This window comes from Pectinophora gossypiella, chromosome 13, assembly GCF_024362695.1.
Source record: "Pectinophora gossypiella chromosome 13, ilPecGoss1.1, whole genome shotgun sequence".
Classification (NCBI taxonomy): domain Eukaryota; kingdom Metazoa; phylum Arthropoda; class Insecta; order Lepidoptera; family Gelechiidae; genus Pectinophora; species Pectinophora gossypiella.
In genome coordinates this window covers 13,385,688-14,259,626 of record NC_065416.1, presented here as the reverse complement: position 1 = coordinate 14,259,626, position 873,939 = coordinate 13,385,688, and the positions used below count along the sequence as shown (strand labels likewise).

Below are 873,939 nucleotides of genomic sequence, written 5' to 3'. Positions count from 1 at the left end.
TATTAGTAAATCGACATTGTTTAGATTTATTATAAATGTTTCTCGACACAATAGACTACACACACACACACACACACGCACGCAGGCACGTACGCACGCACGCACGCACGCAGGCACGCACGCAGGCGCGCACGCACTTCAAGGGATGATTCAGATCATGATTCTGTGTTGATTGATATCAAGTGGAATTTTCCGTAGCAAAAGTATGAAACTGAAAATAATTACACAAACACTAAAATTTTCATGAATTATCCGACAAAAAGTTTTAGCTGATATCAACTCAGATTCATGGTCTTCCCCCTCAAACTTTTCGTTACGGTGTCACTAACACCCATACGTACTTGTACGCGTTATAAGTGACAAGGTAACGAATACCGAAGGGGATGATTCTTCTCATATTCTGAGTAATTCTATCAAGTGGGATTTCCCATCGAAAAAGTATAGAATTACAGGCGCGAAGCTATGTTACGTTCACATTGAAAAGAATAATTAATTCTTTCAGACAAGTCCCGATATAAGCAGCTAAATGCATTCTGAGTTTTGTCTACCTAATAATCCCAGTTAATTCACTAATCGTGTAAAGCCACAGACTAGGCTAGTACAGTATAAAAATACGAGTAAACCGGTCTACCTCGGTGGCGATTATATCATAAATTAATTAGCTTTGGTATTTATACATTTACAACCGATACTTATCGATATAAGTAATTTGTACGATAAGCGGATAGATATACCTAAAGGTTGCATTTTACGAATAGAAATGTAACCTTTACTGCATAATAACAAGTTTAGTAGTCTTTGTTTTTTTTTATTTATCAAAAATACTTACAATTAGCATTACCAAACGATCCTTACACGATAGCTCACCCCGGACACTTCATACAAAACACCTTGTTTTATACGGAAACTCCACATTGACGTTATCGTACACGCGCTTCTGTGTGTGTGACATCTGACGTCCATTCGATTGAAGACTAATGTAAAATGGGGAGGGGAGGGGGGTCTTTGAGGTTACAGTGACTGTGTTAAGTACTTTACTGTAGTAGCATCATAACGTTTAATATTTAATTACTATACATCAATGGGGAAAAATGTTAAAACGGGCATCGTAGATTGACGCTAGTTTCATATTCAGTGTGGCTAGTGACATCGCTCAACCCGATAGAAATTAAAAGCGTGAAGATTATAAAAAAGGTTATTAAAAGGTTAATGATTATTTAGAAGATACGGGCGTCCAAATTACAAAATTGTATAAAATACTTTGTTTTTTAAGAACGTCTAGGGCCCTGTGCCGAGGTTTTTCTTGCAGCTTCTTTTCCCCGCCTATACAGGTTGTGAGAAGCTGCAGTAGGTAGTTTTATAAAAATGACGATTCAAAGTGTAACTAAATGAAGATATTTTTGAATTAAGAACATTTGTTTTTTTTTTCAAACTAAGTAGATGTTCTGTCAGTAAATGCCTACTTTTATCGTTCTATAATATGAAATGAACAACAGATACGGTAGAAAATCTGTTTACGGTGCATTGCGTCATGGTAATTAATCTAGCAGGGTTGCCGTACTATAGGCCGCATTGATTCTCCATTAAGGACTGTTCAAACAACAGCGGTGTGCTTTACAAAGCACATTGTTTATTTTAGGTAATTAGCTAGATTATGCCCCTCCCTGTAAGTAGTTAAGTTAATTTTATAAGTATGTGGTAGGTACACGGGCTCGCTTCTCAATCCGGGAGCGCCAGTTCGAAACCCGGTACTAAATCGTTTCATGCGGAATGCCACGGAAGATCCGTGCTTCATTCGCAATGAAAATCTGCACATTGACCTAGGTCTGCCAACCATTGCCCAATGGCCCAAATTATCAAAACGTTTTTTTCGACTGCACCACTCAAATCCCCTGGTAATTGCGGCTTCCGATTATCTACATCCCGCTCAGGGACGGTACTGAAAAGAAATATACGATCCCGACGACCCAATTACTCTAGCCATAGAGGCGGCTAATCAACTCGCGACACCTAACACTTCAAAACCCGGTACCGACGATTTCCCTCATTCAGCGCTTCTCGCTATTTACCCATTAGGGTCGATCAATTCTTTCAAATATTCTTCCTCTCAGACGACGCCCTGAGCCGAGGTTCGCGCCCAACTGGGCACCCTCAGGCCGGTTGTTTTAAATTTTGTACCGGGCGAGAGACCTCAGCGCTCCCCATTTGTCCGGCCAAGTAGTTAATGCCATCTGCGGCAAATCCACAATAAGTCACGTCAAAAAACAAAAATCTCCAGTACCGGACTTGCACCAATGTGTAATGGGTAATTTATCTTAAGTGCAGTTTTCACTTGTCACGTTCTTATCACGCGAATCAAATAGGTTGTACTTACTAGGGTAAATAAAACGGTATATAGAAATAAAACCAAGTTTATTGACATTAAATCCCTAGCAAGTACATAGATCGGATCTCTGGGTCGCAGGTAATTTGATACTGGCTGAGCACCCTTGGTGCAGTAGGAAAACTACCACTTCCCTGTAACTCTTCCCACGACGACACGGGGTACACCGGCGCGCGCAGCAGGGCAGCAGAAACGGTGGGGTAAGTACAGGACCGAAAGTGGATCCAGCGGGTTGTAGAACCCGAAAGGTGAAGCGGTAGAGGTAAGTACAGGACCGGTAGTGGGTCCTGCGGTTGTAGAACTCGAAGGGTGAAACGGTGCAGGTAAGTACAGGACCGGTAGTGGGTCCAGCGGTTGCTGAACTCGAAGGGTGAAACGGTGCAGGTAAGTACAGGACCGGTAGTGGGTCCTGCGGTTGCTGAACTCGAAGGGTGAACCCTGGAACCCGGAATTAGTCATTTCAAGAATTGTCCGAATTCCCCGTCTGACTGCCACATGCCGATTCCTTAGCTTGATTGAAGATGGGAAGTGGATAGCAAGCAAGCTTAGCAATCTAAGATGTGGCTGTCAGCAAACTACACACAATAAAAGTGAATTTAGCAAAATAAATTCAGAAAAAGAACAAAGAACAAGATAAATTTATGGTAGGTAGTTGTTTTAAAAAACTATCTAACAAAATAGTAAAATTGAATATTTTAAGCTGAATAATTTTAATAGCAACGATATTAAACGTATTTTGTACATTATTATTGTTCCATATAAGAATTATTTAAACAAGGAAAGTACTTAGGTACAAAGATAACTTTAAGTTGGTTAAGTAGAATTAATTTAGAAAAATTGACAATTTAAATGTTGTTTTGAACATAAAAGATTGCTAATTATGATATAAAATAAGCACTAAAGCGTGAAAATACATTTACACGATGATTATGAAAAATGACAGTCATGCAATGAACAAAGAAAGCATGTACTAGTCTACGTTAATATTTAAACTAATAAAAATAGTAATTGCTACACTTACCCAATTAATGGGGATAACACAACACTATAAATTATTATATCGTAGACAAAATTAGTAAAAAAACGTATTTAAAAAATATACGAGTAATCGAGGTGTTCTCGCTACAAAGGCAGAAGGATTGTGTCGAACATCCGACCGGAAGAGTAACGGCTCGGCTGTGGAATGTAGGTACGGCTACCTACGCAATGTGATAATTATTAAAGTCGTACAATATTAACGGAATTATTTTGTAAATAGATATGTTTTGTTAAATTAATTAGTATATGTTTATTTATGTAATAATATTTTAGTTTTAAGCAGTAGTTTTTAAGTGTTTTCAATGATAACTTTTTGATAGTTCCTAACAGAAAAACAAGAGCAATTACACTCAGTAGTAAAACGCGGCAGGCGTTACACACTAACACAGTTGGCTCGGCCATTATAGACGGCGAAACGGCTCGTGTTAGTCTACTTGGTGTGGATACTTAGTTCATATTGCGGTGGATGTATCTCTGACTACCCCAATTGGGATATATAGTCGTAGGCCCATGTTATAAGTAAGTGATGTAGCATCTAACGTTTTCCTGCGTGAGAGCGGCCCCCATCTGTCTGGCCTGGGTTTGAAGAAAGAAAGATAGATAATTCGTAGCCGACGTGACGAACTGACGTATCTGAAATTTTTGGCAAATGTGACTTGCACCTTTGGCATTGTCAATAAGACACAAATTATTTTAGCAGAAAATTTGAGTTACGTCAGTTCGCAAAGTCAGCCACGAATTTATGTCATACTTATTTATTTTATTTTTATTTATTTATTTATTTACACAGACCAAAATACTACTTATTATTACGTTTCTCTTGATTAAAATTCATAAGTAAGGTAAATAGAAAAAAGAAAATGTTTTTCCTTACTTTTAGAACTGTCCTTATATTTTAGTAATACACTTAGTACACGACTCAATTGTCCAGCCAAGTAGAGCACGCTGTCGCAGGCAAATAACAAGCGTCAAAATCAATAACTAGGGTATAATGTGATCCAGTTATTTAGTAATTATGTTAACTAACCCGCATATAGATAAAAGGCTAGGCGAAATTTTGTACCGCTAAACCTAGATACAGTTAATTTGAATATCATAAGGGGCCGTCCATTAATCATGTGTTTTTTTTTTTTTTCATTTTTACCCCCCCTTCCACTTGGTGATACATGGTGAGGTTCAAGACTAACCCCCTATCCTATATCATGTGTATTTTTTAGTACCTACCAAAATAATTGCACGAAGCGCCGCTTTTCGGTTCAGTATCGCGCGTTTGCCGAAAAAATAAATACTCGTGATATATTACTACACCCCCCTCCCCCTTATGATATTTCGTGATTTTTTCATTGACCCCTCCCACCCCCCTCTCGAGCGTCGCATGATTAATGGACGGCCCCTAATATAAGCCCACAACTCTATCTCAATGGGGGACTCTACCGGCTAAGCACCCCAAAAAAAAGATAGCGCCGTTCAGATTTAACAAATACAAATTTATTTATTCGTAAAAACACAGGGTGATGTTACAATTCAATATACAGGTGTTACCACTAAAAATTAGGAGCCACTGCGATAACCGTCAGGCATACGAATTTAAGCACAAAATCAAAACAAATGAATTAAAATGAGAGAGATTATAAAACAAAAGTCAACTATTTAAATTATAAAATGTCAAATGTTAGAAAGTTATATGTCAATAGGTAGCATTAAAGTAAAAAAAATATAATACTAGTAACTAAAGAAACTTGATAATAGGGTAGTTTTTAATTTAACGTGATGACTGCGACGGAAAATTCCACTTGATATCAACTCAGAATGGTCTGATTCATCCCTCAAAGTTTTCGTTACGATGTCACTAACACCCTGTATAAATAAAATAAAAAGTCTAGTGGTTAGAGCGTTAGGCTCTCGATCTGGAGGTCCGGGTTCAAAGAAATCACTTTGTGAGACTGTCCTTTGTTGGGTAAGGAGTTTTCAGGCTTGAATCACCTGATTGTCCGAAAAAGTAAGATCATTCCGTGCTTCGGAGGGCACATTAAGCCGTTGGTCCCGGCTATTAGCCGTAAAAAAACACCTCCACCAACCTGCATTGGAGCAGCGTGGTGGAGTATGCTCCACACCTCCTCCGGTTGATTGAGGGGAGGCCTATGCCCAGCAGTGGGACGTATATAGGCTGTTTATATATGTTATGTATATTTTTGACGATAACCACAGTAAGCTTAGGCGTCTAACGAGTCATTCACGCATTGCATGTGTTAAATAAATGTGTATACAGACCTTCGCTCTACGGCTGGGGTATACAATTGTACTACTTTAGGCTAGCATAGGCTACATAAGCCATCTTCGGGCGCATCAGCGTCGTGCCGACTAGGAGTCGAAGGTCGGAGTACATCATCATCATCATCATCATTAATAGTACTTACAGAAAATCACTTCAATCTTAATATCTCAATAAATATTGATAATTTTTGAGTCATCATCTTCCCCCTAGCACTATCCCGTTTTTCACAGGGTCCTGTTTAACCTGAAGATTTGACAGTTCCGGTTTTTTACAGAAGCGACTCCCTGTCTGACCTTCCGACCCGCGAAGGAAAACCCAGCCCAATACAGGTTAGGTCACATACCTCCGAAAATTGCATTTCTCGGGAATGTGAGTCTCCTCACGATGTTTTCCTTCGTCGCTGAGCACGTAATTTAGGCCTGTGCTGGATTCGAACCTGCGACCTCAAAGTGAGAGGCAAGCGTTCTACTAACTGGGCTACCACGGCTCTAATTATTTGAGTATAAAAGTTTAATCACTACATAGTATAAAACAAAGTCGCTTTTTCTGTCCCTATAACCCTATGTACGCTTAAATCTTTAAAACTACGCAACGGATTTTGTTGCTTATTTTTTTAATAGATAGAGGGATTCAAGAGGAAGGTTTATATGTATAATAACATCCATTAAATAGTAGAGAAATACTGTTATTTATGAGGTTTTTAATGTGATGTCGTAAATAATTTCATTTTTTCCTCAGCATTGCACCCGAGCGAAGCCGGGGCGGGTCGCTAGTAAATATATAAAGTAACTAACACATAGACACATAGAAATTCACTAATTTGCAGTTTCCACTAACACAGTTGGTGACCATTATACAGAGTGTTAGTGATATAGTAACGAATACTAAGGGAGATGATTCAGACTATGACTCTGAGTAAATATCGAGAGGAATTTTCCTTCGCAAAATTAATGATTATTTTGTTTTTTTTTTTAATTATTTTAAATTCTCTACTTCTGCGATGGAAAATTCCACTTAATATTAACTCAGAATAATGAGCTGAATGATCCCTCTCAGCATTCGTTACGATGTCACTAACACTCTGTATAATGGTCGCCAACTGTGTTAGTGAAAACTGCAAATTAGTGAATTTCTATGTTTTCTGTGTTAGTGAATTTATATATTTATTAAACTTTTATACTCAAATAATTAGAGCCGTGGTAGCCGAGTTGGTAGAACGCTTGCCTCTCACTTTGAGGTCGCAGGTTCGAGTAAATACAGGTAGCCGTATAAGTACGTATGGGTGTTATAGTGACACCGTAACGTATACTGAGGAGTGTGATTCAGACTATGATTCTGAGTTGATATGAAGTGGAATTTCCGTTCGGAAAATTCATGAACATTTAAGTGTTTTCGTTAATTTCAGTTCCATACTTTTGCGACGGAAAATTCCACTTGATATCAACTCAGAATTATGGTCTGAATCATCCCTCAAAGTTTTCGTTACGATGTCACTAACACTCTATACTATAATGGTCACCAACTGTGTAAGTGGAAACTGCAGTGTGTGTATAGCTTGTGACCAGTGTCGTACCGTTCTCGGGAATGTCTCCGTTGTAAAAACTCTTTAATAGTAAATACGATGTAATGACAGAAGAGTATAAAAACAATTGTTACTTGATATTTGGATCATATTATTTATTGAATTGCGTTGTTACCCATATTGCTTCTCTTTATTTTAAGATGTAATTGTTTATACCCAAAAACAAAGATAAAAGACGCATATGTCTGTTATCCATGAAATTAGAAAGTGTATATGTACAGCGCCATTTATATTTTTTTGGGCAACGTAGTCTAGAAAGTCCCTTTTATTTCGATCATACGTTGATATAATTGATTATAGAAATTCATTGAGGTTATATAATCGACAACACTAATAATGCTATTCAGGTCAATGCGGAGACGCTAACCTTACAAAAATAGCATTTAATACCGCACTGCCGTGTCACGCACAAGTCTGCTATCTTAAAATAGTCGAGTTACGAATAACCAGTGCAAAAGGGGTTTATATCCTATGCTCTACATAGTTCAGTAAAAACATTTTAAAATTTATTGATACTTTTTGAGAAACAGAGGTTGACAAAGTCTGCTAACTTGATTTTTTTGCATGTGGGTCACGCCTAACTCATCTAACTAAAAGTTACAATAGATAGGCGTGACTACGACGAAGGCAATCCTAGCGATTCGCGACATTCTTTGTACTTCCAAACCCGGCGCCCAGGGAGGAAACATTTCCTGAATCTGAGAGAGAAGTCGAGGACCCAAAATACTTTGAACCAGGCATAAAGGGGAAATATTTTTTGGTTTGAATAAGAATGGGAAACTTCTTTAGAACAGTGATACCTGGAACCGTTGGTCAAAGGATCGAGTTTTGCAAGAACCATCAATGGGAGGATACAATACTAGGCTGGAAAACTGTTTGTTGTGAGAAAGCATACTCAAATGTGATGAGGATGATAAGGTCTTGTGACTTTTCTTGTTGAATAAAGAATTGCAATAGATGTAACCCTGGGCTTTCATAACTGAGCAAACGATAACATCATCGCTATTAATATTATTTTTAGTTTTGATCATCAGTTGCAGCATCAAAATCGTAAATAGTTCATGAGCACAGGGTTATTTTGTTTATTGCTTTTGTTCCTAGATGATTCTCGTTCGCCGAATGCGATTTTTTGTAAAACATTTGTTGAATCTTTGCTGGGTTCGGCTTCTTCAAGGGTTTTATGTATATTATACCCCCTTGGAAGCGGTTTTTGTGGTTTGTCGCGAAACGGATTCAGGTTTTGTGGACTGATGGTCTGTGTTGTCGATTTTTGTGATAATCTGTCAGATCGTCAATCTCTTTTACTCTCGAGAATTCAAGAGTTCGCTGTGCAACCGGGAACTGTATCAGTTGCTATGAGGGTGTACCCTGGTTCCAGAGCTTTGTGTATTCTGCAGTCACAAGTGAGGACGAGTTGATTGATCTCATCATAGCCAAGAAGAGAATTATATTTTTCTTTTGTGAGGTATAATTGTCACAATTCAAAGCCAAGTTCTTGTGGTTGCAAGGGTTGTTCAATACAGAGACAGAATGCTGATGCTGTATTATGGACTTTTCAGCCTGCAGTGGAACTGCCTTTCTCGAAAAATAATCCTTTACGGTTGGTTTCCACATCCATAGTATGTAAATATGATCCTAAGCTAAAAGCTTTTTGGCAGTACTTTCAATTTTAACACCATCTTCTGAATATCTACGGGTTTTATATGTGGAATAATTCTATAGGCCTATAGACTTATTCCACATATGAAACCCGTAGATATGTTTATAGGGCGATCTAAATAATGAAGGTACCTACTGTTGACGAGATTTTTGCTGTGGATGTGCAGGAGGCTATTTGCATGCCCAGGCTAGCTGTGGGGATTGCTGTTTTCAAGAACGTTGGTTCTGTTCATTGAGACGTTTGTCTCAAGGGTGAAATATGATACTGAGGCGAAGCAGGCGGAGGAGGCCAGTTTTTATAGTTTTATTTTCTACTTTCTTCGAGGGTTGTCCCTCGCAATAGAAAACCAAATTCCTACTCTGAAGTACAAACTTCACAGGATCATACATTCTTGTTGAGAGTGGAGATCCATTTTCAGCAATGATCTTCTTGATTGACTCTTCTACGCTTGTGGCTGCAAAAAGCGTAGGGAGTATGTTTCGAGCCGGTGCAAACTTCCATCGTGTCTGGTACAGTTCGTGCTTGCATAGCAGACAAGTTTTCGGGAGAGGGGAGTTATGCAGTCTAGCAGATTGTGTGGAGAAAGAGTAAATAAGTCGTCGGAAGGAACGACAATACAGACTCTTGGCCACGAAAACATTATTTTATTTTGCGACGAACTACTGGAAGGTGTTTCCAAGGGGGTGTGGTGTGCTGGCCTTGAGGATGGTTGAATTTAGTAAGGGTTCAACAGATGTTTTTAGTAAGGGGTGGTGCATGTGTGCCGATGATTTTGGAGTGATGAAAATTGTGAGGAGGAATTAATTGATTCCTGAAGGTTATGCCTAAAACATTTTTAGCTATGGCATTGTGATTGATGATTGCAAACATGCTGTTGGAATCCCATTTTTTTTATTGTATTGAGAAGAAGTTTGAACATAATTATATATTTCACAAATATTTTTTTCTAAACGTTCATTATATTTTAGATTATTTTATTTAAAATTATAAAATTACATAATTCTGAGCTCCTGATTGCTGATTGATGAATGTGTACGAAGCAAAAAAAGTATGTCAGGGTAGAAAAAAAGGAATTCCCAACTTGTACATTAATATTTCCAATTTTGTAGATATCAAAATTAAACTAAGTACTTAATATAAATATTTTCCTTGTATCCATTTCACTTAGTCTACTCAACCCGGGCTACCCCAAAAAGCAGTCTTTATAGAAAGCTTGTAATGATCATCTCTTACAACTAATAATTAGCATAGATAGATTAACGTTATAATAACAAACCGGCTGCATGTGCCAAACTCTGCTAACTTAATATAGCACAGACCGCGTGACCACATTTCTATGGAAGAGTGGTCATGCACAACTCTTAAACTCGATTTAAATAAAAACTATTATAATAAAGAAAAAAATCAAAAGTGCCTGTTATTCAGAGTACATTTTAGAATATTTTCTGATATTTTGATGACAGATATTTCACTTAATACGAACTATACAGACGATTAACTGAAAAAAACTTTAAAGGCGATTTACTCAAAACAGCATTTTTTGAGATAGCAGAGATTCGTATGACACGGCAGCGCAATTAGTATGGAACCCTTGATGAGCGAGATCCATCTAATCCGTCCGTCTGTCACTTTTATATTTAAAAGGGGAGGGAATAAATAACTTCCGATGAATACCGCGACACCGCGTTCTAAAAGACTATTAGCGACATCTAGCATTAACTAATGTAACCTTATGAGGCCCGTTTTCCGATTTACCGAAGTAAAACTATTTCGAAAGAGGTCAAACATTGGATGGGTGACCGTTTAGAATGTTTCATTACGGGCATGCTGATCGGTAGTCACAAACGAAGGACGTAATACGATCCCGACGACCCGATTACTCTAGCCATAGAGGCGGCCAATCAGCTCGCGACACCACCTGAGTCCTGATGGGTCGGTATCGATACCGACCCCGCCGGCGTGGTTGACGTTTTACCTCTCAATCAGCGCTTATCACTATCGACCCACTAGGGTCGATTAATTCTTTCAAATATTTTTTTCCTCTCAGACGATGCCCTGAGCCGAGGTTCGCGCCCAACTGGTCATCCTCAGGCCTGTTGTCTTAAACGTTGTACCGGGTGAGAGCCTTCAGCGCTCCCCATTTGTTTGTCCGGCCAAGTAGGTAATGCCATCTGCGGCAAATCTACAATAAGTCACGTCAAAAAAAAGAAAAAAAAGGTAATCGCGTAATTAATCGTCGATCCTGGCTATTGACAAAAATGTTAAGAGATCTCTTTCAGCCAACTCGCCTGGTGTAGATGGTAACATAATGACTTGTAGAAGTAAGTTTTTATAATACCTACCTATTATTTTATTACTGCTTAATAGGCGTTTATATATTTTCAGCCTAGTTGACGAAGTACAATGTCGTTAAAGCGTACAATAAAATTACTGTAATAGCTAAATTAACGATGTCGTAATCGTAAATATAAAATGCCCTTTTTGTTTATGAAATTATAACGCCATATTATTTTTTATTAACGCTATCTAGTGAAAGGTAGATTAACTATAACAAACATAAGTGTGCGTTATCTATACTTTTTATGATGTATTATTTAATGCCGCCATCTATCGAGTATGAATAGAAAACCATCTCGACCATAGACACTGAGGTCAAACTTTTTAATTTTACTTGCCTAAATTGGGATGAAAAAAGTGATTATGAAAATTTATTTCAAAATATTCTTGAAATCTACGAGCATAATATATGTAACTTTATTTTGCGTCTTTCATTTTTATTTATTTTAACTTGGAAGTTTTGATGAAAATGGTGCATAAAAAACTGCCTTGAAGTTTTGTCTATGAATTACTCTATTATTTTGCGCCTGCGCACTTGATGGTCTACGCGATGTCCTAAAATCATTTTGTGGAAAATTTGAAGTTTGTTGTTATTAGTGACAACCTATTCATAATTAATTTATGAAAGCTTCGCGATAATTACTATTCCAGGCGCTAGGCAAGATTATTTGGCCGTGGTCAGCCTGGAAGCGTTCGGTCGCTATTATACAGTTCGAGCGGTGTACGGTAGCCATCTTGGAATCGAACAAAGCTTCAGATGTGTAGTTTGTCTGTTTATCAATAATTTTTGTGCATTTTATTGTAAATAGTTTGTATGTTTAGGATATGTACGGAACGTTCGTCCACATGTGTAAATAGCTATGGCTGCGACAAGAAAATTACAAGGTAATTTGTCATGTTATCAGGTTAGAGATTGACCCCAACCGATGTAGTACGTGTTCTAGAGCATTATTGTCAGATTGGCGAGTTCTAAGCCATTGCGTGCTGTAGTTAAACAGATGGTTGGGTGTATTTTGTGAGAGGACACGTACTTGTCAGATATAGTGTACAGTGCCTTGAAGGGGTCGTCGTCAGGTCTCTCCTGACAGTTGGAGCGGCGGCTACGTGCTTCTCACGTACTATTTCTCTCATGAATATGCCGCAATCACCACAGTGATCGGAGAGGCTGGTGTCGCGGTTACGGCACGTAAATGTTCCATGTTCCATACATGTTGATAAAACATTGTGTTATTATTACGAAAACTTGTTTTACAAAACTGGTTCTGCTAAGTTAGGTTGACTGTACACCAGTTCGATGGCACATGTTTCAAGAAAGGCAGGTGTGTGGTGAAAACAAATAACTAGTGATCATCATCAATTCACTTAGTAATGCAAGTTTGATTCAGATATGAACAGTTCAGTGCAAAAAATCTCACAATTCCCTACCCTGTGCTTAGTTTAATTTTATGAATCTCATTTGGAAATGTAATTAAAATTTTAATGTCACTATTTTTATGATTAGTCGAAACACTGCATTCACAAATGCCTTTGTTTACATTGTTTATTTTTAAACTATAAGTTTCTTGTTCTACCCTTTCCAAACTTATGAATGGAATTATGTGTAAAACATCATCTTAAGTGTGCCCATGCATGTTTTGTGCAAGAAAAGTGAAAATCAAATGAAATTTTTAGTGCAAAACAAACCCTGTTTGTATTTTTTTTTTAAGATCTTTCAAAGACATATGGCAAATTTTATATTTGTACTCAATTCTGTGCTTATATAAGTTGCTTGTTGTTCTTCTTGTGGTTTAACATGTGGATTACATTTGCAGGTGAAATAGACAGGTGTTTAAAAAAGGTAACGGAAGGCGTGGAGACGTTTGAGGACATTTGGCAGAAGGTGCACAATGCGACCAACAGCAACCAGAAGGAGAAGTATGAGGCGGACCTTAAGAAGGAGATCAAGAAGCTCCAGAGGCTACGGGACCAGATCAAGTCCTGGATCGCCTCCGGGGAGATTAAGGATAAGAGTACACTTTTAGAATATAGGAAACTAATAGAAACGGTGAGTAATAGCATAGAATAGACTAGTTTCCAATTAGTCGAATCAGTTACTTTTTACTAAACACCAAAACACAACATTACTATGGAATTTGTATGAAAAAGCACCCTGTGACATCATAGAACTATGTGACAAAATGTTGCACTTATTACTACATTTTTCTTTGTTAAAATTCGTAAATAAGTTAAATAGAAAAATGATTTTGTCACCTTAGATCTGTCTTTATTTCATAATCAGAATTTTGTAATTTATCGTTGACCTAGGAAACTACCCAATTATGATATTTAAAAGTATAAAAGTCCTTCCATAGACCAACACAAACATTTTAATAGGAACATACTTTCATGCAAGACAGACAATCCTGGATTCTGATGTCTCATGGCTTTATCTAAGCATTTTAGTCATGACTAGAAAAAGTGGCGCCAAATTGTTTTCTAAAGATTTGTTATTATACCCACTATTTACAAATCATTAGTATGAATATTAGTGGAATCCTATTGGATTATTCTGCAAGGCACTCATACTTTTATCACAAGGTGAATACCTACCTCAACATAGTTTCCTTTGGTTTAACTCTCTAATAAAATTTCTTATTAAAATCTTTCTGAATCTAGTGAAATTATTATTGATAATAATATCTTTTATTTCAGGCATCAAAAGCCCATAACAATTATTAATTGTTAAAAATAATGTCAAATTAATTTTAGTACAACCTGCAAGAGATGGCAAAAAGATTTGTACGGTTGTGCAAACTGTCGTTCCATTTACAAATAAATAGTTCCACAAATAAAACCTGTCGAAGCGTAGGGCCAGGGAACCAATTACAGGTTATCATGTTGACCGGTGATTACGTTAGTCTAACAGAAACTCAGGTGGAGCTTTGACACTCAGTTCATCTTGCAATTAATGTACGTGTGACAAGCCCAATTAGGAATGCAGTTGTGAGCTTATGTTATGTGAGATTGCTTACCATGTTGATGAGGGAATAATCCCATAATTTATTTATTTATCCACACTTCAGAACCATCTTTACAGGACAGATATCAACACAACAGTTCACTAGAAATATACATAATATACAAATTCCAAAGTAAGGGTGGTTATCTCAGCTGAGACTGCCCTCAAGATCATGCTCAAGTCTCTGTTTTTATATGAGAACTGACACATTGACATGATCTTGAGGGCAGTCTTGAAGCTGAGATTAGTTTATTAATACCACCCTTAGAACAGTTAATTCTATATTACATAGCATGTAACATACAAGGCAACCCATTGGAACTCGGGCAGGCCACAAACAAATATACCTGTCCTTTCTGCGATCCCATTAAGCGTGTGGAGTTCTTTTATATGCCCAAGGCGATAAGCAGTGGAGTATATTCTATTTTATGCTATTTCTTTAGACACATGAGAAGAGAAGCATAATTTATGTAATAATAATGTAACTTGCTTAATGACCCCTCAGACCTAGCAGTAAGGTCAAGTATTTATATTGGCTGTTAATTTATTTGTTTACAATCTATATTTGTAGGTATTGTGTACATATGTCTTTAAGAGTGAAAATGGTATCAACAGCAAACCCATTTAGATTTTTTTTTAAAAGGTAGAAAATCATTGTCTAAAGCCTCTTTTCCACTCCAAATCATCATCAAAGTAACCAAAACAATATAAACAGAAACAAAACTGCCAAATTGGAAGGAAAAAATACAATAAAATGCCTGTAAAGGTGTAGAAAACAATGGCTATGAAGCTGTTACTTTGTACACAAATGTTGCTCGAACTGTTAGTTGTTCTTTGATGCTTTATAGTGCTTCTTTTGATTGAACTTTCATTCATTTCTCAATAGCAAAAAATGTTTGAAACAAGCCATGACTTACAAGGGAACTTTATTACATAGAACTTACAATAAAAGTAACTCAATTTTGTACATACACTTATTATTTATTTTTTCAAAACGAAATATATAAAAGATACAAAATATAATATAAAAATTCGATGCTTAAGAATAGTCAGGAGTAGATTAGCCTAGTAAAATACTAGGGTTCTAAATGTGATAAATATATTGCAGTTCTGATACATGTTGTAACTCTACCCACCTCCATAGGGATTCAAGGCGTGAATTGTGCCTTTCTATGCGTATAATTTGGAAGTTATAAAGGATTTATGAAAAACACAAATGGAAATAATATATCTCTTGTTTTCAGCATAAGGTTGACACAAAAAGCTTAAAATTTAAATTCAATAACAACATTGGCTTTGCTATCTTTTGCAATACTGCGAGGATAAAATTATCATAAATGTGAACAAGAAAAACATACATTTATTGTTTTTAAACAAAAATAGTACCTAGCAGTTCAGATGTTTACTTAGATTATTTTATAACTTAAAATATAAATGTTTACTGCGACCACCTGTTGCATTGTTCATTTATTTTTGATGGACTACAACTGTAACTAATCACATCACCACCTGATTGTCCGAAAAACTAAGTTGATCCCGTGCTTCGGAAAGCATGTTAAGCTGTTAGTCCCGGGCTACTATCAGAAACACTTCCATCGACCCACACTGGACCAGCATGGTGCGCTATGCTCCATATACCCTCCAGTTAATTGAGAGGAGGCCTGTGCCCAGCAGTGGGACATAGACAGACTATGACCGGGCATGTCTTAAAAGTACTCCAGTCCGAAGTGTCTGTTATTGACATAGACCGCGCTTAGAAATCCATATCAAAAGTTTACGTGAGGTTCTGCCCACCGTGAGTTTAGTATCTATGTATGTACCTGCGCCGAAGCTATACAGGTTGTGAGAATTTGCAGTAGTTCTAGGCGGATGACGCGTTCGTTATGTAAAAATAAACGACTCAAGTGTAACTGTTACTGAATACCTTTTGTGGTCCAGTGGTTGAACGTTGGGCTCACGATCCGGAGGTCCCGGGGTCGAATCCCGGTGGGGACATATCAGAAAAATCACTTTGTGATCCCTAGTTTGGTTAGGACATTACAGACTGATCACCTGATTGTCCGAAAGTAAGACGATCTGTGCTTCGGATGTAAGTACGTAGTCGTTACATGAGTCTTGTCAGGGGCCCTTGGCGGCTCAATAGTAACCCTGACACCAGGTTTGATGAGGTTGGTACTCCACCTCATAACCCACACGACAGAAGAAGGCTCTAAAGATATTTTCGGATTTGAATTTGTTAATATAAAACTGTTCTTTATTTTCAGCAAATGGAAAGGTTCAAAGTGGTAGAACGAGAGACGAAGACGAAGGCGTACTCCAAAGAAGGACTAGGGGCGGCACAGAAGTTGGACCCCGCGCAAAAGGAGCGAGAAGAGATGTCTTCGTGGCTTGTATCTTCCATTGACGCGCTTAATTTACAGGTAACATACTAATACACATTTCTTTTTCTTAGATACATTAATTATTGAAACTTTCTGAAGTCTACTTCTCGTGTGGACAAAGTAAATGACAGATGTCGACAACCCTAGCCTCAGAGTTACGAGTGTTGTTTCTTACGTACTTAAGTTTAAGTTTCGAACAATCAGGTGATCCAAACTGCAAAGTCCAACCCAAATTAAGGACAGCTGTAACGATAATGACGTAATAGCGATACGGGTCGGGTTTGGGGTCCAGTGGTTGAGCGTTGGACTCACGATCCGGAGGACCCGGGGTCGAATCTCTAGTTTGGTTAGGACATTACAGGCTGATCACCTGATTGTCCGAAAGTAAGACGATCCGTACTTCGTACGTTAAGCCGTTGGTCCCAGTTACAAGTTTACTACTTACTTATGTAAGTGAGTAATCGTTACATGAGCCATGTCAGGAGCCTTTGGCGGCTCAATAATAACCCTGAGACCAGGTTTGCCTAGGTTGGTAATCCACTTCAAATTTCCAACTTTATATATAATATTATAATTATAATTTAGAATTAGATCCGCCCCGCAGTACTCTGTCTGACGCGAGTGGGATGGCGCCCATAGAAGTCTATTTCAAAGCCGTACTAGGACTCCTGTCCTCCGCCTTTAAATCCTACTGACAGTTACTGCTGCCCTCTGTCAGGTACCAGGTTACAGTCCATGTGACTTGCCCCTTCTGTCCTGCAATGCCGTACCGATGGCTCCCATCTCCGCCTCTGGAATCGTTGAGGTCTTCACCCGTATCTCTGGGCAAGGGTTCTACGTTATACCCCGTAGGTCTGAGAACCCACTGCCCTATTTTCCCCTAAAAAGTAGCATGGAGAATGCTACCCCGACAAGAGCGTGGCTCTTAAATTAGTGATGAGTATTAGTTAGGGTATGGGACTTTCTAAAAATACTTGCGATTTGATCAGAATATATTTTAAAACATTTTCTAACTACTATCTTGGTTTATTTCAATGCTTCTTGTGCTGTTTGCTTCTATGCTGTTCTGGGAGCAAATAAAAAAAACATAGAACACGTTCAGCTGCTTGTCTTTCCGGGCATGTCGTAAAAACCGACAGAGGGATTGTGTCCTCTAACATGATGGACTAATATTATGGGCGATAGGTTGATCCTTATCACTATAAGGTTTAATCATATCCAGCTTATGACATCGTATCAACAGTGGCTGCAAGTTGTCTTTGATTACTTGTGGCTCTGCCCACCCCATTAGGGATTACGGGCGTTAGTTTATGTATGTATGTCTTGTGCTGTTACAATGTCCGAGAATTATTCTATCTTCTCTATAAATTTTTATAGTTGTTATATTCTAATGAGACAAGCATATCATGCAGTTTGCAATTTACATAACCATTTTGTGTTTTTTGTCTACTTTCGTAATTACAATTCATGACCACATTCTTGTTTCGAGCTACTTGACGATTATGAATGCAGGAGTGTTGTAATTTTTGTTCATAAGGTTGTTTCATTTCTTCATCATCATCTACTTTTACTATTGTAGTCTAAAATAAGATAAAAAACTCGTTCAACAAGCGATCAGGCCCATAAGAAATCGTCCATTATGTTAGAAAGGACACAAATCCCTACAGCCAAACGTGTCATATATCATAAGCTCACGACTATATCCCAATTGGGGTAGTCAGGTGATCGACTCTTGTTGTGTGGACTGTAGTTGTAATAGTTGGTGAGAGGTCGGTTCTACTGAATAGTATCGGCGTCCGAAGGTCGTAATATACGATCCCGACGACCCGATTACTCTAGCCATAGAGGCAGTCAATCAGCTCGCGACACCAAACACTTCAGGACCCCGATGCCGACCCCGCCGGCGTGGTCGACGATTTCCCTCGCGCTTATCGCTATCGACCCACTAGGGTCGATTAATTCATTCAAATATTTTTCCTCTCAGACGACGCCCTGAGCCGAGGTTCGAGCACAACTGGGCACCCTCAGGCCTATTGTCTTAAACGTTGTACCGGGTGAGAGCCTTCAGCGCTCCCCATTTGTCCGGCCAAGTAGTTAATGACACCTGCGGCAAATCTACAATAAGTCACGTCAAAAAAAAGTCGGCTCTACTTCCAAGTGCAAACACCAGTTTGTTCCTGGTCACTATTTATTTATACTTTTATAATTGTTAAATACACTTCCGCGGGAGGCGTCGGCCATTCAATCCGGTACAATATTACCATGTAAAAAAATATTATTAATTATAAATGTTTATACTTGTGTTGCCAGCAAGTGAGGTACATCCATCGTAAGATGAACTAAGTACCTACACTTCACTGAGCTTTCTGTTAGACCAATGTGATAGCTGTTGCGCCGTATCGTCGTCTATAATGGTCGAGCCATTTGTATTAGTGAAAACTGCACTGAAGATAACTTATTGGTGCAAATCCGGTACAGGGTTCGACCGGCGCTCCCCGTTTGAGAAGCAAGCCAGTGTACGATCACTAATATCTATACACTTTGAAGCCATGTCACATTAACTTTTTTTGCCAAATGTGATAATACTATTTCTCTCAGGTAGAGAGGTGCTCGTCGTAATCAAACAATTCAGCAATTCTCTTGAATAATGTTATATTTTCATAAACAATGTTAACTCTCCAACTCTTCATAACAGATTACCGCAACCGAACAAAGTTCCCGTTCGAAAAAGAAGAAATCAAAACAAAACAAATGAAATAATATGCCAGTTCCAAATTAAAAATAATAAAGTCGTGACACAGATTCACGACTTTATTCCGTCTGTTATTAAGTTATACAATCTAATAATAATTAAATAATAAAATAAACATTACGAACCCTAACACAAATTAACCAATAAGTCTCACTAAATGTCAAATATGATAGTGCGACAGGATTCTTAAGTTGGTACATGATATTGCTCATGACTACAAGACCTCAGAGTATCCAGTCCACTATAGAAGCTATGTAGTCGTGTAGTTCTACTCTCCTAATGAATACGTTCTCTATTGCAGGTTGATCAATTTGAGTCTGAAGTAGAGTCACTGTTAGTTGGTAAGAAGAAACGGCTCGACAAAGAGAAGCAGGATCGCATGGAGGAACTTAAACTTAAGTTGGAGAAGCACAGGTTCCACATAAAGAAGCTCGAAACACTATTGCGCATGCTCGACAACATGTCCGTTGAGGTCGAACAGGTCAGTACTGACACATTTTTTTTTTATACATAACATAATAAATACCCAAGAAAGTGTGAATGGATTGTGTGAAGGATATGAGTGTGGAAGAAATCAGAAATCAGAATCATTTATTCAATGTAATTAGCATGGATAAACTTGTTGAAGGTCAATGTAACATTTTTGAATTTACGTCATTTCGCAAGGTGTTATGACTGAGTAGAAGAAATGATAAGAAACTGCAACAGCAACACATCTTTCAAATCATTACATTACAAGTTATTTAATAACTGGAGGAACACATTTAATACCAGAATTTTTTATCATTGAAGTAATCATTAAGATTCACATGAGACTTTATTTTCTGAAAAAATCAAAGTTTTATCTGGTATTTTATTGTAAAAACGTATACATAAGTTCTGAGTACTGAGTACGACTGACAGAGAGGAATGGAAGAATAATTCAGTACCGACCCCATATAGAGTGGGATAAGGGTCGAGGATAATGATACATAACATAAATAGCCTATATACGTCCCAACCCTGGCTTGTCTATTGCAAGGTCTTGTTAACAAAAAAATAAATCTAAATATATAAAAGGAGAAACTGCCTGACTGACATATCAACGCACAGCCTAAACGGCTAAACGTAGGCACTTGAAATTTGGAAGGGACGTAGCTTAGGTACCGTAGAGGTGCACTAAGAAAGGAATTTCCGAAATTCCCACGGGAACGGGAGTTAGCGGGAAAATCCTTTTGTATGAAATATCTAAACCGCTTAAGTTAGACGCTTGAAATTTGGCATGCAGGTACCTTAGCAAACTTAAAGCTTAGTTGCAACAGGATATTTCAAAATTTCCACGGGAACGGGAGTTAGCGGGAAAAATATTTGTATGAAAAAATCTAAACCGCGTAATATAGATACACGCCACGCGGACGAAGTCGCGGGCAAAAGCTAGTATATGTATATAAAAAAAAATTCATTTAAATTTAGAACATTAACATTAAGATTTGATAAGCTCATATTACTCACTATTAAACGACATTTAACATTTATTCCTAAATGTACACATTTTTCTGATAATCCTGACAAAACGTAAACTTGCAAGGTGTTTCGATTTTTTTGATGAGAAGTGTATATATATATACCCCCTCCGGTTGATTGAGGGGAGGCCTGTGCCCAGCAGTGGGACGTATATAGGCAGTTTATGATATGATGATATGAACACAGTTACACTTTGTTGGGATGTATCCCAACAGGGGATAAAAGTATTAGAAGAAGAAGAAATATTAACTCATGTATTATTCACACGTAGTTTTTATCCAAATCGATGTCTTTCAAGAAATGCTCTTGAAAACAGGAATACTTTTCTCACTATTCCATTTCTCTCAAGGAAAATAAATTTGCAATTAATATTCCTAACTTACTTGACCTTACAATAGTTACTGCAGTCGACAGAAACGTTTTTATGGTCGATAAATTATAGTCTGGACTGTTTTCCTTAACCTTTCATGCCACGCTAGTAATAGACTTACGACACTATTACTTACATCATTTCTTAGTATAACGTAACACAGCTTCACGCCCGTATCACAGAAGGGGTAGGCAGAAGTCTAAAGTATACACCGACTCCTCGCTAGCTATGTTTGAGTCCCATGTAATATGTAATATCCCATTAACCAGGGGCCTGTTTAATAAAACTTACAATTGTAAATTACAATGACAATTTGATGTACATTGCGGAGTGTGTGATCACGAATATTTTGCAGTTTCATATTAGCTACGCAATGAACATCAAATTGTCGTTGTAATTTACAATTGTAAGTTTTATTAAACAGGCCCCAGGCCGTAATCCTGGAAACCATGTCTCCCTTCTTATCATTTTATCCCCTTTTTGGGATGTAGGGCTCAAATAACAGACTTCCACTCCTCGCGATCCTTTGCAGCAACCCCATGCCTGCCTAAACTCTAAACCCAATCCCCAACCCTGAAACCAAACCCAAACCTGCAACCGTTATCAATCTTGTTCAAAACAATTATTTTGTACATATTTTTAGTGTTGTAATCTCAACCTGTTTTGTGAGCCAAATAAATAAAATAAATTACCAACCCCCTCCCCCTTTTCGGCGGATAAGAAAACGACAGGTATAACTTAAAATAAAATTAGACGGTTTATACAGGAATCGGGGCCAGTGACGCTACGATGTAAATTACTAGTTGTCTTATTTTTTGTACCTTAGAATCATTTAGTGTGACGGCTTTTTCATGTAATAAATGCACACGTTTTTCTCTAGCCAAAGTCCGTTCGTTCACATGAGATATAAACAAGACGTTAAATTGACTGCAATCTCCATTTTTTACTCAAATTCAAAAATATCTTTCCAGTAGGTAACATAGTTAAGACTCTAAATCGACAATTTTTTACATAACGAACGCCTCATCCGCCTAAAACTACTGCAGCTTCTCACAACCTGTATAGCCGGGGAAAAGAAGCTGCAAGAAAAACCTCGGCACAGGGCCCTAGACGTTCTTTAAAAAAAAACATAAAGTATTAATATTGGTTCCCAGATATTTAGTCCCATGCATTCATACCTTCTTTATTACGACGAAGCACGTCCTTGTTTCGGAGAGCACATAATATTCATAATATTTTTTGGCTATTCTTCACACTCTTGTGTTGCTATTCTTCACCAACGCGCATTGGGGCAGTGTGAAGGAGTATGCTCTATACCCCATCTGGTTAATTTAGGGGAGGCTTGTTCCCAGTAGGGGTACGTATATAGGCTGTTTATGTATGATGTATGTTGGCTATTGACACGTAAAAACTCACTAAGTTGGAGGCCTTTAGACTACTTAAAAACCAAAGCAAAGCAGTGGAAAACTCCTCGGTTTAATTACATTGCTTTTACCTAAGAGTGAGACAAAAATACCGCAATATAAATCCAAAACATATACGGTCACGAGTACTAATATGTATACACTTTGAAACCACGTCACATTAACTTTTTTGACAAATGAACCAATAAGTCTCACTAAATGTCAAATGCGATAGTGCGACAGGGTTCTAAAGTTGGTACATGATATTGCTCGTGACTGTACCGTCTTTTACAATGAAAAATAAACAAGATGTGAATATGTTTAAGTGTAGTTGAATTCTATATTATTTAGCTGTCAAATACTTAAACATATGCAGCCTTATTACAAAACGAAGGCTAAAGATAATACCAGGTTTAAAATATAGTCCGGTCCAAAGAAGTCCCTAGGTACTATCGTAGATTCTGTTAGTACTGGGTAGTTTCCTAGGTCAAAGATAAATTATGAAATTCTGATTACTAAATAAAGACAGATCTAAAGGTGACAAAAACGTTTTCTTTTTTTATATTTAACTTACTTATGAATTTTAATAAAGAAAAATGTAATAATAAGTGCGACATTTTGTTACGTTTTTCTGACGTCACGGGTTACTTTTTTATACAAATTGAATAGTAATTTCGTGTTTTGACGTTTAGTAATAAGTAACTGATTTGACTAGTTAGAAACTAGCCTATTCCTGTTCGGCACGTCCTTGTCGCAGGGCGCGTCTTACTTCAGTAGGTGGGAGTGAGATGGTGGCAGAGTTCGGATAGGGACCCAGACCTACAGGGTATAATGTAGAACCCTTATTATTATAATGACTTTTTAATTAGTTTCATTAGGACTTCTTTCGTGGCGCGGTCTGTATTTTAAACCTATTTCTTGTCATAAATTCACCACTTGTTTATTTTTTATTGGTAAGGCGGGTAATGTATGTTAACCACCTAATATTTCATTGTGGGATAAATAAAATTAGTAAAATTACTCACTTACTAACACACAAATCGGAAAAAGTTCTACAATTCTAAAGCTTTATTCAGTGCGAATGTACTTGGCAGATAAAGAGAATAAAAGAGGACGTGGAGTACTACATAGACTCGTCACTAGAGCCTGGGTTCGAGGAGAATGATTACATCTACGACGACATAAGCGGGCTGGCGGAGATTGAGCTGAGCGGCGTCGGGCTGCCCTCCTCGGCGACCACGGACAGTAACAACAGCAACGACTCTGCTGGATCACCCACAAGCATACTCTCAGGTACACACAATTATTATTTTCATTTTATTTATTTTATTAAAAAGGTACACAGACAGATTGTAAACAATACACATATGACATAACCCGAAACAGGTTTAGAACTAGTCTACAATCCAAAAAAATAGTGTACACAGCATGACAAAGTAGTAGAAAGGACAGAAACTAAGGATAAACAATACGTATTTAATACTTATTAATACACTAAGTAAGATAGCTAAAGAAGCAATTAAAAAGAAATGTCTTTCCTACATGGCTCAATTGGGTAGTGTCCTAAGTCAAAAATAAATTCTAAATAAAGACAGATCTAAAGGTGAAAAACGTTTATTATTTTCTAAAATTAAATACTGTCCTGTGACATCATCAGTTTAGTATCGATCGCCATCGACTCGCAAAGAAGAAGAATCAATAAAAGCTGTCAAACGTCGTACTCATTGTTACTTAATTCATAAATAAAATTCGAAAATAAGGGAGATTGATTTTTGATCCTCTTAGACTGGCTTCTATTACTAGATTAGCATTTTATAATTTATCTTTGACCCAATCAAGTATCCTATTAATAATGTAATTTTGTTTACAATTTCTAGGTACAAGTCCCATAACGTCGCCAGGCCTAGAGATCCAGAACCACTCCACAGACTCCATAGACGTCGAGAAGAAGAAGAAAGAAGAAGTCATAGCGAAAGTGAGTACCTAACCTGATCTTGTTTTATTTAATCATTATGAACCGTCACCCACAGGAGCAGCGTGATGGAGTATGCTCCATATCTCCTCCGGTTGATTGACGGAAGGTCTGTGTCCAGCAGTGAGACATGTACAGGGTGGCCCAAAGGTCGTGAAAATTTCAAGATGAATAAACCGTAAATAATCGCTTGACATACATGGGGGTGTTTCTAGTAGTCTATAAGCCCCTTTATCTAATTGTGTAGTTTCTTAGGTCAAAGATTAATTATGAAATCCTGATATCCACATAAAGGCAGACCTAAAGGTGACAAAAAAACGTTTTCTTTTTTCTATTTAACTTATTTATCTAAATATATAAAAGGAGAAACTGACTGACTGACATATCAACGCACAGCCTAAACGGCTAAACGTAGGCACTTGAAATTTGGTAGGGACGTAGCTTAGGTACCGTAGAGGTGCACTAAGAAAGGAATTCCCCAAATTCCCACGGGAACGGGAATTAGTTAGAAAATCCTTCCACGCGGACGAAGTCGCGGGCAAAAGCTAGTGAGTTTTAATAAAGAAAATGTAATAATAAGTGCCACATTTTGTAACATTTTTCTATGGCGTCACAGGTTGCTTTTTCCTGGCATAGTAATTTAGTGTTTTAACGTTTAGTAAAAAGTAACTTGATTTGATTAATTGGAAACTACTCTATTTTTCATAATTATAATTTCATAATTATAATTAGACTACCCAATTAGGCTTACACTAGCCTAAAAGAATATTAAAACTAAAAAAAATATAGTTGGTCCTGGCAGGCTTGTCATACATTCAAATTACTTATGTTACAAAAACAAAAACATTAAGTCAAATCGATTAAAATAACTTACAAGCATCTTTTTACGACTTTTCTCTATCCACCCCATTACGGATTACAGTTATGAATTTATATATATATACCTACGTTAACTGTTAATGTTTTGTTTACACTTCTTTTATAAGTGCGTCAAATATTTTTTCCGGCTACCCACATTTTTTTACTTTTGAACCAACTCACTTTTATCGTTGATTTCTTTACGTGTAGACGTTTTAAGTTATAGAATGGTAATGTTTTTGAGTTCGTTACTTGCTAAATAACCAGTTTTGCATTAGTTTGTGTAGGAAGTTATCTTATACGTGTTTATGTGGAAAATGTTTGTTGTTTTGTTTGCGTGCAGTGGTTATGGGAGCGAGATTTCTGTAATATTCCAGTTTGTATTCATCCATCATCATTAAGAGTGACGCTTTTGTCGGTATAGCATTCTCCATTCTTGTCTATCAAAGGCAATCCTTGACTTCTTTATAAGACACGACGTTAGCCTTCTCTTTAACTTGTTCCATGTAACCAGTTCTTGATCTTTCCCTTCCTATCTTCCTATAATGTTTTTAATTAATTCGTCGTGTCTTATATAATGGGTAGTTTCCTAGGTGATTGCTAAATAAAGACAGATCTAAAGGTGACAAAAAATCTTTTCTTTTTTTCTATTTAACTTATTTATGAATTTTCATAAAGAGAAATGTAATAAATAATATGTGCGACATTTTGTCACGTTTTGCTATGACGTCACAGTGTGCTTTTTCATACAAATTCCACAGTAATTTCGCGTTTTGACGTTTAGTAAGAAGTAACTGATTTGACTAGTTGGTAACTACCCTATTGTCTCCTTTCCCTTGAACTAACTGAATTCCCACAAAACATGTGCGAAATCTCGAGGACATTGACCGCGGGTCATTGACCTCTGTAATATAACTTGCAATTGATAATCACTTTGCGCGTTACATTGAAAGTGTTAATACCCTATTGATACATTCATTTTTAACACGTTTGAGAAGTGTATGTTAGATGTTCTAATTCCAAGTGGCATACTATTTTTTTTTTAAATATTTTTATTGTTTATGGTCTGTAAACTAGTGTTGCTATGGAATGGATGAAAGGTCAATGACGCGTGATCAAAAACGCTTGTCTTGTTGAGTGATAAAAGTCTGAATACATACTAACAAACTCACGCTCGTAGTCCAATGGGGGTAGGCAGTCACAAGTACTGTGTTAATGTGTGTTATTTTCTTCTTTTTACAACAACAACAAAAGCTCTTTATTGCACTTAAATCATATTAAAATACATTAAGTATTATAAATAGATTAGTAGTACAACAGGCGGCCTTATTGCTAAGGTAGCAATCTATTTACGTTTCTGTTATGTAGTTTTGTGTGAGTTAAATTATTTTCTTGATGTTTTTTGTATTTTTGCTATTGCGTTCTCTAATAATAAATAGTTTTTTTTTCTTTATTGTTTTTTTTATATTAAGATAATAGCAAGACTCAAATAATAGTTCTTCAAGCTTGAAGCTTGCAAGAAAAATATCGGCTCAGGGCCCTAGATTTAAAAAATAAACTTGTTGAACATATTATAACGTGCAATAGTGTGTGTTTGACCCCCAGCCCGTGAAGCCGCTGCCCGTGCGCGCAGTGAATGCGGGCGCGGTCAGTAACAGCGCGCCCAACGTCAGTTCCTTGCTCAACAACTCACAACCTTCTACCAATAGGTGAGTCGTGTTTCACATACATATACAGGGTGTTAGTGACATCGTAACGAAAACTTTGAGGCATGATTCAGGCCATGATTCCGAGTTGATACCATACATTTGCGACGGAAAATTCCAATTGATTTTAACTCAGAATCATGGCCTAAATCATCCCCCTTAGTGTTCGTTACGATGTGACTAACACCCTGTATAACAACATGCCTATTTCCTACCTATCGTTTAACGTTGTCATACACGCGCATCTGGGGTCTGTTTAATAAAACTTACAATTGTAAATTACAATGACAATTTGATGTACACTGCGGAGTGTGTGATCACAAATATTTTGCGTTTCAAATTAGCTACGTAATGAACACCAAATTGTCGTTGTAATTTACAATTGTAAGTTTTATTAAACAGGCCCCTGTATGTGTGTGGCATCTCTGTGTGTGTGTGTGACGCCTGACGCCCATACGATAAAAGACCGAAGTAAGACCGGGGGGGGGGAGATAAACTTAACCCGAGTCATATTAATTCATAATAATTAATAATCATTTATTCGCAGTAAAAAATATACACTATTAACACATAGACACACACACTACCACTACTACTATACTACTACTATAACATAAACTGCCTATATACGTCCCACTGCTTTCGACAGTGTCCCCATCGGGAATCGAACCCGGACCTCCAGATCGTGAGCCTAACGCTCTAACCACTAGACCACGGAGGCTGTTAAAGTAAAGAACATCCTAAAATAGTCTAAATAATAAAAATTGTGTAATATAGTAGTAGTCACAGCACATATAGTAACAGCCTCCGTGGTCTAGTGGTTAGAGCGTTAGGCTCACGATCTGGAGGTCCGGGTTCGATTCCCGATGGGGACACTGTCGAAATCACTTTGTGAGACTGTCCTTTGTTTGGTAAGGACTTTTCAGGCTTGAATCACCTGATTGTCCAAAAAAGTAAGATGATTCCGTGCTTCGGAGGGCACGTTAAGCCGTTGGTCCCGGCTATTAGCCGTAAAAACACCTCCACCAACCCGCAGTGGAGCAGCGTGGTGGAGTATGCTCCGTACCCCCTCTGGTTGATTGAGGGGAGGCCTGTGTCCAGCAGTGGGACGTATATCTCAGTTTATGTATGTATATAAGATGTTCTTTTACCTACTTATTGTGCCAACCACAGTTAACCACACACCTAACTCTTATCCCGTTGTGTTCCAGTATAAACAACTCCGTGGTGTCGGGCGCGTCGACGCCCAGCAAGCCGGGCGCCGCGTCGCCGCCCCACGTGCCCCACGTGACCCACACGCCCCATGCGACGCATGCGCCGCATGTGACGCACGTGACGCACACGCCGCACGCGCATCTCCCGCCGCACAACGCGCACAAGCCCAACGCGACGGGTGAGAACAATTTTATTTATTACTAGCGACCTGAGGAAAAACCGAAATTATTTACGACATCACATTAAACACCTCAAAAATAACAGTATTTCTCAATTATTTAATGGATGTGGTTATACATATAAACCTTCTTCTTGAATCACTGTATGTATTAAAAGAAACCGTATCAAAATCCGTGGTGTGCGTTACCCCAACAAGAAAGTATCTCCTAGAGTTATATGAGTAGAACGTATAGTTGGTGCCTTATCTGCTGTAAATGTGCCCCCACATAAAAAATGTGTGCCCCCTGTCGTTTCGAAAAAAAATCGAAAAAACGATTCTTGCTGGGGTAACGTTTTTCTAGCAGGAAAATTCTAAACGAATGATCGGAGAGAGAAAAACTGTGCATGGCCAGATAGCTTATATGTGTGCCAAAATGTGCCCCCAAAAATAAAATCTGTGCCCCTTCAGATTTTCGAGATATTGCATTTCCTGCTGGAGTAACGTTTTGATGAATAGTATATCTCTAAAACCATTGCATGTGCCCCTGTAGAATAAACATACGCGAGTAGCTCTTAATGTGTGCCCCTTTGTGCCCCAATTAGATTTTAGAAAATATTTATAGTTTTCAAGTTATCGCGGTTTTGTGAAAACCCGAAAAAACATCGCAGCGCCTAAATGAGACAAGGCATAACTTCGCTGAAAACTGTATTCGGTCTTTCTTGACGCTAATAATAACCATACAAAGTTTCAAAAATGTTCATGCATGCGTTTTTGAATAATCTTGCTAAAAGTAAAAACGATGGTGTCATAACTTTGACGGCAAAATACAAGGAACTGGCACAATCCCAGATGTGTAGGTGTAAACCAAAATCTTGTGCCTTTAGTCAAAAATATATGGTGAAAATATTGAGCTTCAAATGTTACGCATTAAGTAAATATAAACAAAAAACCAAAATATGTAAATAACGGCTGGTTATCCGACCAAATCTGAATGACTACTAAAAAGCGACGGATTCATACTTAACGAGGACCTTCTTTATTGGACGTATTATACCTAAGCTGTTGTCCTTACAGTCGCGTTCAAAAGTTTTGAGGGCTAATTAAAAAATATATTAAATGCACCTTGTGACTATATAAATGAAACATAGTTTTAACTCTGCTTTACAATAAATGTGACTTACATTAGTATAAAAATACAGGTATGTCACAAAACAGTTTGGTCACGATTTTGAGCATGTTAGTCACATGTACATTTTATTTGAAAATGGCTCTTATAAATGTACTTAATCATGTGTAAGGTCATAGAAACAGCTATTAAAATATAATCCAATAACAACTTTATTTTATTAGTTATTACTTTTCTACTTCAGTGTACTCAGGCACAACACGTGTCAACCGGTTAGTGAGTAAAGTAAAGAAGGTCATCGATATGTATGAATCCGTCGCTTTTTAGTAGTCATTCAGATTTGGTCGGATAACCAGCCGTTGTTTACATATTTTGGTTTTTTGTTTATATTTACTTAATGCGTAACATTTGAAGCTCAATATTTTCACCATATATTTTTGACTAAAGGCACAAGATTTTGGTTTACACCTACACATCTGGGATTGTGCCAGTTCCTTGTATTTTGCCGTCAAAGTTATGACACCATCGTTTTTACTTTTAGCAAGATTATTCAAAAACGCATGCATGAACATTTTTGAAACTTTGTATGGTTATTATTAGCGTCAAGAAAGACCGAATACAGTTTTCAGCGAAGTTATGCCTTGTCTCATTTAGGCGCTGCGATGTTTTTTCGGGTTTTCATAAAACCGCGATAACTTGAAAACTATAAATATTTTCTAAAATCTAATTGGGGCACAAAGGGGCACACATTAAGAGCTACTCGCGTATGTTTATTCTACAGGGGCACATGCAATGGTTTTAGAGATATACTATTCATCAAAACGTTACTCCAGCAGGAAATGCAATATCTCGAAAATCTGAAGGGGCACAGATTTTATTTTTGGGGGCACATTTTGGCACACATATAAGCTATCTGGCCATGCACAGTTTTTCTCTCTCCGATCATTCGTTTAGAATTTTCCTGCTAGAAAAACGTTACCCCAGCAAGAATCGTTTTTTCGATTTTTTTTCGAAACGACAGGGGGCACACATTTTTTATGTGGGGGCACATTTACAGCAGATAAGGCACCAACTATACGTTCTACTCATATAACTCTAGGAGATACTTTCTTGTTGGGGTAACGCACACAAATCCGTGGCGTAGTTTTAAAGATTTAAGCGTACATAGGGATATAGGGACAGAAAAAGCGACTTTGTTTTATACTATGTAGTGATTAAAAAATTCAAACCGAACCCTTCTCTCCTCCTGGACCGGCTTCTGGCCCTGTGAACCGGCGTGCGTGTATGAAGCGATTGATGAATGTGGAGGAAGCAAGAGATGTGTGTCAGGATCGAAGCAAATGGTGGGAAATAGGCGTGAGTCATCATCATCAATTTAAGAGCCACGTTCTTGTCGGTGCAGCATTTTACATGCTACTTTTTTAGGGAAAAATAGGGCAGTGGTTTCCCTCTTGCCTTCCGCCCCGCACTACTCTGTCTGACGCAAGTGGGATGGCGCCCAGAGTAGTCTATTACAAAGCCATACTAGAACTCCTGTCCTCCGCCTCTGAATAGTACTGACTGAGTTTATGTATGTGTAATGTAGACGACAGGTCGACATGGCAATTCTCTAGTGACGTGACGTTTTCAATATCGATATATTTTTATTATGTATGTAACAAAATGTGAATAAAATAATACCACGTTTTCATTTAAGTTAATATTTATTCATCTGAATCATCTAACGTATCGCTACAAAAACTTAAAGAATCTTCGTCACTGGTATCTCCGACTTTTATAATAAAATCTTCCATTTAATTTTCCATTCCCATGTCTTTTTCCCAATATTCATTTTCAAGGTTCTGGACATGTTTTTCGTAATTGCTCCAGTTTTCTGCCGTGACTGACAAAATTGCATAATACGTAGTAATAAATTACGTGAGCGAGATTATAATCGATAAACGCGGTCGATACGGACTCGTGCGATACTAAGACTAAGACGCCGCGGGGACTGTGCGGGTGTGCGGGGCGACCCCGCCTCCGCGGCTCACCTCATGCCCCGATTGCCATGTCGACCTGTCGTCAACAGTATGTATGATTAAAAAATCCTTCACGCATCGTCTCCCGCTTGGGTTGTGAGATCAATGACTGATATGAGCGAGATACCTTATTCGTCTTGGCTATCCATTCATATTAAAATTAACAGTTGTCAATCATCCGTCCCTTTCCTTTTCGGTGGATAAGAAAATGACAGCTATAACTTAAAAATAAAATTAGGAGGTGTCTGCAGAAATCGGAGCCGGTATTTGATTTAAAATGCTATGAATATAATGTAAACAACCACAATTTTACAAGATTATATAATGTTATTCGTCTATTTGTTTTAAATATAGCCACGATAAGATAATCTCAACACATTATCTTGCATAGGTTAGGTTAGCATTCACGTGCTACTTTCAGCGTAGAATTACGCACTTTATATTCTAGGTGTTTTTAACCGACTTGATAAAAGAAGGAGGCTATAAATGGAATTATTTTTGAAAAAAAAAAATCAATAAATCCGTTGAATTTAGTTTCAAATATGCACATTATTTAATAGTTAAGCAAAAACATTATAATAAAAAAAATCTCTTATCAGTGTCACTTTCCGACAATGATAACTGTATAGAAAAACCTCAATGCAGAGTGTTAGTTATATCGTAACGAATACTGAGGGGGATAATTCAGACCATGATTCAAAAAAAGAGAATCAAGATCAAGTGGAATTTCTGTTGCAAAATTCATGTGTTTGTTATTTTTGTGTTTTTTTTTTAAATATATTGTCAGTACTATAATTTTGCGATGCAATATTTCATTTGATACTCAGAATAATGAGCTGAATCTCCCGCTCAGTATTCGTTACGATGTCACTTACACTCCGTACAAGTACGTACAGGTAGCCATACAATTGCGTATGGGTGTTAGTGACATCGTAACGTATACTGAGGGGTGATTCAGACTATGATTCTGAGTTGATGTCAAGTCGAATTTCCTGTCGGAAAATTTATAAAATTTTTTAAATTATTTTAGTTCCATACTTTTGCGACGGAAAATTCCACTTGATAACTACTCAGAATCACGGTCTGAATCATCCTTCAAAGTTTTCGTTGCGATGTAACTAAAACCGTGCATAATAGGAAAACATGACAACAATATTAGTAAAACGATAAGCGATATGTTAATCCTCGGCAATTGTTATCTCTGCTACACTATCGTACGGCGTTGTTTACAAAATAAAGGAGCTTATCAGGTGAATGGCGCGCGGCTGGCGGCTGGCCGCGCGCCAAGCGGCCGCGGTTGGCCGCCCGCCAGCATGACTACACTAGTTTGCCAGTCGCTCCTCGGCCTCCCCTCATAACCGACATCCGTAAAACCTAAAACAACCATGTATCACCAAAACACCGGATAACAATGGACTATGGTAACCGCAACCATGTGTGCATGCGTGTGATTTGAACTTGAACTATCTTCCGTCTCCGTCGGTCGGTACGTTACGTTATTGCGTTGTTTTTTCCATAGTTTCCTGAAGTTCAATGTTAGTTATATAATTGTATTTGTTTGGTAGTCTTCGACAGCTAAACAGTTGAGGTTCAGTCGACAACAAACGGTTCTGTAGCGTGTTCTCATTGTTAAAGTGTCACGTGATGTCTGTCAATGTGTAGGTAAATAGTAAAGGGAAACTGGATCGGTTCAGCCTATTGTTTCCAACTAATTACTCAAATAGCTGGTTGCTTACAATAACATAAACGTGTCTTCTAGTATTATTATTTTCATTAAAGTATTACGAGGTCAGTCAGTCGTAAAAAAATACATAAAATTCCCCTGGATGCTTGTGAATTTTGTTTGTGAAATAAGTCTTTTGTTTTTGTTTTGTTTGTTTCTGTTTCATATTTGCGATTGTAACATTATTTTTATATAACATATTGGCATATAACGTTTGCTTACAGTTTGTTTACGAGCTTGTTTTCAAACTAAAGTGTGTATTTTATACTAATATATTTATAACCATGTTTCAAGCGCGGAGAATAATTTAGTGTCATTCATATTTAGTCAACCTCTAAAGATAAACAAAATTAATTCACAATAACACACACCCCCCGTAACAGAATAGCATAGCGTCCCAATATACAACAGTTATTATTGTTAATATAGCATAGCATCCGAACAACAATACAATAGTTATTTACCTCTTACATAAACTACATACATAAACTCACGCCCGTAATCCCTAATGGGGTGGGCAGAGCCACAAGTAATCATAGACTGTGACGTCACAGAAAAACGTGACAAAATGTCACACGTATTATTTCATTTTTCTTTATTAAAATTTATAAATAAGTTAAAAAGAAGACTTTTTTGTCACTTTTAGATCTGTCTTTATTTAGTAATCAGAATTTCATAATTTCTTTGACCTAGGAAACTACCCAATAGTACGTTGTCATACACGTGAGCTATGTTGACCGTTACAGTCGAGGCTGCATTTCAGCCTGAGCCGAAAGCGATGGCCTAACGAAGCCGACAGTGTAATGACGATAGCTCACGCGTTTCATACAAAGTTTTTTATGAGGAAAAATAAATGAAATTTTCAAAACACAACTGTAAATATTTATAAACGTACCTAGTACTATTTTAATTTTCTTAAATGAGAAGGCAATGGATGTCAGCCCTTCAGCCTGATCTATTCCGTATTTATCAAAACTTACAAGTCTACAAGTTCACAAGCTAAAAGTTACTCACAAGTACGTTTCAATTACGTTTTTTTTTTAAAAAAGAAGAGGAATCGTAAACTATACTTGTGAAATAAATACTGACACTTGTAAGTATTGTAACAAGTAATTTACACGTGTAGTTTTGACAAACGCATTCTTGTAATAATGAAATGTTTTTACAAGAACATTTCTTGTAGTACATACCTGACGCCAACAAACAGGAAAAATAATTAGGAAAACGATGATTGTTTTACAAAGATACTTTTTAATGAAATTGACGTTTGGTCGCTACAGCATTGATTCTGTTTCTTCGATAATATACTATGTCTCGAACATTAATTTCCTCCCCAATACTGACGTGTCAATGTGGTGTTCCAGAAGCAGTGGAGAATGGCCCGGCGTGCGGCGCGGCGCACCCCGCGCACCCCGCACACCCCGCGCCGCACGCGCCGCCCACGCAGCCGCCGCCGGTACGTGCTAGGCGCTGCTTGCACTACAAATATACTTCCATCACTCATTTAAGAGCCACGCTCCTGTCGGTGTAGCATCCATGCTACTTTTTAGGGGAAAATAGGGCAGTAGTTTCCCTCTTACCTTCCGCCCTGCAGTACTCTGTCTGACGCGAGTGGGATGGCGCCCAGAGTTGTCTATTTCAAAGCCGTACTAGGACTGTCGTTTGCCTCTGAATAGTACTGACAAGTACTGCTGCCCTCTGCCAGGTTCCAGGTTACAGTCCCATCGACTTGCCCCTTCCGTCCTGCATTGCCGTACCGATGCTCCCATCTCCGCCTCTGCAACCGTTGAGGTCTTCACCCGTATCCCTGGGCAAGGGTTCTACGTTATACCCCGACAGGGTCCCTATCCGAACTCGGCCACCATCTCACTCCCACCTACTGAAGTAAGAGGCGCCCACCCCCGCGACAAGGACGTGCCGACCAGGAATAAGCTAGTTTCCAACTAGTCAGGAGCTTTTGGCGGCTCAATTGTAACCCTAACACCAGGGTTGATGGGGTTGGTAATCCACCTCACAACCCACACGATAGAAGAAGAAGACGTGATAAGAATTTATGATCCAAACATCGAAAAACGTTTAGGTTCATGCTGGATTCGAACCAGCGACCCTACAGTGAGAATCAAGCGTACTTCCAACTAGGCTACCACGGCTCCACGGCTGTTATGTATGGTAGATAGATAGATAGATATAGCCTTTATTATGAACTAATTGTAACAGGCTTATACTTAATATTTAAAAAAAATGTGTTTAATTATGTTCTTCGTCCATTTGTCTTTTGACAAAGCCTCCTCCAGCTCTGTCCACTTATCCCTGTCTCTCGCCAGCCTTCTCCACATATTTCCTGCTGTATTTTTTATTTCTTCTTCCCATCTCTTAATTGGTCTTCCTCTCTTTCTTGTTCCATATCTGGGGTACCACTCGGTTACGTCTCTTGTCCATTTCTCAATTTTTTCTCGCAATGTTATGTATGGTAATGTATGTAAATGTTTGCGGTTCCAGACGTCGAAGAGTTCGTCGGTGGGCGGCGGGCCGGCCGCAGCCAGCGAGGCCGCGTCCCCGCTCACCGTCAACGGGCCCTCGCAGCCCGCGCCGCACCACACGCCCGTACATACCGTCAACAAGTTAGTACACACGTTGGTGACACCCTAACCAACACTGAGGGGGATGATTCAGACCATGATTCTGAATTAATATCAAGTGGAATTTCAAATCAAATCAAATATGCTTTATTGCACAGAACCAAAATTTCAACAATCAGACATAACACATGAATACAGTACAATTTGGGCGGCCTTATTGCTCTAGAGCAATTTCTTCCAGGCAACCAACAAAAGGAGACAAACATTTACAACTTGGATGCGGGATGGTGCAACAAAAAATAAATAAATAAATACCTAAAAGTAAAACTAAAGTTAATATAATAAATATTCTATACTATACGTACATGGGTCGTTCTTCTTTTTTATCGACAATAAAAAGACATTTTCTCGATTTATCGGATTTAACATCTTTAAAATTATAACGGCAATAATTATTTTAAAACATCATATAAATATGTGTCTGTAGAGGACTATTTCGTGGTTCTCTTTATCTTGGTAACATACTTTTCTTTGCAGGCGCATTCCAAAAAATATTGTGACAGAGTGGCCCTTTTCATCGGAGACAGCATTTCAATTTACCACTCTGTCACAGAATTTTGTGAAAAACGATCAAGCTACGTTAATAACTAATTGAGGAACAGATTAGTATTTTGCTTGTATTTTGAGTATAATAAGATAACTATATTTTCGGACAATCAAAACATGAAATAAAATTCTAAAACATAACTTATCAGAAGCAGAACGAAGGACAGATCATTGTCGATAAAAAAGAAGAACGACCCACATATATTAATAAATACTCAATTTCCTGTCAGAAAATTCATAAAAAAAGAGTGTAATTATTACACTAACATTAGTTTGTAATCTTGCAATTTTACTAACAAATATATATAGTCCTCCTTGTCGTATCCGACAACGGCGACCTCAGTCTCTTCTCTCGTGCGCTCGAATGTGACTGGCAAAGCCAAACTTTGTTCTGAAAACTCGGTCACATTGGAGGCAGAATAGCTGTCCATCTGTCCATCCATGGATGTAATCAATGTGGATGAGTCCGAAATAAATGATTATTATTATTAGTTCAATATTTTTGTGACTGAAAGTGCCACTTGATATCAACTCATCTTTCAAAGTTTTCGTTACGACGTCACTGACACCCTGTATACATAAACTCGCTCAAGTAATCCCCAATGGGATAGACAGAGCTATAAGTACTCAAATTTGTATACGCGGTTACGTTTGATACAAAGTAAAAGTCTTATATGAGTAGGTTTCAATTAAACTTTAAGTCTTGCATGTCTCATAATGTCCTTGTTAGAAAGAAAGAAAGAAAGAAAGTTTTTATTATTCAGAGGACGCCACAGTAACAAAGCAAAGCCTGTTAGCAAAGAGGAACATTCGCAAAAAGTTCCTTTTATATCATGTCTCTTTCGTAGAATGTAAAATTTTCAAGCGTTGTCACTGTACGGTTACGAGTACTAATATGTATACACTTTGAAACCATGTCACATTAACTTTCTGGACAAATTAAACCGTAAGTCTCATTGAATGTCAAATATGATAGTGCGACAGGGTTCTAAAGTGGGTACATGATATTGCTCCGACGTACCATTGCGATATAAGTGTATAAGTAACGCCGTGTGTGCCGCAGCGGGCGCGCCAGCGACGCCAGCAGCGCCGCGTGCGGGTCTCCGCCCGCCGCCGCGCCCGCCACCGCCTCGCTCAAGAGCATGGCGCAGGAGGCCGTGCAGCGGGCCGGCCTCGACCAGCACCACGGACAGGTAACACGCCCTGCACTTACTCACCTTTACACCTTCTCCTAAGGGACGATTCAGACCATGGTTCTGAGTTGACATCGACTGCAATTTCTTATCGAAAAATTCATGACTTTTTTTCAGTCCCATGTTGTACACATACCACATAGAACCCAAATTTTAAATAAAAAAAATATTAAAAGAAAAACATCATAGTAAATCGAACAACGCGAACCACTACGTATAACGTAAGTTTAGCGAATGCTCGCGTTGTTCGATTTACATCACGACGCAGCAAAAACACTAAATCTTTGTTAAATATTTTCGACAATGGTGCTAATTCCTGTAAATACCATCTAATTTTATTTTAAGTTATATCTGTCATTTTCTTATCCGCCGAAAAGGAAAGGGACGGGTAATCGACAAGCATAAAATTTATGGAACACACGTCAATTTTAAGCACAAATCTAAACCAACCGTCTAAAAATTTTACGTCAGTCAATAACCCGACACATTAATTTACTCATTCTTCCTAAAATTAAGAGCTGTGAATCATCCGTCCCTTTCCTTTTCGACGGATATGAAAATGACGGATATAACTTAAAATAAAATTAGGCGGTGTCTGCAGGAATCGGGGCCAGTATAACACCTTTTTTCGTATGGTGTCACTAACGTCCTATATACACTAACACCCGCACCGAATCGTGGATAAATATTTAATATGTTAACTATAACTGTGGTAAAGCAACCTGCAAAATATAAACAGTACCAACTGCCACACACCAACCAATTCCATTTAAAAAGTAAAATAATCGGCATTATATTAATTACCTACAGGGTATATAAGGACATCGTACTGAATACTAAGGGTGATGATTCAGACCATGATTCTGAGTTAATACAAGTGAAATTTTCCGTCGCAAAATCCAAGTTTTTCTTGTTTTTTTTTTAATTATTTCCAATAATAACTTTTGCGATGAAAAAATCCAGTTGATATAAAATCAGAGTCATGGTCTGAATCACCATCAACGTTTTCGTTATACTAACACCCTGTATGTATCCGTTTCTGATATTTGGGGAAAAATATATATGAAAAAAATATTTTCTAAACTTATACGATTAGAAATCTGAAATGGAAACCTTGGTCTGTGGAGAGTTGTCAACAAAATAAAAAGTGTTTTTATAAACATGTGGATATTGTGATTCCAGAACGCACGACGAGGGGTAGCGACGGCGCAGGCGCACATTCCTCCGTTACTCGGCGTCGCGCCGCTCGGACCCTTACCGTTAAGTTCAGTAAGTATCAATAAAGTGTGTCGAACACATGGCCACTGCCCTATATTATCATAAATTGGATCGTGTACCAGGTTCAAGATAAATTATGGAATTCTGATTACTAAATAAAGACAGATCTAAAACTAACGAAAAACATTTTCTTTTTTCTATTTAACTTATTTATGAATTTTAATCGAGAAAAACGTAATAATAAGTCCGACATTTTTTCACGTTTTTCTATGACGTCACAGTGTGCTTTTTCATACAACTTCCATAGTAATTTCGTGTTTTGACATTTAGTAAAAAGTAACTGATTTGAGTAGTTAGAAACTAGCCTATTCTTTTCCTATTCTTAGCCTATTTTTTGTCGCATTACATCCGCAACCTTGATAAGAGTAGCATCTACATTGATTAACTGTGGCCCGTGTCCATTGCATCTTATTTTCTTTATATTCATCATCATTATCAGCCGTACGACGCCACTGCTGGGCATAGGCCTCCCCAAGGATCTCCACGACAATCAGTCCTGCGCTGCCCGCATCCAGCGGCTTCCTCTTTTATATATTTTTTTCTTTATATTGTATTCTATATATTATATATATAGGGGCCTGGTATTCTGAAAGACAGGGTATCCTAGTTCAGACACCAGTTCTCTACATTCAATTATTTTGTATTTACCATCTACATTGTAACTAGACCATGATTCTGAGTAGGGATGTTAGATAACTCCGTAACTGTAACTATAAATATATTATTGTTCAACTACATACACATACATACATAAACTCACGCCCGTAATCCCAACTGGGGTGGGCAGAGCCACAAGTAATCAAAGACAACTTGCAGCCACTGTTGATACGAAGTCCTAAGATGGATATGATGAACCTTATGGTGATAAGGGATACAACTACAACTATTATTGTTCAACTTTGTGTACTATACGACCCAATTTAAATGTTTGGCCCAGTCATTTTACCGTATTCTCTCCCATATGGGGCGCCTTAACCTGCACGCCTACTCTAGTACTAATAGTGCGTCTGCGCTCTGTGGCAGGAGCACCAGCTGCAGTTCCAGATGATGGAGGCGTCGTTCTACCACATGCCGCACCCCTCCGACTCGGAGCGCACGCGCGTCTACCTCCCACGGAACATCTGCCAGACGCCGCTATACTACAACCAGGTAAACACCCACAATATGTTTAATTCTAAAAATTTAAAATTAGAACCGAATGTAGAGTGCATTTTTTGTTTAAAATTAGAACTATTCATTTTGTAATGTTTATTTTTACATACATACATACACTCACGCGTATTTCCCACCGGGGTAAGCAGAAACTATGGAATTCCATTTGCTTCGTTCCTGACACACTTCTCTTGCTTACTCCATATTCATCAATCATTTCATACGCGCACGCCAGTTCAGAGTAGATCTTACTGAACCCTTTCTAAGGGGATCTCCAATTTGGTCAATGTACGTCCTTCTAGGTCTTTCTCTGCCAGCCCTACCACCAACCTTCGCTTGAGGAGGGATGTTAGAGAGCTCCGTAACCGTAACCGTACTATCGGATATCCCATATAAAAAATCATCCGTAACCGAATCCGAAATAAAAGTTTCGGATAATATCAGACAAGTTGTTTTGATCGGCTGACCGCTGCCAGCGCCTACAGTCTACACACAAGCCGCCCGCATTGTTTGTTTTTTCTTCTTTTGTCGTCATAACATTATACAATAATAATAATAACCTATATCCCCATTTAAACGCGGTAAGAAGCCGTTATTATGTGCTTTAATTATGATAATAACCGCGTAAACTTAAAACTAATTGGGTAAGATGTAAAACTTACAAACGTTAAGACCAAATCCCCTCGTTCGTAGAACCAACCTCCATGAATAAAAATGTAAAACTTGTCGTAATAACTTTTGTCTAAATAAAACCATTTTATTACCTATTTGTATTATACTTTTGAAAATCGTTAAAAAAATTAATATCCGTAACCGTATCCGGTATAATAATCATTCTTAAATTTTATATCCATAACATCACTGGCGTGTTATGTTATGTGTTATATCACAACATCCCGTGTTTATCCCCACAATGTAACATTGCAGGTGCTGCTTCCGCACTCGGACTCGGTGGAATTCTTCCAGCGGTTGTCTACGGAGACGCTGTTCTTCGTCTTCTACTACATGGAGGGGACGAAGGCGCAGTACCTCGCCGCCAAGGCGCTCAAGAAGCAGAGCTGGCGGTTCCACACCAAGTACATGATGTGGTTCCAGCGACACGAGGAGCCAAAGGTCATCAACGAGGAGTATGAACAGGTAACTGAATCTAGTTCTTCATCATCACCAGCCCATTAACGTCCCCACTACTGGGGCACGGGCCTTCCCTATGGATAGATGTGTAGGGAGATCGGGCCTTAAACCACCACGCGGGCCCAGTGCGGATTGGTGGTTATTCCCTGGTAGGTCCCTGACATGACTCATGTAACGACTATTTACTTACATCAGTAAGTAGTAACCGGGACCAACGGCTTAACGTGCCTTCTGAAGCACGGACCATCTTACTTTTTCATAAAACCGTAGCTTACACTGTAACCTGATTTTATATGAAATGAGTGATTCTAATGTTATGTTTCCTGCAGGGCACATACATCTACTTCGACTACGAGAAGTGGGGCCAGCGGAAAAAGGAGGGCTTCACCTTCGAGTATAAGTACTTAGAAGACCGGGACTTGAACTGAGCGGATAGTGTAGTGACGCGCCGCGCGCCGCGGCCGGACTGTGTCAGTGACTCGTGCAATGGTTTTGGACTCAGTGATCAGTGCTTTACACAGTGCAGTGTATGAAGGAATTGTGCAGTACATAGCGCCGGCCCGGCCGCCGTGCGCCGCGGTCTGCTGTGTGGAACGCCCGCGCCCGCCTCGCCGCCGCCGCCGCCCTCCGACACTGTGATTGTGTTACTTCGCATCAATTCCACTTGACAGTATTTTAAATGAACAATCGGTTCAGTCTTCTGTGATGTGAATAAAAGTTTTAAATCAGACGACTCATCAAGCATCATTTATACTTTGTGTACCGCAGCTGGCAGTAGTATTATTGTTGAGAATCGAATGTTTATCGAACGGCATGGAAACGAAACGCGAATATGTCATGTGATGCATTACTAATATATTTTGGTTGACAAGTTAACATTGGGCCATGAATAAATCAATAGTTGTTTGTTAAAGTTTAAACGCCATGAGACACCCGTCGTTGGTGGTGTCTGTAGCACACTATGTAATGTACTTAGCGCCTCTTATGATAACTTGTCAACCATGTTCAACCGCGAGCCGGTTGATATAAAAAGCCAATGTGATATTGATATAAGACGTGTGGGCTGTCTTCGGATATGCGATGTGTTCACACCTGCCACTGAGAATTTATTCCTTTCCTGATTCTATTGAATGGAAAGTGGTTGATCTGAAGTCATCGCAAGTGACCCGTACAACACACAGTGCCCGTATGCAGGATTGCTATGAAGGAGTGGTCTATTTCTCATTTATTTTGTATCCTAACTAAGCAGCAATAAGTAGATTTGTAACGCTAGAAAGCATTATTTTGGAGGAGGTGTAAATAAAGTTCAATTTAGAACATACCCTTGCTGTGTGTTGTGAGGGTCACTCCCTCTAAACATCTTCCTGTTTGAACACTGCACTGTCTTAAAAATCATACAATTAAATATGTAGATCTCCGGTATATTAAGTGTCTTGCTCATGGACATCACTAGATAAACATCACAGTTTATTTTTAGGTCTAGATTGAAAAGTTTGACACTAGTTTTGATTTTATCGCCAAAATTGTGTTCAAAATATCACGGCTCCTTCCAGTGTAGTGTTTAAACGTTAAATTTTATACTAGTCTTAGTATCTCAGCCTACTAACGTAAGTGCAAGTCACAATCTATTGAACCCATCTGAAGGCAACCCGGACATTTGTTTTAAACTTTTGTATAGTGAGCATCGACATAGGAGTTATTTTAAGCTAGCTCTCATGTACTACAGTTCAGTGCGAACCATATTCAATCGTATCTAATAATTTTGCTTATTCCAAACTGCAGTTTGATATGGAAACATGTTCTGTGCACATGTTTCTATAAAAAACTTTGTTTTCATAACGCAAGATTGGAGTTCGATTAAATGTGGTTCGTTCTTCAGTTCGACTGCAAAGTACAACCTATCTCTAAGAACAGTTGGTCTCAGCTAGGTTAAGTAAGCCTCGAGTGTTGGCCTAGCAGTGTGGACGAGCCAATATTCCTAAGAGAACACGGTTATAGGTGGCCAGACGCGGGCCCTCCCGGGAGCGAAGGGACTATATGAGGGTGTAGGTGACCCCTACCTCCAATGTAGCCCTTTCACTCTATTGTTGTGTTAATTGTTGCAGAGCTCGCGTTTGGTCACCCATAATAGTTTGTGGTAGAGCAAATGTGTGGTATGTGTAAGCTAACAGCAGCCACAACGAGGATCTCCAGTGTCGGAATTTCGTTAGCTTAGTAAAAATAATACGCTCTTTCACCTCAGTTATGTTAATTTGTACCAATCACTACATAATTGTGCATTTAATTCGAACAACCTATAAATTATGAGCATGCATGCAACACTGCCAAAAGTCGATTTGATTACACAAATACTAATTGTACTTACTATATAAAATTTATGTCGCAATCCAAAATGGGAAATATAACGTGACGAATCAGGTATTGCTATTTAGACTGCCAATTAATATAATTCAATTGAAATAATCAAGGAGCCAGAGAAGGGGAAAAGGTATCATGACCAGACAATATGTACCATTTTGGACGGCGACCCCGCATAGGAAACAATGTGTGAAGGTGAAAGAGTATATTATTGGTTGGAGTTTGATTTGTACGCAATAGACTGCCAGCCAGCCTTTGAAGACAGCACGAGCGGGGCGGGCGGGGCGGGTGGGGCCGCGGGGCGGGGCGGGGCGCCGGCGCCGGCGCTGGCGCGCGCGATCTCGATTATTCCGTGCGTGATGTTGATAGTTTTCACTTTTGTAAAAAGTCTATCGTGAGAACAGATGAAATGTGGTAAATAATAATTTAAAAAATTATCTGTACAGTTCTATTTGTATAGAAATAAATAACAATTAAAAAATTTAAAACATGTTGTGATTTCTTCTTACGCTTAGCTGTAAGTGCGACGTTTAGACTGTGCCGGAGCTGCGTAGGGCGCGGCGCGTTTACGCATTTCCTTTTTTCTTATTTATTTTTTTTATTGAAAGAAATGACTGTTTTATTGTAGAATAAACTGTAAGAAGCATTTAAACATTTTGTTTATTTGGTGAATTGCTGATTCCCGATTATTTTGGATATATTTTCTGCCTTTTTCGATAATAATACAACTACCGGCTATATTTATAATTTATAAACCTATTTATGATTTTTTATAATTACAAGATTTATAAATGCGACGGAAGTCTCGTAGTAAACGCTAGAATGCCAGATATGTTTTCAAGAGACATCAACTAGTTTATAGAAGAAATATGCCAGTTTCCTGATTTGAGTTTCAGTGTCAGAAAAAAAAGGAAACTCGGTTCAAAAGAGAATTACCTAATAGGAACTTACCTTACTATATACCTACCAAGAAGCAAGCAAAATGTCCCGGGTTCGATGCCCGTGTAAACTCAGACAATCGTGTGTAAAAATAAAAGAAGTGAGGCAGCTTTCTCAACGTTTTACACAATTTCAGTGGCCAACATCACGGCGGGATGTGTCGTCCCAAATGAAGCTCATCTTTAAGCGTAAGTATGATTATATTAAGGGTGTTGGCTTCCTCGCTCAGTAACGGTGGCATAAGTGTAGCGGTGATCGAAATTATTATTTTTGCCATACATAATAAATTAATAAACTAAATGAGCTCTACACATTTTTGCCACTACTTGAAGCTCTCGAGAACCTACAAACAATAAAAAAATATTATAAATCCTTCCTATTTTCTTCAGATTTACTCTGGGTCTGAAGTTACGTTCTTTTTTGTTACAAATAAACCTTTATATGTAGTATATATAATAAACTTTTTATATTTAGTTTCCAATAATATGTAATAAAAATGTTAGGAGCCTTTGGCGGCTCAATGGTAACCCTGACACCAGGGTTGATGAGGTTGGTACTCCAACTCACAACGCACACGATAGAAGCAATAAAAATAACATTAAAAGTAGGAAGTTGACAATAACTTCAGACCCAGAGTAAACCTGAAGAAAATAGGAAGGATTTGTAATATTTTTTATTGTTTGTAGGTTCTCTAGACCTTCAAGTAGTGGCTAAAAGGTGTAGAGCTCATTTGGCTTAGTTTATCTATGACAAAAATAATATTTTCGATCACCGAATGGCATGGCTACATACGCCATCTATTGTCGCCGAGCTGGGATCCCAACACCCTTAATTCAGTAGATTCCTGAATCGGCACCATTTGTACTGATGCCAGCAGTGGGATCCTGCAGGTAAGATACCTGTCAGTTTCTTATCCGTCGAAAAGAAAAGAGACGGATGGTTGACAGCTGTTAATTTAAAAATGAATGAGTGAATGAACGAATAGCCCGGGCGAATAAAATGTGTTTCGCTGATATGCGATCCCTCGGTCGTGTGTGCTGTCAACTTAATGAGAAACTTTCCAGGCTACGTTCCTTAAAAACGTTATAGATGGCGCTTGTAAACTACCTTAAGAACACAGTTGGCTCGACCATTATAGATGATGACACGTTGGTCTAAAAAAGCTCGGTGAGGTGTGAGTACTTAGTTCTTTTTGGAATGGATGGACCATTGACAATTGGGATACCTATAGTCAAACAAATAAACAGCCTATAAGCCTGGGAGGTTTTTTAAATTTCTGCATAAAAGTTACGTGTGTTCCATAAATCTTCTGCCGTTTATGCCTGTCGACTACCTTTCCTTTTCGGCGGATAAGAAAATGACAGATACAAAACAGAAACTTAGATGGTCAGTACTGGAATTAGCACCAATTTGTAATTAAGTGAATCGATTAAAAAAAAGAAAACAAATATTTAAAACTTAAAAATCTATTTAATGGTAAAGGCTCAGCGTTTTTTCCTCTTGTTGTTGTTTTTGTTGTTGTTCTTGCCCTTGATGCGCCGGCGCACGCCCGCCGCCTCCTCCGTGTCGTCGTCCGAGTCCGCGCCGCGCTTCTTGCCCTTAGTAGTTTTCTTGTCTTCCAGTTCTTTCATTTCCTGTGATTGCATTATAATAAGGATAAGAATATAGTACATACGATATAACATAGACAGCCTATTAGGTCAAAGATAAGTTATGAAAGTCTTGTGGGATAGGGCATGATGGAAACGATTATTCTTTCTTCATCATCATCAGCCTATTAACGTCCCCACTGCTGGGGCACGGGCCTTCCCTATGGATGGATAGGGAGATCGGGCCTTAAACCACCACGCGGGCCCAGTGCGGATTGATGGTTATTAACGACTGCTAATGCAGCCGGGACCAACGGCTTAGCGTGCCTTCCGAAGCACGGAGGAGCTCGAGATGAAAACTTTTTTTTTGTGGTCACCCATCCTATGATAGGCCTTTGCGAAAGTTGCTTAACTTCAACAATCGCAGACCGAGCGCGTTTACCGCTGCGCCACCGAGCTCCTCATCCTTTCTTCACCTTCGTTTATTTTTAACCTTTTATAGTCTTGTACGTTTTCCTTTTTAAAAACAACTGTCCGCCATTTCCCTGTCATTCGCAATTCCCTCCTCTCTCTCGCTCACTCGTCGCTCTCTGTTTCACACAACCTTGCGTTACGTTTCATTCAGCCTACCATTCCTACTAAATAAAGACAGATCTAAAACTAATGAAAAACGGCTTTTTCTATTTATTTATTAATTTTAATGTCACGTTTTCCTTCAAGTTGCTTTTTCATACAAATTCCATAGTTAGTGTTTCGACGTTTAGTAAAAGTAACTGATATGACGTTAGTACTGTTTTACTTAGTTTAATTATGTCTTAACTAAATGTTATAATGTGCATAGCTGTAACTGCTTAAGTGATCCGTTAAATAAACAAAAGTTAAAGTGGTTGAGAGTTAGGCTCACGATCTGGAGGTCCCGGGTTCGAATATAACAGAAACACTTTATGCACCCTAGTGTGGTTAGGGCATTGCAGGCTGATCACCCGTTTGTCCGAAAGTAAGATGATCCGTGCTTCGGAATGCACGTTAAGCCATTGCTCCCGGTTACTACTCTCTGACGAAGTACGTAGTCGCTACATGAGCCACGTCAGGGGCCTTTGGCGGCTCAATTATAAACCGGACACCAGCGTTGATGAGGTTCATAATCCGCCGCATAACCCACACGATAGAAGAACAAAAAAAGCTGGACTGAAATGGTGTCAAATGAAAAAGTGCTGGAAAGAGTTGAAGAAAATAGAACCATATCGAAGACTATAGAGAACCGGAGAGGAAATATGATTGGCCACCTGATACGACACGATTCATTTATAACAAACATTATAGAAGGAAAAATTGAAGGGAAGAGAGGAAGGGGTAGACCTAGGCTAACATTTATGAAACAAATAAAAGAGAAGGTGCAGGTCGTGTCGTATCGGGAGGTGAAGGTTTTGGCGGGAAGAAGAGAGGAATGGCGATTACTCCACCGACAAAAGCGCAGTTCTTAAATAGAGAGAGAGAGAAGAACAAAAACTATAAAGTAACTCACGATCTTGGTAAGCCGCTGCGCCTCCGCGACCCGCTCCTGCAGCACCATCACCTCGCTCTCCTCCGTCTTGTACAATGGCAGCTGCTTGCCGATCAGCTGTTCAATGCGCTGGTACAGCTCCACGTCGTACTGGAATTATGTTAGGACACGAGTAGAGTACTCTAATCCAGTAACAGGGACCTTTGTGGAGGACACACAGATTACTTCTATTGAATGTTCTCTGTGCGGAGTTTGTGGCACCTTTACCTTTTAAGACTGCATTATTGAATGTGGCGCCATCTGTTGCATGTGGGCGGAACTAGCTGGCCAACTAGGGTCCGCCACAAATGCATAGAAAACTAAAAGTACCTGTGAGACAAAGGTGATAGCCTTCCCGGAGCGGCCTGCGCGCGCCGTGCGGCCCACGCGGTGGATGTAGTCCTTGCTGTGCAGCGGGATGTCCAGGTTGACCACCACGTCCACGTGGGGGATGTCCAGACCTCTGCACGGGAAGTACACAATTTACTGTTACATTCACAACACACAACAATCATTCTCTTCATTCCTTTTTTTTCGCTAGGTGGCGCTTTACTGCCAAACACTTCTTTTTTAACCACAAAAGTTTAATTTAAACAATAATTACATTTAGTGTTTATCATCAAAGTTAAATATCATAATTACTTACTAAGTAAAGTGACGCGTCGGCACAAGTGTTATCTCAGTGTTAACATCACGCATTCTAATAAAATTCAAACATTTATTCTTCCGACAGAAAGTGTACTTTTAGTTGACTTTTCCTATGCTTGGGTACGGTGCTTCGCTAACTTTTGTCTGTGCATGATCTATAAGTATCTGCATCTTGAACTGTGTGCCTAACTTATTCAGTGTGTGTGATTAATTGGTCGAAATAACCTCAAAAATTCTAAAAAAGATACACTACTATCTTTGCTTACATCGATTTTTCAAACGTGCAGCGACATCTGTTACCTCATATTTTGAACTTCTAACTAAAAGTCCTGTTCCTTATAAAAGCTTCCTTAAGCGTTTCCCAAGTCTCTCGCTAGAGGGATCCACTGTTAATTTCAACATCAATTTTATGAAAACTTGTCAACATGTTGTGCGGCTCTTGCAAAAACATAATTAAAAATGAAGATAAAACTACTATTGTTTGCTGCACCTGCCCCCAAGTATTTCATCAAAGCTGCTTAACTTTATCAAGAGAGGATAGCAGGCTCGCTCGCGGGAATGCTTATCGCTGCCCTTCATGTAAATTAAAGAAAAAACAATTAGCCTCGGACACGACCTCTAAGAGTAGCTCCTCTCAGAAACCAGGAAGGTTTGAGCAGGCAGAGGGAGAAGACTCCGTCCCCGACTTTGTGGACCCGCACTCTAACTCCCCTCCGCCTGCAGACATGCTAACTTTTCTTCGCAATTCATTCTCTCTGCTAGAAGATGCTTTCCACAAGATGAGAACTGAAATGGGAGAATTTACAATGTCTCTCTCCTCTACCTCCGAAGACATAGAGCAATTTCGAAAGGAAATTACAGATATCAAGGTTGAACTCCGAGAACTCAAAAAGTACAAGGAAGAAGTCTCCTCTCTCCGTGCTGAAGTTTCCGAACTGCGACAAGAAATTTCCTATCAACAGCAGCGTCAATTTCTGAAAGACGTAGAGATCACGGGTGTTCCGGAGCAGAGTGGAGAAAACCTAGAACATATTGTTTCGATAATGACAACCAAACTTGGTGTAGAGTTGGACCCACGCGATATCGACGACGTGAGGCGTGTAGGCGTTCGAGGTGGCGGCGCGGGCGACGTGGGCGGCTCGGAGCGGCCGCGTCCGGTTATCGTGACGCTGACCAGGCGGGCGCCGCGCGACCGTTTGCTGCGGGCTGCGCGTGTGCGCCGCGGCCTCACTTCTGACATGCTCGAGGTACCGGGAACTCCACGAAAAGTCTTCGTCAACGAACACTTAACTAAAGCAAACCGAATCCTATTTAGCAAGGCACGTTCGGTGGGTAACGAACTGAAGTTCAAATTTGTTTGGACGTCGAACGGCAACATTTTCATGAGAAGATCTGAAACAAGCTCCGTCTTGAGAGTAACCTCAGAAACGTCTCTAACCAAGCTGCAAAAAGAGCCACCTAATAACAAACTTTCCGGCTTCCCGGACAGGTCTGCCTCAGAGCACTGTTTTTAATATTTGTATTATTTTAAAATTCTTAATTGTGTTCTTTTTATTTTCTCTTACATTGATGCAGATTAACTGTAATTGCCTGATTATATTTTCTTCCCAAAACAATCCGATCTTAAATGTGTGTTTGTCAATATTCACTCTCGACAAGGTTGCACGTTTTTGCCTTTACTTGTATTTAAATCTAAATTATTCCTTATTACATACGCGAGCTTTTAAAAACAGTAGTCTATGGCGTAAAATCGTTTGTCATATCCATATTCTTAACTATCGGCGACCATTCTCTAAGTGTATTTTCTTACGCAAAAATGTTTTCGTCTTCCACACATTACTTTTAATTCTAGTACATTATTATGAGTCTAATTACCCAATATATGATATAATGTTTCTGCTGGTTCCTTTTGTATGCTACATTTTATACAATAATAATGTAAATATGCCATACTTACCAACACTAACACATTCACTGCCCTCACTTACTCGACATAAACACCATATATACTGTTTCAGTGACATAGCTAAATTCTTAATACATTATTTCTCAAAGATAAACGCTACCCATTTATGGATAACGTAGACATATCAGAAGAAATTGATAATACCTCAGATATTAAATGTGAGACCATCAAACCAGAAAATTGTTATACCTTTTTTGGACAAAACAACAACTTTAAATTACTCACTTTCAACATTAGAAGTATCAACAAAAACTTTGATACTTTCCTGGTGCTTCTGTATCGTCTTAAGACTGAGTTTGATATAATTGTTTTGACTGAATGTAGATTGGAACCTACCAGCATCGTAGGTCAAATACCCGGCTACTGCTGTTTCTCGACTCTTAACAACATTAACCAGAATGGAGGTGTGGTCATATATGTTAAAGATAGCTATAATCCATCTGTAACGGAACCATCATTTCCCGAAGCATGCTGTCTTTCTGTAGAAATTCCTGATGTTGGTACGGTTTTAGGCATTTATCGATCTCCCTCCTTCAATTATACTAACAGCTTCATTTATTCACTAGACGATTTCCTTACTTTGCATAAAAAATCGCCTTGTGTGATATTAGCCGGCGATATTAATATAGACCTATTATCAACAGACAAGCAGAAACATGATCCATCAAAGTACCTCTCTTTAACGGCACAGCACGGTCTTTTGCCGGCCATTTGAAAACCCACTAGAAAGGACGCTTGCTTAGATCATATCTTCATTTCTTGCAATGCTCAAGCTCTAGGCGCAGTCTGTACTACGGATGTGACCGATCACAGCTTGGTAATGCTAGAGTTAGAGTCACAAAAAAAGAAACGAGACAAAAATCGAATGAGAACAATAACTGATTTTGAAGAAGTAGCAAATGAACTTAAAACTACAAACTGGAGTACCGTTTTTGAAAAACTGGACGTTGACGAAGCTGTCGGAGCTTTCTTACGTATCCTAAACGACAGTGTTAGCAAGCACACTAAGCTTAAACGCGTAAGTCGCTCAAAATTTAATTTGGCTCCGTGGGTTACTCCCGGTCTACTTCGTTGTATCCGCCACAGAGACCATCTTAGCTCATTAGCGAAGCAACACCCTAATGATTCTATTCTAAAACTATCATTCAAGCGTTACAGAAACTTTTGTAACAACCTTCTACGCAGAATCAAGTCTCAACACGATACTTGCGAAATAGAAACCAACAAAAGGGATCCAAAAAATCTATGGCGTTCGATTAAAACCATCTGCCATATTCCACCCAAACGTGCTTCACAAGCTCACGATCTTCTTAAGGTAGATAGTAGTCCTTTGGCGTCTTTAAATATTTGTAATACATTTTTCGCGACAGTTGGACAAAATCTAGCTCAAAATATAATGAACCAAACGGGTGAAACTGAAGAAACTCTCGCTGCCAATCTGTCTTATGAAGGTCCTGCTCATTCATTCTTCCTGTCTCCTACTGACGAGCAAGAAGTTTCTAATATTATTTTCAGTCTAAAAAATAACTGTGCCCCTGGTCTTGATAGTTTCACCAACACGCTTCTTAAATCTACTGCACACGTTATTATTGAGCCCCTCACTTATATATTTAACACTAGTCTTTCAACAGGTAAGTTCCCGAAGGCTTGGAAAGTAGCGGTAGTGTCTCCAATACATAAGGACGGTGCAAGTGACGTTCCTAGTAATTACCGCCCAATTTCACTTCTCAGCGTACTGTCTAAGCTTTTAGAAAAGATCGTCAACAAACGCCTTGTGGACTTCTTGGAAAAGAATCACCTCCTTTCAACAAGACAGTTTGGTTTTAGACGTGGCAAATCCACAGAAGACGCCGTCCGGCTACTCACAGACCTCATCTCCTCTTATTTAGACATCAATAAGAAATGTGTTGGAGTATTTTTAGACTTGGCTAAGGCTTTTGACACTGTCTCAGTGCCTATTTTATTAGCGAAATTAGAAGGACTTGGGATCAGAGGAATTCCACTGAAATGGTTTCAAAGTTATCTCTCGGATAGGAAGCAAATGGTCAAAATTGACGCCAATACTAGTGATTCCTTACCAACTGCTTTCGGGGTTCCACAAGGCAGCATTTTAGGGCCAACCCTCTTCTTGACGTACATTAATGATATACATAGTTTAAACTTAACCTCTGCAGAGATCATTTGTTACGCGGATGATACGGTGGTCCTTTTTAATGGCAAAAATTGGGCAAATGTATTTGAGTCTGCCGAAGTGGGCATGGCTACAATGTCGAAATGGCTGCAGCATAATCTCCTAACCCTTAATACTAAAAAAACTAAATACCTATGCTTCCATAAAACAGCAGCCTCAGCTCCAAGACTAGCTAACGATATAAAAGTCCATTCCTGTAATTTCTCAATCTCTAACCAGTTTCCGTGTAATTGTGATAAGATGGAAAGAATAAACGAAATAAAATATCTAGGTATAATTATTGATGAACGCTTAACTTTCGAAAATCATATACTAAACTTATGCAAAAGAGTTCGTAAACTAATAGGAATAATGATAAAGCTTAGAAGTGCGGCAAGTTTAAATATCCAAAAACTAGTTTATTTTGCTGTCTGTCAATCCATCATCACTTACTGTATTAGTATCTGGGGGGGAGCGGCCAAATCGATTTTGATCGATTTGGAGCGTGCTCAACGTGGTTTGCTGAAAGTTATGCTTAAGAAGCCTTACAGATACTCTACTTGTGATCTGTATAAAGAGGCAGACGTCTTAAGCGTGCGTCAATTATATATCCTAAACACCAGTCTTATCACACATAAATCTACACTGAGCTCAACAGATTATCCCTCTCTCATTGCTAAACGGGTTTACAATATAAAAGTCCCTCTGGTAAATACAAGTTTTGCCCAACGTCTGGGACACTATGCTCGGGCTAAAATCTATAACACAGTTGCTAACCACTGTGACATCAAATCCAGCACTGTTAGGGCTGCAAAACTCTCAATTGTAACATGGTTAAAGTCCCTTGACTATGATACTACGGAATCACTTTTACATCCTTGCATCTAATATCTTCTACCCTCTTTTAAAAATACTTGCGTAACATACTCGTTCATAACATACCTTCATACAAACTCACCCTTACACCCACACATACTTATATTCACATACATAAATTGGAAAAACGTACACCCTCACACACATAAAATTATCCTAACTCTGACCCCCACACATACACTCTCACATACATAAATACATATGCACTTATTTTGATACTGACTTATTATTGTTATGATTACTTCTACTATTACACTGGCATACACTAAACTCGTATACTCACACATTCATATTGCTACTTAACACACACCCTTCGCTCTAATACTTAGATGTAAGTTTAATTTTAAGTTTCCTTTGGCAAACTATGCGCCAATATCACATGTACCCATTTTTTTACGGTTTCCCAAGATACAGGCTCCGCCTAGTTTGGGAACCTCTGTTCATTTGGATATATTTTTAATATAAGTACTCATCCTATTTTATGTGCCAATTTGTATTGTTTTCTGGTAATAAAAACATTTTTCATTTTCATTTTTTTCATTTTCATTTTCATTCAATCAATCATTCGTCGTGTCATAAGACACGAAGACTAAAGGGAAAGACTAAGAAGAGCTTACATGGAACAGATTAAAGAGAAGACGAACGTCGTGTCTTATAAGGAAGTGAAGGTGTTGGCTTTTGATAGACAAGAATGGAGAATGCTACACCGACAAGAGTGTGGCTCTTAGATTAGTGATGACTGTTATATTCGACAAATTCTCTATCGGGAATCGAACCCGGACCTCCAGATCGTGAGCCCAACGCTCTAATCTCTAGACTATGGAGGCTGATGGTAAACTACCATATCCAACATATTTCATATTTTATTGTTACGACTGTAGCCAATTTGCATGTTTCTGTCCAAGAACACATACCTGGAGGCAACGTCAGTACAAATAAGTATACTGCGGCTCTTATTTTTGAATTTATTTAATGCAGCCAGGCGTTTGTTCTGTGACATCTGTCCGTGCAGCGGGACCGCCGCTAGCCCGAGGTTGCGCAGCAGCAGGGCGCAACGCAGTGCGTTTGCGCATGTCGCCACGAACACTATGAACGAGTTGCCGGCCATCTCGTTCAGGATGTGGACTAGGTATACATCCTGGAAGTAAAGAACATTTTATATTTTTACCGTTTTGTTTTTTATTTAATTGACAAGATAAATCAATACAATAAATATTGTAGTTACAAACATGTCGCGTGTGCATAAAAGGATGAAGTAGGATGTATAAAAGTGTAGGTAAAAGAGTAATCTTACTCTTTTAAGATGAACGAGTAAGAAAGAGACAGATACGTGAGACAGAGATGCAAGATACGTATGTGAAAGAGAAGAGATATAAGTGGAAGAGCGAGAGGTATGAGAAGGAAAGAGTCAGAAAAGGAGTGGAGGACGACGTGGTGCGCGTCGCTGAAGGGTTTTTTCATTTTCTCTAATTCGAATACTATACCCTAATTATATAGTGGGTTCTGAAGAAAGTTAATTGTTTATTGCTCCCTCCCACACATAGATACACACACACACACACACACACACATTTACATTACATTTATTTTATGCCAGATGCCCTGCTTGTAGCAATTTTTTTTATTAAATTTTTTATTATTTATTTTTTATTAGATTTTCCGTCATCTCATGGTTGTCTGGAAGAAATCGCTTTAAACGATAAGGCCGCCATTTGCCATGTACCTAGTTAAGAGTATTTTCGTAAATATTTCTTTTTATTTTGGTGCAATAATGTATATTTGTATTTTACCTTATATTTGACAGGGATGAAGACATAATACTGCTGCAGTTTGTCAACAGTCTGGTACTTGGTGGAGACTTCAACCTTCACGGGGTCTTGGAGCGACGCTCGCTGGAGCTTAGCCACTTTCTTAGTCATAGTGGCGGAGAAGAGGTACGTGCGGCGCTCGCGCGGGATGACACGCAGTATCTTGTCCACTTCTACTTCGAAGTCCATGTTTAGGATGCGGTCTGCTTCGTCCATCACCTGCAAGAAAGTTGTATTTAAAATTGAGTCGTGTACTAAGATCAAGCCAAATAAAGACAGATCTAATAGCAACAAGAAACATTTTCTTTTTTCTAGTATAACTTATTTATGAGTTTTAATAAAGAAAAACGTAATAATAAGTCGACATTTTATCGCGTTTTTCTATGACACAGAGTGCTTTTTCGTACAAATAATTTCATGTTTTGACATTTAGTAAAAAGTAACTGATTTGACTAGTTTGAAACTAGCCTATTTAAAAAGCCTCTAGAAAAAATAAATAAAGCATTTTTCTACCCATCGTAATTACACAGGCTAGTAACTGCTACAAATGGCTTCAACTTTTTGCTCGACTTGGCAGGGGCCATGCCGTGCCCCCAAGTTTCGATTGGTTTGGTTTAGATTTCTGTATATGATTTTAAGGCCTAAAGTGGTTTCAAAATCCATACTCTATTCTTTAACTATTGTAACTGGAAATCTGGGCGTAAGGAGGATATTAAAATAATATTGTTAATAGAATAATTTATGTAACTATCATAATAATGTAACTGCACCAACTTAGATAATCATGCATTATTAATATTATTGTTTTTTTTTATATTCTTTTATTACCACTCCCAACTAAGGAAAGAAACAAAAAGTAAATGGAAAGCTTTGTGAGATTTTTCTAGAAGACATGTTTTTTATGGTACATGACACTTCCACCAAACCACAGTATAACAGTGTCATGGGTGGATCCAGGGGGTCTGGGCGGGCATAGGCGGCCACTGCAATTTTATCTAATTCTCTATGGAAATAGGTGGTCTGCAACCTGGTCACCCCCCCTTGACATAAAAGCTGGATCCGCTCCTGAACAGTGTGGTGGAGTATGCTCCATACCTCTTCCGGTTAATGGGAGGCCTATGCTCAGCAGTGGCACATATATAGGCTATGTTGTATAAAAAACATCAGTCTTACCAAATATTTAAGAGCCTTTAGGTTGAACCCCTTGGTGTTCTCGAGGTGGTCGACTAATCTCCCCGGGGTAGCGATGATGATGTGGGGCTTCTTGGACAGCAGCAGAGCCTGCGCCACCATGTCCATACCACCCACTATCACTGCGCATTTCACACCTATACTTGCTCCTGGGAAACAAAATAAATAAATAAATATTGTGCAGCTCAATTTCAATAACTATATTTACTAAGAGATTACACATTAAACTTAAATAATAATATAAACTATTGAATAAAGGCCACTTTTAACTCTGGTGTAGGTCATTTAGTGAAACATGGACAATAATTTGGCATTTATACATAGAAATTTAAAAAAGGAATCTAAAAGTGACTTTAACAAACATCTATGAATTGTTCAAATTATTTTGGGATATTCTTCTTACCTAGTGCCTCAAACTGCTCTGAGATTTGAAATGCCAGCTCTCTGGTAGGTGTCAGTATAAGAGCGAAGTATCTCTGAGGGTTCTCGAGCAGTGCCTGCAGGATGGGCAGGGCGAAGGCTCCGGTTTTACCAGAACCCGTCTCAGCCAAACCAATGATGTCTTTCCCTTGAAGTGCTACTGGTATAGATTCTTTCTGTATCTTTGACGGATGTTTCCATTTTAACTCCGCACAAGCTTCGCATAGTACGTCTACTACACCCTGGAAATTCATAAAAAAATGCCATGTTTATGTGAAACATAACCTAAAAATAACAGTTATTTTTATAAATATCATGACAATTAATAATGTGATATTTAATTTGTCCTTTTTATTAATATTTGTTCGGATAGTTAAACGTTTACGTGATTATTTCAGTTTATAATTCAAGAAATAAGGACGAAAATAGATCACGAACCAAATCTTTAAATGTCACTGTTTCTTCTTCATCTTCTTGAACTTTAGACTCTTCCTGCTGCTCCTCCTCAGAACTATGACTTTCTTCATTGCTGCTGTGATTGTCCTCCGTCATTTTATGAATTATTTAATTCAATTACAGAAAACACGACACGCGAAACATGTGTACGATCGAGCTATCAACTTCAAACTGACAGCTGATTTCTCGTTCAGAAATTCAAATCGAGTTTAGAAAAAAATGCATTCAGGATAGGTAAACATATTTTTTTGTATAGTGAAAGATATAAAAAAATAAGTGAACACAAAGAACAAACTTTATTTTCGATAAAATGGTCAAGAAGTAAAGCTAAAATTAAGGCCCATGTGGTTTAATTTTGTTTTGAAAAATGGAAAAAATATTCACATGCCATACATTTTGTTTATTTTTATATTTTATCTTGAACGCATATAAACTAAACGTCAAAGAGCGTCGGTGCTTTTTGAGGTTATATTTGTTTGCTTGCAGATATTTTCTAGTAAAGCGTATGTTTGGTGATTATAATTATAAACGCTAACATTTAAAATGGCTAAGCATCATCCAGATTTAATTTTCTGCCGTAAACAGCCGGGTGTTGGTGAGTAAGGAAGTTTTGTTTGCTCTTAAAATCTTTTGTGGAAGTATCTATTTATTTTATGATAATTTTGTAATGTTTTTAGCTATCGGCCGTCTTTGTGAGAAATGTGATGGGAAGTGCGTGATCTGTGACTCGTATGTACGTCCGTGCACGTTGGTGCGAATCTGCGACGAATGCAACTATGGGTCCTACCAGGGCAGATGCGTTATTTGCGGCGGGCCCGGCGTCTCGGACGCTTATTATTGCAAAGAATGCACTATACAGGAGAAAGATGTAAGTATTGTACATGTTTAAAAGATTCACATAGCACATAATTACTTACCTTAAGTACTTACATTCTTCAACTGGTCTTTGTCATTATTTTTTTATTTTTTTTATTACATTATTAACTTAACATATTGTGTCAATGAATTTGGGGAATTCAAAACAAAGTTTTAGTGTTGGTTTCATTTTGATATCTTATAGCAAAATTAGGGTTATAGCTACCTATAACTTGTTCGGTTTTTTTTAACCATGTATAACTATTACTTACTATGAAATTAAATCCTCCAACCTCTTTGCCCCTCCTTCCCTTGAGGATACATGTGTGCTGCTAAGTTTTGTTTTAAATTAGTGATGAAAACAAAAAAATATTTTTTTTTTGCAGAGAGATGGATGTCCGAAGATTGTGAACTTAGGCAGTTCCAAGACAGATCTGTTCTATGAAAGGAAGAAATATGGATTCAGGAGACACTAGCAGCAATAAATTAGTACTTCATTACTGTGAATATGACCAGAGATACACATTCCTGCTTTTTTTTTATTTTTTTTTTTATTGGAGGGTTTTTTATATACAAACTAAATAAGTCACCCTCAAGTATTCACAACAAGTACAGCGGGCTTAGCACCATAAGCGCGTCCTCGCCTCGACATACGTCACCCGTCACTCTCTAATAATAATAATAACAAAGTTTATTGAGGTAAAATCTACGACACACATATACATTTACAACATTAAAATATACACACAGTACTGCACAGAAAGAGACAGATGATCTCTGTCGCGGCGAGAAAGAGTCTAGTGATAGAGTGCTAAGCCCACCGGTCGTTATATATTTTAAGGCTGTCTGCAATAGGGTAGTTTCCAACTAGTTAAATCAGTTACTTAAACATCAAAACTTGAAATTACTATGGAATTTGTATGAAAAAGCAACCTGTGACATCATAGAAATACGCGACAAATTGTCGCACTTTTCTACATTTTTCTTTATTGAAATTCATAAATAAGTTAAATATAAAAATGAAAACATTTTTTGTCACCTTTAGATCTATCTGTCTTTATTTAGTAATCAGAATTTCATAATTTATCTTTGACCTTGGAAACTACAAAACACTACTATTCTTACAAAAATTAATTAAACCTTTTTATGAGGGTCTGGACATGTTTGAGATGCATTGGAGAGAGATTGTTTAGGACAGGGAGAAGTGGAAGATCAGAGTGAAGGCCTTTGCCCAGCAATGGTACAATAAGGCTAGTAAAAAAAAAGTTTGCATGGCTAGTAGTAGCCAACAAGTGATTTTCAATGGACTCTGGACCTAGCAGGTTTATGTATATCTTTGAAGTCATAGCATTTAGAAGTACTGAAGTACTTATAACAATGGTGCTAATTCAAGTACTCACCGCCTAATTTTACTAGAAGTTATATCTGTCATTCTCTTATCCACCGAAAAGGAAAGGGACGGGGATTTGACGGGCATAAAACATATGGAACACTCGTCAATTTCAGGCAGAAATCTAAAACAGCCCTCTAAAAATTTATCATCGGCCAATAACCCGACAGAATTCAGTTGACAGTACATGTCAAGCAGGTTGCATACCAACGAGATAGGTATTTGATTCATCCTGGTTATTCATTCATTTTAAAATTAACAGCTGTCAATCATCCGTCCCTTTGCTTTTCGGCGGATAAGAAAATGACAGATGTAACTTTAAATATAATTAGGATGTGTCTGCAGGAATCGTGGCCATTATTAAGTTAATTTATAACATTAAGGCATTTGTAAAATTATAAATAGATATAACTGTCATTGTCAAGAAGATTCCTAGATGATGTAAAATACAATTCAAGACAGTTTCATGTAAGATGTGTTATTTTGAGGCAAATGTGTGTTAAAATATTGATTTTAGACTTAAATAATGCATTGAATTGCATAGAAAGTAAGATTTTTATCAATGTTTTGATATGTACATTCATTCAGTAAGTAATTATAGTGGAAAATATTAGATACTGGATGTAAATTGCCTGTCTATGTAGATAATACCACTTCTGTACTACTTGACTACTTGTGGCTCTGCCTACCCTGTTAGGTATTACGGGCGTCATGTGCCTATGTGTGTGTTAAGTAAACAGCATTTTTTTTAATAAACAAGTTTATTGCACTCCATTATTCTTTAATTGCGTCTATATCTATGGAATTTCGATAATACACCTATTTTATAACTACAATAAATAAACCACTACTAATTACAATAATTATTAATATTTACAAATATATTAAGCTTAATTAAAACTGCAAATAAACTCTACTTCATACAAGTGCAGCTAGTCAAACATTTGAATTATTGTCGAAAATTTAAACTAAGCACTAAAATTTAATATCTATAATAAATAGATAGAAGTTCTATCGTGTGGGTTGTGAGATGACTAACCCTATCAACCCTGGTCTCAGGGTTATTATTGAGCCGCCATAGGCCCCTGACGTGACTCATGTAACGACTACGTACTTACATCAGTAAGTAGTAACCGGGACCAACGGCTTAACGTGCCTTCCGAAGCACGGATCATCTTACTTTCGGACGATCAGGTGATCATCCTGTAATGTCCTAGCCAAACTAAAGAGCACAAAGAATATCAATATCTATAACAAACCTATTAAATTGCGATTCTTGAGTTCAATGCACATAGAGGCGGTACCGGGGGCGTAGATTACAGATTAATACTACGTATAGAACGGTACGGCGTGGTGGAGTATGCTCCATACCCCCTCCGGTTGATTGAGGGGAGGTCTGTGCCCAGCAGTGGGACGTATATAGGCAGTTTATGTTATGTTATAGAACGGTAACGGTAACAGCCTCCGTGGTCTAGTGGTTAGAGCGTTAGTCTCACGATCTGGAGGTCCGGGTTCGATTCCCGATGGGGACATTGTCGAAATCACTTTGTGAGACTGTCCTTTGTTTGGTAAGGACTTTTCAGGCTTGAATCACCTGATTGTCCGAAAAAGTAAGATGATTCCGTGCTTCGGAGGGCACGTTAAACCGTTGGTCCCGGCTATTAGCCGTAAAAACACCTCCACCAACCCGCAGTGGAGCAGCGTGGTGGAGTATGCTCCATACCCCCTCCGGTTGATTGAGGGGAGGCCTGTGCCCAGCTGTGGGACGTATATAGGCAGTTTATGTATGTATAGAACGGTAAGTCTCCCCCCCTCACCCCGCACCAATTCATATCGGGCGCCGACCTCACCCCCTCTGGGTTTACTCTAGAGCTTAAACAAATGAGACTGTTTCCAGCTGATGAGGCACATCATCATCAGCCGTACGACGCCCACTGCTGGCCTCCCCCAAGGATCTCCACGACGGTCGGTCCTGCGCTGCCCGCATCCAGCGGCTTCCCGCGACCTTCACCAGATCGTCGGTCCACCTTGTAGCGGGCCTACCCACTGAGCGTCGTCCGACACGTGGTCGCCATTCTAGAACCTTTCCGCCCCAGCGGCCATCGGTTCTCCTCGCTATGTGTCGTGCCCACTGCCACTTCAGCTTTGCAATTCTCCAAGCTGTGTAGGTGACTTTAGTTCTCCTGCGGATCTCCTCATTTCTGATTCGATCGAGCAGGGAAATACCGAGCATAGCTCTCTCCATTGCCCGCTGAGCGACACCGAGCCTCCTCACGAGACCCATAGTAAGCGGCCACGTCTCAGTGCCGTAGGTCATTACTGACAACACGCACTGGTCAAAGACTTTTGTCTTAAGACACTGAGGTATTTTGGACGAGAAGATATTCCGCAGCTTCCCGAACGCTGCCCATCCGAGTTGGATCCGACGACAGATCTCTTTTTCGAAGTTGGACTTACCTAACTGGATGATTTGTCCTAGGTAAATGTACTGGTCTACAACTTCGAGTGTAACGTTCCCAACCTGAACTGGAGTGGATGAGGCACAGTTGGTCCAAATATTTGCTAAAATTTGTCCAACTTTATTACAACTATAAGTCTCCACCAAATGACGCGAGTGTTGGTTCAAATGTTGGCTCAATTTTAACCAGCATAAACAAATGAGATGCCTAACTCCTACTGCTTCCAGCTGACGAGGCGGCAGGGTTCGTCCAAATGTTGGACTCGCTGGCCTGGTCGCTCGCTGCGTCGGAGTACGTCGGCCGTGCTGGGATGATGGGCGATCTCACACAAACCCTGGAACGTCAGGAAATTAATTAAGTATTCTTGAATCGGGAGACAATATTGGATATTGCACTTCTAGAAAAAAGAAAATTGTGTCTTAAGAGCCTAGAAGAAAGTGGAAAATCAAGGTACAGGAAAACAAGAACTACTATCCGAATGCTTTTGAAGTTTTGCTTCAAGAGGACTGATATCTTGACCGCGTCGTTGCTTACCATCAGGTTACATTACAATTATTATAATTATTTATATCACCAAATGGTGTGGCTACACTTATGCCATCTATTGTCGCGGAAAATGATATGGCGAGGGTCCCAACACCTTTAACCATCATCATGGACAAATGGGGAGCGCTGGGAGCCCTCACGGCACTCTGTTCCAAAACTATAAAATAATTATGTCACTAGAAGCCCTATCTCTATCAGCGGAGGCACACGTGGAAGTGTAGGTAGTTTTACAATTTTATTTTTTTAAATTGCATGCGAATTTCTGTTTTATTATACAAGTTTATAAGGTGTTTAAAACAGTGCACATGCAGCAGTAGGCTCTGCACGGTAATCGCGCCGCGCGCGACGCGAATTATATCGAGGCCTTTGACCAATAGCCGTTTGACGTCCATCTACGTAGATAGCATTTGTATCGTTTATTGGTCGAAGTGCTCAATATAATTCGCGCCGCGCGCGACGCGGTTGTCATGCAGACCCGGCAGGGGTCTTCACCGTCGCACTGACCTCGGCTTGGGCTTTTGGGCGGGCTTAGCCTGATGTCAGCTGAGTCCAAACACTTTCCTATGAACATCAACAGCATTAGTAACTTACGATCTCATTGCTGATGTTATGACGACATAAAAACTTCCTTCCACGCATTTTTTTTTTGCTTCCTTTGGATTCTGACTTATTTATTCTTCTATCGTGTGGGTTGTGAGGCGGATTACCCCAACCTTATCAACCCTGGTGTCAGGGTTATTACTGATCCGCCATAGGCCCCTGACATGACTCATGTAACGACTACTTAGGTACTTACATCAGTAAATAGTAACCGGGACCAACGGCTTAACGTGCCTTCCGAAGCACGGATCATCTTACTTTTGGACAATTAGGTGATCAGCCTGTAATGTGACAACCAAACTAAAGGTCACAAAGTGATTTTTGCGATTTGTCCCCACCGGGATTCGAACCCGGGACCTCCGGATCGTGGGCACAACGCTCAACCACTGGACCATGGAGGCCGTTATTTATTTATTTAGATAATGAAAAACATCACTCTCCTAAGTCGGTGGTGTTATCTTACTTAAGTAAGTACTTAATAATACAAACTTCAAAAACATCACAAACAACAAAAACCTACAATAATAATCTACAAAATAAATAACATTAACACCTTACTTACTTAAAAAAAATATGTAGCTGTTGTGACTTTAGTTTTGCAGAAGATTCAAATTCCATCATCATATCTCTGTTAATCCGCTAAGTAGTCCGCTAAATAGGGCCGCGTATTCAAATTTCAATTTCCAGTTCTAACTATATAATTCCAGGACCGTGCAATACAGGCTAGTGACATCGTAACGAATATCGAGAGGGATGATTCAGACCATGATTCTGAGCGGAAATTTCATGAAAATGTTAGTGTTTTTATAAATTATTTTCGTTTTTGATGATTTCTTTTTAGTTTGTTTGTTGTTTGTTTGTTTTTTATTATTTTCAATTCTATACATTTTCGATGGAAAATTCCACTTTGAACTGAATCATCCTCTCAGTAAGTATTATTCGTTATACTATGATGTCACTTACACCCCGTACAGTCATGCATGAGCAATATAATGTACTCACTTTAGGACTCTGTCGCACTAACATATTTGACATTTAGTGAGACTTACAGTTCAATTTGTCAAAAAAGTTAGTGTGACATGGTACCAAAGTGTATACGTACATATCAATGCTCGTGACCGTACGTATGGGTGTTAGTGATACCGTAACGTACTTATACTGAGGGGGATGATTCGGACCATGATTATGAGTTAATATCAAGTGGAATTGCCTATCGGAAATTTAATTAAAAATTTACTTTAATTATTTTCAGTTCCATACTTTTGCGACGGAAAATTCCACTTGATATCAACTCAAAATTATGTTACGAATCAGCCTTCAAAGTTTTCGTTACGATGTCACTAACACCTGTATGTCAGGGACCTATGACGGCTCAATAGCAACCCTGACTCCAATGCTAATGGAGTCGCTATGGAGTCGCTCATTGATGTCGCAACCCACACGAGAAAAGAAGAAAATTAGGGATGCCCTTTATTCAAAGACATGGAGCAATTGTTCATCCACTAGACCCAAAAGACTACAAGCAAAACACCAATCAGACTTAGACCAATCGACAATACTCACGAGTTAACATCCTCGAGTTTCTTCAGCAACCTCTCATTCTCCCTGCTAAGCAACTCCTGGTCTCTCAACAGCTGGTCCCTCACTCCAAACAGCTCGCTATTCTCTTGTCTTAGAGCTGAATTCTCTTCCATGTGAAGTTGTACCAACTCCACCAATTCTGACTGAGGCAGTTGCAGTAACTTGTTGGGCTCGATTTGTGTTGGGGTGTGCTTGCGTTGATCTGTCGAGGTAAGGGAAAAATGTAAGGAGATTAGTACCGGAAATGAGCGGCCCTAGTAAAATATTTAGGTGGAGCGAGACCTTAAAGTGGCCCCTAAAATAGAAAATTTTTCGATCAGTTTACAGCCACCGAAATTGCCCTATTTATTAAATCTTTTAAAAATGTTGTTTACGGCCGCCCTGTATGTGCAATTTAACCGATGACGTTAGGGCCTGTCCACATCACCACGGCACGACGTCGTCGCCGTGGAACGGTGCGGTGCCGTGGCGCGGCACGTTGCCGTAACGTGGGAATTTACGTTGCCGTACCGTAAAAATGTACCTCACGACACCGCAAAGTTACACGTTGCAGTGCCTTGTAAACTTTCGGTACATTCTTCACCAAATAAATAACAGTCTCGTTGTAGATATGGACCGCACAAAACGTATTCTGCTTCTGTTGTGTGTGTAACTTTGCGGTGTCGTGAGGTACATTTTTACGGTACGGCAACGTAAATTCCCACGTTACGGCAACGTGCCGCGCCACGGCACCGCACCGTTCCACGGCGACGACGTCGTGCCGTGGTGATGTGGACAGGCCCTTAGCTTGCGGCCAGGGTGAATCAGTCTTGGCTGATTTTGGCACTCTCCCTATTTCGCGCCAGGCGCGTTGGCACACCTCGCACCGACCTAGGGCCGCTACTGCCCATAATGCCCAAACAAGGAAAGAGAGGAAGGGAAAGACCATAGAGCTTATATGGAACAGATTAAAGAGAAGGCGAACGTCGTGTCTTATAAGGTGAAGAAATTGGTCTTTGATAGACAAGAATGGAGAATGCTACACCGACAACAGCGTGGCTCTTAAATTAGTGATGATGAAAGGCTGGTGCTTACAAGAGTCCATGTTGTAGTCCGTCTGCATGTGTAAAGCGGTCCGCAGATGCTGGTTCTCAGCCTGCAACGCTTCCACTTCTCTTTTCAAGCTCAGGATTAAGGCATCTCTTGCGTCCTGCAGGGAATATGGAATTAGAACTTGTCTAAGTACCTTTTTTTTAGAATTTCTAAGTTTTTTTTTGCAGCTTTTCCGCGGCTCTTTAAGTCGTTGGTCCCGGGCTACTAGCATAAACACCTCCACCAACCCACAGTGGAGCAGCGTGGTGGAGTATGCTCCATACCCCTTCCGGTTGATTGAGGGTAGGCCTTTGCCAAGCAGCGGGACGTGTATGGGCTGTTCATGTCTTTTTCCGCGGCTACACAGGTTGTAAGAAGCTGCAGTAGTTTTAAGCGGATGGGATGTTCAACAAAAATATACCTATTTATGTAAAAATTGACGATTCAAAGTGTAACTATGTTACCAATTGAGTTTGAATACCTATAACTTAAATATCACTTGTAGCTGCTTTTTTGACGTGACTTATTGTAGATTCGCCGCAAATGGCATTAACTACTTTGCCACACGAGAAAAGAGAGAAACATACCATTTTAACTATTGGTTTCGACTTGATCTTCTTTGCTCTGGCTGCGTACCGAAGGGTGTTTATCGTTTCGCTCATATTAGACCTCGTTGGAGCAATGCAGGCGATCTGAAGCAGAACGAACACATCATAATACGCTAGTTTCCAACTAGTCAACCAGACAATCAGGTGATCAGCCTATAATGTCCTAACCAAACTAGGGATGACAAATTGATTTTTGTCCCCACCGGGATTCGAACCTAGGACCTCCGGATCGCTCAACCACTGGACAACGGAGGCCGTTAGAAGATAAATGAAGTGTTTAAAGGTACTCACCATAAGAGTAACACCGTTGCCAGCAAGGCTGTCTGCTAACAGCTTCGTCAGCTTGCTGTCCCGGTATGGTATATGGCCTTTTTTTCTACCGTCACTTAGTTGAGCTATGCAGTAACCTGTGGGTTAAAGAGGGCTTCATCATCTCCTTATCATTATCCCGTTTTTCACAGGGTCCACTTACCTAACCTGAAGATTTGACAGGTCCGGTTTTGTACAGAAACGACTGCCTGTCTGACCTTCCAACCCGCGAAGGGAAAACCAGCCCAATACAGGTTAGGTCACATACCTCCGAAAGTGCATTTCTCGTGAATGTGGGTTCCCTCACCGCTGAGCACGTGATCATTTATTATGTTTTTTACTAGGTAAGTATTACGACAATTTACTAGTTATTACGAATATTACCTATTTAACAAAGAGATATAAGTTTACTTCACCCCCCTCGGTCTTACTTTAGTCTTCAATCGTATGGGCCTCAGGCACACAGATGCGCGTGTACGATAACGTCAATGTGTAGTGTCTGAGTAAAAGCAGGGCTTTTGTATGAAGTGTCTGAGGTGTGCCTAACCTGAAGATTTGTCAGTAAAATGTCTCACCTAAAACCATTAAACTCCTATTAATATTATTAGCTTCCTCTAGCGTCTTCCCGGTGCTGTTGGTGCGCTTTGTCATCTCGCTGCCGGCTAGATCGACGAAGTTGATCTTGCCGTGCGTGGAGCACGTGACGTCACCGGTGGTGCGCAGATCCCGGCGCACGCGCACGCAAAGTACTGTGTGCGAGCGAGACGAGTGCGCGTTCATCGCGTGCGCGCCCACCGCGCGATTACGCATGCCTGTGAAAAAATATGAACAGCTTTATACCTCCCACTGTTACCCCCTATCGACACTACGATGCTGGAGCATCGCTTAATTGCTTCAGGAGCTTCAGGTTAATTGACCATGAAACAACTGATTCAATTCAGAACTTCGTTTCCGAGAATCAAACCTGGCGAATGACGCAGAAATAAATAATGGTAAATTGAATGAAGTGTTGTTTACCTATTTTCTTTCGCACATAGGTACAGCATAATATATACTCATGTTGTCTTAAGAACTTTTTTTTTGACGTGACTTATTGTAGATTTGCCGCAGATGGCATTAACTACTTGACCGGAAAATGTCCGGAACGCAACGGACCTACATCAGCACAAACTTTAGGAGGAGACATGATTGAAATAGTTTGTAAAATATATTGAGGTTCATAAAGCGCCTTTGCCAAAAATAATGACTCCCCACCAGCTCGTAAAAGACCATTAGCGGTAAGCGCTGAAAGAGGGAAAAAGACGACCACACTGATGCGTGGAGGTTAGTACTTCGGCGGCGAGGGATGTGATCGGGGTACCGAACAGAGCACAAGTTGCTAGCCACAAGTTGGTAGTGTGACTAGGGATCGACGATCCACTTAACTCATGTTGGACGTTGTATGTATGCGTCTCGCTGTGTAAACTTCAATATCGCGTTTCAGGACTGCATTATTGAATGGTGGCGCCATCTGTTGCATGACGGTGGAACTAGCTGGCCAACTAGTTGGATTCGCCGCAGTACCAACATTGACCTTGCCGTACTGATGTTTATCAGTCTTATTTAGCATTTACCTTCCTCCAAGACAGCGAACAAGTCATCCAGCTCCTCACAATCCACAGTGAACAGGTTCTCCACATAGAACCCTCTGCTCTCCTTGGACCACCGCACCTGCAGTGGCTTGCGAGCGCTGCCCGGGTTCAGCAGATCTATCACCTGGAAACAATATTACCAGGACCTATTTAAAGCTTTTGAAATCATCTCAAAATTAGCTTCTGGGGGTCTCGAAAGGCTACATTGAAGCAATACATCTGAGAAAGCAATATTTCTATTGTGTAATTTGTCTTCTTCTTATCGTGTGGGTTGTGAGGTGGAATACCAGCCTCATCAACCCTGGTATCAGGGTTATGATTGAGCCGCCAAAGGCCTCTGACATTGCAATTTGTTAAAATTGAGCACTCACTTAAATATGCGCAAATGAATTACTATTGCAAATGAATTGCTACGAAGAACCGATCACATGTTGGCAGAATTAATAACAAAATAGAAGTGATTTCAAAAGTTTGAAATAGGAACTAATATTTTTTTTTCTATTATTTTTTATTTATTATAGGAACTATTGGAAACAAAAGAATAAAAGTAAAAAATAATGTGTTCTTAAGTGTGTTTTAAAATGGAAACACGGTGTTCCAAATTTAGATTTTGAAATTCAAATTGGTTATTACAAATTCGTTTTGGAAGACGTAGACGTTTTTGGTTTCGTGGAACGTGATATTATTCTTACCTTTTCATTGTAAATTTCTAAGAAAGACGCTTTCAGTATGAAGTGGCAGTCAGGTCGCTCGTTGATTAGCTGGAACAGGTACACAAACGAGCGTACCACCAGCCCGTGCTCCGGCGCATACGGACTCGTGCCGTTTTCCACCTGGAAGTGAGAATAATACAGAACTTTTTTACTCTATTTTTTTGCGTCTACAAACATTGTAGATTTCTTTTCTTATTTCTGACGTGTTAATGCAGATTATCCCGTTTTTCACATGGTTCGCTTATCTAACCTGAAGGGATACCTTACTTGGGGGATTAAAAAGGCCAAAGGCAATTCATCTAAGGGTAGTATTAATAAACTAATCTCAACTGAGACTGCCCTCAAGATGATGCTCAAGTCCTTGTTTTTATATAAGAACTGTCACATTGACATGATCTTGAGGGCAGTCTCGAAGCTGAGATTGGTTTATTAATACAACCCTAAAAAGCAATATCGCTATTTGATATTTGTTGATATGGCGCAGTTACTTTTACATGCGTAAATGAGAAATTGCATCATCATCCCCCTAGCATTATCCCGTTTTTCACAGGGTCCGCTTACCTAACCTGAAGATTTGGTACGTCCGGTTTTTTACAGAAGCGATTGCCTGTCTGACCTTCCAACCCGCGATGGGAAAACCAGCCCAAAACAGGTTAGGTCACATACCTCTGAATGTGGGTTACCTCGCGATGTTTTCCTTCACCGCTGAGCACGTGATAATCGTTTATAATCCAAACATGAATTCGAAAACAAATTCGACAATCATTGGTTTAGGCATATGCTGGATTCGAACCTGCGACCTCAAAGTGAGAGGCAAGCTCTACCAACTAACCCAAGAGGGTAAATGGGGTAGCAAAGTTTCTATGACTCTTTCATATTAGTTTTAAAGTAGAATTTCAAGCGAACGAAGTCGCGGGCAATAAGCTGGTAACAAATATTTTATTCTTTCTTTTTAAGATTTTCTTCTCGTCCTTGACCACATGGAACATTTATCTAGTCGACGTTGATGGTTTCAAAATATTTTCTATTAAATGTAGTCTGTTGATAAATGACAGGCTATCTTATGAAAAAATGCACAAATCGCGTGACATAAGGCGTTTCGTGGACATTTGTTGTTAGTCCGCCACCCTTACATTATATGCTGATAATTGTAATGTATTATAGTAATGGCTTCGATTTTTTTAAGTGCTTCTACACGTGGTAACAAACATTTACAATACAATACAATAAAGAAACGCTCTATACAGGGAGTTAGTGACATCGTAACGAAAGCTTTGAGGGATGATTCAGGCCATGATAATGAGTTGAAAACAAGAGCCGTAGCCCAATTATGGACTGTAATTTTTTTATGAATTTTCTGACTGAAAATTCCACTTCCAACTCAGAATCATGGTCTGCATCATTCCCTTAAGTTTTCGTTACGGTGTCACTAACACCCATACGTACTCGTATGGCTACCTGTATGTACTTGTACTGGGTGTTAGTGACATCGTAACGAATACTGAGGGGGATGATTCAGCTCATTATTCTGAGTTGATATCAAGAATTTTCATCACAAAAGTGTTTACACAAACGCAGTAACTGCTATCTACGTCTACGTACTACGTAATGTCAAAAGTGATAGATAGGTAGGGTGTTAGTGACACCGTAACGAATACTGAGGGGGATGAGTCACATCATGATTCTGAGTTAATAAGTATGTAGTGGAATTTTCCGTCGCAAATTCATGACTTTATTTGGTGTTTTTTGCGATGCAAAACACTAGATATTTATTCCAGAAATTAAAAAATCCTTTAACCTAATATTATTGATAGTTTCGAATCATTATATAGAATCCACTGTCAATCTGACCTTCCAATTCCAACCCTAAGGGAAAACCAACCCGATAACGAACGTAGTGTAGAAAGGCAAAGTATGTACGGTCACGAGCATTAATGTATATACACTTTGGTACCATGTCACATTAACTTTTTTGACAAATTACAGTTCAATTTGTCTCACTAAATGTCAAATATGTTAGTGCGACAGAGTCCTAAAGTGGGTACATTATATTGCTCATGACTGTACGTAAACTCGTGGTAATAATAAGAACCCACGTATATATTTTCTGTATACTGCATTGTATCGGGCGGCATCGATCGCTGACCAGCCGGTCGGAAGTAGGTATCTACTGCTGTCATTTGAGGTACAATTTGCTGCCGCGGAAAGAATAATTATACTATTTGTGCTCTAAATTTATCCAGTTTAAATACTTAGCTTGTGCATAATGAAATAGCGTATAGCGTATATTCAAGGCCAGAGTGAACAGGCACCTTCTGGGCGAGCTCGCTCCATCTTAGGCCTCGTCAATGCCTTCGGGCAAGTCTGGGGCCAAAAGCAAACCCACCTTTTTTTTTGACGTGACTTATTGTAGATTTGTCGCAGATGGCATTAACTACTTGGTCGGACAAATGGGGAGCGCTGAAGGCTCTCACCCGGACAACGTTTAAGACAACAGGCCTGAGAGTCCCCAGTTGGTCGCGAACCTCGGCTCAGGGCGTCGTCTGAGAGGAAAAATATTTGAAAGAATTAATCGACCCTAGTGGGTCGATAGCGGTAAGCGTCAGCGCTTGAGAGAAATCGTCGACCACGTCGGCGGGGTCGGTATCGGGGTCCTGAAGTGTTTGGTGTCGCGAGCTGATTGGCTGCCTCTATGGCTAGAGTAATCGGGTCGTCGGGATCTTATATTACGTCCTGCAAACCCATCAAAGGTAAAAAAAAGCTTGTAATGTTGATGTGCCTTTAAAGAAAATAGAAGTAATGGTTCTAATATCCGCTAATTCCATAGCCACGTAACTCGCTATTGTTATTATAGACATCACATCGCGCCTATGTTTGTTTAGCTTTGTCAAGCTAATTTCATGCGATGTGTGTAGATCGATATCAGAATTTTTCTATCAGTTTATTTTGTTTTATTTGATAAGGCCTCCGTGGACCAGTTGTTGAGCATTGCCCGGCTCACGATTCGGAGGTCCCGGGTTCGAATCCCGGTGGGGACATATCTCAAAAATCACTTTGTGATCCTTAGTTTGGTTAGAACATTACAGGCTGATCACCTGATTGTCCAAAAGTAAGATGAGCCGTGCTTCGGAGGGCACGTTAAGCCGTTGGCCCCGGTTACTACTTACTGATGTAAGTACGTAGTCGTTACATGAGTCATGTCAGGAGCCTATGGCGGCTCAGTAATAACCCTGGCACTAGGGTTGATGGGGTTGCTAATTCACCTTACAACCCACACGATAGAAGAAGAAGTTACGATAGTTCCATAAAGATATAGAATTGGAAATAACTTAAAAAAACACAAAAATTCATGAATTTTGCGATGTAAAATTCTACTTGATGATCTTGATATTAACTCGGAATCATGGTCTGAATCATCCCCCTCAGTATTCGTTACGATGTCACTAACACCCTGCATATTATTATAAATGACCAACCTACTAAGGGTTACTATTGAGTCGACAAAGGCCTAAAGGCAAAATTATATGTACTACTTGTAATGTACTATAAAGTAGCAGATGTCACACTGCGGGCGTTTGCCGTCTCGTCACGTGACGAGCGTGACGCCAGCAATGTGACGACTCTGGATGTAAGCAAATAGGTGGGAGTACTCACAAGTCCCGGAGGTCCGGTGAGCGTGTGTGTCTTCCCGCTGCCCGTTTGTCCGTAGCAGAAGGCTGTGCACGAGAATCCTTCCACTGCCATCTCCAAGAGACGCTTCACTCCCGAATACTCTAAGACGTCTTCCTGATGAGAAAATAACATAACATAAGCTCATAAGCTAATGAGGGATGAATGTACTTCTTCTTCTTCTTATCGTGTGGGTTGTGAGGTGAATTACCAACCTCATCAACCCTGGTGCCAGGGTTATTATTGAGCCGCCAAAGGCCCCTGACATGGCTCATGTAACGTACCTACATCAGTAAGTAGAACCGGGACCGATGGCTTAACGTGCCTTCCGAAGCACGGATCATCTTACTTTTGGACAATCAGGTGATCAACCTGTAATGTTCTAACCAAACTAGGGATCACAAAGTGATTTTTGTGATATGTCCCCACCGGGATTCGAACCCGGACCCAAACCCTATGTACCCCTGACTACCCCAATTGGGATATAGTTGTGAGCTTATCTAATTATGGTTCTATTCGTTGCAATTTCATAAAAATCATAAATTATTTATTTTCATAAAAACATGGTAACATAAGATCTTACAATCCTCCTTCCGATCTTCCTTCTATGTATTAACATACCTGCGTGGCTGCTGGTTCGAAGACGACATTATACGAGAAGACCTTGGGCTTCTGTCCCGGCGTAGAGCCGTGAACGACCACCTGTCCTTTGCCGGGGAACTCCAGCATTTCACGCTCGCCGGTCGAGCGCTCCTTGTCGTTTAGGGGTCGTACTCTGAAGGAAAATACAGTTTGAGTTTGCAACGGTGTCAACCGCAGAGTTCTTATTACAAATAAATACTGCTCGAGCATAGTCGGTGGGACTGAAATATGCACAAAACAGTTAACAAAACATAAAAAAGTTAGTTAAAGTTAACAGGCGGACTCGTTTAATTTAGGGCTAAGGGCATATCTCCCTAGTTTTTATGATCCGTGTTTTTTTTTATGAAAAAATATTTAACGACAGGTAGGTAGGTACATTTCTTTTGAATTTGAATAGAAGTACTGAGGTCATAGGCATATGGGGGGGGGAAGCCATGGTGGCGGGGGGGGGGGGGAAGCCATGGTGGCCACTGCAATTTAACGACTTAATTCTCTACGGAGATAGGTTGTCTGCGACCTGGTGACCTAAAATAAAAGCTAATCTCGAATCCGCTTCTTGACTTAGGTAACTATCAATTTAACCTCGTAAGCCCTGGGGTCCTCTGAGAAGGACCAAATAATTGTAGTCATAAAGGCCGAAGGTTTTGAAATAGTTTGTTCTAATAATCAACGAAGGTACTTTTAAAAGTACCAAAACTTTGCCTGTCAATTTAATTCAAACCTTTGCGCCGATTGAGAAAAAAAGTATTTTGTCTATGAACTAGTTCATTCAATTTCGTGAATAGGTGGCTTTAATAAAAAAGAAATATGTATCACTTGTCGTAATTTGTCATTTTATTGGTAAAGATGGCGCGCACACGGCGACGAGGCAAAAAAAAAATCAAGTTAATAATCGAATTTCGTAGTTTTTCATACACATTATTTTCAGAAATCGCAGGTAAGATAATAATCAACAACATGACATAGTTATTTTATCAATTTCGTATCGATATCGTTAGCAATATGAAAGCAAACTTTTTTAGTCCTTTGCAAGGGACTTTAGGTGCCATGTCCGGATATTTTTCAAAAAGTTTTTTAAATTGTTATATGTGATTAAATCATACCGATATAGACTGACTTGCTTACGTGATCTTATGATTAAAAAAACTACCGTCTTCATTTTATTTCCTTTTTCCTTCTAATGATGATCTAAACTGACACCATGAATTATTTTTTTTCCTAATAATATAAACCTAATGTACTTCCAGAGGGACTAATCACAAACTACATCATAAAAACTAAAACTCGTTACTTATTTTATATTTAAATATGTAAGTATATACACATATTTATGACGTACAAATAGGTATGTATGTTAATGAAAAAATACATAACCCTTTATAATAATAATATTTTTCAAATTTTACTAAAAGTAGTGACTTAAACCGGGAGTCCTTCTGGAAGAACTAAAAAAAAAACGTAATTTTTTCAAAAATGTCTTCTATTCATCCTTACATAGGTCTCCACTTAATTTGAACCCGATCGGATAACTCTAACACTTTAAAATTTGTACTTGAAGTGCTCGGCCTTTACGACTACAAAAATTTGGTCCTTTTCAAGGTACCACCGTCGTTTATTACTTCGAAATCGTAATTATGCTTCGGCGTTACGAGGATAATACGTATGGTCAAACTTCGTACCAACTTTCGTTATTAACACTTTCACTGTGTGTGACCCACATGTGAGACACATTTTCAATTATGAAGTTATAATTGATACGTGAGTGCACCACATGTGGGCCACATCCCCTTGTGAATTTATGGGCTTATCAAAGCTTGCACGTGTAGGTAAGTTTAAGTATTCGTTTTGAATTCGTAAATAAGTGAAAAAGAAATCGTTCAATAGGCATGGTATATGGTTTATTGATTTTAGGACAACTTCTACTTTCTAAATTTGAAATAATTATTCTACGAAAATAATGACAGTTGACGACAATTGATATGTCTATTATCATAACTAAACATTGGTGCTAATTCCTGTAAATACCATCTAATTTTATTTTAGGTTATATCTGTCATTTTCTTATCCGCCGAAAAGGAAAGGGACGGGTAATCGACAAGCATAAAATTTATGGAACACACGTCAATTTTAAACACAAATCTAAAACAACCGTCTAAAAATTCGCCCGGGTTATTCATTTATTTACTCATTCTTCCTAAAATTAAGAGCTGTCAATCATCCGTCCCTTTCCTTTTCGGCGGATAAGAAAATGACAGGTATAACTTAAAGTAAAATTAAGAGATGTCTGCAGGAATCGGGGCCATTATCTTTTATTTTAATAACTTGGAAACTCATTTTTCAACTTGTAAAAAAATCATCACCGCTCTAATGATAGGCACATCAATTTAATGACAAGCCGCCATTGCTAGCCCTTGATGACGTAAGTGTTACCATTAAATTGGTATCCCCAACATTCCAAGGACGTAAATTTTATTATTGAAAATTAATGAATTACTGACTAATTTATTTAATTCCTATTATTTGTCACATAGGTATAAAAAAATCATTAAAACTGTAAGTAAGTACGTAAATCTTTTACAAAATTTCCTTGCAGAGTAAGTTACGTAAGGGTATTTTACGTGGGGTGGGATGACGTCAGTTGGGCTAACATTGAAATGCTAGCTGTGAGTTTTGAGCATACCTGCCGGGTCAACCGCGCCGCGCGCGACGCGAATTACAGGTATTGAGCACTTCGACCAATAAACGATGCGAATGCTATCTACGTAGATGGACGTCAAACGGCTATTGGTTGAATGTCTCGATATGGTGCAAAGCCTACTTGGTTTTCGTATACCATCGCATGTATAGGCAATAGGCATACTTGCTTATCTATTATTTTTGACATGTGTTTCTTTTCCATTCGTTAATATGTGTATGTGCTATAAATAATTATAAACGTGTGTCCAAGGGGGTTGCGCGTGTAACGTGAGTGAAAGCTTTCAACTTAGCACAAAAATAGTAATATATTTTTGTTACTAATAATTTTCGTGACTTCCGACAGGAAATTTCACTTGATATCGACTCAGGATCATGATCTGAATCATACCCCTCAGTATTTATTATGGTGTCACTAACTCCCTATATGTACAGATGGCGTTGTACAGATAACATTACTTACCTTTTTTCTCATTGCTACTTACATAATTATTCAAAAAAAGGCATAAGCATATACAGGGTGTTAATGACGTCGTAACGAAAACTTTGTTTTTGAGTCGATATCAAGTGAAATTTTCCGTCGCAAAAGTATGAAACTGAAAATAATTAAAAAATACACTAAAATTTTTACGAATTTTCCGACAGGAAATTCCACTTGATATTAACACAGAATCATGGTCTGAATCATCCCCCTCAGTATTCGTTACGGTGTCACTAACACTCATACCATACAAATCGATTTCGACAAAATTGGTTGAATCGATCGATCTTCTTCTATCGTGTGGGTTGTGAGGTGGAGCACCAACCTCATCAACCCTGGTGTCAGGGTTACTATTGAGCCGCCAAAGGCCCCTGACATGACTCATATAACGACTACGTACTTACATCAGTAAGTAATAACCGGGACCAACGGCTTAACGTGCCTTCCGAAGCACGGATCTTTTTACTTTTTGGACAATCAGGTGATCAGCCTGTAATGTCCTAACCAAACTAGGGATCACAAAGTGATTTTTGTGATTTGTCCCCACCGGGATTCGAACCCGGGACCTCCGGATCGTGAGCCCAACGCTCAACCACTGGACCACGGAGACCGTTATTAATCGATCGATAATTTTATCACGTTGCGCACGTTAGTCCTGCTGGTGCATTCCAGAGAAATTTTTAACGTGACTTATTTTAGATTTGCCGCAAATGGCATTTAACTGCTTGGCCGGACAAATGGGACGCGCTGAGGGCCCTCACTCGGTACAAAATTTAAGAGAACAGAGAAGCCCAGGGCGTCGTCTGAGAGGGTAATATGCGAGAGAACTAATCAACCGATGGGCTGATAGCGGTAAGCGAAGAATGAGGGAAATCGTCGAGCACGCCGGCGGGGTCGGTATTGGGATCCTGAAGTGTAAGTGTTATGACAAAAAGTGAAGACACAGCTGAACGTGTTGTTTGTTTTTTTTTTAAGTACTTACAGCGTGACCAGTAGAAAAGTATCAAAATAAAAAAAAAATACTTGTTGCACACAGAGTAGGTTGAAACGCCCCCGCCCCCTTGCATCGCTTTTCTAGCTCTGTGTGTATCAAGCTTAATCGCTAACTTTTGTTCCGTAGAGACATTATTGACTTTTACTACGATACACGGTGTTCTATTTGAATGAAAATCGATTGAGCTATGTCCCGTTCCAAACTATTATGTCAACAACCTTACTACAGGCTTTTTCAACAATTACACAGTACCTACATACATTTTTCATAAAATGCTACAGATTAAAAAAGTGTATTCTAATTTTATAAAAACCGGCTGTAAAAAGCTTATACCATAAAAAGAATAAAATCATTTTTCTTTTCTAATTTAAGGCATTTAAAATATTTCGCTATTTTCTCTGACAAAAAGTGCCAGTTATCAACATACATACATGAAAAACGTTTTAAAATAAAATCTTTTTGATAAAAATCTTCTGAGAATAAGTACCCATCAATTAAAGAGAATGTAGTGTAACCCATTTTAATTTTACTCAGTTTGGACTTTCAAACTGACAGAAAATTACCACATATCTACACAAGATCACGGCTATTTCCTGTTGGTGTAAGGCAGACTGACCACGGAATTCCATCCACTACGAAAATATTCTTTCAAAAATTGGTAAGTCGATGTTATTTTCAGATTTTTTGTGAAAAATACTGACAAATCAAACGAAGAAGAAGAAAAGGAATGGTTTGGTTGGAAGAGGAAGACCTAGGCGTATTTACCGCGATCAGATCCAGAATGTATTAAAGAAAGGTCAATGGTACTCCGAAACGAGAGTGGTGTGCCAGGATCATAGTAAGTGGAATTCCATGGTCTCTGCCTGCCCCAACGGGCAATAGGCGTGATATTGGTGCCAATTCCAGCAGACACCATCTAATTTTATTTTAAGTTATACCTGTCATTTTCTTATCTGCTGAAAAAGAAAGGGACGGGTAATCGACAGGCATAAAATTTATAGAACACACAATAAATTCAATTCAATTTTAAGCAGAAACCCAAAACAACCGTCTAAAAAATTTACATCGGCCAATAACCCGACACAGTTAATTACTTAGTCAGCACGTCAAACGGATTGCATACCAGCGAGATGCCTATTTTATTCGCCCAGGCTATTGATTCGTTTTAAAATTAACTTGTTGACAATCATCCATCCCTTTCCTTTTCGGCGGATAAGAAAATGACGGGTATAACTTAAAATAAAATTAGGAGGTGTCTGAAGGAATCGGGGCCAATATTTATGTGGGATATAGAAATAAAACGGGATATATTTTAAATGTCTTTTCTCCTTGTATTTTGCAACAGCCTCCGTGGTCTAGTGGTTAGAGCATTAGGCTCACGATCTGGAGGTCCGGGTTCGATTCCCGATGGGGACATTGTCGAAATCACTTTGTGAGACTGTCCTTTGTTTGGTAAGGACTTTTCAGGCTTGAATCACCTGATTGTCCGAAAAAGTAAGATGATTCCGTGCTTCGGAGGGCACGTTAAGCCGTTGGTCCCGGCTATTAGCCGTAAAAACACCTCCACCAACCCGCAGTGGAGCAGCGTGGTGGAGTATGCTCCATACCCCCTCCGGTTGATTGAGGGGAGGCCTGTGCCCAGCAGTGGGACGTATATAGGCAGTTTATGTATGTATGTCTTTTCTCCTTGTATTTTACACACTCCTTATATTTTTAAACAAAATCCACCCGACCGACATCGCACCATCGACTCCCCTTTCTTACTTTTTAAAACTGCCTTACGTCCCATTCATTAACCATCCTCCTTTCATACCATAAACAATCAAATTCCCATTCATTATCCTTCCATAGCTTTCTCACTTTCCTACATGTATGTAAATCAAACTGCAAAAATGACAAATCAGAAAACGACATAACATTCATATAAACCTATCAAAACGCCGCTAATGGTTTTGTCGTTCGCTACCAAGGCCAGAGGCGCCTTGACAAATCAGTAAGGGTGTCCCGGAGGTCATAGGGCCGAGGAGTGGCCCTGCTATGGACAAGGACGAATTTTTACGGACCTACATTATGTACCTCTATGTCCGTAAAAATGTATCTCTCCTTCCCAGAAACTGTGAAAGACATACATACATTAAGATATATAAATTAACACAAAACGGTCTACATAAAACATAATTATACTATAAAAAAAGTAGTACTTACCGACTAAAATATACATACATAAACGATACAAGAGAGAGAGAGAGAGAGAGAGAGGGGAATAGATAAATCATACAATACATATACAATTATACATATAGTATCATAATTATACAGAGTGTTAGTGACATCGTAACGAATACTAAGGGGGATGAAAAATTGTAGTAACTAGTGTAAAAAATACTGAGCTCCGTGTGACGGACTTACCCCATTGACCAAAGTTTGCACAAGTCTGCTCATAATGACAATTTAGGTACCTTTCTGTCTGTATAACTTATCTAGGGTAACCTTTAAGTAGCTTAAGTTGGTTTGTTTTTTTTTTTTTTTTGACGTGACTTACTGTAGATTTGCCGCAGATGGCATTAACTACTTGGACGGACAAATGGGGAGCGCTGAAGGCTCTGACCCGGTACAACGTTTAAGACAACAGGCCTGAGAGTGCCTAGTTGGTCGCGAATCTCGGCTCAGGGCGTCGTCTGAGAGGAAAAATATTTGAAAGAATTAATCGACCCTAGTGGGTCAATGGCGATAAGCGCTGATTGAGGGAAATCGTCGACTACGCCGCCGGGGTCCTGAAGTGTTTGGTGTCGCGAGCTGCGCGATAGCGCACACATTTGATATGGGCCTTGAAAGTAAGACGTCTATCTAAGACTACACCGAGATATTTGACTTGCTCCTCCCAAGGGATCGGCTTGCCAAACATCTTGATGATTTTAAGTTGACGGCGTGACCGTGGCGTGTTATAATAACCCTTCTAATAATAGCCCTTGGTTTGTTAAATGTTCTGTTTTATAAGCTGTTGGTTATCTATAAAAAAAAATAAAACAAATATATGATTATAAGTACCTGACGACAACGTTGATGTTGTCTTCGTCGGAGTTGAGCGTGGTGCTGGAGCCCCGGGTGCTGCGGTCCAGGCTGGCAGCCCTGCTGCTGCCGCTGTAACAACATGGTACTGTTGATGATTTGTTTTTTTCGTAACGTTTACTGTTCTTTCACACCATGCGGCTGGAAGAGATCTCTTTTAGAGATAAGCCCACCTTTTTATATTGTTAATTTTGATAATCTTTGTACAATAAAGAGTGTGATTGTAGATTTGCCGCAAATGGGTTCATAGTTGATCCAGTAAAAAAAAAACTTTGTTATTTAAAAGTCAAAGATACATATTTATTGCCATAGGTAAAGCATTTTAAAATGAAATTTCTTTCAACGTACCCAATTGCGCGTGCAATAATTGATTAAGAATAAAATATTAATTCAGAAATACCTAATAAAAAAGTTAAAGTCAGTTAAATTATCTAAAATGTTACGGTCAATTATTACGTAGTTTGAAAGTTAAATATATATTATTTATTAACTTACTTGCTTCTTTATTACTTTTATTTATTTTTTATTACTGCAAAGCGGTAACTTAGCCACTCTTCTTCTACCGTGTGGGTTGTGGGGTGGATTACCAACCTCATCAACCCTGGTGTCAGGGTTACTATTGAGCCGTCAAAGGCCCCTGATGACTCATGTAACGATTATGTACTTACATCAGTAAGTAGTAACCGATACCAACGGCTAAACGTGCCTTTCGTAGCACAAATCGACTTTTGGACAATCAGGGGATCAGCTTGTAATGTCCTAACCAAACTAGGGATCGCAAAGTGACTTAGCCACTATTAGGTGGAGATTTGTAATTAGCCCTTAGTTTTATGTCTGCTTATTATTTTAAGAAACGTATATGGACATAATTCTTCTTCAAAACAAATATTAACACTCTGTGGACTTAAGTTGTCTAAAAATAAACAATTTTTATGTTTATTTTATTTTTATTTATTTATTTTAAATAAATAATTCAATTCAAATTAAAAATATCTTTTTTTAGTAGGTAACATAGTTACACTTTGAATCGTCAATTTTTACATAACGAACGGCTGATCACCTGATTGTCCGAAAGTAAGATGATCCGTGCTTTGGACGGCACGTTAAGCCGTTACTACTTACTGATGTAAGTATGTAGTCGTTACAGGAGCCATGTCAGTGTCAGAGCCATTGACACCAGGGTTGATGAGACTGGTATTCCCTCACAACCCAAACAATAAGAAGAAGACTCTCAACCGTTAAAAATGTAAGACAACAGGTTAGATAATGTTATTTACTGATGATGGGCACCAGGCCAAGGGTAGAACAATCGATGGGGCGCTGTAAAACGGTCAACTTATAAATAACTTAGGTATAACCATCATTTATTACCTATCATTGAACTGGAACAATTTCACATAGCACATTATATAAGCAGACTGCTACCTATGCAAACACATTATAACTAAAGTGGTGTTTATTATAAGTACAGCCTCTATGGTCTTGTAGTTAGAGCGTAAGGCTCACGATCTGGAGGTCCGGATTCTATTCCCGATGGGGACATTGTCGAAATCACTTTGTGATCCTTAGTTTGGTTAGAACATTACAGAATGATCACCTTATTGTCCAGCAGTAAGATGATCCATGTTTCGGCACGTTAAGCCGTTGGTCCCGGTTACTACTTACTTACTGATGTATGTGAGTAATCGTTACATGTGCCAAGTCAAGGGCCTTCGGTGACTTAATAATAACCCTGACACCAGGGTTGATGAGGTTGGTGTTCTTGAATTCACCTCACAACCCACATGATAGAAGGAGGCCTTTCTGTAACTAGTGGAAAAGTGGAAGGATAAGTGGAAAATAGCTCCACTAATTACGTTAAAGTAACTTGGTTAGATTTGGAAAAAAAGAACGAATAAGAATAAAAATTGTGGTGTTGTAAAAAGTCCTTTATGATATTTTTTCTTGGCATACCTAAGGATGCTTTTTTCATTTTTTTATAGACACCCTAATATGCTGTTGAGGGGAATTTAAATGCTAAACTCAATCCGAAAAGGTTTAAGCGAATATATTAGTGAAATTGAGGATGTTTATAAAAAGGCCCGGGGTATTAGCCAAATGGCAAACGATAATAAAAATGTATGGGTTTAACATGTCACCTTATGTCCGTCCCATTCTCATACATACAAACGATTATGACAATCCACGGTGACAGTGATAAAAATGTATGGGATTGACATAAAGTGACATGTCAAACTCATACATTTTTATCACTGTCACTGTCCTTTATCGTATGCTTTAATTCTTAAATTTGGAAAATAGACATGACCTTGTGTACGATATACCTAAAACATATTAAAACATGTAAGCTTATTACAAGCTAATTAAGAAATTACGGTGTAATAGCTGGCCTTCGTGGGAGGGAAAATTTATAATGTAAAAGTATAAGATTACTACTTATTAAATTGCATTAGGTATGAGGACAAACCTAGGTTTATCACATACTTACTAGCTGTTCATCTAAATAATCAATTGCGTTTTCTTTTTAATAATCCATCCATTTTTAACAACGCGATTCAATCAAATGTTTTACGCCAGCATTGAAAATTTGATAATTTCCATAAGTTTGAATAGCCATAACTGTTTCCAATTCAACATCTGATCACAATTAAAGCATTTAATTTTGAATATTCAAAATCTTCCTATTATAAGAACATCATAGAAGGGAAGATAGAAGGAAACACAGGAAGGGGAAGACCAAGAACATCTTATAATGGAACAAATTAAAGAGAACGCGACGGTCGTGTCTTATAAGGAAATCAAAAAATTGGCCTTTATATATAATAACATAATAATATAATAGACAAGAGTGGAGAATGATACAAAAGCGTGCCTCCTAAATGATGATGATGACTATTATAAAACTTTATAGACTAAAATAAAATTTAAAAGTAAAAAGTTTCCAATCACCGTCCTTTTGGAACGAGCTATTAGAATATTCAAACGGTTTCCCGCGCTTTCGACGGGCAACCGACATGTGTCCGTTCTCACAAGATGGCCGACAAAATGTCAAGGGCTGTGCCCTTATTGACCAGCATGGAATATTTTATATAGAGCTTTTGGTTCGTTAGTAGAATCTAATTGGTGTCTAAGGCGGGGTGGAATAAATTACCTATATAAAAGTTAAATAAGTAATCATTATTGAATGTTTGATTATATAGCTTCCATATACAGCTGACATACATCAATACTGATGACCGTGAATGACACTAATATCATAGTAAAGTTAATATTTTTCTTTATAAGCACAAACACGTGCCAACAAACTTGTAGGTCACCTGTTTGTCGAAGAAAATTCATATTAAGCTTTATGCTGAAAATAATAATGTTACATATAAAACAAAATAAAATAAAAAAAATATTTCTAATTCTGCTGGTTTGGGAGAAGTATTCTTCTGATTGTCTTGCTTCTAAACAAGTTCTCAAATTTTACCAAGACTTCGGTAAAACGAAGGGAAAGACCTAAGCTGAGGTGGTTGAGTGTCGTGGAAAAATACGGAATAGCTTCGAAGCCAATGTCCAGGATAGGGCAAAGTGGACGAAAGAACAGCAGGAAAGCGGACCCTGGCGGCGCAAGACACGAAAGAAAAAGGCCAAGATTTTGATATAAGCAGAGCTGGGTATGCGGGACACATCACATGAACATGTAGGCCAATTCGAAACGCTTTCCCAGCTCTACGTATTTCTACACAAAATATTAATAAGAAATCTGGATTAAAACAAAAAAAATAATAGTCTGCAGTGAGCGACCCTCAATAAGTAGCTTTCAGGTCTAGGTTATCCAAGGAATCCAGAATAAAAAAAACCAACTGTAAAATAGTAACGGAGATTAAAGGAACTGAGCTATACTATGAACTCAACAACTAAATTTAGATCAAGGCTTGGAGCATCAATAAGACCCATTAAAGGGCTGAATGAAACGAATTAGTGGTATCTACAGGCGGTTGACCTTTGCCTATATAATGATTTGTACTCGTAGTGATTATCATCATTTGAATCAGAAATAAAAATAAGTATTACAAAGAAGTTATTGTTGCTTGACAACTAGGTTTTAGCTTCTTCTATAGTGTGGGTTGTGAGGTGGATTACCAACCTCATCAACTCTGGTGTCAGGGTTACTATTGAGCCGCCAATGGCCTCTGACATGGCTAACATAACGACTACTCACTTAAGTACATCAGTAAGTAGTAACCTGGACCAACAGCTTAACGCACCTTCCGAAGCACGGATCATCTTACTTTCGGACAATCAGGTGATCAGCCTGTAATGTCCTAACCAAACTAGGGACCACAACACTTTAAAAAACACTATTTTTGTGATATTTCCCCACCGGGATTCGAACCCGTACTATACTAACTATATATGAAAAGGCAATAGACTAAAATTAAATTAGTCTTTTCTGTTCCTAACTAAAGCACTGAACAAAGATAAATTAAATCATTTACGTATCAACGCAATTCCATTTTCCTGAAACAATTTGCCGTAACAAACGTTTCCACCGTAACTACGGCTAGTTAATGTCGAATTACTACGTCATCTGAAAGTGGTTTGAAACCTGAAGTTTCTGTTCTAAGGATCGCTCACCACATCGCGTGATCCATTGCCGTGATTCACCACCTATTCAGATTAACGCGAACAAATTTGCGTAAAGTGGAATTTGGTTACTCATAATATTGCGTGGTAAGTTTTGAAGGTCTCTTTTTATGAGAATAAAAATTAACATAGAGAAAATTTTAATCGAAAAATTTCTGCCTCCGACGGGACTTATACCCGGAGTTCTTGTCAAGCCGGGCGTGTTAATCATTACACCACCGGGTTCTCCTCCTGTCCATGCGAAACTCTTTCGATCTGAGTATCGTCATTAAGCCGACGCCGACGCCATCTGCCTAGAATGTTGAGTACTAATATTTTAGATTAAAATTTTCTCTTTGTGAATTTCCCTAAGCACGGCTAAGGGCTATAAAAATCATTTAAAAGATAACATGATAAGAAAAAATTATTAAACATGTTTTGTTGGTGTTTTATGTGTAATAAAGAGTTCACTTTCTTACTATAAAGCATTAAACTGATAGCATTAGTCAGCTCCATCCTGGGCGCCAATATGGCGCCCAACTGGGGCACAATTTTGAATGAATTAAAACAATAAATCAAAAGGCTTTTGATAGCAATTTACAGTTGATTTTACTTGTCTAACGCTGTTTTTACTCGATTGACATTGAAATTCAGTGGCAAATACGTAAATATTGTGTAGTTAGTTTGATTTTTTGAGGAAAATAACAGAGATTTGAAATAGGAGATGCTTAAAAAAGAATCCTGAAAGTTGCAGATGTAGTAACTTAAAAGGATATTCTACGCGACTAGATAACAACTGAAATTAGAAGCTTTTCTCATCTTGTTAAAGGCAGGGCAGGGAACACAGCATCTAATAATTCATGTCTGACTTTGCAAAGCGACGTATCTGCAATTTTACGCTAAAATAATTTGTCTTATTGACAATAGCAAAAGGTACAAATCAGAGTTGCGTAAAATTTCAGATACGCCAGTAAGCGACGTTAGCGACGAATTGTATACGCTCAATTGATTTATCGAATTTATCGATATCCAATATTTAAGTTTTAGCTCAAGTCTAACAGTTCTAAGAAACGGTTGCGTGCTTCGGAAGTTCCAGGGGTCAAGTAGCTGTAAGTTAGCAACCCCAGTGTTGCCAGTGGATTGCCACATTTAATATTAATGAAACAATACCGGCTATCACGCCACATGGATTTAAAACCATTTGTTTTTATCACAAACTAGTTGATTCACATAGTCTCGCGTGGAATCACTTATGAAATTCATGTTTCATAACCGTCTATCACGGCCGTTAAATTGATTTATTATGTTTTGGTAGATGGAATTACTTTATGTTTGTGCTACGTCAAAATTGTTATAAAGCAAACAAGCTAATAGCATGATAATTACGCGTAGGTACCTTACCCACCTACGCGATACAATAAACTTTATTACAGTATTTACAGCTTCTAATCTAATCGAATACAAATGAATTCTAATTTCTATGTTCATCAATTATTACATTTATCGTGTGTCAGAATTTGAATTCAGAACGAAGTTCTTTATTGTTGTTTTTATTGCGTGAACAAGGAAGGATATTAAGAAAATAGAAGCACTGTGCACATGTCATAAATTAAGTTGCGCGGAATTACTTAATTGTATAAGAATATTTTATGGTCTTTTTTTAAAAAACTTCTAGGGTCTTGTGCCAACGTTTTTCTCGCAGCTTCTTTTCCCCGGCTATAGAGGTTGTGAGCTGTAGTAGTTTTAGGGGAGAAGACGTTCGTTAAGTAAAAAATAACGACACAAAGTATAACTGTGTTACTTACTGAATAAAGATGTTTTTGCATTTTTATTTGAAATATTTTTTATACGACCCCGAACCCCATTGTTGATACTAACATAGAATAAGTGATATTACTTACTAACAACTATGGAATTTATATTTTCTTAAATAAACTATTACAAGTCTCTGCCGCATCCGTCACACAATGCAGCCCGGCTATGCCACCTGGGAACCGGTGTAGAGGGCACTCGTTCACTATGTGAGATATGGTTTGATCCGGGTGACCACATTCACTATGTGGCGGCTCCTTTAAGACCCAGTTATGTAGGTGAAGGTTTGACTTTCCATGGTTGGTCCTACACCGGTTCAGTCGGGTCCAAATTTTTCGTTTGGAGTCAAAACCAATGTAATGTTTAGTGAACGTTGGGATACCAACCTGCCATTTCTAGACCTGCTCTTGACGCTGTCGTCATCCCTGCCCCAGCCCTTGCCAAGTGCTGGCAGCCCGATGGAGCTCGCCACCTTCACCATCCCGCTTGGTTGCTCTGTACTCCTCGCCTTACGAGTCAATGACTTGCCTGGAACAAAGGGCAAACGTGACTTATCAATAAGTACCTATAGAAATATTCTTCTTCTTGTATCGTGTGGGTTGTGAGGTGGATTACCAACCTCATCAACCCTGGTGTCAGAGTTACTATTGAGCCGCCAAAAACCCCTGGCATGGCTCATGTAACGACTAGTACTTACACCAGTAAGTAGTAATCGGGACCAACGGCTCAACTTGCCTTCCGAAGCACGGTTCACCTTACTTTCGGACAATCAGGTAATCAGCCAGTAATGCCCTAACCAAAGTACAGATTACAAAGTAATTTTTATGATATGTCTGTACTCAGTCTGACGCGCGTGGGATGGCGCACAGAGTAGTCTATTTCAAATCCGTACTAGGACTCTCTTGTCCTCCGACAGATGCCTACCTCATCATCATCAATATAAGAGCCACGCTCTTGTCGGTGTAGCATTTTCCATTCTAGTCTATCAAAGGCCAATTCCTTGACTTCCCTATAAGTCACGACGTTAACCTTTTCTTTAATCTGTTCCATGTAAAGCTCTTCTAGGCTTGGTCTTCCCCTTCCTCTCTTTCCACCTACCTGCCTACTAACCATAAATAAATATATAGATAGATTAATACCTACCTATAAACCTTACCTTTCATTTTAAATGTTAATGGTTTGATAAAAATACGCCTTAAACTTGTTAATTGACAATTCATAATGTATTTTTGATCTTAGTGGAATATTTTTATATAAAAATAACTTCACTATTGACAAAATTATTTTTGTGTGAAGTGGAATAAATTAGTTGCTAAAGTATCACAAAATGTCGTAGTCTTCTCTATGAAACGTGAGAAATTGAACACTGTATTATAACGTAAGTATAAGTAATGTTATTTATAGCCATTCAAATATTTACCAAAATGTCTATCTAGTTGCGTTTTCGTGACGCATTTGTTAGTGATTGACGGTTTTATAATAGGTCATATTATATTCATAACATATTAATTTCTATATTTTTGAGGTGTTGAGGTTAAAGCCTATAGCATAGAATAAGGAATAATACTACGTATAGAACGGCAACTCTCCGCTCCCCACCAGCGGCTGAGCTAGGTTTACCTCACCCCCTCGTCTTACTTTAGTTTTCAATTGTATGGGCGTTAGATGCCACACACACAGATGTGTACGATAACGTGAATATGTAGTGTCTGTGTAAAACGAGGTTTTTTTTGTATGAAGTGTCCGGAGTCTTCAATGTTATACCTGGTGAGAGCCCTCAACGCTCCCCATTTGTCCGGCCAAGTAGTGAATGCCATTTGCGGCAAATCTATACAATAAGTCACGTCAGACACACCGGATTCGGACGTCACACACACAGATGCGCGTGGACGATAACGTCAATGTGTAAAACAAGGTGTATCCGGGGTGTGCCTACAGTTTAACTCACCCCCCCCCCCCCCAGTTATAAAAAATCATAACGTTAATCTGGAACCATTCAAAAAAAGAACCTTTCAACATCCAAAATATGACAGTATAAATAAGAGTAGGGTAAAAATCACAAATAGCGACACAAGTTGCAGTGACACAGCGCCACGTGTGACAAAGAGGTATAATTACCCTGATTTTATCATAGACACATAATGTATTGGAACTGATGTCACGGTTGCATAATGCATGCATGTGGAAGGTCGATTTTGGAATCGCTACTTTTTCCATGAAAAATGTCGCTTTTTAACCTACAAAATGTGTCATCTTTTGACAACGTCGGGTTTGCTAGTAACAAACAGACAAGCCTATAGCCCAGGGCAGGCAAAAAAGTTATAAGTACTTACAAGACAAATAGGGTACCTACTTGACTGGGTCAAAGATAAATTATAAAATGCTAATCTAGGAATAGAAGACAGTTTAAGATGATCAAAATTCAATCTCATTTTACTTTTCGACTTATTTTCGAATTTTATTTATTAATTGCGTAACTATGAGTACGGCGTTTGACCACTTTCATTAATGACGTCACAGGACAGTATTTCCATACAAACTCCAAAGAAATCTTTCGTTTTGACGTTTCGAAAAAAGTGGAATTTTCCGTCGAAAAATTTAGGACTGAAAATAATTAAAAAAGAAATATGAATCGGAAAACGGAAAATTCCACTTGATATCAACTCGGAATCATAGTCTGAATCATCCCTCAAAGTTTTCGTTACGATGTCACTAATATCCTGTATTATGAACACCAAGTCATGCAGCCCTTGAGCAGTTGCAATGTCATTTGTTTGTTAAAATCCTTGACAGAGGGTTGCCCCGCGGTCCTTCGCTAGAAACCTTGATAGCCACATGTAGTCACCAAATGAAAGGCCAAAACATTATACATTATAGTGAAATCCACGAATTATAGCGTTGAAAGCGCTTCCCCGAATGGAACGGTCACCGGAACGGTACGATGGGTATTTATTCTTTATAGTGAGGGGCTTGACGTCGCGTTTCTCGTCCTGGGCACCCTCAGGACCAACTAGAACGGCAACTCTCCGCTCCCCACCACCGGCTGAGCTAGGTTTACCTCACCCCCTGACGCTAGTCTTACTTTAGTCTTCAATTGTATTTTTTTGGTTTTTTTCCAAGTAGTTAATGCCATTTGCGGCAAATCTATACAAGTCACGTCAGAAAAAGGAAGTCGCGTTTTTCTACGGTGCGCTCGCTTTGTTTTCCCTCTACGTCGAGAGAGTTTTGATGCATTGTATAAACATAGAATAAGGAAGAATATACGTATATAACGGCAACTCTCCGCTCCCCACCAGCGTTTGAGCTAGGTTTACCTCACCCTAAGACGCTTCAGATATGTCTGGAATCTGTTGGTTGAAAACAGGAGGGTTTATTTAAAAACCCGAATTGCGGCTAAACCCTGCGTATTTGGAGAAAGTCGCCATATAACTAAAATATCAACTCGCTAAGACGCTTCGAATGAGGTATGTCTGGAATCTGTTGGTGGAGACGACGTTTTGACTCATCATCCTTTACATCATTATGACATTTGTAATTTGTACGTGTAAGTAAGTATTATGTAAATATGGCTTGATGATGCAGATGCTCGATTTGTCATTATCAATGTCAATTGTCGTCGTAAAAAACAAACAAGCCTGTTATTAGGCCGTCAGACAGAAGACATTAACTAGATACCTACTTATTGTAAAAATATCTATAAATTGTCAAGGACAAAAAGACAAACTTACATAAAGCTTTTTTAACGTGACTAAAAATTAATATAAGCTCACGACTATATCCCAATTGGGGTAGTCAGAAGTACATTCATCGCAAGATGAACTAAGTGGGTACTTAGTTCAGGTCGGTGAGGAGTGGATACTCCTCACCGAGCTTGACGTCACTATTATTGTAGATTTGCCGCATATGGCATTCAGTACTTGGCCGGACAAATGGGAGGCGCTGAAGCCTCTCATCCGATATAACATTTAAGACCTGGGGGGTTAAAATGGCCACATCAACGCAATTTATCTAAGAAAGCAATATTGCTATTTGACGTTTCTTTCCATTGCGCACTTATTTATTTATGCGCAAATGTCAAATTGCAATATTGCTTTCTTAGATGAATTACTTCGATGTGGCCTTTTTAACCCCCCTGAGCACAACCCGGACATTTGATACAAAAAACCTCGGTTTACACAGACACTACCGCAATAGGCTAATTTCCAACTAGTCAAATCAGTTACTTTTTACTAAACGTCAAAACACGAAATTACTATTTTGTATGAAAAAGCACACTGTGACGTGATAGAAAAATGTGACAAAATGTCGGACTTAGTATTATGTTTTTCTTGATTAAAATTCAAAAAAAGTAAGTGAGTGAGTGTGTTTCGTTAGTTTTAGATGTGTATTTAAATAAAGACATCAAAAAACATTTTCTTTTTTCAATTTAATAAGCCCGACATTTTGTCACATTTTTCTATCACGTCACAGTGTGCTTTTCAATATAAATCTTATGAAATTCTTTAAATAAACTAAACTATTAATTCTTTAACTATTTAGAATCAGAATTTCATAATTTATCTTGAACCTAGTACATGACCCATTTGGAAAATGGACGTGAGCTTACATAATATTCTTGGCAGAATCTACGACACTAGCGCAGCAAAATGAAAGCACTCACCAGTCCGAGTAGTGGCCACCAGGGTCTCAGCAGAGCGTGAGATGCTCCTAGACAAGGCTGAAGGCGGGGCTCTCATCGGCGTGGCGGCCGCCCGGTGGTGGTACACCATGTCTGGGTTCAACGGCTGCAGCAACTGGAGGTTCTTCAACGCCATCACATAGCAAGGGCATTTTCGCTTTTAGCTTCGATTTTGGTCAAAATTTTCCCGCCAATCCACCAACTGTCATTTCTTTCCATTCAAAATGGAAGGTAATTTGTCGCTACAGATGTTTTTAGTTTGGTTCTTGCGTTAAAATCACATTTGATTAAACACACACAGTTAGTTCGACCTTTATAGACGATGATACGGTTAACCACCTATCACGTAGCTAACAGAAAGCTCGGTGAGGTGTGGGTACTTAGTTCATCTTGTGATGGATGTACTTTTGACTATTCCGATTGAAATATAGTCGTGAGCATATGTTATGTTTATTAAACGCTTTTGTCAAAGTTCTAGTACTGTTACAAACAAGTGTCTATTTTAGATAACGCATCCATTTTCCACATTTATTTTATTATGCGGGCAGAAAACAGCAACAGTCTCATAGAAAGTATCCGGAATTTCACAATACAGAAACAAATATACCTAAATTATTTCTATTGTCAAAATAAAGCTAATGGAATGAACAAAATCACGACAAACCATAAAAGACGAACAATCAATGGTGTAACAATAAATCGATTCAATTCATGTGTGAACCGGCACGTGACAAAATATTGTCACTAAAAGTCCATATACTTATTTACATTCAGATATTTTCACGACACTTTCATTAACAGTCCTTATTTTTTATATATTTAATAAAAACGTAATTATTTTTTTCAGTTATCGTTTGGCGCGCTTAAAAAGGCGGGAATTTCTATAAGATGGCGGGCGGCTGTCATAGGCGCGCGCGAGGCACAGACTGAAAGCTATTCAGCCGGGTTTGTTAAAGCAATTTGGTTTTCAAGTTTATTGTAACGTCACGTATGGGGTGGTAAACTATATTCGCTGAAATCGAGTGCGTCGTTCGATAGTATATTAACTATTAATTGCACTTTAGTTTTGTGCTAGTGAGAGGTAGAGTAATTGTTTGTTTATGTAATGTGTTTCTTTTGTGTTCATTAAAGACTTATTGTATTGTGTTTTTGAAGCAATAGATACTTTACTTTTTATTTTAGAAGAAATTGGATGCCCATCATCTTTAAAACCGTCACGAATTATTCGCAAGGAAGTCAACTCAATCAATCAATCAACTTAAATATTTAATTATGTTTTGAAATCTATCAGTAGTGCACTGGTTTAGCGTTGAGTTCACGGTCCGGAGGTCACGGATTCATATCCCGGTGGGAACACATCACAAAAATCACTTTTGAGCCCTGGTAGAGTATTTTTTCAATATTGTACAGAAACGGATCGTTTGCGATTGCGAACTAAGTTAACCGTTTGGGAAGTAAGTAGCGAGTCATTCCCAAAACAAGTCTCTTAGGACTACTTATTGAAAAAAAAAGAAAACAAAAATGGTTGGAAAACTATCTTTTTGTTTTGTTTAAATTAACTCACTACTAAGGCAAAGGTCTTTCTACATTCCAACCAAATTACTTTTTCAACTACTTGTCAAATATAATTTTCAGCCTACATCATTAGAAAATATACTTTGTTCGACAAAGTCCAAATAAATCCCGGTTGATTGGAGTAGGGTCATCAACCCTACATTAGACTACCCTTGTAAACAGGTTTCAACTCTGAATTATTAACAAGAAAAACAATAGCCATGACTGAGGGTTGCCACTAATTGAGGAATGCAAATCGGAGGGTCAAAATTGTAAGGCAACCCTACTTATAATACTTTATAAATGTGAAAGTAAGTTTGTCTCTATCTTTTACGCTTTTACGCTTTCACGCCAAAACTACTAAACCGATTTTGATGAAATTTGGTACAGATATTGATTAGACCTTTTATAAGTATCTGGGACCGACTGATTAACTCCTCTGAAGTACGGATCATGTTACTTTCGGGTGATCAACCTGCGATGTCCTAACCAAGCTAGGGTTCACAAAGTGGTGTTTGCGATCCCTAGCTTGGTTGGTGCACCCACCCCCATCGTACCGTGGGCTCAATGCTCAACCACAGCGTCATGGAGGCCGTCTAGTACCATCAATGTGAATGGGTAAGTGCTGGGCGGCTAAAAAGGCCACATTTAAGCAATTCATCTAAAATAGCAAAATTGCTATTTGACATGTGCATTGTGCACACAATAAGTGCGCAATGTGAACAAATCACACAACACAACAACATCAACACATAACAACACACAACAACAACATCAACACAACAACAACAAACAACAACAACACAACAACATCTTACACAACATCACATCAACACAACATCTTATGGACAATCTTAGTCTGAAATAAAATATTATTATTATTATTTTATTTAATTGTCAAATAGCAATATTGCTCTTTTAGGTAAATGAGGATAAAAACTATAAGCTCAAATATGGACAGTAGCACTGTTGAGCGTTCCTAAATTTTGACAGTTCGTGGCCTTTTTAACCCCCCTGACGGGAGAAATAAGTAGATTTTGTCATAATTGCTTCAATGTGGCCTTTTTAGACCCTCTGATATCAGAATCTACCGATCGCGCAGCCCTAGGCATAATGCGATACCACACGGTATTTTTCTACACATTTGAATATCTAGTACCCAACCATTGTATGTGGCAAATAATATTTTAAAAGGTACTTACTTATGTAGTAATAAAAATAGTCGTAAAAGTATAGATAAAACGTGTTTGAAAAATGATTTAGAGATTGGGAGTATGAATGAAAATACGGGAAGTTAGTTAATGTCATAAAGATTCATAGATAGATAACAATTAAAATAATTGCTATTAAATAAAAGTAAAACGGATATTTTTACAGAAATAACTCACTAATGTGGGCAAAGGCGGCCAGTTGCTAAAGGCGATGCTTCAAGCAACCATGATGTTGAAAAGAGGGTCTTCAATATTGGAATTTTTGTTCTTATAAACTTTCATGAACATCTTTCAATTTTAATGTTGGTAGACTTTGTTTAATGTGTTGTTCAAAATGAGAATATCAATTTTTATTACTGCGCAGCGAAAACTCAAAATATCAATTAAACATTTCAGACAAGAAAAACGCCAACCATCGTTTTAGTACTTACAAGCAAGTAGGTTCTAACTTTACGGTGTCACTAACACGCTGTATTCTACAGAATTGGTAAAAAAAATAAATACAAAAACCTGTATTTTCACTTGGCAACATTTACCGCGCGTTGCACAATATGTTGCCCAACTTGTTCAAAGTTACCGCGGAACTTTTGTTTAACAACGTTGTCTATCTACCTACGCATCTACTTACTACACGTCTGTCATCGACAACATGTCCCCAGGGGAACTAATGTTGTTGCGCGTTACATCTTCACTCGGCAGCAATTGATGCTCATCTCAAGCCGTGTTTCCACTTAGCAACATTTGCCGCGTGACATGTTGCCCAACTTGTTTAAAGTTACCGCGGAACTTTTATTCAACAACGTTGTCTGTCTTCGCATCTACTTACTACACGTCTGTCGTCGACAATATGTCGCCAGAGGCACTAATGTTGTTGCGCATTATGTCTTCACTCAGCAACAACTGATACTCAACTATAGAAGACCTCTAAACAAACAACAAGCTGCGCGACATCTTGCGCTTCACCTGGCAACGTCGCGCGCTGTCGTGCAACGTTGTTATACATGTTTAGCATTACGTGTTGTTAATTGTTGCCTAGCAGATACGAGGCTAAAATCTTACATTGTGCTCGTGTGTGCGAATACTACTGAACCTAGCCAAACAAAAAACGAACACTTTCAGGAGCCGGAATGAAAAATGGTTTCTTATTGTGATAACAAATTGACTTCAGCAAATAACATCGTTCCGTTCATCACTTTATTCCGCTGTTAATATGATGGAGTCCACAGTTCGATCACCCAGGGGGCCTTGACCTGGCTTCAGTGATGAGAGGTGGGTTTACTTTTGAAGGTATAGCAGACAATGTTGGTTGCTTTGTGAATTAAAATGGAAGGATTGTTTGCGTTGATTAAAAAAATATGTTAAAAGCATCAGATCACACACAGACAGATAGTTCTAACAGAAGTGTGGGTACTTAGTTCATCTGCGATGGGTGAACCTCTGACTGGGTAGTCAGAAATGGGTCATTGTGGGTCAGCCTAAGTGAACATAAATAACATTATTTATGTTGTTAAAAAGAAAGTCTTTATTTCCTGATCTTCCTAGCATTATTCCGTTTTTCACAGGGTTCGCTTACCTAACCTGTAGATTTGACAGGTCCGGCTTTTTACAGAAGCGACTGCCTGTCTGACCTTCCTACCCGCGAAGGGAAAACCAGCCCAACACAGGTTAGGTCACATACCTCCGAAAATGCGTTTCTCGGGAATGTGGGTTAACTCACAATGTTTTCTTTTACCGGTGAGCACGTGATAATCATTTATGATGCGAACATGAATTCGAAAACAAATTAGACAATTGGTTTGGGCCTGTGCTGGATTCCAACCTGCGACCTCAAAGTGAGAGGCAAGCGTCCCACCAACTGGGCTACGACGGCTCTACGGCAAATCTATGATAAGTAAAAAAAAAAAACTATCGACGACGACCCGGCCCAAATTGAACCCCTCCTTCTCTATCCTTTGTGATTGACAAGTAATCGATACCTTCAATTGGGTACTGACATCAATTTGACATTAGTTCCACTATTTCGACTGAGAAATAGTGCTTCATTAATATAATCGATTATCGATAAGAGTATTTTGTTATTATTAAAGTTTGTACAGAAAATATTTTGTAAGCTAACATTAAGCAGGTTGTTCTTTAGTTATTCAATAAAAAGTTTTGACTTTTGTTTTTTTTTCTACTTTTGTTTGACGTTTTGAGATTGTAAGACGATCATGGACACAATTTATCCAAAAATAGAGTAGATTCCTACTAGTCAAATCAGTTACTTTTTACTAAATGTAATAGTAAAAAGTAGTAAGTAAATGTAATAGTAAGTAGTTAATGTCATTTGTGGCAAATCTACATTAAGTCACATTAAAAAAACACGAAATTACTAATGATATTGGATGAAAAGCACCCCGATACCGAGCCCGCCGGCGTGGTCGACGATTTCCCTCAATCAGCGCTTATCGCTATCAACCCACTAGGGTCGAATAATTCTTTCAAATATTTTTCCTCTCAGACGACTCCCTGAGCCGAGGTTCGCGCCCAACTAGGCACCCTCAGGCCTGTCAGGTGAGAGCCATCAGCGCTCCCCATTTGTCCGTCCAAATAGTTAATGCCATCTGCGGCAAATCTACAATAAGTCACAAAAAAACTAAAATTATATTGAGTAAAACGGGCGAATAACTCGCTGCAATTTATCGATAATTCCAGAAGTTTATCGACTTACTGTCGATTTAACTCTATGTGAACTATTATTGCAAGCGTTTTTAACCATTCATCAATTTTAGGTTCGCGTTTTTGACGTAATAGTTACGAGTTTATGGCTATCAGGGATGAGTTATTGTTCATGTTCCTCATTGCTGAGAAGTTGCTTGCTGAAATGATTACTTACTTACTTCATTTTTTTTAAAGAACGTCCAGGCAAAAAAAGAACGAAGATTGAAGAAAATATCTAATGAATAACTAATATTAGACCTTGACGGTGAGCAGTATCGCCATATATAACGGTCGAGCCAACTGGATTAGTGAAAACTGCACTTATGATGAATTTATGATACATTGGTGTAAGTCCGGTACCGGGCCGGGGTTCGAGTCAGAGCTCCCAGTTTGTGATGCAAGCCTTTAGGACTCTGTCGCACTAACATATTTGACATTTAGTGAGACTTACAGTTTAATTTGTCAAAATAGTTAATGTGACATGGTACCAAAGTGTATACATATTAATGCTCGTGACCGTACCACAGGACCACTGTGACGTCCCCTACCACATTCATCGTCTCCCTAGCATTACCCAGTTTCTCACCGGCTCCGCTTACCTAACCTGAAGATTTGACAGGTCCGGTCTTTTACAGAAGCGACTGCCTGTCTGGCCTTCTAACTTTTTTTTTGACGTGACTTATTGTAGATTTGCCGCAGATGGCATTACCTGCTTGGACGGACAAGTGGGGAGCGATGAAGGCTTTCACCCGGTTACCTTCTAATCCGCGACAGAAAAACCAGCCCAATACAGGTTAAGTCACGTCCAATAAGCACATTACTAATGTCAGACCCCGGACACTTCATACAAACAACCTCGTTTTACACAGACGCTACACATTGACGTTATCGTACACGCGCATCGGTATTATGTAACGTCTGACGCCATTGATTCAAATCTAAACTATGTTCGAGGGGTGGGGTTGGTGGGGAGGTAAACCTAGCTCAGACGCTGGTGGGGAGCGGAAAGTTGCCGTTCTATTCGTAGTATTATACCTTATTTTATGCATATGTTTAAATTTTTTTTGAGGAGCTCGGTGGCGCAGCGGTTAACGCGCTCGGTCTGCGATTGTTGAAGTAAAGCAACTTTCGCAGAGGCCGGTCATAGGATGGGTGACCACAAAAAAAAAGTTTTCATCTCGAGCTCCTCCGTGCTTCGGAAGGCACGTTAAGCCGTTGGTCCCGGCTGCATTAGCAGTCGTTAATAACCATCAATCCGCACTGGGCCTGCGTGATGGTTTAAGGCCCGATCTCCCTATCCATCCATAGGGAAGGCCCGTGCCCCAGCGGTGGGGACGTTAATGGGCTGATGATGATGATGATGTTTAAAATACAACATAAGTACATACATACGTAACATGACTATGGAATTCCATTTGCTTCGATGCTGACACACTGCTCTTGCTTCCTTCCACATTTATCAGTCGTTTCATACAAGCACGCCCGTTCAGAGTAGATCGTACATAACATAATATAAACAGCCTACATACTTCCCACTGCTGGGCACAGGCCTCCCCTTAATCAACCGGAGGGGATATGGAGCATACTCCACCACGCTGCTCCACTGCGGGTTGGTGGAGGTGTTTTACGGCTAATAGCCGGGACCATCGGTTTAACGTGCCTTCCGAAGCACGGAGGAGCTCGAGATGACACGCACGCTTCGGAGGGCACGTTAAGCCGTTGGTCCCGGCTATTAGCCGTAAAAACACCTCCACTAACCTGCAGTGGAGCAGCGTGATGGAGTAGGGAGAGTGGGTACGGTTGAAACTAAGGACGGTTGAAACAACTCAAATATTTCGCAAACTATACGCCGCGGGGGGAAGAGTGCAAGGGGTGCAATAAGCGGCAACGTCGCACGAACCCGAATCACAGTGTTGCGCCGCATTCCGCGCACTGTGGTTGAGTGTAGGGCGTCGTATTGTTATTCGACTACTAAAAGTAAGTATTTTTGTTGCGATATTAACTTTATTACTTTAATTTATATTTAACTGAGAGTATTGAGTGTGTTATTATGTTTTAAAATAAAGCTTGTAGAATACAATACGGTAAACAGTTTTAATGTATAATAATTCTCACTATTCTTATAAACCGTTTTTTTCAAAATGGAGCGGTTGGGGACGGTTGACACATTCTTTATGGGTACGGTTGAAACAATATTTTTATTAAATTTTCTTGTTTTTTAGATGCCAAGAGTACGTGTGAGAAAAACTTCAAGAGGGCAGATCGACATATCGAGCTATGAAGACGCTTACAAGAGTGTAAAAGCTGGTCTCTCATTGCGAAAGGCGGCGGAAAGGTATGGAGTACATTATTGTAGCCTCCTTAGATACAAACGAAAGCGAGATGCATCTGGCGAGGGAGAAAATCCAGATATGGGATATAAAGCACATAACCGTGTTTTTACCAATGAGCAAGAGCAAGAGCTTTCAAAATACTTGATTCGATGTGCGGATATATATTTTGGCCTATCTAAAAAGGAGGTGAGAAAATTATCATATGAACTTACCGTTAAGTATAATTTATCACGACCACGTACTTGGGATGACAACGAAATGGCAGGGGAAGAATGGTTTCGGATGTTTATGTCAAGAAACCCTCAACTGTCTATTCGCGCAGCGCAAGCTACCAGCCTCTCAAGGGCCACCAGCTTCAATAAGAACAACGTAGATACCTTCTACGACAATTTAAGCAACGTCATGGATCGGTACAAGTTTGAGCCGCAAGATATTTATAATGCCGATGAGACAGGCATAACCACAGTACAAAAGCCTGACAGAGTGTTGGCTAGACGTGGTGCTCGTCAAGTGGGTTCTGTGACTTCGGCCGAAAGAGGTACTTTGGTATCAGTAGCCTTTGCGGCAAATGCAATCGGAAATGCACTTCCTCCATTTTTTGTCTTCCCGCGAGTGCGTTTTCAAGACTATTTCATAAGAGATGGGCCTATAAGCTCTGCTGGAACTGCTAACCCTTCTGGCTGGATGCAGGATCAATCATTTCTGTGCTTCTTGGAACATTTCAAAAAACATACAAATGCCGCTCCCTCACATAAAGTGTTGCTCGTGCTTGATAACCACGCGTCCCACGTTCATATTAACGCACTGGATTTCTGCAAGGATAATGGCATTGTATTATTATCTTTTCCTCCCCATTGCTCTCATAGACTCCAGCCGCTTGATCGATCTGTATTCGGCCCTTTCAAGAAAGCTATAAATTCGGCCAGCGATGCATGGATGCGAAGCCATCCAGCAAAGACAATGACAATTTATGATATTCCAGGGATTGTTGCGCTTGCTATGCCCCTTGCTTTTACTCCATCAAATATTCAAGCCGGCTTCCGCAAAACAGGAATCTCTCCATATAATCGGGATCTGTTTACAGAGCTCGACTTTGCTCCTGCATTTGTCACGGATAGGCCAAACCCCGAAAATACAGCTGAGGCTATTACGGATAGATCAAACCACGAAAAAATAACTGAGGATGTTACGGATAGACCAAATCTTGAAATATTAACAGAGGCAGAGGTTCATATGGAAAGACCGAGCCCTGACAACACACCTGACGCAGAGATTGTTACCTTGCCAAATATGCCACGAGGAGATGAAACGCCACCACTATCGCCTTCTATATTAATTGATGAACCGTCACTAGAGACTGTGGAACAGCAACAAGATATCAGCAATTCACAAATTCTGAGAACTGAAGGGCAACCGAATATTGAAGATCCTGAAACCTCGAATACACCACCCAGACACCCACATCAGACTTCTGCAAATCCCTCAACAAGTGCTCAGCCAGAAACATCTAGTGACCCTATTGTTTTTTCACCGGAAGCAATACGACCATTACCAAAAGGTCTCCCAAGGAAAGGGAATAGAGGAAAAAGAACCAGAAAGTCTACAATATATACTGATACACCAGAAAAAGAAGAGATAAGAAAAGAACATGAAGCAAGGCTAAAGAGAACCAAAGCTAAGCTAGTTAAGAAACGTTTGGATGGAGTAAAAATGAAAAGAAATACCACAAAAGGAAAGAAAAATACTACAAAAGGGAAAAGAAATAAGACACAGCAGGAATCATTATCATCTGAAGAGGAAGAGTGCTACTGTATCGTTTGTTTGTCACCGTATTCAGCGAGCAGATCTGGAGAAAAGTGGGTACAATGTACCACTTGTAAACTATGGGCTCACGAGGAGTGCACAGAAGGAGGTATTACCTATGTCTGCCATAATTGTGACTCCGATTAGAATGAGTAGGTGATAGTAGAAATTGTTTTTTTTTAATGTGTTTAGTTTTTAATAATGTCTTTAGTTTTTGTTTATTTGTTTTGTTAAATGACTCTGAGTCATCAAAGTTAAAGAAAAAAGTTTTAGTTGATTTTTGATGTTTTAATTTTGTTTTGTTTGTTTTCGTTAACATTATAAGTAAATAAAGAAGTACATAGTTTAGTTCATTAAATATTAATTACGTATTAAAGACTGATTAGGTTGTGAAACAGTGCTATAAAGCATATTAAAATATTATAATTTCTATTATTTGCATGTGTTTCATTTGACCCCACCCACTGTTTCAACCGCCACCGATATGGGGACGATTGAAACAAATTATCTTTTTTTTTAAATTGACTGTAAGTACTACTAAAAATATCACACCGGGTAATAAAATAGCACTGCCCATTTGTAGATCGAAAGACACTCTTTTATTTAAGCCAAATTCGTCATTGCTCGGCTTATAAATGGCAATACTACGGACGATATAAGCAAAATTGTTTCAACCGTACCCAGTCTCCCCTATGCCCCATACCCCCTCCGGTTGATTGAGGGGAGGCGTGTGCCCAGCAGTGGGACGTATATAGGCTGTTTATGTATATGATTATAATAATATTTGCCAAAAGCAATTTCTGGTTGAACGCTGTAATAAGGTTGCTGATTCATCCTGGGCATTGGCCGTCACGCATGCGTACCACGGATGGTAGGTACCATCCACCGTTATCACCATACCTACCACACTATGACCGATGACTACCATAGCTCATCCACATTCCGCTAGTTGGAACAAGCATGACTTCAGCGACTCTACTTTTTTCTTTTCATACATACATAAACTCACGCCCGTAATCCCTAATGGGGTGGGCAGAGTCACAAGTAATCAAAAACAACTTGCAGCCACTGTTGATACGAAGTCCAAAGATGGATATGATGAACCTTATGGTGATAAGGGATCAGCCTATCGCCCATAACATTAGTCCATCATGTTAGAGGACACAATCCCTCTGTCGGTTTTTACGACATGCCCGGGAAGGGAAGCAGCTGAACGTGTTCTATGGTTTTTATTTGCTCCCAAAACAGCATAGAAGATTTTTTTCTTTTCCTTATTCTTCTTCTATCGTGTGGGTTGAGAGGTGAATTATCAACTCTTCAACCCTGGTGTCAGGGTTACTATTGAGCCGTCAAAGGCCCCTTACATGACTCACATAACGACTACGTACTTACATCAGTAAGTAGTAACTGGGACCAACGGCTTAGCGTGCCTTCCGAAGCACGGATCGTTTCCTTATTAATATTGAGTTTTTTTGTTTATGTTTCATTTTTTCGGACATAAAAAATCAGTCGTGGCTGGTTTCGGAGAAAGCGTGACTTACATTGTCGTGTCACGGGTTTGAATCCCGGTTCGGGCACTAAACCACTGAATTCCATCCTTAGGTACTTTACTTTTTGGCTCGCCCCCTGTTACATGGGACTTAAACATAGCTGGCGACGAGTGGGTGTGTATATGAATGCTACTACTAGTTTTTTTCTGTTTTTCGAATTGACCAGACCGGGAATCGTACTCAAGATCACCCCGATACCGACCCCGCCGGCGTGGTCGACGATTTCCCTCATTCAGCGCTTATCGCTATCGACCCACTAGGGTCGATTAATTCTTTCAAATACTTTTCCTCTCAGACGACGCCCTGAGCCGAGGTTCGCGCCCAACTGGGCACCCTCAGGCCTGTTGTCTTAAACGTTGTACCGGGTGAGAGCCTTCAGCGCTCCCCATTTGTCCGGCCAAGTAGTTAATGCCATCTGCGGCAAATCTACAATAAGTCACGTCAAAAAAAAAAAAAAAAAAAAAAAAAAAAAAAAAAAAAAAAAAAAAAAAAAAAAAAAAAAAAAAAAAAGTACTCAAGATCTCATATTTAACAATTATGGTGTCTAATCTATTTTTTCTTCGGATGGCATTCACCGCTAGACCGGACAAATGGGAAGCGCATAGAGCTCTCACCTGGTAAATCTAGACATATTACATCACTTTTACTGTCATACAAAAGTCATCAACGCATTATTTTTTTCGCTGTTGCCGTGAGGTTTCGGTACTCTAGATACTTAGTTCATCTTGCAATGGATGTACCTCTGACTATCCCGATTGGGACATAGTCTTGAGCTAACATTGACCTTCAACAAGTTTATCCATGATAATTACGTTGAATATATTATTCTGGATTCTGATTTCTTATGTTATGTTTTTTCATCATCATCAATTTAAGAGCCACGCTCTTGTCGGTGCAGCATTTTCCATGCTACTTTTTTAGGGAAAAATAGGGCAAGAGGAAAACCCTCTTGCCTTCCGCCCCGTAGTATGTTTTTTATGTTAGATAAAATACCTACTTACTTAATTTATTAAACAAAACTAAAATGTATTCAGAAAATAAAATAAATAAGTAAGTGTAAAATTCATCACCTTTTAAATTCGAAACAAAAATTAATAATTTCCGTGTGGACCAGCTGAAGTTTTTCACGTTTCGCGAATTAGCGAAGAGGCGTGGTAATGGCGAAATAAATGATACTATATTGGCGGAAACTGTTTGTTATTTCACAACCCGCCGTAAATCATACTGTAATAAGATGTTTTGAACAACATACATTAAACTATAGCATATATTTGATAGATGACACATTTACGTACATATTTACAGAGAAAAAAAAACAATGTACTTATATGCTAACAGTGCCTCTATTTAATCTCCACCTTAATCTCCCTCGGCGATCATTGCATTTCGAAATACAATTTAAATGTTGTAGTTGCCTGGAAGAGATTGCTACTTAGCAATAAGGCCGCCTATGGTACTCATTCTGTTTCTCTTTTGTTTTGTATTTTTTTCCTGTCTGTGCAATAAAGTATTTGTTATGTTATGTTATATTCACCAGTGAATAGATTAGATTAGAAAAAATTCCACTTGTTATCAACTCAGAATCATGGTCTGAATCACTGAATCATCCCTCTAAGTTTTCGTTACGATGTCACTAACACCCTGTAAGTATATAAAAAAATAAAATAAAAAAAATAGAACAAAGCTTAAAGGGATAAGGCCGCCATTTGCCGTTTACTTAGTTAAGAGTCTTATTGTAATTATTTCTTTTTATTTTGATGCAATAAAGTGTATTTGTATTGTATTGTATTGTAACAAAAAGTCCCAAAAATGATTACCATCTGAATACACTAATACAATGATTTTTTTTAGTATTCACTTTAGGTTGGAAATGGGGCCACAAATTGACCATAGTGTCACGCAGGCACTACACCATGACCCCCTTGGATCCTGTCTGTCATGCACTCACGCGCACCAAGGACTGCACATCGTTAAACAATCGAGGACTGTATGGGGGACATGCAGTTGAATTTTCATAAAAATACATAAAATAACCAAATCAAATCAAATCGGAATCATTTATTCAACGTAATTATCATGTATAAACTTGTTGAAGGTCAATGTAACATTTTTGAATTTACGTCATTTCGCAAGGGGTTATGGCTGAGGAGAAGAAATGACAAGAAACTGCAACAGCAACACATCTTTTAAAAACCAATGAGGGTATACATTACAAGTTATTTAATAACTAGAGGAACACATTCAATACCAGACATTTTTATCATTTAGGTAGTCATTAATCTTGCAATAAGCTTTTTTACATAAAGTAAGCTTCACATGAGCTTTAAATTTATTTTCTGACAAATTTAAAATTATATCTAGTATTTTATTGTAAAAACGTGAAGCCGTAAACGTGTAACCTCACGACTGTATCCCTAACAGGGCGGGCAAAGCCTCGGGTAATTCTTAATCTGCTTGCATTTTTATCATAGTTAATATATGCTGTTCTTTTGTTCTATAAGAGCAAGAAATTATTGTACCAATTTCGCGAGCATTAAGTTTACATTTGCTTCTTTCTTTACCTTTTCTTTTTTATTTGACTTATTGTAGATTTGCCACTACTGAGAATTATTGAGGACAGAAGAGGCAAGATGATTGGACACCTAATAAGACACGACGAATTCATTAAAAACATCATAGAAGGAAAGCTAGAAGGAAAGAGAGGAAGGGGAAGACCAAGAAGAGCTTACATGGAACAGATTAAAGAAAAGGTTAACGTCGTGTCTTATAGGGAAGTCAAGGAATTGGCCTTTGATAGACTGGAATGGAAAATGCTACACCGACAAGAGCGTGGCTCTTAAATTGATGATGATGAGATTTGCCACAGATGGCATTAACAACTTGGCCGAACAAATGGGGCGCGCTGAAGGCTCCCGGTACAACATTAAGACAACAGGCCTGTGGGTGCCCGGTTGGGCGCGAACCTCGGCTCAGGGCGTCGTCTGAGGAATAATATTTGAAAGAATTGATCGACCCTAGTGGGTCGATAGCGATAAGCGCTGATTGAGAAAAATCGTCGACCACGACGGCAGGGTCGGTATCGGGGTCCTTCTTTCATTACCACATGTTTGGAGTAGTAAAGTAGAGCAACTTCAGGTATAGTGACGTCAGCGGGGGTGCTCCCCGAGAGAGGTGAAAATATTTAAATTCTCCCGTACGTCGTACACTAAAAAAAATAAAAAAATACACTAAAATAAAAAAATAAAATTGTTACTTTTTAAATTGCTTTTCGACCTTTGCTTCTTTTATTATTCAAATTATGACTCGTCACCAAAGACCGCATAGTTAAATTAGGTACCGGGTGATGAACGCGCGTCGCCTATGGTTCGTTGGTTATCAAAGCAAGCTGTGACGAGCTGGGTCGCGGTTCGATGCCCGCCGGTTTTTGACTGGTACCTGTGCGGTATGGGACATTTTGTTTGTTTCCATTACACACATAATTTGTACTCGATTTTTGTTTTTGAGAAAAGTTGTAGATTTTTTGTGATTCTTGGTTAGGTTGGATTACCTTGAGGTTGCGATGGATGGCGAATGGGCACCAATGTATTTTATTTTATTTCGTGTATTTAATTTCATTTTTATTAATAATATTAATTTTATTTGATTTTAAATGTAATTTAATTTTAATTTATCTAATCTAATCTGATGTACTTATAATTATGGATATTAATCTGAAATAAATAATTTGAATTGAATTGAATTGAATTTTAGAATGACAATAAGGGACTTTCCAGGCTAAGTTCTCCAAAAAAATATACATGGCGTTATGCAGTTTAAGTGTGATAATTACCTACTTTCTCATTACTCGGGTACTTACATAAATTATTCCAAAATACAATGTAATGGCAGAAGCATACAAAAATAATTGTTGCTTGATATTTGGATCATATTATGTACTTATAGAATTATGTTGTTACCTATATTGCTTCCCTTTATTTTGATCAGAATAATAATGGGTGGAATATGTAATTGTGAGTGAAAAAAGGGTCATCATTTGTATCCAAAAACAAGGATGAAAGATGCATAACGGCCGCCGTGATTCAGTGGTTGAGCGTTGGGCTCACAATCCGGAGGTCCTGGGTTCCACTCCCGGTGGGGACATAAAACAAAAATTACTTTGTAGTCCCTAGTTTGGTTAGGACATTACAGGCTGATCACCTTGATTGTCCGAAAGTAAGACGATCCGTGCTTCGGAAGGCACGATAAGCCGTTGGTCCCGGTTACTACTTACTGATGCAAGTACGTAGTCGTTACATGAGCCATGTCAGGGGCCTTTGGCGGCTCAATAGTAACCCTGACACCAGGGTTGATGAGGTTGGTAATCCACCTCACAACTCATACGAGAGAAGACGATTACACCCGGCAATCGCATTCAATGGTTGTAATTTAAAATTATGTTTTAGAAAAAGAAAGACAAATCTACAATACGTCACGTCAAAAAAAATGTTTGTGTGTGTTTAGCCCGTCAATATCCGTGCTACAAAGTAAACGTATCGCGGCCAGAAACAATGGCACTTCCTCTTCCTAGTGGCTCGACAAGCCGCCAGCCTCTTCCAAATTATGTTTTTTTTTGTTGAGAGCTTAATTAACGAGAACTTTGCAAGTTCAGGGAGCTATGGCGGAGATAATTTGGATATCAGCAGGTCTAGCACGCTATGTAAGCGATTTACTGATCCTAACCCTTTCACGAGCAGAGACCATGGGTCATTGATGGTTCATAACAGATAGTATGACACCTTGGAATCAGAACGTCATTAGACGTTCTGTCCTTGAAAGTGTTAATCAAATCAACTATACTTTATTGCACAGAACTAAATCTCAAAAAATACATAAATAAAATAATAAATAATAATATATATAATAATAATCTTAATCTGAAACAGGCCGCCATTCACAGAACAATCATACTCACAAGAGTTTTAGGCATAGTGTTCCCTTATTGTTGGTTTATAGAGAGGGACTCCGATCTACCTTTTCCCTAAGGGTCTCGGGGCGGGAGAAAGGAGAAAAACCCGACCCAGGTCGAGTAAAAAAATAAAATAATAATAATCTTACTTTACTTACTTACTTAGACTAGAACATTTGGTTTTATGAAAAGCAGCCCAATACAGGTGAGGTCACATACCTCCGAACCGCATTTATTGGTAGTGTGGGTTTCCTCACGATGTTTTTCGTTACCGCTGAGCACGCGATGCTTATTTATGATCCAAATATGGATAGTCTGGCGTCCAACTGCGACCATAAAAAAAATACAAAATAAAAAAATACTATTTTCTACGTGCGTAACTGCAAGCGCATTATCCATAAAATTAATTCCACAGTATCCTATCCATGAAACTTGATTAAACTAACAAAAAAACAGATTTCTTATTCAATTTGGCTGTGAAGAATCGAATGGTACGTTGAAGAAAAACATCCTGCCTACAAAGACGCCAGATCTACTCTTTTACGCGTTAATACCCATGAAATTATATGACAGTGTCTAGGCAACCTTCAAAATAACTCCTGTAGCCCGTCAGAGCTGACAGACGGACGGACAAACAAAAAAACCAACAATTGCTATAATTATTATAACGCAGGGCGCATGCGTCGGCCCGTCAGTCCACCATACGCGTTCGCGCTGAGCGCGTCGAAGGACCACTCCAAATTCAAAAATTTAAATCAGCCGTAACTAGTTCCAAACTTAAACAAACTTTTTTTAAAACAATGTACTTAATGCTCGGATACACGTTCTACATTTTTACTTTTTAATTTTAAAAGTAGCAAATAACTGGTTTTGCGTGCGGTCAGTGCCGTTAAAACTTTTATACAGACGATGAACTTTATAGGATAGCAGTTAAGTTAAAACTGTATCATGATGGAACGGCTAGTTATTTTGGTAAGTTGCTTGTTTTTTTTTATTTTAGTAGATTTTTGTAGTTATGAAAGAAAACATACTAGCGTGGATTTTGTTTTAAACTGTCATGAAAAGTATTCTTAGAGTATACAGTAGCTACCTTCTCTCATAACCACAAAGTTATTTTGCTCATGCCTGAATTAATTAACTCAATACGTTAAGCGAAATTATTATAAGTTTAGGTGCTTTTTGTAAATAAAAACAAATACTACTAAGTCAACCCAATGATGTATAATATAATATATTATGTTACTATGGCAACGCGTCAAACTAAATTGTTAACTGTGTAAGGAATTTCTCCCCTTCATAACTAAAACTACATCATCGTCTCCTCGCATTATCCCGGTTCTCACAGGGTCCACTTACCTAACCTGAAGATTTGACAGGTTCGGTTTTTCACAGAAGCGACTGCCTGTCTGACCTTTCAACCCGCGAAGGGAAAACCAGCCCAATACAGGTTAGGTCATACATCCGAAAATGCATTTCCTCACGATGTTTTCCTTCGCCGCTGAGCACGTGATAATCATTTATGATCCAAACATGAATTTGAAAACAAATTCGACAATCATTGGTTTAGGCCTGTGCTTGGACATAACTAAAACTACGTAAATAACGTAATTTCGTAGTAAATCTACAATAAATCACTTAAAAAAAAGACCATAAAACCAAGTATTATGTTGGAGTTACTTCAAATTAACTTCAAATTTTTATAAAGATTATTTAGAAGATATGAATGCATGGGATTAACTGTCTGAGAACTGATATTAGGCAGCTATATTACTCAATTGTATAAAAATATTTTATGTTTATTTTTTAAAGAACGTCTAGGGCCCTGTGCCGACGTTTCTCTTGCAGCTCCTTTTCCCCGGCTATACAGGTTGTGAGAAGCTGCAGTAGTTTTAGGCGGATGAGACGTTCGTTATATAAAAATTGACGATTCAAAGTGTAACTATGTTACCTACTGAATAAAGATATTTTTGTATTTGAATTTAGAAAGAAAGAAAGAAACGTTTATTATAAAGGGACACCACAGTAACAAATATAAAACAAATAACGTATTATATACAATCAAAACACATAATAAAAACTATGCGCCGGGTGAGGCGAGGGGGGGCCTGTTTGACTAAGCAGGGATCCCTGCTACAATGTTTAGTCAAAGGTAAGGTCAAGGAAAAAAAAACAGAAAATGTTTTTTTTTCTGTTTTTTTTTTATTTTTATTTTTCTTTGTATTTTCCATTTTTATGTTTTTTCATCGCCAAATTTGTTTATTGTTAATTATTTGATATTGTCATATATTTAAGGCTTTTTTAGTAAAAATAAATAATTCACTTACACGAGAAATTTAACCTACTTATTCCACAATAGTTGTATACAAACACCTTAAGAGCGACAAAGCACTATAATAATATGAAATCCCATAACCTTTCCATCACGGCCACAATTATATGGCGATTAGTCGGCGGATGCACGATGCGACTAAATAAAACAATAAGTAGTTACTTACATATCTACTCTATGGATCCGTGATAACTCTGTTCGGAAAACGTGTGATTTACAGCGTAGTGTCGCGGGTTCGAATCCCGGCTTTAGTTCTAAGCCACAGAATTCGATTTTAACAGTAGTATTTAATGTTTGGATCATCATTGATATCACGCGGTTTCCAGAATTTGTGCCCTATTACCTGCATAGGACTTAAACATAACTGGCGAGGAGTGGTTTAACTCTATCTACTCCTTCTGGGATACGAGCGTGAAGTTATTAAAAAAAAAAAATATTTCCGATATTTATCCATATTTTGTTAGTAACAGAATATAATATCTTAGTTAAATTTTTAATTTACATTTTACATCCAGTGAGTGAGGATGGGACTGTCCATCCTTTGTGATACCACCTTCAGGAGACTGTTGATTTGAAATGATTTTGTTGAATTGTTGTTGTTGAATAGAATTTAAAAGAGTTCCTTTTCCTAAACGGTTCCGACCAGGTATCAAGCCAGTAATGTAGACGACAGGTCGACATGGCAATTCTCTAGTGACGTGACGTTTTCAATATCGATACATTTTTATTATGTATGTAACAAAATGTGAATAAAATAATACCACGTTTTCATTTAAGTTAATATTTATTCATCTGAATCATCTAACGTATCGCTACAATAACTTAAAGAACTTCGTCACTGGTATCTCCGACTTTTATAATAAAATCTTCCATTTAATTTTCCATTCCCATGTCTTTTCCCCAATATTCATTTTCAAGGTTCTGGACATGTTTTTTCGAAATTGCTCCAGTGTTCTGCCGTGACTGACAAAATTGCATTCGTTGTTATCTCTTTAAGCTTTGTCAAACACAAATCGAAGTCAAACACGCGACGAAGATGCAACCGTAGCCAGTTTTAAAACACAATAGTAATAAATTATGTGAGCGAGATTATAATCGATAAACGCGGTCGATACGGACTCGTGCGACACTAAGACTAAGACGCCGCGGGGACTGTGCGGGTGTGCGGGGCGACCCCGCCTCCGCGGCTCACCTCATGCCCCGATTGCCATGTCGACCTGTCGTCAACGTATGGTATCTAGTAATAGAGTTGGCTCATTTTATGCGAGGACCATGCTACACAAGTGTAGGCACTTCTGGTTTAGTGATCAAGCAGTCGCAAATATCTTTAATAAATATCTAATTGGATAGACTAGAAAAACAAATTAATGAAATTAAATAAATATTGGTGCTGATTTCAGTACACACCACCTAATTTTATTTTAAGTAATACCTGTCATTTTCTTATCCGCCAAAAAGGAAATGGACGGTAATCGACAGGCATAAAATTTATGGAACACACGTCAATTAAAAAAGCCCTCCCAAAATTTTATTGGCCAATGACCCGAGAGATATAAGTTGACAGCATACGTCAAACGAGATGCCTATTTATTTAATTCGGGTTATTCATTCGTTCACTCGTTCTTTTTAAAATTAACAGTTGTCAATCATCCGTCTTTCTCATTTTCGGACAAGAAAATGACGGACTAATTTAAAATAAAATTAGATGTCTGTGGGAATCAGGGCAATGTCAATGTCAATTATATTTATATATATTTTTTTTAATTTTGAGCTGGTCTCAACCTGCGGTATATCATCCCCAATCATGAGATGAATATCAGGAATGACTGCTGGTTATCCCGTTGATGACTTGTGGCTCTGTCCAACCCGATAAGGAAACAAGCGTGACTATTAATGTATTGTAAAAGGTTCGTTATGCTAAAGTGAGTGAATGAATGAAATACGCTGTCTACTAAAGTGTGTACTACTAACGCCACAAATGTAGATGCACCGGAAAAAATATCGTGGGAAAACTATCGAGCATTGTAATGGTATATCGTAGTGTATACACCATTCTTTTTTAAATAACTTATTGTAGATTTTCCCCAAACGGCATTAACTACTTGTCTGGACAAACGGGGAGCGCTGAGGGCTCTCACCCGGTACAATTTAAGACAACTTTCCTAAGGGTGCTCAGTTGCGCGCGAACTTCGACTCAGGGCATTCTGAGATAATTAAATCAAAGAATGAATCGACCCTAGTGGGCCGATAGCCATTATATTATTTTGTTCGACTACATAATATGTAGTATATATATTATGTGCTGACTACGGTTTTTGACCGCATAGCATTTTTCGCTATCAGCTTTTTTTTTGACGTGACTTATTGTAGATTTGCCGCAGATGGTATTAACTACTTGGCCGGACAAATAGGGAGCGCTGAAGGCTCTCTCCCGGTACAAAGTTTAAGACAACAGGCCTGAGGGTGTCCAGTTGGGCGCGAACCTCGGCTCAGGGCGTCGTCTGAGAGGAAAAATATTTGAAAGAATTAATCGACCCTAGTGGGTCGATAGCGATAAGCGCTGAATGAGGGAAATCGTCGACCACGCCGGCGGGGTCGGTATCGGGGACCTGAAGTGTTTGGTGTCGCGAGCTGATTGGCTGCCTCTATGGCTAGAGTAATCGGGTCGTCGGGATCGTATATTACGTCCTTCGGACGCCGATATTTTTCAGTACCGTCCCTAAGCGGAATGTACTCGGAAGCCGCAACTACCAGGGGATTTGGGTGGTGCGGAGCAGAATCGAAAAAACGTTTGGAAGCTAATTTGAGCCATTGGGCAATGGTTGGCAGACCTAGGTCAATGTGCAGATTTTCATTGCGAAGGAACCACGGAGCTCCCGTGGCTTTCCGCATGAAACGATTTTGTATTTTCTGTAGACAGTGGATTTGAGAGGGACTCGCATGAGCGAAAACTACCCCTGCATAGGTCATGATCGGGTAGATTACAACATACAACATCTAAACACGCAAACCAAGGATATTCCGACTCTCATACATAACACATTCTACGCAACTTTATAACTTGATAACTGCAAATTATAACACATCTAGAAACAAACAATACAATACATATGTTCAAAAATCCAAGTTTTGTTACAATGACCTCCAAAAAACAATGGGTGTGATGTCACATATAAATCGTGAGATAGCTTACAAAAAGTAGAAGGTCGTAGTCTAATTACTATTGTGGTATTTAAGTGCTGCGTAGGGCAGGAAGGAAATCATTTTCGTACTAAGATTACCAGATAGAAGCGATGGGTTCGCATCACAGATCATCTATCGTGTGGGTTGTGAGGTGATTGCCAAGCTCGTCAACCCTGGTGTCAGGGTTATTATTGTGCCGTCAATGCTCACATGGCTCACGTAACGATTACTCACTTACATCAGTAAGTAAGTAGTATAGAACGGATCATCTTACTTTCGGACAATCATGTCATCAGCCTGTAATGTCCTAACCAAACTAGGGATCGCAAAATGATTTTTGTGATATGTCCTCACCGGGATTCGAACCCGGGACCTCCGGATCGTGAGCCCAATGCTCAACCACTGGACCACAGAGGCCACAGATCATAAAAATAAGGGAGATATACCCTCAACACTAAATCACACGAGTCTGCGCGGCCGCATAAAACATTTCTGGCTTGACCGCTATATCGATTTACTCGCGTTCATTGCGTAGTCACAGAAGTGCGTGTTGTAGCTGCCCGGTATCAAAGAAGTAATATGACGAGGAAAATTTTATATCACGATCGTTGCCTCATGTAATATGATCGTTTCGTGCATATATCTGTCTCACTGTGCTTTGCATGAAGGGCATTGAATCTGGCGAGTACTCAGTCACTTATAGTTTGACTAGCTTGCTCACGCGACTCTGGCGAATTATTATTTTCCATTTCGGCTTTTTATCCCATGCCAAATTTCACCAAAATCAGTACAGTGGTTTAAAATTACGCGTGAAAAAGTAACGGATATGGTCTAGTATGGATTATTTTGACAGCTCTACACCCCCTCCGGTTGATTGACGGGGACTCCTATGCCCAGCATTGGGATGTATAAAGATGTAATGTAACAGCAGTACAAAGAGATAATAGGCTAGTTTCCAACTAATCAAATCAGTTACTTTTTACTAAACGTCAAAACACGAAATAACTACGGAATTTGTACTTAAGTTTTTCTTGATTAAAATTCATAAATAAATTAAATAGAAAGAAAGAAAATGGTTTTCGTCAGTTTTAGATACTTATATCTTTATTTAGTAATCAGAATTTCATAATTTATCTTTGACCTAGGATTCAAATTTTCTTTTTTTTCGTCCCCCTAAGTATTCGTTACGATGTCACTAACTCCCTCTTTGTTATCTATTAAACATCACTCCATACCACAATGGCTCCTCTACATGTCCGTTATCGTGCGAACTTTTTTATATTTCCCCATTTTTTATCTGTTTTACTACTTTATTACTCAATTCCGGGTTTTTTGTTCTAAAATTATATCCTGAGTTCGTTTTTGTTGTGTAAATGATAGGCTATTAATAGTGATGTATGTATGGGCCTGTGCCCAGCAGTGGGACTTATACAGGCTGTTTATGCTATGTTATGTATGTATGGACGGGAGTCGGTTTTAGGCAGTCTTCTTCTTCTTATCGTATGGGTTGTGAGGTGGATTACCAACCCCATCAACCCTGGTGTCAGGGTTACTATTAACCCGCCAAAGGCCTAGTGACCGGGACCAACGGCTTAACGTGCTTTCCGATGCACGGAGAATGTTCCCTGAAGTATACGTAATTAGCACGTACCTACAGCCAAGATGTTATTTACATTTTGATCCCTTATCTGATATTACTTGAACCGAAGACAATGGTGCAATAAGAAACATTCAGAGGCAAGCATTCATTGATTAATAAGAAAAGATATCTTACCCGTAATGACTTTATAATGATCATAAACTTACGTTTTTTCTATTAGGTAAGGCGAACAATCTTAAAACGAAAATCTCACATTATTGTTCAGTTACTATGAAAACTATTAAAGCTCGTAGTAATACTGTGGTAGCCCAGTTGGCAGAACGCCCCTCAATTTGAGGTCGCAGGTTCGAATCCAGCACCGGCCTAAACCTATGATTGTCGAATTTGTTTTATAATTCATGTTTGGATAATAAATTATTATCACGAGCTCATTGCCGAGAAGTGCATTTTCGGAGGTATGTGACTTAGCCTGTATTGGGCTGGTTTACCTTTGCGGGTTGGAAGGTCAGACAGGCAGTCGCTTCTGTAAAACACCGGACCTGTCATATCTTCAGGTTAGGTAAGCGGACCCTGTGGAAAACGGGATAATGATAGGAAGATGATGAATTCAAATTCAAATTCAAAAATATCTTTATTCAGTAGGTAACATAGTTACACTTTGAATCGTCAATTTTACATAACGAACGTCTCATCCGCCTAAAACTACTGCAGCTTCTCACAACCTGTATAGCCGGGGAAAAGAAGCTGCAAGAAAAACCTCGGCACAGGGCCCTAGACGTTCTTTAAAAAAATAAACATAAAACATAAAATATTGGTATACAATTGAGTAATTTAGCTGCCTAATATCAGTTCTCAGACAGTTAATCCCATGCATTCATATCTTCTAAATAATCACTAACTTTATAATAACCTTTTTTGTAAAGTTTTTGTTTAACTACTGTCTTAAAACAGTTGAAAGGCAAATTCTGAATGTCAATGGGAATCTTATTGTAAAAACGTATACATTGCCCCTTAAAAGATTTAGTAATCTTATGTAATCGACTGACTTGTAAAGCAAGTTTATTTTTGTTCCTGGTATTAACAATGTGCCGATCGCTATTTTTTGCAAATAATCCTAAATTTTTTTTTACATATATTAAGTTTTCAAAGATATATTGTGATGCCAAAGTTAAAATATTAATTTCTTTAAATTTATTTCTAAGTGACATCTTGGGTCCCAATTTGTAAATCGCCCGAATGGCTCGCTTTTGCAGAACAAAAATGCTGTTCATATCTGCAGCATGACCCCACAGCAAGATGCCGTACGACATTAGACTGTGGAAGTAGGCAAAATAAACTAATCGCGCGGTTTCTACATCGGTTATTAAACGAATTTTTTTGACCGCGAATGCTGCTGAGCTGAGCCTTTTGGACAACTTATCAATATGAGGACTCCATTGCAACTTAGCGTCCAAAGTAATTCCCAAAAATACAGCAGTATCCGTGAGGTCCAATTCCTTATTTTTTACAATAATAGAATCGAGGGGCCTACTAACATTCGATAACGTAAAATAAACATATTTTGTTTTATTTTCATTAAGTAGCAGGTTGTTTACAGTAAACCAATCCACTACCTCTGAAATGGCGTTGTTTACATCGTCAAAGGAATCTTGTCGTCTCTTTACTTTAAAAAGTAAGGAGGTATCATCTGCAAACAGCACCACCTCATGTTTTACAAGACTAGGTAGGTCGTTTATGTAAACTAGGAATAGAAATGGACCTAGAATTGAGCCCTGCGGGACGCCTATAGTGACGTTAGATCCACACGATCTGGAGCCATGCACATCAACCCTCTGAACGCGGCCACTAAGGTATGACTCCAAAAGAGCGATGGCATTATCAGTTATTCCATAGTGACGAAGTTTCGCGATCAAGATATGATGATGATGAGTAAATAATGTCATTATGCAAGGGTAGATCGTACCCTCTTACCAAAAATAGCTAAGTAAGTAAATACTTATTTTATTTTCAACCAATGTCAATGTCCAAACTTGGAATTATATTACATACATACATAAACTCACGCCCGTAATCCCTAATGGGGTGGGCAGAGCCACAAGTAATCAAAGACAACTTGCAGCCACTGTGGAATTATATTATTACTTACTTATAATAAAATTGTTGAGACAACCTGACTGTTAAGGATGCTGATTTAAGTAAATAATTATTAATATAAAACTTTAGATAGCTAATGGCCCCGATTCCTGCAAACACCGCCTAATTTTATTTTAAGTTATATCCGTCATTTTCATATCCGTCGAAAAGGAAAGGGACGGATGATTCACAGCTCTTAATTTTAGGAAGAATGAGTAAATGAATGTGTCGGGTTATTGACTGATGTAAAATTTTTAGACGGTTGGTTTAGATTTGTGCTTAAAATTGACGTGTGTTCCATAAATTTTATGCTTGTCAATTACCCGTCCCTTTCCTTTTCGGCGGATAAGAAAATGACAGATATAACTTAAAATAAAATTAGATGGTATTTACAGGAATTAGCACCATTGTACTTACTAACAACTAAACGTAAGAAAGTCCAATACTAAACTACTTTGTAACTTTTGAAGTCAGTGAATAAAGGCTATTTTCATTTTCATATAAGTAATAAAATTAAAATATATGTCATGCCAAATCTCAGGCAATCCCTTGTTTAAAAAAAGCAATGAAAACTTTACAGGCTGCGAACCTTTGTAAGAACCGTACAATAACAATTAATGCATTATTATGCACATAATTTTTAAAATAATAGGCAATTAATTTCATTATCAAACACATTAAAATACTAAAATTATTTGTAATTATGCAACTATACAATTATTTAATTTATTTAATTATATCTTTAAGGTACTTACACTTACATAAGAAAATACAGGGATTAACTTGACAGGAATAGGGTAGTTTCCAACCAGTCAAATCAGTTACTTTTTACTAAACAGAAACATTCCACAAAAACACCACAGTAAATTTTTTTTTCTTTTTATTTTTTACGGTTCAGTTTTTTTTTCTTAATTACTATGTCATTTTATGAAGATCTTTACTGTAAGAGACTCGTTGTTAACTCTGTTGGTGACCTTTAATAAATAAATAAATAAATATCAACACACGAAATGACTATGTAATTTGTATAAAAAGCAACATGATGGACTAATGTTATGGGCGATAGGCTGATCCCTTATCACCATAAGGTTCATCATATCCATCTTTGGAATTCGTATCAACAGTGGCTGCAAGTTGTCTTTGATTACTTGTGGCTCTGCCCACCCCATTAGGGATTACGGGCGTGAGTTTATGTATGTATGTATGTATGTATAAAAAGCAACCTGGGACGTCATAGAAAAATATCACAAAATGTCGCACTTATTATTACTAACCAGTGATAATTCTTCTATTTCAGACACTATCCTCATTCATCCTGGCATGCCTAGCCGAAAACCAAATCAAAACTGGCGAAACAATATTATCAACAGTCCTAACACCTGACACTAAAGAAAAAACACTAAACAGACAAGGGCGAAGCTTTTACGACCCTCGTTATGGCCCCAGACCTATTTATGATAGACTAGAATACGCCCGACCTGATTATGATAGGCCCCAACGCTGTGGTCGATGTTATGACGACCGATATGATGACAGAGATGATAGAGATTATGATAGATCTAGCCGTGATAGGGACCGATATGATGATGACAGAAGAGTGAGCCACAGACCTACATACGGCAACAGATTCGATAAAAACAAAAACTATGATGATGATGATAGCAGCAGCAGTGACAGAAGATACAACACCGACCGTAACAGCAACAACAAAAATGGTACAGATGATGAGAATGATAGTGGTGATAAAAAACGGCCACATGACGACAAAGATGATAGAGACAGGCCTAGTGGTGGCAGACATAGAAACAGAAACAGATATGATGACAGAGACCGTTACAGGCCAGATTACTATGATAGATTCTTATCACGGGACCCTTACAGAGATAGACCTGCGTATGATAGACCGTACTATGACGATCCTTACAGGGAAAGACGACCTCTTTATGATAGGTACGATGATCCCTATCCCAGTTACGGTGGAAGACAGGATGGGTACGGATACCCAGGGTACCGAAGACCGGTGCATGATGACAGATATGACAGAGGATATGATGACGGTTATGGTGGTTATGGGCCTGGTGTTGGCAGAGGACCTCATGATAGGTAAGTGTATTAGAAAATAACTATTATTTTCAAAACAATCTAAACTTATAGGTAACTATAAGCTAATGATACCTATGACAGGAAATTATGCGTAAGTATCTACACAGTAATATCAATCAGTAACACCAATGATCTGCATCATCATCACTAATTTAAGAGTCACGCTCTTGTCGGTGTAGCATTCTCCATTCTTGTCTATCAAAGGCCAATTCTGTCACTTCCTTATAAGACACGATGCTTGCCTTCTCTTTAATCTGTTCCATGTAAGCTCTTCTTGGTCTTCATCTATTTCCTTGTAGCTTCCCTTCTATGATGTTTTTAATAAATTCGTCGTGTCTTATTAAGTGTTAAATCATCTTGCTTCTTCTCTCTCAAAATGATCTGCACGGTGCTTTTATTCTTTGATCCATGTCTATTCACTTGAGATAAAGGTCTTCTTTGACCTCTTCATTTGTCGGTCTTGAACTGATTGAGATTTCCTGCTGGACTGATAATTCTTTCAAATATAATACTCTCATTGGGTATATTAATTCTTTCAAACCAGGGCTTGAGGGTGCCCACTTGAGCGCGAACCTCGATTCGAGGCGACCTCTTAGGAGGATAATGTTTGAAAGAGTGAATAGACCATAGTGGGTTGATACCGATAAACGCTGAATGAGGGAAATCGTCGACTACGCCGCGAGGATCGGTATCGGGGTAAAAGTCTACAGTAAGTCACGTGAAAAAAGAAAATAAACACGGGATAGAAATTGAGGGCGTGAACTGACTCTACCATCATTGCACCATGATGACCAGGCGGCATACAAATCATGAAATTGTCAATACCGTTATAGGAGCCGTGTCAAACCATCAATTGATGCGCTTTCACTTAAAGCTAACATACATTATATATTATGTCCAACAGTCATTGGTCAATAGTACCATAGAATTGGTGTACTTACTAAAACGGTACCTGGCATTATAGTACCATTCCAACTATTGTTGTAACTGTGATAATATTTAGTACGTGACAAATGAAAATTGTTAATCACCCATCATTGAAAAAGCCATTGAAAGTTCGACTGTAATTTGAAAGTATCTGAAATCACTATTTTGTTATTCTACTGCAGATTTTTATAATAGTATTATGTAGTTGTAGTTTCAGCCTCCGTGGTCTAGTGGTTAGAGATTCAAGCTCACGATCTGGAGGTCCGGGATCGATTTTCGATGGGGACATTCGAAATCACTTTGGGAGACTATCTTTTGTTTGGGAAAGACTTTGCAGGCTTGAATCACCTGATTGTCCTGAAGTAAGATGATTATCATACTTCTTTGGACAATGATTCGGAGGACAAGTTAAGCCTTTGGTCTTGGTACCTACGGCATCCGTGGTTTGAGCGTGCGGCTCACTATCCGGAGGTCCCGGGTTCAAATCCCGATGGGGACATATCACGAAAGTCACTCTGTGATCCCTAGTTTGGTTAGGACATTAAGGCTGATCATCTGATTGTCCGAAAGTAAGATGATCCGTGCTTGAGGCAAATCGTCGACCACACCAGTGGAGTCGGTATCGGGGTAAGGTGTTAAGTTGAAGTATGTATGTAAGTATGTCATATTAACACATAAATCAATTAGTAGAGAAACAAACAATTTCCTTTTACAACCCATTGTATCCTCCGCTCGCGTATGTAATGTACAACCCTGACAACATAAACATCGCGTTTTATCTCTAATTCCCGCTATTATCCAATTTGTAAAGAAAATCTTGACACGTCGTATCGTTACTGGCCAGGGAAGCATTCAGTCGGATTAGGTGCCTCTTCTGTATACAGATTTAAATTATTACGTGACAAAAAGTAGATTAGATAAGCTGCAAAACTCCAATAAGTTTGTTGCAAAGTAATAAATTAACTGGTTGCACTTAAGACCTCCTGGTTACATGTCGTTTCTGTAATAGACGAAAAACACCTACAAAAACATAAATGTTATAATTATGACAACTAATGGTTCATAATTTCACCACTGTTTACAAATAATTCGCTGGGCTCAGTGACTGAACTTTTGCTTTTTGATTGTTCCCCAATGTTTGTTCTCCTGCTCAGTGATGTGCATGCCTGGGAATCTTCCCGTTGTAAAATTCCTTAATAGTAAGGAAAACGGCTACTTTTCTTTTTCAAATTGTCATGTCTTGTATCTCTTTTACACGACTTTTTTTACTGCCCTGCGTTCCCAAAGAGCCAGGAACGGCACATTACTGAACAGTTATGAAATAAGAATTCCCATTGACATTCAGAATTTGCCTTTCAACTGCTTTAAGACAGTAGTTAAACAAAAACTTTACAAAAAAGGTTATTATAAAGTTAGTGATTATTTAGAAGATATGAATGCATGGGATTAACTGTCTGAGAACTGATATTAGGCAGCTAAATTACTCAATTGTATACCAATATTTTATGTTTTATGTTTATTTTTTTAAAGAACGTCTAGGGTTTTTCTTTGTGTGTCGTGCCGAGTGCCGAGGTTTTTCTTGCAGCTTCTTTTCCCCGGCTATACAGGTTGTGAGAAGCTGCAGTAGTTGCAGTAGTTTTAGGCGGATGAGACGTTCGTTATGTAAAATTAACGATTCAAAGTGTAACTATGTTACCTACTGAATAAAGATATTTTTGAATTTGAATTTTAATTTGAATGCCCCGTTGGGCGCGAACGTCAGCTCGGGGCGTTATCGTCAGAGGGAATTATATTACCAAAGATTAATCAACTCTACTGGGTCAAATTATTGTACCAAGTGCAATAATTTGACCCAGTTAATGCCATCTAAGGCAAACTCCCAATAAGGCTTGCCAAAAAAAAACCTTTAACTAGCTCAATCAGAATGAGATTAAAAACTGCCTATTTCTCCCACTAGGAGTCGCCACTGTTGAGTGTTTTTAAATTTTGACAGTTTCCCATACTATTTGAGTACCGAAACAAGCATGGTTATATTTTTACACTATAACCTTTTGCGCAGCGTTTAACTGCAAAATCATAGTGTTATATTTATTCTCTAAAAGTCGGAAATAGAAAACTTAGAAAATCTTATTATCAATTAAAACTGCCTTTTTTCCAACTGGCTTCTCTTTTTCGTAACCATCCTTCAGACGGGATACACTCCACGTTGCACATTTACCTATAGCAATTTATCACGAATTTTAGCTAGACAGTTTGGAGAACTGTTAAAATTTACGAACACTCAACAGTGCTGCCACCTACATTTTAGCTTCTAGAAGCTTGTAAAAACTAGTTTTTATCCCCATTTCAGACGGTTAGGTAGGTACTTACTTACATTCCTTAAGTTGTATCATAGTAAAATGATGGGCGGAAATTTTTAGAAGTAATTTCAATCCAATTTGTTCCAAATAACACCTGATCCGTCCCTGTAATCAGCTATACGTAATGGCACGGCCAGCTAACATTGGTTTGTAGCAAATTAATTCGCAAACGGTATTTGTTTTTCGACCGCCATTTTGTTTTCCGTTGGCTGACCACAGTTGAGTACCCTCGGGGAACGACCGTTCGAAATTCAATTTGGAAAGGTCAAAGAACCCCATTTGGAATACCTACTTACTTATATGTTTTTTTTTTTACCTATTGTTATAAGTGCTGTTATTTCCCATTCAAATTTAATTACTTACATTACAAGTAGTTTCAGGTTTCATTATTAGCTCTAATAACCTATTTACATTATTTTTCTTTTAATTTGCGAATAGCGTTATACTGTTTAGGATTTGTAGTTCTGTAGGTACATATACATACATAAACTCACGCCTATTTCCCACCGGGGTAAGCAAAGACTGATCTTCCTGATGGCACGTAGGCATTTTAGGTGAAAATGATCCAGGGTTGGCTACATAAGCCACCTTCGGGCGCATCAGCTTCGTGCCGACTAGGAGTCGAAGTGGTCGCCATGACCGAAATCGATCGGAGATCATCATCATCATCAAGCAAAGACTATGGAATGCTATTTGCTTCATTCCACATTCATCAATCGTTTCATACACGCATGCCGGTTCAGAGTAGATCGTACTGAATCTTCGTATTTCTTCGTCGGCCATGATTGAGCTTCATGTGTCAAAATAAACAAAAACTATCTGTCAGGTTTCAAGTTATACTGCTTGACAGTTTCTTTGTTTATTGAAATGTGCCGTCACTGGGGAAAACGTCACGTGACCAGCGGTCTTCGCGCGAAATTTAAAATTAGTGAAGAAAAATATGTTTTTTTTTCTATTATTTATATAAAGAAAAGAGAAAAAGGAAGAAGGAGGACCAAGAAGAGCTTACATGGAACAGATTAAAGAAAAGGTTAACGTCGTGTTTTATAGGGAAGTCAAGGAATTAGCCTTTGATAGACTAGAATGGAAAATGCTACACCGACAAGAGCGTGGCTCTTAAATTGACGATGATGATATAATATAGCTTTTTTGAGATTTTTTTTAAGGGGGACAAAATAAATATTTGTTTTTTTTTTTAAATAGCCAAAATGTCAAGTAGCCAATTGTGAATCTGCTCTGTCAACCAGTTTCAGGCCGTGGGATGAGACATACCGCGGACAGGCGGGATGGGACGCCGGCGGCAGGGGCTACTACTTTGCTTCCGGGCGACCCGACGCCGCCCCCGCCGCCGCAGCCGCCTGGGGGCGCCCTGACTATAATAGGTACCTATCAGCTGTTCAATGGTATTACTTTTAATCACATATATACCCTTCCACACATACATATACATTACGATACTGTTAAATTCCCTAATTACACTTTTATATTCTCTTTTGTAGTTTAAATTTTATTTCTCTGCTCTTTATAATTGTAAGATTAATCTAAAGACTTCTAGATTTTAAGATACTTACATGTTTAATTCCTGATCTCTTTAACTTTAAAATTAGTATGAGGACTTCTAGATTTTGAGATACTGTTTATATGTTTTCCAAATATTTACCTATTATTAAACTACCTATTATTACTACGCTAGAAATAAATATAGAAGCACCAGCGTCCGCCCCGGAGCGATACGAGCTTGATTTATTTATTAATAAATTCCAGGCCAACAGAATCAGGGTGGCAGAGCGCAGGCGCGGGCGGCGCGTACGCAGGCGGGTACCGCGACTACAGAGACCCTTTAGAGTATCGGGGGTCTCTGAGCTACGGGCAGGACACTGGGGGCTACAGACAGGGCGTCGCCGCTGACTACGGGCTGGGCTACGCTACTGGACAACAGGTATATCTTTATAATTTTATTAATTATAATCTGATAAAGCAGACTGCAGACTGTGACAGCACTGATTCGTTCTGAACACGTTCTAATACGTCAAGTACCCTCCCCCTTATTGTCAGAGTTTCCTGTAGTTGAAGATATTTCCACATCCTTATGGAATGTGTCCGAAAGAAGCTTTGGTCGGCAGGTCTCTTTGGGCCGCCTCCTTTTGGGTTTTCTCCGCGCACACCAGGTCAGACTCGACGGGTGTAGGTCTATATAGGTCTTCTAAAGACAAGATCAATCTACCGCCACTTCCGTGTGCGGATGTTAGACGTAAATTCAAAAATGTTAAATTACGTTGAATAAATGATTCTGATTTCTGTTAATGACATCATACCAGGAATTTTAAATAATGGGCATGATTTTTTTTAATTAAATAATTAAATAAGTTATTGAAACATAGAGAGGACGATGAGTCTTTGGCGGCGAGGGTGTGCTCCCGCCAAAGGATGTTTTTGGGGTACCAAACTGAGCATAGTACCCCGCTAGCCACAAGTTGGTAGTGTGACTAGGGATCGACGATCCAACAGTGTTGTGTTGGAAGTTGTATATAAGTAATGCGTCTTGCTGTGTAAACTTCGATATCGCGTTTCACGATTGCTTGAAGACTGCATTATTGAATGTTGCGCCATCTGTTGCATTTGGGCGGAACTAGGTGGCCAACTAGTTGGGTCCGCCACAAGTCAAAACGGATGACAACTCCATCAACAGATCCCAGACACATCTCATTCGAAGCATCTTAGTGACTCGATGTTTTTGTTCTGTTGCGACTTTCTCGAAATACGCGGGGTTTAGCCGGAATTCGGGTTTGTAACTACGATTTTGGGTACCGCCTGGTACATCATTGTTTCAACCAGTTGCGATTTTCGACAAGCCTTTTTTGTAATACTCAACCCCATGGAATTTGAAGGTATTACTATAATTTGTAATCTTTTTAAAGATACCTACTAATGAAGTTATAAATTATCTATTGGAAGAGGGTGGGGCGTGTCTCATTCAGTCACAGTCTGTGGCGAGGTAGATCGTGGACCGGCGATTGGTTCGATGAAATAAAAATACAAATATGCTGATGAAGTTGACTTGCGTGTATTATTCGTTGAGGGCACTGGATATTACAACAATATTTAAACGATATATTTTGGTAAACAAAATTGGCGTAAGAGTCGACTAGTGAGTTCAGACATTGAGAAAAGAAGAAATGACAGACGTGGCCAATGACAATATGTCTACATAAAAACTATGTTACTAATCTATGATTTCTTTATGAATACTACAAATGTTTAATCGGCGAGGGTAGTCTATTCAATGCATGGTTTAACCGAATGACGAATAAGACCGAACTAAGATAATGCCGATATCAATTATTATTATTTTATCGATTTTATTCTATGACATTGTTTTTCTGTATTGTTTTGTAATGAATGACTTTTTGATTTGGAAATAATAATTGTTATATTCGTTAATTTATTTTAGTTTAATAATTTAATATCTTGTCATTATTATTTGCATGTTATAATTTTCATAACTAAAAATGTTGACCTAATGCTAAATGCTGACCATCTGCACACTGTACCTACCATTTTTAAGGCGAATAAATGAATTATGAATTATTATGGTCTTATAAGGGTGACGTGGAGGAGCTCGGTGGCGCAGCGGTTAACGCGCTCGATCTGCGATTGTTGAAGTTAAGCAACTTTCGCAAAGGCCGGTCATACGATAGGTGACCACAAAAAAAAAGTTTTCATCTCGAGCTCCTCCGTGCTTCGGAAGGCACGTTAAGCCGTTGGTCCCGGCTGCATAAGCAGTCGTTAATAACTACCAATCCGCACTGGGCCCGCGTGGTGGTTTAAGGCCCGATCTCCCTATCCATCCATAGGGAAGGCCCGTGCCCCAGCAGTGGGGACGTTAATGGGCTGGTGATGATGATGAAGGGTGATGCATACACGGTCAATTTCTAACACAGTCATGGTCCATTCATGTCAATTTATTAGTAATAATATGGTCCTGGCATTCTTATAGGGGTGCAACCACAGGATCCAAACGGAGGTGTTGGGCCGAGACCTGTATAAAGACATTGTGGTGTTTCTTTAGACAAATCACAATGAAATCTACAGTCCTGGTCCGTCTTGCAGATTGGATCTAAAACAAACACAGCACTATCAACCATCACTAAATATTAAAGAAAGAAAGAAACGTTTATTATACAGGCACACCACAGTCTTCTCCTTCTTCTTTGCGAGTCGATGGCGATCGAAACTAAATTTTTGCTGACCAATAATTGGCCACGCTTACGGCATTGTCAGTGGCTTCGTACAGGTCTTTAATAGTGCAGGTGTTAGGGCACACACACACACACAAATTTGTTACCACAGTAACAAATATAAAACAAATATACTATAATATAAAACACGGAGTAACACATAACTTACAAGCTAAACACATAATAAAAACAACTTACACAAGAAAAAGGCAGCCTTCGGCGCCAACGCAAGTATATTAACAAGATGCAATTAGTAGCAAGATGTCCATGCACTTAAAACGACCAGTCTTTGAGCAATGTGTTCTGCCAGCATTCGTATACGGAGCCGAGACCATGACCCTAACTGAGAAATCCGCAGAGAATCTCCGAGTTGCTCAGAGAGCAATGGAAAGAGCTATGCTCGGCATTTCCTTACGGGACCGGAAGAGAAATACTTAGGTTCGATGTAATACCAAGGTTAGGGATGTGGTAAAAGTAATTGCCGAACGCAAGTGGAGATGGGTGGGACACATTGCTCGAATGAGCAAAGAAAGACGGACCCGGAGATTGTCGATAGCCCAAGATCGTCGGAAGTGGAAAAACATTGGATAATGAATTTAGGCTGATATAGGTGACAGCCTCCGTGGTCTAGTGGTTAGAGCGTTAGGCTCACGATCTGGAGGTCCGGGTTCGATTCCCGATGGGGACATTGTCGAAATCACTTTGTGAGACTGTCCTTTGTTTGGTAAGGACTTTTCAGGCTTGAATCACCTGATTGTCCGAAAAAGTAAGATGATTCCGTGCTTCGGAGGGCACGTTAAGCCGTTGGTCCCGGCTATTAGCCGTAAAAACATCTCCACCAACCCGCAGTGGAGCAGCGTGGTGGAGTATGCTCCATACCCCCTCCGGTTGATTAAGGGGAGGCCTGTGCCCAGCAGTGGGACGTATATAGGCAGTTTATGTATGTTAGATAGATAGATAGACACGAGAAATACAAATAATTGAGTGTATGAACTGGTCAACGATGGGGGTCGTGTCCTTTATAAAAGGGCCTCACTCAGCATAAGCCGCGGCGCGAGCCACGACCCTGGTATTCTGTGGACCCTGCTAAGTGAGGCACGGAAGCCGTGTCTCCCACAAATACAAGTTCAATGAATACATAATAATATTTACTTAAACTATGAAAATAAAGTAGTTTACAAAAACATAGGCCCCGATTCCTGCAGACACCGCCTAATTTTATTTTAGGTTATATCCGTCATTTTCGTATCCGTCGAAAAGGAAAGGGCGGATGATTCACAGCTCTTAATTTTAGGAAGAATGAGTAAATTAATGTGTCGGGTTATTGACTGACGTAAAATTTTTAGACGGTTGGTTTAGATTTGTGCTTAAAATTGACGTGTGTTCCATAAATTTTATGCTTGTCGATTACCCGTCCCTTTCCTTTTCGGCGGATAAGAAAAGGACAGATATAACTTAAAATAAAATTAGATGGTATTTACAGGAATTAGCACCATATACTTATTAAAAACGTGTGTGTGTGTGCAGTATATCTACAAATACATGAAATAAATACAATAATACTTACAAAACAATGCATATAAAGCGATAAGATAAACAAATAAATAAAGTTAGATATAGTTATTACATTCCATGACAGCCTCCGTGGTCTAGTGGTTAGAGCGTTGGGCTCACGATCTGAAGGTTCAAGCTCGATTCCCGATGGGGACATAGTCAAAATCACTTTGTAACACTATCCTTTGTTTGGTAAGGCATTGCAAGTTTGAATCAAATAGGGGTTAAAAAGGCCACACCGAAGCAATTCGTCTAAAAAAGCAATATTGCGATTTGACATTTGCGCATACAAAAGTAAGTGCGCAATGCGAACAAATGTCAAATAGCAATTTTGCTTTCTTAGATGAATTGCTTCGATGTGCCTCTTGACTGTCGGAAAAAGTAAGATAGTTCCGTGCTTCGGAAGGCACGATAAACCGTTAGTCCTGGCTATTACCCGTAAAATCACCTACACCAACCTGCAGTAGAGCAACGTGGTGGAGTATGCTCCATACCCCCTCCGGTTGATTGAGGGGAGGCCTGTGCCCAGCAGCGGGACGTATATAGGCTGTTTATATGTATGTTACGAGTATGTAAGTAAGTCATCATCATATCCCTGGCATTATCCCGTTTCTCACAGGGTCCGCTTACCTAACCTGAAGATTTGACAGGTCCGGTTTTTTACAGAAGCGATTGCTAAAGGAAAACCAGCCCAATACAGGTTAGGTCACATACCTCCGAAAATGCATTTCTCGAGGATGTGGTTTCCTCACAATGTTTTCCTTCACCGCTGAGTATGTGATGATCATTTGATCCAAACATGAATTCGAAAACAAATTCGACAATCATTGGTTTAGGCCTGTGATCTCAAAGTGAGAGGCAAGCGACCAACTGGGTTACCACGTCTGTTGATTATGTAAATAATTTTATTAATTAAAATAATTTGGTATATATTATAATGTATATTTTGGAATTGAATTTGAATATATACACCATTAACATATGTTTATGAAATACGATGTCCGTGCGTCACCCAACAGGGTCCACATAATATCAGCGTCGTGGTTCATGCCGCGACTTGTGCTGAGTGAGGCCCTTTTATCTCAGGACGTCCACCACCACCTTATGGTCATTTCGACAAACATCCGTCTTGCTTTTTTGTAATTGTTTTAGTGGAAATTTGATATGATGTTGTTGTCTTTTTTTGTGTGTGGCGTCCTTTTATAATAAACTTTTCTATTCTATTCTATTCTATTCTAAATAAGTAATTAAAACAAATAGAAAATTCATGCCAATTTATTTCAAAAATAGTCATGTCATGTCTTTATTTCAATTTTAGACCATACACATTATAGAACTAATAAAGGTGAGCAACCACAGGTTCCGAACGAAGGGGTTACACCAAGACCTGTGTAGTGACAGTGGGGACTTTTCTGGGACAAATCACAATAAAGTTTACAGTCCTGGTCAGTCTTGCAGATTGGAGGAGGTAACGGATCTAAAAACAGAACAGGGGGGTTAAAAAGGCCACATCGAAGTAATTCACCTAAAAAAGCAATATTGCAATTTTATTTAATTTTTTATTTTATTTTATTTCTTTTTTTTATTTATTTATTTTTTCTTTTTTTTTTAACACGTTGACAGTCCCATACAAAATGATTTGACTAAGTCCCGCATATTACTTCACTACTTTGCTAAGTTACCCGGGATCCAAGTGGAGCACCGCCCTTGCGTACCTGGTCGTTTCTTTGTGACCCATGTATGGGTCACGGACGTATGGAGCTGGTCCTTCATGACCCGTATATGGGTCACGGGACTGTCAACGTGTTAATTTAAGTGATAATTATACCAAATATGTATATCAAATATTAGATGTTTATGAATTGTAATTCAAATATACACATGTTATTTGACAATTGCGCATATAAAAGTAAGTGCGCAATGCAAACAAATGTCAAATAGCATAATTCCTTTTTTAGATGAATTGCTTCGATGTGGCCTTTCTACACCTGAATCAACCAAAGGGGTATGGAACATACTCCACCAGGATGTACCTCTGACTACCCCATTGGGATACAGTCGTGAGCTTATGTTGTGTTTAAATTTTAATGATTTTTGACAGGTAATTCCACTTGCTATCAACTCAGAGTCATGATCTGAATCATCCCTTAAAGTTTTCGTTACGATGTAACTAACATCCTGTATATGTCGCAGGGATATGATAAAAACGGGGATTTGATCAATTCCCTAAGGGATTTGATCAAATCACGGAGGATGTTAAAATAACAATACGATTTTATCTTTTTCCTAAACAAATCTAGTGAATTGAACAAATCCCTAAATTGGTTCAGTGAAATGACAAAAATAATTTTGCTTTGGTATTTTAAAGGTTTATTTGGTTAGATATACCTACATAATTATGATAATCAGGTGTGTGTAATACAAGGAAATATTGATATAAAAAAATCACCATTACTTAGAACAATTTTTTTTTTTTGAAAGAACATTAATTTTTTTTGAAAAGAAGATTTGATCAAATCCCTTAGGGAATTGATCAAATCCCCGTTTTTATCATATCCCTGCGACATATACATTCCTCTAAACATAACATAAACAGCCTATACACGTCCCACTGCTGGGCACAGGCCTCCCCTCAATCAACCGGAGGGTGTATGGAGCATACTCCACCACGCTGCTCCACTGCGGGTTGGTGGAGGTGTTTGGGCTAGTAGCCCGGGACCAACGGCTTAACGTGCCTTTCGAAGCACAGAATCATCTTACTTTTCCGGACTATCAGGTGATTCAACCTGCAACGTCCTAGCCACACAACGGACAGTCTTACAAAGTGATTTCGACAATGTCCCCATCGAAAATCGAACCCGGACCTCCAAATCGTGAGCCCGACACTCTAACCAAACCATGGAAGCTGGTAAATAATAAAAAACTTACTTATATTGTGGGTCGATGCGCTGGTTAGTGCCATGAACATCATGGAAAAAATTAAAAAAACCAATGTGAACTTCATTTTTACGTCGTCAATTGCTCACTATCTACGCGTTACTCTTTATTTATATCAAACTGCTTATCTAAAATAATTTTAAACCGTGAATATTAAAATAAGTATTTCAGGTCACGCTAGTATAGGGTGCCATTATGCTTAACTAGCTTTTTCCCGCGGCTTCATTCGCATTTAATTCGGGGTAATACGGTTCTCTTTTCCTTCTTATTATTATGAAGGCATTAAATAACATTGGTATAAATGCAATGTCCTGCAAAATTGCATATGAATTTTGACTGCAGGATTAGTCTCACTAACATAGTTAAATTACAAAGACTAAAAAATAGGTACCTGCTAAATTAAATCTAATAAATCATCATTAATTTAAGAGCCACGCTATTGTCGGTCTCTTCTTCTTCTTCGTCGATCCCTCACAGCTGAGGATCGCGACCACAGGTTCTGGTTTTCCACTCGGTATGGCTGTATACTCCGTGGACCGCTCTCTGTATGCTGCCGCCCATCGTCTTCTTCACGATGTCAGACCACCTCGTAGGCGCCCTTCCTCGCGCACGTTTGCCATCCATTTGCCCAACGATGATCTGCTTATCCAGACTGTGCTTCGGAGACCGCATAATATGTCCGAAGAAGCTTAGGGCACGATTCCGGCATATTGAGGAGAGCCGCGTCGTGATCTTGAGCTCTTTTAATATGGACTCATTCGTACACATCGCAGTCCAAGGTTTGCGTAGCAATCTACGCCAACACCACATTTCGAATGCATCGATCTTACTGCAATCGCGGCTCTTCAAGCTCCAAGTTTCGGCATTGTCGGTGTAGCATGCTCCATTCTTGTCTATCAAAGGCCAATTCCTTCACTTTCTTATAAGACACGACACCTTCTCTTTAATCAGTTAAAAAATATTATATTAATGTTCCTCTCTGCCAATGTACCAATTTTTAGCGTCTTACCTTGAAAATTGCGAAAAGTCCCATATTCATTCATTTCACCCTCTCTTTGAAGGGGTTGCGGCAGATTTAAAAAAAAAATGATGCAGTATTTTTTATTAATCACAAATAGACCGCATACCAATTTCTAGATTTCTACCTTGAAAGTTGCGAAATGCTCCGTACAAACTTCAACCCCTCCATTTTAGGGAAGTGGGGGAGGGTTAGAAAGAGACAAAAAGTAGCCTACTTCACTCTCCATCCTTTCAAATATCTCCACATAAAAAATAATGTCAATTTTCCATCGTGCCAGACAGACAAACACACCCATACACTTTCCCATTCATAATATTACTATGGATAAGTTATAAAAATAATCCTACGTCATTCGGCAACATTCTCGAAAACCTCAGTCACGGATGATTGAGTTGATTGAGGCTTTGTTAAAATCTTCATGGAAATAAAATTATAATCATCCTACTAGCGAAATGCTTATTGAGTTTTCAAGATTGGTCGACGATTTCCCTCATTCGGCAGCCCCAGTATCCCGGTCCACTAACACCCTAGTGATGTGCCGGATCGTTAAAAATGTATATCCGCGGATACGGATCTGAATACGAATATTTAGTGTAAAGATCCGCGGATACGGATCTTTATTTTCTTAAAAAAAAAGATTAAAGTTATAGTTATTTCATTGTTATAACATCTATAAGATCTATCTAAATGTTTGCAATATAAAGGTGCCAAATATTTGATTTTAAGAAATAAAAACAATCTGAATGGAATTTTATAGCCTTTTTATTTAATAATTCTACTTAATCCCCTGAAAAAGATCCGTAAAAGATCCGCGTGAAAAGTAACAGACACGGATACGGATACGGATTTTTCTTTTATCTCGGATATCCGCGGATACGGATACGGATACGGATATTCGGAACATCACTACACCCCACCCAGCCCAGTTCTCTTTATTTCCATAATCTGCAATAGTCCTACAGATCGGCAATTGTCTTTGGGTGCACTCCTGTAGTGCATACAAGGATAATCGCCGATTGGTGTCACACCACATTTAGATTAAATTGTCATAAGGGGCCTCTACGTGTTAGCTTCGGCCCCACCCACGCCTTCCAAAACTCCGGGACTCCATATTCCCGTGATATGGAAACGACTTATAAATAATATTTATTTATTAAAGACAACACAGATCCTTAATTTCTTAGTACAATAAAATTCTCTTATGTTAGTACTTTATAACTAGAGAAAAGGTTGTGAGAAGCTGCAGTAGTTTTAGGCGCATGAAAGAAAGAAAGAAAGAAAGAAAGAAAGAAACGTTTATTATAAAGGGACACCACATGAGACGTTCGTTATGTAAAAATTGACGATTCAAAGTGTAACTATGTTACCTACTGAATAAAGATATTCTTGAATTTTGAAATAATGTATATGTATCTTTTATCTTGGCAGGGTTATGGACAACAAGGCTACGGACAGAGCTACGGTCAGAATTATGCCCAGGGTTATGGTGGACAAGGATATGGTGGACAAAGTGGGTGGCATAGCGTTGGGGAGAGGATCAGACCTTATAGGGACCAGAGGTGAGTGCTTTTTTGACGTGACTTTTTATTATGAGCGACTTCCTAACCTACGTTCCTAAAAAACAATATGGCGCTGTACAGATTTCCCTTCGTTTAACCTTCTAATTTCATGGATAACAGACATAATGCATCTTTTATCTTTGTTTTTAGATATAAATGATAGCTCTTTTTATTACACCCAGACACAATTACATCTTCCATCAATTATTATTCTGATCAAAATAAATTATTATGATCAAAGCAATATAGGTAGCAACATAATTCTACACATAAGTAATGTGATCTAAATATCAAGCAACAATTAATTTTATTCCCGCTTAGAGACAGTACTGAAAAGTATCGGCGCCCAAAGAACGTAATATACGATCCCGACGACCCGATTACTCTAGTCATAGAGGCAGCCAATCAGCTCGCGACACCAAACACTTCAGGACCCCGATACCGACCCTCAACGATTTCCCTCAATCAGCGCTTATCGCTATCGACTCACTAGGGTCGATTAATTCTTTCAAATATTTTTCCTCTCAGACGACGCCTTGAGCCGAGGTTCGCGCCCAACTGGACACCCTCAAGCCTGTTGTCTTAAACGTTGTACCGGGTGAGAGCCTTCAGTACTCCCCATTTGTTCGGCCAAGTAGTTAATGCCATCTTCGGCAAATTAAATATACAATAAGTCACGACCACGTCAAAAAAAAATATACATGCTTCTGCCATTATGGAATAATTATGTACCAGAGTAATGAGAAGGTATAATTATCACCTTAAAGCTGTACAACGCCATCTATATTGTTTTTGGTGAACGTACTTAGCCTGGAAAGTCCCTACTGATTTTCTGTGTGATATAAAGATTAATTGTATTGTATGTCATCATCAGCCCATTAACGTCCCCAATGCTGGGGCACGGGCCTTCCCTATGGATGGATAGGGAAATCGGGCCTTAAACCATCACGCGGGCCCAGTGCGGATTGATGGTTATTAACGACTGCTAATGCAGCCGGGACCAACGGCTTAACGTGCCATCCGAAGCACGGAGGAGCTCGAGATGAAAACTTTTTTTTTGTGGTCACCCATCCTATGACCGGCCTTTGCGAAAGTTGCTTAACTTCAACAATCGCAGACCGAGCGCGTTTACCGCTGCGCCACCGAGCTCCTCAATGTATTGTATGTATCAAGTGCAAAATAACATTATTCGATAAAGTACATATTTAATTTATATTTCCAGTGGCGTCAACCAGTTAGACAACCGGGATTCTAACCGTCAACCCTCCCGCGACCGGTACCCGCAAGCGGGCAACCGGCAACCAGCCTACGGACAAACCAACTACGGACAAGCCAGCACCTACGGACAAACCACTTATCAACCCACTGGCACATACTCCAGCAGTACTACTCCTCAAACCAGCTACTTATACCAACGGGAAGACGAGCAAGTGTCAACCAAAATTGAGGAAACGACTAAAGCTTCATAAGCTAATTTTGAGGTTAGGTTAGGTTAGAATTCTTGGGATATTTTGCGAAGCGAACGGTAAACGTCTTTCAAAGGTATTTCATCTTTTTAAAGGTATTTCAATGGTAAATGACACGTTCTTCCGAATACATCCCGCTCAGGGATGGTACTGAAAAGTATCGGCGTCCCAGGGACGTAATATACGATCCCGACGACCCGAATACTCTAGCCATAGAGGCGGCAAATGAGCCCGCGACAAAAAACACCAGAAACCCGATACCGACCCCGCCGCCGCGCCGGCGTAGTCGACGATTTCCCTCAGCTCCTATCACTATCGATCCACTTATCCTATCAGGCGACGCGATGACTTCGGCGCGTGCGACTCCTGCGGCGCGTCTGGGCGCGCGCACCTTTAGGGTAACTTTTAGTATTTGAATATAGGAATCGTGGATGGTTATTGATCCGCCTGATGGCAGCCTTATAAAGTCGTATGAAAAAACTGAAAGCAAATATTGGTCTCTGTTATCTATATTGTTATCTTAACATATAAGTTTCACTACTCCACCTTTTAAATATTAAGTAAAATATTATTCGAAAGGTGAAATGGGTGAAACTTACTTTATGGATAAGACCAATGTTTATTGTACCAATTTCTGATGAATAAATTATTTTGAAATATAATGGTTTATACTACGGTGAGCGCGCGCAATAATCCCATAAAGAGGTGCGATTTTTTTATATTTGTACCTTCTTAGTGCTTTGTAGATGTACAGTCGAGGCGAAATTAAAATTTTCATAAGTTAATTAGGTAGGCACTTACGTAAAAAGGAAGTGTGTAAGTACATAATATTTGTATTAAATTTTATTAGCAATAGTAAATAAAAAAATATTTTAATGTAAGTATATTTTCCTCGACTGTACGTTTGGAATAATTTTAAGATACCTACTCTGTGAGAATTTCTTTATAATAAAAGTAATAATACAAATTTCATGTAAATTATTTCTGAAACAACCGGGGTAAGTTCGTCTATCGTGTGGGTTGTAAGGTGAAGCAACCTCATCAACTCTGGTGCCAGGGTTATTATTGACCCGCCAAAGGCCACATGACTCATGTACCCACGACGTACTTACATCAGTAAGTAGTAACCGGCACCAACGGCTTGACGTGCCTTCCGAAGCACGTATCATCTTACTTTCGGACAATCGGGTGATCAGTCTGTAATGTCCTAACCAAACTAAAGATCTCTTAGAGATTTTTGTGACCCCACCGGGATTCGAACCCGGGATCTCGGATCGTGAGCCCCGCGCTAAACCACTGGGCCACGGTGGGACATAAATATTGCTATATGCGCAATGACAAATTGCGTTATTGCTTTTTAGAAGAATAGGGTATTTGACTGGATCAAAGATAAATTGTCAAATGCTAATCTAGAAATAGAAACCAGTCGAAGATAATCAAAAATCAATCTAATGTTACTTATCGACTAAGATACATAACATAAACAGCCTATATACGTCCCACTGCTGGGCACAGACCTCCCCACAATCAACAGGAGGGGGTATGGAGCATACTCCACCACGCTGCTCCAACTTACTTATCGACTTATTTTTGTATTTTATTTATGAATTAAGTAACAATCAATGAGTACGACGTTTGACCGCTTTCATTGATGACGTCACAGGACAGTATTTCCATACATACTGCGAGAAAACGTTACGACATCACATTAAAAACCTCAAAAATAAAAGTATTTCTCCACTATTTAATGCTTCCTCTTGAATCACTTTATCTAATAAAAAAACCGCATCAAAATCCGTTGCGTAGTTTTAAAGATTTAAGCGTACATAGGGATATAGGAACAGAAGAAGCGACTTTGTTTAATACTATGTAGTGATTCCCTCCCTACCTATGTTAGATCGGGATCCCGCGACTGCCCGCGAGATCGGGATCCCGAGACTGCCCGCGAGATCGGTTTCCCGAGACTGCCCGCGAGATCGGGATCCCGCGACTGCCCGTTAGATCGGGATCCCGCGACTGCCCACGAGATCGGGATCCGGTAACTGCCCGCGAGATCGAGATCCCGAGACTGCCCGCGAGATCGGGATCCTGGACTGCCCGTTAGATCAGAATCCCGCGACTGCCCGCGAGATCGGGATTGCATTCCCTAGTTCGGGCTGACCAACCTGTCCCACAAACCTTGCAGAAACTGAAAGCCTCCATCGAGAAGGAATTGGAGAACACGTGCTAGCGATCTTGATTAATGCCATGCCCAATCGCGTGATAACCGTTATAAACGTCCGTGGAAGCAATACAAGTAACTGAATAAATTATTATTTTTTAAATAAGTTATCATTTCTTCTAAAATCCAGAGTGAGTAGGAACTGTCCACTAGGAAAAAAACATATTTTTAATACACTGAAATCAAATTTAGAACAACAGAATTTTGAATATGACAGCTCCTAATCTGCATAAACACTTTTTGTTTAACCAAACAATATTTTTATAATCTAGCCGAAACCCAGCACAGGCAACCAATGATTTTCGAATTTGTTTTCGAATTCATGTTTGGATCATTAAATGATTATCACGTGCTCAACGGTGAAGGAAAATATCGTTAGGAAATCCACATTCCCGAAAAATCTTCCTCTCAGACGAACGCCCTGAGCCGAGGTTCGCTCGAGGTGTCTTAAATTTTGTACCGGGTGAGAGCCATCAGCGCTCCTCATCCGTCCGGCCAAGTAGTTAATACCATCTGCGGCAAATCTACTGAATTAATCTAGTCATGTCAAAAAAAGACTACATCTCAATTGGGGTAGTCAGGGGTACATCCGTCGCAAGATGAACTAAGTACCCACACCTCACCGAGCTTTCTGTTGGTCCAACGTGATAGGTGGTCGAGCCAACTGTGTTAATGGAATGAGTGGCAATAAAAAAATAAAACACTTCATCGTTTAATGTCTATTTAATTTCAAAATACCTTAATTAAGTATATGTATTACATTAAAAAATAAAACTAAAAATAAGAATTTATAAAAATAATATAACTTATTTACTAATTAATTTTTTTACACTTTCAACACGCAACCGCACACGGCAGGTGAATATTCACCGTAGCCGAAGTAGAAACATCTTGGAACTTGCACAGACAAATGACATTGTGACGCGCAATCCTCGTCGGTTTGACACAATTTATTAACTAAAAAAAACAGTACTATTAGTAACTTGTAAATTACTAACTTCTAGCCCAATTCCGACTATATCCGAATTGGTAGTCCGTCCGAATCCCGGTGGGGACATATCACAAAAATCACTTTGTGATCCCTAGTTTGGTTAGGACATTACAGGCTCATCACCTAATTGTCAGTAAGATGATCCGTGCTTCGGAAGGCACGTTAAGCCATTGGTCCCGGTTACTACTTACTGATGTAAGAAGTCGTTACATGAGCCATGTCAGGGGCCTTTGGCGGCTCAATAGTAACCCTGACACCAGGGTTGATGAGGTTGGTACTCCACCTCACAACCCACACGATAGAAGAAGGTAGTCCGCCATACATAATCGCAAGTTGAACTAAGTACCCACGCCTCACCGAGCTTTCCATTATACCAAAGTGATAGGTGGTGAGCCGTGTCGCCGTCTATAATGGTCGAACTAACCGTGTTAGTGAAAACTTAATAACTCATTAGTTCTTCTTCTTATCGTGTGGGTTGTGAGGTGGAATACCAGCCTCATCAACCCTGGTGTCAGGGTTTTTATTGGGCCGCCAAATACCCCTGACATGGCTCATGTAACGATTACTTACATCAGTAACTAGTAACCGGGACCAACGTCTTAACGTGCCTTCCGAAGCACGGATCATCTTACTTTCGGACAATCAGGTGATCAGCCTGTAATGTCCTAACCAAACTAGGGATCACAAAGTGATTTTTGTGATATGTCCCCACCGGGATTCGAACCCGGGGCCTCCGGATCGTGAGCCCAACGCTCAACCACTGGACCACGGAGGCCGTTATTAGTTCATTGGCTATGATGCATGGTGTATGAGCCGTGGTAGCCCAGTTGGATGAACGCTTGACTCTCATTATAAGGTCACATCACACGCATCAGTTTCATCATTCCGTTCCATTATCCCGTTTCTTACGAGGTCCACTAAAGAGATGGTGAAGAAAAAGTTTGAAATAGGTACTTAAACTTTTGTTAAAAATAATTCATCATTAATTTAAAAGCCACACTCTTGTCGGTGTAGCATTCTCCATGCTACTTTTATAAAGAAAAATTCCACCTCTAGGCGCCATCCCACTCGCGTCAGACAGAGTACTGCGGGGCGGAAGGCAAGAGGGAAACCACTGCCCTATTTTTCCCTAAAAAAATAAAAATATTAAAAAAAAACTTGCCATCGTAATATTCGTCAGATGCGTCCGTCATCGCCACGAGCACTATCACCAAAATGAGAAGAACGGAAGTGAATTTCATTTTTACAGCGTACTTAATAAATAAAATAATTATTGTACGCTCATACGAATCCTGTCAAATCTTCAGATAAAGTTAAGTTAGGTTAGCGAATGATTATAAATCAATCAAATCAAAATCAAATCAAAATTATTTATTCATCACACACAAGTAATAAGTTTACAAAAGTTTGGAATAGCTTTGTATGATTGCCTCGAGTGTGTGATCAATATCCTTTCTCTAGACGTCACCTATTTATACCAAATTTGGACATAATATTAATAGTAATAAGTGACTAACTAAGCTACCTAATTCATTATTGTTTGTGTCACGCTGATAAAATGATAATTTCCCATTTAATAACTAATGTTTACCAATCAAAATGTGCAAATTAATAATCAGTTTATGAAATTACTTTCATGTCACAGATTCTAGTGAATTCCGTAAGTGTAGTGTATTCGCCTCAATATATTATACAGGGTGTTAGTGACATCGTAACGAATACTAACGGGATTGATTCAGACCATGATCACTTCACTTCACTTTTTAAAGTTTATGGCTGCATCGTTTAGAAACGATGATTCTGCCAACGTCAAGGTACCGAAGAAAAAAAAACAGTAAAAAAAAACAATTAAAATTAAAAAAAAAGTCGGAAGGTAAATTTAAATTATATTGAAGACTGTTCGGTGGGAAGTCCAATGATGTAGTCCAGAAGTTCCCTAAAAATAAAGACAACACGATTGTTAATTAACTTCACACAGACCATGATTCTGAGTTGATATCAAGTGGAATTTTCTGTCAGATAATTTTTGTGTGTTTTTTTAATTATTTTCAGTTCCATACTTTTGCGACGGAAAATTCCACTTGATATCAACTCAGAATAATGGTATGAATCATCCGTCAAAGTTTTCGTTACGATGTCACTAACACCCTGTATGTAGACAGCCCATAATAATCAGTAAACTTAGTGTGTTGTCCGCTACGGTTGTCTGTCGTTTAGTAGCTTAGTAGTTTAGTAGCTACTTAGTTCGGAATTCAAATTCCGATACACGAGAGAATCTAAGAATAGGTTACTTGACAACCTAGTCAAATGAGGTACTTTTTACGAAACGTCAAAACGAAAGTTTTCTTTTGTGTTTGTATGGAAATACTGTCCTGTGACGTCATCAGTAAAACCGGTCAAGTTGGTAGCCCAGTTGGTAGAACGATTGCCTCTCACTTTGAGATCGCAGATTCCCATCCAGCACAGGCCTAAAAATGTATTTATTTATACACCTTTCATTTTCAGTTTCGTTTGGTCCTACTTATAAAATATTAGTTCAACTAAAAAGTTTTTATGCAGTTTCGTTTGGTCCTACCTATAAATTTATATTAGGTCAACTAAAAAGTTTTTATGCAGTTTTGAACCTGGCACATTCATAATTTCATTCAATAGTCTTTTTTTGAATTTCGACCACAGAATTTAAAGAAACAAAAGACGATTTGGAGCCCATTCATTGATATCAAACAATCGAATACTAAGAAAACTTGATTTTATTGGTTTACTTGGATTTAATTCTTGAAAGTGTGATTTTTCTCTTTGGTTTTGCAACAAACATTGCTTATTCTTAACATTAAGGTGAGGTTCTATCAATATCAATCTATGGATACTTCGCCTTAGGTCGCCGTCCAAGTTGTGGCACTTATCCAGGGGCATATTTCTTAATTATAACTACGTGTATTACAATAAGATCTGTTTATGTACATATGTAAACACTACAGTAAGCTATTACTGAGTTTGGTAAAAGAAACGTTGATTTCAAATTCGTGCGTATTGTATTTTCCCCCCTCCTCCGAATGATTGAGGGGAGGCCTGTGCCCAGCAGTGGGACATATACAGGGTGTTAGTGACATCGTAACGAATACTAAGGGGGATGATTCAGACCATGATTCTAAGTTAATATTAAGTGGAATTTTCCGTCGCAAAATTCACGGTTTTTTTTAGTTTTTTTAAATTATTTTCAATTTTATACTTTTGCGATGGGAAATTCCACTTGATATTGACTCAGAATAATCAGCTGAATCATCCCACTCAGTATTCGTTACGATGTCACTTACACCCCATACAAGTACATAATATATGGTAGCCATACAAGTAGGTATCGGTGTTAGTAACACCGTAACGAATACTGAAGGGGATGATTCAGACCATGATTCTGAGTTGATATCAAGTGGAATTTCCTGTCGGAAAATTCATGAAAATTTTAGTGTTCTTTTTAAATATTTTCCGTTCCATACTTTTTTGCGATCGAAAATTCCACTTGATATCAACTCTAAATCACGGCCTGAATCATCTCCCTCAGTATTCGTTACGATGTCACTAACACCCTGTATAGGCTATTTATGTTTTATGTTATGTGTATTTTTCTATGTAGCAGGTACCTAGTTTCACCGCATTGCTCTGGCTGAGGCATGTGAGGATGTATCCCTCCCAACTAACGCAAAAAGCCACGGAACAGAAGGAAAAGGGTGGGAAGGCCCAATGACCGCCAAACGCGCGCGCGCCATACAAGTATGAGCAAATAGTTCATACTTCAACTTTGCACTCCACATGTCCGCAAACTTTACGACGCACCATTGTGCATAACCTGCAGGGCAAAAAAACAAATGTAGACTATCACTCAAGGAGATCCTTCCTTATCACAGAAACACTAAAATCCTTAGTATGATCGGCCAAAAAAAAACTTTTGTTTGCAGTACCTTACGAAAAGTAATGATAAAACTGCAGCCTATCACATAAAACATACATTGCCGTTAAAGTAGCTATGGAATTTGAGAAGCAGTACAGTCATGAGCAATATAATGTACCCAATTTAGGACTCTGTCGCACTAACATATTTGACATTTAGTGAGACTTACAGTTCAATTTGTCAAAAAAGTTAATGTGACATGGTACCAAAGTGTATACATATTAATGCTCGTGACCGTACAGCTATCGTAGTTATCTGTTTGCAGGAGCAGTTGTTTTTTTATTTAAATAAAGCATTAGAATAAAATATATGCTTCATAATATTACAATCTAGCCTACAAGCTAATAAGCAATTTATCTTTAACCTAAACTACTATAAATGATCCGGCGGCAGTTCTGATACAAAATGCGCGTTAGGGCCTTTCCAACCTCTTTATTTATTTATTTGTATACAATAGAACACAGAAAGAAACACACAAAGAAATCAGACAGTACAGGTAAGCTTATCTCTAAAAAAGAGATCTCTTTCTTCTATTCAGTGGAAAAAGCGAATGCAAAAAGGCATATTCACAGACCATTGCTACTCATTGGAGCCACCCGGCACCCACTTCTTACCACCTTGCCTCGTGCGGTTAGTATTCTTTAATGGACTTGTGGGTAGGTATGCGTTCTCTACATCAACTCCGTAGCATCACAAGGGGGGCTAAAATGGCCACATCGAAGCAATTCACCTAAGTAAGCAATATTGCTATTTGACATTTGAATGCACTGCGCACTTACTTTTATTTATTCTATATACGCAAATGTCAAATTGCAATATTGCTTTTTTAGATGGATTGCTTCGATGTGGCCATTTTAACCCCCCAGGTCACCTCGGCAAAAAATATCTTTATTCAGTAGGTAACATAGTTACATTTTGAATCGTCATTTGATACATAACGAACGCCTCATCCGTCTAAAACTACTGCAGCTTCTCACAACCTGTACAGCCGGGGAAAAGAAGCTGCAAGAAAAACCTCGGCACAGGGCCCTAGATGTTATTTTTTTTTTTTAAAGAACATAAAAGACAAACTCGGTGGCAACTCGCTCCTCGCATGCTTGCCTTGTGTAGAGTCAGCGATCAGATCCTGAATGTAAAGAAAAGGCAGGTCAAAATAGTACTAAGTGGAATTCCATGGTATCTGCCTACCCCAACGGGAACGGGGGGTCATGCTGCAGATATGAACAGCATTTTTGTTCTGCAAAAGCGAGCCATTCGGGCGATTTACAAATTGGGACCCAAGATGTCACTTAGAAATAAATTTAAAGAAATTAATATTTTAACTTTGGCATCACAATATATCTTTGAAAACTTAATATACTGGGTGTTAGTGACATCGTAACGAATACTGAGGGGGTTGATTCAGACCATGATTCTGAGTTAAAATCAAGTGGAATTTTCCGTCGCAAAATTCATGTTTTTTTTTTAGTTTTTTTTTTAAATTTTCAATTCTATACTTTTGTGATGGAAAATTCCACTTGATATTAACTCAGAATAATCAGATGAATCATCCCTCTCAGTATTCATTACGATGACACTTATACCCCGTTTAAGTACATACGGTAGCCATATAAGTAGGTATGGGTGTTAGTGACACCGTGACGAATACTGAGGGGGATGGTTCAGACCATGATTCTGAGTTGATATCAAGTGGAATTTCGTGTCAAAATATTCATGAAAATTTTTCTTTTCTTTTTAATTATTTTCCAATCCATACTTTTGCGACGGAAATTTCTACTTGATATCAACTCAGAATCATGGCCTGAACCACCCCTCAAAGTTTTCGTTACGATGTCACTAACACCCTGTATGTAAAAAAACATATAGGATTATTTGCGAAAAATAGCGATCGACACATTGTTAATACTAGGAATAAAAATAAACTTGCTTTACAAGTCAGTCGATTACATAAGATTACTAAATCTTTTAAGGGGCAATGTATACGTTTTTACAATAAGATTCCCATTGACATTCAGAATTTGCCTTTCAACTGTTTTAAGACAGTAGTTAAACAAAAACTTTACAAAAAAGGTTATTATAAAGTTAGTGATTATTTAGAAGATATGAATGCATGGGATTGTCTGAGAACTGATATTAGGCAGCTAAATTACTCAATTGTATACCAATATTTTATGTTTTATGTTTATTTTTTTTTTTTGAAGAACGTCTAGGGCCCTGTGCCGAGGTTTTTCTTGCAGCTTCTTTTCCCCGGCTATACAGGTTGTGAGAAGCTGCAGTAGTTTTAGGCGGATGAGACGTTCGTTATGTAAAATTGACGATTCAAAGTGTAACTATGTTACCTACTGAATAAAGATATTTTTGAATTTGAATTTGAATTTGAATTTGGAAAAGGCGTGATCTTATCTATGTATGTTATATCACATAATATTTTTATTGCGTACAGTCATGAGCAATATCATGTACCCACTTTAGAACCCTGTCGCACTATCATATTTGACATTTCATGAAAGTTACGGTTTAATTTGTCAAAAAAGTTAATGTGACATGGTTTCAAAGTGTATCATATTAGTACTCGTGACCGTACATGTAGTAGGTACAACACAGTCCTCATACTGTTCATGCGATTAAATCGATCTGTATCGTCATTTCCATATCTCGGGCCTATGGAGGCCTGGACTTTTGGAAGGCGTGCGTGGGGCCGAAGCCAACACGTAGAGGCCCCTTAACACAATTTAATCTAAATATTATCCCTGTATGTACTATGGGAGTGCACCCAAAGACAATCCCCGGTTCGTGTAGGACTATTGCAGATTATGGAAATAAAGGGAACTGGGTTGGGGGTTAGTGGACCGGGATACTGTGGCTGCTGAATGAGAGAGGGAGATTATGGGAACAACATACATACATAAACTCACGCCTATTTCCCACCGGGGTAAGCAGAGACTATAGAATTCCATTTGCTTCGATCCTGTCACACAAACGTTAACATAAACAAACAACAAACATTATGGGAACAAAGGGAACTATTATTTATATTTTTACTAAAAATACATCTATATACGTCCCACTGCTGGGCACAGGCCTCCCCTCAATCAACCGGAGGGGGTAAAATACTATTTTTTAAAGTAAAAAAATAACGTCAAATTTTAAAACGGAAAAAATAAAAGGAATAAAAAAACTGCATCGCATTCATTTTCGTAATTCTCATTTAATTTATTTTCCAATAAACTCAACTTAGAATAACAGTGAGGAACTTTCCAATCGACTTCCCCAAACACACGATAGATAGCGTTGTTCACTTTTAACGTGATAATTACCCATTTTCTCATTGCTGGTGTACAGTCATGAGCAATATAATGTACTCACTTTAGGACTCTGTCGCACTAACATATTTGACATTTAATGAGACTTACAGTTCAATTTGTCAAAAAAGTTAATGTGACATGGTACCAAAGTGTATACGTATTAATGCTCGTGACCGTACTGTATAATTATTCAAAAATGTAATGTAAATGGCAAAAGCATATATACAAAACTAATTGTTGCTTGATATTTGGATCACATTATGTATAGAATTATGTTGCTACCTATATTGTTTCTCTTTATTTTCAAGAATGGTTGAAAGTTGTAATTGTACCTTGGTGTAATAAAAGGGTCATCATTGATACCCAAAAACAAAGATAAAAGATGCATTAAGTATGTCTATTATCCACTCCGGTCAAGTGGTTAATGCCATCTGCGGCAAATCTACAATAAGTTACGTTAAAAAAAAAAACAGAAAAAAAAATTGGAAGGAAGAAAAATCTTAACAACGCGATCTACCGTGTTTTTGGGGAACGCCGATTTTCCAATCGGTCCCTCACTTTTTGAGTTTTCTAGGCAAGCAACCACAGAACGTATTGTCAGTCCCTAAGCCTGTATGGAAACATTTTGGATCTTGCATGTCAAAATAACATAAAATCGCACAGTCGTTGTCGTATTTGCACTGGGATTTGAGATCTAAAAAAAACAGAATGAAATCAAATCAAATAGGTACTCTTAACAAGCAGACATAATACATATATATAATACATCAGGGTTGTAGCTGAAAATCAGCGATTTGCTCGAAAGGGCATTTTTTTTTTGACGTGACTTATTGTGGATTTGCCGCAGATGGCATTAACTACTTGGCCGGACAAATGGGGAGCGCTGAAGGCTCTCACCCGGTATAACGTTTAAGACAACAGGCCTGAGGGTGCCCAGTTGGGCGCGAACCTCGGCTCAGGGCGTCGTCTGAGAGGAAAAATATTTGAAAGAATTAATCAACCCTAGTGGGTCGATAGCGATAAGCGCTGAATGAGGGAAATCGTCGACCACGCCGGCGGGGTCGGTATCGGGGTCCTGAAGTGTTTGGTGTCGCGAGCTGATTGGTTGCTTCTATGGCTAGAGACATGAAAGGGCAAATACTTGCGCTGAGCTATGACCGTTTTGCGCTGCTGCAGGACACATAGGTATGTGGGTACATACCTGACCTGGCGTGTGTTAAACATTTTGTATGTGCTGTGTATTGTTGCTGATTTGTATTATATGCATGTGTGACTGTAGACCAAATAAATGATTTATCTATCTATCTATCTAATACAATTGGGCTGCCTTATTCTAGCCATAGAGGCGGCCAATCAGCTTGCGACACCAAACACTTCAGAACCCCGATATCGACTCCGCCGGCGTGGTCGACGATTTCCCTCATTCAGGGCTTATCGCTATCGACCCACTAGGGTCGATTAATTCTTTTAAATATTTTTCCTCAAGCGCTGACGTGGTCGACGATTTCCCTCAAGCGCTGACGCTTATCGCTATCGACCCACTAGGGTCGATTAATTCTTTCAAACATTTTTCCTCTCAGACGACGCCCTGAGCCGAGGTTCGCGCCCAACTGGGCACCCTCAGGCCTGTTGTCTTAAATTTGTACCGGGTGAGAGCCCTTAGCGCTTCCCATATGTCCGGCCAAGTAGTTAACGTCATCTGCGGTTAATCTACAATAAGTCACGTCAAAGAAAAGTCTGCCTTATTGCTCTAGAGCAATTTCTTCCAAGCAACCACTAGCAGGGAAAAGTCCTGTGGTTCACCGGCTTGCTTCTCAAACGGCGAACGCGGGATCGAAACCGGACTTGCACCAATGAGTTATTAGTTTATCTTAAGTGCAGTTTTCCTGACACAGTTGGCTCGACCATTATAGACAGTCTTACTTATCACGTTGGTCTAACAGAAAGCTCGGTGAGGCGTGGGTACTTAGTTTATTTATTTATTTATAGGAAAGCCAACAGCTACATCAAATAGTATAAACATAAATATAAATCACAAAAGAGCCAATTATACTCGCTCCTTGTTCGAGAGGTTTTTAACAGTGTAGTCTACGTCTTATGCTCCAGCATCGTCACAATTTTCAAAGCTCATATCCAAAGCTAAAAAAAAAGTTAGTTTCCCGCTTCCTGAACGCAGCTGTCAACTAATGTCATTACGGTTTTTGTGCACCGGCGCGTCACTTCGCCTCCGTAAATAAACTAATTGAAAACTAATATTTAATACAAAAACATGATTGATATAGTGCGAAAAATCTGTTACTTACATAATCAAGTGCTTTTTTCTCTAAAAAAGCTAGAAACAGTACCAAAGAAAAAATGTGGATGACGACGAGCGTAAGTTCTTTTTGATAAAACAAAATGTGGATTAAACTGGTAAGTCTTAACATTATCCATCTACTAAAACAAGAGAAGATATAATTATGATCAATTCAATTTAATCCTTTTATTGTCGAAAACAAATTACTTGTTTGAGGTTATAATTTTATAATCCTAACATTCGAAGAAGTAACTTAAGTTGGTACTTATTACTAATAAAAGTAACTAGTTTTATTAACAGAAATAATAATAATATTAAAATTGTATAATTTATTGTATAATTTTTGTAATTCGTGTTCTTGGCTTATGTTGCGGTTGATAACTTACTATCAGCGAATGAAATGAGCAGTTTTATTATAAAACAAAGAGAACCAGTGAAATATAACCGCAGAATGGCATAGAAAAGTAAATAATTAACTCGGAAATAATTTGACAAGTTCAGATAATTAGATGACAGAAGCACTTCATGTTTACCCTGTTCATCAAGAAGTACCTATGACACAGTAGTACTCGATATCACAGAGGTCATCTACACCATTGGTAGACAAGATACATAACTTATTCAAGATAACACTTAAAACATTTAGAGAATTATAATTGGTTTACTACAAGATAACCATACTTAAAAATGATATTATATATATTATAACAGTACATAATCCCTTCTCACAGTCTCTTTTAAGTGGTGTTAATAATGTTATCTTCTCCGAATGATACTTACAATATAAGATGATGATAATATACCCTAACAATAAAAACAGAAAGAGTGTTAAGAGAGTACAGGCAAAAGATAGCCTTATTATAGTAAGCAATTTCTTCCAAATTACTCTAATCTTATTATAATTCAAGCTTCCAACGTATGGGTGATGATTATTGGTACCAACCTAACCAACAAAAGAACACCACTTGGAGAGTCACCTAGTTAAGCACTAGTAGTGAACTGTCTGACTAGAGAATAGACAGACTATTTGTTTCCCTTTAGAGCTATCACAATAGAGGATAGACAATGGACTTGATGTATCAACCCTATTAACATAAAAATCAACCACTAAGACTGTTGCAAAGCGCAAATATACCTATGCCTTATTTTAATACCTAGAGCTATCATTTAGCGGATGGACAGTGGACTTGATGGTACCAACTTAATGTACATAAAAGCTATCACTAGGAAGTTTGCCATTGCTAAGCGCTAATATACCTATTTTATATTTCCATACCTAGAGCTATCACTTAGAGGATAGACAATGGACTTAAAGGCACAATGCACATAAGAGCTACCATTAGGAAGGTCGCCATTGATAAGCGATAATATAACTATTTGTCATTTCCATACCTAGAGCTATCACTTAGAGGATAGACAATAGACTTGAAGGTATCAATGCAATGAACATAAGAGCTACCACTAAGAAAGTCGCCATTGACAAGCGCTAACATACATATTTCTCATTTCCATACTTAGAGTTATCACTTAGAGGATAGACAATGGACTTGATGGTATGAACCATATTAACATAAGAGCTACCACGATTATGGTCGGCATTGGCAAGCGCTATATACCTATTTCTCATTTCCATACTTAGAGCTATCACTTAGAGGATAGACAATGGACTTTATGGTATGAACCCTATTAATATAAGAGCTACCACGATTATGGTCGGCATTGGCAAGCGCTATATACCTATTTCTCATTTCCATACCTAGAGCTATCACTTAGAGGATAGACAATGGACTTGACGGTATCAACTCAAATAACATAAAGCTACCACTACAAGTATCGCCTTTTGCTAAACGCTAGTAGATAGCTAGAACATAGACCAACTATTTTTTATACTTTTATTTCCATGTTTGGTTTGTCACTTGAGGAATCGAAGATAAACCATTGAATTGTCGGTGCTTACCTACCCATGTTGAAACTCAAGATTAGACTAATGCTGAGAAACAATAGACTATTATGTCAAATTGATTATTATAAAATAATGAGAGTACAAATTCTGAAGAAATAACCGACAATTCAAAACCTAAAAGCCTCTGTTCTATTAATTAACCTCAACTGTGCTAGAAATCAAAGTATTAATGGTATGTAATGTCAGAGATTACTTTCAAAAGAGATAACTGTACACAAGACATGGTTAGAGAATACTGCTATTAAATTCTTTCAACCAACATCATAAAATTCAAATAGCACATAAATAATAATTAATAACATTGCCCGAAGAGTGAGTAAACGAGATAGCAACAGGATCTGTGGAACAGAGACAACAGTATCAGCAGGCAGCCCCACAGCCAACAGCATGAACAGAAAGCCCACAAGGAACAGAATCAGCAGGCCGCCCCACAGCCAGCAATAAAAGCAGTGATGCAACCAGTCATGATCAGCAGTGCCATAACCAGCAGTACCAGCAGCCCTACAGCCAGCAGTAGTAGCAAAGCTACAACCAGATGTATTAGCAGTCTCACAGCCATTAGTATCAACAGTGGCCCAGGCAGCAAGGCCGTTTAAGAATAGTACCTCATGAGGAGGAAGAATTCCCTATAAAGTTATAATGGGAAAATTTGCACAAGCAAATATATTTTTCAAAATTCTGGTAAAATTAATTCCGAATGTCTATCACTAAAAATTTTAGCATTATCATTAAGACATGGGATTCAAATCCTGTCTTTGTTAATCAGGAATAACAATACTAATCTCAGTATAAATTGAGGTACCTACCTGATAATATTATAACTTCAATGAAAATTTCCTTCAAGTATTACATTCGAAATTGTAAAATATTGATACCTAGTTCGGTTAGATAGAATAGTTGCCCTTTTTCGGTTAGTGTTGTAACGTAAATCAGGCAGGTCCATTCACTAAATAACCTGACATATTAAATCTTCAGGATGGGTACGAGAAGTGAATCCCTGTGCAAACAACAGGATCATGTTAAGTTAGGTTAAAGGAAAGGATGATTTTTACGAACGATGATAATATACCTACACGACCGATAATTAATAAATTAATGTTATCCTTATATGTAACTGCATACCTAAGGGTAAAATATGTTTTATTCATTTATTTATTTTTTCCAGTAAATAATAGGACGTTACTATTACTGTCCTAAAAACAAATTCAATAATTATTACACTAAAGAGATAGCTGCGTAAACAATGTTACGTATGTTAATGTGTTGTGTGTACGTTGTTCTATCATCTGATTGGTGGGTGAAAGGTTGCATAGAGGAATAGGAAAAAATTCCACAACAAATTATATTTATTATTACCACATAAAAAATTATACTAAATATTATTACCAAGCCCATATGGTCGATATTAGGTAATACACAATAACTTGGGCTCAGGTAATCTATTTTAATAAAAACAAAATCTTAATTATTACGAAGTTAATTATCACACAAGTACATAATGTAAATGCACTTCCCCTCTTTATACTTTCAGCCTCATTTAACAATATCTTATAATAAAGAGGAAAGTTTAGTTCAGTGGTTCTGAATATTTTAATGAAAAAGGTCATTTGAATAAATGTATCGAAATTCTTACTTGCACTTATATTTGTATTTTCTCTAATCAATTTGACATGTTGTCTTAGGATTCATTTAACTACTCAATGTCGACAACAATTGCCAACTTAGCACAGGATGTTACAATCAATCTTGTGTCTGGGTGCCCTCGTCATTACCCGTTCTTCTTTATGTATTTCTTCTCCTTTTATGTATGTAAACAAATAATGTGTAACTTTGATAATTATTGTAGCCCTTGGTATGCCAATGAAAAATGAGTGTTATACTATATGATGAAGTCTCACAGTCCTTTCGACTATAACTATCGTTGTTGTTCAAGAGCTTCGGAAATGTGCTCTATGGTGAGATCCCTGTGAGGCTCTTATAGCCAAATCTTGATGTTGAGCTCATTCAGAAATTTGTTCTTGTGTAGTTCTTTTGTTGTGAAATTGATAGTAATGTGAAATAGGTATTTAATGTACTTGCTCAACTTCAACTTTATTATTTAGAACTATGTATCTATTCTAGTACAGTATAGTATAACCATATATAACATACATTATATCGATTCCATTCTTGAGAACTGGTGAAACTTGTTTAGCGAACAGTTATTATTCTTATTGTTTTTTACATGATAATATCAAAACGTTTGGTGGAACGCCGCGCTGAGTTTATCAGGCGACGGCTGTGCCTCTGACTGCCTTTATTGGGATTAAAGTCATGGGCAGCTTAATTAGCTTTCGTGATAACAATGTACTTTATTCATTAATGAATAATCATATTATTGGTACTCGTTTCAATTTAAATGTTTCATTCCCAACTAAACTTTGAACATCTACACTGTTAAAAACCTCTCGAACAAGGAGCGAGTATAATTATGAGATTAAACGAACTTACCTGTAAGTGAAGTTCTATCTCAATTATACGAAGCTCCTTGTTCGAGAGGACTCCCTCCCTTCAATTTTAATATCCCGCCCTAAAGCTTCCACAGGTGATGGAGTTGTCCATGAAACATGCTTTAAACATAATGACATTAGTTGACAGCTGCGTTCAGGAAGCGGGAAACTAACTTTTTTTTTAGCTTTGGATATGAGCTTTGAAAATTGTGACGATGCTGGAGCATAAGACGTAGACTACACTGTTAAAAACCTCTCGAACAAGGAGCTTCGTATAATTGAGATAGAACTTCACTTACAGGTAAGTTCGTTTAATCTCATAATTATAGGTTTCCACAGATAGACTTCGGTATATGTTGGTCATACAGCAAAAATAGATAGTAAAATAAACTAGGTGCCTATACAAACATAACAAACACATTTCACGAAAAAATCAACTAGTCGCCCACAATGCCCGGGATAGAAATCTGCAAGCAGAAAAATGCGATCACGTAATGACAACGCATGATACTCCTAACCAACTAATATCATTTTTGCCAATTTCCGCTTCACTGATGGTATACTACAGTTGAAGACATCAATATCAAGATCTTTTATTATGTTATTAAGGTTTCTGCCTGCTCGCCATAGAAAATTGTCCTGTCTATAGTTTTTAGATGCTAATTTTGCGATTGAATGTATCTTTATCAACCTCAATCGAGATATAGTCGTGAGCTAATGCAAGATGTATCAGCCAGAGCATCTTTGTGCTGAAAATTGGCACAAGGAATAATACTACGTATAGAACGGCAACTCTCCCACCAGCGTCTGAGCTAGGTTTACCTCACCCCTTCGAACATAGTTTAGACTTGAATCGTATGGTGTCAGACGTCACACACACAGATGCGCGTGTACGATAATGTCAATGTGTAGTGTCTGCGTAAAACGAGGTTGTTTGTATGAAGTGTCCGGGGCGTGCTAAAGTCAGGGGAAAGACAACTTACAAATTCGTGATGAGTTTGCTAGTGCTATGAAGGCTACCGCAAAAGTTAGAAAGATCAAAGTGAACTTCATCTTCACAACAAATTTTGTTAAAAGCCCTTAAGTAAATAAAAGACCAAAAAAAAAAATGAATGTACCTTCATTCATCAGGTACTTCCTATTTATATAAAATCGTTTATCTTAATCTTCGAACCGGGAAATAACGCTAATTTGATTTCACACTTCTAATTGCCAATTTAATACCCTTGTGTTTTTCAATCAAGTAAAAAAACTACTTACAATAAGCTTAACACGTTCACTGCGTAAGTGTGTATGAACCACTTATGAGTCAACAAAGAAACTCATACGTGCATGTCCCACATGTGGGGCACTAGGGAATATGGGAAAATAATAATATTGCGTCGCGTGCTCGAATAATAATATTGCACGTATGGTGTAGATATCTAATTTTCAGTCACACAATGAACGTGTTAACACCAGTGAGATGCTTAACGTGCCTTTCAAACCACGGATCATCCTACTTTCGGACAATCAGGTGCTCATCCTGTAAAGTCCTAACCAAACTAGGGACCACAAAGTGTTTTTTGTGATATATCCCACCGGGATTCAAACCCGGGACTTCCGGATCGTGAGCCCAACGCTCAACCACTGGACCACAGAAGCCATTAAAAACTAGACATCTACTTGTATGTACTTGTACTGGGTGTAAGTAACATCGTAGCAAATACTGAGGGGAATGATTCAACTCATTAAATGAGTTAATATCAAGTGGAATTTTCCATCGCAAAAGTAATAATAATAATAAAAAAAAAAACAAAAATTACATGAATTTTACGACGGAAAATTCTACTTGATATTAACTCAGAATCATGGTCTGAATCATCTCCCTCAGTATTCGGTACGATGTCACTAACACCCTGTATACTTATCACCCAGTCATTACTGTTAAATGTTTATGCGAATAAATCTATCTGTATCGACATTATTATTTTCTTTTTATTACACTAAGGGTTAAATTTAATGTCATTTCCTATTTTTTTATTTTTCATAATAACGGTAAAAAATGAAACAATTTAAAAAATCTGCATCGCATTTATTTTCGAAAGACTCATTTCTTTTACAATAAAGGATGCATTTCAAAATAACAAATTGTGAAAATGTTATTGTTTAATGGTGTTTGAGGTTTCTGGGCACACAACCACATAGAGGAGTGTCAGTCCCTAAGCCTGTATGGAAACACTTTGCAATTTGGGTTGTATAATCACAATGGAATAAACAATCTTCGTCGTATTCGCAATGGTAATCGGAATCTAAAAACAAAATAGAACTATTAAATACAAATAAGTACCACACGACACCGCGCGCTGATGCGGTTATAGGTGAAGTGGTTCTAAATGCCCCAATTGGCTGCTAGAAACTTTTCGGATAAGTATTATAAAAATTACAAACGCTTAGCTTTATACAGGGTGTTAGTGACATCGTAACGAAAACTTTGAGGGATGATTCAGGCCATTATTCTGAGTTGATATCAAGTGGAATTTTCCGTCGCCAAAGTATGGAACGGAAAATAATTAAAAAAAAAACACAAAAATAATCATAAATTTTCCGACAGGTAATTCCACTTCATATCAACTCAGAATCATGGTCTGAATCATCCCCTTCAGAATTCGTTATGGTGTCACTAACACCGCATACATACTTGTATGGCTACCGTATATACTTGTACGGAATGTAAGTAACATCGTAATGAATACTGAGGGGGATGATTCAGCTAATTATTCTGAGGAAATATCAAGTGGAATTTTCCATCGCAAAAGTATAGAATTGAAAATAATTTTAAAAAACTAAAAAATCATGAATTTTTCCGATGGAAATTTCCACTTGATGTTAACTCAGAATCATGGTCTGAATCATCCCCCTGCGTATTCGTTACGACGTCACTAACATACTGTAGGTATAGTAATAGAGAAAAACTATTTTTCTTCATTAATTAATCTCAAATTTTCGGCGAAGACATTTGGTCACGTGACGTTTTCCTCAGTAACGTCACATTTCAATAAACAAAGAAACTATCAAACATTACAATTTGAAACCTGACAGATAGTTTTTGTTTATTTTGTGATATGTGACGTCACACGAAGCTCAATCATGGCCGCCCGTGTCTTGCAATAAAGAGAGACAAAAATCGAAATCTTGTAAAAATATAATATTTAAAAGTTAGCCTCATAATAAAAACTATTTGATAATTATCGTTAAATGATAAACGACCATGTCCGACATATTTCATATTTAATTGTTACAACTGTCGATTGTAGACTTTGAAAATCTTCTACATCTATCCGTCTGTGGTGCTAGTTCCAGTAAATTCAAATTCAAAAATATCTTTTTTCAGTAGGTAACATAGTTACACTTTGAATCGTCAATTTTTCATAACGAACGTCTCATCCGCCTAAAACTACTGCAGTTTCTCACAACCTGTATAACCGGGGAAAAGAAGCTGCAAGACAAACCTCGGCAGAGGGCCCTAGACGTTCTTTAAAAAAATAAATAAACATAAAATATTGTTATACAATTGAGTAATTTAGCTGTCTAATATCAGTTCTCAGACAGTTAATCCCGTACTTACCCAGTACTTACACATTTAATTTTATTTTAAGTTATACCTGTCATTCTCTCATCCGCCGAAAAGGAAAGGGACGTGTAATCGACAGTAAACAATTTATGGAACACCAGTCAATTTTAGGCAGAAATTTAAAAACCCTTCCACAATTATATATTGACCCGACAGTATTAAGTTGACAGCACACGTCAAACGGGTTGCATGTCAGCGACATGCCTATTTAATTCGCCGGGGTTATTAATTCATTTTAAAATTAACAGTTGTCGATCTTCCGTCCCTTTCCTTTTTGGCGGATAAGAAAATGATGGGTGTAAAATTAGGTATGTACTGGAACCAACACCACCATTGATAGGTAGAAGATTTTCAAAGTGTACAATCGACAGTTGTAACAATAAAATATGAAATATTTCGGACATGGTAGTTTATCATTTAACGATAATTATCAAATAGTTTTTTTTTTATGAAGCTAGCTTTTAAATATGTTATTTTTACAAAATAAATTCATCAATGCAGGAATCAGGGCCAGTGTCTACTCATATACACTATTTTTATCAATACTATCGTTAATAGCAATGCAGCTGTTGCTTCTGATTATTGCAAGGATTATCGATAGAATTGTTGTGTATCGATGATATCGATGCTTCTTTTAAGCTATTAATAGTCAAATAGTTAGTCTAATAATCGATATGATTGTAGAAATTTCAATATCGATAGTATAAATAGGCATATCAATGTTATAAAATAATGGATAATTAATCGATATACAGTCGATTATCGGGCAACAGTAGTACCAAGATAGAAGAAAACACGGGAATGTGTCACAAGACAGCATTATTACAAATTTATAATTCGTGGGTGACTGTAAACTGGCGTATCTGCAATTTTAGCAAATAATTTGTGTATTATTGACATCAGCAAAGGTTGCAAATCAGATTCGCCAAAAAATTTAGATACGTGAGCCATGTCAGCGACTACATTTCCCGCCATTCTATGACAGGTGGCGTTGCTCGTAGTGCCGCTTCTCGCGGCTTGGTGGCGCCACATGCCACAGCAGAGAGAAATGTAGAAATTTACAGTGTTACTACAAAACACAAACTAAAAATAAACTAGGTTTGAAATAGTATATCGCGCCACGAAAGAAGTCGGCGGATTTTAATGAAAGTAACTTGACAAGTCATAATAATTGTATGCAGGATCTGCGACAGTTGCGCCGCGGCGTTCGGGACTTCTTTCGTATACGGATTATATTTTAAACATAGTTTATCTTTTAGTCTTGTTTTGTAGTAACACTGTTAATAATTATAAATCTATAATTGTGCTGTCTTGTGACAGAAAGAAGACTTACCGCGAATTCGTGATGCGTTGGTTAGTGCCATGAAGGCTACCGCAAAAGTTAGAAAGACCAGAGTGGACTTCATCTTCACAATGAATGTACAATCTTCATTCGTTCGGCACTTCCTATTTATATATTAAAATCGCTTATCTTAATCTTCAAACCAGGAACAAATGCTAATTCGATTTCACACTACAAATTGCAAATGTAATAGGTAATTTTATGTTTTCATAAAGTAAAAATTACAACAAATTAAGGAGTAAGTAATTCATATACTTCGTAAGTAAGTACTGTTGCTTATCGATCATGATCATCATCAGCCCATTAACGTCCCCACTGCTGGGGCACGGGCCTTCCCTATGGATGGATAGGGAGATCAGGCCTTAAACCACCACGCGGGCCCAGTGCGGATTGATGGTTATTAACGACTGCTAATGCAGCCGGGACCAACGGCTTAACGTGCCTTTTTTTTGTGGTCACCCATCCTATGACCGGCCTTTGCGAAAGTTGCTTAACTTCAACAATCCACCAAGCCACCGAGCTCCTCGCACTGTTGCTTATCGATAGGCCAATATTACGGAATAGAAGAAGGAGATTGGAAGGGCCAGGTGAGCAGGAAACGCGCGCCATACAAGTATGAGAAAATAGTTCATACTTCAACATTGCACTCCAGTCGTCCGCAAACTTTACGACGCACGGAGCTCCGCGAAAATATATCAAAAGGTCGTCTTGTGTATGCCCTGCAGGGCAAAAAAACAAATATCGACTCTCATACAATTAGATCCCTCCTTATCACAGGAAAGCTAAACAATAGAAATATAAATGTTTTATTGCGACCATGTGTTCGTATAAGTTGTGGTGTTATAAAAATACAGAAGTAAGTATTATAGTATCAACATGGACCCGGTAAGGGCACTGCAACTGGTAGAGAGGAAGAGGTCGAGAGGAAACACTATAGTTTGATCGGTTATTCATCAAAAAAATACTTAGAATGCAGTATCTTACGAAAAGTAATGATAAAATCGCAGCCGAAAAAACTTTTACGATCCAAATACGAATTTAAAAACAATTTCGAAAGTTATAGGCCTCTGTTGGATTGAAACAATTCGATCCCAATCTTCTATCGTGTCAGGTCAGTGAGGGGGTCAGGTGTCAAGGTTCCTATAGAGCCGCCAAAGGCCCTTGACATGGCTCATGTAACGACTACTTACTTACATCAGTAAGTGGTAACCGGGACCAACGGCTTAACGTGCCTTCCGAAACACGGATCATCTTACTTTCGGACAATCAGGTGATCATCCCGTAATGTCCTAACCAAACTAGGGACCTCAAAGTATTTTTTGTGATATATCCGCACCAGGAATCGACCCCGGGACCTTCGGATCGTAAGCCCAACGCTCAACCACTAGACCACGGAGGTCGTTATTCGATCCTAATAATGGGTACCTAGGTACCTATTCGTATAAAAAATAAAACAAGTGAGTACGTAATATTTGAAGGCCCCCTAAGGCCCCTAACGTAATTTATGGAGAAATTTTCTTTATGTCATACAATTTAGTGATTTTCATATATGTTTGGTATAATTTAATTTAAATTAAACGCCTAATAAAAATAATCGATTTAAAAAATAATCGAATGTACTTAACGATATTTTTACACATATTTATTTATGTATTAGTTTTCAACGTAATTTATTGCAGATTTGCCACAGACGGCATTTACTAATGAGGTACTTTCTAACTACATTCCGCAAAGAAAATATAGAGGGCCCTGAACAATGTTGCAGACATAATGCATCTCTTATTCTGGGAATAAATGATGACCCTTTTACACCCAGGCACAGTACATCTTCCAACCATTATTATTCTGATCAAAATAAAGAGAAGGAATATAGATAGGTAGCAACATAACTCTTTACATAAATTTCAAGCATCAATTACTTTTATATATTTTTTTTCAATTTACGCAGTTATTATCATAATTAAAACACATATGATAACAATAACGGGTTCTTACCCCGTTCAAATCAGGGATATGAGACTCCCGATATTATTATTATTATTTTTTTATGGCACTTGCAACAGTGTCGAAATATCGGGAGTCTCATATCCCTGATTTAAACGCGGTAACCCGTTATTATGTGTTTTAATTACTTTTATATACTTACTTACTTTTGAGGGAGTGGAATTCTTTGCCGTCTTCTGTATTTATTTATTTTTTTACTTATTGTAGGTTTGCCGCAGATGGCATTAACTACTTGGCCGGACAAATCGGGAGCGCTGAAGGCTCGCACCCGGTCGCAAAAAGTTATAAATGCTAATTGCATTTGTTTTTTCAATAAATAAATCATCATTTTACGTTACTATTGTAGGTAGATATAGGTATTGTATCATTTTGGTATCGAATCAAGTAGTTGCAAGCCCCTACAGTAACATAATAGCAAAGTTGCTGTTGAAAGTATTTTGAATAGGCATCCTCCGTGGTCTAGTGGTTAGAGCGTTAGTGTTTGGCTCACAATTTGGAGGTCTGGGTTCGATTCCCGATAGGGACATTGTCGCAGTCACTTTATGAGAATGTTCTTTGTGTGGTTAGGACACTGCACGCTTGAATCACCTCATTGTCCGAAAAAGTAAGATGATTCTTTGCTTTGGAGGACACACATATCAATTTTCAAGTACTTACAGTAAATAAAATATTATTACAATCAGAATTAACAATAAAAGCAGGTAAAAAAACTACCTATATCTAATCACCGAGACCGTGTAATCGCCTGAAAAGGCAGGAATGTGCTTTATTACTGTAAATCGAACAATTAAAGATTTGATAAGGAAATTACCTCAGTTGTAGCCATCTATCTGATAAGTAGTCCATCCGTCGGCCATTTGCTTCAAAGTCCCTAACAAAACCCACGTTAGTACATATTAAAAACAAAAATCGAAAAAACACTTTTACAAATTAGCTACGTGCCCTTTTCGAATTTCGATATTGAATTCTCGCGAGTGTTTTTTTAAGAAAAAATAATCTGTATTTCTTTTACCGCCGCGGATAATTTTATTATATAACCACGATATCAGTTACTTTCAATTTTTTATTATAAGTACTTAATAAATTATTTCATAAAATCCAACGGTAAATTAATTTCTAAAATAAAATAACTTATTCGTTCAAAATTAAATAATATTTAAAAATTTAACTTGAACGTAACACCAATTTATCGTTGTAATTGCCTTGAAATTAAATTACTTTGCCTAATCAGGTTATTTGTAATCCAAGCGTTTATCACATTTTATCGTCTACATTTTAATTCCTTTTCCCGTAATCTTTTTAAATTATTAATTTTAAGAAAAAAAACAGTTCGGTTTTTAAAAATTAAAAGAAATACAGATTTTTTTAAATTCGGTGTGTTTGGTGCCAGTTTTTGGACGTGTCATTGGATCTCGGACTGAAAGATGGCGGACCCAGTTGTTGTGGTAAATGGACCTTCCGACATAGGGATGGGTATGGTCATAGTCAATGGCCATTCTGAAGATGTAGGGACGGAAGTGAGAGTTGTTGACAACCCCCCAGAGGACACTGGCGTGAAGGTGGTCAACGGTGATGCATTGCAGCCCCCAGGCAAAGGGCCGGCCGCGTAAGTGTGCCTATTTTTTTTAAATCGTTCTTTATAAATCTTTTTAAGAATGTTCGTTTCAGCAAAATTATATACAGGGTGACATCGTAACGAATACTGAGGGGGATGATTCAGATCATGATTCTGAGTTAAAATCAAGTGGAATTTTCCGTCGCAAAAGTATGGAATGGAAAATAATTATAAAAAACACAAAAAAAATCATGAATTTTCCGACAGGAAATTCCACTTAATATCAACTCAGAATCATGGTCTGAATCGTCCCTGTATTTTCTTAATAGCTTGATCTATCTCACTGAAGTTTTATGGACAGAACATAAGAAGACATAGGTACAACGTAATTTTAACATTAATCAAAAAACACAGCATCACGCCTGTCTCCGCGAAGGAGTAGGCAGAGGTGGATGTGGGTGGATTTAGACAAGTTTTGTTAACTTTTAGATAAGTTATAAAATTAATTAGAACTTAAAATTACTATTGCTCCAAGTGATTTAATCGAGATATCGTAAAGTCCTCGATAGAGCTGGAAACTAATCGTAATTATCGATTGTTAATCGATTATCTTATTATTATATTATCAGCAAGCGGCAAAATTATCATTTACGCTAATACTTATCGTTTGAGAGTATTATTTATTTAGATATGTAATAATAATGCTTATCTTGTAAGGTGTATAAATTGTATCGATAAGTGGTACAGTTTTAATGAAGGCCTTTAATGTACCTTTTTAAATTTTATTGATTTATTAAACTATTTATTATGACTGTATGAGTGGTTAAAGTTTAACAATTACATCATCATCAATTTAAGAGTCACGCTCTTGCCGGTGCAGCATTTTCCAATCCAGTCTATCAAAGGCCAATTCCTTGACTTCCCTATAAGACACGACGTTAACCTTTTCTTTAATCTAACAACAACAACAATCATCAAACATCATCAACAATCATCTAACAATTACGTAATGGGTAATTTGTTTACCATCATAGACGAAGATATGGCTCACCACCTACTTATCACGATCTAACAGAAAGCTCAGTGAGGCCATGGTTTAAAAACACTAGGGGGTTTAAAATGGCCACATCGAACAATTCATCTAAGAAAGCTATTTGACATTTGTTTGCATTGCGCACTTACTTTTATATGCGCTAATGTCAAATTGCAATATTGCTTTCTTAGATGAATTGCTTCGATGTGGCCATTTTAACCCCCCAGGTATGCTCAATCCAATGCAAGCCGCCATTGCTAGCCCTTGATGACGTAAGTGTTACCATTCAATTGGTACCTATCTCCAACATTCCAAGGACGTCAATTTTATTATTGAAAATTAAGTGAATCACTGAATAATGTATTTAATTACTATTATTTGTCACATATACGAATATCATTAAAACTGTAAATCTTTTACAAAAAGTACAAAATTTCCTTGCAAATGCTTGTTTCCTTTTACAATCAAAGGAGGTTGAAACAAACATAACTTGAGTACTAAATACACTGAATTCCATTTAATTTCAAATCAATTGACCATCATCCTCAGAATTACGTTACATGCTCGTACATTCATATGAATACACTTTAGAACTATGTCAATTTATTTGTTATGTCAAATTGTACTGTAAGTGTTACTAAACGTCAAATATGTTAATGCGACAGGGTTCTATAGTGGGTACATGATATTGTTTGCTATGCACGGCTCAATAGTGCATTTGCCACGGTTCCTTAGCGAAATGTGTCGTGGTCCACTTTCTCAATTAATTTACGACCCAAAGGGTCACATATTTAGTCGTACTTTAAGTCTATTGCCCTAAGAGGAATGAGGACAGGGAGTCTAAAATTGAAGCAATTCATCTAAGAAAGCAATATTGCTATTTGACATTTGTTTGCATTGCGCACTTACTTTTATATTGCGCAAATCTCAAATTGCAATATTGCTTTTTTATATGAATTGTGGCCCTCTTAACAGTATTTAACGTCAGTACTTTCATAAGGGTACTTGGCTGTTTTTTTTTTTCATCAATCATCGCACGTTAACATGCTAAAGATTAATCTAAAATCTGTTTTCCAATATTCTCATATAACGCCGGAGACATTGATGGAGTTGTTTGGCATAGTAACCGAACCGGTACGTGCCGGTACCTTCCGTAGAACAGAATCATCTTACTTTTCCGGAAATAAAAAAAATATTTACCAAATAAAAGTAAAATTACACAGGTTAATAGCAGGCTATTATTACCTTAAAATATTATTACATTAATTATAAAAACTGTCATAGAGTAGGTATCTTAAAATTATCCCAAACGTACAGGAAAAACGAGGGTAATATACATTACAATAATCATTTTTTTTATTTTTTTTTATTACATACATACATAAACTCACGCCCGTAATCCCTAATGGGGTGGGCTTCTACGCTGTTCTGGGAGCAAATAAAAAACATAGAAACGTTCAGCTGCTTGTCTTCCCGGGCATGTCGTAAAAACCGACAAAGGGATTGTGTCCTTTAACATGATGGACTAATGTTATGGGCGATAGGCTGATCCCTTATCACCAAAAGGTTCATCATATCCAGCTTACGACATCGTATCAACAGTGGCTGCAAGTCGTCTTTATTTTTTATTATTATAAACAATTTTCATTATTTTGCTAATAAAAAGTAATAGAAAGATTACGTACTTATACACTTCATTTTTACGTAAGTATTAGGAGAAGAAGAAGAGGTTGGTAATCCACCTCATAACCCACATGATAGAAGAAGACAGTGTATATTGATAATTTATTGACAATTCTTCTCTCTTGTGTCTCCCTCTTTCGCCAAAATTCTAGACTAAAGAATTAAATTCATCTTTTTTGGGGTAAGTATACGTTTTTACAATAAAATACCAGATAATATTTTCTATTTGTCAGAATATAAATTTAAAGCTCATGTGAAGCTTACTTTATGTAAAAAAGCTTATTATAAGATTAATTATTACTTAAATGATAAAAGTGCCTGGTTGTAATGTATACCTACATTGATTGAAAGATGTATTGCTGTTGCAGTTTCTTGTCATTTCTTCTCCTCGGCCAAATGACGTAGATTCAAAAATATTAAATTAACCTTCAATAAGTTTATCCATGATTCCCGATGTTCCCGATGTCCCGGGTTCGATTCCCGATGGGGACATTGTCGAAATTACTTTGTGAGACTGTCCTTTGTTTGGTAAGGACTTTTCAGGCTTGAATCACCTGATTGTCCGAAAAAGTAAGATGATTCTGTGCTTCGGAGGGCACGTTGAGCCGTTGGTCCCGGTTATTAGCCGTAAAAACACCTCCACCAACCCGCAGTGGAGCAGCGTGGTGGAGTATGCTCCATACCCCCTCCGGTTGAGTGGGACGTATATAGGCTGTTTATGTTATGTTATGTAAGTTTATCCATGATAATTACGTTCAATAAATGATTCTGATTTCTGATTTCTCCTTGGCATTTATTGAAAATAAAAATGAAAATTGTTTATTAAAAACTAATTCCAATCAATGGCAAGATGTTTCTCCTCGTGATGTAACAAATAAGCAAAGCTCATGAAAGTAAATAAAGATTACCACCCATTATGTGAGAAGAGAGATGGCTAAAGAATAGATTAGGTCACACATTCATTATGTGAAGGTAATTTAAAATTTTCCAAGCGTATATTGAAATTACAGTACAGGGTTCCGTCAGGTAATATTTTTTAATATTGGACTTTTGCAGCTTCTCGTACAAGCTGCAAAAGTCCAATCAGTCTCTTGCAAAGTAATAAATTAACTGGCTACACTTAAGACCTTCTGGTTACATGTCGTTTCTGTAATACCACAAACACCTACAAAAACATAAATTTTATAATTGTGACAACTAATGGTTCATAATTTCACCACTGTTTACAAATAATTCGCTGAGCTCAGTGACTGAACTTTTGCTCTTTGATTGTACCTCTAATCCTTCGTTCTCATTATATTATATTCTCAAAATACTACATTTGCAAAACATTACATTCGCAAAATATTACCTGTACAATGAAACAGAAAATATGTAAAAAAATAATTATGTAATTTATTGAAATTAACGAAAAAAAGCAATAACTTTCTATAGCTCCGATAAATCTTGCAAGCAATCTCCAATCAAAACAGTTTAAACATTTTGAAATTATTTTATCAGCTTGATCCGATTTTTCAATATCTTGTTGCCGCCGTTTTTTTACCTAATTAGGAAGTCTTTAGCTTATGTTACGTGTGTTTTTTTTTTGTACAGGCATAGACAAACATAACTCACGCCCGTAATCTCTATCGGACAGGATAGGACTAAGTCACCAGAAAACAACTTGTAGAATAAGAGGTAAATCCATCGCAAGATGAACTAAATACCGACTGTTTAATTACTAATATAGTTTTTTTTAAGTTATTTGTTACAAATAATCTATGGATAATCAAATAATCTATAATCTAATCCTTGTTGTTCAAAATAAATGTTTTTGTAATGATGTCACTGAAAAGGCAAAATGCTATTGCCAGACTTTATACACGTGCAACCTGTGGAGCAATTTGACCAAAAAGACCTTCAGTGCTCTGCGCGTTCAGTACTGTTGTTGGGCCTGCCCTGGCGCTGCCTCGGGGATGTTAGCCTCTTGGAGCACTGATGGCTTCCAGGCTGTTCTACGCAAGCGTGTGGCTTCTCTGTGGGAGTGAGTGCGGGGCAGCAGCAACAGTCTCCTGAAGGTGGTCTCACAAAGGATGGACAGTCCCATCCTCACTCACTGGATGTACATGCATGTGACATCCAATGAAAATTATAAATTTTACTAACTTAGATATAATATCCTGTTACCTACAAAATATGGATAAATATCCGAAATAAAATATTTCATTTCATTTCAAAATTACGTAACCGCACAAAAGGACATTTCGAGAAAAAACAGTTTAGTGTTTTTGGTCGTGTAGACCTCACGAGGCTTTCTATTAGACTAACGTGACTAAACGTTAAAAAAAACTAAACTGCTTTTTCTCGAAATGTCCTTGTGGCGGTTACGTAATTTTGCCTTCCCAGTGACTACATTACAAAAACATTTATTTTGAACAACAAGGATTAGATTATAGATTATTTGATTATCCATAGATTATTTGTAACAAATATCTTAAAACTAAAAACTATATTAGTAATTAATCAGTTTAAAAATCATAAAGTCTTTAGTCCATAAAGATTGTTTATATCATGATAAAAAAGGATACAATCTCTCTCGGAAGGACAACAGTCCGACATAGCAACTAAATAAATATATATTTACAGCACCGTTTTAGTCATTTCAACCACGGTATACTAAAAATACCATTGTGCCAAAGGTAAAATTAATATTTTCGATTTGGCTTCAAAAAATGTGTTTCCATTTCGTTTCAGTCTTTGAACAAAAGATGATTTTTCATTATTTACTGTGACTTTTAATATTCTAAAATATTTCCAAGTGAATTTATGGGTCTCTGTTAAAGGCCTCTGGTTTAATTATTTTCTTCACGCTTTACCACTATCGGGATAAGGTAGGGACGGATACCATAGACACCTTAAGGAAGAAAGATGGCGTGTGTGGATTTTGATTATTCTTTATTATCTTTTTTTAACGTGACTTATTCCAGATTTGCCGCAGATGGCATTAACTACTTGGCCGGACTAAAGTTTATTATCTATCTTAATTAAAACTAAAAGAAAAAATCATCTCTCTAGCATTATCCCGTGTTTCACAGGGTCCGCTTACATAACCTGAAGATTTGACAGGTTCGGTTTTTTACAGAAGCGACTGCCTGTCTGACCCTTCCAACCCACGAAGGGAAAACCAGCTCAATACAGGTTAGGTCACATACCTCGGAAAATAAATAAAAACAAAATAAATAAATATATACGGTCTGTGGTCCAGTAGATGAGAGTTGGGCTCACGATCCGGAGGTCCTGGGTTCGATCCCCGGTGGGGACATATCACAAAAATTACTTTGTGGTCCCTAGTTTGGTTAAAACATTACAGTCTGATCACCTCATTGTCCGAAAGTAAGCCGATCCGTGCTTTGGAAGGCACGTTAAGCCGTTGGTCCCGGTTACTACTTACTGATGTAAGTACGTAGTCGTTACGTGACTCATGTCAGGGGCCTTTGGCGGCTCAATATTAACCCTGACACCAGGGTTGATGAGGTTGGTAATTCACCACACAACCCACACGATAGAAGAATAAATATATAGGTAAATGCATAGGCAATGAAATCTAAAAAATCTAATAGTAAGTACTTAAATAAAATAGAACAGAATGCGATGATTGCGGACGGAAATTAAGAAAATAGAAGCCTATATAATTAATTATAATTATTATTTTCTTTAATTATAATTATTATTATTTTGGTCGCGGGAAGCCGCTGGATGCGGGCAGCGCAGGACCGATCGTCGTGGAGATCCTTGGGGGAGGCCTATGCCCAGCAGTGGGCGTCATACGGCTGATGATGATGATGATGATGATTATTTTCTTTTATTTTAATTTCCGAATAAACAATCATCGAAGTACATAGGTATGTACCTTCGACGGAAACGAGAATACGCGTTGATGTCTTTTGTATGAGAGACAGAAAGTTCAATTTTGTTTTATGGTTGACCTCTGTGGCTAAAGGCCATAATGTTTAAAACACAGGTCCCAAGTTCAATAACGCCCGAGTCCTTTTCGGGGTGGGCAGAACCACAAGATAACCCTGCTTAAAAGCTTCTAAACCTGCTCCGCATCAGGGAGACACCCTATTTCCTGTCGTCACTTGTTATTCGAGATCCCATTCGAGATTGAAGGGATTGGGTGAATCTTCTTGAGTTATACTTTTTGTATTGATTATGCTGATTTCCAAAGAAAACTTAATTATTTAGTTAATATGTAATATTGAAGAAAAAAGGTTATTGTTTTTTTTTCCAAAAAATAATTTGTTTTAATTAACCTCACTATCACAAGCAGTTTTCATCGTTTTCAACCAACCTAACTTTATTTTTAGAAATAAATTTAAAGAAATTAATATTTTAACTTTGGCATCACAATATATCTTTGAAAACTTAATATATGTAAAAAAACATATAGGATTATTTGCGAAAAATAGCGATCGGCACATTGTTAATACCAGGAATAAAAATAAACTTGCTTTACAAGTCAGTCGATTACATAAGATTACTAAATCTTTTAAGGGGCAATGTATACGTTTTTACAATAAGATTCCCATTGACATTCAGAATTTGCCTTTCAACTGTTTTAAGACAGTAGTTAAACAAAAACGTTACAAAAAAGGTTATTATAAAGTTAGTGATTATTTAGAAGATATGAATGCATGGGATTAACTGTCTGAGAACCGATATTAGGCAGCTAAATTACTCAATTGTATACCAATATTTTGTTTTATGTTTATTTTTAGTTTTTTAAAGAACGTCTAGGGCCCTGTGCCGAGGTTTTTCTTGCAGCTTCTTTTCCCCGGCTATACAGGTTGTGAGAAGCTGCAGTAGTTTTAGGCGGATGAGACGTTCGTTATGTAAAATTGACGATTCAAAGTGTAACTATGTTACCTACTGAATAAAGATATTTTTGAATTTTTTTATGAACTAGACGAGATCCCGAAAATTTCCGGATCTCGCGGGATAGATGTTTCCAATCCCGCAGGATCTCCCCGTTACTTCTTAGCGACTTACGGATATTTAAGTTTAAATTAAAACACAGAGTGGGTGGGGTAAATCTAGCTACGGATTAGTGCGGGGCGGAGATTTGCCGCTCTATTCGTAGTATTATTTATTCTATGGCCAAACTAAATTAACTCAGTCACGTTAAAAATACACTTAAAATGAAATGAGAGATGTGTAAATATATTTAGGTGGTACTTACACGTATTACATGTACAATAAAAAGGTTAGCAAACCGTCCATTTACTTTCAACAAACACTTTAAAGTTGCACTACTCAAACCTTACTTAAATTGAGTAAAGAGTGACTTAAGTACCTGACGAGTTATAATATTAAAACTTAAATAAATTAAGAATTTTAAAAAGGGAATGTTAAGTTGGTTTGGCCACAGCGGATGAAGGATAATATGATTACGAAAGCAGTTTAGTAATAAATAGTCCGAAAATTCTTACAGACAGACCGACCTGCAACTTAACCCAATTAGGCCCGTGATTAAAGGCTTTAAAGAGCCGAGATGGAATCAATCCAGACATATAAATAATAATAATATTTATTTCAAATAGCCTAATACACAGGTAGCTAAAAAATAAATTTTACAATGTGTGACTGTTTCAATTTTACACGAGGCAATGACCTCTGAACTCCCAAATTAGAGTGAATCTGTATTATGGGAGTCAAGTATAAAGCGCTTGGTATCACGCCTGGGTCGCCGAAGAGGTAGGCAGGGATGTTATGTTTATATTATACTCCCACGCCTCGCTCAGCTTTGTTTAAGACTTTAAGTCCAGTCTAGGGGGCGAGCCCATTACCATTAACCAGGCACTAATCCTGTAAACCACGTGATATCAATTATCTATTGCGATAGAGTCAGAAACAGTGTGAAAAGGCGATATAGTGACTAAGATTGAGAAGGGAATGTTAAGTTGGTTTGGACACGTAGAGCGGATGAAGGATAATAGGATTACGAAAGCAGTAGATAAAGCGAAGGTTGGTGTTAGAGCTGGCAGAGGAAGACCTAGAAGGGAGTACATTGACCAAATTGGAAATGTCCTTAGAAAAGGTTCAGTACGATCTACTCTCTCTCTCGTGTATGAAACGATTGATGAATGTGGAGGAAAAAAGAGAAGTTGCTCAGGATCGAAGCAAATATAATTCCATAATGTCTGCTTACCCCGGTGGGAAATAGACGTGAGTTTATGTATTCAAATTCAATTCAAATTCAAAAATATCTTTATTCAGTAGGTAACATAGTTACACTTTGAATCGTCAATTTTTACATAACGAACGTCTCATCCGCCTAAAACTACTGCAGCTTCTCACAACCTGTATAGCCGGGGAAAAGAAGTTGCAAGAAAAACCTCGGCACAGTATGTATGTATGTTAAATAAGTTCTTCTTCTATCGTGTGGGTTGTGAGATTAATTACCAACCCCATCAACCCTGGTGTCAGGGTTATTATTGAGCCGCCATAGGCCGCTGACATGACTCATGTAACGACTACGTACTTACATCAGTAAGTAGTAATTGGGACCAACGGCTGAACGAGCCTTCCGAAGCACGGATCATCTTACTTTTTGGACAATCAGGTGATCAGCCTATAATGTCCTAACCAAACTAGGGATCACAAAGTGATTTTTCTGATACGTCCCCACCGGGATTCGAACCCGGGACCTCCGGATCGTGAGCCCAACGCTCAACCACTGGACCACGGAGGTCGTCGGTGGTTAAATAAGTTGAGAATGTAATTATTACTTTTTTATTCGTTAGGTATTACATTTCACAAATATATTACCTAACAGACACCTTCTACTTTTAGTTTGCATACGTCATACTAAATTTACACACACTGCTACTGGTTTCCTATATTGGGCAATGTACCCACGCAATGTTTCAATTATTATTTACAGGCAGACTTAAGTTTACGCGGTTATTATCATAATTAAAACACATAATAGCGGGTTCTTACCGCGTTTAAATGGGGATATGAGACTCCCACTTACTTACCGCGTTTAAATGGGGAGTCTCATATCCCCATTTAAACGCGGTAAGAACCCGTTATTATGTGTTTTAATTAGGCAGACTTAACTCTCGCTCGTAAGTTTTGAAACGATTTTCTTTTGATCACGTGGGTTGGGAGGTGAAATACCAACCTCATCAACCCTGGTGTCCCCTGACATGGCTCATATAACGATTATTCACTCACATCAGTAAATAGTAACCGGGACCAACGGCTTAACGTGCCTTCCGAAGCACGGATCATCATACTTTAGGCCAATCAGGTGATCAGCCTGTAATGTCCAAGTAGGGATCACAAAGTGATTTTTGTGATATGTCCCCACCGGGATTCGAACCCGGGTTCTCCGGATCGTGAGTCCAACACTCAACCTCTGGACCAAAGAGGCCGTTAAAACGATTTTGAAATGATTATGATGATTGATTTGATTATCACATTGCTCATCATTATCACCTTATACGTACTATCCATATCGTTATGTCATTTTTACGAAGTTCACTTACTTAACCTAAAAATTTAACAGGTCCGGTTTTTTACAGAAGCGATTCGACTGATCCGTAAAGGAAAAAAACAACCCAACATTGGTTAAGTCACATACCTTCGAAACACATTTTTCGGGATTGTAGGTTTCTTCACGATATTTTCCTTCAACGCTGAGCACGTGATAATAATTTATACAATACAATACAATACAAATACACTTTATTGCACCAAAATAAAAAGAAATAATTACAAAAAGTCTCTTAACTAAGTACATGGCAAATGGCGGCCTTATCGCTTAAAGCGATTTCTTCCAGACAACCATAAGGTGAGGAAAAAGGTAAAAAAAATTGAAAGATTGCGGGTACAAACTATGCATACAACTTAACAACAAATAAATTTATGATCCAAACAATGGGAAGTAATTTCGAAAATCATATAGCTCCGTGCTGTCGTGCTGGATTCGAATCTGCGACTTTACAGTGAGAGTCGAGCATTCTTCCAACTGGACTATCACTGCTTAATAACATCACTTATAATTATAGATGGTAATCATTTTAGAAAGAATCTAATCTACTTTTATAATATGTCGGATACAATAGCCGATAACATTAAAAATACTACTTAATAAGTTTAATTTAATGTTACCATGGAGACATTCATTGCTAAGAATAATGTTAATTAAACGTAACTTTCAATACACGCTATAAACACATTAGCTTTTTATGTTTAGTTTATACTCCCCTAACGACCCTAATAAGAATCCAATAAGAATATATGGCACAGTGGTACCGCGCTGCAAAAACTTGAACACGGTAACAATTGCCTCGACGTTAATAACAAAAAACTGTGTGAGTGTGAGAATGACGTATTGAATAGAATAGTATTGAAATAACACGGATAGCTTGCACAGTGTTCCAATCAGGAATACGCTAAGTTCAAAATACGATGACACAATGTGCAAACGGTTCGGATGTCAGTTTGCCGCCAACGGTCGAAACGGGTTCATGTCTCGCGCGGCCGTTGCCTCGCTTGCGAACGAAACTTTAAAACTAAATTACCGTTCCAATTTGAAAATTTAAAAACACAGTGAAAGTGTTCGTTTAAAAATAGGGCAGAGGAGATTGGGTGACAGTTCCTATTGTACCAAAGAGATTATAACTGATAAAGTGATAAGCAAAATCGATAGCACATGTTTTTTTGGTAATAAGTGTTGGTTTTTTTGTGAGCTAGTGATGCAACGGGAGGCAAGTCCCGAATGCCAGTGTAATCAAGTTTTGCCCTGAACGAGGTGAGTGTCGTTTTTTTCTGCAAATTCGCGAGTTTGCGGGTCGATGACTTTGAACTTACGTTCGATGGATTGCATTTCATTATGTAGGTGCTTTTTGTGATACATTCTCGAATACATTTATTTTGCTCGACTGTAATTTAAACTCGGAACGATGCATTTTTTTAATGTCTGGACTGTGTTTTAATTAGGACAGGAGCAAGAGCGAATTTTTACCACCTTACAAATAAAAAAAAATAAACCAAGCATGAACGTGGGTTTAAGTATATGACAGCCAAGCAAAATTGAATCCAATTATCATACAATTCGACTGAACTTTGCTTGGCTGTCAAATACTTAAACCCACGTTCATCCCTGGTTTATTTTTTTCATGATTATAAGTATCCAAAATTGTATTTAAAAAATAAATCTTAAAGACAAAAACTTACGTCTGTAAAACTTAACTGGGTAGGTAGAGTTACAAATTACAACTTTTTTTAATTAAGTATGTTGTTTTATGATAGGTAGTATTCTGCTTTCTGATTTAAATATGAAATTTACTATTTTTTTAATTATTTTTATCTTGTTTTATTTTATACTAACATTAGAAATAGGTAAGTCACTTACTAACACATATGAGTCAATGGTTACTTGAAATACAGAATTATTATTATTATTATGTTTGTCATTTCCATATTTCGGGACTATGGAGTCCCGGACTTTTGGAAGGCGTGCGTGGGGCCGAAGCCAAAACGTAAAGGCCCCTTATTATTATTATTATTATCTCTTTGGGGAAAGGCAAAGGCAAAGCCGTACAGCCATACTTTTCTAAATATATCTCCGAATGACAAAACTCTTGACATGACCCAGTAAATAAAAGACGTCATTCTAACAGTGACTCAGATCATTTCCATATTTACCTACATAATAGTTTCACGACGAGGACTGCTTAAGCCAAATACTCACAATCTAAGCATTTGCTTTTTTTCTTGCATACATACATAAACCCACGCCGGTAATCCCTAATTTGGTGGACAGAGCCACAAGTAATCAAGGACAACTTGCAGCCACTGTTGATACGATGTCGTAAGCTGGACATGATAAACCTTATGGTGATAAGGGACCAGCCTATCGCCCATAACGTTAGTCCATCATGTTAGAGGACACAATCCCTCTGTCGGTTTTTACGACCTGCCTGGGAAGACAAGCAGCTGAACGTTTCTATGTTTTTTATTTGCTCCCAGAACAGCGTAGAAGCATTTCTTTTTCTTGCCTAAGTTTGGCTTCTTATTCCTCTGAAGACACCCCCCCCCCCCTTCCACCCCTCAAACTCAAAACATAACTTAGCTCCTCCGATAAAGTAAATGCAGGAGTTTAAAACATTTTTTCTCTGAAGTATCTTCCTATATTTTATTTCTTGTAATTCATGAAAGTTAATCGACTCGATCTTTAAAAGTAAGGGAGAGAGTGGCATCAAAATTATACATATTTAAATGCCATAAAAGTCTAAACTGACATTGAAATAGAATGCTAAGAAATTCATGACATCACCATTTTTCTTATCAAAACAAAATGAATAAAAAAGAAATAATTAGTTATCATACGTGATGACCAATTGACTGCCATAGTCGATCGTTCACAATGATCAATGTCTTCGGTTTATAATGATAAATTGATGTTCAGGTCATTGGAAGTCATTGCACTTGGGAAGTTAGGCTTGTTCCATTAATACATACATACATAAACCCTATCGTATAAGTATTGGTGTGGAGAGAGCATACAGTCATGTGCAATATAATGTACCCACTTTAGGACTCTGTCGCACTAACATATTTAACATTTAGTGAGACTTACAGTTCAGTTTGTCAAAAAAGTTAATGTGACATGGTACCAAAGTGTATACAATTAATGCTCGTGACCGTACATCTACTCTTCTTCTTGTATCGTGTGGGTTGCGAGGTGGATAACCAACCTCATCAACCTTGGTGTCAGGGTTGCTAATGAGCCACCAAAGGCCGGCTCACTTACATAAGCAGAAACCCGGACCAACAGCTGAACCTTCCTTCCGACACAAAAAACAAATCAAATCAACAAAAGAAAAAAAAACAAAATACAAAAATCATCTTACTTTCGGACAATCAGATGATCAGCTTCTAATGTTCTAACCAAACTAGGGATCACAAAGTGTTTTTTTTTTTGTGATATGTCACAAACCTGAGACCGCGATTGGAAAGCCAGCGCTGCAGCACAGAGGTCGTTATACCTAGTAAGAAAGGGAAGAAATATTGCTCCGTTGCACTCATCATCAATTTAAGAGCCACGCTCTTGTCGGTGTAGCATTTCCGTTGCACTAGACATCCCTAAAATCTAAGAATGAGGTCAACCATCTGGTAACCAATATTAGGTACTTAGCTAAATTACTGTATTTTTTTATACAGGCCTAAACCAATGATTGTCGAATTTGTTTTCGAATTCATGGTTGGATCATAAATGATTATCACGTGCTCAGCGGTGAAGGAAAATATTGTGAGGAAACCCACATTCCCAAGAAATGCATTTTCAGAGGTATGTGACTTAACCTGTATTGGGCTGGTTTTCCCTTCGCGGGTTGGAAGGTCAGACAGGCAGTCGCTTCTGTAAAAAAAACCGGACCTGTCAAATCTTCAGGTTAGGTAAGCAGACCCAGTGAAAAAACAGGATAATGCTAGGGAGATGTGTGTTTGTGTACCGGGAGAGAGCCTTCAGCGCTCCCCATTTGTCCGGCCAAGTTGTTAATGCCATCTGCGGCAAATCTACAATAAGTCACGTCAAAAAAAATGTGTGTTGCTGCGCTGTTAACCAATGCTAAGTGTAGTTAGGTTAGTTCCAACGAAATCGGGAATCAAACGCGGGCCCTCTGTTTTCATAATCAACGAGCCGTTACCAACATTAGGAAAATAGAAAATGGAGTTTGTAAAGCCGGTCAGCGAAGAATAATGAAAGATAAACAGCACCGTCACCGGCGCGAGCGCAGACAATATGGATTCCTGGTGCGCGTGATATCACCAGTAATGTTTACATAGCCTGGCAAACACTAGTGTATTGTATTTAGCGGATAGAACTGTCTGTGGTACCAATACTGATGCGTTATTTGGTAATAATTAGGTACTTGGATTATACGCGTAAGTCACATCCATGAATCCATGTTTGGATCATAGATTATTGACGTCACGAAAGTTGATGGTAGGGCTGGCAGAGGAAGACCGAGAAGGACTTACATTGACCAAATTAGAGATGTCCTTAGAAAAGGTTTAATACCATCTACTCTGAACCGGCGTGCGTGTACGAAGCGATTGATGAATGTGGAGGAAGCAAGAGAAGTGTGTCAGGATCGAAGCAAATGGAATTCTATAGTCCCTGCTTACCCCGGTGGGAAATAGGCGTGAGTTTATGTATGTATGTATATATAATTGACGTCACGTGGTTTGGGTTGAGATTAAGCTACTCCTACAGTAAACAGGTAAGTAAAGTAAGTCATCAGCCCATTAACGTCCCCACTGCTGGGGCACGGGCCTTCCCTATGGATGGATAGGGAGATCGGGCCTTAAACCACCACGCGGGCCCAGTGCGGATTGATGGTTATTAACGCCTGCTAATGCAGCCGGGACCAACGGCTTAACGTGCCTTCCGAAGCACGGAGGAGCTCGAGATGAATATTTTTTTTTGTGGTCACCCCATTCTATGGCCGGCTTTTGCGAAAGTTGAGTAAAGTAAAGTAAGTAAAATATTAAACAAAGATAAAAGACGCATATGTCTGTTTGTCTGTGTAAACGAAGAAAAATATGTACAACGCCATCTTGTTTTTTTACCATGCACAGAATAAATTTCATTTCATTTCAACGTTCAAAAAAATTCAAGACCTCGAGTTGACATCAAGAGAATCAGTTATATAAAGGGTGTTGACCCCAAGATACGGTCAAATAAAGAAATCATTGTACCTACGTTTCTAGTATCGTCCAGAAAGAGGTTTGTATCATAATGAATGAGTCATATTACTAATATGAAGTCATACAAACATAACTGATCAGTCGTCTCAAGATCACACGCTCATACATAAATAGTCATTTTATTTATTATGAGGTTATTATTGAAAAGGTCAATGAGGCACTTTCCAGGCCATGTACCCTAATGAGAATATAGATACATACATACATAATACATACATAAATAAACTCACGCCTACTTCCCACCGGGGTAAGCAGAGACTATATAATTCCATTTGCTTCGATCCTGACACACTTCTTTTGTTTCCTCCACATTCATCAATCGCTTCATACACGCACGCCGGTTCAGAGTAGATCGTATTAAACCTTTTCTAAGGACATCTCCAATTTGATCATCGTAAGTCCTTCTCGGTCTTCCTCTGCCAGCCCTACCATCAACTTTCGCTTTATATACCGCTTTTGCAATTCTATTATCCTTCATCCGCTCTACGTGTCCAAACCAACCTAACATTCCCTTCTCAATCCTAGTCACTATATCGTCTTTTACACCACATCTCTGTCTTATCTGTTGTTGTTGATTACTTGTTGAGGGTTCCCAACAAGTAATCAACAACAACAGGAAATATTGCATATAACGGTATATTGAACTTTTTCTAGCTACCGCATGTGACGTCACCAATCAGCTGACCATTAGCCTCGTTCGATAAGGTACGGTGCGCTCGCCACTGTTTTACTTGATATTATGTTATGACTGGCAGCCGTATTCTGATATTAACTCGAATTTTCCTCGACTGGGTCCTCAGCTGAGCCGACCTTAACAAACTTTGTTAAAAGCCCCCAAAAAAAGACTTCTTATAATATTATAAACTAAAAATAAAAAACGTGCGGGCCATCGTATCTGAAGACTGTAGTGAGTGCAAGTCCCCCATAACGCAGCCGTTAGCGACTGGGGAAGCATAAGGCCCCTTCTATATAAAAAAAAAACATTGAACAAAACACTTACATAGATAATGTTCTCGCTGAACCGCTTCATCAGAGAAGACCTCGAAATCAGCACAAGATCGGTATTCTTTATTCCTCAACGTCATTTCGAGTTTACCCCAGCGAGCTTTACTGGAGCTTGACGTCATAATTTTCGTATTATTTTGTTGGTAGTATAATATGCTCGAGTCCAGTGACATAGAATAAGGAATAACACTACGTATAGAATGGCAACTCTTCGCTCCCCACCAGCGTCTGAGCTAGGTTTACCTCACCCCCCTCGAACATAGTTTAGACTTGAATCGTATGGCGTCACACACACACACACAGATGCGCGTGTACGATAATGTCAATGTGTAGTGTCTGTGTAAAACGAGGTTGTTTCTGGTTGTTTGTATGAAGTGTCCAGGATGTGACTGTCAGTAAAGTCCTCAAGTCGAGGACGTCAATGTGAAGTTAAAATACCTACCAAATTGCTCAGCAGAGGCCGAGTGGAGGAAGTTTCGTGTTCTTCTTCTTCTATCGTGTGGGTTGTGAAGTAGATTACCAACCCCATCAACCCTCAGGGTTATTATTGAGCCGCCATAGGCCCCTGACATAGCATGACGCATATAACGACTACGTACTTACATCAGTAAGTAGTAACCGGGACCAAAGGCTTAATGTGCCTTCCAAGGCACGGATCATCTTACTTTTGGACAATCAGGTGGTCAGCCTGCAATGTCCAAACCAAACTTCTTCTTCTTTACTTCTTTCTTTACTCAAAATACTCCCGGTTGATGCCAAAGCAGAATACCTAATAGTTTTGGAAAATTACTATGATGACTACTTCAGAAAAATTGTTTCAAATAAATATAATACCAGAAGAGTTAGACAAAGAACTTATATTTGTCCAAAAGTAAGAAACTATTATGGCCAACGTACCAACAAATACCTTTTGCCAAAGGTGTTTAACAGAAGATATTTCTTGAGAGAGGAGAATGAAATATGTAAAAGTACGTTAAAAAGAAAACTTAAAATATCATTATTTGAGAATTTATAACTACCTACTACACAAACATCACATGCTTCTGACAGTGCTTATTTCAATTTTTATATTGAGTGATAAATGTAAGTTGTGCTAATTCTGTTTTGCTAGCAAATCTTTTCTTTGAATATTACTCTTATTTAAAGGTAGGTATTATAATTAGACTAAGGTAACGAGTGCATGCTTGCCAACAAACTGCCTCTGCAGTTTGGCGAGACTATTGTTATGTAAATATTATAATACCACTTTGTGAATAAATAAATAAAATAAATAAACTAGGGATCACAAAGTGATTTGTCTCCACCGAGATTCGAACCCGGGACCTCCGGATCGTGAGCACAACGCTCAACCACTGGACCACGGAGGCCGTTAGTTTTGTTTTAACATCTTAGAATATGGGTGTTAGACTCTACGTATACAGGGTGTTAATGACATCGTAACGAATACTCAGGGGGATGATTCAGACCATGATTCTGAGTTAATATCAAGTGGAATTTTTCGTCGCAAAATTCATGACTTTTTTTAGTTTTTTTTTTAATTATTTTCAATTCTATACTTTTACGATGGAAAATTCCACTTGATATTAACTCAGAATAATCAGCTGAATCATCCCCCTCGGTATTCGTTGCGATGTCACTTACACCCCACACAAGTACATACGGTAGCCATACAAGTAGGTATGGGTGTTAGTGACACCGTAACGAATACTGAGGGGGATGGTTCAGACCATGATTCTGAGTTGATATCAAGTGGAATTTTCAGTCTGAATTTTCCTGAAATTTTTTGTGTTTATTTTAATTATTTTCAATTCCATACTTTTGCGACGGAAAATTCCACTTGATATCATCTCAGAATCATAGCCTCAATCACTTCTCACAGTTTTCGTTACGATGTCACTAACACCCTGTATAGGTACTAATGCAATATTGTGAATAACCCTGCCATAAACAGTGTTTGCTTATTTTGTATGTCACTACATAGTATACAACAAAGTCGCTTTTTCTGTCCCTATATCCCTATGTACGCTTAAATCTTTAAAACTACGCAACGGATTGTGATGCGGTTTTTTTAATAGATAGAGTGATTCAAGAGGAAGGTTTATATCAATCAATCAATCAATCAATCAATAATACTTTATTGCACAACGACATATACAAAGGACATAAACATACGAATAAAAACATAAGTACAATAGGCGGCCTTATTGCTAAATAGCAATTTCTGCCAGGCAACCTTAGGGTGAAAGAAGTTAATGCATTGGAGCACGGGCTGGTGCAATAAACATATAATGACACGAACAATAATAAAAAGAAAAATAAAATAAGAAAATAGTAATAATAAATAATATATATATAATAATATATATATATATATATATATATACATACATACATACACACATATACATACATATAAATAGCCTATACAATATAATAATACATATAAGGAGAATAAGAAAAAAACACTTCCAAGTTATGCCTGCAGGAAGAGCGCCTTCACTCTTGCCCTGAAAGAGTCCAGAGAAGGAGCCCTCCTGACAGTCTCAGGTAGAGAGTTCCACAACCGGACAGCCCGCAAAGTGAAAGAGCAAGAATAAAAGTCAGTGGAATGGACAGGGATATTAAGGGATAAGGTGTGGGACGATCGCAAAGTTCGATCAAGGACAGAGGATTTAAAAGAGAAACGATCTTTAAGGTAAGATGGAGTAGTAGGAAGATTAAGGATGGAGTACAGGAGACACAAGATGTGGAGATCCCTACGGCGACGGACAGGTAGCCACTTAAGCTTGACACGGTAATTGGAAATATGATCGTATTTGCGCAATCCAAAGTTAAATCTTATGGCGAGATTTTGCAGACGTTCGAGCTTATTCAGCAATTCAACTGAAACATCAGCATAACAAACGTCTGCATAATCCAGGATTGGCAGAAGTAGGGACTGAGCCAGAGAAACCTTGGTACTAATCGGTAGAAAATTACGGAGACGCCTGAGCGAACCGTAAGCGGCAAACATCCTCCTACTTACCTCGGCCACCTGAGGTTTCCAAGATAGACATCTGTCAAACAAAACACCAAGGTTCTTAACAGTTTCACTAAAAGGAACTCGGACACCATCAAACATTATCGGCGGCAGAGACTCACAGTCGACCCTCGAAATAAACCATGAACTACCAACAATAATGGCTTGAGTCTTCTTAGGGTTAACATTAAGGCCAAAAGACTGACTCCAGTCCAGAATCAGCCCAAGATCTTTATTGGTACGCTCAATGGCATTAGGAAGGTCAACCAGAGGGGCATGAGTATAAATCTGAAGGTCGTCTGCATACAGGTGATAAGAATTAGATAGTGGGAGGGCTATCGAATTAATGAAAATTGCAAAGAGAAGAGGAGACAAGACGCCACCCTGCGGTACGCCGGCCGAGACATCGCACCACGTAGAGAAGGAGTCTTCAATACGGATACGCTGCCGTCGACCCGACAAGTAACTGCGAAACCAATCAATTGCCGTTGGAGATACGTTAAGAGATCGTAGAACGCCCAGAATAATGTCAAAATCCACGGTGCTGAAAGCATTACTAAAATCTAGCAATGTCAACACCGTGAGCTGCTGGTTTTCCATCCCCAAGCGAATATCATCAGTTATATTGACAAGGGCAGTAGTCGTACTATGACCAGGACGGAAACCGGACTGATAGGGATTAAAAAGCTTGTTGCTATTAAGGAAAAAGGAAATTTGTCTGTGAACAAGCTTTTCAAGGACTTTGGAGAGGAAAGGAAGGATTGATATGGGACGATAATCAGAAAAGGAATCGGGATTGGATTTCTTTGGAAGCGGGATAATATGGGCATCTTTCCACTCGGTGGGAAAGACCCCAGTGCTCACAGAAGTGTTCAGGATTTTGGTAATAATTGGGGTAAGGATATCAATGAGAGGAATGACCATATTACGACTAATGCTGTCTTCACCGATGGCATTCGATGTGATGGAAAGAATCGCTCTCTTAACATCACAATCGGCAAATTGACATAGAAAGAAAGGAGAATAATTAGGGGCAGGTTTAGATAAAAGGTGATTAAGTGTACTAGTTTTAATACTATTGTCAAGAAAGGACGAAGAAGAGAAATGCCTGTTGAGTAGGTCGAGATCAATATTACTAGAAACTGTACCATTACGTTGTTTACCAACCCCTAAAGAGTTTAGAAATTTCCAAACTTTAGCGGGATCTCCATTCTCTACGGACTTATGGATATGGCGTCTTTGAGCGTCTCTTATCACCGTATTGCAGCGGTTCCTTGCCTGTGCGTATTTCTCGCGATTTAGGTTTGAATTGTCTGCTTTGTACCTAGCCTTAGCCCGATCCCTCTTAGCCATCTGCCCCCTCAGATCATCAGTCAGCCAAGGCGCAGGAAGATGCTTGACCCTAATAGGACGAATGGGAGCATGCACGTCATAAAGTTTAGTTATCATATTATTGAAAATTCTTACTTGCTCGTCGACATTGTCCTCCATTTCGATAACTGACCAATCCATCCTTTATATGTACAATAACATCCATAAAATAGTGGAGAAATACTGTTATTTTTGAGGTTTTTAATGTGATGTCGTAAACAATTTAATTTTTCCTCAGCATTGCACCGGAGCGAAGCCGGGGCGTGTCGCTAGTATAAAATAAACTATATTGTTACGTAGGTATATAGGTAGGTAGAACGAACATTCCCGAGCTTGGAGCGAGCTTGTTTACCCCCAAAATGGGGTTCACTTTAGTCTATTTAAAGGTGAACGCGCACTTAGACGCGACGCAGGAGCCGCACGCGCCGAAGTCACCGCATTTTGCGGTAAAATGTGGATCGGTGCGCGACGTTTCTAACGATTACATACAAAGATTTAAACAATACGATGTTTTAGCATTATCCCGGTTTTCAGAGTCCGCTTTCCGAACCTGAAGATTTGACAGGTCCGGTTTTTTACAGAAGCGACTGCTTGTCTGACCTTCCAACCTGCGAAGGGAAAACCAGCCGAATACAAGTTAGATCACATACCTCCGAAAATGCATTTCTCGGGTATGTGGGTTTCGTCATGTTTTCCTGCACCGCTGGGCACGTCATAATCATTTATGATTCAAACATGAATCTGAAAACAAAGACAATCATTGGTTTAGGCCTGTGCTGGATTCGAACTTGCGACCTCAAAGTGAGAGGCAAGCGTTCTATCCACTGGGCTATCACGGCTCATTTGTTCTTCACTATTAAACGCTACTTACCTACTTATTACGATTTTGCAAATAAACCTTGACGACCTGTCGACCAACTTGTTAAAGGAAAAATCCTTCCCATATCCTGTATTTAATTAAAATTAACCTTCAATCTACGTTAATAAGGAATCATTCTTATTTACTTATTTCATTTTCCCGCTAACCTACGAATGGGGAAGAATCCCTGAAAAATATATGCATGATAGTAAACTACGTATATATTGTTTACAGGATTTATTTTAATACAGCATCCGTGGACTAGTGGTTAGAGCGTTGGGCTCACTGGAGGTCCGGGTTCGATTCCCGATGGGGACATTGTCGATCACTTTGTGAGACTGTCCTTTGTTTGGTAAGGACATTGCAGGGTTGAATTACCTGATTGTCCGAAAAAGTAAGATGATTCCGTGCTTCGGAAGGCACACCGTTCGTTCCGGGCTACTACCCCAAACACCTTCACCAACTCGCAGTGGAACAGCATGGTGGAGTATGCTCCATACCTACCACCTCTGGTTGATTGAGAGGAGGCCTGTGCCCAGCAGTGGGACGTGTATGTATAGGCTGTTTATATTATGTTTAGAGGAATGTATACAGGATGTTAGTTACATCGTAAAGAAAACTTTGGGAGATGATTCAGACCATGCTTCTGAGTTGACATCAAGTGGAATTTCCTGTCGAAAAATTCATAAAAATTTAAACACAATATAAGCTCACGAGTATATCTCAAAAGAGTAGTCAGAGGTTCATCTATCGCAAGATGGAATAAGTAACCCACACCTCACCAACTTCAAAAAAATAAAATATGAAATTTTTTGTGATATAAACGCTGGCCCAGATAGGGCTCTTAGAGAGAAATTGCCCCCAAAACATTTGGACATACATATTTTATTTCCATGGAATTTCAGAATTTAGGACTTACATTGACCAAATTGGAGATATCCTTAGAAAAGGTTTAAGTAATGTGATCTACACTGATTTTTTTTTTTTGACGTGACTTATTGTAGATTTGCCGCAGATGGCATTAACTACTTGGCCGGACAAATGGGGAGCGCTGAAGGCTCTCACCCGGTACAACGTTTAAGACAACAGGCCTGAGGGTGCCCAGTTGGGCGCGAACCTCGGCTCAGGGCGTCGTCTGAGAGGAAAAATATTTGAGGGAAATCGTCGACCACGCCGGCGGGGTCGGTATCGGACCGGCGTGCGTGTATGAAGCGATTGATGAATGTGGAGGAAGCAAGACAAGTGTGTCAGGATCGAAGCAAATGGAATTCTATAGTCTATCTGGGATGTATTCCCCGGTGGAAAATAGGTAGAGTTTATATATGTATGTAATTTCAGTTAAGCTAACGCGTTTAAATTACACTAATTATGATTAAATTACTCATTGTGCTGTATGTATTAGATTAAACACATACAGAGGGGTAACTTGTTGATAAGTCACGCATAAGGAATTGACAATGGGTTAGGTGTTTGTTATAAGTACCTAACTATCTTTTATACTAAATTCAAGTCCTGATAAATATAACGGCCTTAGTGGTCCAGTGGTTAAGCTTTATGCTCACGATCCGGAGGACCCAGGTTCGAATACCGGTAGGGACATGTCACAAAAATCACTTTGTGATCCCTAGTTTGGTTAAGACATTACCGGCTGATCACCTGATTTCTGAAAGTAAGATCTGTGCTATGGAAGGCACGTTAAGTTGTTGGTTGGACGGACCTAAGGTTTTCTACTTATTCGCATTTTTATTACACCACATAACATGTACACCGCCTACATTAACGATTTGAGCCATGTCAGGGGCCTTTGGCGGCTCAATAGTAACCCTGACACCAGGGTTGATGAGGCTGGTACTCCACCTCACAACCCACACGATAGAAGAAGAAGATTAACGATTAGCCAAATGCTGATTGAAATATCATTAAACGTTGACGTTTCAAAGATATGGCCAAATTAAGTTGGCTATTTCATGAAATGATCGAACACATCATGAAATGATCAATTCTAAGATCTGGCCACGGCAGGAACATAGATAGTAAGCTTGTATGAGAAATGCTAGACCGTTATTCACAGTTCATGACATTTTAATTGACAGCTGGTTTTTCACACGTGGTAACAATAATGGGAAAATAACATAAACGGGAATTTTCACTTTCCCATAATAGCTAGTCGATGGGAAAAGTAGGATGCAGTGACAACATCAATGAGTTATACCAAGATTCAATCATAAATAAGAGAGTTATGAATCATTTGTTTTTTTTTTATTGAGCATTTATTTTTATTTTGTAAACAGCCTATTCACAATTTCACACGAAAACCTGTTTGTTCTCATCGCAATGTGAAATAACATTTTCTATAACGGCTTCCGTGGTCCAGTGTTTGAGCCTTGGGCTCACGATCCGCAGGTCCCAGGTTCGAATCCCGGTGGGTACATATCACGAAATTCACTTTATGATCCCTAGTTTGGTTAGGCTATTACAGGCTGATCATCTGAATGTCCAAAAAGTACCCACGTTAAACCGTTGGTCCCGGTTACTACTTACTGATGCAAGTTAGTAGTCGTTACATGACCCATGTCAGGGGCCTTTGGAGGCTCAATAATAACCCTGACACCAGGGTTGATGAGGTTGGTAATTCACCTCACAACCCACACGATAGTAAGGGTGGTATTAATAAACTAATCTCAGCTTCGAGACTGTCCTCAAGATCATGTCAATGTGACAGTTCTTATATAAAAACAGAGACTTGAGGGCAGTCTCAGCTGAGATTTGTTTATTCATACCACCCTAGTAGTCATATTTTGTAAACAGAGTCTATTCAGCTTAAATAACATGTATCGAAATATAGCTGCCAGGGGTGGACTAGTAAGGGGTGACGAACTTACGTGCTATGGACACGCCCTGGGTGTGGTCGACCTACATCCAGCTACCGAACTATGTCTATAACAGGGTGTGCTGGGATGATTGACGGGTTTTATAGGGTCTTCTATTGTGTGCAAAAAGGAATGTTTTAATTAAAGGAGATCATCGGATTTCGGCCCAGAAGTCAAAGTGCCGGCCAAAAAATATTTTTTCTATATTCCGTTAGATCTTATCACTACGGCACCAAAGCTGTAGGGTCAATATCTTCGGTTGTATTCGAATTACAAAAACTGTATTTTTCATACAATATTGTGAAAATATAAAGTGCCGGCCAAGTAACAATAATGGTATTATCCTTAGAACTTATCCGACTGAGCACTTATTACTGCGGCACCAAAGCTGTAGTAGGTCAAGATTAGATTCAGATGGGGTGAAGTAACGTACGAAAGAGGGACTTTAAAGGCGGGGCGATCAGAAAAAAATACAGATAGCGCGACTTTGACACCATGTCACATTAACTTTTTTGACAAATTAAACCGTAAGTCTCATTAAATGTCAAATATAATAGTGCGACAGGGTTCTAAAGCGGGTACATGATATTGCTCATGACTGTACAGGGGGGTTAAAAAGGCTGTGGCGAGGTAAATCGTGGACCGGCGATTGGTTCGATGAAATAAAAATACAAATATGCTGATGAAGTTGATTTGCGTGTACGTATTATTCGTTTAGGGCACTGGATATTACAACAATATTTGTACGATATTTAACGATACAATTTGAGAAACAAAATTGGCGTAAGAGTCGACTATAGTGAGTTCGAACATTGAGCAAAGAAGGAATGACAGTAGTGGGCAAAGACAATACGTTTACACAAAAAACCATGTTATTAATGTATGGTCGTATAAGGGTGATGCATACACGGTCTATTTCTAACATAGGCCACCTCAAAGTAATTCATCAAATGATTTATATCAAAAATGTTGGTGTGTACATCGGTACCGTCCGCCAAACAGCACAGCAGTTTGTTGGTAGATAGGGCACTCCTTTTTTGTTTTCCTTTCAACATTTTATATGGAAATAATGTTTATTAGTGTGGGTTGTGAAGTGTATTACCAACCTCATCAACCTTGCTATCAGGGTTGCTATTGATCCGCCAAAGGCCCCTGACAAGGCTCATGTAACGACTACATACTTACATCAGTAAGTAGTAACCGGGACCAATGCCTTAACGTGCCTTCCGAAGCACGGATCATGTATAAAATATTTCTTATTAGAACTACCTATTAGTACACCCACCTACTTACCTACCTATTAGTATTAGTATGAAAAAGTGCTGGAAAGAGTTGAAGAAAAGAGAACCATATTGAAGACTATAGAGAACCGGAGAGGAAATATGATTGGCCACCTGATACGACACGATTCATTTATAACAAACATTATAGAAGGAAAAATTGAAGGGAAGAGAGGAAGGGGTAGACCGAGGATAACATTTATGAAACAAATAAAAGAGAAGGTGCAGGTCGTGTCGTATCGGGAGGTGAAGGTTTTGGCGGGAAGAAGAGAGGAATGGCGGTTACTCCACCGACAAGAGCGCAGCTCTTAAATAGAGAGAGAGATTAGTACACCCCGGACACTTCATACAAACAACCTCGTTTTACACAGACACTACACATTGACGTTATCATACAACGTCTGACGCCATACGATTCAAGTCTAAATTATGAGGGGGGTGAGGTAAACCTAGCTCTAACGTTCTTTAAAAAAAATATATATTCGCGCGTGAGTTGAAGGCGAACGAATAAGGCGCCAGCTCTCCTTCCGCCAGATTTGGCACCCGGTCAATGTAGTCATATCACGATCGGCGCAGGATATGACCTCACTATGACTCACGGTCGCTACAGCTAACACTAACTCACTAATCGCTAGCCATCACGCCTGCATTGCCGAAGGGGTAGGCAGGGGTGTATTATGTTTATATACACCCACGCCTCGCTCAGCTTTGTTTAAGACGTTAAGTCCCTTCTAGGGGGCGAACCCATTGCCATTCATCATCATCAGCCCATTAACGTCCCCACTGCTGGGTCACGGGCCTTCCCTATGGATGGATATGGAGATCGGGCCTTAAACCATCACGCGGGCCCAGTGCGGATTGATGGTTATTAACGACTGCTAATGCAGCCGGGACCAACGGGTTAACGTGCCTTCCGAAGCACGGAGGAGCTCGAGGTGAAAACTTTTTTTTGTGGTCACCCATCCTATGACCAGCCTTTGCGAAAGTTGCTTAACTTCAACAATCACAGACCGAGCGCGTTTACCGCTGCGCCACCGAGCTCCTCAATTGCCATTAACCGGGCACTAATCCTGTAAAATGTGCTTAGACTTCGTGTCCATTTTTTGTTTAATGTGTTCCCTAGTTACCTTACCGGTTCCAACTGAAAATCAGCGTCATAGTCTAGGCTACGGCATTATGCTGAGGTGGAACCGTTTCGGCATACATTCATAATTGTATTATTTTGTCTCAATATGTGAAAACAATAAGTAATATGTCGAATAAATATTTTTTCTTTCTTTCTTTTTCTTAAACCACGTGATATCAATTATCTATGTGATAGAGTGAAAAATAATGTGTTAAAGACAGACGTGGTGTAAAAGACGATATAGTGACTAAGATTAAGAAAGGAATTTTAAGTTGATTTGGACACGTAGAGCGGATGAAGGATAATAGGATTACGAAAGCAGTATATAAAGCAAAAGTTGGTGGTAGGGCTGGCAGAGGAAGACCTAGAAGGACGTATATTGACCAAATTGGAAATGTCCTTAGAAGAGGTGTAGTACGATCTACTCTGACTCTGCGTGCGAGTATGAAACGATTGATGAATGTGGAGGAAGCAAGAGAAGTGTGTCAGAATCGAAGGAAATGGAATTCCATAGTCTCTGCTTACTCCGGTGGGAAATAGGCGTGAGTTTATGTATGTTTGTATGTATCTATATTCTCATTAGGGTACATGGCCAGGAAAGTGCCTCATTGACCTTTACAATAATATCCTCATAATAAATAAAATGGCTATTTATGTATGAGTGTGTGATCTTGAGACGTCTGATCAGTTATGTTTGTATGACTTCATATTAGTAATATGACTCATACATTATGATACAATCCTCTTTCTGGACGATACTAGACACGTAGGTACAATGATTTCTTTATTTGACCGTATCTTGGGGTCAACACCCTTTATATAACTGATTCTCTTGATGTCAACTCGAGGTTTCGATTTAATAGAAATCAGAAATCAGAATCATTTATTCAACGTAATTATCATGGATAAACTTGTTGAAGGTCAATGTAACATTTTTGAATTTACGTCATTTCGCAAGGTGTTATGGCTGAGGAGAAGAAATGACAAGAAACTGCAACAGCAACACATCTTTTAAAAAACCAATGAGGATATACATTACAAGTTATTTAATAACTAGAGGAACACATTCAATACCAGACATTTTTATCATTTAGGTAGTCATTAATCTTATAATAGGTAAGCTTTTTTACATAAAGTAAGCATCACATGAGCTTTAAATTTATTTTCTGACAAATTTAAAATATTATCTGGTATTTTATTGTAAAAACGTATACATAACCCCAAAAAAGATATTAATATTAATATATATTAATGCTTGACATATAATACAGCTTATGTATATATGTCAAGCATTAACGATTCCAAAGTCACTGCACGATCCATTCTGCAACAAACAGAGACGCATCATATTTCCTTACAAAGTAGGACAAACGCTAGATCATTTTAGACAAAAGAATATCTAGACATTCTAGACAATCACCCGTTAGACTGGTCCGACATACGGGACTGCCTAGATGACCTTAAGTTCGCTTTGTTAGTCTTGAATTCTCGTTTATCGTGAATTATGAACGAACTTTGAAAACCTACAGTGGTCATTTGATAATTTGAATAGAAGAAAGAGTACGGAAAGGCCCTAACGCGCATTTTGTATAAGAACCTCAGCCGTCTTGTGTATTTCCGAATGCATATAACCCGGCTGCTTTCAAGGCCAGACTGAACAAGCACCTTCTGAGCGAGCGAGCTCCTCATCATCATCATCAGCCCATTAACGTCCCCACTGCTGGGGCACGGGCCTTCCCTATGGATGGATAGGGAGATCGGGCCTTAAACCATCACGCGGGCCCAGTGCGGATTGATGGTTATTAACGACTGCTAATGCAGCCGGGACCAACGGCTTAACGTGCCTTCCGAAGCTCAACTCGAGATTAAAACTTTTTTTGTATTGACCCATCCTATGACCGGCCTTTGCGAAAGTTGCTTAACTTCAACAATCGCAGACCGAGCGCGTTTACCGCAGCCCCACCGAGCTCCAACTTAGGCCTCGAGCTTAGGCCTCATACCTTCGGGCAAGTCTGGGGCCAAGAGTAAATCCATCAAAGGTAAAAAAAATAAAGGAACCAATGTCGCCCGGTCTTTCTCTCTTTATTATACAAACAGATTATTAATATAGCTCTACTGCTTCTCAAATTCCATAACCACTTTACCGGCAATGTATAATTTATGTGATAGGCTGCAATTTTATCATTACTTTTCGTAAGATACTGCATACAAAAGTATTTTTTTAATAAATAGCCGATTATAATAAGATTTTTAGCTTTCCTGTGGTAAGGAGGGATCTCCTTGCATGATATTCAAGACAAGATGACGTGGAGTTCCGTGTGTCGTAAGGGTTGCGGACGTGTGGAGTTCAAAGTTGAAGTATGAACTATTAATTTTAAAATGAATGAATAACCCGGGCGAATGACATAGGCTTTTCGCTGATATGCAACCTGTTTAACGTGTACCGTCAACCCAATTCTATCGGGTTATTGACCAATGCGAAATTTTGAGAGGGTTGTTTATTTATGCCTATAATTGACGTGCTTCATAAAAATTCCAGATTCCAAAATTAGATGGTGAGTACTGAAATGAGCACCATTGTACGAGATAAGACAAAAAAACTGTCTAGCCGGTAAAGTCAAACAGTGTGAAGAAACGGAACGCCCTTGAGAGTTGATTCACCTTAAGACTCATTTACTAAGTTCGAAAAAAGTGTTACATCCTTAATTTGTGCATAAAATATATTATTTTATGTGTTATCAACACATAAAAAGTTTATATAACAATGTTCGACATAAAAGATTATCATTAGGTGATAAAAATTGATAATATTTTACGACTGCGCGTGAGATATGAAACGAATGTAAAATGTATTTCATGTTAGATAATTTGTATTCAAACTGTTGCTTTTGTCAACGTAAATATATTCAAACCAACACAAATATATACACGTAAACTCGCGCCCGTTATCCCTAATGGGGTTGGCAGATATAATAATAAAAAGGTTCTAGAATAGCGACCACGTGTCGGACGACGCTTAGTGGGTAGGCCCGCTACAAGGCGGACCGACGATCTGGTGAAGGTCGCGGGAAGCCGCTGGATGCGGGCAGCGCAGGACCGATCGTCGTGGAGATCCTTGGGGGAGGCCTATGCCCAGCAGTGGGCGTCGTACGGCTGATGGTGATGAATAAAATTTACGTCCTTGGAATGTTGGAAATACCAATTGAATGGTAACACATACGTCATCAATGGGCTGGCAATGGCCGCTTGTCGTAGGATTGAGCATACCTGGTCTTCTTATACAATGATAATATTAAAATAGAACATCTTTAAAATAGCATTTAAAAAGTTATGAAATGGCAACACTACTGCGAATCAGACTGCCAACCGTATTTCTCAATTAGGGTTTACTGGGCACCCTCAGGCCTGTTGTCTTGAACGTTGTAGCGGGTGAGAGCCTTCAGCGCTCCCCATTTGTCCGGCCAAGTAGTTAATGCCATCTGCGGCAAATCTACAATAAGTCACGTCAATAAATAAAAAAGAAATCAATTAGGGTTCCTTATTTAATTTGGGGAAACCGCTGTTTTCATTTTGACGCGACTTATTATTAAAATAGTGGTCAAATGCTTGCCTATCTTTTCTTATGAAAAGAAAATACATCAGTTTTTTTTATTACTAATTGTACGTAATAAAAGTATAATTAATATAAGCAATAAAAAAGCTTCCGTCCTCGATCGAATCAAATAATAAAATATGAGAATTAATATTCGTTATGTACCTTACGTAACGAGGATGTAATAAAAATAAACTGTAGGTAAAAATTTAATAAAAAATTATACTTATATCATGGAGAGTAAAAATTCAAACTCTTTGGTAATCAATTGCTATTAAATAGCAGTGTAATAATTTCAATAAACTTTGTAAGGAATTTGATCTTGACTTGTTTAACACCGGTTTTGCAGCGGCGAGGAGATTACTCAGTCAAAGGTTTTTTGATGCCTAATCTTCTTTTTATGTTCTTTCTTATTACTTTAATTTGCCTGTGCACAACTCTCTGATATCATATTAACTAGTTTAGGGTTTTCAGTGGAAACCTGTAATTAGTTTTCAACTGTTATATTTTTTGTCTACTTTCTGTTTTTTATAACGGTTGGTTTTCCTTAAATAAAATAAATAAATAAATAGGGTATTTGACTGGATGAAAGATAAATTATAAAATGCTAATCTAGAAATAGAAGCCATTCTAAGATGATCATAAATCAAATCAATGTTATTTCGACTTATTTTCGAATTTTATATTTTGAATTAAGTAAGTAACAATAAGTACGACGTGACGTTTGATCGCCATTATTGATGACGTCACATGACAGGACAGTGTTTCCTTCATACAAACTCCCAAGAAAACTTTCGTCATCAGCCTGTAATGTCCTAACCCAATTAGGGATCACAAAGTGATTTTCGTGATTTGTCCCCACCGGGATTCGAACCCGGAACCTCCGGATCGTGAGCACAACGCTCAACCACTGGACGACCGAGGCCGTTATGTATTATGTATAAAGTACTGGGTTTCACTCTCCGTTCCGCAGGCTTGCCCCAAATAACAAGCACCGTGCCTTCACTGATACATGAAGGACCCCGATACCGACCCCGCCGGCGTGGTCGACGATTTCCCTCATTCAGCGCTTATCGCTATCGACCCACTAGGGTCGATTAATTCTTTCAAATATTTTTCCTCTCAGACGACGCCCTGAGCCGAGGTTCGCGCCCAACTGGGCACCCTCAGGCCTGTTGTCTTAAATGTTGTACCGGGTGAGAGCCTTCAGCGCTCCCCATTTGTCCGGCCAAGTAGTTAATGCCATCTGCGGCAAATCTACAATAAGTCACGTCAAAAAAAAAAAAAAAAAAACTGATACATGATATCCCTTCTTGCGACATAAGGGTCAGGCTATGGTGTTGTAGCATGGAATTCGATCATTTTAACCTTGTACTTTTGTCTATACGATAACATAACTTAAGCTCACGACTATATCCCAATTGGGGTAGTCAGAGGTACATCCATCACCAGATGAACTTGTTGGCAGAGTAGATTGTCGATGTGCAGAGGAAGGGCGCAGTACTCAATAGGGTGATGACAATAAAACTCAGCGGAATCTCAAGCTCAGCATCGCCACTGTATTTTCATAAAATACACGATGAACATTCACAGCCTCCGTGGTCTAGTGGTTAGAGCGTTAGGCTCAAGATCTGGAGGTCCGGGTTCGATTCCCGATGGGGACATTGTCGAAATCACTTTGTGAGACTGTCCTTTGTTTGGTAAGGACTTTTCAGGCTTGAATCACCTGAATGTCCGAAAAAGTAAGATGATTCCGTGCTTCAGAAGGCACGTTAAGCCGTTCGCGTTGGTCCCGGCTATTAGCCGTAAAAACACCTCCACCAACCCGCAGTGGAGCAGCGTGGTGGAGTATGCTCCATACCCCCTCCGGTTGATTGATGGGAGGCCTGTGCCCAGCAGTGGGACGTATATAGGCAGTTTATATGTTATGTACACGATGAAGATGAAATGAAACATGTCACAAATTGTATCTTGAATAATATCTATAAAGGCCAATTGTCACACTTATAATGTCCACGAATTAAATTAATGCTTGATTATAATAATGTGTCCGGATTAAATTAAGAATATAATATTACATCGGTTACGTTGTGTCGATGTCAAAAGGGAACAAGAAGAGGCAAAAACAATACATAGAATCATATTTATTTATTTATTTATATAGACATTTGCAACATTACAGTATAAACCATTGCGTTACAAACAAGATTCTTATGGGCCTAAAACAAATTTACAATATTATAATGATAAATTGAACAACAATAAAGGTAGGATACCCAAAATAATAACAAAACAATTCAATTAATAATAATGAGGCAATACATAGCAATAAAATAAAAATTATTTAACTTATGCTACTGACAGGAATCATATGAATCATAGATGTTTTTTTTTGTTTTGGTTTTCCCCGAAGGGTAAGGCAAAGGGAACTATGCCCATACAGCCATGTCTTACGTATTTTTTTTCTTGATGATTAATGAAATGAAAACTAAGCCCCGACCCTCGGAGTAGACTCCTACTCCGAACCCCAAACGAATTAACTCAAAAGTCCGCATAAACTTTTGAGTTATGAAGCGGCTTCCCGGCACGAAGCGAAAATAGGCAGATACACTTTGTTCATTGAATACTCCAATATAATAACACTCGCGAATGTCTTCCGACTAACTTAATGCGATCATTAACCACAAAACACCACTTCGTATTAATTATTTAGATTATTCAATGAAGAAAGCAACTGTCCCGTTCCCGTTTCCCGCCAAAAAGCTCTGAATAATAGACGATGACTTTATGATAGATAAGAATGCATTCAATATAAGACGTATAGGTTGTGTTCAATTTTTAACAGAACTAAGTATCCACACCTCTCCGAGCTTTCTGTTAGACAACGTGATAGGTGGTGGCGTATCGCCGGTGGCGGTCGAGCCAACTGTGTTAGTGAAAACAGCAATTGAGATAAATTAATAACTTGGTGCAAGTTCGGTACCGGGGTTCGAATGGGCGCTATTTGTTTGAGAAGAAAGCAGGTGTAGGTACCACAGGACTACAATGAATATTTTACATAACAAAACATATTATATTATGTATTTGAATGAAGAGGAGCTCGGTGGCGCAGCGGTTAACGCGCTCGGTCTGCGATTGTTGAAGTTAAGCAACTTTCGCAAAGGCCGGTCATAGGATGGGTGACCACAAAAAAAAAAAGTTTTCATCTCGAACTCCTCCATGCTTCGGAAGGCACGTTAAGCCGTTGGTCCCGGCTGCATTAGCAGTCGTTAATAACCACCAATCCGCACTGGGCCCGCGTGGTGGTTTAAGGCCCGATCTCCCTATCCATCCATAGGGAAGGCCCGTGCCCCAGCAGTGGAGACGTTAATGGGCTGGTGATGATGATTTGAATGAATTAATCGACACTAGTGGGCCGACTGCGATAGGCAACATAACAATAAAAATAACCCAATCAACAGGACCTAATAATCATTAGGGACTTTTCACGCTACGTTCCCCAAAGAAAATTATAGATGGTGACTAAAAACATTTTTTTTTTTATTAAAAACAAATATCGTAATAACAATATTGTACATTTGCTTGCGTACTTCTATATGCGCAAATGTAAAATTGCAATATTGCTTTTCAGATGAATTGCTTCGATGTCCCCCAGATTTAACGTGTTAATTAATTACCTATTTTCTCATTGTTCGGGGTACTTACATAATTTTTCAAAAATATAATCTAATGCTACCTATATTATTTCTATATACAGGGTGTTAGTGACATCGTCACGAAAACTTTGAGGGGTGATTGAGGCCATGATTCTGAGATGATATCAAGTGGAATTTTCCGTCGCAAAAGGATGGAATTGAAAATAATTAAAAAAACACAAAAATATTCAGGAATATTCAGACTGAAAATTCCACTTGATATCAACTCAGAATCATGGTCTGAACCATCCCCCTCAGTATTCGTTACGGTGTCACTAACACCCATACCTTCTTGTATGGCTACCGTATGTACTTGTGTGGGGTGTAAGTGACATCGTAACTAATACTGAGGGGGATGATTCAGCTGATTATTCTGAGTTAATATCAAGTGGAATTTTTCATCGCAAAATTATAGAATTGAAAATAATTTAAAAAAGCCTAAAAAAAATCATGAATTTTGCGACGAAAAATTCGACCTGATATTAACTCAGAATCATGGTCTGAATCATCCCCCTGAGTATTCGTTACGATGTCACTAACACCCTGTATATTTTGGTCAGAGTAATGTGTGGAAGATATGTTATCCCTGGGTGTAACAAGGGTCATCATTTATGCTCAAAAACGAAGATAAAGATGCATATGTCTGTTATCCATGAAGTTAGAAGGTTAAACGTAGGCAAATATGTACAGCGCCATCTGTATTTTGTTGGGAACGTCGACTGGAAAGTCTCTTACTACTTATAACAATCATCATCAGCCCATTAACGTCCCCACTGCTGGGGCACGGGCCTTCCCTATGGATGGATAGGGAGATCGGGCCTTAAACCACCACGCGGGCCCAGTGCGGATTGGTGGTTATTAACGACTGCTAATGCAGCCGGGACCAACGGCTTAACATGCCTTCCGAAGCACGGAGGAGCTCGAGATGAAAACTTTTTTTGTGGTCACCCATCCTATGACCGGCCTCTGCGAAAGTAGCTTTACTTCAACAATCGCAGACCGAGCGCGTTTACCGCTGCGCCACCGAGCTCCTCCTTATAACAATAATAATATGCAAATGGTAAACAAACAGAATCGAAGAAAGTTCCAGTTAGGAAGGACCGTTATTGTGGCACGTGACTGAGGCACATGTTATTGAAAGAAAGAAAGAAAGAAACATTTATTACTTACCTTTATAACAAATGTAACAAAGATAATAATATTTACCCATTAAACATTTACCAATGTAAAAAATCAGTAGCTCTTTGGTTACAGAATTTTAATTATGACGAAACAGAGAATCTATTAAACATAATTAAATAGAAGTGAGACGCACACACGCACGCATACATGCACACACACACACACACACACACACACACACACGCACACACACACACACACACACACACACACACACACACACACACACACACACACACACACACACACACACACACACCACACGCACACACACACACATACACATACAAGCATTTATAGATTTGATATTTTCTTTTTAAGAAATATTTTATGATTTAGTCTAACAATTTCAAAAAAAAATCTTTATTTTTTATATTTTGTAATTTTTTCTTGACCATGACTTTTTGGGGGTGGAGGCCTGGAGTCCTAAAACACAGGGTATCCTAGTTTAGGCTCCAGCCTCTACAAATATTGTATTTTTGTATCCATGTGTTTTATAATTTGTAGAGGAAATAAAGATTTTACTTACTTACTTACTTACTCAAATTCAAAAATATCTTTATTCAGTAGGTAACATAGTTACACTTTGAATCGTCAATTTTACATAACGAACGTCTCATCCGCCTAAAACTACTGCAGCTTCTCACAACCTGTATAGCCCGGGAAAAGAAGCTGCAAGAAAAACCTCGGCACAGGGCCCTAGACGTTCTTTAAAAAAAATAAAATAAACATAAAACATAAAATATTGGTATACAATTGAGTAATTTAGCTGCCTAATATCAGTTCACAGACAGTTAATCCCATGCATTCATATCTTCTAAATAATCACTAACTTTATAATAACCTTTTTTGTAAAGTTTTTGTTTAACTACTGTCTTAAAACAGTTGAAAGGCAAATTAGAATGTCAATGGGAATCTTATTGTAAAAACGTATACATTGCCCCTTATAAGATTTAGTAATCTTATGTAATCGACTGACTTGTAAAGCAAGTTTATTTTTATTCCTGGTATTAACAACGTGCCGATCGCTATTTTTTGCAAATAATCCTATATGTTTTTTTACATATATTAAGTTTTCAAAGATATATTGTGATGCCAAAGTTAAAATATTAATTTCTTTAAATTTATTTCTAAGTGACATCTTGGGTCCCAATTTGTAAATCGCCCGAATGGCTCGCTTTTGCAGAACAAAAATGCTGTTCATATCTGCAGCATGACCCCACAGCAAGATGCCGTACGACATTAGACTGTGGAAGTAGGCAAAATACTTACTTACTTACTTACTTACTAGGACACCACAGACACGGATTACATAATGGCCCCCAATTCGTGCAGACTCCGGCTCCTAATTTTGTTTTAAGTTATACCCGTCATTTTCTTATCCCCTGAAAAGAAAAGGGACGGATGATTGTCAACAAGTTAATTTTAAAACGAATGAATATCCCGGGCAAATAAAATAGACATCTCGCTGGTATGCAGTCCGTTTGACGTGCTGTCAAATTAATTCTGTCGGATTATTGACCAAAAAAAAATTTGGAAGGGATTTTTAAATATTTGACTTAAATTTACGTGTGTCTCATAAATTTTACGCCTGTCGGATACCCGTCCCTTTCTTTTTCAGCGGATAAGAAAATGACAGGTAAGTATAAGTTAAAATAATATTAGATTTTTCGAAAAGGCGCTTACGTGCTTTTGACCATAAGGCGACAATAATTAAACACGAAACATTTACTAAAAATAGCTTAGCTCAATAAAGACTGAGTTGTGAGTCTATATCGCGTATAGGTAAAACATTCAGCTAAATTCGAAGTACTATACAGCAAGGTGGTTGACTTAAAAGGCTCATTTACATCGATCAAGTTACTTGCGCCAGTTCATTGACAAGTAACGGTAGAGCCACAAGTAGTAAAATGGATATGAGGAACAGAGGGACTAAAAACGCCTTTTTTTGACGTGACTTATTGTAGATTTGCCGCGGATGGCATTAACTACTTGGCCGGACAAATGGGGAGCGTTCCTCTCACCTTTAAAATGACATGTAATTTTATGTCAATCCCATACCTACATTTTTATCCCTGTCGCTGGGTTTTGTTAGAATCTTTCGTAAGCCTCCTGAACGCATTCTTTTTTTTGTGCCTAGTTCGGATTTGAAGCAAATTAACTTCCAATATCGTTCAAAATAAACATCCATCCACTACCTTTAGCAAGTAAGTGACGCGAGTTACTTGGCAGATGTAAACGCAGCATCACGTCGTGTACAGATTTGGTTACAACACTTTCTACGTACCGAGACGGTCCCTGCACTGTTTAGACGAGTTGTATTTTTAGTAGCACCACTATATCATTAAGTGAACCGCTTGTGTTCACTTTGTATATTATCCTCGATCTGAAGTGTGAAATTATAACCTGTTGTTTGTCCGAAAAACTTGGATGATAAGAAAGCAATATTTCAATTTGACATTTGCGCATATAAAAGTAAGTGCGCAATGTAAACAAATGTCAAATAGCAATATTGCTTTCTTAGAGGAATTGCATCGATGTGGCCATTTTAACCCCCCGTTTAATGTTAATTATTTAAGTACTTTAAGCTTTATGCGTAAGTAGTACGGTCACGAGCATTAATATGTATACACTTTGGTACCATGTCACATTAACTTTTTTGACAAATTGAACTGTAAGTCTCACTAAATCTCCAATATGTTAGTGCGACAGAGTCCTAAAGTGGGTACATTATATTGCTCATACTGTACATAGTTTGATTATGAAACTAATTACATCAACTTAATTAGAATAGGATTAATTTTGACACTGACCTGCAAATTAACTAAATGTACCAGTTAAGCTTGTTAGATAATTAGATTAAAAGTACATTTAGAACACGATGGCATTTTAAAATCCTTAAAAAACCTTAGTTATACAGGTGTTAGTGACACCGTAACGAATACTGAAGGGGATGATTCAGACCATGATTTTGAGTTGATATCAAGTGGAATTTTCCGACGCAAAAGTATGGAACAGAAAATATTAAAAAAAATGGAAAAAAATCATGAATTAAAAAAAACAGAATATTTTTATATAGATATCGTGGCCATATCATAGAATTGATCATTTCATGAAATGATCGACCATTTCATGAAATGGTCGTATTTCATGAAATAGAACAACATTCGTTGGCCACATCATGATGTGGTTTGGCCAGATCAATGAACACAAAACGTTTAACGATATGACCAACTAAATGCATGATTACTTCATGATATGGCCAAACGTTAGCGATCATATCGTAAAATAGTAACATTATCCACCGGTAGTGGCGCTGGTGTCGCTTTGTTTATGTTTTGCATAATGGCGGCGGACAATAATTATTCTTGTGTGAACGCGAATAATACGAATAATAATGAGCAAATACACGATAAAAGTGCATTGAAGCAATGTTTTGACACTAAGGTGAAAAGAAAAACTCGTATTAACAGTAGACAGCAACTTTATTTTTATTTTTAGGTTATATGGCAAATAATGAAGGTCGAGTGACCACGCTACGTAAATCAATGGACTATTATTGGATTTCAAAATATGATATAATTAAAACTGCGAATGAAGAGATATTAATTTTAAAAAAGAAAAATATAGACGATCCTACTGTCCGTAAAGTTTCTTTTTTTGACGTGACTTATTGTAGATAATGCCGCAGATGGCATTAACTACTTGAAACAGGATTCTATTAAAACGCATAAATGTTTTTGTCATAATTTAAATTATCATAATCCTTTTTTTATAATTTTTACAAGGCATAACAGTAGGTTAGGGTGCGGCGGGGGTGGCCCTTGGGCCACCCCTACGCCGCCAGTATGTTTATCTTACACACGAAAAGTATACTGAATGATGACCAATGGCATGAAATAGTGTCAAAAAATATGACGACGACTTCAAAGCGAGATGCAGTTACGGCGTATATGTCAACTACATCAACACTCCGTTAATCGAAAATGACTTTTTAATTTTTAATTGACTTTTAAACATTTTTGTACTTTGTACTAGAGTAATACATTATTTCCTACCTTATTTCGCGTTTTTATTACACCACTTATCATGGACACCCTACATTAATGATATGGCCAAACGTGGATGGAAATATCATTAAACGCTGACGTTTAAACGATATGGTCAGTTGAAGTTGGCCATTTCATGAAATACGACCATTTCATGAAATGGTCGATCATTTCATGAAATGGTCAATTCTATGATCTGGCCACGACATATATATATATAGTATTGAGGGGCTCGGTGGCGCAGCGGTAAACGCGCTCGGTCTGCGATTGTTGAAGTTAAGCAACTTTCGCAAAGGCCGGTCATAGGATGGGTGACCACAAAAAACAAAGAAAGTTTTCATCTCGAGCTCCTCCGTGCTTCGGAAGGCACGTTAAGCCGTTCGTCCTGGCTACATTAGCAGTCGTTAATAACCATCAATCCGCACTGGGCCCGCGTGATGGTTTAAGGCCTGATCTCCCTATCCATTCATAGGGAAGGCCCGTGCCCCAGCTGTGGGGACGTTAATGGGCTGATGATGATGATGATGATAATTATATTTTTATAAGAAAATTATTATTTATAAAATAATGATACTGGGAATCTTTACAGACTATTGTTATTGTTGTTATTATTACGTCTCTACCTACCCCATCAGGGATACAAGCGTGATATAAGTATGTAAATATAGTTAGTTAGGTAACAGCGGACCGTGATTCTTTGATATTTGTCTGCTGAATGTCAGCTGGTTGACATTCCCGCAAATATCAAGACGGTTTGGGCACAACCATTAGTATTCCACAGAGGACACATTGTAGGTATATGTACAGTCATGATCAATATCATATACCCACTTTAGAACCCTGTCGCACTATCATAATATTTGACATTTAATGAGACTTACCGTTTAATTTGTCAAAAAAGTTAATGTGACATGGTGTCAAAGTGTACCAAGTGTGTGTGTGTAATAAGAAAATAGGTAATTATTACGCTAAATCTCGACAGCACCGACCTCCATCCTCCAGTGGTTGAGCGTTAGACTCACGATCCGGAGGTGCCGGGTTCGAATCCCGGTGGGGACATACCACAAAAATTACATTGTGATCCCTAGTCCGAAAGTAAGGTGATCCGTGCTTCGGAAGGCACGTTAAGCCGTTGGTCCTGGTTACTACTCACTAATGTAAGTACGTAGTCGTCACATGAGCCATAGGGCCCTTTGGTGGCTCATAATAACACTGACACCAAGGTTGATGAGGTTGGTAATCCTCACAACCCACACGATAGAAGATCTGGACAGCGCCATCTATATTATTTTTGGAGAACGTAGCCTGGAAATTAAAACACATAATAACGGTTATTATCATAATTAAAACACATAATAACTGGTTCTTACCGCGTTTAAAATGGCGATATGAGACTCCCGATATTTCGACACTGTTGCAAGTGCCATGATCACTGGATGACTGATGAGATTGGAGTGGAGTAGGTAGATTAATCAATCCGCACTGGGCCCGCGTGATGGCTTAAGACCCGATCTCCCTATCCATCCATAGGGAAGGCCCGTGCCCCAGCAGTGGGGACGTTAATGGGCTGATGATGTGAGGTAGATCCATAATTTTCTACGGGCAGACATATCTGTCTACCCTCTTTCTTTGCCGCTTGTTTTTGTTTTAATGACATAATAACGGGTTCTTACCGCGTTTAAAATAGGGATATGAGACTCCCGATATTTCGACACTGTTGCCATGATCACGGGATGACTGATGGGATTAAACAAACACAAAAAACAATGTAGTCTGGAAAGTTCCTCATAGCGATCTTATGTTATGTTATGTCCTTCGGTTCGAGACCCTAATGCTCAACCACTGGACCACAGAAACCGTCAAATGTGTTGACAGAACCTATTCGTTTGTTAAGGATCTAGAAGATGTATCGCCGCGTCTCGTAGGTGGACGGAGCACTCGCCCTGTCACGGCAGATTCCGGTAAAGTGATTCCAGCACGCGATCCGGTATTGTTTACCGGTAAGAGACCGTTAGAAGCCCAAAAAGAAAAATAGAATGGTTTTTAAAAATACGGTTTTAATTAAATTGTCTGACCGATGCAGTTTTATCGTAAACACAACATAAGATCACGAGTATATCCCAAAACTATATACCGCAAGATGAACTAAGTATTTTTTTAACGTTACTTATTGTAGATTTGCCACAGATGGCATTAACTACTGGGCCGGACAAATGGGGACCGCTGAGGGCTCTCATCCGGTACAAAATTTAATACATCAGGCCTGAGGGTGCCCAGTTGGGCGCGAACCTCGGCTCAGAGCGTCGTCTGAGAGGAAGAATATTTGAAAGAATTAATCGACCCTAGCGGGTCGATAGCGATAAGCGCTGAATGAGGGAAAACGTCGACCACGCCGCGCGCCGGCGGGATCGGTATCGGGGTTCTGAAGTGTTTAGTGTCGCAAGCTGATCGGCCGCCTCTATGGGTCGTCGGGATCGTATATTACGCCCTTCGGACGCCGATAGTTTTCAGTACCGTCCCTGAGCGGGATGTTTTCGGAAACCGCAACTACTAGGGGAGAACTAAGTACCCACACCTCACCATAAATCTTTCAAAAAATATTTTTAAATTTAGCCTTATCATCATCTTCCTAGCATTATCCTGTTTTTCACAGGGTTTTTAGCAGAAGCGACTGCCTGTCTGATCTTCCAACCCGAAGGGAAAGCCAGCCCAATACAGGTTAGATCACATACCTCCGAAAAATGCATTTCTTAGGAATCTAGGTTTCCTCACGATGTTTTCCTTTACCGCTGAGCTTGTGATGATCATTTATGATCCAAACATGAATTCGAAAACAAATTCGACAATCATTGGTTTAGGCCTGTGCTGGATTCGAACCTGCGACCTCAAAGTGAGAGGCAAGCGTTCTACCAACTGAGCTACTACGGCTCGTCGGCTCGGATTTGTTTGAGTAAAACTTTTATATTCAAATTCAAGTCACACATACCTGTGAAAATATGGCCGTTACTCCTTCACTCGTATGAGTCACACGGAATTCCCAAAAAGATGACAAACCTTCTAAAGTTATGCATAATCAAATGAAATCAGTTTCTTGCAAAATAATAAATTAACTGGTTGCACTTAAGACCTCCTGGTTACATGTCGTTACTATCATCATCATCAGCCCATTAACGTCCCCACTGCTGGGGCACGGGCCTTCCCTATGGATGAATAGGGAGATCGGGCCTTAAACCATCACACGGGCCCAGTGCGGATTGATGGTTATTAACGACTGCTAATGCAGCCGGGACCAACGGCTTAACGTGCCTTCCGAAGCACGGAGGAGCTCGAGATGAAAACTTTTTTTTTATGGTCTCCCATCATATGACCGGCCTTTGCGAAAGTTGCTTTACTTCAACAATCGCAGACCGAGCGCGTTAACCGCTGCGCCACCGAGCTCCTCCTGTCGTTTCTGTGATAGACCAAAAACATCTACAAAAACATAAATTTTATAATTATGACAACTAATGGTTCATAATTTCACCGCCGCTTACAAATAATTCGCTGAGCTCAGTGACTGCACTTTTGCTCTTTAGTTGTAAGTAGGTATCTACAATTTTATGAGTACTTAACGGGAGTTAACATTTACAATTGTCGCTTTTACAACATTTTAGTTTTATGTTATATTCCTTTAAAAGCAGAGTGAAAGGTAGTAAAATGTAAGAGTTAATCATCGCTAACAAGTGAAAGGTCATAAAATGACATCACAATTTGACGAGGTATGTACTGAGAGAGGTGAGAGCTCTCAGCGCTCCTCATTTGTCCGGCCATATGTGGCAAATCTGAAATAAGTTACGTGAAAGATGTGGCTGAAAATCTCTCCTCTCTTCAAAATGATGTACCTACTTACTACCCATGCGATAAAGGTCTGCAATATTAATATATTATTATTTATTTATTTGAGGAAAGCTAACAGCACGGAATCTTAAATAAATACGTACAAACATAAGCTAGAATGAGGCCAATTATAAGCTTCCAATTTTAATTTTATTTTAAGTTATCCGGCGAAAAAGAAAGGAACGGATGATCGGTAGGCATAAAATTTATGGAACACGCGTCAATTTTAAGCAGAATATTTAAACAACTCTCTTAAAATTTTACATTAGCCAATAACCCGACAGAATTAAATTGACAGCGCACATCTAATGGGCTGCATATCAGCGAGATGCCTATTTTATTCGCCCGAATAATTCATTCGTTCACTCATTCATTCTAAAATTAACCTTTGTCAATCATCCATTCTTTTCCTTTTCAGCGGATAAGAAAATGACAGGTAGGTACTTTATAACTTAAAATAAAATTAAGAGTTGTCTACAGCAATCAGGGCCATTGTCAAGCTTAAATAAATACTCTGGTTTTCTGAGGTCTATATTTGTAGAAGTACCTAAATAAAATTATTATAGCTAATAATGAATGTAATACTAACAAAGTTTTTAACAGCCGTAAAACTAATTATTAAAAAAGGCTTAATGCTTGATTTCCCACAGGAGTTATAAAAAAATATAGTTTATCAAGTTCAAACTTATTTCATATTCATATTTCATAAATACAAAGTGAACGTTTTAACCCCCGACGCAAAGCTAGGAGGGGTGTTATAAGTTGTCTATCTGCGCCTTTGTAGCTGCAGATCTCCAGAAATCTGTCTGTATATCCTCATTCGAAGGTTGTCTGGAAGAGATCGCTTTTAGCGATAAGGCCGCCTTCTCCCACTTTTTTTATAAAATTGGAAAACAGTTCCGCCCACGACAGGAGCCTTAGCAGCCCAGTTGGAAGAACGACTTGACTCGCACTGTGAGTCGTAGGTTCCAATCAAGCACAGGCCGAAACCAACGATGGTCTAAATTGTGTTCGACTATAAAGTTTTAAATGAATATCACGTCCTTGCCGGTACCGGAAAACATCGTGAGGAAACGCACATACCCGATTAATGTGACCTAATCTGTATTTGGCTGGCTTTCCCTTCGCAGGTTGGAAAGTCAAACACGCAGTCGGTTCTTTAAAAAAACCGGACCTGTCAAATTTACAGGTTAAGTAAGCGGACCCTGTGAAAAACTATATAACGCTGGGAGATGGTGAATCAAATCAAATGTATACTTTAAATACACACAAAAACACACATTTACATATTTTTTTTTTAATGCCGCGCGCGAAATCCTCCGGCCAATTAGTTAATGCCATTAGCGGCAAATCTGCAATAAGTCACGTCAAAAATAATTAACGCGGGAAAACAGTAGCCCACCCGGACAAATTCGCGCCAGAAAAGCTACTTTTAAAGGTGTCGATACCTTAGCTTGGCGACAATAGATAAGAATAAGAATAAGAATAAAATAAAATAGATAGCGTAAGTATAGCCATGTCAACCTGTGATCGAAATTATTATATTTGTCATAGATGTACGGTCACGAGCATTAATATGTATACACTTTGGTACCATGTCTCATTAACTTTTTTGACAAATTGAACTGTAAGTCTCACTAAATATCAAATACGTTAGTGCGACAGAGTCCTAAAGTGGGTACATTATATTGCTCATGACTGTACTAAGCTAAAAGGTCTAGAGAACCTACAAACAATAAATAATATTATAAATCCTTCCTATTTTCTTCAGATTTACTCATTAACTTTGACAAAAATAATAAGTTCGATCACCGTTACACTTACGCCATCTATTGCTGCTGAGCCACAACCCAACACCCTTAAATACCTACCCTACCTTAGCAAGCTAACCGTGGGAAGGTTATTGTCATTTGAAATAAGTAAACAGAGACAGAAACATGTCAATGACAGTTATTAGTTTGTTTGTACATCATACAACATTAAAATTTATTGACCCTCGTTAGCTAATTTATTACTGAACATTCTTAACTTTCTTACGAAAGACAATCAGTATAGAATTTTCTATGTCAGAGCGCGTTCGAGTTTGCAGGAATAATTAATAAATAGAGTTCGTAAAAATAAAATGTGCATCAGTGATTGCAAAATTTTAGAGGCGTTACTTCATAGGATTGAATATTTAAGGTAAGAACGCTATAAATATTAGTTTTAGAATTCATGTTTGGATCTTAAATGTTTATCATGTGCTCAGCGGGAAAGGAAAACGTCCACATTCCCAAAAAATGCATTTTCAGAGGTATGTGACCTACTCGTAATCTGTTTTGGGCTGGTTTTCCCTTCGCGGTTTGCAAGGTCAGACAGGCAGTCGCTTCTGTAAAAAACCGGACCTGTCAAGTCTTCAGGTTAAAAACGGGATAACGACAAGGAGATGATGATTATTCTCGAATTTACATTGCAATTGCGTGGCAAGGGTTCGCCAATCGCCGGCCATGGATAATTTGATAACCTCACCCATTGATATATAATGATGCTAATTCCGAGGAGCTCGGTGGCGCAGCGGTTAACGCGCTCGGTCTGCGATTGTTGAAGTAAAGCAACTTTCGCAAAGGCCGGTCATTGGATGGGTGACCACAAAAAAAAAAGTTTTCATCTCGAGCTCCTCCGTGCTTCGGAAGGCACGTTAAGCCGTTGGTCCCGACTGCATTAGCAGTCGTTAATAACCATCAATCCGCACTGGGCCCGCGTGATGGTTTAAGGCCCGATCTCCCTATCCATCCATAGGGAAGGCCCATGCCCCAGCAGTGGGGACGTTAATGGGCTGGTGATGATGATGCTAATTCCAGTATACACCATCTAATTTTATTTTAAGTTATACATGTCGTTTTCTTATGCGCCGAAAAGGAAAGGGACGAGTAATCGACAGGCATACAATAGGCTAGTTTCCAGTCAGTCAAATCAGTTACTTTTTACTAAACGTCAAAACAAGAAATTACTATGGAATTTGTATGAAAACGCACACTGTGACGTCATAGACAAACGTGATAAAATGTGGGACTTATTATTACGTTTTTCTTGATTAAAAATCCTAAATAAGGTAAATAGAAAAAAGAAAATGTTTCTCGTTAGTTTTAGATCTGTCTTTATTTAGTAATCAGAATTTCATAATTTATCTTGAACCTAGTACACGACCCAATTTATGGAACACACTTCAATTTTTGGCAGAAATTTAAAAAACTCTTCCAAAATTTATTATTACTGCCTGCAATGACCTAGACAAACAAAAGTCCCACAAAGTGATTCCGAATCAAGAATCGAACCCGGAACTCCAGATCGCGAGGCCGTTAAAAACATTACGCCACTTTATTGGCAATGATGATTTATTATTATAACGACATTAAATTAAACCTGACGTCATTCTTTAATCGAGAATCGAGTATTTCACGGGTCAATGAAATCGACTGAATTATACGGTTTTATTTTACTTAAGTAAGTATAACGATAGTGAAATCTTTTATACAGGGTGTTAGGGACATCGTAACGAAAACTTTGAGGGATGATACAGGTCATAACTAAAATTTTCTATGGAATTTGTATGGAAATACTGGTCTGTAACGTCATGAGTAAAAGCAGTCAAAAGTCGTACTTATTGTTACTTAATTCAAAATTAAATTTAGAAAATAAGTCAAAAAGAAAAATGAGATTGATTTTTGATCATGTCAGACTGGATTTTAACATTTTGTGACTTATCTTTGACCCCGTAAAATACTCGTATAGGGTAGCTTCCAACTAGTCAAATTAGTTACTTTTTACAAAATGTCGCAGTAATTATTACATTTTTTTAAATTAAAACTCATAAATAAGTTGAATAGAAAAAATAAAACGTAATTCATCTTTCACCTAGGAAACTACCCAATTCAATTACATAACGCCTTCACCTTGTGTGTTTGTTACACCTTGAAAATAACATAATTATGTGTCTGGCTGTCAAAAAGTATCTTCTTTTATAGGATTACTTGATATTACATAGGTAGAAATCGATATTTCCAGAGTGAGAGCCCTCAGCGCCTCTCATTTGGCCGGCCAAGCAGTTAATGCCACTTGCGGCTACAACAAAAAAATAAAAAATCAAAAATGTTTATTCTTCAAAATGAACGTCAAAAATTAAATTACATATTATGTAATTAGCTTTTAAACTACTACCACATCGAAAGTTGTGTCGCTGAGGGAAAGACGTGGCTAGAAAACCTCCCAGCACAGAACCTTACTCCTACTGTTTCATGTTTTCCTTTCTTTTTTTAAATCTAGTTTGTATTAAATATAAACTTAAATACTTACAACAAATTTCAGTCACGTCAAAAAAAAATATTTCCAAAAATAACCGTTGACAACCTTTCGGTGCCTTAGTTAATGTGGTTCTTCACGCTAATTTAACTCAGGTTACCTTGCTTAGATCAGAGGGCAATTTGCATCCAAATAAAATTAATTTCACAGATTTAATGCAATTCTTGTGTATCGGTGTTTACTTGACAAACTTGAATTACTGCTGTAAGAGCGAGTGAGACACAGTCTGCGCGTTCTCCTTCTTCCTCCTTAGCGACTTACGCCCATTTAAGACTAAAATAAGCCCCAGAGGGGGTGAGGCGCGGCGCCAGATACGAATTGTTGCAGGACGGAGAGTTACCGTTCTATACCGTCTAAGTCCAACCATTGTAACATCATCATCAGCCGTACGACGCCCACTGCTGGGCATAAGCCGCCCCCAAGGATCTCCACGACGATCGGTCCCGCGCTGCCCGCATCCAACGGCTTCCCGCGACCTTCACCAGATCGTCGGTCCACCTTGTAGCGGGCCTACCCACTGAGCGTCGTCCGACACGTGGTCGCCATTCCAGAACCCTTCCGCCCCAGCGGCCATCGGTTCTCCTCGCTATGTGTCCTGCCCACTGCCACTTCAGCTTTGCAATTCTCCGAGCTATGTCGGTGACTTTAGTTCTCCTGCGGATCTCCTCATTGACCACTCAATGGACCATTGTAACAAGGGGCAAAATATTTGATCTCTTATGAATGAATGTTTATATACTTAAATACAGTACTTATTTCAATAAACATTGCCGAAATTTCATAAGTAAGTAGCCCTAATGAGAAGTAGCCCTAGTGAGAAGTAGCACTAGTGAGAAGTAGCCAAAATGAGAAGTTGCCATAATGAGAAGTAGTCAATTTGCGAGTCGGTTGCCATAATGAGAATTAGCCCTAATGCGCCTAAATCGCTCGCTCGATCGTGCAATGCTAAGGAAAAAATGAATTTATTTACGACATCATATTAAAAACCTCAAAAATAACAGTATTTTTCCACTACTTAATGGATGTTATTATACATATAAACCTTCCTCTTGAATCACTCTATCTATTAAAAAAAACGCATCATAATCCGTTGCGTCGTTTTAAGGATTTAAGCGTACATAGCGATATAGGGACAGAAAAAGCACCTTTATTTTATACTATGTAGTGATTAGTTACTAATTTATCTTAAGTACAGTTTTCACTAACATAGTTATAGATCGTGATCGTGATACGACTCAGCGTACAATCTTACAATAAGTCACGTCAAAAAAAAAAATACGACGATTTCCGTCAATCAGCGCTTATCGCTATCGACCCATTAGGGTCGATTAATTCTTTCAAATATTTTTCCTCTCAGACGACGCCCTGACTCAAGGTTCGCGCCCAACTGGGCACCCTCAGGCCTGTTGTCCTAAACTTTGTACCGGGTGAGAGCTTTCAGCGCTCCCCATTTGTCCGGCCAAATAGTTAATGCCATCTGCGGCAAATCTACAATAAGTCATATGTCAAAAAAAACAGATGTTGAAACCGTAGCCTGGAAAATTCCTTATTACTTATATATCCTTAATTAATGCTGGTGTCGTCTCCACAGGCTCCTCCGCGGCACGTCGGTGCAGGGTGCAATGGAGCATGCATTGCAGCACCGCGAGCGGGTGGGGGTGCAGGACTTCGTGCTGCTGGAGGACTACCGGTCAGAGGCCGCCTTCATAGACAACCTGAGGAAGCGGTTCAGCGAGAACATTATCTATGTAAGTGTTTCATTCATTTTTTTTTTATAGAAAGGGACTTTTTGAAGATTTGCCGCAGATAGCATTAACTACTTGGCCGGACAAATGGGGAGCGCTGAAGGCTCTCACCCGGTACAACGTTTAAGACAACAGGCCTGAGGGTGCCCAGTTGGGCGCGAACCTCGGCTCAGGGCGTCGTCTGAGAGGAAAAATATTTGAAAGAATTAATCGACCCTAGTGGGTCGATAGCGATAAGCGCTGAATGAGGGAAAACGTCGACCACGCCGGCGGGGTCGGTATCGGGGTCCTCTTATACTACTACTTGTTCTAGTGGTTAGAACATTGATCACGAAGGGACACTGTCGAAAATCACTTTGTTACACAGTCCTTTGGTCATTTGGTCGTCTAGAATATTGCAGAATCTCCTGGTTATCCAATAAAGAAATGATTCCGTGCTCCAGAAGACACGTTTAGCCATTGGTCCCGGGCTACTAGCCCAAAAACCTACCCGCAGTTTAGCAGCGTGGTGGAGTATGCTCCATACCCCCTCCTGTTGATTGAGCGGAGGCCTGTGCCCAGCAGTGGGTCGTTTATAGGCTGTTTATGTTATGTTATTACCACGGGATAGAAGAAAGAGTTTGGAAAGGCCCTAACGCGGTTTTGTATGAGAACCGCTATCACTTGTTCAACCCCTTGGCCCTTGCAACCTTTTTCTTCAATTCCGTGGTTATTATAGACTACCTATAGACACTTGATTGATTATTTATTCGATGTGCCCCACAGACGTACATCGGCAACGTGCTGATCTCGGTGAACCCTTACAAGAACCTGCCCATCTACACCGAGGAGAAGACCAAGCTGTATTACAAGAAGAACTTCTTCGAGGCGCCCCCACATGTGTGAGTACCAGCCATTTCCTTACGCGCTTACACGGGTACCAACCATAGACATGGTACCAACATTGCAACTAAAACTAATCGATATATAAAGAAAGAGGAGCTCGGTGGCGCAGCGGTAAACGCGCTCGGTCTGCGATTGTTGAAGTTACTCAACTTTCGCAAAGGCCGGTCATAGGATGGGTGACCACAAAAAAATAATAGTTCTCATCTCGAGCTCCTCCGTGCTTCGGAAGGCACGTTAAGCCGTCGGTCCCGGCTGCATTAGCAGTCGATAATAACCATTAATCCGCACTGGGCCCGCGTGATGGTTTAAGGCCCGATCTCCCTATCCATCCATAGGGAAGGCCCGTGCCCCAGCAGTGGGGACGTTAATGGGCTGATGATGATGATATAAAGAAAGAAAGAAACGTTTATTATATAATGCACTTCAATAATAAATATAAAACAAAACACGGAATAACACATAAGACATAACTTACAATCAAAATAAGCAAGAAAAACAACTTACACAAGAGAGTACAAATAAATAGACAGTAAACATTAAACGAATTGTAATAGAGTATATGGACTGGTCAACATCAACTGGTGGTGGTGTCCTTTATAAAAGGGCCTCACTCAGCATACGCACGAGCCACGACGCTGGTATTCTGTGGACCCTTCAAAAATATTTATTTTTCAAAATTCGCTTACAAACTTAGCGCTTTTTGAACGTCAAAAATTAAATTACATATTATGTAACTAGCTGTAAAACTACTACCACATCAGAATCTGTAACGCCGAGAGAAAGACGTGGCCAGAAAACCTCCCAGCACAGGGCCCTAGTCCTACTGTTTCATGTTTATCTTTCTTTTTTTTAAAATCCAGTTTGTATATTGTTTGTGTATATATGTGTCGTAGGTGTTACCTAAATAAACTTTTTTATTATTTTAAAAAGTTTTACAACGCGAATGGCACATGGCTACGCATATGCACATGCCATTTGGCATTAACTACTTGGCCGGAATTCCAGCACAGAGTAATCTACACTAAACACAGTAAATGGATCTTCCACAGGAAATGGAAACCCTAGTACAGGACCCGCTATTAACTTGTGTTAATTTTACTTTATTTGGTAAATAATTTTTTTTTTTTCTTTGTTACAGATTCGCAATCGCCGACAACGCTTACCGGTCACTGGTATATGAACACAGGGAACAATGTATTTTGATCTCAGGTAAATAATGGTGCAAATTCCAGTAGACAATAGCGCCGATTCATGCAGAATGAATGAATGAATGAAACATTTATTTCAAATATTTATCCATATTTTTTATGCAGAGACAACCTAATTTTATTTTAATATGTACCTGTCATTTTCTTATCTGATATGGAAGCGTACGGATGTTTGACGACTGTTAATTTTAAAATGGATAAATTCATTCACTCATTCAATAGTTGTCAAACATCTAATGATTCTGAGTTAATATTATCAAGTGCAATTGGCCCTGATTCCTGCACACATCCTAATTTTATTTTAAATTATACCGGTCATTTTCTCAAGCACCGAAAACGAAAAAACATTAAAATGAATGAAGTCATTCACTAAGAGACGGAATGAATAATTGAATGAATTAAGTTGAATTATTGAATGAATAAAGTGAATGAATTCTATCGTTTCTTTCGTTTTCGGTGAATGCGAAAATAACTGGGATAATATAAAATTAGGAAGTGTCTGCAGGAATCAGAGGCAATTCCACTTGAATCATCCCCCAAAGTTTTTGTTACGATGTCGCTATCACCCTGTATAACATCTATTTGTATAACACCAGCGCCACTGAACTACGCAGTACTCTTTAACGTCTTTAACGTATGTAATATTACTAAATTGTAAATTTCCAACCCCTCAGGCGAATCCGGCTCAGGAAAGACGGAGGCGTCGAAGAAGGTTCTAGAATACATCGCGGCGAGGACCAACCACCTCCGCAACGTGGAGACTGTCAAGGACAAACTCCTCCAGAGCAACCCCCTGCTCGAAGCCTTCGGCAACGCAAAGACCAACAAAAACGACAACTCCAGCCGATTTGGCAAATACATGGACATACAGTTCAATTATGAAGGAGCTCCGGAAGGCGGGCACATCTTAAACTACCTTCTAGAAAAGTCCAGAATAGTCAGCCAGATGTCCGGAGAGAGGAACTTCCATATCTTCTATCAGCTGCTGGCTGGCGGAGACCAGGAATTGATGAAGCTGCTGAAACTGCAGGCGAGGCCTGAGGCCTATAAATATACTACGGATTTGGTAAGCTTTTGTATCATTTCAGGACTTGTCTTACTGTCTTGAAGGCTTGTCTTAAATTTTGTACTTACTCGATGAGAGAGCACTCAGCGCTCCCCATTTGTCCGGCCAAGCAGTTGGGTGATGTCTTTGTCTGGATAGCAATATAAAGACTAAGTACGTATATCGCAAAACTCCCCGTCTCTTCTCCAATTTTAGCTGGACTATCTGTGAGCTGGACGTTATGAAGAACTGACAAAATTTAGGAAAACTCAACAGTGCTGCCTACATTTAAGCTTCTGGTTTTTTATCGTCATGACTTGTAAACGAGGGACTCTCCAATCGACTTCCCCAAACACACGATAGATGGCGTTGTTCACTTTTAACGTGATAATTACCTATTTTCTCATTGCTGGGGTTCATAATTATTCAAAAATGTTATAAAACTAATTGTTACTTGATATTTGGATCACATTACGTATAGAATGATGTCGCTACCTATATTGCTTCTCTTTATTTTGATCAGAATAATAACGGGTGGAGGTAATTTTACCTTGGTGTAATAAAAAGGGTAATCATTTATACTTACCCAAAAACAAAGATAAAAGATGCATATGTTTGTTATCCATGAAGTTAGAAGTTTAACGAAGAAAAAACTTAACAACGCCATCTATCGTGTTTTTGGGAAACGCCGATTGGAAAGTCCCTTATTAATTACATCAAAATGCGCGGAATTTGTTTCATGGCGCGTACTTTAGTATCGTATTGTGTGTTTGATGTCTTGTCACCATTAATTTATGTCCTACTATTAAGGTTAATGAAATGACTGGGTAATTACAATAAGTATCTGACCTAATTGTGTTTGACCTAGTATATTTAATTGTCTAATGGAAATGAGACACAACAATATATATTTTAAAATAAATTATATATAAAATGGTGCTAATTCCTGCAGACGCCATCTAATTTTATTTTAAGTTTTACCTGTCATTTTCTTATCCGTTGAAAAAGAAAGGGACGGGTAATCGACAGGCATAAAATTTATGGAATACACGTCAATTTTAAGCAGAAATCTAAAACAACCGCCTAAATATTTTACATCGGCTAACAACCCGACAAAGTAGACAGCACGTCAAACGGATTACATACCAGCGAGATACCTTTTTGATTCGCCCGGGTTATTCATTCATTTACTCATTCTTCCTAAATTTAAAAGCTGTCAATCATCCGTCCCTTTCCTTTTCGGCGGGTAAGAAAATGACAGGTATAACTTAAAGTAAAATTAGGAGGTGTCTGCAGGAATCGGGTCCATTATAGTTACAAATAGAAAAAAAGACTTAAACACCTACTTACATAATGATAGATCTTAAATACTGACGGTTTTAGAGCTTTATAAAGCTGCTGATCCACCAATCAATAACTACAGTATTATTGAAAACTGCACTGATAAATGACTATAACTGTCCTTTGTTGGGTAAGGACTCTTCAGACTTGAATCACCTGATTGTCCTAAAAAGTAAGATGATTCCGTGCTTCGGAGGGCACGTTAAGCCGTTGGTCCCGGCTATTAGCCGTAAAAACACCTCCACCAACCCGCGTTGGAGCAGCGTGGTGGAGTATGCTCCATACCCCCTCCTGTTGATTGAGGGGAGGCCTGTGCCCAGCAGTGGGACGTATATAGGCTGTTTATGTTATGTATGCTTATGTTAAGATAAATTAATAACTCATTGGTGCAAGTCCGGTACCGGGTTTCGAACCGGTGCTCCTCGTTTGAAAAGCAACCCAGTGTACCACAGGACCTTTCCGGTTTTAAAATAAACTGCCACAAATATATCTCTGTCTGAATATTCGTCAAAAATATAATACATTTTATAATATAACAAAGGCAATTCGACAACACCCACTCAAAACCATAAAGCGAACAGATATGGCCATATGAAACAGTTGAACGACCTACAAAGGTCAAGAGATATCATCTGATCTGATCTCAAGAGTTCCTTACTCTGAATGTATTTCTTTATCTGTGTTTTTATTTTATTTGTAGACTTACAGTTTCTATATCTTATTGGACAATAATGTTTTTTTAAAGAACATCTAAGGCCCTCTACCGAGGTTTTTCTTGCAGTGTCTTTTCCCCGGCTATACAGGTTAAGTTCAGGTTGTGAGTAGCTACAGTAGTATTAGGCGGTTGAGACGTTCGTTATATAAAAATGACGATTCAAAGTGTAACTATGTTACCTATAAAATAAAGATATTTTTTAATTTAGAGTCTTCTTTCATCAAATATCGATTATTAACTCTTTATTTAAATACAAAATATAATGTACCATGTCAAAATTAGAACTCGACCTTAACAGGTAGGTCTTACCAAAGAGACCGCTTCATATTCATTTATTGCAATAAAATAAAATAAAATAGCTGGTATAGAGGTGTAATAGAAAACAAACTTATTTTGTTGAATTATAAAATTTAAAAACGGACCTACTAAAATAATGACTTGTAAATTACGCGAATGGTTAAAAATTAATAGTTTTTATACTTAGTACTTATTAGTGAATTTTTGAACTTTTAGTATTTGCATGCTAATAATAATTAGCAGAATAGAGATTCTGTCACATTGATTTATATCATATTGTGACTCTTTACCTACCTATCCAAAGCGAATAAATGATTTCTGATTTCTGATGGACTCTTACTTAAGCTGAAAGCAGTTCAATTCTTCCGCACCGTACGCGCTGTCAGAATTTTCAGTTATTCGTCGCTGTATAGAGAAAACCAATTTCAATCCGGGAAAAATTGAGACCTCAATTAATTATTGACAAATATATTATAGAAACTATAGTAGATACTTACATATATATCATACTAATAGATGAACACGGCACATTAGAGCACATCACATAAGAAGAAGAAGTAAATAATAAAGAGGATAGACAAATAGAAACCCCACTTTCGAAAGTGTTGTATTCTAAATTGAAAATTAATTATAATTTTTTTAATTTTAGAATACACAAACTGGCCAGCGCACCAACGACGCAGATCAGTTCCGCGTGGTCCGGGAAGCGATGAAGGTCATCGAGATCAGCGCACCGGAACAGCAGGAGATCTTCGAGATCGTCGCCAGCATCCTCCACCTGGGCAACGTGAAGTTCGTGCAGAACGACAAGGGATCCGCTGAGATCCTGACCCATGATGCCAATAGTGAAAATGTTGCTGAGGTTAGTTTTGTTGGATTACCAACCTGATCAACCCTAATGTCACAGTTAATATTGAGCCGCCAAAGGCCCTTGCTCTCATGTAACGATTGCGTACTTACATAAGGAATAAATAACCGGGATCAGATTAACGTGCCTTCCGAAGCACAAATCATCTTACTTTCGGACAATCTGATGATTTTCCCGAATCGGACTAACCAAACCTGGGCGCACAAAGTGATTTTTGTGATACATCCCCACCAGGACCTTCAGATCGTGAGTCCAACGCTTAACCACTAGACCACGTTTTGTTATACACACCCTGCATAATAAATACAATAATATAATTTATTTCACTGCAAAAGATACAAAATACATAAAAAATTGCTGCTTAAGAGTAGTCTTTAATGCCTAGACTAGGTAAATACATTTTACCTGTATCTTATACATAAAAAACTACAACTGAGGCAATATACAATAAATAAAATAACTTAAGTATACATACTATATTATAACTGAAAATAACTATTACAAAACAATAAACCGCATCGTCACTTACCATCAGGTAAGATTGTGGTCAAGCGTGAGCCTATATTATTAAAAAAACCCACTGCCGGGCACAGAAATTTTGCAGATTAAAAAATACCCTGGTGTTTGAACAATATTAAGAATATTTTACATCTTTGTAAGTACCTTAGATCGCAACACGGGTAATTAGATCTTTAGGCCTCCAGTCAATCAACCTAATATGCGCTGGGGCAATATAAACAATACAAAATATAAACAATATATAATATAAGCAATATACTCCACTACGACCGTGACAGTCCTGGACTGGTTGGTAGAAAGACACCCACATTCCCGCTGGAATTAATTTAGAAAACAAACTTTTCTAAATTGACCTGAGCGGGAATCGAACGCGGGACCTCCGATTATGGTACTCTAGTCATTACGCCACAAAAATCGTGCGTTTAGATATTAATCTGCTTACAATCTATAGCCCCATTTCACAAACATAGCGGATAAAGGACAAACAATGAAGACCTTCGTTAGGTACTAAAATAATATAAATACCAAAATACTTTATTCATTCATTGTTCTTTAACTTTCAAAGAATTTCACCAAGGCATTCGATAACATAACAATATTACATCGGGTTATTATTAAAAGAGTTACTATTATTATTATAACCACAGAAAACTCTCCTAAACAGAATAGTTGTTTAAACCAACTCAAGGATTACAGTGCCGCATATTTGCATGTGTTTTGATACAATATCTATTGAGATGAATCGTTTGTTCAGACGGTGTACCGCAAGGCACTAACTGGGCTCATTGTTCTAAATTGTTTATGCAAATAACTCGGTATCTTTCGACTACTCTGCTATGGCAGTGGCAGCTTTTACGAAACGTATTGACGCAATTATAATTAATAATGTATTGTATTTTGCTTTTAATATTCGTAGGTCGTTGGGCAGGAGAGTGATTCAGAACTAAAAACAATGATGACTTAATTTTAATGTCATTGCGTCGCATATGGAAGTTTTTTTTTAGTTATAATAATAATAATAAATCTTTATTCCAAGTAACCATTGACTCATATGTGTTAGTAAATGACTTATTTCTAGTGTTAGTAAAGAATAAAAATAAACCACAATATAAAAAACTTATAATACACTTGGGCGCGTGCAGCCCACTGCAGCGACGCAAATAGGAGCTCTCATCCCCAATCTAACAAGGAGCAAGGTATGAAGTAAGAATAGAAAATTTAATAAAAAGGATTTGACGGTACTCGTATGAAGTGTAAATAATTATGACAAGAAAAACTTTATAAAATGTACAATACTTAGGTACTTATTTATCTGTTCGTGACTTTACGGCTTATCAACGCTGTTTGACAAAAATATGTTATATTTCATACCGAGCGAACATGAGCTAAAATCTATTCAATATTGTACGTTATATTAACAAAGTTGTTAAAACAGTCTTAAATAAACGGTGCCAAGAAAATGAGTCAAAATATATGTTAATAAAAAAAGCCTCGCTTATATAAAAAGGTCGTAATCAGTAAAACTTCGGTTCTCAGTCAACATTATACAGCAGGGGGCTTAAAAAGGCCTTTTTTTGACGTGATAATCGTACATTTGCCGCAGATGGCATTAACTACTTAGGTGGTCGGACTTAAAAAGGCCACTTACCTATGCAATTTATCTATAAAGCAAGATTACAATTTAATATTTGCGCATATATAAGTAAATGCGCAATGCACACAAATGTCAAAAAACAATATTGATTTTTTAGATGAATTGTTTCGATGTGGCCTTTTTAACCCCCCAGATCATATTTCTGTCGTTGTACAATAAACAACATAGGTTGTTGAACTATCGTCATGATTGTCATGAAGCTATAAAATAATTTCAAACATTTTAAGAAATTATTCTTACTAGCGTTACTGGTTGTACATTGCCAACGGTTTTATAATGTCATGTATTTAATGTATTCTCTTGTGTTAGCTTCGCTCTCGCTCGTTCGGTGTGGGTTATCACTAAGTTAGGATATGTTGCAATATTTCCTTCCTAAACTGAATGACTTCATGATCCTTGGAATTTAATGTGTGACTCTTTTATAATAATGATTCAGTGCAATGATATTCACATTTTACCTACTATTCGTATGTCAATATAATGTCTATCTATAGTATATTGTAGTACTGTTTTAAATATGATATTCTTAGGTACTTCCTCATTCAGTTTGTTATTACGTTGTTAGGGATATAAAAACAACAACCTAACTACTCAGGTTAAGCGGAAGAAGGATACATTGTATGTTTTTTTCATTTGTCACAGTTCAGTAGAGAAGTATTCAAATTATCAAAATCATTTGAGAGAATTATGCCCGAGTTTAAGGCCAGGCGCGCACTACGAGTTTTTCGCCGCGCGGCAGAAAAGAGCAGCGGCATAATGTCGCACTGTAATACTGCGCCGCTGCGGTGGCTCTGCCGTCCAGTGCGCGCAATACAATTTAAAACTGTTTGGTACAGTATTACTGTGGCGTCGCCTCCGAAGTCTGCACCTGAAACATAAAACTAAACATTAAACATAAAATTTAAACATAATTACACATTATATAAATATACATAAAAATACATAAATATATATTTCAACATAATATACTTACCCATAGTATTGTATACAATTCACACAATTATCAATTTATACTTTTTAACACATACTAAAATAGTAATTCACAAATTAGCATTTGCCTGAGTCTAACTGCAACATTGTTATTTGTACTTGAACCGTAACATATTGTAGGTATGTGTGGCGCGGAGCCGGCTAGCGAGTCGCCGCATCAGTCTTACGCCTACCGCCGCTCGCTAATAATTGCTAGTTATCGAATATTATTTACTTGTGCCAGTTGTTGTTCTTTGTACGATTAATTACAATAAACAGTTAAAAGTGAATAGTGTGTTGTGATTACTTCGCCTCAATACAGAACAAGTAAGCAACATCCTATAGTGGTGACCCCGAAAAGAATTTCGCAACCGTCAATCGAAGAACAATGGAGAGGACAAAGGATTTTACGATTTCGCAGGACTACCCTGGTACTTCGCAAGGCACTGCTGCACAACCTCAGCAGACAGTGCAGCAGGAAAACCCCAATGCAGGCATGGAATTATTTAAAGTAGGTGTGAAAGTACCTCCATTCTACCCGGATCGCCCAGCTATGTGGTTTTCTCAATTGGAAGGTCAATTTATATTGTCCGGAATAACCACGGATTCGACCAAGTTTTATATCGCTACAAGTCAACTAGAACACCAATATGCACTTGAAGTCGCAGACATAATAGAAAATCCGCCAATTCAAAATAAGTACCAAACATTGAAAACAGAATTAATTAAAAGAATTACGGCGCCGCGTGAAGAAAAGCTGAAGCAATTTCTTAATAACGAAGAAATGGGAAGTAGGAAGCCATCACAATTCTTGCGTCATCTCCAACATCTAGCTGGTCCACAAGTACCTGATGAATTTATTAGAACGATATGGTCAAATAGGCTACCTCAAAGCATTCAGCCAATCATTGCTTCGCATCCAGATATGTCGATAGAAAAACTAGCAGACCTAGCCGATAAAATAGTGGCTTTAGCTTCACCTTCACCTCAAGTCGCAGAAGTAGCACCTTCGACTTCTAATATTGCTATGCAACAATCGATGGCTATGGAAAGCATGGCGCGTCAGATCTTCGAGCTTACAAAGCAGGTGGCAGCACTTTCAGCTCATCAAAGCCGTAATTTCAACCGTGGTAGACATAACAGATATAATAATAGATCTCGTTCACGTTCAAAATCGCGTAGCGGTCAGGCAAATAACGATATATGTTACTATCACCGTAAGTTTGGCAATAACGCATGGAAATGCACAAGACCATGCCAGTTTAAGACGGAAAACTTCAACGGCAGCCAATAGTGGCGGGAAATGACTGCCTTGTATGTAACGGCCGCCTCTTCGTCACTGAACGGAAAACAAAAGTGGAATTCCTCATTGATACCGGCTCAGACTTATGCGTATTCCCAAAATCAGCGACAAGAGATCACCGGGCTAAGACAAAATATGAGCTTTTTGCGGCAAACGGTACAATTATACCTACATATGGTTTCATACAGTTACACCTAGACTTAGGATTGCGCCGAGATTTCAGTTGGAGATTTATTGTCGCTGATGTATCGAAACCCATAATCGGAGTGGACTTCTTAAGTCACTACAACCTTTTAGTGGACTGTCGTAGCCACCGTCTTATTGACAATATCACAAGCCTATCCATTTCCGCTCCGCATCGAAATGACATTAAGGATGAAGCAGTTGTCATTAAAGCAGTTAAGGGCGAAACTGCTTATCACTTACTACTTCGACAATATCCGGAGATTACAAGGCCTTCTGGGAAACCGACTCCACTGAAGCATAACACCAGACATCACATTCGGACGACTCCTGGCCAACCTGTCTCAGCACGACCACGACGTTTAGCCCCAGATCGTCTACAAATAGCGAAAAAAGAGTTCGAAGAAATGTTGGCGAGCGGTACAGCACGACGATCCGAGAGCCCATGGTCGTCACCCCTCCATTTAGCACGCAAAAAAGATGATGGATGGCGTCCATGCGGAGATTACCGCGCTTTGAATGCAAGGACAATACCAGATTGTTACCCTATTCGGCACATTAATGACTTTGCCTATCAACTAGCGGGATCAACAATCTTCAGTAAGGTCGACCTGGTAAAGGCATACAATCAAATACCGGTAGAGGAAAGCGACATACCAAAAACGGCAATAACGACACCTTTCGGACTATACGAGTTCCCATACATGACCTTCGGATTAAGGAACGCAGCACAGACATTCCAACGCTTCATCGACGAAGTTCTCCAAGGGTTAGATTTCACCTTTGGGTATTTAGATGACATCCTTGTATTTTCAAAGTCACAAGACGAACATCTGCTTCACCTACGGACTCTGTTCGACCGATTCAAGGAGTATGGTGTTCTCATCAACAACTCAAAATGTGTTTGGGGAGCAACAGAGATCACCTTCCTGGGCTACCATGTTTCAACCAAAGGTACCAGACCGCTGCCAGAAAAGGTTGAAGTCATAAAGAATTACACCCTACCTAAAACAGCAAAAGAGCTTAGACGATTCATGGGAATGCTGAACTATTACAGAAGGTTTATGCCACACGCAGCGAGTATTCAAGCTCCACTCAACGAAGCTTTAACTGGAAATGCCAAAGGTTCAACTCCTATATCATTCACTCCAGAGATGCTGGACGCGTTCGAAAAATGTAAAAATAATTTATCACAAGCTGCACTTCTCTGTCATCCAGATACACAAGCCGAATTAGCTTTATTCACTGACGCTTCAGATGAGGCCATAGGGGCCGTCCTTCAGCAGAGACGAACGACTTCTTGGGAGCCTCTAGGGTTTTTTTCACGGAAACTTTCTACTGCACAGAAAAAATACAGTCCTTATGATCGTGAACTCCTCGCCATATACGAAGGGATCAAGCATTTCAAATATATGCTTGAGGCACGAATTTTCGCTGTCTTCACAGACCATAAGCCAATTACCTTCGCCTTTACAACAAAAAGGGATAATGCATCACCAAGACAGTTTCGCTATCAAAATTACATATCGCAATTCACTACAGATATCAGACATATTGCCGGACAGAATAACGTGGTTGCTGATGCAATGTCGCGAATCAATGACATAACACAAGCCGTTGATTTTCGTGAGCTCGCAAGAGATCAGGCTCAAGATCCTGAACTGCGAAACTTACTGCAAAATGGAACGGCACTGAAATTGAGAAAAACTGCAGACAATCTGTTCTATGATTTTTCAACACAACAACCACGGCCTTACGTCACTCCAGGGTTTAGAAGGAGAATTTTCAACTGTCTTCACAATCTAAGCCACCCAGGACCAAAAGCCACTGTCAAATTGATAGCACAGCGATTTGTATGGCCAGGCTTAAGAAGAGATTGCCGAAACTGGGCTCGGGAATGCACAGATTGCCAGCGTGTGAAAATTTCACGCCACACTTTCAGTCCCTACCAACCCATTCCCGTTCCTTCCCAACGATTTACCCATGTCCATGTTGACATAATAGGCCCTTTGCCTTATTCATCTGGTTTCAGGTACTGCCTCACAGCTATCGACAGATTTACGCGATGGCCTGAGGTATACCCACTGGTGGATATAACAGCAGAAACATGTGCGTCTGCCTTCATGTCCGGGTGGGTGTCGCGCTTCGGTTGCCCACAGACCATAACCACCGACAGAGGACAACAGTTCCAGTCACATCTGTTTCAGAACATCATGAAACTTATGGGCTCCGAACACCATCCTACCACCTCGTACCACCCGCAGAGCAATGGAATGGTTGAAAGACTCCATCGACAACTCAAAGCTGCGATCATGGCCCAAAGCAACAGCCAATGGACAGAATCCCTTCCGCTCGTCCTTCTAGGAATGAGAGCCGCCTGGAAAGAAGACTTATCTGCATCGACCGCCGAGTTGGTTTACGGCGAACCTCTTAGACTTCCTTGTGAATTTTTCACACCAACGACGAATCCAGCTCCTGATCCGGTTGACTATGTCGCACGCCTAAGACAACATATTCTTGGCTTATCTCCAACTCCAGCTTCGAACCACAGTAAGAAGACTTTTTATATACCAAAAGGGTTATTTCAAGCAGAATACGTTTTTCTTCGCAGAGGTCCAGCAAAGCGAGCACTGGAATCACCTTATACCGGTCCATACAAGGTGCTGGAAAGAAACACAAAAATGTTTAAAGTAGAGGTTCAAGGTCAAGAGCACACAGTTACAATAGATAGATTGAAGCCGGCCTACCTTACCAATAATGACAGCAGCAGCAACACGTCACCGCCGCCACAACGACAAGACCCGACGACAATTGCAAACCCTGAGAGAAAAACAAGAAGTGGAAGGGTGGTAAGATTCCCAGACTACTATCGCCCGTGAAACGGTCTCGGCGGGGGAGTACTGTGGCGTCGCCTCCGAAGTCTGCACCTGAAACATAAAACTAAACATTAAACATAAAATTTAAACATAATTACACATTATATAAATATACATAAAAATACATAAATATATATTTCAACATAATATACTTACCCATAGTATTGTATACAATTCACACAATTATCAATTTATACTTTTTAACACATACTAAAATAGTAATTCACAAATTAGCATTTGCCTGAGTCTAACTGCAACATTGTTATTTGTACTTGAACCGTAACATATTGTAGGTATGTGTGGCGCGGAGCCGGCTAGCGAGTCGCCGCATCAGTCTTACGCCTACCGCCGCTCGCTAATAATTGCTAGTTATCGAATATTATTTACTTGTGCCAGTTGTTGTTCTTTGTACGATTAATTACAATAAACAGTTAAAAGTGAATAGTGTGTTGTGATTACTTCGCCTCAATACAGAACAAGTAAGCAACATCCTATATTACAGTGCGACATTATGCCGCTGCTTTTTTCTGCCGCGCGGCGAAAAACTCGTAGTGCGCGCCTGGCCTAAGGAGTGCCTAACGAGAAAATTATTTTCACCAACGTTTAAGTGTCACCTATGTTCTTAAGTGATAACTTAAAGTTACGATCCCGATTGTTCACCACCTAGCCAGCCCTTAAGCAAAGTAACAGGTCACTTACGTAAGAATATGTTAAGGGCCCGTTGGTGATTAGATAGATAGCGTGTGTCTAAATAAATGAGGTCACAAAACAATTGCTGACTAGAAATATATCTTTAAATAGAAAAGGATGACAATCAGCGTGGAACATTCTAAAAAACGATTTTCATCCTCACACATTTAAGAAAGTATATTCTTACCCTGTATCTGACATGCCTCTTCCAACAGCTCCTGAAAGTCAACCCAACGAAACTCCGCGAGGCGTTAACAAGTCGAACCATCGACGCTCGCGGCGACGTTGTCAACACACCCCTAGACCTGGAACAAGCCCAATACGCCCGGGACGCCCTGGCCAAGTCCATGTACGACAAGCACTTCAGCTGGCTGGTGAAGAGGCTCAACTCATCACTAGCACCAAAGGACAAGGATCCGAGAGCATCCGTCATTGGTATCCTGGATATCTACGGGTTCGAGATCTTCCCTAAGAATAGGTGAGTGTTCTGATCTTCCATGTCACTTACAAAGGTACATACAATATTACAGCCCCAATGCGTTGTATGACAAGAAAACAATATGAAATCTAATAATATTATACAATATACTAATATAAGTAGACAATAAACAATGAATTAAGAATAAAAAGAAAATTATTAATAAAAAACAAAACAGTAAGTAATTCATTATCTTCTTGCGTAATCTTCTTGCAAAAAGCCAAACACTCTCTTCATACACTCCACCATCTATCAGCGAACACATCACATTGTGTTGATTCCAACATCGCGGAGAAAAGACGCAAAGTACACAAGGAGATTTCGCGTGAGACACAGTGCTCGCACAGTGTGGTATATCTACCATAGATGTCACCATGGTAAAAAGATTCTCCAATCTGTGTCATGAACATGACATATGGCTTGATTACACGAGGCCTGTCATTTTCTGATCAAAAGAAACCACTATATCACGCATGTATTGTATATGTTTTTGTTTGGATCATAGATTAAGTATTGATATCACGTGTTTTCCAGGATCTGTGCGTGGTTAATGGCAATGGGCTAGCCCCTTATTATTACATGGAACTTAAACATAGCTGGTGAGGAGTGGATGGACTATATTACTCTGCCTACCGCGGATACATGCGTAATGCTGTATTATATTATAAATTTTAAGGGAACTGGGCGTCCACGACATAAACGGACAGACCGATAGGATTCTTTCAATGCCGTCTTCATATGCTATCTTCTATCTCTTCTCAAGCTGACTAAACTAATAAACTATCCCCTTCTTCATCAGTTTCGAGCAGTTCTGCATCAACTTCTGCAATGAGAAGCTGCAGCAGCTGTTCATCCAGCTGACGCTCAAGTCGGAGCAGGAGGAGTACCTGCGCGAGGGCATCGAGTGGGAGCCCGTCGAGTACTTCAACAACATCGTCATCTGCGACCTCATTGAGGCTAGGCATAAAGGTACTATCTTACCTGCATATATTTTTAAGGATTCCTTTTTTGTAGGGCCGTAGGTCATTAAGGTGGAAGGTAGCGCGTGAACCATCTGTCTCGAGGCTGCACATGGTAAGAACGAGAATCTTGTATGGAGTTCGAGTGTGGTTTTTTTCCGGCTTTCGGTTCAGCTACGCACCACCCGAATCTGCTGGTATTTGCGGCTTACAAATACATCCCGTTTAGGGACGGTACTGAAAAGTATCGGCATCCGAAGGACGTAATATACGATCCGACGATCCGATTACTCTAGCCATAGAGGCGGCCAATCAATTCGCGAGAACAAACCCCGAACCATTTCAGAACCCCGATACCGACCCCGCCGCCGGCGTGGCCAATGATTTCCCTCATTCAGCGCTTATCGCTATCGACTCATTAAGGTCGATTAATTCGTTCAAATATTTTCCTCTCAGACGACGCCCTGAGGCTGTGTTGTATAAATTTTGTACCGGATGAGAGCCCCCAGCGCTCTTCTTCTTTTTCTCCCTAGTGTCAGGTTCACTATAAAGCCGCTAAACCCTATATGCCAACTACAGGGACGTATATAGACTGTTCATATTATGATGGTGCATTACAGGTATAATCTCGATCTTGGACGACGAGTGTCTCCGCCCTGGTGACGCCAGCGACCTCAGCTTCCTGGAGAAGCTCAACCAGCACCTGGATGGCCACCCCCACTACAAGTCACATCGGAAGGTCGACTCCAGGACACAGAAGATCATGGGACGAGACGTAAGTCATTCGTACAGGTCCATTTTTCCATTGGACCCTTTGGACATTAAGGTTTTATCACTACAGGGATGTCTGACTTTCCAGGCTACGTTCCCCAAAAAAGCAGTAGATGGCGCTGTGCAGTTTTGTCTTCGTTTAAGCTTCTAATTTCATGGTTAACAGACATATGCATCTTATATCTTTGTTTTTAGATGTACATGACCCTTATTTATTTTTTTTTTCAAAAATTTAGTACACACAGTGATTATGCTAACTAGCATCGTTAAACCATGGTTTGTGTCGATGCTAGGTATCTACGATGTCCGTCTTACATTATACATAGATAAGTAGGTAACAAAAACTTGTGGGTAAGCAATAGGTAAACAAACATTTTATGCAGTTTGTGTCTCGGCTGCGTATCGCAGAGCGCAAGCAAGACCCAGGCACCATATATTCAACCCATTATTGTTCTGAACAAAATAAAGAGAAGCAATATAGGTAGCAACATAATTGTATACGTAATGTGATCCAAATATCAAGCAGCAATTATTTTTATACAGGGTGTTAGTAACATCGTAACGAAAACTTTGAGGGATGATTGAGACCATGATTCTAAGATGATATCAAGTGGAATTTTTCGTCGCAAAAGTATGGAACAGAAAATAATTTAAAAGAAAACAAAAATTTTCATGAATTTTCCGACTGAAAATTCCACTTGATATCAACTCAGAATCATGGTCTGAATCATCCCCCTCAGTATTCGTTACGATGTCACTAACACCCATACCTACTTGTATGGCTACAGTATGTACTTGTGCGGGGTGTAAGTGACATCGTAACGAATACTGAGGGCGATGATTCAGCTGATTATTCTGAGTTAATATCAAGTGGAATTTTTCATCGCAAAAGTATAGAATTGAAAATAATTTTAAAAAACTAAAAAAAAATCATGAATTTTGCGACGGAAAATTCCACTTGATATTAACTCAGAATCATGGTCTGAATCATCCCCCTCAGTATTCGTTACGATGTCACTAATGTGTATTTATATGCTTCTGCTATTAATTACATTGTATTTTGGAATAATTATGTACTCGAGTAATGAGAAAATAAGTAATTATCACGTTAAAGCGGTACAACGCCATCTGTATTGTCCCTCATTAAGATAAATTAAAAAAAAACTAATAAATTAAGTTCAGTGCACCCAAAGGAGGTATTGACAGCATTCCTTGCGTTGTACAGCTTGCGCTTAGTCATAGAATAAGAAATAATACTACGTATAGAACGGCAACTCTCCGCTCCCCACCAGCGGCTGAGCTAGGTTTACCTCACCCCCTCGAACATAGTTTAAACTTGAATCGTATGGTGTCATACGACACACATATGCGCGTGTACGATAACGTCAATGTGTAGTGTCTGTGTAAAACGAGGTTGTTTGTGTGAAGTGTCCGGGGTATGGCTGAGTTCAAAGTTTTGTTTCTAACGTTGTATTTAACAAACTGTTGTTTCTCATATCTATTTCGTATGTATCATAGTTTAAATGCTTTCCGCACGTAATGATTAAACAGGACGTAGATAAGTTCCAAAATACAGATAACATATAGATAACAACATTTATAATATGATACCCGGGAAGAGTCAGTTGATTAGGATTATAGTTTATCTCGCAAATGATGTTGTCAAACAATTTCAGGAGCATGAAACTTTCACGTGTATATCACGTGAGATATATAACCATCTTATGTGTTTGATACACATTCATGCAAAAAAAGAAAAAAGGTGGAAAGGAAGAATCCTAACCACTTGCGCTGTCTCCATACCCTGAAAATAGCCCAGCTCAAAGAATAAGGGAAACACTTACGTGATCAGCTTCTTCACTCTTTTAACCAGGCCTGGTTTTTGTTGACAGCACAAGCAATCACAGCAGTCTATTTATTATTATTCACAATGACGTTTTTGTTCTTCTTCTTGTTTTCTGCCTGCTTATATATAATACGTATTATAATATAAATCTACAAAAATATACTTTATTGCACACAACATACTAAACAAGTTTTACACACATGGATGAAAGATACAGTACACTCTGGCTCCCCACCAGAGTCTGAGCTAGGTTTACCTCACCCCCTCGAACATACTTTAGACTTGAATCGTATGGTGTCAAACGACACTCACACAGATGTGCGTGTACGATAACGTCAATGTGTGGTGTCTGTGTAAAACGAGGTTGGTTGTATGAAGTGTCCGGGGTATGGCTGAGTTTAAAGTTTTGTTTCTAACGTTGTATTTAGTCTGGGTTATGGGTAGGCATCAGCTTTGATGCCATAGTGATAAGATCTAACGGAATACAGCAAAATATTTTTTTGGCCGGCACTTTGACTTCTGGGCCGAAATCCGATTACCTCTGTAGCAGAGTACAAAATGCACATACTGGCCTTTCCTTCTTACCGTCAATCATTTTTATTTCGAAATTCTCATTCCATTCGGCAATTCCTTTCATTTTACGCTGTCTATAACTACATGTCTATTTTAGGCAGAAATTTAAATAACTCCCTCAAAACTTTAGATTCGCCAGTAACCCGACAGAATTAAGTTGACAGCCCACGTCAAACGTGTTGAATATCAGCGAGATACCTATTCGATTCGACCGGGTCATTCATTCATTCACTCATTCGTTTAAAATTAACAGTTGTCAATCATCCGTCTCTTTCCTTTTCGGCGGATAAGAAAATTACAGGTATAACTTGAAATAAGTGTCCGTAGTATATGACTTTATACACTTTGACACAACTGACCGATCCTTTGGGTTATGTTTTCAGGAGTTCTGCCTAGTCCACTACGCTGGGGATGTGACGTACAACGTGAACACCTTCCTGGAAAAGAACAACGACCTGCTGTTCAGAGACCTGCAGGGTCTCATGGCTGGCAGCGGCAACTCTATCGTCGCCCGATGCTTCAAGGTGGGTTCACAACAATACATAGGCCTCATTCATCTCTGACAGATGATTCATAGCGTCCAGCCGCTTTGGAGTGCCTGAGGGTGTTAGAGACACCTTAACTTGAGTCTGAGTTGACATCAAGTGGAATTGCCCGTCGCAATTTTTTTTATTAATGTTCCAACAGGAAATTACCCGTGATATTAGCTCAGAGTCATGAGTTGAGCCACTCAATATTCGGTACCGCGTCACTAACACCTAGTATAAGCCAATCCAAGAGCAGCATGGTCTACCACACGCTCTGCAGATGTAGTCAGTCTTTGGAGGTCCCGTCATCCCGTGCCACTTTCGTATCGTCTTGCGCTTTTGACAAGCATAGAACGGGAGTACGTCTTCATACGAGCACCTGCTTCAGAAGAACAATTACCTGCTGTTCAAAGAGCTGCAGACTCTTGGCTGGATGGTAGCGGCAACTCCATCGCCGCTAGATGCTTCCAGGTAGATTTACAAGAATAGTTCGGTAATACACGGTAAAAGTCATGCTGTTCTGCCCCCAGTGTGCCCAGGTGTTCAAAACAAAGTTTGGCTTTGCCAGTCACATTCGAAAGCACGAGAGGAGACTGAGGTCTCAAATCAAATCACACAACTATACGTGTGACTACTATATGTGTGATTTGATTTGAGCACTTGATCCTTGAAGAACAACCATCTGCTGTTCGAAAACCCGCAAAGCCACATAGCTGGGAGCTGAAATTCTGTCGCCGCTCCGTACTTCGAGCTTTGTAGACCAGAATAGTTCGCCAGTAGGTCTTCATTCCAGCGAGCGTGTCAAAGCGTGTTTAGGAGATCCTAAACACGCTGTAAATTCTTAAATTGTTTAGATAAACAAGATGGCCGTATATTTCTTATCAAACTTAGGTAATAAAAATGTAAAAAATACTTCTTTAATTCAATATTCAGGACATGGACCTTCTGAGCAAGAAACGCCCGGAGACAGCCATCACCCAGTTCAAGAACTCCCTGAACGAGCTCATCAAGATCCTCAGCTCCAAGGAACCCTCCTACATACGCTGCATCAAACCCAACGACTTCAAGATGCCCAGTAAGTGCTTTGTTGACGAGCTTTATTGTGGCTGGCTTTTGATTTAAACCGTGGCTATCACAATAAATGCACCAAGTTCATCCTTAGAAAGTAGCATCATGTTTGAAGAAATGATATACCTAGTTATAGAATAGGCTATTTTCGTCATTAGTCAAATCAGTTCATAATCATAATCATGTATTTGCTTAAAACATGGTATTTTAACATGGTAAAAAGTGTAAATAAGTACCATCATGTTTTGCTTATAAAAATAGGCATGCAATATTGGTAGTGCGACGGGTAATCTTAAACAGTTTTATCTCATAAATTCTTCAATTTTATAATAAGTTTTTTCATTGAGTTACTTTTTACTAAACGTTAAAACACGAAATTACTATGGAATTTGTATGAAAAAGCACACTGTGACGTCATAGAAAAACGTGAAAAAATGTCGGACTTATTATTTTTTCTTTATCTTCTCCTCTCGTGTGGGTTGTGATGTAGATTACCAACCTCATCAACCCACCAGGGTTACTATTGAGCCGCCAAAGGCCACCCCTGACATGATTTCTTTAATAAAATTCATAAATAAGTTAAATAGAGAAAAGAAACACCTCCACCAACCCGCAGTGGAGCAGCGTGGTGGAGTATGCTCCATACCCCCTCCGGTTGATTGAGGGGAAGCCTGTGCCCAGCAGTGGGACGTATATAGGCAGTTTATGTTATGTTTATGTAGAAAAAACAATACGTTTTTTGTTACCTTTAGATCGGTCTTTATTTAGTAATCAGAATTTCATAAATGTAACTGATTCGACTAGTTGGAAACTTGCCTATTGCCGCAAATGGCATTAACTACTTGGCCGGGGAATAACTTTCGCAATTCATGACATTTTGTATGGATTAAATTAGAATGTACTCTCTCTCTCTCTCTCTCTCTATCTCTCCCTCCCTCTCTCTCTATCTCTCCCTCCCTCTCTCTCTCTCTCTCCCTCTCTCTCTCTCTCTCCCTCTCTCCCTCTCTCCCTCTCTCCCTCTATCTCTCTCTCTCTCTCTTCCTCTCTCTCTCTCTCCTTGTCATTGTACTTACCTACAATATTTGTTTTTAGTGCAATTCGACGACAAGCTGGTGTCTCACCAGGTAAAATATCTCGGTTTGATGGAGAACCTGCGCGTGCGACGCGCCGGCTTCGCTTACAGGAGGACCTACGATGCCTTCCTTGACAGGTAAGAATTGATAGCTAATGTTATTTTCGAATACGGAATAGAAGAAAGAGGTTGGAAAGGGCGTTTTTTGACATTACTTATTTGGCGTTAACTACTTGGCCGGACAAATGGTCGCATAAGTCACATCAAAAAAGAAGTGAACTATTCTCAAGAACTCTATCTCGCGCAACATATTGTAATTGTTGTAAATGTTAATATGTCTGTATTTAAACACTTATACCTAATCGTTACTGTATCTTAACTGTGCTTTCCGACACAAAGCGCACGGCAGTATACCAGCCAAGTTCAAATACCTACTTATACTTATTGTTATCATAAGATTCATAAGTGCATGAATTCGAGTCAAATCAAATTTACTTTATTGCAGATGCATACATGAATCATTATAAAAACATATACAAGAAAGATAACAGTACAATTGGCGGCACTGTTCGATATTTAACGACATAGATTTATCAAATTTTTCATAATAATTATACTTAAATATACAGGGTATTAGTGCCATCGCAACGAAAACTTTGAGGGGTGATTCAAACCATGATTGTGAGTTGATATCAAGTGGATTTTGCGACAGAAAATTCCACTTGGTCTGAATCATGGTCTGAATCATCCCCTTCGGTATTCGTTACGGTGTCACTAACACCTGTATAACTAAGGTTTTTTAAGGATTTTAAAATGTCATCGTGTTCTAAATGTACTTTTAATCTAATTATCTAACAAGCTTAACTGGTACATTTAGTCAATTTGCAGGTCAGTGTCGAAATTAATCCGATTCTAATTAAGTTGATGTAATTAGGTTCATAATCAAACTATGTACAGTCATGAGCAATATAATGTACTCACTTTAGGACTCTGTCGCACTAATATATTTGACATTTAGTGAGACTTACAGTTCAATTTGTCAAAAAAGTTAGTGTGACATGGTATCATATTATTGCTCGTGACTGTACTACTTACGCATAAAGCTATAAGTAAATAAATTGGTGGCTCTATTCAAAGTCAATTAATGTGATTCCCAATAGATACAAGTGTTTGAGCTCGGAGACGTGGCCAAACTTCCGCGGGCCGGCGAGAGATGGCGTTCAGAAACTGGTGGAGACCATGCAGTATGAGAAGGAAGAATACAGGATGGGCAAGTGAGTATACTAGCAAAATTAGAAGTAAACCAAATAGTTTACGATACTAATTGCGTACGAACACACATCACATAAACAGCCTATATATATATATATTTGTTTTGTATTTGTTACTGTGGTGTCCCTTTATAATAAACGTTTCTTTCTTTCTTTCTATATACGTCCCACTGCTGGGCACAGGCCTCCCCTCAATCAACCGGAGGGTGTATGGAGCATACTCCACCACGCTGCTCCATTGCGGGTTGGTGGAGGTGTTTTTACGGCTAATAGCCGGGACCAACGGCTTAACGTGCCCTCCGAAGCACGGAATCATCTTACTTTTTCGGACAATCAGGTGATTCAATCCTGAAAAGTCCTTACCAAACAAAGGACAGTCTCACAAAGTGATTTCGACAATGTCCCCATCGGGAATCTAACCCGGACCTCCAGATCATGAGCCTAACGCTCTAACCACTAGACCACGGAGGCTTTACGTACGAACAATACTGTACAAATAAGTATTAAAGTCTAATTATAAGTTTTTTCTCATGTAAGTAAGTGACTGTTATGTCTTTTTTAAGAATACAGAATCTTTAAACCGTTTCACATGTGCAATTACCTTCACAGCACGAAGATCTTCATCCGCTTCCCGAAAACCCTGTTCGACACGGAAGACGCGTACCAGCTGAAGAAAAACGACATTGCGACCATCATACAGTCGCGCTGGCGCGGCTACTGGCAACGCAAGCAGTATCTACGCATGCGCGCCGCCGCCATCGTCATACAGAAGTGGGTGCGCCGGTTCCTTGCGCAGAAGCTTAGGGAAAGAAGGAAGAAGGCCGCTGACGTCATCCGGGCGTTTATAAAAGGTACTTTTTGTTTGTAGATTTTTTTTCTTTGAGTTATATCTAAAACCATATTCCATGCCAAACTGAAGTGGGACTGGGCCGGACACGTTTGTCGGATGCATCCGGAGCGGTGGGCACGAGTCGTTACTCACTGGATACCTCAGGGCGGGCTTAGAAGTCGAGGCAGACCGCGTAAAAGATGGTGTGACGACCTCAATGCTTATCGCAAGGATTGGCCGGAGATCGCGCAAAGTCGAGAGGAGTGGAAAAATCAAGGGGAGGCCTTTGCCCAGCAGTGGGATCGTATAGGCTAAATAAGATAAGATAAGAAGAGTTATATCTGCAATCAGTAAGCGTCCGTTCGTGTTACTATGAGCCGATGAGCTGAAGGGGAACTTGACTTTATGAGAGACATATCCACTGACATATCCTCAGCAATTAGCTGCTTCAATAATGAGGTGATTCAGAAACTTTAATCCATTTCCGTCTCCATGAATAGTTTAGTAGAAAAAAGTAGGTTTTTTTAGAATATAAAACTTTCTACATATCGTTGACGTTGAAGTTATTATTATTATAGATATCGTTGGCATTGACATAGAAAGTTGAAAGACAGACAGAACTTACGTAATCCTGAGATGGGCAGAGTTCCGAATACCACGAGTTACCAGAAGACCCCTTGCAGCCAGACTTGGTGGTGACGTTCTAAGATGGATATCCCATAGCTCATTTAGATAGTCCTTCAGGTTAGAGAGGACACAATCCTTGAGGTAGCTTACTTTTTCAGTACTATTGGTATGATTAACAGCAACAATTCCACCAGCGCAACTTTACAAGCCATCCGTAAAGACGTATAGAAAACACGCACAGTCTAACACACGGAAAATACATCCACGCGCGTTCATGCGGATGCATTTTCTGTGTGTTAGACTGTGCGTGTTTTCTATACGTCTTTACGGACGGAGATACTTACCTACAAGCAACGGAAGAACACGCATCCACGCGCTACGCTGCATCATGCGAGGCAGTGTGAGAATCGCCTAAAACTCATACTTACCTTATTTCCAGGCTTCATCACGCGTAACGGTCCGGAGACGCCAGAAAACAGGCGGTTCCTGGGCATAGCGAAGGTGCACTGGCTGAAGCGGTTGTCCACACAACTGCCCAAGAAGCTGCTCGACTTGTCCTGGCCGCCGTGTCCCGCCACTTGCCAGGTATGAATGGATCCAAATTCTTTCAATTATTCCACTTGTCGTACAGGTTACCCTCAGATAGCTTTTCATTTTATCGGCGACATAAAACTTAAGATAATGCTAAAAAAATCAAATCTACTTAAACAAGTATTTTTAGTCTTTAAAAGTCGTTTCAGGCCCGGTTTCACAAAAATTCAGACGCATCACTTTGCCGTTATCCATATTCATGAATGCATTATGTTTTAGATGAGGTTACATAAATCAGGGTGGCTAAAAAGGCCATTTCAGGAAATGATTTGGATTTAGATGAATTGCTAAAGTGGCCATTTTAGCCCCCCAGAACTTAATTTGCCTAAAACAATAACCTTTGCCTTAGTCAAGGATCAAATACAATCTGAGACAAGTCTTACTTGATTTCTTCTGTTTTCCACAGGAAGCGTCGAAGGAGCTGCACAGACTGCACCGCGCCCACCTCGCAAGGAAGTACCGCCTCGCGCTGTCTCCCGCAGACAAGAAACAGTTCGAGCTCAAAATACTGGCTGAGACGATGTTCAAGAGTAAGTTGCTTTAAGTTTCTGCAGGAATTTGCTCTGAAAATGAGAGCGAGTTAAATTTGCGTACCACTCGCTGACCAATACGGATTAGTTGTAGGAATTGATAGGCGATTGGCGGCGAGGGTGTGCTGCCGCCAAAGGATGTTTTCGGGGCACCGAACTGAGCATAGTACCCCGCTGCCCACAAGTTGGTAGTGTGACTAGGGATCGACAATCCAACGGTGTTGTGTTGGAAGTTGTATATATGCGTCTTGCTGTGTAAACTTCGATATCGCGTTTCACGACCGCTTGAAGACTGCATTATTGAATGTGGCGCCATCTGTTGCATGTGAGCGGAACTAGTTGGGTCCGCTACATCACTACCCCCTTCAGACCGGAGGAGTTGGGTCCGCTACAATACTTTAATTTTTAAGATAGGATAAGTACCTCTTACTAATTTTGTGGTAGTCAGAGGTACATCCATCGCAAGATGAACTAAGTACACACACCTCACCGAGCTTTCTTTTAGACCAACATGGTAGGTGGTAAGCCCATAAATAATCTATAATGGTCCAGCCAACTGTGTTAGTGAAAACTGCATTAAAGATAAATTAACAACTCACTAGTGTAAGTCCGCAATATAAATTTAGTAGATCTTAAGTAATGATGACGATTTTCCAGCCAAGAAGAACAGTTACCCGTCCAGCGTGGGCGACCGCTTCATGGAAGACAGGCTGACTGCCGAGCACCAGGTGCTGAGAAACACCTTCATGGCGTCGCCGGCTTGGCCTTCTGGCGAACAGCTTATTGTAAGTATAGCCTTAACCCATAGTTACATTCTACCAGGATGAGAGCCCTGAGTTACTGGAGCGATTGGTATATGGTCGTAAGGCCCAAAGTCCTTTTAAAATCCAAATCCCATTGTTTAACTATTGTGTCTGGAAATCCGGGCCTTACGAGGATATTAAGAACCGGTTGACAGCCGAGTATCAGATCATCATCATCATAAGCCCATTAACGTCCCTACTGCTGGGAGATCGGACCTTAAACCATCACGCGGGCCCAGTGCGGATTGATGGTTATTAACGACTGCTAATGCAGCCGGTACCAACGGCTTAACGTGCCTTCCGAAGCACGGAGGAGCTCGAGATGAAAACTTTTTTTTGTGGTCACCCATCCTATGACCGGCCTTTGCGAAAGTTCGCAGACCGAGCGCGTTTACCGCTGCGCCACCGAACTACTCCGAGTATCAGATACTGAGAAATATTTTCATGATGTAACACGCGTGGCCCTCCGGCGAACAGTTTATTGCATCTTCTCTTCTTCTACTATAGAAGAAGAATCAGGATTGTAATAGAAATTACAATGTGTTGTCCGAAAATAAATAAAGAAAAGAGAAGTAACCTTTTCCTAATTACCTTTACTAAACTCTGTATAATCATTATATAAGTCAGCCATCTACTATTGCACCTCTCAAAGCATCAAGAGTTTCTTTAAAACCAGTAGATAATAAATATCCATCGCTTTTGTATTTTATTTAGTCCTTTAATCATCTTCAAGTCAAAAACATATCTCCAAAATATGTTTAATAAAAAATCTATACGTACCCTCCCAGTATTCCTGCGAAGCAGTGAAGTACGACCGTCGCGGATACAAGCCACGCGCGCGCAGTTTGCTGGCCTCAGACAAGGCACTGTACGTCCTCGACGCTGCTGGACGCAAGACATACAAGCTGAAACATCGCCTGCCCTTCGACAAACTCAGGGTCGTCGTCACCAACGAGTCCGATAGCTTGATCCTCATCAAGATTCCACAGGAGCTGAAGAAGGATAAGGTGGGTTTTGGTTTGTCTGGTGAAAAGTCTGAATGCTACAATAGAAAGTAGTCAAAATGTATGCAATTACGTCAATGGATGGGGAACCGTTACAATGAAGAATTTGAGGAGCATTCAAATACAAAAATATCTTTATTCAGTAGGTAACATAGTTACGTATTAATTAAAACACATAATAACGGGTTCTTACCGCGTAAACTTAAAACAACATAGTTTACATTTTGAATGGTCATTTTTACACAAGGAACTCTCCGCCTAAAACTACTGCAGCTTCTCACAACCTGTATAGTCGGAGAAAAGACGCTGCAAGGAAAACCTCGGCACGGGGCCCTAGACATTCTTTAAAAAAAAACATGAAATATATTTTACTAAATTTGTACTTAGTTGTGTTGTCGATTAATTCTTTAATCTTACTTAATAGAAGTTTATACCAACAAGTCGATGACCGTCGTTCAAAGGCAGCTATACTATACTCATATCCAAACTTACTTGTTAAAATGTGGCCTATATTTTTCTAGTTTTAGCGAATTAAGTGTGATGAGTAAGTAATATTATAACTTTGAAAAATGCACACTTCGGAAGTTGTTGTTGGGTTTTAAAAAACTTAAAGGGAGGCATCGTAAACCTGTAAAATGTAGAACGATATGAAAGAAAATAAACAATTTTTATTTTTTTGTTTTAATTATGAGTAATAATTATGTGACTTCTTTTCAGGGTGATCTGATCATCTCGGTGTCACACCTGATCGAAGCGCTGTCTATCGTCACTGACTACACCAAGAAACCCGAAATCGTCGAAATTGTAGACACCAGGACGTGAGTACTCTATTTACATCTATACTAATTTGGCGGCGAGGAGGTGTTGCCGCCAAAGGATGTTTTTCGGGGTACCGAACAGAGCATAGTACCCCGCTAGTCACGAGTTATCAGTGTGATTAGGGATCGACAAGCCAACAATGTTGTGTTGGAAGTTGTATATATGCGTCTTACTGTGTAAACTTCGATATCGCGTTTCATGACTGCTTGAAGACTGCATTATTGAATGTGGCGCCATCTGTTGCATGTGAGCGGAACTAGGTGGCCAACTAGTTGGGTCCGTCCGCCACACTAATATTATAAATTGGAAAGTGTGTGTGTGTGTCTGTCTGTTTGTTTGTCCGTTTTTCACGGCAATACTGAGCTACGAATTGACGTGATTTTCTAAAAGGATGGAGAATGACATAGGCTATATTTTGTCTCTTTCTAACCCTCCACTTCCCTAAAATGGGGGGCGGAAGTCTATATGGAGTATTCCGCAATTTTCAAGGTAGAAAGCTAAAAGTTAGTATGCGAACTATTTGTGACTAACAAAAAAAATTAAATACATCATTTTTTGTGAAAATCTACCCCCAAACCCCTTCAAAGAGGGGGTGAAACTTTATATGGGACTTTTCAAAGTTTTCAAGGTAGGAAGCTAAATTTTGGTACATTAGGAAAGAGGAACTGTATTACTCCTAACTTAACGCGAGCGAAGCCGCCGGCAAAAGCTAGTTCTCTATAAAATGATATTTCCAAGTGGAACTTAGTTTTTTATATGACGTACTTTCCAGAACCCGCAGTTTCGTTTGTAGCACCACTTATTTTAACGAGGTTATTTACTTTTTTAGTCGGATAAAATAGTTTAGTACCAATCAAAAGATAAAACCACTGATATTAGCGAGGTTTTTGATTCTTTCTTAGTCGGCTAAAAAACCAATCAAAAGATAAAACAGTAATAACTAACACCAGGATGACATGGACTTACACAGTCATACTTACTAAGTGACGCTTCCCTAATATGATAAATAGTTAGCTATTTATTACCCTCACCAATACTTTAATAAAAACAATGTTAAATGTACGCAGGATCGCCCACAACCTGGTGAACGGCAAGCAGGGTGGCACCATCGAGGTAACCAACGGCCCACAGCCGACCATCCACCGTGCCAAGAGTGGCAACCTGCTTGTGGTAAGTTTGCTGACTTTTATGATGGCCTGGTATATTAAAAAAACAAAACGCGATCAGTTGCTTATCTTCTCGATAAAAATCGTCAGAGATATGCTTTTTAGCAGAATAAGCGATGGACTAATCAGATGTCACCATAAAATTAAGCTTTTTAAAAAAAATAACGCGCCAGCCAGTCTGGATGATATGCCTAGAAGAGGTCATATCATATCATCACAAAAAATAATTGTTAAAATACCGTCTTATTTTTTTAGCATTTAATCATAAATAGTTGATGAATATTTTTTTACACGTATTAAATTATGTATGTACAAGTGTAAGTAATGCAGAGTACCTAACCTACTATTTACGTATATGTAATACTAAACTTATTAATATATCCGTTTTTTTTACAGGTCGCAACACCATGAAAGAATTGATCAGTATTTTGAACAAAGTTAGGTATTTAAACGTAACAACGACTTTTATACTTCATCGAAGCTAGTTCAATATTTCCATTATATAATTTATTTGTTAATTTATAATTGTATTTAAAAAATATGTCGTTATATAAACTTCGTAAATGTACGATAGATTCTACCATATTTTTGTTAACTTTGCATTTTCCGGGAACTTGGAAATTCCACAGCCATACCCTTAAAAACAACAACAAAGATAAAGAATAGTGGCAAGATTTAAAAAAAATCGGGTTTTTTTTAAATTATATTATGATGTACTTTTCTATTCGAAATGTTGTTATTTATATGAATTTGTATGGATTAACCGTTTCTTTATATTCATCGAAGTAATTTAAGTGTGATAATGATACCTAATATAACTGTTACGTACAAAGTACTTATTATAGATTTTTGTATGCCATAAAATTGAAAGGTTTAAGTATTGAAATGTGTCAAGCATAACATAACACTGTGTAAACATTAATGTAATGTACTTAATGTAATATAATTAGGTACGTACCTAAATACAAAAAAAAGGTTATAACTTGTTGGTACTACTCTTCTATAACCAGACCACCGGACGCCAGGGTTGATGAGGTTGATCAGCGACCTAAAAAGCCAAAAGGAAATCTGAGTGTTTTAACACTAGAGCGGTTCCATATCGCCACAGATATTCAATCAATCAATTATTAAAATTTATTACACTACTCTATTATTTTTATTTTATTTTATTGATATTATTTTTCATATTCTTGACACATTTCACTCCATTCATGTAATTTGTAAGCTGAATCGAAGGTGCCTAATGAATGATAAGAAAAAAAACAGTTAGTTGTAGCTCGTGTAACTAAAAATGGATACGTCAAATACGATAATAAATAATTATTATTCGATATTTAGAGTACGCGCAACGAAACAAGTCCCGCGGATTTGAATGGAACTATTTGACAAGTCATACAAAGTAACCTAGATAAATTATGAAATTCTGTCTAAATAAAAACAGATCTAAAACTGACGAAAACATTTTCTTTTGTCTATTTTTAACTTGAATCAAGAAAAATGTAATAATAAGTTCGACATTTTATCATGTTTTTATCATGTGTTGTTTTTTTATACAAATTCCGTAGTAATTTCGTAATTTGACGTTTAGTAAAAAGTTACTGATTTGACTAGTCGGGAATTATGAAGATACTGCAACAACAGCGCCGCGGCCGAGGGACTTGTTTTGTGGCGCGAACTCTAGATTTGATTCGAACCGAGCGCAACGTAGAGTACTATTTTTGAATATTCTAATTATTATTAATATTATAATTATTTTTCTAAAGACCCGTTTTCCCGCCAAGTAGTAATATGTGTTATTTAACACATAAACAACCTATAAATTGCCAAAACCTAAGAAAAGAAACAGCCTTTAAATGTAGTCCTCCCGTTAATTCAATCAAACAGAATCCTTCTACATGGTGCAAGCACGGTGCAGCTTAAAATCAATGTAACTGTTGCCTCATGACAATTGCGAAAAAAAAAACATTATAGAATCCTAAATTCCGCACATTCTAAAATTAAAAATGTATTTTTTGCTTTTCCACACTAAATACGCAAATATTATCTACGCTTCGCTCGGTTTGAATATTAAAGGTTACAATCGAATGAAGTGGGTATATTTTCATACTAGTTCTTGGGAGATAGCAGTTACAAAATACCTTTAATAAAAATAGTACAGGCTTAAGTTAATATTTTTTTATTTAACTTCCTATTCCATCTTTACATACTTACATCACATTTTTGAATTGAGTTATGCCAATTCTAATGAAACGTGGATAAAATATCGATTTAATTTGACAGTTCGGAAAATAGCCCCGTCCTTCACTTATGATGAGTTGAAAACAGAGATAGAACGAGATTTAAAACTGTCAAACTGAATAGGTACCTTAGTTAAATTGAATTAAGTTTATATCTGCTTGAGGCACCTTACCTTAGTAGGTCTAATCCTTTTATATTCAATGTTTTCATAGGCTTATTTACGATTAAATTAAATGGTAGAGAATGCGCCACGAAAGAAATCCCGCTGATTTTAATGTAACTAATTGACATGCTATGAGTAGTTCTTCGAACTCCGGGCGGCAATATCATGACCATTTACGCAAAAAATATCCTAAAATCTTTGGTCTTTTTGCAAATATCCAGTTGGAACTTACATAAGATGGTGACATACAGAAGTTTTAACTGGATATTTGCAAAAAGACAAAAGATTTTTGGATATTTTTGCGTTAACGGTAATGATAGTGACTGCAGGTATTCGAAGAACTACGCAATAATTCTATGCACATAGTGCAACACTAGCGCCGCAGCCACGGGATTTTATTCGTGGCGCGGACTATGTTTCCTTTGTAATACAAACTGCTGTCTTCTTCGAATTTAAGATAGTTCGGCCATACTTTAGATACAGGCTTAACGTGCCTTACAATGTAAGCCAGTTCCTTTAAAAGTCATTTTATTAAATAAACTTATTTTGATATATTTTTTTGTTTTATTTCTATGTTACATTAGGTGAGGGTATTAGATATCTAAAATAGGTACTTCGTTACCCCGTTTTACAAGACTACTAGTGACATCTATTGTTGACGTTTAAAACTTATTATACACATTAATATTTCAGCAATCGCGTCTAAGGTCTCTTTGAATCTTTGGAAACCAATTTATTCAAAAGAAATAGCTTCGTTGTCCACTTAACCGAAGAATAAGGAATAATACCAATCAATTCATTACCGTGAACACAAAAATATCCTAGAATCTTTTGTGTTTTTGCGAATATCCAGTTAGAACTTAGTTCGCAACAAACATAAGTTCAAACTGGAGATATTTGCAAAAAGACAAAAGACCAAATTATGTTCGCATTCAAAGTAATGATTTTTACTTCCGGTGTTCGAAGAACTACTCGGGGATAGCTATATTGATGTTCGTCTTGAAACCAAAAGATCATTTTATGACAGCATAAGTCTTTAGCTACGCCGTCGACATGCAGTAGTCGCTGGAGTATAAGTCTAGAGGTATATGTCATGGTTATAATTCGACTACTGAAAGGCAATCATCGTGCCATTCATAATTGAATATGAAAGAAAACCTAAAATCGTTAATGTTTCGTCTATTTGACCAGACCACCTACATCAAACTTATTAACTAATAAAATGAAACAAAGAAATATAAATATTTAATTTTTTATTTCTCAAAACTTAATTACTGTGATCATTTGTTAGATTTAAATTAACTACCTACTTAGAACTTAAATTACATCAGTCTTTTTTTAACATTAAATAATTATAATTATTTAGTCACTAGCCAACATAATACTGATTTAACATTACCAAAATAAATACTTATATTTAGAACACTTCTTCAATAGTTGGGCCATCATTGTTTTGATGGTATCCAGGCATTCCTCCGGGCATTCCTCCAGGCATACCTGTTCGCATACCACCGGGCATACCGCCAAACATTCCGCCGGGCATTCCTCCAGGCATTCCACCTGGCATACTTCCGGGCATTCCTCCAGGCATACCGCCAAACATTCCTCCAGGCATTCCTCCCCGCATCCCACCGGGCGTTCTTCCAGGCATACCTCCGGGCATTCCTCCAGGCATACCTCCTGGCATTCCTCCAGACATACCATCAGGCATTCCTCCTTGCGCCCCACCGGGCATCCCCCCTTGGCCGCCGCCATGCATCTTGCTCATGATCGGCGAGCAGACTCGCTGCAGCTCCTTCAGCCTGTGCTCAAACTCCTCCTGTTCAGCGAGTGCGTTATTGTCCAGCCACTTGAGTGCGTCTTCACACTCGCGCCGCGCCGTGTCCTTGTCCTGCTCGCTCAGCTTGTCTCCCGCATCATCCAGCGCTTGTTTCACGCTGAACACATACGACTCGAGCTGGTTGCGAGCTGCGACGCGCTGTCTCTGCCTCTCATCTTCCTCCTTGTACTTGTCAGCTTCCGCCAACATCCTGTCGATCTCCGCTTGCGACAGACGTCCCCTGTCGTTCTTTATGACGATGTTCTTGCTCCTTCCAGTGCCGTTCTCCTTGGCGGATACGTTCAGAATACCGTTGGCGTCGATGTCGAAGGTGACGTCGATCTGCGGGACTCCTCGCGGCGCGGGTGGAATGCCGGTCAAGTCGAATCTGCCCAGCAGGTTGTTGTCCTTAGTCATCGCTCGCTCTCCCTCGTACACTTGGATGGTCACAGCCGGCTGGTTGTCCGAGTAGGTGGTGAACGTCTGAGACTGCTTGCAAGGAATCTTGCTGTTTCGCTCGATGATCTTCGTCATCACTCCTCCGGCGGTTTCGATGCCCAGAGACAGTGGCGCCACGTCCACTAGAAGTACGTCTTGAATCCTCGTGTCGTTCGATCCGGACAGGATCGCCGCCTGGACAGCCGCTCCGTAGGCCACCGCCTCGTCTGGGTTGATGGACAAGTTCAATTTCTTCCCACAGAAGAAGTTCTGCAGCAAGTTCTGGATCTTAGGGATCCGAGTGGAGCCCCCTACGAGGACAACGTCGTGGATTTGACTCTTGTCCATCTTCGCATCTCTCAACGCTTTCTCCACTGGCTCGAGCGTGCCTCGGAACAAGTCCGAGCATAGTTCTTCGAAGCGAGCGCGGGATACTCTCGTGAAGAAGTCGACGCCTTCGTACAGAGCGTCGATCTCGATGTTCGCTTCAGTGCTGGATGACAGTGTGCGTTTGGCGCGTTCAGCCGCTGTACGCAGCCGCCTCAACGCTCGAGAGTTCCCTCGCAAGTCCTTCTTGTACTTCCTCTTGAACTCCTCCGCTAGATGGTTCACCAGTCTGTTGTCGAAGTCTTCGCCTCCTAAGTGCGTGTCGCCCGCCGTCGCCTTCACTTCGAACAAGGAGCCCTCGTCGATAGTAAGGATGGACACGTCGAAGGTGCCGCCGCCCAGATCGAATATCAAAACGTTGCGTTCGCCTTTCAAGTTCTTATCGAGGCCGTACGCTAAGGCGGCGGCTGTGGGCTCGTTGATTATTCGTAGAACGTTCAAGCCGGCGATGGCTCCCGCGTCTTTGGTAGCTTGGCGTTGTGCGTCGTTGAAGTATGCAGGCACTGTGATCACCGCATCTCGCACTGTACTACCTAAATACGCCTCGGCGGTCTCCTTCATCTTCGTCAAAACCATGCTGCTGATTTCTTCCGGCGCGAACCTTTTCACTTCCCCTTTGAATTCCACTTGGATCTTCGGCTTACCGCAGTCACTGATCACTTTGAAAGGCCAATGTTTCATGTCCGCTTGGATCTTCGGGTCGTCGAATTTGCGTCCGATAAGCCGTTTCGCGTCGAACACTGTGTTGTTGGGGTTCAAAGCTACCTGGTTCTTGGCAGCATCGCCGATCAGTCGCTCCGTGTCTGTGAACGCGACGTACGATGGCGTCGTCCTGTTTCCCTGGTCGTTGGCGATGATCTCCACGTTCCCGTGCTGCCAAACACCGACGCACGAGTACGTCGTTCCAAGATCTATTCCTACAGCTGGCATTTTCACTTCACAATTCACTGTTTACACTCACACGTAGAATACAATAATATATCTCGTCGATAAAGTTTGCGTTCGAGTGGTTATTCACCGCTCAAGTTCACTTGTTCTCACTTTCGTGTTTCAAATAAGACTGAATTGCCGCGCGTTGCCCGGCCTTTATATACCCAACCAATCAGCGACTAGAACACTCCACAACATTCTAGAACGCCTATCGCGATTGGTCGAGAACAGTCGAGAAACATCGATTGAGGTCGCCCCGTGCTAGATAAGGACAGTGCTATACGTTAAAAAGAGAAACAAAATATATATTTCAGGCAAAACTGTTTTGAGCTGACAACACTGGTACTTGCTTCTCTGTCACTTTAAACAACCTCTCTTTCATATTTGCACGAAATTTATTTCACACCAACGTCTTTACACACTTTGCTCGGTCAATGATTCTGCCCACCAAAAATAGGTCAATGAGTAATTTAACATTTTCCAATCACTTGATATTATTATTACAGTCCTGTAATATATATGTTTTATTATTTTATTCAAATAATGACCACCAAATCAATAAAGCCGATTTTTCTAAGAATGATAACTACTTAAAATTATAGCGTATTATTACGCAAAATACTGGTACATTAGCTATTATAAACATGATTTAAAAGCGTTTAAAAAGGTTGATGTGAAATATTTTCGTGCAAATGTGAAAGATAAGTTATTCCACGAGAGAGAGAGAGAGAGAAACATGTTTGCGAGTTGTTGTTTTAAACTTGACATTGAAACGATGCGGCGTGGTGATAAATGATAATGAATAATAACACGCCAAGAGTAACCTGGGGAAAGGTAGAAAATTGTTCAGAGAGATTAAAGACGGAAGTTTCAAGCTCACGCGTTCCGCTCTGCGAAAGTATATGAAAGATCGGTTTGTTTTGTTTTTATTTAGTTTTTGTTTTGGCACGCATTCCGTATTCTATAGTTTTGGTATACCGTTCTGTGCGGCAGTGACTAGATGTGTGTTATACTTGTGTACTTCACCTTCCCAAAAAGTGGCAAAAAAATGTAGTTTAAAGTAAATGCCCAAAGGAAACTTCCGTCTACAATTTACCAGAGACATGCTGTCCATTAAAACTAACGGATCAGGGATCACAACTTCTTCTATCGTGTGGATTGAGGTGTGTTAGGTGGATTACCAACCCCATCAACCCTGGTGTCAGGGTTATGACTGAGCCGCCATAGGCCCCTGACATGACTCAGGGACCAACGTGCCTTCCGAAGCACGGATCACCTTACTTTTTGGACAATCAGATAATCAGCCTGTAATGTTCAGACCAAACTAGGGATCACAAAGTGATTTTTGTGATTTGTCCCCACCGGGATTCGAACCCGGGACCTCCGGATAGTGAGCACAACGCTCACCTTACCTATTAAAGACCTTTACGAAGCCACTGACAATGCCGTAAGCGTGGCCAATTATTGGTCAGCAAAAATTTTGTATCGATCGCCATCGACTCGCAAAGAAGAAGACCTGCCTAGGATAAAAAAAAAACGCAAAACTTTTATTCTTGATTTCGGTGAAAATCTAATTATATACCTACCTAGGCATAAACCAAAATAAAAATAACAAAGGAACAAATAACAATCAACACATTAATAAATTAAGACACTCTTTGGTATTTTTTGCGAAATAGTGGTGTTTTCATTTTTCATGTGTTAATATGAGGCCCATAAATTTTGCTCGACATATTAAAACCTGCCGTAGAAGAAAATAAAATTGACCTTAATGTTCCTTGCAGTAGGATCTACCTATAAATAAAAAAGTGTTAAAGATCTGGGTTCATTTTCATTTAATAGGTATAATATTTGCAAAAAGATCTTCATCCCCCTAGCATTATCTCGTTTTTCACAGGGTCCGCTTACTATCTAACCTGAGGATTTGACAGGTCCGGTTTTTTACAGAATCGACTGTCTGACCTTCTAACCCCCGAAGGGAAAACCAGCCCAATACAGGTTACAGGTTACATACCTCCGAAAACACGAAAAAGGTAGGTAAAATTGGGTTCATTTTGCAACACTCGATTGATCTGGAAACTAGAGATAAGTATACGCACTTAGGTATATTAGTTACTGATACAGATGATACTGATTTTTTACACCCAATTAAGAGTAAATTCTCATCGGAAGTTCGCATATACTTTCATTTTAATAGTCCGCGAGTGAACTTATAAAAGTCTACATGATAACCTAAGTAGTCAAATGACATTGGTCTTTGAATGAGATATTTTTTTTTACAAAACGTCAAAACATAATTTTCTGTAGAGTTTGTATGGAAATGTTGTCCTGTGACGTCATCAATAAAAGCGGTCAAACGTCGTACTCGTTATTAAAACACATAGTAACGGGTTCTTACCGCGTTTAAATGGAGATATGAGACTCCCGATATTTCGACCGACACTGTTGCAGACATATGTCTGTCTGCCCGTAGAAAATTATAGATTTACCTACTCCACTCCAATCTCATCAGTCATCCCGTGATCATGGCACTTGCAACAGTGTCGAAATATCGGGAGTCTCATATCTCCATTTAAACGCGGTAAGAACCCGTTACTATGTGTTTTAATTATGATAATAACCGACGTACTCGTTGTTACTTAATTCATAAATAAAATTCGAAAATAAGTCTTCTATTTCTAGATTGTGTCAAGTAGTTTCTATTTCTAGATTAGCGTTTTATATTTTATTTTTGACCCAGTCAATTAACGTATTTTGTAAAAAGTTTTAATACGTGCCTCTCTCACACACCTGACCTGTACTTATTAGCAAAAAATTATTATAGTATGAAACAGACGATGAACCTGGTTTTACAAACGAGTCGCTCAGAGACCTATGAAGCTACTATTTAGCCAGCAACATGTCAGAAAATGCGGTTTTTGTTTCGACAAAATGCCACTACGAAGGTTTGTCCAGTAAATGGCGATAATAAGATAGTTTCCAACAAGTTAAATCAAGTACTTTTTACTAAACGTCAAAACACGAAATTACTATGAAATTTGTATGAAGAAACACACTGTGACGTCATAGAAAAACTTGATTATTACATTTTTCTTTATTAAAAATCATAAATAAGTAAAATAGAAAAAATAAAACGTTTAGTCACCTTCAAATCTAACTTTATTAAGTAATTAGAATTTCATAATTTATCTTTGACCTGGGAAACTTGTCAACTACGGACACGATGTGGAAAATGATGTTTTACCTGTTGCAAAAGGAGCCCTAGGGGGAAAGGCCACATTGTTTATGCAATTCGTCTAATAAAGCAATATTCCTATTTGTCATCTAATGCACACTAACTTTTATAATGTGAAGATGCCAAATTGCAATATTGCTTTTTTAAAATTAATTGCTTCAATGTGGCCTGTTCAGATCCCTAGGTATTCATGGTCACATGTTTCAATGGAAGTTGGAAACTTCTGGTAGGTGAGTCTTTACCCCACTGCCAAGGAAGAGGGTAATGTTTTTCGAGTGTATACCTATTATGTATGTCTGTTTCTCTGTGGCTTTTGCTTTTGCTTTGTGGATTTTGATGTATGAGGTATCGTTAGATTAAAAGGCACCAGCCTTAACACTTTAGCTGCTAGACCCATGTGACAAAATATGAGCATTTGGAACCTCAAGGCGTACGCTACGCACACGCGTAGCTATCGCGAAAGCTGTACCAACGAATGTGCTACCAACACGCCAGCTGTGTCTCGCTGTCCACACGAATGTGCGCAGCCGCACCGGTAACGCGTAGTGCGTTCATACAATGCATCGACGGACCGGCCGACGCGCCACGCCGGTCCTTACAATCTCGATACAATATGTACTGCGCGGCCGTCTCGTTTACGGGGTGTTCACACTGCACTTACCTAACTCCGCTCCCTTTAATTAAAAGTGTGTAATTATTACATTTCTACATATTATCTACCTACCTTATAAATTACCTTGTATTTGTGCTTGTACGTGTCTTGTTCTGGTAATTGTATTAGTTGTGTACCTAATTTAACTTTTTTTATGGGAATTGTCTGAAATATTTTTTGTCCCTTAAAATTAAAAAAAAAAATAGTTTCAAAATTTACTTTTGAGTAATTAAAAAATAATTTGAAAGTGTAACGGTTTTTGTTAAATAGTTTAAAATAAAATATTTTAATTAAGTTCTTATAACATACTTTATTACAATACAATATACAACACAGGAGCACAAAAATAAGTCTCTTTTATCTTTATTTTTTGGTTTGCAATTATAATAGAAGTTAGTTTTTTTTAAGTTTAAGAAGAAAATGGTGCTAATTCCTGTAGGTACCATCTAATTTTATTTAAGTTATACCTCATTAGCTAATCCGCCGAAAAGAAAGGGACGCACACTGGAATTCACTGGATCGGATTTGAAAAAAGGAACTTATTTTTGTTTTTGTCAAAATGTCATTATTTTGTTATGCCAATCGATAGGAAAAATCGATACAATCAACATTTAATACTTGTGTTTTTCGGTATAAACACTACAAACAAAATAATGCCATTTTGACAAAAAAAAATCGTAAGTTCTTCAAATCTGATCCAGTGTGGCACGGGTAATCGACGGACATAAAATTTATGAAACATATAAATTTTAGGCAGAAATCTAAAACCCTCTAAAGTTTACATTTGCTAATAATCCGTCAGAATTACATCGACAGCACACGTCAAACGGGCTGCATACCATCGAGATACCTATTTTATTCGCCAGGGTTATTCATTCATATTAAAATTAATAGATAGTCTACAGGAATTTGCATCATTAGTGCGCTTAGCTAATTAAGGTTTTTTTTATTATAGTTTCCCTAGGAGTAAAATTCTATTATATTCTTATAAATATTACACGTCAACGAATATTTCCGTATTAGATATTCCGTAGTAGATACACATACTTTAGGTAGGTAGATACAGTAATGAGCAATATAATGTACCCACTTTAGGACTCTGTCGCACTAACATATTTGACATTTAGTGAGACTTACAGTTCAATTGGTCAAAAAAGTTAATGTGACATGGTATCAAAGTGTATATATATTAATGCTCGTGACCGTACTTATTTTCGTTGGTGGCGGTCAAGTCCCCGCCTGCGATACTTTCCGTCAACATTTATAAATTATTTTTTAGTTAGTGTTTACAATAACTTTTTATTTATTTAACTATAGATTACGAAGATTTCAGCATTTTATATTGTTTAAAACAATATTCTTGTGGGGCTTGTTTTCATATTTTTAGTGTGCAGTCGGAATTTTGTTTTTTTTTTTAGTTGCAAGAGTTACCGCAGTACAAAGCGTCTTTATGATCCCGGGATTCGTACATGAACATTTATCGATTGTGACACTTTTTTTATAGATAAACCGGTAATTAAGATGTAGATACCTAAATACCTAATACTTAAGAGTATAAAATGCTTCATGCTCTCGTAGACGATGAAAATACTGAAAACATATACCTACCTATTTACTACTAGTAATAAATTGCAAATAAAAATATAAACTAACCAAAATAAACACCACCAATTAAATAGCTATTAAGTATATTAATTGAATTAACTTAATTTGGTAGGTACACCAACCTCAGTATCTTCACCGTCTGTATCTCATTCATGTACCTATGTACTTATAAGTAAAAAGAAAGTGTATAAAATAAAACAAAGAAATAAAGTTATTCATATTTTTTTATTACTTCTATCCAACAAATGATCACAAGTTCTTTTGACTTAAAATAAAACTTAATTACATCAGTCTTTTAAAGCACAATTTACAAATCTAATAACTAGTTAATAAATCAGGTACTTAGTACACTTCTTCAATAGTTGGGCCGTCGTTGTTTTGATGGTATCCAGGCATTCCTCCGGGCATACCTCCAGGCATGCCCGCTCGCATTCCTCCTGGCATACCGCCAAACATTCCGCCGGGCATACCTCCAGGCATACCTCCTCGCATCCCACCGGGCATACTTCCGGGCATTCCTCCAGGCATACCGCCAAACATTCCTCCAGGCATTCCTCCGGGCATTCCTCCGGGCATTCCTCCGGGCATTCCTCCAGGCATACCTCCGGGCATTCCTCCAGGCATACCTCCTGGCATTCCTCCTGGCATTCCTCCAGACATACCATCAGGCATTCCTCCTTGTGCCCCACCGGGCATCCTCCCTTGGCCGCCGCCATGCATCTTGCTCATGATCGGCGAGCAGACTCGCTGCAGCTCCTTCAGCCTGTGCTCAAACTCCTCCTGTTCAGCGAGTGCGTTATTGTCCAGCCACTTGAGTGCATCTTCACACTCGCGCCGCGCCGTGTCCTTGTCCTGCTCGCTCAGCTTGTCTCCCGCATCATCCAGCGCTTGTTTCACGCTGAACACATACGACTCGAGCTGGTTGCGAGCTGCGACGCGCTGTCTCTGCCTCTCATCTTCCTCCTTGTACTTGTCAGCGTCCGCCAACATCCTGTCGATCTCCGCTTGCGACAGACGTCCCCTGTCGTTCTTTATGACGATGTTCTTGCTCCTTCCTGTGCCGTTCTCCTTGGCGGATACGTTCAGAATACCGTTGGCGTCGATGTCGAAGGTGACGTCGATCTGCGGGACTCCTCGCGGCGCGGGTGGAATGCCGGTCAAGTCGAATCTGCCCAGCAGGTTGTTGTCCTTAGTCATCGCTCGCTCTCCCTCGTACACTTGGATGGTCACAGCCGGCTGGTTGTCCGAGTAGGTGGTGAACGTCTGAGACTGCTTGCAAGGAATCTTGCTGTTTCGCTCGATGATCTTCGTCATCACTCCTCCGGCTGTTTCGATGCCCAGAGACAGTGGCGCCACGTCCACCAGAAGTACGTCTTGAATCCTCGTGTCGTTCGATCCGGACAGGATCGCCGCCTGGACAGCCGCTCCGTAGGCCACCGCCTCGTCTGGGTTGATGGACAAGTTCAATTTCTTCCCACAGAAGAAGTTCTGCAGCAAGTTCTGGATCTTAGGGATCCGAGTGGAGCCCCCTACGAGGACAACGTCGTGGATTTGACTCTTGTCCATCTTCGCGTCTCTCAACGCTTTCTCCACTGGCTCGAGCGTGCCTCGGAACAAGTCCGAGCATAGTTCTTCGAAGCGAGCGCGGGATACTCTCGTGAAGAAGTCGACGCCTTCGTACAGAGCGTCGATCTCGATGTTCGCTTCAGTGCTGGATGACAGTGTGCGTTTCGCGCGTTCAGCCGCTGTACGCAGCCGCCTCAACGCTCGAGAGTTCCCTCGCAAGTCCTTCTTGTACTTCCTCTTGAACTCCTCCGCTAGATGGTTCACCAGTCTGTTGTCGAAGTCTTCGCCTCCTAAGTGCGTGTCGCCCGCCGTCGCCTTCACTTCGAACAAGGAGCCCTCGTCGATAGTAAGGATGGACACGTCGAAGGTGCCGCCGCCCAGATCGAATATCAAAACGTTGCGTTCGCCTTTCAAGTTCTTATCGAGGCCGTACGCTAAGGCGGCGGCTGTGGGCTCGTTGATTATTCGTAGAACGTTCAAGCCGGCGATGGCTCCCGCGTCTTTGGTAGCTTGGCGTTGTGCGTCGTTGAAGTATGCAGGCACTGTGATCACCGCATCTCGCACTGTACTACCTAAATACGCCTCGGCGGTCTCCTTCATCTTCGTCAACACCATGCTGCTGATTTCTTCCGGCGCGAACCTTTTCACTTCCCCTTTGAATTCCACTTGAATCTTCGGCTTACCGCAGTCACTGATCACTTTGAAAGGCCAATGTTTCATGTCCGCTTGGATCTTCGGGTCGTCGAATTTGCGTCCGATAAGCCGTTTCGCGTCGAACACTGTGTTGTTGGGGTTCAAAGCTACCTGGTTCTTGGCAGCATCGCCGATCAGTCGCTCCGTGTCTGTGAACGCGACGTACGATGGCGTCGTCCTGTTTCCCTGGTCGTTGGCGATGATCTCCACGTTCCCGTGCTGCCAAACACCGACACACGAGTACGTCGTTCCAAGATCTATTCCTACAGCTGGCATTTTCACTTCACAATTCACTGTTTACACTCACACGTAGAATACAATAATATATCTCGTAGATAACGTTTGCGTTCGAGTGGTTATTCACCGCTCAAGTTCACTTGTTTTCACTTTCGTGTTTCAAATAAGACTGAATTGCCGCGCGTCGCCCGGCCTTTATATACCCAACCAATCAGCGACTAGAACACTCCACAACATTCTAGAACGCCTATCGCGATTGGTCGAGAACAGTTGGGAAACATCGATTGAGGTCGCCCCGTGCTAGATAAGGACAGTGATATACGTTAAAAAGAGAAACAAAATACATATTTCATGCAAAACTGTTTTGAACTGGCAACACTGGTATTTGCTTCTCTGTCACTTTGAACAACCTCTCTTTCATATTTGCACGAAATTTATTTCACACCAACGTCGTTATACGCTGGGTTAATAATATGGAATCGCGTTTTTGCGGTTTTTTTTACTTTGTTTTATGTTTTATTTTATTTTATTTATTTTACTTTGCTGTTATTCGCAATCAATACTGACCCGGAGTGTTAGCGGTAAAGTGATTAATTATTTAAGAATTTCATAAGTTTCAAACAAAATGTTTTGCATTTTTTTTTTTATATTACTTACGTTGGTGACGTTGGTGTACAATATTGAATATTTCTATAGAGAATGTTAGTTTTCTAAAGTACAGAAATAGTACTTAAAAAATATATATATTTAAAACTAATCTCTGATAATAATGATATTTTGAAGTCAACAGACGGCTATTTAATTCGGTGTGAAAGTTTTATAGTGTCGAGAATTTTCTGGGTGGTGCTTGTGACTCTTCTAGATTTCTCTATAACATACTAGATGGCGCTGTTGCGGAGTATAAATATGTGAGGAAAGCGCGGCAAATCATTCAGTTTGAAACAAGCGATCGAAGAGTAAGCGAGTTAGCGAATTCTCTGTTTCTTGACCTGACCGAAACACTTTTACCTCTCACGTCGACGGAACTAGTAACAGTTGTAGTGAAAAATGTCTCTTCTACCGTACATTTTTGATAACGAGTGGCCGTGGCCTCGACGCAACCGCGTTTTCAACCAGGACTTTGGCTTGGCCCTAACACCTGAAGACGTATTATCGCCTGTGGTACGTGGATCCGGCGACTTCTACAAACCGTTCAGACAACTGGCTCAAATGACTCAGGACTTGGGATCGAACATCAAGTCTGACAAGGATAAATTCCAAGTCAACGTGGATGTTCAACATTTTGCTCCGGAAGAAATTAGTGTGAAGACTGCGGATGGTCAGTTAATCATCGAAGGAAAGCACGAGGAGAAACAAGATGAACATGGTTATATTTCTCGACAGTTTGTGAGACGTTACGCTTTACCGGAGGGCTGTGTACCCGAGAATGTGCAGTCAAAGTTGTCTTCAGATGGGGTTCTAACCGTGGTGGCGCCGAAACAACATTTGGCGGTAAAGGGCGAGAGAGCTGTGCCCATACAACACACAGGCCCTGTGCGGAAACAAATCCAGGATACACCTAGCACTTCTGACGCCAAAAAGTGAATCAGTTTTAAGACATTTTATTTGAAACTGCTTATGACTGATTAATGTTGTTTAATTCCCATTCGGCGTAAGTTACTTAGTTTCTTGTAATTTCTTTTAAGTAAAAATAAAACAAAAGTAGATTTCATTTAGTTGTTTTTATTTATAGGTATTGCATTCCACTTTTCAGGCACTACAAATTAGGAACCCGTAACCTGGTATGTTTTATCAGTCTTGCTTATAACGAAGCTAGCTCATTGGGATGCAAATGTAAAAAAAAATACATTAACTTGGTCGATTCGATTACCATTTTGAAACTTCGATGTATCTTTAGTACCTATATCAAACAATCATCCATTCAATATTGTAAAAAAATCATCTCACTCGCCGACTTACGGGTTACTAATTTGTGGTAAGCATAACATATGGATTATGGACATTATAACCACAAACTACAAATTGAAAACACGGAAATCTAAAGCATATTTCAGGAAATCCAAAAAATATTCATACTCTGAAGATTTCAACATGTTTTCAAATGAGTGGATGATTACCAATTTAAAATAATTTATTCATTATTGGCAGCTGCAGGTTATCAGGTGTTTCTAACTTGACATCATGGAATTAAAACCAAAGACAGTTTTAAATAAACATATAACATTAAACACCTAATTCATGGAAGATTTTGGTAAAATCGAAATACACAAGACCAATTGATAGGGAAAATTAAAAAGAGTACCATTTATTATTAACAATTATTTACACAATCCTACTTTTCAATGTACAGACCAGGATCATACGTTATATACTCGCGAAACTGTCATATATTAGTTTAATTGTAGCTAATTAATACAAATATACATATCACTTATAAACTTATTGCTATATAAATGCCAACTAGTTTCTTGTGATAAAAAATTAACCTATTTGGCTATACACATAATTCCTTGATAGGACCTGGTGAGTTGACCATTCAAATACATAGTAAATGGCGGAATTTCCAGACTACCATTCCCCAAAAATAATGTGTGCGTCAAGCTAGCGGCCTCAAAAAAAAAATGGGCACGAAAAAATAATTTGACCATACCAAAAAATAGTACTCTTATTGAAAAAAATAGTACCTGTTGTAAAAAAATTAGTACCATCACGGTTCTGGATTTATAGCCATGTTTTATTGCACTTGCTAGCTTGACGGTGAGCGAAATTTGGCGAGAGTTAACGACAAGGTCTTTCGCTTTGATTTAAACGCCAAAAAATAGTACCGAAATAGTACTCACCCCCTGCAAAATACCGAAAGTAGTACTTCAACGGTTCCAAAGTTATAAAGGCAGTTCTTTGATCCCGCTAGCTTGACGTTTTGAAAATACCTATTATCTGGGGAACGCTTGCATACTTCAGTATGTAACTAATGTCAATAAACTCGTATGAAATAGTACTCCCTACCATCATAATTTTGATCCGATTCTCTTTGTAGAAATGTTAAAAAATCATCATAACCTATGCCATACATTTGTTGTTGATACAGTCACGTAGACAATTACATAACCTCACAATTTATTCGTAAGTATTGCCATTTTGGAGGTCTACCCTACCATTTCTTTGCACTTCAGTGCTGCTATTACAAAAAATTCCTATTGCATACACCCATATGCACTAATTTTAATAGAAAATGGCTGCATGGGTCTAGTTCTTATCGAAAACAATCTGTGATTTTAATACATCATAATACATTTTTAATCTGCTGTTTTATTTTATAATTTATACCTTCATGTTGAATTTGTTACGGATCGAAGTGTTTGTTAATAAACAATTTGCAGTATTTGTAGAATAACTCAAAGAGTTTCAACAATGATATTACTTTCATCTAACAACCCTGGCACTTCACCAATTTTTACCCAAAAATGGGGAAAAATACTGAAATCTGACAACATTCTTGACCATGTGTAATAATTTTGTTCGCGACTGTACTCGTCTTGATAAATGTATGACATAGGTTATAATGACTTTTTGACATATTTCTACAAAGAGAATCAGGTCCAAATTATGATGGTAGGGAGTACTATTTCATACGAGTTTATTGACATTAGTTACAAACTGAAGTATGCAAGCATTCCCCAGATAATAGGTATTTTCAAAACGTCAAGCTAGCGGGATCAAAGAACTACCTTTATAACTTTGGAACCGTTGAAGTACTACTTTCGGTATTTTGCAGGGGGTGAGTACTATTTCGATACTATTTTTTGGCGTTTAAATCAAAGCGAAAGACCTTGTCGTTAACTCTCGCCAAATTTCGCTCACCGTCAAGCTAGCAAGTGCAATAAAACATGGCTATAAATCCAGAACCGTGATGGTACTAATTTTTTTACAACAGGTACTATTTTTTTCAATAAGAGTACTATTTTTTGGTATGGTCAAATTATTTTTTCGTGCCCATTTTTTTTTGAGGCCGCTAGCTTGACGCACACAAAATAATATAGATGGCCCTGTTGAGATTTTACGAGATAATTGCCTATTTTCTCATTACTCGGGTACATAATTAGTCAAAAATAGAATGTAATGGCAGAAGTATATATGAAAATAATTATTGCTTATTTGGATCTTATTATGTATAGAATTATGTTGCTACCTATATTGCTTCTCTTAATTTTTATCAGAATAATAATGGGTGGAAGACATAATTGTGCCTGGGTGTAATACAAAGGGTCATCATTTACGCCCAAAAACAATGATAAAAGGATGCATGTTTGTTAACCATGAAATTAGAAAGTTAAATGAAAGAAAATTTTTTCAGCACCATCTATTATGTTTTTGAAGAACATAGCCTGGAAAGTCCTTCATTCCAAAATCATTCACAAAATGTTGAGCCCGATAACAAAAACAAGCATTGAACATCCTTCTTTAACAATACACACTTATGTCACCTCACATTTGAATCGGCAACAATTATTTTGTCCCAGTGTTTTAATACCACAATTCATTCATTACTTTTGCATTCCTATTACAAATACTTAACATAATAGTCTAAGGCCCTTAGAAATCTTTTCTCAGTCACACTACAGCACTTTTGAGACAATTATGGACAACTTAATTACACTATGTACATTATGAACAAGTCATTTACATTTTATGCTGCAATATCATTATATTGGCAGGTAACTAGCGCTATGCTCAATACTTTGGTTATTCTATTCAGTTAATTTTGGTACACACTAGAATTTTGAATGATCTAAAATATTATCATCATGAAATAGTGAGGGCTCAGTACTTTTAAGGCCATATTCAATACATTGCTAATCACGGCTTAGAAGAGTTGAGAGTAATGCCCGTTCCAATGTTTACACACGACAATGCTAAAACGGAATAAAACAAGGAATATGGTTATCATATCAATATATATTTTACAAATGCCCTCACATTCCCAGGATGTTCAGGAAGCCATTACATGGGTATCTGTGGCCCCGTTTGTCTTACATATAAAATCACAAGTCAAATTGGTCGAAGCACCGTTTTCACTAACTAAATAGCACTTGTCCTTCGAATGTTTATTGCCACTTATCATCACTATGTACTTGATACATCACCATGGGAACAACACTTGATAATCATTTTTCTTAGTGACGAGTTACCCAGGCACATATAGTATACAACAGTCTTAAACTGAATACTTTAATGCACTTCACTATTGCACTATAAGCATAAATGAATGCGAGTGGCTGTCAAGACTTCTCCTGAGTGGAGATCCTGATCCTGAGCCCACCCAGTCATTCCCCCGAGTTAGTTGTGTCGCGCGCACTTATAACGTCTGCACTTACGACACTTCCTATATCATCTGAGTTGTCGCCCTCAGCCACAATAGTAGTCCATATACTATTTCACTTGTCCGACGGCTTCCTGTGCCACAGGGCCATCTGTGGGTTTGAAGGTGTCGGATTTGAAGCTGGAGTCTGATTGGTTGGAGTCTTGCTTGAAGTTGGGATCGGGCTTGTCTTCCGACCCGAAGTACTGCTTCGGCTTGGACTGCTGGTCCTGTTCGCGCTGCTGCCGCCGCCGCTGTTTCGACCACAGCTCGTGGCAGTCCTGCCATGTTGGTAGCTCTGGAGCTGTCATCCTGGAAGCGAGATGGAATTTTACATACGTACATAAGATCACGCCTTTTTCCCGTTGGGGTGGGTAGAGACCACGGAATTCCCCTTATTACGATCATAACACACCACTTCACTTGGTATTTTAGATACAAATCTATACAGGATGTTAGTGACATCGTAACGAAAACTTTGAGAGATGATTCCAACTATGATTCTGAGTTGATAATAAGTGGAATTTTCCGTCGCAAAAGTATAGAAATGAAAATAATTTAAAAAAACTGAATTTTGCGACGGAAAATTCCACTTGACAATAACTCAGAATCATGGTCTGAATCATCTCCCACAGTATTCGTTACGATGTCACTAACACCCTGTATATAATAGTAATATGACATCTATCAGTGCCTGTATAACGCGGCAATGCCGCTAGCGCGATGGATTTGTTTGAACCTGGTCACATTCAGAGCTCTTCAGCTCCTAGGTTAAACGTGACGAATTTTTGCGACGCTTAGTTTTTAAATTGATCATTAATTGAAGAATAACTTATGTACCTGTAGTAAAACCTGATCATCCGATCAACAGGGTCCACATAATATCAGCGTCGTGGTTCACGCCGCGACTTGTGCTGAGTGAGGGCCTTTTATCTCAGGACGTCCACCACCACCTTATGATCATTTCGACAAACATCCGTCTTGCTTTTTTGTAATTGTTTTAGTGGTGATATGATGTTCTTGTCTTTTTTTTTTGTGTGGCGTCCTTTTATAATAACGTATTTCTATTCTATTATATTATATTATATTGTTGGCAACAACTAACAAATTATATTTTTTATGTAGGCACTTTGTTTTCTAACTTTTTCTATTTCTTCTTACGATCGACTGCAAGTAATATGCAATTCTTGTCTCTATTAAAAATATATTGTGGTCAACTGAATCGCCGTATTCTTTACCGTCTTCTGAGCACAACATCTGTGTGCGACAATGTAATTAAAACAAAAATGATTCCTTTTTAACGCCTGTAGGGGTAAGCAGAGGTGTACAGTCATGAACAATATCATGTACCCACTTTAGAATCCTGTCGCACTATCATATTTCACATTTAATGAGACTTACGGTTTAATTTGTAAAAAAAGTTAATGTGACATGGTTTCAAAATGTATACATATTAATACTCGTGACCGTACTGGCTACAATAACTTACTGATCAGGTACGACGTTCTTCAACCAGGGGCTCTTGAGCGCCTCCTCGGCAGTGATCCGCTTGTCCGGGTCCAGTTCCAGCATCCTATCCAGCAGGTTGAGCGCCGGCTGCGGCATGAACGCGAACTGTTCCCGGACACAGCGCTTGTGGAACCTGGAAACGTTGAGGAACATCGTTGATAAAAAAAGAATTACCTATAAACTGCCTATATACGTCCCACTGCTGGGCACAGGCCTCCCCTCAATCAACCGGAGGGGGTATGGAGCATACTCCACCACGCTGCTCCACTGCGGGTCGGTGGAGGTGTTTTTACGGCTAATAGCCGGGACCAACGGCTTAACGTGCCCTCCGAAGCACGGAATCATCTTACTTTTTCGGACAATCAGGTGATTCAAGTCTGAAAAGTCCTTACCAAACAAAGGACAGTCTCACAAAGTGATTTCGACAATGTCCCCATCGGGAATCGAACCCGGACCTCCAGATCGTGAGCCTAACGCTCTAACCACTAGACCACGGAGGCTGTTGCGCCCCATACACCTACAATAATATTGCACAATATATCTGCATGCACAATATTATTGAACGTTTAGGGATAGTATTGAAACATTGCACAATGATTGAACAAAAGATTGAGCGAGCTTAATTTTTATTGCGCAATATTTTTTTCTTGCACTGTGTAGGCTTAACATTGCGCAATATTTTTCATTTTTGAAACTTCGTCGTCAGACATGTTGCTCGCACGAAAATATTATTCAGACTGGTTTGTCAATTTTATTGAGAGAATTTATTGAACGTTTGGAATCAAAGGGGTTATTTTTTTAGGGAAAAATTGCCCTCTTGTCTTAAAAAAGCCCCTCCCTCTTTTCAACCCTTTTGCGGATAATTTCCGAGATAATATTATAAAAATGCAAAAAAGCCGACTGCACACTAAAAAGAGGAATACAAGCCCTAGAAGAATATTGTTTAAACAACATAAAATGCATTACGAAATGTGTTCCTAACCGATAGTTAAATAAAAAAATATATTTAAATACTAACTAAATAACAATTTATAAATCTTGACGGAAAGTATCACAGGCTAATAACATCGATTACAAAAAAAGTCACTGCAAATAAATAATAATAATAATAAAGGTTTATTTCTTTTAACCTGAAGATTTGACAGGTCTGGTTTTTTATAGACTGCCTGCCAACCAACCCGCGATAGGTAAACCAGCCCAATACAGGTTAAGTCACATACCTTCATACTTCTTTTACAGAAGTTTTTTAGTTTTTTTAGTTGGTGTTTTTTTTTAGTTTTTTTGTGTTTTTTTAATCTATATAATAATGGTTTTCCTTTTAGTAAAAAAATAAGCCTGTGTTAGGAGTCTCCACCCTTCCAAGTACATAAAAATATAATATCTCTCTCTCGTCACGTAGGTTAGCTGGAAGAAATCTCTTTGTTTAGAGAGCCTTTTTGCGTGTGTGCGCGGGTGTGTGTGTGTGCGTGGTGTAGAGTAATAAACACATTTATACATCATAAGTAGCGAACTATAACATTTTTTGCAAGCTTGAAGCGAGTTTTGCTGGCACGTTTTTCCGGCCAAGTAGTTAATGCCATCTGCGACAAATCTACAATAAGTCACGTCAAAAAAAAGCAGGCACGATTATGTTTAAGACTTTGTATCAAGATTAAGTTGTGTTCTGATTACTTGTGGGATTTATGCATGTTTGTATGAATAATGCGCTTACCTTTTCGGACGGAGTGTGTGCCATAGAGGCAGGTTGACGACGTTCGGCCAAACGCCCGGCACGGGGGTGCCGCATACCCTTGAGATCATCTCCAATTGCATCATTTCTACGTTAGCCTAGAAATGCAAAAATGATTCATTAAGAACATAATTTTATACATATCATTCTATGCGTGAAACATTAGTAACTTCGTGTGAGTGCATCATACATCTCTGCCTGCGTACAGTCCAAACAAAAATCTATCAGGGAATTTGACTGGGTCAAAGATAAATTATAAAATGCTAATCTAGAAATAAAAGCCAGTCTAAGACGATCTTCAAATCAAGCCACCGTGGACCTCCGTGGTCCAGTGATCGAGCGTTGGGCTCATGATCCGGAAGTCTCGGGTTCGATTCCCGGTGGGGACATATCACAAAAATTACTTTGCGGTCCCTAGTTTGGTTAGGGTTTTGGTTAGGGCATTACTGGCTGATCACCTGATTGGCCGAAAGTAAGATGGTCCGTGCTTCGGAAGGCACGTTAAGCTGTTGGTTGTAATTGGGATATAGTCGTGAGGTTATGCTATGAGATCTGACCTGGAAGAGCGGGTGCTTCAAGAACAGCTCGCCAAGGATACAACCCATGGACCAGACGTCGACGGCGGGGCCGTACCGCTCCTCCCCTAGTAGTAACTCCGGCGGCCGGTACCACAGCGTGATCACCTTGTTGGTGTAGGGCCGCTGCCTGTCTTCAGCTGACCACAGGCGGGCCAGACCGAAGTCCCCAAGTTTCACCTCGCCCCTGAAAATAATCAACGCTTGTATTAGTGTGGTTGTGTTATGACTAATCACTTTGTGAGACTGTCCTTTGTTTGGTAAGGACTTTTCAGGCTTGAATCACCTGATTGTCCGAAAAAGTAAGATGATTCCGTGCTTCGGAGGGCATGTTAAGCCGTTGGTCCTGGCTATTAGCCGTAAAAACACCTCCACCAACCGCATTGGAGCAGCGTGGTGGAGTATGCTCCATACCCCCTTCGGTTGATTGAAGGGAGGCGTGTGCCCAGCAGTGGGACGTATATAGGCTGTTTATGTATTATGACTAATAATATAATAAGTACACAGTACGGTCACGAGCATTAATATGTATACATTTTGGTACCATGTCACATTAACTTTTTTGACAAATTTAACTGTAAGTCTCACTAAATGTCAAATATGTTAGTGCGACACAGTCCTAAAGTGGGTACATTATATTGCTCGTGACTGTACAGAGAATCGAACGCTTGCCTCTCACTTTGAGGTCGCAGGTTCGAATCCAGCACAGGCCTAAACCAATGATTGTCGAATTTGTCTTCGAAATCATGTTTGGATCATAAATGATTATCACGTACTCAGCGGTGAAAGAAAACATCGTGAGGAAACCCACATTCCCGAGAAATGAATTTTCAGAGGTATGTGACTTATCCTGTATAGTTTGGAAGGTCAGACAGGCAGTCGATTCTGTTAAAAACCGGACCTGTCAAATCTTCAGGTTAGGTAAGCGGACTTTGTGAAAAACGGGATAATGCTAGGAAGATGAATTACAGTATTCTACAATTATTATTTCTGTGAGTCAACTGTGTTTAGTGAAAAGTGCACTTAAAATATAATAAACTCATTGGTGAAAGTCGGGTTCGAGGTTCGAACTGGCAAAAAAAAGATAATATTATAATACAAAGCTAAGACATACTCACTTATTATTCATCAATATATTACTGCACTTGATGTCTCTATGTAGAAAATTCTTCCTATGACAGTACGCTAGGCCGTCAAGCAGCTGTCGCATGATTGACGCGTTGTGGCACTCCGTGAAATCAACCATCTTCGACTCTAGGAGCCCCATGAGATCGTGGTCCATATACTCGAATACCAGATAGAATGAACCTTTGTCCTGCAAGTAGAAAGTTCTCGAATAAATACTAAGGAAAATAAAGTTTTTGGGGTTAAAAGGAACTCTTATAAGACATTTTTCCGCGTGGACATCGGTTATCGCGCGTTATATTCATCCCCTTTTCATCCTCTTAGGGGATGATTTCCGAGATAAAACTATCCTATGTTCTTATCTAGGTCTCATACTATCCCGTTACCAAATTTCATCTAAATAAATCTAGTGTTTTGAGCATGAAATAGTAACAAACAGGCAGACAGAGTTACTTGCGCATAGTGTGGATATTTCTTTCTGTCAACCAGTGGAATGCGCTCATTACCCTCTGGTCGTTATTTTATGCTGATTTTCTCTAATTTGTCCTTGATTGGATGATTTTCCAATTCATGTTTGGATCATAAATGATTGTAACGTGCTCAGCGGTGAAGGAAAATATCGTGAGGAAACCCACATTCCCGAGAGAGCGTTTCGGAGGCAGATGACCTAATTTGTATTGTGCTGGTTTACCCTTCGGCTTGGGTCAGACGGGCAGTCGCTTCTGTAAAAAACCGGACCTGTCAAATCTTCAGGTTAGGTAAGCGGACCCTGTGAAAACTGTGACCCTGAACCCTGTGATAACGCTATGGAAATGATGATGTTGTAACTGGTTCGGGTCTGACCAAAATCGCACCTGATATGTGTCTGGGGTCTAAAATGGAGCACGCTTCTAATTAATGATCACAATGGTTTTGACGTCCTGGAGGCACAAACTTAATTTTAATTTAGCTTGACAGTTTTAAAATTAGCGTTATCTCTGTCTTGCACTCTTTGTAAATGAAGGATAGCATTATTTTGTAGAGCCATCAAACTGCAATAAAATTAAGTATCATAAAGCTGTGCACGCCTACAAGGCAGAGCATGAGCATCGTAAGGAAAACTTTGAGGGATGATTCAGATCATGACTAAGTAGATATCAATTACAATTTTCCGTCGCAAAAGTATGGGACTGAAAATAATTAGAAAAACACTAAAATTTTTAAGAATTTTCTGACAGGAAATTCCACTTGATATCATCTCAGAATCATGGGTCTGAATCATCCCCCTCAGTATTCGTTACGATGTTACTAACACCCTGTATTTGTAAACATGGTTCAGACCATGTTTTAGCAAATTTACGTATTTGTAAGCCTGTATTCCCAAAGGGGTAGCTATTTACTCCCACTCATCGCCAGCTAGGTTTCTCTCTCTCTTTATTTAAGAGCTGCGCTCTTGTCGGTGTTGTAATCGCCAGTACTCCATAGATAGGGCGTGTAGAACGCCCAGCAGCAGCTAGGTTTAAATCCTATATAATAGGAGGCGACTCTGTTGCCATTAATCGGGCACAAATCCTCGAAATAAGTGAATATGCAGGGATTATAGTAATTATCCGGAGGACCTCTCAGAATGGCTTCTCCAGACCTCACACGCAACACAATTTGCGTTGCAGCCACTTTTGTAACTGGACAAAGTGCAATTTGTCTTTTGACAAACTGGTTGTCAAAGTCCGGTCTCCATGTTGTCGATTTTTTCCATTGAACGTTAATCAATAATTTATACTATACAGCATCACGCCTGTATCCTTAAAGGAGTAAGCATAGTATATTCACTGAATCTTCGCTATGTTTAAGTTCCATGTAACAGGGGTAACAATTTATTTGACAAAAATTACAAGTACACTAACTACTCAAAAGATTTTTTTTACAATTACATTTTATAATTCTACATCATTTCAAAAGGTGTTATGGCTGAAGAGAAGAAATGACAAGAAACTTTACAGCAACACAATATCTGTTATTTTTGAAGGAATTTCAAATAGCGCAAAATATTTCTCTTTTTAAAACCTAGTCTAGAACGTACCTTTCCGCCATATCCTTTCTGGTTCTGCAATCGCATGTGTGGTAAGATATTACATAATATTAGACAACAAATATGGTTTGTACATGTTTATAGGACGCAGCAAACAAAACGCCGATAACAATCGCACAACAGCGCAGACGGTATTTCACAATGTTTTATGTTTTTTAAGAACGTCTACGGCCCTGTGCCGAGGTTTTTCTTGCAGCTTCGTTTCCTCGGCTATTCAGGTTGTGAGAAGCTGCAGTAGTATTAGGCGGATGAGACGTTTGTTATGTAAAAATTCAAAGTGTAAGTAACTATGTTATAGGTTCCGGCAAACTTCTTGAGCATCGACCTTGACTGCGCACAACCGAATCAGAATCAGAATCATTTATTCAACGTAATTATCATGGATAAACTTGTTGAAGGTCAATGTAACATTTTGAATTTACGTCATTTCGCAAGGTGTTGAATTTTAGATCTCTTTGGTGGTGCGGTACGGGGCGCGGGGGCGGGTGAGTCCCGCATCGACCGGCTATTGGTAGATCAGTCGATGCTTCCCCCGCGCACTCTGTCTTCGTCCCTTTGACTCCCGAATACACTTGCGTGCAGTGAAACTGTCACGTTTTTGTTATTGCTCTTTTGTTCGTTTTTTTGTTATTATTCATTTGTTTAAGTTTAAGAATTAGTTACTAGCACGAGGTCTATGTCTACAGATCCAAAACCTAGCACTAGCTCTGGTATTGCTGGTTTCAACCTCATGGAAGGAATATCATACTTACCTGACGATTAGTTTTTTTATTAAATATAATAATATAATATAAGTTTTAATAAACTATAATAATATAAGTTTAGTTTTATTTACATTATTAAATAATATATAATAATTGTTTTTTTTTAATGAAGTTAAGAAAATAATCAAAACTTCATTTTTTTTGCACGGAAGTGTACGTGCGCGAACTTTCCCCCACTACGACACTCGATGCTCAAGAAGTTTGCCGGGAGTTACACCTATGTGTATCTTAGAATTTGACGCCTCGCGCGGCGCGAATGTTATCGAGAACCGTGGTGCTGATCGAACTGTCACGTTATTACCGTCTTTTCAAAGTTGAATTCAGGCAGGCCTGGAGATACCATTCTTGGAGAGGGGTCCCGGTAGTAAATTAGAATTATGAAATATGTCGCTCCCTGTATAGCGCAGACCAAAAGCATTGAGGACGCGATCAGTTCCTGATATCACATCATAATGTAACCCCTTCATCATCCACCTGGCACGTCGGTAGTGTTGCCGAATAATCGATTATTTATAGTATCGATTACATCGATATTTAGATTATTTAGGGGCATAGAAAGTCATCGATTATTAATCATACTGCCTGGCTGGAATCGCTCACCGGGCCTCCCTCAATAGGGACTCACCTGGGGTCTGTTTAATAAAACTTACAATTGTAAATTACAATGACAATTTGATGTATATTGCGGAGTTAGTGATCATAAATATTTTGCAGTGTCATATTAGCTACGTAATAAACACCAAATTGTCGTTGTAATTTACTATTGTAAGTTTTATGAAACAGGCCCCTGGTGGGCTGACTCGCCGGCGGCAACCTCAGATCCCACACGGGCCCACAAAGAGGCGAACTTCGCCCGCCGACGCCAACCCCAACGGTCTAACAGAAAGCTCGGTAAAGCGTGGGTACTCAGTTCATCTTGCGATGCATGTACTCACTATCCCAATTGGGAAAATACTCGTGAGCTTATAGCGTTATCCCGTTTTCACAGGGTCCGCTTACCTAACCTGAACAGCCTAACCTAACCTAATTTTTGACAGGTCCGGTTTTTAACAGAAGCTGCCTTCCAACCCGAAGGGAAATCCCAAAAATTAAACCCCTATTTGTGCCCCTGAAAGTGGCAATAGACTCGCCTCCTTTTACTTAGGACTTGAACAGCCTACCCTTCGGTATCCAGCCTGTATACCCTGTCTAGTACATAGCCTGCATAGATGTGCTATAACATAGTGTTACCTTTAAAAGCAACATTATGATGTTAACAAAGTTTAATTATTCAACGTTTTCACTTTTTCAGATCACATCGTGATATGACGCAACCGGGATTTGAACCCGGGACCTCCGGATCGTGAGCCCAACGCTCAATCCATTGGACCACGGAGGCCGTTACCGATTGATATCGATGCAGAGCTAGATTTTCCTTACCCCCCCGTTGGGTCTCACTTTAGTCTAAGCCGTATGCTAATAACCAGTACCAAGGGGATAAATTTTATAATATAAAGGAGAATGTTTACCTTCCTAAAGTCCATAGCGTCTTGCTTGTCAGTGACAATTTCCCTCAAATTGACTATGTTCTTATGGTTCAATTGCCGTAGAATCTTGATCTCCCTGACGGCTGTGATCGGGAAGCCTTCCTTCTCGTTCTCAAGACGGACCTTCTTCAGTGCGACTAGTTGTCCCGTATTCTTGTCTTTGGCTTTGTATACTTGGCCGTACGTGCCTTCACCTATTTGTGTTATGACCTGGAAATTAAAAATTGGTCACTGGGTCAAAGATGCTTGATAATGCTTGTGGTGGACCCAACTAGTTGGCCAGCTAGTTCCGCCCACATGCAACAGATGGCGCCACATTCAATAATGCAGTCTTCAAGCGGTCGTGAAACGCGATATCGAAGTTTACATAACAAGACGCATAATACAACTTCCAACATAACACCGTTGGATCGTCGATCCCTAGTCACACTATCAACTTGTGGCTAGCGGGGTGCTATGCTCAGTTCGGTACCCCGAAACCATCCATTGGCAGAAGAACATCCTCGCCGTCAAAATGTTTATATAGAAATAGAAGCCAGTCTAAAGTCTAACATGTTCAAAAATCAATCTCATTTTACTTTTCGACTTATTTTCGAATTTTATTTATGGATTAAGTAACAGTGAGTTCGACGTTTGACCGCTTTTATTGATGGACAGTATTTCCATACAAACTCCAAAGAAAACTTTAGTTTTGTCGTTTCGCAAAAAGCACTTCATTTGGGTAGATTGTCAATTAGCTTATTGTGAATAAATCTCGCGTAGATTCGAATCGCAGCACGGGCCTAAACCAATGATTTTCGAATTCATGTTTGAGTCATAAATACCACTTGGTCGGCGGTGACGGAAAACATACTGATAAAACTCACATTCCTGAAAACTATAGCGTGGGTGGACATCGGTTATCGCGCGTTATATCCATCCCCTTTTCATCCCCTTAGGGGATTATGTCCGGGATAAAAACTATCCTATGTTCTTGTCTAGCTCTCATACTATCCCGATACCAAATTTCATCTAAATCGGTTGAGCAGTTTGAGCGTGAAAAGGCAACAAACATACAGAGTTACTTTCGCATAATTTATTAGTGTGGATATTTCTTTATGTTAAACACAGCGAATGATTTTCAAATTCATTTTTGGATAATAAATTTATATCACTTGTTCAGCGGTGACGGAAAACATAGTGAGAAAACCCACATTCCTGAGAAATGCGTTTCGGTAGTATGTGACCTAACCTGTATTAGGCTGGTGCCTTCGCGGGCTAAGGTCAGACAGACAGTCTTCAGGATAGGTAAACAGACTATGTGAAAACGGGATAACGCTAGGGAGAAAAATAATAAGTTATTTACCTGGAAGCCATCGACACACTTCTCGCCCCAGTCCTTAGCGTGGTGCGTAGGAGTGGCCACGGGAACCACTTTCGAGCCTCGTCTCTTCAGGATGCGAGGCCTCTTCAGTTTTGGTCCCGTCTGAAAATATACATACATGAGACTTTTATGGATAAACAGGCTTCTTGATAAGTTTAAAATAAAGTGCTTATACTAAATAAATGAATTCCAGAGGATAAAGATTTAAACAAAAAAAACTAAAACCTATAAAAATGAGTTCAAGAAAAATACAACAATTCAATCAATCAATCAATCAATCAATAATACTTTATTGCACAACGACAAATAACAACAACAATTCCTGTCGGGCGCTGAGTTAGATTTGCCTCAACTTCTCTTGAGTCTTACTTGGCCGTTTTTCTTTACAGAGCAAAGCAGCGCACACGGAATATCAGTCCTGCTTGGACTAGATCTATTGTGGCTAAATCTATTTATTATTTTATTATTTAAGACTCCTCCTCTAGACCGATCCGTCCGATTAGATCGAGCGTCTTTTTGGCAGGAAGCTCCATGACTTCCTGGGGATCAATTATAATATCACCCTAACAAAGAAAGGAAGTGATTGTTTTAGGTTTACGCGGTTATTAACATAATTAAAACACATAATAACGGGTTCTTACCACGTTTTAATCAGGGATATGAGACTCCCGATATTTCGACACTGCAATATCGGGCTCATATCCCTGATTTAAACGCGTTAATTAAAGGAAGTGATTGTAAATCTGCTAATACGTACACTATCTCTTGCCCTCTTGGAGGTGAACATGTGCGAATACTGGTCCCGGCGCGACGCGGGCGGCGGCGTCGACCCGTCCAACTCGTCTCCGCTCAACTCTTCTGAGCCGGGTATCACTGGAACATTATACGAACGAATAAACACATACATTCTGGACACTTCTCTCTGTGGGGAATAAGATAGTAGATACTTAAGTAGGATATTTGGCTGAGTCAAGATAAATTATAAAATGCTAATCTACAAATAGAAGCCAGTCTACGACGATCAAAAATCAATCTCATTTTACCTTACTTATCTTACTTTCGGACAATCAGGTCTTCTTCTGCTATCGTGTGGGTTGTGAGGTGAATTACCAGTCTCATCAACTCTCGTGTCGGGGTTACTATTGAACCGCCATAGGCCCCTGACATGGCTCATGTAACGACTACTTATTTACATCAGTAAGTAGTAATCCAGACCAACGGCTTAACGTGCCTTCCGAAGCACGGATCATCTTACTTTTGGACAATCAGGTGATCAGTCTGTAACGTCCTAACCAAACATGGGATTACAAGATAATTAATTGTGGTATGTCTCCACCGGGATTCGAACCCGGGACGTCCGGATCGTGAGCCGAACGCTTAACCACTGGACCACGGAGGTCGTTAGGGATGTAACAGTAGGTTAGTTACCAGGAGGCATAGGCAGGTTCATGATGCCAGTCTTCTTGGGTTTGTCGGGCTTCTTGACGGGGCTCGGCGACGGCGTGCTCAGTGGACTCTCGTTCGCCAGGGACTTCAGATCATCAACCTGGAAGACAAGGTACTATAAGGTGCAAAATTCCAATCAGTTTCTTGCAAAGTAATAAATTATCTGGTTGCATTTAAGACCTCCTGGTTACATGTCGTTTCTGTAATAGACCAAAAACACCTACAAAAACATAAGGAGGAGCTCGGTGGCGCAGCGGTTAACGCGCTCGGTCTGCGATTGTTGAAGTTAAGCAACTTTCGCAAAGGCCGGTCATAGGATGGGTGACCACAAAAAAAAAAGTTTTCATCTCGAGCTCCTCCGTGCTTCGGAAGGCACGTTAAGCCGTTGGTCCCGGCTGCATTAGCAGTCGTTAATAACCATCAATCCGCACTGGGCCCGCGTGATGGTTTAAGGCCCGATCTCCCTATCCATCCATAGGGAAGGCCCGTGCCCCAGCAGTGGGGACGTTAATGGGCTGATGATGTTGAATGGTTCATAATTTCACCACTGTTTACAAAAATTAGCTGGGTTCAGTGACTGCACTTTTGCTCTTTGGTTGCACATAACTTAGGCGCCCTATACACCTACAATAATATTGCACAATACATCTGCACGCACAATATTATTGAACGTTTAGGGATAATATTGAAACATTGCACAATGATTGAAACAAAAGATTGAGCGAGCTTAATTTTTATTGGGCAATATTTTTTCCTTGCACTATGTAGGCTTAACATTGCGCAATATTTTTCATTTTAGGCTCCCCATACACCTACAATAATATTGTACAATCCTTTAATTGTGCAATAATATTGAATAACCCCTTTGATTCCAAACGTTCAATAAATTCTCTCAATAAAATTGACAAACCAGTCTGAACAATATTTTCGTGCGAGCAACATGTTTGACGACGAAATTTTGGCGGCAGCCGCGCTGGTAATTTTGTTGAATAGAAAAAAAACGTATATGGGTTAAAGAATGGTTGAAAAGAAGGCCAGTTAACACTCATGAAAGGCTTTTAAACGACTTAGCCTTAAACGAAGAAAACGATCGTTACACTATCAAGAACAAAAATGCGACAACCCTTAACAAGTAGAGATAACATACCTGTGTGTTAGGCGGCATGGGCAGTTTGGTCAGGCTCTTGGGTTTGGGTGGTGGCGGCTGGGTGTTCTGGTTGTAGACGCCCTCCACCACGCTGCCCGACACCTTCGGTAGCGGCGGCAGCGGTGCTGGCGTCACGGGACCAACCTTCGGGGAAGGTTACATTAGTTATTTGTTAACTGTGAACACTTCTTCTATTGTGGGTTGTGAGGTGGACTACCAACCCCATCAAACCTGGTGTCAGGGTTACTATTGAGCCGCCATAGGCCCCTGACATGACTCATGTAACGACTACGTACTTACATCAGTAAGTAGTAACCGGGACCAACGGCTTAACGTGCCTTCCGAAGCACGGATCATTCTACTTTCGGACAATCTAGTGATCGGCCTGTAATGTCCTAACCAAACTAGGGATCACAAAGTGATTTTTGTGATTTGTCCCCACCGGGATTCGAACCCGGGACCACAACGCTCAACCACTGGACCACGGAGGCCGTACTGTGAACACTTGTAGATTGAAAGTCAAATCAAATACACTTTAACTTGAACTTAAAATTCATATAAAGTTAAATAGAAAAAAGAAAACGTTTTTGTCTCCTTTAGATCTGTCTTTATTTAGTAGTCAGAATTTCATAATTTAGCTTTGACCTAGGAAACTAATATCAATATTGCTTTATAGATGAATTGCTTTGATGCGGTCTTTTTAGACGCCTGGAAATTAAAAGTAAATCAGTCATTTTCTCTCTCCTTCTGGTTCGATATATCTATTCATAATCCACCATTACCTCATTCAACCCACAATACTTAGGGGCCGTGATGTTTTTCTTCTCATTTTTATTTGGTCTACATTCAATCAAGACTATGTGATATATTACTACACCCTCCCCCCTTATGATATGTATTTCGTGATTTTTTAATGGACCCCTCCCCGCCTCTCGAGCCTCGCATGATTAATGGACGGCTCCTTACTATGCTAGCTAGTAAAAGAAAAGTCTTTAACACATCAGTAAGTACACCTCTACTCACCTCTTTGCGTCGTAAAATTAATTATTTTTTTTTAATTATTTTCAATTCTAATTCTAGACTTATGATCTGAATCATCCCTCAAAGTTTTCGTCACGATAACACCGTGTATGAGTCATAATATACAGAGTGTTAGTGACTGAGTTTATTTAGATATTTCAATTTACAAATTACCACATATTTTTATGTTTTAAATTGAATGACGTTTATATTCGTTACGCGCGTTCTTTAAATATGCAAAATTAAATGTATATTTTTTAATCTTTCTGAGAGATTTTCTTAATATTTTTTTCCGTAAGAACCTTGTACAGATTATTAGTAAACTACAAAAAAACAGCCAAATCGGTCAAGCCGTTTTTATGTTATGTCGTGACAACGGAAAACGGGTTTCATTTTTTTATATATATATATATATTATATTATATTTATAAATTTTTATAGATTGTGAAATGACAATGGGCACATTTGTATGAAACTTGGTCCAAGAACCTCCACTGATGAGACTTATATGTAATGAAAGCTTATACTTTCCCTATGATTCTGGCAAAGTTCTATCAGATTCTGTCCCAGGGATCTTTTTCTACAGCCATGTTTGTCCTGGCTAAAAATGTGATAAAATACAGTGGGGGACTAAAATCGACTCAAGATTTGTTGCTCAGTAACTAAATCTACATAGCCAGGACAAACACGGCCGTAGAAAAAGAATCCCGGGACAGAATCTGATAGAACTTTGCCAGAATCATAGGGAAAGTATAAGCTTTCATTACATATAAGTCTCATCAGTGGAGGTTCTTGGACCAGTTTCGCCCATTCTCCTTTGCCGCCCCCTAAAAAGAGCCGCCCGGGGCGGGCCGCCCCTACCTCCACTACGCTACGCCGCTGGGGCAGTCCAGCTGAGATTCGTTTATTAATACCCCCTTTAATATATGAGCAAAGTGCACTCACCATATCCCCGTCGGAGCCGTTGGCCTCCCCGTTGGCGGCGGGCGTGGGGGCGGGCGCGGGGCCGGGTACGGCGCCCGGCATGGGGATGTCCACGACGTCGCTCTGGCTCTCACGGGTGTTCTCGCCGTTTTCTTTTGATGGCTGAAAAGATGGGTTACGTCAGAAGGTTCAACTATACAGGTGTCAAAAAAAAAATTAAATAAAAAAAGATTTTTTTTTTAAATGTACTGATGAATACAGTGTTAAGTCTGATTGTTGAAATTTAGTTCTGTGCAATAAAGTATATTTGATTTGATTTGATGTTAGTGACATGGTAACGAAGACTGAGGGGGATGATTCAGAATCATTCTGAGTTAATATCAAGTGTAATTTTCCGTCGCAAAATTCACGATTATATATTTTTTTAATTATTTCCAATTCTATACTTTTGCGATGAAATTCCACTTGATCTTAACTCAGAATAATCAGCTGAATCACCTCTCTTAGTATTTGTCACGATGCCACTTATTTCACCTATGCTTTTATCCTTTTCTGTCACTCTTTACTAGAGCGAGATAGAGAGGGATTGCGATCGCCTCGTCGATTCTTCAATTTTGTACCACTACAAACATCCCAGTGCCGAGGTTTTTCTTCCAGCTACTTTCCTCGGCTAAACAGGATGAGAAGCTGCAGTAGTTCTGGGCGGACGTGACGGTCGACAAAAAAATATTTATACAAAAATTGACGAAACAAAGTGCAACTATGTTATCAACATAGTTCTGTTTAATTACCGTCTTAAAAGTACGTACTTGCGAGGCATTGTCGACAGTGGCGTTGGACAAGTCATCGTTGTCTTGCTTATCTGACGCGGTGGTGGAGACTGCGCCCTGAGACTCCTCCTCCTTCTGGTTCAGGATCTCTTGCAGCTTCTGAGGGGAAATAACATAAGCGATTAACGAATAACGTCACGTAACGTTAATTAACTTAAACGTTTCCGACAAATAAAACAGTTACCATCGTTTTTAGTACAATCAAGTAGACATTCTATTTTTTTTACGGGTGATAGTCTAATTACTAAACAAAGACAGATCTAAAGGTGACAAAAACGTTTTTTTTTACTTATGTATAATAAGTGCGACATTTTGTCACGTTTTCCTACGCCGTCACATGTTGCTTTTTCATACAAATTCCGTAGTATTTCCATTGACATCCAGGACCCCGATACCGACCCCGCCGGCGTGGTCGACGATTTCCCTCATTCAGCGCTTATCGCTATCGACCCACTAGGGTCGATTAATTCTTTCAAATATTTTTCCTCTCAGACGACGCCCTGAGCCGAGGTTCGCGCCCAACTGGGCACCCTCAGGACTGTTGTCTTAAACGTTGTACCGGTTGAGAGCCTTCAGCGCTCCCCATTTGTCCGGCCAAGTAGTTAATGCCATCTGCGGCAAATCTACAATAAGTCACGTCAAAAAAAAAACCATTGACATTTAGTAAAACTAACTGATTTGATTAGTTGGAAACTATCCTATTTCTATGTAGTGAAATGTATGAGCGAAGTCACACAAAGGGCGCTATAGTCCGGCAATCTCGTGCGCGACCCTCCTGCGGGGCGACAGACGGTGGCGGGGACGGGGTAGCGCGTCATCCTCTTGACATTCTAGAACACGGCTGCACACGTAGAGAAGTGTGCCAGGATAAATCTTGCAATAAGTTGTACTTGTAGGAGTGAATAAAAAGATAGAACTATTTTATTTTATTTTTATTATTATGCTTGAGGACCAATTATTAGGAAAAGTAAAATATTAATAGATTGTTTTATTATAAATCAATTTCCATATCGCTTTCATTTTCACTCTCCGTTTGATATTCTTCGTCACTTCTCTTTGATTTCTCCGTGTTTTGCTCATTAATTATTTATGTACAACCTCCTTAAGTTGTCTTGAGATCGCCTTACTCATCCTCAGATATTAATCTCGTGTGCGCAGATGCACGCGTTTCCCTTCCCCGCTACACCACCTGCTACCCACTGACATCTTAGCTACCCCGTCCCCGCCACCGTCTGTCGCCCCGCAGGAGGGTCGCGCACGAGATTGCCGGACTATAGCCGTCGCATGACGCCGACAGTGTGACATCTCTCGTACATTTAAGCATATTACAACTTCTAGATCCGCGCAGGCGTCACTAACCTTAGCCCTCTTATGCTTGTCCTTGACGAGTTCAGCAAACAGACTTGTGTCGCTGATCTTCTCCTTAAAGTCGATCTTCCTCTGCAGTACCGTGGATGGTGGACTCGGCGAGTGTTTACTTCTGAATAATTACAAGTTACAAGTTAATTACTACTCTAACGTTCGGATGTGGTTTCTTGCATAGGGAGATGAACTTGGGATATCGATCATTCCTTCAATTTAGGATCATAAAGACACCCAAAGACACAAAGGAAATTTAGTTACATACTTAATTGAAAGTTAAGATTCTATTTTCAACAAATGTAACATAGAACTCTAAAGTCAGAATCGTAGCAAGTGAAAATCCGTGTTCTCAGAGCCTCAGTAGCCAAGTTGCAAACGTTTCGATGTCGTTTAATTTGTTCGTATAATGCAAAAAAAAAGATTCCGACGAATTGAGAACCTACTCCTTTTTATGAAGTCTGTTAAAAGTTAACAACTTATACTTTCAGGGAACTACTTATTCCGTTTTCGCTTACGTTTTGACGTATCGTAAAATATATCTCATTTTTTTTCCTTGCGAAATAACGTTTGCAAATTAGATAGGACTCTGGAAAAACATATTAGCAAGATTCAGAAGAAATAAGACGTGTTAGATTATATGTGTTATGTGCAATACTGTCACGTCGTCTTAACATTATTAGTGGCAGTGATATTACCAGAAAAAAAGGAAAAAAAAAAACAAGAAAAAAGCATGTGCTCATAAGTCTGTTATGTACAAAACTCTCACCTCGCCTTAACAGTAGTAGCAGTAGTGACGCATGTAATCTGCATGAGTGCCGTCTTACACGGCTTCGCCACTTCCCTTTCCCTTAGTTAGCAGCGTAACAGTAACACACACATTAGCACATGCAAATGATCATGAATGAAGGTTTTAGTACAAGCCAGGTTAGTATGAAACAGTCGCAAGTCGGGATCGTTATGTTATTTTATAATTATTTCCACCAAGAGCCATGTCAGCCTTTGGCGGCTCAATAGTAACCCTGACACCAGGGTTGATGAAGTTGGTAATTCGCCTCACAACCCACACGATAGAAGAAGATAATTATTACCTACTTTTGAAATAATATCTGATGAGGGACTTTCCAAGCCGAGATTTAAGTTGATAATCACCTATTTTCCCATTACTCGGGTACACAATGATTCATAAATACAATGTAATGGCAGAAGCATAAATAAAAATAATTGTTACTTGATATTTGTATCCCATTATGTATTGAATTAATTTGCTTTAATTAATTTTGATCAGAATATAATAAGTAGATGTAATTGTGCTTGTGTGTAATAAAAGGGGTCATTATTTATATCTAAAAACAAAGATAAAAGATATGCATCTTCATGTCTGTTATCCATTAAATTAGAAGGTTAAACGAAGGAATATCTTTACAACGCCATCTATTTTATTTTTCAAAAACGTAGCCTGGAAAGTGCCTCATTTAACAAAGTATCTTTATTTCTTGTGAGTTTTCCGACATTCCACCAAAGCATACAAAGTACAAATATTAAATTACTGAAGCCCAATGAGTTGTAATAACACATACATTTACCGAAAAAAAAACAAAGATTGATGTATTACATAAATATAATATGGTGTAGATACACTGACAGATATTTTTATATTTAGTTTCCGTGTTAGACCATAAAAATGCACTATAATGTCAATGCAATGTTTTGCTTCCCAAACGTCAGTGAATGAATGAAGAATGTTTATGACTCATTCAGACATACATTTATATTATGTTATTCACAGAAATACTTTTATACAAAAAAGCATTTAGTAACTTTTACGACCAATTGGCCGTTATTGTTTCTTGAAATTTACATTTATCATGCCGTCAACAATAAATAACACTTAGAAATGTTGCCCCACAAAAACTAAAGGTCTGGCCACATTATTGCCTTGCTGGGGCGCTCGCTAGCGTGACAACTACCACACTGCGGGCGCTTGCCGTTGCGCCGAGGGTTATCTTACATTTCAGTACATAACCAAGCTGGCGTAGCGTTAGCGCCCCGTCACGCCAGTAATGTGACGAGTCACCACACGTTGACCACACCATAAGATAAAATATAGTACCTGTACTATCTATAACCGATTAACATTCAACAAGAAACTAGGCATCACGGCTACACATCGCCCATTCGATGTCTCGACACAGAGCCGGCGTGACGGGGCGCTAGCGTTACGCTAGGGATTGTAATTTTCGAGACGTCATACTGACGCCTTCACGCCCGCAGTGTGACGAGAGCTTGAGAGAACACAAAATGTGCTGTTAGTCACCTGTGTTTATCTCTGGATGCGTCCCTGTGTCGGGGCCGGTGTCGCGGCGGGGAGGACGTGGAGCCGCGCCGGCGGCCGCGCGACGACGAGCGGCGGCGCTTCAGCGAGCTGCGGCTATGAGACCTGCAAAAAATGTTAGTTATTACTAAATATTATAAAACAAAGGCGGTTCTTAGTGGCAGAAAATAATAGAAACAGGAAAATGCGTTGCGGTGCGGCCAGATGTAGTTCAACCCTAAACGTGCTCTGCCACTCTTGTCGTGTTAAGCCCGGTTTTAGAACACAATAAGATTCACATTCAGAATTTACCTTTGAACAGTTTTAATTAAACAGAAACTTTATAAAAAAGGTTATTCTAAGATTAGTGATTATCTAGAAGATATGCATGCATGGGATTCGCTGTCTGGGAACTGATATTAGGCAGCAGCTAAACTAAATTGTATAAAAAAAAGAACGTCTAGGGCCCTGTGCCAAGGAAGCTGCAGTTGTTTCAAGCGGACGAGACGATCGTTATGTAAAAAAATACGATTCAAAGTGCAACTATGTTACCTACTGAATAAATAATTTTTTGAATTTGAATTGAATCGTGTACTAGTTTCAAGATAAATTATGAAATTCTGATTACTAGTGTGCTTTTTAGTACAAATTCCATAGTAATTTCGTATTTTACGTTTAGTAAAAAGTAACTGATTTGACTAGTTGGAAACTAGCCTATTAGAGCTGGTGGTAGGCTTCGGCCGCGATTGGTTTCTTTCGACAAAGACAGATAACCAGTGTATTAACTTAAAACACATACAAAACCTGAAGGAGAAACTCTTAAATTAGTATTTATGGAGTTTCCTTGTACACTGACCTGTGCAAGGCTCTGGAGTCGCGATGTCGGTCACGATCTCGACTGCGGTGGCGGTCGCGGTCCCGACTACGGTGTCGCCGCCGCGGCCGCCTCGGACTGTAGTCGCGGCGGGTTGTCTCGTGTACTGGAGAATCTAGGGGAAAGTATATTTATTGACTATGTGTTCCTAACATAACACAAGCTCACGACAGCATACCAATGTGGCAACCCACCGCCTTCCCATGGTCCTACCAACCTTTAGGTCATACGGACCTAAGGACCGAATGACGGATGATGCGAGTGGTGCTTGCTCGGGGCTCTTTCCCACCCGCACTTCTTGACACCAAATTCTTATCCTGTCCCCTGGACTTCCCTTCCCTTCCAGAGGTACATCCATCGCAAGATGCAGTACCCACACCTCACGAGCTTTCTGTTAGACCAACGTGTGGTGACTGGTGAGCCGTATCGCTGTCTGTACTGGTGTTGTATACAATTATATTAGTGGTTTATGTACCGAGGTTCGAACCCGTTTGAGAAACAAGCCGGTGTAAGGTGGCTGGCTGGCAGCAGCTGGAGGAGAAAATTACGATGACCGAGCTCAGTCCAGCAGTGGACTAGCGTAGGCTACTGATGACGATGAATCATTATATCAATCCCTAACTGCCTCTATGGTCCAGTGGTTGAGGGTTATGCTCACGATCCGCAGGTCCGCAGATCCCTCATTTGGTTAGGACATTACTGATCACCTGATTGTTCGAAAGCAAAATGATCCGTGCTTCAGAAGGCACATGAAGCCGTTGGTCCCGGTTACTACTTACTGATGTAAGGAAGTAGTCGTTATATGAGCCATGGCGACCTTTGGCGGCTCAATAATAACCGTCACCAGGGTTGATGAGGTTGGTACTCCACCTCACAACCCAAACGATAGAATAAGAAGTATGAATAACAAACTCAATCCCGAAACTGTCGAAATGATAGTGATAGTGATACGCAATCCAAGTCGACATATATAGCCACTCTTCGTAAGATAGTGACAGATTACAAGCCCATCATGGCGGCCTTTGGCGGCTCAATAATAACCCTGTCACCAGGGTTGATGAGGTTGGTAATCCACCTCACAATCCACACCAAGACTTAAGTATCTCACCTGATATAATCATGATCGGCGACTGCGGGTGCGCGTCATAGTAGTCCCGCCTGCGATCGTACTCCGGCTCATTGTCGGAGTCTATCGTGACTGTGTCGTGGAGGTACGGCGGGGCGACGGGCGTGTGCGGCGTTGTAGACTTCTGTCGCCTTCTATGCGGAGAATCCAGTGTTATACAATTATATTAGTGGTTTATCTAAGGCACGGATACAAATATCGCTCTGCCGCTTCTTCTGCGCACTTTTTTTTGTCGTGACTTATTGTAGATTTGCCGCAAATGGGGAGCACTGAAGGCTCTCACTCACGTTTAAGACTACAGGCCTGAGGGTACCTAGTTGGGCGCGAACCTCGGCTCAGGGCGTCTGAGAAGAAAAATATTTGAAAGAATTAACCGACCCTAGTAGGTCGATAGCGATAAGCGCTGATTGAGCGAAATCGTCGACCACGCCGGCGGGGTCGGTATCGGGGTCCTACTTCTTCTGCGCAAACTGCGGCCCAAGTGTGTTAAATACGAAATCAGTATAACCTCAATAGTGTCTTATAAGAATAGTTGAAACTGTGACACTGTGATACCTACTTATTTGGTATTCTGCAGGCTCTGCACGGCAGCCGCGCCGAGCGCTACAAGAATTATATCGAGGGCTTCGACCAAAAGATGCGGCGATTGCTATCTACGTGGATAGACATCGTATGGTTATTGGTTAAAGCCCTCGATATAATTCGCACCGCGCGCGGTGCGGCTACCGTGGCGCTCGTGTAAAGAACGTGGTTCATATAAAAACGCCGATTGTACGTTTGAGTCGAGACAAATTTAATAGTCTTTAGTTAAGGGACAATACCAAATGTCAGAAATGCTGTAGACATAGAGACACTGAGACACTGGCGCCTCTAATAGCGAAAGAGCGTAATTTGTTCCGTGCTCTGTGGTCGTAGACGCCTACACTATACTGCTGCTAAAAGCAACGTAATGAAACTAAATAAACATGCATTGAAATTAGAGGAAGATAAATCATGATTTCGGTGGTGAGCGTTCCTTGGACATCCATTTGCTAAGAGAGGGCTTGTACGGTCACAAGTACTAATATGTATACACTTTGAAACCATGTCACATTAACTTTTTTGATAAATTAAACCGTAAGTCTCATTCAGTATCAAATAATATATGATAGTGGTTCTAAAGCGGGTCCATGATATTGCTCGTGACTGTACCCAATGGAAAGTCCAAGTAAGAAAAAGCGGAAATAGAAATAGACTCAAGACTACAAGACTTTACGCTACCAATGCATCGGCCCCGATACGTCGAGATCGGGCCTAGATCGTGCAGTGTAAGCCCATCGGTGGGCGTGACGATTTCGCATTACATTTTATACCTACACCCGATGTATCGGGCCCGGTGTATTGGGTGGTGTATTAAGCCCACGGAATAGAAGAATAAGGTTGGAAAAGCCCTAACGCGCATTTTGTATGAGAACCGCTGTCGCCGGTTCATCCCCGCTCTCTTTTACTACTACTCCTACAAACAGATAACTACGATAGCTCTACTGCTTCTCAAATTCCATAGCCCCTTTACCGGCAATGTATATTTTATGTGATAAGCTGCAATTTTATCATTACTTTTCGGAGATACTGCATACAAAAGTATTTTTTTATGAATAGCCGATCATTCTAAGCTTGCATGATAGTCGATAATTATTTTTTGCCGGTTATAATACGCAAGACGATCTTTTAAAATGCTATTACGGAGATCCGTGCGTCGTAAAGGTTGCGGACGAGTGGAGTGCAAAGTTGAAGTATGAACTATTTGCTCATACTTGTATGGCGCGCGTTTCTTGCTCACTTGGCCCTTCCAACCTGCTTCTTCTATTCCGTGAATAAGCCCTTACAGCTACGCACTATTTTAAGATACCGTACTTTAAAGGCGATGACGTCATATCGCCAAACATTTAAATCGATATTTTTTCGTTCATTCAAGCTCTAGTGCGGACGTAGACGGGCGTACGCTAAACTCGCGTGATTCCAGCGAGGTTCAGACCAACTTACGCTGGATAACTCCCGAAATGTCTTCATTGCCCAATGTAATTTGGTCTGACCCCAGGAGCGGATCCGGCTTTTATGTCAGAGAGGGGTTGGGGGGGGGGGTGTCACCAGGTCGCAGACAACCTATCTCCATAGAGAATTAGATAAAACTGCTGTAGCCACCTATGACCACCTGTCACCCAGCTCACGCTCTCTGGATCCGCCTATGTCTGAGCCGCGTGACCACGTGACTTGTAGCGTACGCCCTAAGAGTACGTTCAGATGACAAGCGCTCAACGCGCGTTTTGATAACGCGCGTTTACAACTACATACATTTTATTCAGGCTGTACACATGCTAACGCGCGTTTTAATACAGCGCACGTTGAACGCTGCGCTAGCGCTCGACTGTTGTCAACGCGCGTCAACGCGCGCCTTGAGATCAGTGTGCGTCAAGCTAGCGGCCTCAAAAAAAAAATGGGCACGAAAAAATAATTTGACCATACCAAAAAATAGTACTCTTATTGAAAAAAATAGTACCTGTTGTAAAAAAATTAGTACCATCACGGTTCTGGATTTATAGCCATGTTTTATTGCACTTGCTAGCTTGACGGTGAGCGAAATTTGGCGAGAGTTAACGACAAGGTCTTTCGCTTTGATTTAAACGCCAAAAAATAGTATCGAAATAGTACTCACCCCCTGCAAAATACCGAAAGTAGTACTTCAACGGTTCCAAAGTTAGAAAGGTAGTTCTTTGATCCCGCTAGCTTGACGTTTTGAAAATACCTATTATCTAGGGAACGCTTGCATACTTCAATATGTAACTAATTTCAATAAACTCGTATGAAATAGTACTTCCTACCATCATAATTTTGATCCGATTCTCTTTCTAGAAATATGTTAAAAAATCATCATAACCTATGCCATACATTTGTTGTTGATACAGTCACGTAGACAATTTACATAACCTCACAATTTATTCGTAAGTATTGCCATCGCCAGTATTGCCATTTTGGAGGTCTACCCTACCATTTCTTTGCACTTCAGAGTGTTGCTATTACAAAAAATTGCTATTGCATACACCCATATGCAATAATTTTAATAGAAAATGGCTGCATGTGTCTAGTTCTTATTGAAAACAATCTGTGATTTTAATACATCATAATACATTTTTAATCTGCTGTTTTATTTTATAATTTATACCTTCATGTTCAATTTGTTACGGATCGAAGTGTTTGTTAATAAACAATTTGCAGTATTTGTAGAATAACTCAAAGAGTTTCAACAATACTAAAATCTGACAACATTCTTCTTGAGCATGTGTAATAATTTTGTTCGCGACGGTACCTGTCTTGATAAATGTATGACATAGGTTATAATGACTTTTTGATATATTTCTACAAAGAGAATCAGGTCCAAATTATGATGGTAGGGAGTACTATTTCATACGAGTTTATTGACATTAGTTACAAACTGAAGTATGCAAGCGTTCCCTAGATATTAGGTATTTTCAAAACGTCAAGCCAGCGGGATCAAAGAACTGCCTTTATAACTTTGGAACCGTTGAAGTACTCATTTCGGTATTTTGCAGGGGGTAAGTACTATTTCGGTACTATTTTTTGGCGTTTAAATCAAAGCGAAAGACCTTGTCGTTAACTCTCGCCAAATTTCGCTCACCGTCAAGCTAGCAAGTGCAATAAAACATGGCTATAAATCCAGAACCGTGACGGTACTAATTTTTTTACAACAGGTACTATTTTTTTCAATAAGAGTACTATTTTTTGGTATGGTCAAATTATTTTTTCGTGCCCATTTTTTTTTTGAGGCCGCTAGCTTGACGCACACTGAGATCATTGGTTTTCTATATTTCCGTTCACTTGAGCGCGCGCTTTCGACGCGGATAGACGTATTTTAGGGTTCTTCAGTATCAGTCCGTCCAAAAATCGTCCGGAGGAATTATTTATAGATGAAATAGAGAAACGTCCTGCGATTTGGGACATGACAAAAAGAAGAAGACATGACATTCTGAAGAAGTTAAAAAATTTGGGTCCGAATTGCCTTAACTTAGGATACAAAATTATGTACTGGCTTTCAGTCAGCCTGTGTGACAAAATTGGGTGGACCCAATATCTGCGTCTTCTGTCGCGTCGTTTCACGTCCATCTTCAACAAATGTAAGAACTGTACTGAATACCATGACGGTCGCGGCAACGCGCGTTCGACGCCTGACAAGCGCGTGTCATGTAAACACTATACAAAAATTTTACGCGCGTTGATCGCGCGTTGAGCGCTTGTCATCTGAACGTAGCCTAACACCTGAGGTTAAACTACGAGGAAACTACTTTGGCAAAATTTAAAACATGCAAGAATAAAACAAGATTTGGAAAAGCTTTAGTGGGAAAAAATGATTATTGGCCCCGATTCCTTCAGACACCTGCTAATTTTAAGTTATACCTGTCATTTTTACCGACTTCAAAAAAGGAGGTTCTCAATTCGACCGTATATATTTTTTTTTATGTTTGTTCGGGCTTAACTTCGTCGTATATGAACCGATTTTGATAATTCTTTTTTTGTTCGAAAGGAGATATGCCCAAGGTGGTCCCATGTCAAGGAAGTCAGGGTCTGATGATGGCAGACCAGAGAAATCGAGGGGAATTTTCAAAAATCGTTGGGGCGACTAGTGCGTTTGTAAGGTCAAATTGATCGGATTATTTATTGCATAAACAAAAACCTTCTAGAAAAGGTATTAAAAAATATATAAATGCATGGGATTGGCTGACTGGGAACTGACAATGGCCCCAATTCGTGAAACGGGTTGCATAACAGCGAGATGCCTATATAAATCGCCTGGGTTATTCATTCATTTTAAAATTAACAGTTGTCAATCTCCCGTCCCTTTCCTTTTCGGCGCATAAGAAAATGACAGGTATAACTTAACACGTTGACAGTCCCGTGATCCATACGTCCGTAACCCGTAATGGATGATTTGTTTTTGTATAAATACAACATAAGTTTCATAGCACACAAAGTGTCATCTTTTGAACGTTCCACTCATGTGTAAACAGGGATGTTACGGAGCTTCGTATCCGAAACCGAAATTATCGGATATTCGAAATAAAAAAGTATCTGTAACTGATTCACCACAAGGTTCATCACATCCATCTTAGGACTTCGTATCAACAGTGGCTGCAAGTTGTCTTTAATTACTTGTGGCTTTACCCACCCCATTAGAGATTACGGGCGTGAGTTTATGTATGTACAGCACAGTTTCAGATAATTTGCATAACTGAAAAAATAAAAGTACCTACTCATGTGGTCCCGGGTTCGAATCCCGGTGGGGACATATCACAAAAAATCACTTTGTGACCCTTAATTTGATTAGAACCTTACTGGCTGATCACCTGATTATCCGTAAGTAAGTGCGTCTTCGGAAGGCACGTTAAGCCGTTGGTCCCGGTTACTACTTACTGATGTAAGTAAGTAGTCGTTACATGAGCCACGTCACCCTTTGGCGGCTCAATAATAACCCTGACAGCAGGGTACATGAGGTTGGTAATTCACCTCACAACCCAGACGATGGAAAGGGGGATTTGTTGACAGAGATTTGCGGAGGACCGTAACCGATATAAAAGATTCGGATAATTTCGGATATTGGCAAAGTCGTTACGTAACAGGTTTTTGTTTCTGCCCGCACGTTTCCGACACCGCATCCCATGCATTGTTTTGTCTATGGCTCATTAACTGGTCAGTCATTGAGAAATAACTTACAGTAAAATTTTACATTTATGACTCGTAAATAAAGTCAAATCATTTCCCTTTTGTATTGTATTTTTATGATTCTTTAAAAAACTCATATCCGTAACCGAAACCTTTCGAAACTAACGCATAATCCGATTTTAATAACCCGAATTTAATATCCGTAACCGAAACCTTACGAAATTAATTAATAATCTGAAATTATTTAATGTCTGTATCTGAAACCGAAACTTCATATCCATAACATCCCTAGGTAGGTGTTAACACATGTAAATGCAACATCTTTTATTATAGAAAATAGTAAAGAGCATATATTTTTTAAATAGGATCTGTACACGAAAATAATCATTCTTTCCCAAACATTTAAATATTTTACGTCTTTTTGTATTAAATAGATGCTGTCAAAAATTACCTTAGGTCAATAATGCTAGACATGAAATACAAACACACAATAATTAGTTTACATATATGGTTATATAATGAGGCAATCGTTTTGTGCAAAGCTCTCAACTGATTTTGATGTGGTTCTACTTGTAAATGGATGTAGGAATTATTTTTATGTTCTGAAGATTGCTCCATTTGAAATTATTGCAAATATAAAATGTAACCTATTTGCCACTGATAAAGTGATATGACACAAAGTATTTTATGTTGTATCTTTGTTGTAGTAATATATGACACAAACTCTACAGTAATTTCTGATGTTTCACAATATTTCAATTACTTAGTTAATTTGTGTTCAATGAGCTAATGTAAATCAAGGAGACATTAGATTCAAATTAATTAGCAAAGCTATTGCGTTCGAACAGTGCAATGAACATTTATAAAAAATATATACTTTCCCTTACCTGACTATTGTTGGAGAATCTCGACGTGGAGAGAAAGGTATCGGATGCAGCGAGGTTTCCCGATGTGGAACCGCGCGGTGCAGCGGAGACTGGTGTCTCTGCAGGGGCGGCGTGGTCGGCGACACCGGGGAACACGACCCGTTACGCAACGGCGACGATGGCTTCTCCCACTCACTCACAGGAACCTTGTCATATCTCTGGGGCGACACAGGGGGCCTCACAGGTGTCTCCACCGGCCCAATGTCATCAGGAGAGAGGCTCTCAAGACTAGCAGAGCGAGATGGGTGTCTAGACTTCTTCTTACGCTTCTTTTTGTCCTTCTTCCTCTTCTCTTTCTTCTTCTTGTAATGGTGATCATCGAATTCTACTTCTGGGTCGACATAATCAAGCCGGTTCCGCTTTCTAGCTGCTGAAGAAGAATCACGTGTAAGAGGATATTCTTCAATTGCCCGACGGGAAGTTGTAGTAGTTGTGACAGATATTGTCTTGTTATCGACAAAAGTCCGTATGGAGTGGGACTTTCTTGTTCTGTCAAGGTCGTCTGCAATATGCCGACTTATCGAGCTCGCCTCGCTCTCAATCTCTCCGGCCTCTGGACCCGTCAGGTCCTCTGAACTGACGTCAGAATACTCCACCAACGGTTTCATAGAATTGGAAGTGGCGTAAGATTGGTCATGAGTACCACTGCGGCTCCTGTGCTTTCTATGCTTCTTGTGCTTCTCCTTGTGGTGCTTGCTGTGACGCTTCTCGTAAACTCGATCCATGGTAGTCGGGGGCGGGGCTCCGCCCTTGAAGGCTTCACATTACACCAACTGAAATGTTATAACAAACGTATCGTGAGTTTGAAAAGTTCTAAAATTTATTGATTTGTAAAGACCTAAGTATGACACTAGTACTAAGTATTTATTAAGGATATAGTTTTTACCGCCTACAAGTCTATTTTACACAAATAGCAAGTTAAGACATATTGCCATAAAAACGTAAGGGGACAATTTATAATGACAAGTAAATATTAAAGATATTCCAAAAATAAACCAGTCATGCATCCATTTTCGCACTACTACTCGACAAAAAAATTAGAAAATAATAAAACAAACATAAATACTTTTACACAAATATAAACAAATAGTACTTACCTAGGTAATAAACGGACATATATCCAGTGCAGACACGAAAAGTCCTTTTTGCGAATTACTGAGTTGTGATAAATGGTCTGATTTTATTTGGTATTTCTTATCCTTTTCAAAAGCTTTCTTTAGCAAATATATAGTAATCTCAGTTCTTTATTGTTTTGGCAGTCTTATTTTGCTAGTCATAATCATAAAGAGTGCATAATTCATGGAATTAAATTGGATTCTATAGTCAGGGAATCTCTAGCGACGTATCGTCAGCCATTTGCTTTTTCATCATCCCTATGTTTAGTGCTGCCAAGTTGCTAATATTGTTTGTCGATGTCGATAACACCTCATCATGAGGAAATAGTGCATTAAAACCGCAATACTATAAATAAAAACCTCTTGTTATATAACTATCTTATAACCAATAAACAATACTAGTAAATATTGTTATATATTATGTATGAGGCTTTTCAGTAAATAAAGATATTATTTATCATCATCAGCCGTACGACGCCCACTGCTGGGCATAGGATGCGGTGTCGGAAACGTGCGGGCAGAAACAAAAACCTGTTATTAATTACTAACAATTTCTTTTCTATATATCACAAACAAAGAACCCTAAATTAAATAAAGTACCTGCAATCAAGCTCATATTTCCTCGATAAAACTTACCTAGAATTGATAATTATTATATCTTTTATACCTGAAAAGCCTCATACATAATATTATATAACGATATTTAGTAGTATTGTTGAAAAAATATTTTAATTGCATCTAAATAAATATTTTCATTTTTTTAAATCGTTTGAAAAGATATCGTTATTTTCTTAACTAATCTAAAACTTTTAATGAAGGTATGAGTATTTATTCGCATAAACAATTACAAGAATTGTGTTCTTTTATAGTTTTGATAAAATGGTTATCTACTTTATTTCGTTTGTAACCTACAGGTTTCCTTTAGGTACGTTACAACATAACAAACATATTTGCACCTAAATAAAAACAATAAACTATTCGTTAGAACTTAAGGCCATTAATTGTTCAAATACGAATTTACATGGTTATAATAATAAAATATCAAACTAAATATCGATATTGATTTCTTCCATCACTAGAAGGAATGTCCGAATAATACCGAAAAAGTTAGTTTTCATTGCTTATTTTATAGCGGGTAAATTTGAAATAAAGAAGTCAGCAAACTTGTTTTTAACTTATATAGCCCGTTATAAATAATTTTCCATAAATATAACAAACAATTTGAAAAGTAAATGTCAATATAGTTGCTAAATAATTGCAAACTCGTCTCATGTCTTTTAACTTTTAACACATATTATGGAAAAAGAAATGTAAATGAAAACAGAACATTTTAGCGAAAGCACTTCGGAAATAAAATCATATTTTTTTAATTTATGAAAAAAATTTCAACCCTGTTTGGTGTGAATTAGACAAAGATATAAATAAATTAAAATGATATCCTTTTATTTTTTAGTTTCTTACTAAGCATTACATGAAAATTTTGGACCAAATTTTGCGTGTAACGGATTTTTGAAACTATAATAGTTGCCATACGAGAATAATGATCCAACTATCGGGATTGGTCTTTGATTGGGATTCAGCATAATTCAAAAAATAATGCTTAGATTATTCGAAGTATTATATTTCGAGGGTTGAAAGGCAAATGGGTTTAAGCGACATTTTGGGCGAAATTGACTTATATATATATTTGGAATCAGCGATTTTTTCCGCGTCGACTGATCTTGGTTTCAGATCAATCGAAGCTACTTTTTGGCGCTTCAACCAATTAGCACTTTGGGTACATTTTTAAAAACTCTTGTTTTAACCGACAAAAAAATGCACAAAATTCTGGGCGGGTGGCATATCAGTCGTATTCCGGGATATGAGTCGGTCACATAAGCTGTTATGTCTTTTCATTTTCATGATTCGAAGTCTGTTAAAGCGTTTTCCCTGACAGTGTTTTGTTATAGATAAGTCGGTTAAATCATTTGTCCTTAGACGAAACGAAAATAGATTTGGCGCTTAAATCTTTTTGCTTTAATCCAGATTTTATAAATATTGTCGCTTCAACCGTTTTGCCTTCGACAGTTTAAAAGTAAAATTGGCACTTGAACTGTTTTGCCTTTACCGAAAATATTCATAGAATTTGACTTCAGCTATTTATGCTACATTTTTTTAATTTTTTTGTCGTATAAAACAACTATCATTTTCTTTTGAAAGGACTTAAAACGTTTTTCCAAAACAAAAAAGAAATAATGCTATTCTTTCAGTCATCGCAATTTTGTATGAAACCTTGTGCCCGCATCACTTCAACATATCAAAATAAGTATGGGCAGGTCCTGGTTGGGCGGTTCACACAGCTAAAAATTACGATTGGGAAGACCGGGAGTGTGCGTGTCATCATGTCACCCAAGCCGTATCCGTTGATGGTGACTTCTATTTGTGTCTATCCCAAGTCGTTGTTGTGGTAGACTTTGACGTGGCTAGCGGAATCGAACTTCGAATTGAAAATCTGGTCACATGGCATACAATCAAGCTGGCCAGCCGAGTTTACCGTGTAATTGTAGGAAGGTTTCCGTTGAGTTTTCCGTATTTGGCGTCTTTGACTAAGATTTTCGAGGACTATATCACGCGCTATTCCAGGTTCAGACACACTCATCCCAACTATCAGTTGGCATGTTGAAAGCCACATGGTTGCGCTTGAGTACGTCTTTGTACCGCAGGTATTGTCCACCTTGTTTACAGTTCCTTATAGACACCTCGAAATAGAAAACCTTTCTGTCATCCATTCGCATGACGTGACCGCACCATCGTAGGTGATGTTTTATGATGAGAGCTTCTATTCCGAATATGCCAGAACGACGTAATACTTCTGTTATTGGAAAACCATCTTGCCGCTTTATGCGAAGAATGGACCTTAGACATTTAAAGTGTTACGTATCAAGTACGCCGCTGAGACTTTGTACACTAATATTTTAAGTTTTCCAAAGGCTGCCACCGCACCTGTTATCCGGGCTGGCAACTCCGATGACTTTGGAGTCATTTCATATTTGAGAACCCAAATATTTTAATTTTGAAACTTCCTCCAGCTCAGCGCCCTTTAAAGCAACATTGGAAGAAGATACATCCCCGGAGCATCCTCTGGATGGTTATTTTAAAAGGGTTTTGCACAAAACTATAAATATTCTGGTGTGTGACTTAATTGAATCGGCCATTCCTCGGCAAGTTTGGTTAACTGACGCATAGATGTGAGACGTGAGAGATCAAAAATGATCTTATTCATTTTAGCCTTAATTTCAATTAAGCTATAAATAACAATTCCACAGAGTATCCCACTTATGCGTGATACAGAAGCGATATATAAAGAAAATATACTAGGAACCATGGCTCCATGTGTTATGACATAGCCTTGTTTCGCGCCGTAGGTAACGACGAATAGCTCTGAAAAGTTACTTCTAAATCAAACTGTCGTCATCATGTCGTCATGATATTGTCGTATCAGGATAAGTCATAACTTTTCAGGACAATCTGTTTTCTTTAGAGCAATCCACAAGCCGCGTGAAGCCTCACGCAGCACATAACAAAGGCCGATGTTGTTCAAGCCTTTTGGCCTGAATCTGTTTAATAACAAAACCGTACCCCCATATCTCTGTCCGGGCAAAATCATCATTGGGTTTCCGGAAGTACCTTTTCTGCATCACGGGATAGAATAACGTTAAGGCTAAAATTTAATATCGATCGCCATCGACTCGCAAAGAGGAAGAAGGCTAAAATCATTCCAGCAGCTGACTCCCATATCTTCAGGATGAGTTTGTATAACCAGTTATTAATGTGTAGGCATATTATACAGTTCAGATGGTATTTTTGATGTGTTGGTATTCGTCATCCTTCTTAGCGCGGTAAGAAGTTCTTCAAAGGTCGGGGGTGCCGCTAGATCTTAAGCGAAACCCCCGACCTTGTTGTAACAAACTCGACCGATATGTTGTAACAAACAAGTCACTGGTATTACTATTGGGATTTAAGACATCGTTAAAATGTGTCCAAAGCGCTGCTAATAAGTCTTTCTGATCAGTGAGGCGTTGGGTCTTTTCCTTGTTGTAGATTGAAACTCTCTTCAAAGTTTGTGGCCGAAAACAGTCTTGAAGCTGTCGAAAATCTACCGGAACTGGATTGATAGGAATCAGCATAGAGCTGAATTTCACAAGCTTATGCCACCTGGCATTTGTTTTTGAGACATATGGTGACAGAAAAGCCCGCCTGTAGTTCCCCACGAGCTGATTTTCACGTTAGAACCATCGCACCAATCTTAGTTTTGCGGTCTGGTTTACCAACCAATAACTTCGGTAGAGCAGAGCACAGCTATAAAAATGCTAGGCAAAGGAACACCGTCTATTTATTATTATTATTATCATCTATATTATCTCATCGACAGATGTGTCTGCTGCGATCTATCTACGTATCTCGGCTTTAAAAGCATGATCGAGTTCTGTTATTGTTTGTCAACTTCGACGGTATCTTATGGCCAGCTCGAAGTGGAGGTCTTAGGCGCAAATGTAACAGAAATTTTGATCAAACAAGTCGCTGATCTATCCACCCCTGGCCGCCTCTTAATATGAGAGCAATCAGTACTTCACTGCAGTCTGTCCTAGTACCGCGTACCATCTAGTAGGAGCCAGTGCTTGGAACTTGCATCCAGCCACGTGGTCTTAAATTTTTCAGTAAATCGGAAACAGGTTGTGATAGTGAGATTAAACTCAGCACAGAGTATAAGCATATTAAGACTTTTTCAAAGCTATTTGTTTCTTTTATTGCCCGCATTCAGTTGGTGACAGTCATCTGTCATCCGCCATCATACGCGGTTTACCATATACTTAAAAAGTCGAATTAAGCATGTGTAACAATATTTATGGTTATATTCTAGATCCTGTTTCTTAATGAAATCGATTTACTCATTATATCCGCCGTGATTTTTCCTAATATTGTAAGGTACAAATGCCTTGCCCGACTAAAATCTCTCCCAGGAAAAACGGCTTAAGGACCGACTTTATTTCCGATCTTACTAATATTTGGATTTCATACAATTGAAATTAGTAGCGGATGGTCACTTAAGATATTTTCCTTCCCTGTCATATAACCTTTTATGGAGGTTAAGCTGATTTGCCTCTAGTCTTCTTTTTTTAAGAAGTCGTTTAACTCATTTAGCTTTAGTCAAACTAATAAGTGAGAGGTCTCTTAAAGCATTTTGCTTTTAGCCAATATTTGGCTCTAGTGGATATCAACCGTTTTTCCTTCAACTGTAATTTAGTTCAATTGAGGCATTTTGTATTAAGCGACTTCTAAAATCTATAACTGATGTGTTTTTCGAACCAAATAAATACAGAATTGTGCAACGTTTAATTTAAAATAATTCTTAGCATTTTGAACACTTTTGATTCAGTAGTTTTTTTTATATGAATTTTTTTCGAAAAAATAAAACTTTAAATGGCTCTCCTGTAAAGTTCACAAAATGTCGCTTAAACCCATTTGCCTTTCAACCCTCGATTTAATTTTATAATTCAGGTGAAAAACAACTTGACGCGTAAAACCAGTCGTCATTATATTTAAAACGCTGAAGATAAAAAAATATATAAATATAAAAACTGCTTTGTTGAAAGTTGTGTTGTGCCTGGGTACAATAATAAAGGTCAAAAACAAAGATAAAAGATGCATAATATGTCTGTTATCCATGAAATTAGAAGATTAAATGAAGACAACTCTGTACAGCGCAATCTGTATATTATTTTGGGGAACACCGGGAACGTGGCCTGGAAAGCTTTTCATTTAATAATAGTATAAAAGCATTTAATAGTAGTATAAGCGCACCAACCAAGTAAAAAGAAAAGTAGAAAAGAAAATTCTAAAAACTTACAGACATACTAAAACCAAGCTCTACCTGTGCAAGTGATGGTACAATAGCGATTGGACTGATTTCGGTGCAGTGCGCCATCTACACGATCGAATTTGTCCGGTACCAAACTGAGTTTGATGCGCAAGGCGACCGCGCCGCCACTGAACCGAGTAATAATAATTTCGATTTAATTGTCATAAGAGGCCTCTACGTGTTGACTTCGGCCCCACGTACACCTTACAAAAGTCCGGGACTCCCTAGGCCCGAAATATGGAAACGATATAGGTACATAATAATGATAATGTGCAGCGCACAGCCCTCCACACGATCGAAATGGAGCGATGCCGATCTAGGTTTGCGGTGTGGTCCGCACCGATTCGATCGTTTGTTACCACTATAAGAATATCTGATAACAAAATGGGTAATTTAAAATTTAAACTGGCAACACCATAGTTTGCGTGCCGCCGTGCGAGATTGCGATTTGCGTCCTTTGATTGATACTGTTTTATTATTTTTCTTATTTAAATTATTTGTAATAATGTAAAAAGAAAATATTTTTACGTGCTTTTATACTTTCTCTAGTGTGGCCTACTATGTGTACCAGCTAGAACAATCGGTGTGCGGCATTTCTTACCAAATTAGTCAGTGACCTATAGGTTCACGGCTGCCCTAACTTACGCATTGCCTGAATTACCCAACTTGGGATAGAAATTGCGAGCATTTTAGGTATTCCTATTGTGTTATTCGTTTTTAAGTTATTACGTGGGTATATCGTCGTGTCAGTGCAACAAATTGTGGGGCGAGCGTTTCGTTATGGTTAGGATAGTCGTTTCCGAGTCATTGAACCTATCGGCGTGACACTCTGACTTTGTGAGTCGGAAATATGTAAACATGAACGATATAAGCGTGAAGATAGTGGAATCTCCGAAGGTGGTTGAAGTAGCGGAGTCTCCCGTGACGGAGCCTGGTGACAACGATGTGGACCCGCTGGCGATCGAAGACGACGCGGGCAAGGTGAAAGACTCGCTGTCGGTGGACGACCAGGCGACGAGCTGTGATGAAAATGCCAAAGAAGAGAGTCCGAGCGGGAGCCAGAATGACGATAGTGAAAATTTAGCATTGCAAACAGAAAAGGTCAAGGGTGAGTCTGATCTTTTTTTAAAGGCAAGGCTATGTAAGACACGACTTTTGGGTGATTCGCGCGTAATTTATTACCATTACTAATTCTATAAACTATAACTAGTCCAGTCAACAAAGTTCCAAAAAGGGGTCTTAAGAGTGGGAGAGGGGCCTTATTAATTCTCCAGAAATGTGTTTAGGGTGTTAACATAATTAAGTCCCCATGTCTAGGAGGTGAGGTGGAGAAAGATGTTTTATTTGGGTTTTTCGCGAATATCTCTAAAATGATGCATCATCGAGAAAAATGTTCTACTGCATAAATGCTCATAAAATTTTCTACAACTTCATGTGTTTATTTTTTATTTGTTTCGGACCATTACCCACATTATTTGCAATACTTCAACAGGCTTTAAAGTCAAATAATATTCCATTACACTGGGTGAACGAACATTACTTCTCTGATATAGCTATTCCACAATTGCCACAAAATAAAATGAACTTACTCATTTTTTATTAATTAATTATTATTATTAGTAAATGACCCATTTAATTCTAATTTATTTCTACTAAGCACTAGTACTATTAGGAACTATTTGGGTTTTTAGCAATAAATAAAAAAAAAAAAAAATTTATTTGCGCTATCCATTTTCTTTGATTTCTATCTCTTTAAAAAGTACCTATAGCAGTTTTGGAAACTGGGAAGGCCCTTATCTTTCTGGATGTCCACTACCACCTTATGACTATGACAAATATCTTTTTTGCTTTATTGTTGTTTTGTGAAAATTTTGAATGATGATAACATTGTCTAGTTCTTGTGTGTGGTATCCTTTTGTATTCAAAATTCAAAAATATTTATTTTTCAAAATTGGCTTACAAAGTTAGTGCTTTTTGAATGTCAAAAAATAAATTTCATATTATGTAACTAGCTGTAAAACTACTACCACATTGGAATCTGTAACACTGAGGGAAAGACATGGCCAGAAAACCTCCCAGCATGGTCCTAGTCCTACTGTTTTATGTTTTCACTAAAAAAAGGACATCTTATTTAATAACATGTCCTTTTTTTTGTTATATATATACACTTCTCATCAAAAAAATCGAAACACTTCCGTTTTCATTGTTTCTGTCCGAATTTAACACAAAAAAGAATTCATACGATGAAAAAAAATACATAAATGTATAGCTGGCAGTTTGGCCATTACAGTAATAAGCGAAAATTCTAAATTCAAAATTAGAATTTCATTTGTTTATCTTATAAACGAAATGAATCACTGTTTTGAGACAAATGTGTGTTTAGGGTTGGAGTACATTTAGCGTTTAAAAACTAAAAATTGGCGCCTATCCTTAAACTTTTTGTTTTTTATTTCAATACTGTGACTTTGGGACGTCTGAAAAAAGGTTTTTTTTCTAAAACGTATGGATACTTCGCCCACAGAAGCCGCCCAAGTTGTAGCATTGCTGGATTCTGGCCTTAGTCAGCGTGTTGTGGCTGCAAGACTGCATCTAAGCCTGTCATCTGTTCATAGAGTCTATAAACGTTATCGGGAGACTGGTTTGTTCACGCGCCGTTCAGGATCTGGCAGGAATCGGGTCACTTCTGAGCGAGATGATCGATTTATTGTAACAACTTCTTTAAGAAATCGACGCCTTAACGCTTTTCAACTGCAGCAGCGGCTTCGTGTTGTACGAAGGGTGGCTGTAAGTGACTCTACAATTAGAAGAAGGTTGAAGGATCGTGGACTGGTACCGCATAAGCCAGCAAATGGGCCGAAATTAACTGCAGACCATCGAAGAGCGCGCCTTAACTTTGCACGTGAGCACCTAAATTGGTCATACCTACAGAACCGCCACCATAGCTGACCTTTTCTTCAATGCAGCATTGTGCATAGCGTTCTCCGTCTCTTCTGTAGACCTTGTTCCTTCCGTCGTTACCAATTTTACACTCATCAGAAAAGAGAACTTTGCTCCACTGTAGGTATGACCAATTTAGGTGCTCACGTGCAAAGTTAAGGCGCGCTCTTCGATGGTCTGCAGTTAATTTCGGCCCATTTGCTGGCTTATGCGGTACCAGTCCACGATCCTTCAACCTTCTTCTAATTGTAGAGTCACTTACAGCCACCCTTCGTACAACACGAAGCCGCTGCTGCAGTTGAAAAGCGTTAAGGCGTCGATTTCTTAAAGAAGTTGTTACAATAAATCGATCATCTCGCTCAGAAGTGCCCGATTCCTGCCAGATCCTGAACGGCGCGTGAACAAACCAGTCTCCCGATAACGTTTATAGACTCTATGAACAGATGACAGGCTTAGATGCAGTCTTGCAGCCACAACACGCTGACTAAGGCTAGAATCCAGCAATGCCACAACTTGGGCGGCTTCTGTGGGCGAAGTATCCATACGTTTTAGAAAAAAAACCTTTTTTCAGACGTCCCAAAGTCACAGTATTGAAATAAAAAACAAAAAGTTTAAGGATAGGCGCCAATTTTTAGTTTTTAAACGCTAAATGTACTCCAACCCTAAACACACATTTGTCTCAAAACAGTGATTCATTTCGTTTATAAGATAAACAAATGAAATTCTAATTTTGAATTTAGAATTTTCGCTTATTACTGTAATGGCCAAACTGCCAGCTATACATTTATGTATTTTTTTTCATCGTATGAATTCTTTTTTGTGTTAAATTCGGACAGAAACAATGAAAACGGAAGTGTTTCGATTTTTTTGATGAGAAGTGTATAACAACAACACCTATTCTCCGTTGGGGTGGAGACCACGGAATTTCATGGTCATGATGCACCACTTTCACTTCTTCTGGTTTTTTATAGTAAAAAAATTTGATCTGTAAAATAAATAAATACTAAAAATAATTCTATTCTAACTCGAAATCCTACAACAATTCGAACACCCGTGATTCAATGAAAATAACACCTTCCCCCAATTACATTTTAAGATGAATTTAGTGTTGACTATGGACATTAACCTGGTCATTATATTTTCCACTAGCCATTAAGAGCTGGGGAATTTCTTATTAGATTTCATTAGTATAACTATAAAAGATTTCTTCTTATATGAACACTCAGGACACTCCAAAGAAAAGCGTCATTCCACCATGTGCTGCAAGTGAGATAGATAGTCCGTGCACGCTTTCCCTTACTCCTTAACTGCTTAAATAGACTAAAGAGTTACCATTCTATAAGCAGTTTCTCTTTAGTCTATGCTAAATGTCAAATAACACTATATTACACAAATGTCTTCTTATTCTATATGCTCAGTGCTGAGTACGGCATTTGTCTGGCTAAATAGTTAATGCCGTCTGCATCAAATCTACAATAAGTCAAGTCAAAAAAAGGAGGAGTCTCTGATCTAACAGACAATCACAGTGCTACTTGAAAAATTAGTCAAATGAGATGTTCTTTACAAGACATGTAAAAGAAAATTAGTAGTGGTCACCATGGCCAAAATCGGTCAGAGATCTCTCTGATCATCATCAAAAGAAAATTTTCTATGAAATTTGTCATCATTATAAGTGTCAAATGTCGTACCTACTCATTGTTAATTAATTCATATTTAAAATTCGAAAACAAGTAACAATCAAAAATTTGGTTGATGTTTGATGGTCTTAGACTAGATTTTATTTAGCATTATTTTATAATTTTATGAATAAACAATTTATTTTTTATTATTTATTTATAACTTGCCTTTCGCCCAGTCAAATATCCTATTATAATTATTTTCCTTATAAAAAGTATCATAAATTATTACATTAATAACAACTAGCCAAGTGCTAGTCGGAGTCGCGCACGAATGGTACCATTCCGAAATAGGCAAAAAATTGCATTTCTGTATGGCAGCCGCCCATTAGGAATAATAATTACAAATTACTATATTATAAATAGGAGTATAATTACAATGCCCTCTTTAATTTCCAGCGGAATTACTAAAAGAAGATTCTAGTTCCATCAATAGTGCTCTAGAAGAGTCTGTTGAAGCCAATCTCTCACCGAGTACAATCAACAATGTGGAGACCACTGTCCCTACTCCGGAGCCAGAACCTAGCACTGTGACTGAAGAACCAGAAGCCGAAGCCCCAGCGCTTCCTGACCCTGTAGTTGAAGAACCTGTTCTAGTGCAAGAACCCCCACCAGCCCCAGTGGAAGTCAAAGAGGTTCTTCCACAAAAAGAACCAAGTCCTGCCCCTGAGGTGCCTATGGAAGCGGAAGTACAGCCCGAGGAGAAACCGACTGAAGTAGAAATAAAAGAAGTTGCAAAACCGGTGGAAGAAAATACTCCGGTAGTGGAGAAAGAGGTTAAAGTAGAAAGAGAAGTTATTGAAGAAAAGGTTGTGAAAGAACAGAAGGAAACTAAGCCTAAAGTTCAACCTGTGAATGGTGATATCTCGAAGGTGTGTAAGGTAAGCTCACTGCAGTAGTATTAACTGTAAAGATAGTATATTATGTTGGGTAGGTTGATCACGCAGCCGCACGCACTGAAGTGATCGCATTTTATAAATCTTTATATGAAATCGTATTTAACGTCGCGCAGATCTCCGCACTGCCCGACCTGCATTTTGCTGTAAAATGTGATGACTTCGGCGCGTGTTGTCTAGGTGCGCGTCACCTTAATAATTCTTTGCTATGAAAAGGTAATATAAGACAACCAACTTTTTTTTTTTTTTTATTTATATGAAATTTTTTTTCAGCTTCCAATGCATAATGACTTAAATATTAAAAAATAATCTGAACATAAAATTCCCTGAACGCGTATTGACAATAACATAAATGCAGCACTTTCTAGCTATAGAAGTTAATGTAATATTTTTCCATATATAGATTTATTCATAAAAAAAGTGTCCAATATGACAATTCATGCGAAACTTACTTACTTTTTTATTAAATAAATAACGCATTCACTCATCCATTGTAGGAAGAGCAAGCAACAAAGAGACGCGCCTGTGACGAAGTAGACACAGAGTCCCCCCTCAAGAAACTCTGTCAGGAGGTCGAAAAGACCTTCCCCCAGCATGACATTATGATCAACGACTACATACAGAACGCAACCAAAAACAACGTTGACGAAATCCAAAGACACACCGAACAGCTCCTAGCAGAGATCCAGACTTTAAGAGAACTAGCCCAGAAGAAAGAACACGAATGGAACAATATTCTGCACCTAAAGAAAGTCAAGGAAGAAATTCTCTTACGACTTCTAAGACGCAAACAGGTTCTGTCGTTTGAAAAATCAGCTGAGATCAACGGCTCCGACCGGACGGATCCGTTCGACTACTTGAATCAAGCGAAGAACTTAGCGATAGACAAAAGCGATGAGATCTCTGGTCTGGCGATAAAGCAGCCCGGGTCTTCAGTCAATCCGATGATCCAGGCGCCAGTGATGCCCGTGTCGTCGCATTTCAACCCGTTATCTGGCCTTCCGCCTCCGTACGATAAAGCTGCCCATATGCAAATGCCAAAGCCAGTATTCCAACCCATGATGATGCCAGGCCCAATGCCAGGGTTCCCTAGAGACATGAATGGCCAGCTGCCGACGTCCTTCGGTATGCCAATGGGTCGGCAAGGCCCCACGAAGGATGTGAAGTCAATAATAGCGGATTACAGGCAGAGGAATCCTGAAGTGACTCCCAGAAGAGGCAGGCGGATGAAGTCGATCCTAAACCCTGGAATGATGAACGCACCAAGACCAATTGCGCCGAAAGTGGTGGATAGTTTAAACAATATGAATAATTTAAACAATTTGAATATGCTGTTCAACAATTTGGATATGGTAAGTTACACTTTTGTTGCTTAAAATTCGATAGTATTAAAACAATCCTGTTTCTGTTCAGATTGATGTGCAATTTTTCGCTACGTCACTTGTATTCGTCATTTGCCACACATGTGTCCTTTAAAGGTCAAACTAACTATAGAAAACTTTGGAAGGACATTGACGTTGGTACACAACACATTTTTCAAAGCGCACATCTGAAATTGACGTCAGAGAAATGCAGAAGTCCGCACAAAAGAAATAAAAAGCAATAGCGTTCGAACATTGTCTATTTACGACTTCAATAGTTCATTACCAGTAATTGGAATAGGTGCACCTACTGGGGCAATGACCTGAAAGGTTATGTTAATGTGGATATTCCATTGGGACTCCTTGTCCATAATATAACAATAATGTTACATACATACTTTTTTGTCATAATGGTGCTAATTCCTGTAAATAATTAATTAATTGTATAAGTTATGTACGCCGTAATTGTCATATATATTAGTCATAATACCGTAACCTTATATGTAAAATGTTTTAATATATGTGATGTGGTTGTACTTTATAAATAAATAAAATAAAATAAATACCATCTAATTTTATTTTAAGTTATATCTGTCATTTTCTTATCCGCCGAAAAGGAAAGGGACGGGTAATCGACAAGCATAAAATTTATGGAACACACGTCAATTTTAAGCACAAATCTAAAACAACCGTCTAAAAATTTTACATCAGTCAATAACCCGACACAGTTAGTAGACAGCATGTCAAACGGATTGAATACCAGTGACGTACCTTTTTGATTCGATCGGGTTATTCATTCATTTACTCATTCTTCCTAAAATTAAGAGCTGTGAATCATCCGTCCCTTTCCTTTTCGACGGATATGAAACTGACGGATATAACTTAAAATAAAATTAGGCGGTGTCTGCAGGAATCGGGGCCAATATGTTTCTTAGAACAGCGTGATTTATAATTTAAACCCATCTAAAAATTACACATGAAATATTCTGTCGGTTATATACAATGTACAGCACCATCTTTTTTTTTTGGGGAACGTAGCCTGGGAAGTCCTTCATGTCTATTACCAAAATATTTAAAATTATGACCAATATAATTGTAAAAGTAATAAAAAAAATAATAAAAATAATAATAAAAATAAAAGGCACATTGGCGCCGATTCCAGCAGACACCTTCTGATATTAAGTTATACCCGTCAATTTCTTACCCGCCGAATAAGAAAGGGACGGATGATTGAAAACTGTTAATTTTAAAATGAAAGAAACCTGTGCGAATAAAATAGGCATCTCGCCTATATGCAATCCGTTTGGCGTTTGCTTCTAACTTAATACTGTCGAGTTATTGGCCAATATTCAATTGTGGAGGGGTTTTTTAATTTCTGCCTGAATTTGACGTGTGTTCCATAAATTTTATCCCGACGACCCGATTACTTCCCGACGACCCGATTACTCTACCCATAGAGGCAGCCAATCAGCTCGCGACACCAAACACTTCAGGACCCCGATACCGACCCCGCCGGCGTGGTCGACGATTTCCCTCATTCAGCTCATATCGCTATCGACCCACTAGGGTTGATTAATTCTTTCAAATATTTTTCCTCTCAGACGACGCCCTGGGCCGAGGTTCGCGCCCAACTGGGCACCCTCAGGCCTGTTGTCTTAAACGTTGTACCGGGTGAGAGCCTTCAGCGCTCCCCATTTGTCCGGCCAAGTAGTTAATGCCATCTGCGGCAAATCTACAATAAGTCACGTCAAAAAAAAAAAAACATAAATTTTATGCCTGTCGGTTACTCGTCCGTTTCCTTTTCGGCGGATAAGAAAATGACAGGTTCAAATAAACTTAGGTGGTTTGTACTGCAATCAACACTATTATCTAAAAAGGACATCCAATGGCGAGAGATGAGCACATTGGACCTCAGTCGCGCGGTCCAATTTACGATTAAATCCTTGACCTCCTTACGTCGCGTCGTACTATGCGCCGCTCTCGTGTTTTCTATCATTAGAATTACTTCTATAAGTACTTACTGTAGTTATAAGCACTGAACAGTGGGTTGGCGTGTCTACATCGTAGGTAAAAGCTTAAAAGGCATGTAAACTAGTAAAAATGAATATTCTAGAAGGATTTCGTTTTACCTTTTGAGGTTCGGAGCTATAAAAATACCCTCGCTCATTGAAATCATACATACATAACATACATAAACAGCCTATATACGTTCCATTGCTGGGCACAGGCCTCCCCTCAATGAACCAGAGGGGGTATGGAGCATACTCCACCACGCTGCAAAAAAAAATTGAATCTTCATCTTCTTAAACTGGCTTCTATTTTTATTACATTAGAATTTATTTATGTACTGTAATAAAAAAAACGTAATAATAAGTGCGATATTTTGTCACATTGTTCTATGACGTCACAGGTTGCTTTTTTATACAAATGCCATAGTAATTTCGTGTTTTGACGTTTAGTAAAAGTAACTGATTTGACTAGTTGGAAACTACCCAATTCTATAGTCACTGCTTACCACAAAAGGAGAAAGCTTAATAGGCGTGAGTTTATGTATGTATGGATGTTAGTGCTACTTTTTAACATTGAGCTTAAATAAATAAAAGCCCTTTAAAACCACCACAAACCTCTTGATAATGTATCTCTTCAACTCATTCTTAATTCTGTTCCATGTAAACTCTTCTTGGTCTTCCCCTTCCTCTCTATCCTTGTAGCTTCCCTTCTATGACGTCTTTAATAACTTCGTGGTGTCTTCTGTCCTCAATAACTCTTAATATTTGCCTCTTCTAGATGTTTTAATAATAAATGCTTTCTTTTTTTCTTTCTTTCTTGCAGAACCAAAAAGCGATGTTAGAGCGACTCCAGCAGATCCAAGCTGGTGGTCTACCGAACAGCATATTCAAGGACGCGCTCGTCCAGTTCGCCAACATGCAGCAAGCGAACGCCGGCCTCATCCCACCCCGTCCTACCGAGACCATGACCAACAGACCAGAGCATCATGTGAAGGTGAGAGCCATACGCCTATTTTATGTACCTTGTGTTATATGTGCCCAATAATGATTATGGCCTTCGTGGTCACTGGAACGTCTTGGGATCGAATCCCGGCGAGGGCATATCACAAAAATCACTTTGTGATCCCTAGTTTGGTCTTCATCTATTTTGTGGGTTGTGGGTGTTACCAACCCCATCAACCCTGGTGTCAGGGTCACTATTGAGCCGCCAAAGGCCCCTGACATGGCTCATGTAACGACTACCAACTTACATCAGTGAGTAGTAACCGGGGCCAACGGCTTAACGTGCCTTCCGAAGCACGGATCATCTTTCTTTCGGACGGACGGATCAGGTGATCAGCCGGTAATGTCCTATAACCAGACTGGGGATCACAAAGTGATTTTAGTGATGTGTTCCCACAAAAAAAGTAAAAAAATATAACTTGTTGGATATTGCCAACAGTTAGGTAATAATGTTCTTTTTACATAAAAAAAATAAATAAAATAAAATCTTTAATGCCAGGAACAAAAAAAAGACGCTAAACTTATGTAAAAAGAGCATTATTTATTACCTAATTGTTGGCAATATCCAACAACAACTTTTTACTGCCGGGAACCTTTTTGTCCGGCCAAGTAGTTAATGCCATCTGCGGCAAATCTACAATAAGTCACGTAAAAAAAAAACTGCCAGGAATGTTCCCAAAGTGAGAACATTCCATGAACGGCACAACACTGAGTAGAACGTGACGTGGCTATTTATGTAATGAATTTGATTTGAAGGAACGAAGAAGACCTGAGAGGAATCATGAGGAGCATAAGCAGCCGGAACGAATGCCTTCCACCAGTCCAAGGTTACCACCGCCACCACCGTACCCTGAGATATCTCTTCTGCCAGTCACCACGAGTCAAGAGACGCAATCGTCACAGCAGAATTCTCTATTGCACGGTATCTTGACTAAGGTTAGTAAGATCTTGTACTGTGTAAAGTTGTCTATATTTTGGTTTAGCATATTCACTGCCAGGTCATAATTTTATTTTTAAAATAAACGAATCATTTGCAGGGTTTCCACAGCTTAAAAACACTTTGGCCATTTAAAAAAAAATAACGCTTTTCCCGCTTATTAATTAATTTGGTATAATAGGGTTGCCATAATCTTCTACAGGAAAAATACTATTTATTTTAAAGTGCAGTGAATATGTTATTTGTTTTTTATTCATTTTATTATTCACACAAAATTGAGGGGTCATTTAACTTCATTTTCAGATGCATCCGACTGCATTCCATTTTACATTATGTGCATTATAATTGGTCATAAATTAATTACATGATAGCTTATTAGTTAATATTAGGCTGTTGTCACGCGCATAAATGTAAAAGCTATTAAAATAAAAAAAATCTAATTCTTGAATTTCGTATTATTATTTGCTGAGCTTGCTACTTTATTTAAAACTATAGTCCTATTATAATAAGAATTAATAACAATTTAAATTATAAAAGACTTTATTATAAAAAACAACAGCCTGTATAAGCCCCACTGCTGCACTCAGATTTTCCCTCAATCAACTAGATGGGGTATGCAGAATAAGATAACAAAGCGTAAATAAAATCTACTAAAAACCGAATAAACTAAAAACAAGTTTTTTTTAATGACTAAATTATCAATAACATTTTCCCGCCGTGACAACAGCCTAGTGGGAGCAAGAACTTTGAATGAGCTTGAATGAGTGTTGCCACCCTTCCAGCCGGCGCCAAGTCAGAGTTTCTCGCCGACGTTGGCTAAACTGCTCACGTCCCCGGAGCGGAAACAGAGCGCCTCTGCGCCCCAGTTGCCATCTTTCGGTCAGGCCAAGGTACCACCACTCAATGTGTACAAAAAAAAACCTAATTGGTGTGCTAATTGGCCTCGATCATTCCAAATTCGAAATTTAGATTTTAAGAGCTTCGTTTTTTAAATTGTTGCAGCTTTATTTTTGGCCGGCGATGAAAATATTTTTATTTATAAATAGTAAGATTTTATTCTTAAAACAATTTTATGAACTAATACGATCATTTATTCATAAAACTTCTCTATAAACAATACTTTTCAATATTCTTTATCGTTGAATCACTTTATAAACAAAATATAAAAAACCTCATTGCCTCAACAATTTAAAAAGCATGACTATTTTTTACTTTTTTCTGATTGAAAATTTTATTTATAAGCAAACAGAATGGCAATACTCATTGGGAAATGCCACCTCATTTACATTTACGTATCATATTACATATTTTACAAACATATTAATCATTTATATATATGCGCTTCATAAACTTTCGCAATGAAAACAGCATTATTATGTTATTTAAAAAAAATACTATAATTATACAAAATTGTTTGCAAGTTAAAAAAAATGTTTTTGGGTGCTCTTTTGTTAAATGTACAATGTTTTTGCATTCTTTACCCTAAATTGAGGATTTAGTAAGAGAAATATTACGAAAATGTTATTATAAAACATAAGTTATTAATAAAACAATGATGAAATGTGGTTTCACACTGTCCGTGAAAGAATTTTAGAACATAATTTAAAAAAATACGAACCAGTTTTGCCTCATATCATTTACATCTACTATATCTAATAAAAGTAAAAAATATATTACAGGAGTTTCCCATATAAACACAACGTCTCTGTCTATATAAAATCAGACCAAAAATATTTAGAAAGGTAAAAAATAATTAAATCTGTGTAACGCGTGTAAAAACAAAAGAAATGATGGTGCTAATTCATGTACACACCATCTTATTTTATTTTGTTATACCTGTCATTTTCTTATCCGCTGAAAAATTGGAGATACCAATTAAATGGTAACACAGTGGTAACACTTACGTCATCAAACGTCTAGCAATGACAGCTTTTCTTAGGATTGAGCATACCTGGGGGGTTAAAATGGCCACATCAAAGCAATTCATCTAAGAAAGCAATATTGCTATTTGACGTTTGTTTGCATTGCTCACTTACTTATATATGCGCAAATGTCAAATTGCAATATTGCTTGCGTATGTGGCCATATGAACCCCCCTGGTTTTGTTATAGATAGATAGATAAAATACTTTATTGAGCACAATGGACACAAAATACAGAGATAAGGACAACATATACAGAAAAGTACAACAGGCGGCCTTGTTGCTCATGCAGCAATTTCTTCCAGGCAACCTTTGGGTACAGGAAAAGTTTGTACAAATATAATAATAGCGGGTTAGTGCATTCTAACAAAATAAATAATTAAAAAACTACCTACATAAAATAAGTACATTTAACTATTCATATGGAAACTAACTTGTTTATTGCGTTTTGTTAACAAGAATCACATCCGAAAATGACTGTTCAAAAGGCGCTGCATATCACTATAAGACAGCGATATTGTGTTCAGTACCAGTGAACTTTCCAGAGTGCAGTCAATATTGTTGATGGTGGTTTCAGAACTGCGGCGAGATCACCATCACGCCGGTCCAGCCTGCGCCGGCGCCGGAGCCCCAGCCGGAGAAGACTGAAGAGGTTGTGCAGCTGGTACGTATCTCTCGGTGAATAGAAATGAACATGGAAGCATTCTTGAGGCTCCAAAATGACGCAATGAAAATCGTACCGCGGGAGGCGGGGCTTCAAAATCATACCACCTGGGGCCTGTTTAATAAAACTTACAATTGTAAATTACAATGACAATTTGATTTACATTGCGGAGTGTGTGATCACGAATATTTTGCAGTTTCATATTAGCTACGTAATGAACATCAAATTGTCGTTGTAATTTACAATTGTAAGTTATATTAAACAGGCCCAGGCCTTTATTGCTGTGGTATAAAGGTATAAATCGGCGCGCGCCTTTTGTCACTTACCGATATGTCAACTTATTCAAATAGTAACTTTGATGCTTTATAAATATAATGTGACCAGTCCTATGATCTCTACTATTTTACTTTTGATACGAAGCGAGGTCCGTAAACGTATTTATAATTATAGCATTTAGAAAGATGTATATCTCCAAGTCGCGATGTAAATGAATACTTTTGACGCGGTGAACGGGAGTAAACATGGAAGCATTTTTGTCGTTCAAAAATGACGCAAGGAAAATCGTACCGCTGGGGGCGGGGTTTTAAAATCATACCTGGCCTTTATTGTTGTTGTATAAAGGCATAAATCGGCGCGCGCCATTTGTCACTTACTGGTATGTCAACTTATTTACGAAACAGCGTAAGTGGCTAAGCACACAAATAGCAACATGAATGAGAGACTTACCAGACTAAAAAAATGGCGATGTCGCTGTTCAGATAATTATTATACATAATTATTCAAAAATAAAATATTATGGCAGAGGCGTATATAAAAATAATTGTCACTTGATATTTGGATAACTATAGAATTTGGAGGAGCTCGGTGGCGCAGCGGTAAACGCGCTCGGTCTGCGATTGTTGAAGTTAAGAAACTTTCGCAAAGGCCGGTCATAGGATGGGTGACCACAAAAAAAAAATCATCTCGAACTCCTCCGTGCTTCGGAAGGCACGTTAAGCCGTTGGCTGAATTAGCAGTCGTTAATAATCATCAATCCGCACTGGGCCCGCGTGATGGTTGAAAACCCGATCTCCCTAGCCATCCATAGGGAAGGCCCGTGCCCCAGCAGTGGGGACGTTAATGGGCTGATGATGATGAACTATAGAATTATGTTGCTACACTATTTTGATCAGCGCTCGTCTTTGGCCTAACCCTGATTTCAAGCTTGCTATTGAGCCGCCAATGTCATTTTACTTGTTATTTTTCCTGGCAATTGTAACTAACTAATCTCCTTTATACATACATACATACATAAACTCACGCCCGCAATCCCAAATGGGGTGGGCAGAGCCACAAGCAATCAAAGACAACTTGCAGCCACTGTTGATACGAAGTCCTAAGATGGATATGATGAACCTTATGGTGATAAGGGATCAGCCTATCGCCCATAACATTAGTCCATCATGTTAGAGGACGCAATCCCTCTGTCGGTTTTTACGACATGCCCGGGAAGACAAGCAGCTGAACGTGTTCTATGTTTCCTAACGTGTTAACGTTGAACGTGTTATGTGTTGTAATCTCCTTTATATATGTTGTATATGATGTTGTGATCGTTCCAGGATGACGAGGAGAGCCCAGCGGCGTCGGAGGGGTCGGCGTCGGGCTCCCCCGGCGGGTCGACCGGCCGCCTGGTGATCGACGAGGGCGGCGCCGACGCGGGCGACGCGCCGCTGTGCCAGGGCTGCCGGCGCCGCGACGCGCAGTTCGTGTGCGCCGGCTGCGCCAACCAGTGGTACTGCAGCCGCGACTGCCAGGTACATACACACACATAACATTTACACTTAATAAATACATATGACACATACACATGACACAACACATGCACATAACTCATACACAACACTTACACACAACACATACTCATGACACACACATACACACGACACATACATATAATACATACACATAACACATACATATGACACACACGCACATAAAACATACACATAACACTTACACTTAATAAATACACATGACACATACATATGACACAACACATACACATAACTCATACACAACACTTACACACAACACATACATATGACACATAACACATACACATAAAAACACTACGTACAGGCACGGTGAAAAAATACATTACGTTATTTGTGAAATTTATGTGGCGCATGCGTACTAAAGTCACTGCCTTGTTAACCATATGTGCCCAAAAACGAGCAAGAATGATAATAAACTAGGAACCGTGCGAAGATACGTCTGTATGTAGTTGTACAAAGACCCTGCATATACTACGGCAGGGGTAGGATAAAAAAAAAACGCGACAGCTAATGTCTTAGCGAAGCTTCAGGATTATTCAGACCTTACTCAAATGGTTTGATCCTTTTTAGTCTTCTCATTATGTCCGCTGGTAGAGAGCGGAGAGTTGCCGTTCTATACATAGTATTCCTTATTCTTATGATAGATGTTGTTGTTATTAAAGTTTTTTTTTTCAGGTAGCAGCATGGGACGATCACTCGGAGATGTGTTCCGGGTAACGCCGTTAGAGTGAGTGCGACAACGCGCCTCGATAAACATAATCTAAGTGGTCTAAGGACGTCTGCTCGTCCTAGGACGGCCACGTTGTATCATTTGCCTTATAGTATATAACTTGTTGGTTCAAGGTGAATCTCTTTGTGAAGTTGTGGGTTACTGCTTGTTGCAGCTCTTTTAAGTTACATACATAAAATAATAAAATAAAATATTCTTTATTTCACAAATTTTTAGTTACATCGCGGCCGAGACCTCCCATTAAGTAATCCTAGGATACTTGTGGCGGGAATGTCTCGCAATGCCCAAGGGGTAGGTACAGTTTGTGAGTTAAGTAATAACAAATATGACTTCTATAAAGAAAACACATAATTAAGTAGGTGTAATCTAAAGATTTTCAGAGTAAAATAAAACTAAATATTATTTTTTTGCCCATAGCACTATGAGTGACATATATAGTCATACACATATATATACACATGCATACATACATACATACATGGTACAACAAAACAAGTTATACTCAATCCTATTTTCTTCGATCGTGTGGGTTGTGAGGTGAATTACCAACCTCATCAACCCTGGTGTCAGGGCTATTATTGAGCCGCCAAAGGCTTCTGACATGGCTCATGTAACGACTACTCACTTACATCAGTAAGTAGTAACCGGGACCAACGGGCTAACATTCCGAAGCATGGATCATTTTACAAAACTAGGAACACATAGTAATTTTTGTGATATGTCCCCACCGGGATTAAAACCCGGGACCTCCGGATCGTGAGCCCAATGCTCAACCACTGGATCACGGAGGCTCAATCATATGAAAAGCCGCCGTTGCTAGCCGTCTGATGACGTAAGTGTTGACATGAGTGTAACCATTAAATTGGTATCTCCAACATTCCAAGGACTTAAATTTTATTATTGAAAATTAAACGAATTACTGACTGGCGTACTTAATTACTAAGTAAATCTTTTACTGAAAGTTCAAAAGTGGCTTGCAAAGTAAATTAAAAACATTAGTCGTGGGTAATTTTTAAATAAAAATGGCAACTGAGGGTGAGATGACGTCCGCGGCTAACCTTGAAATGTTAGCTGTCACTTTTGAGCATACCTAGTTTTATTATACCATGCATACATACATAAGTTGACGACTATAGTCGTATGTAGTCAAAGGTACAGTCATGAGCAATATAATGTACCCGCTTTAGGACTCTGTCGCATTAACATATTTGACATTTTGTGAGACTTACAGTTCAATTTGTCAAAAAAGTTAATGTGACATGGTACCAAATTGTATACATATTAATGCTCGTGACCGTCCATCTATCGCAAGATGAACTAAGTACCACGCCCCAAGCATTCTGTTAGACCAACGTGATAGTGAACCGTATCGCCGAGTATAATGGTTGAGCCAACTGTGTTAGTGAAAACTGCACTTAAGATACATTAATAACTCATTGGCGCTCCCTGTTTGAGAAACAAGCCGGACCACAGAGGCAGTTTTAAGATATAAAAATGATGTTATAACTTCAGATGAGCTCGGTGGCGCAGCGGTAAACGCGCTCGGTCTGCGATTGTTGAAGTTAAGCAACTTTCGCAAAGGCCGTTCATAGGATGGGTGACCACAAAAAAGTTTTCATCTCGAGCTCCTCGGTGCGTCGGAAGGCACGTTAAGCCGTTGGTCTGTACGATAAGCTGAAAAAGTACAATCAGTTTCTTTCAAACTAATAAATTAACTGGTTGCACGACCTCCTGGTTACATGTCGTTTCTGTAATAGACCAAAAACACCTACAAAAACGTAACTATTATAATTATGACAACTAATGGTTCATAATTTCACCACTGTTTACAAATAATTCGCTGGGCTCAGTGACTGAACTTTTGTTCTTTGATTGTACATAGTCGATCGATTTCGATCTATCGTTAAAAAGTGACTGCATCAAGCAACCCACACTGTATAGTTCACCATTATAGCGTGCTGTGTCATACTGCCTTTCTCATTGGATTTGGTTAGGCTATTTCTATTCCTAGATTAGTATAGGCGTGGGCAAACTATACTAGAGGACTGTCGATCGCCATATTGCGGCGTGTAACTCGGAAAGAATAAAATAAATAAGGGGAAATCGATAAGGAGGGAGGGGTAAGGGAATTATTCATTTGAATAAATTATCTTGATTAACAATTGTATTAGAAGTCGATGTCGCTTTTCTTCCAGTGGGATATAAGTTGCATTCATTCAACCGCTAGGACCGCTAACGTCTACGGTAAAAGAAAATAACATTTTCTAAGTTCTTTTTTTACCTCTCCTCTGTGCTTCTGTGGTCCAGTGGTTAAGCATTGGGCTCCGGAAGTCCCGGGTTCGAGTCCCGGTGAGGACATATCACAAAAATCACCCTGTGATCCCTAGTTTGGTTAGGATATTACAGGCTGATCACCTGATTGTCCGAAAGTAAGATGATCCGTGCTTCGGAAGGCTTGTTAAGTCGTTGGTCCCGGTTACTACTTACTGATGTAAGTTAATAGGACCTCCGGATCGTGAGCCCAGCGCGTGTACCATGGACCACGGAGGCTATTAAAACAACTAAATAACGGTTTACGCCATCTATTGGCGATTGTCAGTCCTAGGTATAGTTCGTCTATGTATAAGTTATAATTGCAACTACTGCATTACATTGGCAACCGTTGAACCTATAAGTCTTGTATGTTACTGTAACTGGGATGATTTGATCTGATACTTTATTTGATCGTAATGAAGCTTAAACAATTTAAAGTATTATATGAGACTGCACAATATCGTCTTGTAGAGAAAACCGCGTAAGCGTCTTTATGAAAACATTGTGATGTGTTTTTTTTTTAAATAACCTCGATTAGAAAGAAAGAAACATTTATTATTTAGGACACCACAGACACAGATTACATATTTATACATTGTAATGACATCATATCAAAGGACAAATAACGCACACACGAAATATTTTATATATCATCATCATCAGCCCATTAACGTCCCCACTGCTGGGGCACGGGCCTTCCCTATGGATGGATAGGGAGATCGGGCCTTAAACCATCACGCGGGCCCAGTGCGGATTGATGGTTATTAACGACTGCTAATGCAGCCGGGACCAACGGCTTAACGTGCCTTCCGAAGCACGGAGGAGTTCGAGATGAAAACTTTTTTTTTGTGGTCACCCATCCTACGACCGCCCACTTCAACAATCGCAGACCGAGTGCGTTAACCGCTGCGCCACCGAGCTCCTCAATTGATTTTATATATAGAAACATGGAAAACGAACACAGAAACTTATACCTAAATTAAATGTGACGTCATGTCGGCTTACCCATGTGTAGGGGATGGTGTCCCGTATAAAAGGTCCTCACTCAGCTTATGCCGCGGCGTGAGTCGCGATTAACGATTACTTTCAATTATTTTATTGAAATTAATTTAATAAAAATTGAGCCCACAATTTTTGGAACTAGCTCGTCTATTCACATCCGAATGTGATTATTGAAAAAAGCGCTTACGTGGTTTTGCTATATGTACGATAATGTTTATAACCGTCAATGCGGCCTGGATAGTGCAAAAAATGATTTTCACGGATATTTTTTTCATTCTGATACTTCGATCCGTACCAAACAGCATCAGTAAAGACTGCTTAAGTTAATCTACGGGGTTCTATAGAGCGCTCAATCAAGCTAAAAGTAATGAATTTGCCATATAAAAAAACCGACTTCGAGAAAAGGTTATTTGATTTAATCGCTCAGAGGCACACAAAATCGCACGCACTTTACCCATTATTTGGTCAAAAGTGATGTTGTATACTTTTAATTTAATAATTATTTTAATTATTGTTCGAAAATATTGTCTGAAGAATTACAGTGATGCCACTTTATCACAAAATGATGACTGAAAGTATTTTCGCTTTATTTTAAGGTTTAAAATATAGTACCCGCCATGCTATAACAAAACCAGGTATGTTCAATCCTATGAAAAGCCGCCATTGCTAGCCGTTTGATGACGTAAGTGATACAATGAGTGTTACCATTAAATTGGTATGTCCAACATTCCAAGGACTTAAATTCTATTTTTGAAAATTAAGTGAATAACTGACTAATGTATTTAAATATTATTATTTGTCACATATACAAAAATCGTTAAAACTGTACATAAATCTTTTACTAAAAGTACAAAATTTCTTTGCAAAGTAATCTATTTATTACGAAATGGCAACACAGGATCGGATAACGTCAACTGGGCTGACCTTGAAATGCTAGCTGTCAGTTTTGAGCGTACCTGGTCTTTTTATGCCATGATTATATGTAGGATCTGCAAAACTAGCGCTGCTCTAGAGCTTCTCTTGTAGATTATATCTTAAACCTGGTATTTAAAAATGAAACTAAAAAAGTCTTTAATCGTTTTGTGATAAGGTGGTTAGTGTATGAAGTATGTAGGTATATTGTGTGTATGAGTCTTAGGATGCGTTCCTATGTTCCTAAATTTAAAAGTCAAATTGTGAAAAGTAAAGATTGGGAAAAGAAAAATAACATAATAATGATTGTTGGAACGCTTATTGGCAAGTTTAGCAAGTGCATTGATGCACATAGAGGCGGAGCGAGAAGTTATCACGTTTCATATAAATGTCTCATTCTTACCGTAAGTGCGAATGAGACAGACGGTCCGTGCTCTGTCCCCCTCACTCCTTAGCGGGTAACGGCCATTTAAGACTAAATTAAGACCCAGAGGGGGTGAGGTCGGCGCCTATACGAATTGGTGCGGGGCGGAGAATTATCAGGGGGGTTAAAAAGGCCACATCGAAGCAATTGGGTCGTGTACTAGGTTCAAGATAATTTATGAAAGTCTGATTACTAAATAAAGATAGCTCTCAAAGTAATGAAAAACGTTATAATAAGTCCGACATTTTATCACGTTTTTCTATGACGTCACAATGTGTTTTTCCATACAAATTCCATAGTAATTTCGTGTTTTGACGTTTACTAAAAAGTAACTGATTTGACTAGTTGGAAACTAGCCTATCTATCTAATAAAGCAATTATTGCTATTTGACATTTTGTTTGCATTGCGCACTTTTAATGTCAAATTGCAATATTGCTTTTGTAGATGAATTGATCCGATGTGGCCTTAATAACCCCCCTGGTTTTCTTCATAAGTATCATATATCCCAATCGATTTTTACCTTTCAAGGTCAAGGTTCACAAAAAGCAACACGGATCTAAACGAAACTCAATACTTTTATTAATAATGGTTGTGTCGTTTTCTTTATTCCGTATAGAGTGCGTTCGAAAACTGGATTATTAATGCTTATGATATGACTGAGCTGCAACGAAAGCAGTAAACCTGAAGATGCTGACCCCGCCGGCGTGGTCGACGGTTCTCATTCAACGCTTGTCGCTAACGGCCCGCTAGCGTGGATTAATTCGTACAAGTACATACAGTAGCCATACAAGTAGGTAGGTAGGTAGGTAGGACGAAAAATTCCACTTGATATTAACTCAGAATCATGGTCTGAATCATCCCTCTGAGTGTTTGTTACGATGTCACTAACACCATTTTCTACGAACTATATATTCATGAACACATTTCCAGTTTTCGAACAAACTCTTTTGTTTCTGTGAACCATCTACTAAAAATATTAGTTTCTATTTTTAACAAAAACCCCTTTACAAAAAGTGATTTTAAAACTGAATATTAGACTGATAACAATGATACTGAAAAATGTATAAAACATACGTTTTGTTTTTCTTTACAACGATTTATTTAATATAGTGACATTTTGAATATTAGGAAGGTTAAAGATCTCTATAGAAAGAAATTGAAGGAATAAAAACTGTATGGAAATTACAAAAAAAAAAAAAAAAAAATTGGACTGTACACTTGTTAGAAACAGTGACTCGTTTTGGATTCATTCAGGTGCATTAGACATACATATAGCTTTGTAATGAAGAACTTTCCAGGCTACGTTCCCCAAAATTAACACAGATGGCGCTGTCCAGATATAACGTGGTAATTACCTATTTTCTCATCACTCGGGTAAATAATTATTCAAAAATGCACAATGTAACGGCAGAAGCATATATATCCTTCAAACGGTTCAAACTTTGTAACGGGAGAGGGCGTGCGTAACCGAAAAGATGTTTGGGATGTATAAAGGAAATAAAGCACTAATTATTCAATAATTATTTATTTATTTATTTGTACTTACATATATTATCATTGTCCTTAAAGTATAATTTGTCAAAAAAAGTTATAAAAATTATGAAAAAAAAAAAAAACAATTAGTAAACTATTTAAAATTGGCGTGTGATGTCTTCAAGGATCCCGCTATGTATAATAATCCGAAAAGTGCTTGAAAAATGTAAATGTAATAGGTAATAATAATAATATGAACGAAAATGTACTAAGCGCGGTCGATTCGACTACGCGCGCCCGCTTGAAGGATATAAAAAAAAGGTGGAAGATGTATTTGTGCCTGGGTGTGACAAAAACGGTCATATCAAAGGTAAAAGATGCATATATCCGTTATCCATGAAATTAGAAGGAGAAATGAACAAAAAATATTACAGCGCCATCTCTATATTTTTTGGGGAACCCAGCCTGGAAATAACCTCATTAAAAAAGTATTTTAAAATTTCGAATTCCATTAAATTTCTTCAAAACACAATGCTAGTGCCCATTATAGATTCATTCCTACGTGTTTATATAACATTGTACTGTAAGTATGGTATAGTAGAAAGCAAATTGTTAGGTGTATCAATATTTATGAATGGCTGGATGACAGTTCTGAATTAAGCCTCGCGTCGAAACAAAAGTAATTGTTATGCGTTACGCAAATATTGAGACAAACTTGACATAATATACTAGATGATAACACTAAGATTTTATGGTGACTTTGACGTGATTTAAAAATTTGTATGTTCTCACTGTAAACGTTCCTTCGTTTTAGTTATTTAAATCTGGGGGGTTAAAATGGCCACATCGAAGCAATTCATCTAAGAAAGCAATATTGCTATTTGACATTTGTTTGCATTGCGCACTTACTTTTATATGCACAAATGTCAAATTGCAATATTGCTATCTTAGACGAATTGCTTCGATGTGGCTATTTTAACCTCTCAGTTGTCAAAACATAGCGACAATAGTGCCTAATACAATGCGATTTCATTCTTATTTTCGCAGCGTTATGTGCCTTTATAAATTGTAAGTTGATTCACCATACAAAGCATTGCGCCTGTATCCCCGAAGGGGTAGGCAGAGGTGGTATATACAGCCAGTTCTCGCCAGCTATTACGATCCAAACACACAATACCGCGGCCTAATTCAGAACAAAGTGTATAAAACGCATCTACGAAATAAGTTAGCGAATAAACACATAAATAATTATGTAATTACCTAAAGTATCTTCGACAGTGTGTAAATGAAGAAATATTGTATTATTATTGCAGTTAATCATATTGAAATCAAATTATTTTTCATAATAAGAATAATCAATTGTAAGTAGATATATTTTGACTGTGCTGAGTAATGGTGACTTGGGCAAGTCTTTGTGAAAGAATATAAATATGTCCCAGAATTTCTGACTATAAAAGCATATAGATCCTAGCGGGTGCAGACCAAGAGCTAAGCTAAGTTAGCTTGCATAGTTGTCTCAGTTACCCATAGTTTCTTGCGAACTGTAAACCATGCAAGCACTATGGGAAAATGGGTAGTTTCCTTGGTCAAAAATAAATTGTCGTTTCTGTAATAGACCAAAAACACCTACAAAAATATACATTTTATAATTATGACAACTAATGGTTATGAACCATTTGCTCTTTGACTATTTCATCACTGTTTACAAATAATTCGCTGAGCTCAGTGACTGAACTTTTGCTCTTTGACTGTACATAGTTAATACCATACGCGGCTAATCTACAATAAATCGCGTCAAAAAAAAACATAGAAATTCCTTAGTAATTTCTTGTGTCGACGTTCAGTAAGAAGTAACTGCTAAGTGGAAACTACCTAACTTAGCCTAAGTTTAGCTTAGCTGTTGGTCAGCAACTGGAATGAAGCTGGACGCCTTTTGTCGCGGGCGCACAATCTGTACACGTCGATACAAGGGTTAAAAAGGCCACATTGTTGCTATTAATTTAATAAAAAAGCACAAGCTCACGACTATATCCCAATTGGGGTAGTCAGAGATGAATTAAGTATCCTCACTACACCGAGCTTTTTGTTAGACCAACGTGGTAGTGAGCCGTATCGTCGTCGATAATGGTCGAACCAACTGTGTTAGTGAGAACTGCAGTTAAAATAAATTAATAACCGATTGGTGCAAGTCTGGTACCTGGCTTCGAACCGGCACTCGCTGATTGAGAAACGTGCCGGTATACCACAGTGACAATACAGTGTCTTCTCAACTATTGTACTACACTGTTTTGGGAATAAAGTAATTCTATTCTATTCTATTCAATATTACTATTTGACATTGCTCACTTGCTTTTATATGTGCTAATGTCAAATAGTTATATTGCTTTTTTAGATGAATTGCTTCAATTTGGCCTTTTTAAGCCCCCTAATCACGTCACTGACACGCCCGTTTCAAATTCCGTTTAATGTATTTTGTTAATGGTCAAGAGAAAATTCATTTATTTTTACATTCGTATTTGTAACTTCCGACGATCTTAGCTATAGCTGTATGGCTTTTTATTTCACCCCCGAAACAATGTATAACATAGATAAGTATATTAAATATTATAATATAGTTTTTGGGGTAAATATATACCTTTATATATACCTGTTTTATCTGAATATGTTTTCTATTCCCGATTGATTTTTAATGCGTATTATTTAAAACTTGTCCCACGGGCTATAGCTAGGTCGTCGTATCAAAACGCTGTTAAAATATAACTTTTGTCAAATAAATTATTTTATTTTAAACGAAATTGGTATAAGCATGCTAAATCGGACAACATTTCTTACAATTGGCCAATCACAATCACCGTTTATAACGAGTGTTGGCAATGTAATGATTTAAATTGACAGATGGTATATTTTAATGGCAATCACTATAGTAGTATTATATTTTTGATGTGTTTATTTTCCTACCCTCGCTACCGTGCCAAAACTGCAAAGTTTGTTCATAGTAAATCGTCTCACTTTTGTGATGGCAAGGGATCAAAATGTTAGCTTTTGGATATCTTGGGGTTTTTCATGGAAACAAAGAATATCCTGTGTTGACAGTAAAAAATAAAATTGCTTAAGTATACAACGCCTTCATATAATAATTAAAAATTTACCCACAAAAAAATTGTGCTCATAACCGTGAATAGGTGGATCTTCGAACAACGGATATCCTTACCGTAAAAATATCCTAGGATAAAATTGCAAATATCCAGTTACATAAGTCCTAAATGGATATTTGCAAAAAGATAAAGGATTTTAGAATATTTTTGCGTTTACGATAATGATGCTGACTTTCGGTGATAAAAACCATTACATTTGCTATTTTGCCAATATTGGCTGTAAATTGGCTTATAGGTACATATTATGTATGTACGAGTATATACGTATACAAGTGTCCCAAGATATCCGTGGGCCATCAGGCCACACCACAACTGCAGCTGAAGTGTCTGGAGCGCTAGTCACGAGTTTTGTTACCTATATACCTGTTTATGTATTTTTTAACTTATATGATGTTGTATAAGATTGTATTAAAGCAGTACTGTCTGAAACCGTATGACGACTTTTATTATTTACCCTTAAAATCCGTGATAGCCCTGTTCGGACGAGTGACTTACATTGTAGTATCCCTGGTTGGAATCCTGGCTCGTGCTTTATGTCTGCCACTGGATTCGACTGTAAGTATGAATTCATGTTTGGATAATAGATAATTGATATCACTTGTTTTCCAGGATTTATGCCCGGTTATTGACAATTTAGTCGCCCCATATTACATGGGATAACTGGCGAGAAATGGGTTTACTATACACCTCTGCCTATAACTTATTTAAGGCGTGAAACGCTTGTAGTTAAACCTAAGACACAACGAAGGCTATGACGTTAAAAAAAGAAAATAATGAAATGAGGGTAGTTACACGTTATAATAGTCATAAGTCATTGTCGATGTATCTACCCTCATGACGACTAAGTTAGACGAAGAAGAAGTGAGTTAGGCTTAGACGTCAAAAAAAATGTATTGATGGTAGTTATATCCGACATATGACATTTGACTAATGTTGTCGGTGTAACTACCCTCATTTAATTTTCTTTTTTTTGCGTTTTGTCCTACCTAACTCGTAGCAGGTAATATTTTGTGTTATGGCTGTATACTAGGGTGGAGCGAAAATATATGAAATTAAAAAAAAAAATTTTTCTTCAACGGCATAGCGAGGAAAAGTTGTCTTGTTATATACAAAACAAACATAGAAAATATCACACAATTATCTTAACGTTTTGAGGTGCCCCAGCAGGGATGAGAAACCAACGAAAAACATTTTTTTATGTTTTAATTATTTATTACAAAAAATATCCAGAAACATTAAAAATACAGTTTAAATATTAATTATAATAATAATAAAGGCGTAGCGATGTGACGACCCCATCGCCCCTGGTGAATTCATCAGCAAACCTGGTGAATTCAACAGTGCAGTCTGTCTCCGCAGGCCAGCTTGTGGCGGGTTGTTGGTGAGTGACGACACCGCGGAGCTGAGATCCCCCGAGAGTCGGTCAGGCCCTCCGTCTCCGGCTTGCTTTCACTGGCCGACCGGAGTGGACCCCAGCGGGGGCCGCAGGACTCTCACCTCTGACTTGCCTTCATTGGCCGGCCAAAGTAGGGCGTTAGAGCTATACGCTCGCAGGGTGGAAGTGAAAGATGCATAAGTCGCGAGTTGGTGAGGCGGTTAACCACCTCGCAGAAAACGGTGTACACCTCTCGACACCCTGAGCTGCTCACAACCATGTTGCTGCCTTGCCGTCCAGTCGCGTTGGCTAGATAGGTGGCCCATCCAGTAAGTGGCGAGTCACCGCCTGCTCATTTTAACCATGTTTACCAACATTGGTCGAGCAGGCGCCATAGCTCCAGTATCCCGGTCCACTAAACTCCAGCCCAATAGCCCAGTTGCCTTTGTTCCCATAATCTGCAATAGTCCTACACGAACCAGGGATTGTCTTTGGGTGCACTCCCATACTGTATACAGGGATAATCGCCGGTTGGCGTCACACCACATTTAGATTAAACTGTCTTGAGGGGCCTCTACGTGTTGGCTTCGGCCCCACACACGCCTTCCAAAAGTCCGGGACTCCATAGGCCCGAGATATGGAAACGACATACAAATAATAATAATAAAAACATTTTTTACAATTTCCTTCAAGGTTTCATCAGACAAATTTGAAATTAGTGGTGGCTCAGTTATGTCACAGTCACGCCACAAAATAATGTCAGTGTAGTCTTTTGCATCGGAATTGAACACCGGCACCTTCAATTTTCGAAGTCCTCGAGTATTCTGTGATCTTGCTTTTATAATTCTTCGATATGCCAGATCTCGGATAGCCTCTCTGTCATCGCCAAGCATGGCAATGAGGATATTTTTTTGGATGACCGAAATATCCATTTCGTTGGATTACTTTGTCAATAATAGCCTTCATATCGGAGTTCAAATAGCGACTAAGAGTTTGTCACAGGTGCTTAGCCCCGTCGATGCACGAGGAATTACATTTTATTGTAAACCACATCGGTCCATAAACTTTAATTTTGTACGTGGCTAATACCACCAATTTTTTTTCAGGGTCAGTTTTTGTGGCATACAACCTTTGAATTCGATTAGCTGTTGTTAGCCATCTAGAATGGTTAAGGAGTCCAGGTTCTATATTAGCTAAATCAGAAGTAAATATACCAGTACTGACAGCGGTCATAATATCGTATAGATACTTTTGGTCGGTACTCAGCTCTATCCTAGTAATTTCAGGTAATATTGTGGGTATAACGGAGAATGCTACTATCGGCATTGTTTGACAAATTTGTAATTAAAACCCAATGGTACCTGAAAAGCATTTCGGCCCTTTAGTTTTTCCATCTAATTGTAATAACAAATGTCGCAGTGGTAATTCATTAGAATGCAACTTAGGATGCAAATAAATGAATGCCAAACAAATGAATTGCTGTAAGCGCGCGAACTTACTAAATGTCACTAAATCGGTGTTTGGGTATGAAGGCGCGGACGAGGGGTATTTCGCTGAAATACCCCTTCCCCGCGTCCCGCTTCCTTAGAGGGTCAATACGCATGTTTCTACCGGTAATAACTGTCGCTCAGGTGTTTTATAAAATATTTGCGATGTTTTGAAAAATTTTGGCAAACTCATAATTTGCCTAAATTTTTCAAAACTTTATGACGATGGGGGCACCTCAAAACATAGTATAAGCCAACTGATTTTTTTTGTGCCTTATGTTGACCTGAAATAGCAACTTTATACAGGTATACCGAAGCGAAAAAAAACAAAAAATTAAATCGCTCCACCCTACTGTATACTCTTAAGACATTGCGAGACATGCCGAGTCCGAGAATGTAAATAGTAGATCGCGCCTAAATTCTCGCGGACAGGAATTGTATTGGTACAGAATAAAAACAAAAAACTATCCAAAATACTAAATTTAATGAGTCACTTTACATTTAACATAACATCAGTACACTTACACAAATATATTGCAACAATAACATGAATTTATATGTCAATAATAGCACAAATTATATCAATTTACAACAACGTATAACGAGAACATAATGGATAATCTCTTCATAAACTAAAACATAATTATTATAATGTGATTATATCCTAATTCAATAATAACTAACTACTGAATTAGGGTACTCAAGATTTATACATTTTGTCTTGACTAGGTAAAACACAAAAGCAAGTTTTGTATGTGCAAGTTACGTAAAGAATTTAAGTGAAGTCCAATTTATTGGTGTCTCATCTAGGGGGACTGAATTTAGTTTAGTTCCACATTTCTAAAACTAAAGTTAACCTATCTCTTCCATTACTTGAGGCAATGACGTACCGTTCCCGTTGTATAAACTCTTTAATAGCAAGGACAATGGCCCCTATTCCTGCAGACACCTCCTAATTTTACTTTAAGTTATACCTGTCATTTTCTCAGTGCCGTAACTAGGGCGGTGCCAGCGGTGCCCAGGCACAGGGCGCAGACCCTGGAGGGGCGCAGAAATGACCAGACCAGTATCTAGTTTTGTTTCATGCATGGTAGTTAGTAGGTACATTTTGTTTTATTGCGAATATGGTGTAGACGCGCCCTCTGTACTATTTATATCTATAGAAGTCGTACTATTGATTTATACCTTTTGTATCCTATCACCTAGATATGAATTTAACAAACTGAGAGCTCCATTATTTAATCCATAGTGCCTCTTTCAAATATTATCTGGTATTTTATTGTAAAAACGTATACATAACCCCAAAAAAGATGAATTTAATTTACTTAATCTAGAATTTTGAACAACAATTTTATTTTTATTCCTTGTATTGTAAGTATGCCTTTCACAGTTTCTCGGAAGGAGAGATACATGTTAACGCACATACATAATGTTTTCATAAATATATTGACTTGCGACCGTCAGTATATTTATTTCTTTAAACAGCTCCCTTAAAGAGTCCCGACAACGCAGATTATAAATAGCGCGAACTGCCCTTTTTTGAATAATGAAAATAGTTTCTACATCAGCGGCTCGACCCCACAATAAAATACCGTAAGACATTATGCTGTGGAAGTAGCTGAAGTAGACAAGTCTAGCAGTGGGTACATCTGTGAGTTGTCGGATTCTTCTGACGGCATATGCTGCTGAACTTAGCTTGCCCGCTAGTGATACAATATGTGGGCCCCATTGAAGTTTTGAATCTACAGTAATTCCTAAGAAAACGGTGTGTTCAACAAAATCTAGTTTCTCGTCGTTAATTTTAATGTTATTATTTACTTTCTTTATGTTTGGTAGAACAAATTTAATACACTTCGTTTTCTTAGCATTTAGAACTAGGTTATTTACTGTAAACCAGCTTAGAACCTGCGACACAGCGCTGTTTGCTTCGTCAAGTTCCTCTAACTTTCTATCGATTTTAAATATAAGAGAAGTGTCATCCGCGAACAGTACAATGTCAGCTTGGTTCTGTACTACATAAGGTAAATCATTTATGTACACTAAAAAAAGGAACGGCCCCAAAATGGATCCTTGAGGAACTCCCATTTGAACATGAGAGCCCGAAGAAGTCGTACTATTGATTTGTACCTTTTGTATCCTATCACCTAGATATGAATTTAACAAACTGAGAGCTCCATTATTTAATCCATAGTGCCTCAATTTCAAAAGCAAGGTCTCGTGATCCACGCAGTCGAATGCCTTAGACAAGTCACAGAATACTCCTACGGCATTCTGCGACTCCTCCCAAGCATCGAAAATGTGTCGAAAAAATGTGACACTCGCGTCTGTTGTAGACCGACCCTTAGTAAAACGAACGACCCTTAGTGATATTTTTAACGATGCCAGTGACTGTAGCTTCCTGCGAGCGATCATTCAGTAAGCTCAAATTAATAAAGACGTACCTGCGCTCGACGATGGGCCAAGAAAGATTGTCTGGCCTAGCGATTTTGTCGATTGAACGCGACATAACACGGCTCCTGTCGTATGACAATGTAATTAAGGACTTGAGAAAAGCGCGGAAAGTAAATCTTTGAGTAGGTAGCTGTCCTTTTTTTGTGATTACGGTTTACCTTAGCCTTGGGTCTTTACTATCGAGTACTTTGTGTCATTTCTGTATTTGAGCAAATATTTTTGAATAAACAATTTTTATCTTAAAGAAATCTACTAAGTACCTATACCTTCGTAAACAAAAAATAGATAGATTTATTTTTGTGCACATTTGTCCACTTTATTGTCAGAGCCTGGTTAGAGCATTTTTCAAGGGCGCAGTTTTGAAAGCTCGCACCGGGCGCATAAAAGGCTAGTTACGGCACTGCATTTTCTTGTCCGCCGAAAAGGAAAGGGACGGATGATTGACAGCTCTTAATTTTAGGAAGAATGAGTAAATGACTGAATAACCCGGGCGAATCAAAAAGCTAGCTCGCTGGTATGCAAACCGTGGGACGTGTACTGTCAACTTACTTCTGTCGGGTTATTACTAAATTTTATGCTTGCCGATTACCCGTCCCTTTCCTTTTCGGCGGATAAGAAAATGACAGATATAGCTTAAAATAAAATCAGATGGTGTCTACAGGAATTGGCACCATTGGCTGCTTTTCTTTTTCATATTGTTCTTTATTGTACTTTGGGGGTTAAATGGCCATATCAAAGCAATTCACCTAAAAAAAGCAATATTGCCATTTGACATATTTTTTTTGCATTGCGCACTTACTTTTATGTCAAATTGCAATATTGCTTTTTAGGTGAATTGCTTCGATATGGCCTTTTTAACCCCCCTCTTCCCTAGAAGATAGAACATCTTCGTAGAGGTTAGGTAATAAAGCACATTTTACATAAATTATAATACGCCTTCTTTTACACATCATCTGCTTGGGATTGAAAAAGGCTAGTAGAGTTCGCATTACGAAAGAAGTCCCGCGGCCACAGCGCTAGTGTCGCAGGCAGTATATTAAATTCTCAATTAGTTCCATAAAAAACCGCGAGACTTTCGTGGCGTATACTGTAGTTTTGGAACTGACAAACTAAAATTAAGATTTCACTTACCACCACCAGATTTGACACCAATGTAGAAATATAAGTGTGAATAAACAGAAAAATCTGATCCTGACTAATAGGTACAGGTGATTTCTCAGAATCATTTCAAAATTATTTCTTCTACATAAAGTTGTTGAGATGAGCAATATGGCTGCCCATTCGTATTGTTGATAAATGTTTGTATTTATTCTTTTGTTTGTGTGCAATAAAGTATATTTGATTTGATGTTTTTTTGTTCACTTTTAACTTTTTACTCTTTATGTAACTGACACATTTTACGTATAACACGACTAGATTCCACTAGAAGTGACATAAAAACACATTAAGACTAGCCGTAGACATATCAGAAAACAGTAACTTACGCATGGAAGGAATAGTATAAAATATCATATTACTATATATGACTATTCTAGCGGGGAGTGGGGGTTAGATTTAGTCGGTATAATTATTGAATTTAATGAACATCGACTGTCGATAGTCCCACTATTGTTAAATAGTCGCTTAGGACCTATTTATATCGATACTCTAAAACTATTATTAATCCGCGGCGTATAAATAAGTTGAACAAAAAAAAACCTTGAATGCACAGTAACTGACAAGACAAGTGATTATGGTATGAAGTGAGAATAGTGAGATGCGAGTGGCAGCGCGTAACCATGACAAATAGGTTTTTTTCGAAATTTAGACCCGGATTTTTTGCTCCGAACTTATATATTATTTCCTGTAAAACTAGTAGCCGCATCGATGTCGGAGTTTTGTTCTAATGTTTGTAATCATGAAAAAAAAAACAGATGACGCGCAGGAACGCGACCGGACGACCGCCATTTTGACCTCTAGTCTCAGTAGTACGGTTGTTTTACTGAGCCCTTTTTAGTCTCATTAGTACGGTTATGACATCAAACCGAACTGTTGAGCCTATAGCTGTAGTTCGGTTAGTGGTGGGCAAAACCTGGTGTGACCACGAGTCCGAAGGGCTTTAAATAACAGCCGGCATTCGGGTAAAGCTCACTCTGCAGTGAACGTTGGCATATCTATGTACATTGGTATACGAACTTGTTAAACCTAATCATCTAGTTAGCACATTTTAGCATAGAACAAATTAAAAAATTTGGAGTGAAGGTAATGTCGAAAAGGGCGAAAAAGGATATTGACCGGGAAAATTTTATCCAAAATTGTAAGTTGCATCTTGTAACAAACCAAATATCGACAGAAACTTATTTACATAAAATTACATCGTATATAGCATCTTAATATGAGTAGAAGAGATGAAATGAATGAAGAAGGGAAGTTAGGCAGAAGAACAGGTTCTAATTTTTTCACAAAGAAAATGATTTTGGTTCCGATTTTTACTATTAAATATGAGTACTGAAGTAGTACTGAGGTACTGAAGTTAAGTACAAGAAGTAAGTAAGTTATGTTATGTTTTTTTACAAAGAAAATTATTTTCGTTCAATATTATTTACTATTTAATAAAAAATATTTCGCTTTCTAATACTTTTTGTGATTTTTATATAACCTCCTTAACCGGACTACTGATACCAAAAAAGTCACATAAGTTCGGTTTGACGTCATAACCGTACTAATGAGACTTTTTTGGTATCAGTAGTTCGGGGCCGGACAAAACAACCGTACTACTGAGACTAGAGGCATTTTGATTCAACTTATACGCCGCGGATTATACAAAATACAAGTCATCAATAGTATTGAAAACAAGGTCAACTGTCTATCAATAGTGAAACAACAGTTCCGCACCGCTATGTTTTTATCAATCAAATGTCCAATGTAAAAAGTCTATACACAAAAGCAACACTGATATTATCTCCTTCTCGCTTCAACCGCGTTTTGCTCTTTACAATACAAATTACAGATACACATCTACAAAAAAAATAATTGTTCGTTACACAACTTTAACGGCATAGACAATTTGTTATTTTTTCCAAACCCAACGAAAAATAATGCTTCTGATCTTTTTATGATGGGTGAAAATGAAAATGTCAACGACAAGGAATTATGATTTACATTTTATCAAATCCAAGATAGGAAGGAAACAACCTGGCCATCCCTTGAGATTTGTTAGCATTTGCAATATAGTTTGCAAAAGTTCGTTTAAACCCCCACATAAATCTATGGTTCTATCCAAACTCGGTGGGAATATTCTAACCGAATTCTTCACTAATTATTTATAAAAACATTATAAAATATACAAAAAGTTGGTTTGAATAGTTTAGTAAGTTATAAAATATTGTTGTTTAGTTTTTATAGCCGTAAATAGCAATATGAATGGCAGTAGAAAAAAAAACACTTTTTGTTCACTATTCAAACCAAATTTTTGTTTAGCACCACCAAGATTTTATGTGATTTTATATATACAATCATATAACAGTATACACAAATATTATTTATATTTACATTTAGCTAAAAGTCTAAAACTAATTAAATATATTGAGCAGATTTTGAACTTCAGTAAAAGTATAAAAATTATTTAGTACAGCCATCTTCAATAAAAGTTTTTATACAATAAAATAGCAACATTAAAAAAGGTAAAAAATAAATGATTTAAAAAGAAATCGATGATTGAAGAGGACTATACGCCGTCAGTTATTTAAATAAGTTTCAAAATATGTACTTAAAAAGTGTACTTTTTTGATAGAAAAATATTTTTTATATAAAATCTAGCTTACTAATATATCATATACACTCATATTCACATAAAAATACATTTTGATTATAACTCCTCTGACACTCTATATTAACTTGTTACTTTTGGTACTTTATATAACTTTAGTAATGAGAATGACTAACAAATATAATATAAACTCGTTTTTAGTTACAGTTACATTAATAAACATTTACGTCAAAACGGAAATAAACTGGGAAGCAGCCGCTGTAGTCGACTATTGACGCTAAAAATCGCTCAAAATATAACACAATGTAAGTAGCAAAATAATATTCAAATAACACGTTATTGATTTTATGTCGCTATTTCGCTGTGCTTAGCCACTTATGCCGTTTCGTAAATAAGTTAACATACCGGTAAGTGACAAATGTCGTGCGCCTATTTAATACCTTTACACCACAGCAATAAAGGCCATCCGGGACTGCATGACAAGCGTGCCGCGTGCGGCGCAAATTATATTGAGCACCAACAAACGATACGAATACTATCTACGTAGACGGACGTCGAACGGCTATTGGTCGAAGGCTTCGATACAATTCGCGCCGCGCTCGGCGCGGTCGCCGTGCAGAGCCTACAGGTACGACGGTATGATTTTGAAGCCCCGCCCCCCGCGGTACGATTTTCGAATGACAATAAAAAAAAAATGTTTGAACGACAAAAATGCTTCCATGTTTATTCCCGTTCACCGCGTCAAAAGTATTTAATCACTTACATCGCGACTTGGAGATATACGTCTTTCTAAATGCTATATTATAAATACGTTTACGGACCTCGCTGCGTATCAAAAGTTGTTAAATAATATCGTAGAGATCATAGGACTGGTCACATTATATTTATAAGCATTAAAGTTACTATTTTAATGTACTTCTTTTGTGCGTATTGACGGCTATTGCAGCGGATTGCAACCTTCAGAGCGGGTATTCGGTTTTAAACTAGCGACACTCTATGTTGGCCTTTTGACGAATGTCCAGCTAATCAAATTTCGAATTCATTTTTAACTTTATTGACGGAGCAAATTGCTATACTTTATTTTCGCAAAACTTTTTTTTATGTACCTATGCATTAAGCAGAAATTTGCATAATGCAGTATATTGAGGCAGAGCGGTTTCTCTTATAATTTCACAACATATAGGTACCTATATAAGTATTTTAATTAATTGACCAGTAAATATATATCATATTAGTTAATACTACTAGTACTTTCCTTTACAGACCAGCTGATAATGAAACACTGATTGTCAATTTTAGCAAATTAAGGTAAACTAAGACTAAACCACAATGAAGACATTATAACATTTTATCACGAGTGCGAGAGAGAGGCTGGTAATTCTATCTCACTCACTCTCACGCGTAACTACAGTTATCTTAAGTTATAAGTCTTCAGGTATTAAGTTCATCACATAGTAGCAAATAGATAGTATAGATACCATAAAAATGATGTTTAAGTATAAGAGTGAGATAGAGCATCATTCTTTCCCCCTCACTCTTACCTGTTACCTATATGTGCGTGTTTATCTGTTATATTAAGATAAAATATTATCTTGACCATGGTATAAGAAAACCAGGTTATTCTCAAAACTGACATATATTGGTGGCTATTCGGGCGGACATAAACATAACCTAATTTTCGTTTGACAGCTCAACAACTAGTGATGTCCTTCACTTACAATAAAAGCAAGAAAGAGGTAGAGCTACTTTTGATCGTGTCAAATTAAGTTAAAATTTAGTGGTTGCCCGAATTAGCACCATTATCTTTCTGCCTTGCTGTTATAAAGCAACAAGCAAGCTATTTTTAATATTGGATGTGAGATGAGATCGACCACATCAACCTTGGTGTCAGGGTTGCCATGGTATAAGAAAACCAGGTATGCCCAAAGTGACAGCTAACATATCAAGGTTAGCCCAGCTGACGTCATCCAACCCTGCGTTGCCATTTATTAAAATAAATTGCCCACAACCCATGTTTTTATATTTAACCTTCAAAGCAATTTTGAACTTTTAGTAAAAGAGTTACTTACAGTTTTAATTATTTTTATATGCGTGACAAGTACTAGTAATTAAATACATTAGTCAGTAATTCAATTAAAATAATAACACCAGGGTTGATGAGGTCGATTATTAGTTTCACATCCAATATTAAAAATAGCTTGATTTAAACGACAGCAAGGCAGAACTACATTTTAACTTAATTTGACACAATTAATAGTAGCTCTATCTCTTTCTTGCTCTTAATGTAGGTGAAGGACACCACTAGTTGAAGACATGTCAAACTAAAATTAGGTTATGTTTGTGTCCTCCCGAATAGCCACCACTATATAGCCTAGTGCGAAAGGGACAACAGGAAAATATATTATTCCGACAGCATTCTGCCTAGACTTCCAGACGCAATAGTAAAACAATGGGCTATGGTTCTTCAAAGGACTTTGGGCCTTATGGACTGTGTTTTAAGGGTGTTTAGAAGTGATGAACTCATTTGACAATGAACACAACGTTACTGTCTCTCTCCAGCTGCTCCTCGAGTTGGCTGGCGGAGATTCCTCCCTGACAGCATAGCTCGTCGAGGCAGACCAGCCCGTTGTAAGTCCGGACAAGGCCTTGGCTGCTGTGCTCGCTACGGAGGGACACTGTATCTTCGTTGTTGAGCGTTATTGGGTACTGGGGACAGAAAAGATTTAAGTTAGCATTATAGGGATAATGACCTCGATTCCTGCAGATACCTCCTAATTTTATTTTAAGTTATACCCGTCATTTTCTTATCCGCTGAAAAGGAAAGAGACGGGTAATCGACAGACGTAAAATTTATGGGATATATGTCAATTTTAGGCAGAAGTTTAAAAATATTGGAATTCCATTTGCTTCGATCCTGACACACTTCTCTTGCTTCCTCCACACAATCGTTTCATAAACGCACGCCGGTTCAGGGTAGATCGTACTGAACCTTTTCTAAGGACATCTCCTATTTAGTCAATGTACGTCCTCATAGGTTTTCCTCTGACTTTGCTTTGTATACCGCTTTCGTAATCCTATCACCTATCCTTCAGTCGCTCTATGTGTCCAAACCAACTTAACATTCCCTTCTTAATCTAAAAAAAAAACAAATAATAATAATTGTCTACAGATGATGTTATTGAAATTCGTTCATCTACCCACCTTGTAGACCCTCCGGATGAGTCCCTCCAGCACCCCAAAGAGCACCAGCTTCCTCTCGTTGATGGCAAGCTCCTGCGGGCGCATGCGCCTGCACAGGTCGCGCACCGTGCTCCCGTACGTCATCCCCGCGTACATTCGGAACAGGTCGCTCACTTTTGGCAGTTGTCGAGCTGGAAATGACGAAATTCGCTTTTTTACACCCAAATTCTAAGATGTCAACTCTACTAATATATTAATTATACAGGTATACTTTAACAACGTTAGAAAGAAGCAGCTACATTGTATGAGAATGTCAAATTTTCCTTCAAATCTGTCTGTCTTGCAATATTTGAGGTCAAATTACTTTTTGCCCGTATTAAGGGTACTTTTTTTGGATGTTTCTAAAAGCCTATTAAATGGAGCAGTTTTCAGAAATAATTTCAGGGTCCATGACAATCTCATGTGTTTATTATTCTTCGGCGAAGTTTTAACAACTGTAACCATTTTGGTCGAATTCTCACTTTGACTTCCGATAACTTTTTTTATATACTTGATTTGACTTTGATTTATCTTTGATTGAGCGGTACACAGCCTTAGGCATAGTTGTGAAGTAAAATAAAATAATTATTAAGAAAGGGATAGCGACAAAATGATTATTTCTGAAGTAAGGTAGAAAATCTAGAAAAAGGTACAAAATGGGTCATATCTCCTAAACCGTAAATAATTGCTGAACATACATGGGGGTGTTTCTGGTAGCTAATGAGCCCCTCTATCTAATTTTTCATTTTGAACCTGAACTTCTGGGCCACCCTGTATATATATTGGCCTCGATTCCTGCAGACACCTCCTAATTTTATTTTAAGTTATACCCGTCATCTTCTTAACCGCCGAAAAGGAAAGGGACGGATGATTTACTTTTGTTCATTTATGTTATTTTAAATTAACATTTCTACTCTGGGCGCCATCCCACTCGCGTCAGACAGAGTAATGCGGGGCGGAAGGTAAGAGGGAAACCACTGCCATATTTTCCCTAAAAAAGTAGCACGGAGGATGCTACACCGACAAGAGCGTGGCTCTTAAATTAGTGATGATGAAATTGACATTTACATCCTCGACTTGAGGACTTTATTCACTGGAGTCGAGCATATCATACGGCCAAGATAGTAACTAAGGAGATCATCGGATTTCGGCCCAGAAGTCAAAGTGCCGGCCAAAAAATAATTTTGCTATATTCCGTTAGATCTTATCCGTCTGAGTATTTATTACTATGGCACCAAAGCTGTAGGGTCAATATCTTCGGTTTTATTCGAATTAAAAGAACTGTATTTTTCATACATTTTTGGTGAAAATGTAAAGTGCCGGCCAAGTAACAATAATGGTATATATCCTTAGAACTTATCCATCTGAGCATTTATTACTATGGCACCAAAGCCGTAGCGCCGATATTTCTGTTTTTATTCGAATTAAAAAATAAACTTGTATTTTTCATACATTTTGGTGAAAATGTGAAGTGCCGGCCAAGAAACAATATTGGTATATCCCGTTAAAACTTATCCCTTTGACCATTTATTATTATAGCACCAAACGTCTATGACCATTATTTTGGCTTTTATTGGACTTTACGTTTTAGTTTCTAAGTGAAAAGTGCCGGTCAGCAAAAACACATATCAAAACTATCGAGAAGATACCTGTAAACATTATTCACTATGACAATAAACGTGTATGACCATTAGTTTGGCTGTTGTTGGATTTTTAAAATCTCGATTCTTGATTTATTTTGTTATAAAATAAAATATGACAGGCGCGTTATTTAAAGGATCGTCAGAATGCTTATTACTATGACATTAAACGTCTATGACCGTTATTTTGAACTCAATTACATTTCTCAAAAATCTGAAGTTTTCATAGATACCTACACTTTGGCGAAAAAAGTTTTATCTGGCGATAATGCAGGTAAAGGCGTAATATCGTGGTCGTCTTTGGACACATTTTTATTAATCAAAAATAAGTTTTCGTTTGACCACTATCTCACCTGATGGTGATACACGCTTTAGAAGCTTATTTTTTTTTAAGAAAAGTGAGGTACGATGCTATGTCGGCCGAGTAGCACCAGGACATTGTGATCGGCATACATGCAAAGTACAACTGCCCGACTCCTGTCTTCCCTAACAGCTACTTTAGACGTCATGCCAAAATACGAGTTTCGTCACTAGATGGCAAGCTTATCTTTGGAGGGTGGTAACCATCTACGGTCAAGATGAATCAATACCATAATTCGACCTAAACTTAGGCCGTAACGTTGAGTCGAATGCAAAAACTACAGCCAACGTCATATCTAAAATCAGATAGTATTAATATAGAAGTTCACCTAATAACACACAAAACAAAAACACAAAGTATTTATCTGACTAATAACTAGTCATAGGGAAAGCTCTGCTTATTGTCATTGTTAAAATGTATATAAAAAAAGATTTTTTTAAAAAGTCTAATAAAAGCCAAAGTCGATATTTGGTAATATAGCAAAAAAATACGTTTCAAGTCGTTTACCAAAAGATTTGACTTATTTTGTTTCGCTGGCTGACATTTTCCCATTTGAACCAAAACGGAAAGAGAGACGAATAAAAGTCAAAATAATGGTCAAAAATGTTTTGCGCCAGATTATTAAATGTTGTAAAGGTCCTTTGTAATCCGCCGTACCGCAAGTTTTGCCTAAAGCACTTTATTTTTAAACAAAACAAAAAAGAAATCAAGATTTTTAAAATACAATAAAAGGCAAACTAATGGTCATACACGTTTGGCGCTATAGAAAAAAATGTTAACAGGCATCTACTCGATACTCTCAACATGGTATTTTTGGTGGTCGGCACTTTTCACATTTGAACTAAAACGTAAATTCCAATAAAAGCCAAAATAATGGTGATAGATATTTGGTGTCATATTAAAAATATTGAGAAGCAACTATTAGACAGATTTGACGTATTTAATTCGATGGCCGGCATTTTAACATATTAACCAAAACGGAAAGTCCAATAAACGTCAAAATAATGGTCATAGAAGTTTGGCGCCATACTAATAAATGTTCTAACGGTCCTTTGTAATACGACTGTATCCCTTTTATTCCCAACGGACATAATATTTTTTTTTACAAAATGTATGAAAAATCGAGATTTTTAAAATCCAATTAAAGCCAAACTAATGGTCATACACGTTTGGTGTCGTAGTAAAAAATGTTCACAGCAATGTACTCGAAAGGTTCGACACATTTTTTTTCTCTGGCCGGCACTTTCGAATTTGGGCCGGCGAAAGTATGGACAGCCGATGATCTCCTTTCTGTCTATATTATGTAAGTAGGTAAAGTTTACTTACATGATCTTGCGCAGAATTCCATACACTGTCTCTGCAATCCCACGCACCGCGTCAGTTGTCTTAACTTAGGAGTAGCACTGTATACCTGAAAACGTCAACTTATAGTCATACGTGTGTAGAATGCAGCGTGGTGGAGTATGCTCGTGGTGCTCCATATCTGGGATGTTATGGATATGAAATTTCGGATTCGATACGGATTTAAAAATAATTATTATATCGGAAACGGTTACGGATAATAAATTATTTCGTATTATCCGCTTCGGATAATTTCGGTTGCGGATATTATTTTATTAAGGAATTTCAATCCAAAAGGCCGATCAAAACTTGTCATAAGGTATCTCAATTAGGCTCTGCCCCTATCAGATGTTCTCCGAAACTTTTATTTCGCATTTGGTTACGGTTGATTTTTTATATCGGATATCCGATAGCTTCGGTTACGGTTGAGGAGCTGGATAATATCCCTGCTCCATACCCCCTCCGGTTGATCGAGGGGAAACCTACGCCCAACAGTGGGACGTGTAAATCGTCATCTAATAGAACCACGATAGAGCCTTTTTAAAAAATAACATTCAGATGTGATTCTCTTCAACGAAACCTCGCAATAGATAAATTAACGGCCTCCGTGGTCCAGTGGTTGATTGAGCGTTGTGCTCACGATCCGGAGGTCCCGGGTTCGAATCCCGGTGGGAACAAATCACAAAAATCACTTTGTGATCCCTAGGAGATTACAGGCTGATCACCCGACTGTCCAGAAGTAAGATGATCCGTGTTTCGGAAGGCACGTTAAGCCGATGGTCCCGGTTATTACTTACTGATGATGTAAGTACGTAGTCGTTACATGAATCATATCAGGGGCCAGTGGCTGCTCAATAATAACCCTGACACCAGGGTCGATGGGGTTGGTAATCTACCACACAACCCACACGATAGAAGAAGAGAAGTTAATTTCAATCTAGGCAAAAAATTGAGGTCTATTTTTTTAAAAGAAATCGAGGTTTTGTTGAATAAAATCATATCAGAATGTGATTTTTAAAAAATGCGCATAGTTACCTACTTGTTTTTCATTATAAGGCAGCATTTAAGTTTTATGTAAGTATCTAGAATACTTCCTTCTATGTCGGATTGGGAGCAGACTGTGGTCAAACACAAACTTATTTCTTTAAGAAAAGAAAAAATGTATACATAATACTAATCAATAGATAGAACACGGGGGTTAAAATGGCCACATCGAAGCAATTCATCTAAGAAAGCATCATTGCTATTTGACATTTGTTTGCATTGCGCACTTACTTAAACATGCGCAAATATCCAATTGCAATATTGCTTTCTTAGATGAATTGCTTCGATGTGGCCATTTTAACCCCCCTGGTTATTTTGGTTACTTTCTCAAATAGCACGAGACCAATTCGGCGCGTCTCTAATAATAACCAAGATCTCTGTCACTTATTTTTGTAAAAAACACCTCCACCAACCCGCAGTGGAGCAGCGTGGTGGAGTATGATCCCGGTTGAATGAGGGGAACTCTGTGTCCAGCAGTGGGGCAATTTTATTTTTATTTCTTAAGTTAGTATGCCGTTCACAGTATCTCGGAAGTAGAGATACCTTTTTACGTACATACATAATGTTTTCATAAATATATTGACTTGCGACCGTCAGTATATTTATTTCTTTCTATTCCTCTAGTTATTAAATAACTTGTAATGTATACCCTCATTGATTGAAAGATGTGTTGCTGTTGCAAATTCTTATCATTTCTTCTCCTCAGCCATAACACCTTGCGAACGTACGTAAATTCATAAATGTTACATTGACCTTCAACAAGTTTATCCATGATAATTACGTTGAATAAATGATTCTGATTTCTGAAAACATAATACCAGACATTTTTATCATTTAGGTAATCATTAATCTTATAATACGCTTTTTTTAAATAAAGTAAGCTTCAGATGTTTTCAGCAGTCTACTCACAGCGCAGTACTGGAAGATGGGTACGAGAGTGACGACCCCGTAGTAGACGAGGTTCTGCACGCATGCGCGGACGAGGCTGATCTCCACGTCCGTCAGCGCAGCGATCTTCGAAACGTGGTTGAACCCGTCGATGTACGGCAAGATCTGGAACCAACACACGTTCGACTGAGTTAATGTGGGTAGCATAAAAAAAACTATATTCCTTTTTGCTTTCTTTATCTCTTGAAGGCAAAGGCCGTGAAGCCATAAATCCATTGCACAAAAATAAACAGAAAAAATAATAATACAGGGTGTTAGTGACATCGTATCGAAGACTTTGAGGAATGATTCAGACCATGATTCTGAGTTGATATCAAGTGGAATTTTCCGTCGCAAAATTAATGTTTTTTTTTTATTATTTTCAATTCTCCACTTTTGCGATGAAAAATTCTACTTCTATTCGTTACGATTTCACTAACATTTTGTATACCTATACAAATTAAAACCCAACAACGGAAAAATCGCGTTCTAAAAAGTATGGAACAAGAAAATATTTCTTTGAAGTTGTGAGTTTAGGAGATAGCCGTGGTCCATGGAATAGAAGAATAAAGGTCTATTCCATGCTGTGGTCGAATGCCAAATAGTCCTAAGAGTTTACTTATCACGGCATACGACAATACGGTCTCCTAAAATATTTTCTTGTTTCATATTTTATGAATGCATGGGATTCACTTTATGAATGCACGGGATTAACTGTCTGAGAACTGATATTAGGCAGCTAAATTACTCAATTGTATAACAATATTTTATGTTTTTTTTAAAGAAAGTCTAGGCCCTGTGCCGAAGTTTTTCTTGCAGCTTCTTTTCCCCGGCTATACAGGTTGTGAGAAGCTGCAGTAGTTTTAAGCGGATGAGACGTTCGTTATATAAAAATTGACGATTCAAAGTGTAACTATGTTACCTACTGAATAAAGATATTTTTGAATTTGAATATATTTCAGAGCGCGATTTTTCCGTAGTTCTATTAATTCCTTAATTTAATATCCGTAACCGATACTGTTCGAAACTCGGTTTACGTTTCAGAGGTCCGTAACATCGCTGTGTAATATAGCCTCTCCTTTATTTAATTAAGCATTTTCTTTCTTTATTTAAATATTTTACAGACCGGAAATACTTTCTGGTCGGAGCCCTTTTAAAAGTAATTTTCTTTTAATGCTTTGATGTACAATTTTTACTTATCGTACACGTGAAGGTAGGATGAGCCATAATACCCCAGTTGCTAGAACGCTTGCCTCTCACTTTGAGGTCGCAGGTTCGAATCTAGCACAGGCCTAAACCAATGATTACGAATTTGTTTTTGAATTCATGTTTGAATCATAAATGATTATCACGTGCTCAGCGGTGAAGGAAAACATCGTGAGGAAACCCACATTCCCGAGGAATGCATTTTCGGAGGTATGTGACCTAACCTGAATTGGGCTAGTTTTCCCTTCGCGGGTTGGAAGGTCAGACAGGTAGTCGCTTCTATAAAAAACCGGACCTGTCAAATCTTCAGATTAGGTAAGCGGACCCTGTGAGAAGCGGAATAATGATACTCTCTGGCCGGATTACTTTTAACATTAATTTTCTTTTAATGCTTTGATGTACTATTTTTTCTTGGTGTACACATGAAGGTAGAGATTAGGTAGATTTTATTGATATAATTAGAAGTTGTGAAGCGAATAGTGTTCCAGCCAGAGACCATCACATTACCCAGCAGTGGATTTTACTTTATGTATAGAATGAACATCATTACAAATGTAAAAATAAACATCGTTAGCAATGGTATCAAGGGATGACAAGGCAATGCCGTCACAATACATTGTGCCCACAACATACATTGCAAATCCCTTGAGATAATATTCAACACAGTAGGTACTTTAATCATAAATTATGTTATGTTTACTTTATTCTACTCTTGCTTAGGAAAGATGACCGTTTGCTTAAGGGTGTTGGGACCCTAGCTCGACGACAATAGATGGCGTAAGTGTAACCATGCCAACCGGTGATCGAAATTATTATATTTGTCATAGATAAACTAAGCTAAATGAGCTCCCCTAATGAGCTGACCTTTTTGCCACAACTTGAAGGTCTAGAAAACCTACAAACAATAAAAAAAAATTAAAAATCCTTTCTAATTTTTAAAAGTAATTTTCTTCAGGTTTACTCTGGGTCTAAAGTTTTCTTTTTTTTCTATTTACTTAAATTATTTTAATAAAGAAAAATGTAATAATAAGTGCGTCATTTTATCACGTTTTTCTCAGGTTGCTTTTTCATATAAAATCCATAGTGATTTCGTGTTTTGACGTTTAAGTAAAAAGTAACTGATTTGACTAGTTTGAAACTACACCATTATCATAAAAATGCATTCTGTCAGCATGTTGGACTGAATGAACAATCTACGAAACAGAACGGGTCATTTGTTTTATGTTGTGTTTTATATTTTTACAGCGGCTTTTTTAATTAAACGTTACTTATCTTTCTATTTATCTTTCTTACATTGCTCTTCAAAGTCAACTTTCCTGCGCTTCTACTCATTATCTACCATCTAAACAATGTAATGCAGTTAGATAGAGTAGGTACAAGATTAGATATGATGAGATTGCGCGTGAGAGCGAGCTGAGACTGTCTGTTGCCAAGTGCAGTGTGAAGCAACCGTGGCCACAGCCCGGACAGTCCATACAAAAATCTCATACACAGACAAATACAACACAGCGGTATGTGCCGCCTTATCTGTGCGCATGCGTGCGGAATAAGACTTAAATAGACTAAAACTCACACCGGACATTCCATACAAAAATCTCATGCTTACGTTTGCCGCGTAAGTGCAGGTAAGATACAGTCTGCGCGCTCTCCCCTCACTCCTGAGCGCCTTACGGCTATTTAAGACTACAGTAAGACCCAGAGGGAATGACGTCGGCGCAATATACATACGATTTGGTGCGCGGGGGGGGGGGGGGGAAGGGTTACCGTTCTATACGTAATATTCTTTATTCTATGACTAAAGAGACTCGTAACGGGGGGTAAGTGAGGCAATCCAAGCTGTCGACACTAGGGAATGCAATCCCGACTCGAGATCTCTAATTCGAGATCCCGCGGGAAAGATCCCGAAACTTTCGGGATCTCGTCTAGTTCATAGAAAAGTGTTGAGTTAGGATGACTGAAAACGATGAAAACTGCTTGTTTGTGATGTGAGGTTAATTAAAACAATTTATTTTTTTGTTTTTTCTTTGGAAATCAGCATCATTAAAACAAAAAATTATCACTCAAGGAGATTCGCCCAAGAGATCTAGTCATATTATGTTTCGGGATTGATCCCGAAAAATTTGACGAGATCTCGCAAGATCCTTTAGTAATATTGTTTACTCTGTGACGCAGCTGCATTATACGTGCATTTCGGATGTTCGTACATAATGGATCTTCTATCGTGTGGGTTGTGAGGTGAATTACCAACCTCATCAACCCTGGTGTCAGGGTTACTACTGAGCCGCCAAAGGCCCCTGACATGGCTCATGTAACGACTACTTACTTACATCAGTATGTAGTAACTGGGACCAATGGCTTAACGTGCCTTACGAAGCACGGATCATATTACTTTTTGGACAATCAGGTGATCAGCTGTAATGTCCTAACCTAACTAGAGATCACAAAGTGATTTTTGTGATATGTCCCCACCGGGATTCGAACTCGGGGCCTCCGGAGCGTGAGCCCAACGCTCAACCACTGGACCACGGAGGCCGTTCACAACATACATAATGGATGAAAGTAGATTAACGAAACAGATTTATGAAGCGGATGTACGGTCACGAATACTAATATGTATACACTTTGCAACCATGTCACATTAACTTTTTTGACAATTTAAACCGTAAGTCTCATTAAATGTCAAGTATGATAGTGCGACAGGGTTCTAAAGTGGCTACATGATATTGCTCATGACTGTAAGTGATTGAGTCGGAAGAGGAAGGACTAGGCGAACATACCGCGATCAATTTGAGGGTATTTTCCACATTTTCGAGCGAGGATTAGATACCATATTACATGGGACTTAAAAGTAGCTGGCGGGAATGGGTTTACTTAACACCCCCGCCTACCCCTTTAGGGATACAGGCGTGATGCTATGATTCTACGCAACAACTTATTCGATTTGAATCATATCACTAACATTCATGATGGTACTTGGATAGTTTAGTGCTAAGCCGCGGGCACAGATAGTTCTATTAGATATATTTGCTTACCAGTTGAAGAAAATTAAAAATTTAAAAAACCCCCGACCAAAAAAGTACTCAATTATTATGAAAAAATGCTAAACCCTATAAAAAGCAAAAAATAACTTATCCCACATATGCTTGCAAGCAAACTGAGCGTGTAACATTCCTATCACACTTAACAAACGACCTGATGACCTTGAAGACCTGAACCAATTTCCACCAAACATAGCTAAGAACACTCTCAACTAATATGCCTTTCAAACACAAAAAAACCGCATTAAAATCGGATCATCGGTTTGGGAGCTACGATGCAGACAGACACACATTTACACACACACACAGACACGTCAAACTTATAACACCCCGTCGTTTTTGCGTCGGGGGTTAAAGAAAAAGACAAAGTTAATTGTATCAGTACCTTCAGCTAAAAATAGATAGTAATAAAAGTTGATAACTCGTGCCGAAGGGGACTATTATCATTTATTTATCATTGAAATATGCAATTTGATCCGACTGAGTGGAGGCCAAACAGCCAAAACGGATTGCTTCTGATTGATATTGTGTTGACACGATTTAGGTAAAGTGTTTGATATACACACACTAAAACATATATATATACATAACACACCATGGCAGCCTAAATAAAAGCTTGACTCACATAGTAAGGTCGCAGGTTCGATTCCACGGGCCTAAACCAATGATTCTCTAATTTGTTTTCGAATTCATGTTTGACTGCATTCACGTCATTTTATATGATTATCGAGGGCTCAAGGGTGAAGAAAAATCGTAAGGAAACCACATATACCCAAGAGGTATGTGACTTAACCTGTATTGGGCTGGTTTTCCCTTCGCAATTTTGAAGGTCAGACAAGCAGTTGCTTCTGTAAAAAAACTTGTAACCTGTAACCTTCAGACACACCTTGGAAACTTCTTACAAAAAAAATCGGTTTACACAGATTCTACACATTAACGCTATCGTACACGTGCATCTGTGTGTGTGTCGTCTAACGCCCAGACGGTTGAAGACTGAAGTAAAACCGACGGGGGTGAGGTAAACCTGGTTCTGCGGCTGGTGGAGAGCGGAGAGTTGCCGATCTATCATCATCATCAGCCGTACGACGCCCACTGCTAGGCATAGGCCTCCCCCAAGGATCTCCACGACGATCGGTCCCGCGCTACCCGCATCCAACGGCTTCCCGCGACCTTTACCAGATCGTCGGTCCACCTTGTAGCGGGCCTACCCACTGAGCGTCGTCCGACACGTGGTCGCCATTCCAGAACCCTTCCGCCCCAGCGGCCATCGGTTCTCCTCGCTATGTGTCCTGCCCACTGCCACTTCAGCTTTGCAATTCTCCGAGCTATGTCGGTGACTTTAGTTCTCCTGCGGATCTCCTCATTTCTGATTCGATCCAGCAGGGAAATACCGAGCATAGCTCTCTCCATTGCCCGCTGAGCGACACCGAGCCTCCTCACGAGACCCATAGTAAGCGGCCACGTCTCACTGCCGTAGGTCATCACTGGCAACACGCACTGGTCAAAGACTTTCGTCTTGAGTAGCGTTGAAAATTCCGAAAGAAACAAATTGTTTTTTTCGGTGAAAAAAACGTCAGTTCGTTTTTTACCGTTTTATTTGTTTGTTACATTGAAATATATCCGAAAAAAACCTTAGGAAAAAAACGGGTATTTAATGAATTTTCGCCGTTTAATTCGACAAATTAGAAAAAAACGATTGAAAAAAACAAGTTTTTATTACCAAATTTTTAAAACAATAATGCATTTTGTATTTCTATCTTGCTCACAAATCAGATACAAAGTCACTGTCGCTTTCTGAAGAATCAGTATTACAAGGCTCAAATTCAAAAGATTTAGATTGCATTAAATGTAAATTTGATCTAACGTATACTAGCACGTTGCTTATTATTAGGTATTTTGTGTGTACTATTTATTGTATATATGCTAGGTTATGTATATAGGTTAGGTATATATTATATTTGTAAGTATGTTATATATTTATTTGCATGTATTTGTTGTTAAGTTGTATGCATAGTTTGTACCCGCAATCTTTCAATTTTTTTTTTACCTTTTTCCTCACCTTATGGTTGTCTGGAAGAAATCGCTTTAAGCGATAAGGCCGCCATTTGCCATGTACTTAGTTAAGAGACTTTTTGTAATTATTTCTTTTTATTTTGGTGCAATAAAGTGTATTTGTATTGTATTGTATTGTATTGTGAATTGTTAAAATTATTCAATAAGACTGAAAAGTACCTAACTACTAAAATTAGGTACATGTAATGATTGTAGTAGTGCGTGCGTGACATGAACTAAGTATCTGTGGGTCGGAATGAGCGTATGACAACAAAACAAGAAAAAAAACATTCGACCCTCCAAAATATAATAAAAATATTCTTCTAAAAACATTAATACTTTTCCGTTTCTTTCATATTTTTCCGGTTTTTTTCGTTTTATTCATAAAAAACATGAAATATTTCATATTTATTTTTCTTGAAACTTTCGAATAAAACTTGTATAAAAACGAAAGAATTTGAAAAAAACGGGAAAAATTCCCGCTTTTTTCAATTCAACGCTAGTCTTGAGACACTGAGGTATTTTGCCGATCTATACGTAGTATTATTTTTATGCTTCAGGTTAGGTTAGCGAACTCAGTGAAAAAGGGATAGTGCTAGGAGGTGATGATGAGGAGGTGACGCAGTGGCGGCCGTAGGGCGGTGCGAGGTGTGCCACCGCACCGGGCGCCGAAATATGCGTCAAAATCAACCAAGACTGGTTCACCCTGGCCGCAATCTAACTTCATCGGGTTACATTGCTCATACCGGGTAGCCGTAAACAACATTTTTTATTTTAAGGGGCTGAGGGGTGCCACTTTAAGGTCTCGCACCACCTAAATATTTTGTTAGGGCCACCACTGATGATACGCACTTAATAATAAATGAATTACCAACCTCATCAACCCTGGTGTCAGAGTTACTACTAAGCCGCCAAAGGCCCCTGACATGGCTCATGTAACGACTACTACTTACATCAGTAAGTAACGTGCCTTTGAACGGCTTAACGTGCCTTTCGAAGCACGGACCATCTTACTTTTTGGACAATCAGGTGATCAGCCTGTAATGTCCTAACCAAACTAGATCACAAAGTAATTTTCGTGATATGTCCCCACCGGGTTTCGAACCCGGGACCTCCAGATTGTGAGCTCAACGCTCAACCACTGGACCACGGAGGACGTTAGCACTTGGTTGATAGCGGGTGACACGAGGGTATCCTCACTCGTTAGGTACTTGCTCTGTGATGTGCACCGTTGCGCTGATCGAAGTGGGTGCGCGGGACAATCGTGAGGACACGAGCGGAAATTACGAACATAAAAATATAAGTATAAAAACCAAAACCGGACTACGGAAAAATTATGAAAAATAAAATAAAAAGTATGAAACAAGAAAATGTTTCTCCGAAAATCATACCTACAAACAATTAGAAAATATACACGGTCAACTATACCTGATGGTAAACATAGAGAAGACTACTTACATCAGTAAGTAAAACTTTCGAAGCACGGATCATCTTACTTTCGGACAATCAGGTGATCAACCTGTAATCTCCTAACCCAACTAGATCACAAAGTGATTTTTGTGATTTGTTCCCACCGGGATTCGAACCCGGGACCTCCGGATCGTGAGCACAACGCTCAACCACTGGACCACGGAGGCCGTACGAATAGTAGTAGTGTCAATTGTCATCAATACAGTATTTTGTCTATCTATCTATCTATCTATAGTACGGTCACGAGCATTAATATGTGTACACTTTGGTACCATATCACATTAACTTATTTGACAAATTGAACTGTCATCATCATCATCATTACCAGCCCATTAACGTCCCCACTGCTGGGGCACGGGCCTTCCCTATGGATGGATAGGGAGATCGGGCCTTAAACCATCACGCGGGCCCAGTGCGGATTGATGATTATTAACGACTGCTAATGCAGCCGGGACCAACGGCTTAACGTGCCTTCTGAAACACGGAGGAGATCGAGATAAAAACTTTTTTTTTTGTGGTCGCCCGTCCTATGACCGGCCTTTGCGAAAGTTGCTTAACTTCAACAATCGCAGAGCGAGCGCGTTTACCGCTGCGCCACCGAGCTCCTCACTGAAATTGAACTGTAAATCTCTCTAAATGTCAAATAAGTATGTTAGTGCGACAGAGTCCTAAAGTGGGTACGTTATATTGCTCATGACTGTACATACACTAACAAGATCATAACAAAACCGCTATTGCCTTAGAGTTACACCAACCCCATACACGTGGAAGCAACAGTGTAGCAGCTTAACTAATTGTTCATACAATCATACACTACTTAGGTATATTTTATCTATATTTAGTACTTGAAGTAAACAAGATAGAACTCTTTCAGCTGTGTATATTCTTTTATTCCATTTGCACTTGTAACAATATTGTATGTATTATTATATTGCTTGTAACATAACATAATACATATACAAGTACATACATGGAGCTATACAAGTACATATGGGTGTTAGTGACACCGTAACAAATTCTGAGGGCAATGATTCAGACCATGATTCTGAGTTGATATCAAGCGGAATTTCCTGTCGGAAAATTCATGAAATTTTTTGTGTTTTTTTAATGAATTTCAGTTCAGATACTTTTGCGACGGAAAATACCACTTGATATCAACTCGGAATCATGTCACTAACACCCTGTATATACCAAAGGGGTAGTCAGAGGTTAGAACCAGGGTAGCCCAGTTAGTAGAACGCTTGCCTCTCACTTTTAGGTCGCAGGTTCGAATCTTGGATCATAAATGATTATCACGTGCTCAGCGGTGAAGGAAATCATCGTGAGAACCTGGGACTTCCGGATCATGAGCCTAACGCTCAACCACTGGACCATAGCGGCTGTTATGTCTTATGTGCAGTAAATAATATGTATTGTGTAAGTAGCATAAAAATATCTATTCGTCCCTTTCCCACCATGCATAAAATAAACAAGCCTCGCCACTTAACGGCATTGTTAATGGAATAATAGCTTTGGATAAAGTCATTAACAACTTAATGAGCGCGAAGTGTGGAATATAAATCCATTTTCTACACAGCGTTTCATTTAAATAACTATTCTTTCAACTATATTATTATTATTATTTGTCGTTTCCATATCTCGGGCCTATGGAGGCCCGGACATTTGGAAGCCGTGTGTGGAGCCGAAGCCAACACGTAGAGGCCCCTTAAGACAATTTAATCTAAATGTGGTGTGACACCAATCGGCGATTATCCCTCTATACACTATGGGAGTACACCCAAAGACAATCCCCGGTTCGTGTAGGACTATTGCAGATTATGGGAACAAAAGCATAACACCCTTATAATGTCGTCTTATAGTGGAAACCACGAAGGCGCCTTTTTTAAAAATCGAATGTGATTTCTGTCAACAAAACCTCAATTTCCAATCGAAGTTCACCAAACACACGATAGATGGCGTTGTTCACTTTTAACATGATAATTACCTATATTCTCATTGCTGGGGTACATAAGTATTCAAAAATCTAATTGCAGAAGCATATATATAACTAATTGTTGCTTGATATTTGGATCACATTATGCATAGAATGATGTTGCTACCTATACTTACTTCTCTTTATTTTGACCAGAATAATAACGGGTGGAAGTTGTATTTAAGTGTAATAAAAAGGGTCATAATTTATACCCAAAAACAAAGATAAAAGATGCATATGTGACTGCCTCCGTGGTCTAGTGGTTAGAGCGTTAGACTCACGATCTGGAGGTCCCGATGGGGACATTGTCGAAATCACTTTGTGAGACTGTCCTTTGTTTGGTAAGGACTTTTCAGGCTTGAATCACCTGATTGTCCGAAAACGTAAGATGATTCCGTGCTTCGGAGGGCACGTTAAGCCGTTGGTCCCGGCTATTAGCCGTAAAAAAACACCTCCACCAACCCGCATTGGAGCAGCGTGGAGGAGTATACTCTATACCCCCTCCGGTTGATTGAGGGGAGGCCTGTACCCAGCAGTGGGACGTATATAGGCTGTTTATGTTATGTTATGTAAGCATATGTCTGGTATCTATGAAATTAAAAAGTTAAACGAAGAAAAATATGTGCAGCGCCATCTATATTGTGTTTGAGGAACGAAGCCTGGACAGTCCATTATTGAATTTCAACAACTTCTAAAAGTTTAAACGAAGAAAGAACTTAACAACGCCATCTATCGTATTTTTGGGGAACGCCGATTGGAAAGTCCCGCATTAATTTTATTCCGTCAAAAAACTGAGACCGCAAATTTTTACTTGGATTGAAACCAGCTTGTCTATTTTTTATAACACTTCATAAATTACACATAGATTGTTTTACAAACATCGCTAAACCTAAACAGGTCTGTCTCGATGCCTTCTTCTTCGGCATACGCCACGCTTTCTCATTATTAATAGCCCTCAATGTCCCACTGCAGGGCAAAGGCCTCTCTTCCCTTCTTCCACTCCTCCCTGTCCCCAGCTTGTTCATTTTTACATTTAAAGTGTTGCTGGCAACACAAGTATAAAAATAATTAATATTTTTTGGTATGGCAGTGTTGTACGAATCGAATGGCCGACGCCTCCCGCGAAAGTGTTTAAGTGTATTTTATTATAGTATTTTATGCAACAGTTGTATAAGAAGGGTTAAAAAAATGCGAGTGGCGTGAGTTGCGATGTGAGCCTTGGCGAACATCGCAATAAGAGACGCCACGAGCATTTTTTGACCTAGTTATACAACGTTGCATACAATACTTTTTCTACGACGACGTAATTTTAAATGAAACAAAAATTATACAAAGAAAAATTTTATTTATAAAAATGAAGATGTAAATCTTGAGCTAACGTTGAAATTTCTTCTGGTGTAGAATTCAATAGTTCTTCATCCATTTTTCCTTTTTATTTTATACTTTTTAGTGTTTTGAAACGAAACACAAAAATTTTCCAATTTATTTTCCAACGCGCGGGAAAATGGCGGCAAATGTATACTTTTCTTTATAGTATATCTATGGCACCAAACAAAGTAAAGGTGCCAGTTTCCAGGTCAAAAAAAAAAAAAAACAACAACAATGCTTTTTTGGCGACATTATAGTACAGTTACACTTTGTAAACAATGCTTTTATAGGCCATAGAGCGTACACTTTTTCAAAGAGTTTAATTATGTATGTACTTATATTAGACTTTTTGGTTATTTAAATGCCAGATTAAAGTAGAGGAGTAGAAAATAGTATTTTATGCAACAGTTGTATAAGAAGGGTCAAAAAATGCGAGTGGCGTGAGTTGCGATGTGAGCCTTGGCGAACATCGCAATAAGAGACGCCACGAGCATTTTTTGACCTAGTTATACAACGTTGCATACAATACTTTTTCTACGACGACGTAATTTTAAACGAAACACAAAAATTTTCCAATTTATTTTCCAACGCGCGGGAAAATGGCGGCAAATGTATACTTTTTTTTATAGTATATCTATGGCACCAAACAAAGTAAAGGTGCCAGTTTCCAGGTCAAAAAAAAAAAAACAACAACAATGCTTTTTTGGCGACATTATAGTACAGTTACACTTTGTAAACAATGCTTTTATAGGCCATAGAGCGTACACTTTTTCAAAGAGTTTAATTATGTATGTACTTATATTAGACTTTTTGGTTATTTAAATGCCAGATTAAAGTAGAGGAGTAGAAAAACAATTTAATTAAATAGTGAAAAGTAACAATCTGGTGTTTTGCAGCAGTTGGAATTAGAACCCTCGACCTCTCAGCATCTACATAAAGAACTTACACAAAACAGATCTTTACCATTCACCTAGGTGGTTACTTAATTAATAGGTAGGTATCAAACAGAAATCACACATTGACCGTCAGTAGGCATTGGATTGCGAGGTTTTGTTAACAAAAATAACATACGAATATGATTTTTCAAAATGTCGCTTATGATCACTGTAAAACGACGATATGACGGCTGCAATTGCATAATCCATTCCGTATCTGTCTGCGTTGATTAATTTAGACGGGTGACGCACTCCCGCGCATGCCATGATAGGGTTACGCACACTCTTCGTGTAACATACATAAACTCCCGCCTATTTTCCCCCGGGGTAAACACGACAGGGGAGGGGGGGATCTTAGTGTAAAAAGTTCTTAATTTAAATTAAACTAACATTCGGAAGTTCACTCAATGAATCCCAACTCTATTAAAATGACAGTCACTCTGGCATTCGAGCGCCATATTATTTTTCATCTTACTATGGTACATCCACCGTACTCTCTGCCTACCCCATTGGGATATAGTCGTTAGGTTATGTTATGTTGTTGTTTTTAATAAGTTGGCGACACGTTATTTTATGTGTTTTGCCCTGAAAATGGAATCCTTGAAAAATCTGATGAGTAGGTTTGAGTATTTGAGTACCTACTTATACAAGATTGCAGTTAGTAATTTGATGAGTAATAAAATAGGTAAGCGATATCCATTCATAACAAGTAGGTGTCTCCTGTCCCGTGAGAGCAAACAAAAACAAATGCCCGGAATCGCAACTGAAATGCCATTCAGCGCACACGCAGCATTCGGTATCAAATTTCATTGTCCTTGGGCGCAAGCGCGCGAGCACGTGGAAAACAAGGCCAGGGTTCGCGAGGTTGGAGAAATACATACCTTCGAGGATCACTCGAAGAATTTTTACCAATTTCTAGTACTCCCTACTTCATAGGAATTCAAGGTACACCATAAGAAGAACCTCTAAGCTTCCTAGATTCAAGGGTTTAGGCTCGGTTTGATGAATCAGGAACTCAGGACTTTTCTGGTCATAGGTTTTACTGATGACTTAAAATCATCAATATTGGTAATATTGGTGATTTTAATTTTATTGGTAATATTAAAACGCGTTCGACTGCCTATCTTCCCTCTTACTAACAGACAGAGGGACTGTGCCCCTTCCAATATGATGGATAATACGATTTCATCGTACAAATACAAATATACTTTATTGCACCAAAATCATGAGTATAGCTATAATGTATGCGCATATAAAAGTAAGTGCGCAATGCAAACAAATGTCAAATAGCTTTCTTAGATGAACTGCTTCGATGTGGCCATTTTAACCCCCCAGTACATAAAAAGACTTCGTGTCAAAAGTGACTACAAGTTATCTTTTGATGAGCCTGCAACTTGTAGCTATATATTATATTCTACTATTATCCTAACCTACCCTATTTGGGATTACATGCGTGAGTTTATGTATATATGTATGTTTTAGTACCCCACCACAAACAATAATGCATCATAAATATGCATCTCATCATCATCATCATTACCAGCCGTACGACGCCCACTGCTGGGCATAGGCCTCCCCCGAGGATCTCCACGACGATCGATCCTGCGCTGCCCGCATCCAGCGGCTTCCCGCGACCTTCACCAGATCGTCGGTCCACCTTGTAGCGGGCCTACCCACTGAGCGTCGTCCGACACGTGGTCGCCATTCGGGAACCTTATTTTGAGGAGATCCGCAGGAGAACTAAAGTCACCGACATAGCTCGGAGAATTGCCAAGCTGAAGTGGCAGTGGTTGTAGTTGGATACAAAATGAACTTACAAAATTCGTCACTCTCCCGTAAGCATCTATGTAAATCGTAATCGTAAATTTCAATATGTTTTATTTCGGAAGTTCCATGGAATAGAAAGTAATTTAATTTGTGGTAGTAGTCCTTATCTGTAGCAATGTTTTAAAGGAAGTAGTAAATTTTAATTCTTCGTATTTAAGCCAGAAAAAAATACAAACAAAAGAGAAGGTGCAGGTCGTGTCGTATCAGGAGGTGAAGGTTTTGGCGCGAAGAAGAGAGGAATGGCGATTACCCAACCGACAAGAGTGCAGCTCTTAAATAGAGAGAGAGACGGGTTACTCATTACCGGTAAGAGTTAGCGCGGCTGGAATCGGGTCATAAAATAGTTGTTGGACACTGGTATTGTGTTATAATTCAAGAACTTTTTTTCTATAGCGGTTTGTGCAGGAGATTTTTTTTTGCCAATTCCGGACATGACACTTTGACAAAGGATTTATCAAAAACCATTTGAGTGAGGTTCCAGGGAGTTTCACTCTTGCATTCAGAATAAAAAGCTTAATCTAATTCATACATAAAAACGGGATTCATTCTTATTCCATTTTTAGGGTCGAAAAGATGGTTGGAAAGAGAAGGGAAGCCTTTGTCCAGCAGTGCGACATCAATTAGGGTACAAAAAATTATCGGTGTATAAGTATTTTTATATTTGTTGTTTGTGGAAGTGGCTTTTTGGCGGGAACGTGAACGACATGGATCTTCATTGAATAATTAAAATAATTAATACGAAGTGATGTTTTGTGGTTAATGATCGCATTAAGTTGGTCGGAAAACATTCGCGATAGTGTTATTATATCGGAATATTCAATAAACAAAGTGTACCTAGTTATGAAGCCGCTTCATAACTCGAAAGTTTATGCGGACTTTTGAGTTAATTTGTTTGGGGCTCGGAGTACGAGTCTGCTCCGAGGGTGGGAGCTTAGGTTTCATTATTCATCGTTATCACCTCCTATCATTTCATTAATCATCATCAAGAAAAAATATATGTGTTGGCTATATGGGCATGGTTCCCTTTGCCTTGCCCTTCGGGTAAAACAAAAAAGAAAATTTTGTGGAAGCTTTTATAATAAATGGGTAGAATAAAACGAAGAAAGTCAAACGTAATAATTGCATTGCAACTGCCAGCCCTGCTATATTAGAACACATGTTCCGACGTCAGTATATGGGTTTGTTTACTTGTTCGTTGACACGTTTCTGATAAACACATTCTTAATAATATGCAATTATACTTCTCAGCTGGCATATAATAAAGAACACTACGTATAGATGGGTAATTCTCCGCCCCGCGCCAATTCGTGTTGAATGCCGAATTCACCCCCTCTGGGTCTTACTTTAGTCACAGTATAAGGAATAATACTACGTATAGAACGGCAACTCTCCGCTCCCCACCAGCGTCTGACCTAGGTTTACCTCTTCCCCTTAGACATAGTTCCGACTTCTTTGAAATATTTTTCCTCTCAGACGACGCCCTGAGTCGAGGTTCGCGCCGAACTGGACACCCTCAGGCCTGTTGTCTTAAAGGTTGTACCGGGTGAGCCTTCAGCGTTCCCCATTTGTCCGGCCAAGTAGTTAATGCCATCTGCGGCAAATCTACAATAAGTCACGTCAAAAAAAGGCCTTTCCAACCTGTTTCTCCTATTCATTTTTTCCATACCTTGCCACTCTTTGAATAACTTATACTTTGTTGCTATCGTGGTAACACATAGCTACCTATTATATTATTTGTGTGTTCAGCTGGTTATGTATAATACCGGTCATAACGATATGATTTCTATGAAGAAGTCTGTTAAGTATAATGTGTATCACAGTTAGATAAATATCACGTGTTTTAGAGGATTCATGGGAATGGGACTTAGACATAGCTGGCGAGGTGTGGGCGTATTATACTGTACTACTCAGAAACATGTGTGATTATGTATTTATTTATTTAATAGTTTCTCCGTGCTTCGGAAGGCACGTTAAGCCGTTGGTCCCGGCTGCATTAGCAGTCGTTAATAACCATCAATCCGCACTGGGCCCGCGAGATGGTTTAAGGCCCGATCTCCCTATCCATCCATAGGGAAGACCCGTGCCCCAGCAGTGGGGTCGTTAATGAACTGATGATGATGATGCTCCATACCCCTTCCGGTTGATTGAGAGGAGGTCTGTGCCCAGCAGTCTATATAAGCTGTTTATTTATTTATTTATTTAGATAGGTATACCAACAGTACACATATTATAAAGTTATAAAATGCAAGTCTTAAATTAGCTGGCTGTTGGCTGTTTATAGATATAGTTCTGGGATAGGAAGGGCACATCGCTGGTTCACACCCAGTCAAGCGAGAAGTACACAAAAAGCTATCTTCAACAAGATTTATTCTTCGTTTGTCCTACTGAGTTTTGTCCCACATAAAAAATTCCTATGTCGTCCCGAACAATATTCTTCCTTCGTCCCAAAATATAATTTTAAATATTTTATTCCTACTTCGTCCCATTTTGTATTCCTTATACGGCCCATGTATTTTTTATATGCCAAACTTACTATATTGTACAATCAGCAAAAAAGGATTACCTATTATTTTAAATATTACTCGTATTATTTTATTATAATAAAACTTAATAAATCATTTTTTTTATATTTTTAATTGTAAATATTGCCTAATTATTGTTTCTCATAGATCTGACTGTTCTGTATTTATTTAAAATTATTATAACATAACATTTCTGTGATTTTGAATGTGATACTGAATAATAAAAGTGATTTATATTTTAATGATAAGACTTGTTTTATTTGTATTTAACTTTTAAAAAATAAGTAAGTAAGTATTATTTTTTGTTGACTATACCTTTAAAGTACCTACTTATAATTTGGGACGAAGCAAGACTTCGAAATTGATATGGGACGAACTAAGAATTTTTTGGAATGTGGGACAAAACTTCAGGACGAACGAGGAATAAACCTTCAACAATATCAGGTAATTCCAACAATACTTGAACAACATCCCAGAGCCCTTTCGTATCTAAATGACCGATCTCGCCCAAGGTCGAGCGTGATCACAGCGTATAGTGCGGAGTGACCTTGTGTAGGTTTGGACCTCGTTTAGACGACTTCCCGCTTAAATAGGTACTGGGCCTATAAATTAGGTACTATTTGTATCTAAACTACGCGCGTCAAAAACAGGACGGGACTTGTAGTAGCTTTATTGTTTTATACATATATAGGGTCCGTCCGTCTGTCTGCCAAGACCTTCTTCGCGGGAACGCGTGGAGGTATCAAGTCTTCTTCTTATCGTGTGGGTTGGGAATACCAACCTCATCAACCCTGGTGTCAGGGTTACTACTGAGCCGCCAAAGGCCCCTGACATGACTCATGTAACGACTACATACTTACATCAGTAAGTAGTATCCGAGACTAACGGCTCAACGTGCTTTCATCTTATATGGATCATCTTACTTTCGGACAATCAGGTGATCAGCCTGTAATGCCCTAACCAAACTAGGGATCACAAAGGGATTTTTGTGACGTGTCCCCACCGGGTTTCGATTCCGGAACCTCCGAATCGTGAGCCCAACGCTCAACCACTGGACCACGGTGGCCGGTATCAAGTTGAAATTAACATCTAATACTTATGCCTGCGGTCTCTAGGAGTTGTATAAAAATCAAGCTTCTAAATCAACGCAATCCAAAAATATAGCCATTTTTATTTGTCTCATTTTCATACATTTCGCCGTTGACCAAACCTATGGGGTACCTAGAATAATAAATTTTAGCAAAAAGGAAGGCCTTAAAGCAGACGTAAAGGATAAATTCCGACAATTCTAAATTTGTAATTGTAATATGTTTTTGTGATTACAAACGCAAACTTATTTGCAGTTGGTAAACTAATCATGACTGCAGCGAAGCAAAAACATGGGTTATGTGTTTGACAGCTGCGTATGTATGTACAGTCATGAGCAATATAATGTACCCACTTTAGGACTCTTGTCGCACTAACATAATATTTGATATTTAGTGACTTACAGTTCAATTTGTCAAGAAAGTTAATGTGACATGGTACCAAAGTGTATACATATTAATGCTCGTGACAGTACCTACGTCTGTTCCCTTAAAACTTCTTAAAATACTCTGTCCTAAGAGTTTTTTTACCAAAAAACATGCTCCCACGGCTATCTTCTAAACATCATTTTTTTTTGGAAGAATTTCAGAGAAATATTTTCTAGTTTCATACTTTTTTAAGCGTGATTTTCCGTAGTCGGGTTTTTTGTGGGTCTGTCTGCCCATCTCTTTAAGCATAAAAGGCGCAAGTTTGTGGTAAGCTAACATCTTTTTAAGATAAAGTGTTGCTACCGGCTTATCGCGTTAGCTAGCTACAAATTGCTTGGAAACAATCAAAAATAACTTTGCTGTGCATTTCCAATTTTATTATGTTATGTTCATAAGCGGAGCGAATTTAACGTACCTTCACCGATAGCTGCGAGATTTGAAATCACCTTAATTAAGCAGGTGACCTTGTGATAACAATATAAATAATCTTATGCCTCCCACTGTGGACACGCTTGCTTTGTCAAAGGAAGGTGAGGAGAGGACTGAAATCGGTAAAAAAACCCGTTTTATAATTATACCACACCCCGGACACTTCATACAAGTATAATAATTAAAGCCTTCCTGTTATAATACTTTTATTTTTGTCTCACAACTATTTTCAGAATTGTCTTTGCTCTCGTTTCTCTTCGCGTTCATTCACCGAAACCACCACGCACGCGCTGTCAAAAAAGTTGCCCGTCCAAAAACTGCAGGTGGCGCTGGGCACCTGCGTTCAGAAACCGAATGATTTTCTAATAGTGACTTATCAAAATTATATTATTAAATATTAATTATTTATAATTTCTAACACAAGACACCTCGTTTTACACAGACACTACACATTGACGTCACGCGCATCTGTGAGTATATTATGCGATTATAGACTAAAGTAAGACCGAGGGGGTTGAAAGAAGTCAGTGAATCTGTTCATCGACTGCTTGAGTTGGTTTCCCCCTTTTTATATTTGATATGTTGATGTGGTTTCTATTTTCCCCAGTGGAATGAGGTACGAGAAAAGTAATTTGTTTGTAAATATGTATTATTTGGGGCACAGCTGAAAATCAGCATGGTGGCACTCCCTCAATGTCGGAGTGTCACAACATATTGCTGAGCTGACGGCCCTTTTTAGAAATCATTTTTAATTATTATGTTCACTCCTACTGTGTACCAATACCTACTTATATCTAAAATAAATGATTTCTATTCTATTCTTTTATCGCTAAAAGAAAAAATATTCGTGTGTCACCTCCGTCACAAGTTGACAATCTACAAATACATAATTTGAAATTACGTCAAAACTATAGTGCCTCTACCAAGTAGGTTCTATCTACTGTAGTATATTCTGACAATAATAAGAATTTTACGAATAAACATCGAAGGAAATGGAATTCCATAGTCTCTGCTTACCCCGGTGGGAAATAGGCGTGAGTTTATGTATGTATGTATATATGTATGTTAAGAATAAACATGTTGAACACATCTCCCCTCGACTTTGTCTTAGTTCCTGTCGCCGTTTGTACTGCGGTAACTCTTGCAACAAAAAAAAAAAATATAAAAACCAAAAACTCGACTGCACACTAAAAATAGGAAAACAAGCCTCACAAGAATATTGTTTAAACAATATAAAATGCACTACGAAATGTATTCGTAATCTATAGTTAAATAAATAACAAGTTATTCTAAACACTAACAAAATAATAATTTATAAATGTTGACGGAAAGTATCGCAGGCGGGGACTTGACCGCCACCAACGAAAATAAGTACGGTCACGAGCATTAATATGTATACACTTTGATACCATGTCACATTAACTTTTTTGACAAATTGAACTGTAAGTTTCACTAAATGTCTAGTATGTTAGTGCGACAGAGTCCTAAAGTGGGTACATTATATTGCTCATGACTGTACCCTACCGGGATAACATTCCCGGCGTAGGAAGTTAGTTCGAGTTTGTTTGCACCAGGGGCCTGTTTAATAAAACTTACAATTGTAAATTACAGTGACAATTTTATGTACATTGTGGAGTGTGTGATCACGAATATTTTGCAGTTTCATATTAGCTCCGTAATGAACACTAATTTGTCGTTGTAATTTACAATTGTAAGTTTTATTTAACAGGCCCCTGACCACGGCGTTCATACGGAAATCGCCGCATTTCGCGCAAACTCTCACTTCCTCAAACGACCTCTTGTGTGTACCGAGCAGTGGGGGCCCTAGGCGATCGCACCGGGCGCCGCTTTAGGGGGGGCGCCAAAATCAGCCACGACGGGACCTCCCAGTCTTGGAGTTTGAATTGATTTTTGGTTAGGGCGCCAGCGACCTGGTTCCCTTTGTCCCTTATCTGCAAGGTCGTCGATGACCTAGTAACCCAAATATTTTAACTGCACTGTGGTATTCCGCAGAGTCTAATGGCACACGCCAGTGAAAGGTAATTTTTTTGACGTGACTTATTTGTAGGTTTGCCTCGGATGTTATATTCAATACTTGATCACTGCCACTTTCATACATACCTACGTAAGTAAGATCACGCCTATTTCCTTTTGGGGTAGGCCTCATACGCCAGTTCCAGACGATTCATGGCTATCATTGTCGCAGAGTCATGCACTTTTTGGGGTAGGCAGCTCCCACGGAATTCCACTTACGACGATCCTGTCGTGCGACTTTCGCTTCTTCAAGTATTTGTCGATTTGTCTTCCACTTTCATCAAAGACTTCAAGCATGCTCGCCGGTTTAGAGTACTTTTAGCCTGACCTTTCTGAATTTTTTTATCCGCCGAAAGGGAAAGGGTATCTATCTATTTTCTTGTTTGTGGCTGCATCGTTCAGAAACGATGATTCTGTCAACGTCAAGTTTCAAGAGAAAATACTTCAAAAATAAAATAATAAATATAATTTTGATCGGTTAAAAAAAGGGTAATCGACAGGCATAAAATTTACGGAACACACGTAAATTTTAAGCGGAAATTTAAATAAACCCTCCCAAAATTTTATATTGGCCAATAATTCGACAGAATTAAGTTGACATCACACGTCAAACGGGTTGCATATCAGCGAGATGCCTATTTAATACGTACGGGTTATTCATTCAATCACTCATTCATTTTAAAATTAAAAGTTGTCAATCATCCGTCTCTTTGCTTTCCGGCGAATAAGAAAATAACAGGTTAAACTGAAAATAAAATTAGGAGGTGTCTGCAGGAATCGGGGCCGGGAAGTGTGTGAAAATTCCACTTGATACTCAGAATCATGATCTGAATTCAGTATTCAGTATAAAATTAATAGGTATAAAAAATACAGACAAAAACAAACATAAAATAACCTAAAAAAAGTAAAACGCATAATAAAGAAAAACGAAGTCGACAGATTTAATTTAACGACAAACCCGTTTTAATATAACGACGCATATTTTCTTTATAGATATCTGAAAATATGCTTTTATCCTTCATAGATGTGTGTATATTGGCATCGAACGTTCACTTTTGAAATTAAAATAGCATAGAATTTATTACGTCTTTCAATCTTTTAACAGAATAGTATGAGATCTGTAAGTTAGGTATATTCAAATGGGTCATGATCGTTCCCGGGAATGTTACCAAAGTGGGAATATTCCCGTTGTAAAAAAGTCTTTAATACTAACTTACTGAGGAGCTCAGTGGCGCAGTGGTAAACGCGCTCGGTCTGCGATTGTTGAAGTTAAGCAACTTTCGCAAAGGCCGGTCATAGGATGGGTGACCACAAAAAAAAGTTTCCATCTCGAGCTCCTCCGTGCTTCGGAAAGCACGTTAAGCCGTTGAACCCGGCTGCATTAGCAGTCGTTAATAACCATCAATCCGCACTCGGCACGCGTGATGGGTTAAGGCCCGATCTCCCTATCCATCCATAGGGAAGGCCCGTGCCCCAGCAGTGGGGACGTTAATGGGCTGATGATGATGACTAATTTACTGGCTACTTTGTTTTGAAATTGTTGTTTCTTGTAGTCTGATCCTCTGCTTAAAGGCTAGATGATGAAGTTCTTTTTACATAACTTTTGCGCCTTTTTACTGCCGAGAACATTCACAAAGTGAGATTATTCCCAAAGTGGGAACGGCACATAACTGATCATGATTACAACACACGCTATTCGATGGTGCATCTATTTTTGTACTAAATATTGGATGTGACATATAACTGTTTGTAAAATGAGTACTGTGAAGGGGGCCACACGTTAGAAGCCAATTGTGAAGGGGGGTTTGTCCTAGCCGCGTAACACGGGAGTACAGAAAAGACTACGTCACTATAAAATACGTTTATTACGCAAACTTTTACATAGAAGCAAGGCACAATGATCACTAAGGCACAGTCCCTGTCGTGACGTCACACGTAGTGCAAGCGTCACAGTCGGAAGCAGTCACCTTGAGGTAGGCAAGCTATGCACGAGCATTAGTATCCTGAGTGTGTTAGCAGACCGGTGGGACTCCCCGCTGCTGAAGCGCTGGATGCAGCTGCACGCTACTGTGCCAAGGGTCGCACGTGTGTATTAGCTTAAGTTGTATAAGTTGTTACTAACATTAGAATATAAGTTGTTTGTTACTAACATATATGGATACAGTCCGAATTAAATAATTTGAATTTGATTTTGAATTAATAAGTATACACTTTGGTACCAACCATGTCACATTATTTTTTTTGATTTGTGTTGTTGTACAGTCATGAGCAATATAATGTACACACTTTAGGACTCAGTCGCACTAACATATTTGACATTTAGTGAGACTTACAGTTCAATTTGTCAAAAAAGTTAATGTGACATGGTACTAAAGTGTATACACATTAATGAACCCTAGCCTTTTTTGGTGAGCTGGGGCACCCATATTATGTTTTCCAACTAAATATTAATGTGTGTATATTTTAATGTTGTAAATGTATATGTGTGTCGTAGGTTTTACCTAAATAACCTTTTTTTTATTATTATATTGCCCCGGCAGACCCAGGGTACGTGCCTACCTGTCCACCACCGTCAGGTATATTGTTTTTTTTTTACCACAGGAATATTGTTAACGTTCCCTATTTGCCTAGCCAAGTAATGAACACCATCCCAGTGAAAAAACATAATCGGAATTGCGGAGTCATGATATCCATACACAGTAATTAGACAAAGGGGTTTGGATTTTAAAAGAAGATTCGGTCGTACGACTTAAACATATAACATAAACAGCCTATATACGTCCCACTGCTGGGCACAGGCCTCCCCTCAATCAACCGGAGGGGGTACGGAGCATACTCCACCACGCTGCTCCAATGCGGGTTGGTGGAGGTGTTTTTACGGCTAATAGCCGGGACCAACGGCTTAACGTGCCCTCCGAAGCACGGAATCATCTTAATAATAATGTCCCCAACGGGAATCGAACCCGGACCTCCAGATCGTGAGCCTAACGCTCTAACCACTAGACCACGGAGACTTTAAAGGTGATGAAAAATGTCAGGACTAGTGATGAAAGAAACTCGCGTCCTTTAGTCGTTTATAATACACCTATTTTTACACGACTTGGCTTTAAAATTAAGACTGTAGCTGTTAGTCTTAATATTACTCAGTCGGTTAACATATAAGATTTGCAGACTAAAAGACTTAAACCACTTCAGTCCTTTGCTAAAAAACTGGCGTTTAAGTAAAGCGTGACAATTGTAATTAAAAGCTCTTTAGGCTGAAATGAGATTACTTTTTAGGGTTTCGTACCTTAATGGAAAAAAAATCTTGAAACTACTGGACCGATTGAATTAAAATTTGATACACACATAATTATGTACAGTCACGAGCAATATAATGTACCCACTTAAGGACTCTGTCGCACTAACATATTTGACATTTAGTGAGTGAGACTTACAGTTCAATTTGTCAAAAAAGTTAATGTGAAATGGTACCAAAGTGTATATATAATGCTCGTGACCGTACATGTAAAACAATGCCTTATGAACAAATGTTATAATTTAAAGGAATATTTTGAACATAAAAATAATTAAATTTTGTATTTTTTAAATAATAAGTATAATTTTCAATAATTTTCTTTTCAATGTACCATTCCTTTATTATTATTATATTTTTTATGTATATTTGTACGCTAGCATGCGGGCCGAACACATCACAACATTGTTATTTGAATAATTTTACCATCTTTTTGTGTTTTATGTGTTCAAATTGATTTGATTTGATTTGTGGCCTAAGGACAGAAGTGTAACGTTATTTTTTTTTTTCATTATATGAAGTGAAACTGTGTATTGAATGAATGGATAATGAAATAAATAATTAACGTGAGGCTTATAAATAAAAATAAATGTCTATAATTTAAATCATTCTCTATTATAATCCTCATGATTAGAAACATTCATCCATGACGACAGACACATTGACGCTCTGATGCTTTTATCACTCTTAATTTACGTTTTTTTAAGATCAGGTTGATAGATTTAAAAAGGCTTATATTAATCAACGCCTAACGACTTTCGACTCGCCAGGCGATGAGTCGCCAATCTTTTAAGTCCTTTAAGCTGTTTAAGCTTAAAGACTGGCTACTAACTGCTCAGATTTTTACATTAAAAGACTTTGACTAAAAATACTGGTCTTATGACTAAATTTGGGGACTAAAAGGCTGAGGCAGTTGTGAGGCGTCAAAAATAAGGCGAGTCATTATTAAAAACCTTAAAAGACTGAGTCACTTTCGTCACTAGTCAGGACTCATTTAGCCTAGAGTAAACTTATTTTTTCTGGGTTTTGAAGTGAGCTACCTGAAAAATAATGACCTCCTCAAGAACCTAGAAGAGGAGTCCGTCGAAAAAATATCGCAAAGTACTTATACAGAAGCCTACAAACAGATACGAGACGATTCTATCAAAAGATATCGTTAAGCTTTTAATGAGGACTTAGAGAGGCAGCTTTGATCTCTAGTGACAAGAAGTAATACGTATACGTATACGTTTTCCATGTTTCTATATAGAAAATATTTCGTGTGTGCGTTGACTTCTGATGTGACGTCATTATAATGTATATACGAAGCCACTGACAATGCCGTAAGCGTGACCAATTATTGGTCAGCAAAAATTTAGTATCGATCGCCATCGACTCGCAAAGAAGAAGAATGTATATATATGTAATCGGTGTCTGTGGTGTTCTAAATAATAAATGTTTCTTTCTTTCTTCTTTCTAATATGCTAGGCGATTTGCACACTGCTGTGAGCAGGTGAAGGTTCTGTTCAAGGCTTAAAGCCAGTCGTTCTACACCAGTCAGTTGTGAAGTACCTGCACGAAGAGTGCATTCAACACCCTTCGTGTACAACTTAATAACCCATTTAGAATAAGTTAAGAATAATATTATGAAAGCAATATATAGCGAAAGTTGGTGGTAGGGCTGGCAGAGGAAGACCTAGAAGGACGTACATTGACCAAATTGGAGATGTCCTTAGAAAAGGTTCATTACGATCTACTCTGAACCGGCGCGCGATTGATGAACGTGGAGGAAGCAAGGGAAGCGTGTCAGGATCGAAGCAAATGGAATTCCATAGTGTCTGCTCACTCCGGTGGGAAATAGGCGTGAGTTTATGTATGTATGTACGTATTTAGAACAATGCTCGGCAGTCAAACCTTCAGACTGGCAAAGGACGCAAGGAATAACGCTAGAGATATTTTATTATGATGATGACACAAATGTTTGATTTAAAAACATTATATTTTTAACCCAACATTTTTTTTTGTTTTTTTTATTTTAGTTCTGTGCAATAAAATATATTTGATTTGATTAAATACTTATTTTTCTTAATTTGTGCCCATGTCATATATCCTATCGGGCTAATTCCCCATACTAACGTGTATTTGAGCTTAATGTTTATAAAGCTTATTTTTTAATAAATTAAGCAACCAACACGAGGTGTGTTGAAGTTTGTAAATTAGCTTTATTTACATAATCAAGCGGTATGCGTCCTATTGTTCGGCGCACGCCTTCCCTCAACCAACGGGAGGGAGTATGGAGCATACTCCCCCACTGCGGGTTGGTGGTTTGTCTATACATATACACTTCATAAGCTCAAAGAAATGAAATATAACAAGGTCGCAATACTGTCGCGACTGAGTAACCCTGACAATGAATCAAAACGGGACATGATGGTCACACACAGTGTATATAAACAGTGACTCAACTTAAGAATATCAACGCCAATATTTAGAACTAATTTAACCCGTTCGGTGCGTCGTCATCGTACCTAAAAAGTTGCAGAACAAATGTCAGCCTTTCAATACATTTGATAAACGTGTAAATTCATCCACATATAGCGCACATTTTTAGAAACATTCGAATCTACGACATTGAAATGGTTAATTCCGGCACTGTAGTTAACGCCGTCTGCGACAAATCACGTCAAAGAAAAACATATAAACAGCCTATACACGTCCCACTGCTGAGCACAGGCCTCCCCCCAATCAACCGGAGGGGGTATGGAGCATATTCTACCACGCTGCACCACTGCGGGTTGGGTTGAAAAAAAAATAAGCACTAAGATTTTTTAGTGATCATATTGATGGACAGTTCGAGTTCGCCTTGGAATGAAACAAAAATACGTATTAGTCATACAATCGCGTTCAGAATTGTACCTTGATGTTGTTTACATTTAGCTGTCACACTACACACAACTGTATATGTATTGTGTAATCGTTCACACACGTGCAAGCTGTCGTCAAGTGCTACGCTAGAAGCTATCCGGCCAAAGTAAATAGTCCTTTATTCTCAGCTGTTTATAGCAGTTGTATGCAAATTGATACGATAAACATTGGACATGGGTATAACTAAGCTGTCATCTTATTTGGCCGTGTTATTACTTGCATGGACTTGAATAACATAAGCATTAGGGAGTCATATATAAATTATATGTTTATTAGCTTAATATGTTAATTTGCAAAAAAGTACAACATAATAGTAGTAACACAATTGTTTGTTACATTATAGACGGCGATACGGCTCACCGCCTATCACGTGTGTAAGGCAGAAAATAAGGAATACTACTACATATAACAGCCTCCGTAGTCTACTGGTTAGAGCGTTAGGCTCACCATCTGGAGGCCCGGGTTCGATTCCCGATGAGGACATTGTCGAAATCACTTTGTGAGACTGTCCTTTCTTTGGTAAGGACTATTCAGGCTTCAATCACCTGATTGTCCGAAAAAGTAAGATGATTCCGTGCTTTGCAGGGCATGTTAAGCTGTTGGTCCCGGCTATTAGCTGTAAAAACACCTCCACCAACCCGCAGTGGAGCAGCGTAGTGGAGTAGGCTCCATACCCCCTCCGGTTGATTGAGGGGAGGCCTGTGCCCAGCAGTGGGACGTATATAGGCTGTTTATGTACTACATATAGAACGGCCACTCTACGCTCTCCATCAGCGTTTGAGCGAGGTTTACTTCACCCCAAGGATATAGTTTAGTCTTGAATCGTGAAGGACGCGCGCGGACCTTTGTTTTCTTTTATCAGTTTAATTTATGTTTTCGAATTTTGAAAGCAGACGCCGAAGTTCTTTCATGGTATTTATTCATCAAAACATGCTAATAATTTGCAATAACATCGAACTTTACTAAGTGCTTAATGTAAAAATAATGTGAATGCAATTAATTAGTTCAGTGATTTTTTAAATCAAGTGACTACTTGTTTACTATTTATAATGTGTGTACCTTTATTGCTAATTTTGTTTGTAAGTGATTTGTGTGGTAAATAGATAAATAAATATTAACTGATGATTATAAAAGCTTCTTTCGTAAGTACTACCTAACTAAGTAATGACGGTTAAATTAGGTATTGTAATTGGCAGCCCTCCGACGTCACACATACAGTTGCGCGTGTACGATAATGTCAATGTGTTGTGTCTGTGTAAATCAGGACCCCGATACCGACCCCGCCGGCGTGGTCGACGATTTCCCTCATTCAGCGCTTATCGCTATCGACCCACTAGGGTCGATTAATTCTTTCAAATATTTTTCCTCTCAGACGACGCCCTGAGCCGAGGTTCGCGCCCAACTGGGCACCCTCAGGCCTGTTGTCTTAAACGTTGTACCGGGTGAGAGCCTTCAGCGCTCCCCATTTGTCCGGCCAAGTAGTTAATGCCATCTGCGGCAAATCTACAATAAGTCACGTCAAAAAAAAAAAAATCTGTGTAAATCGAGATTTTATGTATGAAGTGTCCGGGTTGTCTATAGGGAAAAGCGAACTTTCATAATTTTGACACTACCGAATACAGCCTACGAAAATATTGATAATTAGCACATAAATACATGTCAGGGTTGGAAGGTAAGACAGGCAGTCGCTTCTGTAAAAAACCGGACCTGTCGAATCTACAGGTTAGGTAAGTGGACCCTGAGAAAAAAAAGGGATAATGCTATGGAGATGATGAGCACATAAAGACATGTACTTACATTGTCGCCTTACAGCGAACACCATTTAAGTGTTTTTTGACAATATCTCGCATCAGACAAGCTAGCTAGCTACAATCCAGGCAAAAAAGTGGTTTAGTTGATGAAAATCACATTCCGATGTGATTCTGATCGTCACCTAAATAGTGTCAGCGTCTTTTTGGAAAATCAATCAAAATGTGATTGTGATTCTGATTGATTTTCCAAAAAGACGCTTACACTATTAAGGCGACGACTTAAAGAGATAAAAATCCAGGGACGCACACAGGCTACTTTACAGAGATTCCAGGTAAAATCACGGATAGAATTCAATTTTTCCCCAATAATAAACAATTACATAAAATACTATGTGAATACAATACGGGCTGAGATAAGCCAAAACACATTCCGTTATCATTTACACTATTTACATTTAATTCCTGTCACAGTATATGTGTGACGGAATATTCTATCTGTTTGTTTATCATATAACCCACTTTACAAAAACAGGTTATATACCATTAACCCTGCCCCAGGCAAGACGGAGTCAACTTCTCTGCCCGCCACTGGGGCAATTCAATTGCAGCGGGGGTGGGTGCCTTTTACTTCAGTAAGCCGGATGAGATGACGGCTGAGTTCGGATAGGGACCCAAAGCTGCTGGGTATAACGTAGAACCCTTGCCCAGGGATACGGGTAAAGAACTCAACGGTTAAAGAGGCGGAGATGGGAGCCATCGGTACGGCAATGCAAGACGGAAGGGGTAAGTCACGGGAACTGTAACCTGGAACCTGACAGGGCAGCAGTGACTGTCAGTACTATTGAGAGGCGGAGGCCAGGAGTCCTGGTGCCGCTTTGGAATAGACTACTCTGGGCGCCATCCCACTCGCGTCACAGTACTGCGGGGCGGAAGGCAAGAGGGAAACCACTGCCCTCTTTTTCCCTACAAAAGTAGCATGGAGAATGCTACACCGACAAGAGCGTGACTCTTAAATTAGTAATAATTCAATAAAAGGTCGATAATATGTTTTCCAGTTTATTGTTTACTTACTTGTTAAGATCTCTTCCTGTCCTATGTGAAGGATTAATTAATTTGTGAAGGAATAAAAAATTAAAGGTACAAACTACAAATCAATGTTTGGACACAGCCTGGACACTCGATACAAAAATTTCGTTCTTACTATGTGCCGCCTCATTCCGTGTGTTAGAGCGAGACAGACAGTCCCCGCGTGCTCCCTTACTCTTTAACAACATACATAGATATTTTTTTTATAATATTCATTGGTCTATATAGTATAGCACTGGTTCAGTTAATATTTAGGTACAAATACGGGGTGAAAGTGAAATCGTAAAGACTAATGAGGGCGATGATTCAGCTCATTATTCTGAGTTAATATAAAATGAAATTTACTCACCAACTATCTATATAAAATTTTAGATTGAATACCGAAAGTTGTACCTGAAACAAGCAAAATAGGTATATAAGTTTATATACGTAACATTTTATTCGGTAATATTCAAGGTAAAGACAAACACAAAGAACAAAGAAAACAAAGGCAAATATAGTAATAGTCAAGATGTCTAGCCGACACGTTTCTACATCAAGTTTACACACATATCGTGGAACAGTCGTGGAACAGCCGTCCTCTTCCTTTTCGGCGGTTAAGAAAATGACAGGTATAACTTGAAATAAAATTAGGATGCGTCAGCAGGAATCGGGGCCAAGGACGTAGCAGGAACCCGTGAAACGTTTAAGTGTAAACAAATGGTCATTTCGCTAGTTATGAGTCAGACCTTATTATTAGTTGTTTACGGAACGCCACGTGTCGATTGTGCATATTAATGGCCGACACACTGTGTTATTTATAATTTACACGTTTGCACGTCTACAGTGAATGCTACTAGACGTTTGTACTACAGACATCGGCCTAGACTGGGCTCGGGTATTTGGGATAGTTTAACTGCCGATAGATATACTTTAGTCTTCTTCTGGGTCTGCATGACAACCGAGCGCTTGGACCAATAAACGATACGAATGCTATCTACGTAGATGGACGTCAAACAGCTATTGGTCGAAGCGCTCAATATTATTCGGCGCGGCGCGGTATTTCCTGTCGGAAAATTCATGAATATTGGTGGTATTTTTTTATTATTTTCCGTTCCATACTCGTGCGATGAAAAATTCCATTTGATATCGACTCAGAATCATGGTCTGAATCATCCCACTCAGTATTCGTTATGATGTCACTTACACGCTGTATACACCTTTGCATATCCCTTTCGGAGATACAGGCGTGATGCTTTATTAAGTTATGCAGGTTATCCCCAGATGTTGCTGTACTGATGACAAGGTGTTCTGTCAATATTGTTTTTGTGATAATCGATAAAAGAGATAGCCTGCTTCTTTTGCCCTAGATACCCTTTGTAATAAATTCTTCATGCCCTTTTTAAATCACCTTTCCTGCTCATCGCTCTGTTGGTTCTTAGTTTGGTTTTGAATACCAATGGATAAGACGCTTCACTGGTTTTCGTGCAGGCCTTGAGGCAGATACCCGACGGGAGTAGCTGGTAGCGACTGGTCTATCGAACAACTAGACTACTATGGGAAAAAATATCATCCCGTGACGGCTCACGGGATGATATTTTTTCCCGTGAAAGGAAACGCAGCCTTACGCGGCCGTAAGGCTGCGTTTCCTTTCACGCGGAGCTGCTCGGAGATGAGCGGAGATGTGCAGGAATCAACCAATCACCGTGAGGGAGAGAGTGACAGAGCGTCTTCGTTTTTCGCTCTCTCGAACGCTGTGATTGGTCAAATCCGCACATCTCCGCTCTTCTCCGCCCATCTCCGCGTCAGTGGAAACCCGCCCTAAGTGCGAGCGAGACAGACAGATGGCGCTCCGCCTTACGGCGATTTAAGACTAAAGAGTATGAGTATGAGTATTTATTCGCATAACAATTACAAGAATTGTGTTCGAAATACTGAAATAGAATGGTACAAAATAAGTTTAACAAGCAATCAAAAAAATAAAGGAACTTAACATAATAAAAATTTAAAAGAATATAAGATAAAAATGCCACAGAATAAGTAGTTATAAGTAATTTTACAATTTTAGGTCACAATATTACCATCAAACGTGAAAGGAAAACAAAAGTAAAATAAAAAAAAAATACCGTATAACATTGCAAGGGAGTCGTTAATCACGTTTTAGTCTACCACAATCTCTATCACCAATAAAATCATGAACTGAATAATAACATTTACTTAACAGGAAGGCTTTCAACCGTGACTTGAATATAGTGTTATTTGTTGTTGTGTATCTCTTTAAAACAAACAGGCAGTTTGTTGTATAGGTAAACTTGTTGGTAAGCAACACTATGTCTAACTACGTTTAGACGGGGTATGATTTCGTGCACCACATCCTTCCGACGGGTACTCAATCGCGACGATCGCGCTTCTACTGTTTCCTCGAGACATAAAATGTTTGTGAAAACTAGTCAAAATAACAAACATGTAAAGACACGGTGCAGTAAGTATACCTAAGTTCTGAAAGTGCTCTCTACAAGAATCTGTTTGCTTTATTCTCGTGATGTTCCGTATGGCTCTTTTCTGCAGAATAAACGCTCTTCTTATATAAGTAACCATTTCCCCAAAATTTGATGCTATATCTCAATTTAGATTCGATAAGGGCAAAGTATACACCCCTCAACTGATCAGTACTTAGTTCATCCCTAAGTTAAACCCAGAGGGGCTGAGGTAAGTCTAGCTACTAATTGGTGCGGGACGGAGAGATACCGCTCTATATGTAGTATTATTCTTTTTTCTTACAGGCAAATTCGTTTAATCTCGTGAATATATTAAGCAATAAAAATACAAAGCTCAGTGAACCGTGGGTACTTAGTACTTATTTCATCTTGCGATGGATGTGCAATCAATGAGCAAAAATTCAGTCACTGTGCCCAGCGAATTTATTTGTAAAGAGTGGTGAAATTATGAACCATTAGTTGTCATAATTATAAAATTTATGCTTTTGTAGGTGTTTTTGGTCTATTACAGAAACTATATGTAATATATATATATATTTAGTATATAAGATTGTGCATGTATATATAAAATACACTTCAGCTGTACAAATGTACCATATTCTTCGCCGAAGGTTGTCTGGAAGAGATCGCTCTTAGCGATAAGGCCGCCTTTGCCCACCTTAGAATAAGTTTATCCTGTAAATGTTTTGTGAATTGGTGTGCAATAAAGTGTTTTTATTATTATTATATTGAACCAATAGGTCTTAAGTGCAACCAGTTAATTTATTCCTTTGCAAAAAACTGATTGGACTTTTGCACCTTATCGTACGTTTGGCTACCCCATTTGGGATATAGTCGAGAGCGTGTGTAGGTATGTTATGTTATGTTAAAAAATACGAGTATATTTAATGACTTAAAAGTACAGTGCGCAGCAACTATGAACAAAGGTAATAAATCCTATGGTCCCTTTGCAGTGCCTTTTCTACCGCATCCAGTTTATGGCAAACATGTCCTTGACATGCTTTCCCTGGTAAATTACTCCTTTCTCGGCCCCCGGGGGAAAAGGACCCGGGGTCATAGCCTGCTTCAATTTGTTTAACAAAGGCTTTTCAAGCAAAAGCCCAATTCGCATTTGTTCGTGGGTTTTTTAACTCCACCCAGGTAGCACAAAATTGCTGCATAAGCGCTGAACAAGTGCTGGTTAAGAATATCAATGCTGTATGACGGTATTTAAATTGGCTGTATTAAAGCTGAAAAAGCGCTTTTTCAGCCAACAAGGGCCCCAAATTAACCAGCCTTTGGTATTATAATGGCTGAAAATAGGCTGTGGTTTACGTTAATAAAGGCTTAATTAAAGCTGCAATAAACACTTTCGAAACGTTTCATTCTGTTTAAGATTACCATATCCAGCGCTTGCGCAGCTTTTGACGTACCCGGTATCCAATTGAAACGTTTTTTCAGCTTTCCATATAAAAATATTTAATATTTTTAAATTTTTAACGACAGAAGAATAAGTTTCTATTCAACAGCGACAGGGCATCCATTTTTAATTAAAATATTACTGCTTCGAGTTACGGTAACTTGAACCAGTGATTATTATAATAAGTTCAGATTGCGAGTGCAACTTTATCGTGTAGTATATACTAATTTATGACTAATAATTGATGCGCCCTTAGAATTATTTAATTATATTGAAAGAAATGTGTAGATAAGTTTCGAGTGAAAAAGCTTTTGGTAAAATTTTACTTGTAATCATATAATACCCTTTTATGAACGTACTTTAAGTTGAAACATAGTTACTATGTGAAATAAATGTGTAGTTTTGAAGAATTTAGGATTTAAAATTTGATACAAACTGTACTTTTGAGGTTAGTTATGGCGTCCATAAGGTTTCAGCTTAAGTCGTTGAAAAAATATCTTGTGATTCTATTTGCTGAAAAGAATACCAATAATCAGCCACAGGCTGCTTATGTTCTGCATAAGATACTTTCAATTACACTTTTAGTTTTTACAAGGTTTTGGGGTACGCAGTTCTAATGACTAATGAGGTATATCGTATTTCAGCAACTACTTTATGCAGCATATTAGGGCTCCTTTGGCAAATAATAAAAACCGTTAAACCAGTATTATCTATCTATATATATATATATATATATATATATAGATAATACCTATATATATATATATATATATAATATATATATATATCTATATATATATATATATATATATAATCCTTTGTCCTTTGTAAAATTACACAAAACAGCTTTGCAATCCAAGCTGTTAAAATATACGACTCGATACACTTTTACAGCTTCAGGAGTAATTAAATTATACTTTAACGTATTTTAAGCAGCTGCAGGCTGTTTAAAGTATTTATTTTACAGCTTTAACCAGAACTCTGTTTATTGGTTTCAAAATAGACCACAAATAGTGTAAAAGCTTGATAAAAGATGCCTTCACCATATATATATATATATATATATATATATATATATATATATATATATATATATATATATATATAATCCTTTGTCCTGAATGGCGGATCACAGCCCAAACCTGAGTCATCAAGAACAACAAGTTCCATAAGGGTTTGCCGGAATGTGATAATCTTTATAAAAGTACGTATAAATGACACTACGTTTCTACAAGAATTATAAGCCACTTGTAAAATTACACAAAACAGCTTTGCAATCCAAGCTGTTAAAATATACGACTCGATACACTTTTACAGCTTCAGGAGTAATTAAATTATACTTTAACGTATTTTAAGCAGCTGCAGGCTGTTTAAAGTATTTATTTTACAGCTTTAACCAGAACTCTGTTTATTGGTTTCAAAATAGACCACAAATAGTGTAAAAGCTTGATAAAAGATGCCTTCACCAGCTTTAAGCGTTAGAACACCACTGGGCCGTACCATTAACCAGCTGCCGTTGTAAAAGAATATTTTTCAGCCATTCAACAGCAAAAAACGTTATAAAACACTAACTATGAACTCGTATGCAGTCCACAGCTTAATTACGTATTTTAGATGTACCTTTTACCAACCACTGATTAACTAACTTATTTCAAAGTTTCATAACAGCCTATGGAAGCTAAAAAAACCATTAAACATCTTATATAACACTTTTACACTTAAATAAGAGGCAGGTTCGACATTTAATCAGCCAGTGTGCTACCTGGGCATTTCACAGTTTAGAGGTCCATAATATATATAAAACAAGGTCGCTTTTTCTGTCCTTATATGCCGATGTATGCTTAAATCTTTAAAACTACGCAAAGGATTTTGATGCGTTTTTTAAATAGATAGAGTCATTCAAGAGGAATGAGAATCCTCTTGAATCACTCTATTTATTAAAAAAAAACAAAAATACTGTTATTTTTGAGATTTTTAAATCAGGGATATGATACTCCCGATGTTAGAGGGTAGACAGATATGTCTGCCCGTAGAAAATTATGGATAAACCTACTCCACTCCAATCTCATCAGTCATCCCATCATGGCACTTGCAGCAGTATCGAAATATCGGGAGTCTCATATCCCTACTTTAAACGCGGTAAGAACCCGTTATTATGTTTTGATTATCGAAATAATTCCTTCAAACAGTTCAATGACTCTTAAAAACATTTTTTTTGTAACATTTTATCAAATCAGCATAAGTGTAGGCTTATGATAGTAGATATCATATCATATCACATATTATCATCATACAGACAGATGGCAAGTTGCAGTTACTATGTGTTAAGCCTACCTAAATATAGAAGTGTTGTTGATAAGATAGACATAGGTATAGAAACGCAGACGGACTGTCTGTGCCAGATTAGATATACTTCCCGCAAAACAAAACCGAAGGCCAAATCTACTACATAATCATCATCAGCCCATTAACGTCCCCACTGCTGGGGCACGGGCCTTCCCTATGGATGGATAGGGAGATCGGGCCTTAAACCATCACGCGGGCCCAGTGCGGATTGATGGTCATTAACGACTGCTAATGCAGCCGGGACCAACGGCTTAACGTGCCTTTCGAAGCACGGAGGTGCTCGAGATGAAAACTTTTATTTTTGTGGTCACCCGGTATGACCGGCCTTGGCGAAAGTTGCTTAACTTCAACAATCGCAGACCGAGCACGTTAACAGCTACGCCACCGAGCTCCTCAATATAGCAATAAAGCATATCATATTGATTTTCATCATCATCATCATGTCGTCCAAACCGTATGCGGCGACGGCGACTCCTAAATATCTATCCCGGGTCGTTGTTGTGGTGGGGTCTGATGTGGCTGGCGAAACCGAACTTCGACTTGAAGGTGCGGTAGATTTTTGTATTTATATTGATTTTATAAATGGGTCAAAAGCCATTACTGGAATAAGTATTAGTGAAACTTTTTGAATTATAATTAAAAAATATGTTTATCTCTGAATCTGTTCACAAGTATAACCCGACCTTAAAACACGTTCCACATCTCCATCTGAGTGGGCAGACCGTATATTTAATCTTGCTTAGTCATATCAATTCAATCAATCACCACAAACCCCTACCCTCAATCAGTTCTAAGCATTTCATCAACCGTTGCATTAGCTGCGCACACGCAAAAACAGCGCTATTTATACCGCGGGACACGGAACAATGATCTCAATGCGCTCGGAAAACTTTCGCACAGACCATACAGTCACATAGACACCGCTTGCGCACCTCTAATAATCTACCATAGAGTAAGGAATAATACTACGTATAGAACGACAACTCTCCGCTCCCCACCAGGTTACCTCACCCCGCTTCGGACATAGTTTAGTCTTCAATCGTATGGTAATAGACGTCACACACACAGATGCGCGTGTACGATGACGTCAATGTGTGGTGTCTGTGTAAAACAGGATATTTGTATGAAGTGTCCGGGGTGCGTCTCTACTAAGCAAAGAGAAAAGTGGAAAGAATTTACAATGAGAGATTTTCTTCGAGCAAACTTATTTCATGTTTTTAATCAGAAGCCCGAATTAAGGCTTATCATTTCATATTTTAATTTTTTTATATATTAAGAATTTTAAAAAGTTTATTTATTATAAAATAAAATCGTTTAACACGCTATCAAACCAATGCCAAAAATAAGATAATCCGTGCTTCGGAAGGCAGGTTAAGCCGTTGGTCCCGGTTAGTACTTACTGATGTAAGTAAGTAGTCGTTACATCAGTCATGTCAGGGGCCTTTGGCGGCTTAATGATAACCCTGACACCAGGGTTGATGAGGTTGGTAATTCACCACCAATGCTATTCCACCGCACAAGTTTTTTTCCGCCGTGACTCATTTAAGATTTGCTTCGGACGGCGGTCTCAACTTCGCTTAACAAAGGGAGAGCTCTCACCCGGAAAATAAAAAACAACTTACTTGTTAACTGTTGTAATAATTAAGTACAAAACATTAAGTTTTAAATTATCTTTAGACCAACGGAGGAATGTGGCATTATCTACATATATACAGGGTGTTAGTGACTTCGTAACAAAAGCTTTGAAGGATGATTCAGACCATGATTCTAAGTTGATATCCACGTGATTTTTTTCGTATTTTGACAGAACGCCAAGACTTATTTGGGTTCACATATTAGCACCAATCGACAAAACGACATAATTATATCGTCAGAGTCGATAAAATAACCGTGACAGAATTTTATCAGGTTGCGCATATTAGCCCTACTGATTTTAATTTCCTCACAGTTTGACATAGAAGTATCACGTCTAGTGACTCCTATATCTGTGTCTAAGTATTAATAGGCGCGCACGCATATTTTCTCGATGCCAGCGGTTACATTTTAATAGAAAAAGCAGTTATCATCTCCTGTTAGTTTGTTTATAAAAAGTCGTTGTTAACGTGTTGTTGGCAACAACTTGTTACACGTTGAACGGGTGGATGATCAGAGCCCGTTAAAAATGATGTGTTGATACATTTTTTGCTACGTTATTTACTATGAAGTTTCGGTGTGTGTTACGGTGAAATCCCGAACTACGGTACGGTACGGAAGTACGGTTCGGCAATTATAAGATTTCCCGGTAAAACTTAACCCTAGCATAATCCCGTTTCTCACAGTGTCCGCTTACCTAACCTGAAGATTTCACAGGACCGGTTTTTTACCGCGAAGGGAAAACCAGCCCAATATAGGTTAGATCACATACCTCCGAAAAAACATTCCTCGGGAATGTGGGTTTCCTCACGATGTTTTTCTTCACCGCTGAACACGTGACAATCATTTATGATCCAAACATGAATTTGAAAAAAAATCGACATACATTGGTTTAGACCTGTGCTGGGATTCGAAACTGCGACCTCAAAGTGAGAGGCAACCGTTCTACCAACTGGGCTACCACGGCTCTTCTTAAGATTTACCAAGTACTAATAAAGTGATGAAAGTCCGAATTGTTTATCAATAATCGTTCATTTAGGACTTTACCGTCAGGCACCACGAGCACTTGCTAAAAAAAAGCAAAAAAAAATCTTACTAAAATCATATGATTTATCGGTAAAGCTTAAGATTGACCGTAACACATATACATAACATATCGTCGTTGCCAATTTAAAAGCTCTTATGTGTCGCCCTTACCAAATTTCTTTTTTGTCAGGATCGAATAGTATTTTGCTCCTAAAACATTCTACAAACTCTTATTTACGTAAATATCAATTATGTTTTAATATTTTTAACACACAATCATAATTAAAACACATAATAACGGGTTCTTACCGCGTTTAAATGGGGATATGAGACTCCCGATATTTCGACACTGTTGCAAGTGCCATGATACCAAAAAATTTCAGACGGAAGTTTTTTAATTTCTGTAAAATTGACCCGATTGCACATAATCAATTTTAAATTGGCAACGACGATATATACATTTACAATAACATATAGATTTTTATTTAAAAATCAGTCATCGTTAGATTATGTTGTTTATTATCAGTCATAATTAGGTATCCTTTCGAACCCTGTCTTCTTATGATTTTATAATAGCACGGAATTCATATAGTACTACCTAATAGTTATGGTTATGTAGGTTTATCCACCGGAATCGGCATAATTGCACCTACTTTATTTTGCATAGCAATACAAGAAATATCGCTTAAGCGTAAGTTATTAATAGGTGCATTTCGAATTGCCTTGACATCATTTGGTGGTGGCTAGCGACAAAATAGGATTATGTTACTTATCTGTAATTGCCACTAATGCTAATTTCGACCTTTGTAACTATGCCTTGTTGATATAATTGGTCGTAAACTATATTAAATGTCAAGACTATTGTAATATTATTAGCTTAATCTATATAAACAACCTATTCTTATTCATCTAGTGGTGCTGATTCTTGCTAATTTTATTTTAAGTTATACCTATCATTTTCCTATCCACTGAAAAGGAAAGGGACGGTAAACGACAGGCATAAAATTCGCTACTTGACAACCAAGTCAAATGAGATACGTTTTACGAAACGTCAAAACTTTTCTTTGGAGTTTGCATGGAAATACTGTCCTGTGACGTCATCAGTAAAAGCGGTCAAACGTCGTAGTTATTATTAATTAATTCATAAATAAATTTCGAAAATAAGTTGAAAAGTAAAATGAGACTGATTTTTTCTAGATTAGCATTTTATAATTTATTTTTGACCCAGTCAAATACCCTGTTTATGGAACACACGTCAATTAAACAAAAAATTAAAAAACCCTTCCAAAATGTTATATTGGTCAATATCTCGACAGCACACGTCAAAGGTTAAATATCAGCGGGATGCCTATTTTATTCGCCCGCGTTAGTCATTCATTCACTCATTCATTTTCAAATTAATAGTTGTCAATCATCCGTCCCTTTCCTTGTCGGCGGATAAGAAAATGACGGGTGTACTCGTAACTTAAAATAAAATTAGGGGGTGTCTGCAGGAATCGGGGCCATTGTCTCTATGCATATATTTAGTTACAATTAGGGAATGCAATCCCGACTCGAGATCGCAAATTCGAGATCCCGCGGAATTGGAAATATCAATCCCGCGAAATCCCGAAATTTTCGGGATCTCGTCTAGTTCATAAAAAATGTAAAGTTAGGATGGCTGAAAACGATGAAAACTGCTTGTTTGTGATAGTGAGATTAACTAAAACAAAATATTTCTTAAAAAAAAAACACTTTTATGCTTCAATATTACTAACTAAATAATTATTTTTCTTTGGAAATCAGCATAATCAAAACAAAAAGTATAAGTCGAGGAGATTCGGCAATCCCGTCTCGAATGAAATCTCGTCATATTGTGCTTCGGGATTGATCCCGGAAAATTAGACGGGATCTCGCGAGATCGGGTGTAACGGTTGGAACTATTGGAACCTTGAAGATACTAAAGGTAGAAGAAAACATAGAATACCCTAATAAGTAACCATGTTTGTCAAAGCGAAAATGGCAATGGTTTCAATAGAACAATAAATATGAATATTATCATAACATGTGTTGTTTGTTGGAGGGTACTCACACAGCAGCTGATTACACAAAGTAACAAACAAAATACAAAAAAAACATAACAAAAATAGAGAACAAAGACGAAGAAGAAGTGGGAGTATCTCTACACAGTGAATCTACATTCTCGAGTATTTAGCATACACAATACTCTAAGATTGCCAAATCGTGTCGAATTTTGGAGCATTAGTAACCTTAACACGTTTTAACTTCAATGTTAATTAGCACCAGCTAACCATAAGTTGAAAATTGTAAGAAGTGACATCATGCCTATTTCTACGGCCTCCGTGGTCCAGTGTTTGAGCGTTGTGCTCACGATCCAGAGGTCCCGGGTGCGAATCCCGGTAGGGACAAATCACAAAAACAAAAAAAAAACCTATTATTATTATTAAAATAAATATTATTAATTTATTATTAATTTTATTATTTTTATTTGCTTATTTTGTAAAATATTTGTGGTTGAATAAACTTCTTTTATTATTATTATTATTAAAAATCACTTTGTGATCCCTAGTTTCGCTAGGACATTACAGGCTGAATACCTGATTGTCCAAAAGTAAGATGATCCGTGCTTCGGAAGGCACCTTAAGCCGTTGGTCCCGGTTATTACTTACTGAGGTAAGTTTATAGTCGTTACATGAGTCATGTCAGGGGCCTATGGCGACTCAGTAATAACCTTGACAGGGTTGATGGGATTGGTAATCCACCTCACAACCTAGTGTTTAATCACTCTTGCCTTGAAAATCCCCAAATTTAGATTAAAGGGTGTTAGTGACATCGTAACGAAAACTTTAAGTGATGATTAAGACCATGATTCTGAGTTAATATCAAGTGGAATTTTCCGTCGCCAAAGTATGGAACTGAAAATAATTTAAAAAACACTAAAATTTTCATGAATTTTCCGATAGGTAATTCCACTTGATTTCAACTCGAAATCATGGCCTAAATCATCCCCGTCAGTATTTGTTACGATGTCACTAACATCCTGTATGTATCGAGGAAAAATTACGCGAAGAGAATTGATGTCCTAAATAATATTATGGACTCAATTTACGAATTCAACTTGAGTATAGCGCCACTTCATTATGTAGTCACAACAGGTTGTCACTATTAGCATAGAAATTATATATATAGTACTATAATAGAATTGCTGCTCAGGGGACACGTGGAGCTAAAGCACCTGTCAGCTCACGTTGCCCTGGTTCTTCTCAGGGGTAGCCTCTCTCTTCCAAAGCTCACCTACTTAATAAGAACCAGTCCTACTTGGTTATTTCCTCGAGAGGTTGCCGACATAGACGAAGTTCTCAGGTGCTCTCTGGAAGATATTATTAACATTAGCCTGGGGGAACGGGAGTGGAGGCAGGCTGGTCTTCCGGTTCGTCATGGAGGTTTAGGGGTGAGGCGAGTGCAGGATATCGGGGTGTCTGCTTTCTTGGCTTCGGCAAACGGCTCACTGGAACTTGTCACTAATATTATCTTTTTCGAGGGTGACAGTTTCAGGATCCCGTTTGCGGACGAAGCCCAATCAGCATGGAATGCGCTTTGCCCTAATACCACGTCCCCCGAAAAGCCTCAGTATCAGAGGAACTGGGACGACCTTTGGGCCAAATCAGCTGTTGCGGACCTTATGGAGTTGTCGTCAGGGGCGGACTTGGCCAGATTGCGTGCGGCCCTCTGTCCCGAGTCCGGAGCTTGGCTTCACGCCCTGCCTTCGCCGCACGTGGGCACGCTCTTGGACGATAACACCCTGAGGATAGGAGTTGCCCTTCGGCTGGGGTGTAGAATGTGTGAGCCACATACATGCCGCTGTGGTAAGCCGGTTGGCTCTGATGGGCGGCACGGCCTCGCTTGCCTAAAGTGCGCGGGAAGACACCCCCGGCATCATGCGCTGAATGATGTTATCCGCCGTGCACTGGCGTCGATCGACGTGCCGTGCAAGTTGGAACCGCCGGGTCTAAGCCGTACAGACGGTAAGAGGCCTGATGGGCTCACGCTCATACCCTGGGAGAGGGGGCGCGCTTTATTGTGGGACGCCACCTGTGCTTGCACGTTTGCAGCAACGCACCTGCCTCGTACTACTCGAACCGCAGGGGCAGCTGCCGAGTGGGCTGCTAGCCAAAAGCTGGCGAAATACGGGGACTTAACGCGGACCCACGATTTTGTCCCTTTTGCCGTCGAGACTTCGGGTGTGTGGTGCTCGGCGGCCAAGGATTTTATTCGTGTTTTGGGGAGGCGCTTGAGGGACCGCGGTAGTGACCCCCGCGCCAGCTCGTTCCTGGTTCAACAGGTTTCCTTGGCAATAGTGCGCGGTAACGCGGCCAGTATAATGGGCACCTTTGAACCGGGTACGAGAGGGGGCGGTATTTTAGACTGACTCACTAGTCATAGTTTGTGTTATAATTTCAAATGTTTTATAGTACTACTATTAGTAATATTTTGCTTAATGAGGACAGACTGCCCAATGTTGCCAAGTTTGTGGCTATAGAACATAGTTACCTACTTCTGATTATTTGAATTTGAGTTATTAAATGTTCCTTCGGTTACCATGGCAGCTAATAATGCTTTTGTAGTTTCGTTAGTGTTTACAACGCTAAAACTGTTTATATAAAAAATAAAAGTTAAAAGGCTAAACCACGCTCAAATCACGCTCTAAAAAGTATGAAACAAGAAAATAGGTATATTTCTCTTTTCTTTTATCGTGTGGGTTGTGAGATAGATTACCAACCTCATCAACCCTGGTGTTATTTTATTTTAAGTTATACCTGTCATTCTCTTATCCGCTGAAAAAGAAAGGGACGGGTAAACGACAGGCATAAAATGTATGGAACACACGACAATTTTAAGCAGAAATCGAAAACAACCGTCCAAAATTTTACATCGACCAATAACCCGACAGATTTAAGTAGACAGCACGTCAAACGGATTGCATACCAGCGAGATGCCTATTTTATTCGTCTGGGTTATTCATTCGTTTTAAAATTAACTTGTTGACAATCATCCGTCCCTTTCCTTTTCGGCGGATAAGAAAATGACGGGTATAACTTAAAATAAAATTAGGACGTGTTTGCAGGAATCGGGGCCATTATATTCCCTAACTAGTTCAGTTGTACAACATTAGCTCACGATTACATCCTAACGGGGTAGTCAGAGGTACATCCATCGCAAGATGAACTAAGTACCCACACCTCAAAGAGCTTTATGTTAGACCAACGTGATAGGTGGTGAGCCGTATCGCAATGGCTGTATACTTAACATCACTATTTAGAAGAATTTCAGAGAAATATAATGAGTCATGTCAGGGGCCTTTGACGGCTCAAGAGTAACCCCGACACCAGGGTTGATGGGGTTGGTAATCCACATCGCAAGCCACACGATAGAAGATTGTTTTTACACAATATCATATACAACTAGCGACCCGCCCCGTCATATTGGGCGTCAACTTACGTTATGTTATATAAACAGAAAAAGAAAACATATTATTGACTTTAGTATGATGACGAAATGTTTTGACAACAATTTAAAGCTGGCATTAAGGCGAAACGGTTGTAAATAGCGGCGCAATCGGCGCCTATTCAAGGCCGAACACGCTTTAAAACGAGTATGTTTACGGGTTTTGAGTGATCTCAACTTTACTAGCCCGGTTCAATGATGGTGTATTTTTTTTTACAAGCAGAACAGGTACTTGTACGTAATTATTATGATAATGATACTAACGGCCTCCGTGGTCCAGTGATTTGAGCGTTTGGCTTAAGATCCGGAGGTTTAAATCCCGGTGCCGTCTTGACGGGGACCTGTGGACGGTGGTCGAGGGACCGCCGTCCACAACATAGGTCCTGTGCTGTAGGGCTCCCCAAGCGTTCCGGGCAGCCCTCGGCGGAGGGGGAGGCGCTTGACGCGCTCCCATGGGCGCTGGGCCCCAAAGGGCATCCGCCGGCGGGGACGTGGTTGTGTGGAATTGCGTTCCCGTATCCCCGCCACACGGCGGCAAGGAGGAACAAGATGGGTTTTAGTGGGTATAACGGGTGGCGATACCCGGGGAGTTCCACATAACCACGTCGCCCTCCCGGGCGGCGAGGTATGCGTAACGCATTTCCCAACGTTAAAAAAAAAGAAAAGAAAAAAGGGTTTCAATACCTGTGGGGACATATCACTTTGTGATCCCTAGTTTGGTTGGACATTACAGGCCTCTGACTACGCCAATATACTCGTGTACTTAATTGGCTTATTTATCGATCTCTTTGAGGGCTTAAGAGCTTTTGAATATCTTACAAGTTGGTTCTTTTCCATTTGCAAACATCTTGAAAGAGGAATAACGATTTTCTTCCTTGTTGCCAATGTCAACAATATTATTATATTATGTTGTTTTGTTTATAAGGGAAGCAAGAAACGAGAACAAAAGTTAAGAACTATTTACGTAAAATTATCTCTTTTGATTTATAAAATAATGGGGCAATGGTAAAGACAACAGAGCACTTATATAGCCTAAAAATAGTGTTATAGAACCATCTGTAACAAAGCACGGCTAGGGGTTGCTACACATAATAACGGGTTCTTACTGCGTTTAAAGCAGGGATATGAGACTCCCGTTAAGTGTCATCCCGTGATCATGGCACTTGCAACAGTGTCGAAATATCGGGAGTCTCATATCCCTGCTTTAAAAGCGGTACGAACCCGTTATTATGTGTTTGAATTAAAAGGTGCAAAATTTGTCTGTTATCCATGAAATGAAAATAGAGGTTAAACGAAAAAACATCTGTACAGCGCCATCTGTATTTTAAGAAACGTAGCCTGGAAAATCCCTGATTAAAACGAGGCTATTTACACGTTTTAAAGTTCAAGGGAAAAATATTAGCTTCAAAGTCAAGATGAAGACAGTTGAATAAGTATTATAGCGCAACTTGTTGGTTGAGTTGTTTGGCATTTGACTCGATGGTGTAGAGTTCAAATTATTTTAACTAAATGAGTGCAATTATGTCCTTATGTTATTGGCTTACGTCTCTATTGTTGAATATCTGATTTCAATGTTTTGTTTGTGTTGTTTACTGATTGTGAATTTAATGTTCCTTTACTTATGGTCTGATATTTCGTTAGCTATCTGGAAATAATTAAAATTAAAAAAATGCTTTATTTCAGATTACAATGATCCACAAATAACATAATAAAACATTCAAATAAAAAAAATCATATCAAATAAAATCAAAATCATAATCAGTCATAAAATAATAGAAAACACTGATGAGATAATAATTATGTACCCTAATAATGAGAAAATAGGTAATTATCACGTTAAAAGTGAACAACGCCATTTATCGTGTGTTTGAAATGAAATGAAAATTCATTGTCATAAATGTGGTAAGTATATCGATGGAAGTAAAGCTTATAGCGCTCAGCACATTTAGTGATGTTGTGACATACAATAATAACTACTTACATAAAGTACTGGAAAATATTACAAAAACACTTAGAAACGTCGATGGGAAAATCCTTTATTGATGTAATTTCGGCTATAAATTGATACCATAAATGTTTACCTGGATTAGGCGATTCTCACACTGCCCCGCATGATGCTGCGTAGCGCGTGGATGCGTGTTCTTCCGTTGCTTGTAAGTATCTCCGTTTGTATAGAAAACACGCACGGTCTAACACACAGAAAATGCATCCACGCGCGTTGTGAGAATCGCCTTAAAACTAGCGTGTCTTTTGCGAGGTTTTGTTAAAAAAAAACACATCCGAATGGGATTTAAGGCGCTTACGAGGTTTTCAATTTTCACTAGAAGACCACGACATATAGTTTCTGATACTTGTCATCTACTCTATTGTAACAGACGCAGAACAAGGGCCCTATTCCGGGCAGAATATAAATAATATGGTATATGTTGATAAGATACGTATGTTGCTAACGAAAGTCCCTGCCTATCTTGCGCGGCAGGGGTATAACGGAAAAAAAAACCAGACGCAGAAGTCTTTCTTTTTTTCACGTTCAGATATTACACGAATTTCAAATTGTAAGCTCAAAATATGCGCATACGCACAGGCCTCCCGACAGACTTGCCAACCTCATTATATTCATAAGGAAGTCGTTTTATTTTTACTACAATGAATTTATTGGACTGGCACACTTGTTTGTTTGACTGAAAGTTTAATGGACACGCTGAACGAGTTATGTTTTTATTTTTTTGTGACACATAGCAATTTACATTAAGTATTCTTACAACGGCCTCTGTGGTCCAGTGGTTGAGCGTTGGGCTCACTCACGATCCGAAGGCCCCGGGTTCGAATCCCGGTGGGGAGATAACACAAAAATCACTTTTGTGATCCCTAGTTTGGTTAGGACATTACAGGCTGATCACCTGATTGTCCGAAAGTAAGATGATCCGTTGGTCCCGGTTACTATTTACTGATGTAAGTGAGTAATCGTTACTTAAGTCATGTCAGGGGCCTATGGCGGCTCAATCGTAACCCTGACACCACGGCTGATGAGGCTGGTATTCCACTTCACAACCCACTAGATAAAAAGAATTAAATATTATCGCGGACGGATTGTCTCGCACCCCGGACACTTCATACAAACAACCTCCTCTTACACAGACACTATACATTGACATTATCAACACGTACAACCGTGTGTGTGACGTCTGAGGGTTGCCAATTACAAATTTAGTTTTACGTCATTATTTACTTAGGTTGGTACTACTTACGACAGAAGTTTTTATAATCATCAGTTCATATTTATTTACCACACAAATCGCAAACAAAGAATTTAATACGAATAGGGTTTACACTTGCGTTAAAAATTCACTGTACTAATTAATTGCATTCACATTATTTATATATTAAGCGCTTAGCTTAGGGTAAATTTTATTGCAAATTATTAGCATGTTTTGATGAACAATCACCATGAAAAAAAAATATTTATAGGCGCCACGTAGACGCGCCGGCGTGGGCAATTACTATGAGATCAAATATTCGAATTAGGCGAAAGAATGTCATGACAGAATGACGAACATATAAACTAAACTGATAAAAAATAAAAACAACGATGCGCGCGCAGGCGTCACGATTCAAGTCTAAACTATATTCGAGAGGGGGTGGGTAAACCTAGCTCAGACACTGGTGGGGAACGGAAAGTTGCCGTTCTATACGTAGTATTATTACTTATTCTTTGATTGTCTGTAGTACACACTAAGGGTGGTATCAATAAACTAATCTCAGCTGAGACTGCGCTCAAGATCATGCTCAAGTCCCTGTTTTTGTATAAGAACTGTCACGTTGACATGGTCTTGAGAGCAATCTCAAAGCTGAGATTAGTTTATTAATACCACCCTAGAATTTATGTTTTTTTTTTGTTTTATGGCAACACCTTCTTCGTCTTCTACCCTATAACATCATGGCGACGGGTGATGTTTTTTCCCGGAATGCTCCGTGAAGAAGCTATAAAAAGACGTAAGTAGCCCGTAAGTTATAAAGAGACAAAAAGTACCCCATGTCACTTTCTATCCCTTCAACTATCTCCATTTCAAAAATAACGTCAATTCGTCGCTCCGTTTTGCTCTGAAAGACGGACAAACAAACACACTTACACACAGTATGGATTTGCAGTTGGTAAAACAATCAGGGCCTATTTCGATGTATAAAGATAACAGTTTTACAACGGCAAATACGCGAGATGGAACAGCACATGACCGGCTGTTTTTTTTTCAAATTAGCCCATAAATTGTACAGTTTGATGCGTCAGTGTGCCGAGCGAAGTTTGGCCCTGTTAACCTACCAATTTAGGAGGCCCTACCTAAACCGTGGAGGCCAATATGGTATGGTACATTTGACTTTAATTTATTACCCATTGTCTGGCTTACAGGAGATTAACTTTAATAACATTAACATAACATGAACAGCCTATATACGTCCCGTTGCTGGGCACAGGCCTCCCCTCAATCAACCGAAAGGGGTATGGAGGATACTCCACCTCGCTGCTCCACTGCGGGTTGGTGGAGGTGTTTTTACGGCTAATGTGGAATCCGAAGCTCGGAGTCATCTTATTTTTTCAGACAAGCAGATGATTTAAGCCTGCATTGTCCTTACCAAAGGGCAGTCTCACAAAGTGATTTCGATAATGTGCCCATCGGGAATCAAACCCACATCCATCCAAGACCTTGCGGCACGCTGAGAGGTGAGGATATGGTATCCCGACGTGCCGGCAGAGTAGGGGAATGATTGGTGATAAAGTAGAAGCAACAGCAAGCAGTAGTAGTATAGTTTATTAAAAACACTTCACAAACTTAGTAACATAGTCACAAAAATAATAGTTCACAATATACACATTTCACAAAAGGAGGGCACTGAGGAGGGTTTCAGAGGGCACGGCCCTAAACAGTATAATACACTTGTTGTTTATATGAAGGTCAGGGATGCAGTGAGTCAAAAGTGAGTAAAATGAAAGGAAATGCGAATGGAATGGAATGAGAATTCGTAATTTAAAATGATGATGGTCCGAACAAAAGGCCAGTATGTGCAGAGTTTGTACTCTGCTACAACCTCTACATCGTGAGCGTAGCGTTCTAATCACTAGACCACGGAGGCTGTTATTAGTGTTAGGTTGATTTGTTTAATATACTCGTAACGTACGGGTTGCTACTTCTGTTGCTGCCTGCTTGGCCGCGCTGAATCCCGGAGTTAATTATTATTATTATTAATAGCCCTCAATGTCCCACTGCAGGGCAAAGGCCACTCTTCCCTTCTTCCAGTCTTCCCTGTCCCCAGCTTGCTCGCGCCACCGTTTCGAGAAGCGGTCTAACTGGTCGCGTCGCGTAGTTAATTATTAATCATTATAATTAATTTTAATTTAGTTTGACATTTCTAAAACTAGCTCTGTCTCTGTCTTGCACTTAACGTTAGAGAAGGATAGCATTAAAAAAAATCAAAATTCAAAAATATTCATTTTTCATAATTGGCTTACATAGTCAGCGCTTTTTGAACGTCAAATATTATGTAACTAGCTGTAAAACTACTACCACGATTTGTGCCCGAATCAGCTCAATAACCTCCTTCATTTTTGAAGTCGGTTAAAAATATCTTTATTAATGAATGTGTCACAACCATTATCAATGGTCCCATCGCTCCACGTCTGCTTACTATGTGCCTTGAGGCAAAAGTTATCTGGTATTCGCGCCTACGCATGCCTCGAAAACCGATCCTATTATTAAAACCTGTCGGCTGGTTGCCATGACAACTATTCTAACTTATAAAATTATATTGACGTATTCCAATGAAGTTACAGGCGTCGTATAACTTAGAAGAAGTTATTACGAGTAACGCGTGCGTGATAATTATGTCTCGAAGACTCGTTAATATTTATTGTGAATAATAAATACAGTAGACCTGAAGATGCTCTGCATATTATAATCTGTTGAGTGCGTAATAAATAAAAAAATAAAAAAGAGTAGAGTAGAGCAGAGAAAAAAAAGATAAATTATAAAATGGTAACGTAGAAATAGTCTGGGCGCCATCCCACTTGCGTCAGACAGAGTATTGCGGGGCGGAAGGCAAGAAGGAAACCACTGCCCTATTTTTCCCTAAAAAGTAGCATGGAAAATGCTGCACCGACAAGAGCGTGGCTCTTAAATTGATGATGAACGTTTTCAATCTCATTTTACTATTCGAATTGTTTTCCAATTTTATTCATGAATTAAGTAACAATGAGTACGACGTGGACCGACGATCTGGTGAAGGTCGCGGGAAGCCGCTGGATGCGGGCAGCGCAGGACCGGTCGTCGTGGAGATCCTTGGGGGAGGCCTATGCCCAGCAGTGGGCGTCGTACGGCTGATGATGAGTACGACGTTGACCGCTTTTATTGATGACGTCACAGGAGAGTATTTCCATACACACTCCGAAGGAAACTTTCGTTTTGACGTTTTGTAAAAAGCATCTCATTTGACTAGGTTGTCAAGTAGCCTGTGGAATAGGATCGAACAAAATTATGAGGGACTTTCCAGACTACGTTCACCAAAACAATATAGATGATTATGTTTTCTCATTACTCGGGTACAGTCATGAGCAATATAATGTACCCACTTTAGGACTCTGTCGCACTAACATATTTGACATTTAGTGAGACTTACAGTTCAACTTGTCAAAAAAGTTAATGTGATATGGTACCAAAGTGTATACATATTAATGCTCGTGACCGTACATATAACAATTATAACATAATTATTCCAAAATACAATCTAATGGCAAAAGCATATATAAAAATCATTGTTGTTTGATATTTGGATCACATTATGTATAAAATTACGTTGCTACCTATATTGCTTCTCTTTATTTTGATGAGAATCATAACGGGTGGAAGATGCAATTGTGCCTGGGTGTAATGAAAAAGGTCATCATTTATACCGAAGTAGAAAGATAAAAGATGCATAATATATGACTGTTATCCATGAAACAAATCAAATACAAAGATAAAAGATGCATATGTCTGTTATCCATGAAATTGGAAGGTTAAATCGTAAGAGTGCGGGCCAGCTCCAATGTCATCCCGCAAATGATCGGCGATAGGCTGGACTGTCCTTATCTCCGGCATTGCTGCGACAGACATGTGCCTGTATCGATGCCGGTGAGAAGGTATTGTTAATATTCTGTGGTCATTGTTGTCTTATATTTTAATTGATTTTAATTGTTTTATTGGAGAATTGCAAAGCTGAAGTGGCAGTGGGCAGGACACATAGCGAGGAAAACCGATGGCCGATGGGGCGGAAAGGTTCTGGAATGGCGACCACGTGTCGGACGACGCTCAGTGGGTAGGCCCGCTACAAGGTGGACCGACGATCTGGTGAAGGTCGCGGGAAGCCGCTGGATGCGGGCAGCGCAGGACCGATCGTCGTGGAGATCCTTGGGGGAGGCCTATGCCCAGCAGTGGGCGTCGTACGGCTGATGATGATGATGATGAATTGTTTTATCTGATTCTATTTTATTTTATTTATTATTTTAAGTTATTTGAATGAATGTTTTATTATGTAAATTATGGATCATTGTTATCTGAAATAAAGAATTTTTTTTAAATCAAGGAAAATCTGTACAGCGCCATCCATATTGTTTTTGAGGAACGTAGACTCCCCCCTCATTCAAGATAATTTCAGTAGTTAATTTCATTTTATTCCTTTCTATTCTACTGTATTGTACGTACAAATCTAATAAACTGAGGTTGGGTGTGTGTTGGGTGAGTAAACTGGTAGGGTGGTTACTGGTTAGTTAGGTCGCCTATTGTACTTCTTTTGTCCCATTTGTGATTTGTTATTTTCCTTGTGTTTTTGTGAAATAAATAGTTATTGGCCCCGATTCCTGAAGACACCTCCTAATTTTATTTTAAGTTATACCTGTCATTTTCTTATTCGCCGAAAATTAAAGAGACGGATGATTGACAACTGTTAATTTTAAAATAAATGTATAAGATATTTTATTATATATAATATTATAATATTTTATTTTACATTTAAAATCAATGTACATTTCGGGCTTGAATTATCTGATTGTCTGAAAAAGTAAGATGGTTCGGAGGGCACATAAAGACGTTGGTCCCGGCTACTAGCCGTAAAAACACCTCCACCACCAACCCGCAGTGGAGCAGCGTGGTGGAATATACTCCATACCCCCTCTGGTTGATTGAGGGGAGGCCTGTGCCCAGCAGTGGGACGTATATAGGCTGTTTATGTTATGTATTTATAACCCGGGGAACCATAGTCTCGCTAGTATGCAACCCGTTTGACGTGTGTTGTCAACTTAATTTGGTCGAAGTATTCACCAAATGTAAAATTTAGAGAGGGATGTCTAAATTTCTGCATAAAATTAACGTGTGTTTTATACATTTTATGCCTGTCGATTACCCTTTTTGGCGGATAAGAAAATGACAGGTACTTATTCTTAAAATAAAATTAGATGGTGTTTACAATGCCCACTTCATTAAAACGGTATTATTTAATAAAACCAGGATTCAGCGTAATTCAAATTTAAAGGTAAGGTTCATGAATAATTTGTAGGTCAAACTAAGTTTATGACTATGCGATTGCCCACCGAAATCTTCCATTAATTCACTTTAACAATGGATAATAAATTTTATCGGACAACCACAAGTTACAAGTAGAGGTAACAATATAAAAGACAGACAGTGGAGTAAGTAAATACATATTATACACAGGTAAATTAATATATAACGGCCTCCGTGGTGTAGTGGTTAGAGCGTTAGGCTAACTAGAGGTCCGGGTTCGATTCCCGATGGGGACATTGTCGAAATCACATTGTGAGACTGTCCTTTGTTTGGTAAGGACTTTTCAGGCTTGAATCACCTGATTGTCCGAAAAACTAAGATGATTCCGTGCTTCGGAGGGCACGTAAAGACGTCGGTCCCGGCTACATTCATATTCATATATTTATTTGTATTTGTATTTATCATACATTGTCATTATTTATCTATCATACATTATTAACATTAAGTTTAGTTGAACATCATTATTTTATAAAAAACAATTTAAATTATATACTTAATTCAAGATATTTTGTGTAACAAAAAGTAGTTAATATTTAATATGAACTAGATCAGAACACTTCACTATTCATTCATCAATGAACTCCTTAACGCTACAGTAAGCTTTTTGTGTGAGTAGCACTTTTAATTTACCAATGAAACTCGCATCAGTAGGTACATCCTTCAGATCCTTCGGTAACTTATTGTAGATGCGCGGCCCCATAACACGCAATGAGTGAGCAGTGCGTTCCAGCCTATGTATTGGGGTTACAAGTTGACATCCTCTCCTGTCAGACTGCCGAGGCGCGACAATAAACTCCGACATATTTCGGCTGCGTTTATGTATGTATGTGTAAATGAATATAATAATAAGGCCAGAGGTAAATCTAGCTCGGCGCCTGATACGAATTTGCGCGGGGCGAAGATTTACCGTTCTATTTTATACTTATCCTTTATTGTATGACGTGAGGTCACTAAATTGACCAATAAAATAGTTATCGGTCCAAATCTCGTTTGGTCTTGCCAATTTATTAGGAAAGTTGTCTTTTAAATAGTGTTTTATAGGTCGAGTCGAGACCGGTTGAATCAGGTAAGTCGAATCACCATAAAATAAATTTTGGTTTTTAGATTTAAAAGAAATACCTACGCCTTTACTTCCTACAGAGGTGGGCGATGTTGTAAATTACTTTAAAAAATAAAACTTTGCAGATTTTTAGTGTATATTATTTATATTTAAGTAGGTGTGTTTGTGTACAGATAGACAGAGAGAGACTCGAGGCCTTTGAAATGTGGTGTTGGAGAAGGATGGAAAGAATAAGTTGGACTGAACGAGTTACTAATGAGGAAGTGCTAGTAAGAATAAGGGAAAAGAGGCAAATATGAGAGTTATTGAGGCAAGTTGATTGGACACTTAATAAGACACGACGAATTTATTAAAAACATCATAGAAGAGAAGCTACAAGGAAAGAGAGGAAGGGGAAGACCAAGAAGAGCTTACATGGAGATTAAAGAGAAGGCGAACGTCGTGTCTTATAAGGAAGTGAAGGAATTGGCTTTTGATAGACAACAATGGAAGAGCTCGGTGGCGCAGCGGTTAACGCGCTCGGTCTGCGATTGTTGAAGTTAAGCAACTTTCGCAAAGGCCGGTCATAGGATGGGTGACCACAAAAAAAAAGTTTTCAACTCGAGCTCCTCCGTGCTTCGGAAGGCACGTTAAGCCGTTGGTCCCGGCTGCATTAGCAGCTCAGTCGTTAATAACCATCAATCCGCACTGGGCCCGCGTGATGGTTTAAGGCCCGATCTCCCTATCCATCCATAAGGAAGGCCCGTGCCCCAGCAGTGGAGACGTTAATGGGCTGATGATGATGATGAGACAACAATGGAGAATTCTACACCGACAAGAGCGTGGCTCGTAGATTAGTGATGATGATGTTTGTCTACAAGTATTTATTTAACAGGTAATTGTACAAAGAACAGGCTTTGCCTTTGCTAATTTTAATATTGACATTTTGTTTTGTTTGACAAACTGTGGGCGGTCCCTAGGAGTACTTAGGCCCAATAAGATAGATACGAATAACAATTTGTTAATTATTTATTTCTTTAATTAAGTTTGTTTAGTTTATGCTTCTAATAAACATAATGAGGTATAGTGATCGATCATCATTATTATTGAAGTTATTTCATTACGCTTGTTAAGCGCGCATTCGTAGGACACCTTACCCTTTTTTTTTAATGTTTTGGCCTGGTTACATAGACCATTAGGCCACGTCTTCATTTTGGAGCTGGTTCCAGCAGACACATAGTGATGAGCACAGATTATATTAAATTTTATTTATTATAAACGGCTTTTGGCAACGACAATTTGGGCAAATAGACTACCTTTAGAGGTCTTATGAAGATCAAATAATTAGACGATTATTGGTAAAATAAACACCTGATTTGAGAGATAAAACTAGAGAAATAAAGCTATTTAAGACGAAAATTCGAAATGGTTTTGGAATTAGCGTAACTTTTTTTCCCCTTACATACCGAATTGCCATTAACCGAGCACGAATCCCGGAAACCGCATGATGTGATCCCTTTTTCACAAGGTCCGCTAATCTCACCTGACGATTTGACAGGTCCGGTTTTTACAGAGGCGACTGATATTAAAAATAAAGACTAGTCTTATTTTAAATTTTATTAGGCGGAACATGCGTCTATATAAAAATTGCCAATAATACGTATAACCACGATGTTTGTTCGTGCTCACTTTATATCGAGTTGGCTTGATCTCGAAATAAAACGAAAATAGGTATACTAACATAAATAATAATATGAGATATTTAGGATAGTTCCCGAACACGTGATTACGACAGAACACGCATTAGTTTCGTTGTGTTTTTTTTTTATTTTTTTTTTATCTGGGAATTCCAACAGTATATGAAGAATTAAAAAAATGTAAGCCGCTCCTACAAAAACAGAATAACAACCCATCAACTAATATTCTGGCCAGGCCGCTCATGGATGAGCACACACAACTAAGACTAAGAAGGAGGCTGCCGCAGGATCTAGCCAACTAAGGCCCAAAATAGGAAGCGACACTGGTCGCTTACCTAAAATGATACCAATACACCACAAGAAGTGCTTATTATCCAAGGGTGATAGATTGCGCGCAAAAGGGAACAAAAAAAAATCCCACCAGGGTAAGCAGAGACAATTGAATTCCATTTGCTACAATCCTGACTCACTTCTCTTGCTTTCTCCACATTCATCAACCGCTTCATACACGCACGCCGGTTCAGAGTATACCGTACTGAACCTTTTCTAAAGACATTTCCAATTTGGTCTACGTACTTCTAGGTTTTCCTCCGCCAACCCTACCACCAACCTTCGCTTTTTATACTGCTTTCGTAACTCTATTCTATCCTTCACCCGCTCTGCGTGTCCAAACCAACTTAACATTCCCTTCTCAATATTAGTCACTATATCATCTTTTACACCACATTTCTCTCTTATCACCCTGTTTCTCACTCTATCACTCAGACACATAGATATTCTATGTTAAAGACGAAATGTTTTATTTTATTACACAATGTTGAACATCTGTTTGAATGCATTAGCTTCTAAAAAACATTATATTTTGATTAGCAGCAAGAGTTGGCAAGAGACTATAAATACACTGGTTCAACGCACTATTTATCGTCCAAATTAACTTTCCACACTTATCGTAGGCATATTTGCTCTGTGAGTGATTTTTTTGTAATAATGTTTCGTTTTCGTTTTTTTTAGTAAGATGATTCCGTGCTTCGAAGGGCACGTTAAGCCGTTGGTCCCGGCTATTAGCCGTAAAAAAAAAACACCTCCACCAACCCGCAGTGAAGCAGCGTGGTGGAGTATGCTCCATACCCCCTCCGGTTCGTCCGGCCGCTTACAAGACATTGTCAAAATGAAGGAAAAAACAAATGGCAATGTTGCCACATTACAAAAATACTAAAGTTACCATTTTAAAACTAAAAAATAAAAAGTTGTTATACACTTTCAATATTTATGTTTATGTATTGAACAGTTGTCTTAAACGTTGTACCGGGTGAGAGCCTTCAGCGCTACCCATTTGTCCGGCCATGTAGTTAATGTAATCTGCGGCAAATCTACAATAAGTTACGTCAAAAAAAAAAAAAAAAAGTGTACCATAGGAGGTTGAGGAAGATTGAGGAAGGGGTAGACCTAGGATAACATTTATGAAATAAATAAAAGAGAAGGTGCAGGTCGTGTTGTATCGGGAGGTGAAGGTTTTGGCGGGAAGAAGAGAGGAATGGCGGTTACTCCACCGACAAGAGCGCAGCTCTTAAATAGAGAGATAGAGAATACCATAGGACCGCAGTGACATAGAATAAGGAATAATACTACGTATAGAACAGCGACTCTCCGCTCCCCACCAGCGGGCGAACCTAGCGGTTTAACTCAACACGAATCCTCGAACATAGTTTAGTCTTGAATACACAGATGCGCGTGTACGATAATGTCAATGTGTGGTGTCTGTGTAAAACGCGGTTGTTTGTATGAAGTGTCCGGGATATGTCAGCGTTCCCCGTTTGAGAAGACAGTCTACCACACGACCACAGCAACTCGGTTCAATGTAGATCCTACTAAACTTTTGAAATACACCAAAAAAAAACATACAGCATAAAATATCTTACAACTAAAATAAAAATTTGTACAAATAATAGAAAAAACAACACAATGAAAAGAACAATAAAAGAAAACACAACAATATACAATAAACTATTCAAATAATTCTCCTTTGAGTGACCCTTATACAAAAGCGTCTATTGTACCGACCCTCCATACCTACTAAATAGTCTGGATTTTCTGGAACTCATGTTATGTAATGAATGTGCCAGGAATAAGGTTAGGATTCGATTCCCGTGGGGTTGGAGTAAGTGGTATTTCTTTATCAAAGGCTTTAAAATGTTTATTTCCTTTAATTTAATAAAATGCCCTTAGAAAATTCATAGAACCTACGATCTGCTCTGAACCGGCGTGCGTGTACGAAACGATTGATGAATTTAGAGGATCGAAGCAAATGGAATTTCATAGACTCTACTCACCCTGGTGGACATAGGATGTTTATGTATGTACGGTTACGAGCATTAATATGTATACACTTTGGTACCATGTCACGTTAACTTTTTTGACAAATTGAACTGTAAGTCTCACTAAATGTCAAATATGTTAGTGCGACAGAGTCCTAAAGTGGATAAGTATATTATATTGCTCATGACTGTATGTACAATCTTCAGTGTTTACGCGTGGTCCCATTAAATGAGGATAAAAACTAGAAGCTCAAATGTAGGCGGCAGCACTGTTGAGTGTTCCATACTGTCCAGCTAAAATTCGAGATAAATTGCTTTTAAAATGTAGAGCCATGTCGAGTGTATCCCGTCTGAAGGATAAATTAGGAAAAAGAAAAGCCAGTTTTGATTAAAAATAAGCTTTTCTAAGTTGCCGTTTTTCCGATCTTTAGGGAATAAAATACTAAATATAGCACTATGATTTTGCAGTTAAATGCTGCGCAAAAGGTTACAGTGTAAAAATATGAACAAAACAATGTGTTTGTTTACTCAAATAGAATGGGGAACTGTCAAAATTCAATAACACCAAGAACACTCAACAGTTGCGACACCTGATGGGAGAAATATGCAGTTTTATTCTCATTGTCATGGATTACGAACTACATCATGGATTGAAATTGAAAACCATCAATCGAATTGAAACAATTCTTTGTTTACTAAAAAAAAATGAATAGAAACAGTGTATTATAAAAGGACGCCACGCACAAAAACAAGACAATAACATCATTACAAAAAAGGCAAAATGGAAGTTCGTCGTAATAATCATAGGGAGGTAGACGTTCTGAGATAAAAGAGCAGAAGCCTCACTCAGCACAAGTCGCGGCGTGAACCAATACGCTGGTATTATGTGGGTCAACTCATCGGGACCCCAGGTAGATAAGGATAATCTCCCGTGACTATTGATAAGGGATATAATGTAGATAATAGTGGACATATTGAATAATTTGGTCATTGTGGTCCTGTGGTTCACGGGCTTGCTTCTCAAACGGGGAGCACCGGTTCGAAACCCGGTACCGGACTTGCTCTAATGAGTTATTAATATACAGGGTGTTAGTGACATTGTCAGGAATACTGAGAGGGATAATTCAGACCATAATTCTGAGTTAATACCAAGTGGAATTTTCCGACGCAAAATTCATGTCTTTTTCGAATTTTTTAAAATGCTTTTACAATGGAAAATTTCACTTGATATTAACTCGGAATCACGGTCAGAATCATCCCCTTTAGTATCCGTTACACTGTCACTAAAACCCTGTATGTTATGTATATTTAACATATATTTTATGGTTCATCATAATATTCATCTTAGAACTTCGTATCAGTCGGGAGGTTGCCGTTTTGGGAAGTAGACGATTTGGGACAGAGATCCTTTTGGGAAATAGACCTTTTGGACCGAAAGGAGTAGCAGCAAGTAGTCTTATAGCTCTGTCCACCCCATTAGGAGTAACGGACGTGAGTTTATGTTTAAAAGCTGCGCTCTTGTCGGTGGAGGTTCTTTGCCCGTGGTCCTACTGCGTAGTCCTACTGCGTAGTCCTACTGCGTAGTCCTACTGCGTAGTCCTACTGCGTAGTCCTACTGCGTAGTCCTACTAGTAGTACCATGGGTATTTTTTTTTGCCCGTGGTTCTATCAGTAGCACTACGGACAAGTAATATTGCCCGCAGTTCTACTAGGAATAATAAGACCACCTTTTTCCTAGTTCAAATGTCGATTAAAAATGACGACTTCATAATGCAAGTTCAGATGGAGGTTATAAATTCAGAAATTTTAGTATTACATGCTCTAGACAAGCTGCGTTAATTGTACTTATTCCAATATTTTTTTTAACTATTCTGGTCAAAAATACCATTTTCAAACAAACACTGAATTTACTGTTTTTGAAACGGGCCCTGGGACCTCAGAACCAGTAACCACGGGCAAAGAATGCATTTCATAATATTGGTGACGATTAGTAGGACCATTGCCCATACAAAATAATAATATTTATATTACAGTCCTACTGATAGAACCACGGGCAAAAAAAATACCCATGGTACTACTAGTAGGACTACGCAGTAGGACTACGCAGTAGGACTACGCAGTAGGACCACGGGCAAAGAATGTCGGTGGAGTAATCGCCTTCAATACTCCATAGATAGGGCGTGTAGAACGGTGGTTGCCCCAATCGCCTTCCGTTCCGCAGTACACCGACCAATTTCTCAATCGGTGATGTTCTAGCTAGAGCCCTACCAGAATCCATTTCCTCGGCCTCCAACCAGTACTGATACCGCTGCTGCCCGGCATCAGGGGTGAGTTTATGTACGTATGTATATTTTAATATGTAAACAAATTTCTAATTGTAGCGGAAGAACGGTTAAATTGCGATGTTTAACGAGATGATTATGATTTGAATTGACTTGATTATCATAAGCTGTTCACGGTTGACCGCCTCATGTAGCACCATTGATTTAAATGGGCAATGTTTATTTATAACACTGGTAACTCGGTTGGCACCCCAGCTTTCAGGTATACATAATATAGCATCACGCCTGTATCGCCAAAGGGATGGGCAGAAGTATACAGGGTGTTAGTGACATCGTAACGAAAAAAAAAATGGAACGCCTATTTTATTGTTCTAAAAACGATGGTGGGTGTTTTTTTTTGTCGCAAATGTTTAATTAAGATTTTCAAGTTTTACTGTGCCGCAATGTAAGTCGAACAACGCGCCACACAGACGCTAAACTTACGCGCGGCTACGTTACGCGTGCGTGATACGATGTTGATATCTAGGTAGGAGTTTTCATTCTCTTGTATTTAGATGCTTAGTGGTTCAACGTTTAAAAATGTTGTTTATTGAAGTAGAACACTTACTGCCACGATTTTTCACACATGGTACCTACCTACCAGTTATTAAAATGTTCCTAACTTATTAACAATAAAAACCCTACTCTTACCTTACCTTAATTGTTATTCCTTCGGATGAAGTACCTAGGTAGGTACCTACCCTAGAACATATCACGTCACGTAGGTATGCAACATCGCGTTTCCTCCGCGGTAGGTAGGTATCACACGCACTCACAAACACAACACCTTGCTCTTTAATAAAACATCAACAATCTTCCATACTTTTGCGCAGTAAATGGTCTATGATCCATCATCATAGTCGACACTACTCATTTACAGAATAAAACAAACACAAAACACTCACAACCACGAAAAAAATATCCTCGAAAAACATCACACGATTCGGGTCAAGCTTAGTATTCGACTGAGCGGAAGCGCGCGGCGGCGCGCGGCGTTAGCGCAAAGCATCAAAGGCGCCGACGACGCGCCGGCCGCGGCCGAGTCGAGCCGACGACTAGAGAGAGAGAGAGAGAAGTATGTTTATGGTGCAAGTGACAGAGAAAGAAATAGTATCTGTTCGTAATGCCTACTTTATTGGCGCGCGTTGCCCTTGACCCGTGCGCCGGCTATTCACCTGTGCGGCTGTGCATAGCTGAAGTTGTAGGTACGTTATTATTAAATTTATTGATGACATTGATAAAATTTAATAATTAGTAATTTTTATTTGTTTATTTTAAATGTGCGTTCTATGCAGCTTATAACACAATATGGGACTGAAAAAAATCTAAAATTTAAAATCTAAAAAAATAAAAATCTAAATCTAAAAATCTAAAGGCCTATGTGGTCCAGTGGTTTAGCGATGGGTTCATGATGCGGAGGGTCCGGGTTCCTATTCCGGTGGGGACATATCACAAAAATCTGTTTATAAGGGCGTTGGTTAGGACGTTACAGGCTTATCACCTGATTGTCCGAAAGTAAAAAGATCCGTGCTTCGGAAGGCACGTTAAGCCGTTGCTCCCGTCTACTACTTATGTAAGTAGGTACGTAGCTGTTACATGAGTATTGTACACAGAACAGGATAGGTTTAATTAGTTCTTTACTGATGATTTAACGATGAGATTTAAAACCACGAATAACTTAGTACTTATTTACCTCGGTACCAACATGTAACAAGAAAAAATAAGGTCACTCCTCTCGGACAATTTTTTCTTTGAACATGCCGACATTGCCTACGCGGCGGAGTTGCCGAACTATCGATAGGTAGATTATCAATTGTTGAACTTGAAAATTGTCTAAACTATCGAAAGTAGTGATAGTACATTTAGATCGATACTAGCGATAGTCGATAGATAGTCTTGCTTTGTAACAATAATGGTAGGTATTGATCTAAAAGATCTATCCTAGGTACCCATCGATAGAATATCGATAGGCAACACTCTGGCGGAGTGTCCGCCCAATTCTAGACGCGATCTCGCTCGATTTTTGTGTAGCGAGGTTTTGCGTAGGTACTTTCATACCTACTAAGTTGGTGGATGGTTGACGTAGTAGGTAACTAATTACCTAATCTGTGGTGGTTGTGTTAGTTGGTTGTAAGTTATTCTAATGACAACAAAGAATACAATTATTTACTGTTTCAACTGTTTTAGGTAGATAATGGCCCCGATTCCTATGAGTAAATGAATGAATAACCCGACCGAATCAAAAAGGTATCTCGCTGGTATGCAAACCGTTTGACGTGTCCTGTCAACTTAATTCTGTCGGTTGTTTTAGATTTCTGCTTAAAATTGACGTGTATTCCATAAATTTTATGCCTGTCGATTATCCGTCCATTTAAGAATAAGAATAAAATAAATTTATAATTTACGATAGACAGAGAAAGAAATAGGATCGGTTCGTAGTGCCTACTTTGTAGGCCGCGCCGCCGCCGCCGCCGCGCTGCCGCCGGCGTGCGGAGCGGGGCGTGCGGAGTGGGTGGTACGGAGCGGGGCGCACGGCGCGCGGTGCGTGTGGCCGTTAACCCGTTCGAGCAGCTGACTATGGATACCGCAAAATTGTAGTCTCCATTACATTGAAGATTTTCGAAAATTTGTCATTATTGTTTTTTTTATTGAAATTTGGGTTCTATGCTGCTTAAAACATAATATGGAATTGAAAATAATTAAAAACAAAACTCAAAATTTCATGAATTTTGCGACGGAAAATTCCACGAGATATTAACTCAGAATCATGGTCTGAATCATCCCTCTCAGTATTCGTTACGATGTCACTAACACCCAGTATAAACAATAATACAAGGTGTGGCACCGTAACTAATGCTGAGGGGAAAGGTTCACGATTCCGAGTTAATATCAAGAGGACTTTTCCGCAAAATTCATGTTTTTTTTTTATTATTTTAACATAGTTACACTTTGAATCGACAATTTTTACATAAACGTCTCATACCCCGGAAAAGATCTAGTATAAATACATACTTGATAATGGCCCCGATTCCAGTAGACAGATCCTAATTTTATTTTAAGTTATACATGTCATATTCTTATCCGCCGAAAAGGAAAGGGACGGATGAATAACCCGGGCCAATAAAATAGACATCTCTCTCATATGCAACCCGTTTGACGTGTGCTGTCAAGTTAATTCTGTCGGGTTATTGGCCAATAAAATTTAGGGTTTTTTATTTCCTGTCTAAATTTGACGTGTTTTACATAAGCGAGGAGCTCGGTGGCGCAGCGGTAAACGCGCTCGGTCTGCGTTTTTGAAGTTAAGCAACTTTCGCAAAGGCCGATCATAGGATGGGTGACCACAAAAAAAAGTTTTCATCTCGAGTTCCTCCGTGCTTCGGAAGGCACGTTAAGCCGTTGGTCCCGGTCGCGTTAGCAGTCGTTAATAACCATCAATCCGCACTGGCCCGCGTGATGGTTTAAGGCCCGATCTCCCTATCCATCCATAGGGAAGGCCCGTGCCCCAGCAGTGGGGACGTTAATGGGCTGATGATGATGACCCGTCCCTGTCTTTTTCGGCGGATAAGAAAATGACAGGTATAACTTAAAATAAAATAAGATAGTGCGACTTGGAATCAACACCAAGGTTTAGTTTGTGTTTGTAGATAATGTTTGAAGAATGTGTTCTAGTAAGATAGTAAATGATGGATGGCTTTATTGTTCCGGTATTATTTGTTGTCTGGAATTGAGTAGTTTGCTATCAAAAATAAATTATATAATTCTGATTACTAAATAAAGACAGATCTAAAAGTAATGAAAACCGTTTCTTGTTTTCTATTTAGAAAAACGTAATAATAAGTGCGACATTTTGCCACGTTTTTCTATGACGTCACAGGTTGCTTTTTTATACAAATTCATAATTTCGTGTTTTGACGTTTAGTAAAAAGTAACTGATTTGACTAGTTGGAAACTACCCTATTGAAGTAATCAGAAATCAGAATCATTTATTCAACGTAATTATCATGGATAAACTTGTTGAAGGTCAATGTAACATTTTTGAATACAGGTACGTCATTTCACAAGGCGTTATGTCTGAAAAGAAGAATGACAAGAAACTGCAACAGCAACACATCTTTTAAGTCAATGAGGGTATACATTACAAGTTATTTAATAACTAGAGAAAGTCACCGTGGTCCTGTGTGTGAACGGCTTGCTTCTCAAAAGGTGAGCGCCGGTTCGATTCCCTGTCCTTCAAAAAGCTTATTTCGTGTGAGGACCCGACATTAGCCGCGGCACGAGAGACGGCCCTGGTATTCTGTAAACCCTGCTGAATGAGGCAAGAATACCGAAATATACCTACCCTACCTATTACCCGTGCAAATTATCTACACGCAAGGGGGTTGCATACTCTCCCTAACGTTATCCCTTTTTCACAGGGTCCGCTTACCTAACCTGAAGATCGATTGTCTGTCTGACATTCCAACCCGCGAAGGGAAACCAACCCAACACAGGTTAGGGCAAATACTTCGGAAACGAATTTCGCAGGAATGTGGGTTTCCTCGCGATGTTTTTCATTACAGTTGAGCGAGTGACCATCATTTATGTTTCCAAGATGAATTCGAAATTACATTCATTCATGCATAAAATCATACCTATTTCCCACCGGGGTAAGCATAGACTATGGAATTCCATTTGCTTCGATCCTGACATATTTATCTTGCTTCCTCCACATGCATCAATCGTTACATACACGCACGCCAATTCAGAGTAAAATTCGAAAACGAATTCGAAAATTATTGGTTTAGGCTCGTGCCTACGATCTCACAGTGAACACCAAGCGTTCTTCTGGGTTACCACGGCCCTCCAATGGGGTTATAAATTATAATGAAGGGAACAAACCTGGTTAGTCGTGAGGTCCCATTGGTCGGCGACGAAGGAGTTTCTGCTGTACAGGAATACAGGTACTTGGTGATCCTTGACGGGCGCCGGGTCGCTGTTGATGCGGACCACCGTCAGGTGGGTGGTGGTCGTGCCCACTGTTGGACAAGATAATTAAAAAATAAAGTTTATTTAGCCACTTTGTGAAAGTATCTTTGTCCAAGAGGACGACCATAAAGAAGATGGGCGGATGTGGTCAAACAGGACCTGTGATTGTTGTTGCCTGTGTAATGTCTTCGAGAACGACACGTCCCATAGAGCGATGTGGAAGAGAAATACGAAGACGGCGGACACCATCATCGGATGGGAATAATAAATGCCAAGGACAGAGAGGGAGAGAGAGAGACTTTGTGAGACTGTCTTTAGTTTGGCCTGGACTTTGCAGGAATCACGTGGTTATACATTGTTTTAAGTTTACGCGGTTATTATCATAATTAAAGCACATAATAACGGGTTCGAAATATGGGGAGTCTCATATCCCCATTTAAACGCGGTAAGAACCCGTTATTATGTGCTTTAATTAATCACGTGGTTGTCCAAAAAAGTAAGATGATCCCGTGCTTCAGAGGGCATGCTTCGCTTAAGCCGTTGTACCCGAGCTACTAGACCAAATGCCTCCATCAACACGCTGTGGAGCAACGTGGTGGAGTATGCTCCATACCTCCTCCGGTTAGTTGAGGGGTCTGTGCTCAGCAGTGGAACGTATGTATGAAGTAGGTATTGGCCTGGTCCCGATTTAGTTTTATTTTATTAACCTCCATTAAAAAAGCATTATCCCGTTTCTCACAGGGTCCGCTTACCTAACCTGAAGATTTGACAGACCCGGTTTTTACAGAAGCGACTGCCTGTCTGACCTTCCAACCCGCGAATGGAAAACCAGCCCAATACAAGTCACATACCTCAAATGTGGGTTTCCTCACGATGTTTTTCTTCACCGCTGAGCACATGATAATCATTTATGATCCAAACATGAATTCTTCCATCCAAACATGGATTCGAACCAGCGACCTCAAAGTGAGAGGCAAGCCACCAACTGGGCTACCACTAGGCTCACTTTTATTTTATTAACTTACAACAAAAAAGCACTATCTATAAAAGTGCCTAGTGATTAGATTACATCTAACCACACCATAATATTACCGTTATCACACAATCCGCCATGTTTGCAAATCTCATGTAATTGTAGGAGCAGACTCTTATCAAGTACAGCACTATCTACAGTGAAGTACCTACATTTTTATTACATCGAGCTACCACTATAATTAGAGACTTTAATTATTGTATCAGGGTCCCGGGTTCGAATCCCGGTGGGGACGAATCACAAAAATCACTTTGTAATCCCTAGTTTGGTTACGACATTACAGGTTGATCACCTGATTGTCTAAAAAGTAAAAAGATCCGTGCTTCGGAAGACACGTGAAGCCGTTGGTCCCGGTTAATACTGATGTAAGTAAAACATGTCAGGGGCCTATGGCGGCTCAGTAATAGCCCTGACACCAGGGTTGATGGGGTCGGTAATTCACCTCACAATCCACACGATAGAAGAAGATTATATCACAGTAGGTACATAATGAAAGTACTAAAAGGATTAGAACATAATGTGGGAATATTACTACGCTTACAGTAATGCGTACCACACCGTTGGCGGTACCGACGGCTCGCCTTCTGGCAAAAGACCCATTCGTTCGGACCTTTAGCACAGGGAATGAGATAGCCGAGAGGGTGGATTTGTTTTAAATTGAAAAAATACCTATATAGGGTGTTAGTCACATCGTTACGAATACTGAGAGGGATGATTCAGACCATGATTCTGAGTTAATATTAAGTGGAATTTTCCGTCGCAAAATTCATGATTTTTTTTTAGTCTTTTTAATTATTTTCAATTCTATACTTTTGCGATTGAAAATTCCACTTGCTATTAACTCAGTATAATGAGCTAAATCAGCCCCCTCAGTATTCGTTACGATGTCACTTACACGCCTTACCAGTACACACAGGTAGCCATACAAGTAGGTATGGGTGTTAGTGACACCGTAACGAATACTGATGGGGATGATTCAGACCATGATTCCGAGTTGATATTAAGTGGAATTTCCTGTCGGAAAATTTATTAGTTTTTTTTATGTTTCTTTAAATTATTTTCCATTTTGAAAATTTTTGAAAATTCCACTTGATATCAACTCAGAATCGTGGCCTGAATCATCCCTCAAAGTTTTCGTTACGATGTCACTAACACCCTGTATAATATGAAATCTGTTATACTTACTGGTAAATAACAATATTCGTTTTAAATATGTATCGTAGTTAGAAGTCAGAAGTACATCTATCGCGCATTGAACTAGTCACCTCACCGAGCTTTCTGATAGGTGGTGAGCCGTATCGCCGTCTATAATGGTCGAGCCAACTATGGACTTATTGTAGATTAAATAATTTCCCACTTTGTCGCATTAGAAACATGAAATTAACATTTTTTTTTGTAATACATTCACACAAACATTCAAACACACACAAACAGTATGTTCTGATTTTCCCTTACACAACAAACCCCAGCTAACTTCAGCCGATGTTTAAACTTAGTATTAAGTAAATGAATTCAACAAAGCTCTCCCTATCACGCCATCTTGGTTTTCCAAACTAATTAATAGCGCCTAATGTAAACATCCGGTTCTTTACAATGCTACGCTAAATGGATTTGTAAACGAAGACACTGCGAAGACATTGTTTCGACGAATACAGGTACTTGTTGCTCGTTTTTCACTAAAAAAAAAACACTATCTCATAGAAATGAGGTCTTTGCTTAGCATCTGCGGTGTTCAGTGATAGAGAGAAACAGTGTGATAAGAGAGAGATGCGGTGTAAAAGACGATATAGTGACTAAGATTGAGAAGGGAATGTTATGATTGCGGATTACGAAAGCGGTATGTAAAGCGAAGGTTGATGGTAAGGCTGGCAGAGGAAGCCTTAGAAGGACGTACATTGACCAAATTGGAGATGTCATTAGAAAAGGTTTAGTACGATCTACTCTGAACCGGCGTGCGTGTATAAAACGATTGATGAATATGGAAGAAGCGAGAGAAGTGTGTCAGGATCGAAGCAAATGTTCCATAGTCTCTACTTACCCCGGTGGGGAATAGGCGTGAGTTTACGTATGTATGTATGAGGTTTTACTTACAAATTGGTTGAGTTTTGAATAAGTAATATTTAAGTAGTATTTATATATGTCACAGTCGGATTGTATAATCCGCTGTATTACATTACGGCTAGCTGTTTTCAAAAACAATGCCGTTTTGTAATGCGGCGGTTCAACGATTAGCTGTATTGAATGCAGCTAAGTAAAAAACCGCCGAAACGTATTCGTCGCCATACGTCATTCAACACGGCTAGCCGTAATGTAATAAAGTGAGGGATTAGCCGCCTTTTTGACAGTTTTTAGTTCCGATTCTTAACACTCATGGCGCTGCCTGTCATGACAACAACAATGGCATTGGATGCAGAAAGTGTGTTATTAAATAGCGAAGTTACAAGTGAATTAAATAAAGGAAATGTGTTAAATATGTTGGTAAATTGTGAATTTAAGAACATTTTTCAGGTGCTATTAGACAACATATTTATGGTCACCCTACAATTTAAGTAGTAGTACAATGCGGCTAAACGTGGACCGCTTTATTGGAGAACGTATCGCAATGACAAAACGGCTAATCGTTGAACCGCCGCATTACAAAACTGCTCTGTTTTTGAAAACAGCTAGCCGTAATGTAATACAACGGATTATACAATCCGACTGCGACATATACATTATAAATCAATTACTTACAGTTAATAACAGTTATTCGTTGTATATCAAAGTCTAGTTAAGATAACAATTTGGAATGACTAAGTCATTGGCCCCGATTCCTGCAGACACCGCCTAATTTTATTTTAAGTTATATCCGTCATTTTCATATCCGTCGAAAAGGAAAGGGACGGATGATTCACAGCTCTTAATTTTAGGAAGAATGAGTAAATGAATGAATAACCCGGGCGAATCAAAAGGTACGTCGCTGGTATGCAATCCGTTTGACGTGCTGTCTACTTAACTGTGTCGGGTTATTGACGGATGTAAAATTTTTAGACGGTTGGTTTAGATTTGTGCTTAAAATTGACGTGTGTTCCATAAATTTTATGCTTGTCGATTACCCGTCCTTTTCCTTTTCGGCGGATAAGAAAATGACAGATATAACTTAAAATAAAATTAGATGGTATTTACAGGAATTAGCACCAGTATCTCATAGCTCATCACGTCGGGTAAATCTAGCTCAGCACGCGATACTGATGAGGGGCTTTCCAGGCAACGTACCTCAAAAATAATATAGATGGCGCTGTAAAGAGAAGAAGTCACCCCTTGAGGGGATGAAAAGGGGATGTACGAGTAAATCAACGTGTCTACACGGACCGCGATGGAGAACTAGTCAACTATAATAGGTACAATGTTCACCAAAAATGCGCGCAAATATGATAATCGGCCAAGTCCAAAGTCACAGTGGGCTATTAATATGTAAATTGATACAAGGCTGTCGAATCCGTCACTATGCGCACGGGCACGATAGTGTTACACTACAACATGTATTTTAGAACCCTGTCGCACTATCATATTTGACATTTAATGAGACTTACGGTTTAATTTGTCAAAAAAGTTAATGTGACATGGTTTCAAAGATACACGTACATATTAGTACTCGTGACCTGATTATGTGATTACACTAAAGAAAGTAGGATAATAAAGTTGCTTGGAAGAGATTGTTTTATGGCAATAAGGCCGCCTATTGTCTCTTTATTTCTCTTTTGTTTTTGTGTCTTTGTTTCCTGTGTACGCGTAAAGTACTTGTTTTGTTATGTTGAGGAACTCTACTAGATCTATGATAGCCACGTTCGGAGAATGCGTGAGTGAGGAGCTTACCAGGAGCTTACTACGTTCCCCAAAAAAAAGTAGATGGCGCTGTAAAAAAAATTCTTCGTTTAACCTTCTAATTTCATGGATAACAAACATCTTTATATTTGGGTATAAATGATTACCCTTTTTATTACACCAAGGTACAATTACAACTTCTATCCATTATTATTCTAATCAAAATAAAGAGAAGCAATATAGGTAGCACGTAATTCTTACTATACATCATAATCGGATCCAAATATCAAGCAGCAATTTTTTTTATATAATAACATGCTTTTGCCATTACATTATATGTTTGAATCTTATTTTATTAGCCATAAAGGAGAATGGGCGAATCTGGTCCAAGAACCTCCACTGATGAGACTTATATGTAATGAAAGCTTATGCTTTCTCTATGAATCTGGCAAAGTTCTATCAGATTCTGTCCCGGGGTTCTTTTTTTACGGCCATGTTTGTCCTGGCTAAAAATGTGATAAAATACAGCGGGAGCTAAAATCGACTCAAGATTTGTTGCTGGATAACTAAGTCTACATAAATAATTATGTATCATATTGTATATCATTTTAAAGAGGATCTTTTCCAGAATCCGAAACATAAAAAAAAAACAAAAAAAATCTTTTTGTAAGCGAATTATAGTCAATTTATATCTGCAGCGCCATTGTTTCTCGGTAGCTAAGTTCAAGTTTCATGCCTTTTACCCCTTCCAAAAGAATCTTACCGATTTTTTTTATATTGCTTCCGGAATTTGATCTGAGTGATAATAACAAGAAAAATAAATAGACACCTCTCCGATAGAGACCGCCTAAGCTATTGCCTATTGCAAGAAATCGTCATCATTAATTAGCAAGTCATTGCGGTATTGCATATAAGCTTATCAGCAACTTGGAACTTGGTCCAAGAACCTCCACTGGTGAGACTTGCATGTAATGATAGCTTATACTTGTCCTATGATTCTGGCAAAGTTCTATCAAACTCTGTCCTAGGGTTTTTTTACGGCCATGTTTGTCCTGAGTGTACAGTAGTGGACTGCAAAATCACCTCAGGATTTGTTGTTGAAAAACTGTTTAACTAAGTCTATATACATAATTATATATCATAATGTATATCAATTTTAAAGGGTAAGGTTATTAGAATCAGAAACACAAATAAAAAAAATGCATTAAGTATGTAAACGACTTTTAGCCAACTCACGTCCGTAGCACCATTTTTCTCAGCAGCTACGTACGAGTTTCGCGCCTTCCAACCTTTCCAAAGAAGCCCAATCATTTTTTCCTTCTTCTGATATTGCATTCTTAACCTGACAAGTGACAACAAAGAAAAAAAAATAAAAAAAATAAGAAGTAATAAAATAGATACCATTCCGATAGAGGCCGCGTAAGCTATGGACCTATTGCAAGATAACGTACTCAAAGGCTAGTCATTATAATCCAACAGACGTAACATGTTTAGAATGCGGGAGGACGCAAATGTAGTATGTTTTCTTTCACCACAATCTTGTTTTATTAATGCAGGCTTATATCTTGTATTATAAACAATGCCGAATGGTACAACAAACGTATCGTAAACGTAAGGTTGCCTGGTAGTAATTGCTACCTTGGCAATAAAGCCGCCTTTTGCACCAGTTATTGCCTGAACTTGTTTAATAAATGTGTTTCTTTTGTATACAATAGAGTCATTGTATTGAATCTTGATTAAAATGATTTATTTCTTGTTTCTCTCGTACTAAGCTGTATACTGTCAGTGTTAAAGAGACACATATTTCGTCTCTTTCGCATAAGGCGATGTACTACATTTCCGTCCCGCCGCATTCTAATCATGTTACGTCTGTTGGATTATAATGACTAGCCTTTGAGTACGTTATCTTGCAATAGGTCCATAGCTTACGCGGCCTCTATCGGAATGGTATCTATTTTATTACTTCTTATTTTTTTTATTTTTTTTTCTTTGTTGTCACTTGTCAGGTTAAGAATGCAATATCAGAAGAAGGAAAAAATGATTGGGCTTCTTTGGAAAGGTTGGAAGGCGCGAAACTCGTACGTAGCTGCTGAGAAAAATGGTGCTACGGACGTGAGTTGGCTAAAAGTCGTTTACATACTTAATGCATTTTTTTTATTTGTGTTTCTGATTCTAATAACCTTACCCTTTAAAATTGATATACATTATGATATATAATTATGTATATAGACTTAGTTAAATAGTTTTTCGACAACAAATCCTGAGGTGATTTTGCAGTCCACTACTGTACACTCAGGACAAACATGGCCGTAAAAAAACCCTAGGACAGACTTTGATAGAACTTTGCCAGAATCATAGGACAAGTATAAGCTATCATTACATGCAAGTCTCACCAGTGGAGGTTCTTGGACCAAGTTCCAAGTTGCTGATAAGCTTATATGCAATACCGTAATGACTTGCTAATGATGACGATTTCTTGCAATAGGCAATAGCTTAGGCGGTCTCTATCGGAGAGGTGTCTATTTATTTTTCTTGTTATTATCACTCAGATCAAATTCCGGAAGCAATATAAAAAAATCGGTAAGATACTTTTGGAAGGGGTAAAAGGCATAAAACTTGAACTTAGCTACCGAGAAACAATGGCGCTGCAGATATAAATTGACTATAATTCGCTTACAAAAAGATTTTTTTTTGTTTTTTTTTATGTTTCGGATTCTGGAAAAGATCCTCTTTAAAATGATATACAATATGATACATAATTATTTATGTAGACTTAGTTATCCAGCAACAAATCTTGAGTCGATTTTAGCTCCCGCTGTATTTTATCACATTTTTAGCCAGGACAAACATGGCCGTAAAAAAAGAACCCCGGGACAGAATCTGATAGAACTTTGCCAGAATCATAGGGAAAGCATAGGCTTTCATTACATATAAGTCTCATCAGTGGAGGTTCTTGGACCAAGTTTCATACAAAAGTGCCCATTGTCATTTAGATACAATATTTTTATTTTTATACAAATTCCATTATTCGGCGATAACGTTTAAGTATCTGTGTGCCCATTGGCAAGGCTTCCCCCAATCTATTCCACTCCTCTTTGCATTTAGCCGTTCTAGTCCAGGTTCTGCCGACCACTGACGATTTCGGCCTCCCATCGTCGGAATGGTCATCCTCGGTTTATTTTGCTTGAATCATCATCATCATCATCATCAGCCCATTAACGTCCCCACTGCTGGGGCACGGGCCTTCCCTATGGATGAAGATCGGGCCTTAAACCATCACGCGGGCCCAGTGCGGATTGATGGTTATTAACGACTGCTAATGCAGCCGGGACCAACGGCTTAACAAGCACGGAGGAGCTCGAGCTAAAAATTTTTTTTTTGTGGTCACCCATCCTATGACCGGCCTTTGCGAAAGTTGCTTAACTTCAACAATCGCAGACCGAGCGCGTTTACCGCTGCGCCACCGAGCTCCTCAATATACAATAATTACTCGGGTACATCACGTTAAATGTGGACAGCGCCATCTATGTTATTTTTGGAGAACGTAGCCTGGAAAGTCCCTCATTACGTCGTATTGTTGTCATGAGACTTATATTTTTTTTTATTTTTTTTATTTATTTATTCACAAAGTGGTATTATAATATTTACTTTATATGAGGAGCTCGATGGCGCAGCGGTAAACGCGCTCGGTCTGCGATTGTTGAAGTTAAGCAACTTTCGCAAAGGCCGGTCATAGGATGGGTGACCACAAAAAAAAAGTTTTCATTTCGCGCTCCTCCGTGCTTCGGAAGGCACGTTAAGTCGTTGGTCCCGGCTGCATTAGCAGTCGTTAATAACTATCAATCCGCACTGGGCACGCGTGATGGTTTAAGGCCCGATCTCCCTATCCATCCATAGGGAAGGCCCGTGCCCCAGCAGTGGGGACGATAATGGGCTGATGATGATGAGACTTATATACGTGGAAACCTGTTACTGGGTTAGTTAGTAAGTATGATTTCTTTTCTATAGTTTTTAGGAGCTCTTGGTCTACCAAATATTAAATAAATAAATAAATAAGACCACAGAATTCCAATTACTACGATCCTGACACAACCCTTTCGTTTCTTCCCCCTTCATTAAAATCTAACCAACCCAACCAAACCTAGTGACCTTTCTTCCTAAATACCCTACTAAATAATGCACTGAACGTATTGCGCCGTGACCTTAATTCGATCCTCTATCCTTGTCATTATCTTTATTATATTACGACTAAGGAAACGTAAGAAGTTCGGACCGTAATCGATACGACCCGCAAGCAGTTCGAACCGCAAGAAGTTCGTCCCGTAATCGGTTCGTCCCGCAAGCAGTTCGAACCGCAAGAAGTTCGGACCGTAATCGCTTCGTCCCGCAAGCAGTTCGAATCGCAAGAAGTTCGGACCGTAATCGCTTCGTCCCGCAAGCAGTTTGAACCGCAAGAAGAAAGGAGTTCGTACCCCGCTGCGAATCGACTAAGACCTCTTTTGTAATGGGACACCACCCACCATGGGTTGATTGGAACCGCAGTGGTTCGGATAGAGACTATAGTTATTATTACCTATTATTATATTATTATTTCTAGCGTACATCATACCACTGCAGGGCAACGACCTCTCTCCGTTCTCCCGCGCCCACCTGGCCTTGGCTTCCACCAACAAATGGGGCCAAAGGAGCTGGGTTTTCTTGGATTGGGCTTAGGTAAATACAGTATTAACTTAAATTATTTTTCCCTGTGGTCCGAATCGACACATCCCAAAAGATACTCTCTAACTATTTAAAAATATCCTTAGCAAGAATGAAAGATAATTATTTATTTCATAAAAGACACAAAATAATTAAGATCAGATAACAATACAAAAATACATTACATATTCATTAAGTGATTCGCACCGTGGTCCGAATCGCTTGCGGTACGAAACGATCGCCAGGGGTCGAAATGCCACTGATATGTGATCCCATGAGATTAACTATTACCTGATCCAATCAACTGCGGTTGTCCGTTAAATCTGATTTGACCTGATTGAACCTCGAATAATCTCGATGGAAACGCTCTACAATCGGATGCGTGGTCAAAGTAATCAAGCGGAAAATTATGTTTTACGTTTCTGTTGACTTTATACAGGGTGTTAGTGACATCGTAACGAATACTGAGGGGGATGATTCAGACCATGATTATGAGTTAATTAATATCAAGTGGAATTTTCCGTCGCAAAATTAATGTATTTTTTGCGTTTTTTTTTTAATTCTTTTCAACTCTATACTCTTGCGATGGAAAATACCTCTTGATATTTCAGAATAATGAGCTGAATCACCCCCCTCCGTACTCGTTACGATGTCATTTACACCCCATACAAGTACATACAGGTAGCCATAGTGCGAATGGGTGTTAGTGACACCGTAACAAATACTAACGGGGATGATTCAGATTTCAGACCATGATTCTGCGTTGATATCAGAATTTCCTGTCAGAAAATTCATGAAAACTTTAGTATTTCTTTTTTTATTATTTTCAGTTCCATACTTTTGCGACGGAAAATTCCGCTTGATATAAACTCAGAATCATGGTCTGAATCATTCCTCAAATTTTTGTTACGATGTCACTAACACCCTGTATACACCCACTTCGGGCCAGCTAAGTTTAAGTTCCATGTAATAGGGGTGAACCTCTTGCCATAAATCGCCTTGGCCGAGATAACATTTCATGTTATTTTTCGGATGCTAATGCCAAAATCTCGGAAAAAATCCAAGATCATGTTGCTTTGATAACAAATTGTTTCTCTGCCTATACCGATAGGCATTATGAGCGTGATTTTAGCTTCTGCCCCTGAGGGACCGATTCGCGATTTGGCGATTCATGCAAATCGATCGTCTGAACTGGGTGTAGGGGCGAAAGAATAATGGAACCATATAGTAACTGGTCCCGTCCGAAGTTTCCCTCAGGATAGCTGGTGTCAATAACATAACAAATACTTTATGGCACAAATAGAAAAAATACAAAACAAAAGAGACATAGAATGAGTACAATAGACGGCCTTATTGCTAAGTATCTCTTCCAGGCAACATTTAAGTATAGGCGATATTTAATATTATGTAATAGGTATAGCGGGATAGTGCAGCATGGGAATACTTGTACGTATAAAAAATAAATACAATGATAGATACACTTACGAGTGCATTGAGGAGCTCGGTGGCGCAGCGGTAAACGCGCTCGGTCTGCGATTGTTGAAGTTAAGCAACTTTCGCAAAGGTCGGTCATAGGATGGGTGACCACAAAAAAAAGTTTTCATCTCGAGCTCCTCCGTGCTTCGGAAGGCACGTTAAGCCGAAATAGAAGTAAGGAAATGCGCCTTGACTTGCCCTTTAAAGGACTCCAATGGCGAAGCTCTCCTAATGCTATAAGTTCACGCCCACAGACTCATTAAAAAGAACACAAATAACAATTATAAAAAGTTATTTACATATTTATTCACATTATAGCTTTACCAAACAACCATTATACCTTGAACCCTGCGTAACAAAAATCTATGACTTTTATACGTTAATTATCTCTATGTCGGGTGTCAAGCTAAGTTGGATAACTGGCCTAGCAACAATGTCATTATAAAACTCGAGTATACGGAGTAATTAAATTTATGCTGCGCTTGTTTCTGTATGTTCTGATTTGTAAATCTAAACTGCAGTTCTAATCTTCATATGTTACATTAGCATACGTTGATACGTTGATGCGTTGGTCTCACGAACCGGAGGCCCCGGTTTCGAATCTCGGAGGGGACATATCACAAAAATAACTTTGTGATCCGTAGTTTGGTTAGGACATTACTGGCTGATCACCTGATTGTCCGAAAGTAAGACGATCCGTGCTTCGGAAGGCACGTTAAGCCGTTGGCCCCGGTCACTACTTACTGATGTAAGTATGTAGTAGTTACATGAGCCAAGTCAGGGGCCTTTGACGGCCCAACAATAACCCTGACACCAGGGTTGATGAGGTTGGTAATCCACCTCATAACCCACACGATAAGAAGATACGTTAATGCCACAAACTTAACCTAATTTTACTCCTGTCCAGTTGGCCCACGATTCCACACAGCGACCATACATCTTCACAGGCATGTCGTAAAAACTGACGGATAAATCGTATCTACAGACGTGCCGATTAGTCGCAGACTACCTATCTACTCAGCCTGTGTCCACCCACTGCTGGGTCCGGCGTACCTGATAATGTCATCTGACCGGGCTGGTGATGTGCCTCGATATCGCATACCAAATGGTTTTAGAATCAGCATAACTTTTTTTTCCTTATATACTGAACTGCTTCACTATGACGGTTGTACAATAGTTCTACGATCACATTGGACCCATCATTTCACGAACTGGGATCAGATCAAATGTAGTGAAGACACTAATCCGTTTATCCTGTTTGTCTCCGAGAATTTTATTGTTTCAGTCAAAACAAAATTCTGAGCTAACAGCTATTTATGGAGAAATGTAGGCCGAATACCTACTTTTTGGTGTGCTTGTTTATTCAATGAGTCTGTGATACGTAATTTGATTTTAGGTCAAATCAAATCAAATCATTTATTTTGCAAAATAAACAGTTACAAACCATGCAAAAATAGTTTAAGTAGTACATAAGACTTCAAGTATCAATAAGCAATATAACAATAGTAACTACTTGATTTAATTAACAATACTATTGTTACACTTTTAGATTAACAAATATGAGATTAAAATTAACTACAAAATTAATAAGAAAATAAACAGTATAATAATAACATGTCCTAAACAACAGCAGTCCATATTGCTTGTATTATTTCATTAGTCATTACTTTACAATAAATAAACAATTAAAACAATACAAAACCAAACAACAAAGTATACATACGTAAAAACTATATAAGATCAGTTAATTCACAATAGATCAAGTCAATCAATCATATAGATTTCCAAAAAATTCATTCAATTTATAGAAAGGTCGTTGTAATAGGAACTTTCTTAGTTTAGTTTTAAAACATTTAATGTTATTTTGGTTTTTTATGTCTTTATTTAGGTGATTAAAAATTTTTAGCCCTATATACACGAAGCTTTTAGAATAATTAACATAATTTGATCTAGGAGCGATTAGTCGACAACTGTCTCTCAATCTACGGTGTTGTACTTCTCCTAATGTTCGGTATTGACTTTTATGTTTGTAAATATATACACTTATAAGATAGAAAAGGTCAAGGTTTAATATCACATTTGAAACACATACGAGTACGAGTAATAACGGGTTCTTACCGCGTTTAAAGCAGGGATATGAGACTCCCGATAAATAAACTGTTGCAAGCGCCATGACAACGGAATGACTGATGAAATTGGAATATAATTTGCTATGGGCAAACAGAATCTAATATCCCTGATTTTAACGCGGTAATAACCCGGTATTGGTGCTAATTCTTCCCTCATTCAGCGCTTATCGCTATCGACCCAATACGGTCGATTAATTCTTTCAAATATTTTTCCTCTCAGACGACGCCCTGAGCCGAGGTTCGCGCCCAACTGGGCACCCTCAGGCCTGTTGTCTTAAACGTTGTACCGGGTGAGAGCCTACAGCGCTCCCCATTTGTCCGGCCAAGTAGTTAATGCCAACTGCGGCAAATCTATAATAAGTCACGTCAAAAAAAAAAGGTGCTAATTCCTGTAAACACCATCTAATTTTAAGGGAAGGGTAATCGACAAGCATAAAATTTATGTAACACACGTCAATTTTAAGCAGAAATCTAAAACAACCGTCAAAATTTTTTGCATTGGCTAATAACCCGACAGAATAAGGTGACAGCACACGTCAAAAGGTTTGCATACCAGCGAGATACCTTTTTGGTTCGCTGGGGTTATTAATTAATTTACTCATTCTTCCTAAAATTAAGAGCTGTCAATCATCCGTCCCTTTCCTTTTCGGCGGATAAGAAAATGACGGGTATAACTTAAAATAAAATTAGGAAGTGTCTGCAGGAATCGGGGGAATGTGTTTTAATTAAAATGTATGAGATTGGGATAAGGGGATATGTCATGGTATTTTAGTGACTGTCACTGTCCTTTTTCGTAATCGTTTACAACTTGGCTAAGGCCCCAGTTTCAATAGTGAAATAAATGAATAATACCGTACCACCAAAGAAGTCCCGGTTACGATTCCCGATTAGAACAATGTTATATCTTCTTGGGTGCCACTACGCCCATATATATTTTTTAAATTAGGTTAGCATATACACTTCTCATCAAAAAAATCGAAACACTTCCGTTTTCATTGTTTCTGTCCGAATTTAACACAAAAAAGAATTCATACGATGAAAAAAAAATACATAAATGTATAGCTGGCAGTTTGGCCATTACAGTAATAAGCGAAAATTCTAAATTCAAAATTAGAATTTCATTTGTTTATCTTATAAACGAAATGAATCACTGTTTTGAGACAAATGTGTGTTTAGGGTTGGAGTACATTTAGCGTTTAAAAACTAAAAATTGGCGCCTATCCTTAAACTTTTTGTTTTTTATTTCAATACTGTGACTTTGGGACGTCTGAAAAAAGGTTTTTTTTCTAAAACGTATGGATACTTCGCCCACAGAAGCCGCCCAAGTTGTGGCATTGCTGGATTCTGGCCTTAGTCAGCGTGTTGTGGCTGCAAGACTGCATCTAAGCCTGTCATCTGTTCATAGAGTCTATAAACGTTATCGGGAGACTGGTTTGTTCACGCGCCGTTCAGGATCTGGCAGGAATCGGGTCACTTCTGAGCGAGATGATCGATTTATTGTAACAACTTCTTTAAGAAATCGACGCCTTAACGCTTTTCAACTGCAGCAGCGGCTTCGTGTTGTACGAAGGGTGGCTGTAAGTGACTCTACAATTAGAAGAAGGTTGAAGGATCGTGGACTGGTACCGCATAAGCCAGCAAATAGGCCGAAATTAACTGCAGACCATCGAAGAGCGCGCCTTAACTTTGCACGTGAGCACCTAAATTGGTCATACCTACAGTGGAGCAAAGTTCTCTTTTCTGATGAGTGTAAAATTATGCTGTATGGTAACGACGGAAGGAACAAGGTCTACAGAAGAGACGGAGAACGCTATGCACAATGCTGCATTGAAGAAAAGGTCAGCTATGGTGGCGGTTCGTGGACGGTTTGGGGAGGAATCAGCGCCGACGGTAAGACAGAGCTTGCTTTCGTGTCTGGGCCACGTCTGCCTGCACTAAACTGTCATCGGTACGTCGAAGAGTGTCTCGAGCCTCATGTGATGCCCTATGCACATTTTATTGGCAACGGCTTCATATTCATGCACGACAATGCTAGGGCTCACACCGCGGGCGTCGTACGAGATTATCTTAACGAAGTCGATATCTCTATTATGGAATGGCCAGCAAGAAGCCCGGACATGAATCCCATTGAACATCTGTGGGATGAATTAAAGAGACGAATTCGAGCAAGAGATCCTGCCCCAGAAACACTTAGCCAGCTGCAAGATGCAATCCAAGAGGAATGGGACAATATACCACAGCATGTGATCGTGACTCTCATCCGATCGATGAAGAACCGTATGGAAGCAGTAATTAGAGCTCGGGGAGGGAATACAAGTTATTAAATAAACGTTTTTTAGCTTTTTTTTTTCATTTACGTGTGTTGTTTTATCCATTTCCTTTATACTCCATACGGAATAAAAATGACTCATTTAACAAAATACGAAACCTATGAAAAATTCATTTAAATTTAGAACATTAACATTAAGATTTGATAAGCTCATATTACTCACTATTAAACGACATTTAACATTTATTCCTAAATGTACTCATTTTTCTGATAATCCTGACAAAACGTAAACTTGCAAGGTGTTTCGATTTTTTTGATGAGAAGTGTATTTTCGTGTACCTACTCGTACAGTCATGAGCAATATCATGTACCCACTTTAGAACTCTGTCGCACTATCATATTTGATATTTAATGAGACTACGGTTTAATTTGTCAAAAAAGTTAATGTGACATGGTTTCAAAGTGTAAGTATATTACTCGTACTCGTGACCGTACATATGTATGTAACAATAGCAAACCATACATATAAAAGCGTTTATTAAATTGTACCTTGTAATTCCAAGTATCAATATTTCTCGGAAAATCAAATAACAATACGTTATACGAGAATGTTATTCTTGTTATTGACAAAGACATCAAAGCTATTTGTTTTATTAGTCGAAGACTAACGAAGTCCTACTTTGTAAATCATTCAATATATTTTTAAAACGAGAATCAAAAATCGTAACAAACAAACAGACATAGGATACGTGTTGGTTGAATATGAATGATCGAATAAGAAATTATCGAATAAGGGAGTGTTGTGATGTGATGTGAGAGCAAAGTCATCAAAGGTAAAAAAAATATATAATGTAGTGACGAGAAAAGGCTAATTTCCAACTAGTCAAATCAGTTACTTTTTTTAATTTTACTAGGGATTTTTTTGAATAAAAGAGAAGGGTCGTGTCGTATCAGAAAATGGAGGTTTTGGCGGGAAGAAGAGAGGAATGGCGATTACTTCACCGACAAGAGCGCAGCTCTTAAATAAAGAGAGAGATGGAATTTGTAAGAAAAAAGCCATAATTTCTCTATGACGTCATAGAAAAACGTGATAAAACGTCGCACTTATTATTACGTTTTTAGTTAGTTAAACTAAATTAAATAGAAAAAAGAAAATGTTTTTCGTCAGATTTAGATGTTTCATTATTAAGTAATTAGAATTGCATAATTTATCTTGAACCTAGTACGGTCACGAGCATTAATATGTATACACTTTGGTACCATGTCACATTAACTTCTTTGACAAACTGAACTGTAAGTCTCACTCAATATCAAATATGTTAGTGCGACAGAGTCCTAAAGTGGGTACATTATATTGCTCATGGACTGTACACGACCCAATACGCTAGTTTCCAACTAGTCAACTCAGTTACTTTTTACTGAACGCCAAAACACGAAATTACTATGGAATTTGTATGAAAAAAGCACACTGCGGCGTCATGCGTAGATAGAGATCAGAATTTAATAATTTATCTTAAACCGAGTACACGACCCAATTGAGAAAGGGACACTCCGATGACTCGAACATGGAGAGAGAATTAATGAAAGTAGACTCACCAAAAAGATTTACGATACGGGTGTAAGATAGATACGGAATCAGATCCCGGATGTTTTAAAGAAAGGCCAGGGGCCTGTTTAATAAAACTTACAATTGTAAATTACAATGACAATTTGATGTACATTGCGGAGTGTGTGAATTTACAATTGTAAGTTTCATTAAAAAGGCCTCTGGCTAAGAGTAGGTACTCAAACCGGCGAGCTTTTTTTTTGACGTGACTTAATGTAGATTTGCCGCAGATGGCATTAACTACTTGCCCGGATAAATGGGAAGCGCTCAAGGCTCTCACCCGGTACAACGTTTAAGACAACAGGCCTGAGGGTGCCCAGTTGGGCGCGAACCTCGGCTCAGGGCGTCGTCAAACGTCAAATATTTGAAAGAATTAATCGACCCTAGTGGGTCGGTAACGATAAGCGCTGATTGAGGGAAATCGGCGGGGTCGGTATCGGGGTCCTGAAGTGTTGGGTGTTGCGAGCTGATTGGCGGCCTATGGCTAGAGTAATCGGGTCGTCAGGATCGTATATTACGTCCTTTGAAAACCGGCGAGCATGCATGAAGACCTTGATGTGATGATGATGGTGGAAGAAGCGAAAGTAGTGTGTTAGGATTGGAATCATCTGAAAACTATACATTGTTTTAACTTTTAATATCGGGAGTCTCATATCCCTGATTTAAATGCGGTAAGAACCCGTTGAGACGAGGAGCTCGGTGGCGCAGGAGGAGCTCGGTGGCTCAGCGGTTAACGCGCCTGGTCTGCGATTGTTGAAGTAAAGCAACTTTCGCAAAGGCCGGTCATAGGATGGGTGACCACAAAAAAAAAAGTTTTCATCTCGAGCTCCTCCGTGCTTCGGAAGGCACGTTAAGCCGTTGGTCCCGGCTGCATTAGCAGTCGTTAATAACCATCAATCCGCACTGGGCCCGTGTGATGGTATAAGGCCCGATCTCCCTATCCATCCATAGGGAAGGCCCGTGCCCCAGCAGTGGGGACGTTAATGGGCTGATGATGAAGAACCCGTTATTATGTGTTTTAATTATCTTAAAACTATGTCCGAAATAGGGTGAGGTAAACCTAGCTTAACCGCTGGTGGGGAGCGGAGAGTTGCCGTTCTATACGTATTCACCCCTCTTCCATTATCCCGTTTTTCACAGGGTCCGCTTACCTAACCTGAAGATTTGACAGGTCCGCTTCTGTTCCGGACAATCGTGCGAAAGATTTAAACAGGGAGAAAGAAATCTTGTAATAATCCCTCTTGAACTACGGGCTAGTACACTACGTTATCAACTAAGGAAAACATGTTACTGCGCAAGCTTATCAGAAAAGGTTATCAACGTTTGACAGTATACATAAATAGCTAATTAATTAGAACATGAATTACAACGCAACAAATGCACCCACTCCTTGCTGGCAAGTCACATATAATAGTGGGGGGACCAGCAATATGTCATCATATCCCAAGCGTTATCCCACGGGGTCTTCACGGGGTTCGCTTACCTAACCTGAAGATTTGACAGGTCCGGGTTTTTTACCGAAGCGACTGCCTGTCTGGCCTTCCAACCCGCGAAGGGAAAACTACCCCAATACAGGTTAGGTTAGGTCACATACCTCCGAAAGGTATTTCTAGGTAATGTGGTTTCCTCACGATCTCTCTTTCTTTTTTCCTTTACCGCTGAGCACATGATAATCATTTATGATCGAAACGTGAATTCGGCTATCATTAGTTTAAGCATGTGCTGGATTCGAACCTGCGACCTCAAAGTGAGAGGCAAGCGTTCTGCCAACTGGGCTACCACGGCTCACTTTTATTTTATTAACTTACAAAAAAAAGCAATCATTATCTATAAAAGTACCTAGTGATTAGATTACATCTAAATACTGTGTATTTAGTGGTGTGAATCTATCAATTCCTAATTAAATAATTAGAATCTTCAGTAAATGTTTTCCATTTATGAAGTCATAAAATATTCTATAGTTACACTTTGAATCGTCATTTTTTACATAACGAACGTCTGATCCGCCTAAAACTACTGCAGCTTCTCACAACCTGTATAGTCGGGAAAACAAGCTGCAAGAAAACCTCGGCACAGGGCCCAAGACATTCTTAAAAAAAATCAAACTAAAAATATTGTTATACAATTCAGTACGTTAGTCAGTTTTTACGACATGCCTGTGAAGATGTATGGTCGCTGTGTGGAATCGGGGGCCAACTGGACAGGAGTAAAATTAGGTTAAGTTTGTGGCATCAGCGTATCTTCTTATCGTGTGGGATATGAGGTGGATTACCAACCCCATCAACCCTGGTGTCAGGGTTACTATAGAGACGCCAAAGGCCCCTGACATGGCTCTTGTAACGACTACTTACTTACATCAGTAAGTAGTAATACACAACAGCTTAACGTGCCTTCCGAAGCACGGATCATCTTACTTTCGGACAATCAGGTGATCAGCGTGTAATGTCCTAACCTAACTAGGCGATTTTTGTGATACGTCCCAACCGGGACCTCCGGATCTTGAGCCCAACGCTCAAACCACTGGACCACGGAGGCCGTTAGTTGGCCGAACATTAAGCCATTGGACGTGGCACTTTTGACACCTTTGAAATGACTTTTTTAAAATGACTCTGACACGATTGGCGAGTCCGGTCATCGACTTCACAACGTGCGGGCACGTCCACACGTAAAAAGACCGTAAAGTGTGCAATCATTTTGAAACTATCTATCAGGCGATCTATTTCTAGTGAGCGCACTCTTTTACGATCTTATGCCACACATTAGGAAAAAAGGTGGACGTAAGCGGGTGTCATGGGCGTCATGACACGTTGGGTCACGAGTGGCCACTGTAATTTTATCTGATTCTCTACGGAAATAGGTTGTTTTGCGACCTGGGGCCTGTTTAATAAAACTTAAAATTGTAAATTACAATGACAATTTGATGTACATTGCGGAGTTTGTGATCACAAATATTTTGCAGTTTCATATTAGCTACGTAATGAACACCAAATTGACGTTGTAATTTACAATTGTAAGTTTTATTAAACAGGCCCCTGGTGATCCCCCTGACATAAAACATACATTGGCTATTTTAACATTGGTGACAGTTCGAGCAACCATTTAAAAAAAAATGTGTCAGCTAAATATTAAATAAATAAATCTGCACCTGAATGAAATTACCCGTCCCTTTCCTTTTCGGCGGATAAGAAAATGACAGATACAACTTAAAATAAAATAAGATGGTATTTACAGGAATTAGCACCACTGTTATGTTGATTTGGAAAATTATCAATTTTTACTTTTTTATTATTTATTTAGTGACTAACCATTTTATGTTAATTTATTTTATTTTTATTATATTTTATTTAATGTAATGTAATGCAATGTGTGGGCCTAGTTGCCTGAATAAAGAATTTGATTGATTGATTGAAAAGCAGCTAGGGCAAATGACACAGTTAATCTTGCGATGAACACCTCTTCTTAGCAGTAAATATAGCTCATGTTATGTTTGTACTGACCAGTCAAAGTGCACATCCGGCGATGGTTGATGTCCTGCATAACCTGCCGCATCAGCTGTCCGAGCTCCTTGGCGTCCCCCGACACTGACTGCTTCAGCAGCCACTCGGATTCTAGCTCCATCGATAGCTACCGGAGAAAATATATATTAATTATGCCCGAACAAACATTAAAAAAAGAAACGGTCGAATTGAGAACCTCCTCCTTTTTTGAAGTCGGTAAAAATGACTCTCCCTCTATTGGGACTCAAACTCAGCTGGCGAGGAGTGGTTGTACTGTACACCTCTGCGTACCCACTAGGGAATGCAATCCCGACTCGAGATCGCAAATTCGATATCCCGCGGGATTGGAAATATAACTCTCGCGAGATCCCGAATTTTTCGGGATCTCGACTAGTTTATAAAAAAATGTAAAGTTAGGGTGGCTGAAAACGATGAAAAGTGTTTGTGATAGTGAGATTAATTAAACCTGAGATTAAGTAAACCTGTTTTTAAGAAAAAAATTCAAGACCTTTTTGTTAAATAAACTGTAACCTCAAAATTTACCTTTTTATAAATATTAGAATAGACTAGATATAGAAGTATAGATAACCTGCTTAATTTGAATTGGGTGTTTAAGCTCGCCAACAAACTGTTTTGCAGTTTGGCGAAACATAATTTTTGTAAAAAAAAAATCAATTTATTTATCCTTCAATATCACTAACTACATAATTAAGTTTTCTTTGGAAATGAGCATAATCAAAACAAAAAGTAAATATAACTGAAGGAGATTCACGCAATGCCGTCAATCTCGAATGGGATCTCGGCATATTATGCTTCGGGATTGATCTCGAAAAATTAGACGAGATCTCGCGAGATCAGGATTGCATTCCCTAATACCCACATCATCATTATCAGCCGTACGATGCCCATTGCTGGGATCGGACCTGCGCTGCCCGCATCCAGCGGCTTCCCGCGACTTTCACATACCGCTGGCAAATTCCACCTCAACTATATGGCCAGTCCGACATTGGGAGATTAGATGGATCATCGAACACCGCGACATGTGGGAGGTTAAAAGGCCCCTAGCAACGGGATACGCTTATCACCACGTCCCTAGCAGCATTATCCCACGTTCGCTACCTAACATTAAGAATTGACAGAATGATTTTAAACTATCGAGTAATATCATCGATATTAACTCTCTACTAGTAGAGGGACCACAGGAAAATAAAGTATTAAATTGGCAAAGTTGACTAAGTTTTAACAATAGGCAGGTCATTGACCTTGCGGGGGTGCTTATCATATCGCCGCGTGTAACATGTTGTTTTTTATGTTATTAATTATGATGTTATTACAATTAATATACTATAATATTTTTCTTGTTTTACAACATACACCATCTATGATTTAATCAGATGGCTGGTTCCTTTGTTCTAAACTGTTAAAAATTGTACTGTAAAAAAAAAAACAAATAGTAGAGAGATTTTTCCATTAAGATAGAGATAGGTAGACACAATTGGGATAGTGAGAGTCCAAAGTTTTCAAAAGTTTTTTTTTAGAAGCTGTGGTAGCCCTGTTGGTAAAACACTTTCTTCTCACTTTAAGGTCGCAGGTTCGATTCCACCAATGATTATCGAATTTGTTTTCGAATTCATGTTTGGATCATAAATGATTATCACGTGCTCAGTGGTGAAGGAAAACATCGTGAGGAAACCCACATTCCCGAGAAATACATTTACGGAGGTATGTGACCTAACCTGGGCTGGTTTTCCCTTCACAGGTCGGAAGGTCAGACAGGCAGTCACTTCTGTAAAAAACCGGACCCGTCAAATCTTCAGGTTAGGTAAGCGGACCCTGTGAAAAACGGGATAATGCTAGGGGGATGATGATGAGAGTCAAAAGATTTCCAAAGACAACTTACAGTAACATGGTGCTGGCTGCCATTTTAATGTTTACGTATTGTTACATAGGGATGTTCATCAAAACATAAACACACGCCTATTTCCTACTGGAGTAAGCAGAGACTATTCCGTTTTCTTTCTATCAAGTTTCTTATTAATTAATAAGTATGTTGAAGGAGCGAATAGTTGTATGTACTTTACCGTGTAATTGTGGGCACTTACCAAATATTCGGTGAGCTTTTTAACTAAAGGTTCTAGATGCACCGTCCGTGCCCAGGCATCGCATACGAAGCACAGGTTGAAATAGTAGGCATTTCTTGCATACTTCTTGTTGTCTATTCTGACCGGGAAACCCAGAATTTTCAAACCCAGGATTGTTCTGTGGAAAGACGGTAAGTGAAACGTTGAAAAAGAATATTCAGGATCATCATAAATTATTTTAATATTGAAAACTATAATTTTCTATTTTGTTGAGTTATAGACAAAGCCATATACAACATAAAAAAAATACCTACACAGAAACAGACAAAGAATGTTTAAGTACCTAATTTATATAGAGTTTTTCCTACTTCCAACTTGATTTATTAAGTGTTATTGAAGTTTTAAAGTGCAATACCTATATTAATTAAATCTAAGTGTAGACCTATTTAAAGTAATCTATTAGGAACCTTTGTTTAACTTGCTTAGTTCCAATGTTTAATTATTATTTCTGACGCAAGAATGACTCAGAATATTAAAATAGACTTGTTTTGTTTATCATTGTTTTGCACACTCCAGACTAGTTAATTTATCAATATTGCCTAATACTGTGTGTTATTATATTATAAATAATTATAATACATTATGATAATGATAAGTAAATATTAAGAACATACCTACCTATCATATCATGTTAAAAGAAGATAAGTAGGTATCTTTTCACTGTTTTGACGAACTATTATTCAAAAAACTTTATAGCTCATTTCATCATCTTCATGAAACTTTGCAAAGTTTTCGTCGTGGGGGTAGTTCAATAGTAAACAGAGGAACTTACACTGTCAGTGTGCATCTCTGGAGTTGGACCTTTGGAATGATGTAGTGGCTCACAGTGTCAAAGATTTCCTTCGATATATAGTTCTCAGGCACTTGACAGGTGATCTTCGGCCCGGCCGTCGGATGAAACTCGCACAGAAATATGCATCGAATCGGCCCTTCCTGCCCACAACCTTCGTAATACTTTGAGTTTCCATCCATAGTAAAGAACTCAAAATTCTAAATTGATAACAAAACTTATCACTGAAACATACTGTTTTGGGCGCACTGCACTATAACACACATCACTATCGCGAATACACGAAATAAATTCGAAGTTTGACACACTGACACGAATTTTGAGTAACGTAAATAAAAGTATACGTTTCACACGAAATGCGTCAACCTCCCCCTACGAAAGCCAGAAATCAACTGATTTTTTTTACTTTTTTTACGGATATTTGACTGACAACCAAGACAGCGATTATCAAATGATCAAATTGACAGATATATTTTTTTTCTTGCAAAAGGCCTGTCTGGCGCCTGGCGTTAATTATTGGGGTTACAAGAATAAAAAATTAAAATCTACCAACAAATGTGTATGTGGATGTGGTGGTGTGCATGTCCGTGAAAATCTTTGATTAGAAAAACATAAAAAAAGTTTGTTGTTTGACAAATAAGCCAACAAGAGGTTTTAGTTTAGATGGCTTTTAGTTTATAAAGATGGAAAAAAGACCGTATAACTTGCTTATTGCTGCTACAGGAAGCGTAGCAGCGTTGAAGATACCAATTCTAGTGAAATCTCTATTAGAATTGAACAAAACCAACGAGAGATATTATTTTGAGGTTAGTCTGATAAGATTATAAACAATAACATTTTCTTAAAAAGCTGTGATAATAAAGCAAATTTAATGTTACAGGTACATCTTATTGTCACAGAACACGCGAAGCACTTCTTCGACTCGTCGGAGTTGCCGCCAAATGTGATTGTCTATGACGATAACATGGAATGGCAGGCTTGGAAGCAGCGGGGTGATCCGGTGGTGCACATAGAACTTGGGAAATGGGCTGACATGATGGTAATTGCACCGCTGGATGCGAACACGTTGGCTAAAATGGCACAGGTATATTTCCAGCTTATAGGTATACTGAATTAATTGTCCACTTACCTACATCTGAAGTTACATTTTAGCAAACGAAAAAAAATAAATTAGCATAACAACACAACATAGCACCACACCTGTATCCCAAAGGGGTAGGCAGAGGTGTATAGTGTATACACTCACTCCTCATCACCTACTATAAGTCCCACGTAATAGAGAAAGACATTATAAATATTCACATGATGTGCCTACTTTACAATTATCACTGTAATTACTTTCCAGGGTATATGTGATAATCTTCTGACCTGCACAACACGAGCGTGGGACATGAAGAAGCCATTGCTATTCTGTCCCGCAATGAACACTAGGATGTGGGAACACCCCGTTACGTCCACACATATTACATTGTTGAAAGAATGGGGCCATATTGACATACCTCCGATAAGCAAGAACTTGATCTGCGGAGACACTGGCATGGGCGCCATGGCTGAAGTTGAAACTATTGTGAAAAAAATTAAAAGTATTTTTGATGAAAGAGTCAGTTAGTTAATAGGTGTTTGGGAATAGATATTTTTGTAGATTTGAATTCCAAACTTTAAGTCCAATAATACCATTCAAGTCATATTACATACCGAACTCAATTTTCTAAAACTAGCTTTTAAACCCTTCTTTCTGGAGCTCAGTACTATTTTAGAGCTGACATAAGGAACTATATTTTATTGTGCTTCACATTAGTATGTTTAGTTATGTAATATTTCAGATCTTTAATGTGCATTTCTCATGGAGGAGTTAGAATAACTACCTTATTACAAAACAAAGAGTGATGATATCTCATTAATTAAAAAGCCACACATGTCAGTGTATCATTCTCCATGCTACTTTTACTCTGTCTGTCGCGAGTATGAAGGCGCAAAGAGTAGTCTATTTCAAAGCCGTACTAGGACTCCTGTCCTTCGCCTCTGAATAGTATGACAGTTACTGCTGCCCTCAGGTTCTAGGTTACAGTCTCTGTGACTTGCCCCTACTGCCGTACCTATGGCTCTTCTCTGTCTCTGCATCCGTTGAGCTGAAATATCAGGCTTAAAATATAGTCTACACCACAAAATAGATTTTAATCGAACGAATGGACAAGTCATAATATTAGTATGCAGAATTAGCGACACTAGCGCCGCCAAACACCGGGACTTCTATCGTCCCGCGTACTCGTATCTTTGGTCTTCGTTTTGTTTATAGTATGGCAGTAAATGGCCTCAATTCCTGCAGACACCTCCAAATTTTATTTTAAGTTATACCTGTCATTTTCTTATCCGCCGAAAAGAAAAAGGGACGGGTGACAGCTATTAATTTTAAAATTAATGAAAAGCCCGGACAAATAAAATAGGGATCTCGCTGATATGCAGCCCGTTTGACGTGTGCTGTCAACTTTATTCGGTCGGGTTATTGACCAATGTAACATTTTTAAATGGTTTTACATTGCTGCCTAAAATTGACGTGTGTTGCATAAATTTTATGCCTGTCGATTACTTTACTCTTTCTTTTTCGACAGATAAGAAAATGACAAGTATAACTTAAAATAAAATTAGATTGTGTCTGCAGGAATTAGCACCAATGTATGTAGACAGTCTTTATACTGATGTAAAGTAAAAAATCCAAATTGTATGTCTATGTTAGTAATTTTCTTAGTTTAAGACATTATTGGTTGTGCTATTAAGGTTCTAAGGTCAAAAGTACAATGTAAATATAAATTTATTGACAATTTTGTAATAAAACGAGTTAATGCAGTAAATGTATTGTTTATTGCATCTCTGAATACCGGATCTCTACGCTAGCGTACATGCGATACGAACGTAACTATTGTAAACCCAATAAAATTTCTAGTACACATCACATACAAATAACTATACAGAAAAACATTATTATAAACTTCTACTAAACTTAAATAAGGGTTTTCCTAATAATAGATGTGAAAGGCACCATTAGATAGATCACTTGGCTAATTAACACAGTACGCTTCTAAGTTACATTTTATATTTACCAGCAATCGAGGGGGTATCCTTCCCGGCGATGTGTGCCCAGTAGTGGGATTGGGAGGCCTGCCCTATAGTGGGATGTATGGTATGAGACTTACCATGATAGTCTTGTTCTTAAAAGAGGTTCTAGTTATGAATTGACTAACTAATTGGGTAGATTCCTAGGTCGAAGATAAATTATGAAATTCTGATTACTAAATAAAGAAAGATGTAAAGGTGACAAAAAAACTTTTTCTTTTTAACTTATTTGTGAATTTCAATAAAGAAAAATGTGATAATAAATGCGACATTTTGACACATTTTTCTATGACGACCCAGGTTGCTTTTTCATACAATTTCCATAGTAATTTCGTGTTTTGACGTTCAGTGAAAAGTAACTGATTTGACTAGTTGGATTTGAATAGTTAGCCTATTATGAAGCTTGGCTATTTGTGACTTTGCAATAAATGAATGAATATGAAGTGGATTTAACGGTTACGTATTATAAGAACATTCTGTGTTAACAAGGCAAGATCATATCCTGGATTTATGTATTTAAAAATTGCATATTTAAAAATATGTCAAAGTTTTACATAAACACTGAATATCATGTTACTGATAGAAGATATATAAAACGATTTCGATGCATCTATTATTAGAAAAAAAATACAATAATAATAATCAACTTTACAAAATCGTAATTTCCATAGTTTGTGCAATTTTCTGATAAAACAACCCTGTAGAATTTTATTAATTCTTAGATTACGCCTTCAATGGTTATATCAGTCGGCGAAGTAAAGCACACACATCCCGTTTTTCACGGGGTCCGCTTACGCTTACCTAACCTGAAGATTTGACAGGTCCGGTTTTTTACAGAATAGACTGCCTGTCTGACCTTCCAATCCGCGAAGGGAAAACCAGCCCAATGCAGGTCGGCGACGTAAAGCAAAATTACGTAAAATGTGCGCATTAGCACCTAGATTTACATAAGTAAAATCGAACCTGCAAATATTGTATAAGCAATAAAATGCATGCCAAACTATCTTGATGCTTTCTTCATAACGTTATATTTTCTTTTTATTTTTTTAATTAATAATTAAAAATAGCAAGTAACTAAATTAACGTTACGAGCAAGCATCGCCAACACATCCTTAAAAACAAACTTCAAACATTTTCAGCAAATATATTAAATTATTTACGAAATCTATATATTACCGAATTTAATCAAATAAACTTAAACAATCCCAGAACTCAATTTCTAGATAAAATATATAAATAATATAAAGCTATATCGCATGCTTTATCTACCTCAAGTATCTTGAGTAAGTGTATTATATAAAAAATACAATATTTACATTCCGTTCATAACCAGTACTTTGGAAATAATCGACAGAAATTATATTTACATACAAATCGAAAGAAAAACATTCGAGTTTTCAGATCAACTGAAATTCTACAATGGGCAAATTAAAAATCGTATCTTGTCGTGAGAACGCCATATTACATAACAACATACATAAACAGCCTATATATATATATATATATATGTCCCACTGCTGGGTATGGATGTATAAAGCGTACTCCACCACGCTGCTCCACTGCGGGTTGGCGGAAAAACTCATACAAAATTAACCTAAATGGAATCAACTTATGAAACAAAATAAACTTAAAGATGTCATGAAAAATCAGTACCGTTCGAAATTATTATATTTACATAAACTAAGCTGTAATTAATACAAATTTAATACAAGGGGGTCAAACAAGTTCATAATACAAGCAATACATAAAATGAAGCAATATTGCTATTTGACATTCCTTCACATTGCGCGCAACATACTTGTATAACATAAACTCACGAATAGTCGTGAGCTTATATGGTGGATGTACCTCTGACTATCCCAGTTGGGATATAGATCCCTTCATCCATCATTACTGTTGGAAACATTAAAATATTAATAGACAATACTATGTATAAGTAGTAACGTAAGTTTTTTTTGTATGGCAATACTGCCCTACCGGAGCGCCACAAGACACGCATATTTTTGTAACAAATATATAAAACCAAGAAAACCCCAATAAATAGTGAAATAAATCAAGGAGTTTAAGTTTCCACCACCGCCAGCACCACGCCACGACAGGAGACACCTCCACTTATAGTGCGGCATGGGCCGTACAATTGCATATATCGCAAGATGAACTAAGTATCCACACATCACACCACACCTTTTTTTTTTGACGTGACTTATTGTAGATTTGCCGCAGATGGCATTAACCACTTGGCCGGACAAATGGGGAGCGCTGAAGGCTCTCACCCGATACAACGTTTCACAGCACACCGAGCACATTGCGCTCTTATTTTTATATGAGCAAAAGTCAAATTGCAATATTGCTTCTTAGATGAATTGCTTTAATGTGGCCTTTTAGGGCCCACATATCAAAACGAAAATGCAAATTTAAATATAATCCAGCTCTTCTATTTGAACTATCACATTAGTAAAAATGTATAAATGCATATAATTTTATATACTAATTTCGTTTTCGTACGAATACAATTTGTTTATTGGTTCTTAATATAATATTAGCATGTATATATGTGCTATATATTTTAAGGGCACTGTTTAATTATTATAATTATTACTTATAGCGTAATAATAATAAATTTAAGTTAAAAATGAATTATTCGAAAAATTTGAATATATAAAACTGTGCGTGTATATTTTAAAGGCCATTTTTGTATCTAGCTGGACTAATATACCCATAGTTTAACATCAAACATCACTTATTATAATTACAATCGCTTCAAAAATGACACGGTAAGACAAATTATGTAGCTTCCTAGGTCAAAGATAAATTATGAAATTCTGATTACCAAATAAAGACAGATGTAAAGGTGACAAAAAACTTTTTTTTTAATGAATTTTAATAAAGAATAAGTGCGTCATTTTGTCACGTTTTCCTATGACGTCACAGGTTACTTTTTCATACAAATTCCATAGTAATTTCGTGCTTTGATGTTCAGTAAAAAGTAACTGACTTGACTAGTTGGAAACTACCCTATTCAAGTATATATTCACTTCACTTATTCTTAATGGCTGCACCGTTTATGGACGATGATTCTGACAATGTTAAAGTTCAGAATAAAAAACTTATAAACGTAAATAAAAGGTTTTACTTGGTGCCGATTGGAGCAATTAGAAACATAATTTTAACTTGATTTGACAAGATTAATTTGCGATAGCATTAGAGTGGATAATTAAGTAAAAATAGGTACCAGTCCTATGGGTCAGGATCCTTATCACAAACATACGAGAGGGGTAGTCAGGATCCTCATCACACACAGATCAAAGGTTAAAACTAGCTCTATCTCTTTCTTGCACTTAAGTAAGAGAAGGACGGCAATAGTTTAAAAGCTGTCAAAGAAAAAATAGGTTAAGTTTGTGTGCACGCACCACTGTAACTCGACCACGAAAAAAGTTCCTAATGGATCGTCTTTGACGAACAGTGGAACTCGTGCTGTCCTTCACTTCCAATACGCACAAGAAAGACATTTTCTTTTTCTCGTTTCATCTTTAAAGCGACGAATAGCTACATTTGATAATACTAATCGCTATGGGCATAAACGTTATACTACAAAAAGCTAAGCTTTGTATACAAATTAACATTACTTGTAAATAGTACGTAGCAAAATACTGCGGTTGTGTATTGGAATGGATTTAAAGGCTTGACGTGTTGTCCTTGTGTGCATATTCCACTTAAAGTTGAAAAACTACACTTAAATATATATTTTTTATTAAGATGGGTTTGCCCTTGACTTCGTTGTTCCACGAGGAGAAGAAGAGGTCGACGGTGGGACGAGCTTACCCAGAAAATGCCTATTCACCCGTGATTTAAAGGACCCCAGGTTATAAGATACAGGAAACAGCGACGCCGGCAGCCCATTCCATTCCTTGGCTGTTGGCTTGGCTGTTGTGTATTTGTTTAAAACTAGCTTCTTCACTGTAACTGTTTAAGTAAACGTTCAAATGCGGTTTCAATTTGCACCGTTAAAGTCGCACCTATGCAACGCGGATAACATTGTTTTTATTATGTTTTTTTTTTTTTATATTCAGATCATATATACCACATGACATAAACAGCCCATGGCTATGTGCGATTCACAAATTCAGCGCACCCTGTGGCAAAAATGTGTACTAAATTCGGACAGGCCTATTGTCAAAACTTTTGATATTTTATAAAAATTGTTAATTTAATAAATTGGAGTAAAATATCAATCACGCTTCTAGGTATTTTTACTAGTGATGTGCCGGATCGTTAAAAATGTATATCCGTGGATACGGATCTGAATACGGATATTTAGTGTAAAGATCCGCGGATACGGATACGGATCTTTATTTTCTTATTCGATATTATTCGATTGGTGTCGGCGCCAGCGACCTTGAAACGATAGTTGACGTCTTCACTCGCCGCAACGTCAGACAGGACACGTTTTAACTTGCATTGCGCGGGTAGTACTTTTGTTTTGGTTATGGTTTAGTCTGACACTGGAATTTTATAGTTTTTTATTTAATAATTCTACTTAATCACCTGAAAAAGATCCGTAAAAGATCCGCGTGAAAAGTAACGGACACGGATACGGATATTCGGAACATCACTAATTTTTACACTTAATAATATACAGGGTATTAGTGACATCGTAACGAAAACTTTGAGGGACTTCCGTCGGAAAACTTTGGTACTGAAAAAATAATAAAAAAAAACACTAAAATCTTTATGATTATTTTCTGCCAGGAAATTCCGCGTGATATCAACTCAGAATCATGATCTGATATATTCCCCTCAGTATTCGTTACGATGTCACTTACACCCTGTATTCGGTATGTTATGTTATTATTTAAAATGTCCGAAATAGTTGCGAACGCTTGGCAATACATCCCACTGCTGGGAACAAGTCCCCCCCCCACAATCGCTTAGGATTCAGTATAATACTCCACGACGTTGCTTCATTGAGGGTTGGTATAGAACTAGTTTCCTAATCCTAATTGATCAGGTTTCCTAAACTTGATCTGACCGAAAATCGAACCCAACATGCACAACGAGATAAAATTATCGAACGAGATAAAAGTTTGCTTTTTCCCTAACATGCGTGCCACGTCATTTTGTTCGTATTTTGACAGAACGACATGACTTATTCGGGTTCACACATTAGCACCAATCGACAAAACGACTTAATTTTATTGTCAGAATCGATAACGACCGTGATAAAAATTTATCCCGTTGCGCTTGTTAGCCCTAATGGTGTATAGCTTTTATACGAATAAATATCGTCCTACATAACATAATAAATACTTATAAGTATTATTACAAGTGCAGTATACACACAAACACACTATTTTAATAGGCACATCGTTCAAACGACGGTTTCGTTTTGCTTATCGAACATAGCTCGAGTGTACTTGGAGATGACGTCATAGGTGGACTTAATGAGTTCGCAGCGTTCCTCGACCTCGCAGTGAGATGGCGCCACTTTGTATGTGGACGGTTTCGGCCGCCGCGCGCACGCATCGATATTACATACCGATTGTTTTTTCACTTCTGAGTCTTTTCTCTTTTGTGTTGGTATCGCTGGGTCGCCGTCCAGTGCTTGACTGGAGTCGAGCTCGTATCATACGTCCAGTTCCTCGAGCCCCTTGGAGAGCCTATGGGAGTTGATGCGGCGACGGTGCGAGCGGCGCACCGCGTCGGCCCGGCGGTAGGGCTCGCTGCGCAGCCCGTGGAGGATGTCCTCCAAGGCACCATTGTACACCTCGTCTTGGTGAAGCAGTTTCTTTTCGCCGACGGCCTGAGACTTCGTTTTTAACTCGTTGATTACAGCATCCTGGAAATTTTATAAAATAACATGTTAAAATACATTTTTTTTTGGATTTTTGTAGACTAGAAAAATTAGGGAATAGGCACTATATCCTAAGAAGGTAGCTACATTCTACTTTTGGCCATCATTGACATACTAAGAGACATTCTAAAACGTACATGCTCTATAGTATATACTACACTTAATAAAAAATACAGAAAAGATAATTTTAACAAGTAAAATTATTAAATTAAATATTTAACTACCTTAATATAAGAAGGAGAATTTTCATTCAAATTCAAATATTAAAAGTAAAAAGAAAAGTTTGCGCCAATTTTTAAAATAAAAAATTCTAATTAAAACTGAAGTCTAATGCACATACAGGTGGTACCGGGAGCGTTTCGAGGAAGCGGGAATATATATAAAACTATAGAGGAACTAGCTAATACACTTACTAATATACTTCAAATAGAGGGTCCCCCTTACCACACCCTGGACACTCCATATAGAAATCTCATTCCGAAAACCCTTCCTTATTCAAATTCAAAATTCAAAAATATCTTTATTCAATAGGTTTATGCACTTTGATCGTCAATTTTTACATAACGAACGTCTCGTCCGTCTAAAACTACTGCAGCTTCTCACAACCTGTATAGCCGGGGAAAAGAAGCTGCAAGAAAAACTATTCTTTAGTGGCTTAAGGCCATTTAAGACTAAAGTAACACCTAGAGGGGTGAGGTCGGCGCTCGGTGATAAAACCAAGAAATATTTCATATAATTTTGTAGGTACAGTCATGAGCAATATAATGTACCCACTTTAGGACTCTGTCGAACTAACATATTTGACATTTAGTGAGACTTACAGTTCAATTTGTCAAAAAAGTTAATGTGACACGGTACCAAAGTGTATACATATTAAGACCGTACATTACAAATCATGTCGACCACGAAACGCTCAGATACTACCTCTACGTGCATTGAGCATTAGAAAACAAAATTTGATTACTCAATTAGTAAGAAAATCAGCCGATTAAGAAGCGTTATCTTCATGAAATACAAATATAAAGTAGACATTCCCTGTTAGGTTCCCATGCACATAAGCAGCGTAGGAAGAAAACATCATTCTGAATAAATATACATTGAAATATAATAATATACTGTATTATTATTAGTATAGAAAATAACAGAACAGTTACAAAGAGATATTACAGACAAATTATTAAGTACTTATTATATTTTAATAGGCGATTTAGTAAGTTTTATAAAAGGTAGGTATTTGGCAATTGTTGTTATAAAAGAGATATGTAAGAAAGTGTAGTGTAAGTATCCGCGGCGCGTAAGTTAGACAATGACCTTGAATGCGCACTGACAAATTATTGGGTCTCAATCCAAGTGCGGTATGAGGTGGGGCGCGAGGGGCAACGCGTAACCATGACAACGCATGGACGCTACCGATGCCGCCATTTTTGTTTAACTTATACGCCGTAGATTGTACCTAAAATAATAAGGATATAAATGAAACCTAGCTTTAACATCTGCCATAAATACTGAGGATTATATATATGATAAGGTCGGTCTCACTTTGGATGCGTTTTTGTACGAAATCGATTCGTGCCTACAATTTTATACGACGACCAACTCGCAATTAGGACGTCCACCACCACCATATGATCATTTCGACAAACATCCTGCTTTTTTGTAATTGTTTTAGTGGAAAGATATGATGATGTTGTCTTTTTTTTTGTGTGTGGCGTCCTTTTATAATAAGTAAAGTTTCCAATTGTGCAATCACTAGTGCTTGTTGTCGGATCAGGCAACTACAAAACTTAGGTATGCTATGTGAGTTTTAAACACTTTTAAGCTATTTTACTTTAAAAAATCTTGTACGGGGCTGTTTACCGTAGGACTCACGTTCCGTTTTTTTTTCCTTTGTACTTTGAAGGTTAGGACGTTCTTACTGGTACGCACGAGTCGCATTCGTACGAAACCTCATCCAAAGTTAGACCGGCCTAACATTATAAAAAGTTGTTGTAATTCTTAAATACGAGAATGTTTAACATTATAAATAAAAATATACATGAGTCGATAAAAATATTTAAAGTTTTAAAGGCCCGTGTGTTTTGGGATCTTGAAGCCGTGTAGGGGTCAAATACTTATAAATTTCGGGGCTCTGGTGGTACTAAATTTTTCATTTATTATGGGGCCTAAATTTCTAACCAGTCGAACACACCATGCTCTATCTCCCAGCTGTTTTTATGTAGAAATTTCGTCCAAATCCTGTGTGCCATGCGATGGAGGTGAATGTGGGTGGAGTCAGAATTTAGAAGCCAATTTGTGACCCCAACATGCTTTCCAAAAGCAGGTCCCGTGTCAATTAGTCACTCGACAACCCTCGATTTGGTTGTAAAGAGGTGAATATTACGCTCCATATCTTTTCTGAGTAAAATAAAAATTGGTAAATTGGTAACTCGTATTACATACATACATAAACTCACGCCTATTTCCCACCGGGGTAAGCAGAGACTATGGAATGCCATTTGTTTCGATCCTGACACACTTCTCTTGCTTCCTCCACATTCATCAATCGTTTCCTCCGTGACCTCCGTGGTCCAGTGGTTGAGCGTTGGGCTCACGATCCGGAGGTCCTAGGTGCGATTCCAGGACATATCACAAAAATTACTTTGTGGTCCCTAATTTGGTTACGACATTACAGGCTGATCACCTGATTGTCCGAAAGTAAGATGATCCGTGCTTCGGAAGGCACGTTGAGCCGTTGGTCCCGGTTACTATTTACTGATGTAAGTAAGTATTCGTTACATGAGCCATGTCAGGGGCCTTTGGCGGTTCAATAGTAACCCTGACACCAGGGTTGATGAGGTTGGTACTCCACCTCACAACCTACACGATAGAAGAAGATCAGTCGTTTCATACACGCACGCCGGTTCAGAGATAAAAGGAAAAACAAAAGCGGTTCAAAGGAAGAACAACTTTCCATTTTTAATCTTTCGTATAGAGCGTAACATTAACCCGGTTACTCCAAACCGTCTACAATACAGGTTAGTCCACACAGCTATCCCCTGAGACTTACACCATCAGCCTAGACTATAGCGGGTCTAGACTGTGCCGCAACTGAGACAAGTGTTGCTGCAGGAGGCCTGCACTCACGGCCGCGTAGTTAAACCTCTGTGGACGTCGGTCAGTGTTACCATCACCGCTACGATCCTTTGTACGGTAAATATGGCAACACTTTTGTGAACATGCTTAAAAGACTAGAAGCAGAGCCGTAAAATCATATACAATACATTTTGGCCAGTTAGTAGAGACTGTTTTCAGAAATGTTGTAAAAACATAATTGCGTAGTTTGCTAGGTCAAAGATAAATTATGAAATTCTTATTACGAAATTAACACAGATCTGAAGCTGACAAAAAACGTTTTCTTTTTTCTATTTAACTTATTTATGAATTTTAATAAAGAACGATGTAAGTACGTAGTAGTGATGTGCCGGATCGTTAAAAATGTATATCCGCGGATACGGATCTGAATACGGATATTTAGTGTAAAGATCCGCGGATACGGATACGGAACTTATTTTCTTAAAAAAAAAAGATTGAAGTTTTAGTTATTTCATTATTATAAGAGTGATATTTTATCTTGCTTTCATTATTATAGATCTATCTATCTAAATGTTAACAATATAAAGGTGCCAAATTTTTTTTTTAAGAAATAAAAACAATCTGAATGGAATTTTATAGTTTTTTATTTAATAATTCTACTTAATCACCTGAAAAAGATCCGTAAAAGATCCGCGTGAAAAGTAACGGACACGGATACGGATTTTTCTTTTATCTCGGATATCCACGGATACGGATATTCGGAACATCACTAGTACGTAGTCGTTACATGAGTCATGTCAGGGGCCTTTGGCGGCTCAATAGTGACCCTGACACCAGGGTTGTTGAGGTTGGTAATCCACCTCATAACCCACACGGTAGAAGAGAATAAAGAAATAAGTGCGACACTTTGTGGCGTTTTTATATAACGTCACAGGTTCCTTTGTCATACAAATTCCATAGTAATTTAGTGTTTTGACGTTTAGTAAAAAGTGACTAATTTGAATAGTTGGGAACTAGCCTATTAGGCTCACAACTATATCCGAATTGGGGCAGTCAGAGGTACATCCATCGCAAGATGAACTAACCCACACCTCACTGAGCATTCTGTTAGACCAGCGTGATACGCGGCTGTATCACCGTCTATAACCCAACTGTGTTAGTGAAAACTGCACTTAAGATAAATTAAAAAGTCATTGGTGCAAGTCCGTTGCTGGGGTTTGAACCGGCGCTCCCCGATTGAGAAGCAAGCCGGTGTACAGGACCACAATGACTATTATGTGTATACAAAAAAAACGTAAGCTATTTTGGCCAGTTAGTAGAGAGGGCTCTTTATCGTAAAATACAGTCTTAGCATGCAATTTTGCCATATTTATCGTCAAAGTATACCAGCACCATGTTATATCAATGTGTTCGGATGTTCTCTCCAAAATGATACTAACCGTTACCTCGAAATCAAAAACATGTTATATTCAATTAGGTATACATTGGCTCTGATTCCTGCAGACACCTCCAAGTTATACCTGTCATTCTCTTATCCGCCGAAAACAAAAGGGATGAAAATGGATGGTTGACAACTGGCGGTTAAAATGGCCACATCGAAGAAATTCATCTAAGAAAGCAATATTGCAATTTGACATTTGCGCATAGAAAAGTAAGTGCGCAAACAAATGTTAAATTGCAATATTGCTTTCTTACATTAATTGCTTCGATGTGGCAATTTTAACCTCCCTGTTAATTTTAAAATGAATAAACGAATGTATCCAACCCGTTTGCTGTCGAATTAATTCTATCGGGTTATTGGGTAATGTAAAATTTTAAGATTTCTGCCTAAAATTGACGTGAGTTCCATAAATTTCATGCCTGTCGTCATCCGTCCCTTTCCTTTTCGGCGGATAAGAAAGTAACAGGTATATCTTCAAATAAAATTACATGGTGTGTACTGGAATCAGCACCATTATGTGTATTCCATATTTAGTTTAATTATAATAAAAGTCCATACTCGTAATTTCTATTAGGGTGCACAGAACCACAAGTATACAACTATAAGTCGGATTAACTGTTTTAAATGTTTAACTGTAAGGTGATAAATTACCATAACTTATAATTATTAAAATAATTATATTCTTCATAAAATATTAAAATAATGGAATACACATTTTACTGATCTCCCCTCAAGTAAATTACCTTTAAATTATTTACACAATTACTTGAGAGCGATCCATCAACTCACAGTAAATAAAACACATCAATAAAAAAAATAAAAAACATTAGTAGAAAATGTTATAGTCAATATGAACGCTCCAGCCACTGGCTACAGATAATAAAATAAGTAATTATTAAAAAAAAATGCGGAAAATCTACGAATCGACTGCAAATCTGCAAGACTCCATTCACCGAAGCGTTATACATCGAGCCGGGCACACGACATATGCAAACAGCGAATATCTTTATACAGACATCAATCTAAAATATTCTATATGTATATGTACAGAAGTAAAATTGGGTAGTATCCTAGCTCAAAGATAAATTATGAAATTGTGATTACTAAATAAAGACAGATCTCAAACTGACGAAAATCCTTTTCTGTATAACTAATTTATGAATTATAATCTAGAAAAATAATAATAAGTGCGACATTTTGTCACGTTTTTCTATGACGTCACAGTGTGCTTTTTCATACAAATTCCATAGTAATTTCATGTTTTGAATAAAAAGTAACTGTGATGATGTGATGATACCTGTGATGTGAAAATGTCGCACTTATTATTACATTTTTCTGTATTAAAATTCATGATTAAGTTAAATAGAAAAAAGAAAACGTTTTTCGTCACGTTAGGTCTGTCTTTATTTAGTAATTGGAATTTCATCATTTATCTTTGACTTAGGAAACTATCCAATTGACGTGTGTTTCAATTTTATGCCTGTCCCTTTCCTTTTCTGCGGAGAAGAAAATGACAGGTATGACTTAAAATAAAAGTAAATGGTATGTATGGGAATTAGCACCATTACCTGTTGTTTTTTCTGCGCGATTTTGGCCTTATGAGGGTCGACAGTGTCGGCGTGTTGCGCGGCTTGCTCCAGTCGCCGCCGCTGCTCGTTTTCTGCGTCCGCTTGCTGTTCGAAATAACATTCCCATAAACTTACTAGTGATGTGCCGGATCGTTAAAAATGTATATCCGCGGATACGGATCTGAATACGGATATTTAGTGTAAAGATATACGGATGCGGATCTTTATTTTCTTTAAAAAAAAAGATTCAAGTTTTAGTTATTTAATTGTTATAAAAGTGATATTTTATCTTGCTTTCAATATAAAGATCTATCTATCTAAATGTTTGCAATATAAAGGTGCCAAATATTTGATTTTAAGAAATAAAAACAATCTAAATGGAATTTTATAGCTTTTTTATTTAATAATTCTACTTAATCACCTGAAAAAGATCCGTAAAAGATCTGCGTGAAAAGTAACAGACACGGATACGGATTTTTCTTTTATCTCGAATATCCGCGGATACGGATACGGATATTCGGAACATCACTAAAACTTACACTTCATACATAACATAAACTGCCTATATTCGTCCCACTGCTGGGCACAGGCCTCCCCTCGATCAACCGGAGGGGGTATCACTAAAACTTACACTTCATATCAAAGAAATCGAAACATTTTACATAAGGATCATCAGAAAAATATTATATCGTAGCATGCTTAGCCGTGTTAGCCGTGTCAGTTGGAAGAACGCTTGACTCTCAATGTGAGGTCGCAGGTTCGAATCCCAACATGGACCGAAACAATTCATGTCTTATTTTCTTTATTTAAACTACAATCGGTCTATAAGCAGTTTCATTGAGTGGATAAGTGACGTGTCAGGAGCTACAACCAGTGTCACAGCCTCCCACTTTATACAACATGGCTTCTCTTCAGTCGTTTCACCACATTTATGAGGTCTATAAGGTCTGATGCGAGGGGATTCGGATGATCGGCTAGTCGCTCTAGATTTTTCTTTCTCTCTCTCTCTCTATCTCTTCAGCGACGGTTGGAATGTTAAGGTATTCATGTATTTCTTCATTTTTGCTGAACTATGGTGCATTCGCAATTGAACGTAGGATGACGTTCTGCACTCGTTGCAAACAGAGTAAACAATTCATGTTTGGATCTTAAATGTCTATGTGTGTGTGTTCAGAGGTGAAGGAAAACATCGTGAGTGAGGACCCACATACCCGAAAAATGCTTTACAGAGGTATGTGATCTAATCTATAGTGGCTGGTTTATCCTTCGCGGGTTGGAAGGTCAGACAGGCAGTTGCTTCTGTCAAAACCGGACCTCTTAAATCAGGTTAGATAAGCGGGCCATGTGAAAACGGCACGGGACATGAACGCAGCATGATTCAAATTCAAATTCAAAAATATATTTATTCAGTAGGTAACATAGTTACACTTTGAATCGTCATTCTTTACATAACGAACGTCTCATCCGCCTAAAACTTCTGCAGCTTCTGACAACCTGTATAGCCGGGGAAAAGAAGCTGCAAGAAAAACCTACGCACAGGGCCCTAGACGTTTAAATGAAAGCAGGACAGAAATATAGTGCATCGCCTAGCGCAAAAGAGACGAAAGATATGGAATAGAGTACCCCTTCCGGTTGATTGAAGGGAGGCCTGTGCCCAACAGTGGGACGTATATAGGCAGTTTCTATACAGGGTGTTAGTGACGTCGTAACGAAAACTTTGAGGGATGATTGAGACCATGATTCTGAGATGATATGAAGTGGAATTTTCCGTCGCAAAAGTATGGAACAGAAAATAATAAAAAGAAAAACAAAAATTTTCATGAATTTTCCGACGGAAAATTCCACTTGATATCAACTCAGAATCATGGTCTGAATCATCCCCCTCAGTATTCGTTACGGTGTCACTAATATCCATACCTACTTGTATGGGTACAGTATGTACTTGTGCGGGGTGTAAGTGACATCGTAACGAATACTGAGGGGGATGAAACAGCTGATTATTCTGAGTTAATATCAAGTGGAATTTTTCATCGCAAAAGTATAGAATTAAAAATAATTTTAAAAAACTAAAAAAAAAAAAACATGAATTTCGCGACGGAAAATTCCACTTGATATCAACTCAGAATCATGGTCTGAATCATCTCCCTCAGTATTCGTTACGGTGTCACTAACATCCATACCTACTTGTATGGGTACAGTATGTACTTGTGCGGGGTGTAAGTGACATCGTAACGAATACTGAGGGGGATGAAACAGCTGATTATTCTGAGTTAATATCAAGTGGAATTTTTTATCGCAAAAGTATAGAATTAAAAATAATTTTAAAAAACTAAAAAAAAAACATGAATTTTGCGACGGAAAATTCCACTTGATATCAACTCAGAATCATGGTCTGAATCATCCCCCTGAGTATTCGTTACGGTGTCACTAACACCCTGTATATATATGCTCCATACTGACCTTAAACGCCCTCGTGAACCGGACGAGCAGCGAGAAGAAAGCGTTCGCGTCGCAGCCGCGCGGCGCCTCGCCGAAGTACTCCACGCACGCCGCAAACGAGTCCTGCAGAACAGACATTTAGGTTAGCGAACTGAAACCAGTGATGCAGTTGAATATATCGATTCTTCTTCTTCTTCTTATCGTGTGGATTGTGAGGTGGAATACCAACCTCATCAACCCTGGTGTCAGGGTAATTACTGAGCCGCCAAACGCCCCTGACATGGCTCATGTAAAGAGTACTTACATCAGTAAGTAGTAACCGGGACCAACGGCTTAATGTGCCTTCCGAAACACGGAATCATGTTATTTTTCGGACAATCAGGTGACCGGCCTATAATGTCCTAACCAAACTAGAGATCACAAAGTAAAAATAAAATGTCCTGCGTGGATCATATATCCAGCTTAAGCTCGCTAACCAAGTCTCTGCCGCATCCGTCACACAATGCAGCTCGGCTATGCCACCTGGGTGTAGAGGGCACTCGTTCACTATGTGAGATATGGTTTGATCCGGGTGACCACATTCACAGTATGGCGACTCTTAAGGAGATGATGATTCCTTATTGTATGTAGCGTGTACCTGCGCGTGCTTGGTCTCGTGCCTCAGGCGGCGCAGCTTGTCGCTGGCGTTGTTCATGAAGTCCCGCAGCACGTGCGCCTGCGCCGCTCGGTGTGTGTCCCGCGCCTCGCACTCGCGCCGCACCAGCTCCATGCCGCGCTCCAGCTCCGTCACGTCCGACACCACGTTCTCCAGCGATACTGTAATGGACAATGGCTGATTTACAAATAGCTGGTATGATGACTATGCAACATTAACTCACGAGTATATCAAACTATGTCAGAGGTACGATCATTGATTTACCACTGCCGTAGATACAGTGCTTGATACAAAAATGCGGCGAAAATTTGGCGTTTGTCTAGCTATACATTCGTACACAGCGGTATATACGTATACATTCAATAAAATCGTGTCAAATTAAAAAAGTACGCATCGTCTTGTTACGTATATTAGCGAGTGGTGCTTCGTAACGGGGTCGGGTTATATTGCGACTCGGATTTACCGGGAGTACTTGTTTTAGTGTATTTTAAACTGGTGAGTTTTACTGCGAAAATTAAAATGTTTATACTATGATAACATGCACAATGTCATTACTTATTAGAAATATGATGGAACCATCCTTCTTTTTTCGCTTTGAGTTTTTACCACGCACTTCCCCGTGTTGCCAGTTCGGCGCCTAATCGCGCACTGAGGCGTACTGTCAATGTCGCTATATTAACTCTGCGTGCCACTTTATGAGCGCTGTTGTTCAATCTACGATAGTAGTAACTCTATCGGTATAATTAGATCATGCCCGAAACAAACTCTTTATTTTATTTATTATTACATCGGTCGCAAGATGAACTAAGTACCCATACCTCAACAGAGCTGCCGTCCACATTTGAGCTTCTAGTTTTTACCCCATTATAACGTAATACTAGTAGATGGGCGTATATGAGGGTTGCAAGAGAGTGTAAGGTGTAAGTAAGGCTTACTAGTAATTAGAATGATAGATTTTTACTACAATTTCTTCCTCAAACAGAACTTTTTAATGATTATATCAAATGAAAACACTGGAATCTCTGGTATGTCAGGATCAAAGCCAATGGAATTCCATCGTCTCTGCTTACCATGGTGGGAAATAGGCGTGAGTTTATGTATGTGTGTGTGTTTGTGTGTGTGTGTGTGTGTGTGTACTGCAATCTCTTACCTTGAGCAGCTTTGTCGATGTACAGTAACTCCGTATCGAAATTCATCAGTTCTGGAAAGTTCTGTCGTATCGTCCCCACAATATAGTGCAGGAGGGATATCCTCTTATCCGTGGATTTAGTATCCATAAGCGTATCCAACGACTGCAGTTTGAATCCATACGCCGGCCCCCTTTTACTACTGTTTAGATAATTACCGAAAGCTAGAATAATCTCTAAGACATTTCTGAGTTTCTGCGACGATTTTACTGATGAAGACCCGGATATTATGGCGTGGATTTGCGGTGTTATCAAGTGAATGTTGTCGAAGAAGTTTCCCATGTAGCTCATGATGGAGAGTTTGGCGGAAATGCGTTCGACTTTAGCCAGTTGCATTAGGAATTTGTCTTCTTCTGTTAGCAGGTTGATTGGTTTCTTCTCTGCGACGTATTCTTTGTACGCTTTCTGTTCGGCTTCTGTCGGAACCATTCGCTGGAGGATCTCAACTGATTCTAAAGGCAGTTGTTTCAGGTCTAAGTTGTTGACCGCCGCCATTACTTTTTCGACTGGAGTGTCCAGCTTTCTTCTCGATATCGCTGTGGAGAAGAATCGTTATTAGTATGTAGTTTAGTCTACACTAACATTATGAAGATGTGTGGCGTCACCAGCTCTAAACCACAGAACTCGGCTTTATGAGTTCGAATTCTTGTTTGGACTATAGATAATTGATATAACGTGGTTTTCAGGATTTGTGCCCGGTTAATGACTATAGAGGCGGAGGACAGGAGTCCTAGTACGGCTTTGAAATAGACTACTCTGGGCATCATCCCACTCAGTTACATTAAGTATGTAGTCGTTACATGAGTCAGAGGCCTTTGGCGGCTCAAAAGCAACCCTGACACCAGGGTTGATGGGATCGTTGACCTTACAACCAATATTAGCTGAGGGACTACCGACCTATGTTCCGGAGGCGGGTGTGTTCCAACAGCGACACGGTGTCCGGCTTGCGGAACCGCTTGCTGGGGAAGGAGGCGAGCGAGTCCGCCTCGCACGAGTCCACGCTGCCGCCGCTGCTGACGCCGCCGATGCGGAACTTCTCCTCGAACTCTGTGAAGTTGATCCGCCGTCGCGGTCGCTCCTCGTCTAGCTCGTTGAATATCGTGCCTCGGACCTGAACATTTGATGTGACATTGGATTTTAAGCGCGTTCACTCGAGCGGAATGGAAGCGGATGGGTCAGAATTTCTTGCTTACGGACAATCTGATTTCGCTCAAGTGCAACTGGCAGCTTTAGGTATAGGCGTCGTTTTGCCTACTCAGAGTTTTGTCCCTGATATTTTATCAGAAGCATTCATGATTCATGATTTTCTGTAAGTTATTGTCATGATTCAGATAGCCGTGGTAGCCCACTTCAGTTCATCAGGTAAAGCGCAGATCCGAATTTGATTTTGTGGTCGCAGGTTCGAGTCCCTATTGAAGCTATATTGGGCTGGTTTTCCCTTGGCGGGTTGAAAGGTCAGACAGGCAGTCGCTTCTGTAAAAAACCGGACCTGTCAAATCTTCAGGTTAGATAAGCGGACCCTGTGAAAAACGGGATAATGCTAGGCGATTTTGCCAGTATTCAGATGAATGCAATTGTGTTTATTAACCTTCTTGAGATAGAGGTTTCTGCACAAGCACATCAAACACTCGTTTTTTACTCTTTATTTTTTGGTCAATTTGGTGTCTCATCTTACCTGGTTCGGCTTCAAAGCGATCCAATTCAACGTGGGCAGCTTATATTTCGTGTCAACCTTCCTCTTTATAGTCATGGCATCTGTGTGGTGTGGGGGCGCCATAAGACCAGGCGCGGGCGGCGCTGGGGGCGCGGGGGGCGCTGGGGGCGGCGCGGGCGCGGCCGGGGGCGGAGGCGGTGGTGGGGGGGCCGCCACTGGGGGTGCGGGCGGAGGTGGGGGCGCGGGGTTACTGTGTGCCGGGGGCGGCGAGTGGTGCCCGTTGCTCGGGCCGTTGGGCGTACCGTTCCCGTTGCATAGCGCATGAGAGGATATTGCACCCACTGCAATGTAAATAAGTTTTAGATTAAAATTCTAATTTCAAACTAAGAGAACTTATATAAGTAAAAATTTTAGTTCGATTCGCGTTAAGACATATGTTTTTATTCTTAGCTAAACGTCTACTGTTAACACGTCAATATTTTTGATATTCAGTCAAGTAAAAAAATATCTTGGAAACAGCTGGAATTCTTAATTCAAACTAACATCGCGAAATGTATTCCTCCCATAACGTAAGCTCACTATGCACTAGGGCTATGTTCCAATTGTAGAAGTCAATCGCAAAATTAAGTAACCGGGGTTTCTGTTAGACCAACGTGATAGGTTGTACGGTTGTGGTCGCCACAAGCGGTTGTGGTCTTCTTCTATCGTGTGGGTTGTGAGATGGAGTACCAAGCTCATCAACCCTAGTATCAGGGTTACTATTAAGCCGCCAAAGGCCCCTGACATGGCTCATGCAACTACTACTTACATCAGTAAGTAGTACCAACGGCTTAATGTGCCTTCCGAAGCACGGATCATCTTACTTTCGGATAATCAGGTGATCAGCCTGTAATGTCGTAACCAAACTAGGGATCACAAAGTATTTTTTGTGTATATGTCCCCTCCGGTCCCGGAACCCGGGACCTCCGAATCGTGAACCCAACGCGCAACCACTAGACCACGGAGGTCGTTAGCGGTTGTGGTTGCTAATACCGATGGTGGTAATCAATAATCGTTTCTAAGGCATTCCCACACTCACTGGAGGCTCCTCTGGGCAGTGACTTGGTGAGAGATTCCAGCTCCTGAACCTTGGACTCCAACATGGACTGGCGGTTGCGAGAGTCCTGCTGCGCTCGCCTCAACGTCGACACCTGTAAAATTTGATAAAAAAATATATTTTATTTCTATTGGCTTTCCGCCCGCGACTTTACGCGTATACTTCACGTTTTTTCCGTCCCATTTTCATCCCCTTAGGGGAAAAAAGGGGAGAAAATCTAGGATAACAACTGTCATGTTCTTTTTTAGGTGTCAAAAGTATGGAACTGAAAATAATTTGATAAAATAATCACTAAAATGGTCATGAATTTCCCGACAGGAAATATCACTAACACCCTGTATACATTGTTTTGTATACATTGTTATATGTACATTGTTTGTTTGAACCCGTTATTAGGTGTTTTAATTACCACCCTGTATGTTAGCGTTTTACTACAATCGCCAATAAAGGTAAAATTTAAATTTAAAATTCAAGTACACTCGCGCAATAAGGTTAAATAAGCTTAATATGAATGAATAAAGGAACAATGAGTGTTACCTCTTCGACGACCTGTCTCCTGGCCTCAGCGAGCTGGTCCCTCTCCTGCCGTACTTGCGCCAACTCCGCTTCAAGGGTGGCTAGTTTGGCGATGGCTTCCCGTTCTAAAGCAGCTAGGCGTTCGTGTGCCTACAAATTAAATAATATTTTAATTATCTTCAACAAAATTTCGATGCAGACATGCTACTTTCATTGCAGGCAACAATTTAGAGATTTTTATTTTTTATCTGTATTAAGATTTGTGTGTCTGTTTCGAGGTTTCGTCAACAAAACATTACATCAGAATGTGTTTTCATTCAAACCACGCTTACTAGGTTTTCACTATAGATATTTTTTTATACACATTTCGCTCTAAACTTATAGAAATAAAGAATAGATTACCACTCCTCATGATCCTATTATTAAAATTATTACATTTGTGGCTTTGACAGATACCCTATAAAACGCAGCATGGTTAGTGTCATATCACTCGTCTCATTCACACTAAGCGATATACTATATCTCTGTCTCGCTCGCGAGTGTGAGTTTATGTATCTGTCTATTATGCTTACGTGTCCAAGCTCGTCCTCCAGCTCGTTGACCTTCTCGAGGGCAGCCGTCTTGGTCTCACTGTCCTCCATCAGCGCTGCTACGTCGAACACGTTGTCCAGGTACGCTGAGATTTGCACCTGCAAACAGACAAACATAACATAGTCAGAGGTACATCCATTGCAAGATGAACTAAGAACCCACACCTCACCGAGCTTTCTGTTAGACGTGAACCAAACAGCAAACAGTCGTTGATAATGTTGATATCATAAAGGATTCCATTGTTTAAATTATTGTCTGGTCCCAAGATCGACATCATCGCAGAATGTTCATTCTTCAAAATATATCTTGGTCGCAAAATGTCCTTTGCGCAATATGCATGTAATATTCTGATATTATAGAAAGTTATGTATTCAAGTACTTTTCGGCTAGGTTACTGAGTTATGACAGTATCACAAGAAATAATGAATTAAATTTATATAAATATTAAACTTAAATATGATTTCGAAGAATTGCAAGAGACAAAACATTTGATTTGCCGCTGGGCCGTCCGGCTGTGACATATGCCTGGATAGAGAAATGTGGAAGAAGAGAAGGGAGACCTTTCAGCAGTGAGACACGATAAGCTAGAGAAAATCAAAACTTGTTCTAGGTACCAAATCCCAGGCAGATCACAACGGCCCACTGGGCTGGAACAGTTTGGGCCCCTGTAATAGTAATTATAATAGATTACTTTTTAAATAACTGCCAACTGACCTGCAGGTCCTCGCTCTCACAGAGCCGCAGCCGTTCCAGGTACTCGTCCAGCTTGAGCGCTGTGAACTCGTACTGCAGATGTACACGGAAGTTCATGTCTTCCACAGAGTGGACTATTATGTTCACGAACTGCATGCATGCCACCTGGAGAACAGTACACAGATTCATCAACATCTAGAAGTATTAACCTCAAAGTTATGGTTGATATTCGGGCGGACACAAACTTAACCTAATTTTAGTTTGGCTTTCGTAAATTGTTGCCGTCCTTCACTTACAATACGTGCAAGAAAGAGATGCAGCTAGTTTGAATCCTGTCAAATTAAGTTTGTGGTTGGCCAAATCGACACCATTGTCAAGCACCACATTTCAAGAAGCGACTGTCTTTTGTGATAAGGTAAAGATAGAAATTACAGATTGGCAAATCAAGAAACACGATGTAGAACAAAAGCCACTAACCTCGCGTAAAGAAAAACAAGAACGCTGCTATGCAACTGAAAAGGATGCCCCTAAAAGGAAGAATTTACTATGACATTCCAGAAGTCTCTGGTTGCTGAGTTTGTTTATACGATGTGACATTATCAATCCGCCACACAGGGACGCTGCACAGCAACCGCGCCGCGCACGGCGCGAATTATATCGAGACCTTCGACAAATAAACGCAGCGAATGCTATGCGGTTGTCGTGCCGAGAGCTGGTCATCAATGAGCTGCCAGAGGCCATTAGATTTCCAACTCACCATAAACTCGATATGGAAGCTGTCGTAGTTCATGAAGTACTCCATGAGTGTGTGGAACCGCCGCGGCTCCCCGACCACCTCCTTGAAGTTGTCGAAGGCTGACAGGATGATCTGGTGGCCACCCTTCACCAGGCAGATGGCTGCCAGTAGCTCCAGGACTAAAGCCTTGGTTCGTAGAGAGTGATGGACCAAAGATAAAGCGATGCTATTGATTGCTTCCCTGTGTTGAATCACCATGTTGAAGCCGTACTGTAAGTAGAAAGGTTTAGAGTTATTTTGGGAGTCAATGCCTGTAAGTAAGATAACAAATGGATAACTCGGTAAATTAACTTATGAAACAAAAATACTAACAATCGGAAGAAACGGCGAATGGTTTTAAATTAGCATGACTATTTCCTCACATCTTCCATGTATAATGTTTTTAACATTTGAGTCTACTAGACTACTTTCTGGGTGCATTTGAGCGGCATCGGAATTGCCACCAAAGAATTGACACGAACATTAATACTCTCATACGTTCCAATTTCACTCAAATTGACTTGTTAACCGGAATGAATGGTGCAAAATGGAGGAGGCCTATGATGATTATGTGATCAGCCGATTTCGGATAACGCGACTGCTTTCTTTTCATTTCAAGGCTTATACCCAACAGTGGGATGATGCGGGCTGATTGACGATTGTGATGAAATATATTTTCATTATTGGTAGATTCATTTGAATACACACCTTATTGTTCATAATAGCCCTCATGCACATGATGCAGACATGGATGTCGTCCGTGGAGGCGCCCATGTTGAGTCTGGCAGCATGTCTTGACCTCCGTTTGGCCACCCCGGGGCTGCCCGTGGTCTCTGACTCCGCGTCTTGGCTGCGAGCTCGTCGTCTCCAAGAAGCGTTGAGGGTGGAGTTGGCATCCGCTGGAGCGCTGCAGTCTGATGTTGTTGTGTTAGCACCTGAAATTGAAGATGACATGTCTTTCAGCAGATTTCAGGGAAAAGCGTGCAGTAAAGTGTGATTTAATATGACTCACGTAACCTCCATTATTTTATATACTTTCTGAACAGAAACTGTACAACTTTAAATGGTGCAAATTAAAAAAAAGACTAACTCTCTGCTCTCAAGGCTAAGAATTATCGCATCTTAGATCTCTTCCTTGTGTTGATATTGAATAAAAAAAGGAGAAGGTGTTCTGTCCGGAGAAGAAACTACACCATAACATCTCATTTAAGTTAAGTAAAATAAAATTCAAAATCAAGCAGAAGCAAGTCAAATTTTAAAGATATATGCCAATGATACGAAGTTGGAGGCACGAAGCACCAAGTTCATCTTGCCCTTGTTACTTGACTGACTCCTGGCGAGTTCTATCTGTGGCTACTGGCGAATCATACTCAGCCTAAAGCTCAGATAGCCGATCAGCACCTCCAGTCCTTAATTTCGATCGTTGAGGAATTCTCAGAAGAAGAAAGTTCATTTTACCCTGGTTGATCCCATCACTGGATTGGCTCCTGGCGAGTGCTATCCGCTGCTCATGCCGCATCATGCTCAGCCTGAAGCTCAGGTAGTCGATCAGCACGTCCAGCCCTTGATTTTGTTCGTTTAAGAATTCTCGTACCCATCTGGAATCAGAAGACAGTATGCTTGATATTTTTTGTTTAATTCAAGTGTGTGTTCTATAGGTTTGATTATGCTGTCAGAAGGGTAATTATGTAACCTTCTAGACAAATAAATCTGAAAGCTAGGCTTTTAGTAAGATATGGGGAATTTGCGAAATTATACCATAAATATTGGTGAGCAAAAATATAGCATCGATCGCCACCGACTCGCAAGGAAGAAGAAGGTGAATTTTTTAATCACGACAATACCCTGTACAATGCCAAAGCATATTACATTTCTTTCTTTATTTTACGAGACGTAATAAACATGTTATTGGTTGGCATCTCCTGTTTCTATATATCGCGCACGATAAACGATATATAGAAATAGATTTGAACATCGTTATCATCAAAAAATCTTCGGATTCCATACAAAACTTTAAAAATAGATAAAAAATATGATTGATTGCTTACTCTATGTGATTGGTTCGTAATGATATCTCCAAATCCCGGAGGACTTGGGTCGAAGTCGAGTCGCCCACCATTTTTCTTTTCTGGAATAAGAAACATTGAAATGATTGATTTAACAAAAAAAAAACAATAAAGAAACCCCTTGTTTAGTTAGGACTCGTGGTTTTGAAGGACACATTTAGTAGTCAAGTATAATAATAAGTATGTACTCGTTACATGAGCAGGGGCCTTTGGCGGTTCAATAGCAACCCTCACACCAGAGTTGATGAGGTTATTGGTTCTCAACTCATACGATAGAAGAACAATAAAAAAATACGGAATAGTTAACGACGAGTGTATTTGATTTGATTTAATCAGTCAGACCAAATCGCCAAGACTTTCTCGGCCACATTTATCTACATGGCCCACTAGAGGCTCTGCGGGGTAAGTCGAAGCCGATTCAGATTGGAGCAAATCGAACATCGATTTGATTCTGCCGTACCGCGTAAGCAGCCAATATGGCGATCCCCGATTCGTAACGTCACATGAAATTCGGCCACATCGCATCGTCTGCACGCCCACTCGCCTTTATGGTACAAGTTTGGAGAATTTACAGTGTTAGAATGTCTGTTGTTTTGGTTTGGAGATGTTTCCATTAAAACTTACGCTCGAAATCCCTCTTGAGGTAAGACTTACAAGTGGGTAAGAAACAATTTGCAGTCACTGTTACTAAGATGAAGATAAGGGTTTATGATAAAAGCGGCGCGGCCCAGCGACGCCATGGGACTTTCAAGTTTTCATAACTTTTACATTTTGAAAAGCTAACATGTCATCTCCCTAGCATCCGACTTACTTAAGACCGCTTACCTAACATGAAGATTTGACAGGTCCGGGTTTTTACAGAAGCAACTGCCTGTCTGACCTTCCAACTCGCGAAGGGAAAACCAGCCCAATACAGGTTAGGTCACATATTTCCGAAAATGTATTTCTCGGGAATATGGGTATTTATTCACTGCAGAGCACGTGATAATCATTTATGATCCAAACATGAATTCGAAAACAAATTCGACAATCAATGGTTTAGGACTGTGCTGGATTCGAACCTGCGACCTCAAAGTGAGAGGCAAGCGTTCTACTAACTAGGCTACCACGGCTTCGAAAAGCTAACATAGCAGCTGTGTAAGACCTGGAAAACAGCTGATATCAATTATTTAGGATCCAAACTCATAAAGTCGAATTCAGTGGTTTAGAGCTCGAGCCAGGATTGGAACCAAGGACACTAAAATGCAAGTCTCGAGGTCTCCGAACACGAGTATCCTGATTAAAATAAAGCCAGGACAGAAATAAACTAGAACACAGGGGTTAAAATGGCCACATCGAAGCGATTCATCTAATAAAGAAATATTGGAATTTGACATGTGCGCATATAGAAGTAAGAAGTGCGCAATGCAAAAAACTGTCACATAGCAATATTGCTTTCTTAGATGAATTGCTTCGATGTGGCCATTTTAACCCCCCAGTAAGCAATAAGGCAAGTCCACACAATCTCATTAATATCACAAGAGTAAACGACCTAGGATCATGTCTACATCGAGATCGTGACCCGACCCTGGTGACTACGAATAATTAGGTATATAGCCCATTGTATGAGTGATCGCGTTGTATAATGTGATACTATGATTATAGAGTTTAGTAGGTATAAATAATAATGTGCTCTATGCCGGGTGACATCAATGCAGTTATTTTTAACGCGACAATTATTAGGTAGGTATATCAACTAATCTGTTCTTTAATCTGTTCCAACAGAACATGTTCGTCGTGTCTTATAGGGAAGTCAAGGAATTGGCCTTTGATAGACTGGAATGGAAAATGCTGTACCGACAAGAGCGTGGCTCTTAAATTGATGATGATGGTGACCAATAATAATAACGTTGTGATGGATTTTTTGTATGGAAATATCATCCTTTTATGGCATACAAGAGAACACGATTTGCAATTTATATTATGAACAATGAATTCATATTGCTTCGTCAGCATCGTGACTATGCCAGTTATGACCGCAGAGGCCTATGACTATTGTCTACGCATCTAAAATGAGGGTTTCTCCCTGCAAATGCATGATGAATTGTGATGTGGTTAGTCGTCACTTGACTATTTGGTGCAACTGGTCAAGAAAACCAATCTTCAGTTTATATCCTGTTCCATACGTCATATCGAATTTTCCTCCAATCGAGTCATTATAGGATATATACAAGCCACGCCAGAAATTAATATTAGGATAGGTAGCTCACCAAACCGCAGTGAAAGAGCGTAGTGGAGTATACTCCATACCCTCTCCGGTTGATTGAGGGGAGGCCCGTGTCCAGCAGTGGAATTTATACGGGGTGTTAAACGGAAATTTTCATTTGATATTAACTCAGAATCATGAGCTGAATAATCCCTCAAAGTTTTCGTTACGATGTCAGTAACACCCTATGCCAGGGTAGGGCCACAGGTTACCAGAAGAAAACCTGGATTGATGGATCGTTAGATAGGTCATGATAATCTACCTGGCGTTATCCTGTTTTTACAGGGTCCGCTCACCTAACCTGAAGATTCGACAGGTCCGATTTCTTACAGAAGCAACTGTCTGACCTTCCAACCGGCGAAGGGAAGAACAGCCCAATACAGACACAATGAATTAGTTTTCCTGGCATAAACTTGCATAATCAATCCATCTCCATATTGAATCCTAAGCCTATACAAGGCATCTTTGTACCTTTGCTCAAGCCAGTACTAGTCGATTAGTAACAGTAAAACGAATCGTTACAATTGTCTGACGCAACACGAGCATCTTCAGACATATATAAGCCTCTAGTGGTGACTCACGCGAGATCGCTCAGATACCGTCTGTGTGGATTGCTAATGGTATTGAAGAGTTATAGCTAGTGTGAGTGGATGTGGAAAATCCGGAAATTATGGTGAAGGAAAAGCTTAGAAACGATTTTATAGTACATACTTACTTGTGCTCAGACAAATCTGACACACTAGAATGAAATTTGGACGGGAATCAAACTCGCAACCCTTGTCGAACCAGGAATGTTTCAATCTTTTCTCTTCGGAAACTCAGAAAGTTCTTGTTCCGAGCCTTTCATACAACTCGACTAAAGGGTTCATGTATTTTTTCGCGCTTCGCCATTTCGCGTTTGACCAAAATTTCGCATAATGGTAAGTGACGATGCTACCTAACATAGGACTTATAGCCTACATAAAACACTAACATAATCATGTTCATCAAAAAATGTTGTTGATTAAAAAAGTAATTGATATCACGTGATTTCCAGGACTGGTGCCGGTTAAGGGCAATAACATAAAAAGGCCACATCGAAGCAATTCATCTAAAACAGTAACCAGTAATATTGCTATTTGACATTTGTTTGCATTGCACACTTACTTTTAATACGCAACTGTCCAATTGCAATATTGCTTTTTTTGATGAATTGATTCGATGTGGCATTTTTAACAAGTTCCTGTTATGTACTAGATAATGAAAAAAGCAATGCAATCTTCTTTTTTGGATTTGTAGAAGCTTTAAATGTCTGGTAACTATATTAAATTGGCAACCATACATGACATAATCGGCAATAATTAAGTACCTTCCCCAGCTAGCGATAAAGTTCACTGTAATTAGCAAACAAACTTTGCTAAAACTTTGGTAATTTTGTTTCGACACATCCATAGTACGTATGCTGATGTTTAGTGGAGTTGTTTTTATGATTAATCTGTCCACATAATTCGAATCCTTTTTCATTCAAACTAGTCCAATGGATTAGGTCTGAAAAGGTGGCAGACAGACAGAGTTACTTTTATATTTATATTGACCCGATTCCTACAGACATCTCCTAATTTTATTATTAGTTATACCTGTCGTTTTCTTATCCGCCGAAAAGGAAAGGGACGGATGATTGACAACTGTTAATTTTAAAATGAATGAGTGAATGAATGAAAAGCCCGGGCGAATAAAATAGGCAACTCGCAACCCGTGGCTGATGTGCAACCCGTTTGACGCGTGCTGTCAACTTTATTCTTAAAACAAAATATCATAGATGTCCCACATTCTTTGACATGAAGCATCTAGTTCTCCAACCGACCTGTTCCCTCGCGTCACATTAATTCCGCCATCTCTACCCCGTAATGGCGTTACGGCCGATTGTCTTGCGCCGGCGCAACCTATACGCCCTGATGTATTGTGCATTGTCTCTGGTAACGGTATCAGTAAGGTTCTAGCTTGATGCGATCAGGTTACTAACCGATCGATAGTATACCAAACGTGGTTTGTATCTAAGGACGAATACTATGGCAAATTACTATGCAAATAACACTGTCCAAATTTACACATTTATCAGGTACTATAGTATTCTCTTATAGCGGAAGGTAACTAACTACCTACTGTACGTCTTTATTATGCGCACAGCTAAGGAATGGAATTCTCTGCCGTCTTCTGTATTTCCGAATGCATATAACCCGGGTGCTTTCAAGGCCAGAGTGAACAGGCACCTTCTGGGCGAGCTCGATCTTAGGCCTCGTCAATGCCTTCGGGAAAGTCTGGGGCCAACAGCAAACCCATCAAAGGTAAAAAAAAACTTGATGCAGTGGCGTATCGCATCATCGTCGTATGGAGACGGTATTATAGAATAAAGAATAACAATAGGTGTAGAACGGTAATTCTCCGCCCGCACCACTTCGTACCAGGCGCCGACTTCACCCCCTTTGGGCCTAACTTTAGTCTTAAATCGCTGTAAACCGCCGAGGAGTAAGCGAGAGAGTGCGCAGACTGTGTCCTGCTCGTACTTATGCGTATTCTTTTTCTATCGTGTGTGTTGTGAGGTGGAATACCCACCTCATCAACCCCGATGGCAGAGTTACTATTGAGCCGCCAAAGGCCCCTGACATAGCTCACGTAACGACTACTAACTTACATCAGTAAGTAGTAATCGGGACCAACGGCTTAACGTGCCTTCCGAAGTACGGATCATCTTACTTTTCTTTTTAAGTACTTCATTGTGTTTAAAAAGTTTCGTATTAATTTACGGGGCGGATTGCATTTCTTTATTATGTCAGAACGGCCATCATAGCGTGTTAGTTTAGATTGCAGTTAACAATGGTTCGTTCTTGAGTCAATTTGTACTTTGTCACGGAGTCACGGAACCAACCGAGGTTATTAAGATGTGACCAGATAATTGAGGTCACAGCTGACCTGACGCTAGGGTTAATCTGGTAGGTCAATGTAAAGTACCATGTGGTTGATCTGAAGAAATATAACATAACATGAATTGCCTATATACGTCCCGCTGCTGGGCACAGGCTACGAAATCACTAATAGATAGATAGATAAGATACTTTATTGAGCACAATGGACACAAAATACAGAGATAAGGACAACATAATACAGAAAAGCACATCAGGCGGTCTTATTGCTCATGCAGCAATTTCTTCCAGGCAACCTTTGGGTACAGGAAAAATTTGTACAAATATGTACAAAAATTTCTATTCTAACATAGTAGTGCATTCTAACATAATAAAAAATAAAAAAGAACTACCTATATAAATAACTACATTAAACTATTTATAATATATATAGCTTATATGCCGCACTATACCTCTAGAAGAAGAACAGATCCGAGACATTATGGGATTATAAAAAAAATAAATAATATGGTGTCTATGTGGTCTAGTGACACAGCCTCCGTGGTCTAGTGGTTGGAGCGTTGGGCTCACGATCTGGAGGTCCGGGTTCGATTCCCGATGGGACAAAGGACATTTGAGGACCCTGTGAAGGAGATGAAAATAATATGGGGTCTCACCCTATGGCTCCTGGATGCCTTGGGGTCGAGGTATGTCCGCAGCTTGTTGAGGTAGTGCGCCGGCGCGTCCTTGGCCTGCACCATGTCCTGGTCGCAGATGATCTCCCACTTCTTCTCCAGGTCGTAGTTGCGGAGAAGCTTCGCCTTATCCGGGGGCAGGTCCATTGAGGCCTGCAAGAGAAGATGGAGTTAGAAAGAGGAGAAATAGTGTAAACAGGATGGCTGAAAGTCGGGAGTAGGTGGACTTCATAAAAGTTCCTTTTTGGTTTTGTCCTGACTTAAAAAATCACTGAACTAATTAATTGCATTCACATTATTTTACATTAAGCACTTAGCCTAGGTTCAATTTTATTGAAAATTCGCCTTGAAAAATAAATATTTATAGGCGCCGCGCAGGCGTACCCAGCGCAGGCAATTACTGTGAGATTAAATATTCGAATCAAACGAAAGAACATCGGCGTCCAATTTCGAAAATATAACAAAATTCGAACATTATAAACTAAACTGAAAAAAAAAAAAAAAAAAACTACGGTCCGCGCGCAGCCCTCACGATTCAAGTCTAAACTGTGTTCGAGGGGGTCGAGGTAAACCTAGCTCAGACGCTGGTGGGGAGCGGAGAGTTGCCGTTCTATACGTAGTATTATTCCTTATTCTATGGTACAGTTTAAGCATCACCCAACTCTTACCTAGTGTATATGACATTCCTGTAGGGCAAGGCTGGTCGATTGTTCAGAAATTCCGGCGAACAATTGATGTGATTAGTCACTGCATATCCGATCAGCTTCCATTCAGTCAGCGACAGGATACACTGGTACTTACCAGCGAACCCGTTTGTATTAGGGTTCTACAACGAACTTATGGAAATATATTACCTTCCATCGTTACTGAGTGCGATACGGTTCACCACCTATCACGTTGGTCTATATATCAGTGGTTCGCGGACCCCTGGTGGTCCCAAAAACTTTCCAAAGTGTTCCGCGAAGTCATCACTGTTCATCAAGATGAAACAATGAGTACTGCAAGAATCGCAATAACTTTTAATATAATATCGTGTTTCACCCAACAGTATATCCCGTCCAAAACAGTACTTGTAAGTGTAAAAGGCAACCCTGCTCTGAACGGTCAGTACCGTTACTGCCTCACCAATAGAAGGAAACTAGTCCAATACCAGGCGGGCCCCGATATTCACAAATTGATCAGGTTATATATACTTCTAGATCTGCGTAGAGGCAAGTGCAAATCACTGCTTGATTTCATAATATGCTATGATTGATTAGCTCAGCTGATAGAGCAGATAAATACATACATCATTAGATGTTAGTGGTCATCATTAGACAATTAACGGCATTAAAAAATATCGGCCTCCGTGGTCCAGTGGTTGAGGGTTGGGCTACGATCAGGAAGTCCCATATCACTTTGTGATCCTTAGGACAGGTTAGGACATTACAGGCTGATCACCTGATTGTCCAAAAAGTAAGATGGTCCGTGCTTCGGAAAGCACGTTAAGCCACCCGGTTACTATTTACTGATGTAAATAGCCGTTACACGAGCCATGTCAGGGGCCTTTGGCGGTTCGATAACCCTGCCACCAGGGTTGATGAGGTTGGTAATTCACCTCACAACTCACGCGGTAGAAGAAGATGTAATCGGCTTCACAATGGGCTAAACAGATCAATGACATGGCAGTAACCAACAATGATGCAAATCAGCTGATCATACGTATTTATATGTCATTACAGATTAAACCTGCCCATTCCATTACTGTAACACTTCTTATCTCGACCAACGGGAATTATTTATACTATGACTCAGTAGCACAATTGACTATCTGCGGGAATTTCAACTTAATGCCAGTGGAGATAAGGATGGTGTGGGTGAAGAGTTGGTGTGATGAGAAGGCGGCATTAGCATAGATGGCGAGTCCAATTATGATGCTGAGGCGTGATCCCACGCGCTCAGCGGGAGGGTGTGGTCTATAGCAGAAGATGGAGCGATTATCTTAAACCGAAACCTCAAATACCATTCTAATCATTAAAAACGGCCTCCGTGGTCCAGTGGTTGAGCGTTGGGCTCACGATCCGGAGGTCCTGGGTTCGATTCCCGGTGGGGACAAATCACAGAAATCACTTTCTGATCCCTAGTTTGGTTAGAACATTACAGGCTGATCACCTGATTGTCCGAAAGTAAGACGATCCGTGCTTCGGAAGGCACGTTAAGCCGTTGGTCCCGGTTACTACTTACTGATGTAAGTACGTAGTCGTTATATGAGTCATGTCAGGGGCCTTTGGCAGCTCAATAGTAACCCTGACACCAGGGTTGATGAGGTTGGTACTCTTTTATATAAAAATTCTAACTGCGCGACGTTTTATATCTCTCTAATAACTCAAAAAATTAAAGAATTATACGTGTTTTTATATTAATATAACACCTTCTCTCCTATTAACAATATTTACATAACTTGTTAGATATGTTAGTTATGATATCATCTTGCTTCCGATGAAGTAACTCAACAATGAAATATGTTAAATAATAACCAAGAGAATATTCTTCCATGTGTTTTGTTCTTCTTCTATCGTGTAGATTGTGAGGCGGAGTACCAACCTAATCAACCCTGGTGTCAGGGTTACTATTGAGCCGCCAAAGGCCCCTGACATGGCTCACGTATCGACTATTTACTTCCAATACTTGTTTGTGTTTTACTAATGTAAAAAAAATGTATTATTTCAAAAGATTTATGTCTGTAACCTGTTGCGTGAGTTTATTAAATAAATAAATAATGTTTGGTAAACATAGAAAGAGCAAACCAGCGCAACGTGCACTAGACTATGATCGCTTACAATGAATTTGCGCACATAAATCTTCAATTCCCGTGGAACCGCGCAGAAATATTCAGTTTACAACATAATCAAAATCAAAAAATAAACCGAATTCGGGTTGAAATGCCGGCTCGAACCGTGTGAGTTTGAAATCATGTTTGGATCATAGATCATTGATTTTACGTAACCACGTCAAAACCTCCAGGATTTAGCCCGGTTATGGGCTCGTCCCCTAGTGCAAAATCCAATCAGTTTCTTGCAGAGTAACAAATTAACTGGTTGCACTTAAGACCTCCTGGTTACATGTCGTTTCTGTAATAGACCAAAAACACCTATAAAACATAAATTTCATAATTATGACAACCAATGGTTCATAATTTCACCACTGTTTATAAATAATTCGCTGGGCTCAGTGACTGAACATTTGCTCTTTGATTGTACGTCCTTCTATGATTCCGTCTTATCTAAATATAGGTATTAGAACAAGTTTAAACTACAGATTTAATCATCATCATCATCATCAGCCCATTAACGTCCCCACTGCTGGGGCACGGGCCTTCCCTATGGATGGACAGGGAGAACAAATTTAATATTAATAGCCAATACAACCATCGCATGCGTATTTAAAGTACCTACAGTCATGAGCAATATAATGTACCCACTTTAGGACTCTGTCGCACTATCGTATTTGACATTTAATGAGACTTACGGTTTAATTTGTCAAAAAAGTTAATGTGACATGGTACCGAAGTGTATACATATTAATGCTCGTGACCGTACATCAGTCTCCACCTTGGACCAAACACACATGCGTTTAGTAAAAACTGCTCATCATTAAGGTCGACGACCTGCAGCTAACTGCAAATATTGGGCTAGTCGATACAAACCGAATTTGAATGTTGGCACACTTGATTTACAAAATTATGCAGTTCAGGTGTACTGGTTTTAGGTACATAACATCAGCTTATGGGATATTAAGTACTGGGCGGTTAAAAAGCCCACATCGAAGCAATTCATCTGAAAAAAGCATATTGCTATTTGACATTTGTTTGCATTGCGCATTTACTTTTATATGCGCAAATGACAAATTGCAATATTGCTTTTTTAAATGAATTGCTTCGATGTGGCCATTTAAACCCCCTTGTTTGTACTCACGTAAACAAAGATGAATTTTACGTTTTAAATTAGGTATTTAAAAATGTGTTTATGAATGTTTGTATCAACATACTAAGTCCCATTGCTGGGCACATGCCTCCGTCAATCAAGTGTAGGGTTGGGGGTGGGGGGTGGGGGGGGGGGGGTCGACTTTATACGAATCGAAGATGAAAATAGATCTTACAACTAAGTATATTCCCAATTGGACTAGTCAGAGGAACATTGGAATATGAACTGAGTACCCTCAAGCAAATAAGCAATTCTATTACAAAACAGACTATCCTATATGCGTTCAGTTTTACCTTTTGAGGTTCGGAACCCTAAAAACAAGATTTCAAATTAAAATCAAATCAAATATACTTTCTTTTTTTTTCTTTCTTTTATCTTTGTTCTTCCTTTTTTAGATTTATTTTCTTTGTATTTTATTCTTTTTTAACACGGAATGTAATATAGGTACTATGGCAAAATCTATGGTAATCAAGTAATATCCTATAATTTTATTATTACACGAGTACTAAGCCCTTTATGATCAAATTAAGTTTAGGTAAGGTTTAATTAACATTCCACGCCAAATAAAATCTAACAATTGAAGTCGTGCTTTTCTGTTCATTAGCTTTCAAAACTCATAAATTGGATGTTTACCAAAGCGACGTAACTGTAAAATTATTCAAATAAGTATTTTTGAAGACGCAATAGATTGGTACAAGTTTTTCACTAAACAGGTTTACGTACGGTCGACCGCTGCGGTAATGAAAGGCAAAAGAAACGTGCTACTAAAGAGATTTTAAAAAGGCGTCTCTATACTTAAAAAATGTTTAGTACGATCTACTCTGAAGAAGCGTGTATGAAACGATTGATGAATGTGGAGGAAGCAAGAGAAGCGTGTCAGGATCGAAGCAAATAGAATTGCATAGTCTCTGGTTACCCCGGCGGGAAATAGGCGTGAGTTTGTATATGTATGTATGTTATGATTTGTGTGAATAACAGAAACCTACAATGTATCATCACTACCGTTAAGTCCGACGCAACCTCGGGGAGATTGCAAAAGTATCTCAAATGCGATTCCCTGAACCATAATCACTACGGAGTCTAGGAAAGGGAGAGGCCTTTGAACTGCAGAGGGATGGTTAATGCTTCTTCTTGTCTCGTGTGGGTTGAGAGATGGATTACCAACCTCATTAGCCCTGGTATCAGGGTCACTATTGAGCCGCCAAAGGCCCCTGACATGACCTATGTAACGACTACTTACTTAGATCGGTAAGTAGTACCCGGGACCAACGGGTTAACGTGCCTTCCGAAGCACGGATCATCTTACTTTCGGACAAGCCTGTAATGTGCTAACTATACTAGGAACCACGAAGTAATTTTTGTGATATCTCCCCACCGGGAATCTAACCCTATTGGAATCCCAATGAATCGATCGTGTGACTTACCAAATGTAACATGTGTTATCCGGTTAGCTATCTCAGTTCCGAGACGTATGGATTCATATTAAAAATACAAGCTTAGTTGCCAGGTGTATGTAAATCGATAGTGCGCAGGTAATACCGTGGGCTGACCATAGGCCGTGAATAATTACGTTTTCTACTTTCTAATTAGATATTTATCGACCGATGCCTGCACTTCCTCGCAATAACTACATCGCTAACGCTATGGCTAGCGCTGTACAGTAACTCTAAAGGGTGTTTCGAAACTATTTATCCTATAAAACTTACAATTGTACATATTTTTAAAGTATAGGTACGACTTTTTGATATACGTTTTTCCTGGATTCATTACGATACACCGATTTGATTAGGACGTACCCGATTACTCTAGCCATAGAGACAGGCAATCAGCTCGCGACACCAAACACTTCAGGCCCCCGATACCGATCCCGCCGGCGTGGTCGACGATTTCGCTCAATCAGCGCTTATTGCTATCGACCGTCTAGTGTCAATTATTTTTTACTCTCAGACGACGCCTTGAGCCGAGGTTCGCGCCCAACCGGGCACCCTCAGGCTTGTTGTCTTAAACGTTGTACCGGGTGAGAGCCTCCAGCGCTCCCCATTTGTACGGCCAAGTTGTTAATGGCATCTGCGGCAAATCTACAATGAGTCACGTCAAAAAAAAAAAATACCCGCCATTTTGACTCTCATTCAATTCATCTTGCGATATTCACCTATGAAGAGCCCAATAGACCATGTTGACGTCTGAGCGTTTCCCTTAATCTCTCTCTCTCTCTCCTTCTCACGCCATATACTTTTAAAACACCCCGTCTATAGTCTATGGTAGTGCATGCGTATAATTTCATTCAGGCCCTATGCTGCGCTGGTGTAAATGGCGTAATGCGGCTGTGGGTTTTGATAGATTGGGAAATGAGAGTGTCTGTGTGAATGAAGTTTCAACTCAACGTTGGGTGAGGATAATTAATGAAGGACACCACGGATGCATAAGAAAAAGATAGCTGTAGTAATAAAATGACCAGTTTATGCAGTGTTTGGCTTAGAAATATAATATTAAATTATATTATTAATTTATCTGGCAAATAGTAGGTGTACTCTGACTACCCCTTTCGGGATTTTTGTTTTTATATCACTCATCCGTGCTTAGGAAAACTCACAAAGAGAAAATGAAATCGAAAAAAATCTGACTCGGACGGGACTTAAACCCGCAGCTCTTGTCAAGCCGGGACGAGCGTGTTAACCATTACACCACCGGGTCCTCCTGTCCATGCGAAATTCTTCGATCTATGTATCGTCGTTAAGCTGACGCCGGCGCCGGCATCTAAAATATAGAATATTGAGCACTAATATTTCTTAGACCGATAAGTATACAATTACATGTAGATTTCAACTTATTATGTTTCCAAAATTTTCTATTTAGCTATTTACCATACATTATATAACACGTCAAATAATTAAATATATAACTTATACATTTTATTCAAGAGTTTTTGGACTTGAAATCTTAACATTGGCTTATTTATTCGTAGACCATTTAAAAGGTAAAAATGTGTAAAACTTTTTTCTATATAGATATAAGACCAATATGTACCACAATACATAACGTAAGCTCACTCATCGCAATTGGGGTAGTCAGATATAGTATCCATCGCAAGATGAACTAAGTACCCACGCCTCATCGAGTTTTCCGGTACGAGTAGACAAAAAATGTACCACATTTCTGACAAATGAATTATTATGAATTCTACTTTTGTCTAACAGACAAACCTCAAATATCTTCAAATAAAAGCAAAAGCGCCCTTTCTTCATATCCATAGGCAATATCTTCATATCATACACTCATGTCCTGTCTTCATCTCCTCACAGACGAGACAAATATGCCGTAAAGGTATTTTATCGACTTCAATCACATTCGGTATCCAGTTTACGATCTCAGAATCTATTAATCGGGACATTTCTACCAGCGCCGGATTTAGTATTCGATGCCCAACAAACGTAAACAAAATATTAAACAAAATATGCTGACGTATGAGGGAGTTCAAATGTATAATAACCTACCTTCGCACATTAAAAAATGTAATTTCTTTAACGCTTTAAAAAAAAAAATTAGCACGCCACATTTTGGAAAGGTAGTTTAAACCCGTTTAATGTTTAATTTAATAGTAAGAAAGTGACAGTGAGTGAAATGGCATTTATTTTTGGTCTACTACGATTTATGTGAACGATGAAATTAATGTTAGTTTTATCCAAATTTATCTTTTTTCTCATGTAAGTGACTTTGTATTGTCTTAAGGGAGAATAAATAATCTTTAAACCTAAATATTTTTTTGGTGTGGCCGTTCATATTTCTTGTCTTAGGTCCATATAGTCACTAGACAAGATGGTAGAACCCTAAATTAAATAAAAACTTTATGTAAACACCTCACCGAGCTATCTATCTCTAATTAATTTCAATTTTACCTGAAGAGATGCAAGGAAAGAAGGCATCTGAGCTGAAGACTTAGTACCCCCTGCAGTGCTAACATGAGCAACGCGATAAAATTATCGATCGATTCAATAAATTTTGTCGAAATCGACAAGTTTCCCTTTCCCTAACATGCGTGCGTGACACGTGATTTATTTGGGTTCACATATTAGCACCAATCGACAAAACGACATAATCATATCGTTAGAATCGATAAATTGACCGTGACAAAATTTTATCACATTGCGCATGATAGCCCTACAGGACGTCGTGCCCTAAGCAGCCGCATACATAAACAGCCTATATATGTCCCACTGCTGGGCACAGGCCTCCCCTCAATCAACCGGAGGGGGTATGGAGCATACTCCACCACGCTGCTCCACTGCGGGTTGGTGGAGGTGTTTTTACGGCTAATAGCCGGGACCAACGGCTTCACGTGCCCTCCGAAGCACGGAATCATCTTACTTTTTCGGACAATCAGGCGATTCAAGCCTGAAAAGTCCTTACCAAACAAAGGACAGTCTCACAAAGTGATTTCGACAATGTCCCCATCGGGAATCGAACCCGGACCTCCAGATCGTGAGCCTAACGCTCTAACCACTAGACCACGGAGGCTGTTGCAGCCGCATAATATAAATAAATCCGGCACTGATTCCGAACCCTTGATGAAACTGAGATTGAAGGCTTACAAGATAAATTGAGTCTAAGAAGGATTAATTTAAGTTTCGTTTTTGTAGCGACAGTATTCAATTTAAAGTTTATCGAGTGATCCGAGAGGAATTTGCATGGATACGACCTCCGATCAATCTTAAAATCTATTCCTTAAATAATAAATATATTGAACGTTAAAATGTTAAAAGCGTTTATGAAATACTCAATGTCGTCAGTAAAGTTTACATAAATATATTAATTTTGTTTTAAATTGTAGCAATTTACGCTTATAATTATCAAAAATCTTTTTGCGACCATGAACGGTTGCAACGTTAATTAATTTTATTAAAACCGAAATCGCGATTACTTCCGTGTTGTACTCCTTCAAATCCTTCAGACGTGTAATATACCTTTCGTAAAATGCAACCCATGAACAAAACGTACCATTCTCACAATGTACCTTTCTCTCTCTATGTATGTCTCAATGTAACTCTGTCTCTACCAACCCACGAAACGAAGTAAGATAACTTGAGTTTGCTTCACATTGACCACCATTGATTCGTAGTACTACCAGGGGCCTTAGCCATGTTGCAAATAATTATGACAGTCGACAGTGACAGAGATAAAAATGTATGGGATTGACATAAAGGTGACGTGTCGGTTATCATAATGGTTTGCGACTTGGCAAAGGTACTAGTTTGAAGTGGGTTTAGGTTCTTAAAGTTTAATAGTTAGTGTGAATGTGGAGGAAGCAAGGGAAGCGTGTCAGGATCGAAGCAAATGAAATTCCATAGTCTCTGCTTACCCCGGTGGGAAATAGGCGTGAGTTTATGTATGTATGTGTATGTAAGAGGTAGTGTCTAAACCATGTTTTTTGTATGTCCAATGTATGTCTTCCGTCTGTCTATCCGATATTTATATGAACTATTACACACACACACGTGTTCTTATTATGAATTAACTCACGACTTAAAACAAAAAAGAATCAGACATAAAAAATCTAAATGGATCCTTTCACAGCTGAGTCACGAAGTTATTTCGGTTATTTTCGTCCGAGTGTGAACGAATAGTTATTCAAACAAAAAACTATATTTAGTCGCTAAGGGCCAAGTTCGTTAGCATATCGATACCCGTATCGACGGCGATAAATTCAAATTAGCTGTGGTTATGTGTATGTATTGTGCTTATACCTGCAGCAAGGACATCAAATTTGTTTCTACATGTATACTTTGAACAAGGGAGGTAATGGTGTTAATTCCTGTTAACACCAACTAATTTTAAGTTATACCTGTCATTATCTTATTCGCCGAAAAGAGATGGATGATTGACAGCTGTTAATTTTAAAATGAAGATGCGAATGAATGTATAACCCAGGTGAATAAAATAGGCATTTCGCTCATATGCAATCCGTTTGACGTGTGCTGTCAACGTAATTCTGTCCGGTTATTAGCCAATATAAAATTATGAGAGTGATTTTTAAATTTCTGCCTAAAATTGACGTGTGTTCCATAAATGTTATATGCTTGTTGATTACCCGTACCTTTCCTTTTCAGAGGATAAGAAAATGACAGATATAACTTAAGGTATTATGTACTGGAATTTAATTAAATTAGAAGGCAGTACAAATGAAACGACACCTAGTTACTCCATGGCGAAATCGAGTAATAATGTACAAGAAAATAATATTTTATTAGCGTCCTATTTATTATTACAACACAAAATAATTTTTACGTAGTCCAATACAATACCTATCTATGCAAATGTGCAATCCTCCCACTCCTAATCACGGATCCTCCGTCACCACACCACATAGTTGCGCGCGCGCATGAATCACGTCAATGAGGAAACAACGGACATTAGAATAACAACGGCCACCGCGGACCGGTAACATTGAACTACTGCTACTTGTAACCTTTGATTATGTATAAGCGACGATGGCAGTTCAATTACAAACATACATACATAAACTCGCACTTTTTTACATGACTTATTGTATGTTTGCTCCAGACTCCATACAAAAATCTCATCGTGTACCGTTCCATCGTGTAACGGCTAAGTTACTTACTTAGTAACCCTGATTCCAGTACACTCCGAAGGCGTAATATACGATCCCGGCGACCCGATTACTCTAGTCGTAGAGGCGGCCAATCAGCTCGCGACACCGAACACTTCAGGACCCTTCAGGATCAGGATAAATATGCGTTAATGGTGTACATAAATGATAATGTAATACCAAATTACTTTAATAGAATTAGAGTGTACATAAACAATTAATATATTCATATTCTATGAAAATTAGTATTCTATAAATTGTCCAAGGTCTAAACAATGAGTAAGTATTCTATTTGTCTTGCCGATTGTACTTATATTGGTATTCCATCGGTGTCAAGGGCACGTGGAATGACCATTGAAGTGTAAGACCACAACAATCGACACAGAACGCCTTTCCTGTCGTTCTATCGCATTTACATTGTGCTCAAGGCCTTGTTTTAAAACATTTATTTTCTTATAAGGTAATAAAAAAGTTAATATCCATTTTTGGTTGTTTTTATATGAAGATTAGTCCAGATAATTGTGAATTTTAAAACAATTTCGGGGTTTATGGCAGCTATGTTGTTTTATTACTTATAGGCAAGGGATTGCGTCTAAACTTTTTCTAAACAAAAAGCTTAATAATAAAACATTTTACTTCATGTTGCAATGCAGGACGGAAGGGGCAAGTCACAGGGACTGTACCCTGGAACCTGACAGAGGGCAGCAGTAACTGTCAGTACTATGCAGAGGCGGAGGACAGGAGTCCCAGTATGGCTTTGTAATAGACTACTCTGGCCATCCCACTTGCGTCAGACAGAGTACTGCGGGGCGGAAGGTAAGAGGGAAACCACTGGCCTATTTTTCCCTAAAAAAGTAGCATGGAAAATGCTGCACCAACAAGAGTGTGGCTCTTAAATTGATGATGATGACTTTGTGTTGAAAGTTTTATGTCCTAGATAGGCTTATGCACACCCCGGGCACTACATACAATATTTCCAATTTTACTGTGTTAGTGTGAACAAGACGGACAATCCGCGCGCTCTCCCCCTTACACCTTAGCGGCTTACGGTCATTTAAAACTAAATCACACCCCGGAAAATTCATAGAAAACACCTTGTTTTACACAGACATTACAGGTGTTATAGTAGACGCGCATTATGTGTCTGTGTGTGTGTGACGTCAGACGCCATACGATTGAAGTAAGACAGATTGTAAGTAAGTAGTCGTTACATGAGCCATGTCAGTGGCCTTTGGCGGCTCAATAGTAACCCTGACACCAGGTTGGTTCCACCACACAACCCACACGATAGAAGAAGAAAATACGATTGAAGACTAAAGTAAGACCGAGGAGGGTGAAGTAAACCTAGCTCAGACGCTGTTGGGGAGCGGAGAGTTCCCGTTCTATACGTAGTATCATTCCTTATTTTGTCATTAAAGAAAGACCCAGAGGGGGTGAGGTAAGCGCCCGATACGAATTGGCGGGGCGGAGAGTTCCGTTCTATACGCGGCAATTATTATTTATTCTATGACAGCCAAAACCGATGGCATTTGCTAAATAAACAGTTATCAACTGTAATATGTTAGGAAGTACCAACATTGTAATGTGCTCGTGGAAGCTGTTTAGGTATTTGTTTTGGCATACAAGTAATATGACCTTCGTGGTCTATTATTAAACATATTTAGTTTAGCATTGCATGTAATGGAATGTAATCATAATGTTGTGTTGAAATGTTGTATTGCGTAATTATAATAATGTGATAAAGTGGATATCTATGTGAGATTGACTGAATTCGACTTTATGAGTTTGAATTCATGTTTGGATAATTGATATCACGTGGTTTACAGGATTTGAGTCCGCTTTCTGACGATAGGCTCGCCCCCTTATTATATGGTACTTAACACGTTCACATATGAGGCAATACATTTGGAACCATAACGTGCATGTCCCATATGTGGGGCACATCTTTCTGGACATCACTACATAGTATAAAACAAAGTAGCTTTTTCTGTCCCTATATCCCTATGTACGCTTAAATCTTTAAAACTACCTAACGGATTCTTATACGGTTTTTTTATAAATAGAGTGATTCAAGAGGAAGGTTTATAATAATATGCATAATAATATGCATAATAACATCCATTAAATAGTGGAGAAATACTGTTATTATTGAGGGTTTTAATGTGATGTCGTAAATAATTTCACTTTTTCCTCAGCATTGCACCCAAACGAAGCCGGGGCGGGTCGCTAGTAGTACATAAATTCCAATGTGTATATTGAAAAATAACATTGCAGATAAGGCGTTTCAGTTGCACAGTGAACGTGGTAAACATAGCTGGCGAGGAGTAGGTGTATATAAAGGGTGTTAGTGACACCGTAACGAAAACTTTGAGGGATGAGTCAGACCATGATTCTGAGTCGATATCAAGTGGATTTTTTCGTCGCAAAAATCATGTACTTTTTTTAGTTTTTTTTAAATTATTTTCAATTCTATACATTTGCGATGGAAAATTCCACTTGATATTAACTCAGAATAATCAGCTGAATCATCCCTCTCAGTATTCGTTACGATGTCACTTACACCCCGTACAAGTACATACGGTAGCCATACAAGTAGGTATGGGTGTTAGTGACACCGTAACGAATATTGAGGGGGATGATTCAGACCATGATTCTGAGTTGATATCAAGTGGAATTTCCTGTCAAAAAATTCATGTTTTTTTTTGTTTTTTTTTTAATTATTTTCCTATCCATACTTTTGCGACGGAAAATTCCACTTGATATCAACTCAGAATCATGGTTTGAATCATCGCTCAAAGTTTTCGTTACGATGTCTCTAACACCCTTTATATACACCTACTCCTCGCCAGCTATGTTTACCACGTTCACTGTGCAACTGAAACGCCTTATCTGCAATGTTATTTTTCAATATACACATTGGAATTTATGTACTACTAGCGACCCGCCCCGGCTTCGCTTGGGTGCAATGCTGAGGAAAAAGTGAAATTATTTACGACATCACATTAAAACCCTCAATAATAACAGTATTTCTCCACTATTTAATGGATGTTATTATGCATATTATTATGCATATTATTATAAACCTTCCTCTTGAATCACTCTATTTATAAAAAAACCGTATAAGAATCCGTTAGGTAGTTTTAAAGATTTAAGCGTACATAATCACTGCCTATCTCTTTGAGGATACAGGCTTAAGAGAATGAATCAGTCTTCTACAAAAAGAATGTAACCTGTGTGTCTTAATATAGATCGACCTTCAGTGAGTCAAGAGCCAAATATTAGAGGGAAACCACACTTAAATTTACAACCGTAAATATTACATTTACGACGTTGCAGGACATAAAATTATAATAAGATTGGGATATTAATTTCTAAACATAAAGATGAACAGAAAACTATATTAATTTAAACGATTCACTAGAAGGGACTGACATGTGAACTTGTAAAGGTTTTTCTTGCAGCTTCTTTTCCCCGGCGATACGGTTTGTGAGAAGCTGCAGTAGTTTTAAGCGGACGATCGTAATCGACAAATTGACGATTCAAAATGTAACTATGTTACCTATTGAAAGTTATTGTTGAATGTGAATTTGTGAGAGATTTTCGAAGGGGTACAGTAAAGAAAAAACTGGAAGGGACAAGCATAATATAGATTAAAAATCTTATAAACCACATCCCGAAATGACAATAATATTGAGTTAGACCTTGTATTTTTGATTTCAAGCGTTAAATTTATTTAATTGTTACGGTCACGTAACTTTAAACTTAAACGAATACAATGCGGTTTGAAAAGATAAAGTGTTATTTATTACAATACGCTTCATTTCTTTTATGCAAAGATAAAATATCATCATCCCAATTTTCACAGTGTCCGCTTACCTAAAATGGAGATTTGACAGGTCCGATTTTTTACAGAAGCGACTGCCTGTCTGATCTTCCAACTCGCGAAGGGAAAACCAGTCCAATACAGGTTTGGTCACATACCTCCGAAAATGCATTTCTCGGGAATATGGGTTTCCTCACGATGTTTCCTTCACCGCTGAGCACGTTATTATCATTTATGATCCAAAAATGAATTACACAATGAATGGTTTAGGCCTGTGCTGGATTCGAACCTACGACCTCAAAGTGAGAGGCAAGCGTTGTACCAACTGGGCTACCGCGGCTCCTTCTCGATATTTAAAGTTTTTTGTTTTTTTTTTATGCAAAGATATAATAATAAGCATTAAATATCGAAATTCATTGTGTATGCTTGAAAAAGTAGAATTTGGTGATACTATTTTTATGCACTGTAATCTGCAAAAATATTGATAATTCAGTGCAATGAAAGGGGTAAAATTTATCTCGTGCGTGAAGGAGGAACCACCGATTGAATCGTAGTACAAACGTAGTATAAATAACAAAGCATCGTAAATATAAAGCACTCTCACTTTATCACTGTAGCGTGTGCGCAGGAGTTACGTAATAGATCGCACTATAGATTGTGAAGATTATCTCTCTAGATTCTAGACTTAGGCAAAAAAGCTGCAGTCAGTGACTAATATTGTTGTGTTAGACGTGCACGTAAAGACTCCCGCCGTAATCCTTTAATGGGTGGGCAGAAAATTTGGAAAGCAATCGGTTGGCTATAATACCATGCCTGCTACGACACGCCCGGGGTGAAGGTATGGAAAAATGGAACAAAGCATACTACCGGAGCCGTATTTTTGAATCATTCGTTTTCGCTTCGCGTGCGAAAGTATATACACAGCAATTAGGTGTATTCCTAGGTTAAAGATAAATTATAAAATTCTGATTATAAATAAAGACAGATCTAAAAGTGTCAAAAAACTTTTTCTATTTAATTTATTTATTAATTTTATTAATTAAAAATGTAAATAAGTGCTACAATTTGTCACGTTTTTCTATGACGCCACAGTGTGCTTTTTAATACAAATCCCATAGTAATTTCGTGTTTTGACGTTTAGTAAAAACTAACTGATTTGACTAGTCGAAACTAGCCTATTCTACTAGTGGATTTCTTCGCTCGCTAATCGCTCCGTTGACTAACTCCTCGTGAATGGTCGGCCAGCCTTAGACCAGTCTCCAGCTTGAATCCTCGCTCGTGCCACTGAATTATGCGAATGTTATCTTGCTTTCGGACCGAGAATTTATGTCGTGAGGCATCTACTAAACGCTTGTAGGAATTCAAAGTCGTGCGATCTGCCATTTCGCTTGGTGGAATAACAAATATCGAATATGTTTGCATGCCATGGAAATACATAAATAGACAACTAGAAACCGTAAGCCCTCAACCTTAAACTTTTACTTTAGTCTTCAATCGTTTGCACGTCAGACGTCACACATACAGATGCGCGTGTACGATAACGTAATGTGTAGTGTCTGTGTAAACCCAAGTTTATTGTATGAAGTGACCAGGATTGCATTTGTCTATAAACGCGTGCGGATTGTCTGCCACAGTCGCAATTACGCGTTTGACATTATGTTGTAAATAATCCCTATCGACTTTTACCAAACTCTCGACATGATAAGCAGCTGAACATGTCTTGTTTCATTACTCCAAATTCCGCACAAATCCACTAACAATAATAGCACAATTGTCTTGGTCAAGTCGAGATTATATTCAGACAACTTCCTCGTTAGTAATCATTATTCAATGAACAAACTATGAATCATACTCGCGTTAATGTTTGTTTACGTTCAACACTTTATGGCCCATTTGGACGAGTGTGTTTGTAATTGTTTTATTATTTTAATTTTATGTATTATGTATGTGTAGGAACACTACGGTTTGCTACTTTAGTATCTTGAGCTATAATACCTCCTTACCTGCTCTTTAGGGTAAGACCACACCTCTGACATTCTATACAAAAATCTCATTCTAAATTGTGCGTTGCGTCATTAGCGGCTTACGGCCACTTGAGCATAGAATCACAGACGATTCTGATACTAACTCTAACTAACTCTCCGCTCCCCACCAGCGGCTGAGCGAGGTTTACCTCACCCCCCTCGGTCTTACTCTAGTCTTCAATCGTATTGGCGTCAGACGTCACACACACACACATCTGCGCGTGTACAGTGTACTATAACGTCAATGTGTAGTGAGGTGTTTTGTATGAAGTGGCCGGGGTGTGACTTAAAATTAAAGTAACATCCAGAGGGGGTGAAGTCGGCCCCCGATACGAATTGTTGCGGGGGGAGAGTTACCGTTCAATGCGTAGTATTATTTTTTATGTCGATATACTTTAGGAACTTTGTAGGCCAGCTTACAAAAGTTGTTTTATTTAATCTGTCGCTATTTTAGCACCCTCGACGTAAGTAATAAAAGAAAGAGACAAATACAAAGTATTTACAAAGTAGCAAGTAAACTAGCATCAGCTACAAGGCGACAATTAACCACGTCTCACAATATGCGCCCGCGCAGATGCGCAGTCACGCGAATTCTTGCAATAACTCCTGCGCAGCCACGCCACTTACTAGACGATAATTGCTTTTAGATCAATAATACGCTTGATTTAATGATAATTCTCACAATAAAGACATTAAATACAATAGTCTTTTGCATAATTCCAGGGTTTTAAAAAGTATTAGGTACTATGAAACTAGGTTTCGTCTGTAATTCTAGGAACAAGTCCAATTCGTTCTAAATCAATACATAATTAAGTACCTATATCAATACGTAGGTACCCAAAGTAATATCTTATTGATTCCGAAATACCTAACTAATCATCCAATATATTGTACCAAGCTCAATTCTCAATTATTTATTGCATTCCATGTAGTACGGTCACGAGCATTAATATGTATACACTTTGGTACCATGTCACATTAACTTTTTTGACAAATTGAACTGTAAGTCTCACTAAATGTCAAATATGTTAGTGCGACAGAGTCCTAAAGTGGGTACATTATATTGCTCATGACTGTATAATGGGGTGGGGGTGTAGCTGGATAACAGGCCCCCTTTTTAATCTAGGAATAAAACACTATCTAGATCCGTTTTCGAATCAAGACCCTTATTCAATGCATTTATCTCTAGATTCTCAAAAAGACAGATTAATACATAATTCTGTCTATACCTCATCAATATGTATTATGTATTAATCTGTTTTTTTGACAATTTGTCCTAATGAGAATAAATGATTCAATAATGTTTTAGTTATGAAATGAAAATAAAATTTGAAGGCAGAATAATTGGATAAAGATTCTATGTTAATAGACAGATATACGAAATTTCTAGCTTGCACCTCAAGTTATCAAAGTAACGGTATTCCCAAAGGTCACATCAAGGTGACTTGGGCCTAAGGCACTGCGTGCCATATCTTACGATCGAGAGCTTCCTCCGCCGATTCTAATCGATCTTCTGATAGATACACTCACTCTCACTTCCGCCATTCCGTGGTAATTATAACTGGAAATTATGAGAGAAAACCATTTCCTCTAGGCGTTTTGGATATTAGGAACGTGGTAAATAAAACCGGAATATCATATTAGTAGTTACTATTAAACAGAACGACCATTTCAGTAGAATTATTGATTATATTTCAATAAGATAACATTTTACAATCGTGTCAATGCGCGGTAAGAATTAGATCTGTCAAAGTACGTAAGCTAGCGTTGTAGCGGTCATTAACATAGTGATGTATCAGTCGAGACTAGGTCGAACACTACTTATAAGTGTGACAAAAATTCGTGTACTTTGACGCAAACACAGAGATCATGGAATACCCTGTATTTGTTACAATGCAAAATATATGTACATTTTCAGCAGAAACATCATATTCCCTTTGAAAGGCAAGAATACAAAATTCGCACCACAATATTATATTTATTTAAGAACACCATATACCGCCACGACCACAAAGCAAATTGCGCACAGAAAACCCACAATGCAGTAGCAGAGCTATAACAGTAAAACTACAAGTTTGCAAATATTCCTTTCATACACAAAGACATGTACCCCTGCCGTCAGAAACAAAAAAAAACTACAGGACGTCGTGTTTAACATAGAGCTGAATTGGTGACCAATCGCTATGTCCAAAATAAACTAGCGGCATGCTATGGTGACCGTTATAGTTACAAATTAATACGAAATTTCATTATTAAAATTAAATTTCCTTATCCCACTCTAGGGTCGGCTCAACATGTATCTTCCATTCATTTCTACTCACACCTTTCACACACATATCCTTTCTTGCACAATCCATCCACATCCACACTTTCTTCGGTCGTCCCCTACCCTATCCATCCATATGCATCGATAACTTTCCTCGTTAAATGCCTTTCATCCCTCCACATTACATGTCCATACCATGCCAACCTGTTGCTCCTCAATTTCTCACTAACCGGCGCTTCTTTCAGACTTCCTCATATATAATCTTATTCATTCTGGTCACACCATATCCATCTTAACATTCGCATTTCTGTCATATGTACTCTTTTTTGATCCGTCTCCTTTGTCGCCCAACACTCGGGACCATACAGCACGACAGGTCTTATGACCGTCTTATAAACCTCCCCTTTTAGCTTTAGGGGCATTCGCATTGTATATTACGAAACTTCATGAACACAATAATAAAGTTCAGCTTGTTGCTCATTTAACTTAGTTATTAATTAATACGAAACTTGTTAAGTGGGTGAAACATTTTTTTTATTGATGTGGATGTCAAACTAAAAACTTATTGCATTCGTGTGTTCCAAAACAAAAAATATTTTTACTCTTTTTTGTCGTTGCCGTGTTTGTATCAATCCTGTACCACCAAGTGTTTGCAGGTTTGTCTCATGAAACCTAACATCTCTGGTTACCGCAATAGGAAAACAGCGTTATGTATGTATGTAACCGCATACCAGGGTCGCATGACACCGCGGGTGGTGTCGTGAGCGGCCCATAAAGATCTCGTGACTTCGGATCAGAGGTGGCACTGTTTATCTAGCTGCTCAATCCCAACCTGGGGGTCTACAAGTTAAGCTTCTAAGACCAGTGTAATTATGATTGAGAATAATTTCGTCATAAAAATTGTGGTTGGTTTTGTTGAATATGGAGAGTTGTGAAATGAGTGCAAAGGCCTAGAATTTGGAGTAGAAACAATATGTGATAAAAATTGTTTAGACCACGATATTCAGCATCGAAACTGTCACGGTGAGCATCATCTAGCGCGCATTTTCGAACCTTCTCTTTATTTAGGACGTCACATGTATTGTCATGGTCAAAGACATTTAAAAATGTACCAATAAAAGAATACGAAGATGGAGTGAAACGACGAAACGGTGTATTATTTTTCCGCCCCGAATATTTTTTTTATAATCTATGAATATTCAACCTATTCACATCTATTTCTTCATATTTCTTGAGAAATTAATTTGCGATGTAGCTTAATTCACTTGTCTAAGAATTCAGTATAAATGTAATGTGACGATGATGACCTAAAGAAAACATAACCTAATCTTGCCTGCAAGAACCCACTGCTGGGCCATTTTTCGCGGTCCTGTGCGCACAGGCGGGTAAAGGCACGGTAGCCCTCGAAAGAGATGGTGTGACGACTTGGACGCTTGCCGGAAAGAAGACATCTATAAAATTGTCGTTAAACAACGTCTTTGATATAAAAAACGAACAAATAGAATTAATACTAAAACACGATCGTAGACATAACATTAAAGTATCCATTTTAATCAGCATAAAAAGAAAAAGAACGAAAGTACTCCTGTAATTTACAAAGTCCCTCATAAAGTTATTATCATATCGATCGATGATTACGTTAAGATTATATGAACAATTATTGTTCATTGCTTCAGACCACCACGAATAGCCATAAGTAATGGTGGGTGAAATAACCTCGACAATTTAACATAATTGTTCAGTATAATTATCATAATGACGTAATGGGGACATAGCCTTACTAAAAATGGACGAAACTATGGGAATTCCAATGAACAAAGGTGGAGTGCAGAAGAAAGTACACAATCTGATGAATTAAGCTCAACGATAATTGGAGAAAGCATTGTTTTCGGATATGATAATCATACAATCTTTTGAGAACATAAGTTGTAATAAAGTAGTTTTACATGTTTTGATAAATGAGATTATGAGACATACAATGAGAAATACAAAAAACATCATCTACTGAATTTTACGTTGTCAAATAAATTAATATGACAGTAAAAAATCAAATGTTGCAAATTGACGCTGATTAATTGAATAGAAGAGTGAATTTTCGTTGTTAACTTTTAAAATCCCGATAATAACAAAAAGAAAAGAATATTTTTGAATAAGTTCAGACTTGGCTTTTTTATGAGAATTGTATATCATTTTGATGGAGGTTGGAAGCAAATTGCAAGTTGCAACAGATACTGGTACCATGAAGGTTGGTAATGACAGAGCAGCAGACAACAATACGTATTTTGAAGGACGAGCGGCGTCACAATAAGGATTTTTTATTAATAATTGTATTCAGAACTGTATAACTGAGAGCTTTTTTAGTTATTATTTTTATTGGGATTCTGCAAAACAGTAAAAAGTCATTATAATACCGTACAATGAAGAATTGATGTTAATTTTATTCATGGTCTAACTAGAGTAATGGTTTTAGCATAGGGTTGCTTGCAAATGAGCCCGACTCACTTCGTATGTTATGTGGTATCTAATGATACATTTGATGAAAATAATACAAAACATTATTGCACCAAAACGAAACAATTACACCGAGGCTTAGGTACTTGAGATTCTAAATTTCTAATATCAAAATTAATAATGAAAAGCGAAGATATATAAAATAGTATTCATAGCAGTTAATGATGGTGATTCACCAGTCTTCACCAGTCACCAGTCTTAACCAGTGGTCTCCAGACCTTCGATATTTTATAAAACTGTTTCGGTGTGCAAAGTCTCCAACCCAGATAGCAACAACTAGCAACTATGATGTTTGGATCATCGTGGCTTTGCTTATATAGATAACAGATCTTAGAATATTAGTATTAGCTATCTTAACCAAATGAAGTAAGTACAAGTCATTAACATTCCCACGAGTTAAGAGCGATCGATCTATAATTTAGCTGCAGGCTATGAGCAAGACAAACCGGACGATGGCGCGCCCGCAGGAGGCGCGCGCGCAGTTGACTCACGCGATGTCAGACCTTCGGCCGAGGCCAGGAATACCGCTACAAGCGACAGAGTAGAAAAATACTAATTTATTGCTTCATTAAAATATATAAGAACCTAGTGTGAAGAGGATGATGTAATTTATTGAAACTAAGGAAGAATTAAAATTGTAGAATATCAGGTGCAACATTAGTTACAAAACCTTTCAATGTTTTTATTTTAGTTTCATTTGTCGACATACCCCGAAAGGTTATATCACTACATTTACTTTCATTTTTCTTTCACTTAATATCACTAGTTTGTCTTGAATTCTGTTAGAACAAATGCTTCGCTGACACCTCATCCTCATACAAACTCGCTGTTTTCCGGCCCATCATCATACATCGAGATTTACGGCTCCTACACACGTTGCATGTGGAATGAAAATTTGTTACATTCATGCACAAGGGTGTCATCATTTATTATGAAAACATCGCAAAGATTATGTATTGAATAATTGACAAGTGTTCTCTCTTTGTCTCCGCTTTATAATGTGTTATTCAACTTAAATATTTGCGAGAATTCATGTTGGAAGATGAAAGAATGAAATATTGAAATTGGAGTGGTGAAACGTTTTTGATTTGGCTTGAAATAATGCTTGGAGATCGACTTTATCACTATATCATCAGTAGACGCTGTCACAGCAACAATACATAAAATTATTGATCCACCTACTACACTTGTTTTAGCGTCTACAGAAACCGTCATATCGTTTAACCAATGTCTAACTCCAAGAATCGCGTTTATGATAAATCATAAACTATATCTATAAAAACTATATTTCTTTAGAAGAGAAACCCCACTGCGTCTTCGAATGTTGTTTTACGAGTATTATACTGAAATACGAATGTCTGTTCGACCTGTTTTCCATATATCTGATGTTTATCGCTTGCCATATATGATTTGACATCCGATGTCGTGATCATTGCGTGCTGGTGAATTTCCTTTTACAGTCCCATACAACTGTCAGACATTCTGTTTACCTCTCTCTTATGTCGTTTGCGAGAATGGATTGTGGTTTATGATAAACCATTTCAGTTGGAGGTGCGTTTGACATACGGCTCAGAGGTCGTGGGATCAATCGCCGTTAGCGGTGTCTTAGCTATTCGGACTATCCACCGAATAGTTTCTTCAAAATATTCTAAATCTATTTACGGACTACGTTTACTTACTCTATTCTTCAGAATCTTGACGTTAGCATACCGTTTCTAAACGATGCAGCCATGAACAATAAGACCCCGACTAAGGGCCCATGCTACGTCTTCTGTCCTACTTGTATACTGTTCTTTTCTTCTGTGATTGTGCAATAAAGAATTTTGTATTATTTAGAATTTTGCATTATAGTAAGAAGTGTAGTGAGTTCCGTTTAAACATTTTATAAAAATAATTCTTAGACAAAATGTCACGAGCAAAATTGTATGTGTGAAATTATTTAGCGAGTATTTCAAGTTTAGAACTACTTTCGCTGTACAATAATATCCTATCATAAGCAATATCGAGCAGGCACCTTTTGTTTGCATAATACGACTGTACTTTGATTTTCTTCACATTGATATTTTCCTTTCATTACATAATTCTATACTCTCTCGGTTGCGGTTATCATATTGCGGTTTCAGCAATATTTTCCTTGGGTTTTATCAGATCTGTTTGGTCGAGCGGTTCACCGGAATCATGCTTGCTTGCGCTTTTAGGTCTCTGTTAGATGTTGACATGTCAAATGACAATGTTGATGCAATCTGATGTTTTGTAGTTTCGACGGTGAAAGTTTAGTGCACTTTCATTTAATATTGTTTTTTCTTTTTAATTTCATATTGGCGAAGAGGAAGGGAGAGAAGTGTATAATGTATACACCTCTTCCCCTTTCCTTTCCGGGATATTGGCGTGATGCTGTTATGTTATTAAATTTTGTAACATAAAAACATTGTTAGTATGGCAGGTAGATACTATGTTACAAGCAAGCGCAAGTTTTTAGGGTGTTAAGTACATAATTAAGTGTGAAATTATTTGACTGTGTAACGTAGGATATTGTTATCTACAATTGTGGTTCGACGACATAGAGACTGTATATATTCAGTATTCTTCATTGGCATACCATGATTGTGTGCAAGTTAGTAAGTTATATAGGAGTTTCACATTACACACCCTTTCGGGCACGAAAAATAGAAATTCAAAAGAGAGAGAATGAAGATTTTAATTAAAATTGTAACATCAGTATCATTAAGATATTCACTAGCGCTGTATGACTGGTTATGTACGAGATTGGCATAGGACCATTCAGGATGCCGCGAAAAAGAGGCCTGTACCAAGCTGTTGGTAAAAAACGGGCTGATAATGATGATGATCGATGAGCATATGAGTTACATTCATATGCAGATAAATACTTTGACCGATTCATCAATAGGATTCTACTCAAGCCTTCTTATTATTTTCCATCCAACCTTCTTCAGAAACAGAGCGAGATTTAATTACAATCCCATACCCATCAAAGGAACCCCCAAGACGTTCCCATAGACAAACAATAATTAATGAATTAAGGGCAAGTCGGCCGTGACGCCGGAAATAAAGGAGACGGCCGGCACATATGCAGTTGCAGTTCGATGCCCCATTCTCAGTTCATACGATTGTCAACCAGGGCCGATTTATTTAGAATTGGGTTTTGGGACCATGATATTTTGTACGAACATAAATAACGTCATTAACCCCTGTTGGAGACAGTACAAAAGCATACTCGTAGAACGTACGTACATGTACAGAACGGTAACTCCCCGCCCCGCACCGATTCGCGTCACGCGTCGAGCTAGATTTACCTCACCCCCTCTGGGTCTTACTTTAGTCTTAAATGGCCGCTAACGAGTAAGAGGGAGCGCGCGGACTGTCTATCTCACATTTATGCGATTTAGAATCAGATTTTTGTATGGAGCGTCTGGGGTGAGATACCAGAATATATGGCGTACCATGCTCATTATGATGACAGACAGTTTACCAGCTCATCGCCCATAGCCGAATAGATATGGATGGCAATCTGCTATGAATTTCTTAGTCGACTTGTGGACCCGATTACTTGTAAATATCAACTGGAGATTGTACACTTTCTTTTTTGACGTGACGTATTGTAGATTTGCCGCAGATGGCATTAACTACTTGGCCGGACAAGGAGATTGTACACAGTTCCTAGTATTTTCAGGAAAGTGAGTCCATAAAACCACAATTAACCAACAAACAGGGCCCCCTAAATATGAGGCCCTGGGTTTAAAACATTACTGGGCCCAAATATGGAACCGTGAGGCACGTCATGACCGGAGTATCATTTGTCAAGATCACAGCGACGACAGTTTTTCGGTTGAGCGAACCTAAAGGTCTTTGCCTTTTGAGGTACTGTTTGTTTTGTTTATTTGAATGAAACATTCATAAACAAACTTATTTACTTAACATAAGCATAACAAGCTGACGACTGACCCAATTGCGGTACAGACAAACATAACATAGTCAGAGGTACATCCATCGCAAGATGAACTAAGTCACACCTCACCGAGCTTTCTGGTAGACAACGCGATTGGTGGAACCTGTAAAGATCACGCCTTTTTCCCATTGGGATAGGTAGAGACCACGGAATTTTACTTTACGATCCTGACACATGCATTTTTTTTACTCCCAGCCGAGTCAGAACAGTAAAGTGCAACAATTTTAATCTATATTTTGACACTACTCCTCTGCCTTACCTCTTCGGGGATTCAGACGTGACGCTACGTTAATTTGACAAACTCCAAAAACAAATCCCATTCATACTCGTATCTTTTGACGTGTTCCCCATTCAAATCTACCCTACTAAAACCAGTGATGGGAGTGAGCCAACCATGTGGGTGCGGGTTCGATGCCCGCGCCGTGTATGGCCGTAATCGGCGATTGTCGCCGTTACACACCCACAATCAACCTAGACAAACATTCGCTCACTACTAGTGCGATGTGGCTAGATTCCGTTGTTTTATGACTGTGTACAACAATATTTTGTGTTTTTTTATAAGGACGTCTAGGGCCCTCGAGGATTTTCTTGCAGCTTTTTTCCCTCGGCTATACAGGTTATGAAAAGCTGCAGTAGTACTACGGGGATGAGACGTTATTTAAAAATTGACGATTCAAAGTGATAATGGTGCTAATTCCTGTAAACACCTTCTAATTTTATTTTAAGTTATATCTGTAATTTTCTTATCCGTATAAAAGGAAAGGTACGGGTAATCAAGAAGCATAACATTTATGGAACACACGACAATTTTAAGCACAAATCTAGGACAACCGTCTAAAAATTTTGCATTGGGTAATAGCCTGACAGAATTATGTTGACAGCACACGTTAAACGATTTGCATACCAGCGAGATACCTTTTGATTCTCCCGGGTTATTCATTAATTTACTCATTCTTCCTAAAATTAAGAGCTGTCAATCATCCGTCCCTTTCCTTTTCGGCGGATAAGAAAATGACAGATATAACTTAAAGTAAAATTAGGAGGTGTCTGCAGGAATCGGGGCCAATAACTGTGTTACCTACTAAATAAAATTTGAATTTGTGCTAAAGGCCGGTTCACTATAGTTTTAATATTATTATTAGAATAGTTGGCGAGACGTGGGTGTCTATAATACACACCTTAATTAACCATACCTCTTCGGAGATACACCTGTGATATTGATAACCACAAGCTTCAAATATTTTAAACATCTCTTTTTAATGCGTTATTTAATTATAGTCCTTCGGTTCTCCACTAGTTTTATGATGAAAATACCTAAGATTCCCGACGGTTAATGGTCCTAGTCGTAGGGTCGGAATTCCAATGACACCTGCACAGTCATGGGTGAACGTGTGTCGTACTTTAGACAAACCACAAATATTTACGGGTTTAAATTTTAAACTAGACAGGAAACTCATCATATAAAAGAATTTAATATCGTGTGATCAAGCTCCAGTATGAATCCAGGGCGGTTAAAAAGTCAAAAGCAATTTACCTGAAAAAGCAATATTGCTATTGGACATTCGTTGACATTGCGAATTTTTATATATACAGAAATGTCAAATTGCAACCACTAGACCACGGAGGCTCTTAGGCTCATGATCTGGAAACCTCCAGGTTTCGATTCATTGACGAAATCACTTTGTAAGACTGTCCTTTGTTTGGTAAAAACTTTGCAGGCTTGAATCACCGGATTGTCTGAAAAAATAAGATGATTTCGTGCTTCGGAGGGCACGTTAAGCCGTTGGTCCCGGTTATTAGCCGTAAAAACATCTCCACCAACCCTCAGTGGAGCAGGGTTGAGTACCCTCCATACCCCCTCCGGTTGATTGAGGGGAGGCATGTGCCCAGCAGTGGGACGTATATAGGCTGTTTATGTTTTTTTATGTTATGTCAAATTGCTACTTTGACAAATACTTTTGGATGCCGGTTCGAACACTTGCACCAATGAGTTATTAATTTACCTTAAGTTCAACCGGCGTGCGTGTATGAAGCGATTGATGAGTGTGGAGAGGCAAAAGAAGTGTGTCAGGATCGAAGCAAATGGAATTCTATAGTCTCTGCTTACCCCGGTGGGAAATAGGCGTGAGTTTATGTATGTATGTTAAGTTCAACATTATAGACGGCGATACGGCTCACCACTTATCTATCACGTCTAACAGAAAGCTCGGTGAGTTGTGGGATGTACTTCTGACTACATATATTATAGTCGTGTAATTATGTTATATTATATCAGGTAAACACTACGTACTCAAATCCACGTCATTTTATTCTACGCATTTTCAGAATATTACACATACATGATAGACCATTATCACCGATTAGCTATTTCAGACGAGTGCCAAATACTTGTAAATAGATTTTCCTGGATATTATTTTCGTCCGGAAACCGATAAACACTATACATATAACATATACACGATACATAGTAACATAGTGACGAATATATTTGTAAGACATTCTTATGAGTTTTTTCACCCTATGTTTGTTTGGAATATTTGGAAAGAATAGGGAAATCTATAGAGTCGCCAATTTACTATAATAAAGTAATAACGCTTAAGTTGAACAATGTAAGTAGTACTTTTTTACAGTAGCGTAGGTACGTTAATGAACCCTTATTTTTTTTAATTCAGTTCAAATGTTGTTTTTAGGGTCACAAATGTTATACAACTATTATTTTACTTTCTTATCGTTGTATTTCTAAGACAGGCATACAGGCAGGCTTTTGTAAAAAAACCGGACCTGTCAAATCTTCAGGTTAGGTAAGCGGACCGTGTGAAAAACGGTATAATGCTAGGGGGATGATGATCCTTTTATTTCTTGTACCATTGATGGTAATGGTAATAGGTTCGCCCCATATATACACGAGCATACTTTGGTACCATGCCACATTAACTTTTTTGACGTTAGTGATTATTTAGAAGATATGAATGCATGGGATTAACTGTCTGAGAACTGATATTAAGCAGCTAACTTACTCAATTGTATACCAATATTTTATATTTATTTTTATTTTTTTAAAGAACGTCTAGGGCCCTGTGCCGAGGTTTTTCTTGCAGCTTCTTTTCCCCGGCTATCCAGGTTGTGAGAAGCTGCAGTAGTTTTAGGCGGATGAGACGTTCGTTATGTAAAAATTGACGATTCAAAGTGTAACTATGTTACCAACTGAATAAAGATATAATTGAATTTGAATTTGACAAATTGAATTATAAGTCTCACTAAATGGCAAATATGTTAGTGCGACAGAGTCCTAAAGTGGGTACATTATATTGCTCATGACTGTACATGGGACATAACAAGCGAGAAGTGGGTGTATATTTACTATACACTTCTGCCTATCCCTCCGAGGTTACTGACGTGTTGTTTCGTTGTGTTCTTTCGCCATTAATCTTACCCACTATACAGCAAGCATTACGCTATAGTCATGCCCTACTTCGATGTCTCCCGCTGCCCGACCCAATTGGAATCCTAAAGGCTACGATGGAAATATCAAGAAAGTCCATTTAAGGTGGCCGGCCTAAAAAAGGCACTAGCACAACCGAGAAAGGTTGAAAAATATCGATCGAGTGGAAACAGGTTACTCGGTTAATTCCTAATGAGGCGATGCGGACATCACTGGCCACTTCCCCCTATTAATTTTCCGTGTAAAACATATCAATAAAACTAAAGTGTCGTGTGCTTGAAAATTGAGGTTAGACGATTGCTTCGTTCTGTTTTACCTACAATTGTGATAGATTTCGAGTTTGCCTTTCAGCGGCTTTTACAACTTATTGAGATTTGGAATTCTCTTGCACATACAGACAGATAAAAAACCTACGAAATAATATTTTTTAAATTCTTTTCTCTTCTTTGTAGCTTAAGATTATATTATATTGAGACTACTAAATATTTCTGGACCAAGATTTTTGAGACCAAAGTCACTTTAAAACGAAATGCAGGGTTTCTGCAGGGTATCTACAAGTCAGCTCCTCAATTGGATTGAAGACGATCACTGCTGGCTTCTTGGCATACCTGAAACAAAACAAAACACTGTTAGTTTTTATCCTGTTAGACATAGATGACAGACAGACAGGGGGCACAGAGTTATTTTCTCTGCCCTCCACTGGGGCAATTTCTGTTCGGCGCGTCCTTGCCGCGGGGGTGGGCGCCTCTTACTTCAGTAGGCCGGAGTGAGACTGTCAGTACCATTCAGAGGCGGAGGACAGGAGTCCTAGCATGGCTTTGTAATAGACTACTCTGGGCGCCATCCCACTTGCGTGAGACAGAGTACTGTGGCGCAGAAGACAAGAGGGAAACCACTGCCCTATTTTTCCCTAAAAAATTAGCATGGAAAATGCTGCATCGACAAGAGCGTGGCTCTTAAATTGATGATGATGAGACATAGATGCGTATCCTTTAAACTCGATTTAGCAAGAGCCAGTTTCGTACCTACATTATTTTATCTATTCATTGGATGTTTAATATCATGCTATGAGTCACAAGTGGGTCATAAAATAATTGCCTCGTTGCCTGATCCCAGTGTCACGATGAAATTAATCCAATGTACGCCCCAGCCGTTATTAGTCGGTTTTTGTCCACTAGATATTATGTTCTGTGTTTTGTATGTGCTTGTTGACAGGATAAAATAGTCGACATTTATTATGGCGTTGAATTGTTTGTTATATCCTCGTAAGGCCGTGCGTGATGTCCAGACAGACACAATAATTAAACTATTGCCAGTTTGGGAACAAACTTGTTTGGGCTTATGACCCATCTAATACAAGTTTACAAATTTGGATCCTACCTCTAGGAAATTTAGTAATAATGTCACACTACATTTAGATTAAACTGTCTTAAGGGGCCTCTACGTGTTGGCTTCGGCCCCACGCACGCCTTCCAAAAGTCCGGGACTACATAGGCCCGAGATATGGAAATGACAAACATAATAATAATAAAACATTTTAATGCACACAAATTTACAAAATTATTACAAGATAAACTACAAAATGTTTTGACTTATAAAACTTAAATGCCAATTAACAAGCTACTACAAATGAAAAAACCCCTTATCAATATGAATTAAAGACTTTTTAAACAAAGTTTGTTATCGGCCGTTGGTATGTCGTCGTCGGACCCACCAGTGGGTCGCGACTCATAGTCTGGGAAACCTTGAACTATGGGGTTTGGATTTTAAAAGAACATTAGGCATTACGACTATATGACTATAAAATGTCTGCTTGTCCGTAAAATGCGACAGAGGGCTTATGTCCTTCCTAACATGATGGACAATTGTTATAGGCGACAGGCTGATCCCTTGTCACCATAAGGTTCATCACTTCTATCGTAGGGCTTTGTATCAACAGTGGCTGCAAGTTGTTTTTGAATACTTGTGGATCTGCCCGTGTATGTATGTAAAATGTTTATTTTATTTGATTATTTATTTATTATTTTTAAATGGTATATCCTCGTAACGCCGAGATTTCCAGACACAATAGTTAAACAATAGGGTTTGGATTTTAAAAGAACATTCGATCTTACGACTATAATGGGGATTGGAGTATACGGACGTGCGCCACTGTGCGACGAATAATTATGTTAAATACAATATATAAGCTTTTATCCATAAAATAAGCGCACGAAGTCACGACTATATCCCGATTGGGGTAGTCAGAGGTACCTACATCCATCGCAAGTTATTATTCGAATGCGGGAATTCACCCTCTTATTGTTACCTAATATTAAATTGTTGCATTTCAAGGTCTGGCTGAATTAGTCTTTGTCTAAGTCATCGTGTTACATTTTATACACAGTGATACTACTAATAAAATAAAAATATTACTATTTTAAAATAACAATAGGCCCAAAGTCAAAACAAACGTGATTAATCGTTTAGTTACAAGAAAACAATGAGTATACGGACTCATTATCACTAAGTTTAGATTATTGTGAATTCGTGACCAATCAATCACAAGACGGTAAATTATTAATGAAATATGGAATTCACTATCTAACATTCCTTTTAGAAAATAAAATGTTAGCGCCACCACACTACCGCAACGTAAATATTTTTTTCCCGAGTGATTAAATATCTAAATAATTATATTAAAAGCATGCAATAATTTAATTAAGCACGGGTTATTACTTAATTAAATTATTGCATTGCATAATTAAAAACAAAATTTTAACTTAAAATAGAAAATAAATAATGTAATAAATTATAAATAATATTTTTTATATTTTTTATTAATGATATAATAAATTTAAATTATTATTATTTATTTAAATTTAATTAAAGTTTGTTTTTTGTTGCAACCCGTGCTTACGGAAACTTACAAAGATAAAATTAAATCGAAAAAGTCTGCAGCCCGCAACTCTTACTGGTCCTTGCTCGACAAGATTGACATTGTCCAAAGAGATATTTAATCAAAAAGAGTAATTTAAATCATACAACAAACGGGATTTCTTGTCAAGCGGATTAGATATTTAATAACTTTGAAAAAGACATTTGCGTTCACGCTGGTATAGCAGATGTTGCAGTCTTCATCATCATCTCCGTAGCATTATCCCGTTTTTCACAGGATCCGCTTACTTAAAACTTGGTTGCTTTAGATGTTGCAGTCATATCATGTCCAAATCTCTTTGTGAATCTTATAACTTATTGGGTATTGGAGTGTTGAAAAGTTTCAAAAAGAAACTATTAAGTGCCTTTTTGACAAATCACATTCGGGTGTGATTTTCTTAAACATTTTTTTTTAATTTCGGGTAAAAAAATTAGACTAACTTTTTACCTACACTAAAAATAAATTATATATTGCAAGGTTTTGTCAAAAAAATGAGATCCGAATGTAATTTTGTATTTTCTTTTTTGGGAGTTTTTCCGTGTGGTTTCTGTCCTGTGTTGAATGTAATGTACGGTCACGAGCATTAATATGTATACACTTTGGTACCATGTCACATTAACTTTTTTGACAAATTGAACTGTAAGTCTCACTAAATGTCAAATATGTTAGTGCGACAGAGTCCTAAAGTGGGTACATTATATTGCTCATGACTGTACCTGTCTGTCTGTGTCTGTGGTGTCCGAAAGTAATAAATGTTTCTTTCTTTCTTTCTTTTTGATTTTTCATTCAAAAAGGAGCTTACGTGTTTTTCAGTATAACGCGACGATTTGTGAATTTGTAATAAATCCACAACAATAAATGTTAGCACACAAAATTCAACAGGATACAGAGGATGTTGATAAGCAATGTGATCGTAAAATTCGTTGCTCTTATCGGATTTTGAATAATAATACGGAGGTTTGGCAACGCCATTCTAGTAAGTAAGTAAAATGTTTATTTTTCATAAGAAATACAGAAAATATTGGTACAATAAAAACCCCACAAAACCAATTCCTCGGTTTGTCTGTGGGAGTGGAGTTCGCTTAATGATATTACTTATTACCATAAAGGTTTAATTTATATTTACTCCATTCTTGTCGACCTGAGACTACTTACCTAGCCAAACACCTCATGAAAATCCAATAAATGATTTTTGTTTTTATAGCACTTACCCGTGCCATAGAATAAGGAATAATACTACGTATAGAACGGCAACTCTCCGCTCCCCACCAGCGTCTGAGCTAGGTTTACCTCACCTCCTCGAACACAGTTTATACTTGAATCGTATGGTGTCAGACGTCACACACGCGCGTGTACTACAATGTCAACGTGTGGTGTCTGTGTAAAACGAGGTTGCTTGTATAAAAGAGAAAATTTAAATTGAAAAAATTCTGACTCGTTACGTCCCGTTGAACCCGTCAAGCCGGGGGAGTTTCAAGCCCAACGCTCAACCACTATACTTGTATTTAAAAACTCACAAATTACTTACTCATAAATTGACAAAGAAATCTAAATCACATCTGAAGCTCTCGGCGATTGCTCATTTATTTCCCGCGACTGAAGAAATTGTTAATGCTTAGCGTAACTTTTTTTTTGCATAACGTCGCCTTATAGAGAAATCCACTCTGATGTGATTTTCTTCAACAAAACCTGGATTTCTTTCAATTATGTAATGCACCTGGTATATTTAGGTTTTATGTATTTTGTAAAACTCGATGCCGCAACAAACATTCCGTACAAGCTTCGTAACATTTAACCACGCTGAGCACACATGTCTTGGGCTGGGATGTAGTTCAAAACAATTATTTTGTACCTATTTTTAGTGTTGTAATCCCAACCTGTTTTGTGAGCCAAATAAATAAAATAAAAAAATAAATTAATTTAATTAAACAAGGTTTTGTTAACAAAAAACACATTCCAATGTGATTTTTAAAAAGGCACTTACGAGCTTTTCGCTTTAAGGCGGATGGTTTTGGAAAGTAAATTCCCCTTTGTAGAAAGTAGGTATCAAATGTCCGTGGAGGCACATTACCGCCCACGCTAAACACTTTAATGGCGGACTGAAACAATTGACGCGCGAGGACAGCCCGCCAGTCTAATGAACGGTCTAAGTTTAGAGATATAGGCCTTTCTTCAGATACTCTCTCATGGAATAATTAAAAGTCAGACTGATATAATCTATGCTTGTAACCACTATTGGGGTGCAGAGAACTACGGCTTATAATCCCTTAATCCACTTTTATAACATGCTCGGGGTGACAGATGTATTGCTGTTGCAGTTTCTTGTCATTTCTTCTCCTCAGCCATGTAGCCACACAGAAATGTTACGTTATGGCTGAGGAGAAGAAATGACAAGAAACTGCAACAGCAACTCATTCAATACCAGACATTTTTATCATTTAGGTAATCATTAATCTTATAATAAGCTTTTTTACATAAAGTAAGCTTCTTTCTGACAAATTTAAAATATTATCTGGTATTTTATTGTAAAAACGTATACATAACCCCAAAAAAGATAAATTTAATTTACTTAATCTAGAATTTTGAACAACAATTTTATTTTTATTCCTTGTATTGTAAAAAACAATATTGCTATTTGACATTGCGGACTTTTTATAATAGCTAGTGGCATTACCGAATTGTACAGCCACTAGACTAGGTAGGACCCAGACCTAGGGTCACCCTATCTGACTTTAAGCCTCCGGCCGATCTCCCTAATCAGTTCCCTCGCTTCCTTATTCTTTAAATGTTTTTTTGTGTGTAGTAAATCCCTCCGCCCTCCTCTTTCACATAACTCGCCGAGGTCGTCGTCCAGTGGAGTGGGCGGCAAGACTGCGCCGTGATACCGTGATACGCCACTCGGCCGCCGCTTTCGTCTTCATTGTGAATGAGAGCTAGATAGAATTGTACTTAGGTAAGCTACATACACGAAGGAGCTCGGTGGCGCAGCGGTAAACGCGCTCGGTCTGTGATTGTTGAAGCAACTTTCGCAAAGGCCGGTCATACGATAGGTGACCAAAAAAAAAAAGTTTTCATCTCGAGCTCCTCCGTTGGTCCCGGCTGCATTAGCACTCGTTAATAACCATCAATCCGCACTGGGCCCGCATGATGGTTTAAGGCCCGATCTCCCTATCCATCCATTGAGAAGGCCCGTGCCCCAGCGGTGGGGACATTAATGGGCTGATGATGAAGCTACATACACACTTAAACTCACGCTTGTTTCCCACAGGAGTAAGCAGATACGATGGAATTCCATTTACTTCCATCCTGACACACTCTCTTGCTTCCTCCACATACAGAATTGTACTTAGGTAAGTTCCATATTATTATAATACATACATTATGTATGTAAACACACACTTGTTTCCCACCAGGGTAAGCAAACACTATGGAATTTCATTTCCTTTGATCCTGACACTTCTCTTGCTTCTTCCACATTCATCAATTCGTTTCATACACGCTCGCCGGTTTCTGCCCATATAGTGAAGATAGACCGTGCACATACATCATACGCTCACGACTACCCCAATTGGGGTAGTCAGAGGTATATTAATCGCAAGATGAACTAAGTATCCACACCTCCTATCTGTCTGTACTGTATAGACCATCCAGCTATATAATATTCTCTCTGATGTATCATGAAGCGTTTCAATAATAAAACGAGACAGTTTCCGGACTTGGCGCCCTAGCCGTTACCAAACGAACTTAGAACTCTGAGTCAGAAGGGGAGAGCCTAATATAGCTTTAATGAGTTCCTTTAATACCTAGGTAGTAGTCTCGTCTAGGTTTAGTCACAAGAAAGACGCAAACAACTTTGATATTCGCTATAACATCTGAAGAGCGTGTGGTAGACCTTGCCGTTCTCGCATTGGTTTCTAATTATGAAAAAAGTGCCTCTTACATACTGTATAAATTATCTGGAAAAGATGTATGAGGCATAGACGTATTGTCCCGGGTACCTATACCCACCTTACATAGTCGCCTTATAATGATAATCTTGTAAGAGCCTTTTTGAATAATGACATTCGGATGTGATTTTCATTCGGGCTTGTGGAGCAGCGTTATAATTTTTCCTATGGGTAGTTTTCTATGTCAATATAAATTATTAAATTCTGATTGTCACGTTTTTCTATGACGTTACACGTTGCTTTTGTCATACAAATTCCACAGTAATTTCATGTTTTGACGTTTAGTAAAAAGTGACTGATTTAACTAGTTGGAAACTAGCCTATTATAACACTCTTATCATATATATTTTTACGTTCTTCTTCATTTTCAATTTCGTCATTTATTTCGCGAAAAAGGAATACCTACGTACTGATTTAAGTCCCTTCAAAATATGTTAAATGAAATGAAATGAAAAATGGTTATTTCTCCACGGAAAACATCTCATCACTAATTTAAGATCCACGCTCTTGTCGTTTCATTCTCCATGCTACTTTTTAGGGAAAAATATGGCAGTGGTTTCCCTCTTACCTTTTGCCCCGTAGTACTCTGTCTGACGTGAATGCAAAACATCTATGAGAAATCAATCTTACAAGTTGCAGATTGTTAGCAGATTTTGTGAAGGGCTGATGCCTAAACTAAGTTAAAAACCTGTAATATAGGTCATTTGGGGGTTAGGCAAGTTACAAACGACTATGACAATCGACAGTTCTTCTTCTAGAAGAAGATCGACAGTGACAGTGATAAAAACGTATACCTAGACTTGACGTAAGGTGACATTTCAATCCCACATAAAGTTCACAACTTCGCCATGGTCCCAGGCCTTCCCGGAAATAATAACCTCACATGCTTTAGTTATATCATGCACGATACTACAAAATTTTCTAAAGTTATTCATTCTACTTTTACTAGACCTTCTCAAACAAGAATACACCTGTCCCTAGTTTGCAGGGTCGACTAAACAAAGGTCGTAATATGCTTCTTTAACACAACCCCATAGACACCTGACCCTAAAGCCTCAGTCATATTGGTGAGCGGCGGCGAAAACGCGTAAGATACAGCGAGCGGGTGCGGGAAAATCAAACTGTTCTAATTAGTATAGAAACGAACGAACACATTTATAGTAACCGCGCGGACGCGTCCTAGTGAGCGTTCGCGCGTATAATACCAACCGTTACAAAGGTCACAATGAAACAATTCACTTAAAAAGCAATATTGCAATTTGACATTTTCGCATATAAAAGTAAGTGCGCAATGTCAACAAAGCAATATTGCTTTCTTAGATGATTAGCTTCAATGTGGCCTTTACATCCCCCCAGAACAGACCGGAGTGTGCCCCGGTCAGTCCATACAAAATTCTCGTTAAGGAGTAAGGGAGCGCGCGCAGATTGTCTGTCTTACTCGCACTTATGCGATAGGTTCCACACGGTATGAATGAGATTTTTGTATGGAGTGTCTAGGCTGACAGAAAGCTCGGTGAGGTGTGGGTACTTAGCTCATCTTGCGATGGATGTACCTTTGCCTATCCTAATTGGGGATATTATGATGAGCTTATGTTAAAAATATGAAAAAGAAAGTAAGATTTTCTCATGTTCTCTACCAGTGTAAGTGGGTGTTAAGGTGATAAACATACACTAAAACCATATAGACAAGCTAGGGACAAACCCTTTGCGAGGAGTGCCGAAGGGCGGGACCCAAAAAATGCGCATAACGTTATCAAGTCAACGACAGGTGATTAAATTGTTGGACGAAAGGTAACGAGTTTTATGATTGATGGGGCAGTTTTGTTTTACTGTCCAAATTTGGTGTGGTTTTTTTACTGAAAATGAAGCGTTTTTTTTTGCAATTCGGTTTATTTTTCTTTAATTATTGCGATGTGCGATGGACTGGCCGCGCTCTCGTCAATTCAACTTAGCACTTATAAGCTCCAAAATACGACCGCAAGTTGACTTTTGATGACTCGGACTGATGACGGGTATTTATTTATTTTACAGAAGACATAAAAAATATCTCACTCATGGTAGCAAGCTATAGAGGCGGCAAAAGATCGCGAGGAGTGGAAATCTGTTATTCGAGCCCTACATACCAGCAGGTGATAATAGTATTAAATAAGAAGAGATGTATGACATAACCGGGTTCGATTCCCGATGGGGACATTGTCGAAATTACTTTGTGAGACTGTCCTTTGTTTGGTAAGGACTTTTCAGGCTTGAATCACCTGATTGTCCGAAAAAGTAAGATGATTCCGTGCTTCGGAGGGCATGTTAAGCCGTTTGTCCCGGCTATTAGCCGTAAAAACACCTCCACCAACCCGCATTGGAGCAGCGTGGTGGAGTATGCTCCATACCCCCTCCGGTTGATTGAGGGGAGGCCTGTGCCCAGCAGTGGGACGTATATAGGCTGTTTATGTATGTATGTATGACATAACATAAAGATAAATAGATTACACACAAGATAGACAAACAATTCAGCTTATTTCCAGTAAAAACATGATCCAGCATTCAGCAAAAGAAATAAAAAACTAGGACAGTATAAAATAAACTTAATATAAATAATTAATTTGAGTATAGTCAATTTTATTACTCGTAATATCGAGCCATAACCGTCGGGGGTCAATCGGCGCATTATGATAATATCTGGAGGAATTAAGTCATCGACATGGTAAACAAAGCAATAAACGTCGATAAAACGTTTTTTGCCGCTATCTGGGTCACCCCCTAAAGGGCATAGCGGGTTTATCGAGACGCCCTAATGTTCGTGAATAAGTTACAATGCTGGCTTGTTTAGTATTTCCTTTACTGCAGTGACTACGTGTAAGGGTGACAGGGACAGACAGTCCGCGCTCCCTCTTACTCATTCAAATTCAAATTCAAAAATATCTTTATTCAATAGGTAACATAGTTACACTTTGAATCGTCAATTTTTACATAACGAACGTCTCATCCGCCTAAAACTACTGCAGCTTCTCACAACCTGCATAGCCGGGGAAAAGTGTTTTGTTTTTAACCTCCTTGAAACAAGGATTCTGTATAACATTTTATAATGATCAATCTTTACATAAAAATCTTGATCGTTCATATATTTTCATAAATCATAAATGAATTATTTGCATAAAAACATACAATTATTTTTGAACCTCACATTCTGCCACAATTTGGCATGTAAAAATTTTCTGCAATAATATCCTTAATTAAAAAAGTTATTCAAAAACCACATCTAGGAATATTAATACAATTTAATTCAAATGTCAATTTTGTTATTATTTTTGCTGAATTGATGGTTAATTCTGTTTTGCTAGTGTATTGTATAGTATGCCTATTCTGATTGTTTCAATTTGGATAACGGGCATAAGTTTATGACATACTGAAGTAAAAGTTCATCCACTTCTAATCCAAAGCCCCATAATAAGTACGTAAATGTTGCTAAATTGCAAAACATAAAGAGTGGGTGTGTTTGAAATGATGAATTTACCTGTTATTCCCGCTAACCTTCGTCCAGTTGTTCGCCTTATTAAAATACATATAAAGGTCAATTGAGCTTAATAATTTATAAAAGTGATAATAACTGCTTATTAGTACACAAAAAGTTCGATTCCCGATGGGGACATTGTCGAAATCACTTTGCGAGATTTCCTCTGTTTGGTAAGGACTTTAGAGGTTTGTATCACCTGATTGTCTGAAAAAATAAGAGGATTCCGTGCTTCAGAGGGCACGCTCAGCCGTTGGTCCCGTCTATTAGCCTTTAAAACACCTCCACGAACCCGCAGTGGAGCATCGTGGTGAAGTACGCTCCACCCCCTCCAGTTGATTGAGGGGAGGCCTGTGCCCAGCAGTGGGACGTATATAGGCTGTTTATGTTATGTAGTACAAACAAATGTATACTTTTGAAGAGAAATAAAGATAATTTCTATTTTTAAAGTCCCGTAATAGGTTGATCGAGTGCGCTTGAGCGGATTAATCGATGATTTTACGTTCCATGGACAAAAAATCGGTTAACTGAAGAGTGAATGCCGTATAAGACAAATCGACAAAAATTATAAAAAACGAATGAATCACATCCGAGAGGTCAATTAGAGATCATGATCGCTATACAATACAACCATGAATACATGTTAAGTGATTTTTTAAAATTATTTTTTGTGTTAAGCGAACCCGAGGGTGCGAGTGTTGGTAATCTGTGATGATATGCGATCATTTTACGAAGTCATGTACAATTAAAAAATCTGCGTTTATCAGAAAACATAGGTACATTGAAAGTCAAGATTATAACGTTACTAAGTAGCTGTCCATCTGTCTAGACTGCGGTAATCAAATATAGAGTATATCACTCAGGAGTAATGTTTTTAAAATCGATTCCGTAGTTCCAGAAACTTCTTCCTATTAACAAACTTACAAAATTTATTTCTTTATTATGTAATAGAAATACAACGCACACACGCACGCACACACTCACACAATCTCTCTTGTCACATATTAGATTTTGTTTTCTCATCACATGGTTATTTATTTCCTACATCATATAACTTTTTATCCTACTGCTCCTCATATCCGACAGTGGCTGTGATTTAGGCTAATTTCAATAACATGCAGCTCTGGCCACCCCAGTAGTCACTACGGACATGACGTAAAAAGGCCTCAACTCAAAAGCCAAACTATTAAACTCCCATAACGACTCTTATTTGAAGTGCGCCCGAGCAATAATTGATGATTTTATTCTGCAAACGAATTGAGATGGATTTATGTCGTTCATGACTTAGTATTATGATGTGGGTTGTGGTTAGGACTTGCGTCATTTATTGTAATGATAAATTACTTGTGTCTTATCCAGGAATGTAATTTATTAAGGACTTTATTTAAATTATCAAGGATATCGTGTAAATTTTCGCAATGATTGCCCATTGTTAAAAATTCCTTGTTTACATATTCATCGAGCGATCGGTTGATAAGCCGTCAAACAGGGAGAGAATAAAGAATAATATTACGTATAGAACGGACACCCCCCGCCCGCGCCAATTCGTATAGGTGCCGAGCTAGATTTACCTCACCCCCTCTGGGTCGTACTTTAGTCTTAAAGGGGGAACGAGCGCGGACTGTCTGTCTCGCACTTACGCCATAGAATAAGGAATAACACTATATCTTACGCGTTAGACGGCACATTGAACACGTGATTTTTGTATGAAGTGTCCGGTGTGTGACTTCGGTATCAAGTTTAGTCTGTTTAAAGTAAGTCTTCTGGTATCTAGTAGCGTACTCCACTCAGATACGCGTTGCAGGGGAGAGTTTAGTTAAGTATGTCAAACCACCTTCGTGCCTTTTATACCAATAATTTAGGAATAGCTATATTTATTTATGGTGACAGGTAATCCATAACTTAAAAACTACTGCAGTGCGGAGATTCTATTGTTGAGTGTACCTACATAGATCTATAGAAACTATTACAACACGCCATACGGCCGTATTCAATAATCTATCTTTCCATGGTTTTATTTATTTATTTTTTATTATTTGGGACAACAACAGCATAATTACTTATAAATTACAGTCTCGAAATTATTATTTTTTTGCCAAAAGCGCTGTCTTTATTAAAAAATCATAACAAAATGAGAGCAGTAGCGTTACAATTACAACATTATTAGAGATTTATGCACAAGCTAGAAAAAGTTTATTCATTTTAAGAACACTTTTTGTACTGAATAAAATTTAGCTTGTAACGTAACTTTTGACACTTATTGTGACGTATTTTGTATAAAAATAATCAATTCAAATATACTCTATTACACAGAACTTAATAACTGATAAAAGTTACTTTAGTAAGCAAAAACCATGGGTAGATTTTGAAAACGACCGCAAGTAAGTCTGTTTCATTATCTACCAACTGCAAACCATACATTCCTACGTGCTCCGATCCTTCTTTTGCTTACTCCACATTCTTCTTATAGTGTGGGTTGTGAGGTGGAATACCAGCCTCATCAATCCTGGTGTCAGGGTTATGATTGAGCCGCTAAAGGCCCCTGACGTGGCCCACACACATTCATCAATCGAAGCAAAATATTTTATGGAATCTCTCTTTACACCGGTGGGATGTCGTAAAGGTAGAGGCGAAGGAATTCTGACACGATCTTGAACATCTCAACACGCGACTTTGGTGTCATTAATTTCTATTTACCAATTTATTTATTCGTACTGTTAGGAGCGGCTGGTATCAGTCTTTTTTAAAAAAACACTTTTTAATTAACTACGATAAAAACACTTTATTATAGAAAGTACAAAGAATTATATGAAGCAATTCTCTGATTTCTGACGACTCTATTCGCGCGCGGTTAAAGGCTGACTGACTATCGTATCGATGCAAAAGAGTTTTATTAAAATGAATTTGTTTACGTTGAAGTTCCTTGTGGAAATGAATATTGTCGATGTTGCAATTCTTTAGTATTAAATTAGGATATAACATCTCCCCCCTTAAAACTGAGCTTTATGGTAAAGAGATGAAGCGAAGTTAAGAAAAGGTACGACGTTATCAAAAAGGCAGAGATTTGCTTGTAACAATGTAACGTATAAGATTTAAGATTATAAAGTATAAGATTATAAGATTTAAGATAAACGTTATAAGAAAGATAGTCTTAAGTAAGAACATTTTAAACAAAAGAATTAAACAATTAAGGAATAGTATAAGCTAGGAACTAAAGTACATTATTATAAGAAGTAGAAATATTTTAAGATAAGATTAAACGTTTAAGAATTAGAATAAGCTAAGATAAGTAAGTTAAGTTCAATTATTATCAATATTCCTTTTATACGTGTTTGTTTTGTTTATTGTCCCATAAACGGGTTCAATTGAAGCTTCCGAAATTTCATTCAGTTCAATGGAATTCGTAACATTAGATCCAACCATCTTCTTGCGAGTGGTAGTACATTGATTAAAGATCTGTATACAACAGTGTGAATTATGATTTTTATAGTTTTTATAACAATAGTTATATAGTTTGTAACCGAAGTAAAGGAATATAAGACAAATACAAAAAATAGAAAATGAAGAATAATAATGTGCATATTTAGTAAAGTGCGATTCGTTTTTTATCCTGTGGATGTCACGTTCAAGATCGTCAAGTTGTTTGTATGAATGTTTTAAAGAATCTAAGTCAATATTACTAAGAGTTAAAGGGGATAAAAGAGGAATCGACTTGTTTACATTATCCTTTTTACAACAATCATCTTGAATGATGTCAAAATCAATATTAAAATAATTATTGATAGCTATGTTGGTTACAGTGGACGGTTCTAACCGTATAGTCTTAGAAAAACCAATACAATTTTCTTCTAGAGTTAAGATACCGGTTCCAGAAATAGAATAATCCTTCATTTCGTTATTACACTTCAAAGTTAATTTGCTAGTTTTAGATTGAACAAATATCCATCTATTATTTTTAAGTTTTTGCCATATATCAATAAGACCATATAACATTTTAGAATTACATTCATCAGGAAGAGATAAGGTTACTTCCGTTAATAGCTTAGTTTCACAACATGGATTTGTAACACTAGAGAATATGTTTTCTAATGGGCAAATAGAATATTCATTATTTAACACAGAGCATTGTTGCATGTTATCTAATAAAGAGTAATGTGATCTATCATCTGTTAACGCAATATAAGATTTAGTAGGGGTAATTAGAGCAAAAGTATTAGGATTTGTTTTTTCATGAGGAGTTGGCAATGGAATCGTTTTATAAACAACATACTTAATAGGAGATATAAGAGGAATTTGTATAATAAAAATTATTTTATTATTATAATAATAAGAAATTAGTTTAGATACATCCATAAGGGTATGTATATTATCTAAGTTTAAAGGAACTGGGAAGTCCAGTTTATTATCTACAGAACTGCTTCGTTTAGACAGTTCATTAAAAAGATTAGTAGGACTTAAAATAGAAGGGTGTAATACATTTACCTTCGCGAATAAAATTGCATTAATGATAGAGTCTAAGAAGTTAGAAATAGTCAATAAAGATCCTTCAATAATGTTTATAAAAATGTTAAGTCGTGAAATATAAATTAGATTATTATTACTTCTTACAGTGGAAGATAAGATTTCGTTTAGTTTGTCAATTTGCGAGTTTAATTTTAATTCGTTTTGATTCAATTTACTAATAGTTGAATTAAAAGAAGTTATTGATGATTTAACTACATGAATATTTTCTTTCATGAGATTAAAGATTTCATGTTCATTATTTTGAAACGAGTTAATGGCGGAATCGTATTTTCGCGCATCATCAGCGTCGAGGGTGCCAAAGAAAAATTTAAGTATTTCGCCTCCAAATTCGAGTGACCTTTTGAAGCGAGATGGAACATCTTGAGAGATAATATGAGACAGAGAATGACTTTTGACGTAGTTCGATTCTAATAAGACTTCTATAGGACTGAAGATATCCTTACAGTTTGAGTAATCTTCATGTTGGATTTTTGTACAGAGAAGAGAAGTTTGTACGATGAGTTTGTCTATATTGTTAAGATGAGGTTCTATCGAGTGAATATCGACATGAGTTACTACTTTCCAATAATCATTATAGAAATAAATATTCGTCGTAGGGTCAAAATAAAGACCAGGACTGTGTATAATTGGAGTGACTTGCGATTCGGCGAGTGCTCCATGACATAATAACCTGAAAGAATTTAAAGTTATGTTAAGAATGCGCTGGTTTTATGAGATTAGTATGATATTTGACATGTTTACGATTTATTTGAAGAGTCACATTATGTTTATTATGAACTTTTATTATTTTATAAGGGCCTTTCCAAATCGGGGAAAGTGCTTTTCGAAGTCGATGATGGTGTTTTAAATATACCATATCACCGGTTTTGTAAATTATGTTTCTCGTATTATTGTCATAATTTTGTTTTGACGTTTCCTTACTTTGTTGTATGAATTGTAAAGCTTTTTCTCTACTAACTTTCATTCTATAGAGAAGAGCACGTATATACTCATGATAAGTAGTGCTATTATTAGTTTCATAAAGAGAACTTGGTAATGTTGGTTTATGACCATAAAGAAGTTCGAATGGGGTGTACTGTGTAGTACTATGAGGGGTTGTGTTGTACGCTAACACTGCTGTGGCTAGGTAACAGTGCCAATCGTTTTGATTGTCATTTACGAAAGATTTTAAATATTCTTTAAGAGTAGCATGGCTTCGTTCAAGTGCGCCATTTGTTTGGGGATGATACGGGGTAGAAAATAAAGGTTTGATTTTGAAGATTTCAGTGACTTGTTTGAAAAGATCCGAAGTAAAACAAGTGCCAAGATCAGTTAGAATCATTTTAGGCGTTCCAAATAAGGACATAAAATGAACTAGATTTCGGGCTACTTCGTCACTTGTGGACGAGATCATAGGATAGACACAAGAGAATTTAGTGAGATCATCCTGAAGAGTTAAAATGAATTTAAATCTTTGGAAACCTGCTTCGGGTAAAGTACCAACAATATCTAATGCAAGACGTTCAAAGGGTTTGGTACTTGTGGATGTTATTTCCATTGGAGCTTTATTACAAGCACGTAAAGGTTTATTTACTTGACAGAGCTTACAGCTTTTGACGTATCGTTCAATATCTGCACGCATGCTCTTCCAGTAATAAGATTCTTTTATACGATTGTACATTCTTTTGATTCCGGGGTGTCCGGCTACAGGAGAATCGTGATTTTCCTTAAGAATTTTAGGAACTTCAGCTGGAGTAGGATAAATAATTTGGTTTTTGTAAATATGAATTTTTATATTAGTGTTATGAAAGATATGAGATATCATTAGGTAGATTTTTGTATACACGAGTTTAGAAAAGGGATCAGTAAAGTCTGATATAGCTAAGTCCGTCAAAGTTGGATTTTGGGTTAAGATTTCATCTCTAAGTTTCATTAGAAGATCATAGATAGATCTATAAGTCGTCTCATCGAAGTGATTGACTTTTGTGAATAAGAAGTATACAATTTTATTATTAATTGTGACTGATTGTACAGTACACGGTGATCGCTCAGCTGCGAGTAAGGTCGCGGTGTCATTTACCTGCGATAAGAATTCTTCACAATGTGGCATAGAATTATCAAAATCAAGAGATACTGGACAGGCGATTGAGTTGTATTTAGAAAGATGTAAGGGTTGTGAATGTTCTTCGATATGCGTATTTGGATCTGGTAAAGAATTAGTAAAACGCTTTTTAAAATAGACCTCAAAAGAAAGATTGTTGAGAGAGTCATTATTTATAGCAAGAATTGGGATTCGAGATAAGGCATCGGCGTTTGAGTTGAGTTTGCCTTGTTTGTATACAATTTCGTAATCGTATTCCTCTAGTTTGAGGCGCCAACGAATTAATCTGCTTCCGGGGTCCTTGACGTTGAAAAGCCAAACCAAGGGCCGGTGATCAGTTACGATTTTGAATTTGTTACCGTAGAGGTAAGGACGAAATGTTTTTACCGCAAAAAGAATAGCTAGTAGTTCTTTTTCGGTGGTAGAATAATTGCCTTCCTGTTTATTAAGAGTTCGAGAGGCATAGGCAATAGGTTTATCTTTGCCAATAGAACCTTGCGATAATACAGCACCGATTGCATAATTGCTTGCGTCAGTAGTGACGATAAAAGGTTGGGAAAAGTCGGGGTACTGTAATAGTGGAGCGGAAGTTAATTTATCTTTTAAGACATTGAAAGCTTGGTCTTGTTCTACGGACCAATGAAATGTGGTATCCTTTTTTAGTAAGGATGTAAGAGGTTTGGTAATTTTTGAAAAGTTTTCAATAAAGCGACGGTAATAACCGACTAGACCTAAGAAAGATTTAATGTCTTTAGGATTTTTAGGAATTGGAAATTCGCGGACAGCTTTGACTTTGTCCGGATTCGGAGATACACCTTTGTCAGTGATTATGTGTCCGAGATAAGTGACTTCACGTCGAAGAAATTCGCACTTATCGGGTTGAAGTTTGAGATTAAATTCTCGGAATCTATTAAATACCATTTTAAGTTTCTCGATGTGAGAAGAGAGATCGGAACTGTATATAATACAGTCATCGAGATAGACATAGCAATGTAGGCCTTGAAGACCTGAAAGGACAGTGTTCATGAGACGTTGAAAAGTACTAGGGGCATTTTTAAGACCAAAGGGCATCCTAGTAAATTCGTAGTGACCTGCAGAACCACTTGTGTTCACTACGGTGAAGCCTGTTTTTTGTGCGTCGTCAGGACTAAGACAGATCTGATGGAAACCTGATACTAAGTCAAGGGTGCTAAAATATTTGGAGTGTCCCAGTTGATCAAGGATATCAGTGATTAAAGGGATAGGGTACACTTCCGAAACAGTGACGTCATTAAGGCGTCTATAGTCAATCACTATACGCCATTTTTGTTTTCCTGACGCGTCCATTTTTTTAGGTACGACCCACACAGGGGCATTCCAAGGAGAAATAGAAGGTTTAATAATATTTTGATCAAGCATCTTTTTAATTTGAGTGTCCACTTCATTTTTGTGACACTCCGGGAAGCGATAGGGTTTCACATAGATAGGCGGATTATTCCCAGTACTAATGGAATGTTGTAGAGCATTAGTGTGACTCAGGGGGTCGCCTTCAAGATAAAAGATATCAGTGTATTGGGAACAACATTCGAAAAGAGACTTTTTCTCTTCTTCGTTTAGATGAGAATGTCTTATGAGATCAAGAACGCGATTTATGCGATTTGACGATGTTGAAGACATATTAAAGATATTTTGTTCGTCTTGAGATGAGTTTTTGTGGAATTCATCAAAGTCAATTTGAGTCAAGCGAACTTTAAAGTTTTTTACTTCGACAGGCGAATCTGTCGTATTAAGAACAGATACATTTACTCTGTTGTTGCGTTTTAAAGAGACAATACAATTGGCTAGAAATACACCTTCGGATATAGTGTGATCTAGTACTAGTGCTTCCTTGAGTTTATTCAACTCGGACTTGTCATTTGACACGATGCATTCGATTACAGTCTCGGAACGAGCTGGTATTATATATTTGGGAGCAGTATAATGAATTTGTATTTTATGCTCATTTAAGGACATTGATTTTGTGCTATAATCGATACTTGTTTTAAAGAAATGTAAGAAATCTGAACCGATTATACCATCAGTTGCAAGATTTATTGCGTCATTGATGACGTGGAATTTGTAAGATAAGATAGAGTCATATAGGTTAAATTCCATTTGGAAAGTACCAAGAGTTTCGCAATAAGAATCATTGTCGTTTATTCCTTTGAGTTTGATTATTTCATCAGAGAGTTCGGGCACTTTTGATAGGCTCGATTGTTTGATTATGCTGACACTTGCGCCAGTATCAATTAAGAGACACAATGGTTTTTTAGAATACCTTGTGTTTATAAAGGCATGTGGCAATGATATTTTTTTATTAAGGACATTTGTCTCATAGACAGGGACATCCTTGATATCCTTTTTAGACACACTAGGGTTCGTGTCTTGAAGGTTTGTTTCACAAGATGTAGTAAAAGATTTAGGATAAGAATTAGTATAAGATTTAGTATTATAAGATTTAGTATAAGAATTAGTATCGTAAGATTTAGTACAAGATTTAGTATCATAAGATTTAGTATTATAAGATTTAGGACAAGATTTAGCATTATAAGATTTAGGACAAGATTTAGCATTATAAGATTTAGGACAAGATTTAGTATTATAAGATTTAGGACAAGATTTAGCATTATAAGATTTAGGACAAGATTTAGTATTATAAGATTTAGTAGAAGATTTAGCATAAGAATTAGTATGTTTCGTCTCATGTGAGACGTTGATGACCTGTTTAGGCACATCACAAGATTTTGTATTTACCGTGTCGTTTTTGGGACTGGATTTCAGACGACACGCCACTGAAATCCTTTTTAGTTTTTTGATTCATCGTCCTCGGATTCATCGAAAATTTGTTCGTCACAATAGTTAATGGGTTTAGAATTTTGTGGAGGACGTGAATTTGTTTGCGCGTTATTATTATTGTTGCCTTTTGCACGAATTTGATTGTAGTAGTTACGTTTGCGGCATTCATTTATATGATGACCTATGTTTTTGCAATAGGCACAGATTTTTTGATTTGACGCGGAAGAATTTGAATTAGAGGTGGAAGGTTGGGGCACATGATAAGATTTTTGAAAATTATTCCGTTTTCGATTGTAGCAAACTGATGCTGAATGACCAGTTTTGTTACATATTGAGCAAGATTTTGAGATTTGGTTTGATGTTGTGGGTAACTTAAACAATTTTTCTTCGTCAATTGCATAAGTTACAGCCTCCTTTAGAGACTGAGGATCTCGACATCTTAAGATTGTGGCGAGATGAGGGTGAAGCCCGATACAGAAAGTGTTTAAGGCGAGCTTTTCCATTGCGGCAATCTCACCAGGGAGCAACGTATTGTCGGTACAAGAACAGTGGATATCCGCCTGTATACGTGTTAGGCACGTGTCAAGTCGGATAGAATATTGCGTGACAGTTTCGTTATGTCCCTGTCTGCAATTTTGTAGATCGTAAAGCAAATGGCTTGAATGTTTTTTCTCTCCAAATGTCGATTTAAGGAATCGTTTGAGTTCATTCCAATTTTCAAATTGTTTTAAGCTACAAACGATTTGTGCCTTGCCCTCAAGTTGTGATAAGATGTATTTGCAGATGATATACTGCTGATCGGGGGTAGCTAGAGATATTGCGCTGTCGCAATTTGTAAGGAAAGCAGGTAATGTGTCCCTGTTTCCGTTATAAGGTTTAATAAATTTTATTAGGACGTTGAGGTTGACTTTTTGAGTCTCAACCTCTGATTTAGTCGACATTATGTCGTTGTTTTGCAAGAAATTAGGTTAAAGTTTTAGGGTATAAGATTTGTAAATAAAATGTTTGTAAAGATTTTGTAAAGAAATAGTATAAAGATTATAAGATGTAAAGATGTAAAGAATTCGAATAAAGATAAGAATAAAGATATGTAAAGATGTAAAGAAAACAACTTACATTAAAATGATGCTAATACACATTATAAGAAATTGAGTCCTTAGCGTGGATTGTATTTCACCGGTGTGATGAAGGTAGCGGCGGCGTATGATCGGCGGAGACACAAAGCGGGAGCTTCGGTTTCGAATTTGACGCCTCGCTGTCCGTCACGATAAGGAGAATGCGTGTGTGGCGGAATACACGATCACGCCAAGTGTCCACTCAGGGTAGGTAGACTGTGTACAGCTTGATGATGACAATGGTGAGTGCAGCCAGAGTTGGTAAAAGATGATGGTGACCACGACGAATTAAATCTATGTGATACAGACTCACGTACAAAACGGAGATATACTGTTGACCACGTTGCAGATGATGTAGTGATGCGGGCTCACGCACAGAGCGGAGGCTGACCGTCGATCACGATGAATATTCTATAATGATGCGGGCTCACGCATAGAGCGGAGACTGACCGTCGATCACGATGCGTTTTTCGTAGGGTGCTGTGGTGCGGGCTCTCCTATGGGATGAGGCTTATCGTCGACCACGACTGATGGGGTGCCGTTCCTGGATTCTTTTAGATGCTGAGGGCTCTCTTGACTAGAATCTCCTCAAACATCCCACTTCTGACACCAATTTTGTTAGGAGCGGCTGGTATCAGTCTTTTTTAAAAAAACACTTTTTAATTAACTACGATAAAAACACTTTATTATAGAAAGTACAAAGAATTATATGAAGCAATTCTCTGATTTCTGACGACTCTATTCGCGCGCGGTTAAAGGCTGACTGACTATCGTATCGATGCAAAAGAGTTTTATTAAAATGAATTTGTTTACGTTGAAGTTCCTTGTGGAAATGAATATTGTCGATGTTGCAATTCTTTAGTATTAAATTAGGATATAACAGTACGCAATAGGACAGTCAAAAAGAAACTACAAATGGACATTCAATCTCGATTTGGTAGGAGAACAGCCATTGCTTCCAAATCAATCCGTCACTTCAGCGTCAAATATCTTACCTAAAAAAACAATTCTTGCATTCAACCCCTCTTTTTATCACCTACTCACATGTGTTTCTTTTTTTTTCCTATTGTATTTTCGCAAGACTAACCACCTCGTTAGGGTGATTGCAAAAACCACAGTCTCCTGGCATCTTGAGCACGTCGTGCCTCTCAAGGAGTGCCCCGGCACAGGTCTTGAGAAGCTAAGTGACCGCAAAGATTACCGCAGGTCCGCCTAGGTTATCTGCAATAACGACTATTAGTTTTTTATTTTATTTAGATACTTGTAAAAATCATTTATGTTTGGTATTCTATGTTTAAAATTTCCATGTGATGTTTTTTCTTTCAATGGCGTATCCTGCGTCACTACCATTATAGTAAAAGGATTCGCATTAATATGCGTGGGATATTTTCGTAGACTACTTTTAGTGTCACATTCCTTATGAGTTTCGCTAGTTTAAACAGACACTAAATCAAAATAAATAATGCAAACTTATATCAAACAGTTCGCGCATAATAAACATATAGGTACTTCTAAAAAAATAAGTAAACTATATATCCAAAACCACCCCGCGTGGTGGTTTAAGGCCCGATCTCCCTATCCATCCATAGGGAAGGCTCGTGCCCCAGCAGTGGGGACGTTAATGGGCTGATGATGACATATCCAAACACATCTTCTCATAAACCAAATGCCAAAACATATAAAGTTCATCACTAATTTAAGAGAAGTGATAACCGCAAAAAATATAGCCCACATTCTATTTATAGCCTGTAAACCACAGAAAAATCCTATACACACATACATACATAAACTCGTGCCTATTTTCCACCGGGGTAGCCAGAGACTATTTGAGAATTCCATTTGCTTCGATCTTGACACACTTCTCTTGCTTCTGTAGTAATAATGAAGCAGGCGGTCTGGGCTACTATTTACTTAAATAAGATGTAGTCGTTACTTGAGTTATGTCAGGAGCCTTTGGCGGCTCCATAGTAACATTAGTAACCCTGCCAGGGCTAGGATAAGATCAGTCATTGGTTTTACATTCCACATAAGAAAAAAGAAGAAAGCTTTGATATTTTTATATCAAGCCAAATAAAAACTGTTATAATTAGGGTTCCGACACAAATATAAGATTTTAGATTTGCCCAGCTTACAATAATGCTGGAAACGAATAAATACCTAAAACACATAACAACAGGTTCTTATCGCGTTTAAATCAGACTCCCGGGAGTCTCATATTTCCCTGATTTAAACGCGGTAAGAACCCGCTATTATGTGTATTAATTATGATAATAACCGCGTAAACTTAAAACAATGAATAAATACATACTTGCAAGAAACCGAAACGTAGGTTTAATATTACACCCACGTCTGAGAATTCCGATATCCTATTTACCTCGGGGGAATGGTGTCACTGGCTCAATGCCATCGGCCTTCGACTTATCACCCTTCACCCCACCACAGGACTGATAACCGCAAAAAATATAGCCCACATGCTATTTATAGCATTCTTCTTCTATCGTGTGGGTTGTGAGGTGGAGTACCAACCTCATCTAACTATTGAGCCGCCAAAGGCCCCTGACATGACAATGCAATGCAATAACTACTTACTTGCATCCGTAAGTAGTAACCGGGACCGACGGCTTAACGTGCCTTCCGAAGCACGGATCATCTTATTTTTATTTACAGCTTGTGAAACACCTATACATACATACTTTCACGCGTATTTTATATATAAGCAGAGACTATGGAATTCCATTTGCTTCGATCTTAACACACTTCTCTTGCTTCCTCCACATTCATCAATCGTGTCATACACGCACGCCAGTACAGAGTAGATCTTACTGAACCTTTAGAATGAGTGTTTTTTATAAATCAGCTGACCGCGATCAAAATGAATCATTTCTAAACATAACAGTCCCATTCGTCGCACAGATCTTCGGTAGGCCAGCTGTGGAGGATGCTCTATCACGTAGCTCCACTGCGGGTTAGCAATTTGAACCGAGAACATAGAACACATTTACGTTTTTTTTTTAAAGAACGTCTAGGGCCCTGTGCCGAGGTTTTACTTGCAGCTTTTTTCCCCGGCTATACAGGTTGTGAGAAGCCGCAGTAGTTTTAGGCGGATGAGACGTTCGTTATGTAAAAATTGACGATTCAAAGTGTAACTATGTTACCTACTGAATAAAGATATTTTTGAATTTGAATTTGAATAAAGAATAACACTACGTGTAGAACGGTAACACTCCGCCCCGCGCCAACTCGTATCGGGCACCGACCTCACTCCCTCTGGGTCTTACTTTAGTCCTTAGTAAGTCGGTAAGGAGTAAGGAGCGCGCGGACCTTAGATCTCGCTCGCACTTATGCGATTTTTATGGAGTATTCGAGTGTGACTAGATCTAAATGACTGCGGCTTATACTTTATAATTGAAATCAACACTCCCTACAATTATAATTACCTTGCAGTTTAATCAGAAAGATAATTTAATTAATAATAATAAACAGCGAATAACGTAACTTTCAAATAACATTGACGGCGCCTGCGCCGACGCATGCATAATTTAATTTTGATAAACGTAGCGTTTAGGGAGTGCAATGACCCTTGTCATTAATAATTGTACTTTGTGTTAACATTTATAAGTGTCTCTATGGATGGATTGAAGGCTAGAGTAAATAGGCATTTGCTAGGTAAGCGTCGTCCGTTCCTTAGGTACTATAGATATTTATATTTTTGTTATATAAAAGTATTTTGGCACCTGTTTATTACTTGGTGGGCCACATTGAGTTCTGTGCAATAAAGTGGTGGATTGAAAAAAAAAAGAAAAGAAGGAAAACATGAAACAGTAGGACTAGGGCCCTGCTTGGAAGTCTTCTGGCCACGTCTTTCCCTCAGCGTTACAGATTCCGATGTGGTAGTAGTTTTACAGCTTGTTACATAATATGTAATTGAATTTTTTTTGACGTTCAAAAAGCGCTAAATTTAAAGCCAATTTTGAAAAATAAATATTTTAGAAATTTTGAATTTTTGAAGTGTATTTAATTCGATTTGAGTAATATTAAAAGCATATTTAAAGCTCTCTTTCTCACGGACCTTTTGAGGTCTACTATGATCCAATAGCAAAACTCCTGCAATACCGACACCTAATAATATTTAAACGGACGCAAAAACTAATCCAGTTTTAATGGCATCCGCCAGTCGTATGCAGTTGTGCGCATGAGCATCACAAGTCAAAGCACGGAGCTATTTCCTCCGAGCCTTCGGGGAATGAAGCATGTTGGTCATATAGGAGAATTATTAGAAAACCGCTACCGTAGGTACCTCCAGGGAGGCTACCATGCTAATATTGCTCTTTGAAAGCTGAGGTTACTGTCCAGTACGACAAGTAATACGACGAAAAAATCACACCTATTTAAGAGCCACGCTCTTGTCGGTGTAGCATTCTCCATTCTTGTCGATCAAGTGTCATGATCACTCGTATATTGAAATAAGTGTAATTACCTGCAAGTAGATATCTCAATATTTAACGTGAATATTAACTAGATTAAAGTTAAAAGTTGCGGAACGATGGAGTTTATATGGACTATTAATTTACCTGCACTTCTATCGTCTAAGCAAATGGGCCTATAATTTGAAAGTATTTTTATGATTTAAAATGTTATTGAATAGAATTAGAGTAATTATATATTGAGAACAGAATGGGTAAGGTGATTGGACACTTAATAAGACACGACGAATTTATTAAAAACATCATATAAGGGAAGCTACAAGGAACGAGAGGAAGGGGAAGACCAAGAAGATCTTACATGGAACAGATTAAAGAGAAGGTGAATGTAGTGTTTTATAAGGAGTAAAAAACTACGCTACGGAAAAATCGCGTTGTAAAAAGTGTGAAACAAGAAAATGTTCGTATATTTCGATTAAAAACATAAGCGTTTTTTCCGTAGTCGGGTTTTTGTTTTGTATACTTATATTTTTATCATTGGTAAAGAAGTTAATGGTTACATTTTCACGATATTAGATAAGTTGAAGTGAATGCAACTAGTACAAATAATAAGGAAACGGATGCATGAGGCTCGTGGATTACAAATAAATTATTATTAATAATAATCACACCACCATCACCACCAGCCCATTAACGTCCCCACTGCTGGGGCACGGACCTTCCCTATGGATGGATAGGGAGATCGGGCCTTAAACCATCACGCGGACCCAGTGCGGATTGGTGGTTATTAACGACTGCTAATACAGCCGGGATCAACGGCTTAACGTGCCTTCCGAAGCACGGAGGAGCTCGAGATGAAAACTTTTTTTTTTTGTGGTCACCTATCCTATGACCGGCCTTTGCGAAAGTTGCTTAACTTCAACAATCGCAGACCGAGCGCGTTTACCGCTGCGCCACCGTGCTCCTCACGAGATTAATAATAATATAATAATTTATTGCACACACATTTACATACATACAAGACACCTTATAATAAAAATGCGGTGCAAACCTTCAGTAGAGGGTTATATTCATAAATAAATTTCAGAGTAACGTGCAAATAGGTATTGATATTAAATGTAATATAATAAATAACCTACAAGCAAGAACTGAATGTAAATGTTTGTTGACATTGTTAACATAGCCTTGATATCTAATCTTGATGATAATCAATAAAATTGTCAACAACAATTTACGACACCGTTGTGGATTGCAACAGTGTAAACAATGAGATAACATCAATACAGACAGGACAATAACAGAGCAGTTTCGCAACATGTGACTCATTGCTATCTTAAATAAACTCACTTTAACGGCCTCCGTGGTCCAGTGGTTTGAGCGTTAGGCTCACGATCCAGAGGTCGCGGGTTCTAATCTCGGTGGGGACATATCACAAAAATCACTTTGTGATCCCTAGTTTGGTTAGGACATTACAAGGCTAATAACCTAATTGTCCGAAAGTAAGATGATCCGTGCTTCGGAAGGCACGTTAAGCCGTCGGTCTCGGTTACTATTTACTAATGTAAGTGTGTAGTCGTTACATGAGCTATGTCAGGGGCCTATGGCGGCTCAATAATAACCATGGTTGATGAGGTTGGTAATCCACCTCACAACCCACAAGATAGAAGGGATAAGCAAAATAACATAGACTACAAACCAAGAGTGGACGCCAACCGCTCTTAGGTTCATAATGTTCATACATTCACACTCGTAATTCCCAATGGGGTGGGCCTCAAGTAATCAAAGACAGCAGATACTGTCGATGCGAAGTCTTAAGATGGATATGATGAACCCTACGCTGATAAGGGATCAGCCATAACAATTTTCCATCATTATACAAAGGACCAGCGGCCGACCAATCCAAAACCTATTTCATACACACACACACACATACACGCGCGCGCGCACTCGCACACACATACTACACACCTCTGCCTACCCCTTCGCGGATACATGCGTAATGCAATGTCTGATAATAACAGGTATATTCGTCAAATCGTTTGACGACCAAATGGCCCATCCGCAGACAAAGTCAAAAGTAACAAGTAACAACAGACTTCCAAGAAATTAAGTGCTATTTTAAATAAGCAGGTTTGACTGCTACCCCATTTATGTCTAGACGATATTGATTGAAAGGACATAGAATTTGACTGAGTAGGGATTTAATTCTAAACCCTATTTAGAAGGTACGTATATCTATTTTAGTGCTGTTTGGCCACGGAAAGAGCTCGTAAAGTTGTAGCTAGCTAGAGATAGTCGGTGGCACTCCCCTCTTAATGATTAGTTTTAAGCTCCTTTATACTATAGAAAGAACATAAAATTCTTAGGTGTCTGTTATTGCACTGTAGTAGAATTATAAAAGCTGATTTATGTTATACCTATTCACAAATAACTCGACGTCTAGGCATAGAATAAAGACTTTTAGAACGGCAACTCTTCGCCCCGCACCAATTCGTACCGGGCACCGACTTCACCCCCTCTGGGTGTTACTTTAGTCTTAAATGGTCGTAAGCCGCTAACGAGTAAGGGAGAGAGAGCGCGGACTGCGTCTCGCTCGCACGCTTTAGGCAGCACACGGAAATAATAAGATTTTTGTATGGAGTGTCTGAGGTATGATCTGTGTATGTTCAGTTCCACTTTTGCCTACTTTACTTACATCTATAACATAACTATATTCTTTGGAATTTATGGAGTTGTTTCCAGCGTAATGGAGGTATCCATAACCTAAGTATAATAGGCTGGTTTCCAACTAGTCAATCAGTTACTTTTTACTAAACGTCCAAACACGAAATTACTACGGAATTTGTAAGAAAAAGCACACTGTGACGCCATAGAAAACGTGATAAAATGTCGGACTTATTGTTACGTTTTTTTTTTAAAATTCATAAAAAAGTTAAATAAAGAAGGAAATGTTTTTCGTCAGTTTTAGATCTGTCTTTATTTAGCAAATTAGAATTTCATAATTTATTTTCAACCTAGTACACGACCCAATTATAGGACCTCAAGCGGAAGAAAGGATTCTTGCACCATTGATACAACCGATAACTTTTTTAACCGACTTAAAAAAAGGAATTTATTTATTTTTAGCATTGACAGTCGGGAAGACCTGTTTTTTACTCATCACTCAGCTCTAACGGTCCCTCCCACACGTATGTGAATAAATCGATGAATCGTTGTACTATAGTAAACACGTGATTTTTCCCGGAAACTTGGTCGAATGGGTTGTTGATTCAGACGTGGCTTACGTCACAATAGTTTGATGGTGTTCGATAATTAGTTTGGAACGTAATTTGAAAGGCTGATTACCTTTGATTTGATTCATAATGTTTAATGCGCCTAATATCGCTACCAAAGGTTTTGACAAAGGTGTACAAATTTAAAGGACAATTCTCATGATTCAAACACAATAAGAACCCGGGTTCTTACATAACATACATAAACAGCCTACATACGTCCCACTGCTGGGCACAGTAACATCATATCTCTAATAAGTAATGACATTGAACATGTTATCATAGTATAAACATTTTAATTTTCGCAATAAAACCCATCAAAATTATTATTTTAGTTTAAAATACACTAAAAACAAGTACTCCCGGTCAGTCCGAGTCGCAGTATAACCCGACCGCGTTACGAAACACCACGCACTAATGTACGTAATAAGACGATGCGTACTTTCTTAATTTGACACGATTTTATTGATAGAATGATTTTCGAATGTATAGCTAAACAAGCGCCAAGTTTTCGCTGCATTTTTGTATCAAGCGCCGTATCTACGGTAGTGGTAAATCAATGACCAATAGGCACTAAAATATTCCACAATACGTTGTTATGGTGTGTATTTGATCGGTATGATAAATTCGTAGTCTACATTTCAATGGTTAACGCGAACGGAATATGAAAACGGCTTTTAGAAACGGCGATATAATCTTTAATCCGAACACGCTAACAATAGTTGCTGTGTTTGTTTCACTGAGTGTGAATTATTATTTAGTGTTGATTTCTAAAAATCGATCGCGAGTAATACCAGTAATCCATAAATGTGGCTTTTCTATTCAAATTCAAAAAATATTCAGTAGGTAACATAGTTACACATCGAATCGACATTTTTACCTAACGAACGTCTTATTTGCCTAAATCTACTGCAGCTTTTCACAACATGTACCTATAGCCGGGGAAAAGAAGCTGCAAGAAACCTCGGCACATGGGCCTTAGAGTAATTTGGATGCCTAATATCAGTTCATAGACAGTTAATCCCATGCATTCAATATCTTCTAAATAACCACTCACCAAGAAGAAGATTGGCAGACAGGGGGGGGTTAAAAGAAGCAATATTGCAATTTGACATTTGCGCATATAAAAGTAAGTGCACAATGCAAACAAATCAAACAAAGTCAAATAGCAATATTGCTTTTTTAGATGAATTGCTTCGATGTGACCTTTTTAAACCCCATCCCCCCCCAGCACACCCCGGTCACTTCATACAAACAACCTCGTTTTACACAGACACCACACATTGACGTTACCGTACACGTGCATCTGTGTACGTATGTGACGTCTGACGCCATACGATTAAAGTCTAAACTATGTTCGAGGGGGAGTGAGGTAAACCTAGTTCAAACGCTGGTGGGGAGCGGAGTTACCGTTCTATACGCAGTATTATTCCCTACCCTATGACCCCAGTTCCCACTTTCTGCTGAATTAATTCTGACCTTAAATGGAACCCAGAACTACTCATGGCGCAGGCGCATTATGGCATAACATAAACTGCCTATATACGTCCCACTGCTGGGCACAGGCCTCCCCTCAATCAACCGGCATTATGGCCTATCAAACAGCAAATAGATTCAGATGACGCAATTCGATATTAATAGTCACTTTGATGAACCCTTCTGCGTAATGAGCTGGTCTTGCCTGACGTTTGTAGATAATGCACAATTCATTGTATGGTAATCAATTAGGCGATATGAGAATTTGGCGGCCATTCGTCTAAACTCTTACTAGTCGTAATACCGATTGTCCTTTTTGAATTCGAACCCCATTGTTGAACTATTTATTCATCATCTCCCTAGCATTATCCCGTTTTTCACAGGGTCCGCATACCTAACCTGAAGATTTGACAGTTACGGTTTTTTACAGAAGCGACTGTCTGTCTGACCTTCCAACCCGCGAAGGGAAAACCAGCACAATACATTTTTTTTTAACGTGACTTATTGTAGATTTGCCGCAGATGGCATTAACTACTTGGCCGTACAAATGGGGAGCGCTGAAGGCTCTCTCTCACCCGGTACAACGTTTAAGACAACAGGCCTGAGGGTGCCCAGTTGGGCGCGAACCTCGGCTCAGGGCGTCGTCTGAGAGGAAAAATATTTGAAAGAATTAATATAACGATAAGCGCTGATTGAGGGAAATCGCCGGCGGGGTCGGTTAAACGTCGTAATCATTGTTACTTAATTCATAAATAAAATTCGAAAATAAGTCGAAAAGTAAAATGTGATTTATTTTTGATCATGTTAGACTGGCCTCTATTTCTAGATTAGCATTTTATTACAGTCAAATACCCAATTCAACCCAACTGCGCACCTAATTTATGTCAATCAAAATGAAACGCAATACCAAGAAAACAGAAATCACTAGAGATACCGAGATATATGATATGTTGCGAATCTCAGTTGCGAGTGATTGGCTCTAAGCAGGATGTGGTTGAGTTAGGTTATTCATTGCTATAAGGTCCCTCGTATCTGGTATACCCTAGTTATTAGGTATACTATACTATATACTACTATAACTATACTGTAAATATGTATATCGTTAAGCCGTTGGTCCCGGTTACTACATACTGATGTAAGTTAGTAGTCGTTACATGAGCTATGTCAGCCTTTGGCGGCTCAATAGTAACCCTGACACCAGAGTTGATGAGGTTGGTGTTCCAACTCACAATCCACTTGATAAGAAGAAGTAAGGAGAATATGATAAACCAATCATACCATCTTGGACAACGGCATAAAATGTTCTTCACCCCGGATACACAGTGAGGTGAGCATAATGACTGCAATGGCGAAATGAAAGTACTCTAGCGCATGATATTCGTACTTACAAAGCACTTATATTGCGCATTGTCTTGCAAAATATATCTATTCACCGAATGTCATCATATGGTTCGTCACGCTGAACATCACATGTGACAATAACATTTTGTAATGGCGAATGTAACATCACGAAAATTGGAGCTGACGTAACAAGTAATTTAGGTTACGTTTTAAGTTTACTTTGAGAAAAGTTATGGTTGTTATTTGGTAACAATGGTGATTATTGACTTTTTGTTATTAGATTTTGAGCTGTATTTGAAACGTTGGAATTAAATTGAAATGGCCTAGGATAGAGATGAGTGTAGTAAAGAGAGAAAGGGTTTTGTAAGGCTGTCCATCGCCATTCAACGTGGCAACGCGGTGAGTGTCATGGGGACCTTTGCGCCGGGTGAGGCGAGGGAGGGGGGGCTGTTTGACTAAGCAGGGATCCCTGCTACAGCTACAATGTTAGAAGGTATTTTCTGTTTTTTAGTATTATTTGAGGAGCTCGGTGGCGCAGCGGTAAACGCGCTCGGTCTGCGATTGTTGAAGTTATGCAACTTTCGCAAAGGCCGGTCATAGGATGGGTGACCACAAAAAAAAAGTTTTCATCTCGAGCTCCTCCGTGCTTCGGAAGGCACGTTAAGCCGTCGGTCCCAGCTGCATTAGCAGTCGCAAATAACCACCAATCCGCACTGGGCCCGCGTGGTAGTTTAAGGCCCGATCTCCCTATCCATCCATCCATAGGAAAGGCCCGTGCCCCAGTAGTGGGGAGGTTAATGGGCTGGTGATGAGTATTATTTGATAGATTAAAATAGTGAAAAATGTTTATGGCAGTTAAAAATTACAGAATTGATATACATACAACATTGTAACACGCTTGTATCGCCGAAGACATATAGTATAGTATACATATCGTGGCCATATCATAGAATTGATCATTTCATGAAATGATCGACCATTTCATGAAATGGTCGTATTTCATGAAATAGAACAACATTCGTTGGCCACATCATGATGTGGTTTGGCCAGATCAATGAACACAAAACGTTTAACGATATGACCAACTAAATGCATGATTACTTCATGATATGGCCAAACGTTAGCGATCATATCGTAAAATAGTAACATTATCCACCGGTAGCGGCGCTGGTGTCGCTTTGTTTATGTTTTGCATAATGGCGGCGGACAATAATTATTCTTGTGTGAACGCGAATAATACGAATAATAATGAGCAAATACAAGATAAAAGTGCATTGAAGCAATGTTTTGACACTAAGCTGAAAAGAAAAACTCGTATTAACAGTAGACAGCAACTTTATTTTTATTTTTAGGTTATATGGCAAATAATGAAGGTCGAGTGACCACGCTACGTAAATCAATGGACTATTATTGGATTTCAAGATATGATATAATTAAAACTGCGAATGAAGAGATATTAATTTTAAAAAAGAAAAATATAGACGATCCTACTGTCCGTAAAGTTTCTTTTTTTGACGTGACTTATTGTAGATATGCCGCAGATGGCATTAACTACTTGAAACAGGATTCTATTAAAACGCATAAATGTTTTTGTCATAATTTAAATTATCATAATCCTTTTTTTTATAATTTTTACAAGGCATAACAGTAGGTATTAGGTAGGTAGGTGGTAGTAGGCATCGTATCAACAGTGGCTGCAAGTTGTCTTTGATTACTTGTGGCTCTGCCCACCCCATTAGGGATAACGGGCGTGAGTTTATGTATGTATGTATGTATAACAGTAGGTTAGGGTGCGGCGGGGGTGGCCCTTGGGCCACCCCTACGCCGCCAGTATGTTTATCTTACACACGAAAAGTATACTGAATGATGACCAATGGCATGAATTAGTGTCAAAAAATATGACGACGACTTCAAAGCGAGATGCAGTTACGGCGTATATGTCAACTACATCAACACTCCGTTAATCGAAAATGACTTTTTAATTTTTAATTTTCATTTTTGTACTTTGTACTAGAGTAATACATTATTTCCTACCTTATTTCGCGTTTTTATTACACCACTTATCATGGACACCCTACATTAATGATATGGCCAAACGTGGATGGAAATATCATTAAACGTTGACGTTTAAACGATATGGTCAGTTGAAGTTGGCCATTTCATGAAATACGACCATTTCATGAAATGGTCGATCATTTCATGAAATGGTCAATTCTATGATCTGGCCACGACATACATATAGATATGTGTATATACAACTAGCGACCCGCCCCGGCTTCGCTCGGGTGCAATGCTGAGGAAAACATGAAATTATTTACGACATCACATTAAAAACCTCAAAAATACATGATGCCTATTTTATTCGCCCGGGTTATACATTCGTTTTAAAATTAACTTGTTGACAATCATCCGTCCCTTTCCTTTTCGGCGGATAAGAATGTGACGGGTATAACTTCAAATAAAATTAGGAGGCGTCAGGAATCGGAACCATTAACAAGCTAGAACAATTTATTTTCTAAGTACATTCTAATTTAATGCGCAGTATGAATATAGTGCTGTCTAGAGCACTTATTGAAGATCAAGATGCAATTTTACGGTATTATACATAATCGATACCGAAACGGTTCCAGCTCAGTATAATGCTATAGTGTGTATGTGGGCTAACAATATTTTATGATAGTAACCCTATTGTCTTGAACACAGCTTTCCTTCGTTCATTAATGCAGGGACAGGCAAGGTTTCATGTCTGAGTATGCAATGTTTATCGTCACGTCTAGAACACGCCAATGGGTCTCTTGACTTGGTGAACCTTTTACAGCTCGTGACTTCCCATTTTTAACATAAAACATGAAGATGTCGAACCCCGGTAGCCGACTAGCACCAATATGTTCTTCTTTTCTTCTTATCGTGTCGGTTGTGAGGTGGAGTGCCAACCTCATCAACCCTAGTGTCAGGGTTATTACTGAGCAGCCAAAGGCCCCTGTCATGGCTAAACCCTGGTGTCAGGGTTATTATTGAGCCGCCGCAAGGCCCCTGACATGGCTCATGTAACGACTACATACTTACATCAGTAAGTAGTAACCGGGACCAACGGCTTAACATGCCTTCCGAAGCACGGATCATCTTACTCTCGGACAATCAGGTGATCAGCCGCAGCAAAGTGATTTTTGTGATATGTCCCCACAGATACACCAATATGACAAATATGTTATTAATTTATCTTAAGTGCAGTTTTGCGAACCTAGCCAAGCCCGCTTAAATGTTTGGCGGCAGAAGTGTTCTCTCACCCCTTTCATCGCCCCAGCGGAAAGCCTCCCGCCTGGAAGCAATCTAGCATGGAAGTCCTTAAACAGGCTCCGGACACAGGTTGGCCGCTGCAAGGATAATATCTGCAGGTGGGGATACCTGGTTGATGGTTGCAATGAGTGCGAGTGTGGAGTATCACCACAATCTATGGCTCACCTTTTGTGCTGTCCTAAATGCCCTAACACCTGCACTATTAAAGACCTTCACGAAGCTAATGACAATGACGTAAGCGTGGCCAATTACTGGTCAGCAAAAATTTAATATCGAACGCCATCGACTCGCAAAGACGAAGAAGTGCAGTTTTCACTAACACAGTAAGCTCGACCATTATAGACGGCGATACGGCTCACCACCGCTCGGAGATGTGTGGGTACTTAGTTCATCTTGCGAAGGATGTACCTCTGACTCCTTGTGAACTTATGGTTATGTAACATGAACAGCGGCAATGCGTCCTACTACTGGCCAGAGCAGAGACGAAAAGCGACCCGTCACACCAACGATAAAACAAACTGAATTTTCTGCATTGTAGACAGTCGAGTAATATCGGTACAAAACTTCTATCCAAGCGAAGGCCGCAAAATGACAAAAACCCCAGACTTTCGGCGTTTCGTTGAGTCATGTCGGGTGCAGATGTCATATGTCCAATTTGGACGAGTGTGCTCGAAGCGTAGCGAATCAAGGGGAATAATATATACGTAGAAAGCGTTGGCGAAATTTTTTCTCCAATACGATTGATAATAAGAACTGATCGAGAGTCACACGTTGGGGAGATATTGAAAAGGGGATATTTATTTTTGGAGATAAAGATGGCGGACAATGTTTTGGATAACTACGAAGATATTTACGGTATTTTTTAGTTATGTTGGTATCATTATATGTGTATTGCACCCTAAGGTTGCCTGGCAGAAATTGCTGTTTGTATTGTATTGTGCTTATTTTTTATTCGTATGTTTATGTCCTTTGTATATGTCGTTGTGCAACAAAGCATTATTGATTGATAAACTTACACTATTAGTTTAAACCTGGCTTTGTTTCAATAGATACATAACGAAAAGAGTTTAAAGAAACAGACAAGTGCATTTTAATCAGTGTTACAATCATACATACATAAACAGCCTATATACGTCCCACTGCTGGGCACAGGCCTCCCCTCAATCAACCGTAGGGGGTATGGAGCATACTCCACCACGCAGCTCCAATGCGGGTCGGTGGAGGTGTTTTTAACGGCTTAACGTGCCCTCCGAAGCACGGAATCATATAACTTTTTCGGAAAATCAGGTGAATGTTAAAATCATTTCGTGTATATTTATATTTGGATATATAATGAAAATTCTGTAAATATATACCATTTTTATTACGTGTTCTAGTTATCATAGTTATAACAGGTTTGCAGGTAATCCAACTGTTAGAATATTTGGGAAACTAACTAACTCATTCTCACCACTCGTCAACTGCAAAACACAAAATACTTTCCGAATAACTCATCCGCACCATTTCGAACGCGCTACAAAAAGTAAAATAAAAATATGTCCGAACAAAAGCAACATAACATAACCGTATGCAAGCGCATGTGCAGTCACAAAGGACGGGAAGCAAAACGATGAGCGGGCGCCACATGTGATGACGTCACAATCAGCTGGTGAAACCATGAATGCGAGAGGTCTGTATGGAAGCTTTGTTTCATGTCATTCTGGCTAGTTTAGAGCCAATACTGGGAGGTTAAAAAGGCCACATCAAAGCAATTCATCTAAAAAAGCAATATTGCTATTTGACATTTGTTTGCATTGCGCACTTACTTTTATATGCGCAAGTGTCAAATTGCAATATTGGCACAACGCGTTGTAATATAAATACATAATCGGCGGCACGAAGTATTCTAAAGTTTTTATCCCTAGCAAAAACACATGTACACACATAAATTAACGCCTGCAATCCCTAATGGGGTGGGCAGAGCCACAAGTAATCAAAGACAACTTGCAGTCATTGTTCATACGAAATCCTAAAATAAACCTTATGGTGACAAGGGGCCCATAACAATTGTCCATCATATTGGAATGGACTCAATCCCTTTGTCGTGTCCCGTGTCTGAGGAAGGTGGAGGGTTTTAACGCGTTATAACGGCACTAAATCAAGGAGCTCGGTTCTATTGATTGATAGCTACGCATGAAAGGCGCATACTTAAGTAGTTTCGAGAATTAGCTTTGAAGTTCCCATACTGCATGTTTATTCAACGTATTCTTCGTACCGCTAGGGCTGTAAAAACCAATGAACTTTTTTTCCTGACGCGCGTTCCTTGACATTATCGGTCGACACAGATGCGCGTTTACCCATAAAAGTTGGTATTTTTTCCATCATAACATGGTAACGGCGAACTATAGCTGTTACGGGTAGTTTGTTCCCGTGAAATGCGGGTGACTTGGCGATTTCCCTTTCGGAATCTTGTTATGAAAGTAGGTTATTGTGTAGCTAGACGAAAAGTTGGCGAGCTCAATATAAAAGTATGATTGATAGGATTTTCGTTGTTTTGGACACCTGTAGGATACGTAGGCGCATTTGTTTGGCCTTTAGCTTTATTTAGAGCAATTTGGTTGGAAATTCGAATGAGATTTCTTTGGGAAGTTCTAGACGAGAAAGACTGTCTTAAAAAAACTGGACTTAAATACAAGGGCATAAATGCCCTAAAGGACCTAAAGGTCCAGTCTTCAAAGACTTTTGAAGGCAAGTTGCAAGCAATTATGACAATCGATGATCGTAATGTTTGATTGACATAAGGTGACGTCAATCCTATATATTTTTAACACTGTCACTATCGATTGCAACTTGACTAAGGCTTCTTATCGACCAATGACGTAAACGTATTTGCATTTAAAATTTTACTGTTATTCGTTCTTGGAAAAGAGCAGAATCGTGATAGTAAATTGTCTTAGGGCGGCACGATTCCCGAGTAAACCAACGCTTCAGGGTTCGTGTAGCAATTACCTAGTCTACTTAAGCTCTCTGAAATTAGTATGTTTTACCCGAGCGTGAAAACTGATAAAACGAACAAAGTAAACAGTCAGTCGGCTTGTACTTGCTGATGAACCCTTCTGCGTAATGAGCTGATCTTGCCTGACGTTTGTAGATAATGCACAACTCATTGTATGGTAAGCAATTAGGCGATATGAGAATTTAGCGGCCATTCGTCTAAAATGTGCGAGCTCCACATAATCTTAGTCAGCTATACGGTAGAAGGGCTACTCGGTTTGTAAGTGGGTGGTGCACAGACCCTAAGTTTCACATTTTTACGTCCGTTTAGGACCGAAGTTCAAACACATTTACAATGCATCGCGACCACCCACAGCAGTGGTGTTACTCCACACCGACCTCACGGAACGGAAGCGATATGCCGCGGTCAGAGTAAACATGTCATACTAAGTCGGGTCGCCATACCTTTACTGAAAAGACAGCGGACTGTGGACATAGAATATATATATATATATATATATATATTGATTGTTGTAGTATTTTTATATAATATGTAAGTCTACTTAAATTTATTGTTTATATTTTTATTGTTATTATTATTATTATTTTGTCTTTATATTAGTAGGTATAATTGTTCTTGTAATTTCATAAGATTTGTACGCGTATGTAGGTATGTCTATCTGTAGTATTATACACTGCATGTGTCCTTATCGTAGTAGGTCTGCTGGAAGAAATCTCTTTTTTAGAGATAAGCTTACCTGTACTGTCTGATTTCTTTGTGTGTTTCTTTCTGTGTTCTATTGTGTACAAATAAATAAATAAATAGAATAATGAATCACTACGTATAGAGCGGCAACTCTCCGCTCCCCACCAGCTCACCTCCCTTCGGCCTTACTTTAGTTTTCAATCATATGGGCGTCAGACGTCACACACACAGATGCGCGTGTACCATAACGTCAATGTGTAGCGTCTGTGTAAAACCAGGTTTTTTGTATGAAGTTTCCGGGGTATGCCGCCTATACTACCTAAGTATAAACTTAAGAACCCTGTCGCATTAACATGTTTCATATCATCGGCTTGTTTCTCAAACGGAGAGCGCGGGTTGGAACCCCGGACTTGAACCAATGAGTTATTAATTTACCTGAAGTGCAATTTTGACTAACACAGTTGGCTCGACCATTATATACGGCTCACTAATTCACCATCTATCACGTTGGTCTAACAGAAAGCTCAGGTGAAACGTGGGTGCTCAGTTCATCTGGCGAATATAGTCGTGGGCTTATATATCAACATGGTTGTATAGTGGTTAGAGCGTTAGGCTCACGATCTGGAGGTCCGGGTTCGATTCCCGATGGGGACATTGTCGAAATCACTTTGTGAGACTGTCCTTTGTTTGGTAAGGACTTTTCAAGCTTGAATCACCTGATTGTCCGAAAAAGTAAGATGATTCCGTGCTTCGGAGGGCACGTTAAGCCGTTGGTCCCAGCTATTAGCCGTAAAAATACCTCCACCAACCCGCAGTGGAGCAGCGTGGTGGAGTATGCTCGATACCCCTTCCGGTTGATTGAGGGGAGGCCTGTGCCCAGCAGTGGGACGTATATAGGCAGTTTATGTATATGGTTGTATAGTAGGTAACATATTATAACACATATTTGTCTGTACTTCCAAATACGCTTTTCTAGAAGGAATAAAAATCTCGCAAACACAAATTAGAGCCATAAAATAAAGATGTCAAGAGAAAATAATAATATTTTATAGATTTTTAGTAGTATAGTTTTATAGCATGGCCTGCGTCTGTTTGAATCAGTCGATGTGAAAAACACGTCGAACTACACAATCGACAAGCGGCGCGCACGCATGACTCACCATGTTTTGGGTGTCGTCGACCGCATATCTTCTAGTTATCTGCGTTCAATGAAGAACATGACATAATCGACATGAATGTAATCTCAGCAACACTATTGACGTGTTCAAATAGGTTTTTGATTGCCGTTATTGTAGTGGCGTGAATTATTTGGGATTGTCGATAGTTGGATTTTCAATTGGTCCTTTTAAGTCAGTACACCTTTGACCACTTGGCTATAATGTTTTTTATTACACTACTGCAAAAAAACTAAAAAAAAGTTGGGTTATGTGTTTGACTGCTGTGTAATATATGTATAAGCTGCAAAAGTCCAATCAGTTTCTTGCAAAGTAATAAATTAACTGGTCGCACTTAAGATCTCCTGGTTACATGTCGTTTCTGTAAGAGACAAAAAAAAACATCTACAAAAATATAAATTTTATAATTATGACAAATGTCATAATTTCACCACTGTCTACAAATAATTCGCTGGGCTCAGTGACTAAACTTTTGCTCTTTGAATGTAAATACGTTTCTTCCCGCACAACTTCTAGAGTTCTCATCAAAATTAACAAATGAGGTGTCACTAGGAGTGTCGAATTTAACAAATGAGGTGTCAGGAGTGTTTTGATTGGCCGCGGGTTACCATATGTGACGTCACATTGAATTATTTCTAATAAACTATATATAATAGAGTAGATTTTATTCTTGTATAGCAAAAGCGATTTGTATTTACGTGTAAATACTTAAACAGGCATGATTGTCCGAAAGTAAGATGATCCGTGCTTCGGAAGCCGTTGGTCCCGGTTACTACTTACTGATGTAAGTAGTCGTTACATGAGTCATGTCAGGGGCCTTTAGCGGCTGAATAGTAACCCTGACACCAGGGTTGATGAGGTTGGTAATCCACCTCACAATCCACACTATAAGAAGAAGAACAGGCATTCGTTGTTAGTTCGGTCATGTTAATGTCTCTAGGCCCAGAAACCGCGGATTCTCAAAACACAGTACGGTACACTTGGTCCCGTGTAATTTATATGTATAAATTATAAACATGAAACCTATACACGTCCCACTGCTGGGCACAGGCCTCTCATTTATTTATTTATTAAGGTGTATCAACACATCACACAAAAAAAAAAAATTGGCTAATAACTCGACCGAATTAAGTTGACAGCACATGTCAAAGGGGATACAAACAGAGAGATGCCTATTTGATTCGCCCGGGTTATTCATTCACTCACTCATTCATTTTGAAATTAACAACTGTCAATCATCCGCCCCTTTCGTTTTCGGTGCATAAGAAAATGACACGTATAATTTAAAATCAAAATTAGGAAGTGTCTGCAGGAATCGGGACCATTATAATTTTAAAGACACGATAAGAATCTACGAATTGTAAAAATTACCGCATAAATTGCTTAGTTTAACAAAATATTCTTAGCAACCCGACCGTGACTTGTGTAGTATATTATTATCATAGACACTAAACACTTCTAATGTAGTTATTCAGTTCGTAATCGTGGTTTTTATTACAATGCCCGATGGTCAGTTTCACAATTTCACGCCCGTGCTCGCGATAAAAATAACACTCGTAAGAATAACTGTTATAGTGTTATTGCTTGACTTAATGATACAATTTCGATGTAAATAACATATTTCGATAAACATGTTAAGTGACATCGTAACGAAAATTTTGAGGGATGAGTTGATATCAAGTGGAACTTTCCGTCGCAAAAGTATGGAACTAAAAATAATAAAAAAAAAAACAAATATTTTTCATGAATTTTCCGACAGGACAATCCATTTGATAACAACTCAGAATCATTAGTCTTCATAAGTACATTGACTTTAGGTGGTTGTTGGGTAAAAAAAAGGTGGTTGTTGGGGGGTTGGTACTGAGGATAGGAACTCAACATTAAAATAATGCAGGCTCCCATGTTTGGGCTTGTTTAACTTGTCATGTTGAGCACTCTAGAATTAGGTCACTGGTTTGGTTGGTACATTGGTTTAATAAAAAAGTTATAAAAAAAACCCAACGTAAATAATAACAAAGATGGTGGATATAGCCATAATGTGTCACCGAAACCACGGCGCTTTGCTATGGGGTGAACAAACTGAAGATAAGTCAGAACATCAGGTGGGTCGAAATCCCAGCAGTAAGAGTGAGACGTATTATGGACTGCTTCTTAACCACTTCAGTGTCATAGAGGCAGCCAATCAGCTCGCGACACCAAACACTACAGGACCCCGATACCGACCCCGCCGGCGTGGTCGACGATTTCCCTCATTCAAGAGCTTATCGCTATCGACCCACTGGGGTCGATTAATTCTTTCAAATATTTTTCCTCTCAGACGATGCTCTGAGCCGAGGTTCGCGCCCAACTGGGCACTCTCAGGCCTGTTGTCTTAAACGTTGTACCGGGTGAGAGCCTTCAGCGCTCCCCATTTGTCCGGCCAAGTAGTTAGTGCCATCTGCGGCAAATCTACAATAAGTCACGTCAAAAAAAAAATAACCGCTTCAGCATCAAACTGACGAAATAAACTCTCAAAGATTGAGGTTGAAAGTGTTCGAACCCCGCAGTGTCATATGTGAACAAGTTATTTACTACATTTCTACATAAATAATGAGAATACACGTAACTAGTCAGACAGGTTCGAAGCAATTAAAAAAAAATGTGTACAGTACACCTGTAGTGGGTGACACCTGGTGTATGTAATGTCGGTGAGATTTACAAACATAAACCCACGACTTTATTCCCAGAGGTACATACAGTCACGAGCATTAATATGTATACACTTCGGTACCATGTCACATTAACTTTTTTGACAAATCTTACTTTTTCGGACAATCAGGTGATTCAAGCCTGAAAAGTCCTTACCAAACAAAGGACACGCAAAGTGATTTCGACAATGTCCCCATCGGGAATCGGACCCGGACCTGCAGATTGTGAGCCTAACTCTCTAACCACTAGACCACGGAGGCTGTTAGCTGTTAGTAAGCATTTATAAACAGTTATTTAATTTAATATTTTTGTAAATCTGACAGACGGGTTGTGTCACTAACATAATGGACAATTGTTATGGGCGATAGGTGGATCCCTTGACACCATAAGGTTCATCTTATCCACCTTAGGACTTCGTATCAATTAAAAATTATAAAATAGGGCCCAGGTAGGCTGTCACCATAAGATAGATAGGTAAAATACTTTATTGAGCACAATGGACACAAAATACGGACAATATACAGAAAAGCACAACAGGCGGCCTTATTGCTCATGCAGAAATTTCTCCCAGGCAACCTTTGGGTACAGGAAAATTTTGTACAAATATAATAAAATTCAACGTTATTTATCTTAGGATTTCAATACTGTTTGCGAGCTGTCGTTTGGTGGGTTGTGGCTCTGCGCAACCCAATAGGGAGTACCGGCATGAGTTGTGACTGTCAGTTATCTATTTAATAACAATAACGACCTTCGCGCATTCTATGCCGTCACGGAACAGCGCATACGCGACTGTAAAATGCAATGTTTGCAAGCACGTTGTTTTGTTTTGGTGACCGGCTATCAGTTGAGATTCATTTTCATATTAAGTATTACGAATAATTGCAATCATTGAAAATGTAAATTAAAAAAAAAATACATACACAAACAAACATAAACTCACGCCTATTTCCCACCGGGGTAAGCAGAGACTATAGAATTCCATTTGCTTCGATCCTGACACACTTCTCTTGCTTCCTCCACATTCATCAATCGCTTCATACACGCACGCCGGTTCGGAGTAGATCGAAAAAAAAATACCTTCAACAATTGAATACATCATAAGTACGTTGTATAAATAATTCTGCATCTGCAAGTAATAAATATACCTAATAAAAATACAGCATAATTTTGCAATAAGTAGGTAGTGCAATAGATACATACCTTGAAAAAATGAATGAGCAGTATTTTTCTTTAAAAAGGGAATCTCTATTCAAGATAGAGCCACGAAACGTCCGAATAGAATTTACAGGAAATCGTACTAAATACGATGGTCGACAAAAATAAATATTAAAAGTAATAGAACGTGATGTACTAAGCAATAAGCATTTTTAACAGCCTCCGTGGTCTAGTGGTTAAAGCATTTGGCTCACGATCTGGAGGTCCGGGTTCGATTCCCGATGAGGACATTGTCGAAATCACTTTGTGTGTCCTTTGTTTGGTAAGGACTTTTCAGGCTTGAATCACCTGATTGTCCGAAAAAGTAAGATGATTCCGTGCTTCGGAGAACACGTTAAGCCGTTGGTCCCGGCTATTTACCGTAAAAATGCCTCCACCAATGTACCATACCCCCTCCGGTTGATTGAGGGGAGGCCTGTGCCCAGCAGTAGGACGTATATAGGCTGTTTATGTTAATTAATAAGTTTATGTAAGCATTTGTAACCGACTTTAAAAAAGTAGGAGGTTCACTCAATATTTACGTCAAGTCAAACCAAACATTGTTATTCGCTGTCCTTGCTTTATTATGATGTGAATTTGATTCATATCAGGGGTCGAGTGACATGGTTACGAGGAAATTGCCATAATGGAGTGTGCTGAATCATGCTGGGACGGAATATGGACATGCCGAGTTTTCAGAAAGCTACTGTCATAATAATGCGTGGGTTTAAGCATGGTATGAGAAAACCAGGTATGCTCAAAAGTGACAGCTAACATTTTAAAGTTAGATCAGCTGCCGTCATTCTGACGTCATAATTAACGCCCGATTTGTTAACAAAAATCACATCCGAATATTATTTCTGAAAAGGCGCTTAGATGGTTTTCACTAAAGGCGATAGGCAAATGACTTAAGCCTGACATTATTGTAAAACAACGGTACCCTTTGGGACCCTAGTGCTTCACCCTAACTAGCAAAGCATCCACAAATTAGACACAGGTCATTAGTCGCACTAAATGGGTAAAGGTAATTCCTACCAGCCTAACCTACAAGCATTTAGAACGCTAGTTCGTCGTGTTGGAAGGGAAGACCATAAACTACTTCTAGAGAGAGAGAGAGTCAAAACATTTATCCCAAAAAGGCACAAAATATTTGGTCATTACATGTGATAAACTAAAAAAGCACTTTACATAGAGAAAAATGGAGTTAAATCCGTCATGCTCGATTGTGAAGTCCACTCGTGTCAAAAATATTACAAAAAATAACAACATAATCATCCCTTCTTTTCTTTTTACTGGTACTTAACGGTGGGTACTTTTTATGACATCGGAAAAAATCATAGGCAATAATTTATTACCATTTATTACCGTACACTACACTATACAACACACGCAATAAAAAATACTATAATAAAACATCAAAGACATTAAAATGATTTACTTTCGCATGTGAAGTTTACATTAATTTTACAAGTTTACAAAGCCAGCTAATTAAGTAAATTAGGCAAGCGTAAACGTTTAGATAGACAAAACGTTTTCGCAACATCCTTTGCAACTATTTACTTGCAATGTCGAATTCATTTGCATATTTCCTGCTAGTGATGCTTAGGTAAATAGGTTTATTTCGACTCAAACTAAATAATAGCCAATAGCGCTCTACATAAGAGTGAAAATTAATATAAAATAATGGGGGACTTTCCAGGCTACGTCCCTGAAAAACAATATAGATGGCGCTGTACAGATTTTTCTTCGTTTAACCTTCTAATTTCATGGATAACAGACATATTATGCATCTTTTATCTTTGTTCTTGGATATAAATAATGATCCTTTTTATTACACCCAGACACAATTACATCTTCCACCAATCAATCCACAAATCGATCAAAATAAAGGGAAGCAATATAAGTAGCAACATCGTTATATCTCTCTCTCTTTATTTAAGAGCTGCGCTCTTGTCGGTGGAGTAAGCGCCTCCATTTTCATTACTCCATAGATAGGGCGTGTAGAACGGTGGTTGCCCCAATCGCCTTCCGTTCCGCAGTACACCGACCAATTTCTCAATCGGTGATGTTCTAGCTAGAGCCCTACCAGAATCCCTTCCTCGGCCTCCAACCAGTACTGATACCGCTGCTGCCCGGCATCAGGGATCGTTATATAGAGGTACATAATGTGATCCAAATATCAAGCAACAATTATTTATATATATATTATGTTTCTGCCATTACATTGTATTTTGGAATAATTATGTATCCGAGTAATGAGAAGCAATTAATCGTTTAAGCTGTACAACGCCATCTATGTTGTTTATAGTGAACGTAGCCTGCAAAGTCACTCATTCATACATATTTATTGCATGCCACATTATGGAAACTAACGTATTCAAGCGTAAAAGATCATTTTCAGAATTTCTTTCAATATAATCATCAGAATTTGTGCTAAAATGACGGACACATGAGACCATGAATGGTGCTTTCATAAATACAATTTATAGTATGGTCATCTACCTAGATTTAACCTAATAAAACCTAAGTGGGACGAAGATATAACCCGAATGGACGAACACAAAAATGAGTGATTGAATGGTAACTTATAATGACTTATACGGTTTAAATACCAATTGTTCATGCTATTTGTACCGGGTGAGAGCCTTCAGCGCTCCCCATTTTACCGGCCAAGTAGTTAATGCCATCTGCGCCAAATCTACAATAAGCCACAACAAAAAAAGATGCTATTTGTCTTCTGACAACCTTTGGTTCTTCTCACGTCAGTTTAAAAGCAATAAAATATGACTTCCTAAAGTGTTTACATCAAACATAACTCTGTCTGTCAGTCTGTATTTCCGTGGCCTTTGCCCATCACTATGCTCCATGAGTCAGTGTCAATTAATTGTGACCTTCAAAATGAGTTTCTTCTTGTGTATGTAATTAATATTGTTCGCTTTTTGCCCGTTTGGAATGGGAGCGTGATGACGCAACTTCTTGTGAATTGTGTTTGAACTTGTGCGTATATGGTCTAGTTTTTGCCCATTGATTGCTTCGCTTCGTACGAGCGTTGCCAGACCACTTGTTCGATGGTAGAATGGATTAGTCGATAGTTTCTACCAGACCAATAAAAGTTACCAGTTCTATCGATCAACGTTGACAGATAGAATCGATCGATTGGTTAGTCGAATGTTGTCCTTCTATCAATTAAAGCTACTAGATTTCGATCCACGATTTATCGATTCCGCCGATCAACGATCGATCGAACGGTCTGGTAACACCCTTACTGTTGACGATATTGTACGGAAGTTGTGGTCGAGATATAATTTGCTATTCGTGTGTGTAATTTTCTATAAGCTGGAGTGACGTTTCATCTCGTGATTATGATCTCTTTGCGTTATAGAATACATAACATAAGTTCACGACTATATCCCAATAGGCTAGTTTCCAACTAGTCAAATCAGTTGCTTTTTTACTAAACGTCAAAACACGAAATTTGTATAAAAAGCATTGACTAGATAAAAAGCATTGTATAAGTAATAAAAAGCATTGAGATATAATTTCCCCGTGTTATGAAACGATCACCTGTTACCCTCAATCCATCACCACAGACTCTAAAGCCGGTAGTTTCGAGACAAGTAATTTGCCAGGCGGTTAGTGGATTAGTAGTTAATGCAGTGTCATTTTCTACCATTACTCGACTAAACGATTGGGGCGAATTGTGACTACCTAGGTACCTGTTGCTACCTAGTTAGTCAGCCGCCATTAGATCAATTATTTCCAAAGCTCATTGATTATTTAAGTGAGTTATTTAAGAATACTAAATGGTTAGAAATAGCGTGCGTAAAGTTTAACACTTCGATTTTTTGTCAATTGTTTGACATTGCGCACTTAGTTTTATATGCGCAAATGTCAAACTGCAATATTGTTTTTTAGATTAATTGCTTCGATGTGGCTTTTTAACCCCCCAGATTATCTATTCGATAGATATCCACTAAGTGCAGAGCACACTTATTATAAAAAAGTGATTAAAAATTAAAATTACATCCACTTCAAAATCTGTCCAATAAAGAAATAATTCTTACCATTTATCTTCATTAATCAAAAATAAGGATTAAAATGTTTTTCGTCAGGTCTCAAACTATCTCTATACCTCATCTAAATCGATTCAGTGGTTTAAGCGTCACAAAGTTATTTACTCGCATTTATATAAGTGTTGTGTTACTATTTTTTGTTGATGCCTCTAAAAACAGTGTCTGCATATTTGCATCCTGATTCTTGACAAATCGTGATATTGTCCGTCCCAAAAGGGATTTTGGGTGTGAGATTCTGTACAGTATCATTATAATTGTACACATTATAGACGACGATACGGCTCACCAGCAATCGAATTGGTCTAACAAAAAGATCGGTGTTTATGACCAAGCCAACCATAAATATTTTAGCTATAGCAATACTAGAATAGTTTTGATAGTCTATGGCTAGGTAGTTAAAACTCATTATAACAAAATGGTGTAATTTGTTGTGCCATAAAATAAATATCGTGATTCTATAAATCCGCCATTTTTCTATGTTGGCCTCATCGAGCTACTCAAAGGACTTAAAATTATATATGTAGGCTGCAATAGGTGAGGTGTGGGTACTTAGGTAGTTCTTCTTGCGACGGATGTGCCTCTCTACTCCATTATGATATAGTAGTGAACTTATGTTATGATTGTACCCGTTTACTAAGAAATCTTGACAAAAAACTGGTAAAAATGCGCCGTGTCATGACAGTTTCAATTTCCCCTTCAATCACCGTTGACTCTTTTATATCACCCAAGAGATCATAATCATAACATTTCGCCCTTGATTCTCGAATATTCTCGATATACTAACGCCATTGAAGTATCACTGACAAAATAAAAGCGTATCACGTGCATCGACATTGATCGTCTGTTATAAGGATCGGGTTACGGAATGCTAACGTTGGTATTGGTACCACACGTTTTGATGTTGTTGCTGTGATGCTCAGAAGTAGGGTTGCCATATCTAAAATTTGGAAAACAGGACAAGACGCGTGAAAACCCCGGATTTTAGAATGCGAAAGCCGGACATGTCCACAAGATCTTTTAAAAATATTCAATGTAATAAACAGTTGAAAATGTCATAAATAATCTTTTTTATTCATTCATTATTTTAACAAAACAGAATCATATTACAATTTCTTACAAATTGTTCATATAAATCAGCTTTTTTTAATTCTTGAAATAAGAAAACAAAACCTTATTGAAATATTAAACAAAAACATGTAAATATACTTGGTTGTGAATATACTTGGTTCGTCGGTTAATCGTGGTGTGCGTGTCTCGCGGGACAATTTTTTTTAAAAATCCGGTTTAGGTACAAATGAAACCTTCCCCGGACGCTCCCCGGATGCCCTCTAAACTAGGACAAATTCGGGGAAACCCGGACGGATGGCAACCCTACTCAGAAGGGATTTTGAACACAAGACAATGATAATTCGAAAACATTTGATTTTATTGCGTATCTTACACAAATGTTCGCACTCCGACCGTTGACCAAATTCGAATGACCGCCCAACTGACAGCTCCGGTTTTGACAAATCGAATTGACGATAGTTGTTTGACGTCTCAATTGAACATTGACGGGATTGTCAATGTATCATCATCATCATCACCAGCCCAATAACGTCCCCACTGCTGGGGCACGGGCCTTCCCTATGGATGGATAGGGAGATCGGGCCTTAAACCATCACGCGGGCCCAGTGCGGATTGGTGGTTATTAACGACTGCTAATGCAGCCGGGACCAACGGCTTAACGTGCCTTCCGAAGCACGGAGGAGCTCGAGATGAAAACTTTTTTTTTTGTGGTCACCCATCCTATGACCGGCCTTTGCGAAAATTGCTTAACTTCAACAATCGCAGGCCGAGCGCGTTTACCGCTGCGCCACCGAGCTCCTCAGTCAATGTATCGATTAAAATAAAATAAAGATTTATGTAACCACTGGGTTGAGTGCCCGTTACATTACATACATAGCATCACACCTGTATCCGCGAAGGGGTAAGCAGAGGTGTAAAGTATGATGATAAGCAAAATGCCCCCGACACTCCATACAAAAATCTTATTATTACCGTGTGCCGTCTAACGCGTAAGTGGGAGCGAGACAGAGTTTCGCGCGCTCTCCCTCATGCTCCTTAGCGGTTTACGGCCGAGACGAAAGTAAGACTTAGGGGTGAGGTCGGCGCCCAGTAGGTACGAATTGGTGCCGGGCGGGGAGTTACCGTTCTATAGTTATTCTTTATTCTATGACAACGTCACAACGTGTAACATTCGAAGAAGTTTATACGAAAAAGAACCTGTAAACTGCTATCCTAAGTTTATATTACATGTTTCACGTAATCTTAATTAGTATTTATCTTAAGCTTAAAAGGGCGTTGACTGCCAATTAAAAAGACATTCTTACGATAAGTGGAGTTAACGAATGATGCCTTAAAATAAAACAAATGTTAGTTAGGTGTGGTGCTATTTAAAAACTTTTAGCTTCTACAAATTACTCAAAAAAGATTGTAATTAAAATATACCGCTGGGTTTCTGGTGAGTGAGACTTAACATGACTCATTGATTGATCAACGCACAGCCGAAACCACTGGGCCTAGAAGCATTATATTTAGGACAAAGGTTCCTAAATATATGAGGAGTATGAAGAGATTTTTGGATATTCGTTCTTCAAAAGGTTAAACAAGGAGATAACAGTTTCATATCCAAACATGAATTAAAACTCTCAAAGTTGAAGTTAGTGATTATTTCGAAGATATGAATGCATGGGATTAACTGTCTGAGAACTGATATTAGGCAGCTAAATTACTCAATTGTATACCAATATTTTATGTTTATTTTTATTTTTTTAAAGAACGTTTAGGGCCCTGTGCTGAGATTTTTCTTGCAGCTTCTTTTCCCCGGCTATACAGGTTGTGAGAAGCTGCAGTAGTTTTAGGCGGATGAGACGTTCGTTATGTAAAAATTGACGATTCAAAGTGTAATTATGTTACCAACTGAATAAAGATATTTTTGAATTTGAGTGGTATCGTGACACGACGTATCACGGTTTTTTATGACACCTTACAACAAAAAAATAAGTCAATCAAACACCATTATTCCAATGGTAATACCCGGAAGATGACATAAAAGGCAGGAGTATATAACTACACATACATATAAGTACATAGAGGATCTGTCTACCATACATGCAACATTGATGGCGTGTAGCCAAGTGTGTCGCGAGATTGATTGGCGCAGGATCTACGCCGATGGCTGCCGTAATTGACAACGGTACCGGTTAGCATGCGTGAACGGCCGGGGATATATTGTCATAGGTGTAGGTACCTATAGGTGTTCATTGAAAAAACACTTGTCGTCTGTGTTGTGAGGTACTACCAACCTCACCAACCCTGGTGTCAGGGTTATTACTGAGCCGCCAAAGGCCTCTGACATGGCTCATGCAACGACCACATACTTACAGTAAGTAGTAACGGGAACCAACGGTTTAACGTGCCTTCCGAAGCACGGATCATCTTACTTTTCGGACAATCAGGTGATCAGCCTGTAACGACTTCATACTCCTCTATTCCCAGTAGTCTTACCAGTTGAACTACTGGGAATTTTCTTCCCAATAGACTTACTGGCAAGACCACTGGGAATGTTGTACCTATCTAGACTTACCAGTAAAACAAAATTCTCCATAGTCTTACTCGTATGTAGACCTAGGTATTTGATAGACAACTACTTACTTACATCAGTAAGCAGTAACCGGGAACCAACGGCTTAACGTACCTTCCGAAGCACGGACCGTCTTACTTTTTGGACAATCAGTTGTTCAGCCTGGAATGTCCTAACCAAACTAGAGATCACAAAGTGATTTTTGTGATATGTTCCTACCGGTATTCGAATCCGGGATCTCCGGATCGTGAGCCCAACGCTCAACCACTGGACCACGGCGGCCGTAACAATGTCAATAATCTCGAATGTCAGAGCTATCGCACCGAACCATGGCAAATTATGGTCATTTATGGGTTCTTATGGCGATATTGTCATTGCATCGGATTGCAAGTGGAACGTGACACAAACATGATGGCACGCGTTAGCAACTGTAACACGACTGGATACATCAATCGGGGCTTTTGTCTGTCGACGATGAGAAATAACGGCCAAATGGTCCAGTGGTTGAGCGTTGGACTCACGATCCGGAGGCCTCGGGTACGAATCCCGGTGGGAACATATCACAAAAATCACTTTATTAGCAGCAGCATCACTTTAGCCACAAAAGTCCGCGGATTTAAAATTTTCAATGGATTTATACTATCCATGCTACAACCATGCTATGTCCCAATATAGATGGCGTTTTACAGTTTTAATACGAAACTTACCTATTTTCTCAATGCTCGGGTACCTACATAATTATTCAAAAATGTCACAAAAAATACTTTGTGATCCCTAGTTTGGTTAGGACATTACAGGCTGACCACCAGATTGTCCGAAAGTAAGATGATCCGTGCTTCGGAAGGCACGTTACGCCATCGGTCCCTGCTTCACTGCGGGTTACAATTCCGGGATAAAAAATATCCTATGATCTTTTCTAGGTCTCTATCTCCATACAAAATTTCATCTAAATCATTTCAGTGCTTTAAGCGTGAAAACTTACAGACAGCCAGACAGACAGAGTTACTTTCGCATTTATAATACAATATAATAGTGTGGCAGCCTCCGTGGTCTAGTGGTTAGAGCGTTAGGCTCTCGATCTGGAGGTCCGGGTTCGATTCCCGATGGGGACATTGTCGAAATCACTTTGTGTGTCCTTTGTTTGGTAAGGACTTTTCAGGCTGGAATCACCTGATTGTCCGAAAAAGTAAGATGATTCCGTGCTTCGGAGGGTACGTTAAGCCGTTGGTCCCGGCTATTAGCCGTAAAAACACCTCCACCAACCCGCATTGGAGCAGCGTGGTGGATGCTCCATACCCCCTCCGGTTGATTGAGGGGAGGCCTGTGCCCAGCAGTGGGACGTATATAGGCAGTTTATGTTATGTTATGTTATAATAGTGTGGGTTGAACAACGAAATAAACGATTACAGAAGTAAAGATGCTAGCGGGAATTGAGTGAGTTGGGTGTGTAAAGTGAACGTCAGACATATTGCTTTAATTGGTGTAATAATTTTGCATTGAAAGCTCTAATATTAGCTATAACGCGGTAATTTTGTGTATTTTTCCTGTTTTGTCGTTAGTGAATCACACAACGGTATTTTAAAACTCTGCATTTAAAGCCCGTTGATATCACCTCATACAACTTAGGTAATTGGCAGGAAAATTGAATTATTTTCCCTAGTTTCAAATAGCAATTGGGTCGTGTACGGTCACGAGCATTAATATGTATACACTTTGGTACCATGTCACATTAACTTTTTTGACAATTTGAACTGTAAGTCTCACTAAATGTCAAATATGTTAGTGCGACAGAGTCCCCAAGTGGGTACATTATATTGCTCATGACTGTACTAGGTTCAAGATAAATTATTATGAAATTTTGATTACTAAATAAAGACAGATCTAAAACTATCGAAAAACATTTTCCTTTTTCTATTTATCTTATTTTATAATTTTAATCAAGAAAAGCGTAATAATAAGTCCGGCATTTTATCAGCTTTTTCTATGACGTCACAGTGTGCTTTTTCACGCAAATCCTCAGGCTCGAATCCCGGTGGGGACATATCACAAAAATCACTTTGTGATCCCTAGTTTGGTTAGGACATTACAGTCTGATCACCAGATTGTCCGAAAGTAAGATGATCCGTGATCGGAAGGCACGTTAAACCGTTGGTCCTGGTTACTATATACTGATGTAAGTAAGTAGTCGTTACATGAGCCATGTCAGGGGCCTTTGGTGGCTCAATAGTAACCCTGACACCAGGGTTGATGAGGTTGATACTCCACCTCACAACCCACATGATAGAAGAAGAATAAATAATTAGTGATTCCCTATTGTGTTTTGTTTTATGTGATATGTAGTTATTGTATTGTACTGCAAAAACAACCCATAACAGAATAATCTCCGGCCATATACTTATACTTTATACGAGCTAGACGCAACCAGCGAGCAGTTTGCGTAACCGCGGTTGGCTAGCTAGCTAGAGAAGCGCGCACGCGTGCGCCCGCGCCGGAATGCCGCCACGCCAGTCCTTACCACGTCCAATGATTAATGGAAACCTGTACCGTGGAAACCTTGGGGTTATAGAAAAACGATGGAAATTACAAGGTCTCGCGTCTAGAGTAGATTTGGATTGCTCTGTGGCTAATAGCTCAGTAATTATAAAATGTAGCAGTTATTTACAAGTTATAGACCTTACACTTTTTTTCATTATAGTGCAAGTCAACTTGTAAATTGCAATTTACAAGTTTTGAAATAGGAATTCTAAAGCTTATTATTTTTTAAAGTATCGTAATTATATTATATTACAATTAAAAAACATTTAATAAAAAATAATGTTAGTTTTCGTACATATGAAAAAATACAGATCATTTTTTGTTATTCGGGCCAATTGCTAAGTCTATAACTATGAACCATGAAATGTTTTGCCTCACAAAGCACTAACGAACAATTTTTATACTATAATAGTCCGTACCTGATTGCCGTAAGATCCAATACTTTACCAAACCAACGAAGGGCTCTTTCGTAATTTCGAGAGCCCTATCTTGTATCGGTGACAAGTTAATTGGTTGATAGCCGTCAAGGCCCTCTGCTGACCTGGATCTAAGAGCACAGGTCAAAAACAGCCGTGACTCACGCATGAGCAACGCCAATTTACTCGTTAAAACTTGACGCGGGACCTTCGTGAAATGACATCTTCCTCTGTGCTGATGGTGGCTATTTATACCCACTAAATCAAAGTTGACAGGTTTGTAATTCTTTTAACATGGTGTAATAACTATAAATAATTAAGAGATTAAACGAACTTAGCTGTAAGCATAGAATAAAGAATCTCCGCTCCCTACCAGCGTCTGAGCTAGGTTTACCTCACCCCCCTCGAACATAGTTTAGACTTGAATCGTATGGCGTCACACACATACATAGATGCGCGTGTACGATAATGTCAATATGTAGTGTCTGTGTAGGAGGAGGAGAGCGAGGTTGCTTGTATGAAGTGTCCGCGGTGTGCTGTAAGTGAAGTTCTATCTCAATGATACGAAACTCCTTGTTCGAGACGGGAATGCTGGAGCATAAGACGTAGACTACTCTGTTAACCGTCTCGAACAAGGAGCGAGTATAATGGTGCAATAATAATTCTTCTTCTTCTTCTTAACGGCCTCTCTGGTCTAATGGTTGAGCGTTGGACTCACGATCCGGAGGCCTCGGGTACGAATCGCGGTGGGGACATATCACAAAAATTACTTTGTGATCCCTAGTTTGGTTAGGACATTGTCGTCCCACTGCTGGGCACAAACCTCCCCACATTCATCTGTAAGAGGTATGGGTGGAGCATACTCCACAACCATCACGCAAATTAAGTGTACTTTACGAGTATTGTACACAAAAAAAACTACGCATAAAATAATTAGATTCTTTAGTATCGTCTTCGGTCAATGGTCTAACTCGAAATCGTACCAAAGTGCAGAAGAAGTAATCCTGTATTAGTTGAACAAATATTTTATGTGCCCAGTATAATACCTGCACGAAATTGTTCTATAATACATTGTATTTTAGTGTTAATATTTTAAACATTCTGTCACTTTCGCTGAAATGAAACGCTCTCCTAACTCCCTACCTCCTGGCATAACATTTTTTATGACATAAGACTTATAAATCTCTAGTTTAGAACCCATTACTTGTGAAATAGCTATAACTCTGCAATCAGCTATTTCTACTTTATAGTGTGACGTAAACTACTGCATAAGTGCAAAATTGCTGCCTCAGCTACTAGACAAATATAAAATGATCTTTCTGTTACAACGATCAAGATTTTAAAGTTCGCTTCAATTGCGGTCTAAAGAAAATAGCTAGCAGAAATCGAAATCCGAAACTTATCAGGGTTATACGCGATAAAAAAAAACACATTCGGTTGCTTGTCTTCTCGGCGGTGTAATATCTGACAAAGAGTGTGTCCTATGACCATTGGGTCGTGTACTAGTTCAAGATAAACTATGAAATTATGATTACTAAATAAAGACAGATCTAAAAGTAACGAAATACATTTTCTTTTAACTTTTTTATGAATTTTAATAAAAAAAAACGTAATAAGTACGACATTTTATCACGTTTTTCTATGAGGTCACAGTGTGCTTTTTCATGCAAATGCTATAGTAATTTCGTGTTTTGACGTTTAGTAAAAAGTAACTGATTTGACTAGTTTAGCCTATTATTATGGGAGACAGGCTGATACCTTGTCACTATAAGGTTCGCCAGATCGACCTTAGGACTTCGTATCAACGGTAGTTGATACTTGGCGTGCAAATATCATTATAAAAACACACACTTAAATAACAATTTAAAAAAAAATACATAAATTGTAAAATATGATTATATTGTGAACAAACGACAACAACAGACGAACGGACAAACGAAGCTATAAATGAAATAATAATACTGACTCAGAACTATAAGTTGGATATTAAAGGGTTGGTTGAGTCAAGGCTCAGTATATTCTGGGCAGTGCTACAGGCATCGAGTTGTTTGTTAAAAATAGCACATCAATGAGGGGCTCTGTGACGCGATAAGCGGCGCCTGCGCAGCCCCCGTCTTGCGCAGTTAGATAACTACTCAGCTGCTGTATTCATGCAATCTGACTATTGTCTAGTCAGATTTATTCATTGTAATTTTAAACCTTTTTTAATGTTTCATTTAACATCAGTGTTAAACACAAAATAAATACTCTCATTTTTTTTACATTTAGTAACCTGTCTTCGGGCGCAGTCGGGTAATAACACTAATATATGTTTGGGGTGGGCAGAGATAATATCTTTAGCAGATAACAATCTCATCCCCTATTATATGGGACTTTAAAATTGCTGGCGAGTAATATGATACACTTTGGTACCATGTCACATTAACTTTTTTGAAAAATTGAATTGTAAGTCTCACTAAATGTCAAATATGTTAGTGCGACAGAGTCCTAAAGTGTGACTGTATGTACCTCCCCTTTGGGGATACAGGCGTGATGTTATCTTACATGTTGTTAATTTACAGAGTCTGTATCCTAAGATAGTTTCAGATCAATCTACAAAGGGACTTTAGATTAATGCTAAATTTCATAATCCCTTTGTAAATTTATTTTGACGAAATTAAGTTGTTATTTCATCAACCATTTCCATTAAGTAACCAAAGCCACAGGATTGTGCTAATATATATTTTTTTTTAATTAATGATAATGACCACACATGCCATTCAATAATAAAAGCTATTGGTGATAGTGTTATCATTACAAATATTTATTATTAAATGCGGGTATTGATAAGCATATACCCACATGCTTTTTTTTTAACATTTAGTAGCATTAGAATAAGTTTTTTTTAAATTTTTCTTTAAATTTTGGTTCCTGATAGAGTTAGTTAGTGATGGTGTGGTTAGAGAAATATGTCAGGATCGATGCAAATGGAATTTCATAGTCTCTGCTTACCCCAGTGGGAAATAGGCGTTAGTTTAAGTAACATACAGTATATTCTTAGTGATAGGAGCCTGTCATTAATGACAGGACAAAAAACAGCTGTACATAACAGTTACCAACTTTGAGTTATACAAGATGATAAACAGCTGATGGCATTCTATGTTTTCACTCCTTTAATTAGCACAGAAGAGTAAATTCTAAAAGTGAAGAATTGTGGAGAAAATGGTTATAAAGTTAGAACCTTATGTTGCCTTTGTTCTTGTAGGACTAAGAAGCATTTTCTCCACAATTCTTCACTTTAAGAATTTACTCTTCTGTGCTAATTAAAGGAGTGAAAACATAGAATGCCATCAGCTGTTTATCATCTTGCATAACACAATGTTGGTAACTGTTATGTACAGCTGTTTTTTTGTTCATAATAAATGAAATACAAAAAAAAATAAGATATGTATCTACTCATACAACATGAACACGGTGCAACTTTACTTCTAATAATTTCTAGTTGACCTTTCCAATAGCAATCACATTTGTTTTCATAATTCTAAATAGCAATGACAACAAGTCACAAAAATCTCATTTATTTATCATGTAGTAGACATGACAGATAAAAACAGGAAATGAATGCTTAATTTCTTATCAACTGTCACAATTCGTAGAATATTGTATGGTCTACTAGATAATGTTACCGGAACATGATGAAAGAGGAAAAGGATATGCAGGGCACTGGACTATATTTTATCTGTAGTTTGATGATTGCAAAAGCGCTTATATATTTATACTGTATGGTTTTTATAATAAGCTTTAGTGATAGATAGTTTCTTTGTGGTGATCACATGGTAACTAATAGGAATTTTTTATAGTCGGATATAACTGATATGGTTTTTTGTATAGTACCTAGTACGCAAATGGATACCCGATCGAAATGTTAATTTAGCGAAGATAACCAACAGATATCGAGAACTAAGTTTTACAAGCTATGTTGATACTTTTTATATTGCTCGTGTCGAGCGCAAAATATGTGAATAATGTTTAACAAGGAGCGCCCGCATCGAAGTAACAAACTAACAACATACACGAGCTGTAAACAAAATTGTGTGCGTGTTTGTAAACAAAGACCGGTAAATTTCGGCGTCGATTTTAACCGAATTTGAGACAAGTACTCACCAGGACTTTGATGAAGCGGCCCTCCAGCTCGTCCCGATCCGGCATCGGAGGCTTCGTGCGGTTCCTAGTCGACGGTTGACGTACATGGTTGCTCTTGGCAGTCGCCACCGGTCCGTCCAACATCGTCTGCTCCCGAGAAGTTATCAAACCCATTTTACACAAAACACTTAACTTGTACCACAATGCACATATTCCAACAGCATCAGGTCATGTTTATCACAGATAACAGCACAAAACACCAATGATTTATCAATCAACAGGTCACATTACACTAAACTCGCGGCGAAGCGCTACATACGGGCTCGTCGGCAAGCGCAGCGAACAACACAAAGCACACGAATGAAGTTCGCTGCAGACGACGCTCAAGTGCGAGCGAAAACGTGAAGTTAGCGGCAAATTATTGATAAGCGCTTAACCAATCAGAAACCACAAGCGTTCGGAAACTTTTTATGCAATCAAAGTATGCAATGCTTTGTTTGAATGGAAATAAATATTAAAGAGCTTCTCAAAACATTTTTCTTAGGAAATAGCTCGTATATTATTCGAAAATAGGAACCTTTTAAGTTTCAGATTTCAGAATAGCTCGGGTTTATAGTCTATGCATCAGATCACTGGCAACAACGTAAAACAGCTATAGGCTTAAAAGACTACTAAGCCAGCCCCGTAAAAAAAGTGGAAATAGCCACAAAAGTCCCGCGGATTTCTTTTCAATGGCTTTTTACTATGAGGGTATCCATTCTACAACCATGCTATGTCCCAATATAGATGGCGTTGTACAGTTTTAATAGAAGCGTTTTACCTACCAATAAAACGCATATTAATTTACTTACCTTATTCGAAGCTTATGCTTAATTGAGATAGGCACTACGTTTCCCGTCTTAACCTTCTGTCTCTTTCTATCTTCCTATGCCTATTTTCTGTCTCTTTCTTACGTAGCATCACCAGGCAGTGGGGGCACTCAGTTGAGTAGAACCCCAACTTTATTTCTTCATTGAGTCGAAATTCACCAGGTAGAGATGAGTCATAAGCTTCGAATAAGGTAAGTAAATTAATATGCGTTTTATTGGTAGGTAAAACGCTTCTATTAATTTGACTTGACCGTTATTCGAAGCTTATGCTTAATTGAGACTTGTTTGTTATCGCCTGGTGATGTCAAAAAAAAACTGGATAAAGACGCCAATGTGATACTAGGATATTACAATAAATGAAACACTCTATATTTTACCTTAAGTATATATTTTTTATGCATCAATTTTATTATCTATTGTACAAAAACGACAGCGAGAAAAGAAATAAAAAGGCACATTCTTATTTGATTTTCACTTAATTAATATTTTTGTTCAGTTAATCGGTTCAAATAATGTGGTTACAGAGGCATGAGATGGACCTGGCATGACATGCCGTCTGTAAAATTTGCAAAAAGTATTTTGCGATCGCCAGTTACCCCTAGCTAGAATGTCCTCTAGCGGATAATTGTCTAGCCAGTTCCTTGATGCCACTGCAGACCGTATACTGCCTGGCGTGGCTGTAATGCCCGCCTCTTTTAATAATGATTTTATCCAACCAGCGATTAACGTTCTGGAGGCTGACTTTGCATTACCCCTTATATTAACAAATAAATTATTACACTTTGCAACCCGCCTACGCTCCTGGAGCAAGGAAATCGTTTGCTTGATCCAAAAAACGGGATCCAGATGTCCATTTTCCGAGTTGGCCAGCAGTTTCCAGCCTGACTGTCGGTAGTTCGAAGAATCAGTCTTGGACCCGAACACCGGCCAAAAAATAAACAAATTATCAGTTTGAGTACAATGATTAGAGTCGACACAAAGCAGTGTCAGATCGTGTATTCTTCTCCCAGAACATAAAAGTAGTAGTGCAGCTGTATGCCTTTGCACTTGAAAAATATTATTGCGATCAACCGTGTATTTTTCTAAATGTAAAGCCAAACAATCAATATCCCAAACTGGAGGTTTGTTTTGAACTATCTTTTGTAACGATATTGATTTTAATACCTGCTTGACCAACACGTGAGCACTTAACTGGCCAGATATGTCTGGATTACACAAAGTGGAAACAACGGACTTATGTACCAAAATGGAATTATATGATAATTTATAAATCAGATATAAATCCGACAAAAACCTCGCCAATTCACATCCTTTGGGGTTTTTAGGATCAATTTTATGTCGCTGAGACCAATCAAGCCATTTTTTCCACGCGACGTTATATGTCTTGCGTGTTGAGGGCCGCCAAGATTTCGAAAGAAGGTCCAACTGATTACTATTCCATCCTATTAATCTCTCCGACCACCCCCACATTTCCACACTTCCAGAGTCATTTCGCGTACATTCGGAGGTGGAAGGCCCGTCATGACATCGATCAAGACTTTGTCTAGCTGACGGATGGAAAATGGGGCTGTTAGTGCGCGAGCTTTGATATCCGCTCGCCAAAAAACTTTCTCCCAGCGTGGTGCTACCAGTAGGTATATCCCTCGTGCCTGATTGAGGTGGCTCAATACCCTGGGTATCAGATATGGCGGAGGGAACACCCATGCCAGGGGATAATCCCAACTCCGGGAGAATGCGTCGTAGAACAGCGCCTGGGGATCGCGTAGATCCAGTGAGACGTAATTCAGTACCACGTGTGCGCGACTGGACGCAAACAAATCCACTACTGGTATTCCCCATTTCGCGAATATCTTCTCCGTGCAACCCTGAAGAAGGTGCCATTCCGGAGTCAGACGAAGTCTCGACAGACGGTCGGCATGCCCGTTGTATATACCCGGAATGTGAAAAATCTTTATATGAATTTGATACTGGTCCAGGATTTGAAATAACTGAAGGGTCAAGTGCATTAAAGCAGACGATTTGGTGCCTCCTTGATGTCGAATATATGCGATTACAGTTTTGTTGTCGCACTGTATTAATAACGTTTTGCGACTCAGGAGCTGACAGTGATCTTGTAAAACTTTTAAAATTGCCAGCATCTCCTTTAGGTTGCAGTGTAGGTCTTTTTCGGAATTGGTCCAAAAACCCGTCAGTGACCAGTTGTCCAGTCGCGCTCCCCAAGCAATGTCGGAAGCGTCGGTGGTGAGGAAGTGCGATGGCGGTGGCAAGTGAATCGCCGTTGGACGCTTGTAATTCTGTATCCACCACTTTAGGTTCTCCATGGCCCGAAATGGTAGTGGTCGAACTTTTACCGCTTTCTGTTTGAGCATGGTGTTCAAGAGACTTAACAGGGCTCGGTAGTTTAGTCTGCCCATGGGTACAGTAAAACTGGCAAAGTTGAGAAGCCCTACGAGACTCTGAAGGTCTCTGAGCGTGGTACGTCCTTGACAAATCATTTGACCAAGTTTGGTTAAAAGGAGGGACAGTTTTTCTTTGGGCAGACGTTTCTGGTTCTCCCAAGGATTCCACTGGATTCCCAGGTACACCAACTCTTTGGTTGGGAGAAGAACAGATTTTTCTCGATTGATAAACCAGCCCAGCTCCTTCAGAAGCCTGATAACTACGCCGACATGATTTTGGAGTAACTCTTTGCTCTGGTCGGCCAAAAGAAAATCGTCTAAATATACCAGAACTCTTATCCCCATCCCTCTTATTACCTGAGCAACCCAATTGGTTAGAGTGGCGAATGTTTTGGGTGCTGTACTTAGGCCAAAAGGCAAACAAGTCATCTCGAGTAATTCTCCGTGATACAGGAGACGGAGGAACCTCCTGTGGCTGCGGGCTACAGGGAGATGAAAGTAGGCTTGAGAAAGGTCTATTTTGCATAGCCAATCTCTTGCCTGTAGAAAGTCCGGTACCCGAGCTGCATTTATAAGTTTGAATTTGTCTGTTATAACAAATTGATTGAGCCCTCTCAGGTTGAAGATAGGTCGAGCCGAGCCGTCTGCCTTGGGAACAAGAAACATGGAGGACAGGAAGCTTGAAGATAATTTGGCTTTTACGAGAACACCTTGGTTTTTCAGTTGCTCTATGACTAGCGTCATTTCGTCTGATACTGGCACCTTCAACTTGTCTTTGAACGCATCTGGATGAACCAATGGAGGCTTGCTGTGAAAGGGTATGCGATACCCCTCTATAATTTTTAATAAGTAATCCGGTGCCCCCATATGTTCCCATTTCATTCGAAAATTTGAGAGACGGCCTGCCCTGAATTGCTCCGAGTCAATTTCTACGTCGCTTGTTGTCGTTGTTATTACCTGATGGCGAGGATGTGCGTTTATACCCTTGGGATTTGGACTGACCCTGAGGTCTGGCATTGGTTCGGTATGAGCGCCCACGAAAGGAGCCTCGATTATTTGGTGCAGCCGACTGATAGCTTTGTCCTTGTGCATGATAATGAACATTATAATCACCCTGCGGGGGTGGATTTCCATTGAACGCTTTATTGTAAGCACTGTAATAACCCTGCGAGGGTTTGTTACGAGTCGCTGTCCCTTGCGAAGAGACTTGAGCTATCGTGTTCCCAGCCTGCGGGGCAGAGGTATTCCTAGACTTTTGTCGTTGCCAAAAACATTTCCGCACTCCACCAGCTTTCTCAATGGCAGCAGTAAACTTCTCAGCATGGAACAAGTTGGTGCAAGTAGGTGGTATCTTTCGCAAGGTGGCTTTCACGAGCGGGTCTTTTATTTGCTTAGTCACGCAATCTCTTCGCATCTGTATTATTTCGGCGCGATGGCCACAAACTAGCTGAAGTAAATCTGAAGAAGTTTTGTGAAATTCTCCTGTGGAAAAAATCTCATTAATCTTATCACTAAAGGCTGCGTAACTAAAGGAGTCAGACTCCCTAGCCCATAACAACAAGTCACGAAGAACACTTTGCAGTGCTTCTCTTTGTTTAAGAATGCACATAGTTAAAGCAGCATAGGCTTTGTCGGAATAAAGTAGATGTCGTTGAGAGTCATAACCTTTGACTTCTTCATTCATTTCAATATTAGTAAATCCTGGTGAAAGATTATAAGTCCTTTGAGTATCTGAGTATCTAATTTCGTTCCATTCCTTACTGTCCAAATGTTGTACATCGCATAACATTTTTAAATAGGATTCTGGAGTCTTGGGCACAGATGGTTCCTTTAATTTGGTTGCAATATTAAACGTAAAATCGTCATTATCACGAGTGTCGTTATTTACTTCACAATCATCCAAATTTTCGTAAAGATTGCCACTTACATCGGAACAAAGTGATAAGGAATCGTGATAGAAGTTCTGACTCACCCTAGGTTGATGATCCTTCGCAATTAATTGCTTTTGAAGAGCGCGAACTTGCTTTGAAAGCTTGTGTACTTTCTCTGAACTGCGCTTACGTCTCCCCCCCTTTTTCTTTTTACCCTTCTTATGGCTTCGCTTCCGCCTCGGGGTACTGGATTCAGAGGAAGATTTAGAAGAGCTGCTTTCACTGCTACTACTATTTGAGCTCGAACTTGTAGATGATAATCGTCGTAGAGGGGATCGGGAAGATCCCGGTAAAATTGTATCATCGGGTTTTTTATTACCTTCATCCATACTAAAATCAGAAAAAGATATTAAAATCGGCAAAAATAACTAAATAAGTAAACCGTAAATAACAGCAGACTCAAACGAAAGATCGTTTCAATAACGTTACAGTCGCCCGATCCAAAAAAAAAACCTGTTAGAATTATCAAAAAATCATATCAAAACTCGAACAATTTCATAATTATTAAAAACTTCGTTACAAATTGCTTAATCCAAAAGAAAAAACCATTAGAATTGATCAAACAAAAAAAAAAAAAATTATAATTATTATTTATATTATAACATGAACTCGAACGAATAATCGTTAAAATTACGTTACAATTGCTCGATTCCAAAGAAAAAACCGTTAGAATTCAAAATTAATACTGTCCAACACAATTGTAAGTTCAAAGTTCACCTTTGAAATATATAATTTTACACGTGTACAAAACCGTTATACTTCAAATATTTTTTGATTCCGTTAAAAAGGCACTTCAATTTTCAAATAGGTAATCAGAGATTCAAACTTACCTCTAATATCCTTTAAATTCACCTTGTAACCAAGTTACCAGACTAGCAATCGTATATAATAATATTTCGGTACACTTATCCAAGATTATTGAACCAAGTAGTATTGGTGGTAGTGAGCACGACCGCACACGACGGGAAACAAGACGCCAATGAAGAAATAAAGTTGGGGTTCTACTCAACTGAGTGCCCCCACTGCCTGGTGATGCTACGTAAGAAAGAGACAGAAAATAGGCATAGGAAGATAGAAAGAGACAGAAGGTTAAGACGGGAAACGTAGTGCCTATCTCAATTAAGCATAAGCTTCGAATAACGGTCAAGTCAAATTAATACGAAAATTACATCGTTTCTCATTGCTCGGGTACCTAAATAATTATTCAAAAATGTCACAAAAAATTACTTTGTGATCCCTAGTTTGGTTAGGACATTACGGGCAGGCTGATCACCTGATTGTCCGAAAGTAAAATGATCCGTGCGTTAAGCCGTTGGTACCGGTTACTACTTACTGATGTAAGTAGTTACATGAGTCATGTCAAGGGCCTTTGGCGACTCAATAGTAACGCTGGCACTAGGGTTGATGAGGTTGGTAATCCACCTCACAGCCCACACGAGAGAAGGAGTGTTTTGAAGAACAATGTCGTGACAGAGGGACAGATGACGTCACTGGCTATTATCCCTAGTTACAATTCTGCAGAAACTGTTCTGCCTCTTTGATCTCTATTACCCGCGGTCTACCCTCGTAGTCCACCCAGGTGAACCATGGGGATTTTTTCCCCGTGTACTATCCCCTTCGTCCACGTTCGTAAATAATTAAAATGACCAATTTAAATTAAATAGCCAAATGTTTCCAACAGTATTAAGTTATTAAAGAAAATTATGGGTCTTCTTATTGCCACGGCGACGCGACGTCACGTCAAAAATGATTTTACAGGGGGGTTAAAATGGCCACATCGAAGCAATTCATCTAAGTAAGCAATATTGCAATTTGACATTTGCGCATATAAAAGTAAGTGCGCAATGCACACAAATGTCAAATTGCAATATTGCTTTCTTAGATGAAATGCTTCGATGCTACCGAGCTCCTCAAGTGTGTATGGATACTATTAGGTAACTACTATTGGCTACTATACTATTAACAACTACGCAATAAATAAAACACCATTTACATATTTAAGTTTATTGGTTTACGTAGGTACAAAATTATAGCGGTAACGAGAAGTAATTGCCCGCAGCCGAGTAACTATATAATACACCAATATTTTGTTAGCACCATTTTTTTGTTGTTTTGTCTAGATTTTTTTCTAAAAACATACCATTACCTTACATCGCTATGAATGCATTGTGAATAAGTAATAACGAATTTTATGGTCTTTTTATATTTTTTTTCTGTATTAAGTATAGTTTATTCATCTATGTTAAAAGGTATAAGATTTGATAATAATAATAATAAAGTAGCGATCACACAACAGTCTATAACTAAATTATATGAATTTACAACAGAAAACATTCACTGATAACATCGCCCAGCCTCTTACGTCAGCCGAGCTGCGCCAGAGACGACGAACGAAACAATTTGGTCCAGCTTCAACAACTTTCGAGTGGTTACAAACTTGTTAATAAATTATTGAAATCTCCACGTCAGTACAGTCTTTGGTTAGGACAGAGAAGATTCAGATACTAAATAAACTTAAATTTAAAATAATATCACAAGCAATAACATTGAAACAGTTCTCACGAACTTCAGTCAAACCGCTCAATAGGTGATGAAGATTATTGATATTAAAGTTTACGATAGATGAGATTAAACATAATTTAAATGAATTACTAAATTCCAGAGTGCAGTAATTCTAAAACAATTATGCTTTGACATAAGCGTTGTTCTTTATAAATTAAGGCAAACTTAAATTAGGGTTGCTATCAGATGGACTTTATGTGTGCACTCGATAAAATCATTATACAGTTGATTGGACGTTGCCATAAACTTCTGATTTCGACTCTTGCACTCACATAGTGCGTCTGAATGCGTAAACTTATACAATAAGCAAAACATTAGAGCCTACTGTACCGAGATGGCAAAAGTTAGATAAAAAGTCGACAAAACATGCGATGCACGAAATACTATGCGAAGACCATCGTATAGTAATGTACATCGATAATTTTGTCTAAACTACTTATTTTACACGTACTCTTTTAATACTTTTAAGGCATATATCGCTCCTCTACTAAAACCACCTTAGGCTAAATTTTACTAAAACCTTACTTTAGTTTACACTTACATTCTCACTGTTCAAGTCCACAACAAGATGCCTTGAACTAGGACCACCTAATCAAATGATCAATATTTCAGACCTTCACATTGGTGTAATGTTCTAATAACGATACAGGCACAATAATGAGCTTATGGCAGCATCATGCCTATAAATATGCATAAGAGATACGATTATGAAACAACTAACGCAAACTATGAAGACCAAATTCCAAACACTCGAAATGCTTGTATACTTTGTAAACTAGTTATCTACAGAATACCTAGAATTACGGATACCCTTCACGCAATAGCTGCATACGAAGACAAGCTGCCCATGACATATTATTTCTATCAACCGTCCGACAACTAATCGCTCGACTATTCGTTAGATTCTACTTCGCAATCGAGCCGCTAAGCAACGGTCGTTCAGAACTTTCTCCACTCGCAGATTTTGCAGCACTGCAGGAGTCTTAATCAACTGTGTCTGTGGCTTGACGTGTAAGTTTACGTTCTGTACGATTTTGTGGCAGGAATCAAGGTATGACGGACCTAATACATTTACCGCATACATCTCTCTATCGCCATCGTGGTATAAAAATCCGCATTAAAGTAGGTAGGTTAACACTGCCGAAATTCATCCTCTAATATCCTACCACTTAAATTTTTAGGCTTAACCACATAGGCTTAAGACAAGAATAGGCTAGTGAAGTAGGGCCAATGAAATAGACCACATTTGACGTTTCCTTAACCTAATAGTTTTAAGGTTTAATTTTTCTTGCTGGCTTCCATTTATTATGAATCCGATGCTGTCTAATGTGATCTATGAAAAGGTCGTACTTTAGTAGAACAACGCAACTGCCTTGTTGCCAGCGTGAGGCACGTAGCTATGAGCTGATATAATCCTCATACCTTGTTTTCCTGCTCTAAATCCTTGGATCTTGACCTAAACCCCTCATTTGCCTTACTCTTTAGGCGAGGAACAGTAAAAGAACGCGAAAAGCTATCTCTACAACGATCAGACCTTACTCTCCTACCACTTTCAACCTTGGCTTATGACTTATTAAGACAAGAGCTAGATAGGCTTACTATTTAGATGAAGGGTAGTAGTACAGAACGGCACATCCAGGTAGCTGCCAGCGAGAGGCGTGTAGCTCTATGAGCTGCAGCAGCGTGCGGCGGATGGAGGGCGCAGCCGCCGTGTTGAGGAAGGCGTCGCGGACGGCAGTCAGGAGGCGCTCCAGGTCGCCTGGCAACTGTTGCTCCAGGTCCCGGCCGATGTAGGTCAGCACGAAGAACAGGTTCTCCGTCTGGAAAAGGAAAAAGGATCATCATTGATATCATAACATACAGGGTGACATAGTAACGAATACTGAGCCATGTTACGGCCTTTTGCGGCTCAATAGTAACCCTGACACAACCCACGCGACAGAAGAAAACCAACTGTCCTCATACGCTAAGGCTGCTTTTCCACCAGAGCTGTGCGAGTAAAATTAAAATGTGTCGTACGAAGATATGTAGCTGTGCTGTGGAAATGTGTAGGGGTTTCCACCGAGCTGTGCGAGGTAAATGTCTCGTACGATGTAGTGTAGCGGAACTATCAAAATGCGCAAATGTGCGATGCTTCGCACACATTTCTCGCTTGTTTTGTATGTAGAATAACCTCGCTTCGCTAAATCCTTTTCCACCAGAGCTGAGCTGAGCGAGGCTAGGAAAATGAAGTGATTCTATTGGTGGATTTTTTCTACCTCGCACAGCTCTGGTGGAAAAGCAACCTAAAAGGTCGTTAACTGACAAAAGTACATTTCGAGAAAGATCAAATAACTTGAAAAACTACTTTTGTAAAGTAATATGATTCCTTATTCTATGTGTAGGATTGGTTGAGTACTCGTACACGTATATAAATGGGCAAATGTCACTTAACGGACTTTCTCCTTAGAAGGGCAGAAGTGTGTCACTCACGTCGCTGGGTGACGGCACAGCCTGGCGGATGCAGTCCTCGCAGCACTTGCAGATGAGCGTCAGCAGCACCTGGCCCGGCTGCGCGGACGCCGCGCGCCGCTGTATGGCGCGGCGCCGCAGCTGGCAGTACATCTCCAGCAGGAACGACAGGAATGCCATCAGCCGCGGCCGCCCGCCGCCCACTACTGCGCCCAGAAGCTGGAATCGGTGAAACAACTTGGTTAATCTTCTATCGTATGGGTTGTGAGGTAGATGACCAGCAACCTCATTAACCCTGGTGTCAGGGTTACTATTGAGCCGCCAAAGGCCCCTGACATGGCTCACGTAACGACTATTTACTTACACCATTAAGTAGTAACCGGGACCAACGGCTTAACGTGCCTTCCGAAACACGGATCATCTTACTTCTGGACAAACGGGTGATCAGCCTGCAATGTCCTAATCAAACTAGGGATCACAAAGTGATTTGTCCCCACAGGGATTCGAACCCGGTACCTCCGGATCGTGGGCAGAACGCTCAACCATTGGACCACGGAGGCCGTACTTGGTTAATAACCTTCTACGAGTTTATCTATAATAGATCATTCCAGTTACGGCACATTATGTCCTTAATAGAGTCTATGGTTCTCGAACAGTTTTTGCTATGGCCCACTGAAAGAAACAGTCACCAGTCATCGGTTACCTTCATTTTAGTCTGACATGACACAGCAACTGTGCCGTATTACGTCTACCTACGTAGATAGGATATTCCCTGCGTCTATTGGTTGAAACCCTCGATCGGACATAATTGGCGCCGCGCGCGACACGTTTGCCGTGCTGATCCTGTATTTTTAGCGCGAATCATTTGGATTGAACTGTAGACTACATTTTGTGCGGCAGTAGATGAAGTCTTCACTGCCCACGGGTCATTAACCTTAATAGTATGAAAAAGTGTGTCAGGACCGAAGCAAATGGAATTCCATAGTCTCTGCTTAATTCGGTGGGAAATATATACATAAAACTTTCTTGGACGTGTTAACTTATCAATCAATCAATCAATCAATAATACTTTATTGCACAACGACATATACAAAGGACATAAACATACGAATAAAAACATAAGTACAATAGGCGGCCTTATTGCTAAATAGCAATTTCTGCCAGGCAACCTTAGGGTGAAAGAAGTTAATGCATTGGAGCACGGGCTGGTGCAATAAACATATAATGACACGAACAATAATAAAAAGAAAAATAAAATAAGAAAATAGTAATAATAAATAATATATATATAATAATATATATATATATACACACATACATACATACACACATACATACATACACACATACATACATACACACATATACATACATACAAATAGCCTATACAATATAATAATACATATAAGGAGAATAAGAAAAAAACACTTCCAAGTTATGCCTGCAGGAAGAGCGCCTTCACTCTTGCCCTGAAAGAGTCCAGAGAAGGAGCCCTCCTGACAGTCTCAGGTAGAGAGTTCCACAACCGGACAGCCCGCAAAGTGAAAGAGCAAGAATAAAAGTCAGTGGAATGGACAGGGATATTAAGGGATAAGGTGTGGGACGATCGCAAAGTTCGATCAAGGACAGAGGATTTAAAAGAGAAACGATCTTATGTGGTTACCACTACAATATCTTCTCCTGGATCTCCCCCCGAATGAGAGCCTTCAGCGCTTCCCATTTGTCCCGCCAAGTAGTTAATGCGCCACGTCCCAAACAACCTGGTCTTCCCATTGTTACAATACAGTTCGCATCGGCTACCCACCTTCTCTCGGTCGTGGTACCACTGCTGGCACGTGTTGAGCAGCGACTCGAGGAAGGTCTCGGTCTGCTCGCGCTCCACGACGGCGATGCAGCGCCGCGCCGCCGGCAGCGCGTACCGCGGGGACTCCACCGCGCGCGACACCAGGTGGCCCACCGCATCCATCAGCGTGCGGGCGCTTACTGAGTTTGGATCTGGAAGGAAAGGTGACTAGCGTGTACTAGCTGTAACTGGTTCAAAGATGTATTTTAAATTCCATGCTAAGTACATGGAATTTAAAAATAGAAGCCAGTATAAGACGATAATTTTTTTTTATTTTATTTTAATTAAGTGCTAACTAATAATGACTACGACTTTTAACCGCTTTATTGAGGACGTCACAAAATATTTCTAAACAACTTCCATAGATAATTTGTTTGTTGATGCCGAATTCGCCAATATCTAAGTTACTTTATTAGCCCAAACACATCTATCAACCTGCAGTGCTAAGTACCTGGAGGGTTAAAAAGACACCATCGAGGTAATTCATCTAAAAAAGCAATATTGCCATTTGACATTTGTATGCATTGCGCACTTACTTTTATATGCGCAAATGTCAAATTGCAATATTGTTTCTTAGATTAATTGCTTCGATGTGGCCTTTTTAGCCCCCTGGTTTCCCATCAACTGAGGGACGAACCTATTGCCCATAAGAGCTAGCTAACTCACTACGTAATATCTTACCTTCAAGCGCCTTATCGATGCACTCCTGTATCTCTTGGGGGAAGCTGCCGAGGTCGCCTGCATCAGCCGCGAGTCCGAGCGCCGCCATGCCGCTAGCCAGGGTGTCTGCCGACGTCAGCGATTTGGATCGCTTCAACCCTGGCGTGAACGATTGCGGTCGGATGCTCTTCCCGTTGCCATTGGTCAGGGAAGATGGCGGCGACTTCTTCTTCTCAGGGATGATCGCTTGCTGTGGCTGTAGTTTGAAGTGCACCCTGGGACCCGACTGGAAATTAATTGAGGTATGTGTTATTATTTTCGTTATATTACAAAGATGGCTTATGAAATAGTGTTTTGCTATGCGACTTCATCAAGTGCTCTAAGGCTGCTTTTCCACCAGAGCTTGCGAGTAAAATGTGTCGTACGAGGATGTAGTTGTGCTGTGGAAATGTGTAGGGGTTTTCACCAGAGCTGTGCGAAGTAAATGTCTCGTACGATGAAGTATAGGAGCTGTCGAAATGCGCAAATGTGCGATCCTACGCACACATTTCTCGCTTGTTTAGTATGAATGACCTCGCTTCGCTAAACCCTTTTCCACCAGAGCTGAGCTGAGCAAGGCTAGGAAAATGAAGTGATTCTATTGGTGGATTTTTTCCTCGCACACCGCTTAGCTAACTCGCACAGCTCTGGTGGAAAAGTAGCCTAAGAAAGCCAGGAATCTTCTAGAGATGATTCGTTCAGTAGTACAGTCATGAGCACCCACTTTAGGACTCTGTCGCACTAATATAATATGTCATTTAGTAAGACTTACAGTGCAATTTGTCGAAAAAAAACATGTGACATGGTACCAAAATGTATGCATATTGATACTCGTGACCGTACCTATATAGCAAAAATACAGCATAAAATATATTATTGCAAATAATTAAATTTCTTAGGCATAATAATAAATACAATAAAAAGCAAATGAAATGGTTAATAAACCTTACGAGGTGCTGTTGCTATCGTGCTGCAAGTTAAGCAGCAAAAAGTTGCCAGTTATGATGGGGCGGTATACTGTTTATTACACTAATTATTAACTATAATAATAAGATGGATAATTACTTTAGGACTCACCGCTTGCGGCACGTTCCCGCTGGAGGTGCTGTTAAGCAGCATGGAGTTGGCCGGCATCACGGGGCGGTAGTGCGGCGGCACCTGCGCGTGCAGCACGGCCGACCGCGAGTGCTGGAGCCCTACGCTCGCGTAGCCCAGGCCTAGTGCTGGCCTGCAAGTTGGACAACATAACAAATAATTATAGATCAGTGGAGTTGATGAAGTCGGAGCCCCTGTCCCTAACTACTACTTACTACTATTTAGGTTAGGTTTCCTAACTAACTAACTTCTAATTTGCCAGGGACAGTAAGCTAAGGCAAAATCATCAAAATCGAAACTGTCCCTGGCAAGTTAGAAGTGAAACCCTTCATTGATTATACTATATCGTTACCTTACAGTGAAAACTACTTGTGCGCCTTTTTGAATCTAAGGCATCACCTTTCGTCACTTTACGCAAAAATGTATCTAAGTTACATACTTACTACTTAGTTATCATATTCAAGGAAATTACGGTTTATACTATTCAAGACTTACGCGCGTACTTAGTAACAGAAACATTCGCCTTGGCGTTATAGTAAACAATATAAATGTTCAACCTATTTGTAAAAGACGTTGCTAATCTCCATAAAGATGATAAGCAGTATATTCATTTAGTTTCTTATTTGTTGCCACAAGATCTTCGTACGAAAGTTAAATAATAAATTGATAAGAAGCTCTAGATTTTAGATTTTCATTACGCCGCTCTCATGGCACCGAATTAAAAAACAAAACCAGATAAGGATTTTGTTTAAATTAATATTCTCAAGATGTTATCTTGTTCAGGCAGGTGTAATAATAACGAACCTAGAAGTAACTAACTCATTTCTTGGTAAGTGTGTCATGCCTTTTTATTTTTTACACATTAATTTTACGTAGCATGTGAAGGTTACAAAAAAAAGTTGATTTTCCAAATCAACATAACAACATGTGAATAAGTCTTCCCATTAAGTACCAAAAAGACTTGTGTCGGGAATGACCCTCTTGCTTCCATCCTTATATTTATATAAATATATCGTCACTGGAAAGGCAAAATTACGTAATCGCCAAAAGGCCATTTCGAGAAAAAGCCGTTTAAAGTTTCATTTTTTCGTTTTTTTATCATAACTTTTTACCCAATTATCCAATTTAGATGATGTCAAAGTAAGGTTACATTGTTTTTTAATTTTCTATGTCCAGCAATACATATTATAACTGTTGGATTGCTATTTTAGGATATAGTGGCGCTTACGTAAAAATGACTTCAGTTTACAGTAAAGCAAATTTACTTAACCGCCATCTGGTTAAAATATTATTTGGAAGCAAAATTACTTACAGCTCTTACGACAATGCATACGAGAACGATAATATTTCTTTAAATATAATAATACTGTAATGTTAGCGGAGTAAAAGTTACTGTAACGACTTTTACACATCTGCTCTCATTATGTAAAAATTGCCTACAAAGTGATCGATTGATTATGTCAGTTCACCAAAAATTCTTTAAAGTAAGTTTTTGTAATATCTTACATGGGTAAAAAGACGTAAGAGACAAATAATTATTCTTAATACCTCTTTAAACTACTTATTACTTCAATTGATTTATAAAAATGGCTATTAAAATACTGAAGTGCCAGAAATAAAGTTTCATAAAATATAAATAATAGCGTACAACCCGTTATCTGTTTGTAAAAGTTTCTTTTTAACACTTTCAAAGACAGAACGTATACGGACGTTCCGATTCCAAGGTGCCATACTACCTATTATGAACCACCAATGACCCATGGTCTCTGTCCGTGAAAGGGTTAAACGGTTTTATTTAGCTAAACCCGTACGGTATATTTGTATCAAAATTAGATATTGCAATTTAAGTACCTTCCTGTTGTCAGGTTGATCTGAAATTTGGTACGCACCTTTAATTCCGATGTCAATACAATATAATAAAATCAATAACATTATAAATCTAAGATGGCAGCCGGTACATAATGGGGGATTACATATTTTTCCACAACCCCCTCAATATGGGTATCAAAGATAGGACTACACTAGTAGAATACTGTCATTATGTCAAAATTTCAAATCCAAGATGGACGATATTACAAAATGCCTGAAAGAAGGATGTTGCCCTTAATTTTGTCATTGTCATCCACCGTCCATATTATGCAGGGCAGCACAGTGGATCGCTGGGTGGGGTCGCTCCGCGAAGCCTGTGAAATCCCCAGGAGGCTTCTGAGCTTCTGGAAGGAGATAGGTTGGCTTACGTAGTCAACAATTACACGCATAATGGGCCACCTTAGAGTCTAAATGCGGAAAACAGAGCCCACTAACATAACATAACATATGCAGGGCAGCACAGTCGACCATGCAGTAGTATATTTGGGCTCAAAATTGTTTGAATTAGGACAAGCATACGTGGCTCTAAGTCGAGTCAAGTCTCTGGAAGGGTCAAGTCTTTTTAATTCCTCAATAATTCCCCTTATTGTTTTTAAGAGTATTTACCACGAAGTTTAATACACTTTTCCATTCGCTCGAACCAGGTATTATTTAACATTTATTCCACTCCAAAGTAGAAGTGTTCAAAATGGCTGACTTGAAAGCGTTGGCCGCTTCTTCACCGCACTGGAACCTTTGACCGCGAAGAGTTTCTTTTTTAATTTTAGGAAATGTAAAGAAATCATTGGAGCTTAGGTCAGGACTGTATGGAGGATGGTCAAGAATTTCTACGTTTTCCTGCTTCAAATAATCGTTTGACGAGCGGTGTGTGAGCTTGCGTTGTCATGGTGCAGCATCCTGCACTCCTGCGCATCATCATGCGTCGCTTTGGGTTACATTTTCGAAGTTCGGCGATGACTTGTGGTAAACAAATTGTGGTATACCAATCTGCATTAACCGTCCTACGATCTTCAAGTGCAATTGTCGCAACATGACCGATTTTCTCCACGAAGGTAGCCACCATCTTCTTTGAAGTGCTTCGAGAGCGAACAACTTTAGTCGGCTTTGACTCGTTTTGGAAGACCCAAACTGTGGATTGTTGTTTGGAATCAGGATAATAGCATAAATCCAAGATTCGTCACCACTGATGATGTCGTACACGTGATTTGACTCTCCTCGGTTGAACCTCTGAAGAGTTTTCTTACACCATCTGACGCGGGCTACCTTATGATCGTCAGAAAATGCGGGATGCAACGGCAAACTAGTTTTCTCACACCAAGTGCCTCATTCAATATCGTTTAAATGGTTGTCCCTGAAATGCCTAATAACGCCTCTATTCTCGGTATGTCACATGACGATTTTTGAGGATTAGTTGTCTCACAGCAACGATATTATCTTCAGTGAAGGCGGATATCCACGCTCGAATTCTAAATACCAGCGTTCGATGGCTCGCAGACATGGCACTTCATCGTGGAATAGAGATTTTAACTGTTTGAAACACTGAAGTCGCAGTAGGCCTCTTCGAAAGTTATAGAAAATTTTTCTTTGTAAGATTCATTTTCGGACATGATCTGACAGATTCAAACCAACGCTGTGACTAAACAATTGCATTAATCCTAATGCTTTCAATTGTTTTGATATTCGAAATTCCAACAAATTTTAATTTAGAGTTCTCAATTCAAAATTGGCGCTAAATATGCAAACGACAGAACTTAAAAAGTATAACAAAGTCGCTTTTTCTGTCCCTATATCCCTATGTACGCTTAAATCTTTAAAATTGCGCAACGGATTTTGATGCAATTTTCTTTAGTAGATAGAGTGATTCAAGAGGAAAGTTTATAGGTATGTATAATAACATCCAATAAATAGTGTAGAAATACTGTTATTTTTGAGGATTTTAATTTGATGTCGTAAATAATTTCATTTTTCCTCAGCATTGCATCCGAGCGAAGCCGGGTCGCTAATAAATTATAAAATCAATTCTAAAATAGTTTTACTTTTAGATCTATTGTTAAAAAATAACTTCCTGGGACACTTACTGCTAGCCCACAAACTTGCTTAATAACAGCATAAAAATGCGAAGGCAAATTTACGTACACGCCTTACTTATTCTAAATACTGTAAGTCAAAATTACTTATTCGCCATTCACTGCATAAACATGCTAGGACATTTTTTTCTTATACGCCTTACTTATTTTAAAAGCTGTAAATAAAAATGACTTATACATAGTCTATTTTTTATTTTCAGTAGTCCAAAATTACTAATAAAATGATACTTTTCAAACTATAGAATGCCAAATTTACTTAAAGTTAATATGTAGTTATTATATAGGACCACAATATTACTTATACACCAGTCACGAAAAAAACACCAAAATCTTGTCGTTTAAGAAACTGGAATTGAAAAAAGTCAACTATTTTCAAATTTACGTAAGCGCCAAAAAAGTGCTCGTATCGCAATGCTACCCAGACAGATCGACGCAGAATGAAACGCTGATTCCGAATATATAAAAAACCCAAAATACCTATTTTGGCGCTTACGTAATTTTGCCTTTCCAGTGACGATATGAATGATTTAAAATTTTACACTAATGAACTTAACCAGATATATTAGACGTAGTTTAATGTAAAAAAAGAAACAATTAAATTATAACAATGGGGTAAATTAGTTACCTACTTAAGGTATTACTAATGTAAACTTAACCCTAGCTTTATATAAACGCAGCAGTACTCAACCTATACTAATATTTAGGCTACAATTGATAAACTTACGTAAAGTAGGTAATGAAAATATGCATTACTATATAACATAACGTAACATAAACAGCCTAGAGAGGCCTCCCCTCAATCAACTGCGGAGGGGGTATGGAGCAGACTCCACCACGATGCTCCATTGCGGGTTGGTTTTTACGGCTAACAGCCAGCCGGGACCACCGGCTTAACGTGCTCTCCGAAGCACGAAATCATGTTACTATTTCAGACACTCAGGTGATTCAAGCCTGCAAAGTCCTTAACAAACAAAGAATAGTCTCACAAAATGATTTCGACGACCATCGGGAATCAAACCCGAACCTACAGACCGTGAATCTAACGCTCTAACCACTAGACCAGCATGGCTGTTTTATATATAGCTGGATTATATATTAGAAAACTGGTGAAAACACATGTTTTATTACGTCGTTAGACCTACGATTATCTAAACATTTTATGTTTTTTTTCGTCATCAATTTCACAACGCACACGAGAGAAAAGAAGTCCTTGAAAATTTATTTTTATACCCAAAAAATCGGTAAAAAGAAAATACATACATACATACATAAACTCACGCCCGTAATCCCAAATGGGGTGGGCAGAGCCACAAGTAATCAAAGACAACTTGTAGCCACTGCCAATAATATTTAAGAGCATTATAACAACATTATAATTAAAAAAATACTTGAGGACCTACATATTTTTGTAGGCGTGTGGCTGAGTGAGTGACAGGTGAGTTGAGATGATTGTGTGAGAAGTAGACGAGTAACATGAGTAGTACAGAAGGTATAGAGTATAGAAGGGATGCATAGAGAAATGATAGATTGAGTGAAGGAGTGTGAATGAGTGAGAGTGATAGAAGGAGTGAGAAGGGAAGGAGAGGGGAGATAGCGGATGGCGGACGAAAACGATGGTGGTGTAATTACGCGGAGGTTAAAAATAAAAAATAGTGTTTGAACCGTACTTGACTGTTTAATTGAGCAAACCCAAAATCCCACATTTTGGGGGCTCGTCCGGGATGGGTGCTCATTAATTGGACAGGATACGGTGGGACAACGACGTTCGCAGACGGCGAAAATTTTCACGACGGACACGAGGCGCAGACGGCACCGAGTGGCTAGTTAGACGACGACGAAGACGCGAAATTATCGATCAGACGGCTCGATTAATTTCGATTATCATGACGACGGAAAATATGAAGGGCGGAAGACGTGGACAACCAGATCCAGAATCGGTACCGGTTGTACCAAATTACTCGATGATGTACGACGGCATCATACCTAAATTCTCGGGAAATGACAAGATGTATACTGTGTCACGATGGGTGGAAGAAATTGAAGATAATGGCGAGATCTTCAACTGGACGCCTATACAAAAGCTTATTATAGCGAGGCGATCATTGTGTTCGACGGCGGAGCTATGGCTGAAGTCGGAGCGTGTTTTCAAGACGTTTGAGGATTTGAAAACCGCGATTATGAAGGAATTTTCTGATACAATTAACCAAAAAGAATTACACGAAATCCTAAGTACGAAGAAGAAGACGAATAACGAAACATGCTACGAGTATATGTTAGCTATGAAGGAGCTCGGCAGAAGAGGAAAATTACCCGATTACATTACTATACAGTATATTGTAGACGGTATACAAGACTATGAAAACAATAAGATTATGTTGTATGGCGTATCGACGTTTGGAGACCTGAAAGAGAAGCTTAAAATCTATGAACATGTGTGTAAAAGTGTGAAGCAACGACATAATGCGACGAGAGAACAGGATAATAATACAGCAAGACGAAGACAGGAAGATAGACGTGTGAAGTGTTATAATTGCGGCGAAGAAAATCACGTTTCATCACAGTGCCCACATCGTGGAAAAGGATTAAGATGTTTCCAGTGCGGATTGTTCGGCCATATTGCATTGCATTGCCCGAAAAATCCAATGGTGATAGCAGCGACAGCGACATCTGGCGGTTCGGCGAAACCCCTGTCGCAATGCGACATGTCGGCAAAGCAAGTGAGTGAACGAAGACCGGTCCAGTCGGCGAAACAATGGTGCATTAAAGTGTCAGAAAATGGTAGGAATTTAGATACGAATACTGGCAACACTGAGATGAACGAGAATGACGTGAAGAATGGAGTTGAGTTTGACAGATCACATACCGGTGCATATTCGCAAGTTATGATGATAAACGAAGAAGTTAATGGAAGAAATCGGCCGTTAAAATCTGTACAGGTTAATGGAAAAACGGTCTGCGCGCTTATTGATACGGGAAGTGAAGCGAACTTAATGTCTGCGACGTGTTATGAGAAGTTAAACATCGATAAACCAGAGAAGTGTGACGTGATATTATCGGGATTCGGCGCAAGCGACGTGCGATCGTGTGATTGTTTTGTTACTGTTGTGACAATAGACGGTAAATATTTTACGGACGTAAAGTTTAATATTGTGCCAATTCATGTAATGCCGTACGATATGATTATTGGTCAACAATTACTGCAGAAAACTGTCATGTTACTGGATCACAACAAAGTCACCTTTTTGCCTTCTTTTGACGATTCGTGGTCAACAAAAATCAAACATTTTCCTGCTGAGGTTGACTTTTTAGGTTGTGAAGTGAAGAGCAATTCCATACAATACAAAGTTGAGTCCTTGGACACTTCCTATACCCCGACGAAGACGAGAGTATCTCCTACAGAAATGCCTGTTCCCCGGCGACTTAGACGTTTGACAGTCATGGAGCAAGAAGAGGTTGAGTTAGAAAGACTGGAGTGGCTTGGAGAAGAAGGTGTTAAAGTCAGTACCTCCAATGATGCTAACCCGTTAGTGCTACTCAGGAGGAAAAGCAGCACCAATTTATGGTTATTAAGAGAAGAAAACCAAAATTACATGTACAATAGAGAAAAATTGAAACGAAAAGTCAAGAAGTTGAAAAGAAAAGAAGAAAATAAGAAGAATTATGATAGGATTAGAAAGGAAAGTACACAGGAAAGAGAGAGAGCAGCTAAAAGGACTCAGTTTAGGAGCAGTATGAAATTAATGCCAAAATTATTAGAACCCTGTAAGTCTATTAAAGTCAGATGGAGAGATTGTTGTGACGTTGAGAAGATGAAGAAGTCCGATGCTAGTGCAGACTTCATGCAGGTGTACCCTTATGGCATTGGCTAGAGAGGCTTGAAGAGGTTTATTTTTACTATTTCATTATTTCACATCACTTTTAATTAGTATTTTCTTTAAAATTATACTGAGGTTCAGACCCAGGAACCATGCTTTGTTTTTGCTTGAGTTGTTATGTAAAAGTTAGGGTGTAAATTTTTACATGTCATAAGTAAGATAATGAATATTAAGACTGTTTATTGAAATAATTAAGACTGTTGGTTAAGAAATTCATTTATTGTGTTTACAGTTTCCCTGATAAGACTTACTTGTACTGAATTTTATAGTTAGTTTGTTATTACAACATATGAGAACTTTATCTAGTTTTGTTTGATATTTAGATGTTTAGATTGTTGTCGAAGTACACAAGCTGTATTGTTTAAATAAAATTGAAGGAAATAGTTTTGTTTTAGATGTTCTTTTATAAAAAATATATTTGAAGGTGTTTCAGTTTAAACATAAGTTGTGTAGGTATGTCTTTCAGTTTAAACATAAGTTGTGTAGGTATGTCTTGTTTCTTAGACGAGTTTTAGTGTGGAATGTAACTTTTTTGCATTAAAATATTTTGAGAATATCTAGGGTGGATAAGACTTAGTATTGTGTAACAGTGTTTAATACCTATTGACTTGCTTATAGAGTTTTTGTATTTTTTTTAAGATTTATAATTGTAACAAGAATTTTAGGAGGTGTGATAGTGTATGAATGAGTTGTTATACGAGAATGTTTTGTTTATGTAATAGAGTCATTGTCATAGAGTCAATGTAGTAGAGTCATTGTAATAGAGTCATTGTAATAGAGTCATTGTAATAGAGTCATTGTAATAGAGTCATTGATGTTTTGGTGTAGAGCCATTTGTAAAGCTTGAGGGCAAGCTTTATGTCAGGACAGCCGAGTGTAGGCGTGTGGCTGAGTGAGTGACAGGTGAGTTGAGATGATTGTGTGAGAAGTAGACGAGTAACATGAGTAGTACAGAAGGTATAGAGTATAGAAGGGATGCATAGAGAAATGATAGATTGAGTGAAGGAGTGTGAATGAGTGAGAGTGATAGAAGGAGTGAGAAGGGAAGGAGAGGGGAGATAGCGGATGGCGGACGAAAACGATGGTGGTGTAATTACGCGGAGGTTAAAAATAAAAAATAGTGTTTGAACCGTACTTGACTGTTTAATTGAGCAAACCCAAAATCCCACATTTTTGTACCATCAAATAATACATTATTTTTCCTCATTTCCATCTCTGAATTCAAACTACAATGTACCTCTATACTTACTAATAACAAATCGGACACAATGACTTCCGTCCATAGTCAGTCATAATCACACATTCATGAATAGTAATCAGTATCGCCCATTATTATTGCAGCCATGCAAACCACATACATACCCCGTTATAGCTAGCTGCAATGTTTGCCGACCTGTGCCAAATCGGTCTGCAGTCGACAGGTAATGGTTTTTAAATTCTCTGAAACTTTGGAGTCAGTGAACTTGTCTTAGGTAGAGGGTAAATTAATCTGCCCTTTTACTCAGATTAGACATCAAGTGTAAAGTTCCTTAACCCTAAATGTTATTATGAAGTCTACCTCACTTCAGCAGTTGCTGACTAAAGTCAACTGCGTACCATCCTTATGATGATCAAGATCAAGTCTTCTTCTCTCGTATCTGGAGGTTTTGGACTTTGCTCACTCAAATAGGGTCAAAATCAGTTACTTTTACTAAACGTCAAAACACGAAATTAATATGGAATTAGTATGAAAAAGCACACTGTGACGTCATAGAAAAACGTGATAAAATATCGGACTTGGTACTATTAAATAGGTACTTACGATTATTTTATTAAAATTCGTCTTTATTTAGTATTCAGAATTTCATAATTTATCTTCCACCTAAGTAGTACACGACCCAATTATGTAAGTATGTATTTTAGACGGCCGTAGGTACCAACACTCACCACCTATCACGTTGGTCTAAGAGAAAGCTCGGTGAGGTGTGGGTACTTAGTTCATCTTGAGAAGGATGTACCTCTGACTACCCCAGACATAGTCGTGAGCATATGTAGTGTGTTGTGTATGTCGACCGACGTGTGTTGTTAGTCGCAGGAGCAAGAAACTCATATAAACCAATGTCGCAACGCAGGCGCATCGTCCCAACAGTATCGAGGGCACGACAAGTGCCATGTCCTGTTTGAGTTGAACATGCAAACTAAGTGATGAGTCAATATTGCCACTAAGTTGCATTATCCACTCATGCCATTACAGTACAGTGCCAATATGCCAGCTACAGTACTCCATTGTGTAGGTAACGAGTATCCTTCAGGATTCAAAGGAGAATAAAAAGCTGAGCGGACAAAATTATAAACACCTGGAGAAAATGTCTTAAAACATTGTAGGTACAATGTTTAGAAGTTTTGTTTTGTTTAGGTGTTTAGAATATAAGGATATAAAATGAATATATGTATATAATGTCAAATATGTATAATGAAATAAAATGAAATACAAATAGTGATTTATTATGAAATACAATCCAATAAATGAATTATGTATATTATATACATACATTATGCACTATCTACACCGATAAACGTCGTACGGGTATTTGGTTAAAGGCCTCGATATAACACGCGCCGCGCGCGACACGGAACCCGTGGCGAGGAGGCAGAACCCAGAAATCATTTCAATCCACCAAGACTCCAATAAGGAAACTCTAAACGAATGCAATGGGTTGCTGCCAAACCAAACGCGCCGATTTATAGATGGTTTCGACACAAAGATATACACTCGCAGGTAAAAATAACATCAAGTGGCTTGATTTGAGTACTATACTGAAAGTCCGCTTGATTATTGAGGATTAAAGTGTTAGATACCTACTGACCTAATTAAATCAAATACACAGGATGACTCATGCTTTTGAGAAGATACTATTTTCAAAGAGGATGTTGATGGAATGCAGGACGGAAGGGGCAAGTCACAGGGAGTGTAACCTGGAACCTGACAGAGGTTAGCAGTAACTGTCAGTACTATTCAGAGGTGAAGAACAGGAGTCCTAGAACGGTTTTGAAATAACTTACTCTAGGCGTCATCCCACTCACGTCAGACAGAATACTGCGGGGCGGAAGGCAAGAAGGAAACCACTGCTCTATTTTTCCCTAAAGAAGTATCATGGAGAATATTACACCGACAACAGCCTGGCTCTTAAAATACTGATGATCTATCTGGCAGGTAGTTTGGGAAAAGTAATAATAAAGATCCGGTAGATTGCATTGATGGGCATCATATCAGTAATTTAAGAGCCATGCACTTGTCGGTATAGCATTCTCCATTCTTGTCTATCAAAGGCCAATTCTTTCACTTTCTTATAATACACGATGTTCACCTTCCCTTTAATCTGTTCCATGTGAGTTCTTGGACTTCCCCTTCCTCTCTTACCTTGTAGCTTCCCTTCTATGATGTTTTTAATAAATTCGTCGTGTCTTATTAAGTGTCCAATCATCTTGCCTCTTTTTTCTTACTTTTACTAGCACTTCCTCATTAATAACTCGTTCAGTCCAACTTATTCTTTCCATCCTCCTCCAACATAACATTTCGAAGGCCTCGAGTCTCTCTAGGTCTTTCTGTGTCAGTCTTCAAGACTACACGATGTGATCGACAAACCCGTCGCGTCTTTGTTCACGCCTTTATGCTAGATGCTTATTTTTTTAGCACATTCCAGCTGAACACCTGACCTTTAGACTCCAATTACAGTCTAGCACAAGTGCACAATTTACGGACTTGAGATTCCAGTCTCCGGTCATATTACTGTCATTCGTATCCAGAGTGACAGTAGCGTAGCTAGTGACATAGAATAAGGAATAATACTAGGTATAGAACGGCAACTCTGCGCTCCCCACCAGCGGCTGAGCTAGGTTTACCTCATCCCCCTCGGTCTTACTTTAGTCTTCAATCGTAAGATGTGCGTGTACGATAACGTCAATGTGTAGTCTGCGTAAAACGAGATGTTTTGTGTGAGTGTCCGGGGTGTACTAGTGACAAAAAATTGGGACCCCATAAACCCCGAGGAAGTTGATAGATAAGTATGTACTGTTTTCTGAAATCAGCAAAAATTTTAAATGCTGGGAGCCCTCAAACTTATCAAATCAAATCAAATATCCTTTATTGCACATAAACAAAACATACAGACAATTTAGCAACGGTACAAATGGACACTATGATAGGTACTTATGGACATAGATAAAGATTTTTATTGTGTATAAATTTAGGTACAGTTATAAATAATAGTTGCAGTTATAGTTGCGAATTACATCTCACTAAATTTTGCCTTTGCAGGCATATACACATTTCACACAGGAAAACAAAAAACTATTAAAGAATATATACAACTCCGACTCCGGGTATAACTACATCCCTCCCTGGCTAACTACGTCACTGGACAGACCGTACAAAATGTGACTCAGGCGCAATGTAACTTGCCGGGAACTAACTAGTTAAATATATTAAACCGACTATTTGTGTCACGTTTAGTTTGTAAGTTTTACAAAATTAAATGTGCGGTGTTTGCTCAAGTGGAACACGTAAGGCTACTGATTGTTCAAGCTAGTAACAATAAGTATTATGTTACCATTGTTTAATTTCTGAAGATATTTGAGAGATATAGTCGCTGAAGAAGAAGAGACCCGTGTGATTGACAAACGTAATTGTGGTCATCACTTTAAAAAATACATGGTAGGTACCTACTTAAACATAGCGACGAGTGGGTGTATATACCTACTATACACACACTGCCTAATCCTTTGAAAACACAGGCGTGATGCTGTTATGTTATGGTGTGGTAGGAAAACAACACCAATTACTTAGAAACAAGCGCCAAAGTTAAAAAGAAAATAACTTGCAATACTTTGCTTGCTTGCTCGTGCAGCCTGTGGGCGAACTTCACTCAGAAAGCATGCAACGGTATCCGCGTCCAGTTCAACAACGCTTTTAGGGTGTTATTGCGGCTGCCTCGCTTCTGTAGCGCCTCGGGCATGTTCGCTGAAGCTCGCGTCGACTGCTTTTATACGACTATGAGGAAGCGATGCACGTCTCTGGTGCGCAGGGTGCGGGGCAGCGGCAACCCCGCCCTCTCGATGATAGGTGCGCGACTCGACTGCCCGTATCTGCGTAGATGCTGTGACTTGCATGTCATAGCATCTAATATTAGATAAAGCTACTAACATCTAGAATAAGTTTACTAACACATATGTGACATGTTTCGTGAATTAAATAAATTAATAATAATAATAATAACTTACTGAAATTGTATTGTAGGTAGCTGTGGCGTCCCCTAATATTTTTTTCCTTCTTTCTTTCTTTCTTTAACTAGTCTGAATACAGAATGATAGCGGTGCGTGTCGTACTTTCTAAGTTTCGCGGTTAAGCGTACCTAAGACTTATTTCTAAACGCTTAGCGCTTCTATCGTGTGGGTTGTGAGGTAGATGACCAACCTCATCAACCCTGGTGTCAGGGTTATTATTGAGCCGCCAAAGGCCCCTGACGTGGCTCAAGTAACGACTATGTACTTACATCAGTAAGTAACAACCGGAACCAACGGCTTAACGTGCCTTCTGACGCATGATCATCTTACTTTTGGACAATCAGGTGACCAGCCTGCAATTTCCTAACCAAACTAGGGAATCACAAGGTATAGAATAGAATAGAAAGTGGCGATAGCCATCTACTTATAGACTAGCATTAATATTAACGCCTCGCTCACACTAGGTCACTTATATCGACAAAAGTTCCAACATTTGTTCTGTGTGCACAACGCTTTAGCTCCATGGACGATTCCAATTAATCTGGCTACCTACTAACTCTGATTCTATGATGGTTTCGACATTTTGCGAAAGGGACCTTATGCGGCGAAAGGTTGAGGACAACCTATCAGGTTGGACTCAAGAAGCAGAACGACAAGTTGTTTGCATAAATTTACGATGCTACGTTTTGTTCAAATCTAAACAAATAATTCATAACACGATGAAGTCATAATCCTTTTTAACGTACACAATATGGACGCTACTATTACGGCCTTGGGACCGCTTAATGACTGCGACGACAATACACATGCACCATACTATAGCTACTATCCATACTAATAATATAAATGCGAAAGTAACTTGTCTGTCTATTACCTTTTCACGCTAAAACTTTGTTTTAAGTTTACGCGGTTATTATAATTAAAGCACAAAGTAACGGGTTCTTACCGCGTGGAGATATCAGACTCCCGATATTTCGACACTGTTGCAAATATCGGGAGTCTCATATCTCCATTTAAACGCGGTAAGAACCCGTTACTATGTGCTTTAATCACGCTAAAACTGCTATCCGATCTGAACCGATTTACATGAAATCTGGTCTCGAGAGAGTTGGAGACCCAGGTAAGAACATAGGATAGTTTTTATCTTGGAAATCACCCCCTAAAGGGAAGAAAAGGGGGGTGACAAACGTGCGCTTATCGAAGTCCACGCAGACAGAGTCGCGGGCTGAAAGCAAGTACTCTATATGAATGACGCACTCGCACCAAAATGAGAATGAATGGGTATCTGTATGATTTCGTCCGATTGACTCGTTAGCATCATCAAGGGCGTCTATTTCGGAGGGTCCACGCAACACTTCAAGGAAGTTATTGTATGTTTTGGCTGGCCGAATGATTTTTGCAATAGCTTGGCTACCAATGTTTACATCAGCTGATTTGTAAGTTAGTCTACCTTCACGGATAGATAGTATTTTAGTCTGAATATATCCAGCAGACGGTGATGTCTTATTTTGTGTCCGGCGATAGAGATTCGATAGGCTCTGATGTGACTCGTAAAACTGAACTTCGATTTCGAAATGCGGTTATACGAGGAGCAACAGAGCAGTAGAAAAAATATCACTGACCTGGATGTGAATGGACAGCGGTGTGTGTAAGAACAACACACCTGAACAAAACAAAGAACCTATTTTTAGACACGAAAACAAAGCACGAAACACTGGGAACTTTTTAAATGTTGCCAACGGAAACGGAAGTGTAAGCTACGGAAATCGCTCAACTTGAATTTCAAACAGTACTTGGCAAAATCGAATTTAAATATTGTCGATAGTAAAGAGAATCCAACTTACATGTCTGAAGTAGAGTACCTTCCACGAACCATTTTCACAAACAATTAGGTATTCAATCACAAGACACGTAAAACAACCAGAAGAGCACAAAGCAGGCTATAGTATTACGATATTATCACACCCGTCATCTCACTGTTTATAGATCGTATTTAGATAAATGCTCTATTATTTGCGCGGCGCGGCCGCGTAAAATTTATCACTCGTATATTCTACCGCAAACTTGATGAAACTTGGCAATCCGTCGGCGGCAAATTACGTCCAATTTCCCTCATAGCATCAGGAAAGTATTAATAGAACCAACCCAAATAAACATCTAGCTTTGAACACTGCATAAACGGATCACAACGATTGAGAAATTGTGTTTAAAAAGAGCGGAGTAGGATTCAAGTTCGTTCGCGCGTTCGTTTGGATTCGGTTATGTTCGTGTCGGGGACTCCGTGCGTCTCCCGTCGCGTGCACTGACTGCGGTGCGCGCGGTCGCCGGCTCGATCCGGCGCGTGCGTCACGTCGCAGGCGCAGTCGACAACAAAGTGATAACAAAAACTCCAACTCCGCAATCACATACTCAGTACCCATCCTATACGACATCTGCCGCGATCGCAGATTCTGTTGTGCCTTGTTGGACGACAGCCAACGACGTTGATTACTACCGACTACCGCTCTTGATGAGAAACAAACCATCGCGAGGTCATCCATAAAAACATATAGATGCTCTTAGCGTAAGCTTTTCCGTAGTTTCCGGTTGAAAAGTTATTTTTCAGCGACAGTATGGTATATTTTACAATCCATTAGCAAAACTTACAACTGACTCATTGTTACACAACGCTAATGCTTGTGAAGTCGAGCAAGACGAGCAGAAAAAGAAACCTCGATAAATCACAGCCCGCGGTTTAATTACTTACAATTTGAGCTGACTTTAAACCGCAGAAGAGTACTCACTTACTTTTGTACTTAACGGCAAATACCTACGGAAAAGTTCATTGTTCATTATGCTACAATGTCAAGGTTTTGTCAGAGTTATTTTGGACCAACTGAACATGCCAATCGTGACGGGCAGTGACGGGGCATGGCATAACTACCTCGCACGTTACATCATAGCCATCTAGAAGCTGTTGTGATTGAATTATGAATGGGACTACACTTCTGGAGCTTCGATTAGTTACCTACTAACTAAATAATACGAGATGCTATGCATAAGAATGACACAATCATCATTTTTGACACAAATAGATTCTTTGGTTCTAACTCTAGAGCTCCATATGTTGTGATTTCTTTAAGAAGCTTGAACGTAAACACCACTGAACAGTTTGAGGTCTTTAAGAGATCCTTAAGGAAACATTAAACTATAACTTCCTGTTGTTTGTTTAATGTTTAAGTCCCAAGGAAAATATTAGGAATTTCTAGTAATTTGATAAAATTCATCATCGTATTTACTAAATTATATTTATTTTCTTAAATATATCATTATTTATTCACGCACATAAGTAATTGGCGAAAAGGATTTCATGCAAAAGTCGCTATGTAAGCAACTAACTGATTGAGTTATTAAGAACGCTACTGTCACATGCGGTTCGTGAAATATCTTCGATATTAAAAAACTGTGCCGTTATTCGAAGCCTATGTATGTGAGAGTAGCGTTTGACATTTTATCCTGTGGCAACACTGAATATATTTCTGTCCTTATTGCTCTTACGTACTTGGACGGTTTGTCTCTTTCACACCTGGTAGGAGAAGTGTCAGCATAAAATGCGAGACACGATCGCCGCGCTTCACATTTGGCGTTTGATTTTCGACCTGTGCAGCACAGTCCGAAAATTTGGTGAGTAATTTTATTTTTTAACGGATTTTCCGTTTGAAATTTCATTGTGATCTTATTATATTTCTGTCCGTATATAAATACAAAAGTATATGATGGAAAATAATCAATGTAATAGTGCTCAAAAGCGTAAAGCTCCCGATGATTCCAATCCAAGTAATAATGTGTCTAAACGATTTTGTGACCAGGATTTGCTAAATAGATTGACAATGCAAGTAAATTCCATTCAATCTTTTTTATCACAATTAGTGCCGTCTTCTCAATCTGAATTGGTAGGAAACGTAGATTTAAATCTTCATGATTATCAAGATGATGACGATGTTCTTGACGCGAATATTAGTGGTGAATTGTTTGAAGAAGACAATGACGTGGCAATTTCTTATGCGGCGAACCCGCAACAATCAACTAATCACGCGGCGACCCCGCAAGAAATAAACGATCACGCGGCGAACCCGCAACAAGTAACTGATCACATGGAGGACTTGCAACAAACCATTTATCAACCGACGAACGCGGCGATTCAACAACCAACTATAACTAATGGGTCAGAAGCTGAATCTCCTACAGTAGCTATAGACGCGCAGTTTTCGCTACCTGTTAATACAGTTGTTAAGGAACCCGCAATTCCGAAAACTTCGCACTCTTATTTAGAAAAACTAAAAGAGTTGCAGCATTTCGAAACTGAGAGTTGGTCAGACGTTAGGTACTCAGATGTACAGAAAAATTATTGTGCTACCCCCGGATTCGTAGAACTAGAATCAAATGAGGAATTTAAACCGTACGAAACGTCTCTAAACCTGCATTACACAGAGCGCGGTTTCGCGGCAATTTCTTTGGGTTTGCTTAAACAAAACGAAGCCTTAGAGCAAGTAATTAGAATGTTCGTTTCTTGGCTTGGTTCTGTAGAAATGACTGACACGAAGGCAGTCGAAACAAAGTTATGCGACCTTTTTTCTCGAAGTGAATATCAAAAAATCTCGAATGACCTCCTTCAGATGACATGTGGTCATCGCGCAGATTTAGTTCAGCAGCGAAGGGATTTTTTGCTAAAACATGTTAAAGATAAATTTATTAAATCAACTTTGCGAAAAATTCCGCCATCCTCCAGCCATCTATTCGTAAGCAGTGACTTGTCAGCAACAATCGAAAAGAACGGAGGCAGCACAAAAATTTTTTGGCCTTCTAAAGAGACAAGATCTAAAAAACCAGTCAATTTTAACAATTCGAGTATGAAACCGAATTTTGTGCCTGCGCAAGGCCAAAATCAATTTTCTTTTCCACTGGCGCACGGTGGTAATGTTGCTACGCCTTCGCAAGGCATGCATATGAATCCCTGTTTTCCACCTCCGCAAGGTTTATTTCCTGCCTACAACAGTACGTTGTTACCTCCAACAACACTTTTACCTCGTGCACAGGCAACACAAGGCAGAATATTTCGCCCCAGAAACATCCGTCCTTCGCAAGGAAGACTCGGTAAACAATTTACTGACCGATCTCGCGCCACCGGTCGTGGTGCGCGAAAATTCTGACTCGATTTTCCAAGCTGGACAACTTGTAAATTACCCAAACAGATGGGGAAAGTTAGGAGCGAACCAGACGATTATCGACATAATCAGCGGATATCGAATCCCATTCAAAATAAAACCACCGCTTCATCTTCCATTTTACGACCATCCGCTCCAAACTCCACTTTCTCAGGAAATGACTTCTGTGTTGTCCCAGCTCGTACAAACAAATGTTCTAGAACAAGCTCCTACAACTCCAAGTTTTATTTCTCAAATGTTCCTAGTACCCAAGCAGGACGGAACACAGCGCCCGATTTTCAACCTGCGCAACCTCAACAACTTTGTACATGTAAGCAAATTTCGACTAGTAAACATTCAAAAAATACCAACGTTCCTCCAGCCACAAGATTGGATGGCAAAAATAGACTTGTCAAATGCTTACTTTCACGTCCCGATTTCTCCCGCACACAGGTGTTTTCTGCGCCTTATATATCAAGGAGTTCTGATGCAAATGACTTGTCTACCCTTTGGACTAGCCACCGCTCCGAAGACATTTGCCACTTTGACGAACTGGGTCGCGCAGATCCTAAGAACCCAGGGTGTACGCATGCTAGTCTACCTAGACGACTTTTTGATAGTCCACCAAGACAAAGACATGCTCCAGAGACATGTTTCGTTAACAGTCGATTTGCTCAATTACCTAGGCTGGACCGTAAACCTTTCAAAATCCGTGCTGAAACCTCAACGTCAACTTCACTTCCTGGGTATTATGTGGGATCCGTTCCACAACATAAAATGGTTACCCAGCGACAAATGCCAGACAATAACTCGCAAAATTCAAAATATTCTTCAGACGAAAACTGCCAACTTAAAGATCATGCAATCCTTAGTAGGCCTATTGAATTTTGCAAGCTTCTGCATTCCCAGAGGTCGTTTAAATCACAGGGCCTTGCTGACCTTTTGCCAAAGGCTAAGTGTTATGCGCCCTTACAAACATTTCCCTGTTCCCGAGCCAGCATTAATAGAACTGAAATGGTGGTTAGAAAATCTGAACAGTCGGTCAATTATTCACCCAAGTCCAGTGTCGCATTATATAGCAACAGATGCATCAGGTCTGGGTTGGGGAGCCCAAATCGACAATTTGATCATGTCGGGCACGTGGTCAGCTCCCGAACTCAATCTTCACTCGAATCAGAAGGAAATGTTGGTAATGTTGAAAGTATTTCAAGCGTTGGCCCTTCACATGCGAAACTCTACAATATAGATTCAATCCGACAATCGAACAGCTCTTTCCTACCTGAAAAACGAGGGTGGAACCCAATCAATGTCCCTGTTATATTTAACAAATCAGATTTACCAAATCCTGGATTTATTCAACATAAAACTCTCGCTTCATCACCTGCCGGGTCGGTACAATGTGGAAGCAGACCAGCTGTCCCGCCAAGGCAAACTACCAGAATGGCACCTGCTACCTCAAATTACACAAAAGATCTTCTCGAAATGGGGCCTTCCCGACATAGATCTGTTTGCATCCCAGACGGCTCATGTAGTTCCACGCTACGTAAGCTTGGACGTAACCGACAGGCAAGCAGAATTTTACGATGCCCTGAGCCGAACATGGAATTTCTCTCTAGCGTGGATATTTCCGCCACCATTCCTCCTGCCTCGAGTTTTGACTCACCTCAACAATGCCCAAGGAGTGTACATAGTGATAGCTCCCAGGTGGGAGAAGGCATTTTGGCGTCCGGACCTTCGCAGCCGCTCTATAGCTCCCCCATTCACAATTTACAACCTAACGGAAGTCCTAATAGACACATCAACGAGCTTTCCACCACCCAAAGTCCAGGAAATAACACTGGAGGCATGGAAATGTGGGGGTGGAGTGAGGCCATAAAAGGTTGGTCTCAGGACCAAATACAACTTCTTAAATCCAGTTGGCGAAATTCTTCGATAAAATCTTACCAATCTGTGTGGCGTCGATGGTCAAGCTGGGCGCTAAAGAATAAAATATCCTTGACAGCTCCCTCTGGATCAGATTTGGCCAGGTATTTATCAGACCTCTATTTGATAGAAAATTTTTCTAAAAATACAATTGTAATGCATAAATCAGTAGTTTCAACTTTGTGCAATCCAAACCTCACAGAAAAGTTAAGTTCTCATCCTTTAGTGCAGCATATCTTAAAATCTATTTCCAATAAAACACCTAAAGAAGATAAACCTCCTGTCTGGGATATTGATGTTTTGTCATCCTGGCTCTCGAACAATTTTCAACTCAATTTTGACCTGTTTGTGTGTGCTAAACGTACTGCTTGCATACTATTACTCTGCTCAGGCAGGCGGGTTCATGACCTAACCTTGCTGTCTATTCACCCTGACAATTTTGTTGTTTCAGAAAATTGTATTACATTTTGGCCTAAATACGGGTCCAAAACAGATAACGGAGACTACAGACAATCTGGATGGAAATTACATACAAATTTAGAAACCGTTTCCCTGGATCCTGTTTTTTGGGTGAAATCTTTAATTCGACTATCAAAAACTCGACGAGATGAATGTCGATTAGACAACTTATTTTTAACAGTGTGTGGTCCTCCGAAAGCGGCATCTAGAACCACTATTGCAAATTGGTTAAAGGCTTTATTGATGGAAGCAGGCATCAATGCAACTCCCGGAAGCTTCAGACCAGCGGTATCTTCGAAAAATTGGATTCAAAATTTCCCAATAGACGAGATTTTGAAAAGAGGTAATTGGCGCTCGCAGAATGTATTTATGAAATATTATAAAAGATCTGTGTTACCGGATAAACAAACGACTTCAATAACTAGATTATTTTCTCCTGTTTGATATGGTACATACGACCTGGTTATTTAGTTTGCGTTAAATTATATGATGTTTAATCTGATTTATTAATCATAAAAGAAGAAATAAAGAAGATTATTAATTGACCTGTATACATAATTTACATAATTTTTCTTAATAAATGTTTATGTCTATATTGTGTCTTTGACTGTTAATTACCCTTCTTTAAAGTCATTACATTTGCTCTATGTAGGTACACTGATTTTTGCATACTTAATTTATATGATACTGACACATCCTAAAAGAATCATATGAAATTGCTTTAGTATCTAGATGAAAATTATATAATTACTTAGGCTTAATTTAAAAGTTAATTTCAACATTTGTCTCTCACACCAGGCGATAACAAACACGTCTCACATACATAGGCTTCGAATAACGGCACAGTTTTTTAATAGCAGCGTTTTACCTACCAATAAAACGCTTATTAAAAACTTGCCTAATTCGAAGCCTACAATTTTTATTTCTGCCTGGTGTAAGTATGTGAAACTCAATGTGAAGCGCGGCGATCGTGTCTCGCATTTTATGCTGACACTTCTCCCTCAGAACAATAACTAAAGCATAGAAGGAAGGCTAAAATAGCAACAGAACTCTATAATTCTGCTCTACTTTATCTTACGGAACCGGCGTAATGTTAGACAAAGACGCATATACAAAAATTGTTTCGTAATTTCGTAGGTTGTCACAAGTTTTTCATTGCCTAGTGTTGGGTTTCACTTTAGTAATATGTCGATAAAATTAAATTTACTTACAATTAATGTCGATAAATTTTTTTTACAAGATTTCTTTTTGTAGGATGCAATTATCTTCTTCTTGATGAAAGGAGACTCTGTCTCTGATAGGTAAGTATCTAACCATTTTTGGATTATATTGTCTGGTTTATATTAGTTTGGAGCTGCAGCTCACATTCAGGAAGGAAAGAAAATAGCCAACTGTTATCGTTTCATCGGTAAGTATTTTGTAATATTCGAATTTATTTATGATGTCATCCGCCGTGCACTGGTGTCGATCGACGTGCCGTGCAAATTGGAACCGCCGCCGCTGGGTCTAAGCCGCACAGACGGTAAGAGACCCGATGGGGTCACGCCATAGACATAGAAAAGAGTATGGACTGGAAATACCTACAGAAAAAACGTGCCACTCTGTAAACATAAAATGGCGGTCTTTACTAGGGCTACAAGCTGTTTCAATACTAGGATTACCATACTCGTACCTACTAGATATAGCATTATACTTAAAAAAATACGGCATACAAGTATTCATAAGAGAACAGAAAGGGAAAGTAAAAGGTAGGTAGGTGGTGTACTGTATCTTTCGTGCAAAACTTGTAAGTATTGTATGTTGTGTGCAATAAAGTATATTTGTATTTGTAAAGGAAGGTTTAGTCAAGATTTATCTAAGTCGCTTACACAAATCTATAACATTCATTACATTCTTTATTGGGCGCAGTTCGTATCAACCTGGAGTGTTGGAGTAGGAGTAAATAAGAAAAGGAGGTAAAATGAAATATAAATTAGATCGTAAATCTGTTCATTAGCAAGTATTTATTTCACACGTTATTAATTATGTACATTATATTTACAATAAATACAAATTTATTAATTTCTAAACAGTGTCAATTTGCTTAGAAACTGTCTTTGTGACACCCTGTCACATTGTTTTTTTTTTTTTCATTAAGTCGTTTGATCTTGAGGCGGGACTTGTTCAGCTTTTCTTTTAAATTTTTCATCTCGTCTTCTTGAACTGACTGAAATAAAGTTTAATAATAATGTTAAAATAGTATATGTACAAAATAATCTATAAAAATAAAAGTAAAATATATCTGATTTAAGTGCATTGTGCAGCTGGTTGAATTATACACTCTATATATGTATATCATGTTAAAAATATAAAAAAAGAAAATTATTTGATATACCTTTTCATGTAAATCCAGTCGACACTTTTGGATTTAATATCTGAAATCAAAGATAATAATAATTTACTTATATAAAACGTGTACAACTCATAATTGTTTAGACATAAAACAACTACAGACTTAGTATATATACTAAGTTTATTAAGTACATAATAATATGTAGTTGAATGATAGATAGTATAAACGTGTTGTGATAACATGATACAAATATCTTATCTATCTATCCAGCAGTGAGATGATGCAGGCTAGGCTGAAATTTAAATTTAAACACCATTTCATCTGTCTGATCTATAATGTTCAATGTAGGAATAGCATCGTCTCGAAGACGCCTCCACTTTGAATTAGGAACACACATAAATGAATCCGCAGTAAAATGTTTCGAGCAAATACGGCTGTACTTATTTGGAATCCAATTTCGTCTATTAATGCGAATTATCCATTATTTCTCTTTGTTATCGTCTACAGGAAATCTAAAAATTAAAAGTATCGATAATTTTAGTACATCACTATGGACAATCAACATAACCTCAAATCAATTCCGTATTCATCGATGAAACGTATAATATAATGGATATCTCAAATATTTTATGCTACAAATCTATTCAGCAAAACATATTACTTTCCTAAAATTGTTCAGCAGTTCACATTTCACTAGAAAATTACAAAAAACTTACCGATGAAACGACAGAAGTTGTTGGCTATTTTCTTTTCTTCCTGAATGTGAGCTGCAGCCCCATACCACACAAGACATAATGTCACACAGTCGAGACACTCAATTATTTGATATAAATAAAAGTTTCTTTCCATTTATTTGGAAAAATATTGTTAAATTATCACTTAAAACAATCTGAACACAAGACACTCGTAAACACAGTTGACGCGACCGTGTCAAATAGTTCGGTAAATATAAGTAAAATCTTCTTATGTATGTTACTATGTATTTGGCCGAGTTAAAATGAGTCCAATAGGTCCAAATGACATTTCATGTTGTGACAACCTCGGAAAAAATGAAGCAAAGAGCGAATCATTTGTCCTTTTCTCACTCATAGTTTGTGTCGTAAGCTAGAAGAGAGCCGGTTTATAGTTTCTGAATTCTTATTTTAGCCTTCCTTCTATGCTTTAGTTATTGTTCTGAGACTTCTCCTACCAGGTGTGAAAGAGACAAACCGTCCAAGTACGTAAGAGCAATAAGGACAGAAATATATTCAGTGTTGCCACAGGATAAAATGTCAAACGCTACTCTCACATACATAGGCTTCGAATTAGGCAAGTTTTTAATAAGCGTTTTATTGGTAGGTAAAACGCTGCTATTTAATCTGTGGATCTTAAATCCTATTTCCAAATAAGGCGATAGAGACACTGGGCACGGTACGCCACACCGAATATCCTCAAACGTGTATCTGACACACGACGCCCACACCGACAGAGCAGACACGTGTGTCAGCTAATCTTGTGACACGCGAAAAAAAGTTCGTATCGAGCGACAACATGTGGTAATTATGTGACATTTGCGGACGTTGACTTTAGGGTGCTTTTTGTCATCGCCCCGCCCTGACGAGAGGTTCTCGCTCACCTGGTTACCATCAAGCTGAAGGCATACCGACAACGCCAAATCCTCTCAGAAAACGCCCCGCATCGTTTTTGTTGGTCTGGGCATCAGACATGTTAGAATATTTAAAATTGCTGTTTCCCGATGTGGGCTTAGTACTTAAGTAGTGTACGATATGCTCTCACCCTTTAATCTACCCGCTCGGAGTAGCTGCCTCGGTACAAAAATAAAACTTTCAACTCACCTATTGTGCAGATCAGCTGGTTTGGCCATGGTGAACTCCTTGGCGTGCACGTTCAGCTTGTTAGATGACGGCGTGGTCGCCGTGGGCCCCGTCGCCGTGGTCGCCACTCCGTCTGTGCGTACACCTGGTGGTCAACGTGGCGTCAAGAGAAGAGAGATAGGAAAGATAGCCTCTCGCAAGGGTGTGAGAGAGAAAGAAAGAGTTCAAGAGTCCTGGTTTATAGCTTAATCTTTGGCGTGATAAGTAACATTTTCTAAGGGAGAAACTATGATTTAACACACATACACACACACACACACCCCCGTAATCTCTAATGGAGTGGGCAGAGAAGTCAGAAGCCAACTTGCAACTTTCAGCCTTTCGCAAGAGACGATTGTTTAATAGTTTGTGAAGTTTTCTTGGAGATAAATCTTTAACATAAGCTCATGATCATAAGATGATGAATCGTATGGTGAAAGGACTATTTCTCTAGAATTTTACGACATTCGACATTTCCTGGAAGTGTATAGACGATATTAAAATAACACTCGATTTTATCTCATACTTACATGTGTTTACAAAGGCTACTTTGTTATTAAAAAAACTAAAGGGATTTATTTGCGAGAGACTGAAGAAAATACGGATGAATGCATGTTACCAAAAATAGACATGGAATAATAGTTAAAAATTTAACTTTTAATAAGCTTGGCTGGCCACTTTACTATGTAGAAGCGTTTCATAGAAATATTTTCTTGTTTCATACTTTTTAGAGTGCGATTTTTATGCGTTGTTGTGTTTACGTTTTTAGGTTTGGTAATGTGGTGTACTTACCTTGTTCTTTTTTTTCTTTCTTTAGGCAGTATCTACACCCTACTATTATATCCCTACCAATCAACAGTTACAAACTAACATCATCGACAGTGGATCGTAACAAACCTAACAAGGTAACCTAGATCGCGAGCCGTGACATGCGCGTGCGACGCGCACCACCGGCCCGACTTTCCTCCAGCTAACTGCTTATGCTTAGCCAGGCTAAACCACCGCGATTGGAAGATAGCGTCGGTTCATTTGTTGGAATATTTATTGCCACGCTTAGGTCAATATTACGATACAAATATGTGCGTAATACATTAGTGAATGTGGCCATGCATTCACTGCTAATATCGGATACGACAACTACATAAGAGGGCAACTTCGGCGTTCACGGCTGGTAGGATATTATAATGCTAAAGAATCTTTTTAATGTTCAAATACAAATACCACAGAATTATCTTTAAAATAAAGTCAAAACCATAATTATATTGTATAGGGGTATAATTCACTATACGTATTATGGCGGTTTACTTAGTTTTATTTCTCTTAGATTTTTATCGATATTAAGTACAGTTTTATTCGAAAATAATTATTCTAATGACGGAGCATAAATACATTATTTGCAATAGCGAGCACATACAAGAGGTGATGTCCATCAAATTAGAATCTGTTTGACTCCATTATTGCCTCATCTATTTGTGCATTTCAAGTTTAGTACTTATTCTGTAGCTATTTCTGTACTTACATGTAAATTTAGTCTTGAAAACAACATTCAAAATCTTTCCGTGAGTCTAGCACGTCCCTGATCAAAATATAAAAACAAATCTACGCTCGACTTGTTTACAAACCAACTTTATAGAGGCGCACTGCGTATCTACATTAACGAAATAAACGATTTTTGAGATAACTCCTCATCAACAAGGAATTCAAGCTGAACAAACTCAAAATAAGTTAAGTAATTACAGAAATCAACAGAATAGATATTCTACGTTTCACGTTTCTACGCCTAACAAGAGCGACAAACCTGTAGTCTCAGAAACAGTGGTAACAGCTTGGGCCGGCAAAGCCACCACGGCGGCAACGGACACCGGAACGGTCACCGCTACAGGCGACACTGGCGCCGCGCACACCGCCACCTGCGCCGGCGCCATCGCCACCGGCTGCGCCAGCGACTGCTTCACTATACACCGCGACATCCTCACTAACACCTATTATCCACCATCAAAATATCTCCACACAACACGCTTGACAATCGCGACAACAAACATGCGACTGTCGACCCGTTCCAAATATGAGGTTTGTTTATTTTTATTTTTGGCGCCAATTTTGCGTAGTGACGTTAGCCAGCCAAGCTTTTACGAGTGGCCTGTGACAGGCCACCGATCTCTTTGGATGTTAATCGAAAGATCTAAACAGATTCTATTTATTTACGTTTATCTGATGCAGCATATTCAAATTTAGAACACACAGATACAGATTATGGGTAAAAAGTATGTTTATTTAATTTGCTAAGGAATTATTTTGTTAGTAAGTATTTAGAAAAGTAGAAGGATAAGAAAGCAAACCTGGTGGTCTGTAGATTTCGAGTGTAGGTTTTCCTTTTGCGTTGGTTAGGATCATACTCCGCCGCTTCCCATTGTTCGGAAACTGTGAACAAGGAATGAAACATTTTACTTTTTAATTTAAAAAGTTGAAAATGAAAGATCTTAGAGCAAAGAATAGTTAGCTACTTACATACAAGTTAGTATTTTAAGAAAGAGAGTAATACACGTTAGTATATTTGCTTATCAGAAAATTATACCTATAGCTAGTCCGTTTAGAAAATCTTGGTTTGTAGAGTCGCTATGGTTTTTAGTACCTACCTAAAATATTGTCGTCTTTATTATTTATTACAAAAACTTGTAAGTTTATTTACAATTCTTTAAGTTCCTATGAGAGTATTAGGCTATCAGCAGATCTACTTACATTAGGAATTCCATAATATCGACACTTAAAAATTACTGCTATTATGATTTCTATCTATTATACTCTATTAAATTTTATTTTAAGTTATGTCTGTTATTTTCTTATCAATAATCCCTTCCTTTTCTTTCGGCGGATAAGAAAATGACAGGTATGCCTACAGGAATCAGCACTTTTATCACTGTAGGTAAATATAAGTTTGTATTTAAGTTAATAATATATTAGTTTAATTATGTCGTGAATTTGCTCTTTCACGCCACACCCTTTAGCTTTTTCAATAGCTACTAACAAATAGCCTTTATCTGAAACTTTCCAGATCTGTCTGCCTCCACTATTACATCACGTTTTATTTTCGAGACATTGCGCCTGCTCCTAAACAAGCATCAAAACCTCTAATAGAGTGACTAGGTAACGCTAAAATAAATATGTATTACTACAAGAGTTTAATAGTATATATGGTTTTGCGTTGTTGCTGTAAGCATAAGTTTCTGAAGTTAGGTATAACTAGATTACTTTTTACCATTGATGGGTATTCTCTTGGCCCCAGACTTTTTTTTATTTTAATGACTTCTTTATTGCAGTTGTTTTGTGGTATTTTTATTTTGGTAATTTCTATAAACATTACCTTATAAGTCCACAACTAGTCTCGTGTAAGTATGTAAATTAAATTGGACACATTTTTCTTTGTAGCGTATGCGAACAGCACTATGCAACATTTAGTTGTTTTTGTGAAGTGTATTAAAAAGATAATTTCGAAGTACATTATCAATGTCACGCCAAAATAATGAGGATGTGGTGCACAAAAACATATTGTGAGTGAATCATGCAGTTGAAAATGTTGAAATGCGATAAATCACTTTTTATTTATTTTTCTGCTGATCTGAAACTGAAGAAAAAACAGAATGCATTCGGCTGCTTATCTTTCCGCGTAAAACCCGACAGGGGGACGTTTCTTTCTAACTACGGGCCATGAGCTGGTCACCAACTCCAGCTGAGGCCGAGTCGAGTGGAGGAAGAGTAGAGTTAACATTTTAGAATACGGGTGATACTCTTGTGACGTAAAATCTTCGAGGCCCTTGTTACTTTATGCCTCATCATCTCCCTAGCATTCTCGCGTTTTTCACAGGGTCCGCTTACCTAACCTGAACGACAGGTACAGTTTTTTACAGAAGCAACAGCCTGTCTGACCTTTCAACCCGCGAAGGGAAAACCAGCCCAATACAGGTTAGATCACATACCTCAGAAAATACATTTCTCGTGGGTTCCCTCACGATGTTTTCGTTCACCGCTGAGCACGTGACAATCATTTATGATGCAAACATGAATTCGAAAACAAATTCGACAATCATTGGTGTAGGCCTGTGCTGGATTTAAACCTGCGTCCTGAAAGTGAGAGGCAAGCGTTCTACCAACTGGGCTACCACGGGTCACTTACTGCCTACAGCTTGCTTACTGTTACTTTATGCCTATAATAGGTAAAAACCTGTGGTAAAAACTGTACTATTTGACAATTCTTACACCAGAGTAGTCTTAAAATATCTAGCTAGGTACGTAATAGGTAAAAGCTTAGCAAATAGACGTCTAGGTTCTTTTATGTTTTCATAACATTAACACTGATGATGTAATCACTAGCTGAGGTGTTGACTGAATTGAATATCATTGACTGGTTTTACAATTTACCAGCTTACATTATCCTTCGCAGAGTTGTCAGAAGAAAACATGCAATAAGAAGCCGTGGTAGCCCAGTTGGTAAAACGCTTGCCTCTCACTTTGAGGTCGCAGGTTCGAATCCAGCACAGCTCTAAACCAATGATTGTTGAATTTGTTTTCGAATTGTTTGGGTCATAAATGATTATACTTATCACGTGCTCAGCCGTGAAGAAAAACATCGTGAGGAAACCCACATTCCAGAGAAATGCATTTTCGGAGGTCCGTGACCTAACCTGTATTGGGCTGGTTTTCCCTTCGCGTGTTGGAAGGTCAGACAGGCAGTCGTTTCTGTAAAAAACCGGACCTGTCAAATTTTCAGGTTAGGTAAGCGGACCCTATAAAAACGGGATAACGCTACGGCTTGTTCTTGAAATGGCATTTTGGCGCTTACGTAATTTTGTCTTTTCAGTGACGATATGTTTGTTTTATAACATTATTAACGGTCACAAGCACACTTAAGGCTGAGAAAAATATCGAATTAGCATTTGTTGTGTCAGTACGAAGGTTGTATTTAAATGCAATTATTGTGTGTGGGTAGTGCAGTCACCCACGCCACGGTATAGCGGGCTAGAAATTGAAATTAACACATATTTAAAAAGGTCACTAGCGTATTTATTGCTTTAAAATTGTTTGTTTAAGTTTTTATAATAATTTTAAGTAGGTAGTTGGTGCTAATTCCTGCAGACGCCACTTAATTTTATTTTAAGTTATACCTGTCATTTTCGTATCCGCTGAAAAAGAAAGGGACGGGTAATCGACAGGCATAAAATTTATGGAACACACGTCAATTTTAAGCACAAATCTAAAACAACCGGCATGTATATTAAATAATATAACCATCAATTACCTGGTTATGATGCATGTTGTGGTGAGACTGCGGGCGCACAAAGCTGCGCTCGCGCATGATGACTCCAGGAGACGCGAAGTCCTGCATCCTGTAGCTCCGCTGCAACTCGTTACCAACCCCCATTTGAGCCTGCATCGTCACTGATTACCGGTTTTCTGATTTTACTGATTCAGAACTCGCGCGTCCCAACACTAAGCACTAACTTTTTAATTTATCTTTTCGCGCAGTCTGTGGCGCTTTCCCGCCTTTTTTGTCGACGACGTTCTAATTTGGACGGAATAATCGATGCGTTCGCGTGATTAAATTCTCTTTGGTAATTTTAATTAGTGCGCTCTGGTATTCAGTGTTTCTTTTTTTATGTTTTTCTTTAGCAATAATTATTGAAACAGTTATAATATGGCTTAGAGAAGCTGTATTTTTATAGTTTTTAGTTCTTTACACTTATTGACGATATTTAGAGTTGTTTACATCGAAATAAATACACTAGATGAATGACTAGTTATAAAGTTACTTTTACGCAATGTCACACTTGTTTTGGTTATAATATTATTATTATTTACAATATTTTCGAAAAATACCTACAAAGCTTGTTCTAATTTACTACAGCGGGCAATACACGAAAAATGCGAGTAAACAACAAAGTTTTTTTTTATTAATAATATTAAAAGTTAATTTGATCACAATGTTTTATTGTGACGTCACGTTTAGAGATCACGATTCTCCAATTTATATATGCATATATAAATGTACATTAATATATTTCTCTCTATCGTGGCCACGGATAGAGAGTGTTTTCGATTTTTGTTCGTTTTTTTTTTAATACGACTAATGCAAGAGCAGTGCTGGATCGGTTCGTGGCTGACAGTCACGGAGCGATGCTTTATTTCGAGGGGCCGCGGACGGCTCTACCTCGAATCGTTTCGTCGAACGGGTTATTTGAACCCTAATCTGAAACAAACAATAATTAAATTACATTAATCAGCACGAGACGACAAGAATTGAGAAAGGAATGCTTAGATTAAATAGTTCGGACATGTAGAGAGAATCAATTAAATTAGATAGACTATAAAAAGGGTGTAAGCGCCTGGTAGGTATGCATATGTCGCAGTCGGATTGTATAATCCGCTGTATTACATTACGGCTAGCTGTTTTCAAAAACAGGGCCGTTTTGTAATGCGGCGGTTCAACGATTAGCTAACTGAGATAGGCATGATCTTATGTTTGTATTGATGAATACTTTACATCATTGTTTTCGGGGTAGGCACTTCCACAAATCACCAAAAGACAACTACTTGAAGTCGCACTTGATACCTATTGAAGAAGTAGTTAGGAGTACGGTATAGATACTCTTTCTTCCATACCGTGTTAACAACGGTTTAACATTTTGAAGGTTTTCTTAAAATATATGATTACAAGCATTTTCGATCAATGAAAAAAAGAAAACATTTTTTTTTGTAAATTGCTATCTACATTAGTCTACCAGCGAACATTCACTGGCTATGATGATGAACCGAATGGTGATGGTTAATGAGAGAGAATCAACACAATGCCTTCGTTCCACTTTTACGATATGTCCGGAATGATGAGCAGTTGAAACTTTCAGCAATATTTCAGCCAACTTTCGGCTTGAAGAAATAGATGGGTACTATTTGTTCAGCCGTTGGTCCCGGTTACTACTTACTGATGTAAGTAAGTAGTCGATACATGAGCCATGTCAGGGGCCTTTGGCGGCTCAATGGTAACCCTGACGCTAGGGTTGATGAGGTTGGTACTCCGCCTCACAACCCACACGATAGAAGAAGAGAAGACTATTTGTTTTCTTTATCATTTTACTCTGTGGTCCGGCCATAATCCATAATCCCTTAATCGACCTATTCCAAAAGATACTGGGGGGTTAAAATGGTCACTTTGAAGCAATTCATGTAAGAAAATAATATTGCTATTTGACATTTGTTTGCATTGCGCACTTACTTTTATATGCGCAAATGTCAAATTGGTAGTCGATTCGTCTCGCGGTCCGAACTACTTGCGGTCCGAAACGACTAACGACCCAGTTCAGTAGGAAAGCATTCTTTGTTTTACTATAAGTTCCGTGTTTTTAAGGTTCATCATATCCATCTTGGGACTTCGTATCAGCGGTGGCTGCAAGTTGTCTTTGATTGCTTGTGGCTCTGCCCACCCCATTTGGGATTACGGGCGTGAGTTTATGTATGTATGTATGTATGTATGTTCCGTGTTTTTGCGTAATTTTTCACACACATGTTTCTTTACCTGATATTAAATTTATAAACCGGTTTAAAATTTACCTAACCCGCAGTTAAGCAGTAAAAAAGGAAGTAAACAATTATTTCTTGCATGTTTGAGCGTATAGAATTATATGTTCACTAGTGTTGGATGATACTTATTAGTATTATTCCAGCCTGTTTTTAGAATAATGAGGTAGGTACTTTGCAGGCTACGTTCCTAAAAACCAATATTGTAGATGGCCTAGCAAAACGCTTGTGTGGGACGCCCTTAGAAAGCACTGACCCACAACCGTAGAGAAAGGGCCCTATTGAAATTGCTTATTACTGACATCGATTCACGATTGAATTGTATGAACAATGAGCTCACTTTGTTTAGATTCCTGTGATGTTCTTCTATCGTGTGGGGTCTAACTTACGCAACTCGAGTGGGATTGCTCGATTGTGTGTGAGAGTGAGTTTTGCCTCTTTGGTTGGGGTTAACAAAGAGGATTTGTACTTGTGGTGTGCCCTAAGCTGGTATCCTTTGCCGATCTTATTGTGCAAGAGGGTTCATATGCTATTGAACCACCGTAAGCCCCTGACATGGCTCATGTAACGACTACTTACTTACATCAGTAAGTAGTAACCGGGACCAACGTGCCTTCCGAAGCACGGATCATCTTACTCTCGGACAAGTAGGTGATTAGCCTGTAATGTCCTAACCAAACTAGGGATCACAAAGTAATTTTTGTGGTATGTTCCTACCGGGATTCCAACCCGGGACGTCCGGATCGTGAGCCCAACGCTCAACCACTGGACCACAGAGGTCGTCATGTTAAGACGGCTTTTATTAAGTCTGCGATCAGAACATATATTGCATCTGTTTGAATGATAGGTAGAACAACATTTCCAATTAGAAAGGGCCCTTTATTACTCAATCACGTTAGCAAACTCGGTAACTTTAGAAAAAGCTTCGGAGAAAGGTTCTATAACAACCTCAAAAAAGTTGTCTGTTTGACTGCTAGGGTACCAACGGACTTTTTGGCGGGAACGGAAATGGGACGGTTGCTTTCTTCATTGAATAATCTAAATAATTAATACGAAGTGGTGTTTTGTGCTAATAAGAAGTTAGTGTGGTAATACAAAGTTAGTCGGAAAACATTCGCGATACTGTTATTATATCGGAATATTCAATAAACAAAGTGTACCTATCTACATTCGCTTCGGTCATCTGCAAGTTTTCTTTTGATTACTTTAGGCCCATTTAGGGCTCAAGGGAGTCAGTTTCCGTGTCGAAGAAACTCCAGGCAACATTTCTCGATCTAACTATACTAGCGGTATATAAAGTTGATGGTAGGGCTGGCAGAGGAAGACCTAGAAGGACTTACATTGACCAAATTGGAGATGTCTTTAGAAAAGGTTTAGTACGATCTACTACGAACCGGCGTGCGTGTATGAAGCGATTGATGAATGTGGAGGAAGCAAGAGAAGTGTGTCAGGATCGATGCAAGTGGAATTCTATAGTCTCTACTTACCCCGGTGGGAAATAGGCGTTGGTTTATGTATGTATGTATGTAATTATCTAACTCTTAAACCACTTACCGCTCTTTCGCAGTGCTGTCGCGTGTAGCTCCGCACTCGATACTCGTTCACTTTACTCGTATTTCTTCACTGCGACAATAGAAAGCAACGTTAAGACCACAGCAAATTAAAAAAAAAAATAACCGAACCTAATTATAAAAGAATTCGCAAATTGAGAAGCGCCTACTTAGTACGCGATCGTTAAGGAATTTTGAGCGTTTCGGAATTGAGATAAAAAACGTAAGTAATAAAGTTTTGCGCTAGATATCTCTGACGTGGTTAGAGTTTTGGATAAGTAAATATGTTTGAGGTTTCTTTTAAACTAATAAATTAAATTAAAATCTATCTTAAGTCAAAAAAAAGTACTTAACAGACATTTCAGGTTATAGAAACCTCGAAGGTTTATACTAGTCTACTGCGAAGGTGACAAGAAAATATTCATTTTTCTGAAACCTTTTACTATTCTGACAGTCCTACGCAACACGCAGGTTTCAGAAAAAAAAAATATTTTCTTGTCACCTTCGCAGTAGACTAGTATAAATAAACCTTTTCTATCTGTTTGTCCTACCCACCATGCTAGAGAATGACAAACAATTACCTACTTCATTTGTATTCATAAAACCATATTGACCGAAGAAATATATTTAGCTATGATTTATAGTTCAGACAGGAAATGATTTCAGAATGAGAAGTTTTGCGTGAGGTATTAGTAGATGCCTAAGTCCTTCGAGGATACAGGCGTAATGCTTTGTTATATTATGTTAGTATTGGCCCCGATTCCTGCAGACACCTCCTAATTTTATTTTAAGTTATACTTACCCGTCATTTTCTTATCAGCCGAAAAGGAAAGGGTTGGATGATTGTCAACAAGTTAACTTTAAAACGAATGAATAACCCGCGCGAATAAAATAGGCATCTCACTGGTATGCAATCCGTTTGACGTGCTGTCTACTTAACTTTGTCGGGTTATTGGCCGATGTAAAATTTATAGACGGTTGTTTTGGATTTCTGCTTACAATTGACGTGTGTTCCATAAATTTTATGCCTGTCGATTACCGGTCCCTTTCTTTTTCAGCGGATAAGAAAATGACAGGTTAAACTTAAAATAAAATTAGATGGCGTCTGTTGGAATTAATCGGTCATGTATGTATACATTAACAACTTATATATGGCCTACTGGGCACAAGCCTCCCCTTAATCAACTGGAGGGGGCAAAATAATCATCATACAAACTCGCTCGACGTAGAGGGAAAATAAAGCCACTCGCCGTAAAGAAACTCGCCGTAGTGGGAGTCGCCGTTCTGTGAGTCGCTGTCAACGCCAGAATAGGGTAGTTTCCAACTAGTAAAACAGTTATTTTATACTAAACTTCAATACACGAAATAACTACAGGATTTTTATGAAAAGCAACCGATGACGTCATAGAAAAACGTGATAAAATGTCGCACTTATTATTACATTTTTCTTTATTAAAATTCATAAATAAGTTAAATAGAGAAAAGAAAACGTGTTTTGTCACCTTTAGATTCTTTATTTAGTATTAATCAGACCTAGGAAACTACCCAATTCCAAAATATAGCAAACATATCTCTCAAGTTCATGCCCCATTTTCAGTAAGTAAGTATATGAAGAATTTATTCTCCTATCGGATCATTTTTATTTTAAACAGATGATTCGTCCGGTTTTGCTTTGAACACTCCTACGACCTTGCAATCCGTGACACACAGTCAAAATATATAAAATTACGCAGTCATACTGAATATAAGTATAAAATTATACCCAATGAATCAATCCGTCGTAAAAATGCTCAAAAACCGCGCGGTGCGCTGCGCAAGCGACTATGACATCATGTTTGCTGTCCCGCACCTAATTATACTTAGGTATAATACAAAATAGTATGTAGTACGGTCACGGGCATTAATGTATACACTTTGGTACCATGTCACATTAACTTTTTTGACAAATTGAACTGTAAGTCTCACTATATGTCAAATATGTTAGTGCGACAGAGTCCTAAAGTGGGTACATTAGGTATATTGCTCATGACTGTACACGCGAGTACATTGAAGGAGAGTTAGTATACTCGTAGGTATTTATACTTCACATGTTACACAGGGAATAAAGAAAAAAAATTAGAAAACTGCTTATCATAATCGACCATATCCTAAATTGTAATTATTTCGATCTCTATTATGATGGACCTCCTTTTTGTATGATGTGGAGACTGATAACCTGTGCGATTCATCATAACGACATAACAAAACATCTCGCCTGTATCACGGAAGGGGTAAACAGAGGTGCACCTATAGATATACTCAATAAGTTTATAAATTGTGTAATACAAACTGGATTTAAAAAAAAGAAAGGAAAGCATGAAATAGTAGGACTACGGCCCTGTGCTGGGAGGTTTTCTGGCCACGTGTTTCCCTCAGCGTTACAGATTCCGATGTGGTAGTAATTTTACAGCTAGTTACATAACTGGCTGACTATGTAAGCCAATTTTGAAAAATATATTTTTTTTTAATTTTACTCCCATTGCTCGCCAACTAGATATGTTTAAGTGCCATTTAATACGGGCGAGCCTTTTGCCATTAACCGGGCAGAAATTCTGGAAACCACGTGATATATATTATTATCTATGATCCAAAATCCAAGTATAATGAAAGACTTTCCAGGCTACGTTCACCAAATCTTTTTTTTTTTATTTGTTTTTTTTTTGTTTTGGTTTTCCCCGAAGGGTAAGGCAAAGGGAACTATGCCCATACAGCCCTGTCTGACGTATTTTTTTTCTTGATGATTAATGAAATGATGAAAGGTGATGATGATGAAACCTAAGCCCCCACCCTCGGAGTAGACTCCTACTCCGAACCCCAAACGAATTAACTCAAAAGTCCGCATAAACTTTTGAGTTATGAAGCGGCTTCCCGGCACGAAGCGAAAATAGGCAGATATACTTTGTTTATTGAATACTCCAATATAATAACACTCGCGAATGTCTTCCGACTAACTTAATGCGATCATTAACCACAAAACACCACTTCGTATTAATTATTTAGATTACTCAATGAAGAAAGCAACTGTCCCGTTCCCGTTTCCCGCCGAAAAGCCCTTTTTTATTTGGTTATTTTGTCCGTAGGACAGGCAAAAGGATCATAGCCCATACAGCCAAGTCATGTGTTATATTTATTTATTTATTTTTAGTTATAAAATTCATATAAGGTTTAAACCAAGTCTGGCGTATTTTTACAAAATTAAAGCCGAAGCCAATTCACCAAAAACAATTATAGATGGCTTTTCTCATTACTCGGGTACATAATAGGCTACTTGACAACCTAGTCAAATGAGATACTGTTTACGAAACGCCAAAACGAAAGTTTCCTTTGGAGTTTGCTTGGAAATACCATCCTGTGACGTCATCAATAAAAGCGCTCAAACGTCGTACTTATTGTTACTTAATTCGTAAATAAAATTCGAAAGTAAGTCGAAAAGTAAAATGAGATTGATTTTTGAACATCAAAGACTGGCTTATATTTCTAGATTGGCGTTTACAATTTATCTTTAACTCCGTCAAATACTTACCCAATTATTCCAAAATACAATGTAACGGCAGAAGCATAATTTATATAAAAATAACTGTTGCTTGATATTTTGATCACATTATGTATAGAATTACGTTGCTACCTATATAGCTTCTCTTTATTTTGATCAAAATAATAATGGGTGGAAGATGTAATTGTGTCTGGGTGTAATAAAAAGAGTCATCATTTATACCCAAAAACAAAGATAATAATATAAGATGCATATGTCTGTTATCCATGAAATTAGAAGGTTAAACGAAGAAAAATATATAGAGTTCCATCATATTAGATTAATAATTCTCTACATTCGTCCTTTACTACATAATAGGGTTAAAGTGAGACAAAACACAAATGTTTGTTTTAGCGATGGTCGTGTAATCATAGATTAAGGAATAATACTACCGGCAGTATGTTGTCATCTGTTCTGTACACACATTACGAATCTCTAAGTCGCTGGGAGTGTCCGTGTTGATCAGACGAGCTTCACCACTGGTGGGTTGAATAATACACGATAACAAATACTTTGACCAAATTGGAGATGTCCTTAGAAAAGGTTTAATAATACGATCTACTCTGAACCGGCGTGCGTGTATGAAGCGATTGATGAATGTGGAGGAAGCAAGAGAAGTGTGTCAGGATCGAAGCAAACCGAATTCTATAGTCTCTGCTTACCCCGGTGGGAAATAGGCGTGAGTTTATGTATATGTATGTAACAAATAGTTTATTGCACAAACAGGAAAAAGCAAAATACAAAACAAAAGAGAAATAGAATGAGCACAGTAGGCGGCCTTATTGCTAAGTAGCAATCTCTTCCAGGCAACCTTTAAGTATAGGAGATATTTAATATTATGTAATTAATATAGCGGGATATTGCAGAATGGGAGTACTTGTACGTATAAAAATAAATACAAAGATAGATACACTTACGAGTACATAAACTACATAAGTAATAATAATGCACATGTAATTGTTATAATTATTTAGATTGTTACTATTTTATAAAAATAATCTTATATATTTTTGATTATTTTTTATAAAATAGTAACATTTTAAAAAATAATCAAAAATATATATACAAAAATAAATAAATAAGTGTTACAAAAAACACATGTCATTGCTTAAAAACTAGATATTAATTACATTATTGTTATAATAAATAAATATCAATACTTACTTACTTAAACTACTACACATACTATGGAACAAAAGGAGTAGATAGTTTATGAAGATGAAGAGGAAAATTTATACGTTCTTACAAGAAGATACCCACTGACATTCCAAATTTAGGTAGGTTTACCTTTAGATAATTTTGACCAATACTTAATACAATTTAGCTTTTCTAATTTAATAGTACGATCTACTGAACCGCCGTGCGTGTATGAAACGATTGATGAATGTCGAGAAAGCGAGCGAAGTGTATCAGGATCGAAGCAAATGGAATTTCATAGTATCTGCTTACCCCGGTGGGAAATAGGTGTGAGTTTATGTATGTATATGTACTTAATACAATTAAAGTGCCGTCCGAAGCACGGAATCATCTTAGTTCATCGGTAAATCGGGTGATTCAAGCCTGCAATCTTCTTCCCAAGAAGGGTCCACACATACTGATCAGAAGCTTTGTAAAAAAGTTACTACTTACAAGGTTATTGGCTGTAGAAGACAAGAACACAGATAAGGATTGTGTCCTTTTTAACACGATGGACAATTGTTATGGGCGTTAGGCTGATACCTTGTCACCATAAAGTTCATGATATTTTAGGACTTATTCGAATCGCGTACCTAATATAATAATAATAAAAACGTTTATGTATAGGTAGCTAAGTTGATATAGCTTGCCAGTTTCTACGCAGTACAACATTCGTCGTACCGCGGACTAAGAACGCCGATGAGTCACTATCCGAGCAAAAACTTCGAGCCATTAGCAGGCCCGGACTGAGACCTGCAACCGGCACGGACATTTGAGAGACAATCGGCCCTCTACCACAGATTAGGTAAGTTACTACTTTCAAGGAAACACTGTAATTGGGTGACTTTATCAACTATTTATTAATTCCCATCGTAATTCTTTCCACAACAAACGTCTCGTAGAAAAGTCGGGGAAGCCAATCCAACCCCGTTCTTCATTTGTTTCATTCGCCGCGTAATTCTCACTTTCGTTCCCGCCTTTTCTGTTTACTTACTTTTTAAATTAATTATATAGTTGTATAACATTTAAAATTATAAATAAATTATATATAATTAATAATTATTAAAATAAAATTCTAAATAATATAAATAATTAATGCTATTTAATAATAATAATAATAAAACACTTTATTGCACACAAATTCACAAAACATTTACAGGGTAAACTTAAGGGTAATATTTTCATTCATTAAAATACTTTTAAATTATAGGCCCGTTTGCTTGGACGATAAATAAATTCCATCGATTCGCAACTTTCAACTTTAATGTAGTTAATATTTATGTTAGATATTGAGATATTATTTAGAGAATAAAATTTCTTATAAATTATGCGTGATCATGACACTACGTAACCTCTGGTACGTGGGAAGGTGGTAAACCGGCCGCGGCTTCTTGCGGGACCATCACAAGTTTGAACTATTGGTGCCGTGTCGTTATCCGAGGTGGACCGCTGTGAGGTACCTGAACCTAAACCACCGCAAATTTACTAAAAGAAAATATTTATTCGGAAAATATACACAATTACACGCATTGTCTTGTGGTACTAATTAAAAATTGAATTATAAATAATGCCGAAACGGCTGCAGCTCTGCAAATGCCATAGCCTGTAATAGATTTACTGAAATGACGTGTGACGTAGACGGATTTCTGTATTTCTTTATTTATTAGTCGATGGTGAAAGGTGTGAGTAGGGATGCAAAACTTTTAAAAATATCGATATATCGATATCGATATTTATCGAATTAAGTCGATATTGATATATCGATATATCGGACTGGTGGGACGATATATCGATATTTCTTTATTTATTTATTTTATTTATTTATTTATTTGTACACAATGACACAGACACAAGAAACATACAAAGAAAACAGATAGTACAGGCAAGCTTATCTCTAAACAAAGAGATTTCTTCCAGCGGACCTAAGTGACAAGAGAGACTTTCAACGTATAATATTATATAGATAGACATACATACGCGTACAAATGATTTAGAAATTACTCAATTACCTATACTAATATAAGACACAATATTAACCTAAACCTACAAACCACATTTAAATAAATTATAATATAATATATATTTCATAGATATAGAAACATATTATATACTTTCTATATTGGTTTATAAAAATACACACTATATACAATATATATACCTAAATAAATAAGTAAATAAAATGCATACAAATACGACTAATGCAACTCAAGCAAGACTCAAATAATAATCCTTCAAGTTCCTTTTAAAACTACCCACCGTGTCACATTCCCGAGTGACCCTGGGTAGCGCGTTCCACAGTTTGACGGCCTGCACGGTAAAAAAGTCACCGTACATTTGCGTAGAATAGGGGGGAGTTTTCAGGTGCAAGTTGTAAAGGGGACGGTGAGTGCGACCAGATGAGGCGAAATACGTCTTTTTCTGGATGTTTGTGTTTCATATGTGATGCTAGATTGCTTGTATTTCCAGATGTTTTAATTCGTTTATTACAAAGTGTGCAAACGGCATCACTGTCTTCTTTTTTGAAATACGACCACAGTTTACTTCTCTTCATATTAACGGTAAATCAACAAAGTCAACAAACAAGTACAACAACCAACCGCCGTTACGACCAGAGACAACTTTTTTTTGTTATTTTCGTCCACTCTGAAGAAGAGGCAAAGGCACATAACCCATACAGCCTAAGACAGACTACAACACAACAAAATCGGTTTTAGATAGTCAGTGTTGTGTCTTTTAAATTGGGTGGGGTTTTCGATATATTGATTTTTTCGATATTGATATATATCGATATCGGCGTTCGTCGATATCGATAAATATCGATATTTTTAGGCGTCGATATATCGATATTTATCGGTTTTCCGATATATCGTTGCAACCCTAGGTGTGAGTACTGAGAATACGTCTAACAGACATGAACGGAAGAGAAATACGTGTTCCGCAGACTCCACATAGAGTAGGATAAAGGCAGGAGGATGATGATGAGTCGTTGGTCGAACGAGCCAGCAGCCATACAACTTGGCCAGTGGCGACCGGTCCTCCGGGCATCCGGCCCATCGGAGCATCTGCCCGATTTTCCCTATTACCAGTCCGGGCCTGGCAAGATGTCTTGAGATCTTGAGACGTAAAAAATCACGCCTTTTAACTGTAAATTGAATCAATTTGTTTGGTGATAAGTTACTATTTAGTCGCGTAATTGTATCGCTCAATTTCTGAGAATAGAATAAGTATAGCAATGTGACAGATAGATACAATACATGCCCGTTGTTCCTGTCGGGGTGGGCAGATACTCCAATTAAATTTTGCAGCATGGGTTACTTCTAGAAGTTCTCTTTAAAAAGGGACTTAACATTTTGCTGCGCTGGGGGATTAAAAATTTTGGGATTAAATTTGTTTGCATTGCGCACTTAGTTTTATATGCGCAAATGTTTAATATTGCTTTTTTAGATGAATTGCTTTCAGCAAAATGTTGAGTTGTCCCTTTTTAGAGATAAGGTTTACCTAATTATTATTTTCACTCCTCGTCATCATCATCAGCATATTGCAATCACTGCTGGAAGTAGGCGTCTCCCAAGGCGCGCCAGAAAGTCCTATCCTCAGCCTTACTTATCCAGGCGCTTACAGCGACCTTCTGCAAGCCGTCCTGCCATCTTGCCTGGGGTCGACTCACACTTTTTCCCTAGTCGCGGTCTCTACTCCAGAACAAGCCAGCGGTTGTCGATTCTGCGACAAATGTGGCCAGCCCCCTGCCACTTGAGTTTGCTAACCTTCAGAGCTATGTCGCTAGCTTTGGTTCTCTGTCGGATCACTTCATTTCGGATTCTATCTCTGAGAGATACCCCACGGATTAGACCCACTGCTAGTGTCCACGTCTCCGATCCGTATGTCATGACGGCAAGAAAACACTGGTGAAGACCTGAAAGAAAGTCTTCAGACTTTCGTCTTCAGATTTTGTGGTATCACACACGAAAATAAATGGCGCTACTTTCTGAACGCTGCTCACACATACACTCACTCACTCCTATGTACGATATGCTGCAAAAGTACAATCAGTTTCTTGCAAAGCAAGAGCCGCTTAAAGTAATCAGAAGACAACTTGCAGATGACCGAAACTTGCAGATATCTACCTGGAAGGTACCTATCGAATCTAGGGACGATAAGCTGCAACAGCCTAATCAGTTTCTTGCAAAGCAATAAATTAACTGGTTGCACTTAAGACCTCCTGGTTACATATCGTTTCTGTAATAGACCAAAGACACCTACAAAAACTTAAATTTTACCAAATTTATACTTCCAAATTTATACTTATTTTACAATTTTTTTTTAATTTCACCAAATTGTAATAATGTTTCCTATCCACTGGTTGCCTGGAAGAAATTGCTGCTTAGCAATAAGGCCGCCAGATTGTACTGTATCTATCTTCATCTGTGTGAATCTGTTTTGTATGTTGTGTGCAATAAAGTATATTTGATTTGATTTGAAATTTTATAATTATGACAACTAATGGTTCATAATTTCAACACTGTTTACAAATAATTCGCTGGGCTCAGTGACTGACCTTTTGCTCTTTGGTCGTACCTATACCCACTCTAAAATACATGTTTTCTTCTAGTTCTATTAGTAATATTTGTCTATAGGGAGACATTCTAAAGGGAGACAAATAAGTCTAGGTGCCTTAGTAAAATAGGTTTTACAGCAAAAAATGCTGTTACGAAAGGCATCCCTTGGTACACCCATAATCAGTCTATTTAGATACTCTCATAATTAACTTCAATTACGTTACTTGAAGGTTGAGTGCGATGACCACGTACATTTGGTGTGGAGTAACCTTAACAGTTTAACGATGTTAATCATGCATAGCGATCGCTCGAGAGAAGACATTGACCGCGAGAAAATTTCTCTTATTTTATGACGCGTAAGCACACCCCGGTCACTTCATACAGAGCACTTCGTTATACACAGACACCGTTATCGTACACGCGCATCTGTGTGTGTGACATCTGACGATTGAAAACTAAAGTAAGACCGAAGGCTCACTCACCCCCTTCGGTCTTACTTTAGTTTTCAATCGTCAGTAAACCTAGCTCAGCCGTTGGTGGGGAGCGGAGAGTTGCCGTTCCACTCCTTGTTCTATGGCGTACGTAGAGATATAAGTAGACATTCATTACGCACAGAGACGCACGTGCAATTACGTCCTATTTCTATAGGGGTGAGCAGAGAAACCAATATAATACATTTGGGAAAATTCCTGCCTAAAATTGACGTGTGTTCCATAAATTGTATGCCTGTCGATTATCTGTCCGTTTTTTTTCGGCTGATAAGAAAATTACGGGTCTATAACTTAAAATAAAATTAGGAGGTGTCTGCAGGAATAGGGGTTAGTGGGTTACCAATATAACATTGTGACCGGGATGATAAGAATCTCTAAAATGGATTGCTGATATTTTTACCCATCAGAAAAACATAGAGCAACACAGAACTCCGATTTGATGGAGAAATGATTATTGAGTTGGCTCATTTTATACAGCGGTACAGCTTACCACCTATCAACGTTGGTCTAACAGAAAGCTCGGTGAGGTGTAGATACTTAGTTCATCTTGCGGTAGACGTACCTCTGACTTTCTCGATTATGTTATGTGTGAAAATTTATTTAAATATATATATCGGTTTACTAGATTACAACAGTAAGCCTGCAAGAGACAGTCAGGGCCACTTTACGCCTTTTTTGCTGCCCACGCGCCGCCCACCCGTGGAGGTCTACCAGATCAAAATAAACATTAAAAACTAATATTGAAATCTATACCATTAAGTATTTTATTTCGCTTAGAATTCCGCTACCAAAAACATACAATGGATATATTATATCACGGTTTGTATGACACATTGTTCCTCAATAAAAAAAAACATAAAACCATTTTATATCAACTTACGTTATGTAAAATGACAGTTACACAGAAGAGAATCCGATTTAAAAATGCAATTTTTAATTTGTTGAAAACTGGCTGACTAAAGAGCCAAACTAGAACTTATCCGGTAGATACATACATACATAAACTCACGCCTGTTTCCCACCAGGGTAAGCAGAGACTATGGAATTCCATTTGCTTCGATCCTGACAAATTTCTCCTGCTTCCACCACATTCATCAATGGTTTCATACACGCACGCCGGTTCAGAGTGTATTGAACCTTTTCTAGGGACATCTCCAATTTGGTGAATATACTTACGCTCTGCTAGGTGTTCCTGCCCGCCCTATCCTAAACCTTCGCTTTACGTACCGCTTTCGTAATTGAAGGCCAAGAAGGGCGTATATTGACCAAATTGGAGATGTCCTTAGAAAAGGTTACTATGAACCGGCGTGCGTGTATGAAACGATTGATGAATGTGGTGGAAGCAAGAAAAGTTTGTCAGGATCGAAGCAAATGGAATTCCGTAGTCTCTGCTTACCCTGATGGGAAACAGGCGTGATTTTATGTATGTATGTACCTTTCTAACGACACTATTCACGAAAGAAAACACACTCAAATTACGAAGTGCTGACAACAAATTAGCAACAACCGAAACAGTGCTAATGTATTTCAGAAATGCAAATAGTATGCAAGTTGTCGCAACGTGAAACACGTAGGATGTACTTGACAAGGTCGGAGAAAGGTTTTTTGTCCAATTATATGACATGCAGTGATGAACTTTTTTAATATTGCTGTGGTCCTGTGGTTCACCGGCTTGTTTCTCAAATGGGAAGCGCCGGTTCGAACCTCGGTACCTGACGTTCGCTACATAAACAGCCCCTGGGCACAGGCCTCCTCTCAATCAACCGGAGGGGGTCAAATTGCAATATTGCTTTCTTAGGTAAACACTGTTTCTGTGACAAACTCTTTATTTTTCACTTTCCTTCCACCGACTGTAATTGGAATACCATTGTATTTAAGTCTATAAATTATGTAATACAAACTGGATTTAAAAAAAAAGAAAAGAAAGGAAAACATGAAACAGTAGGACTAGGGCCCTGTGCTGGGAGGTTTTCTGGCCACGTCTTTCCCTCAGCGTTACAGATTCCGATGTGGTAGTAGTATTACAGATAGTTACATAATATGTAATTTAATTTTTTGACGTTCAAAAAGCGCTAACTTTGTAAGCCAATTTCGAAAAATAAATATATTTTGATTTTTGAATTTTTAGGTGAATTGCTTCGATGTGGCCATTTTAACCCCCCTCGTCAAACGGGAGTTGTCGTTTAAAACTTATATGGATACTCGTGCAATGTGGTGGGAAAATCGCCTCTTGTTATTAATAACATGATTCTGTCTTTGACTTGACGAACAGTGAGTTTAGTTCTTTGTTCTCATATCCACAACACAGCGGAAGTCATACAAGAACGCCTGGTACGGCATAGAATAAACTATAATACCTACCATGTTATAGAAGGGACATTATTAGTCAAAATCAGTTAAGTACTTTTTACTAAAAAAAGCACTAAGAAAAAGCACACTGTGACGAAATAGAAAAACGTGATAAAATATCGGACTTATGACGTTTTCTTGATTAAAATTCATAGTTACTTAAATAGAAAAAATAAAAAGTTTTTCGTTAGCTTTAGATGTGCCTTTAGTATCTAAGTACACGACGCTATTGTAGAGAAACATAGGCATAAAAATGTGATCGTTTTAAATTGTATTCCGACAATCATTACGACTTCGTATCAGCTATTGTTTTCTGATTAGATAACTGTGGCTCTGCTCAGCCCATTAAAAATCGCGGGCGTGAGCTTATAAATTGTGCCTGCTGTGTAAAAAAATATCCGCTAGCAACAGTTCATCTTAGCACTGTGTAAACTAGGTTATCTAGACTAAATTCATTGTACAAAGGCCTGACTTTCATCTGAGCTGTTGCAAAAGTATGAAACCAGGGAGTGAAGAGCGAGACAAAAAGTGGACAGCAAACTGATTCAGGGGTGACTGACCTGAAGCAATGGTCTGTGTCGTTACCTATCTGGTTACATCACTACCATAATGTTGTACTGTTTTATTTCACAGACGAATGTAATTCACGAGTGTTATGATTGCTATGGTAGAGTTGGGAAATGAAATCGAGGATAATTTTGTAGTTTTTAAGACCCCATTTAGGACTTCGTATTTACTTGTAGCACCGTCCACCTCATTAGGGATTACGTGCGTGAGTTTATGTGTGTATGTTTTACAGACGAATGTAATTTACGAGTGTTATGATTGCTTTAGTAGAGTTGGGAAATGAAATCGAGGATAATTTTGTAGTGTTTAAAACCCATTTAGGACTTCGTATTGATTAAATGTGGCTACAAGTTAACTTGTAGCTCTGTCCACCTCATTAGGGATTATGTGCGTGAGTTTATGTGCGTATGTTTTATTAATTACTTAGTTACTTATTGAACTTATCTTGTTTAAAGGGATTATTACACTACCTACCCAATGAATTGATTGTAGGTATAAAATCTATGGCGGTGTGCTATTACACTGCCTGATCCCGATGTATCGGGCCCGATGTATTGGGTAGTGCAATAATAAGGCATTAAATGTAATTTACGAGTGTTATGATTGCTGTGGTAGAGTTGGGAAATGAAATCGTGCATAATTTTGTTGTTTTTGGGAATAATTATGTTTCATTAACTAGTTGCAAACTAAAATAAATTGTTTGCATTGCGCACTTACTTTTTTATTATGCGTAAATGTCAAATTGCAATATTGATTTCTTAGATGAATTGCATCGGTGTGGCCATTTTAACCCCCCTGGTCATATCGAAGGTAAGTAAGCTCTAGGTATTAATAAATTGCTGTACTGCATCTATAACAGATGGTAGAACTATTATTCTACTCATTTCCGCTCATCAGAATAATGGGAGCACAAATTAGTTACGATTTGGCAGGGCTACAAATCAGTACCGTCGACAGAATAGTCAATATTAAACTGTATATAACCATAGCATAACAGGGTAGGTAGGTATACAGAGCTAGAGGTAACGTCCCCTTACCTAATCTTCTATCGTGTGGATTGTGAGGTGGATTACCAACCCCATCAAACCTGGTGTCAGGGTTATTACTGAGCCGCCATAGGCTGACATGACTCATGTAACGACTACGTACTTACATCAGTAAGTAATAACCGGGACCAACAGCTTAACGTGCTTTCCGAAACACGGTTTATCTTACTTTTGGGTATAAATAATGACCCTTGTTATTACACCCAGGCACAATTACATCGTCCACCCATTATTCTGATCAAAATAAAGAGATACTAAGTATATGTGATCCAAATATGAAGCAACAATTATTTTGTATTTTTTAAATAAACCGAGTAATGAGAAATTAGGTCCCGGTAAAATAAGTCCCGGTTGCTACTTACAGTAAGTAAGTAAGTGAGTAAGTAATCGTTACATGAGCCATGTCAGGGGCCTTTGGCGGATCAATAGTAACCCTGACACCAGGGTTGAAGGGGTTGGTGATCCACACCCACACACGATATTTTCAAATTCTAATTCAAAAATAAGTATCTTTATTCACTAGGTAACATAGTTACACGTTGAATCGTCAATTTTTAAATAACGAACGTCTCATCCGCCTAAAACTACTGCAGCTTCTCACAACCTGTTAGGTATAGAAGAAGGTAGGTAATTATCATGTAAAATCTCAACAGCGCCACCTATATTATTTTTGGGGAACTTAGTCTGGAAAGTTCTTCATTAGACGCGTAAAGATAAATATGATGCACTGGATACAAAAAAGAAGAGAAAATATAACAAAGTAAGAGGATGCATAAAAACCCTATAACTAACTCGTAAACTACAGCTTCATAGTGTGGTAGCTATGAATCAGCGCCAATGAATGCCGGCTTAGAAAATGTAGGTACCTATTATTTAAACGTCTTTCAACGCTTTAAGGCTGTACTAAGGAAACTCTGATCAGCATTAAATAAGATTAAGTATCGCAATAGAGTCTAAGATGACGACTGTACAGGGTGTTAGTGACATCGTAACGAATACTAAGGGGGATGATTCAGACCATGATTCTGAGTTAATATCACGTGGAATTTTCCATCGAAAATTCATGATTTTTTTTAGTTTTTTAATATTATTTTCAATTCTATACTTTTGCGATGGAAAATTCCACTTGATATTAACTCAGAATAATGAACAGAATCATCCCCCTCAGTATTTGTTACAATGTCACGTACACCCGTCCAAGTATGTACATAGCAGGCATGGGTGTTAGTGACACCATAACGAATACTGAGGGAGATGATTCAGACCATGATTATGAGTTGATATCAAGTGGAATTTCCTGTCGGAAAATTCATGAAAATTTTAGTGTTTTTTAAAATTATTTTCAGTTACATATTTTTGCGACGGAAAATTCTGCTTGATATCAACTGAGAATCATGGTTTGAGTCAAGCCTCAAAGTTTTCGTTACGATGTCACTAACACCCTATATTATTGAGGTCGTCAAAGGTACATCCATCGCCAGTGAACCAACTACCCACACCTCACCGAGCTTAAGAGAGTTATCAAAATTATAACAACCGAACTCAAGTGAGAGTCAAATATGAGAAAATAATTTAACATTTCGTAACAAAAGTGAGAAGACTTAAAAGGTCTGCGCGTGGGCATCGAGCATTCATGGAGAAAACAACAGAACGCAACCTTTACCGTTAAGTTACACGGATATATTCTCGTTGATAATTAACATAACATTGCCAAAGTAAATACTTAATTTGTAGGTGGTAAAGCCCTTTAAAATCCAATCTACATTGTGTTTTATCTATTATCTGTAAAACTGGACCTTCCGAGGTTAAAACAGAAAAAACAGGAAGGGAAATGTTTGTAAATAACGAGGATAGAGGCGTAATACTGGTGGTATTAGTAACACCTCCCATTGATTGGGCACTCGCTACACAGCGAACATTGGCGGTATTTAGGCCAGCAGAGCGGCGCGGGCGCAGCTCGGTCGGCCACTATCGCGCACACGTGAAAATCTATTTTTTATCTCACACTTAGCAAGTGCAGGTCGCCGCAACGTGATGCACTCGCTTTCATATTTACTCATTTGGCAAAACTCAGTGAAATCTGCACTTTATTAGCATTTAACACACATTTTCGAAACTGCTCCCGCGCAATTGGCACTGAATTCGTTTCACTAACTCGAATTAGGAACATTTAGTGACCGAATTAAGGTACGAACACACATGGCGAGAATTGAATTTCCACTCCGGAAAAACATCACAGCGGAAAAAGCGTAAGCGCAGCGCTCCCAGCTGCAGTCAAAAATACGCCACTAAATATAGCGCGGCGGAAACGTAATCACTAGATGATTGATAGGGCAGAAGGAGTGAAATGGACTCACCAGAATCATGCGCTCGCTTGCAACACGGCGTTAGGTTCGTGTTATTTCACTGAAATTTATTTTTGTTCGCCGCTAGTCGCTTGCGCAGATTCCGGTCGTGTGGTGTGGCGCCCGCCCGGGCGGATTGCCGACTGACGCGGCGCGCGCGCTGACTCGCACTCATCACCAGCACTGTGTCTGAAACACCTAACACTGTGTCAAATATCTGCACTTATCTACACTATTCTCAATAACACACGAGTCGACGTTGTTAGAAAACGAAAGTCAATGTTTGCGGTGATTTGCATTGCTAGTCTGTTTGTAAAGTGTCCATTAGCATTTGAAGGAGTGTTAAGGACATATACTCGTATGAGCTCATCTAAAGTTAAACACTAGTATAGCAGGAACACGATGCTATTCAACCATTCTATCATTCGTCTGTGCGCTACATCTTTTTGTTCAGTTGTATTGACTTAGGTAGATCATATTTGTAAAGCTCCTCTTCAATATAGGTAAATACGAACTGCACATTGCAAATTTAGGAACGCATATTGCAGTAGATTTATACACACACGCGCAAGGAGGGAATTTCCAGGCTGCGTTCTTCAAAAACAATATACCTAGATGGCGCTAAACAGATTTTCCTCCGTTTCATCATCATCAATTTAAGAGCCACGCTCTTGTCGGTGTAGTATTTTCCATTCCAGTCTATCAAAGGCCAATTCCTTGACTTCCCTATAAGACACGACGTTAACCTTTTCTTTAATCTGTTCCATGTAAGCTCTTCTTGGTCTTCCCCTTCCTCTCTTTCCTTCTATGATGTTTTTAATGAATTCGTCGTGTCTTATTAGGTGTCCAATCATCTTGCCTCTTCTGTCCTCCGTTTAACCTTCTAATTTCATGGATAACATACATAATTTCTTCTCCTCAGCCTTAACCTTGCGAAATGAAGTAAATTCAAAAATGTTATATTGACCTTCAACAAGTTTATCCATGATAATAAAATTACGTTATATAAATGATTCTGATTTCTTTCGTATTAGCCTATTTGGTAATTAGTGAGACTTTCAATACAATTTGTCAAAAAAGTTAATGTGACATGGTATTAATGTGTATACATATTGATGCTAGTTACTTGGTTTTCGCGTATAACTTCCCCATCATGTTGGAGAGACCCTAATCCCGTCTGAGGTAAATAGTACAATTTATTTTTTGTTACTCCCAGTCCAGTAAAAAAACTAATAGGGTAGTTTCGAACAATTCGAACTAGTCAAATCAGTTACTTTTTACTAAACGTACGTACACGAAATTACTATGGAATTTGTATGAAAAAACGTCACAAAACGTCGCACTTATTATTACATTTTTCTTTATTAAAATTCACAAATAAGTTAAATAGAAAAAAGAAAACGTTTTTTTCAGTTTTACATCTGCCTTTTATATTATTTCATAATTTTTCTATTCTATGATATAGAAAACTACCCAATTCATCATGAACATTCAGAACATTCATTGCGGAGTTCATACAGCGCCTTGAGAGTTCAATACAATAACGCGTTCAGGGTGCTGTTTGGGCTGCCGCGTTTTTGCAGTGCGTCAAAAATGTTTGCCGATCACAATACAGATTGTTTCTTTGCAATTATTAGGAAGAGGTGTGCATCGCTATTGAGGCGCTTACGTTCCAGCTCAAACGGCATTCTGAGCGTGTTGACTGATAGGTGGGACTCCCCACTGCTGGGCCACTGGATGCGCTTACATACTGAAGTGGACTTGCAGATACCGGTGACCAGGCGGTGGGAACCTGCTTATTAGTAATGTGTTGTGTTAATGTGTACGTTTTCTTGTTGTTTATAATTGTCGAGCCGTGTCGTGTGTAAATGTTATTTTATTTTTATTTTTATCGTTCTATTACTAACACTAGATTAAGTTGTTTATTGCTTGTTACTAACCACTATGGAACATGTCCGAAATAAACTCTTTTTATTTATTTATTTATTTTATTGGATATGGCTCCGGAAGTGACGTAACAACAATGGCAGCAAAGCAAAGCCGCCCACAGCCAACTGTCACGTAAGTGAAAGGGAAATTAACATTCAATCGGCTGCGATGCATTGCCCGCAATGCTGCTGGGTTATGAGTTATTATAATCAATTGGTTATGCCAATTGGCAGAATGAGTTATGGTATCACAAATAAGATCGCGCCTATTTCCCGTTGGGGTAGGCAGAGACCAAGTTTACCAGTTACTACGACCCTGACACCACTTTCTCTTCTACCCCCTCATCAGTCTTCTTCGTGGGTAGGCAAAGGTGTATGGTTGTTGACAATTGCAACATAAAAATACCTTTAAAAAAAAAGATAAAAAATAGTAATTCTTTACTTTTTAAATTATTTTTATATTCATCGATCATCTCTTTTTTATTGTGTTTTATCTATTCACTGAGCCTAGCGAATTATTTGTAAACAGTGGTGAAATTATGAACCATTAGTAGTCATAATTATAAAATTTGTTTTTGTAGGTCTTCTATCGTATGGATTGTGAGGTGGATTACCTACCAACCCCATCAACCCTGGTGTCAGGGTTATTATTACTGAGCCGCCCTGTAACGACTGCGTACTTGCATCAGTAAGTAATAACCGGGACCAACGGCTTAACGTTCTTTCCGAAGCACGGATCATCTTACTTTTTGGACAATCAGGTGATCAGCATGTAATGTGCTAACCAAACTAGGGATAACAAAGTGATTATTGTGATTTGTCCCCAGCGGGATTCGAACCCGGGACCTCCGGATCGTGTGCTCAACGCTCAACCACTGGACCACGAAGGCCGTTCTTGTAGGTGTTTTTGGTCTATTACAGAAACGACATGTAACCAGGAGGTCTTAAGTGCAACCAGTTAATTTATTACTTTGCAAGAAACTGATTGGACTTTTGCACCTTATCGTGCATAATGTACACGTATTAGAAGCACGGTTCGGACGCTTTTTTTTTAAAAAAAAAACTTAACGAATGTGACTCTAGGGTTTATCAGTATAATTTGATTATTGAAAGATAAAATATTAATCTCAATCTCACATTTTATTAGACAAACAGTTTTTTTACATCTGGTTCGAGGGAAGGATAGGTACATCATACGGCTGAACTATACAATACAAAATACATTGAAGTCTATTGTCACAACCGGAGTAAATTACACCGAAGGAAATACAAGAGAAGAATCAAAAAGCTTTGCATTCAACCTATTTATTCTAAAGCAGCCATTTTGGTTTAGGCCGCGCTTGCTTCCAAAACCGCGGGAAACTAAATTCGCGCGCATTTTCGGCCATCTTTGTTTTCATTTTAGGTTAGGTTGTATAATTTTATTCATAGCTTATTTTTTATTACAACTATTATTACACAATTAAAATTAATACTTATTCTGTCCGGTTTACATTATTCCATTATTTAGATAATTGTTTACTGGAAAAATGTGAATTGGGCATTATGTATTTCTCCGTACGGTGTAAATTACGTCCGTTATACAGATTATTTTACATTATCCATGGCATACATACAACCAAATAGGTATAACTTTTACATACTTTTTACATACACGCTATATATAAAATACTTACAGGCAGTAACTATAGTACAGTACTCCTTAATTATTCTGTCATATTATTATTTATGAAAGACAAGTTTGATTCAAAGCCGGAATCGTTTATAATATTCTAGGCACAAGTATATTTTTTTGTAAGATATCTATTGTCAATATGAACAGTTACAAGATATTTTTAAATAGATAAAGTAAACATGGAAGTATGTGAAAAAAGCATAACCCTCCTTCTGGTAGTCGGATAAATACAGATAAATGTATGTGACAATAAAATCATGTTATGTTAATAACTACTTGGCAAGTCGTAGCAAGTGAAAAGGATATGACAGGCCATAGACTTCGTGGAAGTGTAGAAAAATAATCGTCCAATCACCATTAGCATTGTACCGAGTATACATAAATCATAATATATATTGTATTACAGGTAATTCTTGCTTGATTTTTTCATAAATAGATTATTTTATTAAAATAGCAAAATAATTAAATGTGTAGAAATAATATCATGTATAAGTAACTATATATTATTATACCATACTTCATAACTATTATGGTGTAAATATTTACCGCCTTTGCAATAAAAAAAGAAGCGGGGAACGTGTTTATAAGTATTTAACAGCCAAGCTGCAAGTAACGGCCAACCCAAGCAAATGTCAATCATATTCTGGAAAATGGGATTTAAGTTTACTTGGGCGTCAAAATACTTATTTATTTATACACACCAATTGTTTTTTTATTGGTAAAGCGGTTTGTAAAAGAAAAGTATATGCATAAGACCTACCCGTAATTTAGAAGCACGGTCACTCACTTAACCAAAATAGTAGTATAGCCCAAAAAGTAGTATACCCCAAAGCACAATGAGACGATACCGAGAGCTTTTTTTTTGACGTGACTTATTGTATATTTGCCGCAGGTGGCATTAACTATTTGACGGGACAAATGGGGAGCGCTGAAGGCTCTCACCCGGTACAACGTTTTAAGACAACAGGCCTGAGGGTGCCCAGTTGGGCGCGAACCTCTGCTTAAGGCGTCGTCTGAGAGGAAAAATATTTGAAAGAATAGACCCTAGTGGGTCGTTAGCGATAAGCGCTGATTGAGGGAAGTCGTCGAACACGCCGGCGGGGTCGGTATCGGGGTCCTGAAGTGTTTGATGTCGCGAGCTGATTGGCTGCCTCTATGGCTAGAGTAATCGGGTCGTCGAGATCGTATATTAGATCCTTCGGACGCCGATACTTTTCAGTACCGTCCCTAAGTGGGATGTATTCGGAGATACCGGGAGCGAAATGGGAAACCGTTTATGACGGATTTCTTCTTGCCCAGGGATACGGGTGAAGACCTGGACCGTTGCAGAGGCGGAAATGGGAGCCATCGGTACGACAATGCAGGACGGAAGAGGCGAGTCACAGGGACTGTAACATGGAACCTGACAGAGGGCAGCAGTAACTGTCAGAACTATTCAGAGGCGGAGGACAGGAGTCCTAGTGCGGCTTTGTAATAGACTACTCTGTGCACCATCCCGCTCGCGTCAGACAGAGTACTGTGGAGCGGAAGGCAAGAGGGAAACCACTGCTCTATTTTTTCCTAAAAAGTAGCATGGAGAATGCTACATCGACAAGAGCGTGGCTCTTAAATTAGTGATGAAACCTTAGGTATGCTCCATACCTCCTCCATTCCAGTTGATTGAAGGGAAGCCTGTACTCATAAGTGGGACGTACATACCTATACGCTATTTACGTATAGTGTACCTAAGATTTTCACCACTATTAGATTAACACCCGAATTCTAAGATTCTATGGAACAGAAAATAATTAAAAAAAAAACACAAAGAAGTTCATGAATTTTCCGACAGGAATTTCCACTTGATATCAACTCGGAATTATGGTCTGAAGCATCCCGCTCAGTAGGTATTCGTTACGGTGACACTAACACCCTGTATAGTTGAGTTCTTTGTATGTCTAATGTAATAAGTGAAAATGTATGGTGCATAAATAAAGACTTTATTATAAGCAAAATTATGTTTTATATTTCAGGCGTATGCTAACAAAGCCCATGAACACTCACAGCACCGCCTCTGTATACATATACCTTAAAATGTCTCTTGAATTGTCCTAATAAAATAAGTGAGATTTTTCCATTAAAAAGGAGCAACTACTTTGAATAAGTTTAAAGTACTTACTTACATGCGTGGATATTGAGCGCTGGGGGGTTAAAATGGCCACATCGAAGCAATTCATCTAAGAAAGCAATATTGCTATTTGACATTTGTTTGCATTGCGCACTTACTTTTATGCGCAAATGTCAAATTGCACTATTGCTTTCTTAGATGAATTGCTTCGATGTGGCCATTTTAACTCCCCTGACATAACGGAGCATAAGGGTTGAAATGGTTGCTTATGTTTCCATCTCTTTCTGTTACTCAAAACCGTCATTTGGCAGAGCGAGAGGAGGCGATCGCATGCGGCAGAATCGACGAAGCGATAGCCTACGCGAGCGCTCGTAAGCATGCTATAGCGTGGTTCAACCCTAACGTAACATCACGCATGTATCCCCAAAGGGGTAGGCAGCTATGTTTAAGTCCCATGTAATAGCGCTGACCTTTAGTAGTAATTGGGTATTACTCTAGGTCAAAATTAGCGAACAGTGTGGGTCTGTTTGGTTTGCGCGTTTTTTTTTTGTCAGAAGAAGCTTTCATGTTATACAATACTGTCTTAGGTTGGACGGCAAGTCATTATTGCACACTCAGGTAAAAAAAAACTTTCAGCAGGATCACCCATGGTATAAGAAAACCAGGTATGCTCAAAAGTGACAGCTAACATTTCAAAGTTAACCCAGCTGACGTCATCCCAACCTGCGTTGCCATTTCGTACAAAATAATTATAACTTTACTTTGACTTTTGGATACATTTATAACTTTAATTTGCAATGTTTAGAGTTGCTCCCTTATTAAAATAAATGAACTAAATTATCATAGGAATGTGTCTAAACTAAATCTAACTAAACTAATTAATACGAAAATGCTTGTCTAAAAAAGTAATAAATTAACTAATAAAAACAATAACTAAGTTTTGTCACTTTGGTGGTTTAAGTTTACTGTAATGCGAAACAATATTGTTAAGGATACTGAGTAAATTTAGGCGTCATTCCACGCGGCTAGCAAATTGCGTGGTTTTAATTTGAATATAACGTCACGTTGAGCCAGCTAAAGGCTAAGTCCGCACTAACGGGCGGCTAACCTAACATCCGTGGGAGATATGCCCTCAGCATTAAATTACCCGAGTACAGTCACGAGCAATATCATGTAACCCACTTTAGGACTCTGTCGCACTAACATATCTGACATTTAGTGAGACTTACAGTTCAATTTGTCAAAAAAGTTAATGTGACATGGTTTCAAAGTGTATACATATTAGTACTCGTGACCGTACACCCACGCACAATTACATCTTCCACTCATTTTTATTCAGATCAAAATAAAGAAAAGCAATATAGGTAGCAACGTAATTCTATACATAATGTGATGCAAATATCAAGCAACAATTATTTTATATGCTTCTGCCATTACATTGTATATATATAACGGCCTCCGTGGTCACGATCCGGATGTCCCGGGTTCGAATCCCGGTGGGGACAAATCACAAAAATCACTTTGTGATCCCCCTGTACATTATATTGCTCATGACTGTAACTAAAAGGGTATATCATTTATGTCTAATCCATGAAATTAAAAGGTTGAACGAATGAAAATGTATAGAGTGCCATCTATACTGTTTTTGAGGAACGAAGCCTGGAAAGACCCTCATGTCGTCTTACGCACTTCATGTCTGTTGACAAATCCATGAATAAACGATTGATTGACTGATTGAAATTGCAATCAATCCATGGTATTCACGCAATATGTGGGTAAACACTGTTTTAAGTTTACGCGGTTATTATCATAATTAAACACATAATAACGGGTTCTTACCGCGTTTAAAGTAGGGATATGAGACTCCCGATATTTCGACACTGTTGCAAGTGCCATGATCACGGGATGACACTTGAAACATTGTCGAAATATCGGGAGTCTTTCGACAAAACAGTGTCGAAATATCGGGAGTCTTTCGATAAAAGTGTCGAAATATCGGGAGTCTTTCGACACTGTTGCAAGTGTCATCATCGGGAGGCGGTAAGAACCCGTTATTATGTGTTTTAATTATAATATGTGGGTATGTTTCAATCACTAGCAGGCAGTAGATAGTTACCGCTACATTTAGCGAAATAATCAACACAAACTCGCTGGGTAGATTCCATTACGATTAAATAATACCTAACTACATTACAATAGGATCTTATACTTAAACACTAATTTATATTATAGGTACAGTGACAATTGCGTATACAGTTCTTATTGTACAATACTTGGGACCTTTATCAACAACATAATGGGATAAATAAAGAGTCGCAGTTATTAAAGCACTGAAATTTACAAACGAATACTATTTTTTAATTATCGCATTTTTAATTCTGATTGAAAACTCAACTTCATAAGCTTCAAAAATGGATAACGGTGTTCACTTTTACTAGTATTTTTTTTTTGTTAATTTAGTTTGACAGTTCAACATTAGCGCCGTCCTTCACTCGGACTGATTGGAAGAAAGAGATAGTGCTAAATTTAGCGGCGGTTAAGGCTGCGTTTCCATTGACGCGGTGCTGTGCGGAGTTGAGCGGAGATGTGCAGGAATCGACCAATCACCGTGAGGGAGAGAGTGACAGAGCGTCTTCGTTTTTTGCTCTTTCGAACGCTGTGATTGGTCACATCCACGCGTCAGTGGAAACCCGGCGTAAGTTTTCTTCGCCATTGGTACTTGAAGACACAAACTTAATCTTAACCCACATTTGACAGTTCTAGCGCTATCCTTCTCTAATGATAAGTGCAAGAAAAGGACAAGAGCTGGTTTCACTAATTTCAATCTAAATTAAAATTAAGTTGGTGTCTGCCAGAATCAACACCATTATTACTTTAATGTTTTCCTTTTTCATTCTGCCACACTTATCATAAAAATATGAATTACGTTAAAAATTATAGTAGTCACAATCAAATGATGCTATTTCCCGGAATCTCATGCATAAAATCCCAGTTTCTAATAGCAACACTAATCCCAATCGACCAATCACGACCCTCGTTTTCAGTGTTGCCAAATACACATTGTAATTTATCAATAATGGTGTAAAAAAACCCGGCCTGTCAAATGCTTAAGTGGCAATATTTTATTTAAAATCACAAATGCTTTTTTTTATCACGGGTAGAATAAGCTTAATTTATGGAGAATTGAAGCTATTATTCTTATCATAGTAACAAACAAGGCTGGGAGTACGGTCAAGAGTACTATTATGTATACACTTTGAAACCATGTCACATTAACTTTTTTGACAAATTAAACTGTAAGTCTCATTAAATGTCAAATATGATAGTGCGACAGGGTTCTAAAGTGGGTACATGATATTGCTCATGAATACATGGCAGTATATTTTAGTTTTTATTTCACTGTACAGTGTCAATTCTGCTACTAGCCTAATTCTGTGCGTTTTTAATTAAAGAGTTTCTTAAATTTTGCTGTAGTGTGTGGTATGTGACTGTTATTATGATAATAATATATATTAGAGCCAGCTCTACATCTATTTACTAGATACTAAAACTATTTATTAGGTTACCTAGCAGTGGAAAAATATACTATCTTGTGTAATCTTTCGTAGTTTATTCAATGTATTCGTTATTTTATGGCCTTAAAAATATGAGACAGCATCATTTCAAAATTCATCATCATCTCAGGCTTTTACATCTTTATCAGATGATTCAAACAGCGTTTCTGTGGCAGCTTTTAAAATGGCTGTAAAGTCCGATGCGAGAGCGACAGTAGCGGCCGCACGACTGGCATTGTAGTTAAAAAAAAACAAAATGTTGGCATTTCAAAATTAACACACTAATATGCATATGAAACAATAATTTGTATAATCAAATAACTGAAAACTGTTTTTAATTCTATAAATCCCTAGTGTTCGGTCTACTTTTACTCCGCGAATCGTGTATCCGCGGTTTCGCGCCTTTTTCTGCGATTTCCGTCGGCGTTTTGCCCAGGCGAATGATCCTGTGAGAACTTCTACAAACCGATTCGCAGTGTCTAGAACAAGCTTAATATTTCAGACCTCACGTCTCTGTGGCGCCATCTAGTAGCGAGCCTCTTTAACTCTTTCCTTACATTTGGCTGTTCGTGTTTGTTTGTGTTTGTTGTGCATATTCTGGCGAACACAAATTCAATCTTATTAGACAAATTTTCGAGTAGCGCTGTCTTTTACTTACAGTAACTACAAGACAGAGATGGAGCTAGTTTAAGAAGTGCCAGGAGTTTTAGGGTGTCTGCCAGAATCGGAACCGCTGTATCATGACGCGTTAGCTACTAACTAGTACTGTATGTAGTAGGTCACAATCACATTACCACTCACCACAGCACAACCGCTATCATCCCTAACCTCACTCAGTCCACAGCTAGCGTATCACAATCACATATTCACAGTCACAGTATAAGTTCACAATCACTGCGGTATTGAGGATCATTTGTTGGGTGACGTCAGTCCCAGCGCTGCGGATAGAAGTCGGACCACGTTCTTCTGTTCTGGCTCGTTTTCTGTGGAGAATGGACAAGTTTTAGTAAGGTTGGTAAGGCTGGCAGAGGAAAAAAAGGACGTACAATGACCAAATAATGTCCTTAAGAAAGGTTCAGTATCTGAACCGGCGTGCGTGTATGAAGCGATTGATGATTGTGGAGAAAGCAAGAGAAGTCATGATGAAAGTACCCACACCCCACCGAGCTTTCTGTTAGACCAACGTGATAGATGAGCCGTATCGCCGTCTATAATGGTCGAGCCAACTGTGTTAGTGAAACTTAACACTTTCAAGCAGAACGTCTAATGACGTTCCGATCCCAAGGTGTCATATTATTACCTATTATGAACCATCAATGACGCATGATCTCTCCAAGTCCAGACCATTCAAGTCGCTGAGATGAAAATGCTTAGGTGGATATGCGGAGTGACGATGCTCGACAAAATCCGTAACGAATACGTGCGCGGCAGTCTCGGCGTACGCGACATCTCCGAAAAGCTACAAGAGAGCAGGCTCCGTTGGTTTGGGCACGTAAAAAGAAGACCTCCAGATTATGTGGGTAACGTTACAGCCAATCTAAACATACCAGGGCTTAGACCAAGAGGACGACCAAAAACAAGATGGGCGGATGTGGTCAAAAAGGACCTGTGTATGTGCAATGTCTCCGAGAACGACACGTCCGATAGAGCGAAGTGGAAGAGAAGTACGAAGAAGGCAGACCCCACCATCAGATGGGAATAATAAATGCCAAGGAGAGAGAGAGAGAGAATGACCCATCTCTGCCCGTGAAAGGGTTAAGATAAATTGATAACTCATAGGTGTAACTCCTGTATCGGGGTTCAAACCGGCGCGCCCCAATTGACAAGCAAGGCGGTGTCCCACAAAACCACGGCGACTCTATTATCTATTTTAGTAAAAGGATATAAATAATATTTTAGTAAAAAAAAACCTATTTATAAACTTAAAAACTCACTTCTTGTCCAATGACATGTTTTCAAGCAGTGACATGTCCCGGGTACGAACTCCGGTAGGAACATATCACAAAAATCACTTTCTGATCAATAGTTTGGTTAGCACATTACAGGCTGATCACCTGATTGTCCGAAAGTAAGATGATCCGTGCTTCTGAAGGCACGTTAAGCCGTTGGTCCCGGTTACTATTTATTGATGTAAGTGAGTAATCGTTACATGAGCCACGTCAGGGGCCTTTGGCGGCTCAATCATAACTCTGACACTAGGGTTGATGAGGCTGGTATTCCACCTCACAACCCACACTATAAGAAGAATGCAGTGACATTAGCAGACTCACCTACCGGCCTCTGTAGAAGTAGAGAGACTTACCATCCTGTCCAGTGACATGTTTCTCGAGGTTCAGCTTCTCCTGCGCGACCTGGTAGATGCCCTCCTCGATGGTGCCAGCGCTCAGCAGCCGGTAGATCGTCACCTCGCGCTTCTGGCCCATCCGGTGACATCTGCAAACAACAACATGTCATAGAATGGGTAATACCAGAAGTCCCAGACACGTCGTTCAGAAATCAGAATCATTTATTGAACGCAATTACCATGCATAAACTAGTTGAAGGTCAATGTAACATTTTTGAATTTTTAATTTACGTCATTTCGCAAGGTCTTATGGCTGAGGAGAAGAAATGACAAGAAAATCTCCAATCTTCTTCTTATCGTGTGGGTTGTGAGATGGAAAACCAACCTCATCAACCCTGCTATCAGGGTTATTTATTATTGAGCCGCCATTACAGGCTGATCACCTGATTGTCCAAAAAGTAAAAAGATCCGTGCTTCGGAAGGCACGTTAAGCCGTTGGTCCCGGTTATTACGTAGTCGTCACATGAGTCATGTGAGGGGCCTATGGCGGCTCAGTAATCACCCTGACACCAGGGTTGATGGGGTTGGTAATCCACCTCACAACCCACACGATAGAAGAAGATTGTATATTTGTTCTGTTTACACACCTGTCCTCAGCCTGCTTGTCGTTGTATGGGTTGAAGTCGATGTCGTGTATGATGACGGTGTCGGCGGCCGTCAGGTTGATGCCCAGCCCGCCCGCGCGAGTCGACAGAAGGAACACGAAGATGTCCTCCGAGTTGTACTGGTCTATTAGTTCTTGTCTGAAAGAACAGAGAGAATATATTCAAAAAGAGCACAGCACAAATTCTACCTCCGCGGTCACGAACATAAAGCATTGTGGTACCATGTCACATTAACACACTGTTAAGATATAAAATCATCGTTCGACGTAATATCGACTGATACGTCACAATGCTAATGAACGTCACAACACTAGCTTACTTACTTTGACAGGTCTAATTCTTTTACGAACACTCAACAGTAGCGACACCTACAGGGCTGGCACGCGCAACGTGATATAATTATCGACCGATTCAATAAATTTTGTCGAAATAGATAAATTTGTTTATTTTTCTAACATGCGTGGCACGTGATTTTGGTTGTATTTTGACAGAACGACATGACTTATATGGGTTCACATATCAGCACCAATCGACAAAACGACAATTATATAAACAACATTCGAAGCAAATAATTTCACATTCAAAATATATCCAGTGTTACTACAAAACACAAACTAAAAATAAACTAGGTTTGAAATAGTATTTCGCGCCACAAAAGAAGTCGGCGGATTTTAATGAAACTAACTTGACAAGTCATAATAATTCTATGCAGAATCTGCGACAGTAGCGCCGCGGCCTTCGGGACTTCTTTCGTATACGGATTATATTTTAAACATAGTTTATCTTTTAGTATATGTTTTGTAGTAACACTGATCAAGTTTTACATAACCTCTTCTAGAAAATAATACTACTTTTTTGACATTTGATCAGACCAAAGACAATGAATATCATAGAGAACGTAATGAGTCTATGGATCTCATCAGAATCGATGAAATGACCGTGACATTGAATTTTATCATGCATGTTAGCCCCACTGATGGGAGAAATAGACAGTTTTTATCCTCATGGAGTGTACCGTACCTGTCAACGACGGCGGTGGAGCCGTCGAGCCGCAGGTACCGGTGGTGGCGGGCCCGCAGGTACGGCTCCAGCACGTCCAGCATCATGGTGAACTGGCTGAACACCAGCACGCGGTGGCCCTCACTCTTCAGCCGCGGCAGCATCTCGTCCAGCTTCTCGAACTTTCCAGAATCTAGGATCAGGTGCTCCGGCACGCCGAATGACGATATACACTGAAAAGGTAAAAATGTTATAAATTCATTTGCTATTAATAGTTTTAAACATCAATGTGGTTCTGAACAACAATAAATATTCTTTATTTATTTATATTATAATATTCTATATTTATTTTTTCAACAGCCTCCGTGGTCTAGTGGTTAGTGCCTTAGGCACACGATCTGGAGGTCCGGGTTCGATTCCCGATGGGGACATACTCGAAATCAATTTGTGAGACTGTCCTTTGTTTGGTAAGGACTTTTCAGGCTTGAATGACTTGATTGTCCGAAAAAGTAAGATGATTCCGTGCTTCGGAGGGCACGTTAAGCCGTTGGTCCCGGCTATTAGCCGTAAAAACACCTCCACCAACCCGCATTGGAGCAGCGTGGTGGAGTATGCTCCATACCCCCTGCGGTTGATTGAGGGGAGGCTTGTGCCCAGCAGTGGGACGATACACTGTTTATGTTATGTTATTTTTTCATACATACATACATAAACTCACGCCTATTTCCCACCGGACTAAGCAAAGACTATGGAATTCCATTTGCTTCGATCCTGACACACTTCTCTTGCCTCCTCCACAACTTTCTTTTCTTTTGGGAACCACATATATTACAAAGGGCAACTCACCGGGTGCGTCAACGTGAGCTGATGTATCTGGAAGTCTGAGAGGCACATGAGGTCTTCAAACGCGTACTGTTCGTTTTTCTCCTTGTATCCGGGGTCGCGGGCCAGCCGCCCGGCGATCTTGCGCACTGAAACAACATACAATGGAATATTTCCACCAACCCGCAGTGGAGCAGCGTGGAGAATGCTCCATAAACCCCCCCCCCCCCCACCCCATCCCGGTTGCTTGGGGGGAGGCCTATGCCCAACAGTGATAGGCTATTTATTATGTTCTCATGTGGAAATACTTCCTAGCGCGATTGTTACGGACACTAACGTGCCGTTCGCTTTTTTACATACATACATAAACTCACACCTATTTCCCACCGGGGTAAGCAGAGACTATAGAATTCCATTTGCTTCGATCCTGACACACTTCTCTTGCTTCCTCCACATTCATCAATCGCTTGATACACGCACGTCGGTTCAGAGTAGATCGTATGAAACCTCTTCTAAGGACATCTCCAATTTGGTCAATGTAAGTCCTTCTCGGTTCGCTTTTTTACTGCCAGGAATGTTCTTAATGTGGGACTTCCAGGCAGTAAAAAAGGCGTAAAATTTATGTAATAAAAAGAGTACTATTACCTAGCATATAGGCAGATAGGATCAGGGGCCTGTTTAATAAAACTTACAATTGTAAATTACAACGACAATTTGATGTTCATTACGTAGCTAATATGAAACTGCAAAATATTCGTGATCACACATTCCGCAATGTACAACAAATTGTCATTGTAATTTACAATTGTAAGTTTTATTAAACAGGCCCCGGAGAGCATTACAATAAAGATCATTTTTTATCCGACATATTTCATACTTTGTTACAAATGTTAAGTAACCGATTGTAATGTATGCTACATACCGATGTCTGAGGTGTAGTGGTACCGCAGCAACAGCGGATGGTTGGCCAGCTTCCTCATGTCCATCATCATCGACATGCCGCTCTGTTCTGTCGTCGCGTGGATCTGTGGGAATATTAGCCAGTAGAGTTTTTGTTTTTTATTATTATTATTATAGTTAAGGCGGATTTATATTTGTCTTTTTTTTATTAATTTATTTAAATGAAAAACTTAAACGGTAGATTTACAAATCATCCCCGCCAAACTTATGAAGTTTGATGGCGAGTAGCGCTCATATGTTTATATCTTAATTTACCTACCGACAGTAATTGTTAATACAAATAATATATTACTTACAGCTATCGAGCAATACACTTCTTAGTTTTAATTTTAACAGATTTTTACTTAACTTATTATTTTGTCTTAACAAGCTTATTTTATTAAATTTTTTTGGCACTAAATATGACGATAATCTTTCTCCATAATAATTATTTGTTTTGGGTTGTATCAGTCTTTTCTCTCTTAGACTTCTTGTATTGTATTTATTTTTAACGGTTACTTTGACTGATGTGTGTGTGTGTGACTGATGTGTGTGACGTGACGCGTCAGAACGGTATCGGTTTCATACATGTAGTATAGCAACGTCCATACTAGTAATGCGTGTTGTGTTGTGATGGCGTGTGTTGTGTCTCATCAGAAACGATCGCGGTTGAGTCAGAGCTGTACTGATTCAAAATATATTAATGAGGCGTCAGAACATCACTACATAGTATAAAACAAAGTCGCTTTTTCTGTCCCTATATCCCTATGTACGCTTAAATCTTTAAAACTATACAACGGATTTTGATGCGGTTTTTTTAATAGATAGAGTGATTCAAGAGGAAGGTTTATATGTATAATAACATTCATTACATAGTGGAGAATACTGTTATTTTTGAGGTTTTTAATGTGATGTCGTAAAATTTCCTCAGCACTGCACCCGAGCGAAGCCGGGGCGGGTCGCTAGTAACATATAAATGTGAAAACTAGCCATCACGTCACGACACGACACGTCACAACACATCAGACTAATATAAATCCGCCTTAGCCGTGTGATGCTCACTGGTCGGACCATCTAGTACACTATTTCTAATTATATCAATAAAATCTAAAATAGTTTGGGTCTGTTTGGTTTGCGCGTTTTTTTTGTCAGAAGAAGCTTTCATGTTATACAATACTGGTTTAGGTTGGACGGCAAGTCATTATTGCACACTCAAGTAAAAAAAAAATCAGCAGGATCACCCATGGTATTAAAACTAGCGGGCCTAGCACCGTAAGCACGCGACTCTTTCTCGCCGCGACAGAGATCGTCTGTCTCTTTCTGTGCAGTACTGTGTGAGAGTGACGGGTGACGTACGTCGAGGCGTGAAAGAGTCGCGCGCTTACGGTGGTAAGCCCGCTGGTATGGTCAAAAGTGACAGCTAACATTTCAAGGTTAGCCGCGCTGACGTCATCACACCCTCTGTTGCTATTTTGTAAAAAAGCAGCAAGGCAATTTTGAACTTTTACTAAAAAAAAATATTTACAGTTTAAATGACTTTTATGCATGTGATAAGTGACAGTAATTAAAAAAAAAAATCTCACCGTGCCGTCGTTAGCCGCGAAGCCAGCACACAGGTCCTTATAAAGTCTCTCCTGTCTCTGAGACATGGGGCAGAGCTCCGTGTGGTTGGTCTTCTTGGGCAAGTCTTGAAGGACGTCCCTCTTCAGTCGTCGGAGCACGAACGGCTTCATAATCCTCTTGGCTTGGGTTATCTGACTCTTTTCAAATGCTGGCACGTCGTCTTCTGGGTTACCGTCGCCTTTTTTGGTGCCTTTGTATTTCTGGGGAAGGAAATTCTGACTTTATAACATGCATATATGAGATCACGCCTATTTCCCCAAGCATAAACCGGGGATTGTCTTTGGGTGCACTCCCGTAGTGCATACAGGGATAATCGCCGTTTGGTGTCACACCACACTTAGATTAAATTGTCTTAAGGGGCCTCTACGTGTTGGCTTCGGCCCCACACACGCCTTCAGTCCGGGACTCCATAGGCCAGAGATATGGAAATGACATACAAAATAATAATAATAAACTTTTATTCAGAAAAAAAATTACCTACTTGTTATTGTTCACGTACAATCATCTTTATATAGTATTGGTACATACACTTCTCATCAAAAAAATCGAAACACTTCCGTTTTCATTGTTTCTGTCCGAATTTAACACAAAAAAGAATTCATACGATGAAAAAAAATACATAAATGTATAGCTGGCAGTTTGGCCATTACAGTAATAAGCGAAAATTCTAAATTCAAAATTAGAATTTCATTTGTTTATCAAATAAACGAAATGAATCACTGTTTTGAGACAAATGTGTGTTTAGGGTTGGAGTACATTTAGCGTTTAAAAACTAAAAATTGGCGCCTATCCTTAAACTTTTTGTTTTTTATTTCAATACTGTGACTTTGGGACGTCTGAAAAAAGGTTTTTTTTCTAAAACGTATGGATACTTCGCCCACAGAAGCCGCCCAAGTTGTGGCAATGCTGGATTCTGGCCTTAGTCAGCGTGTTGTGGCTGCAAGACTGCATCTAAGCCTGTCATCTGTTCATAGAGTCTATAAACGTTATCGGGAGACTGGTTTTTTCACGCGCCGTTCAGGATCTGGCAGGAATCGGGTCACTTCTGAGCGAGATGATCGATTTATTGTAACAACTTCTTTAAGAAATCGACGCCTTAACGCTTTTCAACTGCAGCAGCGGCTTCGTGTTGTACGAAGGGTGGCTGTAAGTGACTCTACAATTAGAAGAAGGTTGAAGGATCGTGGACTGGTACCGCATAAGCCAGCAAATGGGCCGATATTAACTGCAGACCATCGAAGAGCGCGCCTTAACTTTGCACGTGAGCACCTAAATTGGTCATACCTACAGTGGAGCAAAGTTCTCTTTTCTGATGAGTGTAAAATTATGCTGTATGGTAACGACGGAAGGAACAAGGTCTACAGAAGAGACGGAGAACGCTATGCACAATGCTGCATTGAAGAAAAGGTCAGCTATGGTGGCGGTTCGTGGACGGTTTGGGGAGGAATCAGCGCCGACGGTAAGACAGAGCTTGCTTTCGTGTCTGGGCCACGTCTGCCTGCACTAAACTCTCATCGGTACGTCGAAGAGTGTCTCAAGCCTCATGTGATGCCCTATGCACATTTTATTGGCAACGGCTTCATATTCATGCACGACAATGCTAGGGCTCACACCGCGGGCGTCGTACGAGATTATCTTAACGAAGTCGATATCTCTATTATGGAATGGCCAGCAAGAAGCCCGGACATGAATCCCATTGAACATCTGTGGGATGAATTAAAGAGACGAATTCGAGCAAGAGATCCTGCCCCAGAAACACTTAGCCAGCTGCAAGATGCAATCCAAGAGGAATGGGACAATATACCACAGCATGTGATCGTGACTCTCATCCGATCGATGAAGAACCGTATGGAAGCAGTAATTAGAGCTCGGGGAGGGAATACAAGTTATTAAATAAACGTTTTTTAGCTTTTTTTTTCATTTACGTGTGTTGTTTTATCCATTTCCTTTATACTCCATACGGAATAAAAATGACTCATTTAACAAAATACGAAACCTATGAAAAATTCATTTAAATTTAGAACATTAACATTAAGATTTGATAAGCTCATATTACTCACTATTAAACGACATTTAACATTTATTCCTAAATGTACACATTTTTCTGATAATCCTGATAAAACGTAAACTTGCAAGGTGTTTCGATTTTTTTGATGAGAAGTGTATTTTAATTTGTATTGTTATATTGCTTTACGGTTTCCCAAGATACAGGCTCCGCCTAGTTTGGGAACCTCTGTTCATTTGGATATATTTTTAATATAAGTACTCATCCTATTTTATGTGCCTCATTTGTATTGTTTTCTGGAATAAAAACATTTTTCATTTTTTTTTCATTGCTAAACAACAATTAAAAAAAAAAACATAAATACTTTAACTTGTGTTAAGTTCTAAGTATTGCTTGTCCCCTGCCTCGCAAACTAGGTAAACCTGTGTTAAGAGAGTCAAGGCCTGCGGAAAATAGGGCCGGTAGTGAGCCCTATTTTCCGTTGGGGTCGACAGAGACCACGCAATTCCACTCACTACGACCCTGACACCATTTTCGCTTCTTCCACTCTCATCAAAGACTTTCCTGTCATACATGCTCGCCGGTTTAGAGTGCTCTTGACAACACAACAAATATCATGAATTTTGCGACGGAAAATTCTACTTGATATCAACTCAGAATCAAGGTCTGAACCATCCCTCAAAGTTTTCGTTACGATGTCACTAACACCCTGTTTACACTCTAAAACACCTGCTTATGGTCGCCCGACCGATTGCAAGAAGCTTGAAATTGAAAAAAAAAGTATGTGTGTGTCACATCACTATCATCCTATTAACTGCTACTAAGAAATGTAAATAGCCTAGTAACCATTCCAAAAAGTTTTATTTACGATGTCATTAACACCGTGTATAGGCTGTTCATGTTTTAAATTTCAACTTACAGCGTTCTTCTGGAACAAGCTCTTGAGGTCGTCCGTCTTGCCGGAGAACATGTGCGGCATCACGAAGCACAGAAGAGACATCAGTTCCAGAAGGTTGTTCTGTAGCGGCGTGCCCGTTAGCAGGAGCCGGTGTTTTGACTGTAACAAGGACAAAATGTTCGTGTGTCACCCAATAGGGTCCACATAATATCAGCGTCGTGGTTCGCGCCGCGACTTGTGCTGAGTGAGGCCCTTTTATCTCAGGACGTCCACCACCACCTTATGATCATTTCGACTAACATCCTTCTTGCTTTTTTGGGAATAATTGTAGTCTTTCTTTTTGTGTGTGGCGTCCTTTCATAATAAACTATTTCTATTCTATTCTAAAATGAACATAACACACATTGCATGACGCCTGTATCCCTAAAGGGGTAAGTAGAGGTGTTTAGTAAGGCGATTCCTAAAATAAATTCCATAGGAAATCCACAGGATTCCGCGAAATTTCATTTTTTAAAACATTCTTCAAAGTTCATTCTTTAAAGTTAACACGAAAAAATTGTTTGCTTGTGAAATATGTGTAAGATTTTTTTTCGTTTTTAAATAAATTAATGTTTTTGAATTGTAATCATTTCATGTGGGGTTCCATCAAATGAAGGGTATGCAGTGGGTGTCCCCTTATCATGAAAGTTTGGTATATATTACCGCGTAAGTGCTATGAGGATAAAAACAGCCTATTACTCTCATCAGGTGTCGCGAGTGTTCTTAAATTTTGTCAGTTCCCTATACTAGTTGAGTAACCAAACATAATGCTGTGGTTATGTTTTTATACTATAACCCTTTGGGCAGCGTTCAACTGCAAAGTCATAGTGTTATATTTATTCCCTAATTATCGGAAAGAAGAAAAACTGACTTTCAATCGAAACTGCCTTTTTCCAACAGCAACACATCTTTTAAAAACCAATGAGGGTATACATTACAAGTTATTTAATAACTAGTGTGTGTGTTATACAGCCTCCGTGGTCTAGCGGTTAGAGCGTTAGGCTCACGATCTGGAGGTCCGGGTTCGATTCCCGATGGGGACATACTCGAAATCACTTTGTGAGACTGTCCTTTGTTTGGTAAGGACTTTTCAGGCTTGAATCACCTGATTGTCCGAAAAAGTAAGATGATTCCGTGCTTCGGAGGGCACGTTAAGCCGTTGGTCCCGGCTATTAGCCGTAAAAACACCTTCACCAACCCGCAGTGGAGCAGCGTGGTGGAGTATGCTCCATACCCCCTCCGGTTGATTGAGGGTAGGCCTGTGCCCAGCAGTGGGACGTATATAGGCAGTTTATGTTATGTGTGTGTTATAGTATTACCTTAATTTTGAGCAGGTTGTCGTATCTTTGCGTGGACATGTTTTTCAACATGTGCGCCTCGTCATACACGACATAGTGCATCGGGGTGATGCGGAACATCTTGCGCTCCTCGGGGCAGCTGTTCACCATTGTGTATCTGGAATTTTAATCTATTTAATGGCCCCGTACGGACTGTTGCTGGCAACACAAGTATCTGATCTAATCTAGCCTACAAGATCCCACTGCTGGGATCCTCCCCTTCCTCTTTCTGGAGTTAATCTGTACTCTTATTGGGGAAAGTCGCCTAGAAAATCCCTCATTGATATCACGTTATATCCAGGATTCGTGCTCGGTTAATGGCAATAGGCTCGCCTCCTAAAAACATGGGGGAAAAACAACGGGATTCTCTTAAAATGCATAAATGGTTTTGTCATAATTTTAATTATCATAATCCTTTTCGCATAACGTTTTAAAGCATAATAGTACTTTCCCATAATAACATCTAAGAATACTGGTTTGTTAGGTATAACTTATTTTTGGACTAATATTTGTTGGTATAAATTTGATTCGCATATAAATAGGTATCCATAATTCTTTTTTAGAATAATAGTGTTTTGTCATAATTTTTACAAGGCATAACAGTAGGTTAGGGTGCGGCGGGGGTGGTCCTTGGGCTTCTTATCTTACACAAGAAAAGTATACTGAATGATCACTAACAGCATGAAATAGAGTCAAAAAATATAAAAAGTCACAATCATGAATCTAATGCAACCAAGGAAAAAGTAAGTTTCGGAAATGTTCAAAGTTGTGCCAAAACTTTTCTTAATCGGAGTATAGTTTTTATGCTTATAATACTTATGCTTATATGTCATTATTGTCGTTAATTATTATGCTTATGGTAGTTATAAGTTTCAAAATTATGCTTAAAAAGTTATGACAAATTAATATTATGCGTAACTAATAATAGGACAAGTAACATTATGCCATGGTAAATTATTACATAAAAAATTATGCGTAAAAATAGAGAACCAAAAACAACAGCTGGCGAGGAGTGGGTGCTACTACTTCGGGGATACGGGCTTTATGCTATGCTTTTTTATTTTTTAATTAAGATGGGTTTACTCTTGACTTCGTTCTTCCACGAGGAGAAGAGGTCGACGGTGGAACGAGCTTACCCAGAAGATGCCTATTCACCCATAATTGAAAGGTTATAAGATACAGGAAACACCGACGCCAGCAGCCCATGTTATGTGAATATTAGAATATTCTTATACTCACGTGGTAAGCACGATGTCATAGTTGTCTAGATGTCTGGCGTACTCTACCCTCAGTTGTCTGCGTTCCTCAGGGTGCCCGTAGTACCGAGACACCCTCAGGGTTGGACACCACCGAGCCAACTCGCCGCTCCAATTGTCTGAAAAAAGATTTTATGAGGCAGTTGGTCGGATGGCCTTCCCTTTTTTTTGTTTTTTTTTTTTTTTTTTTGTTGGTACGTTCAATTCATTTATTACCAATTGATAAGCGTAATTTGGGTACTGGCAGAATATCAGTGTTGGTGAGAGTGGGTACTCGTACCATACTCTTAACAACAATATGCTGAGTCAGTCCCATTTCCCTGGGCAGTGTTAGCTACTAGTCACAAATTGTTAATCTTAATTTATGTAAATGCTTTTGTAACCTTCACTGTTTTGGGAATGAAGTTATTCTATTCTATTCTACTTAGCCGGACAAATAATTCAGGCATGCCTGAGCCTATCCAGGTGGGCCCAAACATCAGCTCATGATATTGTCTGAGATGAATACAATAGAAAACTCTTTATTCCACTTCTATCGTGTGGGTTGTGAGGTGGATTACCAACTCCATCAACCCTGGTGTCAGGGTTACTATTGAACCGCCAATGGCCCGTGACTCATGTAACGATTTCGTACTTACATCAGTAAGTAGTAACCGGGACCAACGGCTTAACGTGCCTTCCGAAGCACGGATCGTCTTACTGATAAAAAACCAAGAAGCCTCACCGAGAGTAGAAGCAGGGACCACGATAAGGTGCGTGCCCCGAGCCTGGCCGGTCTCCTTCAAGTGAGCCAGGAACGCTATCACCTGCACCGTCTTGCCTAGACCCATCTCATCAGCCAAGATGCCGGACACGCCTTGCTTGTGTAGCACACCGAGCCAGTTCAGCCCTACCAGCTGGTATGGGGCTAGTTTTAAGCTGAAACAAGGATAGAAACATAATGTAACCAACCCATTGTCCCATTGAAATCCATTGGCTTTACTAACCCCCAATGGGAAATAGGTGTGGTTTATGAGTGTACATAATGCTTACGGTCTGTGCCAAGCGTTTCTTCTCGAAATCTGAATTGCAACGTCATATGTTGGATGGTGGAACGCTAACGGTCAACACAGACCAAGCGAAACCATGCTCACGCATATTCGAATCTATGTATATAGGGTTTTAGTGACATCGTAACGAAAACTATGAGGGAAGTGTTCTGTCGAGGGTCACCAGTTTGGCGCCGAGGATGTGCTGCCGCCAAAGCATGGTTGTATATATGCGTCTTGATGTGTAAACTTCGATATCGCGTTTCAAGACTGCTTAAAGACTGCATTATTGAATGTGGCGCCATCTGTTGCATGTGGGCGGAACTAGCTGGCCAACTAGTTGTGTCCGCCACAAGGGATGATTGAGTCCATGATTCTAAAGTTGATATCAAGTGGAATTTTCCGTCGCAAAATCTGTGTATTTTTTTGTGTTTTCTTAAATTATTTTCAATTCTATACTTTTGCGGTGGAAAATTCCACTTGATACTAAATCAGAATAATGGGCTGAATTGATCCTTAGTATTCGTTACAATGTCACTAACATCCTGTATATAAGCGAAAGGTCTGACTCACTTATTAAGAAATCTTTGAAACTACAAGTCTCAAATTTTGCATAGGAGTTCCTTTTAGCATGTAGGTGCACACTAAGACGTGATTTTGCGCAGCTAGATTTTCTAGTATGTTCTCACCTAGGATCCAATATAGTGGGCTGCTGCAGCCGACCAGCGCCCGCGGCCACGGCGGCTTCTAACTGCTGCGCCAGCCCCACGCACTTCTTCATCAGCCGCTGTATGTTGTTCCTCGTCGCCAACAACTCCTGGGTCGAGTTTAGCAGCTCTGTGCTCAACATCTTGTTGCTGTTAAACTTCTCCACCTGGAATTATACCATACCATAAAATACGCTCACGACTATAGTCCTATTCGGAATGAGCGGCAAAAAAATAGGGTAGTTTCCAACTAGTCAAATTATTTACTTTTTACTAAACGTCAAAACACGAAATTACTATGGAATCTGTACCTATGAAAAAGCACACTGTGACGTCATAGAAAAACATGATAAAATTTCGGACTTATTATTACGTTATTTTTTATACAAATTCATAAACAAGTCAAATAGAAAAAAGAAAATGATTTTCGTTAGTTTTAGATCTGTCTTTATTTAGTAATCAGAATTTCATAATTTATCTTGAACTTAGTACACGACCCAATCGATAGTTCAAAGGGCATATATGACGACTATATCTCAATTGGAGTAGTCAGAGGTACATCCGCGCGATGAACTAAGTATGATCTATTTGCTCACACTTGTATGGCGCGCGTTTCGTGCTTCCGACCACTTTCTTCTATTCCGTGGTCGCATGCCGATCTTAGAACATCAAAAGGTGTCAAGCAAGTTTTCTTTTAATAATTAGTGACTCTGGGTAGCATAATGGGATTACCAACATGAGTTGAATTTGTATGTTTCAAAAGTCTCACCATATCAAGCCAGCCCTTGAAGGGTCGTTGGGCGATGATGGCCTCTGCCTTCTTCTGGGAGCAGCCACTCAGCATGGAGAGTTCGTTAAAGTTGCTGTTGTTCAGGAACTCGAACACCTTTCGCTTGTCACCAACAAGATCGTCTGTGATCTCATTGTCTGAATCGTCGCTGGAAGGTAGGAAGGATGATAATTTGTAAAGTGACTTAATTGTGACTTGAGCCGTTTTATGAGCCATGGCAGTCCAGTTGGAAGAACGCTTGCCTCTCACTTTGAGGTCGCAGGTTCGATCCCAGCATAAGCCTAAATCAATGATTGTCGAATTTGTTTTCGAATTCATGTTTGGATCATAAATGATTATCACGTGAAGGAAAACATCGTGAGAAAACCTACATACCCGAGAAATACGTTTCGGAGGTATGTGACCTAACCTGTGTTGGGCTGGTTTTCCTTGCGCGAGTTGGAAGGTCAGACAGGCAGTCCCTTGTGTAAAAACCGGACCTGTCAAATCTTCAGGTTCGGTAAGCGGACTATAAAAAAAGGGATAGCGCTAGAGAGACGACGACTTAATTGTGACTTTTGAATTGTTTAAAATAGTTGTGTTGTTTGAGTAGAGCTCCTTCTTCCAGTCCGCTACAATAAGTCACGTCAAACAAAATTAGAATTTGATGATCCTACATTGAAAATAAACATTTTTTTATGGACAATTCATGTATTGCTGTGATCATACATGTCAGGAGCCTTAGTCAAATTGCAATGATTATGACAACTAACAAAAATAGGGATAGGGTTGTCATAAAGTGACTTGTCAATCCCATATATATTTTTCGTCACTGTCACTGGAATGGTTTGCAATTTGGCTAAGGCGTCCAAGTCAATATTATTTTAATTTATTGTTCACCAGCACCACAAACTAAACCACAACATAATAATATAAACTTCATAAAAATGGTACAATATTAACACTGGAATATGATCCATGTGATTTAATTAATTGTATTGTATGTAATTATTTTTTCATAGGCATTGCCTAAAATTAATGATTTAGGTATTTTTATTTTTATTTATAATTATTATTTTTAATTATTCAACCTGTCAATTTTTTTCACTTTGTTTTCTAATCACTTCGACACTGGCAGGTCGTATTCCTAAGCGACCCATTGCCATAACAAAAAACAATATAATAAAAAAAAAAAATTCATGTGATGTAAGCAGACCCCATGAGAAACGGGATAATGCTAGGATGATGATGATGATAAAAACTCACCTGTCATATACCCTGTCATCCTTCCCTTTCTTGACTCCGTAATCATCATCTTCACTACCACTGCTGCCTCTTCTAGCCCGGCCTCCCTTCGCACCCAATGGTTTCCTGACAACCTTCACCTGTGCAGGACCACTGGTCACTCTCATGACACCCATGCCATTGGAGTGATTGTTCTGACCAGAGAAACCAGGTCTGGATCCAAAGAAGGCAACAGTAGAAGGCTTCGCATCATCACTCTCAGGATCATATCTCAGAAGCTCGTCTCTCGTCCGTTCTTCATTCCAGCCATGTTTTACTAATGTCTTTTGTATAAGCTGGAATAGAATAGTGCATTTTGACTGACAAATAGAATGCTTTTAATTTTTATTGTGAAACCTGAAAATATTTCTTTATTTTTCTCTGAATTCTGGCCTGTACCTTTAGTAAATACAACATACATTTTAATTATGACCACTCAATATTATACTGGAAAACATTCCTTCTCTTGTATAACTTCAACTTCATAGATAAACAAACAATTCCTTGACAAAACTCAATTTTACATACTGTTTATGTACCTACACAAACAACCATAAGCATTTTAATTAGGACACATTTAATTTTGTTACTAACAGTGGTTGATAGACTACAGACTAGATGATCAAAACAAGAAAAAAATCAAAAAAACATCAACAAACCGTATAAGATATCTCAGGGAACATTTCCTGCATGTTTTTGAGACGTCTTTGCTTCACAGCGGGTGTTAATTCCATCTGGGGGGATACCTTCTGCCCTATTAAGTTCTGAGTGGACGTTGCTGGTTTCTTCACCGGGGTCTGGCTATCATCAGAGTCTGAATCTGCCAATCTAATGCGTTTGTATACCACTGGAACTCTGTTGCCGACCATAGACATGTTTGGTGCTGGCATTCTTACATGAGCTTCTGTAATGAGAAAACAAAAAAATACATCCAAGGTTATTAATAGATAGATAGATAGATAGATAAAATACTTATAATATTAGGTACCTTTTTTTATATGTCTATGAATAAGAGGGAAATAATGTTGTACCTACGTGACAAAAAAAGATCATAAACAGCACTTCTGGATATAATACTACCGTAACCTAAATGCGGGAAACACTGATCAGGGCCAGACACAATGTAAAAACTATTGTGCCTCTTATCTCAGCAGATGAGAAGTTAATCTAAAGTGTTTGTAGATCAATATTTACTGCTTCAGCCTCTGTCATAAAGACTGCAGCATAAGGAATAATACATGTAGTATTATACATAGAATCGTGTTGTGGACTCTTGGAATAAGCTCCCAGAATCAATAGTTAGTGCACCATCAGTGAACTCGTTTAAACACAGACTAGACATTTACCACATGAACATTGATAATAGAAAATAACAATCTTAAAAACAAGTGCAGTGAAGTACACGCATCAGCTCTGAGCTGCTAGTGTACATAAACAAATATAATATATAGAATGGAAACTCTCCACACCCCACTAGCAGCTGAGCTAGGTTTATATCCCCCCTAGGTCTTGCTTTAGTCTTCAATTGTATGACATCAGAAACCACACACACAGACACGTGTATATGATAATTTCAATGTGTAGTGTCAATGTAAAACGAGGTTTTTGTATGAAGTGTCAGGGGTGTGATAAAGGCTTAGAACGTATACAATATTAATATATTGTGTGTCAGTATAAGAGACAAAGCAATAAGTGTGTTTTACACTCAGTTGTTATACTACTTTCATCATGCATATGCAAAGAAAAAGGTTTGCTGACCATCCAAATATGCACTCAATAGGTATTTCTATAAGGGGTGGCAACAGGCACCTTTACCTATACCCAACTTGAACAAGGCTATACTGAGACTGAGTCCAGAGTAAGTACCTATATAATTATTGATGTTATACCTATATTTTTTTTAATCTGTTCTTATAATGTAGGGGAATCTAAACTAGTATATTGATGAGGTACCTATACAGATAAGATCCAATACAATGAAATGTGATGCCATGAAATGTGATAGCAATATAAAACCAAAATGAAAACATGACTGAACAAAGTTCCCATGCATTTTCCATGTTCAATGTAGCATTCAAATTCTACAGATGTGTAGTTCTTCTGTGAATTACATAAGTTAAAAGAAGTATTGAATATAGTAGGTACTTGCACATAAAAATAATGTGGAAAACATATGTTTGATTATAAAAGAAATTGATACAAAAAAGTACTTTCATATAAGTGACAATTATCGGATTTTTTCTACTCCTATAGAAATAAGATTTGTGGATATAAATTGAAATTAAATTACGGCTGAAATGAGATCGAAAATTCACGGTCAAGACTAACGTGATGAACTAAGACCTTGAAAAGGTAGTCAAGTCTTGTAACTCCTCGTGGCGCATCGTCTCGCGCACGTGCCCCACGTCACATGGAACTGCTTTAGAAATGAGCATTAAATACTCACGAGAACTTGATGCAGAGGCTTGGACTGTAACCAAACCACCAGAACCCTGAACGGTCGGTTTTCGTTGGAACCTATACTGTCTCAGATAACTTAGCGTACTAGGGCTATTGCCTTGCGACATCTTGATATAAACTGTTATAATTAACTAACACTTTAATTCAAAGATAATTTTTAAAAGTTCTTGACTATTTATTGCAAAAGTTTTACGAAAAAAAGTATCACAAAACCGCAACACAGCACGCAGACAACTCGGCCATTTTTATCCGCGAGACTGCACGAGGAAAAGTGATGACCAATCATATGTAATGAAATTTGACGATGAAGATTTTCAACCAATGGTAGAATAGTAAAAATACTTTTAACGAATCACACGATAACATATACATTTCTGTCCAATAGCAACTGAAGACATAGTGTTGTAGTAATCTGCAAATATAAATTTACGGTAATTGTCGGTTTTTTTAACTTCGTAATTTTACCGTTTCATTATTAAATCGATTGTCATAATAACAGTCAAAAGAAGTAGAACCATATTTCTCACTAGATGGCATTCATTATTAAAGTTTTCAAGAAAACCTTTCCTTCTTTGTAATTTTCTGGCGGTTACGAGACCTTTAGCCAACCTTTCTTTATCACGAAATCAAATAAAAAAAATCAAACTGTCAGACTCATAGTAAACGGCAACTTGTAAGCAAAATTAAACCTTATTATATATCGTTAAGAAAACATCTTGGATTTGTCTTTTATTTCTTGTTTTAGTCACCTTGAGTATGTAGGTACCTACACCATACGTAGTATTTTCTTATTAGTCTGTGATAGGTACCGATGAAAACAAGAACTGAAACTACTTAGAATCTTTGATAACAATATTATCTAGTCTATTATTAGCCGAGGAGGCAAAATAATTACTAAGTAAAACAATGGTAAAATTATTTACAATAGTTATTGTAAAAAAATGTATTTGTTTTGTTCTTCACTGATAACTAATATAAATAAAAGGTGAACAGCGGTAAACAAAGTTGCTTTCTCTCAATGTAAAATAATAGTAGGTTTGTACAGAAAAAATAATGAATAGTCTGAGAGCCAGCGTTTGCCAGACCTTCATTTTATTGTAAAAAAAAACTGCGCACAAACCACAACCCTCGATGAGCAACTATGAAGATTGGATCATCGAATCAAATATTGTGCGTTGTCGGTTTTTCACTTCTCAACACAAAATATAATGTTATAATATGCCGGCAACACTGTTTCTGTCAATCTGTCAAAGTAATAGGTGCGGCCATGTTGATCTGTAGTGAATAAAATTGAGTTAATTTTGCTTTTAGGGGAAAAAAACTGACACAATATGCCCAAATGCGACCTCAAAACGAGATACATCCCTGCGACGTTCGCCTGGGCGCTACTGTTGGGCACGACGTCCCTATTTTTTTATTTCCCGTAAGTACACAACATGTCGAACAAGTACAAATCTCATTTTTGGCTTGACAACTTTCACACAGGATTGTTGGATTGTATCTATTAATATCTTGGGATTACACCTTTGCCCTGTGTGACTTTTTGTGTTATCAGTCAGGCCCTTGTGGCGCTGTGCTCGATTTCATGTGGACCTAGGGTAAGTGTCATTGTAGTGGTTGGTGTAAGAAGTATAACTGATGTGATGAAGCCATGCCTGGGCAATTAACGTCATATTTACATTAGCATAACATTAATAATAATCCCATACTTCTCTTATAAGAATGTCAAAGGTGTACATACAGTTGTGGCTATATAAGTTATGAATATTTGAAGTGGCTAACCAAACTGGTATAAACAAAAGATGACCTGACGGAAGGCAGCATGAGTCAATAATAAACAATGCTGTAATGTGATTTTGATTGTGTTTTTAGTAACTATATTATTATTATTTATTACTGGCAGTTATTACTGGTGGTTACCTTTGCTTATCCAATTATTGGATGCTATATTTGAATAATGTAAGGAATGACTGTAGGTCTTATAAATTGTGAATCAATCATTTGCATGCACAGCAAACTTTTAGGTAATGTACATAAACACCTCATATTTACCTCACAAAAGCTATGTATTTTTTTTTTGGTTTGTAAAAGTACCTATTTTGGTAGATTTATATATCTTTCTTTTTGCCCTTTCCACTGATGATTTTATTTTTTAAGTTAATATTTGTTCCACATATCTTATTTGATGCAACAATAAACAGTGTTTTTAAAAGTAAAATAAGGTAGTAAAAGCCAAACAGTAATTCATTTTATAGTAAAATTTAATTTACATAAAAACTATTAACTATTTTTTTATAAAATTATTTTTATCATCCACACACACCTTATAGTACACATTATACTGAAAACCACATAATCACATTTGGTAGTGATTTTCTTCAACAAATCTGCAATTTCTTTAAAATAATTTAATTCCGCATAAAAAAATTGACCATAAATTTGTGCCTTGATTGAAAGTAGCTTGTCTATTGCAAAAATCCGAATGCGATTTTTCAAAAAGTTTCCACTATAAGGCAACAATGTAATGAGTCACCATTGTTCCTTTTTTTTATCAATTTTTTATCAAGGCTTGAGCCACTCTTGGTGGTAATGCCGGCTTCATAGTTTACATAGTGTTGCCGGTTTAATGTTGGTCAAATCATCACTTTACAAAAGAACATTACAGCATTACATCTTCCTTCCTTTGTGAAACCAAAAGTTAATCAATCAATCAAATATACTTTATTGCACACAACATACAAAACAAATTAACACAGATGATGATAGATAGACAGTAAAAGTGTGAAATTCACTATTGCGCTCAATTAAAGAGTCAATATCGTGTAGTTTGATACAGACATCATATCCATCTTTGGAATTCGTATCAACAGTGGCTGCAAGTTGTCTTTGGTTACTTGTGGCTCTGCCCACCCCATTAGGGATTACGGGCGTGAGTTTATGTATGTATGTTTATGTGTTTGATACAGAGTTTAATGTTGGTCAAATCATCACTTTACAAAAGAACATTACAGCATTACACCTTCCTTCCATTATGAAACCAAAAGTGTGAAATTCACTATTGCACTCAATTAAAGAGTCAATACCGTGTAGTTTGATCTATGCTTGTTTCTTCTTCTTCTTCTAATCCTTTCATCCCCCTGTTGTGATGTAGGGCTCAAATAAAAGATTTTAATTCCTCGCGATCTTTTGCAGCCTCTGTAGTCAAGAGCATCGCCAGGTGTCTTTGTGCTGCCCCCTTATGCGTTTTTGCTCTATGATTGTACCATTTTTTATATGACTTTAATTCTAAGTATTCCTACTATGTATGCAAGTTCTCCGCTACTCATTTGTTGATCTGCTCACCTCACTAGGTATTTAGGCGCGACTTGTGTCTGTCTACCTAAATAAAGTTATTATTAATTTTTACTCTTTTTACATTGCTCATTTTACAATGTTCTTAAGAAATGTTTTAATACAATTTCAGTAATTTGGCTGCCTAATATTCTTTCCCATATGGTTATTCCCCAGCAATCCTGTCTTCTAAGTAGTCACTGACTTTGTGGTAACCTTTTTCACACAGTTTTTGGATAATTACTTTGTTTCTATTTATTGTATACCTCTTGGAAAGGGACTTCTTTTTTGCAGTATTACTATTAGACTTAATTACTTACTGAAAAATAATTATTCGCATACCTATGCCACAGAGCAACCACATCAGTAACCCACAAAGTAAACGGACTATGTAAACGAGAGGCAATGGAACATCAGATTGATAACGAGGGTAGTGTTTACTACTGCAGTTTCGCTCTAATTATCTGCCTACACTGTTACTAACGGCGACTGACAGGGGCAATTAATAGGTGATTATTTTCAACATAACTTGACATTGTAGCTATGAGGTTTATTAAGCTGTTTGAGTAAGTTTGCTTGATCTGTTTTAGTTCGACTTCTTAGTTTTCTTTTGATCATCATCATGATCAGCCACGCTCTTGTTGATGTAGCATTCTCCATGCTACTTTTTTAGGGAAAAATAGGGCAGCGGTTTCCCTCTTGCCTTCCGCCCCGCTCTTTCTGTCTGACGCGATTGGGATGGCGCTCAGAGTAGTCTATTTCAAAGCCGTATTAAGACTCCTGTCCTCCACCTCTGAATAGTACTGTCAGTTACTGCTGCCCTCTGTCAGGTTTCTTTTGATCAAAACATTTTATTTATGTTAGTGACATTTTCCTTTCTTGTCCGTCCGTCTTTCTTGTCTGTACGTAACAGGCAAGATTCTAAAAAGATTGTAATAATAACAAACACAGAACAAGGTTAATTACCTTAGTTAATTATGTCACTGTGTGGTTCATTGTATCTGTCTTGGGACTTAAGACAAAGTAAAGTGTGGTAACAAGTTTTACTCTTGTGGTTTGTGGAATTACGCACGACGTGAGTGTTAGACAACATTCTGTGTCTATCTGTAATTTATTTATGTAAATTTTTTTTTTTTTTCATTTTTGTGCCCAAACATAATGTTGTTATTGTAAAAATAATGTTCTTTTCTCGTATTGTTGTGTTGGTTGTGAGATCTGATTAATAACCAACCTCATCGACCCTGATGTAGGTACCCATAGGCCCTTGACAAGGCTCATGATGGCTCATGTGTACTTACTTAAGTAGCAATGATAGTTGCTGGAACCGTTTTGCGGAAAATCTACAAAACATCTTTTTTTTTGTGCCCAAACATGCGATCGGTCGACTGACCATAAGCAGTTTTGATGGTTTGGTTTTAGTGGCCAGCAGGACAGGCCCCCTCATTAGAAGTCTGCCTTCATTAAGGTGCTACTGTATGTTATCCCATATGTGCGTCCTTTTCAGGCGTCGCATATAGTGGTTGTCACTTAAACTCTGGGCCAGTTTGTTTTGGTGATGAATTCGATCTCTGTATAGCCTTGTGGTGGTGGCAATTTCTTGCTTAACTGTCCTCCTTCATCCTGAAGTAGTCGTGAAGTTCGTCCATGCGAGTGAACCAAGGTGCTCGCGCTATGACAATACATCTAAAATACATACAAATAAAAAAGCTGGAACCGACTGCCTAACATCCTTTTCGAAGCAATGTTCATTTACTTTCGGACAATCGGGGGTGATCTCGATGACCACCGCGCGTGCTAGGAGCTTGTGCTGGTATGCAAGTGTGCCAGCTCCCGGCATGTGTATTCCCGCCTTTATGCTTATGCTGTAAACTTTTCATAGTACCCCATTTTGTTCCAAACATGTAGCAAATTACAAGAAACTGTCAAAAAACAATTTCAGTGCTCTTAGTAATTGTTTTAATTTAATTGTTGTTATTATCATAACTACTGTTGTAATGAATACTAATTAGACGATAGTTACTTGTAACTTAATGAGATGAGCGAAATTATAATGTTACGTTTCAGTCTTTATCTATATTTATGTATGTAAAAAAATAATTTAAATTCTTAAAACCAGTCCAGGGTAAAATTGCTCTCTAAAAAGTATGAAACCATAGAATAATGTTTCTGAAATTCCTATCTACAAACAAAACAATTATGCATATCTAAGAAGTAAGTAGATAACACGCCGTAATAAGCTTTCCCCCAGCGGTCCCCATTTGTCCAGACAAGTAGTTAACGCCTTTTGAGGTAAACCTACAAGTCATGTCAAAAAAGCCGTAGCAAGTGAACTCTTACGACAGATTGGCATACGACCACGCTATCATCTGAACTACACTAGATTTAATACATATTGAATTAAAATATTTAAGTATACGTAAAGATGTGTCACATGTTGTCTGCCTGTAGAGGTAGATAAAAATGTATTTTTTTTCAGTTTTTATTAATACTAATTTAAATCCCGATTGAAAATGTAAAATCCCGAAATATTGGGATCAGAAAAAAGTCTCGGGTTTGAAGGCTCGCCCCTATCACATGCGATATAACCGTAGCAGACGAGGAGTTTTTTTTGTGACTTGTAGATTTGCCGCAGATGGCATTAACTACTTGGCCGGACAAATGGGGAGCGCTGAAGGCTCTCACCCAGTACAACGTTTAAGACAACAGGCCTGAGAGTGCCCGGTTGGGCGCGAACCTCGGCTCAGGGCGTCGTCTGAGAGGACAAATATTTGAAAGAATTAATCGACTCTAGTGGGTCGATAGCGATGAGTGCTTATTGAGGGAAATCGTCGATCACCCCGGCGGGGTCGGTATCGGGGTGCTGAAATGTTATGCTGGCGAGGAGTGGTTATATATCCTTGCTTTAAAGCTCTGCCTACCCCTTCGGGGATACGGGCGTGATGTTATGTTAAATTTATTGTACACAGAATATGATATAAATACGATTGGATCGTGTATTAGGTTTAAGATAAACTATGAAATTCTGATTACTAAATAAAGATAGATCTAAAACTAAAGAAAAACATTTTCTTTTTTTTTCTATTTAACTTTTTTGTGAATTTTAATCAAGAAAAACGTAATAATAAGTCCGACATTTAATCACATTTTTCTATGACGACAGTGTACTTTTTCATACAAATTCCATAGTAATTTCGTGTTTTGACGTTTGATAAAAAGTAACTGATTTGACTAGTTGGAAACTAACCTATTAGAGTACTCGTAAATACAGACAAATGGTTCAGCTTATGTCTCTTCTTTAGTATATTACTCCAAAACCTAAAAAAAAAAACAATACTGTATATTTTGTTTGTTTCAGCTGCCAGTACTACCTCCAAAGGCATCCATGGGTTCCTGCATACCAAGGTGTTATAACTTTTTTTGTTTTGGCCAATTTTACACTGGCCACTTTCATGGACCCGGGGGTTATACCAAAAGGTGAGTGAGTCAACAACGGCCTCCGTGGTCCAGTGGTTGAGCGTTGTGCTCACGATCCGTAGGTCCCGAGTTCGAATCCCGATGGGGACAAATCACAAAAATCACTTTCTGATCCTTAGTTTGGTTAGGACATTTCAGGCTGATCACCTGATTGTCCAAATGTAAGATGATCCGTGCTTCGGAAGGCACGTTAAGCCTTTGGTTCCGGTTATTACTTACAGATGTAAGTACGTAGTCGTTACATGAGTCATATCAGGGGCCATGGCGGCTCAATAATAACCCTGACACCAGGGTTGATGGGGTTAGTAATTCACCTTGGAACCGACACGATAGAACGAAAAGTGAGTCAACATATTAATGGATTCCATACAATTTAATTCAACTGATGACCAAATTGGGCTTGTGCTTAAACCTGTGATGAATCATAATGGTGACAGGTAATCAACCTATCGCTATATAATGGTCCATTGTTTTTCCGATTATCGTGTGTTCGTTGTGAGTTTGTGAGGTGGGTGACCATCCTCAGCAACCATGGTGTCAGGGCTATTATTGAGCCGCCATAGGCCCCTGACATAATTCATGTAACGACTACGTACTTACATCGGTAAGTGGTTACCGGGACCGACAGCTTAACGCGCCTTCCTAAACACGGATCAACCTACTTTCGGGCAATCGGGCAATTAGCCTGTAATAATTAATAAAGCTTTATTTTCTGCCACACAGACAGTTTAACAAACAACATAACGACATAACAAAGGCATAACTATAACATCTGTTTGAGAGACTATAACATCTATGTGTTTGTCCCTGTATTGCTTCTATGCTGTTCTGGGAGCAAATAAAAAACATAGAATACGTTCAGCTGCTTGTCTTCCCGGGCATGTCGTAAAAACCGACAGAGGGATTGCGTCCTCTAACATGATGGACTAATGTTATGGGCGATAGGCTGATCCCTTATCACCATAAGGTTCATCATATCCATCTTAGGACTTCGTATCAACAGTGGCTGCAAGTTGTCTTTGATTACTTGTGGCTCTGCCCACCCCATTTGGGATTACGGGCGTGAGTTTATGTATGTATGTTGTATGACAGATCACCAGCCCCTCCGCACTCCAAATCAGGTGCTAGGCATTTTATTATGTTGATGTTACAGTTTGAATTATAGACTGTGTATACAGTATAGGGTCGTGTACTAGGTTCAAGATAAATTATGAAATTCTGATTACTAAATAAAGACACATCTAAAACTAACGAAAAACATTTTCTTTTTTCTATTAAACTTATTTATGAATTTTAATCAAGAAAAACGTAATAGTAAGTCCGACATTTTGTCACGTTTTTCTATGACGTCACAGAGTGCTTTTTCATACAAATTCCATAGTAATTTCGTGTTTTGACGTTTAGTAAAAAGTAACTGATTTGACTAGTTGGAAACTAGCCTATTATTTATAATAATAAGCGTGGGATAGTGTTTGTGTCCTAACGAAACTAGATCCCTAGTTTCTCAAAGTGATTTTTGTGATATACCCTCATTGGGATTTGAACTCGGGACCTCCGAATCGTGAGTGACCGCTCAACCACAGGACCACGAAGGTCGTTAATCCTTCTATTAGTGTACAAACGATACTTTATCCATACATAAACATAAACATAATATTATAAATGCGAAAGTGTATGTGTCTGTTTGTTTGTCCGCTTTTCACGGCAAAACGGAGCAACGAATTGACGTGATTTTTTAAGTGGAGATAGTTGAAGGGATGGAGAGTGACTTAGGCTGCTTTTTGTCTCTTTCTAACCCCCCACTTCCCTAAAATGGAGGATGTAAGTTTGTGTTACTGGCAACACAAGTATAAACATTTATAGTTAATAATATTTTTTACATGGCAATATTGTATAGAATTGAATGTCCGACGCGTCCCGCAAAAGTGTATTTTAACAATTATAAAAACATAATTAAATAGTGACAAGGAATAAACTGGTGTTTTGAAAGTAGAACCCTTGATTTCTCACCATCTACTACAACTACAGTCCACACACAAGAGCCGAACAGTTTGTATGGAGCATTCCGCAATTTCCAAGAAAGCTAACAATTGGTATGCGGCCTATTTAGGACTAACAATAAAATCGTGTATCATTGGAAATCTGCCTCCAACCTCTTGAAAGATGGGATGAAATTTTATATGGGATTTATCGCAATTTTCATGGTAGGAAGCTAAAGATTGGTACATTAGGAAAGGAGAACCGAGTTACCCCGAATTTAACACGAGCGAAGCCACGGGAAAAAGCTAGTATTACAATATAATAGATGTACGTTATTACTCGTAAATTAGGGTCAGCTTCGAATCCAAATGATATTTTCGCGTATTGATCTGTACGTCATGGCAGAAGTTGAACCGGCTGATAGTTAATTACATTAGCCATTAGATCAGCATAAAGATAGTCCATTTAAGTCGCAGTTTCGAAGGTTAAATTATATTTACTATCTTGAATTTTAGACTAGGCTGCAATCTTGCGTATTTTACTTGTGTAGGCGTGTGATCTGAGTAGCTCAGCGCTCCCCATTTGTCCGGCCAAGTAGTTAATGCCATCTGCGGCAAATCTACAATAAGTCTCGTCAAAAAAAAAGGTCGCCCGACCGATTGCAAGTAGCTTGAAACCGGAAAAAAAAGTATGTGTGTGTCACATCACTATCGGGTAAAGGCCTTAAGCCTTACCCTTTCTCATCCTATTAACTGCTACTAAGAAATGTAAATAGCCTACTGGGTTTGTATTTGTAGAATCCATCGTAAGGCTGAAGTTGGGTCTATTTGTGGCGAGGTAGCGCCAGCGCCGCATTTCGGGTCTGCGGGCCCCCAGGCTACACATGAGAGGTGGGGGCCCCATTTTAAGGTATAAAATAGAATTCCCAAAAAAATTAAATTCTCTTCTATCGTGTGGATTGTGAGGTGAATTACCAACCTCATCAACCCTTGTGTCAGGGTTATTATTGAACCACCAAAGGCCTCTGACATGGCTCATGTAACGACTACTAACTTACATCAGTAAGTAGTAATCGGGACCAACGGCTTAACGTGCTTTCCGAAGCACGGATCATATTACCTTTTGGACAATCAGGTGATCAACCTGTATTGTCGGAACCAAACTAGGGATCACAAAGTGATTTTGCGATATGTCCCTTCGGGATTCGAACCCGAGACCTCCGGATCGTGTGCCCAACGTTTAACCACTGGACCACGGAGGCCGTGAAAAAGTTAAATTGAAAAAATCTGACTCAGACTCGACTTAACCCCGCATTATTTACAATTCAATAATACAATACAATAACTAAGAATTTACTAGCTCGCTTATTAGGCGGCCAATCAGCTCGCGACATCAAACACTTCAGAACTCCGATACCGACCCCACCGGCGTCGATGTCTTTCCTCACCCGGGGCTTACCGCTATCGACCTACTAGGGTCGATTCTTTCAAATATGATCCCCTCAAACGACGCCCTGAGCCGAGGTTCGCGCCTTTTTGTACCGGTTGAGACCCCTCAGCGAGGCAAGTACTCAATGCCATCTGCAGCAAACCAACAATAGGTCACGTCAAAAAAATAAAACACTCGCAATTGCCGTAAAAATACTTGATTTTATTTAGTAGCATCAGAAATCAGAATCATTTATTCAACGTAATTATCATGGATAAACTTGTTGAAGGTCAATGTAACATTTTTGAATTTACGTCATTTCGCAAGGTGTTATGGCTGAGGAGAAGAAATGACAAGAAACTGCAACAGCAACACATCTTTTAAAAACCAATGAGGATATACATTACAAGTTATTTAATAACTAGAGGAACATCTTTGGGTTTGGCTAGTTATAAAATTTCACCACACAGTGATGGCGGTTGGCATCTACGTAGTTTTCTAACAAATGCCTATTTTGTGGCAAGAAGTGATTAGGTTGGTGTAGCGGAGGCCCCTAGTCTATTATACCATAATATGTAGCCTCATCATCATCATCAGCCCATTAACGTAGCCCGTAACGTCTGCTGGGGCACGGGCCTTCCCTATGGATGGATAGGGAGATCGGGCCTTAAACCACCACGCGGGCCCAGTGCGGATTAATGGTTGTTAACGACTGCTAATGCAGCCGGGAGCAACGGCTTAACGTGCCTTTCGAAGCACGGAGGAGCTCGAGATGAAAACATTTTTTTTTGTGGTCACCCATCCTATGACCGCCGGTCGCCTTTGCGAAAGTTGCTTAACTTCAACAATCGCAGACCGAGCGCGTTTACCGCTGCGCCACCGAGCTCCTCGCCGAGCTATGTAGTCTCATCACTAATTTAAGAGCCACGCTCTTGTCGGTGTAGTATTCTCCATGCTACTTTTTAGGGACAAATAGGGCAGTGGTTTCCCTATTGCCTTCCGCCCAACCCGCCTTTCTATGTAGCCTACGTAAGCTTAAATGCGGCACTGCACAGGTTGAACTTTTCTTTGCTATCGACTTTGCAGCGAGTTAGATGTAAAAATAACCCCACTTATCTATTTACATATTCGTTTGTAGTATATTTCATGTGCCCTGTTAAGTCCATTAGCATAGAATAAGGAATAATACTACGTATAGATGATTCCGTGCTTCGGAGGGCACGTTAAGCCGTTGGTCCCGGCTATCAGCCGTAAAAACACCTCCACCAACCCGCATTAGAGCAGCGTGGTGAAGTATGGTCCATACCCCCACCGGTTGATTGAGGGGAGGCCTGTGCCCAGCAGTGGGTAGTATATAGGCTGTTTATATTATGTTATGTTATGTGACTACGTGTAGAACGACACCTCTTCGCTCCCCACCAGTGGCTGAGCTAGGTTTACCTCACCCCCTCGGTCTTTAGTCTTCAATAGTATGGCGTCAGACGTCACACACACAGATACATTGTACCTATATCCAAGATGTCTAGCCTTTGGGTCGTGTACTAGGTTTAAGCTAAATTATAATAATATAATTCTGATTACTAAATAAAGACAGGTCAGTAAAACTAACGAAAAACATTTGCTTTTTTCTATTTAACTTATTTATGAATTTCAATCAAGAAAAACGTAATAATAAGTCCGACATTTTATCACGTTTTTCCAAGATTCAATCCAAATTCTATAGTAATTTCGTGTTTTGATATTTAGTAAAAAAAAACTAATTTGACTAGTTGGAAACTACCCTATTGAGTAGGAATCCTATTCGTGACTTTTTTCCTGTAGAATACAGATGGGACTCGTTCTATTCCATTAGGTTGCTCCATTGTGGCTCTCATAGGAAGTTATTGGAAAAATGAATAACAGTTCGAACTACATCGATTGATACGAAATAAGACTTTTTAAATAGGCTGCTTGACAACCTAGTCAAATGAGGTACTTTTTACGAAACGTCAAAACGAAAGTGATCTTTGGAGTATGTACGGAAATAATGTCCTGTGACGTCATCAAAAAAAGCGGTCAAACGTCGTACTCATTGTAATTTAATTCATAAATAGAATTCGAAAATAAGTCGAAAAGTAAAATAAGATTGATTTCTAACTATCGTAGATTGGCTTCGATTTCTAGATTTACATTTTATAATTTATCTTTGACCCACTCAAATACCCAATTATAACAGATATGATAATCACAAAAATCACTGTGATCCCTAGTTTGGTTAGGATATTGCAGGCTGATCACCTGATTGTCCTAAAAGTAAAAAGATCCGTACTTCGGAAGGCACGTTAAGCCGTTGGTCCCGGTTATTACTTACTGATGTAAGTACGTAGTCGTTACATGAGTCATGTCAGGGGCCTATGGCGGCTCAGTAGTAACCTTGACACCAGGGTTGATGGGGTTGGTAACTCACCTCACAATCCACACGATAGAAGAAGATAACAGATATACTATCTGTATGTTACCTTTTCGCGCGTAAAACTGAACAAACAATACAAGAACAAGATACAAGTATCGCCCAATTTGGGAACGTCTGTTCATTAGCAAAACATATAATGCGCCCTACATCACTCATGTACCTTCTTTCTTATTTTTATTATTTCTGATAAAATAAACACATTTTTTTTCTTTTTGTAGCACTCACACGTGTTTAGGGAAACTCACAAAGAGAAAATTAAGTCGAAAGAATTCTGACGCGGACGGGACTAAGTTTAGGTTAGAGACTTGAACTCGCAGCTCTTGTCAAGCCGGGACGAGCGAACCATTTTCGCGATTTTTTTTTCTTTATGATTAAACACATTTTTTTTCCCGGCCGGTCATAGCATGGGTGACCACAAAAAAAAAGTTTTCATCTCGAGCTCCTGACCTTAACGTGCCTTCCGAGCGCCGGAAGGCACGTTAAGCAGTTGGTCCCGGCTGCATTAGCAGTCGTTAATAACCACCAATCCGCACTGGGCTCGCGTGGTGGTTTAAGGCCCGATCTCCCTATCCATCCATAGGGGACCGTGCCCCAGCAGTGGGGACGTTAATGGGCTGATGATGATGATGTCATTTTTTTTACAACACGATCGAAACTATCCCCTAAACGCGCACACTACTTGGAAGAATTTCAGAGAAATATTTTCTTGTTTCATACCTTTTGAGCGCGATTTTTCAGTAGTCGGATTTTTTTTTACCTTTGATGGGTTCGCTCTTGGCCCCAGACTTGCCCAAAGCCATTGACGAGGCCTAAGATGGAGCTCGCCCAGAAGGTGCCTGTTCACTCTGGCCTTGAAAGCACCAGGGTTATATGCATTCGGAAATACAGAAGAGGGCAGAGAATTCCACTCCTTAGCGGTGCGCATAATGAAGGACGATGCGAAGCGCTTTGGGTTGGGCGAGTATTAGTTTTTAAACTATTATTTTTAAAATATTAAAATGTAAATATATTCAACGTTATCAGTTGTTTCTATGCGTTCAGCCAGAGATAGCAAGTGATAATTTGACAGATAATGTATTATATCGTACACAGAACGAGAATAATTGTCAGTAATAGGTGTGTTTAGTAGATTATTATGTTGCAAACAATGCCATCTGTTTGTTTGGTCCACTTTTTGTTATATAACGCATTGTAACATAACGTAGCATCACGCCTCTATCCCCGAAGGGTTAGACAGAGTTGTATCTCACTCGTATGGTGGTATTAATAAACTAATCTAAATAGAATAGAATAGAAAAAGTTTATTATAAAAGGACGCCACACACAAAAAAGACAACAACATCATATCAAATTTCCACTAAAACAATTACAAAAAAGCAAGACGGATGTTTGTCGAAATGACCATAAGGTGGTGGTGGACGTCCTGAGATAAAAGGGCCTCACTCGGCACAAGTCGCGGCGTGAACTACGACGCTGATATTATGTGGACCCTGTTGGGTGACGCACGAACGTCGTATTTCATAAACATGTGTTAATGGTGTATATATTCCAATATTCCAATCTCAGCTTCGAGACTGCCCTCAAGATACACAATCAGCTCATGTAACGCCGGAGATATTAATAGTTGAAGTCATTCGTGGGGGAATACTGGGCTGGTTTTCCCTTCGCGGGTTGGAAGGTCAGACAGGCAGTCGCTTCTGTAAAAAACCGGACCTGTCAAATCGCCAGGTTAGGTAAGCGGACCCTGTGAGAAATGGGATAAGGCTAGGGAGATGATGATGATCACGTGCTTTCCAGGAGATGTGCCCGGTTAATGGCAAAAGGCATATCCTATGACATAGGACATAAATATAGCTGGCGAGGAGAAGGGTGTGCTATACACCTCTGCCTACCCTTTCGGGGATACGGGCGTGATGTTATGTTATGTCTGTAGGTATTGTGACTCTATTGTCCAAAGTAAATACTGGACGTTTTAGTACCAAGTCAACTGTTTACTTTCATTCTGTTTTTACTGATAAAACCTATAGTGGTTTGGCTACAGATTTCACAAGTGATATTAATAATGATAAGAGTCCATTCATAAATCATATGAAATAATCGTTAGTGCACTCATACTGTCCTTCAGATAGGCTTAGGCTGGTTTTCCACCAGTGCTGTGCGAGCAAAATGTGTCTTACGAGGATGTGTAGCTGTGCTGTGGAAATGTGTAGGGGTTTCCACCAGAGCTTTCCGAGGTAAATGTCTCGTACGATGAAGTGTAGCGGAGCTGTCGAAATGCGCAAATGTGCGATCCTTCGCACACATTTCTCGCTTGTTTTATATGCAGAATGGCCCCGATTCCTGCAGACACATTCTAATTATATTTTACCCGCAATTTTCTTATCCACCGAAAAGGAAAGGGACGGATGATTGTCAACAAGTTAATTTTAAAATGAATGAATAACCCGTGCGAATAAAATAGGCATCTCGCTGGTATGCAAACCGTTTGACGTGCTGTCTACTTAATTCTGTCGGGTTATTGGCCGATGTCAAATTTTTAGACGGTTGTTTTAGATTTCTGCTTAATATGGACGTGTATTCCATAAATTTAATGCCTGTCGATTACCCGTCCCTTTTTTTTCTACGGATAAGAAAATGACAGGTATATCTTAAAATAAAATTAAATGGCGTCTGCAGGAATTAGCACCAATGCCTTCGCTTCGCTAAACCCTTTTCCACCAGAGCTGAGCTGAGCGAGGCTATGAAAATGAAGTGATTCTATTGGTGGATATTTTCCTCGCACATCGCTTAGCTACCTCGCACAGCTCTGGTGGAAAAGCAGCATGATAGTAACAGATAGGCATAGTTCTTATCAGTAATAACTATTCACTTTTTCGCTGATAAGTAACTGGAAGTTATTATTCACAATGCTAATAGTTTTGCATATTATTTAGATTCAATTTAGGACAGACAAAACTCACATTTAGCATAACATAAGCAATTATATCCCAATGGGGTAGTCAGACACATCCATTGCAAGACTTAACTCTAGATTTAACTCTAGTTTATACAGGGTGTTAGTGACATCGTAACGAATACTGAGGGGGATGATTCAGACCATGATTCAGAGTTGATGTCAAGTGGAATTTTCCGTCGCAAAATTCATGATTTTTTTTTAGATTTTTTTAAATTATTTTCAATTCTATACTTTTGCGATGAAAAATTCCACTTGATATTAACTCAGAATAACCAGCTGAATAATCCCCTTCAGTATTCGTTACGATGTCACTTACCCCCCGCACAAGTACATACTGTAGCCATACAAGTAGGTATGGGTGTTAGTGACACCGTAACGAATACTGAAGGGGATGATTCAGATCATGATTCTGAGTTGATATCAAGTGGAATTTTCAGTCGGAAAATTCATAAAAAAATTTGGGTTTTTTTTTTAAGTTATTTTCTGTTCCATACTTTTGCGACGGAAAATTCCACTTGATATCATCTCAGAATCATGGTCTCGATCATCCCTCAAAGTTTTCGTTACGATGTCACTAACACCCTATATACCATCAAAAAACATTTTATATTGAAATTTACCAACAGCAACTAATTTGATATTGGTAATCTCAGCAGCGAGTATTTAATTTCATTAGTTAATTTTGTAGGTATACCTAACTCTCTCTCTATTTAATTAGGCTCTATATGTGGAAGCTTGTAATTGGCCTCATTCTAGCTTATGTTTGTACGTATTTATTAAAGATTTCGTGCAGTTAGCTTTAATTAAAAAAAAGAAGATGAACTAAGTACCAACACCTTATCGAGCTTTCTGTTAGACCAACGTCATAGAACGGCAACTCTCCGCCCTCCCACCAGCGTCTGAGCTAGGTTCACTAGTTCAATATGTAGTGTCTGTTTAAAACGAGGTCGTTTGTATGAAGTGTCCGGGGTGTGTCAAAGTGACGTGCTAAGGCCTCGGTCTCGAATTTTGCGGGCAGCGGAGCGGCAGCGGCGGCGGCGCGGGAGAGGGGCGGGCAACGCATACCTGTTCTCGAAACCAGCGGGCAGATCGCGCGGCACTGTAGCGGTAAATAATCCCATTAGCTACTAATTAATTTGTAAACCATAATAAACATTGTAAATAACATAATAAATAATTTTTATATTCACCTACCTTCAATATTCAGTTCGTTTTTTATTTCTTCCCATAAACGATTAATTATTCTTCTATTTTTATGGTTCACATCTTTGCTGTTCCATATGGGTCTCCTCTCAAAGATTGCCGAAATAATTTGCTCTTGCACGTCCGAGGACATTTTGATACCTACGTCACGAAAAAAAAGTACAACACTGTACTACAATGCAGACGCGCAACGGTCACCGCTCGACTGGAGTGCACCGCTCGTTGCCCGCCCCCGCGCCGCTCCCGCGCCGCTGTTTTCGAGACCCGGTCCATTTGACGATACGCATAAGATCCTGCCGCTCCCGCGCCGCCGCCGCCGCCGCCCCGCTGCCCGCAAAATTCGAGGCAGAGGCCTAAGACTCACGTTTAGATAAAGATTAAATAAATAGCCTATGTCACACTGCTAGGCACAGGCCGCCCCTGAAACAACTGGAGAGAGTATGGAGCATACTCCACCATTCTGCTCTACTGCAGATTGGTGGAGGCGTTTGGGCTAGTAGTCCGGGACCAACGGCTTAACGTGCCTTCCGAAACACGAAATCATCACACCTTTTTTTTTTACTTATATATGTATGTATTTAAGATACACCATCGGTATATACATAAAAATTACATGAATAAAATTCAACGGACAATGACCGTATGTTATACCACTACAGGCGTATACAACATTCAAGTTAGTTTTAAACAAATAATAAAACAACACGTGTTTGAGGTAACTTAAAGCTAGAAGATAGAGAAAAAAATTGGATAAAAACAATATAAAGTAAAATTATAGGAAATTGAGTGAATTTATATAATATTTGTAATTTTATATTTAAAGTCGGTGAGGGTTTCGTCGGACATTAAGGTGATTCAGCCGGTAATGTCCTGGCCAAACAAAGGATAGTCTCACAAAGTTATATTCGATAGTGCTCCCATCGAATCGAACCCGGACCGCGAGATCGTGAGCCCAATGTTCAAACCACTTGACCACAGATGCTGTTAACAATTAAAATGTTGGAAAATTAGCTAGTTACATCTATATACTATCATGCTAGAGTGGAGACGTTATGTCTAGTACAAAACGTATGTTAATACAGACTTTACAGTCATGAGCAATATAATGTACCCACTTTAGGACTCTGTCGCACTAACATATTGGACATTTAGTGAGATTTACAGTTCAATTTGTCAAAAAAGTTAATGTGACATGGTACCAAAGTGTATACATATTAATGCTCGTGACCGTACATAAGATGTTGATTGTATAACTGTTTTACCTGCTAGGAGAAGCCTTTGAAAATGTGACCTAATTAAAGGTGGGATTAGTTAATTCTCCTTCTAGATGTATTTGGATATTAGGGCTGAGGTACATAGATTAATGTGTACGAGGTTGCATGGGAAGTTAAATATCTAAACCATTTCAACTACCTAAGTAGAGTAACGTTATAAACGCATACCGAAAATTTCTCACACAAAACAGAACACGAACAGGGTGGTTAAAATGGCTACATCGAAGCAATTCATCTAAGAAAGCATAATTGCTTTTTGACATTTGTTTGCATTGCGCACTTACTTTTAAATGCGCAAATGTCAATTTGCAATATTGCTTTCTTAGATGAATTGCATCGATGTGGCCATTTTAACCCACCAGATGGTTCATGTACTTCGGATGAACGGAATAGGGAACGCGTGAGCTTGACAACTCCCGTCTATAATTTCTTTAAAGTCGGCATTTCCGAATTGCTGCAACTAATAACCACGTCTGGCATGGATTTGTGAACTTGCATCTTTGTAGTTTTATTAGTAAGTCTTCTTCTTGTCGTGCCTCTCCATTACTGGAGGTTGACGATCAGCTCGTGGAATGTACCCATACGGAATAGCCGAATAGCTCTTCGACAGTCGCAACCCTCGTCCACCCTTTCATGTTGTCTAACCATGTCATCCTCGGTCTTCCCACGAGTCTACGACCCAAGATTTCCCCGACAATATATCTTGTCTCTCTGTCTATCCGTCAATTCAGAGCATGTGCCGTAGATACCCGAGATTAGTAAGTAGTTGCAAGTTTAAGGAGGTGTACGAAGCGTTTCGCTTCCTCATTTCTTATGCGAACGGCTAAGGTCTGGAATTCTCGTGCGAATCTGTTTCCCAATAAGTACAATCTGGGCCTCTTCAAGGCAAGACTGAATAGGCACTTTCTAGGTAAGTATGTCCCATCTTCGGCCACATCGTCACTGACCATCATGGTATAGTGGTCATTGGCTTGTGTATCTTCCGTAAAAAAGTTAAGTTATATCTTTTCTTCCCCAGCTCCACCTGACGAGGATCGCGAGGATGACTTCAGAGCGCCACTGTACCGCAGCGTGGAGATAAACGGCATCACAGTCCGGATGAAGTGGTGCGTCACATGCAAGTTCTATCGGCCGCCACGCTGCTCTCACTGCTCCGTCTGCAACCATTGTATAGAGGCGAGTAGACTGTTATTACGGTTCCGTAGCCAAATGGCAAAAAACGCCACTCCACCCAGCCCGATGCGTGAAGGTCACGGGGTCGCGCATCGAGTTCGGGAAAATCGACGCTATTAGACTCGCACGACACTAATTTGCATTGACATTGATGTTAACGCATTGGGCAAGAAGGATTGGATAGTATAATAACCGCTTTGAGCTGCGCGGAATAAGGGGACGGGGACAGACAGCCCCCTACTCGTCTCAAGTTCCCCAGAAGACCAAGTTGCGCTGAAGGATGTTGCTTTTGTGCCAACTCCATCTGATTGTCTTGCTGTTACCGCTGGGCGCCGATGATTTGATCTACGCCTGTATCCACCGAACAGAAGGTCTAGGTCTTCAATGTTCCGGAATTGTCGACAGCAAATGTCATCGCGAGCATATACACTTCCGTAAAGAGCATTATTTACTCCGCACGCCTATTGCAATCAGGCTGTAATAGAACTATCAACGAACATCTTCTGATCGCTGTAGGTACTAACGTAATCTCCTTTTTCATCAAGCAAGAGAGTCCGGAAGAGATTTCTTGAGGTAGAGAGTCAAATCATCTTTTGTTACAGCTCTTCTTTTTACTTCCGTATGTAAAGAATCGTGAAAGAAGAATGTGTGTATTGAGGGGAGGCACCCAGCAATCGGACGTACATGGGCTGTTTATGTATGTATGTGTGTAAAGACTCTAACATTGTTTTTATTTATCTGTTTCCAGACGTTCGACCACCACTGTCCGTGGGTGAACAACTGCATAGGGCGGCGCAACTACAGATTCTTCTTCTTCTTCCTCATCTCACTGTCCATACACATGCTGAGCATATTCGGGCTCAGTCTTTACTTCATCATGAACAATAACAACACATTGACGCAAGTCGAGCCTATTGTCTCGTATCCTTTTTTAAACATTGTTTTAAGTTTACGCGGTTATTATCATAATTAAAACACATAATAACGGGTTCTTACCGCGTTCAAAATAGGGATATGAGACTCCCGATATTTCGACACTGTTGCAAGTGTCGCGATCACGGGATGACTGATGAGATTGGAGTTCCTTTTTTAAAACTTGACGCCAATCTTCTCATGTGGGTCTCAACACCTTCAATTAACCCCACATCAAAATATAATTTTTGTTAATTATAATAGACTCGCGTTTGTCCACAATGTCACCTGATGGTAAGTGACGATGGTCTAGGGTGGATTACGCTTACCTAGCAAAGCCTATTCACTCTAGCTTTGATGACTCCCAGATTATAACGAGATTATATATAGATTATAAATCAATAATTAATATCTTCTGAAACGGAATATTTGAGATGATGACTAAGAAAAAGGAAACTTTAAGCTATCTTTAGTCATGTAATGGAAACACCACCAAATTGGGGATTCTGCGCGAGTCCGAATCCCGGTCGGATCGATTAACAAAATTTCCTAAGTAGATTCGTGGTGGCCAACTCCATACTCTTTCCCATCAGCGACGGGTTATGCCTGGGAGTGAAACGTAAAATATGCTACCTAAATATGTAGTTGGGTTTTGTCGTAACTACTTGAAACATCTACACCAAAAACCTTAACCATTGAACCAGTATGGTGATAATGGGCATAATAGTCCTGTTAGCGATCCCCATATTCGGTTTGACCGGGTTCCACATGGTGCTGGTGTCGCGGGGCCGCACCACCAACGAACAGGTGACCGGCAAGTTCACCGGGGGGTACAACCCCTTCTCTAAAGGCTGCTGGTACAACTGCTGCTATACACAGTTCGGGCCGCAGTATCCTAGGTAAGGACTAGTTTCGACACGCTTTTTTCAAGGTACAGCAGATCCTAGTTTTCGTTTCGGTTGAATATAATTTTCTGGCGAGCTTTAGTTATCGAGCGTGCGAATGAGGGACCTAGGCTTTCGTTCAGGATTAATCTTTATCGTTGTCGATCTCATCCAGCGAATTTTTTCACTTAAGAGTCATAAGGCTTCCATGAAACTAATCCAAGAAGAAGAGAAGTGTTGGGAATGATTCGCTCTTCCAACGTACAATTTGATTACGGTATATAAGTATACACACACTCCTGTGTGTGCTTTAAAAAATGCTGAAATCTTCGTCACCAAAAACTGTCAAAATTTGAATCCTAAGAACGTTCCATTCTACGCGCCGCTCACCAAATGCGTAAAGCTTAATCCGTGCATCCGCAGCCTAGTCCGGCCTTCGAAGTACATCTACAAGGGTGGCAAGAAGAGACGGGAGGCGATGCCTCCTCACTCGGCGTCTGCAATATCCACCATCGCGACCGACACGCAGCACCAGGTAAAGACGTACACTGCGGACAACGGATCGGCGCATCGGCCCGTCGGCCCGCACGCGCACTACAACAAGGTGAGAGCCAGACGCTTGGCCTGTCATGCTAGTTTTTTAAACTGCGAATACAAGTATTTTCTTCCCGACTGGGACAATGCAAAAATGAGTGTTATACAGTGTGTTAGTGACATCGTAACGAATACTGAGGGTGATGATTCAGACCATGATTCCGAGCTGATAACAAATGGAATTTCCTGTCAGAAAATTCATGCCAATTTTTGTTTTTTTTTTATTATTTTCAGTCCCGCCTCAGAATCATGGTCTGAATCACTCATCAAAGTTTTCGTTACGATATCACTAACACCCTGTCTGTCTTTTGCGTTATATCATGGTGTATAGAAAAGTTGTCAGATTAGTACATTTTCTTGGTCTGTCTCTTTCACACACACACAGGTTGTACTCTTATCTTTCTTTCCTGTGGTCATATATGCACCATGCTAGAATTTTAATACGGGTCCTGTACTACACAAGCGATAGCGCTACGTTGTAATATCAAAATGTCATTATAGATTTGCAATAGTTTTTGTATAAGAACGCATTCAATACTCAGTTGGGACACTTGCTGGTATTTTCCCGATTTCTCTTTAAACCTCTAATCTAATCTAGCCTACAAGTTCCCACTGCAGGGCAAAGGCCTCCTCTTCCTCTTTCCATTTCTCGCGGTCCTATGCGTACTCCGGCCAGTCCCTCCGGCAAGCGTCCAAGTCGTCACGCCATCTCTTTCGAGGTCAACCACGACGCCTGTACCCACTGCAGGGCAAAGGCCAAACCTCAGAACAGAAAATTATCTGTGCTCCAAGCTCCGAACACTGGATGTATCTCCCATTTGCAACTGGCGAAAATCGCTTGTGCAATAAAATCAACGTGATAGAGGGAATTGTATTTGAAATATTTAATTAATTGAACTTGTATTTGTGGTTAAATCGAATCGAATTAATTGCGCAGGATTCTCGTGAACATTATTGCTTTCTTTTTCTATTTTACATTTATTGTAATTTAGGGATTCATTTGTCTAGTAAAGAGAATCTTGCGCAACGAATGCGATTAATTAAGTGCCCTGTTGAATGGTGTGTTTGAAGTGAATGTTGAAGTGGTGTTTGTGGTGGTATGAATCATGAAGGATATTTCCATTTAGGCTAAAGAACACAGACAAGTTCGATTTCCGACTGGGATAAATTCGAACTTTTGTAGAGCTCCTTATAAAGTGTCAATTGACAATGCATATTGTATCTATATTCAGAGTGTTGAATATATTGAATAACTTTACAAACCTATAAAGCATAACATTACTTAGATTGAACAATACTGGATTTAACTATGAATTTTAAGAATTTTATCTTTCAGCATAAAACCTTTAATTCTTATTTCAACTAGAAATAATTATTATGAAATATAAATTCTATCCTATTTGATTTAAACATAGAGAATAGTTTGCTCTAGCGCACTATTACGCATAACAACTATTACTAATTTTATTTCATCTATCGCTTCCTAAAATAGTGTTATAAAAAATTAAGCTTAATATTTTTATCATGTAGGTCTTCTAGTGATTAGATTTAAACCCATATAATATAATTACAAATCGTCGCTTCATAGAGAAGACCACGGAAGCGCCTTTTTGCAAAATCACATCGCATGTTTTTTTTTTTAATAAAACCTCGCCATAGACAAGCTGCTTTCATATTCATTTATTCATTGCAAAGTAGTTAGGTGTTACATACATGGTATTAGGTACATGTGACGCCCTGCAAGGGCACATCAACGTAACAGGTGATAGCAGCTTCATTACAACAATATTATTAAGTAACATAGAAAATTATGAATTAAACAAGTTAAAGGTACCTAACAAACTTATTATACACCTGCATAAAAATTACATGATAATATAAAACTCAGTCTAAAATATATAAGTGTGTTTTTAAAATTCTATTATTTATTAACTTATAATACTTGCTTGCTTTCAATGCAGGTAGAAAATTGTGGTCTCAATTTGTAGCTTTCTAGAATGCCATTAATTGAAAAAATCGAGGTTTTGTTTTAAAAAAAAGCGCTTACGTGGTTCTCCCTATAAGGCGAAGAAATATAGAATGTCATCCGAAAATAACATCCGAAAGTCAAAATCATAAGTAGGTACTAGCTAGAACCATATCCATGCTTTATAGAGTTCTAAATCGCTTGCCACTATCACAACCTAGGACTCCAAGTAGCCTCACGCTTAGTAGAGCAATCGGTTACATACCTTCAATTCACTGGGCATAAAGTCTATTATTGCACTTGCACTATTTTTCTTTGAAAAGTGAATTGGAGAGATGGATGTCTGGCTCTCTTCTTTAATAACTTCTTTTTAATGGAGAAAAAAGGGTGATGTTACATTGAAATTTATTAAAATTTAGGTATTTAGGTGTAAATATTTAGAATTCAGTTACATTTAGCTTTAGTCGACGAAAAGCAGATTTAGACTATACGCATTTCACTCACTTCCAATTTGACCAAAAAAAAATTAAGATTTATTATTATTTAGTCTATGATTGTTTATTTAGTCTATGGTGATACTGGCGATAGAAAAAACCGCAATTATAAGATTAAAAAAGTTTTGAGCATTTTAATAATATTCGAATTAAAAGGAAATGATGAGCAAAAGTCTCAATAGTATAAAGGGTGTAAGTTATGTCTAACTACAGAGGATTACGTGAAATATAGAGACAGGGTGTAGTAGTAGCACACCCGGGACACCCCAAACAAAAATCTCATCAAGCGAGATAGACAGTCTGCGCGCGCTCCCGTTTAATCTTTAGCGGTTTACGGTCTTTTAGACTAAAGTAAGACCCAGAGGGGGTGAGGTAATCTATATCGGCGCCCGATACAAATTAGTGCGGGGCGAAGAGTTACCGTTCTATTCAGTATTATTCTTTATTCTATGCTAGATAGGTTTAAAATACATTCTTATTTTTTTTTAATTTAGCAATTCTTTTCGTATTTAAACTACACTCAGTAAATATTTTTTATTAATTTAATATTTAGCTACATAGGTACCAGTATCATCGAAACACATTTCATTCTTTCACTTTTACCATATAACTAAGGCTTTTATGGGCAAAAAGCAACTAACGATAATAAAAAAAAATCTGCTTAAATCATTTTTGCGTATTTCTAACACTTACATAATTTCTTTTTGGAATGTACAAAGAACATTATGTATGCACTATAGGGTACTTAACTGTATTTCTTTTTATCCATATACTAAAGTGAAGATTAATCTGAAATCCGTTTTTCAATATCTCATCTAACGCCGGAGATATTAATAGTTGAAGTTAGTGTTGGGTAAATTCTCCGTATCGTTCTAGCAAAGCGGCGTTTGTATGTAGTTTGGTGGTAGTACTGAAAAGTATCGGCGCCCGAAGGACGTAATATACGATCCTGACGACCAGATTACTCTAGCCATAGAGGCGGCCAATCAGCTCGCGACACCAAACGCTTCTAGACCCCGATGCATCGATGCTCATTCAGCGCTTATCGCTATCGACTCACTAGGGTCGATTAACACTCAGCCCTGTTGCCTTAAATTTTGTGTCGGGTGAAAGCTCTCAGCGTTCCCCATTCGTCCGGCCAAGTAGTTAATGCCATCTGCGGCAAATCTGCAATAAGTCACGTCAGAAAAAAAGTACCATACAAACTACCACCAAGCTTCATACAAATACTCGGACACATGTTTGACAAATGTCACGTAGATTTGTTTTAGAAATAAATTGTCCCTACAGAGTGATTGACACCGTAACGAATATTGAGGGGTGATGCAGCACATGAATCATTTATGAGATTTTGCGACGTTGGTAATAACTCGGAATCATGGCCTGCATCACATTATTTCCAAAAGAAAGCTTTCGTGCTCTTGTCAAAATCAAGTTACATGTACCGAAATATTCTGTACGGTCACGAGTACTAATATATATATGGGTCGTTCTTCTTTTTTATCGACAATGATCTGTCCTTCGTTCTGCTTCTGATAAGTTATGTTTTAGAATTTTATTTCATGTTTTGATTGTCTAAAAATATAGTTATCTTATTATACTCAAAATACAAGCAAAATACTAATCGGTTCCTCAATTAGTTATTAACGTAGCTTGATCGTTTTTCACAAAATTCTGTGACAGAGTGGTAAATTGAAATGCTGTCTCCGATGAAAAGGGCCACTCTGTCACAATATTTTTTGGAATGCGCCTGCAAAGAAAAGTATGTTACCAAGATAAAGAGAACCACGAAATAGTCCTCTACAGACACATATTTATATGATGTTTTAAAATAATTATTGCCGTTATAATTTTAAAGATGTTAAATCCGATAAATCGAGAAAATGTCTTTTTATTGTCGATAAAAAAGAAGAACGACCCATATACACTTTGAAACCATGTCACATTAACATTTTTGACAAATTAAACCGTAAGTCTCATTAAATGTCAAATATGACAGTGCGACATGGTTCTAAAGTGGGTACATACATGTTATTGCTCATGACTGTACACTACCGGCCGTTATCCTACGAAGCTCCGCACCACATTCCTTGCGCAGCTCTCCCCGGGTCGCGAGGACCATGAGGGCGAGATGGAGGGCCCCGGCGCGTCGCAGAGCGCCGACTGTGAGCCCACGCCGCCGCCCCTGCAGCGACGGGGCTCCGCAGCGAACCTGTTCCCGCCTGCTGAGCCGCACCATCACCTCCCACCGAGGCCCATGCACTATCCACGGCTGAGTCCGCTTAGCCGGAATACCAGGTGAGAAACACTTTAATACTGATCAATTAAATGACCCATTATTGACCATTAATGATCTGTTATAGACCATTGACAGACAGCCTCCGTGATCTAGTAGTTAGAGCGTTAGGCTCACGATCTGGAGGTCCGGGTTCGATTCCCGATGGGGACATTGTCGATATCACTTTGTGAGACTGTCCTTTGTTTGGTAAGGACTTTTCAGGCTTGAATCACCTGATTGTCCGAAAAAGTAAGATGATTCCGTGTTTCGGAGGGCACGTTAAGCCGTTGGTCCCGGCTATTAGCCGTAAAAAGTCCTCCACCAACCCACAGTGGAGCAGCGTGGTGGAGTATGCTCCATACCCCCTCCAGTTGATTGAGGGGAGGCCTGGCCCAGCAGTGGGACGTATATAGGCTGTTTATGTTGTGTATAGACCATTAATGATCCATTATAGACGGCGATACGGTTCACCAGAAAGAACGCTTAACAAAAATGTCGGTGAGGTTACTTAGTTCATCTTGCGATGGATGTGCCTCTGCCCACCCCATTGGGATATATGCGTGAGTGTGTTATAAAATGATTATCATCTATATGATTTTTAGAAGGTTATAGAACTTGAATTTGAAATAAATAAAATAATTAATTTGAAATTCATCAAGGTTATAAAATTTTATGAAGGATTTCTCTCTCTTTATTTAAGAGCTGCGCTCTTGTCGGTGGAGTAATCGCCTCCATTTTCATTACTCCATTTTCATACTCCGAGTAAACACCGAACGACCTTTTTTGGATTCCCAGAATCAATTTACAAATATTTTTTTCTGAAATAACTTTGATTCATTCGCGGTCTGGCTGATTCTGAATCAAGCGTTTGAAGTGTGAAGTTTAATTTAGTTTGACAGTTCCAAAACTAGCTCGATCTCATTCTTGTATTTATAGTAAGTAAAGCAAGAGAAGTGTGTCAGGATCGAAGCAAATGGAATTCTATAGTCTCTGCTTACCCCGGTGGGAAATAGGCGTGAGTTTATGTATGTAGTAAGTAAAGAACGGCAGACTAAAATAAAATATAGTTTAGTCCGCCTGAATAGTCACTATTTTTCTTTATTTTAAAGAGACGTTGAATCACATCTAATGGGAAATGACCATGAAAATAATTTGTTGAAGTTTTCTTTATATATCAGCATCTCCCTCACAGGGTCCGCTTATCTAACCTGATAATTTGACAGGTACGGTTTTTTCTATAAGCGACTGCCTGTCTATTTTTCAATCAATAATTCTTTATTGCACAAATCATATACTTAGGACCGCCTCCGTGGTCCAGTGGTTGAGCGTTAGGCTCACGATCCGGAGGTCCCGGGTTCGAATCCCGGTGGGGACATATCACAAAAATCACTTTGTGGTCCCTAGTTTGGTTAGGACATTACAGGCTAGGCAATTACTGATGTAAGTAAGTAGTCGTTACATGAGCCATGTCAGGGGCCTTTGGCGGCTCAATAATAACCCTGAGGGTTGATAAGGTTGATAATTCACTTCACAACCCACACGATAGAAGAAGAAGAAGCACAATATAAGCGGCGGCAGCGGCGGTATTTCATTCATATATAATTTCGCAATAAATCATATAAATAAAACCCCTTATCTCAACTATTCCAGCCACGGCGGCACGACTACATCAGGCTACCGAGTGGTGATGGAGCCACTGCGATACGACACGGGCGCCAACGGCGGCGCGCGGCCCTCGCCGACCATGCAGCAGCGAATCAAAGCGCTGGGGGTGGCTACACCGCTTGCTGTCTCAAGCCCTGTGCGGAGGTACGTGTGGGGAAAAGTAGGGGGGACGGGACTGAGAGGGGATTTTGTCTACTAAGTTTTGTGGGAGATGGCTCTAGGGATGAGATGTGGGACTTTCTTGCGGTCGACAAGGGTTGTTTATGGAAGAGTTTACGGTCGATATAGTGACGTTATAGGTGAATAATGTGGAAGTTTATATCGTGGTTGATTTAATGGGTCATAATCGATTATAATAATAATAATTTTATTTAATTCACGTAACATGTCTCATATGTGTTAGTAAACTTATTCTAGTTGTTAGCAGCCTTATCTTATATTAGATGCTATGACATGCAAGTCACAGCATCTACGCAGATACGGGCAGTCGATCATGATCTCTGACAATCGGTCGATTATGGCCCATCTCTCGATGTGAGAAAGATTGATTGTTGCGGTGGATTTAGTGAGGGATAAAAGGGATTGATAAGGTCGATAATATGGCAGTAACGATGGAGATGTAAAAAATATTTAATTATTGAAGTGTGGGAAATGACATTTAGAAGAAAACTAGTTTCTTTATATTTAAGATCAAGGAGTAGACAGTTTCAGCCCTTGCGGCACGGCACCAGGAGGGCTTCGACTAACCATACGAAGTTTATCTACGTAGATAGTATTCGCTTCCTCTATTGGTTGAAGCCCTCGATATAATTGGCGCCGTTGCGATTCAGACGCTACTGATCATATAATAAAACAATACGTCGTTTAAAGATCTTCTCTCAGTCCCCGTTAGAAAAAAAAAACACATATTTACTTTACTAAAATTAATTATATTTTATAATTTAAGTATATAACTTGGTAAATGTTGGGTGTCCACTTCTCAACCTTTACACGATGTGCTTACATGTTGTTAGCGAAATTGGCAAATACAGGAATAATTGGCGATGTTATAAGAAGAAAATTCTCATAAAACTATAGGTATTTATAATGATTTCCCATCTTATCATGGCCTGTTCCCATCACATCACTAATATGAGGTTTGGCAAGTTAGCAGAGAATGTCTTTTTGTTTACATTTAGAAGTTTATGGTTGAATTGGGAAATAACTTTAAAACTCATTAATTCATGGGTCTAATTTACTAACATTGTGGAAACCATTCCTTCTAAATGATATCATTGGTAGTCATGCATATTTTTTGTAACATTCATCAATATTTCTAAATAAATAAACATTCCTGTCATTCTATTGTAACAACTGTCACAACTGATTAATTTTGTCTGATTTAAATTTCGAATTAGTTACAAAAATATAAGCGAAAGCTGTACTAAAAATAAAAAGTACATTCGCTACTAACTTGTCACCGAAATTCGACTAAATGTCCCCCGATCCTCACTGATGCATCGCTTCTGTTTTATTTCTTAAACGGAGTGTTAGACGATTTGATTTGCATGTACAATGGTTTGCGTACTCACCTGTTAGCCGTGATTTTGTTTGGGATCACTAAATACGTGTTAATATTTATCATTGGTGTATATTTGCTTCGTCTGAACGTTTGCTTGTACCCCTTCTACCTGCGATATGAGTTATGCATCGCGCGTGACGCGATTCATATCACGGGCTACCACCAAGAGTCGTTCCATGTTTATCTACGTAGATAACATTCGCTGCGTCTATTGATCGAAGCCTGCGGTATTTGTTGTGTCACACGCGATAGCATAACCCGTGTAGCGATTGATATATTCAAATGTAAGTGAAGAATTTTTTGAAAAAAAAAAAAAAACTAATTTAAGTAGATAAAATAAAATACTGTAAACGAAACGTAGTATTGTTATTACTTAAACTCTCAAAAGACGTACAAGCAAACCTACGACGTAAAGACAAGGGTGTTTGGTTGCATTCTGACTGTCCTAAGCAAACGTAACTAAACAGTCCGCACTAAATTATCAATGTTTATCAAAATTATATCAAAAGTTGGGTGTAAATATATGAAAGGTATAAAGTGTGAACGTTTACCGATTACCACGCGGCAGATGGACCTAACGCATAGAGCCGACGTGTCGACGGTAACGAACGCATTTTGTTTGGTTTGTGTGTCTTTTTTGTTTACAAAATATAAAGTTGGTGAAATTTAATATGATACTATTTCTCACGCGTTGATACTGAGAGAAAATTATCACTGATAAGTGACTGTCCAAATAATTAAATGCGCTGTGTGCCACTGCCCGCGACTTTTATGTCTACGTTGATTTGAAAGCGTACGCCATGCCGCGGGGACTGAAGACAAAATGGTACTTCGGTAGTATGTTCTACACTGCCGCATAGTGTTATTTCTAATTTTAATTGGGTTTTGTATAATTTTAGTTTACAATCCAATTATTTATATAAAATCGATAAATTTCACCAACTTAAAATATTGTAAATACAATTTGGTTCATGCCTGCACAGTTGGGTTGATTTGCTAAACAATAACTTTGAGAAATACCTCTTAAACAGGTTTCTTTAATAAACTCAATTTTATATCATGTGATATTTGTGTACGACAAAAATATATTTAAAGAATACGCAATGCTATTTGAGCTTTGAAAGTATGTTTATATTTATTTAAAGAGCAAACAGCATTGACCTTCTTAATTTGTTTTTTTTTTTTCTTTTTTTCGTTTTAGCATGTTTAGGCACGAAAGTGTGCGAATGATATTTATTTTGTTACTTTGGCGAAGTGATGAAATTCTTGTCTTAGAATATGTTTATGTACTATAAATCGCAGTATTTATATCTACCTAGAAACGCTCTTTAAAGGGCTTCTATATTATAATTTTAACTACATTTAAAGTTGTCCATTTAGTGTTTCTTTCAAGCCGAAACTATAAACTTGAAAAAACAATAATTTATCGTAAACATTTTTTGAAATTCTATACCACTATCTTGTGAATTTTAACTTCCATTTTTCAGAAAACAAAGACAATAGTTTCATCCGTGTATACTGTTTGCGTTAGGTATAACATGGCGCGTAGGACATCTGTGAAAATAGTACACTTTCATGGTATGTCTCTTTTACACACCCACACCCCGAACATTCTATACGAAAACCTCATACTGCCGCCTTTCCGCATAAGTACGAGCGAGACAGACACTCCACGCGCGCTCTCTCTTACTCCTTTGCGGCTTAGACTGAAGTACAAGCTCGTAATATTCAGAGGGGGTGAGGTAAATCTAGATCGGTGCCCGATAAGAATTGGTGCGGGGCGGAGAGTTACCGTTCTATACGAAGTATTATTCTTTATTTTATGGCACTAAGATCTACTCTATCTTTCTATCCCTGTCATTCGCGCCATGCTATAACGCAAAAGGTATATTTGATACAACAGGTGGTATTAATAAACTAATCTCAGCTTCGAGACTACCCTCAAGATCATGTCAATCTGACAGTTCTCATATAAAAACAAAAACTTGAGCATGATCTTGAGGGCAGTCTCAGCTGAGATTCGTTTATTAATACCACCCTATATGAATCTATGAATATGATTTTTTATTTGCAAGCTGTTGTTCGAACGCGGACCGCGGGCGTAACGCGATGCACTATACAATGGCCGGTGGCTACCACCGCTTGTCTATGGTTGAGTTATGATCATAGACGTGTCTATGGTAAAAGATATGTTTCATAACGTAGCCTTATAGTGGAAAACACGTAAGCGCCTTTTTGAAAAATTACATTCGGAAATAATTAAAGCATATAATAACGGGTTCTTACCGCGTTATATCGCCATTTAAATGCGGTAAGAACCCGTTATTATGTGCTTTAATTATGATAATTACCGCGTAAACTTAAAACAATGTACATTCGGAAATGTTTTTATTAACAAAACCTCGCAATTAGGGAATGCAATCCCGACTCGAGATCGCAAATTCGAGATCCCGCGGGACTGGAAATATCAATCCCGCGAGATCCCGAAAATTTCGGGTTCATAAAAAATTCTAAAGTTAGGATAGCTGAAAACGACGAAAATTGCTTGTTTGTGATAATGAGGTTAATTAAAACAAAATATTTTTGAAAGATAAAAACCTTTATACTTCAATATAACTAACTAAATAATTAAGTTTTCTTTGTAAATCAGCATATTCAAAACAAAAAGTATGACTCAAGGAGATTCGCCCAATCCCGTCAATCTCGAATGGGATCTCTTCATGTTATGCTTCGGGATGGATCCCGCGAGATCGGGATTGCATTCCTTACTCGCAATAGACAAGCTAGTTTCAATCCAGGTAGAAGAATGTGGTCTAAATTATTACCCGGAATGAAATTAATAGAAATAAATCGAGGTTTTGTTGAAGTAAATCATATCGGGGCGGTTAAAATGGCCACATCGAAGCAATTAATCTAAGAAAGCAATGTTGCAATTTGACATTTGCGCATATAAAAGTAAGTGCGCAATGCAAACAAATGTCAAATAGCAATATTGCTTTCTTAGATTAATTGCTTCGATGTGGCCATATTAACCCCCGAGAATGTGATTTTTCAAAATGGCGCTTAAGCGGTTTTCACTTGGCGACGATAAAAGTAAACCAGTATATCGCGTTTGTTTTCTTCACTTACTGATTTATATTTACAAAATTTTGGTTTGTTTAGTTAGAAAAACATTTTTGAATCAGATGGCGTTAGTTTGGTTGTAACCTGTATCCGAATTCGATGCCCGTTAGTCTATAGTCATAATCAAAACATTATAATACCGAGTTTTTACTGCGTTATTATCAAGGATATGAGACTCCCGCCGTACCAAAACGCAGAAACTCTCCGCACACACACTCGAACTCATGGATAAGAGACACGAAATGAGGCTGCAGGACTCAGCAGATGTCTTACGTTATAGACAACTTAATAGACAGATCTCGAAGTCTTTGACGAGCGACCTTCGTCAATTTAATACTAAACGTATTAAAGAGGCTATAGAGCGGAACAAGGGCTCCAAGGTGTTCGCAAAAGATCTGTCTATTGGGCAAAGTCAACTAGCGAGACTGAAAACTGAGGACGGCAGAATCATTTCGTCGACTCCCGAAATCCTGAGAGAGATTGAGAGTTTCTATAGACAGCTATATTCCACGAAAACATCAGGCGAAAGCATGTCTCGAGACCCTCGAGCCAAGCTTACCCGACACTACACTGAAGATATCCCGGACGTCAGCCTGTACGAGATTAGGATGGCCCTCAAACAACTCAAAAACAACAAAGCGGCAGGAGATGACGGAATCACAGCAGAACTTCTGAGAGCGGGCGGAACGCCAATACTTAAAGTCCTCCAAAGGCTCTTCAATTCCGTCATATTTCAGGGCAAAACGCCGAGGGCATGGAGCGGAGGCGAGGTGATCTTGTTCTTCAAGAAAGGTGATAAAGCCCTACTGAAGAACTACAGACCTATCTCGCTTCTGAGCCATGTCTACAAGTTGTTTTCGAGGGTCATTACGAATCGTCTCGCTTGCAGGTTTGACGACTTCCAGCCTCCTGAACAAGCCGGTTTCCGGAAAGGCTTTAGCACCATAGACCACATCCATACGCTGCGGCAGGTTATACAGAAGACCGAAGAGTATAATCTGCCACTTTGCTTGGCGTTTGTGGACTATGAGACCTGGGCTGTGTTGCAGTCTCTTCAGAGGTGCCAAGTGGACCATAGGTACATCGAGGTGCTAAGGGACCTCTACCAAAATGCCACTATGTCAGTTCGAGTACAGAACCAGAGCTCTAATCCGATCCAACTGCAGCGAGGAGTGAGACAGGGAGATGTTATCTCTCCGAAACTGTTCACTGCTGCATTGGAGGATATTTTTAAGCTTCTGGACTGGAAAGGATTTGGCATCAACATCAACGGCGAGTACCTGACGCACCTTCGATTTGCCGATGATATAGTCCTAATGGCTGAGACCCTGGAAGACCTGAACACCATGCTCGAGCATCTCAGTAACGCATCCCAACGAGTGGGTCTTAGCATGAACATGGCAAAGACAAAAATTATGTCCAACGACCATGTCGCACCCACTCCAGTTCAGGTTGGGAACGTTACACTCGAAGTTGTAGACCAGTACATTTACCTAGGACAAATAATCCAGTTAGGTAAGTCCAACTTCGAGAAAGAGATCTCTCGTCGGATCCAACTCGGATGGGCAGCGTTCGGGAAGCTGCGGAATATCTTCTCGTCCAGAATACCTCAGTGTCTCAAGACGAAAGTCTTTGACCAATGCGTGTTGCCAGTGATGACCTACGGCAGTGAGACGTGGCCGCTTACTATGGGTCTCGTGAGGAGGCTCGGTGTCGCTCAGCGTGCAATGGAGAGAGCTATGCTCGGTATTTCCCTGCTGGATCGAATCAGAAATGAGGAGATCCGCAGGAGAACTAAAGTCACCGACATAGCTCGGAGAATTGCAAAGCTGAAGTGGCAGTGGGCAGGACACATAGCGAGGAGAACCGATGGCCGATGGGGCGGAAAGGTTCTGGAGTGGCGACCACGTGTCGGACGACGCTCAGTGGGTAGGCCCGCTACAAGGTGGACCGACGATCTGGTGAAGGTCGCGGGAAGCCGCTGGATGCGGGCAGCGCAGGACCGATCGTCGTGGAGATCCTTGGGGGAGGCCTATGCCCAGCAGTGGGCGTCATACGGCTGATGATGATGAGACTCCCGATATTTCAACACTGTTGCAAGTGCCATGATCACAGGACGACTGATGAAATTGGAGTGGAGTAGGTAAATCCATAATTTTCTAAGGACAAACATATCTATCTACCCTCTTTCTTTGCCGCTTGTTTCTACATTTTGTGTATGATCATGGTACTTGCAACAGTGTTGAAATATCGGGAGTCTCCTATCCCTGATAACGCGTTAAGAACCCGGTATTATGTGTTTTAATTATGATAATAACCGCGTAAACCTCAAAAATATCTTTATTCAGTTGGTAACACAGTTACATTTTGAATTTTTACATAAATACAGCGTGTTAGTGACATCGTATCGAATACTGAGGGGGATGATTCAGACCATAATTCTGAGTTGATATCTAGTGGAATTTCCTGTGGGAAAATTCATGATAATGTGTCAGTTCCATACTTTTGCGACGGAAAATTATTAATATTTCATATCAACTCAGAATCATGCTCTGAATTATTGTTATCCCTCGAAGTTTTCGTTACGATGTAACTACCATCCTATATAGTATAATAATAAATCAGTAAGTGAATTCATTAGCACAACGATTTTTATCGCTAGCATTTTTTGTGTAATTCGATAATTTCCTTGTTTTTTTTTTCTTGTGTGTTTGCTAAGGTTTATTTGCCTGGTATAAAACTTTAGGCTTCATATTTGGGTTGGATAGTTAAGTAATCGAATTTGAGAAACCATCAAAGCCATTGTATGTGATCGTCGCGTCGCTTGGCAGTCTAATGGTGTTTTCGTCCTGATTTTTTTTTGCATTTTTTGATTGTAATGCGCCGTTTAATATTAGTTTGATTCAATGTTGATGTATTTTGATCTGTCCAATATAGACACCCAAAGGGTACGGCTTACGTCATACAATTACAAACTGACCAAGTGCGCGTCAAAAACGCGCACTAAGGGTTCTGTACCATTGACTAGTTAACAAATTTCACGGTGTAACCTTATTGATATCGACTAATATCGAGTAAAAATGTGCAAGAAAAGGGCGATTTTTGTATGGAAGCTCCCCCTTAAATATTTATTTTATTTTGTTTTTAGTATTTGTTGTTAAAGCCGCAACAGAAATAAATAATTTGTGAAAATTTCAACTGTCTATCTATCGCGGTTATTGACAGACAGACAGTGAAATCTTAGCAATAAAGACATGGGTCTTTTACCCTTTTGGGCACGGAACCCTAAAAATAGAGGTTTGTTGTGTGACAGGGACAGGCAATGTCAATTTTGCCGTACGGCCTTAAAATCAGGACAAAAGCACCAATAGCTTGCAGTAGTTGTACATTGTAGTGTGTATAAAGTAACAGTTGTATTTAGGCATGTGGCGTTGGCATGCTCCCCGCTGTAGACGCGCGACGCCGGACCGACGCCACGCGTTCAGAACTACCCGCGGGGCCGACCCCCTCCGGCGGCCGTAGTTAATCCAACTTAAGCGAATTTTTTAAAGATACAAGCACTACACGCTTCCAACACAAACGGTACATCGTACACGGTCCAGGAGTTCTGAACCGCGTGCCTGTCGGGCGGCGGCGGCGCGCGGTCGCACGCGCTAGCTTCGCCCCGCAGCTCCCGTCTCCTTCTGTCCGTAGGCCGTACGATAACGATAGCGAGGGCTCGGACGAGCTCGCGCGATTAAACCCCTGACGTGAGCGCCGCGCACAGGTCCAACCCGGGCACGCCCACGCAGCCGCGCCGCCCCGACTTCATCGGCGTGGGCGGGGCGGCGGCGGGCGGCCGCGCCTCGCCGCAGCGGCGCTTCCTGTCCGAGGGCGAGCTGCTGGCGCGCGACGAGCCGCGCCGCGACGACATCCGCGAGCTGGCCGCGTCGCCGCAGCGCGGCAACTACCTGTGGGCCGAGCGCGCGCCCCGCGGCGGCGTGGCCGTGCTGCCCCGCGCCCCGCCGCCCGCCTCCCCGCTGGCGCGGCGCCGCGCCGCCCCGCCCGCGCGGCCGCTGTCCTTCGTGCGCGCGCTGGAGGTGCAGGACCAGCTGGACGCGCGCGCGCAGCCGCCCGACCCGCCCGACCGCGCCTCCGTCTACGACTGCAACTACGAGATCTCCGTGTGAGACCCGCCTAGCTTCACTCCCGTAGCCGAGCGTTCCCCAATGTGTTCCCCGAACGGCGCGGCCGCGCTTCGGCTCCCTATCCTTCCGATGGGTTAGCTTCGACGAATCCGGACGAACCTTCGAATCGTTTCCCGGTATGTGATAGTTTCCCCTCGCCGAGCGTGCTCGCCGTGCTGGGCGGCTACACTCGCAATTCCAAAGAAACTTGTTGATAAAATGTTGTTTTAATGTTACGAACGCACAACGATCACCGAATTGGCCGCGGAGGTAGCACCACGTGTGACTCTCGTTTTGTAATTAACGGGTCCGAGTTAGGGAGTACGCTGCATTTTGTATCCTCATGCCATACAGTATAGTTGGTAAAGGAGTGATTGTGTAATATATAAGGTAAGACTCGGGTTATTACTCGTAAGGTGTAATTAGCGTTTTATATGTATGTATATTTGTGAGTAATTTGTATCGTTGAATTGTATTTAAAACTGTGAATTTGTTGAAAGAGTGTACATAGTCCCCAGTGTTGTGATTCCGAGATGACATAATAATATAGTACTGTATCAACACACGCGTGTTTCAATTATTGTATAAAATATTTATATATTTTAAAAAGTTTCCTTGAAGCTGTTGTATGTTTTCCTTAGGGTTAGAGTGAAGTTTCAGGGAGGTAACGGAATTGACTGATTTATTTATCTTTCCTCGTTTTACTTTATTGACACGTCTGCGAGCGCAGCAAGGTTTTGAGGTCGCGACAGAGGACCATTTTATTCCTATTTTAGCTGTTAGGATAAAAAAATATCCTATATACTCGTGATAAAATCCATTAACCAAATTTTGACAATTTAATAGAGAATGTTCTTTTGTATCCAACTGAAATAAGAAAAATGGTCTCTGTAAATTGTGCCAAATATTCCGTAGACCGATGTAGCTAAGCATGCGTCGTTTGTCTTGGTTCCTATTGTATCCTCCTTGTGTTCCAAATTGTTATCTCTTGATTGCGAATGTAAATCGAAAGAAGTATATCTTTTATTAGTTTTTGATTTTGATTGCAAATATTAGTGGTATGGCAATGTAGCAAAGGGCAAAGGGACGGTCAATTTCAATATTAGTTTTATAGCTCACTGAAGTTTGGCCGCAATCTTTCCAAAATACTGAACTATCTAGATGATATTTTGTCTGTAAAGTACAGAGGAGTTAAAAAGGCCACATTAAAGCAAATCATCTGAAAAGCAATATTGGAATTTGACATTTGCGCATATAAAAGTAAGTGCGCAATGCCAACAAATATCAGAAAGCAATATCGCTTTTAGATGAATCGCTTGGATGTGGCCTTATAAACACTCATGGGTCCCTTGCTACCTAGCTTTACCACTTAGAAAGCAGATTTAAAATTTTCGTTGGTTTTTATTTAATGGGCTGTGAACTATTTAGATTGGAATCTCTAAAGCTTTGCATCCATTAAGCAACTATTGAGACGCTCGACAGGTTTGGCAACGTCGCACGACAGCGCGGAGTTATTGCGCAACGTTGCCGATAAGTGAACTTGTATGGACAGAGATGTTGGCCAATATGTAGAACTATATACCAGGAATGGTATGGAGTTCCGGTACCGGAACTTTTAGATATCCGAAATAAAAAAGTATCCTTATGGATGCCGTAACCGATATAAAAGTTTCGTATACTTTTGAATAGCGACGGAGTCTGAATGGGACATGGTACGGCACGTTTTTGTGTCTGCACAAATTTGGAAAAAGCTCCACTGACAAGAGCCTAGCTCTTAAATTTTGAATGAACTCACAAATAACGTCAAATTATCTACCTTTTTGTATTTAACTTTTACAATTCCTTAACTTTTCGAACGCCGGAACGCAGATCTCAATCAGACACAATGTAAAGCCTTTGTGTCATCACTTCAATCAGCCTCATTGTGTCTCAGATGAGAGGGTAAAGAACTAATATCCGTATCCGAAACTATCTAATAATCCGAAATTATTTCTAATCCGTAACCATATATTATATATATGGTTTCGGTTACGGATTACTATATTGCGTCTCAATGTTGCCTAGTGGATACAGGACTAAACTAGAGGCACTCTATGATGGCCGTTTTGACATTTCTCCCGCTCGTCAATTTTCGCATTAATAACTACGTTGTTTAGGAGCGAATTGCTGTGAGTTGCTACTTTATTATGTCAAAACGGGCATCATAGCATGCCATAGTTTAACGTTGACAACGATGCATTCTTCCTTGGAATGGAGCGAGTCCGAACGTACGATAGCGTCATACGATCTCAGCTACCGAATTTGTACAATTACGTCCCCAAAAATTACTGTACTTAGTGTTTTTGTAATTTGTAAACATTGTGGTGTTTTTAAAACTTATTTTTCTTTTATTGTGGATATGACGGGAAATATACGAGCCTTTAAGATGTAATGTAATAGAGTATGCGCCAACTCCCGCGGATTTCAATGGAACTAAATGAGAAGTCATACCAATTTATGCAGATATTGCGACCCCAGGGCCGCGGCTGTGGGACTTTGGCGCAGATTCTACAAGTGTTACTATAGTAACATATTATTCATCAATGCTACAATCGGTGAACGGAGATAAACGTGAAAACTTACTTGTCGCTCGAAAATTACGCAACGAAAATCGTACTGCAGATGGCAGAGCAGTATAATACCGTCAGTATAATATTAATATGCCACTATAGCCTTTTTGCTTTGGTATAAAGGTACAAATCCGCTCGCGCCTTTTTGTCACTTACCGGTTTGTCAACTGTTTTGTAAATCAAAACGGCGTAAGTGGCTAAGCACAGACAAATATCGTCATAAAATCAATATAACAGTAATGTGTTTAAAAATTTTACTTTTTTAAATTGTTTTATTGCTACTGTCAGTGTGTTTTGTTTTGAGTAAATTTTGGCGTCAATAATCAACTGCAACGAGTATAACATACTGCGTCCATGTTTATAACCGTTCACCGGCTACAATGAGGAAAAAAACTACCTATTTCTCTCAACAGGTGTCGCTACTGTTGAGTGGAAATTTTGACAGTTCCCCATACTATTTGAGTAAACATATTCTTTGGTTATATTTTTACACTTAAACCCTTGCTGCAGTGTTTAACTGCAAAATCATAGTGTTATATTTATTCCCTAAAGATCGGGAAGAAGAAAACTTATTTTCAATCAGATCTGTCTTTTTCCAACACATGGCCGGTTTTCTTTTAGTAACTCATCCTTCAGACATCAGCAATTTATCGCGAATTTTAGCTGGACAATGTGGAGAACTGTCAGATTTAGGACCGCTCAACAGTGCTGCTACATTTGAGCTTCTAGTTTTTAACCTCATTAATCAACTGACTGACAGTGACAGATTATAAGAACCGACGTAATTGTGAAATTTATGAAGAAATGATCGCCATATTTGACAATAGTTAACGCACTGCAAAGTGTTAGTTTGTATCTAAGTATTTGATTATTTTAAACATAAATTACCTACAAGGTACAGGACGATCGACGTATCCGATCGATTATGTAGTTTTAAAAACAGATCATGTAATAAGGGGTTATTATACCTGTCCGACAGGGTAGATGCGTCAAGGTCACAGGTGGTTACCATGGTTACTCATCACCAACTCCCGTTCAGATCGTGAAGTCGTAAATCGGCGGGTCGTAACCATGGTGCGGCACGCTGGGTGGTGAGGATATGGTATCCCGACGTGCCGGCAGAGTAGGGGAATGATCGGTGATGACGGTGATAAATTAGAAGCAAGCAGGAATATATACAGTTTATTAAAAACACTTCACAAACAGGATAGGAATATACATAGTTCACAATATACACACTTCACAAAAGAATCAAGACTTAGGAATTAGAGGGCACGGCCCTAAACAGTATAATACACTTGTTGTTTTTATGAAGGTCGGGGATGCAGTGAGTCAAAAAAGAGTAAAATGAAAGGAAATGCGAATGGAATGGAATGAGAATTTCGTAATTTAAAATGATGATGGTCCGAACAAAAGGCCAGTATGTGCAGAGTTTGTACTCTGCTACAATGGTAACTGCGATCTCGAACGCGTTGGTGGGGAGTAACCATGGTAACCCGTAACCCTGACGCATCTAGCCAGCCGGATAGGTATGTGTAATAAGCCATATACAGAAATATAGCACTTGTGTCCACCAAACATAGTTTATCTACACAATTGACACATAAGGTGGTATTATCAAACTGATCTCAGCTGAGACTACCCTCAACACGATGCTCAAGTTCCTGTTTTTATATAAGGGTAGTATTAATAAACTAATCTCAGCTTCGAGACTGCCCTCAAGATCATGTCAATGTGACAGTTCTAATATAAAAACAGAGACTTGAGCATGATCTTGAGGGCAGCCTCGAAGCTGACATTAGTTTATTAATACCACCCTAAGAATCGTCACATTGACATAATCTTGAGGGCGTTCTCGAAGCTGAGATCACTTTATTAATACCACCCGAAGTTGCCGAGATTATTTGTAAATAAAGAAAATATATATTAACATAATATAAGCTCACGACTATATTCCCAATTGGGCTAGTCAGAGATAATATATATTATATTATTTAATATTTAAATAAAATAGTGAATTTATCGAAAAATTAAGGCTATGTTCAATATCGAATCTTTATCGCCGTTAATATTTTTACCCAGTAAAAGTTGATTTTGAATAGGTTCCATAGTTATGGATTTGACATTGAATATAGTATTAGTTTTTCACGTATTGATAAAAATATAAAATATATCGACTCATTTCTAGCTCTTAGCAAACTAACAGAGTATTTAAATATGTGCGATATATTTTGTATAGTGCAAGGTTTGACGACATTTTCTTTGTAATTTGGAGGGGGTCAAATTGGAGAGGCTTTAAGATGTGGTGACCAATGGTAGGGTCTGAAATATGGGTGTAATTTAATTAACTTTTGATCTAACCTATTGTAGATTTGCCTCGTATGGCGTTAAATACTTAGCCGGACAAATGGGGAAATGGTATATAAGGGCGGTAGACAATTTAAGACAACAGGCTTTTTTTTTAACGTCATATATGTATGTAGTATGCCCGTGTTATGAATGTCTGATGGTGCTGAGGTAAGGGCAAACTGTGCTTACCTTCATAGATAGAAGGAAAAGACCAGAAGCTTAAGCCGATAGCGGAATTAAAAGCCGTTTATCGAGATTAGTTCACCGGTCGAAACTAGGGGTTGGGGTCGAAACTATGGGTTGGGGCTGAAACTATGGGTTTTGTTTTGGGGTTGTAAATATGGGTAATGAGACCCCCTATTTTCAAGGGAATATTGTCAAACCTTGCAAACACGTATCTATTAAGGTTAATTTTGTAAATATTCCGCAATGTGTAATAAGGACAATTTTGTATAGAAAACGTAATATTTGTTGTGAATGTTACTATGTGTATATCAATATTTTTGTTCAGATATTTATTTTGGTGCCAGTAACTTTATATTTCCACGTTTGCTTCTTGACATATCAGATTGTTGCGTTGTACAGGCTGAGTTTGATATTATTTGTAAAATAGACGAACTATATACAAGAGGGCTGTTAAGCCGTAGTAGAGAACGTAACCCGGTATTTAGTTATTTTTATATATATACTAGATGTCTCTCATCATCATCACAAATTTAAGAGCCACGCTCTTGTCGGTGTAGCAGTCTCCATGCTACTTTTTAGGGAAAAATAGGGCAGTGGTTTCCCTCTTGCCTTCCGCCCAGAGATGTCTCTAGTTGTGTTAAAACGAGATGACAAATGAAAATGACAGGTGATTAACAGTTAGACATAACCCGCCCGACTCTAGAGAGTAGAGACGTCTGTTCATGTTACATAGACAGGGACTAGGGATTGACGATCCGATTGTGTTACATTGGAAGTTGTATATATGCGTCGCGCTGTGCAAACTTCGGTAGCGCGTTTTAGGCCGTCTGTCAACGCCATCTGTTGCGTGTGGGCGGAACTAGGTAGTCGACAAATTTGGTCCGCCACACCCAATAATTTTACAAAAAAATGTAAGATGGTTTTGCAAAGTATCACAATGCTCATAGTTGACAACGCCATCTAAAAAAAGATCTTCAAAGAAGACAACAATTATGTTGTCTTCTGTGTTGTCCTATATCGCGATTCTAGCGGATAAAAGAACGCAACCTCTCTCTTTGGAAGAAATGCGACAACTACCTCTAATACGGTACGTTTCTTTCTTTCCAAGTTACACGTTGTAGTATGGCGATTGATACTCTTTTACAGGTCGCCCATGTTTTCTAATAAGGGTTTTATAGTGCAAGCTCGCCTCTAATACACATGTGACTTCTAATAACTATTATGTTGGTTTTATAAGACGCGTGTATAATAAGTAGGTACGGTAAACTTTTTAAATTTCCTAAAGCGACGGGACGAAACGCTAAAAGAACGGAAAATTCCGCTTGATATCAACTCAGAATCGTAGTCTGAATCATCCCTCAACGTTTTCGTTACAGTGTCACTAACAGCTGTTCGAATCTTGTTTCCTTGCCATTCGTTGTTACCTATTTATCTAACTACCTTCACAAAATCAAACCTCTTAATCTTGACTATAAATGACTAACCTATATCTTCACGAAACTTCCTGCACAATACATCTTTACATAACCAGCCTATATACGTCCCACTGCATGCCACAGACCTCCCCCAATCAATCGGAGTATGGAGCATAATCCACCGCGCAGATCCGCTGCGGGTTGATACAGGTGGTTTTGCGGCTAGTAGCTAGGACGTACGGCTTTATGTGCCACAACAATTTCTAATCTAGCCTACAAGATCCCATTGCTGGGCAAAGGCCTCCCCTTCCTCTTTCCACATGACGCACAGCGCTGTGCATTGACACACGCACGCTGAGCGCCTCATGACGGGTATAGGTGTCGTGGTAGATCTCGAAAGAGATGGCGTGGGGTTACGGCTAGCAGCCAGGACCAACGGCTTTATGTGCCACAAGAGCACATTACGACGATTTCCACTGCTGGGCAAAGGCCTCCCCTTCCTCTTTCCACACGACGCAATGGTCGCCTCATGATTTGTATAGGCGTCGTGGTAGATCTCAAAAGAGGTGGCGTGCTGTGGACGCTGGCCGGAAAGCGCGCAACAGGCCTAGCACACTACGTATAACGCAACGCGACGCGAGATAAAATTAGGTTCTTAGTACAAGCATCTAGCGGAGTCATAAGAAATGAGAATATTGAGGGAGGTGGTTCACTTATATCCACTAAATTTTCATCAATCTCGAATTTTTATTCAAATCTCGAATTAATATTGCACTGTGATCGTTATTTGAAGAGTGAAAGCTTATTGTCTATGGGTGATCGTGGTTTTACCACGGTATTCCGTCAATCAGCATACGACCCTACAAATAACGACCACAGTGCAGTAATAGTAAGGTCGTTTTTTGTTAGAATAAAAAGTTATTGACATCAAGACGAATGTTGGATAGATGTAATATCTCTCCGAGAAATACCATTTAAAATATTGTATCCATATACCATATCATCTTTCGAAGGTTGATCTCGCCTGTACAATCAATGATATTACAGTAACGGCCTATTGTTAATATCCTTTTTATTTTCTTTTTATTTTAATTATACATTCCGTTTTTCTAGAGCATGTAGTGCCACATTAAGTAGGATATTGATAGCTGTATAATCATAAAAACAAAAGCGATTATGAGCAATAAAATATTTCAAAAGTGACCACTTTGAATGTTAACTATTTACGCCGGGTCGATACGTGATTAAATGTTAAATAAGGGAAAAAGGATTTCTCTATTAATTTGTTTTCGGGTAATTATATTTACCTTATTTAACATTTAATCACGCATAGAGCCGATAATAATAGTTTATTATAATTATATACTTTGAACATTTTCTTGTTATATATAAGCAATACCTTAAGGACATTCTGTAAACTGGTCAACTTACATGATAAGATTCAGTAGCCAAAACGGGTAATTAAATTAAAAGAAAAAATACTAAAAAGACACGAGTAGAAGCCTATATAAGTTTTTTTTTAAATATTCACTTAATGTGGCGTTACTTTATTGACTAGTCTATGACTATGGCACATTACTTTGTTCACGGTGCGTACTTAAATTATATAATTTAACACGAGAATGAGAATTGGCAGTCGGTAGCAGGATTGTGATTCAATGACACTACACATGATGTGTAAGTTAGAAACCACTCTTAATTACGACATTATGGTTGCTATGTTTCCTTAGATAAATATCATTATAGTGACTTAGAAGGGAAACCATCCCTTCCCCAAAATTATGATGTAAGACAAAGGCTAAAGAGCCCTAAAAGTCGCTTTTTAATCTATGTAGTGAATTTTCAAAGAAAAAGTAGTTTACAAAACTCTTTGTGAATATTTTGAACCCACACGGAATTGTGAATGTAAGAAATTGAAACGAAAGGTGACAACAAAATCACACCTCTCGAGACAAACTAAAATAAAACTGATTTTACTTGGAATTTTAAAACTTTTTGGTCTGTGTGCCAGGCCAGGGACAGCGCAGTGAAATATTGTCTTTTGTATTATAAAGTATTAGCTGAATTAGTCAAGAGTGGGAGGTATTATGCATCAATAGTATTTTACGGCAACCCAAATAGTTTTTGGTAAGACACAAAAAAAGTTCTAGGAGAATGGGCGTTTTTCTAGAGTTTCACTTTCGTTTCAAATTATTGTGTATTCTGCTATAGTATTCTGTCTTAAGTTGGCAGTTCAATATTTCGTAATAAATAGAATATTACAGACTAATTTCATTATTATTGTAACTGGGAGCATTTCAGTATTATTATTTTTTAGACCCCTAGTCACTTCATGGAAAATTGGAAGATAACTAAATTGTTATTGTATAAGGCTGCGTTTCCATTGACGCCGAGCTGTGCGGAGCTGTGTGGAGATGTGCAGGAATCGACCAATCACCGTGAGGGAGAGAGTGACAGAGCGTCTTCGTTTTTCGCTCTCTCGGACGCTGTGATTGGTCAAATCCGCACGTCTCTGCTCTTCTCCGTCCATCTCCGCGTCAGTGGAAACCCGGCCTAATTGGTAACCAAATACGGAATCGTCCTTGATTGCTGCAGATATCTCTTAATTTTATTACCTGCAAGGCTATAGCCTTGTTATACCTGCCATTTTTCTTATTCGTCGAAAAGGAAAGCGGCGGATGGTCACTTTTAAAATAACTGAATAACCTTAATAATTTGAATAGAGTGTGCGGTCGACCTAATTCTGTCGGCTAATATGCCAACGTTCCTCAAAGTGAAAGGGCGTATATAGAAATGACAGATATAACTTAAAATTAGGATGTGTCTGCAAGAGTCGGGGCCATTGAGTGCTAAGTATTAAACATATTTGAGCTCTTTTTTATACGGAAGTGATATTCTAAAGGAACTATCTGCAATATTATATAGCCCAAAATGTGAAGATAGATAAGTTTCGGATCAGCTGCGCTGCAAATCGTCTAAGACTAATGTGAATATTCGTAGTACCTCCTCAAAAGTCGTTAATACCTATATGTATGTGACAGTGTTTTATTTTTGTATTTTGATAAAATTTGTGTAAATAATTTTCTTATTTTATTGATATTAAACTCAATTAATCAAACTGTCCGTTTTTTATTATGAAGTAGGTGCTCTAATAGGTACTCTTGAGACTGGAATGTCCCTGTGCGCAACGGCGCTAAAATTAATAAGGAGAAAGGGATTCTCAATGACGGAATTTCCAGGGTAAGTTCCCCAAAAACAATATAGAAGGCGTTGTACAGATTTAACGTGATAATTATCTATTTTCTCATTGCTCTTGTTCACAAAATTAATCAAGAATATAATGGCTATATTGCTTTTTATTTTGATCAAAATAATAGTGGGTGGAAGATGTGTTGTGCCTGGATGAAATAACAAGGGTCATCATTTATACCCAAAAACTATAAGATAAAATATTCATATGTCTGTTATTCATGAAATTAGAAGGTTACACGAAGAAAAATATGTACAACGCCATCTATATTGTTTTTGAGGAACGTAGCCTGGAAAGTCCCTCCTTAGCTGGTCATTCCTGAAGGCCGTACGACAGCTTACAAACATAATTTGTGGGTAAGACTCTTATTATACAAGTCATTTGGCGGCTTAACGAAAATTTTAAAATTAATCGCTCGCAGTTTCAAACACTTGTAACGTCAACTCTACTGGGTCATTTTGAGTAGTAAAATCAATGAGGGAAAGAAAAATTGTTATTACTCGTGTAATCTCCACGATAAAAATATTCACAGCAAAATAAAAAATTGTGGGAGTTTGCCATAACATGCTTCGTAAACGCATTATATTTTTACAATGGTAACAAAAATGATGACAGCAACTGTCAAAAGTTGGAATTAATTGTAATGGCAACACCTTGTCTTTTTCTTTTGACGTAAAGGGAGAATGTGAGTTTCGCTAAATTTTATGGAAATAATCTATTAAAATCTGTGATAAAACATAATAATTGTAGTGAATATCTCAGTTGTCGTTAAGTTTGTGATTTAGACTGTATAATACCGTAAATATTTTTTGGAATACTTGGATAATTTATCGACAAAACTAAAATTGTAGTCGATGTTGTTCTCACAGTTTATAGTGGCTGTTTTGCAAGTTATAAAGTTTCTGTTGCACGGAAGCACTTCGTTTAGCGGGTTATAGTGAGAAGATATCCCATTTATGCTATTCCAAGGTTTATAGAACATGTAAATATTACCGTGAGTACACTTTTGAAGGTTAGTTTTGTTGTTCACAGATTCACCCAAAATGGGTAAGATTATGAAGCCAGGGAAGGTGGTGCTGGTCCTCAGTGGCCGGTACGCCGGTCGCAAGGCCATCGTCGTTAAAAATTACGACGAGGGGACGTCAGACAAGCCCTACGGCCATGCCTTCGTCGCCGGTATCGATAGATATCCCCGCAAAGTCCACAAGAGGATGGGCAAAAACAAAATCCACAAGCGCTCCAAAGTCAAGCCCTTCGTCAAGGTAAGAGTTTAGTGTTTTTGTTGATATAACCTCTTAAGCTTCATCAAAACAAGTGTCATAGAAAATGTGGTGTGGTGATCTAGTGTGCTTGAAGAACTTTTTGGTTATAGTGTTTACAGTGACTCTTCAGGTTAATAGTCCCAATTAGAAGTGAAACATGTGAAAATTAGGAATTTTGAAGACTAGTTAACAATATCAAGTTGTTCTTAGTGTTACTCTGTACAGGTTATGATGGCTTACTTTGTGCTGCAGTAGTTAGCCCAACAAAACGTCAATATGTTCTTTAGTGTACTCTACAGTAAACTAAATGTGTATAACTATGATTTTGAAAGATCTATTGCAGTAGTAATTTTTATATTTAAAAAAATATAATAGTATTTCATTTACTAGTCCACAGTTGCTCTGTGCTCAGTTTTTTTTATCCAATTGCTACTAAGCTTGATTTTACAGATGTAAAAGTAAAAGTTGGCCCTTGTAAACTTTGTTTACCATAAGATTAGTCTTCATAAGAAATTAATGTCATGTTGCACAATTGATTGGTGTCTGATTGTTTAAATGTAGTTCTGTGCAATAAAGTATATTTGATTTGATTTGATACGTGGTTGGGATATATTCATACTACAATTAAGGTAGATTCTTCTTCTATCATGTGGGTTGTAAGGTTGATTATCAACTTCATCAACCCTGGTCTCAGGGTTACTATTGAGCCGCCAAAGGCCCCTGACATGACTCTTGTAACAACTACGTATATACATCAGTAAGTAGTAATTGGGACCAACAGTTTAACATGCCTTCCGAAGCACGGATACTCTTACTTTCGGACAATCAGGTGATCAGCCTGTAATTTCCTAACCAAACTAGGGATCACAAAGTGATTTTTGTGTTATGTCCCTGCTGGGATTCAAACCCAGGACCTTCGGATTAAGGTAGCTTATAAGGGTATATTAATTATGGATTGTCATCTTGAAAGGATAACTTGGCATCTCTTCTCAAGCTTCTAAATGTAGCACCAAGCAGCCAAGCCCAAATCAAGCATATACTTTGACTAAATATATTTGTGTAGTTCCAGTTTCCTTTCCCTGATTCACCGAAATTAATTTACTTTTCTTTTTCAGGTCGTAAATTACAACCACCTCATGCCAACCCGCTACACTGTCGACATCAGTTTCGAGAAGTTCAGCAAGAAAGACCTGAAGGACCCCTCAAAGCGCAAGAAGCTCCGTTTCAACACGAGGGTGCGCTTTGAAGAGAGATACAAGAGCGGGAAGAACAAGTGGTTCTTCCAGAAGCTTAGGTTCTAAGTACTAAATAAAATAAATTTACGCAAGTACAGAAGGTGTTTTTGTTCAAATTTTATTTATTTATTTATTTACACTAAGAGTTGGGAATCCCAACAGTAAGTGAAGAGTTAAAAAATGTAAGTTGCTCTTACAAAAACAGAATAACAGCCCATCCTAATATACTGGCCAGGCCGCTCATGGATGAGCACACACAACTAAGACTAAGAAGGAGGCTGCCGCAGGATCTAGCCAACTAAGGCCCAAAATAGGAAGCGACACTGGTCGCTTACCTAAAATGATACCTATACACCACAAGAAGTGCTTATTATCCAAGGGTGATAGATTGCGCGCAAAAAAGGGGTTAAAAAAATAATTATTTATGGGCATACAGTTTATAATAACATGTGCATGTCATGCATGTCTTTAACTTGTTAAATTTTTTTTAGATTACCTTATGTAATTTCTTAACTGAAAGCTCCGAGATGTGTGTACTTAGTTCATCTTGCAATGGATGTCCTGAGGCTCTAGGTACCTTGGAATAGTTGTTAGTTTGTTAATTTCTTAACACATTCATGTCATTACCATTAGTTTTTATAACTTGTGATTATTTCAATGGCATGCTAAGTGCAGAAATATACTTGGTTTTTTTTTGATAGCAGGATTTTTCTAAATGCTAATTTTCTCTTTGGAAATATTTGCTTATGAAGTAAAATAAAACCACTACATTTATTATATAATTATCCTTTTTTATTAATATTTAATAAATTATTTACTCTTATGCAGTCTAATCTGATATAAGCTTTAAATTATAATTATACAGAAGTTATTTAACAACTATGAGCTGCAATGCACATAATGGAAACATTAAATATTAACATGTCTCATGGCATAATTAAATTACTTATAATTACAAATGCAGACAAATAAATTCGACGATACAAAAGCTATTTATTGAATGAGAAAATAGGTTAAATGATTCCTTCATTGTAATGTATAATGCCACTGCAGGTAACATTTATACAAGCACCGTTCGATTTTTGAACGAAATTGTTGTGTTTTCAAAATTGTATTTGTTGTTTAAATTCGACTTATATAAGGCAGGCAAAGACCTGAGGACCATACAACCTTGACTTTAGTAATTTCAATGGCCCCGATTCCTGCAGACACCTAATTTTATTTTGATGATTGATAGCTGTTAATTATACAATGAATGAGCGAATTTATAACACGGTCAAATCAAATAGGGATCTCGCTTGTATACAACCCATTTGACGTGTCCTGTCAACTTAATTCTGTCGGGTTATTGGCCAATGTAATTTTTTTAGAGGGTTGTTTCAGATTTCTGCCTAAAATAGACGTGCGCCTGTTGATTGCTCGTCCCTTACCTTATCGGTAGAAAAGAAAATGACAGGTGTAACATAAAATTAGATGGTGTCTACAGAAATTAGCACCACTGCCGTCTTAAGACATGCCTAGGATGAGAAGACCTCACGTAACAGTGGCGACCTCTTGTGGTATGCTTAGGTGCTGTATGTTGTAGTGTAAATCTCAGTTCTGTTAGTTTATTTAACTGGAAATACAACGCATAGATCATAAAACAGCAAGACTATTAGGCTATAAACCCTGTTATTGAGATTTTAATATGTTATGGTGTAACATGGTCATTGAAAGTCTTCTATATTTCTGATACTTTTAGAGTATTTTATAATCTGTGGCTCTCTTTCTTATACAGTAGACCATAGACTAAGATGTTAAGCTAAGCGAATTGTCTAAATATATCTTTAGTCTATGGTCTTGTTCGATGTAACAGATTTCGCTATTGGAACATTAGATTTAAAAATGGAAAACGTCCTGTGATCGCCGTAACGTCTTCCAAATAATATACAAGCTATGCTCAGATGGTTCCAAAACTAATGGTAATGCTATCACGCAGTAGACAACTTGCCGATTCTTTCATCGAGTTTCTTTATCTCTTTCTGTAGACTGTCGATGTTGTGTGCAAACACCTGCAAAGGAGAATGGGTGAATGAATGTGGATATGCTTAAGACAATAAGACGTACGAGTTCAAGTAAAAATCGTTAGATGTGGCACACATTAAAACGTGCAACTTGTTGGCAGCCAGAGCAAGACTTCTACCATTACACTTTAAGTTGGGGTCTTTCGATAGGTACCGAATGCGGGTAGTCAATATATTTTGGCATAGTGGCACCATCTAGCGCATTTCGGAAGTTGTCGGCACACGATGAAATCACCGTAGAGCCAAAAATCTTTTACCGTATGCCATTTAATGCGTAAGTGCGAGCGAGACAGATAATCCGCGCGTCCATGTGGGAACAGAATAGGGGGTGAGGTCAACGCCCGATACGAATTGGTACGGATTTGAATCTGCGAGAAGTAAGAGGCAAGAGTTCTACCAACCGGGCTGGACAAGGGGAGGAGAATGAGAGATTAAAAAGTTACTGACCTCTTGGACTCCTTGCAGCAGCTCCTTGTTGTTCTGGACTCCACTTGCGATGGTACTCTGAAGCGTCTCTAACTCAGTTAGTGACTTGCCAAAGTTGCTCGCTGTAATACATTCAAAATCATTAATTTATATAACGTTGCCTTAACATACTACTACTAACATTTAAAAAGGCACTAAAATTTTCATTAATTCTCCGACAGGAAAATCCACTTGATATGGACAGAATCGTGGTCTGAATCATCCCCCTCAGTATTTGTTACGATATCACTAACACCTTATCACTTGTATGAGACTACTTGTAACTCAGAGTCATGGTCTGAATCACACCCTCAGTATTCGTTACGATGTCACTAACACCCTGTATAGGTATAAATGCTTGATATTATCTGGGGGGGGGGGGGGGTATATAAAACGCCAAATCGAAGCAATTCATCTAAAAATCAATTTTGCTATTTGACATTTGGTTGCATTGCGCAATATTTTTATATGTGCAAATGTCAAATTGCAATATTGCTTTTTAGATGAATTGCTTTGATGTGGCCATTTTAACCCCCCAGATATGGTATAGAATTATGCAGTTACCTATATTGCTTGCTTATGTTTATTTTGATCAGAATAATAATGGGTGGAAGATGTGTTGTGCCTGGGTAATAACAAGGGTCATCATTTATACCCAAAAACAAAGATAAAACATGCGTACGTCTATTATCCATAAAATATAATGACGAAATAATTACCTTGATTATGCAACGCTTCTAACGCCTCCATGCGTTCTAGAATCTCGGAATGTGATATGCCCTCTATCTGCTTCAAAAGTTTGTGTAGCTCGTTCACCTGTGACAAAGTGAGAATATGAATCCACACACGCAACAGCCTTCATGGTCTAGTGGTTAGAGCGTTGGGCCTCCGATTTTCAGGTCCGCGTTCCATTCCCAGGGGCATTATGGAAATCACGTTCACAGTGAATTTGTACAGAAATCTACAAAGATGACGTCATCAATATACGTGGCCAAATGTCGCACTCCTTATAACACAAATTTAATCTAATTTTAGTTTAATAGCTCTTATACTAGTGCTATCCTTCACTTACAATAGACAAGAAAGAGATGGGAGATATTTTTAGTCCTGACAAATTAAGTTGGTGGTTGCCCACATCGGCACCATTAAAATTCGAAATTTATTAAAATATAATAAAAATAATGATACTTATACTGACTGGCTTATTATTATTGTTTGTCATTTCCATATCTCGGGACTATGGAGTCCCGGAGTTTTGGAAGGCGTAATAGCCCTCAATGTCCCACTGCAGGGCAAAGGCCTCTCCTCCCTGTCCCCAGCTACTACTACTGCTACTGGCTTATCTACGTATATATTTATCTTTGATCGAGTCACCTAGCCTATTAGGAATGTAGTCGCGAGGTTGTGCTTACCTTCTCGTTGAGTTCGGGGTCGGGCTTGCCGGCGTGCTTGAGCGCGTCGACGCTGGCCAGCAGCTGCTGCGCGCGCGCCTCGGCCGCGGCCAGCTCGGCCGGCCGCAGCAGCGCCGCCGCCGCCGCCAGCGACGCCGCCGCGCCGCATAGCGTCGCCTGCCACACACAATCACTCATACCAACAAGGGAAGAATGCAGAAATGCCCTCATCATTAAATAACTTGTAATGTACCCTCATTGATTTAAAAGATGTGTTGCTGTTGCAGTTTCTTGTCATTTCTTCTCCTCAGCCATAACACCTTGCGAAATGACGTAAATTCAAAAATGTTACATTGACCTTCAACAAGTTTATCCATGATAAACGTTGAATAAATGATTCTGATTTCTGATTAAATTAACGGCCTCTGTGGTCCAGCGGTTGACGCGATCCGGAGTTCCCGGGTTCGTATCCCGGTGAGGACATATCACAATAATCACTTTGGTTACATTATAGGATGATCACTCTAATGTCCGTAAGTAAAATGGTCCGTGCTTCGGGAGGCATACGATAGAAGAAGAAACACTAAATTATACACGACGTTATAACTAACACTCTCATTCACGTCGGTGCGGCATTTTTAGCTGGACTGCTACATCGATTTACTCCGTTCATCATCATCAGCCGTACGACGCCCACTGCTGGGCATAGGCCTCCCCCAAGGATCTCCACGATGATCGGTCCTGCGCTGCCCGCATCCAGCGGCTTCCCGCGACCTTCACCAGATCGTCGGTCCACCATATAGCGGGCCTACCCACTGAGCGTCGTCCGACACGTGGTCGCCATTCTAGAACCTTTCCGCCCCAGCGGCCATCGGTTCTCCTCGCTACTCCGTTCATTGCGTAGTAACTTAAGTGCTAGTTGCGGTTGCGCGATACTTAAGACGCAATGGATGACGTGGAACTCTGTGCATACATTATTATATACGTATATAAAGATCTACATCATATCAAGTATATATTAAAAATATAAACATTGTTTAATAAGATTATTAGGCTGTAGATAGGGTTGTGGTATTGTGTGTGTGTGTGTGTGTGTGTGTGTGTGTGTGTGTGTGTGAAGTTTATACAAAGGTTATTATGTGTGACATGACCAATGAACTTACTTTGCCAGTAACGGTTTGTAATCTCCTGAAGGCTTCCTCGTCTCTCACGCCGGCTGCTTGTTCTAATTTATGTAACCTGAAAACAACATCACAAGTCTTATACTTATAGAAAGTAAGACGATCCGTGGTTCGGAAGGCACGTTAAGCCGTTGGTCCCGGTTACTACTTACTGATGTAAGTACGTAGTCGTTACATGAGTCATGTCAGGGGCGGCTCAATAGTAACCCTGTCAAGGTTGGTCCACCTCAAAACTCACACGATAGACCCGACGAAATAATTCCAATGGCTGGAAACACTAAGACCTGGACCAGATTAGTGCACAACAAAGAAGAATGTAATAGAGAAATGGGGAGGCCTTTGCCCGAAGGCACACAGATTTGGTTATTGTGGATTAAGGAAAAACTTTAAAATGTAACTTGTATTATCACTAGATAGTATAAAACAAAGTCGCTTTTCCTGTCCCTATATCCCTATGTACACTTACATCTTTAAAACTACGCAACGGATTTTGATGCGGTTTTTTTTAATAAATAGAGGGATACAAGAGGAAGGTTTATATGTATCATAACATCCATTAAATAGTGGAGAAATACTGTTATTTTTGAGGTTTTAATGTGATGTCGTAAATAATTTCTTTTTTTCCTCAGCATTGCACCCGAGCGAAGCCGGCGCGGGTAACTAGTATTATATATAGCTGGAAACCTATTGCATGACTGACATAGTTATTCTCCCAGAAGGAGCGTCGCGGGGTGAATTTCTGATATAAGGCTATTAATAAATAAAAGTCTGACCTGTGTTCTAATTGTGCTATCCTGGTAGTTTGTGCTAGATTCACGTCAGGTTTCAACTTCAAATGTGCTGTCACCACTTCACCTTGCTTTTTCTTGCCACTTGCTAAATATTCTCTGAAACAATATATATTTTTGTGAGAAGAACACACCAAAAAATTTAAGCAAATTGGTTTCAACATTGAAACTTATAAACCATTTAAAAATATATATTTATAAGAAATTCTTAAAATGAAACCTCAACAAAGGTGACTCTTTCACTAACTTGTTGGAAGTAGCTCCTCCTTGTACATGACATGACTGTTAAGGGGCCGTCCATTAATCATGTGATGTTTTTTTTGGCATTTTTAACCCCCCCCCCCCACCCAAGTGATACATGATGAGGTCCAAGACTACCCCCTGTCCTAAATCACGTGTATTTTTAGTACCTACCAAAATAATTACACGTATCGCCGCTTTTCGGTTCAGTATCGTGCGTTTGCCGAAAAATAAATACTCGTGATATATTACTACACCCCCCCACCCCCTTATGATATTTCGTGATTTTGTCATGGACCCCCCCCTCTCGAGCCTCGCATGATTAATGGACGGCCCCTAAGTCAATTTTTTTTTTTCTGTAGCCTAGTTAGTGTCCCACTGCTGGGCAAAGGCCTCCCCCTTCGTTCTCCCAATTTTCAAATTCATGTTTGTATCACAAATGATTATCCCATGCTCAGCGGCGAAGGAAAACATCGTGAGGACACACTCATTCCCAAGAAATGCATTTTCGAAGGTATGTGACCTAACCTGCATTGGGCTAGTTTTCCCTTTGTGGCTTGGAAGGTCAGTCAATTTATTTGTGTAAAATAATGATTGTTCCTTACTTTAGTTTTTCAGCCTTAGGATCGATTTGTTCCCCTTCTTCCAACTTCAATTCTTCAAGCAACTTTTTAGTTGTATTTATCTGGGACGCTAGTTTCGAGAATTCGTCCTGAAATAATTTTATTATCAGTCACTACATAATACATACAGGGTGTTAGTGACACTGTAACGTAAACTTTGAGGGATGATGTCGCAAATGTATGTAACTGAAAATAATAAAAAAAAAAACACAATAAAACATGTGAATGTGATGGAAAATTCTACTTGATACTAACTCAGAATCATGAGCTGAATCATCCCCCTCAGTATTTCGTACGCTGTCACAAACACCCTGTATATACATACAGCACAATTACCAATAACAAGTTTACTAAGAAGAAAGGCTTAGCTTAAGCTCAAAAAATGCTATTAGTCTTTCTTAGCTAAAGCATAGAATAAAATAAAATTATGACTAAAGTTCAGGTATGTAAAAGTTAAGCCTGTTTTTTTATTCTTACTTTATCAAAAAAGAAAGGAATATAAATCCAGTATTTTTCTAATGCAAATCATAGAGCATAATATAACACATACATAAACTCACGCCCGTAATCCCTAATGGGGTGGGCAGAGCCACAAGTAATCAAAGACAAACTTGCAGCCACTGTTGATACGATGTCGTAAGCTGGATATGATGAACCTTATGGTGATAAGGGATCAGCCTATCGCCCATAACATTAGTCCATCATGTTAGAGCATAATATAACATAAGCTCCTAATTGGGGTAGCCAGAGGTACATCCAAAACAATATTTACTTATTTATTTAATGGATCACTAACAGCTATGCACATTATAACATGTAATACAAACTGGATAAAAAAAAAAATTTAAGGAAAACATGAAACAGTAGGACTAGGGCCCTGTGCTGGGAGGTTTTGTGGCCACGTCTTTCCCTCAGCGTTACAGATTTCGATGTGGTAGTAGTTTTACTGCTAGTTACATAATATGTAATTTAATTTTTTGACGTTTGAAAAGCGCTAACTAAAAAGCCTATTTTGAAAAATAAATATTTTTGAATTTTTGAGTTAAGACAATTAAACAAAGTAAAACAGTACGAATTTGTAAGCCAATTACAAGTGAACAAAACATTTGTCATAAAAAAATCTGTTGAGACTAACTTCTCAGCATGATCTAAGTACCTACACCTCACCACTTTCTGTTAGATTATCTCATTATGTAGAAGTACAAAATAATATACAAATGCCCATACCTTTTCACTCTCAGTGGCTTTGTTCTGCTGCTCAGTGACCTGCTCCAGTAGTTCAGAGAACTCACAGCGGAGACGGTTGTATCGCTCCAGCACGCTCTCCGGCTCACCCTCAGCTGCCAACTCCCACTCCCCAGCTCTATTAGAAGACATGATTTAGATCACAATCATTATTTAAAGTAAGTAAACTTTAACAATCTTATAGTGAAACATTATAAGCCTAAGTGGTAGCCCAGTTGGTAGAAAGCTTCCCTCTCACTTTGAGGGCGCAATTTCGAATCGAGCACAGGCCTAAACCAGATTGTCGAATTTATTTTCGAATTCATGTTTGGATCATAAACAATTATCACATGCTCAATGGTGAAGGAAAACATTGTGAGGACACGCACATTCCCAAGAAATGCATTTTCGGAGGTATGTGACCTAACCTGCATTGGGCTAGTTTTCCGTTTGTGGCTTGGAAGGTCAGACAGACAGTTGCTTCTGTAAGCGGACCCTGTGAAAAACGGGATAATGATAGGGGAGATAATAGTGAAACATTACAAATTTAAAATTGGAATACCAACATAAAGTATTTTTTATTGTGAAGGCTAAAGCCTCAACTAGGATACCCTGTTATGGGTCAGACAATGTTTATAATATAAGTTAAATATTTACATGAATGTTTCTTGCTCTGCTCAGAATTACGTCAGAAATATCAGAAAAATCAAAAGCAAGGGTTGTGGGGAATGGATGGGAGATCACATACATGTAATGTGGGACAATGGGATGGAATACGCTTCAAAATTCAAGTACCTATACCCAATTCTAGTCTTTCTGCTCAATCTGTCTGAGAAATCCACGGTTCCAGTTAAGAATTTTCCTTTGAACTTGTTAAAAGAGTCCTTGACTGATAAATGCAGTTGTTCAATGCATTCATTCTCTTCTTCTTCATAGGGCTCCGGCTGGTCGGCCTCGGGCAGGTCGGCGGTCTCATACACATCGGGCTGGTCGTATGCCTAGAATACCAATGAGAAAAATAAAATCAATGCTCATCACTGTTGGCATGACTCACAAAGCACAATATCCACAACAATAAGACAGTACTACGCACAATTCCGGGAAGATTCTCATATTTCGGATCAGCCATGACTAGTTTCGACTATTGTTTTATAGTGAAACAAAATATTTAATTTAATTTTTCGTTTTCTTTCTCGGCGAAGCAAAATGACGTCACTCACTACATGCAATACTAATGTCAAAGGTGCTCTTTTGTCGTAATGTTATTGATAAAGTCATGTATAATAAAAAGTACATGTTGCTATAGTTACAGCTCTTTTGTTACTTTTGATTGCTTCCGTTACAGTCTCACAAAAACAACATGATTTTTGAAATCCATTTCACGCAGTATATCCATTTAGAGGTTGACTTACAATATTACTTTTTTGGCGAAAATACCATGGAAATACTTTCTAATCTGAACAGAGTCATCTATATTGTTTTTGAGGAACTGAGCGAAAGTCCCTCATTATATAAATTAAATTATAAAAAAAATGGGTATTGTATTGGAACGTTATAAGTTCGTTCTGAAATTATGTAACTACTTCATTCATAAAGTTTATTCTACTGTAGGTGCAGTTTATAATTTTGAATTATAATTTTTTTGTATTTTTGAACCAATTAAGGCATAAATGCCTTTTTTAAAAACTTAACTATATATTTATGTTTTGAATAGTTTTATTGCGTAAATTAACGGATTATTTCGTGGCCCCATCCTACTGTTTGTTTTGCTATTGGTACACGTCACAACGTCAAATCGTACTTTGACACTTATTTCTTCATTTTCGTGACTCACCGTTATTCTCGTCCAGATTTACCTACATATTCTGCAACAATTCCATCAGGAAGTTATTAGTTTCGGGTGCCGGCACACGTTTACAACAGTGCGTAACAAAAACACAGCATCATGAGTCTACAGTGGACGATCATCGCTACATTCCTGTACGCCGAAATAGCGTTCGTGCTACTCCTAAGTTTGCCGATCGCGAGTCCGTCACGATGGCAAAAGTTCTTCAGGTCGAAGTTCCTCGCTTACATAAGCGGGCAGGCGTCTATTTACTTCCTGGTGCTTATTGGTGTCTTGGTACTATGCCTGCTGGATGCCATCAGGGAGATGCAGAAGTACTCAAACATCGAGCCGGCGGAGCACACACATCTGGACGCTGAAATGCAAGGTAACATGCGTCTATTCCGCGCGCAGAGGAACTTCTACATTTCTGGGTTTGCTCTGTTCCTGCTGATTGTTATAAGGCGAATGGTGCAAATGATCTCTGAATTGGCGACTCTGTTGGCGCAATCCGAGGCTAACTTCCGCCAGGCGCAGAGTGCGTCTGTTGCAGCCAGGTCTCTGCTGGCTCAACAGGGGGCTGGCGACGAGGTGGCCAAGAAGGAGATTGAGGAGTTGAAGACTAAAGTATCGCAGCTAGAGAAAGATTTGGTGAGGGAGAAGAAGGACAAAGAAGCTGTGAAATCACAAGCGGAGAGCCTGAACAAGGAGTATGATAGACTGGCCGAGGAACACAGCAAGTTGCAGAAGAAGCTCACAGTGGCTGGTGGAGACAAGAAGGATGAATAAGTGCTGTTTAGGGTTTTGATCATAGTATTTTCTCATTTTATCAATTTAAACTTAATCTATAATCTTTTAAAACAGGATATGCGTAATATACAGCATGTCTTGAAATGGACAGCAACAGTCAAAATGAAAATAATATCAGATCTAAAAAAAAACTACCAACTTTACATACTAACCATCATGCACCTACCATACCTTTAAAAGTTGTTGGTCTTTTATATGATTAATGTACCTTTGAATTTAAATACTTGTTGTGTGCAGGACACTCTGTATACAGATAAGAGTCTTATAATTACGTTGTCTTATCAAAAATAGCTCTTATTAATTGCATGTATTTACCTATGATGTAATATGTCCTTCAAGTGATTCATTCATATGCTTTGAACAAACTGCTTTAAGCATTTAAAATGCGAACTATTTGCATTATAGTTGTAAGTAAACAGAATCATCATTTAAAAAGAGAAATAAAAGCCTAATTAAAAATAAAAACCCAAATAAAAAAACAAAGCATCATTTGGCCAGTTACTTCTTAAGATTTAAGCCAGATTGTAGCTAATTATACTATATATAGCTGCAAACCCACTGACTGACTGACTGACTGACTGACTCACTCACTCACTCACTGACATAATTGTTCTCCCAGAAGGAGCGTCGGGGGGTAAAAATGATGTATGGGGGATGTGATCAAGATATTCCGATGAGTATGGGAAAACTTCCAGATCTTGGAAAACTGCTCCGCATCAGGGAGACACCCTACCGTCTGGCAAAACTATCGCACCTGGAACGATTCTTTTTTCACGAAACCTATTAAAATCTTGGTCAAATTCTATCGTGGGTGAAAAAAAATCAAAATGGCGGATAAACAAGATGGCCGCCATACAAATTTTTGTTTTTCAAGAAAATGTCTTGGGGGTAAAAACTGTGTACGGAGGTGTAATCGGAACGTCTTGTTGAGTATGGAAATACTGCTAGATCTTCGAAAACTGCTCCGCATCAGGGAGACACCCTACGGCCTGGCAAAACTATAGCACCTAGAACTTTTTGGTTTTCACAAGACATATTTAAACCTTGGTCAAATTCAATTGGCAGTGAAAAAAAATCAAAATGGCGGAAAAACAAGATGGCCGCCATACAAAATTTTCGTTTTTCTCGAAAATGCCTCGGGGTGAATGTGATGTAAGAGTGATGAGATCAAAATGTCATATTGAGTATGGAAATACTTCCCGACCTTCAAAAACTGCTCCTCATCAGGGCGGCACCCTACAGCCTGGGAAAACTATCGCACCTGGAACGATTCTTTTTTCACCAAACCTAATAAAATCTTGGTCAAATTTTATCGCCGGTAAAAAAAAATCAAGATGGCCGAAAAACAAGATGGCCGCCATACAAATTTTTGTTTTTACAGAAAATGTCTCGGATGTAAAAACGATGTATAGGGGTGTTATGGGAACGTCTTGTTGAGTATGGAAATACTGCTAGATCTTCGAAAACTGCTCCGCATCAGGGGTCACCCTACGGCCTGGCAAAACCATAGCACCTAGAACTTTTTTGATTTCACGAGACCAATTCAAGTCTTGGTCAAATTCTATCGCGGTAAAAAAATGGCGGTAAAACAAGACACGCGAGCAGCTTGCTGCGAGCGAACCACGCGACATCTAGACTAAATGGCCGAAAAACAAGATGGCCGCCATACAAATTTTTGTTTTTCCAGAAAATGTCTCAGGGGTAAAAATGATGTATAGGAATGTGATCGGAACGTCATGTCGAGTATGAAAATACGTCTGGGTTTTCGATAGCTGCTCCGCATCAAGGAGACACCCTACAGCCTGGCGAAACTATCGCACCTGGAAATTTTTGGTTTTCATAAAACCTATTTAAATCTTGGTCAAATTTTATTGCCGGTGAAAAAAAATAAAATGGCGGAAAATCAAGATGGCCGCCATACAAAATTTTCGTTTTTCCAGAAAATGTCTCAGAGGTAAAAATGATGTATTGGGGTGTGATCGGAACGTCATCTTGGAAAACTGCTCCGCATCAGGGGTCACCCTACGGCCTGGCAAAACTATCGCACCTGGAACTTTTTTATTTTCACGAAACCTATTTAAATCTTGGTCAAATTTTATCGCGGGTGAAAAAAAACAAAATGGCCGAAAAACAAGATGGCCGCCATACAAATTTTTGTTTTTCCAGAAAATGTCTCAGAGCTAAAATTGATGTATAGGGGTGTGATGGGAACGTCATCTTGGAAAACTGCTCCGCATCAGGGAGACACCCTACGGCCTGGCAAAACTATAGCACCTAGAACGTTTTTGATTTCACGAGACCTATTTAAGTCTTGGTCAAATTCTATACAAAGCTTCGAACTAATACAGGACACGCGAGCAGCTTGCTGCGAGCGAACCACGCGAAATCTAGTTCTATTTATAACCTTGGAATTTGTCCATAGTGTTGAGAATGATTTTTTTTTACTACAAAATATGTATGTATTAACAATAAGTGCCAGTCATATAATTGTTTGATAATATCTTGTTTGTCAAGCAAGCATTTATTTCTAGGATTGTTTTTTTAGTTAGATGTTTAATGATTTGTCATTTCATGTATTCTTCAAAATCTTAAGTTTTATATGCACATTTGATATTGGTAGTCATTTGGGAATTCATTTTGTAATTGGAGTCTAGTTAGGTTAATAATTTTTGTTATTAGTGTAAGAATTTGTTGTGAGACATCGAATATGCATATAAAATGTTAATGTGTGGTGTATTTTGTTTATAAAATTGAGGTGTGTGTGGGTATTATATATTCAGGGCACTTCATTTATCCAACAGTTGTCAACCATTATTTAATAAATTTACTTTTTTTTAAATTGTATAGTTTTTTGTCTGTAGAATAATGCAACCCAATATAAAAGTTGATTTTAAATTATGTATATTTTGCAATAGGAATATATATGAATAAACAATTATAAACTTTGTTATAAAGAAATAACATCAGAATAATACACTAAAAATTACATATTAGGGTATTTTTTTTACTGCAGTGCAATCTGCTATTGTGTGAATGGGGTCATAGAGTCTATACTATTGTATTTAAGAACTGGGGGGTTAAAATGGCCACATCGAAACAATTCATCTAAGAAAGCAATATTGCAATTTGACATTTGCGCATATAAAAGTAAGTGCGCAATGCAAACAAATGTCAAAGAGCTGCTTTCTTAGATGAATTGCTTCGATGTGGCCATTTTAACCCCCCTGAACTTCATAATTTTTTGTCTGCCATCACAGTGTAGTTTAAAGAACATAAATATTACAGATGAATGAGTTCTTAATTAAATATGGACTTTGTCTTAGGCTGTTTAAAGGGTTGTTTTAAGTGCATAGATAATATTTATAACGTCATGCAATTTAATTTATATTGGTGTGTTGATAATATTAAAATTGTATTTTCCATATTTTGTCTTTTATTTTTAAAGGAAATAGGTATTTTAGGGTCAAAGCGCGCTATCGCGTCGTCGATTCTGCCGCGTGTGGTCGCTTTCTCTCGTTCTAGCAATTGACGGTTCTGAGCATGGTATAGGAAGACCAGGTATGCTCAATCCTATGACAAGCCGCCATTGCCAGCCCATTGATGACGTAAGTGTTACCATTCAATTGGTATATCTCCAACATTCCAAGGACGTAAATTATTGAAAATTAATTGATTTACTGACTAATGTATTTAATTACTATTATTTGTCACATATATAAAAATCATTAAAAGTGTACGTAAGTCTTTTAATAAAAGTACAAAAATTCCTTGCAAAGTAAATTAACAACATTGGTCGTGGGTAATTTTTTTAACGAAATGGCAACGCAGGGTGGGATGACGTCAGCTGGGCTAACCTTGAAATGTTAGCTGTCAGTTTTGAGCATACCTGGTTTTCCTGTACTATGGTTCTGAGTAACAGAAACGACTAGAAGGATAGAAAAGAAGCATAGAAATAGACGACGTGCTGAAAGATGTATTTTGATCCTTACAGAAGCGGAAATGACTAAAATTGGTTTCTGCCTACCCAAATTGGAAATATGCGCGACCTTTAAGTATGTCATCATCCCTGGCAGTTCGTACTTACATACCGTTCCGCGGGTTCTAGCTATACAGGGTGTTAATGACACACCTGTATGAACCAATCTTCTAAATCCGTGCAGTGGTTTAGGTTTGAATGAGTCTTCTTCTGCTTAAAGAAACTGCTAGCTCTGCTTGCTGTTCAAGGTTAGGTATTGCAAAGCTGAAGTGGCAGAGGGCAGGACATATAGCGAGGAGAACCGATGGCCGCTGGGGCGGAAGGGTTCTGGAATGGCGACCACGTGTCGGACGACGCTCAGTGGGTAGGCCCGCTACAAGGTCGACCGACGATCTGGTGAAGGTCGCGAGCAGCGCAGGACCCATCGTCGTGGAGATCCTTGGGGGAGGCCTATGCCCAGCAGTGGGCGTCGTACGGCTGATGATGATGAGTCTTCTTCTATCGTATGGGATTACCAACCCCCATCAACCCTGGTGTCAGGGTTATTATTGATCCGCCAAAGGCCCCTGACATGGTTCATGTAACGACTACTTACTTACATCGATAAATGGGAGCAAAGGCTTAACGTGCCTTCCGAAGCACGGATCATCTTACTTTCGGACAATCAGGTGAATGAGTAACAGACGTAATAAGTAATAATAACTAACTAACAGCACACATTATAAGAAATACAAAAATGTTTAGGTACCTACTTAAAACAATTTTATTTTCTAGAGAAAATCTCTCGTGTAGGTTATAAGGTCAATGACCCACATCATCAATCTTTCTGTCAGGGTTACTGTTGAGCCGCTGAAGGCCCCCGTAACGCATGTAATGACTACATACTTAAGTAAATAGTAGCTAGGAAGGAAGTACGGATCATCTTTCTTTCGGACAATTGGGTGATCAGCCTACAATGTCCTAACCGAACTAGGGATCACAATTTTTGGTCCCTACCGGCATTCGAACCGGGGACTTACGGATCGTGAGTACAACGCATAACCACTGGTCGGAGGCCGTTAGAAAAGAGGAAATTATATCCAAATAATCTGTTAATCATAAGATGACGCAATGGTCTGAAATATTATTCGATGAATTCTTCCAGCGTGGAAGTTACACGTCGAAGTTTTGACGTTGAATGTTGTTGCAACAAATAAGGATGAGAGTTATGAAATAATAATGTAATTATAATTGGTCGAAATTTCTGTGACGAACTTTCTGATGACTAAGTGGTAGATTATACCGTCTAATTAACTTCTCTGTTGAGAGTGCATACATATGAAATGATTATCGAAAGCAAAAAACATTAGGTACGTGCTGATTTTTTTTTATTGAAAAAGCTGACAAAGACATTTTTTTTTTTTTTTTGGTTTGGTTTTCCCCGAAGGGTAAGGCAAAGGGAACTATGCCCATACAGCCATGTCTGACGTATTTTTTTTTTCTTGATGATTAATGAAATGGTGAAAGGTGATGAATGATGATGATGAAACCTAAGCCCCCACCCTCGGAGTAGACTCCTACTCTGAACCCCAAACGAATTAACTCAAAAGTCCGCATAAACTTTTGAGCTATGAAGCGGCTTCCTAGCACGAAGCGAAAATAGGCAGATACACTTTGTTTATTGAATACTCCAATGTAATAACACTCGCGAATGTCTTCCGACTAACTTAATGCGATCATTAACCACAAAACACCACTTCGTATTAATTATTTAGATTATTCAATGAAGAAAGCAACTGTCCCGTTCCCGTTTCCCGCTAAAAAGCCGCTGACAAAGACATTTAAATAATAATGGAACGTAATATAACTGACATGTATAAAAAAAAAACCTAATAAGACCAAGGAGGCCAAAGACCAATTATCAAGGAGGCTGTCACGTCGTTGACATTCTCAAACTACTTTTACTTACCTAGTTTTAATTATTTTCCCTTCAATCTCAGTAGATCCATTCGCCAGATCCATCATAAAGATTTTAAACAAGTTTTGCGACTTACTTATGTAACAATAATCCCAACTATATAGCAGTTACCCTATCATTTTTACCCACAAACATCGGGTAAAGTGTAATTAATATTGGCAACACTAAATGTAACTGGTGAGAAAGGGTGACTAGCTGGAAGGGGCAAGTTGATAAAAGGCAGGTGTCCGGCCCAGAACGGTTCAGTCTGATACGACCACTAGGCTAGTGAAACCTATGCCCGATTTCTGTGCGATTTGATGAAATAAAACTGGAAGTTCTCCAGTGTGTTTTATTATCAAGTAAAGAGTCTTTCACTTAATTAAAAAAAAAACTATTTTTTTTAAATAAAATTTCAAACGGAATCATGTGTAAAATAATAAAATTAGAGATAAAGTTTAAATTATTTTAAATTACTATCTTAACTATTCCAGGCAACTCTCATTATTATGGTCTTAGCTGTACATAAGCAGAAAATGTACCCAACGTTCATCTCGGAGAAAACTTGGTATGGGAGTCGCGATCTCCAGGTAGTGGAGCATGAAGGACCGTGGAGCCACCGCCTTGGTAGGAAACCTTGCTGCTCATTTCCGGTAATCTGGATTCGCGTTTAAATACAATGATCGCATCATTTATATAGGTGTTAAGTATTTGATTGTCGTGCTATTCTTTCAACGGTAAAGTGTTTGCGCCGACGCAACACAGAGAGGGGTGTTATAAGTTTCATCCCTTTGTCTATGTATCGTAGCTCCAGAAAGGATGGATGGTTCGATTTCGATGCAGTTTTTTTCGTTTCTTCTATCGTGTGGGTTGTGAGGTGGATTACCAACCCCATCAACCCAGGTGTCTGGGTTATTATTGAGCCGCTATAGGCCCATGACATGACTCATGTAACGGCTACGTACTTACATCAGTAAGTAGTAACCAGGACCAACGGCTTAACGTGCCTTCTGAAGCACGGATCATCTTACTTTTGGACAATCAGGTGATCAGCCTGTAACGTCCTAACCAAACTAGGGATCACAAAGTCGCCGGGATTCGAACCCAGGACCCCGGATTGTGAGCACAACGCTCAACCACTAGCCCACGTTTTTTTCGTTTGGTAGGTGGTATTAGCGAGAAGGTTCTTAAAAATGATTAAAGGTTCCAGGGTCCGATGATGGCCAGGTGGTCATAGGAATTCGACAATAAAATGACGGAAGTCCCTCGAGTTTCGGCTTATTTAATTAGTCTTGTTAAGCACTTTGGCCTTAGGTAGTTGGTATTCAGCGTCTGATGATGACCAGGTGGTTATAGTATAAGAAGTCGACATTAAAATGACGCACGACCCCCGAACTTGGACTTGTTTGATTTGCCTTGATGAGAAATCTGGTCCGAGGTAGTTGTTGGTGGTTGGAATTCAGGGTCTGATAATGACCAGATGGCAATTTGTGCGGAACCCTTTGTGCGTGGTATGGTAATATGGTATGGTAATAACTTAAACAACCACGTCAAGTCCGCTACACACTTTACTGATCATAGCGCTACACTCATAGATTTAATACTCACTGATGCCGATACTCTGACTACTACGGTAAATCACATCCCGGATCTTGGGGCTCATGCCGCAATTTTCACAGAATTCAAAATTAAGAAGAAAAAAATTACACCTCAAGTAATTGTACAACGTCCGTTAAAATCCATTAATATGCCTCTGTTTGAGTCTGCTGTAAGTGCAGTCGATTGGTCATATATATCTTGTTTAGAGGATGTGAATGATATGGTGAGCCAATTGCAAAATCATATCTTACGAATTTTTAATGTTTTTGCACCAGAGAGACGCATAAGAATTTCAGGGAAAACGTTACCGTGGTTAACAAGTAATATAAGGTACCTTATGAATTTGCGAGATAAGGCTCACACTAAAGCAAAATTAACAGGAAATGACAATGATAAAGAATATTACAAATCTCTAAAACATTTAGTTATTACTAACACAGTAGCCGAAAAATCTGCATTTTTTAATGAAACGGTTAACAAAAACCTTAATAATGCAAAAACTCTCTGGAAAAATCTAAAATCCTCTACTTTACCTAATTTTAAAAACTCAGGAGACCTACCGGCTCATTTTAACAACCCGGACGACATTAATAAGCATTTTCTTAATGTTCCAGGCAGTGACAGGACCGATCTCTCCACTATGACGTATTACGAGTTTCATAAGCACAGTGATGCTATTTTTAAGCTTAGTCCAGTGCATGAAAATGTGGTAGCTAAGGCGATATTTGAAATCAAATCTAACGCCATGGGACATGATAATGTTTCTAGAGACATGTTCATTCTTACTTTACCGCAAACGCTTGGTGTCATTACAGCGATAATTAATAAATCAATTTTACGTGGCATTTTCCCCAATCAATGGAAAAATGCAATAGTACACCCTCTACCAAAAAAATCCAATGTAACTGATATTAAAGATTTGCGACCTATCAGTATTTTACCTTTTTTGTCCAAAATTATAGAAAAAATAGTCTACAACCAAGTATACAAATACTGCATTTCTTCAAACATCCTTCCTGAGCTTCAGTCTGGGTTTCGATCAAAGCGCAGTACCACAACAGCTCTTCTTGATGTAGTCGACAATCTTTTGCGTCACCAGGACTCAGGTATGGGTTCCATCTTGGTACTGCTTGATTTTTCGAGGGCTTTCGACTCCATAAATACGTCATTATTAATATCAAAACTGGCTTACTATGGATTCGAGTCTACAGCGGTCAAGTGGTTCAGCAACTATTTGGATGAGCGTCACCAAAAAGTGGTGATACGAAAACCAAACGGTGATCTTTTGCAATCCGATTATCAATTGGTTAAACGTGGAGTTCCGCAGGGATCTATATTAGGTCCGTTACTCTTCATTATTTATAGTTCCGATATTACTGATTGTATTCAATACAGCAAATATCATATTTATGCCGATGATCTGCAAATTTATGTCCCATGTGGACGTGATGATACGGTCGGAGCAGTTGATTCTCTTAATCAAGACCTGAATAGAGTTTTTGCCTGGAGCCAGAAAAATTGCCTTGTTTTGAATGCCTCTAAGTCCAAATTCATGATCATAGGTACGAAGCAGCAAACTAAACTACTAGAAGCTGCCAAACCTAAAGTATCCATAATGGGTACATCTCTTGACCAGGTATCGGAGGCGCGCAATCTCGGTTTAATTTTCGATTCACAATTGAGATTTGAGAATCATGTGGTTGAGTTGGCTCGTAATTGCTTTTACAGGTTAAAAGTTCTGTACCAAATTAGACCCTTTATTAGTACCGACATGAGAATTATGCTTTGTGAAACACTCGTTCTGTCAAAACTCAACTACAGTCTCACTGTTTATGGACCTTGTCTATACAAAAAAACTGAAAATATTATTCAGCGCGTTCAAAATGCCTGTGCACGTTTTTGTTTCCCCATTCCTCCTCGTACTCATATCACGCCTTTTCTTAACAAGTCGAATCTTCTCAATATGCATCACCGTCTGAGTCTATATTACGCATGTCAACTGCATGACATTGTTAGGTTTAAAGAGCCTCCTTATCTTTATAAAAATCTGTCCTGGCGGGAATCTGCGAGGTCTTGCTCAATAGCGATGCATATACCACGACACAGAACAGCCGCTTTCCGTGGTGGTTTTAGTTACCGAGCCAACAAATGTTGGAACGATATACCACCGCCTCTACGCAGAGTTACCTCAAAACCCACTTTTAAGAAAAAATTTAGAGAACATCTTCTTAATATTCAAAAAAGTATGGGGTGACTGAACTCTGCACATATACATACATACACCTATCAATTTACATACCAATATAATAATCTATTCTATTTGCTTATATATTTTTATTTATACTATCAATTATGATTTAACCCCTTGGCATACTACTGATTTTCATTTAGTACTTTGTTAACCTTACCTTTGTTTTTTGTTTTGTTGTTATATATTTTTTTCCGTTTAAACAATTCACGGCACGGTTTTTTGTTGGCACGTTCAATTCATTTATTACTAATTATAAGCGTAATATGGGTACTGGCAGAATATCAGTGTTGGTGAGAGTGGGCATTCGTACCATACTCTTAGCAACAATATGCTGAGTCAGTCCCATTTCCCTGCGCAGTGTTAGCTACTAGTCATACATTGTTAAACTTAATTTATGTAAATGCTTTTGTAACCTTCACTGTTTTGGGAATAAAGTTATTCTATTCTATTCTATTCTAATAGAGGAACAGAATGAAAGTGTGCGCAGGGTAGGGCCCTATTGCGGACAGAATAGAAAATGTAGATAGATAGTAAAGCTATATATCTCACTGAGAAAGTCCCTGCCTATCCTGTGCGGCAGGAGTATAAGATTAAAAGAAAAACCCTTTGTACGGGAGTCAGGTTCGCATTTGACCGGATTCTTTTCATTCATATTGCAGACGTGAAATGAGATAGGTAGGCAAGGTAGGTATTTACGAGTATGTATATTTAATTCATTGAAATGAATAGTATGGTACATAACATGGTATAACTTAATTAAAATATTGAGAATTTTATATAAAAAAAGTAAAAATGGCAATGTAGGTTTGCGTCAGAAGGCCGCAAACGGTACTCTTTAAATATAGGATGTTAGTGACACCGTAATGAAAAGTTTGAGAGATGATTCAGACCATAATTACGAGTTGATACTTATCAAGTGAGATTTTCTGTCGAAAAATTCATTCACGCTCATTCACGGCTACTTCAGAATTCTAGATTAAGTACTTAAATTAAATTCATCTTTTTTGGGGTTAATTGCGTTTTTACAATAAAATACCAGATAATATTTTGATTTTTTTCGGAAAATATATTTAAAGCTCATGTGAAGCTTACTTTATGAAAAAAAGCTTATTATAAGATTAATGATTACCTAAATGATAAAAATTTCTGGTATTAAATATGGTCCTCTAGTTATTAAATAACTTGTAATGTATACCCTCATTGATTTAAAAGATGTGTTGCTGTTGCAATTTCTTGTCATTTCTTCTCCTCAACCATAACATAACACCTTGCGAAATGACGTAAATTCAAAAATGTTACATTGACTTTCAACAAGTTTATATCCATGATAATTACGTTGAATAAATGATTCTGATTTTGACCTACTTTGTAGAGTAGACAATATGGGAAAATAATTGATAAAACACAAGAAACATATTAATTTGCCGACAGATTCCCCCAAAGGTCACTAACACCTTGTACAACTGAAACATTACTCCAAATTACAGTTCATCTTTAAGATAAGTTTGGTATTTCTCGTTCTCGACGAAGCCCAGACTGTCCCAGAAGGACTTCTGTCCGAAGTCGGAGCTGGATCTCATCTCCACCTTGCTGGGAGACATGATCTCCAGGTAGTTGAGCTCGGGGGACCCTGGAGTCACCGTTTTCCAGGGCACCTGGCTGCTTACTTTTGGAACCCTAGGAAAAATAAACAAAGCTCAGTGAGGTATGGGTACTTCCAGTTCATCATGCGATGAATTTTGCTTTGGTACGTACCTATACAAAAAAGAAACTATCGTTATTTTGTCACGTTGGTCTAACAGAAAGCATGACGAGGTGTGGGTACACAGTTCATCTTGCAATGGATGTACCTCTGACTACCCCAATAGGGATATAATCGTGAGCTTATGTTAAAAATTTAAAATTTGTTAACCAAAGCGTATCTAAGTAACTAAACAATGGTTCCGATTCCTGTAGACACCTCCTAATTTAATTTTAATGTTATACTTACTCGTCATTTTCTTATCCGATTGACAACTATTAATTTTAAAATGAATGAATAATCCGGGCGAATAAAATAGGCACCTCGCTGATATGCAACCCGTTTGACGTGTGCTGTCAACTTATTTCTGTCGGGTTATTTGCCAATATAAAATTTTGGGAGGGTATTTAAATTTTTGCTTAATTTTTTTCCATAAATTTTATGCATGTCGATTACCGTCCCTTTCGTTTTCGGCGGATGAGAAAATTACAGGTATAACTTAAAATAAAATTAGGATTTGTCTGCAGGAATTTGTGGGCATTGTTCAATTATTATTATGAATATTTACCCAGTAGTGGCGTAGCTGTAGATCATATCTATAAGCAGCTGGGCCATCTTCTTGTCTTCCACACTGTCCGAGTTCAGGTCCGGAAACTTGAACACGTGGAACACGTCGTCAGCATGAGACACACCTGTCCAACAATAAACGATAAAAATATATAATATTATTTGATCAAATATATATTTTTTTATTTACTTACTACACTATAATTGCGCTCATTCCCTAATTTTGTTTAATACCAGCATTTCACACAAATAAACGTTTCTTTCTTTCTTTCTTTCATTTACAAAAACTACCTTCCACCCACTAAAATACTTACTAAAAATTGACTTAATATACCACACACAATAAAATTAACTTACTCAACTTAACTACACTCATTATTTAAAACTATAATACACACATACACACACACCCACAAATGCTACTGTTTATTCACATTTTATGCCATCTAAGTACATGCTTATGTATGTATGTATGCACGCATGTATGCATATTTACAGCTTACATATTATTCTCATTTTATTCCAACATATATTAATTTCAATTTCTTATTTGGATTGTAGCTCACCCGGACACTTCATACAACTAAACCTCGTTTTACACAGACCCTACACATTGACATTATCACCTGTATCGTAGACGGCCTCTGTGGTCCAGTGGTTGACCGTTCTGCTCACGATCCGGAGGTTCCGGGTTCGAATTCCGGTGGGGAAAAATCACAAAAATCACTGTGCACCCTAGTTTGGTTAGGACATTACAGGCTGATCACCTGATTGTCCAAAAGTAAGATGATCCGTGCTACGGAAGGCACGTTAAGCCGTTGGTCCCGGTTACTACATACTGATGTAAGTAAGTAGTCGTTACATGAGTCATGGCAGGGACCTATGGCGGCTCAATAGTAACCCTGACACCAGGGTTGATGGGGTTGGTAATTCACCTCACAACCTTCACGATAGAAGAAGACCTGTATCGTACACGCACAATTGCGTGTGTGACGTCTCACGTTCATACTATTGAAGACTAAAGTAAGACCAGGGGGGAGAGGGGGGAGTTGCCGTTCTATTGATCACAATGTCTTTGATGATGATGGTTTCAAGTATACATTCTCATCATCACATCTGAAAAGTATAGCATCTTACCGTAGTTTTTATTATTCTGGGCCATAAGGTTGCTCAAACTCTTCTCTCCTCGGAAGGAGTATCTGTAGACGTGCACGGGCTGGCCAGACCTCGTGGCGTGGATCTGAGCAAGCTTGCCCACGTCTGCCACGAACAGGCGGTCGCCTAGAGCCTGAAATTATATAAGCATAGGAAAAAGAATAATATTATGTAAAAATTGACGATTCAAAGTGCAACTATGTTACCTACTGAATAAAGATATTTTTGAATTTGAATTTGAATTAAGTACGTGTAGAATGGCAACTTTCCGCCCAGCACCAATTGGGTCGTGTATTCTCTCAATCAGCGCTTATCGCTATCGACCCACTAGGGTCGATTAATTCTTTCAAATATTTTCCTCTCAGACAACGCCCTGAGCCGAGGTTCGCGCTCAACTGGGCACCCTCAGGGCCTGTTGTCTTACTAAATAATAAGACGATATTTTATCACGTTTTCTATGACGTCACAGTGTGCTTTTTCATAAAAATTCCATAGTTATTTCGTGTTTTGACGTTTGGTCTGATTTGACTAGTTGGAAACTAACCTATTGGTATTGGACGCCGACCTCACCCCTTTTGGGTACTTTAGTCTTAAATGGCCGTAAGCCGCTAAGGATTAAGATCGAGAGCGCGGACTACCTGTCTCGCTCTCACTTACACGTTAGGGACAAACGGTAAAAATGAGATTTCTGTATAACGTGTCCACGTCCTTTTGTTGGCATTTATGGTCCCGGTTACTAGCACAAGCAACCCCACCAACCTGCAGCATTGTGGTGGAGTATGCTCCATACTTTGATTGACCGAGCATTGGGAGGCTGTTTATATTATGTTATGTAATGATCCTAAATTCAAAAGTCGGGAAGTCTGGAGGTCGGGAAGTCTGAAGGGTGGGGAAGTCTGGGGGCGAGAAGTCCGGAAGTCGGGAAGTGTGGAGTTCGGGATGTCTGGAGGTGAGGAAGTCTGGAGTTCGGGAAGTCTGGAGTTCGGGAAGTCTGGAGTTCGGGAAGTCTGGAGTTCGGGAAGTCTGGAGTTCGGGAAGTCTGGAGGTCGGGAAGTCTGGAGTTCGGGAAGTCTGGAGTTCGGGAAGTCTGGGGGCGGGAACTCTGGAGGTCGGGAAGTCTGGAGGTTGGTTGTATGCGTATCCGTTATAATGCGTAATAAAGTATTTGTGTTGTATACCTGAACGAGTTGCCCGAAAGTCTCCTGGCTAACGGGTTTACCGCCCAGGTACCGCTGCTTGATCTTCGCAGCCACTTCTGACCGCAGGCTCACAGGCAGAGTGTCGTTGTACTCGAAGATGTTGCTCGAGAGCTCGCTCCATCTGAGTTCTAGCTCCTTCAGCAGAGACGGGTCCGTTTGGTATGCTGGACAAGTGCAAAAACAAATACATATTAAGTACATACTGCCTTAGTACAAAACGAAGAATGAATACCAGGTTTAAAAATACAGGGTGTTAGTGATACCGTAACGAATACTGAGGGGGATGATTCACACTATGATTCTGAGTCAATATCAAGTGGAATTTTCCTGTCGGGAACTCGGGAACGAACACTTTTACGACATTCTCGGGACGACGATAACATGGAATATTTAGTTTGTTTTGTGAGTATAAAAAGTATGACTGGCCTAAATCGTTTACCTATTTATTTGTATTATGAAGGTACTTGTAGCAACGAATGAACGATGGGCAATGCACGCAGTTGTTAGTAGCCAATGTACGAGTATCTCGCAAGATGCGAGGATGGCTGTTCACAATGCAGTGCTCGTCCCTACGCTGAAGTACGGTAGTGAATGTTGGGTATGGCAGAAGAAGCATGAAAGTAGGATAAATACCGCAGAAATTAGGTCTTTGCGTAGCATCTGCGGTGTGAAGTTGAGTGATAGAGTGAGAAACAGTGTGATTTGATTAGACAGAGATGTGGAGTAAAAGACTAGGATTGAGAAGGGAATGTTAGGTTGGTTTGGACACGTAGAGCGGATGAAGGATAATAGAACTGCAAAAGCGGTATATAAAGCGAAAGTTGATGGTAGGGCTGGCAGAGGAAGACCGAGAAGGACTTACGATGACCAAATTGGAGATGTCCTTAGAAAAGGTTCAATACGATCTACTCTGAACCGGCGTACGTGTATGAAGCGATTGATGAGTGTGGAGGAAGCAAAAGAAGTGTGTCAGGATCGAAGCAAATGGAATTCTATAGTCTCTGCTTACCCCGGTGGGAAATAGGCGTGAGTTTATGTATGTATGTTGTAGCAACGAAGAGAATTAAGACACCATGGTGGCATGTACGCAGTAGTCTGGTAGCCCAGTTGGTAGAACGCTTGCCCCTCACTTTGAGGTCGCAGGTTCGGATCCAGCACATGCCTAAACCAATGATTGACGAATTTGTTTTCAAATTCATGTTTGGGGAAGGAAGAGGAACCCACGTTCCCGAGAAATGCATTTTCGGAGGTATGTGACTCTAACCTGTATTGGACTGGTTTTCCCTTCGCGGGCTGGAAGGGTAGACAAGCAGTCGCTTCTGTAAAAACCGGACCTGTTAAATCTTCAGGTTAGAGATGATGATGATGATGTCATGTAAAGGATAGGTACCTCACCTGGTTGGGCAACTAATTTGTTGCCCGTAACCACACGCATTGGCATTGGCCTTTGATAGATTGGAATGGAAAATGCTACACCGACAAGAGCGTGGCTCTTAAATTGATGATGATGAACCACACGCAACCATGGTGTCCTAGGGCCCTAATTGAATAGTTGGCTACTTACCAGCAGCAGGGTATAATCCTTCCTCAGAGGTGACGGAGGTGATGAGGGGTAGCTTCTGCATGGCGCCGGCTTGAGCCGCGTGGTAGGGGTACTGCGTGAGGAACGGCTCGCGCACTTGCGGAGGCTCTGCCGTGGGCGTGAACGGCGTGAACATGTGCACTTTCCAGTCCTGACGAGGTAATAAAGGGATTAGGTTTTCTCTATGATAAAACTCCTGAACCCCCGATGGGCAGGGGCCGAGGTGTATACTCAGTCCTCGTCAGCTACTTACCTATGTTTTAGTCCCTTGTCTTCTTCTTCTTATTATTGTGTGGGTTGTGAGGTAGAAAACCAACCTCATCAACCCTGGTGTCAGGGTTATAATTGAGCCGCCAAAGGCCCCTGACATGGCTCACGTAACGATTACTCACTTACGTCAGTAAATAGTAACCAGGACCAAAGGCTTAACGTGCCTTCCGAAGCACGGATCATCTTACTTTCGGACAATCAGGTGATCAGCCTGTGATGCCCTAACCAAACTAGGGATCTCAAAGTGATTTTTGTGATATGCCCCCACCGGGATTCGAACCCCGGGCCTCCGGATCGTGAGTCCAACGCTCAACCACTGGACCACAGTCATCATCAGCCGTATGACGCCCACTGCTGGGCATAGGCCTCCCCCATGGATTTCCACGACGATCGGTCCTGCGCAGCCCGTATACATAAACTGCCTACCTATATACGTCCCACTGCTGGGCACAGGCCTCCCCTCAATCAACCGGAGGGGGTATGGAGCATACTCCACCTTGCTGCCCCACTGCGGGTTGGTGGAGGTGTTTTTACGGCTAATAGCCGGGACCAACGGCTTAACGTGCCTTCCGAAGCACGGAATCATCTAACTTTTTCGGACAATCAGGTGATTCAAGCCTGAAAAGTCCTTACCAAACAAAGGACAGTCTCACAAAGTGATTTCGACAATGTCCCCATCGGGAATCGAACCCGGACCTCCAGATCGTGAGCCTAACGCTCTAACCACTAGACCACGGAGGCTCTTATGCTGCCCGCATGAGTCCCTTGTAATAAGGAGCGAGTTCATTGCAATGAGGGATTTTCCAGGGTACATTCTCCAAAACTAATATCGTCCCTTAGCTTACAACACCGCTTAAGTCATTTTTACCAACTTTACAGGAGACGAAAAAAAATGTCTTATTTAAAATATCTGTAGATTTTTTTATTGCTACTTAATACATACTCTAGTTAGCGGTTAATAAATAATTATTTATACTTATTTTGACGATTTACTTTATTTTAACTTTTATTTTCTTCTTCATCCAATGGCATTAAAATGTAAAAACCGCCAATTTTCGACTTGAGCGGTGTTGTAAGCTAAGGGACGATATAGATGACGCTGTCGAGATTACCTATTTCTAATTACTCGGGTAAGTACATAATTAAAACACATAATAATGGGTTCTTACCACGTTAAAATGGCAATATGAGACTCCCGATATTTCGACACTGTTGCAAGTGCCATGATCATCACGGGATGACTGATGAGATTGGAGTGGAGTAAGTAGATCCATATAATTTTCTACGGGCAGACATATCTGTCTACCCTCTTTCTTTGCCGCTTGTTTATGTTTGGGCAGAAGCACATATAAAAATAATTGTAAGCTTGATATTTGGATCAAATAAAGTAGATAATTATGTTCCTACCTATATTGCTTTTATCTAATTCTTCAGAATAATAAGATGTAAGTAATTGTGCTTAGGTGTAATAGAAAGGGTCATAATATATACCCTAAAACTAAGATTAAATATGCATAGTTACGTATGTCAGATATCCATGAAATTAGAACTACTTATTATAAATGGGACATAAAGGAGTCGCCATACTGTGAATGTGGTCACCCGGATCAAACCATATCTCACATAGTGAACGAGTGCCCTCTGCACCAGTTCCCAGGTGATATAGCCGAGCTGCACTGTGTGACGGATGCAGCAGAGACTTGGTTAAGGGAGCTTAAGCTGGATATTTGATCCATGCAGGATATTTTATTTTTGTCTGTCATACGCAATGACAGTAATGAAATTAGAAGGTTAAACGAGGGAAAATCTTTACAGCGCCATATACAGGGTGTTAGTGACATCGTAACGAAAACTTTGAGGGGTGATTGAGGCCATGATTCTGAGATGATATCAAGTGGAATTTTCCGTCGCAAAAGTATGGAACTGAAAATAATAAAAAAAAAAACACAAAAATTTTCATGAATATTCAGATTGAAAATTCCACTTGATATCAACTCAGAATCATGGTCTGAACCATCCCCCTCAGTATTCGTTACGGTGTCACTAACACCCATATCTACTTGTATGGCTACCGTATGTACTTGTGCGGGGTGTATGTGACATCGTAACGAATACTGAGGGGAATGATTCAGCTGATTATTTTGAGTTAATATCAAGTGGAATTTTCCATCGCAAAAGTATAGAATTGAAAATAATTTTAAAAAACTAAAAAAAAAAAAACATTAATTTTGCGACGAAAAATTCCACCTGATATTAACTCAGAATCATGATCTGAATCATTCCCCTGAGTATTCGTTACGATGTCACTAACACCCTGTATACTGCTTTGAGGACCGTAGCCTGGAAAGTCCCTTATTGACCGAGCACAAATCATGGAAACCACGTCAATTATCTATGATCCAAATATGAATTCAAACTCATAAATCGAATTCAGTGGTTTAAAGTCTTAGTCGGGATTTGAATCCGACGGAAGTCACGCGTTCTGCGAACAAGGTTATCACATATTTGTTCAGGGCTATTGCTTGAAGAAACTTTATGGCGATAAATCAGTTACCAGCAACTCATCGGTTATAAGAATGTTTGTCATATTGGAGAGGCCATAAAGCCAAATACCGAACGAGACTAGAGAGCCATGGCAATCCACTTGCTACTCAACTCCTACATGTTGGTAACAACAGCAGCAGACTCAAGCGAGAGAACATTCTTTTAACATAGAGGACTGAAACGGGGGCCATGTAATTACAGGATTGTAAACGCCCACATATCTACACCATAAAACACCTGCTTATGGTCGAACGACCGATAGCAAGTAGACCGAAATTGGAAAAAAAAGAATATTGGAGAGGAAACAACTCCATCAAAATATGAATTGTAATATGAAAATCCATAAGTGGCCATTTTACGATTTGCAATTCAATTCATAATAGGACCATATTATGATTCATCAAAAGTGGCTTTTTTAGCCCCCCTGATTACCTAAACTTTTATGACATGGGACTTCTTTACTCCCAGATAAGCAGCAGAGTTTGAGAGCTAAGGTCAAAGCATACTCACTACAAACACGGGAGCATAGTGGTGCCAGAAATATCTTGGTGTGGTTGTTGCACACGCCAACGAGATTTCACAGGCCACATGCGGAGTCGTGTAATTTAGTTGCTGAGGAAATATCTCCCTTCTTTCTATGATCTGTGATACTCACCATCATTTCAATCTGTGCGTTGACGACGACCTCGGCGGGTCTGTAGCGGAGACAGTCCACTAATTCCCGGTTGGTGGCTGTAGGGCAGCCCACTATGGCGGCTAGTGTCCTGGCCTTCTGAACGGGTTTGACTGCATGGGTCCAAGAAGCGAACGCTGACCCGCTGAAGGCGATCCCTCTGTGGAATGTTCCTGGAAAGAGGCAGATCGTTTTGGCCATATCTTACTAGGACACCATACACTCTATCCATACAATGAATACTGGGTGCAACAATAGGGTTAGTGAGGTCAGACATCTGTCTCACAACTCAGACATCATCTCGTCTGAATCTTCACAACTGATTCAGACCATGATTCTAGTTGATATCAAGTGGAATTTTCGTTACGACCTCACTTACACCCCGTAAAAGTACATACAGGTAGCCATACAAGTAGGTATGGGTGTTAGTGACACCGTAACAAATACTGTGGGGGATGATTCAGACCATGATTCTGAGTTAAAACAAGTGGAATTTCTTGTCGGTAAATTCATGAAAACTTTAGTGTTTTACTTTAATTATTTTCAGTTCCATACTTTTGCGGCGATGGCGATGTTACCTATAAAATTCTACTTAGGTTCTATGATGATCTTGTGACGTAGCGAGTAGGCGCCGCTACTTCAAAAGCGCACCCCTTGCCGGGCAGCAGCGGTATCAGTACTGGTTGGAGGCCGAGGAAATGGATTCTGGTAGGGCTCTAGCTAGAACATCACCGATTGAGAAATTGGTCCGTGTACTGCGGAACGGAATGCGATTGAGGCAACCACCGTTCTACACGCCCTATCTATGGAATAATGGCGATTATTCCACCGACAAGAGCGCAGCCCTTAAATAAAGAGAGAGAGACTTTTGCGACGGATAATTCCACTTGATATCAACTCCAAATCATGGTATGAACTATCCCTGAAAGTGATTTTTGTGATACGTTTAGCAGGGATTTGATTGATTTCGGATGAAATCAGAAATCAGAATCATTTATTCAACGTAATTATCATGGATAAACTTGTTGAAAGTCAATGCAACATTTTGAATTTACGTCATTTCGCAAGGTTTTATGGCTGAGGAGAAGAAATGACAAGAAACTGCAACATAACACATCTTTTAAAAACCATAAAGTATATATTACAAGTTATTTAATAACTAGAGGAACACATTCAATACCAGACATTTTTATAATTTAGGTAGTCATTTATCTTATAATAAGCTTTTTTACATAAGGTCAGCTTGCTTCGAATGTTACTCTAAACCTCATTGGTCATCAGGAAGCGTCTGTGATCACCGATAGTGCAGACGACTCATGCAAAAGTTAATGAACTTTGCAGTTTTCCAAGGGTAGGAAGAACAAAGCGAAAGACAAAGGAGCGAGCGATAATGATGTTGATTTAGGTTTATGTAAATGTCTATTAGTAGACGAGGATTATGATATTTATTGTCTTCCGAGATTAATTCATTGTTCCAGAGCAATTATGTCTAGACAAATATTGTCCGCGTCGCCTTGAAAACCATTTAAGCACCTCTTTGAAAAAACCCGGAATGTAACTAATGGAAAAAATCGAGGTTTAAGTAGTTGAAAGAAAATAACATCAGAATGTCATCATCTCCGTAGCATTATCCCGTTTTTCTTAGGGTCCGCTTACCTAACCTGAAGATTCGACAGGTCCGGCTTTTTACAGAAGGTAGTCGCCTGTCTGACGTTCCAACCCGCGAAGGGAAAACCAGCCCAATGCAGGTCAGATCACATACCTCCGAAAATGCATTTCTCGGGAATGAATGTGGGTTTCCTCACCGCTGAGCACGTGATAATGATATATCTTCCTTCCCCGAACATGAATTCGAAAACAAATTCGACAATCATTGGTTTAGGCCTGTGCTGGGTTCGATCCTGCGACCTCAAACTGCAAGCGTTCTATCAACTCGGTTACCACGGCTCAAAATAACATCAGAATGTATTTTTTTAAAAAGGTGCTTACGTGGTATTCACAATACTAGACAGTTTGTTACGGTACAGTCATGAGCTATAATGTACCCACTTTAGGACTCTGTCGCACTAACATATTTGACATTTAGTGAGAGTTACAGTTCAATTTGTCAAAAAAGTTAATGTGACATGGTATCAAAGTTTACACATATTAATGCTCGTGACCTTACAGCAAAAACTCACCTTTCGACAAAGAAGTGAGGTACTGGTAATGCACACTAGCGCCCCCAGCGGAGCACCCTGTGAGGGTGACACTGTCAGGGTTCCCGCCGAACATCATGATGTTGTTGCGGATCCATTGCAGGGCAAAGGCCTGGTCCTTCAGCCCCGCGTTGCCAGGAGCAGCTTCGTCGCCTGTGCTCAGGAAACCTGGGAAACATAAACAGGACTACTTACGGGTAGTTCTAAAAAAGTGGCACCGCTGCTTTAAGTTTTGCACTTCTTTAGAAAGTTTGAGATTCCAAAAGCATTTTTGATGAGATCGCAAGATCTACAGTCTAGTACACGATATGATATTATGTATACGAGTGGAGAAAAGTAATTTATTTAATCTTCTTCTATCGTGTGGGTTGTGAGGTGAATTACCAACCTCATCAACCCTGGTGTCAGGGTTACTATTGAGCCGCCAATGGCCCCTGACAAGGCTCATGTAATGACTACTTACTTACATCAGTCAGTCAAAAGTGAGATGGTCCGTGCTTCGGAAGGCATGTTAAGCCGTTGGTCCCGGCTATTAGCCGTAAAAACACCTCCACCAATCCGCATTGGAGCAGCGTGGTGGAGTATGCTCCATACCCCCTCCGGTTGATTGAGGGGAGGCCTGTGCCCAGCAGTGGGACGTATATAGGCTGTTTATGTACTAAAGATCAGAAGAGTGTGGAGATGACCCCCATATTGTCCTTGACGCATTGCAGCGTGGGACGAAATGTGGCTAGTGTAATTGCACCTTTGTGCCCGAATTAGTCACAACTGCCCAGTTGACTCGACCATTATATACGGCGATACGGCTCACCATCTATCACGTTGGTCTAACAGAAAGCTCGGTGAGGATGGGTACTTAGTTCATCTTGCGATGGATGTACTTCTGACTAATCCATTTAACCTAATTATAGTGGCGTTTTGTTTAACTTCATTTTGTTATGTTATGTATGCTTACCTAAAGGTCCGAGCCTGTAATTAAAGGTGACGATGACCATATCTCTATCCATGAAGTAATCAGGTTCATATAGGGAGCCCGCACCATACATGAACGCTCCGCCATGTATGAACACCACTACTGGCAACGACGCGCCTGCGTTGGGATTCGGGGTGTGTACGTTGACGAATAGGCAGTTCTCACTACCTGGAAAACAGGAAAACATGTTTCACTACATAGAAATAGAAAAACATGTTTCACTACATAGAAATAAAAGAAACATGTTTCACTACCTAGATAAGAGAAAAACATGTTTCACTACATAGAAATAGAAAAACATGTTTCACTACATAGAAATAGAAAGACATGTTTCACTACCCAGAAAAGAGAAAAACATATTTCACTCCCCGGAAAATAGAAAATCATGTTCGGTTCTGCTTATCTAATCACAAGTGTGAGTCTATGTATACAATAATAATGTTTGTATGTTATTTGATGTTTATTTTTCAAAAGATCCTATTCTATTCCAATTATTGTGACGATCATAATTAATAACGGGAAAAATATGAAAATATCCAGGGTCTCGTTTCCAATTCATTAAGCTACAATTAATACGACTGGTCAAAACAATTAAATGTTTCTACGTAAGTAATTAGTTCTGAGACCAGAAATAATTTCAGCGATAATTGTTTCAATGTTCTTTGTTTTGTGTTTCAATTGTGTCTAATGTGTTTGCACAATTAATAAGACTCGACGAATTTATTAACATCAAAGGAAAGATAGAAGGAAAGAGAGGAAGGGAAAAACCAAGAAGAGCTTACATGAAAAAAGGAGAAGGTGCTTACCAACAACAGCTTTCTGGAAGGGCTCGTACTGCAGACAGTGGGACAGGGGTTTGGTGGCGTCCCATGTCCCCAACCATGGCTTCAACTGTTGGGGCTCCTGTAAACATCACACGTTTTGAAATTCCTTACACTTTTCATATCCGTTTTTTCCTGTCAATTGCCTGCCCCTTTCCTTTTCGGTGGATAAGAAAATGACAAGTATACCGAGATATAAAATTACAAGCTCTCTCCCTCCTCATAAGGTTGATACCGGTTCATGTTGGTTCGCTGGTTAGTTTTTTTTTACTTATTATAGTTATAAATAAATAAACAAACTGAACGGGGCACTCTCTATGTTCCTAAATTGCGGGCTGATGGTTATATCCAAGTCATCATTTATCCCGTTTTTGACAGGGTCTGCTTACCCAACCTGAACATTTGACAGGTCCGGTTTTTTACAGAAACGACTGCCTGTCTGACCTTCCAACCCGCGAATGAAAACCAACCCAATACAGGTTAGCTGGTTATATCTAAGTAAACTCATTGATTTATATTTTTGAAATGATTTATATTATTTGTCCATTTAATTAATAAGTTCGAAGTAATTTCGCTCCCAATGGAGTTATGTTTACACGCATCGATTGTCAATTCAGAAGCTAAACGATTCCTGAGTCGTTTGTCAAACGCTGTCGAACGGACCAGCATAAAATGGTTATAATGACCAATTAGTGCACTGAGGGTGTTGTTTAACTAGTACCGGAAAGTGGGTAGTAGATAGTGGATAGTGGGTAGCGGACGGATAGTGGAAAGCGGATAGCGGGTAGCGAATAGCGCGTAGCGGGTAGCGGATAGTGGTTAGCGGATAGTGGGAAGCGGATAGCGGATAGTGGGAAGCGGGTAGCGGATAGTGGTTAGTGGATAGTGGGAAGCGGATAGCGGGTAGTAGATAGCGCGTAGCGGGTAGTGGATAGTGGTTAGCGGATAGTGGGTAGCGGAAAGCGGGTAGTGGATAGCGCGTAGCGGATAGTGGATAGTGGTTAGCGGATAGTGGGTAGCGGATAGTGGGAAGCGGATAGCGGGTAGTGGATAGCGCGTAGCGGGTAGCGGGTAGCGGATAGTGGTTAGCGGATAGTGGGTAGCGGATAGTGGGAAGCGGATAGCGGGTAGTGGATAGCGGGTAGGGGATAGTGGGGTGGAGATAGTGGGTAGCGATTCAACCTCATTCGTTTTTTATACTTACATCACTAATATAATATAAGGAGGAGTGGAGTCAGCTTTATAGCACTGATGATATGAAGTTTATCCCAATCGAGTGGGGCCTGTGCCCTGTTATGGGACGTATAATGGGTGTTATTATAATTGATGCCGCTACCAGTGAAACAGGCCGTCACTCTCATGATTGCGTGTAACCATCACAAAGTGCCCACGATTGCATGAAATAATATGACCTCCCCACGAAGCCTGTACTGAAATGATTCCACATTCGGCATTTGTGAATATTTAATTAACCATTCCGGGAATGTGTTTTTTACGGAATTCTAAAAGGAAGACATTTTGTTTCGTTTATTTTTTGTTAAGGTTTATGTCAGGTAATAGGGCGTTTGACTACAATCTCTGATGGCAAGTGAAGATGTAGCCCAAAACACGCTTACTTAGCAAAAGCAAAGCATTAGAATGCTTGGCTAGTAGTAGACACTTTATGACAAGTTGTTTTGATCGGATAAGCCGCGCGCATTGTTTGTTTTTTCCTTTTTTTGTCGTCATAACATATTAATATATAACTTGTTGTTATAAATAAAATCACTTTATTACCTATTTGTATTTTACTTTTGAAAATCCTTAAAAAATAATATCCGTAACCGAAATTATCCGAAACTAACGGATAATCCGAAATAATTTATTATCCGTATCCGTAACCGTATCCGGTATACTAATCATTCTCAATGAGGTTGAGGTTGTTGGTTGTTTTTATTATTCTTGATGAGGTTGGTACTCCACCTCACAACCCACACGATACAAGAAGATCATTCTTAAATCCGTATCTAATTCGTATCCGAAATTTCATATCCATAACATTCCTGGTACCGTCAGAAGAAAATAGTTAGTGACAGTCAAGGTATACATGTAGTTAGCAACACCCAGAATGTCCGATAAATAATTAGTGACGTTCAAGGTGACCGTATAGATAGTAACACTTTTTTGAGTTGCCAGTTTTTTGAACACGCAGGTTGTGCCGATGTTTTTGGTCACTTAGAGTGTTACTATCTATACGGCCACCTTGAACGTTCCTAATTATAGGACATTCTGGATGTTGCTAACTATAATGTATACCTTGACTGTCACTATGTGCTTCTGACTGTACCTACGTACTTGAGTCAAAAACTTGTTTTCATGTTCCACTTCCATAGAATAAACAAACAGTTTTATCTACCCTTGACGTTTCGATAACATAACACAGGGTTCAAATGTCTTTCACTCAGATCCCAAGGCCTAAGGCCATGTCGCCGGCAGAGCAGCACGGACCTCCGCGGATTCATATTGGAAGGTATTTATTTATTGAATTACAACCACATCACATTATATTATAACGTTATTTAAACAATAGATAGCCATATACGACCGGAGCCGTATCACCGACTATATAGTCGAGGTGTATAGCCTAATATACCCTCGGCCTGAAACTGGATGACAGCGGCAGCGGCGCGGCGGCGGCAGCGGTGCGGGGAGCGGCGCGTTCAAATGCTAATATTTATATTGAAGTGTTCTCGATGGCAGCGGCGCGGCGAGCGGGGTACAAGCGGTGCGCTCTAGTCGAGCGGTGTCTCTGCGTGTGAAACTCGCCTTTTTGTTTCCTTTGTTCATTATAGGGATTCAGATCTTCTTTTGTCCATAATAAATCGTACGAAATAAAAGAACTACAATCGAAAATGTGTTGTCACCGTTTCGACATCGCGTTCATTTGAGACACAACTCTATACCACCGCAACACCGCGCGATTTGGCCGCTGGCATCGAGAATGGAACAGCGGCCGCCGCGCCGCTCCCCGCGCCGCTATCGCCGACGGGCGCTGCCGCTGTCAAACAGTGATAAGAGTGGATCCAGCTTTTTGTCAGGGGGTCATCAGGTCGCAGACAACCTATATCCGTAGAGAATTAAATCAAATTACAGTGGCCACCATTACCAGGTGAGAGCCATCAGCGCTCCCCATTTTCCCGGCCAAGTAGATAATGCCATCTGCGGCAAATTTACAACAAGTTACGTCGAAAGAAAAAAAAACAGTGGCCACCCAACCTGTCGCACTTGTCATGACCCCGGCATGAAATGAATATGTACTATTAGACTATGGCGCGGCTGCCTCATCATCATCCATTTAAAAGCCACGGTCTTGTCGGTGTAACATTTTCCATTCCAGTCTATCAAAGGCCAATTCCTTGACCTTTTCTTCCTAAAAAAGGTTGTTTTTTTTTTGCGGCTGCCTAAGTTGATATAATAACATTTGATCTCTAAAAAAATCCGCTAGGCAGGTACAAGTAGGTACATAATATCCCATCCGCAATGTCGATTACATACCTATTTATGGTTCTTGTATCTGACACTCATGACTGGCATGAGTTAGCAGTATGGTAAGATACCTACATCAAGCTGGTATATCATTACAAGTGGTGTGCCTTTCCCGAGAATGTTCCCAAAGCGGGAATCTCTTTCCTGACACTTGATACAGAAATAAAGGAACTTGGTAGTCTCAGTAGTTCCTTTAGCAGTTCCTCTGAAGGAACTACTGAGCATTTTTTGTCCTTGTAGTTCCCTCAAAGGAACTAAAGGAACTACTGAGACTACCAAGTTCCTTTATTTCTGTATCAAGTGTCAGGAAAGAGATTTCCGCTTTGGGAACATTTCCTTTAGTTCCTTTAGTTCCTTTGAGCGAACTACAAGGACAAAAAATGCTCAGTAGTTCCTTCAGAGGAACTGCTAAAGGAACTACTGAGAATAGAGGGAATATTCCCGTTGTAAAAACTCTTTAATAGTATGGAGACTGCCTGCTTTTCTTTTTCAAGTTGTTATTTCTTGTACAGTCATGAGCAATATAATGTACCCATTGTTTTAAGTTTACGCGGTTATTGGTGCTAATTCCTGTAAATACCATCTAATTTTATTTTAAGTTATATCTGTCATTTTCTTATCCGCCGAAAAGAAAAGGGACGGGTAATCGACAAGCATAAAATTTATGGAACACACGTCAATTTTAAGCACAAATCTAAACCAACCGTATAAAAATTTTACATCCGTCAATAACCCGACACAGTTAAGTAGACAGCACGTCAAACGGATTGCATACCAGCGACGTACCTTTTGATTCGCCCGGGTTATTCATTCATTTACTCATTCTTCCTAAAATTAAGAGCTGTGAATCATCCGTCCCTTTCCTTTTCGACGGATATGAAAATGACGGATATAACTTAAAATAAAATTAGGCGGTGTCTGCAGGAATCGGGGCCATTATCATAATTAAAGCACATAATAACGGGTTCTTACCCATTTAAACGCGGTAAGAACCCGTTATTATGTGCTTTAATTATAATGTACCCACTTTAGGACTCTGTCGCACTAACATGTTTGACATTTAGTGAGACTTACAGTTCAAATTGTCAAAAAAGTTGATGTGACATGGTACCAATGTTTATACATATTAAGGATCGTGACCGTACTCTAGTCCTTCTTCTTCTATCGTATGGGTTGTGAGGTGGATTACCAACTGTGGTCCTAAAGGTTAGATAATAAAGATCTTTATATCTTATTTTTTGGTCTTTTTTATCTTTTTTTTGATCTTTTTATTTTACGTTACGTTGATGGTAAGGCTGGCAGAGGAAGATCTAAAAGGACTTACATTGACCAAATTGGAGACGTCCTTAGAAAAGGTTTAGTACGATCTACTCTGAACCGGCGCGGCGTGCGTGTATGAAGCGATTGATGAATGTGGAGGAAGCAAGAGAAGTGTGTCAGGATCGAAGCAAATGGAATTCTTTAGTCTCTGCTTATCCCGGTGGGAAATAGGCGTGAGTTTATTTATGTGTATGTTTATTTTATGTAAGTTTTCCGCATTTCTTCTGGAACCCGTTCCGTTTTCCGTTCCCCAAAATGGGGAGAATCCCAGGAACGGAATCACTAATCGTTACCACGGTGTTATGTTGTATTCTGCCTTGGTTTTTAATTCGTGAGGTTGCAATAAACAATATTGTGGTTATTACCGTCGCTTAGGTAGGTAACGTAGATCCCTTGCCCAGGGATACGGGTGAAGATGAAGACCTCAACGGTTGCAGAGGCGGAGATGGAGCCATCGGTACGCAATGCAGAACGGAAGGGGTAACTGGGGGGACAGCAGTAACTGTCAATACAATTCAGAGGCGGATGACTGGAGTCCTTACGGCTTTGAAATAGACTACTCTGGGCGCCATCCCATTCGCGTCACACAGAGTACTGCGGGGCGGAAGGCAAGAGGGAAACCACTGCCTTATTTTTCCCTAAAAATGTAGCATGGAGAATGCTACACCGACAAGAGCGTGCCTTTTAAATTAGTGTGAGGTAGGTAATTGAATTTGTTGTTGTAAACATTAATACAAAACGATCAACAAATAAAATATTTAGTATAACTACTGCTGTTTAAAACTATACCCTATTATATACCCTATTATAGTTTTAAACAGCAGTAGTTATGCTACTTAACGTAGGATCATAGAATGACAGCCGGACACAGATATAGTTCATCGTCTCTTTCGCACTAAAAGTATACAGCTTAGTATGAAAGAGACGAGAGATAGTCACTCTGATAGGGTATAGATTTTTTCTAACAATAGTAGAGGTATGTTTGTACCTATAAAACGTTAAACACATCCGTGTTGGGTTTTTAGTTTTTATGTTTACAACTACTTACCTAAATGGCGGTTACAAACCAAAACCATTTAATTACTCACGATAACGCTATCGAGGTAGGTAGAGCTGATGAACTTTCACTTTGAAAAGTACCTTGTCATCATGTTGTAGCATTGTCACGTTTTTCACAGGGTCCGCTTACCTAACCTGAAGATTTGTCAGGTCCGATTTTTTACAGAAGCGACTGCCTGTCCGACCTTTCCAACCCACGAAGGGAAAGCCAGCGCAATACAGGTTAAGTCACATACCTCCGAAAATGCATTTCTCGGGAATGTGGGTTTCCTCACGATGTTTTCCTTCACCAAACACACATGAATTCGAAAACAAATTCGACAATCATTGGTTTAGGCCTGTGCTGGATTCGAACCTGCGACCTCAAAGTGAGAGACAAGCGTTCTACCAACTGGGCTACCACGGCTTACTCGAAATTCACTTGGAAAGTACCTTGTAATAAGGAATAATTTTGTGGGGATAAAATGGTGCAAGAAAACATAGTGTTGGTATTATACTTACACAGATACTTTTCCTGAACCATTAAACTTATCCGAGTAGTAGATAGTCTAGGTAGTACCTACATAATAGGCTAGTTTCCAACAACTAGTCAATTCAGTTACTTTTTACTAAACGTCAGAACACGAAAAATGAAAACGTTTTTGTCACCTTTAGATCTGTCTTTATTTAGTACTTAACCAAAATTTTATAATTTATCTTTGACGTAAGATATTACCCAATTGTCCTATGTCCAATGTAGGATAGAACTAAAATAGAATCCTATTATAATGTGTGTGGATCGTTAAAAAAAAACAAATAGCTAAGTACCTAAATATTATTTTTTGCTTGTCTGTACAAAACCGGATCGTTCAAATCCTCAGAACAGGTAACTGGCTCCTATCATAAACGGGATAACATTTGGTAGAATATTCATAAAATCATTTATTGGATACTTACTCTAAATCTGTATTTGCCGACCGGCGGACGCGCATACGGGATGCCTTCAAAACTGGCGTAAGTCCTCCCGTTGTGGGAAACCTTCCACGACCCCTGTAGTAGACCATGGGACACCCTCACCACGGGATTGGAGCCCTGGGCTGAAGCCAAGATGGCTGCAATCAGGACCAGAAATAACCTCAAACTTTTCATTTTTATATTTAGATCACAATCGACGCGCGTCGACTCCGGCGCAGTCTGAGAAACACTGTTTTTTAATCGTTCAGAACCGGCACCGGGCGTATCTATGTCGCAGACATGTTTGAAACGCCGAAATTATTATAAATATTCAACATGATAATGTAAATAACCTAAACTTGATATACTTACTTAAGTACCTTTTTTAAATTAAAATTGATAGCGCAGGTTACTTAGTGGATGACTTCAAAAAATAAGGAGGTTATCAATTAGTTGTACTTATCATTAAGTAGGTACTTAATTGTTTATGTTCATGTTTTTTTGTGCACTAATGAGTTTTTCTGTTGTATTGCAATCATTCATTGGTAGTTTCGGCCAAGTAGATAATGCCATATGCGGTAAGTTTAGAACCAAAATCATTTTTTAAGTGATTATTATTGCGTATGGCAGACAAAAATAAAATATCCTGTGTTTTTAAGTGATTTATTGTAGATTTGGCGCAAATGGACATCCGGCCACATATTTAATGCCATCTGCGGCAAATCTACAATAACTTACGTAAAAAAAAAGCCGCAAATTGCATTTACTATTTAATAAATTGCGTTAACTAATGAGGAGCGCCTTAGCAACGTAATTATCATGGATAAACTTAAACTTCATCATCACCAGCCCATTAACGTCCCCACTGCTGGGGCACGGGCCTTCCCTATGGATGGAGATCGGGCCTTAAACCATCACGCGAGCCCAGTGCGGATTGATGGTTATTAACGACTGCTAATGCAGTCGGGAGTCGGGACCAACGGCTTAACGTGCCTTCCGAAGCACGGAGGAGCTCGAGATGAAAACTTTTTTTTTGTGGTCCCCATCCTATGACCGGCCTTTGCAAAAGTTGCTTAACTTCAACAATCGCAGACCGAGCGCGTTTACCGCTGCGCCACCGAGCTCCTCTTAAACTTAAACTTGTTGAAGGTCAATTTAACATTTTGCAAGGTGTTATGGCTGAGTAGAAATATTAGAAAAGCTTTTTAATATACCTACCTATATATTTGTATGCATATCTACATTATATTTAGGTTATACCCAAATACAATGTATATATGAGTTTCTAAGATTTTATTGGTTTAATATTTTTAGTCTAGTTGAAAGTTTAGATAGACAGTCGCTTCTGTAAAAATACTGTACCTGTCACTACTTTTTTTTGACGTTACTTATTGTAGATTTGCCGCAGATGGCATTAACTACTTGGCCGGACTGTCACTACTTAAGTAAGCAGATCTTGTGAAAAAAGGATACTAATGATGATTTTGTCTCATAATTGTCCGTGTTGTAAAATGTCTGATTTAGTAACATTCCTACAGCATCTATAATCGTCTGTTACCATCGGCACACAGTCATATCGTTGGATAAATAGTCTTGCTTATTCTGTTCTCTCACATCGAAAATTAAATGTCATCAAACGGTTTTTTATTTACTTGAGCTGTGTAGGGTCAATGTGCTAGTCCATCAATCACGTAAGTTCCCGCCTATTTGACTTACCGCTGTTACAAATTGTCGAAAATTAGAAATACTGACAACCTTAACACCAAACAAAAAAATGTTTCGAAAAGGTAAATAACTTAAATAGAAAAGCAGGCCCGTTGAGACCAATGTGCATGCATCCAACTATTCTCAGTAGTTCCTTTAGCAGTTCCTCTGAAGGAACTACTGAGCATTTTTTGTCCTTGTAGTTCCTTCAAAAGAGCTAAAGGAACTACTGAGACTACCAAACCATAAAGTAGGTAACGTTTTTTTTAACCGACGAAAAAAAGGAACTACTGAGCATTTTTTGTCCTTGTAGTTCCTTGTTCTCAAGTCGACTATCTGCTCTTAGTAGTAAGTCGACCCGTATTGCCTCTGTTTTTCAGTAGTCACTTTAGCAGTTCCTGCCAACTGCAACTGCATATTATACTGAATAAAATCATCTTTATGTTAAAACATACACCTTTAATTGTCAAAATTAAAAATAAAGTTATCAGATTACCACTATTAAATTATCAGATACACCACAATAATTTGGGGACCAACTCAACATTTGTAGTACAATGCGATCTTTTAGATAAATTATATACATTAATTGCAATGACAGCTAATGACAAGCAAAAGATGATAACCTTTCTAATGAGTTTGTGTGCATAAACAGAAATAAAGGAACTTGGTAGTCTCAGTAGTTCCTTTAGTTCCTTTGAGGGAACTACAAGGACAAAAAATGCTCAGTAGTTCCTTCAGAGGAACTGCTAAAGGAACTACTGAGAATAGTTGCATGCATCCATACTATATTAATATTATAAACGGGAAAGTGTCTGTATCTGTTTGTTCGTCTTTCACGGCAAAACGGAGCGACGAAATGCCGTGTTTTTTTTTTTAAGTGGAGATAGTTGAAGGATCGGAGACCGACATAGGCTACATTTTGTCTGTTTCTAACCCCCCACTTCCCTAAAATGGGGGGTGGAAGTGTATGGAGCATTCTGCAATTTTCCAGGTAGAAAGTTAAAAATTGGCATGCGGATTATATGTGCCTAACAAAATAATCATGCTACATTATTTTTTTTGGAAATCTGTCCCCAATCCCTTCAAAGAGGGGGAGAAATTTTATATGGAACTTTTCGCAGTTTTCAAGGTAGGAAGCTAAAAATTGATACATTAGGAAAGGGAACCGTGTTACCCAGAATTTAGTGCGAGCGAAGCCGCAGGTAAAAGCTAGATAATTCATGGAAATACAGACGTTGGTGGTAAGCAATCACCTACTCAAATAAGACAATACTTATTAAGTATAAGATGTGGCATGCTGCGACTCTCACAGTAAGTTTTTAGTTGTTTTTTTCTATGTTAGGTTTATTTGCTGTTTGCAGATTTTGTTTAAGGTCTAAAGATGGAGAATATAAGTTTAACTTTACATGTCACTATTATAAAAATTAAACTAAGTGGTCAAGAACTGAATCAGCATTTTTTTAAACATTCAGTTTCCCGTCCATGTAGATTGTTTCAAACATTAAATAATGTACGTAAATCTGTTAAATTTCATTTATCAATATGAATCTTAAGCAGGGATACGTAATGAAGTTCAGTTCTCGGCCACTTTTTTAAATTAAATACCGAGAATCATACCTAAAATCACCCCCTCAGTATTTGTTACCATGTCACTAACACGGAACACCCTATATATTTGTATGTACATACTTGTGTGTGCTCATTATTCTGAGTTAATATCTAGTGGAATTTTCCATCCTGTCGATTACCCGTCCCTTTCCTTTTCGGCGGATAAGAAAATGACAGATATAACTTAAAATAAAATTAAGTAGATGGAGTGTACTGGATCAGAACCACTGGGTACCGGACTAATAATTAAATATAAACATGAATGGAAAATTTTAATGTTATTAAAGAAATTGTTATAAACAAAGTATTTAGATAATAAATTATTAATAATTTATAAATAACTTGCAGATAAGACGTAGGTATTTAGGTAAAGGTAGGTAATGAGACTATGTAATGTTTTACAGTGCATCAAAAATAATTTATTTTCTTTTTAACTAAGTATAACTAGGTACAATTCTACTTTTAATCCACCATCTTTTGTTCCTGGCGCGGACAGCTCCACGTCAAGGCGTCGAAAGCTAAAAATCTTAGTATTCATATGTTCAGCGATTTATCAAATAAAATACTTTTGTATGCAGTATCTTACAAAAAGTAATGATAAAATTGCATCCTATCACATAAAATATACATTGCCGGTAAAGTGGCTATGGAATTTAGAAGCAGTAGAGCTTGTCGTAGTTATCTGTTCAAGAGTAGGGTTGAATCGGCGACAGCGGTTCTCATACAAAATGCCCGTTAAGGCCTTTCCGACTTCTTTCTTCTATTCTGTGGCGAACCCTCTCGATTTACACCGGTCCATGTCATCGTCAGTACCACGTTGGTGGCGCGGTGTCAGTGACGTGGAGTGGTAATGTCAACAATGTACTATTGAAGTTGGTTTATTGAGAAAAGGTAAAAACCTCCTTTGTCAATGGCCACTTTTAACGGCCTCCGTGGTCCAGTGGTTGAGCGTTGTGCTCACGATCCGGAGGTCCCGGGTTCGAATCCCGGTGGGGACAAATCACAAAAATCACTTTGTGATCCCTAGTTTGGTAAGGACATTACAGGCTGATCACCTGATTGTCCTAAAAGTAAAAGGATCCGTGCTTCGGAAGGCACGTTAAGCCGTTGGTCCCGGTTATTACTTACTGATGTACTCGTAAGTACGTAGTCGTTACATCAGTCATGTCAGAGGCCTATGGCGGCTCAGTAATAACCCTGACACCACGATAGAAGTGAAGAATTGCCACTTCCTACACACATTTTTAGGTAGCTTCCTTTTTTCAAAAAAATTTACTGACAGTTTGTGTTCCAAAATTATTTTTCAGTGTCAAACAAAACCAAAATAATTATTTAGTGTTAATTAAGTGACTGTGCTTTTAACCAAAAAAACTATCCTATAAAACTCGTGTGAAAAAAAAATCATTTTCTCGCAGGATCTACGCCATCTTCTACGTAAGTCGTATTTCCCTCATATCGCAAGGGTTCCCAAAGTGTGCGCCGCGGTGCTTTGGTGCGCCGTAGAAATTAAAGAGGGGCGTCGTGAGTTCTGTCATTATCCGAAACCACAAATATTCGCGGGTACCTATTTGAGCGCTCGCATCGGTAAATAACATAGCGTCGTGTCACTCTTTTTCGATCGTGATTTTAAATTTACAACGATGGTAGGTACCATCGTCGCGCGCGTTTTCCTATCTCCCTCGAAGTAATCTAAGGCTGCGTTTCTATTGAGGCGGAGCTGTGCGGAGATCAGCGGAGTTGTGCAGGAATCGACCAATCACCGTGAGGGAGAGACAGAGCGTCTTTGTTTTTCGCTCTCTCGAACGCCGTGATTGGTCGAAACTGCACATCTCCGCTCTTCTCCGCCCATCTCCGCGTCAGCGGAAACCCGGTCTAACCTAACAACTTAGCTAGGACAGGGCGCCGTTACAAAATACTAAGCTTGTAGTTGCGGCGCCGGTTGAAAAAGATTGGGAACCCCTGCTCTGTCATATTCCAGTTATTTACAATTCTTTCTTGTAATTCTGATCCTCATTGAACCCTAGACTGTCCCAGAAGGCGCGGTGGCCGAAGTCCTCGTTGCTCTTCATTAAGTAGCTGGTTGGGGATGATATCTCCATGTAGTTGAGAGCTGGTTGGCCTGGCACCAGGGGCAGCCACTCTGGAGCCTCCGGCGATAATATTGGAGTGCTGTAATACAATTACATCTTTACTTTCTTTTTTATTCATGTTTGGACTATAGACGATTGATATCACATGGTTTTCGCATATTAAACCATTTTAGAATCTAAATGCGGAAATCAGAGTCCACTAACAAAATTCATAGCAAAAATATATCGTAGTTTCCAGGACTTTAAGCTGGCAAATACATCTCTGCCTACCCTTTTGGGTATACAAGCGTGACGCTATGGTATATTATGTTTGTGGACTGTCTCAGCGGTCATGGACCTCACCATCCACACAAAAATATATTCTAATATTGTATGTACGTAGTCTTAGAGGCTGATTCCAATACACACCTCCAAATTTTATTTTAAGTTATACCTGTTATTTCTTATCCGCCGAAAAGAAAAGGGACGGGTAATCGACAGGCGGAGGAGCTCGGTGGCGCAGCGGTAAACGCGCTCGGTCTACGATTGTTGTAGTTAAGCAACTTTCGCAAAGGCCGGTCATAGGATGGGTGATCACAAAAAAATAAAGATGTCATCTCGAGCTCCTCCGTGCTTCGGAAGGCACGTTAAGCCGTTGGTCCCGGCTGCATTAGCAGTCGTTAATAACCATCAATCCGCACTGGGCCCGCGTGATGGTTTAAGGCCCGATCTCCCTATCCATCCATAGGGAAGACCCGTGCCCCTGCAGTGGGGACGTTAATGGGCTGGTGATGATGATGATGAATCGACAGGCATAAAATTTATGGAAAACATGGCAGAAATGAGACAAGTCAAACAGATTGCAAATGCGCGAGATGCCTGTTGGATGCCCCGATTATTCATTCATTTTAAAATTAACAGTTCTTAACCGTCCATTTCCTTTTCGACGGATAAGAAAATGACAGGTATAACTTAAAATAAAATTAGGAGGTGCATGCACGTATCAGCCCAGGTAGCACAAATTGCTGCATAAGCGCTGAACAAGTGCTGGTTAAGATTATCAATGCTGCATGACGGTATTTAAATTGGCTGTATTAGAGCTGAAAAAGCGCTTTTTCAGCCAAAAAGGGCCCCAAATTAACCAGCCTTTGGTATTATAATGGCTGAAAATAGGCTGTGGTTTACGTTAATAAAGGCTTAAATAAATCTACAATAAACACTTTCGAAACGTTTCATTCTGTTTAAGATTACCATATCCAGCCCTTGCGCAACTTTTGACGTACGCGGTATCCAATTGAAACGTTTTTTTCAGCTTTCTATATAAAAATATTTAATCTTTTCAAATTTTTAACGACAGAAGAATAAGTTTCTATTCAACAGCGACAGGGCACCCATTTTTAATTAAAATATTACTGTTTCGAGTTACGGTAACTTGAACCAGTGATTATTATAATAAGTTCAGATTGCGAATGCAACTTTATCGTGTAGTATATACTAATTTATAACTAATAATTGATGCGCCCTTAGAATTATTTAATTATATTGAAAGAAATGTGTAGATAAATTTTGAGTGAAAAAGCTTTTGGTAAAATTTGACTTGTAATCATATATAATACCCTTTTATGAACGTACTTTAAGTTGAAACATAGTTATTATGTGAAATAAATGTGTAGTTTTGAAGAATTCAGGATTTAAAATTTGATACAAACTGTATTTTTTGGTTAGTTATGGCGTCCACAAGGTTTTCAGCTTAAGTCGTTGAAAAAATATCTTGTGATTCTATTTGCTGAAAAGAATACCAATAATCAGACACAGGCTGCTTATGTTCTGCATAAGATACTTTCAATTACACTTTTAGTTTTTACAAGGTTTTGGGGTACGCAGTTCTAATGACTAATGAGGTATATCGTATTTCAGCAACTACTTTATGCAGCATATTAAGGCTCCTATGGCAAATAATAAAAACCGTTAAACCGGTATTATATATCTATATATGTATATATATATATATATAATCCATGTCCATAGTTGCTTTTTTATTGAATTGTATCTTTATTGGACAATGAATAATGATTGATAGCAAGTTTCTGTCAGACCAAGTCGACGCTCAACGACACCATCAACATAACATAAATTGATTTAACTATGTACTTTTGGGGAGAAAAGCTGTATAAATGGAGTTATCAAGAGCAAGAAGTTCCATAAGGGTTTGCCGGGATGTTATAATCGTTATAAAAGTACGCATAAATGACACTACGTTTCTATAAGAATTATAAGCCACTTGTAAAATTACACAAAACAGCTTTGCAACCCAAGCTGTTAAAATATACGACTCGATACACTTTTACAGCTTCAGGAGTAATTAAATTATACTTTGACGTATTTTAAGCAGCTGCAGGCTGTTTAAAGTATTTATTTTACAGCTTTAACCAGAAGTCTGTTTATTGGTTTCAAAATAGACCACAAGTAGGGTAAAAGCTTGATAAAAGATGCCTTCACCAGCTTTAAGCGTTAGAACACCACTGGGCCGTACCATTAACCAGCTGCCGTTGTAAAAGAATATTTTTCAGCCATTCAACAGCAAAAAACGTTATAAAACACTAACTATGAACTCGTATGCAGTCCACAGCTTAATTACGTATTTTAGATGTACCTTTTACCAACCATTGATTAACTAACTTATTTCAAAGTTTCATAACAGCCTATGGAAGCTAAAAAAACCATTAAACATCTTATATAACACTTTTACACTAATAAGAGGAAGGTTCGACATTTAATCAGCCAGTGTGCTACCTGGGAGGGCCAGTGTATGGGACTTAGTTGCCAGAATTAAATAAAAAAAACGAGGGAGGTATGTTACTGACCTGTCCTTGGCAAAGCTGTAGATCATATTGATGAGCGCTGCGGTCATCTTCATATCCTCAGGAGCGCTGCTGGTGACCAGCGGTACCGAGAATATGTGGAAGATGTCATCCACGTGAGATACTCCTGGAAATTGTGATTTTTCAGTTAAAGTTCAAAAAAACGTGAAAAATGAAAAAGCTCGGTGAGGTGTGGGACCTTATGTTATGTTATTTACTGGAGTGGTAGCCCTGTGGAGCCGTGGTAGCCCAGTTGATAGAACGCTTGCCTCTCACTTTGAAGTCGCAGGTTCAAATTCAGCACAGGCCTAAACCAATGGTTGTTGAATTCGTTTTCGAATTCATGTTTGGATCATAAATGATTATCACGGTTGAGGAAACCCACGTTCCTGAGAAATGTATTTTCGGAGGTATGTGACCTAACCTGTATTGGGATGGTTTTCCCTTCGCGGATTGGAAGGTCAGACAGGCAGCCGCTTCTGTAAAAAATCGGACCTGTCAGATCTTCAGGTTAGGTAAGTGGACCCTGTGAAAACGGGATAACGTTAGGGAGATGATGTATGTACGGTCACGAGCATTAATATGTACTTATACACTTTAGTACCATGTCACATTAACTTTTTTGACAAATTGAACTGTAAGTCTCACTAAATGTCAAATATGTTAGTGCGACAGAGTCCTAAAGTGGGTACATTATATTGCTCATGACTGTATGTATGTAGGTTTGTAATGTAATCTTACCGAAGTTCTTATAGTTCCATGTGACAGCATAGGTGAAGCTCCTCTCTCCTCGGAAGCAGTATTTGTACATGAACACAGGCTGCTTACTGTTTGTTGCATGTAACTCCGCCATCTTTGCTGTGCCCGTTACGAAGAGACGGTCGCCCATAGCCTGGGAAACATATAGGGTTGATTTAGCCCTACTACTGACCAGCCTGGTCTGCAGTTCTGTGTTGGGGTATAATAGGAGAGGTATAGGACAAGTTTTCAGCTTGCCTCAAATACCTACCCAAAAATTCTTGCCAGCTCTCGGACGAACAGTCTTTGTTAGAGAACCGCCTAGGTGGACTCAAGACTGGTTCAAAGACAGCAGGGAGAAATCGCGAAAGTGGATTACACTTTCTAATATTACTTAAACATTCTGATCTGTCGTGATAACAATACAACACATATACTTTATTGCACCAAAATATTTACAAAAGACTCTTAACTAAGTACATGGCAAATGGCGGCCTTGTCGCTTAAAGCGATTTCTTCCAGACAACCATAAGGCGAGGAGCCATAATTATGCAAAAATTATAAGCGTGATTATGATCGGACCACCCTCCAATAAAATCTACATAATCTCTACATTCACGTTACGTCAAGAAAAAAATACTTAAGTAAGTATATCAAAGTAGGGGTTTAGGAGATATCCATGGGCGTATTCCAATATGGGGGGTTAAAAAGGCTTATTTTGACGTGATTTATTGTAGATTTGCTGCAGATAGAATTAACTACTTGGCCGGACAAATGGGGAGCGCTGAGCTTATAAAGGCCACATCGAAGCAATTCATCTAAAAAAAACAATATTGCTATTGACATTTTGTTTGCATTGCGCACTTACTTTTATATGTCAATGTCAAATTGCAATATTGCTATTTTAGATGAATTACTTCAATGTGGTCTTTTTAACCTCCCTATTCTTAGAGTATGCTTACCACGGCACGTATTATATTCTATTCGGAAGAATTTCAGTGAAATATTTTATTATTTTATACTTTTTAAAGAGCGATTTTTCCATAAACAGCCAGTGTTTCTGGTAAACGTTTAGATTAAGTACGTTGTTATTTTTCCATAGAGTAGGCACTCCGTTGAAAAATATTAATTGATTGAACTTGGAACTTTTCTTTCGAAGTTTCCTTCGTCGTGAAGGACCAATCCAATGATTTGGAACTCTGCTAAGTTCCGATGAGTTGGTATCACGGAGCAGAAGAAAGAGATTGGAAGGGCCGCGAGTGAAGAGAGCGCGAAACACGCGCCATATAAGTGTTAACGACGGCCTCCTTGGTCGTCCTTAGTTTTATTTCTTTTATATTATAATATATTGTCATACTTGTACGTTCTGTTGTTTTTTAAAAATGTCAATGTCAGTGTTTCTTTTGGTTGCAATAAATCAGTTCAAAAATGTTTTTACTTTCGTGATATTTTTTACCGTACGCGCTCTCAACAATAAGTATGAGAAAATAGTTCATAAGTAAGTACTCCAACTTTATAGTCCACTCGTCCGCGCAAAACTTTGCGACGCACGAAGCTCCAGATTATTAAATTGTCGTCTTGTGTATTTTAACCTACAGGGTGAAATGACGATCATGCAAGGAGATCCCCCCTTATCACAGGTAAGCTAAAAACCTTAGTGTGATCGGCTATGTATCAAAAATTTACTATTGTATGCTACTGCATAAAAAGTAATGATACAATCAATGGCAGCCTATCACATAAAATATACATTGCCGGTAAAGTGTCTATGGAATTTTAGAAGCGGTAGAGCTATCGTAGTTAAGTATCTGTTTGCATGATTAGTGGTAAAAGAGAGTGGGGTTGAACCGGCGACGGCCTCATACAAAGCTTACTTTAGGTATGTAAAAAAGCTTATTATAAGATTAATGATTTTCCTAAATGTAGCCTAAATGATAAAAATGTCTGGTAATAAATGTGTTCCTCTAGTTATTCAATAACTTGTAATGTATAGTTTCTTGTCATTTCTTCTCGTCAACACCTTGCGAAAAGACGTAAATTCAAAAATGTTACATTGTCCTTCAACAAGTTTATCCATGATAATTACGTTGAATAAATGATTCTGACTTCTGAATGCGCGTTAGGGCCTGTCCATCCTTTTTCTTCTGTTCCGTGTTCCGTGGTTGGTATGACCGAGGAATGCAAATTTGATCTAATTTACTCCAGTGCTATCCATTGCTCAAGTTTCTCGACTGTTATCCCGATATGATTTAGTTCAGTTCAGTAGATTCTACGTGATTCAAATATGCAATGACGTTTCCTTTTGAACGCTTTAGTACGGGCCTCTTTTGGATTTTTATTGAGGTTTATTTTACCACCACTGTGTGAGTGCCTCCTTAAGCTTTGGTAGCCCAGTTGGTAAAACACTTGCCTCTCACTTTGAGGTCGCAGGTTCGAATCCAGCACAGACCTAAACCAATGATTGTCGAATTTGATTTCGAATTGATGTTTGGAATATAAATGATTATCACGTGCTCAGCGGTGATGGAAAACATCGTTGGGAAACCCACATTCCCGAGAAATGCATTTTCGGAGGTATGGGGCTGGTTTTCCTGTATTGGGCTGGTTTTCTCTTCGCGGGTCGGAAGGTCAGACAGACAGTCGCTTCACAGGCGTTAGGTAAGCGGACCCTCTGAGAAACGGGATAATGTTAGGGAGATGTCATTGTGTGTGAGTGCCTCCCTAGAGTGGTTCTTATGCCGAATCGGTCTGGGTTTGATTCCCGGTGAGGAAATTGTCAAGACATTGTCATTTTCATCTTACTTTTGACTTTATGTTTTGATTCATCCAATTCGTCAGCATCATTATGCTCAAAGCTTAACGTGCGTATTCGTTCTTAAGTACTTGAAATGCATTTTTTTTAAACGTGAATTATTGTAGATTTGCCGCAGATGGTATTAATTTCTTGGCCGGACAAACGTGAAATTCAGGAAGGAATGAAAATACATGGAAAGAATGAGGTGGTGTGATGATGGTTACGCTCGTCCTGGTTTCACAAGAATCTTTGAAGTCAGAAAAGAAGAAGGTTTCCATGCACCTTACCTGGACAAGTTGAGGGAAGGTCTCCTGCGACACTGGCTTCCCTAGGAGGTAGAACTCCTTAATCTTGGCAGCTACAGTTGCTTTTAGGTCTTCAGGCAACGTGTCGTTAAACATGAAGATCTCACGAGCTAAGAACTCCCAGTTATCTTCAATTTCTGGTAAGATTTCATCGGGATTCTTTTGGTAAACTGGAATAAAGTTACATAAACATTTCATTCTCTATTGTTACGACCCTGAAACACCACTTTCACTTCTTCCACGGTCATACGAGGTCGCCAGACCAAACGGGTCGTTTAACTACTGAACTGTCAGTGAAAGGTAATCAGTTTTTTTTTCTACAATCTAATTACTTAGGTACAAGACTTATACCGCTTCAATAGTAGGTGACCTTAAGTGACTACTTCTGGATAAAAATCTTTTAGAACTTAGATAATCAAAAAAGTTTGTCCATGGATGCTTACCCCGGTGGGAAATAGGCGTGAGTTTATGGTCTAGTACTTAAACCGTTGGTCTTTCGATCTGGAGATCCCGGGTTCGATTCCCTGTGGGGACATATCGCTTTGTGATCCCTAGTTTGGTCCGAAAGTAAGATGTTCCGTGCTTCGCAGGTAAACCATTCGGTCCCGGCTATTATTTACTTAAGTAAGTATGTAGTTACATGGGCCACGTCAGAGGCCGTTGGCGGCTCAATAGCAACCCTGAAAAAGTTTGAAACCTTACCAGCAGCAGGATAAAGCCCCTCTTCGGACACGACAGTGGCAATCAGAGGAGCGTCATACATGGCACCAGACCTGGTGGCCTCGTAAGGATGTTGGGTCAGGAAGGCTCCTTCAAGTGGAGGTTCCGCCGTCGGCGCAAACGGAGAGAACATATGCATTTTCCAGTCCTGCAAGCGATGACAGATTATTTGAATTGAAATACAGAGTGTTAGTGACATCGTAACGAAAACTTTGAGGGATGATTGTGACCATGATTCTGAGTTGATATCAAGTGGAATTTCGTCGGATAAGTATGGGACGGAGAATAATTAAAAAAAAAACAAAAAATCATGAATTTCCGACTGAAAATTCCGTGTGATGCTCCCTAGCCGGACCACTAGCACGCAATTACGAATAAACTCAATACGCGCTACATAATGTCTATCATCTGCATACTAAGAAAAAAAGAGTAAGGCAAAGAGTTAAAAGAAAAATGATATTATTTGTGGTGCGGCCAGAGAGCAATGCTCCCCAGCCGGACCACGTGGTAGATTTTTTTTGTGAATCTCAGAAATTACGTTATGTACATTGTTTTAAGTTTACGCGGTTATTATCATAATTAAAGCACATAATAACGGGTTCTTACCGCGTTTTAATGGGGATGGGGTGTAAGAACCTGTTATTATGTGCTTTAATTATTACGCTATGTAGTGAAGCAATAAGGGTATGAAAAAATAGACCTAAAATTCTACTCCTTACGTTTTTACTCTGATCCGCGAATCTTGTCTAGATTAGAGTCAATTAGAAAAATAAAATAATAAAAAGAAACTAATCTACCTAGAAACTTTACCTAGAAACTTGTAATTAGAAACTTTTTTTGAGAAATTTATGTAACGTCTTAAACCTAAATAAAGAGTATACCTATCTATCTATCAATTAAAAGTTGAATTTGGTCCGGCTGTAGAGGATTCTCTGCAGCCAACAAATTTTATGGTACAACGCTTGTTACCAGTTTTATTTATGCATTGAAATAAAAGTATAACATTTCTACTTTCTACTGACGTCACTTTTTTGAAAAACATTGCATCATTAAATACTTGGCCGGACAAATGGGGACCGCTGAAAGCTTTCTCCCGATCCGTGTGTATAGCAACATCGTCCGTGACTATGTCAAAGGGATTCACTTCTTTTGACGCGCTTCGTTTTGAACCGTTTTTACAAGCTTTTATTTAACTTGCAATGTATGTATGTATGTATGTATGTTTGTGTGTTCGGGTGGAATTTTATAACTCAATTTTAAGGCACTTGCCCTCAACCGATTGAGCTGAAATTTTGCATGCACGTGTATATCCGATGACAATGCAATATTATTATGACATGGAGCTGATCTGATGATGAAGTCGGAAGATAGCCATAGCAACTCAGTAATTAAATAACATAACCACATCGAGTTTGGGCTCATTTCATTCGACTAGATGAGTACTTTGGTGCTAGATAGTAACCAAGGTCTGATGATGGAGCCGGAAGACAGCCAAAGGAACTCAGTACTTAAACGACACAACCAAATCGAGTTTGGGCTCGTTTGATTCGCCTAGATGAGTACTTAGATGCTAGATGGTAACCAGGGTCTGATGATGGAGCCGGAAGACAGCCAAAGGAACTCAGTACTTAAACGACACAACCCCATCGAGTTTGGGCTCGTTTGATTCGCCTAGATGAGTACTTAGATGCTAGATGGTAACCAGGGTCTGATGATGGAGCCGGAAGACAGCCAAAGGAACTCAGTACTTAAACGACACAACCCCATCGAGTTTGGGCTCGTTTGATTCGCCTAGATGAGTACTTTGGAGCTAGATGGTAACCAGGGTTCGATGGTGGAGCCGGAAGATAGCCAAACGAACTCAGTACTTAAACGACACAACCCCATCGAGTTTGGGCTCGTTTGATTCGCCTAGATGAGTACTTTGGATCTAGATGGTAACCAGGGTCTGATGATGGAGCCGGAAGACAGCCAAACGAACTCAGTATTTAAACAACACAACCCCTTCGAGTATGGGCTCGTTTGATACTTACAAGCTTTTATTTAAATTGCATTGTATGTAGATATGTTTATATGTTCGGGTGAAATCTTACAACTCAATTTTGAGCATTTGCCCTCAACTCATTGAGCTGAAATTTTGTATACACGTTTAGTTTGGATGACAATGCATGATTAACTGTATAATGTCATTCTAAATCCAACATGGCGACGTACCCTAGATGGCGGACCAATTATTTTTAATGCGCTCCTACAATATGGATATCTAATAAAAAGACTAGCCAAGAATAACTAGAAATAATGTGACGTCACTCTTAATCCAATATGGCGGAACACCGAAAATGGCGGATAATTTTGCTTGCTGGCTTTTGGAGTGGTGGAGCTATTACACAGTGTAACAAAAAATGGATTTTTTTTTTCACTAGCAAGTGGTACATGGTTTCCCGTAGATTTTTCAACGCTGAAACCGAATCCGGCCAGAATTTCAGCGTTAAAAAATCTACGGGAAACCATATATCACTTGAAGAAGAGGTGGAAATGCCAGAACAGCACATGACTGATGACGAATTTCTTAATGCTAGAAGAGCAATGAATGTTGGACAAATGGACGCATTTTTATTCATAACTAGGAGTATTTCAGAACAGCTAAATAATCATAGCAATGAACGTCTAAGATTGTTCATAACGGGTAACGCTGGGACTGGAAAGACTTTCCTCTTTAATTTATTAAAAAATCAAGTAAATCGGTGTTACGGCAAGCAAGTTGTTAAAGTTGGTGCGCTTACAGGAGTAGCAGCGCGTTTAGTGAGCGGATCTACATTACATTCTACTCTAAAATTGCCTGTACAAAAGGATGGTAGAATAGTGCAAATGCCTATTCTTACTGGCAACTACTTGCGGTTGATGCGACAACAGTGGCAACACATAGAATTTTTATTTATAGATGAAATCTCTATGGTTCCATATGAAATGCTATGTATGGTAGATTCCCGACTTAGACAACTCAAAAACAACGAATTACTCTTTGGTGGTATAAATATTTGTGTGTTTGGGGACTTAATGCAGTTACCTCCTGTGAGAGGAAATCAAGTGTTTGATCAACCCGCTAGGTTTATCCCAGCAACACACTTATGGCGCTCTTTCTCGTTAATTGAATTAACCGAAAATATGCGACAACAAGGTAGCACAACTTTTAAAGACCTCTTAAACGCCTTAAGGGTTGGTGAACTTCAATCTGAACATTTTGCTATTTTAATGAATCGATTAAACAAAGAACCGACAGGTGAATTTGCAATTGAAAAGGCCCTACGAATTTATCCCACTAACCAACAAGTGTATGACCATAACAAAAGTGTTCTCGAACATTTCCGGGCTCAAGGTATAACTATCAACAAAATAAGAGCACAGGATAGTCTAGTAGATAGTTCTCGAAATAATGACAACGTGGATTTAAATAATATTATACCATCTGATATAAATAAGACTGGAGGGCTCCCTAAGGAGTTAGAAATATTTGTTGGGGCCAAGGTAATGTTACGGTACAATGTAGATATATCCAAGGGTCTTGTGAATGGTGCAATCGGATACATAACGGAAATATTATGGCCTTGCTTCCGGAGAGCTCAAATGTATGATACTGACATACCTTCCGTCCGTATAGACTTCGGTAAAGACGGTGTTCATCTCATTCAACCCAAGACTGTGCAATTTCCAGCAAAATTTAGTCGCGGCACTGCAGAAAGGAGAATGTTACCAATTATATTATGTTGGGCTTGTACGGTACACAAAATGCAGGGTAGTACTGTTGACCATGCCGTTGTATACTTGGGCTCGAAGCTCTTTGCCGCTGGTCAAGCATATGTGGCCTTAAGTAGGGTGAAATCGTTAGAAGGGCTCCTAATTGAAGAGTTGGATTGTTCAAAATTAACTGGCAAACGACCTTGCAATAATGATGCGTTGAATGAGATGAACAGACTTAGGAACTTACAAGGTGAAAACTAAAAAGTATAAAATAAATTAAGGTAAAAAAATCTTTAAAAACAAGCTTTTATTTAAATGCGCTAAAAAGAAAAAAATAAACTTTTACACTATAACTTTACTGTCAACTTATAACATTTCAAATTCAACATATTTGACACAATTTATATGTTTTAAAAGCTTGTCGCGAGATTTAAGTACCTACTCGTAATTTTAAAAGCAAGTTTTAAAATACCTGCCTATTAAAAATTTTAAACTAAGAAAGTAAATACGAGTACTTAAATCTCGCGACAAGCTTTTAAAACATATAAATTGTGTCAAATATGTTGAATTTGAAATGTTATAAGTTGACAGTAAAGTTATAGTGTAAAAGTTTATTTTTTTCTTTTTAGCGCATTTAAATAAAAGCTTGTTTTTAAAGATTTTTTTACCTTAATTTTTGAGATTCATGTTGGCAGCAAAGGGGGAAATATGCATTCTGCGTGACCGGAAACGGAAAAGAACGTAGAGCAAACTAGTCGACATATTGGCAACATTGCACGAGGAAAGTGGATTTAGAATAGAATAGAATTAGTTTTAAATAAACTAGCGACCCGCCCCGGCTTTGCCCGGGTGCAATGCTGAGGAAAAAGAAATTATTTACGACATTACATTAAAAACCTCAAAAATAACAGTATTTCTCCACTATTTAATGGATGTTATTATACATATAAACCTTCCTCTTGAATCACTCTATTTACTAAAAGAAACGGCATCAAAATCCGTTGCGTAGTTTTAAAGATTTAAGCGTACATATAGGGATATAGGAACAGAAAAAGCGACTTTGTTTTTACTATGTAGTGAAGGGCGCCACACACAAGCAAAAGACAATAACATCATATCAAACTCCCACTAAACAATTACAAAAAAAAGCAAGACGGATGTTTGTCGAAATGATCATAAGGTGGTGGTAGACGTCCTGAGATAAAAGGGCCTCACTCAGCACAAGTCGTGGTCGATTTGGGGTGATATCATTATTATTATGTAGTACTTACTTATAAACGTAACTTCAGATAGAATTTTTTTAGGTACATTTTTAGAGTGAAAAAAAAAAGAAAAAGTAGGTAGCTCTCAATAGAAGCATTTCACATTAGTCTTAAAGGATTACAAACGACTTAAAAAAACGATTAGTTAAATGATGACACACACACATCACACCACACACACACATCACACCACACACACACATCACACCACACACACACACACATCACATCACATCACATCTCTGCCTGCCCTTCAGGGACACACATCGTGTCTGCAAAGTCAAACTAACGTAAGTATCTGCAATGTTTTGCTAAAATAATTTGTCTTATTGACAATAGCAAAAGGTGCCAATCAGATTCGCGAAAATTGACAGATACTTCAGTTAGCGACGTCAGCGACAAAATTAATTATGTCAAAGGAGATTGACCGAAGTTGTATGGAACTTGGTCCAAATATCGACCACTAACGAGACCTACACGAGACCTATTTACCGTAATAGGCTACGAATAAATAATAATATTGCGGTCACTAAATACTGAGTAATATACCTTTTTTTCTTTTTTTTTTAGACGTGACTTATTGTAGATTTGCCGCGGATCGCATTGTGAGCATCAGAATGACTGCCCAAAATGACAGATCAGCTTTAAAATATTACTAACATCCAATACCTTTTAGCTACTATTTAATACCTTTGTATAGATATTTTCTACCTAATTAATAAATAAGAAAATTAATTTAAAAAATGGCCAGTCATTCTGATGTCTGAATGACCACCCACATTTAGAATCTCCACAAAAAGGCTCCGAAATGTAATTTCGCCTATACACAAATTTAGTACCTATTCAGTACCTACCTAAACAAATATTTTTTTTAGATTTTTAAAACTAGAAATAAAAAAATATGAGCAAAAAATGTTTTAACGAAAATGTTAATTGTTTATTGTTTACTACTCAATTATGCACATAATACAAATTATAAAAAAGGAACAAATGCAATAAAAGATTAATATGTTCCTTTTTTATAATTTGTATTATGTGCATAATTGAGTTGTAAACAATAAACATTTTCGTTAAAACATTTTTTGCTCATATTTTTTTATTTCTAGTTTTAAAAATCTAAAAAAAATATTTGTTTAGGTAGGTACTGAATAGGTACTAAATGTGTGTATAGGCGAAATTACATTTCGGAGCCTTTTTGTGGAGATTCTAAATGTGGGTGGTCATTCAGACATCAGAATGACTGGCCATTTTTTAAATTAATTTTCTTATTTATTAATTAGGTAGAAAATATCTATACAAAGGTATTAAATAGTAGCTAAAAGGTATTGGATGTTAGTAATATTTTAAAGCTGATCTGTCATTTTGGGCAGTCATTCTGATGCTCACATCGCATTAACTATTTGGCCGGACAAATAGGGAGCGCTGAAGGCTCTTGTAATAAATACCAAACCGCGGTCGACAATATGCAGTCAGTAAATAGTTATGGCTACTTATATGAAAAATTACATTTTTTAGCTTTTTATGGGAAGATATATTTTTTACATAATTTTTAACTGATTTGCAGTCGTTTGATTTGTCTTGATAAGCTTTCTGGTGCTAAATGATTTCCAGGGTCTGAAGATGGAACTGGAAGGTGGTGAAAGGAACTTTGTGATTCCGCTAATAAAATGATAATTATTTATGATTCAAAAATGTCAAATATCTAGTATTTTTAATTTAGCCATAACTTTTTTTGACAGCATATTTTTGAATGCGGTCTTAGTATTAATTACTGACTATTTAATGAGCTATTCAGTTATATAGGTCTCGTTAGTGGTGGACATTTGGACCACTTTTGGTCATCTCCTTTTTTAAATTGTTCAAAAAGTTAAACACTTACAAACATCAAAGAAGTGACATTCACAATATCTTCACTGGGTTTGCTGATGAGACAGTTGGCCATATCTTCAGGGTTCGTGGGGCAGCCCACCAGCTCTGCGAGCCGCCTAGTCTTCTCTATGGGCTTCGTGGTGTATGCCCAGGGTACGAGTGCTGATCCACTCCAAGCAATACCTCTGGAGAATGTTCCTGGACAGAGAAGACGAGTCATAGTTATTAAGTCATTTATTGCGTGTTAACACCGGCCCGCTGAGTTTCTTTCAGGCTGTCCAAGGTTAGAAATTCCAATTAGGGATAAGCTCGCCTATGCTTTATCTAACGATAAATTGTGTATTATGTAAATTACCTTTATATTTTAAGGCTGCATTTCCATTGACGCGGAGCTGTGCGGAGATGAGCGGAGATGTGCAGGAATCGACCAATCACCGTGAGAGAGAGAGTGACAGAGCGTCTTCGTTTTTCGCTCTCTCGCTGTGATTGGTCAAATCCGCACATCTCCGCTCCTCTAATTCAAAAAAATTCAAAACAAAGTTAGCGCTTTTTGAACGTCAAAAAATTAAATTACATATTATGTAACTAGCTGTAAAACTACTACCACATCGGAATCTGTAACGCTGAGGGAAAGACGTGGCCAGAAAACCTCCCAGCACAGGGCCCCTAGTCCTACTGTTTCATGTTTTCCTTTCTTTTCTTTTTTTTAAATCCAATCCTCTCCGCCCAGCTCCGCGTCAATGGAAACGCAGCCTAAAGCAATAAAGAGTATACAAACAAACAAATAAACGAGAATGGAACAACCACCTGGGAACCAGTTTTAGGCAGCCAAATGACTGAAATTGTAAGTAAGTAATTAATATTATTAATTGTTTAGCCCTTTCACGGACAGAGACCATGGGTCATTGATGGTTCATAATAGGTATTATGACACCTTGGAATCGGAACGTCATTCGATCGTCACGTTCGGTCCATGAAAGTGTTAAAAAAGAAAGTTTAGGGCCCTGTGCCGAGGTTCTTATTGTAGTTGCTTTTCTTCGGCTATACAGGTTGTGAGGAGCTGCAGTCGTTTTAGGTAGATGAGACGTTTTCACCAATTCGTATCGGTAGCTTTTTTTGACGTGACACATTGTACATTTACCGCAGATGGCATTAACTACTTGGCCAGCCAAATGGGGAGCGCTGAAGGCTCTCACCCGGTACACAGTTTAAGGCGACAAGCCTGAGGGTGCCCAGTTGGGCGCGAACCTCGGCTCAGAGTGTCGTCTGAGAGGAAAAGAATAAGAATAGAATAAGAATAAGAATAAAATAAATTTATTGCCAGTAACAAAAAATATTTGAAATAATGAATGGACCCTAGTGGGTCGATAGTGATAAGCGCTGATTGAGGGGAATCGTCGACCATGCCGGCGGGGTCGGAATCGGGGTCCTGAAGTAGTAGTATGTCTGTTATCCATGAAATTAGAAGTTTAAATGTAGAAAAAACTTAACAACGCCATCTATCGTGTTTTTGGGGAACGCCGATTGGAAGGTCCCTCATTGTCAATAAGATATAGGTTCCGGCAAACTTCTTGAGCATCGACCTTGACTGCGCACAACCGAATTTTAGATCTCTTTGGTGGTGCGGTACGGGGCGCGGGGGCGGGTGAGTCCCGCATCGACCGGCTATTGGTAGATCAGTCGATACTTCCCCCGCGCACTCTGTCTTCGTCCCTTTGACTCCCGAATACACTTGCGTGCAGTGAAACTGTCACGTTTTTGTTATTGCTGTTTTGTTCGTTTTTTTTTGTTATTACTCATTTGTTTAAGTTTAAGAATTAGTTACTAGCACGAGGTCTATGTCTACAGATCCAAAACCTAGCACTAGCTCTGGTATTGCTGGTTTCAACCTCATGGAAGGAATATCATACTTACGTGACGATTAGTTTTTTATTAAATATAATAATATAATATAAGTCTTAATAAACTATAATAATATAAGTTTAGTTTTATTTATAATAAGTAATTGTTTTTTTTTAATGAAATTAAGAAAAATAATCAAAAGTTCATTTTTTTGCACGGAAGTGTACGTGCGCGAACTTTCCCCACTACGACACTCGATGCTCAAGAAGTTTGCCGGGAGTTATACAATTACTTTAGCAAAAAATGACACACGTCAGTTAGCAAAGTCAGCCATGATGTGGTGTCATTAACACCATATCATAGGTCAAATAATACTACGTACCATTAGCCAAAGGAGAAAGATAAAGATAATGAACGCTAGCAGCACCAGCTGAGCTGCCGGTCACAGTGACGCTGTCAGGGTCTCCTCCGAAGGCTTTGATGTTCTTCTGCACCCAGTGCAGGGCAAAGGCCTGGTCCTTCAGCCCTGCGTTGCCTGGAGCAGCTTCATCTCCCGTGCTGAGGAAACCTGGAATTCGAAGCAGGTTGCTGTATCTTTGGTGGATTTGGAATAGAAGATCAGGTTGCTTATCTTTCCGGGCTTGGTGGAAACACTGTCTTTTTTTGACCTGATTTATTGTAGATTTGCCGCAAATGGCATTAACTACTAGGCCGGACAAATGAGGGGCGCTGAGGCCTCTCACCCGGTGGAAAAACCGACAGAGGGCGTCCTTTCTAACTTGTTAAAAATATGTGGTTTTTTTTTACAATCTGTGGAAGCTTGTTAATGGCTTTTAGATATTAAGGTAGTATGTAACATTGTAAATTTAGCTGTAAGCTCCCCAAATACAATAAAATAAAAAATATTCCTTATTCTATGGTGTAAGGCTATGATTATGGACTTACCTAGAGGACCAACTCTGTAGTTAAAACTAACAACGACCATATCCCAGTCCATCAGATGGACAGGGTCGTAATGGAAACCAGCTCCGTACATGAACGCTCCGCCGTGGACAAACACCATCACCGGCAGCTCAACAGTGGGCTTCAGGTGTGGGGTGTACACGTTGATGAACAGGCAGTCTTCACTACCTGGAAGTGGAGGAAGAGTGTTCAATATTTCGACGACTCTTGTTATAATAATTCGTAAAGCAATATTGCTATTTGACATTTGTTTGCAGTGCGCAAACAAATACTTTTATATACGCAAATGTCAAGTTGCAATGCTCAGGATACTGTTTGGACTTCCGCGATTCTGTAGCGCCTCTCTAATGTTTGTTGAAGCGAGGACAGACTGTTTCTATACAATAATGAGGAAGAGAGGCGCCTCGACCTTAAATCGAATGTGTACGAGTTCGAACAGTATCCTGAGTGTACTGGTCGGTAGGTGGGACGCGCCTATGTTCGCGCGGTGGATGCGACTGCACACATCTGGCAATCGTTAAACGTCAAAGAATGTACAAATATCTTTAACTTATTTCGTGTTTTCTACTAACAATAGGTTAAGACTGCATTTTTACTAACAACTATGGATTGTAAATTTGAAAATAAATGGTTATTATTATTTTCTTCTTCTATCGTGTGGGTTGTGGGGTGGAGTACCAACCTCTTCAACCCTGGTGTCAGGGTTACTATGGAGCCGCTAAAGGCCCATGACATGGCTCATGTAACGACTACTTACTTACATCAGTAAGTAGTAACCGGGACCAACGGCTTAACGTGCCTTCTGAAGCACGGATCATCTTACTTTCGGACAATCAGGTGATCAGATATATAACTGATATAAATTGGTTTCCAGGATTTGTGCTCTTAGCTGAATAGCTATATTTGATAATATATTTGAAGTCTGTAAATTTGTAATTAAAAACAATAGCATGTTTCCACAAAACCACGAAGTGTACACGAGAGTTCTACGGTCACAATATCGTAACAAATTATATAAACCCTCATCGAGACTCAAACTTGTGGATAGAAATAGTTATATAATGTGCATAAATATATTTAATCATCTACCAGAACATTTAAAAAGTTTAAAATTTAAAGATTTTACAATTAAGTTAAAAGACTGGCTTGTGGAGAAATGCTTTTACAGTGTTAAAGAATATTTAGATTGTAAATTTTGATGTTTAATTTAGATTTCGATTTTTTTATTTTGGTGTTTTGTTATTTTAGTTTTAATATTTTATGAATATGGGTAGCTTAAAATATTTTATTAATTGTTATTTTATTATATAGGCAGTAGTTAACGTAATGTAACTTGTACCGTCCGCTCTTTCATTGTGTATGCTTGAAAAAGTAGAATTTGGTGATATTTACTATTTTTATGCACTGTAATCTGCAATGTACCTAACCTGAATTGATGCAATAAAAGTTTATTATTATAATAGCTGGCGAAAAGTGCGCTCTACGCCCCTGCCTACCTCTTTGGGGATACAGGTGTGAAATTGCTTGCATATATGCAATGGGCGACTTTCCAGGATGCGTCCTCCAAAAAAAAGTGGAATGTGGAGGAAGCAAGAGAAGTGTGTCAGGGTCGAAGCAAATGGAATTCCATAGTGCGTACCCCGATGGGAAATAGGTGGAGTTTATATATGTATGTACCTGTACACAGCCTCCGTGGTCTAGTGGTTAGAGCGTTAGGCTCACGATCTGGAGGTCCGGGTTCGATTCCCGATGGGGACATTGTCGAAATCGCTTTGTGAGACTGTCCTTTGTTTGGCAAGGATTTTTCAAGCTTGAATCACCTGATTGTCCGAAAAAGTAAGATGATTCCGTGCTTCGGAGGGCACGTTAAGCCGTTGGTCCCGGCTATTAGCCGTAAAAACACCTCCACCAACCTGCATTGGAGCAGCGTGGTGGAGTATGCTCCATACCCCCTCCGGTTGATTGAGGGGAGGCCTGTGCCCAGCAGTGGGATGTGTATAGGCTGTTTATGTATGTATGTATGTACTTACCTGAGACTTGTTCAAAGAACGGGTCGTATTGTAGACAGTTCTCTTGTGATCCACTTGCATTGAATATCCCTTTCCACGGTACAGGAGGTTGTGGGGCCTGAAACAACATTATAAACATACCTATTTACGGGTGAATATCAAAATTTCAAGTTTGGTGGTGAAATTTCATATTATTTTTTCGTGAAAAATTGGGTTCCGACATGAAAAAGATCCAAAAGGATCTTGAGTTCCGTCAAGAAAAAGGATCCTTTTAGATCCTTTTTCATGTCACATTACACACACACATGATACATTTTTTTTAAGTATTTTTCATCCTGAGCATACATGGAACACCTTACAGTCTTAACTTAAGGTGTTCCAGTCATGAACCCAATCACCCCTTCAGTATTTGTTACGATGTCACTAACAAATGTATGTAAGAAATAGAGTTCAAGTCTGGAACTATTGAAAAATATGTAAATGTAACCATTTGTATAATTGGTTTCATTGAAATGAAATATTCATTTAGTATGAATTAATTGCTTCTATGCTGTTCTGGGAGGAAATAAAAAAACATAGAACATGTTCAGCTGCTTCTCTTCCCGGGCATATTGTGCTGAGTGAGGCCCTTTTATCTCAGGACGTCCACCAACACCTTATGATCATTTCGACAAACATCCGTCTTGCTTTTTTGTAATTGTTTAGTAGAAAGGGCATTGAACATTTTACTATGGAGGCTGGCATAGCCTGGTGGCGCCACCTAGCGGATTTTTCAAAACTGCGGCGCACGATGAAACCTGTGCATATCGATAGGGGGCACTTTTTTGAACAAAAAAGCTTTAATGAACCTATGCTCTAAAGCGTCACGTTTTCAAGATATTTAGCTTGAAAGTTCCGAAAAGTGTTGTATGAACAAATCGATTTTACTTTTATATGCAATTGGAATATAGTGACTAAGTGATTTTGCATGGAATATTAGTGTTTAATATACCACATATTTACTTTATTGAAAAATAAATAAATAGAAAATAGATAAAATAAATATCTATAACTTACTTTTATGTGTAACTTAAAAGAAATCCAGAAACGAGTCGTGAGATGTACAGCTCATGACTTATTCTCGTGGTAATCACGCTCAAAGTTATTTGCTATGATTGTCTAACAATTTCACACTTTTTGAGTTTTTATGTTTATTCAATGAAAGGCAGCTTAAATGTCTAATCACAGTGAAAGCAGGTGGGGTGTGAAAATTCGCTTTTAGGACTACTTTACTTTACAGCAGTGTATGGAACATACCTAGTTCGTATAGACACACCAATGGGGTGTGTGCCTTCAATGCAACGGGACCTTAAGCTGTTTAGTTCATAACAATCATATTACATGAACACATTGTTCAATTATTCATCGATTTTCTTAGTTGTGTTTTTATTAGTATGAAATAAAACATCGTAAAAGTAGTCATATAGTTATTTATATTTTGCTTAAAAATGTAATCAATACTAATTGTTATTGAATACATACAGTGTATATACTTATAACAAATAGGCTTTTTTTATACAAATTCGTACCTATTAGGATAATGAATATTAGTCTTCTTGAATAATCAATCTTCTTCTTCATCAGAAATAATAACTTGATCTAAAAAGGCAGCAGGGGGTTGAATTTCTTGGTGCCGAGCCCATCCCATATACCAAACTATGCACATGACATGAGCACAGCACCCGAGTGTCCGTTTTCCAACTATACAGCTGCAATAGTGACCGACAAGTTTATTTCTGTTTTTCAAACTATTATTTAGCAAGATATATACAAAATAAATTCTGTTGCTCTGGTGCCTCGAGAGTATTTTAGCTCTTGTCAGCCAAGGATCACAAACTACTATGTTGTATTGATTTAAATTATAGTCAACTTCAAAATCTTCATACACTTCAATGAAAAACGTTCCGTTTTCTTTTAGGTGTTCGCCATAGTAGCTTCTTGCCTGCGTCACTTGATACACAAAATGTCATACATAATGATCAACAGATCCTCATATGATAAGATGGGAAACTGTTGAAAGCCTTCACTTGAGTTTATAGCTTGGAAAGCGGCTCTGCGTTGATTTAAATTGTTTTGTATTACAAACTCGCACAGATAGTTTGGGGCGTCTCGTGCTTAAGGTATATATCGTTGATTATTTCATTTACGAGTGGGTGATCTGTCACCCGTTTTCCGAAGGCATTTATTAGGGCGCAAGCAATCCTCACTTCCTCTTTTAAATGTGGCATATTCGGTATTGCGTAGTTAGCTGGAAACGATAAGAATACTGTTCCATCAATAATGAAGTAAGTACGTCACATTTAGACTGCGTTTCCACCAGTAACATGCTAGATGCTACGTAGCATACCCTACAATCGGGTTCATTGTGCCGATCAGAATCAGACCCAATTATCTGATTGGTGGATATTAAACCTAGCAACGTAGCACATGTCAGATGAAAAAACAGCCTTACCGTTGTGCTTGCATTAATATGAACTGATTACTCTCTACTGTTACAAAAAAATGCAAATATCATTTATTATACATAATTAAGTGGTAATAGTTGGCTATAAAATCTATTGAAAGCGTAAGTCTGGTACACAAGTGATACGCTTGGCGTAAGAGCTATCTCTGGCTAATTATAATAGAGATAAGTTGACGACTTTCTGTTAAAAATGTTTTGCGTTGATTACACTTCGTCTAAGACGCTACATAATGAGAGCTTCGATAAAGTAGGATATATTATTTCCATACACGATTTTTTTTCATATGACATTTCGATTATGAAAAGCACGATTGAGAAACGAGCCGAATTATACATTGTCATTTTATGTATTATACTGACCAGGGACTATAATATAGATACCAGATACACTGCATACTGAGATTTTTATTTTTTGCAATGTTCAAATAAGATTACTTAGCTCTCGATCGTCAAATAAGTGGCGAGCATAATTCAGGATGTTGGGGTGCCTAGCAATATAATCTTCAGTTGTCAAGTAAGACTGTATAGGACGTCGAGATCTTCGGCGCGGGCCACGAACAGTGCTTACACCACAACGAAAAACATTGCCTGGCACCAACATGACTGGACATCTTGCCAAGACAACAACAACAAATTCAACAATAACACTAACAAAGTCAACAAAAATACTAACAAACTCAAGAGGAATATTAACAAACTCAACAGTGGTAACAAATACAACAGAATGAACAGGATAGAGTCTCAGAACAGAGAAAAGCGCGTGCGCACGTTGAAGATGAAAGTGGCAAACTGACTGAAAGTTCACCCGGCTGCCAATCGTCCTATCGTATTTATTGCATGATGTTGTCTCACTCACACTTATTGTATGGCTATTCGCTATCCTTGTTGATTCCGCCGAAATAATAGAAATTCGTGCAACTTTAAACAAAGGACCTCCATTTTCGTAGTTCCTGGAATTAAACGAGAAAGCAAAATGGCAGTTAATAAGTACACCATTTTGTTTCTCTTACACAGATTTCTTAAACTTCGAGAATTCTGCTTTTTAACGAGTACTAATGATGCCGCACTAAACGCATTGCGTATATAAAAATGTAAACTTTATTTTATATTTCATTAGATCCTGTCGTTGTGTCAAGTAAAATCAAGTTAAGGAGTAAATGACGCCTATATCATACATAACACAAACTGATAAACTCAGTTTGCAATTAGTAACCTTAGATAAGGTGTGCAGTGCACAGTTAAGTACCTATATACTTCCTATATAATGTAGCAAAGACAAAAACCATTAATGTTGTTGCAAGTATTTATTAATTTCATTTTTTCAATAAGATAAATATGTTGTATATTAAATAATGTTTCATGTATAATCAATCACTTTGTCACTATATTACGATTGTATATAGATAAAGAGTAAAATCGATTTATCCATACGACACTTTTCGTAACTTTCAAGCAAGATATCTTGAAAACGTGACACTTTAGAGCATAGGTCCATTAAAGCTTTTTTGTTCAGACAAGTGTCCCCTATCGATTTGCACAGGTTTCATCGTGCGCCGCAGTTTTAAAAAATCCGCTAGGTGGCGCCACTGAGATATGCCAGAAAGGTTCATAGCCCTTTGATATGATAATTAAAGCACATTAACGGGTTCTTACCGCGTTTAAATGGGGATATGAGACTCAAAACAATGTATATTTGATATGATATTGTTGTCCTTTTTTTTGTGTGTGGCATCCTTTTATAATAAACTATTTGTATTCTGTCTATTTATTCATTTTGACAAAAATGTTCCTTTTTCAAATCCGTTCCAGCGAGGTAGGGGGGGAGTTACAGTTCTAACGTAGTGTTATTAATTAATTACTCTAGTAATTGCTTTCAGAGAATCACCGAACAGTTGATTGCGTAACAGTTACATTTCGAACGGTTTAAAATATTCCAGGCCAGGAATTCACGCAATCAGGAGCTATGGTATTCCGTCGCCTAGCAACCATTAGGAAAGCTGTCAAGTGCTCCGTTACGAAACTGTACGTGTTAATTGACGTGCACTAAATTAGAAACGTCATGAGCATGCGCCAATGAAAATCGGGACACTTTTCAATGTTAGAACTTAAAATGGACAACTAGGGCCTTGCGCAGAGGCAAAGAATAAAGAATTTTCATGTAAAATTATGTCAAGATGATATTATATCGATTACAATGTAAAATAGTTATCAGATCTCATTTAGAGCCAAGCTTTTAATTGTACACGCCCTAACTATACAAACACTAAGTTCTCTATAAGTTCGACAAAATATAGAGCTTGGCCGTTTCGTTACTATAAGAACAACGTAACAGAATGGTCTTCTTCTATCGTGTCAGGGTTACTATTGAGCTGCCAAAGGCCCCTGACATGCCTCATGCAAAATTGCCAAAGAGGCGGCTATTCGTCTTCTTCTATCGTCTGGGTTGTAAGGTGAACCACCAACAACCTCATCAATCCTGGCGTCAGGGTTATTATTCAGCCAAAGGCCCCTGACTCATTACTCACTTACATATGTAAGTAGTTACCGGGACCAACAGCTTAACGTGCCTTTCGAAGCCCGGATCATCTTACTTTTGGACAATCAGGTGATCAGCGTGTAATGTCCTAACCAAACTAGGGATCACAGAGTGATTTTTGTAATATGTCCACACAGGGACAGGGAATTTCTACCCGGGACCTCCGGATAGTGAGCCCAACGCTCAAACCACTGGACCACGGAGGTTGGAACAGAATGGTAATAAACAGTCACCCATTTGTTACCATCACCTTACGGTCATGGTAGCAAAACGGCCAAATCACATATTTTGCCTAACGTTCTAAAATTGACCGGTTTTTCTTCATAATTGTTATCCAGCGGCGTAGCGTAGTGGGGGCGGCAAAATTTCGCAATCTATAATATATAATATAAAAATGAAACCCGTTTTCCGTTGTCACGACATAACATAAAAACAGCTAGACCGATTTGGCTGATTTTTTTTTTGTAGTTAACTAATAATCTGTAAAAGGTTCTTACGGAAAAAAATATTAAGAAAATCTCTCAGAAAGATTGAAAAATATACATTTAATTTTGGATGTCTTAAAAAACGCGCGTAACGAATATAAACGTCATTCAATTTAAACCAAAAACATCTGTGGTAATTTGTAAATTGAAATATCTAAATAAAAGGACAGCAAAATTGTTTTCCGCCCCGGGCGGCCGACACCCACGCTACGACGCTGTTGTTATCAAAGAAAAATATGTCTCAATTTGTCTATCTGTTGATTCATTTTAAAATGGATTTAGCGCCTATGGGTATTCCAGAAGGTTTTCAAAAAATTAATACGACTTGCACGTTCTGATGACTTATATATTATGAGGGGGGTTGAACCACGCCCAAACACATAGCAAGAAGAAGGCGCCTGCAGGAAAAGTAATATCTATACTTAGTTAAACAATAATTTGCTCCGCATACGACGACAGGCGCTCCAACAACTTCTATGAAAATCGGGACACACCTTAAAACCGGGACATACCGAAACCACGGCAGCCCTACACCGAAACCCAGTAACGCGGACTTTATTATTTGATTGTTTCAACATTAATTAAAACTTCCACCCCTTCGTGAAAATCATAAGTCGGCGCCGGCGCGCGATGACCGCAATCACGTTTTTAATATTGAATTGCTGCGAGCATTGATGGTCCCGGGAATGTTGCCAAAGTGGGAATGTTCCTATTGCCATCTTCTTCTCTCGTGTGGGTTGCGAGGTGGATTACCAACCTCATCAACCTTGGTGTCAGGTTTACTATTGAGCCACCATATATATATTTTTTTTTGACGTGACTTATTGTAGATTTGCCGCAGATGGCATTAACTACTTGGCCGGACAAATGGGGAGCGCTGAAGGCTCTCACCCGGTACAACGTTTAAGACAACAGGCCTGAGGATGCCCAGTTGGGCGCGAACCTCGGCTCAGGGCGTCGTCTGAGAGGAAAAATATTTGAAAGAATTAATCGACCCTAGTGGGTCGATAGCGATAAGCGCTAAATGAGGGAAATCGTCGACCACGCCGGCGGGGTCGGTATCGGGGTCCATTGAGCCACCATAGGCCCCCGACATTTACTTATACCCAAAACAAAGATCATCATCATCATCATGCTAAGGGCATTATCCCGTTTTTCACAGGGTCCGCTTACCTAACTTGAAGATTTGACGGGTCCGGTTTTTTACAGAAGCAACTGTCTGTCTGACCTTCCAACCCGCGAAGGGAAAACCAGTTCAATACAGGTTAGGTCACATACCTTCGAAAATGCATTTCTCGGGAGTGTCCCAAAAAACCCAAAAACAAAGATAAAAGATGCATAGGTCTGTTATCCATGGAATTAGAAGGTTTAATGAAGGGAAATCTGTACAGCGCTATCTGTATTTTTATTGGGGAACGTAGCCTGGAAAGTAGCAGCGGTATCAGTACTGGTTGGAGGCCGAGGAAATGGATTCTGGCAGGGCTCTAGCTAGAACATCACCGATTGAGAAATTGGTCGGTGTACTGCGGAACGGAAGGCGATTGGGGCAACCACCGTTCTACACGCCCTATCTATGGAGTAATGGCGATTACTCCACCGACAAGAGTGCAGCTCTTATAAAAGAGAGAGAGAGCCTGGATAGTCCTTCCTTCCATCCAAGCATAAACGCGTTGCTTTTTTTATTTTTTAAAGCCAGTACAAATTAATTTACTACCAGCCACACCTGTTTCCGCACCGAACACATTTTCTTCTTTACCGGTTTAATCTGTAATCGTATGGAATAACAATCGGTTTTATTACCGTTATCAAGCGGTTAACGGTTACCGCGGTCATCGAATACATTTACGGTGTTTTTTTATTACCCGACTGCGGCAAAGCAAAGGGTTATGTGTTTGTGTACCACTATGTATGTACACGAGCATTAATATGTATACACTTTAGTACCATGTCACATTAACTTTTTTGACAAATTGAACTGTAAGTCTCACTAAATGTCAAATATGTTAGTGCGACAGAGTCCTAAAGTGGGAACATTATTTAGAAGGAATATTTTCTTGTCTCATACTTTTTAAAGCCTGATTTTTCTGTAGTCGGGTTTTAGTTTCTAAACTTTTTTTTGTATTGTCTCTGGTCCGCGGAGGTCCGTGTTGCTCTGTCTTTAGCTTTTGTGTTTACCATTTTAAAATCGTTGACGTGAAATATTTGTAAATAATTTAAGGTATTCCTGCTGGACAGGGAGCAGAGAAAGAAATATTAAAAAAAACAATATAGCATTACGCCTGTATCCTACTTAAAAAAAAAACAAAATATTGCCCCCGAGGGGAATAACATTCTCTGTTTGGGCGGATAATTTTGGACCACTGCCTGCTACAAAATTTAAAACAAAAGAAGCAGGCCCGAGGACGCCAAATTAGCGCGAACCTTTGCCATAGAATAAGGAATATCTGGGGGGTTAAAAAGGCCACATCGAAGCAATTCACGTTTGAGAGGGTAAAGAAATGTCTAGTAGTCGATCGCAATAAGCGCAGAAAGAGGGAAAACGTCGACCAAGCCGACGGGATGGCCATAATCGGGTTATCAGGATCATACACAGATTCAAACATTGATTGAGTTAATATCAAGTGGAAATTTCCGTCGCAGAGGGGCACGCCTGCCTATGTCTGCTTCCCCCTTGTTGCTCTTTGATTCAGAATCACGGCTTGAATCATCCCTCAAAGTTTTCGTTACGATGTCACTAACACGATGTATTACACTCCGTTGTCGCTATCGCTTCGCTCGTTTCCCCACAGCCTAATCCTTAGATGGCAAGGATTATCAGATTTCATATCCCATCCAATTAGCGAAAGGACCAAGGCCCCTGATTCTATTCTTAGGTTTAATACCATAGATAATTAACATGGTCCTCAAAGGCAGTTAATGAAATTCTGTAAGTAAACAATTCCTTTGTCGTACGGTTCCTGGCATAATTCTGTAATATTATTTTGAAATATTCCGTCGCAAGATATTGTCGTCAAGATTATTATATTTTTATTTGAAGTCCTCAAAGGTTTCAAGTTTTAATCACCTGATTTTCTGAAAAAGTAAGATCATTTCGTGCTTCAGCCGTTGGCCCCGGCTATTAGCCGTAAAAACATCAACCAACAACAACATCAACAACAGTAACAACGTCTTACTGATGTACGTAGTCGTTATATGAGTCATGTCAGGGGCCTTTGGCGGCTCAATAGTAACCCTGACACCAGGGTTGATGAGGTTGGTAATTCACCTCACAACCCACACGATAGAAGAGAAGACAACATCAGGAATGTAATAAATATGTTATCTTACCAGCAACCCACAGTGGAGCAGCGTGGTGGAGTATGCTCCATACCCCCTCAGTTGATTGAGGGGAGGCCTGTGCCCAGCAGTGGGACGTGTATAGGCTGTTTATGTATTTGAGGAGTTTCGTCATATCAATTTTAGGACTTCGTAAAATGTGGTCGCAAGTTTTCTTTTGATTTCTTAAGGCTCTGTCCATCCCGTTAAGGGTTATGACCGTGAGTTTGTGTACTGTGCTCGTACTTTAGCTTGGACTCGTCAACCAGAGTGTCAAGCAAACCTAATATCCGTACAGAGGATGTAACCACTACATTCACGACACAAGCGCTGTCATTACACTTCCAAATTGGCCCAATTTTGAATTCAATGGACTTAATGTCGATACATAATTTCAATTTCAAAATTGGATAGTAACGAGTAGTTGGGTATTTTGTCAAAAGTTACGCAATCAAAAAAGTTGATCTTAGCAGCGTTCCCAGTGGGCTGGAAATTCGTAAACTACTGCTGTTTGCTTTTTTTTTTTAATAAGTCACGTCACAAAAAAAATGGTATTCTTAAATCTTACCTTGAATCGAAGCTCTCCAACCGGCGGCTTAGCAAAGGGGATGCCTTCAAAGATGGCATACTTTCTTCCGTTCGTGGACTCTTCCCAACCTCCTCGAACACTACCGTCGGCTATCTCCACAATAGGAGGTTCTTCCTCGAAGCCCAAGAAAGGATCATCTTCAAAACACCATACGAAGCTGATAGTGAACAATAAATGTAAGAGTTTCATTGCGATGCGTGCGCAGGAGTGTATGAGCGGGCAGATACTGTGTGTAGCGGTGATTTAGCAGCACTTTATTGGGTAAAGCTTAGATAAAATTGTTATGGGTTCCGGAGAAGAGATAATCTGTTCTACATGACTCCATGATGTTGATATGTTGATCGAATCGTGAAAGAGTCGTTTATTTTGTACCTATGTATTTAGAAAAAACCCTTCATAATTGCGTCACTGAAATTACATAAAGAAAACACTTTTCAAAGTCTCCCCATTTTTCATTTTTGTTTAAACTTTTAAACGTTCAATCCATGTTTATAACATATTTAAAACAAACATATTCGTCTTAGCACATAATTTACCTTCGGCGTTCTTGCTCTAACTTGTTCAAAATGTTCTAATTTCTACCAAGAAACTACCTAATAAAAGATATTTTTTTAGTTAAGTAATCGAATAAAAATCTCGTTGATTTTACAAAGGTTTCCGCATCATCATCAATTTAAGAGCCACGCTCTTGGCGGTGCAGCATTTTCCATGCTACTTTTTTAGGGAAAAATAGGGCAGTGGTTTCCCTCTTGCCTTCCGCCCCGCAGTACTCTGTCTGACGCAAGTGGGATGGCGCCCAGAGTAGTCTATTAGAAAGCCATACTAGGACTCCTGTCCTCCGCCTCTGAATAGTACTGACAGTTACTACTGCCCTCTGTCAGGTTCTAGGTTACAGTCTATGTGACTCGCCCCTTCATTGGCATTGCCGTACCGATGGCTCCCACCTTCGCTGTTTCGAAAGGTTTCCGACTGAACCCTAATTCAAATTTGAGTTGAATAACCTCAAAGCTGATCGAAGCTTGGTCGAAGTTAAAGAAAATAAATCGCTTCGACTCAACGGATTTTAAATACCTGTGTTTGATTAAAAAATAAGCTATGGTAGCCAAGTTGGTAGAACGCTTGCCTCTCACTTTGAGGTCACAGGTTCGAATCCAGCCCAAGGACTAAACCAATGATTGTCGAATTTGTTTTCGAATTCATGTTTAGATCATAAAAGATTATCACGTGCTCAGCGGTGAAGGAAAACATTGTAAGGAAATCCACATTCATTCTGAGAAATGCATATTTGGAGGTATGTAACCTAACCAGATTGGACTGGTTTTCCTGGACTCTGTCCACCCTGATAAGTATCACGGGCGTGAATTGTATCTGTGACAAAACTGTACGGGGTGTTAGTGAAGTCGTAACGAATACTGAGGGGGATGATTTTGCAATTAAATTGAAAGTGCAATTTTCCGTCGCAAAATTCATGAGTCTTTTTTTTCAGTTTTTTACTTTTGCGATGGAAAATTCCGAGTCATTCCCCTGAGTATTCGATACGATGTTACTTATACGAGTTAGTGACACCAGAACGAAGAGTTTGGGGGATGATTCTGAGTTGATATCAAGTGGAATTTCCTGTCGGAACAATTCAGTTTGTTTAACATAAAATAATAAAGCTATTTTCATAAGCTTTCCTCTACATAAAGCTAACAGGAATTTCAGTTCGGATTAAATTATTAATAACATAAACTTTTGGTCGGTAAATATTGTAAATTTTGTGACCCCTATTTAACAGCAGCAGTAAACTTTTCGGGCATAATAAAAGCAACATAATTCTGTTGGAACAAGCTTTGAACAACCGTTTATTATTGTATAGCAACCTTTCATGTTAATTAAGTAGTTAATATAAGCTACCTGTTGTATTCATGGGTCAAATTTTGTTATGGTCAGATTTCAACTTATATAGTCATCAATAATTTGAGCGGTTTTTTATTTTTTTAGTTATTTTCAGACAATATGCGCAAAAAAGTCATCTCAGTCTTCGTGGTAAGTGTAACACAGTTGGTAGAACGCTTGACTCTCACTGTAAAGTTGCAGGTTCGAATCCAGCACAGGCCTAAACCAATGATTGCCGAATTTGTTTTCGAATTCATGTTTGGATCATAAAATGATTGTCACGTGCTGAGCGGTGAAGGAAAACATCCTGAGGAAACCCACTTTCACGAGAAATGCATTTACGGAGGTATGTGACTTAATCTGTACTGGGCTGGTTTTCCCTTCGCGGGTTGAAAGGTCAGATAGAGAGTCGCTTCAGTAAAAAACAGAACCTGTCTTTTCAGGTTAGGTAATCGGACCCTGTAAGAAACGGGATAATGCTAAGGAGATGATGATGATTCGCAAAAAATGTCTCTACGACTTTTGCACAATTCTCACAATTTTTGGTGTGGCCCCAGGGAAAAGTACATCATCGGACATATGGTGAACGTCATGACAAACATAGGTATCTATTGATTCACAGAATTCATGCTACAAGAAATTTCGGTGTTACAAAGTCAATGAGCAAATTGGAGATGTCCTTAGAAAAGGTAACAAATCTACTATGAACCAGCGTGCGTGTATGAAAGGATTGATGAATGTGGTGGACGCGAGAAAGGTGTGTCTCTGCTTACCTCGGTGGGAAATAGGCGTGAATTTATGTATGTGTGTGTGTGTATGTATGTGTATAGTGGAAGGAAAGTCGTTCCTGGTTTTCCTTCTATCTTCCCTTCTATGACGTTTTTAGGGTTCCGTAGCCTAATGGCAAAAAACGGAACCCTTATAGATTCGTCATGTCTGTCCGTCCGTCCGTATGTCACAGGCACTTTTCTCCGAAACTATAATAGCTATACTGTTGAAACTTTATAAATATGTGTATTCTGTAAACCGCATTAAGATTTTTACGCAATGATAGAAAAAAAAACAATAAATTTTGGGGGTCCCCATACATAGAACTGAAACTCAAAAATTTTTTTTTCATCAAACCCATACGTGTGGGGTATCTATGGATAGGTCGTCCAAAATGGTATTTAGGTTTCTTATATTTTTTTTTTCTAAACTGAATAGTTTGCGCGAGATACACTTCCAAAGTGGTAAAATGTGTGTCCCCCCCAGTAACTTAACTGTAATTTCTAAAATAAAAGGAGGATAAAACTAAAAAAATATATGATGTAGATTAGCATGCAAACTACCAACGAAAATTGGTTTGAACCAGATCTAGTATTTGGTTTTTTTAATACATCATAAATCGTAAACCGTAATTTACTTTCATAGTTAAAACATCAAAAGTTACTACGAACTAAAAAAAAACTTTTATATTATGTTGCTTCCTGTTACGGAACCCTTCATGGGCGAGTCCGACTCGCACTTGGCCGCTTTTTAATTTTGTCGTGTCTTATTAAGTGTCCAATCGTCTTGCATCTTCTGTCCTCAATAACTCTCAATCTTCTTCTATGCGAGTCGATGGCGATATATTTCTCTTCCGGCCAAGTAGTTAATGCCTCCGGCCAAGTAGTTAATGCCATCTGCGGCAAATCTACAATAAGTCACGTCAAAAAAAAAAAGTTATATTTCTCAATAAAGTGTCTTTTTTCCCTTACTCTTACTAGCAATTCTTCTAGTAAGAGTAAGGGAAAAGAGACACAGGGAATAAAAATTAAAAAACCTGGAACGCATGCAGCTTCTTATTTTCTCGAGCATGTTAAACCTAACAGAGGATTTTGCACGGAATCTTTGAGAAATGATTCAGTCCATGATTCTGAGTTTATTTCACGTGGAATTTTCCGTCGCGAAAGTATGCAATTGAAAATAATTTAAAAAAATACTAAAATTCCGACAGGAAATTCCACTTGATTATCGACTCAGAATCATGGTCTGAATCATCCTCTTCAGTATTCGTTATGGGTCACTAACACCCTGTATACCTAAGTACATAATATTCCCATTATTTACAGGATCAACAGGGAATTAACGCGTGTAAAAATTCCAATTACTTATCTTACCACCAGACATTCTTACACGCGCCGAGTTAGCGAATAAATAATTAAGACTTGTAATAAATTTGAAATACGGCCTGAATCCGACCCTGCGTATAATTAACGAAAGTCATATCATAGCATAGAATGGTTATTGTTATTGTATGCTCTTGTAAATGTAACCCTTTATAATCGGCTGCAAATTCCTTAACTTGGTTATTCCTTAACGCGAATGTTTGCGTTGCCGACTCCAAGCAATCCAACTTCGGCAGCTATACCCCAGTAGCACGCACACTAAAGACCACTGACCCCGATACCGACCCCGCCGGCGTGGTCGACGATTTCCCTCATTCAGCGCTTATCGCTATCGATCCACTAGGGTCGATTAATTCTTTTAGACGTCGCCCTGAGCCGATGTTCGCGCGCAACAGGGCACCCTCAGGCCTGTTATCTTAAATTTTGTATCGAGTGCGAGCCCTCAGCGCTCACCATTTGTCCGGCCAAGTAGTTAATGCCATTTGCGGCAAATCTACAATAAGTCACGTCAAAAAAAAAATAGTGCGGAGATGGGCCGCGTTCGGGAATCCAATAGTTGTATTATGCCTATTGTACCTACTAATGTGAACATGCTGTATTTTATATTATTATTTTATTAGATTAATGACGCCTTAGTGGAGTAAACTCGAGTTAAGGTTAAGGCGACGTCTAAGAATATCTATTTTGAGGTGAGTTCGAGGAAGACCTTAACACTTTCAAGGACAACATGTAATGACGTTTCTATTCTAAGGTGTCATTATGACCTATTATGAACCACCAATGACCCATGATCACTGTCATTGAAAGGGTTAAGGTTGCCTGAACTGAGTATGGTGTCAAGAAAGGTTCGAGTGAACGTCTGAATACGGGTGTTAGACGTTGTATTGCAAAGTCGAATTGGGATTGCCTGTAATGATTATGTATTTAGTGAAGAAATAAATAAGTTGAGAGGTATTAAGGACTTTAGAAGATGTCTACGGTGGCGTCGTCTGCAATACAAAGGTAGGTATTCAATATTAGAATACTATTCTGCTAAATTTCCTTTGCATTGGATCGTGTACTAGGTTGAAGATAAACTATGAAATTCTTATTACTAAATAGTTAGTAGTCGTTACATGAGTCATGTCAGGGGCCTATGGCGGCTCAGTAATAACCCTGACACCAGGGTTGATGGGGTTGGTAATCCACCTCACAACCCACACGATAGAGGAAGAAGACTAAATAGAGACAGATCTAGAATTAACGAAAACCTTTTTTCTATTTAACTTATTATAGAATAAATTTTCAAATATTTACTATAACACGAAATGACATCAATAATTTGTGAATTTTAATCAAGTAAAACGTAGGTAATAATAAGTCCGACATTTTATCACGTTTTTCTATGACGTCACAGTGTGCTTTTTTATATAAATTCCATTGTAAATTTGTGTTTTGACGTTTAAAAGTATAACTAATTTGACTAGTTGAAAAGTAGCCTATTGCTAGCCAGTGGTTCACATCATTTTTTTGATCAGCCACTATTACAAATTTTGGTCCGTCGCGCCTATGGTTCCTAATGGGGCAAACAGAGCCACAAATACGTGATGTTATGTTATGTAATCATAGTTTGGTCTGTTTTATTATCGTTCAACAAATTATGTCAAAGTAACGGATCCGACAATTTTCTAGAGCGCTAAAACAGAATTAATAGTTTAATAAGCCTACTATTTGACAGACGTCAATTATTGCGTAGGGAAAGCTATACACTAACACGAAAAATGTATATCCGTTAGTAATTTATTCAATGGAATTTCTTACACCGTCAATCAGTACAATTCCCGAGCGAACTGACGACATTTATTTGTATACGCGCCTACGTTGCCGCTACGGTACATTCATTCATCCGTCAGTTTTGCTCCGGCATTTCTCCCAGGCGCTCGCGTCATATACACCCTCCACGGGGTTTCGTTTCGCTACCACCTGTTACATCGTCTGGATAAATCGTTAAAATACTTCCCAAGGTGTAATGTGTGTTCCTGATAAGTGTACAATTTAAAGAAGCTTAGGTTTCATTAAAGTTAAGACGTGAATGTCAGTTTACCTAAATTTGACGGGTAGTGTGTGTGTTGAAATGTTATTCACAATAACAGTGCTATCTTTTGGATGATATTACGTTTATATCAAGAGGTGAGTAACCTCTGTGTCTAGATGACTATTAGAAATGTTTTATTACAAAAATGTCGAAAGCTATTTCCTTTTGAAAGTATGATAGGTAGATACCAAGGTATCTGCGAAAAATGTGACTCGATAAACCATTATGTATTCGCAACGCAGCCTAGATAAAAAATAAAAAAGTAAAAAGCTTTTTGCACGATGTATGAATATGCATCATTCATGCGGATATCATGTTTCGACAAGCACACGGAATATGCTAAGAGAGAATCGACCCTGAAAAGTTGAAAGCTCGTTCATTCAGCTTGAAAATATAGTACCTATAGGTACATAATCATTAATTAATTAAGAAAAATGAATTACAAACAATAATTCACAAATAAATATAACTAATGAGTTACAAATAATATAATATTTGACGTATTTTTATTAGAAAAATGAATTAATTTGTAATTGGAAAAATGAATTACAAATAAATTCATTTTTCTAAAAATATGTAAAAATATTATTATATATTATTATATTAGGAACGAAGCCTGGAGACCTCATTCATATTGAAATGTATGGCAGGTAATACACCTGGCGACGCGACGCTTTGGCAACAAAGCTTTTATCAAATCAAATCAGTTTATTTGTGAGAACACATAAAATACAAAAAGGTGGTACATAACAATGTTGTGATACTTACACACAACTCACACTCACACACATTTGTGTATCACAATTAATACCTACTGTGATACGTACTTAGGGCCTTTGCTTCATACTCGTAATTATGTTTGCTTGTTTCTTCACGATATTTTTCTTCCTTATTAAGAGGAAACATTTACAGAAATATTTTGTGAAGTGATGTTCCTTTTATTATCTTCTTTACCCGACATTTATAATTATGCTATATAAGGGAAATATTTTGGGTTTATAAGCAATTTTTCCTCTTGGAAGCCGCGGTAGCCCAGTTGGTAAAACGCTAGCCTCTCACTTTGAGGTCGCAGATTCGAATCCAGCACAGGTTTAAACCAATGATCATAAATGATTATCACGTGCTCAGCGGTGAGGGAAAATATCGTGAGGAAACCCACATTCCCGAGAAATGCATTTTCGGAGCTGTGTGACATAATCTGTATTGGGCTAGTTTTCCCTTCGCGAGTTGCAAGGTAAGGCAGGCAGTCGCGTCTGTAAAGAACCGGACCTGTCTAATCTTCAGGTTAGGTAAGCGGACCCTGTGAAAAAACGAGATAATGCTAGGGGGATTATGAAGCGATTTTTCGTCTTGAAATAATTAGAATAGAATAGAATAGAATAACTTTATTCCCAAAACAGTGCAGTACAATAGTAAAGAAGATAAAGATAAGTATACAAATCAAAAATACACTGCCAGGGAAATGGGACTGACTCAGCATGTTGTTGCGAAGGATAGTAGAAATACCACTCTTAGCAACACTGATATTCAGCCAGTACCAAAGTTACGCTTATAAATACTCTGAACTATCGTGCCAACAAAAAAGTGACGGGATTTGCTTACAATAAATAAGAAAATATAATTATGAAGAAAATATATGAATTAGGGGATTACGAAAAATATGAAAAGTATTAGTCAAAGGTAGATAGTTTGCCAAGGGGTTAAATCTAAATATTATATAAAAGGAGAAACTGACTGACTGACATATCAACGCACAGCCTAATCGGTTAAACGTAGGCACTTGAAATTTGGAAGGGACGCAGCTTAGGTACCGTAGAGGTGCACTAAGAAAGGAATTCCCGGAATTCCCACGGGAACGGGAATTAGTGGGAAAATCCTTCCACGCGGACGAAGTCGCGGGCAAAAGCTAGTTATACATAATAGATAGTGACAAATAAACAGATGTGTAAAATAAAGGCAATAGATAAACAGATAACGAGAGAGAATAATTATTAGGCCCTTTCTTATAAAAATAACTAAAAAAATAAAAATAAAATAAAATAATTTTATTTCAGACAGATGCCCATATTTGTTAGTATTACAAAAACTTAAAAAAACTATGTTAGTAGTGACAAAACAAAATTTAATTTAAATATTTGCCAGGCCCGCCTGATGCACTAGGCACATGCATATGTGCATGTACCCAGTGCATCATAAGCGGACAATCTGGCTTATCGCTAATTACCTTCAGGATGGTGTTAGCGCTGGCACGCACTCTATGCATAAGTGAGAAGACACGCTTGCTCAAGACTGCTTGAAAGCCATCCGTGTGAGCTTGCGCAAACATGCCCGACGCGCTACAAAAACGTGGCAGCCCCAACATCACCCTGAAGGCATTGTTAATAGCTTCCCTTATTATTTTTCTGGTCTTTCTTTTGCGTACTAAACTCAATAAAGCAGATTATTACAAAATAGTGTTGCCGCTCGATAGTGCCCTATCGATAGTTTTCGATCGAACTATCGATAGTTTACCAAAAAACGATAGTATCGATAATTAATCGATAGTATCGATACTATCGATAGTTTTTCATCTTTTAACTATCGATACTATCGATAGTATCGATACTATCGTTGCTTATCAATAGTATCGCCAAAAAAGAGCTATCGATACTATCGATAGGCCTATCGATTGGGTAGATGATTTTGGCTGTTTACTATCGATAGTAAAACTATCGATTTTTCGGCAACACTATTACAAAATAATGAGATGGAAAAGTCTGTTGATGTTTAATGAGGGATTTCTACGTTCACCAAAAACAATATAGATGGCGTTGTACAGCTTTAACGTGATAATTACCTATTTTCTCATTACTCGGGTAAGTATATAATTATTCCAAAATACAATGTAATGGCTGAAGAGTATATAAAAACGCTTAAACGTTGTACCGGGTGAGAGCCTTCAGCGCTCCCCATTTGTCCAAGTAGTTAATGCCATCTGCGGCAAATCTACAATAAGTCACGTCAAAAAAAAAAATATACATATATAAAAATAATTGTTGCTTGATATTTGGATCACAATAATAATGGGTGGAAGATGTAATTGTGCCTGGGTGTAATAAAAAGGGTCACCATTTGTATCCAAAAACAAAAAATGTTATCCATGAAATTAGAAGGTTAAACGAACGAAAATCTGTACGCGCTATCTATACGTATACTTTTTTTGAAGAACGTAGCCTAGAAAGTTCATTATAATTTATGTTACTATTATACATAATAATGTAAAAAATAAAAACATCTTAACAAAAAAAATATATATAAAAAAATCAAAAAAGGAAGTGGCCCATGAGGGGATCGAACCCGCGACCTTCGCGTTATTAGCACGACGCTCTAACCAACTGAGCTAATGGGCCGATGTTCAAGATGTCAAAAATAGCATACGTATTCAGAACGCGTCGAGTGTGTAGAATAAGATGACGTCACGGCTAAAGCGTGTTGACATTGTATACTCGAGCGGGACAAAAACGTCTTTATTATAAGGAGATTAGGTGCTTTTCGCTTTGTGTAGTACATTTTGCTCCTTTTATATCCTTTTATATTTTATGTTATTACATTTATATTACAATAACATAAAATATAAAAGGATCTTTAAGAAAGCAATAAGTATGGTTGTAATGGATTATTTAATATGATACAGGGGTTATGCTTGGTAGGTAAGTAGGATTTTGATTTGGTTAGGTAGGTACCTAGGTAGGTATATCGTTCTCATGGTATAAGAAGACCGGGCCTGTTTATCGGGCGTAACGAATACTGAGGGAGATGATTCACACCATGATTCTGAGTTGATATCAAGTGGAATTTCCTGTCGAAAAATGAATTCTTTTCCGTTCCATACCTTTGCGACGGGAAATTTCACTGGTCTGAATCAGCCCCCTCAGTATTCGTTACGATGTCACTAACATCCTGTATAATGGCAGAGGCGATCTCGAGCGAGTCTAATCGCACCGATTTTCGCGATACTGATATTCTAGCCCGTGACCTTGACGCATCAGACTGGGTGGATTGGGTAGTCTTGTAACCACTTATGGAGTGTCCAGGGTATGGTAATGGAGAAGACGTCTGCTAACAATGATGGTATTCCACAGGATGACGTCGAACACCCTTAAGGTGGAGAACTGCCCGTCGCACTGCACCACGCCCTCCGAGAGGAACGACCAGCACCTCGTCTCCGTCAAGGTCGGCTGTCTCCACATCAACCCGGCTACTACGTTAGTATTAATATTTTTATTTTAGTCTAATTTGCTTAAAAGCTATTCTGCCTAGTATTAAAATATTTCTGAACTAGAAGTTCAAAATACCTACATTTTATCACGTTTTTCTATGACGTCACAGTGTGCTTTTTCATACAAATTCCATAGTAACTTCGTGTTTTGACGTTTAGTAAAAAGTAACTAATTTGACTAGTTGGAAACTATTGGGAAATAGGTAGTCGTCAGCTTCTGTTATGTTATGTAACTTGACCGGTGAATGATACTTTATTTGTGATCGCAGGCGCGGGCGCAGGATATTCATGGTACAAATGTTGGTGCTGTGCTTCGTGCCGCACGTGGCGTTGCTCGTGCAGAACTGTAGCATCATGGCGCAGCTGTCTCAGACCCTCGACGCCTCGCTCTACCTGAACGTTGAGGTAAGACAAAAGTTAAATAAAAAAAAAGCCGGTCAAATTTCCAATTGGATTTTATCAGACCCTGAACGCCAACCACCAACAATCACCATCGGAGTGCTCATAACGACAAATCAAGCAAGTCCAAACTCGGGGTCTTGCGTCATTTTAATGTCGAGTTCCTATACTATGATCACCTGGTCATCATCAGACGCTTAATACCAAGAGCCAGGGTGCTCATCAAGACAATTAAACAAATCCAAAGTCGGATCGTGTGTGTTCGGGGTCGTGCGTCATTTTAATGTCGAGTTCCTATCATATAACCAACTGGTCAGCATCATATTATTATGCTCAATACCAACCACGGTCAGAGTGCTCATCGTGACAAATCAAACAAGCCCTTCTTTTTCTTCTTCTATCGTGTGGGTTTTGAGGCGAATTACTAACCTCATCAACCCTGGTGTCAGGGTTACTATTGAGCCGCCAAAGGCCCCTGACATGACTCATTTATAACGACTACGTACTTACACAGTAAGTAGTAACCGGGACCAACGGCTTAACGTGCCTTCCGAAGCACGGATCGTCTTACTTTCGGACAATCAGGTGATCAGCCTGTAATGTCCTAACCAAACTAGGGACCACAAAGTAATTTTTGTGATATGTCACCACTGGGAATCGAACCCAGGACCTCCGGATCGTGAGTCCAACGCTCAACCACTGGACCACGGAGGCCGTTAAACAAGCCCTAACTCAAGGGGTTTACAACATTTTAATGTCCAGTTCCTATCCTATAACCACCTGGTAATCATCAGATGTTCAATATGACAAAACACCTTAGTCCTCATTATTTGGCTAAATTAATTCTACGTATATATAGGTATGTGTATACGTAATTCTATCTTTGTTGTACCGTATCGAATATTCAAGAGGGACGGATCAATTTGGCACTCCGGTCCTTATCTTCCCTTTGTAAGAGACCCTGGACCGTAAACTAATTTTCAAGGCCACGATAAAATCTCTTTAGTCCATATAAATCCTCTATTATTTTTTAGAGTTCCGAACCTCAAAATGAAAAATGGATCCCTTATAGGATTACTTAGTTGTATGTACGTCCGTCTGTCTCTCGAGACCTATTTTCCCAAGAAGTGTAGAAGTGTCAAGTTGAAATTCACATCTAATATTTACTTATTTTGTCTGTGGTCTCATTGAAGCTGTAAAAAAACAAGCTTTCAAATCCCATTTGAGTCTCATTTTCAAACTAGTCGTACGAGAATCAAAACCTATGGGTATTTATTTCATAACTGCCTTTTTTCAACTGAGGGCTTTCCTTTTTCGTAACTCATCCTTCAGTCGAGATACACTCCACGTGGCTCCATATATTTTAGCAATTTATCACGAATTTTTGCTGGCCATAGACCCAGAATCATGAAAATTGTCCAGAAGGGCGTCTTACAACATAAGTAAAGGAAAAAGAATCTCATGAATATCATAAAAAATGCTGTTTTTACGATTCCAAAATTATTTGCAGTTGGTAAAGTAATCGCGATCTATGTCGAAAGTCAAAGCTTCTCTTAGATTATCTTTTTTTAATTTCAGGCAGTTTGTATAGAACCCTCGTTGCGCGAGTGGAACCCGCACTTGACTGGTTTTTGCTCTCGCAGAACTTGTAATATTAAATTGAGCAGTCTCTGTCTTGGGACGTTTTTATGCTTGACTTATTGTACAATTAAAATTCAAATATTTATTTCGGAAACTAATCCATATTTTGTTAGTAACAAAAAGCTTAACCTAGTATTAGTAACAGATTCGAAAGACGACAACATAAAAACAAGCAACATAAGTAAAACACATAATAACGGGTTCTTACCGCGTTTAAATCAGGGATATGAGACTCCCGATATACAAAACAATGTATTAAGTAAGCAACATGAGGCCGGCCCGAATCAGCGATGTCGCGGGCAGCTATGTATAGGTCCCGGCAAACTTCTTGAGCATCGACCTTGACTGCGCACAACCGAATTTTAGATCTCTTTGGTGGTACGGTACGGGGCGCGGGGGCGGGTGAGTCCCGCATCGACCAGCTATTGGTAGATCAGTCGATACTTCCCCCGCGCACTCTTGTCTTCGTCCCTTTGACTCCCGAATACACTTGCGTGCAGTGAAACTGTCACGTTTTTGTTATTGCTCTTTTGTTAGTTTTTTTTGTTATTGCTCATTTGTTTAAGTTTAAGAATTAGTTACTAGCACGAGGTCTATGTCTACAGATCCAAAACCTAGCACCAGCTCATCAACCCCATGGAAGGAATATTATACTTACCTGACGATTAGTTTTTTATTAAATATATTATAAGTTTTAATAAACTATAATAATATACGTTTAGTTTTATTTACATAATTAAATAATATAATAATTGTTTTTTTAATGAGTTAAGAAAATAATCAAAAGTTCATTTTTTTTGCACGGAAGTGTACGTGCGCGAACTTTCCCCCACTACGACACTCGATGCTCAAGAAGTTTGCCGGGAGTTATAACAGCGTGCAATCGCTAATCGCACCAATGCGCTCATGATGGTGTTGGGGCTGGCACGCGCTCGGCGCAACAGAATTGCAATTGGTTAGATGCAATTGTTGATTTGGCCGGAGAAATGGGGAGCGCTGAGGGCACTCAGCCATACGATTCAAGACTAAAATAAGACTGAAGGGGCTGGTGGGGAGCGGAGAGTTGAGTTGAGTTGGTTGAGTTGTTGTTGAAATAGGGTCGTGTAATTGGGTAGTTTAAAGATAAATTATGAAATTCTGATTACTAAATAAAGACAGATCTAAAACTAACGAAAAAACATTTTCTTTTTGCTATTTAAATTATTTGGGAATTTTATTCAATAAAACCGTAATGTAATAAGTCCGACATTTCATCACGTTTTCTATGACGTCACAGTGTGCTTTTTCATAGATACAAATTCCATAGCGTGTTTTGACGTTTAGTAAAAAGTAGCTGATTTGACTAGTTGGGAACTAGCCTATTTTGTTTACTATAGTATAACATAAATACGATACCTAATGAACGGATTTTAGAGACCCCCCACACTAGCGTCTTTCGAGCGTCGTCGTCGTGCCAGCGTCTAGGCGACGTCTGCGCGACATCGACGCCGCGGCGACGCGTCACCAGCGCTGGCGACGCGTCGCGTAGCCGCGGCTCTTGTCGCGTACAATCAGTGTGAAAATGGACTCCAACGAAGAAACACTGCTGTTGATATTACTGATCCAAAAATTACGTAACCGAAAAAGTAACATCGTCGTCAACATTGGCAACATCCTCTGTGTAGTGTTAGAGTTCAGGAAAGCGATTATTTCGTATTGTATTGTCAACATTAAGAAGTAATAAAAACACTTTTATGATTACTTACGGATGCCAAAACGAATATTTGACGAACTATTACAATTGGACGATATAAAATATCAAGATACCCATAATAGAGGATTGCGTTGTGCACTATAGGTACTTGTTCGAAAAAAACGTTGAACTGGCGCCGCGGCGACGCTGGAACGACAACGACCCTCGTAAGATGCTAGTGTGGGGGGTCTCTAGTTAAAAAATCACTCTACATTTATTAAAAAAGTTATTACTTAGTTAAAAAGAACGCGTAGTCTAACTAGTCTTGAAAGAAAAAAAACCATTTTAACTTTATTAATAATGGAAAAATAAAACATTGAGAGTTAAGAGTGAAAATATAATTTCCCCTTATAGTTGGCTATCTTGGGAAATCACAAGAGATTAGTTCAAATGCAGTTAGGATTCCATTCATTTTCATCCCACCAATTCGGAATGAGTACAGTAAAAGCATCCGTGGTCTAGTGGTTAGAGCATTAGACTCACGATCTCGAGGTCCGGGTTCGATTCCCAATGAGGACATTGTCAAAATCACTTTGTGAGACTGCCCTTTGGGTAAGGACTTTGCAGGCTTGAATCACCTGATTGTCCGAAAAAGTAAGATGATTCCGTGCTTCGGAGGGAATGTAGCCTCTTTTATTATCTTCTTTTATTGTTTTTGATTTTTTACCCCAGGTCAGCACGAGTCTGTCGCTGGGTGAAGCTATTGCCGCCCTGCAGGAAGAAAGAGTTCTCCTGGCCAAAGCACTTTTCGTGGAGACCAGGGAAGGGAACGACAGGTAACTCGTATTTTTACCCTTCTGTGGCGAAGCAAAAAGAAGGGTTTTGACTGCTGTGTATGTATGTAACTAATAATTAATAATAATAATTTATTTATTTATGAAAGACAACACAGATCCATTTATTTGTTAGTACAATTCACTTATGTTAGTACCTTATAATTAGAGGGGATTTGACACGCTTTATGAGCTAATAACTTCTAAATCACTCTGAATTTAACAAATGAGGTGTGAAAAAGCGTTTAAATTGTCCGGAGTTATACTCTATGAAGTTACACTAAATTCAATGTGGTGTCCCCTCTAGAAAACATAAAGTGATGAAAAAAAAATAACCCCTCACTTTTCTGGTAATAAGGGAAAATTCTTCACGGTAACAATAGGATTACGAAATATGTAAGTATATAAAGCGAAGGTTGGTGGTAAGGCTGGCAGAGGAAGACCTAGAAGGACGTACATTGACCGAATTGGAGATGTCTTAGAAAAGGTTCAGTACAATCTGCTCTGAACCGGCGTGCGTGTATAAAACGATTGATGAATATGGAGGAAGCAAGAGAAGTGTGTCAGGATCGAAGCAAATGGAATTCCATAGTCTCTGATTACCACGGTAAGCGGACCCCGATACTGGTCCCGCGGCCGTGGTCGACGATTTCCCTCAATCAGCGCTTATCGCTATCGACCCACTAGGGTCAAAAACTTTATTTTTTTATATTTTGTTATTTTTTCTTGACCATGACTTTTTGGGGGTGGAGGCCTGGAGTCCTAAAACACAGGGTATCCTAGTTTAGGCTCCAGCCTCTACAAATATTGTATTTTTGTATGTATTTATGTATCCATGTGTTTTATTATTTGTAGAGGAAATAAAGATTTTACTTACTTTACTTACTTTTACTTACTAATTCTTTCAAATATTTTTCCTCTCGGACGACGCCCTGAGTCTACGTAGGTTCGCGCCCAACTCTCAGGCCTGTTGTCTTAAACATTATACCGGATGAGAGCCTTCAGCGCTCCCCATTTGTCCGGCCAAGTAGTAAATGCTATCTGCGGCAAATCTAATAAGTCACGTCAAAAAAAGGTGGTTAGTAAGCGTATAGTGTATGTGCGCATGGATGGATTGTTTTCAATACTCTAGTGATTTCGTTTCTATAAGAAATGTCGAGAAGTGAAATAAATAGCCACTTCAACTACTCGTAGCTAAAGCGCTCGTAGCTTTAGAAATTGCTAGTTTTCGCCTTGGCTCAGCAACCTTTGTTGAAATGAATGAGGATACTTTTCTTTTGTATCACAAACAAAACGCGTTACAGAAGTAGAAAATAAAGACTTCGTTTTCGTGTTTTGTGACTAAAGGCGCATGCGTTATTGTTTTTCTTAAGCTTAACATAACATACTACATATTATTATACCCCCCGATACCAACCCCGTCGGCGTGGTCGACGATTTTCCTCAATCAGCGCTTATCGCTATCGACCTACCAGCGTCGATTAATTCTTTCAAATATTTTTTCCTCTCAGACGACGCCCTTGAGCCGAGGTTCGCGTCCAACTGGGCACCCTCAGGCCTGTTGTCTTAAACTTTGTACCGGGTGAGAGCCTTCAGCGCTCCCCATTTGTCCGACCAAGTAGTTAATACCATCTGCAGCAAATCTGCAATGAGTCACGTCAAAACACGGTACAAAATTTAAGACACCAGGCCTGAGGGTGGGAGTTGGGCGCGAACCTCTGCTCAGGGCGTCGTCTGAGAGAACAATATTTGAAAGAATTAATCGACCCTAGTGGGTCGATAGCGATAAGCGCTGAATGAGGGAAAGCGTCGACTACGCCGACGGGTGGTTTCGGGGTGACGGGGTATCAAAATGATGCATCAAAAGTTTCGTATGGAGTATATCCCTCTATGGATGTGAAACTTGGACACTGACACAGAAACACAGGGAGATTATCCTTCCGGGGATACATGGATGATTCTATGTTGTGTATTAAGTTCTCTCGTGTTTCAAGGAACGTTTCCAGTTCTTAGGTAGCGATTGTTCTCGTGAACTTTGTTCGCGGACGGACAATGTGCTGAAAGCTCCTTTCTCAAGGTCTGGATACTACAGAGATTCTTTTACCGTGAAGTCGTCGCACTTGTGGAGTGATTTGCCTTCAGATATCAGGCATTCGAAGTCATTCAAAACTAAACTTCACTATTATTTTTGGCCAAATCATCGTCTTGCAACTAATATTTTATTTTTACTTATATGTATCATTGTATGTATATTATTATGTATATTTATAGTATTTGTATAGTATATATATATGTATGTAAAAATTTTGTATTATTTTATAATTATTTTTTATATTTATTTTACTTTTTAGCGCGCTACACTGCAGCTGTACAAGTGTACAACGTATATTATCCTCTGCCGAAGGTTGTCTGGAAGAGATCGCTCTTAGCGGGCCACCTTTGCCCACCTTAGAATAAGTTTATCCTGTAAATGTCTTGTAAAGTGTGCAATAAAGTGTATTATTATTATTTGTATGTCGTTTCCATATCTCGGGCCTATGAAGTCCCGGACTTTTGGAAGGCGTGTGTGGGGCCGAAGCCAACACGTCGAGGCCCCTTAAGACAATTTATTCTAAATTATTATTGTGTTTCAAGGTGGAAGATAGAGCGCGCGTTTGAAAAGACTGACACCGCGTTTGAAATCCTACCAGCTTCTACAGTTGAGGAACAACACCAATCAGATCTATAGTAAGTATATAACACTATTTACATTATTATGTAGAGGTCTATACACTGTGTTAGTGACATCGTAACGAAAACTTTGAGGGATGATTCAGGCCATGATTCTGAGTTCGCAAGAGTCGCAAGAGTATGGACCGGAAAATAACTAAAAAAAAAAACTAAAGTTTTCATGAATATCATATAGAAAAATCCACCAAATAACAACTCAGAATTATGGTCTGAATAAACGGTGAATCATGGTTGTTACGATGACACTAACACCATATCTACTTGTATGTACTTACTTGTACAGGAGGTAAGTTATATCGTAACAAATTCTGACGATGATTCCGCTTTTAATTCTGAGTTAATATCAAGTATCGCAAAAGTATTATAGAATTGAAAATAATTTAAAATAACACAATTAAATACATGAATTTTGCGACGGAAAATTCCACTTGATGTTAACTCAGAATCATGGTCTGAACCATCCCCCTCAGTATTCGTTACGATGTCACTATCACTCTGTATGTTATTATTAAACGGAACGACTAGTACAGTACAATTAGTGATTAAGTATATTTCAATTAAGATAACATTTTTCAATAGTATAGATCTGTCAAAAGTAGCATAGTGATGTGTCAGTTGATATAAGCCGATCGATCATGTTCTATCCCACATTGTATATCATCATCATCATCAATCAGCCCCTGTGATCAGCCCGCATCATCCTTTTGCTGACAATCAGATGATTTGAGCCTGCAATGTCCTTACCAAACAAAGGACAGTCTCATAAAGTGATTTCGACAATATCCATGTGTGTGAAGTGTGAATTAAGTTGACAATACACGTCAAAAGGATTCTTTAATTCTAAAATTAACAGTTGCCAATCATCCGTCGCTTTCCTTTTCGGCGAATAAGAAAATGACGGGTATAATTTAAAATAAAATTAGAGGTCTGCAGGAATCAGGGCAATTGCGCCTTTAAGATAGAATGAATTCAATCTCATTGAAAGCCAGCTTACCTACATCATTTTATATGAATGTATGAATATGACATTATTATGGCATACACGTAAACAACGACCACTCTCTACTGGTGATATTAGCTCGATTAAATTGTCCACGTGTTTCGAATATTTTAGCTCAACATTAAACTTGACAAAGAGATAATTGTTACATCTGAATTGTCGCAAATTTCGGCCTCAATGCGGTTATTTTGTGCACGAAATTTGTTACTGCCATGACGGCCGGTCAGATTTTATCTCATTATTGTAATTTACAGTTCTATGTTGTTGTTGTAAGATCTACTCTGAACCGGCGTGTGTGTATGAATTTTTTTTGGAATTATAAATATTCACAAAACAAAACGGTGCTTTTTAACTTTATACGAGATCATCAAAATTTCTATTTACGTATCCCGTCTCCTATAGTAACCGATATCTCAATCTCCTATTGTGTGAGTTTATTATCTTAGAACACATGAAAATACTTATTAATAATTGGAGATCATTATGATTGGAGATGTCCTTAGAAAAGGTTTAGTGCGATCTACTCTGAACCGGCGTGCGTGTGTGAAGCGATTTATGAATGTGGAGGAAGCAAGAGAAGTATGTCAGGTTCGAAGCAAATGGAATTCCATAGTCTCTGCTTACCGCGGTGGGAAATAGGCGTCAGTTTATGTATGTATGTTGATATTTATTTGTTACACTCATAACATAAGCTCACTGCTATATCCCAATGAAAAAAAGTGTCAGAGGTACATCCACCAAGATGAACTAAGCAGCTTTGCTAGACCCATGGTATAAGAAAACCAGGTATACTCAAAAGTGATAGCTAACATTTCAAGGTTAGCCCAGCTGACGTCATCCGACGCTGCGTTGCCATTTTGTAAAAAATAAATTACCCACGACCAATGTTTTTATATTTACTTTGCAAGGAAATTTTAAACTTTTAGTAAAAGATTTACTTAACGTTTTAATGATTTCTATGTACTTACGTGACAAGTAATAGTAATTAAATACATTAGTCAGTAATTCTCTTAATTTTCAATAATAAAATTCGCGTCTGTGTAATGTTGGAGATACCGATTAAATGGTAACAGTTATGTCATCAATGGGCTAGCAATGGCGGCTTGTCATAGGATCGAGCATACCAGCGGGCTTACCACCGTAAGCGCGCGACTCTTTCTCGCCTCGACATACGTCACCGTCACTCTCTCACAGTACTGCACAGAAAGAGACAGAGGATCTCTGTCGTGGCGAGAAAGAGTCTCGTGCTTACGGTGCTAAGCCCGCTGGTCTTCACCACGTGTGGAAAGACAGGAAAATGGCGGTCGGTTGTTTTTAAAAGGGAATGTACAAAATTATAAAACGTTTTAAGTAAACAAGGGTTAAGCAAATATAATCGTTTCCTTCATGCCCCATCCCACAATATTATAATAGTGAAGCTATTAGTGGTAAAGTATTCATCGTTTTTTTTCCATGCAGCCGTTTAAGAGAGGATTTTATAAAGGAAATGTAAGTATTTTTTTTATCGTCATCTTCCGCCCTTATCCCAGTCTAAGTAGGGTCGGCACAACATGTATACCTCTTCCATTCATTTCTGTCAGTCGACATCTCAGTACTCACACCTCTCACACACATAATATCTTTTTTTTTTTGTTTTCCCCGAAGGGTAAGGCAAAGGGAACTATGCCCATACAGCCATGTCTGACGTATTTTTTTTCTTGATGATTAATGAAATGATGAAAGGTGATGATGATGAAACCTAAGCCCCCACTCTCGGAGTAGACTCCTACTCCGAACCCCAAACGAATTAACTCAAAAGTCCGCATAAACTTTTGAGTTATGAAGCGGCTTCCTGACACGAAGCGAAAATAGGCAGATACACTTTGTTTATTGAATACTCCAATATAATAACACTCGCGAATGTCTTCCGACTAACTTAATGCGATCATTAACCACAAAACACCACTTCGTATTAATTATTTAGATTATTCAATGAAGAAAGCAACTGTCCCGTTCCCGTTTCCCGCCAAAAAGCCACACATAATATCTTTCTTTACACAATCCATCCACACTTTCTTGGGTCGTCTCCTACCCCTATATCTATCCACATTTATCGCTCTCTCTCTTTATTTGTCGGTGGAGTAATCGCCTCCATTTTCATTACTCCATAGATAGGGCGTGTAGATCGGTGGTTGCCCCAATCGCCTTCCGTTCCGCAGTACACCGACCAATTTCTCAATCGGTGATGTTCTAGCTAGAGCCCTACCAGAATCCATTTCCTAGGCCTCCAACCAGTACTGATACCGCTGCTGCCCGGCATCAGAGGTGCGCTTTTCTCAAGTATATTTATTAGTGTAATGTAAAAAAATAAATTATTGTTAGTGTAAATATGAACTAGTTAAAAACAGAAATTTTTAAAACAAAACATAATTTTAAAATTATACATACAGCATTTTATTTTATCAGACTAGCCAATACTATCCTACTGCTGGGCGAAGATAATAAAAAAATGGATAGAAAAATGTATTGATTTAGGATTTTTTGTAGTAAGTAGGTACCTACACTTACTAAAAATAATATACATGTGACATTCCTGGTCTTCGTGTCACATTTTTAAGAAAGTAACTAACATGTAATGTTATAAAAAATCCTAAATCAATACAGTTTAAAAAAAAGTTTGATCTTCAGCTAATTAGTACTGGCCTTGGTGTTAGTTAGTGTTATATAAAACTTTTGAAAAACTTAATAAAAAGAGGAAAACTTTGTCTCTTCTATATATTTAATTAAATTTTCTCTTAATTACGAACAGGGGGGTTAAAGAGGCCACATCGAAATACTTAATTCATGTAAAAAAAGCATTATTGCGCTAATACATTTGCGCATATAAAGGTAACGCAATGCAAACAAATGTCAAATAGCAATATTGCTTTTTAGATAAATTGGTTCGAAGTAATTTTCTAAACCGTTTTATTAACGTTAATAAATTAAAACTTGAGAATGAGTCGTTTGCACTTTTAGGAAAAGGTCTTAATTACTGCACTAATTGTTATTATTATTAGGTAATTGAGGAGAAAAATTATTTAAGTAACTTTTATTAATATGTTTATTTTCCTAATGTTTGCGGTTTTCAACTTAAATTATTGGTTAAAATATGTAAAACATATATGTTTTCTAATGTTTATTCTGAGACAAAAATTACCTTTCCTAGCTCTTATAAAAACCTCTTTGCATGTTTAACTTTTTAAATTTCAAATTACAGCAATCTTCTGCGTCCAATGTTCATTTTATCACAAGCGAAATAGCAAGCAAAGGAAGTCTTTTTCGAAACGGCTGTATGCTTGCTAGCCTTTGCCTTTTGCGCAACTGAAAAAAAAGCAATTGCGCTAACAGGACAGTAAAAAAAATGTTGAATGTGTGTGTGTGTGTTTTTAATATATTCTCATAATCCTCATATTCGGACAACGAATTAATTCAAGTTTTTTACATAACATGAGCTCACGACTATATCCCAATTGGGGTAGTCAGAGGTACGTCCATCGCAAGATATATAGATAGGGCTGGACCTCTATTACATGGGGCTTAAACATGTGGGTAGATTGCATACTATACACCTCTGCCTACCCTTTCGGGGATATAGGCGTGGTGCTACGTTAAGTCCTAATCGAACTAGGGACAGTCACAAAATATATTAAATATTCAATATCAGATATTCAATTTTGATGACCCTAACGGGAATCGAAACCAGGGCTCCGGATCGCGCGCTCCCAGTTTAACCACTACACCACGAATACCAAGTACTTGAGTTACTGCGTAGCTTCTATGCTGTTCTGGGAGCAATTAAAAAACATAGAAAACGTTCAGCTGCTTGTCTTCCCGGGCATGTCGTAAAAACCGACAGAGGGATTGTGTCCTCTAACATGATGGACTAATGTTATGGGCGATAGGCTGATCCCTTATCACCATAAGGTTCATCATATCCAGCTTACGACATCGTATCAAGATCAACAGAGCCTGCAAGTTGTCTTTGATTACTTGTGGCTCTGCCCACCCCATTAGGGATTACGGGCGTGAGTTTATGTATATATGTATGAGTTACTGCGTTCGTTATAGGTTCAGTTTGGATAAATATACATACTATCGTGAATGTAGTTCTAGTGCACTTGGATTTTTATTTATTCATGTTTACGTCGTTACTGCGAGACGGAAGGAAAATAAGATCCAAATATTTTTATATGTTTATTTTTTTTTATTCTACTTTAATTTCATATTTTACTCATATTTTTATTTTATTCTACTTTAATTTCATATTTTATTCATATTTTTATTTTATTCTACTTTAATTTCATATTTTATTCGTATTTTGTCGGTTAAGGGTAAATAGAGACTGCTTTGTTAATTTAATTACTATTTATTTATTTTATTAAATCTTAATACTAAAAATACAATTATCAATGCCCTGCAAAACTGTTTAAACAGTTTGTCTGCAGGAAAGAGTCTCTACAATAATATGAACTTATATCTAATAGTCAATTAATTAATAACATACAATAAGTTAGCTAGGACACGAGTCTAGAAGGTGTTGTTTAAGTAATTTTTTATATTTACTTTTATTTGGTTCTAGACGGATGTTCTCAGGCAAACTATTAAGCAAATAGGGAAGTCTCTTTTTTAGAGTTCTATCGCCATAGTAATTATTAACTCTAGGGACTTCGAATTTGCCCGCGCACACCGACCTCGTGCCATAACTATGGCTTGCTAAAGATAGTTGGTCATGCTCTTGATTGCCATGGTGGTTAATAGCCAAAAGGTATTTATGTTTTAAATGTACGGGAAGAATTTTACAAATTTTGAATAATTTACTGTAATCTCCTTTGCAATTATTTTTAGTCTTTTTATTTACCAGTAATTTTAGAAATCTGATTTGTATTGCTTCTAATTTGTCAATATAGGTTTTGAATGTAAGGCCATAGCAATCAAGGGCATAACCCAAGATTGAGTCTACTAATGCAAAGTATATACATTTTAACGTGCTAAGAGGAACTTTGAAACTTAAGTGGTAAAATTTGCTAAGCAACAATTTGTATACATGCTATATACACTGTAATTCATTGTCATATAAGCCTTAATTTTGGTAATTGTTTAAGTTGTTAATGTTTTATATAATATATGATGTAGTAGTACTAAATAAATAAATAAAATTACTTCAGGTGTTAAAGCGTAAATAGCTAAATAAATAGATAGGCGACTCCGTGACGTCTCTATGTTCGCTTTGGCTGATTTTTTTTTGACAATTCTCTAATTTTGACAGAATGCTCAAGGTCATTGGCGGCTATAGGGACCTGAATAGGTCGCTACTGGCTTTCTGCCCGTGACTCCATTTGCATGGACATCAATTATCGCGCGCGGCACATTTTCCCATCCCCTTTTATCCCCTTAGATTGACTCATAACATAATCACGCCTACATCCAAGTGAGGATAAAACTGCCTATTTCTTCCATCAGGTGTCACTATTGTTGAGGGTTCTTACATTTTGACAGTTCCCTATACTATTTGATTAAACAAACATTGTTTTGGTTATATTTTTTACACAATAACCTTTTGTGTGAGAAGATGGGCCTCCTTTTATAAATAAAACTCCTGAACATGATGGGTATCTTGTATTGTCCATCGATACACACATTATAGTTACACAGAAGGTTGTAGATTTGCCGCAGATGGCATTAACTACTTGGCCGGACAAATGGGGAGCGCTGAAGGCTCTCACCCGGTACATCGTTTAAGACAACAGGCCTGAGGGTGCCCAGTTAGGCGCGAACCTCGGCTCAGGGCGTCGTCTTAGAGGAAAAATATTTGAAAGAATTAATCGACCCTAGTGGGTCGATAGCGATAAGCGCTGATTGAGGGAAATCGTCGACCACGCCGGCGGGGTCGGTATCGGGGTGACACAGAAGGTCTAAAATTCAAATCTAAAATTACGGAGCGAATTCAAAAAGCATCTGTCGCCTAGTAAAACTTTCACTCCAGAGAGAGGTGAAGTGCGGGGCGAGTGGTGTGACGTATGGCCAAGCGTGTGCCGAATTTATTCGGCACTGACTACAACATTATTCGGTCTTGTCGTACGCCATCTTGTAAAAAAAAATACGTAAGACATGGCTGTATGGGCATAGTTCCCTTTGCCTTACCCTTCGGGGAAAACCAAAACAAGTACGCCATCTTGTTATATTTATTCCCTATAGATCGGAAAGAAAAAAACGTATAAAAACTTATTTTCAATCAAAACTGTCTTTTTCCAACTGATGGCTTTTCTTTTTCGTAACTCATCTTTCAGACGGGATACACTCCACGTCGATCCAGTTTAGCTGGAGGAATTTGGGAACACATTTAAACTTCTAGTTTTTATTCTCATTGGTCTAGTCAGAGGTACAATAAGCTGCAAAAGTCCAATCAGTTTCTTGCAAAGTAATAAATTAACTGGTTGCATTTAAGAACTCCTGGTTACATGTCGTTTCTGTAATGGACCAAAAACACCTACAAAAACAAAAACAATATAATTATGACAACCAATGGTTCATAACATCACCACTGTTTTATTATTTTATTACAATTAATTCGCTGGGCTCAGTGACTGAACATTTGCTCTGTGATTGTACATCCGTCGCAAGATGACCTAAGTACCTCACTGAGTTTTCTGTTAGACCAGAGCGATAGGTGGTGAGCCTTATCGCCGTCTATCATGGTCGAGCCAACTGTGTTAGTGAAAACTGCATAAATAAAACATAAGTAGCCTATATACGTCCCACTGCTGAGGCCTCCCCTCAATCAACCGGAGGGGGTATGGAGTATACTCCACCACGCTGCTCCACTGCGGGTTGGTGGAGGTATTTTTACGGCTAATAGCTGGGACCCACGGCTTAACGTGCCCTCCGAAGCACGGAATCAACTTATTTTTTCAGACAATCAGGTGATTCAAGCCTGCAAAGTCTTTACCAAACATAGGACAGTCTCACAATGTGATTTCGACAATGTCCCCATCGGGAATCGAACCCGGACCTCCAGATCGTGAGCCTAACGCTCTAACCACTAGACCACGGAGGGTGTTAGTGAAAACTGCACTTAAGATAAATTAATAACTCATTGGTGCAAATCCGGTTCAATCCTTCCCATAGGGGATGGCAGGCTTGAGTTTGTATGTAAACTTATACCAATTTAAGTTACTCTAGCTAATGCCTGATTCGAATTGGTGCGGGCGGAGTTATCGTTCTATACGCAATATTTACTATAGATAAGTATTACCCCTTTCCATATATTTTAGCACCGTTCACACCTTCCCTGGACTTCCACGAACATTTCAAAATTAATAAAAAAAATCTTCTATCATGTGGGTGGGTGTGGTTTAAAAAATTAAATTAGCCAAATCGGTTCAACCGTTCTCGAGCTTTAGCGAGACTAAGGCCGGGTTTCCACTGCCGCGGAGCTGTGCGGAGAAGAGCGGAGACGTGCGGATTTGACTAATCACAGCGTTCGAGAGAGCGAAAAACGAAGACACTCTGTCACTCTCTCCCTCACGCTGATTGGTCGATTCCTGCACATCTCCGCTCATCTCCTGCTCAGCTCCGCGTCATTGGAAACCCAGCCTTGCGAATAGCAATTCATTTTTATTATAGATATATACCACCACCAGGGTTGATGAGGTTGGTACTCCACCTCACTACACACACGATAAAAGAAGAGGTATAATATAGATTACATGCCTAAACAATCAATATACCAAATGGTTTACCCAAATATTTGAGATTTTTCGGTAAACTTGATAAAACTGCCAAACATTTTAATTGGCTTCAGCTCTTGGTCAAATTCTATAAGATATTTTAAGCCCTCTTATCTAAAAACTTCGATAATTGATTCTTAAAAAAAGATCCCGACAAATTGAGTCCCTTTTTTGAAGTCGGTTAAAAATAGGATGACCTTCTAGACTTATTTTCTTATTTGAAAATTTGATTTACAATTCTTGTGATGTATTTATACAAAACTAAAGCACATAATAACGGGTTCTTACCGCGTTTAAATGGGGATATGAGACTCCGCGTTTAAACGCGGTAAGAACCCGTTATTATGTGCTTTAATTATGATAATAACCGCGTAAACTTAAAACAATGTATGTATTTATACTTCTTTATTTATTATTAATTAACTTTATCTTTAAGATTAAGTGTGTGAAGTGTATATAAATACATATAAATGTACACACAGCAGCCTCCGTGGACTAGTGGTTAGAGCGTTAGGCTCACGAGGCTCATGATCTGGAGGTCCGGGTTCGATTCCCAATGGGGACATTGTCGAAATCACTTTGTGAGACTGTCCTTTGTTTGGTAAGGATTTATCAGGCTTGAATCACCTGATTGTCCAAAAGTAAGATGATCCGTGCTTCGGAAGGCACGTTAAGCCGTTGGTCCCGGCTATTAGCCGTAAAAACACCTTCACCAACCCGCAGTGGAGCAGCGTAGTGGAGTATGCTCCATATCCCCTCCGGTTGATTGAGGGGAGGCCTGTGCCCAGCAGTGGGGCGTATATAGGCTGTTTATGTGTGTATGTGTGTGTGTATGTAAATACATCACATAATCTCTCTTTATCGACTTAGGCTTAAGGCATAGATGCTGCACAGGAGCATTTCACGCCGCGATCAGTATACCACTTCTATATGTATCCCCGGATACCGACCCCGCCGGCGTGGTCAACGATTTCCCTCATTCAGCGTTTATCTCTATCGGCTCACTATGGTTGATTAATACTTTCAAATAATATAATATATATTATCATTATGGAGCGATTACTAGGTGTAAAACGAATTGATCGAGTTAAAAACACTGTGCTGCGCTCAAAAACCGGTATAGCTGACATTGGCAGGAAGACCGCCAGGCTAAAGTGGGACTGTCCTGGACACGTGTGCAGCATGCATCCGGAACGATGGGCAAAGATCATCACGCACTGGGTATCACAGGATGGACACCGTAGACGTGGTTGACCCCGGAAACGATGGCGTGATGATCTCGGCGGTTATCGAAAAGACTGGATAGAGCTCGCACAGAACCGGGATACTTGGAAAGATATGGGGGAGGCCTTTGTCCAGCAGTAGGATCATACAGGTTAATAATAATATTATTGGGTAGTTTCCTAGGTCAAAGATAAATTATGAAATTCGGATTACTAAATAAAGACAGATGGAGAGGTGACAAAAAGAATTTTCTTTTTTCTAATTAAGTACTTAAGTTTTTTATAAATTTTAATAAAGAAATATGTAATAAGTGCGACAATTTGTCATGTTTTTCTATGACGTCACAGGTTGATTTTTGTTTCTTTAGACAGTGAAATGGGGATCGCTTATGTGCCCAAAGAAACTTAGGACTCTCTCCTAGCATGTGGTCTAGCTAACACAATAAATGTACAAAAAGTCAGAACTCTCTCTCTCTCTCTCTCTCTCCTTGGCATTTATTATTCCCATCTGATGGTGGCGCCTTCTTCGTATTTCTCTACCTCTCTCTTCTCTTCTTCTCTTCTTTTCTTCTCTTCTACAAAAAGTCAGAACTAAAAACATTGGGCTTAATATTATTTGAATACCACTAGAGCCGTCGAATAAAGTTCGATAACAATGGAAGTTCGTAAATGACTGTGCTGCGGAGGTAATGAGTTTGTTCTCTCAAGAACTAACTTCCAACTTGTGACCGCAGTTACGAAAGATCTTGTTGGAAATTCATAATTTATATACAGGCACAAAGAGATAATTAAGTCTAAAACCGGCTAATTGCGAGTCGGCCACGCGCACGAAGGGTTTCGTACCATTATGTATGGGAGCCCCCCTTAAATATTAATTTAAATATTTTGAAAGTGAATTAAAAAGTGTTTAAGTGGTTTAATTGTTTTGAGTGTGTTTTAATTGTTTTACGCACCGGACCGCGACAAATGGAAAGAGGAAGGGGAGGCCTTTGCCCAGCAGTGGGATCTTGTAGGCTAGATTAGATTAGAAAGTGAATAATATAACTATTTTTTATGATACCATATTGTGTAATATGTATAGGTATATTTGACTTTGTGATTGTTGTCACTTTGTGATATGGGCTTGATTCCGAAATAAAAGTTATTTTTTTTATAACTAAATACTCTGTGAGTATTTCAAACGTCTACATGTTGCATCAATATCGAGCCAAAACGAGCAAAAAAAACACGTTTGTTGTATTACAGCCCCATTAAATATTAATTTTATTTTGTTTTTTTTTATATTTGTTGTTATATAGGAAATAGAAATACATCGTCTGTGAAATTTTCAATTATCTGAATATCACGGTACATGAGATACACATTGACGGACAGACGGACGGACGGACAGCGGAGTCTTAGTAATAAGCTCCCGTTTTTACCCTTCGGGTACGGAACCCTCGTCTGATTCGGACGGAATTTGGCCCCGCGCTATTCATGCAAGATTTTCGATCTAATATCGACATTATTTGACATACCACAGATGCCACAGTAACATAAAAATAGTAACATATTATGCATAAAATAAGTATATGCCAACGGGATTACTATACTTATATGACGACGTCATGACATTGTGGCTTACTCAAGACCAGGGTGCTAAAAAGGACACTTTTGATGAATCATAATACGATAGATAAGTAGATAGATAATACGTTTATTTGGGACAACAGTACAAATAGGTTACAAACAATCAGTAAAACATACAGTTTGAAACATAACAATAACATACCACTTAGAAGTCAGAAAGAGTAATCTAGTTAAGTACCGCCGCCGTCCCAAAATAGGCCCTAGCTCAGCATTTGCTGCGCAAACGCGGAACGAGTCACAACGCTGTTATTAATATGTTCCTATTGTAGTAAAAATACGGAAGAACAGTAATCCAACTTATTTATTCTGGTATCAAATAACACTTAACTTGGTAAACACGTCCGATGTCGACAAGGTCCCCAACGCAAGAGAGCGTGTATCAATCCGTCCGATTTGACAACCCCATTCTTGTGTTGCCATTTATAGAAAAATGTCTTATAACTGTCGACGAACAATTCAGCCTAACACTCGTCCATCCTGACCGCGTGTATGTCCCCATACACGTCGACAGATGAGCCTAACACTCGGCTGATTGATGCACGCTTCCAGCTTAATGTATCTAATTAACAAAGTATATTTAAGTTAATCACACAATAAATGCACAGAATAAATTTCATTTCAGTTCATTTCATTTCATTTCAATCTTTTCACACAGTTTCATAGAGCAGTTAAGTTTTTGAATAGACATGAGGTTGTTCATTTTGAAATTCACTATACAAAGATTTTAATCGTAAGACCCGGTTTTCTAGACGCAATAATTAAATGATAGAGATTCGATTTAACTCAACATTGGGTTTTACGTCCATTAATGTAAAAGAAAATATTTATATTCAAATTAAGAATGTTGGTAATATAGAATGACCGGTAATAGGTATAGATTTATATGAACCCACAAAAATGCTTTCTAGCCGTGGGTAATAGCTACCGATTTATGGTGGTACAAAGGTAACTTTAATTAGCTGCACAGAATAACAATTCAAGATATTTAGATATAAGGTAATAGATTTTGTTTACAATTAAATTAATCTATATTACATACTAATGAACCAATCACATGGTCCATTCTATCTCAGTTCTAACGAACCAATCACATGGTCCATTCTATCTCAGTTCTAACAAACCAATCACATGGTCCTTTTTATTTCAATACCAACGAGCCAATCACATGGTCGTCTGTTTCTCTAATATTAGTTAACCAATCACATGGTTCTTCATACCTTAAATTTAACGAACCAATCACATGGTTCTTTATACCTTAAATTTAACGAACCAATCACATGGTTCTCTGTTTCTCAAATATTACCTAACCAATCACATGGTACTTTATACTTTAAATTTAACGAGTCAATCACATGGTCGCTACCTTAACAAACTATTGTCATAATACCTTTAATCTTATCGTATAGTGATACCTTCATACACATTTTACACATATTGATATTTATACTAAATACAAAAGATGTAATATCGTTGATTTAAATTTGATTCGTAACTCTAAGTCATGATCAACAACAATAAACGCTGTTAAAAATCATGTTCACTGTCAATATTTTCAAGATCCGTGTCACTTTCATTTATGCTTAAGGCTGCTACATGAACCCAGGGCAACATAACGATCGGCAGCGATTGTAGTTTTACGCTTATGTCTACTATTACTTAAACCTGGTGTCGCCGCGATTTTATACCGGTCATTACCGAGTACTGCAATAACACGATATGGATCCGAATAATTGTGGTAGTAACTTTTTACTTTTTCCATCATTTTTAAAATTTGTAGACGTAATCTCTACTAATGCGCACATTCTCAGAACATGCACATATTCTTAGAATATGCGCATATTCCCAGAACACGCGCATTCGATGCAAGCATCCACATATATCTTGACATCTTAGGAAAACCAATATGTCCTCTTCAACCGACCCAGTGTTCTCTAGGCCAAAGTCATAGCTGCCACCTTGCCCCCTTCGGCACCACCCAACGCAAATCAGATCTATTACAATTAACACACCTGTATAACTTGTTATCCTTGATAACAACATTTTCCTTTATTTCTTTTAATCCATTAGCATCTAAGTCAGATGAAAGTATCTCTCGAATCCGGCATAATAGCTTGGAATACACGTCTACGGCTTCTGGTTCGCGTTTTGCTGCGGTGACGACGCGAACGGCTTGGACTACGTCTACGACTTGTACTACGTATCTTACTTGAGTCATTGCAATTAGAGTGAAGTCCACCCTCGGTATGCACATCACGGTCGGTGCGCCTTTCACGTGACTGCTCGGATGTCTGGATCTCGAGAGTTGTAAGGCTCCGTCGCCTCTGAGCTTCAGATTCATCACGTTGTTGCATATCTTGGTAAACAATTACCGCTCCAACGGTAAAAACAAACTATTCAACGCCACGTGGACTAGCCAAGTTCCGTATACTTTCGCCGCCAACCTTCGAATGCCCAATTTCTGCATTGCGAAATGCACTACTGTCCTCTCATCCCAGCCGTAAACCTCCGCGCACTGATTTACCTTTTTTAGCCACATGTCTATGCGTTGGCTTTTCAGAGACGGATTAAATTCCGGAAGAATATTTTTGTAATCCAAATTTTTATTTACTGATGGTGCGCTTTGATTTAACGGCTGCGATGGGAGAGCATCTTTAATAGTTTTAATTAGTTCGACAACCTTCTCTTGCTCTCTTCTCAAAGCCAGCTCGCGATCAAGCAAGCAGCGACTGCGGCTGCGGCTTTCACCGCGGCCGCGGCTGCGTCTGGCACGTGAACGGCTCCTCCTAGAAGTCTCCAGACTACGGACTCCGTCTCCTCCGTCCATTTCCTAGAACTCGTAGAATAAAATTGTAACCATTAATGACTAACCAACATTTGAATTTTAAAGAATCTAATTTTACTGTTTTTGATGATAACTCGAAAATGGTGCGTCCGGGGCACATAATTATCCGCCAGATTCTACCATCCCGATAATAAATCCGAAGAACAATCCGGAGTGTTCGGTCGTCCGGATATCCGGACAGCATGCCCTAGGTGCATCTAGAGAAAATAGACAATATGTTTGACCCCTTTCATCAACCTCCGTAACCTCAACCTGGTATCATCACATGTGCTGTTCATATAGGATCTATTATTGTTACTAAAGAACACCCAAAACCTGCTAGGGGATGGATAATAAGGCTATGATAACATTTTATTCACAAAAACGCAAAAGTTAAAAATATTTGTGTAAAAATCTCGTAAACTATGCATGTGACCTTACAAACGACATTTTCAGTAATCCCTTATAACCCTCAATACCAGCAAGTTCTACTAAATGATAATAATTACAATGACTCTTAATGATATTAGGCCAAACAAAATAATTACATTTTATAATTTAGTATCTAAATAAAGATTCAATTACTGAAACCAGATTTACCGGACCATATTACATATGTACTTACATACATATACTCACGCCTGTAATCTCTAATGGGGTGGTCAGCGCCACAAGTAATCAAACACAGCTTGCAGCCACTGTTGATACGAAATCCTAAGATACCATACATACCAAACCACCATATTATGTGGCCTATAAGAAAAAAAAATGTAAAACAACACATAAATTATCTTGTAAACTACTTATATGTCTGGTCGCAATAACAACGAAATTTTTGTTACCGCTGTATTCATTAGAATTAATCTTTACCAAACATAATAACCCTTTACGACAAAATTTCACTATTATTTCCTTTAGTATATTTTATTTTTAATTTTTTTTAAATGTAGGTATGTACGTAGCATTGGATTAATTAGGTCATTCATTGAAGTTGAACATATCAATAGTAATACATTCGTTTTTGTTTATTTTCTGTAATCCGTAAGTAATGTTTAGAATGTGGGTAACTTTTCGAAATAAAGACAGGTTAAATAACTATAGGTACCTACTATTTGAAATAAAAGTTGACTATGCATAATTGAAACAATTAGAGTCTCACTAATAATTAAAGAATAATTATAATTCAAACAACACTTTTCCACAGTTAAACTTACAAACTATCCAGCTTGAAAAATGGTCACGCGTGGCAACAAAACATTCCAAAAACGTAGGTACTTACCACTTCTGATATGTAGTAAAAATACGGAAGAACAGTAATCCAACTTATTTATTCTGGTATCAAATAACACTTAACTTGGTAAACACGTCCGATGTCGACAAGGTCCCCAACGCAAGAGAGCGTGTATCAATCCGTCCGATTTGACAACCCCATTCTTGTGTTGCCATTTATAGAAAAATGTCTTATAACTGTCGACGAACAATTCAGCCTAACACTATTATGAATTGAATTGTTGCAGATCCTCTGAAGAATGCGACTGTTTTACCAAAAATAGCAGAATTTCTTGAGTAATGCTCGGAATTCAGGAAATGATTTGGATTTAGATGAATTGCTAAAGTGGCCATTTTAGCCCCCCAGTACGGACAGTTTTTGCTGGTAGAATGTAACACACAATCAGCGTACCTATCTGTACAACATCGCAAACAGAAAACTTAAAATATAACCCATGAAATTTTATAATTGTAAATTAGTGTTAACCAACACTGTGGCTTAAAGATCTTTCATGTGAGGAGGTTGATACACTTTTGACAAAAGTTACTTAACCCCCTAATCCTATAAATGTAACACTCACACTCAAACACACACACACACACACACACACACACGTACAAACACACACACCTTCGCATACACATCATCTCACATACATAATATGTATGTCATAAGTCACACGTTCGAAATAGCTGATAATGTATCCAAACATTTTTGTTTTCATTTCACTTTTGTTTATATATTCACATTTTTTTAAAGTAAATTTTAAATTTGTAACCCTCTTGACTACAAAGCACCCCAAAAGCACGAATTATCTTACTTTCGGACAATCGGGTTATCAGCCTGCTGTGTGGATTTGAACCCGCAACTTTTGTCAAACCGAAACGAGTGTTATGTCCACCAGGGGCTTAAAACGATCACATCGAACCAATTCATCTAAAAAAGCAATATTGCTATTTAGCATTTGTTTGCATTGCGCAGTTACATTTATACTTATGCGCGAATTCAAATTGCAATAATGCTTTTTTAGATGAATTGTTTCTATGTGGCATTTTTAACCCTCTAGGTCTTTATTCTGCCTATGCATTTTTTTCTATCTGTAACGTCGTTGTCGACGTCTTTATATTTTACCGTGAAAGATAATAATATCTGGAGGTTTAAAACGGGAACATTGAATCGATTTATATAAAAAGTAATAGAAAAGCAAGTGCGCAGCGTCAAAAAACGTCGTCATCATCAATATTTTAAGAGCCACGCTCTTGTCAATGCATTCTCCATGCTACTTTTTAAGGAAAATTAGAGCAGTGGTTTTCCTCTTGCCTTTCGCCTCGAAGTACTCTGTTTGACACGAGTGGGGTGGCGGCCAGAGTAGTCTATTTCAAAGCCGTACTAGAACTCCTGTGAAAAACCTGTGAATAGTAATGACAGTTACTGCTGCCCTCTGTCAGATTAAAAAAAAACATAAACCGTCAAATAGTAATTTTGCTGTTTTAGCTTTTAAACCCCTGATTGAAGCCTGTACTACATCTAAACTCAATTCAGAGTGATTTTCTTCCAGGAGTTTGAAGAAAATAGATGCGCTGAAGAGGATGTCGGTGTATGGAGAGATCAATTCTGTGTTGCTGCTTTATATGGCGGAGCAAGTGAAGACCACCACCTCTTCGCTCTGGAGGTAAGTGTAAGTCGATTTAGTTTCCCCATTAGGCTTACAGTTAGCGACTTACTGTCCACTGGCTGACACAGAGCGGCTTTCCTGGCTACGTTCCCCAATAAATATACAGATGGCGCTGTACAGTGTCTAACCTTCTAATTTCATGGACAGCAATCATCTCCATTATCCCGTTTTTCACGGGGTCCGCTTACCTAAACTGAAGATTTAACAGATCCGGTTTTTTACAGAAGCGATTGCCTCTGACCTTTCAACCCGCGAAGGGAAAACCAGCCCAATACAGGTTAGGTCACGTACCTCTGAAAATGTATTTCTTGGGAATGTGGGTTTCCTCTCGATGTTTTCCTTCACCGCTGAACACGTGATAATCTTTTATGATCCAAACATAAATTCGAAAAACGATTTCGAAAATCAAAGGTTTAGGCCTGTCCTGGGATCGAACCTGCGAACATCCAACTGGGCTACCACGGCTCTAACCTCGAAATTAGATAGTCTAATTAATTTTAGAAATTAGTTAGCACACCAAAATATCTGACTATGTAAAGCTCAGTGAAAAGCTGGTACCTAGTTCATTATGCGACGCTGTAACTACTTTTGTGGGGTTAAAAAGGCCATATCGAAGCAATTCATTTAAAAAAGCAATATTGTTTTTTGACATTTATTGGAATTGCGCACCTCCTTTTATGTGCAAATGTTTTGAAATGCTTTTTAGATGAATTGCTTCGATGTGTCCTTTTAACTCCCTTTTAATTACCAAAATTGGAGGGCCTCTGTGATGTAGTGGTTGAGCGCTGGGCTTACGATCCGGAGGTCCCGGGTTCGAATTCCGGTGGGGACATATCACAAAAATCACTTTGTGATCCCTAGTTTGATTATGACATTACAGGCAGATCACCAGATTGTCCGAAACTAAGATGATCCGTGCTTCGGAAGGCATGTTAAAAAGTTGGTCCCGGTTACTACTTACTGACTTAAGTAAGTAATCGTTACATGAGCTTGTCAGGAGCCTGTGGTGGCTCAATAATAACCCCTCAGGGTTGATGAGGTTGGTAATTCACCTCACAACCCACGCGATACAAGACCAAAATTTGAAATGTTATCGTGAACTGAAAATACTTCTGCATCTGTGTTATTTTATACTATATACTCTAACCTCTCTCTATTTAAGAGTTGCGCTCTTGTCGGTGGATATACTCTAACAATAAGTGTATTTTTTTTTTATTTAACTTTAAAATTCAAATTAGAAACTAGTTATAATTCATTTTATCGTGGACCCTGACTGTATGAGAAAAATGCAAAGTTATGTTAACAGAAATCGGTACCAGTAACCAGTAAGTTTTCATAATATAGCAAAACAAAACACAGCAAATGAATCTGAGGTCTAATCACAGAATAGAGCAGTTTTTATATCGTCATCTTATAATAAAAACCACGGAAGCGCCTTTTTTAAAAATCACATTTGGATGTTATTTTTGTGAACGAAAATTTCCAATAGACAAGCTAGTTTTAATCCTGGGTGGCCAAAATGGCCACATCGAAACAATTCATCAATGTATAAAAAAAAAATTCAGACGATATTCATCCCATATTGTGTTAGTTACATTTATCACACTTTTTTTATATAATTTATTAAACCCGGCGGATGGATCTTCACCCAGTGATGCCACAACGGGGAGTCCCACTGGTCCTTGCACACACTAATTGTTATGGGCGATAGGCTCTTGTTAGCATAAGGTTCATCCACGGACCATCATATCCTTCTTAGGCCTTAGCATCAGCTGTGACTGCAAGTTGTCTTTGATTACTTGTGTGGTTGAGTTTATGTATGTATGTGGAATGTACGATCATGTTATTAAAGATACAATGGCCCCGATTCCAGCAGACTCCTCCTAATTTTATTCGCCAAAAAGGAGAGAGATTGATGATTGACAACTGTTAATTTTAGAATGAAAGAATAACCCGGGCCAATATAAAGGGCATCTTGCTCATAATAATATGCAATTTGTTTGACGTGTGCTGTCAACTCAATTCTGTCGGCCAATATAAGATTTTGGAAGGGTTTTTTAAACTGCCTAAAATTGACGTGTGTCCCATTAAGTTTATGCCTGTCGATTACGCGTCCCTTTCCTTTGCGACGTATAAGAAAGTGACAGGTATAACTTAAAATAGATGGTTTGTACGGGAATCAGCACCAATTTATGTCAGTTCAGACGAGGCATGTGTCGCGCGGCGAAAACAAACATATAGCGATATACGAGTATGCATGCGTTCACGTACCATATATCCACAAACGAGAACTTAATCAATTTAGAACCGTTCTATTAAGATTGCTTACTTAGTCTGATTGAAAACTATGCATGTTCCGTTTTGAACGAGTGCTTTCCAGTGCTAAATAATATATACAGTACAGCCATCGATCCAAAGTCGCGATGTCTTCTATGTCTGAATATTGATTTTGCAGTCATTTCCATAAATCGCTGTGCATCGGATATTATGCAGTTAGACATTTAAACGGAGCTCGATTATCTCAAAGACTCAAAAAAGAGCCGTGGTTGTCCTGTTGGTAGAATGCTTGCATCTTTGCGTCTGTGGACTTCTATTCTATTCTATTCTATTCTATTCTAAAAAGATGTAAATTGTGGTATATTGTTTAATTATTGTCTCTAAAAAACCGGGTCTTACGTGTTTAAACTAAAAGTAGTAGGTACATGAGTGTTAAAATGAGTGTGGATTGATTATTTTGACCACCCGTAGACTGTAGTATAGAATAAGGAATAATACATTGTAGTAAAAAACGCAGATTGTTTTGCCACTTCACATCTGGGGGCACGGGAGTGCCCCCGCCAAGACAAGCATACGGGGTGTAAGTGACATCGTAACGAATACTAAGAGGGATGATTCAGCTCATTATTCTGAGTTGATATCAAGTGGAATTTTACGCCACGAGGCCGTATCGCCGTCTATAATAGTCGAGCGAACTGTGTTAGTGAAAACTGCACTTAAGATAAATTGACACTATTTGCAACTAAAAAGAATTTCGTTTCAGGAAACTAGCAGCTTGTTACGAACTCCTCAAAGTCTTGGAAGAATCCTCACTGGTCCTGATGGCAACGTACTATGTGACGTCAGACCAGCTGGACCAGATCAATCTGGGATTCATACAGCTGCATCAGTTGTCCGCTTTGGACTACCTCGCATCCACGCTGATGTACTTGAAGGCTGAGAAGATTCAGGAGGCAATGATTCTCGAAGAGGTTTATGACTAGTAAGTATGCCTTTAGCGGTATACCGCAGAGTCAGAAATAATACTACGTATAGAACAACAACTCTCCGCTCCCCACCAGCGGCTGAGTTAGGTTTACCACACCCCCTCTCGGTGTTACTTACACATCTTTATTTGATTTTTATTACACACAAACAAATGACTAAAGTCCAAGTATAATAGAAATGATAATGTACAAAGGCGAGCTTAACTCAACAGTTGAGTTTTCTTCCTGGAAACTTCGTAAAAATAAAATAATAAAAAATAAAGGAAGTAGTAGTTACAAGCGAGCTGTTACTTACCCCTTAGCGGTTTACGGCCATTTAGGACTTTAGTAAGTCTAAGACCCAGAGGGGATGAGGTCAGCGACCAATACAAATCTATGCGGGGCGGGGGTTACACAAACCTTTGAAACCCATTTCTCGGGCATGTGGGTATCTTCACGACACAATGAGTTAGTTGCAAGAATTATAACATAAAACATCTTGTTTTTCACACTTTCAACCGCGAGTGACCGTTCTATACACACATACATACATACATAAAAAAAAGACTTCGATCCTGCCACACTTCTCTTGCTTCCTCCACATTCATCAATCGTTTCATACACGCAAGCTGGTTCAGAGTAGATCGCACTAAAACTGTTCTAAGGCCGGATTTCCAGTGAAGCAGAGAAGAGCGGAGATGTGCGGATTTGACCAATCACAGCGTTCGAGAGAGCGAAAAACGAAGACGCTCTGTCACTCTCTCCCTCACGGTGATTGGTCGATTCCTGCACATCTCCGCTCCTCTCCGCCCAACTCCGCGTCAATGGAAACGCAGTCTAAGGATATCTTGAACGTGGTCAATCTACGACCTTCTAAGCCTTACTCTGCCATATGTACATGTAGTAAGTATTAAGTTTTATTCTATGCCTCTACAGTAAAATCTTTAATAAATTTTCAGTTATAAAAAGTTGCCGTCGAGAAATGAAAGCGATCTGGACCCAGCATCAGGGAAGTCTAACTTCTATTTGTTGGAGTTAGAACTCTGTCATGGAAAACTGTGTGAGGTGCATATCAACCTATGGGGGATAGCCAGGTAAATAAAAAAAATATCGTATTTGACATTGGCGTAATTTTGGGCAAGCTTTTGCTACGAAATACTTTTTTTTGAGTACCGTTAGCTGAATTGCCAAAAATGACGAATTCAAAAACTGTGACATGACGAAGCTATGAATATAGTCTTCATGTCACAGTTTTATTTACAGTGCGACATTATGCCGCTGCTCTTTTCTGCCGCGCGGCGAAAAACTCGTAGTGCGTGCCTGGCCTAAGTAGGCTGTTTATTCTATGACATTAGAAACACACGCCCATACAGCAACACGGACCTCCGCGGACCACACGCCCCGTTTTCACTTGACGTCAGGAGAAAATGTAATAAAAAAACCTATTTGTTAAAAAAAATATTCCAGAGAAGCAGTGCATCGGGAGGTGTGGGTATCTCGCCGTACCCTGGCCGTGGGTGTGGTCATCCTGACAGCGGTACTCCTGGCTTCTCCTGTCCTAGTATTGCTCGTCCGACATACTGTGAATACTATTCAGGTAATCTGGACTGGTATCGGGTTATTTTTTTATTTTTTTATTGGAAGACCAACAGCTAACGATACAAAATAATAGTTAACAATAAAAAACAATCAGCCACCTCCAAAACGCATTTCTCGGGTATGTAGGTTTCTTCACGACAGGATGAGTTAGTTGCAAGAACTATACCACAAATCTTGGTTTCCAGACTTTCAGCCGCTCGGTGGAAGTGAGCACACAACAGCTGGTTACTGAGAAACAGAAGAGCGACCTGCTGCTTTCCCGGATGCTTCCATTGCCGGTGCTCCGACGGCTCCGAGCGCAAAGAACAGTCCCGGCTGAAGCCTTTGACGCTGTCACCATATTCTTCAGTGACATAGTCGGCTTCACCACCATATCTGCCAACAGTACTCCTATGGAAGTTATCAATATGCTCAACATGCTTTACAAGTACGTATGGACACCTTACCGTGGAAACCACGGAAGCGACTTTTTGAGAAACCATATTCTGTGGGGTTAAATGTGGCCACATTGATTTAGTCTTTGTATTTGAAAAAATTGAGACCAATATTTTTTACCTACATTGAAACTAGCTTGTATAATGCGAGGTTTTAGGAACAGAAATCACATCACAAAGTGAAAATTAAAAAAAAAAACATCTGACTCGGTCAAGACCTCCTCCTCCTCGGGCTTGAATCATGTGATTGTCCGAAAAAGTAAGATGATTCCGTGCTTTGGAGGGCACGTTAAGCCGTTGGTCCCGACTATTAGCCGTAAAAACACCTCCACCAGTCGGGATTTGAACCCGCAGCTCTTGTCCAGTCGGGACGAGCGTGGTAACCATTACACCACCGAGTCTTCTTCCTGTCCATGCGAGATTCTTTCGATCTATGTATCGTCATTAAGCCGACGCCGGCGCAATCTGCCTAGACATGGACAGGAGGAGGACCTGGTGGTGTGATGGTTAACACGCTCGTCCCGACTGGACAAGAGCTGCGGGTTCAAATCCCATCTCAGTCAGATTTTTTTTCGATTTACATTTTCGCTCTGTGAGTTTCCCTAAGCATTGGCAAGTTCTAATTAAAACACATAATAACGGGTTCTTACCGCGTTTAAAGTAGAGATATGAGACTCCCGATATTTCGACACTGTTGCAAGTGCCATGATCACGGGATGACTGATGAGATTGGAGTGGAGTACTCTTTCTTTGCCTTTATAAAACAATCTATGGGTAAGTTCTATAAAAACAAAAATCATTAAAAATGACATGAGTGATTTTTCATAAAACGCGTTAATATGGTTTCACTTTAAGGTGATGAAATGCACTCTTCTCTTGTGTGGGTTGTGAGGTGGATTACCAATCTCATCAACTCTGGAGTCAGAGTTACTATTGAGCCGCCAAACGCCCCTGACATGACTCATGTACAGACTACGAAACGAAATGCACTATAGGTCGATCACTTGACTTAGAGGACTTCGTATCAAAGATGGTCCCAACGGTCTTCTGATTACTTGTGGCTCTATTTCATTAAGGATTACGAATTTGAGGTCTATGATCTTCTTGTTCACAGATTATTTGACGGGAAAATAATGCAGTATAATGTCTACAAGGTGGAGACAATCGGTGATGCGTACATGGTTGTTTCTGGTCTGCCTCAGAGAAATGGTACGTCTAAACAAGGTTAGGCTGTTCAGATCTAACAATACTAGTAATTAAAGTCATTAACGGGAACCCTGTAGCATAGAATAAGGAATAATACTACGTTTAGAACGGTCACAGGGAGTGGGATTCTGTGCCGTCTTTTGTATTTCCGATTGCATATAACCCGGGTGCACCATTTTAGGCCTCGTCATTGCCTTCGGGTAAGACTGGGGCCAAGAGATATAGAATAGAATAGTAATAGTTTATTATAAAAGGACGCCACACACAAAACAAGACAATAATATCATTTAAAATTTTCACAAAACAATTACAAAAAAGCAAAATGGATGTCTGTCGAAATGTTCATAAAGCGGTGGTGGATGTCCTGAGATAAAAGGGCCTCACTCGGCACAAGTCGCGGCGCGCAACCTGAACAACGACGCTGATATTATGTGGACCCTACACCACTACTGTACTTACTGCACTGTGTATATACCTGTCTCATCTTGCAAATGGCAAGTTCTTATGTGCTACGTGAAATGTTTATAAATATATTTTCGTACGTGTCTTGAAAACGAGCTGCTCAAAAATAAAGCCCCCGTTGTATTTATTACATTACGGCTAGCCGTATTGAAGAACGTAGAGCACCTTTATTTCTGGTGGACTTTATGTAGGTAATATGGCAGGCAGATCATGAAATCCAACTGCGACTTTCCCATCATTTTAGGTCAGAATCTGATAACGTAATTGTACCAAATATTGAATCATAAACAGCCTATATCGTCCCACTGCTGGGCACAGGCCTCCCCTCAGTCAACCGGAGGGGGTATGGAGCATACTCCACCACGCCGTTCCCCTGCGGAATCATCTTATTTTTTCAGACCATCAGGTGTTTCAAGCCTGTAAAGTCCTTACCAAACAAAGAACAGTGTTGTGTCCCATTGGGAATCGAACCCGGACGTCCAGATCGTGCAGCACAACGCTCAACCACTGGACCACGGAGGCTGTTGAAAATATTTTATCTACCCAAAAATGTGTGTGTGTATGTTTGTGTGTTACCGTCTACTCATCATCAGACGCAGGCTCATCCGCAGATCATGTCCCACCTAATTGCATGCCCACTATGCCCTGAAACCTCCACACGGGAAGACTTGATGAGCACTTTTGCCCGTGCTATTGCCGTGGCAGCATTTTGGGCTGATAAACGTAAATAAATAAATTGCGTTGTTCGACTTGTCATCGACACGAAGAAGAAGGACCGTCTACTCATTGTTGTATAACATTGTGTCTACAGATTGGAATTGACTACTTTCCAGGAAATCGTCACGCATCTGAAATAGCAGACATGTCTTTATCCCTAATGAGGAGTTTGGAAGGAGCGACGGTGCCTCATAGGCCAGAGGAGTCTCTGAGGATCCGCGCAGGAGTTAACACGGGGCCGTGCGTGGCAGGGGTGGTCGGTACCACCATGCCCCGATACTGCCTCTTTGGGGACACTATCAATGTCGCGAGTAGGATGGAAAGCACAGGAGAAGGTGGGTCCAGGCATGTTTCTAACTTAAATATAACATCTGCGCACAGGCCTCCCCTCAATCAACCTGAGGGTGTATGGAGCGTACTCCACCACGCTGGTGCACTGCGGGTTATTGGAGGCATTTAGCTTAGGAGCCAGGACCAACGACTTAACTTGCGTAGCACGGAATCATCTTACATTTTCGGCCAATCAGGTGATTCATGAAATGTCCTAGTGAAACAGGATGGTCTCACAAAGATCTCTGATTTTCGACAGTATCCCCATCGGGAATCGAACCCGGATCTATAGATCGTGTGATCGTGTGATCGTGATCGTGGATCGTGTGATCGTAGGCTACAGGCAAGGGTTATAGGCAAGGCTAGCCTTGGAGGATGGTTTGTAAGTAAGCCGTCGATTCGAAATACACGAGCATCGCCTCATGGTCGTTCTCCAGGTCGACCGCCTTATTGATTGGTGATCGTTGTAGTAAAACGATCACTCATTCAAACAAAACGTATACAAATTAGTAGTTCATTTAAACGTAAGCAAGTGCTTGCGTTTTGGAATCTTTACTCAGTGGTGGCCCTAGCAAAATATTTAGGTGGTGCGAGACCTCAAAGAGGCGACCCTCAGCCCCTCAAAATACAAAATTGAGAGTGCAATTCTTTGCCGTCTTCAGTATTTCCGAATGCATATAACCCGGGTGATTTCAAGGCCAGAGCGAAGAGGCACCTTCTGAGCCCCATCTTAGGCCTTGTTAATGCCTCCGGGCAAGTCTGGGGCCAAGAGAACACTCATCAAAGGAAAAAAAATATACAAAATCTAGTTATTCCCCTCTCGATACGGGGACGCTGGCCAGAGTGGATCGATCTTGTTGATTTTGGCCTCCCCCCACCGATCACGTGGTCGCACCGTTCACCACACCCGAGGTTGCTTACATTGACATGGAATCATTCTTTACAGCTATGAAGATCCATATATCAGACTCGACAAAACAAGCTTTGGACCAAATCGGAGGATACGAGGTTCAATCCAGAGGTGTCATTGATGTAGCTGTGAGTTATTTTACTTATCTTTTCATATTTCATAAGTAAATAACGTTACCGAGCCGCGGTAGCCCAGTTGGTAGAACGCTTGCCTCTCATTTGGAGGTCGCAGGTTCGAATCCAGCACAGACCTAATCCAATGATTGTCGAATTTGTTTTCGAATTCATGTTTGGATCATAAATGATTACGATCATTGCTCAGCGGTGAAGGAAAACATCGTGCGGAAACCCACATACCCGGTATTGAGCTGGTTTTTACCTTCGGGTTGGATGGTCAGACAGGCAGTCGATTCAGTAAAAAAAAACGGACCTGTCAAAATCTTCAGGATAGGTAAGAGGACTAAAGACTGCGAATAAAGCTCTTTTTACATAGATTTTTACTTTTACTGCCACTTTGGAAACATTCCTAACCATACCAGGGCTTACAAAGTGATTTCCTCATCCCCATCGGGATTCGAACCCGGGATCTCCGAATTGTGAACCTAACGCTCAGCCACAAAACCACGAAGGCGGTTCGTCCTTGAAATTATTGTACTTACGTCACTCTAGAAAGCTCCATTTAATTTTTCAACAGTTTCGTTGTCATAAGGAAAACAAGTCATACCGTAGTCACGCGGTCGAATTACGTATCTAGAAGGATATATTTACCTATAATTATCCAATAAATTACTATGCACATTTTATTTGCTATTCCGAGAATAATATTGAATATTAATAATGAATTCATTAAACCTACAATTAAGGAAGTAAGTAGTATTACACAGAATGTCTAGAAAATAATTCTGATAAAGTTGTTGAAGGTTAATGTAACTTTTTGAATTTACGTTATTTAGCAAGGTGTTATGGCTGAGGAGAACAAATGATTAGAAACTGCAACAGCAACACATCTTTTAAATCAATGAGGGTATACATTATAAGTTATTTAATAACTAGAGGAACACATTTAATACCAGACATTTTTATCATTTAATTAGTCGTTAATCTTGTAATAAGCTTTTTTACATAAAGTAAGCTTCACATGAGCTTTAAATTTATTTTCTGACAAATTCAAAATATTATCTGGCATTTTATTGTATAAAAACGTATACAATCCTACTCCAGTTCGTCTCGGCCGGTGGGGACGTATTGAAGTAACATTTACATATTTTTCCTTTATCTTTCACAGGGTAAGGGACAAATGGAGACATTTTGGCTTCTGGGCAAAATGGGGTGCTTCCAAAGCGAGAGTCCTCGGGGCCCGCGTCTGCATGACTACGACCAAAACTTTATGGAACTTCTCATAAAGTCCTAAATTAAAGAAGTTCGGCTTGGACACTCCATGCAAAAAACCTCACTTTACACAGACACTACACGTTGACGTTATCGTACACGTGCATATGTGTGTGTGACGTTTGACGCGCAAACGATTGAAGACTAAAGTAAGACAGAGGGGGTGAGGTAAACCTAGCTCAGCCGTTGGTGGGGAGCTGAGAGTTGCGTTCTAAACGTAGTATTATTTCTTATACCACACTCCTGTCCATGCGAATTTCTTTCGGTCTATGTAACGAAAGTATTAGTGTTATCTCTTTGGTAGATTTTTATACTCTTCTTTTGACTTAGGCCTAAAAGATAAACGTGGTGTTAAATGCCAGAATACCGAAAGTATTCAGTGGAACAATAGCATATCTATTAAATAGATGGCGTTCGTAGGTATTTATTATGATGAGGTTACCACACATTACATTATACATTACATTACACTTTGCATTACTCATTGCATTACATTACATACACACACACATACACACGCACACATTACATTAGCGAAGAATTATTGTATTATGCTAATTTAAAAACAGTTATCTTAAATAATATGTGTTACAACACATTACATTACACATTGCATTACATTACCATTGTGTATGTTGCATGTGTGTACATTACATTAGCGAAAAAGCATTCTTTATTGTTTGTATAATGCTAATTTAAAAACAGTGATCTTAAATATTATGTGATGTCATGTCGTGAATCACATCAAACTGTGGTGGTGTTAAGTTTAAAACAAATAGAATATTCCTACAAAATATCCTATAGTCATCATGACATTTTTCCAATCAGGAAAACATCCTGATCGGAAAAGTGTCATTGACAGTCATTGTGGTCCTGTGGTTCACCGGTTTGCTTCTCAATCGGGGAATCGAAACCCGGTACTGGACTTGCACAAATCAGTTATTAATTTAAGCGGCTTCTTGGCACGAAGCGAAAATAGATAGTTACACATTGTTTATTGAATATTCCGATAACTTATCGGCGGATAAGAAAATGACGGGTTTAACTTTAAATAAAATTAGGGAGTGTCTACAGGAATCGGGGCCACTAAATAATGTAAACTAAAACTATGTAAGTACTTACTACACTTTTCAAATTATAGTGCACAATATAAACTTTCGAAATAAAAAGGACTCGAAATGTTACTATTGTATAGTTTAATACTTACAAAGAAAACTGATGGAATTCATAATTCATAATCATTTATTTATGTGTGTGAAATTATGTATAGAAAATAGAAATACTCTTTATTTGCCTTTGAAAAGAGTACTTACATTAATAAATGGATGTTCATAGAAGTTCCTTCTTATCAGCTTTCAACAATAGCATGCAAATATTGTTACAATTAAAACACATAATAACGGGTTCTTACCGCGTATCAGGGATATGAGACTCCCGATATTTCGACACATGACTGATGAGATTGGAGTGGAGTAGGTAGATCCATAATAAATAATAAATCTCATCAGTCATCCTGTGATTATGGCACTTGAAACAGTGTCGAAATATCGGGAGTCTAATAAGTCTGATTTAAACGCGGTAAGAACCCGTTATTATGTGTTTTAATTATGACAATAACCGCGTAAACCTAAAACAAAATATTGTTACAATTTACGTGTACTTGTATGTCACGTCATGTACTTGTGAATGGTCATTACATTAAGTATACTATTATAATAATCAAATAAAATAATTTCGTCACTTACATAATTTAGTCATTCTTACAACAAAATGAAAGAAATCATCAACGCACTTTATCAACACATTTTCCAATTCAATATTTTTGAGATAAGAATTCTTTGACGCTATATTTATGATTTATAGTTAAAACATATTTTTTCATTTTAAATTACTAATCACGATTAAAAAAAATTAGATGTCCTTAGAAAAAAAACAGTAGTTCTACTCTGAACCGACGTGCGTGTATGAAACGATGGATGAATGTGGAGGAAGCAAGAGAAATATTTCAGGATCGAAGTAAATGGAATTCCATAGTCTCTGCTTACCCCGGTGAAAAAAGGCGTGAATTTATGTATGAATGTAAGTTTAAAATAGTCTAGTATTTAGTTCTTGTGTCCATTGTGATCAACAAAGTATTTTATCTACATATCTACTTAGTTTTGCAGGCCAGTGTACAATATTACAAACAAAAGAGAAATAGAAGAGTAGAATAGGCGGCCTTATAGCTAAGTAGCAATCTTTTCTAGGCAACATTTTGACTCCATATCTATAATATTTTATTTTTGAGATATTATATTTTTTCATATTCACAAATAATTGCATGTTAAGTACTTAATTAATCTTCCTAGTGCCAATCGTTTGCTGAGAGTGAAATGATTCGCAGGTTTATTGATGAAAAACTTCAAATGCGAAAATAAAAATGTATATTTAAAACTAATTTAATTGTTTTATTTCATAGTTTGTGACAACTACCGTGTCTAAGACATTCGTATAGAAAATTTAAATGTAAGCAGGTTGGTACCTACGCGTTGCTCTCATCGATCTGCTAAATTTAAAAAAAAAAACAAAATTCAAAAATTATTTACATGCTCATAAAACATGGTACTATAAAGGTTTTACAATAAATGTGAATAAATTTAATTGAATTGTGAATGTGTGTGTGTAAATTGGGCACATCATGAAATTAGATGTCGGAGCCGACCCTTTGCCGGCGGCGGCACGCCGGCTTTTTAGGGTCGGCGCCCGCGGCGCGCCGGCGGCGTGAAGTGATTTGTGTACGTAGTACGTACTTACATCATTAACACGTTAACAGTCCCCATACAAGCGTTTCAAAACATGCCATATGTCCAAATGAGATATTATATTTTTTGGCTTTCGTTTGTTATTCAATGTGACATGTTTTTGACTTTTTCTATTTATAAGGTCTTTGGCTACAAGTCCTTTATGAAAATATCAACAAATTTTACGAGTCCGTGATTTGACAGCCCATAAAGCTGCACTGGTCTCGTGTACCTCATAGGGTACACGAACTCGGCGGAACCGCTCCCCGTGTGCCACATACGGTACACCGGACTGTTAACGTGTTAAGAAGTAACCGAGAGTTATCAATTAATTAAGAATTGAAATTTTCAACTCCTACCTCTACACGAAATGCCGGCACATCATGATGGGCCCAGGCAGATCTCGATCGACCCAGTTTAACGATCGGCCCACGACACCTATACATATGTACTTACCTAGGTACATAATGTCATTATGTTATATTTTTTATTTTGGGCGCCTCCATTGTGTATTTAATGTCTGTAATTATTTATCTTTTTTGTCTTTGTTTTTTTTTTAATTTCTGTAAGTAATTGAAGTTTGTAAATATGGCGTCCAATATGGAAATAAATATTTTCTATCTTATTTCTTTCTTTCTTTCTTATAATGATGTAGTTAGACACTTATTTTGGGTACTATAACCGGACCAAACCTAGCTTAGCTCGTGTTGTGCAGCCGGCATAACGATACGTGGTTCTTGGATAAAGTTCTTCGTTCTTTCCATTAGCTATTTCCGATTCTGTAACAAAGCAAACAAATTATGCGCCTGTATTTTTCAAACTCCTATGTCCTGTTTATGTTCTATAGTGTGATGCTATGTTATGTTCATTTCAAATTTAATCTTTAAAAAATTTCTCGCTGGTGGAGGTTTTATTTATATGAAATGCTGGATACCATACGAATAAGAGGAACTATGCTTACCTTCATAACACAAAGTCCATTTGGCAACTTAAATGTTCCTTTTGGACAGTATCCACTATTTATCAAGCCGGGTAAACCACACGAGGGACCGACCGAGTGACCACGCGGAGGATCAGCCGTGGGACAACATACGGTACCGGCCGGATAATCACATGGGGGACCGCCAGAAGTACAACACGAAGGATCACGCTGGGTCCTGTTTGGGGGACCGCACGGTAGACCCGGTGGTCTGCACGGGGGACTGGCCGGATGAGCACACGGATGATCGCCCGGGGGACAGCATGGGTGATCGCTCAGGGGCCTGCTTGGGGGATCGGATGGAGGACCACCAGGGGGTCTGCACGGGGGAGAGATCGGGAAACTACATGGGGAACCGCCCGGGGGACAACGTAGGGGATTGTGCTGGGGTTTGCTTGGGGGACCGCACGGTGGACCAGCAGGGGGTCTGCACGGGGGACCGACCGGGTGACCACACGGGGGATCGTGAGGGACTGGATTACCATTGGTGTGTACGTAATACGTAACGCTCGATGCTTGCCCTTATTATGATGCAAAGTCCATTAGGCAATTCACTTCTTCCTTCCGGACAATATTCACGTCTGTAGGTAATAGCCGGGGTGATAGGTTCACCAACAGGAGAACCATACACGTTTGTCCATGAGAGTACTACACACAGAATAAGCCAGAGGTTCATTATTCAAGCGTATTTTTGTGCGACAACGTGTCTTCGTCAGAAGATTCTATCACAGAGGAAACCGATGTCCGTAAGACGTACTTATAAGGCAATTCATGTTATGTTTCCGAAGGTTCTAGGTAGAGTTGCCGAACTATCGATAGCTGACCTTGAAAATCATCTGTACTATCACATCTGTAGTTCATTTTGATCAACAACAATAATAATGCATATGTTTATTTTGGCAACTCAGGCCCAATTGTTAGTAAATACAAAAAAAACACTTAACAGGGTAGTAAATCTTAAACAAAAGTACACACATCTCATTTTAATGGGCAGCGATTAGCATCCCTATAAATTGCTTCCATATTGGTATCTCTAATTTACATGCCAACGCCTTCAGAATGCCATTGGAACTGGACCGCAACCTGTACATCAGGGAAGCATTTTTCTTCCTGATCATTCACCTTCATCTGTCGATACTATTTTTTTTAAACTGTCGATAGTCTATCTATAGGCATCACTAGTTCTGTGTACCTAACACATGTTTAGATGCACTGCAACTCATCTAACTTAATTAAGACGATAAGAGAATAGAATCTGACCTCTTTATCGTGGGGTCAACACTTAAAATAAACACTATAGATAGTCCAGATAACGTTTAATGCCTATCAAACCGTACAATGTCAGAGATATAGAGAAACCTGGTAGGACCAACCTGGTCACTTCAATATCGACCCCGCCGGCGTGGTACACAATTTCTCTTATTCAGCACATATCGCTAAAATATTATCTCAGATGACACCCTGAGCCGAGGTTTCGCACAACTGGACACCGTCAGGCCTGTTGTCTTAAATTTTGTTCAAGGTGAGAGCCCTCAGCGCTCCCCATTTGCCCGATCAAGTAGTTAATGCCATCTGCGGAAAATCCACAATAAGTCACGTTAAAAAAAATGTTGGGACATGTTAGGAGGTTGGTAATATAAGGTGAGTAACACATCATCATCATCAGCCCATCAACGTCCCCACTGCTGGGGCACGGGCCTTCCCTATGGATGGATAAGGAGATCGGGCCTTAAACCAACACGCGGGCCCAGAGCGGATTGATGGTTATTAACGACTGCTAATGCAGCCGGGACCAACGGCTTAACGTACCTTCCGAATCACGGAGGAGCTCGAGATGAAAACTTTTTTTTTGTGGTCACCCATCCTATGACCTGCTAAAGTTGCTTAACGTCAACAATCGCAGACCGAGCGCGTTTACTGCTGCGCTACCGAGCTCCTCAAGTAACACATATGGACCCGGATTTGGCACAGCATTTTAAAGGAGAGTTACAGCGTATTTTTAGGCTTAAACATAATAAATGAGAACATTCCGCATAGCGTATGAAGCACTTACAACATTAGTTTCACAAACGATTTAAAGCTATTTCCATTTATTGACAATTACTTCCGCACAATATCCCAGGAAGAGGAAATTACTGAAAACCAGCGCTGGATGGCGCCATAGCATGTCTCCATCACAGCACAAGCTGAGCCATTTCCTTTTGCCCGTATTCGCAATATTCATAATTACCTAGTTCATATAGCAAATGTAAATTGTTACTGACAATAAATTTATTTTATTCTTATTCTTATTTAAATGAGCATTCATTCTACAAACTACAATAAAAGCTTACTTAATTGAGATTCCATCTATCGTAAAACAATTTTCACCTTTACAAAAACTCTTGACTCAACAACAACTCAAATTAAAAGTTGAAATAGTGCTCAACCAATGCGAACCTGAACTGATCTCAGGATCAGTCTGAGGTCAGCCTCAGGATGACCGGACCTTTATAACAAGTAAAGAGAATATTTGCTGCACCATTGGAAAATTACATAATAAATGATTTCAACATTATGCACAGTTGTATATTGTGTACTCGTATAGTTTTATTGATTTTCCTTCTTATCTTGTTAAATTCCAAGGTAAACTACAGATACAGTCATTATGTACCTCCTATATTGAGTACCTACTTATCACGTTGGTCCTCAACAGGTCAGGGTTCAAGTAATTGGAGAAAAACACGTCCACTACCAGCTTGACTGGACCCTGCCACTCCACACTTCAGGACTTTGGAGCATTATCAGTTCCATGACCACACGTCGCACCCGCGCTCCATGTGGCTCCACATCTCGACTCACCGGGGGCAAGGAACAGCTCCATTTCCCGACTCACCCCGGGCAAAGGAGCAGTTCCACTTCCCGACTCACCCCGGGCAAAGGAGCAGTTCCACTTCCCGACTCACCCCGGGCAAAGGAGCAGTTCCACTTCCCGACTCACTCCGGACAAAGGAGCAGCTCCACTTCTCGACTCACCCCGGGCAAAGGAGTAGTTCCACTTCCCGACTCACCCCGGACAAAGGAGCAGTTCCACTTCCCGACTCACCCCAGACAAAGGAGCAGCTCCACTTCTCGACTCACCCCGGACAAAGGAGCAGTTCTGCTTACTTTCGGACAATCAGGTGATCAGCCTGTAATGTCCTAACCAAACTAGGGACCACAAAGTAATTTTTGTGATATGTCCCAACAGGTATCAAACCCGAGCCCAACGCTCAACCACTAGTAGGGCTTTGTGTAGTAGTGATGCGAATAGATTCGTATTTCGGACGATGCAAGCGTATTATCCTTAAAGGTACTTTACGGAATTAACCGTTACTTGCTTGTATTTCCCCAAACACTTGCGTTTTGATTCACTCGAGGCAACAAGTTATATATATCAGAACTTGAACACATATTCCTTTAGTTTCCTTTAGCTAGCTACGATGAAGTTCCTTCTACTGTTAGTCTGTGCTATATTTCTCATTTGCCAAGTATTCAGCGCAGGTGCCCCTGCTGTCACTAAGGGGATTCAAAATGCCCGGAAAACCGACTCTGTTATTTTACCGGGACAGTGTCCTGAAGGGAAAATAAAATTGCCAAGTGGAGAGTGCGTAGATGCTGTAAGTATTTTAGTTTTATTTTAGAATTAGTTTTCCCCGCTTATCCTCGTTTGTCTCTGCTTACCCCGGTGGGAAAGAGGCGTGAGCTTATGTATGTATGTACTGGTTATCGCGCAAAACTATTGTAAGTACGTATATTCTTAAAGGTGTATTAAAGTATTTCCAAATCGGTCAGCGTTTTAAGCGTGAAAAGCAGCAAAAAAAACGCAATTAGTTTTATGAAGTTGGTCCGCAAAATTCTCAATAAAGAGATATGCCACGGGAACATAGGCGGAGGGAGCAAAATATGCACAAAACGACCACATTCTATGAGGCAACGATAGTAGTATAAAACTTTCCACTCCATGCATTACTTCTTTGGTATAGCGCGATCACAACTAGCGCTTGTGTTACTACGCAATGAATGGCAGGTAAATCGATGTAGTGGTCCAGCCAAGTGACTTGGCGCGGCCGCTTCACACGCCAGGTGACATGCGGATTCTACTTATCTATGGGTTGACCGCATCACATATTACAGCTGGCTGGCACATATACCTCTACATATACATACAGCTATAAGAGATAATTATGAAATTCCAAAACGGGCACAAGTATGTCATATACCAGTATGACTTTTTACTTCTATCTATATATAACGTATATTCTGTTGATTAATATACCCATTTTTTATTTTGTTACAGGACTAACAATAAAATGAAGAAAGAAAAAATGAAAACTATAGTATAATTCGTACTTATCGAAGTAGATACCTATGAATTATACCTCTATATTTGAATGTTATATACTTACTAATTTTATTTTAAGTTATACCTGTCATTTTCTTATCCGGTAAAAGGTAAGGACATTGCAGACTTGAATCGCCTAATTGTCTGAAAAAGTAAGATGATTCCGTGCTTCGCGATAAGCGTGTAAATTAACGCAGTAAAATATGTAACAGTATAAAATAGCTGAATAACGATTATTCAGCTGTTGTATATATAAACGCTGCCTTAAAATAAAATAAAATTACCTTATCGTCTTGTTAGCGCAACCAACAAGTCACCAGGGGCCTTAGCCAAGATGTAAACGATTCTCTCTCTCTCTATTTAAGAGCTGCGCTCTTGTCGGTGGAGTAATCGCCATTCCTCTCTTCTTCCCGCCAAAACCTTCACCTCCCGATACGACACGACCTGCACCTTCTCTTTTATTTGTTTCAACGTTTATGTAAACGATTAAGATTTAATAAATAAAAAAAAAGACAATCGATAGCGGGTTGGAGTAGAGTGAAATCAAATATACTTTATTGCACACAAACAAAACATTTAGCAACAGTACGAATGAGAGGCTTTATTGCTCTAAGGCAATTTCTTCCAGGCAACCATTACCAGGATTCAGCCATAAAAAACTTGGATGCGAGACGGTGCAATAACACCGGTTAGTACTTAATATTATAACTACAGTTAATATGTATACAAATACACTCTACATAATTATAGAAATAAATAAACTGTGTTTTATTTTATTTTCTTACAACCTAAGTACCTACTAGTTTGTCCAGTGCCCTTTCGGCACAGCAGTAGTAGTCATCAAGGAACTGGTTTAACTACCAGCCCAGCCAAGGCTCTTCTGTTGTGTTCTGAGTTGTCATATACAAAATGGATAAGCAACATGGTTTCCACTAACAAGTGACATCTTAATATTTATTGGTGCGACAGACAATTATTGGTGACGATTCCTGTACACACCGTCTCATTTTATTTTAAGTTATACGTGTCATTTTCTTATCCGCTGAAAAAGAAAGGGACGGGTAATCGACAGGTATACATTTCATAGAATAGACGTCAATTTTAGGCAGAAAAAAAAGCCGTTCTAAAATTGTATATTGGCCAATAACCCGACAGTATTAAGTTGACAGCCCACGTCAAATGGGTTGCGTACGAGCGAGATGTCTTTTTTTATTCGCCCGGGTTATTTATTCATTTTAAAATTAACAGTTGTCAATCATCCGTAGATATATGTATATTAGAGATATAAGTAAGTAGATGGTTTTGTGTTAATGATTATTTATCCTAATTGTAAAAAATAATAGGATAAAAACAACTCCTAATCAGTGATGTGTCGTTCACGTGAATGTTCCCAATGTGGGAAAGTTCGCGTTTTAAAAACTCTAATAGTAAGGAGTTGCTTTTCTTTTTCAAATTGTTCTGTCTTGTACTCTGGTTTTATCTGCCTAAAGGTTACGCAATGAAGCTCTTTTACATAAGTTTTTTGACTTCAGGGGGGTTAAAAAGACCACATCCAAGCAATTCACCTGAAAACAATATTATATTATATTGTTTGCATAGCGCACTTACTTTTATATGCGCAAATGTCAAATTGCAATATTGTTTTTTACGTTCTTTATTTATACCGTACCATGACAAAACATTTGGACTTAATTGTATTCATTAGAACAAAAACCTTTAAATAAGTTCGATGTCCTAGGCAGGAGCTCAAGTCACACTTGGGCGGCTAAAATTATTAAAAGAGAAATAAAATAACACAGGTAGACTAATTGCATAATAATTTTATTTAAAATAATAATTTAATTTATATATTTTAGGTACATTATATTGTATTCCTTTATTATTAGATATACTACTTAATTGCGAATAATTTTATTTAACATAATAATTTTATTTGTATATTTTCGTACATATATTGTATTCCTTTATTGTTACATACACTAATTGCATATAATTTTCTGTATCATAATATATTTTTTTGTTTATTAATAAATTTTAGGTACCTACACACTTTACAAAAACCGAAGCATATTTAAAATTGACGTTCTACATCTTCCAGTCTGTTTTCTCCTTTCGATTGATTTTTCCTTGCTCCTTTTTTATTTATGACTGAAACAAAAAGAAAATACATATATTATTACCAATAGTGGCTGCAAGTTATCTATATATGTGTATTATAGATTATTATGATTATTCTAAATACCTAGTTTATCATATAGTACTATTTACACACACACACACACACCTCATCACACAAAGTACCATAGTATTACAGAGAGATGCTGTGGGAGCATATCCTGTGAGACCGAAATATGCTCAAAATGAGCATGTTATATTATGAGACAACGATCGTATTATAAAACTTTCCAGATTATTCGTATTATAAGTGAATGGAATGATATCAGAATATCAGGCAGAGGCAGAGATATTTATAACGCAGACGTTACAAATGTTGCGACGGAAAATTCCGCTTGATATCAATTCAGAATTGTTAGGGTTCGTAATGTTTATTTAATTAATTAATTATTATTAGATTATATAACTTAATAACAGACGGAATAAAGTCGTGAATCTGTGTCACGACTTTATTATTTTTAATTTGGAACTGGCATATTATTTCATTTGTTTTTATTTTGATTTCTTCTTTTTCGAACGGGAACGCTTTCCCGCTTTTTTGAAAAGGCGGTGACGTGGAATTTTGTTCGGTTGCGGTAATCTGTTATGAAGAGTTGAAGAGTTAACATTGTTTATGAAAATATAACATTATTCAAGAGAATTGCTGAATTGTTTGATTACGACGAGCACCTCCCCACCTGAGAGCAGTAGTATTATCACATTTCAGAAGTGGGATAAAGTTAAGTACACGCCTAGTTATAATATACATTTTTTTTTATAAGTAATAAGTAAATTTATTTTTATATGATATTGTTGCGCTATGTGCTCTTACTCAAGTCAAGTATTTTAAGTAATTAATTATTAAACGTCTGTCTTGGCATATTGTAATATGATGATGTTAGTATAGGTACATGTAGGAATGAATTATACCGATATTTTAAACATAATATTATAATAAGTGTATGATTCTAATTAAAGTAATAATAGATTGAGAATTATAATTGATTAGTCTTATATATTTTTTCCAAAGCAAGCTTCAGATTATTATTATTTTTAAATAGGTATAAACATTTTTAAGCGTGTTTATTTTTAGTAAAGGACTAATGTAATTTATTTTCTGCGAGATTTCAGAATAATGAAGTTACAAGAGTCGGGACCTTGTGACACGCAGTGCCACCCTAAGGCCGGGTTACGATCAGCCAGGTTGTGCGCTGCATGCTGAGCATCGGCCTGAGGAGCATGCGGATCGCCGGGCTGAGCTGCATCCTGAGCGTCGTCCTGAGGAGCATGCGGATCGCCGGGCTGAGCTGCATCCTGAGCGTCGTCCTGAGGAGCATGCGGATCGCCGGGCTGAGCTGCATCCTGAGCGTCGTCCTGAGGACCATGCGGATCACCGGGCTGACCTGCATCCTGAGCGTCGGCCTGAGGAGCATGCGGATCGCCGGGCTGAGCTGCACGCTGAGCGTCCATTTGAGCCGCATGCAGAGCGGCGACCTGAATTGCATGCAGAGCGACATGCGGAGCGACGTGACGACGCGGGACAGTTAAGAAGGTCACGTAGATAAAAATATATTATGAATATTTAAACATAGAGGGATGGTCTTTCATCACAGTCTCGCGTGTAAAGCACATATCAGAAATTAATATATCACAAAATATTTCTGTTTGGTAACAATACCGATGTTTGGTTTAAAAAAAAAGTAAACTAATGTGTCTCGGTGTATGTAAAGACCACAACTCACTTTGCTATGTAGAAATTCCAGGGCCTTGCTAATACTTGATAGCTTCAGTTCTATTCTTTTACTACTTCGGTTTAAAGATACTTTACTCTCAAAAAATACATACAGTCACTTACATGAGAAGAGAACTTATAATTTAACTTAATAACTAATTTATACAGTGTCGTACGCACCGCCATACTTAATATCGCGCGAAAAACACATCACAAAAACCATATAGTCATTTACTTATTTTGTAAAATATGCTGAGCTAGTTTGTACTTAAATTTATTGTGCCTATGATAGAGGTGTTGCTACCTATTATGAAAAATGACATGTTTAACCAATGTGATGTTAATATGTAGGCGAACGTGCAGTGGATTGTATTGTTCATGGTATCCATATACTATAAAAGTGAAAGGTCATTAAGACATCACGAAGTCTCAGGAACTGCGAGTGCTGGGAGTCTTAAATTTTGCTTGGGGGTTCCTTTAGAATGTACGTACTCATTAAGAGATTTTGCGAAATTCAAACGCCAAGGAGATAAAAATGGGTGGCAAAGTTTGTACGAAACTTCTAGTGTTAATAGTAGGTTATCTAATTTACTAGAAAATACCCATTATTTAAATAAAGTAAAACGTATTTAGGTAATTATCTTTATAAACAATCCTAACGAAGGGGTGAAATAGGGGGATTAAGTTTGTATGGAAAATATTTAATTTTTATAGCTATCGACTCCAAACTCACTACCCGTGCGAAGCCGGGGCGGGTTGCTAGTTACCTACAGATAAAATAATAGGATCTGGTATTTTGGCTCTCTTGGCTCTCACACCGAAGAACTTTTGCAATTATTTTTTTAGGCAGTACAATGATTCTAGTTTAAAAAGTTTAGTTTACTTTAAGTTTAGTTTAGTTTTAGGAAAAATGAAAGGGAAGAGAGAAAGGGGTAGACCTAGGAGAACATTTATGAAACAAATAAAAGAAAAGGTGCAGGTCGTGTCGTATCAGGAGGTGAAGGTTTTAGTGGGAAGAAGAGAGGAATGGCGATTACTCCACCGACAAGAGCGCAGCTCTCAAATAAAGAGAGAATGTTCTAGTTAGAATCATTTGATTTAATATTTGGCTGATTCATATGTTGGTTGATAGTTATCAACCAGACCGAATTCCCATCAGAAACAAAATCTTCGATATTGCTAATGTAGTGGGTTGAATCAAGTTTTAGCAGGTACACTGGCCAGATAATCACTTGTCACAAATGTAAGGAGAGGGGACAGTTTTATACGTTGTTCCAAGTCATTAATTAAATTTACATTTTGTTGCATACAGAGGTCACCAAGTTGGAAATTGTTTTAGTTAGGCGGAGGATAGAAGAATTTAAGGATATTATTAAAAATAAAACATTGTGCATTTATTTCTATAGATAACTAAAAAGGTTACCCAACACCAGAATTTATCTAGGAAGTGGGCTGTCAATAAAATATTTGTTGATTTCGGCAATGGTGTTTGTTTGTTTGCTCATGAATTAAGAGTCCCATAATAACATTCCTTCGTTTCTCCTTCTATGGTTTGTGAGATGGAATGCTAACCTCAGCAACCTAGGTCTCAGAGTTTTTATTGGGCCGCCAAGGTCATGGTTTATGTAACGACTATGTACTTACATCAGTAAATAGTAACCGGGATCAACGGTTTAATGTGATTCTCAAAGCACGAAACATCTTACTTTCGGACAATCGGATGATCAGTCTTTGATGTCTTAACCAAACTGGGGAGTACATTCCCTCATTAATTAAAGGCATAGTTCAATCGTTAAAAGAGGTATCGCTATATGTAAGTGTCAATGGAGTAGATGCTCGGATTGTATGTAGAATTGTTAATGACAGTTTATTAGACATGCCAGTAGTAATCGGACCGTCTTAGGACCGATATTGACAATGACGTGCCCCATCCGGGTTCGTGTAGCAATGTGAAGTTATTATTAAATGACGTCAACAGGTGTGGTCGAGTTTATGGTGCACTCTCTGTAAGAGCCCAGACTCATGTCAAGTTTAACGGTAGCGTTCTGTTGAAGAATAGCAGGCAAATCTGATAAGCAATATTTCGTACGTGTGAGAACTTTTTATCATTGCCAAAATGGACGTGTGGATGTTTTAAAGCCACCTTGTTATATATTTATTTTTGTCGAGCGGTTAGGGTTGTAAATAGTGAACCAGACAGGTGTACCTACCATAGAGGTATGAATGTGGCTTCGACCAAAGTCAGGACCATACGATGATAAGGATGGTAAGGCGACAGACATAGAAAGGCAGCAGTTATTAGATTTGCTCTATAAATACGTACAAGTATTATTTTGCATTATCACTTTAAGACTTGGGAGCACTAATATTAACAGCGGTGAACATAGAATTGGGTAGTTTCCTAGTTCAAAGATAGGTATGAAATTGTGATTGATAAATAAAGACAGATCTAAAGGTAAAAATAAACATTTTTTTGTTTCTATTTAGCTTCTTTATGAATTTTAATAGGGAAAATGTAATTAATAAGTGCGACATTTGGGCATGTTTTTCTACGACGTCACGGGTTGTTTTTTTTTTTTTTTTTTCATACGGGTTCCATAGTAATTTCGTGTTTTGGGGTTTGGTGAAGGGTGACTGATTTGACTAGTTGAAAACTACCCTGTTGAATAGCCAACATCCAGCTGTATATTGTCCTTATTAACGGAATAGATAAAGGAAAAGGAAATGGAACGTAATATGGTAGGTAATATGTTAGAGGCGGGTGTACTAAGGGAGTATGTTTCAGAGTATGCTAGTCCTACTTTAGGAGTTCGCAAAAAAGAGGGGTTCGCTGACGATGTGTAATGACTATCGAATGTTATTATTAAAATGATTATGCTTGTGACCGAAAATGAAATAGCACGACTCAGCGGCCAAGCTTGCTTTGTTGCGCTTGATCTCGCGTCATCGGACTATTTATCGTTATCACGGACGGTCAGCAAAGTTCGGTCGGACGGAGTTCAATCGTTTGCCATTCGATCTGGCTGTATACTAGCGGATGAAGAATATGATCTTGGACTCTGCTCGTTTTATCAAGGCAACTTGGTATATGGACAATGTTCTTATCTTTGGGAAAGATATGTTTTTCAGATGATAGAAATGAGATTTCTTGTGTGACACGATACATTATTTAGGAGACTAGAATGACTCATGTTGATGTTTTATCACGCAATTCTATTTCGGACACAGCAGACATTCTCCCATTCTAAAAATAACTAAAAAAATGACGAACAGAGCAAGGAAAACTTATGCCTGCATATTTGGGACCGTATTGGGTCAATAAAATTTTAAGCAGTAGTTACGCGATACGTAAAAGACAACGTTTGGCTGCGGATCATAAGATGTTGTGTATACGTATGTGGCGGTTTTAGACGTAAATGATAACAACTTTTCAAATTAACATTTTTGTTGATGTATTGTAATTTGTGTTGTATAACTGTGAGAGGCATATAGCTACAGAACAGTGTCTATGTTTCAGGTCAAGTATGTGAATTGATTGGTTCGTGTCTTGATGAGAGCAAAGCAAAAGAAACACAGGCTCAGCTACTGTCACGAGACTTCTCGATTAGCTCAGATGGGAGACCTCCATAAGGATTTAACGATTGGCTCAGATTGGACGCCTCGATAAGGTCTTAACGATTGGCTTAGATTGGATGTCATGATAAAGATTTATCGGTTGGCTCAGATTGGACGCCTCGATAAGGTTTTACCGATTGGCTCAGATTGGAGACCTCGATAAAATTTATCAATTGGCTCAGATTGGAGACCTCGATAAGGAGTTAATGGTTGGCTCAGATTGGATGCCTTGATAAAGATTTGTCGATTGGCTCAGATTGGACGCCTCGATAAGGATTTAACGATTGGCTCAGATTGGAGATCTCGATAACGATTTATTGATTGGCTCAGATTGGAGACTTAGATTAGGATTTAACGATTAGCTCAGACTGGAGACCTCGATAAGGATTTAAAGATTGGCTCAGATTGGATGCCTTGATAAGAATTTATCGAATGGCTCAGATAGGATGCTACAAATTATTTGTATGAATCATTAGTTTAATAATGGGTATCCGATTGATCGGATCCTAAAAAGTTTTCAAGGTGATTGAATAGGCATCGTATCTTGTTTTAAAAAATATATTAAGTACTATTGTAATTAACGAAATACAAAAGTAACGTAAGATTTAAGTATTTTTTTAAATGATTCATATTTAGTTTGTAAATTAATTTGCAACTTTAGTTATTAATTTTCTTAATTTATTTTTTTGTCTTATTCGTGTGATTTGTTACTAAAACTTAAGTTTTATTAGTAGTATTTTTCCTGATGGTTAATGCTGTGCTTACCTACATGTTATTCGTTAAGATTGGCCAATAAGTAAAGTTCCTACTTATTTGATTATTGTTTAAAAGATTCTGATGCAACTTTGTAACATAATTTGCTACTATAGTTATACAACAGTTACGATATTTGAGCCTGCTATTATTGTTTTATTTATTACTAAGTACTTATCTGTAATTTATTGTTAAGATTGAGCAACTGACCAAAGTACCGATTGTTAGGGTTCCACCGGGTGTCGTGCGCGGGGACGCACACGTTGTCAGGATGGACGATTGTTAGGGTTCGTAATGTTTATTTAATTAATTAATTATTATTAGATTATATAACTTAATAACAGACGGAATAAAGTCGTGAATCTGTGTCACGACTTTATTATTTTTAATTTGGAACTGGCATATTATTTCATTTGTTTTTATTTTGATTTCTTCTTTTTCGAACGGGAACGCTTTCCCGCTTTTTTGAAAAGGCGGTGACGTGGAATTTTGTTCGGTTGCGGTAATCTGTTATGAAGAGTTGAAGAGTTAACATTGTTTATGAAAATATAACATTATTCAAGAGAATTGCTGAATTGTTTGATTACGACGAGCACCTCCCCACCTGAGAGCAGTAGTATTATCACATTATCATGGTTTGAATCACCCATCACAGTTTTCGTTACGATGTGACTAACATCTAACATCCTGTATGTATGTATGTGTATGTAAAATAGGTATTTTTTTATTGTAACAACGAACAATACATCAAATATAACTCCCTAGCGTTATCCCGTTTATCACAGGGTCTAACCTAACCTAACCTAACCTAACCTGAAGATATGACAGGTCCGGCTTTTTACAGAAACGACTGTCTGCCTGACCTTCCAACCCGCGAAAACCAGCTCAATACAGGTTAGGTGACATACCTCCGAAATACATTCACAATGTGGATTACCTCACGATGTTTTCCTTCACCGTTGAGAACTTGATAAAAATTTAAGATCCAAACAATGTATTAACGTAAAAAGATTTTAAACAATTGCGTCGTGTTATTACATGACCCAACCTAGTGGTCCAAGATACTGATTACTAAATAAAGACAGATGTAAAACTAACGAGAACATTTTCTTTTTTCTATTAATAAACTTATTTATGAATTTTAATCAATAAAAAAAAAATAAGTCCGACATTTTATCACGTTTCTCTATGACGTCACGGTGTGCTTTTTCATACAAATTCCGGAGTGTTTTCGTGTTTTGACGTTTAGTAAAAAGTTACTGATTTGACTAGTTGGAAACTAGCCTATTCACCCTGATGAAATCTAAGGGAATGCAAACAGTGCCTGACAAAACATGAAGAGCAATGTCACGCTTATTCGTAACGTTCTTGAAGTATAGACAGGCTTGCTCTCTGTCATCGACACGTCATACGCGCTCATCTACATATCTGTATTTTAAAACAATATCTCATTAAAAGTGTTAATTACAATCAAACGGGGTTTAATTTCATCAGGTTATGGGCTACAATGCACTTACAATACTAACACACGTTCCGTTTGGTAGTCTCAGTTTTCCTGTAGGACAGGGTCCGCCTCTAATAACACTAGCAGTGAACCTCGGTCCAAGATTTGAATGCCTTGAAGTTTGAGGAGCACCAACGGAATATACAGCACATAATGCACAGACTAGCAGCCACAACCACCTCATTTTCGTAAAGTTAAAGGAAAACTGATTCGATTACTGATGCACCTACTTATATAATGCCATTATTTGTTCTATGCAAATGATTCATAACTATACTGCCATATAAATAGCAGAGCAGGTTTGTGAAGTGACCTTTAATTTAAGATATATTAGCGACCCGCTAGCGGCTTCGCTAGGGTGCAATGGTGAGGAAAAAAATGAAATTAAAAACCTCTAAAATAACAGTATTTCTCCACTATTTAATGGATGTTATTATACGTAGAAACCTTCCTCTTGAATCACTATATCTATTAAAAAAACCGCATCAAAATCCGTTGCGTAATTTTAAAGATTTAAGCGTACATAGAGTCATGTGGGTTAAGTGTGCGCATTCTAAATATCTCGAAAAATATATATCGCGAAGGAACGGCAACCCCCCTCTTCTGTACCCCGCAAGACGTCTTGCGAAGCGCTCGTATTACAGCGGCGGTTCCCGGATAGGGATATTCTCTAGCCATAGAGGCAGCCAATCAGCTCGCGACACCAAACACTTCAGGACCCCGATACCGACCCCGCCGGCGTGGTCGACGATTTCCCTCATTCAGCGCTTATCGCTATCGACCCACTAGGGTCGATTAATTTTTTCAAATATTTTTCCTCTCAGACGACGCCCTGAGCCGAGGTTCGCGCCCAACTGGGCACCCTCAGGCCTGTTGTCTTAAACGTTGTACCGGGTGAGAGCCTTCAGCGCTCCCCATTTGTCCGGCCAAGTAGTTAATGCCATCTGCGGCAAATCTACAATAAGTCACGTCAAAAAAAAAAAAAAGGATAGGGATATAGGGACAGAAAAAGCGACTTTGTTCTATACTATGTAGTGATTCATTAATGAAATGAAATGTTGTTTTGTTTTATCCGTCTTTGGAATAATAGGGCAGTTGTTTCTCTATTGCCTTCCACCCCGCAGTACTCTGTCTGACGCGAGTGGAATGGCGCCCAGAGTAGTCTATTTCAAAGCCGTACTCCTATCCTCCGCCTCTTCTTCTATCATGTGGGTTGTGAGGTGGATTACCAACCTCATTAACCCTGGAGTCAGGGTTATTATTAAGCCGCAACAGGCCCCTGACATAGCTCATGTAACGACTACATACTTACATCAGTAAGTAGCAACCGGGACCAACGGCTTAACGTGCCTTCGCACGGATCATCTTACTTTCGGACATTCAGGTGATCAGCCTGTAATGTCCTAACCAAAATCCCTGGCCGGCGACTTGGCACCGCCTCAGGCCTGTTGTCTTAAATTTTGTATCAGGTGAGAGTCCTTAATGCTCCATTTGTCCGGCCAAGTTAATACAATTTTCGGTAAATCTAAAATAAGTTACAAATGTATAATTGAGATAGAACTTCACTTACAGGTAAGTTCGTTTAATCTCATAATTTGCGTGTCGAGAGTGTGGCCGAGTGTATCGTTCCGAAACGGGTTTCCTTACGATGTATTACTTCCTCTATAAACGATTTAAATAAATAAATAAGGGCTACACAGGATAAATGAATAAACTTACACCACTAACGCATATCCCATTTGGCAGCCTTACTTTCCCTGCAGGACAAGGCCCTCCGATAATAACACTATTAGCAATAGAAGACGCTTGCGTGACATTGCCAAGGTTAGAATGCCTTGAAGTTTGAGCAGCGCAAAGAACAGAATATATGGCACACAATGTACAGACTAACAGCCACAACAACTTCATATTCGTAACGTTAGATACATACTGAGTTAATTAGTGGTGCAATTTCTTATATATATTGAAGCAGCTGCTGAGCGAGACCTCGCTTTTATTCAGCGCATGCGTCGCGTAATAACCTTTCGCTCCTTTTTTTATCGACTCAATAGATGATTTTGGGGATAAAAACTATCATATGTTCATCGCAGGATCTGAAACTATCTTCATATCATTTATATGTATATGAAGCCAGCATTTTAGTCAAAAAAAACTTGCATTTTTTCATTACAGCTGCTGATGTAAGCACAAGAAGCCAACGAAATCACCATAGACTGATTTTCTTTGATGTACCATTGATAGAAAAATATAACCGTAATTGTTTATGTATGTGTACTTATAAGATTATCAGTAAATAGCATTATTTTTGTTAATTATTGATAAGTCATTTCGTGTTTAGAAGTGTTTAAGTGTGTAAATTTAATAATTGTAAAATTCACGTTTCGGCAATGTGTGACAATTTGTAAACAAAACAAGTAAATTAGAGTCCATAGTTCTTATAAGATTAATAATAAATTACCATCTGACAAAAAAAAATACCTTTGACTCAATTTAAGGCTAAATTGTATAAATGGCTCAATGAAAAAGAAAACTATAAAATTTAAGAATTTATAAGATAAAACTGGTTAAGAGTTCCCGTCGCACTACCAATATTGCATGTCTATTTTTATAAGCAAAACATTACACATATTTACACTTGTTACCATGTTACAATACAATGTTTTAAGCAAATAAAATGATTATGATTATAAGTCGGCGAAAAATAAGCGGTTTAAGCATTTTTTATAACGGTATTTTTTAATTTTCTATTATTTTTTAATTTAATATAATAGTTACAATGTTAATAAAATATATAACATAACCAAATTAAATACCTACACTAAAATACTTCGAAACATAATTATCAAAACACACAAATACATAAAGGGTTTTATATTTTTTAAACCAAATTACGTTGACTTTACATGAGCCAAGCTGGGAGCTTTCGGCAGCTAAATAATAAATAGCCTTGACTCAGATGATACAAGAAGAGGTTGCGGGCATGGGTTGTGTCTAGATAGACAAATATTATAGTTAGATATTCGCCTAACCTTTGTGTACTGTTTGGTTGATATAGTTACTATAGCAGAAAACCCGGGTGCGAAACCCGGTTGGAACAAACGTTTCAAAATTTACTGGCGTCTCTCCGCCAGCCCGCAGCGGAGCGTTGTCGTGATGGAGTATGCTTCGTATTCTTTCCAATCGAGATCTTAACGTCGGTTTTTGTACTTGACTTATAGTAGCTTTGCTTTCAAGGTACTACTTGACCGAAGAAGGTTGGTCACTCAGGTCTTTCACCCGTACAAAATTTAAGACAACAGGCCTGAGAGTGCCCAGGTAAACGGCTGAGCGCGAATTTTGCCTCACGAGTACTTATGTCACACTTTGAAACCATGTCACATTAACTTTTTTGACAAATTAAACCGTAAGTCTCATTAATGTCAAATATGATAGTGCGACAGGGTTCTAAAGTGGGTAAATGATATTGCTCATGACTGTACTAGGTTCGAGATAAATTATGAAATCCTGACGACTAAATAAAGACACATCTGAAACTAACGAAAAACATTTTCTTTTTTTTATTTAACTTATTTATGAATTTTAATCAAGAAAAACGTAATAATAAGTCCGATAGTTTGTCACATTTTTCTATGACGTAACAGTGTGCTTTTTCATACAAATTCCATAGTAATTTCGTGTTTTGACGTTTAGTAAAAAGTAACTGATTTGACTAGTAGGAAACCCTAGCCTATTCAAACTCTGTTAATTGAAATTCAAAACACTTTTCACAAGGAAAAACATAACAAACAGAACAAATACACAAAAGACAGAAGAGCTACAGGGAGGGAGGAAGGTAGTGGGAGAGGGGGGTATAATAATCCTGACACCAGGGTTGCTGAGGTTGGTAATCTACCTCACAACCCACACGATAGAAGCATTTAATTTGAGAGTTTATTCTTGGCGTGACTTATTGTAGATTTGCCGCAGATGGTATTAAATACTTGGCCGGACAAATGGAGAGCACTGAGGGCTCTCACCCGGTATAAAATTTAAGACAAAAGGCCTGAGGGTGCCCAGTTGGGCGCGAACCTTGGCTCAGTGCGTCGTCTGAGAGGAATATTTGAAAGAATTAATCGACGCTAGTGGGTCGATAGCGATAAGCGTTGAATGAGGGAAATCTTCCACGCCGGCGGGGTCTGTATCGGGGTTCTGAAGTGTTTGGTGTCGTGAGCTGATTGATCGCCTCTATGGCTAGAGTCATCGGGTCGTCGGGATCGTATATTACGTCCTTCGGAGTTACTATTCAGTACCGTCCCTGAGGAGCTCGGTGGCGCAGCGGTTAACGTGCTCGGTCTGCGATTGTTGAAGTAAAGCAACTTTCGCAGAGGCCGGTCATAGGATGGGTGACCACAAAAAAAAAAGTTTTCATCTCGAGCTCCTCCGTGCTTCGGAAGGCACGTTAAGCCGTTGGTCCCGGCTGCATTAGCAGTCGTTAATAACCATCAATCCGCACTGGGCCCGCGTGATGGTTTAAGGCCCGATCTCCCTATCCATCCATAGGGAAGGCCCGTGCCCCAGCAGTGGGGACGTTAATGGGCTGATGATGATGATGATGACCGTCCCTGAGCGGAATGTATTCGAAAGCCTTGATTTGAGAGAAGCTACACAACAGAAGAAGATACTTACAGCACTAACGCAAGTTCCATTTGGCAGCCTGATTTTTCCGGCCGGGCAGGGTCCCCCGGTAATGACGTTCGCAGTGGCTCGCATGCCAATCTTATTTAAAGACCTTGTGCCTTGGGGACTGCCAACAACAGAACAAAGGGCACAGAGCACACAAACCAAAAGCCACAACAACCTCATCTTAGTAAACTTGAACGCAAACTGAATTGATCTGTGGTGTTGTTTCTTATATATTTTGCTTTTGTTCTGTTAGTGATGTTTACAATGGTTGTGAATTGCATCATTGGACCAGCACTAGTTCTATGAATGATTCATTAAAACGCATCGTAAATTACCTTATACGTAACAGGTAGTGCTTAGCTCGTGTGGCATTCATACAATAACAACAAACAAACGAATCAATAATAATTATGACTACACTTAAAGCATTGATTTTATGCTTAGCGAGGGACTTTCCAGGCTACATAACATACATAAACTCACGCCCGTAATCCCTAATGGGGTGGGCAGAGCCACAAGTAATCAAAGACAACTTGCACCCACTGTTGATACGATGTCGTAAGCTGGATATGATAAACCTTATGGTGATAAGGGATCAGCCTATCGCCCATAACATTAGTCCATCATGTTAGAGGACACAATCCCTCTGGCGGTTTTTACGACATGCCCGGGAAGACAAGCAGCTGAACGTTTTCTACTAACTTTCCAGGCTACGGTCAGTAAAAACTATATAGATGGCGTTGTACAGATTTAACGTCATAATTACCTATTTTCTCATTACTCGGGTACATAATTATTCCAAAATACAATCTAAAGGCGTGGTAGCCCTGTTGGTAGAACGCTTGCTCTTACTTTGAGATCGCAGGCTCGAATCCAGCACAGGCCTAAACCAATGAGTAGCAAAGTTTTCGAATTCATGTTTGGATCATAAATGATTATCACGTGCTTAGCGGTGAAGGAAAAAAGACCCCAGGACGCCCACATTCCCCACAAATGCATTTTCGGAGGTATGTGACCTAACCTGTATTGGGCTGGTTTTCCCTTCGCGGGTTGGAAGGTCAGACAGGTAGTCGCTTCTGTAAAAACCGGACCTGTCAAATCTTCAGGTTAGGTAAGCGGACCCTGTGAAAAACGGGATAATGCTAAGGAGATGATGATGACAATGTAAAGGCAGAAGCATATGTCAATATAATTGTTTCTAGATATTTGGACCACATTATGTATAATATCAGGGTTGATGAAGTTGGTAATCTACCTCACAATCCACTCGATAGAAGAAGAGGCATACACAAATATCTATACGCAATATGTGCTATGTGTGAAAGTATGTAATCGTTACACGCCAGGGTCCTTTGGCGGCTCAATAGTAACCCTGACACCAGGGTTGATGATATTGGTCATTGGTCTCACAATCTACACGAGAGGAAAAAACTCGATGACGTATGTCAGCTCCGTACAAAAGGCGTATTGACGTGCGCGTGCGCTCGTCGACGCAATATTGATGACTAAAGTGACGTGTGTCAGCGTTGACCGCAATGTGGACAAAAATCAGTCCTTAGGTGTCTAAAAGTCAAAGCTGTAGAAGCCCGTTGGTAGAACGCTTGCCTCTCACTTTGAGGTCGCAGATTCGAATCCAGCACAGGCCTAAACCAATGTGTCGAATTTGTTTTCGAATTCATGTTTGGCTTATAAATGATTATCACGTGCTCAGCGATGAAGGAAACATCGTGAGAAAACTCACATTCCCGAGAAATGCATTTTCGGAGGTATGTGACCTTACCAGTATTGGGCTGGTTTTCCCTTCGCGGGTTGGAAGGTCAGACAGGCAGTCGCTTTTGTATAACACAGGACTTGTATAATCTTCAGGTTGGTTAAGCGGACCTTGTGAAAAACGTGATAATACTAGGGAGATGATGAATGTGACAAGCTTAAGTTTGCTTTCAGACCAGCCTCACTCGGTCGATGAGGCCTTTCTTTCAAATATGATGCCCTCTGACGACGCCCTGAGCCAAGGTTCGCGCCCAACTGGGTACCCTCAGGCCTGTTGTCTTAAATTTTGTACCAGGGGAGAGCCCTCAGCAGTCCCCATTTGTCCGGCCAAGTACTTAATGCCATTTGTGGCAAATCCTCCCCACGATCGTCACCGAAACGCAGTCGACCGAATACCGTTGGTTTGTAAGCCCTTAGGCGTTTCTCACACTGCCCCGCATGATGCAGCGTAGCATCATGCAGAAACTGCATCCGCATGAACGCGCGTGGATGCATTTTCTGTGTGTTAGACCGTGCGTGTTTTCTATACAAACGGAGATACTTACAAGCAACGGAAGAACACGCATCCACGCGCTACGCTGCATCATGCGGAGCAGTGGGAGAATCGCCTTATGATAAATTTAATAGGTCATAAAAAAACTTACCTACATGAGGGAAGCCGAAACACATTGCCCGTTTGGCAGTCTATATCTTCCTATAGGGCAGGGTCCAACTAATAAGCGTTGAGGGTCAGCTACGGCCGTCTTAGCTTCTGTAACGCCAATATGGCTTATCAGGCACAAAGCACAGATAACCAGCCACAGGAAATTCATGCTGATGTCCAGGAAATAAGGAAGGAAACTGAATGAACGACAGTTGTACCAACTTCTTTTATAGGTATGATTTCTGATTCATTCAAGGTACAGTCGTCATATTAACGTAATTGGTAGGTAGAGTCCGCGCCACGAAACAGTTCCGCGGATTTTAACGGAACTAATTGTTTAGTGGCGCGGGGTCTAAGTCCTTGTTTTATAAAGGCACGTTTGAAAGGGAAGATAAGGAAAAATATTTATATACATTCATCCACATACTTACATAAACTTACACCTATTTCCCACCGCGGGTAGCAGATATTATGGAATTCCATTTGCTTTGATCCTGACACACTTCTCTTGCTCCCTCCACATTCATCAATCGTTTCATACAAGCACGCCGGTTGAGTTTCCAAAAGACATCTCCAATTTGGTCAATGTACGGTTGACCAAATATATATATATGCATATATATCGAAAAATAATAAGTATAATATAATATGACTTATTGTAGGTTTGCCTCATGCGGCATTAACTTCTTAGTCGGAAACTTACGCGCTTAGGCGCTGAGGGCTCTCACCCACTACAAAACTTTAAAACAACAGGCATGAAGATGCCTAGTTGGGTGCGAAGTTTCACCTAAGTTGTCGTCTGAGCGGGTTTGTATTTGAATTCATTAATCGACTCTAGTGGGTCGATAGCGATAAGCGCTGATCGATTGACTGGCTGAATCGACGCCGTGGTCGGGTCGGGGTCCTGAAGATTATTTACAGAATTTGCCTTCAACTGTTTTAAGACAGTATTTAGACAGAAACTTTACAAAAAAGGTTATCATAAAGTTAGTGATTATTTAGAAGATATGAATGCATGGGATTAACTGTCTGAGAACTGATATTAGGCAGCTAAATTACTCAATTGAACAACATTTTTAAAGTACGTCTAGGGCCCTATGCCGAGGTTTATCTTGCAGCTTCTTTTCCCCGGCTATACAGGTTGTGAGAAGCTGCAGTAGTTTTAGGCGGATGAGACGTTCGTTATGTAAAAATTGACGATTCAAACTGTAACTATGTTACCTACTGAGTAAAGATTGTTATGTTTTATATATAATATTTATAGAGATTGGATTGTATTATCAACTGAAACGCAGATTACTTCGATATGCACTGTATTTTCCAAAACAACAAATTAACAGTTAGTGAAACCTAGTGCGTGAGAAGATCGGAAGAAGAAGAGAGACGGAAAGCGAGACGGCAATATTTGACAATGACAATTACGTTTAGTTTAGTTACAATACTAAACAAAGATATTTTTGAATTTGAATATTAGTATTGAAGACCGGAACAGATATCAACTATGTAAGACGTAATAGATAACCGTACCCACTTATTGTTCATATCTTTATCAGTATCGTGGTACTTCTTATCTATCACTATGCAGCTGTAAAAATATAGATTCACAATGGTGCTTGTGCAAGATAGCTCAGCTTATTATACTTAAAAAAATAATAAAAAAGAACAAAAATAATTTTATTTTTAAGTTAGCGTTATTTGACTACTTTTTTGTAACTTACGGAAAGCATTGTTTTAGATTTTTTTAAATAAATTCGGATTTTTAGTAAATACATTTTACAATTAATTCATTCATTTCATTTTGTAATGGGGACCTTTGCGCCTGGAATATCTCGGGGGGGATTATTTGACGATTAGACACGTAAGGTCTTGAATTGTTAATTTATAAGTTAAGATTACATAAATTGTGTTACTTTTATATTATATTTGCAAATAAATAGTTTTACAATTATGACTAAGAGGATTTTATTTTTTTCTCCAGTATTTTACAATATCGAAATTGTGGACCTCCCAGTACCTAAGCTATTTAATATGCTCGTATTGGAAGGACGTAATAAAAATTACCGGGTGAGAGCCTTCAGCGCTCCCCATTTGTCCGGCCAAGTAGTTAATGCCGTCTGCGGCAAATCTACAATTAGTCACGTCAAAAAAGGCGTTTTTATCCCTTTGTTGTCGTTGTATTTTCCAATAATTGTCGATATTGTTTTCGAATTCATGTTTGGATTATACGTGCTCAGCGGTGAAGGAAAACATCGCGATGAAACCCATATTCCCGAGAAATGTTTTTGCGTTTGTTACCTACTCACGTACCTGTTATTTTCTTATCCTAAAAGGAAAAGGACAGATGATTGACAGCTGTTAATTCTCCTGCGACCTGGAAGAAATGACTTTGGGCGATTAGACCGCCTAGCAGGTAAGAATTTCACGTTTATAACATTATTTGGTAGGTAGGTACTATCTCTATAAATGTTTTTTAGTAGACGAAATATACTTATAAAAAATATAATAATACTTATTTAGAATTTAATTATGTGCGCAGCTTAATGTTACGAATTAATCATTTAACGGAAAGCAAACTGGTTAGTAAACGCTTCAGATGAATAATAATGATTTCATAAGTAACTATTAAATTACCAATACATTATTAAATCATTATTTTCGTGTTTTCTTTAGGTAGGTTTAATATCAAATAATATGTCTCTCACTTTTTATTAAAGTACCTATTGAAAGGTGACTTTTCTGAGGTTTGAACTAGCCTTTTGTTCCTAGTAAAACCAACAGTCTGAAATAGGCTTTCATAATTGATACTTGGAATAAGACATGTTACCTGTAATTCAACTGATAAGTACCGATTACTCGTATATACAAATATAATAATGCTAAAATAAGTAGGTTTGTTTGTCTATCTATCCGAATCACGGCACTTGAAGAAAATAGACATATAGATAAATCGAAATTATCGAAAATCATCAACACACCGGACAAAAAATCGCATTTTTTATTCTGTGACGGCTAACGTGTAAGTGTGAGCGAGAAAGACAATTCGCGCACTACCCTTACTTCTTAGTACACGGCCATTTAAGACTATGTGGCAGACCCAACTAGTTGGCCACCTAGTTCCTCCCACATGTAACAGATGGCGCCACATTCAATGGTGCAGTTTTCAAGCAGTCGTGAAACGCGATATCGAAGTTTACACAACAAGACGTATATAAGTATACAACTTCCAACATAACACGTCGATCTCTAGTCACACCACCAACATGTGGCTAGCGGGGTACTATGCTCAGTTCGGTACCCCGAAAACATCCTTTGGCGGCAGCACACCCTCGCCGTCAAAACTAAAACACACCCCGGACACTTCATACAAAAAACTTCGTTTTGCACAGACACTACACAATGATGTTTTCGTACACGCGCATCTGTGTGTGTGACGCCTGACGCCCATACGATTGAAGACTAAAGTAAGACCGAGGGAGGTGAGGTAAACCTAGCTCAGCCGCTGGTGGGGAGCGGAGAGTTGCCGTTCTATACGTAGTGACTAAATTATTCTACGACTAAAGTAAGACCCAGAAGGGGTGAGGTCGGCGGCCGATACGAATTGGTGCGGGGCGGTAAGTTACCGTTCTGTACTTCTGTATGTACATCATGAGAAATATCATGTACCCACTTTAGAACCCTGTCGCACTATCATATTGGACATTTAATGAGGTTTATGGTTTAATTTGTCAGAAAAGTTAATGTGACATGGTTGCAAAGTTTATTATTATATTTATTATTATATATTTATTATATTAGTAGGTATTATACTTTGTTCTTTGACCCAGAGATGGACCTGGTACTACCTAGTTTTCAGTGATGAAATTAAGTACTTACAACGTAAGTAATACAGTACACGCGACGTGGTCGCTGGCGAAAAGCTAGCAGTAACAGGAAGAAACTGTAACTGTGTGTGTGTGTTGTACCTACAATTAATGTAAGTAACTAAAATAGTCCTGTTCAACGTTTGTGAATCGGTACGAAGCTCACAACACACACACACAAACACACACACACACATGACAGGGTTTCGCGCGGGCAAGCGGGAAGGGTGTTGCATTTAGGGTTGCCTCATATTCTGAAATGTTCAAAAAAAATAAATAATGTAAATAGTGTTCTTTGTCTGATCTAGCTTGAGGTATCCCACTGTTGGGCAAAAGCCTCCTTGTATTTTGTTCAGGATACTCTCTCCAGGGCAGGTTAATAAATATAAATAGTAATGTACTCTATTTTATGTAGGGAAATAGATAAGTGCAATGTATTACTTTTTATTTACTAAAACGAACTTTTTAGTACTTTGACCATTACTTTTACTGTTACTTTTTACAAAACGTCAGAACACGAAATTACAATGGAATTTGTATGAAAAGCACACTGTGACGTCATAGAAGAACGTGATAAAATGTCGGTATCATTATTATGTTTTTGTTGATTAAAATTCATCTTTAAGTCAAATAGAAAAAAAAAAATGTTTTTCAATCAATCAGAATTTCTTAATTTATTTTGAACCTACACGACCCAGTCTAAAATTCGGAAATAAGAAGAGATAAGAGGGCCTTATTAAAATTCATAACAAAAAACGTATTAGAATATTTAAAAAACCACAAGAAGTGTCCCTCTAAATGCGTTCTCCAAAACAGAATTATATTTTTCAGTATTATTATTTTTTTAAGTGAATTTTATAAATATAGTTACTTACTGTTTTTATTAAGCGGAACTCTACTTATTGACCTCGAAATAAAATACAGGTAGGTACTAGAATTCTTAACAAAAAGTCGACAACCCTAGTTCCATTCCAGCTACCTAGCGTTGATTCGTACATTTAAGGAAAACCAGTCTCTATCCACCGATGAAACATGAAAGGAGTAACAATGAAACTAAATTATAATCTATTAATAATAAAAATATTTTTACTGTTATCTTTGACAAGTGTTTTGTGCGAAAATGTCACGGAGTTCGATAAGTTGTGCAAAAGTAGGATGTGTTTACACAAGTGCTGTCCAAAAGGAACGTTTGTTCTTGGAAATCTGCCTTCTGAAAAGCAGTGCAGGTATCCAAAAACCACAGGATTTGTGACTAAAGCCTACGATTTCTCGGATATTCCTCTCTACCATAGGAATTTGACCAGATCTGGAAGGACTCTTGGTCAAGTTTATACTCTGATACCAGGAATCATGCTGAATGATCAATTTAATGCAGAATCATACGATTATTCTGCGATTCATTTTCTTTACATGACTGAGGTAAGTTGTTTTTACATAGTCTGCATTGCAAGTCACGAAAGAAAGAAATAAAGTGATTCCTAAAATGTGGCATCAAAAATGCTACTTTTTTGAGGAAAAAGTTTCTCTATCGACTTTTGCCCCGCACTACTCTGTCTCAACGCGAGTGGGATGGCGCCCAGAGTAGTCTATTTCAAATTCCTTCCTCTATCCTGTGGGTTGTGAGGTGGGTTACCAACCCCATCAACCCTGGTGTCAGGGTTATTATTGAGCCGCCAAAAGTCCCTCATATGACTCATCTAACGACTACGTACTTACATCAGTAAGTAGTAACCGGGACCAGTGGCTTGACGTGCCTTCCGAAGCATGGATCATGTTACTTTTGGACAATCAGGTGATCAGTCTGTAATGTCCTAACCAAACTAGGGATCACAAAGTGATCCTCCGTCTCTGAATAATACTGACAGTTACTGCTGCCTGTTGTCAAGGTGTCTGCTATTTGCATTAGGCTAGGGAAAAAAATCTTATCGAAGGGGAAATACCGTGTTGACACACATATAGGTAGTCATGAGCAATGGCTTATTCTTTCAATAATTTATCCACATTTTCCTGTAGGTATTGCGGCACTAGTGACTCAAACCGGCATCGCCTGGGGTACAACTTTTACCCTATACTTTTACCACATGACCTCTATGGTCCAGTCGTTGAGCGTTGTGCTCACGATCCGGAGGTCCCGGGTTCGAATCTCGGCGGAGACAAATCACAAAAATCACTTTGTGATCCCTAGTTTGGTTAGGATGTTACAGACTGATCACCTCATTCTCCAAAAAGTAAAAAGATCCGTGCTTCGTAAGGCACGTTAAGCGGCTGGTCCCGGTTACTACTTACTGATGTAAGTAGTCGTTACATGAGCCATATCAGGGGCCTTTGGCGGCTCAATAATAACCCTGACACTAGGGTTGGTATTCCACCTCACAACCCACACGATAGAAGAAGAAGAGGCGGAGGATAGGAGTCCTAGTACGGCTTTGAAATAGACTACTCTGGCCGCCATCCCACTCGCGTCAATCAGAGTACTGCGGGGCGGAAGGCAATAGGGAACCATTTCCCTATTTTTCCCTAAAAAAGTAGCATGGAGACCCTTAGTGTATATATTATTAAACAGAACGACCAGTTCAGTACAATTAGTGATTATATATCAATAAGATAACATTTTACAATCGTCTCAAACGCGCGGTAGGTAGTATAAGTATGATCTGTCGAAGTACGTAAGCTAGTGTTATGATGTTTATGAGCATAGTAATGTATAGGATAATAGGTCCGACTACATAAAAACACGTTTTTTCCAAAGGAACGAACTGAGAGAACTACTAGAATTTTAATATTTCGAATGACATATTCGATAGAGTAAAAAGTTTGCGCTATCAAAAAGACTTAATTAATATATATTTATTTCATTTATTCATTATTTTTTGTTACGATGTCACTTACACCCTGTAAATAAATATGTATATATTTATTTAAATATATATTTGTTTATTTTTTATTAAAAAAAAATGGAACGTCTACTTGATTGTACTAAAAACGATGGTCGGTGTTTTTCTTGTCGCAAATTTTTAGGATTCTTGGAGGCGACGCCACAAATATATGAGTCGATATAAGGTCAATCGATTATTTTCTATGTCACAATATAAACACCTATGTATTAATTACAGGAAGGATTACTTTACCAAGAAGCACCAAACAGACTTATCAGGTGGCATGAACTGAATAGAGATGAATTTTGCGTAGATTACCGACTAATGGACGATGGTAAAGTGGGACAACCTAGGTTCTGGACTGTTTTGAAAGCTACCGGAATAACTGGAGCCGATTCACACGATGTCATGTTTTACATCATCGGTGAGTATTCAAGACAAAAAAGACAAAAACTCAAATATCGACTATCACGCAAGAAGATCCCTCCTTATTATAGGAAAGCTAAAAACCTTAGTATGATCTGCTATTTATCAAAAAAATACTTTTGTATGCAGTATCTTACGAAAGGTAATGATAAAATTGCAGCCTATCACATATTTTCTTATTTATTGTAAGCAAATCCCGACACTTTTTTGTTGGCACGATAGTTCAAAGTATTTATACGCGTAACTTTGGTACTGGCTGAATATCAGTGTTGCTAAGAGTGGTATTTCTACTATCCTTCGCAACAACATGCTGAGTCAGTTCCATTTCCCTGGCAGTGTATTTTTGATTTGTATACTTATCTTTATCTTCTCTACTATTGTACTGCACTGTTTTGGGAATAAAGTTATTCTATTCTATTCTATTCTAAAATGTACATTGCCGGTAAAGTGGCTGTGGAATTTGAGAAGCAGAAGAGCTGTCGTAGGTATCTGTTTGCAGGAGTAGTAGTAAAAGAGAGCAGGTTGAACCGGTGACAGTAGTTCTCATACAAAATGCGCTTTAGGCCTTTCCATCGTCTTTCTTCTATTCCGTGTGGCAACCGCTGGTGAAAGCGTATTTTGGACGAGATACCTCTGTGTGGGTCGACCTATGGCAAAATGGCGGGACGACTTGCAGAAGGTGTCTGAAAGGGCCTGGATACGTAAGGCTGAGGATAGGACTATGTGGCGCGTCTTGGGAGAGGCTTCCGTCCAGCAGTGGACTGCATTGGGCTGATGATGAGTTGATACGTTACATTCTAGGCATGTTCATCTCCTGTGTGTTCTTAATGGTGGTGCTGGTGGTCTACGCCCTACTCCCGGAGCTGCACACGCTGAGCGGGATGATCCTCATGGCGTACGTGTCCAGCCTGCTGATGGCCTTCCTTCTCCTGGGAATTATACAGCTGCAGCAGTTCAGCGAGAACGTCTGCTTTGGATTGGGTAAATAGTCTCTAACCACCAGTTCGCACGCAAGGGAAACTGCTAATATAACTCCTTTCCTTTTCTTTGCTTTTTTTGGCGGATGAGAAAATTACAGCAGAGTCTGCACGGCAACTACGCCGCAAGCAAAATGTCTACGTGGATAGACGTCGCACGGCTATTGGTCGAAATCCTCGATGCAAATTGAGCCACGCGCGGCTCGTTTGCCGTGCTGCAAGAGCTGGTATAACTTAAAATAAAATTAGATGGTGTGTGTGGTGTGAATTAGTACCTTTACATCCCTACTGTTAGATAGAAAATAATCGAACGACCTAATATCGACTGATACATCACTATGCTAATAGCTTACGTACTTTGACAGATCCAATTGTTACCGCTCATTTGAGACGATTGTAAAATGTTATTGAAATGTAATCACGACATTGGCAGTAATGGTTGTCTCTTCTCTATGATGACCGGTTGCCATACAACCATAAAGTTGAAGTTGAAATATAATCACTAATTGAACTGAACTGGGGTGTAAAAATTCATCTTCATTCATTCATCAATTCATCTAAAAAAAACAATATTGCAATTTGACATAAAACTAAGTGCGCAATGCAGACAAATGTCAAAAAATAGCAATATTGCTTTTTTAGATGAATTGCTTCGATGTGGAAATATAACCCCCTGGTCGTTCTGTTTAATACTACAATGTACTTTAAAAGATTTATGTCTTTGTTGCAGCATATTCAACGTATTTCTTCTTGATGGCCAGCTTTTGTTGGATGACTATAATGTCTTACGACCTTTGGTGCCTAAACTGGTTTGTATTAGTGTATTTTGTTCTCATTTTTTTTTAATCAGAGTAGCTAATTACAACTCTTCTTCCTTTCTTCTTTTTTTGGACTTTGACAACCAAAGTCCTTACCAAACAAAGAACAGTTTCACAGAGTGATTTTGACAATGTCCCCATCGGGAATCGAACCCGGACCTCCAGATCGCGAGCCTAACGCTCTAACCACTAGTCTAGCTCTAAGTCTATAAATTAAAAATATTTTATAACAGATAGTCTAATACTTTTTTTTGTTTCAACAGTCACTGCGGCCGTATCACCTCCAAAATCAAGGCCCGAAGGAAGTTCAGAAACTACTGTTTAAGTGCATGGGGCGTTGCTGCTGGTTTGACCATCTTTCTGATCATCACAAACCACATTTCCATGCCGAATTTGCGTTGGTTCGTCACTCCCAACATTCCAAACCAAGGCTGTTTCATTGCTGGTGAGTTTTATAAGACACATACACAAACGTTGTTACATTAATCTTCTTAACGTTGTCCAACATAGATTTACTACTACCGTAGATTGAACATCAGCGCTCAAAAAGTGGGACGCAAAGTTACTGTTAATATAGCGACGTTGACAGTACTTTACCTCAGTGCGCGATGAGACGCCGAACTGGCAACACGGGAAAGTGCGTGGTAAGAAGCCCAAAGCGTAAAAAGAAGGATGAAACATCATATTTCAAATAAATAATGACATTGTGCGTGTTATCATAGTATAAACATTTTAATTTCAGCAGTAAAATCCACCAAAATTATTATTTTAGTTTAAAATACACTAAAACAAGTACTCCCGGTCAATCCGTTACGAAGCACCACGCGCTAGTATACGTAATAAGAAGATACGTACTTTCTTAATTTGACACCATTTTATTATTTATATATTAACAAGCGCCAAGTTTTCGCCGCATTTTTGTATTAAGCGCTGTATCTGCGGTAGTGGTAAATCAATGTTGCCCAAAAAATAGTCTCAAATATGTTACGCCTAAAGAAAAGTTAATGCAATAACTACTATCATTTTATTTTCAGGCGACGAGAAACTCCTCTACTTATACATTCCGATACTTGTACTCACCCTGACAAATTGGGTGTTCTTCCTACTCACGTCGTTCAGTCTTTGGCGAGATTACCAATCATCAAGCATGCTGGATAAAGCTGACGGTGTCCGGAAAGACCATCGGAAGTGGAAGAACAGGTATTTTTAGGATTCCATAGTGAAAAAGGAAATACGGAACCCTTATAAGTCGTCAGTCTGTTTGTCAATACCCTTTTATTCGTCAACTCGTGGAGGTATTAAGTTGAAATTAATATCTAATACTTACCTATGTTTTATCAACGCAATCCAAAGATACGCTCATTTGAGATTTGGACATTTCCGTTCCAAAAGACGGATCATCTTACTTTCTGACAATCAGGTGATCAGCTTGTAATGTCCTAAACTAGGGATTAAAATTATTTTTGTGTTATCTCTCCACCGGGATTCGAACCCGGGGCCTCTGGATCGTGAGTCCAACGCTCAACCACTAGACCACAGAGGTCGTTAACTGCTCTAAGATAAATTCATAACTCATTGGTGCAAGTCCGGTTGGGTACCGAACTTGCGCATGGCCGACTTTTTTTCTTGTTTATAGCTCTCTTCTTCTTTCCAGGTTCTTGATGTACTTGAAACTCTCCATCCTTATGGGCATTAACTGGGTCTTAGAAGTCGTCAGTTCCTTCTACCCTACCTCCAAGATCTTCTACATCTCCGACTTCTACAATGTACTCGTGGGATTGAGCATTTTTCTCATCTTCATCTGCAACAGAAAGACTATCAGTAAACTGAAGAAGAGAATCCAATGGGACGAGGATCATAGTCCGACTATGAAGAGAACTTATACCAATCAGTCTTTAAACATGATTTGAGAATAACTTCTCCTTCTAACTCATATTTTTGCTAGGTATAGCTACATGTAGCAAATTAAGCCGTTGCTACCGAGTAGTACCGAGCTACTAACCCAAATGCTCCACCAACCGGCAGTAGAGCTGCGTGGTAGAGTATGCTCTATACCCCCTCCGGTTGATTGAGAGGAGATCGCTGTAAGTAAGAACCTTGTTTATATATAGTACGTATAGTATGCGTCCCACTGCATATTCCACCACACTGCTACACTGCGGGTATGGTAGATGTTCTTTGTTAAACGGCTAATACGGCCGACCTGAAAACTTACTTAAACAAAAAAGATTGCCAAAGTTTAATATTATACTTAGAGTTAATTTTATTAGATGTTTAAGTAATAACATTAATTGAAGGCTAAGATGATACATTTGCTTATCAGTACAAAATAGATTTAGGTATAGTTAGGTAGGGCAAAATAAAAGAAAAAGGTTTTCGTATCAATAATCATGTCGTTTATTGTAATTTTATGTAAAATTAAAATGTAAAAAAAATACATCATAAAGATCAATTCATTAATCATCAAAATAATAATCATAATATTTATATCCTTATTTATATTTAATTATAATTACAATATTTATATAATGCTTATTATTTATTTACTTAAGTAATAAATCAGTAATCAGGATTGGTGGTGCCATCTGAGGTGAATAACCCTGAATATTGTAGTTAATATGGATATGACCACGATGTTTTTGAAATTGCGAGTTTATGTAGTATTAGATTCTTCTTGAATTACTTAAATAAAAATAAACTGTTTGAGATATCATAAGTACAAACCTAGGGAGTTAAAATGGCCATATCGAAGCAATTCATCTAAAAAAGCAATATTGAAATTTTGACATTTGCGCATATAAAAGTAAGTGCGCAGTGCAAGCAAATGTCAAACAGCAATATTGCTGTTTGACATTTGCTTGCAGTGAATCAGTGATCAGGATTGGTGGTGCCATCTGAGGTGAATAACCCTGAATATTGTAGTTAATATGGATATGACCACGATGTTTTTGAAATTGCGAGTTTATGTAGTATTAGATTCCTCTTGAATTACTTAAATAAAAATAAACTGTTTGAGATATCATAAGTACAAACCTAGGGAGTTAAAATGGCCATATCGAAGCAATTCATCTAAAAAAGCAATATTGAAATTTTGACATTTGCGCATATAAAAGTAAGTGCGCAATGCAAGCGAATGTCAAATAGTAATATTGCTTTCTTAGATGAATTGCTTCGTGTTGGCCATTTTAACCGCCCAGCTAATATTATAAATATGAAAGTTTGTTTGTAGTTTGTTTTGGTCCAGACTATTCCTATTGCCATTTTCAAAACTATTTTGTTTTGTATAGTATAAGTGAAGTGAAGTGAAGTAAGTGAAGTGTTAGTGATCCTTAGTCCGGCGTGTTGGGCGTGGAGCTGGTAACAGCACTCATCTCGACGGCACTCCTTTTCCTGTCCTGACTGTTGCTCACTGTTCCTGAAGAATACTTCCTCTGGAGACTCTCCACGAATTTATTCTTCACTGAAAACCTTAAACAGGAATTCGTAAACTTTATTTTTTAAATGATGGCAATAGGCTCCATCCCCATAAATAAATTAATATGCTCCATCTCCTATTACATGGGATTCTTCTTATCGTGTGGGTTGAAAGGTGGATGACCAACCTCATCTACCCTGGTGTCAGGATTATTATTGGGCCGCCAAAGGCTCCTGACGTGACTCAAGTAACGACTACGTACTTACATCAGTAAGTAAGTAGTAACCGGGACCAACGGAAGGATCATCTTACTTCTGGACAATCTGGTGATCAGCCTGCAATGTTGCTAACCTAACCTAACCAAACTAGGGATCACAAAGAGATTTTTGTGATATTTCCCCAACGGGATTCGAACCCAAGACCTCCAGATCGTGAGCAGAACGCTCAGCCACTGGACTACGGAGGCCGACATAGCTCTGAAAGTTAGCAAACAGACCTGGCAGTGGGCTGAAATAAAAAACAGCGGTGAAGGAAAGCATCGTGAGGAAACCCACATTCTCGAGAAGTGTATTTCGAAGGTATGTGACCTAACCTATATTGGACTGGTTTTCCCTTCGCGGGTTGGAAATGTCCTTAGATCTCCAATTTGGTTTATGTACGTACTTACGTCCTAGGTCTTTCTGTTACTTTTTATTCAATTATTAATATATTCAATTATATGATATATTATATTATGACGGTGAAGGAAAACATCGCGATGTTAATGATAATCAATCGCAATCAATAAACAAAAACTATTGGTTTAGGCACGTGGCGGATTCGAAGTGCGACCTCACAGTAAAAAGTCAAACGTTTTTCCAACTGGGTTACTGCGGCTCTACATACCCATATCCCCTGGTGGGATATAAAAAGGTACCTAATGTATTGATAGATATAAATGTAATGTGTCATGTGTCATAATTTTACTTTGTATGTAATGTGTCACAATTTGTTGAATAAACATTTTCTCTCTCTCTCTCTCTCCCTTTCTCTCTCAAATAATGTCTGCCAGTGACAGATTAATCTATAATCTATACAGGTGACAAAGTAACGAAAACTTTGAGGAATGGTTCAGACCATCATTCTGAGTTGATATCAAGTGGAATTTTCCGTCGCAAATGTATGGAACTCAAAATAATTTACAAAAACACTAAAATTTTCATGAATTTTCCGACAGAAAATTCCACTTGATATCAACTCAAAATCATGGTTTGAATCATCTGCCTCAGTATTTGTTACGATGTCACTAACACCCACACGTTCCCGTATGGCTACCTGTACTTGTACGGAATGAAGTGACATCGAAAAACATACTGAGGGGGAAATTGTCATCGTATTAGTGTAGAATTGAAAAAAGAAACACAAAAACATAAATTTTTCGACGGAAAATTCCGTTTGATATTAACTCAGAATCGTGGTCTGAATCATCCACCACAGTATTCGTTTCGATGTCACTAACACCCTGTATTTTGTTTTTATAGGTACCATTATTATGCAGTAGTATAATAATAATTAATAGCATGATGTATTGGTAGGTATAAGATAATGAGGAAAAGAAGTTGATAATAAATAAATTTTGTTTCTTTAATACATTATCACTATTTATCTTTATCACACACTACATACTTGCAACAATGACATACTTAATAATTTAATTAATATATAAATAAATACATTGTAAATGACTTTAGTTTATAAATAAAAAATCTAAATTATAATTGTATATCGCAGTTATTTTACTAGTTATAGGAAAATACATTATGGAAAATATAATATTTATTGATCTATAAATAGAACCTCTTGTAATAGATGGCAGGCAACAATTATACAATATTATACGAATATATTTACATATATTACTATATTTGTAAATGTAAATATGGGTATGTATATAAATTGTATTTATATTTACATTTACATATATTATATTTGACGATATTCCTACATTTTTTTGCCATCATTTGATTCAGTTACTGGACGAGCTAGCTTAGTTGATAGGTACTCCGTCTGCCTTCTGCATCAAAGGTCCCGGGTTCGATATCCGACTGGGCAAATTTTTGAAGAAAGACAAATGTTTCTTCATGGGATGTAAGTCTACTTCTTCATCATTGTTTATCTCTGGACTCTCGCCACTGGAGAACCTATTGTGACAATATTTGACTTTCTTGACATAGTTATTCTACTATATATTGAGGGGGATGATCCATACCATGATTCTGGGTTAATATTAAGAGGAATTTTCCGTCGCAAAATACATGTTTTTTTTAAATAATTTTCAGTTCTATAAATTTGCGACTGCGAGTTCATGAAAATTTTACCACCTTACAAATAAAAAATAAACCAGGGATGAACGTGGGTTTAAGTATTTGACAATCTAGCAAAGATCAGTCGGATCGTATAATATCATCATCAGCCGTACGACGCCAACTGCTGGGCATAGGCCTCCCCCAAGGATCTCCACGACGATCGGTTTTCCTGATCCGCCAGATGTTAAAAGCTGTCATGAAATAGAGTATACAGTCCAAAATGAGAAGACCCAGAATAGGCATGTACAGGTAATAATTGGATTTAATTTTGCTTGGCTTTTTTTTTGACTGGGCATATGCCTCTCAATCAACCGGAGGGGATATGAAGCATACTCCACCACGCTGCTCCGCTGTGGGTTAGTGGAGGTTTTTGGACTAATAACCCGGGAGCAGCAGCTTACTTACTTAGTACGGAATCATCTTATTTTTCGGACAATCAGGTGATTCAGCCTGCCTATCCTTGTCAAACAAAGGACAGTTTCACAAAGTGATTTCGACAATGTCCCCATCGGGAATCGAACCCGGACCTCCAGATCGTAAACCCAACGTTATAACAACTTGACCACGGAGGCTGTTATTAGTTGCAAATACCTTTAGCACCCTTTTGCCTTTTTGTCGTTCGATTGGTGCTTCGGAGGGCACGCTAAGGCGTTGGTACCGGCTATTAGCCGTAAAAACACCTCCACCAACCCGCAGTGGAGCAGCGTGGTGGAGTATGCTCCATACCCGCTCCGGTTGATTGAGGGGAGGCCTGTGCCCAGCAGTGGGACGTATATAGGCAGTTTATGTTATGTTACCTTTAGCACTGAAAGATCAAGATATATTGGATGTCCAGTACGGAGTCTCACCTTTTGCACAGCATTAAAAGGATCTTCCTTTTGAAGACGAAGATGAAGAAGATGGCAACACCAATCAGGGAGTTGTAAGCTGTCGCTACTCGTTCCAGGTACCATGGCAGAGCGATCATGTCGAACACCCAGCTGATACCCATGACTAAAGATAACTTGAGGTACAGGCCGAATCTGAAACAATAAAATGGGGGGTTAAAATGGCCACATCGAAGCAATTCATCTAAAAAGAAATATTGCAATTTGTCATTTGCGCAGATAAAAGAAAGTGCGCAATGCAAACAAATGTCAAATAGCAATATTGCTTTCTTAGATGAATTGCTTCGATGTGGCTTTTTTAACCCCCCTTTTCTCAGGTGGGGAGGTGCTCGTTGTAATCAAATTCAGCAATTTTCTTGAATAATGTTATATTTTCATAAACAATGTTAACTCTCTAACTCTTCATAGCAGATTACCGCAACCAAACAAAATTCCCACCACCGCCTTTTAAAAATATTAAAGTCGTGACACAGATTCACGACTTTATTCCGTCTGTTATTAAGTTATTTAATCTAATAATAATTACATAAACAATATGAACCCTAACAAAATTATATGATAAATGTTTATTATAGCTGCCTCCGTGGTCTGACAGCCTAAGGTCTAGCTTGCTGGGGCTTTCCCGTTTCGGTAGTACGGAATGGCAACATGCAAAATAACCGTTATTATACGGTTAGGGTTCAACTCTACCTACCTTTTTGGGGATACAGGCGGAATGCTATTTTATATTAAACAGGCCTCTAGAAGTTTTATGATTTGGCTAAGTCCTTTGACCGGAAAAATACAAAATTATAGTTGAACGCATTCCCATAGTCCTCATGGATGGAGAACAGGAAATTATATTATTTTATAGAAATAAAAGTATTTTACCTGTTTTGATTGTTGTTGTATTTACCCGCCTCATTAGTAAACTGTCCCATGCTTTTCCTGATCCGCCAGATGTTAAAAGCTGTCATCAAATAGAATATACAGTCCAAAATGAGAAGACCCAGAATAGGCATGTACAGATAATGCCGCATTTCTATCTGGTTATCCTCTGAAAGGGAAAAGAAAATATTTACTTTTTATTTTTTATACGTCTAATAATAAATAGGCATACGGTAAAAACAAGATCTTTGTATCGAGTGTCCGTGCTGTGATTGAGATTAAATACTCTTTTAGTCTGACTCTAAAAAGTACCACCGTAGTAACTTTAATTCTTTATTATACACAAATAAATTACATACCAACCACATAAAGTACATAAACAAACTTGAGCAGAGGTGAACTTATTTTATCGGTTATTTTTTCTAGGGGGGTGTAAAAAGGCCACATCAAGGCAATTAATTGAAAAAGCAAAATTGTAATTTGACATTTATTTGTTTACAATTCGCACTTATTTTTATAAGTTTAGCTTTTTAAATGAATTGCTTTAATATTTCCTTTTGAGACCCCTGAGCGAAAATCGAAGACATCATCAAAGTTCATGTAAGTCTTCATCGAAGTTGGTTGTTCGTAGATGGAATATGATGTAATAAATAATGATGGAACTAAATCAACTTACTTATGTAAAAGCAGTACTGGAAGTGGGGTTGGTAGATATGGGGCATATGGGACAGATCGGAGTAGTCTATGGCTGCAACGGCAATGGTCAGGAGTAGTGGAACTCCCCAGGAGTATAGAGCATACCATCCAAATTTCACGAGATCCCCGCGACGGTGGATGCGTCGACATTTGAAAATAGCTCTGCAAGATTGAAATAAGGTCATAAGGGCTGTAAGAGTTCCATGTTTGGTTTATGAGGGGGGGTTTAAGAGGCCTTTTTAAAAATATGCACAATGTCCAATTGCAAAAATGCTTTTTAGTTGAATTGCTTTGTTGTGGTCTCCGCCCCGCCCCCCCCCCCCCCCCCTTGAGCAGTAACTATCAGTACTATTCAGAGACGGAGGACAGGAGTCCTGGTACAGTTTTGAAATAGACTACTCTGGGCGCCGTCCCACTCGCGTCAGACAGAGTACTGCGGGGCGGAAGGCAAGAGGGAAACCACTGCCCTATTTGTCCCTAAAAAAGTATCATGGAGAATGCTACACGGACAAGAGCGTGGCTCTTAAATTAATGGTGATGACATTTGCGCATATAAAAGTAAGTGCGCAATGCAAACAAATGTCAAATAGCAGTATTGCTGTTTTAGATGAATTGGTTTGATGCGGCCTTTTTAACCACCCAAGTGTGTAAATTAATTGACATTGATTTTTAGATTATTTAAAACTAGTAAAGAATTAAAAAAAATAAAAATAAGGAAACAGTTATTGTATTGCATTGTAAGTGTGTTTTTCTGATGACACGTAATAGAAATAGGTACTCATTTTCTTACCTGAACGTCCACCAAATATCCAAAGACATGATATTCATCCAAAAGAAACTGCTTATCGTTGTGTAATATAGGAACACACCTGCAAATAATGTAATAGGTAAAAGTAAATAGGTATTTCATTTGATATAGGTCCCCATCAATCGCCGTTGGTTGCGACACAGTCCCTTATTGCAACATGAGCGGTTTGACAGGCATTCTAAACGCAATTTATATTTAAAAAAAAATTCTTCTTTTTCGCAGTCCTGAAAAGTAGTAATTTGACTACTAAGTACGGAGCCTTATGAACTAAAGATCTCAAACAACGTCCAGAAGCCGAGATTCGCTTTTTTTTGACGTGACTTATTGTAGATTTGCCGCAGGTGGCATTAACTACTTGGCCGGACAAATGGAGAGCGCTGAAGGCTCTCACCCGGTACAACGTTTAAGACAACAGGCTTGAGGGAGCCCAGTTGGGCGTACCTCGGCTCAGGGCGTCGTCTGAGAGGAAAAATATTTGAAAGAATTAATCGCCCTAGTGGGTCGATAGCGATAAGCGCAGATCGAGGGAAATCGTGGACCACGCCGGCGGGGTCGGTATCGGGGTCCTGAAGTGTTTGGTGTCGCGAGCTGATTGGCCGCCTCTACGGCTAGAAACATACGAGGTTCGTTTTAATTTTGTACCGGGTTACTTACTCAAAGGCTTGCAAACTTTAGAAGACATGGATTCGTTCTGCAGTGCGATGAGTTCAACAGCCTTGAAGAAGAAAGTGACAGCTAGGGTGCCCACGTACGCCATAAGGACCATGCCGACCAGATTCCTCAGTTCTCGAATGACTCCATAGACGCAAAGTACGAGGATCAGGAAGAAACACGAAATGAGCATTGCTGAAAATTGATAAAAATACATTACTACAAAAAAAAATACATTAAAATTACAATAAAATACATATTAAATAAAATAAATTATTTGACGTATTTTAGTGTAGGTTTTTAATTTGACTATTTTATATATTTTTTAACATTGTATTTAGTACTTAATAATAATAAATTTTGTCGAGTTTAATAAGAAAATAAAGATACTAAGACACATATTACACACACACACACACACACACACACACACACACACACTAAGACACATTTAAGTTGCTGCGAAAGTGAAATAAGGCTAAACATGGCCATATCTTTGTGTTACGATAATTTGTGGAGCTTGATTTTTGACATACACAGACGTAAGTATTTAGATGTTAATTTCAACTCGACACCTCCACTCGGTACTGAGAAACAGAATCTTGCCAGGGAGACGGATGGACAACAAAGTGCTCCTATAATGATTCCATTTGTTCCCTTTTTTAAATTAACACAAACAACCGGTTATTGTTGAGCTCGGAAGATATATTTTATATTGTTAAGGTCTATCTGGACCTAAGGGTTTATGTACTTTACTAGACAGGAGTCTAGCTACAAAGTACAAATCAGAGGTCATCGTAGATTAATCGTGTTTTAAAAGATTAACGACAACATCGATTTTTGTAAGTGCCGCTTCTTCCCCTCTTCTTGTTTATCTTGAATATCGAGAAGTGTTTGACAATGACAGTATTTCTTTGAAGGTAAAAGATTTTTGAATTATGTTTCTATCGTGTGGGTTGTGAGGTGGATTACCAACCTCATTAACCCTGGATCAGAATTACTATTGAGCTGCCAACGGCCCCTGACACGACTCCGACGAGTAACCGGGACCAACAGCTTAACGTGCCTTCCGAAGCACCGATCGTTTTACTTTCGGACAATCTGTAATGTCCTAATCAAACTAGGGATCATAAAGTGATTCTTGTGATATTCGGGGTTCGAATCCAGGATCGTGAGCCCAACGCTCAACCACTGGACCACGGCGCGGCGGCCGTTTTGAATTAGATGTCGTAAATATAAACTTACCAACAGATTTGAGGACATGTTCAGCTTTATTGTCGGTGGCAACAGTGTCGTTGCTAGCAATGGCCAAGTATCTATAAATGACGAATGGTTGTCTAACTCCTTTCTTAGTCCGTATTACTAGATGCTCGAAGCAAAAATCTCCCATCGGCCAACTTCGGACAAATCTTTTGTAGAAATTCGGATGTTCTAATACTAAAGAATTGTTCTAAAAAAAAACGAATGATTTAATTAATTATGACGTTGATGAAGATTATCATAATGATGATGATTCGAAGTCGATTTCGACTACAGCGATAGCAACTGGTGAAGTTGCTACCGCTGCTTTATATATCGCAACGCGCGCGATATACGCGATATGCTACGGGGGCTGGGCTAATAACTTTCTTCATGTGTCTCATTACTGACTTTTCAGGGTACTTACATCACTTGTCTACTTATAAGACAAACAAGATATTACTTTAGATAGATTTAATAGCCTGCATTTTTCATTTAGGTAACCATTAGAGCAAGAAAGTTGTTTTATATCTTCGTGGTTTACCACAGCAACGGCAGGAAAGCTTTACATAACATGTCATAAACATAAACAGCCTATACAGGGTGTTAGTAACATAACAAATAGCACATTCGCACGCGATGACGTATATCGATGTTCAAGCCCCGTCCGAGTCAGATTTTATCGTTTTCATTTTCTTTTTAATTGTTGATAAACATAACATAAGCTGACGACTATAAGTACCCGCAGCTCACCGAGCTTTCTGTTAGACCAACGTAACGTAATGGTCGAGAGAACTGTGTTAGTGAAAACTGCAAGATAAATTAAAAACTCATCGGTGTAAAAATTCTACGTCACTGCAGACATATACGGCAGCCGACACGACTATGTTGTGCGACAAACGTATGCAGTGGTGATGTTCCCACTTTAGGCACAATTCCGGCAGAAAAATGGCGCAAAAGTTAGATAAAGAACTTTATTACACAGCCTATAGGCAGATAGCATCAAAGTACATGAACAATTTGAAAAATAAGTAGTGTCATTATTAAAGAGATTTTACAATAGGAACCTACCCACTTTGGGAATTTCTCCGGGAACGCGCACGTCACTGATCGTAAGGCATGGGCTTAAATAAATCATGGACATCATATTTATGAACTAATGTTTGCAGAGTATCCATACCATGATATAAGAAAACAAGAAAAAAAGAAAATGTTTTTCGACAGTTTTAGATCTGTCTTCATTTAGTAATCAGAATTTCTTAATTTATCTTGAACCTAGTATACGACCCAATTGGGTCATAGGTACATCCATCGTAAGATGAACTAAGTACCCACACCTCACTGAGCTTTCTGTTACACTAACGTATCGCCGTCTGTAGTGGAGTCAACCATGGTATAAGAAAATCAGGTACATGCTCAATACTATGACAAGCCGCCATTGCTAGCCCATTGATGACGTAAGAGTTACCACTGTGATACCAGTAAATTGGTATCTCTAACATTCCAAGGACGTAAACTTTATTATTGAAAATGAAGTGAATTACTGACTGATATATGTATTTAATAACTATTACTTGTCACATATATAAAAATCATTAAAACTGTAAGTCTTTTACTAAAAGTTCAAAATTTCCTTGCAAAGTAAATATAAAACATTGGTTGTGGGTAATTTATTTTTTACGAAATGGCAACTTAGGGCGTTATGACGTCAGCTGGGCTAACCTTGAAATGTTAGCTGTCACTTTTGAGCATACCTGGTCTTCTTATACCATCTTTAAACGTGACACTGGCTGAATTGTGATCACACAAAAGCCATTCATCAAGAATTGTATTGAATATATCATGATCCATACCACCTACCTCGAGAATATGAAAGTTGTTCATGGCGTCGTTAGGAACACTGGATACACAAGTTTTATTCGACAATTTCTTATTTGTGACCATCCGAAAATCACTGTCCAATTTCATATGAGACTGTTCAACTTTTTCTTCTATGTTGCTTCTGTAAATGTTTATCTTGGAATAGTCCACATTAATAGAGGTATTTGTCAATTGTTTTATTTTAGATATAAATTGGCAAACTGTGGCTTTCCCATCATAATACATAATACGGTCGGCGCGTTTGCAGCATTTTGCAATACAATGTCTGTTGTAGCAATAATCTTTGATGTCTACATGATTACCATCAACATCGGCAAAATTATCAGCACACACTGGCGGTTGTGGAACAACCAGCTTGAAGTAAAACGCTGGACCTTTCATTTCGGTTCCTATGCTATGTACAATGCGATCCACGCAGTAATTTTGAATGTCGACGACATCTTGAATTTTATCTCTTTGTTGTCCTATTAAGAGGCTTGAATTCTGAAAGTAATAGTCGATGGTCAGTAAGGGACTTTCAAGGCCATGTTCCCTAAAAAAAATATAGATGGCGCTATACAATGTTGCCTTCGTTTAAGTTTCTAATTCCATGGATAACAGACAGTTTTTGTTATAAATGATGACACTTGTACACACCCAAGCACAACATATATTCCAACCATTATTATTCTGATCAAAATTAAGAGAAGCAATATAGGTAGCAACATAATTCTGTACATATGTGATCCAAATATCAAGCAACATTTATTTTTATACAATATCATATACCTATGTATCTGCTATCATCATCATCATCAGCCCATTAACGTCCCCACTGCTGGGGCACGGGCCTTCCCTATGGATGGATAGGGAGATCGGGCCTTAAACCATCACACGGGCCCAGTGCGGATTGATAGTTATTAACGACTGCTAATGCAGCCGGGACCAACGGCTTAACGTGCCTTCCGAAGCACGGAGGAGCTCGAGATGAAAACTTTTTTTTGTGGTCACCCATCCTATGACCGGCCTTTGCGAAAGCTGATTAACTTCAACAATCGCAGACCGAGCGCGTTTACCGCTGCGCCAACGAGCTCCTCCATGTATCTGCTATTAGATTATTTATTTATTTATAATTTTGAAAAATTTATGAGCCCACGCAATGAGAAAATAGGTTTCTTTTTATTCATTAATTATCACTTTAGAAGTATACAACGCCATATAATAATATATATATATTTTTGGGGAACGTGGCCTGCAAAGTTCCGCATTAGAACAGGAAAGTGTCGACAAAATGGTCATTCATGATAAGAACTTATGGTCATTCGAGGCTACATCAGACCGTGGTCACACCCCGGACACTTCATACAAACGACATGGTTTTACGCAGATACCATTGACGTTATCGTACCCGCGCGTCTGTGTGTGTGACATCTGACGCCATGCGACTCGAGTCTAAATTATGTCCGAGGTTCGAGGGGGTGAGGTAAACCTACCTCAGACGCTGGCGGGGACAGTTGCCGTTCTATACGGCGAGCTATCGATAGTTCGGCAACAGTAATAAGGAATACGTGTAAATGGTCGATCCTTACCTCAATGATGTGAAAATGTTCCGTCTCGACATCCTTAACAGAACAGCCTTTTTGATCCTTTTTAGACACTAAAAACTTATTGTTCTTTATAAAAACAACATTATTATCACTGTAGTTATTAATAGTTTTTTCATGTTTGTAAATTGTTATATTCATATTTGTAGGTATAGTTTGTTTATGGTCTAACGCAGTTATGTTGATACATGACAATGTAGTTGTGTTTTTGAAGATAATTTCACCATCACCGCAACACTTTGGCACACAAGTTTTGAATTTGCATTGTTTTTTTAAATCTATCTTGTTGCCTTTTAGATCTTCGAAGTCATTGACACATTTACCGTGTTCTATTTTTTCACTGCTTTCACTGTTTACTATGTAGAAGATTAGTATTATGTTTAAATAAAAGAAAAAACGGACACCCATCTTTAAAGGCTTCTTGTTTGTTACTAAGTATGCAATTATTCCTTGGTTTATCCTGTTTTGTTCAAAATGTACATTTATTAACTCTATACTATTAAATTGTGAATCAACCGCAGAGATTGAAATAGTTTCCTCCCTTTTTTTATTAAAAACCTATGTTGAATATGATTCTGATACTTTCTAGTTAAGTATCTATTTCGACTAGTAAAAATGGGATACTAATAAAATTTCTTCGGATGGCACGTTCAGCTCAAAGCTATTAAAGCTTCTAGCCGCTAAATAGCGCAGCATGGTAGGGCGTGTACCCATAAATGGAACATATATAGGACATTAGCCCCGCTATCTCCCATAGCAACATGATTTACTCATTCTGGGACACCCTGTATATGCTGTTTATGTTATGTTATATCATCATCATCACCCCAAGGATCTCGACGACGATCGGTCGCATCCAGCGGCTTCCCGCGACCTTCACCAGATCGTCGGTCCACCTTGTAGCGGGCCTACCCACTGAGCGTCGTCCGACACGTGGTCGCCATGTGTGTGTGTTAGTTATGTTATATACTGGGTTGTAACTCACCATCCCCCTAGCATTATCCCGTTTTTCACAGGCTTACGTAATCTGAAGATTTGACAGGTCCGGTTTTTTACAGAAGCCTGTCTGACCTTCCAACCCGCGATGCGAAAACCAGCCCAATACAGGTTAGGTTACATACCTCCAAATATGGGTTTCCTCACGATGTTTTATTTTCCTTTCGCCGCTGAGCACATGATAAGCATTTATGCTCCAAACATGAATTCGAAAACGAACTATTCTAAAATAAACTATTCTATTTTATGAAGTAATTACTTTTAGATGTGTTTGTTTGGAACTCTTTTCTACGTCACGTCTTACATAAGAGCAAGTTCACTGTTAACTGAACTACCCTACATTGGACGGGAGGTTATTAATACTTTTTACATAATTATAAAGGCATGTGCCCACTACACCGTATCATATTAGGACCGTGTCAGGCAAGGACCGGCGCGTGCCGGACGCTACAATGCCCACTGCAACGCAGCAACCCCGTTCTATCCCCGTATGTACCGGGAATTCTGGCCGGTCCGTTCATTGCACGCTACGGTGTTGGTCGGTGACGAAACTGTCTAGTGGCCCATAGAAATTGACCATCACTAATTTAAGAGCCACGCTCTTGTCGGTGCAGCATTCTCCATGCTACTTTTTAGGGATAAATAGGGCAGTGGTTTCCTTCTTGCTTTCCGCCCCGCAGTACTGTCTGACGCAAGTGGGATGGCGCCCAGAGTAGTATATTTCAAAGCCGTACTAGGACTCCTGTCCTCCGCCTCTGAATAGTACTGACAGTTACTGCTACCCTCTGTCAGGATCCAGGTTACAGTCCCTATGAAATAAATCCCTCAATCAGCGCTTATCGCTATCGACCCTACTAGGTTCGAATAATTCTTTCAAATATTCTTCCTCTCAGGCGACGCCCTCAGCCGAGGTTTGCGCCCAACTGGGCACCCTCAAGCCAGTTGTCTTAAATTTTGTACCGCGTGAGAGCCCTCAGCGCTCCCCATTTGTCCGGCCAAATATTTAATGCCATCTGCGGCAAATCTACAATAAGTTACGTCAAAAAAAAGCCTGTGCAGGGACGTATACGGTCCTGGTATGATACGGTGTAGTGGGGACGGACCTTTAGTCACACATCGGCATTCGTGCTATACAGTCTCGTAGGTGTTAGAATTAACTATTTTCATGAAGGGCATATGTACATACAGGGTATTACATTAGGACATCGTAACTAGAACTTTGAGGGATGTTTTAGGCCATGATTCTGAGTTGATATCAAGCGGAATTTTCGGACGGAAAATTCCACTTAGTATTCACTCAGAATCATCTCTTCTTCTATCGTGTGGGTTGCGACGTGGAGTAACCCTGGTGTCAGGGTTATTATTGAGCCGCCAAAGGCCCCTGATATGGCTCATGTAATGACTACTTACTTACACCAGTAAGTACTAACCGGGACCAACGGCTTAACGTGCTTTCCGAAGCACGGATCATGTTACTTTCGGACAGTTAGGTGATCAGCCTGTAATGTACTCAGAATCATGGTCTGAATCATCCCCTATTCGTATTCGTCACGATGTCTAGTGACATCGTGTATGAAGTATAATACACCCTGTACGAGTATGTAGTGTATGTATGAAACAGACGTATAACGCCAATGATGATGTATATATACAGGGCACGACCAACATCCAATTACTGGAATACAATCCCTTGGGTAGAATTTATTCTTAATTAATAATTTTATGATTACTTAATGTCCAGTTTACGTAAGCGTTGTGACGGCAAAGTATTAATTTTCAAAATAGGTACATAAATAGAACATATAATGGTCCCGATTCCTGTAGACACCTCCTAATTTTATTTTAAGTTATACCCGTCATTTTCTTATCCGCCGAAAAGGAAAGGGACGGATGATTGTCAACAAGTTAATTTTAAAACGAATGAATAACCCGGGCGAATAATATAGGCATCTAGCTGGTATGTAATTCGTTTGACGTGCTGTCTACTTAACTTTGTCAAGTTATTGGCATTAATATTTTTAGACGGTTGTTTTAGATTTCTGCTTAAAATTGACGTGTGTTCCATAAATTTTATGCCTGTAGATTACCCGTCTCTTTCTTCTTCAACGGATAAGAAAACGACAGGTATAACTTAAAATAAAATTAGATGGCGTCTGCAGGAATTAGCACCAATGTCCCAATGCTGCACAGGCCTCCCCTCTATCAACCGCAGGGGGTATGTAGCGTACTCAAGTACGAGTACGCGGCTCTACTGCGGGTTGGTGGAGGTGTTTTTACGGCTAGTAGCCGCGGACAATAAATTAAAGTGCCTACGCACATACATACATAAACTCACGCCTATTTCTCACCGGGGTAAGCAGAGACTATGGAATTCCATTTACTTCAATACTGACTTTTTTTTTGACGTGACTTTTTGTAGAGTGCCGCAGATGGCATTAACTACTTGGGCGGAATCGATCCTGACACACTTCTCTTGCTTCCTCCACATTCATCAATCGTTTCATACACGCACGCCGGTTGAAAGTAGACCGTACAGAACCTTTTCTAAGATCAGAACATCTCCAATTTGGGCAATGTACCTCTATGTCCTTCTAGGTCTTCCTTTGCCAGCCTTACCACTAATCTTCGCTTTGTATGCTTTCGTGAACCTATTATCCTTCATCCACTCTCCGTGTCCAAGCCAACTTAACATTCATTTGTTTTTGAACATTATTTCACTTTGTTGGACCATTAAGTGATTCAGCCTGCAATGTCATAGCCAAACAAAGCACAGTCTTCAAAGCGTTTCGGTAATGTCCCCACAGGGAATCGAGCCCGGGCCTTTAGTTTTGTCAAATAGTTAGTTGTATTGCTTTTGTGCTGGTTAAATATCATCGAGCGCGTTCAGGGAGGGTTCTTTTTGACAGCGTCAAATTGGATATGGATATTTTTAAACAAATTAGTAAAAAAAAAATGTACTTACTTACAATTCATTTTTATTGTAACTTACTACTACTTACTAGTGAGTACCTACATTGCATCTTACTCTACTTCTTATAGTACCGCAACTTTCGTGTTTTATTTTTATTTGCTTGAAATATTTATTTGCGCCACTCAAGATGTTTCTGATTTTAAATGATATGAAAAATTACCCCTAAAAAAGAAAAAAATAAATGCGAAACCCTTCATTGACTCCACTATGTTATTTTTTTCTTTTTGGGGAGAACCTCCGCAAGACAGGCATTGCCTAGTGTGGCATTATGATGCAATATCAACTTAATACATAGATTAAGTTCAGTCATGAGCAATATAATGTACCCACTTTAGGATTCTGTCGCACTAATATATTTCTGTACCGTCGGTGAAAAGTAATACAAGTCCAAAATTCAAGTTTTGAGAAAATCGAGTTTAAAGTTAAAAATATTCTAGCTCGCGACTTATAAGGAATAATGGAACAGAAGTTAGATTTGTCGATAGGTGATGATGGAAGGTTTCTTTTCTAATATTTAGTTATATTTAGAACCTAAACAGAAATGGTAGAGGATCAAAATAAATTACATGTATCAGTTGACACCAACTTTTATATTGTGTAAATTGATACAAGTGTACTTATACCTTTTTACACACATAACTGTAAAAAAGTCATCGTTGATATATCATATTTCAATTATTAATTTTACAGTCTTATTCTACAAAAAACAAAATGTCTTGGAAGAAAGTTTATTTCATAATGTTGTAGAAAGGCAAAATTCTATTTATTTTCTTTAAAAAGTAAAGAAACGTAACTTATATCAATTGACACAAACGATAAACTATAACGAATTTGTGTCAAGTGGTTTAACATGACTTATTTTTTTGGTTTTATTGTGTAAAATGATACATGTTTTTACGAATTTCTAATAATAAATACATATAAAGATGGTACACGTATATATAGTGTAAGGTGACGATAATAAATATTTTTGTTATGATTTTACTCTCAAAACTCATAAATAACCGGTCAAAACCACCACTGCTGCCCACTACAAACACATTTTGTCCACTACACTACGCCCCTAATCAAAATCACTTTTGGTTCATTTTTGCAGTCAAATCTTACAAATTCAATTATGATAATATTTCCACCCCTAACAAATGAAGGTAAGAGGAATCATATTAAGACTAGTCATTAGGAATGTTTCGGGCTAGCCTGGCAGTATGGCCTGGAGATAAAGGTGATGTGCCTACGTTCTTTTAAACCAAAATCACACAAACCGGTAAGTGTTACTTCTTTCTTGCTGAAACTATTTAAAAGATCACAACTCATTCCACAATCAAAATCCCCTAAAGTAAAGTAAAATTCGATATTTCGAATTATCAAAATTCCCGGTCTAATGGTAGCCCGCAACATTGACAGAACGATTAACGGAGTCGAATCAATGTTGACGATGAGAATAGGTAGTGAAAATGAAGATCATTGGTTTACCTCCAAACCTATAGGTTACACAGGGCTATCCTCAGACCATGACCACCATGGACCATGGTCTGTTATGGTTAAGCTAAATGAGCTCGTTTCCGCAAAACTCTACACGTAAGCACACGTGGGGGACTTTCCGCGTATCCTCGCGTATGGACCACTATTGTGAAGTGGGCAAACTTCCCACTATATCATCATCATCCTCCTGCCCTTATCTCACTCTAGGTGGGGTCGGCACAACATGTATGGGCAAATGTCCCATCTTCTTCTTCTTCTATCGTGTGGATTGTGAGGTGAATTACCAACCCCATCAACCCTGGTGTCAGGGTTATAACTGAGCCGCCATAGGCCCCTGACTTGACTCGAATGTCCCATATGTAATGTTATTTTAATGGGCTCAGTTTTCCGCATAAACACAATTGGTCCATTATGCGTGCTTTTATTGACTATGTAAGCCAACTAACTCCTTTCAGAAGCTCAAATACCTCCTGGGATTTTTACAAACTTTGTGACCTGGTTTAATTAAGGGGTTGTGCCCGTAGTGTTGCCAATTATTTATTCTAATCTAATCTATCCAACAAGATCCCACTGCTGGGCAAAGGCCTCCCCTTCCTCTTTCCATTTTTCACAGTCCTGTGCGTAATTCTCTCTTATGTAATCAAAATACAGAAAACAAATATTACTTGTGGTGCTCAAGAGTTCAGAGCAGTTATTCCCTTTATAAAAATGAGGAAGCTCGACAAATTTACACCATTCAACGTGTTTGAGAAACTGGTAATCTTCTCTTGAGAAGATGTGGCAGATCCCGATGCTGCCGATGCCGAGCTGTCATCTACGGCTGTGTAGGTTCAAAAATACCACTACCGGCGCTTGCATAAAAGATCTAACCAGCGTGTATTGAATGGCTTGCATATTAATTGGAGCTCGATAATATTTGGAGCCATTATTTCACGTCTACAACCTCCTTAGCAATGCAGGCAGCGTGAAATCTGTTGTCTTAAACGTTGTACCGGGTGAGAGCCTTCAGCGCTCCCCATTTGTCCGGCCAAGTAGTTAATGCCATCTGCGGCAAATCTACAATAAGTCACGTCAAAAAAAAAAAAAAAAAAGAGACTAACGACAGTTATGACAAATCTCAAATACCTCTTGACTAACCCTGCCATGGTGATAACGACGCCATGATCAGGACCCACAACTTATTGAGGTACTGTAATTAAGTACTACAAGGTGGTTATAGCAGAAAGAGAAAAAACACGGTTTGGTCTGAAGTACTAACTTAACCTATACACATTCGCAATGCGGATCAGATATGGTTTGCTGTGGTTCTAGACAAAATGTCTTCCCATAGACAGGTTTATGCGGAGGTCACCCTAGGATACACACTGGTGGCGCATGGAATCGAGCTTGTATGTATCATTATACACGACACGTTATTGATATCTAAGATCGTATTTTCTGAAATATTTTGATATATATTAATTTATATTACTTTTCACGAAAAAATAAATTTGGTGTTTGATGTTACAACTAAAATTATATCATTAAACACGGACTGTGAGAATTCAAGGATTGCGTGTATTTTAATATATGTTGAGTTGCATTTACTTACACCAAAATATTTAGTGAAAATCTTCATTTCACTTTAATGCAAGTTAAGATGAATTATGTTACACGTGTTATAACAGCATGAATCCTTCACAAACAGTACTTATATCACTAAACACGAAAATTATCTCCGTATTTATAATAGCTACAGTTACGAGAATTAGACAGAAAGAAAGAGAATTTTTTGAACATGAAGTGTGTGCTAATAACTCAAAAGTGATACAACTCGAGTTGTATTACTTTTCACCGACGGTACAGATTTGACATTTAGTGAGACCTACAGTTCAATTTGTCAAAAAAGTTAATGTGACATGGTACCAAAGTGTATACATATTAATGCTCGTGACCGTTCATATCGACGGTAATTTCCTCTTGTTTACTTGTATAATGTTTAGTAGTGGCAACATTTTCTTTTTTTTCTATTGAAATATTTTTCGTTAGTTTTAGATCTGTCTTTATTTAATAATCAGAATTCCATAATTTCTCTTGAACCTAGTACACGACCCAATTTTTTAACATCTAACACTTATGTCTACGGTTTCGAAAATGTATAAAAATCAAGCTTTAGCTTAAGTTTAATAATATTAAAATCGTAAAGCTGTTCCACAACAAAAAACTATATTTTTTTGCGATTACAAACTTACTTGCAGTTGGTAAACTAATCACGACCTGTGTTGATATATGAAGCGAACAGTTTTTCAACGGCAAAAAACAGTTTTTGCTATTACAAACTTATTTGCAGTTGGTAAACTAATCACGACCTATGTCGATGTGTCAAGCGAACAGATTTTCAACCGCAAAAAACCGTTTTTGCGATTACAAACTTGTTTGCAGTTGATAAACTAATCACGACCTATGTCGATGTATGAAGCGAACAATTTTCAACCGCAAAAAGTTTAGTTTTACAAAGTTTTTGTAGTGGTAAAGTAAATCGCTACGGAGAAGACAATAGTCAACGGCAAAGTCAAATCCTCCGAACCCTCGGTGCGCGAGTCTGGGTCGCACTTGACTGTTTTTTTTTAATCATAAAATAAACAACAGACTCGATTATGCGTTTAGTAAGGCACTAGTTTCATGTGACGTCATGACTTGCTATTGGCATTTCTTTCTCTCTGTTTTTGGATGACTATTTGGATAACTATATACTAACAACCTTCGCCTTATATATCTTACTTAAAAGACTGATTTACAATATCAGGCATGCCTGTCACTTTGTCAGTATATTGAATCACTGGGCCTTTAGGGTTGATGCACACTGGTACATCTTGACTGATGTCGGATTCTGTGGTGTTGCTGGTGCGGCTCCTTCTGCTGGAGCTGGAGTACTGGCGAGGACGACGATACTCGCCCAAAGTTTGCAATCTGCGACAAAAAGAAACAAAAATTTAAAATTAAAAAAAAAAATGAAAAAAAACGATTATTTTTTTTTCTTTGTGAGTTTCCCCAAGCAAAGGTTGAGTGCTGTAAAAACAAAAAAAAACTTTTTTCTTTAAGTCAGAGGTTCCCAAACTTATTCAGTTCGTGGCGCACTTACAAGTTTAGTACTTCGAAATAGGATATAAATTATAATGTAGTGTAATGTACGCTACTAATAATAATAATTATTACCACCATCCCACTGAAACACAAAGGTCTCCCTCTCTTTCTCTCCACTCCTCTTTATATTGGGCTTTCTCTTTCCAAGAAGTCAAGTTTCCATCCAACTCGTCACACCATCTTTTTGCGGCCATGACACCTCCTGACGTTTGGCACCCAGTCTGTGGTCTTCGTTGCCCATAGTACTTTCAACATCCAGCCAATCCCACTTCAGACTAATAGAGCAACTTCTGAGCAACTTCAGTGACCTTGACTATGAAAGGCTGATACTGATACTAAATTAAATGAAAACATCCACAGTGGTGTTGATACCATCCAATTTTATCGACAGGCATAAAATTTATGGAACACACATCAATTTTCGACAAATCCACAACATCCCTCTCAAAAAGTTTGTTGTAAAACTAACAGCTGTCAATCATCCGTTCCTTTCCTTATCGGCGGATGAAAAATGACAGGTATAACTTAAAATAAAATCAGGTGGTGTCTCATGTCTGCAGGAATCAGGGCCAATGAAAGATCATGTATTTATAGTTATTAGGCCCTAATGTGAATATCCGTGAAGAAGAAAGTTAGTTTCCGGAGAAGAGAAAACAGGAAAGAAGAGAAAATAAGTAAATAATAACTGAAAAAGCATTAAAGAGTATATCGTGTTAGATGGTTAGAGAAATATCAAATCCAAATTGGATAAAGATATATGTAAAAAATGTAATGAAACATACGAATCAAAAGTTGAGAAAGAAGTCCTCGATTATGCCGATGTTTGAGCCAAATATGGAGAAGACCCCTAGTTTGCCGTTCCATTAGAGAACCGACTCGCTGGCCCCAGGATACAAGGAAGGTGGTTTGGTTAAAGCCACTTGAAGACGATCCCCAGACGAAGATATGGAGACGACTGGTATGTCTGGACAATACCTGGAAAGGATAAGGTCTTATTACTTTCCGTTCCACTGGGCTGCGGAGGATAAAGACGAGAGAGGTTATCTGTGATTGTGCACACGCCTATGCACTTAAAGTAATCTTGCGCAGATGATTGATTCATCACTTTAAGAAGAGAAACTAAGTGGGTATGAAGTAGATACGCCAAAAGATGATGACGGATCAAAAAAAATTGGATGAGTGGGACCTAAATAAGTGAGAAATCTCTGTAGATGGAACTCCTGTTGAGGTTCCAACATTTTTGAACCAAATTACCTCTGTTAATGGAACATAAGAATAGAAACCGTATTTTATCTGAGTAATAAAATTACCTCTATAATAGGTTAGTTTCCAACAAGTCAAATCAATTACTTTTTACTAAAACTCAAAACACGAAATTACTATGGAATTTGTATAAAAAGCAACCTGTGACATCATAGAAAAACGTGACAAAATGTTTTGTCACCTTTAGATCTGTCTTTATTTAGTAATCAGAATTTAATAATTTATCTTTGAACTAGTAAAATGCCCAATTGCATAGTTTAAATTACCTACCTCTTTTACTGAGTTTCTTTTTTATGATACTTAGTCCATCACTTGCAATATATAGATAGGTAATTTAATATCAATTTTGAATAACATTAAACGAACCTCATTTTTTGGTGTTTTACGAGTAGGTGATATTATTCTGGCCTATTTACAAACCTAGTTAAGGAAAATATTGTAATTAGTGTAAATATTCCTGTTAACCATGATACAGTAGATTTTTACGTAAGTATATTTCAAGGAATATAAATGTGTTCTTATCACAGTAGTCTGTACGGGAAACAAAATATTATTATGTACCTTGTTCAATAAAATAGAACTTAGTCACATCAACTGAACAGGAAAATGTCACAATATACGAGGAATCCAGTTACTTATTTATTAATATTATTTTACAGGAATTAATAAAAAAATCTCGCTCCAGTACTAAAAACGTCAAAATCTCGCATCAACTTTAGTTCGACTCGCTGCCGTACTCGCAACTGTGTCGCTAGTGTGCATTCAACTTAAGTACATGTCTTACAGAATGCCAAAACAAAAACTCACCGCGGATTCAGATGCGAGTTTCAAAAATTACCTTACAGAATTGCACTGCTGATTTCAGAAATATTATAGATTTTTGTTCCTTGGCCATTTATATTTGGTTAGTTTCCTAGGTCAAAAATAAATTATGAAATTCTGGTTGCTAAATAAAGACAGATCTAAAGGTGACAAAAATGTTTTCTTTTTTCTATTAAACTTATTTATAAAACGTATGTTTTATTATTTTGTTTTATTGTTTATAAAACTTATGTTTTATTACTTATGCTGTACTTATTATTACAAAATTTTGTCACAGGTTGATTGTTCATACAAATTCCATAGTAATTTCGTGTTTTGACGTTTAGTAAAAAGTAACTGATTTGACTGGTTGGAAACATGTTTCAGGTTTTTTTTTTACAGAAACCTGTTATAAACCAATAAGGTTGAGAGGTGGGGAGTAAATAAACCTATCTATACATTTTAGCTGTTTTTAATATTAGAAACTATCGCGATAGGTTTAACTATTGCTAAGATCTGAGTTAAAAGGAAAGGAATTCGGAGAGCGAAGCAAATTACTAAACATCCTCCATGTAGTAAGTAACTGTTCATATCTAGGGTTGCTTAACATAATCTTAATCTGTAGCGTTTGCCGAATGAAAACTATAGTTTTCATTTTTACTACGTTCTGGAACAGGCTACGCTTTGCGAGAACATTCTTACGCATCCCCTTAAGCTCCTATGTGTCTCGTCACTCAATGCTTTATCCTTTAAATAACTAAAGGAATCAAAATATTAAGTACCTTTTAATAAGTTTCCGCCAAATTTTCTTTTTGCAAACGAAGATAAGGAAGATGCTGAGTCCAATAAGCGTGTTGTAGATATCCGTTAAGTACCAGCCCTTGAAGTCTGGTTGGAAGGAACTGACCACTTCTAAGACCCAGTTGATCCCCATGATGATAGACAACTTCAGGTAGACAAGGAACCTGTAATATTCAAATATCAATTTAGGTATTTGAACACGATCAACGTCATTAGAAAAAGACAGTATAAATCTAAAGGATAAAATGAATGAATGGATAAGAAATGAATATCTAACCAAAATGAAAATTCACGCCCAAAATTTTTGAGTAGACAGCTCATATTATATTGACTACACATTATATAATTAAACTATAACAAAAGACCTTCCTAACCTTAAAACAGTTGATAGAATATCCTAGTTTAAAACGAGATTAGGTGTGAAAGAAACTAAAGTAAGAGAATTGGGAAAGAGTATTGTAGAAATAATGCATAAAAGTAGACTTACGAAAAAGCTTTATGATTTAGGTGTAAGTGATAGAGTAGGAAGAGAAGACTTAAGTACGTCTTATGAAATCATGGGTTCAAAGCCAAAATCGCAGGGCCCAAAAAAATGTGTGACTCAGAACATTTTACGAACCTGTATTTCTGTGATCGATGTGCAGCAGGAGTGCCAGCAGCAGCTGAATCCAACACAGCAGTGGCCCGGTGGAGTCTCCAGATGTTAAACGCGGTCATCAAGAAGAAGATCCAATTGCACATAATCAGGAACAACATCGGGACATATAAGTACAGGAGCTTTTCGGATTCTGAAATAAAATGACGTAATTTGTCTTGAGCGTGATTCGTCAAATGTTTGAGGTGAGTAATTGTCTATTATAAGTATGTTTTCGTGTGACACTTTAGTCATGTCTTTGGTGGTTATACCACGGTCTTTGAATCGATTTCCAATCTAGGATCTGATGACTGTTTAAGTTGTGTTTGAAAGTCTTCTATCTACGTGTTGTATTCTGCATGATTGGCATATTTTGTATGTATACCCGTGGAAACTAATTGTTAAAGCTTTTTAAGTTTATATTGCTCGAAGATGGTGGAACGCTAGTTCCTTACAAATGATTTATTGCTGATGGCGTAGGTGCTACCGCTTGGATGGTTCGGGATACCGAACTGAGCATAGTACCCTGCTAGCCACAAGTTGGTAGTGTGACTAAAGATCGAAGTTGTATATACGCGCCGCGTTGTGAAAACTTCGTTAGCGTGTTCTAGGCCATTTGTCAACGCCATCTGTTGCGTGTGGTGGAACTAGCTGGTCAGCTAGTTGGGTCCGCCATAAATTAATAAAACACTTACCTCCAAAGAAGCATCCATATTGACCAATGTTGGGTTGGACGAACCAAGGTTTACTCCTCATATCCGTTTCGTTGAGGGCAACTAACATAATAGTCAGTGCTGCTGGCAATCCCCATGCATATATGCAGTACATTACAAACTTGAAACATTCACCACGTCTATGAATTGGACGGGCTTTGGCGTAGCCTCTGCATAAAAGAAAAGAAATGTTGCGATCAGGTATCAAGGCCGGCCTTATGTTTGAAGATTTATGAATCTATCAACTCCAACAGACATAAATATCCGTGATTTTATTATGTAGGTATTAAAAATATTACAACATCTATTTGGCCATTTCATGGTGTCAGGGAAACAAACCGTACTCATATATTCATGCATAAGTACAGACTTAAAACTAAGAAACAGTTATTAGTCAGGAATCAGTCTGATTCTTGCAAATATAATTTTAATTAAAAATAAATATTAGTCCTGGACAAGTCATTAAGCAACAATTGATAACAAGAAAAGAAGGCACCAATGGCAGCGCTATAAATAATAGACAACAATAAATAATTATGTACCTGAAAGTCCACCAGATATCGCAAGACATGATGTTCATCCAACAGAAACTAGCCAGGAACATGAAGTACGTCGTATATGCTGTAAAAAACATTTTTTATGAATAAAACAAAAAAGAATACCTTCAGGGATGTAGAGAGATTTTAAAAAAATAGCTTAAATAAAGACTGAACCCAGTAGTAAGACATGTTATTAGAATTGTGAAACAGCAAAATCTTAATTATCACCGAAGGAACATGTATATATTCGTCCACGATGATTTATTACAAGTTGGGGTAGCCTGTGCCCAGCAGTGGGACGTATATAGGCAGTTTATGTATGTTATGGGGTAGACACTCATCAATAATTTAAGAGTCACGCTCTGGTCGGTGAATCTATCCTCTCCATGCTAATTTTAGGGAAAAATAGGGCAGTGGTTTCCCTCTTGCCTTCTTTCACGCAGTACTCTGTCTGACGCGAGTCAGATGGCGCCCAGAGTAGTCTATTTCAAAGTCGTACTACGTGCGATGCTCGCGCTAATTTAATAACTAAATTTAAAAAATAAATAAAAATAATTATTATTAATATTAATTACTATTCTTTTTTTATTTAATTTAATAATTTAATTTGCTAATTTGATTTAATTTGCACGACGAATTTGTTCACACTATTTGCTAATAATTAAAATATAATGACTGAAAAATAAAAATATATTTTTCACATACTCAGACCACTGCAGACGGGGTTCGAATGCCGTTTGACTTGTATCAGTGCGAGAATAAAGAAGGCTCCAAAAAGGCTTGAAACATACGCCATCAATACCATCCCACTGAGATTGCGAAGCTCAGGAAGGATGCTGTAGACGACCAGCACCAGTATCAGGAAGAAACATGATATTAGTAATCCTGGAAGACAAAATAAAGTTTATATATACTTTGGAATCGGGTCATTATTTGTAGGCAACGTGTCCCTGAAAGTGTTTACTAAGTAAGAACATTTTAAATACTTGGGATGAATGATTTTGTCACTTCATTTAACCTCCTACATAAACATACATACATACATACATAAACTCACGCCCGTTATCTCTGATGGGGTGGGCAGAGCTGTGGCTCTGTAATCAAAGACATCTTGCAGCCACTATTGATACGATCTCCTAAGTTGGATAATGATGAACCTTATGCTATGATTAATTATGGCGAAATCGGTCCAAGCGATGTATCTTGATGATAAAAAATCAATACATTCACACACAAAATGCCCTTAAGATCATAATTATCAATGTGACAGTTCTTATGTAAGAATTACCACCAAACCTAAACCTAAGAACCACCCTTAGTGATAAAAAATAGATATTGTGAGAATGTCTTCATTAAAAACAGAGACTTGAGCATGGTCTTGAGGGCAGTCTTAGCTAATATTAGTTTATTAATACTACCCTAACTGATTGGACTGTGCTATGAGTAACTCGGTCAGTTTGGGTGAAATATCACATTTGTAACTGCCAACTTACCAATAGTAATGTAACTATCAGAGCCTTCAGATGCAGTGCCATCAATTATTGTCCAGAACCTGACCTCAGGCCTCACCATCCCAATAGCTTTGATTGGCAGTTGGTATTCCACACAGTATCTGGACGTGTTATGCCTGTACCATCTCATGAAGTGGTTGGGGACTTCTTGGTAAAGAATACCTTCCTAAAAGATACAAAAGGTTTTTTTTAATAGTTTTCCTAATTGGTGTTTTTGGTCGGTGTGTAATTTAATTATGTTGTCTGTGTGTATCTTTTTATGGGCATCGCCTGAAATAAATGCTTTTTATTATTTATTTATTTTATTTTAATGCAATTGATTTAAGAAGATTTTATCTTATCTTTCGATTCATTTATATGAAACATTATACAAGGAAAAATTGAAGGGAAGAGAGGAAGAGGTAGACCTAGGATAACATTTATGAAACAAATAAAAGAGAAGGTGCAGGTCGTGTCGTTTCGGGAGGTGAAGGTTTTGACGGGAAGAAGAGAGGAATGGCGATTTCTACCGACAAGAGCGCAGCTCTTAAAAAGAGAGAGAGAGAGAGAGAGAGAGAGATCTTATCTTTGACGAAAACATGAGTCTACGGCTGTGTTAATTTGTAAAGCATATTTAATATAAATAAATTAAAACCTTTTCTGTGGTCCAGTGGTTGAGCCGGGTTTGCGGACCCGGGTCCAGATCTCGGTGGGTACTTTTTGTTTTTTTGAGTTATTGTAGATTTGTCGCAGATGGCATTAACTACTTGGCCGGACAAATGGGGGCGCTGAAGTCTTTCACCCGGTCCCGGTGGGTACATAATCACAAAAATAAGACATTACAGGCTGATCGCCTGATTGTCTGAAAGTAAGATGATTCGAGCTTCGCAAGGTACTTACTGATGTAAGTAATCTTTACATGAGTCATGTCATTAATTTGAATAATAACCCTGAGAAGCAGCAACCTGGCTTGATGAGGTTGATAATCCACAAGAAGAATCAAAAACTTACCTCTGTCAAGTAATAATTATGGTGCATGACACTGTAATCGAAAGCCTTCTTAAAGAATTTCGGGTTTAATATTCTTTCCGGTACCAGAGTAAGGATATCCGTCAGGTTTCTTCCAGATCTAGTTTTGTCATCATTGTAGAGGGGCACTTCGGAAAAATTTAGATGTTTGAAAAGTTTTGGGCGCACGCACTTTTTGTTGAATCCGTGAATATGTTGCCCATTTGGACAGCATTTTGTAATACAGTTATCACATAAGACAATATTATCAACGGTGTCTTCATCGTCTGGTTCCAACTCGTTATCAGTATCAAAGTTTTTACTTGTAACGTGAACGAAGAGAAAAATCAAAACATATACGGATCTCATAGTTGCGTGTTCTGCACTGCCCTGTCAGATGTATAATGAAATGAAATGACTAAGTATAATTCATAACCAGTAAATATTTTACACAAATAAATCGTCTTTGTTTCCTTGTTTTAGATGATTGTGTTTTCATTGGGACACACACACAAACACAAATGGTTGTTAAGATTTTTTTAATGGCCGAGTATTTTCGCTCGACTATCCCTGACGATAAGTATAAAGAAGCCTTAAATGCAGTAGCAACTGATAAGCAACGCAATGAGTCAATTTTGAATCAGTTGCGACTACCATACCGCCTTAAGTGCTACTTCTCGCTTCGCTTGAAGAACCTCACGCTAGATTTTTTACTTTCTTAGGCACAATATTTTTAAGTTCGGTCAATTGGGGTAGATAATTAGACAGAAATTGCATTAATTACTCAGCCGGTCTTTTCCACTTGATCGGAACTTATTCTACAGAAATTTGTATGAGTCTGGTTGCCTGATATATAATTAAATAACCTGGAAGAATCCTCTATAAAAATATCGCTATTTTTATCAGCTATTTTAAGTAGGTACCTAGTACCTGTACTGTCATGAGTAATATCATGTACCCACTTTAGAATCCTGTCGCACTATCATATTTGTCATTTAACGAGACTTACGGTTTAATTTGTCAAAAAAGTTAATGTGACATGGTATCAAAGTGTATAGATATTAGTACTCGTGGCCGTATATATTATAAGTACTTATAGGGTTAAGGAAAATATAATTTACATATGAACTGCACATGTAAGTATAAATTTTAAGTTAAATTCCATTTAAATAACGGATGTTTACAGCAAGAAATGAATCATCTTTCAGAAGTATAGTTTATTCACTTACAAACATACATAAATTCACGCCTATTTACAAATGGACTACTCCATTGCAAAGACTGTGGAAATCCTTTTATCGCTCTCTTAAACATCTGGTGACGAATTTGCCTTAAGGCATGTAATATAGAATAATACTACGTATAGAACTTTAATTCTCCGCTCCCCACCAATCGGATGGAGCGCCGATCTCACCCCCTCTAGGACTTAACGGCTTAACGTGCTTTCGATCTATGTATCGTCATTATGCCGACGCCAGCGCCACCTATCTATTTTTTCGATTTAATTTTCACATTTCATTTTTTTTTCTCAGATTGAAAGTGAAAAGTCGGCCGCGGCGTCACACGCCATAATATATGACTCTACAATTCACACAAATGCCTGCGAAAACGCTTCATCTCCGTGAACGCTCAGTACATTGTCATACGTTTATTTTTTCGACAGTCCGCCCCGCGCGTCCTTACGCGTGGCCTGAGGCGGCCATACTCGTAAACACCGTCAAAACGAACGGCTGACCGTCGTCACCGTCGTTTCTACTCTTATTCTATAGTGGATTGTGAGGTACATTCATTACCATCAACCCTGGTGGCAGGGATTTTTTGAGCCGCCAAAGGCCCCTGGCATGACTCATGTAACGACTACGTACTTGCACCAATAAATAGTAATCGGGACCAACGGCTTAACGTGCCCGCCGAAGCACAGATCATCTTACTTTTTGGACAATCGGGTGATCAGCCTGTAATGTCTTAATCAAACTAGGGATCACAAAATGATTTTTGAGATTTGTCCCCACCGGGATTCGAACCCGGGACCTCCGGATCGTGAGCACAACGCTTAACCACTGGATCACAGGGGCCGTATACACTAAGCCTTGGCTTCGTTTTCTATTTTCATCGTCATATTTCGAATAAAATGATTCACAATTTTAAAAGTATTAGGGGCATCTTTAAAATAAGTAGGTACATTATTTTCTGAGTAATAAAAATCATTGCTTTTCAGGGAACAATTTATTATTAATATTAGTAAGTACCTACTTATAATGTATTTATTTTATCTATTGTTGTACAAAAACATGACGTAGGTAGTTTGTGGCTAAGTTGGTACCTACTAAGTACGATTTTATTTTAATCACCTCACGCATACATGGGGCGCCTTCATATTAGTCATGGTATAAGAAGACCAGGTATGCTCAATCCTATGACAAGCCGCCATTGCTAGCCCATTGATGACGTAAGTGTTACCATTCAAGTGGTATCTCCAACATTCCAAAGACGCGAATTTTATTATTGAAAATTAAGTGAATTACTGACTAATAATGTATTTAATTACTAATATTTGTCACGTACTTATACAAAAACATTGAAACTGTACGAAAATCTTTTATTAAAAGTACAAAATTTCCTTGCAAAGTAAATTAAAAACATTGGACGTGGGCAATTCATTTTTTACGAAATGGCAACGCAGGGTCGGATGACGTCAGCTGGGCTAACCTTGAAAATGCTAGCTGTCAGTTTTGAGCATACCTGCGGGCTTAGCACCGTAATCGCGCGAGTCTTTCTCGTCTCGACATACGTCACCCGTCACTCTCTCACAGTACTGCACAGAAAGAGACAGACGATCTCTGTTGCTGCGAGAATGAGTCGCGTGCTTACGGTGCTCATCATCATCATTGGCCTTATACGTCTGTTTCAGACGATTTATGACGTCACTGCCTCGAAGAAATGCACTTTCTTTCATGGCTGTGCAAGCCAATCCTAGAGCGGCAAACTCTACCGCACACTCTGCAGGAGAAGTCTCCAACTGGTGGATTGTTGTTGCTAAGCTCGCTGGTTTTCTTATACCATGATATTAGTCATGTTGCCAATGCGACTGTCGCACGACAGCCGTTCGGTTTGATAAATACGCACAAAGTGTGCCAATTTGAAGACGCCCTTTGTTTTGAAGTCTTTTACTGAAAATGATGTGACTAATTTTATACACACATGCATAAGTTCACGACT

At 38.7% G+C, this 873,939-nt stretch overlaps 28 protein-coding genes, 6 long non-coding RNA genes and 1 other non-coding gene across 62 annotated transcripts; 17 read left to right on the top strand and 18 right to left on the bottom strand.

Moving 5' to 3' along the window:
- Positions 1 to 11,810: 11,810 nt before the first annotated feature.
- LOC126372123 (CCR4-NOT transcription complex subunit 3) lies at positions 11,811 to 43,679 on the top strand. 6 transcript variants are annotated; one of them, XM_050017719.1, is made up of 15 exons: positions 11,811 to 12,160; positions 13,087 to 13,319; positions 16,538 to 16,693; positions 19,708 to 19,887; positions 23,777 to 23,975; positions 24,560 to 24,657; positions 27,100 to 27,221; positions 28,430 to 28,611; positions 34,825 to 34,916; positions 35,960 to 36,081; positions 37,709 to 37,838; positions 39,021 to 39,107; positions 40,140 to 40,265; positions 41,196 to 41,405; positions 41,729 to 43,679. In XM_050017719.1, exons 1-15 carry the CDS (start codon positions 12,136 to 12,138, stop codon positions 41,825 to 41,827), a joined length of 2,061 nt encoding a protein of 686 aa, XP_049873676.1. In that variant the 5' UTR covers positions 11,811 to 12,135; the 3' UTR covers positions 41,828 to 43,679. The 6 variants fall into 6 exon arrangements, with proteins under 6 accessions (XP_049873676.1, XP_049873673.1, XP_049873675.1 ...); XM_050017716.1 differs by having other exon boundaries at positions 40,137 to 40,265; XM_050017718.1 differs by having other exon boundaries at positions 23,759 to 23,975; positions 27,118 to 27,221.
- A 2,467-nt stretch (positions 43,680 to 46,146) lies between these two features.
- On the bottom strand, positions 46,147 to 57,522 carry LOC126372155 (probable ATP-dependent RNA helicase DDX47). Its single transcript, XM_050017782.1, has 8 exons — positions 57,346 to 57,522; positions 56,891 to 57,149; positions 56,470 to 56,636; positions 55,279 to 55,515; positions 54,403 to 54,626; positions 48,159 to 48,291; positions 47,811 to 47,939; positions 46,147 to 46,330 (listed from the first exon to the last, which is right to left on the bottom strand). The coding sequence occupies exons 1-8, from the start codon at positions 57,457 to 57,459 to the stop codon at positions 46,181 to 46,183; spliced, it is 1,413 nt and encodes a 470-aa protein (XP_049873739.1). The 5' UTR covers positions 57,460 to 57,522; the 3' UTR covers positions 46,147 to 46,180.
- Positions 57,523 to 57,807: 285 nt separating this feature from the next.
- On the top strand, positions 57,808 to 75,735 carry LOC126372199 (PHD finger-like domain-containing protein 5A). 2 transcript variants are annotated; one of them, XR_007567123.1, is made up of 4 exons: positions 57,808 to 57,958; positions 58,041 to 58,231; positions 58,605 to 59,636; positions 75,481 to 75,735. XR_007567123.1 is itself a non-coding variant. In XM_050017866.1 (3 exons), exons 1-3 carry the CDS (start codon positions 57,907 to 57,909, stop codon positions 58,692 to 58,694), a joined length of 333 nt encoding a protein of 110 aa, XP_049873823.1. In that variant the 5' UTR covers positions 57,808 to 57,906; the 3' UTR covers positions 58,695 to 60,382. The 2 variants fall into 2 exon arrangements, 1 of the variants encoding a protein (XP_049873823.1); XM_050017866.1 differs by lacking the exon at positions 75,481 to 75,735 and having other exon boundaries at positions 58,605 to 60,382.
- On the bottom strand, positions 61,453 to 92,464 carry LOC126372201 (kinesin-like protein KIF12). Its single transcript, XM_050017869.1, has 14 exons — positions 92,441 to 92,464; positions 91,759 to 92,115; positions 87,485 to 87,626; positions 80,655 to 80,747; positions 73,417 to 73,570; positions 72,781 to 72,912; positions 69,106 to 69,246; positions 68,396 to 68,537; positions 67,358 to 67,594; positions 66,765 to 66,880; positions 66,453 to 66,557; positions 65,869 to 65,983; positions 64,777 to 64,996; positions 61,453 to 62,401 (listed from the first exon to the last, which is right to left on the bottom strand). Exons 2-14 carry the CDS (start codon positions 91,910 to 91,912, stop codon positions 62,275 to 62,277), a joined length of 1,878 nt encoding a protein of 625 aa, XP_049873826.1. The 5' UTR covers positions 91,913 to 92,115; positions 92,441 to 92,464; the 3' UTR covers positions 61,453 to 62,274.
- Positions 92,465 to 99,132: 6,668 nt separating this feature from the next.
- LOC126372031 (jerky protein homolog-like) lies at positions 99,133 to 101,524 on the top strand. Its single transcript, XM_050017533.1, has 2 exons — positions 99,133 to 99,218; positions 99,464 to 101,524. The coding sequence occupies exon 2, from the start codon at positions 99,464 to 99,466 to the stop codon at positions 101,522 to 101,524; it is 2,061 nt and encodes a 686-aa protein (XP_049873490.1). The 5' UTR covers positions 99,133 to 99,218.
- A 7,056-nt stretch (positions 101,525 to 108,580) lies between these two features.
- On the top strand, positions 108,581 to 136,191 carry LOC126372030 (hornerin). The gene is made up of 6 exons (XM_050017532.1): positions 108,581 to 108,844; positions 118,415 to 119,220; positions 123,755 to 123,889; positions 124,272 to 124,446; positions 133,686 to 133,816; positions 135,039 to 136,191. Exons 1-6 carry the CDS (start codon positions 108,821 to 108,823, stop codon positions 135,283 to 135,285), a joined length of 1,518 nt encoding a protein of 505 aa, XP_049873489.1. The 5' UTR covers positions 108,581 to 108,820; the 3' UTR covers positions 135,286 to 136,191.
- A 24,111-nt stretch (positions 136,192 to 160,302) lies between these two features.
- Positions 160,303 to 242,934, top strand: LOC126372098 (unconventional myosin IC). Of its 3 annotated transcripts, none has more exons than XM_050017644.1 (22): positions 160,303 to 160,337; positions 160,843 to 161,058; positions 210,339 to 210,495; positions 211,258 to 211,373; positions 212,516 to 212,586; positions 213,260 to 213,651; positions 216,633 to 216,845; positions 225,261 to 225,523; positions 226,323 to 226,492; positions 227,103 to 227,257; positions 230,056 to 230,196; positions 231,133 to 231,274; positions 232,360 to 232,477; positions 233,500 to 233,613; positions 234,220 to 234,461; positions 235,506 to 235,651; positions 236,064 to 236,187; positions 236,845 to 236,972; positions 237,779 to 237,997; positions 238,712 to 238,812; positions 239,881 to 239,983; positions 240,376 to 242,934. In XM_050017644.1, the coding sequence occupies exons 2-22, from the start codon at positions 160,877 to 160,879 to the stop codon at positions 240,388 to 240,390; spliced, it is 3,312 nt and encodes a 1,103-aa protein (XP_049873601.1). In that variant the 5' UTR covers positions 160,303 to 160,337; positions 160,843 to 160,876; the 3' UTR covers positions 240,391 to 242,934. The 3 variants fall into 3 exon arrangements, 2 of the variants coding, with proteins under 2 accessions (XP_049873601.1, XP_049873602.1); XR_007567113.1 differs by lacking the exon at positions 160,303 to 160,337 and having other exon boundaries at positions 240,376 to 241,589; positions 241,621 to 242,934; XM_050017645.1 differs by lacking the exons at positions 160,303 to 160,337; positions 160,843 to 161,058 and adding an exon at positions 172,227 to 172,523.
- A 734-nt stretch (positions 242,935 to 243,668) lies between these two features.
- On the bottom strand, positions 243,669 to 254,093 carry LOC126372121 (heat shock protein 68-like). Of its 5 annotated transcripts, XM_050017709.1 has the most exons (3): positions 252,073 to 254,093; positions 244,034 to 244,069; positions 243,669 to 243,877 (listed from the first exon to the last, which is right to left on the bottom strand). In XM_050017709.1, the coding sequence occupies exons 1-3, from the start codon at positions 253,979 to 253,981 to the stop codon at positions 243,798 to 243,800; spliced, it is 2,025 nt and encodes a 674-aa protein (XP_049873666.1). In that variant the 5' UTR covers positions 253,982 to 254,093; the 3' UTR covers positions 243,669 to 243,797. The 5 variants fall into 5 exon arrangements, with proteins under 5 accessions (XP_049873666.1, XP_049873664.1, XP_049873663.1 ...); XM_050017707.1 differs by lacking the exon at positions 244,034 to 244,069 and having other exon boundaries at positions 243,669 to 243,940; positions 251,944 to 254,093; XM_050017706.1 differs by having other exon boundaries at positions 243,669 to 244,069.
- Positions 254,094 to 254,891: 798 nt separating this feature from the next.
- On the top strand, positions 254,892 to 255,653 carry LOC126372192 (protein lethal(2)essential for life-like). The gene has a single exon (XM_050017858.1). It carries the CDS (start codon positions 254,990 to 254,992, stop codon positions 255,524 to 255,526), a length of 537 nt encoding a protein of 178 aa, XP_049873815.1. The 5' UTR covers positions 254,892 to 254,989; the 3' UTR covers positions 255,527 to 255,653.
- Positions 255,654 to 257,407: 1,754 nt separating this feature from the next.
- Positions 257,408 to 289,020, bottom strand: LOC126372102 (cyclin-dependent kinase 12). Of its 4 annotated transcripts, none has more exons than XM_050017653.1 (19): positions 288,736 to 289,020; positions 288,282 to 288,411; positions 287,600 to 288,008; positions 280,983 to 281,134; positions 279,857 to 279,989; positions 279,004 to 279,126; positions 276,687 to 276,807; positions 275,307 to 275,426; positions 274,519 to 274,659; positions 272,554 to 272,697; positions 271,389 to 271,506; positions 270,718 to 270,833; positions 269,943 to 270,062; positions 268,580 to 268,807; positions 264,233 to 264,429; positions 263,097 to 263,301; positions 262,522 to 262,637; positions 260,791 to 260,943; positions 257,408 to 259,613 (listed from the first exon to the last, which is right to left on the bottom strand). In XM_050017653.1, exons 2-19 carry the CDS (start codon positions 288,361 to 288,363, stop codon positions 259,373 to 259,375), a joined length of 2,919 nt encoding a protein of 972 aa, XP_049873610.1. In that variant the 5' UTR covers positions 288,364 to 288,411; positions 288,736 to 289,020; the 3' UTR covers positions 257,408 to 259,372. The 4 variants fall into 4 exon arrangements, with proteins under 4 accessions (XP_049873610.1, XP_049873611.1, XP_049873607.1 ...); XM_050017654.1 differs by having other exon boundaries at positions 287,600 to 288,005; XM_050017650.1 differs by having other exon boundaries at positions 287,600 to 288,411.
- Positions 289,021 to 295,093: 6,073 nt separating this feature from the next.
- Positions 295,094 to 320,310, top strand: LOC126372118 (titin-like). 2 transcript variants are annotated; one of them, XM_050017700.1, is made up of 9 exons: positions 295,094 to 295,760; positions 299,665 to 300,146; positions 300,659 to 301,513; positions 304,355 to 304,525; positions 305,290 to 305,469; positions 306,253 to 306,360; positions 307,969 to 308,055; positions 309,654 to 309,848; positions 310,545 to 320,310. In XM_050017700.1, the coding sequence occupies exons 1-9, from the start codon at positions 295,511 to 295,513 to the stop codon at positions 310,584 to 310,586; spliced, it is 2,370 nt and encodes a 789-aa protein (XP_049873657.1). In that variant the 5' UTR covers positions 295,094 to 295,510; the 3' UTR covers positions 310,587 to 320,310. The 2 variants fall into 2 exon arrangements, with proteins under 2 accessions (XP_049873657.1, XP_049873658.1); XM_050017701.1 differs by lacking the exon at positions 306,253 to 306,360.
- A 6,255-nt stretch (positions 320,311 to 326,565) lies between these two features.
- LOC126372164 (GATOR complex protein NPRL2-like) lies at positions 326,566 to 426,050 on the bottom strand. The gene is made up of 8 exons (XM_050017805.1): positions 425,611 to 426,050; positions 424,800 to 424,956; positions 422,698 to 422,824; positions 402,099 to 402,235; positions 337,455 to 337,598; positions 335,487 to 335,571; positions 332,142 to 332,311; positions 326,566 to 331,646 (listed from the first exon to the last, which is right to left on the bottom strand). Exons 1-8 carry the CDS (start codon positions 425,808 to 425,810, stop codon positions 331,461 to 331,463), a joined length of 1,206 nt encoding a protein of 401 aa, XP_049873762.1. The 5' UTR covers positions 425,811 to 426,050; the 3' UTR covers positions 326,566 to 331,460.
- Positions 426,051 to 426,255: 205 nt separating this feature from the next.
- On the top strand, positions 426,256 to 427,359 carry LOC126372188 (phosphopantothenoylcysteine decarboxylase). The gene is made up of 3 exons (XM_050017853.1): positions 426,256 to 426,434; positions 426,509 to 426,712; positions 426,974 to 427,359. Exons 1-3 carry the CDS (start codon positions 426,312 to 426,314, stop codon positions 427,235 to 427,237), a joined length of 591 nt encoding a protein of 196 aa, XP_049873810.1. The 5' UTR covers positions 426,256 to 426,311; the 3' UTR covers positions 427,238 to 427,359.
- A 1,109-nt stretch (positions 427,360 to 428,468) lies between these two features.
- Positions 428,469 to 545,349, bottom strand: LOC126372099 (formin-like protein). Of its 2 annotated transcripts, XM_050017647.1 has the most exons (18): positions 544,999 to 545,349; positions 458,145 to 458,315; positions 452,326 to 452,405; positions 451,736 to 451,875; positions 450,986 to 451,212; positions 450,260 to 450,508; positions 449,524 to 449,667; positions 448,791 to 448,907; positions 448,240 to 448,368; positions 447,685 to 447,796; positions 446,628 to 446,947; positions 445,850 to 446,063; positions 444,916 to 445,488; positions 443,748 to 443,926; positions 443,132 to 443,233; positions 440,672 to 440,776; positions 437,637 to 437,731; positions 434,436 to 434,575 (listed from the first exon to the last, which is right to left on the bottom strand). In XM_050017647.1, the coding sequence occupies exons 1-17, from the start codon at positions 545,149 to 545,151 to the stop codon at positions 437,651 to 437,653; spliced, it is 3,096 nt and encodes a 1,031-aa protein (XP_049873604.1). In that variant the 5' UTR covers positions 545,152 to 545,349; the 3' UTR covers positions 434,436 to 434,575; positions 437,637 to 437,650. The 2 variants fall into 2 exon arrangements, with proteins under 2 accessions (XP_049873603.1, XP_049873604.1); XM_050017646.1 differs by lacking the exon at positions 437,637 to 437,731 and having other exon boundaries at positions 428,469 to 434,575.
- Positions 500,384 to 508,538, bottom strand: LOC126372130 (uncharacterized). Of its 2 annotated transcripts, none has more exons than XM_050017728.1 (2): positions 507,665 to 508,538; positions 500,384 to 502,324 (listed from the first exon to the last, which is right to left on the bottom strand). In XM_050017728.1, the coding sequence occupies exons 1-2, from the start codon at positions 507,685 to 507,687 to the stop codon at positions 500,431 to 500,433; spliced, it is 1,917 nt and encodes a 638-aa protein (XP_049873685.1). In that variant the 5' UTR covers positions 507,688 to 508,538; the 3' UTR covers positions 500,384 to 500,430. The 2 variants fall into 2 exon arrangements, with proteins under 2 accessions (XP_049873685.1, XP_049873686.1); XM_050017729.1 differs by having other exon boundaries at positions 507,981 to 508,538.
- Positions 545,350 to 552,164: 6,815 nt separating the features above from the next.
- LOC126372157 (uncharacterized) lies at positions 552,165 to 609,056 on the bottom strand. 4 transcript variants are annotated; one of them, XM_050017789.1, is made up of 10 exons: positions 608,899 to 609,056; positions 592,790 to 592,858; positions 588,963 to 589,910; positions 586,009 to 586,090; positions 583,652 to 583,775; positions 558,797 to 558,959; positions 557,714 to 557,978; positions 556,994 to 557,184; positions 555,211 to 555,408; positions 552,165 to 554,558 (listed from the first exon to the last, which is right to left on the bottom strand). In XM_050017789.1, the coding sequence occupies exons 3-10, from the start codon at positions 589,095 to 589,097 to the stop codon at positions 554,337 to 554,339; spliced, it is 1,380 nt and encodes a 459-aa protein (XP_049873746.1). In that variant the 5' UTR covers positions 589,098 to 589,910; positions 592,790 to 592,858; positions 608,899 to 609,056; the 3' UTR covers positions 552,165 to 554,336. The 4 variants fall into 4 exon arrangements, with proteins under 4 accessions (XP_049873746.1, XP_049873748.1, XP_049873749.1 ...); XM_050017791.1 differs by having other exon boundaries at positions 558,809 to 558,959; XM_050017792.1 differs by having other exon boundaries at positions 583,652 to 583,763.
- On the top strand, positions 564,196 to 567,791 carry LOC126372127 (uncharacterized). The gene is made up of 2 exons (XM_050017723.1): positions 564,196 to 567,110; positions 567,144 to 567,791. Exon 1 carries the CDS (start codon positions 564,666 to 564,668, stop codon positions 566,649 to 566,651), a length of 1,986 nt encoding a protein of 661 aa, XP_049873680.1. The 5' UTR covers positions 564,196 to 564,665; the 3' UTR covers positions 566,652 to 567,110; positions 567,144 to 567,791.
- Positions 575,359 to 580,077, top strand: LOC126372207 (uncharacterized). Its single transcript, XR_007567128.1, has 2 exons — positions 575,359 to 575,582; positions 579,477 to 580,077. It is a non-coding gene; the product is annotated as an uncharacterized LOC126372207 (long non-coding RNA).
- An 8,636-nt stretch (positions 609,057 to 617,692) lies between the features above and the next one.
- LOC126372110 (SWI/SNF-related matrix-associated actin-dependent regulator of chromatin subfamily A containing DEAD/H box 1 homolog) lies at positions 617,693 to 637,491 on the bottom strand. The gene is made up of 16 exons (XM_050017690.1): positions 637,249 to 637,491; positions 635,462 to 635,706; positions 634,785 to 635,098; positions 633,519 to 633,687; positions 632,732 to 632,916; positions 631,739 to 631,932; positions 630,998 to 631,133; positions 629,741 to 629,876; positions 628,404 to 628,541; positions 625,440 to 625,679; positions 623,840 to 623,942; positions 622,942 to 623,066; positions 622,117 to 622,328; positions 621,079 to 621,234; positions 620,450 to 620,580; positions 617,693 to 619,130 (listed from the first exon to the last, which is right to left on the bottom strand). Exons 1-16 carry the CDS (start codon positions 637,367 to 637,369, stop codon positions 619,057 to 619,059), a joined length of 2,679 nt encoding a protein of 892 aa, XP_049873647.1. The 5' UTR covers positions 637,370 to 637,491; the 3' UTR covers positions 617,693 to 619,056.
- Positions 637,492 to 638,516: 1,025 nt separating this feature from the next.
- LOC126372136 (palmitoyltransferase ZDHHC8) lies at positions 638,517 to 680,503 on the top strand. The gene is made up of 9 exons (XM_050017738.1): positions 638,517 to 638,685; positions 643,948 to 644,066; positions 656,378 to 656,535; positions 657,281 to 657,453; positions 658,149 to 658,343; positions 658,752 to 658,932; positions 663,481 to 663,680; positions 665,311 to 665,469; positions 673,776 to 680,503. Exons 1-9 carry the CDS (start codon positions 638,594 to 638,596, stop codon positions 674,176 to 674,178), a joined length of 1,680 nt encoding a protein of 559 aa, XP_049873695.1. The 5' UTR covers positions 638,517 to 638,593; the 3' UTR covers positions 674,179 to 680,503.
- Positions 680,504 to 684,605: 4,102 nt separating this feature from the next.
- LOC126372196 (60S ribosomal protein L27) lies at positions 684,606 to 686,581 on the top strand. Of its 2 annotated transcripts, none has more exons than XM_050017864.1 (3): positions 684,606 to 684,669; positions 685,017 to 685,246; positions 686,362 to 686,581. In XM_050017864.1, exons 2-3 carry the CDS (start codon positions 685,028 to 685,030, stop codon positions 686,545 to 686,547), a joined length of 405 nt encoding a protein of 134 aa, XP_049873821.1. In that variant the 5' UTR covers positions 684,606 to 684,669; positions 685,017 to 685,027; the 3' UTR covers positions 686,548 to 686,581. The 2 variants fall into 2 exon arrangements, with proteins under 2 accessions (XP_049873821.1, XP_049873820.1); XM_050017863.1 differs by having other exon boundaries at positions 684,661 to 684,782.
- A 670-nt stretch (positions 686,582 to 687,251) lies between these two features.
- LOC126372166 (dynactin subunit 2) lies at positions 687,252 to 695,686 on the bottom strand. Of its 2 annotated transcripts, none has more exons than XM_050017807.1 (10): positions 695,550 to 695,686; positions 695,252 to 695,454; positions 694,460 to 694,595; positions 693,215 to 693,321; positions 692,355 to 692,468; positions 691,564 to 691,639; positions 690,422 to 690,577; positions 689,729 to 689,825; positions 688,992 to 689,092; positions 687,252 to 688,532 (listed from the first exon to the last, which is right to left on the bottom strand). In XM_050017807.1, exons 1-10 carry the CDS (start codon positions 695,583 to 695,585, stop codon positions 688,452 to 688,454), a joined length of 1,107 nt encoding a protein of 368 aa, XP_049873764.1. In that variant the 5' UTR covers positions 695,586 to 695,686; the 3' UTR covers positions 687,252 to 688,451. The 2 variants fall into 2 exon arrangements, with proteins under 2 accessions (XP_049873764.1, XP_049873765.1); XM_050017808.1 differs by having other exon boundaries at positions 695,258 to 695,454.
- Positions 695,687 to 696,063: 377 nt separating this feature from the next.
- On the top strand, positions 696,064 to 697,628 carry LOC126372187 (B-cell receptor-associated protein 31). Its single transcript, XM_050017852.1, has one exon. It carries the CDS (start codon positions 696,402 to 696,404, stop codon positions 697,068 to 697,070), a length of 669 nt encoding a protein of 222 aa, XP_049873809.1. The 5' UTR covers positions 696,064 to 696,401; the 3' UTR covers positions 697,071 to 697,628.
- A 9,894-nt stretch (positions 697,629 to 707,522) lies between these two features.
- LOC126372137 (venom carboxylesterase-6-like) lies at positions 707,523 to 727,665 on the bottom strand. Its single transcript, XM_050017739.1, has 10 exons — positions 727,417 to 727,665; positions 720,562 to 720,658; positions 719,738 to 719,923; positions 718,765 to 718,950; positions 716,567 to 716,757; positions 713,080 to 713,248; positions 711,495 to 711,679; positions 710,299 to 710,449; positions 709,163 to 709,286; positions 707,523 to 708,530 (listed from the first exon to the last, which is right to left on the bottom strand). Exons 1-10 carry the CDS (start codon positions 727,606 to 727,608, stop codon positions 708,335 to 708,337), a joined length of 1,677 nt encoding a protein of 558 aa, XP_049873696.1. The 5' UTR covers positions 727,609 to 727,665; the 3' UTR covers positions 707,523 to 708,334.
- A 4,868-nt stretch (positions 727,666 to 732,533) lies between these two features.
- On the bottom strand, positions 732,534 to 761,515 carry LOC126372025 (venom carboxylesterase-6-like). Its single transcript, XM_050017524.1, has 10 exons — positions 761,306 to 761,515; positions 751,920 to 752,016; positions 749,872 to 750,057; positions 749,309 to 749,494; positions 747,095 to 747,282; positions 740,198 to 740,363; positions 739,478 to 739,665; positions 736,400 to 736,550; positions 735,662 to 735,785; positions 732,534 to 732,897 (listed from the first exon to the last, which is right to left on the bottom strand). The coding sequence occupies exons 1-10, from the start codon at positions 761,513 to 761,515 to the stop codon at positions 732,711 to 732,713; spliced, it is 1,683 nt and encodes a 560-aa protein (XP_049873481.1). The 3' UTR covers positions 732,534 to 732,710.
- Positions 761,516 to 770,743: 9,228 nt separating this feature from the next.
- Positions 770,744 to 770,817, bottom strand: Trnai-aau (transfer RNA isoleucine (anticodon AAU)). The gene has a single exon. It is a non-coding gene; the product is annotated as a tRNA-Ile (tRNA).
- A 25,432-nt stretch (positions 770,818 to 796,249) lies between these two features.
- Positions 796,250 to 806,658, top strand: LOC126372162 (atrial natriuretic peptide receptor 2-like). Its single transcript, XM_050017803.1, has 9 exons — positions 796,250 to 796,324; positions 799,368 to 799,586; positions 800,529 to 800,663; positions 801,037 to 801,166; positions 801,354 to 801,595; positions 802,717 to 802,811; positions 804,104 to 804,322; positions 805,264 to 805,355; positions 806,512 to 806,658. Exons 1-9 carry the CDS (start codon positions 796,284 to 796,286, stop codon positions 806,635 to 806,637), a joined length of 1,299 nt encoding a protein of 432 aa, XP_049873760.1. The 5' UTR covers positions 796,250 to 796,283; the 3' UTR covers positions 806,638 to 806,658.
- A 352-nt stretch (positions 806,659 to 807,010) lies between these two features.
- On the bottom strand, positions 807,011 to 811,142 carry LOC126372205 (uncharacterized). The gene is made up of 2 exons (XR_007567126.1): positions 810,357 to 811,142; positions 807,011 to 810,174 (listed from the first exon to the last, which is right to left on the bottom strand). It is a non-coding gene; the product is annotated as an uncharacterized LOC126372205 (long non-coding RNA).
- A 533-nt stretch (positions 811,143 to 811,675) lies between these two features.
- LOC126372210 (uncharacterized) lies at positions 811,676 to 813,731 on the bottom strand. Its single transcript, XR_007567131.1, has 2 exons — positions 812,708 to 813,731; positions 811,676 to 811,946 (listed from the first exon to the last, which is right to left on the bottom strand). It is a non-coding gene; the product is annotated as an uncharacterized LOC126372210 (long non-coding RNA).
- Positions 813,732 to 813,808: 77 nt separating this feature from the next.
- On the top strand, positions 813,809 to 814,805 carry LOC126372206 (uncharacterized). The gene is made up of 2 exons (XR_007567127.1): positions 813,809 to 814,012; positions 814,693 to 814,805. It is a non-coding gene; the product is annotated as an uncharacterized LOC126372206 (long non-coding RNA).
- A 1,732-nt stretch (positions 814,806 to 816,537) lies between these two features.
- LOC126372203 (uncharacterized) lies at positions 816,538 to 825,156 on the bottom strand. Its single transcript, XR_007567124.1, has 2 exons — positions 824,509 to 825,156; positions 816,538 to 816,885 (listed from the first exon to the last, which is right to left on the bottom strand). It is a non-coding gene; the product is annotated as an uncharacterized LOC126372203 (long non-coding RNA).
- Positions 818,243 to 823,558, top strand: LOC126372208 (uncharacterized). Its single transcript, XR_007567129.1, has 2 exons — positions 818,243 to 822,291; positions 822,366 to 823,558. It is a non-coding gene; the product is annotated as an uncharacterized LOC126372208 (long non-coding RNA).
- Positions 825,157 to 836,456: 11,300 nt separating the features above from the next.
- LOC126372151 (G-protein coupled receptor Mth2-like) lies at positions 836,457 to 843,748 on the top strand. The gene is made up of 7 exons (XM_050017768.1): positions 836,457 to 836,849; positions 838,544 to 838,730; positions 839,534 to 839,713; positions 840,440 to 840,518; positions 840,791 to 840,972; positions 841,562 to 841,727; positions 842,182 to 843,748. Exons 1-7 carry the CDS (start codon positions 836,463 to 836,465, stop codon positions 842,435 to 842,437), a joined length of 1,437 nt encoding a protein of 478 aa, XP_049873725.1. The 5' UTR covers positions 836,457 to 836,462; the 3' UTR covers positions 842,438 to 843,748.
- Positions 843,749 to 843,838: 90 nt separating this feature from the next.
- On the bottom strand, positions 843,839 to 856,210 carry LOC126372122 (probable G-protein coupled receptor Mth-like 3). 4 transcript variants are annotated; one of them, XM_050017711.1, is made up of 10 exons: positions 855,885 to 855,913; positions 854,885 to 855,359; positions 853,296 to 853,799; positions 851,442 to 851,646; positions 850,200 to 850,391; positions 849,528 to 849,606; positions 848,718 to 848,899; positions 848,045 to 848,210; positions 847,136 to 847,309; positions 843,839 to 843,995 (listed from the first exon to the last, which is right to left on the bottom strand). In XM_050017711.1, exons 1-10 carry the CDS (start codon positions 855,896 to 855,898, stop codon positions 843,857 to 843,859), a joined length of 2,130 nt encoding a protein of 709 aa, XP_049873668.1. In that variant the 5' UTR covers positions 855,899 to 855,913; the 3' UTR covers positions 843,839 to 843,856. The 4 variants fall into 4 exon arrangements, with proteins under 4 accessions (XP_049873668.1, XP_049873667.1, XP_049873669.1 ...); XM_050017710.1 differs by lacking the exon at positions 843,839 to 843,995 and adding an exon at positions 845,725 to 846,122 and having other exon boundaries at positions 855,885 to 856,209; XM_050017712.1 differs by lacking the exons at positions 843,839 to 843,995; positions 855,885 to 855,913 and adding exons at positions 845,729 to 846,122; positions 856,155 to 856,210.
- A 5,987-nt stretch (positions 856,211 to 862,197) lies between these two features.
- Positions 862,198 to 871,129, bottom strand: LOC126372143 (G-protein coupled receptor Mth2-like). Of its 2 annotated transcripts, XR_007567118.1 has the most exons (9): positions 870,724 to 871,129; positions 869,716 to 869,899; positions 868,928 to 869,107; positions 868,226 to 868,304; positions 867,666 to 867,853; positions 866,956 to 867,124; positions 866,318 to 866,500; positions 864,254 to 864,446; positions 863,159 to 863,297 (listed from the first exon to the last, which is right to left on the bottom strand). XR_007567118.1 is itself a non-coding variant. In XM_050017757.1 (8 exons), the coding sequence occupies exons 1-8, from the start codon at positions 871,087 to 871,089 to the stop codon at positions 863,105 to 863,107; spliced, it is 1,542 nt and encodes a 513-aa protein (XP_049873714.1). In that variant the 5' UTR covers positions 871,090 to 871,129; the 3' UTR covers positions 862,198 to 863,104. The 2 variants fall into 2 exon arrangements, 1 of the variants encoding a protein (XP_049873714.1); XM_050017757.1 differs by lacking the exon at positions 864,254 to 864,446 and having other exon boundaries at positions 862,198 to 863,297.
- Between the last annotated feature and the right edge of the window lie 2,810 nt (positions 871,130 to 873,939).

What these genes read in the sequence shown, in the direction of transcription:
- LOC126372099 (XM_050017646.1), bottom strand. Translation starts at nt 545,151, where the DNA reads ATGGGTTTGATAACTTCTCGGGAGCAGACGATGTTGGACGGACCGGTG. An exon ending in CAGTGATGGGATCAACCAGG is followed by an intron (nt 451,213 to 451,735) that starts GTAAAATGAACT and finishes CTTCAATTTCAG; the next exon opens with GTGCTAACACAACAACATCA. An exon ending in TCGCTTTGAAGCCGAACCAG is followed by an intron (nt 446,064 to 446,627) that starts GTAAGATGAGAC and finishes TCAAATGTTCAG; the next exon opens with GTCCGAGGCACGATATTCAA.
- LOC126372151 (XM_050017768.1), top strand. Translation starts at nt 836,463, where the DNA reads ATGAAAGGAGTAACAATGAAACTAAATTATAATCTATTAATAATAAAA. An exon ending in TGTCATGTTTTACATCATCG is followed by an intron (nt 838,731 to 839,533) that starts GTGAGTATTCAA and finishes GTTACATTCTAG; the next exon opens with GCATGTTCATCTCCTGTGTG. An exon ending in CCAAGGCTGTTTCATTGCTG is followed by an intron (nt 840,973 to 841,561) that starts GTGAGTTTTATA and finishes TTTTATTTTCAG; the next exon opens with GCGACGAGAAACTCCTCTAC.
- LOC126372031 (XM_050017533.1), top strand. Translation starts at nt 99,464, where the DNA reads ATGCCAAGAGTACGTGTGAGAAAAACTTCAAGAGGGCAGATCGACATA.
- LOC126372196 (XM_050017864.1), top strand. Translation starts at nt 685,028, where the DNA reads ATGGGTAAGATTATGAAGCCAGGGAAGGTGGTGCTGGTCCTCAGTGGC. An exon ending in AAGTCAAGCCCTTCGTCAAG is followed by an intron (nt 685,247 to 686,361) that starts GTAAGAGTTTAG and finishes TTTCTTTTTCAG; the next exon opens with GTCGTAAATTACAACCACCT.
- LOC126372137 (XM_050017739.1), bottom strand. Translation starts at nt 727,608, where the DNA reads ATGAAAAGTTTGAGGTTATTTCTGGTCCTGATTGCAGCCATCTTGGCT. An exon ending in TCGGCAAATACAGATTTAGA is followed by an intron (nt 720,659 to 727,416) that starts GTAAGTATCCAA and finishes TGATGTTTACAG; the next exon opens with GAGCCCCAACAGTTGAAGCC. An exon ending in CTTCCAGAAAGCTGTTGTTG is followed by an intron (nt 719,924 to 720,561) that starts GTAAGCACCTTC and finishes CCTGTTTTCCAG; the next exon opens with GTAGTGAGAACTGCCTATTC.
- LOC126372187 (XM_050017852.1), top strand. Translation starts at nt 696,402, where the DNA reads ATGAGTCTACAGTGGACGATCATCGCTACATTCCTGTACGCCGAAATA.
- LOC126372164 (XM_050017805.1), bottom strand. Translation starts at nt 425,810, where the DNA reads ATGGATGGAAACTCAAAGTATTACGAAGGTTGTGGGCAGGAAGGGCCG. An exon ending in GGGACCTCACGACTAACCAG is followed by an intron (nt 337,599 to 402,098) that starts GTTTGTTCCCTT and finishes TGTTGGTTCCAG; the next exon opens with ATCTTGCCGTACATCGACGG. An exon ending in TCATCCGGAGGGTCTACAAG is followed by an intron (nt 331,647 to 332,141) that starts GTGGGTAGATGA and finishes TTCTGTCCCCAG; the next exon opens with TACCCAATAACGCTCAACAA.
- LOC126372157 (XM_050017789.1), bottom strand. Translation starts at nt 589,097, where the DNA reads ATGCAGGCTCAAATGGGGGTTGGTAACGAGTTGCAGCGGAGCTACAGG. An exon ending in ACAACATGCATCATAACCAG is followed by an intron (nt 586,091 to 588,962) that starts GTAATTGATGGT and finishes CCTTGTTCACAG; the next exon opens with TTTCCGAACAATGGGAAGCG. An exon ending in CTGTGCCGTCACCCAGCGAC is followed by an intron (nt 554,559 to 555,210) that starts GTGAGTGACACA and finishes TTCCTTTTCCAG; the next exon opens with ACGGAGAACCTGTTCTTCGT.
- LOC126372102 (XM_050017650.1), bottom strand. Translation starts at nt 288,363, where the DNA reads ATGGATCGAGTTTACGAGAAGCGTCACAGCAAGCACCACAAGGAGAAG. An exon ending in CTGTCGACAATGCCTCGCAA is followed by an intron (nt 274,660 to 275,306) that starts GTACGTACTTTT and finishes CCATCTTTTCAG; the next exon opens with CCATCAAAAGAAAACGGCGA. An exon ending in AAGAACGTCGTACCTGATCA is followed by an intron (nt 259,614 to 260,790) that starts GTAAGTTATTGT and finishes TCTCGCTTCCAG; the next exon opens with GATGACAGCTCCAGAGCTAC.
- LOC126372201 (XM_050017869.1), bottom strand. Translation starts at nt 91,912, where the DNA reads ATGGCGTTGAAGAACCTCCAGTTGCTGCAGCCGTTGAACCCAGACATG. An exon ending in AGCAGGTCTAGAAATGGCAG is followed by an intron (nt 80,748 to 87,484) that starts GTTGGTATCCCA and finishes ATGTTGTTACAG; the next exon opens with CGGCAGCAGCAGGGCTGCCA. An exon ending in TAGAAATTTACAATGAAAAG is followed by an intron (nt 68,538 to 69,105) that starts GTAAGAATAATA and finishes TATTGTTTCCAG; the next exon opens with GTGATAGATCTGCTGAACCC.
- LOC126372110 (XM_050017690.1), bottom strand. Translation starts at nt 637,369, where the DNA reads ATGTCGCAAGGCAATAGCCCTAGTACGCTAAGTTATCTGAGACAGTAT. An exon ending in TATGACATCGTGCTTACCAC is followed by an intron (nt 629,877 to 630,997) that starts GTGAGTATAAGA and finishes TTAAAATTCCAG; the next exon opens with ATACACAATGGTGAACAGCT. An exon ending in CCACTACACCTCAGACATCG is followed by an intron (nt 623,067 to 623,839) that starts GTATGTAGCATA and finishes ATGTTGTTTCAG; the next exon opens with TGCGCAAGATCGCCGGGCGG.
- LOC126372155 (XM_050017782.1), bottom strand. Translation starts at nt 57,459, where the DNA reads ATGACGGAGGACAATCACAGCAGCAATGAAGAAAGTCATAGTTCTGAG. An exon ending in TAAAGGCTCTTAAATATTTG is followed by an intron (nt 55,516 to 56,469) that starts GTAAGACTGATG and finishes ACTTTCTTGCAG; the next exon opens with GTGATGGACGAAGCAGACCG. An exon ending in CTATCACCTTTGTCTCACAG is followed by an intron (nt 47,940 to 48,158) that starts GTACTTTTAGTT and finishes ACATAATTCCAG; the next exon opens with TACGACGTGGAGCTGTACCA.
- LOC126372143 (XM_050017757.1), bottom strand. Translation starts at nt 871,089, where the DNA reads ATGAGATCCGTATATGTTTTGATTTTTCTCTTCGTTCACGTTACAAGT. An exon ending in ATAATTATTACTTGACAGAG is followed by an intron (nt 869,900 to 870,723) that starts GTAAGTTTTTGA and finishes TGTATCTTTTAG; the next exon opens with GAAGGTATTCTTTACCAAGA. An exon ending in TGGCGGAAACTTATTAAAAG is followed by an intron (nt 863,298 to 866,317) that starts GTACTTAATATT and finishes TTTTTGTCGCAG; the next exon opens with ATTGCAAACTTTGGGCGAGT.
- LOC126372130 (XM_050017728.1), bottom strand. Translation starts at nt 507,687, where the DNA reads ATGTGTATTAGCATCATTTTAAT. An exon ending in TGTATTAGCATCATTTTAAT is followed by an intron (nt 502,325 to 507,664) that starts GTAAGTTGTTTT and finishes AAATTCTTTCAG; the next exon opens with GTTATTATGTCATGGAGCAC.
- LOC126372199 (XM_050017866.1), top strand. Translation starts at nt 57,907, where the DNA reads ATGGCTAAGCATCATCCAGATTTAATTTTCTGCCGTAAACAGCCGGGT. An exon ending in CCGTAAACAGCCGGGTGTTG is followed by an intron (nt 57,959 to 58,040) that starts GTGAGTAAGGAA and finishes TAATGTTTTTAG; the next exon opens with CTATCGGCCGTCTTTGTGAG. An exon ending in GCACTATACAGGAGAAAGAT is followed by an intron (nt 58,232 to 58,604) that starts GTAAGTATTGTA and finishes TTTTTTTTGCAG; the next exon opens with AGAGATGGATGTCCGAAGAT.
- LOC126372136 (XM_050017738.1), top strand. Translation starts at nt 638,594, where the DNA reads ATGCCCAAATGCGACCTCAAAACGAGATACATCCCTGCGACGTTCGCC. An exon ending in CGCACGCGCACTACAACAAG is followed by an intron (nt 658,933 to 663,480) that starts GTGAGAGCCAGA and finishes TTCCTTGCGCAG; the next exon opens with CTCTCCCCGGGTCGCGAGGA. An exon ending in GTCTCAAGCCCTGTGCGGAG is followed by an intron (nt 665,470 to 673,775) that starts GTACGTGTGGGG and finishes CGCCGCGCACAG; the next exon opens with GTCCAACCCGGGCACGCCCA.
- LOC126372030 (XM_050017532.1), top strand. Translation starts at nt 108,821, where the DNA reads ATGATGGAACGGCTAGTTATTTTG. An exon ending in TGGAACGGCTAGTTATTTTG is followed by an intron (nt 108,845 to 118,414) that starts GTAAGTTGCTTG and finishes CTTCTATTTCAG; the next exon opens with ACACTATCCTCATTCATCCT. An exon ending in AGACCTTATAGGGACCAGAG is followed by an intron (nt 133,817 to 135,038) that starts GTGAGTGCTTTT and finishes TTATATTTCCAG; the next exon opens with TGGCGTCAACCAGTTAGACA.
- LOC126372121 (XM_050017705.1), bottom strand. Translation starts at nt 253,981, where the DNA reads ATGCCAGCTGTAGGAATAGATCTTGGAACGACGTACTCGTGTGTCGGT.
- LOC126372098 (XM_050017644.1), top strand. Translation starts at nt 160,877, where the DNA reads ATGGCGGACCCAGTTGTTGTGGTAAATGGACCTTCCGACATAGGGATG. An exon ending in AGAAGATCATGGGACGAGAC is followed by an intron (nt 227,258 to 230,055) that starts GTAAGTCATTCG and finishes TTATGTTTTCAG; the next exon opens with GAGTTCTGCCTAGTCCACTA. An exon ending in CAACGACTTCAAGATGCCCA is followed by an intron (nt 231,275 to 232,359) that starts GTAAGTGCTTTG and finishes ATTTGTTTTTAG; the next exon opens with TGCAATTCGACGACAAGCTG.
- LOC126372123 (XM_050017714.1), top strand. Translation starts at nt 12,136, where the DNA reads ATGGCTGCGACAAGAAAATTACAAG. An exon ending in TTGACGCGCTTAATTTACAG is followed by an intron (nt 16,694 to 19,707) that starts GTAACATACTAA and finishes TCTCTATTGCAG; the next exon opens with GTTGATCAATTTGAGTCTGA. An exon ending in CGCCCACGCAGCCGCCGCCG is followed by an intron (nt 34,917 to 35,959) that starts GTACGTGCTAGG and finishes TTGCGGTTCCAG; the next exon opens with ACGTCGAAGAGTTCGTCGGT.
- LOC126372192 (XM_050017858.1), top strand. Translation starts at nt 254,990, where the DNA reads ATGTCTCTTCTACCGTACATTTTTGATAACGAGTGGCCGTGGCCTCGA.
- LOC126372122 (XM_050017710.1), bottom strand. An exon ending in ACATGTCCTCAAATCTGTTG is followed by an intron (nt 850,392 to 851,441) that starts GTAAGTTTATAT and finishes ATCAATTTTCAG; the next exon opens with CAATGCTCATTTCGTGTTTC. An exon ending in TAAAGTTTGCAAGCCTTTGA is followed by an intron (nt 849,607 to 850,199) that starts GTAAGTAACCCG and finishes CATTATTTGCAG; the next exon opens with GTGTGTTCCTATATTACACA.
- LOC126372188 (XM_050017853.1), top strand. Translation starts at nt 426,312, where the DNA reads ATGGAAAAAAGACCGTATAACTTGCTTATTGCTGCTACAGGAAGCGTA. An exon ending in ACGAGAGATATTATTTTGAG is followed by an intron (nt 426,435 to 426,508) that starts GTTAGTCTGATA and finishes TTAATGTTACAG; the next exon opens with GTACATCTTATTGTCACAGA. An exon ending in CGTTGGCTAAAATGGCACAG is followed by an intron (nt 426,713 to 426,973) that starts GTATATTTCCAG and finishes ATTACTTTCCAG; the next exon opens with GGTATATGTGATAATCTTCT.
- LOC126372025 (XM_050017524.1), bottom strand. Translation starts at nt 761,515, where the DNA reads ATGAAACTCTTACATTTATTGTTCACTATCAGCTTCGTATGGTGTTTT. An exon ending in ATGTCACTTCTTTGATGTTT is followed by an intron (nt 740,364 to 747,094) that starts GTAAGTGTTTAA and finishes CATCGCTTGCAG; the next exon opens with GACTGGAAAATGCATATGTT. An exon ending in CCTTCCCTCAACTTGTCCAG is followed by an intron (nt 736,551 to 739,477) that starts GTAAGGTGCATG and finishes TATGTTTCCCAG; the next exon opens with GCTATGGGCGACCGTCTCTT.
- LOC126372118 (XM_050017700.1), top strand. Translation starts at nt 295,511, where the DNA reads ATGAACGATATAAGCGTGAAGATAGTGGAATCTCCGAAGGTGGTTGAA. An exon ending in TGTTCAACAATTTGGATATG is followed by an intron (nt 301,514 to 304,354) that starts GTAAGTTACACT and finishes TCTTTCTTGCAG; the next exon opens with AACCAAAAAGCGATGTTAGA. An exon ending in ACTGCAGCCGCGACTGCCAG is followed by an intron (nt 309,849 to 310,544) that starts GTACATACACAC and finishes TTTTTTTTTCAG; the next exon opens with GTAGCAGCATGGGACGATCA.
- LOC126372166 (XM_050017807.1), bottom strand. Translation starts at nt 695,585, where the DNA reads ATGGCTGATCCGAAATATGAGAATCTTCCCGGAATT. An exon ending in ATGAGAATCTTCCCGGAATT is followed by an intron (nt 695,455 to 695,549) that starts GTGCGTAGTACT and finishes TTGGTATTCTAG; the next exon opens with GCATACGACCAGCCCGATGT. An exon ending in AAGCCACTGAGAGTGAAAAG is followed by an intron (nt 693,322 to 694,459) that starts GTATGGGCATTT and finishes AAATTATTTCAG; the next exon opens with GACGAATTCTCGAAACTAGC.
- LOC126372127 (XM_050017723.1), top strand. Translation starts at nt 564,666, where the DNA reads ATGACGACGGAAAATATGAAGGGCGGAAGACGTGGACAACCAGATCCA.
- LOC126372162 (XM_050017803.1), top strand. Translation starts at nt 796,284, where the DNA reads ATGGCGGAGCAAGTGAAGACCACCACCTCTTCGCTCTGGAG. An exon ending in ACCACCTCTTCGCTCTGGAG is followed by an intron (nt 796,325 to 799,367) that starts GTAAGTGTAAGT and finishes ATTTCGTTTCAG; the next exon opens with GAAACTAGCAGCTTGTTACG. An exon ending in GAGGTGTCATTGATGTAGCT is followed by an intron (nt 805,356 to 806,511) that starts GTGAGTTATTTT and finishes TATCTTTCACAG; the next exon opens with GGTAAGGGACAAATGGAGAC.